The sequence below is a fragment of the Haemorhous mexicanus genome, chromosome 3, assembly GCF_027477595.1.
Source record: "Haemorhous mexicanus isolate bHaeMex1 chromosome 3, bHaeMex1.pri, whole genome shotgun sequence".
NCBI classification, from domain to species: domain Eukaryota; kingdom Metazoa; phylum Chordata; class Aves; order Passeriformes; family Fringillidae; genus Haemorhous; species Haemorhous mexicanus.
The window spans coordinates 6,424,387-7,492,583 of NC_082343.1; the positions used below are offsets into that span (position 1 = coordinate 6,424,387).

Below are 1,068,197 nucleotides of genomic sequence, written 5' to 3' on the forward strand. Positions count from 1 at the left end.
TTATGAAGCTCACTATGCTTCAGAAACAGTTCAAAGTAAAAATTTATGACTTACAGTACAACATGGCTACATTTTTTTACAGTACAGCATAATCTTGGGAATTAGGGAAGCTTCTAGCTGGTGCTTCAAGGCCAGAAATGCTCCTACCCCTTCCCACCTGCAGAACTGAACTTGGCACCGTTTCCCACAGGAAGCTTAGTCAGCTCTGTTAAATAAATTGCAATAGTATGGTTTTAAATTGTATGACAAAACTTAACACCTACTCTTGCAGTTAATGTAGGGTACAGTCATTTTGAAAGAATAAAGTATTTGGGGAACACACAACTCAGAGGGCTGAGCTGGTTTTGCTTGTAACATCAGGGAAGCAGCACAGGTCTCGTGAGCTCTGGCTCTGCTGGCTCAGCTTGATTTCTAAGAAGTCTTAAATGTAGTTCTCTCATGCTCTGCAAGACTGAATGGGACATAGATACAATCACATTAAAGCTGCAAAGCTGGGCAGTCAGTTTCATCTCTTGTCTTAAAGCACTAGTGCACAGCTGAAATGTGAGATGTAAGGCTACAGTGGTACAAAGTGCAGCAAGTTATGCCTGATGGAACCTCTGCATGGTGGGGCTGTTTTGTTTCATTTGGGGTGGGTTTTGTTTGTGTTTGCTGGTTTGGGCTTTTTGTTTTGTTTTTGTTTTGTTTGGGGGTTGTTTTATGGAATATGTCAACTACTAAACCTAGAAATGTTTTTCAGAAGTAGGTGTACCTATTTGGTGTAGTAGAGTTTTCATGGGCATACTTTGGAAATTCTGATGAAGAACGTGAAAAGATTTCATTGGCTTGTGACTTTCACACAAAAAAATCAACAAAAAATAACAAAAAACCCCCACCCACCTCAAAACCTTAAGTTTTGTATCGAATTTAGAATGAAAATTACCTTGATCACAATATCTTTGATATTTCCATTGTAGGCTACTGAGAACTGGACATAGTCCAGTGAACTCAAGGGCTCAGAAATGCAGATAATCACAAAATCATAAAGGCTGGGAGCCCACAAATTAAGCCAATGGAAACTGATGTTGAGTCTGGGATATGCCATTTTTGCCGTGTATTCCAAGATTTTTGGTAGCTACAAGCTGGAATTAAAACATGAATGATAATTGAGATTAGAAAGATAGAAATCTAGAGCAAATCCTCCAGATATTCTAGTGAAGCTCCTTCCATGTACCCAAGGAAATAGCACTGGAGTATATTCAAAAGAGAGATGATAATTCTTAGAGATAATTCTAGACATAATTATTATAGCAGGCATTATTTTTATTATTTGGATTGAATTAATGTCCATTTTATGTATCAATGTGTTTTTGTAAAGAATATGCAGTTCTTCAGAGCCTTTAAAATGAATGCATGGGAAAGATAAGTGCACAATTCACAGACCATTTACAGCCCACCATTCTGCACTAGAGGGAAAGTTCAGAGAAAAAAAACAGACAATCACCTGTGCAATTTAAAAGAAGTTGTGATGTTAAATAAGGGAGAAATAGAACTTCCACAATTTCCTCTGAAATGTGAGTTAAGTCTAAAGGAAAACCATGCTGAAACACTGGAGAGACTTTTGACCAAGGCAATGGAGGTTTCACAGTCAAGAGTGGCAATTTCTAAATATAACTGCATAGTCACACTCTGTTTCTTGCAAGGCTGTAACAAACTGCCACCCTAACAATTTCTCATTGTACAAATTGCACCTTAAATTGTCACCCACTACAAAAGTCCTTGTTGGTCATGGCACTTTTTAATCTTATCTGCTGTAAAACTACAGGAAATATTGCAAAGGAATATTATAGGAAAAATAAATGTTATTTATCAGGTTCTCTGCAGGAGTCCAGAGCAGGCTGCCAGGCAGAAATTTCAAAAGCAGACTTGATGTCTGAGGTGCTGTGGGAGCATGGAGCAGTTGAGGAACAGAGAATTACTGTTATGTAAGCTTTCTATTTCCTGGCTGAACAAGACAGGTCTCCTGTAGAAACTGAAGCCATGAACTAACATGAATCCCTAAAATGTGTGACAAAGCATAACAGTGAAGTGGGAAAAGGCATCCAGGTGTGACAGCTCTGCAGGGTGTGCCCCAGAGAGGCACAGAGTCTGGGGTGCATCAGATGAAACGTAGGTGAGTGAAATTGTTTTACTGATAAAAACTTTCACACAAGAAGCAGAATGGGCAGATCTGGTTTGTAGGGACAAAGGAAGGAGTAAATGGTGCTGGGCCAACATTCCTTCTTTCTAGCTGGTGCCTTCCATGGCAGTTTTTACCAACTCCTTTGCAGCAGGATGCAGTCACCAAACTGTGCCATGTGTGGTATCTCACTCCTTTGAAGTTCTTACCTCTAGGGAAAGAGCAAAGAAAGGTCCTGCCAGAGTACTTGGGTGGATTCAGTTCAGCCTTCTTGGTATCTTAAGAAAGAAGGGAATAAGGCAAAGTAAGCGGAGAGGGAAAAGAAATTCTTGCTCAATCCAGGACTGGGTAAAGTTGATGCAAAACTTGGTTTGATTAGCATGTATAGGAGTCATTTGCATTAATTTATCTGCTTTTTCCCTAGCGCTTTTGTCCTAAACTTATTTTGCACTGCAAAGTAAGGCAGTTATCAGCTGCTTTTCTGTTATCCTCTGAGGGGAGCATTTTCTGCAGCTGCTGAATTGCACTCAGAACAGTGGAGAATGATCACCATAATTTACAAGGAGGCTTCAGGTCAATACCACGCTGAGGAAGTGAAGGAGTAGGGGCTGATCAGACAAAGATAAGTGCTTCTGCCTGGAAGTTAAACGGCTGCCCTTGAGGGGACACCACATAGGGGTCTCAGGTTCAGTCGCTCCAGGGATGTGGCAATCACTAGATGGGTCATTTACCTGAGGAGTCTGGAGATAGCAATAACTATTCATTACTGCAGAGCTATCGAATTGATGACTCTCTTTTTTCCTTATTTTCTTGGGCTTAGCATATAGAGAGCAAAAGAGGAAAGCCACTATATTGAACAGCCCTTAAAAAAGGTGTAACAATGAGCTTTGTTGTAAGTAGTGTTTATAAATGGTACTGAAGAAGAGTAAAATCCCAAGGGTGGAGCCTAATGCTATTAACACAAATTATTTCCACTCATGGGTTTGCAAAGTTCTTAGTCCAAATTAACTGAGCTTCCTACTTTGGAGAGAGTAATGTCACAAGAGATTGACAGTCTTCCCTTTTGAGCACAGGAGTAAGAGGAGAAAGATGGGCATTCAGATTGGTGTAATCCTAAGAAAGGTAGACTCATGCCAAAGAAATCTGAAGTTCAAACTGCCTGGGGCACGACATGGCACAAGAGTTTAAACATGTTATTCAGACTGCCTAGGTTATAGAGGCCAGACAGCTGAGACCCAGCAGAGAGAGAGCTGTTCCAGTGCTGATAAAACTGTTTGCTTAGACATCATGCAGAAGACTTGTGTTCTATTTCAGGTTTTATAAAGACAGCCCATGCTCCCTGGACAGACAGCCAACTTCTTCTGTGGTTCCTGTGTGAGAAATTGGTGTAATAATTCTCTTGCTCATGGTCCTGTGCTGGTAACCAACAGAAAAGATCACTGCCATGGTGCTTTGACTCCATGCTCCTTCCACTAAAAGTTCAGAGAAACAAGGATGAATGTGTTTTTTCTGTGGGCTTTGCTTATGAAATATGTTCTCACTGAAACCCATTAATCGAAGTGGAGGTTGATGCATGGTTATTTGCTTGATCTAATGTTTACTGAAGTCAGCTGAAATCTTTCACTGGGTGTTTAATGTCTTCCCCTCCCTGTCTTGCTGTGATGCTTTATGATCAGTGGAGCAGCTGAGGAAAAATGCTTGAGATTAAAAGCTCTTAGGGTGAGTATTGAGGCAACAGGGATCCAGCAAAAATAATCTGAAGGGTCACATAATTTATATTTTAAAAGTAATTGTAGCCCTACAGCAGCAGTGTTAGTGTAAGGGCCGTTGCAGCCTTGATGCATCAAAGGTATAGGGGAAATAAGGTTGTTTAACTCAGGGTCTAAATCAAATTTAAATGCATTTCTTCTCACCTTTATTCCACTTATCACCATAGTTTGAAGTGCAGAATAGAGTGCCCAATAAACTGAACACTGACCCAATAATCTTTGGTTTTTATCAGGTAAAGCAATTGAATTTTGAAGTTGAAAATGCCATTGCTTCAACTTTTGGAACTCCTTGCTTGAGACATAATGTTCATTAGATAACACTGTCTTGAATTTGCCTTCTTTTCCCACAAAGACTTAAAATAATAACCTGGAATCCAGGCAGGGAGCAGAAGCAGGAGGAGCATGTTGTACAAGGAGAGGCTGTCCAGTCACAGACCACCCAGCCCTGCTCCAGGACAAGGGGTCCTGGTCACAGAGAGGAGCTCGGTGACTGAGGGGTCACATTCAGGCTTGGGGACACCAGGGTCAGCTCCAGACAAATCAGTGGGCAATGCTGAAAGAAGCCAGGGAAGAAGTTCCTGAAATTGCAGGATTTTGTGCAGACAGGAAGGAGGAGGATTTCAGTTTTTACTTCTCTTGGGAGAAATAAAATTTTAGTGTGGTCTTCTTTCTTCTTCACTCCTGTTCTGTGATTCACAAATCCTGACTTATTTTCTCATATGTAAGAGCTATGTGATGAACTCCAGTCATAACTTTGGCATGTTCAGCCTCCTTTCACATTGAATGCTTAATTAGGAAATACCTGGAGGACTATTTGTAATTACTATGACACATTCAGTATGCCCATAGAGTGTTTGAAAGGGGTTTACTATTATCTACTTTATCTTTCTGTTCATGGTTTCCAGAGTGATTTTTATGTCTTTAAGATAAATTAAGGGATGAACCTCTCCTGACAAGTAGCATTTAGACCTAAGGACCAAAATTCCTAAAGAGTCTTCAAGTTCTACAGCTATGGGATTTTTATGAATGAAGTAAGAAGCAGGCACAAGAGGTCTTCAGGTAAGACACTTTCTAGAGTCTCAGTAGTAAGTGAAAATGTCTTGAAAATTCTGCCATCATTTGATATTTATTCTTCTGTCCTTTGTGCATTGTATTTTAGACTGTGTTTTCTATACCATGTTGTTATGCAGTGATAAAGGGTTCAACGAAATGAAAAATTATTTAAATGAAAAAATGGGAATAAGACTATGACTTGCCTGGTTTGTACAGATAAGAGAGAATATGAAATATAATGTTATCAGTTTAATCCATGTTACTTTGGACATTACCACACTTACAGTTTATTAACAGTAGGATTTCTGCTCTGTAGGTTTTGTACCAGCTAAGTTGCTTAGCAACCTTAACTCCAAGATAACGATGTCTTGCTGCCTGTGATTAAAGAATGATTTTTTCCTGTATTCTCTTTATGATATATCTAACTTACATATTTTGTTGTTTGCAAAGTCTTTCCCTCAGTTTTCATTCCAAATATAGCAAGGTATATGTATGTATGTTCCTTGAAGCACTTCATCTCTGAAATTCACCACAGTCACCTACCTGAGCAATGCAAGTAGCACAATAGTATTATGAGAAAACCCACTCCATACAATAATGCAAAGAACAGAAAATGGAGAAACAGCCTATAGAGCTGTACTGCTGTGTGAGTCCTTAAAACATTTTCAGCACCAGTGCATTGCTAATAACCATGGATAATGCTCTAGTCCTGTGGTTTAATTCTCCTCTTAAATAAATAAATAGAAAGCCCTGGGACTTGCCCATATGTGATGCTGTGCTTTGGAACTGGTCCAGAAAAGTGAAGTAGTGTACTTTAAATGGTTGCTAATGCCTCTTGATAAAGCTGGGAGCTAGGTCAATTACTTTAATAGTATTACAGAACTCCACTGGACCTCAACTAACAGCATTGTGTGCTAGCATCTGAAGGATGGCATTAATATATTTCCAAATACTCTGTTAATTCCTGAACAGCTTATTGCCATGGTTACTGTGACAAGAAATTAAACAAACAGGAAATAATTTTAAATTAATCCATGCTGAATAAGATTCTAAGGGAATCCAGACTCATTTAAGCATTGGGACCCACAATAAGGAGTGACAGCTCTTTGGCTGATAATATAACCCATGTCTGCTGGAGGAGGAGCAGCTCTGTTCTGGGCTTTGAGGTGTCTATCATAAATTATTGTAACTCTTCATGGCACAGAGGTTTGTAACTGAAGTATTGACATTGGTATGGATGCAATGGGAATATCTGTATGTGACAGCACCAGAAGTTACAGCAAAGTGTTATGAGACTGGGATCTGTCCTGAATTCCCAGGACCTGGTACCCAGTGGTAACACTGAGGAGAATGCTGTTTAAATCCATGTGAGAAAGGAGCACAGCACAGATTCTTCCTCAGGGCAAGACCCTCCATCCTCAATTCAGTGTGAAAAACACCAATCACTTGTTTTTAAAATTTTAAAAGTTTAAAAGTAATAAAATGGTTATAAAAATAGTTATACATTTAGAGTAATAATAATTTGGACAGTTGGGATTAGGACAACATGAGACAATAAAAACAAAGAGTTAGGGACAGTCCGGGTACCTCTTTCTGGGCAAAATAAACCCAAAAAAGGACACAGGTAAACATAGGATTAACCCTTAAAAGCAACAGCCTGTTGCATATTTATACACCTCATTCATGATTCCATAAATTCCATTCAAACACAGGATTCTGTCTGGTCAGTGTCAGCTTCTTCCTCTGAATCCTGAGGGCATCTTCAGGGCTGAGCGAGGCAGGAAGAAGTTCGTTTCTTCTGGTAATGGAGCAATAAATTCTTTTTCTCTGAAAGATTTAGGTGTCCTGTGGCTGCTATCTCAGTGTGAGTACCTCATTCCTCTCTTTTAAAAAAGTATTTTACATAGCATAGTTTCTATTTTAACATTATGTTATAACCTAAAACTATATTTTTACACACTACTTAAGAAAAGTAATACAGCATAACTTTCTAGCATAACACATATAATACTCATTTTAATATTTGGGAAAAGCCAGTCATAAAATACACATTTTTCACACTTGGGATGCAACAAGTTGCAGCACATCATGTGTGCCAATCCTTTCCTTTTTCCCCAACAGAAAAACTTACATTTCAATCAAACAGAAGAAAAAAAAAAAAAAACAACAAAAAAGAAAACTAGACAATGCATAATGAGCTTCCCAAAAGCTTATGGCACTACTGGAGTCAAAAGCAAAGTACTAGCTGTCAAAACTGGTAAATGTGTTGTATTTGTGCTTAAGTATTAACTCAATGCTACATTCAGCTCTCTTCATCTAAGAGATGTGACCAAGTCCTGCAGTATGGCATTGACCTGCTGCTTTGAGGGGTTTCTAATGTATCAAGTTGTTTGCAGTTTCTGGCTGTTTATTTAAACAATTATCATTACTTAACAATTCAGCAATTCTACTCTGAGTATTTGGAGTAAGTTGTTGGTTACTGACCTGGACTGGCTTCTGTGGCAGTGTTGGGTGTGTGAGGGTGTTACAGAAGCAGGAGGGGAAGGTATCTGTGATGCACAATGATGTTCATATCTATAGTGAACATTCTCTAGACCAACAATAGAAAAATCTGAGCATTTCTGCAGTGAACTCCTGCTGGATCAGCCTGGTGTTTTGTAGTATTGTCCACAAGGGTCCCAGGATGAGGGAAGAGACGAGAAAGTTGACTCCATGTATCAGAAAGCTTGATTTATTATTTTATGATAGATAATATATTAAAACTATACTAACAGAACAGAAGAAGGGATTTCATCAGAAGGCTAAGCTAAGAATAGAAAAGGAATGAATAACAAAGGTTTGTCTCTGACTGAGACAGTCTGGGCAGGTGAACTGTGATTGGCCGTTAATTAAAAACAACCAGATGAGACCAATCACAGATTCCCCCTGTTGCATTCCACAGCAGCAGATAAGAATTGTTTACAGTTTGTTCCTGAGGCCTCTCAGCTTCTCTCAGCTTCAGGAGGGAAAAATCCTAAGGAAAGTATTTTTCATAAAACATGTCGGTGGCAGTGTTTCTTGAATATTTTTGTAAAGGATACTTTTAAGAACAGAAGTGTTGCCTCAATGGAAATAGAAGTTGTCCCATGCAGGATATAGCTCCTCTACGTGAAGCATTTATTTCAAATGTCTACTGTCGGAACTCAGGACATCCCTCTGGGATCCAGAGTCTCTGGGACCCTTGCCAAGGGGCTCAGAGACCCTGGCACACAGCCCAGAACACCAGGGGTTCGATTACAAACCGTGGAGCAAATTACCACCTTTACAGGAAGAGATAAAAGCCACAGCAGTTCAGATAGTGCAGAAATAAAGTACTCACAGGGTGTAAATGTAGGTTTTGGGATTTTTGGTATAGGGGTTTCTGGGGACAAGATGGAGGGATTTGGGTGTGTCTAGCCTTTCTTCTTCTTCTTCTTCTTCTTCTTCTCTACCTCCATCTTCAGTGGTGATGTTGGCACTTTTACATTGGTTTAGAGTAGAAGCTCACTGTCTAATATAGATGATAGGTATTGGAAAATAACTGTAAATATTGTGCACATAGTTTGTAGTATATAAAGATAACACCGCCCTGGGGGCAGGCAGAGTGCCTCTGGCTGTCCAGCTGAACAGACCTCATCTGGGCAGGGAGAAAATGTTATAGATAAGATGCAATAAACAACCTTGAGACCAAAAAACTGAAGAGCTCTGACTGATCCTTTGAATGCATGGGCTGAAACAGAGACTTTTACCAACAAACCGGGGTCCCAAACCACACGGGACCCCACAGTCTACTTGCCAGGTGTATAAAATCTGAGACTGTGTTTGGTGCTTTCAGTTTAAAGTGCAAACTCAGTCTGTTCATCCTGTTGTTGCCATACGTGCCATGGGATCTGAAACAGATGCCAAAACTATTCTTTCCAAGGAAATACCTACAACCAAAGTGCAACACCTTAGCAAGGGCAATCCCAAGGAATACAGTAATATCAATTTAGATACCCTCTTGAGTGACAGGTTTATGTCAAATAAACATGCACCAAACAAACATGTTTGTACAAGTAAATATTTGGTATCTGGAGATCCCCCTTGACTTGAAACTAGGCATCCATTAAAGCTCTTTAGCCTGTGCTGAACTAGTCTGTGCTAAGCAATACAGTGAGAAACACCTTGACAGATATACATTTTGAGGATCTCGTGCACTGATGATTATGAATGAAATTAATAGAATCTGGAGTACCTGATTTTGTAGTGACATCCCCGGGGGGGAGCTCACAGTGGAAATGCTGGCTGGCTCTGGAAATGAAGGTGCATTAAATGACAGTGACTTGTGATGGGAAGTGAATCTGGTGTGAGTCATCAGAAAAGAGCAACTAGGAAAAACACTTTTAAGGGAAGGCCTTTAACCCATGTACTTAGTGCATATGTAGTCACAAAGGAGTTTCACTCAGACTAAAATTCTTTAAAATTACATCTGGTATTCAAGAGACTTAGGCAAATCAGAAAGCCTTCACTGTGAGAAGTTAAAGTATGTTCTATTTTTGAATTATAGTTAATGTTTCTCCACAGAAAAATATTTTGACCCTGTTAGCATTTAAAGATGAACCTATAACTTTGACAGCTAAATATTGCTTTTGGTGGTAGTGTAAGAATCTGAATTAAAATAGTCAAAACATCTCTCACATTATTCACTCACTCAAAATTCAGGTTTAAAACCTTCTTGGGGATTCATATTTAATATTTAGTTAAACATTGCCAATTATCTTTGGAGCCACGGAATAAAAGAGAACTTTAGTAATTGTCACAAAAAGTGACATGGAACAGCTTATTCCAATGTGAATGGAGATCTGAACATAAGTAATTCTTTTAAAGAATAAAAAAAGAAGTACATTGAAGGTTCCATATCACTCATTAATATTAGTTACTTCCAACATTGATCAGGAAATGTGATCCTCTAAAACTATCTCAAAGAAGAGGCTGTCATTTGGATAATTACATGTGACCCCAATTTTTGCCAGGACATATGTAGAAGTAAACTGATTCTTACAGCTATTCAAATATTTATAAGCTTTCCAGCTGAGTAGTGCTAATTAGACCTTTATACCCTTACAAAGAAAATTTAAAATAGTGCTTTTAGCTTGGCTTTTATAAAGTTTTTATTTCTTTTCCCAAAGATGTCACACAGCAACACAGCTGTAGTGGCATCATGTGCAGAAGCCCAGGAGGTTTGAAGAATAAAGCAGGAGCTGTTCTTTCCATTGCATTCAGCTTTCCTATGGCTGCTGTTTTGCTGGCATTGATAGACTCTAATCCAGGACTGAGGGGTTCAAATTGAATGTGAATGTTTCCCAAGGCCTTTGAGAGTAGCTGCAGAGCAATGGCCTGAACACCAATAGCTACTATTCCACTGTCTGCCAGCTAACTACAACACATTTTTTTGACAAAGAAGATCTTTCAAGTTCTGTTTCTCCTCCCACACTCCCAGAGTATTAGTTTCAACTTAATGTACCTGTTACTTGGTAACATTAATACTAACATGAGATTGAGGTTATTAACATTAAAGGGTTGGTAACATTAGGGTTAATAACAAAAAAACCAAAAAGATGACCTGGAAGTTAACTTGCAAGGAAAAAAAAGTCTGGTTCAGGCTTACATAAAGGTTCTGCTAAGAGAGAGAGGACTTCAAAGCCCTTTGCATTTATTAGTGGCAGGGCTGGATTTGCACCTGAAGCTGCAGAAACTTAAAGGAAGCCACCAGAGGGCCAGTGAAATACTGGTCACTGATAGCCCAGATCAGTTCCTTCTTCTTGTTACTTATTTTCCTGAGGAAAAAAAATGTCTTTTTTGCTCAGCTTGGTTGGAGCTTATGTAAAACAGGTATCTTACTAGAATTAGCTTATATATAATATATACTTTGCTAAATACACTTTATTTCTGAGTAATGGTAAAGAAAAAAATGGTCTAGATGGTTTAGCATTCTAAAAGCTCTAGGTTAGAAAATTTCACTGCCTCAAAAATCCCTCAGACATCCAGCACAGCACCGAAAATCACTATTGACTGCTATATAGATCTAAAACCTGCATATTTCACAGTTAAAATACAGCAAACATTTCAGAAATCTTAATGATTTTCCTCTGTGACTATTTCTTCATTTTGATATACTCACTGCACACTTCCCCACTGAGTCACTTTCTTGGATCATCAAACAATCTATAATCCACATTTTACAGAACGATTTTCAAAAAACAATAACCTGCTCCCAAATGCAAATCAAATGAACAGTGATGAATTGGGCCCACGTTCAATTAAAAGTTTAGGCAAATGCTCAGACATTTTACACCATGGAAGCACTTGTGAATGTGAATTGAAAATTAACCCCATAAGGGATTAAAATGCTGAACTGGAAAGGCAGGTCAAGTGAGCTCCCAGAAATCAAAGGTGACACTTGTATTTATTGATTGATTAGTTGTCCTCTTTAAAGGCAATATTAGAGAAAATTAGACTGGGCATGTATTGAACTTGCATGGCCTGGTTCTGGTAGTGGGGGGGCTACAGGGCTGGCTTCTGCAAGGAGCTGCCAGAAGCTTCTACCATGTCTGGCAGAGCCAATCCCTGGTGGCTCCAAAGATGGATGTGCTGCTGGCCGAGGCTGGGCCAGCTAGAAATGGTGGCAATGCCTCTGTGATAACACATTTCAGAAGAAAGAAAAAAAAAAGTTATTGTGCAGTTGTAATTGCCAGAGAGGAGTGGGGTGAGAACATGGGAAGGGAACAACTCTGCAAACACCAAGGCTGGTGGAAAAGGAGGAGCAGGAAGTGCTCCAGGCACCAGAGCTGGCATTCCCCCACAGCCTGTGGTGAGACCATGGTGAGGCAGCTGTGCCCTGCAGCCCATGGAGATCCACGGGGATGCAGAGATCCACCTGCAGCCCATGGATGAGCTGTGGGTGCCTGGAAAGGGCTGTGGCCCTGTGGGAAGCCCATGGAGAGAGGAGCCAGGGCTAGAGCAGCCTGTCCTTGAAGGACTGCACCCCATGCAGGAGTGACCCCACGCTGCAGGGGTTTGGGGGAATGCTGCCCATGGAATGGACTCACACTGCAGGGTTTGGGGGAATGCTGCCCATGGAATGGACTCACACTGCAGGGGTTTGGGGGAATGCTGCCCATGGAATGGACTCACACTGCAGGGGTTTGGGGGAATGCTGCCTGTGGGATGGACTCACACTGCAGGGGTTTGGGGGGAATGCTGCCCGTGGGATGGACTCACACTGCAGGGGTTTGGGGGGAATGCTGCCCATGGAATGGGCTCACACTACAGGGGTTTGGGGGGAATGCTGCCCATGGGAGGGACTCACACTGCAGGGGTTTGGGGGAATGCTGCCCATGGAATGGACTCACACTGCAGGGGTTTGGGGGAATGCTGCTCACGAGATGGACTCACACTGGAGAAGTTCATGGAGAACAGTCTCCCATGGGAGGGACCCCACAATGTATCAGGGAAACATCTGGAGTGAACATGATATAACTGGTAGAAGTAGAAGAAAGTGTAATTTTTTGTTAAAGATGATGCTTTAAAATTTTGAGACACATCTTTGTAATTCCATTGTCTCACACTGCCAGCATGCTTTACAGAGGGCAAGCAGCATGTGGGGAAAGCAGATACATAAAGCCAAGGCTGTTAACTTGCAGCGAGGTGATGTCTTCCCTTCTTAATCTTTGAAATTCATTCAGTGTGTCCTAGATATGAGAAGAAAAGAAATGATGCACCATTTCTTTCAAAGCAATCTTTATTTTTGAGGTATACACACGGATTTATGTGTATTTCTAGATATTGTTCATCATTCATATTAGCAATAACCGATGTAAAATGACACTCAGTTTTCTACTTTTATTCTTAATATATAGAATTTAAACAGTCTTGTTATGTTGCTGAGCTGTATTTGCAACATTTGTTAAGACTGACATCCCATACATAAAACATCTAGAAATTCAGCTTATCTGCTTTTGAGATGGCACAAATATGTTCACAGATTTTATGAGCTGAATGAATCTGGGCCCCTTTGATTGAAGAAAAGCAGGTTATAATTGGTAGCTGGAAACAGTGTGATCATTGAAAAACATACTCTGTATGTATTGACTTTTAAAAAGCAGGATTAATGGCCCATTCACTGTTTTGAAGACACTTCAATAAGTATTTAAAGATTCTGCTTTATTAGCACTAGGAATTTAGTAATAACAGATATCAGAACTCCAGTGTTTCCAATGAAATCTCATATTTAATGATATTTAATATTTATCAGATTTTCCAGAAAACAAAAAGTAAAATAAGATATAGTTGTGTAGTAAATGTCTTCCATTTACTGCTGTTCATAATTTTGTACCTGTGTTTCTCTATTTTATTTTATTTTTTCTTAAACTGTTCTCATTCAAGGAGGCTTCTCTTTTCCCTGACACGATGCATTTATTCAGCATGCTTCTAGAACTTACAAACCTGGAACAAAACCACTTTTTTCAATAAGTAAGTAAATCTGAAAGACCCTTTCCAAGTATAGTATCTGACAAAATAACTGAGATAAAAGTTCACTGAAAATAAAAGTTCACTGAAATCCTCAAAAACTATTGTTTCATTGAGTGTGCCATGGGCATCACAATCACTTGGACATTTTTTTTCCTGAGTTTTTGCCTGATAGTGTTTCACATTAGCCTGACCCAATTTACCCACATCTGAAAGGCAATGCCAAGTTTCATTCCCTGTGAGTCAGCATAGCCTCCACAGACAGCCTGGGGATGTGTACAGATCCAGTGGATGTAGCTATAGCCTTGTTTTATTATTGCTGGAATTTGACCTGTAAGAAGGAACCTTGCTTCCATTTTTATCCTGCCAAAGCTGTTTCTTAAGCCAAGGAACCCAAATTCTTAATTCTCATAATTCTTAAATTTTTCCTAAGAAAACAAACGAACTCCAACAAAACACATGCACAATTTCCCACCCATCTCCACTCACCAAATACTGTCCATGGCTACTGGTATAAATTTTATTAACGCCCCTCACTGTTACTTCCTGTTTGGAGCTATCCTTGATTTATTTTCTCTTCCTGAAGAAAACTCATAATCAACTTTTCTGTAAGGTAGAATCTCATAAGTCTTTGAAGAAATAAAATTTTAGCATTCCCATTAATATTTCTTCAGAATCTGGAGCACAGTGGCTGGTGCTCAGGTAGTTCCCATTTTAGTTTTTTCTGTCAGGGTGTCACTTTTTCAGCTGATACATGACATCACTTCTGAAAAGGCTTTTGTGACCACAGATGGTATTCAATCATCATTAAAGGTAATGGGCATTTTTGCCTGCAGCATCTGCCCTTTGGGACTAAAAACCTTTTCAGTCTTCTCTCTAATCCTGCTCAGATGCAGGAATATACCAGGAGAATCCAACAAGACTCTGACATCAGACCAGTTTTGATGGGTTTGTACATTTTACTCATATTAAACTAGCATACAAAAAAGTTCAAACATTTTAAACCTCCAACTGTCATTGCTGCATCACTGAAATATTTCATTTAGATAGCAGGGTGTGAAACTGCCTAAAGAGGGTGATGGCCAATTAAGGATCAAAAGAAAGGCAGGGGCAGACCTTGTGTGAGGCTGGAAAATACACACAAAAAAGTCTGCTGGCAGAGTTATATCAATAAATGAGTATTTTGGCAAGGGTTGGTTCATCAAGCCAAGTCAGCTATGCTAACAAAACCACTTTAATATCTTGAAGACTTGTTGTGTCTATGCTGGAGGGACAGTGGAGATCTAATAAAAATAAACCTCAGTGGTGTTTCTAATTTAGAACTTCTTTTAAACTGGGTTTAAATTGGTTTTTCACTAAATAACTCCTGCTAGGATTTCTATTTTCTGGTTTTTCATTTCCCTCTATCCATGATTTGCACTGTGATGACCTCCTTAATCCAGGTTTTAAATCATCTCTATCAAACTAAGATCAAACTATCTCATCTTGTAATTATAATATTATATACTTTGGGTTTTTTTCAGCTTGGCAGCCTTGTTCAAAAATGCACATCATTTATATTCAGGTAAATCCTTATTTGCATGAAGAAGTTCAAGTGCAGCAGCTTTTCTATTTTCCCTGGAATATTTTTCATGTTTGAAACATGTAACCATTCTAGATCACCTTTTCCATAGCTTGTGTTAGTCTATCAAAATCACATTTCCTCTAGGCAATAAACCAGCCTAAAGCTGAAATACTGCCTGTGAGCCTTTGGAGAAATGTAAAGAATTTATCAGTAAAAGTGTTATGTCCCTTTGGCAGTGTCTCAATCAATTATCCTTGTGCCACTGCAGGTATGGCAGGTATATTGCCATCAAATGTCCAGGGTGAACTGGAATACATTCTGTCATTCCATCTCTCATCCACAAACCATTTTAAAGCTAGGCAGATACTGTTATTATGGAAAGGGGAAAATTGTGCAAATTTACTGCAGAGCCCTGCTAGGGCAGATGTGGTCAGACACTGTTAATCTGGTTTTTTACCTTCCCATAAAGGTTGTGGTCTGTACCTTTTAACTCTATCCTAAGTTGTGTGTTTAACTAGAAAAACAGAAGTTGAAACCACAGAACAACTGTTGCTGCTCTTGTGATAGTTGAAGGTGAATATTACCTGCTGCATCTGGGTATAGGGCTTAGTGTTGGGGGACTGATAGAGAGCTGTTCTGTCAGCTCCACTTGAACTAACCTCATTACTTTTGGATTCTTCCCTGAGGCTGTGCCTACCCCATTTCGTACAACTAGAGCAACGTGATGAGACTGAAGTTTTACAGACTTGAGTCTATAACATGGAATACTAATTCATCTTCTTCTTTTCTTTTTTTTTAAGGAGTAGTTGATCTCCCTTGTATAGGAAACTTGTTCAATTGTCCAATTAGATAGCCAGAAGGGGCAATTTATTATTAAGGTCTGAGAAGTCATAATCTAGGAGGGGTTTTTGTCAGTTTCCATCTTTTATGATTAAATAATATTTTTTGGCAACATTCCATATTACTTAATTTTTAGGGTGATGTTAAATAGGGGAAATTATCATCAATTAAGGATGAGCATCAAATCCAGAAATCATCATGAAAATGGTTTTGCTGCCTTACAGAGGCAGTCTAAAATAATATTTTAAAAACCTGGAATACATATTCTGTAAACAGAAAATTGTTAATATTTCACAAACCACAGAAGTGCTCCATGATGAACATAGCATTTTTCTTATTGTTAGCACTGCTATTTACCAATCCAGAAAAGTTAACCTTGTTTTCAAATGCAACTGAGGCAAGGCCCAAAGAACTAACTCAATTATTTAATATACTGGTTTCAAATGGATTGTATATGGATAAACCTGTTTATTACCCCACATGCAAAGCATCAGCACAAAATAAATTCAGTCTAAAATATGTGCAAGTCTCCAGCAGAAAAAAATTAACAATGACAAACTTATGGAGAGCAGCCTGTGATTCTCTTGTTCAGAGATGATACTGTCTCCAATATAGCTGATTTCCAAGAAAAACATTCAAATGCAACTGGATTAAGGCATAAACTAAGACTTTATTTCAAAAACTTGCTACTAAAATAACTGCATCTGGAAGCAAATATTTGATAAGCATTTCTTACATACATCTCAACTATAGCTTAGCACTTGAAATTGAACTCATTTAATAAGTGCCCTGTTCACAAATCACGTCTATGAGGTATTGATTTGGATACCAAAAATGACCAGAAGCAAAATTAATGGCCACTTTGCAAAATGTGGTTGTATTCAAATATTGTTGGGCTGTATGTGGTGAATTTCCATTTCCACCTGATTCCTAGTTTAAGGACCTGGACTGATTCATCAGTCTTGGAGAGACTTTTCAGGTTCCTGCTTTATCAGCAGCAAGATACAAGACATTGATGGTACATGCTGCTATATATAACAGCAGCTTAATGCTATTTCATTTTTCCAATAATAAAAATATATTTCACCACAGTAATGATAGCACATTGTAAGCCTGCATTGAAAATTGCAATTTTTAGCTATCACTTGAGAGAGCACTTATTATAAGAATCAGTCTTTAAGACTCAGGACTTAAAAAATGAGCCCTCATTAGCTCTACCCATTTCTGTGCCCAAATGTATTTCACTGCCCAGTTCTGAAGTGGTGACCAGCTACCAGAGAGAGGGCAGATAATGAGAGATGCTTGGGGTTCAGCCAATTACTAGTAAGTCCATCTGTAGTAAGATGTGTGGCTGGGGGAGGGAGAGCAATTTTTCTGAGGTGGCAGCTGTTTACTGGATTAATTTCTGGGTCCTGGGGGCAAAATGCAGGCAATGTATCCCAGTGATGGTCCTGCTCCTCCTGAGCACAGGACGTGGGTGCTGGACTTTACTGCTGTGTGGAGAGCAGACTGGAGATCTCCAGCGAACACATGGTCTCAACATCTGTGGTGGCCAGGGCTGGGCAACCAAATTGCAAAGGTGGCCAGTTGCACTCTGCCAATAAGTGCATGGGCTTATTCTTCTCTGTGCAAGCTGCCCTCCAGAGAATTGTTTAGATTGTGCCCCATTATAGCCATTGATAAGAGCTGTGAGTGTCTCTGAGATGTCAGCTGATCTCTCTTCTTCCTGCCTGCTGTGTCCTCAAGTGCCACCTCAGTGTCCAGGCAGAAGAGCCACCCTCTGAGCGAGGGCTCGACAGAAGCACAAGTCCCTGCAGGGCTCCCTGGGAGTAACTGGAAATGGTGTCATTGCTTTGTGATCTTCCAGTGTGAACTCCTGGCAGGTTCTGCAAGTCGTTCACACAACTATCCGTGGTGCTGTGCTCTCACCTCCTGGAAGCTCAGGGCACACACCGTGCCTGACCCTCCCTTCCTGTTATTCCTCAGCCGTGTGAGCGGTTCACGCTGATTCTTGCCAAGCTTGGCCAGCCTCATCACCGTGGCACCCAGCAGGGGCTCAGCTCCTGCTTTGGGTCACCCCAGATGCCACCAGAGCCTGCCTTGAGACTCCTGGACACTGCTTCCCAGGTGTGGGCACTAAATGCTCCAGTTCCAAGGGTTCCATTATGCTGCCTGTCCATGCTACCTTCTAATAACTGTGGATGCAATTTGGGTGCTAGTGAAAAATACTGCTACTTCAGACAATTTTTCAAATTTATTAGAAGAAGTAATGTGCAACACAGTTTGTGACTGTTGGAGGGACTAAACCTTCTTCCTGATAAATGATACAATTATGCTTTGAAATGCATTTACTTGTTTAGAAACATTATTTTTCTGTGGTTTAAAAAAAAAATTGTTTTCTGCTTCTGAGAATATGCAAGTTATTGGTAAGCAGGTTCATTTTGTTATAAAACTGTTTTGTTTCTACCCAAACAGAATGTATCTGAGGCAAATAGTCTTAATTTGCTAACTAATTATGTAATTTTTTCCTCTTTTAAATTTTTCTTTTAAAAATTTTAAAAAAATTAGGATAAAATTAAAATACAAGAGATTAAATTCTAATGAGGCCACTTCTGGAAAGGGCTTTCAGGAAGGGATTGCTAAAACAGGAAGAGAAAAAGTAAATTAATTTTCCAGCTTATAACAAAAGGCAGCATAGCAGCACTGAGCTGTAGCCACCTACATGAATAATCGTAAATTAAGTGATGTTTTAGCCAGCTAGCTATCCCTTAGACTGCTATGCATGAGCAGGCAGAAGCTCTTCATTTTCCCTGGAATGGATTATTTGGAGAATTTGCACTATATCAGCCTGAACTGTACTACTTCTTGTACGTAGGCACAGATGGATTAACAACCAGGAGGATATCAGGACCTTTATCAAGCTTGTAGATGACCCGGGGAAGTGGATCCACAGTGCAAACTTCTCGGTGTCCCTGTGCAGTCAGGAAATGGCCTGGGAGCAGGACAGCACTGCAGAGCCATGGGGAAAGGCTGCTGGCTCACAGAGCTCCTCGGAGGAGAGGGCAGTGACCGGCACTGGAGTCCTGCCCAGCTCCCAGCAGGAGGGAGCCAAGGGTTTTAAACTCCCTGCTCTCGCTGGCGCGGTCAGCACCTGGATTTGGATTCACTGTTGCAAAGAACATTTCTGTATCCATAATAAATCATTTTCTCACGGTCAAAATAAAAGGAGGGTTTCATGGGGAGTTCTACAGGAGCAGAACAGAACTCGTAATCAATTCTTGACCAGCTTGAGGAGGAATATAAACAAGCCTGCCTCCTACAGGTCGAGAAATACTTGTGGGACTGGTAAAAAGAATTGCATTGATTTGGGCACGTTGGGAAAAGCTATTAACATACTAGCGACAAAAAGACTGTAACAAGGCAAAAAAAAAAAAAAAGTTAATGGTGATGAGGACTATAAAAAAAATGAAATTCAGAATTGAAACATCTTGTAAGAATTGTGATGCAAATCTCCTACTTTTCTTGTATATCACTGATACAGTAGCTGCTATTTAAGAAGCAATAAATTCCAGTGGGAGGACATTATGGGGAGGACACAATTAACACCATTCAGGCTCAGTATTATTATATATAATAGAAATATTTTTTTAAATTATCTCCTTTAAAACCTGAACTCCCAAAATTTAAATTAATTTTTACCAAGTGATATAAGATAATTGCACTGAATACAATACACACAAACTGTTATGGTAGCCAGGTCATTAAAGGTAAAGCAGTTATTTTTATGACATTTCTGTTCTCCATTCACACCAAACAAATAATTTGGAACAAGTTAATTGAGAGGAAAGTAGTGAAGTGGATATGGTGTATATTGGATTAAGATGGAAAAAAAAAAGAAAAGGAAAATGTAGATATGCTTGTGCAATGCTGGAAGCATTGCAAGAAAAGGAGCAGGAGCATGTGTTGCATTTACAGGGGATAAAAATACACTGTGCTACTAATGGAAAGATGAGCAATAAAGAACACAAAATGTTAGGCAAGGCAAACAAAATGCAAGAGAAGACAAAAGAGTAAAGTAAAATTAGAAAGAAAAATTACTTGGAAAGTAATTAAGTAACTATGCCATTCCTTCAGCAGACACCCTCCACCCCAGCTCCTCCTTTTGCCTCGGACTCTATAAAGACACAGTTCTTTGCCTAAAAGCCACGCTGTCCAGCAGAGTCTGAGGCTAGAGCAGGGTCTCTTCCTGCAATGCAGTGCAAGAAAGTACAGAGTGTGGTGGTATGCTCATGCAGCCCTGTGCACTGTGCTACACCAGCCAATGGAATTGAAATTCCTTGGAGTATTCCTTTAAAGCTGGATTCTAGATGGAAATTTAAAAAGGGTGGTGGTAAACTTCAGCAAATCCAGCCAAGGCTGGGACAGGTGGCCTGGAGAGGCTGTGAATCCACTCCCCCAGGAGGTGCTCAGCACCCAACCTGCCAAATCTCTGAGCACTCTGATTCAACCTTGCTTTGGACTAAGATCTCCTGTGGGCCTTCCAGCCACAGTGCATCCATGATTCCTTCATTTTGTACATGCTGGGATTCTGTTTGTGTCACACACAGAATCCCACCAATGCTCACCAGCACCTGTACTTTCATAATCAAAATGTGCCTTGATATTTGCTTCCAGTCTGTGCACCAAAAGGTGTGTAGGAATGGATGGATTTAACAACAAAATCAATCAAATAGGTGAGAATTGCAACATAAATAGAAGATGCCATGAATAGATGGCATCATTTGGAGGGAATAAAGCTAAACCAAACAAAATAACCAAGCAAAGGAGAGAGATGGGGAAGCAGACTTGAAAATTAATTTAGTTATTTCTTGTTATCTATGAAATACACATATACTTGTAGTGGTATAATTCCACTGATTTTGATGATGCTCGTTCTCTGTTGAAACAAAAATAGAAGATGTGTAACATCTACATTCAAAATAGCCTCAGTTTTTTATCATCTGTTTTGTACCAGCTTTACCCTGTATGTAATTTAAAAATGTTGAGTTATTTTTCCAATTCTTACATCATTTATCTGTCTGTTCATTCTTTCAACTCTCAACCACCTCTTAGCTTTTTTACTCTGTCTGGTGACAAAGTTGCTATAAAAGACAAAACAGAAAAAATAGGAGAATAATGACAGTGGATGCCCCCTCTGGTGAGATCTAGATTTCCTCAGTGAAGAATGTATGACATTCTTTCATTTCAGACACTTGAAAGCTTTCTTTAATAATGCAATTTCAGCCTAATTTAACAATTAGCATGTTAAATGTCCTTTAAAGGTATTCCCATCTTTTATTTGTTTTAGCAACCAATTACTTCCCAGCCCAAGCTGCCCCAGTTCAGCACTATCATGGCACAGCACGTTGGAATAAATCACTTGCCTTCTGCCCTTTTCAGTCTTAAAATAAAAATCCAAGCATAGATGTAGGTGTGTGCAGTCATGAGGGAAGAACAAAAACAAGAAAATGCATGTTTGCCTCTTCTTGTGGTCACCTGGCTTGACTGTTTCTAATGGCAGGATGTTGCTTTTCTGGAAAGAAGACAAGCTATCATTTAAGGAATTCTATAACCAGGGAATATTTTTACTACTGCTGCAGACTAACATTATGCTTTCCTCTGCTAGATGTGATCCCATTTAATTATGTTCTGTCCTTGCAGAGACACTAGACTATCCTGATGCGACTCTCTTGATGATAAGAAGGTTGTACACAGCCTGCTGAGGTCAAGTTCCCAGCAGTCACAGAATACATCAGTGGTGCTGGTGAAGTCAATGGAATTGCTTTTATGTACTTTATGTTTGAACACATGGCTATACCCTGCTTTTTTTTTTCTTTTCTTTTTTTTTTTTTTTTAAACTCTGTTCTTTTCTATTGAGGTCACATTGACTTTCATTCTGTTTGTGCTTTCAATCTTTATTTTTTACTGAGGACATTGTAGGCTGAACAGGAATTCTGCCTTTTCAAGCAGCATACAAGAGAGTAATTTCCTACTTAAAGTTTTCTTCTCTATCAAGTACTTTGTGGAATAAACCTTAGTCCATTCAGATAAATCTTAGTTCATTCCAATACAGAATGACTGAGTCTAAAAGTTACTTCTGTTTCCAGCAGCCACTGGCAGAGGCATGAAAAGGTTTGTGCAAGCCCCACCATCACACCTACAAACACCTGAACTGTGGCAAACTCCAGGGAGGCAGGGTGGCATTCCCCTCCACTCTGCATTGAGTCATCTCTGAGTTGGGACACTTTCCTCTTTTCCTCTCTGAGCCAGGAATAGTTCCAGGAGCAGAAGACAGTTTCAGTCTGGATCGAGTGCTGAATTTTTCAGCTTGTATTTTTATCTCTTCCATATGATGCTGATCCTGGAGAGGAGCCTAAGTTGAACATTCCTGCCTTTTTTCCCCTGCATATGAAAAATCAGGTCTGGGGGGTTATTGTGGAAACTCTGAAAAGTGCTTTCTCTTTTGGCTTTCTCCCTTGCCTCCTTTGCCCGTGGCTGTAATGAACAGCAGCAGTCCCTGCAGAACTCATGGTAACAACATGCAGTAATTATAACATGCATCAGGCCCACATGGTGCACACAATCACACCTGGTATTTCGGAACTCTAATTACGTCTTGGGAAAATGCTCCACTCATTTACATCACCAGACTGAACTGTGTTAAAATACTGCTACACTGGAACAAAGTTTTCAAAAATAGTTGATTTAAAATAGGTCTGACTTCAAAGGATCTATAAAATTCTCTTCTCAAAGTTTATAATGCTGCAACGAATCAAAATTGAGATGTGTATATCAAACTATTAAAAATTAGTCCTGTCATAAGTGTCACTTAATAATGTGTATATATTAGAGTATTTGACTAATTATCTCAACACATTTATGTGTTTAATGTGTTATTTATTTACTATCAAAAATGACAATATCTAGATATAACTAAGACCTTAGTGGTTAAACTGAAACACTGTGCATTTGATTACTTATGAAACAATAGAATCATGAGATCATATCAAAAGACATGTCAAAAGTACAGAAACAATTGTCTTTCTTTGAATAGTTTAGCTATCACCAATAGTTCATATTTAGTTAATTATTTGATGGAACAAAAGATAGTTCCTGACAAAGTGGACAAAAATCAAAAAGCTGTGAGTAACACCAGTATATTGCCTTTCATCTTCATCTCCACTCACCCACTTGGACAAATGGGGCTTGTAGTTACTTGTTTCCTCTTTAGCTCATTTGCCCAAGGCAACAAACCAAAGAAATCACAGGTAACAGTTTATCAAATGCTTTCAGGCAGTTAACTCCCACTCTTCTGTCACTCAGCATCATTTTATTAACAGAACCTTGACCCAGGTGTGCCTTGAGCTTGAAAGTTCAGTAGGTGGATGCAGCTGTCACATGAAAGATGGATGATGTGCATTTTATGTTTTCAATGCATGTTAGTGTAGCTCAGAGTGGACGTGCTAATAAAAGATGACATCTTACCAGAGATATTGCAGGAGCCTTGGGAAAAGGACTCAGAACAGTTCCAGCATGTGATAGGAGTGGACAGGAGGAGAGACTTCCTGGTTAATGTACAGGGGCTGTAAGTTTGTATTTGAATTTCCAGCAGTGGAAACGTGCATGGCACAGGGTTTATTAAAATCAGTGGGACCATGGATAGTGCACAATTTGCTACACAAGCAAGGTTTGAAAAGAATAATGGTGGCTGAAATAAATTTTTATTAAAGATAAATAATTTATAAACACATTTTAGATCATTGTATTGCTCTGTTATTGGTGTAATAAATCAATTTTGTTTAATAGCTACAGATATTATATATTTAAAAAGGCAATTTCACACACATGATGAACAAATTTTTTCTTGACATGTGAAACTATCCACAATGTTCTGTTGCTTTCTGCTTTAATGAGATAGAAACTGAGGAGATAATCTGAATATAGATCTGCATTTTAAATTTTTATCAATAAAATTGATAATTAAATTATGACAATTTGAATCATTTAAGAACTTTTAAGACATCTTAATTTCATATTTACCTTTTTCACTGTATTCAAGGAAAAAATGAACAGTGTAAAAACCAAAGAACTGGTTTCCACTGTAAATAATGAAAAGGGCTGCTTACTCCCATTTTCATATAAATTTTCTTCTTGTTAAACTTCACACCTTTTCTCACAAAAATGCCCAATTTTGCTGCCCATGGCTCAATGTCCACAAACACAGGCCCTGACCCTGCACCACGCTGTGGTTGTGAAGGTGGCACTAATTTGCCCTTCCCTCACAGAATTTTTCTAATGCTTTTAAGACTATCAAGACTTGGAACAGCCAACTTCCACTCCCATCCTCTCTATTTCTCCAGCAACTGACATTTTGATCCTTTCTTTAAAATCTGCATCTCAAACTGACTCTCTCCTGGTGATCCACAGCTCCCACACCACAGCTGGCCCCCACGGAGCCAGGGCTCATCCTGTGGCCCCAAATTCTCAGGTTTCTGTGGTTGAGATGACCTCTGAGGTATTAAAAGTCTCTTTTTTCCCAGCCCCATGACTGCAGAAGAAGTTGAGATTCGTCGGTTCTGCTTTTCAAGGTTGTTTATTTTTTCTTATTTATTACATTCTTTCTGAGATCTGTCCAGCAGGTTGGGTTGTGGCACACTGACCACTCTTGGGGTGGTGTTGGCTTTTTATACTAAGAACTGCGTGTACTTTATTGACAATAATTTTCCAATACCTATCACCTACGTTAGACAGTCTGTCCCTACTCTAAACCAAAAGTGTCACCAGCACAGCAGAAGATGGAGGACAAGAAGAAGAAGAAGAAGAAGAAGGACAGGACACTCCCAGATTCCTCCATCTTGCCTCTTGAACCCCCATTCTAAATCCCCAAATTCTACTTTTTCACCCTGTGACAAATTAACTCTCATTCTACTCTTGTGGCTTGTAAATCCTCACCCAAAGTTGGTAATTGTTTCCAAGGGCTAAAATCAAAGGCACAGGTGGTTTTGACTCCGTGCCAAGGTCTCTGAGCCCCCTGCCAGGGGCTCAAGTCATCCAGGGCAGCCAGAGGAATGTCCTGGGTCCCAACACAAACTGCCTCCTGCAGGGTCCCAGATCTGCTCAGCTTTGCTCTGCAGTGGATCTGCTGTGCCACCACCTTTATTTTGGTCAGGATGGCTCATGGCAGTGGAAATGCTGCACATTTATGCCTTAATGCTGGTTTGTTGGGTGATCCTGCAGTTTGGATTGAGGCTCTAGCTCTCCTTTGGTTCATTTATTCATTTCTGTAGCATAGTATTCACTCTCATATTAATTTACATTTCCTATTATACCTCTAATGGGAACTCTCTAACCAGTCATTACTTTATCCATATGTTAAATGTTCATTTTGCAGCTATTAGTATTCTATCTAGGCGATATATCTCTTAAATACTAATTTTGGACATTGCCCAGTCCTCCTCTGCAGAACGCCACCATTCTGAACCTAGCTCACTAGGCCTTGGATGGACTAAATACTCACAGATCATTAGACCAACACCAATTTTCTGTTAGTGCCAATTTCATGCTCATTTTTTTCTACAGAACTTTTTTAAGCCCTTCTGAGCATTGCTTTAGCCCTCAATGTATACAGCTCACTACAGTGCTCTCAGAAAATAATCTCCCAGTTTGCAGCAGGATTGGTTTTCATCCAAATACCAAAATGCTACTTTTTAGGTGAATTTTCCCACCATGCAGGATAATGCTGATTGTTTCTCTGCCTTCAGGCCTCCAGAATCACCAAATGTAAGAAGACAGGTCATGCTCATATCAGAGGCACAATTTATTGCTTCTTCAGTGGGATCAATTGTATCACCAGCACCTGAAGAAAAAGATGTAAAATGCAGTAATAATTTTCTTACTGGAATTATTACATTTGGACACTTCTATTTTTAAGTTGAAGACCAGTTTTATTCCTGTCTTTTATCTTGTCTTTCATTTGGGTGCTGGTGTAAACATCAGGCTTAATTTTCTTTCCCCTTTTATAGATGTACATACTTGCCTTAGATATTTTCCAAAATTATGGCTTTTGTAGCTGCTTTTACAAATGAAACTGCAGAATGCATGCAGATGGCCTCTACAGGAAGAGAGCTAAGTTTTCTCTTTCTCCCCTTCTGGTCCAATAAACATTGATTTATAAAATGTGGAACAGATCCCACAGGACACCAGAATATTCAGTAGCCTGGTAAATATTCAATGATCTAGGATATGCGTTCAAATATTTGCTCCACATAATAGATGTAAAAAGAAGAAAAGAAAAATTTACCTGTTGGTTTCTCTCTCATTTTTATTATCAAGATGAGAAAATTGTGCTTCACCTGGGCAAAGTGAAGAAACCAGGTAAAGATAGCAACAATCCTTTAATAGGTGATGTAATATGAATGCTCAAATATGCTTTGTAAAGAGGACTCAGTCTGATTTATTAAAAGGTAAACTGGGTTCTTCCCTGCATCACTGAGTGGGATAAGATTAACGATTTCACTGCAAGGAACTGTACCAAGATTAATGGCTATAGCAGAGATGCTAACGTTTGTGTTTAGCAGAAACTATGAGAAAAGAAGTGAAATGTTGCTACTGAAATGTTGCTAAGTTGTACTTCACCTTTCTTTGAAGCACTAGAGTGTGTCACAAGAGAAAAGCCAGTCCTTGACCAGGGGCTGCACACAAGATATTCTAGGTATGAATTACCTGGAATTCCATTTTCCATATGAACAGATGTAGGCCCCGTGTTTAACTTCAGCTGGACATCTCTGTACCCCTGTGAACTGTTCTGAACAGGTGAAGCCGCGTCAGATAATAAGCACAGTGAGGCTGTGATGTGTTCTTTGTCACACCAGCCCCTCCTCACTCCTGCTCTAAGTCAAGCACCTGCTGTGCTCCAGGGCTAAATCCATTCACCTGCATGGGGAAGGGACTTTCCCTCCATGGGGGCACAAGTGAAGCTAAGAGCATCTCTAAGTGGTAGGGAAGCTTTTGTATTTATTTATGTATTTAGTCCATGGAAGTTGGTGTGAAGGAGAAAATTACTCTTGTTACAGAGAAGGCTGGGTAGCACAGAGGCCAAGGTGCCTTCCTTGAGCCTTGGACCCAGGTGGACCTTGGCCTCTGTTGCAGGCAGAGTGATTTTCACAATAGGTGGGACTAAGGGCTGGGGGTGTGGTGTAGGGATCCCAGGAGTCACAGAGAATCAAATAGCTTGGAAACGACCTTCGGGATCTTAGAGTTCAGCCTCTGAGTGAGCACCAGATTGTCAGCTACAATATGGCACTGACACGTCCAGTCTTTTCCTAAACACCTCCAGGGGTGGTAACTCCACCACCTCTCTGGGAAGCCCATTCCAATGTTTAATCACTATTTCTGCGAAGAAATTCCTCCCAGTGTCCAACCTGAACACCTCCCTGGCCCAACTAATGACTATGTCCTCTTGTCCTGATGCTGGTTACACGGGACCACATGGCCGCAGCCTCCTTTCAGGGAATTCCAGAGAGTGACAAGGCCACCTCCGAGCCTCCTTTTCTCCAGGCTGAAATCCCCAGCTCCCTCTGCTGCTCCTCACAGCACTCGTGCTGCACACCCTACACCCGCTCTCTTGCCCTTCTCCGCACACACCAGCTCAGCCCCGCTCCCGGAACCCTCAGCCCGGCATCTACAGCTCCAGCACCCGTTTTTACACCGCCCGGGGCCGTTTCCTGCGTCCCGGACGCTCCAGGGCCGCACGGGCGCCGCGGGCCCGCGGGAGGCGCTGGCGAGCGGGCGAGCCGGGCCAGGCTCGGGCCCGGGCCCCGGCGCTGTCGCTCGGCAACAGCCCCGCCGCCCCGGGCACAGCCCGGTACCGCCGCAACCCGGAAGCAGAGGGGCGGAGGAGGCGGGCGAGGGGCGGCGGCGGGGCGGGACGGGACCGGGGTGTCCGCCCGCTCCCTCCCTCCCTCTCGCACCGCGGGGGCTCCGAGCGCCAGCGCCGCGCAGAGCGCGCAGTGTCGCACCCAAGCACCCGCCACGCCGTGTCCCCGCACCACACAGTCCCCCCCAGATCCTGCCGACACCGCGCTCAGGCTCCTCCTGGTCGGTGCGGGAGGAGGAGGAGGAGGAGGCGGCTGCTGAGCGGCGGCTGCCGGAGCCAACGGGCGGCGGGGAGCGGGGCGGGCGCTGCGGGGGTGTCGGGGTAGAGCGAGGCGTGACCCGGCTGACGGGCACCGTGCGGCGGGCGCGGAGCCGGACCCGGACCCGGCGGGATCAGCGGCAGCAGCGGCGGCGCGGGGCGTCGGTATAGCTCGGCTCTGGCTCTGGCGCGGCGTCTCCTCCACCCCCTCGTGAGCCTGGGGAACCTGCAGCTCAAAGCCGCCGCCAGCCACACCACCATGTACCCCGGCAACAAGCGGAAAAAGCTGTGGCGGGAGGAGAAAGGTATTATCGCCCTTCCCGGTGGCCGGGCCCGCTCCTCCCGCCTTGTAGCCCACGTTGAGCCGGGAGGGAGCGAGTGAAGGGCGGGGGGTGGTCCCGGTGCCTCCAGAGCCGCCGCCGCTGCACCGGGGGGTGTCCGGCAGCGCTTGCCGCCGGCCGCGGCTGAGGGGACGGGGTGGGGAAGGGGGAACTCCGCGTTCTCTGCGTTCGTCCTGGGCTCTCCTGGCCGAAGCAGCCTTCATGGCAGCCCGGGCGTGCGGGAATTGGGGATGTTTCCCTCACACCTCGCTGTATCCGTGAGGAGCGGAGCCCCGGGGCGGAGGGAGGGCGGTAAACAAGCCCGCTCCGGAGGGCTGCCCGCCCCCAAGTCACCTTGTGGGAGTGTGTCAGGCCGAAAAGTTGGGCACATGCTCTCGAAACGTGCTTTTTCTCCTTTCCATGGGTTTGTTTTCTGAGGGGAAGCGTGGTTTGTTGGGATCATTGTAGTCGCTTTGGATTCTAGCGTCGTTCAGCCGGGGTGAAATGTTTGGGGCATGGGAGTCTCAGAGCACCCCTGCGTCCCATCTTTTCAACTATTTATGTGTTTTGATGTATATTTTAAGGACCCCGACCTGTGTATTCTCAGTTTATAAAGCCTCTAAGCCAAACTCCAGAGCACACAAACTGTGGGCCAAGCATTTGATGCATTTTGTTTGAAGTTTGTATTGATCCAGGGAGACCAATGTAAAAATTAAGAAAAAAATTCACAGTGTGGAAGTGCAACGTTTCTATCTGTGAGGAGGAGAGCTTCTTGCCCAGTGTGTTCCAAATAATGTAGTAATAGATGAGGAGAGGAAGAAATACCGATGAGAGGGTCATATTTTAACTTCTCTTTTTTCCTTCCATCACCCTTGTGACTGTTTCAAGCTGAGAGGGCAGAAGACCAGTTCAGTGAACAGGGTTCAAGTGCACATTTCTAAGGAAAAATTGTTAAAAAAGAAATGAACTTATTTTTCTGCAGGGTAGTTGCTCCTGTCAAACTCCTCTCAAATGAAATTACTGTTTTTCTTTCAAACCATCTTACAATCCATGTTTCTGTAGTAAAGGTGAAGCAACAAATTTCTATCTGGCAGAAGTTTCTGTTTTCAGTGAAGAAAGTACAGTTCAGTTGTCTCAAGCATTGTTGATGTGTGGTCAATTACAAGCGACTTTTCCCTTAATGCTGTATGTTTCACCTTTGAAAAATACAAGAGGCAGACCGGGGAAAGTTACTGGTAGGCTCTAGTGAATGTTATTATTACTCCCACTTGTCTATATCAGCTCTGTTGCTCTCTGTGTGAATTCACAGCCTGGCAGGTGAACTCAAACCATTAGTTAGGAGGGCAGAGTGGAGGGCCTGGAAACTGGAGCTGCTGTGACACACTTTTGGTGTCTCAGTCTGTTATGAGGATGGTGGTCTCCATCAGCATGGGGATGTTGCTGAATCCAAATCAGTGCTGCTGAAGGTTTTCCATCCAGGATGCATTTTTGTAGCTGGCCACAATTCCCTGTCTTTTTGCCCAGTGAGAACGAAGAGCATTTGCCAGTCTTCTGCTCCAGTAACTGTTCCAGCACCATGCTGATGTTGGCCCCGAGTACTTCGAGAGAGGAGGGCAGAAAGAGCTTCTCTCTTCATTGCTGGCATTGCCCTTCAGTTTTTAGCCTTGTGGGACTGTTCTTATCAAGTACCTCCTTTACTAGAGAGGAGAACTACAGAAGCCCAACTTCCTTCCTTTTTACCCAGTCAGTACTTTGGAAATCAAATCTTGTCAGGTCTGCCTTCACCTTTCTCGAGCACCCCTGAACCCCTGCAAAGCTGGCTGTGCTCACTGGCTCTGTTCTTCCCATGAAGATCTGAGTGCTGTTGCTCTCAGCCTTTTATATTCTGAAGCACTTCTTAAAATGAAAAAAGCACTGATTGCTAAATACTGAGTTCAAACCCATTGACAATATGCTTGCTTTTCTTAATTACTTTCTTGGTAATTAAGGCTTGGTCCACATCCTCTCAGGGGAGTTCTTCCATGAGGACAGCTGAAACAGAGCAGGAGCAGGAGTGGAGGTGATTTCAGAGCCTTAGACAAGGGACTGGGCTGCCTGCAAACTTCCCAAGTTTCTGCCACAGGCAGAAAACTGCTTGCAGTGAAGGCTGTTGGGAGCATCCTCGGGGAGGATGTGAGACTCAATTTAAGTTCTTGCTGCTGACTCACACCAGCAAACTTCTGTAAAACCTTCCCGTAGAGAAAAACTTGTGTTTTGAAGGCACAGGACTGGCTCTGTCACCTCTTCAGCAAAAGGCACCGAGACTGGCTCTGTTTGTCAGTCCCTCAAAACTGACATTGCTCTCTCAGGTCTGCCCACCTGGAGGACTTGCAGTGTGCATGTCACATACTTGGAGTTTGCTATGCCTGGAGCTTGGGATGGGTACCCAGCTGTGCAGAATGGTGACCCTCATCAGTCAGTTCTAATGGCAGGTGTAAATATCCCTCTGAGATTAGATACCAGGCTGAATAAGGAGAGAGAAATGTTTTTGTCAACAGAAGAAATTGGTAATACTGTCAAAAAAACCAAAATGAACTTATTTGGTTAAGGAAGGCTGTGCTCAAAACTTGCCTTATTAGACTGTGCTGACTGCAGCCTACATAATTAGGAAACTTTATTTTGAAGAAACACAAAAGAACCCCAGACCAGACCCCAGTGATTTTCTCTCTTGGTTTTTTAAGATTTGATCTGAGAAGCAGTTTCTGTGTTCATGTTTTGCTGTTTCTACTTGGGATGAAAATGTTCTTTTTATGTCTGCCTAGTCCTTTATGTAAAATGCAAATAATATAGGTCTAGCCTTTCCCCACACCCTTAAAAGCTCAGTCACTGAAGAGCATTTATTACTGATTAACATGTCAAGAAAAACTGTTAGTGTGATTAAAGTAGCACAGTGCTACTGGTAAAATTTGAGTAGAGTATGGCTGTTGTGATGTTCTCTACTGGTCTTTTTCTTTTCCCCTCTTCTTTTGGGAGGGAAAAAGCTCCCCATCTTGTGCTGAGCTAATACTAAGCTTGATGAAGTAGGGAGGGAAAAGAGGATGCGACTGCAAAAATGAGCTGAAGTGCTGGGGTTGCTTGCAGTTTTGGGTCATTGGGATGGCTTTTTTTTTTTTTACTGTAAAAGTCCATTTATAGCAGGGTCTGAAGAAGAGTGAAGTTGGCAGTTGCTGTCATACTTGTGCGATGTTTGAGGCTTTACTTTTCACTAAACATCTGAAAAAAGAGGTGGTGACATTCTCAGTAGAAAACAAAAACAACTGTCCATATGTATTTTAGTGTGGTAACCAGCTAATCCTATTAATATGCAAATGAAAATCTCTAAAGCTAAACTTGCTTTTTTTACCACCCCAGACACCTAGCAATCGACAAAACGTTTTCTGTAGCTCTGATCTCTTTTGTTATGCAGTAGCATTTCATTAATTTCCCATCATGTTCCCTGCCTTTACTTGAACTTTTGTTTTTTTGAGTTGTGGTTTACAAATGCAAAACCTACCGAACAGACTTTCATACCTGAAAATTCCCTATAAAACAATTCCCTACTAATTCTCTGATACAGGAATTAAAGTGGCAGGAAGAAGAGGCAGCACAGTAGTGATGTGGGGAGGAAACCTGGGCAGCCCAGAGTGTGGGGAAGAGGTTTTAACTTAGCTGGGATAGCCAGAAACAGGCGTGTGCAGTTGTACAGATGCACCATGATCAGCTCCTGTTGTAACTCCCTGCATCACTCATGCTTGGTCCCCTCAAGTGGCATTTCATTCATCAAGGGCAGTGCATTGGTCACTGTGGCTTATCTGCAACAATGTATGAAAGCTTGCAAAACTTTTTTTTATTTCTCTTTCCCCTGAACAGAGCGTTTGCTGAAGATGACCTTGGAAGAAAGACGCAAAGAGTACTTGGGGGATTATGTTGCGTTAAAAACTATTCCAACGTGGATGGAAGACTTAAAAAGTAAGAGTGAAAGTGATGGTAAGTGAAGTGGGGGAGTCTTAAAATATAGAGCACTCTGTTTTCTCAGTCTGAAGTTAGTTCTAGGAAGGACAAGACTTAGAACCTGTGTTGTTTTGAACAGTGATAGCCTAAAATTGGGACGGGGTGAAAAAAAGCCAGCAAGATTTCTTAAAGCCTCACTGGTGTCCCAGAACTCTGTTGGTATCCCCAGATGGAGTCACTAACTCTTAAGTGTGTGAAATAGATCTTCTCTGCATGAGTCTTTGCAGATAGTCCAGCAGTCAGTCATGCCTAAACTTACTGAGCATAATGGTAATGGGAACCTGGGCAAAACAATGCTGCAGGTGCCCCAACAGCACAGGGTAAGTGTGCAAGTTGAGTTATTTTCTAAGAATCCAGAAACTGGAAAAGATGGGGCCTCCCTTGCATTGCGTCCTGCCTGCTTTCTTAGGCTGAGGAACATCAGTCTGGCCAGGATTAACTCCAGTTTCCTTTGCATGTGCAGCCTTATCATGGTTGTGATCACCAGCAGAGTTGTCTGAATACTTGCAATGAGAACTAACCAAAAATGTGAATCCTGTCTGCTTACAGACTTCTCTGCTCTGCAGGTAATTCTGTAACAGTGCCTTGTTCTTTGTCCAGTTCCCTTTCATTCACACAAGGATATGGAGGAGTAGGGATGGCTTCTGAGCTGGTTTCTTCCTCCTCTTCTTTTTTGTTTTGCTCTGTCTTGCTCTCCTACTTGGCTGAAGCCTGTGTTTTTTTGAAGGAGTATCTAACTGTGAGATCTGAAGTGCTTCCTGCCTCTGCAGATATAGGACTAATTTTCTGACCCTTTTGTTATCATTAAAGGCAAATACTGGCCTAGGTGAAGAGGTGTGTAGAGTAACGTCATGGCTGCAAGTGAACATGGTTTTTATGGTGATAGTCCAGGTGAAATGAAGCCTGGAGCTGATTAGCTGTTTTTAAACTGGCAGGCTGTAACACTTATTTTAGCACAATCTGAAGGAGCTCACAGATTTTCAGATGTCCTTGTCAACAGCAGCTATTACTACTGTCTATTCCTAAAAGCATCTGGAATAATTTTCAAAGTGGAAATATGTCAAGAGATTGCTGAGCTCTTCAGCCCTGCTGAGTAGCTGTATTACATCAGTACCCATAGACCTCTCTTTCTCCCATTTGAGTAGGTCATTTATATCTTGCAACATCAGGAACCCTCTCCATCTAGGAAACAAAGGCTGCATAAAAATAAAAAAGAGTACCTGACTTCTTGCAAGTTGATTTTTGGAGGCCTGTGCTAGGTGGGAATATACAGTATGGCGTGTGGTTTAACTGGGAGACTCTATCTCTCCTAGCCCAAACTATGTTTTTTTTCCCAGCTACTCTCAGATTCTCTCTAAAGCACTGAAATTCACAGATGTTGCATTACCTGGGCTGCTGAAAGTGACAAGGTGTGGATTTACGTTGTGATTGCTGTTACACTTCACAGAAGCAAAATGTCAGTTTCTAATATGTGGGTATTGAATCATGGCACTGGTGAATTTATTTCCTTGTAGCTGCTCTTGCATTCTTTCTGTTAGTACCCAGTACATTGCAAAAAATGCTGGAAGGCAAAAGTTGTGCTGGAACACTTCTCTGCTAGTTGAAGGTTTTGTTACAGTGTATGTTCAAGAGAAAATATCCACAGTCACTCTTTTTCTTTGATGTATTTGTTGTAAGTAAGCCTTGTGTAAGAGTGAACTTCTGGAAGGTTGGGCTGCTGAAATGCTTCAACATTTCAACTGATTAGGACAATTAAAAGAAATATGTGTATTAATGTGACTGTTACTGCATCTGTTTTAAACTTTTTCTCTTAAATGTTGACCCCATTCTGAAGGTAACAAGTGTGTCTAAAAGCTCTCTTTTTGAGCTGAATTACAGAAAAAAATGGAATTTAAATCTTATTGCTGATGAGAACTTCTGCTCAACAGAAGGGCAACAGGTACAGCCTGAATGAGATTCTGGTGAGAGCAAGTGAAGCCCCAGGTGTGATGGAATTGATGATGATCTGTCAACGCCGTGTTCAGGTTCTGATATTTCCTTCAAGTAAAAGGTGGCTGCTTGCACTGACAAATGGAAGGGGTCTGAAGGAGGGTAATGGTGAAAATAAAATCTTCTGTGTATTTGTCAAGCCAAAACAAAAACTGATGGGGAGTTTGGAAAAAATTCTTTACAATTCACTCCCAATACCATATACAGTAAAAAAAAAAAAAAAGACAGATTGATCAGTAAAGCATAGAGTGGCTGTTCAGGGAGAGTGATGAGGAGAAATCAAGAAAACACCAAAGAACAAATCAAGCAAAGCAGGCACAATCAATCAGCTGCTGGAGTAAGAAGCTGTAGGAGAAGGGCAGAGCATCTGAGCTGGCAGCCATCCCCATAGAGACTCAGTACTCAACTGGTGTTCAGTACTGCACAAGTTTTTGTACTGGCTAGGAAAAACTGTGTGTACAATGTAAAACCTTCACTGTGCCTGTTTTTAAATGTGAATGACTCACTGGAGGGTGTTGGGGAGTTCCAGTTAGGCATCCATTTTTGTTATCTGTAAGTCTAATGGCAGATTATTAAAAAATCTGTATGCAGAATGATGCAAACTGAAATGACCTCAGAGGTTCATATTGGGAAGGAACCAATCTCACTGCCAGTGTACTTTGTGGGTGCTCTTTACTGGCAAATTGGAAGAACATGCCTTAGTTTGTGGAAGAAAGTTTTTCCCTACCCCTCTTCTGTCCTTTGACAGAAGCTGTGTTCAGAACTAAATTCTGAAGAAAACCAGCAAAGCTTGGTGGAAGTTCAGTGTTTTGGTGAGGATGAAAGTCTTTGTCATAGAGCAACATAACAGAGGGATGCACATCTATGTAAAGGCTCCTGAGGAGTAAAGTTACTGAATACTGAATGGCAGCTGGCAAGGGCTTTGTCTCTTTGTAGCAGCAAAGCTATTAAAAAATATTTGGAAGTTCAAAGAAGCAGTATCTTTTGAAATGCTCTGCTGTGACTAAAACAAAAAACAACCAAAAAAAAGCCAACAAAACCCCTACATTTTTTGCAGGTCTCCTCATGGACATGACTTGCCATAAGCAATTAGCTTGGTGTAGGTTGGCATGGAATTTGGTCAATGTTTGTGTTAAGTCTTGGTTTTGGGAAGAGGGTGGCACCAAGTGGAATGCAAAGACTAGGCTTGGTGCCCCCTTTTCTGCACTAAGGGAAGCAATCTCATGTAGGTATGTTCGTTTCCAGAAGGGCTGTGCTGTCAACTGCCCTGATTTTTGGTGTGCTGCTTGCCAGGCTGCACAGGTGGATCTCAGAGATCAGTTGTTGCAGCAGTTGAAGGAAAAGGGACAGTTAGTGACAAATGGCCCTCTTTAGTGTCAAGAGGGGATGGTAGGGAGACAAAACTTTTGTTCTTGAAGTGGTCCTGTAAATATAATCTTTCTCTGGTTTAACTGTTTATTAAGGAAATGAGGAGTTGCCCACTTTGGAACCAAAGAATGAGCTTGCCACAGAGGGCTGGATATTGTGAATATACTGTAAGGTATCGTTCTCCCCACTTGTTATCCTTCAGACAGACCAAAAGCACATACATCTCATCTGTTTTCTCATGTACTTTGAAACAAAGGGTCTTCCTGACAACATGTGAATAATGAACTCATTTTATGAAGTTCTGGAATTTATATCCCTGTGTTTCAATGCTATTTATTACATACCACCTTGTTAGGCACTCATCTTGTACAGCAAGTGGAGCTAATGTTGACCAATGAATTAAATGCCACCATGCAGACTAACAACTAGAGTGTGTTTTGAAGTTAATTTAGCTTTTTATTGGGTACACACTAATTCCTGAAGATATCTTTGCAGTGGTGAATTTGAGAGATGACTTCTGAAAACTTTTCTGGAAAGCTTTTTTAAAAATTAGGGTCTTGGGAATTTTGTCGTTATTGAGTTTTGTGTGTCACTGGTAGAATAACATTTTGTTGTATTAATTGGGTAATTCAGAAAATGGAATAAGTGATATTGTTTAACTCCAGGCAGCTGATAGTCCTGCTGATGCTCACAGCCCTGGAATTCATTGGTATGACAGCGACACCAAGAAAACAGCAAATTCAGGTAGTGGTTTAAAGATCTTTGTTGGTAGTGAGAACTGCTTTTCGTAGGATGAAATTAAAATGGAAGGACATGATAACTGAGTTTATTTTTATTTAAGGTTAAATTGCACAAAAGGTCTGCAGTCCTTTTAAACAAATCTTGAAATATGTTTAGATGTTTTGGCAGTCTCTGAATCTTTTTAATCTGCTATTTTTAAAGAAAATGATATGGCTCAAACTATTCAAATTAATCTAATACTGAGGGTTTTATGTATAATCATAAGGTTTGGATTTAATAAAAGCATTGTTGTACTATCAATGTGTAGCTTTTTAAATATTCACAGTGGGTTGGCAGAAGATTACAGAGATAAAGCATGTAGATGAGCCAGTCCAAATGCTGCATGGTGAAAAGAAAATGTGTAACACTGTGCTCTGACCAGCATTTCTTGAGATGGGTAACTAACAGAAGTAACTCTCCAGTATCTCCATGCAGCACTGCTTGATATGAATATGTGTCCTGCAGGAACTAGGAAACAAGGTGATGAGTATTAAACAGACTTTGGAAAGTGACACCACTACTAAGCTGCAGTGAAATTCAGCCAGTTATCTACAAGTAAGAAATGGCATCTCTCTAAACCATTCAATATTATCAGTGATTTTTACAGAAAAAGAAATTATGTTCAGCTAGAACATTGAGGTTGTTAGACCAGTTTGACAATCACAAGATCTGTCGGTAAGAGCTGTGTGAAACCTGTGTGTTTCAAGACCATTCCCCACCAAAAATCCAAGTCCATCAACTTTCATTGTGATTTTTTTTTTCTTACAATGACTGTAACAACTGCCTTTATAACAGATTCTTAGCTGAGTGGCAAGGATGAAAGTAAATTGAGACAGCTTCATGTAATTTTTGCTCAAAAAAAAATAAAGCTTTTGCTTCTGAAACTCTTGGTTTGAGGAAGTTCAGAGTGCAGCAGTTTTTCTGCTGAGTACACACAGAAAACAGCAATAACTTGTGTGCCACCATTCAGGGTCTCCTCTATTACCTGTGGCCCTGAATGTGAATTCCAGATCTGCCTAAATTCGTGCTGTATTCAGTTTTATCCTTACTTTTCATGTATTGGCATACCACTGTTACTCATGCTAAACATCTTATCACAAGGTCTCTTCAAGACTGGTGTGTTTAAGGTTAGAAAACTGGGTCTCTTAGATGCACATGGAGAGCACTGCTTATTAATTGCTGTGTATGATAGCTGGGGGAGCACCATGAAAAAACTAACAACTGTGGTTTCTGTGAATTGTGTGAGGATTATGGTAATTAAGTATTTTGAACACTTGTGAAATTAACATGCTTTTTGTGGACATGGCTGTAAATGTGTTTGCTCAGTTCTGCTCTCTCTCCGTGTTTTATGCATATTAAGGAAGCAGCAAAGGAATTAGAGGGGTAAGAAGGGCAAACCATGTTTGCAGCTTCTTAGTGTGTGCTGAAGGTGTCCAGGAGTCTGTGTGCCTATGGCATCATGTGGAGTAACTTCAAGGCTGAGTTGGTATTTGTTTGGCTGCAGCAGATATCCCAGGCTGGCAGGGCAGGAAGGTGTAACCAGAGCCCTGTGTGCTCTGCTTTGCTCAGGCTCTTGGCTGCCCTTTCAGGATGTGTCCTGAACAGATACAAAGCTGCAGAGTGGTGCAAATCTGGCCATGTGATCTGGTGACCCCACACACCCTTCTAGCTTTCCCAATGCATACTTTGGCTATTGATTTCCAAAGATAGACTTTCACAGTACAGAAATGGGAATAACCCTTTGTTGTGGTTTAAACTAGTTTGGTTTTTAGTTAAGGAAAAAAATCCATGAGCCACAGAAGTGATTCCCTATAAGGACCTTGGCAGGTTCCTTTGGACCTGATGGAACTAATCAACTGGCTAGTCTTAAATACTGAGACCCTGTTAAATCCCTTAAGAGAGCTGAATATTCCTCTGTGAAATGACATTTAAAGATGAACAAGCCCCAGGAAAACCTCTGTGGCTTCTGGCCTTTGAGCAGGTAACTGGATGCTGGCTGGGCCAGGCCAGGAGGAGAATGAGGAGATGCCTTAGTCTTGGGCTGAAATTCTCTTGTAAGGCTATGGTGAAGATAAAATTGATATACCAGAGGTTTTTTTTTTCATGAAATGCTTTGGGGGGATGTAGCGTTCTAGCCATAGCCATGAGCTGAAGGACCAGTTTTGAAGCAAGCAGATATTGAAGTAGCTGTGATCTAATGAGGAGCTTGAACAGAGAGAGATGAGAAACCTTGCCCCAGGGGTAGAAGAAGAAAACCTCTGTTCCCAGAGATGAAAGAAGAGAACTTTTGTTTCTGTACTAGAGCAGCTCATCCTTAAAATTGCACCCCCAATAAGCTGAGATGGCCCATGGTGATAATTGTGGGAAGACTGCCAAACCAAGGAAGGGACTTCATGATTGCCGATTTCTGGGCAGCTGCTATTTGTGGAAATTAAAACCACGAGAGAGCTGTTTCTTCTGGGAAAGTCTCCATGGCATGCCAGGAGAGACTCTAAGTTTTTGTAAGTGAACGGAGCTAAGATTACTTTGTCACTTTACATTGTCAGTAGGAAAAAAAAAGTTGGAGGGAGGAGAAGCGGTCTGAATGTTTATTCTGAATTCTTACTATTTCTTTTCTTTTGGTTCTGTTAATGAAATTTTCTTTCTACCCCTCAAAGTTTTGAGCCTTCTTTGCTCTCCTCCTAATCCTTACCTTGCAGCAGAAAATGAGTAAATAATTCTAGTGGGTGCACTGATGTTTGGCCAGCTCTAGATGCAGTGCATTAATTGGTGCATTGGCCAGGAAACTCAGATTGGTGAACCTAAACCACTACATTCTTCAGGTGCAAGTTTACTTGAGCATAAACTGAGCAATAATCTCTGTGTGTGTGTGTGTGTGTGTGTGTGTGTGTGTGTGTTTGTTTGCTCCTGGAGGTGAATCATCTCTAGTTAGTGATATCTCTGATGTGAGTAGGTAAATCAGTGTGTTTAGTGTAAGGGGTGGAGGGAAACTACAGTAAACAAAGAGACTGAAGATGTATTCAGTTGCATTCAATTGACCTTGTAATTCTCTGGTGAGCTTCATGTGAGTAACCTGTATAGGGTGGATTAGCTGCCAAAGAGATGATGCTTGTTTTACAGTTTTCATTAGAGTGTTTTTGGGAAAAACAAAAAAGTTTCTTGCTTTTAGCAAGTATGAGATGGTGATTATTAAAAAGTTCAGGTCTGTTTACAAAGATTAAGAACACAAAATCCAGTGTAAGTAATCCTCTCTCTAAGAAAGTAAATCACTTGTCTTTGATGTAATTAAGATGATGACTTCTCTTTAAGCTGCTGCTCTGTGACTTTTTTAACGAGGTAACTTCCATACAGCATTAAGCTTATACAAGTCCTGGATAGAATTATTATTTTGTGGCTCTTCTGCATGCAGCTGAGAGAGCTCCCTTATCTGCAGTGTCAGACAGCTCCTTGAGGGGCAAAAGTGAAACATAGGAAAGGATGCTGCTTTCAACAACAAATTGATAAACTGGTGTCCTTATTGAGGCTCTGCAAGCTCTTGATGGGTTTTAGAGAGGGATAGTAGGTGGAGATGCAAAGGGAAGTTAGGTACATCTTTGCCAGAAAGAATAGTTTTAATGTTTAATTACTAGTGGCATGAATCTTGACCAGATTAATAATTTTCAAGCTTCTGTCCTGTGCAATGTGAGAAACAATCCTTTTTTTTTTTTTTTGTAGCTGCTGAATGTCACTGCACTGAAGTTTGGTACAGAGGTCCCTAAGGAAGTACTTAGTAGAGTTAGGAAGTCAAGATGATGCAGTGTGCTGTCAGCTGGCAGGCTTGTTCTGGGTGTGAGGGAGGATGGCTTCAGCAGCAGTGATACTTTAACTTGGGATGTGCTGTTCCTCAGTGCTGAGAAAAACTGTAGGTTCCTGCTTGGAATATTTTGGTGGCTGACTTGAGTAAGATAATTTAACATATATAACCTGTTACTTTTTAAGATATTTAGGCTTCTGTCTTTTCTTCAATTATTATTTTTTTCCATTCTTCTTTTTATGTATAAAGGGTGAGCTTCTTTTGAGTTTGGGGGATTGCAGCATCAAACCCCCAAATAAATGTATTGCTCTACAAAGACAATTTCAGTAAATCATCTAGCTTTCCTCAGCATGGTAGTTAGGCTAGTGCCCTAATCTGTGATTTGTGATGGATTGTGGCATATGTCCTCACAGTCTTTTGCAGACAGATGTGAGCCAGTGTGCCAGCCTGATTAGAAACCATGTGCCAATGATTAGGTTGAGGCCAAAACCAAGCTGCTAAATTGTACTCTTGTCATGGCTCACTTATGTGGATCTGTTGCTTATGTGCCTTTAAGATATTTTCAAATGCAGGTGGAAAAAGCTGATGTCCTTCTGCAGAAGATGGAGCCCTCTTTTGATTAGACAGGTAGAGACTGGTATGGTTTAGTTTAATTTGATCTAGCTTAGATGTGACAGGTATTTGTGAAGGTGCTGAGCTATTGCCTCAACTAGGATTTGCTTCCTGGCTCTTCATAATTAGTGATGGCACCCGGTAGCCCACCCAACTCTGAGTGTGGGAGGCTTGCAACAAGTTTGAAAACTAACCTCATGCTCAAAGGAACTTATGATACTGCTTTAACTCCCTTGATGGGGTTGGGGGATCACTGGTGCAGTTAAGCTCACCAAGATCTCAGTTTGGATCATGTTTACTAACTTTCATGTGTAGCTGTATTTGCGTCATGCACAGTTGAACACTTGATTACACATGTGTTAAAAACCCAGTCACTGGAAATAACATAAGCCTGGCTTCCCTTTTTTGATTCAGTATTCCCTTTTTTATTCAGATGCCCTTTTTTGATTCATTTCTACATGCTCAGCATGAAGAAATGTTTCTTAACAAGCCAATGAGGGTCTGAATAATTGTAGTGTAGAATCATAGGATTGCTAAATTTGCAAAAGACCTCTAAGTTCATTGAGTCCAGCCACTAAATAGTAGTTACTCTGTGAAGTATTACGTGGCTTTCTCCATGCGAGGACATCTAGCTGATATGTCCTTGGAAAACAAGTTGAGAGAAAATTTCTCAGCCCTGTAGGAAGTGCTGCTTATTTTTTTTTAATGCCCAGAAAATGCTCTTCTGTGCTGGAGAGAAGGCTTAACAATCCAGTAGAAAGATGTTAGATTTGGATTTTGCGCAGCTTTAAAAACCATTGAAATGATATTGAGAAGTACTTTCTATTTCAATGTACAGTGTGAGGAAGTGTTATAATGTTTGTGCACAGAGATTGTCCTGAGACTTGCAGGCTATTGCATGTTGACTTGGCGTGTTTGCAGAAATGTGTCACAAGGGCCATCACCAACGTTTTCAGTTGTTTTTTTGGGGATGGGATGCTAGAGAATGCACATGTTGGAAAATGAAACCTCTCAGCCTTGTGCTGATGTAACCAATGCATTTATTTCTAAGAGTGGAAGTAGCAAGCACCTTTGCACTAATAGCTTCCCTGGGAGCTGGTCGTCAAATGTTGTGTTGGAAAAGGCTTCTCTAGAGTTTACCCAAAGGCTCCTGTCCAAAAGATGCAGTCTTTTGAGTCTCTGATGCAGAGTAGGCATGAAGAAAGTGTAGATATGAAGAAACTGGTCGCACCTCTGTCTTTCTTTGAGACATCTCCCTGTGTTATCCTGCCCTTTGCTTTTTCACAAAGGCTTGTTTATGCAGTTATGGGCTTTTTTGATGCTCTCCTTGATATGGCTGGTTAGAGGTAAAGGTAAAGGTGCTCCAAGTTCTGTGTTTTCCATTTGCTGCGCAGGTATGACTTGTAGTTGAAGTTCAGCCTGCACTGGGTTTATTCCTGTGTGCTCAGTGCAACCTTTTTTGTGTAAGGTATTGTACTGCTTGCCCACCAATGTATTGTGTGTTGCAGTGCTGTCCTTTGGTGGGATTTCCTAATGAATCTATATCCACTGAAAGCAAACCCCAGACTTCATGTAGCTGTCACTGAGAGTATGGGTCAGTCATATTTAAAGAAAAAGTAGAGTTCCTTTCTGTTTTTTCCCATCCTTCTGCGTCCTCACCAGTGTTCTTAAAGGGGAAGGATTGTAAGTGTTCTGCAAATAACTAAATCCAGGAGAATAGGTGATGTGCACAGACATTCTTATATTGACTTAAAGGCTTTGAGATTTGGGTGTCTTTCATTTCTAGGTAGATATGTAAAAGAAGATAGAGCTAGATCTTTCTGCTAACTGGCAGTGAGTTTGTAACTGCTCAAGAGTTTGTATTAATTTCCAATTTTAAGTCCTTGAATGAAGCAAGCATGACTTGCAACACAAATGAGTAGTGGTAGTGTTGTCTTCAAGTATTCTAAGTTGCTTGGATTGAACCTCCACTATTCTTCAGTGTATTCAGGGGTAGGGGAGAGAAAATGCTGCAAGGTAAGAGCTACCCCCAAGCCTAATATCTCCATGTAGAAAACATCACCTTTTTCATTTGCATAAGAACTTACTGTCTTGGTTTGAGAGATGTGTGTCTGCCAAGGAAGGTGGGAAGTTCCCTTGGAATGGAGAATATGACCTCCTTCCCTCTGAATTATTATAACTTTGAAATTAAGGGGCTTTCACACAAAGATATGGGAAAAGGAATAATAGATCTTTACTAGTATATGGATAACAAGGCAAAAAAAAGAACAACAGTGGCAGCAGCACCAAGCAGAATCTCTCTCGGCTGCGGCGCTTTCCCCTCGGGTGCAGTTCCGCTCACGGCCAGCAGGGGCGCTGCTGGCTCCCGGCCGGGCAGGGTGGGTGCGTTGGTTCCCCCGCTCCTGCAGGGGGCGCTGCGGCGCGGGCTCGGCCGCATCCCCCTCACGCGGCAATGGCGGGCGGGCCGGCGAAAGAGATGGGAAAAAAGTTTCCTTTACAAACTCCCAGGGCAGCCAGTCCTGGTGTCCCTCCTGATAGCGTAATGAGCTGTAGCAGGAACCTCGGAAACAGCAAGCTGGAACGGCAGGGATGAGGAAAATCCTGGAATGGGAAAGGAGATGTGTCAGAAACTCTGCGGCTGGGGTGTCCCTGCAGGCCCGGGTGTGTGTGGCTACAGTAGCAAAAAACCCAGGGCAGTGGCAGAAGGACAGCGGGGCTGGGCTGTGGCAGCCTGGCTCCTGACCACAGCTGGCAGAGGCTCCCTTAGAGGGTGAAGGGGCTCAGAGATCCTGGGATTTCCCCAAGGCATCTGGGCAGATGGTGAAATGTCCTTTGTTTAGTGAGGTCAGCTGTAGTAAGGCCCCAGTGCAATGGCTGCTCTTAAGAGCAGAACTCCACTCATGGTAGCAGAAGGCAGAAAACAGAACCCTGCAGTGGTAGCAATTTTTCCCCACAGTGACTGCAGCCTGTTTCCCTTCCAAATGCCAAGAGCACAAGGGAAAGCTAGGAGCTGCACCCAACCCTTTCCCCTGGCCCAAATCTTGTGATACCTCTGCCCTTCCCACAGGAACCCCAAGTAAAGAGAGAGAGTAGCTAGCTGCACCCCTCCCCTGAGCTTGGCAGCTTATTTTGTGTCTGTCAAGTACCCGGTCATTTTTGTCTCCTAGCAACATATGGGCAAAAATTCCCTGAGAGAAAGAACAATAAGGAGAAATCCTAAACACCAACCATTACCTACCTGTCCTGATGCTAGAAAACTAAAGTTCATACTCCCACCTGGTAAGCTGTCACTCTGTCAGGCAGAGAGGTTTTTGAATGACAATGCCATGAAATATTTGCTGATGGTTTTGCACAAGTTTGCTAGCTTTCTGGTAGTAACATTTTATTTCCAAGCTTTACTTCAAGTACTACAAAAGCCTGTAATACTCAGCTACAAAAGTCATTGCTCAGCAATGGTATAGAGAAAAAAGCAGAAAATGTAGAATAAATTGTCTGACAGCTTAATGAGTTAATGAATGAAAGTAATGAATTTGTGGCTCCCCGCTATAAACCTATTTTAATCCTCCTTGATGTTGTATGTGCTCACCTATTTAAGTGGTTCTCACATTTTGGTAAGTAAAGCAGGTGCTCCTAAGGACTGAGTACCTGATTGGTCATGAAAAGTAATTTTTTTCCCAAACAGTTTATAAAAGTGAGTGGAGGAATGCTGTACTGTTGGTGGTGTGTTTTGGATGAAGGCTCATATTTACCCCAGCTGGTACTGGGTCAATTTGAACACACCAGGCATAGTTGTATGAATGCTGTGATATTGCCAAGACACAGCTCTTGCAGTGAAGGGATCTGCTTTGTCTTGGAAGGAATCTAGTGAAGCAGAATCACTTGTAGTCCTCTAGTTTTATAGACAAGTATCAACATCCTCATGGGGCAATGAACAGTGGTCTAAAGCAGTGTCATATGTTTGTGTCTCCATTTCTGAACTTCCTTTGTTAATTATGAACTCTTTGTAGTAGGGGAAGGTTATAAAGTAGGAATTGAGTTTGAGGCAATGCAGTGTAGTTCTTGCCTCCACGTGACCTTGGCTGACCATTTGATGTACTTCAGTCCAACTCAGGCTGCCATTCACTGAGAAGAATTGATATTGAAATTCTTGGTATTACTTGGAGTGATGTACTGATAATCAGGCTTGGGCAAGAACTTAGCAAAATACCCAAAGCATTTTTATTCCACTATATCATTGCAAAGTTGGGAATACCTCTGAAGGTCCCCGTTATAAAACCAACCAAACAAGGCAGTGTTTCTTCACACAGACAGAGCACATCTCCTTCTGAGTCACAGGTGAACCAGCAGCCTATTCTATGGACCCTAAATCATGAAATCTCCAGAACAGCTGGATGCTGACTCTCCAAGTAAACACACAAATACCCAAGGGTCTCAGCCTACTTATGTCTTTGCTGTCAATGTGCATGCTGCTGAAGTGAGAAGACTCTGATTTATGAATTGACAATTGCATGTCCCTGCAGATACGGGTGCATCACAAATTAGAATAGGGAATGTATTCCTGTTCTTGTTCTCCTCATTTGTTGTTACTCCTTTCTCAAACTTTGTTATTTGGTACTTTAGCTTTCCATACCAAGTCTTCTCTCAATTTACAAAAACTTCATAAAAAAGGCAGGCTCCCTCCTTTCCTTCTATTTCTTTCTCTCCCAGACTTCAAGGTATTTTTTGCCTCTCAGCTTTGTTATTTTGGGGATTTAGAGAGCTGTGTGGGATAGACTGAGAAAAAGGTTGTTTAAGGACTATGCAAGGCCTTGTAACACAAGAAAATTGCATTTTGCATGAGTGTTGTGTGGGTTGTTCGAGGGACTGGCTGTTTTGATCAATTCTCATGGTACGCCACTCCTTCTGTCTGTAATGTGTAAATGTTTTCAATGGCTCCCATTGAAATGTGGCTGAAAAGTCAAGGTTCACACTTGGAACCTTGTTTGAGGGCTGCTGGTAGCCCTGTCACTATGTTAAACTTGGCCTGAGCGAGCTTGGGGCTTTTTGCCGTAGTTGTACAGGGGTGAGTCATAGCCCCTCAGATGGGGGATATTTCATGCCTCCTGTAGAGGAGCAACCTTGAATAGGAGATACCATGACCTCCCGACCTGGAAGGTGGGGCAGAGTGTGACCTCAGGAGGTTGGTCAGGGGTGCAGAACTGGGAAGTGTAGTTCATGCCCCAGATAAGCCACAAAGGTGATTAAAACATGGTAAGGGAGCTGGAGCATCTCCTGTTCCTGGAGAGACTGAGAGAGCTGAAGTTTAAACTGAAGAAGAGATACCCCAGATGAGATCTGATCAGTGTTTATGAACACAGAGTGTAAAAGAGATCTCTCCAGACTCATCTCTGTGGTACACAGTGACAGGACAACGTCACTGACATATTTTATGAAAATCCTTTTGCTAGGATTTTTCTCCTGAGAAGCTGAGAGGCCTCAGAAACGAAATGTAAACAATAACTATCTGATGGCTGTGGAATGTGGCCTGGAGATGGTTTACCAACAGGTGCATCTTTGATTGGTTGCAGGTGAATTGTTTTTAATTAATGGCCAATGACAGCCAGCTGTGTCAGACTCTCTGCATCTGTCACAAGATTTTATTATTCATTCCTTTCTAGCTTTCTGATGTCTCCTTTCTCTTTCTTTAGTATAGTTTTAGTATAGCATGTTTAATATAATATCATAAAATTATAAATCAGCCTTCTGAAAAATGGAGTCAAGATTCTCATCTCTTCCCTCATCCTGGGGACCCTCAAACACCAGCACAGGACAAGAGGTAGAAGGCACAAGTTGAAAGAGGAAATTCTTTGAGCATTGAAAAACAAAGCTACACACATACTGTTAAGGTAGCTGAACACTGGCACCGGTTACTTGGGGAGGTTGTGGAATCTCTGTCTTTGGAGATACTTTAAATTCAGCTGGGACAGGATCCTGGACAACTTGCTATGGGTGACTTGATCACTAGAAGTGCCACCCAGCCACATCCATTCTGTGATTCATGGTGTCTGTTTGCCTCCGGAGTTTGGTACTTGGCTGTAGTCCTCAGCTAATCCAATTATGCCACTTGGTAATTAGCTGAAACAGACTATATTGGCGGAGCGTGCAGCTAGGGAGAAGGTGTTGGTGTTCATCATGAAGTGCTTTTGACTTGCATGTTGTGTGCATTTTTGGCTGGGTAGAAAGTGATTTGTCTGCAACAGATGTTTCTTCCTTGTGCTCAGGTTCTGATCTCATTTAAGTCCAAGAAGTGATAGAGCAAATCTGTACTACAAATTTGAAGTAGTACAGTACATCTGTGAGTGCTTTTCCCCTGGTGATGGAACATATGGAAATAATGCTTATCTTGATTTAGATAAGCAATTGCCTTTCCTATACAATCATCCATGCTTAGTAGGAGTAGAAGCAGACACATAATATTACAGGTCTTGCAATCTGTCTTTTTTAACGCTCCATAAGCCTATGCAGAAACAAATGGAATAGAAATTCTGTTAGATGTGAGATTAGTAATTGCTAATAGTTCATCATTTGTAGTTTGTACAGGAAACTTGTGGAAACAAAGCCTGAAGTAAAAAAAAAAAAAGGCACTGAAGGGGAAAAAGCACAAAAGCACAGAGTGTGTAGCAGAATTGCTCCAGGGTCAGATGCACTCCTAAAGCTCAAAAATCTCCTTTGTGTTTTCAGAAACCCAAGAAAAGTGGTTTAGTGTCAGTATTTGCTGAGGATTCTTCCAGGAGTGGAAGGGCTGCCTCTTGTCTGGGGATAATATGCTTCTTGTCCCTTGCTCAGGTTCTTTTTCCAGATTCTCTTAGAAAGCCTTCCTTATGGGGATACATCTCTACTAGTAGCTATTGTAGCAAGGATGAGGTAGTGGGCAGACTTATTTCTGTTGAATTTGGAATTAATTTACTTCTTTCAGCTGTGGATTCTAAAGCTGACTAGAAATGATGAAACTCTGCTATTTTCAGCTTTTTTAACTTGCAATCCAGTCTGCTACTTGTTTTTATGAACTTGAAGAGAAATGTGTCATCTTACTTGTTTAACAAACTTCCCTCATAACAGTGTGAGTCTGTGAGCCTCGCTGCCATCAATCCTTCTCAGTTGTTCTCTCTTGGATTTCTTCCCTTATTGGCCTTTGCTCCTAGAGTGCCAAGAGACTTCTGCTTTGCCATAGGTATCACTTTATACTATGGGGCTTTGGTACCTGTTTTTATTACTTTGTGTGTGCTCTACTCTTTCATTAACAGTCGTTTTAAAAAGCAAATGTAGGGATTTTTTTGTAATAAACTCTTCAAGCTGTAGGTTTTTCTCTTCCCTTTAGTGGTGAACTCTTTGGTATTGCTGTAGGGATTTTTGTAATTGGATGCTTGAGACCTGTTTAAAAAAATAATATACTTCAAAGTGTATTAGACTTTAAAACTCTGGCTATTAGAGCAGTGATTGAGTTTCAGGGCTGATTTCCAATACTGTAGGTTTGTGCCATCCTTGTCCATTGCACAGCTGAGTACATTTATGTCCTGGGTGGGGGCTCCCTCTAGTGAGATGTTCTGACAGTCCCTTATTCACTTGGTTCAGATGAACTTTACTCATTTTCTTTTCAAGTGCAGTTTTTGCAGACTCAACCTAATGCGTTTTTCTACCTTTGTGTAAGCTGTAAAGGCCCTTTTCCTTGCAACTGATATGGAAGGATTTGTAAACAAAGCTGAGGGCTGTGACTGCCTGTTTTATCTGTTTGGTGTGAAGAGCTCAGGTAATCAACCTTATCCTACTTCAAGCTGTGGCTCTGTGGACTCTGAGATGTTTTGTACATGACTGAAGGACCAAAGGATCATGTAGGAGGAAGAGCTAAATGAAATTGGATTGTAGAGGTAGAGGGGCAGAAGATGACTGCTGGATCTAGTGGGGAAAAAGTGGGGGTGGGACATGAATGTTCAACTGTTTCTGGTAAAGATTTTCAGCTGTAATGTATTACTGAGGCTGGGGCAGAGGAGATGAGAGGAGGACCTACAGCGCTGTTGCCACTTTTGTGTGTTACCAGTAATAGCCTAAACCCCCACATTTTGGAAAGGACGTAGCAGGATCAACTCCATCCTTTGTGACTGTGTGTGCAGAGATGATTTAGTGGCTATTGACTTCACTATCTCATAAGAGTAACAATCAACTTGTTTGCAAGGCTAAAGTTAAAACAGAAATAAAAGCTGTCTTATTTAATAATTAATTTTAATAATAATGAAAGCTGTATGAGTAATCTTGCAGTATATTGCTCCATTTGCCTAGCAGGTGTTGTTTTCTCAATCAGAGAAAAGCGCTGCCTCCTCGTCTAAGTCCTTCCACACTTTGTTGTTCCTTCCCCTCTGGAGCATGTCCCCCTGCAGGCAGCGTTGGCGCAGGTGCCTCAGGAAGCCCTTGATGGAGGCAGAGTTTTCCTTCTGGCGGCCGATCAGCTCCTCATTGAGGGGGGAGCAGTCTGCCAGGCAGCAGGTCCTTGGCCAGGCTGAGCGTGTCCAGTTCTTTTCCTGGGAGACACAGGGCAGGGAGCACGATGACAGGGGCAGAGGGGCTGCAGGGGGCTGGGCCCCCTTGGGCTCTCCTGGGGAATCTGGGGCCTGGCTGGGCTGCCCCAGGCTGCAGGTTGTGTGAAGAGAATGTCAGGAAAGTTCTGTCTTGTTCTGGTGGCTCAGCCTGTCCTTGTTTCCTCCTGGGAGGAAGGGGGCTGAGCCCCACCTGTGCTTCTAGGCTCAGGTACAGGGCTGGGGAAGAGGCCCAGGACCCTTGGTGCCTACCCAGGCTTTCCTCTGCACAGGGGCTGGCACTCCTCCTCACCCTCCATGCTGTAGCTGCCGGCCCCTGGCACCATCCCACCTGCCTGGTCCCCATCCCTCACCTCTTTCCGCTGCCTCTCGGCTTTTCTCCGGAGGCTGCAGCCCAGGCAGAGCGCGGCGAGCAGCAGGGACAGGGCTAGGAAGGTGCAGCAGTGCACCTTCACGGGCCACAGGCTGGCACTGCCCGTGCCAGTGTCCTGGGCCGGCACGGGCAGCCGGGCCGTCCTCCTGGCAGGACAGCTGAGAGCTCTGGGTGTGCTAGTGAGCAGCAAGGCCACACAGAGCCCCAGGAGCAGGGAGAGCCCCGGGCGGAGCATGGCACAGCTGCCCCAGGTGCTGAGACCTCTGGCCCTGACCCCAAGCTGAGCTGAGCTGTGCCCACGGGCTCTGTGCGAGGTGGTGGCATCAGCTGCGATGTCACAAAGCTGTTGCCTGGCAGCCAGAGGCTGGGAATGTCAAAGCAAGGCCAGGCCAGAGGGTCTGAGCGTGTGGCTGTTTCAGCCTGCTGCTCAGTCTTGCCACTGTGGGACAGGACTCTGGAACTTGGGGATGTGCTCCCTGTTGCTCAGGAAGGAATTGCTGACATGTCCGAGTTGGTACTCCTGAGTTGATGGAAATCGAGGGTAAGACTAGAGGAACAAATTTGTTTGGACTGCTTCTACTTTCTCACTAAATACTGAAGACTCTTTTTGCTTTTCAACAAACTCCACTTGTTTTGAAGATGTGAGACAAACAGATGAACTCAAGCTTCTTGAGACTTGTGTTAGAAAGAATTAAAAAAAATAATAGTAAAAGTGAATTTCATAATCTTCCCTCCTCAGTTCATTTCTGGTGATGTGTATGTCTAACTTGGTGAAGCTTTGGGCAGTATGTTTGTGCAAGGGTTTGAGGTAATTGAGCTGTTCTATAGAGTGAATCAGATATAAATGAAATAATTTGGTGATGCAAAATCTCAAGACTTTACAGGAATAAGGGACCACCCGTGGTAACATTATTTAGTAACAAATCTGTTGCAAGCTAGTGTATGTTGTCTTCACCACCTGCGTCCTCAGAGTTGAGCAATTTAAGGTGACAAAGCTCCAAGTTTAAAATTTGTGTGGATTTTTTTCAGGCTTGTTGTCTGGCTACATGTCTTCAGAAGTCGTTCTGAATTTTTGAGCTGTTGGCAAATGGTGTGCTTGTGTATTTTCGTACTCACTTGGTATAATTCTGGATTGGAGACATTATTACTCCAGTTAGGAGGGTAATCTTAATTCCTCAATTTGTTTTTGTAATTTACACCCTTTTGATTACCAAATAAAATTACTTGATGGATCTCACTCTAAAAACATGTATGTTTTTACAGTTTTGTAACCAAACGGTATGTGGATAAGGATTCAGTGCTTCCCACTAGCTTGTTTGGAAACAAGTAACAAGCAAGCGGCATGATGTTAGGGCAGTGCTGGTGTCTCTGCGGGTTACCGCTGCCCTCTCGAGGTGAAACCGAAAGATACTGCAGGCCGGAGTCGTGTCACCGTACTGCTGCCTGTTCAGGGCTTGTAAACAATGACCTCGGACCCACACTTATAACCTGGTTTATCTTCTTTCTTGGCTTGTAGGTGAAAACGCTAAAGAAGATCTGCAAGGGAAAAAAAGTCTGAGTGAGAAAGTTTCTCTCTATAGAGGTGACATTACGCTGCTTGAGGTTGATGCCATCGTTAATGCTGGTAGGTGGTTAAATATTTTATGTAGCTATGTCTTCAAAATCCTTTACAGCTCCATGGTACAAGTGTGAACTCTGAAAAGTTGCCTAAAACTGGTGAGTCCTGTGGAAATCTGTCGAAAATATGGCTTTTTCCCCAGTTCGTTCATATTGTATCTGTTCATCCTGTGTGCATTTACTGTGGCAGGGATCATTGTGAAACTTCTATAGCAGGGCCACCATGAAAAAATTAATGATCTTGTGTCCATCTTTTGACTTAACTTTGTTAGCTGAGACTTCACACTTTGCATTGTAGAAGGCTCATTTTTGTTACTAAGCTAATGCAGTACATTCCAGTCTGTTTTCACAAATTGAGCCACTTGTTGGCTAGGTAATGTGACAACTTTAACAACAAGGTGATAGGAAAACAGAATTTTGTTTATGTGGTTTTCATATTTGCTTTCTTGTTGGGAGATTTTATGTTTCAAGTTTTTGGCCATGATCTACAGAGTTTTAAGTGTTTTAGTACCTCCTTTCTCTGTGACCGTGTCTCCATGTGTGCAGTCGAGGTGAAGAACTGTATGTAGCATCTTGTGACAAAAAGAGGGAAATGCCTGTGCAACTAATTAATTAGGGTATTAGATTGTAGTAAAGTAGTTCAGTTTTTTGGCAAAAAAACAATGGGAAGGTTTACCCCTCTACACATGCTCATAGCCAAATCTTGCCTGCATTCTCCACTCCACAAAGAACGTGTGGTTTGTGTGTCCTGAGGCTGAAAAAATTTTCCTCCTAGTACTTGAGTGGCACTGATTAATTTTCAAGAACTAATTTTGGTGGTATTCATTTACTGGAAGGAAATGTGTGATGGAATTAAGTTCAGAGATTCCCAGGGTTGTAATGGCTAAAATGGAGGCGTTTGCTTATCAGAGGAAAATGCTGTGTGGAGTTACTGGTTCATGTCTGCAAAGAGCACAGGAATGTTTGCTCACACAGTGTAGAAGGCAGTGAACAGGCTCTCTTTGGCTGTTGAATTGTATGACATCCCACTTTACCAGTGGACATCTGCTAATGGGCTTTGTGAAGTACAGCTGGAATCCTTAGCCATTTCAAAATACATTTTTGCATTCAAAGCACTGAAGCTGGTACTCCCGTGCAAAAAAATTTAATTCATCTTCTAGTTTACTGATGCAGAAAAGCTTTCCTAAATAACAAACAATACAGTAGCATCCATGTAATGTGATCCTCTCCTCACTGCGTTGACAAAACCTCTGAAACTTGAATATTTTAATATTTTTTCCTCATTCTTTTTTTAAGAGGATTTTTCCAGTAGTGCCTTTTCTGACTTCCTTACTTTATTGCGTTACAGTAAGTCAATATTAGCATACTTTCCACCTTTTATATTTAGCTTCTCTTTGTTCATAGGCCTCCCTTGAATTACTGGCTGGAACTAGTTACGGATTAGCTTTAGAATAGGAATACTTCACTTTTCTTGATTTAAATCCCCCTTTAATTATCCTGAAAGGTCCAAAAAAGCTATATCCCAGACTGCAAATGATATTATCTGCCTATAAACCTATTACCTGCCTGCCATCCTCGTGAGAAATGCCTCTCTCTGAGGAGGAAAAAAAAAAAAGAATCAAATCAACATGTATTGATATGCAATTTGGGGAAGAGGTTTAAAGACCACTCAAAACAAACTGAGGCTGTAAAACCTAAAGAGGGACAAAACACTCTGAAAGTATCTAGAAAGCTTAGTTGTTTCTGCTGTTGTCTTCTGTAAATTGAATTTGGGCTTAAAGAGAGATTCAGATTAGATGTTGGCAAAGCTACTTATTGATTGGAACATGTTTATACAGTGATACTTTGGTGTATCAGATGGAAACAAAACAGCAGTCCTAGGGCCAAGGCATTGGTACAGGTGGATTTTTAAGATTCTTCTAACTCGTTATTAACCTTATCTAGTTCCTAAAAGGCATAATATGTTAACTATTATGAGATATTTGTAAGTTTAGGTTAAAATACTAACCTACAGTTACTCTGGAAAAACCATATGCTCTCTATATGTCAGTGCAGTAATTAAGTCTAAGCTTTTGATTTGCTGAGGATAGCTGGAAAGCTACAAGAGGAAGGTGTTTTGGTTCAAGATCCATATTATTTATGCAAAACATCTGCTGTTCTGGGATTCCTTTTAAATCCAACAGTTTCAGTGAAATTGCAGTGTCTGTGAGATGGCATCTAAACCCATATTTCTGCACCATATGATGCTTTTGCAAAGAACTCCATTGTTTTTTCTTCTGCAGCTGAAGTTATCCAAGCCTCAAAGACATAAAGCAGTAAGTAGCCACAGTACCAGTTTCTGTATGTAAGTTGAATAAAATGCAGCCTGTTGAATATGGAAGAGGAGATAGAACTTGCACAGATTTACCTCCAAAAAACCTTTTTATACTCAATGCCTTTTGACTACCCCAAAAGTTAATGATTGACTCCCTCCTATCTGTTGCAAGCCCTGGGTTAGGAAAGGAGGAAGAGACCCTCTGGAGACTGTCTCTGAATTTAGAAATTCTATGAACTGTCTCCTGTAATGAATAGTTTAAAATACAGCAAGTCATATCCAAATTAAAGCCCCAGGAAGATACAGGTTGAATGTTTACATTGATTTATGCAAAGATCTAAACATGCTTGAAGTAAAGGCAATGGTCTGGCAAATTCTGGGGCTGTGGAAGGGTTCCAGGTGGTTCAGATTGTCTCCAGATTTGTATGCAAACATACTGGCAAAAAAAAAAAAAGTAATCTCAAATATGTAAGGAGGAAATGAGACATAAATTAATATAAATGGTGATCTTCTATAGCTAAATATCAGGATATCATTGAGGAGCACTGCTGCAAAAGGATCCTTTTTTATCCTAGACTTTTAGCAGACAAACTGAATGTTGCTTACTTTCCAAAAATATCTTATGTATAGTTTGCTCGTTCTCAAAAGAACCACATCAAAACAGCCTCTTTGAAATCATTCAAGACTAGAGTGAGGAACTGAGATGCATTGTGAGAGAGAAAGGAGCTGAAAAGTTGAGTTGATGTGTGATTTTGCTAAAATTGATGTCAATTATCTACCCCTGTAAATGTCTTTTCCTTACACAATGGTTTCCTAAAACTTCCTTCCTACTGATTTCATTGCAGACAGGTATTAGTTTAACTTGATGTTTTGCTTAAGGTGTCATGTTCTGCCATTTCCCTCACACATTTGTTTAAAGGATTCAGGTAAGACTTGTATGAAAATCTTACTTTTACTCCTCTGTCCTCCTCTATGCTTTTTTTATTAAACTGTAAGAATGTAAACAGGCTCTCCTTGAGGCATGTGCTTAATGCATTAATCTGTGCTGACTGGCCTTTTGAACATATTAAATGTTCCCGGATGTCACTTCATCCTGATGCCAAAAGTGCTTCAAGCACTTGGAAGCCAGATAACCACAATTAGCCAACATCTGAATAAATCATCAGAACAGAACTTGGAGGGGGTGTGGTATGTCTGTCGTGTCTAGGGAGGGGAGAGAGGGGCCATTTAGTCCCTCTGGCAATCCCAAATACAGAAATAAGCAGTAAAAGCCAGAGTAAGGTTTGAAAAACAATTTCTTCAATATTTATAGTACCAACTGAGCAGTAAAGGATTACATTTCCTCTGCATTTTTAATAAGGAAAGCTATGTCACTATTTATGTTATATGCAGTAACTATCTGAAGTAGGTACAGGACTGGTATTTTGGGAGTGGGTGTGACAGGGATGTCTGTGTACCTCATATACCTTAAGCAGCAGTTCATCACTGCTGACCTCAGGTCACTTCCTACCTGTTAATAAATCTTACTGTCCAGTTATAAGATAAGGAGACATGTACTTATATGCCTGTGAGGGAGTTTTTACTAGGAGGAAGATCAAGGGGAAACCATTATGTTAAGGGAAAAAAGGATTCTCCTTATTTTTATCTGATAGGGAGGAAGAGGATGATGACTTGCAGAACACTAGAAGAGATAATATTTCTTCTTATCTTTGAAAAATATTCTTTGTATCACTACAAAAGTATGGTACTGAGAACAGAAACCTTTAATCTTCAGGAAAAAGGAAGATGTTCATGTCTATTCAATTAGATATTACTGTTAATAAGTTTGTAGTATTCCATCTCAGTTTGCAGTTAGAGAGTTGCTACAGTTATAGCAACTAGGTGTCTCCCTTTAAACTGTATTTGAGTGCTGGAATACTTTCTAATACTCAAAAATTTGGGGAAGAAACTCTCAATTTTTAAAATTAATATCTTTTCCATGTGAGAAAAAAAATGTGATTTAAAATCTTCCTCTGATAAAGAAAGAAAAGACTTGGTGACTAACGTAGTAAACAACAATGTAAGTAAACAACTGTTTATGTCCCATTTTTACTAACCCTGATGCTGGAATTTAGTTACTGAGCCTCACATTGCTCTAGAAGAGCATCACACATCTACCTGTGTGCAGTGAGCTGCCTCAGCTGGGAATGCTGGTTTGGCAGGCAGTCTCCTCAGTTTCCTTGGCACAGTGTGCAGGGCCAGCCGAGGGAAGGTGCATGGAGGTGATGGTCTCCTGGTTGTTTTAAGGGGCAGAGATGTTTCCAGAGAGAGAGTTACAGCTGAGTTTTTAAACAAATTTGCAAGAGTTTGGAATGCTTATCCTGCTGTACCTCCCTGTCCCTGTAGTGAACTGAAAAATATTCAGTTTTAAATACCCTGTGCTTGATTTGCTTGTTGCAAATCAAGGTCAAGACTAGTTTTCACTGAAGCCTCTGCATGACTTGATTTAGAGGATGAAATAGATATTTTCATACTGAATCTCACCTTTCCTAGTGAAATATGCCTTTCTTCCCTCAGGCTTCTGACTTCACAACCATGTTTCAGCATTTTTGTGTCACAGCAATATTTTTATCCAGCTTTTTTATCTAGAGATAGCACATATTTTCTTCCAGATTCATCATTTCCTGGCCTTGACCTTGAATATGACTGTTTAGCTTAATGAGGTGTCCCTTTTTTTCTCAAGCTCAAAATTACACATCAAGGTAGAAGAGCTATGTATTGATACTGGGAACTGAATATATTATCAGTGAATTATGCTTATACAAGTGTGTAAGTATAGATAGGGACTGAACTCTGCCTTTCCACACAAACAGCTCGTTAATGCTCAATCAGTCACTGCAGTTGCCTTGAACTTGGTGCTTAATGAACAGGTGGGGGAAAAGGATGGATTCTAATCTGGAACAGATCTGACATCAGGCAATTTCACTGATTGCTAATCCATTTCATTTGGCAACTTAATTTATCACACAGAAGTTTCATCTTGTAACTTCTGAAGTAGAAATTATTTCAGAAGTGGCCTGTCTGAACATTATGAAGGTATTTGAGTCAGTTGCTGAGCCTGATCTGGGTATTGTGTATATACTTATTCTCCCCCTTTTTATTTTACAGTGACCAGTAATTCTTACTCTGGAGCTCATTTGAAATTATTTTTCAATAATTTGCTATGAAAATAAGTCCCTTAACTCAAATGTTCCTGCTATTGAATATGGAAGAAACAAAATGCAAAATCTGCCCTTAAGTTGCTTATAGCATTTTGACATTGGATTTTTACATTTTATAGAATCAATTTTTGTGAGGTTTTTTTTTTTCAGTTGAGCTAAACATAAATGGTTGATTATACTGGAAGATTCTTAAGTTTCAAGTTTCCTGTCCATTAGAATGTTTTGTAAATCTACTTTCCATGTTTTATCTCCAATATACAGATAAGAAAATGGAAAACTTGCATTGAAATCCCTTGTATGGAGGCATCTGCCTATGTAACTTACACTATTGTAATTTCCTCTAGAGACAGAGCCAATATTGCTAACAAATTGTTGTTAATTTTACTGTGAGCAGACTGTGGTGTTAATCAAAGGTTTCTCAAGTTATTTTACAGTTGGTACAATTACACTTGTGTGTAAAACCCCAGACTAATTTATATGTAGTCCTCACTTACTCATCAGGAAAGTCAGTGTTAATAGTTGAGGGAATCGGTCGTGCCCAATTGTGACATCTGTGAGTGAGTTTATTACTGCTTTCTGTGGAAAATGCTTTAAGCCTGCTGGTGAGCAGTAGATGTGGTTAAACTTGCCCTCTGCTTTTGGTCTAATTTCATTTCAGTGCTGTTCTTCCCTGTAGTGTAATATTCATTTGGATGAAAAGGCTGTGTATAGTGACAGTGTTCAAGAGAATGAAATGGAAGGCAAGTACTGCTGTAGGTGTGGTTTAATTTAGGTGGAGAACTGTAGCTGCTGCCTCAAACACCATTTGCTGTAACTATGTGGCCAAGGCTTAAGGGGTGGTTGGAATGCACTTTGAAAATGTCTCAGTTATAATTAGTATAACTCAAAACTTAAGCATTAAAAAAAAGATTTGGCAGTGCTGCAGACACATAGTAGGAAGGAACTTTGTTCCTTATTCTAGAGTGCTTTGGGAAGGGGAAATGAATTGTGGTGAAATATTTTCCTTGCAATATTCCAGCAGTGTGCTCACAGCCATCTCATGTAACTAATGGAGATGGCTTCTGGGTGGAAGTGTGCCTCAGACACCTGGATGTTATTCTGCCACATAGTGTGTGGTGCCAGTGAGCCGAGAGAGCCTTGGGTGGTGGAATGGAGGCCTAAAACTTGCATGCCTCAAGGAGAGCTTTGCCACTCAACCTACCATATGGCCAGGCACTGCAAACAGATAGGCACTGCATGTTAATGATAATCAAGTGATGATTTCAAGCAGTGGGATGTGAGTGTTCAGTGACTTACTGAGAAGCCATTTAGAAAACAGCAGAGAAGGAAATGTACTTTCCACTGGAACAATGCACTCAAAAGGCTCCTTAAACGAACAGATTGTGGGCTGAAGCACCAGAACACAGGCTGAGGTTCAGAGCTATGCTTTTAGACTTTTCATGTTATTATGTGCTCCCATAGAAGTCTGAGGGGATTGAGATGAGTGTGCATCATAGTTAAGTATCTGATACCTAACTACCCAAAATGGTTTTGCCAGACAAGTTGTGGATGCCCCATCCCTGGAAATGTTCAAGGTCAGGTTGAAGGGAAGTTGAGCAACCTGGGTTAGTGAAAAATGTCCCTGCTTATGGTGAGGAGGGGCTGAACTAGATGATCTCTGAGGGTTCCTTACAAAACAGGCCATTTTGTGATTCTGGGATATACCCTGACACAAAATTAATGGCCTCTCCTCTGACAGGATTCAGCATAGTCTATCCTCTGAAAATCTAATAATAAATGGGCAAGGTAGATGTTTTAGTAGCCTTATCTAACCTGATGGTCTATGGTAGCTGGATTTATTTACAAGTCTGTTTTCAGCGTTGATGCTTTCAGGACAGTATCTGTTTTACCTAGACCAGTGTGTTCTCCTTATTTCTTTGTGTATCAGTTGTTGAACCCATTTATTATCTCTGACCCCAATGTGATTACTGACCCTTCATGCCATGGTTAACATGGACCTTTTTTGTGTGTGCTCTTTATACAGAAAACTAGCAGTGTACAAGCAAAACACCTGCCAAGCTGGATTTCTTCCAAAGTCTGACTTCCCTCAGTTTGGAAGACTGAGGTGGCATGGGATGCCGTGAATCCTTTCTGACAGCAGGTGGCAGTAGTGCCCCTGTTATAGTAAACCCACTTTTAGGCCTGTGTACCTTAATTTTCCTGGACATAAAATCGGTGATGACTTAAGCAGAGGAAACAAAATGCATGTATTCAAGGCGTGCTTGTTGGATAGGCCATCGATACAGCTCATGCTTATTAAATGCTGACTCCATTTCATTATGTGTGTTCAGTGTGTGTTTGAAATAGAACAGGAGACAGGCGTGGTTTGGAAGAACTGTAAGCATCTGTTTTACTTCATAGAGCAAAATATTTTGGGGAGACCTTGCTAGCAGCCTGTCATATCATACATTTGACAGTGCAGCTGTCATCTTGACTACACTGATGGAGCAGAGGGGTGTAAGAAACTACTCAAGGTCGTCTTGAACAATTATGCTTCGTTTCATAATATTAAATCCACTTTTAATCAGGACTTGTGGCGGATTATCTGAAGGATTGTGGGTTTTTTAAGCCGATATTTGCAACAGTGTGTTCTCAGTCAAGATAGGCATGCAACCTTGTGGATTTTTTTCAGGCTTTTGCATTTTAAAATACCCAAACCAGTCAAGTAATTTCCAAATGTTGGGACACAAAAGAGAAGACTTCTTTGAGGCCTCTCTCTACTTACAAAACATTGGCAGTGAGAGGTCAGCTGGTAGGCTCAGATTATCTCTGCAGTGTTAATATTGACCCCCCTCCACTCCTCTGTCCAGATGTATGTTTGTTTTTTCCTCCCTTTCTGTTTCTAACCATGAACACATTGGGTTTTTCTGGATTTGAACAGATATTGTCTCAACACCATCTCAGTCACTGTAAGTAGTACAGTAAGGTCAGCATGGGAATTAGCATTTCTATGTGTAATGTAATCTCGTTAAATATATGCAGTTAAGTATTGAACAGGGGAAGGTCTACTTTGGTTGGAGCAAGTAAGCTTTAGGTTTATCTTATCTAATTTGCTAGATGCAAAAAATGGGATAAAAAAGCAGTAGTCAGAGTTGATGTTCAAAACTGCTGTTGTGCAGCTGGCTGACACTGTCTCCCCTGCCTTCTCAGGCAGGGGGATTTGCTTTTGCTTAATTCTCTTCCCTGCTGAGTCTTCCACCCTTTGCTAGGGTTTTGGGTTTGCTTAGTGCTTTGCTATTTGCTGCAGGTCTTGGAAATGTTAGTCCCTTGAAATACAGCTTCCATTACTTGTTAAATAAATAGTTATGGACTGTGAAATGCAGTTGAGGTTTTGTTTTGACCTATGGCTGTTAGCAACTGATTTTCTGAGGAAAGAAAAACATTTCTGTTTGCAAAAACACAAGTTGCTTTCTTTAGGAATTCAGAATGCCTCTCACTTAGTATTAAGGGTACAGCTTGGCCTTAAAAATCTGGGCTCCAAACTCCTTTGTGTGACCTGCTGTCCCAGTCATAAAAATTAGCAATGGCAGCTAAATACACATCAAAGGTCGGTGGAAGCTTGTGAAAGCGGTATTTGCTTGTTAATCCAAGCACAATGGCAAGTGTTTTTGCATCGTGTGCAAGGAGTAGTCACTTGCATGTTAATATACCGTTGTTCAGAGTTGTTTGGATGTGTTTGGGAATTGTTTTAATTGCAGTATTGAAGGTGCTGCAAGGCCCTGTGCTTTCCTCACAGCAGTGAAGTGATGAGCTGCTGCTGCTCCCAGACTTCTTCCCTTCACTCTGCGGTGACAGGAACATTCAAGGTTCATCTTAGTATCTCCTGCCTGGATTGTCACTTGCCCAGTATGTTTGAGTGGCCAAGAGGGGATGTGGGTGGTCCTGTTCCTTCCGCCCTCGGGGCATCCTGTCCCTAACACGTTCCTCCTGGCTGCAGAGGAGCTCTTTGGAGCTCTGCAGCTTCTTGCCTGAGCTGTGCCCGAGGGCCAGCAGTGTCACGAAGAAAAGATGACTTGGCTCTTTGTAGGAGCAATGTTGTAATGGCCCTTGTTCTCAGATGGTTTCACCAGTGAAGCCTTGGAGCCTGAGGCTTTCATTGTCTATTGTGTCTGAGTAGTTGAAACCTGTGGGAAAAACACTGATTTGGAGAAGTTTTTCCGATTATTGTTCCTTCTCTCTTTTATCACTTGCATGTTTGCACCGCAGTAACTTTAATCTGGTGTGCAACATGAATCACTTAAACATGTCTCTGTAGCACCTTCATTTTATGCTTGAAAGCTGGTTTCTGTTGAGTAATAAATAGAAATAGTTAATATCTGGCATGCCCAGTTGTGGGCTGCCTCAAAAAGATGGTTCTGTCAGCTATATTTGATTTGTATTTAGAATGCTTTGCATTGCAAATCCATGTTAGAAATGCTTTTTAAATTTAAAGTGTGAACCATATTGCTTTTTCAAGAGAACTGTACTCTTGTGTCATGTGAAATAACTTTTTATGTAAGAAGGAGGTGATATTGCTTTCAACTCTATCAATCCAGGTAATAGAGGAATGTAAGTCATCCCTGTGCTTGATATGCCTGATAATAGTAACTGGCAAACCATTCCCTTTACATTTCTAAGAATTTGTGGTGTACAGGCTATTTCAGAGGAACTCTCTTTTCTCATCCTGTCAGTTGCAGTCCACTTTGAAGGGATTGAGCAGCGTGGTCAAGTTCTCTTGGCTAGGTCTGAATTTCTACAAATCTGAGTAATTTTATTACTCTTTCTGAAATGAAAATCACATTTTAGAATGATTTTCAGAATTAGTCAATCAGTGAAGAATGGTGGATATTACCTTCAAGAGTTCACTGAACCAGGGAAGCTGAGAGAGAGAAAAAGCTGAGAATTTATTAATGGCAACTTATTTCTTAGGTTCTGAAACAATTTTCATTTTAGGTTGTCTGTTACCTTAAAAGATAAAACTACTAAATCAACCGTGGGGGAAGGGTAGACCAGGGCAAAGGCTTACTTGTTGGTTTTCTTTGATTCTTTGGATGAAGGCATCTCTGAGTGCTGGAGGCCAGACAATTTTTGCAATGTCCCAGAAGAGTTTTGCCAACCAAGAGTTCTAGCCTTGGCCGTGGTTCAACTAATTACAGCTCCCCTTCCCCACTAGATAACAAACACAGCATTTCAGGGAGCTGAGTGATCAGTATTAGGGCTGTTTCACCACAAAGAGTGATTTCTCTGTCTTCCTCCTCCCTTCTGATATAAAAGAACCTGCTTAGGAGGCCCAAACGTGGAGTTTTGGCAGGGCTTAAAGCCCAAAGGCTCATTAGGTCAGGAGTTTACAGCTTTAGAGGCTGCAACTCTAGTTCAGACTAGTCTCCACCACCAGTAATAGATGAGATTAAAACAGAAACTGTTTCTTGAATCTGAAATGAATTCCTGATGGACAGGCCAAGGGGTGTTTTTAGGTGGGAGTACTTACCTCTATAGTTCTTATCAAAGACCCAGCAAAAGGTTTTGGGCTCCCTACTTCTCAGCTCCCATGTCCCAGGGGCTGAGCTACATGTGCTTCTCTTCTGTCAAGCTGGCACTGTCAGACTGAAACCAGGATTTGAGTCAGAAAGTATACTTTAGCAATATTTGCTGCCTTCCTCTCCTGTCCTATCCTCTAGTGTTAGCACCCAGCAGAGCAGCTTGTGTTGACTGTAGCTTCCCTTTCTGCCCTTTCTACCCTTTCTACTGTCTGAGGAGAAGGGTGTGAGAGGGGAAGTGTGCACGGTGTTGCCTCTCTCCTTAGAAAGGCCCCTGTGAGCTGTAACTGGATGTAGCCTTGTAACTACAAATTGCTGTCTCAAATCATGACTTCCTGCCTGTGCTTTCAGCAGCCAGGGAAGCTGTGCTGATGTATTTAAAATTTCTTATTTGGGCCACTGCTAATCATTCAGGAAAGCCAGGTTTTGTTCTTCTTGGCAGGCTCTTTTAGAGAGCCAAGGCTGTTCTGCTTTGCCTGAGGGTGAGAGTGAGATGGATGGCACTTTGGTGTCTCTGCTATAGACACCGTGCCTCAGGAGTCTCCCTGGAGCGCTGCTGGAGTCACTTCATATTTCATAATTCCTTGCTGACAATTAAGTCAATTTGCTGGTGCAGCCATGATGGAGCTAAGCTAGGACATGTTTCTTTTTCAGCCAAGATATGTAGTGAAAAGCTCACTCTTTTACTTTGATTAAATTGAAAACTGAAGTCCGTCGTTACCTCTCCCTGCTTGGAACGTGAATCTGATTTATCAGTGGCATTGTCATCCTCTCTGGATTTCTTGCTCATGAATATTTTTAATTTTTATTTTGGGGGGGTTGGATGTTTTTTGGTTTTTTGGTGAGTTTATTTTTATTTTTTTTTTTTTTGGGAGGGGTTTGGTTTTTGTTCAATGAGAGGAAGACTCAAAGCTGGTATGCCTTGTAACTTGGTGCTGGAGGTAGTAAAGCATCACTCCTCAGTAAGAAAAGATGCAGCTGTGAGCTGGGGCCCGTGGAACTCTGATGGGCTGTGACTTGTTTGTGGCAGGGATGGAAGAGCATAGTTTCATGATCCAGGGCTTTAGGAAAAGGGCATTGGCACTTTGGATCTGTGCAAACTGAGTAATCTCTCTCTTGCCCAGTGTGGTCTCCTGAATCAAGGCTTTTTTTTTTTCTCCAGTTCTTTGGCCAAATGCAATATTCTTCCTGCTAGAAATACTGCTTTGAGTTTTAATTTTTTTAAAAAGTTTTTATTGCCTTTGTAGCCTAGAATACTTAAACAGCATTATCTTACGAGTCTTGCTAAATGTATAATTTAGAAAATATAGTTGTTCTGTCTTGGATGTAATTTTTTTCCAGTCCTGGCATGAACGCAGTGCTGCAGATGTGGACTTAGTCTGGTGAGACAGACAGTGATTTAATGTTAGAAGTGGAATTTTGGGTACTTTCTGGTTGTGGTGAAATCAGTTAATAAATTGGCTTAACTTTTTTGCTTGGGGTTGTTATGCTGTTTAGACATGGGCTCTGTCTAGATGTTTATACCCTTCAAGCATAGTATTTAATTTCCAATATCTGTACTGCAGCATTTAATATGCGTGCATATTTGCACTCTTTGTATTTTGCTAAAAACAACAACAACAACAACAACAAAAATTAGCTGCAGTTTTAAGTGTTTCTTCCAGACCAGCTAAGGAAATAGTCTGAGCCATCAGCAGTCTGCGTGGCATTGTGCAAATACAGAAGATAAATCCTATATAATTAGTGAGACTGAAGAGTTTTTACTTACAATCCTGAATTTTGATCCCTTGTCAGTGCATATAATGAATCTGTGAATTAGGTGAAAAAGAAATATGCATATGAACTGGAAATAAAATTGGTTACTGAAGAACCCTAGGCTTTTAATTCAACTTTGATACAAGCTGGTCCAGGTAACCCAGAGTGCTGGTTCTTAGCAATATTGAGGTAAATCTATTTATACAATTTCAGTGATGCACCGAAGAAAGGACTGTTTATATATTCCAGAAGTTTCTTTCAATGATATCATTTTTTAAAATGCTTTTTTCTTTTTCTGTAGAGTGCAATAATTTAATTGCCTGCCATAAAACATGCATGCTTGTGTGAAGGTAGCTGGTGGGAGAAGGGAATGGCAAGAAAGCTATTTGAAGAGATGGTTTATGCATTGTTATTACTGTTCTTTTACACCAGTGCAACTGGTGGCTCACTTTTTTCTTTTTAGCACCTTGCTGAGAGGAGGTGTTAAATGTTATTTATTAATGGATGTAGGATTTCTATTCTCAACTTAGGTCAACTATTTCATTTTAAGGATGGGAAATCCGCATCTTGGAAGAACCAAAACATTTTTCTTCTTCCTTTGTCCAAAATATTTCCTTTTCAGAGTGCATGGATGACTCTTTTTGGTACCAATACATTATGCTTCTGAAGCCTAATATCTACAGCACATATAATAGCTTGCAAGTTTAATGAAAATGCTGATTTTAAATAAGGCATTTGTGTCACTCAAAAGATTTGAGTTTAAGTATTGAACCTGGAAAAAGCTGCACAAGTTCTTAAATGTAGTGCAGGCGTAGTCACGTTCACTTGGAAAGGATTGTTCATACATAATTTAAGGACATATAAAAGTCTTGAAATTATGTGTTAAAGGACTATTTCTCATTGAAGTTTTTTTTTCCCCCCTGGTATTTAATAAAAAAGGCACTAAGTTTTGTTCTCTTTTAGAGCTGCTCTCTAATCATGTAGTTCATTATTTCAGCTTCAAAGTGTAGTCTGTACAGAGAGGCAATGAGGTGTATCCACATCTAGAAATTAAGCAATAATCATGTAGTTTAGTGTTTCAACAGGCTTTGTTCATTAGTAGGTACAATGATCCATTGTAAGTACTTGCTGTAGTCATGATGTTCTTAACAGTCTGAAACTTAAACTCCCCAAAATTATTTTTTTGAGTATATATTCCTGACTGAAGTAGTGCTACCATGGGTACCAAATGTGTCTTGTGTAATGGTGACTGTTCTGTGAAGTCATTATGAGAAGAATGCCAAACATTGTGTGTTGGTGTAGTGTGTGTGCATATGTATGTGGCTTTGGATTAATCAATAATTCATGCTTGCACTAAGAACAAGAGCAACAACTGTAGACATGGCAGAATGATTGGAAAAGCTTCTTTAATTTAAGCACTTTTAAACAAATTGAAGCAAGAAAAGGAGAAACAAAGGCACACTGGGAATCACTGGGAGAAACAGTGGGAAAAACAGAAAGGGGAGAATTAAAATTGAAGTGCTGCAAATGAGTGGTAGAAGGACATTGGCACTGAAATGCAGGAGGGCACATGGGGAAAAATTTAGGGGTTTGATGGGTTTGAATTATTGAGGCTTATCTTGTCACTGAGTCCATGGAGTCACTAAGACAGCACCTCTGGATTGTGAAGATTGGTCAATAAAACCATAGGATGTAAAAAATATGCCCTAATTTGAGAAGATGAAGAAATGATGGGCTAAAGGTGTGAGTGGGAAAGGGCCACTTGACCAAGGTGCTGTGAGTTGGGGCTGTAGTTACTTACATGGCAATTTGGAAGCTTCTCAGCAATTGAAATGAGTAATACTTTACCCTGAATGAGAGGGGTCTGTCTGTGTGCTTGAACTCTTCCTCTAGGACCTGCTAAGCCAGGGCTGTTCTGGGCAAGTGCATTAAAATGTGGAAGTCAGCTGTGCTGAATTTCTTTTATGATTTCTTTCTGGATTTCTTTCACTTTTCCAGCCTTAGTGAAGCAATTTGCTTCAGGAGTGTATATAAATTTTTTTTTTTGATAGTGTTCTGTGAGGTAACTGTAAAATGCTTACAGGAGGTGGTAGAGAAGTCGATTTTTTAGTTATTTCTGGTATTGCAAATAGACTGTTGGTTGCAGTAGCTGGAGCACCTGTTGAAAAGCTGCTGATTTTCAGTTACATTTTACAGTGCAGACTGTATGTGTAGCCTAGAAACTGCAATAAGCCATGGGATGCAAAGATTCCTGGAATGTGGTGGCTTGTGGGGAAGAGTGTCCTGGTGCTGTCCTGCTGGAGCTGGGGTGCTGCTGTGGCATCTGTACATGGGTCCCACACTGTTGTCTGTTGCACGTCAGTTCTCAGCCAGTAAGACAAAGTGTAAAGCCATGGCTCATCAGTGATTAATTATCAGTGTTTAAATCTGATCCAAAGAAATGGCAAACTGCATAATAACCACGGTTGCCTTTGCAGGGCAAGAGGGGAAAAAGGTTGGTGGTCCCAGACCAATGCTGCCTCTTAACAAGCATCAAATGTTTTATATATGGAGGCAGAGTTCAAATCACTGCTCTTTAGTTTTTTTGGGGAGCTCAGCATTGAATTTATTTCGTTTTTACTGTGGAGACTTTGGGTCACTAGAGTGTGCTGCAGTCCCAGCCCTGGGCTGGTGTGAGCTCGCCCCAGTGCTTTCCCTGCCACAGGGCGACTGGGAATTTTTCATCACGTTGCTTTGCTGTCGCCTGGGCAACTTAAGTGAATTTTCCTGCTGTTTTCTTTGTGTTGCACCCCCGCTTCCCTAGCGGTGAATGACTTGGTGGCTCGTTAGCTTGGTACCTGTGTGCCCTGGGAGAGCATCTTGTTGTTAAGTGTTGTATTGCCCCTATGGCCGTCTTTATTTTGCTGACTGAGGAGCCCATGAGAGGTTTCCATGCTGATGGCTTATAAGGAGTTGGTATCAACAGCATTTAATTAAACCATTTACAGGTGCCGTGTAGTAATGTTTATGGAGTTCAGTTATGGAGCTTTGTAGTGGCGAATGTGGGGAAGAAAATGCAGACCTCCTGCACAGGGCTGCGTATGGAAGAAAACACATGGTTTATACAGAGTTTGGAAATGTATTCGTTTTATTTACCAGAAAGTTTTAGTTCAGTCTTTTTAGAATAAATATGGTCTGTTTTCTGTGTTCCTGCAAGTTATTCTTTGATTGAGAGGCACAAGTTGAAAGTAGTAATTTTTTTGACATTCAGTGCTTTTTTGCTTGCTCAGGAAAACTTTGTAAGTTGAATTCCTTTCATATTTTTGGTGAAGGCTGAGGCAGTCTGCATGTCTAGCTTGAGGACAAATCCAAAACCATAGAAATGTAATTAAAAGGTTTTTTATTACTTCTGCTGTCCTGTCTTATTTTAATTAAGTTCATTCTCTGATGAAAATTGCGCTCCGAATTATAGTGGGAAATCCATAATGTCGTTTCTTCTTCTTGGATGAAGATCACGGTTGACAATTCTCCTCTGCGGGCACAGTGAGTTTCTGACGTGAGAAGAGAAGCTCAGCCGTGCAGGGAGCAGTTTTCATAGGGACAGTGCTGAAGTTGAGAGACTTTGTCCAGAAGCAAGGGACAGTTGCCTTCCATCTGAAGTATGAGGTTAACCTGTGTTCCATATAAATTCGTATTTTTTCAAGTTGGGATTTTCCCAAACGAAAGCCTGTTAAGAAGAAGTCCCATTTTGTGTACGTTTCTCTACCTGGCCATTTTGCAACTTGTTACTTAAAACTCGGCTGGAAGGAAAATGAATGCAAGTGCAGAGCCCACCTGAGCCCCTGATACACAGCAGGATTACCCACAGTTATGAGCTTCAGGCTCCTGTCAAAGCCCCCTCTTTCATTTCCCTCACAGCTGTGTGTGCTATTCCATGCTCCAGGATTCATCTCATGGCTTGTTCTGTGAAGCAGGCAGACCATCTTGTGCAATTCAACAGAGAACTTTGTGGGAAATTTGAATGTGGATTAGGACAGTTAGGGAAAAATATTCTGCTGAAGGGCCCCCTTTCCTGTTCTCTCAGATAACTTTGACTTTGTGCAAAAAATGGGTTGTCCAGCTATTTTCTCTGTTGAGCTTGTGGGTCAGGTGGCCAGATCAGAGCAGCTGAATCTGTAAGTACTGTTAGTGTTTTATGGCAACACGATAACATTATTTAATCTGGAAACAGTTATGGTTGGAAGTATGTCTGGAATTTGTGCCAGATAGTAATTTTCTTGTCTAGAATGATACAAGCTAAACCTGAAGAAAACCAAACCCCAACCATACAAACAGGTCTAGCAGCTTCACTGTGCATGCACTGCACAGAGCTGTTGTGTCCAGTGTCTTTAATTGAACGTGATGAGCATGAGCATAGGTTTGGCATGGCAATGTCTGAAAAATAAAATTTTTTTTTACAGGCCAGTGAGAGATGAAGGCTTCTTGTTAATTTTTGTTTCACTAATAAGAGAAGTAATTTTTTTTATTATTTTTGAGCTGTATGTTAAGGCTGTAAATTTCCTTGGAAAGCTAGCAAATGGAACATGCCTATGAAGAGATTAAAGTAATTATACTGCAATGCTCCAGTAGGAACAGAGAGCAGTCTGGGATAAAATTATTTGGAGAGACGCCAAAGCCGAGTTTGGTTCCGTTTTAAGCTAAAACTAATTAAAGTTGTCAGGTCTTACAGTGGTCAAAGGTTGCTTAGCTGCTACTTGAAATAAATGAATCTTTTTCTCAGTCAGTAACGCTAGCAGCTATGTGTTTGCAGCTGTCTCATAACAAAAAAAACCTCCAAGAACTTTCTAGTTCTTGTGTGTATGTTTCCCTTTGTGCATGTCTATTTCAGCATGTCAAATAGTATATCCTGGCCACAATCTGGAGGTTTGAGTCTTTTGTCTGTCTTCCTTCTCCTTTGTGGTTTAATTTCACTTGTGAGGAGGAATTCTTATAGAAGAAACTTCCTCAGGAAGCTGCTTTAACTCTTTTTGAATCAGCAAAGCTGCTTTGTGTCTGTATATTCTGTATGCTTAAAATAGCCTTACAAGACTAAGGAGAACATATATGGGATCTTTTGAATGTAAAGTCTGATAGAATATTTGATTTCCTAAAATATTTGAATATCCACAGGGAGCCTACTTTTTCAAGAGCATGTAGTGACAGGACAAGGAGCAATGTATTCAAACTAGAAGAGAGTAGGTTTAGATTAGATATTAGGAGAAAATTCTTTGCTGTGAGGGTGCCCAAAGAAGTTGTGGCTGCCCCATCCCTGGAATTGTTCAAGGCCAGGCTGGATGGGACTTGGAGCAATGTGGTGTAGTGGAAAGTGTCCCTGCCCACAGCAAGGGGCTGGAAATAAATTATCATTAGGGTCCTTTCAATCCAAGCCATTCTATGAGTATCTAACTCAAAATTTTTCAAATGTCTTGTGCTAGATACAATTGATCTGAAATTCTATTGAATGAGGAGCTGTTGATCATTAGTAATGTTTTCAATAAACACTGACATCCAAATATTCAAGTAACATCAAAATATTCTCATGGCACTTTGAAAAATGAGTGTATAATTCTGGTCAGTAGCAGGTTTTTGTAAGAATCTGTATAGGCAATAACTCTATTTGTAACAAGGAGACACTTTCCATATGTTCCTAAAAATGAGAAATTATTTAAAAGAACGGAATTGAAGATTGTTGTTTTGTTCTTGTGATGTCATGTTAGGTGTATTACTCAAGGTTTAATCTTGGCATGTTAAAACTGAATTTCTGCCATCTTGCATTTTTGCAGTTTGTAGGAGGAAAGTTTGCAAATGTGTTTTGATGTTTTACATACTCAGTTTTGGCTGCCTGACACAGATTTGGAAACTGCTTCACTTAGGCACCTGTGCATATGTGCAAGCACACGTGTTAAAAAACATAGCCAAGCAGGCCGTTCCTTCAGGTTTTTCTTATGGATAAGCTATAGAAGTTAGGCACTGTTGGCCTTTTTTTTTTTTATCATAGTAGGGCTCAGGTGTGGTGCTGGGCCAGATTGCTGAGTGGAAATGGTGATTTTGCCTGTCTAGAAATAAATTTCTTAGCATTGCTTGTTAGTTCAACTGTTTCCCCTCCAAAAACACCACCAAAGTGTTGATAACTTTCAAAACTAATTTTAAGTTTTATTATTAAATTTAGTGAGATCTGTTTGTATGTTGGGAGAAAAAAAGATCTGAGAAGACGTAGTAAAAAGGCTGATGCCAGTTTTATATACTACTACTGCTAAATAAACCTTTATCTAAAATTTCATCAAGCTTTACTTACCATGAAATTTATGTCAGACTTGACCAGCTAAATTCCAATTGGGATGATGAATAATTTGGCCTTGCAATTATTTTTTTAATTTAAATTCTTTTAGATTTCTTTTTTTTATTTTAGGGAACAGCTTCGAAGTAGTACTGCTAGGTATACCATGTGTGTATGTATGTATTTTACTACTGATATCCTTTGTGGGTGAATAAAAATAGGAGAATTGAGGAGATGAGCTTAAGAGTATGAGTTGAGATTGGATATCTGTTGACTTTCTGTGGTTTTGGGTGTCTCAACCCTGATATTTCCTTAAAGGTACTGACTTAAATTGACCTAGAGTATTAGTCTTAGCAGGTAAAAAAGCTTGGTGGATATTGCAGGCTGCAAAGAGGCAGTTTTACAGCAACAATGTTACCAAGGAATTTTTCTTATATGAAAATTGTGCATGTATGAGATCAAACTGGTTGTGTAAATCTTGCTTTGAGTCTTTACATCTATACCGTCTGTGTATAATTTCATCAGTCACGTTTAAGTGAAATTATGAAATAATACTGTTTCCTTTCCTGTGAATTTTTGGTGTTGTAGACTTACCCTTATGGCAAATTCTTCTCTCTGTAGCTCTTCACAACAAGCTCTCAAAAGCAACTGCACAGAGGAGGTCTATTTAACCTGACTGGAGTGGCAATCTAAAGAGCCACTAACAAACCCTGTGGGATTGGAATAACTTGTACTTAGAGCAGGTGCTCTCTATGCTGGCGTTTAGCAATTTGTTGTCTCAAACAACCTGTCTGACCAGAATGTCAGTTTAAGAAACTTCCATGGAGATGACTGGAGTGATCAATGTGTAATGTTAAAAACTTAATGAACCCTTTCTATTTAAAGGAAAAATGGACTTATGCTGAGTGCTTTTAGAAAATCAAGGAAGCACAATTGCTGGGCTTCATTTTTGGGTGAAAGAATCTTGAAACTATTTATTAACAACAAAAAAAGGTACATAATAAGCATGTTAGATTGGATGCTCTCTTTAGATGTTACTCTCCTGAGAGTTATTCAGCCCTGGCAGTTCCTCCATGTCTGTTGGATGAAGAAGGCACTGTTCAATCATATTGTGCAGTTCTGTGCTCATGGATGCAGGGAACTTGAGCTCTACATTGAGCAGCACCGCAAAATGCCGACTTTCTCAAGGCAAAAAGTATTTTAGGTTGTTTGCTGCTGTTGCTGTAAATTTCCTTGACCGATTTCTTTACCAAACTCCTCTGTTTTGGCCGCCTCACTCCCCATGGGAGCAGCCTTTCAGAACACACCTAACTGCAGTGTTAAACTTCTCTTATGGTAGAAGTGATTAGGCAGATTCATAGTCAGCAGGTCATAAATGCACAGCAAAAGGACTGGACATAAACATATGCTAATATCCTTAATGGATCAGTGTGGATGCAGGGGGAATGCAAGGGGAATGGACTTTGCAGTTTGCAGGCTGACATGTTCCCCCTAAACATCATCTCCCTGTTGCTCCCAGCAGGGCGAAAATCCTGGTTAGACAGACTACTAGTCTTTTGTGGCAAGGCATTTCTTCTTCTTAATAGTATCATAGAGTAGCTATTTCTCAGGCTTAAAAACCAAGCTGCTTGGGTTTCTCAGGCTCATTTTTACTAACTGTCCCTGTCAGCAGGATAACTTGAAATTTTCATAAAATATGCAGGAAATGCTCCTGCATTAATTTTTTCCATTAGCATTGCTATCTGGAACCATTTTTCCCTTGCAAGAACAAGTGCTGTAAGCCAAGTCCACCTTCTCTAAATCCTTATTCTTTTGCCTTGTAATGAGTGGCAGTTCAATTATTTCAGCACCATGCAGCTATTTGGGATGGCATGGAGTGGCACATATATTTATATATATGCACTTCAGTGGTTGCAGCTGACCAAGGCAGTGATGTGAAGTGGTGCAGCCTATTCCTAGAAACAGGAATAGTCAAGTGGCTGTAATTGAATGATTGGAATGTGATACTGTTGGGTTTTGCTGTTGAGTGCATTAATAAACAATAACCACTAAAATGGAAATGTGCAGCCATGTACACACACGTGTTTCTTCCCGCAGCATTTGAATAAAGTACAGAATACGTAAAGGAAAGTATTTTGTTGTTTCTGTGCACACAGAGGTCTGGGGTATTTTCTTGTGAAGTTCACAGTGGATTACCAGATTTTTTCGAATTTGCTTTGAAAACTACACCATGGCAAACTGCGTTTGTCGCTTGAGTTGCTAATGATACCTAGAAACCTTATATTAATCACTGAAATCCACAAGCCCCTGAACAAGCAAACAAATGAAAGAAGTAATGGATTAGCTTGTTATGCTGTCTTGGATGACTTGTTTTTCAGTATGCTTATGGGGATTGCTTTCTGCTGCCCACTGGTTATTTAATCCTGTTTTAACACAGAAATTTGGTGGAAAAAGCTACTAAATCTCCTTTTCTAGAACAGGTCTTCATTGTTTATCATGGAACAATTAAAATGAATGTGACTGTTTATGAAGGTACTAAAGCTTGTAAAACCTTTCTTGTTTGTTTTTGGTTTATTTAAAGGTTTTTTTTGAGGGCAGCTAGTGCCAGGTACGAAATAAAGGCCTTTTGAAGCAGAAACTGCATGGTTTTGTAATTTTTTGATTTGAATTTTAGGATTAAACTATGATTACAAAGGAGACAGGTCTTCAAACAGTGCCAGAACAGTAATTGTAGTGTTTCAGTTACATGTCTTGTTTAGTCAGTAAAATTCATGAACTTTCAGTACTTGTACATCTAAAGATAATTTGAGTGATACTATGTACACATCTGTAGTGTTTTTTTGCTTACCACTGGTAAAGAGTAAATATGTTCTTCATGTTCCATGTTAGTACTTGAACAAATAGGTATCTACTGCTTTACTATGAAAGGCCTCCAAAGCTTCTGGGCTGCAGCTGCTGAGAGAGGACACATTTATATCTGAGAAGAGATTGATTGAACTTGCTGGCTCTGCTATAATTTGGTTATTACCCATTGCCTAATCAATACTGTGCAAATTGAAAACCCCAAGTCCAGGCAGGAATGAAACTCTCACTTTTCCTGGTCAGCCATAACTGAAGGGGCTGCTGCCTGTGTCAGAAAAACAGAAAAGCTCTTGCTTTCATCTGTGGTCTGCAGTGGAAGGACAAAAGGGGAGACTTTGAAAAGAAGTAATGAGAAACAGGAGCCAAAATCCCATTGACTTTTAATGAAGGTTAGGGGCAGACACTTTTGTTGTGCATCAGAAACTTCCTCTTTCTCAATTGTTGAAGTTGCTGATGGTGGATGAGATCTGCCTGTGCCACCTTTTGGACTCCTACAGGAACAAAAGTTACCTTGAGTTATGTTTGCTGCGTGGCCTGAGCTAAACACAGATCCCCTTTGCTTATTTCCATGAGGAACGGTCAGTAATCACACCCCCACCTCTGTCCTTCTCCTTTATGTGCTGCAGAGCCTCTTGAAAGATAAAAGCACTGAGAACTTACTGCTTGGTTACTCTGTGCTGCAGCATTGGGTATCTTCAGAAAACAGAGGGAAGATTTTCCCAAAGTTAAGTTGTTCTGTTGTGTGAGAGAAACTTTATCTGGTTACCTGCAAAAGATGCTGCAAAGGTCTCTATCAAGCAGTGTTGGAAGTACCTTCCATGTACCTACACAGTGTGGCTGTGCTTATAGGAAAGTTAGTTTAATGATTAAAATACTTCACTGCTTGAAAAAGTCACCTCCTTAATCTTTCTTCATTAATATGTGAGGCTACTGTAATAACTTACACATTTTACAGTAGTGCCAGTCACAACCTTGGAAGAAATGCTGCTAGGATACTTTTTTGGTTTTTAAATTTTTAAAAGACATTTAGATCTTCCTCACCAGGTATGCTTTTTGCATGCTGACAGGAAGCTGCTCCCGTGATGGGCATTGGCTGGTACACACACACACTTGCAAAATGCTCTGCAAAGTGCCCACGCAGCTTTCCAGCTGTGGCTCTGGTACTCCTGGAATAGGGTCACAGCCTCCCTGAGTGAAGCAGTGGGGAGGGAGGAGGGTTACTTTAGGAAGTATATGGGAAAAGCAGAGAATTATTTCTTTGAGACTTGAAGTATTCCTGGATACAACATGGAATTAAACCTAGCTTTATGTCTTGTTTGTGCTCTCCTAATTGCCAGCTGGTTCCCCTTTCTCTGCATCTGTGAATGTATTGTGCACATAATCTCTGGGAATTTAGGACTTTATTTGTAGTTATTTTTGATAGAATTCTTGATTCCTGGTTTTGTGCTTGAAGATCTTTATATTTTGTGTGCTTATTATAAGAGTAGCATTTGGATTTTAAATATGCAACTAGTTTAACTATGGGGAACCTGCAGCAAGTCCCTCTCTATATTTCTGCCTTGCATTAGGAGTTGAAAATAATCTGTATGCAACCCTCAATTGTTTTGAAAAAGGTCTTTGGATGCATTATGGATGAAGCTAGAGACAAAGTGCTTTTTAAAAAGTTTATCTTGCATAGTCACGCTCTACATGAATGTACAATCTGTACTTCTTACAGTGACGAACCTGGTGTCCACCTTTTTTGCTTGTGGCTTTCCTCCCCAGTTCAATAATCTTCTTTATTATTCATATATGAAATGATGAATGAATGTTTTATGAAACTTCACCAATACAGCGTTGGGAAGTATTGAAAGCAGTGTAGGCTCACCATTTGCCTTGAGCTGGCTTTCACAAATACCTGCTCTTGCCTGGACTGGTACTTGCCAAAGCTGCTCTTCCATATGGGCTGTCTGTAGGAAGCCAGTGTTCTTGGAAATTCATGGGTTTACTTACTTCCATGGGTGTTGTACATGGATTTTACTTTACCATTCCATATCAGAAAACTCAATATCAACAAGAACTAACATACTTTCAATGACATTTTGAAGTAATCTACATCAGTGCTTATTTTTCTTTAAGGTTAGAATGTATTTTTATAACCTGAACAGTTACTACTGGAACACTAAGCTGAGGTCTGATTTTGGCTATTAATATTACACCCTTTAGCTGTTCTGTCTGCATCTTTATAGTTATGTAACTTTATTTTTGGTTTAATCTTTTCATTATATAAGCTTTTGTCATTTTAAAGAACAGATTATGAAAGCACAAGTCTGAAGAAACTAGTCTTGGGTGCTTCAGGAAAAAACTGAACATAAGGGCAGAAGTGTGGCATTATCTTTATTTATGGTTTAAGAAAGAAAAACAATTGGAAAGGAGAAAACAGGGAATTATTTCAACCACCTGAGTAATGTTTGTTTGGCTATTGCCAGTAGGGTCTTTGTGCTGGACACTAACCTCCTGCATTACCTTTATCTGTGCTTTATGCTACATTTGCTCAAAACCTAAATGTTTTTCTGTGTTTTGATAACTGAGAATGTGACAGAACATGATTAAAAAGTACAGATCTTGGAAGTCTGCGAAATAATTAAAATACATAAACCACCAGTAAGAAGCACATAGCAAACAAGTGGTTGAATTAAACCAATAACTCTTTAAATACGTAACCTTAGCTGCTAATGTACTGACATTACAGTTCCTACCAGCATTGTTTTAATGATGGTAAGAGCTGAAATGCCATTTTAGAGACTACATTAAAAGAAAAAAAAGAAAAGCTTAGTGGATTTTAGGTTTGATCTCATCCTCCCTCCCCCATTCACATGGATTTTGTTCCTCAGACTAGTGTTTTGCAAACTCTTATGGGGGCTTAAGGATGGAGTCAGTACCTGTCACTTTTTGGTATTTAAAAAATTAAAATTAAAGTAGGTTTGCCACATGAGTTTCATTACATACGGTCAAGGTTCAAATTTAGGGCTTTGCTGCTAATTCTCCATCTTTGTTGCTTTGCAAAGGGAAGAAGTGTTTTTTAGGAAGCTTTGAAGTGAGTGTAGCAGAGAAAGTGGTTCTTGCAGGTTTTTGATGGACTTTGATTTGACATCATTCCCCTCATTAGCTTTCTGTTAACTGGGGAAATTTGGACTCGGGAGTGGCAGAGTGAGCTCTAAGGAGAGTTTAGACTGAGGCTTTTCTACCTTTGTATCCATCAGGTTATAGTACCTCTGTTCTGATGTGCTTGTGAATGGAACTTTTTCTGGTTTTGCCATGAGAAGCGATGAGATTCACGGGATCACAGAATGAACTAGGTTGGGAAAGACCTTTAAGATCATCAAGTTCAACCTAAAATCATTTAGTCCAACCTGCATTTAGTTTCAGCTGGCAGCAAGTGTTATTTTAGGGCTTATTTTGGTTTTGGGCTTTGCACAGCAGCATTGCCAGCTCAAGGATTTCCGTCTTATTTCTGTTTTTGCTAAGATCAGTCCGATGGTATCTGATGGATGCATTACTTGCTGTGACAGCATGTATGGGATCACAACTGCTCCTGCCTCCCTGATGAGGGACGTGCACACAGAACTGGGATGTACATACTTGCAGCAGGAGAAATGGGCTTTGCTGCTAATTGTTCAGTTTAAATTATAGAATAAACAGTTAAATGGTATTAGAGCCATTAGCTGGATAGATGCTGTTATGGTGATAAGAACACCTGAGAAAATGCAAGCCTAATCTATTTTTTAAAGAAACATGTTTTTTATGGAGCATAATTTCTTTCTTACCTCTGCAGTTTAACTTACCCCTTGGGAAAACAGGTTTGCTCAGTGTACCTCCTGCCTCCTTAAGTCCCCTGTCCTTCCAGCCTTGCAGAATTCTGTGGGTATCCATGTCAGGCTGCATTGTGGTTTTGATCAATCCTGTGCCAATCTTCAGGACAGATGTCACACTCATTTTTAGGTATCTAACTTTCATCATGGGGGGAAAGAAGAGCAAGAGTGAAGCAAAAGATTGTATCTATTCAGGTATTAATTCATTTGTGTGCTTTAACTTCCTCACTTTTCTTTTTTTCTTTCAATCAGTTCATTAAAAAATAAAAATCTAAAGCAGGGCTGCAGGTTTTCATCAAGTCCCTAATAACCTCTCTTTTGGTGGTGGTATCTTAAGCTCAGCAGAATTCCTTGGAATGATTCCTTGGTGTTGTTGAGTGTCATAATTAATGGGATTTCTCTGGAAATACGACAGGTAGCCAGGGCTTTGGAAGCAGAAATCCTTTGTAGGGAAGAAGTTAACGAGACAGACAAGTCGCAAAAGCATCCACTGAAGTTCTTCAAAATTTTCCTTGTGCTGGGGCAGCTTTCTGCTTCCCTTCTTCTGCTGGCTGAGGCACTAAAACAAAGGAAAAATATGATTTAAACCTCAGCTTCCCTTGTCTCTCAGCCTCTTCTTAGGAAAAGCAGGGGGCTGGGTTTGGTTACTTATTCTGGAGAGAGACTGCCCAGAATTTTTTTATGTCTAATCAATGCAGCTTCGTGAAACCAGAGATATTTTTGTGGAATGATAATAGTGAAGACTTTTTGTTTTCTTAAAAGTTTCATTTGATTTAATGAGGAATTTATATTTCCAAATTAGAAAAAGATTTGTGAGTATATGTGCTTGGGCTTCTCTTAGTCATATATTTTCAAATTCAGCCTTCTCAGTGCTTTTGGAAGAAAACAACAGAAATGTCTGAATAATTTTAAGCCATCTTTAAAGCAATATGTTATGACAATTTACTTTTCAAAATTTCTGTGGCAAGGCAAGATCATTCTCTTAGAACTGTAATGCAGGAGTTTAGTAGGATATTAAGATGCATCTACAGTGTATTGTAACAGAAAGATAGCACAGGGTGTTGTGTTAGTTATGGCACTGTTAAAATTTACAGAAATATTTCCTGTTCTTTCTATGGAAATTATTATTTTTCTTTGACTCACAACAGGAATGCTCAACTAGTCATTGAAATATCATTGCCAGATATTTTGAATACATTGTTTTCCTTGAGAAGGAAAAATTATCAACAAATTCAAGCATGTATTCAGTTATGCCATATGTAGAAATAAGAAATGTGAATATTCATAAATAATTTCCCTTGGATGGCTAATGAAGATGGCAGGCAAGAAAACAAATGGCATGCATTTTTATTCATTACCTTCATTATTGAATTGAAGAATTATTGCAAAATTCTTGAATCTTGATATCAGACTCTTTTAAATTGCTTTTAATTCCCTGTAACTTTTTTTTATCCCCAGCCTTTTTAAGCATTGTACATTATCTGAATCCAGACATGTGGGATTTGAGTTACACCGAATCTGTTCTTCTGGTGTTCTTTGTGCTTTTGGCCATATGGGCATCTTTGTTTTTCTTTTGTGAGCCTCCTTAAAAGCCTTATAGCTTACAGTTAACAGGAACACTTGCTTTTTCCTTCATTTTTTTTTTTCCCCACTTTTATAAAGATATCAAAATTCATGCAAGGGGAGCAAAAAAAGAAGGGTTATTCATGTGAAGGATGGATGTTGTTACTGGCATCTGTGTCAGGGCAGCCCCCAGTATCAATCCAGGATGGGGGATGAAGGGATTGGGAGCAGCTCTGCCAAGAAGTTGGGAGTGCTGGTGGAGAAGAGGCTGGACATGAGCCAAAGAGGAGGGCTACCAAGTTAGTAAGAGAGATGGAGCTTCTCTCCTAGGAGGAAAGGCTGAAAGAATTGGGATTGTTCAGCCTGAGAAAGAGAAGGCTTTGGGGTGATGTAATTGCAGCCTTGCAGTACCTGAAGGGAGACTACAAGAGTAATGGGGGGAGACTATTTAGAAAGGCATGGCAAAACAAGGGGGAATGGATGCAAACTGTCAGAGGCATGTTTAGGTTACATGTTAGGGGGAAGTCCTTCCCTGTGAGGGTGGTGAGGCACTGGCACAGGTTGTCAGAGAGGCTGTGGATGCCCCAACCCTGGCACTGTTCAAGGACAGGTTGGACAGGGCTTGGAGCAACCTGGTCTAGGAGAAGATCCCTGCCCATGGGAGGGGATTGGAATGATCCCTTCCAATCCAAGTCATTCTGTGATTCTATGATTTTATCCTAATACACTAAAAAAAGCATCTGTTGGCATATCAAACATAAATACTTTGATAAAGCAACATTTTATTGAACTTGTTTGAGGTCTATACAGACCAGGTTTTTTCTCATTCATATATCTGGAGATTTTTTCTTGGTCTCTTTTCCTTGCTGCACAAATTATAAGATTTTAAAGAGCCAGCATTGGTTTGGAATGTAAATACAAAGGATAAAATTCCTGTAAGACTGAATTAGGTTTGAGATTGCAGTGTAATGAAGAGAGATGGGAGTAGAGGTAGAGCTTGGTCTTTTAAATGACATTAATTTTTCTTGTAGCTGCTTGGTGCTTTAACATTTTAACTTGATTAAAATTAAACTAAAGGCACTCCTTTATTCTCCTCGAAATTTCCTACTGGGCTTCTGGAAAGCTTTTGTTAACTAATGTTTGCTTGGCTGATAACAGCAGAACTGTGGCTTTCAGGTGTGTGTCAGCAAGCTGGAAGCTGAGACTCACACCTGGTGGGCTGCATCAGTAGTGAGCCTCAGGGTGAGGTTCCCCATTGCCTTGGCAGTGACAGATTTCCCTCTGTCAGGTCCTGTTTACCTCTTTGTTTCTTAGCTGTTTCATACAAGTAACCAAATTCTTTAGAAATACCTGTGTTTTGAATTCCAAGTGTTTGGAAATCATTGTGGTATTTATATTCCTAAAATATGCAGTTGTCTGGGTGACAGCCTGAAGAAGCATCCCCTGGGTGAGAGGAGGAGGGTGGAGGTGTACTGTGGGGGTAACGAAGGCAGAATGCACATCCACTCATTTCTGACGAGCGTGCCTGCAAGGAGAAATTATGGTTTGGAAATTGGAATAAATGTGAGAGAGCAGAAATTTCAGTTGGATGATAGGGAAGATTTTGGAGCTTTCTCCTGTGAAAAACAGTCTCAGCAGCTGAACTCTCTAATGTGAAAGCAAATGCAACACGCTGCCTGCACCAGCTCCAAGATGAGGGATAGCCTGGCTTTGCACAGCTTGTGCCTCTAAAGCAGGCAGGAAGCCTGAGAGCATTTGCATTTTCTGCCCTGAATCCAAGATTTTTCAACACACATTTATAATTTTGAAGTGTGTAATAGTGATGGAGTCAAAACTGCTTCATGGAATGAAATTTGTAAGGAAGTGCTGTGAAGGAAGGCATTTCTAGTGCAAGACTTAGATTCCTTCATCAGATAACCTGTTGCAGAATTGAGCTCTCTCTGGGTTCAGCAGATGAGATGCTCACAAGCCAGGTCTTCATAAAGCTTAACAGCAGGAGAAATTTTGTGCATTGTAAACAGGAGCAGTGTCCCTTTTCAGGGAACCTGCCAGGCTCCTCATGAGTCACTGGGTCCTTAACTGAGTCTTGAAACAGGGCAGTGCTGAAGGAATTTATGGGCTGGGTTTATAATCAACTGATAGTTAATTAATGTAGCATCTTAACTACTCGTCTCCAATTTAATTTTTTTCCAGATGTTGTGTTTTAATGAAAGTTTCTTCAGAGACTCACGAGGAAGGTTAACATCTGGGAAAAGCATTTAGGGCAAGCTTGCATGGAAGTGAAACAATATTCCCTTAGATGTTAGCTTACATGTCAGCACAAGGCAGTCCTGAGATTTGGAGAGGTTTTATGCATTATTACATTTATATGTATCACACACACATATTATTTTGGATTGGTCAGCTTGGCCTAAATACAGCTAATCTCTCTCCCATGTTCCACTTTTCAATCCTTGTGTTTTCTCTGTTCAGAGGAAAGATTGAGATAAAGACTGCTTTTCAATATCTTAGCAAGCTTTTGCTTTTATAGTACACTGTAGGAATTATAGGACAAGTTATCTGCATTTTCTATCCATATGGAAATACTTTAAAGAATCAGTATTATTTAAAAAAGCAGTATTATCAGTCTTAGATGGTATAATTGCTGTTTATTTAGTTTGTATGCCAAAGTGATTTTATTTCCAAATGTTTCATGTTTTGGGAGAATCCATATAAGAACTTCTGAATGGTAGTGCCCAAACCCAAAGAGTAGTAGGAGATGCTTTCCTGAAGTCCTGTCCCAATGCTGGGACAAGTGAAGCACTTGGAGATATGTTTAAAGGGTTAAAAAAAATCCCCAAAAGCTTTATGTTAAAACACATGTTTGTCCATATGTTTTAGATAGGCTATCTATATTTTTGTAGAAAACTGATATTAAATGGAAATTCAAGCCTTTGCAGCTTGCTTAACAAAAGACACTTGTGGTGGAGCTCTGAGGTCCCAGGACAGTTCCATTACTGTAATTCCACAGCGTGAGCTTTAAATGTATCTGGAGATTTTAATGGATCACATGGGAAGTAAATCTCTTTGTACCTGCCTTAAGCCATATGTTACTGATACAAGACGTTGAGCTGCCTATCTCTTTCACTTGGGCGCAGCTGTGCGCTTCCATAAGGGCTGGGCTTGGAACTGGAAAGGGAAGTTTCAGATTCCATTCTTCTCCCCTGTTACAGGAAATCTCATGCTTTCTAATTTCGACTGTGTAATTTTATAGATTTTTCCAGAAGATGTAGGTTTTTGATACATTTCTAAATCTAATGAAGCTTTTAAAAATGCTTTATGACTTTTAATGTAGTCCCTTCATTCTTCCATTCTTTCATGCATTTCCTGTTGTTGATCAAGTTTCTCTGTTGCTATTTAAATAGCATGCACAAAACCTATTTGTACCCAATTGATATTTCTGAGTATCAATGCAAAGCAAAATTAAACATTAGATTTAAATAATGGACTTGTTTTTCCTACTCCTTGTTTATTATTTTCTAATATAACTGTAATCAGTGAATATTGTAAACAATTCATATAACTGGGAGACAAATAAAGCAGGATTGAAATTTTATGCCTGATAGGACACACAAACTGTTAATGTCTAAGATGCAATTTATTTGTAATAGACTAACAATTCCCATTTGCAACTCTAACCACTTTTCTGAAGGCTGCTGGTTTCATTTGTTTTTCAGAAGTCATATTAGTTACTTCACATTTCTTTTGGGAACACTTTATATCACTGGTTGAACTCCCCACCCTGGAAATCTGAGACTGATGTTCTCCCTCAGTAACCAGGACCTTCTTTGCTGCAGTTTCTGGAAAAAAAAAAATTATGGCCATCATTCAGTAAATCATCTATAGCAAAGGGGGGCTTCTTCCATCCAAATAATCTTGGTAGTAAACCCAGGCCTTCTCTCTTACACTTAAGTGGCTTGAGACTTAAGGCAGTTACTTACCACTCTCTTTATGCTCATTTTTTCAGTGTCAGAGCAGAGTATATTTAAAAATGGAAAATGTAGGTGAAGGGGAGGTGCTTAGAAATCTGCTCCTCACAGAGCTGCAGTAGTAGGCAGCTCCTTTCTTGTAAGTATGTTTTAAATAGCAGAGAGGAGGAACCTTTATAGAAAAAGTTTTCAGTAGTAGGGGAGTTGTGTGATGACAGCAGAGTAATTTTTTACTACTTTTTCTCTTTGCAAGGAGTAGCTGGTTTTGAGAAGATGTGAGTGAGGAGAAAAAGCCTCCACAGATAGTGTTGGCGTGGTGGTGGGTGTATGATGAGGTGAAATGGCAAAGGGGGAAATTGGCAGAACTGATGGGGTAGGTAAAGTCTGAATTTTGGTATGAAGGTTTTGAGAAGAAAAGAAATTGATGATGTTTACTCGATTCTTCAGGATAGTTTTATCCCAGGCAAAGATGTAAGAGCCTATTTTTAATATGACTTCTGTTTCAGGAAATAATGACTAGAAGCTTAAGTTTCTGTGGAAATCTTAATTTCTTTTTGCATTAAGCAATATGAAGCTTATTCTTTCAAAAAGCAAATTGATGCAGTTATTGCTCATTTCAGCAAGATGCAAATTATATATGTAGTATTGTCAATAAAGTTTATACAAGATGCTCTGTATTCATTGTCTTAGGTTTAATGAGCTGGGCTAATTATACCATGCCATAACTAACCAAGTAACAATCAAATTGATTTTTTTTCTTCTACAAGATGCTCTGGGCTTGTAGTTCTCAGATTTAATATACCCATGTAATTGCATAATGTTGCAGTTCAGCAAGTCATTGGGGAGTGTTTGGATTGTTAGCAGCAGCGTGAGAGCCTGTAGCTTCTTGTCTGCTTTGTCCACACTTATGAGCCTGCCCTTGGGAATCACAGAATGATTTGGGTTAAACAAGACCCTAAAGATCATTTAGTTCCCAACCCCCATCCCTGGGCAGGGACTGACTCTGACTTCTGAGGAAAAACCTTGCTATCTTAAACACAGAGTAGCTGAATTTCAGTTGTCTGTGTGTGGGAAAGAAACCTTTCTCAAGTTCACATTTTCATTTTCTCTTTTACTTAAGTGAGTCAAAGGCATGATGTTTTCTTAGTAATGTATATCTTCTGTATTTTTTTCCCATCTGTGGATGAATTTGCCTCCCTTTCCACTGTCTAGTTTGGCCCTCTACTTCTTCCATAGGCAGTGGAGCAGGAACACCTCTGACGGCTATCCAGCCTTTCCTTAAAGAGGTGCCCTGTTGCCACATTTCTCTTCACAGAGAAAAGCAAGGCATGATTCTTCCCAAGGATTTCTGAGATTGACTTTCTCTGATCCTCAGAGAAAGGGAAAGCATAATTCTTATCACTTGCTGTGCCTGTGTTGTGCCAAAGTAGAATGCAATATGGAGATGGTTTACCCAAAGTGAGGATGTTTTGTTTCCTTGGCCTGTCAGGGCCAAGAGTGTGTGTGTGTGTGTGTGTGTGACTGTCAGCTGACAGGCACGAGATTCAGTGCAGAGTGTGAGAGTTGTGTGCAGGGCTGAGTGCTTGGCAGGTTCAGTTTTAGATGTATAGAATAATATAGTATAATAAAGTAATTAATTAGCCTTCTGCTATCCATGGAGTCAGATCCATCATTCTCTCCCCCTCACCAACATCGGAGTTGCCTTTGGTTTGCTGTACTGCCCCACAGCTGAGGTAGATTCCTTTGGAGGAACTGGTATCTCTCCATTCCCTATAGATAGAGATGGGAAATATTTACCCCAGAAAAAATGTCTAATTTAGGCATTTGTCTTGGTCATAACACATTAAAAGTAGCATCTTTCACATCTTTGCTTGCAATAGCTGTCTGCTATTCAGACTGCTACTTCCAGTTAGTTGGACTGAAATTCAGTGGATGTTTCTACCTGTTTGTGTCAAGCTAAGTGGCTTCTTGTTCAGGAACACGGGCAGCCTTTGAACTGAGACACCTCAGCAAAGTGCTTCCCAACATATTCTCCAAGTAGCCAGGCAAGCCAGGTAGACTTGACTTCCCTAAGCAGATACAGAAGGGTCAGAGTATGCCTCAGCCACATAAACAGACATAAGTATTTTTTATTTGTAGCTTGGCTTAGGCTTAATGATTTTGTAATATTTTCTATTACCTTTCTTTAAACAGGCAGTAAAAAACCCCTCAAATATGCTGTAAAATAACATCTTTCTTTATTTCCTTTTAAATCATAGAATTAATTGAGCAGCTACTTTTACTTAAAATATCATAGAATCTGTTACACAGGAGGAAGAGTCACCAAATTAGTGGATTTAGAATCATAACTTGACCATCAGTGGGTTTCTTTCAAATGTTGACCGATTAATACCAGTCTGAATTGTAAAACAAAGCAAAAATGGCCTCCTTTGCCATCTTTTGTGGGAAGTGTTTTAGGTTTAAAATTTTCAGCTCATTCTTGAATTAGGTAAACTGTTAAGCTATGGGGCAGGTTGGCCATTATACTTGTCTTTTTAATAGCTGAAGAAGGCTTGCTTTTACCAACAGCATAATTTGTTTGCTTTTTTCTCTCCACTTTCTTGAAGAGTCAGCAGAATATAAATGACAGATAGTCTCCAAATAGGTACCTGGTATTTCACATAATTAGAACTAATGCTGCTGTTGCCATATTGTTGCAAAAAATGCCTCCAATGCATCTGTTTTCTTGGGACTGAATTCCAGATGTTAATTTGCAGTCTACCATCTGTTTGATTTTGGTGGCTGTGTCAAATTGCAGGTCAAAATTACGACTTGTTTGCTGCCAGGAGAATTTGCAGCACTCAAATCTTATGCTGAATGCTTGGCTGTCATTGCAGCCTAATGTGTATTTCCCTTACCTTGCTAGAGGGAACGCACACAGAGCTGGGATCTGCTCTAATTGTATGTGGCCCTTCTCGTGTGCTCCTTGGTTTGTGGTGTGCAGAGCTGCCAGGCTGTGCAGCTCCTCCTTTGATGCTCTCTGAGCCTGTGGAGTGGGTGTGGCAACGCCGGGAAGCAGACGGTGACCTTCTCATCTTGCACAAGCGTTGAAACTCCTCCTCTCCGCAGCCATCAAAAGCCCTTTGTAATTTCCATTCTGCGATGGTAGTAAATGCTGTAATCTCAATCTTATGACTGTAGTAAATGTTGGGTTTATTGCTAGGTGAAAATACTTTCAGCTATTAACTATGGAATTATAAACTTCTCCTCTGTGATGGCAAAAACTAAATTCCATTCTTTCACTTTGAACTCTGGCTGAACAATGTGTGCTAACAAGGCAGTATGATTTTTTTTCCCCTAAGAATCTGTGTTTGAATTAATGTGGAATTTGTGACATGCAGCCTTACTTGGAAACTCATTATAGTTCCAATCATTATCTAACACTTCAAAAGATAACTACACTTAATCTCTCTTCAGACTTAGGTTGATAGTTGGTTTTTTTTCCACCAGAATTTGTCTTTTTTGTTGGTTTGGTTTTATTTTTTTTCATGATCAGATAAAAAGGTGAAGAAAGGGGATGATTGATGCTTCTGTGCTGTTGTTTTTGCCCTGGGGACACTGTAGGAGTTTGTTTTGATCCAAAAGTGATAAATCATGGAATCATGCAACGGTTTGGGTTGTGAGGGACCCTAAAGACCATCTCATTTCAATCCCCTGCCAAGGACAAGGACCCCTTCCACTAGAGCAGGTGCTCAGTGCCCCATCCAGCCTGGCCTGGCTGAACCTGGGCTCAGGATCAGCAGACACACATGAGCAAAGCAGTGCATATGCACAAGTATGGGAGTAGTCAGCTCTCCTTTAATTTAGCTTATGGGCAAGTCTTCCCTGTAATTTGTCATCCTTGCATTCCAGGAGTTCCTGTTATTGCAGTTCCTTAAAGCTGTAAAGCAGCAGCTGAGGATGAGCACTGCTGACAGGAGAGTACTTGGGCTGTCTTCTGGGACTTTCACTTGGTATTGAGAACTGTCCTATAGACTTTTTAAGAAGTAACTGACTTCACTTTTGCAATTTGCATTTCAGTGAATTTTATTTCTGTAATATAACGTCACACACTGAATTTTAAAAGTTTTGGCTTATAAACACCACATAGAGGTAGTTAAAATTATTTTTTTTCATTTAGCTTCCAGTAACTTGAATTTATGACATATCTGTTATCAGGCATATCCCTCTCTTTTTTCCTGGTCAGAAATATGTTCTGATATTTTAACTTATCTTCCCTCTTAAATGGAAGTTGCTATTGAGTGAGTCTTTTGCAATGGAGAGTAGTTTCACTCAGAAACCCTTGTAGTAATAATTTCTGGTGGGTGCTCTTAGCACATCTTGTTGCCATTGACTTAACTTAGCTCATGTCTATTGGTGCTGTGAATGGCTGTGTAAAAATTCTTTCCATTAAAATGCTTCATGCTTAGTGCTACCATGCAAATGAAATAATTGAGGACAGTTTTTTGCATGTAAATTTTTAAAAGGGATAAAAGCAGTAGAGCAGTAATGTGAGTCTTTAACGTGTTTAGGGAATGAAAGATCAGTTTGCAATGACTTCTGGAAAGGCAACAAAAAACTTCCATCTTTGCTTTTATAACCCAAAACTTGAGTGAGTAAATGTTCAGAGCAGGGAAGCACTTAGAGCAGTTTAAGTAACGTTGACCTTTTTTTTTTTGTCCCCTATATAGGAAACTAAAACATTTTTTGATGCAGTCAAAATGGAAATATATTTTCTGGAAAGGTTACAACATAGAAAAAATAAGATCTTGTGTTTCTTCTACAGATTTACTTCCATCCTTCACCTTCAGCTGGTACCAATTGAGTTTGCTTGCTCTGCATATAGTGGTTTACCCAGATGTATATATGATGGTAACTCACAGCCCTGACTTAATTGCTATTTCCAGTTTATTAAAAGCTAAAATCCACCTGTAACTCTCAACTACAATGGTTAGGATTAAATTGCAGCTGTCAATTATAAGGCAGGAAAAAAAATCGTCTTTAAGTTTTCAGTTACCTCTCTTAAACAAATGTGGAGGCTTGCAAACTCAAATAAGATTAATAAATTCTCCTTGTAACTTAAATTTTCCTGCAATATTACAAAAGAACTGAGGGTTTTGGTGTGGTTTTTATTTTTCTCTCCTACCATATGGTCACTTATATTGCATTAAGTGTAAGCAACACTGGTTAATAGAACTGAAAACCTCCAAATCCTAGAACTGGAAAAGATTCTCCAAAGGAATGAGGAGCTGCAGGGAGTACTTTTCTCCTGCCAAATTACCTTTTTTCTGAGCACAGCTCTTCAGTGCTGGATGGCCACGCTCTGGCTCATTCAGGGATTTGGAGTGGGAATGATGGTGGTGAGAAATTCAGGATGATGGAGAAAGTGGACAGGTGTCCTTGTCTCTGCTTCCCCTTACTTCAGTTATTGAATTTTTTCTACCAGTGGTAGAAAAAATTGGCAGGCCAGACACTGTAAAACCCTTCCCATACCTTGTCATGGCCGTGCTTTTGGTCTTGTAGGAAAATCTGATAAAGAAAGCTTGTGCAGTCTTTAAATAAATAATGCACAATTAGGCATTAGTTCTAATTACTCAAAGTATATATGGATAGTTTTTTTCCTTCTCCTTCTCTCTAACCTACTTTTGCTTGTTTGCAACAGCTGCCAGACACAAAGCAAGAAACAGAACTCAGGCACAAAAGTCAGATCTGAGCATTATTGTTGGAAGCACTTTGCCATGTGTGTGTGCCCATCACTAGTTTACATGGGATTTGGTACTGGATGTGAAATAGGAATGTGTTAACCTTAGTCTGCATTTTGGTACTTTAAAAGACATGTTACTTAGCTGTGGTCATTTTCATAGGATGAACTCCAGTTTGTTAGTGTATTTTGTTTCTTAGATGTAGTCAAACCAAGTTCTCTTAAGTGTCTTGTTATGCTGTAAAAGTTAGTAAAAGATTTCCCTGGGTTGGCACAGGCAGAAGCTGTAATCAGGAGCTGCTGGGGCTTTTCAATGGTGACTGTGACACTTATGTGTCCAAATATGGTGTTTTTTTTGGCAAAACCTCCCTTTTTTGTGCATTCTTATGCCCGCAATGGTGCTGCTACCAGGCAGGGAATCACGGTAATAGTTTGCTTTGCTGAGCTTTTTTTCAGATAGAATTCACATGAGGAAGGAGGAGGAACATCCCAGATATTTGATGTTTAAACTCTGTCTAAGGAATACTAGTGGTAGGAAAATTTAATCCACAAACAGCAGAGGTTTATGTCCAAAAAGGAGACAGAGGAATCCTTTTACTTTATTCGAATAAAGGGAGAGACCATGGGGAATTCCCCGGGATCTCTCAAATTTTTGGAGGACACAGCCTCCCTTTTATCCCAATTTCCTGGCCACATTTCCCTTCTCTCTTTCCCCATTGGCTGAGGTTCTTGAGAGGTACAGACTCCCTGATACAACTGATACCAAAGATTTCTCTCTAATGTATAACCCTCCCTTTTAATTTTTAATTCCTTTGGAATTTAGGGGTTTTTCTTCCCCATTGTTTCTTTCATCTTTCAGTGTCGAATTTCGTTTATCAGCAAACCTGAAGTTTATATGTAAAAGCAAATATCTTTTTCCATTCATCAATCAGTGGAATCCTTCCCATTGTTTCTTTTATCTCCTAGTGCTAGTTTTGTCTACCAGTAGACCAACAGCTTGTTTGTAAAGACAAATCCGCTATTCCTCTCACTAGTGAGTGTTTTTATTTCTTGAAAGACAAAGAAAAGGGAGAGTGAAGAAAAAGTATTGGTGACTGGATCATATTTGTTATGAAAATGTTTGATTTGTACCTTAATGGAAATAGAAAAGTAGTCACTGTTTGTGCATAAAAGCAGCTGGTACTGCTTGGTGCCAAAGAGAAGTTCCAGCAAATCCTATGGAACAAAAACAGTGGGGGAGAGAAAGGGTGATTCATACCAGTGAAGAAGTTAGAATACCAAGATAAAGGAAAGGCAGCTCCCCCAAAATTGTTTGAGGCAGTGATGTTCCATGGGATGCAGTGAAATACCTTCATGGTTTCCAGCTTCTGCTGGGAACTCCAAGGGAATCCATTCCATTCCACGCCCATGCACAGGTGGGTGCAGTACTGGTCTCTGAAGGGAAGGAGACTTTCCTTGCCCAAATTGCTTGAGCTTTATAACAGACATCATGCCAAACTTATTACAGGTACCTGTGACTTGCTGTTCTCTTTGAGGAAGCACGTTGCTTTGACTCAAAGTTTCTTAAGAGTTTTTACAGACAGGTACAGGGAAGCTTGAAGGTAGTGGGTGTTTTTCTGGGGGTGGGTGGAGAAGGTACTGCAGTTGCAATTGAATTTTGTCAAAACCCCTGAAGACTCAGCAAGGTATTCATAAGATTTGACAGAAGAATCCCACATAGGGTAGGCACTGGCAAAGCCCTGAAGTGTGGAATGTGACAAAACATGGCAGATTTCTAATGGTCTATAAAAATAGAGCCTGAGAGGCAGCGTGTGCTGGTGTCTGCATCAGTGAATTTCTTCTCCCTTAATAATGATGCCCTGAAGGCACCATTCAGCTTAGCTTCAAAATGGTTATGATCATTAAATGCAACAAGCTGCTTCAAAAGTATATTGGAATTTAGGATACTTGGTTTCCAAACAAGAAAAGGAATCACAAGGCTGGAGCAAACAAGCCAGGATGTGTGGTTTCAGGTTGTAACTCTTCTTCCTTATGAAACCAGCCACGATGCAGCTGTTCAAGTGCAGCCTAACATAAAGCATCAGTCAGTAATGAGTGCTTCGAAAATAATGGAATTTTTACCTTGCTAGAATTGAAAAATACATGAGGAAAAGTTGATTTCTGAAATAAATGGATTCAGAAAAAAAAATTTTGAACGCATTGTGCAACAGGGGATGTTACATTTGCAGCACAAGTGCTTAATTAGTTTAAAAGTTTTGCATGAAAGAGTTCTATAAAATGGATAAGTAGAGTAAAATCAAACTCTTAGAGGAAAAGTAAATCTGCAAGACACAAATGACAGCTTATGGAATGTTTATCTCAGAATTAATTATTCATACATATGCATGTGTGAATAAAAAAATACGTACCCTAGTAGAGATAATAGCTAGAAATTACAGACTGGGTATGAGTGTATGAGTCTCAGTTAATTGTTTGATTTTTATCACTTCTGCAATATAAATTTCTAAATTTAGTCTTAAAGCAGTAAGTCACTGGAATGTTCATTTTCACACAAAGTGCACAAGGACTAATTAAAAGAGCAACTTGCACAGAATTGTTTATATGATGTCAGTATTCATGTTTAAGGTAGCACATAAATCTGTAATTGCTCTTTTCTGATTAATTACTATTACTACAAGGGTTTGGATTGTTTGAAGAGGAGTAACTGTTTCTACCACATGTAGCTTGAGTTGCATGTCTAATTATCAATAACAATAGTTGTGTATTGGCATGTTTTTCAAATGTGGCAATGGCTTTTAAAATAAATGAGAATAATTTCCTCTGATAGAAATGTGAAGCATTTTTTAGACTTCAGAATGAGAGCTGATGCAAGTTTGTTTTGGAGTTTATTAATTGAGTAAATAGTGATCAGTCAGACCTGCTGCCTGTGCTGTCTGTAGGGTACCAGGATCACCAGCAGTTCATTGCCCCTGGGAGAGCCTGGACTGACAACCTCAAGTGAGGCATTTTGATAATACTTATACAGTGTTGCCAATTGCAGTAATTAATTTGTACTGTGGTGTCTGTTACTACCCTAAATTAATACATCTTCTGACCTCAGTTTCTGGCCTTCAAGTGTGCACAGTAGTCACACGTGGTGCTGCTCCTACAGCATTGCTTTTGCATCTTCACACAGGAAATACTACCTGTGGTACTACCAGAAATTGAAGAAAAATCAGTTATCTTATGAGCTAAAACATTACTTTTATAAAAACCATCTTAGAAATTTGTGATACTTTAACTTTCTCAGCAATTTTATCTGAATTACTGTTTTATCTCGTACACCCTCCTGCATAGTGGCACCTGGAGTTTATTCTCATTATGTGTTCTGGACTCTTGAACATCTCAGAGATGTTGTTTTTGTGTATGCTTGTAGTTTTCAATTGTTTCAGGGGTTATATATGTATACAGTCAGCTTGTTCTATAAACATTTCAAGCTGGCTGGTCAACAGTTTGTGGTGTGCAAGAGAGTGGTAAAATCAAGGTGTAACAGTTAATATAAAATGCTTGTTTTCTGAGAGGAAGGAAGGAGAGGAAATTGTAGATTATTTGGGGTTTTTCCTTTTGCTTCTGTAGTCACAAAGCTTGGATTGAGCTTTAGATAGCCAGACTTGAAATGGATTCATTCTTGTGATAATCTGTATGAAAACTCAGTCAAAATTTGGGGTCTTGGTTAGATGACAAAACTTTTAGTAATGATCTTGGCTAAATTGTTTGAACCTGTTCGGCTGTTCACTAGAGGGAAAGATCCCTCAAGCATGAAGAATAGTATTTTTTCCAGTTTTATTGTGTCACAAAAAAAGGAGGAAACGAGGATATTTCGTGCTTTATATAGCACAAGAGAGTCACCAGATTTTTTTTTTCTTTGACTGACTACTTTTCATCCCTTTAATGGGCACTGACCAAGAGTAATACACCAAACATTTATCTTCAGTAAAAACTCAGTACTGTGTCCATGCATCACTGCAAGAGTGAAAACAATTCTCTTATTCTTTGTGGATTTTTTTCTCTGGAGTGTCTGTGCAGATGTGCATTGATGTAAATACATTCTTAAACCCACATGTCAGAGTGCATCTTTCCCTCTCTGTCTTCAAATTCCATCTTTACATGTTTCCTTCTTTTTGTTTGTTCCTGTTTTTAATTTTTTTTTTTTTTTTTATTTTCCCACCTGCCTGCTGGCTGGGACAGCAGTCCCTGTGCCCTAGCAGATTCCTGCTTTCTAAGGCTGGCAAAGTGTTAACCAGGTCTCTGTAATCCACACCAACTTGATTTGTTGCCAGACATATAATTTAAATACAAAGCAAGCATACAATAACTTTAATCTCTGCCTCTGAAGTTAGCAAGCTGAAAGTTTATGCAGGAAGGAATGACCACAAAAGCCCCTTTCCCTAGGAGAAAAGATTACATTGGCAATAGTTTTGCCTGTGGTGTGATATTACACTTTCCTATCAATCAGAAGTGTAGTCATTTGTTATTGTTTTATAAAGTATTATAGCTCACTCAGGCACAGATGTTATTTACTGCCTTGAATTGAGTTCATGGATCACTGTACTATTCAAATACTCTTTCTCTGCTCTTTTTGACCCCAGTTGCAGCTGAACTTCTGAATGTGAAGGCTCATTGTGGTTTGGACTAATATTGATTTCTACTGCTCTTGCGAGGTGTATCTGCTTCCAAACAGTAAAATAAAGAAGGTTGTTTCTTAGGCCTGACTAATCTCTTAATGCAACCATTCTCAAGACCATGATGAAAACCAGCTGGTTTTGTCTCCTGAGGTGCCTTGGCCAATATCTTCCCTTTTTTACCTTGGAGAAACTTTGGAGGGTGAGATTCAAAGACTGCCAGTAGCTTGAGTTCTAGAAAATGCAAAAATTAATATGGATTTCATATTGTACTTGTTAAAAGCAAAATGATGTTATTGCTAACAGTTGTTAATTCTGCATTTGATAAGATAGTTGCTGCTTGTGCAAGTGATTTCTGAAAGAAAAATCAGCATGGTTGCAAATGTATAACAAAATGGCTATTATTAAAAATCTGCTGAATGCTTGACTGTGTATATGTTTCTTGCAGGAAGATGAGATTTAAAGAAATCTTAATGCTGTGAAGTTCATGATCTGTCCTGTTGGTTTTGAGGCTCTTTAATTCATACATTTTGTCATTTATCAGAATTTCTCATTTCTCTCAAATGTTCTGTGATTCCTAAGGGAATAGGAGGTACTGCCCTGGGTCACATTCCTGTTCATGCACAAGAATTTTCATTTCCCTGCAAATATTCATCATTTGTTTATCAGAAGTTTTCTGTTTTCATTTAGAAAAATTTCTGATACTTACTATAGCAGATTGTTTTATTTGATACCATGAAATTTCACGGAATCTTCTCTCAGATGCTTCTGAGGACAATCTCTGTTTTTTTCAGTAACTGTGGCAATTTATCTATCTCAAGACTCTGTATCCCTCAGTCTTACTTGGCTTTCACAGTCACGCCAACATATTTCTCAAGGTAGTTAAGGAATGATTTCTTTCTTTTTTACTTTAGAGTTAGTTTATTCTTGTGAGGGAACAGGAAGAGGAAACAAAGTGGAAGAGAATTGATAGCATTACACAAACCCTGAATATAAAACAGCTGCAATGTGTTCATATGTTAGGGGAACTTGTGGCTTTATGAATTAACTGCTTTACCTAACTGCTGAAGCTGACTTATTACCTATGAGAAGTACTGACTAAGACTAAAAATCTTAATTTTTTTTGTCTGTAATGCTGTGAATAGGTGGTTATGAATAAGATTGGTGGTTATAAATAAGCTTATGAATTTACCTCTCTTTATTTCCCCTTCTGGGGCATTCAAAGATGACATGTTTAATTTCTCTGGGTAGCTTCATTAGCTATCTCAGGGAGCCAATCACTTCATTAGTTGGCGCTGTGTGATACATATAATACCTAGTATATAGAAATGTGCTTGTCAGTTTAGCAGAAATGGATCCAAGATCTTCCATTTTATTCCTTCCCATCTGTTAACCTGGCTTCTTTGTTCACCAGGAAATACAAATGCAACAAGCCAGAGTGCTGGTAGGGATCTAAGTCTGCATCGAAACAAAGTAATCTAATTTTATTGCTGCCCAGGGAATTCAAGCCCAAATCCTGGAATTCCTGATTGATCAGTGCAAGAGCATTGATCCAGAAGCCTCCAGTGCAGCAGCAGGAAAGCGATGTAGCAGCAGGGAGGCGAGTCCTTTTGTCTCTCATGCCAGCTCCTCTCTGGACATATGGTAGGACATATGGCTCTGGCAGGACTGTGTGCCTGGGCTGGGGATAGGTGATGAGCTCTGGACGGGCAAGGTGGGATGCAAACCTCACCTCTGATGGCTTTGTCTTACCCTACACCATCCCAGGGAGGGCTTCTTACCTTGAATTCATCAGTTGCTCTGTTTTTTGGCAAGTGAACAGAGATGACTGCACGAAGGTGGCTGAGACCATCTCTGAGCTGATGCTGCAGCCTGGCTCTGCTGCCAGGAAGCTTGCAGGGTCCTCTGCCCACTGGGTGAAAAATTATTTTAACTGTTTTAAGTGAACTTTATCCTACTTTTAAATAGCTTTCAGTTTCATGTGTTTTTTTCAGCCTCTCCACAGAGGTTGCTGCTTTGTAAACCTGGATTTCTGCTTACCTTAACCTTTCCCATTCCAATCTGGAGAGTCCCAGTCTTCCCCATCTCCTGCTAATGTGAATGCACGAATGTATGTTTTCATCTGTATAGTTTTTAAGTTGTGGCTTGCTGTGTAAGGTATAGTACTTGAGCAGCATTTGCAGTAAGGGTTTGCTAGGGAATAAGCAGGAGTCAGACCATACCTTTTCACCTGAGAGAATATATGTCCTTGTGGAACTGAACTTTATGGATTTGTAAAGAATTCAAAAATGCTTTTAATGAAAGTTCTCAAGAGATTTCCCATGATGAAAGCATAATGCCACTGCCTGTTTGTGTTTCTTGAGTTATATTCACAAAAGTCTTCTGTGGCACTAGAGTTCTTGAAAAAGAAGAATCCAAACCCTAAAATTAAGGGAAATGGTTGGGTTTGACATTAAACCATCCGGTGTCTCTTTTATTTTCCCCAGCCCAAGTTTGCCACACAAGCAATGCATTCCTCAGATATTGGACATTGGGTTACTCTGTGCACAGGAAAAGCTAGGAAGCTTTTATGGACATTTTCCCACCATCTGCTGAAGGCAGACAACCTGTGTGAGTGTGCCTCTGATTCACACCACTTGCCCAGCTGGAGCTGAAGTGATTAGTTTTGTTTCAGTGTGAGGCATTCCTGCCTTTTGGACAGGTTTGCATCCATCTCACAACTAGGTTTTTTTTTTTTTTGAGAATTGCATGATTTTGTCCTTGTCTTTTAAGATGACCTTTTTTTGTGTGTGTGTGTTAATTTTATGTCCATTATATTACAATACTCAGATAGCTGGTGACTGTTTCTGGGCAGGCTGCATGAGGAGGGTTGGCAGGCCACTGGGACAGGGGTTTTGGCTGCTCTGAGTTAGGTTCATGTCACAAATCACAACTTCTCAACTTCTAGCAGCATTTTGGAGCCATGAACTCTGGTCTTTGGAGCTACCATTGTAGCACAGTAGTTTTTACAATAATGTTTTATCTAAGCAGATTAACAAGCATACTTTTAAATTTCGTATCCAACCTTTGTTTTCGTGCTCTTTCTCTATCTTAAACCATCTTTTCTTTGTCTCTACTTCCACTCTCTTGCTGTGTGCTTATTTCTCTTTCACGGTCTTTTTCTCAGTCAGTGATTTCTTCAATTTCCCTGCCTTCCAAGTTTTTGTAATCAAACCTTCATCTCTGTTTCCTTATAATCTGGCAGTTTATATTTCACATTCTGCAACTTTCCCAGAATATGTTGTTTGCTAAACCTCTTTCCATGGCCTGTGCTCCTTTCACTGTTCACCAGTCTTGGATGCACTTATATCCTCTCGTGTATATCGATAGTGCTTTCGATTTTCTAGTTCCAAATACTCTTGTTCTGCTCTGGTTCCCTGCTGCTCCACTCCACTTCCCTCCAGTCTTACTCAGGAACTCTCTTAGGAACTCACATAAAAAGCCAATCAGTCTCCAGTTTCTTCCCAAGAAAAGTGGGGAAGAGCAGAAACTGAAGCCAGTCTCTCCAGGAACCTCTGATACTGTGGACCTTTTAAGAAGGTGCCCCAAATAGAGAACCTTGCCCTGTACCTCATTTAGTCTTCAGGGAAAGCTTTTTCCAAACGTGCTTGGAATAGGAAAATGTGATATACTTTTCCACAAAGACTTTTACATAATGGGATATGAAGATAGGGTCTAGATGATTTGCATAAAAGTATAACAAAAATTGAGGAAAAGCCTACTACTTTTTTTAAATCCCTTGTTCTAAGATAGGATAGAAATTACAGACACAGATAAGTTTTATGTATTCATCACTGAGTAATCAAGTTTTAAAGTTGTTTTTTTTCCATTTATTACTTTCCTTTTGATGTTCCATCATAAAGATTCATTCATGAAAATCAGCCACTCATTTCTGGAGACAGTGACATGAGGAACAGACAAGGTTGCACAGGGCAGAAACTGTATTAACATTATTTTTCTGAAAACCTATTAAAGGGAAGTTGAGATACTCCCATGAATGTACAATTTTTGTTGTTTGTGGATTTTTTTGTTTGTTTCTTGTTTTGTTTTTTAAATGAGCTGTGGGCATGGTGGTTTATAGGTGTAGGTTTTAGGGTCCTGCTGCCAGACAGAGCTTAAAGGTGAGTCTGCAATGACTTCAATGAATGTTAGAAGGCTTTGAAACAGGGGGAAAAAAAGGCAGGTTTTATTATACTATAAACAAGAATAATTGACTGTTTAGGTAGAAGTCAAATGATATGGGAAGGTGTAAAAGAAATTAAGAGGTTCACATAGAAGTTGTTCCTTGATCGTTGTGTCCTGGTCAGTAGATTCATTCTCCCAGCCTTGATTTCAATTGTCCACTGGCCCTGGTGGCAAATCCTTACCTTGAGACACAGTGTTTCCCTTGTTTATTGTTCTAGTTTCTAATAAGGATGTGGGAAGGGTTTTCAGTCTAGGATTGGCTGCAGTGGCATCTGAGCAGTGAACATGAATTTTCCTAGATTGCTTTCAGCCTCCTCTGATGGTTAGCTCCGAGACAGCTCGAATACAGGGGCTTAACCTCGAAGATCTCAGCTGCACATCCTTGACCCTTGCACAAGGAAGGTCTCTAGTGCTGTGTGCTGGAAACAGGCAACTTCAGCACATCTCCTCCCCAGGTGATGAGCAGCACGGTCTTATACCATGGGAGTTTCACCACTGGTACTTCTTTGGCCTTGAAACTGGCCACATTCTCTGTGTTTCAGTCTCCAGCCCATCTTTTTAGCCACTGTGTTATGCTGGGAAAAGAGCAGATGTTAGTAGACGTATCTAACTGTATTCCTTTGGGGGTTGGTTTATTTGCTTCAATCTTTCTTTGCTCAGCTCTTAAGCTTTTGAAAGGTGGTTTGTTTTCAGTGTGCAGTTACCATGACTTGATTGGGAAACACAGCTATGTTAAAGGACTGAACATTGAGAAAACTTAATATATTGAGACAGCAAGAAATAAGAATGGAAGCTTTCTTGTCTTCATCAGCTTTCTATTTCAGTAGTAAACTGACAAAACAAAGTAGGGCAGCAGCACTAGAAAATATGAAAACTAATCTATGAAATTATAATTATTTTTGTAAATAACTCTTTCTAATGATAATTACAAATGGGAAAAGCATCTGGTGTCACAGCGACAATAAAAGTGACATAAATCTAATAGGAAATTACAAAACTTGTCTGAGACTTGGTCCCTTCTCTGCCAAATTCAGGCTGCTGCATGTGTTTGCATAGGAGTATTTTATTCTTATTAAAATAATTGTGTGTTTAGCCATTTTCTTTTTGGTGCAGTGGCAGCCTTAAAGACAGTTTTGCAATTGCAGATCAGTAGTGACTGTGTTCAGAAAAAAATAATCTATTTGGTTGCACTTACTGCAGCACTAATACTGTAATGTGTGCTTTTGTCCAAAGCGGTCTGAGAAGTGCTTCATCATAGAACTGGTAAATTCAAAGGATCACTGTAATGCTGACTAAAGACTTAATTAAATTAACATAATTTTAAACTTTATCAAAAGGGCTTTAGTGTATATTTGAGTCTTAAATTGCTAGGGAGAAGAATTGTCTTTTTCTGGTTACATTTCTACTTATTTTTTGAAAATTTGGAGGGAATAACTCTGGTTTTTATATGGCAAATACATTATATTATTTATAAATACAAATACAGCCTTTCCTGTTCTGAAATGGTCTCATTGACTTTGGCACTTACCTGCATGTTTTAAATTTCTGTGTATCTGGACAGAAGAGTTTATGTTTTCAATGAAAATTATACATTTTGAAAGAACAACAGGTAGCATCTTAGTTTTCCTTTAAAAGAAGTAACAGCAACAAATCCCCAGTTTATAGGCAATTTTTTCTCTCTGACTTGCATTTGGGAAAGGAGAGAAAAAAACCACAGCAACATGTTCAGTATATCAGTGTCTGATTACAAGATACTGTTGCATTGACACAGAACAAGAGGTCATCTGTGTTTCTAGCCAGTTTCTGCCTCTCTTCTCTCAATTAAATATGCTAACATGGCAAAAAAACTTTGTGTCACTGACACATGCTTTAAAATCTTCATTTGGAGGCCTATTCTTATTTCATTAATTTTCCCTTAGGTAGCAGTGCCTAATTATGAGCTGCATTAAAGCTTATATAAAAGAGGAAAAATCAGATGCAGATAAAATCAAATTTCCTTTTGGTTATAAGCTTTCTGGAGGCAACATTTGAACTAAAATAACTGAAATGACAATTTAAAAAATGTCTCTGACTTCAGGGATCGTTTTGAACCACAGGAACTGGGTAAACTGAATTTGAAAGGACCTTGGCAATTAACATGTTGTTTTCTGCTCCTGTGTTGGACACTGAATAGCCAATTAATTACAGACATTTCAGCTTGTGGTTTTAGGTCAAATCAGAGATGTGGCTCATGCCTCTTGATAGTTTTTTTTTTTTCCTCTCTTCTCTAGTAACCTAATGAGGAAAATAAGCAGTCCAGGGACAGGGGGGTAAGTTGGTGAGGTGACCAGGATCTAAATGTCATGCTCACAGTATTGGACCAGAATGGGACCAAAATGTTGGTGTGGGAGATGTTTTGTTCTGTGGTGTCTTCTTTGCAGTGGCTTTGTTTTTCTTCTCCACAAAGGTTTGAAAAGCAAGGGTAGGCTAGCATTGAGCAAATTAGGATAAGTGAAAATCTGCATATTCCAGTGTGATTTAAGGAAGCCTGCAAAGGGTCATTGCTGATTATTTCCCCTCACTGAAAACTTTGTCTCTTTTTGAGTTGTTTTTGTTATATTAGCTTTTAGGCACCAGAGTTGCCAAGGGGGTGTAGCAGTTTTACTGCCCTGCTTATTTCCAACCTCAAAAGTAGCAGAGCTTTCATACTGTTTTCTACAGATTTAGAGATGAACCCCAAATTCTTTGAGACAAGGGATTTACTGACAGCTATTTCAGCCTGGGTTTGTGTGGAAAATTTAAAATAACCTGAATGAAGGTGGTAAGAATGTAGGCTCAAAAGCTTTCTACATCTTGCTGGCATTCTTTCACAAACTGTTGTCCTCCCAAACTCTCTGGAAACCAAAATTAAGGCTGTTAATCTGTTCACATTTATTGCACAACCTGCCTCACCCAAAGGCTCTCTCTCAGGAGACAAACTTGACTTTTCCTTCCTGCAGTATGGCTGTTTGCAAGGCCAGCAGTTCACTGGATGCTGACTATGGATTTCACTTGGCCTATAAACTATATTTTGCACCCACAGAGCAGAAATCTGTGCACCTTCTGCACCTAGGTAGTACTGCCAGCTTTCAGCAGCAAAGACATTGGTTTAAAAGACACCAAAATGCAGCCATGAAAGAGGATTTAGTGTTTTTCTACGTTTAGTGCATAATATTCTCCTCTACCCTTCAAAGTTTGAGGGAAGTCTCCAGTGAGTGACATATGGCTGCTAGAAAATGTGTGCCTGAGCCATATTAATAGAAATATTTGTGGCTGAACCACATTAGTACAAACCTTGCTTGTTGCATTCCTGGGAGACAATGATAATGCTTCTTATGAAATCTGGAAGGGACAAATTAGCCATTAGGATTTTATAGCCAACTTTTTTATTAAATGCTTCATGCAGGGTGTTTGGGCCTCAGAAATTGATGTGCTAAGGGTTTAATGTTACTGCTGTCTTGGGCCACCTGAGAATGTTATTCCCAGAGGGGCAAGAAAATATTAAAGATCATTTAATTACATGCAGCATCTTTAAAGGATGCTCAGAACATAGGTATATACTTCTAATTTTGCTCAGTTTGAGGGACATTTAAGGCCTGATCCCTGAGAAAGCAGCTGGGTTTATTTAGGAGACAAAAGTGGGGAAGATCAAGGTGAAGCTGAAGGACTGTTAAGACCTGCTGGAGGATGCTGAGCACCAGTTCTGTGGTTGAGTCAGAAAAACCAAGAGTTGGAGCTCTTCTTCACCTCTGTGTTCGTTGGGCTGGACAGGGCTGGGGACAGCACAGGCTGAGCTGTGTTCTGACAACCACTGAATGCAGAACAGTGTGGATATTTAAAGCTGCCATGCTCAACAGTGGCCACAAACGTGGTTTCCCAAATCCTGGCTCCTCTAGTCCTGGTGCAGATCCAGTGGGGATTTTAAGGCTTCTTTATTTCCTTTCTTTTGTTGTGTGAGAAGCTGTTCAAGCCGGTAGTTATGGATAGTGGAAAAATCTTTTCTCCTTTTCTCCCTGTAGGAAAGATGGGATAGAGGGCTCAGGGGTAATTCTGGATCTGTAAAATTGTATTGGAACAAATGAAGTGCCTCTCGAGTGCCAAATAAATAGGTATATATTGATGTCATCTAATTTTAAGCTAATAGAATATGTTTGCTGCTCAAAATCCGTTTCATTTTCTTATATCTGTACATTCAAAATAGGTCTGTCTTCAATCTATTCTTGACTTAAAAAAAATGGTGTTTGGACATCAAAAAATGAATTAACAATTCCGTTATCCTTGTGTAGTTCAATTTCAGGTTTATCTGCATCGATGGAAAAGTCTTCTAGGGATAATTTTTTTAACTGGAAAAAGTCTGTTATTACTTGCAAAATCTGTGTAGAAAGTTGCACAGTTGCTAATAATCTGGGATTTCCCCAGTGTATATTTTTCCTTGCTTAGAGTATTTGCAATTAGAAGTCTCCATCTCAATGGGATAATTAAAAAATAATTTACCACTTGGAAAGAATAGGTCTCTTCAGGCAAACTGCCCTGCTATTGGTTAATTATTACTAATTTTTGGTTTTCTGATACGGTTCTTCCTGACCTGACATCTGCATAATGTAGAAGCTAATGAGAACAGAAATTAAGCCTGGTAGTTGACACGTCCTCTATTCAATTTGAGAGACTAACATGGAAAGAGATTAAAAATAAAATTGTCAAAGTGGGACTTCAGCATTACTGGCAACTTTATGTGATGTACCAAATTTTTATATAGATGGATAGATATGTGGAGAGATAAAGACACACATGTGATTTAGCAACCTACAGTTGAATTTTGTCCTGCTAGCTGAAATACTGACCACAAAACATGAATATTGCTGTGTACTCTGGGTAACCTTAACACCTACTTGTTGTGGGACTTGCCATAAAAGCAAAATTTTCTTCCCAGCCAATTCTTCCAAATTTTTCACATCAAATTAAGTTTTTACTTTAGCAGTTCTTAAGGATATATTTCCATTGCATATCATCCTGTCTTCTACATTTTTTATGTATCTGAGTATCATTTCCATTTATAAACTGCACTGTTGTCACTCTCCTGTTTGCTCTACTTGGTTGGAGAGGTGAAGCCCTGCTGTACCTTATGTGAGGCAAGAAACTCTGGTTCTTGCCTGATGTTACACCCAGAGGGTTTTCTACACCTCTCCTGGCCACAAAATATTTATCTTCATGTCAAGGCTGGAACTATTGAAGGGGCTTATTTTGAGACATGATGAGATGTGAATGCTCTGGGGTGTCATAGTGTTTAGAGCCATAGAACCATAGAATGGTTTGGGTTGGAAGGGACCTTAAAGGTCACCTGCCGTGAGCAGAGACACCTCCCAGTAGAGCAGGTTGCTCAGAGCCCCTCTAGCTGACCTTGAATGCTTGCAGGGATGGGACCTCCACAACTTCTCTGGGCAGCCAGTGCCTCACCACCATCATAGGGAAAAATGTCTTCCCTGTGTCTAATCTAACCCTTCCCTCTGGCAGTTTAAGACATTTCCTCTTGTTCACTCCATCCCCTTGACAAAAGTCTCTCTCCAGCTCTCTTGCAGCCCCTTTAAGATAGTGGAAGGTGCTCTGAAGTCTCAGTGATACCTCCTCTTCTCCAGACATAACAACCCCACCTGTCTCAGCCTGTCCTGAGCACAGGTGCTCCAGCCCCCTGATCATATCTGTGACCTCCTCTGGACTCGCTCCTACAGAATGTTTCATTGTTTCATATTTCCAAATACTCTGTCTTTTAGCATCATGAAAAGTAGCACATACATTTGGACAACAGAAGAAGACAATCCTTCAGTTGTTACTGCAAATTAAAACTGGCTTATAGGCAAAGAGAGAGGCAAATGGCCTAAATAATGGCATGTAGTAAACTGTGATTGTTTTAAAACAATAAAAGGGAGATAGCTGACAGGACCATTACAGAAATACTCATCTGATGTTCACCTTGGGTCTTGCAACTCTTACACAGTGGTAAAAGGTGGTCTTATCCAAATAAAACAAAGTTATTGCAATTAGCTGTGGACATGGACATGTGTATTCAGAGACAAAAGGCCACCTAACACATTTTGAAGATAGTTAACCTGTGTGGTCGTGGTCCTTATTGATCCAGATGCATTATTCCATTTTTAAAAAATGCTCCATTTTGCTTTTGTTGACAGCAGAGGAATAGAATAATGTTACACTTAAAATTTTTCTTAGTGAGAAAATAGCTGTATCCCAATTGAGGGAATTATTATGATAAATGAGCAAAATCTGCTCCCATCTCAAAAACAAAACATTTTTTTTTCTTTTCAGAAGGCACACAGCTCACGAAATATGATGACAGATGCAAACAAGCGAGTTACAAAGCCCTTACAATAAGACTGCAGCAGAACTTTTGGAAAAGGGGGGGGGGTGCAGCATACGAGCCAAAGCCATCTGTCTCTGTTACTGAGCATTCCTTCCCTTGGAGAGCATAATTATGGGTCTGGCTTTTCTGCTGCTGGATTTTTATACAAAATTGTCCCTAAGAAAAATAGAATTGATCCAGAATAAGGTGAAACTGACTGCTACTCTATATTCCTTGGACTGTGGCCACAGATTTATAATTTCCATTGCTGTTCTACATTTGTGTAGTGACATTTGGGGAGAATAGTGGACTCTGTGGTAGTGGGTTACTGACCTTGTGGCTTGTCTTAAAAAAAGCTTTATCAATGACAGAATTTATTACATTGGAACAATTTTTTTTTAGGAGTGACAGGGAAATTTTCAGTATGCTGCTATAAGTGATAAATTGCTTTTGGGCTTGCTAAAGATTAATTATATCTTTTAAATAAAATTGAAACAGCAACTGAATTATATTTCTTATAAGGGGGAGATTGAGCAAATTTTAGTATTTAGCTTGGAAATCTGGAATGTATTTTTTAATCTGTTTTCAGATAAAATATTACTGTTTTGAATAAAGCACATTAATATATATGAATCCATCACATTAGCCATCTCTTGTTTCATTTAGTCATAAATGACTTATTAGATAAAAAAAGTCTAAGCCTTTGTATTGTAGTAGAACTGCATCAGGTTATTTTCACTTGGGCCACAGCTGACTTACAGTCCTGTCCCAAAGTTAAGACAGGTGTTGTAGAAGAATTTAGCACTGCTGTATGCAAGCTATTGTATTGCTTATGTAATTTCACATATTTAATAAATGAGGTTTCCAAAATAAATACAGTGTGGAACAGAATCATCTCAAGTGGAAATAAGATTGCTTTTGTCTCCTCATACTGGCTCTGAACTTTGTTTCGTGATGGAGGTGGTGTCAGGTAGGGAAGCGGTACTGAGATGTGTCTTGGCACAAAAAGTAATAATTCAGTCAAGAAAAACATTAGGAGGAATGAATAACAATGATCTTTAAATGTTTTTTACTTGGATAACTTGAGAACATTCTGCATGTTATTAAAAAATAAAGAAGTTGGTTTATATTTTGTATGTATCTATTCCCTCTGAATAACTCTGTCATTGATCTTACAGAGGCACATCCCTCTCCTGCTGGCCACGTGCAGGCTGTACCCTGTTGTGGTTTGCTATTCCTGAAGTTTAATGGGACATCCATGAGAATCCTGCTCCTTGGAATAATAATATTTATCTTCTTAAATTCTTGTCGAGCATTTTAGGAAGGTCAGATTTGCCATCAGTTAGCTTAGCAGCTTTTTACCAGCTTACAGTCATGTAGCTTCTGTGCATGTGTTTGCTGCTTTCCCCACTAGGCTAGAGGAAAAGAAAGCCCAAGGAGGCGAGGGAGGAGGGAGAATGGGGGGCCCCTGAAATATAAAATAACTCCCAATTGTCTCAGATCCAGTATCAGGTGCTTCTTGACTTCAGGTGGCCAAGGATCTTTTTATTGGTGGTAAGGAAAATCTCTCTTTTCTCCCTGTACACTCAGAATCCATTGTCTCTATGAAATCTAGAGTTGTCTTTAATCTGTGTTTTAAATACTTGCACAAAAGTTTGGCTCTGAAATGGCTTCCAGGCTTTGTTTCTGTCCAGTCCCTCCTTTGGTCTTGCCTTAACTAGGTTGAGCATTACCATCCTTGTTCCCTTACAGTAGGCAGGCAGATGCCAGTGACCTGCAGCCTTCCTTTTCCTAAAGTATCATGGTGCTTTGAGTAACATCTGATTTTCTGTTCTCTTCCAGTCTTCCAGTAGCAGATGCTTATTTTAAAAACAAATATTAATACATTAGTATGCAATGCTCAGAGCAGCAATTTGAGAACACAGTTAATATGATTTTCCTGTTCTGTAACACTTGTTTTCCTTGTATGCAAACTCTGGTGGAGCAACTGTGACACTCTTCTCAGTTGAAGTTTGAATATTAATTTTGCATTGGCTATAGGGGCTGGTACCAGTGTACACTTTAATGAGGCTGGCACTCAAAAGCATTCATGTGTAACTGGTGCTGTCTTGAGAAAAGATGAAAACACTCTCTAGGCACCAAGGGGCAGCTGAAGTCGAGGAGCAGCTTACCAGCTCTTATTGTTTCCTCTACTGTCGCTTCTACTTGTTTTTTGTCAGCTTAGTTGATGTTCTACATGAATGTGCAGGACTTCTTGCATTTTCTATTTAAGATTTTCCTATTAATTTACCACTTTGTCTTTTTTTAAAAAGGCCAAGAAATTGTTTTGAGACGATTTCGAAATCAAGTGTCAGGCAGCCCCTGAGATTTGAGAATTTGGATAACAAATGCTATAGGGAATGGAGCATAATGGTTATGTAGCTTCTGCTTGCTGACAGAAAACAAAATCTTCTCTATGTAAGACAAGTCAGTGAGGATGTTTGGACACCCTACCACATCCCATGCATGGAATGAATTGTTTGAGATGATAGTTATTGTGGTTTTTGCAAATTTCTGTGTTGCACAATTTCTGTCTGGTGTTCAGTTAACTTAGACAATAAATTGATGCTTAGCAGTGGGTTGCATTCTTTAACAATAAGTTTAATCCTTTGGTGTGAGTTTTCCCAACAGGTTTTTATTTATCTTGAAGGTATATAGCTGTTAATATTCACAAATGTTCTTAAGAAAAGAAAAACCAAAACCCCTCCACACCTCTAAGTAAATGGCCTGCCCATGGTGACCAAAAGTAAGTGTTAAAACCGAGCCCTCCAGTACTGTTCTTAAAAGATCTTGGGCAGAATTTGACCAAGAGGCTTCCAGTCCTGGAGCTATAACTGTATAACTTTAAGTGCATTAGTAGGCTTTTTTTTTTTCTCCTTTCTTTTTTTTTAAGAGGATTAATTGGACAGATTTTCAATCTAGCCTGTTAAGGAAACTGGGGCAAGTTCTGCTTGCTTTCTGCCATCAGTAATTCCTTGTGGGTACTGGAGCTGCTTATCTGGAGAGAAGCACTAGCAGAATTTTGTCTGTTATGGATAAGCACTAAAAAGTAAAATAACTGAGTCATAGCAAAATGTGTGTGTTCTGTGGACAAATGCAGTGAAAACTGTTGGGGGCACATTTGAGTGGGAATAGGACAGGATTTGCATTGTGTTGTCAAGGCATTTCCTACGTGGCATTTGGGGAGCTGATTCTTGCTCTGCTGAAACTGTAGTGATGCTCTGGTTGGCTGTGGCAGTGCTTGGGAGAAAACTTCTTTAGAAATCTGTGAAAGGATTTTCAGTTTGAGAAACATAGTTTGAAGGATTTTCTGCATGTTTTGCAGTGTATATTGATTTCCTGCTCTGCACCTGAAATATGAAATGTGAGCTAATTTCCTAGTTACATGGAGTATTGGACTAAATCCAGAGGGGGAGAGATGACTGCCAGTGGAGCAGAGCTGGTGTATACTGTAACATGTGTCTTCTTCTGTGCAGAGACAGGCAGGTGAGGGACCTGGTGGAGTGACTAAGGAGAAGAGGAGTCAAGGGAGTGGATTAAAAACAGCAGCTCTGCTTCTAACTTGTGCCACTTGGGGCAAATCACTTCAACTTGGAGTGAAATACTGTTTTCATTAATTCAGACATAAACTTCTCTTGGTTTCAGTGGAATGTGTTTTCCTCCTCTGCAGTTTCTTGTGTTTTCTTTCAGATATAAGACACAGGTGGGAAAAAATCTGGTATCATATTGAACATCATCAATATTATTACAATGCTGCCAGCAGAGAAGCAAGCAAATAAAACCTATTGGGGCTGCATGTATTAAAGGTTTTCCTTATACTGATGCTTTCCTTGGTTATTGAACTATTTTGCATTTTCTCATTTCCATATCTTAAAATCTTTGTTTTACTGACATTTTATTGACTTGATACATTTTAAAACACATGGTTTCTGTCAAGTTTGCCTGTGGTCTGTGCACATCCAACATTATTGTACTTGTGTGACTCTTTCATCCACTGGAAGAAACCCCACCCAACAACTGAAATGATCTTAGGAAATACATGTAGAAAATTACTTTATGCTGTAAATACATAATTAATCTTGCCAACCATCAGAAAAAATCCATTTCAATACATTGTAATCTCTACAATTATTTCCAGATTATGACATGATAAACAATTGTCTTGGGTTCCACAAATTAAACCATACCCAATAAGTGGCTATTGAAGATGGTGGTGAATAATTGCTGGTGGTAAAGGTTGGACTTTTCCCCTAGGTTAATCTTAGAGTAGCTTATGTGAATTTATAAGTAAAGCTCTTCCTTCCCTGCTCTCTTCCCAGCCTGCAGTGCAGTCTGTACAAGTCCAACTGGTCTTTCTTCTGCTGTTACATGTCTGTTTTTAGGCTCTAGCTGGAGTTTACAGCATGCAGAAATGCTTTTAATTTTTCACAGAGTTGGAAGAACTGGTAGAGAGAAGAAGTTTCAGGTACCAATCTCCAAGTTTTTAGACTGAAAAGAAAGATAATTATTGCCAAGGAATGAAACCATTGTTTAATTTTCCATAATCTGGTCACTTTCAGTCACTGCCAGGTATGGCCTGATTTAAACAAATCTATTATTTATACAAAACTATTATTTATACATAATAGTGAGCAATTATGTATAGGATTCTTCAGTATATGCTAAACATTAAATGTCATATTTGGAGGGAAACAATGGGATCATTGCTCACACATCAGAGAAGAATGCCACTAGTTTGTATTTCAGCATGAGAATACGCTGGGAACGGGTCCATTGCTAATGAGAGAAGTGGGCAGATCTAGTTTTAATAAAAGGCTCCTAAGGACCTTCTCTCACTTGATGTTTTTTTCAACCTTCAAAGAAAAACTTCTTTGCTAAGAATATTTGTTTGCACTTAGTCTTTATTTTAAACGTAAAGTTAAAATCAACATTGCCAGCACATTTTTAACCAAAGGTAGAATGCAGTGTCATTATATATTTCATCATAAGTGATTCATTGTATTATAGGTGAAATGTGTGTTTACTTCAGAGACTGAGTATGTGACAAGGAGGAAGAATAGTGGCCAAGAAACTTCTTAGAAGGCAGAACAAGGTCTCATCCCCTGCCTCTTTATTCCAGCACGCTTTCTATCGTCCAGGAAGGCAGCTGCTTTCCTATAATCATGGCTATACAGGAAAACAGAAGCAGCTTCAAATGCTTCAGGGCAAAAGCAAAGCTGTGAATTCTGCAGATTATTGAGACCCTCAGTGACCCACCACTTTCTCACTTTGTTGGTTGTAGATATTTGAGTAAATTATTATTTAAAATGCACATGTGGCTGTTGCATACGCTGTGGTTTCTGTTCATGAGCTGACTGGAGCTGGCTGCTGCAAAGACACCTCCACCATGTGTGGCACCTCCTGAGTCTGTGTTTGGAACTGAGGTTTCTGTAAAAGGCTTTCAGGCAAACAAGTATTTTCTTTCCAAGTGCTTCTTGGGAGTAGTGTCTCCTGAGGAGGACTGTGCTGAAAATCTGTGTGGTAGCTGTAACTCTCATCTTGGAAAAGGGTTTAAAGTATTCCCCCATCCTAGTGGTGTTTAGATGGTTTTTGCCCTCAACTATGTCACCTGAGAGAAAGTATGTGTAGATATGTCTTACTATGCTCTGTGACAAAGGTATAAAAGTACACCCTACTCAGGTGAGGTTTTCTATATGTTAGTTGTAGAGAAATGAAAAGAAAATGTATGAATTAAATTAGTGGCTTTGTATTTTTTCTAACTTAAGAATGATCTCTTTGAATTGATAATGTACTACTTCATTGACGAGAGCTTGGTATTTTTGAATCCAAGTCCTTAGTTTTGGAGCTGTTTTATGTAGGTATTCTTCATTTCAAACTATGACTGATATAGCCATCTATTGGACTTAGTATGCAGCCATCCTCTGCAACGCTGGAGTTCTTTGATGTGCAAGCTTTAAGAGTAAGAGATTAACCTCACTCTCTAGTAGATGAAGAGATTTATTTTTCATCTTTTTATGAAACATCATCCAGAAGTCATTAAAGTCTATTGAAACCATCCTATTTACTTCAATGGGAATTGAATGAGGAACATGATTTTTGTGGTCCGGTGTTTAAAAAAATACCCAAAACAACAAAAACTTTGCAGTAAAGTCATAATTGCATCCAGATGAGTTTCTCCAAGTGGTTATGAAGCAGCTGATGGAAACGCCTTAACATGACCAAATTCAGCATGCCACTTGTTTCTGTGTGTGGGAAAATCCGACACAATCTGGAAGTAATTAGTCTGGAACCAGCAGCACTCCCTGAGCAGTCCTTTTAAAATGAGTTGCAAATAAAAAGGCTAGAAAGTCCCTATTAATAGGTATATTATCAGCTGTGTGTTGTGGAAGGTGTTTTTATCAGTAACATGACTTGCATTTTTTTAAAATGTGTTTTTGACCTGTGTCATGTTGTATGTGCAGCACACTGTAATGATGGTTGTCTTCCTGTGGACTGCACAGAGATTCTGTTTGTCTGCTTGTGGAATGGTCAGTGTTTTCTTGCATTTGATAGAGTGTCACATCTTCCTGTCATTCAATTTTTTCTGTTCTTCTGTGCATTACACAGTTTTCTGGGCCAAAACCTGTTTTTTCATTAACAGCTGGGACAGTAGGTTGAAATTTCTAAGCAATACTAGTTTGGTGATGTAGGCACAGGAGCCTTTGCTGTGGACAATTTTCTGTACTCTGGCTGGGTCCTCTTGTGTATTCGTACTGAGGAAGTAAGAAATTTGAATGAAATACTTGAGAATAAAACTAAGAAGAAACCCATTTCAACAGGGAAATGGAGATTAGTGCACACATAATGTTCAGCTGTGGGTTTATTCCTTGTAGTGCTGCTCTGTCTGTGGTGATTCATTCCCAAGCACAGCCATCTCAGGGCAGAGCATCATCCTGCCTCTGATGGTGTTCCGTAGCAGCTGTTTAAGGAAGACAATAAAAAAAGACAAAAAGCTAGTAAAAGCCCACCAGAATTATGTTCCCATCTTCAAAAATGGGCTGTAAATGTATCTCCCCAATTTAAGTGGAATTACTTCTGCTGTTTCAAGTAAGGGAAATATGAAGGCAGCGTGGCCCTTTATCTTTTCTTCTGTGAGGTCAGTGCTGAACTGCTGAGCTATTACTGCTTGACCAGAGACCCTGAAAAATGGGATGGAGCAAAATAGAGAAGAAATTTAAAGATCTGCTTTTTTTGAGAGGCAGCATGTACAAGGATGAAAGCATTCTTTGGTGTGCCTTTTAAAACAGCAATAGCACATGGGAGGTGCATTTATTAATGTGAAAAAGGAAGAGGAAACAAAAGAGGAATTTCAGTAAAATGTACTGATTGAAAACCAGCATGACATAATATACTCTCTAGCTTCTGAAACAGAGAAACAAAATTAACTTTTTCAATTCTGTTATGACTAACCGAGCTGTAATGTAATGTACTAAATCTCTCAGTATTATGTAATAAAATTAGTCAAAAGATGACAAAAGCATAAACCATACATTAATGAAAAAGCCTTGCAGGACTTGTATTTAAATTGGATTGTGCCTGTTTGATTTATGCTGGTGTGTATGTACACTTGGCTCAAGTGTTTGTGGAAGCATGGTCAGTAGCCTCTTATTGTGTGTTTGCTGTTCCTTTTCATTGGTTGCTTTTTTTTATCATTTGAAAATACATTACTAAATATTACAACAGCATTGTCCTTTTTAAGGGAGTGGGAATAGATAAGTCTGTTTTGCAGTCTGAGAATATAATTAGGAAGAAGGAAAAAGCCTTATTTTACTGCAGCATGGTAAATGGTAGAATTCTTAGATTGTCTTGAGCTCACTTGGCTCAGCTTAGATGCACATAAAACCCATCAGCAGCAAGCTTTTCACTCAAGCAGTATCAATGCATTTTATGAGGAAGCACTCCCTTGGTTTCATTTAGATTGAAGGCTAGCTCTGCGTGTGTTGATATTTCAGAAAGAAAAATATATTCAAATACCATTTTTTTTGCAACAGTATTTATATGGTACTTCTAGTTATGCTGTGGGCTTAATGATGGTGGTGACTCTTTATTCATGCATAACATGTGTTAGCCTGCAAGCTGTGCAGACCCTGTTAGCAGCTTTTAAAACAGCCCCCCAAATCAGTTATGGAGATGAATATCTAATTTATAGCTGTGAAAAATGAGAGGAAACAGAGGTGGCTCTTCAAGTTCCAAATCAATGCCGTTCTTTCTGTCTGAGCCTTATTTCTGCTCCCTGCTCCTGTCTGCTGATAGAAACACCCCTTGATGCTTCATCAGTATATTGTTTTTAGCTGCAGCACGCCAACACTGTCAGTGTTTTCCTATCCAAAGGCACTAGAGCATTGCTCTTCCCTATTTCCATTCAACAATGAGATGTGTTTGAAATGTCTGTCCTGAACAAAAAAAATGCACGGATATGGGAAGCTGCTCTCTAACACAAGTTGTAAAGAAAGTAGCATAATGCTGTGGGAAGGAGTAAAGAAATACATTAAAATTGAGCTTTTCTTTGTAAAATGAAGTCAGTTTAAATGAGGCAAAGAAAAGGATTTTCAAAAAGGAATATAAGCAAGCAGGATGCTAACTGCTCTGGAATCAAATAGCATGGACTGGGGGCCCAGATTGTTCCTGCTTTCACAATCCTCTTTGCTTCCAGCACTGTTCCTGGATTGATTCCTTGCACTCCAGCCAGGCCAGGAGGCTCCGTGCTGTAGTGACAGAGGGATTAGAACTGCACCCTTTTCCCTGGTGGTGTGGGATGTCTGTCATCACATTGTCTGCTGTGGAAGGCACATCTATCCTGTCTCTGGGGCTGCATCTTCCACGGAGCAAATCCCTGACTGGGTGTTTGTTGCTCTCAGGCCTGCAGGAGGTGGGGATCCTGTGTCCCAGCTGGTCATTGTGGTGTGATGTGCTGGATGGCATGGCATGGCATGGTGGGGTGTGCCATTTGGTGTGGTTTGGTGTGCCCTGGCACAGCCTGTCCTCGTGTCACCTGCCCACCTGCAAGGCGTTACCTGAGTGGGAGCGGGTGGGAGGCAGCGTCTGTCTGGCAAGGCTTTCTTGAGTGCTGCAGGGATGAGGTAACGTGTCAGGATTTAATGGGATGCACGTGACTCAGGTTGCTGATACCAATACTCTGATTTATGTGCTGATGGATCTGACAGGCACCCTGGCTCCTTTGAGCCCTTCAGCCTGGCCTGCCTTACGGATATGCAACGAGGTAACGCTCATCCCGTTGTGGTTTCAGTCCACCCACACGCACCATATGCATAATTTTTCCATAAAGGATGACTGTCAGGATATATATGATCTCAATCTAAGGCAGTTGCACGTACTCTTATTTTTCACATACAACTGTTTAGCGGTATAATGTATCTAACTAAAACTAGTTGTTGAACACCCAACCAAAGCTCATGGTTGCATTGATGGAATGCATCGTGTGATGCTTATGTAACAAGAGTCCTGATACGGGCTATCTTACTTTTCTGTTTCTCAGTTCCACTGGATATCTCATGTTTGTTAACATACATGCTTTTACAGGAATTTTTGATAAGTATGAGGATATTGTTTGCATTCCAAGTTAAAGATAATGGTCGGCTTTTCAGAAGGGCTCATTGTTGGGTGACTTGCATCTCATTTAAGTTGGTGGTAAATCCTTTGTTAGTATCAAAACTAGTACAGTTAGGGAAGCACGCAGGCAGTTTTGGAAATGATGTTCTAAGAAGTTGTCTGCTTGCAGGACTGACAGGATAACAAGCTCATTGCTTCTGTTACAATGCTAGAATTTGGCTATTTGCATAACAGAGAGCAGTAACAATTCAATTTACAATTCACGAATAAGCATTTCAAATAGTGGTTTCAGTCTGAAGTTTGTGAATGCTTCTCAGATAAATTGAAGGTTTTGAGCACATTTTGTTTATATTGGGAAGCTGAAATTGTACTTGGATGCCCAAGCCTGAAAACAGAATGTGATTTGGCGTTCGTGTGTAAATGCTTCCTGAACAGGGGGAAATACTCATACAATTGGGTGTTTAGTTGTGCATGTAATAGATACTAAGTTGGTCATTCTGTCCTTGCATTATAAACTTGCTGGTTTTGTTAATTGGTTGGCTATAAAGAGAAAAGGCTGCAGTTTAGAGGGACTCCAGATAAACTTTTTTAGTTTTTTAATCAATATTTACGGGCAGTGCTAGTACCAAAGAAGCCCTGCTTGTTTTAGAGCCGTGATAAACCCTGCTAGGTTTGAAAATACCCCCTGTTTAGTTATGTGCTTCTCGCAGCTGAACAATATTGCTGGAGTTTTTCCCCTGGTTGCTGTGCTGGTCTTTCAGTTTAAAGTGTGATAAAGCACAGGGTGGGGCCTGGGAAGCGTTTAGTGGTGGTGATCCTGGGCTGCTAGAAGGTGTCTCCCAGCCACAGGATTGTGGTGCTCCCCCATGCCAGGGGAGCTGTGTGAAGATGAATGTAGGAGTAGTGGCAGATGTGCTGACTGAAGAGCTGCATCAGGAGATGCAGAGCTGAGAGAGAGATAGACGGTGAAGTCACGTATGATGTCTGTGATAAACACGATAAAAACTTGCTGAGGAGCAGCTTGGATTACAAAGAACTTTCTGCCTCTTTCATGTCTCACAATAATTAAATGGTCCATTTTTATTCAACTTCTTTCAAATGGGTTTCTAATTAAGCAATAACTAATGAAATATGAGATTAAGCATCAGCAGATCTCTGGTGGGCAGAGGCGTGCCCAGGGCAAAGTTTAAAACAGTTTTGTAAAACTTGTGTTTGAAACAAAGCAAAAATATTTATTTCTGAAGCAGGAGACAGATTCTGTGAGTGTAAATGCAGATTGAATTAATTTTCTTAGTGTTATGCTGAACTGAAAGAACATAAAATTCAATATGTATTCCTTTAATGTGGTTGCGATATCATCACCACAAATTTAAAAAAAATGGGTCTGTAACCAGATAAGAAGATGCTATCAGGCACTTCTAATTTTAATTAAGGTTCAACCTATTGGAGGAATATATATTTAAAGAATTAATTAAAATGCTGTTCACTGTATAAGAGATATCAGTATATGAAATTAGCTAATTGCAGTATCATAGGGGATCTGTGCTTTGCAAGCTGTTTTGTGATGAAAGCAACTTCATGTGGATGAGAGGGACATCTTGGGGGGAACCAGGAGATGGTGACAATGACCTTCCTTCTGCGTTAATTTGAGTAAAAGTGGTCGCTGGGCTTGCTGCATCTGTGCATGTCAAACAGTGTTATTTCAGTTTTTGTTTTTCTTTGGGGTGGGTGGCTGGCACAAATGCTCGAAATACTTGAGATAATTGGACATAATTTGATTGCATCATGGTAATCCTGTCTCCTGCAAGAAGGGCTTTTGAGGTGGTTAAGATGCCTCTAAAGACTGGAGTCTTTCAGTGCTGTCATTCTTGATAACCTTTTTATCGCTGCAAGTTTGTGCGAAGGTACTGCTGGAGCTCCTCAAAGATCAAATCGTGCTTTATTTAATATTTTCATTAGCAGCCTTTACAGAAGAATTAAAAGCTTGCTAAATAAATTTGCCAACTCCAAAGCTGAGAGACACTGGCAAGGCGGGGGAGGACTGGATTATTAAGTGAGAAGAAGTGCTTTCTTCTGCCATTAATTGGTTTCAGGAGAATGTTGTGTGCTTAAGGATGGATGATATGAATTCCTTCTACAAGCTCAACATCACCATTTGGGAGCAGTAGAGAAAGAAGGTGTCCTCTCTGTACTTAGGAAGATGAGTTTAAACAGCCACAGGTCAAGGAAGGGTAATTAGGATAATGGTGGAAGGATCAGCCAGCATTTTACCAGTGACCTGGAAGAGCTTGGCTTCAGCCTAGAAAAACATAAGCTGAGGGGAACTAGGATTGTTTTCTATAAGTTTATGGTAGGAAAAAAGCCCAATCAAACCACAATGATTTAAGCTAAAAGATGGCTTTAAAAGGCTATATGGGGAGTGAATATGGACTCTGCTTCATCTGGCAGGAAGGTGATTTCTCACCATTTTTGGTGCTTCCATGGGCAGGGTGCCTTGAGCATTTGCTAGTTTTGGCAAACCCCAAGGTCGAGTGTTGGAAGTGTCTCCCCCCCAGAGCACATTTATTGGGAGCATGCTTTAAATGATTTCTTTGAAAAGAAAGAACAAAGATTCTTGGGAGAAGCACTTAAAAAGGGAAGTTAATGCATAGGCAGCTCTGTCTTCTTTAAGAATTTAGTGCTGCTCCTGGTGGGTGTGTGGATGCGCCAGACGTCTTCCAACACCTCTGAGTAGGTGCCAGTCTGTCAGATTAGCTCAACTAAAATAAACCTTTCTCCCACTCCCTGCCTGCTATCAGCCCTTTGAGAGAGAATTGCCTTTTAAAATGTACTGGGGTGTTCACTGGGCTTTTATTCTGTGGTTTTAAGCTAGTTTTGAAATGAGCAGAGAGGAGGTGAAAAATGTTGGAGGCTTTTAACACTGTCGTTTAATGATCTCATCCTTTGAGCCTGTTTGTGGAGAGGTGGCTTATCTTGAGCTTTTCTCTCCTTTCCTTGCCTGTTTTCCACGAGAATGTCTCCCATTGTGTTAAGCCAATAACCCTTATTAATAGGTCAGTGTAGACTATTAATGAGCTTTTTACACTGTGGTTATAAATGTCACACTTGTTTCTAAGAGTAGGAGTGGGAAATAGAAAATATTGCCTGGATTTGTTCTCTTATTTTCAACAGCGTGAAACAGTTGATCTGATTTAAAAAAAAAAAAAAGCTTTGATCAATCAGAACCTTTTAGCTTTTGTTATTTAAAGTGCAATCCTGAGGACCAAGCATTGTAGCTCTTGCCTTCATAAGCACCTGCTTTCGGAACGTTAAAAAAATAGAAATATGCTGTGAAATAGATGTGTCTGCAACAAGAGGATTTTGCAGAGCAACCTGCAAATAAAAATTGAGAGTTTTTATTTGTCTTGTGAACCCATAGGATGTTCACTTAGCTGTGATGAACCTCTGCTTGCTGCACAGCAGTTTTGTCACCTCCTTAAAAAGCAGCAGAATTGGTGCTGACAAAGGTATAAATGTGTCAGGCTTGGCTTGTACCAGGAGTGGCCAGTATGACTGACTTGGTGTAACGTGTCCAAGTCTCCTCATGGGTGGCAGGTCTGAGAAAACAAATTGTACAGCCCAGAAAACAGGATAGTGGGAAAGGGACACCGTGGTTCATGGAAGGGAGGTGGTGGCAGCTCTCCAAAGCTCCCACTCCTGCCTCCTTGCCAGTCTGAATTGCAGAGCTCCCCAGTAATGTCATCCCTCAGAGTTTGTACAGTTTCATTTCCTCCAGCAGCAACTGCTCCAGCACAGCGTTGCTGCTGGCAAGGCGAGGTAGCCCTGGTGCTGTCACTTCCATTCCGTTTTCAGCCGCAGCTACCTTAGTAAACAAAGGGCTGAACATCTGCAGTTTTGCTTTATCAAATGGTCCTCTAATGCTGCAAACAAAGAAAAGGGAGGCTGAAGGCATTTGAAATGACTTTAATAAATTAGTGTTAGTATTGTAATTTGCTCACTCTTTACTTTTGGCTGCTTAGCAAAAATTGCTTGGAAGACCTATTAATTTTATCATAAGAATGATGATGCTGTATACAGAAAAATATCTGACCATATGCTTGTACCTTTATTTTAAAGGACAAAGATTAATGAAATGTAATTTAAAAAGGAAATTTACATAAAATTTATAGCTATATTTATTAATAGAATATATAATTATCATTATATTTATTAATTATATTATGTAGAAAATTTATTATTATACATTATGCTTTAAAAGACAGTGGAGAATAGATGTAGAGCACTAATGTTCCCATTTGCACTGTAGCATGTATGTAACATGGTTTTGAGACATCAGGGTAAGTGTCATGTAAAGAGTGTTCCTGAATGGCCGGGTAAATATCACAAATTTTGCAGTGTTAGACAATCTCATGTGGACTTGCATGGATTTCAGCATTGTGTAGCTGGCTTCATATCTGCTTAGTACATTTCACATTCGTCTGGCATGTTGTGCTGATTCCTTCTACTGCTGCTACAGCTGAGCCAAAAATTACTGGTCCCTTTCAAGCTGATTAGAAGAACATTTAAAAATCATTAGTAAAGGAAGAATGTTACAAAAAAGACCTTACAAAGCACATTTTTTAAAAAGTCTGTTCTGGACACAGAATATTTTCAGTTTTTTAAAATAAAGTTGGAATTTGTAAGTTAATCTCTATGGTTGAAGGAGTGGGCCAAATTGGTGTTCGTTTTTCTTTTCCTGCTAGTTTTCTTCTAGTATGAAATACCTGCAATTAACACTGTTGCTTTTCCCCATATAGGAAATATTGGGTTTTTTTCTAGGCAGTTACAATGATTACTCCTGCAAAACCATTCATTTAACAACAAATACCCCCAGAACTTTGCAGTGTTAAAGGAGCCTGCACCATCAGCATAAAATCGTATACCTCAGGTGTTAAGCAGTGAGTGGTTTTTTACCCTTAGAGTAATAGTCAAATCTGGGTCAGCTCCCAGAAGAATAAGAGTTGAAAGGTCTTGGACAACTTCCTAGTGCCCACGTAGGAACTGGCTGCTTCCCTGTTGTGCTTCAGTGCTTCAGGGAAACATTGGCAGTTTTTCATGTGCTCTCTAGACCTGTGCTGAAGTTGCTCATCCGTGGGCTCACAGTGCTGCTGCCCTCCTTGGAAAGAGAGATGTTTCAGGCTGTCATGTGGCATCCTGGGATTGATAACGGAGCTGCTTTTAGATGTCTCTCCTGCACCTGATCAGGTGACCCCCCATAAATCTGTTCTGTTCACTCATATCAGGTCGTTGGGATGCATAATGTCCTAAAATAACCCTGGTGCTCCTGTTAATTTTTCTGTTAACGGACCCAAAAGAAAAAAATAAATAATCTTGCAGAAGACAGGTCTTCAATCTTGGAAGTGTTTGGAGCTCAGGACCACTCCTTGCCTCCCTGTTCTCACTGCTATTGAGCCTGTACAGCTTTCTTTTATTACAGCTCTAACCTGCTCAGCCAGATGGTAAATGTCATAGAGATATCTTCATGTTTGTTTGGGGTTTTTTTCTGTGCAAGGTGAAGTAAACTTCAGTAAATCTCTCATCTGATCATGGAGAATAAATTTGATGTTGCTTTTGGGCATACTTATTCCACATCCTCTTTCTTACTTGTTTTCAGGACATAAGTGACACTAATTTGCACTTGTACAGTTCCTCTATCTTGATTACTGAGCAGGCTGGATGATGTGGAGATTAGCGATGACATTTTGAAAGACCAAACGCTTGCCAGTGTCTTTAAAATTCTCTGCTTTTCCTTCGTTGTATGATCAAGCCCTGGGGGGAGATGTCAGAGGCAGCTTCTTACAAATGCAAAACCACTAGAAAACATGATCCCTGGCTTGTTTGACAGATGAAAGTTTATCCCAATAGAGTTTTTTTGCAAAGGAAGTCTAGTCTGCTGACTAGACCTAGCACAGGTAAAAGCACCTGCTGGAGCTCCTTCTCAGCAGGGGAAAAATTGTTTTTTCACCTCCATAGTGGCATTTTAGCTGGTTGTGAGACATGGGAACACATGCCTTGGCAGGCTTCCAAGCCCCCATTGACACCTAGCATGGTTCATTTCCCTATCCTCAGGAATTCTGCTTCATTCCCGGGGAAGGCACAGGCATGTCCTAGATGGGTTCCCGTGCTGACAGTGATGCACCCAAGCATACCCAGACATGTTTTAAGACATTTTCCTATTTACTATACTTAAGCACCAGTTTATAGCAGTACTGTAGAGATTTCCATGAACAGCTAGGGGAGACTTCACTCATCACTCACATATTGACTTGCAAACCTCAGAAAGAGGTCAGTGTTGTGGGGATTTGACCTAATAACTTCCTAGAGCTGCTGAGCAAAACAGAGTAAGAAACATTTTGAAGAGCTAGATTTCTTTTCTTTTCCTGAAAGTATTGCCACAGAAGTTAGTCAGTTGCTGCAGAAATTTTGCATAATCCCAACCAGGTTTTTGTTAACACTTCACTAGTATCCTTTCAACCCACTGAATGCGTTTTAATTGATTTGACGGGATTATACTGAAGGATAAAGTTAGTCTTTACTAGCACAAAGGAGAACAGTAGGTAATTTTAATTTTTTATTTATTTTATCTAAATAAACCAGCAGGTATCTAATGTAGCAGTGGGTGCTTTCAGTAGTGCTAGGTATTCTGTGGAGGAAAAATAAAATACCTGTCAGAAATATGCTGATGACAGCAGCCTGCCTGGAGCTGAACTCATTGTAATAAAACCTCCTGGACTGGAATGGGTGCTGCTGATGCTCCTCACCTCCCAAGCAGTTTTTGCAGTGTGTAAAAGCACAGCCAGCAGCTGTCAGGCCGTGCAGGAGGCACTGCTGGGCTGTGGGGCTCCTGTCCTTTGCAGGAGGTGTCAGCCGGGCCATGGCAACGGGAGCTGGAGCCTGGAGGAGCTCAAAGAGTGGGATTAGAAGAGCTTACATCCTTTGACTGTGTACCGGATCACTGGATTGAAATCACTTTGATAGGTGCTTTCTGAGGATTTTGCAGGGTTGGTTGTTTTTTTGATTTGTTTGGGGGTTTATTTGAAGTCCCCGAGACTGGGTTGCTTTGCTCCCTAGTTTTGCAGCAATACCAGCATTGAGTTTAAAACTGGTTATTAAGACAATCCAATTTATACTGACTGTACCAGCAGGGTGCTCCTTCATGGGACACAGGATATCACCTTCAAATCCATATCAAAGAGAGACACTCTCTTCCCCTCCCTTCCCAAAGTGGTGTGGTTGCTTTGGGAACAAGATGTGTTTCTTGCATGAGCAGCTCCATAGGTCCTTTTGTCCAAATAGCTGAGTTTGTGGAAGTTTGGTTTTTTTATTCCTTTCACTGAAATTAGGAAAATCTCCCTGCAGTATACAACAGCACCCTTTTTAATCTAATTAGCATCCTAGTATAATGTCCTTTCCCTCTCCCATCTCTAAGACCCTAAAAAAATTTTCAAGAAACCTCTTTTTGCACTTCTGGTATTTTATGACTAAAATGATATAAGTGTTAAAGAAGTCAGTTGACAACACAGGGAAAATGGGAAGGAAAAATGGGTGGGAACTGTAGTGGACAAATGGCCATTTCCTTCTGTGCAGAACATGTATTGAAAAACACAGGGAGGTCCTCAATAAACATGTGCTCATCATAGCATTGGGGATGAAGTCATATAAACAAAACCTTTAAAACTTATTTATAGGTAAAGCTTGGCACTACATCAAATTTTCCATGCTTGAAAGATAAGCTGTTTGTTTGGGTTTTTTTTTGTTTTTTTCAAGAATGGTGTAGGATAGTAATAGATTTCAGAGTCTGGGACAAAATGTTTCTGACAAAACACAGAATTTTAGGACAATTTTTTTTTTTTTTTTGACAAAACCAGTCCCTATTAGTTCTGTTCAGGTGTATTTGACCCCTTTTAATGCCTCTCTCTGTACCCAAAGAACACTGATCAGTGCAGGTCTCTCCCTAGGCCAGCAGACAATGAAAGACCTGAGCATTTCCTGAGACAGATAAGGTATGATAAACAAAGTAGTTGTTGTTTTTTTTTTTTTTAGCATAATTCAATTCTCAGTAGTAGAAATGTGATTTTGTGGTGTTGCACTTCTCCTCCAACATTCTCTTTAATTGATCTTGTTTATTTGGACTTTCTTAAACTCGTATATGGAACATAGGAAAGCAACAGTGGTAAGAGCAACTTCTTAGGAATATATGGTAATCTTGTTCCCCCTACCCTTAATGTCATGTATCTGTAAGTTCAGGGAATAATGGAGATTTCCAGGGAAAATATTTTGTGATGTGCCTGCCCTGGATTTAAGTGCAAACTATTTAGGGAAGGTTCAGCACTATTCCACTATGTGTCAACAAGTGCAATTAGCAGTGAAGAGGTTTTTACATGCATAACAGTCCTGTTTACTGAACAAATGCTCTCAACGAGCTTTATTTAATTAACAAAGAAAATCAAAAAAGAAAGAAGAGCCTAGAGATGGTGGTTGTCCTGCTGGTGCTCAACATTTTTGACCCTTAAAGGTACTTACAAAATTTCCTGTAATCAAAAGCACAAGGTGCATAACTGGGAGAGGTGAGGGTCTGTCTGACACAGCTGTGGCTGAGCTGGTGAGGTCTTACCTGCAGTTCCATCACTGCCTTTTTTTCCTTTATCCAAGGAAATTGCATGAGGTCAGCAATGTAGCTCCCCCAGTGATATTCTCCTGACTGCTTCATTTGGCTGCAAAGTGCTGAATTTCAGCAACCAGAAAGACTTCCAAGACCTGGCAGTACTGTGGCGTTTTTCTTAATTTTTATTTTAGCATGCTGTATGTCATTTCTGTATCAGGGAGAAATGAAAAGGTTTTTAGAGGATGAAGTAGGTTACATGCCATTAAAGAGTTCATAAGGTAAAATAATTGCTTTGAAGACATTAGGCAGAGGTTCTCTGTTATCAGCTAATGCCATAAAATTGTATTTACTCACTGGGTTAGCATTTCCCTTTATATGGCTTTCTTTCTTTTAATGAGCTCATGTTCCTTGTGGGCAGTAATTTATTCCACCAGGCTTTGGAAATAAGTGTCTTAATGTTGCTTGAGAAGATTACTGAAACCAGGTAAACAAACAAAATACCACAGATTCTGTACCTATCCATGCTCAAACTGTGCAGAAAATGAAAACAGTTTGAGGAGGAGTGCAATGCAAATAACTCTTGTCCATTAAATGTGGCTTAAACAGAGGGTGAGCACATTATACACATGATCAGGAGATGCATAGGGTTTACACAGGCTTATATTTGGGATGTAATTCTGGAATAACAGTTAAAACATCATTTCTTAAATCCTCTGCTTTGTCAGCATTCCTTGGTAGAAGGGTTTACCTTTTTAAAAATGGTTACTTTTGTACTCCCTCATTGAATCCATGGAAAAACAACACTTAAAGAAGCCAAATTAAGTCCACTTTACACACACAAACCAGTAGCTGGGGAGGATATGTAAGGTAAGGAGGCCTTCTTGGACTGCCTGTTGAAGCTGCTGATGCTTGGTCTCGTCATTTAGGAAATTTTGTTAATACAGCAGGCTCAGAGGTGGACAAAAGCTTAGATTTGCTGTGGCTTCTGTGTGTAATGTAGCCTGAAAGATGCTGCTTCTAAGCCATGCCTGCATTATGTAAATACAACATCTTGTGTGCATCTCAAAATTTGTAAGTCCCTGGTTTTGATCTTAGAGTGGTGAAAACAGATTTCATTACCTTTTTGCAATCCTTGCAATAAAAGCAAGGCTTCAGGTTAAAACCCTGGAAAGCATTATTGTGAGGTGAGATGGGAATGCAGAGTTTGTGGGGACATGTTTTATCATACCAGCACCTGCTGTGTCTGAGGGTATTCATTTAAAATTATCAACCAGTTGAATTTATATCCCATTAAAAATGGAAAGGTTTGCAGTAAAATTATTTTTTGTTCCTAATTACAAAAGAAACAAAACTGATCCCCACATCCACAAAAAACATCTGTTTTCATGTGGAAAGCCAGTTTTCTAGCAGGCATTTATCAGGGACTAAGGCCACAGGGGGAAAGCAGTATTACATAAATTGGATGTGCAGGTCTGAGCTAAATAAATTTTTAAATATTTTGCATAAATTAGTGACATTAAATTATGCATAATGTGCATAATTTCATCCTTTTGTAAATGATGTTCCCACAGTTAGTGATTAAAGAACATGGTGCAGCCCCTCGAGTTGAACAATTAGACCTTCCACAGCTCTGTCTATAGATAGACATTCCTTAAGCTCAGCAAGGGGACAGAAGTGTGTGCTAGCACTTGGCTATGATCTGCTCCCTGTTTTTGATGACTTAAGAGGGCTGTTCAGGACAGAGTATCAGCCTATATGAACACTATCAACCAGCTTGAACAAGTCAGATTATTTAATTAGCCCTATTAAGATCCTTCTATTTTTATAACTTATTTATGAGTGTTCTTGCTAAGCTTAGAAGGTCCAGCTTCAGATATCAAAAAGATGTTTTCAGCTCATGTTGTTAATCTTGAAGGGTTTTATACTGTGACTCCATTAGATTTTCATCCTAAGAAAACAGAAAGGGGCTGTGAAAAGCAGTTGAAGTTGGGAAATTGACATCTGCAGTCCTGACCTGCAGTTTCAGGCACAGGGCATTTATGATGTCCATGCATGATGGACATTTGCTTGGTTGCCAAAATATGTATTTGTTTGCCTTTGCCTTAGACCATCAGAAATCCAGAGAATGTTTATTTAACACCCACTTGAAGTGTCTTGGTTTTCCCCCAGGGGAGAAATGTTCCTCAGGCATCACTTAAGAGACTACCATGCTGTGAGTATCTTACTTGATGTCCTGTGCTGAGAAACAAGGTGGTGCTTCTTTTGAGCATCTGCTTTGCCATCCTTTTACTGAGATTCACATTCTGCTTTTCTCTAGTTTTTTTGAGAGAAGCAGGCTATGATTTGATGAAAGAACTATTAAATCAAACATCCATGTTTACCAAAAGAAAAGACTTCTGAAGCAATTGTGTCCAGAATTTAATACCTGTGTCATGGCTGCACCTTAGGAGTGTTTGAAAGTGCTCTAATTTCATCACAAGGGTGGGACTCTTATCCACCACCCCAAAATTAAATTCATTTGCAAAGGAAAAAAAAGAAAGTAAAATTCTGAATTCAGTCCATGAGCTTTTTCTCTCTAATGGAATCACTCTGGGCTAGTTTTGAAGATGAAAACTCCTCAGGTATGGAGTAATTTCATGCTTTGAAAAAGAAAAGTCACTGATGGTTAAGTGCTGGCTTGTGGCTGGAAGCTCTGGCTGTTCTGGTGTCAGTAAAGAAACAGTTAATTAAACAAAGATCAGTCCCTAGGTGATGCTGAAACAATAGATGGATTTGGAAGTAAGGTTAAGGCATTTTGAAAGTGGAGAGTACCCGTGTGAATTATGGTTCTGCCCAAAACTATCTCAAACAAATGTGGTTTGGATAAATTGATGCAGATGGCATCTGCCAGCTCACTTCTGAAGACCTTATCCAACTTTAGCTGCAGGTGAATGTACAAAATTTTATCCTCTTAGCAGGGAAGTCTATATATGCTTTAGTGCATTGTGTCATCAGTAAATTATTTTAATAGCAAATAAGCCTTTATTACTTTTGCTCTTGCTTTATTGCATTTGCTGCTCTACATTCAATATGTACAGCATTGGCACAAGATAGCTTGCATGCTCACTAGTGCATTAGCAGGAGAGATGGAAACTGTGTTCCAAGAACATAATACTTTGAATTTGGTACTGTTAAAGCCAGAAGAAAAAAAAACAATCAAAAACCCCAACAGTTGCTGCACATCAGGCTCTGGTAGAAAGCTAGGAAATAACAGCTTATAAATGAAGCAAGTTTCTCACAGAATCATAGAATATACTAAGTTGAAAGGACCCATCAGGATCACTGAGTCCAGCTCCTGGCCCTAGTTCTGGAAGGTGCCAAGATGAGACAAAATTAACAGTTTCCAAATTACCAGGGTGTTTTTGGAGACAGCTTTCAAGGTAAAACAGAACTGTGGACAACTCAGAATAGCAATATGAATTTAAAAAGGGACAACGATAAGGAATGTAAAAGATACTTAGCCATAGTATTTGAATATGGAGAGTACTGATCAAGTGAATTCTGCACACAGGTTTAGGCAACACTGAAAAAAATTTCCCCCCTTGCTCCACAATTTAATATTGAATAGTACACAGAAATAACATGGAATTCAAAAATTGAGATAAATTTAATGTGGTTTAATGGTATTTGATAAACGTGCTGAATAAAGTGCCTACTGCAGTAATCTGCTTTGCCTGCATATATACCTGTCTAACTGAAGGGATTTATGATGGTGCTGGGGAGCACTGCATGCAGCAACTGCAGCACCAGGATAAGCAGCAGTCTTGAAGAGATGGGCCTGACATGGAGAGGAACAGAACTTTGTAAAACCAGCCAAAGGGAAAAACACACAGTTTTGTTTGAAAGCAATCTTTCACTTGCCAAATTAATTTTAACATTATATGTGTGGAGTAGGAGTTCCTGTAGAACCCAAGGAAGGTCTTGTACACTCCAGTGTGCCATTTTTTGCATTGACATCACATGTGCTAAGAGGACACCAGCTCTCCTGCAAGCCTGACCTGGTTGTCTGAGGAAGACAGAGCCCTGTCCAGGTTTTCACTCTTGCTGGAAGAAAGGTGAAGTAGGAACAACTGGCTTGATTTACTTAAGTTGCTTTGGATTTGTACCCTACTGCCTCACAGGCAAAAATGTCACATAAAAAAGTCATTTTACTTAAGACTGTCATACAATTATCTCTTCAAATGCCACTTTTTTTATACCCTTATGACCTTGCGTGGCATCACTGGAGTTGGTACATACCATTACCAGGCACTTCTGGCTTAAGTGCCTCGAAGGCAAAGTACTCACTGTTGTTTTACCTTTTTCACAACATAAATTTGGAGCCAACTGAGACAGAGGTTTTCAAATAGCTTGCAAATCCAACAAAACCTGTTTAATTTTGTAACTGGAGAACTGCTGGCAAAGAACTAGGTTCTCTTACAGTGACCCAGCCATTTCATGGGCTCAGGTATCAGGGATGCCCCTGTGTGAGTGTAGACAAAGAACAGGTCTGTCCAGTCCCTCTGTGTCATTTTCCTTCCCTGCTCGTTGCTTGGGAAGCTTTTTGCACATTAACATAATGAGGCTCCACATGCTCAGTCTTGGCTTTCTTGCCTTTCCCTAGATTGGCACCTGATGGGACAACAGAGCAAAATAGTCTTGTTTGGTGCATTTCACTGAGCTGAGCCTTACACTCCCCTCTCCATGGATCCATTCAGTGCTCCATGCAAAGGAGACATGGTTTGTACAAGGTCAGCAAGCAAGCACAGTGCTGCATGCCTCCACTGCTCAGGAACTGCAGGAGACATTTTTGAAAGCGATGTGTCAGCAATTCCATGGCGCAGGGAGTTTGGAGAGGAACTTCCCTGAGCACATCTGGAAAATGAGGATGAAAAACAGCGTGTTACTGGAAATTTTGGGTCTGGGGAGTTGGATTCCTGGTAGGAGACTGATTTGCTAGTTGCTGACACCAATAGTCTCAGTGTTGGTCACTCTTTCTTCATCTCTCATTCTTTACTACTCTTAGGGAACCAGACAGGCCAAGCACCACTAAAATTCTCAAAGAATTAAATTGCATTTGGTATACATTCCTTCTTGTCTGAGATATTGTCTGAAGTATTAAAATTTTCATTTGCTGTTTCTTTAAAAAAAGCCCTGTACTTCAGGGGGTTGTAACTCCAGGCCTTCCCTCCCTTTCATTATTCACACTGTTCACTGTTGTGAAAACTTTTTTCCCAAGTGATTAATAATGAAGAAAACCTGCAAGGGTAATACTGTTAACCTGAACACAAGAAGCTCATGACCTGAGAAGTAGTAGCTTCCGAGTGGGTTTCTTATCAGAGCACTGCAGAAGTGCAGCATAATTCTGAAAGTAGTTTTTCAACTTCACTCATGAATAAGACCAGTATTTTTCATAGTTAAGTTATGTATGAAAAGGTGGGTATTTTATTATTTCCTTTTTTCTTAGTTTTTAAAAGCTTGATACATGTAGTGTTGGATCAAGGCACACACAAGACTGGCCAAAGGGCGTACAAAGCACTTTGGTTTTTAGTTGAAGAAACAGAATGATTATTGCAACAAAGAGTGGCTTGGGGTTTAAACATAATAGCTCATAGTTCAGCAGGAAGGCAGAAAGAAACATGTTACCTTACAGATTACCAAGGAATTTCTGGATAACTGTGACAGTAATGGGCAGTATTCCTGACTGTAACAGCATTGTACTGAACACAGACTCTTATATGCTTCAGAATAGCTGCATTCTCCATTTGTCTGCTCACCTTTGGGACCACAGTTTTTCAGACCTTGCTTTTATTGCCTTGGGTTTTGTCCTGTTCTCTTTTCTTGTGAAACTGCACTTTCAGCCCTTTTCCTTTTCTAAGCAGTTTCAAAGTGTTGCCTGCCCTTGTCTCCCAAATGCCTGTGAGCATCCATTTCGTCTGTAATATACAGACCACTGATTCTGATAACCAAAAAACTATTCCTGAACTGTATCTACCCCCTTGGTTTGTAGAGCCTACCACCTTTTTTTTTTTATTTGTTAGGAATTTGATTATGCTTTCCTCTAGGGATTTACGGTATTTTTAACACTTGTCAAAAGCTTCAGTCTCATGCATATTATCAATTTGCTTATTCTCATTTAAATTGGATTTTACCACTGTTGAATGGATATATCCAGACAGCTGATATTGCCCATTACTACACACATTTTTGTTTATTGAATATTGTTGTGGTTTACAGATTTAATAGACCCAACACTGGAAGTTCTGTGAGTTTTTTGTAACCATTTTTGATCTTCCTGACTTGCCAGGTTCAACATTATTTTATTGATACCAAAGTGAAAAATGACCTGTGCTTACACTTACAAGGATCTCAGATGAATGTTCTGACTGCTCAACACGGCAAGAAAATTCACTTTCACAGTCAACAAGTCATCTTACTCAGTAGAACACAAAAGTTAAATGGTCTGTAACTTCAATATTAGCAAGGAAAATACAGTACAAATTACTAAAAAATACTAAAATATAGAATTGTGGTCAGGTATCCCCACTACATTAATCGCAGCAGTAGCCTGAAATTTGAAACTTTTAATAAAAAGTTCTTAAATATAAATTATATGGCAAATGTACAGTACATTGCTTTGTCAGTCTTTTAATCCAGTGTTTTGCAGTAGAACAGCAACTGTTAAGTCAGTCTTTTCTTGTTTTCTTTAAAAAACAAAACAAACCCAAAAAACCCAACAAAACCCAAACCAGTCCTTCACGTCCCTCAGTATCATGAGTGTGAATGATCTGAATCTGGAATACCACTGTCTCTGTAGCTCCTGTTACTACTGCTTTCACTGTGGCTGTTCTTGTACAGATTCATGCCATTAGGTGGGAAAATGGTGTGTATTACAAATTCCTCCTTGGACACTTGGTCACTGGTTATCGGTATCATCTGGAAAGAAGTCTCCCTGATTTCCAAGATGGAGTTATCCTTCTTGGTTCCCGCTTCGGCATAGTCATCTTTTCTCCGGCGTCCCTTGCTGTAGGTGCAGTTCCGGGAGAACAGGGACCCGTTTCTGTGCACGTACCAGCAGACCAGGGCCAGCAGCCCTATGGCCACCAGTGCCACCACGCCGCCGATGATGGCGGCCAAGGGCAAGCTGGAGTTTTTGTAAGGTTCTTTCTCCTGCTCCCGATTGAGGGTGGTGGTAGGGTTGTACATCTTAAGAGGCGCCGTCTCGGTCTCGATGCATTCGGGTGTTTCGTCAGAGAGATAGATGTTGCTGGTTTCCATGGGAACCATGCACACACGGTACGGTGACTCCGGTTCGAGAGCCGTGAGCAAGTAGTCGTTTCTGTCACCTGTAACTATAGTTTCAGTTATAGATCCAAAGGCAGGGCTGTGACCCATCTTGAGCCAGCTCAGTCTCAAAGCAGTCATCGGTAGTGCAACTTTCCAGGAGATGTGAATAGTCTCCGTGCTTACGGATTTCACAAATATTGTAATGATTTTGCGTACCGGGCTCGCTGTGGTTCTGTAGTTTTTATTTAGGTTGGGAGTCTTGATGTCTGGTTGTTTGGTCACAGAAATGGGCCAGTGTCCCTGGGCTGGGTATAACGTGTTTGGTACTGCAGTAGTGATTTGGACGGTGCTTATCATGCCATCGTCCTTACAGTCAAAGAGTTCTGCACTGAGGTCTTTGATGGCCATCCCACGTACTTTTTCTGGTGCCTGACACATCAGTCCACGTACGTTCACTTTTAAAGGCAGTGATTGTAACCAGTCACGTACCCATTTCATTTTGCACCCGCAGTGCCAAGGGTTGTTGCGAAGAAACAGTTGAGTGATGTTGTCCAGATCATCAAAGACACCCTGAGGTAAATTGCTGAGATTGTTATTGGACATATCTAGTCGGTACAACTGCCGTAAGTAAGAGAAAGCATTGGGTGGCACACGGTTGATGTGGTTTTCTTGGAGATAAAGCTTTCTTAGGTTTGTTCCCGGCAAATTCACCGGCGCAGCTGTGAGTGAATTGCGGACCAATGACAATTCTGTAAGATTGACTAGATTAATGAAGACTTTGTCTCCTAATCCATGATTATTTAGAAGATTTCCGTCTAAAACAAGGCGTTTTAGATTTGTAAGGTCTTGAAGGGACAGCTCAGAAATTGTGGAAATACGATTATCATCCAAGCGTAGCTCTTCTATGGTTTTAGGCAAACCCCAGGGAATGGTGCTAAGGTGATTTCGAGAGAGAAAAAGAAGTCTGAGATAGATGTTGTCCCGGAAAGCTCCATCCTCAATGCTAACGGCAGAAACAGAATTATCATCCAAATGCAGTTCTTCCAGATAAGGAATTTTTGAAAGTGAATCATAAGTAATGGTCCTTATATTGTTCTCCTGCAAATGCAGTTCTTTAATGAACTTAGGGAGGTTAGTGGGAAATTCATCTAGGCTGTTGCGGTATAAATATATTCTTTCCACCCTAAGCAAGTTCTTCAGTTCTGAAGGAATCCCAGCATTATTTATTTGATTGTTCTGAAGGAAGAGGGTGGTTGCATCCTCTGGGATTCCTGTAGGAATAGACGTCAAATCGCGATCATTACAATATATGAAACCCACATCACAGCGACATACTGAAGGGCATGGTTTGGCACTAACAGAATAAGGTGCCATGTCAAGTAACAGCCCTATTTTAGTCCAAACTAGGAAGATGCTCCAGGTAACACTAATCATGGTCAGGAATGATGAGATTTCTATACAGTTCTGATCTTCAACAATCTAAAAAAACCAAACAAACAAGATTATCCAGATCATCAGTGAAGAAACCACAATAAAAAAAATCAACTTCAACATTACAGAAGACATCTGAAACACACATTAAACCGAAATTCGAGTGCGTAGATGCATTTTACTCTCTTTTCCTTACATCAATAATTCTACTACTTGTACTAATTCAATTAACTAAATAGGTTATTCTGCATAGTGATTGGAAGTAATATAATCAAGTATGCCTGATCTGTGAATTATTTTGCTTAAGCAACAAGACTCTTTCTAAGGATTCCTTCCCATTTCATGTGTACCGACACAGATACCAGATAAGAACAGAACTGAAGTCACACCAGAGTTCAAGTAAATCATTCTATATCTGAAAGATAAGAAGTAATTCCTAAGCCAGCTAACTTCCTCAGGAGCCCTTAAGTGAACTATAAAGCCCTTACCAACCCCACAAGTCTAGTGGTAGCTATTTCAGAAGTTCAAAAAAAGCCCTAAAAGCAAAGCATAAAATGCAGACAAAAGAGTGAGGGCCAGTGAAGGCATTTTCCCAAGTCTTTCCCATTGCTCAACTTCACAGTGTGTAACTTAAAAACACTGTGGACTATTTGCTTGGTTTTCAAGCTTAAGTGACTGCTCAGAAAGGTGAATGTTACAACTGGCAGGTAGCTGGTAGAGCTATGGCTTTCTAATTCACTGGATGAAATATTTCATTACATGCTTAATTTCATGTTTAAATATTTGTCATTCTCAAAAGTCGTCTTACTAAGTAGCACACTCATAAGAGTCTATTTGGCAGGTTTAACCACATTTTCCCATCTTTTTACGAGCATAGTAGAAATTAACTCTTGAGACTGAGATTGGACTTTGCATTGGTAGTGTGTTTGTACACTGAGCTCAGGTAATTAGCATTTTTACAGCTTTAACGACAACATAATTCAATTACCATTGTAATTAGGGTTGTGAGAACTCCTGCAAGATGACCTATGCATTAAGCAGTGTCATGACCTTTTCTCTTATGGGCTCATATATTAATTGAACTTTATTCTCAGAGGCATGAAAAGGAAAATAAATTTATATTGATCCTACCGTATTTAAAGGTATGAGTAAATTTTGTGCTTGAGGATATCCAGTAAAGGGATGTCTTTCTGCCCAGTCACTCTTAGGGTTTACTCCATGAAGCAGTTTTCTTTTGATGGTGTTTACTCAGATGGTCCTTGGTGGTTGGTGGTGTGTTTTCCTGGCTCCTGGCACGATACTCAATGAGCATTCCAACCAAGATTTATCATGGTACATAAGCACACCAGGCCCCAGAGTAGAAAAGCTTCAGCTTTCTTCTATTTTAGTCCTCATGTAAAGTCTGTGAATGAAGAGCCTCTTTTGTTAGGTTTAATGCCTTTAGCAGGAATTACTTTCTTTGTAACTCTTACAAACTCTTCTGTGCAGCGTAGTAGTCAGAGGAGGGAACTGCAGTGCCGCGTGATAGAAACCATTCATTATGCTGAGGCTCGAAGGACTGCAGCCTCTTCAGGAGGTCAGGAAAGGGATGCTTTTTCCTATCCAGAATTATCCACGTATGACCTTTGTACAGTAGCTACATCCTGATACATCCACACCTCTTTCAGAGAAACATTTTCCAACTCTGACTTTTTAACGCTTCTTCCAAATTTGTAATGCAGGAAAGAATTCCTCCTGTGCTGCAAGAAGGCAAATTACTTTACCACAGAAACATCAGGCAATTCAGATGGTTTTCTTCATTATAAAAAAAACCCCACAAAAATATGATTTCCTTCCCAGAAAACTCCCCTTTGAAAGCTTTCCTCGAACTCCTAATGTCCTGCAAAAGTAAAAACAAAAAAAATTGGAATTAATAACAACTGGTGCACACTAGTTTTAAGGGTTGCATCCCCTGTACATGAGTAGAACACCTTGTTTCCCCAAAGCATTGGTATTTCAGCAAAATCAACAAAGCTCTTTCAAAAAATGTTTTGCTGTGTAGTTTTATGGAACTGTATTTTCCCTTGTTTTGGTAGAAAAATAAAGGCAGAAAGTAATAAAATATTTGTAAATTACATTTTTCATCTGATGTCCAATGCCAGTGTTACCTCCTTGGAGGAAGCCAAAATGGTTGCTTGCTTTGTGTTCCTGGTAAATAGATCATCATCTCCTTGGTTTTAAGTGTAAAAGGAGCTAATTACTCTTCACTAGCTACTGTGTGAAAGGGAAAGCATTTTTGCCAAAGTATTGTATGAATATATTTCCCACTCACAGCATGTTGATTCTGAGCTAGGGACTAACCAGACATCTGTCTGCTATTTGGCAATACATAGGTGGGTTTAGTCTGTAAAATTTCTAAGAAGTAGGAAAATATTATTTCTTTCATTTGTATTTCTTACAGAACGTTAATTATTTTTTAAACAGCATTCTTAACTTGGGCTACTCCGTATCACTACTGTGTAAAGTATCCAGTGAGATACCAAGCCCCGAGCCAGTCTGTGGGTAGCATGTCTGAAATAAAAAGTGGTTAAATTTGAAATGAAACAAATCCTTAATGTGTGCTTGCTTTTCCCTTTTGTGACATCCCATTTGTCCAAGGGGCTGAGCACAATCCTCTGAAACAAAGTACTTGGCAGGAACAGTGTGCTGAGTAATGCTTGCTTAGCTGCCTTCCTGGGAGCAAAACTAGAGCATCTTCTGCTCCTCTGTAAAATACTTGACCTAAACACAAACACTCTCTGTTTTAAAAATGTCTTTTGTAATTTGTAGCAGGTCTGTTATGAAACAGACCAGTCATACTCCTTACAGCAACACAGAATATGCAGTGATGTATTTAAATAGATACAAATTCTGCTGCTCTTTTTCATAGAAAAATGTTAACCATTAAAAAAAAAAAAAACCCAAAGTCCCCCATTTGAGAGATGGTGTGACTACCCAGTGAGGGAGTGGAAAAGACTCTTCTCTCCTGCTGCTGTTTTTGTGCTCCTCTGAGCTTTGTTTTCAGAATCTTGTTTTCAGCAGTTGCCCAATGAAAAAAAAAAAAAAGGACTCAAAATGAGGGACCCCCATGGTGGCATAAATAAGTATTTTTATGTATGCTTTATTTAAGGCAAAAATACAATCTATGTGGCCACATTTTAAATAGAAGGGAATGCATGTTTAGTGGTAACTTATGTAATTTGGGTAAATTATATAATCATTATGAAATGGAACAAAAAAGCTCTGTAGTCTTCCAGTGTCTAGTTTTCTTGCTCTGTATTACTCAAGTGTTTGGGGAAAAAAGCCCAGGCCCTATTCTTAAAACTCTGAAATAAAGAACAACTTAACAACTGTAGAAAAAAATGGTGTCTCTTAGGAACTAATGTGAAGTCGTGATAGAAGTTATTTTCTGGAAAGGGTATGGTGAAATAGGAATATAAATTCCTTTAATAGGCCTTTGAAGGCTACAATAACTTTTAAGTACTTAAAATCATAAATTTTCTTTAGAACTCTGAGCTGTAAAAAACTTGTTAGTATTAAGCAAAACGTTGGCTCTAGAATGCATACATTACATAGACACATGCACACAGCAAGTTCATTTATTTTACCTTTCTAGCACATAAACTGTTTCCTCTGTACTTCATTTGATAGTCATCTCTTCATTTATTGCCACTATTATAATAGCAGTAATGTGTAGGATTAAAATGAAAGCACTGAAGCTTATTAAGTTCCTGGAATTTTTTTTTATCCCTTCTCTCAAAATTACATGAAAACAAGAGCAGGAAAAAGAAAAGGTCTCTTTGGAGAAGACGACACTGTTTCAAAAATGTGGATTAAGACTATACCCCCCACTCCCTTTTCTAAACTTAGAATAGTTTCTTCAGGTCTTGATTGTTTGATATCTTGCACTTCCCTTTTATATCTCAAGCTATGGCTGAAAACAATGTTTTTGCATATCAAAGGCTCCAGTGATCTGTCTACAGAGAAGAAGGGAATCGTGCTGCCATGCTCCAACTTTCCCCTTCTTGAGCTGTCTCTAAATATTCCCTGACACCAAGTCATTATAGCTGATCCGGCAGGATGAAAAGAAAAGTGACCCCCACTGGTACAGACACTGTGTCCAGGTTTCTGCAGCATCAGATTGGGAGGCTTCATGGACACATGGTTTTGAAAGAAACCATTATTTTTGAGCAGACCAGATTTTAGGAACTGTGCTAATAATAATTTTTAAATGCAAAAAAACAGTCCTTGTTTTTTGGTAACAAAAGTAACATTGGAAAAACTGAACAGCAGCTTTTTGCTCTTTATTCCAAGTTGAATGTTTTCCTCAACTTTTCTGAACCACATAGTTAAATTAGTTTTCCTGGGACTGTGTAAGCTAGTGAATTACGAGGGATATCAGCAATGTGTGGACCTTGCATGTGGACTTATTGCTGACTACAGCAAAGAGGACATCTCATTTTAAAATGTTCAATATAAGTTGAGCTATTTAAAAAAAAAAAAAGTACATAAGAAGAACATTGTATTTACCCTGAAGTATGGAGTCCAGCTGCACTCCAGGCAATGGCTTAACAAAATAAATAGTTTTGGTATATTTGAAAAGTTGGGATTTTTTTGTAAAAACAGTGTCAAAGATTTCTTTCCAAGCTAATATAGAATGTGAATAAAATCAAGACCTGCCTCACTTGAGGTCACACAATGCTTATTTGAATTTCTAATCTAGCTCTGTGTTCTCCAGCAGTAACTCTGGTAGCTCAGTGGCTTCTTTCTTACCATCAAAGTAACAGAGGAAAGGGAAACTAGTAGGTATTTTTAGGTTGTAAAAGACAAAACTATTATTCAAAGCCACCATTAGAATGTACATACTTGGTAAGGCAATTTGCTTAACCAGTGTACTTCTATTCTAGAATTAGCTCTCTATTTGTTTAGAATCTGAAACATACCAGAAACACAAAATGTGCTAATTTTTTAAAATACTTGTGAAGTCCATCTACTGCTTATAATGTCAGTCCTGCTTGCAAAGGTCACGCTGCAGCTTAAAACAGCTTCACTAGCTTTTTTTTTTTTTTTTTGAAGAAGTTCCACAGTGCTAATCTAGAGTTAAAACAATGTCCACACTTTGTTTTCTTTAAGTGTATTACTCAGGGTTAGTTGATAGTGACAGCAAAATGCTTTCTAAGCACCCTGTCTAGGAGCTGCAATTTCCACGATCATCGTATTTCAGGAAGGTGCCCCAGCCTTTTGTTTGGCGCTAGGCAAGCAGAAGGTCCTCTAGCTGTCTGTCCAAGGGGGAAAAAATGCAAAGGAGTTTGTTAAAGTGAGAGTGAACCCTTTAGTCAGATTGCAGCACTGTGTGTTACTGAAATTTGTTGCTGTTTTTTGTTGGAGATTTCATTTACTTGCAGAAAACTTGCTCCCACTTCTTGTGCAGTAGGAATAATGCTGCTTGTGTCTTGTTAAGTCTAACTCAAGTGTCCTAAAAAATGCTAATTTTTACGTGATCTTCCCTCAAATGCAAGTAAATCTGACTTAGAAATGAATTCTGAGTAAAAGCTTGACTCCACACCCAAGATCAGCCAAACCTGTATTTGCTGTAGAGGATGGAAATGAACTCTGAGTGCCTCTCTTCTGAAGTTTACTTCTAAAATGTTTCCTAGTTTTGAAGATGCTGGGTTGAAAAGACCCAGACTATTACTCTATTCCTTCTCACTCTCTTGTTTTGACTACTCTGCTGCAGGAAAGGTTGCACGTTAAGAAAACACTTTGAGGTGGGGGATCTTTTGCAATGAATTTTTGGTTTGTGTTTTAGTGCTCTTTGAGTTTAGCCAATTATGGTTTCTAGGTTTTCTTTTTGAGAGCTGCTGCTGAGGTAACTTGTCTGGGCATTAAATAAAAGAATAGAGAACAAATGCTGCCATTGTTTCAAGGGAAAAAAATCTGGTTTTCCCCTCTTGACAAGTTTAGGTAGAATTATACCTGATAGGGAGTTTCTGGCACAAAACTCCTGACATGTAAAAACCTTACTTGAACACCAGATAAAGTTTCAGTCATTTTGTTTCTTTCCTTTTTAAAGTAGGTGTTTCCTCATCTCCTGATTACTAAGTTTGCCCCTCAAAAAATTAGAAAAAACATGAAGCTGTAAGAATGTCTGGGCTCTTACAGCTCATGAAAGGCAGAAGAGAGTTAGTGATGCCATAAGATATGTACTGAACACTTTTCAAGATTCCTGCCCTGAGTGGTATTTGGCTGCTTCTAAAAAGAAATGTAAGCAATCACATATTAATTCTTCCATGCACTGCAGTGCTTTGAAGTGATTAAGGAAAAAACTTAAGAGCTAACTAGCCATTAGCATCCATGCTTCCTGCTACAAGGAGACAAAGATGGCCATCTCCCAACTGAAGCCACTTCAAATAACTGCATCTGCAAAGTTTGCAAACTCCAGCAATTGCTTTGATTAGTCACCATTGCCTTACACAATATCAGGCAACTTTTAGCTACTGGTGACAGAGGAAAAAAACCAAACCAAAACAAACACCAAAAACCCCAAGCCAAAAACTCATCTTTATTTCGTTCTTCCTGTAAAATGTATCCACTTTATTTCTGGAGATCAAAGCTCACTGTGAGTTTACTACAGAGTTTTTTGCCCACTGGGGGGTGGTACATGCTACAAAACCTGTGCTTTTAAGAGCCACAAGTCAGATGTTTTTTGCTGCTGTCCAGTCTTCTCTGCTTTAATTACAACAAAGTCTCCCGTTGAGAAAAACAGAGGCAGCTTGCAAAGGAGGGAGTTATAAAGAAATAAAATAAATCACTCTTCCAGAGAGTTTAAAGAATTTCCCATGCTGACTGCTTGCAGTATTTATCTGGTTGTTCTCCAGTTAAAATGGTATAAGTGTACCAAAAAAAAAAAAAAAAGAGAGAATTAGCATTTTAAATCTATTCCAAGGGCTGTCAGTGTTTCTGGTATACAGGAGGAGCACAGAAGACAGGAAAAAAATACAGCTTTTAGAAGTGATTAAATGTGGATGGAAAAATAAAAAAGCTTGATAGCAGCATGAAGTAGGATTAGAATAAACCCAGTGTATTTCAAGATAATTGGCTTTCTGTAAACCCAGGTATACCTTTTGTTTATGAAATATCTGAAATCCTATCTTAAACAGGGCTGTATTGTATGGGTTTGGAATAAATTAAAGGAAACTTGAAGGTGGGTTTTCTTTTGAGGGAGGGAAGGGCACTGAAAGCTTTTGAGTATGACCTAATGCGTGGCATATATCGACAAGGAAAACACAGACTGATCTTTCTGTTTCATAGCAAGTAATTATTTTCTTTACACACTTGAATTGACAAATGCATTTTTCAGTCTAATTCAAAGAAATGTTCATTAAGATGCCATATCCCCAGGCAATAGATGGTGAGCATAACTGATGCTTCTATCTTTTTGGGCAGTATATTTTAGACAAGGAAATTGGGGTCAGGATAATGAATTGTTTTTTCAAGTCTGAACATTTTCAGCCTCTTTGTATAAAAGATGTACATGGAAATGCAAAATGTGAATCTTCTTGTTTCAAAGAGGCAAAGAGAAAATTCATTCAGCTAATGTGCAAGGAGTAAGATTTAACTGTTAAGTAATTCTACATTTTGGTGTGAATCTGGTGTAGAAAATACTCCCCTGTACTCTGTCAACTGACCAGAACTGATCCCTTGCAGAAGGAAGCGACTTGCCTTCAGCCCGAATTAATAACCCGTCAGTAACAGCATTCCATGAATTAGTTAATTACATACACTCGTCCTCGCGTTTGCAACACTCCTTGCAACTCTGCCGGGATGTGCCAGGGTTGAGCTCAAACCCCTTTGCGGTCTGAGAGATTAAAATTGAGGCGACCTCAAAGAGCAGGACTGAGCCAGAAAGGCAGCTGTCTGTGCAAGAGCTGAGCTTTTATTCACCGAGGGGATGAGCTTGGAAACTAAGCAGGAATCCAAAAAAAGAACCAGCCAACCAACCCCAAAATCAGAAAGCTGTGCCTGCTTGCTGTGAGCTATGGCAGATGCTGGGAAGCAGGACCACTACGCTGGGAAATGTAGGAATACTTGGGCTCTGCCTGATCAACTAAGTTGCAGCTCCTAATTGCATTAGAAGAAAAGGGTCAAAACCAAAAGATTTTGGCACATCCAGCAGTCGTGAAACGATTTTTGAGGTCAGAATCACGTAGAGATGAGGTGTGCAACAAAGTACGTAGTGAATTATTTATTTGCAAGCCATTTATAAATTAATTAGCTGTGCCTGTACGAGGGCACACAATCACTTAATACACTGAAAAGAGCTGAAAAGTTGATTACAACTAGGCGAGGACCTATGGAATGGCATGAGGATTATGAGCCAGCTCTTCTTCCCATAGAAAGTGGGGCGTCGGGCGGGAATTTGGGCCTGTTGCATTCTTTCTGTGCAACCATTTTGTTGCCCATCTTCTCGCCCGCAGACTTTGTGGTGCGGGGGACAGCGCTGCGCAGGGGCGCGAACGCATCGCCTCGAATTTTTTTTTTTTTTTCCTTTTAAATAGATGCAGCAAGAAAGGATAGAGGGAGGGGGAAGTTTCCCAACCGTGGGAGCGATGCGGGGTACGCGCAAGAGCATCCCCTCCCATCCGCGTTAAAACGCGCGGCCGGGGTCCCAGCGCCGCGGGGCGCGGGCGCTGCTCTGCGGGTCCCCCCGCGCTGCTTCCCGCCCCCGCGCAGGGCGGCTTTGCGCTGCCTCCTTCTCCTGGCGCCGGGGCAGCGCAGGCACCGCACGCCCAGCCTGGGGAACCCCCGGGCGCGCTCCAAATGTGCGGGCTAAGCCCTCTGCGCTCCTGCGCGCCGCGCACCCCGCCGGGAGGGCGGGCGGGCTCTCCCCGCCGCAGCGCCGTACCCGCACTCCGGCGCCGGGAAGCGGCTGGCGGTGTAGGGAGCGCGCCCAAACTTCCCTCCACATCCTCCTCTTTCTCCGCACCCCCCGAGCCGCGCAAGTCCCGCGGAGGAGAAGAAGCGGTTATCCCGCGCTTACCTGCGGAGAGGCGCGGGGAGGTGCAGTCCCGGCGGCGGTCCCGGCAGGGCCGGGAGCGGTGCGCGGTGCGCGGTGCGGAGCGGGCGCTGCGCTGTCGCGGGGCGGCCGCGGACGGAGCTCGGCGCGCGCCCCTCAAGTCGCGGCGGCAGCGGCGGAGCCGCGGGGGCGGGGCCGGACGTCACGGGGGGCGGGGCCGGGGCGGGGCGCGGCGCGGGGCCGCCGCTAGGGGGAGCAGCAGGCGGCGCCACGGCCCCGCCGCGCAGGGGGGGTCGGGGGCGGACGTGGCGCCTCGGCCCCGCACGGGGGGCAGGGGTTTAAAAACTATTTCTTTAGCCTGTGTTTCACGTGGCAGAGAAGCGATGGTGCCGCTGGTGGCCGTGCCGGGAGCGGGGTGGGTCCCCTTCATCCCCCAGTGCCCGGTTTTGGGCTGGGCAGGTGATCCCCGTTCCCTGGTTTTGGGTCCAAGGACCAGGACAGGCCGCGAGTTTCACGAAGGAATTTGAAAAAACCCTCTTTAAAACACAAATAAATGAATAAATTTCTTCAGTCCCAGTCGCCACATGGCTGCGAGTGCCGTCGCTCCCCTGGCATCTCCCTGGCTGTGGCGCTTCGTATTAAGCATTGCAGGCTTCGGCAGCTTTGGAGGGTGAGAGGGTTTTCCCGAGGTGACTCCTTTGGAATCAGCGAGTGCATACGAGCTGCCTGGTTCCTGCTCCGCCCGGGACGGCGCTCACCGGGACATCCCTTTTCGTGCCCGGCAGGACTGAGATTGAGGGGGAATTGTGGCCTGCCAGACTGCAGCCCTTGGGGATTTGTCCCAAAGTTTATGCCCGTTTGTTAAAGGGCAAAGTAGAAAACATCTTCCCCACGTATTTTTTGTAAAACCCAGTTTCCTTTACCCGTAGCATTAGGTTTGACAGATGAGGTTGATGTTTTTATTGTGGTTTATTTATTTAGGTTTTTTAAAAATTTCCCATTAAACGGGGTGTCACCTCCCAGCTGCATTCACGAGCATCCTGTTCTCTTCATTAGCCATGCACAGGTGATCTTGGCCACCTCATGCAGGGTTTTGACCAGCGTGTTCTGCAGCACAGAGCCAATGTCTGGGGAAGGCAGACTCCTGAAAACTGGCTCTGCTCATCCTAGTTATCCTCCAGTTGCACTTTTTGCTGGAATCAGAAGTCTATAAGACCAAGCTCCATTGATTTCAAAGAGGTCTCAGCTTCTGTAAATCCTATAGAAACTGCCACATAGGTGCAAAGTTTCTGTATAAAGTTTGAATACTTCAATTGCTGTTGATCTCTTTCGTCAAAAACAAAACCAGACAAACTTCAAAGTGTCAAACTTATCCTTCTCAAGAGGATTTTAATACATTTTTGAATGCTGCTTGATTGACTTGATACTTAGATATATGAAATGTTATATACATGTTGTATTTATTCTACTAATTTAAAAAAAATCTGGATTGATTTTCCTTTATAAAAAGGAAAAGGATTTTTTCTCTGCCACTGCAATTCTAATCTTTCCCTGAGGAGAGCAAAAACTAATAATAAATTGACTTCAGGTTAAGGTGCAATTGTCTGTATTGATAGTCCTGGCAGTGAGCTGTGCCTTAACCAGCTCAGAATAATCTACTGTATTGCATGTACATCTTAATGCACATCTAGCACATTACAGGCATATGGATACATATGTATATGTATTACAGGAACATATGATACATTTGGTACTACTGTCTCATCATATGGGACAGAATAGTGGGCTGGGGAAATGCTAAGAGTTGGGAAATGCTGCACCTATCCTGTTGGGTTTTTTGTATTTCTTTTTTAAACTGAGATTCCTTTAAGCTTATAGTAGTATTTTTAAAAAACATTGTGTATTTGGTATTTCTCAAACTGTATTACGTAACAGATTCCAGGGTTATGTTGCTGTGCCATGTTGCTAAGCCTTCACACAGATCTGTGGGATGCTTATAAAAGATGTATATGGTACTCATCCAGCTATCTCTCAGCTTAATTCCAAGGCTGGCCCCGTGCTTATGGCACTGGTTAGAAATTACAGTACATATTCCTAGAGAATTCCAAAGGGCATGTGAAAAATAATTACGTTTTACCAGGTCACAACTGCTCTGGAGTACTGAAAGGTCTTTAATGTGCTGTTGCAAACAGATTTTTGACTGTCTTCTTTTATGTAAACTGCATAAATATACTTCTTAAGAAGGTGGGTAGCCTTTAAAATACTGTCCACAAAAAAATCTCTTGTACATGGAGATCTTGACCACGTTCTCCATCTTTTTGTTGAAATGTAGGAATTTGAGGTGTCTTCAGTTCCAAGAGAATGGAGACGTTCTGTTAATAAGGATAGAGTTACTCATATGTTGGGAATAAAAATATGAATATTTAACACACAGGCGTGTGTGTATATTCCTAGGCATGCCAAAGCCTCAGAATATAATAAGATATTTTAATTGAATTTTTAAGTTAAAATAATGTTTTACCTGTATTTTGTTTATAGAATTAATTAATGCTCATGACATTGAGATTACAGTTCTTGTCAGACCTACAGGGAAATTATCTTTTGGAAGACATGGTAATCTTGTTAATGCTTCATGGGCTGAGAGGGTTTAAAAGATGTCGGGTGGGAAATTCAGAGCACTCACACTACATAATGTGTTTCACAGAATTTTATGCAGGTTTATAACATGCTCTTGTAAGGTGCTATTAGGTTAATGTGGAAATCATGATGCCTCTTTTTTTTTTTTTTTTCTCCTAAGCATCCTGATGGTGTGATAAGAATTGAAGTTCTGGGAACTCCCTCAGCCAAGGGTTGAACTGAATGACTCTCCCTGTAACTTGACAGGATTTCTGGATATACTTTGTCCTGCTGTAGATCAGGTTCCAGTCATATACATTTCCAGGCAGGACATTTATGAAATATTGAGAAACCAAACACCTTGACTGGGAAGTGAAATTGAATCTGAGATCACTCATCCCCAGTGAAGGAGAGGGCTGGCTGTCTTCAAGAATCAAAACTGAACCCTTGCTTTGTTGAGCATCTCAAGGACAGATTTCTGTCAGATAAAGCTGAGAGTAATAGTTTGATATTCAATGGAATAAGCTGAAATGAATGTTAGTGGGTTTTAGCTTCAGGCTTTTATGAGGTTATATTGATTTTCCAAAGCAAGCTGTCCCAAATCCAAGTTAGACATAGGCTGATTTGTGGAGACATGTAAGGAAAGAGGACACTATGATGTATGAACTTCAGTATGATACATGTTCTGAAAGGTTTCCTGATATTCACTAAGTAGTGTTTCTCAGCAAATACATATTGCATTTTGTATTGTATTGCATTTTTAAAGACTTTAGTCTTGAAATGATCAGAACCATTTCAGAATTAGAATCCAGTTTTGGATATATTCCTTCCAAGTACAAATGTCTGTCAAATTTAGCTTTCAGCACTGTGTATGTACATAGAGTACCTTGTCAAAGTTTTTGCAGCAGCTCTGTATCAAATGTGTCAAAATTGGGAGTGCAATCATGCAAGACAGTCCACAGCAGAGCTAGAGAGGTATGAAAAGTCTAAAACTAAATACTCATTTAAAAGTAGGTGGGCTCAAGCATGCTTCTTTCTTTTCCCCTGCCAGAGGAATGTGAGAGGTAATAGTTGTAATTGTGGTTATTTTGTCTTTTTGTAAAGGCCAGGAGGTTAGACCACTGTACCTGTATTTTCTGCCATTCCTCCCTCTTCTCTCCATGCTTTCTCCCCTTCTCTTCTTCTTTCCAGGTCTCCTAAACAGCCCCAGGGAGAAGACCTGTCAACTCAGAAATGCTTGTGATGCAATCACATCTGTATTTTCCCTAAGGCAAATAAACAGCTTTGCTTGTGAGATCATGTGCTATGGATAGCAAAATTAAGTAACTTAATAGGGTACTTGAAATTGCAAAGCCTTTGAGTAAGGTATTTATTTTTTATTATTTACAGGACATACTGCAGTGGGTAAAGAAAGCTGACTCCGTAAAGTCCATTCCAGGAAAGTTTGCTTCTAATGCCTAAAGTGAAGATTTGTATTTAAAAAGCAATTTCCTCTGTTTGTTAGATGTCAAACCATGAAGCCACCATGACAACATTTTTAGGAGAAACAGTGCTAACTCCTTTGCAGCTATGAAGAACATGGAGTTTTTCCTTGCTTACTTGACAAAGTAAGCAATGCTGTCAGAACACAAGAGACTTTCCTTTTGCTTGATGTGGCTTTGAAAGTGTGTTAAAGGCAGAAAAAATAGTGTTCCTCCAAAACAACCTTGAAAACCTTAGCTGAGATTGTTAGTAATGTCTGGTGTTTGTGAGGAAGAATCCTGTGAAGGAAAAAACCTGCTGTTCTGCCCTCAGGGTAGTTCTGCATTTGCAAATTCACATTTTTATGGATGAGGCCTATACTGAGCTGAACAAAGTGGTAAATGCATTTTTACACCTGCCTCTATAAAAAGGGTTCCAGTAGTACAGAAATACATTAAAAAAACCTGGAAAAAAAAAACAACCTTAAACCTTCTGAAATGGCAGGGAAAAAAAAATCTGGTGCAATTTTGGTCTTGGGCTCTTTCTTAGAGCTTTGTTTGCTGCTTATGCAAGAGTTGCCCAGAGCCAGCCTTTGAGGATAGAGAGATAGGCAAGGCAAGGGTGATTTGGGGTTTGCTAAGAAGGGGCTTAGGGTGGATGACTCCTTTCTCTCCATGTTCCTGTTTTGCCTGTTAATGTTGGAACTCATTGCTGCTCCTGCTGGTCCCTGTTTAGATACTGGTCAGACAAGCAGTTGGGCAAAATTCATGTTTCTTGTTTTAAATTCATATGCAGTTCTTAAAAATTTCAGTTCTTCATAAGTTTATTCTGAAAGCTTGAAAAGTCACATGCTTTCTCTCAAGTCTATTTGCAGGCCGTGAAAATAGTTCTTCTGGTCCTTTCTCTTTGTTTTTACTTCCTTATAGCCCCAGAGGATTTTCCGCCTTTGTCTTTCCTCTCAGTGTACTCAGCCTCCCTCTGCCAGGCTTTTTGCATATGCCCTGCCTCTTACCCACCACCTCTCCTCCTCCTGCAGTGCCCAACAGTTGTTTCTCCACACATCAACCCACATGGGAATATTCACATTCCAGCTTTTTTTGCATTGGGCATTTTTTTTTGTGCCTTGATCTTATGCCGGGAGAAGCTGCTTCTGTTGAACTCTTTTCTCTCCCTTATTGTCCTTCTTTGGCCCCTTTTACATGTTAGAGAGTTTCCTATTTTTTTTCCTCCTCCTATTAGTTGAGCAGTCTCACTTAGGTCTAATCTGGCAAAATTACAGTGGCTAAATTTTCTGCACTTGTATAATGTATGAGTTCCCCAATTTGAATATTTAGCATTCCTGGTAAACTCAAAGCAAGTGTATGGGGATACAGTGCTGCTGAAGGCATTTAGGTGGTGATCTGTAATCTCTACAAAAATGTACACCCCCTGCTTTGCAGGCAAATTGAAGCATTAGCACATTTATTTTGGCCAAATGCACCACCCTAGTTGTTTGTGTCTAGTCTGTGTTAACATCTAGCAATGAGCAGGAGTCTGTGCATTTGCTGATTTGCTTGTGTAATACCTGGGTTTGAAATTACGAAAGGCTGTGCCAGTGTTGAATATATGAATAACTCAGAAGTGTTTATTCTCAGGAAGGGCTAAGTTTACATTGTCTGAGCAGATTTATTTAGTCGTGAGCAGGGGTTATTATTCTGTCTTTTTCTGTTCAGCAAGAGAGGCTGTTTCAGGAATGGCTTTGTACAACAGCAGTTAATGGGGTTGGCAGAAAGTTATGGGTTGATATGGTCATTAAAAGTGAGTTAACTGGAATTTTTAAATTTCCCTGGCCATGAGAAATGTAGTGATGAAATTCTGACTCAGGAAAAGGACACACATACAGAGTCTTTATCTTAGTTGAGAAGACAAGTAAGTTTTGTACAACTCAACCCTACCAGCACCATCTGTGTGAATTGGTGTGGGCGCTGGCGTGTTTTCAGCATCTGCTGTGGAAAGATCCTTGAAGCTAAACAGAAAAAAAAAATAGTTGTAAGGCATATGTGTGTGTTCTTTCACATTTCCTTTCCTAGTCGTACATTATTAATGGTGATTTTACTTTTTACCCATGAAATTTTGTTTAGCATTTCCCTCAAATGCAAAGGAGATCTCATTCCTGAAGCACTGGCATGCTCAGCACAGGCATCCTCTTGCCTTTGAGTCTCAGAAGCACATTCAAGTTGGAGAGTTTCCCAGGTACTCCTAGAGCAATCCCTCTTCAGTCTTCACCCAGTTCCAACACCTAGAATGACTAGGGACACTGAGGAGTGAGAAGCTCTCTCCTACCAGGTGTCTGCCCAGAACTTAGCAAGGAAATGAGGAGAAGGCCTGAGATCTGGGAATTACTTTGAGCAGGTGATGGACATGCATTATTTAGTGGGTATGACTTGCTGCTACTGAGGATGAAGTTCACTGAAGTGGTAAGAGGCTGAATTTTCATGGGAATTGGAATCTGAAATTAATTTTAAGCTTCGTATCTGGAACAGTGTTCCTCATTTTCTTTTTTTTTTTTTTCTCCCTTCCTTAATCCATCTTTAATCTCCTTCCTCAAAGGTTTTGTTCTTTGGCCTTTGGTGAACACACACTAATTGCTGCTGCCAATCCCAAGGCCTTGGGGAAAGTGTTGGGAATCCTAAAGAGAAGTAACCTGTAGGAACCCATTAGAGACCTTCAGCTCTGTGACTCAGGAAAACAAATCCATTTGGCTGACCTGGATGTGGCTGTGTGTGATGTGCAGCACGTAAGATAGTTGGCTTGCCTGAGAAAGTGACAACAGCAGCTTTATTAGTGAAGAAGAGAGTTTCCTTAGAAGTAAGGAAACCAAACTCCTGCCTTTCACGTACACAGCTGAGTATGTTTATGTCTCCCCTAAGGATGGTCTACACTGTAGTAGCTTTGTATCCAATTCAGTGGTGGGGAAAAAGATTTTCAAAGCTGCTTTACTTTCACTTTCACCTGCTTCTCCACCTAAACCCCACTGCTCTTCACGGAAGGTTTGTGGCATTGATGCCAGAGGTTTTGTCTCCATTTTCTTCTGTAAAAAACGTGGAAGGCAGGCCTAGCTCTGCCAGACAGCAAGTTAAACACAAGGCCTGTAGCACAGTCATTACAGTCTAAGTGATGCCATGGGATAGAGAGATTGGTGATATACACTCTTGAGTGGTTTGGCTTTTCATTTCTTTGCTTGCTACTCTAGATGGGTTTTAAAACCAGAATATAAATCTATTTCTAATCTTCAGGTATTTTGACAAAAACTCGGAGGTGCAAAACTCAGTTTTGCACATTGCTCTGAAAGCAGAACTACATAGTAGTGGTATTGACAGGGCTAGCTGGACCCATGATCTGAATCAAATATGGTATGTCTGTAGTCCTAATTAAAGCATTACTGTATCTCTCACCACATAAGCAAGCTTTCAGATATAATAGAATGTGTGAGAACTATTTAATTACCACTTAATGATAAAGAAAAAAATAAAATCTTCATTTGAATGAGAGAAGCAGGCAGTGTCCCTCATTAAAACTAAAGTAGTTCTTGACCTGTTCAATGATTCTTTAAAATCATGCATTTCTCAAACCATCAGCAGCCCAAACTAGCAGATCATTTATAGGTTTTGTTCACCTGGTATGTACCTCAGTGTGTCTTCAGGTAGATTAAAAACCATACAAAAGGCTTGTTACAATAGCAACATAGTTTTGTGCATAAAAAAACCTCAAACCGTTTACAAATAAATTGACCATAGCACCCCTGAGATGCAAAGTATGATTTTTGAAGGTGATGCTTGAAACATCTGCTTTTGGAGTTATAATGCACTGAAACCAGAAGTTTGCCTTGCAAATGCCCGCAGATGCAACACCCAGACTCCAAGAGAAGCTCAGGAAGAGCTGTTAACAGCTGCACTGGGAAATTACCTTCATATTTAAATATGAATGCATCTAAAAATAGCCCCAGTGAGAAATGAAAACTCCATTTGTTGTTAGCCTGCCTAGTATTTGTCTTTATTTCTAGTTGATGTTATTTTACATTATTGTTGGTGGATATAACAAAGCCTATTTCGTTTCTTCTTGATCATTTTTTTCCCAGGGGTTGTAGAGAGGTTCTGATTGCAATTGTAAATTCTTTAGCGAACAAGTCGTGATTGCTATGGATTGTTCAGCCACAATCATTTTGAGCCTGTGCCGGGTCAGCTCTGTGCTCTGTGCTCACAGTGGAGCCTAGAAGCACATAACAGAAGGGATTCAGGTTATTGAGTTCAGGTCCTCAATACTCCAGGCAAGAGCATCTAAAAATGGGTTTGCGCAATGCATCTGGTTGGCTGCTGCTGCAGAGGGCAGCCCCATCTCCGCTTTTGTATCAGCTTGTGTTTGGCCAGGCCTTTAGTCAGCTCAGCTGCCAAAAATGCAGACTTCCTCCCAGAATGAAATATGTTTTGGTGGTGCTGCTTTTCCGTGCAGCTTATGATGGAGCCAGACAAGTGCTGGTGCCTGTGGGACCATCCTGTTCCGCTGCACTTTGGTTGCTGGGTCCAGTGTGCTGCCCTGTGGAGCTGAAGGTGGCTTTTGTGGTCAGCTTTAACTGTACTGCAGGTATGCTTTTCAGAGAGGTGAAAAGTCAAGTTTTAAACCTCATTAGGGGCTCTATTTAGTCTACATGGATTTAATGGAAACTTTCTGTGTATGAGTGCATGGAATGGTTTCAAGTCAAATCCATGCACTCGAAGAGCAGATGAGCCAGCTCTGAATGACAGCCAGTCACACTGCACGTCACAAATTGCTGCTGGCTCAGTTTCACTTATTTGTTTATTTACTTCACCGTTTGAGCTGCCTGCAAAACAACTGCAAAGCCCTGCTGCCTGCTAGTTATGGTTTTCCACTCACCATGGCCATTCAAAACTGACTTCAATGCTGCATCTGTGAACTTCTGCCTTAGAGGTCTTGTACAGCCGTGTTCTTAGCAAACGTACGAGTCTGGCATATGCAGCTGTCAAATTTCTTACTGTTTATGTCGCCTGTCATATTACTACAAAAACATTTTTCTTCTTTGCTTTTCAATTTTTGAAACGAAAAAGAAATACTCATCTCTTTCTGTAACCTGTAATTCTACATCTACTGTGTTTTTGATAGCAATAGATGCCATAACATGCTGCGGCTGTTACTGTGGAATTACTTTGTTGTTTTCCCGATGGTCTAAGGATTTTAATATGTTGGCCAAATGCCTCATTGAAAGGATTGTGGTATTGGCATGGAAACTGGCACTTTCATCAAATTGTGTGGCAGCTGTTCATTTTGTCATGACTGTAGCAACCCTTTGCTCTCACAATGTGGTGCTTGCGTTACTTAAGGTTTCAAGTAGAAACAGTCTCATGTAACTATTGATGAAATGTGCAGTGCTTATTCTGGGAGTCCCTGAGCAGTGGGTGCTGCCAAAGACAGGGCAGGATCTCTTCACTCTTGTGACCAGTGACTCGAGGAAATGGAATTAAGCTGAGTTAGGGGAGGTTTAGGTTGAATATCAGGAAGAGGTTTTTTTGCCCACAGGGTGGGGGTGTACTTAACAGGCTTCCCAGGGAAGTGGTCACAGCACCAAGCCTGACAGAGCTCCAGAAGCATTTGCACGATGCTCTTAGGCACATGGTGGGATTCTTGGGATGTACTGTGCAGGGCCAGGAATTGGGCTCAATGATCCTGATGGGTCCCTTCAAACTCAGCATAGTCTGTTATTCTATGATTATTAATCCAATGTAGCTAGCTTTGAAATCTACCTGCGTTCTCATCCTAGGGTGGTTTGGGTCCGTTTCCCTCTTAGAGATGAAGAGAAGTTACTAGCATTGATCATTAGCTTCTTTTGGAGTGACTGCTGGGAAAACATCACTGTACCTCTATAAACACAGGAATGCTGTGCAGAAAAGCTGGGAATGTCAATTTGTCCTTTGCTATGGTACTCCAATCTGTAGAGTGCTGTGTACGAGGAAAACATATTTACATAAGCTTGGCCAGAGAGTCAGGAGGACATGGTAGGGATTTGCATTTTCACTCTGGTGAGCAAAGACGTTGCTGTGTTGTGTTAGTGGCAAAGAGCAGAGGTAGATGGGAATGAAGGCAGCTGTGGCAGCCAAAGCAGGAGTCGTTTACCAGAGGAACGATGAGGCATCACTCTAACAGGCACTGACCTGTTGCTGGCCTGTGAAGGGTTGTAACTTTCCACTTTGAAGCTCTACAAGTTTAATAGTTTTAACCCAAAGGCTTTCAGAATTCTGTTGGATATCCTTATAATACCGTAGATAGCTTTACGTATCTATTTTTTATTTCATCTCATGGCAGTGATATGCTGCCTGGATTATAGGCATCTTTTTGAAATTGCTAATTAAAATTCCTTTAAGGTTTTTGGATTTGCAGGCTGAGCTGTCTTCTGTATTGTTTCAAAAGTGGGTGTTATAAATTTTGTAGGCATTAGTGTGTTGTTTAGAAAACAGATGTTATTTGATATCTTTAAGTCATCTGACTTTTTCTGGGTAAGAGGGAGAGCGCTGCAGACAAAGAAGAATTTTAAAGCCTGGGCCCTCAATTTGTGTGTCCTGTGGCCTGCCAGCTGTTTTATCTTTTTCTGGATGGCTTAGTCATCCATCCAGTTAGTGGTGAGTCTGCTTTAATGTAGGCACTTGAGGCCTGGGTTTTGGGTCTGTTATTTGAAGTGGAGTTCACAGCATTTTAAATTTTAAACCCATTACTTTGTAATAGTATATTGCAGTGATCTGCAGCAGAGAAAACAAATTGGTTAGTACAGGAGTAAATAATCTCCTAGAATAAGGAAAAAAAAACATGTAGAAGAATGAAGGAAATATTTTATGGCTTCTAGAACTTTTTTAATAATCAAATGTGACTGCTTTCCTCCCTGTCTGTTCGCTGCACACACATGCACATACATATTTTCCTTGCATTCCAAATGTTTCTGATCAGAGCAGCTAGTTGCAGGCACAAAGGCTGTTAGGAAAATATCAGTCCTAGAAAGAGCAGCTATTGAAAGATTAGACGTGACTGAAAGCAAAATCTTGTAGAAGAATTTCTAATGTAATTGTAACATAATTTGTTGCTGCTCTTGCTCTGCTATGGCATGATTAAGTACTAAATTTGAATCAGCTTTTAAAAGAAAATGCTTACTTTCATTCCACAGCACAATTGGCAACTAAATAAAAGTTCAGACTGGATTTTTTTTTTTTCCCAGCCCTCTTTTCACAGAGAAAGAGAAATGTACATAGGGTCTTTTGTATTTTGCAGAGGGGAAGTGTAGCACAATGGACCCGTCGGAGGAAAGCAATTCCGATAATCAGTTTTCTGTACTACTTATTACAACTGGTCAGGACGGAGGTTTAATTAAATTTTAGGGATAAAGGACAATAGAGTGTGCTAAGGATGGCGAGTCAGCTTAAACTTAGAATTTCCTGGCTTTAATCCATTTCTGTGCCAACCCAGTAGTACTTCAATGTATGACTTCAGATGGGATTCTCTTGTATAGAAAGTAATAACTGTTGGGGTTTTTGAAGTTTTCCAGGGTCTCCTTTTACTTCCAGAATAATTATTCGTTCATGAGTGGGTAATGGGAGTGTGGCACCTGGGAATGCCCCCCTTCTGTGCCAAGTTTCAGTGCTGTGGGTTTACACACTAAGCTGTCAAGTTTATTAGTTTGTCACTGTTCTTAAAACAGTGCTAAAATACAGTGATTTCAAAAGGTTAGTTTGTTAAGAGCAAATGTGTTTTGACTCTTAAATGTCTAGCATCAAGTTTAGAGAAGATGAAAATTACCTTATGGTGTGCCATTATGACATTTAGCATGACCTTCTGTATAATGGGGCCCAAATAACCTCTTGGCACTATTTTTTGGTATCACAGCTGTGACAGGCACAGCTTCAAAAGACATCCTGTCTTCCAAGGTGAAGAGTCTGCTGCATATCTTAAATCTGAACTGTTGCATGCTTGTCCTCCAAACTGCCATCACTGTTAAAACCTGTTTCAGTTTGTGATCTGCCTGGTGGCAGTGGTGTTGGACATTGTCAGCAAGACAAGAGTAATCTATGTGATAAGAATTATCACATATTCTGGGGTTTGCTGGCTGCAGGTAAATCACTCCTGCCTTGCTGTTGGATGTGTATATTGATTACATTCTTCCATTTGCCCACACTGAAACAAATTTTCTAGGTTTTGAATTCCTTCTTTAGAGCTTTTCTAGTGCTTTTCTAGAGCCATTAACATTTCTTCCCCAGGATGGATACAGCTGCAGCAGTGATTGTTTCTGTTTGTGCTCAACCAACAGTGCAAATTCAGAATAAAAAGGCATTAAACAAAATTTGAATTCCTTATTGATGGCATTCACACTTCATCATCATTTTAGCTACACCTTTCTGTCAGACTCACAGTCTACAGACCTTTGAAAACCATTTTTGTAGAATTCTATTTCTCAGGCACATCTAGAGTATTAAAAAAAGGAAAAGCAGAAAGGACTATCTAGCAGGGTGCCTGGAATTTTGCTTTTGTATTCTTTAATAGTCATAAGAAGCTTGAGCTGGTACTTCTGCCCTGCATGTACTTCTGTGCTATGTTAATGTTTCTTAATGAACAAGTGCCACTGTTTTAGCATTCACTTACATAATGATTAGATAATTAAATAAAATATACTAATTGTGGAGAACCCCAACACACTATGTTGAGATATGTTTAATTCTCCTGCTGTGAAAGAAAACACTGCTTAACAGACTTTTCTTTTCATGCTTTTTCCTTCACACACTTTATGCTTTTGTGGGTGATATACTCAGCTAAACTAGCATATTTAAAAAACCCAACATAAATCAATACACAACTTAGATCTTTTGTATCTATCTGCCTTTTAGCTGCTGTTATAGGATACATTTGTGGGCCTGCATGGTATGGGTTGGAATACCTAAAATTTGAAAAACTTTTCTCTTAAAAAATATGTTTGCAGTTAGTTAATTCCGATGTATAATAATTTTATTGAATAAGTTAGGAACTATAGTAAAATGGAGGAGACACCTATGAATTTTGCCAATGCATGATTAAAGTGAAAACTGCTTCACACTACCTAATTGTATAAACAGTGCTAGTAAGCCTAATTTTATAGACTGTAAATATTTGGATTGGCATTTGTCATAGCATTTAGTTAGGACAAGCCCCTATACTGTATTTATTCCCAGCCTAAGACATATGCTGCTTTTACACAGATGTTCCAAATCAGTGTGTTCGGGCTGCTTATTCCCACCTACATTCATGAATCATTTGAAAAGGGAGGATGGAAAACACTGACAATTTTAGCAAATGCAATTCCAGAAACTCATTAATAAATACGTTTCACACGCCCCCAAACCTTGAATTAACAATAAACCTGATACGAGAATGTGAAAATGATACCTACTGGCCATTTTTCCCAGTGTTTGTGCTGTAAATGGTAAAGGGAAGGCTGTTGATTAATTTTGCTCAGTGATGGGCTACATATTGCTTTCTCAGAGACCAGTTTTCTACTTCGGACAACAAAAGCTCAAGATTTTTTTGTTTGGTTTTTTTCTTAAATTCTAATTGCTGAAAAATTATTTCAGCTAGTCTTGCTTATCATATAACAATGAAGTTTTAGGGCAATTGACCTGCTGACCTTAATTCCCAGGAAACTGTCACATTTCTTCTTTATTCCTTTGTTCATCCTAACAATGTGACCCAAAATACTACGGAGCTTTAAAGTTTCTCAGCGTAGTAAGGTCAAGCTTTAGTCGCCATAGTTACAGTTCAGCTCGGCGGGTCAGAGGGCAAACAGATTAATGATGTCAGACACATCTTTAAATGCTTCTTACACTGCTTGGCCGTGCGGTGAGCAGCTGAGCATATTTGAGATGACAAAGGCCTCCTTAAGTCTTGCTAATAGGAGGGTCTTGGGAGATGTCTGATGGAAAGGTCCCTTCCGCTGCGCGCCGGCGTTCAATATCGAGCGCCGGTGGGCACTGGCGGTGGCTGCTACGCTTCACACTGTCAGAAGAATATTGCAAAGAGTGGATAAAGAGCTGCTGCTCCCCTGTGCCTTTCGTTCTGGACATCCGAGTCCTTTGTCCAGGATTCAGTCCAGTGGTTAAAAGCCTCAGAGAGGATGTAAAAGAGTAAGCTGGGAGAATATATTGCCGTTCGCGATGAAAGACGCGCGCTTTCCTCCGCGGTGGTGAGGTGAAGCCAAGAGATCTGTGGTTGGCGTGCCTGTTTCCTGGTAGTTATTAATAAAAACCCTTCTTCATACATGTAATAGTCAGATATTAATAACATATCTACATTCTTCTTCTAGATAATGAAACTTTTTAAATTAAGAAAGGAAATATGGCTCACTTGATGACTTACATGGGTTCCTTGTGGAATAAGCCTTGGTTTGGTATCACATGGCCCATTTTTATCAGAATTCACCAAGACTAAGTAGCTGTTTGATCATTTTACTTTATGAGCAAGAATGTTTTTCCCTTATGAGATCCTATTACTTGCACACCTGCATTATTGCACTTTTTTCAGAGAATGATGCATGTTGCACAAAAATGAGAAGCTCTGGGTGACTTGACATCATTGCTATGGTAGTTAAAAAAACCACGAAACCAATAACCCCCCAAACCCTAGCAATGCACTTTCACATGCACGATATCCCAGTATCTTCAGCAAGTTTCTGATTTTGAAATAACATCTGTGTGAAACATGAATTTATTCTTGAAATGGAAATCCAGCTAATGGCTTGTGTAAGTCTCCAAACTGAATAAAAAGAGTAAAAACTTTATAATGAATTATGGAAGCAACATCAATATTTTTTTATTATATGTGTACACTGTCCTTCATCAAAATGCATTATCAATTCATCATTGGGTAGCTGGCAGCAGGAAAGTAGGAACTGTTGATGTAAAACTAATTTAGATGAAGAGGGGAGTGAGAGCCTTTCTGCAACAGTGTCCTGATGCTGCTGGATGGAAGAATATTGTCAGTCCTGGGAAGGACTTGATTGCCTGGTGCTGCATTACAGTCTTTGCTTGTGACTGGCAGAACTGTGTAGTATTTCCTCTTCAATCCACTGGAATTAATTGCAACAGAAGAATTTGGATACCCAGTGGTCAGCAAAATAAATACTGATCTGGCAGGGCTTGTTATCTTGGGCTGTATCAAGGGCATAACAAACAAATATTTATGTTCTTTCAGAGTCATGAATGTATTGCTTATGCCTCTGAAAGGTGCACTGTTAGCTTTTTGGATCATTTTCATAAACCTTTTTTATCCTTATATTTGATATTTAACAAATGTCTTCCCTTCAGTCTGAAGTTCTGGGAGTGCAGTGTTGTCTTTATTCTAATAGTGATGAAGAATAGACCACTCTAATCCAGTTCAAATATCTTTTCATTGTTGCTGTGAGGTGAAAGAAGAAGCTCCTTATTTTCCAGTATTACTTTTCCAGCCTTGTAGGATATATCATAGCTTCTTTCTCTATAGCTCTCTCTTTCCTTTGGCCAATGCAGTTTCCTTTTCTCCCTCAGAGCACTTATCTAGTACTTGGGAGTTAAGTGCTGCCCCTGTTTCTTGTGGTGCTCTTCTCCTCCAGTCCAAATTGTTTCACTGACCCTCACACCCTCCCCTGTGAGAGGTTACTGCTTTTGCACCTACTTTTTCACCTAAAGTAAATTTTAATTCCATCAATGCACACAGTCATCCATGGAAAGTTTTGGGTTGGAAAGGACCTTAACAATCATCCAGTTCCAACCTCCTGCCGTGGACAGGGACACTTTCCACTGGACTGGGCTGCTCAAAGCCCTATCCAGCCTGACCTTGAACAGTTCCAGGGATGGGTCATCCACATTGTCTCTGGACAGCCTATTTCAGTGCCACCCTCACAGCAAAGAATTTTTTCCTAGTATCTAATGTAAACCTACTTTCTGTCAGTTTGGATCCATTCCCCTTGTCCTGTCTCTCCATGCTCCTGTAAACAATCCCTCTCCATCTTTCTTGCAGACTCTCTTCAGGTATTGGGTATGTCACCCCTAAGCCTTCTGTTGTATAAATTCTTTTAAGCTTTTTAGTGTTGTGGAGACTTTTGTATGTCAGCTGTGCCTAAGAAGTTAACTGATATTTTTGAAGAATATTTCTTCTAAAGGGTAACTGAGTTTGTCATGGCCTTGGGAAAACTGAGGAGTTCCATGTGTGTGGCATACCTGGATATACTAAATGCTGCAGCTGGGCCTGTGGAATGCAACCAAAGTGGGAGAGGGTGTCTGACTGCACCAGAACTGGGGCAGAACACCAACAATTCACATTGACAGTAAATCCAGGGTAGAGCACTGGGTAGTAAACAAGTGAGGCACTGCTGGTTCTTGTGCTGGTGCCATACCAGGACTGGGAAACCTGTTTTCAGACAAAGAAATTCTCATCCAAGGTGAAAAAGCAGCTGCTGCAAACTTTCTGCAGGAAACTCTTCACTTGTTTCCTTACAGCTCTGTGCACCTTTCAGTTCTTAATCGGTAGAACAGCTCAGCTAAGGGATTTCTTAATGTGGCAGGTTCTGGACTGACAGCACTTCTATCCCCGGGGAGCTGTCATATTCTGCTGCTGGGGTTGGATTTGCCTGTGATCATTCAATGATTAGTAATGACACTATTTCTTTATGGTCATTATTTTGAGGGAATTTTATGTGATTGACAGAACCACATAATTAAGGAAGATGAAAAAAAACCTCACCCCAAACTTTGAGCTAGCCAGCTCTCAAAATGTGCTTTGTGATGTGGGAAAATGTTTTTTTCATTCTGTATATGTGTTGATTTAGACATTGACTATATAACCCAAGATGCTTTGTCTTCTAGAGCCTTATTGTGTGTGCTTTACTGGCCTGTTTGGATTGTTAGGAACTGCATCTCAAATTGAGTTATTATTCTGTAATGTTGCAGCAGACAAAAGTTAGCCTCAGTTTCCATGTCCTAGTCATGAAGAGTATTAAGGGGGTTTGCATCTTAACAGATAGACAGTGATTCTCTACTGCATGCAGACTATTGGGGTAGAATAAACTAATTGTACACCTGATAAAACAAATGCTAGAAGAGTAAAAAATGTATTAGAATCTCTGGCTACAAATTTACATGCCATATCCTTAAAAAAACCCCACCAAAATCAAGGAAATTTTCCAATTTAATAGTGAGTTTTGCTAGGTTTTATTTTGTGTGTTTTGACAGATGTTGTAGCCACATGTTCTGATAGATTTTTTGTGTCCATTAAACACTGACATCCTTCACTGGCTTCAGCCACGGCATGAGAGATGGCTGTGAGCACCTTTGCAAAAACTGCACAGAAAGGGACTCCCTTTGTCCAGCTCCAGAGATCCCTTGGAATGACTGACAGCAGAGCTTGCTTTCCCTGCTTTGAACAATCAGAGTCCTTTCATTTGCAGCCACTTTTAGGATAGTTCCCTGAATTTTCCTTGTTCTCCCTAGCATTGCCCCTCCACTTGTCCCTGTGTCTGAGCTTTCATTCCTGGTGAAACTCAAGGCACTGTTACTGGCCCACGTCTTTCCCTATCTGAAACTAATTCTTCTTCCTGATGGTCTGGAGGGCAGCCTGTGCTAGTCACATCAAAGGTCTGGTTTCTTTCAGGGCAGCCCTTGATAGGGATGGAAATTTCCACAATCCTCTCCTGATGTTAATAGAGGAGCTCTGATTTATGAGAGATATAATTCTTCCAGTTTTAACTTTTACAATTCATGAAGCTGCTCGTGTCTGGGGTTATTATTAGATTAGGTATCCATTTTCTTAATAAAAAACGTGGATAAGTGGAGGCTCAACATGAAGATTCAAAAAGGAAACTGTAAAAAAATTACAGAATAATATAATTATTTTTCAGGATAATTTGTTTTATACTAATCTTACTGTGCAAAGTGTGCCCAAGCACAGCTTGCAGTGATTTGCAATCTACTTCCAAAAAACAATTTTTATGTATGATAATTAAGTAACTTCTGATAACTCTGTGCTATCAAGTACTGTGGGTTTTTTCTTTTTCAACACAGTGTATAACAAACCACTGCTGTCCTCCTCACTGCATCCAAATCAACCTGTTGAACTAAAGTTTTCACCATTTTGTGTTTCAAAAAATTTATCTGGGAAGCTTGTAATGAAAACTTTCCAATGTGAAGTCCATTCCCTGGACTTGGGAAGTGGCACAAAAGCAGATTTTTGAGGTGATTTCCTAAAACTGGAGGCTTGGACCATTGCATGTGTGGTGTGGTTACATGAGTGACTGTGTACAGTGACTTTTAAGCCATTTGCCAATTTAAGACAAATGGGAATTAAATGATGGGGGAAACCTGTAGTAGCCAAACCTACTGACATGCTGCTTTTTTAATGTGAAGTTTATGAAAACCCTTGAGTGTCGTGTCTGATCTGATTGTCTGCCATTATAAATGGTGTCTGGCAGAGTGGATGTAATTTGTGTACAAAATGAAACAAGTGCTTAAGGGTAAAAAGTACTGCAGGTTTTTTAACATAAACACAAGCATAATGCAGGCTGCTTATGGAGGCCTTGCTATTTTCCTGTGTTAAATCTCATCATTTACTGTGCACCCCTACTTAGGTAATGTTTCATTTTAATTCCATTCATAGTGAACATTCTTATTTTTATAAAGCATCTGAGATTTCTTTTTGGTCAAGAGCTCTTTTGAAGTGCCCAGGAATACTACTTGCAGCTGCATGAATGGTTTGGCACTGTAATTATGATGCCATTTCTCAAAGGTATATGAGAGGAGAAACAAAAAGGGGCTTTCCCTAATCTTGTTTACATCAAAAAATGGCAAGAACAAATCAGAGATTATAAAAATAATAGTAGCAGATGTAGAGAAAGTCAGGAGCAGGCAAGGAGTTGTGGGAGGTACATTTTCTTTGCAGATGTTTAGAGCAGAAACTAAATAATGTGACATACCTAATATTGTAAAAACAATATTTAAAAAGTTGATTTAGAAGCAGATTGAGAAAGAGGGAGGAGTTTTTCCCTTGATAGAATGAGAGATAGGGTAATCATCTTAGAGAGGGCTTGAAAATCAAAAGGCATAAACAAAGTTCAATTTAGTTGTACATGTGTATCCTTTCAGCTGGCAGACCAAATTATTCTGATTGTTTCTCATCAGATTTTAGTCCTTCTGTTCCATACTGTTTATATTAACTTCCATTAACCTACATGTTTTGAGTGAAAGTTTAAAATGGGCTATGGAAATTGCTTTCATCACTTCTAGATTTTAAAATAAGCATCAACACTGTACCTATAATAGATTAGTTTTAATCAATAGTGTATTGATAACATGCAATAACATAACCCAGAATAACTGCATGCCTTTAAATGGAAGTTTAAATACTTTTTATTTTTTGTTAGTGATTTGAATAGGTTTGCAACACCCAGAGAAAGAGTGGTGTTTAATGCTAGAATTTAGATATTTAGGAGTTTTTGCTTTTGCAATTGAGATGTCTTACTGTACTTTAATGCAATGGACTTAAAATAGTAAATCTATAAATTGAGAAGCCTGAACTTGCTGCTTCCATGTACAGGTTAACTTTGAGTTCATTTTCCATTCCTCCAAAATCATCAGTGATGAATATAGTCCAAGGATCCAAGAGTATATATATGCATATATTTTAAGCATTGTTGCTCACTGAATAATTAATGTGAAAGCTGCTCATAAAGCTTGGCCAGTAATGTACCTTTGAAATGTATTACCATCAATATCTGACATGACTTTGATTTCCACTAATGATATGTAACGATGAAGACTGCTTAATCTGTCACTGCCTATAAATCACTGTAGCTGGGTGGTCAAGGAGACCACTGTATTTGGTAGTTTGGGAATGTAAATCCCTAATCCATCACTGGCAAACTGGATTTCTAAGTGCTGCTTTATATGTTTTGTTGTAGGTCTTTGTTTATAATGTATTTCGTGGGTTTGGAACTCATAAGAGGTGAAACTGGACAGAAAAGCATTTATTTAGTGCTAAAATCCCAGCACATAATGCTCATTTCAATAAGGAGAACTAAAATGTCGAGCAACAAAAGGTGAATAAACTATAAATGAGCTATGAACTACTAACCAGCTGTTACATTCCATTTTAGAAGCAAAACAAATTACTGCAAAGGAGGGGGGAAAAAAAACCCAAGGAGAAAAGAAAAGGATTTTTGAAGCAGAACACAAATAAACAAGTAGTGCCAGGAGTGGAGCGGGAGGCTGGCACAGGCAAGGATGCAGGCACTAATTGTTTGGTAAGGCACACACAGACTGGGGTGTGTGAACATGGGGTGTTTTAGCCTCATTCTCAGCTGAAGAAGTAAAGATGCTTTAGCCAGTGCTATGGAAAGACTTGGTAAGGAGCCAAGATTGGTACTGGGTTTGATCAGCCTTCAGTGAGAAAGAAGCAAAGGCAATTAGGAAGCGATCAAGAGCCTGTCAATACACCTATAGAAGATTTTGCTGGGTGGAAAAATTACTCTGTTTAGTAAGTGACCTGTTTGGGTGACAAAATATCATCAGCTGGGTAAGAAATTAGTTCATTTTATGCAATTACTGCAGTTACCTTCAGAATCACATCTTAGGCTGATCCTGTCAGAAGAGAGCTGAGGAAACAATATGGATTCGTATTTCAAGTCTGGTGAACAGGGAGAAAATAGCCTTAATTTTTTTATTGAGTAAAAATTGTCTTTAGTATGCAACTAAATCCTTCCCTTTTGGGAAGGGAAAAGAAAGAAGCCAGAGGATAATGGAGCTGTGAGCAGTAAGTGTGATGAGTTGAAATAATTAGGCATTGCTGGAAAAAAACTTCTTGAGATTATTAAAAGTTTTGTCCAAAGAACGTAGGGTGGTCTAAGTGAATGCATCACGTGAAGTAAGTGTCCTGAAAAATAAAATACTGTTGAGTACTGTTTGACACTCTGCAATGTTTTGAAAACTGGTTAGAGAATCATGAACAAAGCAATGCAGTCAGTTGATGAGTTGGTTGACCATTTGCATTTTATGAAGAATTACTAGTATATATGTTGTTTTAGGGCATCAGGCTGAAATGATAGATAAGTAAACTTGTGAACTTTGAAGATAATACTTCTGAAGGTAAGTTTGGAGAGTTCAGAAAAAGCCAATATAGAAAATGAAGCTGAGGAAAGGAAAAGGGAATTATCCTTCATGGAAAGTGTTTTGTGTATCCAGGGGGAAAAAAAAGCTACCTGGTAAATAAAAAAATAGGGTAATAAGTGGTTACGATGAGAAGGGACCTAGTGAATACTAAAAATTATGGGTATAATGTCATAACTTGGTTGTTCGCTGAAGAATTGAAAGTTGGGGTTGTCCCCTAGTTGCAGATAAGTCAGATACTCATTATACAGAGCAGCAGGCACTAGCTGTGCCTAACCAGCCAAAACCCCTGGAGCATCCCATCTCTCATATTTAGACTCCCAGGAAAGTCAACCACAGCCCTGAGATCTGCTGTACCATATTGTCTCTTCCCCTATCTGTCCAAGATGGTCTGAAGGTTGGATGGGAATAGAAAATTGCTAACTGAGTCCTCTCCTAAAAAGCTTCAGCTCTTCACTTATTGCATCAAGCTGAAAATGGTTCTTGTGTCAAGAAGTAAAAGTAAGCTAATATGAATTTTTCCTTAGAAGTAAGAGGGTGAAGGATATGAGACACAGATAAAGTATTGAACAGAACTTAAAAGGCAAAACAACACTGCCATGTCTTAATTGGATCCTATGAAAACACTTACATCAGTATGGTAGTTACCCTTTTATCGTTGTTGTTGCAGTCTCAGAGACATTATAGAGCAATCATTTAATTTCGATGTTTACTTTGAAACGAACTAATGCACAGTGCTGGGTTTTCTGGTTTATGACTTGTGTTACTGCTTCACTGTATTAAAATCCTCTCAAAGTTCTTTAACCAGCACAGATCTGTTGATAATTAAAATCTAAGAATCAGCTCTCTAAACAAAGGTCAGATATTTGTTTCTTCTGTGCTAAAATAAATATTGATTAAGTGCATTACACGGCAAAGAAAAGCTAAAGTGAAAGGACGTTTCTGGTTCTTTGGTTCCCTTTTTCTGGTGAGTAAGGACATTTAGCAGTGTGCAGGAGTAGAGATTGTGAGGCTGATGTGGAAGCAAAACGTCCACAGGAGTTACTGGGTCCACAAACCTTTCTGACTTGAAGTGAAATTATTTGCAAATACCAAAGCACCAAAAATTAATAGGCCAAGACTCCTTGGTTTTAACAGAGGTGAACTGATTTTTTTGACTAATCTATGCACATCTCCTATTACAGTCCTAGCAAATTAAGTTCTGCTTTTAAGAAGCTTTTTAAAACAGAATAGTATCCCCCCTTTCTTCTAAAGCTGGGTTTGGAGGGGATTTCTGTGCCATTCTTACAGGGCCACTGGTCATGGTCTTTCTACCCAGTGCAAAGAGCATGTCCTGCACCCATATTCAGTTTTGTCTTTAAAACTGTAACAGGTACTTGTAGCAGAGTGCAATTTTATACAGATATCTGGCTGACTTTTTTCCCCTGTTTAAGCAGAAACAAATACTCCCTCAGATTTTGGTGAGAAGGTGCTGTGTATGTAATTTGAGTACTAGTTCAGGACAGTAATTACTACTGTGTGACATTTGGTGAATTGATGCCACAATTTGTCAGGTTCTCATGGATTTCTGAATTACAGTGGATGACCAGTCACTGCTGATTATTGCTTTGCAGTGCAGAATTTTGAGAAGAAACAAAGCAAAGATGAGGTTTCATGTAAGAGCAAGCCCCAAGCTGCATTCAGTCAGATTCAAGGGAACCTGATGAAGTCTTCTGGAGGAGCTTATTTCTGCCCATGATGAGGTGCTTAGCTGATTGAATAGGTGATTCAGTTCCTGACAGCTGTCAATCTTAATGTTTGCTTCTGAACTTTTGTTTTGCCTCATTTATCTTAATCTCTGATTTTATTTTCATTTTTTTTTTTTTTTTTTTTTGGCTTTGTCTCCTGTGCTCATTTTCATTCTGGTCTCTGTGTTGCCTCTTCCTTTTGTGTGGCAAACCTTGCATTGCTTTCCTGGAGTCCCCTCCACATGCAAAGATTAAAGCAGGCTGCTGGTTTTAAATTCTAATTAAAAAAACCAAAACCAAACAGAATCTGCAGGAAAGATGTTATATTTTAAAAAGCAGTATAAAGATGAGTAATGAACTTCCCTTTGTCCAGAGTGGCTAAGAGAAGATAGTGAGAGAGATATATAAAAGATACCTCAGTTGGGAAATGGCTAGTCAAAAATCAAGATGAAAATGTCAGAATGAATATGTATGTATCTGTCCAAACAAATCTTTAAATGTGCTTTGACCATCTCCTAAACTGAGTTCCACTGATTTTTTTTTTTTCTAGGGGAGAAGAAAAACCCAACAGGAGAGGGATGTCTTTTAAAGTTTCTCAGAATTTATCCTAAATTAAATTTTTTTGTACACACTGAACCTGCTCCCCAGCTTATGAATAAAGTATTGTTTTTGTTGTATCCAGTGGTGAATTATGAATAGGAATGCCTAAAAAGTGGAAAGCTGCAGTAGTTTCCAGACTATTGACTGAAATTAGAGATGTTTAATACTTCATTTCTTCTAGACTGACTCTCCAAGTGCAGCAGTTGACTAACCTTGCAATTTTTAAAAAGAACTAAAATTACATACATCATGCTGTTTATTGAACTGAAAGTCAAATGCATTGTTTGTATAGATAACACTGCTTAAATATTAAATACATTTTAAAACTGAAATAAGGTTACTCCAGTGCTAGAAGATTGAAGCCAGGAGGCCTCAAGCATGTCCTCAGAATGCTGCAGTTTTGGGACCCATTGCATGCAGTCTGTTGGTGTTTGTGTCCCTGGCTCAGGAACGTGTGAGTAGTGCAGGAACTGAAGTTGCTGACTGGGAAATTGTAATAAACAAATAGTGTGCAAGTAATTACGTGTGCCCATGCTTATGCTAATTTTTTTAGTAATACTTTGCTCACTATTCTGGATGAAATTCTCATGTTCTTGAAGGGATCTGGTCTTCAACCTTAAAGCCTCTGTCCATATAAGGTCTGCCCACTGTAATAATTTAAAGACAAAAGACTGTCCTTTCTGTTGCTGTGCACAGCAGATCAGGAAAAATATAATTGTCCTGTATTTAATTGTGAAGTTCAGCACCTCAGAAATACTTGGCTTGGTTCTGATTTCTAGAAGATGAAATTATCAGTCACACACACACAAAAAAACCCAAATGCTGGATTTGCTCAAAACTGAAGCATGCAATTTGAAAATAATGTTTTGAGTTCTGTTGTGAGCGTGACAATATTTCAGAATTAATGGAAAGCTCTTGTGCCTGTGGAAGCTTTGAAATAGGAAAGGAGATTTTATCTCTTTTCCTATTCTGATGTTCATGTGCTCCCCTGTGTCAGAACTGCAAATGTTTTGGATCCAGTACTGTGTGTTGCTAGGTGGCACAGATGATAAAAGATGAATTTTCCCTGTTCCTCTAAATGATTTTGTTTGTGGTTGATCCATGTGTAGTGATGACTCTTTTTTCTGGGGGTAGTGTGATGGTGGGGAGGAGGAGAGGTGCTAGATTCAGGTTTATAAACTGAAAAATAAAAGATGTTCACACCTTCAAAAATGTAATCAAAATGGTAGTTTGGCCAAAAGTGTGGTAGTTTTGCAAGTTTTTCTGAAATGTTTATTCAAGAGTAAAGGGAGCTTTTCCCTCTCTGAGTGAAAATTGTCAAAACCAGGATGTTGTACAAGCAGGACTGCTTTCCTGTACGTGGCTAGAGGTGATGCTTTTGCAGTACATGATGCTGTTTGCTGAAAGGGCAGGCACAGGGTACAAAGGGTTGAAATGCATTTCTGGACACTTCCAGTCCAACCCTGCATTCAGTCAGATCAGTTTGCTCAGGGTAGAGCCTAGCCCAGCCTCCAGTGGCTCCTAGGATGGAGATTCTACACCTTTCTGGGCCATCTACTAGTACTTAACTGCCCAAATGATGCTTTATGTCTCACTGGAATTTCCAGTTGATGGAAATCAAAGATGGCAGGTGCCAGGACATTGTATGGAGGACAGATAAACATCCACTGGGGTGTTTCTCAGTAGTTTCTTAGTAGTGAAATACACAGTTTATTCTGTGTGGTGTGTGACATGTCTTGCCAGGGTAATGAGGTAAATGCTTTGATATGTTCTGTGTTCTGCTCTTTTGGCTTCTTTGTTGCAGAGGGAAAGATTGGTTGGACTCTGGCTAAGCTGACCAGAAATTCAATGTCCTGTTTATTCCTAAAGGCGTGAGCAATTGGGTTGGGAATCCTGCTTCCCATCCTGAACACATTCCTGCAAAAATCTGAGTGTTTGAGTGATAGGATCCACTGCTCATCACTCCAAGGGATTTTGTTTCCTGCACTATCTGTGACAGCCATCAATTGTCAGATCAGATTGTGTTCCTGCTGTAGATGCTGCTTCTCCACACTCTCCTTTTTTAAGCCCAGACCATCTCTGTGCATGTGTTTATAGCAAGATCTTGGTTTTTGCTAGCAATATGCACTCCGTGCTTTCATGAAACTGCATTTCCACAGTTCTCAAATTCCTTGAGCTTGCTGTGGAAGAAACCTCTATTCTCAGTCTCATGCTTTAGGATGAAACATGTTAGTAAGGTAAGATCCATCTTACTTCCTCTTATATGTCTAACCTTTAAACACCTAAATGTGAGCTACACGTCTCTCAGGTTACAGTCAATGAAGAGAAATAAATCACAGAAAGAGATTCAGCTTGATTAAATTAGGAATTGAAGGTAAGTTAGAGTAATTGCTATCTTAAGCTGTTTATTCCTTTCCATTGTCTTTAGGAAACTGTGACAGTTAAATGTGAGCTGGTTGCATTAACCCGTGGAAACCTTACCTGAGGTGACTGAAATCCCACCTTCCTGTTATTGCACCACACTTTCTATGTTCTGCTTGCTTAATTATGGATGCTGCTTTTAGCAGACAGCCGTTCTGTCTGTTTAGTGTCACAAATTCAGTGCCCCATACGCTTCAGAAAGAGATTTTGGGGTGAGCAATGTGTTACAATTTAAATGTTTGAATGTATTTTGGTGTGACAGCTATGTTGTCTAACTAGAAATCAGTATTTTATGAGTTCTGAGAAGGATGCAGTATTGCATAAAGGTAGCTGACAGCTTGTGCATGCTGCTCTGGAATTTCCAGACAAAGACTATGCAAATGTTGACAAGATATAAAAATAAATACTTGTGAAGGATTGTACTTGATCTGGATAATAATAAGACTGGTTTTAGCCAAGCTGTTTCCCCTGGTGGCCAGCACTCAAGTGTCTGGGAAGACACCAAATGACCTCCAAGGAGAGGATATGGGGATTTGTGTTTGCTTGGTGCTTTGTGGTTTTTGCTCTTTGTTTTTTCTTTTTTTTCTTTTTTTTTCTGTTAGGCAGCTAAACCATCTGAACTGTTGGCATGAGCTGTCAGAAAAATCCTTCTTTGAAACATGGAGACTGACTAGTATTTTCAAGTTAGGAGTAAAGGCAGAAATAAAACAATAAAACTTAATGTAGAAGGCTGAATCTATTACAAGTTTGTTGGCGTGGGTTTTTTTTCATAATACTAGCAACTTTGTGGATTGATGGCATGGAAACTGTTTTGTCTAAAAAGTGAAAAATTAGATGACCACTTGTTCCTGAGAGGTAAAAAGAAGATGCACCTAACACTTAAAATTTATGGGATAATTCCCTGCAAATGCTGGACTTGAGCTGAATACTTTGAAATTGGGGTAAAGTTGTGGCAGCATTGAGTTGTTCAGGAGGATAGAGCTTCTTACTTGTGGCTGGGATTTGATGTTTATTTTAGAGTTCTTCAAGAGCATGATAGTATTTGGAAGATACTTTAACAGCAAGTGAGGCTGTCACATATACGTGATAAAATGCATTTTATGATGTGCTTTTGCAATTCACCAAATGGATAACCCTGTGCTAAATGTAGTATTTATAGGTAGAAAAGCATTGGAAGAATATAGCTCAATATTCAGAAATATGCTGTCTATAAGAGGCAATGAAAACATGTCTTGGCACTTGGAATGGCATTCTTTCATTCTTCATCACCAGCTATTGTGAAAGGAACTTCTAGTAAAATACTCCAGTGTTTGATTTTTCCATATTAGACTGTAAGGCCCCTGAAAGTTTTATGTAATTTTTGTTTTTTTTGAGTTTTCCATTCTGTCTGCAATAACTTGAAAGTTTTGTCTTTCATTCCCTCATGCATGTTTTCTTTCAGCAGGATGGAAGTGTTGTGCTCTCAAAATGTTAACCTTTCCAACATCCCTGTGCCATATTCATGCATGAATACTGTCTCAGTCTTCAGGGATGTTATTCCCCTGGAGCTACAGGAGGATATTGTAAGAACTTGGTCTAAAGCTCTGGAGTCCCTTGCTGTAAAGCTCGTGCTCAGGGAGGTGGATGATGCTGTTCTAGGCAGTGACAGGCTTTCTGGGGTGAGTCAGGAAGTGCTGGTCACATGAGAAATGTTTTGACTAGAAACAACTCCAATCAAACAAATCTCTAGGGATATAACTGTCATGTTTCTGAACAAAGAAGGATCAAACAAAAGCTTACAGTGAGGTCTTAATTCAGTCCATGGCAAAGCATCCTCTGACTTCACTCAGGTCAGATAGCACTTTTGAGTATCGAAAACCTGTCTAAAAATTCCTACCTTTTTATACATTTTAAAAAGTAAATTGTAAGAATAAATATATTTCTACCAGCATATGAACATAAATTAGAGATTAAAAAGATGATTAACTTTTCCATTGTACGTTAATATTTAATTGGCCCCAGAGATTTTTGTCTCTGTAATCAAGGAAAAGTGTTGTCTGAAAGATTCAACTCACCATCTTCATAGTTACCAACTGTAAGTTTTCTATACTGTATTTAATACTGAAAGAAGAGTCCTAAAGTAATTTTAAGTAACATCCAAATTTTGCAATGTCCTTTAAACATCTTCAATGATGTAAGAGAGTGACCTTTCCCTGCTTAAAAAAAAAAAAAAAAAAGAGAGAGAAAAAAAATTACCTTCTACGAGAGAGCAAATACCATGTACTGTGTTTAGATGTAAGTGTTAAAAAGTCACCCAGGTAGAAGAGGCTTCTTTCTCCCCTTGATCTGCAAAGATAAATGTAAACATTCCAACTGCTTGCTCTCTGAGTTAGGGTAGCAACTGGTTAGACCTTCTCAAATAAAAAGATGCTGAAGCATACCGTATTTACAATTATTCCATCCTGGCTTTGAGTGATTCAAGGAAATACTTTTATTAAAAATTCAAGTGTCAGTTTTGATGTTTAGCTTCTTTCTTGGAACTTTTAAACTTAAGGCTGATGGCAGTGCCTTCAAGATGCTTTTGATTTACCTGTGAGTAAAATCTGAATCCTATTCTGACTGCACATTTTCCAGATTAGTCTGAAGTTTATTGGGTTGATTTATTGTAGTGAAGAGAAGTATGTAGTCCTTTCAAACAAAAGAAATATCAGAGATGATTTTTTATTTGCTAGCTGAGCAGAAAAAAAAAGCATAAACACATTGGTATATTTGCTCAGTTTTGTGAGCAGTTCTGGCTGGTGAAGGCTATGGTGGAAGGTTGGTCACTATTCTTGGGGGGAAAAGTTGAACTTTGGGATCACCTAAGTTTCCTTTCCTCTTCCATACAGTCACTAACATAATCGGGGTATTTTTTTCATACAATCATGGAATGGTTTGGGTTGGAAGGGGCCTTTAAAGATCATCCAGTTCTCACCTTCTGCCATGGGCAGGGACACCTTTCACTAGACCAGATTGCTCAGAGCCCCATCCAACCTGGTCTTGAACATTTCTAAAGATGTGGTATCAATAAGTTCTCTGGGCCACCCATTCCAGGGCCTTGCCACTGTCACAGGGAATTTCTTCTTAATAGCCAATCTGACCCTACCCTCTGTCTCTCTGCAGCCATTTCCCCTTGTGCTATCACTCCATGCCCTTGCAAAAGTCCCTCTCCTGCTCTGTATCATCCTTTGGGAATATTTGCCTATTTTCTGAAGTTCTTGGTTGTTTGTTTTAATTGTAACCAATGGAATCTTTCTCCTTCTGTTGGTAAGAAGAAAATGTTTACTTTTTGCAGTGTTTCCATTTATCTCTTCAGCTCTTGCCTGGGGGGGGTGTGTATGTGTATATTCTTTTGCTGATATGAATTATATTTTCTGTCTGGAGATCATAAGTTTTTTTGAAAGTGAAACAAAATGATTAAACTGAAGTCAGCTATATTATTTGAAGCTGCTGTATGTGTTTATCCTCATAGTGCTTAATCCTTGACTTTGCCTCAGGCTACTAACCCTAGCTGGTTATTAATTCCTTAAAAATGCCCTGAGCCAACATTGCTGCTGTTATAACTTGTTTGGGGCTGAAATGAAGTTGACGTTTTTCTTAGCTACAGCATCTTCTCGCTGTAATGTCACGGGATCAATTGGTTTCAGCAGCGCTGCTATTTCACCATGTGCCTAAAAAATTTATTTCTTGTACAGCATCTGTTTGAGACTTCTCAAGTTAGCATTTAGTCTACCAGGGATGTAACCTATTTTAATGAAGGGATGTCAGATCTTTTGGAAATACTCTCACTATACAGATCCTAAGTGGCCTATTACAAAGAAATCCATGGTTTTAATTTATGAAAACAAAACCAAAACCCTTCGGCAGGATCGGAAACTTGGGCCATTATGGTGTGGGAAGAGGACAACTGTGAAATTGGGGTGAAATACAATACAGTTTGAAATGCTATAAACTTCTTTTTGTAGAGATTTTAGGGATTATTCCATAAACTACTTAAGAAATGTTGGCCTGGCATGCATGTGTCTGAGGTATTCCACTTCTGAACATGCAGCTGAGCTTCTTCCAGGCTGGAGTTTAGATTTTTCTGTTTTAATAGAAGACTTCCTATAAAAATCAAAATGCTGTAAAATTACAGATTGCCTTCAGGAGCAGCAAAACACCTTGGAAAATGATCTCCTAGTGCTCAGGCCAATCCCTTCTTCATCAGCTGGCATGAGCTGAGTCAAAGCCTGTGTAGCACAGACAGTCTGTGCTGGACGCCCAGCTTGGCTCTGCCTGACTCAGCACTGATGGGGGAATGTCTCAGAGGAAGGATGAGTCTGAAGGATGTGCTGGTGTGTGGAGCCTCTGCTCTTCTGTGCCTAAATGCAGCTGAGATGTCCTGGTAAATTCCACTGCCATGGAAGCCTGCACACAACGGGTGTGGCTGTGTGAAAGCCCTGCCTGCAAAGGAGATGGAGCAGCATGCATCTGCCAAAAACTCACCTCACTTTTGGACATCTGCACTTTATTTTTCATGTTAAATAACTCTGGTTTGAAGGGTTCTCTGAAACACACTCTTGTTTTTTTTTTTTTTTTTTTTTGAATGAGGTAAAACATGTTTTGAAGTAGTAGGATCACTTAAACACCCTCAAAAAATCTCCACCCTAAACACCTTCAAAAACACCTTCAAAAACACCTTCAAAAACACCTTCCACTTAAACATCTTCAAAAAATCTACACCCTACTCCCCAAACTTTTCCCACTCTAGATTTTTTCTTATGAAGGAAGTTTTGTCTCCAAGTTTGTATTTCAGAAATAAGTGATTTCAAAGATGGCTGCAGAAATCACATCCCAAACCACTTCTGCTACTTTCCTGGAAACTTTCCTAGCAGATATCTTGGAAGAAAAAAAATCATTTGATTGAAAAAAAGCAACAGAAGGAGGTCATTCCTTACCAAGAATAAAATTTAGCAGTCTGCTTCTCTCATCTGAGGAAAGAAGTCCAAAATATAGACTACTTTTAAGGTTCCTGGTGTGTTCAGCCTCCAGAGCATTTTCCAGTTAGAGACCAGGCAGATAATACTGTTTCTAATCCTTGTGTGAGGGACATTGCAGAATGTTATTTCAATGCATCTTTTTATCAACCTATAAAAAATACTTCAATATTAGAACAGTAAAATAAAAAAATTTAGCCAAAAATGTTACATTTATTATGTTCCATTGACCTATTTGCATCATATCTCCTAGTGCCAGAAATGATTCAGTTTACCATTTAAATGATAGAGTTAATCATTACAGATAATTAAAGCAAAGCCTGTGTGAAGAATGCTGAAATTCTGTGAAAATTAAGGCATGAAATTATTTCATGCAAGATTTTGGTCACGAACATAATATGAAATAATTTCATCCATGCTAAACAACTTTATTATCTATAAACTTGGTGAGATTTCAAGTATCTCACCATCTTCCCTGTGATGACACTTGTGGGACACAAAGTTAACAGGATGATGAGCAGAGGCAAGTGGTGGCCCCATGGCCTGGGAGTTCCAAGGAAGCTAGTTTTGAGTCAGTGGTTATAAATTATACTTCTATGTTTGTTTTCAATGTAATATTTATAATGTTTTTCCGTGATGATTTAATAACTTACTGAAGTCAAAATGTGAGATGCATAACACTTGTGGTATGTAAAACACTTCAGAAATTAAATGGAGACTTCCAGCTGCCTTTTCTCCAGGGAAGGAAGTGTGTCTCCTTTGGGAGCCACATCAATTTTCTTTAGACCTGAGAAGTTACTATGTTACATGGGAGGAGAAGAGAAGGGTCAGGGATCTTTAATGCTTCCCTAAACTCCCTTTTGGAGCTGCTTCTGCCACTGCTGTTCTGTAGCAAACTTTCTCCTTGGATGATGGTGATCCCAAAGCAAATGGCACTGGGAAAGCCTGGATCAATGATGTACAGTCTGAAAAAGCAGTGGAGAAGCTTATTTAGAGAAATGTTGGTTCTCATGCAGTAAAAAATAGGAATTAAATGCTGGAAATGAAAGATGTTAAAGTAGGACAGATTTAGTTCCTGTGTTGAACTTGGTTCTTCTGGCTGCACAGAGAAATCTGTGAAGATTTTGAACATTGAGCAGAAATGGGCTTGGAATCAAGGCAGTCTGGAGGCTGAATCGAGTTCGGCTGATCTGGTTTCAGCAGAGTTCCCTGCCACAAATTGAGGTTCATCTCCCTGAAATGTGCAGCGCAGGCTGCGGTGTGGGAGGGAATTAGCGAGGGGTTAAGAAGCACGAGTGGTTGATGAGAACAGCTAAAATTTTCAGAGCGCTTCTTGTGTTTCCAGAGCCGCATTGGCAGCGCCGAGGCAGGCGCAGGAGAAGCGAGCTCCTGGCAAGCCGGCAGCTCATCCCAGCTTCCCAACGTGACCGCGCTCTGCCGGTGGCTGGGGCGGGGGCATGCGGTGCATTGAGGATCTGCTAGTCAGGGGAAAAAGCAGCGAGTCATTTCAGTCCCATCCCCCCCATCTTATCTTGTGCACAGCCCCTCTCCGTGCCCTTGCTTCACGCACAGCCCTGGAGGCGCAATCTGGTTGTTTCAAGAGGAGTTCTGATCTGGAAAACATCCCCTTTCTTACTCGGCGGCGCTGCCAAAGATTATTGAAAGCCGGTATCTGCTGACTCCAGTGACAATTTCTAATAAGTTTTCCATCACCAATTTCTATGGTGATGCATGAACAAAAAAGAACACAGTCTGACTTTCAGCTCCGGAGCTATTTTTACAAGGCTGGCTCTTAAAGACAAAAGAAAACATTTTCTTTCTAAACTGAGCATATGTGACACTGAAGGTCAGTCGGAGATAATATGACCAGAACTCTGGTGTTTATGCACTCATTTGCTTATAGAGCAAATTAAACGATTTCATGACCTCATGACTTCCTCTTCTATCATCCCTAAATGAAATATAACCCTCTTCACCCCTTCGTGTGCCTCTCAGCCCATTTAAAGATCTTTTAAGGGTTTTTTTTGTCTATGAAATCGGCACCTTCCATTACCCTTACCAGGTGCAGCAACTGGAATTCCTGAAATGAGATTCAGGGGCGTTGTGTGACTGCTCCTACCATTATGCAGATGGTAATTTCTTCCCATGCTAATTATTATCAAACAGCTAAGAGAAAGATTAAAAAGCACTGTGTTCCTCAAACCCTTTTTTTTGGTCCCCCATTATATTTTCTGAAAGAAAGGAAAAAAGAATCCTGGAAACCAGTTAGTCAAGGAGATGCAGAGAGTATCTGTTCAGAGCCTCACGTGAACCTGGCCCTCCTCTGAGGCCAGCGAGAGGGAGAGGGAGGGAATGAGGGGGAGAGAGAGGTGTGGACGCTTTTATCAGAAGGTGCTTTTCTCACGGTGCCCAAGATAAAGGGAATGACATTCTTGCACTGCCCTAATGGGGGTGGAAGAGTAACTGGATCCTGAATTAGGTGGTTCACTAATGTGCCTATTTTTTCCAGTCCATGTAGTTCTGCCTAGTGCCTCAGGCTTCTGGAATGGTGTTTTTATGCCACTTAAGGTCTTAGATTTGTACTTTTCAAACCGAAGAAGATGCAAGGCTTGTAGTTTTTTCATCCTCACCCTGTTTGTTTTTTATAATTTTATGTTTTTTTTTTTTATTTTTGAATACTAAGTTCATTCCAACTGATGGTTTTGATTTTGGGGATTTTTTTGGTTGCTACATTCTGTGGTTAATTTTACTTGGATGGAAATGTAGCACATAGTGTATTGAGATCCTGATTTTTTTTTTAATTTTTTTTTTTTTTTTGTCGAGTTTACAGTCTTTTTTTCAATGTGGGCTGTGGTTTCATTACAGTAAGTTCCTGCTTTGGATGCAGAGACTTACGTCAGATTCACCAGCTGCTGTTCTCCCAAAATAGGCAGCGTGCCAGTACCAAGGATTAGCTGGGTTACTGTTTGTCCCACCAGTTGTTTTTAAAATCTTTAACTGTGCAGAAACATCCCTGTATGCCATCCCTGAAACTCAGTGCCTGATGCCTTCTGTTCTCACCATCCTTTTAAATTTTCTTCCCCAGACCTTCGATTTTGCTTGCATTTTTGGTATTCATTAACTTGATTTGGAAAACACTTTTGTCAGTATGTTTGTGTTTTCTTATAAGCTAGCAACCTTCCATAAAAATACCTTTCTTGTCTTAGGTGAAGGCTTTTAGGGATGGTTTTCCTCTGTGAATCACAGTGGCTGCAGTTTTAGGATGCTGTCATTAAAATGCTTATCACAGGGGTGAATGACTAGCTTTCTGATAACCCTGGAGGGGAAAACAGCAGCAGTAAGCAATGCTCACCTAAACCACAGTTTACTCAGCTTGTGGAACAGTTTTGTCAATAAAATTACCTCCATGCTACAAGAGCCATGGCTTGGAGACCACGGCTTTGTGCGAGTTCTTCTCAGTCCATCAACTTCACTAATAAAGCTGAACTGAAATCCTAAACTGGTTCCTAAATTAGGCTCAGAGTTGAACAGCATGCCTGTATTCCAGTCGAGGCAGCCAGGGATTTGCCTTGCAGAGGTTGCCTGAAGTTACCAAGTGTGTGCATTTCCCTGGAGGAGCTGAGGCTGCCAGTGGGGGAACCCGGGGCTGAACATCCGTGTGCCGCTGTTGGGAGCAGAGATACGCCCCTGTTACTGTTGGTGCACTATTTCTGTGCTCCCATGGGAGTGTCTTGGGTCTTATCATGGGTTTCTTTCTCCTAAGATGCTTCTTTAGCCTTCAACTCTCTCCCTTGTCCAAGTTAATTGTGACAGTTTTGGAGCAGGCATGTCCTTTAGGGCAAATTGCAGGAAAGTTAAGGGAAGACCATGAGCACTTTGATGTGTTTGCTGCTGTGCTCCCTGAAAAGATGACAGGTTTTAGCCCAAGTTTGAAACAGAAATCTGAATTGCAGCTGCAGCCCAAGGCAGAGCAGCCAGTCTGGAGATACAGGGTCTTTGTACTTGTACCAAAGGTATTGGGCCAAAAAATGTGGGAGCTTTGGGGAACCAGGAGTTAAATGAAGAGAGACTACAGGGCTGTTCCTCTGCTCCAGGGCAGCTGCTTCCTTCCAGACTGTGGGATTTAACTTCATTAACCACACTAGGTCTATCAGAGTGTGTTTTAAGACCTACAGAAGATTTATTCTCAAAAGGAGGAAGAGGATTTTGAGGCCTGTAAGATTTGTGCTGTGAGCACAGACAAGAGTTGTGTGGCAAGAGCAAAAGAGTAGCTTGTCTGGGGAAGAAGAGATGGCAGATTTAAGAGGATATTTTCCCTCTTTGCCTCTAAAACTTTCAGAGAGAAGGTGGTCTTCACTCTCAAACCCTGTTGTTTTCCCCCACACTCGATTTTGCCAGGTGGGTAACTTGTGATGAGAAGTGTGTAGGGTGTGGCCTTACATCCCCTTCAGTGTCCAGCTTCGTTGGCCGCCAAACATAAAAGTGGGAAGCAGAAATATTTAGGCTGTTAGTGTGTCCCCTGAGTGAAGGAGTATTGAAAAGCTTATGTTCAGAACTCCCCTGGATGCTACAGCTTTCATCATCTCTTCAAAGTGTCTGATGAGAGTGACCCAGCTACTGGTTGGGAGTCTGATGAGAGTGATCCAACTGCACTGCTGGTCTGCCCAAGCCATGTTGTTTCTCTTTAAAGAGCTTGTCTTTTGCCTTGCCCCCCCCCCCACTTGTCTCTAGCAAAGAACTGAGAAACTTTCTATCATCAGGTGATATTTTAGGGGAGGGCACTTTGTCAGCATTCATCCATCAGTTGTCTAATGGATGTGTCCTACCCAGAGGGCTGTGCACCAAGCCTTCATGAGTGCATCATGCCCATTCAAACATACTTCTGCTGGATTTAGGATCACCTGAGGAAGCCAAAGTGAAAATAATGGGAGAAAAAAAAAAATGCACCCTAATTGTAGTTTAATTAATTTTTGTGCAGTTTTAAAAGTTTATATGAGGATTATACCACTTCATTAATATGCACACACATTTTAAGAAGACCTTAAGTAACTATTTGAAACCACAGCTCCCAAGGCCTGGGAGCATAATGATTGTCCTGGGGTGCAGCCTGGTTCAGGCCACCCTGCACAGGATTCAGTGCTGTCCCATCAGGGAAGACACCAGGTGCCATCAGTGCCTGGCTGGGTGGCTGAAAGGCTTGAGCATCTTGCTACTGCTTCCAATGGTTATTTTTAAATCTCTACCTCTTCTAAATCTCTCTTTTAAACCTCTTTTAAATCTCTACCAGCTTAAAGGTATCACCAGCATGTGCTGAAGTGTAGGACTTCAAAATACTTCCTTTTCTTTCCCCTGCCTTTCAGTTCCATCATTTCTGTCTTTGTTTTCCCTCTCCAGGTCTACAGCTTGAGCTGAAAAACTTGGTCTCATTAAAAATTTTATGAAGTCTTCCCCATCCCTAGAATTGTTCAAGGTCATGCTGGATGGGACCTGGGCAAGTGGAAGGTGTCCCTCCCCATGCCAGGGGGTTTTGAATAAGATGTTCTTTAGGGTACCTTCCAGCCCAAACCATTCCACGATCCTGTGAAGCGTGGTAGTTGCCAAGGTATTGAAGATTAATTAATTGGGGGATTCAGTGGAAAGACCTTGCAGGTATTTTCCAACTTGAACAATTCTATAATTGTGTATGTCTGATTTGAATTTTTAAAAAATGTTTTGTTATTACTTTCACAAGGAAAAAACTTAACCTTGGCATGTCTCCACCAAACTCTATTTGGTGGACTCTCATAGTGCAAAAGCCAAAAGGTTCCAGTGCTTTTTTTTTTTTTTAAACTTCATCAGTATCTCTGTTCTCATGGTAATGGGGCATGGGTTGCCAGTACTCCGAGTGACAGGAGGAAAAGGTGATGTCTTTGATGCTTTGACAGCTTGGACCTACTTAGCGAGCATCCTACCTAGAAGATATTTTTTCTTTATCAAGTGCCATGTTTCATTTTGCAAATGACATATAGCTGTTTTGGCCCATGTCTCTGTGGCTTTCCCTGGAGACAGAAAATACAAAATCGTGTGATTTTCTGGAAGCATTTAATTGTCCCATACACTGATACTAAAGACTGTATAAATCAGGCCTTTTTAATTGTTGGCAAAGTGACATTGCCATGCCACTAAAGGATGTTCTTTATTGAGGGGAGAAAAATATGCTTTCTGACTTTAATGGATTGCCTTAAAAATCAACTTAAGGACGTTAAAAAGAAGACAAGCAAAAAAATCTTTGCGGTCCAAGGAGTGAAATTTAACATTATTGGTACCCTGAACTGTGGCAGCTTGGTTGTGTTAGTTGATGTTCAGGTGCCAGTTAACAGCATGATTCCAGCAATATGGTGTCATTGATCCCCAAACCCTGTTTTGATTTGGTTTAACTGTTGTCTGTGGTTGACAAGCCACGCTCTCGATGATTCAGTGAACTGTCACAATGGTCCATCTTGTCTCTGTATCTTTTTATTCCTATTTTCCCATGCCATCTTCTAAGCCCCTGTGAGCACACAGAGGATCAGCAACAGATTAACTGGGTGACCAACTGTGGACTAGGACCTGATCCAGCAAACCATTAACACGGGCCTTTTCAGTTTACGTCAGTTGTGCACTCCTAAAGGTGAACATATGCTTTGGTGCTGTAGTGAATCAGCCTGCAAGAACATTCCTGAGTTAACATCAGGGCTGTCTCAAAGAGGAAAAAGTTGTTTTTTCCTTAGCACTGCTCATTCAGTGGTGTCCAGCAGAGTTTTTTGAAGACAGTACCTGAAAATTATTTTAGCTTTTATTGCAGGAGGAAAAAATCTGGCCTATTTCATTGTAGATAAGAAAATCAGACTTAAGATGAAATTTAAGAAGGAGTGCTTGTATCTAGCATGGACAAATGCTGCTTTCTCCTTGGTTGAGGTTTGTGAAATTACTATGTCAAAAGTTTTAGAGGCTAGAGAGAGAGTTTCCTGCTGTTTGTGATTGGAGACATGCTTTTGCAAAGAGAAGTCAGACTGTCCAAAATGCTTACCTAGTCCTCATCTGAGTGAAATGTTTCACCTTATACTAGCAATAAAATTGTATGTGTGGGTTGGTATAGAAAGGATTATTCAAAGCATGAAGATAAAAAATAAATTCCTTCTCAAATGTTTGTAAGAACCCAGACCTTGCATATCAGGGTGGCTGTAATAATTCCACATTATTACAGGTAGTAAGTAGTTTTGCAAATACACCAGAACAAGAGAATTACATGTTTTAAGTGAAATATATTGGTTTGACTGTTATTTGAAGGTATTGTAGAAATAGAACAGTGGATGATCCATCACAAGGCTGGCTTTAATGGCTACAGTCTTTGTCCTTACCAGTTCACTACTGGGAAGCTCTAGAACCCTCTAAAGTTATGGCTATTTAGGAAAACCTTATTTTTAGCCAATATGTGAAACATTTTTGCTGATGACTTAACTGATTGAAAATAGTCCAGTTCTTCTTTCAAAGACCAGATTTCAAGAATAGAAATACCATCTTACACAAGGGCTCCTTTGCAACTTAGAGGAAAGAGGAGCATAAAATGGTATGAAGATACAATTCTGCTTATAAAAGCAATCCTAATATCCAGCTTGTATAGTTTATTTAAAAATGATGGCTTCCTAGAAGGGTGACACCTTTGTACTTTGATAAAAATGGCATTACTCTAGTGAGTTAATCTGACAAAGGGAATTTTTTGAAACAGCACTTGAGAAAACCATGGAAAAAGAATCCAGGTGGAGAGGTGGCGTTAGATGTTGGATTTCTTTTTGCCATTCAAGTAGAAGATGGCAATTAATGCAGTCAAGTTGATTTTTTTGCATTTAGTCACTCAGCATAAAGCATGAAGCTCCCAATTCAAGCCTGTGTACAGCGGGTGATTGCTTCGTGTTATGCTGAATAAGGCTGTTTCTGAACTGCCACTGCATCTAATCAGCACAGAGTGGGCTGACTTCACACCAGTTATTGAAAACACATTTTCATAAGTCTTCTTCCCTGATAAATATCCAGCCAGAATTCTCTTATACGTTGTAGTATGCATTGCTATTGAGAAATGTTTAGCGATGCATGTATAATGCCAACCGTACAAATACGGGTTTGTAATATTTCTTAGCATATGTGTTATGAATTCTTGAAGTTATCTCAGCCCTACAGTATATCTGTGCTGAGCAAACCGTGGCTGGGGGCCAAATCCATTTTACAGCTATCCAAAACAGTCTTGTGACCAATCAATCAAGTTTACACTTATAAAATGCCCATAGTATAAGCACCTAAGGCGCTGTGCATAATCCATATGAAAATAAATACGATATACTATCTCTGAATGGTGAAGTCAGGTGGAATTAGACATGTTCCTCTGAGGTTGTAGTAGATAAAGGGAAGCTGGTTCTGTAGGAGGAGATGATTAACATGTGGTACAACTGCACACAACGTGTAGAGTTGGTCGCACTTCTGAGATGTGGATGGAAAATTGAATGTCTGAAGGGAATGAAAGGGTACTGAATAAGAAAGTTTTATAAATGGGATACAGTCAGGCTGCTGAGACTTCTGCAAATTGCTGCTTAGCCTTGTGGAGAAGGCTCCTCCCTCACAAACACAACTCCACAAGATTCAATTATTTCTGAATTTTTCCTGCTGTTCATAGGAGCGGACATCCCTGAGGCTTACTGGATTTTGCAACAAGAGCATTGCAGATTGCTCAAGTGTGCACTTGGCACTATTTTTTTTAAAGAAATGCAGATGACCTCCATGTCATGAGTAAAAAACTTTTTTTTCAATAAAATGGGGGCAAAACCCCTACTGTACATAGTATCTCTGGATACTGCAGTTTATTTAAGAACCAAAAAGATGAGAGGCTTTACCCTGTTTGATGATCTGTGGCCTTCCCCACAAGGATGATCTTGGCTGTGGGACTGAAAGCCAGGTTCTCCTGGTATCTGCCCCCATGCATGAGCCTGAGCTCCAGGATCTAACCAGCACCTTCCCTTCCTTCTTCCCTCTTCCCTGGCCTCCCATTTTCCCAGTCTTAATAGTTCCACGTGCAGAAGCACGTGGGATCTGCCTCCTAATTTTCTGTTCTGTCTCGTGTCCGTACCAGCTGCAGCTAGCAAGCGGCAGGTTTGCGTTTGAGCATTCAAAAGTTCAGTTTTGCTGCCCCCAATTATCTGCCACCCATTAGCTGTTACAACTTAAGTGACTTCTTGTTTTTCCCAACAACACCCCAGCACTCAGCTATTAGTAGGCTGCTGGTGCAGCTCCCAGCATCCCGCCGCTCTCTGTGTGTGTCACAGCGGGAACCATCCAAAGAAAGCGGCGCTTTTTGAGAAGGGGTGAAATGGTTTAGACAGTGTAGAATTTATTCTAATACATGAATCCAGTATTTAAATGTGCAGGTAGACAAAATTGCTTCCTGTTCTGCTAATCCTTTGCTGGATAATTTACTGCCTTCTGGAAGTTCATTTCTAGTCTTTTCAGCTTTCGTTGATAAAGATGCAAAAAAACCAGACATGTACAAAAGGACTGTATATAGCGTATAATTCATTTTGCAGAGCTGGGACATCTAGCTGAATGTGCCATTGATTTACCCTGGCACTAATTCCTAGTGAGTAGCTCATTTTGAAAGTAGCTACAAGTTGGCATATTTGCAGGAGCATTGAATTCTGGCATGCAGTCACTGTTGTATTAAAAACATGATGTGCAGTGAGTCTGGAGAGCCTTTGAAAGTGAGATCTCAATAGAAGCCATGAGTTGTATTGTTTCTCTCAGTGCATACAGTGTAAAAACACCCCAAAAAGAGTAAGCTATATATGTTACCAATAGTGTGCAGTTTAGGGAATGGATTTTTCTTCCAAAATGTGTCAGTGATGTTGTGTTTATTAAAAAATGGTTCTCAAAGCCACTTTAAAGTCCATATGGTATCTGTTATGATTGCCTTAATAACAATAGCATAATTATGTGTATTATATCCTTATAGGATTGAATGTGCAACAAACATTGCTTGTGAGCAGCAAGTTTTTATGAGATGACAGCTGTTTTAGAACCAAAATTATAGCTTATTTATTGTGTGTATGCATTTGGGCTGGGTGAGAAATAGCGAAAGAATGAAATCTGCTAAAGGACTATTTCTCAATAAGTGTTATTTTGCAATAAAAAAGCTGGTTGTATTCTAAATGAACAATAAGAATGGGTTGGTTGGAAATAACATATTTCTGTAAAATAAGATGTTTCAGAAGGATGCAGAATGTACCAGCTATCAAGGTTTTTATTCCCTTTCCTTGAATGAGAAAGGAGACCTCCTTCAGAATTGGGTAACTTTGCTCCATAGTGGAAAGTTGTAGTGGAAAAGATGAGGGATGAGGAATCATCCCCTTTGTAAAGCAAGGCTGGGCATGGCCTGGGTGGGAACAGAGGGGAGAGAAGGGAGGAGCTGTTGAAGGTTCATATTTTTTGTGGATCTTGTAAGGGAAAGTCTCTGTTGTCTGGTCTGGCAGGGCCAGTGCTGGCCTGCAGACAGTGCACCTGGTACTGTTACCCCAGGCATTACATACAAGAGTGAGTTGAGTTGAAAGGATTGGTTGCAGGAAGGTTAACTCTAGACTAGGGCTCTCTTTTCCCATTTTCCTTGCCTTTTCCAAAGGTCTGCCTCTCTGAAGGAGGGGCAAGTACAGTAGCACTGAAAAATGTGAGGTACCTCAAGCCTTTCACACTCTGTATTCACTATATTAGAAGTAATGCTCAGGGCTTTAGGATAAGTTGCAAAAAAAAAAACTCTTGTGAAAATGAGTCTTACAATTGAAAGTTTTCTATTGGTATTTTCATGTCAGAGAAATGTGTGTCAGTTACAGATTTTAGGAACTTGTTGAAGGTTACACAAAATCTAGAGTTTCAGCTTGCACATTGTTATTTGCAGAGACTGTCACCTTCTCAGGGAATTTAGGAAATGCAAGGTGGGAACTTGTAAAGCTGTGCTGAGGAGGCTGGGGGGGAGGAGTTCAGGTGGGTGTCTTCATTCCTGCAGATGAGCTGGAGTGTGGTTTCCTAGGAGGGGAAGAAAAGGTACATGCAGTACAAATGAACAGACGTTTCATAACAAGGCTTAAAAAGCATTAAAATTCAGGCACAGCTTCTGCACAAACACAAACCAAGGCTCTTGCACGTACAGAAAGAAACTCTCCTTCTGTGTGAACAATCTTGGCACAAAGGGAGTTCTTAAAATATTATAAGGTTGTTAAAAAGTGGTTCCCCAGTGCGAATGAAGGTACAATTTCTGGTGTGTGCTGTGAGTGAGAGTCCCATTGCTTGAGTCTCATGGAGATCTAAAACTAGGAGTAAGAGTGACAGCTCAGCTTCACCCTGCGGTGATACTGTGACAACACTGTTGGACAAATTCCCTGTAACACGGGAGAAAGGTTGATCAGAAATAAACTAGGCTACAAAGAGCAACTTCAGAGACTCCAAAAATCCTGAGTGCCATGAGAGAAAAATAACAGTGGACAGAAATTCTGTGTAATCCCTGCTTAGGTTGCGGATCTCATTCCTGCAGGTGCCTGTGTCTGTGCCTGAAAGGTTGTTGCCTAGAAGGTTTCTGGGTTGTGTATTATAAAAAACCAAGGTGGAGTGATGGAGAAAAGGAGAATTCTGGAAACAACAAGGCTTTGAGTTGCTTGGAGGTATCACTACTGAGGATCAGAGCTCAGGGGCTGGGCTCGGGCTGCATCCGCCTCGAAGTTTTTCCAAATTTCAGCTCTCAAATGCCTCACCAACATTTGCTTTACTTGGATGCAACTGCATACAAGGCTGGGGGCTTGGTTTCAAGGAGTTTTTCTGAGAAATGCAGCCATGGCAAGTGAAGGGCTGTAGAATATGGGGTGTGTGGCCCTTTCACAGGCAGAGGTGCTGAAGAAAAGCCTTCCCTGAGCTGCTCTCTCCCGTGGCTCTGCTGCTGCTGCTGCTGCTTGTCACCCGGGATCCCTGGGGACTGCACGCAGAGCAAGCAAATCCTCAGGAGTCTCCAGCTGTTCTCTGCTGGTGCCTTCCCAGCATCAAAACAAGTGTCTGCTTGGAAATCCAGTGGCAGAGTGTTCATGTGCTCTGACAATTGACATGGGCAGAAGAGAGATCTCTCTTCTTTAGCGCAGGGATGTTTCCAGATGGCCTAGTGGAAAAAAAAAGTACTGTATGATGGCTTCCTTTGAAAATGCTTTGTAAAACTCAGAATTCTTCCCTGCTGTGTAACAAAGCAAAACAGGTAGAGGTTTGTTGGTTGGTTTTTTTTTTGGTTTTTTTTTTTCATTTTCAGGTTCATTTTAGACATAGCAGTATGCCGGATCCTTTGAATGTCAAATGCTGGGAGATTGGATCATAATATCTCTTTTGTGATGGAAATTATTGTCAACTGTGTGAAACAGTGGTGTTGGCTATTTATGCAGTGAGAGTTGTGTTTAAGTAGCTGTAAATTGTGTAACTCTTGTTAATCTCTCTGAAAGAAATAAGCCAAATACAATGCAGTAGAGTTTTATGGTCTTGGGTTTTATTCCGTGGCTGAGTAATTTTTTATTTTTACCAGAGCTATGAAATGGTTGTTGAGCTCATAATTGGATGGAAATACTTTGTAAAATAGTAAGCAGGTTATTCAGTTTTTTCTGTTGTCTCTGATGTGATTGAAAGCAGTTAAAAAAAAAAAAACTTAGAAATTTCCAGAGCTCATTACCTAATGCTCTGAACTACAGATGGAAAGAAATGATACAAGTGTAATGGCTGGTGCTATTGGGATCAGGCTGCAGGATCTTTCAAACATGTGTATCCTCAGTATAAAGGTGTGATTTTGAGGCACAAATCCTCATTCCGATGTTGGCTTTTATTTGGGAACTATTTTACTGAACTCCAGAATGCCTTGCCCTGAAATTCAACAGATTGGGTTATGTTAGACAGGAATGGTGTTTATTTATTTTCTTTAACAGTAATGTCAACAGGTTTTCCAGTGGCCTGGAAGCTTGTTTGCAATTTCAAGTACTGGAGGACTGCTTTTTCTTTAGGAGAAGGTTGTGTGATCAAGTGTTAAGTTCTGATGGAGAGCGAGTTGTAGCTGATGGGGAATTTCTGCTTCTAGGGGAAAAAACCCAAAACTGTCTTAGCATGACGTGGTTGGATCTAAAACAGCTTCCTAGTTCTCATTTTTGCTAGCATAAGCTTGTATTAAAATATATATATATGTATATATCTAGAACAAAATGTTTCACTGAAACTAAAAAGTAAGACACTTTTTCTGTTACCAGAAATGAGCTACAGAAGCTTGTGACTGTCTTTTGGCTTTTTTCCACTTCAAAATATGAAGGGATTTAGATGTGGGACATTTGACATAACAGAAAATATAATTCCAGCTGAATTCTGGTCTCTGCAAAGCAGTCAGATAAAAGATTGTAATTTTGATTTTAAGTTTTTAAAGTTCAGACCTTGTAAGGTGCATGTTACAAAGCATCATAGAAGCATTTGCTGGTTGGGTGTTATAATAAGATTTGGGGCAATAAATTTTGTTCCTTAAAGAAGTTTTGGATTCTAAGCAAAATAATGTATTTCCAAGGTGATGTGACAGGTTTGTTGGATTCTACTGACATTACTTCAGCCCTCTTAATATTTGTGGTACTTTTTTTCTTTTTTTCTGTCCTGAGTTTCCAATTTAGGAGGTGCTCTAAGACATTATATATGTGGCTACTGCACTGTTGCTGTTTGTCTTTCCCTTGCTTGAAGCTCGTGTTTAGGAGTGAACAAACCATCTGTTGTGATGAATCTATTGAAGAATTAATTTAGGAAACAGTCAGTCTTTCAGAATTATTTTTAATGATGGAAATGACTCAAGAAGGAAGAAAAGTATTGCTGATTACATCTGTCCCAAGTGTTGCAGGTGTGTAATGCCATTCATTTGGCTGATACAGGTCTTGCTAGAGTTTCCACTTAAGCTGGAAGATGTCACTTCACTTAAGTGGACACTAAGTCTTGGAAGAGTAAACACTTAGAACTCTCTTTCACCTTCTTGGCATAGTCATCTGCATCTGAGCATCATCTGCCACCTCTGTGGTGGTGAAAATGGGCAGAAATACATGGTGTGCCTCAGCCACCCTTTACTGCCAACAGGAAAAGACATGCAGTGGGAGCAGAACAGATATGTTGAAAAAAACCAGTATTTAATCTGTAGTAAGAGACCCTTGTACCAAGCTAGGATCATTTCAAAAGTGTTACAGTATTTTTCCCTGTGTGATTTTTAAGTGCCAAACATTGCAGTGGAAGTTTATGTTATATAAATTGCACTGGATGTCAGAAATCAGTTTTCAGGTGAATATTCTGATACCAGAGCTTGTCTCCTCTTAAATCTGGGAGTGTGTCATGAAGACTTTTGGTAGAAAGTGTGGAATACTGTTGCTGCACTATAATACACATACCAGAAGGGATTTGCACTGAAATGCTGGTAACCACGAAGAACAAAGAATTTTCCTTTCCTAATTTCCAGTATCAGAGAGTTCTAACACGGATTAGACCATCCATCAGGGGAGAAGTGCCTGCTTGACACAATACAGGCTGAATATTGCTTTGGGATCAAATCAACACTTCCCTTGCTTTCAAGAAACATATATTGGGGGGGAAAAAAAAAAAAAAGAAAAGTACAGTATAAAATTATCTGGTTTGCTTTGCTTACTTTCAGGTGAATGCCAAAACAACAACTTAGGTCAATCATTTCATTATCAGAATCATTCCTTCAGCTGAAATAGCATGCTGCTTTAAGGCCTGTTTTAAAATCTAACCTGTTCAGGCTAGAAAGGAGCTTGAAAATAAAACAACATCAGAATCTCAATGTTGCAGACAAACACCTACATGTTCCCACTGAGCAGTTCTGCTGCTTAAATATTCTTTGCTCTTCCGGTTGTGTATCTGCCTGTAGTCTTCGGGACGATTCCTTGGAGATCAAGGAGTCAAGCCAACCAACACAAATATAGAAGTGTTGACAGCAGAGAAGAAATCTGCCTCTTTGTAATCTGAATCTTGGGTTTGTCTGAGTTTCAGTGTTGTGCAAAAGACTGGAGGATGGGGCTCTGAGCACTGGGTTGGGTTGCTCATTTTCCTGAAGAGAACCTTAACATGAAAGTGCAAAACCGTAACTGAAACTGGCCCACTCCTTCAGTAACTCTTATTTACTTATTGCTAGTTGATTAGACTGTTTGTCTTGGTTTGGCTCATAAGACTAATTTTAATTATTAATGTGTTTCTTTCTCTTTCTTATTAGATCATTCCCTGATTGGAATATTTTTGCTTTGGAAAAAGGTGTAGATGCCATCAATAGAAATAGATTTTGTAACTGTGTTCATTACATTGTCTTTGCCAGAGAGGTTGATAGGTCTGAAATTTTGGGGAAAGGCAAATCATCAGAGTCTTTTTTCAAAAGATTAAGCAAAGAACTTCGGTTTTATATTTAATATACTCAAACCAAATTGCATATTGATGGCATCAGCTATTCATGAAGAAGAGTTGCACAGATTAAAAGATATTTATAAAATGTAATCTTTTTAATGAAATATAGCTGTCTTTATATGCTATTATGCAAGTTTCGTGTCTAAAATTGAGCATAAATATTCAAGTGAAGTTCTTTAATATGTTAAAATTCTACATACGTGAAAGTCTTTCCTCATATTTGTTGAAAGATGAAATTTGTTTCCTGCAATAGGAAAATAACAGGAGTTTTCTTAATTAAGTAACATTTTCTTATTCAGATTCATTTGTTCTGATGTTGTCATCAGTTAAAGAAGAGGTTGTAGAGACAAGTTGCATACCTGTATGCCAGGATGATCAGGTCAAAAGGCTGTGATTAATAAAGCCTTTTTGCTATAAATATATTCCAGACAATTCCATCTATTTTGTTCTCATCAGAATCAAATTATAGCAAATACTTGCTTTACCCAAGATCCTCTGTTCTCCAAGAGCCCTTCAGCATTACTTGTAGCACTACCTGGAAATACTAATGAATTTAAAAGTACCTAAAGAATTTAAGCTGATTACATTTAGTGCCTTTTTTCTTCTGAAGGTGTTTCAGGCTCACTTGTCTTTCCTTAAGTGGAGCATTTCTGGAGGTCTTTCCATTTGCATGCTTTGCATCTGATGTCTTCCAGGATAAGGTCTGTACCACTGACAGTCTGCAAATTAGAAAAGCTCTTATGTCAAATCTGAAGATGGAAAAGATGTGAAAATATCTTTAATGTAATCCCTATATGTAAGGCACATAGCAAAAAAGTCTACAGAGGGAAGGTCAGTGATGAGCTCGTTTCTGTGGAATTTTGGGTAAGGATATACAAAATGCTGTGAAGGCTCCCCACCTCTCTCAACTGGAGAGATCAATGCTACAGCAAACCTCATATAACCTTCTTGTTGGAAATGTAAATATTTTGCCTTAAGATAAAACTATTATTTCCCAAACTTTGTGAAGAATAAAAAAGGTGAATTACTAATGGTGTAAATGGTTGGCTGAAATGGTTTTGGTGTGCAAAGTGGCAGATGTAATGTCATTATGTTGGTAAAGCTGAGGACTGTAATCATTTTACGTTTTGAATAAGTTATTTAAAAGTGTAATAAAAAAAATAAAACTTCTAACACCTGCATAAATAGAGCCAGTGCCAGGTTTGAAGTGTGCAGGAGCCAGACTTGCTGTGCAATGAGTACAAGGCATGTGAAACTTGTTGCCAAATGGTATTGCAGTTGCTTATGGTTTAAGGAGAGGCTGGACTGGGGATTATTTAGAAACTAAAGGCAAGTATGTGGAGTATTAATAAGAGTAACTATTTGGGAATATAGTGCTTGGTTATCCTGTTCTTGGTCATCTTTTCATGCCTCTGTTGGAAGTGGGATCTTAGGCCTAGTGGGTCTTTGCTTTGAAAGAGTACTGCAGTTCTCATGGTCTGTCCTTCCAGAGCACCTGCCATGCATGAAAGGTCAGTTACAAAAACAGACCAGCAAATGGCAGAAAACAGAGTCTATCAGAAACATCCTTTGGTGGCATGTGGGAAGAAGTCAGTACACCAGTCACATACCCATCATATCTAGCTCTTGTCTCTTCCTCTCTGCAGAACAAGGCTGAGTTTCTACAAGAAGACAAAGAAGTGCTGGAAGGAAGATTAGGGCAGGGCCTCCAAGTTTGTGCTGTTACAAAGGGTTGAAAGGAATTACAGAGTCTGTTTCTTACCCCATGCTTTGCCTGCTAAGAAAGGCACAGGTGAGAACATCTGGAGAGGAGTGGGAGACCTCAGTGCTTGGTTTTACTCAAGGACTTGCATTCCCTGCTCCCTGTTTGGTGCCCCTAAATTCCTGCATCGCTGCTCCCCATGCCCTGTGCCAGCATCAGCGCTTTCCCTGGCGTTGGGGCTACTCTGCTCCATTCCCAGGCTGGTGTATGGAAAGGGGAGGAAGGAGTGCTTCTCCTGAGGGCAGGACCTTTCAGATCTTGTTTTGCTGCTTCTGTACGAAGTGGCAGCCTGTCTTTTTTAGCTGAGATTAGCGGGCACGAGCTTGTCAGCAGGAGCACTCATTTCCTGGAAGCAGGATGTGGAAAAGGCAGTTGCAGGGAGCAGGTTAAAACACAGTCCAGTAAGAAGTTGTATGTACAAGGCAACGTGGACTTTAAACTCTCCAGTAGCCTCCATATTACTGTCAAACAAGCCTTGCTGAAAAGTATGAAGTATGCATACTGGATCATCTTTGGGAATAAATGGCACATGGAGCCTCATTTTTACTTCAGTCAGTTGCTTCATTATACTGACTCTCTGTCTTTGGAGGACCTGAATTTGTAGAGGCAGAATAGGTATTGATTTCCTTTCCTCTCTTCTTGAAAGAATAGGCTTTTGGATCTTTTTCTGTTTTTGAGGCTGTAAATCAAAGAAGTGTTGTATGGAGCTGGGAGCGTGGAGGTCTTTAAATTCCTTTTCTTCAGCCATTGGAACATTGAAACATTATGATTATGAAAAATCCTGTCAAAGTCCATCAAAATTTGCAGAGTTTTGCAAATTTTTTGGGTCACAGCAAGCTGGAATTTTTAAAGAAGCTGTGTAGAATCCACACTTGCTTGTACAGGCACAGAGTAGCTTGACCTGGCTCTTTTGTTGCAGAAATGTATGTCTGACCAATGAACATGGGGAGAGGGCAGGGAGGAGGCTGCAGAGTTTACTTGGGTCCTCACCACACTGAATTAAGGGAACAAATCCTCTGTTCTGGGCCTCTGCGACCTGGAGGCAGCACACAGTGGTCCAGCAGTGCTTGGCAAGGGTGAAAATGTCATCTACTCTGTCCTTAGATGCTGTCACTGGGGTGTCTCTTCCTGGTGGAGGAGCAGGCAATGTGGTTGCACTTAGAAGGCTGTGATTCTCTTAATTGTAAGCAATATTTTTTGAGTGGGTTTTTTTCACAGTCTGTTAGGACCACGGAGTTGTTTAGACTTCTAGTTAGTGGCAGAAGCAGCAGTGACACTCAGTCTGACACAGGCAATTAAGTATTATATTTTCAGGATTGGAAAGGCAAGGCTGCTTTAGAAAGAAAAATCTGAGGAGAATTATGAATGCCCCTGTAGCCTAGATAACACTTGTAATATTTAAGATACATATTCTTGGACAATCACTTGCATTGCAATGATTTAGGAATTGATTTGTAGAGGTGGGTCATAATACTTCATGTTTTTAATTACAACTGATAGCACTGAAGCCAATAGCAAAAAACTGTGAGATGGAAAGCCAGCTAATTAGGGTCTTAAACACAAACCCAGCCCTCTCTAGAGGCAATGTTGTTAACAATTTTTCCATTGTTGCAGAGTATGGGTTCAGTTTTAGTCCATAATAAAATATGCTGAAATAGATTTCCTAGGATTGTCTGTGTGAATAACCATCTTCAGTGGCTGTGAAAGTGTGGGGGAATATCTTTTTATACAAGTTGCACTTTCTCTGGCAATCAGTGTTTACTCCTTTTAATTTTAAGACTAACTGGCATATTTTCCATATTGTATGTTGGAGCGTGGAAAGCTCTTAACTATTTATTTGTATAAGTTACACTCTTAATTTCTGTCAAATTTCAGAACTTCACTTTGGATAATCCTGAGGTATCCCGAAAAAACATATGCTGATTGTGATGGGACTTAGCTGATAACTCATATAAAACCTCTTAAATAAAATAAGGAGTCACTGAAGTTAATTGATACTTTAAGTACCCAAGTTGGATTCCACTATCTTATTTTATGTGTGTACATTATATTAATAACAAGAAAATCTTTCTCAAATAATACTGTAAGTACTTCCAAATCATAGGCTTTTGACCACTGTTACAGGCACAGCTTCTGAAATATATCCTTCAGTCCAGTTCATTACCCCAGGTGTAGAAGGAAGGAGCAGTACCTGCCTTGGAGCAAGAAGGTTTTTCTCTCCTTGTCAAAGGAGAAAGCAAAGATACAAATGAAAAATAACAAAACATTCCAAAATGCAGTGGCATTTCCTAGGAAGGCTGACATGGCTCCTAAGATACAGATGCTTGCAAATTCTTAGAAATTATATTCCTTTTGGAATTGTCTGGGAGGATATTACCATAGGATTATTCTTTGGTTAAGCAACCCAAAGAGATGCACCTTCACTGTATCTCCATCTAAATAATGAAACCCAACAAAAACCCCAAAACCCCTATTTTGGCCCGCAGTATTTTTTGTTTTTGGAAAACTGGGCCTAGCCTGAGCATCTCTTCCTTAGGCTCACTAGTCAACCAGCAGGTTTTCCATTGACAAGGGTGAGGCTGTTGTGGTAGTACCAGGAGAAATGGTCCTTGACCTTCTAAGCCTCTAGAGACAGTGGTTTAGAAATTCATAGCCTTTAAAGTCATGCTTTTTGGGAGTCAATATTATTACCAGCCAGAAATTCACCCAGCTAATGCTTTCTATTGTCTGTGGTTTATGTGTAAAGCACTGTGTTTAGTTAATGCTTTGCTTTTTCTTCCCACTTACTTAACCTTTGTTTTTGCCAGATGCAAGTGGCATCTTTTTGTTTTGTTAAACGGACAATGATGGTGTGCTTGAGTACTCCAAAGGTTTTCTCCCTTTAATGCTGTAAAGCAGGAACAGCAACAACAAAAATTAACTGCAGTTGAACTTTTAAAGTTTTTTTTTTTCCCAGCAGTCCTGGAGCTCAGGGGAAAACAATTGTTCTGTAGATTTGACTAAACCTGGTGCTTTTTGGTGCAGGTGGAGCTGAAGGTTGGGTGAACCTTTCACTGATAACATTTTTATGCATGGCTTGTTCCTCATTGTGGCTCTTTGTGGCTTTGAGCATTGCTGGTGTTTCAGAGGCCAGGGTACTTGGGATTGCCGTGTTTTGCTATGTAAAATTAATAAAATTGAGGAGAAAACAGATAAGTGACTTTGCCAATGTTTAGTCTTTTTGGTTTTGAGATGCTCTGATCACCTTTTCCACATCCTGATGGGCAGCACACAAACCCTATCGAGGGAATAATTACCATTCGAGGGTAGTGCTGAGGAAGGACTAAACTTTATAAAGGAATGACTCAGGCCTGCAAAATCCTACACAGCGCAGAGAAAACAAGCCAAGTGCTCTGTAAATATGATTTCTGCCCTGTCCATCGTGCCGTGGTTGGTCGGTGAGGCTTGACACTGCTGTGGAAAGCAGGAGTTAGCACATGCTGTTCCGTGACTTGCCTGTCAGCAGCAGGAAAGCTGCACTAAGAGTTGTGCCACGTGTCAAAACGCCGAGTTTTCCACTTTGTGTAAGCTGTTCCCAATCTGTCTCATTTTCCTTACAAGTGGCATCTTGTGGAGAGTATCCCAACAATTTTATTTCTGAACCAGTAAGGGGAAAATACCTTTATTCTCCCCACTGTGGAGAAAATAGCCATTTTATGTCCACCCACGCAAAATAAAACTACTTTGGTGCATTTGAAGTGAGCCTCCTGAGCACTTCCTTTTCTAGACAGAGTGCTTCTCCCATAATCACAATTTGTAAGCTCCTCTTAGTAAGACCTGCTCATGTTTTACTTCAAAAGAGCTTGTGGGCCTGTGAGTATCCAAGGTCTATTGACATCCACACACCAGATCTGCTGTGGCATTTGGAGGTGGTTCAGAGTGGCTGAAGAGACCATATTCCTTCTTGGAGCTAAACTATGCACATGCTGTTTTCTGCAGGGTTTGATCTGCACTGTTAAATGCTGTGCATTTGCTTTACCTTCCTATTCAGGGAGTGTTAGATGGAATTATTTTTCAAATATAGCTGCTCACTCTCTGCTTTCCAGATGATGTATTACAGTATTAAACTTCTTAAAATCTGAACTGCACAGAGGTACAGAGCCCAACTTCACCCCGAGGAGTTCCTGCAGAGCAGGTGGCAGGACACTGGCAGGTTAATTTATGTAGTAAAGCCTCCAATTCCATCGTTAATTCTGGACTGCCTACTGTCACTGTTCTGTGGCTGGAACCTAGAAGTTGCCACGGGCATTCCATCATGAATGAAAATATGGGAGAAAAATCAAGACAAATGGTCATAAGTAGAAAAACTTGAGGTTTTAATCTAAAAGTTAGTTTCCAGTTAATGGCAAGAGGAGGGTTGTTGTTTGATGGACTACAGTGGAAATGGAATTTCGATATGGATTTTGCAGGTTTATTTGTTGTTAATTGCATAAATAAGTAGAAGAAAGGATGGGGAGAGTAAAGTTAATTTGAGAAGAGATAACTCTTCTGAGACAAATCTTAAATCTTGCTGAAACAGGAAGGTTAAAATGGTACTCACTGAGCATTAAATTTAACTTTTCCAGTATTTCTTTCCTGTAGGCTGATTAAATTGTCCAGTCTCAAGGGAAGCAAGGGGTTTTTCCACATTGTGGTAATGGTATTCAATATCCAGTTTAGGTTGTTTTTTAAATAATTCAATATTTGTGATGAGTCTTGGTAAGTGAAACTTTTTGCTTATACATCTGAGTTGTTGTTAAAAAATCCCTTAATATCTGATCTTAAGAGTGTGTATATATATATATATATATATATAAAATCTCCATTTATATCTTACATACTTGTTTTTCAATAATAGTATGATGCCACAAAACATCTCTGTTTGCAGTTTCATCATTATATTGCCAACGTTTATAAGACTCCACAGCACAAATTTTAAATGATCAATATGGTGTCCAGTAAAATATTCTTAAGAGCTTTGATTTTGATGGAAAAAAATTACCATAATGCATAGGAAAAGATAATAGCTATTCTTCAATCAGCTACTTCCTAGTCTCCTGTGACCTTTTAACTCCCAGGCTATCAGATAAGGTTTTCCAGTTAGCAGCTGCATTCCCTCTCAAGAGAAAGCCCTGATAAATTAATTTGAATTGGAGTTTTTTTCTTGACTTACCCAGGAGTGTTTTGAGGTGTCTTTATTGAAGGATGACCCTGAAAGACAGAAAATAAGGGATGTTTCAGGCAATTTTTATTGGGACAATTAAAATAAAGGGTTGATTTCTCAGACATGCATGCTGCTTGAATCAAACCTGTGTTAGGTACTTACATCTCTTAGCTGCTTGTTTACATATTTGCCTTCTTTCTAATTTAAGTACCTTTAATCCGGTTACTGGAACTGCATGCACTGAAACCAAAAGGCAAAATGTCATCTCACAGTGGAAAGCTGGATAGCAAATGTGCACAGGGCAGCTCAGGAGAGCGGTGAGGGGGGCAGAGGGGTGTAGAAAAATAATCTGGTTGGGCAACACAAACCTGGAGAGGTAGAAAGCAGCTGAGAGAGGAACCAAAGAAAGGAGAACTACCTGGAGATGATGTGGTTGTGAGAAAATGTCATAATGTACAGCCTTGGAAAGGGGAGAAATATAGGGATTAGATCAAGGGAGAGGGAAACCATGAGTGGGATATCAGAGTCGTGAGAGCTGAGACAAGATGAAAGAAAACTGTGGAGACATCTTTGTCTCTGGTAGAAAATCTTGGACAAATAGTGCTTATTGCCTCCTGATAACAATGCCTCATTTGGGCTCAAGATTGTTTCTTTGCTCAGAAGTAGCAGTTCCCAAAGAGGGTTGTTTTCAGTTAAATACTTCAGGTTGTGATTTTTTGGGCCACTGTCTTTATTTAAACATACCTGCAGTCGTGGGAGGCTGTAGAAGACAATCCCTCGCTGGAGTCCCAGGACAGAAAGATACCATGAGCAATATGAAAGTACAGCTGCTAACTTAATGTTCATACAAGCTGACTTTAACTTGTGCAAGTGGGGGCAGACCTGGTTGGAGTTGGTCTCTGATGCATTTCCACTTGTGACAGTATCTGCCAAGTGCTGGAATCCTCCCACTGTACCTGCTGTGTGCTTCTGCCAAGGACTCCCTGCAGCTCTAGCACTGGATTTGTGTGTGTGTGTTACTGTGGGTGAGAGCCTGGGCTTCCCTACCATGTTGATTCACTGTCTCCTACCAGAGTGAGCATACTGATCTGCTCCCAAACCACTGGGGCCTCTTATGCTTTAAGATTTTGAAAATTGCTCCCAGCTGTCTCTTAATCTTCTCCAGAATGCAGATTTGCAGCCCTGAAGATGCCTGGTGAGAGTGCTGTAAAGCCTGTAGGTCTAAATCTCACTGGATCCCTCATACAGCCAGTGGAAAGAGGGACTTTGCTCTGCAGGGTGGGAAGTTCAGTGGCTGCATCCAGCTTGCTTTCTAGGAAGACTGATGGCTACCTGGGGAACCAAGGAGAGCAGCACATTATGGTAAATTATTATTTGTGAACATCCTGTGAAATCTAATCTTCCAAACACTGTCATTTACCAATTCCCCATTTGCTTTCTGCCCGTGTGGTTTCAGCAGCATTAGTTGCACTTGGCTGGTTTAGCAAACATTTTTTGTCATTACATGTATTTGCTATTACATTCTTCCAAGTGTAAATCATGGAAAGTGAAATCATTAGGCAGTTGAATAGTAATAAAAGTATCTCAACCTGATGTTCTAGAGATACCCATACAGCCATTTATAAAAAGAATAAAATGAAAGAAAGAATAAAGGAATTTCAGAGGAAAAATATGTGTTCCTGCAAGCTTTTAAAGCAGCTGTACGTTTTTATAGTTTTCTTTTTCACCAAAAGAAATTAATATTTTTTCAGTTTGATGAATTTAATAAGTAGATGGTACTATACAGAATTTGTAGTTACAGCTTTTTTTAACTGCAGCTGAATAAATTCTCAAAGTATTTCTTGTGTAACAAAATGAAAGACGATAGTTTTTAAAAAAGATTTCCTTGGGATGCAGCAAAGTTTTCTTACAGTTCTCAGACTTTAAGATATTCCATGAATAAACAAGGTCTTGCATCTTTTCTCATGGATTTTTTTCCTTCTGGTGAGTTTTTTAAACAGTGTGTTAAAGTGGAGCATGTCATCCTTTTTCACTGTATTTTTTAAACCAAATTCTTTCACATGTGAATTCAGTACCATTAACAAATGGTTGTAGTCCATTATTAAATAGATTATGTTAATAAAGCATTCTTAATGCATTTACCAAGCATCTTAATATTAGTAAAACCTGTTTTTATGAATATTAACAGTTTCCAATATTACACATTTTGCCATTTTATCAATTACTTTGAGGAGCAATGCATGGTTCAGTTCCAGCTGGCTGGGTCTTTATCAAGGCTCAAGGCTGCCAGCTGTCAGGGTCTGATGCCTCCCATGCTTGTACTGTGCCTTTACCTGTAGAATATGATTTTGATGACAAACATAGTGAAAGTTCCTGTATGGAATAATACTTTTACACCATGGCAACAGTATCAAAACATTACTGCTCTTCCTGCACTCATTTTCTTTTACTGGCTAGAAAAGCAGTGTGTGACTGGGGAGTCGGATAGACTTGGGAAAGCAGAGAATTGAGCCTTTTCTGGGTTGTCTGGGTTTTTTTTTTACCTTTCAGTAGATCTCAGGGCTCAGTATAAGTCAAAAGTATAAGACAAAAATTATGTGTAGATTAAAATTAACTAGTACAACTAGAATGCATAGAATCATAGAATATTCTGAGTTGGAAGGGACCCACAAGGATCATCCAAGTTCAGTTGCTGGCCCTGCACAGGACAGCCCCAGGAATCACACAAACTCCCTCTAAATAAATAAGCAAAACACCCAAATAACCCATCTGTGCCATAAAGATACATAGAACTTTTTTCTCCCCAGTAAAAGCACTGCAGTTCTCTCTTGTAGTGGGGCTGCTGGGCTGGGCTGGGCTGGGCTGCTCCTGGCCAGGGTCCTGGGGACAGAGACCCGTGGAAGTTGGCTGACAGCATGAATAACTGGCTGGAGGGGGGAGGTCAAAGCAGCTGATAACTGGGCCTTCTAGTACTTTCCAACAGTAACTGCAGGAGGTATTAATTTTGTCTGTCAAAACAGACTAAAGATGTACTTAGGCACTGAAGATTATTCATTTAAATTATGAAAAGGCTGAAGTTACAGTGATGGATGTTTTGGAGGATGCAAGAGGGGTCTTAGTTCTATTTAAATCTGAATTCACTCTGGAGCTGTTGTAATATCCCTTACCATGAAAAGTGGAATTGCTGAGCTGCAAGATTTGTTTTCTGAAGCTATGCTTAGGACTTATCTGGCCTTCTGCTTCAATGGCATTTCTCAGATTAGGGCATTTAATCTTTTTAAGCCTGGCTGTTTAGTCAGTGGTGACCCTTGTTGCAATTGTGGCATGAGAGCTTTCCACGCAGCTCTGAGCTTTGGCTGGGTCCCATGGGAGCTTTGTAGGTTAGGTGAAAGGGACTCAGACCTCCAAAAGGACATCCTCTAGAATGCATTTCCTCGAGGAAATGCAGGTTAAGTGCATTTATTCTTCTCAAAGATGCTTTGGGCCCACCAGTAGGTGAATTTGTCTTTATGAAAGGCTGTTTTGTGCACCAGACATTATACACTTCAGATCTCAGCTTCAATGAAATGGCAGTGATAGACTTGACATTAATATCCTGTAAATTAACGTGGACTGTTTCAATTCCAATTCAGCTTCTTTTTCTTCATTTTAAAGAGCTATCTTAGATGCCTCAAGCAAATACAATTTTATTCTTTTTAAGATTAATTTTTAGCAAGTAATGGTGGAACACATCATGCAGTTGCCTCTTTAGCAGTTGTCTGGTCCTGCCATGTGAGATGCAGTTTGTGTGGAGTCTTTGTCAGTTTGTTACAGGAAAGGGAGCCATGCTGAGGGATCCCTTTCACAACTGATTTTTGTGCTGTTTCTTGTGGGAGCTGTTGCAGCTTTTATAAACATAGCTCTTTAAAAAAGCTTCATAAAGGTGTACTTAAAATGAATAATGGGAATTTAAAGTATAGCTACATTGGTGTATCTTCTGGGAGAAAAAAAGGAGGCAGAGTTTTTGCAAATCTTACTTTATGGTCTTGCTTTTGTGTGCTTTCTTGTGGTTGTTTCTTGGCTGGTATTTTGTGTGTGTGTGTGTGTGTGTGTTTCTTTGTCTTTTTTTTTTTACGTGCTGTGTTTTTGTGTGCTTCTTATTTCTCCTCTGTTCCTCTCTTCCTCTGTTTTCTAACTGCTGATCTTGCAGAGGAAAACCAAATTTTATAATGAATGGGGCAGAAAATAGCCATCAACTAATAGGGAGTTACTGCTAGTAGATCCACATTTCTGGAATATTGAAGTTCTTTCCCCATTTTATTCACTGCATATTTAATGTGTGCTTCAAAAGTCAGAACCTTCAGGAATTTCAAGTTATTTCTCTGTAGCTTTCCACATCTTCTAAGAGAAGAAAGTCTAGGAAAAACTTGGGAAGGGGTTTTGTAAAATACCCTCTCAGCTGATTGGGATAAAACAATTGGCAGTGTGTAAGGATATACGCAGACATCTTATCTCAGTTTAGAACTTGGTTTGAACTTTGATTGAGATTTATTGTTCTTTTAGATATGCTTGATCCCATTACAGCCCTTAAAATGTTCAAGGCCAGGCATTTTTGAACAAAAGTAGTGAATAAGTGACTTGCATTTAACATAAGTATGAGGCTTCTCCACTCCAGGAGTTCCTATCTCAGCCTTGATTAGGTAGCCCCGCCAGGAGGGCCCTGTAGACTCAGACAAAGGCTTGGTGTGTGTTTGCTCAGAGAGATACTGCTGCTTTCTGCACATCTCTACAAACTAAGGGACTTTTAAAGGCTTCATGGCTACAGACATCTTGGCACAGAAGGGGACTTTGTGAAAAGCACATCTGCTGTCTTGCAGCAATGTGGCCTTTTTTATAAGAGATATGACATATTTCTCTGGGAACATGCATGGTTTGCCTATTGGGAAGGTCTGTATAGTTCACCTTGCCATGTTTCTGAGCATATTCCAGGATGCTTATGAATACTTCTGTGGTATTCTGTCCACCCTCTGGCTCCCCCCAGTCTCCATTAGTAAAAGATCATGCACATAATTAGTTAAAAACTTGTCTTGGTTTAACGAGTTCCTTTTTTGGAGGAGGATTGCATTTTTTGTGGTGAGACAGAATTTCTCTTTTCTGCAGTGCACATGGCAAAATGCAAGGCTGGCTGATTGGTGAATTCAGCAAAAATAAAATAACTTGTTCCAATATTTTAGTCTTTAAAATGCCACTGTCTGTCTTACTAGCACCAATCCTTGATTTATGGCAGTTCTGCTTGCGCAGTGTCTTCTAGTAAGAGTCCCCAGCCTGCTCCTAGCCCTTCCTTGCACAGATTAGATGGCTGTGCAGTATTAGTAGAATGTAAACTAGCAGTTTAAATGAGATTACTGGGATTAGTCGTCTGGATGGAGAAGATTTAAAGTGGCCTTGGCTGAGGTCCTTAGAATTGGGAAGTAGACAGCAAAGCCATAATGGACAAAAGGAGAAATGAGAAACGGGAAATAGATACAATGTAAGAATGGAATTGCTTTATGGTTTGGGTATTTCAGAAGAAATAAAGGCATTATATTGCCTTTCATTGCTCTGATCAGCATGGAGGTTTTCTTGTGGCAAGAGGTAAGAGAAACATACCATGAAATAATTTATTTTTAAATACAGGGTTTCATAGCAGTAAGAAATAGTTTTGCTGTGGAAATCAAGTGAAGGAAATGTACTTTCTCTCTAAATGTATCTATATAGCTCCATGTGTGTCCAAAAGACTTGCTTAAGACACCTTTCATCTCACTATTTTTATATTACAGCAAAAAGACTTTTATATAGGCCCAAAGAACTGAGTAGGAAATACAGATTAATACTCAGTGGATCCACACAAGTCCTGTATAATCCAGGTGTTGCAATATTGAAGTAATAAACTCTCCCCACAACTTCACATCTTGGAAGTAGTCTGTGCTGAGTTTTATTCTTGGCTTGTAGCTTGCTATTTCCACCTCCTCAGTCTGATAGCTGTTGTCTAAGGAATATTGGAATTTGTCTTTATTTTTGGTCATTTCCTCTCTCTCATGTGCAGCATCAAAGTCACCCAGTTCTCTTCTGCTACCAAGTGTAGCTTTTCTCCTTTGTTCTAGTGTAAGAATTAAGGGGTTTTTTTTCATTGTAATTTTCAGTAATTAAACTGATTAAAATTAAACTGGTGGGGAAACTGCATTTGATTACACAGGCAATACAGAGGAGGTAAAACTCATCTAACTAGGTTCCTTTCCAGCCTTTAGGCTTTTAATAGCTAAGTTAATTTCCTAGAGGAGTATGGGCTGATTGAAGGAAAAAACTATAATCATTAATTGCAGTAGATTTAATTTGTTTTAAGTATAAAGAAAAGACTGCCTGAGACACTGGGGGAAGAACAGAGCCATGCTCCAGTGCAGTTCCTTATTCCAGCCAGATCACTGTGGATTTTGCTGCCTCTAACATACTCTGGTAACATTTTGGGACATATTGGTAGGAATGATATCAGCATTACTAGAGATAAATTGTCAGGACATCTTTTCCTGCAAATAATGACCACAAGCTTGTGCTGGGTATTTGGTCATGTGGGCTCTGAACTGCATTCTCCCTACCTGATGCTTTGGGCACAGCAGATCCTCTCTAGCTCCACTGAGCCATCTCTTTGCTGATGTGCATATAGAATGTGTGATTGATGTAGCTGCTTTTCAAGAGAAAACAGAATTTTCTATATTCACTAAAGTTTGGGGGGTTTTATTGTCACATAAGTTATTTCTCCCTGATGGTTAGAGCATGTGACTGGTGTTCTGGGGCCTCTCTCTATTAATTGCCACTAGAAAAGTAATTTTATATAGAGCTATAAAAGATGATTCATCATTTTCTTTTCTGAACAGCTATAAAAACATACTTTACCTGCCTCACAGATGTGCTCATGTGTAGCATAAGATGCCTGTGATATCCTTTGACATTACTGGTCTCTGTATTCATATAAACAACGTTTGTACTTTGCCTAATTTTGCCTTTGTTTTCTTAGTACATTTTTCAGAATTACTCAGCTGCCTCATAAATCACTCTAGCATTATTAGAATAGTGAAATGAAGTGTTTGCTCTGCACAGATTAGATTATAGCATCCTTGTTTATATTTCCTAGACATGGAATAGACCACTGGGAGTTACATGCTAATCCTGGATTCAAATGGTCTATGTGAAAGCTTGGAGCTTCTTAAGATCTTTATTTTTCCTTGAGGTAAAGTATAGAAGGAAAAATAACTCATTAAAATATCATCTCATTGACAGCAAGACATTAGAAAGTTGCTCTAGATGGACTGTATATATTGCAGCATTTTGGAGAAAAGTGATTCAACTTGCACCAGCGTGGTTTTTGAACCAATGTTCATCCCAGCGGGGTTTTTGAGCTACATGTATTTGTCTTCCTTTTTGCCTTACAGAAAGATTGGTAAACCAAAAGCATAGAAGTCCTTATTTCAGCAGCACTTTGAAAGTGCTCAGTAACAGCACAAAAAAGGAGCAGCAGACTTTGAAGTGATTAATCAGCTTTCCCCAATTTATCTTTGGTTTATTTATCTGTAGAAATTGTTTGTAGGATTTTTCCCTCTTGTTCTCAGTCCTAAGCTCTGATTCACAAGCCACAGTCCTTTTTATTGAAACTCTTAAGTGAGAATACTTTGTAGGCTATACAAAATACCTTCTGATTGAGTTGTGGCCCAGGCAAAGGGCAGATGTTTTCTATTCCTTGTTTTATGTGCTGATATTACTCTTGAATTAGTGGGCAAACTGTGACTAGAAGCAATGAAAAATAAAAGTAGCAAAAATAGCAAGTATGAGCAGTTCTTGCGGTTTGGGGCAGCGGTTATGTCTGAAAAGATTTGTGGTGGAAATGCTTGTGGTGATGGTGGTAAATTAACCACAAGCATCTTGGCCACCAGAGGGTGAATTTATATCATCTGTCTTGGGTTCACAAAACACAGATGTCCCACATTGCCACTGGACAGTGCCTGCCTGTCATCATCAGCTCTGGAGGGAAATCAGTCTTCCACACGTGTTCTGCATCCAGAAGTCTTGGCTCATGTAGACCATGGAAATATGTTGCCTAACTGGGAATCACCCTACATGACAAGGTGACATGTGTCCTGCTTGATACAGGCAACATTTCCATATCTAAATTGACCAGTGGAATTAGCAGGAAGGACATGAAATTCTAAGGATGACCCACTGGTGCCTATATGATGAAGTTATTGATTAGGAGTTGCAGCTTGATGGTTATTTTTCTGTCTGCACGGCATTATCAGTGTTGACAGTGCAACATCCTGCCCTCCTGTTGTGCTTCACAGAAAATGAAAGCTCCTTGTCCAGCATAACCTCAGTAAATTTTTCATCAAAGCCTTAATGCTGCTTCTGCCAGATACTACCTGCTGGAATGCATCACTTTATAACAAAGTTGCCTGTTTACTGCAAATTTTTGGGTAATGGCTTTAATCTGCCTTATCTTTAAGAGAGGGATCTTAAGAGTTTAACAAATCAGCTCATTGCTTTATTACTCAGGCAGCCATAGGGAGCACAGGGGGCAGGTACACAGGTGATGGCCAGGGGAATGGGGTGCAGGGCACTGTTTGCTAGGGAAATAACCACACAGCACAGCTCAATCTGATGGTGGTTGGGATAAATCACAAACCGTGAGCATCTGCAGCTAGGAAAGATTAGAAAACCTCCACAAGCTGACAGGAACAAAGCATTGTCCCACACAATCTAAAATCTGTCAGTGCCAGGGATTTCATCTGGGCTCTTGGCTCTGTCATGCCTTTGAAAATATCTTCAGGCCTTCCCATCATTTTGATTATTTGTGATCTTCCTTTTCTTTAAAGTTCCTGAATAGAGTTTTTAGAGTTTTCAGGGAATGTGAAAATACTAAGCTAACAGTATTTTTTTTCAAACTTCAGTTTATGTTTCTCCATTTTAAGATGTGTCATGGACTGTAGGTTCCAAGAGCAGTAAAATGGAGAGGATGATCGATCTGACTAAGCTGACTTACTTTTATCATAAAAGGGGAAGTTTCTGATGTCTCTGATAGAGTAAGTTGATGGCTACACTTTATTCTTACTGTCTTTTATGGTCTTCTCCAGATTTTTTTTTTTAGGCTATGGCTTTTTGAAACAGACAGTTAAGAGAAAGTATGGATAGTATATTTGACAGCAGTATAAAGAAATGTTTGGGACAATACTATTAGAGGCAGTGTATGATGTCCAGTCCATATTTTACCATAATCCATTATTTCTGGTTTGACTGAAATACTGAGGTTAGTAAGTTCCACTTTCCCTTACAAAGGAACACATGACTGTCTTTATACAAATATTTAGCCCTATAGGAACAGTTTGGGCTTATGTTTGAAAACAACACCCCCACGACTTTAAAATACATAACCAGATCCTCTGTTTCTTCTGTAATGTGGCTCCCACAGACCACAGTAGGAGCTGCTTCTAATTTCAGGCTATATAAAGAAAGGATCATTAGAGAGGTGATGCAACATGATCATGTGCAGAGCATGTTACACTCACCCAGTTGGACACATTTTAAAGTCAACTTCAGTGCTTTGCAGGCTCTTGAGCTCCTACAAGTCTGCGCTAGTTGCTTGCAGGAGCTTGTAATTCATTGTCAAAATCTTCCTTCCAGGCTGCTCTTGCAAAAACAGTGCAATAACAGCTTGCCTTCCTCTAACTTGGAGGCAAAAGTTGCAAGTAAAGTCTTGTCTGTGTAGCTGAAAAAAACCAAACCATACCAAACCAAAACACCAGGGCTGTTTCTGTTTTGTAGGACATCAGGTGTGTCTTTTTTCTTGGTTTTTTTTTTTTTAACTGAATTGTTCATGAGTGTTACTACCCTAAGAAAAAAGAGTGGTGTGGACATGTTCTACTTTTGACTTGAAAATACACCCACTGAGGTCTCCCTGCAGCTGGAGCCATGACCACCCTTGCTTGGCTTGCCTGTGAATTAAACAGGGACAGTGTGGGATGTGCCTGCACCACAGGGAAACTCTTCCTGCTGGTTGCCCCATGGAAAAATGGCAGGACAAGGCCCCAGGCAGCTTCTTTCCAGCAGTGGTCTTTGATTTCATGACAAATTAGGGTTTTTAAAAGTGATTTGAAGCCTGAATATTGAATATTAATGTTTCAGGACTGAAATATGTTAGTTTTTCTTACCTTTTGTTTTCATTTTCAGAGAGTAACTGTTGCTTCAATACAGCTTTTTGCAGTCTGACATTTTCCTTGGAGAAGTTAAATATTAGGCAGTTTCTTTGTAGCAAAATATTGAAATGAAACCTAGTTTCATTTATATATAGCTACACCATAAGTACCATAGCTATGTTTTAAAAATAGAAGAAAAAGGTCATAAGATACAGGTAGACTTTGGTAGGTTCAGAGCTGGCTGTAATTTTGAAAAGACAAAAGCAACAAAAGCTTGAAGAACTTCAGTCTGATTTTTTTCCCCCTGTTTTCCAGATAATGTATTCTAGTTCCTTTGGGATACTGGAAAGATGCCTGAGTTTTATAAATTTCACTAATTATTTTGCAACAATTATTACCAAAACTGTTTTCTAATTGTGCTAGTAGAACCTTGGACCACATCTTACTTTATTTTGCATAGGCTTTTAAATATTGATAATGATTCTACTTAAATGGATTAATTATATACTGCAGCACTTTGATTCCCTTTAATGTTACATTTACAAACCACACAGATGGCCTAAACTGTGTAATGAAGAATGGGTTTTAGTAGACCTGAATATTTTTGTCCTCATTATTCTGTGCTGAAGGAAGTTCCTGTTGCTTTACATTTCTAGCTCAGCTAGATTGTTAAATACCTTAATGATCTAGAAGGCAACTTTTAAGTGGCTGAGCAAATCACAAACTGATGCACAAAATGGATCAAATCTTAATTAATCTCTTTCCCTTTATCATCTTGTAGTGCATGTGACAATTTATCACCCTGTTTTAGAATTAAACTGTTCCTGGTTTGGGCTTTTCTGATGTTTCCCAAAATGAGAGGAACAGGGAAAATGAGCATGGTTTCTGCAGAGGGGCACACACAAAACATGGCCATGGATCTTTCTGGGTAAATGAGCAGGGAAAATGAGCATGGTTTCTGCAGAGGGGCACACACAAAACATGGCCATGGATCTTTCTGTGCTCACCAGCCACTTTTAGCCTTTTCTGACTCCTTCCCTGCAAGCTGCAGGTTCTGATTCAACAAGTCTGTCGTCTTCTCCCTCCCAAGGATGACATCAGCCTCATCAAACAGGTTCTTCTAACTGTCCTTCTGGAGGCACTGGCAGGAAACCTTCTCCTTCTTCATTGCTTTCTTTCTTTTCTTTTGAAACAGATGGTCCTGTCTAGCTGAAATTATTACCACTGGATGGGTGTGAGAAGTATGAATTTCATTGGTAGGAAAGTGTGAACTGCTGTTTTTGCAAAAATTTCACCTGGAAGTGCTTTGTGTGTTTGTGTTTGGGAGCATTCTTAAAAAACAAGTTCATTTGGTTTTTGGGATATTCTTTTAAGTTACATTTTTTTGTTGTGGTTGTCTGACTTTCCCACCAAGAAGCAATTTTGATGGAGTCCTCAGGCTACTGCAAAGTTTAGGCTTCTTGTAAAGCTGCAGCCTAAACTTCAGTCCATATGGAAGTTTATACAGCAGCATTTAGGAAGTACTCTGGGCCAAGCACCTTCTCTCATGTATTTTTCTCAGGATGTGTTAGTCAACTTCAATTTCTGTTAATTTTCTTTCACCCTGCATTAAAGCAATTACTGTATTTCACTGTATGGTAAAAAACCTGTCATTCTGCTCCCTCTGCTTTGAAGTTATGCCTCCAATTAGGCCAAGTTGAAGATGTTATCCTGATAGCTGTGTGCTCATTTCTGTCCCATGCTGCTGTCTGCTGCCTTACCTGCCTTGGGTCTTTGGTGGATTTGGTGGCTTTTTTTCAGTCCTCATATCAGATTTCAGAGATGCTTTGCATAGGACTGATTAAGCTTAATGGATGTAATATATAACTCTTAAAAATAACCTTCTTGCATAAATGCATATCATGTATTGAGTTGGTAATGTATTAGAAGAAGAAAAATAACTGAGACCTTATGACAGTTATTGTTTCCTTATTGAATTCAGAATGTTGTGAAGGCAATTTCCTTGACAGGATCAACTCCAGAGTACTTACCAGTACGCTGATTATTTTTTTTCCCCTTAATCTACCTCTGACATACCTTTTACAAGCTTGAAATTAGAGACAATGACTGCTTTATTTGCAAAGATAGCAAACCTTAGTTTAAAAACATCTGTTCTCTGTACAGAATTTGTGGGTGAGGAGGAGAATATCACAGGTTGTGACAAGTGAGCCACACAGCCATTTTATTGGTTCCAAATAAAAAGCCTGTGCTTCTAATTGCACAAAGTCTTCCATTAGGTTTTTTTTTTTTTTTTAATCTTTAACTTGTACTATGCAGTTTCCACATCTAAAAAAAGGTAAGACATGGAAAACTCAATTCCTTCTGTAGTATCCCACATCACCTGTTTTGCTAAAACTAAGATGATGGAAACTTCATGAGCTGAATTGTTTGGTCATGCTTCTAGGGATCTTGGCTTTTTAGAAAGAGAGCTTGAAGTTGGTACTTCCTATTATGAATAAAATGAGACTGGATAAATGTTTGTGTCCATTTACAGAGGGGTTTTATGGGGAGAGAAGGAGATTTTTTAGGAATGAAGCTGTAGTCCTTTGAGTGTGTTTTTAGAGTATGATGTGCTCTCGATCACACATTAAAATAAGCAAACCTGGAGAGGAGCAACTTGTTTGTAGAAATCTTCTAGAAATTGTATTCTGGAGCTGTTTCTGGGGTATGGTTACCTAAGGGTTTTAAGTCAATCTTATTAGGCCACTTAAGTGTTTTAAGTCAATCTTCTTTGGCCACTTAGACCACTTAGCCCCAGTGGTTTTCTGATATCCAGTAGTCTCTGCTTTGCATCATTAGCCACTGACATAACCTTGCCAATCTGGCCCAGTCTGTTGTTATAATGTTATTTTACCTCTCTAGGCTTGTGTGGCTTTATATGCAGGGAAGCATTTTAAAGAGAGTGGTGACTGTGTTTTATTTACTATACCTGCTGCAAAATGCCTTCATGATCTGTGAGCCCGAAGCTTTTTACTTAAGGCATCCAAACACATCTCTTGCTAAAAATGTTTGGATGTACAAGGTGCAGCTGTTATCTCACTCCTCTTTGTTCTCTCTGGTTTCCTGAGAGAAGATGAAACGAAATGCAGTGACAGGTAAGGATGTCTCACAAAACATGTAGAAGAAATGTAGCTTCCCATTCCATAAATTACTGTTACTCTGCTCACCAGCTGCCTCTTATGATGTTTTATTGATGAATAAAAATGGTGTCTGCGGCAATAGAATGTCTTGCATCTTACAATACTGGCAGTTATAAAGTTGTCTCCTTGAATAAATTTCACAATTAGAAAGTATTGACAAAAATATTCAATCTTTTTTACATCAAAATAAGCTCAAACATCTGCTGCCAAAGTCAGACAATATCAACTAATCTTTTAGAGTTATATTTTTATTATACTGACAGATGCATGGCTGCATGACATAGATGTCAATTTAAGTTACTAGTGCCATTAATACTTGACAAAGACATGCTCCCAGAAGAATTTATGTTCTTAAATTGTTGTCAGATGAGTATGTGCCAACAAAAAGTAAACAGTTATTCAGCCGTGTTGTTAACAAAGCTAAAAGTGTGTTATCTCCAGAGATATCACAAAAATTGCTATTCACATCTTTCCTATTCTCTAAATTCCTCAGAATTGACAGCAGAAAAAATAATTCTGTGCCTGCAATTGCCTGTTCAGCCTACCCATCCATACATCCTCCTTCACTGTTTTCATGTTCTGGCTAGCTATGTAGGAAGATTTTCAGTTTTGTTCGAGGTGAACTTCTTCAGCATTCAATTGCTTTCCTCAAAATTTCAAACAATCTTACGGTTTGGCAAGAATGTTGTTGTAAAGAGAGCAGTGAGGAAAATATTAATACCACACCAGAGTTTCTGATCTGCTTTTTCAGTCAAAAAACTGCTGGAAAGTGATACAACATTGTCAGAGGATGGATTGTAGGAGAACAGAGATAGTGCTGAAGTTAATCTCACCCCTGAGAAGTTGCACCTGTGCTAATTACCAAAGAGTAGGAACAGCCCTGCCCTTAATAGGGCACAGCTGTGTCCAATAAGGCCTGCCCTTAATAGGGCACAGCTGTGTCCAGTCAGGATGGGTGTTTGGAGTGGGTTAGCTGATGGAGAGGAGGGCTGGAGTTTGTTGGCTGGGCTGTGAGGGGCAGTAAGGGTGAGGTGGTCGTCCAAGGGATGGGATGGAGCCAGCTGGCCATGCAGAAAGAAGAGAAAAGGAGTCAGTGTTGTGAGAAGCTGCTTGTGGGAACTCACAGAGAGAAGGTATGAAAGTTTTACAGTAAGATGATAAACTGATGGTGACAGTCAGATTGGTGCCAAGCACTGACACCAAAAATTGGTGGCCTGTATGGGGATGAGTCTCAACACAACATAACTCTTTAGGAAGGCTGAGATTTAAAACACTGATGTCCAGTTGTTGTTTGTCAAATGTGCTGGTGTATTCTTTATAAAAATTTGTCCATTTTGGTAACCTGAGCTTTCATTGTGGGTATTCCAGCATGAGCAACTAAGCTTACTTTAAATTCTTTCCTTCCAGGTTTTTTGTTTTCTTTACTTTTTCCCCTTCTCTTCCCCACACTAGTTTTTGGAAAGGATTTTGTTTCTTAAATCAAGAGTTGAATTCCCAGGGTAAAGCAGACTAGTGTTCTGGGTTTCTTTAGCAGGGTGTCCTGATGCTTTAAAAAGCATGTTTATCTAGTCCATTGAGGTTTTAAGTAACTTGAAATACTGAATTTCTGGTTGAATCTGGGGCTATAAACATCTCATTAAGAGCTAAATCGTTATCCTTAGTGATTAGGTGCTGTTTTTTCGTTGAAGTGGGTTTTATTTTGGAGTGGCTTTTTTCTTAGGGATGAGGCTGAACTTTGTAGAAACACTTTTTCTGCTAATGGCTCTAATGTCCCTATTAAAAAGAAACCCAGACCTAAAGGGCTGAAATCCATCTTAACACTTCTAGATGTGTTTCTGCTCACTGTGCTGAGGCAGACTATGAAGATGAGATCTGTCTCTCCGAATGCAGCATTCAAGTCTCCTTTTGAAGCAGTGGTGATGCACAGTATCTCTAGAGCTGTAATTTGTGTCATTGTGAAGCCACTATTTTAAGGACACCACAGGAACTGATCCCCAGATGTGGTGCTCTTTTTTTTTTACTTTTTTAAAAAAAGTTGAAGCCTATGTTACTGGTATAAGCAAAAGATATTTAAAATTAGATGAACTCTCACCTCTGCTGCCCCTTTAGGGCCGTTGCTAATGATGTCTCGGGTGGGGCTCTATCAACGTGTGTTGTATTTCAGCCTGGCACAGCAGTCTGCTGGCTGCCTGACCACTCTGTGTATATATTAAAATAATATTTCAAGTTTCTATTGTGAGTAGATTTTCAGAGTTAATGCCCAGGAATCTGTTGTGGACTGTAGTTTTTCAGGAGGCAATTTCAGAGAGGTTGGGCAGGTCACTTTGAAAGGGTGATATGGGGAATGAAATGAGGTGCAAGAAGCCTTTATACACATTTATTTGGACCCCTCTTACTCTTGTTTGCTTTCTTTTATTGTTCTTTGCCTTGGTAACTTGGTAGCAATTTAGTCTTCCTGTTTCCTCTCACCCCAAGTCTCCTGTGACTTGAGAATCTTGTGCAGCTCTGGAAAAGAGAAATAAAAACAAGGGGCTAGCCAAGATGGATTTACAATCTGCAGTCGTACAATCATAGAGTGGTTTGACTTGGAAGGGACCTTAGAGACCATCTCATTCCAGCTGCCCTGCTGTGGGCAGGTATCCTGGGGTGACACCTTCCACTCAATCAGGTTGCTCAGAGCCCTGTCCAGTCCTGCCGGATGGGACATCCAGGGCCTCTCAGGGCACATGGTGATATCAAGGTGTTCTACCTAAGGCTGGGCGTGCCCTGAGTGAGAGGAGTTGCAGGTGTAACCTGTGGGGCAGTTTGGGCTCTGTCGAATTTGGAGGTTGAAAGCTTCCTGGGACCTTCTGCTGTTTGCTCATACAGCTACCTATAGTTGAACCTCTACAGCAGGAGCAGTTTCCAAAGGGTTTTTCCAAGACTTGATGGTTTGGGAGCACTGACGGACAAAATGCAGCTGCAGATAAACACAGAGGGACTGAGAGGAGAGGCCGTGCTTGCTCCAACATAATATGATGTGATTGCAGCCATGGGGATGTGCTGACCTCTGTGTGGGAGAAGATTCATTAGGTGCTAAGTGACAAATCACTTCTGTAGTGGTAAGACTTTCCCAAATATGCAAAGAAATGTGTGTTTTATTGAACCTTTCAGGAAGCGTCTGAAAAATCTGAAAATAAAAGTTCTTGCTTTTTGACACATTATCTTTCTAGAAAAGAAACTGTAAATATAAGTCAGTCTTGTTCTTTCCTGGAATCATAGGGAGATGGTTTGTTTTTGCTTCTATTATGCAAGCAAAATTAAAAAATAAAGAGTCCCTGTGAATTATTACTGCATTTTCAATAGCTGAAATAGATGCACTGCAGCCAAAAACCCATTTGAACTGTTTTTACTGTTTCTATAGAGAAGTGTGTGGTGCTGACTTAATCAGTTGTTATTCAGAAGTTTTTGGAAAATATTGGAAAGATGAACATTGTCAGGAAAACTTAATGAGAGAAACATAATTCTCTGAGAAGCCATCGAATGAAAGTTTGCAATGGGGATGTTGGCTGGGTATCCAAAGAAACTTTTTTAGCAGTGGAAACTTTGGTAACAGGTTTTAGCTGTGTGTCTCAAGTTATTGGAACATAATAGCTGGAATCCAAGAACGTGACTCATGTGAGGATTAGAATAGTTTAATTGTAGGTGTATTCTGCAGTGCCAAAAAAATAAGCTGGAATAGCAGGCAGTAGATGACACTTTGTTCCTTTTACTTTCTTCTGATAAGAACTCTCCTGATTTCTATAGCAGATAAGTACTTTTTACTGCAGGGAAAGTGAGGTTACCTGTTACAGGAGGTCTTCAGAAGCAGCTGTAGAAATACATGAGGCTGGTTTTATTTGTTTCTTTGTTTAATAGTGAATTTCAGTCAGGGCAAGAATTAGGTAAATATGGCAAGATTTAGTTCTTTGCAACATGTCTGCACACATTTATTATTGCCATCATTACATCTTTGTCAAAGGCAATATGTGCATGGCAGAATTTGCTCTCTGCTAGCACTTTAGAGAGGATAGGCAAGAGATGTTCATCATTTGCAGATAATTTTGTTGCTGTTTTTTAAAGTTTTCCATTTTGTGCCTGTTTCTCCAAACTTCTTCTGTCTCCAAACAAGCACTTCTTTGAAAATGGCTCCAAATTACTTGCTTTCAGAACAAAGGATTTTTTTGTCCTATTTTCCTTCGTGTAATGTTCCAGGGTACTAGAACCAGACTTGGATGAGGAAAAGGCATGAGAACATCTCTCTAGGTCTTGGTTTTCATGATTCCTCAGTGACAGTGGGACAGCTAATCCTAGGATGAGTAACTAGCTTAGTTAATTAGTTTGCTTTGATTTGACATGGTCAGCTATGTTGGATATAGAACTGCACTTTTTTTTCTTCAAAGAACATTGCATTTTGACTAATGTTGAAGTACTTCTAGAGTAATGTAGAGGTACTTTGAAGCATGGATCTTGGCTGTGGTGGAAAATCTGGCTTTCTGATGAGGGCAGTTTTACTGCAGTGTCAGGGGAAGCTGGCTGCAAATGTTTGAGGTGAAAACGGATGTTAAGTCCAAGGTGTTTGTAGAATATCTGATGAAGAAGAAAACAAAGATAATTGTCAATTTTATGTAAAAATCTTAAGGAAGTGATTAAAAAAACCCAACAGCAAGGAAATTTGCTGTTTTCAGACTTCTTTTGAAGAGACAGAGGAAAGTGACATAAACAATAACATATAGAAAATACCTAATTTATTCTGTGTCTCTTACTATATACCCTTGTCCTGGAGCAGGACATGGTTTGAGGTATCTGTTCTTTACTCATCAGAAATACCTGTGTCTCTCCTTTATGCTCTTACTTTGTTATAAATATATTCTGACACAACAAGGATTTGTTTCCCACACATCTAAAGGACAGGTTTAGAAGCTTAGGCATTCCTTCTGTTTCTGCCTAGGCACTGAAAGGAAAATATTTGGCATGCCTCCAATTGTGCTAGCTTAATTTGAAGGACCATCTTGTATCACCATGCTCTGAAAATTGCTTTTCATAAGTGACTTATCAAGTTCTGGCCTGGGTAGCTGGATGGTTACAGTGCTGAGTCAATTAAGCCTGCTGAGGGAAATCCCAGCTCAATTGCACAAACCCTTTTACATCAATGGAGCCAGGGTTTCTCATCATCATCCCCAAAGGTCCCATGGCACAGAAAACAAGGAGAGATAATCAGAAGTTGCATCAAAGTCTATTTAAGTTTCTCTACAATGGAAATTTTAAATTAATTTGGTAATCACAAAGGAATACAGTTTATAGAATTATAAATGCAGGATTGTAATTTCATAACCTATTCAATGCATTAGCTTTAGTAATTGTATTATTGTTTTATTTATTAGCTTGCATTTTCAAAGATGCTGCAAAGGTAAAGATGGTGATTGCAATTTACAATAAGTGATTGTTTTTGTATTAAGTGTTTTCGGGTAAGGGAAGAGTAACAAAGTTACTGAAACAATGGACAATCTCCTGTGAAACATCTTCTGTTTTGGTTCCATGTGTACTTAGGAAGCTCAATGCTAATAATTCCCTTTTTCTTTTTCTTACAGCTAATTCCAGCCTTCTTGGAGGTGGAGGAGGTGAGTCTTTGCATAATGCTTAATTCACTTCCAAACAAACATGAAATATATGCTGGACCAATGCAGAGGTTAGTTGGTTATAAAAGAATATAAGTTCAGAAGTTGGAAATATAATTTTATTAGTTGGAAAAATTCACCAAAGTCCATAATCTTTCCTATCATCAAGAGGTAAGGTTTGCAACTGCTGCTGAATTTGGTTTCAGCTCTGGATCAAAGTAGGGGCTGAGATGTATATGAGGCTGACTGAAACATAAAGGAACTGCTGAACTGCCTTATGCTGTGTTGTGTTTTTAAGTATTTAAGTTTTTTTATTTACCCCAGGGGAATCTCAAATGTATGATTAAGCAATTATTTTTACAGAAATGTGGAAATAATAAAATACAGTAAAATGTAATTTTTGTAAATGAGTGTGGCTTTATCTTTGTACTTTTTTGGTTTTTTCTTAAATTATATTATGGTTTAAACTTGGTTGCTTACCTTACTCTGCTTGCCAGGATAGTCAAGTAGATATCAATACAGATCTTTGGTGCAAGTCAGAAACACTTGGAACGTGTCTGCTGCTAAGGCAGGGATGCTCAAGTAGCTATCATTGGATTGCTTCCAAATACATGGATGCTGGTTTGTTTTAGTAGGTTGATGCTATTTTACTTTTGGTATTTCTGTAGTACTGTGGCTGTAAAATCTACATGAGTGGTAACAATTCAGGAAAGATGAACCCATAAAGAGCTTTATCTCCATTTCAGTGACTTCCCCTGCCACCCAGAGGGAAGTGAGAGAGCTCAGTTCTGCAAATTTCACAGCGCAGGAGCAATACAGGCAGCAACTAATGCTCCTTCCTGGTGGGAGTTAAAAAAACTCTGTGATCAGAGATTACATATGTAAGGGTAAAGGAAAGGGCTCTGTAAAAAGACAGGAGATCTCTGTTGCTTGTGAGGCTGCAGGCTAAGTTGTCAAAGCTTTTGTTTTAACTGAACAGGCAGCTCTTATTTTGGACTATGTAAAGGTGCTTGACAACTAAATAAAATCATCTAAATAAAACCATTCACGTTCCTCAGCTGTGTGTCTGGACATTAAAGTACAGGGCAGCCTCACCTGTTAATCCTGTTGGATTAATCTGTTTCTTTTGATTTGAGTTAGTTGTTTGCAGTATACCAAATTTTTCTTTGTTTAAAAGATAATCCTTCAGGAGGTAATCCTTTGCTAGCTGTTCCTGTTTTTGCAGAGCTGTTCCTGTACCTCCCCTCCAGCACTTGCTCCCAGCTGGTAACATTGAAAAAAAAAATATAAATCAATGCAAATGTTCAAATTCTAATCAGGTTCCCAGAGCACTGCTGCTGCTGAAAGGATTTGGCTATTAACTTTCCGTGTTATTTATTCAGCTGGACTGTACTTCAGAAGTTGATGTCTGTTCAGTGTGGCCCTTGATAATGTGGCTTTCCCTCTGCAGCAGATGGGATGAGCCTGTGCTGGGGGTCAAATTAGGATTTTCCATGTATTTTATGTGTTAAAAGTGGCAATTAAAAAGCTGTTCTCTCCCCTCGTGGCAGGCTGAGATGATGGCAGCCCAAGGTGCTGCTGCCCCTCCCTCCCTCCTCCTGACCTGACATCCTTTGGGGCATTTAGTGCCATTTGAAGAAATCAGTGCCTTTGGGGTTATGGGGAAGCTGCTGTGGCAGGTTGGGTTTGGGCACGCAGTGGGTTCCTCCAGGCACGAGCTGCTGCAGCCCCCATGGCCAGAACCCCAATCCCACATCCTTAGATCTCTGGTGGAAGGATAGCCATGTACCCTCTTGCTTGTGGTGCATGAAAAATACCAAATCTGACAGTTTTATGGTTTAGAGGGGGACTGCACATGGCTGAGGGGCTGCAGGTGTGGAGGTGCCACCCACCACCCATGGGTGGAGCAGCTGATGTCCTCGGAGCACACTGGCTTGGGGTTTCCAAATTTTGTGAATTAAAATCCTGAGAGTTTCATTGCCAAAGTATTTGAGATTTTGGACAGATGCCACAGGGGGTGTGTTTTGAGAAAAGTGTGCTCAGACTGCAGGCCAGACCCTGCCCAGGGGTACACAAAATGAAGGCAGCCCTGGCCAGCCACCCACCTGCCAGAGGCAGATGGAGCCTGGAGCCCCTGGCTTTTGGAAAAATGGCTTGGTACTCTCCACAGGCATGTTTCTCTAGAAGAAATTGTTTGATTCCCAGTGGAATGGTTGTGCATTTTAAATTCTGGGTGTATTTTTTTTCTTTTATCCAGAAGAAAGTGACGGTAGCACACTGTGTGAAATATTGATAGTGAATTATTAAAACTTTATTATATAGGTAAACACCAAAGCCTTCTTTTGATTGCAGATGCTGAATATTTATGATAATGCATAATACCAGTGTAGTTTCTCCAATAATGGGATTCAGATCTCCTTGGTAGTGCTTGTTAATTTAATCTCTCTGTCACTGCTGGAGGTATGAATACTTGTCTTAGTTTTCCTGATGAAGAAAACTGGAAATTTCCGCTTGTCCAAGCTTATGCAACAGGCGTTGTGATTTTGAGCTGCTCTGTGTTTGAAATCTTTTCAGAACTAAACACAAATTAATTGGAAAGAGTTATTTGCACATCCTGATCAAATGTTTGCAAATCACTTTGCCTGGATGTTAAAACCACTTTCTTGAAGAGACCTGCCAAGAAACCCAATGGGCAACGCTGTGGGTGAACATGGTGCACTTACTTGCAAGTTCAGGGGCTGGTGGGTTTGGGTGGCTGCTAATCTTCCATGTGTCACCTCAGAGCCACATCAGGGCATCCCTGTACTTTGATTTCCCAGAGCTGGAGCAATGGTTTGTTCTTGCATTTCCCATTTGAATGCTGTCTGTTCGTTTTCATGACCGTTTGGAATGAAGAGATAAAAGCAAAAAAGATACAAGAAACAATTTTTCACAGAACTGTTAATCATAAAATCAAGAAACCCACAATGGGTTCTTTAGTTAAATATAGATGTTGAAGGTTTTTTCCTGCTTTTCAAATAACTCTGAAGTTTCCAGGATTTCATTATGAGTTTGGTGAGTGAGCCTTTTTTCTTTTTCATTCTTTACTGTTTTTAATAATTGATTTTTAATTAGGAGGCATATTTCACTTTCAGGTCTAGATTTATCACACATTCAGCATCTCACTGCAAATAAGTTGCATGGAGCATTATAACTTATTTGTGCATCATGTATTATTTGTCCCATTATGTTCAACACTGCAAAGATGAAAAATTATTAAGAAAATTGCCTGCATTTGGAGGAAGTGAACAAAAACTTGGTATTTTGAGGAAAAAATAAGCTCTTTTAAAAATGTCTTAGAGTTTGACTTCAGAAATCAAAGTGCCCTATTTTGCATGGCAGTCTTTTTTCTTTACAGTCTTACGTTTGTATCAAGGAATTAAAGCATATGATTTCATGTATTTTATTCAAGCAAAGTGTGCAAGAGCTGAGGTTTGTCCTCCCTTATGGCTTTGGGTAGTCTGTGGGGATTTTTTTGGGTATTGTGCTCTGCTGTTCCCACCTGGTATTCAGTTATTTTCCTCATGGTTCATTTTTCCTGTACTTGATTTGCCGACTGTAATCATGTTCTAGTTGCCTGCTGATTTCTGCATTGGCTTGATTTCGTTGACCTTAAATTGAGGGTGTATTTAATTTTGGATTTTTTTTTTACTTCCATAAGATTTTGTTGCCTATGCTAGAAGTTGGGAAGGAGACATCACCTTTTAGTGTGTCCTGTTATGAAGATATTTTCTTTCAGCTCTGTACTTAAAACTGGTAGTTTTGTCTTTCCAAGCTCAGAGAGAGGACAGGTTATATTTGCAGTCTCTTAAAAGCATCATTTGGACCCAGTTTAAGTTGGTTGCCCCAGAAGATCTGTCCACTTTTCTGTTTCTCTCCATCTCTCTCTTTTTATTTTTTGGCCAGTGTAATTAATTTCTTTCCTAGGGCTTTTACAAGCATGGAAAAAAATTAATTCCCATGTTGCCATAAGAATTTTAGCATATCTTAAAATGTAGTCCAGACCTACCCGTCTGCCCTGCCAAAATACAGTTTGTAGGCACAGTTTTAAGCAATTCTTATGGCATGGGGAACTTGTGTTCATGGTCACAGCAGGGAACTGGGTTTCTCTGTGCTACATTGCATAGACCCCATCTTGAACTTGGGATTTGCTGCTTTTATGTCATGTTATAATAGTGACACAAGAAAGGGTTTTCTCTCGAAAGAAATTAGCAGACTGAGTTTTATCCTGGACTTGTGTCCCTTCAAATGTGTCAACTGCAGTTTGCCAGCCACCCTGTCTATTTTTCAATTAATTGTGAGCTACTGAGCTAAAAAATCCAGTGATTATCCAGTCAGTAGTGTCAGGAAGGAAGAGCTGACACAAATATCTTGACATCCTTCCCGTTAGCCAGGGATAAATTTTTATTCTCACAGCTGTGTCTTAGGTACATTACTGGCCATGTCCAGCCATCTTCTGATAGTTAAAGCTCTACCAAAAAAAGAATCAACCCAAGAAAGGAGGTTTTGCACTTTCTTAATAGTAACTTGACATCAGTTTACTGAATGGATATTAATGACACTGAGAAGTGAAAGTTGTACAAGAGAAAACTGGAGGCAGGAATGAGAAGTTGCAGAGCACCCTGTAGCAATATATATGACAGCAGGAGTCTTTAAATACCAGACTTGCCCTGCACTCTCCCATTCAAAATGTGGAACAGGAAGAAGACAAGCCTGTTTTGTCCTAAGCCAGGACTAGATGCTGTCTGTTTTGGATTTCACAGGGCTTGGGTTTGATATTTACATAATTTAAATGCAAGAGAATCAGGGGTTTAAATCCAAAGTTCAAATTTGTGCATGACGTGGGCATAACATGAAATGCATCTTCTGAGAGGGAGAGGAAAGAGTTTGGGAAAGGAGCACTGAGAGAATTCTTTCATCAAGAAAATAAGCATTATTATTTGGTATTTTTTTATGTCAGTCTGTTGGCATGTTCTTGTATCATGCCCAAAGCATTTGTCAGATTGGGGTGTGCTCACAACAAATGGCTCCATGGAACAAACATGCTTCATCTGGGATTTCAGCTACCTTCAAAAGCTTTGTACACTGCATTGTCATAGCCTAGGTATGTAGATAATGGCTATGAAGGCACAAAGATTTTCCTGGTAAATAATGACCATGAGGAGAACTGATAATTTAAGGCAAATGGCCATTTGCCTTTGTTGCTAATTAATCCCTTTTTGCTAGAAGATTGCTGCTACAATTCTGTAGGGTTGTTAAAGTGTTTTATCTCCTTTTACTATATGCATGCTGTTCTTTTTCATCTCTGTAAATAGAGTGGGTTTGGGAAGGCTGTATCCACAAGTTCCCCCACTGTGACAGTGCATCAGCCAATTAAAATGTTAATATTTATGTATTTTTTTTCTGCACCTCTTTGATAGTTCCATTGGTAGGCCAGTAGCTCAGGGTGGACTGTAACCCTTTCAAGGTGTTTGGTTCAGCCCAAAATCTTGTTATTCATGAGCTTTTTGTTGTACCAGATCAAAGCAAATAGATTTCTCAGTAATTTAACATCTTTTATAGAATTTATTCAAACTTACTTTGCAAGCAGAGTCTTTCTTTACAGGTCAGTTATTCTCTCCCTCCCTCCCTCTCTCTTTCCTTCATTCTTTCATCTGTGTATATTTGTTTAGTTTTGGCTTTTGCCTTCTGTTATTGCAGTGGAGTTTTAGTTGAGCTTTAAATGAAAATTAGTGGATTTTCTCATTTCGTAGTGCATTGAGGGATGTAATGATGAAAGCTCAATAAATAAATAAGCACAGTTTATTTTGAAGGACCCTTAACATAAACTGCTGTGGCTGTATTTAAAATGTGTGCTCTACTCCAGTTTCTTTTTTGTTTTTGTTAAAATATGATATATATTTTGCTCTTTGGCTAAATAGGGTGCCAGCTTCCTTTCTCCAGTCTTTTTATACAATCTTATGGGTAATAATCATAAACAGGAAGTCTCTGGATTGATTTTAAGTATTTCTCAGTTGTTGCTTAATTGTATCCTGCTAATTACTCTTTCCAAGCAGTAAGTTAAAATAAATAAATAACTTTTATTTATAGGAATTGATACAGATATATGATCAGTTGGGATTTTTCTGATTTTTTTTTTTAATATATGTTCAGCCTGTGATTCTCTAAGGGGATGCTCGTGTTCCAGCTGGTGATACAGAAACGTGACTGTTTCATTCATGAAAATAATCTAAGTTTTAGTCCATCCAGTCATATTCACTGCTATCCTCAGCTTTTTAATACTGCTGCTGCTGTTGCTTTAATTGGGCATTAGGAAGTGATGTTTTATCTTTCACTCCTCAGTTACTGAGTGCTGAGCCCACCACACTCTGAACTCACACTTATTGGGGAGGTCTCTTTGTGTCTCAAATAGACCACTGCACTAACTCTCCTCATTTTGTTCAGTTTCATGATGAGGTAATTACAGTGTTATGAACTCACAAGTAAAACATGAAGATACACACTGTCTGCTCTGTATCTATACATGAATTTCATATATATGTGTGTGTGTGTGTGCATGTCACTATAGATTTTTTATTTGATCTTGCAATTGCTTCATGAAGTCAGATTTAGCATGTGTGTACATAAATAAATGCATAAAAATAGGACATTAATTTTCTTAGACTGGGACCTTTAGTTCATGGTCGTTGAAAATTTGAGGCACTCTTGATATAAATCCAAGGTGAAAAGGCAGGTGGTTAGGTAAGGAATGTATTTCTTTCCTTTTCCTTTTTGTTTCATCTTGGGAGATGGAGCTGCAAATCTGGGAGAGAGATCACAAACCTTCCCTGCATGATGGATACCACACAATGTGTGAGGCATTTCACTGTCCATTTGCTAGGTCAATGCAAAGTGATCTAAAAATTGTAAACACTTTTTTCCCCATACACACACATACATGTATGTCTCGTTTGTCTTGAATGTAGAAAACACTTTTTTTTTTTAGTTAGCAAGTTGCTGCTCAGTCATCTTAGGAGCCTTCTTCCTGTAGCTGAAGGTGAGGGGCACAGTTGCCAGGGGAAAACAGGCTGGGAGTGCTGGAAGTGATGCACATCTCTACAGTTTGCAGTGAGAATGAAGTTGGGCATTTGAGTATATATATGTACCAGTCTACAGATGTTTTTTAAAATTAAGCATTTGGTTTATTTTCTTTACAAAAAAAATCTGTAAATTGGGACATCTGTCAAAGTTGTTCAGTTTCATGCTGAACAATTTTGACAGTGTCCTTTTTGCTGAGGTAAGAAAGAAGTGAACACGGCAGGAAAGACATGATTTGTTAGGCTCAAACAGTGGGTGGTGATGTTTTTAAATCTGTTATTCAGAGGTAAGATCTACAGCTATTTTCCTGGTCCTGAGGAGAACCAGGAAAGGAGGTCTTGTAGGAGGACCAGGCTACAATAGGAGGAAAATGTTAAATGCAATTTAAAACATTTAAGATTGTTTTAATTGGGTATACAGGGGGTATTTATAGAAATAGAAGTGAAATAAAGGAGTGATGGAGGTACTTGACTTGTAGATATAGAGGCACTTTTGAATATCAACCCCTTTACTGTAGCTTTCATGCTGGTATGCCTAAATACAAAACAAAGTCCTTAATCAGTAGAATGTTCCTTAAAAGTATCTGTAAGCCCCAAGTACATAAATTTCTACATCAAATATGTGTACAGGTGTAAGCATGAAGGCATAGAAAAATGGCACCAGCTGCTTGGTTATTCTTTTAAAATGTGCACATCCAATGAAGTGAGAAAATGGGCCTTACATGGCACTCACACTTCCCAGAAGGAGGGAGAAAATTGCTGTGCTGCTGTCTGCTGATGTACTGACCCCAGAGGTCAGAGATTGTCTTTACCTTAATTCCCTACCTCCTTTAATGAAAAGAATTCACAATAGTTTCTTCTTTCTGTTTCTAATGAAAGTGATTACATCTTAGTCACTATATTTTCAAAGGCTATTTTGAATAAAACTCAGGATTAAACTCCAGAGCCAAGGAAAACCCAAGTATTGAAATTACAGATATTACAGTAAGAGTTTACAATTGTCCTCTTGCTGCACAGGATGAAGGAATATGAAATCAGGTCTGCATTCACCTCTCACCTTCTATTTCAAATTTTCTGCTCTTTCTGCAGAGCTTCACTACTCATTCATGAGTCACTCTTTCCTGATCCCATTTTTCCAAAGTTCTCTCTTCTAAGCAAAGTGCTTACAGATTATAACATGCAGCTTATCAAAAGCAGGAAAATCTCTGGTAGAGTAGATGGCAAGATAGTTGAGTCTTGGAAAAATCTGTCCTCCTTTGTTTGCAGTGTACTTTTCTTCCCTCCAGCTTTAAGAACTCTGAGTCAGATTGTGTGAAGTGGGATGAACTTGTGGCACAATACAGAAAAATGAAATGTTGTGATTGGTAATGAAGGATTAAAACTCTTACATCTGTGGAGCTGCTTTTTAAGAGACATTAGCAGAAGAGCTGCATGTACAAGTCTGTCTTTGCAGTTGCACATCTTTTTGAATTGATAATATTGGGTGGCAATGCAGTTTAGAGTTGCTAATTTACATTCTAGTGACATATGGAAGACTGCAAAGTAGACAGCTCTTGTGATTTAAGAAACAAATAAAAGAAATAAAAGAAACAGATAAAAACCTCCCTGGCCTCTTTAGGGCTTCAAGTTTAGCCTGAATGACTTTGTAGCAACAATTTAGACTTCATTTTTTAAAACCAAATGTAGTGGGGAAACAGTAACCTGAGATGTGAAGTGACCAGGGCCAGTAACTGCTGAAGATGGTGTGGACATGAAGGAGAACACATGGTAAACCTTGTTTCTGTGGGCATTATTATCATGGAGTCTAAATACTCCACAGACCTAATTACTTTGTGAACAGAGAAGTAATGTTTTCTCCAGTTTCCAGTTGGAAAATGAGATTAGGAAACCCTATGCTTTGCAAAAGGTCCATGTAGAAAAGAGCAAAAAACAGCTCCCTGAAGGCAAAGCAAAAATGTAAAAACCTAGATCAGTTTTGCAGGTAGAAATTTTGATTCCTATTTGGAAGGAAGAGGAATTTTAATTTTTGTATGAGTGTTATTGGTAAAAACAGGATGATGTTTGGAGGAAGGGAAAACATGATCTGCTGAGAGCAACTTTCTGACAATTAGACCTTAATTGGTGATAGAGCAAATCCTCTAAGGGAATGGCAGGACTACCAACTGGAAATAAGTACTGCTAGATAAACAGTTCTACACTAAGGGACTAGAAGGGAATATAGAACAAATGTGATGCATATGAGGCACTGCTGTTAATAATTGTAAACACACAGAATTCACTGTTCTTATTTGGGCCTTTTTTTCATTATGTTAGAGAAACACTGTTTATTTCTAATTTTAATTTGTATAGGATTAATAATTAGTTTTAAAATATTTGGTGATTTAAAAAAAATCTTTTGCATTAAGAAAATATCTAATTTTATTATCAAATCTAGCCTCTTTCAACAGCTGAACAATTTCAATGTTTCTCCTACACAAAAATGCTGTCTTGTGATTATGTGTAGAATAGTTGGAATTTTTTTCTTTAGAAAGTCACCTAATTTACATATTTTTCCTTGTTCTTTATGAAAATGCTTCATAATGTGTAGGGCTTATAATTCAAGTTTCTTTTAAATCTGATTTTATTTTTAAAATGCTTTTGCCATTTGGACTGGCAGATCTGTAGTGTTGTGGTTTTGGCTACATATACAGTAGCAAAGAACAAAATATTTTTTGTCACACTTCTGTTACAGTTCAGTCTGTTCCTTTTACATTATCAGCTTGTTTCTCTGGGCTTCACAGAGGCATCTGCTTTAATTTTTATTGGGCAGGGCTGCAACTTAGCAAACTGGAGTGAGCTTCCCAAATAATTCACAAATGTGGTTGATTAAACCAGTTATGTCTTGGCTGAGTGATCTATGAGCACATTATACACACACAATGTTAAAAGAATGTTATTAAGGTGCAAATCTAAGTACTTAAAGTTAGGAAGTGCCAAAATTCAAGTTGCCTGGAGGCTCACAGTCTCTATGCATGTGTGTATGTAGATGATATTGACTCTTAACTGTGCAACTTCACTGTTCTTCCAGCTGGAACATCATCTCACTCATCCTTGCACAAAGCAAACCCAAGGTTTGCTTGTTGAATATTTCAAGTCTGGTCTGCAAACCACTGTTTGGTATGGTATATGGTTTGATAAGTAAATTAAAGATTTCATAGATAGCTTATTTGTCTTCCCCAAAACAGTGGTGTTACCTTCACCAAAAGAAGAAGAAGAGAAGACCCCAAACCCAGTGATCAGCATCAGAATTCTGATTTTAAGGCCCAGGCTGTACAGCAGGGGGCTGATTTATTTGAAGAGTGGAAGTCCTTTTGTTTCAAAAAGTAGGTCTGATAAATTCCAAGCAATTTTTCAAACTGGAGCTTGTGTATCAGTTTAGGATGTCATGCCAGATTATAAATCATCAGTTGAAATGTACCTTGAGATTCCCACCTTCTTCTCTAGTTGTTCCCAGTTCCATTACCTGCATTTTACAGTTTATTGCTCCCTTATTCTCATCCATTCTGAAGACTGCAGGCCTAAATTTACATATTAAAGAGGAATTGGGTTTAGGGAGCATTTTTACTTAGACAATTTCAAACAGTGGTCTTAAAAAGGTGCTTTGATGTGATTAAGGAACAGAGAGCTGATTGAGAGAGGAGTGATGGGTGTGGAAACAAGTGTGGAGGGGAAGAGATGAGTGATAACTTCCTCTGCTGCTGGGCAGATGGTAATGTGAGACTGTGATCTCAAACATTTGGGGTACAGGAAGTGAGTGTCCCCTTTAACTTTTTACCTTAAAGTTGACTTCTAAAAACAAGTCTCCATGTCTAGCCAGTCACTATTCCTCTCTGCTCCTGGCTTACTGTCCAGTTCCTTTGCTGGGAAATGGTTTAATTTTAGTCCCAGGCCAATTTCCCAGATTCTCTCTCTGAATTAGCATGACTGTGCCCTTTCATTGCCAGCTTTATTCTTATGCTATATCCTAATCACAGCTTTAGTCACCAGTCCCTCTCATCTTCAATCATATCATCAGCCTCTAAATGCAGGTAGTGGCACTTCTTCCTTTCACCAGTTTGTGCTGGGATGAAGGGAAAAGCGTTCTGAGCAGGCAGTAATTTCTTAAGCCAAATGAATTCATTACTCAGGCAAATGAAAGAGAATTGCCAATTTCAGAGCTGCTGCAAGTGAAGGAAAAGTTTACAAAAGCCTACAGTTGTGGTTGTCATCTTTGTTTATCTTCCCATCACAATTTTGATTTAAGCTGTTTAACCCAGTCCAGCTGTATCACAGTGGTCACTCTGTCTGCTGTTCCATGGCTTTTAAGAATGAAGGTGGTATTGTCACTGTAAAAGGATAAAACCCCTGGTGTTACTACCTTCTTTGTATTTCTTCACCCTTGATGACTGGGCAGTAATTTCTCCATGGGGATTATTTGTCCAAGGATGGGGCCTCTGTTCAATCCAGATATAACCCAGCTGCAGTGGAATTTCACCCTTCTCTGGGCTTACAAGCAATTAGCACTGCAGGCAGGACTGCCTGCCCTTTCAGGGAACAAAAGATGCAGCAGAAAAGTTTTCCCTTGAAATGGCAGCTGGACAATTAATTGAAAGATTAGTCAGAAAATTATTTCAAGGCACTTTTTACAGCAAGGTAAAGTCCCATGTCCTCACCATGAAATAAGATGAGAGCTCTTGCATGTGTAAGTTTATACATAAATAATTGGTAGAATGAATCTCAAAAAAAGGGATGTTCTTAATGACACCAGTTACAGGTAAGTCATGTGTGAGTTTTGAAGGAAATTTGTTCTGATGACAGGTTAGTTTTCTATCAGGAGCTGGAAAATTGCAAGCATATGATTATTCAAAAAAGATTACATCTGCAAATAAGATAAACTAAGCAAATACTGTCAACTTCATATGGGATATTATTATCTCTCCCTTTGAGATTTGATTCAGCAGAAGCAGTTGATTTTTTTTTTTTCCAACATAAAGAATGTGGATGTTTAGAGGGAAATTGATTATAAAGGAAAGAAGTACCAGTGCACATCAAATATTAAATAGGATTCTCTCTTTTTCAAAATTAGTTCCTGAATTTGATGCTATAAAATTTTAGCAGTAGTGGGAGAGCTCCCAGAAGACCCTTCATTATGTCTCATTATTGCAGCATATGTGAGGCCATACTACCCTTGGTTGCTATAGTTCCTTATTTATTCAGGAAAAATGCTTCATGGCTGCACAGCTGGGTAACCTTCTGTATCTGTTTCTGGAGAAATCTACAATCTTATCTATACCCCATAATACCTTGATTTGCCTTAGAAAGGTCATAAACTAGGCTTCCTTCTTTTTTAAAAAATTTTTATTTCCCAACTACATGGTAAAGTTTAATATCAGACCACAACTTTGTCTAGTGTTTCTCTGAGTTTTCTTAATAAAGGGAAGGGTTTTTACCTTTTGGAAGGAGAAATTGCAGATTTTAGTATTGGAGCACAAGTGTGGCAGAGTTTACACTCTCCTGATGACAGGTTTGCCATCATGGGTAAGAATATGGCTGTACTTTTCTAAAACAACCTGGATTCTTAGTCAGGTGTTTTTCTCATTTATGGTATTTAAATCCTACCAGTTCTTATTGAACAAGTTGGATCAGATCTCCCTTGGAACTCTTACCAAAAAGCTGTTTAAATAATATATAGCTTTAGGTGTGAAATTTAGTTAAATATCTGTCCTGCCAGGGGAGACAACTGTGAGCAAGACTTGTTTGCCACAAATTTACAATTCCAGTGGTAATGTTTAAATTATTTCATAGGCATGAACTATCCAGGAAGGCTGCTGTGGTCCCTAACAGCTTTTTTGGGCAGATTTGATTCCTAAAACTTGGGGACTATTTGTAGTGTAATAATTGAGGAAAGATGATAGAATACATGAAGCGTTTAAATACCCATTTTAAGCTCACAGTAATTCCTGACAAATGGGAGTATCTTGGTGTTTAGAGAACTACAAACTTCCAGTTTGTAGTTTTTCCAGAACTACAAACTTTCCAGTTTTTTGTGTGGCCTTCCTTTTGATGTGAAACAGAACCTTTGGGATTACTGGTTTGCAACATCCACGGTTGTCTTTGGTCATACTGAGTCTGATCTGTCATGGTGGTGGGATCTGAAGGTTTGTGAGTACAGTTCCTGCTAAGATGGTAGAAGACAATTGGAAAAACACTTGTTTGATTTAACCATGGAGATCATTGCTTTCCCTCACGTGACTCTGCACACAGGTGTTGCAGCTGCTGATCTTTAGCAGGTCCTGGAAAGGGTATTCCAGCTGTTTTAAAAGATTCTACATATATTCAGGGAAAAGCAAGACTCATTCAGACAGTAGCACTTTTGCTTGGGTCACTCTTGGTGGATCATTCTCAAACTCCTCCCTGTCTTCTTGATTGTTACCTTGCAGCTTCCAAGGCAGTCTTTGCAAGTTCATCACTGTCTGTACCATCGCGCCGTTGAAACGTTTTCCCTGAAATCTTAGTTTTTATTTTTTGGTTGTTGGTACAGCTTTGAACCTGAAATTAAAGGATTCCTGTTGCTTTCAGCTGGAAGAGAAGCTGTCATATCATTCACTGCTTCATCTGTGAGCAAAGCAGGTGCCTGTGAAAGGATCAGGACATGCAGGAGCTTTGTAGACTCATTAGTTTGTTCCATGCTGCCTGATCTGGTTTTGCTTTTGTAGCACAAAACATCTGCCAACAACAGTGCCCCTGAATTTTTAGGGAGAGAGATGCCAGCAGCACTCCTGCCTGCTCCTTTTTGGGTAAATCTCACCTAGATGCAGTTGTCCTGAAATTACAAAAGGGAGCAAATTGCTGTCTCCTCCTCATCTGTGGGAATAAATCAGAAATGGGAGCTGTGGGCTTGGCATTTAAGCATTGCCATTTGTAGTACACTGACATACTAATGATGGTAATTTTGCATTTGTTACTACATGCCTAATCTAATTAAGTTTCTCTTAGGGTACAATTGTTGTTTTCTGTATTTAATTATGTAACCACCAGGTGCAAGTGTTAATAGTAGCTGAATTGAGAAAGCAGTCTTTTATCTTTGTACTATGTAAGAATTTTCTTCTGTATCTTCAGTTTCCAGTGGAAAAAAAGCACTTACAGTATTTGATTGCTCCAAGGAGTTCTAGTAGCACTTCTGACTGATATACATTGGAACCACTAATGAGGACTGAACACTTATATTACCCTTTAATTTTGATGTGCTCAGAACCATTTATGAGCTCTACATTTTTGGTTTCAGGTGCTGCAGTAGTTCAGACTCTCTTTCCCAGCTATCCTGTTGGTTTTGAGGGTTGGCAGACTTGCCAGACTCTCTGACAGATCTGCTCCTGTCTGCTTGAAAAAGTCTGAGCTATGTAGGGGTTTGTTGTCTGAAGCTGAATTTCATGGAGCACTGGCAAAACTGCTTCTGTGACTGCCAGCCTGGCTCTGTGAACTTTTTGCTACCATTTCACCAGTGATTGTTCAAACATTTTGGAAGAGTTTTTAGCAGAATTCTTTGCCTGCAAGAATAAACTCAAGTATTATTTTTAAAGCTCAAGGATCTGAGCTTTGAAATGATGTAAGAGTGTGCTTGGAGGCAATTGACTCTCAAAAGATTTTGAAATTATAACTTTAATTTTTAAATAAAGTGAACAGGAATTGCTGTAAATGTTTCCACCTGCAGATTGGCAATTGTTTTAATCTACTAAGTAAAAATAAGTAAAGCTTGTATTTTCTAGCTTCTAGTCAGTCATCAGTAATCTATAATTAGATAAATTTGGCATCGAGTGTAATAGAAAAATTAGATAAATGATTGATGCATGTTTATTCTAAAGCATAAGAAACCCATGCAACATTCCCATTGCTAATGAAAGAAAATTGTCTGCAGAAGCCTTTTCCAGCCTCTTGGCATTTGTGAACAAGTATGCATGTCTGAGTAGAAGTATGGCCCGTGTGTACCATCAGTTCAAGCCTGCTGCCGGATGCGTTCTTTTAGTTACTTTTCAAGGATTCATTTAAAGAAGGATTCTGATCTGACCATGGATGACAAGTCAGTGGTAGTGAACCAAAATACACTGCTTTTCATTTAAGGATCCTGTGGGATCATTTTGCCTTGAGCTGTGAAGTGTGATTTTACAGTTGAACCATTTCCAGTATAGAAACATAAAAGTTCCAGTTTATTCTGGGACACAAATGACAATATCCATTGGTTTAATTCTACATCCAGGTAAACAAGCTGTGTCTGATTTTTAATTTTTTTTTTAAATTAAGCTTTCCAGGGCTCTTAATGGTAGAGGTTTCCCCTACTCCTGCCATCTTAGAGACCTAAGTTACTTCAAGTTTAGTTTGTTTCTTACCCTTCAGGCCTTTACTTCAAACTCCACTCCTTTGATGGTTTATCACAAAATTTGCTCAGAGGCTTCCATTTTTTAAGGTAGTCTTTTAATTACTACTGATTATGCACTGCATCAGAGAAAAGTGGTTGAAAACTTTAAAACCACAAATCAACTATACATCAATGGGTTACAGTAATGAATGCTAACATCCTGTTTCTTCAGGAAGAGCCTGCTAGGGACAGAAGACCATGTTTCAGGTGATGTGAAAAATAGTGAGCTTGACTTCTGAGAGCAGCTTCCTAGAGTTAGTGGTCAGGTTTGATTAAAAATTAATTAAAAAAATATTAGAATAGGTATGTTTGGTTCATAGAAGTCTTCAAATTAGTATCAGGATTAGGTCTGCAGATTAGTATCAGGATTAATGCTTTGTGGCAGCAAGGCCTGACACTGATGGCAATAACAACTTTTCTCTTAGTTCCTATATGCTGTTGGCTTTTGGATTAGTTTTTCCATTATTCCTGTTCCAGGAGCTGTTTTTTCCCCCAGAAGTACAATGATTTATTTGGGTGATAACACACAGGCTGTGGTATTTCAGAAGCTGTTATCAGTTTCCATGTAGGGATGCTTGGAAAAAAAGAAAATAACACTATCTTGCAAAAAATATGCTGGCTTCATTAGGTGCAAAACTGTCTCAAATGGCCCTTAAGCAGCACTTTGGCTTCTCCAGCTTCTCAGCATGAAAACATGTCTAAGTAAGTTATATTATTTCAGGACAGTGAACAGCTTGCCTCAGATCCAGCAACTGTGTTTATTCTTTGGTTTTGGTTTTTCTCCTGAGTGAAGAATGTCACTCTGTGCTGTTTACATTTACATCTCAAAACAATTAAGCTAAAACAGCTTCTTAAGATTGGGAGCTGGCTTTCACTCAGGGAGAGCTTTACATTCAGTTTCCAGAGTCATGCAGTAGATAGGCTTATTTTTGTGGCTTTTTTTTTTCCTTTTCCCCAAGCTGGTGTGATTTCCTTCATGTTCATCTTTCTGAAGATGTTTGAATGCTGTTGATTTTGAATTGTGCATATCAGTAGGAACACTTAGATGTATTTTCTGTAGAGTGCTTTAATTATAAGAAGAAAAACAAACTGATTTATTCTGTATTTGGTGATATTTCTTATTATATCTTTGGGTATCTCACTGAAATACCTTTTTGATTAAAAAGCAGAGTAGTAAGCAGTGAAAGCTTTCCTGTGTTTGATTACAGGACCAGGTACTAACAAAATACAGAGCCTTACTCCTTATATTTTTCCGTGTCCTTGTAGTAGAACCATTTGTGAAATAGATGAATAGGTTTTTTAGTCTGAACTGATTTACTGCATAATTGTCTTGTTCTAGTGCTTCACAGCAATACTACAATACGTAGAGAACTTTGAACAGACCCAGTGTTGCCAAGTTTTAGGGCACCATCCTGTTCTCTTCTTTCATCCCTTCCCCATTTCCAGACTTCATCAACCTACTCCTGTGCAGTTGCAATACATGTTGATGAGTGGGCAATCCTCCTTTGCTCCCTCTTACAATAACTGGTGTTTCTTTCTCAGAAGACAAAGCTTTAAAAATAATTTTGCCCTAGGGCAAGGCACTTGGGTTAAGATTTGGAAGTCTTTAAAACTTTAGACCTTCTGAGCCTTGTTTCTGGATCATCCTGATTCTGTTTGCTCCTTGTGGGGGAAAAGAGGATGCCTGAGGTTTGAGTGACCTGCCTTCTGTAGGCAATTGCTTCCTCTCTACTGTTCATTTGTAGAGGCAAAGCCCTGTTTTGGCTGAGAGCACCAGCTGGATGGTGCTGGGTTTTTGGCTGAGAGCACCAGCTGGATGGTGCTGGGTTTTTGGCTGAGAGCACCAGCTGGATGGTGCTGGGTTTTTGGCTGAGAGCACCAGCTGGATGGTGCTGGGTTTTTGGCTGAGAGCACCAGCTGGATGGTGCTGGGTTTTGGCTGAGAGCACCAGGTACTGGATGAGCTGATGTGCAGCCTTTGTGTGGCATCTGCTGGCATGGCCTCCCAGCAGGGCTGTGGGAAGGCTTGCTGCACGGCCAACAAGGGACGTTGGTTTTGTGTCCTGTGTTTTATTCCCTAAACAAACACTGCCCAGGTTCTTTGAAGTAGGAATGATCCTTTACTGAGACCCTCTGTCATCCTCTGACCTGAGCAAGTTCTCTGTGAAAAGTCCAGTGTTTTTAAGTCCCTCCTACTTGCCAGTGGACAGAGCAGGTGTGAAGCAGGGCAAATAGGGTCTCAGTTTCTTACAGGCTGAAGGAGATCCTGATTTTCTGTGTGTTTTTGTCATGCCCCTGCCTGAAGGCTGTCCCTACAGAGCTTGGGGCAGCCTGCTCCCTGGAGGGGTAAGTGGTCAGCAGAGGCAGGCTGTGGGAAAGGTGCTCCTGGTTCCCAGGGTTAGTGCTGTCACCTCTGACATTCCCTGTGGCCCCAGCAGCCACACTTGGGACCAGCATCATTTCCTCCACTGGTTTTGCAGGCTGTGCAGTCCCAGTTCAGAGGCCTGCTGTCAGCAGGGGTTCAGAGGGCATCGTGTGGGATTTAGCCACTGTTGCATATACAGTTCAGAATAATTTTTTGCTCCTTTGATAGCTCTTGATGCGTTTTATTCAGTTCCAATCTAATCAAGTTAACTGTTTTAGCACATTGTCTTTCTTCAGACCTTTTACAGAAGGCTGGTGTAATCTCTCTTAAAAAGAAAAAATAATTCCCCTTTCATCTTTCTGGGGAGATCACTTTATTCATGTGTAGTGACCTGGCTTAGCATTTGATAACTAATGTGTCACTGAAAGTTCCTCATTACGGCCCCAGCTTGCAGACCACCTGGAGTGCTCCATTATTAATGTGAACTTCAGGTTCAATTTTTAGCTGTGTGCAGGTGCATGTGCACTATTCATTGCAGGCTGGTGACACTTGCCCCGTGAAGGGACAAAAGTACATGTGGCTGAATGTGTCTTGCAGGCCTATGGAGCACTTATTGTTTTGATAGCAGCCATAAGACAAGTGTAAGCACTGAGGCTCCAGCTCTGTGTTGATTATAATCTAACTTTTGCTTTCCTTGGCAATCATCCTTTGATATATAGGCACTTAATCTCAGTGCCTGGAGAAGAGAAGTAGAGAAGCCAGAGAGGGGAGGATAAAGGGGAAGCCACGCTCCGGTTAAAGCAATAACGTGGGAAAAGCTTAGTTCTTATTCCAGACATCCATGGATCTTTGGATGGTAGATGATAGTTACATGGCAACCAGGCTCTGCAGGGCCCTCCAGGTTGCTGCTGGTTGTAGTGCAAGATGTAAGTGATCTCGTTGATGCAGCCAGGATGCTGTTAAGACGATGAGTTTAGGAAGGATCTTCCATCTCCTTGATGGAAGCTTAATTTTGTCTGGGTTTTTTTTTTTCAGTAGTTACTTAAGCCACCTAAACTCCTCTAGCCATCCATCTTTGCAGCCTGAAATCACATAAGTGACCTGCTGAATTAAATCTCTGATCTTAACTTGTTTGTTTTATAGTCTAAACAAATGAAAAGGCAGGAGATAACAGAGTCTAATGTTGCATACAAATCAGTGGAGCTTGGTACAGTTGCAGGGTTATTTATTGATCTTACTGAGGTTTGATTTTCAGGGTTATTTCCCTTTTCTTTTTAAAGGGGGAATTTCTTTGTGGACTTCTTTTTGTTGTGTTTTCTTTTAAAAGAAATATGGAAATAGCAGAAGTGGGAGGAGAGGTGGATTCATAGGAGCAGTGGAGCTGGAAGGACAAAGGGAGATGGGCTGAAAAGGAAAGGGAAAAGAATAGTTCTGAGTGTGTGAAAGGGAGTGGGAGGAACAGGAAATCAGAGTGTGGGTTTGCAAGCACTGGGAAGTGTGGGCAGCAGTAAATTGGACTGGGAAAGAAAATTCCTGAAATGTCTTGTTTTCTTTCAAGACACCAGCCTTATTTATAGTAAAATAGCTTCTGCTTTACTCACTGAGACCAGGTCTTGACATACTGTATCTGCTAAAAACAAATAGTGGAATTCTTTAGAAGATATTTTTTTATGAAGAGCTAAAGCACAGAAAGGTACTTTCTTAATAGCTTGGTATTCTAAATAAACATCTCCCTCAAGTGCCAAAGGATTAAGGGTTTTAAAATCTTATACAACTGTATATGATTTTTGTAGTTATTCTTTGTTGCCATTTTACTCTTATTTAAACTGAATGTATGCTGGTTTGGGTTTTTTGATGCATTAAGAGTTGTGCTCTCTTTGTCTCACCTGTTATTGTAGATAAATGGGAGTAAGGGTATTTCAGACTAAGGTTTCTAGTGTTGGCCAGTAGCACTAGAAGAATGAAAACTCTGAGATGACTCTGAAAATTTTGGTTTTCCTTTTAAAAAAACACCAGTAAATTAGATCTCTAAGCACTGATTTTCTAAATTTGCTGGTATTACAGTGATTTTGCCTTTTGGAGTTGTTTTCAAATAAGACAATATACCTATCTTGTAGAATTTTCAAGTGCTAAAGTGCCATTTAAAAGATAAAAGAAGTCTAAAATTTGATTGGATAGTTTAGAATTAATTTAAAATACCAATTAATGCTATTTAATATCTGACTCGTTTCTCCTCTGAACCTTAAATATTTATGGAAGAACATCCAAGAATTTGTATGGTATATTTAAAATGTAACTGGTAAATGCCCCTTGTGAAATAAATTATTTTTATTGCAATTTAGAAAAGTACATATTTAATAGTGAAACGCTTTGCTTATGTACTTACATAACTCCAGTGTATAATACAGGTCCAAAGGTCTTTAATTAATTATAAAGGTAGGACTTTAATGACAAAATAATGGCTCTGGTGTATCTGTACCATTGGGTTTAGACATTAGAAAGGTTTCATATCTTTCAACTCTTCCTTAAGTGATGTTACACTGGTGCCCCAGACATTTTTTAATGCATGAGCAATCAACATAAATGAGAACTAGAAAGTACTCATGGTAAGACAAGAGGCAAGACAAGAGGCAATGTTACTTTCAATAAGGTGACTTCAGAAAACTCTCACATGGACATTTCACTGGAGACATTCTGGTTTGACCTCTATCTCACCATGCCTTTTTTTGCTTCTTCTCTCTCTATTTTTTTGTCTTTTTTTTTTTTTCTCTTATGAATAAACAGAGGAGATGGGGTTTGTAAAAAGCTCTCCAGAAAACTGGCAGTTCCTTGTAGAATTGTAGGTCTTTCTAATTTCCATGTATTTTCCTGCAGGAGAATGGCTTTCTAAGAGCACGTTAGCCTTCAACCTTGGCAGGTGTAGAAGTACATCTGCAGTATTGTGATTGAAATGTTATACCTGCTTATTCTAAAACTGACATGAGAGGTGACAAATGACAGAGGCATTACTGGGTCAGGTGAAGTCTTTGTCATAATCCCTTTTCCCTGAACTTTTAGCTGGTGCAGCAAAGAGAATCCTGTTTCAGGGATTATTAACACCACCTGCTACAAAATTCCTTTGGGAAGGACTGGAGTGCTTTGGATTCAAGCACTGGCTTTGAAACATGCAGGAAAATGGCACAATCTCTGCAGACACTCTAATGACTACTTTGGGTTTGGTATAAGCCAGCCTTTCCACTGCAAAAATGTGTTGCTAAGGATATAAATGCTGTTTCTCCCATTGCGATGTAAAAGTGAATTTTGAGTGAATTCCTTAAGTTCTTGTGTTTGACAGGATCCAGAGGTACAATCTGCTGCAATGACTTGTGCAGCAGGGTTGAACTGATCTCTGGTTGAAGCCCCTTAGTTTTGGGTAGCACAAGTAGAAAGCTCTATCTCCGTTATACAGGATTTTTTATTCCTCTTTCTTCTCAAGCTCTGTTTCATGTTTTGTAAGCTTTGCTTTGTGTCTGGTTCATCCAGAAGGCAGATTCTTCCCTCAGGAAGAAAAAGTGGAAAGCCTGTGGGAAAAGTGTTTTTCTCTTTGGTTGACTACTTCTGTCCTACTTCTCTCGTGTAACTGCAGCCCATTGGCAGGGCAGGAACTCGGTGCCTCCCTGACTGGCTGTGGGGAGCTGGAGGGCAGAGATGAAAGGTACCTGACCAGAGCCTGGGCACCAAGTTTGACTCCTGTTCACCTCCCATTCCTATGCTGGCTTTTGGATTTTTTCAAAGCCAGATGAGGAAAAGTGCCTCCTCTTTGTCATCAGCATTGATAGGACCAGAAATCCTGCTGGAGCTGCCTGAGGCAAAACAGGCAGAGCAGAGGAACAGGCAAAGTCCTGGGCTCTTCATCACAAGCTCTGATTGCAGATCCCCCTGGAACTAGGAGGTGAATCTGTTCCTTTGTATTTCTGAGTGAAGTGAGTGCTGATTGATTTGTCAAGTGATTACATGCTCAGATGAGATACTGGGATGTACAGTTTGATTCCATTCAGCACCACAGCAATGCCCAGGCAAAACCTCAGACAGTACAAAGAAGATTGTGTACACAGAAATCACCTCTCTGAATGGCTTTTTTGAACCATATTCACCATTGCCTCTCTTAGTTTGTTTTCCCTTAGCAGAGTTTTCTGACTTTGCCCTTGCAAAAAGCAGAATCTGCTGTGGAACCATTGGCCAGAAGGACCCATTTCCAGGTAAACAATCCCAATGTGCCCTGAGTTAATTGCCTTTTTTGGGTATGTCCATCTTTTTCAACATCAGGGGTTGTAATGTGTATCTAGATCATGGGGAGGTTTCAATTTACCAAAAAGAGCTCTAAACAAAGGTACTAGTTGCTTGGCATGTTAATATGTTGGGAGATGTTGCTCCTGTGAATATGAATCCCAGCAGGTTTTCTTTCAGCAGAAATGCCTCCTTTCTCTCTCAAAATGAATCCTCCCAAGTCCCAACTACCCTTAGTTTGTTCCTGGCTGACCATTTTGTTCTGCCACCCCCTGTCTGACATCATTGTATAATTTACAGAGTCAAATTCACAGTGTTAGATAATCTCCTGTAAGACAAAGCTGTTTTCTACAGTTTTAAGCTCTGAAACCTAAAAAGAGATGGGATGTTGCACAGTTTTTAGGAACTATGTGGGAAACAGTGGGTGCTGTTTACTACAGTCATGATTTCCTAATATATGTGTGATTCTTGAAGGGTAATTTTCAATATCTGAGGCAAAATGTACTAGGAGTAATTTTTTTTTCTTTTAATTCAGAATAGGATTTTTGTATAAAACAATCTTAATCAGTGTTTATGATGTGTTTTGGATGTAGTGTGGTATCTGAGCTTATCTTGGGGTCTATTTTAGAAATTTGAGCCTATTTAAAACAATTCTATGCATAGTAGTTGTATTTCTAAGCAGTGGCTCTTTGCTTTGGTGGAAACAGGTTTTTTTTTTTTTTTCTTCTATTGCACATTAATCACACAGGTTCAGAAGTGACTCTCTGATTAAGGATATTGCTGTAGCAGAAAAAAAAATAATAGTTTTTAAAGTTTTATTGCCATCAAGCCACTACTAAAATGTGCTAAATCTTGAGTTCCTTTGAAGTTGTGGGTTTGAGTTGATTATGAGCTCAACCAAAGCTTTTTCTCCTGCAGTTTGGGTAGCTGAAATCTGAGAAAAAGCAGCTAATTGTTACTTGGCCAGGACCTGGTTGGTTGCCAGATGGAAACTTTTGGGTCTGAAAATGCAGCAAAGAATGAATGGTCTGAAGCTGAGAAAGATGCAAATTGATAAACCAAAGGCAGCCTAAATATGAAATATGAAATTGAGGTTTTTTTCCATGTCTTGGTGGAAACACCAATGAAGAGGGGGCTGAACTGGTGAGAATTAAAAAACACAACTGCTGAGCTGGAGTGAGTCTGAGTCCCTCAGTTGTCTGCAAGTCACTTGGTGTTTGTTGGTGGTTGGAGGCTTAGGGAATCTCTTGGCACTGGCTTTCTTTGCCTCAGGGGAGGTGTGGGTATCTGTCTATCCATCTAAATATGTTTGCAAACACAAATATATGAATTGAGAAAATTTTGTTGCAGTTTTCATGCTCTCACTTTTTTGACACCTGTTGCAGTTGCAAAGGGTTGTTTGAGACCAGCTGGGTAAAATTATTTAAACTTCTGGGACTTGCAAGAACTCAAAACACAACTAAAAAAAACTTGAGGTGTGTTTTGAAGTGATATGGACACAAAAGTGATTGACAAACCACTGAGCATGGGCCTGATCTTTTGAAGTCTCAGAACAAGATAGCTTTTGGGGTGGACATTTTATTTGTTTATTCCTTCTCTAGAAGCCAAGTTTGAGTTTCTCTGAGAGGTCTGAAAAAACATTTTCAACTCATCCTTGGGCAAAATAATTCTGCTCTTCAGTGGTTTATCTTCTCACTGCTGGCATGGAACCCAAGCAGAATTCTGCTTTGCTCTGCTTGAGTTTTGTAGCAACCTCTCCCAGTACCTCTTGAATTACCAGTGGTGATCCAAAACACTGATATTCCTTCCAGATGGAGATGGTGGTGTCCAGATATCAACATATTTAGGAAGTGAGTAGAAATAATAAAGGAGTACTAGAAAATACTAAAGGCTATGTTGTTTTGATGTCCTTAAGACAGCGCAAGGGAGGATTGTGTGTCTTCCCCTTCACTGGTTCATGGACAGAGCAGGGAAAAGGGGAGATGTTTGCACAGTCTGGGAGGAAATGGTGTTCTTATTAGGAAAAAGGCATGAGTAAGATGAAAGGGACTATGTGCAGTACTTAAATGCTATCTGCATTGCTGCTGGATCACGACATGAAAGGGAGGCCTTTGGGGAGGAAGCTGCAAGACAATACAGCCTTTCTGGGCACAAGATCATTGTCCTGTGTCTGGACAGATCTCTGGAAATCTAGTTCAGGGAGTAATTTTAAACCTCTTTTAAACATCACTAACTTGTTGAAGTGTTTTCATTCATTTTGTTGACACATTTTGGTGGCATGTTTTAAGAAATCTATGGCTCTCTACTGACATTAACAAGCAAGAGCAGGCAAACCAAGCCCAGGCTCTGCCCAACAGTTTGTACGTGTGAGAATTTCACTCTGCATTGGCCATGTGCCAAATGCTTAACTTCCTTTATAGAGGATGGTACATTTTAAAAAGTAAACATGATATATTAAGAAGATGGCAGTCTGGAATGTGCCATTTATTAAATGGAAAGAAATCTATTTCAACTTGCAAAAATAAAGATATCCCTTGAAACACAGGCAGGGAATATAGCTTGCTCCTTTATTCCACAGAGATCTTTTGATGACCAAAGCAGATACAGTATTCCTGTGTGTTATGGTTCTCCTAAGAGTTATGTATCTATTTCCTTACTTTAGTGTTTAACACTTCATCAAACATACAGTCATCTGTGTTGGAGTAATTTATTTTCAATCCTAAAAGGTAAAGAGAGTGCTGATGCTCACCCAAGTTTCTCTGGCACATACATGTATCTCTTCTTGCAAAGTGCTGCAAATAAAAAGTAATTCTCCATTTCATTAATGCACTTCAGCTTTGTTATTTGAACTTCCTGTCTCATATATGTAATAAATGAAAAGGAAATGAGACTTTGGAGAAGATAATGTAAACACACAATATTTCTGTGGTTTGACTGAAATGAAATGAATGCCTTTTGTAAAAAGCTAATTATTGCATTCAGATTCTAACATGGACCTGGCCAAGTCTGAAGTACCTCCATTATTTCAGGCATCAGCTTTTATGAAATACAGTATATCATACTGTTAATATAAAGGTGCTTTATTCTCTGCTGACTTCTGCATGTAAAGCAAAAGGAAAACAAAAACCAGTTTTCTTCTCTCTTGAGTTTTGTCAGTTTCATCAGTCTCTTAATGTTTGTTAATTTAGAGATGGGAGCAATTTAATTTTTGGTACATCAGATTTCACTGTGAGGGTGTGTTCTTATATGTGCTGCATGTAGGTAAAATAAACTGAGAATAAAGTAACTTAAACATAACACAAAAATATTTAAATGAGTGCTCAGGCCTCCCTGCTTGTAACCTCTTCTCTAATTCATAATTCTTTTGTCCTTGATTATTTTCCCACCCTTCCAAGTAGGAGTTCTACAAGTCCATGTTTCTGTCTAGTTTCCTTCCCGTGCCCCCGAGCTGTTGTGACTCAGTCCTTAGATTAAATAGTCCAGATGTATTCTTAAAAGTATTGAATTTGTTTGGCTGAAACTTGTTCCTCTTTTTTTGTTTTGTTTTGTTTGTTTATTTGTTTGAGGTTTTCTGTTTGTTTGTTGGGAGTTTGGGGGCTTTTTTGGCTTATTCTAAAGTGTGAAATTTAAAATCTGAAGTCAAAACTCTTGTCCTTCTAACAGATCTAAATATTTTTTTATTTTTACTGATGCATTTAATTCTTCTTTGCATTGTGAGTTCTAGAAATGAAAAGAGATTTATATCTCTGCTGAGTGCATTTTGCTTTTGAATACTTAATTCTTGTCAGTTCTGACCACTGTCTCTCTGTTTATATTATACAATATTGGGGTTGCAGAATGATTATTTTTTTCATGTTTTTATCCCTCTACCTTTGGGCACTTCTTTGGGCTGGGGGTTGATAAGTAGATAAGTTCACTCAACCAAATGCCTGTCAGCCTCACTTTTATTTTCAGTTCCTGCATTTTGAAAAATAGACAAAAACCCCTCTCTTTGGGTTTCAATCTGATAAAATGGCCTAGACCTCATCTGTGAGTAGCATATTTAGATTAGCTTCATAGTCCTAAGAGAAGGAAGTATTTGTTAGGTGACTTGTGTGTGGCACTTTTAGATGACAGAGACGACTTTGCAGGAGTTGCCTTTGGTCTTTTAATGGCAATTAAAAAGCTTTCTCTGCCCTCACCAAATGCATGAACAAGGACATAGTAACTGCAATGCTTGTCATTTTAGACATTTCACCTACATTGTCAAAGTTTCACATGGACTATTTTTAAAATACAGAATTAGTGCTGTGCTGTCTGGTTTGTGTTTTCTTGGGAGTGATAAATCATATATAAATATGAGAAATACTGTGTCCAGTTCTGGGCTCCCCAGTACAAGAGAGATATGGCGCTTAATTGGCTGTTAAAGGCTTTCCTGTAGTCTGAAATATCTGAGAGCCTCCACACATCCAGCAACTACAAAGGGTTTGGTGAAGGTTGGCCCTGGGTTTTTAAAGATACAGGAGTGTGAATGATTAAAGTGAAATACCTTTCTCATGCCAGAAGAGGATTCAAGATGCCTTTTAGCATCCCATATTTCTCAGTTTGCTTCTCATGCCGGTGGTTTTAGAGAGGGAAATGCAGAGAAATGTGTCAAACTCAAACATATTTAAAACCTGATCTTTGAGAAAAGGTTGACAGACTTGGATTTGTTCTGTAGAAAAGAACAAATATATAAATATTGATCAATTGTTTTCTGTGCCTGGTGGCTACATTAGCAGAAATAACAGCTTAAAGTTGTAGTAAGGGGAGAGACCTCCTCCTAAATCTAGGAGGATGTCTCAGCTAAATAAACATTAAATAGTAAATAGGCAGAAAAGCTTTTTAAATATTGGCCAAATATTTGTTAAATAATATCTATTTAACATAGATATTGAAGAAGCAACAGGGAGAGTGAGATGATGACCTGATCTTGAGATCTGTTCATAGTTTCTGTGCATTCTGTCTGCAGCAGCATCTCCTTATTGACATTAGCATATTAAGAGAGACTTCAGGGGATTTTTGTGTAGAAAAACCACAGTTTCTGAGGAGTTCTTCATGTATTTTGATTGATTTAATTGGGCATCCAAGCAAAGGAAGTGTCAGATTATAGAATTGAGCTTTATTGCTGCTGGATAAGGAGGGGAATTAAGAAATTTCAAGAAGGCTGTTCTTCAAATGGTTTATGCAATTCTGGCAATGTCTTGTCTGGATCATCCTTAGAACCATCCACTGTGGAGGCCAGTGGGCCAACAGGGAGAAAGGCCACAATGCTCCCCTGGAGGGAAAGGCCCCCAAGCAATACCCCCTTGTTAGGGTGTAAGAGCTGAAATGAGGGATGTGGGACTCCAGGGACTCTCCAAAATGCAGTTTATTCCATCCAAGACATTACAGCAGCCCAGGGTGGTGGGTGACAGAGCTGTGCCTACAGCTGTCAGCTCCAGCTGCAGGCAGGCCTGGAGACCCTTAGTTTAGGTTACAATGCATTATATACTTTTCTTTGTTGAGAATCTTAATACAGTAGAACCAATCTATACCTTAACTTTTATCTATACCCAATCATAACTATTGTAATTACCATATTCATGTTACTGTTCTCCAATCACTAAAAGTTAGTACCTTACAGTTTAAGCTAGAAGCTGTTTTTTCAGTTTTCTTGCAGTGGAAAATTCGGAGACATTTTTTTCTACTTGCAGCATTTGCTGACTTGTTTGCCTGTGCTTTGTTTCTCCTTGGTAAAAACATCTTCTTGTTTGGGGTGGGTTTATCCTTTGCTCTAAGCCATAAAACCACCTTCTAACTAACACACCCTTTGCCTCCTTGGTTACCCAGTAAGACTGGCTCAGCAATTCCTTTCTTCTATATCAAAACTTGCTTCCATCTCTATTCCTTCTTCAGATCCTACATTCAAAAATCTTTCTGCCAAGCACACACATCTGTGAGACTTTGTTGTCAAACTTTCATCCTTCCCAACATTAGGGTGAGGAAAAAGCTTCTCCCAGCATGCCTTGCTGTGACATGCAGATTCAAGGTATCCCATTGGCCCTTCCCCCTCACTCCACCCCTGTGCCCTCATCCCATTGGCTGGAGTGTTCTGCCCCACCCCTCAAAATCCATATATAAGCCCCTGCTTTCCCTGCCTCAGAGGTTTTCATCCCTGGAGTCTTTCGAGGAGGAAGCTCAGTCAAGGCTCTCTTTGAAACCCCACAGAATGACCCCATCTCTCCATGCCTCTGAGGTGTCTTTTTGGAGACGCTTCTTCGGAAAGGTCACGGAACTCTGAACAACGCCCGCCGCAACAATCCACATCTTCAGCGTGTTTTCTGTGAAATCCAACCCCTACAGCCCCACCAAACCTGTTTTCATAGGATATCAGCAAGCTTAATTTTATAATATAAAATGTATCAAGTTACAGTGAAAAATATGTTGATAAATAGTGTAGGGATGTGAGGCCATGAACACCCTATTGTCCTCAGCTGTATAAAGGACCTGAGGAGTATTTTCAGACTCTGCTTCAGCTGCCCAGTGCATAGAATAGGAGTAGCTGATGTCTCAGTTATCATTCCAAATACCCATGTAATTAACATTCTTAGCTTCTATCAATGTATGTAGACATTCTCTGTGGAATTGAAGTGGTTTTATTTCAGTGAGTGTAGAAACATTTTGCACAGTCCTCTGGTAAGTATGAGGTGCTAACCCATGCATTAATATAAAAGATATTCCAATGATAGATTATAACTGAACTAACATCACTAACAAAGTTAACTGATGATCACTTGTGTGCAAAACCCTTCTGGGAGGCTCTTTGATGTAAACAGTTGCCTTTAAGTGAGAGAAAAATTGCTGTTATGAGCCATAATATGCTGGTTGTGTAACACTGTAGTACTTGTGAATTTGCAGTGGGAAACCCAGGCTCTTGTTATGGCTGGAGCAGTGAAATCCAGTCCATTTACACACTGCCCTGCAATATCCTTTTCTTGAATTGTGTCAACAACAGGCTGGTGTGTTTCAGAGCTGATTGGCCAATAGCAGACTTAGGTGCTGGCAAAATATTTTTCTTATATGTAAATATCAATATTGCAAAGATGTGTTTATGTCCAAAAGCTGAAGGCTTGAAAACAGCCATGTTTTGTATCTTCCATAATACTCCTCCTTCCCTCTTCTCCTTTTTGGCTTTCATTTTTCTGTTTTCTTTGTGATTGTTACACTTTAATTTTGGTAAGTGTTGGCATTGTCTTCTCTGGGTACCTGTTGGGAGCTTTCTCAGTCTTTAAATGTAAGAGTAAGGACTCTAACAGCTGAGCAATGCCTTGCATTCCTGCATTCATAGTCATTGAATATTAAGAGAGATTGGGTCATAAAATGCTACTAAATAGTGGTTTAAACAATCTCTATGAATGTTGTTTCTCTCAGAATCAAATTTAACTCCTCTCTTATCTAGAATATAACTTTACCACTTTTCTATACTGTTATCTTTGAAAAATAGTATAGATAAAAATGCTGAGTTTTCTAATTAAAAATTAAAAATCAGAGTATCTAGACATCTTGCATGTTTTATATCCATCACAAAAAATCTGGGGAAAAAGTCCTTTTTCTGCAGGAATATTAATTTAAAAGATGACTAATTTCTAGGAAGACCCATTTAAAGAGATAAAGGATTATGCAGTCTCTAAATATTGATCCTTTTGTGTACAAATAGATGTGCTTTTTCTCCCACTTTGTTGGGAAGACTTGGATGATGGTGTGCACTATTAGATCACTGTGTAGAAGGAAGAGATAGATATTAGCTTCGAACTCATTGGGAATTACATAAATTTAGTCTCTGTGCTTAGTGTGGAGTGTGTCCCATGTAAATACTCAAGGTTGATATACTCTCACTCTACTGTGCTGCTTAATAGAATGATTTTTTAAAAAATTGCTACAATGTTATTGTCTGTAAAAGTGTTTTCATTTGCTTTCTATGCATTGAACCTTTCCACAAGTCACCTATTTCCATAAGTATTTTGATAGCTCATGCAATGATGTTACAATCTTAAGCCCTTTGGGAAGGTATGACAGTAGTTCAGAAGTCTGCAAGCTTTTGTTCTTATTGATAACAGTGACACATCTATTTAAAATTAGATTGAGGCAAACTGGTTTTTTAAACCCTGTAAGGTGATTTGGCCTTTCAAAAATTTGGAGTGATGAGCTAGAAGACTCAGTGTTTCATGACTTAGTCCTGAGCGGTGCCGATCACACCCTCTGTTTTCAGGTCTGAAAGCTGAGGCCCATTTAAAAGGTAACTGTAGCAGACTGGAGAAGTTTATTATAAATTAAAATAGTATAACAGTTTATGCTGTTTTTCCTTCACAGTGTCAAACGTGGTTAATGTTTGTGTCTGTTTCAGATGTTTAGGAAAAGCCAAGCCCCCGATTACAAAGTGCTTACAGGGTTCTAAGTGCAGCTGTTTAAGGAAGGGCCCTGGTGGGTGGGGTGGGTACATGGATGAAAAAAGGATCTGGGCAAGAGAGCCCTTCTTGTGATAATTTTTATACAAGTTCGAACTTAGTATTTTAGCAAATAACAATTGTTTTACTATTCGAAGTCTTAGTGCATAAAAATATTCATAGTTTGAGAGGCAAGAGAAATCCAGATGACGAGTTTTCTTTTTGACTAAGTGTTCCAGATCTCCTGGATCCTGTAAACCCTTCTGTTACAGTTGGTCTGTAAAGTGCAAAGCGCATCACCTTTCCCTGAAATGGAAGAAATGCAGAAACCTACAATACATCAGGAAAGGGTTAGAGATTGATGAACTCAGTATCTGAAGAAAGTACTGAAACATCAACATGAGATCAAAATGAAAGGGCAAATAAAAAGAGCTTAGGTCAGCTTTTAAAATGTAATATTCTTTGGCTAAGATCCTACTTCTTCATGCTTCGATTTAATCTGTCAGGGCAAAAGGGCAAAGGTTCCCATGATTGCTGGGGAGGGTACAAGATGCATGACAGAGCAATTTGCTGAGTTTCTCTGGATGAGTGTAGACAAAGCTTGCATGTCTTTGCTCTTTGTCTCTCTGACAGTAGCCTTTAACATAGGCTTATTGTTCACTTTTTGGGTCACTGAAAGGCATTTATAGGGTATTTCTGGTGCAGAAAGCACATGAAACTGTTTTCTAATTTGTCTTAATTGCTTGTCTCAGTAAATGGTTAATTCCCATTTGTATGTGCTCAGCAGTTTAGAAAATAGGTGTTTGCTCATATTTGAAATCTCTGTAATTGCTCAAAGCCCTTAGAGGTGTTGGTGGATGATCAGCTCTAGACCACCTAAACCCTTTTATTGTCTCTTCTCATACTTTCAAAAATGCTAGATAATGCTAGATAATTATTTTATAATTTGTATCCCTTTGCTGAAGTTGTACTCAGTCCTTTTTCTCTTTGGAACAATGTTTTGTCATTTGAGATTGTAGTTCTTGATTTCCTTTTGTGACAGCATGTGTGTTAACCCTTTGTTGTGCTGTTAAAACCCCATATACTCAGATTGGCCATCAAGTTACCAACCAGTACATGTCTCTCTCCAAGTCAATCAGGTTTTGGTAGCAAATAGGGGAAATGTGTGAGCACAGACACGTGCCTAAAGAAGTTCTAATTTGGCCAGAGCACAGTTATTTCTACGTCAGGAGATAATTCCAAAAGTCTTCTGCTATTCTGTGCATTACCACTAATATGCACAACTTCTAAGGAAAATAGAGCAGTGCTGGCTTTTCAGGCTTGTAAATTGAGTTATTGATCCTGCAACTGATTATTCCTAAATAGAAGAACTTTCCAACCAAATGCAATGGCCTGTTTCAGAAATTTGTCAGACATCTGCAATTGAAGTCCACACGAAATATAATCTTGGTTTAAAGAGGTAAATAGCTTGGTGCACCTTACAGAATTTGGTTTGAGGCTTCATCTCTCTTGCTTCATTTAATTCAGCTATCCTCTGCTGATACTGAGGGAGAGAAAATGTCTTGCAAACCTAAGTTTGCCATTGGCTGGACAAATGTAATGTCTTACATACATCTTGCATATTATAGTAATGTTCAGTAAATCCCTCATAGTAGCAACAAATGACTTGGATCAAGGTTAATTTTGCTGAGGAATGGCAAGATCACTGCTAGACATAAAACCAGAGAGGGTAAGACTTTGCAATGTGTTTGGACAGCTCTTAAAAGCAGTCTTCTTTAATCTGTGTGCAAATTCCCACTACATTTCTGAGCAAAAGAGGAACATGACTAATGAGCCTATGGTAGGTCATTTTACAGTCCAAGTTTGTGTCATCATATTAAGCAATGAGTGATGGGAATTTAAAGGAAATTATTCAGTGCATCACAGCATTCTGGATCTGAATAGTGATTCCCAACAGCCAGTGTAGTCATGGCATGCAGGACATCAGTTTGCCAATACTGCAGACTTTGGGGAAAAAGCACCACTTGTTGGTCAGACTTAATAATCATCTTAGAGTCATCCTCTTTGGTTTTTTTCCCTGTTTTTTAATAACTGCCTTTGAGTGTTTCAGTTCCTTTATTTGAAGAGAAAAAGTAAATTGGGCAGCCCATAATGCTTTGGACTTGAGTCGGGGAAATGTCCAGACATAGAAAACAACTTGAGCGAAGGTCAGCACCTGAGCAGTGAGAGCTGCAAAGTCAGTGAGGGGACCCAAGGCTGTGGCTTAACAAAGAAGCCTGATATCAATGTTTACAAAGTGCCAGCCACAGTTTGGAACAATTAGAGCTGAGCAATGCTTCCCTTATCAGTTGCCTAATTCTGGCTTGTGTTTTTCAAAGGTGTAATTCCACTGTTTTGCCAGACACGATGGCGTGTTCACAGCCTTGGAAATTTAAGATGAATAACAGTTAGAGAATGCTAACCTGCTGACTTTGGAAGTAACAGTAACCAGACATATTTTTTTTGAGCATGTTACCTAAATTCTCTCTGGTAATGCATGTGCCTGTCCCAGCAGCATCACCTGATCTGTGTCCATAGAGACACCCTGCCTCAATGCCCAGGAGGAGCTGGGCCTGAAGAGCCTTTCCTATCGTATCATTTCTCTATTTTGCCCTCACTGGATGCATTTCTGTTTTCAGGACTGGTCCAGCTTAGCACACATAGCTCCTTAAAGGAAAAGCAAAGAACTTATTTCAAAATCATTGGTTTGCAGAAGTCACAGGAGCAATGTAAACCAGTATTTACATTTAGCTCTCTCAAACAAATGAAAATTAAGTGGAATTTTTGTTTTGCCTCAAGTATTTTGTGCTGCATCATAGGATAAATCAGTATGCATGATTTTAGGTAGCTTTATTGTTTGTTATGTCTTCGCTATTTTTCTATTATTTTTGGCATGCCTTCCTCTGCTGATGCTTATGTTGACATTTATTCTGATTAGTTTAAATGAAGGTTTTAACCCTGGCTTTATCCTTTCAGATGGCATTGCTTATGAAAGAGTAGGAATAGTAATTGTATCTAACTATTCAATGCATTTAGGTACTTTGTATTGAACATTTGTAACAATACATTTCTTTTTCGAAGGGAATGAGCCATGCACTTTCTGTGAGAAATCTGTGTTCCTATGTTCAGTGGCTCCATGGAAAATTCTCTTTTCAGGTGGTGGTTTTGCTATACTGAGGAGTATAAAGCTTTGAAGGGACATTGTGCAAAGGCTGGGAAGATTGTTCTCCTCAGTGTATCTATCCAGTGATGGAAGGTGCCTGGATTAAGGGTGGTGGCATTTGTTTGTTTATTTGATTGTGTTTTAAAATGAAAAATAAATAGCACTGTTTAATTCTTTCTGGGTCCAGTTTGGTAAGATGTTGGATTCCTGTGACTGTTACTAATGTGATGTGAGGTGAGGGCACTCAACACCCTGTAGATCTGATCACAATTGAACCATTTCCTGAATGGTGCTTTTACTGATTTTCAGTCATGCTGTCTTTCCCTCATTTGTGTCTGCATGTTGGAATTTTTCTTCCTGCAAAACTTACGTGAGAATTGCTTGTAAACATTTTCAGTGAAATGCAGATACAACCCAGCTTTTATTAATTGCTGCTTTTTCCTCAATTTAAAACCTTTTTTTGTTGCTTTTGACTGAAATATAAATAGGGTACAGGATCCCTTTTACTATTGGGATTAAAGAACAAAGGAAAATACTTAATCCAAGAGAACAGTTTCCTTTCATTGGTTTTGTGAGATATGCTTCAGGAAAACGTTTTATCCTACACAACCTGTTTCATTGACTGGAGAATATCATATCACAGGCAGTTGGAGAGTATGTATTTGTTGGGAGCACACTGTTCATTCCTCATGAATTAAAAGGTTTTCATGGTCTTGATGCCTGTCATTTGAAGAAGAGTTTGAGAAGAATAGTAAAGCTAAAGCTGGTGTGCATTTTCTGAGTGAAAATACTCATTTTGATAAAAGCAAACCCTTCACATCCATAGCCTACATAGATGATGTAAAAAATATCTGGATTAAACCATCCGGGGCCCAGGATGATTTCTGCAGGCTTGCAGAACTATCTAGAAGCATTGGCATTTGGTTACCTGGACAAGTCTGAAAGCATTCCCACAGGGGTAAAACCTGGCATCACAAAGTATCCAAATCAAACACACAGTTAGTTATATGAGAAACCCTTTGTCTTGTTTAAATATATATTCCAGTTTATGTGCTGCTATTAGTATGTCTCTTTTCTATTGAGCATTGGAGTTTTTTTCAGCTCAAGATGAAAAAAAAATAACTAGACTTGCTTTGAGCAGTCATTAGTGTTGGACTTTTTTGTTTTATGGATGGACTAAGAAGACAGATGAATAGGGAAGCTGAAGGAGTTATGGTCTTAAGACTAACACAGAGTAACTCCTTACACTCTTTGGTTATATCACTATACCACAGTCTGCAGCTGTGGGTTTTGACAGTCCAGTATTGGCTTATTTTATGGTTATGAGCTGAACAGAAGCCTCTGTTTTCTCATAGAAATAAGTCTAGGAGCTCCTAAAGAACATAAAAAACCTATGTACCAAGAGTGTTTATAACAGCTTAACTTGTGACAGTGAAGGATATCTGTCTCCAGTGAAGCACTGGTGGCTGATTTGGTTTAGTTATTCATTGATTTGCAAACCAAAAAATAATGGCAAATTATGTAAACTGGTCTGAAACCTCAAGTTTGTGACCCCTAGCATTTCCTTTGCATTTTTCAGCCCACTTTCCAATATTGTACATTTCTATAGCAGTAATTGAACTTGAAAAGTGAGTGGTAATTGATGTACCAAACCTGCTATAGTGTGATTTAGGTTATCCAGTAAGTCAGGCTTCTCTCTGACACTAGAGAGATGGCATAGCATGTTTCAGATGATTAAAGCCAATCTACTGCTAAGGCTTGCATTGAATATTGTGCATTTAAAAGTAGTGTGCATGCAGAGTGTTGCTTGAAAATGTGGAAAAAGTGGATGTTTATGAAATAACATTAAAAGAAATGAAACACAGTCATGTAATTAGTACCCTAAGGAAAGGAATCAAAGCTATGTAAGATAATTAAAAAGGCTTGTGATAAGCACAACTTCTAAACTAGTTTGTTGTGGATGCACTATTTTGATTTCTTGTGATGGCTACGTTCTTGGAATCTTGTTTGAGAGGTCAAACTGAGTTCCAGGAGCTTATCGGGCTCAGACAAATAACAGCCATGTTATAAACCAGAAAATAATGCAGGGAGGAGAGAGGAGAAGGACAGAAAAGTACATTTGGAAAGGTGAAAGATACTCTCACAAGTACTGCTGGCCAGTTTTCTACTGATTTGTATATTTTCTGTTTTAAGAGTGTTTGTTTTATTGTGTTGTAGAAATAGTACCAAATTGAAAATAATCTAAAGATAATTAATAAAGGGTGGTGGTATATTCTTTACCTTATCTAACTCACAAAGATCATAAATCAATTTGAACTAGGGCAAGACCACTATCTAGAAAGCAGAAGTGAGAGCCAAGAGCTTTGGATCTTTTCCAGGTAGTTGTTCTGGGCTGTGTACCAGATCTATCTGCAATAGTAAGAAATTATTTTCTGGGTTCACAGTAGAGCGACCACTTGATCCAGAGCTGCAGAGAGGATCTTCCCCAGCCTGCAGTGGGTGAGCTGTGAGTCTCACAGCTCTTGGTCCATCCCAGAAGATTTGCTCTCCTTCCTTGGATCTCTGCACAAATGGTGCTTTTTTATTTTTTAAATTTTTTTTTTCTCTTATTATCCTTTGTGACATATGCTGTCCTGAAAGGGTGTTGGAAGCACTTGTGTGGCTAAACCTCATGAGTGTAATTTTCAGTGAATGCTTTGGACAATACTGAAGCAATTTAGAAACACCTTTTAGTACACAAATTAATTCACAGTCTTGCTATTTTTTTTATATGTGAAACAAGATTTTATGTTCTCATAGTCCACATTTCTCTAAAGCAGAAGTTGACAGTGATAAAAGGTACAAGGAAGTCCCAGCTGTGAGTTAGAATGAACATTCTCATGTTTTCTTTTTATTTTAACTTAGTTCCTATCCAAGTTTTTTCTTGTGCTTTTAAACTATATCCTTCCTGTTATCAGTAGATGCTCCCTAATTAAAAGCTTCTAAAATGTAACATAAATTAAGTACAGAGGAAGAAGTCAAGGATAAACAAATGCTTATAACTAGCTTGCTGTGAGTCTGGGGTGTAGCTGGTTTGCATGGATGGTTAAATAAAGCTTAAAAAACATCCAAGCTGTATAAGCTGAGACAAAAAAACTTGGAGAAAGCTGGATTACTACCTGAGACAAAAAACCCTGCATGATACAGGAGCTGGAAATGCAAACTGGATCATTAGTGATGCATTCCTTGCCTTTCTGCCTTAAGGATACCAGCATGAGTGAATCTAGATGTCAGAACATTCCTTGGATTTTTTCAAAGTCAGAAATGGTAACTGCTTTTTTTTTTTGCATGATCAAGATGATCTTTTGTGCAGTGAATTACTGCTTCTGACCCAGCTCCTCTTCTGCTCTGTAGCACTGAAAGTCTGCTGAAGGACGGGTGAAACATAATAAAGTACATCTCAGCAACAGTAATTCTGGAGCCATTGACACAAATTATTGCTATTATTGCTGTGCTCTATAGTGCTGTGTCAGGCTGAAATTGCATTTGTGTGCCTTTTAAGTTTCTCCACTCTTCTCTGCAGTTGGGCAGAACATCAGCTCAAGACCCCAAGGGTCATATTAAGTACAGCATCACTTTGCTGTGAAATTACTGTTAAAATTTGCCTTTTTTTTTTTTTTTTTTTTTTTTTCTATTTGGTAGTGTTAATGTAAGCAGTGTATTCTAATGTCCTCAATTCAGATAGCAGTGATTCTACCTAAAATAGTTACTTTGGAATTTCTTGTGGCCAGCTACATGATGATTTTGCATATTGATTTCTACTGATTTTTTTTTTTTTTTTTTAACAAATATGTGAAATGGTTTGGCTTGTAGTCCTTGTGGAATAAATTGTCTTGTCAGACAGTGGAAAATATGCACTTCTCCCCAGCCTATGTATACCAAAGAGAATAACTATTAATAAGAGAAGTACCTGGCTAGGATGTAAAAAAAATGTGCCAGTTACTTTTGATGGGAAAATGAGATTTTAATTTATTTAATGTCTTCTAATGCATTCAAGACAGTTGCTATTAGTAATGAACAAGGAAGATCAAGAGCAGCTGTACATTCTGAGGAACTAGCTATCAGAAACTGAGCTGAGATTACTAATCTTTAGCTTTTCATACTATTCAAATGGACAGCATCCACATTTCCCTCTCTTCTTGGGGCTGTTTTCATTCCAGTATTTGAGAAGTTGGAGTGAGACAAGAACTTGACAAATTCTCATAACCACTACAATAATACCTTTAATCTCAAACATGCCATGGCATTAATTGTACTAATATTTAGCATTGCTAAAGGAATTTTCATCATCATGTTATAAAAGACTGTGCACAAATGATTGGAAATGTTAATTCCAGTGTACAGATAAGAAAAACTAAGCAAAATAATTTTGTATATTTTAATGGTGAGATGCTGGAGGAGCTGGCATTACATTCATCATTTCTCTTATTTTCCATCTGTTCCTTGAGCAGCTGCATGTGCAGGATGCTCAAGGATTTTTCTCTTTCCCCCAGTTGTGGGCAGAGAACCGAGGGGGATGAGTGGAACAAGAAAACAGAGCTGGAGCACCAAATTCCCTGACACTGGCTCAGGTTATTGGGGGTGTGTGGGGAGCTGGCAGGAAGCAGCCTGGGACCAGTTGGAGCAGAGATAACACAGGAGGAGAAGAGGGAGCAGGATGCTTTGCATGCTGCCTGGCCTGTGTGATGTGGGTTTATGGGAGAAGTGTGTCACTGAGATGAAACAGGCTCAGAAGAGAGATCAGCTTGGCAGGAGCCTGTCAAACCAGTTACATGTGAAGCTCTCAGACTTTGGAGATGTTCCTGGTCCCCCCATTCCCACCATTTTCTATTCCAGTCTGTGTGATCTGCAGCTGTGTGTTCATTTGTCCTCTCTCAAGTGCTCCTTTTTGGTCTAATATGAACTTTATTGCTATTTTCCTTTCCTCTTTTTTTCTCTTGGTTTCCTTATTTTACTTTCATTTGGTTTGATCTTCTGATTATGCCCTTTCTCACATTATCTTTGCTGTTTTACTTTCCTAATCATTTCCTGGCAAAGCCCCTTCCAGCTGTAGGGAAGGAACATACATAGCTCATTCAATATTTACTGACTATCATATTCCCTCTGCTTCTGAGTTGTATTAGCAAATCCTTGCCTGTTTTGTCAGCTCCTGTGAGTAGGACTGATTGCTGTGTATTGGACATTCAGAGAAGGGAGCTATCATTTAAAAATGCTTTATCCATGAGTCTGTATTTGCCTATTCATAATCCTCTGTCACAAAAGCACTTGAAAAATTCCATCATGTGCAGTGCCAAGCTGTTCCTCCAGAGGCTCAAAGCTCTGTCATCTCTCCCTAACTGGAGGGCAGGCAGCAGGTTGGACTTGCCCACATCAGATCACTTCACTGTGGCCATTTGTTTTCATATGTTTAAGTCAAATCAGTGTAGGGTGTTTGGAAAATCTCAGCCATCAAGTTTTAAATACATAGTTTTAGCAGCTCAGGCTCGTGATGGTGATCTTGGTCTCATGTCTACATACTGAGTCTTAAAAAATGTGGGTGAGTTTGTGCATATACCTGCAGACAGCCCTGACTTGGGTTTCTTTTGTCTATTCATTACATAAACAGAATTTTTTTCCTTAAAATTGCTTCTGGGTCATTCTAAGTTATTGAAGAATTATTAACAGAAGAATTATTAACTAAGTTATATGAAGAATTATTAAGAGAAATATATTCTGATGACAGTGTTTTACAAAGCATATAAAAGGTTTAAAAATAGGCATATATAAGCATGTAATTTAATAATAAAACATTATTAATATTGGGTATCAGTAAAGAACCTAAGAGCAGAATTGCCTTGCAGACGTTGATTTTCTGACTGTATCACTTGCATGGCCACGTTATTCATTTGCTATGGTCAAAATGAAAAAAAGAACCTGGAATTGTTTTCATAGCCCAAGGAAAATATGTGAGCAGTAATAAGAAGACTGACCATGTCAAAATCTGGAATCATTCTTCAAATTTGCTTTGAAAATTAAGCTTTTAACACCGAGCAACTGGCTCTCTTAAATATCTTGTTTCAAGGAAAATACTGCAAGCAATAAATTGCAGTATCAAATGGCCACTGTAACTAAATCTTGTTCTTCCTTCAGTGGCCTCAGGACAATTGGTCTAAAGTCTCCTTTAAAGAAGAGGGCTATAATTACTACTGCAATTGTTTGCTTTGTCTCAGATGTAGAAAATGTGCTTCCTCCTCTTTTGTCCTTTTTATGGCTATTTTAGCTTCATCTTTCAGTGTGTAACTGTTTATGTCTAAATAGATTCCCTCAAAGGTTTGAAGACTGCAAGTGACTAACATGCAAATTGGCAGCTTTTCTGATAAGTTCAACATCAAAATTAATTAATATTCTAAAATTTAAAAAATTGTATTTGTTCTCAATGTACAGAAATATTAATGTTTACGTAACAATTAATCTACTGATTATACTTTTAATGAGATGAAAAAGCACATACTAATTAAAAATATTAAAAATCCTTTGGAATTTGTTTTTACTGGAGATTAATACTCAACATTTTGCAGGACAGAGGGTCTTGGCAGATCTAAACAAAGCTGTTTCTACACTGTTGCTGATATTTATAATCTACAATAGAGAAAAGAGTGTTTTATGAATGTTGGGAAAAGATCAACGCCAACACCTAACAGATGGGTGGTATCAGGAGAACATTTGCTGACAATACTTGATCTTAAAGACCTGCTGATACTTCATGGAAAAGATTTGAAAAATGATTCAGCATGGATTAAAGAAAAAGGCTTCTAATAACACAGATGCCACAACTGCATTTCACATTGTTTTAGTGGACCAATTAAACAGATCTCATTCTCTGAATTAGTTGTTCCACGTGCCAGTTTATTTGGTCATGGGTTCTTCTGTGAGACTGTAGGGTTTGGCCCCCAGCATTATGAACAGACTTCTGTACACTGCATTCTTAAAATGCATATGCAGAAACTTTTGAGACAAATAATTAGATTTACATATTTGAGTTTAAATAGGAAGCACACTGTGAAAAGATCATTTGTGCAGAAACTTTCTGGCTTTTCTAGCTAAGATGGCAAACCAGGCTTAAACAGTTTGTAACTGGAGATAAATAAGAATTCAGAAGCAGAGAGCTGGAAGTTCATTGTTTGTAAAATATTTATTTTGCTACAGTGCATGAAAGTAATGGATTTAGGGGGGCATTAAATGATTCATATTCTCTTTAAAGGAAAAAGTTCCTCTTGATGTAGTATGAATTATTTTAAAAATGTATTTTCTGAAATCTGCTGTTGGCACAGAGCATCTCTGACTGTCTTAGGTACCCTGTGACTGCCAGCCCAGACAAGTGGAAGCATGTCAGTGCCTTGGATATATTCCTGTCTTTTGCACTGGGAACTGAAGGACAAGGCCAGTGATGGTCTAAACTGAGGGGACTTAACCTTGCATCTCTAATTACTGAACTAGACTTGTGCCTGCTTGATGTGATGCCAAAGGGAAAATGGGTAAAATCTTTGCAGAAACATTTGCAAGTGAAGCTCTGCTGTGTGGGATTTGCTGGGAAGGTTTTGGGGTTGGGGGAAGGATGGGAGGGTCATGCTACCAGCGTGGCTTCTGTGAAGCTTCCAGAAGCTCCTCCCATGTCCAGTAGAGCCAATGCCAGCCAGCTCCAACCTGCTGCTGGCCAAGGCTGAGCTCAGCAGCAATGATGGCAGAGTCCCTGGGAGAATGGATTTAATAACAGAAAAGGGTTACTGTGCAAGAGCAAGTGCAGCTGGAGAGAGCAGTGAAAACATGTGAGGGCAGCAGCCCTGCAGACAGCAGGGTCAGTGCAGAAGGAGGGCAAGGAGGAGCTCTGGCCACCAGAGGGATTCCCGTGCAGCCCAAGGTGAGGCAGGTCTGTCCCTGCAGCCCTTGAGGAGACCTGCACTGGAGCAGGGGGATGCTCAGCAGAGGCTGGGACCCTGTAGGAAGCCTGTGCTGGAGCAGGCTCCTCACAGCACCTCTGCACCCACAGAGAGAGGAGCCCATGCTGGAGCAGGTTTGCTGGCAGGACTTGGGATCCCGTGGGGGGCTTATGCTGGAGTAGCCAGTTCCTGAAGGACTGCACCCCATGGAATGGACCCACACTGGAAAATTTACAGAAGGACTGTGTCCCATGGCAGGGATCTCACCCTGGAGCAGGAAAAGAGTGTGAAGAATCTCTCCCTGGGGAGGAAGGAGCAGCAGAAATGACATTGTGTGAGATGAACTGGCCACAGGCCACCCCTGTACCCCCATCCCCTGTCTCCCTGTGCTCTTCTAGGGGAGACAGGCATCAGGAGTGAAGTTGAGCCCAGGAAGAAGGAAGGGGTAGAGGGAAAGGTGTTACAAGGTTTAAGATTATTTCCTCTCATTACTCTTTTCTGATTTGATCGGTAAGAAAGCCCATTTCTCCAAGTTGAGTTTGTTTTGCCCAATATGGTAATTGGTGAGTGATCTCTCCTGCCCTCATCTCAACCCATGAGCCTTTCATTACATTTTCTCTCCTCAGTCAAGCTGAGGAGGGAAGTGATAGCACAGCCTTGGTGGGCACCTGGCATCCAGCTGGGGTCAATCCACCACAGATGAAAATTTTAGAGGTGGATTGATCCTGTGCATACGATCATCCTCTTATTGCTTGTAAATTTCTCCCCTTATTTGTGCAAAATGAAATATTCATCACTGGATTAATATTTTCATGAATAGTTTGCCAAGTTTATTCACGTTTCATATTTTTCAGGTAAAATGGCTCTTCAGTTCCCAAGAAAAAGACTGATAATTGTTCTTTTCCTGAAATTGCTGTAACTCTTCTGAGTTTTGGAGTTTAGATTTGATATTTGACTACAGGACAAGCATCTACCCCTGTCTGATAGTATTGTATTGCTTTTTAACCAATCACTGAATTTTCAGACTTCTTAATATTTTAACAAACATATTCAGTAAAGAGTGCATCCATATGGAACATGGTCTCCTTCAGAGATGAAAGAGACTTTTTAGGCAAATATGTTTCCATGCAGTTCTCCAATGCAAATAATAGTGCTATTTCATTAGTATGAAAATAAGCTAAGGAACATTATTAAGGATGCAGATAATTCCATGTCAAATGTCATGAATCTTGCCAGGATATTTTTATAAATTGCTTTTCATGGCTGATTTTGAGCAGCACCTGAGCAAAAAGTAAACAAAAAGTGGCCTCATACTCAATAGCAAAAATTAAATTTTTTAGTATTTACAACATCCATTGCTTCTTCTGAGTCAGGCAGATGTTATTTGGGGAAAAGCAGCCACCCATATAGTACAACACAATGGACCAAATCAAGTCTATACACTTTAAGTTCAAACTGGCATTTCCTAACTCTCAAGTGGTTCTCCATACAATAATTATCTTAAAGCCTACTTTTGCTGTAAAAGAAACATTTTCAATGTAGCTAGTGCTATTGCCATCAACCTGTGTGCTGAGGAGAGCTGTATCTGAAATTGTGCAGAATAATTTGCTGTTATTACACATCTTTAGCTGCTTTGCCCCTTTGTAATCTCAGTTCTTTTTTTTTTCCTAAACTACTGTATGTGTGTTTGCCCTTATAAAACATGTCTGTGAACATATTTTTGCTCTCTAAGTGCTTTGAGTCAAGTGTTTGCAAATGTTTTCAGTGTGGCCCACATTTTTGCTGTACTTTAGGTTGCAGAGTCTGTGCCTTCCAGTTCTGACTTTATATCCTGCCTTTCTGCTTTATCAATACTTCAGCTGTTGCTCAGAAGGAAAATAAATATGTCAGGAGTATTTTGTTCCTCCTAATGCAGTTCAGCAGTTGCAGAGGACCCATTGCTATCAGATAATAGCAAGCTTATCTAGAAACTTCCTAGCTCAGCACTGGTGAAGCACAGATGACATTATGAGACTCAGTGCCATACCTGATATTTTTCCCACAGATACTGTAAATTCCAGGTAATGAGCAAAGAGTGCATTTCCTAACTTGTCCAAATTAGTTATATGCATCAATGCTTAACAGGAACTTTTTCATCATCACAAAAATCTGGCTCTGGGAAAGAAATATACTCCTCATTCCCAAAGGTCAGCTGTTTGAATGGCAGACTGAAGCCAAATGTTGCCTCACTGTTGAAAAAGCTTTGTTAAATCAAGCTGAATTCTGCGTCTCGTGTAAGCCTAGAAAAAAATATTGTTGCCTTTGTATTGGGTAAATCAGAACTTTTGGTAGCAGAGCCCACAGCACCATGAAAATGTCCTGTGCTTTTAGAAGAGAAACTGTAACCAGAAAACTGTTATCAGGCCCTTGTTACACCTTCAGGGTATAGATAGTAGGCTGGGATGGGGGGGAAAAAATTCCTTCAGGCAGAAATGACAATTATGCTTTCAAACACTTGAAGAGGGTGAGAAATATGGTGAGATTTTTCCCTGGCACTACTTAGTGAGCTCAGTTCTAAAACTTCTTGCACACAAACTAAGCCTGGATCACTGCCCTGGGCTGCATCCAAAGCCCTGTGGGCAGCAGGGGAGGGAGGGGATTCTGCCCCTCTGCCCAGCTCAAGTGTGACCCCACCTGCAGGGCTGTGTCCAGGTCTGGGGTCAAGCACAGGAAGGACATGGAGCTGTTGGAATGAGGCCAGAGAAAGCCACCAAGATGATCAGAGGGATGGAACAGTTCTCCTTGAAAAAAGGCTGAGAGATTTGGGATTGCTCAGCCTGGAGAAGAAAAGGCTCAGGGGTCACCTAACTGTGATCTTCCAGTAGCTGAAGGGAGCCTACAAGAAAGATGGAGAGGGACTATTCACTAGAGCATGGAGTGACAGGACAGGGAGGAATGGGTCCAAACTGAGAGTGAGTTTAGATCAGATGTTAGAAAGAAATTCCTTACTGGGAGGGTGCTGAGGCACTGGCTCAGCTTGTCCAGATCTGTGGCTGCTCCATCCCTGGAAGTGTTCAAGGCCAGGCTGGATGGAGCTCTGAGCAACCTGGTCTAGTGGGGAGTGTCCCTGCTCATGGCAGGGGAGCTGGAACTGGTTCATCTTTAAGGTCCTTTTCAACCCAAACCTTTCTATGATGCTATGTTGTATTAGTCTTTATACTGGCTTTGTTTTAAACTTCTGGTGTTTAAATGGGTTCATATTTGTGCTTCTAGCTAACCCTTTCATGACTGTTGGGGATGGTAGTTTACCATGACACCCTGTTTCTTTGGAGGTGTTTCTCTCCCTCAGTGCTGGAGGTTCACTTATGTCAAGATGCCATTAGAATCAAGCTTCGATATGATTTTGAGATAGGGCTTCCTTCAGTGGAAATTTGGAAAAGACAAGGGTTCCCAAGGGTATGAATGGAAACCTCCATTAGTGTGTTTTTATTTTTTGTCTGGGTGATCTCCATCACGGATTGAAGCAGGGAACTGCACATTTTGCTTCTCAGCTGGGCACCTTTCTGGGAGGAAGGGTGACTCCTCATGCCCTGGGCAGTGTCTGGCAGCTGTGCTCTCTCCCTGTGTGATGATAGCTAACAGGAAGAAAACAATAATTTCCTCATGAATTGGTTCATCACCTTTCTTGGAAGGAGCTACTCCCATTAGCCTTTTCCTTCCACCAACAAATGGTTTTTTACAATTTTCTAATGTAAATTTTTTTTTTCCTTTATTTTTTCTTCTCTTTTAAAATCCCTTGAGGTTCTCACTTTTGACAAGACAAATCTTGTTGGGTCATCTCTCCCATCTCCTGGCTCATTTTGTGTTGTCCCACAAAAGCAATGATAGCTTTTTGTCCAGTTTAGTGTTTCTCTTTCCCCTGGAGAGAGGATTTTAGGTGACAGTCTAATGCATCTCAGTGGCCACTACTTTGTGAGACATGACATAAAAATGCCTGGATTTCTAATACAATGCGTCAGTCTATGATTCATATTTAAAATACCTCACCTGCATGAGTAATAACAATTTAAAAAGTACCCTCCTTAATGATCAATTGTGTGTCTTGTAAGAACAATTTCCAGGGCAGGAACAGATTAATGGAGTCAAGACTGATTTAGCATAACTCCCCTTAGAGATTCTGCAACACATGAAATACACAATTTGTTTGTTTGCAAAGGTTTTGGTGTTTGTGTCTCTTTATTTCAAGTTAGCAAAATGCCACATTGCAGTCACACATTTATAAAAATTGCTCTTTAATCTCTACTACCTGTTTTATTGGTGTCTTTTTTTTTTTTCCTCCTTGTTGGGGTCAAAATAGCTTTTTTGCAGAAAATTTTAAATGAGAATTTTCCAAAAAAAAAATCTGAGTTATGTGCTCCTAAGTAATTTACAGCATCCTGTGTCAGAAGCTGTTCCAGAAGGTTAATTATATATATGTTAGATATGAACCTTACTTCTTCCTGAGCTTTGCTGGACTCTGCTCCTTGCTTAGTTTATGATATCATAGAATCATAGAAAGGTTTGGGTTGAAAAGGACCTTAAAGATGATCCAGCTCCAGCTCCCCTGCCATGAGCAGGGACACTCCCCACTAGACCAGGTTGCTCAGAGCTCCATCCAGCCTGGCCTTGAACACTTCCAGGGATGGAGCAGCCACATCTCTGGACAAGCTGAGCCAGTGCCTCAGCACCCTCCCAGTAAGGAATTTCTTTCTAACATCTGGTCTCAGTTTGGACCCATTCCTCCCTGTCCTGTCACTCCATGCTCTAGTGAATAGTCCCTGTCCATCTTTCTTGTAGGCTCCCTTCAGCTACTGGAAGGTCACAGTTAGGTGACCCCTGAGCCTTCTCTTCTCTAGGCTGAATAATCCCAATTCTCTCAGCCTTTCCCCATAGAGGAGATGCTCTATCCCCCAATCATCTTGACTTGCTCCAACAGCTCCATGTCCTTCCTGTGCTGGGGATGCCCAAGAGTGTTTTTTATGTCAGATATCTCTGCTGATGTGTGCTGCAGGGACTGGGGGGTAGACAGCCTGCTCTCTTTGTCACTCTAAGTTTTGTGCCCATTGGGGATTGAAGGTTTACCAGGTTGTTACCCATCCCTCCTCTTAGCTCCACATGTGGTGGGTTCAAGACAGACAGTTCTTGGTGGACTCTTGCCTAATTTGATGGATCCTGTCCCTTGGGGGGCTGGGAAGCTGTGGTCCAAGGTCTTGATTTGTTACATCTCAAGCAGTAACAGCACTGGACATCTGAGCCTATTCAGGAGTCATAGGCCTCAGCTGCTAGCTGGTTTGGTTTTAGTCAGGCATATATTCCAATTTTTTTTTTTCTTGCTTTGAAAAGACACTGGAAAACTACCTAGTATTTATTTTAATATTCACTAAAAATATTTAAAATGTATTATTTCCTTAGGAGTAAAGGGAAGGGGCAGTAAGGTCCCTAGGGACGTGTTCATAGCAGTTAGTTCGATGACTTTGTCACCATGTTGTGAACTGGCCCCCTAGGAGTCTGTAAATGGCAATGGCCTGAGAGTTAAGTTGTGTTTGGGGAGCTGTTGGCACATGAGTGTCACACAGTGCTGCATCCTTGGCACCTCCCAGGCACAGACCTCCAGTGAGCAGCACCATATGATCTCATCAAAGATTTAGAAACTCGGGGGCGGGCACAATGCCAAGTGATAAAAATGGACAAAAGACACCCGAAGAACCTGAGGAACAGACTGGAAGCTTCTGACACATTGTATTGTAAGGGACAGAAAAAAGCAAGACAGAAACACTTTCACCAACTCCCAGAGGAAGGGAAGAATGACACTTCATGTTGTTTTTGTCAGAAAACTCTTAGTGGAGATGAATTATAACCTCACTAAACCTTACCCCCCACTGCTGCTTCTGTGTCCAAGACAAAAGATATTGTTGTTGGGAAAAAGTAGTTGTAGGGTCTGATTCTTTTCATTATCCTTCACTTTTAAGACAACAAAGGAATACAGCTGTGAACTGATCTGATGTAAACATCTTCAGAGATAAATATTTTTGGTGTATTTATTTGATCTCAGCCTTTAATCTCTTGGCATTTTATTACTGTTTGTTTATAGTGTTACCCTGTTCGTGTAAGGACTCTCACCCTTACAGACATCCATTGCCATTTCCAAAAAGGATGCTCAGCTCCACCACAGACCATTTTAGATTTGGAACATCTGTGATTAGTTCAAATTTCTGTCCTACTGAACTTGTCAGTATCTCTCTGAGAAATAATCTCATTCCTATATTACTGACTTCCTTTAATTTGAGTTTATGTAAAATTCTTCTAGGTAATAAGGACTTACTAGTTGTACAAAATCACTAAAGACAAAATATTAGTAGTAACTTTGAAGTTAAGTCACATTTTTCCTACCAACTTATAAGATAAATCTTGCAAATACAGTTTTATAATCGAAATGCTGGCAGGACTTTATTCATGGCTGCATAAATACTGGTGCTTAGATGTAGCCCTGGAAGTATAGAACTACCTGCTTGTAATTTTAGATACAGCTATATAAATTTGTTCTGTTTGTGTCATGTAATGAACTGAAGCAATGCTGCAGGCAGTTAATGAGGTTTGCTCCAACTTATAAATATAAAATCTGCAGAATTTGTCTGTGTATGTTGTGGCATTAAAATATTGTTATGCTCTACTGCTACTGACATTGTTGCTCTTAAGGAAAACACCAAAATGGGTGGTTACTGCTATTTATTTGAAGTGGGGGTTATGCAGTTTTTTGTGGAGAGTATCCGTCTTTTTTTCAGTCTGAAAAATGTAATTTCTTAGTAATGTCTTTACTCTGAAAGACACAAAACATATTTCCTTTTTGAAGACTGCTATCTTCCACTGTCAGTCCGTTCTGAGTGTCAGCTGGGCTTTTTTTTCAGGGGCAGGGTGTCAAGGGGTCTTGTAACATCTGGTGTTGTGATCCTTCTGCTTCCCCTCGTAGAGTGAGGCACCTTTTCTTTTTCAGTTTCTGAGGCACAACAATTCCTTGGACAAAAAAAAATATAGGTGCAAAGCACATTTTCATGGGCTGGAAAGACATTTTGCTCCTGGAACTACCCTGTTTTGCTGTTAGCTTGCTGGCCAACATTTAGTATGAAGTCACTTTTCACATTAGAAACACATCCCAGCTCCTGTACCCACTATGAATTTCCAGACCAGTGGTGAATGGTGCGTGCTGGGTCTCATATTTTGCACTGGAAAGTCACTGACTTGCATAAAATAAATATTGTCTGGGATAGAAGAAAACCTTACAGGAAGGACAATACATTTCAGGTGGTAAAACACCCTAAATAATGTTGTGGTCATCTAAGTTGGATTAACCTTGGGAGGAAGGGAGAGGCAAAATTTGTTGAAAGACCTTGAGCTGGCCAGAGTTAGGAAAGGGATCTGTCCCATGGCAGAGCCATTAGACTCCAAAGGCCATGTTGAATTTGGATGTGCACTACACTGTCTCACATCTTACACAGAGAAAACTTGAAGAGATGAGGCAGGACAGAAACAAAATAAAAAGGTTTTGCAGACCATTTTCCCTTTTGTCCTGGCTGGCAGCTTCCTGTTTTCAAGCTCTGTTTCAGACAACTCAGTGCCCTTGGATAACAGCAGGGTGATGGGAAGAAAGTTTTGGAGAGCTGACTGCTGACCTCGTGCCTCCAGTGGGAGCCTCTGTCAGAGTGTGGGCTCCCCACATCTGTCTGGGGCTCCCCCATTTTCTGTCTGCCACAGCCAGCTAGGGAAACCCTCTGCTGGCCAGAGAGCCAGTCTGTTGTGCTCCCCAGGCCCCTTTAGGGGGACAACACTTGATACCAAGAAGCCACATAAAATACTGCCTCTCAAAGTGATTCCTTTCAGATGAAATGAAAGTTTGGGAAAATGGCACTTTCTGGTAAAAAGCAGCTTTCAGACTGCAATAGTTTGAGTTGCAGTAGGGTTAGTTAGGATAGTTTGTTCTGCAGTAGGATTGGATTAGATACTCAGATGTATGTCAAAATCAGTTTCTTATCAAAAGAGGGTTGTGGTTTCTCTTTTTCTACACTAAATCTGCTGTTCTTGATGTCTTCTGAGGATACCTGTGGGCTGTGGTCACTGCAGGTCTTGTCTGGGCATTGGCAGTAGCTGAGGGCTGCTGGAGCCAGACCTTCACTATGGGATAAACCCCCAGACAGGTAACTCATCCCCAGCTCTGGCTGCCCTAGGGGTTTTGAGACCTGTGTCCATAGCTGTGCACTACACTGCAGCAGAGCCACAGCAGCACAAGTTGGCTACTAAATTGAGTCCAAATCTCTGCAATACCTGGTTGTTTCAGCCAATAAGCAGCTTTGAGTATCCTACCAACTTTTCTGCAGCTCCCTTTTATCACAGACATGCTCCTCCAAGAGCCTTCTGCAGACCCAGTGCTGCATCACTCCCGCCTTCCCCAATTTCTGTGGTTCCAACTTGCATGATTATGAGTGAATTCAGTGCTGTGAATCCTAGTTTTCATGTCAAGTGTCTGTTCTTCACACACCAAATGAATGTGTGCAATTTCAGAGTTTTCTTGGCCATGATCTTGGCTTGTGTGTGTTTTTGGGAAGGCAGACGTTCTTCCTTAAGTTTCTCAAATAATTGGTTCCCTTTGGTTAGTTTATTGATTTTTATATATATATATATATATATATATATATATATATATATATATATATATATATATGTATATATATGTTGTTGTTTTTGTTGTTGTTACATGTTATACAGGAGTGGTCCTTACCAAAACAGATTTTTACTGGGACTGATCTTTACTGGAGAGATGGAAATTCATTACTTCACTGTTAATTTCTGTGTCTGGCAGCTTTGTTACATCTCTGGTCAGTAGGAATTTTGCCCTAAAGCATATAATAGAACTTCTCTCTTCTGCTAACCCCTTACAAATGACCCCAGGTTAAACTTCCAGTGCTGTACCTTGCTGAGGGCTCTTAGAGAGCATCACTGTAGGGACACATCCCATAGGTGCAGCTCCCCCCAAGTGCTGTTAGTGTGACTGAAGAATTTCTGAGGAGGGATCTGAAGGTGGATGGGTTGTAGAAGGGAAAGGGAGGAGTTATGACATTTCTGCTTGTTGGAAATTAGAAATTTGACTGTTGGCACTCACTGGCCTCTGCCTTGCCTCACAGAGCATTTCTGTCCTGTTTCTGGTGTAAGACAGTGCTGTGGAGCTTCTCATAAGTGATCCCCATATCCCTCAGTGATCCCAAGTGCTATCGTTTGTTGTATGCCTTATGTTCCGACTCCTTAACAAATTCTCATTATTCCTTAATTGCCTACGTTTTAAAATGAGGTGTGGAGTTGTGAGACAGAATATTCAGGCACTTACCTAGACTTTGTATCATAAACTAGATGAATGTTTTTTTTAGAAAGCAGAAAGGAGAACATTATCTAAAGAAAGAATTGCACTCATGGGCTCTTGGCAGCAACATGTGGATTGCTTGCTTTTAAAACTAAATTTTAAAACATATTTGGTTTGTTCAATGTACATGTTGTTTATAGAGCTTTTTAGTTAAAATTCTCTACCCAGATGTTTCATCAACAAGAGGCCAATTTAAGCACAAATTAATGCAATGGTCAGTTTTTAAGTAGTTAATTCTCATGAGTGGCCCATTATAAGAAGTTTTGTGTGTCTGTAAAATATAGTTAGGTGTTAATTAAAGAGGGGGTTGACTTATACATTACAAAAAGGAGAAGTTGGCAAGGTGTTGCATGGAAAAACAGTAGGAAAAAGTAACTTCAAGTAATACCTAGAAATTGTATGAGTTAGTATTTATTGACTGTTGTTGAATATGGCTTTTCTATCTTTGCTGGTGAAGGCATTATTAGATCTGTCTCCAGTTTGTTTACAAAATGTGCCTCTATGCACTTCTCCTTGTAGCAAAGCTGAAGCCTGCAGCCTTGGCTCTGAAAGCCCTGGGGCACTGACAGGGTCAGCTCACACAGACATAGCCTGTTTCAGAACAGGGACTGTACTTGTCACTACTTCAGTGCACCATTAAAGAGACAAGAGCCTTGCAAATCGAGAACAGAATGAAGTTAGGATGAAAATCCAACCAGTTCATTTGAATGCCATGTTTTAATGACAACTCATCACTCCATGCTGTGGGGGAAGCTTGTTATTTTCAGCAGAGTTGTGGGATGCACAACAGTGTATCTGGGGCATGTGTGCACCTCCATGTTTTTATTGCAAGGCTAGGCAGAACTGCCATGCTAACATGGTGCTTCAGCATCCCTGAATCAGCAGGGTCCCATGGCTCACTAGATCTTCATGGCCTTTTATATGAGGCTCAGTCTGTGACATTGTTCCCTAGTGGCAGAAGCAGAGTGAGACAGATGGCAAAAGCCATTCTTTTGTTGGAAAAGCTGAGGTGAAGACAGGAAAATGAAAGGAGAAGTATCTATATAAATGTGTACAATGAGGAAGACCAGGAAGGACAGTAAAGAGTGGCTTACAAGGGTTAAAAAGCAGGAAAAACCAGTGTCCTGTTTCTTGGTTAATGTGCCCCATTGATTTCAGAAGATCTCTGCTGCAAATTGTCTTTCTTTACTCATTTTACTGAAAGCAAGTGATCCGGTGGTAATATTCTTACCATCTCTATTTCTGTCTAGCCTTCAAAGTTAAAATTTCCTGTACATACAGATGCCATGTTCTGGTGTGTAAAGCTTGCTCCAGCATCAGCCTTTCGTTTTGGGGCTCTGGAGTATTTTCCTCAGAAGTGGGAAAAAAGCAGTCAGAAATGCTGTTAATAAATGAGTCAGAGAATATGTGGCTGTATAAACTCAGGAAAGTTAAAGTGCTAGTACTTTTTTGTTAGAGTGGAAAGCTAAGTCACAGGTCATCAGGTTGGCAAGTACCTTTGTTGTTTCCCTACTGTCAGGCTGCAAAACCCCTCAGACAGATGGTGCTTCATTGCCCTGCAACGTGCCATGGGTGAGAAGAGCCCACAGCCAATCCAGATCCCAATCCAGTGCTATTCCCACCTCAGCCTGCTGCCTCATCCATCCCATCACAGTCCTCACAACTGCTTTCCACTCCATCACTCCCTGGCGTGATTTCACTTGAGACTTGCTGTTTCATAAAATAATCCAGAAACAGGATGGTTAGATATACATAAATATAAAAAAAAAATCCTCAGTGATTCTCTAATATCTCCATAAGCAGTCTCATCACATTCTTTTTAATTTGTTTGTGTGCAAGTAATTTTCAGCAGGGATATTGGAAAGTCTGAGCTGGGTTTCAGTGTGTTCTGATAGTCGACTGGAAAATTGGTTTGCATTGTCTCTTTCTTGACACATTTTTGTCTCTCAGAAAAGATTTTGCATTTCTGTTTCACTCCAAGTCCTTCCACACCACTCAGGGACACACTAGGCAGGGCTAATCCTACCGAAGTGATAGAGAAGGTGGTAAGGAAGGAGGAGGCAATTTACAGTGTCAACTTGACACATTTTTTTTACTTCTGTATGGAGGGGAGGTTCAGGCTGGACTTTAGGAGGATTTTCTGCACAGAAAGGCTGATTAGACATTGGAATGGACTGCCCAGGGCAGTAGCAGAGTCACTGTCCCTGGTGGTGTTTAAGGAAAGACTGGATGTGGCACTCAGTGGCATGTTGGAGTTCACGATGTGGTGTTTGGTCAAAGGTTTGACTTGATGGTCTCAGAGGTCTTTTCCAACCTCATTGATTCTGCTATTCTATGACACAAATTACCTGTTTGTTCAAATATTTTTTTCAAATGTTCCCATAAAAGAAGAAGCCCATCTCACTTGACTCAGAAAAGCAAAATACTGGAAAATGTAGCAGCATCTGGAAACGCTGCTCTGAGCTGGAAAATCATGGGCTGTGGTTTGTTTACAGTGTCCACATACGTGATTGGAAAATTATTCAATTCTTGGGAAGTCCAATTTTATTAGGTCTGATAGGCTTTTGTCCAATGGGCCTTTATGAACCTTTTAACTTCTCTCCATATTTCCTTAAATCTGGATTTTTATGCAAGTTATTTCTGTCCTATTCTTCTGCGCTGCCCTTCCACTGACTGCTTTAAAACAAGTCAAGCTTCTCTAGCACATGTGGCTTTCCACAGCTCAGCTATGCTCCCTGGAATAGTAATTGCTTTGCCAGATCTTTTTTTTTTTTTTTTTTTTTTTTGGAAAGGCTTCCAAACAGTGATCTAATAAACCTAATATGTTAAAATACTTCAGTATTCAACAAGTGTTTGGCGAGACGAAGGATGTTCTTGGACTCAATATCCAAGGACTGTAGAACACGTATTGTCTTACTGTGCTTGCAGTGCTGTAACTGATTTTATACTTTGGTGCCTTTAGAATTCAGGTTTTTTTCCTCCTGTCTTTGTTTTCTCCCTGGTCTGTGATCTTAATTCCTGAGGTTAGAGCATGTACATTGAGCAGGTCAGTGTTCAGAAGTGGCTTTCTCCAGCTGCGTGCTCTCCGTGCTTGTTTGCCCGGTGAGAATTTGTACTAAAACATTTCCTTTAGCTGGATGCTGAGCTGATTGACTCTGTCATCACCTGCTGGATTTCTTTAGACCTGGGGGATTTGGGGAGGCCAGTGGGAAGGTGGAACCACTGTTCAGCAAACCTAAGTTTTAGTTGTTCCTCCTCCCTCCCAGAAACTGAAGGACTGTTGCCAAAGTAATTGATAGATAGAAAGGAGGTAAAAATCTTAACAAGACATAACTGGTTTTGTTGAGAGAAAATTTTATTTTTCTAGGAACAGATGGAGGCCTGAGGAGGACCTAGGGTCTTGGCAAGGGCTGAAGGACTTTATGTCTTTCTCTTCCTGGATTTTGTGTGTGTTGACATCCACATTATATATATGTATGTATGTATAAAATCTATTGAAAAAAAGGGAATGAAGTTTCCTGTCTCTGGGTTATTGACTGAGGGGTTGGCCCGTTGGCTTGAAAAGCCCCAAATTTTCCTGTCTCTGCCCATATCTCTCTTTTTTTCCCATTAAAAAGAGTTTTGTCCTTTCTAACACTTTTCCCCAGGTCACAGAAAGCGAGGTCAGCGATGGTAATCCTGATGAGCAGGGCCTGAGGCTATTTCTCTCACAAGTCTGCTTTTGTTCTGTCAAGGGTCCTTGCTTTGGTGGGAAATTCTTGAATCCTGGAGTTTTGCTGCCTCCAATGTCTCTGAGAAGGTTTTTAAACCCTTTTAAAAATTGCTGTAGCTCGAGGTGGCTCTTATTAGTGACCATAAATAGCACTGCTGTTTTCCCTTGGTGCCAGCATGTGACAATTAAAGACCATCCCAGCCCTCAAGAGCTCATGGTGTAAGGAGAGGACAAGAGACCGCAAGCAGGCCTGGAAAGCCCAGTGCAGTGCAGTGGAGATCATGAATTTTGGGTCAAGGAATGCCTTCTGCCAGCAGCTGGAAGTGGCTGCCTAGGTGGAGCAGGCCACTCTAGGTCTTCATTTGCATGCAGTTTGTACCCAGGAAATAAATATCAATGGTAGTGAGACAAGCTGAATTTCATAGATAATAGTTATTAGTATGAGAAAAGAGGCAAAATGTTTCTTCCAGGTCTACCACATGCAGCAGAGGAGAAGGGGACTAGTGTGAGGAGAAATGTGCCACGTGAGAGTGGGAAATGGCAGGAATAACTCATTCTGTGGTTAGTGGAGGTTTCTGTGCTTACCATGGGCTTCAGTACACATGGTACATCATGTCCATCCTGGGTTTTAAGCTTTTCCTAGGAAGTGCACCAATTCTTTGTCCAAGTCACTACAGGCGTTTGCTGTACACAGATTTCCAAAGCAGGGTGAAATAATGGTGTTCTAGTAAAACATTTAATGACTTTAATTTCTCATATCTAGTTATGTTTTTTAACTGTGTAAGGACCAAAAATGAACTTAGTACTTTTAGCTGGCATGCCATCTCCTGATTTGAAATGTTTGACTCAATCTATAACATATAACCCTTTTTTTCCCCAGTGTCTTCTGAGATTATGCAGTGTACTGAATTGTCAGATGTTTAAGCTATTAGAACATGAGACTGGACTGCCTGCTTTTCTCCTTCTTGTTGTCCAAAACTTTTGGAGTTTGGAAACACTGTTGACTTAGATTGGTTAAAGATGTTCTCTTCCATTCTCCTGTATTTATCAGTGATAATATTCTGCTTGTGTAATATGTACCCAAGTCAAAAAACATCCTAACAAGATCAAGTGGGTAATAGAGGTTCAAGATGCCTTGCTTTCTTTCCAGAAAACTACACAAGGTGGTGAAATAGAAGCCTAGACTAATAATTAATTATTGATTTTGAAAATAGAAAGGAAAAGACAAGCTGCATAAAAGTAATGAAGTCCTGCCTTCAGAGACTACTATTTAGCCACACATAAAAAAGTAGTGACCTGTGTTTCTTCTGAAGAAAAGATGATGGCAATTGATGTTTTTCTACAAAGCTTCCCTTCTAAAACATTTTCTGCTGAATTACAGAAAAAGGTGTAAGTGGAATATTACAGAACAAAAAACCAAAGTGGATTTAAATTAACAACAAATAGTCATGATAAATTAGCACTCGCTATCATGATAAAAGTCTAATAAAAGAAGATTAAAAAAAAACATTTCCCTTCTCGCCCTCCACTCCTGAAGAAATTAAATAACATTGACAGTTCAGACACTTGCTAGAGAAAGCAACCTGGATGATTAATCTGTTTAGTTCTCTGACTGACATTTACACAGCTAATTGTGTAGTGATGATGCTTCTTTAATAGGTCTGAATATTAATGGAAGATTTGGTTAAAGCTGGAACTTGTTTGTTTAAGAATATCACTGGAGAAATAAGAATGCTTCATCAACTTCATAGTTTCATCACAGGCTTTATGACATATCATGGAACTTTAGTGCATTTATGACTTGTAAAAGAACTTGCTTGGATGTTTGACATTCTGTGCTTCAAGGAATCCTGATTGGCAGTTGATTAGCCTTTTGCTCAAGTCATTATCTTCTTTAGTGAAATTAGTTGGCTAGAAAATTGCATTGTAATTCATCAAGGGGAAAGGAGCATTTCAAAAGCTCTTGAAAGTATGATCCTTTTTATTTAGTATACAATATGAATTATTTTCCTAGCAAGCTCTTCTAAAATGTCCTATTCATCATATTATAGCAGCTTGTATTAAGTTATTATCTTGGTCTTCATTTTAGTCTTTTCACTGAAACTGGGTGATACCTGTGTTTGAATTAGCTCATGAGTAATACTGAAGGATGTGTGCACAAGAGTTTGGTTTTGAATCAGAAAGGCACTGAAACTGGTCTTTAGAAAGGAACCCAAGTGCATGGAAAACTCCTCTCATTATATCTAACACAATGCTAGTCGTCAGATCTTACTCATTCAAAAGGAGAAGTTTTTGCAAAAAGCATCTAATAAATACTGCACAAATGTTAAGGTGAAGAAAATGTATTTGCAGAAAGAGGGTTAGTTTTGTAAAGTCTGTAGTGTGCTGAAAAAAGCGAAGACAATAGTTTTGATGAATGTTCCTCATCACCTAAGTGGAAAGTAGGGTGCCTGAAGCACGGTGCTAATGAGGTGGAGCATGGTGGAGCTCACCTGCTGGAAGCACTGGGGAAGGTTTTCCCTGCCTTGGCTTCAAGGAGCCGACTTGTCTCCTCCTGACACCTCCCAGCTCTCCCAGCTCTCTTTCTGTGAGAGCTCCTGGTCGGAGCATGACATGAAACAGCAGCAGGAGGACAGGAACTGCATTCCTCTGGAGGAGTGGGTTCCTGCCCAGTCCCCTCCAGCCACCCCAAGTGACACATGCAGAGACTGACCAGCTCTGGTGTCTGGGGACTGTCATGCCCTGCATGAGGGGCTGCACTGCAGGTTTCTTATCACTAATATTTCTGATTGCTGTGCACCATATTTCAGTTTCACTCCCTTCTGTGCACTTGGGTTGTGGAATGTAACGGGTTCTCTGTGGTGTTGTTTCATGCAGTGTAGATAATTCTCTTTTTCCTTTTGTCTTAGTAGTTCTTCAATCTCCAGCCATGGCTTAAGGTCACCTTAGGCATAAAGAGATGCTTTTTGACAACACTTGGAGTCACCAACTTCATTAATTTCCATTTTTTTTACAATTATGAAGGTTTTTTTGGATGGTGTTTTACTACAGGCTTGCTTGGTGTTAGATGTTTTAAAGCAACATCTTGATATGAGAATTTCTAGTTGAATTAAATACATATTTAAGTGAAGTACAGCCACATGTGTACCTTGTAAAATTAGCTACTATGCAGTGATTATCCAGAGGAATTTAATTCCTAGTTTGCTGATAATCTCTTCTTACACAGAAAGACAGAAAACATTTTTATCATTACATTTAGCATTCCTCCTGTGAGAGTCTGTAAGAAAACACATCAGATGAAATAAGAACATTCTTTGTGTGTGTTTTAATAGCAATTAACTCACTGGACATCCTCTAAGTCCTTAATTAAAATGATGGGTTTGTATGTTGCTTTGTTTCAGTATTGACAGGCTTGTCTGCCCAAGACCATTTAATGAATCACCTCACCATTGAGAAGAATAATGGGCATCTCCCATAAACTAAAACATCACCAAACTTCCCTGTCTGTCTTCTCTGTGCTGGAACAGGCTTATTTGTCATGCCTTTCCATTTCCACTGCACCCTTATTATTGCCACTGTATTTACCTCTTATCTGATAGACGAGTAGCAAAAATAATTTGGGCAAAACCAAGTTCATTTAATTTGTATTTACTGTAAATGATCTGAAAAATGAGTTGCAGAAAGTTGCCTTCCTACTTTGAAATTCAGAGTTTTGCACATTTTGTGTTGCATGTTTTGTATCTTTCCTCCTTTAATTATTGTTGTGGTAATAGAACAGGTGGGATTTTTTTTAATGTAAAATCTTAAATTCCTGGAGTAATAAAACATACCTATATTAAACTCTGTACAAAATATTTGTCAGAAGGAGTAATTAAAATTAATTAGTGCTTCTGGCAAAAGTGTAATTGTGCCCTAAAGGTATTGAGCACTGGACTGGAAGATGTTTTTAAGATTTTCCAACAAAGTAAACAAAACAAATTTCTTTAAATGCAAGACTGCTTTGAGAGTCAACCCATATTATTGCAGCTTGCCACTCATGCTTATTGATCACATCTTGTCTTCCCAAGAGGAACTCTGCAGTCTCTCCAGGAAGCATTATCAGCTCCAAGCTGTTCCTCTTGGCCACTGTGCTCTGACCACATGATAAATTATTACTCCTCATGCATAAAATATGGGATGGAGGGATTGGTCATGTGTGCTCCTCCCATCCCCAGATGTTACATTAGGATATGCTTGCCCAGAATAATGTCACAACCTTTCATTATTTACAGAAGTCAGAGCAGCAGCCGGTGTAATGATGGTGGTGTTTGGCATATCTATAGTTCTTCTATCTGAGGAATGTAAAGTGCTTTACAAACACTAGTTAGACAAGTGTTATCTTTCCATCATTACTATTAAGTGGCCCTACTGGAATAATCAGCCTGCTATTAACTGAAGTTTCTCTCTTCTCCAGTTGTATTTAGCATGGTGAAATAATTGACATACTTACTGTGTGCTCTTATTTCCTTACTTCCCCTGTTCCTTTTACTTTGTACCTTACTCCTTTAGGACTCCTTTTGGAAGAAGGAGCTTGATTTTTAAAGAATGTTTGTTCTCTAACTGTGAAACTGGAAAAAAAAATCATTTCATAGCAAAGTTGTTTTACAAATTGTTTAAGAAATTTCTACGAGGTCAGTCTCCAAAGTCAGACTCTCTAAGGCCCTGTCTCAATGTGTGTTGCAGAGTAGCTGGAGAATATGCTCCTTTCTTGAATCTTTGTAGAGTTGCCAGAACACCTTTTAGACAGAGGAAGAAATAGAATCTTACTGTTTGGCAGTAATGATGGGCTACCCTGTATGGTTCTATAGCTTCTTGGCAATATTGTATAACTCTTCTGTCTAGGAAGAATATAAAAGTTGCAGACAGCTTTTATCTAACCTGACAGGGTACAGTAAAATGTGGTACTCACAGCTCAGGAGGTGCTATCTCTCCAAATGCTGCCAAAATATATTGATGTGCCACAATACAGGGCTGCTTTATTAAACTCCCTAAATGAGAAAGTGGGATGGGATTTACACATTTCCTGTCTCACTAGCCAGAAGTACCTCTGTTCCCTTTCTTAGGGAAAACCATGTACTTGTAGGATATTCACTTTATGATTTGAGACCTCTTTCCACTCATTTGCTTGAAAAGTGTGATGGAGGAAAACCAAGAGAAAGGCTTTGCTCTGTGGCTGTGCTGGTTGTTGCTGGATGGCCATTTTGTAAACTCTGTGTTGCTAAGTCAAGAAGTCATACAAAGGCCAAGGGATATCTTACAGGTACAAGATGTGCTTTTCTCCAAGCAGAAGAACAATGCTGGTCCTTTCACAGCATATTTTCAATTCCTTTCCCTGGCAGATGTCAGAGTAACAGCATTTGAAAAGGCATGGGAACATGGGACATCTTCTAGGTTGTAGCTTTAAGTCACCAATACTTGTCTTGGAAGAATTTCCAAAATCTGTCCTTCCAGTTTCTGCTGTGTTTCTGCATCTTCTGAGCTAGATGAAGCATTTGAACACAAATAACTTTATGTTCCCATTCTTTAATGTGATCATTGTGCTTGACAAAGGATACATTTTATGTATCAAAAAAAAAAAAGTACAAGTGTAGATTTATGCTTAAAATTTGTAGTATTTCTTCTTCTGGTAAAATTGACTAGAAGCATTACAGAAGGTCTAAGGCATAAGGAAAAGAAATCAAATTTCGTGTTTTCTAATCTTACACACACTAAATTCCTTTTACAATGATTTTTAAGCTGTACTGTGTTAGGTCAGGTCTGTTACTTGCCTCTTCTGGGGAATGTCTGCATATGCTCCTGAATGTAATAACATCTCTTCTTTTTCTAATTTTTTTGGTAGCTTTTCTTTTCAGTAGTATAGAAGAATTACATTTATGCTCTTGGGAACTGCTCATGGTTTTGATTCAGTAAAGCACTTTTTGTATGAATAGATAACATTTATCATTTGCTTAATAACTGTCAATTTATATGCTAACGTTGAATAATCAGAAGTAAGATAGAGAAAACACATTTGGTTATTTAACAATGCCATTTGACTGTTTGTAGTGTTTTAAGAAGGGCTATATTATTATACATGTGAGAGAGACATTGGCAGCACAGGTATTTAGAAAGAATTTGTTTGCTTGTTGAAAAAAGGATGTTTGACAAAAGCTTAATTGTTGTTTTCCCATACCTGTGCTGGGGGACAGGAGCACTGCAGTTGGTGTGGTGCTTTGTGCATCCCCCCCAAGTGTCTCTGCATCCAGTGGAGAATGCTCCCAGAATCCTCATTTATGAAGAAACCTTTCTGAGATGCACATTCATGTTCTGTGGTGCCTCATGTGTGTTGTATCCAATTTAATGTTTTTAAAAAATATGCCTTGTTTTGTACAGTGTAGATCCATTTCTGCTTTACTTTGTAGCAGTTTTTGTTTTGATGTGTGGTGAAGCAGTATCTGGCCAAGTGTAAGTAAATGAGAATTGGGGAGAAAGTACAACAGTCACACCTACTGCAGCAGGAATGGGAGCAGAGCCATGAATACCTCATTGGCTGTAGTGGTTTCTATGCCCATACACACATTATTTTTGTGTGTGTTTTAGCAGGGCTTGGGTTTTAATTCTCTCACAAAGCTCAAGACCAGAATATGTTTAGAAAGGGCATTAAAGAAACCAATGACAACAGAGGGGGAAGCTTTCCTCTCAGTCAAGGAATCTTGTGTACTGCAAGAAATTCCTCTCCTTACTGTCCATTGCATTGTGGGAACAATTTATTTTGTCCTTGAGATTAATCTAGGAGTTCATCCATGGAAATGAGAATACTGACACTGGCTACTGAGTCTTCTGGTTTGTCCTAGCACTGATACTCTCCAAAAAGCTTTACATACAAATCTCTGCACTTCTCCCTTCCCCCTGCTGCAGTCCCTCTGATTTTTGATGTTTGAAGGCATTGAACCCTGGCTTATATATATGTAATGTTACTATTAAAGCACTTCTCCATCATTTTAAATTTAAGCATAGCCTGAAGCCAATATGTTGAAAGAGGTTTAAGAGGAAGGAAGGGGCTCTTTTGGAGCTGCTCTGCAATGATTTTTTGATTGTTCACAGAGTTCTGGAGAAAGATGTGGCCAAGGTCTTATAGACCAAGAGGCTGGTTGGACTCCTGAATCACAAAAATCTTTTATGATAAACAGATGGTGCCAAATTTTGGACTAAATCCATTGTGGAATTACCAAGGGATGTTGTCTTTTTGGGAAATGGTGTTTAAATGTGTCTCTGTGTTTGACAGGGATGAAGTATACCCCCTGATTTGCTGGAATTAAAACTTAATTAGGCCAGGTTTCTCTGAGAAGCCCTAACAACTGTGTTCCCCCTTCAAACCTGCAGGTAATGAATAATGGAAGAGAAAGATTGAGCATGGCTATCTAAGCTTTTTTTCTTGTCACTTTTTATTCTGTACTTTTCTGGGGTATCTATTTAAAATATCAAGGGAACATCAGTAGTTTCACAATGATTGACTCTAAAAAAGTGCAAATGCTGTCTCATAGAGCTATTTTGTTGCTTTCAAGTAGGTAGACTTGCAACACTAACTCATATTTGATAGGGAATCTGCTGAAGATGAGAAAACATTCAGATGGGATGATGGTCAATATTCCACCAATAAATGCTAGAGGTGGAAGTTCAAGCCCTCATGCTCACTGAGTCATCCTCTCTGTCACATCCATGATCTTTCCTGTATTTTGTAAGTGTCCTGACCACAGGTGCACAGACTTCTCTTACTCATTCACAGACAGGCAGATTGCTGTAGTGTGACCTGGGACTCCTTGAAGTCCGAAACAGTTTTGTCAGGGATTTCTTGTCCAACTGGAAAGGAAATAGTGATAGTGTCAGTTTGTGCTTTGGTTGTGCCCCATCCTATATAAGCAGTCTGCAGATTTTGAAACACTCCCACTCTGGTTTCCTGGTGCTGTTACCTACTATTAATTCCCAATGCCTTATTTAATCTAAGGGTTATTTGCAGATGTATTTGATAGAGAGTTGCAAGTTTCAAAACAAGTAGAGTTCTAAAACATTTCTAAAAACTGACATGCAGAGAGAAGTTAAAGCCTCTGTGAAGCTGGGGAAATCCAGGGAGACTCTACCATTATATATTTTGTTGGAATTATGTGGCTGGTGTATTTCAGATTAGCTGTAGCACATGTGGCTTTTACCTGGCCAGCAACTCCAAAAGTCCAGGTTGGAGATGTGGAAGAGCTGAGTGTGAAGTGAGTGAAGGGGAGACAGGAGATCTGGGGCTTTCTGGAGCTACAGGGAGGGTTTGAACAGTACTGGAAATACTACCCATCATTTTACTCTCAGTTTCCCTCACTGTGTTTTCCTATTGGTTGTCCATCTCCATTACAAAGTACATAAGGTTCTCTGATAAAAGAGTTGTTCAAAACAAATGTTCTTGTAATATCTGTATCTGTGCTGACATGCACATAAGGCATTACTTGAGAAGGAGTGATATGTTGGTACTCAATTTTAAAAAATCCTATTTATTTAAAAAAAATTATGAAAGAAGTGTAGTTCAACAGAGAAAACTGTCTTTCAGAAAGTCATGAACATCACTCTTTACAACATTACTCTATCCCACTGAATTTTGTACAGTAATCATTTAAAAAATGTTTTAAAAAGTCTTTTGCTGGGATGTTTATGTAAGGGGTATTGATGGGCAAGTAGGTTTGTTCAGGCAAAGCAATACTTCAGCTCCAGGCCTTTGCATGTCAGTGTGAACTAATTAAAATCATATTGTGCAATAGGTCAAGAGATCAGGAAGTTGGCCTTCTAATTAGAAGAGATAGTTATAAATAAAACCTTGTTGTTGAAAAGGAAGAGGAAAAATTAAAGAGAAGATCTGTATGTGAGAAAAATAAATCAGAACCCTGTGCTTCTGCTGAAGGCTGTGTTAAAAGTCACCCCTTTCTCTCCTGCCTCTCACTGTGTTACAGAGAGAGACTCGAGCCCTCAGACTGTCCCTCATTAAGGCTCCTTGGGCTCATCCCTGTGCTGGCAGTGCCTGCCCATGTTGTGCATACCTCAGTCCTCAGATAACAAATAATAGCCTGGCCTCCCCAAACAGAGTCTGACTGGAGAATTCAGATCTGGCTTGTATTTGCTGTCAGCTTAGTCCTTTCATCCTCCTCAATACTTTAGCTGCACCTATTTTTTTGTGGTTCTTGCTATCACCACAAATGGGCACCTAGCCAAACTGGATAGGTGTTGTCTCAGGACTGTTTTTGCACAAGCCTTTTGAGCCAGCCTTCATTCTTTATTGTTTAGCTTTCACTCTTCCATCTTAATAATTGAACAGCATTTACTTTCAATAACATGTAGGTGTTGGGTGTTGTTTTACCCTGGAGCGTAAACATAATTAGTAAAAATAATAACAATAAACAGATTTTAGATGGTGGAACAGCTCTTCAACTTTTTCTGCAGTTTTTCATCACTTCAGAAGGATGGAAGGCTGATCTAGTTCAACCATGCATTTGTTTTGAAAAGGGAACCTGAGCAGGTGGTGGGACTGCATACCCTTAAGGCTCCAATCCAGCCTAATTTATTCTCTGATTCTGTGAAAGCATGTATGTTGAAAATAAAAGCCATTAATAATATTAAAGCTTGTAAATCTAAGATATCCATTTATCAGAGTGAAAGACACCATCTTTCCATAGGAACATGACCAGCTTGTCTTTACAGTGTGATGCTGGTAATATTGGAATACAGGGGATATTTATGGTGTGGGACTGTAAGCTAACCATTGGTCTTCTGGAGACTGTCTTATAAAATGTTTCCTCAGCACATTCACATGTGTTGCTTTTGGTTTGACCTCAGATGTGTATTTCACAAGGACTTTGCTGTGTAAAATGTTTTGTATAATATTGTGAAGGCAGGGAAGGATTCCTTTTCTCCATTTGCTCATCAGAAGTAACTAGAACCATAGGACTGGATTATTTGTGTAAGTCTCCTTGATGCTCTGAAAGAGTTTGTCTGTCCTGCCCTCAGTCTCGTTGGCTCCTAAGGCTTCATCCTTAACATCACCAGTGCCAGCAGAATGTATTAGTCATTGTAAGACAGGGCTTGTTTATGCCTGTACCCTAGGGTGGCTGCTGAATGTTTGTGTTCTGCCCTTGCTCAGTTGTTTGTTAGTGCCTGTTTACAACTAAAACTTTAAGGGATGAATATCCTATCGTGCTGACTTCTGTGTGTGGCTGATACAGAGCTCGAGTTTGATGTGAGTTGTTGCTTTGATCTTTTGAACTTTGATTCATACAGGTTGTCAGGCTCAGTACCAAACTGCTGCTTTGAAAATGTAAAGATTTGTTTTATTTGAGTGAGAGTGGGGCTTTCCCCCTTTATTTGCAGCTACACTAACTCAGGTGTGGCTAAAAATCCTGAAAAATTCAAATAAATTTCAATTCAAACCCATACAAGGTGGATGCACCTTGCTTTTTATAATAAGGGCCCAGCATGTGCTTTTGAAGGAAGTTCCCATGTCCTGTGGCTAAACACTTTGATATATGTACCTTGGAGCACATGAGCTAGGTTTCTTTCTGGTAAAAGTAGACTGGAAAATGTGCCCCTAATGCATTCCACTGGAAAACTGGCATTCAGCCCTAGAACCAGTCAAGATCTAGCTCAAAATAAAAATAAATAAAACCCCTTTGCACCATCAAAAAGCACCTGAACTGTCTATAATATTTATATAACAGGCTCTCACCACCAGCTGTTTTACTCCACAGGTGTGTTCTTACTGGTCCTCTGTATTTGCTAATGAAGATGTACCCAAAATGGTAAATTTTAATAGAAAAGTGTAGATACTATCCCCTGTGTATAGATGCCTGTTTACAATGCCTTGCCCAATTCACCACAGTCTCTTCTCATAATCCAGCTCATGACTTGCTCTTTGCAAGCCTTTGACTTCTATGAAAGTAAGTAGGTGAAGCTGTTTTTAAAAGTATGTTTTCTGAGAGTGGGTAGATGAATAATAAGAATCATGTGGAACTTTATTCTACATTTGACACCACTGACAAACTTTTTTTTTTTAAATTTTTCTAAAAATGGGCAAAGATTTTGTGCTATAAATGTTTCTAGAAATGAGGCCAAACTTGAAGAGGAATTTATTCCCAAAGTTCATCATGGATATAGCCTTTGGAGCTTTGGTACCTTCAGCCAGTGATGCCTGTCCTCTTACTTTGTCATACTGGAATGGTTGCTCCTTTCTAGTGATATCAGGCTGCAGTTTAGATATGAGCTACCTAAGGTTTAATGCCTCTGATGTAAACATTCAAGGTACCTTTTCAGAAACAGATTAACCCTTTGTGATTTTAATTCCTCTGCAAGCTTTTTAAACTGGCACCATCCTTTTTTTGTACAGTGCATCAAATATATATTATTCCCTCTCCTCCCTTTAATGCAAGCTGGAAAATAAAATCTGGAGGCGTAAATATAATACCAGATATCACAGGATATATATTGTTCAGTCTTTCTACTCATGATTATATGTATTTACTTTTAAAACTGTGTTTTTATATATTGGAAATATGCACACTTGAACGTGTTTGCTACAGCTTTTATGGGCTAATGTTGAGCTGCTTTTTCATTTTAAAGCCATGTCTCAGTGCTCTTGTATTATTTTGTTAATATTGCTCAAACTGCAGAGCACTTGAGATGCTTTGGCCAAAGTGTTGTTCAGAATTACCTCTTTAAAAAATCAGTTAATATTGATCCACATCCGTAGAATGTTGCTATGGAATTGATGCTGTTTACTCGTTAATCACTGCAGACTGCAGCTCCCAGGGCTGGCAATGTGACTTGTTTGTTCCATGTGACAATCGCTTTATAAATGTCAATAAAATCAAGACAAAAAACTCTAGTGCAACTGGAACTAGCAACTCAGTATTTTCCTCATTATTTTTGGCAGCAAAGTAGTCTTACAGAACAGTATGCAATAAAACACCAGCCAACTGAGTCCCACACTGTGGCTATAATTACATATTTTTGTTTGCTAATCAGTAGAATTTTTCTGTGTACACTATTATACTTTAATGGTTCTGTTGCAACACCAAATTTACTACAATGTTCTCTTGAAGAAAATGGCACATAATGATTTTGTATTTACTACAAGAAGATATTAAACTAAATAATACATAATGATGCTACACAGATTAACCAGCTCTTTAGTTCTTCTGTTCCTTATCTGTGCTTTAATGGTGTTTTAGGACAAACATAAAGTTATTTGGGAGGGAATTACCGAACTGGTAAATATAGCCATCTGTGTGGGATGTCTTGTTTCTTACTTGAAAACTATTAGATTGTAAATTTAAGCTGTGCTTAGTACTTTAATTTCCCTTCCCACAACTCATGGAGCATAAAGAGGGTTGCAGCCAGCTCAGATAAGTAATAAGTTCATTAATTACAGGTTTACCTTTTTTTGTAGGTTAAAAAAGCTTGTGTGGGCCTTGATTAAACAAGCTGTTGTGGTGTGGCCCTGTGGAGGACTGGGCAGGAAACTGCTCAGAGAAGCTCCCCATGCAACTTTTGGAATCAGTCTTCCATTTAACTCTAATGGTTTCTTGCTGTTATCAGGCTCTGTGCCCTTCTCAGGTTTTTTATATTATTTCTGTCCAAAGTGATTGCACTGCAAATAACCCCCAGGTACAGTGGGCAATGTGGAAGGCAAGGTATCTCAAGCTTTCCCATTATCTTGTTTTTATTTCTGTCATTAAATAAATAAATAAACACATGAGGGTTTTTATTCCTTTTCTTTTTATTCATGATTATTCTGTCACTAATTTCCACTTTATAATTCTTGGGAGAATTCTTACCATCTTAAGTTAGTGTAAGGCTTTTCCACTTACCTTGGAAACAGGACTTTGCTGTCAGACACAATCTGTCTAGCAGTGGAAAAGGGAGGCACGGTCCGATGATGGCAGCTTGCTCCTGTACAGCAGATACAGTTAATTGTGTGTGAAGGTTGTGGTTTTTTATAGATTGAGATATAGATCTAATATTTTTTTGTAGATTTGTCAGTTTCTGCCATGCAATCTGACATACTACTGCAAATAAATAGTTTCCCTTCTGCATTTGATTTGTAGTGTAAGTCTGTATCAGGATATGACACTGGTTTTAGAGGGAATGTTGTATTTAGTTTATGTGATATTTTTGCATGTGGCTGAACAAGTTGATATTTCAGCATTGCTAAATGTTGATTGCGTCCTAGATCTTGTAAGTTATCTTTTGGCAAGATCTAGTAAGTTACCTTTTTCTTGATTGTGTTGCACATAGGATTTGTCACAGGTTCTCAACAAAAGGAAAGAATATTTCAGAATATTTTTTTTTTATGGCTAATTACTACTCAGGCTTGTGATAAAACACTGTCTGAAAGAACCTTGTTCATACATCATTTTTCTGGTTAATCTAGTGTTTACCTTTTTCTTCCCTTGTATTTATTCCATTAGAATATATTGTAATGCATTCAATTGGATTTACCTATTGCAAGGCAGTTTTTGTATACGTAATACCATTAATTAATCTGGTTTGAAACAGCACTCCAAACTGAGAGAATGTTTCTGTGATTGCAGACTGAGGAGTATCTCAAGCAAGTTTTCTCCCTTCAGTGGTTCACAATAAAAGTAAATTAGCACAAGTGAAAATGGTCCAGGAAATAAGAAAACCAGCTGCTCCTCAGTAAATAACTTGGAGTTTTCCTAGAGCCTGTTAAGCCTTGCTGCGAGGCAGAGAGTATCTCCTTTGTTTATGCTCAGTCTTACTCCTTTGTACATTCCAGCTGCTGCCCTAATTCAGAGTTCCTACAATCCCCATGGTTTTTTTAAGTCCTTTTGAAGTATGCCCAGCACTGAATGTACTTTGCCTCTGTAACTGACCTTTCCTCTGGTACTTTCTTCACCCTCTCTCTCACAGTTGGTGCATCATGGAAACCTCCAGGAAGGTGATGTGCTGCTGCATGGTCAAACTAAACCTGTATGGGTTAGAGGGGAAGGGAGGAGACGGCTCTTAAAAACAAACAAATTCCTTAGAAATTTTTTGAGGATTAATATTTGAAGCTGTAAATCATGAAAGCTTTTTCTTGGCAGATCTGCCCACCTTTCTTTTGAAAGATTTTTCAGAAGTGGAGCTATTCCCCTTGCACAGTGTACCTCCTTTGTCTGGCTCAGGCTCAGTGTCTTCTCCCAGGCTTTCTCAGAAACTTTAATGTATTCTTTCATTCCTGCAGTGATGCAAAGTGTTCTGGTGCTTGGTGCACCCTATGGCTAAAGAGAAAAATCACCTTTCCCGTGTCTAGATTAGTTTTATTTAATTAGAAGTCATATTTCCTTATGGAAGCCCTCAGGCTTCAAATCCACAAAGATCTGTGTGAGAATGACCTCCTTCCCTGTTCTCTGTCGAGAAGGGCTTATATCACCTCCCCTTGCAGTTTTGTGGGGAAAGAATGGTTAACATTATACTTTTTTTTTTTTTTTCAATTTTCACTGTACCTTTAAAATTCTCTGGAATGACATGCCAAAAGCCTTTTAGGCTGTGAGGATGCATCACTGTTACAAGGCTTCCTTTTACACAGTCATTTTATAATTATTACTTGATAGCCTGCTCTGTCTAAATCCTTGACCTGTGCCTGTCAACTGCTGGCTGATTGTAGTGAATAAATTTGTATAATCACTGCACGATGACTGCTTAATAACTGTACTCCAAAAATGCAAATATCTGTTCTGGCTTAACACAATTCATCTGCTTTGACCGGCCCGTGCACTTAGTATTTTTGAAACATTTATAAGTAATGGAGCACACCCTTGCAGTCTCCTATCTTCTTGTGCTGAGCTCTAAAATGCTGAAATGTACAGAAAAGAAAAAGCTGTATTAAAAAAAATCCAAAGAAAAATAGACATCAGGCAACAGAGAAGAAGCACTTGTCTGTATGTGTTGTAAATGAGGGGAAAAAAGCCCCTAAACAAAAAACTTCCTTAAGGATTATAGAAAGTTTTTCTATTATCATTCTGTTTTCTGGGTTAGCAATATGCCTTTTCTCAGAATAACCTGTGGTATTAATTTCCTTGTCTGCATTAGGAGAAGACTATATAACATTGGAAGATACAAATTCAAAAGCCTATTTGGGTCTGAGATGTTTAGAAAATACTCAGGAAAAAAAAACCCCAGCCCAAAACCAAAAAAACCCCAAACCAAACCAAAAAATGCTAAAACCACACGATAAAAAGCAAGGCCATAGTCATACAGAAAAGACATCTTTCTCATGTTTGTGATTTTCCAGTGCTGGTAATTTCTTTCTTTGATTTGTCCTCTTCTGTAAGCATTTTCTTTGGCCATCAAGTGACATAGGTTGCTGAGACAGCTGGACAGCAAATCATACCAGTTTGTCCATTTCTGTGTTCTTTATTGCAACATCAGAGCATCAGTAAATAGCTTTTTTAAAAAAAAAAATCTGATTTTCATTGCCCTAGAAGACACGCTTATTATCTTGTTATCAGATTCTTGTTTTTAGCCTTTCTCTGAGTTTAACTTAATGTGTCTGAACCGTGCAGGAGGAAAAAGAGAATCCATAGTTCAATGCACCAGACAGAGCTTGGTATGACAGTAGTGGCCCAATGTCTTCAATAGCCATCATGGCAAAGAGGGTTTCAGGGACATTTTGAAGGCAATAATATGGATATTTCCTAAAAAATAACAGTCATGTAATAATAGCACAGCAACATGAGTAAAAATCCAGGGCAGAGTAGGCGTCTTAGCAATGAAATGTGGATAAACCTTTGTTGTCTTTGCAATCTGTGCAGTATCCAGCTGGAAACCAAGTGCTGTGGCTGCCCAGGAGGCTGAGGAAAGGATTTCAGAGTGGTCAGACCCATTTCTTCAGGGTGATACCACCTAAAACACCTTCCACCTTCTTTTTCTTTTGGGAAGCTGGGGGAGCAAGTTGGGAGGAGTGTGAGCTGAGCTTGGTTTAATAGCACAGGGTAGCCTGAATTTCTCCAGACTTATCACTTCCCTCCTCAGTAAACAACAACAAGCAATTTTTGTGCTCACTGTATGTAGGGCTTGGCTGTCTCCTTTCCATCTGGAAAAGAGTGTGGCATGTCAGGTGTCTCAACACTAACACAATTAAGAGGAAGTGAATGGCTCCTTCACACATGCCTTAATGTCAGCAGTTTGGACTGGGAAAAACTGGAAAAGCACTATTGGAGCCTTTCCTACTGTTTTCTCTTGCCAAAAGTGTGACATTCAGACAGGTTTATCAGCCCCGTGTTTCTCTGAGCCCTTATGCTGCTTGAGTGGGCTGACAAAAGTGTGAATCCTATTGACATTACAGCTCTCATCTACAAAATTGGAGCAGAGCACTCGAAGACTAAGAAAGATGATGTCATAAGTGTGAGATAAAATGAACACTTTCTTCATTGTTTAGTTGTTTATGGAAGGAATTTGCCAATCATCATTGCCAGCATGACAGGACAACTTTGACTTGGCTTTTCGTTTATTTTTAATATGAGTTTCTGGTATCCTGAGACATTTAGCTAAAATAAAAAAATCTGCCAAAATTTGTGAGCTTCCTGTTGGTTTGTGTTTTGTCAAAGTAGGAATAATTGGCTGTGTGCAATAAATGCAGGGCACTTAGGTTTTCAGATTTGTGGGCAAGTGAGCTTTATTTTGAGTTGTTGATTTCTTTATCCATATGGGCTTTTTGCCAGTTTATGGCAAGGACATTGATTATGTTGGATGTTTCAGCTGCTTTTGTTATGCTTGACTGTGAACTGCATCCAGATAAGGTCAATCTTCTCTTAAAACAACCAGTAGGTTTTAAAATTTAATTCCCAATGCTTTTCACAGTGGCAGGCAATTACTGGTGGTTTGTAATGCTAAATTTATAGGATTTCAGCTAAACAATACTCAAAAATACAAGTTTCCCATGTCTGACTTTACAATAAGTACATTGTAGTTTTGTTCCTTGCAGTATATACTGGAATAATGGTTTATTATGTTTATTATTACTTTTCATTAAACTTGCTCTGCAGCGTGGTTGGTTGGAGCTGGGAGGATCCCCAGCTGTAATTCTACCTGCTGGAAGGCCCCTTGTGCAGCCTCAGAATGTTGATTTCTAAGAAAAGAAGGCACTGTACAGAGAATGTGGATTGACATATTAGGTAATCAGCACTTTAAACATCAAGACTTGCAGGTCCTATTTTGATCTTAAATAAAGTGTATCCACCAAGGGTTTTTGAAAGTAAGAATATTTAAGGAATGTGAATGTAGATTGTAATGAAATGTGAACCTAATTCAGGGAACTAGACATCTCAAAATGAATGATTCATCTGTGCTTTTTGTGTTTAAGATGGAGAATTTTAAGGATAAAGGTTAAGACCATGCTTTTGAACGCTGAGATTTTGGACAGGAAATACTGTATAATTGCTACGTTCTTAAAATTAATTATGTTGGAGGCCTATAAACCAGTGCATTGATTAAAAATCTCCAGTTCATTAAACTTCCCAATGACAGAGGCCATCCCAGTAATAAAAACTGCTGTTCCTAGCAGTTGACTGGCATCTGTGTAATAATCTTTTTAAGATCCCACCTTTGTTTGTTAGAGCATCACCTGTTGTCTTTTGATGGCAGGATTTATTTCCTCTTGACATTGGTCTCAGAGGTACAGTTGCAACTTTGGCAGCAGTTGACTCCAATGAACTTTGCAGAGGTACTTTACTGGTTCAGCAGAATGAGGCTGAGTTTCATTGTGAGTTGGTTCTTTGATTTTTATGTGGGGGTTCAGTGGTGTTTTTTTGGACTTTGTCTTTTTGTTTGGTTTTGTTTGTTTTCCTCCTGGTTGGCACACACATCCTTGCAATGGGCATTTTTGGAGGGTCCACAAGAAGGAGGATGGGTGTAGCCCATCCTACAGTGCACAAAGCAGTTTCTTCTTTTGTCCCCAGCAGTGCATCTAAGGCAATGACATTATCCTGGTTTCATGCACTCGTGGCATTTGCCATGTGGAAGAGCAGTACCACTTCAGAGATATATCAAGCACAGGTGACTTTCTGAAATAAGGAAAGCACATGGATTTCCTACTGAAAATAAGAAATTAAGAATCTGGAAAAGCACCAGAGAACAGGAATTACTATGGAAAAAAAAGACTATATAGGTTCTTGAAATGTAACACAATAAATCTGCATATGTTGTTTACATCATAGCTTCGCTTTATTCAGCCTTGCACACAAGGTCACAAAAGAAATTTGGGCCTTATTATTCCTGGAGGAGTTTGTAATTTTTGCTGTGGTGTTAGATTACCTTACCCTTTTTATTACCATCTGCACTGCAAGGCTAGTTTTGCTGAGGTTATTTTTTTTTAAGCAGCATCCCATGATACCCTTAATTCTGTGTTTCCTGTGCTTTTGCTTCATTTGCAATTTTAAGACATTTTCTCTAAGAAATAGATTTGTTCTATATTGTATAGCAGTAAATTAGCTAGTATTTTTACTATATTACTTTAACCCTTTAATTCTGGAGGACAAAAGCAATTGTTTTACAATAAATTAATTAAGAAAGGATTTCACCTATTAGTATCCTTCAGTGTATAGAGAGAAAGATGGTGTCAAAGATTACATATTTTTGTTTAACATGATGTTTTTCATATGCTGCCCTTTTGCATAGGATTTTTATTTTGATACCTGACTTTGTTAATGTATTTTAAGCAATTATTTTCAGCTGACTTCTTTGTGCAACCAATGCCATTGACTGCAGTAGCTTTGGAAATAGTTTTTCTTCATTAATGGCTTCTGGTGAATTGTTGGGAGAACAAAGTGTTGTCCCTAGTGGCTTCTGAAACCTATGGAAGCATGCAATGAAATAGCTATTATTTTTCATGGAAAAAAAATATTAGAGTACTACTTTTAATAGCTTTACACAAGCATGAACAACTTGAACTACAGAGATGAAATGAATCTGAAGTTTCTCCAGTTGTTTTTCAGCCCTCAAGATGTTGTTCATGTTGGTTGGTCTTCAAAATTGACAAGCCCCTTCCATGTGCTTGTCTACCCAAGCGTGGTGAAACAATAAATACAGAAACCCAGTTTTTCTGGGCTCTCCACACATGAAGGCACTGGGTAACAGGATCACTTTTCAAAAGGCAGGCCAACCTGCATTAAGTCTTTGCAGTCAGTCAAAAGCCCAAGTTTTGTGTGCTATTTCAGAGAATTTATGGGATCTCAGATTGTGGGGTACCACTTTGTTGGGATGGGAGGCAGAAGAGAAGAGGGTTTTCTCCACCATCCTGTGGGTGCTTGCTGCCTCACTGGTGGCCCTAGCAGGACTCAGTGCTCTCAAAAATCCTTCAAAGTAGCTTGGTTTATAAGCCTGACACTCATTTCAAGAAGCAGAGCACCAAGAGGGATAGCTAGAAGCCCTCTCTTCAGTACCTTCAAGTGTTGTCAATTGATCAGCATGCAGATCAGAGATCACATTTCTTTCAGTTATGACTGACAGTTTTGTCTGTGGGATTTTTCCCACATCTTTCCCATAGACCTTGAATGGCAGGTCACTTGTGTATGAAAATGACCCAAAGCATATCTATGAGATTTCCATAAACCTGAACAGGAAGGCAGCCTGTAGAAAAAAGGCACACTGTGAGGCAGAGTGAGGGCTTTGAAGTGAAATGACATTTTTTTATTGGTTGTAGAAAGCAGTGATAAAGCACAATTCCTTGTCACTGTCATGTGATGCCAAATCAGATTTGACTGGGTTTTTCAGCCAGTTGTACAATGAACAGTGGGATATGGTCTAATTTTTTTCCATATCTGCTTGGAATAATACAGATGAGCATCTATATAGCAAACTGAGATTTGAAAATACAGATGAACTATGTATTGATGAACCAATATATTGAGGATTTTTCACTTTTCTGTTAATCTGGCAGCATGCCATTATTATGGTCTAAATTTCTTCCTCATTACTCCAGAATAACAAAATGTCTTTGACCATAATTTTTCCCTCCTGAGGTTGTTATTATCTGTAATTTCCACTAAGTTTCCTTGTTAATAGTGCTTGTTTCTCTGTACACTGACGTTACTAGTTGCTACACACCTCCAGAAAACAGAATATCTCATGTAAATATTTTGTACATGCCTGTTCTGTGTTTCTCTTTTTTCTTTATTAATATAGCTAAGACATGTTGTAGCAGAGGCTGAAGAATCATATTTAGATTTGTCTATTTACTCTGCCTTTGCAATTATCTTACTTTGTGTTATTCAGAGTGCTCATATTTGGGCAATATATTTCAAAATAATTCTGAAGTGAATATATTATTTGAAACTAAGATTAATTTTGGTATGAGTTATTGAGTTATGAAATAAATGCTGCATAGACCAGAGGTCATCTCTATTCATGTATTTAATGAAGTATGATAGGAGAAAGAGGTTATTATGAAAGTTTTGGGTGGTTTGGGTTTGGGCTTTGATTTTGTTCGTGCTGTTCTCCCCCTTCCCAGCCCACTTTTCATTCTTCCATGCCATCAGTCACTGAAGTATATCAAATGCTAATTTCTACTTTTCCATCTAAGCCTGTCTGGAGTATTCAATCATTTTCTCTTGTGCCACCTTTATAAGGGAAGTATGCATGTCTACTTGTTCCATTCTGGCAGATGTCTTCCATTTTCCTTGTCATATGTCAGGATTGGTTGTGATAGAATTGATTTTTCTCTGTTAAGAATTCAATTTTTTTCAATTATTCTTTCATCCTTCTGGAGCTTCTTTGCTTATAAAGGTTGGACACAGACATATGGGATCAGGAAACTACTGATAGGCCATCTTTATCATAGCTGTATTTGCATTAAGAGCACCCTTCCAACATGAGAGGGGTTATAGATGGGGAGCTGGGATGTCCTGTGTGATCACAGCTGCTCTGACACATGGAATGCTGATATTGGGTATTTTAATCCATCACACGTGGATTTTTGAAGGGGCAAACCTGTGCTTGCATTTCCTGGCAGAGGCAATGGCTTCCTTCTGCAGGTCCTGTTGTTTGGCTGTGCTCTGAGCTGGACTTGTGCTCAAGTGAATGGAGTTTGAGGAAGAAGAGTTTGGTTTGTGCAGTTGAGAGAGCAGCTGAGCCTTGCACAGGCACTGCTCAAAGCAAAGTGCTGAACTGGTGGGGACAGGAAGGACCTCAGAGGTGGGAATGATTGGTCAGCCACCAAGCAAATCCTTGCATGGACTTGAGTCCTTGTCCAGTATTCCTGAGGACTTCTTCCTCTGTAAAGGTTCATGGAGAAAGTGCTAGTCCTAAGCATCTGTGCTGTTTTTATGTTGGTGTCTCAGGAAGTGCCAAGGTTGGTAGAGATTGTGGTGGTGCTGCTTATAAAAATACTCTTGAGGTTTCAGTGCCTACTTTACTTATCCTGCTTGGTTTGGAAGAGCATTTAGTAATTAGGTTAAAACAATTAAATTGGATATTATGAGCACAGGATGGATTTCAAACATTCTTTCTTCCCCTTAACATTAGAAAATATTTTAGTCTTGCAGCAGCATCTTGCAGTCTGTTGTGCAGAGATTTTGGGTAAGTTAAAAGTAAAAGTTCAGGTGAGGTAGAATGAGAAGCCTTGGTGTCCTGGGACAGAGAACGTGCAATGTGCTTGCAGCTGGTGGCTTGGCATCCGTGGTCTTTTCAATAAACAATTTTAGAAAATTTCATTGAGAGTGCAGTATCACATGATTCTGTAGTTATCTTTTGCTAATATAAAGTACTGCAAAAAAACGTTTTGAAAATCAGTGACAGTGTGTCCAGGGTGGGCATGGAGTATTGCAAGGTACTGGTTATCCAATTTTACTGTGTCACCTGAACATGAACTCTGGTATAGAACTCCTCAGAAAGGACAACCAGGTGTTTAACACTTAGCAGAAGACAGTTTCATCCATTTGAAGATGTTATCTGCCTCCCCACCTGGGCCTGCCTGACTTCAGGAGATACTCAACACCTCATAAAACCTGTTATGGCCTGAAGGTGGAGAGGACAGCAATTGTTTCATCTCGGGGGAGGGAGTTTCCCCAGCGGGCTCTGCATGGTCCGTGGGAACACTTGAGTGCCATGGGTTGCCCAAATGGGAGCCTGTAGGAAGCTACACAGCTCCTGCAGTGACCAGGTGATGTGAATCTCTTAAAAACCCATCCCCCCTTGGCTTTCCAGACCTGTTGTGGTTTAACTGCTTCAAACATGCTGCAGGGCACAGCTCTAAGTTTCAACGAGTTAAATCTGAAATAAAATCTGAAATCAAACAATGTTCATATAGATACTTCCTTTCTTAACTCTATAAGTATTTGTTTAGCCTTTATACTTGAGCTTATTTTACCTTTTGAGTTGATGTTGTAGTTTACATGAAGATTATTTCTCCTAGTTGAACTGCATAGCTGCTGCTGAATTAGGGCTTTACTCTAGTGAATATGTCCGTGCATACACTACTTCTTTTATTATTTTCTATCCTTTTTCTCAAACTTTTTGCTATAATTACAGTAAATGATTTCTTGGATTGCATGTTGAGAGGGCAGAATTGCTGTGCCAGCAGCCTTGTTTTATTCTTTTGCTGGCTCCTGAGGGTAATAAGATCTATGCTCTCTACAAATTTTCTTGCATACTTAGCTGCAATTGCAACCTTTAGTGATTATTTTTTAATTAACTGCAAACTATTGCATGAAGACCGCAAAATTTTTAAAAATGGAAAAATTTGAAAAGCTCAGAAGTAGCTATTTTTTATATTTCAAAACAATAAGCATTATTTCTTGGAATTTTTAGATAAGGCATTAGTAGCATGGTGACATTTAATGACCTGCACAATTGTAGAAGTATCAGAGGTATGTTGTAAAAGAGACTTTGGCATTTAGGTGGGGATCAAAATCTTTTCATAATTTGTTGTGAGAATTTCTTGAGCCTTCAGTAAGATCCTTTTCTAATGCTGAAATTTTTATTCTACTTTACATTTTCTGGATGTTTGCTTTTCAATTAGCAGAAGTTGGCTAAACATTATGTTTTTGCAAAACTCACTGACTAATTCTATCAAAAGAAAAACTTGTATGTATTTAGATATCAACTTACAGATCAATTGGTCTGGGATGTGGGTGTAAAAATGGGCAGTAAATGTTTATGACCATGAGTAAAGGCAACATTAAAAAGTGGCTTTTAATAAGTTCTGGGTTTGTTTTGTAGTGGATGGCTGCATACACCGAGCTGCTGGGCCCTGCTTGGTTGCTGAGTGTCGCAACCTGAGTGGCTGTGAGACTGGACAGGCCAAAATTACCTGTGGATACGACCTACCTGCAAAATGTAAGTCAAGCCTTTCTCTGTTCTTGCTCCCAGCACGTGTTGCTGGTGTGCACGGTTCATTTCCCTGCAGTCTAATTCAACGGGGTATTCATTTTACACAATTAGCAGTGGGACTTAATTAAGCGTGTTCTGTAATAATGTCTTCCCCTCAAAGCAATTCAGGCTTTTCTAACTGATTAGTTCACCTATGTTATGCGATGAAAACCTACATGTCTCTAAAATATAAAGCATCTTTCATGTTTATTTTTTGCAAGCTAGAACCTATCCTTTCATCTGCATAATAAAGGATTGGAAATGCTGTATGAAATATGAACAAAATATACATTATCATATTTAAGTTCCGCGGAGACAGTTTTTTGAAATGTTGCATATTTGATGTTCTTCATGCTGATTCCTTGATTGTGAATACTTTGAGGGCCCAGGAGATCAAAGTGATGTATTGTGTTTTCAGCTGCTGTGTAGTGTCTGATTGGCAATTACTGTGAAGGCATCTGTCACACTTTAGCTTTCGCCAGAGCGCCAGCTCAGTGCTGGAATGTTTTTGCACTTTGAAAGTGGAATTGTCAAAAATTTTCCTCCTATTTCAAGCAGGAAGATGGTTATTGGACTGGGTTGTGTAGATGTTGAGCTTGTCTTGCAAAACACTAACATTTTCACAGCACGTTGGTCAGCCAGTCCGTTATGTGAGAATAAAAAGTAGCAAATCTTTGCAAATTAGGATCTTACAGAATAGTATATTAAGACATGAGGAAACAAATACCATTGTAGCATTGAAGACTTCATAGAACTAGAATTCAACTCTTTTTTTTGGTTTTTTGTTTTTTTTTTTTTTTTTCATTTTTTTGGGATAGGCAGGCTGCAGCAGGAACATGTCTCATTCAGTAATACCTAGATCTCTCTTAACTATCATGTAAAATCAAATGCTGGCTGCAGTAGCAGGTATCTCTCTAGGCTCCTGTAGTCCTTAATGTCTTAGGGAAATATGAAAATTGTTTTCCCAGTCATTTTTTTGCTCTTTCTGTGATGAGAGCTTCCAGTTATTTCCTCGACAGTGGTAATTTCTGTGTGTGGGAAAACTTTGCTCTATTTTATATGTAGTTTTACCACATGGTAATGGTCATTTATGAAAGGCTAATTTGACTAGAGGTCAGGGTAATTGTTGAGGAAGATTCAATGTGGTAGTTAGCTTGGGTTTGTATATGGCTCAGATCATGACCAGATTCCCATAAAAGGGATTGTTGGATGACACATCAGAATTTACTCTTCTGGGGATGGTTGATGTCTAATTCTTCCCCTTTAACCAAAAAGTATCTCTGCAGGGACAGGAAAGCTGCTCCTCAGCAGGTGCATTATTCCTCCCATGTATTTGAGTGATAGAAATGAAATACAAAGTATCAAGGACACTGATATGTGTGTTAGAAAAAGGAAGGGTCATGTCTGAGGTGTGACCTCCCTTTAAATCTTGCAGCAGTTCAAGGGGCTGCTTAAGTTAGGTTTGAAAAATGGGATCCTGTTTGAAGGCTTTAGGAAAATCTTAGTTCTTTGTGTAGGAACAATAAACAAAACAATTAGAAAACCCATTATCACTTGAAGTTGGAAATAAAACCTGTAACCAGGCATGGGGAAAAGCCAATATTCTTCTTAATCACTCTTGTTGGAAATTGAAATAGCATCAAAGCCATGTTTACTTGTATTTGATTATGCATCTACATGAGAAGGGGAAGGATACCTTTAACATCAACAGGCACAGGGAGGGAAACATACAATTTTCATGCAGAGGCTGAGAATTTAAAACTCTTGATTTCTTAATTTTTTTCCTGAAAAAATATTTGTGTTCTTGCCAACTGTTTTCTTTTACTTTTGCCTCTATAAGCTTTAGTTTGTGGGCTCATTAAATTATTGTACCTTTTACACCTTTCATCTGAAAGTGATCAAGCAGTCAAGACTGGTTTCATATTTTAGAGAGCTATAAAGCTACTGGATATCTTTTGTCACTCTCTATCACTTTGTCTTAATAGCATGACAGTTGAACTGGGGGAACTATTTTGCATTTGACTTTCCTGAGGAAAGCAGTGCTGTGAAAGGAGGTCCAGACTCTCCCATCCACATCTGCTGTGAGGCAAGGTTGTGTGCCAGCAATTTGCTGAAGGTTATGGTTGACTGCTAACTTCCAACTTTCTCAAGCAGTTTGCTTTTTATTGATCTGCTTGTGGATAGGGGAGCAACTGCAATAATCAGTTAACACTTTTTTGAGTTGTGAATTATTTATTCTATTGTCTGTTATTCTTGTGACTGCAGTTGGATGAACAATTATAATAAATGTAAGATGAATTTCTTAGCAGGATGAATTGTTGTGTTTGGGAGAGGTTTTTGGTGGTTTTTTTTTTTTTTTTTTTTTTTTTTTTTTTTTTTGTTATTTACCCGAATGCTAAAATGTTACAATTTTGTTTCCTACCCCTGGGATTTTCCCATTTCAAGTTCTTGATTCTGAAATGCTTTGCTTGGAAACAGTTTGCTGAATTCAGCAAAGCTGCTCTGGGATGCAGCAGCCTGTGTGTGCTGCCTGATGCAGGACTTGGGCTTCAGCAAGGACTCCATAGTAAAAAAGGTTTAGTATTCAAAAATCATGCAGCATATTGCTTTATTTTATAAATGACTTGGAGGAAGCTGGGATTAAGCTTGGCACTGAAGGGAAGGTATGCTTTGTTAGGAAGGGAGTAGTTGGTAAATAAAAACCACTCTGGCCATCTCCTTTATGATCTATTGTAGTTTTATTGAGTACTTTGCTATATTTACTTAGGTTAAACAAGAACAGGTCTGACAAATAACTTCTTCATAGTGGAAAAATTGAAAAAATAATATCTGACTGAAAAATGCAAATATTTAGTGTATAGGCTGGCTTTCTGTGATTTGTTCTTGGTGCATCTGAGTCAGAGATCAGTTTGTGAAGTACACAAGTAACAGCAAATGTTCAGAGAGAGAATACATACAATAGTTCATCATTTTCCTCAGCTCTTTATTGTAATACTGTGAACAGACCAAGTTTAACACGTCTGTGGCCTGCAGTTTCTTTATGAACTTTTCAAGATACACACCTTTTTATGCCAAAAAGTATTCTGTTTGAAAACAGAAAGGAAGTCAAACTGAGTTTTCTAATTACCAGTTAATGTAACATTCAGTACAGTTTTACAGAAATCAGTGTAATCACCATCTGCCTCCTTTGCTGCAAAAGCCTACACAAAGCCCCCCCAAATGCCAACCAAGTTATTTGCTGAATACATAATTGAGTTGATGTCATCTATTGTTGTTTGTCAGCAAACACCTGTGCAGGCACCCAAATTTCCTCGGTGCTCTGGAGGGCTGAAAAAGGCAGTGCCTTTTGCTCTGAGATAGTTTCCTTTAAAGCTGTCCCAGACTGATCATCAATTATTTAACTTCTGTACTTCATATTGTTGTTCCTTTTAAAGAACAGTTCATTCTAAATATTGTACAGCTGATCTTCCAACATTGAGCAGTACTCTGATACTGACATGCTTTAAATAACAGATGAACAGTATCTGTTTAAAGCTCTACTAATGCTTGTTTTCTTTCTCATTTGATTAATAGTCTCAGTTGGCTCTACTGGCAGAAAATGGTCTGGATGTAAATTGTGTTTATGGCTGGAATGAGGGGTCCATAACAGCTTTGTGGATTGTTATCTGCTGCAGAGGTTCACTATAAAAATAGATCCTGTCAGGACACATTAGAAATTAGAGTCCCATTCTGCCTGGTATTTAACAGGCCTAAAACCAGTTGAAAACTAGCCCAGGCATGGGGTACCTTGACCTAGGCAGGAAAGGACCCCCAGACTAACTTTTTTCTATTGTTGTCAAGTCTAGTAACAATTTCCTTCTTTTTCTGAAAAATGTCTGATAGTAAAACTCCTAAATCTAGGAAAATAAAATCTTACAGCCTCTAATATGGGATTGAACCAACCATCAGTAAATCTAAAAGGAGGACTTTTGGTGGAGACACCTTACTAGGCAGTTTCTAATACAATGGTTTATGTTCATAATAAATCTATAATATTTAGAATTTTTTTTTTCTATTTGCTTGACATTTTTAGTACTTTAAGCACAGTCCCTGAGTAAATAGCATATATAGGAAATCTTTTGGTCCAAGATCAGCCTGGAGTAATAATGTGAATGTGCTCTCAGAGACATTTCCTGCTGTGAAATAAGTAGTTAGGAGAAGTGCTAGTATTAATCACAGTAGGAGGAATCATCTTTGAAATTTGTTTAATCAGATTAAGAAGTGGAGATTAAAAAGTAGAGATTAAGAAGTGTGCTACTGTTATGTAGACATTTCCAGTCTTTAAAAGATGAATATTTGCAGGGTATTATTTTCAAGTAAGGCTGTAATGGTACTGTTTTTTAAATCTCCTAATTTTCTCAGAGATCAGTTGCAGAGCTGTAATTAAAAGGTTGATTTATGCAGAAATGGAACTCCAAAACTCTACTGCACTACAAAACTGACCAGTTGGAAGCACGGGGTATAATGTTCAAGGATATTTTTCAGATTTCCAGGATTCTACAAAGAAAATTGTTTACTTACTTTTATTACCTTGTTTATAAAACAATACATGTTTTGTTTCAAATTATTCTAAATTTCTGATATGTGAGGCTTGAAAAATTGCTTTCCTCTGCATGGTTCTGATGGTTGTTCAGTTTGCTACCTTGCTATTTATTCTGGTAAAAGGTAAGCCTGGGAATTCAAAAATATGTCTGGAAATTAGGAAGGTGTAAAAGTGAACAATAAATAGACAAGACATGATTGCTTAGAGAAGACTGATTAGTAGATTGGCTACTAATGCTCAGTTGGTCAAAATTCTTGATCTTCTCCCACAATTGATGCATAATTGATGGAATTTTGATGACATTTCAGTTAAAAAGGTACAGCCTAAGATGACACATCATTAATAGCATGTAAACTCATAAAAGTTATGATAGTTTTCCAGCAGGGATGTATTTCTGCTCTTTATCTTAGTTAAGTAGCTTCACATTATTGTCAGCCATGTGCCCAAACTGCATGACACCTCCTGAGAAGGCAGTACATAGCTAGAGAAGCACAGGATTTCCTGAAGCAGCACTGAGCTGCTTCATTTCCTTCATGTCCTTTAAATCATTCTCATTGCTGATACATTAAAAACCAAATTGAAAATTAGGCAAAGCAAGTTAATACTAATCAAAGGTCAGAGACCCCTTTTTCTTGAGAGATATTTTTCTTTTTCAGTTTCCTTTGGGAAAGGTTTTCTTTATAGCTAACAAAACCACTTACCACATATTTGTGTTTTTCTTCTGAGTGGTTTCTGGGTTACAAAGGTTTTTTTAATAAACTCATATTATGTATTTTAAGACTATTTTGAAAGTAAGTGAAGTCATGTCTTTATTGTGTTTTAATTTGATCTAATTGCCTCCAGTCATCTTAATGACCTGCTGTATTCACCATGAACACTCACACACATGCCTATACTGTCAGTGTGTTGGAAGGGAAGTGATAATGATTACTCCTTTGGTCCTGAAACCTCCTTAGATTTTAGAGTGGTTTTGTTGTAAAGTTGTATGGCTTGTCTCCTCCTTATGTAAACCCCCCACACCTATGAAAAGGGAGAAGGTAGGACTCCTGGGGATGATGGGAAATGCATTTATTTACTTCAGCTAAACATCTCTTTCTCTTCCAAGACTGTGCAGGCTCTGTCATCAGTTTGGGAATAAAAGGGACAAGTGCTGTAGCTACCAGAGGTTATGAATCAGCAGGAATCCTCCATCACAAGAGTACACAGTCTTTGTCCTTGGAGTTGAGCCTAGCTCATAGACATTTTTTTAATGGACAGATTCTTTAAAATTTAATTTGTGAATGGACCCAAGTGTGTGTTTGTCAGTGTTCTCTGCAGTGTCTTGCTGTGGTTAACTCATGGCATGCTCTGCTGGAAGCTGTCCTTTCACATCTAATTGTTTGGTTACAAATGTATGTGTTGTGGCTAAAGGAAATGTTTTACTATCGATCCTCACTGCTAAATCGAAATCCTCCTCTTCTGGGCATTGCTGTAGTCTGGTCACTGAACACTGAGCTCCAGGACAGAAGTGGGCACTGAGAAGTTTTAGAGGAGCCCTGAGCCATTTGCTCATAATTGGGTCCACCATTGGCAAAAATACAACATGTGTGTTAATATGTTGTAAGAGCAGGCGGTAGAAACCTGAGGCCATGAACTTCCCTCCCTGGCTTTACTTCTCTAATTCTGGACAGCTGCATTTTCTGCAAAGGTCTGATTTTCAGTGTTACTGAAAGCAGTCACAGAACTGAGTTTGCAGGGTGGTGTTTTGGGGACAGCAGCCTGCAGTGTTTATCACAGTTGCTTGGCATGAGCATCCAGCACTGTCTGGAAACCCCCTTGATGGAACAGAGAGTGAGTTACAAAGTGTAAACACTTTCCTAATGCTTAATTTATGTGCAAGGTACTATTTAAAATGTCTCCTAATTAGGTGCAAAATAATTTGCTGGAATATGCCTTTCCACACTGGTGGTGTGGAGTCATTCCTCAGGTATGTTGGCACTGGAGAAGGGCGTTGTGCCCCTTAAGGCTAATCTATTTTATTTCCTCCATACTTGGATATACTTGGTCCTTTTTACTCAAATGATAATAAAAAGATGGAGAAGTCTACTGCATGAAAAATAAACAAAATTCCCATCACTACAGTGAGCTGACAAGGAGAAGGGGTTAGAATGGAGATATTTATACTCCTTTAAGTGCAGTGGTTGCTGCTCCCACTCTAATATGTTCCCCCAGTAGCCAAAGCCAGTGCTCAGTACTTGAAAATTAATCTTTGATGCGTGAGATTTTGTCTGCCTGAATTTTGCTTGTCTCATTTTAAATGGTGATAGAAATTGCTTACTGTAGTAAAACACAACATTAACCTCATAGTGTGTTGGCACTTTGTGATTTATGCTGGTTTAGTCTCTGAAAAATATGCAGCCTGTCTCCCAAACCTGGATTTAGCTTATAAAGTGTGTTGGCACAGGCCTGGGGCTCAAATCAGAGCACTAACTGCTGATCCTCTATTTCCCTGGAGTAGCAAAAAGGTTTAAAATTGGAGCCCCTCAGAGGTCATTACCTTCATATCATTCCTTCAGATTAATAATAATTATGTGATTGTAGCTGGAATGTTTTAAAAACAGTGCAGCCTAATTTTCTTTCTTGAAAGCAAAGAATAGGATTCCTTTTTGTGCTGAAACTGCACATTACCCAGCCAAAAATATGACAAATTATTTGCAAATGGAAGTAATCAGATCATAAGTAATAAATAAAGATTTTCTTTCTACTATTTTGAAATAAAGCAGAAGGAGTAATATGAATCTGAAAGGTGCTGTGATTTTTTTGGAGTTCTCCTTCACTCATCCACAAACCTTGCAGCTGAGGTTTAAAGTTGCTAATTTGGTGTTGGGTTTTTTTTTTTCTGATGATATTTTGAAGGAATAATACAGACAAAAAGCAGGACTGTTTGGTGAGTTCTTCATCTGTAACGTAATTGCTTTAGACCAGGCTAAAGTAGATGGGATGAGAAGGTTATGTAAAATGATTTTTAAAATATCTTTGTTTCACTCAGCAGAGGAATTTAGAGGCTGTTCCATGTAACAATGTTTTGATCTTTCTATCTCTGGGGTTTTTTTTTTTGGTTTTTTTTTTTTTTTTTTTTTTTTTGGTTTTTTTTTTTGGTGAAAACTAAGGCCAAGCATTTGAAACATTTCTCTTTAGGAAGAAAACAGCAGGTGTGAGACTATAGGGTATAAATAATGTTTTAATTGCTGTAGGAAGGAATCTAAATTACTGATTAGTAATAAGAAGTAAAATTGGTATTATTTTATATATTGAAGATGCTGTTTCACTGCTAGTGAGAAGAGAACATCACTGAGGATGTTTTGCCTTCAGGTATGGGGATGAAATTCACATGGATTTTTGTTGTTGTTGTTTAGCACTAGAAATTTGTTCCCTCTTTATTTTAGTTTCTGATAGCATCCCTCTTTTGTTAATACTGCCTTCACACAGTTTTTTTTTTCTTAAAGTTTTGTTTGACTTTTTATGCAAGTTGAAGACCATTCACTAGGGATTTTTTCATGTCTTATAATTCTCAGATTAGTTTATTCAGTTTTTGGTATTTGTGAGTTTTTGATGATGTTTATGAAGATTCTTGAGTTGCAATCAGTGATTTTTTTACCTTTTTCAAACATAAAAAAAGCCAAAGCAAGTGATGGAAGGGACACATTTACACTACTGCATTTCTGTAGCTCTGTGCAAGCTGGTCAGGATTGCAGATTATTTACACCATTGCATGGCTTGCAAGTGTGGTACCATTTATTCCCCTGTGAGTAGATGGCAATATCTTCTAGATTATTAGCTGGTAGAAAAAATAGATTCTGGATGTGGCTCATTTCTGGCCTTTTACAGACTACTGGGAGAGGTTTTTAATGATTGCAGCACAGGGTTCTCAGCTTGCTGGACTTGGACTGAAGTTTCACTGCTGGGGATACAGAGGAGCTTTGGAATCCATCATCTGCAGGGCACAGCAGTCACTCTGACCTGGGATTTAGACTTTTCTGGATGTATTTAAATGTTAACAGAAAACCCAAACTGTGACTTAAAAGACTCATCAGTGCTCCAAGAGACTGATAATAGTTCTAGGAGTAGGTTTAGGAGGAAACTGCATTCATGAAAGATCTAATACTCTCAAGATCTAATACTCTAATACTCATGAAAGATCTAGTACTCTCTAAACTTTTTATACCTGTTTCTGCCCATGTGTTGGTTTGTTGGTGAGAATAATTAGTATCATATAATTTATGCAGTGAGAATCTAGAAGAAATTATTAATTAAACAACTGTCACCAACTTTGAATTACATCTTATTACATATTCTTGCTTAGCTATTTGTCATGATATGAATCTCTCTTCTGGCTCTTTGGGAAAGTGAGTTATACTGAATTTCCTTTAACACAGTGGTCTGAATTCTCATATTTCCTAGTGATATGTCAGAGAGGTGGACAGAGAAATGTCTGACAATCTTCATATTTTCACATGACAATGTGCTGGAGCATTACTGCACTCTTCCAAGTATGCTTCCTATTTAGTTTTTCAATAAAAATAGCTGGTAGCTTTCCAAGGCTTATAAAGAAATAAATACATAAATGTAAAATGCTTTGCAACTCTAAAAATAACCCCTTTGATATCTGGTTATAGCTATGTCTGTCTGAATCACTTGTTGGGTTTTTTTTTTTTGTAACTTTCTCACTGCACTTTCAGTATAATTTTATACAATGTTTTCATTATAATTAAAACACGTGGGCTGGTTTGGAGAAAGTGAGAATACAATAAGAATATTGTTTAAATGTCTCATGGACTGTAAACAGCAGGTCATCAAGACAAGACTATAAACTGTTCAAAGTACCCATGGTCACAACAGTTCCTATTGAAGCATTTTTGTTTTAACAGCTGCATTCTTCAATTTTAATCCTCCAACAGAATTGGGGAAGCTCCACATGTGTTTGTATGTAACACAGAGAGGATGGAAAAAACCCTTGAGACTCTGAGAGGTGTCATGGGCACAAAATAATGTCATGTAATACATTATTAAAAGCCTGCAGTTTGTAAATGTAAAATGTAATGTAAAAATTCATTATCTGAAGACCTGCAGGTTTGAAAATTACAATTTACTCAAGTAAAAGATTGCATTTATGTCAGGTGTAATCCTGTCAGAGGTGTAATCTTGTTTAAAACAACTTTCTTTTTTTCCACAAAATGAAGCAGAAATGGTCCCAGGGAAGACTTGATTTCAAATTAGTTTGTTGCAATACAGCCCTATTCATTAGAAGCTGAAAGTGAAGTTAGTGCAAAATTGACTGGGAAGCCATGGATATTGTTGGATTTCTTTCACTTTAGAGAGTTGAACAAAACAAAAATGGAAAACAAGTCACTGCAGATCACAGTCTTACACTTTGCAAAGAAAGCCAATTTCTGAGAGGGAGTTTTGCCTTTGAATGTTTGGCCCTAGCCAAAGGAAGGATGTAAGGCTCCAGAACTTCCAGATCCCTGCTATGTGCTTGTTTTTTACAGGATATAAAACCTCCCCTCTTGGTGTGATTTATTGCTAAAGAATGTTTATTACCTGTCTTGCTTAAGGACTGTCACCATGTTAGCTTGGGAATAATTAGGGTAGAAGTAAAGAAAACTTGTATTATACAGGGTTCCCACCATGGGGAATTCAAAGGCATCAGGGAAGAGGCAGAAGGTCCCCGATGGAGGTTCCTGAGTCTTTCAGACACATGGATGTCCTTTTGTACCTACACATCCATGAGTCCTCTTTCTGTATGGAACTTTAATTTTTCAGTTGGAATGTCTGGGGATCTGTCTACTTTCTTCCAGTTAATGTAACTTGTAACACTTCAAGATCTCTAAAACCACAGGAAGATTTCCTTTCTTTTTTTTTTTTTTGTTTTGGTTACATCTCTTTGTTGTTGATGTGAAACAATGCTTTATTTAGCTTTCCTACCAGCTGGTTGTGTCAAAAAGAGCAGTTAGTTCATGGGTCAGAGAATCCCTTGTGATCACAGACAGAGGGTGAGCCTGAAAATGAGAAAGGACTTCTTTTGTCTTTTTTTTTTTTTTTTTTTTAGCACAATATTCTAGAGGCCCAGTGACCATGAATCAGAAATGAGTAAACATGAATGAGGAAATCCCCTGTATGGCAGACACAGCATTTCTGAAAGGAAATCCTCTAAGGTGGAACAAACCCTCATCTCATATACAAAAGAGCTGGAGGCTCTGGCCTTTTTCACATGTTGTGATGCTGCTTGGTGTGTTGTGTTTGGCTGTAGCACATGAAGAAATTGTAGCTTCAGAGCTCGTTCCACTGCTCCTCCCAAACTGCTCAGAGTCACCCTCCTTCCTGCAGGGATGAAGAATTTAAGTGCTTGTTTAAAATTAAACAATACCCCTCTGTGTGTGTAAGCTACACTAGACAGACACATGGACTGGCATGACAGCCATGGGAAGGAGAAAGTTTCCAAATCTGATTAGGCTGACTCTTTTTTAGTAAGAAAGGAACATTCAGTTTTTGGAATATTCTGTTTTCTAAAGGTATTCTTTGAATTAATTCCAACTGTGGAAGTGACTTTTGTATGGAAGTGATACCCTGTGAGGACAAACTGAGGGTATTAGAGCAGTTTGAGTAATCCATTGAGCTGGCATAATTTGGTAATAATTTTCTGTCACTCCTATTCTGTGTTGGATTTGAATCAGAACTGCATAATCAATTGCTCTGTAACCCATTATCTAATCTGCTTCCTTCTAAGAATCCTATTTTATTAAATAAATGGTGCTTCATATTAGATGCAGGTGTGGTAAGTCCCTGTCTTGTGTTTTTTCAGCAGTCCAAGATTTTGATATAGCCCTCTAGGGTGAATGAATGGTTTCCTAATCTGTGTAGTTTTTTAGGGAGTGAATTCAGTGTCTTCAAACCTGGGAGATCTTTAGGCAGGGCTGATTGCACTGAGCCCTGAAATAAACACTTCCAAGGTAGTGTCCCTTTTAGCCTCATGTGCAAAACACATGTTTGTTCCCCTCCCACACTTTCCTCACTTTTCCATGTTATCTAACCAGTCAAACATATGTCCCAGCCTATGGCAGAGGAATTCAACATTTTTCTTTAAAAGAGGGCTTTGCTTTCAGCTATTTCCTTCAGGCCCTCCTTGATACAAACCAGTGACAATGCTCATTTGAATTATTATGTGTTTCATTGGAGAAATTGTAACGAGGATGTGCTCTTGAGGTTGGGATAACAATCTCTTCACCTGCCAGTGTTTTAAATCAAACAAGCACCTGTATTGGCTTACAGTATCTGGATGCTCAACATCAGGAGCTGTGATTTGGCTCCATCCCCAGCATCCAGTATATGTTGCACCTTTAGCTGGCAAAAACTGGTAAAATGGCAGCCATACAATTAACAGTGTGCATTTAACTATGGTTTCTTCTTTACAAGCTGCTCCTGGAAAGTATCTCATCCTTCTTCTACCTCTGCATTTTTCTACTTGAAGCTTTTCTTCCTCTTTCCAGCTTTTTCTTGTGCAGTCACTTCAAGTGGTGATTGCTCAGTATTATTGTTATGTGTTTTTATGGGTATTTTGTTCTTCATCTGTTATTCATATGTCACCTTGTTTTTATATATGCATTAAAAAGATAATAGGCATCTATTTTTTTCTGACATGAGGTGTGCTGTGTGCCATACTCTCTTTTATACATTCAGGGAATCCCCCTTCATTTTCCAATCACAGCTCTTGAAACATGGCTTGTGTATCAATTATCAAACCATACCCGTTTTAAAATTCATTTCTTCTTCTTCTTCCTGCCTATCAGATATTGAGAAATGGTTGACTGTAATTTCTCAAAGTTGCAAGAACTAGTCTAAGCTTGCCTTCTGATCAAATAAAGTCTTAAGACATAATGCTTTATAACAGGCCAGACTATGATTAAACACATGGAGTTTTAACTTGTGAATACTTGACCAAATAAATGCCATAATCAACTGGAATAGATGGCATGTGAAGATTTGCTGGGTGTGAAAATTTTTTTTCATTACTTTTTCTTTCTTTCTTACCTTCTTTATTTCTTACTTTCATGACCCTAGCATTCATTTGCAATCAGTCTCACAATATACATAATATCTTTTAAATTATCAGTTTGGGTTTTTTAAAAGAAATTGTGGCTTTCTAGAGGGCTGTGTTTTGGGTCTTCATGGGGAATTGTGTTCCACTGGTGGGCTGAGCAAATATTTTTGTATCTTGCCTACTGTAACATCACTCGGGACTAGCTGCTGTTAAAAGTGTTTTGAGACTTGGTAGAAATGATGCTTTTCTCCCTTTTTTGAAGGATCACTGTTTTTGAAAGCTGGAGAAACTTCTTTGTCTCTTTGCTTTTGGTCTCAAACAGAATGCGTTTCTTTAGCTTTAAAATGCGAAGTTTCTGTTTAACCATGGATTGTGAGATCCCTTCTTTTGTACATTCATGTTTGAAGGTATTCATTTGAGGGTAATTCCAAGTAAAAAGAAAGTCTCTTGTAGCACGCTGGATGTCTGCAGGTGTTCTAATCTCCTGCTATATCACTGTCTGGGAGATTTCACCTTCATGTTTAGGGAGTTCATTCGCGCTAATCAGGATTGGCAACTCTGTGCAAATGAGATTGTAAATGAAGCTTGAAGGTGGAATTTATTTTAAAGAAAATGTTTGGATTAAAGAGGCTGTGTTATATTTATCTTTCTAATTTTCCTCCCCCAGCAGAGCACCCTTAACATTTTCATATTTTCTTATATTAAAAATTTTGAAAATTATAGAAATTAAGGTAGATCATTAATATAAACTGCTGTTTTTTTCCTCAGTATCAGTCATACTTAATGCATTCAGAATCTAATGGTAGTGTATGGAGAATTCAGTCCTAACGAACAAGCTGAGAAAGGGACAAGTAAATTGGTTTTCCTTCTTCATTTTGAAATGTTTTCTTGAGGACAGTGTTCTGCAGGAAAGAAGGTTAAGTTATGGCTCCCATTTAGGAAGCAGCCCTGTGTTTTAGGAGCAGCGAGAGATGTTAAATGCCATTTCTCCCTGAAGTCCTTCCTAAACTCCATGGAGTTGGTTTGAAAACTGATAGCGCTTTGCCCTTCATGAGCAGCTGGCTTATCTTTATGTTCCTGGAGACTTGTGGAATTTATTAAATCCTTTAAGGAATAAAAATGGCATATACTTTATAGGCACAGATTTTTATCTATTTCCTTTTACTTTATTGACGTTCCATGCGCATGCAAGGTCAGTGGTGTCTCTGGTGCTGCCCGTGCTGGCAGGGCTGGGCTGTTCTCACAAGCACTCCCAGTTCTCTTCCTTCAAGTTCCTACTTGACTAATGAAACGTTTGCATTGCTCTTTTGCCCAGTTCCTAACAATTCCCTCAGGAGCTGTTTTCACTTTCTGTAGAGCATTTACATTTTATCTTTGTAAGAGAGGAGTTTTGGCATCAATCTTTTTTTTTTTTTTCTCTAATGGGATTTTTTTTGGAGTTACCTACACAACCATTCCCACATTCCTGCTTAAGTATAAGCCTTCAGAATACATGGAACAATAACCATTACATATCAGAAGATTAACTAGACTGGAGAACAATAAAACTTAGTGAAGTAGGAATCCTCCAGTGATGTGGAATGATTTTTGAAGCTTATGTCAGTTTTGTGAGGGCTTTAATTTTACATCCCTATACATTTCAGATTACTTGACAATAGCAAGCTAATAGTAGGGTGTACTTTCTCTACTTAGAGAAAGGAATGGAACAATTAAAAGAAAATCTAGTTTCTTGCTTGAGAGGCAGAATGGTGCTTGTTGTTTGAGACTTTCTATGAGAAAAAGTTCAGTTTGCCCTCTGAAGTTGTCATTTCAGCAACCTGAACGAAGTGGTGATGAAGGATTTTTGCTTGTAAAGCCTTTTGGGGAGCTTAACGTAGTTTGCAAGTTTTCCTGTGACATTTAACAACAATTGGTTAGGTTGTGGCAGTGTCACAATCCATATTTATGCATCAGAGATTGATTTTCTTACCTTGGTCTGTGCATTTTCTAAAATGGCTGCTGTAGAGTTAAATGTGCTGTCTGTGTAAATTTGTTTCCATATTGTGGATGGCACTGAGTGTGTGTGTTCATATAGCATATGGTCATGCTCTTCAAACAATGGAAATCTAAAAAAAAAGGAATTTCTCAAATACATAAATGAGCACAGATCGTTCTGAAGGACAGGCATTTCGTCACAGTCAAGTAATTTTCCATTTTTTTTTTCTTCCCTTTTTTCTGGGCTTTCCCAGACACGTTTAATGCATGTGTGCAATTCCAAAACAATGGAAAGAATAACATTCTGGGATGTCATTTTGAACAAAAGAAATGCAAACTGGAATGCTGAAATTAAGGCTGGAATAGCTGGGAAAAACAGACAGTTGGTTAAGAGATGTATAATTTTGAAGGTATTAATTCTTTGCAGCCTGAGCTGTCATGTTTCAAACTGCTTCCTGCAGCAGAATATCAGAAGCTACCAATTCAAATTGTCAACACAGAGTAAACAGTCAAAATAAATTAAAATTGCCCTCTGTGATTCGTTGTCCTGAAGAATTTGAAAGGAAGTGGTGTTATTGAGATATGTTATTTTCTCAGCAGGGAAAGCAAATGTGCCTTCCTAAGACTTATCTGTCACTTCCTAAATACCTTATTCAAAACCATGCATATATTTTCATTTGTTTGTGATAGGCATAGAAGTGGGAAGTCCCCATTCATCCCTACTGCTCTCAACATAATATCTAACAAGGTTGACAGGTCTTGTAATTTGTTTGCTGCTTCTATTCTTTCATTTCTTTTTCTTCAGTTAACAAAAGAGCTGTATTCCAACTCCTGTCACTTTTTGTGTGCTAAACTCACTTCAAGTGAACCTACATTTAAATCTCAAATCTTCTGCTCTGAATTAAAAGGTGACTGCTCTTACATGAATAGATTTTTGAGGATGAAAATAATAAGCTTCAGTAGCTTAAAATTTCATTACCTAAATCTGTTAATACATACTAATTCTAAGCACTCCAGTCCTGATTTAAGATCTTACTAGAAGCTTTTTCAGAGAGATTGCAGAATGAGTGCAGGGGTTCTAGGCACGTGGGAAAGTCTGGACGTTAAATAATTCTTCAGATAAAAAAGCAAAAAGACACTGGGGTGCTTGAAGACTTTCGCTTAAAGTGTGCCTGGGGTTGAAAATTCATTCTGGCAGTCTGTGATTGCTGCAAGCATCCAAATGCCTTAAGAAATGGTTGCAGCAGCTGCTTTATGGGGTACATTACTTGATGGAAGATGCTCCAAGTATGCATTTGCATTGCCTGGGAGTGTCACCCTGGCTGTACAAACTTGAATTAAGGGCTTAAGGTATGTTATGGGAGGGAGGGAGCAGAGAAGAAGAGGAGTTTAGAACTTTGACCAAATACAGAATTGAGGATAAAACATTGTCTCTTAGCTCCCTGCCATTTTCCTTGTAAAAATTCAGTGAGATCTAAAAGGAAGAGGAATAATTGGGTGATGAGTTGCTGCATGAAAATTTCAAGGAGGAGTTTCTGTTTTGTGGCTCTGTGTCAAGAGCTTTCTTACTACGTGACTGTTTCATAAAATGAGTGGATTAGTGGTTGAAATTGTGGGTATATTGAAGGTGACTACAGTAAACTGTCATTAAGTGAGCAAGATTGTTTACCCTGTGTGACTGCTCTGCCCGTGCCCCAAACACCAAATCCTGTCAGGCTCTGGGCACCTCTGGAGCTACCAGGGGAGTAGCAGAGCCAGTGCTAAAAATCCCAACTTGCTATACAGGTTCCCTGGCACCTTTCAGCAGCAGATGGAGGAAGAATGTACCAGACTTGTTGAAACAGAGTGATCTATGAATGCATGGAAAAAATTCCTCCAGCCATACCATGACTGGAGGTAGGGTGTGTCCTGTGCAGTTTGGGATGGGAAAGATTGTTTCCTGGAGGCAATCATCGTCCTCCAGTGGCTGCCTCTCCCCAAAGTGAGCTCAGAGGCGTGTGTAGGAGGAGACCCATTCATCATGGCCCAGATCTGCTGTCAGAGCATGCTCCTGAGTGTGTGGCTGTAGGAATCTGCCTTGGAGTTGTGCTCCTTTAATCCTTCACGCTGCTCACAGAATTGCAGCTTGACATCATGGTGCCCTGCTTGGTTTTGCAAGCAGAGGAGCAAGGCAGTCTTCATCTTCCTTGTGCCTCATTTCCGTGGCAATAATGAATGAATCCAGCATTTTAAAGTTTGTAAAGGATTTAGACCTAACTGTGCATTCATTTTGTATTTTTTTATTTGTGATTCCTCAAGGCACAAGTTTATAAAAATAAATCAGGAGGTACAAATTTCACTTTCTGGTCACTAGTAATGAAATATCCAACAACCTTTTAATTTTTAGTAGACCAGACTTCCAGACGTTTGTCTTAATGTTTGGTTCCATGTTTAATAGATGTTCAGGGGAAAAAAAAAAAGGACTGTAGGACTGTTTCATGATTCTGTACAGGGCCAGGAGTTGGACTCTGTGATCCTTCTGGCTGCCTTCTTCCAACTCAGCATATCTGTCATTCTGTGATCATTTATTCAGTATTTGGGGGAAGTTAATCCAGATTTAAGGTGTCTGTTCCAGTGTGCTTCACCTCTGAGCTGCATGATTTACTTCTAACCAAGGGCTTTGTGCAGCATGGAGGATCATGGTATTGGAGATAACGAGGTGGACTACATTATAACATTTCCCTCCCTTGTCCTTTTATGCTTTCACGAAGCAGAAGAATGTTTTCCCTTGTGTTTCTTGAAGGAATCAGTGAGTAACTTTAGGAAAATAAAATTATTTTCTTGGAAGACATGGGGCTTAAACTTAATACTGAAGCAGCAGGTGAAAAATCATAGTGAAGCTGGTTTTAATGTGGGAAGTGGAGAATGTGTAATTGAAACAGTATGCTGATGAAAAGGCATTATGTGAAACTGTCAGAAGTCATTATCATACACTAATTAACATGCTTTGCACCTTAGCTTATGTGGTTGTGTGCTAATATTTCTTCCTCTTTTGCCTATTATATTCCTTAACCTTTTTTGCAAGTATTTGGAAGCAGGCAGTGGTATTTTCCGTACTTTGCTCTTTTAAATGCTTTGTTAGAAAAACCTGTCACCTGTATAATATGGATTTTCCTCTTGATAGCAATTTAATGTGTGTGCTTGGGCTTTTGTTTTCCTAATGCTTAAAACAGATTATAGCGTAGATTGTATTTCATCCGAAGCAGATAATGTCAGATTGTAAAGGGGAAGCTTTATTCTGTGCATGTGACTGATAATTTCCCTTGCTTGGGGCTTATCTCCCTTATGTTGTGAGCTTTTTCTGGAGAAAGCCTCCTGAACATAACAAATTGAAACAGCCCAATAGATCTCCATACCTCACAGGAGTTCTGGAAATGCTTCAGTGTGAAATCACACTGCTTAAAATGCCATCATAGCATTTATGCACTACCTGAGGAAATAACAGCTTAGGCAATAGGAAGGGCAGGGAATTGGTTCCACGAATGAATTTCATCCAGTGCACTAAATTTAGCTAATAATGCCTCAGACTGATTACCATGATCTTTGCATACTTACGAATTTTGCGCTGCTGCTCTTCTATTCTCCCTAGCACATCTACATAATGTGAAGTTTAATGCCTGCTATAGATTTTCTAGGCTTTTTAGACTTCAGAATCCAAAAGGTAGGGCATAAGCTGCTGAGCAGCCTTTTTGAACATGCCCACACCTTGCAAGGTTCAGTTTGAGCCCTCCATCCCCACACGTACCAGCTGATTCCAAGCACTGTCAGGGCTTCCTGCTGCTCAGATGTGTTTATCCATCTGCATAAACCTTACCTCAGTGAATATATTTAGGAATGGAGGAATCAAAAATGAAAGATGAAAATGGGCAAAGTACCACGTGTTGAAGGAAATCTGGGATGAGAACAAACACAGTGAAATCAGACTCCTGTTTCTCTCCCTGGTGATGGATTTGAGATGGGAGCAGTTCTTTCAGTCCTGAAGTATTTAGAGTAATTTTGCTTTTTTCCAAAGCCAAACATGGAAAACTTTAGTACAGCAGTGAGAAAAGCTCTCCACAGAAAATTCTGTTTATGGAAACTGTTGTGCAATCCATGACTGTCCGGGCTTTTCTTGCTCTGGTGTGCATGCCCACATACACATCCCTGCTGAAAAATACCATTTACAGTTAATGCCTTAGGCACATCTCCACTGTAGTGAACATGTATAATTTCTAACATAATATTATGTGGTAACTGTTGGCAAACTGTTCACGCCATGATGGAAGTCAGCTTAGATTAATTACTTCTTGATGTTAGGAAATGGCAGCTCTGAGAGGTACAAGCTGTCCCTTGTGCTTCAGAGGCAAGTTGCTGTCACGTCTGGGCTAGTTGCTCCCGTAAGTCATTGTGTTGGATGAGCTTGGAACACATGAGTCTGCCAGAGGATGCTGCTGGGGCAGGGTGTGGATCGGAGGCAGGGAACAAGGTCTGGGCAGTGAAGGGGTAGCCTGGGGGAAGGGGGTCACTTCCACTTAGGGATACTGCTGGAAGGGTGGTTTTTCCTCAGGCTGGGATTGCTATGGTCTATTCCTGCACTTTGACACCAATTGTGAAATTGTGTTTCCTCCTCTTGACGCTCTTTGTGTAATCCTGTGAGAAATCACTAGATATGCATCAGTCCTAGTGCTGCTTCAGGACTTCATGATTTCCCAGGATCCTGGGAATAAGGTGGGACCTTCTGGCTGGGATCCTTTCTTCACTCAGTTTAGCAAAGTATGTTTTATGTAGGTGAAATTTTGCAAAAGCACAAAGGGGCAAGTTCTGGCTGTTTGAGAACAGCCACCCTTTGGCTGTTTGTGAAAGCCAGGGCTTTTGCTCCATGCAGAAATACATAAATAACACTTTTGGAAAAGCCTTTTGGTTTGCTCTCTGAGGTCGTGTCTTCGTAATAGCTCTTCTCTAGATTTGTTCTCAGTTTACAGATCTACTTGAGTGGTAAGAGTAGTGCAGAAAAATTAATTAGGTTCTCATCCTCTCTTTTGCTTCGACCAGAACGATTTCTGTAGTGAGACAGTCCTGCAGTTTTAATTTGGAAGGTCTTTGGTGCCTTGAATAACACATATAATCTGAATTATACCTCTAAATTATAACTGGTGTTGGAATCATCTTTACCTTTTAAATCAAATCAATTTGATTTGCTCAAGTTTCTTTTTAATACTAGATTGCTTTCTGTGTCTGCCATTTTAGATCGATTGGTTTGCTTTCCTGCTGTCAAGGCTTGCCACTCTGTTGTTATTATTGGCAGTTCTGGAACACTTTTAATGTCCACTCAGTAAATTGAGCATTCATTGACACTTGTTTTCCACAGCAGCTAATGCAGTGTGTCATCTCATGTATCTCCTACTTTAATGTCTATATGAGTAATAGGAAAATAATGGGATTTACCTGGGCAAACCTCATTAATTTTCCGTTGCTTGGTAAATGTACTATACCTACAAAATTTAGGATATGTTCAAGTGAGGAACCAATAAAAAGGACATTAATATTGAATCTCTGAGATGAAACTTGTAGGTATGTAGCATGCTGCCTGCTGTAACAAGCTTTTCAAATGTGCTGTGAGTACAAGAATTGTTTCTTTTTCCTGGCCAGACTGTGCTCTCCATTTGTAAAAAAATTATTTATTCCTTCCTTTTTCTGATTTGGTGGAAAAGAAACTACTTAATTCTAACACTAGAACATTTGCAATTGACAAGAGGGGAATGGCTTTAAACTGACAGAGGGCAGGGTTAGTTTGGATATTAGAGATAAATTCTTGTCTTTGAGGGTGATTGAAGAGGTTGCCCAGAGAGGCTCTGGATGCCCCATCCCTGGAAATGTTCAAGGCCAGGTTGGATGGGACTCTGAGCAACCTGGTGTAGTGAAAAGTGTCCCTGCCCATGGCAGGAGGCTGGAACGGGATGATTTGCAAGGTCCCTTCTGCCCAAACCATTCTGTGATTCTACAAAATCTATCAGGCAGTCAACAAGAGTTTTCTAAATTTCACTCTATTACTCTCAGGAGCACTGTCAGATATTTATAGTAAAAGCAATTATGTTTGGTGGTGATGGGGACAGACAGGATGGAAAGCAGTTATACAATGCCACTTCTCACAAATGGTAGGTGTCAAACAAAATGTAAAATCTAAAGGTGCCATGTAAGCTCAGTTCTCAGAACCTTTCTTTGGAAGACATGAGTTTTACTGACAGCTTATGACAGAAAGCTTACATTTTCCAGGGTGGGCTGAAATGTGGCTGAAATGCATGGCAGTCAATCTCAGCCATTCACATCTCTGGTTTTCACATTTTGATGCAGCTAGAATGAAATGAAAAAAGTACTAAAGCATCACAAACGAAGTAATTGGAATCTAATCATGCTTAATTATTAGGTATGTGTTTAATTTTAGGCATCTAAATAGGCTTGCTGAAGGGAAAAGGACATATTCTTTTCATTGCCTAATAAGACTTTTGTCATTTGTACACTCTTGAAGTAGTTGGATGTTTGATATTTTAACATGAGGATCCTTACAGTCATCCAGTTACACAGGCTTTTTGTTAAATAGGCTTTTCCTCTTTATTGGAGTTAGTTAAATGGGCTTTAACTTGTTCCCTGAGAACAAATAACCTGACAGTAGGATTATCACAATGGATAATGTAACCATGTTTCATTGCCTTAGTTAGGGTTTATATCAGCCACTTGTTTTGCCCTTTTTATTTACATTTGTCATTTCATGCTTTTTATTGTTTTCCCCACTGCAAAAGGGAGCTCGTGTTTCTCAGGGTTTGCATTAATGAGCCTTGGATGCCACTGCTAAATTTTGCAGGTGGGGGCAATTTATCCTTGGTGTCTGTTAATGATTGCATGCAGTACTATTAATCTCTCATGTAGAGAGGGCCTGTTGCTATACTTTAATGTATTATCCACATTGGATGCTCAGTTTTGTCCAAGGACAGTCTTTTTTTGTGGCATTAGAGGTCTGACCCAAATAGAAGTTTTTGTTCCCGTGTCATACATCAGCACAGGTGGAACTTTTACATGAATGCATCTTCCTGCTCAGAATGTCTGCATCAGAGTTTTTTTACACAATTACTTTAACAAAAATATGTATCTTTATACCATCATAGGAAAAACTACTTAAACAATAAAGAATTGTATTTTTCACTATAAAGGCTGAGAGTTTTAAACATCTTTTTATGTATCTGTGGTATTTTACAGGGATTCTTTCTGTTTCTAGCATGTATTATTAGAGCAGAGGTGTGTTGCATTTGAACTTAGACTTAGATCTGCTTTTTACCTCCAAAGATATATAGCATAAGTTTTCACTTCTGAAAGTTCATCTGTGCTGACATTCTCATTTTCAACTCATTAGGAACCTCTAGAGCAGAGAGCCTTAGGTATGCTTTGTGGTCCTGAATTTATTTATCTCTTGGGTAACTGTAGAGCCTTGAAAGCTCCAGAGAGCTGAGTTTCAAAGAATATGGCAAGCCAAAAGGTTGACTAAAATCATGTGTCCCTGCACCTAACCCCATCACCCCAGTCATTTTCAATTGTTCATTGGCATATGCTTTTCAGTCTTGTTCAATAACAGGTTTGCAGACCTTTGACATCTCTATTTAAAAATGAACTGACAGCTTTCCAGCAACAGCTGGTAAAAGGCATTTCTAACTGTTCATTATGAAGTGGATTAAAAAAAAGCATGTAGTTTCCTATTTCCTACTTTGTGTCTAAGTTCAAAACGATTTTTATTAAATTTTTTGTTTCTGCTTGACAGAGATTTAGCTTGTATGTACTGTGTGCTTTTTACTTTACTGAACACTGCCTTATGTGAGAAGTGTGAAGCCAACAGTCTTGGCATGGTGTGTCAGCATTGTGAGCAAATTTTATAATTGGTTGAATTGCTTTTAAAATGTTACCTGCAACAATTTCCTCAGATGCTGCATCTCAAATTTTTCTATACAGTTCAAAGAGACCACAGAGCCAATTGCAATTTGAATTGTTTTTGCAATTTAAACATTGCAAATTGAAATCTAACTTGGTGCATCCCATTGAAATGCAGTAGCAACTATTGGTAATATTTCTCTCCAAATTAATTTATGAGTAGGTCAATTTCCCATTCATATTCCTGGTTAATCTAAGCAGCTAGGTATAGAGGGAAAGTCAGGGCTTTTCTGGAGTCTGCTGGCAAAGGCTGTAATAAGGAAATAGTTTCTTAACATAAAAGCCTGTCCACATGCTTACACATTCCTAAATGCAAATTTTAAAGATAATATTTCCATTTCAGTACTCAGATATTTCCTTAGAGTGATGGCTGGGATTTTCTTAATAATATGAAGTACACGTCTGTGTGTTTATGAAAAATCTGAAGCCTTAAATTTTCAGTGATGGTAGTAATTGTCATCCAGGCAAAAAGCATCTCCCTTCTCTGATCTTCAACCACTACTATCATGCTATTGAGAGCTCCCCAAATATGTCAATTTGCTTTCAGACTTTGATCCCTGACTCTTCTCTTGAGTTCCCCCAGGGCAACATTCCACTTCCCTGACCATCTTGTATGTAAATTGTTTTCAAATGAGTGAATTAATCAACATTGCAAAACCTTAATTGAAAATACAACTGATGATGCATGTCAGTTCATTCAAGTTAGAAATATATTTTAATTTTCATGTTCCCCAGAGCAATTAGCATTTCTCACTTTAACTTTTCAACCCTTCAAAATTGCATTGGGATTTTAACCTGAAAAATGCTGAAATTACCATTGTCAAATGCCAACTTTTAACTTCCCTTCTGTTAAATGCCATGAAAACATTCTTAAGAAATTTTCATCCAAAAAATCTAAAGACAGATAAGGAGGAAGCTTCTACCAGGGGATAAATGGTGGTAGTAGCTGTGCAAAGGGATAGCCTGGTGGCTATCACAGACAAACATTTGAGGTCAACTATTTCACTTTTTTTTTCCTCTACAGTTGTACCTCGAGTTTGTGCCTAATACAGTCGTTGCTGTTGGCCTCAAGTAATGCCTTCCCCACCTTTTTCAGATTCTTAAATGAATAAAGTGGTTCATGTGATTCAAACAGCTGTACTAGGAAGAAGGTGGGGTTTTTTTAAACTATTCTTATTTTTAAATTGAAGAGCTTGTTAAAAAAGAAGCACTTCAGCATGTTAAATTACTTAATGCTGCACATCCTTGGAACCCTAATCACTTCCAGATGGAGCAATTTATACTTGTAAGAGAGCTCTAATTTTTAAAGTGAATCGGGGTTTGGGTATCTACATCTTAGAGCACCCTTGTACATTGCAGAGCCAAAGCCCTTAAAAAATTAAGCAATCTAGTTGTGAAAATAAGTACTTTATTTTTAAACTTTATTTAAGTAGTTCCTATTAAAACCAGATTTGATTTCCTGCTGCTGTTCATATGGTACTCATATGCATTCTTTTGAGACTGCAGTAAACAGAGGCAGGAGAGTAGGAAATGTAATTTGGTGAAATACCTCTGGAAAGACAAACTGTGTGTAGGTGAAAGTGAGATGACTTTATATGTGCCATGCAAGGTGCTTCATAGTAATTGCTGTCTTTGCTAAAAATCTTCTGTTTCTCCTCACACATCTAGTTTTTAAAACCCATTTTCACATTATCTTTTACAGTTATTTGCTTCCAATAACGAATCCATTTCTTTCTGTCTTGTGGTCTTGAGGAAATGAGCACACCACTCCCTGTTGCAGTGTTCAGACATCCTCTCTATAAAATCAATGCAAAATCAGTGTCATGACTCACTTCTTTGCCTCTTGGGGCACTTTCTTACAACAGCAACAATTTCTTAGCAATCTGACATGATGTAGCAGAATCTTTTCCCCAGCAGTGCTACACAGGCTCATATTCCCTGGAAAAAGTGTTGAGTGCAGTGGTGTCTGTTGCTCAGAGCCTTAACTATCCTTAGAATGTGGAGAGAGAGACTCTGTCTCTGCAGTTGAGAAGAAAATTTAGTAAATATCAAGAAAGTACAACTTCTGTAGATAATTCTATTTGAAATTTTAGCTGTTTCTAACTGGCAATGTTGTATTTTTTTCAGTGAGTGTGATTTCAAAAGATGGATTCATGCTTAGCCCCACTGCTCATTTCTGTTTCATTGCTTGGCAGACAAAATGAAAGAATAGTAAAACTTATCTAATACTTTAAATTATGTCTTGAAAATTCTAAATCATGTTCATTTTGCTGCACAGATATATGTAAAAACTGTAATGTGGAGTTCTGTATAATTTGCCTTTTTTTTTTAGGGTCAGTGGAGGATAGGCTGAGGAACATGGTAAATCATGGAAAATTATAGACATAATAATTATAGACAGCATTTTTCTCTTTGTGCTCAGCAGGAAAAGGGGAAGCAGCAAGGGAGTTGTACTGGGGTAAACTGGGCTAGAAGGACCAAGTGAGTTGTGCCACATTCACTGACATGTTCCTACCAAGTTAACACCAAGGATATCTCATCATTTTTTACCTCGTGACTTTTTCTGTTTGTGGGGTGATTTCTTGGACAGCCAAAGGCAGGTTCCTCATCATGCCCTGTTGTCCCTGAAGATGATAGGAAGGGCTAGCACTTGAACCTGCCCAGGACATCCCATCAGTGCTTGAGTAACTCTGTCATTGCTTCTAATGGCCAAGCAAAAAGCTGCAGCATAGAGCAGGTGGCTCTCAGCCCACATGTGGTGCTTTCCAGTCCTCCTTTAACATCCCCCACTGTCACTTCCTCCAGGAGACAGAAGGTTTTATTTAATAATGAGTTCTGTTTGAAAAGAAAAAAGGTTAATTTTCTCATGTTTTGTGCTTGTCAGAGGTGTTTGTTTTTTTACTTTGAAGTCAGTTGAATCCTGAGACAAGCTTGAATTCTCTTTGTGTTTTCTCTCTCACTGCAGCTTCAGTAATTTATGTAGACATTTTATTCTTAAATATCCAGATATTTTAATTGTCTGTACATTTACATTCCACATTTCCCCATCATAGAGTGTCACAGAAAAACTAATTCTCAAAATTTATCTTAGATCAAAATACACTTTATAAATTTTAGGAAGTTCACGTGCTCTATGATTGTAGACTAAGAAGTTTTCCTGCCATGACAATGAGTTTTTAAGTTGTAAATACAACCTATTTTAATGATAATGTATTAGCAATTAATTTCTGAAAGTTATAGTTTCTGTCATTACTGTGTGTCTATGACTAACTTCAGGTACAGTTACTGGAACATACACATAGAACATTTTTTCTCATTTTGAATTTGTTAAATATTACTTGAGCAAAGCAGGAAAGATTTTTTTACTCTTTTCATGCTAAAATAATTGGGTGATAACAACCTTAGTATTGGGAAGAGTAAAGGAATAGAGAAATGGTATGAAATAGAACCATTACAGAAATTGCCAGCTCATGAAAACATGTAAATCCGTGGTGTTAACGTGTGGCACTCTTGGTTGTTGGAAATATCCCTCATTTTTGGATTGCTGTTGGATGTTTTACTCTATCAAAGGTTTATATCAAAACCAGAAGTGTGTGCCTTGATATATATTTGCTAAATATATTTATAAAAGCTGACACTGTAAAATGATCTAAAATAAAACCTTTTTTTTTCTGGAGCAGGTCATACTCTCGGGACACAACATTTTATAGTGGTGTGGGTTGGTCCAACATAGAATTTACAGGCTTGAAAATTTGCTACTGCTCATTTTATGAAAGCTAGTTTACAAATGAAAGACTATGTATTCATGTGATATGTGAAGCCTAGGCCTGCCTTGCCAGCTGGTCAGCTGCCAGGTATAAATTATGCTGTAGGTATTTTCATGTAGAATATGGATAACATACTGCAATTTCTGTGTTTAATTTATTAAAGTACAGTGAAAAGCAATATATAGTCAGCATTTGTGTCCTTTAACTGCACACTAGGCATATGCTTTTGTTCTAAATGTAATCGAAATTATGGTATCTCAGATACCACTTAGTGAAACCCATTGGCAAAGGCTGCAGTTTTTATTGTGATGACTATATTTTTGCATGTCTTTAAATGAAATGGCTGTGCTGTTACTGCTGCTTTTGGAGGCAATGTTCTTTTCCTTGCAGAATGGTGCACAGCTGCTTTGTGGAACAGGGAGCGTGGTCAGGTTGTTGGTACTCCCACTTTTCAGTTCCATACTAATAACAGGAAAATAAATCAAAATCATTACTCTGATGCTCTTCCATGTATTTCTAACACCTGCTCCATGGGTGGCCATGGGTAAGTTCTTAAGTAGTCCCATGGTCAGCTTAAAGTGCCTTTGTCTCTGTTGGCAGCAGTTTTCTAGTGCCGAGAGGAACATCCCACAGGCAAAGACTCTCTTGGAAGATCATTATAGCACAGGCTATGTGGCTTAGTGTAGTTTAAAAAAATCACATGCAAATCTTCCCTTTGGACTCAGTACAGGTGTAGTGAGTAGAAAATTATTGCATGATGCCTTCTTCCTTCCTAAAGTAGCTTAAAAGTTAATGTAAAGTTTTCTTTTAAGATTCAACTGCCAATTAAAGCAACAGCAACATAATCAGTCATTAGAGCATACTATATTTAATGAGCTGAAGAGCTCTAAGTCTTCTTTTTCATCTTTGACCACGTCTCCACATATTTTATTTCTATCTGAGATGTCAGACATTCAAATGGCTTTCAAAAAATGGGCATGGGGACCAGGATGTCTTTATTTTAGCTTCTCCATAAGGAAGTTTGAGTTTTAGGGAAATATTTATGCAATAAATATTTCCACCGATATTTATTGTTAACTGTTACTGTCTGATCTTTGCTGCATAAAGAAGGGCATGCATCACTTTTTAAATTCCTTTAAAATTTGCTTCATATTCCATTAAAAAGAGTATAAGCTCTGTCCAAACGAAAAGGTTTATCTTGTGGTCTTAACAAATAATAGAAGAGCCCAACTGTCCTTTGTAATCAGGGCAAAATTTGGGTTCTGAGCCCAAATCTGTGGGCTTCTCTTGCCTCTAGTGAATTAGAACCCCTAATGTTTTTATAGCTATAACCTTGAGCAGTTGTTTTGAGATAGATACCAATAAATATAATAGGTCCACAGGGAAGAGACAGAGCATTTTCAGATTTATGAAGGGGAAAAAAAATCAATAGCCTCCCTGAGGCTGTATAAGTCATGAGTAGTACCAGTAGTTTTATGCAAAGTTGACAATATCATGAAATATAAAGCCTGGGTTTGGAATTTTACCAGGAATTAAAGGGGCATTAAAAAGAAAAGTAAATGTTTTGGCATATGGATTAAGAAGGTGGTTTGTATTTCTGATCGTTTTGCACTGCAAATTCCTTTCAACTGAGCAATAAAAGGCAGTTCAGGAAAGATTTAAGAAGAGGTTGGTTCTCAGTCCACATGTCTCATCTGAATTATGTCTTTCACCACCCCCTGTTAAATGTGTCTGTCTCTGAGGAGTGCTCATTCTGTAAATGGTGGGTTGCTGGGACTGCTCTTTAGCGAGCTGGATGTTGTGGAATTAGGAATAGATGCTGGTTTTGAAACTGTTGTATGTGCTTGTCACTTAACACATAGCAATAGCAGTTAAATTGCAAATAGTCACACCTCCATGCACAACAGTTTTGAGAAGTCATCTGGCTGCTCCCAAGTCTCCCTGATCGTCCTTCGCTGCACATGCTGGTTTGGTTTTCAGGTGGTTGGTGAGTTTTGTCTCAAAGCAAAGGGAAAAGAAAAAGAAAATGCCCTCAAGTTTAGAGATATTTATCTATATATAAAAACATCAACTGTTACATGAGTAACACAAATTGCACTGTGGCACGAATCGATGTGTGTGTATTAGAAATTGTACTTCTGCCTTTGAAAGATTACTTCCATAAGAGTGACCTGTATTTGTGAGTGAAACAAAGAGAAAATAATTCTGTACTAGAACATTGTGGTCCAGTGCTATCTTTTCAAGTACAAGTCCAATTTGCAAACCATCTTGTTCTGTTACTACCCCATCAGCATTTTTTAAATTATCATTTTTCATTTTCCCGTATACGTTGCAATATATGCAAAGAGTAACATTGTGCATAGGTGTTTGACTTCTAGTTGCTTTAAAAAGTTTTTGGCAAGGAATTTGGGATGACTTCTTACGGTATTCTGTCATGTTGTGATTGTGGTGTGTGTTGTTTCAGGATGAGGAAGATTTCATTGGGAAAGTCTCATATTTATTTTCCCTCAGTATACTACAAATTTAGATACTACAGAAAAGATCACACAATAAGAATGCAGGGCATGTTACACTGAGAGGCATTGAGAAGTGTTATATTTCTGCTGCTCCCCCAAAAAATAAAGTGTTGTTGCTGCTGGAAAACTCAGAAGCTAAACAGCATGCGAAAGATTTTTCCACTCTTTACCTGCAGTATAAAAGACTTAAAGGAGATACTTGTTTTACATATGGACTGGAAGAGAATCCTGCTTACACCTTGTTAGTTATGGTAATAGAGGTATAAATAAGAATACCTATGTAATCTACACTTGCATCAGTGGAGCAGCTTTCTGGTTGGAGCTGGAGGCTGGGTTGCCCAAGCAGGAGCTGCTGGCTCTGCCTGTGCAGGTTGGTTCACATGGCCAAACCTCCTCCTGCTGCCTCCTGCCCCCAGCAGCCTTTGAGGTGGGCAAGGAGGGCTGGGTGTTGGACTTGTTCTCCTCCATGGTCCCAGACAGCTGTGTTGTGAACAGAGGGTAACTGTGTCTCTTCCCATGAAAGGTGTGTTAAAAAATATGGGAACTTGTGTTTGGGTGCAATCCTTGGCAAGATGGGCTTTGCAGGGCTGGTTGCTTCCACCACCAGCTGTGATGCTCACCCATCCTTCTTGCCTTGGCTTTGCAGAGGGGAGGGGACTGGAATTCTTCACTTCCAATCCCAGGATTTGGCCATGTCTGTGGCCAAGAAGATTTAATTGTATCAGGCTCTGTTTTAAATGTAGTACCTGCCTGTAATTTTTAAAAGAGGGAAAAAAAAAAAAAAACAAACCAAAAACCCAAAACAAAGGAGAGAAAAAGCTTCAGCTGTTTGGGACATGCACACAGTTTGGATATGCAGAAGTGGAAATAAATTTAAACATGCAGTCCCAAAGTAAACAGATATGACTGTGAATATACACAGGGAACAGATCAGTTGAGCTTTACACAGTAATTTTTCAAGTTAAACATGCTTTAATGTAAGCCATAAATTTCATCATATGAATATTTTTATGAGCTGCATTTCATCCATTTATTACTCTGGAGTTCCAGATAATGACAACAGGTAAATACAGTGCCAGTTCTCCTGCGTGCTGAGTCACTGGAGCCTTCTCTCTCCTACACATTGTTTGAGCAAGGGTAACAAATGACTGGTATCTTTTCAGACATATTTCAGTGAGATTTTTATTTGACAGTGCAGCTGCCATGATTTCATGCATTAGTCCAGGCTGCTAATTTCTGACTTCAGGTTCAAGGTGGAGGGTCTAGTTCTGAGGATTCAAACGTGTTAACAATGGCAGCTTCTTTACAGTATTTTCACCTATTTTGGGTCAGATTTTACATTTACTTGGATCTTGACTCTCAGCTTGTAAATGAAACTAATTTCTAAATCTGTAAGATTGTAGTGCTCATGAAGCAATGATATATACACTGAAAGTAATATACACTGGAATAATTTGCTGTAGATTTCAGACAGATTATCGTACAAATGCCTTATTACATGCCCCTGTGCTATTAAAATAAAAGTCTGGAGTGACTAAGAACCCTTTGAGAAACAGTGTTGGGAAAGAGAGCTCTGCCATAGTCTGCCTTGGGCAAACAAAATCTCGATTCCACAAGAATATTCAGGTGAGGACATGGAGTCTGCTGGGGAGACTGTGGCCTGCTAAGGACCAGATTCATTCTGTCTGTCTCTGGGTGCTTAACTGAGGGATCTGCAGGTGTGGGTGAAGGAGGCACACCCACGTCGCCCTCCTCCCCCCTGAGGAAGGACGGCTAAGCTGATAATTTAGGCATATTTGTGAAGTGTCTGATGGATAAACACCACCCTTGAGCATAGGCAAAAGACAGTTCGTCATTGGAAAAGTGCTTTTTGAGGATGGCAGTACATGTTGGACATTATCTATGTCCTGTATCCTTAGAAGGCAGTTTAGTATTTTTCCGTTGTGTACCTGAGCAGTAACAGTCTCTTATGAAAGCTTTACTGCACAGAAGTAGATCACAGCAGAGTTCAAGAACCAGTGTAGCTCCCTAAATTTGCTTCTCCTGTTTCAGTCTTATTAGTATTTTCATCACTAACTTAAAATTAATCAGGGCAGACAAGTCCTTGCAGCCATGAAGCAAAGTGCTGGAAGCAGTTATTGCTTTTGTGAGTGCTGTACCATAGCAACCCTGTCTGTGGCATGTACCAGAGCACTGCAATTTGAATTTTGGGAGATGAAGGAACCAGCTCTAGTGTTAGAAACCTTAATCTGCAAATGGTATAGAGCTTTGAATGTGGAGTGACCTTGTTTGCCAGGCAAGGCACCGTGCCTGAGAGCTGTATAGTAGCTTTTTAATTCTTTTCCAAGAGTAATGACATCTCTCATCTGTGTGTTGATGACAAAATTGCCACGTTTCTAGAAAAGGGATTGTGCTGTATCATGTAATCTTTTTCTCTGTCTTCACTCTGAAGGAGATTATATTTGCTTCAAAACATAGTAACAAGAAACTGATTCTGTGAATTTGAGGATAACATCCTCTCTCTGCTCCAAGTATCCAAACCTTTTTTTGATTGTTATTCATTTCTTTGTGCAGGGAAATCCACCATTGCCTTTGGTCATTGCAGCTTCTTATATCTTCTACTATGCTACACTTAAAGATTTTGCCATGGCAATTGAAATAAAAATTATATGCTGAATTGGAAATGCTTTATGGTCCTTACAGTGGATAAAATATGTTAATTTGTGTAAATGCTCTTTTGAGTGCAGATGCTTGCACTGAAAGCATGCTTATCTTAAAAGCTGCATGTCTTTCATTCTTTTTTATGCACAGTTTATTTTTTTAATACGTCTAATATTTCAGAAGAGTTTTTAAAGGAGGTATTGGAAGCCAAGTGAAAAAAAAAAAACCCTCCTCACTTTTTCATAAATATTCATGGTTTCACAGAAAAATCTTATAACTGAATCGCTATTTTCTTTTGAGGTTTTGTGTGTTCTTCCCCTTTCCCCCCTTTTCCCCCCCCCCCTTCCTTTATGCTTCATTTCATTGCTATAGATTAGCAGTGCTAAAGAATGCTAGGTTGGCTGTGCCATTATATGCTTGACATCAGATCTGGTATGTGAAGTGTTAGTCTGCTCACTTTTCTTACATATGTTTTATGTATCTTAATAATGTGTCATAGCACACAAGTGAATTAAGCAGAGTTAACATGATGAACTATGTACTTCCAAGGTTCAGGGTATAAGCTGAAGCATTTTTTTGTGTGTCATAGTTATTTAGCTTATAAATACAAATATATGCACATTGCCTTTGAGGTCAGCAACCACAACATTGCATTATAGGTTAATTGTGAAGGAAAGCTTAGTAAGAAACTATTTTTGGAAGTGCTTCTCTTTCAATGATCCTTATTGAAAAAGATTTCTGTCAAAACTCACCTGTTAAATTGATATTCTGAATCCAATGGTCATTTATTTTAAGTGAGACTACAGCTTGGTTCCCAGGCACAGGTATGAGAATAGACTAATTCTGATTCAAGGGAAGTGGCTTTTGTTTTATCAGATTCAGTGTTTTTTTCTCATGGCTGAGATGTCATCTTGGTCTTCCTGTTTTTAGTGGAACCTCTTTTACTTGAAAGAATTGGCAGAAGTGATGCCAGGTAAAGCAAAAAGAAATGTCTGCTGCCAACAGCAGGGCAGTACCATTGCAAATACTGACCTGCTAGAAAAACGTGCAGCAAAATACATGCATACATTTTCCTTACAGCAAAATGTGGGCATATAAATAATATTATAATCATTAAATATTCATTTTTTTCGGGGTTTCAAGTCTACACCTGCTGTTAATCGGTGTCTTATATAATACATAAAAGATGGATGGTGTAGTGTGGCAAGAGTAATGAATTTCACTTTTCCTGCTAGGAAACCCACAGAGCCTGGTACCAACTGATCATAAATAAATGCCCAGTCAACAGCAATGTCAGTCCCTGTAAGGAGAACTTTGGGGTAGATAAATCAAATGTTGTTTAGGATATTTTTCTCAGTAGGAAAAAAATACACAACTGCTTTCTGGATGTTATTCACTGCTGATTATTCACTGCACAGTTTTATTCCATCTCATTCACTGAATTTCAATGTATTAGACACTTAAAATTCAGTCAAATGCTGGGGAGAGAGGGTAAAAATGGCAAAGGATGAGGATATTCAAATCTCTCTGGAGAAGTGAGTATATAAAGCTGAAAGCTGGCAGTGCACTATAATAGCAGAGACCTGTAGTACTTTCTCCCTGGTCAATAACTTAGACAGCTTTGCATATATTACAAATACATCCTTTAATAATGTATTTCTCTTTGAGAGATTTGCCCTTCTTCCCCTGTCTTTTTTACCTGTTTTTCACCATGTGCAATTTGCATTCATGTGACATGTTTCTGTTTGAGTAGCACAGGCACTTAGTGTCATTTATACAACCCACAACTGCCCATGGCTTTCTTTGGGGCAGAGCAGGAATGGCTCTTAAAATCCAAAATTTCCTTGTTACTTACCATGGATTACCATGTTTACCATAGATTGCACTGGATTGGAAAAGTATTGTGGAGAAAGCTGTGTTTTAGGTGTTTTGCTGAACTCAAAAGTTTCTACTATTGCTTCTAGGCAAGCTAAATAAACAGAAACAGAGGTTGCAAATTCAGATAATTTCTTGTCCTTTCAGTTCTTAATTTTGTGTACGGGTGTGGAAAATCCAGTTATTTGTCCCTGGTCATATCTAGGACTCCAATAGAAAAGGAGGTCTTGAAGAACTGAATTTAGGGAAAGGTGAGCATACAAATAAAGTGTGTGTTTAGTTTAAAAAAAAAAAAAAAGTTTCTATGTTATATATACTGGTCTGAAATAAAAATTGATGCAAGTCATTCCTAGAAGCAAATAATATTTAGAAAGTATCAAGCACAGACTTTACATCCTCTAGCCTCATGCAGCCTGTATCCCAGTGGCACAGAATTCAATGGTTCAATCAGGAATGAAACAGAGATTCAGATTTATTCCTCTGCTCCAGATGAGCCACAGCAGAATGTAGGGCTGTTGTGGTCAAGTCTGAAGTTGGCCATACATGGGTGTATTTTTTCACTGCTTCCCTTCATTGGGATTCTTTTTTAGTTTCTAGGGGTGTTAGATTTCTGCCCATTCCAATTGCTTTTGCTAGCATGTTTGAAGATAGCAGGGAGTCTAAGAGATGAAGAGCTTCTGAGATGAGTTACATATGTAATACGTCACAGCAATTATGGCCCTGTCATCAACTCCTCTCTTTCAACCAATGGACCAAATTATAAAACCAATGCATGTAAAGAAATTACCTCCCACTACTTGTTTCAAGTGCTTTTGAGTGGAAAAGGTCCACCAACATTAATGTGCAATAAATAAAATTGCTCTGGCTGCTTGAGCTCAGCTGTGGTGCTACCAAAGAGAGTTGTTGAAATAACTTAGGAAATCCTGCAGATGGTTCTTCTGGCTGTTGAAACTGTAGATTCTGACTTGCTGAAATGCTTGTCTGTGCCATGGCAGACTGGAGGCCCCTCTTCCTTGTTATCTTGGTTATGTTTTGTAGGTATTTATGAAATAAAGATATCACAGACTGTGTGAACTAGCTCACTGCAAAAGCTAGATCTATGACCTCTTCTAATGTTCAATAATGTTCAACAACATCATCAATAAAAATATCAACTTCCAGTGCAAGTCTTGCATACTACAGTGATGCTGAAGTTGATGACACAATTAATGTCTTTCATCTATAATGATTATATGGGTTAATATAATATTACACGGATGAGTGAAATGATTTGGTGTACTTTGTTTAAATAAAGGTTAATGGCTAAATATGAATAAGCATAAGCTGGACACAACCAAAGTGACAGGAGAGGTGAAATGTCTTGGCTAACAGTGTTCTGGATGTATATAAAAGGAATTGTGGAAGATAACATGGATATGTGAAAGAATGGGAGGATCCTTTCATCTTTATTAAAAATATTAAGGACCTGAATGGGAAACTTTGAGGGGTTAAAGAGATAGCTACTAAAAATTCTGCAACGGGTAAATAAATAAAAAACAATAGAAGATGCTATTAGGAAGGAAAAAGGAGTGCAAACCAAGAAGTGTGAATTTCATTTGATAGTGGAGCAATGGCAGTGTCACTGATAGTTGGCACCATAAGGGATGCAACAAGAAAGAGGAAGGACTGAATTTTTTCCTGCTCATGTTTTTAGGGTACTACCTGCCTATCTGGGGTACGATTCCTGGAAATAAGTAATGTGGCAAGGGGATGAAGGAAAAGGGGATAAGAAATGGCCTGAGGGAAAAAATAGTTCTAGTTTGTTCTGCTTTACTACAATAGTAAATTAAAAGGAAATCATGATGTAAAATGAAAGAGCATGGCAGACATAAGTTAACACATTTAAAGGGCTGGATCCAGTTGGTTTAATGTGTTTAAGAGCTCAGTGTATATCCTGTTGTGTCTCAGCTGAAACGTTCACTGATACGCACAAAAAGAAAATAGATGAAAGACACAAATTTTCAAGGCAGGTATTATTATTTTTTTTTTTTACCTGCGAAATCTGGCTGCCAGTGCATAAAGATTTCCTGTTAAGTGAAAACAGAACAAAGGAAAACGAAGATAAAATCTCTTCCATCAAACTCAACTGCATCAAAGCATATAAGGCAAATCTTCCTTTCACGTTTGTTTAGTGAATGTTAGTGTCTGAATCTTTGAGGAGACTTTGGTCCACAAAATGTCATGCCTTTGTTTTTGCCAACACCACGCTGTAGTTTTCAGGAGGGAAGTGGAGTGGAAGAATTCCCATACAAGTTAATGCCTCACAGTTTTGTAACCAGACACAGAAGGAAACATGGGACTGTTACACTTCAGTACTAAACTGCCAAGGCTTTGGAGAGCTTTAATGTGCCCCCCAAATCCTGTCACTGCCATCACACATTTAACCCCTTTATGCCATGACTTGAGGTTTTGTGCCATAGGACTTGTGGACAATGGAGCAGCTGCCATTTGCTAGCTCTGTGCTGCCAGCCTTTGAATCAGACACGTCATTGGCAGCAGTGGCAGAGCAAGTGGTGCTCTTTGGAGGAGACAGTCCTGACTTCTGTGCCTGGGTTAGTAACAGTAACAGAGGAAATGCTATAAGCATCAAGGAATTCCATATTTAATAATAATATCACCCTGTGGGCCTGTCTGCTTTAAACATCTTAGGCTACTGAAAATCACTCTTGATTTTACATCATAAGGAATTGTAACCTTTTGATTGTCAGAAAATAGAACATGATTAATATGGAAATATTTGGATATATTACATCCATGCTTTTTGTTTACATCTTGTAAACAGGGAAGAAACCTGTGTATTTACTGCAAAAGTATCTTGAGTTACCATGGTGCTGTATTTTTTTAGTCAGTAGTGACTTTTTACCCAGAATCTCTACCCAGATGATCTCAGTATCTAGCTTAGATATGAGGTGACACAACAGACAGTAAGAAAACCTTAGGCCTGGGAAAGGGAGAGGACATTTACATAAAGTAAATGAAGGTCTTTGATTGCCCTCAGTTACACAAGATAATGGGTTAGTGTGGTCATTTCTTTGGGGAAGGTTTTTATTTTTTGTTTATGAATAGCTTTAAGGAGCAGAAGACTAATGCTATGGCTCAAACTGTTCAAACTGAAAGGGCGGATTTGGCCTAATACAGTTTGATAGAAGCATCTAGGAAAATGATTCAAAAGGCTTTTTCTGAATTCCTTTGATCATGTAGCTTTCAAAGCATAATCAGACTGCTCTTTGGTTCTAAAGTAGGGCATTATCAAAGAACATGTGCTGCATAACATCTTGCTTCTCTGTAGTCAACCAACTGCATCACTTAGTCTTTACTTGGAAGTTTGCGACACAAGCCTGTACAGTTTGTCTCAGTTTCTCTTGTTTGTTTTTCACACCTTTAATGTGTTGTATTAATAGAAAAAGAGGAGGCTCTGCACACTTGTGGCACTGCCTCTGGGAATGGCATTCCGATACAGAGAGAAATGCGATGCCACCTGCATAGAGCAGTCACGTACATCCATGTTTGCAGTACACCAAGATCTAGGCTTTAGTCTTTACAGCTCTGTTCTCTCCATAGGCTTTTTTCCTGTGTGCTTCTGCACAGCCAAGCATTCTGTACACTTATCCATGCCTTTGTGACACAGCTCTCTTTGTCGTGCTGTCCCTTGGGCTGCTTCCAGCCTCTTGAGACGAGAGGTGTTTACGCTCCTTGTCTCAGATAGCAGTGAACTCTTGATTAGGCAGCCAGGCTGATGTTACTGCTTGGGTGTTGTGCAGCTGGAAATCACAGCTCTCAGCAGTAACAACCTGTGTGTCTGGGGTGTTTAATTCATGCATTAAATAGAAAGCTTTCCTGTGCTTGCTTCGGTTTTGTGAACTTACCACATGAAAGGGATTCTTTACACTCCTGAGGTCCCATGGGCATTGATCCACGGTCTTTATCTGTGCACATAGTTGCTCTGAGAGAATATAAGCTTTGGAAAGCTTGTCCTTTGGTTCAATCCAGACTAGCAGGTATGTTTGTGTTCTTGGTGGATGTGTTTGTCTGATTGCCTGGGTGAGATAGTAGGTTTGTAGATAGAGTCTGTACCCAACATTCAGGCATGTTTGCCAGAGGTAGCTGGCTGATCCTGCCTGTCTCCAAAGTAAATGAGTTGCTTTTCATTTATTTTCAGCAACAAGGAATTTGGGGTTTCTGAAATGGTACATTGGACTTAACTTTGGAATTAATCTAATTCAAGTTTTGTAATTTGTTAGAGCTGGTATGCAAATGGGTAGCTCAGATATGGGTGATCTAGTGTAGCAGCTATTGTGATTAGGAATCAGGGACCACTGTAATGGGAATATTTTGGCAGATTTCCACAAACACAAATAAGCATTATTTATGCTAAACTACCATGCTATCACTTCAACAACTAAAATCAAGCATTAATCCAACAGATTAGTCAAGCCTTAGTCATACAGTAGCATACACCTGATGCTGTATTGTGGGCTCTGCTGGCTCCAGACTGTGTTGGCCCCTCATCCCTGAGGTAGAGCCAGATCAGCACGAGGAAAGCCAGTGGGTGACACCTTTCTTCCCCAACTTCCACTTGCATTTATACACACTTATCCCACACATCCTGCAGCAGTCTTGTCCAAAGGATTACATCCTCTTTTCATAGGTCAGAACTGGTTTGTCCCAGTGTGTCCAGCGGGCTGTCACCAGACGGAGCTCAGCCATTCTGATCTCTTCAGATGCGTGTTACCTATTTTCAGGCTGGGTCATGAGTTGTCATGTTTCTTCAGGGTGTTGCAGTCTTTGTGTGACTTATGATTAGGTATGATTTTCTTTGCCTTATTACTTTTTCTTGCAGCTCTGCCAAGCACAGACACTACCAGTTCCTACCCTATGACATGCCCTCTTGAGGTATTTTTGGGGTAGAGGGCAAATGAGACGTGTTCCACAAATAGTCCTTATGCTGCAGTGGAATGGGGATGGCCCAGAAATTACATGCACCTCACATCACCTTCATCAGATAGCATTACAAAGGAATTCAGCTGCAGAGTCAGGTCCTTTCTAATTGAAGGGATATCACTTGGGACTCTTTTCCTTGAAGACTACCCACACATCTTCTTTGAGATTCAATCATGAGATCCTTTAGTGAGGAGACACCCATTGACTTGCTGAGCAGATGCCTTTGTAATCTGTCTGTCTAAAGTCATCAAAGGTGAGGATTTCTATATAAAAAAGCCCCAAAGCTAAACCAACCTGCCTAATTTTGCATTAGATGTCTTCCTGGATTAAAACATGACAATTTTCTGTATGGTCAAGACAACAAATCCATTGCAATCTTGACTTAGACTACCAAGCATGTTCAATAAAAGGCATGATATGGGATTTCTTCTTCTTTTTGTTTTTTTTTTTTTATTTTTTTGCCAAGTGTACATATGTACTTATGCAAAAGAATTTTGTATAAAAAGAATTTCAGGAAGGCTTGACTCAGTTGAAGAGAGTATGGCTTGTGGGCAAGGAATGGAGCTCAACAGAATCCTGTCCAAGTCTGAAAGAAAGGGAAACCCTGCACCACCTATCTTTGACTCGACAAAGTGCAGCTCAAGTTTCATCAAAGCTGTGGGGAAATCCTGTTGTTTCTGCTTTATTGCTTCAATGAAATGAAAAAAGAAATCTTTTGAAAAGCAATCTTTTATCTTATTTGGCAGATATGGCCAAGTTCTGGCACCACATTTCCCAGATGTAGTTTATGTAATCACATGGTGCAACTTCTTGTTAAAACAGGCAGATATTATGTGTTTGTCAACATATGGCTTGCATATATTAGAGTGAAGATCTTCCCACGTGTGGACTTTTCCCTTCTCTGGAGCTCTGGCACAAGAAGGGCAGGAGTATCAGGATTCAGAACACATTATTGCAATTTTATTGTAAAAGAGACAATTTTTTTCCTTCATTTCTCTGTTTTAGGATAATAACATTTTTTGAGCGGTGAAGTAGTGTACACAATTATGCTATCTTGGCTTGTTAGCTTTAGAAAAAGACCTCCTGTCATCCTCTGTTTAGAGAACCCTTTCTACTAAAACATAAAGCTTCTTGGTTATTATTAGATGTTTCAAATTGAAATGATTGTGTGAATCAGAAACTGACATTTTCCCAGCAGAGAAAGAACTTCTGAGAATTGAGAGTTTTCTGAAACAGTTCATCTTCCATGAATTGGATGCACTGCTCCCTAATCAGCTCTGAGTATGAACATAATTTCCATAAAACTTACCCTCTATAATGGTTTTTCACAGGTTCACAGTCTCACAGAGGCTGTGATACACTAAGACTTGAAGCCAGTGTGCATTATACCATAAATACTTCCTTTGCTTTGTAAAGAAATCTCCCGTGCTCAGCGTTTGCATGTCATTACCTTGCTCACAGCTGTTTGTGAGCAGTGCTGCTGTCTCAGCTCTGGGAACAAACAGGTTTGGGCATGCATGGGAATGACATGGTTTGATCCTGTCTGTTTTGCAAGCTGGAATTGTGGAAGTCTCTCCATTCCCAGCTTGAGCGTCATTCTCAGTAGCAAGTCTTCTTTTCCCAGGCAGATTGGTGAAATGTGCTAATGAGCCTCCAAATAACATAAAATAAGGGCTCCCATGGTTGCACATTTTCTAGTTCAAAAGCTTCTTCTTGTGGCAGACCCAGGTACAGCACGCTGACGCCGCCTGAGACCATTAGCTATGCAGTTTGCCTGCCCACAGCCAGAATGCACATCTAGTTTGCTATTGTAACTCTGGTGTTGGTTGGGACCTGGGAATTAAAATATTTGGCCTGAGGTACTTTTTTGATGCACGCTCATTTTCTTCCCATACTAAACCAATGCTAACAGCTTCTTCCAAAGCAAACTAGAAAGCAAATGTATATATGTAGCATGTTGCTCAGCAATAATCTTATTTTCAGACTAAAGTAGCATTATTTCACATTGTTAGTCTATGCCATAGCAGCTTCAGTCCAGACCTGTAAGCTATATACATACATTCATTCTATTATTCCATGTACCACCTTCCTTGGATTGCATGAGTTCTCTGAGAAAGTGATCCTTGGAGCCTCACAGGCATCCTCTACAATTTTTCTTTCAGGAAAATAGATACATTCCTCAGACAGAACTCTTCTTTCCCATGCCACACACATGACATTTTCTCTGGCACAAAGGAATACCTGCCAAATTGTTGGTTATCCTTATGTCATGAGCAGCATTAAGTGGCTCTAAACTTTATGCCTCAATAAGGTATGTGACTTGCTTGATTGCATACCAGCTGGCATGGTGTCCCAGCCTCCTGCCTTTCCTGGGTCTCAGACACCTGGGGGAATGAGGAGGGGAGAAAGTGTGACTATTCCCATCCCAATGCCTTCAGTCCTCTCAGGCCCCTGCTGGGCAGTATGAGTATTCAAATTAAGTTTTCAAAGGTAGGCGGTGACTTTTTTCCTATGTCTGTAATCCTAATTTAATCACAAAGTAATTAACGTACGTGCTTCCACTGGTACACTCTTGGCTGTACACATGCATGTAAATACTTGGCTTTGTAAAGCTGAGGACATTGTCTTTGAAACATTTTGCCAGATGCCTAAAATGGAAAATAGCTAGGGGATTTTAATGGCAATAAACCTTGTCAACTGAGCTTGATTCTTTAGCATTTTACTCCATTTTTTGAAAAGAAAATTTCCAATGGAAAATACTTGAATTTTTGATTACAGCTTTATTCAGAAATGTTTCGCCCAGCTCAGTTCAAAATGTTCTATATAGTTGAAGACCCAGTGGGTGTCTTTCCATGTTTTCACAGAAAACCTTGATGACTTCACTTTTTGTTGTTTTTGCAGCACTTTGTGGTTTATTTTTGCAATGTACCTGTCATTTGGGGCCCTTTCTCAGCTTTGGTAGGAAAAGAAAAAAATAACAGCTTCATTCAATTGGCATCGTGGTTCTTACTCTGTCACCTATTTGGAAGTGTGAAACCATTTTTGGTAGAAAAAGTAATGCTTAAATATTTCTTAGGAAGAAGCATGAAACTTCACCTACAAATATTATGAGTCAGTGGTATTAACCAAATCAGTACCACATGCTGCTACACTGTGGTCTTCTAAAAGCAAGCTACAATATTTTTTTCACTGATCAGGATGAGTTTACCTGCATTTCAGTAACTGTTTGCTGACTTGTGAGGTTGTGTTAAGTGTCATTTATAAATGTTGTTTATACAACCCTCTCCTTAATCAGACAGGAAGCAGCGAGTGCATGGTAGTTGTGCTTGTCCCAAGAAAGTCTGTCCATGTGAATCCAGTTCACTGGAGCATCCCATACGCACTGGCAAGAGGCAGTTGCTCACTTGGATGAAACTCAGGAGAGATACCAACTTCAGATTTTACTATCAGGGGTTTTATCTCAATCTCTCCATTCTGTGGTGTCTCTCCTCCTCGTAACTCCCACACTTTGGCTGTTCTTTGCAGCATTCTTTGAACTGAGTTAGCAACGAGAGGGGTCAGAGCAGAACCTCGTGTGAATCACTCTTGCTCCTTGAAATGAATACAGCTGGACTTACCTGTTCACCTGTTTTTCATTTGGTGTCCATGGAGGAACACTTCTGCTAAATGCATTCATTCGGGATTTTTGTTTGATTTCCTCGAGTCCATAGGATATAATTAATTATTGATCTCTAAAAGTACCTTAAAGAACAAAGGAAAGGGAATTGATTTTAAACATCGACACAAAATACATTCTTTGTTTTGTTAACAATTTTAAGTGAATGGGAATGATTTTTTGGGAGGGTCTCATTTTACCTCTCCCAATGTTCTTCAGAAGAGAAGAGAGATAAAGAGAAGTGTCCTTGCAGGAACTGAGTGCTTTCTGTAGTGTAAATTAGATGCATTAGTATTTTGTGACTAAAGCAGAGTGAGTGTCTAGTGAAAACACTGCTCTAACCCGACATGAACGTACCATGTGTTTCAGTTAAAAGTGTGAAAAACTATCAGAGGTCCAACATAAACTTTGGATGCTTGGCAGGGTAAAGTGCACCAACAATATGTAAATGAAAGTAGAATTCTTTTCGGGGATGGCAATGTTTCTGTATTTCAGATTAATGCAATTTATTATTATGACATTTACAGTTAGGAGTATCTTCCAACCATCTGTAACATTCAGAGATGTTAGCTCTTAATGGTTTTGTCTCTCTGTGCAAGGCATTATAAAGTATCTCTCCAAAACTTCTGGCATTGGAGTATTTTTCTACAGTCAAAGTGCAGTAGCTTGAAAAAGAGGTGTGATGTTATTAGGTCTAATTGTGCATAATTTTAAAAGCTGTTTGACATCTAAGAAGGGATAAATGCTTTCACACTTCCAGTGTTCAAACACAGCCCACTGTCCTCACACCAATTAATTACTGCTGTATCCTATGATGTGACCTTCTCCTTAGTTTTCAAGCTTCTCCTTTTTATGAATTTATATCCTCCATATTAAGTAGATAGTCTGCTTAAAGATTTGTAAAGAATTGGATTTTTCTGCATTTTTACTTTTTTGCTATATGTTAATTAAGGTAAAGAGGGTTTTGGTATTAATGTGCCCTAACATTCTCCTTGAACCTAAAATTCAAATTAAATTCACATCTATACATTATAATACCTGGAGAAGAAAAATTTCAAACCATTTATCCTATCGAGGTTAACTTGCTGTTTATTGTACAAATTATACTTAGGCATTGGATCATTTAGTGTTGGGTTTTATTGCAGAAAAGCTTGGAATTTCCTTCCATGTTACAAGGAACCAGCATTTATTTGCTTTTGAATGCAAGTAGGATCTTTCTTCCTCAGATTTTCATATCTGATCCAAGAATTTGTATTTTAATACCTACATAATAACATTTCTGTTAAGATTTGTATCTCTTCTAAATAGAATAAAGAATAAGGATATGGTCCTAACATGTTTTACATATGCTATGAATACTTTAATAAAGGAAGAAAGAATGTCAGTTAAAAAAAACTCAAAACAACAAAAGCAAAATTTTGTAGTGAAATGTAGGAGTTGTTGAATCTGGGTATTGAGCCTCCGAGGTTTACTTTTCTTAGTCCCTCAAATAAATATTTTAATTCTCAGTCAGAACTAGTAACTTTCAAGAAATACTCATTCACTCTCTCATTTTGGCATAACAGACTCCACAGGTCCTTCAGGAATAATGATTTTCTGAATGGTGTTTTCTCAGTTGCATTCTTCACCAATTGCTTTCTCTTTTGAGTGGGCAGGTGAAATGGAACTGAGGAAGCAGAAGTGACTGAACACTGCTGGTGGCTGTGGTTGCAGCAGGGAGGGATTTTCAGGGAACAGATGGCTGTCTGCCAGCAGTGGAAGAAAAGCCCTTCACTTGAGGGCTTAAAGAACTCCTCCTGAGTTTGTTTGCAGTGCAGGGGGAATGAGGGGCAGAGCTGTCCTGTGCCATGGGTGGGAAAAGTCAAACTGCCAGGGAATGAGAACCAAACATCTAGAAAATGTGTGTTGGGTATGTTGAGAAGCCTAGATGAAGTTCTTTGTTTGTATGTATTAGAAGGCAGTCTGAATAAAATAAGCATACAGACAGAGAGCTAAATGCAGGAATGAAAAAGTATTTATATGATATATTTAGTTTAAAATTCACCTTCAGTGATATGGTTCAGATGGAACCTAGAGAAGAGAGGCAGCATTGATCAAAAGGCATGGAAAGAAGCTAGTTAGAAATTGTCACATTTTCAATGAAAAATAGGAAGAGGAAATCCCATAAGAGAGAGGATGGAGCAATGAATGCAGAAATACCAAAAGGAAAGGCATCGCTGTAGTACTAATATTGATGAAAATGGCATGTAAGGTAGTGGAGCCTGTGCAAGAATTTTGAGTTCTGCTATGAACAGAAAAATTACTTCTTGTCCTTTAGAGGAGCCCAGCAATTTTCCCTATAAGCCTCTTCTTCAAAAGTGAAAATAACGAAAGGTTAAAAGGCTACAGTGCATTCAGAGAATAGCAGAATACCAGAAAGCAGCTCATTTTGGAGTGTATCCAAAAAAAAGCCATCAGTTTGGGTATGTTGTGGTAAGGCAGTGGCTGAGAGGAATCAGTTCAGGTCTGCAGGAGGAGGGGAAAGCAGGAAGGAAGAGATACAGGATGTTTTTCATGGAAAATGCCCAAATTTCTTAGGGCTACCTGCAGTCTTAAGTTTGTCAGTCATGACACCAAGTGTCTTCAACAAACACTAGATGGAAACCTTAACTGTTTCTGAAGAATAAAGACATAGGAGCATGAATCTGTCAAATTGTACTGTCTGATATACTGAAATAAATACCAAATTCCACAGAGACTGAAGAGGCATTAAAAAAAAAAAAAAAGAGTACCACTGAAAAAGACTGGCCCTGTAGATGAATGCTGTGAATGGCATAACTTGCACGACCAAACATGCAATCTCAGAAATACAAGTTAAAAGCTGCACAGTTATGAATTGGAGAAAATCTCAAAATACTCCATCTTCATTTTGAAGACTTAAAGCAGAGAGGATGTTCCTCTCTTTTTTTCTTTGAAGGAGAGAAATCTTTTTGCTCCTTGTGACAGAAATGTCAGCATTGTAATAATAAAACGCTGACAAACAAATGGGACTTGCCATGGATTTCAGGGGGCCACAAGAAATATTGTCTGCATAGTTATTTGCTGCAGAAGATATTAAGTGATCCATTTCTCCTGCTGTTTTCCAGGTGACATTTTAATGCTAGCCTGTGACAGCTTCATACTTAAAAAAATAATAATAAAAGCAGTCCTGGTAATGTATGAAAAAAATATGGAAGTGATTTATTTAGACCACACAAGTATAAAAAACATCCTGGCTAACAAGAACACTAATTTAAGTGGCACCACTGGGAGTTCAGAGAATATAAAAAGGATGCTCTTTTTTGGTAGCTTGTGTACTCAAACACAATACTTAGTAATGCCTCTTTCAAACACAAAAACTTAATGAAAGAAGCTTGTACATCTAAAAAAGGTCTTTTTAGGAATGTGCATGTATTTCACACTCCATTTTCTTGTTAGACATATGGATTTCAGTAATTTTCACATCACCAAAATGCTGCATCAGATATAAGTATCTAAGTAGAAAAGAAATAGGAAAGACCTTAAATAGCTGTTTGAGATTCATTTATGCAGTGCTGAGAAGCCACATAGAAAGTCTAGAAAGAAATATTTAGAGTCCCATAAAAATAAGTAAGATTTGCTATTATAAGAAAATTGTTCTTATATAATGCTCATTCCACAGACCATTTGGTACCATTTCAGCACTGTGCTATCTTAGCTTCATTATTTCATGGTTAAGAGGGCTCTCAGGCTAAGCCCAGTAAAGGATGGGTGTGCCTATACTCATCCATAGGGCCAGTAGATTTGAATTTATCAAATTCCCAGGCCATCCTGGAGAGGGACAGTTATCTTTTTTTTTTTTTTTTTCTTTTTATCCCCAGCAGTTAGAAAAGCATGTTATGTCTTGCATGAAACAGTTCTACTGTAACAGATTGTATGGTTTATTTAACCAACTAGTTTCTGGCCTGCAGCAAGGCAGAATAAAGGTGATTTTTCAAAAAGTTTGTAACTGTGTGCACAGAGAGTTGATAGAGCCTGTCAGTGGGGCAGGGCCAGTTCCCATCTCTGACTGATACACAGCTTCTCAGCAGGGAATAATCAGCAGAAAGCAGCAGCTCTGCTTTCCCAGGCAAAGGCCACTGAGGTCTATTCAGGAGTCAAGGGTGTGGAGCAGGATGGCTCCAGCAGAAATCTTGGGTTTGGGAAAAGATGATGTAGCTGTGTAGGGACCCTGGCTGGGAAGGTTACAGGGATAAGCAAATTGAAACTGAAGCTGTCCCCTCTTCTGGTACTCAGTTTTGTGTTTGGGCTTTGTTTTGTTGGATTTTATTTTGGGTTTTCTGGGGTTTTTTTGTGGGGTTTTTTGTTGGGTGTTTTTTTTTTTTTTTTTTTGGTTGGCTTTTTTGGGGGAGGGGTTTTGTTTGGGTTTTTTTTTTTTTTCAGTGGGGGTGGTTTTATTTCTTTTTTTGTTTGTTTGGTTGGTGTTTTTGGTTGGCTGTCATAGAGATTTTTCCAATTTCTTCGTCAATTCCTATTACCCTTCCTCTGACCTTTGTTCAGGTACTGTGCTTATGGCAGCAAGAATGGGATCTTTTTTCCAACAGGATCTCTGTTAGCCTTCTACCCATTTTCCAGAGATTATTAAATTCTCATCTTTATGGATTCACTTGTTTCTAATGCTTTATACATTAGGAGTTTTTACTTTCCTCTAAAAACTAATTTCAGACATTGGAACCAGTAGATACCCTATTTCCCAACGGTTTAGCAGGAGAGATTAAAAAGAAAACAAACCAGTACATTGCTGAGGGACCAACGTGCTCTTACCTAACTAATCAGTATGCAACCATCAATCCTGTTCTTCCCCAGAAAGCAAAATCTCTCCCTTCAAGGTTGCAGTTAGGAACTATTCACATACCCAGATGGCTTATGGGCATTATCATGACTTGTGAATTGAATTAGTCTTCATATGGAGTTCCATTTTTCTTCTACCCTGAGCTGTATTTGCATAACTTATGGCAAGGGTGCACTGAGAACAAGCTTCACTTGAAGCCCTCCTCCTTTTTCCTGTGGCAGTGCAGTGGCCAGCAGTGCCTGAGAACAACAACACTATTTCAAATGCCTGACAGGCATTCACTGGTTTATGCATGATGTAGACTTTTGCTCCAAAAACAGGTTTTCATCATCAGTACTTGGCATCACTGATAGGTTGTCAGTGGGAAAAGAAAGAGTTCAGCATGGTCATGATGGATGAATTTGAAAATGCATGATGTTGCCTTTGAAGGTTTAGAAGCAGCATTGCCTGGGTAGGTACACTATGGATGCCTACATTTTACATGGTATAGCAATAAATGCAGATGCTCTATGTTTATCTCTATTACACCTACTGACATCTGCTATAAGCATTATATTTGCTTGCTGAAAAAGAGCTTTTTCCAGCATCCCTTATGGTGCACAGCTATGTTCTGAAATGAGTCTCTCCACATTAGCTACATTTATTAATGACTCCAGCAGAAATTTTTAACGTCTATCAATTTGGAAATTCAACATGTTCACCTGCAGCCTATTGTAATTCAGGTCACTGCAGGGAAATGGAAGCTTAACATTTGCAAATAGGCTCTATTTCACTGGATGTGATGGATGTGGGTATAGATTGCCTGTACACTGAATGGGTGAACATAAAAGCAAGTATTCTGTCTTGCTCTGAACGTGATGAATGTGAGACTTGAATGCCTGGGTATTGAAAACACACAGGGTCTGAATGGACAGGTAGACTGTATCCTCACTTCTGATCTCTGCTGCATACCTATCCACACTAGTCATTTTCTTTGGTGCCTGCTGAGTGCCAGATTGCAAGTCTCGTAGAGGGGGAATTCAGTGGGAATCTAAAACCCAGGATTTGTGGGCCACTAATTGAGACAACACAGGAAATATCAAGGAACATCTGTTCCCTACACTCACGTATTCTAAAGTAAGAAAAGAAAGGGAAGTTTCATCCTTTCTTTACTTTGGTAGCCTTTGGTGTAAGGAATAAGTATGGGATGTTTGTTGGGGTTCAGAGTTCCTTTTCTAAAAGGACCAGTTGTCAATAGCCACCTCACAGTGATGCTCTGATTTTCCCTGCTGGTGGTGAGTGGACCATCATTGCCTGGTCGTGCTCCAAGTTTCTTACAGCTCAGGCTGCAGCTCAGCCCTTCCCCCTGGAAAACACCAGTGTAACCTTTCTCAGAGGGAGAGGACACTCACTGAACATGAAGCTGTGTGATCTGATGGTCAGAATAAAAGGGCTGCTTTTGTGTCTGGCATGGGCTTCTTTTTGTAGCTTTCTCAAGAGTTGCACAAGCCAGGCTTTTCATGCTGTCCAGCCCAAGTCTGGAGAGGCTGGGCACTTGAAATTTCTACTGGAAGCAATGAAAACGTATTAACTTGGAGAAAAGCATGCTGGTTTTAACTTAGGAAAATAAATAGAGATGATGGGGCTATTTGGGAATAGAAGACTGATCTAGAATCAATGCCCAAAGCCTTTGAGAAGGGACTTTAATTACTGTCAAAATCCAGGATGGGGCAGAAAGACTAATATAAAAGGAAGTGTAAGCAGGGAATGGCTGGCTTCAGAAGAAGCCAAACCTATTCATTTTGCCAAGAATTATTTTATGCACTCTGGTCCCAAGCCATCCTGAGGGCTTTCACACTGTCCCTGTGTATGCTCCTTCTGGGCATCAAGACCCTTTAAAGCTAAAAATGGCCAGAACAGAAGACTAACATTAATTTGGAGCTGGAAGAACAAAAGAGTAAAAGATAATTGATTCAGAAGAGAAAAGGGACTTGCAGAAGCTTAGCTGCTCTGAAACAGAATCTCAATTTTATTACACAGAGTAGATTGCAATTCTCAGTGACAGACCTCTGCTTCTCTTCTGACTTGAGTTTCTCCAGTCATTCTGACAAAATAGTAAAAAATTACTTTTTAGGCCCTCAGGGGGTGATGAGGAGCAGTTGGGATTTACAGTGTTGATTAATAGAGTATGAACTGTCAAATCTGAAAGGCAGCTATCCCAAAATGCCAGGAGCATCCCTCTGACACACACAGTGTGAGTGCACGTGAGCTGCTTGAAGTGTTTATTATAATATTAATTGTCATGTGAGGTGTGCACTGCACTCCTGTGCTTTAATGTGACAGCAGTTTTCAGGTTGTTCTTGACAAAGTGTCTGATCCTGCATCCCTACAGCACTGAGCAAATTCATTTCAGGGTATGTCAGCTGTCTGAACCTGCTACCTGCCACTTCTTCCTCCTGCTGCTGAAGCAAAGGCCTGCTCCCAGCACCTTTTTTGGTGTCCCACCACTTTCCACACAGCTTTTTGAAAGAGCTGTTTGCATTTTCAGAGTATCCCTTCATTTTAGGAGCAGCACAGACAATTCTGAATTTGAATTGTTCCTCAGTGAAAGGGGTTGAGAACGTCAGCAAGTGTTTTGCACAAGAGCAACAAAAGACTAAGTAAGGTCCAAGCAAGTGCACAGGGATAAGAAAGCCAAGAAATATTGCTGCCTGTACTCTTCAGATTCAGGTAAGCTGGTGCTAGTTGTCTGATTTGTACTGTGCATGTGCAAAAGGATAAGTTCTGCTCAGCTGTCCTTAATTATTTATCCCATATTTTTTTTACAGTGGAGAATGAAAACATAGATTTTTTTTTTTTCCAATTGATTTCTTCTCTGTCAGTCTGATGGTGCAGTAAGTGTCATACTTGTGACATTCAGTCTAAACTTCAGAAATGTAACAGGTCCCATTAAGCTGAAAAAGAGACTTTGTGGCCTTGAAAGACTCCAGTCTAAATATTCATCCCTTTCCTTGATGAGCTGAAGCAGGAGTGCAGGCACGTTTGACTTTGGGACTAAGCTAAGTGTCTGTAACTCTTAAGAGAATAAAAACCAAACCCAAAACTAGAAAACCCCCTCACTGTTCCCACTGTCAGCTTTCTGTACATACAGGGCTGAAAAACATATTCAGGAAAGAGAATTTCACTTAAAAATGTAGCATGGATTCTTGCCCTGGAAAATGAAGGGTTTATTTCTTATATACAAAAAAGGAAGTAATATAAATATTGAGGTATTTTTGCTTTTCAAAAAGAATGAGAATTGATTGTGCAGACTGCACACATTTGTTTTATGCTTTAGTCTGTGTTTATAAGAAGCACATGCTATTGGTAGTAAGAAGTAGAAAGAGATCTTTGGAGCTTTATTTGGTAAAAGCTCCTCCATAGAAGTGTTTAAAGATTATACAGTTACATTTGCGTAACTCTCGTGGTATTTTCTGAGGTGCTTTAAATTTTCAGTGTAAAAGAGACATTTGGATTATTTGGTTTTAATTCTGTTTACCTAGAGGCCTATGGAAACAAGTCTGTTTAACACTTCTCAGAGCAAAACACAATCCAGGAACAGTTCCTCTCTTCAGTAAGAATTCAAATAACTGCAGATTTGTCTATAGAGATTTGCAGCTGTAAATGACTGTCTTTATTAGGAAATATGTAACTCATAACTTGTGTTTCTTGATAAAGTTAAGGATTGACAGCTCAGACTGTGAGACCTGGTGTGGATTTTAAACAGAATGTGCTAGGAGGAGAGACTACAGGAGGTTTAGTGGGTGAAGAAGCATTAGCACCTTAGCTGGACAGCTAAATACATTGGTAATCATAATTTTGTGTTAAATTTAGTATCAACCCTAAGCACATCCTGTATTTTTAATAACTTACAGGTGTGAGGGGCTTTATATTTATTTTCTTAATTTTTTACTTGGAAGTACTTAAAATATGTTTTTTATGTGCCCTTATTCAAACCAAAACAAACAAACAAAAATCTGTTATGAAAATCTCTTGTAGATCAGAAAAGAGAGAAGTAGATTGCTGTAAAATTTCCAGGAATGCTTGAGCCATAGCAGCTGTAGTGGACTTTCTCTTTGCTTCTGAAGCTTTCAGGCTCTTTACTGACAACCATCACAGCTTGTGCTTTGAGCACACGCACATTTTGATAAGAGGGAAAATTACAAAAGTGGAGAAGATGAATTTTGCCTTAAGTGACCTTGGGCTCCTAATTGCTGGAGGAGTGAAGAAACACCCCTTTGAAGTGCAAAAGGCTGGGACAAGTGGGAAAACAATCTCTTGGATATTTTTCATTGCAAAAGTGGATCTGTAAATGATAATCAAGGAGCAGGCTATTCAAGAGTTTCTTGTCCCCTTGCTCTTTTCAATGCTTCCTATTCTTGTGCTGCATTCCTTATGCCCGCTTTGGCATTTGGAGATGAATGCCATCTCATGTGGTGACAATAAGGCCAATTCAGTGCCCTTCTGTAGGACATTAGGCTGGATGTCCAGCTACACGTAAGGGATGAATTAAATAGCTGTGAATAGCATATTTGAGACAGAAAGGTCACTGTCAGCACTTGGTGTGCTTATGCTAACCCGTTATGTTAGGAGAATAAAATGATGCATTAAGCATAATTAAACGTGAATTTGAGATGCTTCAAAGCAGAACCAGTTATTGTCACTTAATTGACTTGGTTGTGTTTTGTGTAAATGGTTCTTCAGACTTTGTTAGTTGTGGGAAATTCTTGTATTTTTATAAGGTATTTATTCTCTTAGCAGCCTTATTCAGTCTTCTTGTCAGCTTGCCATCCTTTGGTAGCATAATTGTATTTATAACTAAGCTATTGTATCTGTCTTGGTTATCAACTGGTATCTGCTCTAAAAAAGAAAATATATATTTGGAAAAACACCCTGTCTAAAATCCTTTTTGGAAGAAGGTCTTCTCTCTGTTGCTGCTGTTTTGTAATGAAAGATGAGCATAAGAGGGGTAAAGAAAAGAGAGAGGTGAGTAAAAACTCTACATGATGATGATGCCAGGTTTATGTCTTGGCCACATGGATCAGGCTGTAATGCCCTCTTCCTTCATTACTGGATGGAGCTCAGGGCAAGGAGAGCTGAGTTGGAGCACAACCAAAGCCTTGCACTGTTTGTTTCCCTGCTGTGTCCTGAGTTCACTGCAAGTGCCAGCAAATCTCTCCTGCCTGCTCTGCCCCACTGCTGTGACCTTCCCTGGCTTCTTACCAGCCTTGGGTCAGGAGGTTAAATCACAGAGGGTCTCCACCAAGAAAGGAAATCCCATCATCTTCACGGCTCCATTGCATCAGGCTTCTTCTCTTTGTGCCCTCTGGTGTGCCCGTGGGATGCTGCAGTTGCCAGTGCAGGTTCTTGTGTGCATCTTTAGCTGCAGATGGGCTGCAGGCTGCAATCTCCTGGACACCAGCTCTGTGTTACAAAGTGGATGCTTTCGTTTTGGTTATTACTGATATAAATTGAACACCACTGTGCTGGGCACTGTAGGAAGGGATAACAAATGGCAGTCGTTGTCAGAAAGAGTTAGCAGCTCAGATTGTTTTGTGGTAAGTGATGAGGCAACAGGCTGCTAATGCACAAATTGCTCAGGCACAGGGGAAATACTTAAGTACTACTGTCATGATGTTTTCTATGCTTAATTTGCTGGCTTTATTATGTCATACTGGTGAGTTCATCACCCTCTCATATTGCCCTGTGTTCATAATGACCAGTATAATAAAATTTGTGTACTGTTCTTGGAAATTATTTCATATTCACAACGTATTCTAAAAAAGAAAATACAGAGAGCAGAAATGCTGGCTGTTTGTTTGGGAAGGTTGTTTGCCTCAGTTTTCAATAATGCCAGATGAAAGCATTTATTACATCTATTCAGCTGGCTTTTTCTTGCAACAAGAGGTTATCACTTTATAGTACTGTAGGGTAAGGCTTTAATTGCATTCATCATACATGGCAGGGGATTGGCTAGGATGGCCTCTGAGGATTAAAACTGGTTGTCTGAGTCTGAAGGAATCGTTTGGTGATCTGCCAGAGCACTCTTGTTTTGAGGCAGGTTTTGCTGTCAAGCTGAAGAAGCACTCAGATAAACAAGCTTTCTGTGCAGTTACCTCGGCTGCACGAAGACATTAGCTTAGGACACCTGCATCTCTAAACCCTGTGCTTACCTACTCTGCACCAGACCCTTGTGCTTACATATTAAACATCTGTACTTCAGTCCCTGGGCCCATGCTAACATTTTTTCTTATCTCCCTGCAAATACATCGCCAGAGCTGGTTTTGGACTTTATTTTCATGGTCTTCCTCTTCAGCTGATAAAGGCATGTCTCATCCAGTCCACAGTACCTGGTAACTCTTCTGGTAAAACAGGAGCCCCGTGTGTAGATGATGCCCCATCCATCATCTTCTGGAACTTCATGAGTTACCCAAAAGTCTAACTTCAGTTATGGCAAACTGATAATGCATGCAGAAAGTACCAGGAAGAAATGCATTCTTTAAAAAAAAAAAAAAAAGAAATGCCTTTTTAATGGAGGAAAACAGCATTTGGTATGAAACAGTTATAGACTTAATAAATGTGAACTTCTTTTATTGAATCCTGCTGACAGACAAGTAACTTAAATCCTTATATGTAGGAACTTTATTTATAGGAAGGTTCTGCGAGAGTGAAAAGTCAGGCTCTTGCGTCGCCAGCAGAGCCTCACTGGAAAAATATTATTTCATTTATGAATTTATACTGTGTCTCTGATGCACCATGTAAAATTAACTTTTATCTCTAGACAAGATCTAAAATGTTTCCAGCAGTTCACTTGAAAGGATGGGAAAAAAGAACTGTGTGTTAACTAAGAAGATGACATCTTGCCTGAGGCAGTCTGCTTTTCTCCTGGCTCTAGGAGGAATTCCCTGTCTCCTAAAGGTCTGATTCTTTGTGTTTTATTTTCTTTCTTTCCTTTTAAAAAATCCGTAGCTGTGGTCTTCTCAGATATTTTATGAGTCCCAGTTGCCAAAATGAAACAAAAAGAATAAGAATAACCCATATTCCTGGATAAGGTGAATCATCTGTTAGCCTGCCTCATCTCCGGCTTAAGTGCAGCGTTTGATCCGCCTGGCTCTGGGGAGTGTTCTGATCCTGGAACAACTGGAATCCATAAGAGCAAATTGATCTGGTTTTAAGGTGTGTGTCTCACAAGTGCTTTTCTTTGGGAAAACCATAATGGAATACTGTTGCAGTAGCACTGCAGAGCTTGAGCCACCATGTGTCCGACAGAAAGAATCCCACACCTGGGTGCCCCAAACCAAGGGATCGTGCTCCCAGCTCTCTATACCACAGATCTCAGCTTTGCAAGTGTGTTTATGGACAGTGAAATACTATCTGCTTTATAAACTGTGGGAACAGTGGATGGCAAAAAGTCCTAATCTATTAGCAAAGAAGTTTTGCACAGAAAAAGTGAACAAGTTTCAAGTGCAGTGTGACTTCATGAGCAGACTGTCTCTGTTTAAAAGGCAGTTCTGGCTTTCTGAGTGTGCTGCCAATCAGAATCCCGATGCTGCTTTGAAATTCACCATGGGAATGTCTACAAATAATAACCATTTCTGCCTAAATTAAAATATGAACGAACTCGTTCGTAAATGCTGTCATCAACTTTAATGTTCAAAATGCTACTGAGCTTTAATGTGTTTTTCTGTCCACTTAGGCAGGAATTCTGCACTGATTCATTCTCAGGTGTAATACTGGGCCTCAACATCTGTTTTAAAAGTCCTCATGTAGAAGCTGATCCTAAGCTGCTAAAAGTCTTAGGATATCTGGTATCCATCTTATTTTACTGATTTTTGATGTCAGTGATTTGGGGTAAAATTAATTTAGTATTATGTCACAGAAAAACATCTTAGCTAGTAATCTTGTGTTGTTTTTCTCAAGTTTTGTCTTCCATGAGGACTTCCCATTTCCATCGGGTGAGTCTAAGCTAAGGTTGTAAAAATGTGGGAATAGGTCCCTGTGTCACATCCTGATGCCTCCAAAGGTTAAATAAGTGGAATAAATGTATGGAGGAGGTCAGCAAAGATGGGCTCAGCCATGATCCCAAATTCTACACATCGCTTGTGCGTGGAAAAAGTAAAACTGTCTGGTGGTGATGTGATAAGAAGTGGAAAAGTGTAGGAAGATGGAGATGTGTAAGGGAAAAATAGGAATTAGAACAAGAGTACTGTTCTTGTTCTCCTGTAGTCCTTAAATCTGGCGCTTGGAATGTCTCTTTCCTTCATCAGGTGATGTTTGGCTGTGTGTTTTTCTAATGGGTTTACGCAGCTTTGTTTAAAACAGGGTCTTAATATTTGTATAATCATTATAGAAGCTGAAATTTTTCAGGCCCTCAGAGATTTCTTAAGAATTGGGACCAGATATATTTTTTAAATGTTATTTTTAATTCCAAATCACAGGAATGCCAGCTTCTGAGGTTACAAAAACCAGTGCTTTGTAATTCCTGTGCAAAATATGCCAAAATAATACACTGGAAACCAAATTATTTTACTTAGTCACACTCTTAGTGTCATGAGTTAGATTTTAGGGAAGGTGGCAGCAGAAATGTTGGCCTACCTTAAGTCAGTATTAAACACTGAAGGATGAAAACTATTACTGGCCTTGGGGAACCTTCTGTTCCAGTGGTGCTGTTCAGCATGGTGTAAGATATTCTCCCTGTGAGAAAGGTTTCCCATTCAAAGCAGGAATAAGAGTGCATGAAATCAAGTGAAAATAATTGCTTCTATCTCCTCAGAAGATTTTGTAGTAATAGGTATAAATACTTGTCCATCACAGAGGTGTTGCTTTTTATTTTGAAAATATGCTGCAGATATTAAACCATGTGGTTTTTTGGGTGAAAAGGGACTATCTCCATTTTTGAGCCACTGCTTTGAAGGAGGCTGTTTTCCTTGAAAGCTTTGTTGATCTGTCTGTGCTTTGTAGGGTAAAAAACTAAGATGTTTCAGCATGTCCCTTTCTTCTGGAGTCATTCGGTGCATGAAGTGATGAAATCAGTGGGCCAATTTGCGAACCTCTGTCTTGGCAGTTAACTGTGTCCTGGACATTTTCCAAGTACCTGCAGAGCCCATGCTTCCTTAGGTTACCTAGAGCTTAGGGTCTCAGAGGGAGCTCTGTTTGCTGTGTCTCTGTGAACCAAGAGGCCATTAACTGGAAGGGTCAAAGTGTTAATGGAAGGAGTAGTCTCCGCTTGCCATTATCTTGCAAACGTTCTGCAGGAACCAGGGAAACATAACACTCGCTCCCTTTTTTCTTAGGTGGTTTCTAAATAGGTGACCTCAGTGTTCTGTGACTAAATAAAGAGATTAGATGCAAATACAGAGGCCAACAAAGCTGAACTTGCTCAAACTGCTGGTGGAGAGCCACGCTCCATTATATGGCCACTTTGGTAGCATCAGGTCAAATTCCTCTTAGATGAGTAAAGGTCACAGAGATTGTATTGCTTAATTGCCCAACTTTCTCTTTGTACTCTCTGTTCTTATCCTGTCGTGTACTCGAGGAGAAGAGCGCTCACTCTCTTTGTTACTTAGCTGTATGGAAGGTACAACACAGAGAAAAGATAAAAGGAACATTTCAGATTAGGGTCATGTCATTGATATACTGACCAACTAAATAGTTTTCCAGAGTGTTTAAAAACACCCCAAAAAGTAGCAGAAAGCATTAAAAACAAAATGTGTAACTTCCTTCAAGATACACACGTGGTTCCTTAAACAGAACATGAGTATGTTCTTTGGAGGATTTCTATTCAGGATTGTTGTGACACTGCTTCATGTGTCATAAATTATTTTATTAATTATTAATGCTTCTTATAACCTCAGTTTTGACATTTGGATAGTCTTCTGGAAACGTAGAAACAAATATTAAACATAAAGTTAATCCATGATACACAGTATAAAAAAGTCCCTCTCTGACAGAGAAGTAAGGTGACATTATACCAGAAAGTTGACAGAATCCTATGCAAGAAGGTTTAGATTTGCTTCTTGACATCCAGCTTGATTTTGGTATCTGTCTAGCTATCCACCATCCACCTAACAGTTATCAGGGAGGATAACAGAGGTTCCAAAAGCCAAAAAGAATAAGAGAAGAGTCCAGTCTGAAAATTCAAAGACATTATATGCTGATGTTTTTTTAAATCCCTTCATATGTTTTAGGCTTGGGCAGTTCTTATGTAAATCAGATTGGGTTTGGGACAAGTCAATTATTAGCCATATGAGATAGATCCAGTGTGGATATGAAGAGTTGAATTGATGTCTGAAGATTAAGTTTCTTGGTCCAAAGTAGCCCTTTTTAATGCATTTATTTTAATCAAGAAAGTCTTGATAGTTCAGCTTCCAGACGACATTTCCTGCATTTGTCTCCATACTATTTTAAAACTGGCTTAGAACTGGAGTAAATTAACTGATTGTGACTTCAGATTAGAATGCATATGCAAAAGCAGATGATAAAGCATTAATTAAAACTACACATACGTATATGTAGAGAGTTATCTAAAGCATAGTTCCAAGAGGACTCTAAAAGAGGAGCGTGTCCTTTGGGTTTTTTGAGCCTAAACTGGGTCAGAGTCATCACTGATGACGTTGTTCCCAGACCTGTATTCTGAATTGAATGAGGTCCCAGTATGCTTTTGATAATCCTGGTTAAAAATACTTCCTGTGCATGCCCCTAAGGGTCCTTAGGGCACAAGGACCCCTGGATGGAGAGGTAACAAACCCAAGGCCAGGCTATACCCGAGGCATTGTGTGTTCTGGCCAGCTGTGCAGGAGGGTTGGCAATCCCAGGATGATGTGATCCTGAAGTTAGGGTGAGGTTGTTGACAGCGCCAGTTATTGCTGTTGCTTGGTTGCACTGATTCACCAGAGAACCAGGTTTTGATCAAACAAAGGGAAGAAGAACTGCTCTCATGTTTAATGTTATCTGAGATGGACCTATCCATTTCACCTTTGGCTCCAGTTATTTTGGGTCATGCAGTAATTCACTTTTCCATTTATTTTTTCCTCTTCCTTCCAGTAAGATGCATTAGTGATCAGAGCCACCCTGCTGTGGAAAAACATCTGGCAAAATTCTGCTATTGTCTTTGTCAGCTGTCAGGTTCTTTTTTCAGTTTCTTTCCAAATTACACTATTTCTTTTTACTTTCCATATATTAAACACTCCAGTTCCTAAAATTACAAGTGTCTTGACCATTTTGTATCTGCACTGTGACTATGCTGCTTAAGGCACATGCTGCACATGTTAAACTTAAGCTAAGAACAGAAGACACTTTGGGGAACAGCATGAGACTGTTCTCAATTACAATTAAGAGGGAAGACTAAAATTGCATAACTCAAACCATTGTTGAAAATCTTGCCTTCAGTTTGACCCTCATCATAGGCTTTCTTATTTCATAGCACTAAACCAAAATTTGTCACAAGTCCAAATTTTGCATACTTAAAAGTCCCTGCAAATTCTTACAATGGCTTTCTTATTTTCTTTGCTGTTGTTTTGGTTTTGTTGTCTTATAATTGAATGTTAGTCCTTTTAGTATTTTGATTCATCATGCTTCTTTTAACTGCATGCAGCTTGTGAATAAGATCACATAGCTTCTACCAACTTTAATTGCAGAAGGGAAGACTTGAAGTGCTGCTGCCATATTCACATTTTTCAGTTATCTCCTGCTATGCATGTCCAATAGAAGCTGCATAAACTTACCTAACAGAGTAGTTCTCTGTCTTTTCAGGTGAATAAATACTGTTCATTAAGATAAATGAATAACTCACTGTTATTCATTGCAAGGGAAGAAGAATTAATTTAATATTTTTACATCACTGATTTCATAAATAATATTCATGCCAATTCATTCTTGACTCTTTACAAGATTTTCAACATTTTCTCCATTACCCTGTAAAAGATCCTTTCTCACTTATTTTGGCTTCTGTGATCCTAAGCCAGCAGACTTTTTTTAAGGTTGGAGGTTAATTGGACAAAGCATTTCTTCATTCACATTTCAAAGTCTTCTATCTGATTTTTCACATTGTGGAAAGACTTTGAACTTCTCTTGGAATGTCAGACCTCTCAAAAGACTTCAGGGAACCCGTATTATTTTGCTCTACTTCAGGGGTTGGGGCAATAAATGATTTTTAGGCCTTTCTCTGAAGGCTGCACAGCTAATTCCACCTACTTCAATTATAGTGGCCACGAGTCTCCACTAACTTGCCATCCCTTCCATGGAAAGGGGGTGACCTTTTTGACGGGTGTGTAAATGAAAGAACAGCACGCATGGAGTCTGTCAAAAATGTTTGTTTGTGTCTAGCCACCAAAGAGAACCTTTCTTGGGCTAATGAGAGGGAGAAGTGGGGAGTGTAAAAGCCAGTGCTGAGAATTTCAGTCAGTGAGGTAGATCAGTGTTGTGCTTTCATAGCCCCATCACAAATATTTTGTAGATGCTGTATTTTGTAGTAGTGAAAGCATGTGACAGGATAACTACTAATAGTGATGAACTTCTCTAATCAGTGTTTTCTGACATGGATCTTTCCTCTTGTCTCTGAAATGGATTTTTTTCATATTATCTGCTGTGTTTTTTGCTGTATGTCTTTGAGACCCAATAACCTGTAGAGAATTTAGTTTAAGACAAAAGAGTGACTCCCGCAGCAAGTGAGTGCAGCCCTCTCCCATGTAAGTTGTAATTGAGGTTATGGCATGGCACATTGCCTTTGGCAGAGTTCTTTCTGTTGCTGAGAAACTCAAACCATGGTTTTGAGGCTGCTGCAGTGTAAGCAAAATGAATTAATTATTGGAGCCATAGGACGAATTAGAGGAAAAGAAAATGGCTTCTGGAGTGAAATACAATGTATTGACTTTGGGAAAGAGAGAGGAGGAGAGCAAACAACTTAGTAATGAATAATCCATTTTCATGTAGCTAATGACACCTTAGCAGATCTGCAGGTGTTAGCCTGCTGGTTGGGTTGGCTCTCCACATGCTGTCCAATGTTTCTTAGAAAATTAAATTTTGATTTAACTGTGATGCTCTCTTAAGGGGCTTGACAGGTATCAAGTCACGAATATTATGGCCTGCAAGTTGGTTTTAAATATATTTTTAAATGAATTGCAAGAGCTCTCGCCTCAGGAAAAGAAAACAAGTGAAAAAGAAAGAAACAAAAAGTGGGTTTGCAAAAAAATTTATTAAAATACTGGCCTGATTAAAAAGCCTTTTCAAGTTTAATATTTAAAGAACATGGAATATACCATTGAAGCAAATCTTCACAGGTGTGCCTCTTCATCATTTGCTGAATCAAGCCTCTCTTCCACAGAGGTACACAGTACTTCAGTTTTGTGTTTTTTCTTACTATCTGCTTTGAAAGAATGTTTGTTTAAAATACTGGATGGTCTCTGGGTGAATTTAGGTCCATATAGCAAAATAACCAAGCTGTGCTTGGATTTTTGTGCATCTGCTGGTGTAACTTTATACCCTTTGAGGGGTCTTGTAGAGATGGCAAGGAGAAGGGGCTATTTGGCATGTATAATACATAGCAAACTTGCCCCTCCCTCATTTTTGCCTGTCTTGCAGTTCATTACTTTGTTGTTTACCTTTTCTTTATTTTTGCACTTTATTATTTTATTATTCCATTAATATTAATAATTATTTTGAACAGACATCAATGAAGCCATTATGTTTTACTTTTTGAGGGTCAAGGAATGCCATGAGTCTCCCTGCACTGACAAAAAAAGGGATTTTTTAAATCTTCTTTGAGTCTCCTTGCTCATTTGATCTATCTTGTGTTTTCAAGATGTTCCTGTTGGGTAGTATGGGAATGCTCTGGAAGTACCACAGGTGGATCTGATCAGCTCAGTCTCTTTCCTCTGATAAAGGAGGGTAAATCTGCTGCTGTACAATGTTATTCTGCAGCAGTCCCCAGGAACTGATAATCATAGGTGAGCCCACTGCCTCTGTGCTTTTAGGGCTTTATAATATGAGAAAGGTCTTGCAAACATACAGTTAGGTCACAGGTTTGCATGGCATTTTTAAGAGTTTATAGGAGTACCCTTATCTCCTTGGTTTACTTATTAAAGAAAGGTTTAAATAAGAGAAGAATGCATCTCTCCAACTCTCATCTATATACAGATATGGTTTCCACCCTGTGGGGAAACCTAAGTTTGTCAGAAAACAGTAAAAGGTTAATGTTATTTGACATATCAAAGATTCTGCAAGATGAAACTGTTTGCAGTGGTATGAAATCTAACTAACTCTGTTAGTAAAATAGTTCAGATCCACGCTGGAGTGGATAAGAGGAGGGGAAAGTGTTTAAAGACTCTTATCCTGAACTTAAAAGGTGGATGTTAAATTCCCATCCATTCCCAACTTCACTTTGAGGTTGGAATATAAATTTTGTTGAAAGTCAGTTGGACTTGTGCATTTGGAAAAGGTGGCTTTAACAATTTTTTGAGATGGTTTAATGTGGAGATGTTACAAATTCACGTATTAATCTGTTCAAGTTGGGTTCAGATTGAAATTCAGACTGATCAAAGAAGGGAACAGAGATCTCTCAAGTTCTTTCACCAATTTTTTTTTTAATATGCTTGATATTTTTATAACAGACTCCAGCTTGCCTTTCTGTGCGTGGTGCTGACACCCTGAATTGAAAATTATGGCACAGCTCAAGGATGAGATCGATTGAAGTGCTTTTTATTACTGACTGTTCCCAGGCAAAATGTTTTAAGCAAACTGTGTAATGGAGGAAAATTGCATTATATGGAGTGCTGGCCTTAAAGAGATCTTTATATTATGCCTTCTTATAAAACAGAAGTGCATTCAAATGAGTAATTGCAGTGTGTGTACAAGAAAAAAAAAAAAGTATGTTTTGACTGCTTAAATGAGTGAAACTGAAAATCCAGAAAATTGAGTTGTTCTTTATGTTGTTTGATAGAGAACATTCAGTCTGTCAGAAGACTACTTAAAAACTCCAAGTTTTAAATTTGGAGTAGCCTAAAAAGCTGACAGGCACAAGCCAGCAGCTTTCAAGAAGTCTGTGGCCCTTTGTGTCAAAGTACCTGTGTCGTGGGTTTGGAAGAGAAGTTTAAAGGTTGGAATGCTCCACAGCCATCTACAATTATACCAGTTTTGTAAAAAGAAATGTTGCTTGTTGTAGTGGCTCTGACTGAAGATGTGTTTAGCCCAGTGGCATGTCAGGCACCAATGAGGATATGCCCAAATCTCAGCTTATTAGCCCATTTTCCAGATATTTGTAACAGAGACCTTCTCAGACAACAGTACTGTTACTTTCCTTAAAATAAACTTACTAGGTTTTAGTTTCCTGAATGTTTATTGTTGCTTTTGAACAATCAATGCTTCACATTTGAGTATTCTGTCACTTTATTCATTCTTTTATTGCATGTTTATTAAAGAACCTTGTTTCTATTTGGGGTTTTCTTCAGCCTCCTTGCAGCCTGTGAGATGTGAATGCAGCTCTTGCACTTGGAGATGTGGTGAACAACTGCTGCTTCAATCCCTTCTCCAGGCCACTCAAGTTACTATAATCCTTCACCATAACTTTTTAAAGTAATAATTGTTAGAGTTGACATTTTAAATTATTTAATGGTAGTTAATGAAAGCGAGTGGGGGTTTCTTTTAATGCTGAATGGCTTCTGTGTGTTGGCTAGGGCTACGTGCTGAGTTCTTGGAGCCCTCTGCAGGGTTTGAAGGAAAGTAGTCCTCTCTTAAGAGAAGAGGGTGGTGTCCATGCATTCATATAAACACAGGGAATTACATGATTGCTGGAGGGGTGTGTACAGCTGCATCTTCTTTGTTTTGAATTGTCTATTTTTACCACTCCAAGGTAATACCTTTGATCTGTTCTTGTGGTTTGTGTTGCACCCAGGAAGCAGCCAGTGCTCTGTTCTCCAGGGTGAGCTTTACTTGTGCTGCTCCTAGGAGAGAAGCACATCATTTACAAAGCAAACACCCTTTTTTCTTAATGCAGTGCTGCTGCTTGTATGGTCAGGAAGCTCATGTTTCAAAGGGCAACACACTCTGGTTAATTTCCATCTATTTTGCATGGTGCATGTTTTGCTTTGCATCTGCCTTAATGTAATTTGCTTGACGTTTGCCTTAATGTGTTGGTTGTGAGAGAGGCAGGCGTCCCCCTTAATGCAATTATGGGTTATCTTTTGGGATAGTAAACCTGCTGTGGGACCAGCTAGTTCTGAGGGCTGGTAGGGATGCACCAAAACCTCCCCTACAGGACAAGCTGTCCTCTCTAGCTGACGTTGAGTAGCTCACACAAGAACCTGTCTTAATAAAGTGCACATTAGCCAGCAGTGATAGCAGAGAGGTCAGAGCCACCTGTGGGCCTCTTCCTGACCCATAGCTTGCTTCCCTCTCCTGCCTGGTGTGTTTGGACAGTGTTGATACAAAACTTCTCAACTGGCTCAGAATTCCTCTCTGAAGGGTGAACTTCTGTCACCTGTTGGTGACTCGACCTGGCTGGGTCTGTAAGAATAGATAACAGGAGAATAGATATAAAAAACAGAGTGGGTTTCATGAAATCTTGTAACAGCTGTTGATAGCTTATTTGAGAAGAATAGCAGGCAAAATGGGAAAGGGTAAAAACACACTGAGAAAAGGGAATTTTTGCCTACAATTAATTAAAACAGACCTCAGCAGTTCTCATAGCTGTCTTCCTCATCCTGTGATATTTCTCAGTTCATAACAGATTGCCTCTGACAAGGAGATGGTGTGTTGTTTCATAGAGAAACTATTTTTTTCAAAATTTAAAGTATGTATTTTTAAGGATGTATGTTTGTTTGTTTGTTTGTTTTGTGGTCATGATGGATAAGGTGCCGTGGCTCTGGTTCACCAAAGCACTTAAGCATGGGCTGCAGAGCCCTGGTGAGCAGATGGCTGATAAGGGAAGTTCTTTCTCTGTCTGAATAAAAAAATCCATTTTTACTTTTTCTGGTATCCTATCTTCCTGTCAATTGCCATGGTTTTTGCACTAATGTTCAATGTAACATGGTAGGATTAGAAAAATTAACTGTTCAGGCTGGTTTTGCAAGACACAGTTTGGAAGAAATTAGTGCCACTGAGCTGCAGAACCATGCACTTTTCTTCTCAATTTGCTTGTGTTCAGCAGTTTGAAAATTGGTCATTGGGCCCTGAGGATACAGGAATATATTTACTCTGCTAATTTGGGGACAGGCATGTTGTTAGAGCACAGCTGGTCCTTAGCACCTAGGTGGAACATGCTGTATTCTACAAGGCTTCTGAGCTCTGTCCTTCTTGGGGTTTAGGATGTCATGCCTTGGTGACCAGATTGAGAGGATCTTCATTTGCCTTTCACAGTGAATTTATGGCCCTGGGCCAAATGAAGTTCTCTTGATGCAATATGTGCATGGGCGTGGAAGCAGAGATAGAAGTTCTGGCTTCCCTGTAATAGGATAATGGAAAGTCTGTAGGGAATGGGACAATAATTTCCCCATTATGAATGGGCCTAAGAAATGAGTTTTTAGTTCCACTAATGTAAGTCTTCTCTATGCCCACTCAATTTATTGTCTGCTGTGCCTCTGGGTCTGCTCTAAGAAATGCTTCTGCACATGTCTAGACTGATTAAGATTCATATAAATAGATGCTTTCTATATGAAATGCATTTTGGCACTGTATTGACATTGGAATATATTACTCTCTTAGCCTTTAACAGTTGAACAAATTTAAATAAAGTGATGGCTCATTTTTACAAGGTGATAAAATGAACATAATTGTGTTAATAACTTAATCTGGCAGCCTGGAATTAGATTGCACGTACCTGTATGAACAAAATTTGATTAGAGAAAATCAGATTTTCCATTCCACTTGCTGCTTTTGTGACCTTTGGTTATTCTATATCACTGCCTAGAAGGAGCCCTTTTAGACCAGCCACTCCAAATCTGACGGTGTCACTCATTCCAACTTCAATTTCTTTTTGTCTGTAGTGTTGTCTTACTACAGGACAACCATTTTTTGAACTTTAATATTGCTAAATAAACTTCCTGTAGAGAAGTCAGCCACAAGAAAGGGGATTTAGGGCTGCTTTGGCAGGTGGCCCTCACAATTATTTCCTGGCGGAAATTAATCAAATTGGCTGAGATGAGTTTTGGGGATACTAGCAGTGGTTAGTTTGGCTGCCTAGAATTTGCTGTGTGAATTTATTTTGCTTATCAGCCTTTGGTTTGCCTTTTGTTTGTTTGTTTGTTTGTTTGTTTTTTGGCAGATTTGGTTATTTTTGGTTTCTTGGATTTTTTGTTAATGTGTTCAACGTCATTTTTCTGTTGCAAAGAGCCCCACAGTGGAGTTGATTGCAGACAGTTGCTCAGTCACTGAACCATCAGTGACTTCTGTCACCAGGACTTCAGGAACAGAACAAAACCTGCCAGAACCTGCTCCTGGTCACACTAAAATTACTAGCCCTGCTTCCTTGCCTGACTAGAGGCTGCAGTAACATCACTCTGCTTCAAATAAATATGTCCATTGACAGAAAATATTAAGTGGGATAATAAAGCACAGCTTGTAATAAAGCACAGACTCATAGGCAATGGTCACTAAGTGTTTTATGTCACTAATCATCACTGACCTGGATATTACTAGTTGTGTTGATGTGCCTCCACCACATTTTGCTTTGTAGCCACTTCTTTTCTCTCTTAAAATATTAAAATACTACCCTGGGACCACCAGTTTATATTTGTGACATGTGCTCATGATATGGCATAATTAATGGGTGCTAATTGATTTATTACCCTTTCAAGGTTGGAACACTTATATGCAACTAATTTAAATGTTGACAGCAGATGAAAAGCTTAAATACCAATTGCTGTTCCAGGAGAAAAGTTGTTTTAAATTAATCACTTAAAATTCACATTTAATGTGGTCAAGTTTAGCAATTGAATAGACTACTTAAATAGAGCATCAAATTAATAGATCTGGAAGTCTCTAATGTTCAAATGAACAAATTAAGGCATCAATGCTCATTATTTAGCCTTTTAAGGATGAACTATTGTCAAAGCTGAAGGAAGGCTGGCAAAAATGACTTTTTGCTAGGACATGTTCATTTTGTTTCATTGTCAGGAGGTGCAGTAGCCCTTCCTCTGTGTGATGGATTATCTTTTCAATGGGTGTGCCAGGGTGCTGTGTATTGTCCAGGTGCTACGGGAAGTTGATCCCCACGCCTTGACATGCAAATTATGAAGGTTATATAAAATATTCAGCTTGTCTTCTAATATGGGTGAACTGTTTCCTTCTGTTCCAGATGTTTTTTCTGCCTGTGGGCATGTTATTAGCAATTTTATTCAGTAGAATCTGCAACAGTAAAATACTGTGGTGTTGTTCACTTCTGGTTATACTTTTAAAATTGCTTTTACTTGCTTCCTGTTGCTTTCCAACTTTGTGTGTATATCCTCTATGATAAAACAGGTTTGCATTGATTACAGCATCCTTAAAAGTTCAGTCCAATTTGTAGTAAATATTTTTATTGTGCTTGTTAACAGATGGTATATATTCCTGGTATTATAGTATACTGTTATGTCTGTAATTGTAACACCTACAAGGGAATGCAGATGAAATTAATATCTGAATTTCAGACATTTTCTTCATGACATCTCTAAATTCCTTTTCCCTACAGGTTTATATTCTTAAACAGTGTCTTTCTATGTAAACACATTTCATCTCATATGCCCTCCTTTTAAGAAATGATTGTTATCATGGGCTCTTGACCAATGTATGATTGCAGCTAAAAAACAGAACCAAATGCTACCTTGTCTAAGGCATGGACTGTGAGTGTGCACAAGGGAAGGAAGACTGTATTAGTTGAGTGTTTGCACTTCAGATGTTTCTAGACATGTTTTCCAAGAGAAAACCTGTCACAGAATGTAAAATAATCCATATTTAAGAGGTGAAAATAATTTAGAGGCACAGAAAGAATTGGCCTTTTTTAATAGAAAGGCTCAAAAAATTGTTTTCCCTGTAGAGGAAGATGTAGAAAACATCAAATAGTTGTTATATAGAATGACACAGTGGGGAGAACTTGGTTTGTTTGTGGTGCATGAAGAAAATGGGAGAAGTTTAATGAAACTGAACAAGCCACGGAAATCAACAGCTGACATAAGAAGTGTGTAATGTTTGATTACTTACAGCTCTAAAATATTAAGCCATGTCTTTAAAAGAAGTAAAAGCAAAAGGTGGAAGGTGAGGTGCAGGGATTAGATTTTGTAGGTCAATACATAGACCTGAAGGGAAAAGCCTCTCAAGTTACTTGGTGTTGAGTCAAATGAATGAACCTGGGTTTCCTCTGGGGACGTGTCCTTTGTCACCTGAATATCCCCAGTGAATTAACAGCAGCTCCTTTTCTTTCCCCTGCCCTGGACTGCACAGGAGACCCTTACCTCTGCTGGGTCAAAAGGCTTTGGCTTGGGTGAGGCGTGATTTGGCTGATGGGGCTGGAAGTGTGATGTGATGGATTGTCCAGGGCTGCCAAACAGGATATATGGCTGCAGGCAATGGCCTGTCTCTGCCTCAGCAGATGCAGGAATGGAGGTGTTTCTTTAGGTCTGTCAGCCAGTGTTCATGATACTCTGGGAGTTTAATTGTCTCAAAGACTTTCCTGCCCTTTCATTTCAGTTTTGATGAAGTTGGTCAAAAGGTTCAAAAGTCACGTTCTGGTGATGGAAGAAGGGAAGCTGTCATGGCCACAGCAGTCACCTAAGCCTTTTTGCTATGTGAAACTAGAGCTAAATGAGAAAAACTGGGTTTTGGAAGTAATTTAAATAACCCTGCTTCAGGGCAAAAGATGAAGTTGGATTATGTTCACAAAGTGGAGAAGACATTTATCTTTAAGCATAATTTTATCCTTTAACTGTGTCCATCTGGACTTCTTCTATCTTCCTTGGAAACATTTGGTATTGGCCACAGTTGGTGAAATGATACTGAAGAAGTTGAATCATGATCTTGTCTGGCAATTCCTAGACTGCCAAGTCTACCACACTGTCCTCATTACCCTGATTAATACAGCATACAAATAGTTTTCTTTTACTAAGTAATTTGGTTGTATGTGCTGATAATTGAACACTTCTTTATTCCTTCCAGAATTTTAAGCCCAACTGCTGTCGCATTTGAGAGCTGGAGTGGCTTGTGAAGGGATAAGAAAGTGCTACCTTGCTACCTTCCTTCTTAAACGTGCCTGAAGAGCAAACTGGAACAGCCGGCCCTGACTTTGGAGTGTAGCATATGTTCTGTGTTGATCCAGCTCTCTTGTCTGTAAAAAAGAGGGAGGGCTAAAAGAGTTGCTGACAGACCAGCACGGTTTTTGTGGTGTGTGATATGTGCCAAATTTCCAGTGATCCAACAAAGCCATCTGGTTTCACATTTATCAAAGGTCAGTACTTATGCATTCTAGCAGCGCAGCTGAATTGATTCACTGACATGAAGGTAATTATGAGCTCAGGTCAGAGTGATGAAGGTATAGCAGTGAAAAATTCTGTCTTTTGATGTCAATCCTTTAGATGATCTAGACCATACTAAACTGTGGCTAAATTCTGTCTTTTCTTCAGTGTATGTGGACTTTGGTAACCACCAAACTTTTGAAAGAAAAACATTGACTTATTAGAACTATCCATATAATATGGGGTTTTCTTTAGCAAAAGTCCTAGAAATTAAAATAAAAAACTGGGAAACTTTAAATATGGCGTTGGAAAGGGAAGGATTGAAGGAGCTGGTAGATGTGTTTCTGACACAAAAACCAATAAAGCTGCTCTTGATTTGGGACTTCACATTAATGATTCCAAGCAGGGAGATTGTGTCATTACATTTATCTGTTAAAATTCATTGATACAACTAATTTTCAAGGTCTTTATGAAGTAATGTTTTTTTGGTTAAATTTTCATTAGCTCCTCATATAAAAGCAGCAGCAATAGAGCAGAGTTTTGCTCCTCTGGTTCCCACATTTGTCCCTAGTTAGCCCAGAATTCAAAGCACTAGAATCTTTTTATGCATAATCTAAACGATGAGGTTATGTAGTTTAGAAGCATCTCAGCCATATGACAATCTCTGCTTATAAACAGAGATATTGCAGCTTCAGAGTGAAATGTGCCTTAAGACTGAAGGGATATACTTATATCCAGAGGGAATCTACCACACTTGTGTGAGAGGTTGAACTGAGAGGATCAGAAATTCCTCGATAGTATCATATTTTTATTCTCTGATACTATTCCATGATTTTATTCTGTTGGTATGATTTCCATTTTACAGATGAAGAATGGAAAGTTGGTTCATCCTCCTGGACTTAACACAGAGGTGAAATTCAGTGTATCAGTGACCACTATATGATTTAATTTATTCCAGTGCCAAGCAAACTAGATTAGTTTCTTTTATCCTCTCCTCAGAAAATCTGTGCTGGTGTGCCCATGAAACCTCAGTTGAGTGCTTTGGAGAAGTTATTTTCCCCCATAACACTGGGTTTTTATAGGAGTCTTTAAAGAATAAGGCCCCAAATCCACTAATTTGCTCTTCAGCTTTAATGCATATGACATGTCCTACTTTTGCTCCTTCAGGAGATCTGGGACATAATAATCTTTACTGTAATTCTTACAACCAGAAAGATCTTTTTTTCTCTATTGTTCCTCATCATCAACCTCTGAAGAGAAAGCTTCTATTCTTCTTGAAATTCATGAAGAACTATTCCTCCATCCCAATTGGAACTCTTCTAAGGAGAAAAACTTCCGCTGAGTCATCAGCATCCAAATTCTTCCCTTTCAGCAAGAAAGCATTCAGAGGTATTGATTACTTTTCTTCCTTTCTTTTTCCTCTGATATGCTCTAGTAAGAACAGTTCAATCCATTGCTAAGGCTCATGTTTTCTCAGCAGATTCCGCTGCTTTCTGTGGAAACATATCTTATCATGCAGCCTGCTTGAGCCCAAGAATATTTTATAAGACACACACTTAGCAGGTAGCCCACTTTTGTCCTTTGCTTAGTAAAAAATTACCCCTCCCTCTGATCATAGTTTTCATTTTGGCACAGGGTTTGCCAGCTGGCAACACTCACTTGCCATACTTAATTACTCCTTTAGAAAACATGTTGCAGGTTGGAAGATGTCTGTATAAAACTCCAGCAGTCAGAACTGAGTGGAAGTTTTGCTATTGACTCCAGCAAAGTCAGGATTCCATCTTTGAGCACTGTTAAATGGAAAGACAGAAACCCTTCCTGTCAGTAACCATTAGCTGTGGAACTGCACTGGAATTACTAGAACTTTAATGGCCCAATAAATCAAAGTGGTTCAAGCTATTGAGGGCAGCCTAAGATACTGCCACATACAAACCAAGCTATCATGATTACTTTCACTGTTTTTCAGCATTTGTTTCTTCTCCCCTTACAGCTCATTGTCTCCCACTTTTGATGGGAGGCAGAGTGGGAAGAAGGAAGCCAATCCTGCACTGCAAAGTTGCAATTCTATCATGATTAGTTTTTTACTGATTTCAAGGGTAACTATTAAGCCATGGTTGAACACATTGCTGTAAAATATAGTTATTGAGTGGTTTTGCTTCTCAGCTTTTACCTTTTCTCCATAAAATTTCTGCTTGATTGGCCCAGATTCAGTGAAACCTCTCATTAGGGCCCCATGGTTCGTTAGAGCTTAAAGAGGCATCACTGAAAATTGAATTGACTGTGCTGTGATTCTCTATCTGCTGTGGTTAGAAATTGTCTGATGTGATGCTGTGTCCTTTGCATGCATAAATCTTTCTCAACTCCATAGTACATGTTAAGGAGTTAATTTGTTTAATATCTAAGTTCTGAAATGCAGGATCAGTAGAGAAGCTCTTTGTACAATGGGAAAGAATATCAACAAGGAATGCATTCATTCTGAAGTGTTTTCAAGAAATTACTGTGATGATCTGTACAAAACACTGATTTTCACACTTGGGTTTTCTTCATTATCTTTTGATTTGAGAGATGAGACTCTGACAATTCCTTAGGCTTGCTACTGCCATTAGCCAGATTGATAGTCAGAGGAACAAATGCCATCATGAAAAATCAGTCTTTAAAACTTTTCTCCCCATCCCTCAATAAATGGACTAATAAAGCATAATTATGTTTTTTTAATCAAAGTTAGAGTCATGTTTGCCAGAGCATGAATGTGATTAGCATACGTAATTCATTGACACTAAAAATGAGTCTGTCCTGATTTGAATCATGAAACAAAATATATGGAAGGGGTTGGGCTCTAATTTAAGAAACTAATGACTCAATTGGTGAAAACAGCAACAACAGAAATGTTTCTGCATGTGCAGCCACAGAGAATCCTACTTGCCTCCTTGCAAGCTATACCTATTAACATGTTTTTTTTGGGAAGCAGGGAGGGGAGTCCATGACATGGAAAATGATGGTACAGCTGATAGTGGACCTTTGATCTGCAGTGATGATGTGACTGTATTTGACCCAGGAGCTGGTACCTTTTTGCCCTTCACCTGAAAATCTGATATTTTACAAAATATTGCTCTTTTAAATGGCAGTTGTCAAGCTTTTTAAACTGGCAGAAGATCATTCTTTCAAGGAACTAGGCCTTCCCTGCCTTGCTATGGAGGGGCAGAGTAGCTGGAAGAGGAGAAACACAGGATGGCTCTTCCTAGGAGCAGGGAGGAATCTCTTTGGTCTTCTTTGGGGAAAATAAATATTAATTTATTTATTTTGTTGTTTTCATGCATAAATCATCTGCCAATTGCCCAGAAGTGTAAGGATAATATGTGGCTATAGCTACAAAAAGGAGGTTTTGAGTTGATGAACATGTTCAAGGAGAGCTTGCAAGCCTCTGCTATGGCTATCAGTATTGTTTGAATTTGTTATGAGCAAGCCCCAGAAAGCATTTTTGTTGGTATCACATAAACTTGGGTTTATCTCAAATAATACAGAGTAAGAAGCAATGATAATCTCCATTTTAATCTATGTACTCTGTGAAATGAAACATCATGCAAAATTACTGGGTTTGGTCTCTGAGGAGCTTGAGCATGCTGATACAATGACATATTTAACCAGAAGGAATATATTTAATAAGAAGGATTTATGTGTCAAAAACTGCAACTAAATGACACAGGAGCTGCTTAGAGATACGAAGACACAAAATTTACACTTTCTATTCCCTTTCTATGAAATGAACATTTAAAGGTCAGGAAGAAAGGCTAGTATTTGCATTTAAATGGAGATATTTTAAGTTGAAATGGTGATTGCTGACCTCTGCCCTGACTCAAGTGGATTTTTGGGGTTTTTTTAGGACTGAGAATAAGGCACCGAAAAAAAAGGTTAAATTACTATAAATCAGTAAAACAGTACAACTAGTCTCAGCTTCTGCATTATTACCACCTATTTGCATATATTTGGTCTTCATCAAGCTATTCTATGCTTTGTGTCGTTTTAAATAATGTTTGGCCTCTAACCATAGCTACTTTAGCATCTTCTAAAGGGGAATACTTTCCAAATTCAAGGAATCTGAGTAAGAAAATGCCAAGGGAAAGTGCTAATCCACGTGTTGAAGCTCCTTGTTTTCATGGAGCAGACACATTTCTCAGTGTGTGCATGAGACACTTGAGAAGTTTATGCTTTTCACAGGTCTGAGGTGCAGCCCAATATGCCCTTGAGAGGGTTATAACATTGTCTTTGTGAACTGGTGGTGCTCCAAGTGATGTTCCAGCTTTGGAGCTACACCAAAGCATCTCAAGGATTCAGGTTTGATGGGAAGCATGTTTTTCTTTCTGCCTACTTGGTGCTGGTGGGTGGGACGTGGTAGCCTGTATCTGCATATCTCCACACTCAGCTCTGTGTTCACTCTGCAGCAAGTGGTGCTTTGCTGCCCTGTGTGCTCAGGAGCTGAGGCCTGTTCCTCAGCTCACATTGAGTGAAAATACTAACGAGTAAAGATTGTTTTTCCCATTCTCTTGTTTTGTGAGAGATGTAGGCTAGACAAAAGATGAAGATGCAGCTGGGACTTCTCTGTTGGTCCCAGCTTGGGCCAGGCTGTGTAAACACAGAAGTCCCAGTCCTGAGATTCTGGATTCACTGTTCTGGCACTGACACCTGTTCTGTGGTAGCACTTCAGATAAGACTCCACTTGGTCTGTGTACCAAGTTCTTGAGGGAATTTTCACTTTTTGTCGCACCACTTACAAGTGTGTGCAGAAAAAAATGCCATATTACCTTCTGAGAACTGCCTCTGAAATGTCACCTGCATCATCTTCTGAGCTGTCAGGAGTGGCAGAAAAACTTTCACTTATTTGTTAAAGAGCCTCCTTGCAGCAGGGGTTTGCTGTGTTAGAAGTAGTGCAGTAGGTGTGAGAGACGTGAAAAATGCACAACCTGAAAGAGACTTAAAAGATGCTAATATTTAAAAAGAAACCTTCTGTTCTTAAAACTTTGATTACAAAGTTACAACTGTATGCTCATGTAGTATATTATACTGTAGGTAGAGTAGGTAGCATTTAAATTACCTGTATATTTACTCTTTTTAAACACAGGCTATATATTTCAAATTTGCTAGAGAAAGGAGATTGAGTCGTTTCTGATATTTCACTGCTGACATCTTCCTGAAAAATTCCAGCATTAAAACCACATGGTTGTGACTTGTTTTTATAATTCTGCAATATGAAATACTCTTATGAACTATTTGGAGCTACCTGTCCAGACTGGCATCTGCACATAGTCAGAGAACTGGAGAAAAAAACACAGCAGGAAAAGTTTTTATTACCCCTTGGTAATGATAATATCTTAAGACTTATTGGTAATAAAATGTTCAACTAGAAAGATGAGGTTTTAATTGATCCTGCCCTTTTAATAAATCATGTCCAGGCTTAAAGATTCCTGTTCCCACAGATTGGAGTAAGGGTGAAGGGTCAGCTCTCCTTGTAACTGCTCGCACCTTGAAAAAGGAAGAACTCCTTTGCTCAGCTCTCGGTTACGGGCAAAACAAGATACTGAATTTCTAGTTTCATCTGTGCTGTCTTATGAGTGACTTCCAAAGCTGCCAGGTGACTCCTGTTTTTTTTTCTGAGAGCACTGCATTGCGGTATATTTTGGTCTTGAGGTGTCAATGCATTTTTAAAGTCAGGAACACACTTTATTTTTTCAACATGACTTCTAGAGTCATGCTGCTCTGGGAGAAGTGTTTCTTGCCTCATGTTGTTGTTGAATTGTTAATCATATTAGTTATGATTAATACCCATCAGGGCTCTTCATTTTCTGATGTCAGTTTTATAGTGAGCACCCCATCTCCCCATCATGGACTTTTTCTTTTCTTATTAATGCTGAGAGATGCCAGAGCTCATGGCTGAGCAGTCAAGTAACTGAAAGTTCACAGCTTCCTGCAGTTGCATTCCCAAGTGTCAGAATTCTGCCTGAAGAGATGCTGCTTGAGTGCTGGTAGGAATGTTTTGCAAACTAATGAGTTTACTTTGCATGTGTGGACCATTACATCTCTATGTAAATACAGTGATTGTTTGATCTGCAGCTGTAAAAGGAGTCAGTCTGCAGAAGAAATGTAGAATATGTTGATAAATATATTTGAAGTCTGCCACTTTTATTTCATCAGAGATTTGTCATATTTTTTGATACCTGTTAGCTTTTGGGGTGATGCAGAAAAAGGTACATGTTTTTGCTGGTCAACCATCCATCACGTTAGCAGCTGGAGCCAGCATAAGTGTTCTTACATGAATAAGATTGGCATCTCCTGAACAAGAACTTAAACTTAGTTCTGCTTCTCAAATTTTGAGTATCCAACACTCACTGTTGACCTTGGGCTTAACTATTGGAAGGGTTTTCCTGGATGGTGTGTGTATTAAACCGTCAGTGCGTCTGTAGACCAACATCTTTACCTTAACTGTGTTACAGGAGGTGACATTGCTCTTTTTAAACAGGATGTACTTGTAGACCTAAAATTTCTACCTACTAAAGTATATTTCATATGTACACATGAGCACATAAATATTTCACTGTCAGGAAGTAACAGCTTATCCTGTTTTAGCTGAGGAAGGTGAGACTGTTAAAACCCAAGATTGTTAGTATAGAAGCTTCTAAATGCAGGGCTCATTAATCAATTTTACAATCAGAGCAGCAAAAATAAAAAGTGTATCATCTAGAGCTGTGATTATTTCCATCAACGACAGCAGTTCAAAATGTGACTTGTGTAACTAAGGTAGTAAGTAGGAAATTAAAAAAAAAAAAAAGAAAAAAAATTCCACCTAGACTAAAACCTTTTAAATTGGAGGTGATATAGCAAGTGGGAAGCAGATAGGAAAACTTCTTGCTTTTTGCAGAGTGAGGAGTGAACTTTTGACATGCTGAGTTAGAGTCTTCCTCTGAATTTGCCTAATTTGAGATACTTTAGCTTCATGTCTTCTGACATTCACCCAGGACCCAGTTACTTCCGGCCAAATTCATGAGTCACAGGAATCCTTCTATTTATCTCAGCCAAACCCATTTTTTACAAGCTGCACTAGCATTTTACATTTCTACTGGGGACATTTGTAAGGGGAAGAAAATAAATTAAGCAATAAATGCGAGAAGATTATTGTCAGGAAAGTGGAACAGCAAAAGAGGAAAAGTGATTTAAACAAAAGAAGGAAAAGCCAGCTAGGAATGACTTTGTTTTCTCTGGTCTGCTTTCATTAATGTGGAAACCAACTTGCCACATTAATGTGGAACTAACACCTCCTGTGTTAGTCTATGGAGAGAAGAAATAGCAGAAAGCATTTGCAGTGCTGTGAACCTGCTCTTGCTGGTTTTGTTTTGATTTCCCTTAGTGCTAATAGCTCAGAAAACAGCAATAAAGGTGGACTGTCTGCTGCCACATCTTATTAAACACTCTGTGTTGATCCAACCTGAATGAGGTGGCTGGGCAGGGTGGCTTCTGACACTCTCCAGAGTACAAAAGGGACCAACAACCTTCTTAGTTTTATGAAAACAACCCAAAGAAATAGTGAATTGTTTCTTCCTGGTATCATATGGAAACAGCAAGGCAGGAAAAAAGATTCTCAGTTAGTTTAACATGGGAAGCAAATCAGACATTGCTACCAAAAGGCTCCTCAGCCACTGTTCACAGAGCTGCCCATGTCCTGAGATGGTGTTTTCAGGACAACCATTCTCTATCATGCACTTTTGAATGCTGTATTTTGTATTATAATGTATTTAATACTAATGAAGATTCTGATTTTTTGTGTATTTTAAGTGGTATTTTGGAAAACAGATGAAGTTCAAATTGGGCCACACTGACATAAAATAAATCTGCAATGACTTATCAAACGTCAGTGAAGTCTCTGACCTTAAATTTTGCGTATGCAATTCTGTTGAGGTTTTAAGGTTTCTATAAATCTTTCTTAAATAACTTTCTATTGTCCAGTACTTAAACATTCCCAAGCCTGGGAAAAGCTTAGTTAGGTGCAGCATTCCTGTGGTTGCATAAACATGTGCACCATCTGGAGCCAGCACCACAAACAGCACAAAAACGGCAGGCTGCGTGCTTGGCTGTGGAATGATGTGAAATCTCATGATCTTCTTTGTAGTGATGTTTGGAAACCATAAATATAACAAAACATAAAGCTGTCCCAGTACATGGTAGTGGCAGCCTACTGAGAAGATAATCTTCATGCAGTTAAGGTTGTTCATAGTGGGTTTTGACCAGTAAGTTGTTGTAAATTGAAGATGCAGCAGCACTAGAGACACATCAAATACCCAGGGCTGCAGCTGCCCTAAGATGCATATGCCAGGCAGTCACTTTTGCAATTACAAACACTGTAGAGGTCTCATTTGCTCAGATATATATATTTTTTTTCGTTACCTTTACATGGACATGATTTCTGTGGAAGAATAGACTTGCACTGTCAAAATAAAGCACTGCAAAAATGAGTCCTCTAACCTTGGCTGATCTGCAGAAACTCTAGCTGGGAACTCATCTTCACAGCTTTGTACTCCCAGTTCCTTTTAAAATATATTTCAAAAATTTTTAACAAGGCTTACAAATTGAAAGATAAATATACAGAGATGTGTATAATGACACATTAAGGTGACAATTTCCCCCTAGATCATGACTTCATTGTGTGATGTCAAGAATGATTTGTTAAAATTTTCTTGCTCTGAATGGATTTAGGTCCTGTGAAGTTTGAAGTCTCCTTTTTGCTCCACGTTCAGCTTTTAAAAAAATCTACTTGATAATATGAGGAGTCTAACTTAGACTGACAGATCAGCAGAAATTTAAAGTTGTCTTGTCTGTCCTTTTTATGTTTCTTTTCTGCCAATGACAATACTACCACATGGACATTGTCAGTCATCAAATAGCACTAGGATAGGTTTCCTTATGAGTTTTAGCTGTCAGCAGCATGTATGGAGCACAACACAGAATGGTTTCAAATTCCCTCAGCCCCCATACATTACTCAACAGGAGAATAGGTCTTGATCCTTTCCCCCGTAATTTTAAATAATGCTTTTCCCAATACTTGCTAGATCTTTATAGATTTTATTTTAGATTTGCTTATGATGCAAGATCCTGATGTGGTCACATGTTCTGTACAGGATTTTCCTGTGCATGGCCTAAATTTTGATTTAGGAGCTAGTATGTTGGAATGAGTGTATAAGAATACAGTTGGCAATTAATGTTAAATGTCATCAAAAACTTTGCTATAACCCCTTTTGCATGGATTTGCAAGAAGAATGACAGACACTAAAGAGAAGATTTAATTAGATGTCAGCTTTGATAAACTAATTTGTTTAGAGACGTATCTGGCAAAAAGTTGGACTGCACTGCAGGTTCCTGTTTGTATCTGACAATTTCCATAGGGCTGCCTTCATCTGCTCTCCCTTCCTGATCTGATTTCTGTCTGTGGCCCATCTCCTTCCAGTAGCAGGCATTAGAGCCCAGACAGGGGCCTTAACTTTGGTTGTCTTCACCTTTCAACTGATTTCAAGGAACCAGACTTCCATGGAAAAGCTACTTGCCCTGGACATCTGCTGCTTGCTAATTGATTTAGCTTAAGCAGCAACATCCTGATCTGCCTGCAGAGATACTGAAAGTCTCCATGAGGCTGCTGGTGGTGGTGACAGGGGTGAAAGGAATTTGGAGATGCAAGAGAGAATCCTGACAGGGATTCCCAAGCCTGAGAAGGCCATCAAAGGCAATGAAATTTTATATTACTGAGAGCCTGTGGCTACAAAAGTGGGTGAAAAAAATATGAAAAAATATGTAGGTGTACCATATACTTTGTCAGCTAGGACAGAAAATGTCCTGCCTTACTTAGACCTCTTTCAAAACCAACTAACTTAAACAGGACCTGAGGATATGAACCATCAACTAGAAGAGGTCCATGACCTCTTTCATCCTGCTTGACCAGAAAGAGCTGCCCTGTCTCTGAGGCTGTGCCAATCATACTTTCTCATTTCAGCTTTGCATTGTGGTAAATGTTGTTTTAATTAAAAATAAATAGGCAAAATTACTCCTTAGAAGTGGTATCCCAGGAACAGAATTCTTCAGGGTATTTTTGCTCAACTTAAGCTTGTTTTCATCAATTTTGCTGGCAGACCTGGAGGATATGTGTCAATTCTGTGATCTCAGTTATGTATGTTAAAGCTAAAGGAATAGTTAAAAGGTTACAGCCAAAATTGACCTTAAAGTCGTTTGATGTTCAAGTCTTTCATGTGTTGACAGGCCTGCTCAAGTGAAGGGTTCTACTTCAGCAGGAGTTTTCCACTTCTCTCTAATGCTCATCTGCCTCTTAAAAATCTCACATTCAGATTGGAATTTGTGGGGCTGTTGCCTTTTAGCTTCTGGATAAGTCAGACTGGGTCCCCCACAGTAGTCCATTGATCCATTTCCCAGCAAATACACATTTTAAAGCTTGAATAGAAGTTACATTATTATCAGGACAAGTCTGTTGTCCAGTATGTGTATGTTTTCCCTCAGTAGATAAGTGAGTACATAAGTGCTTCCATCTATAGGTGATTAGTTAATTCTTATTAGGCCTAAATGCATGGTTCTTTGTTGAGCCCATTCCACCAAATGATGTATACCTTCAGATAAACCTGAGTGCCTTGTCTTGTCCTTTCCATTGATAGCCTTCACTGTATGGAAATGGTTAAGCCCCAGGAATGCTTAATCATTTCTTAGCCAAGGAATGGATGGAATTTGTTCAAGATGCACTGTTCTGTGTGGGTCTTAGGATACTCTGAAGTATGTCAGAAATGTCCAGCATTTCAACAAGCAGGGAACTGAGCAATGGGACTAATTCCTGTCACACTTCTTTGTTCCCTACCTCCATCATCAGTGGGAGAAAGGTGTGGGGACCAGAATTCTGCTTCTCCAGGGTCTTGTGCTGCTTTTCTTTAGTGTGCATGAGCTGCTCCATCCCTAATTATGTGCTGGGTTTGGTGTGCAGTTCTGAGCTTGATCATTTTGTCATGGCAAACCTGTGCCAACCCCACTTCTTCTTTTTTTTTTTTAAAGCCTCATTTTGTAGCTTAGCATTGCCAACCCACAGTCTTTGGGTTTTTTCTTTCTGAATCCCTGAAGTTTGTCTCCATCATTTGTGGGAGTCAGCATGGTATAGTGGTTAGGTAATAAATCTGGGTTCCTGGCTCTGGCTCAGACTTCTCACGTGATCTTGATAAATCATTTAGCCTTATTGCCTCAATTATGAAGCAAAAAGAGGTAATATTTAGTCACCTCAGAGGCACTGTAAAGTTAAAATGCTTGAAAGCGCTTTCACCTATTTCTCTGGCTAGTTATGTGTCTTTTGTCTTTGTGGTGTTTTTGCTTTCATACTGAACTTTGCCTTTGGTGTCTTTTTCCCCCCACTTTTCTCCCTCAGTGGCTACTAAAAATTTTGTACCACAGTTTTGTTTTTTTTTTTTTTTTTTTTTTTTTTTTTTTTTTTGTTTGGTTTTGGTTTTTTTTTTTTTATTTTCTCTACAGTGGAGGGTTCCAGTCTCTGGCTTGTGATCTGTCACTGTGTAGATCATCCTATAAACCCTTATCTTGGAAAGCCTTGTTGAATCTTTTATTATGCTGCAATTCTTTGATTTTTTTTTATGTCCAAACTTTGCAAAAACTGTGGCTTTGTAATGTGTTTCTGCTTTGTTAGTTTTCAGTTAAGTTCTCATAAAAAGATTCAAAGCTGCAGTGCCCTTTCATATATTCTACTTGTGCTTTTTTCTTTCACTTAACCTTTCTATATTGGTTTAAGAAGCATCTCTAGGAAATTGCACTATATTCTCTGTTAGGGAACAGTGGGTTGTTCAGTAGTAATTACCTCCTTACAAATACACCTGTATTTTTAAACAAAGCAAAACCTTTTAAGTTTTGAGGCAGAGTAGAAGTGCCTGAACAACTGAGCTACTTCAATGCAACTGTTTTTGCAGTTGTATCATCAGTGGACACACATTTCATGTTCCACCACGAGTGCCTGTCACAGGGATTATGTAAAAGACAGATGGAAAAACAATTGTGTCAAGAGGAATAGGCTTGAAAGTTGAGTACTATTGTTCTTTTTGTTTGCACATTTATTTTGCATGATAGATTTTTAAAACAACAAATCCATAAAATTTGGGTTTTCTTTTGTTCAACTTCGTTGGGACACAAACTTCCATCTTTTGAAGATGCTTTTAAGTAAATCTTAATCTTTCCTCTGTGTTAATTTGTGTACTGATAAAGTATTACAAATATTTGTAAGTATTAAGGAGATTATTCTACACTGCCTTTTAATGAGGTTATGCCTATTTAAAATGCACTAATGATACTTGTCAGGCTTGCAGGTGAGAACTGTCTTGTCCCTGGTCACTCAGGGATGTACAGCCACGCTGTTGCTGTGAAATATGCTGTCTGGCTTTTGGGTTTTCTTCATCTCCTCCCCACTGCTGCAAAACTTTAGGCTTCAATTTTTTTGGCCTGCACTCCATACTGTCCCTGATAGAACTTGGAGAAATGTTTACCTCAAATCCAGATCCTGTCAGGAGTTGCAGGCTTAATCAACAGACCCCATGAGAGATTACTAGAAAAGTGATTTAAGCTCTCAAATTTTAGACATTTTCTGCAATCCTTTGACTTCCAGGGCATGTGGTAGAGCCCAGTCCTCTCCATCTCTCTGCCTCAGAGGCGTTGGGATTTAGTTTGACATACCTTACAGTCTCAAAGGGTTTTGAATCTCACAGAGCAGATTCAGACCTTCAGAGCACAGAATCATGGTAGGTGCTTTTATTTTTAGCAACAGGTCTCTTCAGAGGTGGTTCATTTAATGATCCTGTCTCTGGCTGGAGTTCCTGTTCCTCTGTAACTCTCCCACAGCGAGGAAGTCTGATAGTTTGGCATTTGGAAGCTAAATCAATAGCCTACATTCAGGAGGACAGAGATCTGCAAGCATTAGTGGGAGCAGTTCTTGCTGCCATGCCACTAACTCTTGTGCCTTAAACACTGAGTGAGAGCCACTTGCTTGAACTGAAGTGTATGTGGGAGTTCAGTGCTCAGTCAGTCCCCCTTCTGTGGTGTTAACTCTAAGGTATCAATTAGAATAATGATTATGCTGTTTAAACAGCACCTGGTTTTTTCTTTTTTTCCTGTTTTGAATTGGCACTTTAAAAGCCAGTGATCAAGTTACTGCTTTATTAATGTAGATTTGGTGAATATACTAACTAATGACTTCAGAATTTGATGTGACGTGAATGTTCTATTAATGCAGAGGAAAAATTAGGCTATCATCCCTGTCAAGCAAGAAACAAAGGGATGATAAATGGGGTGAATAGTTATCCTAGCTCCATGCAGCTTCAAGCAACTTTGAGGTACCACCCTGAAATTATCATTTGAAGAGTTATTTGTAGATTGACAAAAGAATGAAATGAGGCAGCACTTGCCATGTGTTAGATCCCTGAGTGAAGATGTAATGGGACTTTCCTGGGCACACAGGGCAGAGAAGTCATCTTGTTCCAACTTCAGCATCCATCACTGGTGGTTACTGCAGTGCAGCCTTGCAAATGAGAGTTAATGTCACAGTTTACTGAAAACTTGAGCTTTGTCTTGCTATTTTTTTTTGGTCATTTTAAAGGCAGTAGATTCCCCCACAATGAAACTGCATCTGCCAAGTGTTAGGGAGCTGTTCTGTAGCATCTGCAGCATTGTGCTCAGGACTGCCTTAAGGTCTTCCCTCTTTCAGGTTCCCTTTAATAGAAAGAATACTGCAACCATTTGTTTCAGAGGTATATTCCTCTAAAAGGTTTCTTTATTGATTTTTTTTTTTCCTGTGTTCCCTTTCTGTAATTTCTGTGGAGTTTAATTATTAGTTCCAGGTATCCTGATTGAAACCCAGGCTATAAGAAATGGAGGTTTAAATTGAGACTTTTCTTTTTGAAGTGCTGTAGAATAGTTTTAATATAGTTGCTAAAATGTATGTTTTTCTGTTTACACTACTGGGTAAATGAGACAAAAATGAGAGCTTCTGTCTGAATTTTGGTATATGAAGCCAGAGTCCCAGAGCAAATGTCTGTGTGATTAAAGTGGTATTGAAGCATTATTAAAAAGCTGTAATTTCAAATATCTTATGCTTTGTTTCACATATAGTGCATCTACAGTGAAGATTTGTTTCTTAATGTAATTCTAGTGCTTGCACTCTGATGAAGTCAAAGAAACTTTTCACTGGTCCCTGTTGGCTTTGGATCAAGCTCTTGGTTTAAAGTATTGATTAAAAGAGAAACTCAATCTGAATGGAAAGCCAAGATAATTGATACAGCAAATGTGGTGAATTAGAAAAAAGAAAAAAAGAAAAACAAACACAAAAAAAGTAGCTCCCAGAAGAGTACATCCACAAATGTAATTTGTTCCTTTGATTTGACAAACCTGGTTCCAGGTGCTTATTTAAAAAGCTTCTAAGTAGTGATTTTGTCTGTACCTAACCATTCTTGGTTTTCTCCTCTTTAGTCTTTTTCTAATAACTCTGTCATTTAATATATTTGGTTTTCCTAGTATTTATTAGATTGCTATGCAGTAAAAATATTATCAGAAGAGACTTAATTAAGGGCTGCTGCAGCTGCTGACTCTTTGAAGACAACATACTGTAGCAGTGAAATTGTCAACCACCCCAATAAAAGAGGATGTGCCCGCTGGGAGAACCAATATTGTCACTTAAAATCTGGTAGCCTAGGAGGGAAAATCAGAATGGTTCAAAGTGTCTGTTGTATTCCTGTCTTTCCTAAATCCTCAACAATCCAAATGCATGTTTAAAAGGAAAAGGGAAAGCAGAGTGGAGTAGCTTCTCAAACAGCTCCCTGAGGTCTGCCATATCTAAATATTGTGAACGAAAACTGCTGAATTAAATTCATGCAGTCTGTTCAACAAATCATATGCTTATAATACCTGGGTTTTTATAGCCTTGGGAGGATTATGCAGCAGAGAAAACAACTCAAAAAATAATGTAAATTCAGGAGACACTACAGAACTTTGTTGTGCAAGCCTGCTGTGTTTCAGGTCATGTTGATTGGACAGACCAATACTTGTAGTTTAGAAACCAAATTTCAACTCAGTAAATAATGTTTTATATACCCCTTAAGGTGGCTGACATTTCAACCATCCAGATTAGTGAAATAAAAGGAAATTTGAAGGACACCTGAAACTGAAATCTAGGTGGAAAGAAGAATAATATGTGTATCATTTGCTGCAGCCCTGCCCTCTGGGGGTACGGTCAGGTTTTGATCTAGAAACAGAAATTCAGAAGAGAAGGATGCATTTTGGGGATGTACTCTTGATGATGGTTAGCCCTCCCTCTCTTCCACAACACAGCCTTTTTCCCCACATACCTTTTTCCTTTGGCAGGAAAATCTATAACCCTTTTGACAGGAAAGCAGAGTGCTGCTGGATCGATCACTTCATTAGGCTGCAGGTGAGGCTCCTTCCTAACACACCGAGGCCAAACGATTCCTGGCCTGGTCTTCAGGTGGGGAGGAAGCTTTGAACATTTGCAGTGTGCAGAGAAAGCATCTGTAAAGCTGAAGATTTTGTATTTTGGCTTTTCACTAGGCCAGCTGTTCCACTGGTGAAATTAACACAGTGGGGAAGTAGTTAGAAGACAGAGAGGAGGAGAGGGAGGAGTTCTGTATCCTTACATACCCAGTGGTTTAGAAATATACAAATCACAGTACATATCTTCAAAATGCAATTGATAGTCTTAAAGTTCAGTCCTGCTCCTGGGAAGGGCCAATGTGAGATGCTGTTTTACTATAATTTACTATAAATTATGTACTTTACAAATTATGACACCCATCACTGCAGGGTGGTCCCAGTGTCCTGCAGAAACACCCACATTTTGTCTTCATGAAGACACAATCACGTTCTCCCAAACAGATAAAATGGAATCTAAGACAGGTTTATTTTCCTTAACCTTCTTTCCAAAGAAAGAAGGAAAATATGTGCCTAAGGGTAGACATGAGGGAGGGAAAGCACAGTTAGTTATTTTCCTGAGAGAGCTTGTTCTCATTATCTAATGTGTCTGTAAAAGAAGGGTTTTGTTCCCTTTTTGATACTCAACATTTGATGGCTTTCATTTCTGAGTAGTCTGTTGCAACCTTTGGTACCCAGGTTCTGCTTTCTAAACAAGCACAAATACACTAAAAAAGCAATATTAACAGTAATTTTTCTATTCAGAAGTTGAGGTGAGCTCACTTTTCAAAAGATATATGTTTTTGAATGCCGTTGTGTATGTTTGCTGGGTGTTAGGTGTTTTGCCATTCCATCTGATCAATTACATTTCAGAATCATAGCCAGAGAAGATCTATTGTATTATTAGTCAAGTATTTAAAAAAAAAAAAAATTCTTTCAGTCATAGTTTGTCTGGCCTCACTGAAAATTCTGTAAATTCTATTATTTAAGTCTGTAATTTTAGGTAGAGCTGGTCAAGAATTTTCCAGTATCATTATTTTTTCTCTTTAGAGATCACCAGTTCTTTAAAAGAGAAATATTTTCAAAAAATTTATTTTCTATGCTGCTGATGGACTGGAATTAGTAATTGAGATGTTATTATTCTGTTGCCTTCTTTTAAAAGTTTAATAATGTCTTCATTTTCTACCTGTTCATAGTATTGATTGGTGACTCAGGTGTTTTTCCCTGAGTCTTTGCAGTTAAAATTTCAGTGGTCCTTGAAAAGGGAAGGAAGTATATTCAGCAATAAATTGTGGAAAAAGTCTTGATAGATAAACCAACTTAAAATTACTTTGCTTTTCTTCATGTCAATTTATCTATGCAAAAGAAGTAGTTTATTCAGGAGTGCATGTGTGAAGCTTTGATACATGATCAAAATTATACACTACTGATTTTCCTTTGCTATTACTTTATTTTTACTAGAGAATAAAAGTGTCTCTGAGCATTCCCCATAATGCTTTTGGATAGAAGACCAATGAAAGCGTGTCTCATAAATTAAAAAATAAGTTTCATCCCTGTATTCAAAGGGAAGTTTAATGAGTTTTTCACATAGTAAACTGTAGTGGGTTTTTTATGAACAGGCCTACCATGCTTGTGGTGAAGGCTATGTAAATTATCCCCATGCATATTTATTCATGTACTTCTTGTGGGAATATATTTAGGGACCTATAAGCATATATCAGAATTTGTTAGAGGGAAGGGAACTTTTGAGGAAGGCTTATTATCCCAGGAGTGGAATTAAGGTGAAATTAACAAGTAATTGAAGTTATCTTTGATCATGATTTTTCATTCCCTTTTTTTCCTTGCTCTAAGGAAGTGAATATTTTTGATGTTCAGTAGAGCAGTACAATGCAGCACGGAGAGGCATAATGCTGAATTTTCATAATAATGTTTGTAATGCAAATGAGGGACACTTCAAAAACAGGTTGATTAGCATTTCTTAATAAATTGCCAGTCTCCTCCTTTTTCCTTCATTAATTCTCTCAGCAGATGACATAGCTAGATTTTAGCATTAGTGAATGTGAAGTGTGCAGTGGCTTCTTGTGATATAATTATTTGGTGGCTCTAAATAGTTTCAGATTGTGCGTTTACAGCACTTCCTCCAGCACGAAAGCACTACAGTGAATTAATGAGCTGCTTGTCACCTCTGGGACCTTTCCTTTGAAATCCAGTCTGGCTTCATGTGAACTGATACCATTGCAGGCCAGCAGCTGGGAAAAGGTTAGAAAATGAATGAGCTCCAGGGACACTGCTGAACTTCCACAGGAGCGTATATTTAGTTTAGTGCTGTTTTTTGGAGATCAAACCTGGGAAATGCAGAGCTGCTTGCAGTGCCTGCCACTGAGCACATTAGCCAGCCAGAGTATTCCCCCTGGTGTGGCTCTTGGTGATGTGCTGTGCTCTCCTCTCCCTTCCTTCCCTAGCTCCTGCAGGGGAGGTGTTGGCAACACAGCCCCTTCAGCAAACAAGTGACTTCTCCTTCCTATGTATCATTCAGGTTTCTTCCTAAATATTTTTGTTGTCTTTTTAATTGCCAAAAAATCCTCTTTTCCCCTCTTATACTTTATTTGATTTTTATAATAATTTATTCTCTTCCTTATCTTCCAAACCTTGCTTTTGCTGTTTGTGTTTTTTAGACTCCTTTTCCTCTGTTGTTTCCCACTGGGAGACCCAACAAGCAATCTCCCCTGCCAGACACCTGTGAGGAGCTATCTGCTGCACTTTTTTTGTTCTCATTAGAGAGACTTCAGAGAATGAAATGCTCATTGTGCTGCTTTGATTTTAGAGGAGAAACAAGGGTGACATTGTGTGAGCTTTCAGTTCAGAGCACCAGTTGGTGAGCACAAGTGCCTGTCCAGTTTTGATTCCAGTGGAGCATCGCTCTGCTGGTCAAATTACTTTTCCTGACTGCTCAAGGCAACAACAAACTGACTTTTCAGGGGCTGTGTTTAAATGATATGTGCAACTTGTGGTAAGCATTCAGATTGCACAGCTGAACTTGGAAATTTAAAAGCTGTGGAACAGAATCACAGATTCACAGATCAGTCTGGGTTGGAAGGGACTTTTAAAGGTCACATAGCTCAGCCCCCTGCAGGGGACATCTTCAACCAGATTGGGTTGCTCAGAGGACAGACTGAATGTCCCTGGAGAAGTTCTGAGTTAGGGATGCTTTCATCTGCTCTAATTTTTTGGTCTTCTTGCTGGTGGTTTCCAGCATGGGGCTGGATGGCTGTGATCACCCTCTGTAACTACATAACACAACTCAATATTGCTGCTCCTAAGATTCTACACAGGTTTTGTTTTTTTTTTTCTCCAAATAGGAATGCAGAAATAATTTCTTACACTTCCTCTCATTAAGATGTTCCTGGAGTCTTGTCTTTATTAGTAAATTGTCTTGACAATCTTCTTCCTTTAGTGTGTGTTGATTTTGATGAGGTAGTTCATCAAAAGTCTGTTGTAAGCCATTTTTGGGGCCTTCTGTCACTTCAGCTGGTTCTAGATTGCCACTGAGCACTCAAGCCAAGGCTGGAAGCTCTGTTCTCTGATTTCCCTTCCAATACTGCAGGAAAGTCATGTGTTGCTCTCCTTTCTCAGTAACAGAGTCACATAAATACCCATGGTTTGCACTACTGATGATTACTTAAGCTCTTTGCTTTTGATTTTGCGTGGGATCTTAACCATTTTAAAAAGAAATGCAGCTCCAAGAAGCTGTGTAGTTTTACAACACAACAGTGTGTGGCAAGTTACAATGATGACTTTTACTGTCCTGTCCTTTTTTATTGGAGTTGAGAAGAGAGTGAGATATATTATTTAAAAAATACTGTTGCTAGATGAATTGAGTGAAGGAAACTTACTTGTAGAATTACCTTCATTTCAAGAAAAATGTTGCTTTATTTTTTCCCTTTCCCTTTAGGATTTGAATTGGAGCCACAGCAAAGCATGGTTTGGAAAGGACTTTTGGAGATCACTTGGTCTCTCTGGTGGAGGAATTAGATTTGATTATTCAGGACATTACCAAGCTGAGCCTCAATTTTTTTCCACCAAGAAGATTCCACCATTTCTTTGAGTGATATTTTCCAAAGTTCAGTGGTTCTCGCTGGGATATTTTTCCCCCTTGTATTCATCTGTACCTTCCCCTGCAGCAACTTGTGCCCATTGCCTATGATTTGTGAAAATACATCCTGTGGGAAGAGTACCTCTGCTTTCTCCATATGTAAATTTTTTTTTAGGTAGTGGAAGTTATAACTAGATCTTCTGAGCCTTTTCCTCTCCAGCCCAGTTCCTAAAACTTTTCTTCATATGAGAAGTTCTCCAATTCTCTAATCATCCTGGTTGCCCTTCACTGGAACCTGTCCAATTTTTTAGTCTCTCTCTGGAAAAGCTGAGGGCACCAAAACCAGACAATCATTTCAGGAATGACATAACGTGCTGAACAGAGTACAGAAATCACATCCCTTGGCCTGCTGTGCTCTAGGACAGGGTAACCTTTGTTGCCTCAAAGGTGCCCTGCTGACTCACATCCATCGTGCTGCCTGCCAGGGCCCCCAGGTTTTTTACAGCAGAGCTATTTCATGGACTTATGTCCATGTTGTACAGCTGGTCCCTCAGCTCTGCTCTACAACTCCAGGCATCACCAGCCTGCCTGGTTGGAGTGGTGTTGGGTCATGACTCTGGAAATGGGAGGTGCTGGGAGGGAATGACAAACTGTGAGTGTTCTGGAGGAAGGCCAGGATGTGTACACCCACACAACCCCTTCTCTGCAGTGCTCGGATACTAATGAAGGGAACTGGTGGTTTAATTTCTTTATGCCTACTGGAGCAATCTGGTTTTTGATCATAAGGTAATTGTAAGAGTATTAACTGCTTCTGTGTTACTTCAGAATGCCTGCCTGACCTCAGACACTCCTGGAACTTGCCAGGCTGTAGGAACTTGCCAGGCTGCCTGGCTTTTTTCTTTCCCTTTTGCAAGACGACCTGCTCTCTTTGCCTGTCCTCCAAGCCAGGCATTGAGCTCCCAGCTCCAAATCCAGAGTCAGAGGCCGTGTGAGCATGACCCTTCTTAGCAGGGCCCAAGGGCTCAGTGAGTGGTTTCCAGGCTCACCTGGGCTGGGGCACCAAGTAACCTCCAGTCTGTAAAAAGACCTGTCATATTTCTCACAGTACCTGACCTAGCATGGCACAAGAGGGGAGGAGGTGAAAGGATGCACTGCACAGCCTCCCCAACCACCCAGTGTGGCTTGTTCATCCTCTGCTACAGCCTCCAGCAGCTTCCTTATGAAAGTTTTCTTGGAACATAGGCAGCAAACTCAGTCTTTATGCAGCTCTGTCAGCCATTATGTTACAGATTTACTGCCAAAATCCTGATCATTTACTGAGCTGACAATTGAATTCATTTGTTCCCTGGAAAACAGGGCTGTGCTGCCTGCCATGTTGAGACGAAACAGCTGGAAGAGCTGTGGGAGGATAAGCTGGCTCAAAGCATGAGGCTGGGATGGGAGGGCTGCCCAACCACAACACACACTGCTGGCTAAGGAGCAGTGATGGGGCTTCTGCTCCCTCCTGTCCTTTTACCCAAAACCTGATGACTCAGTGTGTTGTCAGGTAGTCTGGACAGCTTTGCAAGAGGGGCTAAGAAACCAAAAGCCTATTGTTGATTGTGGAGAACTTTATCCCTGAACTGCTTTGGGAATCTGAGGCTCTTTCAATGCTGTGTATCACTTGAAGCAGTTCCATGGGACTCCTGATAGATGGATGATGCAGGGCCAGCCTCTCTGTTAAGCCTGTGGGCTATTTGTATGATTGGATTAGGTCAGTTCTAATCAGATCTTTTCCCCTATCACAAGCCAGACTCAATGCAATGTAATCAGAGAAGAGCAGCAAGATTGCTAGCATGGCTTATTCTAATAAAGTGAAAAATCAACTTCACTTTTTCTTAGGTTGTCGCAGTAATTTGTTTTAGCAATTAAAATTTAATCCAGTCAGAAATATGCTATAAAGGCATGATAGCGTTGCTAAGAGCCAGAGCTAGGAAGCTTTCCTGGCTTCCCTTAGAGCCAGTGGTGAACCAAGAGATGACCAGCATGGAGTCTGACCCATTGAGAGGCACTCAATCTATTCAATGTCTGCTTTCTTGCTAGGTGTTCTGAACTTGACTCCCAATGACATTTTATATGTATGGAGGGGAAACAAAAAAAGCAAATATATAAATATGGCAAGTTTTAATTTAGGCTTGAGAGGACAATAGCTTAGCCAGTTAATTAGCATTCACCTTCAGAAATGGTTTCTTTGTGTGGCTTGTTTTATAGAAATCTTCAATGAATAAAGAAAAACAGGTAACAAGTAAAGCGCAGTGCCCTGTGTCAGTAATGGTGCAGAAACAATCCTTTTTTTCCCATCACTTTAAGTTTCCAATTACTTTTTCTTCCTTTATTCCTTCATTCTTAACTTAAAACATATTCAAAGTTGTGCTCACATTGTTTGATGAAGGTGAAATTTCAGAAAGTTACATATTCAGAAACAGGACTAGTTTGATTTATGTTAGCTGTCCTCCTGGGAGCATTGCTTTGCTTCCAGGTATAAAGACAAAGGAAAGTCAATCAGTTCCCCCATATTCCCAGTATTATGCCCCCTGTATCTGATACTGCAAGAGGGTTTGGCCCAAGACCTAAGGGACTGTGCCTTTTGCAGGCCTGTGACTGGTGGGAAGGAGAAGGCAGACGTTGTCATATTCTGATCATAAACCCAAAAAAGGATCTGAAATGCCTTATTTACCTTGACACTGTCCTTGGCAGAGCTGGACAGGAATCTTCTAAATGGAAACAGTAGCTAGATCAAAGGGGAAAGAAAGCATGAGAGTATGGCCCCCAGTTTGATCCTGAAGTTACAGGAATGCTGGAATATTTTGAACAGGCTAATGATGGATAGCATATTCATGCTAAGAAAAGATTTTGGTCAGCACAATAAACCCCTCCAATTAGTTTCCACCATGATTCATTTAGATGTAATTTGCAGTTGGACTTACATCTGGACTAATGTCAGCCCTGGAAGATCAGTTTGCTACTGAAGAATGTGAAATTGTATCTGGAAGGGCATGGTAGGAAGTGGGATCCATTTCATCAATTTCTAAGGAAATTAAGTTTTCAATTAAAATAAAATGAATTTATCTTCCTAGAGATAGGCCTGTGGAGACTTACATTTTGGTCATTATTCAAATATCCACAAACAGATGGCTCCCATGTTTCTTTACTTACTATAACCTACCCAAGCAGAGCAAAAAGCCTCACCAAAAATAAATCCCCACCAAAAAAAGTCCATGTCTGGAATCCCTGAAACTGTTCTGCCAGTGTAGTATGCTTGACTTGTTTTGACCTCCACTGGTGTGCAAGAAGAGAATATTGAAATAGGTAGGCATGTTTCAGTGTTTGGTATTTGATATTTTAAAAAGATATATTCTCAAAACTGCAATCAAAGAAAGTCAGTAGCTATTTTTTGAATGCATGCAAAATGTTGTGGTCTGAGTTGGAGGAAGTAACTTGGTCTTATGTTGAGCTGGAAGGCTCCAGCAGAGCTTGGGCAAGGTGTGAAGTTTTCCACTTGGGATCATTCCACACTCTTCCCCCGAAGTATTCTCATTCCATGTGTTTACATATGGCTCTTGAAATATTTGCTAACATGTGCAAAATTTCTGAAATGCCCAGTACTATTGAAAATGAGCCTTTGTGAACCAAGGTTCAATCTTTTTTCACAGACACAGATTTATGGCTGGGGAGGCAGGGGGTTTGTAAGCAAGGAGTTCATAATTGCTCTCAGTTGGTGCTAGGTAGACATTTGAGAGTGCTCAAACCCTCCCTCTCTCTTCATCCCATGCTTTCACTTCCACAAAGCTGGAAACACTACAGATATGCCAGACAAATGGAAACTGCGTTATTTTGAGAGGTGGGGAAAGAAAAAAAAAAAAAAAATCTAAGATCAAATATCATTCACTACTGCAATTCAGTGTGAACAGCTGGAGGTGGCAAACAGAAAATGGAAGAATTAAGATAATCCTAGATCTGCATTCACAAATCCATGGAAACAGAATATCTCTTCAAAATTGCCCAATCTTGATATGTGGGCAATCTGGCCATAAATTATATTATGAACCTTGAAGGTGTGGCAGAGTGGAGGCAAGCACTGACCAAGAATGCCAGTTTGGAGAAAATAAAACAGGGTGAAGGGAAAAATAAAAGAAGAATTTTGAAAGGAAGCATGTTGAAGGATTAAAAGCTGGCACTGGGAAGCTGTCTAATGTGCTGAGGTATTGATCCAAATGCCCTAGGAGCTTTGCAAAGAATAATGTGAAGCTTTGCTTTCCCTGGAGGATACACGTATGATAACTTTGAAACAGTTCAGATCAAGGGGAGAAAAAGATGGATCTCAAGTCTTGTAGAAAGATGAACCTTCTGCCATTTTCTAAACCCAAGTTCTAACACATTTTACCACACTCGAAATGCAATCCTAATTTGAGAATCATTGGGATCTTGGACTACAAATCTCTTTTTCAAAATTCTGAGAGCTGTGCCAATTAATTTATGAGAAACACCAGAATCAGCCCATACTCTTTTTCATGCAAAAATATGGTATAGAAAAGGACAGATAGAGAAATTAATACATAGAAAAAAAAATCCAAAAATATTCTTCAAGTAAAACTGAATTCCAAGTAGTTGCTGAGTATTGATACTGACGTGACAAGAGCAGAAGGGGACCATTTGCAGTGAACAGTGTATTAAGTACTTGGAATGTGAAGTGTTTACTAAAATAACAGTAATTATTCAAACCAAGCTAATGGCAGTGAAGTTGTTGGGAAGCCTGTGGAAGATGATGTATTTGTTTGCTGCAGCATGAATGCTGTGGGTAGGTTTTTGTGTTTTGTTTTGTTCTGTTTTTTTACAAAATACTATGAAATTTCAAATATTTATTTATTTATTTTTAAAAAGCTTGCACCACAGCACAATCTAATCAAAAGGGAAAACTACAAGTTGTTCTTCAGCATCTTCTATCTGGAGGCAATAGCTAACAATATATTGCAATACACTTGATTATGGCATTACAGAGATTTGCTTTTTATTATAAGGGCTGCATCCATATCCCTAAAATACAGCTAGAAGCCTGTTAAGGAAATTTTGTGTTCTCAACTGCATAACTAAACTGATTCTGTGCCTATTGGCAAAGGCTGAAATTTCCATTGACAAATGCATAGAATATGTAAAGATTTTTATTTTGTATTTTTGACAGCCAAAATGCTTTAATGTTTTAAGGAATGTATTAAAATACTGTCAAAATGCACTTTTAATAATTTTATTCATTATTCAACAAGTTTTTAAATATTTAATTTGTCTTTTGGCTTTTAGTATGAAAGTGAATGTTGTCTGCTGTTATCACTTTGGATGTACAAATGTCCTTTTTCTCAGATGCACACGTGTTAACTAACAGTGAGTTACTTAACTATAAAACATGGAATCCCAATCTCAAGCAGTAGATGCCTAATGAGAATTGGTTTTCTTTAGAAATTTATACAAGGGCAACAAACCACTAACACACCATCTTTATAAGAATTTTCATGAAAAATATTTTTACAGTTTTAATTATTCACCTTCTCTCGTGTTATTAATTTAGTTAGCAAAAACACTCCTTGTCCAGATATTGCAGGTAGGACGTGTTGTGAGAAACAAGGTTTTTTTCTCCTAACAACCAACAACCTGCTTTGTTCTTTCTATAATTTATAGGAGAAGACATAAAGTCAGCTAATGAAATAACTGGGAATGGATTGGCATGTCACACACAGGAGGGCACACAGCCCTCATTGGAATGACTGTGATGAATGGTGGGCATGGGGAGATGAAGTGGCTGTTTGTGCTCCCTATGATCCATAACCTCCAGCTTCAGAAAGCATCCTTAATCATGACAGCTGTTGGAGAAGAGAGAGTCCTGTGGATAGCAGGGGAAAAAAACCCCCCTGGGTTTTCTCAAAATTTCTGTTGTTGGCTCCTGAACCCCTTTGGTGTTCCACGGCTACTTCAAAGCCAGGAGCAGTGGGAGCAGCTGTCGGGCAGCTGTGGGATCTGCACTGCCAGGATCATCTCACTCTTGTGTGGGTGTGAGCAGAGGGGCCTCCCCCCTGCCCACCTGTTGATTCCCCAAACTGAAGGGAAATTAATTGCCTACTGTTTTCCACTGCTCTTCCAGGTCTGTTTGAGGCTGACTAATGGCTTCCAAATGTGTTTGAAGGCAATTTCCATAGAGCAGGAAGGGGAGGCAGGTAGATGGGAGGAAATTGAGCCTTGTTTATTCTAGGGAGCCAGGATCAAAGCAGAGCCCAAATGTGCTCTGTATGAATTAATGTAGATTGTCTCATCCAGGTATGGGTCCATTGCAAACACCTCCCCTCTCCAGCACTGTGAGTTGAGACCTTTGCCTCACAGCTCTGCATTTAGAGTGGGACTGCTGCACCTCAGCTCTTGGCAGAGTCTATCAGGTCCTGTGCATGTAGGAAATTCATTCTGAGTGGTTTTGCCACTGAGGGTCGGGTATTGAAAACTGGGACCTCCAGTGATCTTTGGGTCAGGTGAATAAACTGCTCTGCTTACAAGGAAGCACCTTGTTATTGAGAAATTGACTGCTGAGCAGTAGTAATTGTATAAATTAGCATTAATTTTTTTAAAAACCATAGTATCAGGAGATTTTGCAAAACGGTTTAGCAAACATTATATGCAAAAAGAATGAAATAGTGGGCCTCAGAGGTTAAGCTGGATGAAGAAGCAAAGGAAACCATTACATTAAGTGCTACCAGCAGTGGTGGAGAGTGTTTCAGCAACTTGACTTTCTGAATATAAAAGGTGTGTGTGCATAAAAACATCAAGATGCCAACCTAGGGGAAAGTTGCATCTCTAATTGTTCTGTGGTGTAGATGATGATTAATCAAGATGGACCCAGCTGGTTTGGTTTAAACATATCCAGCAAGTTGTGTATGGTAGAAGGCAACTCAGCAGAGCTCTGTTTAAAAGCAAAATCTGCCCTGTGTGAAACTCTACATATTTTCTGTGGATGTAGTCTCTTGGTGACCATTTATATTTTAGGAACTGACATGTTCACTTTCATTAAACTTGCCTGAAAATGGAAGCAACTGTTTAAGACCAGAGCTTTTGACCTTACATTTCACAAGTAATAAGATTTTATTTACTGTAGTTACTGCAGGCGTACTTAAACTGGAAAAATATTTTAATACTTTGCCATTTCTGATAAATAAATGTAGATACATACACCATTCCTGTACATTGTTCAAATGAACAACCAAAAAATAGTTAAAAAAATATGAAACTGGGCTGAAAAACATCTGAATGCACAAGTGCTGATTTTGGTTTAGCACAGGAATTTTCAAGCCAAAACATATACCAGTTTCACAGAGTTGGGATTTTTTTTTAACTTTTGCTTTGATGTGCAAGTCCTTCAGGAAGCAGATGGACTTGTGGCATCCATATCACCCTTAGAAAAAAACAAGTTTCATTTAAGCCAAAACCAGGTTTCATTTTAGTTATATGTGGGGTTTTTTTTCTGCTGTGTATTTTTTCATGTCTATGCCTGTGATTCCTGCCTGCACTTTTGCTGTACTGTATAGTAGCAGTGCTTTCACATGGAATTTTATTTATAACTTTCCTGTGTTTGAATTTCTGAATCTTCCCAGTAAGAAGAAAAAAATAAAATCACATATTATTCATATTCTGAAAATATTTCTGGTTTAGGTAGGCCTCAAAAGATTTTGAAAAGCTCCTTAGTATTTTTTACAGGATTTGATTGTCTCTGGAGTTGTATTGACTTTTTCTTAGGACTGTGTGATGCTTCCTTGCCCAAGTTACAGATCTGAGAGAGACTGGGTTGGGCTTCCAGATGGGAAGATGCTGCCTTTTAAAATTTGGTTTTCATGGTTTTTTGTTTTGTTTTCTGAGAAAATACAGAGAAGGAGGAAATGCATCCAATTAAGTAATAAAGTAGTTTGCAATGAAGATACTTCAGTTTTGGGGTTTTTTTCTCAATCATCTGAAATGTCACAGGCAATTACAATTAATTGCTTTTCTTACTGGGGTGCTTCAGCTGAGAACCCGTGCATCAAACTGTGGAGTAGGGATTTTGGCTGTGTCCTGTGGGAGGCTACAGGATCTGTGGAATCCCCCATCCTGCTGTTGTTCCTGACACTTACATTTTCCAGAACAAAGCAAAGGGACTGTATTTGCTTGGACATCCATGGCACATCAAATAACTCTGGTGACTGTGACTGATCAAATAACTGCTGCACTGCAGCCCTGTCAGAAGGGGGGAATTCAGAGAGGGGAAAAACCTCACACAGAAGGGGTTGGGAGAGGCAGGCTGAGGTGGAAAAAAGCAAATGAGCCCTTTTTCATAACAGTGTCCTGTTTGTGTGTGCCAGCAACATCATGGAGAAGGGGGAGGAGGAAATACTCCCTGAGTTACAATAAATAGCAAATAGATTGGTTAGGTCAAAAAATGATTTGCTTTTCAAACTTCATGATGGTGTCTGACCAGGAAGATGCTGGCAGATCTGCTTGGTTGCTGTGTATCTTTCTTTCCTTCTGCTGCATTCATGGTACTCACAGAATAATTTACTGCAAGTTTCAATACTGATCATTTACCTAACCCTGTCAACATTAACTGAGAACAAACAGAAAATATGATTTTGTTTTGATCTTTCTGTGACCTGTCTGCTAGAGGACATAAAATATATACTCTGATTATTATGGGGTTTTATTAGTTTGTTTATTTATTCCTTTATTTATTGTATATCCCTTTAAACAAAGGACTGTGGCATAACAGTATTGTGGATTCCTAAAACATGCTTATCTTCAATTCTTGTTTAAATCAGAAAATTGTTGTTCTCTGTAACAAAATTACTAAAGCTGACACTTTGATGGTGAAGCAAAGGCAACTGGCTTAAAGAAGTTATTTTGTATACCTGCAGAAAACCCAAGAGAGTGGCTGATTTATACCTCAGTCAAATCACACGCAGATAATTTAGGTATCTCTGTCTTCTGGAAGTGTTAGGCTCGTGCTTCAACATGCAAAGTGACAGCTAGATTTTAACTTAACTCTCTTTAATTTCCTGAATGGATTCCTGATTACTTGCCAAAACAATATTGATGTTAGATTATGGACTAATACCAGGTTCTCTGAGGTACAGATTTTTAGCAAACAGGCAGGAGGTCTAAGATCTCCTATTATATGTTTTAAAATTTTGCATTCCCTCTTTCTCCCTTGCTGGCATTTATGCTCCCTCTCTTGACGGTGAGCTGGAAGTGACACTTATCAAAATAACGTGACAAAGATGCTTTCAAAACTGTCACTTCCTAGTGAAATTCTTATTTCTTCAGATTTGAAGCTTCTCATGCACTTTTTTTATCTACTGCTTTTGGAATTAGAGCATAATATTACTGAAAGGTAACAGTGTAAGAAAAATCTAGGGATTGTCATTTACAAATGTAGTTTTTGGTCTTACAAATTCACAGTTTTTGAAATCAAAAAGCAGTATTAAAATCTGACCCAGAAGCTGATTTTGAATTTAAACTTACCAATATAAATTTCAATTCCTGCATATTAATGAATTGCATTTTAATGCAATAGCAACACGCTAGGTTATAATTTACCAAGAGTTGTTACTGTGCTTCATAAAATTGTGCTTCAAGAAAATAGGTTTTTAAAAAAAAGCTATTTTTATTGTATGGACAGTTTTGCTTTCTCTAGAAGGCCCAGGAGAGAATTTTGGATGATTGGAGTTTCAATTAAAAGTACAGATCTGTTTAACATGACTTAAATTTTGCGGATTTAATTGGATTTTTAAAATTATTTCAGCTGAATTATATGTAACAGAATTTGATAGTAGCAAGACTTAGGTAAACCTTCTGATGAGATAGTTCTCTTCAAGAATACTATTTATTTTAATGCTATTCTCTGCTTCAGTGACAATATCTATGGCTATAGGAATGTGTATTTTAGAATTTCTTCCAACTTGAAGGACTTGATGTTATGTGGAGCCTCTCTCTGTGTTAGCTGCCTCCTTGCAGGATGAACTGGAGATCCTCTTTGGATTCCAGACCTTGAGCTGCCAGCCAAAGGTTCCTGGAGCACCTTTACCACCTGAAGTTTTTTCATGTTGGCTTTTTATTCTCCTATTTCTATGTGAAGACTGGTTGGTTAGTGTTAGTGAAATATTTGCAAAATTTTATTCTAGTTTCTAGGATAAGGGGATTATTTTGGTGTCTTTTTAAAATATATGCTTCCATATCTGAGTTTATTTTTCTACACACACAAACACCATGTATATTATTGACATTGCATCCTATATAGAGTTATCTATATTTTTAACATCGAAATAGTATTGGCAAAAATACAAAAATGTGTATTTTTCCACAGTATTGACAGTTTTAATTTATGGGCAGACACTGCCAAATTGAATAGAAAAAGGGACATTTTCAGAAAATAGAATGTCACAGTAATACAATCTCCACATTGAATGTAATACTGTGTCTACTGCATTGTAAATATTCCCCTCCAAGGGGAATAGGATGTCTACAGGCACGTACCTAAAACTCTTTATTAATTGTTAATGTCTAGAGTAACTGAATATTGTTGTGAAGACATTTCTTAAAATCTCCAGTATTGGAGGAGTCAGCTGAAAATAGCTGTGTGACATGCCTGAAACAGATTCAGACATCTCTGCGGAGCACAAGGAAAGACCTGAATACCAGGATTACAGATCCCACAAATCCCCTGCTCAGTTTTACAGAAGGATCAGGCACTTTATGGATGCACTTAATCTATTTTCGCTTCAGTGGAGTGATTTGCAGCTGCAGCCCACTTCAGATCAGAAGCTGCACTGTAATATCTGTTTGGCCTGTTCCATTTTTCTTGGAAGGCTAATTGTTTAGCTTACAGCATGCTTTATTTTCTCAGGGTATGCTTAGAAATAAACTGAGCTCAGACAACCTAAACCTTGCTGCTGGGTGGAAACTCAGCCATTTCTGGGCCGGTTGGAAGAGCAGTTAGAGAGCCCAGGCATTGCAAATTCAGCTCACTGGGGTGTGCCTGGGTGGTCTGTCCACACGTCTTTTGGGGACACGTCCACAGATCCTGTTCAGGTGTTCACTATAGCCAGTGCTTGAAAACCCTTCAGCTCACCTGAGCTGGAGATGGAAAAGGGGACTGTCAGCAGGACAGGCAGGTGAGGCAGGTTTTCCAACTTGTCATTATCCAAAGTTAAGAAGATACCAGCCTCCAAAACCACATTTCCTCTTCAGGCCATCAGCCTTATTTATTTTTTTAAACATCCCTCTAAGCTGTCTTATTTCATTTCACAAAGAGCAGTTGCCTTTACTGCTGTCTAGTACTTGCACGTATCAAGGGCCAAGTCTGTCTGGAAGTCTGGCTCTACATTTCAGGGAAAACAAACTCAGAGCCTGGCTGCTGGTATGCAGCACCTGCAGTAGCTGAGCCGTCATTTGGAAAACATGTTCTGTAAGGTTTCATAAAATTGCAGATGCTCTGATGTTTTGCTGAGCTAGGGGGAAGTTTGTTGGTGAAATCAATAAACTCTCAAGTTTTCAAGTCATCAAATGACTTAAAAATGAGAAGGTTCTTCTTTTCTGACAAAGAAAACGTTCAAGTATTTCAGAGTATGAAGTGATTAGGGCTCCTAGAATTGGAGGTCCTCTTGGCGTCCGTATCACTTTGGGAGGTGGCACCAAGTCATCTAGGAAAATTCCACATCAAAGCTTCAGCATGCCTACACAAACCCTCTGTGCATGGAGACCAGGATGGGAAGGCATTAACTTTGTGTTTTCTGCCAGCAAACCAAGAGCATCCCCTGCCGTGAGCCAGGGTGCAGCCGGTGGTGATGAGAACTGCTCCATCCAAACACGGTGCCTGACGAGCTGGGCTCTGCCAGTGTTTATTTATTTGGGTGCAGATTTTCATCACATCAGCCTTTCGACATTTGCATATGCAAACAGGAGATCTGAAGGGTACCAGCTGTGAAAATACATGCTTATGACCTACCTTACACACATTAAATGCAACCTTGGGATGTGAATTTTATACGGGTTTAAAAAATTGCAAGCACACGTATGTAGGTGCACTGTCACATTTCCTGCTTTGCTGTGTGCTTTTTGGACTTCCTTAGCTTCCATCCACAAGTGATTAGATGTACAGTCCAGAAATACTTAAGAGAGTGCTCCATTTCTTCTCCTATCACTTTGGATTCTGATCAGCTCTCTTGGAGCTGAGCATTTAGTGCAAGCTCCTGCAATTAAGCCCTTCCCCATGGCATTTTACCACATGGTGTCATGCTACAGCGCTGTTTACTTAATCGCCTTACTTTGCTAGATGGCAAGTGTTTCATTAGGAGCTGTGAGGAATTTGTTATAATGCAACATAATCTAATGAGGGCTTGTCTCCAGTCAGGACACGTTTGCATTACTGGTTGATGTGATTATGTAGGTAAAGCTTCAGTATGAACTGGACTAGGGAATCTTTTGCACACCCATTTAAAAACAGAATGATGTTGTTGCTAAATGAGTACCTGCAAGGATTGGTATGGTTCATTTCATAGCTCAGCTGTGAAATAATAACTTTTTAAAAAGTTCAGACAACTAATTTAATATGTAAACAGTAATTCTTTGGATAGATACCACAGCTGTGTAATATTAGTGTCATTCTTGTTTTATTGTGGACAGACTTAAATTTAGCATCGTGCCATAAAAACATGATGCATACTTCTAATTTGAGCTATAAAAGTAAGTTGAAACATTGCCTTCCAGGTATTTGGACTGAGTCCTCATCTTTGATTTTGCTAAGAGAAAAGTTAGTGGTGGGAATTGGTTTAGAGAATGTGATTCAAACTCATTTGCTTGCAAGAGCCTCAATTCAGGGTGTTATCTAGAGTTTGGCACTGCTAATAAAGGTGAAGTGTCATTATTTACCAAATGGCATTGAACTGGCACCTATGTTAAGGGCTAAGCACATTCTGAATTACTTGGATAAAGATAACCCCTGCTTTCAGTGTTTCTCAATGGGAAAATGCTGTGACTTCCTATAGGGACCACAGGTATGTTCAGCTTTCATTTCCCCACTGTGTCTCCTTCCCCTCCTTTTCCAGACTTTGTGTAAATCTCTGAGACAGATTTACTGTGTCTTAATAAGAATGAAATGCAGATTTCTAGGAGACTATTTGCTTGCAAATGGGCAACTTAATATTTGGAAAGGTTTTTACTTCTGATTAATTATATCTTGTCAAGAAATGGAATTTTGCAACTTTTTATTTCTCCTTTCTCTCACTTCTCGTGATTTTTGGTCTCCATTTTGCCGTTTTCTCCCTTTTCTGCTGTCTTTGATTTTGCTTCCTCACCTGCACACATTTTGTAGCTGTGAAATGTTGAGTGTTGAATCTCCTTTTGCCCTATTTGCCCCCCATTCTGCACTTGATTTACATGCTGATGTGCAGCCCCATGTTACCAGACTGCAATGTGCAATGGACTTGGCTATGCACGTGGCATCAGGCACCACATCAGTGAGTTCCCTTCATGTGCAAAGCTCACATAAGTCACTGTCCAAAGAAATGGAGCTGGAAAATCCATTTCTCCCTGCAGCATGCAGAGCTGGAAGGGGTGAGCTGCAGAGGAACCCAAGTAAGACATGAAGGCCAGAGTATTCATCATCTGGTCACACTTTGATGCTGCTTTGTGGCTTTATTTTTAAAAGAAAAATAAAAAGAAACAAACAAACAAAAACCCTTCACAAAACCCCAACTCCCAAGCCTTGATCTCCCTCTGAGAGCTGTGAGCTTATTTTCTAGAAAAATATCTAAAGTATTTTCTGTTAAACTTCCTTTTAAATGAAAGTTTGAAGGGGGTTTACAAGATACGTGCAGAAATTACTGCTGGCAGCAAATGTTTAAGCTTTTCCTAAATGAAGCATTCTTTAGCCAGATGATGTAGCTTCTTGTTACACTGAAATAGTGATCTAGAATCATGAATTCCTAATCTGTTCCTGAAACTCCCACTGCTGGATTCCAGATGTGGAAGATGATGTGTTAAAACAGGACTGCTCCTTTTCCATCCTGCAGAGTTTCAGGTCTTTATCTTTTGTGCTCCATCTCCTCCTCTTTGATGTGATTTATGGATTCCTGACCATCATCAGGAGGAAGCAATGCCCTGTCCCAGCAACCTAATTTTGATATGATTGTATTTATACTCAAAATTAACAGTTCTTTCACACTTTGAACTCAACATTTTGCTCTGCCTCTACACTACAACTAATGGATGTGTTCAGAACTTTTGCCAAAATGGTTTTGAACATCAATTAAAAAAATGCAGTATAGGCTGATTTAATAAGTATCAGAAGTACTGGAAGCAGGTACTTAGCAGTTTTCCTAGATGCAGGTTCTCCCAAACCTGTGGACAAGTTGTTCTTTGCATGTATTTGATGCCAATTAATTTTACAGACTTTATTAAAATTATATGAGTAATTATTAATTATTATGAGGTATTAGAAATGCATACATTTAGTAACAGGTATATCAGATTCCAGCCAGTTAGCATTTATTACCCAGAAGATTTTCCCTTAAACAATGGAAATATGTGGCTTGCACAGCATAATTATAGGCTATGGTTTCCTTCTTCTGATGCTGTTCTGGGGTTGGTTAGAAGGAAATGAGGTGTATCTCCACTCCAAGGACACCTTTGTGCTCCTGTACATGTACTGCACACAGGTAAAGCAGGATTTGAGAGCTGTTTGTGTTTCCAGCCCATTCTGTAGGAATTTTTGTGGACTAAAGGAGTACACGATATATTTTTTTAACGTAGAGATTTAAAGCACGAGGTAACTGCCTGTCCTTTTGTTTCTTCCCATCTCTTCCTGGAAAAAACCAAACCTGTAAGAAACAGGTGGGAGTAGTAGTCATTTGAGTTTCATATTATGATATGGATGGCCTCAAAAGGATTTTATAAATTTATGGCCTCTCTCATCCAAAGTTCTGCTCTTTCATAGCATTGCAGTGGGCTGGCTGCTGAGTTCTCTGTTCCTGTGCTCTACTTGAGCTGTTTGGAATATTACTTTGAGAACTGGAAGGGCTCTGGGGTGCTAAAACAGATGATGAGATTTTTCTTTGCTTGACAAGATGAGCAGGTCCATGTGAAGTACGAGGCAGTCGTGTGGATTGACAGCAGACGGGTTTCAGTTGCAGAATCGTGTTGTGATTTGCCCATCTTTGAGGTGGGAAGCCAATGGGATTGAGTTTCAAGAGGATAATTGAAGCCCAAATTCTCAGATCAAGTTTTGTGTGCTCTTTTTAAAAATTATTCTTAAAAAAATTCCTTCCAGTGATTCAGTGAATTCTGAGAGTTCTTCAGAAGTTTTGTTTATAATTTGTCTTTGTGAAAATCAGAGTAAAAGGTGGTATATTAAGCAAAAACTCCAAATGTCCAAAAATCTTTATTTTAGAATCTGAATAATCAAGGCTCCCTAGTCCTTATCAGTAAATATTTCCAGTTGTAAGTTAATATTATCCTTCAGCATGGTGAAATGTCAGTGGTTTTGTGTGCTGATATCTCTGCTTTGTAGGAGTCTCTGAAGCCTGGTTAAGTGATCCCAGCTTGTTACTTCCCACTGCAGAGATAACCTTCCCTACTCATTCACCTGACCCTCTTAAAATCAGGAATTAATTCTATGAATGAGGACTGTTTTAAGTGGTAAAATAATCCCTTTGACTAACCAGGATAAGCCCAGGGACCAGGCAGAGCTCTCTTAGGAAGTTAAGGTTACACTTTTCCCAGTAACAGCTTTCACAATTCCCCACGGATCGCGATACAATTTATTGGGCTCTGCCCACAGAGGTTGGCTGAGGGCTGTGGCTTTTCTTTATCTGCTTTCTTGAGAACCTTGCTGCCGCTCCTGATTTTCATTTGTACACTTGAATGTCTCAGCTCAGGCTCCTCTTGCTTGAGTTGTCCCTCTTCCCAGCCCCTTTACACCTCCAAGCTGAGTCAGTCAACTCAGACTGCTTCTCTGCTCAGCCCCAAAACTGATCTCCTCACACCCTTCCAAACCTCCTCAGAAGACTTTCTGGTGTGATGGGAACACTCCACTAGCACCCAGAAGTTTTGGAAGGACTGATGTCTCCCACTGAAGTCCCTGGTAGCTGACATCCCAAGTCAGCTCTGTTTATCCTGTTTTCTGGTGTTGCACAGCAACGAATCATTTCACGAGCTGGGGGCTCTGTGTGAAGGTGCTCCTCACCCTTGTCAGGTGACATGTGATGCTTTAGATTTTGAGACTCTAATACACACTTCTGTCATTTTAAGACATTCCTGTTACTTTTGTTTGTTGTAATCATTCCTTTGTACAATTCTGAGCTTTCTCTACTTATTCCTTCTTCTGACATGATAGCATATCTGAGTTGTAGGAAGCTGTGTTTGAACTCTGAAATGATGCTAGTGTGATTCAGCTGTGTTCCAGGATAGGAACTGATAGATTTTGTTATGCTAAAGCTCACTTTTGATCTGGAAATGAAATTCCCAATATGCCTGTGAAGAAATTTAAATTGCTTGAGCAGAATTTTGTTGCCACCAGCTCCAAACCAGTCATCTGGGAGCCTGGCATACTATGTTCAATAGACTGAGAAATTTTTGGTAGTTGTGTACAATGATGGGAATAGAAATGTAGCTTTTCATCACTTCTAAATAATCTAGAGATGGTGGACATTAACCCTGGGACAAAGTTCAACTGAGGCATACCAGTCAAGATCCAGTTTAAGTGATTTTGATGTTTTTCTTTCAAATCCATTGTTTGGCAGTAGGTAATTGTTTGATACAAAGCAGTTGTTTTCATTTTTAACGTTACAGGAAAATTTATGATGCATTGTACTTCTCCACAAATATTCAAGTGCTCCTCTGGAAGAAGGTATGCAATAAATAATGTTGCTTCATACAGAGTGGACATGAATACATTAGTAACTTAAGAAAACCTTGAACTAAAATTCTTATGGATTTTCTAAAAGTATTTTTACTAGGTTTTGCAGTTTTGTTCTTTAATGGGAAACTTTGCCTCCTGCTAATATAGAGTCTTGTCTGAAAATTAGCAAATGGCAAAATACTGCTGTAACTACAAACAGTAATACTAAAGACAGAAAAAATTATCTGTAATAAATCATTATGCTTTAATCTAAAGTATTTACATGCCTTTTAAAAATACTGACAAATCTGAGTGTCTGACAGTGGATAGTGACACTTGCATTAGCTTAAGTTGGCAAATACCAAAATCAAGAATTAAGGTGCGGGGTTTTTTCAGGATCTAGTGATTTATTTTAATTACTTCAGACTCCTGGCTTCTGAGAAAATGGGTTGTTGGTTTTATTTCTCAGGGCTACTGTTACATAACCCCTCCCAAACCCTTAGCACTATAGTTTTCTTCTTAAGTAGGCTTAAAACACTCATGGGAGCTTTAACATCTAAAAAGGTACATATTCAGCAAGGACTGAGTGCAAGACTGACAGTGCCAAAGCCTCTGAGCTGGAGGAGTGACTTCACTAGCTGGAGTCACCAGCAGCCTTTTATGATCTTCTCAGGCCTTATCCAGGTGAGCACTTGTTCCATACATCTGGGCTGTCATCCCTGCAGCCCTCTTTTAGCCTTGTAACAACTCCCTGCATGGGAAAGCACAGTCCTAAGCCTTTTTCTTTCAGAGACATACTCATGCTCTGAAAAGTGACTGTAGAGGATGAATTTGTAGAAGTGAAGCTTTTACATTTCATTTGCCTCAGTGACTCAAGATTCAATGTCACGTACACAAAAATATTTGTCTGGCTATTCTTCCAAGAGTGACAGAGTCAGGCTTTGTCCTTTCTAACCAGCTAAATATCATCTCCTTCTCTGGCCTCAGACTAAATTCTGGAGGCATTTGCAGGAAATCTCAAGATAGGAGGAGCTATCTTCAACTTTTCACCCTTCAGGATAAAGTTGCACTTAAAAAATTTGAAAAACTGAGAATCAAATTGCTGTTTCTGCTTTGATTCAAACAAGGGTAGAAATCTTGTGTCCATTAGAGAGGGCCAGGCTTCAGAAAACGTGTAGGTAACAATTTGTCCCTGCTCTGCAATGGTGCAAGGCTGGTACTGGATTCTGCCCCTGCATTGCTATATAAAAATACCTTTTCAGAAGTGATCAAAATTAGATCAGCTTCTTATTCTGTGAGGGTGACATGTCAGAAGATGTGAAATTCCCAGTGAAATAACTTGTATATCAAACAGTGAGATATGCCTGCATACATTCTTGTGTACAGTGCGAACGCCCACAGATCCCCTTTTATTGCCTTCTTTCCTCCACTTGAGATCCTGTGAAATCCCACTCAGAGGGGGGCAGGTTTTAGGACTGGATTTTGTTTTATTGTTTCTGCTTGTGCATTTGCTCCCTATATTTATGAACTCCCAATGTACGCCTATGTGTACCGTGTTAGAATTTGGGAATAAATTTACAAATAATCTTCAGGAGATCATTGCAGTGCACTGTTTTCCTTCAGGAAAGCTTTTTGGTCCTGTCTTTGCTTTTATGAAAATGTGGAAATAGGCTGAAATCCTCAACAGAATTTTGACAAAATTTCTTTTGCACTTAGTGTAGATTTTAAGCTGTGGTTAACAAAACCTTAGTGCCTCGTGTAGCACAGCAGCTCCTCCAGCCATACACAATCTCTTTCAAGACATTCCACCATGAAGGATTTTGTTGTTGTTGTTGTTTTTATTTCTGCATTTTTTAGTCCCGTCTTTGTTCCACAAATGTGAAGTGTGGTATGTTTCAATTCCTTTGCTCCCTGGAAATATTAAAGCCATTTGCTGTTCTAACTGATCCCTGCTTGGAGTGTTTCATTACTGATGCAGTCTCGAGGTGAGCATTATGAAGTGAAGTATTATTCTTGATCTCACTGAGAAGCTGTAGGGAGTCAAGCTGCAGGCAGCCAATGTCAAAATCGCCTTTTCTAAAGGATTTTTTTTTCTTCTTCTTTTTTTTTTTTTTTTTTTTTTCCCTTAGAGTGAGGGTGAAGTGCATTTAAGGCTGTGTTTGCTGATCTTGAAGCTTGGGATGTAACAAGTGAAATGACAGAGAAAAATATGACCTTGCAAAGAATGAGATGAATAAAATCTACATGAGCTTTGGGAATAAAGGAAATGAGGCACAGCCCAAATTAATGAGACCTTTAAAGGTTGCCATTCCCTTCAAAAAGGTTTTTGATACAATATGAAGCTTCTAACAAATGGTTAAGAAAAGGCAATTATAGTACTATCCATAGGGTTCAGAATTCAAGGTGCTCAGACTTGCTGCAGTTTGACAGCCACAGAAACCATTTCCATTTAATCTATTTAAAAAAGAATGAAAGAGTGTTTTCGTGCTCTAAGTAGGTAGAATATTTAGTCATTAATTTAGTTTTATACTGTTTTCACTGCTGAGATTTGAGCATATTGTGGAAAATTAATTATCTTAACACATACTGTACTTATGAAGTATTGATTTGCCTTTTCCAGTTAGAGAAAATTGTACCTTTCTTCCCTCTTAAATTGAATTTATTTCTTCTGAGGAGTTAGGCTGGAAAATGCTTCATGAAAAGGCAGGATTTTGAAAAGCAGGGTGTACTGAGTGGATCTTTTGAAACAAATTTGAAATATTTTGGGCAGCTTGCTTTCACTGCTCCTCTTGTAATATATCAATCCCCAAAGAAATTATGTAGTGAGTTGAGGAATGGGATGATGATGATGAGGGTGGTTGTTATTGTTATTGTTTAATTATGTCCAAAGATTCTTCCTTTGTCCATGTCTTCATGTAACTGAACTGATGGGTTGTTTCCATTCATTCTAGAGTGGCTGGTTTGGAAAAGGGAAAGAGAGATGGGAGTGGGAAGCAAGTTGGTTAGTTTGGTACACGGGGTTTGTTCTAGTTGGATTTGTTTGGTTTTTTTCTTCCTTGGAGCAAAATCTCTAGCTTTAGAAAGAATGGAAAAAGAAAAATGTTCACTTTAATTTTCCTGTTGATTTTTACTTTGTATGCCAAATGCACCTCAGCACCTCTTGTGAGTGGCACCAGTTACACATTGGTGCTCTTCTTGCAAATCCTCTTGTTTTTACACTGTGTGTAATGAACCCTCCCTCTCCCTCTGTTGCCCTGCCGTGCTTTTCCTTTCTCCTGTTCTGCCAGATTTCACTTGTGATTTCTCTAGCTGACATATGAATGCTCAGAATTTCAAAACAGCCCAGGGCTGCAATTAGCCATTTGTCAAGGTGTGCATAAACCAAGGGGCCTGCTCGCTGCAGTTCCGTCCTTCACTCCATCTGCTGACACACTGCAAAATGATCCTCTTAGCTCAGTGAATGACAAAAGTCCCACGGCAGCAGAAGCCTGTCTGGGTAATGTATAAAAACCCCATTGTGTGCATTCACCCTTCCCCCTTCACTGTAGAGTTGTTTTCCCCTTTCATCTCGGGGTTTCTAAAGGCAATAAAAGCTTTGTCCAGCAGCAGTTATAAATATCTGCTGTGCCACACCCCCAAGTCAGTGCTATTATGCTTTGGCTTCTATGGCTGGAGCCCCACGAGGCATTTTCAAGTATCTTCTCCATCCAGCTCAAGCAGTTCTCATCACTCCAGAAATGTCTTTCTTTACCCTATAGGACAGAAGAATGAGCTCCCTTCAGAGCCTAATAGACCTCTGCTTCACACAGCAGCTGAAGGGGTCCTGAGGTAGTGTAATGAGAGCAGAAGCAATCCAAGCTGGAAGTAAAATACATTTTCTCTGTGATGTGCTCAACCTTTTCTGCCCTGGGGCTTAAAAACTGAAATCGACTCTTTAATTTAGCATTTTCCTCCGTACACTGAAATGCTGCTAATGTTTTGAAGAGTTAACAAGAGGGTAGCAAAAATGATGTGTCAGATATGTGTGAAACCATAAAAATTCTAGAGGCAAAACAATTTGAGTCATGTCAATGGGTTTTGAAAATATCATTTTCTGTCTGCAAGAGGCCAAGGAAGGGAGCACATTGAGTGTATTTGTGTCGCAGTATTTTTACAAACTCCTCATTAAATCAAACTTGAATTAAAGATTGGTTTAACCACAGTTAGAGTGTTGTTATTTCTTTAGAATACCAAAATAGATGAATTTTGAAGTTTAAAAAGAATCTAGAAAAATCTAAAGCGGTTCAAAACAGAGATATTTTGGGGTTTTTTTTGTCAGTTTTGTTTGTTTGTTTGTTTTTCTGTAGAAGCAGTGCTCTTGGGACAAAGGCTGGGATTTGTGATTCACCAGTTCAGTTGTTCTTACAAATGTGACATGTCTGTCAGTTTTTCTGATTTTCTTTTTCTTTTCCATTAGTTTTTATTGGGCAGGCTTGCTGTGTATCATGAGCACAAGGTTTCAAGGAGATTAATACCCATTTCCAGAAACATGGCAATTTGTTATGATTTGTGATTCATAAAGGTGGCTATTTACACCATCTAAAAATGTTGACTAGGGCATCTATTATTTAACCTGTCTAATTTTTTTTAAGTGCTATAAAGAAGTTCATTTATTCAGTGAGAGAGTTGCTTTTCATGGCACTTTAACATCTGCTTCCAAATGATATCTTCAGCTCTGCAGCAACACTTAAATCTACTTTGGAGTTGGAAGCTATTACATGTTAGCAATGGCATATGATGCAATTTTAAGCTGTTCATGTGTATTTAAAATAACATTGATTTACACTAGTTTCTTTTCTAGGGAACTACAACTTAAACTAATTCTTAATGATCCAAAGACATTTAAAAATGGTTCATAAAATCCTCACTCAAAACTACAAAACTCAGAAATCTTTCAAAGCCACTTTAGTCCAGCATTACTGTCATGGTTGAGAAAGCCCAGCTTTCTGACAACTATTGGTTGGCTTGGGTTTTTTTTCTTTGCCTGTTTTTACCTCACAAAATGCAATGTAAAAATAAATTCTTGCAATGTATCCTTTGGTGCAAATCAGCTGGAGATACAAGTGGGAAGGTAGAAGGTGTGGGTTTTTAACAGAAAGCTTGCAACTGAGAGCAAGTACCCAAACTTGCCTATATGCACCTGTGTTCCATACACCTATTTCAGGTGTGCAATAATGCCTGATCCCAAATTGGTCTCTGGCTGGCTTTAGCTGTATGGGCCCAGCTGAGGGAACAGTCCTGAACTTATCAGGAGAGTAATTTTTTTTTTTTTTTAAGGAATGTGCTTTTGGCAGCTACTACCATCTTGTCATGGAGCTTATATTTGGCTGGACATCATATCTGTTATCTGGCTTCTTCCAGTTAGGACGAGAACCATTTCAGCTGCAGCAAAGCCTCTCTTTGGAGAGGGAATGAGAAAGGAAGACAGTGAAAAGTCAGTTAATCAGGCAAAAAATGATCTAAACTTTTCTCCTGCACGGGCTGGTGGACGATCACTATTTCAGGTTCTGGAGTTGAAGAGGATATTTCAAAGGTATGAGAACAGGAGTGTGGTGGTGTTCACAGGGGTCACAGGATGAGAGAAGACATGAGAATCTTGACTCCATGTTTAAGAAAGCTGATTTATTATTTTATGATAAATATTATATTAAAAAAGAATGATATATTAAAACTATACTAAAAGAATCGAAGAAAGGATTTCATCAGAAGGCTAGCAAGGAATAGAAAAGAATGGAATGATAATAAAATTTTGTGATTGACCAGAGAGTCTGAGACAGCTGGATTGGTATTGGCCATTAATTAAAAACAACCACATGAGACCAATCAAAGATGAACCTGTTGCATTCCACAGCAGCAGATAATCATTGCTTACATTTTGTTTCCGAGGCCTCTCGACTTCTCAGGAGAAAAAATCCTGGCAAAAGGATTTTTCATAAAATATGTCTGTGACACAGGAGGGATGCTCAGCACAATGGATAATACTTTGGGAATACCTCTTGCCTGGGAACTGCACTGGTCCTTCTGTGTGACCTGCAGGCAGTGCTGATCTGTGCTGTGCTGTGACCAGTGTTTTACAGCCCCGTGGTGTGATGGAAAAGCAGCCACATGTCCTGTCAGATCCCATTGTCAAGGCAAAGGAGGATGTGAGTTGTTGCTGTCTGATTAACATCGCAGTAAATGGGATCTGTTAAGTCTAAACAAATTTGGCTTTGGTCCCCACTTTTGAGCATACCTTTATAATTTTTAATGGATTGAAGCTGACAGGAGATTTGTGTAAGAAGATTTTGCGGAATTCTAATGAGAATGAGTTCTTTGTCGGCGTGCGACAAAATCCCGAATCATTCACAGAATGTAAGATGGTGTTAGTGTTATCCAAGATTATTTACAGAATATTTATAAATGGCTAAATGGTTCTCTGTTGTGTATTGGAGACATTTGTGGGCTCTGGAAGCCCTGAGGCAGCAAACACCCCTCTAACTACAAAGGGAGTGGGTAATTACTGTCAGTAATCCAGCAGGAGCCGGGCAGGGCTGTGTGAGCATGGAGGCTGTACATTGTGCTGGGAAGGGCAGAAGTGAAGGAACCAGAAAATCTCAGAATATTCTGAGTTGGAAGGGACCCAGAGGGATCACTGAGTCCAACTCTCAGCCCTGCATAGGACAACCCCAAGAATCAATGTGCCCGAGAGCATTGTCCAAGCATTTCTTGAATTCTCTCAGGCTTGGTGCTGACAACATCAAGCCATTCCTTGGGGTCCTGTCACTGGTCAGCAGAGGAGAGATCATTGTCTGACCCTCCTCTTCCCCTCATAAGAGGAAGTGGTAGACTGTATAAAGTCTCAGTCTCCTCCAGCTGTACAGACCAAGTGCTCTCGGCTGCTCCTCCATGCAACTTCCCTTCAAGGTCCATCACCATCCTTGTGGCCTTCCTTGGGATGCTTTCTAATAGCTTAATGTCTTTTCTATACTGCAGTGCTTAAAACTGCACATGCACAGCACTCAAGGTGAGGCAGCACCAGTGCAGAACAGAGAGGGACAGTCACTTTGCTTGAGCAGCTGGTGATGCTGTGCCTGGAACGTGGTTGGCACAGGGCACGCTGCTGATTGATCAACTTGCTGTCAGCCAGGACTCCCAGGTCCCTTTCCATGGCCAGGTGAGAGCTGTATAAACCCAAAGGGAGAAGGCAGAAATCCTCAAGGTCCTCTGTTGCTGCCTCTTACCAGGCCCCACACACCTGCTGCAGTGGTTTTGTGGCTGTCAGGAAGCCAGCAGTGGATCAGCAACTCAGCCAACCCTGCCTTGGGTGCTGGAGACTGAGCAGCCCACCAGCATTTCCCAAGGGAAAGGCAGCAGTGGCAGCAGCAGGGTGTTGTGCAGGTCCAGTGTAGCTGAGATATTTGGTGGCCATTCTTGAGCACACCTGCTTCTCTCCCAGCAATTGCAGGTGTGCAGTAACCGTGTGGTTGGCTCTCCTCTGAGGGGGTAATTGCAATATTCTGTGTGTAGCCATGAGCAAATGTAAACTTCTGCAAAGGCAAGGAATGCTGCATGAGGTATTTAATCCTTATCACACACGTAGCCTGTTTTCAATACCTTTCTCAAGTCCTTTTCTGTTCTCTGGGAACATATGGACACTGCTAAGATAATATATTAAGGAGAAAGCAGAATTTTCCAGCTGCCTCAGTAGTAGGCTTCAATTTCTGGGGTTCATAGATTTGTGTAAAATTTATCTTATCAGTGTCTCATGTTTTGATGACTATTTAGCAATAACGGTCACCCACACGGTGTGCTGGGACACCATGCTGTGTGGTAATGAGCACTCCCAGAGTTCTGCAGAGGCCTCAATTAATCATCATAGTGCCAATTAAAAAGGCCATTAGAAATACTGTCCATAGCCATCAATCCTGCATAGCTGCTCCTTCTCCAAGAGGTGCATGTGTAATGCATTCAGATATGCACACTTATGCAGACTCCTGTATCTAGGTCGATATGACCTGGCAGAGCGATTGGGCAAAATATATTGGCAGTGGCAAGGAATTTATATTCTGTCTTACATTGTAACTGTAGTTAGAGCCCAGATTTATTCTGATCTGCTAAATATTAAATCAGGTTTTGTTTCTCCCAAGTATGACCTGGGTCATCGTGTGGTAGTTACATTCAAGCTTTCTTTGGAGTTGCAGTGCAGTATTATAAAGGTATGATTTTTAAGGCCTCCATTCATTAAATCCTTTAAGAACAGTGCTATGTTATCCCACAGTTTCTGGGGGCTTCTTGTTGTTGCTTTTTTTATTAGGAAGTAGATCTCATGCTTTGAGGAAGGGTCTAAAAATTCTTAAGGGACTGTGGTTCTGGTTTTTCTCCTTATAAAACATTTCCCTAAGTTGTTCAAAGTTACAGTGAGGCTCTGGAAACCCCTGTTTCCTCATGCTCAGCAGAGATGAGCTGTGCTCTGCAGGAAGAATGGAACTGGATGGGACAGATTTGTAACAAGTGCACCTTTATCAAGAAACTGGAACTTAACACAGGAATTTTCTCTGCTGGTAGCAAATACTTGATGAAATGAGTAGCAGATATGTGTGCTATCACCCTGTTATCACAGAAGATAATCTGCTAGCTCAGTCTTTCACTTCAACTGTTTAGGTACCAACTGTTTAGGTTATTGATAAGTAGATCTTGTAATGGATGATATGGATGTGGCATCAACGTGCTGCTTCATAGTGGGATATCAATTTGGCTTTTTAGTTGACAGAAACAGAGGAAGAATCCAAACAACCAGTGTAAATCAAAAAATAATAATCCAAACAAACCAATTCCAAATTTTTGCAGTTTCCAAATCCCAGAAGTTACATACAGAGGCTATGCATTGAAAGATGCTCAGAGATTTACAAATACTCGCAGTTTTGCAGTTTTGCCTTTGTATGATTGCCATCGTTTAGTTTTTGATAATGTGATCACAGAGCTCAAAAGATTTTTTGATTGCAGAAGAGGATATGGCTCTAGGAATCAGGCTTGTGGCTTCACAAATCAGGCTTGTGTGGTGAAAGAGCTCAGTGTCTGGTTTATTTGCTGAAACAATGAGGTGGGAGGTGTGTGGAGATAAGAGAGAGAACTGCTACAGTTGCATTGCATGGCCACCTTCCTCTCCTTGATGGAGGACCTTGGTGGCATCGTCACCTCGGGCAGACGGCACCAGCTGACATTCACATTCCCAGAGTGAAGAGCTGGAGGCTGGGGCAGCCACAGTTCCCACAGCTGGGAGATGCTCTGAGCCCCATAAAATGCTAACAAGTGCTGAATACCCTTAGTGGGTGGACCTGCTGGCTTTCACACAGGCATGCAGGAATTCTGGGAGTCAGTTGACCTTCGTCTTCTGTGCCCCCATATCCCAGCTTTTATCCAGGAAATGATAAAATGCTTTTGTCAGGAGGGAGTGGGAGAGTTTGCAAACAGTAAATAGCTTTGTTGTAAGTAGTCACATGCTGATCACCAGGAAAACTTCATGATTTGAAGCATTTTGCATTCAGAGCAAAATCCAGAAGGGTGTTACAAGGCAGCCAGAAATCACAATAAGGGCAACCATTAACTAGTTTCTTTTCATTCAGTGAGACTCTATGTTTCATGTGTAGTGGGGCAGAGGAAAGATGCAGCTTGTTAACAAATGTTCAGAGCTTAAAAGGGTGACATTTTAAATTAGCGTATTTGTAATAATAAAGGAACATAAAGCTTGTATCTGTTAAAAGGAAATTTAAAAATGAAGCCTCTTCCCTGCCCTTTAACTGAGAATTCTATGATTATGTTAAGTCCCAAAATGTGGCTTCATTATTCGTTTCCTTTTTACCAGAATGTAAAATAACTGCAGCTTGAGGGTTTAGTGTATTAAAAAAGAAGTAATGCTTTTTCATTATAACTTCTGGTAGTGTTTTAATTAAAGGTATTAAGAGAACTGTCATGGGTAACACATTTTTAAATTCTTGTACATTGTGCTGAAGAATATCTAGGAAGTGGATTATGTGCACAAGTTGTTCACTCACAGTGAAGCAGACAGATTTTGTTATTCTTTACTGCTTATCACCTGCAACTTGATCGTGTATATTTACATGGCAGAGAGGAAGAATAGGAATATCTTTGTCTGTGAGCTCTTTGCAGTTTATGACAAATTGAGACTGTTTTTGGCAAAGTTCAGTGCTGTTCATTCATGCTAAAAGAAACTGAAACTACCAAAAAATTTGACAAACATTTAGAGTTAAGACCAAGAAAACGATTTACCTGTCCTTGTGTCTTTCTTAATGTGCTGGCTTTACCATGTCTGACAAAAAAACCAATTTGTAATTAGCTTTGAGAATTGACAATCTGTTAAACTGCTGAGAAAGCTAAACACACTTCTTTGAATATCTAGGAGGGCAAAAACAGTCCTGGGAAGCCCTCTTTTCCTTCTGGCCTGAGCAGGTGACAAGGCCAGCCTGGCCCCATCCTGGCTGGGACCCCTCTGCCTAAGTGAGCTGAAAAAAGACTATTCCAGAAGTGATGTACTGACTGAATTTCTTCTGCACATTGCTAGTAGGAAAGAAAAGGTTTTGGGGGAGGAGAAATGTTCTAAAGGTTTATTCTGATTCTTATTATTCTTTCTTTTAGTTACTGTTTATAAACTTTTCTTTAAACCCTTTTAAAGTTTTGAGCCTGCTTTGCCTTCCTCCTAATCCTATCTCACAGCAAAAATGTGTAAATATATCCTAGTGGGTGCACTGGCATTTAGCCAGCACTGAACCCACCACATCAATGAGTGTATTAGGTGGAAAATCTCAAATTGGGGCACCAAAACCACTACACAAAATTAGTGTTTCTGCCCGATTCAAGCTGAAACTGCCACACTTTTCTTTCTCATTTCAGCCCACCACTTTTCCCCATGTGCCTCCCAGGTATGCTCTCACAGCTTGTTTCAGCCTGTGTCTGCAGGCACCACCTTCAGCAGAGGTTTTTGGTGATTGATTCCAATGGCCCTTGCTGTTCTGTTGGATTCATATGGGGTGACCTGCTTGGCATCCTCAGTGATGACGTGCTGCCTTTCTGCAAATTCCAACTTTAAAGAGTGATCCAACAGAATTCCTTGCAAGCTTCCCCTGATCTGGTGATCAGCATTTTAAGCCGGTGTTTTCTCTTTTTTCTTGGAGAGTTTCCATTATGTCACTACCTGTAAAACTGTGTCTGAAGTACTTTACAGGAATGAGGATGAGTAGTACAGGGGAATGTATGAAAATTGCACTGGTTGCTGTTTGGAGTGAAAAGTTTGGGGTTTTAACCTCCAATATTCTGAAAGAGAAGAGGATGGGGGAAACAATTGGGGTTGTCCCCAGAAATTTTCACGTAATATTTTTTGATACAGATTTTGATAAGCTTAAACTGTAAACTTCTAGGAGGATATTTCCAAAGTAGAATGGCGTTTCCACCGACTCCCAGGCATCTGTGTAAGCAAGGAATGTCACCACTTTAACAGCTGCCAGTGCAGCTGACCTGGGTTTGAATGGAAAGGTCTTGTTGATTGACGTTTAAACAAAATGTTAATTTGTTTACATGACATGTGGTCCCAGTGGGACTTGCTTAGATGACCACTTACCTTGAAAAGCCGAAGTTTTGGACTGTTACAAGGAATTTGTGCAGTTTTTCTGTTTGTACTATTGTGTTTCTCCAGCAGATCTGATTCACCTATAAGGTAGCTTTATGTAGGTCTTTTTACTTTCAGATTTAGCTGAGAAAAGTTAAACTTGTGCCTGAATTCAGCTGCAGTTACTGTCTATAAACACATAAACCCAAATATTCTGTAAGTCAGGGTTATTTCTCAGGGAGAAAAGTATACCCCTGAAATAATACCATGTGCTGGCTTTTCTCCTTGGATGAGAAGAAGAGCTGTGTGGTTTGACTACTGTTGTGCTCTTTTTCAACAATTAGTAAATGAGTTATCTTTTCCCTTCTTACTTTTTGAGTTATTAAGCTGACAGCTGACTGACCAGCCATGCTGGAAGCAGGTGGGAGACTGTTCAAATGGCCCTATTTTTTCTTTTACTACTTTTTTTTTCCCCCCTGTTTCTTCTTAGGATCTCACCTCATTACAAGGTAGGTAGGGTGGCTGTGGCCTAATTGTTTTTACCCAGATAATTAACTTCCATTCAGAAATGTGGGTCTTCCTTGAATTTTTTCCCCCAGATGAATGGTTCTCAAATTTAGTTACAATAATACAATAAATGCAACTTTATATTCCTATGAACATAGCAAAGGGGCATAAATGAAATTCTTACTTATTCTTGTCTGTGCTTGGTAGGAGTGCTGATACACTCCTAAAATAATTAGGTCTAAGTGTTTCATCAAACAAAAAATTTTGTCTTTTCTTAATACACAAAAGCAAACTATTTATCTTGCAAGTATTTGAAGATTTATGGAGTCCATGTGAAGAAATTTTTGCCCATTAATGCACATTATTAATGAATGCCTCTGGTTCATTTGGGAGTTTTTTATGTAGGAATCAACATTAATAGACTGGTGTGTGAAAATTTGTCTAAAGTGCCTGCAACAGTATTTACTTAAGTGCAGATGTCCCGTAGAGATTTGGCAATGCCAGCACTTCAGCAGAGTGCCCAAGGTGAAATTTTATAAATTATACGTTGGGTGTTTCAGCTGGTTGTAACATTAACTAACTGCATCAGACATAATATTTACTATTGTAAAAAGTAAAAAATAGAATTGCTTGAAAATTTACTAAGGGTAAATAGTTGTTATAATTAGTATTAGTTGAGGTGATATGAGTAAAATCTGAAAGAGTACAGAATTGTGTAGTGTGTCAGCTGACATGTCACTGGGTGAACTCTGTCATTCTGCTGCCCCATCTAATCAGCGCAAGAACAGAATCAATTTTGCAGAGCAGACTCTATCCTTTTCAAAGTTAATTCAGGCACACTTAATTCAGGCACAAGTTTAACTTTGTCTTTCCACTTGAGAATATGTATACTCAGATAGAGGCCCACTGTTTCTCAGACATCTCAGAAGACAAAACCAGAGTCCCTGCAATTTTTGATTTAATGGCTGTTGTGGTATCTCTCAGTTATTAGCAGTTTGACACTCATCAAGACCAGCTTTAGCAGTACTTAGGGCCATTGAGTGAATTGAGACTCTTGGCTTGGCAGCAGATTTCAGAGAAGCGCAGTGAACTGTGGGAACTGGTTTAAAATCTCAGATAAGATGGAAAAACAACCCCCAAGGTGTTAAGTGTCTGTACAGTGAATTTGAGGGCAATTTTCATTTCCTTGTCAATGAGATGAAAATGGAGCTCTTTCCCTGAGAGACTGGGAGAAAGCAGCCACACCATGTAACAGCATTTTGCAGGAGAGGTAATGTCCTCTCCCACAGGAAGCAGGAGAGCAAGCTGGTGTCCTGGTGTCTGTCAAATTCCTCCCTTCCACAGCTGCACATTAAGCTTAGGCTGCTGTGGGTAGAGGGCCAGGCATTGGGTAAATGGGGAGAATAAATGGCTCCTATGGAGTTTATTCCCATTATCCCTCCCGCAAAACCAAGGGAAGCCTCTGATAATTCGCTGCTGGTGAAAATGATACATCCAGTTTTTACTACCTCATGCATTTTCTTTTGATATGTTGGTCAAAGAGAAGAAGTGTTAAACTGAAGCAGAGGCAGAAGAGGGGAGGAAAAAATGGAAGAACAAGTCCCAAAGAGCGAGACGTACAATGCCAGCCCTTAAAGCTAAAAAGACGCTATTCAAAATTGCTGAGTATGAAGCAAACGTTACCTGGACCAGCTTTCCAGCCTGACAGTGTGACCAATAATTCAGCCTGACAGAGAAGCCTTTCAGGAATACCAATATCACGACTGCTGTGTTCTGCTTATGCACCAGTATCACCGGCCGGGGGCTGTGTACCAATCACAAATGGGACAGGACTGCTAGGAACGTGCCTTGAGCTGTTTCATTTTCCAGCATCGCTCTCATTACATGGTTATGACAATGGGAAGATGCCATCAGCTCACATCCCAGGCAGCAGACCAAGAACTTAATGTTACAACTTACTTTTAAAGTGTTTTGACCAATCACACCAAGCAGAAGCACATTGACAGTGGTTCTGTCCAACCACTAGAAGCACACGTGCCTTCAGCTAAAACAATACTTGCTTATTTCAAATACAATACCTGCTTGTAAGCCTTAAAACACAATGCACAAAGCTCCATTATTAAGCTTTAAACTTCCTAATAACTCGCTAGATAAACTTTCTGCAGCTTAGGGAGTTATTCTAGACAAGTGTTAATGCACAGACCATTGTTCTATTTGTCCTTACTTTCCTACTTTTTCCATAATTTTTCTGCTGCCCCTATCTCATGGCTACTGCTTAGCTCTAGTCACAGTTCTGCTGTCTCTGATGCCTGCCTTTTGCAGCTTTCCCAAAACCCTCTGAATTTTATAGATTCCCACACACCAGAAATGCAATATGTGAGCTGGGACTTGCCTGACAGCACGCTGTCCCTCCCGGCCTCGCCTTTGATGAGCATCTTCCACGGGAAAGCGCCGCCTTTCTGATCCCATTAGAGGAGAGAGGCTCTGTCTCTGTGGTCCTTTCTGCAACCCGTGTGCTTTGTGAACACGGGGGATTTGTTGAGAGATGTCTTGGGACCTAGCAGTCACAGGCAGGCTTGTTACAGATGAAACCCTGTTGACAGAAAGGATTAGCTGCAACCAAGAGAGAGAAACAAGAAGTCGTATATTTTAAGGACAGTCGTGGTAGAAAATTTTGATTATTTATTGGGCAAGTAGATAGTCAGGGCTTTGTGTCATTACAGATTCTGTACCCTAGGAAACTGGCAGTGATTTCAGCCTGGTGCTGCCAAACTGTACTCCAGAATCTGAGGTTTCATATGAAAGAGGGGGAGAAAAGCAAAACAAACAGAAAACCCTCTATACCCTGCAGCTGCAGAGAAAATACTTAGAAACTCACTGTGACCAGGGTTGTGCTCTTGTCTTGAGTCAGCAATCAGCTTGAAGCAATACCTTTGAGAAGAGTGAACTGTGCTGGTCATTTCAATGCATGTGAGGTATGAAGCCTGACATGTTTACACAGCAGCTAGCTCATTTCAGTGCTTTTTTTGGTGAAAATCTCAGTGTCATGCATGCTCTTTGAGAATATATTTTCTTAGGCGACAAGAAACAAACCAGAAGGATGGTCTATTATTTGTCATATAAATAAGAATTATTGTTAAACATAACTTCTGCCCTTCTTTTCTCCCCATCCAACAACCCCCGAAGAAAAAGGCAGGGGGAAGGCAAGCAACTTTTCAAATTGTGGAGAATTGGATAAATACAGGATGTTTTCTTTGCCCACCGGAAAAATCTTTAGTCATATCCAGACTCTTGGAAAAAATCAAAACAAAACCCCCTTCTTCCTACTAACCCCTACATTCTCCGTAGTACCATATGCCCCAACTTACAATTTTCCAGCTTTTCATACATTCCACTTCTGCTGTGACAGCTATACAATGTACAACAATTGCACAGAGTCAGAAGGCAAATCTGGGATGCACCAAGAATAAAGAATTTGGTGCCAGTTTAAAACAAATGTAGTGAATATGGAAGTAAATAACATAAGTAAAACTGGATACTGAGGGTGTTTTTTAATTTCTGTGTGTCTGTCTAAATGTCCAGTCTCCAATTCATGTAAACAGTGCTGTGAATTTACCTTTTTCTTCAGCTTTGCTGAATTTACATTTAGAAGCTGCAAAATGCAGGGGATCTTGAACATCATTCACATGATCACCCCGAGGAACCTGTTCATCAGTGGGACTATTGTATGGTTATATGGCTCACATCATGTTTGAGCATTGGAGCTCAACATGAGAAAAGCACTGTAATTGCTCACAATTAGTACTGGGTAAGCCTCAGAAGGTTTACTTAAGAGTCCCCTCATGCCAGATTCATATCCAAAATGTATCTGAAGGATCTGAACCCTTAAGAGTCTGGGAGGTAATACTTTGTCATTGTATGAGGCAGAAGACTTGTGTATGAAAGGGCAAGGGGATTGTGAAATAATTACTGTCTCTGCATTTAATTTGAGTCAATGAAAATGCCAGAATGATTGAAGTGTTTATGCTGAAGATCAAGGAGTTATATTGGAATAGGGTAATCAAAACCAGGAACATCTCCTTTAAAATTTTTTAATATTTCTCAGGGAGGAGATAATGGGGGACTATCAGAGTATAGCGAGGGGAGTGTTGGAAGGAAAGTCAGGATCAGAGGTCACACCTGTGTGAAGTGATGGTTTGAAAATGACAAGTAAAAATGGAAATATGCTTCACTTGACAGTGATGAATGGGATCCTTGACCTGAGGAGGAAGACTAGAGGTGGCTTTGCACTGTGGAGATGGTAATTTGATAGTGGCAATTATAGGTGAAAAAGTTAGCCAGTAAAAATGCTGAGGGGAAAATGCCTGCTCTCAATTAGGCATGGTACTCATGCCCCTGGGCCTTGACTGCCAGGGGAGCTGTGCTTTTCTCCAGCCTGGGATACTCTGAGTTTGCCATTTTTATGTTTTCAGTGTGATTCTCTCATCCCTATATTCATTCCACCTGTTCCCAGTATACCTTTTACTTCATGTTTGTCTATGCTTTGCTTACCTTCAGCACAGGAATATTCTGCATCACTCCCCTGTATTCTCCTTCTAACAACATCAAACCTCATGAAATTGGTGAACTGCTGGGCCTGGCTCAGAGTCAATATTGCTAAACCTGGGACTGTACATAGACTTTCCACGATGTGGGAAGTGAGATCAGGCATATCTTGCTCGCACATCTCTCATATCTCAAGGGCAGGAAAACGTTTGCCAGTGGCCTGTAACTGTGCCTCTCTGCAAGCAATAAATGCCAAGAGTCTCATCAGCTTTTACATACTGAGGCAAAAGGTATGTTACAGGCTCTGGGTGGCCTCAGTTAGAATATATTGTGTGGATTTTGAGGTTAGGAGAGGTTTGCTTGCTTAAAAGAAGTTCTAATCAAGATGAATTATGAAAATGGCAATAAATCCTGTGTTTTAAAAGGTAATAAACTGACTATTAATGTTTAAGGCAGAGCTCCAGGCAAACATGAGTGGCAGATGGAACCACCTACCTTTATGTACGTTCCTCCTCCATAGCACTCAGCAGGAGAAGCTGAAGCATCCTGAACCCTACAGGGTCTTCCTTGAGGCCCAGAGAGTGAAAAGTGCTTCAGACACCACGTGCATTGGTTTTGTTCCTTTTTTTGTGTAGGTTTTTGTCTGTTTGACCACATAAGTCCTTTATGTACAGGTGACATCGAGCCATTTCTCAGCTAAAAGTACTGAGTAGGTTGCAGTTTAGTATGGTGCAATTAATCATGTGTTTGGCACCACAAGTTTTATTTGGTTGTGAAATAAGGTGGCTGGATAATTGGAAATAATAAATAGTGAAGGGCCGTGTTAGGCACAGTTCTTTTCTTCTACAAATCTTTGTAAAAATGCACCAAAGGTTTCTTCTAAAGAGCTGAGCTACTTGCCAAGTTCCAATCTGTATGCTATCATAACACCAGACTCTCAGCTCCAGTGACCCATTGGGGGAGCACTCATATCCATAGTTTTCCCTCTTGCTCCTGTCCTGGACATGAAGTCTGATCAGTGTTTAGACACTGCTTTGAGATAATGATAATATGCCTTTTAATTAGCATCAATATTTCTAGTCTTTTGGGAAATAATAATGTGCTTCCTTTTTACTCCTTGACTGTTGACAGATGGCCACTTATTAAACATCATTAAATTCTGATATCAATCATTTTTGTGCTTTATAAAATATGCTCATCGTTTAAAGGAAATGATAAATATAGGAGGAAGATTTTCCACATGGATTGTGTAGACTTTGATGCAGTGCTGCAGCAGAAAATTGATGGAGGGAGGCCTTGTTTTTTAAGACATTCTAAGTATAATCTCTGAGTATAACTCCCTTTCAGTATATCTGTGTATGTTAGAAGCAGCTCCTGTATGGAAGTAGCCCCAGTGCTTCTGAGACAAAGCCGCTATTTAAACATTTAAAAACATGAACTTTTGAGAAGCCTGTCCTTATATGCAGAAAACATTCTGTGCATTTACACAGGAATCCATATCGTATGTGGCTTTGTGAATGCCATGAAAAAGCGAAGATGGATTCCTGTGTGTCTGTTATTTGCAGCAAGGCTTTATTTGACTTGATGCATTCTTGGCAAGAGCCTCCAATTCATTACTTGTGAAACTTTGTTTAATGGGTACAATTACGATCTGCATTGTGCCCTTGCTCATCTTAATAGCAGTATTAATTTGCAGGAAGGGACAAAAATCATCTTGCAGAGTTATCAAGCCGTGTTTAGACTTTCTGAATGCTAATTAATTCAGAGCTCAAATGCTGTACCTGCTGTTTAAAAGGCTGGCAGCTTGTATTCATCACCTGAGTGACAGCTGTTCCTTGCCTTTTTTACTCTTAGAAAAAGAGAGGGGAAGATTAACTCCTTCCCATGCTGATGACTGCCATTTTGAAGCAACATTTATGTTCAACTTTTAAATTTTAAATTTTTTTTTCTTGAACAGATTTGCTGGTGTTGACAGCCCATTAGAGAAAGGATTGGTGACTGTATGTTGTTCAGAGAAATTGCTAAATATTTCTACAAATCACTGTTATTGGGCAAAAAAACCCCAAACAGTCCCAGTGACATTTGATGCCAAAACCAGATCCTCCATATAAGCTAAAAGAGAAAGAATTAAAATATGGAAAAGTCAGATTTGAACATTTATAATGAGTATGGGATCTGAAGAATTTTTCTCCTGAAACCCCTTTTTTAATATTTACTGTCAAGAGAATATTTATTAATTGCAATCAAATTAAATGTTCTCTTAGGCCATTTAAATGCCACAGAAAATAGCAAAGTACAGTTTTATATTTTGTGTGCTGCATTCAAAGCTCACTGAGTTGCTGTTTGTTAAACTGAACTTGCCTGCTCTAGGAAGAAGTGGTAGTCTTTGGAAGTAAAGAAGAGGGCTTAAAGGCGTGCAGGTTATTTAATTTAATTCAGACTGAGAAAAAGTATCAGCTGGTACAATGCAGATGTTCATATGCAGGTGTGGGAGGATTACACAGTTTGCCTGAGTGACTGAGGAAGTGGGATAGTAATATTGGATTAAGTTCCTTCTTTTTCACAGAGGAACAGATAACTAAAATATGATTGTTAACTCCATTCCTCCATTCCCTCCTGCCCCAAATCAAAACACCTAAATTATACTGCATTTTCTTTTTGGAGGAAACATGAGACAAATCAGTAGTTGTTTCACGTCAAAAAGTATTGTGGAGCTACTGACACCAAACAGAATTCCACAAAATTTTCCAGTTAGTATTTTGGGGTAAATCCAAAATTTTTCTTTTGCTACTTTAAAGACCTACAAAGTCTGGTATGTGTTTTGCTACATAAATATTTCAGACATTCGGGAGTGCAGTAGACATGTCATAGCAAAATAAAATTTTCATTCACCTTTTGGAGGCCCTGTATCTTTAGGGAAACTTGGCTAATACCTCGGGGCTTTGATTCTGCTCACATTGGGTTTTATGCATTCTGACTCAGTAAATCTCATTAAGCACAGGCTGAACTTCACCACTCACTGTTCCTTCTGTTGACTTCAATAGCAAATTAAGCACATGCTTAAATGTTGTTCAGAGCCTTAGGGAAAGGTGATTAAACAAAGTAACAAAGCTATGCTATTAAAATATTTTAACTCGTTAAAAACCAGTGGATTTGCTGATGCCAATTCAGTGAACACTCTGTATTCAAAAGTAAACAATTACTTTATAACTGGTTGATTGTCTTGTTCAGCTTGGAGCACCAACATCAGGATATTAGATTCATATTGCTGTGACAATACCTTTCCTTTCACCTTGTGACCTGCTGTTGTATTCTTTCAAACAATTAGTGATTATGGTGAGTGATTTGATTACCAATGATATTCTTAAAGGTTTCCAAGTTTTTTTACTAAGTGTTCTTGAAAATAATTTTAAAGAAATAGTTGTGTTTTTCCAAGTTACTAAAATATCTTTTGTTATTACTCATTAACTTCAAAAGATGTTTTCTGTTTCCATGCACAGGAATGATTTTTTGATGCTTTAGCAGTTTTGACTTAGTGCTCTTCATGTGTGGATAGTTTCTCTGCTAATTTATGGTGGAGTTTGATACCAAGTAATTGTGCTTTAGCAGGGCTGGTATTTAGTCTTTGAATTAGTGTGCAAGATGCTCTAATGAGTCCAGCAAGGATTAAGAAAATGCACTGCGGTAATTCTGTTTTTAATAAGTTATTTATTAAAAATTCCATCAACTTTTTAGAATTTTGTGAAATAGTTTCTGTACGGGAGATGTGTTTCTAAAAAAAACCTTTATGAATCAGAAAACAGAAGATTCCTTAAATATTTGGAGCTGGGGGCATCAAAGCTGCAGGAGCTTGGTGGCCAGAGGAAAGGGCTAGGTGTTTTCTCTTTTTATTTAGTTTACCATAGAAGAAATAATCAGATCAAGACTGAAATATTTTGGGAGGCTAGACATGGCATCATTAACTTCCCCGAGTTCCTGTCCTGAAACAGTTGCTGTGTATGTAAAATCATGAGCTCATTGAGATCCTGGAGCGAGTTATTTGGGGTCTGTAGTCTGTCTGCAGCTTTTTGAAATAAATCTGAGTGATAAAGCTGCATAATTGTTGTTTCTGTGGTGTTAAAATCTTGGGATGATTCAGTCTCAGCGTGCGCACTGAGTCAGACCAAGAAACCATCGAGTCTGCTGATTCTTGTTTGCCTCTTGACCTTTTGGCAAAGATCAAGTGCAGCATATGTTTTTATCAGTTTAATATCTGTTATGTCCTCAGCTGGAGGATTTTATATTAAATGAGTTTGGGGACTGGGAAATGTACTAGGAGCTTACGCCATCCTCTCCATGCGTGAAGCCTGCTATTGCTGTGTTTCTAGAATGGTGTGAAAAGAAAAAAGAAAAAAAAGGCAACAAGTCCCTTAATGACCATAAAAGAGTGCAAAGGGAAGAGCAGGAACAGAGCAAACATAGATTATGCCTCTCCACAGTGTTCTCTTAATTCCCACCAATTTTCAGCTCAGCGAGTTCCCGAGCCTCCATAAAACCCCATATAAAATAAAATTAAAAAAAATAAAACAGCACTTCTGATTCTATTTTAATCTTGTTTTCACTGCCTTCTCAGTCTGTATTAATATCTATTTTGTGATGTTCAGTCTTGTAAAATCAGATTATCATCCTCAGGACTGGGTGGTACCTTGTACCTGCCCGGTACAGTGAGCCCACACTTGGTCTTGTCCTTGCTGAAGAGCCAGTTCTTGCATCACTGGTGCTGTTTATTTTCACAGACCACTCTTACAGGTAGTGTTTTTCTGAAAAATGAGATAAATAGCAATCAGAAGTAACTGCAGAGTCCAGCAGATAGAAACACTCTGTGTGGTAGTGAAATGCAGCATTCAGGATTTGCTTTGGTTTGATTAAAGAGCATTTGAAAGAAATAGATGTGATTAATATCGTTGAGGAAACACTATTTTTTTAATGCAGGTGTTTAGAATATATAAAAAAACCAAGAACTATGGAGAGCTGGTGTTCACTTGAGTGTTTTTGACTGATTAAATGCCAACAAAATTCCATTTTGTAAACTGGAGGTCCAGAACTGTTGATACATGCTGCAGTCAGTGGGTGGCTAACAGGAGCTGTTTTTATTAGGCCTGTGACAGAGTCACTGCTGAGGTCCATGCAATGCAGCAGGTGATCACAAGCATGGCTCATGGCACCTTTTGAAACACAACCAAGCCACTAAAAGCCACGTTGATATGACAGGGTGAAAACTGGGTCTTCTATTAGAAATAAAATTCCTACAGTTGAGGTAGAGAGTGATCAAAATAATTTTTAGATGACTTAAGAATTTGACCCTTCAAGCGTGTTTTATTAAGTACGTGAGGTAATACAGAATGGAGGAACCCATGTCATTGTAAATTAGTTTCCTTGAGTTAAGTCTCATTACCAAGACACCTTCACTTTTTTAAAATTATTTTGCCTGCCATGGTTAATAAAAAGGAAGTTAATTTGCTGTGACATTTTTGGTGGTAGTTTGGTGCACTACCAACTTAATTGCAGTAAAATAATAGTTTCAAAAAACCCCCTAAACTCCACGTTCCTTGCATTTTGAATCACTGGGTGATTTACTAGTCATTATTTATAGCCCCAGTATTTCAATTAGGATACGTTAAATAAAGCTAATGTGGGGGATGTGGAAGTGTTTGTTGATTGTAATTATTTTTATGTTACTATTTAATGGAAAATCCTATATTTTGATTCTTTAAAATTTCTGCTTAGATCCAAACCCAGAAGTCTACAAGAAATCCACTGCAGCAAAATGCCATCTTATTACTATGCAAGCTATGATGCTCACAGGTTCTTGTCAATATCCAGTGTCTACTGGCAAGGAAGCTTTTGTTTGTCATGGGAAAAAAAATTATTGTTCCTCCTTTTTCTAGTAGACAGCTGAGTTCTTGAAACGAAAAGCATTTTGATCCTGGGGTAAATATTGATTCTCTCTTCTCTCTCTCGGAGAAAATTAATTTAGTGTGTATTATATGCACCCAGGTGAGCTAAGGCCAGCTCAGGACCTCACAGGCTACTTAAACCTGTGACACAGGCCAGCATTCAAGTGGTTTCATTACCCTAGGTCAGCCCATACGTGCTGGGTCTTTTGGAGAGCATCTCCTATAACAGAGCAGAGAAGGATTCATGCGACACTTGCCTATAGCAGTAGGATCTTAGATTTCTCATTTTCTGCCAAAAAGTAGTGGCATCAATTTGCCTTTTTTCCCACCCCCTTGTGAGTGGTTCTGTGCCTTAAATCCACGGTGGTCTGGGTGAGGTCACGGGTACCAATGCACTGTGCCTTCCAGAGACAGCCTTTGGAGAAACACAGAGATCTGCATTTTGCTGTGCAGATTTTTAGCATGCAGAAATCCTTTCCATAGTGCACTGGGGCAAAAGTAGAGTTGGCAGTAGCCAAGTCTTCCCTTTATCAATAGACATGGAAAAGGGAGTGCAGAGTGTTCATTCATTTACACATCTGAGCATCCACTGCTGTTGCCTGACTCCTCAGCTGACCTGGGGCACCCTGGGAGAGGAGCTCGTTGGCACATCCTTAATGCACAAACTGAAGGAATTGGCAAGAACAACAGAAAGAGTTGGACAGATTTCCTTAAAGAATGGTGCACTGCCACCTCCTCCTTTTAAAGAAAGGCACGCTGCCACCATCTCATTTTTGCAGCTCTCTTCAGAAGAAACAGAAGTACCTGAGCCTTTGCAAGTGACCACAGTGTGTCTGTTGCTATCACAGTGTTTGATATCAGTCCCTGTCTGAGAGCATCCCTGTAGGGTTCAGAGCATAATTCCTGTGGAAGCTGTGCCATGCAAGTGCAAAATTTCTGCTGCCCCAACTTAAAACTTAACTTTCATTAGTAAATAAACAGACCAGATTGATTGGCTCCCTTTAGAGAGGGATACTCTGGGATCATGATTTCACCCACACAAAAGCAACAATTGGTATTCTAAGAAAATAGTCCTGGTGGAATGTATTGCAACATGATTGGCTTTGTTATTTGTAAAGCCTGGGTAAGCTTCTGCCATCTTGAATCACTGAGTACCATTGTAAAACTGTTTTTTCATGTTTATGTGAGGTACGCTGGTTTTTGTTTTATATCGTCAGCCATTTCCTTAGCAAAATGTTTTGAAAGGATGGAGAAAAATGAAAAAGGAGAAGGAAATGTTAGGGACTCTGTATCTCTAGCACTATGTTGACTGTTTATCTGAGACACTGTGTTATTATACCATTATTTCAGAGCTAGCCCTGTTGAATTAGTATTGAATTCACATTTAATTTCATTTTTTATTTTTGATTCCTAATATTAATTTTTAAAAACTTCTACCACAAATAGAAAATAAATTACAGAAAGGGCTAACATATAACTTGCTTCTTGTGTGCCTCAGAAGGCACAATCCTACCACTGACTTTGTGAAAACAGTTAAGGTTCCTTAACAAGGTTTGAAGCTAAAACAGGGACTCCCATATGACCTGTATTACCTCTCCTCAAGGGAATGCATTTTCTTAAAGTGATGATTTATGAGATTCAATACTAATGTCAAACTTCATTCTGCCATGTGAAGTAACATAATTAAAACACCAGTATAGCAGAACTGAAGCAGCAGAACATTGTTGAACTTGTAGATATTTCCACATAGGTGATGTAAAGTTTGATGGAAAAGTGATATGAGTGCTTTAGGCATGTCCACATGAGATGTAAGAAAAACAAGCCTTAAGCAAGTCTGCTATTTCCCTCAGAAAGATTTTATCCAGAGAGGCAGATGGAATCTTTATGTGCAATAGCAGCTGCATATTTTTAGAATAATTTTGAATTCTTTTATATTAAGTCTCTGTGTGATTAGAAAATAGATACTAATCAGATGAGGTAACAGTTTGTCCTGTTTGTGTGAAGTGGTTTTCCAGGATAAAATTACATTTCCTTCTAAATGCAGTATTCATTTGGGAGTAAATTAATTAAGGCTGAGTGGATAAGTATCTGCTGTCGTTCTGCAGTCATGACATGGCAAGACACGAGCTATCTACATGCAAAACTCATCTGTACAAGAAAAAAGGAAAGTGCCTGTGCCTGTTGCTTATATTGCTGTTATGGGATACTTTGAATGAATAACTTAGTTCCATGTTCAAAATACTCAAAGGCATAGTGTTTTATTATTGGTATTCTTAACTTAGACTGCAACAGAGTAACAGCTCTTTTTTCATTTGAGAGCATCATTCATGGGATAGGAATGTGGTCTCTGCACTATGCCCTAACAGGTTGCTTATTTTATCTGTGCTGTGGCTTGAACAATTGAATGTGAATATGATGTAGGTCAGGCATCCCACAATGAGTCCCAGGTTGGGCTTCCCTCAGTGATCTTCATAGATGAGTAGGACTGATGGCGGGGTGGGGGGGGGGGTGTCATGATTTGTGTTGCTTAATTACTCAGTACATGCTGGTAAACTGTGTGGTTTCTTTGTTTCTCTTTGAGGGGAGATTTCATGCTGAAGAAATGCATGATTTTCTTTCATTTTTAAGGCAATCCATTAGGACAACAGCTAAGTGCATTTTGGCTTTCCATTGGGCTGTTGCAGATCATTGGCTTGATGTCTACCTGTGTTTAAACAAAATTGATTTCTGGCCTTAGTCCCCTCATCCTCTGTGATATTTTGTTGAATTACTTTTCTACCCTAAAACTATACTAATTCCAAAACGGTTTTTACATAACAACATTGACTGTAAAGCTGTGTGTTTCTGTGTAAGTGTCCTTTTGTATTGCTTCTCTGCAATACTATTTCAAACTGGTTGATGAAAAATCAAGGGCTGAATCTTTGCTGTCTTCAAGCAAATATTATGAGAGATGATATAGCTGGAGTTTAATCACAAACTTTTCCCTTTCCTGACAGTACTGACATTTATTTTCTAGACAAACAGATGAATGTTAGATAACAAATTGTTTTGAGCATGTATGGTGCTGATGCAAAACTAAAGCCCATGTATTTTTACCCCAAACTTCTGAATTGTCTTTAAAAGACTGAAAGCCTAAAAGGTGATTTGCAAAGGCTTATGACTGCTCTAAAAGTTACTCCACTCATCTGGCTTAAGCCTGGGGTAACAAGCCCCTGCTGATCCATGTGTAGGGCAATCCATCATCCAGTGGACATGTCCTGGTACATAGCACTGGAGCCTGAATATTTAGCAATATTCCTTTTTTTTTTCCATGGGAAACTTGACCTATGGCTCTTGATGTGAGAGAAGTTGAGTGGTAGCCTCTGACCCAAGCTTTTTAGAGGATTTCACAGCACTGTCTGCACTTCTTGCTGTGTAGTTGTCCAAATAGCCTCCACCAGAACAAGGAAAGGAAATGTGGGTATGTGAAAGAGGAAAGGACAATTGAACAGGGTGATGCTAAATACAGAAACTGCAAGGGAAAGCCCTGACCAGATTGAAGCTGAGAACTTACATCTTCCATTTTTAGCATCACTTTTTGTATGAAGAGCAACATAAAGGAGCACGGTGCTCCAAAGTGTGGGGTTTTGCATCTGCAATATGTTGTTGGATACTGGAGCAAAATTTTGGTCTTGTGGTTGGCTTCCCTAGTCACTATGGGAAGCATGATACTAAGTATTTCTTTGTGGAGGAGTATTAAAGCATGTGTAATTCAGCTGAGTCCTCGAACCTTTGTGCTTCTGTGATTTTAAAAATATTTTTCTGTGTGTAGGTTTTTTGTTGGTGGTGGGGTTTTTTTGGGTTTTTTGTTTGTTTTGTTTTTTGTTTGTTTTTTTTAATGGGTTGTCTAATCTAAAGGCCACATACAAGCCTTCAAGTCTAACCTTTTCATTTTGCTTGACACTGTTGAAGAAGATAAGAGGGGAATGCTGTCGGAGAGTTTACACAGAGGATGGAGAGGGGTGGTGGTGAAGGGGATAATGACTTCAGCTCTGATTTTCTCCCTCCTGCTGCAACAAGGCATCTGTGTTCTCTGCTGGGTGCAGCCAGCCTGCAGGAGGCTTTCCTTCCTTCAAGCAACAAGTTAGGAAATCATCTGGGAAATTAAAGAGACATCAGAGCTGGACATGTGGTGACTTGTTAAAAAAAAAAAAGTAAAAAAATTATGGATGGATGTTGAAGAGTAAAGATGGGAAGAGCATGAAGAAGGATATATTGGGTGTGGGTATATTTCCATGTGCAGTATTGTAGGATGATGATGTTTTGGCATCAGGTGCCATGAGCTTCCAGCTATCCACAGAGACAGAGCTTCCATTTCACATAAAAAGGTGAGAGCTCAATCAAAACTCAACTTGCAGCTGCCTGACACTTGCAGTAGTGAAGGAAGAAGATGGAAAGTTCCTGGGCTGAGATTAGCTGCAGCCTTCTCTTACTATATAAGAGCTTGTTATGCCATCATATTCAGGCAAATATATACAGTGTAACAGCATGGCAGTTCTTTTGCCTAGCAGTCAGACTCTTCTTTTTGTGCTGCAGAAACAAACTACTTTTTTTTTCCAATTGCTTTAATGTGCTCTGCTCTTTAATTAGATGGTCTATAGGCAGCACATAAACAGCGCTCTCCAGTAATGTTTCAGAAAATAAATAGCATGTGTGATGCCTACTCTGAGCTACAAGAGAAGTGCAGACTGACATAAGCTCTTGTTATTTGCTTCCATATGAACAGCTCTAAATGTCCCTTCCTGAGAAATGCACATTTGCTGCGTTCTGGCTCAGGGGAGGCTGCATGTCTATTTGACATGCTCTCAGTGGAGAATTGCTTATCCATGCCTGATCCTGATGGGTTTCACCTTCCAAAAGTAACTAGCATAGGTCAAAAGTTGGCAAGATGGATTGAAAAGTGTTTCCAGCTGATGGAAAGGCCTCTGGTAACTAAGTGGGGGAATTTGAAATCCAATCTATTCTCAATGGAAAACCCACAAATAGTCCATGTTTCAACACAGACAAGCTATTCCAGTATCCAGGTGCTGACATACAGGAGTTTTTCAAATAACACAGACTTGAATCAACTAGTTTTGCATCAAAGGTACAAATTCAAAGTATCTTCTTTAATGGTCTGCTTTATGCCTAAAGAACTTTGTTTACTAGTTCAGTGCAGTGCTGGTCGCACCTGCATGTGAATGTCTCCAGACTCCCCTTCCTCCTCCAGGTCTTATATTCATTGATTCTGGCATGCCAGATTTCTTGTTTCTTTCCCTATTTAAATTCATAATATTTCCCCTTCTGTAGCTGAATCCTTCCTTCCTTTATCTGAATAGACAACATTTTCATCTTTCCTATTTTCTCATCCAAATTTCTTTTTCCTGTTTACTTTTTTCACTCTTGCCTGTTTGCCATGTTTAGGTTCTTCCATATGCCATTTCTTCACAAGTTGTTCCCATATTGTCCAATACTTTGAGGAAAACACAAATTCTCAGTTGTTACCTATTCCTCTACACGAAGGAGAGCATGCTGTGAGCGTGGGATGAAAGAGTGGGTCTGGTTGGGCAAAGATGATTTTATTCCTCCGTGATTTTCTTAGCTGCTTTTCCTTGCCTTCCATTCCTTCCATCTGTCTCTGACTGTGAGCAGAACGTAAATCAAAGGAAGGGCCAAGTGTCTGTTAGGTTTCCTGTTAAAATACAGAATAATGATGGTGATGTGAGTCAGAGACTGGGCATAACAGCATAGAAGTGCTTTACAGATATTTCTTTAATACAATTTCACTTAATTTTATCCCATTGTTTGTCCTTTTTTTTTTTTCTGTCTGTACCTCTCCTAGTTCGTGTACACAGCGAATTGAGGTATTACTGGAGATCTTTAGTCAAAGATGGTTATTTTCTCATTTCCCTGGAACAGGGGACTGCTTTGGTGTAGGAATTGTTCCAGGAGTGCTAAGCTGCCCTTCATGGCTTTGTGCAGGGCTGATGAAACCCCTTGTTCCACCTGTACTCGTACATCCTCACCCTGCCCTTTTCAGATCACAGATTTCTTACTCAAACTGGGGTATGCAAATTTCTAATTTAAATTCAGAACTAAACAAGGCAAGGAGTTTTTAGAGTTGTTTTGGTATAATCTTTAAAAACACTTTCAAAACCTTAATTCTCCCAACAAGGACAATCAGCAAGGATGGATTTCCATAGTACAGGAGCAGTCTTGTTTGACTGTCTTGAGCAAATTCTCCTACTACCAGCTGACTACTGAGATTAAGTGGAATTTCTAGGAAGTCTGGTTACCCTGGGTCAAGCACTATATCTCTAGTTACACTTATGTGTTGCAAGCCTTATGTGTTACAGTAGAGATTTATCTTAGCACAGTCATTTTATGGTGCTTAGAATATTTTCCTTCTCTGCATTGCTGCTACTGTAGATAATGGATGGCCACTTGGTTAATATTTGATGGCAGTTACAATGCACCTCTCCCAATGTTAAGTGTCCTTATGCCTTTATACTAGAACTGACCTTCAGGGACAGTAAACATATTGTTTGGCAACAAGTTAATTACAGACTTTATCTTCCAAAAACATTCATGTCATGGGTGGGATAATTAAGATGTCCTTGCAAGTGAAAAAACTTTGTGACTTATAGTAACGCTCCAGCATAGGTGTTAGAAACTGAGGTCACTACGGTATTACAAGAGCTGTCTACTCATGTTATTTTGACTAAATAATTCTCCTCTTCAGGCTGTGAAAGTGAAAGATGGACTTAAATGATATGTATGGCAATAAATTCTGTAAGTCTGCGAAGAAAAACAAAGGAATTGGCTTGTCCATGGGTATGACAGGCAAGCAGAACTGATTGTATTTGATTTACTGTGGGATTTGTCACCAGGGTTTATTTTGTTTTTCTCCCCTTTCCTCCTTTTAATGCCTCGGTCTTCTGTTAAATGGTTAGAACCATACTGACCCTTTCTGACTTTGTAACTTCATGGTGATAAATAGCTAATTATTTGCAATTGAATTAGGCTGTGAATTTAAATATGACAGAAACAGATGTACCTATGATTACCTTCAGCATGGCTCAGGGGGTTAAAGTTTAACACAGTATAAATACTTTGCAGAAATATTATTTCTGAAGTGGAATACTGCAAATAGTGGAGACTATCATAAAGATGTCAATGAGCTCCATGGTACATAAATTTTTGTTGGGTTTTTTTTCCTGAAGAATTCTGGGGAGGGAGGGAGGGGAGGAGTGTCCACTGGTGACTACTGAAGTTCCACTTCTGAAATGTTCAATCTCTAAGCTGGGAGCATTTAGTTTTGGGTGAAGTTGGAAAGTATTTCTTCACAATTTATATTCAAAAGAGGACATCACTGAGCATTTTCAAAAGTTGTAGCCCCTGGAGGGGCACAGTGCAGTGTTACTTTGCGAGTGCCACTTGAATGAAAGTCCTTGTTGGCTGGCTGAACTAGGGCAGGATGCACAGTTTAACAGCCCCAGCACATCTTTGTATAGACATGAAACTAAGGATGAATACACACATGCGTGTAATTTGGAGATCTGAATCATAATATCTGAAAAGAGCATGGATTCTGCACGTGTTCTCTTTCTCAAAACCTGGCTCAAGGAGATCAATAGATCTGCTAATGAGCTACTTCTGAGCTGCTGTTTTCTGTTTCAGGTTTTCTGCTTGGAAACTTACATTCCAACAGAACTAAGTAGTTTCTTTTTTAATGGACAGTATCATCATGAACAATCAAATAACTTTGGAATGTATTTTATTTTCTTCAGTAGATGGAAAGTCGCAGTACAGCCACAATATCTGGAAGGTGATGAGTCGTTCCTTGCCAAAGTGTAGCAGGAGTATGAAGGATTGAAACATACATTTTGAGGTCTTTTTCTGGGAATCTGTTAGGATGAGAATATTTAAGCATCCCAGCATTTGAGAATAAGAGAATAAAAAGTGATCTAAGCAGAAAGTCTTAGATTAATGGCATGCTATCATTCATGTGTAATGCAGCACTGTTCACATCCTCGTGTGTAGGTGATACAGTTACACAGAATGTCCTGGCTGGGTGTAAACTGACTGCAAAGCAATAGAATAACACCTTCAGAATGATTAATATTGAGGCTGTCTTGGTGACTATCTTCAAAGTTAAATCCCTCTGTCTTTGCACTTATGAAAATGTTGACCACATATTTGGGCATGGTGTGTTCAAGCGAGATAATCTCTTCCAGATTCCTTCATTATTAAATGGCACTGGAATGTGATTTTCACTGTGCAAATTGTTTCAGGGGTTCCATATTTTGAAATTCCATCTCCAGCCCTAATCCAGAAGCTGGTTCATATTTGTTTTACCTTCTGCAGTACATAAGAGCTGAGCTCTGTTGATCTCTCAGGATGAGGTACATCTTAAAATGAAGTTATCAATGAACATCACATGCACCATATAGCATTTTTTATTTCATATAAACTAGACAGTTGTTGGTGAGCAAGCTTGTCACTTTTGCATGTTTTAATTTTTTAAATATCCAGTTCCCCTTTGATTTATTTCTTTTTAGTAACTTCATAGCCTATTTTTGCATTGGCAAAAATTGTTTATCGTATTTACTTGTGTTTTCAGCATAATATGGTTCTGTTGAATTTCATTTGAGGTGATTTTTTCTGCATAACTATGTGCAAATAAGAGTTTTGATAATCCTTTTCCTTTTAAATCATCCAGTTTAATACTTCTGTCACTGTTGCATGGAGATGAGAGACTTGACCTATTTTTAAAAATGAGCTTTTTAGCTTTGTTAGCTACAGGAGAACAGAATTTTAGAATTTTTTATTATTAGTTGCCATTTGGATTTGCTGGTTCACACATGGAGGATATTTTCCTTTTAATTGGGATAATTTTCAATGGAACTTAGTGGAATTCTTTTCTTCTTCTAACTCCTCAGTGCTTCCTAACATTGTTATTGTTCTTCAGGCTTTGATTTTTGACCTGCTGTATCAGCTTCAGCTTTGCTACATAAAGATTGCTTGGATTCTGCTGAAATATATAGATTATTCCATTTCATAGGCATTCTAGCAAAAGGCATGAGAGGTTATTCATGTATGATTACGATTATTTCTGATGTGGCATTTACCCCAGAAGTATATTAAGTTGTTAGCCCTGGAAAAAAGTATTTTGTTAATGCTATTCTCTATCCAATGGCTTTGATGGTACTTTCTGCAGATTTTTCAGATTACTGTCAATACTTCATTATCAGTGATAATATATTAATGCAATAAGTTGACAGAGGGGTTGACTGAATGACTATTGCAATATATAATTAGGTTGGTGTAATAAGATATGTATGCACTGATCCTCCACAGCCTTTACATGAATTCTGTTAGACTGAATTCCCTTGCTGCACTGTTACCATTCCCTGAGTGACTACTACCATTTTTTCCTATGATTCTTGAAGAGGGTATGCATACGTTGTAGAAACTCCATGTCACAGAGTTGAAAAGAGATTTTCTTTCAGTTTTTATTTCAATATTTATATCACTGAATCTAATAATATCATTATAGTTAGCAGAATGTGTAGCCTTGCATCAGTCTAACAAACCAGACCAAAATACACTGTGTTTATATTATATATAATCAGTGTACCATATATTACCATTATTTACAAGTATTAAGCAATTTGAGAGCTCTTGTCATTTCTGTACAAACAGAAAATTGTTTACAGAGATGTTTGCAAAGCAAAAAAAAAAAAAAAAGGAAATTTTAATGGAATCTTTCCAATAGCTGTCAGTTTCTTCTTTAGAGTTTGATAATTGAAAGGTTTGTTATTTTTTTTAGGAAGGGAAGATGGTTTCGATTATCCAAAGGCAGTGGAATGTTTAACTACCCTTCTGCTATCAGTGGACTTGTTTACATTAGGATTTTGACTAAATTGAGGTTGCACATATCCAGATGTTATCTGCCTGGGTGACTTTTTCATTTACTTTGGCAAGGGATTTGATGGTGTATTGCTGCCATCCTTTTGTCATTTTTCACGTTTTTCACATCACATTTCAGGCTATACTTAGCCTTTCCTTTTCTAAACTTCCACTACATTTTTAACTCATAAACTTTTTCTCTTTTTTTTTAAGGATGAATCCTTACTGAAACCACCAATGGGATTTTGATATTTACTGCAGGTTTTCTCACTGGTTGGTGTGAGTCAAGCCCAAGTCCCAGGCAAACAAACCCAAGATACAAAAGAAACTTTTTCTGTTCTTGATTTTTATCTCTATTTGTTTTTGTTGTGCTGAGGGGCAAGAGATGTATCTTGAATGCATCCATGCTGCAGTGTCCTTCAGCAAGACAGGAAAGACAAAGCTCTCCACCAGGAATGGGTTTCTTCCCAGCACCCAGTGACCTGTGGTGCAGTGGCTCACACAGAGAAGCAAAGGCTCCTCATACAAGTAGGATACAGCAGGATAAGGTTCCAGAGAGCATCAGTGGGGAATTGTAGAAAACATTTGCCTGGACTACATAGTAGCAAGGAATAGTTTCTAGTTCTGAAGCATAGCAACAGTTGGACAAGACTTTCATTTAATTCACTGCTGTCATGTCATCTTTCAGCACCAGTGGGGGTTGGGATGGAGGAATATCCAAGCCCAGAAACCTGCTGCTTAGGATGTGCCATGTTGAGAACCAGCTTGAATAGAAAATTCCATTTTTTATCTCTTCAGAGTGCTAAAGATGTAAGGTAGGCGAGCACTCAAGCTCAGCAGCAATCAGACAGAGCTGCAGCCAACAGAAAGAAACTCTTGACAGTGTAAGATCCTAATCTATGTCCTAGTGAACCTTTCTGCTGAGTTGTTTTACCTCTTTCCAGACCTTCTGGTTGGAAATTAAAAAGAGTTCGTGCTGGTCCTCACGTGACTCACTGATACATTAGCTCTGAAAGGAGCTCTACTTATTAATGTTTATACAGCCTTGGTAGATCTAATCCTATTTGCAGGCCTTTAAAATGCCAACTTTTTATTTTAAGCCTGGTTTATTCTTCACTGCAATGTTTGGCCTCAGAATGTGTTTGTGGGATTTTTCCTCAAAGGCATTTTTCCTCAATAGCATTTTAAAATGTGTGAGGTTTCAAATCAGTAAAAGTAATGAAATTGTACATGCTCTTTTGCATGTGTCATTGAAGCAACTCAATGGTGTAACCATACATTAGAGGATTTGAATCAAGCAGCTCTAATTGTTGCTAATACTGTTTATTTTGGTAATGCCTAGAAAACAGCAATTATTACCAGTGCAGAAACATTTGGAGATGGGTTTATGTTCATTTGTAGCTCTCCTATAGTAGCCAGGGGTGAGTGATTTTGGTAGGAGTTTAAGTTAAAATCCACAGCATTGATGTCAGCAAATATCAGACTAGTTCCAGTTAGACTATAGGAGAAAGAAGAGGAAAGGGAGAAGAAAAATTGATTATGAAGATGCAAGATAGTTGTTGGAAGGAAATGTGATACTGAAAAGGGAGACATAAATACACATTGAAACTGAATTGAATGAGGGGAAAGTAAAGATGATCTGCCAAGTAAAAGAGCAGTTAGCACAGGAAAACATAACAAAACAAGACATTTATGGATAACCAGAAGTACCTCTCTTTGGCAGCTGTTGCAGCTGCTTTCACAGGTTGGAGAGTGAGAGGTCTCTCTCTGAGTATTTTCCCCCAGGCCAAGTGATGGACTGAGATTTGACATCTGCAGTGAACTATCTGCTGTCAATAAATGAGTGCCAATAATGAGATAGTTTTAGATGTGTGCCTACAATTTGCACAGAACCTTTTCCAGTGACTTCCCAGCCTACCTGACAGGCACAGAGCAAACAGGTTGTGCGTTCTGGTGGTGGGAGCTCTGCCTCCTTTTCTTCCTCTTTGTGAATTTTGTAAGGGAGCAGGGGTTCACTCCACATTGTGAGTCATGTTTGCAATAGGCAGCTGACTCACTGCATAAGGGTCTGATATCTCCATGGGATTTGTGAGATTTGAGAAAATTATTTTTAAATGTTGGGTCTGAAAAACAATGTGAAAATATCCTAGGAGATTTGCGGAGTGGGGATATGCCCTACAGTGTTAGCTTTGTGCACATTTGAGCAATATCTTGTTCAGTACCAATGGCAGAGCACCATAAAACTCAGAGGGAATCAATTATCATACTTTTTCCATTGGCATTTCTGAGGACATGTTTGTTCTTCATAGATGTTTTTTGAAAATGGTGTTGAAAAGGTTGGAATTTTGTTTTATAGGATAACTTTTCACAGGGAGAGTAAGACTTGTGGGTAAGTGTTATAAGCCTGTGTTTTCCCTCTCCCCTAGTCCTTTACAAGCCCTGATCAGGAGCTTGGTGTTTAATTGCACTGCATCACTGGCAATGATGGCATGGTCAGAAGGAAAGGGCAAGGGCAGGGGAAAAATTACCAGTGTTGCTTTTCAGTTCAGCCAGGTTGCCTTCAGGAGATCCCAGCAGATCATTCTGCTCTTTGCTCTTGACCTTGTATATAATTAATTTGGGCTGAGTGACTGCTTTTAAATTGAGTTTTGTGGTAGCTGCTGGTTCAGAGAGTAGATCTGAGCTGTCAGCCTCTGAGCTGTTTACTGCTCACAGGTGTCTTCTCAATTGATGGTAATAATTCACTTAGAACAAAATAACCCATGGGCCGAGATTCCTGTGTCCTCTTCCCCTGCAGAGGTGGGAGTCTTGAGAAGAAAGGGAATTTAATAAAAACTGGAGCAAAGCAAAGAAACCAGGATTAGTGGTAGAACCAAAATAGTTCTGAAGTATTTGGGGAGCTGGAGCAACATGGTTGGAGGACAGAGGGACATTGTTGCCTAGACAGAAAACAGTGTGCCAAAGGACATTGCTAGAAGGTTCTGCTAAATTCCAAAGCCATTCAGGAGTGAAGAAAGTGAGGCTTTGAGATGGAGGGGTGTTTGTTTAATTTTTTTTTTAGGCTCTTCTATCTCATGATATGTCTGAAGTGGAGGTTCATAGGACCTCTTTACAAAGCTGTATGGGACATGTATCCTCCAGCCCTGGTCACTGAAACAGTGAGGCACTGTAGTCCAGGTCCCCAGAAGGAAGGAGCTATGTGAAATGAGTAGATTTAAGCTATCAGGTTGTTAATTTTTTGTGAGAGATGTTATGAAGGACTAGGCAAGCTGGGGATTATCCCAGTAATGCCTGCCAGAAGACTGAGCTGGTACCAACTTTCACCAAAGGAAACTTGAGAGCACCTGGACACATACCATGTGTAGTTACAACATAAGAACTGCCACTGACACTATTTCCCTGGCAGCTTGACAGGTTGGAATAACTGTGTGAGACTGGAAAAGAGCAGAAGGAAATGCTGTACAAAGAGCTGCATGGCTGACTGCATTGGTGCCTTTCTGTCAGTGAGTCTTCACCATGAGACGTGCACCAAGGCTCTAGAGCATGTGGTGGCATACATGTCTTGTGAGGTGCCATTGGAAATAACAGCTCACTCTTCTTCAGGTTTCTAGGAATTATATTTAAATAAAATGAGCAGTAACTATTGCTACTTGAAGAGATTTTCAGACACTAATATTCAACAGACTTTATTTCATTTCATGTTTTATTCCTGTTAACAGACAGACAGGATTAGTTGGAAGCAAGAAGGCACAAACTGGTTTTGAGAAAAGGCAAATTTTACAGGGTGAAATGAGCAAAACTCAAAGAGAATTCCAGCTTTAAAATCTTTGTTGTTAGTTACTTTGCTTCTTGAGTCTCTGACATTGTAGCTCACAAAAGCAAAATGAAACAAAGCTGTTACCAAACTTTATTAATCCAACTAAATGTAAAGAGGTGAGGAAGTGCCATCCTTCAACCCACTGCAGGTCAAGGAAGTTTGCAGATACCAACTGTAGTTTACCAAGTCCTGCCCTGGTGACTTGACATCCTCTCAGTCCCATTTCTCAAGCCAGTTCCCTGGTCCCAGGTGGGTTTGGAGGGCTGTTACTGAGCTGTCTGTATCTTGATTGATCTTGGAGATTGGGATATCTCCAAGCCTTTGACAAGGAACTGCAAAAAAAAGAGTATGCTCCCAGGTGGCACTAGTATCCCCATTCCTTCCACTCTCATGCTCCTTTAATTTGGCCTTTTTATAAAAATGCTGTTAATCCACTTTCTCTAGACTAGATACAGTAATTTTTTACCCACTTCATAATGGCACTCACCTGTATTTAATATTATTTCCCAAAGTGAATTTGAACCCAGTGTAACAATGTAATGCAAATGCAACAAGGACAAAATAACATGTATAAATTCACTGGCTGACATTTGCCCTTGTTTCTAAAAGAAATGCATAAATTCTTTACTCTTTAATCTTAATAATTTCAAGTTTCATGCACAAGCTTTTATCTTTTGTAGAAACTACAAAATCAGTGCATATATTTAAAATGCTTTAGAACTAGGAGGTGTTAAATCTTTTTCTCCTGAGTTCAGATGCTTTTCACCTCTTCCTGAAAGTGTTTCCTTAGTTCAAATTTGCTATGCTTGTCTCAAGCACAGGAATGTTGCCTTGGATCATTTGGAATGAACAGCTGCAAGGAGATCTCAGAAAGAGAATATGCTAAGTAAATTAGAGGGTTTAACTGCACAGCAGTCAGCAGTCTTTCATCTGCGACACTGTGTGCTTGTCTGTGAATTTGGGAGTAAGTTTCCAGAGTTCCAGAAAGCTCCTGGTTTTTATATGTGGAATCCCAATGAGCAGGAACCTCTGACAGCAGCTTTTCCCAATATTTAATCTTCACAGTGTCAGTGAAAGGAAGCTCAGGTTTTATTTTTTTCTCCCCATCACCCCTTTCTGCACAATTAACAGTGACTATTCAGAAACTCCCCTTCTGGTGCTTTTACCAATGAACTTGCCCTCACCCAGAACACCACAGTATGAAAGCAACATCCCTTGACCTTCTTTACATCAAGAGGGAAGGTGTTAAAACAACCATATTTTATCCATACAGCTGTTGCCTTGGCTGTCATTCATGCTTTCACACCACTCTTTGATGTTGGAGAACTTCAGTGTAAAGTGACAGCCATAAATCTTTGTATTGGTAAAATTCCTGAAATGTAGTTGCTACATGCACTTTATTGCACATTCTGTGCTTTAGCCTGCTACCTGCTGATGAAATGGAAAGCATTTGGGAGAAGGAGGGGAGGGACAGGGTTGGGTGGATTTTTTACGTTTTTGAAGTGAAAGAGCATTTAATAGATTCGTGTCATTATAGTATATGACATCATTTATTGGTCATTTATGTAAGGTAGTAAAATAACTGTTCCCAACTGCTTCTCCATTGTGAAGTTGCACAAACTGTTAGGATAACTCTGTGAAACAGGTTTGAAAAAGAAGGCTGTCAAAAAATTTGCTGAAAATATGTAGAAAGCACAGCATATTTGAGATTGAAGTCTATGCAAAATATAATTTTCTCTCTTTGAAATACAGAGAGCAGAGAAGTTCTGAAATCAGTTGACAAATGAAAAAATTAGGAAAAAATGAATTGAGCAAAACTGGTCCCTGATTTGCATGTTGTCTGTCAGGATAGAGCAAAATTAGTGCCTTATAAATAAGATGCTGGTAATAAAAGTTATAGAAGATACATTAGTCTGTGCTGTCTTTCAGAAACCTCTAAAATACATGGAGATTTTGAAAAATAATAGTACTTGCTGAGCCACCCTAAGAAGCATCACTTTCATCTAAAAAATATGGATAAATCTCGTTTACCTGCTGAACTGTAATTTGTCACCCTGAGGTTTATCTGTCATTTTTTGTAGGCACAGCAGCATGCTTCCTCCAATATTTTTTCTGTAACCATCACAAAACAAGCTGGTTTGCATTTTCAAAGCAGTATTTTCATCTTGTCCATAACTGGAATGTATCATATCTTCAGTTGGTATGTCAGAGACATTGTTGTAAATACCCTTTATGCTCTTTGAAAACTCTTGGCTTTATTAGAGATCGTGGTTTAGAATTTTTCCTATTGGAGCAATGGATAAGATGGTTCTACATTAGCACTTCTGGGATTTATGCTGTATTTTACACTACAACTGTTAAAAGTTACTCACACCAGCACCTGCATGTGTGGCAGAGGAATTATCCTAGACCAGTAATAGTTACAAAACCTGTTATTTTGCTGCTAGGAACCAGGATTTCAATGCAGCATTCCAGCTGCTAATGGATATTCAGGGCCCTTCCGGATGGAGTCTTCATTAGTAGATGACAGATTAACAGAAGAGCTGTGTTTTATGGTTGGGGAGGTTAAACACAACTCATGTTGCCTTTTGGATGGAGAGGAAGTGGGATCTTTCAGAGACTTCACAGGAAGTCAGGGGAGGAGAATGCCACAGTGATTGATGGAAGTGGTCCATTATCAAACACTTTGAGAAAACTTTTATTCCCTCTGAGTAAATCACATTGCTTGTGCAGGGCACAAGTAGAGAATTAATTTTGTTGCCTTTTGCTGGAAATATGTCAAATGGTATTCAAGCCAAAATTTAGGAAGGGAAATTGCATAGCGGATTTAAGCCAATTGTGTGGTTGATGTTCCCTTTGAATTTAGCAGCTTTTATTGTTTGGTAAATTATGTTTTGTTGAGAATTCTCTTTTTATGTCAAGGTCATTTAGGTTTCTATGTCCACACACATGAAATAGACCAACAGAAGTTAAAATTTTTTTCAGTGAACTAAGTATATAAATAGCTTGATTTTCATCTCACTTAGAATACTGCAATTTATTTTTGCAAAACACTATTTAAATATTACTTAAGGAAATTACATTCTCTCAGTTGCTGTTAACATTTGAATTTGGTCTGTCCCCTAGGTAAGGGTATCCAAGCTTGGAGAATAATAATTTTGTATGTGCCACATATTGTGGAAGTATGCTTTTGGCTGGGGAAGCTGCAAAGGAGTTCAGACTCAAAAAATAGCTTCAAGGAATGCTTCCAAACAAGAATGGTACATGCAGCCACCAAAGGGCTTCAGGACTGCTGAGTCCCCAGGGAATGCAGCCCTTGAATGATAAAGGCAGGACTTGTTCTGTTGGATGGCCCTGGAGATGGGGGTTGAGATTTACAGCTTGAATAAGTGTAGGCTGGAGAACAAGGAGCACAAGATAATATCCATGAGGGAATGTGAAACAAATTAGTCCCTTCTAATTGCAGAAAGGCTACTGAGTGTTTCTGAGCAGCCAAGCTCAGGCACACTCAGTAGTGTGCACAAGCTTGAGCTTTTGTATTAATTCCAGGTGTGCCTCTATATGGGAGGAGAATCTGGATGGTGAATGTCTGAATCACCATCCAGGGGACCTTGTCTGTGAGAAAAGGATCAGGTTTGAAGCCATGTGCAATTTGGAGAGAAGCTTTCTGTAGGCAATTATTTTAGTGTATCATCTTAATTAAATAATAATTTGAGCATGATTCAAAGCTTCCCATCACTCTGGAAGAACAGATGGGGAAGACATTGCTTGGGAAGTCCTCTAAAAAAATATTCACATCAGACTTATTCAGGTTTATTTTGTGCCAGGTGTTTCTTTGTGCAAGAAACTGATAGTCCTGGCAGTCCTGAATAATCAAGGTTTACACATCTTCTTTTAGACTCTGGCCTAGCTTGTAATCTGTGAGACAAAAGAGAGATCAGGTTTAGCTCCTTTTATCTGACACTGAGTTTCTGTGACCTACATGTGTTGTGACACATAGCTGGAAATCCTAATGCAGTTGGCTTCTTAATACATAGTCTATGCTTACATATATACTTATTTCTTTATATGTAGTGTGCTATCAGCTGAAATATGCAAAATTAAATGTTGGCTACACAGGTGAGCTGTGTAAGCATCCAATGCAAGCCAAAATCCAGGGGTTAAAGTGTGTTCCCTTAAAGCCTGCCAGCCAACCCAAAGGTGCCAAAATTCAGGTCTCCACTGCTCCTGTAAAAAATTCTCTGCATGGCTTCCTGACTCATGGAACACAGATTGTGCTCTGCAGTCTGAAGTGCCATCAAGCTCCTTTAAAATTTCACTCTAATAAAAGTGAAATAATCAAAATTAAAAGGTAAATAATCTGAAGTTCAAAGACCTCAGAGGCAAATACAGATTTTTTTTTTTCCTTGCATATACTGCTACCTGAAGATAATTTTGGAATAGATTGGAGTTGTTTGTCAAAGAACCTACAGCAAAAATCTTTGCTAAGATTTCTTATAAGGATGCAGGAGGACAGATCATCCTGGCCATTTCCTCTTCCAGTAGCAAGTTCTCATCATTTGATTACTTAGAATTTTGCTCCAAACTGTTATTAAAGAGATTCTGCTGAGATTCTACATTACCAGCCTGTTAACTGATCTGGGTTTCTGCCTCAGAAACAGGTGTGTGTTAGAAAAATGTCAAAATTGGAAGGTCTGATTCACTTTTCCTGCTTCTAACTTCAGGTTGGATGTAAAGCCAATTCCTAATCTAAGTCAGATGCAGAAAAAGCTTCTATCCTCATATGCACATAGACAGCCTCATTCAGGCTGGAGAATTTCACTGTATTCTGTATTGCCAAAAGCCAGATTCCAGGTAAAAATCCTGGGTTTCTTTTCCTGGGAAGTTCAGCAAATGGAAGAAAATTTACACTGAATTCTGTTTGCAGCATGTTGCTTCATTTTATTTTTCTCTTCTTTATTTTTTTCCCTATTCTCTAATACAATTTCTCCATTACTTTATGTTTGGTTTTTTTTCCCTGACTATTTTATTTCTTAATTTTTCCCCTGCCTTTCCTATTCTCTATGTTTTCACTGCTTTGAAAAGTAAATATTTCTGTCTTGGTGCTATTCTTCTGTCTGTTGTCTTTTGCTTCTTGTCCAATATTTTTGTTGTTTATTTGCTCAGCCTTCTCTGGTGATTCTGCTCTGCCAGCTTTAAACTACCTGGTCTAAATGGTTCTTTTTCAAAGGAGTTATTCTGGTCTCTACATACTCAGCTGTGCTCTTTTGTCTCTCATGGCCTGTTAACACTATAATACATTAATTGTTAAAGCATCATTAAAAATAGCTAAACAGTTAGCAATATTCTTGTATTCTGGATGCAGGAGCACAGATAAAGGGGGAGACTGATCATGACACAGGATTTTTAAGTGATAATTTCCTGTGGTTTTCTCTCTAAGGTTCCTCCCTGAAAACGTGGCCTTTGAAAAATTTGCTTTATTGCCATGATTTGCCCGGAGCAGAGTGTAAATAATGGAGTGAAAATACCTGCAATTGCTCCATAAATTGTTCTGAGCTGCCTGACCCCAGATGAGCAGCATTGCTGGTGGGGTGTTGGGAGAGTTGAGAAGATGCAGGAACTTCCCTGGCATCAGTCAGGATACAGACAGAGCTGGTCTTCCCTTGCTAGAGCAGGAAAGCCCTTTGTAAAAGCAGAGTGAGAAAAGGTGGTTTTCAAAAGCCTGGCATGGGCTTGCACAGCATAACAAAGGTTTTCACACGTTATGAGAGGTGCTTTTAATACTTCAGTGAGTGACACAGAGATCTGCACCAGCCATCCCAAAACCACAGTGGGCCATGGGATCCCCTGCCTCTCCCTGCTTATTAGGAATTTCTAGAGGTTTGACTTTGTGCTTATTTTCAGTTCCAAGACCCACAGTGCCTCGCTCATGTGCAAATGCTTGGAGTATTTCAGAGTGTTCCTTCACAGGGAGTAAGGGGTTGCAAAGTGGCCTTTTTCCCAGTGGTTCTAGTCTGTGCTATCAGTACAAAGTGCTGAATGAAAATGAATTTAAAAGAAGCTTTTGAAGAGGCCTCCATTACAGAGTGGTGGTTGAGTCCTCTCCATTGTGTTTGACCCTATTTGACACCCAACAGTTATTGGCACTTGCAAAATTCAAGTGACTTTGGCTTTTTAACTTTCAATGCTTTCTCCCAATTAATATGACCAGGTCTTGAACTGAAGTCAGCTTATCCCAGTTGATGGTTCTCTCTGTAACTCTCCTGACCAAATTTCCACAAAGGCTTTTGGAGGGAAGCAAAGAAAGGGATTGACCTTCTCTTTTTGGATCTTTTTAAAACTGACCTGCCTGTAGAGATGCCTTTAATTTCAGGAGGCATGCAGCATAAATCCTGTGCATTCTATTGCTTGATGTAGTGAACAGGCTTTCTGTGCCCATGAGATGAAGTGTTACAAGTAAAACAAGGAGCTGTTGTTGCTGTATTTTCATTTTGTGTTCCTAAAGATTCCAGCTGACTCGAGCCATTAAAACTGTAGCATTACCTGGTAATCAACAACACAGGCTTGAAGTCTGTGATAAGAAAATGACAGAATGTTTTCTACAAATAAATATAAAGTAAATAATAAATAAAAGACTCTTTAAACTCTCCAGCTTTCCTATGAAACTGGATCACTCTACAGCCTACAGAATCTGGAGAATTACACTGCACCTTCCCTTCATGGTAACATCTTCATGCCCACACCCAGCCTAACTTCTTTAGGCTGCATGGTGACTTCTTAAATTTTTTCCTGTGTCCATATTTCCCACCAATGCTGCTTTTAAACTTCACTGAAGCAGCAACACTTCATCTTCCACAGCTATTTCACAGTTGGTATAGTTTCTGTTTAGTAGAAGGAGACACCTGGGGGTAGAGCTGTAAAGAGATTTTCCACAGTGGTCTCCATGTCCTGCCTTGCTCCATCTTCAAAAAAGAAGCTTCCAGCTTGAATGGTTTTTTAGTATCAAAATTCATTTTCTGTTAGATTCAAACTGGGTTCCATATGTAGAAGATTTTGGACATCTTTTGCACCTGTTTTGCTATATTAGTGAGAAACTGTTACAAAAGGTTACCCATAGCAATAGAGGCTCTTGTAGGGAAAATGTAATCTAAAATATATTTATATCTTTGTATTAGTTACTGCTCCTTAGCAGTTAGCAGCTGGTTTGGTTTTGGTGCTAGGAATTTTCAGTGTGATGTGTTTGGGCAATGATAATGTTCACCTGAGGACAATCCAAGCATTAGCACTCCAAACTGCCACGCACCTGGTGGTATTGCATATTGCACAAACTACTCAGGCTATTGCAAAATCCTCAGTAGATTGAAAATAAAATCTTATGTAGATGAGAGTTTTGTCAAAGGATAATTTCAGTACTCATGTAAAATTAATTGTCCTGGCTCATCATTTGATTTTTGTTATGTTCTGAATGCAAAACCTGTGGCTCTTTAGATTTACTTACATGAGATATCTTTGTTTCCTTTGTTATGACAGCTAGCCCTACACATTTGCTTGTAAATAATTTTTCTAAAGACACTTCCATATGACTTCTTTCACATAACTTCTTAAGGATCTACTTAACTATAAGCAGAAGGCAGGTTCAGATGGTTTGGATATAAGTTCACTTCTGAATAATCATGTCCTTAATTGCTTTGCTAAATTGAGCAGTGGCTTCCAGTCAGCAATGGGATGTAAGCATGTCTCTGCTTAACTTCATGCTCAGATGTTTTTTGAGTAGGGATATTTGACTGTGGGCCTTGCATCCCCCTAGGAGCTGACTGATCCAGAAGGAGGAGTTAGTAGGAAGAATTGCTTTTTCAGAACAGATCTGTGAACTGGTTTTTGGCATTGCTTTTGCCAAGTTTCCCTCTTTCTGAGCTTCACGGGTAGAGGTTGGTCCATTTCCAAACCAGCACCTTTCTGAGCAGTGGCCCAGGAATTTTTGTTTCATTTGTAGCCCTGACTTTGTTATTTTGGGGACTGGTTTTGATTTGTCCTGAAGTGCATCCAGCTGGGGCATTGATCTGGAACTAGAAATATATTATAGTTTATCACATTACATTTATGATGACAGAAGTCCTTTTTCAGTTTGTGCATTTTTCACTTTGACTAATTAAGGGAAAATGGTTTAACTACTAGCATGTCAAGAAAGAAGTTTGGTTTTTTCATTGCATGACTATTAGTGCAGTCTCTGCCATTCTTACAAGGGAAGAACTGTCCTGAAGAATTTTAAGACTTTGATAGTGAAGGTCATTGAATGGGCTCATTTTTAGGGTTTCCTTAGGAATAAACCTTAAAAAATCAGCCATAGGTTTTTTCCCCTTATGTGCAATGATTTTAAAAGTTGGGTAGAGGATCTTGTAGAAATCAGAGAATACTGAGGGCTTTTGTTATAGTTTTTTCATTAATAATAAAAAAAAAAATCAACCAGGGATTAAATTTTTTTATTCTGTTACTTCTTATAACTCCTTTCCAACTCCCTGGATATTTTGGAAGGTGTGCACAGGAGCCTAGGAGTGTCATGAGTTACACAAGACCAATTAAATACAGGAATGATTTGGCAAAGTCTGTTTTAGAGTCCTGTAGCTGCACCAGTAAGAAGAGATATGAGGGGAAATGGAGCTTTTATAAGAGCAGCTGTCATATTGTGAGGGAAGGACAGGTGGAATGGTTGATGGGGAGATAGGCTCCAGGTGTGCTGGATTTGGATTTCCAGGTGGTTGATGTAGGAGAAGGTGGGAATCAGCAACTGATTATGTGAAGCTGTGGAATCAGCAGCTGATTATGTGCAGCTGGGGAAGAATCAGCAGGCCTGATGCTGTAGAAGTTGCTTCATGATCAGAAAACTCCACTGATGGCACCAGCCCTTCAGCCATTGATTGATAAGGTGGATTTTCCTGGGATGCAGTGCACCTGAGAGCCCCAGCACAGTGTGAGGGACGGTGAGCTCCTGAAATCCTGCATGATCCTGATCCTCAAGAGAGATCTCTCTGTGGTAGCTGAAGAGTTCTTGGGTTGCTGGAGGAGAGACAGAGCTATCCCTCCGAGCAGGATGGGGGGATGTCAGGTAGGGAGGTGGGAGAGAAACACTAATTAGTGGCAGCATGAGCTGGCCCTTTTTGAGGCCTCCAAAATGTAGGTTCTGGTGCTGGCTTGTGGTGGTGGGGAGAGGGTGAAGGTGGAACTTAGAATGGTTATGAAAGGATTTATGTCATTTTGTCTTTGAACTGGCATGTTTTTTTGGTCACTCTTTGTGTTCCCATGTAGTAACTGGATATTAGATAGATATTACTACCCTGTCAAGGGAAAAGTGGTTTTCAAGGAGTTTGGGTGAGAAGCCTTCTATGTACTGCAAATAATTTCATTAGTGTGCTCTGCCGGTGTGTTTTTTTCTGCTGTTTCTATTGCTGAGGAAACTTGAATTGCTTTGCATGCTGCAGTGGGATGGGTTGAGTTCAAAGAGCAATATGAAGAATAAATACTAGAAATAACAATTGGTCATTTGTTTATTTTGTTAGAGTACTGATTATTGTTTTTGGAGTTAGTGGTGGAAGTAAATTATCCATAATCTAGTTCAGTGCAGTTATTTGGATTCATTTGCTTGTCATATTATACCAAAAGTTCTCATCAAATCATGAGATATAACAAGGCTTGATTTAAAAAAGAAAACCCAAAACCAAACAACCACTCCAGCAGAGTTAAATGTGTGTTGTTATGCCCTTAATTCTGCATTTTACTTTCTGCATGCAATCATTTGTATTATTTGGCAATCATTATGTGGTAATGGAAGTGAGCCGAAACACTCTAAGTGCAGAGCTGTCTTTTATAAAGAGATTTTTAGAAATAAATGGGTTGTGGCAAGGGACTATTATATGAAATACATCAGCATACACAGAGTATCTTCCATATTTAGTGGCACTACAAAAATATTCATAATTATGTTATGTGTGCAGTAATTCTTATGGGAGCTATTTCATGTAATTAATTTCCAATAATTGCGTTCCTGTGTAATACCATGTCATAGGAGTAGATGGATACTCTGTATGGTGGCTGGAAACCATAAATGGCTAATCTTTAGTTCTTGAAAGAGAATAGATTCCTACAGAAGTTACTTTTTGCAAGGATGATGAGGCAGGTGAAGTGTTGCCTATTCTGTGAGGAAGCAGCATCAGGCTTTTCCCAGCAGGTCTGTATTAGGAGTGCCAAAGAACTTTAGCTTTGCTTCAGGGTACACTTTTTAATTTATGGTTTTGGAGCTTACTGGGGTCAAGTCACAAATGAATTTGGCTTATTATTATTTTCACCTCACTTTTGAAATCATAGTACATGAGAATTCTTTGGAGTAAGTTAACTGATGTAAGCTGCTGAATATATAAAATTGTTTCATTAAAACATGAGACTTCTGGCTTACATTATATTCAAGTTCCTTATATGTCCTCTAATAACTAGTAGGAGGCCTGGCTAAAAAGGCAGAGGCCTTGTCAGACTTTGGGAGGTGCTTTACAGAGATTTTGGGAAGATTTTTACACAGAAAAACTGATACCTACCTTTCACAGTGTTTTTAAATCTTCCATTTCTCCCTGCCCACTTTTTGTATTACCTTTACAGTGATGGTAATTACAATAAATATACTAGAAATGTCACTTAGAAGCTAAATCACTGTCTATTATAACTATCAAAACTGTATTTTTTATTTAATATACTTGGTTGGAGAGATTAGTTTCTGACAGTAAATTATTGCTCACTAATTATGGCTGTCCTCGTGCCAGTTGAGTGGATTCTGAGTAATATCTGAGGTTTTACTGGTATTTGAAAATGAAAATAAAATTATTTGATTTTATTTTTGAAGTTTAAAGAAGTTAACCTTTTTTTCCAGTGTTGCTGTTCTTTTGGCCACTTTAGGCCAAGTCCTTGACAGCTTAGTACAGATGGGGAGGCTTTGAAGCAGTCTGAATGGTTTGGCTTGCTTGAGAAGGTGGAGGGAAGGTGGCATATTGACCTTTGGGGTCTTTCTTTTTCCAGATCTTTTTAGTTTTACCTCTTAATTTTCACCAACTCCATTTAGTATGTGTAGCAAGTATCTCAGGCTAAGGGGAGTATCAGGGTGATTTAGTCAGTTGGGATCAAGGGTCTTCTTCAGTGTATGGGAAGAGATGAAGGATAAATAGAGGAGAGAGAGCTAAGAAAATACAGCTCTCATGATCTGTTAGGATCTAAACCAAAATATTGTAATGGAGAGGGGGGAGCTGCCATGAAAAACCAGCATCTTTTTTTTTTTTTTTGTTTTTGTGATAACAGCTGGGAAGAATCAGGCTAACTCACATTGTTAAAGAAAAGAAAAGAAAAAAGTAGTCTTTAGCTTCTGTTTGGAAAATTTTGCCCAAACAAAAATGTCAGATTGGTTGCTTTGGCTGTTGCTTGGCAGACAGAGCTGTGCCAGTGCCACCCCTGCTCTGTCAGGTGCAGCACAGTGGCTGAATGACATCTCTGCCCTGCTGCGAGGTTTTTGCCAGGCTAAGTTTTCTGAGCTTCCTGTGGGGAGAGGGAAGAGGAGGTGTTTAAAATGCCCCTTGGCTGATGATTTTTAAGTGAATGCTCATTTACAGCAGGGTCAGCACGAGGGAAGTGCTGGCTGTGCTTGGTGACACTCGTGTGCAGCAGCTCTTCAGCTCGAGTGTGTGTCCCTGGCACTGCCCCGAGCCTGGGCTGGCCTGTGGCATCCTCCCAAAGGGTGCCATGAGTCTGCTTCTCCATCAGCTGCTTCTCCACAATGAAACAGAGCCAGAAAATGTTGCAAACCTATTTCTGCTCTAAGTCCTGAGAGAAATGGGTTTGGGAGGCTGAGAGAATTGGGTTTGTTCAGCCTGGAAAAGAGGTGGCTTTGGGGTGACCTTATTGCAGCCTTCCAGTGCCTCAAGGGAGTGTAGAGGAGTGCATCTGATGCAGGTAGCTGGGTTGGAGTTCTGGGGGCAGCCTGGCACAAGAGCTTCCCACCCTTTGGATAACAAAGGGCAGGAAGATGGGTAGTGCCAGGCAGGTGAATGGACATGGTGAGATATAAATGCAGGATGTCCCCCAGGCAGGGAATAATGTGCAATGAATCCACGATTTCAGAAGGCTGAACAAATGCTTTATTAAGCTATACTATATTATATTACACTATATTACTACTATATTATACTCTATAATAAAGAAAAACCCGTGACCCTTTCAGACAGTCACGACACAGCTTTGACATCACTTATCAATCAATCCAGAGAACCATCACCAGAGCCCAATTAACAAATCACTTTTGGTAAGCAATCTCCATGACACATTGCACATGTGCCAAACAACAGGAGCAGCAAATAAAGATAAGAATTGTTTTCTCTTCTTCCTCTGAGCTTTCTCATTGCCTTCCTCAGGATAAATCCAGGGAAGGTTGTGCCTCCTGCTCTCTGTGAAGAGAGCTCTGGCCACAGAGAGACACAGCAGGAACTGTGGACTCAGGAGGAGGAGTGAGATTTGAGTGGAGGTAGGCTGTGAGAGGGTAAAAGCCCAGAGGTTCCTTTGTTGGGGTCCCTCTTGGAGGCACCAGCTCGAGTTGTTCCTTTGTTGCTGTGCTATGAATAAATTGCTTTATGGAATGAGACATCTGAGACTCTGCCACGGGAAACCTGGGGTCAAACCAGTGAGGAAACCTGGTCTGACTGTGTGGGCTGTGCAGGGAGTCAAGTGGGGACCCACTGGGTCACTGGAGCCACCATGTAGGGGCTTCAGTGCTGGCTGTGCCAGTCTCTGGCATTGGGTCTGTGACTGCCAGAGTCTTGTGAATGGAAAGAATAGGAAATTTCCTTAGAGGAGGAGCCTGAAAGAAAGTTGGAGAGGTACTTGTTAGATGAGCAGTTAGTTACAGGACAAGGGAGAATGGATCCAAATTGACAAAAAGTAGGTTTTGATTGATTAGATGTTGGGAAGAAGTTCTTCCCTGTGAGGGTGGTGAGGCACTGGCACAGGTTGCCCGTAGAAGCTGTGGGTGCCCCATCCCTGGAAGCATTCAAGGCAAGGTAGGATGGGGCTCTGAGCAACCTGGTCTAGTGCAAGGTGTCCCTGCCCACGGCAGGGGGCTGGAGCTGGATGATCTTCGTGGTCTTTTTCAACCCAAACCATTCAGTACTTCTATGAAAGAAAGCTTATATGTCAAGTGAGAGGAGCAGGGGGGAAGCAGGGACAAAATCCAGGTATTGTTCTCTCTCTTTTCTTCTAAACAGCAGCACAGCTGTCAGAGGTTATTGTATCTTTAATTATTGCAAGTTTATGTAGTGACTTTCAAGTATATAGGATCAAGGAAGCCCTTCTCCATTATGATGCTCATTTCTCTCTGAAAAGTTTGTGTCTCATGTTTGCAGTGAGAGTTATTTGCAAACAAACTGCACCCTAGTACTACTTTTCTATGCTGAAATTTCTTGGGGAAATTTCTGTACAAATATAAATTTCTCAGTTCCTGATTTTAAAGTGTGTATTTTCAGAACACCAGGGGTATTGTCCATAGAATGCTGCTGCTGTTTGACATTCTGCTCTTTACAGTAAGTTAAATTAAAAGTGGAATGGAGATTCTCAGGAGGATCTATGAAAAAATATTTTCCTGAAGCTGAATATAAGCTGGTTTTCTGTTTAAGAAGCCACCTGGCTTAAAAATTATTGGGGCAAAGCATGTTGCCATGTGACCACTCAGCTTCTTCCATTCAGTTTCAAAGAGAATCTCTGTCTTTGGCTGTGCTTTTAGCCAATGTTTTTTAAAAAATATTCTGAAGTTCATGAAAAACTAAATAGTATTTAATCTATAAATATCTGACTTGATAATATCCTGAATGAATGCTTTTAATAATGGCATAATAGGAAGTCCTGGTGATAATTTGGAAGCTGGTGATAATTTCCAGCTTTTTTCTTCATTGCATTGAATTTATAGGGCTTTGGAACATTCCTACTGTCAAAATTGTCCCCCAGTTAAAGATGAGGACATGTCTGAATTATTGAATTTTCCATGCCTTGCATGGAAGCTTCTAGATATTTGTGAAGACAAGTAATGGTAGAGACTACTGAGGTCCCTGGTTCTCCTCTTGCAAAGATGTGCCAGAAGGTAGGATTAAGTACTTCAGTCAGAATATTTTCACTCTTCTTTGAGCTTGAAATTCTACTTCCACTTAAGTAGCAGATGGAACACTTCTGCTTCTGAGTGACCTTAGAAAGTAGGTGCTTGTTCTGTGGTGGAGTGCTTAGCTTTCAGCTTTACGTGTGGTTGCCTTAATCAAAATACCAAGACAGAAAGGAGAACTCTTTAAGGCTTAGACTTTTTTTCTTATCCTGATCTAATGGAAACAAGCCCTGTGGTCCCAGTCTGCTCATGGTTGCTTAAGATGAACAGCTGAATCTGAATGTCTTTGTAATTAGGTGCTTTTGACTGCAATTATTTTTCCTGATTTTTCCCCCTTCTTTTTTCTTCAGTTTGTGATACCTGTAATTCATAAAAAGTAATAAATCTCATAAACTGTCAGACAAATTACATTCTCTGTTCTTCTTCTAAATATTTTGAAGTATGGAAATATTTAACAAGCAAAACAATATTTTCAAGATAATTTGAAGCTCCCCAAATTGGCAAAATACAGAGTCCTGGGATGGTTTGAGCTGGAATGGGCCTTAAAGATTATCCAGTTCCAATCCCCATGCCATGGGCAGGGATGCCACTTAGCAGACAGGGTTGCTCAGGGCCCCATCCAGTGTGGCTTTGAAAACTTCCAGAGATGGGGTGTTGGGAGCCTCTCTGGGCAGCCTGTTCCATTCATTCAGCACTCTCAGAGTACAGAATTTCTTCCTAACATCTAATCTTAGCACACTCTCTGTCAGTTTAAAACAAATCTGTGTGTGACTAATGGAATGCATTGGTATTAGAATGTGAAAACAGATTTTTTTTATATGCATGTTTTGCTTTTATATGGTAATAAAATGCTGAATTTTACATGAAATATATTAGATTTAACATACTTGCTTGAGAAAATCTTTCTCAGCTGCATCTGGCTGTTTAATAAGACTGCAATTATCATATGGTAAATGGGATGCCTTTTGGAGATGAAATCATATTTTTCCTTGCCCCTTCCCTCAGGGCTGTGGAAATGGAGAAGAATTTCAGTGGGTGCATGTGTATGCCCAGTTTTACACGTGGATTTTAAACAAATGCAGGATGATACTGTAGGCTGTGCCTTTTTAGGTATGCATCATTGACTGCTCTTTTGCAGTTTCAGTGCTCTGAAGGAATAGTTACCTTGATCTTATGTAAGTCATGAGAGATGAGTGATTCTGGCAAATTGAGAATGTAAAAGAGACATTTCCACTGTTTAAAAATGCCCAAATATCCACTGATTTGTTAAGTCTTCATGTAAATGCCTAGTGTGTATTCATTTGGCATGTTGTGTGGACTGGCAGGTGTATGACTAATGGATTGCTTCATATCAGTCAGCAGATGCAGAGGTGAAGAACAGAAAACACCCAGAAACAGTTAATTTATCTGTTCATCCCACCTGAGCAGCTCTTAAAACCCCTGCAAGACTGAGCTGCCTCTGCAGTTTTCATAATGTAATGTAGCATCTACATTAATTAGTGGTTTTGGGAAGAGGCCAAAAGGAATGTAGTTGTTTCTTAATAAGAAAATAATTATTGTATAATTTTCTTTGACTGCATCAGCATTTTTGAGTAGTTTCCATGTGAGTTAATGAGAATCTCTTTGCAGAAGAATAATCTTTCCTCTTTTGGTGGGTAAAATTCTGTGTGGGAGTAAAAACCTTACTGGCCCATATGTTTGTAATGTCTGCTGCACTGAGTGCTGCCCAGAATACACATATTCCTTTATGTTTATTTTCCATGCTTTTTAGGAATTCTGTGTTGGTTGTTTACATGAGTAGTTAATGGACTAGCTTTTTTTATTCTTAATGGAAATGGCCCCTCCTGATGTGCTAGAAGGTCATCTGCTAATTTGTAAAGTGCATAACTCGAGGCAAATATCTTCATTTGCTGTATCCACATTAAAATTAATACCATTTTTATTTAAATATATTAATAACTGCTGTTTGCTAACTACCCCACCTTACATTATGAAACTTGGCAGTCTGAAGGAAGGTAGGAAGCTGGTGACAGAAGATTTTTGATAACCTTTTTTTCCTAGAGGTAGCCACAATTCTGTCTAAACCTATTTGAAGTTACAGTACTGCTCTTTCTCCCCACTGCCCACCTGGCCATGATTTGTGAACAGATCATTTAACAAATGATCATCTAAACCCTGTGCCTCTACAAAAAAGGAGAAAAACTGGTAGCTAGGAAAGATTTTTTAAATGCGAGGGAATTAAGTGCTTGATACTATTAATAGTGGTCTGGCCATCACAGGGCTGACATTTCTTAGTTGACAGAAGGATAAAAAGAAAAGCAAGCATTTAGACCATCTGTATGTCTTTAAAGTGATTTGGGGTCTGAGAAGACATGTGATTTCACTAAAGAAGCTAAACATTCCCAAGAAGATAGTAGTAATAGTGCAAGTTAAAGGGTGATCCTACTTTACTTTTCTCAAGGCTAATGGGAAACGGCTCATCAGAGATAGCTCCTGTTTTCTCTAAGAATTGGCACAATTTGCTTAAACTGGAAGACTTTAACTGCACCATTTTCCAGGCCTAAAATATTTTAATGGTTTTGTTGTTTAGAAGAATAACAGGGAAATGATGCTCTAAGTAAATAATATATACTCTAAATAAAAAAACCCAATTGCCTTTACCCAGTAAGGGTAAATATCCCTAATAAAACTACCAGCAGGGTTTTTGTGAGTCAGAACAAGCATGAACATTGAATGTATTTTTCAGACCTGTGGAAAATAATTTTATGGAATCCTTATATCATTATTATGCAGTGAGACATTTGGACTCCTACTGTGTGTTTCCTGATTGTGGATAGGACATGGTTTTGGTGTTCAGAGAGCTTCAAGTTCTGTGGGGAGTGGAGTTTGCTTGGCTTGATTTCTGCTTAGGACAAAACTATGATCAGAGAAGTTTATGTATTGCTCGAGTAGGAGGTAACTTGGAGGGTCATGGCTCTCAGATCATCTGGCACTGGGATGGTCTTGCTCTACAAGACTGATATTAGTGCATTTTCCAGCATTTGCAGCATCCTGCAATCAGGAAGGATCTCCCTCCTTTTGTGTCACATTAAGGAGCTCATCTCTTCCATCTCCGTGCAAGGCAGCAGGTACCTCTGGCTCCTCACCACTGCTTCAACAGTCCAGTTTAAAGGAGAGATTTCTGAAGAGAAATTAGAGATTTCCTACCATGGTCTGCTTTCCTTTGGGTGTTTCTAGTTGCTTGACCCATCACTGGAAGGTTTTGGCTTCTGGCAGTGCATACATCAGCTCAGAGCAGCAGATGTTTCCAGCTGTGCAAACTGAAAGTCCTTACTTAGTGCTTGCTGTATCAATTTAGGACAGCTGCTTCATGTAGGTGAAGTAGCCTATTATCCACCTACTTCATGTTGGTGGGTAGTAGTTTGTGGCTGTTTAACAAATAAACTTGCAATTTGTTCCTATTGCCTTTGCTGGCACCTGGAGATGGATGAGGAAAATGCTCTGGAGAGATCATCTCCCACAGGTGATGAATGCAAATGCTCCTATGTTGGTAGCCTCATCTTTTCAATGGAATGCAAAGAAGTAGGTTTAAATTTAGCAATTCTAATAATATGATCTGTTAAATACAGAAAGTAACTTGAACTAGTGACTTTTGAATCTTTCATGTATAGGTCTGTAGGTTCTTTTGAGGAGTTACCAATGAAAGACTAGCATTTTTTCATCAAGATGGTTTTGTTCACAGGCATGTAAGTTACTTTCTCTATTAAAAAAAAAAATCCAGCACTTACTGTTGAAGGAATGCAATAGTTTCTAGCAAACAGGTTTAACCCAGCTTTTCAGTACAACATCTGGCTGGGACGGATGCTGGGATAATACCTTGACTTGTAAATCTCACTCTGGAGTCAAAGTTGTGTGCTGTGGATTTGTATTTCTAAAGGCAAGTACTTTTCATCACCAGCAAAATGATCATGGTCTTCAAGTGGATTATGGTTATCCCTCAGAAAGGAATACTTGTATGACAATTTTACATTGCAAAGGAGTGATAAAAACATTGCATATGAAGGTGAGCTAAACTTAGGTTGCACAAGGTCGTACAAAGGTTGTCTTTTTAATCTGAAGTGCCTCTTCATAGGCTAATCTTGTAATAGTCAATCTGGGTATAAAAGTCACCTTATCAGGGCAGAAGGAAATAATAATTAAAAAAACCTGCTTTGGCTGAGTAACATTCCCAAAGAGCACAGCCTTATTGAAGATACCATTTTTAGATACTGCACAATTTTACACATTTTTCTTGGTTTCTATCCAAACCCTTAAAATAATGGACCAGCTACACCGGGGACTTCCAAAGGACTTTCCTTCTGTGTGTTGCAGGTTTTTATCTATGTGAGATCATTTTGTGTCTGTTGTAGTTGATGCCTAAAATGGTTTACTTTACAGTTTTCAGATCAAAGAGCAATCATGACATTATGTGATACTTTACAACGTTTGTAGCTGTGTCCTCATCTTTGACAGTACAAATGCATTGAGGGGAGAACTGCATCTTAGTGAGCTTAATGGTATTGATAGAATATCTCTAGTCCTAATCAGTCCCTGGAGCAACCTAAATCTGTATATAATGAGCATTCTGGAAACAGTGTGTCTACCTCTATTGTTAGAAATCAGAGCTTAGTGGGTTTTTTTTTGTTTTTGTAATTGGTGTGATGTTCAACTTGAGTAAATTTCATTCACATTAACCTTGAAGTAAGGAGCTTCAAGTTGTTGGTTGTTATTTTTTCATGTCTCAAGTGTTTTGTTTTTCATTTCTTTGTGCTTTTTATCATAGGAAAATGAAATGGAGTTAATACCTTTTATTTGTTACAACTCCTTTTATATTCTTTGTTTAAAAAGAACTTTTTTCAGTTGCTTGCATAAGGAATGAAAATTAAAAACAGGTGGTATCAGCTCTGTTGCACTTTTAAAGAGACGCTAACAAGGCTGCTGACTTTACAGGCTTATTGACAGAAAACAAATGAATTTTATCCTTTCTCTTCTCTTCACTGCTTCTTCCTTCTTTTTCCTCTTCGTTGTGCTTTTCTGGGCAGGCATAATAATTGAAGTGTACAGCATGTGATTGTTACTGACTGGCAGTGTGATCCAGCCTGCACGTGGCTCTTGACTTCACTGCGTGTGAGTTGGAATCAAAGTTGTTGTACAGCTAACTTCAGGATAGATTTGAAAACAACTGAGGAAAGGTAGATTACCTTTTGGTGCCTTATAAGACCCTGTTCCAGGTGTAAAATACTCAAACCTCATTTAAGGCTCTGAAAAGTACTGTAAATATTTTAAATGGAAAAATACAAAAATTGCTATGGAAGTTTTTGTCACTAATGTTATCCATCTTTGTGAGGTGTTTCTCACTCAGGGACGTAGCTCAAGATGGAATTCTCTTCTGAGAATTTTTCTTGGCTTTCCTGTAAGTTTGTTGGTTTTTTGTTTTTGTTCTTAACTAGTCCCAATGTACATATTGCAGAGGAATAGCATCAATGTTTTACAAAATAGTCCTTTAGCTGGTGGTGTGGATATTCTGTTACCCAAGAGAATTCTGTTTCCTTCTTCACTGACTTGTTTTCCACTTTTCCTTCTCAGCATTTATTTTTTGTGCCTTCATATGGAAGTCTGCCTTTTAATGGATGATATTGTTTTCTTTTTTACATCAAGGTGTTGTTTCCCATTTCTTCATTGTTTTACTTTGCTGATTTTTTTTTTTAAGAACAGTGTTGCAAGACCTTTAAGCCTATATGTTTATACATGTTTAGAAGAGATGAGCTGTGTCCATGTAGTTATTTCTACATAATAAAAACAGCACCAAGAATGTCTGGGTCTGTGCTGCAAGGGGAGGTGTGCTGTGCAGCACATTACTGAACACTGTTTCCCTCAAGGATGGTGTGTGTGTTGCCTTAGTTGTGTATTTCCCAGCTCTTTCATATGGAGATGGTATTTAGCCAAGGAAGAAAATAAATGGCTAAAAAGGAGGCAGAGATTGTGCTCAATCCTTTGTATTATCTCCTAAACAGGGTATTGTCCTTTTGGAGACATTCCTGGCCATTTCAGCAGAGATTCATCTAATAAGTAATTCCTGTCTTGCATGTATTCCCTTCACATCTATCACAGAGCTGGGATTTTTCACTATTGCCTCTGATTTAAATGGGGGAGGCTCTTGCACTGGTTCTGCTGCAGAGCCTGCATGCTGAAATGGGAATTGTCATGGTCATCCTTTGCACAGCAGGAATGGTCACATTGCATTGCCAGGATAAACACAGGATAAACTGTGTTCTGGTTTGGGTTTGCTGTTCAGTGGCAAAAGCATGTGGAAGTATGTCAGAGATCCAGTACACATTTAACTTGCAGTGGTTGCCTAATGCTTTGTTCTGAGTTTCTCTTGGATTTGCCAGTTTTCTTGTATGTTCTCTGAAATTGCTGATCTTGTTTGGAGAGTAGCATTAGGTGGGAAGCATCATGTCTTTGTCATGAGTTGAAATACTGCAAATAATATTTCTGTTGAAGGATTTGTTCTGAAACGCTCAGATTTTCCATATATTTTTAGTATATGATTTTATTTTATTTATTTATTTTTAGTATATGAATAAATTTCAAAGGATATACATTTGCCTAATTTTTAATGCTGTATCATGGCATACTAACAACTTGCTATCCTTAACAGGTAAAAAGAAATCCTTTTACTGTTTTATACATCACTTGAAACTTTCAGTACCATGAGTGAAATTTGCACATTACTTTTTAAAACATTATAGGAAGCTGCAAGTTAATGATGTTTACAGCAATCTGAGTTAGAATTTTTTCTGGTGGTGCCATACTGAAGAACATTTGTGCATACAATTGTGCTCATAACTTATTAAAGCTAGTATGAAATTTAAATAAAATGGAGTTGAAGTTGTACAGAAATCTGTTTAGTTGTGGAGGTTAGAAAATTACAGATCAGGTCTGCTAAGTAGCTAGGGTTTTTTTTTCCAGTTTTACATTTAATCACATTTATTCCCTGTTCAGCCACATTATTTGCTTGTTAAATGCACAGGAGAATATTTTTTGTAAATTACCTAAACTTTTAATAGCTTATGCACACAGATTCTAGAGAGAATTAGTACTGTCAATGCAGCACTAGAAATGCATTTTAGATTGATTAACTGCTATTTAAAATGTCTAGATGCAGAAGTCAGGCTGTTTCTTCATGGGTATGATAGAAACATGCCCCCCATCCGTGAGCTGTTAAGATTCCCTGATCCAGGATGAATTGAATTGAAGGGGAGATTCCCCACCTGTTTTGGGTCTGTGTTTGCAAAGATGAGGGGAATTGTTTAAAGCTTTTTTTTGTGCTGTTCACAAAATGCACAAAACCTATTAGTGCTTTATATAATGCCATGTTTGAGACTAGAACCCTTCTTGGTCATCTTGCTGGGGTTCCTTCTAATTATCTTTCTGATTTTGGAGAAAAGCAGCTGTTTGACCCTCAGAAGGGACACTGGGTGAGCCTGGTGCCACTCCTAGACATGGGAATACTGCTGAGGTGGAATCTCCATTCCATGCTGTGGGCTGTAGCAGTATTAAGCACTTCCCACATGAATTTGCAATGGAAAACAGAAGATAAGTTGGTTGAATGTAGCCCCAGGTCATTAGAAAAAAAACCAAACCAACCACCAAAATGCTTCACACAGAAAGCCATTCTCTCATCTTGGGACTTCTTGTTTTCTCTCTTGGTTTATTGCACTGTAATTCTTTTTTTTTTTTTGTTGTGCATAAGGAACATCTCAATGACCTTTCTGTGAAGTTAATAAACATTTTTTTAAAGTACCAGTCAAAGGAATAAGAACATGGCTGTGCCTAACCAGAAGTTGCATTTCATAAAACAAAGCTACATGTTCTCAGAATATTCAAGCCCAGTTCATTAATTATAATTTTAAACAAAGCTTGTTTGAAAAATAATAGAATAAATGTTAAAAAATCGAATTGAGATCCTGACAGATGAATGCTCATAAAACACTTTGGAGGTGTAAAATGCTGTTTCCAGTAGAAGTCATTCAGTGTGTTTGAGTTTCTTTCCTTATGGCATGGGTTTGTGTCATTTTGATTCAGAAGGAGCTGTTGCAGTCGGGGAGTTCACTCAAAGGTGCTCAGCTTCACCCAAGTGCCTTGCTGCCCAGCTGGGGATGTGTCTCATCAGCTCTGCCCTGTCTTTCTGGTTAATTATCTTTGTGTGCAGAGCTGGAAAGAGAACACATGAAAGAAAAATGTCTTTGCACAGCAATAATCAATAATACCAGCAGTATTTTAGAGCTCTGGTGATCACAATTTAGTTGTTTTGAAAACAATCACAAGAAAGACTAATGATGTAGAACTTGTCATTTGCTGATTGTTCCTGACAGCTCAGAAGAAATGGTGTTAGGAATGGGATTAGTTAAATACTCTGTTTATCTGATTGTCCTAGTGAAGGTTTGAAATATTAACTGTAAATTGTACTGCAAGGCTTTAAATCAATGGCCAGCTTTACTGCCCTTCAAGGAGAGGGAGAACCTGGGGGTCTCTACACACATTGCCAGGTCCAGCTCCATCTTAACTTCTGGGAGTTGAAGCAGCTCTGCAGCACAAGCTCCTGGAATAGTACTGAATTTTTTGCTTAGAGAGCTTAATAACCTTTATATAAAAAAATTACTCCTTTATTTTATGAAAGTGGTATAGTCTAGAAGTGCCAGGATATTTTTTTTTCATATTTGTGTGTAAGATTGGAGGGAAAATGCTATATAATTTTCTGTTAGGTCTCTGCTAATTAAAGCAAGTTAGTTGGACTATTGGAAAGTACTTTAGTTGTAAGTGAACCAACTAGTACAGTCTCTTTTTTCTAGAGTTAAAATGCATATATATTTTGACTAGATAACTTTTCTTCATTGCCTTTCCAAGGTGAGTGAGCCAGGTAAGTGCTGACAGGTATTTGTCATCTTGAATGGTAAGGCCAAGTTTGCTTTTGGGAATAAAATTCCTAGATGGAAGGAATTACAAATGGGTTAGCATACATCTTGTGCAGCAAGTAATATGCTGTGTTCAGGCCATTTTATATAAAGAGCTACACCTAACTTAAAACTCAGAGAACACAAAAAGTGCAGCCTTTGAGACTCCAAATAATGTGTCTGAAGACAGGCTTGGGAGCAAAACGTGATCTCATTGTGAATTTGTTGTAAAAATAGAGTAGAAATTTATTAAGAAGTAATTTTTGATTGAGCTGTAGAATTGCACAGCAGCTGCTGGGAGGACAAAAAACTCAAGGATATGAAGTGTGGAAATGTCCGGTGAACTCTCAGCTAGTTACTGTGGCATGAAGGCTATTGTGGGTTGCCCATGGTTGGGGAGAGAGTGTGTAAAGGCTTCTAAAAGCAACAATATTTTTCAAGTGATGTTTTGCTGACCACAGTGTCCTCAGGATGATGAAGATGGAAAAAGTGCCCGAGTGAGCATGGAGCTAGGAAATGCAGGACTGAGTTTGGGGTGTGGAGCAACAGTTCTGTGTCAGTGCTGAGGCTGCTCACTCACAGCTAAACTACCTATTCCAAAGAAGAAAAAAGACTTTGTAGGAGGTGTAGAAATAATATATTAAGAGGACAAAGTGTAGCAATTGCCTCCAAAAAAAAAAAAAAAACCAAAAAAACAAAACAAAACAAAAAAGGATGGAGTGTAGTCTTTCATACTAAAAGGTTTTGGTTTACAAATACAGTATTCATTAATTTTCTGTGCCTTTTGGAAAGAGCTCAGGAAGCAATTGGTTCCATTTGAAGCTAAGATGGTTTTTCTTGGATGTCCAAAACCCTTTTTCTAAGTCATAGACTTAATTTTAATGGAATTTCCTTTATAGAAGAGAATTCATATATGCTTATCTATTGATCTAAAGCAGCCTTGTAGATATGCAAATATATTCCTGTGGAAGTTATAATGAAAATGTATTTCCATAGAATGCTTGAGACTACATAATGTCGTCAAGCTCCACATTTCTGACTCTCTGGTGATTTTTTCCTTGCTTTTGCCAAGAGAGCTACTTGAAATGTGCATTAGCAGTTACTTCTCATGGTAGGTCCTTGAGAAAATGCACTGAAATTCATTTTAAGCTGCAGGCACTACAATCTGCAATCTGCAAGTCTGTTGTAAATTTTTTTGCCTTGGAGATTGAAGTAGTACACAGGGCTGTGCACAGAAATGGAAGAGAAGCCTCAGGCTACACCCTGCTGCTCTCCTGGGCTGGTTCATGCTCTCTTGAAGCTGCTTATGCAGACTGTGTGTGCTGGTTTGAAGGCTGGGCTCCCTGATCAAAATGGAACAGATTCCTGTGCTTTAACACATCTTCATGTAGTTGGGGAAAACTCTGGAAGGAGGATTCATGATGTAGTGGAAGGTGCCCCTGCTCATGACACAGCACTTAGAGCTAAAAGGTATGTAAGGTTCTTTCCAGCCCAAACCATTCTATGATGAATTAAGTTTAGTTTGCATAAGCAGCTTCTCATGGCAGTGCTTTGATACCCTATTGTTTCTTCTGAGTAAGTCTCACTTTTATAGGAGGTTGCTGAAAAACAGGGAATTTTTTTTTTACCTTGTTTTCAGCCAATAAATTAAAATTTGCATCAAAATGAGGCAATATCCACTTCAGCAGGACTTGCCAGGATGTGGCTCAATGACTCATGGCTGGAGTTGTGTGTCCTGCTCCACTTCTTGCAAACAGTCAGGAGCAAATCTTCCCTATGCTTGTTCCAGGGCTAATAATTTCAAGCAGTGATGCTTTTGCTGCTCCTTTGGAGTTTTACAGGACTAAAAGTTTATAAATAATCCTTTTGGGCTGTTCTTACCCCTCCATTATGTAGAGAGAAGCAATAGAAAACTTCTATTACTAAAATGAATGATCTTTGCTCATCACTAAAAGGCTCCATTTCAACAGAGGGGGGGAAAACTGTGGTACTGGGGCTTTCTCTGCAGGTGTACATGGAATCAAATGCCAGTTAGAAATCTGTGGCATGCAGAGGGCTCAGGGGTGAAGGGGTCTGTGCTCATTTAGGCCAAGAGGCCCATTCTTTGGGAGCCACAGCTTCCCAGCAAAAATGTTTTCCAGTGTTCTCTTCTTCAGTACCATTCTAGGTATGGGACAGGGTTTCCTTCCACCAAGAAAGACTAGAAACACACTGAATTAAAAAATGCTTAAAATATTCACTAAGCAGGCAGTAGAGACATGGATTTTTTTTTTTTCCCAGTTATCTGCCTTTGATATTCTGGGATTTATTCAGAGAAAAAAGAAGTTAACATTTTGTGAGGCAACATAACCTGTTGAACAAAACCCCAGCATTTAAAATGTTGCACTTCCAAAGCTCTTCAGATTGTTGTGAACAAGGTTTCTAAAATTAGATGCTGCTGTGCATCAGAACTTCTAACATGATATCAAATGCAATTATTGAAGTTTAAAATAAGTGAAATTGAGTTCAGTGGCAGTATAGATGGGCCTTGTGGCTTTTCCTGGACCTTTGTAACATTTCTGAAATCTAAACTGCTGTTTGTGTCTTCTGTGGCTTCAGGAGGGTAATAATATGTACAGGGCCAGTTTTTCTGGAGTAAGGAAGATAAACACAAGGGTAAAGAAAGCTTTAAAATGCTCCCAGAGTGGCCCTTTATGGTTACTGTCTGTATTTTTCTGCATGTGTGGGAGAGGGAGAGTAAAAATTGAACTTTGCAGATGAAAAGGAAGATGAAAGGCAGGGATGGAGTTTCAGTGGTGGAAAGCAAGAGGGAGGGAGCCCGCTGTGCTGGCAGACTGAGGGAAACCTTTCCAGAGTGAAAACATTGGGAAGCAATTGAAGCCTTGTTAGCAGTGTTAATGCTTGAGAGTTCCAGTGCTTTGTCTTGATTTTCTCTGATACCTGATCCAAGGGCAAGTTCCCTTCTTGGCATGTTTATCTTGCCCCCATCCCCAGACCCTGAGGCCCTAGAGGTGAAATGTGACTGATGCATGCCATGGAGGTTCTTCCTTGTGTGGGATTTATTCCTGCAGAGTTTGGAAACCCATGACAGCAGCTGGGCAGTGTTTGGGCCAACCAGGTCCATTTCCAGCTCTTGTGTGCTGCAGAGCTGCCTTGCTGCCCATCTCCACATGCTATTTTAAACTTTATATCAAAGTTCTAATGAAAATTTTAGTTGGGAATTGTTTAGGAGATTTGGTGAAATTTGAGATGCTCTGGGCACCTTACTGCTGAAACTTCCAACTTGAGTATAAAATTATATTTTCCAAGCAATATGGGATTGATTTTGAATACAAATATTTGCCTTTGCAAATATCTTTAAACTTTAATTACCAGGAAGGTATTTTTTTGGCTTTACTGCTGTGGTTCAGTTAAGGCCAGGCTGCTACCAATAGGGAAAAAGATCCATTTATATATTCCATGTGTGCTTTCACATCTAGTGTGGGCAAAGTCATTTATGGAGACAAATAGTTCATGGCTTGTCGTTTTGAGAAGGCTCATGTTGAATATTAGGAGGAGAATTTTGGAAAACTTATTCTAGCTAAAAAATTTAATCAGTCTCCTATTTTGGTGTTTATGCTTGTAGTTCAGTTTTTCCCAATGCACAGGACAGAAGAAACCTCAAAACCACTTGACCTTTATTTCTGAAAGTTTTCTTGAAATGTCCTGTTTCTAAGCCATGCTATTCAGAGTATGAACTCACACAAGGAACATAACAAGTTCTCTGGAAATCTTTACATTGATTTTAACTTAGCAACATAACTAAATCAGGTAAATTTCTTCAAGGAATTTATTGTTATTTGCTTAAAAAACAAAGCTTATTGAATTTCAGTGTGTGATTCAAAATGCAGTAATAAAATAAGTAATATGGCTGAAAAATGCACATTAGAATTAGATTTGACACCCTTATTTGCTTTATGTCTACCTTTATCTTATGATGCATTATTCACTGATATTATACAGACTACTTTATTAAGTCTTAATCAAATGTGTTTTATCATAAGTGTCAATTCAATATTTTGCTATTGTGTTTCCATTTTAAAATACTGAGCTTTTTGTAGGGGAATGATAAATGTATGGCAGTTTGGTCAGGAAGGGACAGTTTTATATTGGCATTTTGTTAAATTGTCTATAAATTGTAATTCTGCATTCTGCTCTAAAATGCCTGTGGATTCAGTCTGTTTGCTTATATGAAATTGCAAAATTGGGGAAGCAAAGTGCCTGATGCATGTTTATCACATTTGGATGTGTTAGAAAAATTGTTTACATGTGAATGTGAATCAGGCCTTTCTGATCAGTGCAGGTTGTTTGCCCTAGAACTACTCAGAGTTTTGTGGATGTGGCATTTAGGGTGTGTGTCCAGTGTGTGATTTTGTACATAGAAATACAGACCATGGTGCATGTTACTGTGCTCAGCTGTGTCATTGCAAAGGTGAGGGTAACATGGTTTCATACATTCAAGCAGTTTGCTTTTTGGATTCTTAGGGACTTGGATTTGCATTAACTGTACTCAAAAAAATAGTTTTTTCTGCCTTTAGTTGGCTGGATAATGTAAACCACCAATTAGCAGCTGTTTTAAATTAGAAGGTTGGCCCTCTTTCCTTCTTACTAGTACAGCCCACTTGTGCTCTAAGAGCAGAGCTGGATGGCTCACCCCGTGTAGGGCTGGAAGAAGGCTGGAGTTTTGCAGGCAGGTAAAAGTGAAAAAGATGATAATTCTGAATTTTAAGCATCTCAGCTGAAAACTTGCATTTTCCTTACTAAATACAAACACATTAAATGGTTGCTTAACAGTCTCCCATCTGGGAAGCAAGAATTAAGTGGTTTCCATGTCACTAATCAATTTGTTTTGTTATTCCCATAAATTTGCATTTCTCTGCAGCAACAAAGACCTGTCTAACTACAAAGCATGCTTAGAAGGAAGTGCTATTTTTCATTAAGAGGCACCAAAAGACAGAGCAACCAATTTACTCAGGCTAATACAAAACCTTCATTTTTCTCTATAAATTCTGCATTAAGCTACACTAATTCTGATGGGAATTAAGCCACGTATACAGCCTCAGAGGCTGCAAAAAACTCTTTCACAAACAGAATAGATGATGTTCACTGCTGATACTTTTTTTTTCCCCCCTCCAGGCTGACTGTGCTTTGTGGTAGGAGTACACATCATGACAAACAAAGCAGTATTTATAGTAGTGTTAGGAACTTTATAAGCTCAGAAGCAGTGCAGCAGTTTGCACTGTTTCAACTTCTGGCTCTTTTGTCTCAATTTCATGACCCTGAACATGTGGCATCCAGAAAAAAATGAGGAAATCCAGTCTGAAGAAAGGTTGGGAAGTGTTTAAGTATTATTTCTTATGTCATTTGTTAATAGAGCCAAAGTTAAGGTAGAGGATAGCTGACCTGATGCAGTTATGACTGAGAACTGTGAAATACAATCACAGCTCTCAGTGCTCCTCTGCTGTCTCCATCAGGCAGTGTTTTGCTGCTGATGGTCCATGTGTTTAATGACCAAAAAATAAAAAGCTTGTATAAAATTTCTGCTGTGCCCATCAGATTCAGTCCTGCCTTTCTCAAGTACTTGAGTCTGCCTAAATGAAGTGGTGCCTGTGTGTAGGAGCAGCCTTTAACTTGTAAAAAAGGCAATTTAAATATCTGACCAGCCTTTTCTTGCATGAATGCTATTGGAGGCTGTTTTTCCAAATGTGCTTGAGTGAATGAAATTAGGCCTGTATAAAAGAAATACAAGAACCTTGCTTTGAGCTATGAATAGCAGATGGAACAGTGCTGGAGTTGACATACTTGACTTTTTCAGCCTTACACACAATATTCACTTGGATGACTTTATAATGTAAATTTAACAGGTCTGTAGGGTTTTTAAGACAATATAAGCTGTAAGAATGGATAGCTGTAGCTCAAGAGCAGTTAGGAAATAGTTCTTTGCTGAGAGCATTGGAAGTCTGCTGAAGTTTAGTTTCAGAATTTTAAAGGGTAGAATGGAAGCAGATGTCAGAAAATGTGAATATTTACTGTGAATTTTATAGTGGTTTTTTGTGTTTGGGTTTGTTGGTTTTTTTGTTTGTGGGTTTTGATTTTTAATTTAAAAATACTAAAATGCATTCTGAGGTTTATTGTCATTCAGGTTGTAATGCCTACCTCTTACCCTTTGGGAAAATGACCTGTGGTTCAATAGGAGGCTTTCCTGAATTCCTACTTAAGCTGCTTGGGCTTAGGAGGGTTTTTCTTTGCTTTGCTGGCAGTGCTGTGGTCTGAGTTGTGTGGACATTCTGTGAGTGGTTCTTTCTGAAAACAAGACAAAATCTTAATTGAATACTGTGGTGCTGAATTTTCACCCTGGGCTATGTTATTATCAATTCTGATTTCCTTAAATATTTTGCTATTGTACTCAAGTTATGCAGAAGCTTCTCAGGCTTTCATAAAACACACACACATATATATATATATATATATAGTCAAGATACATAACAATCTATTCATAAAACTCCTATTTTGGGTGAGGATTGTGTTCATACTTGATCCTTCTGTAAAAAGTACTTTTCTTTGAAAACATAAAGTCATTAAAGGGAATGGGGAGAGAGGTGAACATAACAGCCATAGACTATATGGAAAAAATGATATGGCTTTTTTAGTTACTTATATTGCTTTTTCCCCCCCCAGCAGTCATCAGATCCCTTTGTTTTAAAAAGCCTGACAGATGTGAGGATGTCTTCCTTGCTTTGCCTACTTTGTTTTTATGGCTTCCAAAATTCAGTCTCACTCCACATTATAAGCTGACACCACAACACATGTTTAAAGTCTCTTAACAGAAGAACATACAAGAGCTACCACAACCTTTTGTCTTCTGGTGCATTTCTACTGCCAGCTAATGGACTTCAGCCTACTTCTTGCTTTTAGTATTTTGCCAGTGGGACTTACAGAGGATTTGCTTTAGGTTTTCTTTCTTGGTTTTTAGAAAAAGATGTCTTCAAATCTAGCTATTTTTGGATTCAATCAATGCCTCTGGCATTGCCAAAAGTTTTTTATTTTTCTTTTCTCCACTGAAGTTAAGAGTAGTCTAAAGCTAGGGAAGTGATTGACTACAAATCTGTTCATATTTTGTAGTTCTGATTTGGGTTCAGAGAACATACTTTGTAGCTTGAATAAGAGAAAACGTGTATGTATAGATACTATACCTATTGGATTGTTTTAAAAACAGAAAATAAAACTTTTTTTTTTTTTTGGGGGTGTTTCTATTCTGGATTTATTTTAAGGAACTGAGAATGATGCTTGCCTTGCCTTGCAGAGGAATTAATGGTTCTCTTTTGAAAAACTTATGCTATTCCTACAGATATATGCTACAGTTCACTGGAGGGCTGGGAAGAGAGAGAGCTTATCATTCTGTGTGGCTCTGCCACCCTCTGCAGTAGGAGTAATTTCTAGGAATTGCACCAATTCTTTCAGCATTTTCTATACCTTTGTCTTCCCTTTCTGACCACCAGCTATTTTCCTGCTCTGCACAGTTAGCCTGCAGGAACTGCAGCTCCAGACCCAGCTGTGAAAATTATTTCAGGTCCCCATAGATGTGCATGTTTCTGAACCCCAACCTTTATTATTAATGATCAGTATAAAGAACTATAAATGTCAGGACTGTGCTTTTAAAAGAAAGCCTGTAGAAGAGCCCATTATGCAAGTTCTTCCTGGGAAGGAGAATGAACTTTCAGGGTAAAAAGTCCTGATCTTACTTTCAAGTATGTCCTGGGCCGGGGATTTATTTCAGGTCTTCAAAACATGAACCCATAGATCCTAGACACGTGATCTTTTATAAATTATGATAGTATCACTCCTTTAAAATGTGTTTTGGAATGTATGTAAAAATCTAGGAGTCATTTGCAAGAAGAGCACATTTTCCCTTTGGAATGTTGTAATTACTTTGGAGACTGAAGTTGTCATGTATGGAGTGCTTGAAATATTGGTTTGCTTTCTTGAGGTTTCTCTGATGAGCAGGGGCAAATTGAATATTTGATCCTCCAGCTAGAGCTGCTATTGATATGACAAATAGATCAATTTGTGTTTCCAATTATGCTGATAATGTCATATTCAAATCCTTGATGACAAACAAACAGATACATACATTGTGGAAGAAAATAAGAAGTCTTTTCCAAAAAAGCACGATGTTTATCTGAAATTTTTTTCAGTCATTATACTTTGAAATGTAACATTTATCTTGGCATTCAGTTTCATTAAGTACTCTTGAAGGCCCCTCTCTCATTTATTACCGTTAGCATACCAGAACAAATGGCTTTCAGATGTGAAAAATCGATCATCCCAAAAACGTCGCCACTACTTATGTGGGTGGATTAATGCAAGGTGTTGGGAGAGGAAGGTTGAAATGAAATGTCATAATTGAGCAGCACAAGTCACCAGAGAAATGAGTCAATTGATCAAGGTTCCAGCTAGAGAAGCCTTTTAAAAAATAAAATGGGAAAAAATGCCGCCTAAAAAAAACAACGTAAAACCCTCTACCAAAAAAAGGCAGCATAAGGAAGGAGCTGTGACAGTGATATACAAACCATTCAATTCTGGAATGGCACTTTGTGATTTAAGTTCATTGAATACAGCAAGAAGTTCTTTTCAGATTTTTATGTGTTGGTCCTGAATCTGTTTTCAGAGCTACTTCATAGTTCTCTGGGAAACAGAAAATGGAGGCCATTCATGGACTTACTCTGTAATCTCTAATGCTTGAGTGTCAAACACACAATCTTTCTTATCAAGTCCCTGTAGCTTTGCACCTGCAAAGGAGAAGATGAATAATGATGGTCTTGTCAAATGAGTTGCAGAGAAATAATCTATTTTTCTTCTACTAACAGCTTAAATCAGCTGTCTACAAACATTGAGTGTTTTAGCTGATTTGGGGTAGGATGAATCCCATCTGTGTAGCTGAGAGGATGTTGTTCAGATAACAAACAAATTGTAACAAATCTCTTTTCCCCTGCAATGTGCTGAAGAATAACTCTTATGAATAAGAGATCACCCACATTTACACTTTTCCACTGAAATTATGGAAGACACATTGCTGACTCCTGCCACATTCCTACTGTTGTCTTCAGTGACTGAAACTTCCATGAGAGGGAGGAGGAGGGTCATTAATATATGAAGAGAATAATGTATTATTAATATAGAATATTTTGAAAGCAGAGGAATCCCTCAGTATCCTGATGTTCTTAATTTAGTATGTAGATGATTGCTCCCTTTGCAGCATGCAAGTAAACATGATGGAGTGAGAAATATGTTATGTAACCATGTTAGGGTTTCTGGTACATTTTCAATGAAGGAATGTCTCTTTTCTTGTATGGATGGACCAAAGAGTGAAGGTGATTTCGGGAGGAGAAATACTTGTGGAAGCTAAATGATTTCACTTGGGGGAAGAGGGGAGGATATTAACTTCCAATAATGCTTGCAACCATTTAGATTTTAGGGCAAGAAAAAACGTGATGGACTTGTAATGTATAAGGCTTCTCTGCAGTATACCCATTGCAGTAAGACAGAGAGACTCATGAGAAGAATATTTTGGGTTTGTTTGGGAGTTTTTCTTTAAATTATTTATACTAGTTAGTTAAAATGGCTTAATTTAATAGCTTCATTTCCTTTGTAATTTGTAATGAGCCGTTTCTTTTCCAGAAAACATCAGTGAGGGTAAAGGGTCTGTGTGCAAACTGCCCACAGGTTATTTTCTCTGAAATCAGAGCGCTTTTGTGGAAATTGGGAAGCTAATTATTAAATGCCAGTTGCCATTGCTGCAAACTTGCAAGGCTGCAAGAGAAACAAGATTGTAATATAAAGCACAAAGCAGAATAAGACAGATGTTTCAGAGTTAACCCTGAGCTGAAAGGGAGTAGGGGGGGGAAGGCATTGTTTGATAGTATTTCAGCATAGATTTCATAACTCATGGAATTGAGTCATGCACTGTGATGTTTTTTTAGTGCAGACACAAAAGAGGGTATTGAGAAGAAGCAAGGGAGTGATACAAGGTAGGGGAAAATAAAATGTTGATTTGTGCTTGTGTACCTTTTCTCAACACAGGCTTGACAGGTCTCTAAAGTAAACTGTTCTGGGGGGGACAGTTTAGGTCAAAATTCAACGTTTGCCCAGGCTGATGAGACAATGGTTTGTGAGTGTTAATGCTGGCGATATTCTGCTTATAGTATTCAGAATATTAGCTTGAGCAGGGAGAAACTATTGGGTTTAGCAGTATATATATTATTTAAGGTCAGAGATATAACTGGAACTCTAAAGTTCCTGGGCCACTTCCTTGTTTTCCCAGGCATACTCCAGGGAGTAGCCCTTGGTCCCATTGAGTAAATGGAAAAATTAATATGGAATCTGAAGTCAGAATTTCTTTTTCTTTTATCTCTCTACAGCCATAGAAAACTGGTCTGTTGAGTACAGTCAATCTTAAAGCAAAACCCTTATATAACATGTTACTTGCAAGCTTTCCTTAATGAAATATGATTAAATTAACCAAGACACATATAAAAGTTTGCTAAATAGTGATTTTCTCCTTTCTTGCTCTCAGTTCACTTAAATGTGGATTGGTTCCTTTAACTGTGCTACCCCTGCTCTGACTTAAAGGTCTGCATTCAGTTGGGACCATCCTCCAAAAGAGAGCACCAAGTGATCTGTGTTTAAATTCTATGTATTAATTTGGATTCAGCATAGCCCTCTCAGGAGACCTAAACACAGCAGGTCTATGCAGCCATATATCACACTTGAAAGTACCTCCTCCAAGGTGAACTGAGGCTTCTCTCTATTAAAAACATTTATAAATTAGGAAAGATGAAACAATAAAATTCAAACCCACTAAGAAATCAAATAGTTTTGTTTAGATGGTAAGTAATTCAGCATGGATCATTAAAATTAATTAGAACTCTAAGCTTATTTTGAAGCTGTAAGAATTCAAAGCAGATGGGATTTTGAAGGAAAGGATAATCACCCTTTCTGTGTCTTTCAAGAGTTTTAAAAATAATTTAGTGATTTTAGTAACACTCAGGCCAGTAGGTTCCTCGAGCTGGTGTGCTAATGGTGTAGTGGTGCTTTCCCTTCTATAGCAGCATCCCTTTAGGTGCTTCACTGCGTTTTCTAACTCACAGTTAAGGAACAAAGCTTTTGAAAATATGAATCTTCCTATTAATAAACATGGTATTTTTAAACTTTATCAGGAGTTTCCAATTAGGGAAGACTCACTGTTGTGGAAGAAACTGTGGCATGTGGACTAGAGCAATGATTTAAGCAGCATAATTAGTGACTAAATATTCAGATGCATTGCTTTGTGTCTGGGTTGGATTTGGTGCAAACTTGTGCTTTCAGTTTGCCATGGCCAAGCCTGGCTCAAGAAGCTGAACTTGTAAGGCTGGATGAAGGCCAGTATGGAGACTGCACAGGTGCTTGGTAAGTGAAGAGCAATAAGGAGCATCCTTTAGAATACCCACTTAATCATTTTACATTTTAGCATTCAAATTGCTCCCACTTCCAAATGGCCATTTCTAGTTTTCAGCCACTACTTTGGCCTGGTAACCAGTCTGGCAAAGGGCACCAAGATTTTGTTCTTTGTACAACAGAAGAGTATCTGCTATTAGTTTTGGAGGTAACATGGGTGTCTGTGAGATCGTGAAGATCCAGACCAAGGACATCTGTCATCCCACAGTCAGGCAGTGACTGGGAAGCAGTGTGACAATACTGCAGTATCTTCAGTAGACTGGATGTCTGAGGGAGGCTTTGGTTTGAACCTGGGCCCAATTTAGAAAAAATCCCCTAATTGTTCAATTTTCTGATATTTTAGTTTATTTGCAGACCATGCTACATTCTTAAACTTTTGTGATTTTGAATTTGAAATACTGAGTCAAAAGAAATAAAGATTCCTTTTGATTCCACACAGGCCTCAGCAGTAGTGTCTGTGGCTTTTCTAAGCAATTAGACTGTGGCCAGGTGTTTTCTAGGTGAGCCAAACTCCTTGCTGGAAAGCCAGGCATTTGAAGCCCATGTTATATTCTCCATGTCCTGCCTGGGTTTAGCTCAGTGGCTGCAAAGGAAGCCTTTGCTGTAGGCTGATGAAGATGTGAGCTGTCACTTCATAGGTACCCACTCACTTCTCAGAGGACTAGAGATCATAAAGTACTTTAAAGGTAAATCAATGGCTTCTATAATCTATTAATTGACACCGTGGAAGTTTAAAGGGAACATTCAGTGAGTCAGTTAGCCAAATGTCAGTGCAGAGCCCTGGGAAGAGCAGAGCTTTGAAACACAGCAGCTCTTACAAACAAAGCCTCAGGTTAGGGCTAACCCAGTCTATTCCTTTTTCGGTGAGCGTGCTTGTTCCTTACACATACATTAACTTCTCTGGGGGAGAACCCTCCTTGCCCTTTCCAAACCTCAATTGCTCTGTGGTAAAGAATGTATGCAGTTAGTACTCTTTTAGTATGTTTGGAAATAAGTCTGCCATATCAAAAGAGTTGTTTTAATATAGCTTTTTTTCTAAAAGAAGAATTAAGAGATTTCTCCACGACTGTTGAGCTTTTGACTAATTCAGACTCAGCTATCAGCTCAAACTGGGGAAGTTTACTGGAACTTGTCACTACTAGGATTGATATTTACCAAATCTGAAATGTTTTTAAGTCTGAAGAAAAGGGATTTGAATTCCATGTTTCCATGTACATCTTTTGGTTAGATACTGAACCAATACCTTATTTCTCTATTGTTTTATGAGGCTACTAGTATAAACATGAAGAGGTGTTGGTTATGACACCCCAATTTCTATTCCTGTGAGAGATTATGAAATCTGTAACATGGTTGAATTTAACAAACTGGCAGGTGTCAGGCATAAACCTGATCAGTATTTTCCTTCATGTCCTGGGTGATGGAATGGAGTGTGCGCCCATTTGGAAAGAGAATAACAATTTAAAAAAATCCAAGAGAGAATGATTGGAGGTACAGAAAATGTGACTCCATGAGGTATAGATAGGAAGAGGAGAGATTTAGATTGAGGAAAAGAATAAAGGAGATGTAAGGGGAGGTGTAGTTTTACCTTTTAAAAAAGGGAATAGTCTTTGTGAGGTGTAAGAGGAGCAGCAACAGGATACAAGATAGTTGAAACCTAGGAAAAGCTGTCTGTTTATTAAAATAGGAATGGAATAAAACAACATGGGAAGGTGATGGAGGTCTCATTTTTGAAAAGCTCTTAGGACAGTTAGAAAAAACACTTATTTAGTTGATTTTATTTTAAAGGCAGGAAATAACTTCCCAAAATGCCAGACAACACTGCTCTCCAATGGGGAGCTGTGTCCTTATTTTGTGTGAAAGGGGTTGCTGCACTGGCAGATGCCTGGGAGTGAGAGAGAATGACTGGGTTTAGACTTGCTGAGGTTTTATGTGTTTAGTCACTTAGCAGGTTAGAATCATGGAGTCTTTCATGTTGGAAGAGACTTCTAGGAACATTGAGTCCAACCATTTTACACAGAAGAAATGCAAGTGCTCGCATATCTTGAAAGTGTTGACAGCTCTTCCCTTAACTAAAGGCGGTCTTTTGCAGCTTTGCAGGAAGCCCTGGTGCTGCAGGGAATTTTGTAGCAGGGGAGCCACAAAATTAGCACATGAAAATGCAGATTAAGTTATGAAAATGTGGCTTTTGAAATATTTGCTATTAACATCAAGCATGTGTAGCATGATGCAAGACTTGTCAGGAAGCTGACAGAGCAAGTTGATAGCCTTGCCCATAGGTGAGCTCCTGGTGGGCTCCCTGTAGTCAGATAGCTTGAAATAGCTTGTGGGGCTTTTCTTATATTTCATTGAAGAATATGAGATGAAGTTCATTACAAATACAGCAAGTAAGAAGGTCAGACACCTCGCTGCTTTGCTGAAGAGTCTGATTAATCAACTGTTGATCTACAGTGAGAGAAACAATGTAATTAGAAAAATGGATTAACTGTAAGTAAGCTTAAATCACACATTTTAAAAAAATGCATAGATGGAAATCCTTTCTCACAAATTAAAATGATAATAAATTTGGGGTTGCAAGCATGTTGCTTTTCCTTTAGAGATGAAGCCTTGTATATGTTACCAAAAAAAAAAAAAAAAAAAGGTGTATCTGTTAGCTAAGAAAGTGTAGTGACAACCATGTCACCATTCCAGACTTGTGCAGTATGGATTTTCCCATGCTGGGAAGGTAAGTGCTGTCAGGAGAGGGTGTAGGCTGTGCTACTGCAATGCAACCATATCTGCTATCCTGGAGACAAAGACAAAACCATTTCTGGGGGTGGAAAACATAAAAAAAATCCAGCAACAAGGTATCTTCTAGACCAAACCAAACAATCATCAGAAACTAAAAAAGCAGTTCTACCACCCATCCAGAATGGGGTGCTGTGTATCGTGGGAGCAGGAAGAGTGCTGCACTGTGGGGGCTGAGGAAGAGCTGATCTCTGTTTCCTGGGGCCCAGGAAATGTTCAGTTTGAGGTTACACTTTGTGACTCCAGGTTGCTATAAGTGTGGAAGGGAATGTAGTATGAATAGTGAGTGCATCCAGCTTACAAAAGAGTCTTTTCTTACTGGTTTTTTACCTCTCTGTATAAACCACTGCATTTCCCTCTCCAGTAGAGAAAAGCAGTGCCTCACTCCTCTGCCTTCCCCTCATTTCTCTATTTGCCCTGTTTAGCTTGAAGCTTGCTGGGTTGCAGAAGATAAATGGGTGTCTCTTAGTGAAAGAGAGCAAAGCTTTCATTTATTTGCCTCTTCTGAACAGGAGCTTGTGGATGTAAATGCTGTCCTATCTGACTCGAACCAACATTGTGTTTCCCTCCTGCCCTTCCCAGGGCACACATCCATTGTGCAGCTGGCAGCCCAGCTGATCTAAAGAGTCACCACAGCAAGCAGTTCGAGCAGTCAGAGGAACTGAAACACTAATTTTACTCAATTAAAGACCTGAAGGAATAGCTTGTGAGCCATTGAAGCTAAAAGCTGTAGGAGGCTCTCAGCTGGTGCTCTCTCCATCTCAGGACTTGACTTGTATTGGGTAGTGCTCAGTATTTTTGGAAGCTTAGCCTAACTTTGTTTCTGTTGTCGATAAATGTTTGATGTTATCCGTTTTGCATTTGGTGTGCACGATCTCTTTTCAAGCCTAACCTGCTTACTCAGCCAGTGACCATGTCCAAACCTTTCTGTGTGGTGCTTTCTCACTTATCATCACTGTATCTGTGGGCTAGAAAGCCTTTCTGGTTACCAAGTGTGATTGAGTTCTCTTTGTGTCTTGCAGAATTGTTTCTGCTGGTTGTTTATTCCCAGCTGCCTTCCAGCAGGAGCCTTGCATTATGTGCTGGTGGTGGAAGATCTTCCTCACAGCCTGTTTCTTCACTCATATCACCACTTTCCCAGACTCTCTAGGTTTTATCTCCTTGCCTTGTAGACTTCTCATCTTCCCCCTGTTGCCCTTTTCTGTTGTTCCTTTCTCTTTTGGAGATTTTTTCCCCCTGTTTTGTTTCATCTCCCTAGGCTATTCCCTACTCCCCCTCACTTCTTTGTGATTGTTTGCCAAATGCAGGACATCCAGTGGGGTTGGTCAATGTGTGTTTTTGCAGCTGCTGTATGAATCCAGAAGGGACATTCTGGATATAGAAGCTGCTGTTTTCTTGTCACTCTGTATGCCTGAGTTACCACCTCAAGCAATAGATCTGCTCTGAGAACCAAGGGAGAGTGGGAAAGGGATTTTGAAGCTTCCAGCTCTTTTTCCATAGTTTAGGGATTATGCCCACAGTGGGTGGGTTAGATACACAACTTTGCAGCTCTGCAACTTTTATCTCCCCTGTATCTAGCAGTACTAAGTCCAATAGGATTTCAAGTGGTGAACACCCTTTTGTACTGCAGTTTAAAATCAATTATTGCTCAGATTAAGCCATGTTCTGGAGAAAGCATGCACAGATTTTCCAATGTCACGGGGGGAGGTGGCCAGAGGAACAGACCATGCTGGCAGCTGTTGCAAGCCCAGGGAAAGATGGTTGTATGGGCTGGGCACTGGGATTTTGTGGCTGGTGGATTAAGGGTGAGCTGAGATTTTACTTGTTAGTGTTTTTCATATGGTTTCCTGCCCTGGCATGTCTAAGCTTAGGAAAGTAAGTGTGTTGTTAAGGTGACTGATCAGCTGAGAATTTCTAAGGCTTAGGGAAGCCATGCAGTGTGATCAGGTACATTAGGTGGGGGGGTGGGAAGTGAAAATCATGGAATGGTTTAGAGACTGAAGCCAACACATGCCAAATGACTTCCCATTACACCTGTGAGCTTGCATTAAATTCAAACAGCTGTAAATCCTCAAATGCAGTGGCTTGGATTGCTCCTCAGTGGGAAGGGTTTCTGTACTAGTCTGTTCTTCAGCTGAAGACTCGTTAGTTTACAGGGGCTTGGTGAAGGAAACTTCTGGTTGCTGCTTGGGAAGAAGCTCTGGGTGGTTCCTGGCCATCAGTGCAGTCTCTGGAGGTAGAGTCAGACCTGGGTAATGCCTAAAAATGGAACAGCAGCTGGTGACACCTGGCTGCCAGAGGGCACTCAGGGTCACAGTGTCCATACACAGCTTCCCCACAAGGGAGTTTAGCACAGAGGGTTCCATGTTCTGCTTCCCTTTTTCCTTATTCTCCTTACCCCTATTACAAATAGTTCTCCTATTTTAATTCCAAATTAAGATACACAATTAATTTCACAATTACCTACAATCAAGAACATGACATGTTATTTCTTTCAACTCAAATACAATGTAGACAGAAAATCCAGACTCTTTTGGTATAAAGGGTTTTGTTGTTTTTTTTTTTTTTAATTTGTAACAAGCATGGAAAATTTATAAAATATGTTGAAAGATATGAAGTTGCTTAAAACTTATATACATAGAAATGCATTTTTCTGTGAAATTACATTTGTCATTATTGTTTTCTTTAGCTGCAGACATTATTTGAAATGAAATCTAGCTGTAAGCTCTCCCAAGCTGTAGATGTTTAATTTCTATTTTCGTGGCAGCCCACTAAAATCAAAATTCAGTGTGATTTGTGATTGCTGAACTTCTTAACATGTCTTGCTCAGTCATGGTTCCTATTATACATTTCAGCCAAGAGCCCCTTTTAAGGTTACATTAAATTAATTTTGCATCCCAAGGTTATAATAGTTAGAAGCTGGTAGCCTCTCTTTCTTCCTTCTTTTTAATGTTTCTATTTTCTTCTGAAATTTAAGGTGGATAGGCCAGCTCTGTTGAGCCAGCTTTTTCCTGCAGTTTTTGGCAACAGGAAAGTTTTTGTTAAAAATGTGATTCATTGAACAATTTATTTATTTCATGGTTTGGAAAACTTTTTTTTTCCCATTCTGTTTAAATACATCACCTTATCTTATGCTCATGAGTTAAAGGGGAGCCTTAGCACCAAATTGTTTTGTGGTTGGTTTTTTCCCCCCCACCCAGTTCCTTACTCTGTTCCATTGTTTGATCATTATTGAAAGAGAGTTTCTGGGGCAAGCATGGAAATGTCATGTCTGTGCAATGTAGACCAAATCTGGTATATGTCAAAAACAGTTGAAATTCTGACATTGTAGTGAGTTAAATTGCTCAGCATACCTGTGCAATTACTGCTGTGTGGTGAGGGGGAGAGGGGATTGTTGGCCACTGACCTTGCAAGTGCTAGCTGAGCACCCCTCTGGGCTGACTCAGACTTGGGCTGGTGGCAACTGAGCAGTCAGGCATGTGTGCCAGTCCACCTGTAGTGCTACAGCCAGCAAAATTAAATCACACTGCCTAGGAGTGACAGGGGCTCTGGATTTTGGGCCAGCAAACATCAGCTTTAATGGAAACTCATGTGAAGGAAGGCAGGGCTGCCTTTGATGTGTGTGGATTGCTTTTTCACATTAATACAGTCTTAAAAAAACAAAAAAAACCCCCTCAAAGTTATGGCAGAGCCTGGGATTTAGTCTGGTTCGGCTTAAAAAAACAAACAAAGATAAAAAACCCAGTAGGTTTTTTAGATAATAGAAGAAACAGAAATTTTGGATATGTAGTGCTGTCTTCAGTTTTGCTAGCATGCTAAAATACAAAGATGACAAGGGAAGAAATCAATGCAAAACCATTCCAGTAACTGAATGGATCCCTATTAGTTCTCAGGCAATTGGTTTTTAGTGGGCATTTGAGTATGTTAGGTGCTCTGCTGCTGGGAGGGAGGTGGTATTAGACTTTTACTGTCAGTTATTTACCAAGCATGTTTGTTATTGACTGTGTTCTACAGAAGGGATGGGGGTGGAAAAAGGCAAAAACTCCTTTTCTGGTCTAAATGAATACAACATTTTCCCATTATGCCTTTGTTACAGACATCTTTTCTAACACCTTGATTTTTCCCAGTGCCATAGCTTTTCATTATTAGGTTTGGGTTTTTGGGGAAGTTTATGCTAGGATCTGATTGGCTTCATGGAAAATTCTGCTGTGTCATTACAGCGATGCAGAGAACACCCATATAAAGCATAAAAGAGGAAGAATGGTTTCAAGTTTTATATTTGAATTTTACTGCTTTTCTGGTAGTAACATCAGTCCTGATTAGATTTAGTCAAATAAACTCAAGGCTACTCTATTGGGGCTGTGAAGCATAGTGGAATGTATCAAATAAATCAATTTTTCTTCTGTAGGGCACAGCTACTACAGCTACTGGGCCCCTTTTAAGGCTTGTATTCATAATACATTATTAAAAAGAAAATAGCACTTTGCATTCATATCTCACCTGTTAAGCCATTGAATGAAGTTGAATGTGTGAGCCTTGAAAGGTGACTAAAATGACAGTGGCAGTAGCAGGAAAATCTTGCATTGCAGTAAACTAAGCCTATTGATCTTGAAATGAAAGTTCAGTGGAAAAGCTGATGGAAGAAGGAGCAGAGCACAAAAAGACAAGCTGCACAACTGATTCAAATGAACTGTGTGGCAGTGAACATTCATGTGAAAGAAATGCTAATGCAAACAGTGCAGAAGAAACCAAAATGAAGGAAAAGAAACTACTGCCAGTATTGTCACTTCTTGAGTATACATAAGACATGATTTCATATGGAAGAAGTGTTAGTGGTTAGTCAAATAAACTGAAATGTTCTGTGATGTCTGTGGAGGCAGAACACCCAAGGTTTCTCTGCACACCCCACTGTTGAAATGCAATGACTGCAAGTCCAGAACTTCCACAGCGTTTTTAAGAGAATATTGTGAACATGCCACTTGATCATAATGTATATTGAAAGGGAAATGCAATCAAAGTCCATTATAGTTTATCAATGGGTGCAGTAAAACAATGTCAACTCCAAAGACATTTTGAAAATAGCTGACAGGCAGCTGGAGAAAGGATGCAAATTTCTGTTCCGTGTTACGCACCCGTGAACACGTGGCTTACACGATGGGAAGCACTCAGCTGTGGGAAGGGTGCCCTTCAAAAATATAATTGACTTTCCTGGAGTGAGATGTAGGAAGATCTGACACGGCATCTCACAGCTTCAGGCAAATCCTACTGGTGAGTGAATCACATTCTTTCTCAGAGATGTGCTTCTGAGGTTGGAGTCTCACCATATTTGCAAAAGGGTGGGGTCACTTCCCTAAAAATGTACCTGAACAATCAGGAGCAGTCAGAGGATGATTCTAGGAACACAGATGGAAGTTGATCAGGGAAGATAGATATCCTCTAAGAAGTGCCACACAGAACACAGTCATAGGGCCTTTTAGAAGAAATTGGCCAAGTACAAGGCAGAGTCAGAGGAGCAATTTTATTTTCTGCATTGTTATTTTCAGTATAAAAATTCAAAAGGTGATGTATTAATTTTCTCTCAAATTGATCATACAACATAGCTGGTCTCCCATAAGACTACTGAATTTTCTGACTTCAATATTGCAGGTAGCAAATAGGGAGATTAAAAAAAAATAGGGAAGATGATACCCAGACTTGTCAACAACAAAAAAACCCCACCTTATTCAAAATAAATATACTGATGTATCTGTACACAGTTGCCAAAAGGCTAATGTTACACAGATTCATTAAATTGCATAAATACACACTGCATGGAAAAGGGATGTGATATAAATAAATTCTTTTGTGAATTGTTTAGAGTCTGGCTCTTGTTTTCAGGTCACATCCAGCCAGTAGTGTCAGGAAGGCCTGTGGTATTTGGGATTTGGATTTAGACTGTTACCCAGGTTTTAAGTTGGTTTATGACTGAAGTCCTAATTTTAAGGGGCAAACTTCATTGCAGTTAGGAAAGAAATAATTGTTCTGAAGTGCTTCAGTTTACCAATCTTCTGATGATCACAAAAGCTCTCAATACCCCAGGCTGTTTCTTTTTCAGGGCTGATCTGCTGATGTTTTTCATAAGCACTTCTTCAATCTTGTATGTGTTCATAATGAGCTTCATCTGTACTGCACATAAACTGCACAGCCAGAGACAGTGGAGAAATGTGTCAGGATTTATTTTTAAAACTACTTTTCAGCTTTCATATGAGCAGTAAGCAATGATCAAAATGAAAGACAAAGCATAGCCCAGAGGAAGGGTCAGCATCTGTGCAAACTTGTATGCTAAGCACATGTGTGGCTGGGTTGAATCCTGTGCAGGAGTGTGTGTTATTTATCATGTGGTTTTACAGCACTTAGAACCCCTTCAAAACCAGTCCCTACCAAAATGAGCCCCATGTATCCCAATTTAAAATAGCATAAATATGTTTGGATGATGAGCAATTCAAAGTTGACATCAGATAAAATGTTAGAAGTCCTGACACAGCTATCCTAATGCCTAGGACTGAATGACACAACTAGTTCCTGGATCAAGGCAATGTAATCAAGAGCAATATGTCCCCTTTTGTGTTATAGCTCTACAATATACATTAACCCATGGCATCCTGTAATTTCATTTTTTCTGCAGGAGTTTAGCAACTTAATAACTAACCTGTGTTTTAGCCTCTGCCTTGTGTATTAATGTAGGCAAGCTGACAGCTTTAAGCAGAGAAAAATCCATAAAATGTGTTAGGGAAACATTTTGGATAGATTCTGCTTTAGCTGAAGAGGATTTGGTAGCATGAAAGCATGACAAGAGAAAGTTCAGTGCTTTATTATCTAAAATTAGCTATCACCCTAAGTGCTGGTGACTCCTCCTCTTTAACAGCTCTGCTTTTATCTGTGAAGAGTATTGCTGCAGCACAGATCAAAGTCATGAGATATGCTGCTTTACAAATAATGCATCTATTTTCTTTTCCTTCTAGAAGATATTCCAAATAACGAGAGCTATTAGACCTTTCAAGACAATTTAAATAAGATGATAGTTGGTGATGGTGTTGAGTTGCCAAAACCAAATGATGCAGTGTCAGCATTGCAAGAACAAGCTATTCCCCAAACAGTCTGCTGGGCTTTTGTGCCCATCAGGCTGCACCATGTTCCATTCTCAAATACAGTCTCTAATTCTCTGATAACTCCCCCAGACAGTGATAGAAGTATTTCAGGAAGATTCTGAGTGCTTCAGCAGCTTGGGTTAGGGAAGGATAAGGAGTCCCTGTTGTGTTGGAGCAGTTCAGGCAGCCTTGCCTCTGCTGCCTGCTGCCAAATTTGCAACATCTGTAAGTGCAGAGGGGCTGCAGGGGGTGACACGGCTCAGATAAGTGTCAGTTTTACATCCAGACATTTGAAGTTTGGGTGGAAATGGATCATAATAAGATTAAATTCCAGTGAGCTTGCCTTTTGTGTCTCCTGCCATGTATGTACAAGCAGCAGGAGAAATTACCAGACATCAGCCTTCAAGGGTTTATCTCCCTCTGCCCCCCCTTCTCTTCCTTGCATTGCCTTCAGTGGCAGCAATCAGAAGGAAGCTAAGCACCCAGATTATGTATTATTTACATAGGTTGACAAAAAGGAAAATAAAACCTTTGCTGTTGCTGCTGCTGTGTTTGTGGAGACTCAGGATTTGCATTAAGACATCTCCTCTGGTTTAAAATACAGGACTGGAAGTGAAAAGATGAACAGTCTGCTTGAGCAGAACTGTGCTAACACGGTAAATGTGATGGTGGTCCAGACAACAGTCATTTTAATTCTTTGCAGAGAGCACAAAGAAGCATATGGAGTTTATAAACTTTGCTGAGGTAATACAGCTCAAGTTTGTGATGGTACACATTGGCAGTGGATGCTGAGGAGATGCATAGCTGGACAGATGAGAAGAAAATGACTGGAGGGATGAAGGAAGTGTTTGGCAGTGTGGCAAGGCATGTGGTTTTGTAGAGAGATGCATCAGTTTCATTTCCCAGCAGCAATGTGTTTAGAGGAGTGTTTCAATTACCTTATTACACACAGTGTCTGAAACTGTCTTTAAAAATTAAGAAAAAAAATTCTGATTGCCTTTGTTTAATTTGTCTAAACCTGGAAGTTTAAATGTGACATCTGTTACTCTACAAAGTTTCCCAACCTCTTTTTTGTATCCGCGGTTTGTTATTATAGGATTTCTGAAGAGATTTTACTTTGTCACTTGGCTGTTTTGCAAAGCAAAAGGCAGTGTGAAAACATGAGCTTTTCAAAAGAGTCTCTGAAGAAAATCAGATAGACTTCCAGCATAAAAAGAAGAAAGAAGGAGAAACTGATAGCCTAGGCCTAATGTTCTGAAGGGTGTAATGCCTGTTTGGCATTTGGTGTCTGTTTTTGCAGGATAGAAGGCAGGATGGGTTCAGGCAGGCAGACCTGGATTTAAAGACAATCTGATCCTTCTTTAGGATTGCATTTTTTAATCCTAAATAGAAGTTTGATATCCTAGAATTTAGAGGTAAGCGAATGTGCAAACTAGAAAGGGGTAATAGTTTAAATTCAGATTTTTCATGTGTGTTGTCTGAAGCACATTGACTATAGCTCCCCTGCTGTTTTCTGCTGTTTGTGCAAGTCTTCACTCTTTCATTCCAGATAATTAGTTCCTATTTTGCAACAATATCAGAAAGTGTTGGATTATTTTTATGTATTGGAAATTTCTGAGTGAGTTGGACAGCTTTACAAAACATCCAATCCTGAATCTCTTGCTGAAGAGTATAAGAGATGAATTGAGAGAGAAGTCAAGAAATGTGGCACAAGGTAGTATATTTAAAAAGAAAATGTTATGCATAGCTCAGGTTTGGTTGCTTTCTGAAATTTTACAACATTCTGCAAATATCAGAGAACTCACATTTTTGCATAGTTTGCAGTTTGACATGTTTGGGTTCTGATAGTTTCAAAAAGTAAAATATCCCACAAAACCAGTTGAAAGCAATTACTCAGATTGTAGCTGCAGAGGAATTGATTGTGCTGATGTGTCATAATGTGAGGGTACATCCATATTTTTATTCCAGGAAACTATGTGATTACTTTTTTCATTTCTTACTGTGGGAATGCTTTCTGGCTCTCCAGCACATCTAGATGTGATTGTATGACTGTCTATAACCATGTAAGCCATAGTTATGATTATGTTTCTGTCCATAGAAGGAGAGATGAAAAAGTTTTGCTGCTTTTTTTTTCATGAATATTGATAGGAAGAGTCTCTGTACCAAAAGAGGGAAAATCCAAAGCCAAACTTGAATTTGGGACGAGCCATAGGAGTAAAGCAGAAAAGCAGTTAAGAATTTCTATAATGCCACACATAGCAGAAAGGGATCTGCACTCCAGATAAAATAAATAAGTAGTCTATCCCAGCTGGTTGCACTGCCCCTCTTGCACACCTCCTTGGAAGCTGAGGAGTGACTTTCCTGTGATGTTATCCTGAGTCTTCCAGAAGATTGCATTTTAAAACCAGATTAGTTATTATATAGGAAGCTAAAAATAAAGGCAATCACTAGCCTTGTGCTCTTGCAAGAGTGGGTAAACTAGTCCAGGGTGGCCCCTGGGTAAAGTGTATTTAATACTATGCTTACTTGTTATGCAAAATAGATGTAAATGTATGTAGATATAAATGCAGAATAATAGCTTTGACCCTCAGGCTGTTGGCAGGATGCCAGCATGGCCCTGGGTACCGCAGCATTTTCCATCTCTATATCCTGGCAATTTCCTGGGATTGTGTTATCATTTGATTTTTAATGGGAGTTTCAGCCACCTAACAGTCTGATCAGTTTCCTTTTACCACCAGCTTTGCTCGTGCAGAAGTAAACAAATGCATTTATCACCCCTGGGATCAGTGAGTGCTAATAAAGTTGCTGTTGCTTGCATTTTGGGTTTGCTTTCATGACAGACACGTTGTAAATGGACAGGTTGTGTTGTACTTGTGCCACAGTGCAGCAGGAGAGGGAGAGATCCACGGTGAGAGCATTCGTGGTGTTGGATGTGGGCAATCCCTGCCTCCCCAGGGTGGATCAGCCCTGGGATGGGTTTCTCTCCAGCCTACTGAGTCCCTGCAGCTCCCCAAAAACCAGCCACGTTGGTTGCACTTCAAGACTGATGTTTTGGAGGTGTCTTTGTTTGGGTTTAGTTCCAGTAACTTGGTTTTTCCAAAGAGTGGAAATATATCTATAACAAACTGTAGAACTGCTGTAGGGCTTTTGTTTTCTTTTTTAAAAAGCTGGCTACAGTGTGTCAAAGCTGGTTTTTGGAAGGGATACTGCTTGTCTTGTTACATGTGAAAATCCTGTAATTACATTGCTGAAAGTCTACTTAGATGTCTGATCTTACATGTGTCCCTCTGGGAATCCATAATAATACATTCCCTTTTGTAAAAGTCACTCTGGCACGTCCGGACATTATCATCCACCTTTGTATTTTAAGGTATTCTAGCTCCCCACCTCACCTATGCCTTTTAAACGATTTTTTTTTTTGCAGTTCCTGGCAGATATTTCCAGTGGACATTTTCTGTTACAAGTTTTCAAACAATATATACAGATGTGATTAATTGCTGAACACTAACAGACCTATGTCAGCAGCACTGGCTGTGTGACCCCAGAATTTCTTGCAAGGTGATACATGTCTTGTAGTACAGATTGTTTTAAAATATAAAAGTGATTTCAACATTAACGTGTGATGCTTGATTTATAGAACAAAATGTTAATGTTTAATTTGCTCACGGAAACAATTTCAAGTCTAGCTCCCATTCACGTAATCAAATTCATAAAATAAATAGAGGACAAATAAAATGTTGCCTCTCCCTGCACTCCAGCCAGGTATTTTGATTTCTTTTTGAATTACTAAGTCCACTTGTATCTTTTCATTTTGTCATTTCCTGTGACAGTAGTATTGTAGGACTAACAACACTTCCTGAGCACTATCAGTTCTGTGTATTGAATCATTCCTCTCGCATTTTCATTTTCCTGTTCTTACTAGTGAATTTGCTGTTCCTCAGCTTAATACAGACTTTGGAAATATGTGCAGACCTGTTGTCATATATGTCAGAGCACACTGCTATTCAGGAACGTGTAGACACAGTGAGTTTGTGAAGCAGAAGGGTCATGCTGCCTTCACACGTGCATTAAAACAATGAACTTGGTATCAAGTCACCCAGAAAATGCTTGGATAAATTTGCATGAAATAGTTGTGATAACAAAAAATTAAAGAGCTGTCACATTCTTTGATCATGTTTCTCACTTGAGAACACTTCAGAGTTGCCTTCTTTTCATGCTGTCCTTGGTTCCTGACCTTCACCTGCTTTCAACACAGTCCACAGAATGGTTTGGTTTAGAAAGAACCCTAAAGATCTCCTAGTTTAACCCCCTACACTTGGTCAGGAATTCCAGTAGAGCAGGCTTTCCAAATCCCATCCAACCTGGCCTTGAAACCTTCTGATTTGCTTTAAGGGTAAAATACAAACCTGAAGATGATGCAGCTGTGCCTCTTCCCAGAGGGCTGTCTCTTCTGTAGCCCTCCCCATGGATTTAAGATTTCTAGAGCAGGAATAATACAGTACTGGCTTTTCCTGAATGGTTTGTCAACCCACAGGCTGGCTTCTGTTAATCCTTGTCACAACTGTGGCAGGTATTTACGGTACTGAGGTGTCTCTTTGCAAAAATATTCTTGTGCCTACACTTGCTCTTGGATTGTGTTGGTTTTTTGTGTCTATCAGCTGTAGATTTTCTTGTTAGCCTTGAAGGTCACTTTCTAAATAAGCAGCAGCTGCCTTGTTTACTGAATGGAAAAATCTATCAATAGAAATGGGGTATGGAAAATGAGAAACCAGTCCAAAAACAGAGTGGAAAGTGTAACTCGAGTAGCTTCGAGCTAAAGATTTTGTGGTTTCTCACAACGGCAGACAACAGGATCTCTTAGATTTTGAGCCTCCTGTTGGGCTCATTATATTTTCCTAAATGTTTTCCAGATAATAATCCAGAGTGAAATTGAAACCAGTATTACTGTCAGGCTTTTAGAGCTCTGATGCTTGTAATGCTTCTATGATGTCATTCTATTTTGGAGACAAATGGCACACAGAACAAAGATGCTGCACAGAAAGGGTTTTCCATTTTCTTTGGTTTAAAAGGGTGTTTGATGTTTTTACTGACTTGGACTTTGATTGCAGAGTCCTGTAGTGTTCTGTGAGCACGAAATCCTCTGTAGTGCTAAATTATCACAGAATCGTAGAATGGCTTGGGTTGGAAGGGACCTTAAAGATCATCTAGTTTCAATCCCCCAATGTACTTTGAAATAAAGAATTTTAGTGATTTTTTGATAAATAACTTAAATTTCCAGTCTTGCTTCTTTAAGATTAAGAAAATACTGAAATTTCTTACAGAATGCAGACATCTAGTTTTAGATTGACATTTAAGGAAAAAGAGGATTGTCTGGGGGGCAGTTGTTTCCTTGTGAGTGAAAAGACTTAAGGAGGTAAGTATTTAATCAGTGAAAGTGCTGTCCTTTTGTTATGACTTGTCTTTGGAGCAACACTGAGCTGGATCAATGACTATAATGGCGAAGGGATTATTTAGTTTCAAAAAATGAAGATTCAGTTGTGTTGCCCAGCCAAGGCATCATTGGAGCTCCGTTCTAAAACTATTACAAAACTCCTGTACTGCTTTTTCTGTAATATCACTCATTTTAGATGGCATTCATGTAGCCACTTGACTTGGTGGAATTGGACAGATGGGGAATTTTTGCCTTTTCTGTCGGACTTTGTTTCATCAAGACTTCCAGGCACATCTAACTTCAGTGATCCCACTGCATGGTCTTGAACCCTGGGCTTTCCAAAAACTTGCTTCCACAGAGAATTTTCTCTCCTCCTTCCAGATAGTGCCTTCCATCACCTCTACTCCTAGGAGGATAGCATGTGCAGTTCTTATCTCTGGACCTTATCATGAAGGAATACTTAAGCTGGCAGTGTTTCTTTTCTTTTTACCTATTGATATTCATTCATCTCACCCTCTCTTTTTTTTCTTCTTTTGGACTTCACATCAGTGGAGTTGCAAAAGGGGAGGAGGGAATGGAGAAAACCTCTTACTTGTACATTGTGAGGGCCAAATGGTTTTATAAAAAAGGAATGAAATTGTTAGTTCCCTGCAGTAGTGTCTTTGTGATAACAGGGTTTTTCTGGAATCCTTGGATTTTAATGACATCAGTTGGGAGATGCATATAGAGGTCAGTATGTTTGCTTGATTGATGACTTTTGATAAAGGTCTGCCATGGCTTTTAGCTGCAGGGTTCACTTTTGTACACGTGCAAGAATGAAACTTTTGGGGTTTACAAAGCTCATCCATTCCTCCTCCTCTTTTGTGCTGCAGTGTTTGGGCAGAAATGTCACATTTGGTCTTGGAGGACTGTGGACAGGGTGGTACAGAACATACTCTGGTGAGAGAGAAACCTGGGGGTTAAAATGAGATGGTAAAACCTGGCTCTTTTTTTTTTTTTTCTATATGTAAATAAGTCATCTCTGCAGTTAGTGTAATTTGTTTTGATTTTGCTATTCCTTGTTGCTTATCTGAATTTTTTTACCCCCACGTTCATGTGTATTTTAAAGAATTTCAACTCTTTTTATACCCTCTCAGCCACCATCTCCTTTATTTTGTTTAAAATTAATTCATTTTTTAAAAAATAGATATAGTAAATATACCCTGGTGAACTGCTGGCAAGCTGCTAATTTGTCTCCCAGATATACACGTCAGATGTCCTCACAAACAGAAACAGTAACCTTCTGGATTTGTTCAGTTGCCATACAGAAATTTATGTTATTTAATTGTTCACTTCAGGATCACAGAAGCAAAAATGCAATCTCATCAGTATACACTCGAGGCTTAAGAGCTCCATGCTGTTACATCTGTGGAACTTAGGAAGTTTAAAATAGGCTTTGCAGATGTTGGGAGTAATGGAGTATGTTGTTTATTTTTTATTCATTTCCATCGTATGTCATACTCTGTATATGAATAGTCAATCACATTGGAGTGTCTTCCATAAGGATTTCCTGGGCTTCCAGTGGGTCTTGTATATAAATATTTAGCTTTTGTTTCTTAAATTTGGGCTGGGCAATATTTCACAAGGGTCTCTTATGTAAGCATGAAACACAAATAGGTACCAAATCCTTGAATTATTGGTGGTGATGCCAATATGGATGGCTTGCAGTAGCACCATCATCCTTCTAAAATAAGGTGGTGTTTTTTTAAAATACATATTGGAACAGCCAGAAGTTATTGCCAAAGTTCAGTCCTAGTCACTTGGCCTGTGCTGGTGGGATTAAATTAATGTTCAATGTGCTATGGTTTACACAGGTAGTGATATCAACAAAGTAAGAAATGTTCTCTGTAATCTGGGAAGTTATTGCTTTTCCTGAAAAGATGCTCAACAGAAAATTAGCATGGCATCAATTTTGCTGGGCAACATGTCTTTTGTAATGCTTTGAATTTAGCTTCAACCTGGATCCTAATGTACATATTAATTATTATTCATTTCATTAAGACAGTTAAGACAATGCTATGCCTGTTACATACAGGAGAAATTGATGCAGCTTTCTGTACTGCCTGAATGAGCCTTGACTGCTGCAGTAACACATCCTTCTCTCCCCTGAGTTACCACTTTTCCACCCCTCTGTTTTGCATAAATACTTGCTGTGTTAAATAATAAAAGTGAGATCAAATTCAGCCACAGACCTGGTCTCCAGACATCTTCTTGGTCAGCCCAGTATTTTTTTTGAAGACACAACAGAAATTTTTGAGCTTCAGAAGCACATTCCAGACTAAGAGCAGGAATTCCTATCCCTCATTTAAATCTTCTTTAATAAAAGATTAGGAAATAAGTAGCATGCCCACATATTTTTCATCCATCTTGAAAGAGGAGAAGCTGAAGCTGAAGCTGGTCCTGAGTATTATTGTCTTGTTCCCTGTTTCTGGGGGAGAGCTTCATTGCTTTAGGAAGGAGTAAAATGTCAAATAAGCATTTGCTGTAGGTATAATGAAATTTTCTGTGCTGACTTTACTAGCAACTGCAGTTTGGGAAACAAATGTTTATATCTTAGCCAGCTGGAACTGCATTGGACTGTAACTTATCATTCATGCTGGATTTTTGGTGTCCATGTGTTCACAACCAAAATCTTGTAAAATGGGATCCAGCACTTGCATTTATGTGTGTAGTAGATGATATTTAAAAGATAAGCTGTTTCACATCTGCTTATTTTAGTGTTCAGTCAGACTTAACATGTAAATGGTCATCCTCAATGCCAAATTTTAATCATACAGTATTAGACTCATTTACAGTACTAGACTCATTCCAAACTATAAGTTTTTTATTACATGATATTATAGGTATTCAATATGCAAACAAAGAAATGTTTGGGTTTGACTTGCCTCCATGTGCAGTGCTTCATTCATACATCCTGAAATTAAAATTTGGAGGCTTTTGATTTTCTAAGTAACATGCTGCTAACACTTAATATTTAAAATAGGTGCAGAATGCAAGTAATTGTTTTATTGCCATTGCCATATGTCTCTCTGTAATTGTTTTGGCTTGTGCCCTGGGTGAGTTAGGAGGTGGCAACCATGACTTTTAATATTCTCACCACCTTTTTCTTTCCTTTTTTTTTTCCCTTATTAGTTGCAAAGAAAACGAGCTTTCTAAAATTTTTAAGCTAGGTTCACACTTGTACCCTACTGTCTTCCAGTTTTTTAGATTTTAATGTGACCTGATGAGAGAAACAATATAAAATTTAAGTTTTATTTTCTCTGGTATGTAAGACATCCCTAGAGAAATTAGTGAGTGACAGATAAACTTTTTTACTCTGAAGCCCAAAGAACAGCTATGATACATCTTCAGCCAGGAACCTAAAAGTAGAGAAGAATTACTCAGAGGTTTTCTATATGAAAAAATCCTTACTTGAAAGGAGGAAGCCAGTTCCTAGGACTTAGCAGGAGAGGGATGATAGTCTACATGATATGGAAAAAAATGAAAAATAACTGCCATCACCTTTGGAAAGGAAAGATGTTTAGTTATCTCTGGAATATTGCTCTCAGTAGTTCTGTCCTGCAGTATTCTGCTATGCACAGGCTTCCCAGTGGAAGTCAAGGAGCTGGTCTCAGCTTTAAACAAGTAAGTAGTGCTGCAGCTTTCTTGTGATCTATCAGAAAATTATTACCTTTAAAATTTGTTATTTATCAGAAGCATTTCAGCTGGAGGGGTTTTGGGTTTTGTAGGAGCTGGAGGAGGTTTGGGTTTTGCTTTGGGTTTTGTTCTGAGCATGAGGCTTCTGTAATGCAGAGCTCTGCCAAGACTTTTGGCTTTGGAGCTGATTGCCTGTGTGGTCTTTCTGGATGTGCTTGAAAGGCTGCCTTCCTCTGAGGCTGGGGAGGGTCTGTTTGGTGAGGTGAGGGTTTTTGAGGTGTCTGGGATAGGAGCTCAGGCATGGATGGCATAATGATAAAGCTAATGGTCAAATTTGGTTCCAGCAGTGCAGTTATCAATATGATTGCAGACTGAAAGGGTGAAATACATGGAATTGAAGCTCATGAAAAGGTTTGTGAGAAGGAGTGTCACAGGGAGGGCAGAAGAAGAGGAGCAGAAGGCTCTGGGTTGTCATTATTGGTTAGATTGGCTTTCAAAGCCTGTTGGGTATGAACTGAATACTTGATGTCTCCATTATGAGCTCACACTGCTGCTGCTGTGGTGTTGGTTGTGAGTGTCCAGGTCTGCTCCAGTAAACCAGATTTCTCTGGAGACCTCAGAGACACTCTGTGGCAGCAACTTCCTCTGAAGGAGAAACCCTTAATATCTGTAATTACAAAGTGCAGTTGGGACAGCCTCAGACAGAAGGTCTGGCAGCAGTAGATTGGTGGCAGCTACCTCAGTGCTGAGCTTCAGGTCTGCCTCAGAAATAAGGAACCACATAATAATATCAAAGACCAGCCTCAATTTCACTTTGTTCTCCTTCAAGACTAATTTCAAAATAAATGTTTAGGGATGCTTCTTATTTCCTGATCATTTATAAAAGTTATTGCAATGAAGGATAGCTATTTCTGCTCTTAGTCTAAAACATTCTTCTGGAGATCAAATATTTCTAATGTGTCTTGAAAAAGAAGTTTATTAGTAGCTAGAGAAACAGTGCAAAATCTCAACTATGCTTAAAATGTAATCTATGCCACATCAGTGCTAATCACTCAGTGCTATGTGGCACGATGTCTTTAATCACCTATGAGAACTTTCAGGAGTTGTTAACATTTTCTTTCATTTCTATAGCAATGTCATTCTCTGCTTTTTGAGGAAAGAATAACCCTCTGTTGGCTTATGCAAATAAATAATCTCTTACTGCACTTGAAAAAGAATGATTCCCAAAGGAAGATGAGTGGCAAATCAAACTGGCTGCAAATGAAAGTAACCTCTCAGACCAGAGTAACAAATGTTTTATTCAGATGAACAAAGCATCTTTATTTTAGCACTTTAATCTATTTTCCTTTCACTTTTTTCTAAATAGTACTGTCATTCTGAAATGACAAGGATTGATAGTTAAATTACTGTTGCCTAATTTATCTCATTGCTCCTCTGCAGACAGTGTTTGATTGAAAGTTCAAATCTTTTGATGGGTATCAGTAATATGGAATTTTTAAAGTTTGGGGCAAAATATTTCAATTTTTGACAAAAATGTAAGCAGTTTGCTACTTGGATGATTAATGTTTCAAAAAGAGATTTTTAACATTTGCAAAAGAATCAAATGTTTTGGTTTTAATTAGTTAAAGGATTGTATATTTGGTGCATCCCAACATGATAGATTTTCCCCAAGTCACCTCTGTAGCTGCTTATTTTAAATTCTGGATGTTGCCTTCATGTGGTTAGCTTTTGCAGTCAGTATATTTGAAGTTCACTGAAGTTTTTCTTCTCTGTCATTCTGCCATGAATTATCTGGTGAGCAGTGTTTTGTAAGCATTGATGTAGTATTGTCATATTTGAACGTTGTAAGAATGTCATTTTTATGGTGAGATTACAAAGACTCATTTTTTAGCAAAAGTCCTCCAGATAAGCCAATATGTTTCAGTGAAACTGCCCTCAACCAGCTGTCATGGGTTATACAGCAGTATATATACCTGCAGGACTGATGGGAAAAGTTTCATCAGAAAGGAAAAATGGAGCAGTGAAATTCTGTATTGTTTTTTGCCAATTTCCAAGGCTGAATGAGAGAGAATTGGCTGCTTTTGACTGTAAGCGTGAGCTTTTCTGTTTGTTCCTTCCCTGAACCTGCCTTTGCTGAGTGCACTGGATTGCTGTGTCTCTGCCAACACTGCATGTGTTTCCATGTTCAGGAGGATTTCTGATGATGCAGCTCCTGCTGCCAGAAGTGCAGCCAATGGACTGATGCTCCCAAGGTCATCTGTAACATGCATAGGTGTTATTTCCTTGCTGTGTTCACAGCCATCCCAGGAAATGGAGCTGCCTTGGATTTTTGGCTTTGGCCAGAGCTTCAGACAAATCTGCCTCTTCACTTAAAGCTGGGGGGAGAGAAAGCTGATGCATGGAGGGGAAAAAGAAGCAGAAATAATGCAGTTTATATGGCTGATGGCTTTAATTAAAATCCCAGTGCAAAGTTTACCAAATACACACTTCACAGTTTATGCTAAGGTTTAGTAAAAGCTTATTTAAGTGCTCATTTGTTAAGCAGTTGTTTTTTTGGGCAAAGGATAGTTGATGCTGGCAGTATGGAAGATTCATTTGTATCTCTGGATTGCAGTTAGCACCATTCCTATGCTGTTGCTTTTATTGGTTTTATAATATTCTGATGCCAAGCAAAGGAAACACTAAATATAATGAGGCAATTTTAAAAGTGTTTGAAGGTAACAGAAATTCCTGTAAATTAAAATCAATTTTCTGTAAAGCAGAAGATGAAGGTCCCCTTCATTTATACATGTTGGTATATTATATGTGTGAATGTATCTTTATCAAGAGAGCACCTGCATTTTTTTTCTACAAAGGCTCCTATAAATGAGTATTTTTTCCTTTTTTTTTTAATACAAGTTACTTTTTCTTTGAACATACAGAGGGCAAGCTTTGTGCTTAGTTTTGTAAGAATGGAAGCTGATACCAAAATCTTTGTAGTCATCTGGTCTGATTTTTTTATGCCTCTTCTGTGCAACATAGGAAGTGTTTGGGCTGGATTCCCCTGATGTATCAAGTCATGTGGTGCAGGCAGCACTGTTGACATTAGCTGCTCCATAAAAGAGAGCTTTATATTTGTCTACATGCTCCCAGTGGGTTGCACATATTATACAAGGAACAGCCTCCTCAGCAGGACGCCCAGACACTGGCAGTCGTGTTGATCTCAATGGTCTTTTGACTACAGCCCCTCTGAGAATCCAGATAAAGCCTCGTGTGTCATGCACTGTCATATGAACCTTTTGTCCAGAGAGCCCAGAAAGTGAAAACTGATTGAAGTCCCCAGGGTGGGTCTATAGGTAGCTGGGGAGATGTAACCAGACAGCTGTAGGCTGTGTATTGATTTCTCTCTCCTTTAAATTCAGGACCTCTGACTGTGCTATCGCCCAGTCAGCAGTACAGAAGGACCATGACCTTGTTCTTGCTGAAGTCAATGGCAGTTTTGCTGTTGAATTCAACAAGAGGCCAAGTCTGAGGTGAGAGCTGGCTGCAGGTCTTTAAGTGAAAAAACCTAACAAGTTTTATTTCTTTGGGGTAATATTTAACTCTTTCAGTTTCTCTCTTACACCTACACAGAAAAGAGAGTTCTTCCCTGGAGGAGTTTATTGCAAGACTCATGTTGGAGTTTTAAACTGCTGCACAACATCACTGAGCTCCTCTTGTAAGGATTTTATTAACTGCCATTATTATTTTAGGTGTAACAAATGAAGGATGAAGAGAAACTGTAGGGTTTAGTGAAAGCTTTTGTCCCAACAGCATAGTATCAGTTGTGGTTTTACAGATGGTGAGCACTGATGGTTGTTAAATATTCCTGATAATCAGGTCCATCACTCTGGCAAAGAAGGTAAGCATCCAGATGAATCAGAAGTAAGACACTAGAGAAATGCATCAAGAGCAGAAATCATTTTCTGAAGAGGGCTTTAAAGATGTTTTTCCTTTATGAGGACAGGCTGACTTCCAGAGATTTCTCCCTAGAATTCTGGGGAAACATCTTAACCAGTTAACATGTCAATTCTCCCATAAAACACTGCAAGCAGCTGTTTAGGAGCAAGAACCAAAGTTTATTTTTCTCCCCTATTAAACACCTGGCAGAGATACAATCTATTGAGAGAGGAGCTGAGAGCTGATCAGGTATATTAATATTTCTCTAGCTATACTGGCACTTACACATGAAATATGCCACCTGAGAACTGACAGAATTGAGAGCAGGATGTTTATGAGGAGATCATGATGAAACCAAGGTCCTCACCTGTTGTATTGCACTAGTTTATTCAGTTGTTGTTTTGCACTGGGCTATTAGAGATTTGCACAGAGTAGTCTTTATATTGCACTGAACAGTTTATGTTATATCACATGGTTTGTTCTTCCCCCTCTCTTATACTTACCCTGTTGGTAAGAGGCTGGGGCTATGTATGACTACTTCTCTGACTAAGGTGCACAGTTCAAATCACACTATATCACAGTTCAAATCACACTTATATGGGTTTTTTAGATGAAATTCATACTTTGATAGTCTGTCTTTATTTGGCTGTATGCAGGCTTCCTTTCTGGGTTTATGGTGATCACAACAAAAGGTTGAATATGCAATCTTCTCTGTATCTTGCTTCACTTTTGTGCCATTTGGTTACTTAGCTCATTCCATCTATTGGCTTCACATCCAATTAGGGCAGCTTCTCAGTGAGCAACCATCTTCTGTGATTGAATACCTTTTGTGGAGCTTGGCTCAGGAACTTCTGCAGTTTTTTAGTATAACTCTGGAGAAAAACTAGATATAAGTCAGTGCCCCTTCCCCATGTGGTCTGTTCATTTGGTTTGTATTTTGAAGATAGCTTGTCAGAAGGACTAGATCTTGATTTTAACAAAAATTAAATGGGAGGGGGGAAGGCAGGTCCCAGGACTGTGCTGTGCCAAATAATGTGATGCTAGTATTTCTTATTCAAAATAGTTTACTTTAATCACATTTGCTGTTACTCAGAAGGACTGAGGAAAACATGAACAAGTGTTATATCCTGGTTCTGCTATGACCTCGTAACTAGTTGATGCTCTCTTTTTTCTTTCCTTACTCTTCCTGGTGTTTTGAAGAAGGTGAATGCTATTCCAGTGTTTCATTTATTGGAGGAAGTCAGCAGGTGTATGCTAAGTGGCTTGCCCAAGACATGCAACCTGTCTGTGCTAAAGGCTTGAACAATAACTGGATTGTCTTGTGTTCTTTATTGCATGCATTTGTGAGAAGTACTTTGTAAGCTGCTTGAAAGGAAATGCAGGGAGGAGGGGTCTTACAGGCTTGTTTATCCACAATACTTGCCTTTTGAATACTAATTTTTCAAGTTCTCATGAATGAAAGAGAAAAGAGTGAATAAGGTAACCTTGTAAAAAATAATTTTCCAGTTTTTGAAAGAAGTGGAAAGTCCATTCTGAAAAATTCTGGCTGTTCAGAAATCCATTTCAGTTTCAGCAGCTGTCTCTGATCCACAGCTTTCCAGTTTTGCTTTAAGGATGTGAAGTTATTGACAGTCCTACACATCCGTGAAAGGATAAGTAAATGAATTGTTATTAAGGAGTGTTGAAAGAAGTGATTGTCATTGAAGAGTTAGGAAAATGTTAATGTTAGGATTGACAAGGAGGTAATTATACTTCAGTAGCTTCGTATTCAATTGATGTTTACTGGCAGGAAATCTGGAAAGTATTTCAGAGGCCTATAGCCTGCCTCCTCATTATTTACATTTTCTGTCTCTGCACTGTTCTCTGGTCTTCTTTGCCCCTTTCATCTATGCATACTTGTGCTGCAACCCTCTTTCTCCTTTCACTAGATGTAAAAAGATTTTTTTAATTCCAATTAGAGCTGAATTCAGTTCACTGGAATTCATTATTAATTATGAAAACCATATGGGCCCTATTCTTACATTTCATGGACTTTCTGTGCCTTTTGTTACCTGTGTCAGGGGGACAGCTCTCTGTTTAAATTATGAGATGTTGGGGTCCTCTCCTCTCAAATGCCTGGGTGCTTTTAAAGCACTGCTCAGAAAACTGCTAGCCCTGGGCTTACTTTCCACAAGGAGCTAAAAATAGCAGAAGGAGGAATGACTGGGGGCTCAGTGTGATGGGTTTGGGTTTATTTATTGGTTAAAGTATTTCACAACTGAAGTTTGACATGGCTGGGAAGATGCATGTACCACCTGGTCCAAAGCTAGAGGCTCTGATAGGTCCAGAATCTTCCCATGTCCTGTCCCTGTGTGCCCAGGAATTCATGCCATTACCGAGGAGGATGGACATCATTGTAGCATTGTGTGAATGGAAAGGTTTTTCTTCCCAGAGCCATCTAAATATTCCTCTGTTGGAGGCTTTGGGGTCTTGCACCTGCAAGATGTGTTTGGGCCAGCACCAATAGCAAAGGAATTGGAGTTTAATATATTTCACACCAGTCCTGCCAGCCTATTTGTGGAGGAATTACAGCAGTCGAATCTTGCTTCTGCAGTGCCTGGGCAGCAGATGCAGGTAATTGTCTCACTGTTTATCATACCAAGAAAATGATGTACTTGCTGTGATACAACACCCCTTTCTGGGCATCTGAAGGGCAGTGGGAATGACTCTGTGGCCAACAGCCTCTTCACGTGAGGCAGCTTCTCTGCCTGCTCTCCAAAGCACAGCGGCTTGGGCAGAAGAGGCCAAAAGATCCAGAATGTTTGAAAGCTTCAGATCAGTTCTTGACAGTGACACCTTCCCATGGCACCTGCTGCTGGGGTTGTTTTTGGCAAGGAGAGGGAAGGGCTGCTGCCATTGCTGTGCTCTCCTCCACCCAGTCATTCAAGGGCTCCTGCCTGTGCTGGGACAGGACCTGTTTTTTCTCTCAATGCAGAGCAGCTTCCATTTCCTGCTTTAGTGATACGAGATCTTACCTTTTTCCTCAGAGTGCCAAGAATGAGCAGCATGGTTGGGTTTGGTATTTATTTAGTACCAGCCCTGCAGAGATCATGGAGGTAAAGCTTTCTCAGTCCTGAGGCACTGAATCCTCTTTAATGTGCATCTCCATTGACAGAGGTTGGTTCTTGCTGCATCAGGGCTGGTGAATGCAGGAGATGATGTCCTTGGCCTTTAGGAACTGGGATATGAAAAACAAATGCTGGACCATGCTGAGCACCTCCTATATCTGTCAGAGGTGCCAGCAGCTCTCCATAACTGGCCTTAGCAAAACAATCAGCTGGCAATTTACCAACAGAAATAGCTGCACTGCTGATTTTTAGAGGTGCTCAGCACCATCTGCTCTCACAGGACTCACCTTACTGAAGAGAAGGTTAAGTGGCTATTTAATCATGGTCTGTAAGTACCCACTGAGGGATAAGATGTCTGGAGCAAAGGACTCTTTAGCTAGCAGGCAAAGCCACAGGATCCAGCAGCTGAGAGTTGAAGTCAGCAAAGATCAAACGGGAAGTGCAAGGTGTATTTTTAAGAGAGGGTAATTAGTCCTTGGAACAACTTGCTGGTGGATGTGGTGAAGCTGTCTATCACTGTGAGCATTTAAATTGCATCTTACACTCTATTGCCATCACAAGTAGTTGGGCTAGACAGAGTGGCTTGGCAGGGAGGAATACTGTGACCTGCATCGTGCAGGAGGTCACCCAAGATGGAAAAGTAACCCCTGTGTCTGTAAAGCAATCCACCTGGAGTCCAGGATGCTTCACAGAACCCAACATGTGAGGAGGATTCTTTACAGCACCTCTCCAACTTTCTCAATTGCTTGTCATTCCCTGGTGAGCCACAAAAGTCTCTTTGTGTGCAGAGGATGCATAAGCCCTGTGGACTGACAGTTGCATTACTGAGCTGGGGATAAAAATTTAAGTGCTTGGTCTGTGTCAAGCAGGGCAAGCTTTTTCACTGAAAGTTGTAGAATTAGACAATGTCCAGTCTGCCCTGTCTTCTTAGCTACTCACCTGTTGACTCAAACACTTCAGGTTTGTCCCTGAAAGCTATTTGAAAAAGTGTGTCTCTATGAAATGATTCAGCTCCAATTAAATGTGATATTTTTATTAAAATTTTCTATTAGATCACGTGATCAGGACCTGTGAAAATCAGCTTTGAGCAAACAGGAAATGAAACAATTCCACCATGGTTCAGGCTGGAAGTTTTGCTGTAACATTGAAGAAATAATGCCACTCTGAAAGTAGAGAATTAACCATGGCAATCTTCTTGAGGGCTAGGGGGAGATGTTTTGTTGTGGATTCAAAAGAGAGAGGCCAGCTGGGGCAGGCAGTGAAAGGTCTTTGAGTTGCAGTGTGCACTGTGAGTAAAGATGCTGAGGATCACGGGAGAGAGGCAGCAAAGGAGAAAGGGAAAGTGTTGTGCTTGCTGCCCAGGCACGCTCCCCAGCTGGGATCACTGGATGTGGCTTATCAGGCTGTGCCACAGATGGGATCAGATCTGCCTGTGCTCATGTCCATGCAGGAAGCAGAGCCAGAGGACAGAAAGGAAGGCTGAGATTGTGCCTTCTTGCTCCCAGTGTATGGGATGCTCTACAATAAATTAATGGTGATATGTGACTGCTGGACTCCACCTAAGTGCTTGGGCTTGTGTGTTCTGTAGGGTGTTTGTAGGAGGGGATTGCCTAGATTTTGCTTTATTTGATGGGTTTTGGATTGCTTTCCTGATGTTGAGAAACTATCCAGAATCTGAACTCTCTGAACACATAGCAGGAAGGATGGTTTCTGCTTGCAGCGTGTGTTAGCTCTCCTATTATGACAGTGGTCACCCTACAGCTAACACCTTTTTCTGATGGTGAACCACTGTGTTTGTCCCCATATCTGAAACTGAAATCTTGGTTCACACAACTGGCACTTCAATCGGATCAGCTTGATGGGGCAGCATTGCCCAGGCTCTAGTAATACATCAGACACATAAACTCAATTCCAAGACAAGTTGAAAAGAAAAAGAAGAATCCGAGTTCCTCAGCATTTCCAGTCAGTCACTGCTGTGTGCTGCCCATGGAGGGCTTAACTCCACTGGAAAAGCTTTTCCTTATCAGTGTTGTCACAGAGCAGAGGGGTTTGCTTTAAAGCTTCTAAAGAAAGTCAAGAGGTTTTAGAGATGTAAGCTTTCCCTGGAATCCACTGTCACTTGTGTGCTTCACTGTTAATACTAATAAGTTAATACTTTATATGCCTGGAAACAAATGCTTTTTCATTAATACTGAGAAGGTCTGGAGGCTATTTGATTTGTATGCTTGCTTGATGAAATTACAGTCTATTGGTGGTCAAAAGGATGTTACATGGTAATTTACATGACAGGGCAAGTCGGAGAGCAGTTTTAGCTGACACGCCTGGTAAAATGTGCAGCAGTTACAATAGTTTTGGTTCCTTAATTTGTCTCTGAGGTATTACACGAGTTTTGATTTTGCACAGGCAGTTTAAAAGTGAAATGTTTAGATTCAGCCTTTTGAATCTTTTGGTATGCTTTTTTTTTTTCCCCCTGCATAATTTTAAGCGTGGCTGAAGTCTTTGATAAACTTTACCAAACAATTTAGAAACTTGATGTAGAAGGAAAGTATAGCCCTCAATAGGTGGATGATTTTGTCTATCACTGTAAGCATTTAAATAGCATCTTACACTAGCCCTATTGAGGGCTATACTTGCCTTCCACATCAATTTTCTGAATTGTTTTGTAAAGTTTATCAATGACTTCAGCCATACTTAAACTATGCAAGAAAAAAAATCGCATACCAAAAGATTCAAAAGGCTAAATCTAAACATTTCACTTCTAAACTGCCTGTGCAAAATCAAAACTCCTGTAATACCTCAGAGACAAATTAAGGAACCAAAAATAACTTTTGTTACAAGATTTGTCCTGTGATATTCAGAGAGGAATCACCAATGTCCATTCATCACGGGAAAACTCTGTTGTGCTCTCTATGTCCACTTTGAGCTAAATTTTGCCAAATCTGGCTTGTTTTGTTTTGAGAAGGAACAGCCATATAACTTAGCAGCACACTGGTTTGCCCCCTTGTTGAACACAGTCTGACCTTATTGAATGAGATGTGACAAGTGTAACAAGGTATAGCAATAACAGAAGATCAGAACAAGTGCATTCGCAGCTCAGGCTGGAAGTCCCCAAAGACATCTGCAGTTCTTCCATCCCCCTTTCACAAACAAATATTAGAATAAATTGTCCAAATAAAGTGTGCCAAGGGAAGGGGGCCATGTTCTTCTTCAAGAAGAAGAATATGCACTCAGTTGCAGTCGGGTAATCACAAGTAATTTGGACTAGCATCTGGCGTTTTATGTCTGTGGGCTTCATCTGCAGCTATTATCATCAGGGGACTGGGGTGGAGAGGGAAGGAGGGAGAAAGGACCAGACTTGATTGGTTTCTGTGTTTTGGCTAGGACAATTTAAACTTTGTGAGAGTCATCTGCTTTATTTCACAGAAACAAAAAGCAGATGGGGAAGAGGATATAAACCAGAGAACAGTTAAGGTGCAAGGTTAACAGGAATAGCTGTGTCTGTTGTTGAGATACCTGCGTATTTCTTTGCATAACATAATATATGATTGAAAAAAGAGGTGTAGTAAGATTTGTATTCATTAGCAATAATGCAGTTGTAATTGTTCTATTATTGCCTTTGTACCACATTAGCAGAAACAGATTTATGTTTGCTGACATACGCTGAAAAAAAAAAAAGCTGGATCAGCAGTAATAGGATAAACAGATCTGTTTTGAAATATATGAAAAATATTAAAACACTGCCAGTAGCATCATTTAAGTGGGTGTTCCCATTTTAAAGTTGACTGGGTGAGAGTTGCTTCTGCCAACAGAAGCTTGAGCAGACTGAACCCATCCCCTGTGAGACTCGTAGCTGGAATTGGTTTGCCTGAGTGCCCTGTGCCAGCTGTATCAAAACTGTGAGGTGGACAGTCTGGGTGAACTACAGGGGCTGCTGGTGAAAGCTTTGCTGGCCTTACTTTGTGAGAATGTTCTCTGTTTTGGGAAAGAGAGAGAGAGAAAAGTATTTCTAGTCCTTTCAGTATCACAAGACCAAGCTGCTTTTCAGCTGCTTTTTTAATTACATGAGTTAATTGAGAAGAAAGCAGCTACAGTCATGCTGTCTTCTGTTGCCAGGCCAAGTACAGCATGGGAGTGACTCAAAGCCATAAACTGCCAGTGTGGTCATAATGCAGGTTTGAATAATTTGCACGTTCATTTGGGAAAGATCCTTTGGATCTCCCTTGTAAAGCCCTGGGTATTCTTGCAGCTTTAAATACAATTTGAAGGTGCTCAGAATATCAGGGTTTCACAAACAGTGAAATAACCAGTAAACAAATACTGGGGTTTATTTTTTCTGAGTAGGTGAAATGTAATGTTGCCATTTTTGGAAGTGTCCAACGTCAGGCTGGATGGGACTTTGAGCAACCTAGTCTAGCTCCCCATCACGAGATGCTTGTACTCTTCATCACAAACTTTCTGGGCTATTTATCCCATAAAAAATGCAAGTTTATGGCCTCAAACCCAGGCTTGCATCCAAGGGGAGTGGTGGGGAGGGCTCAGGTGAGACCCCAGCCCCATACCACACTGTCATCCCTCTGCCAAGCCCAGTGCAGGTTTGCCCACAATAGTTAAATCCCTTCCAGCGCCCTGGGCTGCTGAATCCACTCAGACATTTTGGCAGTCTGATGTTTCATTAGTGTTTCTGCAGAACTTTAATGGGAAACATTTAGTGTCAACTTCTTGCATTATGTTTGCTCAGCCATATGCAACGAGGCAGTGGGGAAGAAAGTGTTTGTGTATCTTCGTAGTAACCGTGTGTTTGTGTGCGGGGTGAAGGATGAGAGCACACGGCGAGGCAAACAATCGGCACACGCGCAACGTGCACACCTGTGTGCAGGTATATGCACACATTTGCTTCCTTCTAGGTTCTGATATTATCATGATTGGTTTTGTAGAGATGCTTGAATAGTTGTGGACTGAATACTTTCTTTTTGCTGATGTTCTAATCCTATTTATAAATGTAGCCACTGAAGTGTGTTTGCGACTGACATCTAGATGATTTGTGTGTCTACTAGGATTTGATGTGCCTAGACTATTTTAATGACAGTTTTCCAAATAATATGTGCTTGGCTATTTCTTTACAAGAAAAGTAAGGAGTTAAAATTTAAATTTAAGTATCTTCTGATGTTAGAAATGTATTCATATTTTCCTATCCTCCCACCACTTCAGTCGACAATTTCTAATGAAATGCAAACATCCAGTCCCCATGTTCATTGTGAGAATTAAATATGAATATGGCACAAAAGCATTTAATTCTGGTATTGTTTAAGCTCATTTTTTCTCTAATAGCAATAGAAATACCACATTTCCACTGGTTTCCAGTGCTTTGTAGTCTTTTTTACTTTTCTGCAAGCATAGATTTTTGGTGGCTTTTATCTTAAAATATTAGTAGATGTATTAGCTGCTGTGGAAATACTATTTCTTCTGGCAGTTACAAAACTGAAATGTTTCACAATAAAACATTTCAGAACCATGGGAAGCTTTGAAAAAAGCAACCAAATTTCTTTTTAGTCTTTGCAAACTTGCCAGTGTTAAATGTGAATAATAATAATAATAATAAATGCTATTATTCTGCTTTGACAGATATGCAATTTGTGTGCATTTTCTTAGTCAAAGACATTTTCAGTGCTTGGTAATAATTTCATTTGTATTCTAGCAGCTAAAGTGTAAACCTAGGACACAATTCACATTAATTATGTTTCAGATCAAGCCCCAGTTTGGGTAGAATTGTCAGGATGATGATCACAAATGGAGTTTATGCTTTCTGCCTCAAGTTTCTGTTGGACTCTGGCTGTGCTAGGAACCTGGATATTAATTCCTGAATTACACCTGTGTAGTGATAAAAATGGATTCTGTACATGTGGCTTTTTTAGAGCCAAGAGTAACCTGCACAATGGAAAGCAAACTGAGAGTCAGATGGAAAAATCCCACCAGTCTCAGGAGGGAAAAGGAGGCAAAATGTTGTCAAGAAGTGTGATGGGGTGATTTCTGATTAATTTTTTTTTTGTATTTTCTTTATTTATTACATGAAAGGCAGTACCTTACTAAACCTGGCAACTCAGAAAATGATTTTCCAGTAGAAAAAAAAGGGCTACATTTACTGAGTATGGGTGAAAAGACCATTGTTAAATTAATCTAATTCTGCACAACACAGAGTTCATTCTCTTTCAGGAGAATTTTAGAAACTGGCTGGATTTCAAGCTATGTTTTAATGCAACTTTTTGGCTGCCTGCCTCCTCGGAAAGTCAAAGGCCTCTGCTCAATAACTGAGTATAAATACAGTCAGAGCAGTAGGTCTTTGTTTCAGTCATGCAGAACCAATTTCTTGTTTGATGGTATCACTGTTGCATATTTTTAATTGAAACTGTTTTGAGAAGTACTGACGTAAATCCTCATTATTATACTGTTTTTCCCCGGTAAGATTATGGTGCTGTCTGACTTTGTTTGATATTGCTGTGATCACCAGCACTTACATTCAAACACAGACATATCCCCAAATTTGGGAATTGGGATAAGAACTACCTTTCAGTGATTAAAACCAGAGTGCCAGAGAGTACCAGTGTATTCATTAGCCTGTTAATGAAATGCTTCTGCTAATGCTAATTGTTACAAAGATTTCATAGGTTTAACATGGGGCTATGGCACAACCCCAGCAGCCCTCAGTGCTCTCACTGAATCTAAATACTCCTCTTGGTAAATATGCCTGATGTTTATTCCATAGTGATGATTACCCCTCGCCCAACAAAAAGAAGTGAACCTCTACTGTACATTGAACACACCTTTCAAAGCAGCATTTTTAAAATAACTAGCATTCCTTGAAAATCTGCTCTTCTTCCTTCTCAAAGTTAACAGTTCCCATGAATAAGGCATCTCTTTTAGAAAGACATTCTTTTAATCAGCAATTCTTTCTATCAGTGGCTCTTTTACAGAGAGTTAGATGCTGAAAAAAGGTGTGAGCATAGTTGAATTGTCAGTTACGAAAAGTGAAATAACTCATACTGTGTCTATAAAGTGTGTGTGGAAAATTCTTCCTTCTGCCCCCAACTGGTACCTGACTCCCAGGAGGAGGGTGAAAGTCCTAAATATTCAGTTTAGAAAATTAATGCAGTCTTAGTGGAAAGTTTCTTTTTCCAGCAAGGGTCAGATTTTGAAATCCATCCATGGCTTTTGCATGGCCTTGCATTTGAAATGGTTATCTGAGGTTTATCCTGGTGACCTCTTCCAGCCTCTTCAATCTTTCAGGTATCTCGGGAAAAATTTCGAATGCGGCTCTGCAATACCCTTGCCAGTCAGGGAAATAAGATTTCTTCTGCTCCTGTTTTTGAAGCAAAGGCAAGACCAAAGGATGCAAGCTGTTTGCTGAGTGTCAGTATTTGGAGGATGTTTTTTCTGGTCTGTGTTTTCAGACAGCCCTTGAGGGGCCTGGGGGATAGATGTGTTCTGTGACCTGCCCCAGTGAGAATCCCAGCACACTGAACACTTTGCCCCTTTTTAAAGTTGGACTAGATGGGATAATTTTTCTTCATGTATAGCTGTGAAAATAGGTCTGATCCTTAACTGATTCATAGCTCTTTTCTGTGCTGTTGTGATCTATCAGCTCTTTAATTTATGAGATAAGGTGATAGAAATTAGTAGCAACATTTAGCAGAAGTGATGACAGCTACAATGCTTTAATATCACAACATCTCACTTCCTTTGGTCCTCAGTGCCTGCCACACGGTTGTTGTTTTCTCTTCTTTGATTTTGCCACATAACAAACCTGGAATTTTAGAACTGATGCAAGGTTATGAGTAGTTGAGTTTCATGTTCATCTTCCATTCACCTTTCTTTTTAAACTGATCTTACTGGGTCTGCTCAGGGCAGATCTGGTTATTCCCTCTACTTTTTAATGCTTATATGGTGGTTAATGTGGTTTTGTCACCTCCTACTTCCTGCTCTTTACTCTACAAATGTAATTTAAGTTAGGAAAATATACCTGTAGCACTTTGCCATCCTAGTCACTTCAAATAGGTGACGTTCCCTGAGGGAAAAGTAAATTGCTAGGTTTTCTGTGTGCTGACTGAGTAGTTAAATATTTGAATGCCGCCAATATTTAATCAATTAGATTTTTCAAAGGCACACAAAAAAGCTGGCAATCCTCTTGTTTGTTTATTAGTAGTAGGCTCAGGTAGGGTGATTATATGTTGTGTCACTAACAGACAGAAAGAAATATTTGTGAAGACTCTGAAATGTAAATTTGGTGAGCAGTCTACCAAGAGGGAACAAAGACGGGGATTATAGGAAGGAATTTGCAGGCAAAGGCAGATTAAAGGGACTTTGTTTTACTCATTAGTTTCTGTTCCTTCAGGAGATGGGCTATAAATCACCTGAAAAGCTCAAGAGTCCGCTTGCAGGCTCTGTGCACTTGAGACTGTGTTGAGTTTTTGCCCTCACTTCTCCCTCAAATACCAAACTAATTGGAAAGAAAAAGTGTGAGTGCTTTGTGTGGGCTGATGGGTCATATAGAGGGTTACAGAAAGTGTGCACATTGAACTTTTTAGCCCTCCTCCAATCTTGTTGTTCCATAAGGAAAACGTGGCCCAAACTCTGTCCTGGCTCACCATGGCCAGGGCACTGGGTAGACCATCTGGGGCATTGGTCTGAAATGTGAGTAGTGAATACCTACAAAAATACTCACTGCTGGCAATTTCATGGATGGACTCATTTTCCATGGGCAGTTTTAGGCACCACAAGGTAAGGCTATAAAGCTGTGAGCATCCAAAGCTAGGAAGATGGTGAAGGGCCTTGAGGGAAGCCATATGAGGAGTGGCTGAGGTCACTTGGTGTGTTCAGCAGCCTGGAGAAGAGGAGATAGAGGGGAGACCTCTCAGCAATCTCCAGCTTCCTCTCATGAGAGGCAGAGGAGGGGCAGGCAGCCATCTCTTCTGCTGGGGGCTACCAGGGGTAGGACCTGGGGGAATGGCCTGGATGAGTGTGAAGGAGAAGAGGAGTGGGCTGGATGACAGGAGAAGGTTCTTCCCCCAGAGGGTGGTTGGGCACTGGGAATGGCTTCCCAGGGAAGTGGTCACTGCACCGAGCCTGCTGGATTTCCAGAAGTGTTTGTACAACACTCTCAGGCACACAGTGTGATTCTTGGGGCTGTCCTGCTCAAGATCAGAGGAGTTGGACTCGATGATCCTTGTGGATCCCTTCTAACTCAGGATATTCTGTGATTCTTAGTAGGAAAAACAGAGGCAGGGTGTGAATAATTTAAAATGCTTGGGGCCTTGTGACCCTTTCTGCTTCTGTCTCCTGGGTACCCCTGGGCTAGGGAATGCATTTGCCTTCTGTGGTCTCTATGGGTATGTAGTTTTAAGTTGGAACAAGCTTTACCCTTCCCTCTTTCTCCCACTGAGGCCTTTGGCAAAGATCTCCAACATTTTTAGACAGTGCCAGGTCTATTTTCTAGGAAGTGTTTTAAGTACATGAGTTAATGGTGTGAGGAAGGAATTTTTCTTCTACCTCCCAGGAGCTGTAGAAATTTTCTCTTCTTGACACAGAAAATCCAGTAGGCCTGAAATCTCCTTTCCAGCTCAGCATGGTGATCAGGCAAAGTCTCATGGTGATCACTGAGGAACACCCCATTACAGCACAATTTTCCTAATTCCATCAAAAGTCATTTATCCAATGGCTTGGCCGGCACTGTAAGTGCAGCTTGAGATTCCTATTAGGTAATCTGAGCAGACAGGTAGAACAAATTAAAGAAATAACATGGTGGCATGGGGTAGGTTGGTGGAGCATAGCTTCTGCTCCCTCATTTCCCTTCCAGCTGTGTGAATGCCCATCTGAGTTGCTTTGGACATTTAAGCCTCATGTTCTGCTTTGCACTACTCCTGCTTTCATCAGGTGTCACTTGACAAGGCCTTGCTGGGACTGCTCAAAGCCTAACCTGCAGGGAGGCAGGAATGACCAGTTTATTTCCTTGGTGGTTTTTTTTTGAAGTGACAGACTTTTCTCTTCCATGTGACTTGCCTTTGCCCTGCAGCTCAATCTCTGATTCTGTGCTAAGACTAAAATCCTTAATCGCCACAAAAATTACAAATTCTTCATTGTGAAGCATTACTCTAAGGTCTGCCAGAATGAAAAATTCCCTTTAAAAATTGCACGTTGATAAGTTTGATGTGGATTATGTTCTACAGTGATCCCTAAAGATTTTTTTTCATTTTTGCACCTGTTTTACCTCTGAATGCAGTTTGTGTTGAGGAAGGGCTGCCATTCTGTGCACGACACACTTGCAAAACTTTCTGTGCCTTACTGTACAAGGACTTATGCAAAATCCTAAAGGCTTTTTTTTTTTTTTCACTAAAAAGCAGTTATTGTGTGCAAAATTTGGAATTTGTGTGACAAGTGTTACCAAATTAGCACATCCTAATATACTATAAGTGCTAGTAAAGTGTCTGTTAAAAGACACTTAAGTGAACTTAGTGTCTCAATTCTCTGCCTTGCATTTGGTAATGTGACAGGAGAGGTCTTGAACACATGCTCCTTATGCTTGAAACAAAAATTCCATTTAAAAATAAAAACTCAAAGTCAAATAACTGCAGATTATGATAGCAAATTTGGTGTAAATTTGGTTAGATGCAATTTCTTTGGCTGTTAAATACTGATTTTGGATCTAAATTCTTCATAACATGATATTTTCCCTCCTGTTGTGTGGCCCAGAGATGCCTAGGATGGGGGTGGGACTAGTGCAGGGCTCATAAATACAGCAATGTTATTTGGTTTTTAATTGCATTGGAATTTATGGCACTTTCACTAAATCTCTAATGCTTGCTGCCAGAATGCCATCAGGCAGTGAATGTACAAAGGCTTTTACGTGGTGTCTGGACTGCAGTGGGTTTCAGGCTTTAGTGATCTAGCCTTTTTGTCTGTGCATGCATCAGTGAGGTTGTATTTGTAAAGTGTTCTTGGGTTTCAGTTGGTTCAGTGCTTCAGGACAGAGAGTACCTGGCCAAGTCTCTCAAGAAGGCTTTTGCTGTTTTGAAGTATGGGATAACCCTCTTGTCTTTGTGTTGGGATCTTTGAGAGTAAAACAGTGTTGTAGTCAAAGATCACGATCATCCCTCTGACTCTACTGACAGAGTTTTGGGAATCTTAACATCTGTTGTCTTAACTCTCATAATTTTGGCACTGAACAGGGCTCTGTGCTGAGCAGAAGTATAGTGCAAGACAAAATAATCTGTATTTGTGAGCCATCCATCGACCCTTGCATCTGACTCGTGCAAGTGCTGTCACACACTTGCCATATTTGCTTTTTGTTCCTCTTATTCACAAAATAAATTATCTTAGTGTCAATCAATTTGTGTTGGAAATGCCCACAAAACTTCCTCCAACATGGACAGAACCACAAGCTTTGCAGGACCAAGGCAGCTGCTCCTCAAAATTTGCCTTTCATTCAGTGCTTTGAGTTTTAAAATGAAAATACAAAGTCTGCTCCTGACAGCTGGCGAGGGTATTCTTGGTGATGGCTTGGAAAGTCTTGGACTCTATAGATGTGACTGAATGGGGCATGCAGATGTTTCTAAATGATTCTGCTAAAATTGTTGCTTCTGATGCAGATAATAAAAAATAATATAAACCCAGCCAATAACTACTACTCTTGCACTGGAGGACTATCTTGTTTGGTTTATTTTTGTAGTAGGAATTATGACTTTTTTTCCCCAAAACACTAATCAGGTTCTTTCACAGGGATGGTCAAATGATGGGGGAAAAATTTACATCTTTAGAGACACGATAGCACAAAGACCTGTTTCTACTGAAGGTTGACAGTCTCTTTTTGCAAACACATTTTTTTATGTGTTTACCATTCTGGCAACCTTTCATGTGTTACATGGTCAGTCCCTGGTGTTTGAACCCTACAATTTAGAATCTGTCAACACTCTAACCATGACATGTCATCATGTCAAGGCTGGCATTCTTTTTTGTGTGCTCCAAATGTTTTAGCTTTAAATCTTATTCTTCTAACTGTGTAATGTTGTTTCTCATTGATTTGCAATGTAATTTTGCATAACAATAGAATCTTGTTTTGAAGTTGCTAAAGAGTTTTTTATAAATCAGTATATCTAGTCTAATAAATCAGATGGTGGACAATGCATTGATTTTGGTTTATTCAGTTGAAAATTGAGAGTCTAATTCTTGGTAAGTGGTGGGAATGGTCTTATGCTAGCTAATGCCTGAGAAGAAGAATGCTATCCTTCATCACTGAATTAATTAATAGCTTTTTTTATATTCTCTCAGGGTGACTGGCCCAGTGTTGTTAATCATGTCAAGCTTCTCTGATTTATGTTTAGTGTATCACTTTTTTCATGTAAGGCTTACTGTCTGTTTCAAAACACAGTGGTCCAAGGGTAGGTATAAAATTTCTAGATGGGTTTGCTAGGCTTGTGCTGCTCAAACTCTGGTACAATACTTCTTCAGAAGGGTGTGGGGTAAAGTTTGTTTCATTTTAAAATTGTCTGGAAATGATGTTAAAATTAAATTCAATATTAAGTTTAAAATTCAGCTCAGTACTGAACAATGTCACTGTCAAATTCTTGTTCTTGCATCTGTTTGATTCTGGTACAACTGAAATATAAACACATGGGTTTGTGCTCTGCTGGATATGCAGAGTATTTACAGTTGAGCATCTATTTCAGAACGGGGATGAAATCTGTGGAAATGACTGGGTGCCATCTTATCCTGTGTCTAATTTAATTTTTTTTTTCTTTCATATAAACAAGAGGAAAAAGTAAAATACTCTTCTCTTTGGTTGTTCTGTTATACAGATACTGTTTAAACTAATTGGCTTATTGTTTGCATATCACATCAATGCAAAGAAACAATGCTTTAAGATGCTGACTTCAAAGCACCAAAGAAAACAGTCTCCTGCCTGGTTCTAGTGCACTGCCCTGCTTTTAGCCTAGCATAATTTTGTTTTCTCCGCAACAGATTTTTTGGCTAAGGTGGGTAATGAGCAGGTGAAATGTGATGGGGCATTGGACCCAGATCTGAATATGGTGGTGGCTGCCAAAGTTGGTCATGCCCAGGGTCACTCTGAGTCCTAGTGGCCCTGGCTGAGCACAGAGTGAGGTCATTTTTCTCTTGACTCTTCAGCCAGGAAATTATTCTGTGGAGGTATTAATTCAGCCCAGAGAGCTGACCTCCTGCTCTTTGGAAGGAATATCAAGTCACTGGTTAATAGTGTTGTGTGCTTCCACTAACAAGGAGGTTGATTTAAAGTCTTTTCAGTTGGTGTTCTCACATGGACCTACATCAAAGAGGCTTGGTTGAGAAAACTGCTGAGCTAAAATGGAAATAAATATACACTAGGGGGGAATAGCAGAGCTATAAAAATATTCATAAAGTCTGTGTTTAAATAACACAGTGCAGCGTCTTTCGACGGAGGCATATTGTGTGTAATAAAGTAAACATTTGAGGTTAACTGCTGTAGGTGGAGGTTATATGCCAATGAAGCAAACCCTTCTGTCCCTTCTGTGACTTACTCACATGGCAGAGCCTGCCTGTGGTGAATCCTGCTGCATCACTTCACGTGGCACTCTTGTGCCCTTGGGAGCAGAGGTTCATCTGTGTGCTGTAAAGGGGAAAAAAGTGGCTCTGCACACGTGTGCTCCCTCTCGCAGGGCACAGGGTGATTGCAGCAGAGCTGTAGTGGTGGAAGTCTTCCTCTGCTATGGATGCAGGCTGGGAGAAATGGGGCTGGAGAAGATTCCAGGGAGACCTTTATAGCAGCCTTCAGTTCCTAATGGGGCTGCAGGAGAGCTCTTTACAAGGGTATGAAGTGGTAGGAGAAGAGAGAATATCTGCCAAGTCACAGAGGGCAGGTTTAATAAGATAATAGGAAAAGGTTCTTCACAGTGAGTGTGGTGAGGCACTAGCACAGGTTTCCTAGAAAAGCTGTGGGTCCCCCATCCCTGGAAGTGTTCAAGGCCAGGTTGGATGGTGCTTGCAACAGCCTGCTCTAGCGGAAGGTGTCCCTGCCCATGGCAGGGAGATGGAACTAGATGATCTTTAAGGTGCCTCCCAATCTAAACCTTTCTATGATGATAGGAGATGTCTATTCTGATGTCAGTTTACCTTTCCAGCATGCTGCCTAGTTTCTGAATTATTTGCTTTAAGTATATAATAGCTTGCTTCAGTAAATATGTGATTCTCTACTGATGTTTGTTTACAATTTTTCTACTTCTCCTTAATCTTCCATACCCCTTATTCTCTCACTTTATTGTAGCTTAGTTATAAAAGTGTGCACCTATAATAGTCTAGTAATAGACATGTAGTAGATACTGGAATATTTGCTAAGTACATGAAAATTTCTGACTCTTTATTGTAGGAACAGCAAATAAAGGCTTGTTGGTGGCACTCCTTAGGCACACTCCGTGTGCATGTTTGCAGGGAGGAATAGGTGGATGTACAGATTTGTGTGGGTGCTCTTTCTCTGCACAAGATCAACTGCTTTAATTGCTCACTCTTCCTTCATCCATCTTCCTTAAGATGCTGAATCAAAATCCCATTCCTCTGCTAATCTCTCTCCACATCATATATTAGATTTCCTAACCGCTCCATAATTTCTACAAGAACTAACAGATCGTCAGACGCCTGTAATAAAGGCGCTGTTTCCTTCCAGCTGACTGCACAGCACAGTCACACACACTGAGCATCATAAAGCTCCGAGCTGCCTAATGGAAAAGGGAGCAGCAGGAAACGTGCCCAAAATGCACCGTGTGCAGCAGAGCTGCACTTCAGTCCAGAGCTGTGAGAGGTAAAATACTGCACCTTTCAGTTCATAATCTGCTTTGCCGTTGTCTCTGAGCCATGAACTGCATTGTTGCTGATGTAGAGGCTGGATTATCCTCAGCATCATAAAGCTTCAAGCTGCCTAATGGAAAAGGGAGCAGCAGGAAACGTGCCCAAAATGCACCATGTGCAGCAGAGCTGCACTTTAGTCCAGAGCCGTGAGAGGTAAAATACTGCACCTTTCAGTTCATAATCTGCTTTGCCATTGTCTCTGAGCCATGAACTGCATTGTTGCTGATGTAGATGCTGGATTATCCTCAGCATCATAAAGCTTCAAGCTGCCTAATGGAAAAGGGAGCAGCAGGAAACGTGCCCAAAATGCACCGTGTGCAGCAGAGCTGCACTTTAGTCCAGAGCTGTGAGAGGTAAAATACTGCACCTTTCAGTTCATAATCTGCATTGCCATTGTCTCTGAGCCATGAACTGCATTGTTGCTGATGTAGAGGCTGGATTATCCTATCTGCTTTTTCTACCACATATCCCAAAGTTGACATTTGTTATGTTGTCGGATGGTAGATCAAGTTTTACAGCAGCGACAAAGGATTAAAACAGTTTTGTACTGGGGACATTCAGAGGATAAACAGGGCTGTGTTATGAGAGGGAATGGCAGTCAGCTGTGTTACCATCTGGGAGAGAAACACTGAAGTGCAATTAATATGTAAACCTTTTAGATTTTATTATTTTTTTTAGAATTGTTACATTCCTAAAGAACTAATTACAATTCTGTAGTCAATTTTGGTGTGAAAGGATGCTGCAAATAGTATCACAACAACAATTAATGTGAGCACAACTATCATCTCATTTGCTTTTAAGGTGTCTTCTTCAGACACTAGAGAACAGGGGTACTGTCAGATCAGGTTTTGTGTGTGGCAATAAATCCACTGTGGTGCAAAAGCACTCCATTTGACACAGAAGAGGACAGTGCTGCAGATTCTTCTCTATTTCAGCAGAGCTTATCCATATGTATGGCAGTTACTCTTTTAATTCAATGTCATAATCACTTAAATATCCTAATTGGCTAATTTTATTATTGCATTTACTGCTAATGTGCTAATTGTTTTCTTTCTGGGAAAGCTGTAAAAAATGATACTTGATTTATTTATCTTCTGCTTAATTTAGTTTTATTACAATATGGTTTGATTTCATTCTGTATTTCAGGAAATCATTATCATACATAAATATTTTAATGAAGAAGGGTAGGGGCAGAGTCAAAAAGGGAGAAGACAGATAAATACAAGGTAGAAATTTTGTGTTTAGATGAAGTTCTTTTGTGATCACAACATGTTTGGCTGTATTTCATTCATTTAGTTTCCTTGTAATAAAGCACAAAAATAAAAAGCCAATCAGTGCAAACTCTCCAGGGTTTCAATGTCCTGGATTCTGGTCAACATGGCCCAAGTGCCTCTTTACTTTCTCGACAGCATCCACCCTTTGAAAAGGCTCATACAGCTGTGCATAATTGCTGAGACTCTGCACAGCCCTGAGCTGTGGAAGGGAATTAGCTCCCCAGAGCCAGGATGCTTTCCTTTGAGGGAAAGCAGGGCAGGAACAGCTTCTCATCAAGATGATGCCAGGTGAAGTACAGAAACCATTAAGTCCCATCTGGGAAGTCCAGCTCTCTCTATTACAGGCAGAGATTCCTATAATACCAATTCATCAGCCTATTTGCTGTACTTTTGCTGTGCTGATTATTTTGATGGCTGTGTTAGTTGCTGCAAAGGCCAGTGCTGACACTTCTAGGGGTGAAAAGCAAGTAAATTCTGAAGATAAGCTTCAGTTCAGGAAATAAAGGAGTGTTTATGCTTAAATTGGAGCCCACACTGGCTACAGGTCTGCAGCATTTTCCTCCTTTTGAATTTACTGGGTCAAAACTTGGAGTAAGACCCATGATTTTGTTTCATCAGGTGTGGGTAATTCTAGAGGCTTTATTCACCTTACAGCATTTGTGGAAGGTGCACAGGTTTATCCAGATTCAGAGCTATTAATAGCTATCAATATGGTTAAGAGCTCATGCTTTTTCTGATATGGGAGGGGGAAAAAAGTGCATTCTGACCTCTGTAATTTCTCTCTTTTGTTGCAGTACGTCCTAAACTCTACATATGCCTAATTTCTAAGTAGTCCAAATCTTCTGGTTTTGAATTTTCCTTTTAGTCATGGCAATAAGGATGGAATTCAAATTCACTGAACCATGAAGCCATTAAAGAATCAAATACAGTGTTTGGAAGGGTCAGCTGGGTAAAAACTAGACTTGAATATCCAAATAGCAGAGAATGTTCTTCTCAATTGTTCTCTTTTTGAGAAGTCACCAAATGGGAAAAAAGTGCCTCTCTTAATGAGAATATGTATTTTGCAATTTTATAGCTTGTTGGTTAAAAGATATGTTTTTAAAGTTTTGCCTGTTTTCTTTCTCATTGCCTGTTCATAAACATCCCCTTTTACATGACCTTAGAGATGCCTCATTGACTTTCTTGCACTCAGTAGACTTCCCATGCCATCCCTGATGAATCTTTAAGAATCCTAAGACTTTCTCTTTTTAAGGGTGTTTGGGTTCATTCTCTGATGTAGATGCCCATCTCTCTTAGAAGTCCTTTTCTGCAGTAAAGCATAGTGTTAGTTTTTCCTAGAAGTCAAGGAGTTTTTGGGTAACAAGTTTTGAGGATTAAATATACTGTGCTGTCTCCCTAGCTATATTGAACACACTTCTATCCATTGGGGTTTTTTTGTGGGTTGTTTTAATTTTTTCCTTTTTGTTTTGGATTTTTGTGTATTTTTGTTTTTAATAATTGTGCCTTTTAATGCAATATGTGGGATTTAAAATCTCAGATGAAAGGATTTGGGCGGGGTGCGAGCAAGTCCACTCTTAAGGATCTTGAATCTTTTTCTGAAAAAGCTTTCTGTGACCTTTAGCAAGACTGGACTAGTGAAAAGGATACTGTTCAAAGACTTTGAAATAAAGGTGGGTGCCAACAAGACTTTAATGAATTTTAAAGAACCTTCTGCCCGTCTCTCCTGTCTGTTTTGCAGTGCAAGAAATCTTGGCTTCCATAGGAAGCAACTTTATTTTTACCCAGGGCTATATGTTTCATTTGTGCTTTCTATTCTTAAAATGAAGTCTCAACAGTATGTGCAGCTTACATCCACAGTAGCCATCTATCACTTGAAAGAAGGCTTTAATTAACAAAACCTTAATTCTAATGAGGTACTGAGCCATGATCAGTAAATTCTGTGGCCCAGAGAATCACTTAGTTCAGGTTCACTCATAAGATTCCTCAGCAGCACGGTGTGTTTTATGACTGTTTAACAGATTTTGATGTTAATCGAGGAGCTCGTTCTGGAGCGACTTTGTTCTTTACCTTGTAAGCATATTTTGAATTAATTGTGTCAAGTTTTTAAAGCATAACTGTTACTTGCCTTCTGATCAAAATGCCTGGTATGTCTGAACTATTCACCCTGGGCCTCCAAGGAGATTCAGTGCTCTCAAACCCTTCCCAAAAGTGTCTTTGCTGCAGTACCTAGGCCAGGGTAGGTATCATTTTTGCAGAAACCACTCGCATTTAACAACTGCAGCAAAGTAAACAGGTTATGCCATTTCAGAATGTGCTGTGCAGGAGGAGAGGGCAGCTTTGGTGGCATGGTTGATGCTCTGGCTGAGACGTGCTAATTTCAATGTGCTGCACTTGACACAGAAGCAGAAGGTGGGAAGTGAGGCATCCTCGAGCTGGTGTCCTCCCGTCGGGGCTGGCCCATCGCCGCCCGCAGCTGATCCAAAGTGACAGCGGCACGCTGAGCTGCCTCAACCTGCAACCAGCTCTCCCCGCTCCCCAGGGGCAATTCCAGCCTGCTGGAGACAGACAGATGTATCCACAAGAGCCCTTTCCCTGAAAATGCTGCGTGGGGTGAGGATGGTGGCTCTGCAGCAGTGTGGAAATGTTCCCTTTGTGGGAGGGATGGCCCTGGGGCAGCAGTGCCTGCTGCTTTGCCTGCTGTTTCCCAGAGCCCTCGCTAAGCACAGCACGTAGGGGAATTTAAGAATGAATCCTGTGTGAAAGGGGTTTTTTTTTTTTCCCTTCTTTTGAAGTATTATCACTTACAAGAAGCCATTCAGGTTGTTGTGAATGTTTTTTTAATAGGGACTTTGTAAAGACAGGGCTCCCCCATGGAATCAAGAATGAGAAATGTTGCAATAGTTCCCTGACAATGGGAATAGAATGCCATTCTGACAGATTTTGAGCACTAAATATCGAGCTGTTTATTCATAGCAAAATAGGAAATTGATAGGACTCAAATCATTATTTCAGGTAATAATCATGCATTAAACTAAGTTTTTATTATTATAATAATATCTATATTATTATCATAATCCAAATGGCCCAGTATTTAACTGTTTTTTTATTATGGATCTTTGGTACTATTTTTAAAAAAGACTGAGTAGAATCAAAAAAGTTTTTGGGTTGGAGGGGACCTTAAATCCAACCTTCATTCCATGGGCAGGGATACCTTCCCCTCAACCAGGTCAAAGCCCCAACTAAGCTGGGGGAATACTTCCGGGGATGGGGCATCCACTTCTTTTTTGGGCAACCTTTGCCAGTGCCTCACAATCCTCACAGGGAAGAAATTTTTCCTAACTTTTAATCTGAACCTATCCCTTCAGCTTGTGGCTGTTCCCTCTTGTCCTATCAGTCTGGGCCCTCTTGTAGCCCCCTTTAGGCACTGCAAGAAGCTCTAAGGTCTCGCCAGAACCTTCTCCTCCCCAGACTGAGCACTGCCTCTCAGCATTGGCTTCAAAGAGGAACTGCTCCAGCCCTCTGAGCATCTTCATGGACCTCCTCTGCCCTCACCTTGGCATGTCCACTTATTATCCAGCTTCTTATGGTGGGACTCCAGACCCCGCTGCAGGCAGGGTCTCACCAGAGTGGAGCAGAGGGGCAGAATCCCCTCCCTCACCTGCTGCCTCTTGGTGCTTTGGATGCCACACAGGTGCTCTCTGGGCTGCCAGTGCACATTGCTGGGTCACACTGAGTTTCTCCCACCCCCAATTCCTTCTCTTCAGGGTGGTTCTCATTCCATTCTCCACCCATCCTATACTTGTGCTTGGGATTATGCTGACCCACCTGCTGCAAATACGTTTTTAGCACATTGATAGGTTCTTTAATATCTTTCTGACACACTAAAGTCATGTGAGCACACAGCATTATACCCATCTCTTCACTGCCAGCATTCACACTTGAAGTGCAGACTTCTTTTGCATTTGTGAAAAATGTGCATTTCGTAACATTGGAGTTCAGCATAATCTGTTGACTTCCCAATCAACCTCTGTTTCGTATTATCAAGGAGATACACTTCCAGAATTTAACTGATGCTTTTGTTTAAATTATTGGTAAATTGTTTTGTACTAAGATCAGCAAACTGTGAGAATAATTTTATTTGAATCTAAGTAGTCTTCCTATTCCAGCACCATTGAAAAAAACTTAAATCCACATTCAAGTTACTATTCAGACTCCAGTTTTTTTAAAGTGATGGTGCATTTTCATTGTCTTGTCCTACTCACTTTGTGGTAAGAATGTAGAATTATATCTTCTGGTGTCTGTGGCTTGTACCACAAATAAATGTAACTGTACCCAACTTGTTCAGCAGTCAGTAACTGAGAACATCCGCAATGGTTTCCATTTTAGTCATATGTTCCAACAATTTTGTTTGTGAATTGGTGTTTTGTTGTGGGTTTATTTATTTGTTTCTTTCTCCAGAATTTAGCAGAAGTGAATGTGCATTTACCTTGGCAATCTGATTTCAGGGGATGTTATTAGGGACTCCTTTTTGGAAGCACCAGTGTGTTCTTCTTGGACCTGAACCCTTGCTGAACTAAGAGCTACTCAACTAGTTTTTACTATCTGTTGTCCTGTAAAGTAATAAATGGTCCAAATTTTCTACACACTAATTAAAATTCCATTTCTCATGAATTCCTTAATTGAGAGCAAGTCATTATGTGCTTTGTTGATTCTTAAGTGCAAAGATAATTGCAATGGGCAGCATGAAAGTGGTTTGATTATTGCCTGTCGACTCTTGTGAATTCTAATAGGTCTAATTGCATAGCATCAATTCATCATCTCAGCATCACTTTTTATTATTAGCTCTCTGAATTGTAATGTGCTCATAAAGAAGTGTAGTAGTATATCAAGGATGACATGGTACCTGGGCTATTGTAATTTTCCTTCCTATCCTAATGTTACTAGAGAAATTAGAAGTTTATTATATGGTCCTCCTTTCCAGAAACTACTTCAGAATTTGTCTCCATGAAGAAAAGGATACTGTCTTCCTCTGAATTTGCATTTATAATTTCTCTGCTAAATGATAGTCAGTCCTATTTTTTTTCCTTTTCTAAAGCGTTCCCATAAATCCTGACCATAATGTGTTGGCTATGAAACATCTATCAAAAGCTTTGTGACAGGGTCCTTTGTTATTGCTGAAAATTATTTAAATGATGAGGACTCTAATGAGGTGAAGTTCCCAACGAAACTTGGTTATATTAAAATTTTGTTCTGTGGGAATTTGATAATGACAATTGGTTTTGTGGGATGGGGTTTTTTTCAGGTTTTTTTTTTTTGTTTGGTTGGTTTTGGGTTTTGTTTTTTGGTTTTTTGGTGTTTTTTTTTTGTGGGTTTTTTTTGTTTGATTGTTTTTGTTTGTTAGTTTGTTTGGGGTTTTTTATCCCCAAAGATAAGGGTCTCGGGTATCAGTTTAGAAAATCTTGAAGATGGCTGAATGTAACTGGAGAGGAACACACGTGAACCATGAACACTATCAGCACTAACATGGAGCACAACTTCCCTTCTGAGTTTTTTTAGGAATGAAAAGATGCCTTTGTGCTTATGTAAAGGCTTTACTTTCTAAAGCTTCAAAGTGTAGTAAAATCATCATCCAGGATTCCTCATCCTTGGCCTCTTCCATCTGGTACTATTTAGAGATTTCTCAAACAGCCACCAACAGCCAGTGCTTCAAAGTGATTTTCCAAGTCATACAGGAGCCCAGGTGGGTTTTAGCACTCGACTGTGTAGATGGCACTGATGAAGCAATTTGATTTACCTTTTTAGGAGTGTTGCTTTCAGGCCCAGGATCCACTCTGAAAACACTCACCTGCATTAAGTCAGGTTGTTTGCCATGATTAGCATCAAGCATTTGGCTAGCTTTGAAAAAAACCACTGCAGTGGTATCACAAGAACATGTGAAAGTACATGTCTGTGATTTTCTTTTCTGCTGTCTTGCCCAAGATGTTTTAGCTTGCTTGACTGGATGTTGCTCAGCTGGTAAGGTCAGCCAAATGGTTTGCTGCTTCACGTGCTCTGATTTCTAGTGCTTTGTGAACAATAAGAGCTGACATTATTCTTGAAGCAATTGCTTTCACTGTGAAAATACCAGTTTGTCTTTCTGACATCCCACACAGGGGGAAACAGCGCTGTAAAGTACAGCTTTGCACATGGACTTCTAAAAAGTCCCTCTAATCCTTGGGCTGCTGTTCAAGTGGTAATGTGATTTTTGCAGACGTTTCTTCTTTTCCTGGAGAAACAATGCATTGAATTTGTGGACACTGCAGGTGGCAAAATAACCATTTTGCCTCGATGACAAGTGCAATAAAATTTACAAATATTTTTCTCAATATGGTTTCCCAGAAATGAAGCAGTTCCCTTCAGCAAGGGGCAGTCTTGGGTTTGGAAATGGCATGTGGTTCTGACATTTGTCACCCTCACGAGGTTTGCCATCTCCCCATTAGGTTTTTTTCAAATGCATTGCTGCCATTTCTAGCCCCAATCTTTCTGGTTCCCAATTCCTGAATCCCAGTATCCCTTTTGAGTGACTTGAGTTAGAAATTCTCCACTGGTGATTTTTATGAAATGCCTGGACAGGCTGATGGCATGCTGCAATGTTGCTGAGTGCCCAAGTTGACTTTATTTACATCTGTGTTTCCTTTAGGGAGAGTAGAAGCTCAGGAATGTCCTTCAGCAGCTCTTTTAGCTCATTACATGACTTTCCAGAAGGTTGTTTAAGTACATTTTTCTCAACTGAGCTGAACAAGAGGTGACACCTGTGTTTCTCCACGGGCTCCTCCTAGTGACATTGACATGGAGAACATTAGCAGTGCAATAAACCTCAGCAAGTTGCTAACAGCTCACTTTGCAATTCATTTTTTATCTTGAAAAAAAAAAAAAAGTAGTTTCCCTGTTTCTTATTTTGGTATGTCTGCTCGTGCTGAAAATTCAACTGTTTACAACTTACACTGATGCAAAACACTCTCAAGATGTTTGTCAAAGCTTGTTTTTCACTTGGAACTACAGAAGCATTACATATTGTGTAAAATACCATACCACAATTTCTTTGCTAAGTACCCTAATTGGATGCATTTCATGTTTGTACTTAGCTTTTTTGTCTGCCACTGATTCTGAGCACGTTTGCTGGAGACTTTCAGCTCCTTTCCACCTCGGTGGTGCTTACCTGTGGTGTTGGTGAGCTGATCTGTGTTGTCAGCAGGCAGCCTCTGTACCCCAGCTGGCAGCTAGCCTGGCTGAGCTGGTCACAGTCCATGACAAGTTGTATATAAGAAATATTGCTCAGTTAGATGTTGTATTATGAGCACAATCCAAAGAATAAACTGAGTAAAAGATGGAGTGGTGTTTTCTTGTTATTTTCTATTCTCTCCTTTTGGTACCTCTCTGAGCTGGAGGGCTGGAGAGATCAGATGATTTCAGTGTGGTGCTTGTGGTTTCTGTGAAAGCTCAGTTCTGAATGAAAACTGATAAAAGCATTAAGGACAGAGTACCTTGGCCAGGCACAGCCATATTAGTTTCTCTGGAGTCACATGCTGCTGTCCTGTCAGTGGAGGTATGAACTGAAGGGAAAATTGTGAGCTTGGGCTCAAATTTAAGGAGTCCTGAGAACAAGCAGGATGTAACAAGTTGTGGGGTGTTTGCCCTGGGCAAAGGCTCTGGTGGCTGAGCGTGTGTGTAACAAAGTGGTGTCAGGACAGTTCTATCTCCAGGGTACCCCTGCTCTCCCCAGAAAAATGGCTGCTCTCAGTCTGGATTCAAGACTTTTATTTACTTAGTTCTGCTAAAACAGTAGTTGGATTTATTAACAATGTAAATTAGCCTCTTTTCTCTTTTCATTTGAAGTATTCAGAGAAATAATAGCTGTTTTTTACAAAGCATGCAGGTAGCACGGTTGAAGCACTAAAGTTCTCTAAATCTGTTGGTTTTTCCTGTGTTCTGTATCAATAGCATAGATAATGTCTCTAGTCTGTGCAGACACATGTCTTTCTATTTCCCTCCTCTCTCTAGGACCAGGCTTGCTTTCCTCCATCATCTGCTGGGTTTTCTTGTAGGATGGATTGCAGAGCTGGGTTCCAAGTGCTAATATTTGTCTCATTGCCAGCTGATGAAACTAAACTGTCTTTCAGACTAGAGAGCATCTCTGGGGAAGAGGTGGTGGGAGAACAGTCTAAGGAATTTATCTTGGCATGTACAGAATTCTCATAACTTGGTGTCTGGAATGTGTTAATACCAGGAGCATGCTTTACTGTGGTTTCAGCCACCTAGAATTAAAATACAATTGATGATAGAAAGTGAGACTCCTCTTCTAGGCAAGAAGTCTCATCCTGAGGTTCAAAGAGCTGTCCAGTCATTTCACTTATCACACTTATGTAAGGCAGTTAAAGTGGCACTGCCAACTGGAAATCTAGTCAGCTTCTAAAAATGAGTTGAGCTTACTTTTGGGTGCTGCATCATGTCCCTGTTTCCACTGCCTCTGTTTGACTGAGTCTGGGAGGAAGATTTCAATAGTAAATTTATTTTTTTCCTCTTTTTCTGTTTTTGTGGTGGGCTCATAGATATAGTAGGGCAACCATCTTTTAAGGAACTGAATTCAGACAAAGATCTGTTAAATGCAACTTGCTAAAAGTACAGAAGATAAATACTCAAGGCCAAGTAAATTAGAGACTATGGTTTTCTTGTGGAAGAGAAAAGGTAGTAAAGGTAGTAAAAGATGAAATGTTAAGTGTGCATTCCTTCATCCTGAAGGTGTGCTCTCATTTCCTTTGCTGGTGTTTGGATCCTTGTTACCTTTAAGCAGTAGTCTCACCAATTTCTGTGAGATTGCTCCTGAGTTTAGAGGCAGTTTTCCAGTTTGGAGCTATAAATCACTGTGGTTATTGCTGTACAGAATGGAGTCCTGTAGCACAGTTCAAATGAATCCTCACCTCTGTCTTTTTAAACTGGGGTTTATTGTATTTTTAAAAATATTTAATGGTTTCAGTCTTTCAGTTTCTAACCTTCTCCTCCATCTGCATCCACCTGGATTTGAGAGGTGCTAAGGGATACCAAGAGGCTGCACAAGGCTCTCCCATCTGTATTGCAAGAGCTGCATTGCACTGTTTGTGGCAAGGGAAGTGCTGAACTTTCCTTGCATGGTTTCCAGTATTCAAACTTGAAAGTTAATTAGGCTGATTTAGCTGCCACTGGTTTCTTTGGAAGATACATGGAGAACCTGTAATTTTATAATCTTTTTCTCTTTTTCTTAAAGAAGACATGCAAAATCCTTAGCAAAGCATCTAATTCCTGCTGTGAGGGATATGTAGATTAGAGAAACGTCAAACAAAATAGATGTGCTCCAATTTCCGAGGTGAAAGAAGTTTGTTTATTCCCAAGAAAACATATAGTAATAGTAAATGAATAAAACAAATGGGGGAACTTTTTGTAATGTACTTCCCTTAAGGAACAGATGCACAACTGAAGCTATGAATATAATAAGTCTTTGAAACTCTGAGTCATATTTTGCCTCTTGAAGAAGCCAATAAAACTTGCTCTTAAGGAAGCAATTCTTTCAGTCTTTTTAAAAACCTTTTTACCTGAAGTGATCTGATTAAAAACTTTGTATCCCTTCAATGGGCAGATAAAACCAATGCTGGCAGTTTCCCCTCATTTCACCTGAGGTTATTCTGCTGCTAATTTGTGATTAAGGGTTGTTTAGTCTGGTCTTCTGGAAACTTCCTGCTGTAATAGCCAGTCCTTTCAAGTGAAGATCAATGTTTTATAAGTTTTTATGCTAATATTCTTAATTTCTACGTGAAGGATATATAATTTGAGTGTTTCAATAGTTTCATGAGGGGGGAAAGAAAGCCTCAAAGTATTGGCACAGTATCTGGGGGTCTGCTTGTATTTAAGATGTCCCATGGCATGGTAAACACAACACGTTGGATTGTTTTGTTTCATGAGATGTCTTCCTTTGTTTCAACATCCCTACAATGAACTTGATCAAATAATAAAGAGCATTTTAATAAGAAATCCTGGAAGTTATCAAAACAGAACTTGCACAGAAAAAAGTCCTTAAAATAGGAAATGAAGAGCTTTTGCTATGGCTTGTTAAATTATCAGAGCACTCTGTAGCACTGTTCAGCACTCAGAGGAGAGCATAAGAAATTTAGTACTGAGTATTAATCTTTTCTGGATAAAAGTAATCTGGTACTATGTTTTGAAATGAGGCTGAGTGAGGTTTTTGTGGATTTTTTTTGTTTGTTTCTGTTTTGTTTTTGGACTTTTGTTTCATTTTGTTTTGGTTGTTTTGCTGTTTTATTTTCCCCATATCCTAGGTAATAAATCCAATGCTAAAGGGTGTATTTATGCTCTAATTGTGCAATACCCCAGCAGAGGTAACTAAACTCACTTCAACAGAGCCAGGCTGGACACTGAGAACAGACAATGTGGGACAAGATGTCCATGCTTTGAGAAGCTGAGAACATAAATTAGCTCGTTTCTGATTTCTGTGCCTGTGTAATTAATCAAATTCCAAAACTAGAACTGAAGTTAACTCAATCCCCATTTGCATTTTTATGACTTGATTTGTGTTGTGTGTTTTTATGTGTAATATTTGCAAGATTCTCTACTGAATCAAGAATTGAGTGAGATTAAATATCCCTTGAATTTACATGGCTGCTGTGATATCCTTCACCAGGTTGTGGATTTCAGTGTAAAATTTTTGTGCAAGGGTAGACTGAAACTCTGTCTTAGTTTCTAAAGAATAAATACTTTCAGTTTAGAGCAAACAAGTTTATTTTTGAGTGTTGAAAAGCCTTATCCAATGATTTAAAGCCAAACTCGCTCATGAACATCTTTTGCTATTCAATATAATAAAAATAGATAATCTTTGTGGTTCATGCTTTCCTATGTGTAGCAACCATAAACAAAAAGCCAGATTAGGACATTTTTGTCTGTAGCCCTGTCCACTTGTGAAGAATAATAGTCAGTGAAAGGTGGAGAGCATTGCTTGGGTCGAGGGGGTCACTTGGTACGTGTTTTCATGAGCCACTCGATGAGGAGGGTGCTTGTCTGAGCTCCTCTGGTGCTACCCCAAAGTGAGCTTTCCTCTAGTGTGTGGGGGACAGAATCTGCTTGGGGCAGCACAATTTCATCTCTTCTGTTTTTCCGAGGTATATTAAGGTCTTTGTTTGGGTAGGAAGGTCGGGAACAAGGATAACATTTGAGCATTTCTGCTGCAAATTCTTCCAGTCGAGATTGAAAAAGAAACCAGGAATAACAAGCCGTGAATGTCATAACTTCATGTTCAGTCCTGTCATGTTCATTGGTATCACACTATGAATATCCCAAGCAGAGCTGTTGCCTTTTAGCTTTACACGTGGGCAATTATTTCCATGGAAGTTGTGGGGCCGTCTGTCTGGCCACTGCTTTGACATCTGTCATCGTGGCCCTAAATTGCTTTGTAAAACCTATTCCTTTGGGATTCAGTACAGTGTCTCTTAATTGCACCACTTGCTTCTCCTGCCTGAACAGAGCCTACTTTTGTTTCCACTGTTAATGGTGAGGCCCTGATGGCAGAGCCATGCTGGAAGCTCATTGATGGGAGGGGAACTGCTCTGGGATTACACAGACATACTTGGGCCTTGTATTTTATGACAAACATGAGTGCCAGAGAGGCTTGGGCTTTGACTTGTGTGACTTAATTCTCTGGCTGGCTGTGGAGGCAGTGGTGTAACCATTGTAAACAAGCTCTCTGTGTTTTTCAGCTTCCCACGGGTCGCTCGCTGCTAAATGCAGGCTATTGAGTGCAGACCTCTGCAGCTCCCCACAGGGACTCTCAGACTCTGCAAATCCCTCTCCTCTCCCTCTGGGAATATTGTTTTCTGACTGTCTGTGCTGTCTTGTAGTTAGGATCTACATCCAACCCACAATGAGGGATGCTGGTTAATAATTTACAGTAAATATATTCTTTACCTTTCCTTGGCAGACAATGCCATTTAAGTGAAAAGTGGCTTAAATATTTTACACAAATGACTTCTAGATATTGTAGCTTTTGCAGCTAAGGAAACATTTTTTGTATTCACCCAAAACAGCTAATTAATCACTGAAGGCAGTTATAAAAGGTACAAAGTTCAGATTGAGCAGTGCTTACTGCCCCAAGCCTGAAAACCTGAAACTGACTCTTTAACTACACATAAATACAATATATACCCATGCAAAGCAGAGAAATGCTTTTGAACCTAGGAGTTGTGTTGTTTGTAATCACACGCAGCATTCAGTGATTTATTAAAGATGTCTTACATTTATAATATTCAGCTCTGCTAATCTGCTTTTGGAGACACAGAATTAGACTGTGGTCCTGTGGGATTCATTTCAGCTGAACTTAAAATTAACGGTTGTTTTTTGCATGCTGAAAATGCACTTTTTATCTGCAAGTGCATGTAGCTAGAAATAGAAAATGAAAAAGCTGAGCAGTTTTTATCCCAAAGTAACAGGCTGCTCACATTGCTGAAGAATAGGGATAGCCAGTAGGTATGAGTATCTAGAGGTAATTCCATTTGCCACCAGCTGAACCTCAGCTCAGATCCCTTTTCAGCACCAATATGATGGGTGCTTATTGTGTAAATCAGCTGATAATATTTACAAATGGAGCCCTCAATGCTCTGAATTTTTACAAATTGTTTTTTTAATTCAATGGTGCACACACTGCAGTACCTTCCTTCTTGAAATTCATATGGCTCCCTCTGTGATTGGCAGGGTCCAGCTTTGTTATGCAGTTGGGTGGATGGGCCAGTTATGGCTATGAATGTGTAAATGGGGTGAAGGAGAGAAAAAATATGGAACTGATTCTGGCTGTGGTTCATTAGCAGTGTGAGTGCACCACACTCACATCTCTAAGGGAAGGAATGGGAGAAACTTGTACTTTTTTTGTTGTTTGGAAAAGCTCACTGTGCTAATATTTTTGCCATCCAGTGTCACATTTTCAAAGAACAGGGGAAGAGTAAATTACATTGTGATTAATTTAGGCCAGTCCTCCAGGTTGGTTTCTGAAGCACAGTGACTTCTTTTCACCCTTTTCAACTGGAAGTTGTGTTTCATCCTTGCCCACACTGCTCTTCCCTTTTTTCATAGCAGTACACTTAAAAACTTGTGTGAGAAAGCAGCAAGTTAAGGCATATGGATTGACTTTTTAAGAAAAAGACCTGAGAAAACAAGCCTCATTGGCCTTTTTATGCATAAAGATTGTACTCTACAGCACCTGTAATTTCATTTCTGAAATGTCTCCTTTCCTTATAAACACTGTTTTAAACCAACAGCTTCATTAGCATTAAAAGCAGCTCGATCCATTGTTGTGGCCTGAATCCCAGATAAGGGTACACCTTCCTTGGGGGCTCTCCACCTCAATGTACAATTAAAAATGTAAGCAAACATCTCTGCTCTGTGTACACACAGTGATTTATGGACCCATGGATTGCAGCTTTCTTTTTAATGAAGTTTCCTATCAGTGCACTTGGCTGGAAAACTGACCACAGTAAATCAGCACCTTCACAGCAGTGCTGGCTGCTGCTTTTGACAGAAAAGTTAAAATACTACAAATGGTTACTGTGGCATTCTCTGAGTGATGCCCATTCCCTTTTTGACCTGTTTACTTGGTTTGGAAGATAGAAAAACATGGTTTGGTTTTTGGGAAGTGTTTGCATCCCTTATTCCTGTTTGACCTCCCTGAGAAGCGCTTGGACCCCAACGGGTGCAGACAAGAGCAAACAGGAGCCAGCTTTTCAAGCCAAACTAAATAATTTTTCAGTTTCTCTACATTTTCCCCAATTTAAAAATCTTCAGGTGATGAGGCCACTTTTGTGTCATGCCATTGTGCTCACAGTGTACCTTCAGACCATGGTCACGCCCATGCCCACAGCTGCTGCACTTGTTTTGCCTTCTCTGGTGAAACTCATTCCTTCTTATCTGCCCTGTGGCAATCCTTTGCTGCTGTATTTTCCTTCAGAAAGCCCATGCTCTTCCCCAGGGGTGGATCCTTGTTCTGGCTGGGTGTGGAAGGTGCCAGCTAGGACTTGCACATCTGTGGTTGTCCTTGCCAGCAGTGCTGGAAGTTTATAATTGAGGCTGGCTGCTGTAGTGGGTGGCCAGAACAGCAGGCACCACTTCTGCCCTGAATTTTCTTGTGGACAAATGTCTGTAGACCTCCCCTATGGCACATACTCCTCCACCCTGCAGCTTTCTGCAAGGGATAATATGTGAGCAGAAAGGAAACAATTGTGACAGACAAGCTTGAAGTTTGAAAGTCTTTGTTGATGTATTAAAAATAAATGGTTCTGCTTCAGCCTGTGAAGTTTGATTCTCAGGTAGCAGCTGTGTGGGCTGAAGGAGGGGGAAGAGCTGTTTTGTTTTCTGGATTGTTTTCTTTATGCCTGTATAATCTCAAAGGGTTTTGCCCACCTGCAAAATTTATTTTGGAATAGCTTAAGTAGAATAAACTCAATGTAGTTGAGCTTACTGTAGTTGTAGTTGCAGTTTCCTATGTGTTTAGGAAATGTATATATACACTGATTTTATTGACAGCAATAAAATTATTACTTCCCTGTTTGCTGACCATAAAGCACTGGCATATTAATAATGCTGCTCTGCTAATATAGTCTTTATCATGTGTTTCAGTAAAATAATGTGCCTAAGAAAAGCATTTCTTTGCCAATAATATGCTGTAAACAGTTACAACAGTTGTGATATTTTATAAACCAGTTCACAGAATCACAGAATGCTTTGGGTTGGAAGCAACCCTGAACATCATCTAATTCCAAAGCCCCTGCCATAGGATGCCTCCCATTAGATTGGGTTGGTCAGGGCCTATTCAATTCATAACCATCCTTTGTGTCCTGTCTAAAGAACCACCTATGATGGACTTGGAAGAATTTGAACATAAAAGCTAATAACTGCATTAAAGGTTACTTATTTATTGAAGTGTCTGGTACAGCAATACAGGAATGCTGATGAGTTGCTATGAAAATGCTAAATTGGGAAGTTCTGAAAAAAAGATGACAAAAACATTTTGCATTTATTGAGCAAAACTAGCATTATTGAACTAGTGCTTAATAATGAAAGACTCAAGGAATGGAGCTAAAGATTTAGTGAATTAAATGCATCTAGAAATTATACTGTGGGAGTTTTATACAGAAGGACCCTGGCAAGAATTTGGTCCTTGGTCTGTTCCCCAAAATTCCTTCTTGCCTTTAATTAATCAATGAATAATTTAAGCCATTATACTTAAGCTTTCAAGGAGCTACGCATTGAAATGCAAGAATCTCAGCCTTAGCCAAAAGAGGGAAATGTTTATGATTCTTTTCTTGTCTTCTTCATCCTTTACACATTCTTTTAAAGTTGGTTTTATAGTTGATCCTTGATTTGCTTGTTGGCTGCTGGGTATTGTGAATTCAAAATGCATCATGGTAACTCCAATCTAGGTGTCTGTAAATGCAGAGGGAACTTGGCTGCCATGAGATTCATGAGTATTTTCCTTTCCCTGCAGAATGACAGAATCATTTAGGTTGGAAAAGACCTCTAAGGTCATTGAGTCCATGCAGTAACCCACGCTGCCAAGTCTACTGTTAAATCATGTCTCTGGCTCTGTAATCGAAGTTCACCTGTTGTAAAATAAAAAAACAAGGGAAAAAAGTAGAGAAATTTTGGGTTTTTTCCCTCATTTCTCTGAAGTTGCCAGAACTTCCAAATAGAAATGTTCCTTGGAAAGTTTCAACCTCCAGGAAACTGTAATAGTCATGAACAGAAATTACAGTCTTTGGTGGTGGAAGCACTCACATAACCTGGTGTCTGCACACAGAAGCAAATTTTAAACTAGCTCTTTCCTTTTTTCAAGTCCTTTCTTAATAGCTCTCAGTTTATGATAGTAGCTAAAAAACACGTGGGGGTATAACTCTTTTCTGAACTCACAGGTTGTTTTAGTGTCCTGCTGCCACCCCCCTCATCAGCAGATAAAAACTCAGCACCTGCTGAAGGTTCAGTGGTAGGGAGGGTTCTCTGGAGTCACTGTCTGGCAGCTGTGACATTCAACAGAAATTATCCAACCTGTCCATCTTGTTCCCTCAACTGGAGAAAATTACTGTGATCAAAATGGAAAGACGAGTTCTCAACCTTTGATTTACTTCACAGGAGGGAGGTTTTCTGTAGCAATTGGGAAGTTTAGCTCTTAAAGGTTTCAGTTTCCATCACAGTGGATTCCACAGTGTTTCTGGGCACTGGGAAACAGATGTGCTTTTATTTCCTGATTTATCAATACTTTGTGGCTAATGTACAGAAAAGATTTTGAATTTTTCAGAACATTATAGCTCAGCCTAAAAGCTTCCTTTTAAATAGCAGAGAGCAGGACTTGACAGATGATGTCTGAATTAGGAAAAAAAAAGACAGTGTGCATTTTAATGTTATTTTGTCCATTTTCTCTGGTGCTTTGGCATTTGTTGGATGGAAATTATCAAAACCAGCTTGGACAAAGAATAGTGGTGTTAATTCTGTAGGATTTGTGAGTAAATTGAAATATTCTGGCGTGTAGCAACAGCAGATGTTGGTTGGAAACCTGACCCACAGAAACACAACCTAAAAGGGGACCAGCAATACTGCAGTTGAAAGTGTTGGCCTAATCCCTGTTAGTGCAACACTGAAAAAAAACAGTGCCACTGTTTGTTTCTGCTGTACATTGTAGGAAATTATAAAGAAAGGCAAAAAAAATATATATTCCTGCCACCAAATCTTATTTTATTATGCTCACATATACTACAGAAGAATGATGTGTAAAAAGTAAACATACTTCATAATAATTGGGGGGATAGGAAGGGGGAGATTAAAAAAATCATGGTACCTTTTAATTTTTAGATATCTTTTCAACACTTTTTTACTCCAGGCTCTGAAATTCATTTTTCTTTCAGCACTTTAGAGACTTTGATTGATTGCAGCATCAGACTTTGATGAGTCCAAAGGCATCACACCTAAGATGACTGTGCTTTCTCTTTTTGCTCGTTATAAATTTCTTCAAAGGGAATATGTTGTTTTACTGCATGGCATCTCCATCTGGTCTGATGTGAGAGGGAAGCATGTTTTTTGAATAACCAGCAATTCCCAAGTCTCAGCTTTTCTTCTTTTCAAATGGTTACTGAGGCAAAACAAAGATGATCTGTGTATCACCAGCAATGCTGAGGTTCTGTATAGTGAACCTTCCCAGTGAGTGGGCTTTGATGAGTGAGAACAACTGTTTCAAAGTTCTACAGTATTTACAGTTGTAGAGGCCTTAAGATTTAGAGGATTTGTGCAAACATTTCATCTCTCCAGTGTGTGCATTGCAGTAGACATGTGACAAGCGTTCCCTGTATCTTATGTTCTCCTTTAGTCCAAATCCTTCAAAATTTAACCTCTACTGATTTATGTTTAATTATTGGACATGTGGATTATGATGTGTTTTCCAGTTAAATACATTTGTTTACATTGTTATTTCTACCTTTGTGTGCAGCTATAATACCAGATTGAATTGATGTGCGACACAATAACATCTTCAATGTTTCTTTATTTTTTATTCACTGCAGATGTGATCCATACTGTTGGGCCCATTGCAAGAGGCCATCTCACTGACACTCATAAAGAAAACTTAGCAAGTTGCTATAAATCCTCTCTGAAACTGGCAAAAGAATACAACATCAGATCAATCGTAAGTATTGTGGGAGAGCACATTTTTGTTTTTGCTAGTTTGGATCTTACTTTCCTTGATGTAGAATCATTAGGATTGTAAGCTTCCAGATACATTTCTTGCTCTTCATGCCAGGAGAACCCAAGAAATTAAACATTATTTGGCCAAAACAATTGCTAGATCAAAGGACTAAGCTTGTTTTAGGGGTTAGGGAAAGTGTGCCTGGTAGTAGGAGGACAAGCAGCTGTCTCACTGAAGAAGGGAGGAAGCTGATCCCATGGCTCATTCTTATATTTATTTAAATAATGTAAAGAATGTCTTATTTATTTAAAAAACCCTGAGAAGGTCACTGGTCAGGAGGATAACTGCATGCAGTACAGCCTCCTAAATAGCTGAGAAGTGATTAATGCATTGCTTCTTCTACCTATTCATAGTTCTTCCTAAAAATAAGGGAATTGGTCAGTTGTTACTGGTTTTAGCATCCTCTCACCAAAATCTATGTTAAAATAGCCTATTTATGTGATATTTCATTGAACTCTAAAGTTCACTGAACTTGAAATGCACAGTACAGTGTTTTTACCTCAAAGTGCCAAATTTTCAAAGGCCACAGAGGAAAGAAGCTTTTCCCTCTCCAGCTCCAGAGCTTTAATTCTGTAGCTGACACGGTTGCAGCTTAAGCCTTCACATATGCATAGGTTAGTTCCTTGTAGGTTTGAGAAAGAATTTGCCTTCTGAGCCTGACTTCACACCTTTGGGGTCATTTTGGCTGGTTATATGATAGCACATATGTTTGGCAACTTAGACTGCAAACATGCACACAATCTTAAAATATGTGAGCTGAAACAATGGTGTTATATGAAGATGTAATATTCAGTAAGAGGAAGTTATTAACACTGAAATACCACAAATGAAAAATAAAGCTTTTTGAGGAGAGGGGCAGGACAGTTTGTAGGGCCTTGAACTGAAGTCAGATGTGGCCTTCAGATTCAGACCTGATGAATATCATTTATTTCTTTCTCTTTGGTGAGAGCTCTGCTCTTCAACACTTTTTGTGCTCATGACATCCTCTCTCTGCTTCTCAAAATGATGCCCAGCAAGCCCCCTCTCTGCCATTATACAAACCATCGTGGGGTCTGGTTTCTTGGTGGGTTTGAGTTGTGTTTTTCTTTAATTCTAGGCATAAAAATTAGAGCTGAAAACAACCTTGGGTTGGTGGGCATGTTTTGAACCCCTCTCTGGTGTTGTTTAAGCACCAAAGGATGCTCATCTCCTGCTGCAATTCTCACTGGAGCCAGTAAGAGTTTTGTGCAGTTGTTACTGCATCTATCCTTGTTTCTGCCTGCTCTGGGCAATTACAGGCTTTTAGGGCATTCAGGTTTGAATAAAGTTCCTAATATGATGTGGGAAAATGAAAATAGAATAATAATTATGAAATGGTGTAAAAAAGAGTATTGAAGTAACACAGGAAAAACTTCAGTGGGCATTGGTCAATGCAGGTAATGCTTGTGTCTGTAGAGAATCTGTAATTTTTAGGACATTCTAGGTGGTAACATGGTGTTTAACATGGAATAATAAAAAGGGATTGTACCCATAGAAACTAGCCTGATATTTCATGAAAACTAGACTGATATTTTGCAAAACCTGGCCAGGTATTTTAATGAGAAAAGATAACCACAGGAGAAATGATACACAGGTTATTTCCTTGCTGGTTAAGAGTTGTTGCCTGTGCACCTGTTGGAGATAAAAAATGCTCAGCACCCAGACTTGCAGAGCACAGCTGCACAAACTGAGCAGGAGCCAAGAGCCATCCATTCATAGCAGCATTTGGAAGCTCAGCAAGTCATATGGATTTTAAAGGCCACATGACAGATCATGAACTGTTCTGAAAAGCCCTAAGGCCAGTGATTTCAGTGATGCCTTGGGAGGTGAAGGCTACTTGGGTGTCTGTCCTAATGACCAAACCAAGCCTGGAGAAAAGTAAGATGTATAATTCATTTAATTAGGGAGCAGTGGTTTACTGTGAGTCTGAAGGAAAGGAATGCCAAGTGTAAGGGGGTTTCACAAGATCCCAAGTACTGTAGGTGTAGAGGGAAGGAAAAGAAAGTGATTTAAAATATCCACAGATTTCTGAGGCTTGCAGAGACCTGATGGAGTGAGCAGAGGATTCAAATTGACTCATACAGACAACATTTGAGTGTCAATTGTGTTATGGCAACAGAAATATTGGCAGTGTGATGAAGACAAACAAAAATTGAGGAGTAAAATTTTACCTGTGTAAAACTAGGAAGAGAAAATCAGCTGTGCTGATGGATTGCCTATTTTGATTGCCTCTTTAACAAGAAGGTGAAATAAGGATGTGAAAGAGAAAAACAAGGATTTTTGAAGCAGTTAATGAGTAAAAGGAGGAAAAGCCACATGTTAATGACACTTAAATGAATAGGTATTGGTGATAGCAAGTTGCAGTATGCCAAAAGTATTTACTAAACCAGAGAGCATCAGTGCACTGCAATTGTAATAACTGAGAAGGAAGCAGGAAGATATTAGACTGTAACAGCACAGATCTGTTACCTTCAAAACAGAAAGGACAAATCTAGAAATTATTACAAGAAAGGAAAAAGCCCCACCACAATTAGAAGTGTTCTGAACATGAATTGTGTCCAAGGAGTTAGAATTGCTGGAGGCATTATGAATAGAGGGTGATGATGAATGGCAGCATCCTGAGCTGGACCAAAGCATCAGAGTGACTCAGGGTGCACCACTAAATGCAGTTTAATTTAACAACTTAATGGTTTTTGAAGAGTACATAAACACCTCATTAATTACATTTACAAATGATATTACAATAGGCAGTGTTGCAAGCACTGGAAAAGGACAGAAATATAGGATAACAATTGATCAGAGACTGAATATAATTGATCAAAGACTCATCAGCATCCACTCCAGTACCAGAAGGGAGTTTCTGCCTTTGTTGCAGTGGAGGAGAGGTCAGAATTGTAGCTGACAGCTACAGTGGAACTCAGCACAGGAAACGTGGTGGGAAAAAAAAAAACCCAGCCAGTTCACAAATAGTCCAAGTGTGTCAGAAAACCAGCACAATGAGGAAATGGTCTTGAATAATAAGTCTCATATTAGATGTACTTAAAGCAGTTATTTGTTTCACTATTACATATTGCTGATCTGCCTCTGGAGAAATGATGGATGCCATAGAGATTGTACTTCAGTTCAAAGTGGACTGGGGAGAACAGGAATAGGATTCAAAATAGACCCAAACTCTGTTATACATATGTGTGTGTAGTTTTACACACTGAGGAAGGGAATCAATTGCTTTGAAATGCTGTGTAAATTCTGAGATGCAGCTTTATGGAGGGGGGGAGAGGACAATAAAATTGTGTGTGGGATAACAGGGCAATCATGTGGTGGAGCTGATAGTAATTTTAGGTTGCTTTCACATCCAAGGTGTCCAGGCATGGATGAGAGCAACTCTGGCTGACTCCTAAGGGAGCACTGATATCTCATCTGCACATGCTTTCATCTTCATATCTAAAAAGAAAAAGAAAGATGGGTACAACTGAAAATGAGATGAGGGAATGTAACAAAATGCCCATCAGAGTGATTGCCAAGGTTCATAATCCACCAGCAGCCCAGCTGTGGGTGAGGATCTGCATAGACATTGAGGCAGGAAGAAAAGCCTCAGGAACAAATTTGATCATCCTCAGGATTGCCCAGAGAAATCACACAGCCCCTGGCATTTGTCTCCTGAGCCTGTTTCCTGAAACATTTTATATTCAATATGAGGTTCCAAATGCCATATCAGCTATTTTGTACAGAGTCAGCCTCTCTCAGGTCATCCACTCCATCTGCCCTCTAGGTTACTGAATTTTGTGCTAGTCTGTGTCCTTGTTATCTTGCATTTCCAAATGCACGTGTTGCTTTTTCCTCAGCACTTGTTTGTGTAGCTGTGCTCCCTCTAGGGCACTTGTGCTGCTGTCTGACTATTTGTGTGGTCAGGGTGAACCTTTTGTCTTGGATGAGTCTTATTTCTATAATCCTCTGTCTGCTGAAAGAGGATACTTGAGACAGGTTTCTGTTTATCTCCACTTAAGTTGGTTCAGCTGAATGGGAGAAAAAATATTTAAGGCAATTCAGAGAGAGTAAATAGCTGGTGTTTGAGCAAATTAATTTTCTTAAATGTTCAGAATAATATCTTATTAGTAAAAAAAAATTGTATGTTGATGTTGTTGTGTTTTACACAGTACTAAGGATTGCTATCATGCATCAATTTAATCTCTGCTGCCTGGAACACTGGAAATACATTACAGGCACCAAATCTTTAATGAAGGAAGATATAGCAAAAAACAGTCTAATAGGTGCTTTTCCCCCCTGTTTTTCTGTACTGGTTTTCTAAATAAGAGTCTTACAGCCCAATTAAGTGTAAGGTTATCAGGCAGACTGGGGCAGTTGTAATCACTGTTTTCAGCTTTTAAATTGGTCCCCTGTTTACACAGTCTTTGAAATTATTTGCTCTGTGTGCTCTAAGTTTTTCATGGGACCTCTCATCCTGCTTTTCTGTGCATGCACTTCTTTGAAGCCATCTGATACCCTGGAAGCTTTCAGAACATCAAACACTTCCCCTACCACCTACTTTATTCAGACTTCACTTGTGGTTAAAAAAATTTCAATTAATTGCTGTCAGTCAGATTGCAGTTAGACAGGGACTTAATGAACTGCACAGAAAATAAAATAATAAAAAAGATGGTGTGTGTTGCTGTGGGTGGGATCCAAGCCAAAAGAGCTGCAGTGTGTTTGCAGAGAAGGGAAGTTGGTGCTGGTCCTTCTCTCAGAGCAGCCTTCCTCCACAATGGTGAAGGAAATGGAGTTCTGTTTGAGACTACAGCTCTTCTGTTGTTCAGGACTGTGCTTGGGATTGCAGTCTTCAGGAACTCTTCATGTTGGCAGGGGGTGAATTGTGAAGCTTTAACAAGAAGCATTTCTTTAGCTTGTACCCTCTGACCTCCACCTCGAGGGAGAATTACAGGGGACCGAAGGGGGCAGGAGGAAATCCTCTAAGAATGTGGCTTTTTTTTGTTCCAGAAGGAGCTCTGCTTATCCCCAACAAATGTATTAACAACATCATATGCAAAATACAGACTTTTTTCCTGTTGTTCCCCTAGAGTCAGGTAGGGAAGAGTTTGTGTTGTTCTTGAGCCTTACTAGATTAGTTTGGTGTGGCATTACAAAAACACCACCCCAAAAAGATCTGTCTCTTTCTGTGCTGTGAATGCAGACAGTTGTTCAGCTCCAGGGAAAACCTCTTAGCTGGACTTCTCAGAACAACCCCACTGCTCCTCCTGTCTGAAGTACACGAAAAGGCAAAAGGGCATCTAGAAATAGCTCAGCAGTGAGAGGGCCCATTCAAGGGCTGATTTGCTCATCATCAGGTCGAGTGGAAAAGCCGCTGCTCGGTGGTGGGATGGCCAGTGACCTGTAATGATGGGATATTCCTGGGAGAGTAGGTTGTGTCTTTGGGCTCTGAATCAAGTGTGGCCCTCCTGTGCACACAGCTTATGCTGCATTTTGGGCAGCTTTTTCACAAAAGTATGTTAAATAGGATCAGGAGGCGCTTTTTGAAATCCGTGTTTGGCCTCCATTCCTGGGGTCTTCAGTCGCTGTGCACAATGCATGATACTAGCTGTGCATTTGCAGGGGCTTTAAAATTGGAGTATTGTTTGAGGCTTCCTTAGAGAAATATTTCTTTCCTTTATAATTAAGTTAATCAACAGGGAACTTCAATTCTTATCCTTTTTTAGGTGTTTTTTTAAGCAAAGGTCATGTAATTATATTTTGCCTGTGATTGGCAAAGTTAATAAATATACTGATATAACTTGTTTGTACAGAAACACAACTTAATATTTATTCAGAGCAGCATGTAAAAATACATCAGGAAAGGTACCTGCCACTTAGCTGTTTATGGCACTTAAGAAACAAACAAATTTTTTTTCATTGTCTAAAATATTTGTCTCCACCTGTAATTAGGGATTTTAAAAAAAGGTGTGCACCAATATTCTTTCAAAAGGAAGCTGTACTTCTGCTAGGCTGCACAGTTTAATTGGGCTTCATTTGAGCAGAGGCACATTTAGCCTTTGTGATGCCTGAATCTTCAATTATAACTCACAGACTGAAATTTTCAGTATTTGTTTCAAACCCAGTGTGTTTTCAACTCTTCCTGTCATAAATTATAAAAGTAATGAAAGAGGAATTTTATTTGAATTGTAGGAAGATGCTTAAAAAGGTGCACTGTTGTGTATTGGTCTAGCAGTTTTGGTTTTTACACTCTTGCTTTTACCTGTCTTGCTCTCTTGTGCTGTAGAGTTATGTTTTAGGGAAAAGTAAAGTGATTTTTTTTTTTTTTTTTTTTTTTTGCTATTTCCAATGAAATTTATTTCTTGCTGAGAATGTTGCCATAGCAATGAGTTATAAGTCTGAAATTCCTAAAGGTTGGTTTTATCATCTTGTTTTCTGATATAGATTCATATCCATCAATCAGAAGAGTTGCTTTGGAAGGAAATTTCCACAGTATCATAAATCCACTTAATTTGTTTCTTTGAAACACTTGTTTAACTTGTAAACTATGATATGACTGATGTTACATTTTCAGACTCAGCTTTCTCTCCAGCTTAGCCTTCCTCTTTCTTTTTTACTTTTTAGCTTTCTTCTTTTAGATATTTTCCAGGTAATATCCTTAAAAATTAATCTACTACTTTAAGTTTTTCAGTTTGCTTAATCATCATGTTGGCATCCAGTGAGGAGATTGTGATCTTTCCCTATGGTTTCAGAAATTATTATAGTTGGCCCTACTTTTGTTAATCAAAGGTGAATCTGCTGCTTTGTTTTGGATGTGCTCCCAACCATTTCTTCCAAAATTCTTGGTAGATTGAATTGCAGCCTTTTTTCTTCAGTAAGTTTCATTGAATGAAATGTATTCAGTGAGATGGAGTGTTGTCTTGGTTTGGATAAGACAGGTGCCTGCTAAAGAAGGCAGGAGCTTCCCCTGAAATGGAGAATGCAAACCCTCCCCACCCCTCCAAATTGCTATGAATTTTAAATTAAGGGGCTCTCAGGCAACAAAAAAATATACGGGAGCAGGAAATAACAGTTCTTTAATAGGGAAGGGGGGAAAAACCATAAAATGATAAAATAAAAACAATGCAGTACACTAAAATGACAGAGTCAGAACTCAACCTGACACCCTGTTGGTCAGGGTGCTGGCAGCAGTCCAATTGGAAAAGTGGCTGCAGTCCTCCTGAGGTGTCAGGTGTGGTTCTGTTGGAGCAGGGGGTCCTGTAGAAAAAGGGTGATTCTTCCTCCGCAGATCCGTGGAAGAAGAAGCAGCTGCTGTTCCTCTGGTGAATCCAGTGGAGAAGCTGTGCTGGTGTGTCAGAATCTCCTGATTATATCTGGATAGCAATGCTCGGCTCCTCCCTCTGGGCGGAGCATCTCACAATGGGATGTTACAGTTCTTATCAGCCATGCAGTGACATTCAATAGCCTCTTATCACGGGATGCCCCCTGCTGAGGGAGGAGTGATTGTGATCTCGCAGGGAGAGAGATAAGGGGAAATTGCCCACTTAACACCTAGACAACTGCCATACAGATGGTAATAGAATACATCCTGCCTTGCAATCCAGAACAAGTGTAAATTGCTACACCTGAACAGAGATGCTCATTCAGTTGAGGAAGGCTGAGGAATGATTGAAGCACTGGGCAGAGATTCTCAGAGAATAAGCTGAAGTTTGTAGTGGATCATGCACTGGAGGTGTGCTGACAGCCTTACACTGTTAAGGGAAAACCAAGAAAGGAGCAGCTATTGAGTGATGATTAAACAGGAAAAATAGCAAAGTTACCTGTTGTGCTACTGTGTCCAGAGGGGGAAGACAGTGCCTCAGCCAGAAATGGAGTTAGGAACATGCTAAAAGTAGAGTGAAAGAGAAAGGATTTTAAGCACAGAGAAGACCAAAGATGAGGAGAAGATGATAAAAAACCCCTAACACATATATAGGTCTGGAAGAGCAAAAGCCAGTTGTTGTCTGGGCTAGGGACAGGACAAGGAGAAACAGACTGAAATTACAGGACTGGACATTTAGATTTGAGATTGTGAGGAATTTCCTAACTGGGAGCTTGGTAAAACATTGGGAAAATTGCTTAGGAAAGTTGTGGCTCCACCAGTATGTGCTTGTGAGCCATCACCAGCATTTCAGTTTTGCTCCTGCCCCTGTCTGGTTACATATGCAGTATATATTTCCTAGGAGGAAGTGGTTTTGTTTGATTTGATGCTTGAAGTGTATTGCAGTGTTTGCTTACCATGGCTAAGAGTGGCAGAAGCAGCTCAGAGGCATACAGTGATCAGTTGTGAGTTTGTTTTATAGCAAGGCACCACACAGAAATTATTTGTTGTAACAGTGATGATGCTGTGACCTGATGTGATTCTTCCTTTTATTAAAGGAAGTCTGTAGTGGAGTCTGTGATGCTTCCTGCATAGGAATATCCACACCCCCCTCAGTGTGAGCACCTTAGCTTAGGTGTTCAGAAATGTTTTAAGTACAGACAGGAACAGGAACAGCCCAAAAAACTGAGCAAGTGCTTGAAGCTCTGCCAGCAGATGCATCTCAGGATGCTGGGGCTCAGATCCTGCACCAAGGGGCATTAACAGAAGACAAAGGCTAATGTAGCCCTTTCACCCTCCTGCTTCATCTTCAACCACAAACTGCCTGGATGGTATCAAGAAATAACTGTGTTGCTTTAATAAGCTGCGTTACCAGGCAGTCTCAGCTCTCCACTTTGTTGTTCTGTGGTGTTACTCTTGCAGCTGTTCTGTAACTTGGTGATCTTTTTGATGACAAGAGGGAGAAAGGTGAATTATTTTTTGGGGGGTTAAGAAAACACGGACTGAACACTAAAAAAACCATCCTGAACTGATGGGGAAAGAAAGGGAATTACTTGTTCAGGAATAAATTCTGCAAGTTTGTGTATGTGATGGGTTTAATGTGTGATAATTTGCCAATCACCCTGTGGGAAATCTGTGCTTAAAAGGGTGAAACTTTCTAGAGAAACACTGCCTGTTGGCTCAATAATTGGAGAACTGTCTCATTAGGGAAGGATAAAGTGCAGATCTGTCACACAGTGGACCACAGTGTTCATTACATGAGACAGCTCATAAAAGCCAGGGATTGCTGGAAAGTCTACATCATAAAATGTAGAGGAGGAAAATGTTTGATGTTTCTGTGCAGAGGAAATTGTACTTCATTGGGATTGAAAGAGAATTCAAAAATAATAAAAGTAGACTAGAGGGATTCTTATTTGCATGCACGTCTCAACGGTGGAGAGTCAAGTATTTAAGAAGTTTGTCATTATTTGAATAGCACATTCTTGTAATGGAAATTCAAGGTAAAAGCTAAGCATGTAAAAATTCCAATCAAATCCCAGGGAGTTGGTGAGCTGTGGCCATCAGGCTCTGTGCAAAGCCTGTCCTTTTATCTTGCTTCCTTTCACTGACCTATTCCCTATCACCTTGTTGGCAGTTTGTAGGCTCTTCAGGAGGGCTTGTGTTTCCTCTGAAGGAGCAATCAGACACTGTTAAGAGTCATGGGATTCTCAGCAAGAGCAGTAACGTGCAGTAGAAGTTGCAGCAGGGTTGGTTTGTTGGGGTTTTTTTTGCCACTGACTGCTGTGATTCTCTCCATCACCAGAAGCAGAGTCAAATTTTGCTGGGATTAGAAATTGCTGATTCACAGGTTTTTCTCCTGGTGGCATCTTCTGTGATGCCTAAAAGTGTATGAAGGGCTTTCTAGCAGATAATGACTTGTCAGTACCAGATTTCTTTTCTCCCTTGCAATTGGATTTTGAGGAAAAGAATTTGTGATGCTGCATTTTGGCACTGCACCGTTCTCCTGAGGTCCTTGTCACTTGGCTTTTTTTCATCTGACAATTTTGAGACATTTCTGTACATTCCATTTGCATTTTTTAAACATTAACATAAGAGAAAAAAAAATTAATGGAGAACAAACATTAACAGAGAACAAACAATAGCATGAAATTTCTGGTTTTTTTTTTTTAGTTTGAAATCAGTCAATTTGTAATTTGTTAAATAGCAAATTTAAAAAATAATTTTGAACATTGTTTTTATATTTAAATAGCTAATATGAAGCAAATAAATTAGCAACTTAAAGCATAAACTATTCTGTGTATCAGATGGGCATCATAATAGCTCCCTAGGTTAAAAAAAGATAGATCATGACAGCATAATCTCTATGTAGGATCAGAGTAGATATATTGGAAAGTAATTTTGAGAAATAATCAGAAGAGGCATGCTTTTGTGAGTCTTATTTGACAAGTCATTAAATAGGATTTTCCTAAATTGCTAGTAGTTGCTTGGAGCCATTTACATTATGTAGAAATCATATATTAAATCATAGTTACATATAAAGAAACAGCCATGTTCAGTAGTCAGTTACAAAATTCATACCCTTATCTAAAGGTTTTCCAGTATTATTCCTGTGGGATGATGTCATGTTATCTTTTAAGGAATCTAAAGTATAAAACTACTGTAATTGGAGTAATATAATTTAAGTAATATGATTGGCACTTCAGTGTTTATCCTGATAAAATATTAATTTCTTTCATCTGAAAAACTGTTCTCACCAAATATAAAACTACATGCAGGCCATGTTCAAGGAAACAGTTTAGCAGCCTGACTCCCATATCAACTCCTAGTGATGCCTGGCAGTTGGGATTTGGAGTTCTGTTCACAGCAGAGGTGAAAACAAATATAACAGAGTTATTTACTTTAGTAACAGAAAATATGACATAAAAAAATATGTTACTGTAGCATGACTTCCTGTGGCTTGTCATGGAAAGGCATCACTGCTGGGGAAAGAATAATTTTAATTGGGACAAATATAGGTTAATGAATTTTTTGTTTGCTCTTATTACACCTTTGCTAAAAGATGACTGCATGAGTGAAAGCTGTAAGCCAAGAACACACATTTCTGCAGGCTGTAATTAGCTGTAGCACGTTCAGTTTACAAGTGGCCTTACTAAAAAATTATTATTTATTCTAGTCTCATTGCAATATTACATTGTAAATCTTTCCCTAAGGAGATAAATCAGTGTATCGCTGGGTTTTATGAGTTTCCATACCTTTCTGAACTTTCTTTGACATACTGGCTGGGTTAAACCTTTATGAATTAAACCTTAGGCACAGAACCATGCACTTCCAGAGAGGTGGAACTCACACCAGACAGCGGTTTTTGTTCATGCTGCTTGATGTAGTTTGGACAGAAACCTTGGGTGATGATCTCAGACTTAGTGTTTGGGCAGAATTATCCACTGACATTCCCTCCTTGAACAGCTGGGTCCACACTTCCCCAACCAGAGGGCAGTTTTTCCCCTGCTTGTGTGAAAAAGGAAGACTGAAAGCATGTCAGAACCCACAAGAAAGGTGAGAGAGCATATGCCCAACAATTTTTTATGTTCATTACTACCAAATTTTTATACTCATTACTGCCAAATTTTTATATTCACTATTACCAAATTTTTATATTCATTACTACCAAATTTTTATATTCATTACTGTGGCTCCCAGAGCCTGGGCTCACTCTGAGAGCTCCAGCGCCACGCCAGGAGTGGGGAACTGTCACCCTTGAGCTAAGAATGACACAAGAACAGACCAGAGACTTTATGGCAAGAGGAGAAAAGAAGGCTTTATTACAAAATATTCTTTGTTTTTTATGGACTGATACGATACATTCTACTTGATTTGCTAATTAATAAACATCATCTTTCTCACACACCATCCTTGAGAAGAACAGGAGAACAAGGTGGAAAAACACCACTTGCAGATTGTTTATACTAACAAGTTAACACCTCCTTAAAATTGTTTTAAAAATTCTTTAAAAACTATTTTAAGAATTAAAAAAAAAAAAAAAAACAAACAAAAAAAAAACACTTTAAAAACACTCCTTAAAAATTCTCACAAGCCACTGTGAGAAATGGTTGCTGTTTGTCTCCCCCTGACCTCCTGGCATCCACAGGGAACTGCCTCGGGATGGGGATTTACCAGAGGCAGAAACTTTGGAGCTGCTTGCTCTGTGGTGCCAGACCCAAGTCAGGGAACAGGCAGAGGAGAAAGGAGGAGGCTCTCCATTTTGAGGTTCCACAAAGAAGAGTTTATTCCAAGCATAGGGATCATACACAAAGAGCCCCGGGAGCTCCTGTGCAAGGGGTTTTGTTCAGATACAAATCAGGGGGTGGACACAAACAGCAAACCAACAGGGAATCCTCAGGGGATGAGTGGGGGGATTCCATCAAGGGTTGGGGCCAGTTGGAGTAGGAGGATGGAGAGGATGGGTCACTTGGGCCAGTGGGGCTTCCAGGAGTAGAGGAATTCCAAAGGGTTTTTGCAGACAGGGATTAGCCCGAGGTTTGAGTGGCAGAGAAGGTTCGGGAATAAGGGGCTGGGTTGCCTTGAGAGGCAGGGAAAGAGCTGGAACAAAGGGCAGGGAATGGCATGAGGGGGAGTAAAACCCAGGGTGAACCAACTCAGGGAGAACATGGCAGTACAACAGAATGAACCACCGCACAAGGAATCAATAAAATAAATTCGAACTGCAACACATTACCTGTTGGCATTCCCTATTGTGGAAGGCATCCCTCCCTTAGTCCAGCAGAGAGAGTCAGGCTTTTTGCAGGGAGTTTTTCTGGCATGGTAGTGATGGGAATGATCCTCCTAGTTTGTAAGCAGATGATGTTTCAGTGCAACTTCTCTGTGTTCATTACTTTGGCGTGCCCTGGATTTGTCTGTGCCTGCCTCTGTAAATGTGCTTCTTTGTGTTGTCTCAGGCACGTTGGAACTGAAATGTGCCTCCCCCCCTCCTCCCCCCACCACTCTCATGGCCCTGAAGTTCAACATCCAAGTGTTTGTGCAGTACAGAAAACTTGGTACCTGCCTACCTCCTGCAGGAGGAGGAAATGCTGCCATTAATGATTCTGGATCACTGAAATGTGTCTGATATTGATCTTAAACCTCTGTCTCCTACTCAGTTCTCATTTATGTCTCAAGTCCTTGTGTGAGAGTTTTTTCCAGCTGGATCATTGCAGATCAGATTTTTTTTTTTTAAAGCAAAATATACAATGGTACAAAGCATTTCTCACACTTCTGTTACATGCCAGCATTCCTGTTTGACCATTCCTTATCCTTCCATTTTAAAATGCACCAAGACTAAGTTTTGTGACAAGGACAAGCACAAGACAAATATAAATCATCAAACTGTTACTTTTACTTTCTTTCTGATAACTTCATGTCTCCCTTGCATTCTAATTTCCCTGTTTATATACTGTGGTGCCATATTTTATTTCTTTAACAGAGAAACACATTGTTCCAAACATGGTATTATTACTTAGTGCAATCTTGAATCGTTATGTTGTTGTCTGTAGCTTTGTTTCTTTCTTCTTCCCACTCACTTTCTGTACATCCCTTTTTTGATCCCTCAAGGTGTGCTTCTTTGTGTTCAAATTCTGCAGGATATTTATTTATCAATTTTTCTAATCTTTCCTCTTCATCCTTTGTTCTCTATTCTCATGTGTCTTCATTATTTCAACCCTTTTGGATAATCTGTCAAATTTTTAAGGGTCTGTGGCTGTCAAAGCCACTGAGCTGCATTAAATAGAAGCTAAGTCATATCCTGGCCCACCTGAAGCAGCAGATATGTAGAGATTGTCATTTGGTTATCTCTCCCTAACACATCTCTTCTCCATTGCCCTGGCAGAACGTGACCTATAAGCTAAATTTTTCCTGCAGTATTCATATCTGAATGCTCATAATTCTCCAGTTCTGTTCTCTGTTTTCTCAGGAAAGCAAGCAAGGCCAAAGCACCATATCCAGATATATTCAAAATAAAATAGAGAAACTAAATAAGTTGGTATTCTTAAAAGAAAAATACAGTTTCAATAGACCACCAACCATTTGGTGCTCCAAGAACCATGTTGCTAGAAAACTCTGACACTGGTTCAGTTGAATAAGCTGCTGTCCCAGATGATGTATATTCATCATATTTCACCCCCAGAAGCTAATGACGTTAATGATGGCTAATTCTGCTTAGGCCTGATGGTAGCAGTGACTACAGCTTGTAATCAGGCATTAGAAACATCCCACTTGATAAATTCATGGATGCTGAGCCAAATCACCTACTTCGCTGTTCACTTTAATTAAAATTGCTCATGATCGATGGTTTTAAAAGCAGGAGCTGCTGATGTTGTTAATCACCATTTATTTTGCATCATTTCAGTGGTACATCTGTTTCCCTCCTTCATAGTTGGGGAGGGAGGTGTTTTGCTGTTGTCATGTATTTGGCCTTATTTTTTGGAAGGCCTAGTGCAGTGTTACCACCATCATCCAAAGAGTTTCTGCAGGAACCAGAGATGATTGAAATAATTTCTCCTATTCTGACTAAATACTCACGAATCTTGACCATGAAGAGCTCCATTACAGCCACACCATCTGTAGTCTCTGACCTGGGTGGCTTGGATGAGTTAGTACAATTTGTCATTGTACCTTTCTTTTGCAGTGCAGATGTACTTTGAATAAATGAAATAGTTTTTCTTTATTATCTTCTTGCTAAGAAAACCAGCCCTTGCCTTTTCCCCAAGTGAAGGGCTTCTCTGAATAAATATGCAAAGTATCATTTCACAAAATGACTTTCTCCTGAATCCCTTTGTGCTCAGTCCCAGCAGAGAAGAGAGAGCTGAGATGGTTTATAAAACAAATGCATGCACCTTGCAAGCCTTTATGAGGTAGTTTGGGGAAAAAAATGGAATGCTACAAAAGAGCCAGGGAGATTCTGGTTAAAGGACAGGGTCCAGAAAATGCCTTGGAGTAGAAAATGTAAAGTTAAATTCTCACTAGTACCTAAATTACAGTCTGGACTTAATAAAAGCATTTTCAGCCAAATAAAATGTTATGTAGTTTGGACTGAATTGTGAAAGTTTTTGTTAGTTAAAGATAACAATTCCCTTGTAATTTTGGCTTCTGAGCAGTACCTATTTCAGCAGTTAAATCTAAACAGGAGAATAGCAAATAGGCAGGAATACTTAGGCATTAATGCAGCATAAGAATAGGTCAGGAAGCACTTGAAAAATCCCACCCAAGGCAAACTTGCAAATTGGATGAACACTTGTGGAGAGGCTAATGAGGAGCAGATGCTTGGTCCTTTGGAGTTCCAGCAAGACTGGGGGCAGGTGTTAGCAAGGTCAGGTGCTTGAAGTCAAAGTCTTCCTAAAAGCATAGAAATATAGATAGATGTATCAGGCATACAACCTTTCCAGTTCTTGTGAAGTTAAGAATGTGCAAGTGATACTGTTTAATTAAACTGTTCCTAGAGAGAGGAACTTTGTGCTTCCCTGGTTGTGCATCCATTTTTCACCTTGGTGTGTGTGTTGCAAATGTGGCAGCACCAGTGTCAGCAGGAGAGTTTTACTGAGATGATTGCATGTCTACACATTGCATGTGTATCTTCTGGTATGCAAAAGAGCTTGGCTTGCACTAGGGAAATGGCAGCTGATCACAGTTAAGGTCTCTTTTAAAAATTGGTGAGCAGCAGTGGCACTGGTAATAGTCCAAAGATGTCTCATTCAGTAGGAAGAATTGGTTCATATTAATAAAAAATCTTTAATAGCTATGAATGCATGTGGAGGCTTTCGCCTTACAAAAGCCTCAGGAAACCTTCTGTGCCTCTATACTCTAAGTTTTTGGGTTGTTTTTGGTTTTCTTTTTTTGTAAATCCTGTGGGTTCTGTGTGGACATCAAGTGAAGCACCACCCTTAAAAACTTAACTCAGTGACCAAAGTTCATGCCAAGTGATGGCTCACTTAGAATAAAATGGTGTTTTATGTAAAATTTTGGGAGGCATGAAATCTGTTAATTAAGGCTGTGTGTACAGTGGATCACTTTCCTGTTTCCCCCCAAAGTTTTTTTAGTATGTTAAGCTCCTCCAGATTAGATTGTGATGTTTTAGACTGAAGAATGAATAAATCAAAACCCTTAATATGCAGTAGGCTCTCTTAGTGGTGAACAATAAGCTTGCAGCTACACCACTGTTCTCATCTGAGTTAATATCTAGAGAAATAAAATCTTGGAAGGGTTCTTGAACACAATGGTATTCATTGTGTGTACACCTTGGGAGATGCTTGCTTTTAAGAAAAAAACCAACCAACCCACCAAAAAGCAAAGCAACACCCTCTCCCCATCCCCAGAAGAAATGAAAGTGTTTGTATTTAAATTGAGTGATCACAAGTGCTTTTCCCGGCTACTAAGGATGAAAAGTTTGGACTCAGCTGGAGCTACTGGTGTCAAACTCCCATGTTGTGTACCTGAAGCAAATCTCATCAATTCTCAGTACTCAAAATGTCTTCAGCTGGCATAACAAATGCCCTCAAGAAGTAATAATCAAATCTCAGACGGGCAAAGGGAAGGCTCTGTCACATATTCTGGTAAATCGCTCGTCACCATGTGGGGATGCCAGAAAACAGCACCAATGGAAATGATCAGAGTGGGGTGGCATTCTAGAGCAGAACAGGGCCAAAAATGTATGGTTTTGCAAAAAGGCTCACACAATTTCATATAAATTTTCATTTTATTGTGGTTTTAATCTTTGTACCCTTGGGGTTTCACTTCAGAAGTGCCTCCGGCTTTTGCTCCAAGCAGTTTGAATGTGCTTATCACAGATTGTGGGCCCTGCTTTCCAATCACTTAAATGGAATAAAAACCATTAAAGGCTTATGGAAAGTCATCATTTAAAACACCAAAATGCTGGTATATTTTGAAAGCTAATAGGTGACATTTGCTATGAGGAGTAGTAATAGACAAAGCCCCAGCAGTGGAGTAGTTGCAAATAGTTGGGCATAATTTAAAACACTAAAATGCTGGTATATTTTGGAAAGTCATCATTTAAAAAACCAAAATGCTGGTATATTTTGGAAAGTCATTATTTAAAACACCAAAATGCTGGTATATTTTGGAAAGTCATCATTTAAAACACCAAAATGCTGGTATATTTTGGAAAGTCAAAATTTAAAAAAGCAAAATGCTGGTATATTTTGGAAGCCAATAGGTGACATTTGCTATAAGGAGTAGTAATGGACAAAGCCCCAGCAGTGGAGTAGTTGCAAGGAGCTGGGCATCTCCTGGGAGCTGGGTGCAGGAGTAAGCCTGCCTCCCAGGACTTGCCCTGGCTGCAGCAAGATGATTCATATGGGTAGATTTTGGATTCATAAACTGTGCATGGATAACCAAGGCTGATCTTGTGTTTGATTTGTTTTCCTTGCCTTGGTTTTAACATTTTTTCCTAGCAAGCTTGTGTTTGGGTGACAGGCTTGAGCTGCGTGCAGGAAGGATTGTGTTCTTTTTGGATTGGCTGAGAGGGGTTTAAAAACCTTGGCACACTTTGAACTTGGAGGCATTCCTGTAGTAAGGTCCAGCATGGAAAAAGACATGCTTAAGTGGTTAGGAAATTAAATCTAGAGGGCAAATAATTATAGGACCACTGACAAGAGACAAAGAAAGAGTGAAGAATAATACAATTTTAAAAATTATCTGGTTGCAGAACATAGTGCAAGGTTCAGTACCTCGGAACTGGAAGGAGGCAGAACAGATAACAAGTGTTGGATTTTTATTATTTTTATTTTTTAAAATGAATTCTGGGTTAAGATAGATAAAACAAAATCTCAGGTGTTTTGGGAGGTGACTTGAGGGTTGCATCCGCTGTAAAAAAAGGCAGGATGAGAGTTTAGTGAAAAAAGAATTAAAATGGAGGCTCTCTGAAAGGGAAGGAGGAAAAGACAATGAGGTATTTACCAAGTAAATATTTTCATGGTCTGACCTGGAAGTTTGGTTTTTCTCCTTACACATAGGTAAATATTTACATGGGAAATGAAGTTTACTTCTCTGTATGGTGCTGAAACAGGTATCTCTGAATCCTAATGACTCACTTTCCAGCTTTTACTTAACTGAAGGAGTGTGGAAGTATGTAAAAATGCTAGGGACTGTCAATGGAAATCATAAGCTGACTCATTAATGCAGCCTTCATAGCAGCAGGAAGACAACTGTAACTTTTCCCTGGTACATTTGGAGTCAGTAATTAGCCAGTGGCATTGTCAGCATTGCACTGGTATTTTTATAGCACCTATGGATGAGCTGTTCTTGGGTTACTTGTCACTCCATTATAGAAACTCGTGCTCTAGTCCACACAGGATTTTGAAATACGGTAGATGGGAGAGGATCTGAGACTTTTTTAGAGCAGATTAATAAGAAAAGCCTGGGGTAAAGGGCTGGCACATCCCAAACACCAACAACTGTGTGTGCTGCTGAGCAGAGGGGCTGGCTGTTTGATGAGAGTGATTCACCTCAGCTCCTGGTGCTGCTCGTGGTGCTGTGCTCACATCCCCACCCTCTGCAGTCGGAGGGATGTGCAGCCTGGCACACCAATCTCCTTCCTTAACCTGGGCTCCAGGCTGCCCGAGTGCTGGCTGCTGTTTCTTGTGAGGAAAATAGTTCATGCTTCTGATTCTGCTTCCTCTTTACTTTTAGTTGTCACAGGAGGCTGAAGGAGAGATTACAAATACATTAGAAGTGTGTTATTCTTAGACACTTTACTGCATCTTACATGTTTTCCCAACAGATGCAGGTTTCTACTTTTTTTTTTTTTTTTTTTTTTTTTTTTTTTTTTTTTTTTATTATTACACAGTGTTTAAAATAAGGATTGTTTTGGAAAGCCTTTTTGTAATACTAGGGAAGTTTGTAATTTGAGCACCACAGCTTAACCTGAACTATTTTTAATTAGCAATGCTTTGTTTTTCTACTTTGTTACCCAGATAAACAGAACAAATGGAGAAAGGCTAATTGATTTACCTTGCTCAATTTATGGTAATGCTTTTGATAACATTTGACATCATTTTCTTAAATGTGACAGAGAAAGGAGAGTTGTGGAATGTTTTGTTCTTCCTGGTGTGTTATTTTTGGTAAGTGTCCGGGGTGCATTTAGATAAACTACAGTGCTAAGTCTAAGCAAGAAAGACCTAAAAGCCCACTGAATTACTCCTATTTGCATTGAGAAATTAACTGTAATTAGCATTCAGGTTTTAATGATACTGTATTTGTGAAGCTGATAAGGCCTCTGGGAGTGTGATGGCAGGAAACTTCTATTGTTTACTATATGCAAATCAGGCCACTTAGCTTTAATTAGAGGTTGAAACCTGGAGCAATTATCAGCAGTTGCTTTAGTATTAATGAGCTTGACAAAGCTGTCCATCACAGTTTTTTACAAGATTGAGAATTAGAATATTTAATCCCAGTTGGTTCACTGTTCAAAGGATGTGCAGCCTGCATCAAGCAAAACCATTTCATTTTGTATGCCATCCATTTCATTGGTTCCAGTCACTGCAAAGACTGAAATCCTTGCAAATTTGTATAGCTGCTATTTTCTGCAGGATGGTTTGAGAATATATGAGACAATTTCCTTTAAGGCTTATATTGCCAATATTTTTTTAGAATCTGGTTGTTCTAAGAGCAGTTCTGCAGTTGCAATACAGAATTTAGTTGCTTGACATCTGAAACATTAGTGCTAACAATAACTATTGACTGATTAATTTCCTCACAAAATTAGCTGATGTCTCCTCATGTGTGATGGCGATGGCTATTTCCTTTCACATTCTGATTTTAGTGCAGGATAACAAAAGAGATATAGGGGAAAGAGAAAAGCTTACAATGCCTAGCCCCTGAAATGGTTTTTATTTCTCTCTCAATGGAAGCACTAACCATTAGAGTTTTCTGTTGCTGCTCTTTAATGTTTTTTGCTTTTTAAAAGCAGTTTTTGTGCTAAGAAGTAAAAAGTTTCAGAGAAGATCTATGGAGTGGTGGGCGTGGGGTGGTTTAGGAATTGCCACTTGAATGTTAGTGCTTTTAAATACATTGTTGAAAGTTTTCTATTTCTGGACTAGTTCTTTGTGAAGCACTTCTCTCTTCCACAAGCCTTTAAGTAATTTTAATAGGTACTTTACATAGGAGGATATGTATGTATATATACACATACATGCATATACATATAGATACATATATATACACAAATGTAATGAAGTCTTCGTTTTTTTAATTGTCATTTCACAGAGAACAAAACCTAATTGTGAGCTTTCTTATGCTCTCACAGGCAAGGCTGAAGTGAACCCACCCATGGATTTTTTTAGCATTTCTCAGGTTTCTTAGGATGCAAAAAGCTTTACTGTATTGAATGATAATGCAATGCTGTCTAACCTGCTGACCATTTGGGTATGAAATGTGGTTTTAGCCCCTCTGTTTTTAAATACTGGAGGTTGTGTTTTCAACAGAGATGGCAGACCAGAATCATTTACAGAAGATTGTTTTATGAGGTGCTATTGAATGACCCCCACTTTGAAGGTACGAGCTTTGGAAATGGCTTATGGCACATGGGAGGCATTTTTGGGGGTCCTTCTCTGCCATCAGGATGGACATCTGGGTTCTTGTGTGGGTGGTGGTTGCTGCCCTCACTGCAGGGTGGGTTTTCTTCCTTCTGATGTGGGTTCCAGTTGCCTCCTGTCCCATGGCACTCCACTCAAAGGACAAAGCCTGGTTACACCCTTAGTGTTGGAAGGCTCATATCCAAAAAGAAAGCACTGTTTTCAGGGGAAGGACAGCTGTAGAAAGTTTCAAAAGGTTAAATAACTGTGTGTTCTAGATCAGTATCTTTGACCTCTGAATACTTAGGGGACAGTAGCACTGAGTCTCATTTGCTTGTAATTCTGAGCAAGCCAGAGCAAGATGGAAGAGAATTATGAATGAAATGTGGAGACGCTACAACTTCTAAGCCATGTGCTTTTTGGTGAAACCACACTTCTGAAATGTCCTAGGTGAACAGAATTGAGGTTAAGGGGCTAATGCTCCATCTCATAGGCAATCAGTTGGGTTGTTTTGCAGCCATGGGAAATGTAGTATATAACAATTTTCTTAGCTATTTTGTCTTTGGGAAGAGGCTCGTTAGGGATCATCAAATAAATGATCCAGCTGGCTGATCAGAAGCCATTAATTGCTAACTCCCAAATCACCATCCTTCCACTTCTGGCCTGTGAGTTGCTGCTCTGATTGTCCACGTTGGGCCAAATTTGGTATAATCATATGTAACAGTAATCTGTATTTCGTGTCAGGTAATTTGATTTAAGCAACAGACCAAACAGGCCACAAAAGGATAAAAGACAGAACATGAGTTACTTACCTTACTGAACTTGTTCTGTGCCAGTTTATTATTAAGTAGTGAAAATAGGATTCATTTTGCCCCTTTATCCTATGCCATGAGAGGTAATTAAAAAATTGCTGCAAATATAATTTCCTTATTGATACTTTCCCTGCTATTAACTTTATAATAATACCATATTCCATTTTTAATACCTAAGTTACATAGAGCATTAATTCCTCAGAAGTTTATTTTTTCTATCTTTTCTCAGCAAGGAAACTATGATTTAATCTTGCCCTAATTCACTCTGAAGGTTAAATGTGGTTTCAAGAAAAGGAGAAATTGGTGGTGATGTTGTTTTTAAATGCTCCAAGACTTTTTAAGTATTTTTGGCATGCTGAAAATTTACCATTATTATATAGTAGTGTATATTTAGCATTTATTATCTTTTTTATAGCTTCTTTTAGTTATTATATTCATAAAGATAAAAGACTCATAAATTACCAGTGAATCAAAACCACATTTAGCTATAGTTATTAACTCAGTCAGGCAATGTTTCTGTTTTTGTTTAGAGCTCTTCATGTCCCTTTACTTTTTTATATTTATAGCCATTTACCCACAACAGCTTTGTTTATTTTTTTTTTTTTTTTTTTTTGCTGATAGGTGACACACTCAGTGTTTTTTAAACCCTTCCAGTGGCAGAACCTTTTGTTGGTGTGTTTTCATTTTCATGTGTTACCCACTTTGTTGAGAGTTTATTTGAAGTCTTCGTGGCAAAAACCTGGAGGGGGACAATTTGGGTATTTCTATTACATCTATTTTATTTTATTTGAAAATTTGAAGCAGGCTAGGCATAACATTAACATTTCTCTTAGGAAAGATTTTGCCTCTTCTCTGCTCAGACGTGAACCCTATTAAACAGGCATCACTCTGAACAAAATAAAATTTGGGAGTGGGGATTGCATTTGCCAGGCTGCCATGGGCATTTCAGAAGGTTCAGTGTTATTTGTTCTAGACATAACCCTTTGAGTTTGCTTACATCAAATATCTCTTGCACTCCCTGAAGTGGTAGCTCTGATAAAGTTCCCCAGCAAACATCACAAGGTCATTGCAATTCATCCCTGGGAGCTGCTCCTCGGCTTCTAGGCACATGTTTGTTGTTTAGCAAAGAGCAGAGAGAGATGGGACATTGTGGCTGCTTTAGAGCAGCTTTGATCTTCTCTTTCCTAACAACAGTGCACAGTGGTGATTACAGCTCCTTTTAAAACGTGTTACAGAGGTAGGATAATAAGTGGAAAGGGAATTTTCAGCCATTTTCAGTGTCGATGAATGCGTTATTAACTCCCAGTTATTTTGCAGATGCTATTTCTGCCAGATGAGCCTGAATGAGAAGAGCTTGCCAGATCAGCTATTTCAGGAGCTCTGTTTTCTGCACTCAGCAAGGGATGGTTCCAGTCAAGTCTGGTTGTAAATCCGAATCTGGGAGACAGGGTGTCTGTTTGGGCTGCCAGCATATTGTGTTAGCCCAGCTCTGATTCCTTTGTCTAGAGCAAAACTGAAAATCCTGCTAGAAAATTCCCTTTTTGATGGCTGCAGCCTTGGCTGGCTGGCTGACTTAGTTCTGCATTGTGGAAAGGCAATTAGCTTTGCAGATGTCTCTGGGCAAGGCAATGAAAGTGAGGAAGGCTGCAAAGAGAGGCCCTTCCAATACAAAACAAACCCCCCCAGATGGGTATTAGAGCATCAACACCCATGCAAGGACATTCTGGCATCACAGAGTCATATAGTCATTTAGAATGGAAAAGACCTTTAAGGGTATTGAGTCCAACCATTAACTTAAAATCACCTGGTCACCAAGTGCTGCATTCCACAAATTCACGTTTTCTCTTTGTGAGACTGACTAGGGAACCTTCTGGGCTCTTCCTGGTTTGTGGTGTCTGAAATTTGAATGAAGACCTTCCAGGTGGAGTGCCTCCACATCAAAATATCTAAATCTACCTGTCCCTGAGCAGCTGGTATGTAATATTCTTTTTTTTTTAAGGAAGAATTGGAAATTTCTTTTAAATTCAAAAGTTTTAAGTTTTTAAAATCATTCTAACCCATAGATTTATATAATTTTTCTTTGAAATTGACTTGAGTGTTTAGACCAACTCCATGTTTAGTGGAGGCTGTAATGGCATTCCTGAGTTTAAAAATAGCAACAAAGCTAGTGATCAGTTTTAGTAATCCATTGGCAGCATTGCTTACCAAAAAAAAAAAAGTGGACATTTTGAAATTACTTCAGCAAAAAGCTAATCAAGCTTCGTCACACTCTCTGAATTACCAACTTCTGCCTAGCAAGTTTGCTTGATTCGACATATGCTACAAAAATTGCAGTTTTGGGGTTTCATGGCAGATTATCTAAACTAATAGCTTTTCAGAACAACTCTGCTGTTAAAGAATGCGAGAGGATTTCCTGGATTTGTTTTTCACTTGTTTTTCCCCTGGACAGTATTGCAGGACTAAACTTGTCTTCCATTATTTCATTCAGTCTTGACAGTTGCAGCTCCTAATATGCTTTAGTTATCATTCTCTAGAACAGTTTTGATGCATTCATGGGAAAAACATTCATGGGAAGCTGCAGAGTCTTTTTTCGTGTTGCATTAGAAAGTTGAATTCCAGATTTGTAATTTGAAATTTGTGTTCCACAGAATTGGAAACCAGAAAATAATTTCTTGAGCAAGCAAATACTATAGCACCTGTAGCAACATGACTGGAATCTGTTTCCCCTGTTATCTTTAAAATGCTGATTTTTTTTTTTTAGAGATCCATCCAAACCTCTGTTCCTAAGAGATTGTTTTTATCAGATCAGTTGGGAAGGTTTTTAGGAGGACTTCTTTGATTCATATGCATTTTCTTGTATAACCTGATGGAGAATATTTGGGGGACTGGTAAATGTAAGTAAAATTCATTAATTATAATTGCTTTAATACTTTTTTCAAAGTCAAAATAAATATTATCTATTCTGAGAAGATGTTTTCTGAAAAGAAAGCTTTGATCCAATTTTCTTGGGAAGATAGTGCTCCATTTTAGGATTCACTTGCAGCATTATTTCTAGCAAAAGGTGACAAAAGCATTTTCAGAGGACTTAATGCTCTTTCCTTGAACACCAAGGAATTTAAATGGAGTCTTCCATTGTTTATATGTATTTTTATTGGATATCTTTTTATTTTATTTAAAGTCTTACTTACATTGTTATTTTACTTTATTTCTCTTTTGGCCCTTCAGTGTATCTGAAGTCTAGAATTCACAGAAGTGACTCAAGGGCTTTAGAGCAGAGTGGCTTCAGTATGAAAAAAATTGGTTTTACAGCATATTTGATGTGTAACTGTCTTCTCTTAAGAGCTGGTAGCAGGAGCATGTGTAAAGAATCATGCACATTCTTGTGCATGAATAGATCCTGTCAGGATTGAAACCATGAACGTGGTGGTGACACACCACTGTCACTTGCACACTGAGAACTGAGTTATTTTGGAATAATAGAATCATTTAGATTAGAAAAGCCCTTTAGGATTGTTGAGTCCAACCATTAACCCAGCTCTGCCAAGTCCACCCCTGAACCTTGCTCCCAGCTGCTGCAGCTTTTACTGCAATCTTAGTGCAGTTTTAGTTGCTTGTCCTCTTTAAAAAGTTTGGATTTTTTTTGAGATTTTTTTATACAGGTAAAAGAGTTTCCCCACCCTGTTGACCTCAGTGGGATTTCACTTCAGTCCACATTGAGATAAAAGTTCTTCTGAAGATCTCTCTAACTGTCCTCATTATATATTCCATATTTTGGTCACCATTAATAAGCACAGCGTTATAGATGGGGTTGAGGCACCTTGAAACCTAATTTGCTTCCTTTAGGCCTGCCCTGGCAATATACAATTATAAACCTTTCCAAATTTGTATCTGTTTTTGTTGAGCCATCTGGCTCATCCTGTAAATAAAATGTGTAACTATGAAGAAAGCATTTATAGCTTATTTAGTGCTGTTACTATTAACTTGAAATTGTTGGGAACTTAATAATGTTTTAATTCACAGTCCTTTTATCAAATTGGGCTGTTCTTGCAGCAGGAGAACTTGAAAGGTTTCACTGAGTTACACCATGGATCTCACTAACTCTTTTGTCTGCTCTCGAGGCGTGGCAGAGAACAAATCCTTGGAGAAAAGAATGAGAAAAGGAGTGGCATGCAGCAATAAAATTTTTTTCCCTCTTTGTTTGCTTTTCTTAATCTCTGCTAAGCACTGAGCTGATGTTTTTTTCACAATCACACATAACTCCAAGCTCCTGAGTTCTAATAGCTAAACTACAGCTTATCATTGTGTAAGTAAAGTCAGGAATGTTTTTTCAATGCATGTTAATTTGCATTTGTCAACACAGCATTTCATCTGCCATTTCATCCATCACCTAAGCAGTCCATTAGCGTGGCATCCTTCCACAGCTGTTTGCAGTGGGATTTGTTTGTGAGCTGCCTCAAAGAGCTTCACCCAGGCACAGGTGGCCTCCACAGGGCAGGGCTGGTGGTGGGAATGTGGATGCTGTCTCCATGGCAGTCTGTGTGGAGCCTTAGGGGTAAAGTGAGAGTTCTGTGACTGTCCCAATACATTAATTTTCAGTCTTGTGGCTCCTCAGAATGTTTCTGTAAGGGCTGAATTGTATGTGGCACTGTTAGAAATGCTTCTCAGCTTTTGTTGAGCTTCCTTTCCTGGCCTTCATTTCTTGGCCTAAGTTTTTGAAGTAGGTCACTGAAGCTTTCTTACAGTGTTAGAGATGGCTCACTGGCTCTTCAAAGTCCTTGTGGTTTGCCATGGCCACCTGAATGGGCCCCTGTCTTAGGCTCATTTCACTTTTATAGAAAACATGTTTGCAATCAGTAAAAATACACCTGCAAGATGTTGGGGATGTTTTGGTATGGCTGAGGCTTCTGGCACAGGACACCCCTTTTGCTCGGTCCAAATCTGACAGATTTTACACTTTAACACTTCTGGAAATTGTGCTGCTGGCTCTGAATGGCCAGCCTGCCTTTTCTGCTCATATCCTTGCTTGTGCTGTTATTGTTTTCCATGCTTTTTTCATAATTGATCCTTTATCATTGGATTGCCAAAGGAGTTCCTCAGCACATCCTTTTTCCATGGCACTGGCTAAGGCACCTTTGGTGAGCTGCTTACAGCAGCCAGGGTGCAAATTTTAGTAGTGGGAAATGGGACTAAAGTGCTGCCAGCTTTTTTAGGGAGCTGCTGATGAGAGACATTGGGGATGCTTGGCTCCCAGTGGGGAGTACAAGTCAACAAATGAATGCTGGTGTGAAATAATGAGGGAGTTTTGCTTAACATTTACTGCATTGTCTTTCATTTGTGCCTTAAGAACATTATTGTCAAGCGATTATTTGTCTCCTCAGAAGAAGGGCTACACATTTGTGGTGGTGTATTCTTGGGGGAAAAAATGGAACTGCCCATCTTAGGCAGCATCATTAATTTGGATTGGGTGCATTTTGTGGGGAAAGAGTTGGTTTTGGCTGCTTATTGTTGGGATTCTTTTTTGTTTGGTTTTAAAATTAATTTTAAATATGTTGCATTATATGGTATGGATGTGTAAATCTTCTTCCCAGATATGTATCTTTTTTTGATCAATGTGTGCCTGGGAAGAAGCAGCACATTCCTACCTCCTTAGAGAAAATTCTGTTAGTTTGATGAGGACTGTGAGGAGTGCTTCTGTTTTTCATTATTTTATTATTTGCCTTCCAAATAAACTTTCTCCTAAAGGAGTATTGTACAGGGGGAGTTAGAAAAGCTCATTAATGATGATAGGATATAAATACAAACCAGTAAGAAGAGATGTGGCTGAGTCATGTGACTGTGTCGAACTGATGATATCTTGTTCTCAAACAACTAGTTTAAATAACAAAACAAAGCCCTGTCCTCAATCTTTCCTGGCTAAGTGATGCTTCAAAACACTGTCAAGGTGTTGTGTGAGATTTTTCTGTTCATGAGTTGATAAAGAAATATAAAGAAAGGTTAAACAGGGGATTTATTTGAAAGAAAAAACTTACTGAATGCTTTAGTCATTTAAGAGGCTACCATGGGACACCTTATTTTCTCAATAATTATTACACTAAATATTTTTTGATGATTCATCTTTTGCCACTGAACACAATTAAAATGTCAAATTTTAAATAATAGTTTTAATAATAGTTTCAATAATTTCTCTTCCTTTATTCATGTTACTGGGAAAATTTAATAAAGGTTTTTTTAATCAGTAGCAGTTTCATTTCTTGATAATTAAATGCAAGTTTCATAATCTTACCACTTTTAATTTGTCCCTGAATGATGTGAGACAACTGGGAGGTTGGTGTAATGCTCGTAGTTGAGGACACACTGTTTTAAATCTGAATTTTAGAAATCTTGCAAAACCAGTGTTTGGGCAGCTTTCTAAAATGCATATAAATCCATGCATCCTGTTGGAAAGGGATAGAAGAAACAGGTTGTGATAAAGCAGTTGGCAGGAATATTGGATTTTTGAAGATTCATTCGAATCTCAAAATCTGCTCTCACAGGCAGGGAAAATATTTTCTTTATTTCTGAATGATTTTTGAAGGACCACAGAAAGATGCAGGAGTTTAACTGCCCTATTAATCACACTTTACTGCTGCTTTACCCACTGCAAGTAGGGTAGCCAGGAGTGCCTTGCTGTTTGGGCATTACAGGTTTCCATTTCACTGGATTTGGGTGTTAACAGGTAATATTTTGATCCAGCTGAAAGCTTTGGGAGTTTTAACTGCATAGTGATTCCAGTGATGGAGAGATTTGCAATTCTGTTTTGAAAGATTTGGGAGGAGGTGCAATATTTGAGGTTTATGCAAGCATCATTACTTTTTTTAAATCAGCTACTATGAATTCAAGTTCAGTTTTTGGAAGGAAAAAAAAATGACGATTGAAAATGTCACCCAAGTCCATTGAGGTGTCTTAGTGAAAAAATATAGAGAATGAAAATGATTGTCAAGCAGAGTAAGAAAGATGTGAGGAAAATGCTACAGGGTGCAATTTCGTGAATAAATATCACAGGAAAAAAAATCATTACTAATAATGAGAAAGTCTGTATGAATGTGCTTGCCTTGTTCCAGTGTGAAAGAAAGAGTCAGCACTCTGTCCCATTTCTGTTCAGAAATGTCATCAGGTTTATTATTTTGTGCTGTATTCAGGCAGACATTGCAATTGCATCATTAAAGATGTTCAATTCTTTAGCCTCCACAAGAGACCCTACCCTATCCCTGATTCATTCTCAGAACTCCCATCTAAACTTTGAATTGATGTAAATATTGTCTCTCATTCAATATTAAGGAAATTCAAGCTTTACTGAAGCCTTTGGCAAGAAGGCTAAGTCATGTAAATTTATTTTTGAGCTGTCCTGTGGCGGGGAGTTGCACAATTCAATCTTGGTAAGAGTGTTGGTGGCAATATGAAAAAAGGGGAAATAAAGCCATAATTGGTTTTTTCTCTTTATTAGTCACCTGCTCTGTGCTTCCATCTTCTTCCTTGTTATGCATCTTCCTTTCCACCATGTGAGTGCACCAATGGTTTAAATCAGTGCAAAACGAGCCGGCCGGGACACCAGAAGCAGAGCAGCAGTTCCACATGGGCATGGGCACAGCTGGATTTGCTCTGCCTCATTGCCCCTAACCCTGTGTGATGTAGCTACAGCCCAAAGTAAATGATCCCAGTGTTTTCAGTCTCTTTCCATGAGGGGTTTTTCTGGGAAGTTCAGCAGTCTTTGAACTCTCTCTAATTGTACAAAATACTTCTGGTGGTGCTTGGTGTGCTCATAACCTCGCAAATCATCCATGCTGACTGACACCTGTCTGCTGCATGCCTGGCTGCTTCCAGAGCTTTCCTGATGGCAGGGATTCCACTCAGCAGTTCTGCAATACCAGAGTACATAGGAACTATTATGAAATATTTGCTATCTTTAACTCTGGGTTAACTTGATTTTTTTTTTTTTTAATGTCAGTCCACAGACTTTAATGGAATGCTTAATGTGGTCTAACATTCTTAGATGGTTCCTCTACTCTCTCCCCCTTCCTTAAGGCTAAATGGTCTTGCTTTCCTATTCTGCTGTGTCCAAAGAATTGTTTGAAAAGGCTAATACTCCTATGTCTTGAGGAAAGTGTGCACTCACACGAAAATTTCAAGGGAGGACTGGAAAAAAAGTAAAGTTCTTTTTTCAAACTAGAATTCTTTGTAAGATTCGTATTCAAACTAGAGTTCTTTGTAAGAAATTTGAAATACAGCAGAAGCCTTTGTCACAAGCTGTGCTTTCTAAAATGGGAGTTTTTCCTCTAGAATACAGCATTTCCTTGCTGTGTTTCTAGAATGGGAGCTTCCCCAATGACAAAGAGGTGAAATTATGATTTAAGTGAACACAGAACTGCCAAAGCAAAACTGTTTCAAAAACATCATCCCCCTTGGTTTTTATAGTGGTTGCAGACATTGTTGAGCTCCCTTGTCTTATAAAAGTCATACCACATGTCAATTTTCCCTTTAGTTCTATATTTAAATGTACTTAAAATGTAATGGCAATGTTTTGGATTCAGGAAAACATACACCAAGAGTAACCAAGTAGATGTTTCACATATTTACATCTTCTGCATGTAGTCATTACAATATGTTGACTGTTAGTCAGAAAATATCATGTTGTTTCAGAGTTTATGACACTACATTTGAATTATCAGATAGTCTTTTTTAGGGCAACATGGAGAATATTTGTGTCAGAGTTGCTTCAGTATTCTAAGTACCAAAGTGAGGCAAATGAGGTTATTTAAAATACTGCCAGGCAATATTCCACGCACAAACATATTTTATGGATTTTTCTATTCAGAACCATTAAGAAATGCAAAACAACAGTGTAAAATGTCAATACGTGGGTTTGAAGGATTGTTTCTTTGAAGTTGTGAGGTGTTCAGTACAAACAGATAGTTTGGAAGAGATACCCTTTTAATGATGATTTGTGGCCACTTAACAATATGATAAAGACAAGAGCTGTCTCGGCATGATGTTATTGATGATGCGTGTTAGAAGGGATAGGTTATTGGCTCCATCAGTTACACCAGCACTCACAGCTGAGGTGACAGAGCAGGACAGAATGACTGCTTGCTGTGACACGGGAGGACTTCTGAAGAAGCTGAGGCAATTTAGAGGAATTGCAGAGGAGAGGCTTCCTGGGAGTGGGCCAAACCACCAAGGGTTCCGTATGTGTTACATCTTTTCTCCTTTCTTTCACCAACCATTTTTTAAGCCTGCTTCAATTTCTCGTGTCTCCTCTGAACAGCTGATTCCTGTTAAGTTTACCATGGAGGTTAGTGATCCTGGAGCACTCTAAGCTGGGAGAATAACCTTTATCTCCCCGTTCTAATTCAGATTTTCACAGTGGCAAATGGCATAGATAATCTGCAGGAGAAAAGCAATGAGACCTGAGAAAAACCTTCTTTATAGATACTGTATGATCTAGGTCATGTCTTCTGCTCTGGTGTCAGATATAAATGGGGCAAGAATATCAGGAACCTGAGGGTGAGGTGCTTGTGTGTCTCTTGTGCCCCAAACCTTTGCTCAGAGTCTTGCTTATACCAAATTAGGTGCCTAAAAGTTTGCAGTACTTTGGGAAGTGAGGAATAACTCAGACTCCTGGGGAAGCTCCCTCTAACATTTTATATCCCTTAATTCATAACTTACAGCTTGGATTCACAGTGGTTTGCTGTAGGTTTAACTGGTGTCTGTTCTGCAGTGGCATGAACAAAGGCACATCATGATTGTGTGTCTGCTTTCCTGCAAATTCAATGCATCTGGACATGCTATGGATAAATTCTCTTTATCCATATATATATATATGTTCAGATATGTTCTTTTTTCCTCTGTCTTCTGGATGGAGGGAGGGAAGGGAGGAAGTGGCTTCCTATCTGATTCATATAAATACAAACATAGCAAGCAAAATTAGGGGATTAGAGGCATAAAATTAAATACTACTCACTACCCATCTAGAAAACATGAATGTCTGCACTGTGGAAGTTCCTTCTCTCTAAGGGTAAAAAATAATGAAAATCCTTCCAGAAAGAAATCCAAACAAACAGTGGAACATCCAAAAAAACCCTACCTCATAACTACATTTCTGAATTGAATGTGAAACACAACACACATGGGTGGGATCAAGGTAATTTTTTTTTCTCCTCCATCTTCCTGGTGACATGTTTTTCCTGTCTTAAGTCGGGCATGATTTCCAGTCAGTGACTTCTTCCCTGCATACTAGGAGTAAGAAAATGAGGCTTGGAGATACAAGGTAGCATGAGCTAACTTAGGTTATCACATCATACCTGCCTGTGCAGTATGCCATTGTTTCCCTGAGAAATCATGTGATTTAATTTGTCACTTTTGTTCTTAAGAGTTTTGAACATCCTCTGTGAATAGTTTCAAAATACTGACTCAAAATACTGTTCACTGGAAATCTTAATTGCTTATCACTGAAGGGTACTTTTGCAGAGAAATGTCATTTTTCAACTCCCAGCTGTTTCAGTATTGAAGAAGTTGAACATAAAGATTTTTTAATTGTATTTTTTTAGGAAAAATGTGTTTTGACTGTTCATGCAAAGGTGGTTGAATCAATGTCTTCAAAGTACCAGAAAAATTCAGCTTAAGACATAGCCTAAGAGATGTAAATTTGAGACTGTATTGAAACTGAAATAGTCTTAAATAGAAATGCTGTGATTTTAGGCCATCTTAAAGCTACTGCTCTGCATGCTTCATCTGCAGTAAAAATCTGAGATAATTTATGTAACATTAATCTGTAAAGTTTTATTTAGCAAGAGCACAGATTGGTGAAGGCATTGTATTAACCTAAATAACTTCCTGAATCAGGGACTCAAATATGAAGTAAAATGAACTCTTTTCACTTAAATGGTTAAAAATGAAATGGTTAAAGGAAGTAGGTGATATATGGTGAACTTTCAAACTCAAAATTTTAATGGGTTTTTCCCTTTCCCCTTTCTGCCAGTTGCAGCCTGGTGTGAAACTGCCAGTATCTCTTTGGTACAGTGGCTGTGTGGGTCATACAGATTCTAGTTGTTCATATTTTCTGAATGTTGCACCCATTTTTGTAGCTAATGGGTTTTTGCTGTCACTAGTATCTTCTATGTGAGATATCCTGTAGTGAGTGACTTTGGCAGTGTGAAGGGATCCTCCATGTATGAAGTTGGAATTCCCTTATTGCAGATAAATTTTACACCCTACATCTCAATACTCCTTTTTGTTGGTTTGGTTTTGATTGGTTGGTTGTTATTGTTGGGGTTTTTTGGCCTTTTTTTGGGTCTGTGGAGGGGGGTTGTTTGGTTTCCTCCAATGTGCGGGGGAGGTTTTCCCCCTGGGGTGTTTGTGTGTAGCACCAGGAGCCTTCAACACTTATCCCCACCTTTAAAGATCCCCTTTAGGGGAGATGTGCAGTCTCAGCAGGGCATTGCTTGCTCACCCTCAGCTGGACCATTTCTCTACAGAGCTGCAAGAAGTGTTTCTTTGGGAATAAAAGGGAGGCTGATGTTCTGGGGCAGGCAGATGCTTCCAGGGGTGAGAGCTGCAGGCTCCAGCTCTGTTACCTGATGGATTGTGGTGTCAGTGCATTTATGAAATGCATCACTGTATTCCATCCGTGTGGTTTCAGTACTCAGTCAGCACCTCTGTGCAGATGCTACTGTAACATCTATTGGAAATGAATGAGAGCTCATTTAGTCAACTGCCTGGTGTTTGTATTTGTAGGTTTGTCTTCACAAGTGCACCTTTCCAGTCTCTCAACAGAAAATACTAATATTATGGTCTGTCACTGACAAAAATGCATTGCAGCTCTTCAGAGCAGCCTTACCTTGCTGATACTTCACTAAATCTATCTCAGTGTAATTTAAAGATGTCTTGGGGTCAGTATTTCAGGCAGTCTCCCAGCCTCTTGTTTAGCATCTTCTCTGCCATACTTCAGCTTTTTCCTAATCTTATTTCTCTTTTCAACAACCTTCAATGTCTCAGTGCCTGAGAGGTGGTAAATATATTTTTAATTACTGAAGTAAAACCAGGTGGTCACATCTCTGCTGTTGTCCCTTGCTCTAGATTCAGTCCTGAGATGGGACTTGCTTAACTGCCTCTGACTTGATGTCCCTCCATCCTCAGCCCTACCTCTGGTGTGTCTGGGTGCTTCAGAGAGGCAGTTCTAGTACTGAGCTGCTGAAACACAGGCAAAAGCCATTCCTAATGAGTTGGGAGATCATGTTGAAAATACTTGTGCTTCCTTACTTTTTATTTTTAAATAATGGAGCAGGAGCAGCTGATCTCTGACAAACTCCTAAGAAATCTACTAACAATTTGCCAAACCTTGGCAACAACAATTTCTGTCTCTAAGTTTGGGATATTACCTGTTTTTCCTCTAATTTTGAATGTTGGTTAATTAAAACACTTGGATAATGAAATGTTGTTACTAATTGAACTGCCTGAGAGATCAGTTTTGCAAATAATTTTTAGGTCGGGAGTTGAACAAAAGTCTTTTTGTGACCACAGAAATGTTTTTCCCCAAACAAAGCAAGATGTAGTAACCTGCTTTAGGCCAGCAAGAGCCCCTTAAAACAGGATAATCTCCTCAGCTGTGGGAAATGGAAGATTCCCTGATGCCACAGCTTTCCCCTAAACCTCAGGTGATTTTGTCAGCCTCTTCCTTAGCTCCTCCTGATGTTCATCTTTGGCTTATTTTAGATAATTAAAAGTATCTTGTGGCTGGAGAGACAGCTGGGGGTTTTTTCAGCAGTTTGAAGACCCAGGTTCCCTGTAGCAGTCTGTCCAGTCATCTCCAAGTTGACTGTATAAAGTGGGGCAGCCTCAACAGGACAGAGTGAGTGAAAGACACCAACTCCTCAATCTGTTAGGGAGGGAAATGCTCTTGAGATACGAGGAGGAAAGAATTTAACTGTTTTCATCACCTTCTACCATCTGTGCTCTTCTGTCATACTGAAGGAACGTTTACAAAGGGATTATGTGAGAAATAGCCATGGGTTCTCAGCAGGTTTTAGAGAGCCCTTCCCTTGTGTTATTTTATTTGTGTGTCTGAAGTGTCCAGTCAGTCATAGCAGAAGGTTTTATTTTATGTGTGACAGAAGACGAAGAAACACATATGAGTTGGAATGAGATGTCAAATATGTCACCTCTGAAATCTGTCTGTTTCAGTAAACCATCTTATTGATCTGCTATGTTCTGCCCTTAAGGCTATGCCTGTGGCTGGAAAAAAGTCTGTTTCTTTAGCAAAGTTTGATATAATATGATTACCTGCTTTACAACAGCTTCTCTTTCTTTCGTCTGCAGAGTTCAGTGCAATCAAGTATGTATAAGATTTTTTGTTGTCTATTGAGTTGCTCTTTAATCTGGGTTTAATTGAAGGCTATTGCATAGTAATGGCACTGTTTTCCTCTCTCACTAGAAAGATGCTAGGAAGCAGTAGTCACGATCTCTGGTACTTGTTTAGAGTTTTCCTTTGGGCTGAAAAAACAAGGTTTGTAAGAAGAAAGAGTGTGTTTCATATAATGAATCAAATCAGTCTCTAAGGAATGTTAATGAGTCTAATTACTAAAAATTATGTGATGCTTGATTGTTTTAATAATTTGGGAGGAGCTGGTGTTTTATCTTGACTGCAGTAAGCAGTTTTGATGACATTAAAAAACCCCTTTTCTTCAGGGAAAGAGTGAATCCAATGTTCGTTTATTCTTTCATTTGCTTTTGGTTTCTGGCAAATATTTTCAGATTATTGTCAAAAAATTAAGGGGGGATTCTGCTTTGGTTATCAGAGAATATTAATTCCCTAAGTTATTATTGTACACAGTGAAGATTAGATAGGCTTGGGTAAAGGGCAGATGTCTTAGAGGTATCTGGTGCTTTTTTTATGATACACCCTAGAACCTTTGTTCTGATCTTTTCAAATCACATGGAGAAAATATTGAATCTAGGTTAGAGTCAGGCAAATAGTTATGACCTTCATTTGAGACATTAAACCTTTGTTTTTGAACCAAGATTTTGTTAGGCTGAAGTGCTACAGTTCAAATTCAGAATGCTGAAGGTGAGAATAAGCTAAAGCCAAGTACATGAATACCCTTTACTTTTGATGCAACTCATGCAATAGACACCCAAGGTGGTGATTCACAAACCTTTGGGAGGAAATGGCCACTTCCAGGGTCTCATGATTTGAGGCAAAACATCACCGTCCTTCATTGAGGAACATTTTAGAGCTGAGACCTGGCAGTGTCATCAGGTAACCTGATTTGGTGGCTCAGCTGCAAGGTGCTGGCTGTGCCTCACTGACTATTGCCAGGACTGGCCCAGCACATGGGAGGCTCTGGGGCTGGAGGGAGCTCTTAGTGGTGTCCTTTAAAAGTGAAGATGTAGCAGATGTAGTGTGTGTTCACCTGCTTCTCTCTGCCAGTGCATTTGTCACCTCATAGCCTCAATTTCACTGGGATTCTTTGATCCAATTCATTTGTGAAATTACTTATTATAACTCAGAGATGGAATTAGTGATTATATTTTATTTTAGTTCTCTCTTATTTGATGCCCTAAGAAATTTAGTTTACAGTAGTTGAGAGCTGTTTAACCATTGCACGCCTGCAGTTAGCCTTCCACAAATGATATGTAACTTTCCTTTTCTCTCTCACCTAGTTGGTCTTGGGCTGGCTGTTTCATTTCATGTTATTCCATGTGCAGAGCCAACTTTGCTGATGCTCCTGCACCTGTTTCTAAGGCCAGGAATCTTTTTCTTTGTCTTCACTTACTGTACATCTTGGTTCCAAACTTAACACCATGAATCAGATGCATAATTGTATCTCATTACTTAAATCACCAATCTCTGTTAGCTACAAAGTCAGGGCACCTTTTCTTTTTCTTTTTTTTTTTTTTTTTTCCTATGACAAGGCCTTTTATTATTAGCCATTATCTAATAAGACAAATCTTGACCAAATAACCTGAAAAAGAGGTGAGCTAAAATTTGCCTAAGGAGTGCCCATAAATTCAGCTGTGTTAATACTGTGGGTGGACATGGATATTATTTGAAACAGAACATTGCAGAAGTAAAATTAGTTGCAGATCTCTCTTATCCATTTTGAGAATTTCTCTGCCAAGTTTGCTGTAACTTGTCTTCTGTTTCTTTTCACTTATGAAGCTTAAAGTTATCCCAGAATTAGCAAAGTCTGCATTTTTTCTCTTCCTTTAGCCTTTTCAGGCTGAAAGGATCTCTATGTATCCCTACATCATTATGTGTGATATATGAATATGGATGTTATATATAACGTAAAAGAGATTGTGTCTGATGGATTGATTTTTTTTTAAAGAGTGTTTTACTAATGTGCCATTCTGAAAAATGAAAGGTAACTGCTGAAGTATTAAAATACTATTACTTAGAAGAGAATATGCATTAACACAATGCTACATGAGATAAGGATTCTAAGCTATCTCATCACTATGTTATGATAGGATAAACTGGGTAGGAAAAAGAGCCACAGAATGGTTTGGGTTGGGAGGGACCTTCAAGATCATCTTGTTCCAACCTCCCTGCAATCAGCAGGTGTCAGAACCCAAGAAATTCCTCTGGCTGCCCTGGAGGACTCTAGACCCTGACAGGGGGCTCAGAGACCTAAGCACAGAGTCAAAACCACCTGAGCCTTTGATTTTAGCCCTTAGAATAAACAATTACCAATCTTATATGAAGATTCACAAGCCACGAAAGTTTAAGTAGAATGATAGTTAGCTTGTCACAGGGTGAAAACTAGATTTTTTAGAGTTTCTAGAATGGGGGCTCAGGGTCCCAAGATAGAAGAATTTAGGCATGCCCTGTCCTCCTTCTTTCTTCTTCCTAGCCTCCATGTTCTGTGTGCTGCTGGCATTTTTAGATTAGTTACAGGTAAGAACTCACTGTCTAACATAAGCAATAGGTATTAGAAAATAATTGTAAATAATGTACACGTAGTTTTTAGTATAAAAGACAGCCCTGCCTCTGAAGGCAGTCAGTGTACCTCTGTCTGACCTGCTGAGCAAACCTCAGCAAGCCAGAGAATGTTATAGATAAAAAAATAATAAACAACCTTGAAAACTACAGCTGAAGAATCCTGACTCCTTCTTCGACTGCCAGGCTGAGAAAAGAGACTTGTGTGTATCTCACAGTCACTCTGAGCAGCAAAGATCCCGAGGAGCAGGGACATCTGCCAGTGGATCAGGTTGCTCAAAGCAGCCTGTCTCTGAATTCTTCTAGGGATGGGGAAATAACAGTACATGTGTGTTACAGAACTTTCTTTGGAATGGCTGGTAGAGATACACACACATCATTTCCCCACTGTTGTGGCAGTCCCAGACACAGGCAGTGTACTTCCTCTTGAATTTTGGCAGTACCTTTCTCAGTAGACTTCCCTCCAGAGTTTTAGAAATGTCAAAATCCCATTACTATCTAAGCAATGCCTTACAGACATGAAGCACTTACCTTGAAGAGTTGCATGTGCTGTACTGCATTTAGTCCAGCTAACTATTTGTTTGACTGTTTGTGGTGGTGGTGGAAAAAGTAAAAATACAGGTATTTTTATGAGCACTGCCCTCTCCTACAGAAATGAGTTTGGTAGGTGGATGTATATCTGTTTGGGAGAGAAGAGTTTATGGGAATGGGGAAATAAAAGGTGCTGGGGAAGTTTCCTCTTACACATGTCATAGCACCATGTCCTTGTTTTCCATTAGACTTAACTGTAGCTATAATAGTGAGAAAAAATTGCATTTGCACTTTGTGCTTGGCGTGTATCCATCCCTAAATGCTTTTGCTGTGCTTGATGTAAGCAAAATTAGTTAACTTTGGTGTAATTGTTTTAGTCAAACTGTTTTGGACACTACAGATGCAGAGAAAGCAGCTTAAAAACACAAAATATACCTGAAATGGGGAAAAAAACATGTGTGAACATTACTGTCTGTGAATGCATGAATATCTACTGTTACTGTTAGATCAGTGTTAATTTATATCAGTAATAATTTTATTCCAGGATCTGGCTGAAGGTTTCCAGGTGTGTTAAATTCACTGAAGTCAAGAGCAATTCTACCCTGACTTCATAACAAATGGATTGAGTGGTGCCCAGAAGTTCCTGAAAGATCCTTCTCTTAATGTTTTTATGGTCACTGGGGAATGTGGTGTTTTTTAGCAATTGCCACATGGCTGAAGTAGTGCCCCCTTCCATGTTGCAGCTGGACACCCAGTCCTGCAGTGTTTCTTGCAGGGCCCTGTTGTGTGCTCCGTGGAGAGCTAAACAAGTCTTCCCTTTCCTCACCCTAACTTCAGGCCATGGAGGATTCATGATGGGAAGACAGCAGGATGCATTACAGAGATCAATAGATCTGCTGAAATCTGAAAATGGATTTCAGCCAATCTGAGTTTAATCTGCTGGAGTGTGGGAAGGAAATCTATACTTCATTTTTGACTTGGTTGGTGGTTTGAGCTTTTTGTTATCTAAGTGGGTGCTGGTTTCTTCTGCTCCTGTTGTCAGGCTGACCTTCATGAACATGGCAAAGCTGTAGTGAGTGAATTGCTGTGCAGTGAGACACAAATGTGAATGGGCTGGTATTGCACCATATCTCAATGATAAATTTGTGGTTTGTGTCTTAATGTACATTACCATGTTAAATGAGCTTGAAGATCCCAGCTTTGACCAGTGGATAAATGGCCTCAGATATGTGCCTCAAACTGGTGGGTTCCTGCGCTCATTAGAGGCTTATGCTGTGAGCCATTACAAAAATGGAATTATTTCTCCACTTTATAACAAATTTTCTACAGATCATTATTGAGGTCAATGGTTTGAACGTTTGAAAAACTAACTGCAGGGTTATTTGAAGGATCTATGTCTCTAAGGGACAGTTAAGTTAGTGATTTTAAAAATATTTATGTATCAGTCACTAATGAGCTTGGATAATTATAAAAGGGAATTCTGTGACTGAACACAAAGTTGGAGAAAAGACTATGTTTGTTGTTGAGACAGACATGAGAAAGAAGCCATGCATTATAGCCATGAGATTCATGGTGTCATCTAGAAGCAGTTCTGGCACTTCTACTCAGTCGATGAGTATACTGCTGTCCCTTTGTGCACTTGAACATGTTCAAGAGTTGAGTGAGTATTCAGAATAAAACTGCCTTTCTCTGTGAGGCAGCAGAAAATGGAGGTGATTTTTCACATTAGCACATTTGTGTGCTCCCTGGTGGTAATCTGGGAGCTGGGGGTTACATAAAACCCAGATTCCTTAGTGCTGTCCTGTCTTTCTTTGCTAAAAGAAAAGCTGCTTGAATTTTCTTTTTTGAAGTGAAGGGGAAAAAAATCACCTGACTGAAGCAGAGTGGTGCTGACCCAGCACAGCAGTGTGGTTCATTAACAGGGGCTCAAAGCACTCCCATTTTCATATCAGTTTGCAGTAATATATGGGAACCTGCAAAAGCAGATAAGATTTATTATTTAATAATATGACCTTATCCTTTCCAGTGGCATATAAAAGATATTTGACAAAGCCTTGTTCAGTGTTGACTTTTTTCCTGCATGCATAAAAAGCAAACTGAAGTTTTAACTGGATGGAGTAACTTCTTGATATAAAGAATTGTTTGATAGGGAGGGTGAAGATGTTTCTGTGACCATGGATTTTTTTCCTCTACGAAATCTTGCCTGTATTTTGAATTATAATTAGTTATTAATGAGCCACATGCAGACTAAAATTAACGTGATCTTTTGTAGACTGTGGTGCAGTGTTCTCTATAATTCATGAATATTTTTCACATAATCACAGAAGACCTGAGCTTGGACAGGGCCTCTGGAGATCTGGAAATTTTTTCTATTTTCTCTACTCAAAGCATGGCCACTGGTAGAGGTTGCTAAGCATAATGTTCCTTTGGGGTATGAGTATCTTGAAAGATGGGCACCCCGTGACCTTGCTGGCCAAATTGTTTGGTGTTTGACCAGCTTCTCAGTTAGTGTTGTTGTAGCTGGTAACCAGTAAATTTTTAATGCAAAACTGTCATTTTTGGGAAGTGTTAATTTAAGATGTGCACATGGCACAGATTTATTAAACAAAAAGAAAGGAGTTAATAAATAACTCTACAGAGCTGAGTAACATCTCCACTGTATTAATTTACTCAAAGGCACTTGGAGATGAAATCAGTAAAAATCCCACTGTCAGCTTTGGTGGCACTGGGGTGAAATGAGAAGACTTGAGCTTGTGAAGGTAACTGTGGCAGTCTTTTGGGCACATGAATCAGGACACCGACTTCAGCAAGGTGTCATTTCATTTCAAATATGGGCTTTATTCTCTCAGCTGAGGAGGCTGATTCATTTTATTTGTCAAAGCTGCATTGAATCCAACTAATTCTCCCAGAGAAGATTCAATTTCATTTGAGCAGCCCACATCTTCCTTTTCAAGCCTGTGTCATTGTGTCACAGGTACTGTTTGGGATGGAATGATCAATGACAAGTTATTTTGTCATGGAATGAGTTAACTGATTTTTGCTGCAAAGCTTATGAGAACTGAAAAATACCAGGAATAATTTCTGTTTATTAGAATGAATCCTTGAGGTCATTCTCAGGATATCAAAGCAAAGATCTTAATTAGGATAAGTTCCAGGTCTTAAAAAAATTGAATGTGATAGCTTAGGAAACTGGAAAAGATCTGAAGTGTGCTGTTCTTAGCATTGTCAGAGCTGAAATTTTTGATTGAATTAGAAAAAGAGTTTTAATGGCTTTTTTTTTTTTTTTTTGTAGGCAGAAGAGACCTTTTCATGTGCTGGTTAAAGAATTTCACTTCTTTCTTTTTTTTTTTTTTTTTTTATTTTAATAAGGCTTAATCTGTTGAAACCAGATAAAGAAGTGCACATAATTAAAATAACTCCTGCATTCCTCATTTGCATCAATCCAAGGTTTTCCAGTTACTGTGGAGCTATAAATCCACATACATACACATATATATATATATGGATTTTTATGTATTAATAGGTTTGTCATATATATTTCTGTAGAATTGCAGTGAGACTTGTGCAATACACAAAAATAACCTACTTCTTCATGTTTCTGCTTTACATTTAAAAGTGATGCATATAATGGTTTTGTTAGTTTGTTCCCATTATCAATTTAGCCTGATTTTGATCCTCAGGGATTGAGAGGGGATCAAGCTGCCAAATGACATATATTGTTGCCAGATTTCCCAGAAACTTTAGGTTAGTTGTTAGTCTTTCACTACAAGAAAGTAAATCTTTTGATCAGAAGAGAAGATTAATTTGGCACTGTCAGCCTTAAGCTGTTTTTGTCGATGTTGCAGAACCACCACCTTGTTTGACACTTTCCCTTGCCTGATTTGAGAGCAATTTAGAGCTGAAATAATTGGTGTACTTAAGATGAAGCAAGCAAGGCTCTACAAAGAGGTCGCTCATAGCTGCTGGCACTCTGCCTGGGGCTGGGTAGGGATCACCCTCACAGATCAGAGGGGGAGTCCATCCAATTCCAGGTTTGCTGTCTGACAGCTGCTTCAGAGGAGCAAGTTAAGAAGCCTGTGGCACACAGCTAAGGGATAACCTGCCCCTGACCTAATTTTTTGTAGGTCTAGCTTCAGCTCTCATGCAAGAAGGCATTGCATCTCTTCTGGAATGCTTATAATGCATTCAAATTTATTGGTTGATATTTTTGCGTACTGTTTATTTGCTGTGTAAAAACCAGACAAGCACCAAGTTAAAGCACTGTTTTTCAATTTCATTCACTGACACTGATCTCTGAGAGGGACTAGAAATTCCTAGTAGATATTTCTGGTGCAATTTATTCTTGCATCATCTCGTGGCTTGCGTGCCTTCCTCTGTCTGGGTGCCTCCTGTGCTGTCCGGCAAGATAGCCATCAGAGAGGGGTCATGCCAGGTTGGACCAGGGAAAGTGATTCCTGCTCTGGCATGCAGCTTATGTCATGCATACAAGTCAGGAACAGCAGCATGAGTCACTTGCAGGCAGATCTCTGAGGCAAGAGAGTGCTTGTGCTTTATTCACTCCAATCAAAGCACACCCTTCTGCCCCTTCCTGCATTACATTTGGTTTGCTGCTTTTGGGGTGCAGAGCACACACAAACTCTTCCTGCACAGTGCCACTTCCCACGAGCCAGCATGGAACAACAGCACCACGTGTATGTCCTAGCTGTTAAATAGATTGTAGAATAAATGGTGGGCCTGATATGTAGACTTTTCTTTCAAGTGGTGTCTTTTTTGTGAACAGTGTATTATAAAATGATTACTGCTGGCAAGAGAAAATAAAAGAATGTTGAAGAGTGTATAGAATTTCTGTTACTGATGCAAGAGTACAGTTGGTCACTTGCTGTAATTACTTTATACTATAAAGCACCTATCCTATCTAGCTTGACTGTGATTTTCCTACAGCTCAGCTTGATTTATGGTACATACTGAGCCTTCTTTCAATGCTGCTATGCATTAGTATGAGCATAAATCTTTTATTTTCTTTTTGAATTTGACATTTTTGCTTACCCCTTCTTGCCACTAATAAATTCTACAATATCCTTTGCGTGTGTTTTCCAAGAGTCAAGCCCGTGGTGGCCAGCTATGTTCTGTTCTCATTATAGGTGTTAAAATGATGAAAGACCCTATTCTTGAGCTCCCCTGCCCTGGGTGAATCTCAGCACTTGATTGTGTAATGCTTCTCTGGGCCTTTAAGTCCCTATAAAAATGAATATGGAACAGTTTGGTGAGGTTTGGGGTTCTTTTTTACGACTGTTTCTCCTGCCTATACTGCATTAGAGCAGTGATGCAGTAAAGGTGAAGGGTAACCTGGAAAACTTGAATGTTTTAAAAGTAGTTGGAGGGGGAAACCTTTGGCATCTGGAGCAGTAAAGGCAGACTTAACAGACACATTTCCAGCTTCCTAATCCGCAGTAACAGCATGCTGCTGCTAAACCAGCTTGGTTCTTTATTATTTATGGTATACTAGTTATTTTAAAAGAGCTTCATAATAACAGTCCCATTTCATTCCTGTCTTTTCTCTAACTGCTTTTCCTCCACCACTTCATTTTCAGCCCCAGTGTTTCAGTTGTGTGGCACACCAAGAATTACCCTTCTCCTCTGGTTTATGGTGAAATGTGTCCATGCTCAGTAGCAAAAGCACATTGTGTGTAGATCCAAGGTGATATACTTTGTCTCTCACATTGGTTTAGAGTTTGCTGGTTTTAAGAATGAATGGATGGTGTTCAAGCCCAGTGCAGCATTGGGAGGATGTAGTGCCATGGCCAAAATCTATCTCTGACTTTGCAAAGTGACAGAGGCAATGCTGAGGCAATCAGTGCAACTGTCTGCTGTGCCTGCCAAGCTCCTTCCACCTGCAATCTGTGCCAAAAAGGCTTTCCACAGCTTGCCATATATTTGCTGCAATGACTTCAGTCAAATGTGGGGGCTGGAGGAAAATAGCAAGGAGTAAGAAAAGCAGTTTGGGAGTTCAGTGTGAAGCTGCCACTTAGAAAGGGATCAAATTATGGACCCTCTCTTTATGGTGGGTTTGAGCCTTTAAAAATATTAAGTAGGGGATTAATGGTTTTGTCTCTTGACCTTCTGCTTCAGCATGAACTCCAAGTCTTCCCATGCTAAGCATTTGGTCTCTTGTTGTCTCTCCCTTAACATTTTTAAGGAATTTTATTTTTTCCCTTCTTATATTACCTTCCCTCTACAACTTACAATTGATTCTGTTTGGCTAAAAACAATATTAGAAACACCCTTATCCAGTCCTGCTGTTTCCTTTCCCAATGAAAATGATTGAAAAAGTGCTTTTAATTTTTTTTTTTTTTCTGGGCACCTTCCCCAAAGATTTGTTACAGCCTGGGTTTAGTTTTGGCTGCAGTATAGAAACAGCTTTCTTGGGACTTTTAGGTTGTCTGTCCCTCACATTTGTGGGTATGAGAGTCCCCTGTTTCCTCCCCCTTGTACCTGCCCTTTGAAAACATGGACTGTTATATGTTTCAATATCACTACCTCAGCAATTTCTGGTAGGTTTGCTTGTTTTCCTCTGCCATGCCAGTGCTAAGCAAAAACTCAAAGTGCTTTCCCTTTTTCTAGAGACTGTCCTTCTACTTTGTAACTCTTGGCAGGGACAGAGTCCTCCCAGATGTGATTGTTTCTGGATCTCCAATCATCCCTTCCCCAGCTCTTTGCTAGAGGGGGCCAGCCTGCTATCTGCATAGGGATGCTGCTCTTCACTCACTTGGCACTTGGTCCCCTCAGTCCCCAGCCTGAGCCTGGCAGCTCCTGGGAAGGCTGTGCCTGGGGCTCTGGAGAGCCACACAACATCTGTGGAGTGGTGGCACCATGGGCTCTGCCCCTTTGTCCCTTCATGAGAAGAGTCATGGCAACTCCTGAGGGATCCAAGGTCTCCCCACCTGTCCCCTCTCCTAGATGTCTCTGCCACCCAGGATTTGTGAGTGAAGACCAAATGAGTGGATTTGATTGCAGGAAGAGTTAAATAGCTGGTAGGAGATTGAAAGTGTAGTTGCAAGCTGACCTTACCCTGGTGTTGCTGCCAGCCCAGCAACTGGCAGGTCCTTCCCAGCTCTGGAGTGTGTCCTGCTGCTTTGCTGCCTGTATCCTGGCATGTCCCACTGTCAGACCACAGGCTGAGCAGCTTGCAGAGTCTTATGGCTTGTGAGGGACCCCCAGCTGCCATCCAATCCAACTGCCAGCTCAGAGCAGGGCTGGGTAAAGCAGAGAGTAGAATTTAAGCAAGATATGTCCCAACAGCTGATTAATGTAACGCCCTTGGCTCTCCAAAGAGAGTAAGCATGACAGGGACAAAAGGGGCTGGGAGAGGGGATTTTGACCTGCATTAACACTCCCTCTGTGCTGATCACTGGATTCATGGGACACCATTGGAGAGCAGAGGAGAGACAAGTTGGTGGAGGTGAGAGAGAGCAGGAGGTTGTTAGGAGAACTCACTAAACTGGAAAATTAAAAACAAATGCTTGTTTCTGTACTGTGTGCTAAGAAAGGAGTGGAAGAATACAACCTTGTTCAACCTGGAGAAGAGAGGGCTCCAGGGAAACTTTAGCATCTTCCAGTAGCTAAAGAGGCTTCAAGGGAGTTTGAGAAGGACTTTTGGCAAGAGCATATGGTGAAGAACAATGAAATGGCTTTAAAATGATGGAGGGCAGGGTTAGATGAGATATTGGGAAGAAATTCTTTATTGTGAGGGTGAGGAGGCCCTTTAATAGGTTTCCCTGAAAGCTGTGGGATGCCCCATTCCTAGAAGTGTTTAAGGCCAGGCTGGGTGGGGCTTGGTGCACCCTGGTCTAGTGTAAGGCATCCATGCCCACAGCAGGAGGTTGGAACAAGATGGTCTTTGAGGTCCCTTCCAACCCAAACCATTTTGTAATTCTATGAATGCAAATTAAGAAAAAAAACATCATCACATGTAATTCTAGAACTCTGAGAGGTTTTGCTTCTGGCGCTTGGGGTATTCAGGTATTGGCATGTATTAATTTCAGTGTTATTTTATTTGCATTAATTGAGACCATTCCAAACTTTCTTTTTCATTTATTGCTTAAATTAGCTGGCTTTCCTAAAATTGGAAAAATGCTGATTAATCTCTGTGTTGATACAGAGTCATAGTCATATCCAAGTCATAACATCAGGGGCATATCATAACAAGGGATTGGATTTGCTCCATTCCCAGGTATCTGCAGGGTGCACTTGATGTGATACCAATGTTTTGTATACAAAGCTTTGTGATGGAAAGAACCCTACCATGGAATGAAGGAGTAAAGTTACATTTGAATCCATTGATTCATTACGATGTAATGTAGACCTGATTTTAGTTTTTATTGTTTATTGCAGAAATATACAGGTAGTGTGTAAGATATAAACACTGCAAATTCAGTATAAACACAGGTAGGACCTTGTCAAAACTACCAAAAGAGAGTGGCATGATATTTGGAAATGGAAAAGTTGAGCCCACAAAATAACAGCTGCAGTTTTTATCTTTAATGTCTCCAGTCGTGTTGCTGTGAAAACAAAATCTTTGAGCAAGAAAATAATTTCCATTAACTTTGCTCAGTGTTCTGCAAGAAGTAACTGATTTGAAAGAAAACTGAAAATTGCTAATAATTTCCTTTAGATCTTGCTTGAGGAAAAGAAATACTGCTTCTGCAGTGGAAAGGCACTGATAAGTAGAAGATAAGTTACCAAGGAAATGTTCTCCAACAGCGCTTGGGATCCCTTCTCCTGCTGAGCTGTGGGCGAGAGAAGCGTTTCCACAGCCAGTTCTTCCATCTGTACTCCAGCAGGCTGGCAGCCAGGGATAGAGCCTGATCAACAGCCTCAAGGGGATGTGGCTTACCAGCTAATGAGTAATCTGTTTGGCCGTTTTGTGTTTTGTAGATTGATTTAATTTTTTTTTTTTTTTTTTTTTCGGTCCAACTCGAAATTGCCAGAGTAGCAGCCCACCTGCCAGTAGTCCAGCCTTTGCCAAATAATTTGTGCTGGCATCCTAATTAACTGGAAAGTCCAATTCAAAAAAAAAAGAGCTGCAGACAGGAGAAGAAGAGCATTGGAGACATTTTGAAACTGTTTCTCTGACAGGAAAAAATTCTCTTTTTGTCAAAGGAATACAATTCTGTTTGATTTCTGCCTCCAGGGAATGCACAGTGCTTCCCTACCCAGTGTATGGCCTGCAGTGGGGTGCAAAGCAGTGGTTTGAGCTGAGGAGACCTTGATGGAAGCTCTCCAAGAAGAAAATCTGTGTTCTTGCAGGCCCATGAGGAGTGGGTTGGATGGTTTGGTAGGTGGCCCCGTTTCCTGTGAAGTCTGTCTGTCCCCCAGCTGACAGACTGGGCACAGCATGCAGGGCTTGGGTTTGCTGAGATGGGGCAGCATCTCAGAGTTGTATTCAATAACAAGAGAGTAGATTGAATTCCAGGTGAACTGTTCATTTTTGCTAACAGGAGAGCTAAGAAATTGGAGTAAAAAGGATGTGGATTAGAGAGATAAGTAATAACAGAAGATGGCAGATGGGTAGCATAGTCCAGCCAGCGTGCTCTGCAGAAGGTGGGTCACTCTGGAAACTGAGACATCCCAGGAGGCCAAAGACTGGGATGCTTTTGCTTTTGTGGAGAAAGGAGTTCAGTCCTGCCATATCTTTCATAATGCTATTCTATCATTTTCAGATGTCATAAATCCAAAACGTTCTTTAGAGAAGGAGGTGTTTCGTGGCAGATTTTAGCAGTTGATTCTTAGCAGTAAGAAACCCTAGAGATGTTTTATATTTGGTTGTTCATCCCTTTACATTAAACCAGTAGCTCAAGGGACATGTCCCTTGAGACAGAATGATGGCAGCCAAGAGAGGTGGTGTGTCCAGGCAGAATGGAATGAAGGTCTGCTGAACTGGGTGGTGCTCTGGGTTTCTGGTGTGACATCTCCCTTGAAGAGGTTCTTACGCCCGTGTGATTCAGTACGAGCCAGCTGCAGACTGCTGACTTCTTTTCAAACTTCTTCTGTTCCTGTTTGCTTTGGACAGAGCAAAGACTTCCTGCAGCCAGCAAGACCTAGCTGTTGGTACACGAAGTTTTCCAAATAGATGTCCAAGGCTCTTGCTGTGGCAAACCTTCTGGCACGTGAATAAAGTTTTTTAAACCACCTTGTACAGGCTTGGCAGTGCATACAATCTTGTGCAGTTGGGCTTAGCCAAATGCTGTATTCAGACTCTGCAAAGTATTTAAATATGTACTTAACTTCATTGCAGTTTAGCAAAACAGGTAAGAACCTTAATGCTTTGTTCAGGGGTGGGCTGTAGTGCAGGAATTTAAGTCATTTTCACAATCAAAGCTCTTGTTGTTTCTCAACAAAGGAAGAAAAATAGCAACAGAAACTTCTCTTAGAATTCACAGTTATTCAGTTGCTGCAGTAAATATAGCCATTTCAAAAGACTTATTATGAGACTAATGTAGCTGATAAAAAGCATTTACATTTCAAATAGGGAGAGCAAACAAGATACATTTTAAAGGAACATTCACTTTTTGGAGAGCAGTGGGACTTGGGTTGCAGTGATTGCCATGATCTTTTTCTCACTGCATTGCTGGCTAACACAGCCATTTGCTGTACGTCGATTTTGGCAAACAAAGTTATATTTAATGATTTCTTTTGTTTGCAGGAATTTATGGAGTGCACTTAACCAACACTCCCAGTTGCACTCTCTATTGGGTAGTTTTCTTTCAGTGTGTTTCATTTGTATGCCAACATTGCTTACAAATAGTGTATCTTGTGCCCTACTAGCCATTGTAGGATTGGTTTTAAGATTCAGCATTTTCATTTCTTTTGTGTTTTTCCCTTTCTTTTCCATTTGGCATAATTATGTGCTCATGATTATTACCTGCATAAGTCAGCTAAGCTCTTCTTTGCTTGAATGTTAATCTTTGTCAATTCTTCCCCCACTAAGTGTGAAGGTAATAGTATTGCTAACTGGTTTCTGTGAGGCTGCATGCTGAAAAACGTTTCACATTAACAGGGTAATTGAAACTGTAGCTAATGTATTGGTCAAAGTTGGTAAGCTTTCTAAAGGCTTCTTGCAGAGAAATCCTGTGGCAATTATCCTAAAGAATAGACAATGTATGTAGTGAGCTATTCAGACTGGAAATTCAATGCTTTACATGCCATTTGGGGTGCTGATTGCATCACTCTCCCTCTTCTGGACATTGGAAGGACTATTGGTGGGGTAAAGTCTCATTCAAACAGAATAAAAGGCACTGTAGTTTTGTTTTGTCCTGTAATGAATGATCCTCATGATTCATGGGATGCATGGGTCGTGCTTGCATCCTGTGGACGGATTTTTTTTTTTTTTTTTATTATTTTTATGTAACTAGAGAGTTTCAAAGTTTTCAGTTTCCAACTCAAGAGAGAGTAGTGAAAATCCTTACATTTCCCTACGTGTTTTTAAATTTGAGGGCTGTGTTTGCTCCTGCATTACTAAGGCTGAATTTGGCTTTCTGTATAACATCTGTGTTCCTTCTGTCTCTCTTTTAGCTATCTACATAAGCCAGTTGTCTGAAATTTTACATGGCTTTGAGTTTTCCCCTGGGGAAGCTGGGGAAAAATGAGAACAAGAGGCACAACAATCTGTCCATCTTAAAGTTAGCAGCAAAACTCTTGTCATAAAGGCACAATATCATCCTAGTCTGTGCATTGATTCTTTTAGATGATTGGGCAAATTGGTTAACATAGAGATTTCATATTGTTCTGATAAATTTTGTAGACTGAGCCCACATTCATTGCAGGGGTCAGAATCACTAGAGGCAGAGGTGTTGTCCTCAACTTTTCTTTAAAAACAAACTTGAAACCAAGAAAACCTGTGGAATGCAATGGATGCCTGTTCAACTGTCCAAAAGCCCAAAAGTTGTGGGCTTTTATGAGAGACCTCTGCCACTTCATTTGTTAGTGAAACTGGAAGCTACTGGCTGGTGGGTAGGGAGAGGAGTCTGGGACATGGAGGTAGGGAAGCAGAGGGAGAAATAGTATAAAATGAACTTGGATGGTTTCCTGCCAAACATGGGTTTGGTTTGGTTTTGAAAGAAGGTTTTGGGTTTCTCTAAGCTCTGTCCACTGAAGTTTTTTAAAGTAAAATGCAATATCTTTCCAGAAATATCTCCTGGTAAACTTCAGTTATATACTACATAATAAATATTCCTCACCAAAGTACTATGAATGTTTTACAGTATGGTCAGAATACATTATTAGAGGGGTTATTTCTGGGTTTGGACTGCTGTAAACTTTTATAAATGTAATTTGCCTTGCAGGCATGGAAAAAGGAAGAAATTCAAATGTGTGGTTAATTCAGCAGCTGTGGGTTTCTCCTTAAAACTTCACCATTTATGCAGTGGATGCTCTATGGATCAGTGCCCAAAGTATCTTAAGTATTTTGGCATTCCATGTGCATGCTGAACTGAGGTGTGACAGAGCAGCTCCGTGGAGCTCTGCAAGGAGGAGCCTCAGGGATTGTAGGAGAGCCTGGTCCTTTTTTGTCAGGGTAGTGTGCAGAATTGTGATACTGATCCTGCTCTTCAACACGGCAGCATGTTTTGCTTCATTTCATAAAACAAAGAATAATAATCAGGTCAGGTACATGCAGGCATTTTGCAGTGAGCAATAAACAAAATAAAAACAAAATAAAAACATCCAGACCCCTGGATGTTGCCAAGAGGAAGGAAAAGCAGCATTATCTGTGCATGGCAGAGAGACACGTGGGGTCAGGTAAGAATGTGCAGGCTTTTGCCCTTCTCTCTGTACCCTTTCTCCACAGTCTGAACAAAAAAGGAGATGGCAGCAGTAGGAACACAGGGAGAACTTTCAATATCTTGGGTAAGGACCAGATGATGATATGTCTGACATCTTGTGCCCCATAGACAAAAATTGGTATTTTCAGTCAACAGGCAATAGTCCCAGCCATCCCCTAAAACTGCCTCCTGACCCCTAAAAGCTATCACCTAACAAGAGCACAGCTCTCCCAATACCACCAAGAGCAGGCTTTGGCATGACAAATTTAGCCCTAATCTCATTTACCTGCACAGCCTGGATTGATGGCTGGATGGCAAGGAGTCACAGTCACCAGTCTGACCCTGAATTTAGAGGGTTTTGATCAGCATTATCATGCAATGACAGATTGCTTTCTTTGCTGCTGTTCTCAGCTGGACCTCCAACCACTGGTTTTCAGGATTCCCCCTCCCCCTTTCTCAAAAACCTTCTTCCAGTAAGTCCCTTTAGAAGAGATTAGAACAGATGAGCAACAAGTAGCTGTGAACTGATTTTCGGGATGCTGAATGCCGCATCCATGTGGACACTGCAGACTCTGTATCTTATCTGTCAGCTCCTACCAAAGAGAAATTTGTCTTTACCTTGGACTTAGCAAACTTCTTTTGACATGTAATTTCCAAATTTCATTGAGACAACACCTCAGATCTGGGCTGAGAACAGGAAAAATGAAGATTTGGAGATGTTTTTGGAGTTCTGTTGAATTATGGTCTTTCACTTCATTGCAGCAGCTTGTCCCTTCAAGGTCAAGAAAGCTTACTGCTTGCTGGTTGTTAGCATATCAACTGGCAGCAGAGCTGAAAGGTAATCTCACAGCTCAACAGGGATTTTACAAGATATTTACAGTATTTTTAGGCTGTTATCAGGAAGAAATATATGTTTAAAAGAGAAAGGTATTCAGAACAAAAATTGGAAAACAACTGTGCTCCTAAACTAGGTGTTATTTCATTTTCTTTAACCAGTCTCACAGACTTGTATGATCTGAAGAAAAAGCAGAATATTGTCTCCATCAAATTTGGTATGAAATTTTTTGGAGAGGGGAGGTGATAATGCTCAGAGACAATCTCCTGGTAAGGTAACATGAAATTTGTGACTTCAAAGTTCAGAATTTCCTTTCATTTTTCACTGTTGGTTTCAGCTTTGCTTTGCATCCACTTTCCCTCCTACTTACAGCCGTCCTTTTGAAGTCCTGATTTTATTCCTAGATGCAGCAAAAAAGCAACTGTGATCGTATTTTCTGGCAGATCTTGCATTAAAAAAGGCATTTTCTGCTGCAGAACATCCCTGGTGCAGGCAGACACCCAAAAAGTCACAGCCACCCCCATGTCCACTACACACTTGTAAAAAAGTAGTTATCCAGCAAAAGCTCTCCAGGTAGTGCACCATTTCTTGCTCTCTGCAGTTGATAAGTGTATTAGTAGCATTTAAAAAATCCTTCATCCATTGTAGTTATTAATGAACATGTTTTCTCCTAAAATGGATTAGAGTGGCATCTAAAAAATCCTGGCAGAATACTGGAAGTTAAAGTCAGTACAAAAAAAAAAAGAATACTTATGGTATGCACACTCTTGTTTTTCTCCTCTAAATGGCCCAGCCTGAGTAAGCTGAACATTTTAATTCTCTATACTACATTTACCTCATATTTAATTTTTTTGTATTATTATTGACCAAAAGATTGCACATAATTAAAGGAAACCTAATATCTGATATCCTTACTTGAAATTTGTCGTGGAATTCTGTATCTTACAGATCTCCAGTGTTGTTAAAAATACACATAACAGTGCTATATTAGAAGCATAGTTTTATGCACACTATTTTAGAAAATGTGTATTATATATTATTTTAATATAATAAATAATTGTTATTTTAGCAGTTTATATTATTTCCTTAATAATGGGCAGGGGTATAGTGATAAATTTAGTCCCAGCTGAAACTGGTTTCTGCTTACATGATACATACCATTTATATGAAAGAAAAATCAGATATTATATTATTAGTAATGATATATAATCAATACATATAATATGAAAACCAAATTATTCCATTAAAAATCATATATGATGTAGGAACATTTCAAAAGGGAAGAATAGAACTCTATTTTCACAAGCTGAAGGCTAGAAAAGGCAGCATTTGATGTGTGTGCTGAGTTAATTTGAAGGCATCTAGTTACAGGTCTGGCTTTCTGTAATCATTAATAATCTTCCATTATTTCATCTTTTTATTATTGTTGTCCTTCTCTGTTTTTTTTTCACATTTGCCAGTCATGCTTCTGACTCTTACCCGTAAACTTTTTTAAACTCTGAACTCTTTAAAGACAATCCTATGTTTTCTGCTGCTTACTTCAAACTGCATGCTGGAAGAGCACAGAGATTACAGTGCTGGATTCACCACTACACACAGCACATTTTATTTTCCTCTTAACTCCTAAGGGGCTTCAGCTGACTTTATTAAAATAATAGAGACAGCTAAGATCTCCTGCCAGCCCCTCCCCCTTCCTCCAAGTCCCAGGAGCTTGCTTTTTCACTAAAACATAGATGGAATGTTTTGGAAAAGGAGTTTGAAAGCCTTAGCCACCATCTCTTACCCATCAGAGGTATAAGGAATTGTTTGATATGTTTTCCAAAGGTAGAGAATGAGGCTGGAAAGGCTGATTTGCCAGCAGATTGGTCAAAATTGCAATAATCATACAGGAAAAACCATTTTTTTTTTTTTTAACCAGATAAAACCTCAAACATTCAGCAAAGGGAAAGACTAGTCTACAGAAATCTGCTACAGCTAAAGACATGTGAGATCTCGACAGCCAGTATCACAGTCACTCAAAATATTACCCTGCTAGTTACCAATTCTTTCCTAAAGATGCCCAGTCTCTCTATGGATCAGCTGGGAAGCAAGGTCTCTTTTTTCAGGTTCCCTTTCCAATGAGTTCAGGCAAATCCCAGGCTCCAGATGGCAATTCTATACATTTTTAAGCTTTGTCCGGGCTCCTGCCCTAGTAGCTATTTTGGTGTGTTTTTTAGCTGCCTGTTTTTTTTTTTGCTTTGCAGTTAACTGTGCACTGAGGCAGACAAGCCACAATAACAACTCTCTGGTTGTTAGTCATGTCCATCCTGCACCCTTTGCAGACAAAAGCAGCGTGCACGTCACTTCCCCAGTTTGGATAATGAGGTTTTTCTGTCAGTGCATTCACCACCAGACGCCCCTCTGGCTGCTACAGCTGCAGGCTGTGTGGGCTGGCACACGAAGCCTTTGTCACAAGATCTCTGGTGTGTGGGTCTTGCTTCCAGGAAAATGATGTGTAGGTTCTTTTTCCACCCCCCTGTAATTAAATCAGCCCGTGATCATGATTGAATTATTGGTCTGACTGAAGAAAATCCATCTTCTAGCAAGTTGCTAAAGTAGCAGGAATGATTTCTGTTGTCCCAAGGAAAAAAAAAAAAGGCTTTGGGCAGCGATAATACACTGACAGATTAAGTCAGAGCAGGCTTTGGCATAACCATGTTCCTGCTAACACCCAAATGGCCATGACACAGTTGGTAGAAGAAAGGTAACTCATGCAACCATCTTCAGAGAAGGGACGACTTAGATTAAACTACCTAAAAATAGCTCCAGGAAGTAACCTACAGAAATAGGTTAATTAAATAGTGAATGGGCATTGGGAGAACAGACAGGGACTAATGTGATCATTAAGTTGACTCCGTGCTAAATTTATTCAGTAGCGGAATTCAATTTTTCCCCAAGGTTAAAAAATGATAATTCAGGAGTGCAGAGAGTTGTAGGGCAGCTTACGTCAATCTCCATCCCCTTCCCCTCCCCAGCAGAAAGCACATCCCTTAGGGAAGGGAGCTCTGTATAGATATTTAATAATAGTACATTGCACAATTAAAACTGCTGGATTTTCTGATTACTGTTGTAATTTTTAAATGGATATATTCTGTGAAGTTTTGCCATATACCAGTCAGATTACAGAGGTGGGTGTGGTGAAATTTACTGTGTCTGAAGCTCGAGACAATGGGAAAGTATTTTGGGAGGAATGTCAACATTCTGAAGCTATTCCCATTTTACCCTGATCATTGTTAGTTTTTCTGAGGTATTTTGCTTTAATGGTTGAGGCTGGGGGGGTGTTGATGGATATGGAGCATGTAAACTTCAGCTGCTGATATAAGCTGAGTGATCTTTATGGCAGTCTTTACAGTTGAACTCATGAATAATAGATCAGGTGAGGAAAATGCAGTACTCTCAAACCTTAGGCAGCCCAACCTGGCCAAACTCAAAGACAAGAAAACAGTGAGAGATAAATAATCATTTTGCCAACTTTTTCTCAGCTTGTTTTTACTGGGATCTTCTTTTTTTTGCTATGGACTAGTCATCAACACATCAGCTTCAGCTTTGGTATAGCACCTAGCTGTGGTGTACCTGCCTTGCAAGGCCATGATGTGACCATGTACTGATCCCACATCTCAAACTGAAGGACACATCTACTGGAAGAAAGCTCCCTAACTGGTCTTTTATCTGGCCACAACCTCTGCAAGGAGGAGGAGAAGGAATAACAGGAGTTTGGTGTCTCTGTAGCACTGGTGATATTCAGAAAATTCTGGAAGAATTGCTTAATCCCTTCCTGAGTAGAGAGGGAGAGGGAAAGCTTTACAGCATGAGGCTTCAGAATCAGAGAGGCAGAAGAGGTTTTGCAGGTAAGCTTCAACCTGCAGAGACATTTTCCTGAGACCTGGTATTTACTCTGTGTTGCTAAAAGGAGTGAAATGCCATTGGCAAAGGCAAGAGGTGATGTACTGGTGGTAGCTTGGATGTACTTAGTGAGGAGAGCTGGGAAAAATCCCAGCTTGTGGATGTGACCAAGATTAGAAATAGGTGGGATGTTTTGGCCATGTGGTTTCTCAGAGCAGCTTTGGGGTTGACTCTTAGAACTTCTAATAGTCACCTCTCCAGCAGAAGTCATCGTGCTCCATTGCTGTGTCACCTTTTTTATCCTTGGCCCATGGCTCTGGGTGTTTCCCTAGGACAGGAGCTCTGTGGGAAGAGCCAGTCACCAGCTCAACCTTCCAGCTTTGGGTGACTCCACAGGCAAGGGGCTGCTGAGCTGAGGAGCTGCCTGAGGCTCTGTTTCTGCTTTGTTAGGGAAACAGGTTTTTAATGCGTGGAGTTTTTTGTAAGCTAACATGATTATGTTAATGATGTATCTGGTTCATGCTGGTAATTTATTACATGATGCAAATGACTCTATGAAGCCCCAGCCTAGAGCTTTGCCATGAGGGCAGACTGCAGAGAGCAAGGACTGGCTGGAAAAGCTGCTCAGAGAGCTTTTATGTATTCCTAAAATATATCAATTCAGAAAACTCTTACAGGTGGAGCACACAAGGCTATTTCTGCACAAAGTTTGATTAGCAAAGTGCAGCTAGCGTGGGAAACTTCCAAAAAGATATTAGAGGTATTTTTCATAAAGAAATAGCAGAGGAGAAAATCTGCAAGCATCTGTTTGATAAAACATAATCCAGCTGGGGTAATTAGATCCCAGTAGGATGACTTCTGGTTTTATGTCTCCAACCAAAGGTTGATTTACAGTAAGATGTCATCGCTTCGAGAAGGAAAATGGAATATTTAATAAAGATCAGGGTAACAAAAGCAAGTTAACTTTGAATTTAGGAGTGTACCAAAATGTAAATTAATTCTAAAATTTCTCGTCTCTGTATTTGCTAAAGTGAAAAGATTTTTTCCTTTTGTTTGTTTGGGGTTTTTCCGTTGGTTTGATTTGTTTAAGTGGCTGAATGTTTTCTTTGATGCTCTGTAACCAGACATTGTCTGTCCAAAAGCACTTCTCCCTGTGAGGGTTGCTTGTATTGCACTGTTATTATAGGAAGGCAGATAATCTGGCCAGTGTTTATTAATGAGCAGCTGGTGGACACCATTTTACTAATAAAAAAACCCAGGAAAATGATTGAGCTTTGCAGACCCTGTGGAAGATGTGTTTGATCAACTAGTTTCCTGATGTTTGAAGTGACCAGAAATGGCAGAATTCCAGTCCTTGTTGCTCAGGCTGCTGCTTAAGATGCAGTGGGACATCTCAAAGTGAGACTTCATGCCTCTGGAAAAGAAATCCTTGAGGCAGTAATGTGAGTAAAGCAAGTGTGTGTATGGAACTGAAATTCTTGTTCAATTGTTACAGAAAAACTATTGCTTTTAGCAGAAATTCAGGAGTGGCTTGTTTCCTGTGGTTTTTGTTTCTGAGCTCCTTTTACCTCACGAATTCATGGTTGCTCTGAATTTTAGGTTCTTTTGACTATAGTTTGGAAGTCAACATGTTGAAATTGTAAAGAAATAATTCATTTCCACAGTTGAAAATGGGAGAACTGTCTGCTGTTGGGAGGCAGCTGTATGAGGGATGTTTGGCAGGGCTGAGAGTGGCATTTCTGTGGTTTGAGGGCTGCCTGAGCATCTCGGTCTGTGGGACACAGCCAGCTTTCACATCCCCACATGGCACTGGGTCAGTGCTCACACTGGGAGTCTGAAAATAAAACCTGGGCTTTAGCAAGAAGCATGTTTCCCCTGCATGGCTACTGTGGATGCACAAGCTCAGATTGCATTTCCTTGCTGCTGGGAGCAGAGGAGTTGTCTGGGCTGATGGTGGTGCAGGCAGATGTGCTGCAGGCTTGTGTTCTGAGTCGTGCAGACTCAGGGAAGGGTGTGGGCTGTTTCCAGAATTTCTTCTGCTGATCTAACTTGAAAAAGCTGGGTATAAAGAGAGTCCATCAGCAATCAAAAGAAATGCCCAGATTTGCCCCCAGCTGCAAATTTCTAGTAAAAAAACCCAAACAAACAAAGAGAAAAAACAACCCCGATGCATCAGGCTGCTGCATTTCCAACACTGATACTAATCTTTTTCATTTCACGTTATTTTTAATTTCACTTTTTTTTTTTGGTGAATACACTAGGAAATGAAGTTATTTCATTTTCAGCTGTGGTTTGATGGTACAGTAAATTTGTTCCAGGTCTCTTAATGCTGCAGAAAGGCTGCCACAGCCATGTGTTGAACAGCACCAGTCTGGCATAAAATCATTACACTGGTTCAATTTCTAAAACCTTGTCACATTAGGTGTTATATATCTGCACCTCACTAATTTTCTTCTGGATTAAAATTTGTCCTCTGTAGTACAGCCAGCTCAAAGCCAACAAAAATTTTGTATAAAGGGGTTCTGTCTCCTTCAGCAGAAACACAGTCATGAGCCCATAAGAATCACAGTAAACTTTATGCCACTTATATATACAAATCCTTTTCTGGAGTGTGTTTTGTGGCTGTAGGAATACTTTGGAGGGTGGGGAAAGCCCAAGAAGCTTGGGACACTCCCTTCAGAAGAGGCTTAGAATTACCCAGCTCATGATAATAACATGAATTGTGCTTTTATAAAGTGAGAGAGTTAGGGTTCAGCAGAAACAAATGCATGAAACTGAAAAAAATATATTTGAGGCAGAGTAAACACATGAAGAACTATGCAACAATCTTAATTCTAGAGTTTTGTGACTTTTGGATGCATTGGCAGCCCTAAAAAACAATTTTAGACCTATTTTTATATGCAGAGTATAATTACAGTAGATCCCAGGAAGTAAATGATGTAATAGCTCAGAGAGCATGTATTTCTAGAAATGTACAGGAGATAGAGATGGCTGAATAAAAATGGTTTTGTTTGCTAAAGGAAATACCTTGGGAGGTTCAAAAGCACTTTTGTTTGGAAGTGGCCTTGACAACGCTTGTTTCTCCCACTCCTCCCTCATCTTTAATGTCATGGCATGCTTTGATAGCAAAGCCTGTTTATATGTAAATAATTCCTTGATGGAGAAATTACCTCAGTCAATATGCAGCACCTTCCTAGGGCTCACAGGTTTTACAGGGCCAATAAAATCTCTTGCTGTGGTATGCTGCAGAGGTTCGTTTGAGTGGCATATTTGTCATATTTCAGTCCTTGAAAGTCATCACCCATGCTAAGACCTACAGAGCCGCTCCCTCACTAGTGGGTTGGGGGAAACAATCAGAAGAGTCCAGGATAAAAACTGCTGGGTTGAGATAAGCCCAGTTTAATGGGGTGTCCTGGTTCAGGGCAAACTTTGGTAGAGAACCCCTAAAGGGGCTCCCCTAGGAAAGCAGATTCGATTGGCGCCTCCAGCCAACCGGTCCGGGAGAAAATACCTCCTTGGAGAAAAGTGGAAAAAAAGCTGTTTATTAAACAGTAAAACCTAAACCATATTAAACAATAAAACCCCTTTCTGCTCCAAAAGAGATTACAGACTCAGAAAGTCCCCCCCTGGGTTGCAGTTCAGCTCCCTCAGTCCCTTATCAGTCCCTCCAGTGCTGGAAATGTCACAGCCCAGGCCCGACCCGGTGGCCCCAGGTGTGAGCTGCTGCTGCTCTGCTGGTGTTCAGTCCAGAGCAGGTTTAGACAGGTCCAAAGAAAAGGGAAAAAGGGAAAAAAACCCCACAGTCCAGGGAACTCCTTTGCCTCAGCTGGCTAAAACTAACTAAAACAAAGGAGAGCTCTGTCCCGCTGTCTGTCCATCTGCAGACAATACAGGAGCAGGAATGTGGAGGAGTGAGTGCAGTGTCTGAAAACAAACTGCAGCTTCTTCCCTCCCCTCTTCACTCTCTGGAACAAGTCTTAAAGGTGGAAAACTTATTATTCAGCAGAAACAGAACAGACAGTTGGGGATACAAGCATCATATAGTTAACCCAGGACAAGGGGAAATCAAAAGCTGTGCACACAAGCAAATCAAAACAAGTAATCCATTCACGGCTTCCCGTGGGCAGGCAGGTGTCCAGCCATCCCCAGCAAAGCAAGGCCCCATCACACATAATGGTCACTTGGAAAGCCAAATGTCATGGCTCCCAATGTCCCCTCCATCCTCCTTCTTCCCACAGCTTTATGGGCCAAGCATGTTGTCCTGTGGTCAGGAATATCCCTTTGGGCAGCTGGGCTCAGCTGTCCTGGCTGTGTGCCCTCCCAGCTCCTGGTGCACCCCCAGCCTTCTCACTGCTGGGGTCAGGAGCACAAAAAGCCTTGGCCCAGCAATAACTAAAACGTCCCTGTGTTATCAACACGGTTTCCAGAACAAATCCAAAGCACAGTCCAGCTACTGAGGAGAAAATTAACTCTATCCCAGCCGAGACCAGCGGAGAAATGTTGGCATTTCCCCTCACTCATTCCATATGGAGAAGTATCTCACCAGAAAAATGGTTCCTTGATTAGAGTAGGTTCACCTAAGCCAATTGCTGCAGTACTGGTAGCATCAGGAATATGGTTTTCTTGAAATGAGAGAGATAATGACCTGTCCAAAGACTACGGTGTTGGTCAGATTCAGATTTTTGTTTATCTGAGTTGAAACAAGATAAGTGATGTCTGAGACACCTCTGCTGGAAGTATTTCAGGTGATGGCTTCTGTGTGCTCTTTCTCTGTAGGGTTTCCAATTGCCCAGTTTGGTCTTTTTATAGTGATGTTTTAATAAAATATTAGCTGTTTGTCTTTAAATTGTGATTGAATGTAGAACAAAGCTTACAGGAAGCTGATGTTCATATAGTATGCATAATCCACCTTTGTTTCCTCCTCAGTTTTGCTCTTCTGGGAGAGAAGTGAACACATTGATGAAAATTGAAAATTGTATTGATGTGAAAGAAAGGTATTGACAAAAAGGCAGATCCAGTAACAGGTTTCAGTGATATCAGAAAGGGAGTAGAGCAGATCAGATGCAGCCATTGACAGTCCATTGTGTGACAGGATTGGCTTCAGCCCCACATCAGGGACAATTACAGACAACAATATTGTTTTTATTTGAGGAGATCACTCTTTCTGCTACACAAAAGCCAATATTGCAAAACTTGAACACAAGGCTTCAACAGAGCAGGCTCAATATCAGCAGAGGCAAATATTGGGAATGCCATCCTGCTACATCCCCAGGCATTTTATTGTTGGTCCTGCAGCCTATTCCATGGTAGAAGGATGTGTGGTCCCCCTCTGAGTGCTGTATTGCCTCTCAGCACTAGACTCTGAGCCCAGACTGTGTAAAATATACTGCCAGTCTCTGTCACATATGGGTACTTTCCCTTCCTCACTAGTGCAATAACAGGTTGTTGTTGTTATTTTCAGTTTTTCTAAAGGCAAAGAGTTGCTTTATTCTAATTTCTGATGGCAAAGCTTGATCAATTTATGCTGTTTCTCGTAATAATTGTTAGCCTAGACTCAGGATTAAGACAGTGTGGATTTTTCTGTCAAATGTAGAATCTAGGTTGTGGTGAAGTGGTAAAGAGTATTGGCTAGCAGCTTTTCTTTTTTCTTCCTCTCTTTTTTTTTTTTTTTTTTTTTTTTGAGTAAGATTTCTTTATTTGCTGCTTTCCTTTTGTATCTAATAATTAGGAGCAACATAGGAAATGTAATTTTTTTGGTGTGAAATACAAAAGAATGGACCTTCCAGCGTTTTATGAAGTTAATTATTATGCAATAGAAAAACATTGATACTGCACTATAACTTGAATTAGTGCTTTGTTAAAGTGCATTTGGAAATTAGAGATAATACTGAGAAAAAGTATTCTTCACTTCCTGAAAATGAAAGTAAAACAATCCGGAAAATGATAGAATTACAGAATGGTTTGGGTTCAAAGAGACCTCAAAAATCATCTTGTTCCAAGCCCCCTGCTGTGGGCAAGGACACCTTACATTATCCCAGGTTGCTCCAAGCCCTGTCCAGTCTGGCCTTGAGCACTTCCAGGGATGGGGCATCCACAGTTCCTCTGGGCAACCTGTGCCAGGGCCTCACCACCCTCATATTTAAGTTTCTCTTCTCCCCCCTGCTCTTATTTATCCACACAGCTACACGTAGTGACAGAAGCTGTTTTGTGAGAAGGAAGTGTTAGTATTTAATGAAGTAGGTTTGCTACTTGTATGTCCTTGGAGTTCCTGCATTAAAATCCTTATACTGATAGATTTATGATTTACACTGTCTGCAGCTACAGGCAAGTGCTCTCTGAAACTCTTTGAGCTTACAGGTGCTCTTAGAGTAAAACTCAGATCCTCATTGTCTTTTCCCTTCCATCCTCCATCATTGCCCTGTTTTCCTTCCAGTTCTCAGACAAGGCCTTTCTGTGCATGGAAATCCATTGCACGTGTCCTTCACTGTCCTGGGATATGGCAGAGCCATATCCTCTGGAAACTCTCAGGGACTACAATTTCTGCCAGATCACATACAGATTTTCTCTGAGTCACGTTATGGGATTGGCCATTTTTTTTGCCATACCATAAAGCTCGACTTCTGGCCAAACTGGTTCTAATAAGGTAAAACATATTTGTGCCAATATTAATTATAGGTGAAGTGGTACCCAAAATCCTGAAGGGTATTAAAGTTGGTTCAGCTTAATCTGTGTGTTTCAATCTTCTGCTTTTTAGTGTGTAAAGAATTTGTGGGTTGTCTGGACTGATCCCAGCAGCTGAACAGACCAAATCAGTCATAGCTTATGCTTTTATTATTGCTGGTGTATTTAAGGTGGCTGTTTAAGGACCACACTGAAGAGGCAGTGCTAGCTGTTAAGATTTGACAGAGTGGAACACCAACTTAACATTTGTCATGTTTTTTAGACACTGGGTTTGAAGAAATATTTTGAAGGAAAGAAATGAGAAAGCTTTGTGCTACACTTGTAGTACTACCAGCCAAATCATCTCAAATATATTCCACGTCCATCTAAAACCACGGCTTTTATGAGGAGAGCTTACTGTCACAAACATCTGTAAAATAAAATAATGTCTTCTTAAGAAGAAAAGCCAAAACCTTTAGCAGTGCTCTTTGTCCTGTGGCCCCAGGTCGCTGGAGCGAGCTGAAGCCAGAGCTGCTGTCACAGTGCTCCATGTGCCAGGGAAGGCAAGGGCTGACTTTGCTTGCGGTGTATGGACTGAGAAAGGTCAGGGTCCACTGCTCAATAACATATAATGTTCAAGCTATTTCCCTGGTTTATTATTAGAACAGCTCAAGACTTGGCTTAAAAGTCACGTGTATTGGCCTCCCTGCCTTCTGTTTGCTTCTACTTGCGCTTAGAATTGCTGGTTTTACCCATCTGTCCTGGGCAGTGTGTGCCCCCTTCACTGAGCTAAGGATGAAAGTCTGCACTGTCTTGTCTGGGCACTCTAGAGAGAGTATCCTGCTTTTTTTCTGGCACCACCTAAACCACGAAGGCTTGTGCTGCAGTGGCAGCCTCCCTCCTTGCTGGATATTTTTGAGAAAATAAGCAGATTGTTTATTCAAAAAAGATCCATGGGATGGAGAAATCGATATCCTTTGGAAGTTATGGATTAGAATTCAATTAGCAAATGAGAAACGAGCAAATGAGCTGTTCTCTCAATGAAAGATGCTAACAGCAGTATTAGGGGGAGTGGTGTCAGGACCAGTTTTGCTCCATATATTTAACAGTGTTTCCAGCAGTGCAGTATAGAGGATTGTAATTTACTGATGACTCAGAATGACTGACATTATATATAAACTTCAAAGACTTTAGATAAAAATTGCAGAATCCACAATGGAATCACGTAAATGACTAACCCATGCATGGACTCTTAATTAGTTGTAACTCCTTGGGGAGAAATTATCTGAAAGTGATTTTGGATGACTTCTTGAAAACAGTTCTGTCTGGAAAGGTAAAAATCAAATGCTCAACTCTTAAGATGTTGCTGGGGATGGTATGCTTCTTGGGGGGCTCTATAATGAGAATGATGGAACAGTGAGTTAACAAAAAAATATATAGCAGAAGTAGAGTTTTGTCAAATACTTTAAATATTATTAACATTGTTGTATTCAGTATGTTTATGAAAGGTGAGCATAGAACACATCTTCTTTTGTCATAAAGATAAGGCAATATAATGTTTTATGTTTTGGATTCAGAGAGCTCTTCATCGTGCAGCGATGAAGTATTTCCTAAAGCCTCCTACAGCAGCACACTGGGAAGAAACAAAGCAGACCAGAAGGAGAGAGTGGCTTCACAAGGGAAGTGAGAATGCTGCCCGGTGGCTGCAGTAAATCCAGCAAGGATAAGGAGGGTCTGTAGTCACTTTTAGGATTAGCACTGGCTAGTGTGATACACACTTGTTGTTCGTGCCACAAAGCACGAGCACATCATGCAATAAAGTCCCCCACTAGCTTTGCATCTTTACATGCAAAGATATCCTTTGCTCAAAAGGGCATCTGCAGAAGCAAATGGGATGGAAGACTTGCTCCCCAAAGCCCTGTCTTGGTCAGGGCAGAGGAGGCTTGCAGTCATTTGCTATTTTGGCTATTGCTGTTCTGATGAAATTCTTTGTTTTCACAGAGATTTTAGCTTACAACAACCCCCAAAATTGTGCCTCTTTCCTCTTAGTTCATAATTTTCTTGATAGTTATGCAGAAAGTTTGCTGAGGAGTATATGAAGGGCCATGCTGGGCCAGCCCAAATGCAAAGTGTCCTAGTGCCCTGCCTTGGCTTTGGCCAAAAGCTGATGCTCTGTGGGGAGTGAAGGGATGGGGTAAGCATTTAATGGCAGTTGTCAGAGCACTTCCCTAGCCCTGGTTTTTCATCACTTAGGGACTTTTTGACCCACAGCTTTTATCTCCATGCTTTAAATTGCTCATTGGCATTTTTCTTAGGTGAATTCATATTATTGATTTTCAACTCCCCTCAGCTTTTCTCATTTCTGTGGCATCCATTGTTTTATGTGAAGAAGAATCTCCCTTTATTAATTTTTAATTTGCAACACATTGGCTTCATCTGATATCCCCTATTTTTTTTTTTTTTTTTTTTTTTGTTCACCTGGAGGTTTGAGTTGAAGGAACCTCAGTTGCTGTAACTACAAGGTGGCTGTAACTACATTACTGTTGTAGCATGGTGTCACTGTGTGCAGTGTTACAATAACAGCTTTGTTGTATTGGCTCTTCTGATGTGTAAAGGGGACAATGCTTTAGATGAAGAGATTTTGTTTGTAGTTAATTTTCATTTTAACTTCAGCTGTTGGTTTTTTTAATATAGAATTAGTCTTGATAATCTGTTGAGTTTAAGGCAGTGTTACTTAGTGCTACATTGCAAATGATTTAGCATTGTAATTCAGCTCTACAGTGTGATTATTATTTAGATAGATTTCTGTTTTCACAACTAGGTAATTCTTGACTATATTAATAATTTTTGAATATTACTTGATTCTTGAACTGGTGTTTAATAATGTCAACTTTTAGGGAAATAAACCCTGTGTCTCCATCTACTGGATACACAAAGGGACCTACACATTTTTCCCATATGTAATCTTCTCTTTGCTAGCTAATGTGGGAAGAATTTAGAAAACATGAGTGGGAGGTCTGTCAGATGTGGGCAGTGGATAAATGAGTCCCAGTGAGTAGGGTTTGAGGGGAGGAAGGACAGAAAGGGATGGAGAGATTGGTGCACTTTCCAAGGTACAGTGTGCAAAAGGTCAGAGAAAATGTGGCAATGCCTGTAGGAACAACAATCAATTCCCTTAACTAGTTGAAGAAACATTTAAAGGACTGTGGAAACAGATGGTGCCTGAGTTAAAACTGTACAGGAGCAACTTACCTTCTGCAGTAATTTCAGCAAGACAGTTATTTCTGTGGTTGTTACTCTCTCATTCAATCACAACATGCAATTACTATAGCAAACCTTCTGTCATATTGCACACGTTTTCACACTTGTCAGAGGAAAAGTCATAAGATTAAACAATATGGTTTGAAGTACTGTTTAGTTATGAATTTCATAACTGTATTTTAATGCAAGACAGAAGCTTTCTGTTGGAGTAGACCTTAAAAGTAGAAGAACCAGGGGAACAGACTGTGGAAGAATAACAAGGAGTGTTGGCCATACAAATCCCAAGAGCACAAATGGAAATTTATGCACGTTAGTGCCTTCAAATCAGTCTGAAAAGAAGCAATTAGAGCCCCGTTGTGGAATCACTACATGTGAAGAACACTCACTGAAATCAATGGGTGCTTGGAGAAAAGACAGCAAAAAGAACTGGGGCTTTAGTACTCTACCAACATTTCCCCCTTTGCTTTTATACAGTCTTTACCATGGCACCTGCTATGGAACCTTTCAGTTAAGAATTAACTCTCTTCAAGGTATTTGAAAACAAGAAACTCTAAAGCCATCTAACCATGCTAAACCCTTTCTGTCCTCAGGTAGAAGTTCTTAATTTCCTTTATTTTCCTCCCTCCTTTGGGATTTTTTTTTGTATTGGCTGTTTTTTTTTATATATAGATATAGATATATAAAATCTGCTTTTGTTTCTCATGTTAAATAGTTTCCATGAATGATAAATATTAGTAATGCAAGTGGTTACTCATTATTATGTTTCTTGAATAATAATGTGTCTCTGGTTTAGACCTTTTCATGTCTGTCTTTCTTTTTTTAAAAAAAAAAGGAAAGCAACAGCACAGAGATTTCAATATGCCTTTTTTTTTTTTTCTTCTTTTTAATGAAAAAGGCATCTGGGGGTAACTCAACCAGAAAATAAGGGAAAATCAAAGTGATAGCTATATTTTTGTGTTTCATTTTGATTGCACTGTGCAGTTTTCTTCATTTGGGAAATATGTGTTTAAAAAGAGAGAAAAATCTTTGTGCCTATTATTCACTTCTGCTGTTTTTGCCATTTTAAAAATACACGTAGCAGTTATTTCCATACAGAATGTTTGAAAGCAGGAAGAATTTGACAAGTCATTATGTTACTTGAATTCAATAAAAAAACCTGTCTAGATCATTATATTAAACAGGAGGACATAGAAAATTAAAGTCACAGTTCCATTTAAAATTGTTAACCTTATATTTTTTGCAGCAACACCCCTTGAGAGGAGGAGTATATGTCTGTAAGAGAATGAAAGCTGAAGGAATTAAGAGAAAATAGACATATTTTTTCAGATTTTGGGGTTTTTTTCTTTCTGCTTTTCCCATATGTGTGACGGCCTTTTTTGCACTGACATTGAAGTTTTATTGCGACAAATCTCGACACGTTTACTGATGCCAAGGAGAGCGTTATGCAGATTCATTCAACTTGGTAAGAGACACTGTTGGGGTTACTCAGAATGAGGAAATGTGCCAGAACCTGCAAACCTGGATTGGCCTCTCTTCAGGACTCCTCATTTTCCGAGTGCCCTGTTGAAGGCATTGCCACTGATTTTTCCAGAACCTTCTTTCAGGCAGCTAGTGTGTTCTTTTTCGTTATCTGAACCAAACCCAGTGTGCCAGAAATGAGGCATCCAGAGCTGCTGACCTGGTTTTGGTAATACTGGTGCAGTTTAACTTGTTTGTTTGTGTCATTCAACAGCAGTTTGAAAGAGAAAAGCCAGTGGTGATAGGATTTGGATTGCAGTTGGAGCTGAGGGTTTCTTGCTGCCTGCAATGGCTCTGAATCAAGCCGCAGATGGTGGCAAGATTCCTGTAGCTGCTGCTTTCCTTGCACAGGCATTCCAGCAATGCTGGGAGCAAGGCAAAGCCTCAGGAAAAACTGTAAAGTGGATCTGAGAGCAGATGTGCCCCAGCTGCAGGGGAAGTGATAATGGAAGCAGTGAATTTGGAGCAGGGCGGATGGAGGGGAGGAGCATGCAGAAGGATGGAAAGGAAAAAACGAGAGTGTGGGGGTGACAGCAGGTAATAAATAGGGAGGGTAAAAACAGTGCACTGAGGGACTCTCAATGGCCATAGAAATGCCTGTAGGGGCTGTGCCCGGGGACAGGAGAACGTAGGCTAAAAATATGAATAACCTCCTTGGTCTTTAAAAAGAGTCTCAAGTTGTCTTTACTGTGATTTATGTCACCAGATCTCCTCCCCAGAATTGCAGTCGCATAATCCACAACTGCTGTTATTTATTCTGGGTAAAGAAGGCAGTTTTGACTGTGATCTCCCTTGACACTTTCCAAGGTCTGTGCCTGTCTCAAACCTTTCATCATCGTGTACTTCTTCAAGGCATCTCTCTCAAAAAGAAACATGCATTGTAGTGGCTCACCCTGGACCAGAGTGACACAGACCTTACAGGTTAGGGGAGATCAATTGCATAGCCCTGCTCCTCTTCACCTGGGAGGATCTTTGATGTGTTGACAAGGTTGGAATCCAAATATGGCATTAACCCACCGTATTGCAGTGGTTGGGGGGGCAGGAATGATATAAAATAGCATCTCACTCAACAAGGTATTCTCCCTTTTTCATTTTACAATCTGTGTCAATGGCACTTGAAACTATTAGACCTGCATTAAAATTACATATTACTTTATATAAATGGAAGCTATAAATATCGCAAATAGTAAAATACTAAAATTGCACTGAGGTTCAGAAGCTGGTATGTCTAAAACCTTCAAAATTAAGGACATTTAGAGGAAAGCCTCAATATCCATCTCCCCTTAATTTATCTCATTATTCTTGTTTGTCAGAGTATGATCTCACTACTATGTTAATATAATTTAATAACTTTCTCTTGCAAGGTTGGCTCAGATCTGAATCAAACCCCAGTAGAGGTGCAGCAGTATTTCCTTGAGTATGTTGGTTTAGATGAAGCAGTAAGAACAGACTATCCTAGTCTTCAGGATGAAGTAATTGTTACTGTCGTCAGTAAATACTTTTGTTGCTGAGTATCTCCTTTCTAAAGCTTTTATATCAATATATAGTCGTGTGGTTTCTTATTCCTTTTCACTCAAAAATATTATAAATGTGAAGCTACTACTGATGTGTAGATGTGGCACAAATTGATTTGAATGAGGGACCTAGACACTAAAACTGAGCTCACTAAGAAGTTGCTAGCAAGTAATGACATGGATGCTGGAAATGCTGATGCTGCATTCGGTGTGTCCTCTCCTACCAGGGAGGGGGCACAGGCTTGCTGTGCCTGTGTCTTCTGAGCCCCATGTATGGCTCAGCACTGGCATTGCCTGGGATGGAAATCTCCCTGGGCTACCTGGAGCCTGCACTGAGTCCAGCACATCTGATTCTCACAGCTGTGCTCCTGGACATGAAACCAGTGCACAAAACTGAGGGTTCTGTGTAATTCTTAAGTGACTCTTTGGAGAAACAGAGGGGATTTGCTGGCCTTGGAAGTCCCTGCTCGTCTCACGAAGCTGGAGAAATCTGGCTCAACGTTTTTCATTAAAAGTAATTTTAAATTGAATCAATGGAATAATATTCCTGTGGTGAGGACTCCGAAGAGAGAGAGAGAGTTCCAGAATCTTTCTGGTGAGTGCATATGATTTCCTGTTCTGAGGGAAGGGTCTGTTTCACCTAAATTTAGCTCGGGTATCTAGCTTTGCTCTGTAGTCAACAGTTCCCCATGAGAGCCATTAATTTGACCTAAAACAAGTCAAATTACCCTCTTTATTAACTGCAGAGAAAACCTCAGGCCAGAAGTCCAGCCTGGAAATGGGCAAGCAGAGATGAAACTGGATCCCAGCTTTCCTCTTAGCAATACACACATAAGAGGAGGTCTGTGGATTCTACAGGAACTTGTGAGTAGAAGCATGTCAGTGGGGAAGGCATGCCCAAAGCCTGCTGTGCAGGTGCCCTGTCAGGCTGGAGGAATGGAATCCCTTCATACAACAGGTGTTTTTAAGTTAATATGATTAAACTGTACTATTAGTCTTTGGAAAACAGTCCATAACCTTCATTAAAAAAAAAAAAAAAAGGTGATAAGGGCTGTATCTGCTTTGTTCTTGTGAAGGAATTTGCATCTTCAAACTCTTCTTCTCAAAGTGATTAGACACTGAGAGTTCAGGGACTCTAGAGGCAAAGCTAGAAACTGCTCTGTGCTCTGTAGCACCATGAGGCTGATGTAATATGGGGCACCTAGCTGAATGTTCCTTTCTGTTCTTGAAAAAAGAAGAATGATTTTTAATTTCTTGCTCTTCAGCATGAAGGAAACTCATAACTCTTCTCTGCTGGGGCTGAAAGCACATCACAGATGTGGTTCAAAATCAGTTTGTCATTCATTTCAAGCCTGCTTTGGCACAGGATGGTATAGAAAGAAAAAAAATAAATAATTCTGTTCTAAATTTGCATTTGATATTTTATTCTTTCCTTATCATCTGCATTTTTTTCTGCTTTAATTGGTATTTCAACTGCAATGGCTTTAAACATCCTAGCAAATGCTGTCTTACAAGCCAAATTATTTCTGTCTTATTTTTTTACTGTGCAAAAGGTGGACTAAAACCTGGCTGAGTTGCTGGGATTTGCAGGGTGGTGGTCTGTGGCACAAGGTCCAGCTGGAGGCAGCCACCAATCCTGTACCCCAGGGGCTGACTGTGGGGCCAGTGCAATTAAAGATCTTCATTAGTGACTCAGATGATGGGGAACAAAGCACCCTGGGGAGGGTTCAGACAGCAGAGGGCTGGAGGGCCCGTGTTTAAACACAAGAATTGGCTGAGTTACTCTCTGGCTGGTCAAACAGCAGAAGGTGTTGCCCACAGACAGTGCAGGGTCTCCATCTCTGGAGCTGTTCCAGCCTTTACTGGTCCTGGGTGGCAGCTTTAGGTGGCCCTGCTTTGAGCAGTTGGGTTTCATGTCTCAGTGTTTCTAAATATAAACGCATGATGGTTTTTAAAATATGTGCCAAACTGTTAATTTGTAGTTCCCCCACACGTTTTTCACTTTAACTACAAATATTCAAATAGCTTAGGGGAAAAAACAGGCAAACCTCACCCCACAACTGAGTTTGTATTTGGAGAAATCAAATTTTTTGACTCAGTTTCAGTCCAGACCTTTATCCCAGCAGTTAATTGAGCTATTACTTTTAATTACTGAAATATTCTAAATTTGAGAAATGAAAAAAAAAATAGTGAGATTCCTCAAGTAGTGAACCATCTTAATTCCATATTACAATGCTCGACTGTCTCGTGTAGGTTATTGTAGCATCTGGTTTCAGTGTCTTCAAAAGTCTCCATCTTAAATTCATGTAAAGTTAGAATACACAGATACTAAAACGAATTTGTAATCCTTAGTAGTCATTCCTCAATATTTGTTCTTTGGAAGAGTCTTAAACCACAACACAGAAAGGATATTTCACGTTGGGTCTGAATCCAAGCTTCAGCTGGAGTTGCTTGACCAGCACTTTGTTAACTGTGAGCAGCCTTTGAGAGCCTGATATGTAAACTTTAAGGCTTTGAAATAGCTGAATGTTTATGTTTCCACCAAAAAAATCTCCTCCAAAGTTTTTGGCACTTGGGTGCCCAGTGTTTGACTCTGGTGAAGAGAACCTTCCAGTGTGTGAGTGAGGGAGCTTGTACAAATGCCTAGAGGCTTGCATGAGACATGCTGTCTTCAAGACATTGGTTATTTTTGAGGTGAAAATTGCTTTTTTTTATTCTTTAAAGACATAACAAACATGCTAGTATTGTCTATAATGAAAACTGAGCTTAAATATTGTCATATTCAATTATTCCTTTTTTTTCCCCAATTATGTTGGAATTCTCTATTTATGAATAGAGAATTTTCTTTGAATGATAGTTGCTGGAAAATAGCATAGGATTTTAATTTCTTTTCCTTCCAGATAATAGTAGAAGGATTTTTAAAAGGCAAAAGGATAGTATTATATTTAGTGGTTTATAAATAATTTGGTTTATAAGCTTGATCTAGTAACAGCAGCAAAACTTGACTTGAGTGTTTGATGTTACTGATCCTAAATATGTGTATAGGTACCTTGTGAGTAGTTTGTGCAGCAAAAGATGTACAATAGTCCCTGAAGATTATAGTTTTATTGTGCTTTTTGAAGTTCAGTGTTTTCATAGAGCATGGTATTTTGGAAAGCATCTAAGGTGCACAAGATTTTTAGGAGCTTAGGCTGATGCACAGGCATATCAGTAATGCAAGGTGCATGAAGGAATGTCTCTCAAACAGGAGAATGAATCCTCTTCATAAGATGATGCAGTGAAATCAGAGAAGGGTTTGTGTTTGATATTATTTTTGTCTGCTGTGTTATGTGCTGGAAGAAAAGTGCTTACCTTGCCCATGGCTTGGTTGTGGCAGAAATGACACTGGGAGACCAGTTCAGAATGCTGAGCACTTAATTTGAAGGAAGTCCTTGCTCTGTGTGAGCAATTAGGAGCCATGGCTGCAGTAGGAGGCATGTGGTCATGTAGACTTAGTAATTGTATTCATCTAATGTATAACCATTAATACATTGCAGCTCAGTGTGAACTGGAACCCCTTGATGTAGATCAGCCCTTAAGCATTTAAATACCCAGGTGCTTCTTTTTGAAATGTCTTAGAGCCCAGCTCGGCCTCCTCACGGTGACTGTTGTAAATGTTCCTCATAAAGCTGCATTACATTTCATCCTAATTAGCACTGCTGCTGCAGCCTTGGTAAAGACACATTGGATTAAAAAGAACCAGAGGCTGAGAGCCCACATTTCTCTCCTACAGGAATTAAATCAATTTCAGCCTTACAGTATTCACAGACCTGATTTAATTTGGCCTCTTTCTCTAGATGATTGCAAAAGCACAGGAGCAGTAGGAAGCTCCTGCCTTTAATACTTATGTTTAACTTCAGAGTTGTGTCTGTTTTGAGTGCTATCAGGGTAGCATTTCTTATTAGTCCCCAAATAAAGCAAATATGCTATTTTGGTAGTAAATAAATTAAAAGTTCATAAATAAATAGTGGTTACCAGCAACAAATTAGGATGATAAATGTTTTTATTGTGGAAATAGGAATGAATATTACCTACTGTGAAATGGATTTTTTAAATTGAAATCAGATACATAATTAAGTTGTTATTAATTAGGCACAGAAAAGGTTAGAAACCTTAACATCTTTTGTCCATAAGCCAAATATTGTAGTATGTTGATATCCATGCTGTGAATTCCCCATTACTGCTCTGCCAGTAATTTCAACCTGGCATCTAGACTAAATTGTCTCCCTAGGAGCCAAGAGGAAACACAGTTGATATGTGATCTCGGGCATGGGTCTCTCTTGAATGAATAAAAGCACTGTCACATTTTATGAAATTACATCTGCTGGTTATGTGCTGTGATCATCTCTGAATGAGGGAGAGGGCAGAGCTCATCTGAGTTATGGCACACACCCATATTCCAAAGGAACTTGATGGGATTTGGTACACTCTTGTAACTCCATTCCAGATCTGTTTCAGCTGCATGACAGAAACGGAAAGCAAGGCAATGATTGTGCCCACACAAGAATTTTTGAAGTGTTCAGAAACACACAGAACACACAAATTGCCCGCCAGATCTTGCTCAGCAGCCTCAGAACACGTGGCTCTGTGCATGGAGATGAACAGGTTTGACAAGTGGCTGCCATGCAGAGCTGGAAATGCAGTTCTCCTCTCTCTGAGCAAAGATGAGATGAAGCTTGTTCCCCTGGAGCCCTCAGGTGCTTGGGTCTAGTGCTGCAAGACAAACAGCTGTGGCGCCAGATGTTGGCAGTGTCTGCTGAGCCTGCCCCACAGTGCAGCAGCCAGTCCTGTGGACCCCTTCAAGGTCCCTGTCACGGCTGTAGGGAGGTTCATTTAAGGGCTGGGCCCCGTGATCTTAGAGGTCTTTTAGAACCTTAAGGATCTGTGCTCTTGCCCAGAGCCCTGTCAGCCTTTTGCTTGGCAGCAGGGAGGAACCTGCAGTGACCTGGCGGGAGCTGCTGCTCTTTGCTGCCAGAGGGCTGCAGAGCCACTCCAGCCCCAGGTCCCCCAGGTGGGTGGGTGGCTTTGTCACACATGTGGGGATCTGAAGTTAGCAGTGGAGCTGTGTGCCATAGGCACCGTGTGGGGTGTTGCCCAAGGAGCCACGGGATTGATGGAGTTCTGGAGGTGCTGCAGGACTCTTTCCCCTTACCTGGTTGTGGGCCCAGTAAGAGAAGGAGCCATGAATGCTCTGTTACTCCTTTTCTGAGGCAAGTGACTGTCTAAGTCCCATGCTGTTACTCAATTTCTGCCAAGAATAGAAAACAAAACACTTGTTTGGAGCAATTATCTCTTAACATGGGGAAACTGCAACAGTGGTGAATTTTGAGATCTTTTTCTAAACTGAAAAAAATCATCCTTTATGCTTCTCTCTGATTGTTGAAGTATCTGTTGCCACTTCAGCCTGAGCTCTGTAACCACGTGGTGGTTGTTTTTTCTTTTTTCTACTCTATTCTTTATTTCTTTAAAGAGCTGATTCTTGTGATTTATTGGGTACAAACTACAAAGCTAAGTACTTTTCAGGATGTAAGTTGTAGTGGCTATGAGAAGGAATGAGACTATAATTCTCCTCCACTTTATTTTAGTTAAGTGTTTTCAGAGGGGAGGGGAGGATGTATTCTTTCCATTAGACCTCTCCTTTCTTAATCACCATTCCCTAATTAATTCCCTGGTTAAATATAAAGCAAGCATTAGTTTTGAATAATGTTTTCCTGTGTGATTAAGTAAAGAAGAATTTCTTTCTTTTGTATGATGACTCATTGCTGGGGGATCTGGAGGGAGCCTCAGGGTGGATATTTGAGACTTTGGTCCCAGGTGCTCTCATACCTTTGAGCTGTGCCTGCTGTCAGTCCAGAGGTGGGAGGCAAGGGCGATATCACGTATCAGCTGAACACCAAGAAAATTGCCTCTCTCCTGAAACGTCAGCTTTGTTGTTTCCTGGTGGAAAACTGACTCTGGCTCATAGAAATGCAAATCTCAAGACAACACATACAGCTAGCAGGAATGTAAATCATTGTTCTTCCTGGCACAGTGTCTGTAATATTTCTTGTTGCGTGATGTATATTCTTTGGTGTCCAAGCTGCCCCAAAAATGTACTCTTTTCTATTCACCAGCATCTTCCAGTTCCTCCTTCTTCCTGTCCCAGTTTGCAAACCTCTGGCTTCTAGCAGGACAGCTGTGTTGGGTCACACCATAAACCACATCCAAAAGACCTGAGGTCAAGAACTGAATCAAAAAAGGAGATTATAGTGAATGAGGGCATGGCAAAGAGGCATAACATACTCTAAGTTGGCCAAGCTTATTTTACTGATGAAGAAACATTGTCTAACTCTACCCAGATGATACGACTTTGTTTTTTGCTACTGTAGTAGCTTATGGTGTTCATTTTTAGCTCATAGCATCAAATTTTAGCTCAAAAGGCAGTTTTAAGAATGAGTCTGTGTTCAAATGTTGCTTGTAGCTCAAGATGTGAAAAAGAATGCAGTTTTATTAATGTGGCAGCAAGGAAAACATATGGAATATGTTTCATATAATGACATGAGAATGCCTGTGATTTGACTGCTGTATCCATGAATGCTGTAACATATAATCTCTGGGTGTTGAAAAACAGGAATTTTAAAACACTCTTGGTTTTGATGAAAAGTATGGTAAACAGGAATCCCACTGATCTTTTTTTCCTTTCATATGTTTTACAGGCCTTTCCCTGTATTTCAACCGGAATTTATGGTAAGACACACCTTTGATGTCACTTATTCTTACTCATTTTTCCCTGTTATTGGTATTTCAAACAGTGATATTTCCTATCAGATGTCTCATTAGTCATTTTATCTCACCAATATATTTATACTGTGTTAAATAACAGAGCCCCAAAGCCTTTGGCTGTGACTGGATGCTGGTGTGCTGGGAAGTGGGATACTGTTGTGCATAACCCTTAGAGCCTGTGAGCCAAGACCTGAAATTGTGATTTCCCTTCTGCAGAAGCTCTTAAACACGCTGCTGTTATTTCAACAAGGGAAAAATAGGAGTCTGGCAAAATTCTCCATCCAGAGGGAAAGAAAGAAAGATGCCATGATGTCCAAAACTGGCCAAAACAAATAAAAAAAGCCAAGCCAGCTTGCTGGAGTTACAGGAAATTATCTTAGTTCCCTTGAGTTTTACTTCCACCGTTTTAGTTTATTAATTTACATGCAAATTTACATGGCCTGAAGGAACTGGAAGGAAATGGTTATTGTAAATCTCTTGCTTTGTTGTAATCATAAGGTAATCCATCACTAGCAGTTAACTGGCTTTTGGTTGGCATTGTGAAAGAAGCGAGTGTGATATTTGAAGGAGGAAAAAAACAAGTAGTTCAATATTTAGAAAACAAATTGAGAAATTTGAGAAAACATGCAAACTACAAAGGGAATTTTTTTTCCTTAAACAGTAACCTATGCTGCTTTTTTTTCCTTTAGATCCAATAAATGATTGTAGGTTTGGTTACTTATACAATTTGAAGTTTTAAAAATAAGGATGTTTTAAAGAAACATGAAGATGCTCCATGTCTTGAACTGTTGAAGGCCAACTTGGTCCAGTGGAAGGTGTCCCAAGGGGGATTGGAACCAGATGATCTTTAATCCCTTCCAACCCAAACTATTCGATGATTTTATGCTAAACAGCAATATTTTTTTTAAAAAGTCATTATCATGTAATAATGAAATATGACATAAGTCATAACATACAGTAATTGTTAGATAAGATAATTTGAGCTTTGACTAATTAGATAATTCAGATTCAGGAGGGGAGAAATGAAGGCAGAAATATTTAGGCTTGTTCCTTCTATTTTAAGGACCTCTTATTAAAATTTTTTGATGATTGTAGATCTGAAATTGGCTTCAGAAGGTAAAATCTAGTTCAGTTTGGGTGCTGTATTCCCTTCTACTTGAACTGCATTTCCATTGTTGCAGAAGAACATGCAGATGCCATTTCCATGAGCACTAGGACTGGCTGAACAGAAATCTGGTTTCAGATAAAGCTTTGCCTCAGCTCTCAGTTTTTGTCCCCCTTTTGAACTTGGAGGCAAAATTTGCATTTTAGTCCTTGATTCATTGGCTTAAATCTTGATCTTTTACATAGAAATATTTTTGTTTGATATACTTAATTTTGTTTACACTTGTTTGTGTTTGATACATTTATTTTAGAAAATCAAGCAAGATATGATGTAAGTGTATGGAAATTACCAATAAGTGGGAGGTACAAAGAATAATAGTTCACTTTATTTTAGAATTGGCCTAGTTAATAGAAGAGTCTCAGCAGGTGAGAAATATGGTTCCCTGGAGCCAGCAAAGAAAGTTGGAAAGGATCTCTGATAGGAATAGTGAGTTTATGTGAAATTTTCTATGCTTTTCTCAAAGTTAGCTGTGGCATTACTGAAACATTATCCACTGCAGCAGATGCTTTTGCTGTAATTGTTTGCTGTTTTCACTGCTGGAAATAAATTAAAATGTGTTTGTGCTAAAATGCTCTGGTTTTCTGAGGCTACTTTTGGGGTTTTTTTGGGGGAGGGAATACAGCCTCTACTTGATAGTACTGTTTACATTTTAAGAAATGTCTTTTATTCCTCAATTAAAGAAGTACTTCCCTTCTTTCCAGACTTTCAGATGCACTGCCTGAGAGTAATAATTAAACAGGCCTGCATCTGGCTTCAGGTGTCAGTATTTTCAAGAATGCTTGATAGCAGTTGCATTGCTAGAATTGCACTGTGACGTGTTTGCAATGTAAAGTACAAACAAGCCCCACAAAAATATGCTTTAATATCTTTTGTTTTGTTGGGGTTTCCCACTTTATCCATGCATATTCCCTTAGACAAAGGCAGTGTCTAGATGGAAAAGTGGATCAGCCTCATTCCTGGTGGCCAAGCTGATGAGGGTACCTGTGCTGTGCACCTAACACAGCACAGGTTCAGGACTGTCCAATAAAGCAGTACAGAAGGAACACACTTGCTGTTTCCTCATCTTGGACCCATACAAACAAAAGTTTCCCTTCAGAAACCCCAGGCTGAGGATGCAATTTCTCCTACAAATTGAAGTGCAGACATTTGCTGGAGGTTGGCTGAGTGTATCCAGCTTGAGAATCTGGACTGAGTTCTGCTCCAGACTCCTGCAGATGTGTAGATTGCTCACCTGCCCTCTCATCCTTAGGACAGTGCTCACACTTCTGTGGGGAGCAGTCCATTCCTGTTTTCATCACTGCAGAGCACTCCTTTACTCCCATAAAAAGGAAGCTGGGAAGAAACAAGCAAGCAAGGCTTTTCCTGAGGTATTGGCAAAGGCCAGATTGCTTTCCATGGGAAGAGTGTTGGATAGAGGAGAAGTCTGCCCTCCTCCCCAGACACTTTCCTGATGCTCCATCTCCACCCATCACGCTGTGGATGTTTCAGCTTGAGCAAGCTACAGCCTTGAGAAGGCCATTTGGCTGCTGCACAGTGCCAGCAGGCAAAATTTGGATTTTCATGTGCTCCTGTTTAAAGAGTGCTGGCAACAAATCCACTCACAAAAGATCTTTGATTTAGAAGTGGGATTCCATCTTTGAAAAATAACATAAGCAGCCACCAATGCTAAATATTTGTAAGGATTAAAAAACAACTAAGAGTCTGCCCACGGGCACTCTAGGAAAAAAAATTCCCTATGAGATCCCAAATCCCTAATATATTTTCCTAAGAGATCCCTGTCACCTTTAATAAGCTTAAGAACTGCTAATCAGTCTAAGAAAGGAAAGGTTGTGAAGGTTTATATCCCCATGGATCCCTGGGTTACTCTCTTCCATTGCAATAAATGTTTTCATTTATACCAAGAGCATGAAGTTTCCCAAATGAAACTGTTTTGGGAGGAGGACTGAGGATTTCCACCCCTCCCATGGCATTAGGGAGGTATTGGAGTATCAAGCTCCACACATCCTTAGCAGCTGTTTAGTAATACACAAACATAAGCCAGACCAGTTTGATTTTCAGGGATTTTCTTACGTTTTTGTCTCTTTTTCCTTTTTAAAGCACTTTTACTATATTAAAAGGGATGAAAAAATCTATAGGCAGAGGATACAAAGTGCTGTTTTAGGCTGTAGCGTGTCAGATTGTCATGTTATACCAGTGGGTCACCATTTATATGTCTAATTTCCCCTTAATTACTGACTTATTATGTCTGGGCTACCTCCAGAAGAGGGGACTGGGGGGGAAATGCCACTTTCTTCAGTAGATTTTCTGGAAGAACACCTCATTGAGACTCTCTCCACAAATTGTGGTCTTTGCAGCCTGCAAAGGGAACAAGGATGTTGGATATGGTTCTACAAACCTTCCAAGCCCCAAAATTAAAACAAGGCTTTGCAGATGGATGTAAGGACACAGGATTTTCATGTTTGTCACAAATATTTTGAGAGATAATTGTGGGATAGGCTGCGTATGGAAGGAATTGAAGATGTTATGGTGTGCACACCTGTGTGTTACCTCCTGACTGTTACTTTACAGTAATACAGGGCTGGGCTTTGTTCTGAGGTACTTATGAGGTGCTCTTTGACAACAAAAACTAGTATTTAAATGTTATTTTAAACTTAAGGGAGAGGGGGAAACAGAAGAAATAAAGTGGAGGGAGAAAGATGAAACTCTGAATTCCAGTTGATGTGTATTTCTGTCTCTACATCACTACAGCTGTTTGATGTACCTTAGCTTGATTTCATGAAAATTGTGTCCTTTATTCTTTCTGAGAGGAAATATAAAGGCAGCTCTTAGTTTTCTCATGAGCTTATACTTGCATTAATTTTAAAAACAGAGAGAGAAACAGACCAAATGCCATGAAAGTGCAGAATGTCTGTGCTAATTTAGGTGGTGGAAATGCACAGTTTCACCCCATTTTAAAAATCCTTATTACATTGGAGTAAATCTTGTTGCTGTAGAATCCACTGAGGCTTACTTGTAGCTTTTGGCCTGGTCATGACAAAACATTGCACAGGTTTTTGGTTATTTTTTTTTTTGCTATGTGTTGCTAAAGGGAAGTCTGAAAAGAAAAAAAGTAGAATAAATTTGCTCTGGGTATAGGGAAGTCAGAAAAGAAAAAAAGTAGAGTAAATTGGCTGTGTGTATAGGAAATAGAAGCATATAATCTGTTCTTAAGGGAGGCTGCAGGGAGGGAGCACAGATCTCTGGTCTGCTTTAGATTTGGGGAAGAGGTCCTTTGGAGTTGTGCCAGCTTGTGTCACCGCTGTCCTGAGCCCCAGTCTGTCCTGCTCAGAGTCCCAGGAGTGATTTCATCCTGCTCCAGAGGGCTGGGAGCATCTCCATCAGCTCTTCTCCCCATGAGGGGATCCCAGGTAGATTATAGCAAGGGATTAACCAACAGGTGATTGGCTGAAGGATTGTAAAAGCCCTCATAAAATCTGAGTCAGAAGACTAAACCAAATATTTTCCAAGGCAGAATAAATTCCTGACACAGGGTTAAAGGTTGAGGCCATCTATTTCCATCTTTCTCATCTGTTGTTTTGGTTTTTTTTTTTCCTCATTTTCTGTTGGCATTTCATTTCTGGAATAGATGTTTCTTTAATGAGCAATTCTAATAAGGGCTGCACTGTCATCTTTCCAAGGAAGGATTTAGCTGTAAATTTTCCAGAGCCACTCTACCCCAGTGTGTAATGAGTAACTAGGAAGTGGGTTTGTATTTATCTTCAGTCTGGTGCTTTGAGTTCCTGTCACCATTAAAAAGGCTTGATGCTTATGTGATCATCAGAATTTGGATATTGTGATGTCAGTTGAGGTTATCCAGGAAAATGGATATTATAATAAAAATTCTTTGTGGTAAAAAATCCCAACCTGGTAGGTCACATAAGAAAAGTTCCTATTAAGAAGATTTTCATAACTAAGCTGATTTTTAAACTTGATCAGCACCTCCTCATCCCTCAGCTTAGACCACATCAACTTTTTGACCCTGTGTTGTTTAAAAGACCTTTTTTGTAACTCATTGAGAGTTAATTGCATTTTGTTAATTGGCATAATGTAATATGTTTGCAAAAATGAAGATATATGAGAACTCATTCTTTGACACTTTTTTTGCGTCTGATCACCAGTTAAAGAGATTATTATTAAAAGTAATGGTAACAGCTATGAAATTACTATTATAATATCCAAGTAATCCTAGAAATCTAATTACTACTTGTATAAAAATTTGTTGCATGCATTATTTAACAGTGTTCTTATTTCAGATAGTGTGGTGTCCATGATACTAATTGGTGTCTTCCCATAATTTAAATACTAAAAAATTATTACAGGGAAGTGTAAATTGATGAGCTCTCAGCAGTCTAAAATTAACATTCATGTGATGTATTTAGCAAGGAGAAGCTCTAGCTTGATTCCAGAGGAGAGACTTAATAAGCTCTCTTTTTCAGTGGAAATTAGCTTTTTATGGATAATGTGGTTTGACTATCTAGAATTGTATCTATTCTGAAGGTCTTGCTGACTGGTCCAATTTGCAGCATTTCCCCTGAACACTAGAGGACAAATCCTGTCCTTCATGAAAATGGCATTTAGTGACTGCCCTTAAAATTTCCCTTTGAAAGCTGAGACTGTTGACTAAATAGTCAATTACCTCATGGCATCTCTTTTAGTCTTTTCCATGTTCTCTTTAGGAAGAAATAAAAGTCTATGTAGTTACTTTTTCCTCTTAAAATTATATTTATCTTTCAGCCAGGTTTTTATTTGATATTTATTATTATATTATCACGCCTTTCAACCTTGCAGCTGCCCACCCTCTTTAACCTCACTGGCTGGGTTCTCCTCTGCTAGAAACAATTGTGTGCTCACTCTCTTGCTCTTATTTCATAGTGTTTTCCATCTTGAAGCTTCTAGCATAGCTCAAATTGCTTTAGCAGTGAGCTCTGTAGGTATCTCCAGACTGCTGAGGAAAAGGCAGGAACATCCCCAAAGGCATCAAAAACATGTTGAGCTTTGGGCACTTCCCCTTTTTTTCCTTTCACTTTTTGTATTATTATTTTTTTTTTTTGGTCAGGTAACCGTCCTGTAAGGCATCAATAAGCTGGAAAAGTTCTCTGGTATCCAGGAAGCATATTGCAGAAATTATAAACAGGGCTTCAGCTGGTCAGATATATTATTTGCTTCCATATTTGTGGTTTTCTGTTCAAAGAGCTAGGAATGTCTCAGTTACCATGATGAAAGTTAAAACTCTATATTGTTGTATACCAACAGAATCACTTCTCTTTTCTAAATTTTCTGGGCTGATGTCAACATGATAATCTGATGTGTTTGTTCTGTGTCTTTACACTCTGGAAAAGCTAAAGCTCTTTGAAGCTCATTTGTTAAGAAATGAATTGAAGTAAGAAAATAAAGCTATGTGGACCTCATCCTAGAGACATTGCATTAAGATGATGCATGGAGTATAAAATATTTCTTGGTTAAAGACCCAATTATTGCTATCCAAATTTTTTTCTTTGATGTAATCTTGCCCCTTGCCCCAGGAAAGAGCATGTCTCTAAAACTCATCTTGGAGCCCAATCCATTAGTGAATTCTACCGTGTTGGTTTGGGTGTCTTTTAACCATATCCATTATTAGATGGAGTGTGAAAACATGGTCATTATAATAATATCTTTTTCATGCCTTCCCACGTTTTTAGCACTTAACAGTGATTTCATTTACCTGTGCACTCTGGCTTACCTAGTCTTGCATGTAATCTTAGTTATACCACACGTTCTGTATACTTTGGCAGCCAGAACAAGCTCACCAATGGCAAGGTTTCTTTTTAATACCATGCAATTGTTTTATCTGGAGTTTACAAACATAAACAGAAGGAAGCTGCCATGAAACCTGATGAGCATGATGCCTTTAGTTCCCATGATTTAATTTCAGGTAGTCCTGAGAGGAGCAGAGAGTCTGGCTCAATAATCTTGTGGTTCCCTTTCAGCCTGAGATATCCTGTGACTCTGAGTGTATTCAGCTGAGTCCCACTCACAGCTTGAAACTGATTCTGTGAGGACAGGAAAGCAGTGCAAGTCTTTGTGTGTCCTTGCAGAGCTTTTAAAAGCCCTGACACACTAAACTTGAGTAGGAGTAATATTTGTGGTGTCACATATATCAAATAGTTTTACCACAAAGGTGTTGACCTTTGCTATCTTTTTGAACTTCTGTGACTGCATTAGATAGTAAATGCCTCAGGAAAACAGCTTCTTTTTTCCACTAATTCCTCAGTTTTTAGTGCAAAGGGTCTATCTGTGGTCTGGCCACAGAATATTGTGATGCTGGGCCTTATTTGTCCTACTTTTTATTCTTACTTACTTTTTATTCCTACTTTTTCATAGCAGACATTGTCTCTTACTGTTTATTTATGCAATATCTATTGTAATGGTCCTAGTCAGTGTTGGAGACCCTTAATACTACTCCAGTACAAACACAGAAAGTCATATATATGAATTTACCATATCTATAAATTTACATTACCAAAGTCCTCTCTCGTTCTTAACTTTGGTCACTCCAAGAAGTTTGGAAGAAGTGTGTGTGAGAATATGGAGACTCTTAGGTGGCTTGTGAAAGGTAAAAATGTACTGCTGCAAGGGCAAATATCCTTCTCCTGAAATGAGAGAAAGGATCAGCAGAATAGATCTGCTACTCTGAGTCTCATCAAAGTACCTGGAAGTCAAGCTAAAGGCATCTCTGGCTCAGAGAGTCATTCACTGTGTTGTCCTTTTTCCTGCATCTTTGTTAAATTGTGATGCTGCCATATATCACTGGAAAGGGCAACTGCCACTGAGGCAGAATAGCAGAGCTGAAAGGTTCTGTGTAGTGAATGACTAATCCTGTTTCTGAGCCAGAATCCTGTTCATAAGATGTATTCTGCAGCTCTGCACACCACAGATCGTGTTGGCAGCTGGGTTAATGGAGGGCCTGGAAGAGAGTTAGTTGTGCCTTTTTATCTTAGGAATGTGTTTAAAGCTATTGCGTGCTGCACATGTTGGCAAAATGTTCACCTGTCTTCTGTCTCAAGGTGTGATGTGCCAGAAAATAAAGTACCATGAATTACAACAATGGAAGGAAGCATCTATTACAATGCTCTAATTTATTTTTTTTTCAGAGAAAGAGATTTTCTTTTTAACTACTTATTTCTGAGGTAATAAAAAGTTAGATTTATACACATGCTTTGAATTTATGCAACTCAAGTAACTTGTATCAATGAATTAAACAAATTGCATGCATGCATTGCCAGGGCTGTGGTGTTATTTCTCAAATTCCCTATTAATAATTATTCATGAAATATCAGGTTGTTGTGGAATTGTTTCCTGTTTAATTAATCTATCAGAATCTGATTATTCAGTTTAAGTTAGTTTCTTGTATAGATGAAATACAACACAGCTAGTAAGAACACATAAGGCTTATTGCAGAGGAAATGCAGCAAGAGTCAGAATTTACCTTTCTGTGAGTACTGTTGGGAAGAAAGTTCTAATCCTTCCCAGAGCCTCTGTGCAGAGCAGAATCATTGCTAGGTTTCTTTACTTGGCAGTAATTTTATACATATTAAATTCCCCTTCAGGTTTATTAAGGGTGAGGTTCACAGAAACAAATGTGCACCTTCTTGTTGATGAGTGTTAGGTCAGAAATTCTGTACACACAAACAAGGTGACTACAAAAACAAGTGTGAGTGGGCTTTTTGTTCTCTCCAGGCAGGCAGGATAGAAGCCACCCATATTTACACTGTAGAGCTGGTTTGGGCAGGGGGAAGTCACCTTCTGCTTTAAAACACACTTTGGGTCATGCTTCTGCTCAATAGAGCTGCTTGTGGTTTATTTCTGAGCTGTCACTCCTGCAGAAAAGGACTGGTTCAAGGGGTGTTCTGCGAGAAGATAACTGTAATTGGCAATCCATTCCTTCATTTCCATGCTATAGCCAGCCTTGACGAATTAATCATGATCAAATACAGGCTGTGGGAAGGGGGTGACCCACGTAGCACAGAAGAAAAATGAGGCCCTGTGCTGGCATGACAGACTAATCCTTCAATTCACCCATTTGACTGAATGAGGGGACTTGTTGTTGTGCCTGTCACCAGCACCGCCCATAAACAAACTGCTCCCTCTCAGTCAGAGGGCTTGGTGGGCATGATAAAGGTTATTGAGAGCATCCCAACCCCTCATCCATCACTGATGGGGGACACAGAGCTCCTGGATGAGTCCTCAGGAGGAAAAGTCAAAGTGGCTTACAAGTTCCTGCCTTGAAGAGAGAACGCCCTAAATTGTGTTTGTGGAGTGATTTTGTGTCTGATCCCATGGGAACCAAAACGACCCCTGGGTTTGGCAGGATGTGTTATGGCTACTGTAAAAACCAGCAAAAATGTGGGGTTGCAGTTTAGATTAGATGAGGGTCCCTTCCAACCCAAGCCATCCCACGATTCTGTTAATATTGCTGGCAGGTCTGAGTGGTTATAGATTCACACAGACTCTGATTTTGTCCCAGGGAACGGGAGGTAAGCTGGCTCCAGATGGAAAGGAAAACCATGGCAGCCTAAAGAAAATTATTTACTCTGACAGCTGTGTAGAGAACTTTGGAGCTTTTGGTAGATGTTTGCTTAACTTTCTTCATTCTTATCTGTTTTTTGGAATTGTGCAGCAGCTGTGTGGCTTCCAGAGTGACATGAGGAATATGGGACTCCTTTAACTGGCCTACTCATAGTAGTACTCACAGCAATGTTATTCACTTACTAATGTACTTTTTTTCTATCTCTGGCTATGATTTTAGGTTTCCATCTGGTAACTAAAATGGAAACAGAGCTAAGTTAATGTTGGAGTACACTGGTTTCAGAGAAGCCATGGTCATTTGCACTAGCTATGAAATATTCCATTGCATCAAGAGGAATAAATGTGGTTTTTTGTAGTTGACCTATTCACTTTGAAATTCTGCATTGAGCTCTGCAGAGGAGAAATCTAGTCCAAAGTATTGTACCTTTTTAAAAATATTTTATTTGGGCAGGGAAGACTTTATCTTACTTTTTCTTGAAAGAGTATCTAGCCCCTCAGAAAGAGCATTGCTTTAAAGTCTGATTTGTAAACGATTTGTATATCTCTTTTATTCCTTTCAGTATAGTACTTATATCTAAGAGAATGAAAGTACTTGCTGTCCTATAAATTACTAGATGATAATCTGTATCTATCATTTTCCAATTTAGTTCTGGACAATGCAGCATATCATTCCCCCCCCCCCCCCTTCTCTCTGTGATGTTTGAAAGAACCCTTTAACAGAAATATGGTATAATTTAAAGGGTAATAATTTCTTTTATGTGATGCTGTGGCAGTGGAAGAATTTTTGCCCCCTTCTGTTTCATTTCTCTCTGGAATACAAACATTAAACGTTCATTTTCAGGGAGTATCCCATATAGAAAATATAGTAGTTCATCATACATTGTGACTTGTTTCTCTTACAAACCAAATTTTGGGTTGCTTAGTCCAATAGAGTAGCACTTCAGGTCACTCCTAGAGGAACGTGCTATTCAATATGAATAATTTGATGCCACTTCTGCATGGGGAAGGCCTGGTTCAGAAACCCCTGAGCTAAATGAGAGCTGATATAAATATCAGCCCATTGGTCTAGCTACCAGCCAGCCAGTACTGGATGTTCTTTATCCATTTTCTTGTTTCTCAGTTTCAAGGAACAAAAACGTATTTCCAAACCACAAAAGACACCACATGAAGTGTTCAGCATTTTGATGAGAAAAATACAGCACAGGAATATGTAGAATTTAAGATGAAGAAAAACAGGTGCATCCTTAGGAGGAGAGTAAATGGACTGTTCAGGGGGTGACCAGCGTGTGGTGTGTAGTCTCAGCTTTATGTACCAGCTCATTATGCAGTGTTGGAAGAATGGAGTATCACTTTTATGCAGAATGCTTATCACTGTAAATTGCCCAGTGCAGGCTGTGAGCTGCAGACAGTGCAATCATAATAGCTTCCAAACCAATGCACTTTTATGGATTCAGAGCATTAGTCATTCTCTTATGCCCTTAATTACCATTAGGTAGTTACACTTGTGTATGTAATAGGTGCTAAACATTCTGCCACTGATAGGTTTTTAACTATTCTTTCTGTTGTAGCAGTAAACACTCTGTAGCTGACTGTTAGGAGGCCAGAACATTATTTTTTAGCCTAGTGCCATTAGGAACATGTCCAATGGCATTTTGAGTTGTATTTTGCAGGTTGGTTGTAGCCTTCTCCGTTTGGTTTGGTTTTCAGGGTGGTTTTTTCCTGTCTTTAGGAATGAGAGTAAAGAACAATTCTGCTGCTAAGCTGGCACTGCTTGATTAAGAGATGATATTTTTTTCCCATTTTGCCTAATTTAAAAAGTGACAAAGGAAGGAAACCTGATAGTTTTTTCACAATACTAGAAACAGTATAGAAGAAACAAGTGATGCTGTTTACGTGCTGGCCACGCCAGTCAGTGCCCTAGAAATCTTCTGTTGTATTTTGCTACCAACATTATAACCTACAATTTACTAGTTTTCAGTAAAGCAATGAATCACTGATGTATAGCAGACCCTTCCCCCCCAAAAAAGTGAGATTCAAAGCTCCCTTTTAATCAAAGCTGCCGTGATTCAGGTGATGAGAATGCATATTGGCAACGCTTCCATATCGTTCCTCATGAGGATTTTGTGTTATGGAATTCTGTACCTGTCTCAGTTGTGTGGTGTGGTGTAGTTGTCAATGTTTTATTGACTATGAGTAAACAGAAGCAGTGACTGTGGTTACCCCACTTGGTGGCCAAGGGTTAGAGAACGTGCAACTGACAAATTTGAGTGTAACTCCCCACCAATATTTTCTGTTGATATTTCCCAAAGTTGTACACCAGTGATGTGGGAATATGTAACTACTCTGGCCTTGAGTTTCTCTAATAATGCCAGCATATTCCAAATGGTCTTGCTAAGGGCAGTCAGTGGTGTTCTGGCTGTGGAATTTGAGGGTAAAGAATTAGTTTCCAAATGCTTTCTTAACTTGTTCCATGTTTTCACGACTCTCTTTCCTAGTCGTTGACCTTCTTCTGAGTTTTCCATGTTGATTACATGGCATTTATGCTGACCTTAACTAAGCTGAGCATTTTCTGAAAAGGAATAAATAGAAACATTTCTCCATCAGCACTAATGCCAATAAAACACAGGCTTAAAGTTCATAAAAATATATAAATTAAAAGTTGCATATGATTTCAAGAAATTATCTACTTTTAAAAATTGGATTTGATAACAAGTTATGTCTGCTTGATAGGCCAATCTTCACAAATTATTGAAGTTTCATGGTATCAAAGCTTTCTGCTAGGAAGAGGTCACCTTGATATTTGTACTGAATAAATTTCAGCCTTGGCTCCACATTTTATCATTCTTGATGTCTTAAATTTTCCCTTACCTCCACAGTTTTTTTTAATCTACTTATTTTTATTATTTGTTTTTATGACTTACTGTCAACATATTTCACTGATTTTTTACTTACTAAACAAAATGGTTCTGTCTGAATTTCATGTGTAGCCTTAATTTTGTAACTTTTAATGTATGATCTGTGCTATTTAGGTTACTCTGTATTTATTGCTTGTTTTTGTCACTGCCTACTAAATACATTAATGTCTACAGATCTCTAAATTGTAAGGCTGCTCTCTTGCCCAAAAATGTCAGGAGTGATGATGAAATTCTCTTTTCCTTGATGATAAATTTAAATATCCACACAGTAAATGCTAGAAAATAATCACGGGCTTCAGTCCAATCCTGAATTATCTGTCTGTAATGCTTAAGACAATATCATCACATTAGCACACATTAGATGCAGTTATTTAAAAGACACTTTGTTTTATCAAACCCTGCCCAAACCACCCCCATCAAACACCCAGGAAGTCCTGTCTAAGCACTATTTGTACTCCAGTTCCAGCTGCTGTGAGAATGCTCAGCCCACAGCTGCCCCAAGCAGGCGCTCATGGCCTCCTCAGGTCCATCAGTCCACCTCCTGGGCAAACCATTTCAGCCCCAGAGAGTGTGGCTGGGTGAAGAACCTCCTACACTGAAGCTGTTGAATCCAGCCCAGCCCCTGATCTGGCCCAAAGCAGAGGATGGCCACACGAATGTTTCAGCCAGCAGGTCTGAGCGTGCAGTAACTCTGGGGGAACAAGGGTGTGACAGCTGCACCTTCAGGTCTTAGAGCTGGATCCAGAAGGTAATGTTTTTCCACATTCTGAACTTTCTTCCAGCTGGATTGTGGGCTTCTTTATTTGTTTACTGGATTTTCAAAAGTACTTCATCCTTTCAAAGCATCCGTTCTTTTTGGCGGTTGTTTGTTTGTTTCTGGTGGTAGAAAGGTAGATGTGGAATCTGATGGGAAATCATAAGAAACAAGATTGGTGTTAAAATTTAAGCACAAGAAATGTCCCAGAAGCTCACACATTCATTGTTTCCCCTCTTAACTCTGTAATTGCACACAAGCTCTTTCAAGTGTGTTCTAAGCAGTTTTTAAACTGCTTGCAAAAGTATGCCTGACTGCTAACATTTTTTCCTTCTTCCTGCTCTTTCAGTCTCTTCAGAGGATTTTTTTCCAAATTCCTGCTTGAAGGGGATGTCTTAATTTGACTTTTGGTGTTTGCATGAACTCAGATCACCTGCAGCAATTAGTCTTCTGGTTTCTTCAAATTATTTTGTTTCACAGAGGTTTATTTGTAATCTCCTATTTTCTAAGGAATACAAATCCTTCTTCCTTAACCTTTCGGAATTTTAGAGAATTTAGATTTTTTTTTCTTTTATTTGAATGCCCACCACTCTATTTCTGTATTCCTAGAATACTTTTAATTTAAGACTGCTGGTTATACACTGGTTTCAACATAGCCTGATTAGTACCCATTACAGTGCTAGTATAATTCATTTTTATTTATTCTTAAATGGTTTATATAGAAGCTGTGCCTTTCCTTTTTATAATCATTTTAAATAATAATATTCAGACTTTCAGTGGCATCACACCACAAATTTTGAGTCTGTTATTCTTTTTCTGTCTCCTAGTAGTTACTGTAACTACTGGGATTGGGACTTCTTTTTGCAGGCTTTCAAGCTGTGTGTTTTGGTGAAGAAAAAAGAGTAGAACATGTAAAGTGTCCTTGGCAGAGGAATCTGTGGTTGTATGGTGGCTTGATGGTGGCTGACAGATGCCCACCCAGCCACTTGCTTAATTCTCTTCCTCCTCAGCAGGACAGGGGGAAAGACAAGATGAAGAAATAGGTGCACCAAGATGAAGACAGGGAGATGACTTGCCAAGTACCATAATGGGCAAAACAGTCCTAATTTGGGGGAAATTAATTTAATGTATTGTCACTTAAAATAGATTTACCTAGTGAAATGCAAAGGTCTTCCCTGAGTCCCACCTTTCCCAGGCTCAATGTCACACCCTCACTCCCAAATCTTCTTCCACTTCCTACAAGAAGAGCTTGCAGAACTGTTTCTAATTTTTTTTCCCCCTCACTCCCAGGTACTGTTATTCCCTTTCTAGATTTTCACCTATGCATTGGTACACACATAAACTTTCCATCCTTTGTGCAGTTTTGGAGTTTTTTTAAACTGATTTCTGTTCCCAGAGATGTGAGGAAAACTGAGCTGTAGAGGCTAGTGCCTGCCTACCAATGATTCACTGAAACAATCCCTACCCAACTCAATATTGCAGTGGTATTTTTCACAATCTGCAGATGTGCAGCTGTCATGATAAAGTGAATTGTCTTGGGTGTAATTGTGTGTGTAGTAAGGACACTTTGATAAAATTAATGGAAATCACATTGACTAAACTGTTTCCTAAGCTTGATTCCAAGTCTAACGTTATTTTTGGTGATGTAACAAGCTCTTTTGAATTGACAACTTCTTTCTATGTATTCCCCAATTAAAAATCTTCTATTTTGCCTCACTGTTTCACAATCAATGAGGTTTCTCCATGCAAAGCATTTAATGCTTTTCCATATCCCTTCTGCTAACCTGCCTGGGATGCCATGTTTCCCAGAGGATTACCTGTGTTTGACTGTGGCGTGCACCTGCCTTGAGAGGATGGTTTTCCCCAGGTGTAGTGTGGGTCATCTCATGCTGACCATACCATAACCCAAATTTATTGAAGTGCTAGTTAAAACAAACCCTTTGCAGCCACATGGCCACATTTAGAAGGAAATTGAGGTGGGAGGTTGATTTTCACTTTAAGACTAGGTTTGGAGATGCGTGGTTTTTAAGTGGATGTCTTTAAATCTCACCTGTCTGACAGGTAGTAAGAAATTTACATTTAAATTGTTCAGGTCAGGTTCTTATTTGTGCTGCATCGTTGGACAAAAGAGATTTCTCAGTCTTCCAAATCCTTTGCTGCTTGATCTGACCAACCATAGCATTGGCTCTTTTGTTTCAAATCTGGACATTCCTTCTGAGTGCAGTAATTGCCATTTGCTCTCTCATTGCTTTTTCCCCCGTCTCAATTTGAATATTGTTCAAAATTACTTGGTAAACATCTGTGTTTGGGCTTTATGTGTTTCCCCCTGAAGAGTGGCACCTCACAAAACTAAATAATTTTAATTTAAGGCTGGATTTACTGCTGTTGGTCTGACCAGAAATTTTTTTTGATGTTTCTGAAGACTAGGAAATCCCATTCCTTCCTAAAGCAGCCCTATGTTTGCTCATATAATGATTTTTAAATAAATTTTAAAAACCCCAACAATACACTGGCAACTTACCAGAAAACATCTTGAAAATGCTACTTACAACAATTTCAATAAGACCTAAAGTTCATATCAAGACAAAATTGGATTTGAGTTTCTGGGATTGCATGTGTTATTAGCTGGTTCTTTAATTTCCTTTTTGATTGAAGAATGCAAGACTCAATGAAAGCATAATTGTGGGTGAAATGCAAATCAGAGATGCTAGGAGAAATGGTATTTGTAACAAAAACTTGTTTAGCAATTAATACTGTGATCTTTTGTGAAACCCTGAATTATCTGATGAGGTCGGGATTATTTTGTTGATCAGCTACCAGTATTGGGCTTAAAAAGCAACTGCTTCTTGGGGGGATTGTTAGTCAAAAGTGTTCTGATGAAGGTGTTCCAAAAGATAAGGTTATTTTGATATTGTACCCATTAATGGTTTTTTACACCCTTTAGCATTTGAGATCTTGCTAAGAGCATCACAAGTGTGCAAGGCATTGTTACAACCAGGCAGGTTTGCTGAAATCAGAGTTTTGAATTTCAATTTTTCCTTACTCTTGCTTGAATCCAGTTTTTCCCATTATTCCAAACTTTAACAGTCTTCTAACCACCTTTCATCTGTTGTGTATAGTGCTGTAGTCTCAGAACATGCAGAAAGGCTTTTCAGTGCAGCTCTGGGGGGAAGGTTGGAGAGGTGCTACTGGATTCCATGTAGTTTTTGTTGAAAAAGTTGTTGCTGCAATACATCCTGAAATGAAGATAAATAGTGTAAATTTGCTGCTTGCTGATAGATACAGGAGCATAAAATCAAATAAGGCACATTGTGACCCTTGCAGGACCAAAAAAGAAGGATATGTGGAGCTGACCTCTTGCCAGGCAAATGACTACTACAGAAATGAAGCAGCATCTGGGCAAGGGGAAAAGCATTCTTTCTCTTCAAAAATTAATGCATGAAATTGTTGAGCTAGTGCAATGCTGCATTAAGTCCAACAACCTGCACAAGCACTTTTTTTATCAGCGAGCATGTAGTATGTGTTCAGGTAGCATGAATTGCCTTTCTGTACAGTGAAGAACAAGCCATTAAGCATCAAATTCAGAATGCACCCCCTCTCTGTTCCTCCCAGGTGTACTGGCATTTTTGAGCTCCAGATTGGATGGAGATATTTCAGTTTTGAGTTGTTGTGGATTTCCTGAATACAATAGCTGCTGGTGTGACCCTTTAGTGTGGTTTACTGCAGTCTGAGGCAAGAACTGAAAAAAATCCACAGTGTGAATAATAAAGACAAACCAAGAATCAATATTGTATTTATTTAAAGGCCTAAACTAAGTAGATTAAATGTGCCAGACATAGTGTCCTGCTTTTTCACCCAACCTGCCCTATAACTTTCTTCCTCATATGTCTTTTGGGAAAAAAGATAAAAGAACATCTTTATTTCTTTTTTTTTTTTCCCTTTTTTTTTTTTCTTTCACAAGGAATAAGTATATATTGTTTCAGCTGATTATGTGCTCTTAGGAAATCTTTGATTTCCCTTGGAGAGCAGATAAGAACAGTGCTTCAGTAGAAATAATGTGAGATAGCTTTGTTTGTTCTTGTACGTGGATGGCCTTCCCCAAATGCTCTGTTGGTTTTAGATAATCCAGCGTGGTCTTTGTGTTGCATCTGCTAGAGCAAATGAACATGCTGGAAGTGATTTAAGGGCTAGAGCTGGGCTGGCAATGCTGTCTGTGTTCTTTACATGATTTTGTACCTTTTTCACTATTGCCTGTGTATGTTTCATTCCTCTAAAGTTTCCCAGACTTTCTGTGCTGCCATTTTCCTTCCTTTTGCTGTGGTGGCACATGTCCATTACATACATGGGTTTCCCCTGGCTCTTGTAACTCCTGCCATGCTGTGCTGCCTATTTGAGACAAAGTACTGAGAGCTCCTCTAGGGGGGTAGAATATAAGAAAATTAAGATAGTGCAGAAAGTAACCTCACCCCTAAGGAGCTGCAGCTGGGGCAATTATCAGAGATTAGGAGCAGGCCTGACTTTAACAGGCACAGCTGTAGGCAGTGAGAAGAAGAGTGCTATAAAAGAGTGGGGTGGCTGGGTGAGAAGGGAGCTGGAGTCAGTTGGCTGCTTTGTGAGGAAGGAAGAGTCACTGCTCTGAGGAGCTGCCCACGAGAACCACCAAGAAGGTGTGAAACTCTTGTGACAAGGAGACTGCAGCATGGAGCCCCTGCAATACAATGACAACAAGCTCAGCAAAGCTAGTAGCCCTGATATTTTCTTTTGCATTTGGCCCTTCTTCCCAAAATCCTACTCTCCATTTTGCAGCAAGAGGTTCCATACTCCCTCCTTCTCCTCCTCTTCCTCCACCTCAATCTGCTGCTCCTCAGGGCATTTTCCTGGCTCCCTCTGTCTGCACAAAGATCCATCAGCAAGAGGAGCAAGCCCCTCTTGGTAATTCCTACCCCTTGTCCCCCTGCTCAGCCTGTGGAGGCAGATATATTAGTAGACATCCAAAACCAGTAAGGAGTGGCACCTCAAGAATATCTCTACTTCAGATAAGCCTTCAATTCGAGCCTGCAATCAGTAGCAAGTGCCATGAGGAACAGTGCCGTGCAAGGTACTCAATCATTACTCTATCCCCACTGCTGAACAGATCATCCCTTGGTGCTTAGAGAGATTGTGTGTCAAGGAGGGTCTGGGATAGTGTCAGTGTAGGTGAAGGAGGTCCAATGCCCTGGACATTTCAAGAGCAAGTACCAGTTTCAAGTGGAATTCAGAGCGTGTGGGTGCATGGGGCTTGATTTGGTTGGGTTTTATCTCCTGTGGCATTAGCAAGAAACTTCAGGAAGGTAGGATTGATTCCTTACACTTTGCTGCACGTGAGAACAACAGGGCATTTTTATTTAAATCAGTGGGTAGAATAAATATTTAACCATGTTGGAATTGTAACTCCACTGAAGCCAATATCCCATTGCTGTGCAATTCAGTGTATGATGGGAGATTTCACAGCTGACTAGTGCTTTACACTTTGTTTCAAATTACTTCGGCTGTATTATGTTGCCACCTTAAAACCCAACTTGCTTGTTAGGTATGGCAAAACAGAAGATTTAATACTCTGCATTAGGAAGCTCATGTACACTTTGAGATCTCTTTCAATTAACATTTCTTTGTACAACGTTTGTTTCTGGAATAGCAATTCTGGTTATGGTATAAAGTGTATTTAAAGGAGAATGATGTGCTTGAGCTCGGGAACAGCTGTATACATGTGTTTAAACAGCTGTGTACTTTACACAGACATTGCATATGCACTCTCATAGGCAGATTTTTTTAATTGCAAAACTACCTGTGTGAGTCTGTCTTCCACTTGCATTTGCATTGTGTAGGCTTTCTCCTCCCATAGGAGAATGCTAATGGCAAGAGCAGGGAGATCTTTTTGCTTTCAGTGTTGCACTGGTGTCTGTCTGATCTTTCCCCTACTGTGCTCATCTTGAAGCCTAATTTTCTGCTTGGGCATTAGAAATTCCCTGACAGACAGAAAAGCTCCATCACACAGCACAGTAAACACCACAGCTAAGAAGCAGTTTTGCTTCCCAGAGTCTCCAAGTATTGCTTGCTATGTTTTTTTTTACAAGACTGCCACAGAATCCATTTCTCTATGATGTATCCCCTGCAAGCATACTCCTTTACAAATGCTGGGAAAGTGAAACCAAAACCTAGACTTCTAATAAAAAAAATCTTCTACTACTGCAGAAAATTGAAAATCTTACACACATGCAGCTCTCCTTCAGAACAGCATTATGATACTTCTTGCAGAAAGGTACTTGTAGGGGAACACTGTTCCTCCTCAGTAGTCCAAGTGTAAGTGTTCACTAAAACTTCTTCCCCCCTCCAATGCTAATAAACATCAAACAACTCAATAAACTTGAAATCTAGTTTTTCTTCAGTGGTATCTTTGGACTTACTGGTGCAAGCCTCTGCTCAGATGACCTACACGATTACAGTGCACATCTCTGTTCAGCTGACACTTTGAACACAGTTATGTGGCAGGTGTTTTTCCAATGATATCAACATGGCAGAGCATGAAGTGAAGCATGGTGTGATGTTGTGTATTTCAGAGAGACCAGCTGTGACCTAGTTTGTCTTGCATTGTAGCCACCTTCTGGCAACTGACTTCTTTCAGCTGCAGCCCTAAGCTGAGCCCAGACAGGGAACAGAAAAGCACCTGAGCTGTAGATGGTGCAGGTGAGTTGATGTGCTGATTAGACAAGAGGCCCCTATCAGCCAGCACAGCCTGGGCACCTCTTCTGACAAGCCAGGGCTGAGCAAGCCCTGTTCCCAGGAGAGTCCATGTGTCTTGACCTCCAACTTGTCTTGATTTTGCTGGCTTGTGTGAGTTTCATCATGCTCCCTGGTGCCAGCATTGACCCTGACTGACTTAACCAGGGATCCCTGTCTTACCCAGTGCACTTCTGTGGATGAAGAAAGGCTCTCCCTTATTTCAGTGCTCTACCAGCTTTGTGTCACTATATCAGAGCAGAAAAGTTCTTGTGAGGTTCTTTATTAACCACCTTTCACCAGCTGCATCTGTCATGTCAGTTGAATGCAAGTGGAAATGATTCTTCAGGAACTGCATGTAGTTTTCTGTTCCTGCTCAATTTTTTCACTCAAGGAAAATCTAAAGGTCTGTGCCTTTCTTGGGAGCAGTTGAGAAGCATATAGTGATTTCTTCAGAATAACGTTTTGTTCATGCATTTTGAAAATTTATTTCCCCTTCTTTATTTTACATGAATGATAATTAATTACTGTAGCACAGTCTGTGAAGGATACAGTGAATTGGTGCAGCTTTGTTTCTTGGGGTAACAGAAAGGTTACTGGCTTTTCACAGTACTTAATTCCACTTTCTCAGAGTTAGTTTTTGAGTGGACAGCAAATAAGGTTTTCTCTGGCTGAATGAGTTCAATAAGGCAAGGTAGGTTATTTAGCAGAAGATTCATGGCTCTTCAGTTTAGTCTTCAACATAGCTGATCCAAATGAGGGTACTTTCTTTCCAAGTTATGAGAGTCCACAAAAATGTTCAAGACAGGAACTTAGCTTGTTTGACCAATCAGTATGTGACAATGGTTATTAAAAAAAAGAAGAGTGAGTGAAAAAAAGGCAAAAAGCACAAGAATAGCAAGACAATAAGCTTTTTGGTAGAATACTATAATCTCTTTCCAAAGAGATTGGATTTACCATGGTAATGGGAATCAACGTGAATTCATGAGTGAATTCATTTTGACTGCTGAAATACATCTCTGACAAGATGATTACATGGGATCAGTGGCAAGATTTTTCTGTTTATTTCACAGCTGAAGGACAAGTGGATGTATTGAGTTAACCCTACCTCAGGCATGCTGGGCTGTGCATCTCATTTGTTCTCTTTTGTTGTCCTAAGCACTATCTGCATTGTCAATAGCTGGCCTTAACCCACATGGCCATAACAAAGCACAGTTATTTATGTGCTGGTTGTGATTCAGAAGGTATTTACAGTACCAATAATAATATCAGTTTTCAGAACATATATGGAATAAATTCTTAGTACCTTTTTTCTCTCCTTTCCCACTTACTTCCTTTAAATCATCTTTGTATTCCATGCCATCTGGTGCTGATGATTCCCACATAGGCAAGTACTTGATGCACGGTGGAGATACCCTGTCATACTGACTGCAGAGATGGCCTTCAATACAGTCCCCATTTTAAAAATGTGACAAGTTACTATTTGGAGAGCCTCATTTATATATCTGTAAACATACTGACAAATTTATAAACCTAAAACATGGAAGCTTTTCCATTTTAACAGGCTTGTTGATTAAGCCGTGGGACTCAGGGTTGATTTTAGCACACAGGAACAGTCTGCAAACTGTTACATCTTGATATATGCACAAATATGCCAGTGTAGATATTTTTCTGAGGAAAATATGAAAATACATTATGATTATTTGTGTTGATGTGCATTTGGTTCTTTTCATGATTTGCTTCAAAATTAAACCATTAAAGCTGGCAAATAAGAATATTAGGCTCGTGACGAGCCTTTTAGAGTCCACAGAAAAGGGAACATTTTAAATTAATAAAAACCTGCCTAGCACTTAGGCTCTGGTAGCAAAAAAGGATACAGACCTTTTTTTACCAGGAGGAGTTGATTTACAGAAAACATTACGCATCTCAGTTGAACTGACAAATTATAACACTTATCACTACAGCTACTGAAGTGATTTTTCTGGATTGACATTTGCTTGTTAGTATTATAGCCCTCCTGTTATAATCTGTTATCTTAATCCTCAGGTAGATCATATTAAAGTTTGATTACTTAATACCTTTGTTTTGTTAATGGGCTTTTCTTGGGGAGCTGGCATTACCTGATTGTAAGTTAGACATTTTTTGTAAGACTGGATCAAGCCCAGTAAAAGAGGCAGAGAAGGCTACCAGCATCTCCACAAAGTTTGGGAGTCCCTGAAATAGAGTTCTGTTAGTTTTGTGTCTCAAAATCCTTGTTGCTCTGTTATGCTTTGAAGAATATTTTGCAGGGCTGGAGTTGGACTCTGTGATCCTTGTGGGTACATTTCAATTCAGAATTGTCTATGATTCTATGGACTGCTGGTATATGTTTTTCTGATGCTGCACAGATAAATTAGGCAGAGTAACAGACAGTCACAATTAGTAAATGTTTCTCCACTGAATCCCCCAAGCACACAAGACTGAGCATTTACACAAGGGTATCTAACAGCAGGGAATTCATTGCATATTTTGTGTACTTTGATGAAACAGGATGATTTATGTTCTTACCAGTTGCATTCCAGGGAAGAAATACAAAATGTAATGGGAATATCAGTGTATAGCTCTAGTTACTCTCTTCATTCTCCTCCACACTCTTCTCCTCTAAAACAGCACATTTATTTCATATCAGATACATCCAAATAATTCTACCATATCTTATCATGCCTTTGCAGGGAAATCATGGCCATGATGACTGTCACAGCCTAGAGCTTGCTTTGCCAGCTGTTTCACAGGTCAGGGCCACAATTTCCAGGAATAAGTTGGTAAAGCCCTGGAAAGAGTTGCAGAATCCTGTAAGTTTGAAGCCATCTCAAAGGAAGCTTTCCTAGGCTGTCTCTGTGGGTGGTATCTGTGCAAAGACATACCAAAAGCAGTGCAGTTCAGATGAGGTGCACTTCAAATGATGGTAGCACACCCTGGTTCCTGCTGACTTAGAGATCTTGCCCCCACTGCCCCATCATCAGCTGTGATGATGGAAGCTGTGCTGTAAAGGGTGGCTTCTGAACTCAGAGAGGCACCAGAGGAGGGCCTCCTGCTCATATCCAGGATTTTGCTGTACTTGAGGAGCTGGGATCCTGGTAATGGATGGTGAGATGTGATCAGCTGGCACTGCAAAATGCAGATGGTGGCAGTAAAATTGTCCTTTGCTGAGGCAGCTCTTCAGGAAGCAGACACAGCCCTGTGTTTTGGTATGGGTGGGTATGTTGCCAAGGTGTTTGCTGTGGCAGTGGGGGATGTAAAAAGCTCAGTCCAAGTGAGGGACCTGTGTCTGTGGGTAGGTGCACTTTGCCACACACCTGCCCGTGACATACAACCTGCCAACCCTCTCTTGTTCTTCATGCAGACAAACACAGTGAAGTCCTGCACCTCATGGCCAGTGTCTGCTTTTCTGTGCCCTTGTCCTTTTCAGTATGCTGGAGGAGCACTCACTGCAGTAACATGGCCCAGTGTCACTCATTACTTTACCTGTTTTATCTTTTGTGAAATTGAGCCTTTAGCCAGAATTGCCTGAGCTGCTGCTCCAGCAGTCAGTAAACTGTGAGGCACCTCGAGCTCATTTCTCTCAAGTAATTTGATTCCCACGTGCTTCCTGAGATTGCTTTTTCACTGAAAGAGGGAAAGAGGGGATGGGGGTGTGCAGATGGGAGCAAACCAGAAATGTTATGGCAGGCAGATGTAGGCTAGAGATAAAAACAATGCAAAAGCGTGTTTTAACAGATCCCATCTTGCTGTATCTTCCTTTAACCCAATCCTATAAACAAAAATGTTTTTCTGCTTGAGAATTAGACACACAGGGGCTTTTGTGCTGGTGCAAGGTTTGCAACAGGAGGCTAATTCCATCCTGCTTCTGCATGTAGTCAGTAAGATAATCCTTTCCATAAAATTTGCAGAAATGTGTGAAAAATGCTAATTCAATGATTCTTTTTGGGGGGTGGCTGATCATAAAAGGCTCTGATGGATTTCAACATATTTTCTAAAATCACTCACAGAATTCAGGGCTGTTTATTTAGGTTGCTGAACTGTTTCCTTTCCATTGTGGTGACTTAGTAGTAATTGAAAACCAGTTTCTAGATAAGTATCTATTTAAGACCTGGTTAGTATGGCAACAGTTTCTAAACAGTGTACAATTTATGGAGAGATTCTATACAATAGCCAGTGCTTTATCACCATTTTGGCCAACTACCCTGCTGCAAGGGAGTGAAAAACAAGCCTGAAGAGTTAATCTTGCTGGAGGGAGCATTGTTCTGAAAATAAACCATTCAGTGCATAAACAATAGTATATCACTTGTCTGAAATACACATTTGTCCCTCTGCGTGGTGTTCATTTTATGTCCAGGCAGAGCTACCACACTCAGGGTATGGATTTCTGTGTGAAAAAGTCCCAGTTTGTTAGCTAGGATATTCCTAATTTGAGCAGATGGTCTGCTCAGAGCTCTGTTATTTTATATTATGAAAATGAGGCTGTTGGAAGTCCCCGCTCTGGGTTTCGTTAGTGGTCCTTAGCTGGTGTCATGAGACATATGCCTTGATGATATCAGCAACATTATTAAATGCTACAAGAATTTATTTTCCCAGCAGCAATGGAAGTATCCACAGTAACATTTGTAGGGTTTAAGCTAGTTTTCTATCTTGGACCTGGTAACTATATTTTTTAAAATGTAAAAATATGCTTTGTTTAGAACTGTATTCAAAGCAGGCACATGCTAAATGTTGGTATTATTCAAAACTGAGTGTTTTAGTTGTTTTTCTTGATGAACTGTTGTCATCTGTCACTTCAGAACAGTACGCATGCTGCTGGAGCTAATCTCTGAAGAGTCAGTTAACAGGGAGTGATGTTTTGGGAATGTGATTCAGTGGAAGGATTTTGGTTTGGGTGGGTTTGTTCCTGACCTTGCATTGCACAAATTCTGAAAAAGGGTTAAAGAAACATATAAGTCAAAAATCTGAAAATGTATAATTTTTTGCAGTATCTGCATTTCAGTTTATGGTGCAAGGGTGATGTAAGAAAAGCTGTATCTACACAGCTGTATGCCAAATTTCTTGTCTCTTTCTAACCCTGCTACTTGCTTGTCCACTGTGCCTGCAGCTCCACCTCTTCAAAGGCTGTTCTATTAATCTCACCTACTGAGAGAGATTCATACAGCTTATGGGGTTTTATTTTTAAATCCTCACAGAAATGATTTGCTGCCCCCAAGTTAGGAATTTAAAGGAAAATTAAATTAAGGTGCCTAAGTAATGAAAGCATCCATGGATTTGGCAGGTGGAAACCATCAAAGCAAAAAGTCTGTATCCCTGGAAAGAGTTTTGTTATTGTTTAGTGCTGGGGGGAACTACTATTGCTAATGTATCATGCAACATAAGGCCTTAAGTTCATATGCTTATGCTTCATGAAGTCTTTAATTTCCAAAGTAGTTTGTTATGATTCAGGTCATAAATTGAGAGATTTCCAAATCAAACATTTCTCTCTTTATAAGGCCTGTGGCAGTGGGGTCATGGGGTGGTATAGTTTTGCTGACAGATGGATTAAAAAAAGGAAGCCTTGAGAAAGCCCTTATGCCTTAAGAAACGTCCGAATTTTTCTTGCTGCCATGAAGTGTAAGCCTAGTATTTGTTACTGTGATGTATGTGCTGAATGCTTGCCTGCCCAGTATGACACATGTATAGCTCTCTGTTGTTTCTTCTTCTCTTGAGCAGTGGACTTTGCTTAACTAGAGTCAAGGAAAAAAAAAAAAAATCCAATAAAGCATTGTGCCTATTTTCAATTTATTTAGCTGGGGGGAAATGTAACAGATGTTGCCTAAAACCTTTATACAAATCTGTGAAGAAGGGAGTTGACCAACTGTGATTCCAAAATATTTTAAAGAACAGGAAGAAAAAAAGCCCAGATTTTTGTTTTCTTATATATAAAATAAATATATGCCTTTTAATTATCTGCCATTTCTTCTCTTTTTTAGGTTTTCCAAATGAGCCTGCTGCTGTCATTGCCCTTAGCACTATTAAGGAATGGTTAAGCAAGAATCACAATGAGGTATGGAATAAAATAAATTTTTCAGATTTCTATTTAAGGTGATGGTCTTTGACTCCAAAACTGTGAAAAGAGTAAACACAGGCTTGAGCCTTGTAGTCTTTTATTATTTAGTCTTAAGACCAGTGAAGTCAGGTCAGGACATTATGGCCAGGGGAAGATTTTTAAATCTAAAAGCTATACTAGAGTTCAAAGGAAATACCTTTGTTTGAAACCATACTGTGCATTTCCTGTGCATTGTAACCTTTCCTGGCAAAGGAGAAGACTGTTCTCTTCCTAAGCTGTTTCTGAGTGTCAGAGTTTTTGGGTAATAATGAGGAGATCCTTGGAAAGGACATGTGCATACCAGTTGTCACTGGTAAATGGCCACCAAAGGTCAGTGATGTTCCAGAGGTCACTTTACAGTAAAGAGCTGTAGGTTCCTATTTTGTATTTTCTTTTTTTTTTTTTTTGTTTGCTTACTATTAAGTGTTCATTCTCCCAGAAACACTCACTAAATAGATGAATTTTTAATAGTACTGCTCATCCTCCAGTGGCAACATTATAGTGATTATTTATACAAGACAAAAAATGCTTTTACCAGAATGATCTGCCTCTCTCCCCTTTCCAGTGTTTGTCTTGCTCTGTTCCTAGTGTTGGACTGGAGAAGTGCAGCAAAAAAAGTGGCAAAAACACATAAAATCATCATGACTTAAACTGACAGTGTGCCTGTTTCCTCATGAGGATAGCCAGCAGATTTCAGACAGTTAAAGCTGTTTGGTATTTTGTCTGAAAACATCGAACAAAGCATTCAGGGGAGAAGCACTGCATACAAGGACATAATCAGTAACATTTTTTCTATCTAGCAATGTATTCAGGGAGCCTGCTTTTTCCCAAGAATCTGATATGTCAGGCTATGAATTTAGTGGGTTTATGTGGTTTTTGTTTGGGTTTTTTGCCAAGTTTGGATTGAAAGGAAGTAATGTGTGGAGATTTGAGCGGTACAGTTGAGGTTTTCAAACCTGGAGGTGCACTAAGGAGGGCATACCTGTTTGGACACTGATTCTTTCAGCACTGAGTAGTTGGTTGCTGTGGCTTTTGCTGCTGTCACAGCTAGAAGGCTGAGCAGTGAAGCAGGAATTTTGGGTGGACAGACTCAATGAACACTATTAGTGCCTAAATCTCATCAGCTTAGCCATGAATTTACATTTTTGGGATCTTGTCTGGTTGTAATTTTAATCTTGATGTGTAAGGTTAGAACAATTATGTTTGTGGTGCTTACCCTCTTATAATTTCTCCTAGCTTCATTTTTACCCCATAATTTAAAAAATTGGCTAAAAGGTTTGTTTTTGGTTTTTGCTCCAGAAATAAGCTTTTCTTCCATAAAAGCTGAGTCTGTATTGTATATACACCTCCTGCCTTGCTCCTCACAAACTCCAGTTTAACCAGAATTACTTGTACATTTTTTTACAGTTGTTTATTACTGTCCTTTACAATATTTGGACAATGAAAGGAGCCCGGCTCTCCTAACTACAAAGCAATTATTTAAAGTTATCCTACTCATCTTACACAGCTGTCTTTTCAATTTGGACTATTACAGCTCATAGTTGTTGTCTTAAATGTGTTTTGCCTAACATCCTGAATCCCAGCCCCACCAAGCTGAGGTCTCACTCTGTTTGATGCACTTGAAGACATATGGGTGGTGCAATTATTGCATATTACTGATGAAGATGATTCAGAGCTGTTCCTCCAGAGGTTTTGTTGATTTTCGAAGGAAGTAGAGTATTATGTTTCTGTCAAGATACGTTTTGAGGGTTTGGTTATCCACAGCTTTGTACTTTCTCACATGAAGCTTGCTGTCTTCCTGAGGTTTGTCCACAATCCATTGGTTTAGGTTTTAGATTATGGCACACTAGCTTGTTTTACATGTTGTAAACAGGACAGCAGCAAAATAAAGATACTTAATTTTATTGAGGACAGCAGTCACTTTTGCAGTGAAAGGGATCCTTGGGAAGCATGCCATTACTGGGTTTGTCATTTAATGCATATAGCAGTGTGAGCATGGTTACCTGGTTTAAAAGAACTGTACCAAGTGTCAATTTGATCCATTTTATATTGTTAGGGAGCCACAAAATGTTTTGCATTGCAAGGAACCTTGAAGTGCATCTAATTCCATCCCCTGCATGGGCAAGGATGCTCCCCACTTTAGCAGGCTGCTCAGGGCCCCATCCATCCTGGCCTTGAACACTTCCAGAGATGTGTACACTCACTCCCTTGGACTAGATTTTGTGTTTTGAGAAGTAATATTATACATTACCCAAGCTTTTCCCCAAAGCAGCTCATCATACAGCAATGGAATTAAGGGACTTTCTGAGCTTTATAAGGTCTCCTCCTTATTGCACACAGCCCCATGATATAGTCCTTTCTACAAAGATCTGTCTTAAAGGGAGATCGATTCCCACTACACCCACTGGATATTTAAATTCACATTTTCTAGTCTGGGAGCAAAACCTCTAATGATCTGGCATGAGGGCAGCTTTTCAGAGTGCTGTCTGTGTTACCACTGAGCAAACCTGCTCTCTGCTGCTGCCTGCCCTGTCAGGATGAGTTGGTGTGTCCTGCTAACACCTCTCCTGAGCAAGAGAGGCCTCCTACACTTGGCTCTGCCAGAGTTGAATTAATCAAAGTCAGCTTCTTTCCCTCAACCTTTGTTCTGCAATCTGCCTCACCTGTGAGGAGGTTCTGCTCCTTCAGTCCCAAAGGTGTCTGGCAGCCAGTTATGCCCTTGGACCTAAGGTCTCAAACTCCTTGATTGTGGAATGTGAATTGACTGAATTCAAGAGGTTTCAGTGCAAGATAGAGAGCATGCTCACCAGGGGATCTGCCTCCATAGCAATACACCTGGCAAAACCAGGCAGGTGAATAAGATGGAAAGCTGACAGATTTCCAAGTCTTTTGTTGTGCTCTGCAGCAGCCATGTCTTGTCTGCCTTCCAGCAACCCAGGAATCTGTGACAAATTTGGGAAAGATAAGGTAATATTCTTGTTTTCAACTCCCTGCCTTTCTGTAGTACTTCTTTCCTTTGATGGTATAATGAAGATTTTTTTAGATATTTATATGAATTCCAAATATAAATAAAGCAGTTGCTATATTCCTTAGTCAGCCCAGAGGCCTGAAAATGTAACTTGAATGACTTCTGCAAGCTGTGTTAGAGTCCTGCAAATTCCTCTGTCACAGTATTTAAAAGACAAGTGATTTGCATTTAATAAAAGGTTTTCTTATCCAAGCCCATGGTTCTGCTTGACCCCTCAGGTGTTTGTATAAAAACTTATTAGCATGCTTAACTCTGATGTCACTTAGATGAATGTCTCATTACCATGCAAATGGAGTTAGCTGCTTTCTGAGGTTAATTGTTACAAAGCAACAGAGAGGTATTTCTAGTTTAATTTACTCAACACCCAGCCACCACAGTCCAGCAGCCTAAAACTCAACTGCATAAGGTCATCTGGGAAAAACAACCATATTTTAAGCAGTGGTTTGGACTCAGTTTTGTGCAACAGCAGCACCCTTCCACTCTTGAAATGAAGCCCTTAGTCAAACTAATCTCTGGCCATGCTTTACACCAAGGTTTGCTGACTTGCAGCCAGGGGGCAAATCTAGTTTAGAAGCTGGTAAATGGTGTTATGCTGTAAGTGTAGAAATGCCTTGGAGCAAACTCCCCAGGATGGCCTCAGTCAGCAGAAGTGCTTAATTTACTGCAGACCACCTAGGCTACCTCCTTAGCAAACTGTGCTTTCACTTTGCACAAAGTGCTCCAGAGGTTTAATAGAATTCTTCAGAGCACAAAATAGAACTGGAGTTCACTCTTTAGGAAATTGCACCCTGGGATTCATTTTAAAATGCACATGAAGCTTTTTAAACAGGTCAGAATGTTTGTTTCTGGGGTAATTTGGCAAGATTTGAGGTGTTGCCAGCTGATTTCCTGTATTTCAAAAACATTATGACAACTTTAAATACTGGACCCCCTACATTACTGGGGGTGATGGGGAGAGGGTTATCTTTGGGTTTTTGTGGCAGATATCTAGGAATGTTTACAATGATAGAAGTTATCTACTTCTGCTTTGCTATGTTTCTCAGAAGGGTGAAAAATAAAAATACCTCAGTGTGTGCCTCATCATACAATACACTGACATGAAAGGCCTCGGGACTTTTTTCATTGCTCAAGAAAATACTTTAATTTAACAGCACATTTAGTTCAAAGTATTGTTCTTTCTCTTGCAGAATATCTCACAACATTTAATACACGCCCTCGTAGAACAACTAGAATGGTGCAATGGCAATGTGTGTGCCATTGAAATAACTGATACAAATTAAAAGCACATAAATGAGAAGTAAACAAACACATTCATAATTCCTTTTCATTAGATTCATTGCTGAAGAGAGACTTCTTTTCTTATTTTGCCTGAAGTACATGAGACTTAGGTCCTTGTCTTTTAGCAGGTAGTTATATATCATCCCACAGCCAAAAAAAAGTGAACATTTCCAGCACAGCAGGATGAGCCAAATCCCAGTCCAGCTGAAATTAGTGGAACTCTGTTTTAATGGGGCTGGGGAGGTGGTCAGGATCACATTTGCTATACTCCTCCTGGCAGAAATGTTCATGAGGAAACCCCTGTTTCTCTAGTTAGGCACACTCCAAGGTGGGTGCCCTGTGCTTGTGCTTCCTTTGGTATAGTGCTCCATCCCAATGTGATGTGTAGGGGTATTTTCCACTGCTGAGGTAGCTAAAGGTAGGATATCTCATGCACCTAAAATGGTGCTGGGTACTGGTGACCAGGTTGGAGAGAGATCTTGTGATGAGCAGCTACTGCCTGGGAGGGCAGAGCAAAGGGAGCTGCCACCTCTCTCTAGTGCACAAAGCAGGCTTGCCTGAAAGATCATTTCAATATTAATTTTATTGTGTTTTTAATTTCTCTAACCCCCTTCTTTTTGTGGTCTCAGCAATCTAATTCTGGCTCTTCATTCTTCAGAGACAATTAAACAAAGTGGCATCTTGAGATGAGGTCTAGGCTTTATCTCTGCAGAAGGATGCAGATGGAGACAGCGTGTCTTGGAGAATGTTGCCTGCTGCAGTTCCATTTAATGTAACCTCAGTCAGATTTCCCTAGGGCAGAGCAACTAACTTTCAACATGTATTCCAGAAAGGAGTGGAGTAGCTAGCTGGCAATATTTAATTAATGAAAGCAAGTACAAAAAAACCCCAAGCATGTAAATTAATGCAAACAACTCCCCTTAAGACGGCATGACTTTTACTTTTGATTTGTTAGTTTTCATGTTTACAGTTTTAGTTGTCAACAAAACCATGTGAAATTTTGACTAAAATATACGTATTTATGCCTAAGGGGATATCTTTTAGTTAGGGCCTGCAGTGACATGTATTTATTGTAAAGATTATTTGTTACTCAGAAATAAAGCTCTGAAAATGCAGGTTTCAGTAGAAGCCACTGACAGATCCTCAAGGACAGTAAGGGTGCCGATAAAAATTCATCCGGCTATTTTGGTCGCTCTGATATGCCAGTATCACTTGATTAACATAATCTCCTCCCCTCCCCCAGCACTGTTCTCTTGGGTAGGTAAAAAAATGATCTCCTTTCTATTTCTACATTCTAATTAGGTGGTAATCATATGCTGCTCTGATTGAAATGAAAATCAGCCATCATGCCACTGTCATCTTGCTGAAGTCGAGGAAAAAAAAATGCTTTTCAACTGGTGCAAAATTTAAATGATTTGCTTGCTCTGTGTAGCCGCTCTCTCACCAGGCTCAGAGAGATTCAGTGCTGTCCCCAAAGCCCAAATCTAACTACCATCCCTACAGACAATTCATTTTCTGAAATGATAAGGCAGCTGCCAAGGCAGCAATGCTTTTCTTCTGTGTTCTTCAGGCTGCCGTTTAGTTCGAGGGGTGATAAAGGGAAGCGGACAAAGCCTGTCTTTGCTACACATAATACTTTATTTATTAACTTGAAAAGCTTTTGGTATTTTGCTACAGCTACTGAGCAACAGGCAGGATGGATCCCTCCTGGACAGAGCTGTTAGAGCTCACATTGGCTGGCAATGTCTCAGGCCAATGTCTTTGTGGTGTGGTTTCTGAGATGCTCATTTATTACCAAACTGGGAGGAAGGATTTGGAGCCGTGGCTTTCTGTCAACACTTTCCTCTAAAATGTGTGGAGGATGGAGGAAATCCATGCATAGTGTAGATGCTTTCACTGAATACATCCTTGTAAAGGTTTGTCTAACCCTAGTGTACTGCATCAAACACACCTTCAGAAACTCCACTGCAGCTAATGAGTGTCACTAATACAAAACAGAGCTCTGCATGGCTTCTTTCGTGTTTACAGCAGTTAACTGTCTAGTAATTGAAATTTGCCAAAGAATTTATTCTTTTTATCCTTACAGTTTAATAGCAATTATGATAGCAGGAGCCTGGATAGCTTCAAAATTCTACAGGTGTGTAACTAAATTAACAAAACTGTCTGCTTCAGGGCTGAGATTCTGTTTTGTTTCTTTGATTTATTTTTTTTCCTTGCAATTTCTGGGTGTTTGGCGGGGCCTTACAATTGTGGTGAGCAGTGTGAAAAAATACTTAAAAATAAGTAGAAACAGTGGCTTTATTTTCCTTCTTGTTACTTCTTACATGACAAAAAAGATCAGGATGGCATCCTGTTATTTCTATACTGGCTTTCAGCCAGAAATCTGATCATTTCAACTGGCTCCTCAAATCAACACAATGCAGAAGAGGTCCAGCCTGCATTTTGGAAGGATTCAGTTATTGTTGCTGCCCTTCTGGGGACTCTAAATCGTCTTGTGTTCCTCATCCTCTGTGTATGTAGGAATATGTAACTGAGGAATAACAATCCATGTAGCTCGAGTGAGATTCATGGATAAAATGCTTTGTGAGTGCTGGAGAAATCACTGCAGCAATCTTTGTTTTGCCTCTGAGCTCTTCACATTAGTAAATCTGTTGTGATTTATGTTTTGCTCCGCTTTGGTGTCTGACCAAACTGTATCAGTGGGTTACAGCTGGGTCTTAGCAGGAGCTGTGCTGAGCTGGGCTAGGAGGAGGGAGACAGTGGAGAAGGTTTTCCTTCTGCTCTGTGCAGGTTGGCAAGGAGGCTCCCATTGTGGAGATATTCTCCTTTGGGGGACTCCTAGGGAGAAGCTGCCTGCTAGGGATGGGTTTGGCTGGCAGTCACCAGCAGACATGAGCCAGGTGGAAGGGATGGGCACCAGCTGCTGGCCAGGCTGCCTGCCCAGCCCCAGTCCCCAGGGAGAGGGATGGCACTGCTGGCACAGGCACAGCCCTTCTGCACAAGACAGGAGCACGTGCTTGTTTTTGCTGGCACCTCCCTGGCATCCTGCAGAGTGCAGGATGGCTTCTTTGGGTGCTCCGTTCCCAACAAACTCACACGGCTGTCTTGCTTCTTTGGTTTGATTTAAATTCAGTTCTCTTGCCTAGAGTTTTTTCCCAAACCAGAATGTCCAGGGTGGAACATGAGGGTGAAATAATACTAAAATACAAAAAATACATTAGGGGAGTCTCATACTGAAGCAAGCATTGGATCACTCTATGAAGAACCAAACTGGTATGAAAGAAATAACTGTAAATAGAATATTTTGTTAGGTTTTATTCCATTTTCCCATCTAAGATCTGGCCAATTCCAACCACATCAGCCATCAGCAGTAGGTCACAATCAAATATATACAGAAGGGGAAACCCAGATGGATCCTTATAGCCAGAGTGCATTCCCTATGAGGAGCAGAATGAGTTTATTGCTGCTAGACTTCAGCATCTTGACATATAGTTTGAGATATATGATTCTGACATTTAATAGGTTAGATGATATTGGCCACATACTTCATAGGTTCTGTATCCTACTGTATTCCTGGGAAGGTGAAAAATAGGTCTGTCTATTAAATAGAAAATGGCAGAACAGATTGAGAAGAGCACTGTGGATGTGGAGAGCATTGACAATGAGGACCTGTGGAAAGATGGGAATGATGGCAGGCCTCCAGGATAAAATAACTGAAAATTAATATAGAACAAATTGCTTAAATTTAAATGTGAGAACAGTTTAAGGATGCATATGACCTTCCTGCTTAGACTCCAGGACAGATTATGTGATTCTTTCATTTATTTGGGATTAATGAAAAATGGAAAATAAACTAGGTAAACTCTGAAATTCTTCTCTTCCACAGGAATTGTAAGCAAGGCTTCATGGAAAGAGTTTTTGAACAAAGGCCATACAGAGACTTACTCAGGTTTCTCCTTACTTCTAACCTGATCTCCCACGAGATCAAAAATGAAAATTACCTTTTACAAGCACAGACTGTTTACAGCTACTAAATCTAAATAGAATTAATTTCTTGAAGCCTTATTTTCTTTTTACCTACATAAAAAAAGAAAAGGATGAATATACTTAGTGGATAGTAAAATAAGTAGAAAACAACCAGTGGTTAGATGATAAATACGGGTGAGGGTGAAAGCAGAATTAAGTAGCTTTAAAAGCAATATAATTTTACAGTTGAGATGAAGGTTTCCAAGGCACAGAGAACAGCTTTGACTTGCAGTTATGCCTTGTAAATAACAAGGTCAGCGTTACAATGTCTCTCTTATTTTCTGTCTTCATTCAGTAGCACACTTTCATTCAGGAGTAAATTTACATTTAGCAGAAGTGAATTTGGGATGCTTTTCTGACCCAGGAGTATTGAACTTCTCTGAGCTAGTATATTGGTCTCATCTTTGCTATTAGACCTAAGATACCACTTGGTAGGACTTCCCTGCTCTTTTTTAGGCTGAAAAGAAATACTAAGAATCAGCTGCTGTATCTTCATCCACATGATCAATGCCCAATAACTCCAGGGGAACAGGTGTCTTTCTGATTTCTCCCCCTTGCAAGAAACTAGGGCCTTTCAGGAACACATGTCTAACTTTCCTAGATTTGATGATGTGTAAGGGATTTTTCAGGTTCTGCATTCTTTTCTGGTTTCTTCCAGACAGCTTTTCCACACAGTTAAAAGGCACTGTGCATTTAAACCTCAATCTGGCTACATATTTTCAGGTTGGGGGAAGGGTTTTATATGTAATTTTCAGTATTTTCTGCTGGAAATTTCACCTTTCATTTAAAGCCCCTTTGGGTTTGTGATGAAACTGAAAAGTTAGAAAACCTTAGTCTTCTATTTGCATATCGTTTGTCTTATCCTTTAATTTAGATGGTGATGGATTGTTTTATACATAAAATACATTCTATATTAATAATTTCATTTATTCTTTTTGCTTTTGCATTTTTAAAGTGCATGTCAAATTTTTTCTCCACGTGTGGAAATAAGTCTTTGAACTTGCGCTGTTGCTTATTGTTATAGGAGTTGGGTGCTCAAACCTAAAGTGAAACAAACTTAGCACAGAGCACTTTGACTCCCCTGACTTCAATCCTGATGCCTGTTGGATGAACCTCTTCCCTGTGGACATCTAAACAAACATCTCCCTTTGGGGTTGCATATAATAATATATGATCTGTATGATGAGAACCTCCTGTTGGGAAATGTTTCAGAAGGGACGGTAGAAATGAAGTGCTTTAGTCCTGCAGACTGTGCTCCCTGTTAAAATCTCTCCCTACAGACATCATATAAAGTTCATTAATATTTACAAAGCAAATATGTTTCCCTTCAGACAGCTGAGGTGCCACTGCCCTTGATTTTTGTTGGATTCTACGAACTTTGAGACAGTGTTATATAGCATAACTGCAATAACTCATTTAATATGCATGCTTAGATTTGTGGAATATCCTAGACATTTTTTATCTAGTGTGATTTTTATAGGGCATATCATATGAGAATAAAATCTCAACTATAGGTTGCTTATGTGTGTAGGCTGTCACTCAGACCCCTCAGATGGGGTCTGAGTCTTCATGGGAGTTTGGGAAATGCCTGGCATGCTCTTGGTACTGAATCAATTATTAGCAAGGTGGAGTTGAGTATGTAAGAAATTGCTGTACTGCAAGTTATCAAAGGTACTTGTAATTCAGTGTTCTGAGTGTAAATCCAAAGGGTAAGCTTCTGTAGACTAACACTAGTCTTCAAAGCCTTCCTAAATTTGACTTGAGGTGGAGTGTTTGCAGTGAAGGAATTTTTGCATCACTGTTGCTAATAAGAAAGGACAGGCATAAGGATCCCTAATCATGGAATCACAGAATGCTCTGAGTTGGAAGGGAGCCACAGGAATTGTCAAGTCCAACTAAGGTGGTAGTGTTAGCGTTTGTTATAGGAGATAGAGAAAAGGCCTGAATTAGCTCCCACGTTGAAAGCACAAGCAAAAAATCCAGAGGTTTATTTATTAGCACTTGTGGTAGTATGAGCGTGGTGCTTCAGTTTCTGCAATGCTCTCTTTGAGACAGAGATGTCTTTGAGGGACAATCTCATGGCATGCAATTTATAGCCATGGTACTCCAAAAATAAATCTGCCTCTAAACAGCAGAAGCTGAGAGGGAAAGAAGCAACTATAAAATTTTTCTGAGATATTAAAAGAATAAAGAATTATAAGTATATAATACCATGAAAAAATGCTAATTCAATGTGAGATTGCCCAGTGAAATGGGATTTCCACCTGAATGATGAGTAACTTGTCTTTCTTAGTGATTCATGGTCACCTTTTCTGTTGTGTATGTGGGAAAAAGGGATTCTGCTGCTGTCAGATGAGCTAAGATCTGGGGCAGATGTCTAGCTGTGGACAGCCACGGAGACCCCTGTATGGTTTTTCTCTGTGGCCTGGACTGGAAATAAGCAGGGGTAGGGAATTCTGGCACTGTCTCTTACCCAGAATATTGCCTGACCTTTAGAAATGAAGTGCTGAGGAGCTGTTGGATCCAGATTTTTAGTTGCAAAAATATCTTAGTTGAAAGGGAGAGCTACCATAGATCGTGTAAGTGCACTGTTGGCCGGTGAGCTTTCTGAAGTGTGCTGGTGGAAAAAGTTGATCTTGGATGTCCAGCATACCCAAAGCAGTCACATGGAGTAAAAATTAATTGCTGATGCAGGGATCTGGCAGGCTCCAGTATGCACTGCTCTCCCCTTCTCTGTACTTTCTTTTCACTTTCTTCCTTTCAGCCATCCCTGTGTGAGTGGTGAATGTGCCTATTTATATTTGGCTTTATTGCCTGGGCATTTGGCTGAGTGCTTTGCATCAGGATGTGGAAAACAAAGGCTGTACCTCCACTCTGGGTCTGTCTCGTGTGCTGCAGCTTTTGTTTTTAGGTAGGGATTTCAAGTCCAGCTGCTCCTTATTGACCCTGTGGGGAAATGGCAGGTTGAATCAATTATTTGACATGCACATTCTCTGTTGGCACAATTCTCCAGAGCCTTATAATGGCACAAATTATGATACTTGCCAGTGAAAAAAGAAAGTTACAATTGGGTAGAGCAATTAATATGCAATTAAGAAGGCATTCTTTTTTCTTCCCAAGTATTTTTTTCCCAGCTATTTTTAGATTTGAATTGACTGAATAGTTAAAGAATTGCTTTTGGAAAGGAGGATGGTAATAGTATTTTTTCCTGCATGAGCTTTGATTTTTCTTCCTGCAGGGACAGCAAGAAGCACAGACAGCTGTTATTCAAAACAAAATTGAACATAAAATGCTATCAAACCTGTTACTATCTCTGAACTATAATACAGCAGTTTTATGTTTTAATGATGTATTGTTTTTTGTTATACGTGGCATTGGTGTTCAAACTTACATTTGTTAAGAAAAATAATGAGATTTGAAGGTAAATGGAGTGCATATCTGGAAACAATCCATGTCTAAGGTATTTTGTTGATTTCCTTGCTGCCCAGGGTGGTGACACTGCCCAGCAGGATGAAACGAGGAGGAGGTTGAAGGGTGTTGGGCTGTGCACGGGTTGAGCTGTCAGCACAATCTGGAATGACATTGTCTGGGAGGGACAGAGCAGAGCAGCCCCAGCCCCCTTTGGCCCAGGCAGCCCTGCTGAGGCTCCAGCACGGGTGTCAATTTGTGCCAGCGCCTGGAGCGCTTTGTGTGACAGCGACACATTGTCATTTTGGACCTGGACTGAGACACTCAGGGCCACCAAGCAGCCCCAGCTCAGCTGCTCTGCCCCCTCAGACACCTCCATTGTGTTTGACCTTGCGATGTACAAGCAATAAAGACTATTTTATAATAGTCTCCAGAGCTGTCATGTCCCAGTTTTCAGCTAGATTAATTAGCACCCGTGTGAGTAATTCCGTACGCGGTCATTTTGAGCTGATGATTTTCTTCCAAATGCTCTAGGAAGTGGTTTGGAAGAAATATTCAGTGGTTGATAAAGGTATTTATGCATGTGAAGCCAGAGATGGTGTATATTTTATAAAGCTTTTTCAAATGAAAATATATGACAAGTATAAGGTTTTGCTGGCTGGGTGGCCTCTGTGGGCTTTTGCTAAAAGAGGTCAGATCGGTTCTGTGAACTTAAAACCACAACTCTGCTAATTAATGTGATAGGAAAATGTTAGGAAATGCAATATAATTATTCACAGAACTGGGCCATAATTTTTTTGGCAGTTAGCTTTTGAGCATGTTGCCACACCACAATGCTTTCCATTAATAATGAAGACATTTTGGAGAAATAGTATTAGCAGCTGGTTGACTGCAGTTAATTGATATATTACTGTATTCCAGCACATTCTGTCAGGGACTGCTGTGAATGGCTTAAAGGCTGCTAGGGAGAAATAAAACCAAGATAACCAAGAAGTTGTTGAACTTAATAGTTCTCAGGCTCTGTATATCCCGATTCAAGGAGGCAACTCTCTGAAATACATGGAGAATGTTGGTTTAGAAAATAGTGATATAATGATTTAATAAATGTTGTCTGTGGGAATAGTACATCAGCCTAGGGTAACGCAGTGGAGCTCCAGAGAGTTTTAAAACCTGAGTGACTAAACAACATAAATCCATTTACTTATGGGTTTAATCCAAGTGTCTTTGTCAAAATTTGGTGTAATGAATTGACAAGCAGTTTAAGGAATTAACCCTTTATGTAACTGAGGCATGCTAATTAGTGCCTTCCCCCCTCCCAAAATTAACAGAGCTTCAAATAAATGCATCTTTGTTTTCAGAGTGACAACTAGAGAAGAGAGGCAGACTAAAGCCCTGAAGAGGATTTAGCAAGTCCTCCACCTTCAGATCACCAATTCCAATCAAGACTGGTTTTTCCATTTTTGAGAGCTTCCCCACCTCTCTACTAGTCTGGCCCCTGTAGAATGAAATTGAGAACATGGCTTTGGTCCCTTTTGTCCATTGACATGACCCCAGTTGTACTGATGGACATTATTATTGAAACAGTTTTATTCTGCAGTCATAGCACCCAGCTGGAGATGTTGCTTTTCTTTCCAGAGCAGCTGGGATTAGGCTCAAACTGCAGCCTCTGGTGTGGATAGCTGCAAATGTTCAGGGATGTAAGAATGAACTTCTCCTTAGATGTGCTTATTGCAGGAAAGGGAAAGTGAGTACTTCAAAAGAACTGAGCTATTTGATCACAGAACATTTTATTGTACAGTTAATTATGTCAAATAGGCTGAACTGAGATGGGGTACTTAGTGTCTCTTTTGCTGTATGTATAATTAGATCTACAGAGCTGTTTCCTCAGCTGGTGTCAGGCTGCTTAGCTCTGTTTAAGTCAATTTGCATCAGCTCAGAAGCTGGACCCTGCTATTTATGGAACCATTGACTGTTTATTATACCAGAGTAACACACAGCCAAGCTCTGTACCCTAAGGAAATAGAGGCCGAGATGTATAAAGTCAGAAAAAAAGGTACCCTGTTCCCTTTTAAGTAATGATGGGCTAATCCCAACATTCAGCACTTTTATTTGCCACTTTTTAGAACTTACAGCAATTGGATACAGAAGTAAAGAATTGCCTTGGTGTTTTGGGGATGGACTTGAAATTCAGAGGAAAATGTGTGGTGGGGGATTTTGGTCTTGGTGGTCCATGCAGGTATGGAAAAGTTTTAATATTGAAAAAGATAGAAACTCTCCATATTCAAGCTTCCAGATTCTGTTGTGAAGGATGACAGTAAAAATACCAGTTTTCCCATGCTGACTGCATTTTAAGTTTGGAGCCAGTGTTACCCTGGTGCTTTCTACAGCTGAAAACACAGGTATCCCAAAAGAATAGAACTCTCTGGATCAGTTCAATGATTTTAATACACTTAATCTTTCAAATTGTGTTCAGTCTGTTAATGGGTATTTTTAGCTCTCTAGGCCTTGGAATGCCCAGTTTCTTACACTGTACTCTTATGATCACCCTTGCTAGAAACAGGGTTAACAGATTAATTAAAAATACTGTAGAAAATGCCAGTGTCTAATACTGTGATTAATAAAGTTACAGTCATTTACCTCAACTATTGCCTTGAAAAGATGCTTTCCCTCACACTAATTATTTCTGTATTGTCCTTCTTTGCATCACAAGCATTTCACATCACAGGCATTTTGCTGTTCTTCATCTTAAATTATTAAATCTTTCTTGCTCATGCATGAATCTGGACAGCTGGATGCCACTAATGGGGCAGCTAGTGCTACCCAGTGGTCTATAATCAACATTCTGTTGCCACACATTAGCATCACACTGCATGCCTGAAAGGGCTAAGAAATTTGATTTGTAAAGCAACAGCTGATTAGGGATGATTAACAAAAAGAGGGTCATGGATATTGTGTAACACTGACTCCTGTCCTTTCAGAAGCCAGCCTAGAATGGCATATCTGCTGTGTCAGTGTGTACAAAAATAAATGAACCATTATCCAAATGTTTTTATCACTAATCATTTCTCAAAGGCTGTTCAAAGCCAAATACATTTAATAGCATTTAAATGAAAACAAAGATGGAAATTGTCACAAAACCACAAAGAAAATTATGTCTGTTTTAAACAAAACATACCAATTCATTTTTCTGCGGTGTCATTGGAACACAATATGCCATGTTAAATATGTAAAAATATTACTAAATCTACCTTAAAAGCCTTGGTAGAGACCAGGGTCTTCCAGACACTGAGGTTGATTTGAAGACTGTAAAAAGCAGCAGCTCATTCTTGAAGGAGAACGAGGTACACTGAGAAACCCAAAATTCTAACAGTCACTCTTGAATGACTGCTGAAGAAAACAGCCAATGGCTTCAGTGTAACCTGTTTATACCTTCATGATAGTTCCATGTCTTCAGAGTGCTTCTCTGTGAGCATCATCTGCACCTGCATGCAGGACTGTCTCTAGTTTGCAGGTTTGGGTGGCAGTGCTTTCCTTTGTTGAAAAAAAAAAAAAAAAACCAACCCAAACAGTAACAACAAAGCCCAAAGAAAACCCCTCAACACAGAAACTCACAAAATATCAACCCCAAAAAACCAACCAAACAAAAAACCCCAATTCGAGCTGTGAATCCAACAGTTCTTCTTGGATATCTTTCCTCATCCTGGGGACCTCAGTGTATGTCTCTGCTAATAATCATAGAATGGTATAGGTAAAAGAGCATCTTGTTCCACCTCCCCTGCCACACTAGACCAGCTTGCTCAGAGCTCCACCCAGCCTGCCCTTGAACACTTCCAGAGATGGAGCATTCACCCCTTCTCCAGGCAACCTGTTCCAGTGTCCCACCACCCTCACAAGGAAGAGTTTTTTCTTAATATCTAATCTAAAGCTACTCTCTTTCACTATGAAGCTATTCCCCTTTGTCCTGTCACGCCAGGCCCTTGTAAATCATCCCTCTCCATCCTTCTTGTGGACTCCCTTTGGGTAATGAAGGCCATTGTTAGGCCACCCCAAATCCTTCCCTTTTCCAGGCTGAACAATCCCAATTCTCTCATCCTTTCCTCCTGAGAGAGGTGTGCTCATGCTTTTCTAGTGTTATTGGTATCCAAGAGTGTTGTCTTAGGTAGCAGGAGTTCTAACATTATTATAGTGCAAGGATTTCAGATCACCAGAGGTCCCTACCTCCTCAATGTTTCTCACAGGCAGCTCCTCTAAGCACTGACTGTTCCTGATCCTTGCAGCAGTCATCTGACTCCAGATCCCACCAATCCACTCTTTTATACCACTGGTTCTTATTGGCTACAGGTGTGGCCTGTTAAGATCAGGCCTGCTCTAATCTTTACTAATTGGTGCAGCTGCAACTCATTGGGGGATAAGATTACCTTCTATACCACCTTCATTTACCCATACTGTATCCCCCTACACAAGAGAGGAGACAATTTATTCTGATGTTTTTTACTGTCCTTGCTAAAGGGTGATTTTGAATGGGGAGCACTGATCACCTTAGTGCTGCCTATATTCAGCTATTACCAGTGCTGGGAGGATCACTCAGCTGGAAGATGCCCTTTGCTGTGGGACTTTCACAATATTCCCCTTATTTCAGATTCTTGGCTACACTAACATTTGGCTTCAATTAGATGTCAGCAGCAGTAGACAGAAAGTGGACAACATGGCATTTCCATGTTTCAGTAATGCTGAGTCCAGATGTTGTCTTTATTTGCCAGGATTTTTTTTTTGGTTTTTTTTTTTGACAACAGGAAAAAAAGATGTGGTGCAGTTGTCTAGGTTCCCATTTGAGAAAGCTTGGAAGACAAAATAACAAAAAATATTTTATCATACTTATAAAAATATTGCACATGAAAAGATACAGATTACCTGCTTCCTTCTGTAATACTTTCGCTGGTAATTATTAAAGTAAAAAATTATGTTTGTATTGAAAATTGGGAAGAAAGTGAAATACTAATTGCTCCATTCTTGGTTACCAGCCACAAAGGAATGTGTATTACAGAGCTGTTGGTGCACTCCTGAGGTGCCTGTAGGCAGCAAAACCTAATGCAGTCACAGGGTACATAAATAGCCTTCTAATGAACAAACTGTTTCAGTTCATCACTGCAGTGGACATTATTAAGACAATTATTTGATCCTTTGTGACTTGCCATTCTCCTGTGCTGGTATATACATCAATCTAATCTAATGGATATGTTGTGAGGTACAATGTTCATCTCTTCTTGCAAAAATGGTTTATTGCAGAAGGCAGCCTTTTTAAAGACTTGTCACTTCAGAGCTCTGGTGACAATAAGTGCTTTGTTGTTCATTTCCTGGCAGGTCACACAGTTAAAAACAAAAGCAATGCAGAAAGTTTCATGGAAAAAAATTATAAAATACAGTGCAAGGTCCAAGCAGAAATTTATTCATGACCCAAGTCTTTTGTTTATGTGTTATGATATTGCTGACAGTATTTTTGCTAGCTGATTAGTCTGCAAGCACCAATTCTACATCTATGTTCAAATGCTTAGAGAAATGATAGTGGCAAACAGAAAATACTATAAGATGTACTAAACTATTATCATTGCTATGGCTTTTTCCCCCTGTGAACTCCTTATTTGTGTTTTCTGGGATCAGTGGTATCCAGCTAGGATACAGATTAGCTATAGATTAGCTATATTATAGCTCTACTCTCAGTGAGAATGTGTCAATAGAGAAATCATAGGCTTGTTTAAAAAGGAACACTGATATTCACATTGGGTAAACACTTCTGGGGAGGGAGTCAGGGGCCTACAATTTTGATGAGTTGGGATGAACACACAGATACATGTGTTTTTTATTGTGCAGAGCCTCTAGGTGATGGTTTTGAGATTTTGAAGTCTGATTATCGCCCAAATACCTACAAATTTTGCAGCTTAAGTGGAAAAAGAAAAAATTGCAATTCACTATGCGCACCATATGACAAAGCCATAATGTTTAAGAGAAGGCAGCACTAGGAAATGACATCAAAAGCTATTGTCTGGCATTCGGGATGTTAATAGCAGTTTGTGTCTTTAGAATGAGAATGGAAGAACACAAGGCATTGTTTATAATTGCAGTTATAAGCACAATAAAAATGACAACAGGCGGCCAGTTTGTGGCAGCTTTGCCAGCGTGCTCCACACAGCAGCTCCTTGTATTGTCCAGCAGCTGTGATTCCAGAGGCATTTTTCCTTGGGGAACAAATGCAATGGAGGAACACTGATGCATTTGCATGTGGCAAACCAGCAGTGACTGGCAGCTGTTGATAAAGATGCATCATTCCCTGGTTCTGCTCTTCCTGGGAATGGGTGGGCTCCTTATCTCTGCCACAGGGTTGTCTGTGCCAAACAGTGACAGCTCTGCAAGACTGGGCACTCCTTTCTTATTTTGTCAAGCAGTGAAGAGATCCAATTATTTCCAGTGCTTGGGAGGCTGGTCTTCTGTGCAAGCATTTAGAAAGGAAGAAAACAGGTACATATTAAAGGGCTCAGTGGCTTTTTTCTGTGTCTTTCTGTGCCTCCCTCTCCTCTCCTTTCCGTCCATAGAAGGAAAGAAACAAAGCAGCAGCTTTCTGACATTTATCATGGACATTAATTATACTATCTCTGGCTTCCAGAACTAGGATTTCACAAGGAATGTATTACCAATTTTGGCTTTTTGAAAGCAGTACATTATTAATATAATTAAGTAGGAGTACAGGGTCAGCAAGTGAGGGGAAAGTACACATCAAGAGCGTTCTCTTGAGTTTGGAATCAATATTTTATTTCATAAAGCACTCCTTAATTACTTAGGGGTAAATATATCTGGGGAGTGTGTATTAGCTGCTTGTTTATCTCAGAACTTTGTCTGGTCTAAGCAATGCAAAATCTTTCTTGAATCCAAGGTAATTCTAGGGAATAAACTGAATTGTTTAGTGCAAAATTATGAATTAGCATATTGATTCTGTACAATTCTAGGGTTTTTTTGATGTAAGAGAAGATAACTTCAACATTTTGCAGCAGTAACACTTGCATTATAAAAGCTTTAACAAATATCTTACCTGTAAAAACCTAAATGCAATCTCCCTTTTGATGAAATCCTAAATGAAGTCCTCCTGTACTGTCATTACAATGGAAGGATGCTACAACAAAATGATAGTTATTTTGCCAGACAAATTTATATTTTAATTCACATACTGATTCTTTTAGAAGTGACACAGAAAATATTTCTAGGAGATGCCAGTTTAGAATCATGCTTAGAAGCTGGGCTTTCCCATGAAAATTATGTTGGATATGTGTCTTTGAGGATCATGAGAGATCTCTGAGGGATAATGACAGGGAGGCTGTTAAAATTCAGGTGTACCCAATCTACTCCTTGTAATAGAAAGTAGGTTTACCAAATAGTGGAAAAAACTGACTTTAACTGTGGAATAAAAATTATGATTGAAATAGAATGAAAGTGTATGAATATACAGTCAGTGAAGCATATTAAATAATAGTTTTGGAAAATATATGGAGACAAAACAAAAATTCAGATAGTTTCTCACCACTGAAACATGATGCCAGTGTCAGTGCTACTTCTCAGCTCCTGTCAGCAAAGTTTGGAACCTTTATCACACATGAAGACCTGGCCCTACTTAGGGCAGGTAATTAAACATTTCACCTCTCAAATTACACAGTTTGAATGAAGAATCCAAGTACTTTTTCTTTTTATAATCTTGTAAGATTTTTCCTTTTAATTCTAACAAGAGCCATTTAGGTGTTCAGGGCCATTCTTGAATATGGTTTATGAATTTCATCTGATTAATTTTATCTTTCTTAATGAGATCTCCTAATCAAAAAGTCAGAGTTCAAAGCAACAGAGGTTTTGCTTTAAGCTAATGAGCAACTGAATAAATTTTAAAATGTGAATATGTAGAGCTTAGCACATTTTCTCTGCTTTTGGGGATGGTGGTGAACATTAAGAGCAGAGTTTTGAGCGAGAGCCATTCAAATCTGGATCCAACACTGACAAATCTGCCAACTTGTACTGTGGCTATTTCTGCTGTATTGTAGGAAGTTCTCCATGCTTCCACACAAGGCATGCAAGAGCTTTTTTGCTGTTATGTTTATGTTGAGGAAGATGTTGTTTACAAGTATTTTCCTCCTCTTGGTACTTGCATCCCATCAATGTAACAAAAGGTCGTAAATGGACAATAGAGTGAAGTCATAAGTGAATTATTCTCTTTTCACTGCAAGTATGCCACATTATTTTTATAATTTCCAAAAAAATTACTAAATTGTCCCTTGAGACCTAGAGGAAACTGCTGAAGTTTTGTGATAGTTCTCTGTCCTTTTTTTCTGCATCGTTTTAGGCAAATACAGATTGTAATCTTATCTGAAAAACAAAGATGAAACTTACAACTGGATTGTATAGGGTGGAAAATGTAGTTTCAGTTATTTGTTTAAAAATAGTTTATTTTTCTGTGCTGAAAGTCTGTGTTGATCTGACTATGTCATATGTTTTGGTAACACTGGAAGTTGTCTGTTCTTCTTAGAACATGTGTGTGTAGGCATAGTGCTGCAGAAATGGAGGGTGGTTTTACTGGATGTAATTCAGTTGAAATCAGTAGCTGCCTCAGTGCTATTTTTTTTTCTCACTAGTCCTTCCCCAAAACACTGATTAGGTGATTAGGTGGTCTTTTTATTACAATTGGCCAGATGTGCATCTCTGTTCTCCTGCAACTAAAGACGCTTGTTGCAGGGGTAGAATGGAAAAAGATTTGCTCTGTGTCTCAGAGCATTCCCTGTTGCTGTGAAGGATTGCACTGTCTTGTGCAGGAAATGTTCCCTTTTTCCTGAAGACTGGCCACTGTGGAATTTTTCCTGAATTCAGCTACATAAGATGGGCATGCAAGCAGCTGGAGGATAATGAAATAAAAGTGTTCCTGCAGAGCCTTCTTTCACCTCTGTTTAGAAGCAGTGTGTTAGGTTGTCTCATCATGGGATTATTTATTTTAAAACACCGATTCCTTCCCTTGCCAGTGTTTTTTTTTCAGACTTTTATCATCCCCATGATGAGCCTAACACAAACTCTAAAAGAATTTCAGAGAGAAGTCTCTTAGGTAGAGGTTCAGATGGTATCCAGCAACAACACTATTCTGAGTACACTTATATTGATTTTACTCTCTGTTCATTCTCTTATCAGTTTCAGATGCTTTTATCATACTGTCATCATTTTCCAGGATGCAAGGAGTAACATCTATAAAAATACAGTGATCCAGTGACCCAGAAAAACTGACTAAAATTTGGATTTATTACCAGATGGTTTGAAACTTGGCCATTAAGTCTCTAAGTTCAGAATGTATTTGAGGCATACAGATAAGTATTTTACAAATGCTTGTGTTTTTTAAAGATTTAGAATTTTTTAATTCAGATTTTTCAATCTTACACCAAGCATAGCTCAGATGCCTAGGAGACAAAGTCTCATTAACTTTCAGTGAGAAATCTCAATAGCTTTCCATGAGAGCTCATGTCCTGCATGACTAAATAATCTCTGGAAAGGTGACTGAACATCCTAGGCAGTGAAGTATTTCTGACAGTTTTTTTTGCTTCAGTTTGACTCAGATACCCCCTCATGGAAATACAGACACTCCTGAGCTGACAAGACTCTGCCTCAGAGTAACTGTTGTCATATGGCCTCTGTCACTTCCAGTCTAAGGTCTCTTCCACCAATATCATCCCACGATGGTGCTGTGATGTTGTTGCTGGTTTGTGGCACGGTGCCCAGGACAAAAATCAGCGTGCCCTCAAGGAAAGTGATAGCACTGTGATTTTAGAAGGTCACTGATCATCTCTTGGGCACCTGGCATTTATATATTAAATAGGGAACCCTTCAAAATGATATTTCAGGTGAGGAAAACTAAACCAGTGTGAGGCCTGGTCCATGCCCATACAGATCTGAGCTGATGGCAAAGCACATCAGTGCTTTGCTGTGGGATCAGTGACATTCCAGACCTGATATTAGAAAACCATCAGTCAGAAGTTCAGGCCTCCTACTAAGGACAAGTTAGAAGTTGTCATTTTGTGGCCTTCTAAAGGTATATTTTTTCCAGATCTTTGAACTTGTGTTGGAGATTAATAAGTGCTTTTGCTAAAATGGTTTTATGTTACAGAGCAGGTTTTGTGCCACCAGGCACAGGTCACCCAGTTGGAGCCTTTTGGCCACAGTTGTGGTTGATGTCCATAGGTGATGTTTGAGTGTTGCAGGGCAGTACAGAGCCTGTTCTTTTTGTTGTTATTGCCCTGTTTTTACCTGCTTCCACTAGCAGATAGGTCTAGACTAATGGATGTGGCTGAATTATGGATGGTCTCAGAGGAATCTTGGTGTAAATCTCTTATGTCGGGTTTGTGTGAGATTACCTACAGCCCATTATCACTACCGGAACAATCAAAATGAAGCAGCACATTCAAATATGTTCTAAGACTAAAGACCCTCTGAGGCAGCATATCATTTCTTCTTGTGCATAATAGGGAAATGCAACTGGAGATTTGACACAAACAAAACAAATTATGTGACTTACAGAACATGATGGCTCACTGAGCTATATCTAAAAACCTTCTTATTTTAAACAGTTTCTCTTCATCAGAGCACATGGTAAATATCTGACAGCTGATACAGCTTTTAACCAGCTGCAGTGTACTGCCATCATGCTCTGTCTCTTCCAGGTTTCTTGATTTATGGTTTCCTGAGTTGCAGAGGCATCAATCTACAGATGTGGTCCATTTTTTTAACCAAGTCTCACCAAACTCAACTGAGCTGTGTATAGAAGGGGAGATTCCCACGTACACACATTCTCAGAGTGAAGCACTTATTTAATCTGTCCTTTGTTTTCAGAGCAGGAATTTTAATCAATATATTTATTATTAGGGAGGCTCGAGCTTAAGGAGAAATCCATTGAAATTATGTTCTCTTCACTGAGAAAGCATTTATCATTTGGTGCAGCAGCTATCCCAGGATGCTGGGAAATGATGACTTTTGGCACATGTACAGGAAACACTGTTGGGTGGCTGGTCAGGGGCCTGATGGCTTGGCCTGGACTCCCAAACTTCCAGAGAGATCCCTCAAGGGACAACTTTCTAGGGGTCTCAGGCAGTCCTTTAGCCATGGGGTAACCTCAGCAAGGGGCAGGCAGCTCAGCTCTTAGCAGTGATTCCAGCTCTTAGCAGTGATTCCAGCTCTTAGCAGTGATTCCAGATCTTAGCACTGATTCCAGCTCTGAGCAGTGATTCCAGCTCTGAGCAGTGATTCCAGCTCTTAGCAGTGATTCCTGCTCTTAGCAGTGATTCCAGATCTTAGCAGTGATTCCAGCTCTTAGCAGTGATTCCAGATCTTAGCAGTGATTCCAGCTCTTAGCACTGATTCCAGCTCTTAGCAGTGATTCCAGCTCTTAGCAGTGATTCCAGATCTTAGCAGTGATTCCAGCTCTTAGCAGTGATTCCAGCTCTTAGCAGTGATTCCTGCTCTTAGCAGTGATTCCAGTTCTTAGCAGTGATTCCTGCTCTTAGCAGTGATTCCTGCTCTTAGCACTGATTCCAGCTCTTAGCAGTGATTCCAGATCTTAGCAGTGATTCCAGCTCTTAGCAGTGATTCCAGCTCTTAGCAGCGATTCCAGCTCTTAGCAGCGATTCCAGCTCTGAGCACTGATTCCAACTCTTAGCAGTAATTCCAGCTCTTTGCAGTGATTCCAGCTCTTAGCAGTGATTCCAGCTCTTAGCAGTGATTCCAGCTCTTAGCAGCAATTCCAGCTCTTAGCAGGGATTCCAGCTCTTAGCAGCAATTCCAGCTCTTAGCAGGGATTCCAGCTCTTACCAGTGATTCCTGCTCTTAGCAGTGATTCCAGCTCTTAGCAGCGATTCCAGCTCTTAGCAGTGATTCCTGCTCTTTGCAGTGATTCCACCTCTTAGCAGTGATTCCAGCTCTTAGCAGTGATTCCAGCTCTTAGCACTGATTCCAGCTCTTAGCAGCGATTCCAGCTCTTAGCAGTGATTCCTGCTCTTTGCAGTGATTCCACCTCTTAGCACTGATTCCAGCTCTTAGCAGGGATTCCAGCTCTTAGCACTGATTCCAGCTCTTAGCACTGATTCCAGCTCTTAGCAGTGATTCCAGCTCTGCCTTGCGAGGCACACCGTGGCCAACACCAGGACAAAGAGACAGGAGCACCATGTAGCTATTCCAGAGGTAGCCTTTATTCCAGCACCCTGAAAAGAATGCCAGTGATGACAGCTCCCCCTGAACAGGGCAGAAACTGGACATTATTGGGGAAAAGCAGGGGTGGTACAAAGGGGAAAAAAGCAATTGGTCACAACGAATCTACATGAAACTCCAAAGCATACGTGGAACTCACCATGGCCAAGGGAGGATTTCTCAGTCCAGGAGAGTTTGAGAAGCTCTTATCATATCCCATTCAGGAGATATCTCTCCAAGGGAGAGGCCCAGCATGCCTGTCTGTCTCCACACACAGTGAAAGATGAAAGAATTTATGAGATACTCACAGGCCGCTTAATACCCATGTGCCTGTAAATCAGTGGTACAAAAAAAATATTAGGCTGCAAATCAGCTACATGAGACTCCTGTTGACCATCTAATGTAGTCCTGATAAACTGTTTAGTTCTCTGTTGTAAGCAGATTTCTTTCCTAGACTGTCCAAGCTCCTCTTCTTCCTGAGCTTTAAGAAGAAAGAAAGTAAAAAGATATTTTTTCCTTAGTTGGGTTGCTCAGAGAATTGACCCCTCAGGATTGCTAGGTACATGCACAGCAGCTTAGGGGAACAAATCTCTTGCCTTTATGAATCCATGGAGCACTTGTCTCTTTTTCTCAGCAGGATCAAGCCCTTCAGGCAGGCAAAAGCAGACAGCCTTTTAACATCTGTTTAACTCTTTCTTGTCTCATTTTGTACTTACATCCATCATTCTTCAGTGGTTCTTTAAGCTTAGATAAAGCCATCTGCTGAATGGGTTTCACTGGGGAGAGACGTGTGTGTGCATAGATGGATAAACATTTAATAAAGTTTCTACAGTTCTCATCATATTTGATATTAGATGTGGATTTACTCTCTTTTAGGAGTTACTGTCAGAGGAAGTGATGGAAATACATGATTGAGCTATCTGTGCCCCGCTGGCTGCAATGAAGTAAAAAAGAAATGCTTTGCAAGTCTTTGTAAATGTGCTCCTAACTATGAGACATGTGTTTGTCAAATGTTTGGATTATGCCTTTGCATACTGTCTGTGCTTTCAAGCTGATAGTTTCTGCAGGTTTGGCACAGAAAGAAGGATTTGGTTGGTTTGCGATGTCGCTGTGATGAAGATTTGCACACAGCAATTGATTCTCTAGCATTTAACACCAGTTCAAAAATGTTCACACACAAATTAGAATACAAAGTTGTCCTTTTTTTTTAATGAGTGCTTTGTTAAATGAATGTTCACAGTCTTGAACAGTACCAGTAGAAGTGAAATTATGGAAGCTACCTTGGGAGCTACATAACCTACAGCTTGTCTCAGCACCCTGTGATTTTAATAGCTGCACTCAGAGTTCCTGTGTCAAAGTGTGGCCATCTCCAGTGCTTTGCTGTAAACAACATCAGAAAGTTCCTTTTCCTTTCTCAGGTTCTATACCAGAGCTGTATGTTATTGTGGACCTCAGTACATATGAGACTATAGATTTTCATATCAGGCTTTGTTTTCTACGTTTTCTCCTCCCTTCCACATCTGGATATTGTTTCTTAAAAGGTATCCATCCCTATTCTATCTTCTTCAGTAGATCTTTTTTCAATAGTGAATTTGCTTTGTGTTAGGATAGCTGCATTCCTGCCTTCATCAAAGGTTGTTTTCACTCTGTTTTTCTTTTATCTGGACATTTTCAGAGAAGATCTTTTCCTTTGCTATCAAGTTCCTTTTCCTTTGGTACCTCTAAGCCATTACAGATCTTGAACTGAATTTAAGATATGGCATTACAAAACAAATCCACACCACTAAATTGAATGCTAGAGGCTTGAACCACACGCTGAATGTGGTGGTTTGGTTTGGGTTTTTTGCTGCTTCTACCAAAATATTGTTTTAAGGGATGGTACAGAAAGCTCTGACTGATAGCATCAGCTTTTTCCTCCCAGGTAGATTTGCATGGAAAAACCCAGAAATTTTAAGCTTTAGCCAGGAAAAAAAACAAACAAACAAAAAACAAAAAACAAAAAAAAAAAAAAAAACCAACAAAAAACCAAAAAAGCAAATCAAAACCAAAACAAACAGAAAAACACTTCTAAAATGCCTCCATTCTTTCCAGAATGATTGCAAATTGCATTTCAACACCTTGCCATCCTCAGTCCCCTGCAGAGTCAACAGGCAGAGCTACACCAGAAAGCAATTTTTCACACTTTTTAAAGTTTTGGTCCATTTGTACATTGGGCTTAATTGCCCAATTACAGCTTCAGGTTATGAAGTTCCATCCTCCCAGTTTGCTCTCCTCAGTTTGCAGTTGTTTATATTTTTTGGCCTGAAGTTGCAATGGTGTCCTTGATTCTCAGGCTGGAATAGGATTGTTTTTTTCCAACTAAACAGTGAAGAGAACTTGCTATCATATTATATGAAGTTCAAGTTACAGACTAATGCAATACAGAATCTGGAAAATATGAAAAGCCAAGAATTAAGGCATCACCATGACACCTTTTTCCTGCTGGTACTGGAGGGAGTCAGCAACATTTTTGGCCTCCCTCAAAAGAAAGAAAATAAGAGTGTCAATGGAACCATCACCCTAGCCCCACAAAGAAAATTATCATCTGTTTCTAATCAGGAGCCTTATTAGGGTGTTTCTATTTACAGAAATGTTTCTGGGTATTAGAGGACACTTCTCTCTGTGTCACCATAACATGTGAGTCTCCTCCACGCCCTCGTGGCTGTTCCTTTGCTGAATCTAAATTCAGTGGCAAACAAATGACTTGGTTCAGGATCTCTGGTTGCCTGGTTTTATGAAGCCAGTCTTGAGCTCTGGTGGGGTTGGCCACCACAAGGTGTACTGGTGGGAACACGATGGAATTGTAGAGTGGTTTGGGTTGGAAGGAGGTTAATCATCATCTCATTCCAACCTCTCTGCCATGGGCAGGGACACCTTCCATCAGGGCCATGTCCAAGCCTGGCCAATGTTGGATGGGGCCCACCCAAGTCCCATCCAAGGAGATATTCATTGACATGATCAGTCCCTGCACCTTTGTTTACAATGTCTTTCTGTCAAATTTGATATCACTTTCTCAGCTTATCTTTTTCTTTGTCCAAATATTGGCCCTCCTTTAGTTAATCCTTCTGAAAGCAGAATCAGCTTCAGGTGTTTGATGTGAGGAGGCGCAGCTCACGTCCCTATCTCCTGACACTCTGGCCTCTTCTGATGGATGTGGCTGCAATAATTCCTAGACATTCTGCCAGAAGCAGCATCTGGCTCTTTGCCTCTCTCCTCAGGCACTATATTTGCAGCTTTGAACTTGCCTCTGTATGTATCACAGTGCTTGTGTGTCACTATCTTCCATTATCCTTCCCGACTGCTGTGCACTTGGTTGGCAGCTTCCAAAGGCAACCTTTAAATTTTGAGTATATTGTGGTCCCTGTGAGTTTTTGAGAGCCCAGCTTTGAAGGAGGATTCTCTCTTCTTCTGTCACGTTGCACAGTGCGGGAGTTCAGGTCACACATTCTTGTGCAAAGGAAATTCAAAGATCTGTTCAGGACCACGGGAGGGCCATCAGATTTCCTGCTTTGCTTTCACATGGTGTTACTTCCTGATAAAAACAGGATTTTCCCCCCCCCCCCACTAATCCTGAACAGATCTATGATATGTGCAAAGGTTCTGAAAGTATCCTGCTTGACATCACTATCACTCATCAATGTTACTTGTGGCAACAAAGGCTTTTTGCCATGGAATACTTGCTTAGTTTTTGTAGGCTTATCAATCAGAAATATGTAATTCTGGATTTATTGCCTTGGCATGTGCTAATAGACAAGTATTTTTAAAGCATCATAAGATGAAGCTAGTGTAGTACAGAATACTTTGTTTTTATTGTATGCAGAAGGGCTTGAAAAATTTGGTTAATGTTTTATAAAATTTTCCTTTGGCTTGTTACTGCCTGGTAGAATCACTTTTGTTTATCTAAAATGAACTAAGCATGAATTTACACCTGATGGAAGAGCAGTACGAATTGAGATGAGGTCAATACCCACTGTGGATAATACTCAGTTCCGTGCTAGTGACCAGTTGAAGGCATATACATCACATGCATTAAGTCCTAATTTAAAATCTTAAAAGAGACTCAGGTAGTTCACAGGGTTTGTGCTGTCCCTCTGCACAGGATTGAAGAATGCACACAGACAAGATATATGTCAAATTACGTAGATGTCTTGTGAAAAATACTACAGTTATTTCTTCTGATAATTTTGGGGTTTTGCTAACCTGATGTTATTATGAATTTTGCATTGTTTGCTCACCTTAAAGCTTCAGGTCCTGGTATCCTGTGAGAATCACATAGGAATCTTGCAGTTTTTATTCAAAAGGAAAGAGGTTTTTCCTCTTCTGGTGGTTCTAAAGGAAACTGAAGACCCAATGTAAAAGGAACCCAGAGGCAGAGAACAGAAACTCCATTATTGTAAAAACATGATCTAACAATGTGGGAAGAGTTTAAATTACTGAAGTCAAATGTCAGACTGGCCCCTTTCTGTTTCTCTGAGTGACCAATGCTAGGTGCTTAGATAAGGAGAAAATAAAAAAGGAAAAAGAAGAGGAAATAATGGTCTAAATGCAAAGTGTTCTCCCACACTGCCCTGCTCTTTTCTGCCAGAGTCTACTGTAATTTCTAGTAATTTCTTTTGGTAATTTCTCTGATTTGTTTTTGTTGGACTGCCATAATAAGATAATTAACTTCCATGAAAGTACTAGATGTACTGTACTGGATTTAAGGTTGTCCTTGAGTCTTTTGTCATGGCCCAATCCTGCCTCCAAAACTCAAGAGATGGATATGTATTTGTACTGTGTTGACAGCATGAAATTTATTTGTTGCTGACCAGTGCCACTAATGAAACTTCTCTGATATAAACTGAATATTAAGTATTTACTTGTGTATGTGCCAGAGCAATCAGGGAGTTTTGGCATAGGGAAGGCAGATGTGAGTTTATTGAAGCATCAGGAAATACACACTTCACATGTAGTGGGACTGAGGGTCTCCTGCTATCTCCTGTTCAATTTGTAGGGGATTTTACTCAGGGAGTACCAAGTACTTGCAAGAACATCCAGCTATGAATGTTTATTTCCACCAGCAGCCCTTCACATTAGTAGATCCTCCAGTCTCAACAGGAGCTGCATAAGAGATATGTGCACTTACATAAGGAAATAGAATTTTATTCTGGTTTAGTCAATATGTTGGGGATTGTTCATTTGGGAAATGGTCCAATGCCTCCCTGAAGCTGCTCATGTTCAGACCTGAGTTGGACATTTAGTTATGTCTCAGCTGACCCCGTACTGAAAGAACAGTCCTCACACAGATTTCTTAATCTTCAAGTTTCTTTCTTTAAAATTCTGCATAAGGAGCACTGATAGCAAGAGGAGAAAGTGATGATACAGTTTAAGGAGAAAACAAATGCTAATCCCATTCTGGGGAGCAGTGGTTATGTATGGAGTTGTTCTGCATGGGAAGTAGATGCTCTTCTGTAGTTTCCTAACTCCTTTGACAATGCAAAACCTTCAGCTCTAAGTCTTACTCCTCTGATGTGCTTTCCTTTGGTACCCAACGATTGATGGTAAGGCAAAGTGAGGTATGGTCACCAGCCTAAATAGATAAACAGAAATCTCTTCCTCTTGTTGCTTGTTCTTTGTTTCCTTACTTGTTAAGATAACCAGAACTTATTGCTCAGCTGATAAATAGCAGAGAATCCTTTTTTCCCCTGATAATAAAATGACCAGTTCCTAAATACGAAAAATCATCAGAAACTTCTTCTGTGTTTATTTCTCAATCTTCACAGTACATAGAGATGGTTTGCTGGAAATATTTGCCATTCATAATTTCTGGAGTGCTAATTAGACAGGGTTGAATGAACAGCCATCTCAGCATGAATCAGAAAGTCAGCACGTGAACATACTGTAGATAATATTCCTCTGAATGTTTCTTTAGCTACATTCAAAATGTGCTGTTGATGAGTAGTACAGTGAGTAAACCCACGTGCCTTGGATTTTTGTGGGTAATGAGCACAAAATAGATGTTCAGAAATGTGTTATGAAATGAGTATTTGCAGAGCATGTTTTCCATCGTTACTGATTTCCTACTTTGTGAGAATGTTGGTTGGTTTGCTATGAATAACATTTCTGACAGTAGAAAGATAAGTAAGACTATATTATGCAGACTTAGAGTTTTCTGCTTCTGTAGTTTCAGCTATTTGGAATATAAATTCATTTTGTGATCCTATGAACAATTCCATGTCCTATCAATACAATTTAATCTAAAAGTCACTGCAGTGAAGTAGCCTACTGGATGGTGTAATGAAGATGGTATCATAACCAGGAAGATTGGCTCTTAGTTAGCTAAAAATAATTTACTGTGAGCATCAGAAGGTTCAGTGAGATGCCTTTGAGAACTGATGGCATTTCAGGTTTATGGCCTATGCTTATCTTGGGTTCTTCACACACAGCAATTTTGCAAATTAGTTTGGTGATATTTCCAGCTCTGCAGAGTATTCAGATGAAGAGGTGCCTGAGTGAAGATTCCTTACCAAGGTCCAGTGCCCTGATCCTTCTTTCCCAGGAGTCACAAATAGAGTGCTCGCTTTCACCACTCTTTGAGGCCTGCTCCTGAGCTCTGTCTCATGCAGACTCAGAGGAGGAAAATTAAAAAGGGTCCTATAAGGCTTTGTTTTCTTTCAGGCATGCCATGAAAACAGCCATTCTGGGAACAAGATAAAAGCTTTACCCATCTGTCCACTTGGGACTGTTTGGGGAGTCTTCAGTTTCTTGCTTTATGGAATGATGCATATGAGCAAGGTGAATTCCTGGGAAGCTGAAAATTGGATGCAAGCAGTGGATTGGTGTCATGTTTTCATAAAGAAACATTTAGATTTATGATTCTCCTGAGTTGGGCTATGAATTCTTGCTTGTTTTTCCTGAAGTCCTTGTTTATATTGAAGTGATTTACTTGCAACAAAAATGAGCTTACTGTGCGAGTTGTGTCAAGTAAATAGTAGGTTTTTGATATACTGCTGTCTTACAGTTTCCCTATTAAACATAGGATGTTATTTATGGTTATATGCTTCCTCCTCAGTGATCTTGAGTAGTGAAGTGTGTAGCACAGTGTAATAGATATTTTTAACTTTAGAAGACCTGGTTTAAAGTTAATGCTCTTTTTTCCTACTTTAATTAGCATGCTAAATAGGGCCTGTACAGATACAGAAACACTTTCTAACCATATGCAATATATATCATGTATTCTAGAAAGTTCTTTGTGAGAGATGGAGAGTTTTCCTTTATTGCTTGGCTTTGGTAAAGAATGGGGCAGTGTAGGGAGAGCACTTCACTCCAGTGAACACTTGTCAAGTTCTGGGAATAACTGTTGGAAGGTCAGTGTTTTCAGTGGCCTTGCTCCACAGGTATGTCCTCCACATAGCAAAGTACTAAAGCATGTGCAAAATTTCTAGGATGTGCTTGAACCCTCTGAGAACCCTTTTGAGCATGTGATAGAGCACATTGCTTAATGTAATTTCAGGCTTGCATTGTTCCTTTAGATGCTTGATGGCAGTAAGAGCTGAAATCAAATAAAGCAACTTTGTACAGAGGATCCACATTTATAACTGCCTGTCCAGCCTTTTATCTTTCTTGGTATTTTGGAGTGGCATGAAGCACTATTTATTGTTATAGTACATAATATCTGTATATGCAATATAAATATTTATTCTACAGGAGAAGTAGAATATTGAAGCAAAGCTGATATCCCTCATCTCTACGGAGCTGTTTTTCTTTTGGGCTGCAAGGGAGGTTTAAATCTTCCTGTTTCTTGATTTTCTATCGTATTTCCTTCTAAACATATTTAGCATACAATTTATTTTTATATATGCTGTTCACCATGCAGAACATCATAAACTACTTTACAGTCAGAGAGAGAGAGAGAAAGCAGAAGAAGAATTCTTTAGTTACAGTCAACCGAAAAGGGAAAGAGCAGTGCATTAAGATGCAGTAAAAAAATGAAAGTTGAAATTTTAAAGTAGCAAAAATGCTAATCAGCATGCTGGAGTGATTCATTGCAGCCTCCTCTCAGAGATGTGCTCTGTTGTACACTGCTTTCAGTGCTGTTATTTGCAAGTATCAGCATATGCTGTGTATCTTCCTGCCTTCTGAATGCTGGAGTGTGGACATTAATGGGACAGAAAAAGCACAAATTTTCTGGGAAATTGGATAAGATCTGAGGAAAGAACAAACAACACAGAAGTGAATGAAGACTATTATGTGCTGTATTTATAATGATCACAAATACCTGCTTGCCTTTGAGAAATCAGCAGCCTGTTCCATTACTGTTGTCAGGACAGAGCTCATATTTGAGGTGGTCTAAAGGCTTTGGCTAGCTATTTATTTGTTTAAAGCATTTGCCTAGATGCAGTAGAAGAAACTTTTCTCTATTGCTGTGACCAAAAAAAAGAAAAATATAGCTTCTATAAATCAACTGGAGCATCCCATGCTGAGCTTGCTTATGCAGTCATGGCTTTGCTGAAAAGACAATTACAAACACTATTCTTGGTATAGCAGAGCTGTTATTTTAGTGTGAGGAGGCACGTGGGCTCTTTTATGTAAGAGGTAGTGTGCTTGATCTACTTTTGGTTGCCAGTATTCTGCCAGCTAGAGAATTCTGCCAGTTAGTGGTCCCCAAACTACTAGATCTTGTTACCATTTATTTTTATCCCAGTCCTGTGGGTAGGCAAATGTGAGAGGTGTGATTCACATGGAATGAGAATAGCCTTTAAATGTAATCCCTGAAATAAAAAGGAACGTCAGCGGAACAGAAAAGCGTGCAGTCAGTCTCACCATCAAAGTGTGCCATTATCCTACGTGTCCTGAATTTCTTTATTTTTGGGATCCAGCTAGAGCTTCAAACTCTATGAGAAGAGCTTTTCTTGTCAGATTACCAGCCCTGTTCCATTCACTGCAGAAAGTGGTGTAAATTACAGTTTCTGGTGGTTTTCTTTGAAGAAGTTTGGAATGTATTGGTGCTCATCCATTGTGGCAGGCAGGGTACACTAAACTGTACTCAAACACAAACTTTCCCTTTAATGGTGTTATTTCAGTGTAAACTGATTTTTCACAAGCTACCGCTTTCAAAAATAGATTATAATATGCTTCATAATCTTCAGGATGTTTTGATTGAAAATGACATTATATTTTAGAACCTCAACCCAAATGATATCATAGAGCACATATTATTTATCAAACATATTTTTCTGAAAATGTATTTAAAATGGAGATTTAAAATTCCTAGGAAGAATAAAGTGCTGACTTTTAAAAATGAACTTTCCACTGCAGGTTATCATCAGCTGCATGCCAGCATAACTAGAGCAGACTTTTATCATGTTTTATTAGTGTATTCTATATGAAGCTGTATAAAAGTGACATGTCTGCCACCAGTAGACCAAAGCTAAATGCTATCATCACTGCAAGGGCTTTGTTTTCTGAAATCAGCATTTTTTGCACTTGTCAGCGACAGGGTTTTGCCTTTGGCTTTTGGATAAAAATCAAACGATCTTTTGGCACTGAAATTGAGATGGTGAAGGTGCACAGAATGCTCCCTTGGCATCCTCACATAACTCTCAAGCCTTTGCTGTTTGCAGTAAATTATTTAGGAACAGTTATCATTAAACTGGCACATACAGGGGCTTTGAGGTGCTTTTTGCTTTGTAACAATATAAACCCAGGATAATGCTGAAGGGATTAAAAGAATTATCAAGACATGATGTAGTAAGAGATGTTGTAGAATCTTTTCCTGAAAACTTTATGTTGAATAAGTACCTGTTTAGTGCCCTGAGCATGTATTATTATGTATTATTTTAGAATGTCCACCATTTAGATCATTGTGCCATACAGCTAGAAGCCCTGTTTTAAAGAAGTAACAGCCTAATTTCAAGTGCAAGTGTTGCAAATGAAAAGGGAAAACAAGAAATAGTGTGAACTAAAATTGCACTGTTACACTGGCTATTTGTAACATGATTGTTTTCAAAAAGCATTATTTTTTTAATCAGCTATCCTTGGCACTACTTAAGCACAGTTGGTTAGCTGTGTTTGTTTTGAGGTTTTTTCCCTGGCTTTAAAGTAGAGATGAGTCTTCAGGAAGGATTTGAAGTGGCAGAGAGATGGTGCAGATTAGTTCAGAATCGAGGCAATTTTGTCCCTGGCCAGTCAAGCTTTGGAAAGGGTCATAGAATCTCAGAGGTTGAAAAGACCTCTTAGGTCATTGAATCCAACCATCAGCTCAGCACTGCCAGCCCACTACTGAGCCATGTCACTGAGCACCACATGTACATGTTTTCTGAGCACTTATTCTTCCCTGCTCAGCCTGCTCCAATGTCTGGCCACTGTTTCTGTGAAGGAAATTTTTCTCCTGTCCAGTCTAAGCCAGCATGAAGAGTTCTGTGCTGGACAATGGCATTACTGTTTGTGGTGTGCTGGCAGAGTAGGTAGGAATACAGATGCAATTATCCTTTTGTGTGTTTTTTACTTATCTGACAGCAAATTGGGAAAAACGCCTTGGATTTCCTATGGTATGGACATGATTGTCCCTGGGAAGGGCTACTCAATAACCAAGGCCAGGATAATAAAACCCCTTTGAGAATTTGTCCTATTTAACAGCCTGTGCTCTGCTTTAGAAGGTCTCCATCTCCAACCACTGTGGCTACATTGCTTTGTTTAGAGGGAGCAGCTTCCTGACTTTCTTGCCTTTGTTTCTTCCCCCTGTTTCTTCTCACTCTGTGCCCTTGCTGCCACCACCAGGCTTTGCAGTCCTTGGGTAGCAGAAGCTCTGAGCCCTCTGACATCTTAAAGAACTTTTGCTTGTCACAAGGGGTTGGTGTTTCCAGTTCCTTGTTCCAGCCTTCCTTTCCCAGCAATGGCTGATCACACCTTTCTCCATGGGAGTGCTGCTCATCCCCCGTAGCTCACACATTGGAAAGCTCTCTTAAACTGTCAATTTTAGTTGGCCAAGCTGACACCTCTCCTCCTCATATAGATTAGTTTCACATTTACAGCTTAAATAAAGATTAGTTTCATATTTGTGACCTAGCAAGATGCTGCCTGTCCCTGGCTGCTGTCAATCTCTTCTCTCTCCTGGGAGAAAAACAGGTGACCACGGGAAGGCACTGCCAGTACTGCTTTTCTTCCCTATGTGATGCAATCTGACAGGTGCCCTGTGCTACTTCCTACCTCTGAGAGATGCAGGCTTTCATTTAGGGAAGTGTCTCATCTTCCTTCAAAGAACCTGTCTGAAGGGTCTCCATTTCTTCTTGTGCTGTCTCACGAGAGGGGGCAGTTATGTTTCTGTGAGGTTTTTTTCTGATTCCAGATTAATTCAACAGATGATGTTCAGTTGATCTGTTTCTCAGAATAAATCTTAAAAGCCTTATGCCACCTCTACTCATACCAAATAATTTCTCTTTTGTGAGAAACCCTGCCAATGGCCCCATAATTTTGGAATTCACCCTTCCTCAGCGTGCACATGCATTCATTAATATTGACCACAGTGTGGAAATACAATTCTCTGCCAAATTAGAGCTCACACAGATACAGTTCAAATAAAGACATTCACTTAAAAGGTAGGGCAGAGGTAGGGTGCCTCACAGGAATTCATATATGGAAATTAACATTACCATAAAGAAAGTGGAAGCCAGGCTCTAAAGGCCTTACATGAGTGCCCTGAAGTCACAGGAACCAACATAATCTCCTTTCCAGGATTCAGAAAGACATGATATAGCTTCTCTAAGAGCAAGGATTGGTGATAAATCTTTCAGATCAGGGATGCCAAATCAACAGAAGACGATAAAGTGATCTGGCCCACCACAAAACTGTTAGTCTGTTCTGAGCAATGTGCAGATCTTTTGGGTACAAAAAGGAAATTGTGAGTAGTTAAAGGCACAGAGTTTAATGGGGAAGTCAGATAAAATGCAAAGACATTGTTTCAGATATTCCTGAACTCCTTTCTTTGATAAGACGCTTGACTTTCTATTTGAAGGCAAAACATTAGATATTACCTACATTTTGATAAAGCATGAGATGCAATATTCAGGAGAAAATTTTCCTTAGCTAAAGAAAGTAGAGATCTGTAGAAAATTGAATGATAGCCAGCTGGAGATATGGGGGTGATGAGATGCCTACAAGCAGTTGTGAGCTAGGAAAGGTGACAGATCCTGAACTGTGGCCACAGCTTTGATTTTCTATGTTATTTTTAGTGGTGGCTACTATGAAAGGCTTGGATGAAACCAGTGGAATTCCATGATGAAAGTTGTGGGGCTTTTTCTGCCCCTAACAATAATAGATAATGTTGAAGACTGAGTAACAAAAACATGATTAAATTTGCAAGGCAGTTGTAAGGTAATGGACATTGGGGTTAATAAAATTTTCTACTGTAGGGAGTTCATCAATTGGAAATGGCAGAGGAAAAAGACTCAGAATTATTAAATCACATAATGGCTGAGAATGAGTGATGTGATGAAGCCATGGCCAAGGCAAATGCAGTCTGGGGAGGGATGGCATGAAATATTTCAGTGAAAATAGGCACACATTCATGACCTGAAATACACCAGAGGAACCTGATCTTGAAATCATTGTACCGTTGTGATCCCTTGTGTTTAAGAACCATAGGATCCTAGAATGTTTTTGTTTGGAAGGTACCCTAAAGTTCATCTCATTCCAGCCCTCCAGCATGAGCAGTTCACCTTGCTCTTGGAGCAGGTTGCTCCAAGCCCTATCCAACCTGCCCTTAGACAGTTCCTGGAATGGGGTGTCCATCCCTTCTGTGGGCAACCAGACTTAAAAGAATGCAGACTGGAGCTGGAAAACAACAGGGAGAAGTTACTCTTTCAGAGGGGGATGTAAAAGTTGGCTTGTAAAACCCAAGAAAAGTTATCTGAGAGAGGGGCTAGCATTGCAATCTATAGGGACATCAGGCAGGTAACAGCAGAGCAGCTGCTGAAGCTGGAGGGTGTCACTGGCACAGGAGCAAACTGAGGTGAACTGACCTGAGGCTGGTGAGAAAGTGCTCAGCTGTCCAAGTGGGAAGTCGTGAGCAGCCTGTCCACTGGGGCACAAAACAGCTGAAGTAGTTTTAAGACAGAGCCTGATCCCTTTAAGGGAGGGAGTTCATGACTTTTGGTCACTTTGCCAGTGACCAAAGGAGTCAGAACTCAGAGAGGAGGAGCGGGACAGTCCAAACTTTCCAACAGCATCACCTAATGCTAGACTCTAAATTCTATTTAAGCAGCCAAATGAAAACAGTCTAGAGTTTTTAGGTTTTGGTTTCCTATGAAGTACTGTTTGAGTTTAGAGAGATCTGTATATCCTCAAGTTTTCACATAGTTACTTTGGAATATAAACACATAGAGGGAGCTAACACCAAGAGGAGCTGCAGCAGCAGCAAAATATTTAAACATCATAATTCCAGAGAAGCCATATGGGAGGTTTCAGAATGTGACCTCATTTTTTAAATAGAAATAAAAATGTTCCATCTCGTTTTCTTTAGTTAATATTGATAAATAAGTGCATCATTAGTATGTACAATTAGTATGTACATCATTAGGATCTGTACAGTTACTAAAATGGATATGGCAGATTTCCTATGATGTTCCTATCTTAAAAGGGTGTTGGGGCAGAGTTGTAATTTTCAGAGGGACAGTTGGCAATTAGACACTGGCATTTATGAATGGTCATATTACACTTTTTAATGCATGTAGTGGGTGAGGTTTACATGATTTGGAAATATTTCAAAACACAACTGTCAAATCTTAGCAATATTAATGTTTCAGACATTAAAACAATATTCAACTGATAAATCAAAATCTTTTTCATCACTCCCCCACCCTTTCCCATTTAAAAAAAAAGCACACACCTCTCTCCCCACCATAAAACCCAAGCACAGCAAAATAGAATTTTTCCTCACAAAGCAAAATAAATAAGAAGTAACTGTACAGATAAGATAATATTACTTTATCATCCTCCAGACTTTAAAAATGAGCACTGGACTGGAGTAGAATCTCAATCAACTATTTAAAGGGTAGTTAGCTAGGAAAAGGGTGTGCTGTATATCTTGGGCTGAATGTGGCAAGAGAAGATTTATCTTCCTCTGATCTGGTTTGATCTCTGTTGAAAAAAAGGGACAGGAGTTTTTCCCCTTCCTTTTTGTTTCTCCATTGTTTCTTGATCTTAAAGAGATTTGAGTAAAATCATTTGAATCAGCCAAAACTTGTGCCTGAAACAGATCTCTCAAACTTCTTTGTACATACTTTTATTCCAGATGCTCCCAGCTCAGCCAGTGATACTGAAGGAGTACTTGCAAAGGCAGTTCCTCTGTCCTTTGTTATCACTTTCAATCACAGCAATTAAGATATTCAGTAGCTATATTACAGTACAGCCCCAAAGCAGTAACAGTTGGAAATAATGCTTGAAGTGGTGTCAGAGTATTTAAGCTGCTCTCCTTCTAGGTTGTTGCACACAACCTAACTGTGACAGACATTGAAAGAAACTGCCTGCAGGACATCTTTTCTTCCAGCCTCTAGAATATGTAAAAAAATTAAAAATTATGAAAAGGATGCGTCTTATCCCAGAAGAGCTGATATGAATGAACCTGCTTTCTTTTCCCCAGTACCATTTCACCAAGCACATATCAAACTGTAATTTTATTTTAGACATCCTTCTACTCGTGCAGCAGCTGCCTGCACACATCACACTGCAGCATCACACAGAATACAGCTCCAAACCACTCCAGGTGCTGTAGAGGATGTTTCACAGCCAGTGTTGATGTAGCTGGTAAAAGGCTGGTGGATGGTACCATAATCCTTGGCTAGCAAAGAACCAGAGTAGATCACTCTGTAGTCTATTGTAATAAATCTTTTATTTACACTTACTGTTTTAATGGTTCTTTTTATAAATGATTTGATGTTTTCTATTTTGAGCAGCTCCACTTAGGCTGTCAGTTAAGCTGTAGCCTCCTTAATGAAGGGTTCTGAGCAGAAGGCTTAACAAATGCAAATTTCCTTTCAGAATTCTTAAGGGAAATTGCCTATAGGTGAAAACTGAAACCATGATAGGAGATGCTTCCAAGGACAACTTTTAAATCTTCTAAATGGTCTAATGGCTGCATGTGGGATTCTATAATCAACTCTTTCAGAGGAAAAATGGAGATGTCCTCATTAAAACATTATATCAGCTAATAGCTTGGGTGGTGTTCTAGAGGGATTTTATTTGCCTGTTTTCTTTGGGCAGAATTGAATAATTTTAACAGAAGACAGTGTTGGAAATTAATCATCTTGCATGATAATGGTGAGAAGGGTTTTTCTGGGAATCTGAACAGAACTGGCTTAAGTAATTGAAAAATGGCATCAAGACTTTAATAAAAAATAAATGTTATTCCACAGATGTGGCAAAATGTCAAGGACATATGTACACTTCACCAGCATTAATGAGGGTGAACTTTGCTCATATGCAGGGTTTTTGACAAAGTAAAAATTTGAAAAGTCAATGTATTTAAACCATTTCTTCTTAAAATGAGACAACTTAGAAAAGGACTGAATTTCTGCAGTCTGGCAGTAAAAATACCATACTCTTCACCTTCAAGACATATGCTTCATTCTGTTCCTTGGTTCTTATCGACCTATCCTAAATAAAATGCTTCCATATAATGAAGAAATAAAATCCCACAGAGAGAACCACAGTAATTTCTAAAATCCTCAGAAGTCTTACAGTTCATTTTCTATGTTCTCCCATCCCTTCCAGTTTTGCTTTCAGATCTGGCATCAGGAACACAAGTAGAGACTGGGAGGGTCCCCAGGCTGGTCCTTCCAAGACCTCTGCTTTGAACAGAGGTAGCAGCACAACCAGCCACGTGCTTTTGTGCCCCAGGCAATGGCTGAGTAAAGTGGTTAGAGTGATTGGGTTTTTGGTGACACTACATATTTAACAGGAAAGGAGAAAAGAGGCAGAACATTGTGACAAGAAGATGTCACTTCTTTTATCTGCTTTCCCTCCGTGTTGCTGTCATATGCTTCCCCCCACCCCGAGTTTTCCATAGAGGCTTTTTCTGTCCAGAAATCAGAAATTTTTTCTGGCCAGGAATCATGATCATTTGACAACTGCTGGCCTCTGTGCAATGAGCTGAATAGAGCCATGCCAGGTGTCCATTTCAGAACACAGAAAGCATTATGGTTGTTGGCAGCAATTAGCGTGTGTGTTGGCAGCCTCACAGGGGATGTGAAGGATTGGGTGGTCAGGGGGGTAATGGTCACCCTTTGAGGTCTCTGTGGAGACACATCTTGGCAGAGACATTAAGCTCTGTGTCATAAAAGTCGATGAATTGTGTTTCTTTACCAGGCTTTTGTCATTTATTTTTAGCTGTTTTAATTTTTTTAAAAGGCAAAGAAAATAAAAGCCTTGAGGAGGTATTAATGTTAACTGCAGTATATTTGCATCCTGAAATCCTGTCTCTAACTTTTGATGCTGGGGGGATTCTTTTTATTCCCCTTTCTAATCTCAGGGAGTGGAATTATTTGTGTTTTTACGTGGAATCCCTCTGTACCCACTGAGGAAGAAAGGTCAGAGCTTCTAGATCTGTGGTGATTGTTTTGGGTGTTGTGAAATGCTTTGGATTTTATTTTTATGTCTCCCCAAATTTCCAACAGAGCAAAACCCAGCAGTGATGGCCATGGCTTGTCATGTAGATCTGTGGGTTAGATTTGTATGTTGCATCAATATGCAACAGCAAAATTACCATAAAATGCCCTGCATGGATAATTTAGGGAGGTCTGATTTCAAGATCTTTAGCCCATTATAATGTCCCATTTTCTGACCTGCTTTCCATTGCTTAAGAGAGTGCTGTACATTCACTAGCTGCAGGGCTTTTTTTCTCTCCAGGAGGCACAGATGGTATGTGTTTTGGACAAATCACAGCTAAGAAAAAGATGCTGTTGTTTCAAGGAGCTTCATAAGGATGTTGTGTCACACCATATGTGGCAGAATCAAGAAGATGGAAAAAATTATGGGTGCTTGTAAAAGAGGGAAAGGATTGAATGGTGGCCAAGAAAGCTGCCTGGAGAGCTAGTGCCTGTCTGGGCCTGTGAGTGAGTCATCCAGCATGACTCTAATAGAACTTCTGGGTGTGTCCAAGGAGAAGTATTAAGGTCTGGCTTTTGATGGCTAAATGGCTAGAGTCAGCACGAGTGAGAATGTAGGTTCCTCAAGCAGGATGCTTAAAAATAGGGGATATTTCTTCAGCTCCTGCTTCTTGCTGACCCCAGTTTTCCACCTGTATGTTATTGCAGTAGTGCTTGTTCACTCTGCTGCCCTAAATTCACAAATGTCTCTAAAATTTGGAGGCACACTGTACTTGGATGCTAGGGAAAAGCCAGCATTTTTTTAAGAATGGTTTCAATAGCATGTGGGCATAAGAAGATGGGGATGAGAAGAAAGTCTGCTCTACCTCTTCAGTTTTTCACCTTGTTCAGAGGTACAGAATATTAAACCCATGCTTGTTTTGTGAACATTAGTGTTGCACGTATGGGTTGGAGGATAAAGAATGTGCAAAAATATACTATACTATAATTGTATCATTCAACTTGTTTATCTCTTTCCATCTTGCTTCAGCATGCTTTGTGTGTGTTCAAGGCAGTAAACAGAGCAAACAGGAAGCTTTTGATAGCATAGGGAGGGCAATGTCAAGCACAAGTTGACAAAAGTTTGTATAGGGGCACTCTTGCAGATGGGGGCAGGTTGTCTCACTTTACTGTGTAGTGCAGGCTACACCAGTAAGATGGTCTTACCAAAGGACAGGACACCCTCAAGAACAGTGTGGCTGCATTTAAACTTCCAGGCTATGGAATTGATTTGCTGCAAGAGTGAGTTATTCATTCATTTACCCTGGGGAGAGAGCATGTGACATGCAGGAGTTCATTAACAGCACGGCAGAGTTTGGGATTGCACTCGAGGACAGTAGAAAGGGATTTGTGCATTTGTCACTTTTCCTGATCAGGGTCTGGAATGGTTTTATTTCCTTCTGCCTGTTCAACTACAGAAACGTTTTCCTGGGTACTGAAAGAGGATTAAGTCCTATTTCCCAAGCTACAGGGAGAAGACTGATGTGATCAAAAGGAAGTAGAACAGAGCAAGTATCAACTTTTATGCACCTTACTGCCCATCATTGTCCATAGAGGTAGTTAAACATCTGCACCCACCAGGTATCTGTGCTGAAACTCCTCTCAGTCCTTGGAAACACTCTGAGAAGTGTCTGAAAGATGTGATGAATTTGCTGAGTGTTTATTTCAGAAATGTGTTTTATTCAGAAGGATCAAGTGGATAACTCCCAAGAGAGGTGGGATATATTTTACTACTGTTCCCAAAATCTGAGAAAGGTGATGGGGGACACAAGATAGGATGTGGGAGATCACATTTCTGACCATGTGGGCATTACATCAGCATGAACCTAAGTATGAGAACACAGGTGTAATGTAGTATTAAAAAAATAAAGGTATAAAAAAGTATTAAAAAAAAAAAAACCTTTTCTATATAAACCCAGAAAAAAAATCATTAACATTGTGTTTGTCCAGAATCAAATCAGGAGTTGATGTGGGATGGAGTTGTAGTGGTCAATGCAGGAGCACTGCAGTCAGTCAGGAAAGCAGGGAGAGGTTTCCTTCATTTGTGAAAGGAGAGAGAGCTGCTCAGTAACTACTCAGTGCTGCCCTTGTGATGTTTGCATCTCTAAGGGAGGAAAGCAGGGATTATTTTGTTAGAAAAACCAGTAAGACCACCCTCTGGTTAAAGTGAAATTAGAGTGCATTTTGGAATGAAAGATCAAGTCTGCCTGGACACCTGGGAAACTTCAAATGAGAGATTTGCTATAAAAGTTTGAAGGGGAGATGGAGACACTGAGGGTGAGCTCTGATAAGTATTTCCAAGGGCTTTCTTTTATTGGAAGCTGTCCATGGGGAAGCTCTCCCTTACAAGGAAATTTTCTGATAAAACTCAGGTGTAGGCATTGTCTAGCAGCTGCACCCTCAGGCACAAACTCTGCACAGAGTGGAACTGTGCAATGAGCAGGAAGATGTATAAAGGAAAAACTATTATTAAAGCATTGCTTTGCTTTCATTTCTTCACCTGTGTCTTTTAGAATGTTCTGTAACTGTGCTGCTTATTTTAGATAGTCTAAATGAAATTCTTTTATTTTAGTTTATATTAAATTGTCCTCAAACTGTAGCACCACTTTAACTACAAGAGCCAGGTGGGAAAGGTTGGCACCACAGGACTCAGGAGAGGAAGGAGTGTCAAGGGATGAGCCTGGTACGTGTTGGTAAAATATCAGCATGTCTGCACAAATCCAAAACCTTCAAGGGAGCATGCTGCACATGCTGCTAGTCTAAATGTTATTTCACTCATCTTTTGTCTTGTATTTTAGGAGCATGGTGTGGCCAAGCCACTGAGCTGGGGGATATTCTGTGATTTACCTGGATTTGGTTCCAGCAAGTGTGACTTATAGGTGATTTAATGGACTGAGCCTTTGGCCTGATTCTGTTATCATTTCATTACAGAACTTTGAATTGAATTTAGTACAAGGCAAGCTTGGCTTTTGCCTGGAAGCCTTGTTCCACAGAGAGAGCCATAATCTACAATCCACAGTTTGTTAGAGAGGGTTTGGTAGGACCTTGAAGTGAAAAATATGTACCCAGATAGAATCTTACTGAGCTGTTTTCTGTTTGGATTCATCCAGCCTAGAAAGGCTGAGACAAGCTGCTGATTGTTTCCCAGACCTCACTTTGTGTGTGGCTGATGCATCCTGTTCAATGCTTTTAGGATCTGCAAGCCTCTCTTACCTTCTCAGGTTTGCCAAAACCAGCTGTCCCTCCCTTGCTTAATCAGTATTTGGCAAAAATTTAGATTTTTGCTGCATTAATTTGGTCATTATCTGGTGAAACTGTAAGAATTAACATAATGAACTATGTTTTGTGCTTTACTTAAAAGGCATTTTTAGTTTTATTGAAAAAGGAGGTTGTACTAATTGTCTGTCAGATATTTAATTTTTACTCATTCTGATAACTTCCTTAAAGGTTGCTAGTTTCCTCCCTAGGGGAAAGAGAAGTGTCACTGAAACTGGTGCTTAATTTAAAGTAAAAGTAGTGGATGTGTGGAATGATTTGTGCATTATTTATGGTGTTGGGTGAATGCTGTGGACTGTTTTCATGTATTTATTTCAGTGCATAGGATGTTTATGTACAATATCCAAAGAAGCTGGGCAATGGTATTAGGTGCCCCTGGATGTGACAAATCCATGATGAGACTTGCAAATATCTGTTTTTCTTGTTGCACTGGGCATCCCTAGGTTTAGAACAAGGGTGGATGAGGTAACATCCTAAACAACTCCTTGGCTAAAACTCTCTTTTCTGGCAGTCAGACTGGGATGTGGGCTGCCACCATGGAAATGCTCCTTGCAGTGTGATATTAACTTGTGGGGAGTGACAGTAACACCTTTTTTTTCTTTTTTTGGTACAGCAGTATGAGTGCTTGCCAAAACCACTTCTATAGATCAATACACAGCTATCAATCCTAAGCATTTACACCAAATTAGTAGTATTGTTTCTTTACAATATAATTCTTTTATCAACCTGTGCAGTCAAACATTTAATTCAGACTTTTTGCTTTTCCATGTTCCATTTTCAAAAAGGGTGGTCAATGTTCATTAGTCCATAGATCTAGATAGATAACTGGGGATGGAAAGATGGGGGGGATTGGTTGGGGGATGAGGGGGGTTGTGTTTATTTCTTGGAGGAGGGGGGTTGTTCTGGTTTTTTTGTTGTTTTTCTTGTGTGGGAAAAGGGTGATTTTTTTCTTCTCTCTCTCTTTTTTTTTTTTTTTTTTTTTTCCAAATTGGAGAGATTTGGGAAAATATAAAAGGTAATTTTTTTTTTCTGAAGAATGTGATGTGGGCTGACAAACTAGCACCTTAACTATTGCAGTGTTACCTTTAAGGCAGGTTTATTGAAAGAAAAAAACAACATATGAACGTTTTTAGGGCATATTCAATAAGCACCGAGGAACTCCAAGTGGTCATCCAGGAGAAGCCAATGGATAATTCCACTCCTGCTGAGGCTCAGTAGCTGTGGAACTTGAGTGGCCTCAAGCACAGCTTGCTCATTTTATTAAGGGTGGAGAGGGAGTGTCAGTGTACATTTTCATAACTCTGAGAGGAGTCAGAAATTTTTAGGTGCTCCATCCAGCCTTAGGGCTAATGCTAGTTATTTTGCACTGTATAATCATAGTTACTGCTCCCCAAGGCAGCAGAGACTAACAGTGTGGAAAGCCTGTGAAGTAGCAAAGCCTGAAGTAATGCAAGAGCCAAATTTTCTTGCTTTCAAAAGGAGATCTCAGGAATTCATTTTGCAGTCTGTTTTCATGTATAAAGGGTTCTACAGATGAAGCCTACTTTTTAAATTATTACCCATATTCTGAAGATTACCTTCCCTAACCTCTAGCAGGTTTTGGGTGCAGAGCATGTATTTTTAAGTGGATTTTACAGGAACATGTCAACATATGCCTCATGAAAGGAGTGAAAGGTATGATTTTAAAACCATGAACCTCTATATCGACAGGAGACTTTTTTAAACAGAAATTATTTGTATCATTTCTGCTTGGAAGCATCTGAAACCGAAGGAGTTCTGAGCTACCCTAAGTCTACATTTTTTTCCTTCTATGTTTTGCCTAATGTTGCATACATGATGCAGTTAGTAGACTCTAACATCTCATGAGGGACAGATCAAGCTCTCCAGGATGTCATGCTTAAAATCTGGAAGAAGATTCTTTTTATTGCTGGCAAAGGCAGCTAAAGGAAGTGGAGGAATGTAGTTGTTCATGATGCAACAGTTAGCTAACCTTCCAGATTTCCATCCCATCGCTGAACCAGGATTGTTTTCTTCATTAAATTCATATAGTGACTTTGTTTAAGCTTTCTTCAGCCGTGCTCATAAAATGAAATTAGGGTTGTGATAATAGGAGATATCTTTTCTTTTTTCACCCTGATTTCCTTGCCTGTGAACATTTTTCTGATCTCAAATGAAGGTGACCTTCCTGATTTTTCATCCTCTGGAATGTCTCTTGAAACATCACAACTCAAAATTTTTTCATGTTACATTCCTTCAGTATTTGTGAGAGGATACTTCTCTTTTCTGAGAGAAAGAGCCTGGTGAAATATTTGCATTGCAATTTGGAAATTTGATGCCTCTCCTATATTCTGCCAATCCAGCTGAGAGGCAGCTCATGTTGCACTGAAGGCTTAAGTTTGTATTTCTCTCCAGCACTTCTGTTTTTTCTAACAGCTCGCTGTTATTTGCTTTAAAATTACCTCTGTTCATGCACTCGGAGTACACTTGGGTTTTTTACAACTTTCTAGCATTTTTTCTCTTTTTCCTGAGTAATTCTGAGAACCCAAAGTCCTCCCTAAATGTAGAATCATAGAATTGCTTCAGTTGGAATCAGCGTTAAGGATCATCTCATTCTAAACCCCAGCCATGGACACAGACACCTTCCACCAAACCAGGGTGCTCAGAGCCCTGTCCAGCCGTGCCTTGAACACTTCCAAGGATGGGGCATCCACAGCCTCCCTGAGCAACTTGTTCCAGTGCCCCACCACCCTCTGCATAAAGTGGTTTTTTGCAATATCTGATTTAAACCTACTGTTTTGTACCTTAAAGCCATAAACTGAGAAAGAACAGTGACAGAAACATGAAGAGAGAGAAGGCATGTTGGTTTCTGTATGACTTGCACACAAAGTAGAAGATTCCCATTAGGTGCTTAACATTTCCATCAGATTCCATCAGAAAATCTGATGTAACCACTGCCAAAGCACTCATGGTGCTCTTTCCTTCAGTCAGCATTGGCTCATTTTAAAAGATTAAGGCTGAGATTTTCAGAAGGTTGCTGCTCTGTTGTCAGGTCTTACTTCTGAACTCAAAGGACCAAACGCTGTCTGTAAGGAGTGTACCTTAGAGGATTTGTTCTGGTTTTATTCCTATGACTGAAATCAGAATCTAATTTCACTTTTTTCTTCTCCTCTATCTTTCATAGTAATGTTATGTTTGATAGTCATAGGTCAGAGCTCCTCTGTCTGCATTAGAAAGACATTTTTCACTCAGCCAAAAATATTGCAGGTTTGCAGGCAGGAATAACTGTTTTGCAGAAAATGTTGGTCTTTTGTAACTGTTGAATTCTTCAGTACTGACCTAGGGCTGAGTGTCTGCTCCTCATCACCTGCTCAGCATGTGCCACACACTGGGAACAAGGTTGCAACTGAAATTAGAAACAACCTTTGTCAGAAAACTTTTCTTCTCTGAGAAACAGAACTGTTGGAGATGCTTCATCTCCCACGTCTATGTTCCCTAGAGTTAAGACTGTCCTGAGTTTACATTTCTTTATGTTTTATTATTAGTAAATGGCTATTCACAGTTGTGAGATGATTTTCCTTTGTGAGTTCATCAACTTGCATTGTTGCATTTCCATTTTGATAACTGTTGGAGCTAATGTTTTGGTCCCAGGAGGATGTGAACCAGTGAGTAATCCCGAGTCACAGTTTGAATTATGCATGTAGCTATTGGCTGCCACCTCCCATTTCCCAGTGTACTTCCCTATAATGATTCTCCTGATTATAGACTTTTTTGATACACAAAAATGAGATTTTCTGACTAGATCATAATTAAGCCAGGAAGCAAGTATGTTTAGGTCCTCATTCTGTTCAGATATGCAATGATTTACTATTTGCATTTGTAAACTATTTTAAGGTCTTCTAATGGAAAGCTTTTCAAGGACACCAACACTAGGACAACCTGTTAATCTCTTGGTGTCCTCCACAGCTCTCATAGGGTCATTAATGCTTTCCAGTTTATTCTCACCATGTGATTGCATATATCTATCCTGCATTTAGTTTATTGAGCAGGGCTGAACTAGGTGACTACCTATTTTTAGTTAAGATAGCACAACTGACCACCAGCATTAATGAAAATTCAGTGTTTAATTAGTGAATAAAGGATCTGGAATATGTTCAAGACAACCAGGTCTATGGCAGCAATAGATTCTTATTTTCATTTGGTCTTACCAAAGAGATACTGGTGTCCCTGAGGTTTTAAAATTCCTGTCTATTTTTTGATGAAAGGCACAGTGGATTCTTGAATGTGCTGTGTCTGCCTTGTAATAGAAATGCCCTTCTGGCACAGCAAGGTGAGTGGAATGGGGCAGGAGTGGCTGGTGTTTGAGCAGCTGTTTCAGAGTTCACAGTCTTGTGTATGTGCATGTACAGCTCTCTGTATTTGTGCTGTTTAGGCATCAATTAAGTTGATTTTTGTGGCAGTAGTGCAGAAATTTATGAAGCAGAAGTACATTCAGGGCCCTTTGTCCTCCAGTTCTGTAAGCAGAGTCTCCAGTTCATTGCTTCTGCTGCCTCTGCACCCTGTGTCTCATGTGAACAAGGATCATGATCACAGTCCTGGTCTGTCAGACATTGTGGGTGCACTGAGTGACATCCTAAGCCTTCATGTGACAGTGACTGAACAGCTGCATATCAGTAAAAACTTAAGGGCAGCTGAATTTTGATCTAATGACAGAAGTCTCAACCTTGATTTGCAACAACCAGGCTGCTTTCCATAATTTTTCCTGCAGTGTGCCTCCATTCCCCATCCTGCCTGAAAAAAAAATGAAGTAGGTTTCTCCTATTCTTCAGCTCAAGTTATTTTACCTTTGATCATCATGCAAATTTCTGGCCAATTCAGGCAGAGCTTTTCAAACCATGTTCTACCGAGCAAGCAGGGGTTTTCAGTCACTCCTCAGCACAAAACCTTGCAATCTAGCTCTTTGTTGCTTGTGTTCAACTTCCAGGCTGTACTCCCTCTATTAGTGACTCTTCCTGTGTAATTATTCACAGCCCTATTTTGGCTCTTTCCAAGGGAACTTGTCCCAGCATCCGGCACACCGCCTCTGTAGCAGATGATGCTGCAGTTGCTGTGTCTTCTGCCTCCATGGTTTAAGATCATAAGTGCAGAGCCATACAAGCACCCTGAAGCTTTTTTTTCTTTTTTTTTTTTTTTTTTGCTTCATTTGTTTTCAACCTTTGAAGATAATAAGCAGCAGTGGGAATAACATTGCTGCACCTTGCAAGATCATTTGGCTGCATCCAAGGTTACTCCCTTGATGTTCTTGTGTTCACGAATGGGATGGATTAGATCTGGGAAATATAACAGGATTGGCAATTATTTTGCCAATATGTGGTTTAAAGTGTATCAAGGTATAACTTGGGGACTTTTTAGTACCTTCTTGTTTCTCATTTCACAGTGTGCTTATGGAACAGCTGCCAAGGGTGAGAGTCTCCTCCTTCCAATGGAACGCTCAAACATTAATCTTGTTTGTCATCCTGCCTTGCTCCTTGCAGACTGCTGTTTGTCCCTGTGTTGCCTCTTTCCACCAGAGGAATGGGAAGCACAGTCAGGGCAGACTGTTGTCTGTGCCTGGTTGTGTTGGTGCAGGGCTACAAGACCTGGCCTTGCTGCAGCCACTAGTGCAGCAACATGCTGTTATCCCAGGTGGGAGAGCGCTCACTCTGCCTCTGCCAGGACACGAGTTCTCCAGGTAGGATTAGGGTTTATGAGCTGCAGTGTGTATCCAGCTTCTTTTTCTGAGTGCAAAAATTTCTGCTTTTTCAGTCCAAGTGATGTACATCAGATAGGCTAATCCATTTCAGGTTTGTTTCACCAGTAGGAGGAGGTATAACCTGGGCTTGTGTTAAAAGCCAAGCACTACAGTGTCTGCAGCAATTTCTAAACCATATTGAACTAGGGCTGTCTGATACCTCCTAAGTTGTTAATTGGATTTAGAAAAATAAAATTATAATTATAAAATTACGAAGAATTAAATGCATAGTATAAAATTATAATTTTCAAGTGTTAGATTTTGACTGTTGAGTTTTCAATTCAGTTATAATACCTTAATTGTAAAACAACTTTAGTAATAAATCAAGGGTTATTGAAAAATTCAATATTCATTATGAAAATAAAAATATTTATTGAATAGTTAAATTTCCCATCAGATTTTGGCTGGTTTAATTTACTTTCAAAACTCTTTTTACCTCTCTGCCTTCTCAGTGGTTCAATAAATTAGACTTGAATGTAGACCTCAGAAGTTCTTGTTTCATTATTAAAGGCTCTGTAATTTCTAATAGCTGTGGCCATCCTTTGGTGATGCTGTCTCAAGCCCCTTTTCCCTCTCTGATCCTTTATTACTTGCTCTGCTAACAGAGTTCTTTTAGTTGGATTTTGCAAGTTAAAAAGATTTCCATGTGACACTGTCTGTGGAAACTCTCCAGGCTGGTTTTGTTAATGTCCAGCCCACCTAGTGGTGTTTGCACTGTATAAATTCCTGTCATGATGCCTATGCTTTGGAGAACTTGCTGCACTGTTGTTTTTCAACATGAAGTGTGTCTTTTGGACTGTTTATTTTAAAATATTTTAACGATGCTATAGCTAAGAGTCCCTTCTTTTCTCCAACTATGGAATAGTGTTGTTTTACATCTTGGACTCCTTTAATTGTGATTTCTATTTCATTGTTGATGAGCTTTTAAAGGTCCTTCCCTGAAATACCCTGGAGACTGACTTATATGAGTTTTGAATTCTGCACATACAACCTGGTTGATAATCACTACTGCACAAGTGCTATTCCTATAGATGAGGATTTTATTAACACTAAGTATTGCAATCTCTTTCAGCTCTAAGTGTACACAGGTAATTTTTTTTCTCTCTACTTCACTGATATATTGGATTGGTTTGACTTTGTGTAATTATAAACAAATCCTGGTAAGTGAGGGTGTGAGTACTGTTGGTGGGAGTACCTGATAAAAATTTCTGAAATCAACCATTAGATTAGATTTTTGTTTTCAAGATATCTTAAGTGTTTGGTAATTTTCTTTCTCATCAGGTTTTACCTGAGTTAAATTTACCTTCCAAACCATTTTTTATCCCTCTACCTTCTCAGTGATTCAGTAAAACAATTTTACCACTTCTGTTATGAGTGAAACAGCTGCTTATTACTCTCCAAACCAGAGATAATGCAAGCAATCATCAGTTTTGAAAGAACTGTGATTACTTTTGGCCAAGGCACTAGTGCACATTAATACCTCTGTTTTTAGAGAACTGAATGTACATTACATGTGCTTGGCATCTGACATTTTCACTCTGTGTCAGCTGGGCTCTTTGAAATCTCTCAAAGCAACTTCTAAGGCTTGTGTGCAAGCTGTATCAAATCTAAGCTTTGAATTGCCCTGCTCCTTATCACTGTACTTCTCCTCCATCCTCAAGTACAAGCAGTGCATGTTTCTCTTAGTTTGCAAATTGATGCAGAAAACGAACCTTTTTGATTTAGGCTTTACCAGATATTGAATTTTATGTCAGTGTTATAAGATCCAGTGGTGTTTTATCTGCTGATTAGTTTTATAATGTAAAGTGCCTGGTGATGCATTGCATAGAAGATGCTATAAAAGTAGTTTATGGTGTGATAGCAAGGAGAAATGTGAGGAGAGCAGATTCACTTTATTAGATGAGCAGGAGTCCCCAAGCAATCATTTGTCAACAGTAGTTAACAATTGGTTTATCTTCAATCACTGAACCCTTAATAAACATGTTTTCAAGTGAAGTGAAATGGTTGTATTGAAAATAAAGTAAAGGGAATTTATAGGTTTGTGTCAGTTTTATCTATTAAGGGATAAAATTTGGATGCATATCTAGTTTTTCCACTAAATATCTTTTCCAATAACCATGTTGATGAAAACAGGAATAATCAAATAGCCTTTCTCAATGTTGTGTGAATACAGTCCTTTCCTGTGGGGGAAAAAAAAAAAACAGATGAAAAAATATATATTTGTTTAATTCTGTTGTATCTGTTATATTTGACAGGAATAAGCACAGTCATTCTGTATAGAGAGGTCCTGTTACCTGCAAACACAAATGTTTCTTTAAAGCTATTTTTTTTTCAAGTGCAGTCTATCACATTATCTCCTATTTGGTAGCAGATAGTTTATTTTCCAGCCTTATTGGACTGTAGCCTTGGAGAGGAGGAATTTTGACAAAATCAGCATCAAAGGGCAACCTTGGCAGTTGGCTCTTCACAAGTATTAGCCAAGGAATTTCTGACAGCCCTGGTAGGTACCGTGGGTGTTCTCATCTCAGTTTTACAAACTGAGAGCCTAAGACTTTGCTTAAAGCTTTCTGAGCACCTGAACTCAGGTGGGTTGGTTTTGTTGTTTGGGGTGGGGTTTTTTGGACATACTTCAAAAGTGTATCAGGATTCCTGAATCTTGGAATAAAGTTTGTTGTAAGGCCTTCTAAGTACTAGCAGTAATTTCACAAGTGGCTCTGTGTGATGACACTGCATCAGCTTGGGCTGAAGTTAGGGCTAAGTGTAGAAGTGACACCTTTTTCATACAGGGGCTCACTTCTGCTGAGTCATAGCTGAGCTTCAGCGTGGGATTTGGGTGAATTTTGTTTCAGAGGGCATCAGTGGCACATGGATGTTAACTGCAGGTAAAAGGATTCTCTTGGGCTGGTTTTGTCTGCTTGTGGCTTAGGGACCGTTTTGCTCACCCACTATTTCTGAAGTCAGTGAAATTGAGGGAAAATGGCTTCCAGCAAGTGAAAGGTGTGCCTTAACTGTGCTTTAACAAAATAGAGATGTGCTTTGTGTGCAACTGGATAACCTGCACCTGGGGCTGTGACATCTCATCTTTTCATCAAAGGTGAGACTGCGAAATAATTAGTGCTTGCAAAGTGAGGATTGACATGGACAACAGCAACCTCCTGTCTTTTCTCAGGTGCCTGTTGAGCTCTGAGCATGACTGTGGAAATGTAGCTGTAAGAAGCTATAGAGTATTCATAGAAATGCTGTGGGTTGAGGGGGACCTTAAACATCACCTCATTCCAACGCCCTTGCCATGGGCAGGGACACCTGCTGCTAGACCAGGTTGCTCAAAGTCCTGTGCCAAACAGTTGTGGATTCCATGGAATACAAGGCATGTGCAGGCTTTGGAAACCCCTTGTTGATGTTAAATTACATGCTTGTGAAAATAAAAGTGTAATTTTTTTTTTTCCAACATTTGCTGTACCTCAGACTGATGAGTGGTTTTCCATCCTTTGAGATACGGGATTTCTTTCCTTAGGTGTATGTTGTAGCTGCTATTACTCATTTACACTCATTAGCAGTTCTTCTTCTAATTAGCTTGATGGTAAGGCATTAAGCCCTGCCGCTTTCTCTTTCAAAATTCTAGATACCTTAGGAGGGTGGGAATAAAGTGGGGCAAACATCACTTCACACAAGAGCCATTTAAATATGACTTCTGCAAGAGCTTTTAATGACATGGAATAGGACTTGTTTATATTTAGGTACCTAGCTAACAAAAAATAAAAATATGCCTATTAATAATCGAAAGGAAAAATCTTGCTGCAAGCTACCAATATCCACAAGGTAATAGTTGAGAATTTCAAAAATTTTGAGAAGAAATATAATAATGTGAAAAATAGGAATAACCTGAACAAGGGCACTCTAAGTAGGCTCTGGTGAGGTTAAAGAAAGAAAAAATAAATTAGTTCTTTTGGGTATATGTTCCATTTTGGAAAAATAGAGAAACCATATATATATATATATATATATATATATATATAATTTGTCATTATTAATGTAAAAATAGGGGAAGTTTCAATTTTTGTTTTTAAGCGATCTTGCTTCAAGTTCTAAGATTTTTAATGCAATATAAACATTTTTTTTCCTGTTTCTCAAGGGAGAATGAGTAATACATGGTATGATTAAAACCAAAAAACTATTTTGTGAGTCTTCAAATTGGTCAGTTATATATTTTTTTTTAAAATCCCCATCTCTAACAAAATTCAGTGCAAGCCCTCCTGAGTGGCATTGTTATAATAATTGAATATCAGAGTTAATGCAATATTCAAAAGGTTCCCTTCCTTGTTTTCTCTCTTGCCTGTCTGTGCATGAAATCAGCAGTTAATGAATCCTGAGGCAGCACAATTGTTCTGTTAGCCTCTCAATATATATATATGGACTTTCAGTAGAAGGGGAATTTTTAAATCTACAATTTAATGTCTTTCCATTGTCTAAGAGCTGTCTTTTGCTAGAAAATATTATTTCTATGTATTGAAAGGCTGAGAAATGAAATATGCTAATAAAAGAATATCTGATTCATTATCCAGAGAATAATTTAATGGGGAGGGGGGGAAGGGGAGAGAGGGATTAGAAAATTTATGATTCATATTAAAATGTGGTTTTCAGTTGAATCCATGACAGATTTTTCTGGGTTTTTTACAGTAGAAGATAGATTGTGACTAATATTAAGTGGGTTATTGGAAGGCAAAAAGAAGAGGAAGTTTTAAATGGATTTGGATCCTTAGGGCCAAATCAACAAGCCAGGCTATAGGACTTCAAAGGGCATGTATATTGCTCTATTTCTCATAGTTTCTAAGTTTCTAATTACTTAGTTTACAGTAGTACCAAAAGCAGCAGCTGCTGCACAGACACCCCTCATAGCATAAACTCTCTCCTGAAAGGTTCCATTCCTAAGAAAGTTAAAAAGTAGGGTGAGGAAAGGGCAAAACTTGTTCTTTTTGTCCTGCTGCATCTGTGGCAGTTTAGCAGCCTCACTAAGCTCAAGGAGGGCTTTGGGAGCTGCAGTGGAGTGTCCTGTGTCCCACTGCCAGGATAGGGGTTCCACCAGTCTCTCCTGCAGGAAAAGGTACACGGATATCACAGAGGAGCTTGAGTTCTCTGTGGGATTAGCCCCGTGTTCCTTATCTCCCTCTCCGTTCATTAAGGGAAATAAAAAGGCCTTTTATTTTAAAATTCTGCTGTCCAGCTCATCTCATGCCCTGAGACAGCACCACCCAGTTGTCCCATGTTGGGTCTCTTCAGGCAAATTGATACCATAGGCTTGTTTTAATCTTCACTGCATCAGAAAGAACATCTCTACTATTTACAGCTGCTGTTAAATACATCTCCTGATGGAACTTTGGTCACTCACAAGATTGATCTGTGCCCCGGTTTCTGTGGCAGCAGGACTCCTAAAACTACCCTAGGGAAGCTGCCAAGCTAAGCTGCACTAGTTCTGTCATCATTTTCATTGCTGAGAAGAAAAGAATTTTTCTTTAGCAAGTGTCTACTGCTTCTCCTTTATTTTACTCCCTTATTTTATCCTTTGCATGTGCTGTTCCTCTCATAACACTTCCTCTGTCATGTCAACAGTCAAGCAGAGGAACAAAAGTGCAACTTGCTCTCCTTCCCACTCTTCTCCAGTCAGGGTTACTGAAATAGTTGTGCCCCTTTAGCTGTTTGTTGGTGTTTGGAGGCAATGATCTCAGTGGTCTTTTCCAACCTTTGTGGTTCTGTGATAGCCTTGCTGCTGGTGGCAGCACCCTTATCTCTTTGCTGTTAAGGACCCGGGCTCAGGAGCACTGTCTGCTGCTCCCAGCCTGGAAGGCAGTGCAGGAATCATGCTTAGACCTCACTGAAGGCCAGGGGATTTCATTTATGACCAAAATATCTGAGTACCAAGGGGAGCAGAGGAGCAAGCTGACCCTCAGGTGCTGAAGCCTTGCTACAGGGCTGCATGAAGCCACCTGCAAGACTGTAACTCTGTGGGAGATGAAGTGGCTTAAAGCTGCTGTACAGAAACATGTGCATGTCTTACGGGTCACAGAGCTAATGTAGTGCTGTGAGAACTTTTGGCAGGCTAGTGAAATTCTGAATAAAAATATCCCTGTAATCATGTTCTTTGAAATAAAAGCTTGCACGAAGCTACCAATCCTCTTCAATGGAGATACATGACAAAATTTCAAAATCTCTCTGACCATTTTTGCACATATAAGATAGTTCAGATTCCATGACCATTCTTCTCTTGTAAATCCCAAACCAATGAAGATTCATGAAATGGTGAATGCCCCTTATTTTTTTCAAATCTTAGTTTTAATGATTTTGATTTATCTAAATATTTTCAGTATACCTCTAGGTTTACAGAAACAAGATCTGACTTTCCAGCCTGCAGCAAGAAACCTGAAATTGTTGTGACACGCAGTAATTTAGTTTTAAGCAACAACCACTTGGTATAAGCTGGTGTTTTAAGGTACAGTAAAAGAATATGGATAAGAAACCCACAGATAATAAGTATTTTCATATTGCTCTCTAATCTTGCTGTGGGAAAAAAAAATAATATGTCTTCCACTTCGCAAAGCTGGCAATTGAAAAACTTAAGACTGGAGATTTATGGCACAATGACAATTTCATGACTCTTCGTGGTTTCAACCTCTTCCATAACTGTCTTGCTTTTTAAGCCCAGCATCATTTAACACCAGACATCTAAATCTTAAAATAAACTGTCTGAAACAACCAATGCTGGTTGTTTCTCACAGCTGGTATAAATATGAACAATATAAGGAGGTGAACATTCTTGAAGTAGCAACACATCCAGTTGTACAACTGAAATGCTGATTGTCTCTTTCACAGTATTTTAAATATGGGTTTTAAGTGAGCTAAAGTAATGGATAAAAGATGAGAAATGGTGCTAAAGGCTCTGTATGGTAGGAATTTGTAGACTTGTAATGCAGTCAGGCTCTCTAATATGTTTGGTATGGTTTTTGAAAAAGAAAAGATCAGGCAAAAATGCTGGTATTATTCCTTACATTGCCATCCTTTCTTCAGGAATTGGTGTGTATAGATATCATGTATGGACGAACAACCCAACTCAAAGGAGCAGTGCATTTGTCAGATTGCCAAAAAGTGTTTCATCATCCTTATGTTCTACCACTTTCCTTGTGTTTGATCAATAAGGCTTAGGCTAGCATCTGCCAAATGCCAGTGACCCCACCACACAAATTAAATGAGCTTTGCCCTTGTTTCTGTGTTTTGTGATAACAAAAGCCAGACTGCAGCCAGCTGTTCTGAGACCACTGGTTCAGGTGCTCAGGTGAAGGCTTACACCAGTCTCTCATATGGGATTAAATGTCAAACTAGATTGTATATTACATCTCCATAACTTGGCACAAGTTTCTGCACTGCAGGGCTGGGAAGGGCTTAGTAGGTACTCCAGAGCAAGGGAAAATTAAGTTCTGTGGTACTTTTCTTAAGGAAAGTTAGACTACTACTACTTGCTCTCTGTCACCCCTGACATTTGACTTCTGGCTGCCCTGAGCTCTCTCTCCCTTTCCTCCTGAGCTGTGAGTGCACATGAAGCTTGCTTCCCCTGTGGGACATCTGCTGTCTTTATCATGAGAAGAACGTGAGATACCTTCCTTGCTTTGGGGCAAGACAGGTGTGTTCATGGGCCCTACAGCCACAGCCAGCCTGCTCCCATCCCCAATTTTCCCTCACTTTGTCATGACAAGTAAAGACTGATGATTGCTCAGCCAGTCTCTAGGTAAGATACAAGCTCTTCTGCTCATCTCCTTCACCTGGTCTCCTTTCTGGGATCCTGAGTATCAGAGGAAGAATAACAGCTTGCCTTGTGACAGTTCAAAATCTGTGTTTCTTTCCTGACCAGTCCAATGCCCCTTTTAGTGAATTCATCACAGCCCGTAGCCAAGTACACACTGAAATGTGACTGCACGTGTATTAAAATCTTCTGTTCATCTCAGTCTGGCAATTCCAGGACTGGGACTGCTTCTTTTTAAGACTTACAAGTCTAAAAATTTAAATTTCATAAGGGAAATGAGAATGAAAATGAAAGAAAACGTAGTAAACTATTCCAGCAGTAGTGGAAAGGGTAGTTAGCAATGCTGTAAATGCAAGCCAAATTTAAAAGTGAGTGTGAGTAGAGGCAATGAAAATTGAGGCCCATTTTTATGCTTATCTTAGATAGCTACAGCAACTACTGTGGTGCCTTTAATACAGGCAGAGAAGGCCAGTACCTTTTCCAGCTAGTTAAAAGGAACCACAACAATGGCTCAACAACTCATGCAGTGCACTCCCAGAAAATTTACATTTTGAAAGGTATAGCAAAAGCCTAATAGATTAGAATTTTATTTAATAACAAAAGTTTTTCCTGGTTCTTTAGGAAGTCTCCTTTAAGCGAGATATTTTTATCCTGTACCTTTGAAAGATGTGCTGTGTGTCACCTGACCAAAAATTGTCATAAATGTGCCTATTTCCCCAGTGTACTTTTGTGCATTTAGCTCAGTCACCCTCAGCCGGAGTGTTTAGACAGGAATTCTATTCACACCTGTCTCTGTAGTCACAGAATCATGGGATCAAGGAATGGTTTGGATTGGAAGGGACCATAACCCCTGTTAGAGGAGGGTGCTGGCCATCCAACCTGGCCTTGAACACTTCCAGAGATGGGTCACCCACAGTTTCTCTTGGCAGCTGTTCCAGTGCCTCATCGCCCTCACAGTTACTATTTTTTGCTAACATCTAATCTAAATCTCTCCTCTTTTAGGTTAAAACTGTTCCCCCTTGTTTTGCTTGTCCTACTGCCATCTGCTCCTGTAAAAAGTCACTCTCCCTCCTTTTTATAAGCCCCTTTAGTAGTGGGAGGCTGTTCATATCTCCCTGGAGCTTTCTCTTCTCCAGGCTGGGCATCCCCAGCTCTCTCAGCCTGTCTTCATAGGAGTGGTGCTCCAGCCTAAGCATCTTGGTGGCTCATGTTGAAGGACTCAGGATCATTACTGGTCATGTAGATGGGAATTATCTATGAGGTTTTAAAGAAATAAAGAAAAACAAGAGAAATTGCTGTCTGGGTAAATAACAATTGTAACCAGGCTTAAATGGTGAATAGCAATGGCAACTAAACTTAGACCACAATTTTATGCTTTTAAATATTAGATCTGTGCATTACTGTGTCAAACAGAAGTACAGATTTTATCTGATCTGGTGTAGATGTATGATCAAATTACCTGATGCATGTGATATGGAGCTTATGATAGCTTCAGTTAATAGGAATGAAGATGAAAAGACAGAGATAATTCCTAATACATGGTTTATCCCTCTATGGCATTGTTAATCTACCAAAACAACTTTTTGACTGTTGTGATTTTGTAGATTAAATTTATTTCAGTCAGTCTTTGCACTATGGAGTTGGAGACTTGCATAACTTAATGCTGGATACTCAAAAGTGGGACTTCCTTTATTATTTATCCCACAGATCTTTGGGATCCACTGATCTTTGGGATCAGTAAGTCTACCCAAACTTACAATCCTGTGGGCCCTGTTACAGGGTAGCTTGGTCTACAGCTTCCACAGAAGAGGAGGCAGAAGGGCCAGCACCTCTCTCTTCCCTCTGGTCACTAGTGACAGGGAATGGCATGAAATTGTGTCGTGGGAGGTTTATGCTGGATGTTAGAAAAAAGTTCTTCACAGAGAGGGTGGTTGAGCACTGGAACAGGTTCCCCAGGAAAATGGCCACAGCACCAAGCCTGACAGAGTTCAAGAAGCCTTTGGACAGCACTCTGGCATGGTGGGATTTTGGGATGATCTGTGCAGGGCTAAGAGTTGGATTTGATGATCCTTGTGGGTCCTGACCAACTCAGGATATTCTAGTTGTCAAATTTAGTTTCATTTTTGATTCCTCATTACCAGTATTATTTTGGTTTGTATCAACTGAATCAGATTGTCTCAATAGAATGCCAACATTGGGTCAGTAGCAGAAATGCTTTAAATCTATTTTCATTTGTCTGACAAAGGAGAACAGCTGTCCTTGGAAAGCTAGGGAAATCCACTTAGTACTCTGTGAAAGTGTACTTGAGTCTGCTGAAGTCAGTCACTGAAAATCCTAGACAGGGGAATCAGGAGAGAATTGTAGGTACATAAAAATATATTTTCAGAAAGACTGATGAAATTACAAGTTTCACAAGCTAATGTGAGTAATCTGCATGTTTGTAAGCACTTCATTGATGTCCACAGCTTGAACAGAGGAATCTTTAGTACTTCTAAAATATGGAAGTGGCAGCCAAGTTGCAGAAAATAGAAATAAAATTTGTTGCCCTTGTTAATGTTGTTATTAAATATCCTTGTCTCTTTGCCTATCTCTTCTTAAACCACAGTAAGCAGAGCTGAGTTACACAGTCATAGTTGAATGCCCTTTCTCTATTGCATGCATTTAATTCTCAGACTTTGCTTCTTGGTGAGCTGTATGTCATATTTGCTTGTCTCTGTGTGACAGCACTAAAGTTACATGAATATTTATCAGGTTGATGGAAATTATATTAGAAATCAGGATTGTTAAATTAAATTTAAAAAAATAATCAGTCCTTAGTATCATGATAGTTTTATGTGTAGTCAAATTATTTTATCTTTTAAAATGTTCTTCTTCATATGCTCATGCTTATTGAAATTGTCTATTGTTGCTGCTTCATATTTTAGCCAAGGAATTTTCCAAGGGTTCTATAAGCCAACATCCAAATATTATTTTGCATTACTTTATTACTAAGATACAAACTTGTATTTTAATTTTCTTGGCAAATATCAAACCATTATTCTGAGGACATCAGAGCTGCCAATACATGAATATATCTCATTATCATAGAATGGTTTTGGTTGGAAAGGACCTTGAAGATTATCTAATTTCACCCTGCCTCCATATATCCATCTTGATGCATGGAGGAGTAAACCACCAGTTTGGGCAGTTGAAGATGCCTATTCCTTCAATTCCTGGGACAGGCATAGCACAGGAGCTGCAGGTGGAAGGGTGGGACCCACCTCAAATCTGTACATGTCTTCAGACTCTCCTTTGACATCAGTTCTTAAAAAAAACCTCCAAAAAAAGCTAATTTTTACTTCTTCAATAGCATGTGTTTTTTAGTGTATCTGTCATCTCTAAGTTCACATTCAGAGGTGCTGGTTCTAGCAAAACATGAGTATAGAAACCACAAACACACAAATAATCAGGATGCAATGGAAGACACAGACTGTGCATTGCAGAGTGCACACAAACATTTGCTGGTGTGACATGTAAGTTGTCCAGGATGGCATATGTTGAGTAGGATGGAGAAAACCTGTTCATTTTTAACACCAGCTCTACCTAGGTTTTATTTTATTTTACTTCATTTTATTAGCAGAGGGGAGCATGCCTCTGTTCTGAAATAGGCACAAGCCATTTTGTTCTTTATCTGATAATTGTTCTGTATGGTTTCCATGATTAATGCTAACCTGCAATCCTGTTCTGTGAGAGATAGCATCACCTTCAGGTTCTGAGTCCCACTGAATGCTTGAGTTTCTGCTTTCTAACGACTGGAAAAGCAGGAAGTATTGTTTGAATATAACCCAGGCATTTTTCAAAAGATGGAAATAATTGCAAATGGCTAATCTAGGTGGCAATCCAATTATTTGGTGCTAAGATGTAAAACCCAAAATTCAGAATAAGGCACACAGCTTAGTTCTTGCCTTCATTCAGGAACTGGTTTATGGGTTCATTTGGATTTTAGCTTGTGGGCTTGTCTAAGATAGAGTTTTGTATTGCTCTGTGAAGCTGTAAACCACTTTTCTATTATTCTATGCTGTTTACACTCAGGACCTTACAAAACTTTTCATGGCCTTTAACACAGATGACATTGCTGGGGATTCATTACATGGCTGCCTAAGTACTTTCTTTTTATATCAAAATGATTTATACATTCTGTACCTTTCCCATTTCCTCTCTGGAGAATACCAGAAAAGTAAGGCCAGTGCAGCAATCTCTATGATTGATACTATGATTTTGAAGACTGATGGGAATTATTTAATGCTAGGGGACTTTCCAATTAGCTCTCTATCCTACCTGTGTTTGGAATTATCAGTTAATTTTGTGTGCAGGGTTAGGTCAGCAGCTCCTGTCATGGGCACTGAGAACTGAGAGGCTAATATCAAATAAATTATATCACCTGAGCTGGAATAGTTTTCCAGGTATTTATTCAGGAGTGATCCTTAGTATTGAAGATATCTGACATCAGTATGGGGCCATTGCCCTTGAGGAAATTTTTCCAAAGTCAAGCTATGCTGGAGTGACCTTCTTTTAATTACTTGGTTTTCCATTGCTGATGAAGGGAAGCAAAGCTAAATGTGATTGATATTCTATTCCTAGTGCTCTACTCTGAAATTTAGCAAATAGAGGTGAAGCACAGAGAAGTGGAGGTTAGAATGGCTGGTAAGTGGTCAGAGACTCCTGAGACACAGGGTTTTTGCAAGGCAGCACTCTGACACCCAGAGCATAGAAAATCCTGACACATTTCAGGAAGTGTGACTGGGGCAGCAGCTCCTGAAATTGCCATTTTAACAAATGTGTTGGGTGATGACTGTGACACTAGAACTTAATTGTCTGCTTTTTAAGAAGAGGAGTAAGACTGTTGTAAGTGAAGGCTGGAAATCTGTAACACAGTCTGTGCAGGCAGTTATGAATATTAGTCACTGTAAGCAGGACACACAAGGTTTTCTCTCTGATAATTCCCCAATGGTTGGCACCGTTTCCTGCCCTCCAGCTCCACCTGACTGAGCTTTAAGTCACCTGAAAAGAGCATCCAGTTTTAAGACTCCAACTTCTTCTATCTGTGGAAATCCACTGAACTTTGCAAGAAGCCAAGTGACAGATCTTTACTGGGAGGCTGTAGGCTGCTATGCTGATTTTGTAGCATTCCTGTCTGCTAAAAAGCTTAGATTGTACTGCATGATCAGTATTATCTCCCTCATTCAGGTTTACAGTGGCAGAGACAGTAGTTTGAGTGAAACACTTTTCTGAAAACACCCTTTCCTGTGGGCTGTGTTTATCAACATGTTTGTTTGCACATGACATATATTTCTTTTAATACCCAGAAGAATGTGACCCACTCCTGCACTTATTTGAGGAGTGAAACCACTATTCATTGGGAACAATGTAATTCAGTGTGAGAGGTATTTCTATTTTTTGGGCTAAATAATAGCAATTATTGTTTCACTGCTGCTCTACCATTCTGAAAATTTGCCTTTTGCATTATCAGTGAAATATGAACACCACCAATAAATTCTTTATCTGCTGTAGGCAATAGGTCATTTTTATATATATTATTTGTATATTGTGAGAATTAGTTCTATTTTATTACTTCCTACCAATCAGAGTGAAAAGACTGAAAAGAAACATGCAAAGGAATTTATCTGTTTATTTATCAATTTATTTATATGCTTATCAGTAAATTTATCAATTTATTTATTTTCTACATTAGATTTGCTGCTATCCTGTATTTTATTAGCACATAATAATATTAAATCATTAAATTCTCATTACTGAGGAGATAGAAATTAGTGAAAAATCTCACATTCCTTTAAGGGAAAGGAAGAATGTGGAATATATGAGTCTAGAACTCCCAGGAAAGTAAATTCCTTAAAAAAGAATGCTTCTGCAGTTCTAATGACTGAGCTTATCAAATTTCATCTACACTTGCATAGGTATTCTAGATTAATTATTTTTTGCCAATTTTTTTTGCCTTGAAAATATTAATTTTTCTTTTGTTCAGCTAATCAGGTAACAAGTACCTGCCCATTGTTATCTCCATGTTAACTTGAATGTTGCACTGTAATTGAACTCTTTCTTTAACCTTATCTAACAAGGAACTTATGTGAATTGAAAATCTCTAATATCATCATAATCCTTTACTTATCTTTCTTTGCTTAGGAGGTAAAATACCCATAGAGCTCGACTCACCTGGAAGATTTATAGAATATTAGTACCCTGAAATTTTCCATGGTTTATGCAGCTGCATTCAACTTATCTGGCTGTCCAACCACTGTTATGCTGCTCTGTCTCTGCTGTTGCTGGAATTTAAATTCAAAAGCTCTTTGCAGCAGGGATTGCAGGCTGACTCCAGCTATTTTCACTCCAACAGGAATGATGTCAGTAGCTTCTGTGGGTCAGGATTTACTTCCAAACCTTTGCTGTGCTCTTGAATCACTGATGAGCACGGTGATCTCCATAACACTGCCCCAGTTTGTAGAATTGTCTGAGCTCCTGGTGTGCATGTATAGTCATGTCTGCCACCCTGATTAGAGGACAGCTGCCCTACTGCAAATGCAGTCTCTGATTGACTTGGGTTTGGCAGAAATTGCTTAAAGAGCTTTTTTCTTATGCTGCCTATCATAAACTGACTTAGAATGTGGAGGGTTCCTGACATTCATCCTGCATTCAGTGTATCTTATACCTGGATTTTATTTTCACATGTCTGGAGATAGCTAGCCTTCATGGTGATTTAAAACAAATCACAGAGGGAAAAAAATGGGTCCTGTGCTTTCATTTTTATTAGTTCATCTCTGGAGTCTGAGGGAGATTTTCTTTCTTGCACTGCACTATGATTGAGACAGGATATGATCCTCTGTTTAGGCAGTTGCTTAATTATTATCCTTAAAACCATAGATAATGCCATCAGCTTTGCAGAACCTCTTCATCTTCCACCACACTGAGCTGTGTTTACTCCTAAAAGTCCTTGCTGTTTCTTCAGTTCCTAGGGCTCAAGGCCAGTGTAAAGCAGACTGAGCACTTTGCAAAATACAATTTTTAAGCCCATGCAGCTAGATTGTTCCTCTCTCCTTTTTATTTGTCAGCACTCTCCCCATGTCACTTTGGGTTAGTGGAGAAAATCAGGCAGCAAGCTCAGGACCCTTTTTTTCCATTATCTGTCTGTCTCCAGGTGTTTGGCCAGAATGTGGCTGTTGAGTTGCCCTCTAGAGCTTTAATTTATTTTGATAATGTAGGTTCAGAGATCTGTGCTTCTCCTCTCTTAGCTGTTGGGGAGAGAGGAGGAGCTCAGCCAAGTCATGTTCTGGTGCTGAAGAGCTGCATGTGCCTTTCACAGACCCTTCCCAAGGGCCCAAGGTGTATTTGTTACAGGTGTAATCACCTTTACAGGTGTGATGTCAGGTACAAAATTCTGACTTAAAAAGAATCAGATTTTAGCAGGTAATTTTTTTTTTAATGTGGACTTTTAAAAGCATTAGGACTTTTAATTTTAACATTAATATGTTGGCAAACTGTTAAAGTTGATGTGTTGTAGGCAATTACATTCTGGCTAGTTAAAATCTGATTATCACAGAATCTGATTCTGCTATAGAAAATCATCTCATTTCAGTCCCCCCAATGAATGTTCAAAGCCTTTGTTTTAACAAATCCTTTTTCTGGCATGTTGCTTTAATAAGGCAGTCAAGCATTACAAACCTATTCCCATCAGATCCTGTTCAGTTTCCCTGTGTTTGCACCGTGTTTGCAAGTTTGCACTTTCCTAATGTCACTTGCAAACTCAAGCAGACTCAGGCAGCCTTGGTGCTTGTACCCCCCCAAATGAAGATGTTCCTGATGTTCCTTGTCTCCAAAATGGTGATGATTGGATTCCCAGACTTTTTCCTAGGAGCTGCTCTCTGCCTCCCAAAGCCTTCCAGTTTACATTATTAATGGCTGAGTCGTGGCTTGGGCTGTTCATGCCAACAGAGATCACACAGGTCCCAGTTATTTTTGCACTTGTCCAACGAATTTTCTACTCTAAGTCAAATGTTTCTGGAGGAAAAAAAAGCAGATTTTTGTTCCTTGACAGATGTTTGATGGGGGAAGGAATTTAACAAAGCTTTGTATCAGCAAGCACCAAATAAATTAGAATCAATGCTTCAGAAGGGATGTTTCCAATGCCCCATCACTTTACATCAGGCAGACTATGATTTGGGCTCACAGGCTGAAGTCACAGCATCCTACATTTTCCTTACATCTAAGGAAATAAAATGTTGTCAAATTAAAGGGGCATCATTCTCTTCTCCCTCTTTCCTTTCTATTTCTTCTCCTCCTGTGTTTTCAGGGAATGGATTGTGTGAGTTCTTTTTTTAAAGGTCTGTTTCTTTTAGTGGACCTGATTGCTGTTGTGTTTGTTTTGTGTATTGCAGCATCCTACAGGAAATGTCTGATTGTTATAATAGCAGTGGGCAAGAAATTGTTCAAAGTCCATTTATTAATGTTGAAGTAGTTTTTGTGTCTATGCCTTGTTTCACAGATTTTCCTCTTTGCTTTATTCCTGATGTTTGGTATGTCAGACAAATGCTCTTGTACTGAACAAAGCAATTAAACATCTGGTCAGTCATGTCACAACAGTATTTCTTCTATTCACAGAAAGCACTTGCACTTGCTTTGTGAAAATACTGTGCCTCCTCTTTGGCTACTCCAAACCTTGGAAATTGAAATAAGTGCTTCTGTTAACGTGACAAGATGTGATAATACAAGATGAAAGTTACTTGCATTCTGCCATCTACCACATCCAGTGTCTGTTTCTGCATTTCCTTGGAAAAATCCCCCACTCCATCATAGCCAGGCATTTCTGTCAGGTTACAGTAAATTTGTTTGTTTGCTGATTTGTATGTTTGGACAGGTGAGGAACCACCACCCAACAATTTAAGTTGACCTGGTCACAATAGGAGCTGACTCCTGGGGTGGTGTTGAGGGGTCCCAGGACGAGGCAAGAGACAAGAATGTTGACTCCATGTTTCAGAAGGCTGATTTATTATTTTATTATATATATTATATTAAAACTAGACTAAAAGAATAGAAGAAAGGATTTCATCAGAAGGCTTGAAAGGAAAGAAAAGGAATGATAATAAAATCTTGTGACTGACTAGACAGTCTGAGACATCTGGACTGTGATTGGCCATTAATTAAAAACAACCACATGAGCCCAATCACAGATGCACCTGTTGCATTCCACAGCAGCAGATAATCATTGTTTACATTTCGTTTCTGAGGCCTCTCAGCTTCTCAGGAGAAAAGATCCTAGCAAAAGGATTTTTCATAAAATATGTCTGTGACACACTCCCACATAGAACGTGCCAGGATATCTGGGTTTTAATGCAGACCATCCTTCCCATGCTGTTTGCCATGGTGCAGACAGGATGGAGATGCCCCAGATGTGTTCAGATGAAGTGCCTCTCAGTCTGGCACTGAGGGATGGATGGATGGATGGATGGATGGATGGATGGATGGATGGATGGATGGATGAATGGATGGATGCAGCAGGTCACCACCACTCGCTGCTTGTGCAGGGAGAGGCAGAATGTTTGTCACAGGTGCCATTGGCAGTGCAGAGGGTGCCCTGGCTTCCACCAGGTGCCTTGTGCACCCTCCAGCCTTTGGGGGCCAGGGCCATGCCTGAGCTCAGCAGGAGCCCTCGCTCCTCTAAAGACCAAATCTTGGGACCTTTGCTGGTCAGAGAGACTCTGAGATATTTACAAGTCTCTTTTCCCAGCCCTGCAGTTGAAGAAGGAGTCATGATTTTTCTGTTCTCGTTCTCAAGGTTGTTTGTTATTTCTCATCTGTAACATTCTTCCTCTGGCCTGACAAGGTCTGTCTGGCAGGTCAGACAGAGGCACACTGACTGCCCTTGGGGTGGTGTTATCTTTTTATACTAAAAACTACCTGTGCATTATTTCCCATAACTTCCCAATACCTATCACCTATGTTAGACAGTGAGTTTCTACCTTAAACCAATCCAGAAGTGCCAGCATCACAGCAGAAGATGGAGGCCAAGAAGAAGAAGAAGGAGAAAGGCTGGACATGCTCAGATTCCTCCATTTTGCCTCCTGAGCCCCCATTCAAAATCCCCAAAATTCTACATTTTCACCCTGTGATAAATTCACTATCATTCCACTTAAACTCTCTTGACTGGTAATTCTTCATATAAAGGTGGTGATTTGCTCCATGGGTCAAAATCCAAGGCACAGGGGTCTTGGGCTCTGTGCCAAGGTCTCTGAGCCCCTCAGGCAGGGGCTCGAGCCATCCAAGACAGCCAGAGAGATGTCCTGGCTTCCAACAACCAAATCCTCATGCTGGGGAGGACAGAGGTTCTCAGCCCTGCTCTGCAGCTTCCCATGGAGCAAATCTGTGGTGAAGGCAGGGGAGCCCTGCTCCTGCACACCAGAATGTGCCAGTTAGAACAAAACCAGGATGGATTCCAGGATGGGAAAGTGCTGCTTACAAGCACATTTCCAGTGCTGTTTTCGCCTCTCAAGAACACTTTCGTCGGTGCTCTTTCGAGGTGAAGAACATCACACAGACCTTGTTAAAAAGAAAAAGAAAAAAAAATGCCATCAGGAAAAAGGATCTGACATATCTGTAGCTCTGTGTTGTGGAGCATTTTAGCATCTCTTGTGAATTGCTGACTGCTCTCAATTCACACTTCTTAAATGGACATTCGAGGCACTTAGCACCTTGCAGGGGGCATTCAGCTCTGTTTAGCATCAGTGTCTTCCTAGGTCTTCACTTCTGAAACAACCAGCTCTGCAAAGCAGAATAAGTTTGTTTTGACAACCTGTTGTGATGTATGAGTCCAATTACTGAAGTCTCCACACTCATGTTTGTTCTGGACTTTTTTTTTTTTTGGATAGTAGAAGCATAATCTGGAACAAGGAATTCTCCTTTATGTTACATTCCCTCTAGGCAAAAAGTAAATATAGGGGAGGAAAGAAATTAATGGAGCCTATAACTCATCCTGGTGTTGTTTGTTCATATACATCACATTACTCTGCCATGCTTACTCAGTTTTTCTCATCATTCTTTCTCCACTCCCAGCTCTCCCTTCTCTTATCATATTTTTACATCAGCATAACATTTTGGATTTCATAGAATCCGCTCATAATTTACTCTAATGCCAACAGTGTGGATGTAGGAGATGTAATTTACACCATCGGGTTGAACTAGAGCCAGGCACGTCTCTAAGAGTTGCACCTGCTTTCTCTAGGCTGATTTTAGTGGAATTTCCCCTATAATGTTTAATTCATATTCTTTCTGGGAATATACTTAGTGAGCTAACAGCTGAGGTTAGGGTTAGGGGAACTTAGTACAATTTGAAGTTCTGTAATGTAGATAAAACATTTCCCAAACATTTCAGAAATCACAAGATGAGTTTTGAATTATGTGAGTTTCTCCCTCTGCTCTTTCTCATTGTTAAATCCATGTTTACCTTTATTTAATTTCCATTAAGAGCATATCCTTTTTCTGCCTCAAGGAGAAAACAAACAAAAACCCCAACACACACATGCAAAAAAACCCCCAAAACAACCAACCAAACCCAAACAATCAAGAAGCACACCAAAAAATAAAAAAACAAAAACTAAAAACCCCACAAAAAAAAAAAACCCACAGAAAAAAATAGGCCACAAAAATACATAAAACCACCAAGAAAGCCCTTTTGTACAAGTAAGCTTTCTAATTTGTCCTCCTAATCTGGAGTGATAGTCAATCACTGGCCCTTCCCTCTTGCAGGAGGGAAAGAAATAAATTTTGTCTTGTGAAGTAATATCCCATTTTCAACATACAGCATGGAAAGTGCATGCTCAGAGACATATCAATAAACACATGAAGAATTTTAAAACACTGTTATTTGTGGCACCTTGTTATCTGAAATTAATGTAATTTAGTCAAGACAATTCTTTTTTCTCTGTGATTCTACATTAAAAACTGCAGGCCAGGGCTCCAGGCAGCCAAGTCTGTTGGAAGGTGTCCCTGCCCATGGCAGGGGGGCTGGAACAAGATCATCTCTAATGTCACTTCAAACCAAAACCATTCTATGATTCTCTGGAAAATGAACTTATTATCAACAAAATTGGAGCAGTTCCCTCCCTACCTTTGGCTCAAATAAATGTTAATTGTCCTACTTGGGATTAGGAACAAGGATCTCTAACAAGGATTAGGATCTATACTTACAAATGTGGTTTGGTCTCTTGCTACCTAATCTTTCATCCTTTGTTTTTTTTTTTTTTTTAAGAACAGTCAGCCCCTGAAAACAACAATGTGCTTTTTAGTGGCATGAAACAAGGTTCTGTGCCCATGTGTTAGGTGCTCAGTCCTGGGAGGTGCAGATGCTGACAAGAAAAGGTTCCTGATCAATTTGAGGGGCAGGGCTGCCAGCGGGTTCAAGTCCTTCCTGACTCACTCTCAAATTTCTTGGGGTTTCTAAACGAGACAATAATCCTTGTCTTTAAAATGGGGAAATCATTTAGACTTGGTCAAACCAAAGGTGGTCAAAATCCTTTTCTCTTCCAGGAGTATAGAGTCACACATCCATTAGCAAGCTGGAATGCATTGATTTTCAGGTCTTCTTTTCTAGAAGTCTCTGAGGAAGTTTTTGTTTTTTGTGTCTCTCTTATGTAAATGGATGGAAAGTTCTCTGCATCCCATGTAATACAATGGTTTGGTGGTTTTGAATGCTGCAGGAGGGCAAACCTCTTTGTTGATCTCTTTAAAGCACCAAGAAACTAACTGTGTTGGTTTGTAAATCTGAGAAAATACATGAGCTAAGCATTCTTGTCATTGGAGTGCATGCAGATACCTGGTACAAGTGCCTAAAACTGCTAGAATGTCTGGGGTCTGTAAGAGGGGAAAAGATGGTTACAGAAATTCACTTTGCAATTTATTATCAGAATTATACTCCTGTATGGCTGTAACCTGTGGAAGGTCTTGTGTCAAAAATGATAAATGGTCAAAATGCTGGTAGCAATTTATGTTTGCTATTGAATTTCTGCTCAGCTAAACCTCCACTTAGAGCATATACTTCTTGGTAGAAAGCATTAAAATAAAAGATAATTTTTTGGTTTTTGGTGGAGAAAGGAACAGCTTGTGGGTACCTTTAAAGAGCTCATTGCAGTAAAGCCAAGAAAGAAAAAAACCAAAACAAAAGAAAAACCCAGAACAGATTGCTCAGCCTGTGGCTGGACTGGTACAAGCAATCTGTGCAAGATTTCTCCAGAGGAAAAATCTTGAGGCTTCTGCTGCTGAGAAACGTAGCATGGAGTGGTGAACTGAAAATTGTTGGAAAAGCAGAACCTTTACTTAGGACAGAAAACAATCCCAAAGAGTTCTGCTGTGCCTGCGATTCTGCTGTTCAGCCTGCATCCCTTCCTTCAGTGTTTTTCTGTTCTAAAGGAGTATTCTGCTGGGCTGGAAGTGCAGTCTGCAAAAATTTCACACCTGGGCTGTTATAGGAACAACCTGCTCCTATAATTTAATCCTTTATTTTAACTTCTAGTCTACCACAAAGTAATTCCCCTATTTATGAAAACTGCATGGTTCCCTTGGTTCATCTTGCAGTGCACTGTTGATTCCAGATGGAAATTTGATGCCAATCAATCCTACAATACCTTCCTGTTTCCTTGCATGTTTATGCATGGTGTTTACTGCACTAACACTGTCAGTATTCACTTGAATCCCTTGTTGAGAAGTGAGGAATTTCCTTTCCTAGGGGTGACACAGCTGGAATAAAAACAATGATTTGCATGAATTGTGTCTTCGCTGAATATGGAATTTGGAATTCATCTGGAATTTGGTGCAAAAAGCAGGGCAAATGGCAGCTGGTGATGAAGGAGTAATATCTCAGTAGGGCAGAGCCACATCCTCTTTGCTGTCAGAGCTGTGAGCTGTGGGGAGCATCCACCCAAGGCAGTCAACACTGTGCTCTCAGAGGGAAGCAGGATGAGGTAGCCTGGATAAAGTGAAACCTGGATCAGCACAGAAATGGAGCACAGTCAGCACACCACAGTTGGTGCATCCCTCTTGAAAGCAGTGGCAGGTGATGGCTGCAGGCACAAGGGCTGACCAGGCAGGAAGGGGGACCATGGCTGAGCACCCTGGGTGTTGTAAACACCACAGAGCTGCACTGTGGCTGCTGCTGGGGGAGGAAGATGAGGGCTTGTTTTATCCTCAGCCTAGAAAACCCACTGCCTGAGTATCAAGTGCTGTAGGGCAGTTTTCTCTGTTGGTTCCACCCTCCCCTCCTGTTAGCTGGTTGCTTAAAGCTGATTTCTCAAAGCTCTTCTCCAGGATAGCAGAACTACTCCAAAACCAGTGGTTGATTCATCTTTGTAGCCTGCTTGTTGACACAGTGAGTTTCTGTTCCACTAAACACATCCTGCAAAGCAGTTTTTGTTGATTTGGGTTTTTTTTTAATAAGATATTCATAAGATATTCCCCCCCCCCCCCCACCTCTGAGCTAAAGATATTTGGATTCTTTGGCAAATGAATCAAACAACACCTCCTTCTCGTGCCATTAAAAACATATTTGTGAATTTGCCACTCAGTCTTTTGAAAATCAAGCTAGGTACATGGCTTGTGAGTGTGCACAAGGTGTATCACCTGCTGACAGCCTTATCCTGGAGTGCTTTAAAGCTGTCTGAATCATGGTTGTTCACCCTGTTCTCGTTCTGTTTGAAGAAAATATCACTTTTATTTCAAATTCAAATGCCTGCAGATTAAATACTGTGAGCTTTTGAAGACTTCTGTAGGGATCTGTGCCATTTGCAGCAGATACTGTCAAAGGCAGTCAATGAGCAATGACAGCAATGTCATCTCATGTCTTATTGCCTGAAATACCTTGCTCTCCCCCTCAGTCTTTGTGCATCTTTATGGTTGAAACACATAACACTTAATGCATTGAGGGGGTTTATTTCAGAAAGCTATTTCTCCTAACAATATCAAGTATTACAGTTCTGTATATTTGGAAAGCTGCACCTTTGCTGTCAGCCCACTTAGTTCTCTAAGGCTGTCTGGAAGGGAGAGCTAGAAGTGGTTTTCTACTGTTGGGGTTGGGTTTCTGTTATTCAGGAGCATATATGGAAGTGAGGATGAACTCTCTTACCCAAGCATGAGGTTTTTCAATCCTTCTCTCAGCACTTAAGCAGTCACATTTCCCAAAATAATTCCCTCTGTCTCCTTCACCTAAATTGTAAATCCTTAGCCTGTACTGAGTGGCTGCTGCTGTTTCACTAGATTTTCACTAGGGCCTCACATTCACGTGTTGGAGGCTGGAAGATTTTTTAAATAAACTTTCTTTTTTCTTAATTGGCTAGACACAAAACTGAAACTCTGGTCCAAACATCATCTCACATTTTGGTTCCAGCTATCTGGTTTTTTATTTTGGATTTCCCAAATTCAATTATGGCCTCTTCTTGCCTGTTTGGGGTGGTACTGTAAGAGCCATATCCTTCTCTTGTGCATTGGACATTTTACTCCTTTTTTTTTAATTTTGTTTTTTTCAGTGCCTTTTTCTAGCACAACAGATGGATGTATTCACTTCTGTGGCTTTTTTTCCTGATGATTCCACACTGTGAATTCACCTCCTCAGCTAGGCCAGCCTCTCAGTTATATTCTTAGATAAGATCTTTTGTAGACCCTGTGAATTATTCCCCTTGTTCTCCCGGAAAACATTTCTTAAAATTTGTTAAATCCTTGAAGTCCTTCCTTAGAATATCCTTTGGCATAATAATTGCCAAGTAGTTGACATCTCTCTTCATCCATCTGTTGTCTCTTATAATGAGGCAGTAAAATTCAGGGCTATTTTTTTTTTTTTTTGTTCACACACTATTTCTTAAGTGAGCCTTGCTGTTCCAGTGACCTCTGACAAACTGCAGCAGAAGCTGTTGTCAGGGCCAGACAGGCTGTTGGTGACTGAAGGGTTTTCTCCCTGTGCATTCTTATCACAGTCCTTGCCCTTAGCATCCCTTTTGTGTAACCTATTTTTAGGTGACATCAGGGGGATGCTCCCAGATGGTGAGGAGACTGTGTTTCCTTATGCTTTGCTGAAGTGTACTGTATGTAACACCCCCAGCAATCCAGAAATTCCACCTTGTAGATAACCAGCTGTTCTTCATTCTGCTGCTGGAAGTATTAAATCTCATCATTAACTACATGAGGCACAGCCTTGTCTGCTCTCTGCACTGCAGTGTAAGTCCTCGGAGGGGAGAGAAGGAAGAAGTGTGTGTTTGGTGGAGATTCATCATTGTGTAAACAAAAAACCCAATTTTTAGGTTTATTTAGCAACACTTGTGCCCTTTTAATGCTAAGCAGGCATTTAGCAGTTGCAGGTGACACTGAAATCAAGCTGTTTTCAGAGCAGTGGTGATCCTCTCAGATTCAGAAAACTGTATGGCATCACAACTAGTGGCATCTTTCTCTAAAGTGTGACAACAGTGCCATCCATTTGTACAGTATGATCAAGGACCTTTTACTAGCAAGTGCCAGGTCTGCATATTTTCATCAATTCCCTAATAACAGCACACATTCCAGGGAGTCTTGCATGAGCAATACATCTCCTCTGAGGCATCCTGAGGAAATCAGATTTACTCAGTAGGTGTGGGACAGCCAGGCTGGACATGCCCTGGTGTCCAGACCTTGTCCCCCAGTGGCACAGAGGATGCAGACAGTGGTTCCTGTAGCGCTGCTGCAAAGAAATCATCATGAATTTTAAGTGAACTGAAGCTAATTCATTAGGACCTATTTCTGCAGCTTATTCTGGCACAGTCCTTACAAGAAAAGAGATCAAGTCTTAGACTGGAGTCTGAAATAAATGAAGTGTGGTTGCATCATTCATGGTGTTTATGCTTTGTTATCCCAAGGTGACATTTCCCACAGGCACGACACCGTGGCCAATTAGGGGCAAAGCAACTGCCTCAACACAGAGTAAAAGCATTCCTAATTCTCTTTTTCCCTCACTTTCCTCTAGTCATAGATCCTTTATGTCTATTACTGGGCCAAATTTTTCCTTCTTCTCCCTCTCCTGTTGTTGTTTCCTCCTCCATCATCTTTCATGCTGGCAGCCCACTCCACCCAGGCTGGAGAGCTCTTGGAGATTATTTCTGGATTTCTAGTCCCTGGGAACCTGCCTCATTCCATAAAGAGCCATCCCACTCAGGCAGAGGGTGTGTTACCAGCAGGGAAACCAACATCTGTATTATCAGGTTAAAAGGGAGAATTCTTCTCTTGGGTGAGCTTGAAAAGCTCAGCTGAACTCTGATTCCTTTGAAAACAGGGCATCTTCCATCTTTATCCACTGCTTTTAGCAGCACACACTCAGCAAGGCACTTTTTGCTCTGCTGTTTCTCCTCATTATCAGATTTATGTAGCTGTTGGGTATGTATTATTTTCTAAGGCTGAGAAGACTAATATCATTAGCCATAATTCTGTGGGTTTCTCCTGAAGCCATTACCATAATTAAGATAATGACATTTAAAGCGAGTGTTTATTTCATACTACTTTGTATGGCAAAATATAATTAGATGTTTGGCTGGATATGTATATGGTTGAAAGGGATTTTAGAGGCTGAATAAAGTCTGAATAAAGCAGTAGTTTAACTCAGGGTGAATCTGGAACTTAGAGCAAGTATGCAATGAGCACACCATGAAATCTGCTAGTAGAGGGTGAGAAGATTTTCTGAATTCCCTGCACTTCAGGAATTCTTTGTCCAGAGGGACAAATGTACCTTTAGATTAATAAAATTCCCTCAGGTCTTGTGCTAACTGTACCAAGTCAATCTTGTAAATATTTATCTGCCTTACATTTGAAGCAAAATAAAGAACAGTTTCTTAGCACACTCTGCAGTGCTATGTGGGCTTTTCCTGCCCTGTAGGAACTTGTTTATGTTGCCCACACACACACTTGAAGCCTGAGATCCCGAGCAGAGAAGCAGATTGCAAGGGAAGAATTTAGTTGGCTACCAGGTGGCTCCAATCCTTCATTTTTTCATTTGAAATAGCAAGTTTTGCAGATACTGATATGGCTAAAGGTGTGTGAAAAATAAGTTGATTTCATGCTTCACAATGACATTTTAGGCATCACTTGATGCCATTTGTCTTTTTTCTTACAGACAGAAGTTCTCTATTTTTGGAATGTTAGCGAAGGGTAAGACATAACCTGACTAGATGAAGTGCACCTTTTATGTATCCCACTTGGCTTTAAAAAAAAAACAAAGCAGGGGGAATGGAGAAAAGGGAGAAAAGGATGGCCTACCTACTGAGTAACTCAGGGCAATATGAGGGCCGGAGAGGATGAGAAGAGGAAAAAATATTTAATCTTAAGCATGTCAACTTTTTTCAAAACCAACTGAGTGCTGATTTAGTTATTTAAGTCAATGTTTGTTGCACACAGTACTAATGCTTCCAGTTCAGTATTAGGTAAAATGTTTAATCCCATAATCACAGGATGGTTTGGGTTGGAAGGACCTTAAAGGTCAACTCTTTCCAACTGCCCTGCCACGTTTACAGACACTTTCAACTACACCAGGTTGCTCATCCAACCAGGTTGCTCAGTGAACCCCATCCAACCTGCTCTTGAGCACTTGAACAGTAGTTTAAGCTATTATATCTTTGAGGAAACCATTTCTTTGTTGGCTTGCTCCCAGCAACTCTCATCCTAAGAAATGCTGTCTCAGCCAAGTCCTGGAGAAGGTCTCTCCTTTCCAACCATTGTAGCACACACTGCATCTGTCATCCATTTCACCTTTCCAGATATTTCCCTTGTGAATACTTCTGCCAGCATGAAAAATTATTTCTCTATTTTCTGTTAGTCAATGATCCCTGAAAATATTTATCCTTCCCTCTATTAGCATAGTGCAGTGGACAACATCCATTTCAATGGAATAACTCTGAAAGTCATTTTTGAAACAGCATCACTCCCAGAGTTTCTAATGAAAGCCTTCCTCTGTCATATTGGCTATACCATTTTTCTGGATCTTTGGAACTTTCTTTGCACCTCTTAGTCTAGTTTATTTAGGCTTTACTGCCTGCTTTACCTAGGTGTCAGAGACTGGAAAAGCCAGCAGTGTCTCTCTTGCTGTATCTTTCCTGTCTTTCTGTTTTTCTCCCCTTCTTCTTCTAGATCTCTTCTCATGACACATGACATCAAATAAGTTAGAAGGCTTTCTGTGCTCTTAGTGGGCTGTCTGTCCTGTGATAAGTGATGTTATGTATTTACTCTTTTTCCAACGTTCCTTAATTTTCTAGTTTGCCAGTAAAATTTTGTGTATTATTACCTCTTGAAAATATTTAGTTGGAATTTCCTCCTTTGCACCTACCCAGAGCAAAAGAACCTTGGCTTAGCCCTAGGTTTGAGTGACCAGGGTGTAAGACACCTCATTCTTTTTTACAAATCCCATCATAAGAGCTCCTCACCTCACCAATCACCTTTTGTGCATGAAATGTTCTAATTTCTAGCTGGGATGAGCATCTGAAAGGGAGACTGTGCTCATGTGTACACACTATAGGTAGAAACACAGGAGCTAGCAGTGAGGTCTGGAAAAGTCTGATGGTGTGTTTTCAAAGGAGGCTGGTCATTTAAAGCATATTCTGTTTTATTCTCAGCTTGGTTTAGTCTTAAATCTTTCTGTGGTTTTAACTGGTCCTCATTTCAAGGCCTGCTCCTAAACTGAAATCTTACTCCAGTTGAATTTTATACCAAATTTGCTGGTTTCAGCAAAACTAGTTTTATTTCCATACTTTAAAGTATGGTGCCAAATTTGGGATAATACAGGGAAATTAAAAATAAAGTGAAAACTAGGCCATTTATATGATTTATCTCAATACATGCCTCCCACCTGAATACAGTAATACAATTAAAATTACAAATTTGGGTACAATTAAGATTTTTTAAACTTAGACATATGAAGATGCTTATCTTCAACATCTGTTTCCAGCATTACATTTTGCTGTAATTGAGGTTTTCCTTCAACTGAAGTCCAAGATGAAGTTCCATTGGAAAACTGAGAAGGGGTCCATAAAGGACTGTACAGTTTTGTGGTGGGGAGAGGCATGTTGAACTCTAGCATGTGTGTCAATGAGGTTCTTCTTCAGTGCCCAAGGATGAGGGCACTGCTACTATGACCACGTGGAGCAAATGTCCTTTAGCTCTGTTGATAAACAGATAAATGTTTTGGAGATAAAAGAGTCCAATTCTGGTGACTACATTAGTGATTGCATTTGAGTGTGAGCTTTGTGTCAGTTGTCCATTTCTTCAAAAAGAAACACTGCCATCACAATTTCTAGCATTCCAAATAAGCTGGAAGGCTAGAAAAGTATTTCAAAGGAAAAAAGTCAAGAGTGCCGTAACATTCTATAAAACCTTTGTTAAATGTTTTACCAGATTCATGAGCTTTCGCCAGTCTGTTTTGTGATACTTAAAATCATGAAGCATCAGAACTTGTACCCATTTTTTTACACTATTTGTATTCAAAGTTACCAAAAACTGACATTAATTTTTTCAGAGACCTTTACATCTCCTGAGGAGTGAACAGGTTACTGGAACAGGCTATATAAGTATTTTAGATTCCTTTATAAAAGGTAAGGTTTTTGTCCTGGAAAAGAGAGAGTTGCAGCTGTCCTGCTACCTGCTCTGTATATAAAGATATTTTAGACATTGCACACAAGGATATATGTTTACTTGAGATTTTTCTGAGAATCATTCTTGACTGAGGTGTTGGACAGGTTTTAGAGGAGAAATTACTTTGAAGTATCAGGTATCTAAGGTTGAAATGGCTCCTTTTTTTGTGGAAAGAGCTGTCTAGGAATTTCAGTGCTGGTGGTGTTTTTGAAAATATGTCAAATTCAGTAGACCTTAATAGTAGCAAATTATTTTTCAGTCTGTGTCTTTTAGAGTTCTGTTACTCTCCCTTTCCACCACTTTCTTCCTTTGATTTACAGACTTTGTGTGTAAGATTCAGTACATTTAGGCAGATGTAAGCAGCTGGAAGCAATAGAGTTAGAGCACTTTGAAAGGCTGAATTTTCACAAGTGGTTTGGGCTTTAGATGCTGGGAGTCATTATGTGGTGCTTCAGAATAACATTTAGAGAATTTGCTCTCCTGGCAGAGATTTGAAAGACTTTATTCATGGGTTGTATTTCACTTCTAAAAAGTTGAATAAAATTACATTGCATTATATTTTTAAATGAAGAAATCTGATTGAGCCATGCAGACACATTTTAGAAGGATATATATTCTAATGGTACAAATCACTACTTTTATTCCATGTATTCATAAAACACACGCTCCCAGAAGCTTTGGAGAGAACCTTTTATCCTGCCAACTATATATAGTATAGAGAATGTTGCCTTTAAACTGAAGCCAACATCCCATGTAAACGTGATGAAGTTAGCTACAGCAGTTTTGTGGGGCAGCAAGGATTTGTGGTCCTACATTGTGCTTTTTTTTTCCTTCATTGCTGTGTTTCTTTCACAGCTATCCTTTCTATCTTTGGAGGCTGATTTCATTAGTTTTTACACAAGTTTCCCATGTTTTATCCATACCTCTCTGTGATTTCATGTCCTCCACTAATTTAATGTTTTCTTTCAATAAGTTTTTTGAGATACTGACAGCGTTTTGAGGGGCACCTAATTATAACCCACAGAGGGCATTATTTGCTCACATTGTCTCTTGTTCATGACATTCCTAATGGAGTGCTCCTTTCCTCACTAATAACACAGGGAATGAAGCCACCATGATGCAGAGTAGCAGTCCCAGGTTGTTTCAGTGGATGTGTGTTTGCTGTAATTGCCACTCCTGCTATGGAACACCCATTCCTGCAACAAATTGCTCCATAGGCATGGGCACTGTGGGTTCTCCTTTCCTTAGCTATTTCACTTGTTACTTCAGTAGCAGGGTGAATTTCCCCCCATCTGTCTATTCCTGCTCATCCAGTGGGTTGTAGGCGAGGAGTGCCATCCCAATTATTCATGGTTTTTGGATAGTGCTATGCATTGTCACTTTCAAACAGGAAGCATGGATGTCTGTGACCTATAAGGGGACATCAGAGCATGTGCTGCATCCCTGATTTCTGCAGAGCCCAGGTAGCACAGAACTGATACCTTCATCCATCAAGCTTTCATTTCTATACATCTTTACATTCTTTTAACTGAACAAAAAGGCTTCAGAGGGACTCCTTACAGGGGCATGCAGTTATAGGGCAAGAGGGAATGGCTGAACTAGGGAAGGTTTAGGTTGGGTGTCAGGAAGAAATTCTTTCCTATGAGGGTGCTGAGGCACTGGCAGAGGTTGCCCAGAGAAGCTGTGGCTGCCCTATCCCTGGAAGTGTTCAAGGCCAGCTTAGATGGGGCTCTAAACAAGCAGGAAGGTGTCCCTGCCCATGGCAGAGGGCTTGGAACTACCTGAGTTTTAAGGTCCCCTCTAAGCCAAGCCATGCCATGATATAAGAAACCATTGAAATAGCTTCAGGCACTCCTCTTGCAGAATGAAACAGAAATGACAGTTTTGGCCTCCTTTAGAATGAGCATGTTCAGAACATCACCTTTTTTAGGAACAGAATCATGCAGAGTAACATTCTCAGGGAGCTGGAACCTGGCAGGTTGTCTGCGCTGAATTGACAGAACTAACAGCAAAATGCTACAGCAGGCAGAACTAAAAAGACTGGGATAAGGCTGTATGAGATATAGTGAAGTCTGGAATTCTTCAAAAGAAATGGTGAAATATCCTAAGATCAACTTTTAGTAACAATATGCATGGTCTTAGTGGACCTGTAGCTGTGTAGGTGTTCATATTTGTAATTCTAGTGTCAGTGTGTGCTCAGAACCAATTTTTTCCTTTCCTGCTTAAAAAAGATAAGATATCCAGGCAGACTTTATTATCTAGCTTAATTCCAATCTGTTTTGAACTATTTTTTCTGCTTTTTTAAAAGCACCAGGCTTTGAGTGTCTCTGAAAAGGCAGTTTTAGAAAGATGATTACCTCCCCTCTGCTTTTGTTAAATAATAAAACATAGTTACTGACATTCTGTTATTAGAATGTCTATTGCATGGAGGTGATTTGAAACACACCTTTGGCAGAAGTTGCATTTTGATGACGCACTTACATGTGGTTTCAAAATAATATCAAGATAAATCTTCTCCTTCTCTGTATAGACTGGATACTCTCTGGGGTAATTTCTAGCAAATTTTGGTGATGATTTATATAGTTGATATATTCTACCCAGGGAAATAAAAAATGTGAAGTAAAAGTTGGAATGAGCAGCTAAGATGGTCCCATTTCCTGCCAGACAGAAAATGTCTTTTGCCTTTTATTTGTATTGAAGTTGGTGCAGGCTGGAAGAAAATAATGCACTGGTTTTGCATTGCAGTTCTTTAAAAATTATTACCCTTAACTTCTATTCTGTTCAGCTCTACTATCCCAGATTAAAAGAAATTGAGGTCAAAAGGCCCCTAAATAGCCATCTGGTCAGTAACAATACAGGAAATTGATAGTATTGGTATTTTCTACAAAATATCAGGTGCCAGCTGTCACTTGTTGTTTGCCTACTCCACTTCCACAAAAAAATTCATCAGGGTTGTTTTGATTTTCATGATATTTTAAATTTTGCATTTGGAGTATGAAAGGACAAGGACATTTTTCTTTTTAAAGGGGGGAAAAAAGAAAAAGAAAAAAATGATAACTATATCTTGATCTGTTTTTACTCGGTGCTTTCACACTAGAAAATATGTTAGTTTTGTTTTCTGCATTTCCAGTTTTCAAGTGCATTTGCAAGTCACAAAAGGTCTTGCTGACAATGAAATTCTGTGCCAGGTGTCATTTCTCTTTGGTGCTTCATATTACCATGCTGAAAGAAAAATAAAGCCCGAGTTGCTCAAGTAACAGATGTCTCTACCCATAGCCATGGTCCCTTTACCAGTGTTGCTTTAGACATTTTTCTCTTCCAGGGGCCAGTCAATCTGAATTTTCTATGACTCCAAATTCTTAGCACCAGAAAGCAAATGTTCATGACAAACAGAGCTTTTGACTTACAGGCTGTGAAATCCCTTCCTGCAAGAATGAATGACTCATTTCACTGCTCAGCTCCTAAGTGCTATATGGGTGACATTATTTGGATTGCTGTAATGCCACTCAGCAGATTGCAAAATCCTTCCCACTTGTGAGGAAGCACATGGGAACAGGTTCATTTTTGGTCCTGGAGAGGCACTAAAATACTGTTTGGTTGGAAGATTTGAGTGCAGCTTGCAGTCTACTCTAGAAAGAAGTCAGGGTTGGGCGGCCTCAAGATGTGGTTACAGATGATGATTTCCATGGGTGAGTCATCACTGCTTTGACTACCAGCATGTTCTGGTAGTGCTGCTGCTGCTGCCAAATCACCTGGAGGTCCTTGGCCTTTAGAAACACTTTCTTCCCACCTAATGAAATGGTATTCAGGGGAGGCACCATCATCTGCATGCCCAGTTCATCTGCTCTTGTACAGACAATGGGCTGGGCCCCTCTAGACCTCTGTCTTGCTGCAGTGTAACTGCTGTTGTGTTGGAGTTACAGATTTATTTGCACAGACTTCAGTGCAGGGCTGCGCCAAAATGAGTAAAATCCAAGTTCAAAATTCTGCATTTTTTTCTATTAGACCTCATTTTGTATGTGTAAAAACAGCATAGGTACAAATATAAAAACATATTAAACTTTTTTTTTTTAACGTAAAATGGTCCTATTTTGGGACATTTTGGAAAAGCAGTTCTCACCTTGTGCTGAAGACTGTTTCCACTCTGGGCTAGGTATTGATAACTGCCTGGTCCATACAGGTTAAGAGGCCAAAGTTGACACAAAGGGGAGTAATCACTTTATTCACAGCAATGCCACTGGGTACAGAAGCCAGGTGCTCTAAGCCAGGCTAGATTGTGGGCTATTACATAGAGAACAGAAATCCTCATGCTTTCTTTAACCTTTTCCATAAAAAATGAGCTAGATTGTGAACAAGGACAAATAGTCAATTTGGTTGTAAAAATGAATGATTCTTGAGAAGGGCATTAGTGCATTTTACAAATATAATTATGAAGTGCTCCCACCTGATTATTATCTTTGATACATTCGTAAATCAGAATTCAGAAATGGATAAATAAAATACTTCTAATATCAAAGTTAATGATGAAACAGCTTGTAGCCAAATTGAGCTGACATTGCTTACTTCAAGGCTGTCTTAAATCTCTCTGGGCAGGGAAAGACAAAGAGCCCACCCAAACTCCAAATGCTATCAGTTCTGATGTTCAGTCCCAGCAGACATTTACTTAGACAATTGGATGGGCTCATTAGAGGTTAAGCTCAACTGCTGCCAGTCAGGATGTGCTGATTTGCATAGGCAGCTTGATTCTGTGGCATCCTGACAGACTGTGGTAGGATTGCTGTGGGACGAGGCCACAAGTAAATCCTGTGGTCAGCTGATTCCAAAGAGAGCTGACCAAAAGTGCCTTTGGCATCTGTAGCTGATGATATGTTCATAAAATTTTCTGCCACATCTTCATATCATATTTTCACTGTCTTTAACTTTGGGGCAGAACATAATTTTTTGGCTGAGAATTGGATATTTAGGTAGATTTCAATCTTCCAACTTACTAGAGAGAATGTTCTTGACGTGTCATGGAACTTTTATAAGTATTGCTTACCAAGAGGGGAACAGCACAGCAAGCAATTCCTTGAAATTGAAATGCATCATATCTAGCTCAAGTTTCTCCAAGTTGCCTAAATCTCTTCATCCTGTGTCTTTGAAAATAACTAATGATATAGCTTGTAAGGCTGAGCAAATTGGCTCAATTTCAAATAAAAATATACATTTCTGCAATGAGTGTCACTATACTCAGTATCTTTAGGGATTCAGGTGCACTAGCCATTACAGAAACAATGCACTGCTCAGCAGTAGTGACAGGTAGGAAATCATCATGGTGCCATCCCACTTCATTACCTACAGACAAAGCTACAGGAGAAAATTGCATAGGGCTCCTATGCCGTTATCAAGGGTTTGTCTCTTCTGTTTCTGGCTTTTCTGAGTGAAATAAACTACAGAATATTGTACTACATATCAGGAAATAGAGCATTAGAATTCTGTTAGAAGTTTAGATGTGACTACAGTTTTGGTGTTTCTTATCCTGGTTTCCCAGCAATGCATTTCCTCACTGCCTACTTCTATCCTTTGGTTTAATTCACTTCCTTTTCTGCTTTTTCTAAAATACCTGTGGCTCTCAGTACAGCATTCAGGTCGGAGCAACACATTGTTCTGTGTTACAGAACACCTCAGACTGCTTAGGAGCAAACTTGCTGTTTCTGGAGAGGGTTAATTTTATTGTAGGAAAGGTCTCTGCATGTCCACTCTTCCATGAAAAAAAAAAATGCAAGGAGATACTTCACCTTTTTAAAATAAAGCTTCAGTTAGGACTGTTGCTCTGTCAGGTTGCTCAGAAAATGTTTGGTTTGTTTTATTGTTCACAGCCAAAGATTATCTTTGAATTCTAAAATTTTGTTTTATATGGTATGTTTAGTCTTAGACATGCAGGGGAAATTCTAAAAGTTTAGAAGCCTTAGGCTTGACCTCTTGAACTTGAGTGCAGGCAGGAAATTGTCACATTGTTGGTCTGAAAGGTGGTGGCCTTTTTAGAAGTTCTGGGCAGATTTCAGGATCTGGGGCCATTAACTTGGCTGTTCTGAGTAGTGACATTTTGAAAATATGCAGGAAAAGAAAGGGGATAAAAGCAAGACAAGGAGCTAGAAGAAATTTTTTTTCTTAATTTCTGTTTCTCATTTTTTGTTTTCACTGAATCTGTTATGGGGAAAACTTTTGAAACTGAGGCATTATTCAAAAAGACGTTTTTGGGAGTTTATATCGTTTTTAGTATCTGAACAGTTACATAAAACTTTTTGAGCTTTGGCTTTTGCTTGCACCATGAGCTCAGCCTGGCTATTCTAGCAGCCTTTGAGAACATCTGCACATATTTATGGACTCTGAAGTTTGAAAACATCAGATCTTTGTGTTACAGTGAGGTTCTGGCCATGTAAATGCACCATTATTCATTCCAAGTATTACCCAGAATGATAGCGTGCCATTTCCATCATTATCCAAATAAATGAGTCACCAAAAACTTTTAATTTTTTTTTTCCAAAGTCCCCATTAAAGTAAAATATGGGGAAGTGTGGAGAAGTGGATTCCAGATCTCCTTTTGAATTGTCAAAATTGATGCTGAAATGAGCTGTTAGAACACAGGTTGGAGCCAGGAAATCGGTTTTACTTTCTAGAGCTCAAAATGTACTTGACATAAAGGGCAAATTAAGAGGGAGCCTGAGGGAGTGTCACTCTTCAGTGAGTCCTTGGTGCCTGCAGTATGGGAGGGACTGAATTTCCCCAGGAATGGTCTTGACTTCTGTGGGCAATTCCTAATTACGTGGCTGTGACTGGAGGAGCTGAAGGAAGCCCTCCCAGGGTCCCAACTGGAGCCTGATTTTCCTTGTGCTGTGCCACACAGGCTGAAATTCCATGCCACGCTGATGTATAGCAATGACAGGTGTGGGAATTCTTCCTGCATTAAGTATTGAGGTTATGTCATGGAATCCTAGAATTGTTAAGGCTGGAAAGGACCTCTAACATCATCAAGTCCACCTGTTAACCCAGCCCTGCCAAGTTCACTGCCAAACCATGTCCCAAAGTTCCACATCTACACAATTTTGAAGACTTCCAGGGGTGGTAATTCCACTGCTTCCCTGTGCAGCCTGTTTCAATGCCTGACCATGCTTTCAGTGAGGAAATTTTTCCTAATATCCAATCCAAACATCCCCTGTTCCAACTCAAGACCATTTCCTCTCATCCTGAAGTATAAGATTGAGAGAGAGGACAAGTAGCAATTTGTAAACTAGGGGCACAGGAAGACTTTAGAGATAATTAAAATGTTGTTAGATACACCCCCAAGTTGTCTGGCAGGTGTTCATCCCTCTGTGAAAGGTGTAGCAGACTTTACTGATGCCTAAAGCAGGTAGGGAGCAGTGTTCTCCAGGAAAACACCTCGTGTGTGGTGTGTAGGGGTTTAGGGGTTGGATGCCCTAGAGCATGCATTCTGAGATCTGACCTGTGCTGCCTTATTAACATCTTTGTTAGACACACCTGGCAGGGCATGGCTAGCTGGGAATTGATCTTCAAGAGTTCAGGAAGTTCTTGATTTGTGCAGATGCAAAAGGAAAGCTCCGTGCAGGTGCTACCTGCAGTCATCACCATCTGTCCTTGCCATCCCCACCTGTCCCAGCTGCCTGCAAGAGATGCTCTCTGCTCCCAGGGCAAGTCTGTCCCTGTTTGGAATCTGATCCCTTATAGGGTAAACCTCCACTAATTTATTTAATATGGTTTTTTTTCTGCCAATGATTTTTATTATTTCAGGAGTATTTTTTATTATTTCTACCCAGAAATCAACTCCAGCATGCCAAGACTTCCTTGTATTTAGCAGTAGTTTTTCTGTTATATCAAAGATGTGTTTATTGAGATATTTTTTTTACGTTTGAGGAAATTTCAATTTTAATCATTGATTTAAAAATTCAATATTGATTTATTTATCTCCAGTTAATTGCTTATAGTGATTGAAAAAAAAAAAAGCAAACACAAAAGCTCATGTTTGTGAAACAGCTTATAGATACTGAGCATACTCTTTCTTAAGTATGTGTAGAATGAATAGAGAAGAACTTGAATTAAAAAAGAGTGTTTCCAGACAATTAGATACTAACTTCAGATGCTTTAACTGCAAAACCAGTTAATGAGTGCACTGTGTACCCACCAACATTGTCAGTGTTAGCCTTAATAAGGTACAAGGCAATAGCAACTCAGCAGCTGGAATGTTTAAAAGGGAACAAGTTCCTGGCACATGATAATTTAAAGAATTGCCTTTCCTTTCCTGGGATATACATCAGTGTCACTTTAGTGGCAGTTAAAGGGCAGGGTAACAAAGTGAAAAATGACAGCTCAGTCCTCAAAGTGAGAAAGTATTTGGCACGTATGGCCAAGAAATGATGTGATGGGACATGGCAGAAGACTGACCACAGCAAATCGAATGGCAGAGTTGGCACTGACCTTGCCAGGCTGCCAGAATGTCATTTGTAAGCCACTGTCTGTGCTCATTCTGTTCTTCATGGAGTAAAATTGGCTGGGCTGCTTCTCTTGTTGTGTATGTCTGCTCCCTGCTCTCCCAGCTCTCTAAGTGTTATCTATTGCAGCATGAGTCACAGAGAGAGCTTGGAAGGCTGAAGAATCATCATCTTTGTTGTCCTGTATTTATTGAGGTGATGGCCCAGGGGCATTGTTTTAATGATGCACAAATCTTCCTAATCAGTTCACTGTCCTACTTTTTACATTTTTGCATTCTGTTTGTCACATTGCAAGACAGAGATCTTGCTTTCTTCCCATTCCCAAAGGGCTGTTGATTTTTGTTGAGAAAGGTCTGGGATCACAGAGGACGTTAATTTTTTTAAGCTGGACACTGGTCAGCTGTATCTAAAGGTTTTCCATCTTTAGGAAAATAGGTTTGCACTCTTTACAGTGGTTATTAGTCATATCAGTTCTGGTATTTTGCTCTGCTAGATATAAAGTATGACCTGAAATGTTGCTCTCTCCCATTTCACTGTAAACAGTGTATTTTAGAGCTGTCTAGTCTGTGTATTATGCTCCTGTCCATGTGCTTTTATTTATCTTTATGAAAAACCTTTGAAGTTCTCACTAATAAATCAGGAATGCAGCAACTAGTTTAGGAAAGTACAAATCTTGGCAGTTTTATGGGTTCCATAATTTACCCAATCTTTCTGGTTAATGCCAACAAAACTGCCTAACTTTGGATGTTTTCCTAGTCAGCATCTCAAATATATGTCTTTCTTAAAAAGATGAGGGGTAAAGTGCCTTAAATATAAAATATATAAATATACCTCTAGTCAGTATTTGCATAAGTGAATTATTAATTGGTGGCATACTTTTATAGTGGTCCGAGTGAAAATGCAGTAGCACTGACAACCCCAAAGTCTGACCTTAACTGAGATTTGAATGCTTTAACATTTATATATGTTTTAGCATTAGAGACCTCCCAAGTCATTTGGGCTAAGTCAGGAGAGTAAAGGTGAGGAGGTGCTCTAACAGCTCACTGTGCATTGCCATTTCTAATTCACCCCTGTGAACTGACCCCCACACTCACCTTGGGGGCACTTTGCACAGGCCCCTTTCTTTTCAGGGCTACCATTGGGAAGTAGGTGTGTCTGATGCCCAGAAGAGGAGGATGGGAATCTATAGGTTGTACCTGTGCATGACACTTTTACACAAACACCTCAACACTGCTCAGCTTTGGGCATGCCATTAGTCACAGCTTGGATTTAAGAGATTTTCTGTTTCTCTTGAAATAGCATCCCAGTTGCTGCAGTTTCTCTGCATGCTTTTAGATGGTTATGGTGCAAGCAGGTAAGCATGGTGATAAAATCAGCTAAAGAGGTGAACACCCTCTTCCTGCTGCATGGCTTTGTGGAAAACTTGAGGAAAATGCCATTCTATTACTTTATAGTTGTTGAAGAAAAGGCCATTAAAACGTAGAATTGTTTGGGTTTGAAGGCACCTTTGAGATCATCTAGTTCCAATCTCCAATCAGCCAGTCAGTGAAAACATAGAAATTCTCTGTAGAATATAGGCTATCTTTTCTTTTCAAGCAACATGCATAGAGACCATTATAGCCAAGTCAAATCATGCTCTATGATGGCAATATTTTGGGGTCTGTTGGTTAGCAATGTCATGTTTACAGCAATACAAAAATCTGTTGTGTTTGAATGAAACTCCACCCAGGGCTTAATTTTCTGTGTATCTTCAATTGTGTATGACCTGGAAAGGATTCAATGTGTCTGTTGGCTTTGTAAGTGCAGTGTCAGTGTCTGGTGTTCTTGATGGAGCAGATTCAAGATCAAATTGAAGTACCAAAGTAGAGAGTATGCAGCATTGATAGGTGAAGATCCAAGGTTGGATGCCCATGGCAGTAACCACTGCAAGTCAGGAAGATGGCAAGAAAACAACTGACTAAAAGCATGTATGGGATTTTTTAAATTTATTTTTTATTGTTTCCATGGTGGCAAAGGCTCCCACTGTTGGTGCTTTCACTTGTTGCATATTTTTTTTCCCAGAAACCGCTATGTTTTCAGTCCTAGTAGGAGAGGGCAAAGTGTTGAGGTAGCTTGGAGTTTAGAGTAAAGTCTAGTAAAATGCTCAAGTATTCTCTGAAGTATATGGTTAGATCTAGAAGCAGAGTAACATCTGAGCTGTTCTGGCATGGGATGCTCCCTAGGTGGGGTGGTGAAGGAGCTGCCCGAGCTGCACATTCCTTAGGGCCAGAGTTACCTGCTGAAATTCTGGGCTTCTCTAACAGTCTCAGCTTCTTCCAACCTGTATGTGCACCTGGGCATGGAGAAAGTGGTGACAAGTGGCTCATGTTGGTAAGATTTGCATCGTCAACCACCCCAGGTCATGGGAGGAGAGCTGAGGCTAAAGGCAACTGCCAGATGCCCTTGGGGATTGGAATCTCACTTGAAAGACTTATGCTGATTTACTGCTTACTAATTTTCCTCTCTTTTTCCTCATGTTTCTTCCTTTCCCACTTACTAGCAGAATTCTCAGTGGTCTAAACCCTGCAATTCAATAAAGCAACCCTTCAGTTCAGGAAAGGAGTGTTTCCTATAGAGTTTGCTCAAGGGAAGTTACCAAGGTATCCCACGTTTCTGGGTGGGGACCTGAGTTGTGGTATTTAACTTTTAAAGAGGAATCTGTGGATAATTGAAAATGGGTATTTTTGCTACTGACTGCACCTGGAAGAACCAGTGATAATGGTAATTAAGGCTTGCTGTACACTTGTGTTCAGTAAATCACTGGTTTGCCATGCTTTTTTCCTGCATTTTTATTATGAGAACAACGTGGTATCCTTTTCAGTGATACTCTGAAGACCACAGGGACAGAGATTGCCATCTGGACCAAAGCAATAGTCCATCTTATCTCACATTCATCCCTGACAGCTGCAGAACCTGAAACTAAAGATTGTTTCTCTTTTAAAGCATTAGGATGTCACTGCAAACTAATCACTTGACCCCTAACCTTGGCTAACAGCCAGCATTTCTCAGTGCTGCTTTCCTGCAGGTGGTGTAGCCAGGACCTGTTTTGGGGTTTTTTTTCCTCAGTGACAAGGTTTCTGTGTGCCATTTCAGTCTAACAGCAACAATTTGTACTAACAACCTCCTGGGGGAAGAGCGAAGGTTGCTGTGAATTTTTGTTGTGATGAAATCAAAAAAATGGATTATTAGACAGAGAGATGCTACTAATATTAATCAGTCAACAGTTTCAGCCTGAGAAGTCATCACAGACATCACCTGCCCTTGGATTTTAACATCACAACAAGAATTTTCTTTTGAAGTATGAATGGTAGCCTTGAGGCACTTTGAGGCCACTTATACACTGCCTTTCGATGTTGCAGATTTTGATAAAAATTGCTTTGGGGGATTTTTGAGACTTGTAAATTAATTTTTACTGCTGCATTTCAGTCAAATATATTGTCTTGGCATGCAATTGAAATTCAGAAGCAGAGATGTGAGTGACTTGGGAGTGTTTAAGTATCAAAGTTTTAATGGATTTTTCTTCATTTTACAGATTTAATCACCATGTAGTGGGCATGTCATTGATTTTTAAGCATATTTCATTATTGATTCCAGTTGGGAGTTTATTTTAACAGTCAGTGGCATGATATAGCCATGTGTCTTTCTGCTGTTCTCTGAAATTTGTGTAGGGCTGGGGCTTGATCATTGCTTTGTTTTAATTCCATGAATTGGTCATGGGCATGGTTTATATGGAAAATATTGTGCTGTCTAAAATTGCTTCATAATTTTTGAGTTTATGAAAGAGGGAAAAGAAAAGCTAATGAGTTGAACTTGCTGAAGTGCTGGTTGATATATGTGGCAGACAGAGAGAAGGGGAGCAGCTTTGCCACCCCTGCCAGGCACCTGACAGGAGGCACCAGTGGAACAGGCTCAGATTTCATCCCTTACACCCAAAATTCCTCTCTTTACATCAGAGCATGAAAGGTCGGTGGGACCTCTGTAAAATTTTCAGATGTCAGCAAAAGCCCTTTGCATCTCACCTCTCCATGGCTTATCATTCTTTCTAAAACAGCACTGCTTGTATTTTTCCCTGATTTTTCCCCCACATGGGTGTCTAGCACCACTTCTGGTGCTGGCAGAGATGTTAGAGATGGAAAGGGGGAAAAAAAAAAAACCCAACCTGTCAAATTTATTTTCCTGAAAGTTTTGGTCTCCATTTTGGGTTGCAAATTGACAGGACAAAACAGAATTTAATTTTTTACTGTTCATAGCTTCACTTGAGCCTATAAAACACAGATAGATAAATAGCAGTCAGTGTCTATAAAGTCTTGAGTGAAAAATTGGATAAAATCATTTTGTGTAGGGGATGGTTTGGTACAAAATAGCCAAGAAAAGGAGTCTGATGATGAATGATTAGAAGGAGATTGAGACATTTATCCCCAGGGCAGGAAGAGGGAATGGATGGATGTAGGAAATTATTTGGAGGATTAACTGCAGTTTGAAGAAAGGGAGGACAGGGAAAATAACTGACAACAGTTTGCAGCAATGATTTGTATCACAAAAGTAATGTTTCTAACCAATGCCTCCCACAGGTTTCTAGAGTGTAAGGACTGAAAATTATATCTTTACTTTGTTTTAAATAAAGATGGGTAAATAGAGAAAAGTTCAAAATAATCAGAAAATTATTTAGAATTGATCCAAACAATTTTTACAGGCATGTAAATGCACTTGTTTTGCTGGGGGGAGGATAAGAAATACAGAAACTAATAAAATCTCAGTCCTTGTGACTTGGTTATATTAATGACAGAGGGGAATGTTGTCTGTTTTGGCCCTTTGACATTTTAGCAACAGAAAGTATGTTCCTTTCTCAGCTTGGCATTCTTGAGAGTTAAAACAGCATCTCATAGTCTGGTTTAGGAAGAAATATAATATTTAGTGGCATTACATCTAGCACAACACTTCCAGATTCATAAAATTGTATGGACTAAATCTTTGGTATTCATGTGGAATGAAATTCAAGAGCATGTACCTATAGGTCTAGTATTGCAGCACAGCAAAAGGACTTGTTTAAATTCTGTAAGATGTCTGCTTCACCTGCAATATGTTTGTAAGAAACTGCAAGTACCTCTCTGACATTTACTATTTGTAGTCCAAGGACTGACATCTCATTTGTTCCACCTGGGACTTCACTGTCCATCATGGTGTTGAGCTACTGTAAACAATAAGCTGAGAGATTGGCTCGTCATATTTTACTGTCAGAAATCTTTCTTCTGTAGCCTTCCCTGGTTGTGCCAGTGGAGTTTGTGCAGCAGAAGTGTGTTGGCCCTCATATCTAGTGATGTTTTCAGAAGAGATCATTATTTTGCAATAAGAACATCTAAATTGAAAGGCAATACATTTTGCAGGCTCTGTCATTGCCAACTGTTCTAAGTCCTGGTGCTAATCCACTTTATTCATCTTATACAAAGCCATAAATCAGTGCTCTCTTGTCAGTATCTTGATGCCCTATTGCTAACCTATTGTATCTCTCTAAAAGTGGCCAGTGTTGACAAAAATTAATTGATTTTGAAGAGTAATAATAAAACTCACCATTAATGAAGAGATTATCCACATTGTTTAATTGATAGGTTATATAATATTTAGAAGTCAGTGGCTTTGCTTGCCTTGAAAACTAGTATTAAATTTATTGAACACCATGGATAAGCATTAGTTACAATGACAAGAGTAAATTGATGGTTTCCTCCATGATTTTTGAGGAGTGATGCTGCAGCAGCACTTAATCTCTTCTCAGCATTTATCACGAAGTGTAGAGCTTCTCTGAGAATAAGTTTGTATAGTAATGGTTGGCAACAAATTTTAGAATTTAACATACTGATGTTAGACTGAAATGGCACACAGATTTATGCACTAAAACAACTTTTAAGAAGTTGTTTTAGCACATAAATAACTCAGGAATGAAACGTTCAAAAGGTTGGGGGGAGTGTGCTGCCAAAGATTTAAGAAATTATAACATCTGGAATCCCTGTTTCACAGCTTTTTTTACAAGACTTAAATATTCTGGGTGCCTTTGGAGAGATATGTGCAGCACAGACAAGACAGCATGAGATAAGCAAGACATCAGGCCACAGGAAAAAATTCTTCATACAAATCCCCCTTCTGTCAGGGGCTTTTATTTGCCTAAAACCTTTTTTTTCTAATAGACCTTTCTGCTGAAGGGTGTAAAGAGGGTCGGAGTGGAAGTGTGAGGGTGTAGATTGTTAACAGCTCTCTACTGCCCTGTGGCATGGATCTGCTTGCCCAGGCACTTTTTTAAGAAGGCAGAGAGGTTTTTGTGGTGGTTCAGAGCAAGGACCTTCCCTGAGCACTGCTGCAGATTTCTTCTCTGTGAGAGGATATTGTGGCTGCTGGAAAAGACTTAATCTGGTACTATGGACACTCAGCTCCTGAGATCCTACTGCATGTGGAAATTCAGGTACTTGTAATGCTTCTCAAGTCTGTGGCACAGATAGAAAATAGCTATCCTGAGAGGGCATAAAGCAGCATGTTGCAAACTACTTTCCATTTTCTACCTGAGTTGTAGTGATTTTTCTTTTTTAGTAACTTTGTAGCTAATTATTTTAAGCAAAAATTGGGTAAATTGCTGGCCACCTTTTCCATGTGGTTAGTGTCAAACAGATAAAAGTGTCTTTCTCAGGTGCAGCAACGTTGTCCAGAGCTACAGCCAAAGAAATAGCAGGTTTCCTAGCATAAAAAGACACATATATGCACCCCTGGGGACTCAGGTGGCTCTCAGGAACTATTGCCTTGGCTGGTCACCCAGGCTCTTGGCTTTGAACACATGCCAGCGTGTATTAAGCTGAAATTATCATTAGGATGGTATTAAAAACAAGGCAAAAAGTTGCTCTGCCCAGCAGAAGCCCTGAAGGCTGGGGATGTTGTTAGGTGCCTCTTCAGGGTTGTCTGACTCGGGAGAAACCATTCCACCTCATCTAAATGCTAGCACAAGGACTGTGTGTGAACTTTCTTTGGGCCATGAGTCTTCTCATGTCTCTTTGCCCATCTGCTGCAATTTGGCCTTACTGCAGCTGCTCTGTTTTCCAAATGGACCCCATATGGGGTGTGCCCATAGTGTGGTCTCCACGAGCCAGCCCTTTTCCTGTGTATTTTCAGCTTGTGTCCCTCAGACATGGCATTGCCTTTATTGTCTGCTTTCTGCAGGTCTGATGGGCGTTCTGTACAGCCCTACCCCGATGACCATGATACTAGAATGAAACCTTTCACTTCAAATTGTTTATAGACAAAAAGCTAAAGGGCTGAGGTGGGTTTGTGACCCTGTCTGTGTAGAGCAATCTGTAGAATGCCACAATTTTGAAAAGCTCAGTCATCTTCGTGGGCATCTGTAATGCAAAAAGCACATTTAAGAAGTTTTTCAGGTGCTTCTTTATTACCTTATCATTGGTCCTCACAGTAGCTTATTGCAATGGTGTGAGCATATAAAACATCTGTGATAAAATTGAATTTCTGATAATGATTTGCACTGTGAACCTAAGAGAATTCATTTAAAGCCCACTTGTGAGCCTTTACTTCCATATCAGAGCAGCTATTTCACAGAGTTAGTGCTGAAGCAATGCAATGATTCTCGGGGGCTGAAGTGCTTCCAACCTGGACCTTGAGCTGTCTCCACTTGCTTCCATAAAAAGAAATGGGATATTTACCTGTCTCACAAGTGATTGTGAAGATCAGGTGTTTGGTGTTTAACATCTGTTTAAACATGATTTTTCATGGAGGAAGAGAAATTAAATACAATTGCTCTTCTTTTTGAAGCCTAAGGATAGTGTGCACCTCCTCTGTCATTTCTGGTGTTCGAGGAGGGTTTCATGTTGCATTTTATTCTTTGGCCAGTTTATCTATGGCAGCCTGTACTTAGAATTAAGCATGAAGATTTACAAATTCATCAGCCAAATATATGAAAATACAAAGGCAATGGGATGAGATTCATATTTTTATGGTTTTTTGCCTGATGCCCTGCTAATTGTGAGAAGCAGAGAATGACATCAAGAGGGGTAGCTGCATGCAGCTTGATCCACTTTCTGCCTGGAAGAGACAGCAATGTGCAATGAAGTCTGCTTTGCATTCAGGGTTTTTTTCCTGGCATAACTTATGCATCTGATACTGAAAATCTGGTCCAGAGCGTTTTACAAACAAGCCCTAGAGGCTGCATGTATACTAAAATAGCACTTTATATTTTGTTTACATCCCTTGCAGAAGATTGGTATAATATAAATTACTAGTTGAGGGATCCTATTTCTGTATTTGCTTTAGGCACGTGCTCATTTTAGCTTTGTAGTTCTGCAATCTTATAAAAAAAAGTCAAAAACCAAGGAGCCTTAGAAAGTTTAGAGCAGAAAAAAAGCATTACTGTGTTGTTGCCTTTAGTCCAAGCAGGCAGAGTTCACAAACTCTCACCCTTAGGAGACAGGCTGTATGTACAATGATTTTGCTGGCTCAGTTTGTGACTCAAACTGGAAGAGTTCAAACATCTAGTAGTTGCTGCCACACATTCACATTGACAGCCCCACATCTTCTATGCAGAGCTTTTTTCTTTTGATCAGCCTGGTTGATGTTGAGCTGTGTGTTGTGATTGTGTTTGTGCCCCATTGAAGCCAGGAATAAGCTGGAACATCCCAGCTGCTCTGTCTGTGTCAGTTTAAGCAGAAAGCACCATATTAGTAAATACTGAGTCCTAGCTTGACTTGAGTGCTGGCACTTAATCCTGAGACTCATATCTAACCTTGTCTTGAAACAGCCTCCTACTTCTGTGGGTTCTGGGTTTCTTGCTCTGTTCCAGTGCTTAACTGAATGTGCAGTGAGGTAATTTGCTCTAGTACCCAAATTGATGTTGCTCCAAGTTCAGGGCAGCAGCTCTTGTTTCCCCAGCCAGATGGACAGAGCATTTGATGGTCACTGTCCACTCAGCCATGTCTCAGTGTGTTCTGCAGTTATCTTTTATAGTCTCAACACACACACACACATATTTATTTCTCCAAGCTTTCTAAAAGCACTTTTCTAAACATTTTCTTTGTGCTCTTCTCTGGACTTTCACCGGTTTACCTTTTTCATGCTCTTCATGAGACCATTGGTTTTGAACTGGTGATAGCAATGGACCAGGTGCTCTGGCCATTACAAATTACACTCCTTTTAGTGCATTCCTAGAATAAAGATTTTCATCCTTTGTGGCAAATTTTGCATCACAGTCTTTAGTCACTTATCCTGTGATGCATGTCAAATTCCTCCAAACCTGTTTTCATAGGCTGGCACTAACCATTGGTATTTGTGACTTGTGTGTTGTAGGTGAAGGGCTTCTCATTGTCTTTGATCTCAGACTGCTTCTCCATTTCAGCAAGACTTGTTTTCTAACGTCATACTCAGAATAAATTGCTCTTCTTTTTGTTTTTTCACTGGCCAGTTTTATATGTGTATTCACTCCATCATTAATGATATCAACAGTCAAGCATCAGAGCCCAGAACAGAGTCACTGATGCTTGTTTTGATACATTTTCTAGATTTGCCAGGAAACCACAGGTAATTGTCCCTGGGAGCCTATTTTCAGATGGACCTGCATCTGTTGTGTTGTGGTTTCATGTTAACCTACATTTCTGTGGTTTGACTTGGAGCATGTCACGTGGAATATGTCAGGAGCAGCAGTGGAGCCAAGGTAGATCCCATTCAATGCTTTCTCTCCAGTCCACTGGATGAAATTAGGTTGGTTGAACAGCATTTGTCTTTAGCAGCTCTGTGCATGCAGTGATCCTCTAGATGTTTACTTGGGGACAGTTAAATGTATTTTCTAGATTTGAACCTTTCTAATGTAATGAATTGCTGTGTAATTTCCTAAATCCTCATTCTCTTGAGTTTTCCCTTACTTATTTCTTACCTATCCTTTGGGATTTCTCCCATCAATCACAAATTTTTCAGGAGAATAGTCAATATTCCCCTGGAGTTCTGGAGTGATTTCAACAGGCTTCAGTGTCAATTGTTTTACCTACATATGCCCAAATGCACTCTTTCTCAGTTTTTTTCTATCCCTTTTTTTTTGTTGTTGAACTTGATTATGCTTAAGGCTTTGCTCACAATGAAACATTTTTGTGAAGAGTGAAGCAAAAAGGCATTGAATGCATCAGTTGTGTCCATTTCTCTATTTGCATGTAAAGGATCCCTTCCCTTCCCCGGAATGTAGGATCACTGTCAGGCTCATAACCCATTAGCTCAAGGATTGTGACCACAGAGTAACTGCTGCTCATTCTGCAGGATAGTCAGGAAAATCCAAGAGTAGCTATGTACAAAATAATCTTTAGTTGTTGGCTTAGTATTTTTTTCTACAATATGGGAGAAAACAAACAAAAAAAAAAATCTAGGAACCACCCCCCCCAAAAAAAAAATCAAACAAACCCAAACAAAGGAAAAAAACCACCCCCAACCAACTAACCAGAAAAAGGTCTGGGAATTATATTTCTAGAGTTGGAATTTTGGCAGGATTATTCTGTGTGTTAATCTATGGAAGACTTGGCATGTTTTGTGGGTGGTCATCAGCCGTGCAGTACTCATACATCCTCCCATGAGGACCTAGAGCATAATGGCGAGTGTGTTTTTTGTGTTTTTCTCTGTGGCATTCCAGATGTTTACATCTATAGCCCATGTTTTCTACTTTTGGTTTGGCTTTATCACCTCTTGCATTTGCCAGTTCACAACTTGCTACAGGGAAATCATTTCCCTTTTATAAAGGAAGGGGATTTTCTCCCACCTCCTCTTTGTTTTTCTCTGTGGATGGGGAAACATTTGGCCCTATTGTCATGAAGTGATGTTAGAAAAGTCCGTAGGAAGTGGTAACAGAAGTGCATGTAGCAAGAATTTCATATATTGTGGACATCCCAGAATGTTTGTTCCATTGAAATTCAAGCCACGAGGCTGTGTGGGTGGTCAGAGATGAAAGCAGGATCTGATAGCAGGGAGAGGATAAAAGACAAGTGCAAGTGGCAGTTGAGTCCTTACCTCCATGTAAAGTGGAAAATGTGTGTGTCCCTGAGTGCCAAGTGTACGAGAGGGCACATCCAAATCAGGGTGAACGGCTGAAGCTGCATCAGCTTTTGTGGCACTCTTTTCTCAAAATCTGGCAATATCTTGGACTTTTAGACCTCAATTCCATCTAGCTTAGCATTTGTTATTTGGGGAAAAAAACAACAGAATCTTACGATGGAGCTGCCTTGATGGCAGGAACTAACTTACACACTGGTCAAAATACATGAGTAAAAGGATATAATTACATTAAGCAATGCTGGTGTCAGTTCTCTTTTTAATTTGAAGACAGAAGCACTTTGAATGTGTAATTAACTTCTTCAAATTGCCTGTGATGCTACGACCAACATAATTAATTTTATTTTGAAATTGCATCCATGCAATTCAGTGCACTGAATAACATTGTAATCAAAAAGAAGATTTTCAAAATATTGTTTTCAGTGGAGAAGGTTGCAAAAGGAATTCTGTAAATCTTGTCATTTTAGGTCCATGTAAACATTACAGGCAAAGTTTTATGTTCTGACTACATTCTGTGTGTTTTTCAGGTATTTCTACCAGTGACTATTTTTTTTGAAGTCTAACTTTTTTACCTCTAGCAGATGTGTGCATCAAACGTTTATAGGGAAAAATATTTTCACTAAAAATGAGCTCTCGTGAAGTAGAAAGAATTTTTATTATGTCACTTTATGCACAAAGCATTTGTTTTCTAAACACTGTGGGCATATAAACATTTAAGCAGCAATGCTGTATATTCACAACATGATGTGTCTATCACTTCTTTTTTATCACAATTTCTCCCCAAGTGATACTTGTAATTGTAGAGTTCCTAATAGTTTACCCAGCTGTAAGCTTCTGATGGCATCCTGGAGCAGTGATTTAATGTTCTGCCGGGACTAATTTCAGTGTTTGAATTCTTGAATGCAGGAAAATTACTCTTGGTTTATTTGCACTGCAGTTGTTTCACCTTCCCTTATTATGTTTTCCTTCCATCTATGGGATAATGGAGTCTAGTTCTCCTAAGAATAAGAACGGGGAAAAAAGCCCATTGCTTTCTTGTCACAGATGCACAGATTGGAAGGCTGGAGAAGAGGATGGTGATGAACTCACAGGCTTTCTGAAAAATGCAAGATATTGAAGTACTCTGACTTTAATGTCTTAATTTTTGAGGTCACTGAAGTTCTGGTTGCATTGCCATTAACTTTTGCCCCTTATTTCTAGCTTCTTTTTTCACCCATTTTCTTTAATCTGCAAGATTAAAGACTCCATTATGTTGCATTAAGAGCTCATGATTGGTTGATTATAGAGCTGAATCAGAGTAATTCAGATTGGCAAGGAGCTCTGGAGATATGTTCTTCAATTTCCTTGCTCTAAGCTCCGCTGTGGGCTGTGTCCAGTTGGGTTTTGAGGCTCTCCAAGGTTCAAGATCCCACATGAAAAATCATGTATCCAATTATGCAGGGTACTATAGTGAGTATAGCTTTATTAAATGGAGGTCACCAGTCCTCTTCCTAGGCCTCCTTTATCCTCCAAGTCGAGGAAGACAAGCAGGTTTTTCAGGCAGGATTTGACCTTGGTGTTTCCCTGATGATTTTTCCTGTCCCCTTCTTGTCCTTTATGTGCATGGAGGTGTGTTTGGGGGAATTTGCTCCATAATTTCCCCAGGAAATGAGGTGAGTTTGACTGGCCTTCCTCTCCCTTCTTGGAAAAGGGGACAGCTGTCAGAATTTTTGGAAGATGCAGTAGCATCAAGTGGCTGCCCAACATCCTTACTCATCATGAGCAACGTGTCCTTTTCACTTGTTCCTTTCTAGGATAAAGTCCTCACTCCATAAATATGATCTTTTTTCTTTGTTTCTGGATTTATGTTCAGTAGCAGTTGGGTAGATGTTTGGTCCTTTCTGGCCTCTGCTTGGAAAACATCCAATTCAATTTTAAAACCTGACAGTTAGCTGATCTTCGATATATTAAATGTATTGCATTAAATTTGTAGTTTTCCTATTTCTTAAACAAAATATTTCTTGGCACTGGATCGCATACCTCAAGGAAATTTATCATCTCAGCACCTTTAACTTTATTAACCTTACAGTGTGTAATGTCATTGCCACCAATCTTGAGTTAGATTGACAAGACCATAAACACTTCTAACTTATATAGTCCTTCTTTAATTGCTTTAAAAACAGTTGTGTTGCTTGTTCCATGATTTTTCCCAGGACTGATTTCAGGTGACAGGTCTCTATGTATTTACTTTTTGCTATAATAGCATGTTTGCTTTTTTCCAGACCTCTTGAATTTTTGTACAGTTCAAAGAGTTATTCAACATTGATGTTGATGGTAAAAATTTCCCCTTGGAAACTACTCTTTGAAGGTGTTGCCCTGAAGCTTCCACAGGCCTGCTGCTTTAAAAAGGTCTGACTCTAGAAGCTTCATTTAAACATCCCCTTTGGTTACTTTTTGAATGAAAAGATAAATGTTATCATCATTAAGTGGTATGATAGATCTACTGACTTATTTTCCAGATAGAGGAGAGAGATTTATTGACTGCTTCTATCTTTTACAGCATTATTAACAAGTAGTCACTTTTGTTCACTAATCAACAAGAAAAATTGCTGTGACTCATTTTGTTCCTAACACAAATTCAAAGAAACACCCTTTGATTGCTCGTTACCAATGATTGCCAGTTTCTTCTGTCTCCTCTCACCTTCCATTTTATTCCTACTTGCAATGCATCACCACCTCTGTTAAGTGCCTTACTGATACAGCATGTAGCAGAAGTAATGCAATTTATTTCTATGCTGATCTCCACACATTTACATTGCAGGGTGATGCATATCCATAGACTGAATCTTTATTTTTCCTTCAGTGTTTTAATGGCCATCTCTTTTTTCACTGTTGAAGCCATTCAGAGTGTATGTGCCTGTTCATTCATGGAGAGCTGTTTTCTCTCTTCCTTATGCCAATTTTTTTCCTGTGTATAGATAGCCATCTTTCTTGACTGTGAATTATGAGGCAGTTGGTTCTATATTTTAGGGTTTTAATTATCTGACACAGTTCATATTCAGTCTCCTTATTCTTTGTTTCTTGGTACATGAACATTTTTTTGTTTTGGTGAAATCACTTTTCTTAAGAAACCTCAGACTGTTACAGATTATTTTCTTTGTACAATGAAAATAACCATGTCTAGATAATTTTCATGAAGGCACTCAAGATTTTTAAAGGCAAGCTATCTATTTTTATTTATCCTGTTCATATCTAATGATGAATTCATCTTTGTACAGGTTTCCAAAATTTTTCAAATTTTTGAAGTTCTGAGCAAATCGTTCCTACAATTTATGGCTGCATTGAAAAAATTATCCCAAATCCACTGTGTAATATTATTTGTAAAATTAAAATTACTTGGTGCTCACCATTGCACTATCTCTGATGATCTGAGTAGGGTTTATGTAATTTCATCAGCCAAGATAGCCTACAAGTATTTTTCAGGGAAGCAAGAAATTTGAAAGATGGATTCTATTCTTCATTTTTTCTTTGTACTGTAAATCAAAAGGTATAGAAACACATGCTTTTGAGTAGTTAATAAGGAAAAAAAAAAGCCATAAAGCTCCAGGCTTCATCTTCTGATATGCTAATTCTGGAAATAAAAAAGAGCAGTGAAACTCTCTGTAAAGGGAAATCACAGAATGTCTGACAACAATACCCTTGCCAGAACGCTGAGAACCATTTCTTATCTCAGAAAATCCTCCCAGCCTTGACTGTCATATTAGCCAGTTTTATTCTTCATTGCTTGTCTTTGATAATCTGCTGCATGCTCCCATGGGAGAAAGTTCTGCCCATTTGCCTGTGAGCAGCTCACAGTGTTTAATGAGTATCTCCACGTTCTATCACGGTTTTAAAGGCACTTCTGCTCGGATAAATTGAGCAGTCCTTTCATTAGCTTTATGTATGCAGGCTGGCTATTCCTCTCAAAAAAATAAGGCATTTGAGTATTTTTTTTTTGTGGGTGGACTTGCACATTGCTTTTTTTTTTTTAAGGATATTTTTGCCGGTGTTTTCATTTCGGCTGGATCTGAAGACCAAGTTTATTCTGGTTTCTGCATCATGATGTAATGCTACCTCTGCCAAGTCTCTTTCCAAAGAGACAGTAAAAGATTGCATTTGTAAATACTAGTGTGTAATATATTAAAATAAAAGACATGGCAGCTTCTACCTTGGTGTTTCAGAGCTTGCTTGGTGCCTAGCAAAGCTTCATAAACCAAAAACACATGGCAAGATGATTTCCCAGCATGGAGGGGCTGACAGATTGCCTCCCCTCTTTTTGTCCCTCCTCAAAGGAAAAAAGAAAGGAAAAAAGAAAAGGAAAGATGAAGTCTTAAGTAACCAGGAGGGAGATGGGGAAAACTTCCAGAAAATCAGTGAATATATTTTTCAGTTTCTGGAAGTAGAAGTTTGGCATAATATAACTCAAGGCTTAATAGGTGATGATAGCTAAGGAGGAATTATTTAATTCATGTAATTGATGCCTTAGTTTTGAGTTGAAGGTACTTTTCCTCTGAGAGCTGGAGTTATAAGTGAGCTCTGTTGGTCACCAGGAAGTATCTGAGAAAGGGAGGAAAGTTTGGGCAACTGCACTGGAGTGAGGGACAGGACTGGGACTGGCAGATGTGGGTCACTGTGCAAATGTGAGAAACTAAATAATGAGGAAAAAGTAATTTACTGGTTTTGCAACTCAGTTGTAGACTGTAAATAGGCCTGGTAGCCAAAGGAGGTGAGTGCATGGACCAACAATATGGAATCAACATTTATTGTCAAAGACTGCAGTGTTTAACCCACAGGGAAATCTGACAGCCAGAGCTTCAGTGGGCTATGACTGAAGTGCTGCAGTGCTGTGAATCTGCTGATGTCTTTCTGCACCATTCAGCTCATTTCAGTGCTGGACCCCTTGTGCTTTTCTCAGATTTTATTAACTTGTGTAGGTGAATTCACCATCATCTAGCCAGTTGCCTGTTGGAACGTGCCCAAAGCAGAGAAAGTATTAGTTGTTGTTGAGAACAGAAAAACTAATAAAAAAACTCTTCCACTCAAACTCAAAACTTTATTACTGCTCGAGTACAGAAAGGAAAATGAGTTAGTAATTGGAGGATAGAGCTCATAATTCAGAAAATGCAGGTGTCAAATACTCAATAATAAATTTAAAATCCTAGTTTTAGTGTATATTTATTAGCTGTCCTTCAATTCTGTGATACAGCTTAGCCCCTTCCTCATGAAACATTTACTAAATGAATTCTGAGGTATTTGGAAACTATTGTATGATACAGCTGGAAATGTTTTTCCCTTCAAACTGCTTGGGTACTGTATGTGACAGCCCCTCCAGTTTTATACCACAGTACATCAGATACATCAAATCACTTTCACGATAAAAATAGTTTAAATGTATTCAGGATCTTTTAAAAGGCACATTCCAGATGTTTGTTAACTCCTTGACCACCAGCAAAAGAATTATATAAATACTGATGTAGCACAGTGTGCTTTTTAATGAAATAGAAATGGTCTTCAGTTATTAGCACAGCAAGGGTTAATCAAACATGTTTCTTTACGCGTGGTCCAAGTTCCATTATTAACTTGGCAGAACTTAAGCTTTATAAAATAATGTCAATATGTTGCTCAACGAGCTTTATTTATAACCATCTCCTCCTAATATTGCTCTTTACTTGTAATTAGTACAAATAGAAAATTATGTGGTGCTAGTCACTTTCAAATTGATTTAAAGAACGATAAATAATTTTCAAAAATCTATAAACAGATCTTCTAATAAGACACCCTTAGAAGAGACTTTTGCTGATGACACTTCAGGCTGTTGCCTCAACAATTCCATAATTAGTTATTAAAAAAAAGAAAATTCCTTTTGATTTCTAAATAAATACAATGGCATAGATAATGCCTGAAGCGAGTAACGTTGGGTACAAAGTTTTCCTGCCTGGATTTCCTTCCTGCTGAAGATACACATCAGTCACAGATCCAGTCTCAGATCCCAGATCCATGCTAGCAGGAGAGGATTATTGATTTCAGTTGCCCTTAGTCAGGCTGCTCAGCACAGGTTGGTTGTGTGCAGTAATTCAAGGTGGGATTTAACACAGAACATTGCCTACCCTGTCATGTGAACATACTTGGTGCACACTAAAACTGGGTGGTGCAGCCTGCTGGATTTTCTAAGTTGACTTGGGGAACTTCAGTTTACCCCCATTAGCCTAAAAATGCAGATGGGTTTCAGTTCCTGGAGGTCTCTGATGTTTGCTGCATTTTGGGGCAACCCTGATGGAATCCATATGAAGGATGAAATACAGGCATAGTACAAAACAGTAACAGCTTGAGAGATTTAATGGAATTAGGCTTCATTTCACTCATTTGCATGGAGTGATTCTCCAGACTGCCCAAAGAGAGTCAGCCAGCAGGTGACAGGCAGACAACTAGGAATGGCATCAGCACCTTCTTAATGGCCTCTCCATAAAATTTCTAACTTCCACAAATATTTTATTTTCTATGGGAGCATCTTTCCAGAAACAAATAATGGAAAAGTTATCTCAAAAGAGAACAGCTGGACCAAAAAACAGCCTCTCCTAGGCTGGGAAGAGGGAAAGGAGCTCAATAAGTTTTCAGATATGCCGGATCACTAGTTCACTGCATAATAAATGTAATGAAACCACCCTGACCAGCTGCCTTAACAACTTGACAACATATGAGCAGCTAATGCTGAAATCATTGTAGGGTGGGTAAAATTCAGCTGAAGACACAAAATTCTACAGATCATTGCTTTGGTTCTTAATATCCATTCACTACAGCCCATTGTCCCCATGAACATCTTTCCATCATACCTTGGCAGGAGAACTGTGTGTTAATGTTGTAGTAGTATTACCCCCAGTACATAAAACATTAGTACTTCTCTTTTTCACAGTTGTGTCATTCCCATAAAACTACTGAAAGAATCCCTGGGAATGGTTTTAAGGATCTAAGACAAACATCTCAATATTAAGGAAATGGTCCAAAAGTTCTTATCTCATTATGCTGCCAGAATGACTGTGCTAACAGCTAATAAAGACAGCTGTAAATTCTTCCTCATGGAAGTCTGTCTTGATTTCTTTCTGTTGCTTCTAAATTATAAAATAAGCTGAGAACAGCAAAATATTTAATTGGGCTGCTAATTAAATGTCAGGCGTGGGCTGCCTGTTAAAATCAAAGGTTAACTGGTGGTTAAGAGCATTTATGACAGATCTCTAGATCCAATGCCTATGATATGCAAAATAATAGGATCATCTTCTCTGGAATATGTTGCTTTCCGGCCCTAAAATGCATTTGTAGAGTTCTTATCACTATTTCTTAGTCCGTGGTACTGCCAAATACAGGGAATCCCGTATTTCCTTTCTCAGTAAGTGTGTTTTTTAAAATCAGCATTTTAAAGATAGAGTAATTACCATGCTGAGATTGTAGCTAGTTCAGATTATTTTTGTTCAGATTCTGCAGAGGAGAAGATTCTGTGTTTTAAAAAAGAGATGTTAAAATATAATACTGAATTAAAGCCCAGACCTTTTTTGCATTGGACTCCAGTGAGCTTATTTGCAGTGGTACTTGGGAATTTGTGGTTCGTGTGATTGAAGAACCTGACACACTCTAATATATTGCAGAGCTCCTTTTTGGCATAGATTAATCCTCATTTTATAGATGGGGAATAGAGTACAAAGAGATCAAGGTATGTTGACACTTCCAGTGGGAGTTCAGTCTAGATAAAAGCTTTAGAGGAGCTATTTAGCCCTGGAAGTGAATGGAGGCTCTGCTTAAATTTCCCTATCCTGGTTTTAATCAAGGTAAATGAACCTTTATGCCCATGTAGCCTGCATGTTTCTGAAGAAGTTTGAAAATCTCACATTCTCTCATAGAGAGGAAAAAAAAAGATCTTTTTTCTTTCCAAAAAGAATGTTTAGAGTGTCTTACTTGCTTTAGTGCTGATAGAAATATTGGCAATTATAAACCAATCGAATACATATTGAATACCTACTTAGAGGTATATTCTTTTATGTATGCATACATATGTGTGTGTGTGTGTGTGTGTATCTGAAACTGAGTTTCCTAAAAAAGATTTTGAATGGCAGGTGAATTTTTGATATTTTTTTTAATAACATTTTTCAGATGCTTTGAGCCACAGGATTGTGGAGAAGAATTTATAAACCTCTTCCTAATAAAAGCATATTGCAACATAATACTGGAATTTCACTTCACTGAATATATTTTTAAAACTAGAACAAAACCACCTTACAACTCTTATCTTGTGCTGAATGCTTCATCACCATCATGATGATGGGCAACAAATCCTTGAAGTCCTTGTATTAGCTGGGTAGTATACTAGAATTAATTGGGTGAGACAGATAAAATAATGCCAGAAAACATTCAAAGATTATATTCTTGTAGCCTCAAGATAAGTTTACTGTAGGCTGACAGCTTTTTGGCTTTATTATGTTTGGCTTGTGGCTAGTTTGTCAGTTCATCTATTGTTGATCTAAAATGGGGATCAGATGGTCTGTTTGGCAGAGGCAGGTGACCTGCTTTGATCAGGATCCCCAGAGATTACAGTCAAGTCTGGTTTTGTACTTAAACAGAAAGTCAGCTGCCCTGAGGAGTTTCTCACTTTGAGAGCTGCTAGTCTACCTTTTCCCTCTTCTGTCAAAAACTCAGCTTGGTGACTGAGAATAAAACCTTAATGTTTCATACCATAAAACCTTAATGTTTCATACCTTAATGTTTCATTCCAGCCTTTTTCCTTCTTTTAAAAACTCATTTTGAGCATCAGAAAGTATGTTGTGTTTTTGTACCTGCAAAGTTGCTGGCCATCATATTCAGTCAAGAGGTTTTCTTCCTTCTTCTGAGCTGTGAAATCAGCAAAGGAAAAAACTCCCCAGCCCTTTGCAAAGCAATACACAGATCCACGAAGGCACTTTCAGTATTTTTACATACTTTGAAATAGATGTGGTGAAGTGTTAGCTCACTGAAACTTGAACTACTGGAATTGCAGCTGGGGAGTAAAGAACACATTTAAGGGCTTTCTTGGGTCAGAAGCTACTCCTTCATCATGTTCAATTTGCATCTCAGAACCTGTGTGAATAGCAAGAAGTTGCTGCAATGTGTGCTCCAAATTGTGCCAAATTGTCAAACATTTTTGCTGTGAAAGGAGAGAAGATGGAAGGATGGCTCCTTATGTGAGAAGATTAGTCTAGCACATGTGTTAGATGTATGGTCATTGCCTTGGTCTCCTTGGATGGATAGAATCAGCTGGCCCTGCACCAGAAGTATTTACTTGCTACCTTTCTCCAAAAGGATTAATTTTACCCAACTTCTTTTGTGTCTTTGTCCCAAAAATAATGGAAAATGGGATAAATCTGAATTCAGTTGGTGGTGACATTTTCTCAAATACAATCATGGAATGGTTTGGATTGGAAGGGATCTTAAAGCTCAGTTGGTTCCAAACCTTCTGCCACATGTGGGGATACTTTCCACTAAACCAGGTTACTCAAATCCCCATCCAGCCTGGCCTTGAACACTTCCAGGGATGAGGCATCCACAGCTTCTCTGTGCAACCTGTGGCAGTGCCTCACCACCCTCATACTGAAGAATTTCTTCCTAATAATTTTGAATTCTGATTTTCATGTCCACCAAAAGAAATGCAGTGGCTTTCTGCATTTTGGATTGACAGAAGTAGTCATCCTCCTGAAGTTCCCATGGTGGTCTGAGCATCTGCAATGGATGGGAAAAGAAAAAGATCTACCAAAAACCATTTAACTAGCCAGCACAGATTGTAGTACCCAATTAATTTGGCTCCAGGGCTCTAAGGCCATATTAATCTCTCTATAGCTCTGATGAACAGAAAGCAATTTAGGCTGAAGATTTAGTAAAAACCTTCAAAGTCTGAGAGTTTGTACATTACAGATCGCTCAGTGTCAGAGCTTTATTCCTACTGTATCATGCTGTACTTCACCTGCAGTCATTCAGCAGTCTGTCTGAGGCTTAAATCTATCTGAGGTCCTACTAAAATATGAAGGAAAGGTGCATCTTAAAATCCAGCATGTCTGGGAACTAGAATTTTTATGCTGAAGTCTGGCTTTTTTTCTCTATAGGTAAATCTGTAAATTTTTCTCTATAGGTAAATCTCTCTGAAAGTTCATCCTGAGGTTGAGCAAAGCTGTTGTGAATAACAGCTCTTGCCATGAAAGAGTTCCAGTGTTTTCCTTGAAAGTTTGCCCTAGAGCAAGTCAGGGTGGCTTTGAAGATTTCTTATGCCATCTATTTGGCCAGGCTTTTACATCTTTATTCCAGTTCTCATAGAAATGCAGATGGAGGCTCCTGATGAAATTTCAGAGTTTGGAGTTTGTTTTTTTGCTCATAATGCTGTGGTGCATGGTGGTACCAAAGAATAGACCTTCTGTAAAGAAATTTTTGAGGCTGGGGACTTGCAGGAGGAGTTCTTTGACATGTTTTTAGTCAAAATCTTCAGCAAGTCACCTGCAAAAGCAACTGCTTTGCAATTGCTGCAGTCATAATTCAATGAAGATATTGCTGAAGCCCTCATGCAAGTGATACGTGTGTTACATAGACCAAAAAATTTAGGTTTTAATTTCAAACATTTTTCTGAGCTCTAGTTCTTCATAATGACTAACTCTTTCAAAAACTGACCTGTGGCAGCAGCTCTCTGGCCTCAGAGAGAAACACAACTTTTCCTGGCATCGTGCTGGGAAAAGGCTGTGAGAAGATCAGAGAAAAGAATGAGAAACAATTATTATCTTACCTGTTGCTGTGAACACGTGGAATGTGTTATGGAGATTTGTTTACCAAAGGCTGGTTTCTTAATTAGCCAATGGTGATGGTGTTTGGATTGGAGGACCAATCAAGTCCAGCTGTGTCGTAACTGTCTGTAAAAGCAATGGGTTTCTTAACAATAATATAATAAATAGATTGATCAGCCTTCTGTGAATCATGGAGCCAATGCTAAATATTACCCAACCAGGGGCCTGTGATGACACTGACCAGATTCTAATTCTTCTAATGATGCTCCCTCCTATTGACTTGATTTTCTACTGTTATGTGAGTGACTTCAAAATTGCTCCAAAAAAACAAAACAACAAAAAAAAAACCAAACCAAAAATAACCCCCAAACATAGACATTTTAATAAAAATATTTCTTATTAATTTGTGTTGAAGTGGCTGGTACAGGAAAAGTATAGGCTGATTTTCAGTGCACTCAGGCCTGTATGACTGCAGATATTAAGAAGTGAGTGAGATACATGAATGAGTGGAGGTTATGGTCTCTGAATGACTTGGATGTATAGCACAGGTCTCAGTCTTTCATCTGTGTAAAAAGGACAGAAAGCTCAGAGTGATATTGTTGGCTAATAATGAAGAAGCTATCTGGTGCATGATCTCTGCTTGGAACACAGATAAAAGACCAGCTGTTATCTGTATAATGCACACATCATTGAATTGGTTAGTGATGCAAAGTTTGCATTTAAAATCATTTGGATCTGGAATACCAAGTCTATTTTAAATCCAGAAAGGCACCATATGAAATGTTAGTGAATGCAGGTATTCTTCCAACATATTAATAACAGCCACTTCTCTGTGTTAAAGTGTTTTGTTTATTTAAATGGATCTGTTGTGATGTTATGTATGTAGTAGATGGTGCCCTCTACACCATAAAGAAATCAGATGATGAAGAAAAGAGAAATTTGTCACCATTAGAGAAACATCACAGGTCTGAGTTCAGAAAGAAATGTAAAGTGAACTTATCTCATGGGTAGTAAGGTCCAGCTGTTGTTACTTGACAGTGGGCTCACATACTTTGAGGGTAATAAAATATTAGAATTTGGAAAGGTTCTTTCTACCTGCAGGAAAGCATGACAAACAAGAATTACAGCATGCCACATATTTAATTGCATTTACCATGACATCTAGCAGATGCTGGAGAAAACAGGATCAAAAGTTTTGTGTCCTGAGGGAAGGTCAGCTCACACCAGATGTACCAGTTTTCTTCCCCTTCTTATATAGTAAAAATGTGCAGTAAATTGATTTAAATCTTACTTGAATCTCCCTAGAGAAGTATATATGTAATAGCATTTCAGCTTTACTGACAATGTAGGTACCATTCATTTACCCAAACTCATTCCACCATGCTAATGAGGTAATCTTATTCTGAAAGAAAAAGCCATTAGAAGGAAAGTTTGTGTATGGAAGCATAATGCTTCTTAATGGTGTATACAGAGACTTTGGCTAGTAATCACTGGGGAGTCAAAAATAGGAAATAATGCATTTTTGCCAGTTATATTTGTATATCTTTTACTTTATCAAAAATACAAAGCTTGAGTTAAGCTTGGATACAAGCTTAGAAACAAGAATGAAAGCAACCTTTATAGAAGAATATGAAGTGTGGCATGATGTGTTGTGTGAAATGTCATTACTGCAGCACTGGAAAGAAAAATGTATACTTTAGGAGGAGAATCAAAGCTGATGGATGGTGTGTTATCAAAGATGAATTTTGACACCTGCCTATCTTTTGATCTCAAATAAAGCATCTACTCAATTCTGAGTTTGTTTAATCCTTACTTTATAGGCATGTTCTCTGCTAGATAGCTGAAGCTCTATCTTAAAAATGGCAATGGCTTAAGAAAAGAGATAATTAATCTGTGTCCACCTTCAAGTTTCAGACTGCTGAAAGTGGGGCAAGTTTCTATATCTCTGCTTGGGTGGAAGTTAAATCTGCTGAGTGCTGTCAAACATTTGAATTGATGAAAGAATGATTTTACAGATGGGTCCATCATTTTTGAATACCACCTGAGAATTCACTGTTACATAGAGGTCAGCTGTATGCATAGATATACGTAGTCACTTGGTGCTTTGGAAGAGATTTCTTGGAGAAAATGTGTATTAACTCCATGGTGTGGTGTGCAGCCTTGTACTGTTGAACACACAGAGCAAGTGGTTATCAAAGAGAGGGCATTGCAAGGTCATGAAATTCCCTTCCCTGCTGGGTAATCATACCCTTTGTGGATAACCAGTTGCCCTGTCCTCTGAGTCTTGCAGCAGGGTAAATTACAGAATCCCTACAGGTGCACTTATTGATTTTGGCTTGTCACATCTGCAGGCCAATTATTTACTTAGAGCAAACACAGGGTGTGCAGGTGACTATTACTGGGTGCTTGTCCAATTTCACCTGGCATCACCAAAATGTAAGGATGACAAGATCCTGCTTTTGTTTCCTTTCTGAAAGAGTGGCTGCACCTCAAGCATTTGTTCTTGTTTTCTTTTATGCCAATTAACAATATAAGTGATGACAGAAAATTGTGTTTGGAAATGGCTGTTCTCTCATGACCATCAGCCTTTCAGGGGAGCTTACTACTTTGTTTACCTGGTCTGTGAAGATGATACAAAGTCAGTTACACTTGATGAAATAGTGATAAATAATATTCCCTGGGACTTCTGATGATGTGAACAAGTAAATTTAGTCATTGAAAGTCTGGTTAAGAGATGAGGATGCTGAGAATCTTCAGTGATCCAATGAGTTTTGCCTTAGGTGTGGGTAGAAAAGCTGATGACAATAATTGCTATTTCTAGTTTAATTGCCAATCTAAATCTGAGTTTGAATAAGGTTCACAGCAGTAATGAGAATCTGATATTTCCTTGTGGAATTTCAAAGTCTTTCTAGTTCCTCAAAGACAGACTTAGCACTAACAGTCTTTACACAGAGTGAATAGGGAGTTCTTACCCTTGCAAGAAAAAGTGGAAGACAATTTCTTTAAAGCATCTCTTTTTTGACTTCTACAACCTTAATGCAGAGGATATGGGCAATGTAAAAGGTTAGCAAGACATGAGCTGCAAAAAGGGCAAAGCAAGCTGAGGTGAAGTTGGAAAGGGGAGGTTGAAGGAAACAAACCACAGCCACTGTGCATGCTCAGTGAAAAGCAGCATCCAGCTCTGCATTTTCCTGCCAGGTAGTCCTTGGAAGGTATGACCTAGATCCATTGTGCCTTTTATGAATTGTTTGCATTTTTGCCATGGAAATTGAAGATATAGCATTGGTAACAAGAAAAGCAACCTTTGCAGACTGAATATTATGGAGTTTAAAAAGTTTTCCAAATGAGTTCTCAGTTTTGAGCCTACAGATGAAATTTTATTGGCTGATAGAGTGTTTAACACCTCTTAGAATCAGGGCCTTTCCCCATGTGAAATGAGGAGACCATCTGGGAAGACAAGATTGTTGGGGGCTTTCCAGAAAGGGTGTGTTAAAATTGGGGAGGGGAGTGTTTGGACAAGTCCCTGTCTCTGCCCAGGCCTCTGGCAGTAGAAACCAAAACCCACTCTTGCTTTTCAGGTTCTTAATAATGGCTAATTAGGTCTATTACAACATGAATTATTTATTGAATAGACCAAGAAAAACAGACATAAGGCTTTAAAAGATTACTTAGTACACAGGATAAACAAAAGAAACACTGTAGTAGGTAAACAGTTCAGTGCACCAGCGAGGTACAGCTGGCCAAGAAATGGTATGGGTTAGGATTCAGGGTATCTTACCATCCAGTTTCTGATGGGGCACACAAATGGTCCTTTCTCTCAATTTCCAGAAGAGTGTCCACAGAGATGCATGGGAGAAGTCCTGCACATTTCCAGGGAGTGTGCAGGAGGCTTCTGTCTCTGTGAAAGTTTGTGTAGCTTTTACAGCATAAAGCAGTGTATTTCAGTCAATGATATCTCATTTTTATCTCTCCCTACATCTCACTCTCCAGACAAAGATGTTTATTCTTAGCTGGGGGTCTCGCCCTCTTGGCACCAGAGATAACCCCCCTGTTGGGCATCTGTCTACTGGGTTGTCTCATCCATGGGCCCCAGCTGTCTGGGGAATGTCCTGCCACAGGGTATCCTTGCAGGATTGTCAGATGCTTCCTCATGGCTTTGTTGCTCTTTTCAGCAGCCCGGGGAGCAAGCTGTGAGGATGTTCCCTTGATGTAATGAATAGTCATTAGTTAATGTTGTCAATAACACATCAGATAAACACATCAGAGGGAATTCCTCAAGCAAATGTTTGTCACTGCAAAAACCTACCCCATCTCCCTCCTCCTCAATTCAGCACACAGAATATGCAGGGAAATGAATTAGTTCAGATAATCTACTTACCCAGCCAGAAATATATATAACCCCAAAGAACTCTGAAAATTAATGTTTTCTGTTATAAACGAGTGGTTTCCCAGATATTTTTAAGTTTGTTTCTTGGGGTTTTTTTTGTGGTTTGTTTTTTTTGGTTGGTTGGTTGGTTGGTTTTTTTTTTTGTTTTTTTTTTTTTTTTTTTTTTTTTTTGTTTGGTAGGAAAAGAGATATGTGAAACTCTTATATTACTTTTGATTATATATGGTTTTTTCCTCATGCAACAAAGATTGGATGGGTCTTATTATTTGAAAGTTTTTTCATTCATTTAATGACAGTTTTCCTATATTTTTCAACTGTACATGATGAGGACTTTTCAATGTAATGGATTTTTTCTGAGAAAAGAATGAAATACAGCTAATCTGACCTGAGTGCTTTGACTATCCAGATTAAATTTATAATCTGACACAAACCAATTAACCTGGTTTTACTCTGGGCTCATAAAATATGAATTACACTGAAGTATTTTGAATAATTGAATAATGGATGTGACTTCTAGCAATATGAAATGCAGGCATATTATTTGTGTTGGAGGGAAAAAAAGATCCAAGGCTGCAGGCACTCTTCTGGGTTTTTTGCTGTCCAGCCTAGTTTTTGGTTCAGTGACAGTACAAATATTGATTAATGAGTTCAGTAAAGATGTGACAAAGCAGTTGCTGCTGCCTCATGTTTGTTTTCCCTTTTCATGATACATTGAGCAAGATATGGAATCCTTTCCAAAAGATTGTAAGTGATAAAAACATTTCAGTCATGGGAGAAGTGTACTGTAAATGTCATCTTTTAGCTGGGATTTCTGCCTTCCCTCAGCAAGTAGTGATTGAATCTACTAAATGAGAGAGGGCTGTTGTGCCAGTTAGGGCATTATTTAAATGGATTTTGACATAGGCTGTTGCCTAAACAATCAAAGATATCAGCAGGAATAGGACACTGGGTGTACAGGGTATATATCTAGTCTGTATAATGTTTGAGCAACTTGAGGATTTTTTGTCTTGTGGCTCCTGACAAAAGCATTTTCCTAGCCAATGTTATAGATGTCTGCAATTGGTATGGCTTGACTTTGTTCCTTTGTTGGAAAATGAAAAATCATTCAAGTCCCCAGAATATTGGAATAAGAACAAGAAGTTAATCTTGCAGCCAAGTTAAACTTTGTGAAAACAGAAATCATATGGAAGTATGTGAGTGAGAAAAAAGGGGGAAGTGCTGTTGAGAGGAAAAGTATCTGAGATGGTAGTTAGAGTAACCATGGTACTGTATACCTGGGAAAAAAAAAAGGGGAAGTGCTGATTAAGGACAAAGTGCTTCAATCCTTTCATCCCTGTGGTCACTTCACCTTAGCTATGGTGTCCTTGCTTACAGCAGGGCTGCTCACATTGTAGGATATTATTTGTTTTGAGCAGCACAGCCTTACAAAGGCGCAGGAGTTGTGAGGGGTTTATACATGCAAAGAAAATGCAGAGAGTGCTTTTTAGAAACATCCCAGAGGGCAGAAGCTGGGTCAGGTACATGGGGTGCCACCCAGGCCACGTAACAGCGTTGGCCTTTCCCTGTCCTGAGTGCACTTACACTGTTCACATGGGACCTAAAAGTACTTACAACAAATCCAGCCGTGCCACAGCTGCCCAAGATTGCTAAGCTAAATTTACTCTTGAACCAAGGCTCATCTGGCTCCTGTCTTCTCCTACCCCCATCTCTGCTCATGCTTTTTGCTGTTATTGCCCTTTTTAATGAGTAACTCCAGGAATGAGCTGAATCCTTCAGCTGAATGGATCTCACACCATTGAATGGAGTGGTCCATCAGGGGACTTGGCTGGTGGGGATGAATGCATGCCAAGCAGTGCTGCCATCTGCATTTCACAGGATGCTCGATTCATGGGCTATTCTGGAAAACTGTTTTAGCTCCTTTTAGGCAAAGGGAATTAGGAATGCTGTGAAATACTTTCAGTCTTTTTATTCTTTTTGTGTGTTTGGTACAGTGGGAGAAAAGGTGAATGACAGATTTGTTTTGCATTTCAATAAGCAGTAATAGCATTTCCAAAAGAATGCAGCTGGAAATATTACGTGGCAAAATCCTGGTACAAAAATATTACTTATGTCAGATAGATTCATGTTGAATTCTCTTAATTGCTACCAGAGCCATGGAAAGGTCTCCAAAATATCTGGAAACATGGAGATATTATCAACAGGAAAATGCTTTTAAAAAATATAAACACAGCTTTTTATAAAAATCTGATAATCTTTCTAGGAGAATTAAGATCTCCTTCACATCAGCAAGTGAGAGGCTCATGAGGTATGCAATTAGCAAGTTCCTGCTTCTTCAGATCTTTTTTTGGGCCAATCTGTTTTTATCACGATCTTGGTCTAATCAGATTCTACTGATTGGTGGCTTGTGCAGAGAAGGTTTCTTCTTTATTTTCTTTGTGTGAGTTCTATGCTCCTTTAGCAGCCTAGGGATGGAAATTTTTACTGGAGCACTTTGGTTTCCCTTTCTCCCAGCTGGAGAACCACTCCTGTTGGGTGGTTGTTGGGGTGGTGCCTCTGTGTCAGGCTGTGTTTATAAGAGACATCAGGCTTTCAAAGGATTATGGACAGACTTGAATAAGACTTACACAGGAAAGATTTCTGGAGAAGTTTCTTTGCAGACAAGCAGTACTATAAAAATACATTCATGTTAGTGGAGCTCCTCCTCATTGAAAATCCCTCAGCTCAGAGAATACTGAAATGGTGGAACAGGTAAATGTCCTTCTTGCCCAGTTCCTAGGATCTCTCTGTTGCTCCCATGGCAGCCCAGGTGCAGCAGTCATCACCCAGGAGAAAGTCACAATTTAGGAATGTTTCTAACCAACCTCCCAGTCCTGCCATTTCTCTTGCAGGCTCCTGCCAGGAAAGCATGAGATGAACATCAACACCTCCTCCTGTGGCAGGCTCTTATCAATCCCCTTGGTGACTCCATCCATCACTTATGTCCCAAGAAAAACAGCAGAAGTTCCTACCCCAGCCATTTAACATGATACTATATTTTGTGAATGCAGGACCTGACAGTGTGTTTAGCAATCTGGAGTAGACTTTTTTTAAAATAATAATTAGCTATCTAATTGCATGTCCAAGCCCTGTTGATGCATTTGCATTTGTACATAATTAGGTTTTATTTGAAATCGTGGTGGTTTAATGGTTTGTCTCCACTTTCTACAGATGAAATTAGAGATAAGTTTAATTTGAAGTAATAAAGTTCAAACAAACAAACACCAATAAAAACAAACTCCAATCAAAAATAAAACAAACAAAGAAACCCCATAAATTACACTGAACAAATTGATCAATCCCAACCCATGCAGCACTGGCTTCTTCAAGCTTTCATCACTGGGGATTTGCCCTGAATCCTGTTAAACTTGCCTGAGTAGCATTTACTCTCCCAAGTAATAGCTGGAAGCACATTGTGGACCCATTAAATGTGTGCCATATTTGTAATAATGAAACCTGCAGAACTAAGTGCCAATTACAGGCACATACCTGCCTAATAATTTGTTATACCCAAATTATATCCCACAGTATCTGCCTTTTTGTCTAAATGCCAACAATCTCGTTTCTCTTGCTCCTAGCCTGGATGCTTAACAAAGATTAGACAGAATAACAAATTGTAACATTATCTTCCTAAATGAATATAATGGAGAGAAAATAAAATTAAGAGTGAGGCAGGAAATCGTTAATATGTTTATGGAATTATTTTTATTGCATTAGTGAAAATAGGTTTTCATCTACTTCTGACTTTCCTTTCAATTGCAGCAGACATTTGATTAAAGAAGGATCAAGCTGTTACTGGCTTTTAAAGTTGTTTCTATGGACTTGCAGGCAGGCAGATATTATATTGAGAGGCAAGAGGTCAAAGATAGGTATATTATCATAAGGGAAGAGTGCTCTCAAAGTCCAGCTGTGATTTGCCATTTCAGATGCTCTGGTTAAAGATCCATCTGTAGAAGTTACTGAGAAAGTGTAGAATCATAAAGTCATTAAGGCTGGAAAATGAATGGTAATATGTATTATTTGGCTGTGTTTATATTCTTCCTTTGTTCCTTTTCTCTGGGGAAAAAGTCTTTGTGTTCAAAAATTCACCGTTGATAACTGAAAATTCACTAATCATAGCTTTCCTTCAGATGGCTCTGTATGCCTTAGCCTCATAATTTTAATAGTGTGCTGGGAAAAAAGGGAAAACCTTGAAGTGCCAGGGCTGCTCTGTTCTGGTTTGAGAGTCCAGAGAGCAAAGAATGAGATCGGGAGATGATGAGCAGTTCTTCCCCTAAGGTGGTGGAGTGGTCAGTGCTCCATGGCTGGTTGGGGCTGACTCCGCTCCCAGGAGAATCCTTTTCACAAAAAGTGGAGCAAAGGTACAAAGCAGTTACTTTCAGAGAAGCATTGAATTGGCATAAAATTATTTTTCTTATTTGAGGATGAGTGCCACCTGAAATATAAATGGTCCCTGAATGCATTGATGATCAAGGCCAAAGCCTCTGAAGTGCCATTAGATCATCTCACAGGGTTAAGATACAATTTCATGTGTGCCCATTATAGCTGGGTCAGTAGGAGGAATTTTTGCCAAGAGTCTGGAAAAACCCTTTGTATCTCTAGCAAGATGCCATAACTGTTCTGCCACTGTTTGTCCTCTGCTTCCACCAGCTACTTAATTTGTAGTGTGGAAATATTCCCATTTATTTTTGTGTGACATTGTACAGATGGTTAGACCTTATGGGATGCTTAAAATGTATGTTTTGAAAAGATTACCTTTTGGCTTTGTAGCTTTTATATTTTTCTTTTTTTAACTGTGGGCAACATTAGTGCCTAGAACTAGATTGTTTATGAAGTACTATTGCCCACTGGCAGTGAAGGAAGAGGCAGAGTGTTTTATGTCATGGTGACAGCTTTCAAAGCAGCTCATTCCAACAATTTAGTCCAGGAGGAAAAAGCTTTGGTGTGTGCCTGAAGGAATTTTGTGCTACAAAACCTACATATAGGTTCATATTAGAAAAGATTACATACATTGAACAAAACAATTGATGATCTTAAGGAGATTCCATTTCAATATTGATCCTCTGAGAGCAGCTACAAAGAATTGCATGTGCCTCACTGTAATTATGGCATTCAGAAGACCCCTAGTAAAGAATATAAAAATGGCACTAAGTATTTAAAGAAGCAATTTTTTCTGGTTGGAAAACAGTCAGAAATTAAGAAATGGTGATTTTGAAAGTGTTTTTCCAATGTGAATCCTGTTGCTGTGTGAGGCTGTTCTGAGTTGCCACAACATCTGTGTATGGAGGAGGGAAGTTTTATGAGCCATTCATTTCATGTATTTCTTAACTTCTTAAGCAGTGACAGCCTTCCTGGTGCTCTTTTGTGTAGGTCTTGAATTGCAGCTGCCTGTGATTTGGAAGGAAGAAACTGTGATGAGGCATCCACTTGATGTCTTTTGTTACTCATCAGGGCCCTGTGTCCTTGGCTGAGAGAGGAGCTGGTGGCAGAAGCTGCTGTCCCTGAGAGGCACTACGGAGCCTTTTGGGGATGTTTGCTGGAACACAGCAGGGAAAGATGCCACAATGACTCCTCCTCCAGGCACCCCTGTAGGAGAAACTGCCCAGTCCCTTAACCTGGTCATTTTTTGTGTCCCTGAATGATTCCTGTCCCATTGTTTTTCCTGATTCCTAAAGAAGCCAAGCCTTTGCTAATGAGGCCCCCAACTCTCCTCATGGTCTTTGTACCCTGATGGAATCCTAGTCTTGTTCTCCAAACTCATATTTTCCATCCATTTTTAATGATACCAGTCTGTTTAAGCAGGTTTTCTGCTCTCCCAGTTTACATTTACCCATGGAGGGCTTACCCTTTTAAGCAGAGCCAGCCCCCTTCTCCCAGCTGCTGTCCTGACAGATCTGCCTACCCCCTCCTCTTTTGTGGACCCATTTTCCACATTCTATTTTAGTTTCTCATCAGCAATTTTTTTTTTTTTTTTGGTAATCACTCTTTAAAATGAGAGGCAAGTAGTTATTTTAGGATGACTTACACGGCAGTGACTCTGACAATGGATAATCCTTCAACAAACAACATTTGGAAGTAACATTCTTGGCAGAGATTTGATAGTAGAAGTGTGAAGCCTGGTGGTGTTTCAGGGGCTCTGTGGATTCTCACTGCAGTCCATCCTGCTTGATCTAGGTTTATAAATATCAGAGCAGTTAGCACTACCGAGGAGGTTATTGGCTATGTCCAAATGTAAAGCTGTAAAGTAAATATGGACAGGGATGTAATGTGCAATATGAACAATTTGCTTAGAGCTAAGTGATCATTCTGCTGTGTGTGTTAGATTAATTGGCAACATCTTGGTGTATCCAAACTTGGATTTCAACAAATGGAGAGGAAAAAAAAATGCTGTTTTTGAAAAATGAGTGCTTTATGCATTTATAGTTGCATATGGTCTGTGATTGCTGAGGTTAACAGCTGCTCATTTTATTTTTGCTGATTTTTCAATCATAAAATAATATCCTGTTCCAAGCAGAGGATTTTAGGAAAATACTGGAACAGATGAATAATATTAGCAAGTTACTAACTAAATATAATAGAAGAGGTATGCATTTCAGTGTATTTAATTCTTGGGATTATGGAGTTGGCATAGCATTAAAATGGTTCCTTACTATTATGCTGTCAGACACTGAAAATGATTGGATGTCATATTATCATTTATTTGCATTCTAATTTGGCTTCAGAAAAACTCTATTACCCAAGTATTCACCTAACTATAAAAATTGGACAGTCAGTGTAAGCCTGCTGCTCACTGGGACTGAATGAATCCTAGGTGTTTACTGGTGATATAAAAGGCATGTAGGCAGACAGAAAAAATAAGTAGGCAGAGGGAGAAAGGGATTCTCTTCAGAGACCTTAATGTTCTCAAGCTCCCTTGAGCAGGGAGGGAATGCACAGGGTAATAATGATGTCTTAATTAGCAAAAACCACAGCTCCATCTCACTGCTTGAAGGGCCCACTCAATAATGTAAAAAAGCAAGGTTGCATTTTTTATAACCATTACTTTAAGAACTGGCTTGAACAAAGGATTTCTTTCATTGGTCTTTACAGCTGTATGCTGTGGCTGGGGTGGCTATCACCCCACAAATCCCCTTTACTGGGAACCTGCCCTCACCAGAAGCTCAGGATCTGAAAATGTATAAATCTGGTGTGCCTCTGTGAGCACACTTTGTTCTTTTCTCTTTTGGCAATTGAAATAAGCAACACAATATAATTTAAAAATTAATGTTTTCTTTACCAATATGAAAACTGAGAGCATGTCATGTCAGGTACTTGCATTTGTTATGTCTTGCAGCATCATCACAATGTTTAATGTTTAATAACTGTTTATATTTAGTGTTTGATGTCGCACCTGGAAAGTCCATACCCTAAATAAGTTCACAGAAAATCTGGAAATATTTTTTTATAAGAAGTTCACATTCATATATGCTCCATATTTCAAGGAGTATTCATTTTTGGTATAGTTTCCATAGTGTTTTTAGAAACTGCTAGGAAAAGTTCTTTTCAGCCAAAAAGAGGAGGTGCACTGCAGTCTCTAGCATTCAGTGATAGTGGTTGAGATTTCAGTACAAAGTGGGGAAATGGACAAACCTGTGTTTATTCCCAGCTCTGTAGCAATTAGCTGATGAGCTAATGAGATACAATTGTTGTCTTTACCTGTTTCTGCCAGAAATATTAAAAATATATAATTATAAAATATTTTAAAATAAAATCATTTTAATATTGAAAATATAAAATGTAATAATAAAAATATTAAAATTGATATCTCACCCTCCTAAAGTAATGACCATTCTCTGGAGAATAAGCAGAGAGAGCAGAGGAGATTCCAGTTTGGGGGGGAGCATGACCAAAAATGACAGCTAGCTTACAAGTAGCATGATGGGACAGAAATATCAGACATCCAGAAAGTACAGCTTTGTTTTGAAAATCGTGCAACTAATGGTGGCTTGGAATTTTCTATTTTTCCCTTAGAGTTTTGGATGGATATGATGAAAAGGGTACACTTCATTTATCTGTTGTTAATTTAGTAGGCAAGGATAATTCATAACTTACAAATCTCACACACTATTTATATTTTTTGAAGGCTGTTACAATCCCATCTCCCAGATGTAATACAAGCAGAGCATCAGTTCAGAAGCTGCTGCCATATCCACTTAATTAATAATATTCACCTAGTTTAAAATCTGGGTGAGAATAATGAACTAGAGGAACACAGATGTAGTCAAGGGAGATGTCAAACACATATCTAGCATCAAAACTGAAAAGGCAGAAAAAAGTCAACTTCAGCTCTATTTCAAGTGTTTTCTTGGATTTTTAAGTTTTTATTTCCTGAAGCAATGCGTGGGGAAAAAGCACTCCAGTGTTCACCAGAGCAGCAGTAGCTGTACACTTGGCACACAGCAGAGTCTGCATTATTTCACAGCTGTTTCAAGGAAAGGCATTTTATCTCTCTTTCTGTGCTGCCTCAGCTCTGTAGCAGTGCTTCCCATGTAGGTCAAGAGACCACGATGGTGCTGCTCTCTTTATGCCACCATCAGAAGTGTATAAGTGTTAGCTCAGTGGGGCTTGCTTTCTGAATTTTATTTGTATTATTTGGGTGCAGAGAGGGTGAATAAAAGGCCTTGATAAATATAAATAGAAGCATACAAAGCAAAAAAAAAAGATACGTATTATAAAAAATACAGGAGCAGTGCTCTGTGTGATAGCTATGTTAAGGATCGGTGGATGCAGCTTTTTTCACAGCTGATCTTTTTGCTGCTGTTTCTCCCCTTTCTCCCTGTGATTCCACTTTACTCCCTCTCCAGTCTCTTCCACACCTCTTAGCCTTTCCTGACCTGTGTGATATTGAAAGTACATGGAGCATGTGGAATGCCCTCCTCTCAAGCTGGCTCACCCCAGGGCAGAGCGCTGCCTTCAGGGTCAATGACAGCAGAGATCGTGCTCAGGCTCTTCCATGGAATCACTTCCCTGGTGTCAAAACACTCTTAAGTGTGAGCAGCAGCCCAGCCCAGAGTGAAAATAGAAACACACAGGATAGCCAAGGCAGGGCTAGAGACAAGGTGGCTTCAAACTGGGAGAGTTTTGGTTTGGGTATTAGAAAGAAATCCCTTAGTGGGGAGGTGGTGAGGCATTGGCACGGGTTGCTCAGAGAAGTTGTGGGTTCCCCCATCCCTGGAAATGTTCAAGGCCAGGTTGGACAGTGCTCTGAGCAGCCTGGTCTAGTGGAATGTGTCCTTGCCCATGGCAAGGGGGTTGGAATGGGATGGTCTTGAAGATGCATTTCAGCCCAAATCGTTTGTTGGTTCTTTGATAGGACAGCAGCTCTACCTGCTCCCCCTGTGCCCCACTCGATCTCACCTGAAGTTTTTTCATGTCAACATCTAAAATTATTTTCTATGTGCCTGTGTAAACCAGTGGCCTTGAAATTAACTCAGTCATCAGTGGTGAAAGTTCAGTCAATAAGACCAGGAGTTCTGTCAGTAAGACTGGAAGGAGTTGGGGTTGCCTCCCAAAAGGGTGCATGGGCTGCAGGTTTTAGTCTTTTAGTGACTTTGGTCTAGTACATCCATTTCCTTGACCTAAGCCATGAGCAAGGCTTATTTTGTAAAGAAGAATACTGTGTTATTTCTGTGAAATGTCAAGTGATTATCTCAGCAGAGACTGAATATCAGTGGCTTAGCTGAATGAAAAAATAAGAGAGAATCTCATCTTTTATATAAATGGGAGAAAAGCCTAAATAACTCTGTGGGCCCTGATCTCCAGTTCATTGTAGGAGCACATCACAAAGCTTCCCAGAGAGGAGCATGGCTTCAAACAGGGACCTTAAAATCACTGCTACATCACTCAAGCTTGACTTGTGATGTCCAATAAAGAAACTTATTCTATGCATATGATAATAGGAAAACCAAGATCATGTTAGTATATACTGCAGCACAATTGGAAAATTGGGATCTGCTGGTAAATTCCACCTGTGGGGCGCAGACACCAATTACAAACTGTGAAGAAGTGATAGTTAAAATGAGATTAGGTTTGAATATAGCATATTCATGTCAGATTATTTCTTTTTTTAAAGTAATTTCAGGAATTTTGCCTATGCCATGACTTCAGAGGGGGTTTAGGATTGCTTATTTTTTTTTTTCCCTTCTAGAAAAAAGCCAACCTGTTTTGCCTGAGGTAGGCAAGACAAAAATACTGGCTATTCTAAAATAAGAAGCTAAAATAAGAAATGTTCATAGCTCAAAAGATATGCCTAAACCATTAAAATTACTGCCTAGTTAGAGAATTTGGCCTAAAGGAAGACACAGTGCTGGAGCTGGTCCTTCGGCGAGACTTGCAGATTTATGATTGTCAGGTCGTGATTTCTTTCCCTGCCACCCAGCAAAGCAGCAGTTTGACACTTACTCCTGCCTCCTGCCCCACCCTCACAGAATCCCAAAGGGTAGAAAAGGCCTCTAAGACCTTGAGTGCAGTCATTGACCCAGCACCACAGTGTTCACCACTGAACCACATCCTCAAATTCCACATCCACATGCCTTTTGATCACTTCCAGGGATGGTGGTTCCATCCTCACACCAGCCCTGGGGAAATGGTGATGATGATAAGGAAAATTAGCCCTTCTGATCCCAAATCAGTTTTACCATGAGGTTATGTCAGGGTGAAAGTGACTCAAGAGTAGGGAAGCATTTGGGGTGAGTACTGTATTTGTGGGGTGCTCCATGGCAGGGAGGAATGGTAGATCTGACTCCATGTTCTCAGAAGGCTAATTTATTATTTTATGATACTATATTATATTAAAGAATACTAAACTAAAGTATACTAAAGAATACAGAAAGGATACTTACTGAATGCTAAAAAGATAATAATGGAAACTCGTGACTCTCTCCAGAGCCCTGACACAGCTTGGCCCCATTGGCCAAAGAGTCAAAACAACTCACAGCAGAATCCAATGGAACACTCACCTGTGGGTAAACAATCCCCAACCACATTCCACATGAGCACAACACAGGGGAAGCAAATGAGATAAGAATTGTTTTCCTTTTTCTCTGAGGCTTCTCAGCTTCCCAGGAGGAAAATCCTGGGTGAAGGGATTTTTCCTGAAAATATGAATATGCCAGGTGAGTGTGAGAGGACAGGCTCCCTTATTTTAGCTGTGCAACTCTCATATCCATGAACCCATGTATTAAAAATTTGTCATCAGTCTCCTCTATAATTAGGGGATTAATAATGTGAAGTTAGCTATTGCAATTTAATGTGATTTGGGATGAACATTCTGCATGTCCCTGTCCACACTTGTTTGTACACATTCAGGTTTTTTTTTGTTAGAATACACCAAAATATTAATTTTCAGATTATAATATAATGAAATTACTGGTATTCAGTTCATTTTAAAAGAACCCTTCTGAAATAAGAAAAATGCCTGTTATCTTATGCATATGAACATGCTTGTTACCAAAACAATGAATATACACTTAAAAATAAATACATGCAGGTATTTATTTGTATGTATATATTTAAAATTGCGTTCATATTGCATATGTGTCCATGTAGGCATTTGCTGTAAATGCTGGGTCAGATGCAGGGAGGTCAGTTACACTGAAATTGCTTGCAAATGTCACTAATTTATTTGTATGAGAAGAGCACAGTGCTTTCCTTGCTTGCTGTGGTTCTGTTATTGACTCACATCTCACATCCTGAAAGACACGGATGATGAACAGCAATGAGGAAATAAAATACTCTGTAAAATATTCTGCAGGAGACTTGTTGCTCCATGCAATGGCTTTCTGAGCAGTGTCAAAACTCTTTGAGGGCTAGTGCTTGACATTCCCATCTTTGTCTGTTGACAGTGTAAATTTTAATTTAGTGGATTTAATTTGTATTTTAAGTGGCAAGAATGTGTGTTATTGGAGTAATTACTGTAAAGCTCTTTAATTATTGATTTCCCCAACATAGCAGGCTTGACAGTTTACCAGATATAATGAAGGAAAAGATACACATTAGCAGGATGGATATGGAACAAACAAGCCTTTTCAATAGAGACTTAATTTATTTTAATAGACATACAGTAATTACCTGGGAAGTAAGACTGTTTTCTTTGTTGTGACACTAATGATTCAGATGAATCAACAGAGAGGTGATGTATAGGTATGTTGTAACTATGTCTAAAAGACCACTGTTGGCTTTGAAGATACTTAGAACCTTCAGATTTATTTATCTCTTACTCCTAAATAGAGATTGGTGATAATACATATGTATTCCCCCCATCCCTCTCCATTTCATGTGAATTACCCAGGAGAAAGGGAATCAGGATTGCTCCTAGTTAGAGCATGCAGGGCCAAGGGAGTGAGATGAGGCCCCATGCCCTAAGGCACACTCTCTGCAATTGGATTTTCCTAGAGAGCTGAAGGCATGAGGCAGCCCTGCTGGGGTTCAAATGTGTGATTTGGGGCATCCCCAGGCATTTTAAACCTGCTTTGTGACCTGACACGTCCTGTCTCTCTGTATGGGACCATCCTGGGACTGTTAACTGAGGCCACCATTATGGAGAACTTGAATTGGTGCAAATGCCACCTTTTCCTCATTTTTTAAATATGCTTTTGTTACTTTCCATTTCTTGATGTGCAGTTGTAGCAGAGCTAACTTCCCCAGAGGCACAGCCTGGGTCAACTCCAGTCCCTGGGAAGGAGCTTAGCTCCCACGGCCACCATCCCATCATCACCAGCCTGCTCCCAAATTCACATAATCCACTTTTAAAAGCAGCTTGAATGTGCTGTTATGGAGAGGTGTTGGACCTGCTTTGAGGCAGATTTCAGCTGCATTATAGACATAGGTTATTGAATTTGCAGGCTGCCCCAACAAGGGGAAAGAGAATGATGCACTGATATCAGAAGGCTAATTAATTACTTTATTATACTATATTATTCTATATTATATTACACTATGTTACATTACATCTAAACTGAATCTGCCAAGCACTCAGTTCTGCACACACCCTGCTCTGAATCTCGTGACTGGCACCCAACAGTCCCCACACACACACACATTTGGCCCTGATAGCCTAAGGAAACAAAACACCATCACTTTGGGTAAGCAAGCTCCATATTGCATTCTACTTTGGCACAACACAGGCACAGCAAATAAGATAAGAATTGTGTTTTATTTCTCTGAGGTTCAGAGAATGTGAAACCCAGAAATATTCTTGGGAAGAATTGTGCCTTGCTTTTCTCTGTGAAGAGAAATGTGGGGCTACAATTGGTAAGAGCACAGAAGGATGCTCCAAGGACTCAAGTTTATCTAGGATCTGAGAGTTTTTAAGTGTGTATTCATGTCCAGGGAGAGTAAAGATGCCTGTAAGTGCTGTGACTTTCTCTGCAGCTGATTTTAGCATACAGAAGGCAAGCCCAGGTACCAGCAAAAAAACCGCCAAAGAGCAATAACAAGGCAACACCACTTTTGATTATTCCCTGGTTCTAAAATACAAGTTCCTCCAAGCAAGAAGGGTTGTAGGACTTTCCCATGAATGCACAGCACCTACAAAACACAGTGTGTTTTACAGCCATTGCAGGACTACACTTTGAAGGAGTTAGGGGTTTGTCTTGGGCAGCTGTGGGTAGCCTGTCTCATTTACCCAAAGCAGGAGCTGGAGGAACATCTCTGAATCATTATCATGACATACAGTAATAAGTCCTTAAAGTCCTTACTTGAATTTAAGAGCTGTGAAAAGGAAATGAGTGCACAGAGGAGACAGCAAACTGGGGCTGTTTGTGACCCACTGCCTGCTGTGTGTCTGGTCAGTGTCAGAGCTCTGGGTGGGAACTGTGCTGTGGGCAGTCGGATGGGGAGCAGGCAGTGGGGTGCAGCATCCTGCAGAAATACACACTTGCAGTGGCTGGTGGTGTCCATAAGTTAATGTCAGGAAAAGTGTAAAAAGCTTCAGTAGCTTTGCTGGCTGCTGCAGTTCCCGTGGAAGTGAAATGGAAGATTTGCTGGTATCTGCACTGAGGGCAGCTGATCATGAAAACTGCTGTTGTTGTATAGTGCATGTCAGAAAGAAAGAAAAAGGCAGATTGTAGGTAGGCAAGTTTTCTTTATTCCTTCAAAGCCAGCTGCCCAGACTGTACATATTACCAGGCAAAAGAGCTGGCTGAGTGTAGATGCCTTGCTGCTTGCAGCTGGGGCTGGAGCCAGCACTCTCCCGGGAATACCTCACAGAAGGTCTCTGCTTTTGATGAAAGCTCACCTTTACAGCCAAAGGGAAAACCCATTTGGCCAGCACAGTGACAGACTCTCTGCATGCCTGACAGCTGAGAAAGCACAGGTTTTGGCTGTGTCTGTGTGGTGATGGATCAGTCCCTCACTGCCCCTCACTCTGGGCTGGCTGTGGGGCAGGGCTGTGAGGCAAATGGGAATGCTGCTACCAACCACAATAAACAACTCCTGGAAAACACAAAGTTGAATGGATGGGAGGCTCATGAAAGGCTGGTGCTCATGGCATGGCTGTTTCACAGGCATCAGAGCAGAAGCACAGGAACAAGAGCTCAGTGCCATTATGGTGCAAACTGGGGGCCTGTCGTGTCCGTGTCTCCTCTTGCCAGCAGCAAAGGGATGAACAGACCTGGATCTCTATATCTATCCTGGATATTCTATACATGCCCATAGAAAAGCTTTACTCACATGAATAGTTTCAAATAATTACACTGAGGAGTTCACATCATGCTTGTACTAATGAAGGGATGATGTCATTCTGGGTGTAGTAGTGACAGTGCTAGAATAGGTGACTTCAGTCTTTAAACTTAATTAGATGGTGATTTGTTTTCCAACATAAAAGTGATAATGTAGTAAAAACTAAAGAAACAATGGAAATATTAATTTGTAAGCAAGAAATCCTTAGCTACTACAAATCTGCCTACAGCTGTATCCATGCCTGTTGATAATAAGGGCTAGGGAAGATACAGACCACTGGATTCAACTCAGCATGTGGCTGTAAGTTAGCTTACAGGACTGGAGATAGCACCTGATTTCCTCTAATTTCAGTGCAACTTAAAAATCTGTAAGATCACAAAAATAAAAAAATGCATATTCATGAAGAAGATAAATGTGAGAAAACATTTTTGGTGTCATCTTTGTTTGTACAACAGAGGAAACACTAAACTTCATTGCAAAGGACTTGACAGGTAACATAACAATACTGCTGCCTGCTTTATATATCCTTGGGAAATATTAGGAAAAGCTGAGTGTCTTACTCTTTGTGAATCCAAGTTTGTAGTACTTCAGATGGCTGAAAAACTAGGAGTCTAAAAGCAAATGTCTTATTTCTTGCCATCTGTGTGAGTGCTGCTTTTTAAGAAATTGTACCCTTTAATTGACTAGGAAAGCTATTTCAGCACCTTGGCTGAATTTCAGAGGAGTACTCAAGATAGTACAATTCTGGGGAAAAGTAATTCTGCATTTTTAGGAGGAAAACATAAACATATTGCAAAAGTTTCTTCTCCTTTGAAACTTTCCAGTAATTTGAGAGCTAATTTTTGTGTGTAAAAGGAAGGACCCTTGCTGGCCTCATTGATACTGGTAAATCATTAACAAGAAGTCCATGAGAGAAAACAGATATACACCATCTTCTGTAAATTAGTGTCCTCAGACTGCTCACACTTGCTCTTTACCTTTTCTTTGACTTGTCCATGTCTCAGGCATGAAGAGCTGGGTATGTAATTCATTAGTGTCATTATTTTTACAGGCAAAATTCTTAAATATTTTTTAAAACAAGGGCAGAGACTTCTTACAGGTTTAATGCACTTATGGCATAATCGGTTTGTATGGAGAAGGAGGGAGAGACATTTACATACTCACAAAAAAGGGGATATCTAGGCCTATATTTTGTGCACTAAATTTTTGGCCTCTCTAATGTACAAAAATTGTCTGCAAGAAACATTTGAGCTTTGAAGGTTGAGGCTGGGGCTCCTGCAATTGTGCAATCTATTCTTAAAACAGAATCTCATCCACTTGCTCAGTCTTAAAGATATCAGACTTCCTTCCTTCCTGCCTTCCTGCCTGCCTGCCTTCCTTCCTTCCTTCCTTCCTTCCTTCCTTCCTTCCTTCCTTCCTTCCTTCCTTCCTTCCTCCCTCCCTCCCTCCCTCCCTGTTTGAAATGATAAACAGTATTCTTTGAGGAATTTTTTTTTTTTTTCCTCAGATGAGACTTGTGATGTTCTTTAAGCCCTACAATTTTCAAATTGCTTTCACAATTTATTCATTAGAAGATCTGCTTGGTTTTTTGAACTTTTGGTCACCAGACTGCACCAATTGTCTATTAAATAATTTAAATGTTATTTTTCAACAGGGAACAAAGAGAGTTGAATGGCTTGGGTAGAAAATCGCACAAAGATGCAATAATGTCCTTAAGAAACTATGATAATTGCTTTAATGAGCAATCAAATGTGCATTCTTAAAGTCTCAAGTAGTTAAAAAAAATAATTTGCCATTTTGAGAGTGACATTTCTTCTTTCTGTTTTGACATTCAGCTGCATTAGCGTACACTTGTTACACTTGTGGCTTTAAATCCTGCTAGTCAGATATTCTGAAATCTACTTACACTTTCACCCAGGGCTCAAGTTCCTTCACCCTCAAACCACTTCACACATTTCAAGTGCCTAAGTGCCAACAGAGTCTTCCCTCCATCAAAGAATGTGCTGCTGTTATCACTTCCCAAAAATACTTTTAGGCGTGCAGTGGGTAATTAATAAACTTGAATGGTAAGAGGGAAGAAATAATGCTGCTAAAAGCAAAGTAGGGCTGAAAAGGAGTCTTTCATTGGAATTCACTTTAAACACTTAAAATCCACTTTGCTTGCAGAAGTTGCCCTAGACAAAAATATCCTGGCATATGTTTTCACATGTACTTTGCCATCCTAAACTTTTTTTTCCTCTTTTTTTTTCCTCTTTTTTTTTTTTTGAGTTTTTCATGCTTCTGTAGGCTTAAAAAAATAACATATATACTATATATACAAAAATAAATATAGCCTCGAGGTTATTAATTTTTCTTTCTTCATGGGATTAAAAAAGGGATGTACCATATTCCAAAGTGCTGAATTTGTTTTAAAGGAAGAACAGCTGATCTTCAGCCTTAGCATGGTCTGCCTCTCTTCCTTAATGCTGGAGACATGGATTCCAGCTGGTGTGTGCCCATCCAAGCTTTTTCAGTTACCACAACACCAAGAATTAGCAACTCTCAATATAATGGCAGCTGAAGGTGTTTATCTACTGCAAGACTGAGCTGTTTGGACTCAGTTCTGAACACAGTTAATTCTGTAATTAAGCATTTGCCTGTGGTCCACTGGCTTTAAAGACCCTGAGTGCTTAGCTCAGGGTTTGCTAAAGTGCTGTCCTGATCAGGAGCCAGGATTTGTACCCAAACCCCCTTGTTCCTCTTGCCCCCACGGTGTATATAGAAATGTTCTCTGACTGACAGCACTTCTCTGATAGAATTGCATTGCTGAGCAGACTGTTTTCATGTACATGGCTGTCAGAAGGTTATGGGCCCCTTCAGGATGCCATCTCCTGCCCTCCATGACTAATAGTGCTGCCTGGAAGATGCAAAGGAGCTGGTATTGATTGGAATGAATTGCAGAATGAGTGGAATTAGAATTTCACAGTACTGGAATAGAGATGGGCAGGTGAGCTAAACCCTCTTAGGAGCCTGCCAGTGTTGATGACTAGGAGGGATGTATGCAGCAGGATAATGAAAGATTGTTCAAAATATTTGCTTACCACATGAATTCAGTAACCTTAGGATGTGCCTGCTAAATAGGTGTTTATTGTTCCTTTCAATTTGTGCTTCTAGATGGAGTTTTTATTCTCTGTTTGCTTCTGTGTTGAGATGTATCTTATTTTATTATGTCTGGAAACCCTGTCTGTGAAAAACACAGGTTGGATACAGTGTGGAGGGACAAGATGTACATCCCTTTGCCTTATCCATAATTGCAGCATACATGGGACCTAAACAGACACTCCACTTAAGAAAGGAGAGATTTATATGCATGATCCAATTACTTAATAGTTCAGAATGATGAATATATTTATCACAGAGGAACTAACCCAAGATTTAATATTTTGTCTTATTTTATTTCAGTTTATTTGTGTTGTGTGTCCCCTTTGGAACATAAATTCCTGTCAATAAGTTAATAACTCTCCTTGAGACACCCCAGAGTATGAACCCAGTCTTTTACCAGTACAGCCAGATTAATTTCTTTGATACTAAAAGCTGATATGAAACAGAAATGAAGACATACTAAATCTGATTACTAAAAATTACTTTATGGAAATCTGTCCTTGTGCCTCTAAAACACCCACATGACTGTAAAAATTGCCATAAAAACAGCTTGGAAAATATATTTTGTAAAGACTGCTTATGCATTTAACTTCAAACACTGTTTCTCAGAATTAATAATTCTTCTATGCATTTTTCCCATAATACTAACTGCCATATAAGCAACATATTGTTCATTGTGTGCATTCCTAAGGTCCCAGGGTAAACTACAAACTAGTGGGGAAATTATGAGTTTAAACTAATTCTTAAGCTTAGCTGAAGTAAGAATACTCTTTTATTTCCAGTTGTTAGAGACCAAGACATTTTAGATATCCACCCCACCAAATGGGAAAAGAACTGAGCATCAATGGTGCTTTTAGCCTCTCTTTTCAAGTAAACAATGTTCCAGAGACATTATTTAGCCATAGTGGTGCTGGCCCAGCTGTAAGATTATGAATTTGTTTTTTAAAATTGTTTATTCAACTTTATTGACTTTTTGGGGCTTTTTGGAGTAGTGAAGTTCTGTTCAGCAAAAATACCAAAATTGAGTGTATAGTAATGATTTGCTAGTTCACTTCTAAAGGTTTAATCCAAACTCCATTCTGATGGTGAAATTTTTTTCAAGTTATTTACCTGATGGATAGCTAGATGTTCTGTGCATATGAACTGCAGTGGTTGCTTTTGATTGCAGAGAGAGCTTGGCATCATCACTTAGTGTCTGAGAGAAATATGCTTTAAAAGTCTGAGTTGAGAAATGTGTAGTTGATGTAGCATAACCTGCTGCTTTCATTCACAGAAGCAATTCAGATGTTGATTTAAAGTAGTTGTTTCATTTCTGAGCTATGCTTTCATGCAGCACTGGTCCAAAGTGGCCTGAGGAGCACATACAGGGATTCTTTGGGTTCTTTTCCAAGCAAAGGCTTCAGCCTGATCTTGACCCAACTTTTGTTCTCATCTGTTCAGCCTCAGAACCATGGGGTGGAATTTGGAGCAGAATCTGGTGCTCCCATTTGAACCAAAAATTAAAAAAAAAGACCAAAACAAAAAAAACACAAAAAAAAAAGAAAAAAAAAGACCCACCCAAAAACCAACACCAACCAAAAAAAAAAAACACCAACCAAAAAAAAAAAACAACCCCAAAACCAAAAAATCCCACTAGTTTGGGTTTGGGAACATCACTGTTCTTTTTAAGTCTTTTTTTTAAACTTAGAAAAGACAAAAAAAAAAAGTCAAGTGGAAGTGGAAGCTCTTCTGGTTAGGTGTTGCTAATATCTCATATATGGTCTATTAATCCCTGGGCTGGCCCTTCTGAGAGCAAGCCATGAAAGGAAAGTTAAGGATGAGATGGAAGCAGCCAGAGCCACTGCATCCCAAGGCTCTTGCTGCTTCTGTTTACAGCATCCCTTTTGGTAGGAGTGAGAATGAATTTTAAGTTCCCATCTTCCTCCCTGCTTCAAATTGCTGTTAAATGTTGGGATATCAGTGTCCTTGCCTGGCAACACAACGCTGAATAGAAGTTCTATTTTCAGGTGGCAGTCACAGATGTGAGTTTACTGTTCAAAAATCTACTTAGCTCCTTTGCTGTTCAGTGCAGTGACACAGCAGTGGTGGGGGGAAGTGGTTGTCTGTTCTTCTCACAGCCTGTTGCACAGAATGAAAGCTGTCTGCTGTGAGCAAGTTGAACAAATGCTGCATGAATTTAATTCATTCTGAAAAGCATATATGGTAGAACACATTTGTTTACTTCATCCTGCAGAATGGGGCCTTTAAGTCTGTTTCTCATTTATTCCATGTTAGAAATATGAGGTAAATGCAGAAATCATGCATTAATAAAGTCTCTTTTTGTTCCCAGCTGGCATGAGAAATAGCAGTTGTGGTTCACTGAAAATTACTCTGGGCCACCAATTTTAATGTGATTTTAGGTTTTATTTTCAGCCATGCAGGAATTTTCCTGCGATGCTTTCTTTTTTTGTGTTTTATGAGCAGTTAGTCTTTTTGTTCATCCCTGAAGAAAGAGTAAAGAATTTTTTTTTTTTTTTGTCAGAAGAGAGCATTAGCAAAGCCAGTGTTTATCCAGTGTTTATCACCAGTGGAAGAGCTAGTAAAAATAAATACATAAAATGAAAGGACACATTTGCAAGTAGTTATTTATGGAGCAGACAGTGTTGGCAAATTATTTGGATCTGCCTAACAGCAAAATTTAGCAGCCAAAAACTAGCTTTTATCTCTGAGATACTTTCTTCTGTGCTTAGCATCAACCTTGTTTCTGATCTCACTCCCCTTCATTTCATCTCTCCATAGAACATGCATCCCTCCACTTCTTGTTCCTCTCCATCTTTTTCTCACTGTGCCATTCCCTGTTTTCTAGTGTTGTCTAGCATCTTTATTTCTCCACTTTACAATTTTTTCCTCCTCTGAATCCTATCTGCTCCATGGATTCCAGAAATCCTGTGACAACCATATTTGCAAATTGACATTGCCAGAAAGAAAGTTCTGCTTTAAGCTGTAACTTGACAGTGCTCATGTATTTGTATTTTCAATAGAAGCTGTTATGCCTTGTCAATTTGTTCCATATTTTGTGAATGTACTTGTTCCTATTGTGGAATATGGAAGAGAAGAGGAACATGATTAGTATGCAAATTGACCTCTGAAATATGAAAATGTACAAGACCAGAATCTCATTTTCAATAAATTTTCGTATTTTCACTGGAAATAGAGAACATCAGCTAGGAAAAGAGACAGTTCCACACTAAAGAGAAAATATTATCTAGTAATTACAATGTTCCATGATTTTTTACTTCAACCTGACCTACAGAGTGGGGTTTTTTTACATATAGCAGAGCAAGACAGTTGTTAGAAAGTCTGTTTTGCTTCATCTCATTGCTCCTTTCCTGTGCTCATTTTCTTCTATTATTTCTGTTCTTTCTTCTGCTCTGTTAGAACCTGGACATAGGCACCTACTGCATCCCCCCCAAAAGCTCCTTAAAGGAACAAGATTAAGTCCATTGTTTTAAACAGGTTTGACATGGTTTTTCCCCCTCTCCCGAAGGAGGAAATTTTCCTGATTGGCATCTTCATTGCCATCCTTAAAATGGCTGAGCCTCGACCTGCAAGGCTAATGATAGGGTTGTCCTTCCTGAAGCAATTCTCAAACACTGCAATACTCATCTCTGAAGTCAGGGCCATGCCAGAGTCAAGGGTTGTTTGGTCCCCCAGCATTTCATTCTGCAGCTGCAGCCATTAATGCCATGGGCAGTTATTTGTCCTGCTGTCAACTTAATCATTGTTATTTGAAAACATTGTCTGACTTGAGCTGTGTGACCTGTGGTGTTCTCTTAAAGGTCTGTATGCAATTCTTTCCCACTATTTAACTTGAAAATGCAATCTGAGCATCAAAATATTATTTCCTATGGGGCAGTTGGTGAAGCATGCTTTTGTTTTTCTTCAACGTGTCAAAATAGACAACAGAATTATGAAAATAGCTCAAAACTTGTCTACCTTTGCTGTCAGGGAAGTCAGGATTGAAACTCCCTTTTGTTTTTCCAGCACTTCCAGAAATGTCACACATCTGAGCCAATATTGTTAATAAATGCCACCAGGTTCCACCCAGAATCATTATTTCTTGTGCTATTTTATTGCTGAATGCAGTAAAGGATACTTTTTCCCCCATGAAGGAAATTCCAATATATATATAAGCTGAAAACTTTTAGGAAAATTATTTCCTGGACAGAAAAAGAACTCCAAAACTTCTCAAATAAATATGCACAGCATTTAGTTATCATTCAGCAAAATGACATGGTATTTATTTTTCTTTTTTATTGGATTATTCTTGCCTACCTAACAATATTTTTAAAATGTGGCTTGAATTCTGCAAGCATTCATTCCTGTTCAACTCAATTCATTCCTGGAGCTTTCCTTAGGCATTGATTGCACTACTCTCTAGCTTCACTCTAGGTTTCTCACACAACCTTGGCAAGTGGCTTCAGCTTTCTCATCACTAATTTCCCATATGTAAAATAAACAGAATAATTCCTGACCCAGGGGGATCCTTGTGGCTTAGGTCTTTCACTAAGGACTAAAGGACTAAATAGAGAAGGAGTAAAGGACTAACTGGAGAAAGGCACTGTAGAAGTTTGGAGGATCATTACTGATCCAGCTGTGTGTCTATGGGCATTCAGTTGCCACAGACCAGAGGAGGAGAGAATTCAAATCAAAGCCACACTGCAAATTTCTATAAATGCAATCTACATCTGGAGTGAGAACCAATTCTTACATTATGTTCCCCAAAGAAATATTTACTCAGCTGCAGAATATGTATTGTTTTAGCAAACATCAAAAATTCTGGGAGTTCACAACGCTCTGCTGCAGTGACCTAATTAACTCACTGTTGATGAAATATTTCAGATGCCAGAACCAAAGTAATTATATCTGCAGTCTCAGCTGAGGACAGTATGCTGGGAAATAACACAGGGTCAGTTCTTAGACTAGTGTTAAATAGCACAGATTTGTTGATTTTGGTGGAGCCACACCGACTAACTGCAGCTGAGGGACTGGTCTGCCCCATTTCAGCTGGAAGCTGAGAGAGTTGGGCTTTCAAAAAACAAGCTCAAGTCTTTAAAGCCAGAAAGGTTATACTTTTCACCAGCACGGAGTTCTGCAGAATATGCTGCACTGGAGGAGAAATTCAGGTTCTGAAGTGTGGGTGAAATTCTGTGTCTGTTACTTTGTCCCCTGGGCTGATTAAACCTGGAATATAACTAGCAGAGTATGCTGGTTATTATTCTCTCTGTTTATTCATCTTCAGTGTGTATTGTGGGGTTTACTGCCTTAGTTCCTTGTTTTTCTTTTAACCAATTTAGCATAACACACTATCAATTATTGAGTGCATTGTGATTATCTTGCAAGACATACTTAATCTAATGCAAAACTGTGCCAGAGTACATTTTGATTGAGAGGGAAAAACTCAAAATCTAGCCAGGACATCTCAGATTCTGATGGGGATCCCTGATGTCTCGGGCTCCTTGGGAGTGAACTTGGCCAAACAAAGCAGAATAAGGATAAATATCTGGATATAGGTCAGGAATTTCTAACAGTTCAATTTTTTTTTTTTTTTAAATTGCTTCAAATGACTTTATGTTATGAAATGTTGGCTAGGGAGCAATTGCCATGCATGATTTAGGAAGCAAGTCTGAGAGTGCTCAACGTAGATAAAACACTGTAGAACCTGAGTCATGGCTTTACCACCCCTTTGCTTGTTTAGTGTTTGGTGTAAAAGCCTCAAAAGTCAACTCCCAGCTTTTAGACCTTCTGGGCCATTGTTTGTCAGAACACAGGAACTTCAGAAATACCAACAGAACATTTTATTTCGTTGTGTTGGACTGCCATCTCTCATCTCCCCAGTTCAGTCCTTGGATGTCCTGCCAAGGACTCACTTAATTTATTTGTTTGCACAACTGTGATATTTTATAGGATTACTTCACACTATTAGGGAAGTTTATAGCTCTTGAATGTTAAGTGATTTACTTCAAACTCAATCAAATTGCTGTTGTGAGAGCTTGCAGAAAAAAAAGAGATGGACACTTAAGTACTGTTTTCCCCAGGAACAACTTAGGGCTGGAATCCAGGACTCTCCTGGCTATCATGCTTCATTGCCTTTCCTCAAATGCTCCTCATTGAGCAGTTTTTTTGTTGGGTTGTGTTTTTTGGGAGTTTTTGTTTGTTGTGGTTTTTTGGTGGTTTTGTTTGTTTCTTTCTTTTTCAGGTTTTAATTTTGCATTTTGTTGTGCATTTGCTGACTAAAACCTCTCAGCATTGTCTTACTTCCTGTTATTTTTTGATGTTAGAATATTTGCCACACCCCTTCCAGTGGCAGGCTTTTCAGGCGACACCTCCTTATGTCTCTTTTTCTTTCTGTGGCAGAAAGGACAAGGGACTTTCTAACAGCTACAGAATTAGCCCTTAGACAAAGGTGTTAATAGTGCCTTTTTTCCTTGTAAAGTATATCTAGGAATGTGGACCAGCCAGTAAAATAAACACCCCCTGTGTCCTTTGGCTTAGGATGTGATAACATCAAAGGCTCATTTATGGTTCTGTTTGCCAGGCGTCACTTTGTTCACGGGGCTAATTGAAGTTGTCTGGGGATAAATATTGGTTAAAAAGTGGAAAGATCAATGAATTGATTTATTGTAAACCACTGTCACAAATTTTACCTTTTGCTGCAGTTAGCAGGCAGACTTTGTGTGTAGTGGGGCATGAATGGGCATGGAGATTTACACGGGCCAGTCCTGCTGCTAATTCTTTCAGTATTTTAGAGCAGATTGAGCTTTTCATGGGATCTTTGCATATTTTTTGGCTCTCAGGGTTCAGATACAGCATAGAAATTGGTAACACGTGGAATGTGGTATTCTCCTGTGGAATCATCCTCATTGGCTCTGTAGGCTTGGAGAAGAGACTTTATGTGGCTCTTTCATACTTTGGAGTGCCTCGGTTTTTACAGTAGTTGTGGCAATAACCATGGGGTAACCAAGGTATTTCCTGGCTTTTAAGCCTCCCACTCTTCCCCTGTGGCCACAATGCTGTTCAGCACTGATGCAAAGGCTGTGGCACGGCCTCCCTATAGCTCTGTGTGTGATGGGCATTCAGGAATGGAATTCCTGCTGGTCACAGCAATGGGTACAGCTATTGGTGTGGTGCAGCCTGGTTTGAGGTAACAGGGGGGCAGCAGGGGTGGCTCCTGTGAGAAGCTGCTGGAGGCTTCCCACCATGTCCAGCAGAGCCAATCCCTGATGGTTCTGAAGATGGACATGCTGCTAGCCAGACCTGGGCCAATGACAGAGGCTGGCAATGCCTGTGATGACATACATAAGAAGAAAATTAAAAAAAGAAATCGGGGGTTTTGCTTCTAGCCAGAGAGGAGGAGGAGGTAGAATATGTGAGGGAAACAACATGGAGACACCGAGGTCAGTGGGGCAGGAGGGGCAGGAGGTGCTCCAGGTGCCAGAGCTGAGATTCCTCTGCTGGCTATGGTGAGACCGTGGGGAGGCACTGTGAAGGCCGTGGGGAAGCTGTGCCCCTGCAGCCCGTGGGGATCCATGGGGGATGCAGAGATCCATGAACAGCCTGTGAGGATCCATGGGGGACGCAGAGATCCATGAACAGCCCACGGGGATCCATGGGGGATGCAGAGATCCACCCACAGCCCACGGGGATCCATGGGGGATGCAGAGATCCATGAACAGCCCACGGGGACCCATGGGGGATGCAGAGATCCATGAACAGCCTGTGAGGATCCATGGGGGATGCAGAGATCCACCCACAGCCCATGGTGATCCAGGGGGATGCAGAGATCCACCCACAGACCGTGAGGATCCATGGGGGATGCAGAGATCCATGAACAGCCCACGGGGACCCATGGGGGATGCAGAGATCCACCCACAGCCTGTGAGGATCCATGGGGGATGCAGAGATCCACCCACAGCCCACGGGGATCCATGGGGGATGCAGAGATCCATGAACAGCCTGTGAGGATCCAGGGGGGATGCAGAGATCCATGAACAGCCTGTGAGGATCCAGGGGGGATGCAGAGATCCACCCACAGCCCACGGGGATCCCCAGGGGATGCAGAGATCCACCCACAGCCTGTGAGGATCCATGGGGGATGCAGAGATCCACCCACAGCCTGTGAGGATCCATGGGGGATGCAGAGATCCACCCACAGCCCATGGTGATCCAGGGGGATGCAGAGATCCACCCACAGACCGTGAGGATCCATGGGGGATGCAGAGATCCATGAACAGCCCATGGGGATCCATGGGGGATGCAGAGATCCACCCACAGTCCATGGTGATCCATGGGGGATGCAGAGATCCACCCACTGCCTTTCAGGATCCATGGGGGATGCAGAGATCCACCCACAGCCCACGGGGATCCATGGGGGATGCAGAGATCCACCCACAGCCCATGGAGGAGGTCCCCACCCCAGGGCAGGTGGATCCCTGGAGGAGGCTGTGATCCAGTGGGAGACCCGGTGGAGGGAGAGAGCCCTGCTCCCAGGCTGGAGCAGCCTGTCCTTGGAGGCTGCACCCCGTGGGAAGAGAGCCAGGTCAGAGCAGAGTGGGAGGGCTGTGTGCCCATGGAAGGGACTCACATTCCAGCAGGGAGGTTTGGCTGCTGCTCACCAGGGGAGCCACGCTGGGGAGTTCACAGAGAGCTTCTCCTGAGGGAGGGAGCCCACAGCCTTACAGGGGAAGGACTCCTCTCCCAGAGCAGCAGAAGAGAATGTCAGTGATGAGCTGGCCAAAACCCCCATGCCCTGTCCCCCTGTGCCATCAGTGGGAAGGCAAGAGGGGCTGGAGGTAGGGGGAGAAAGTGTTCTAAACTTATTTTACTTCTCATTATCCTCCTCTGATTCTGTTAGTAATACATTTCACTTTGGAACTAAAGTTGAGCCTGTTTTGCCCTTGAAGTGTTTCTCCCAGTCCTTATCCCACTCATGAAGCCTTTGGTAATTCATTTTTTCTTTCCCTCCTTTGCCCAGCGGTGGCAGGGGAGGGTGAGTGAGAGACTCTGGGGGGTGCCTGGTGCTGGATCAGTGTCAAACCACACCAGGACACCGTGGCATTCACTACACAATCCCAAGACTTGGCTGTTCACAGCTGAGTCTTCCTCTGCTGAGCTTGCTTTAGCTTCTCATTTAATATTTAACATGTCAGCATACACAGGCTGGCTGTGAGTATACTTGCAACCAGGGGTGTGAACATGCCAGGCTTTTCCTAATTTTGGGAATATTTAGATGCACATAAATTACATATTTCTTTTAATTGTTGCATCATTTAATACATCTTTCCACTATTTGCTGTGTATTTATTTCTTTTTTGAATGCATTTCCAACCAAACTATCTTCTGCCATTGATCTCCAGTGGCTACTCTGTGTATGCAATTATCACATTTTTCAAAATGAAGTAATTATTGAAATATATTTCTCTCAATGCTTGCCTTTCCCTTCAGCTGCACCAACAGTAGAATTTGTTATTAGGCAAAACATATTGACCTTCTTGTCACTGTGTTTTTGCATCTCCCTCCCTGATTACACCTAAGCACTACAGCTGGATATCCATATTCATAGTGCTCTACCACATGAAAAATAGTCCATCTGCATAGACCAGCAGTGCATTCCCACCTGAAAGAGAGCTTTTATCCCATCCATCAGTCCTGGGAATGCACTTTCCAAAGATACGTGGTGTTGTTCTGGGCATCTCATTCCAACATTCCTTGTAAAGTGAAAACTCAGAGAATGGAATCTGGGAGAATTCAAGAAAATGGCCTGTAATTCCAAAGAAATGAAGATTCAAAGAGATGAGGCTACACAATGAGCAGAAAGAGAAGTCTGAAATGTTACATTACACCAACAGAATTTAATTAATGGTTCAAGGAATTGATCATCCTGGTAGGCTGTCCAGAGTGAAAAATAAATAATGAAGTATCAGTAATTAAAAACAATGTTCAAAATTAGTTGCCTTGCATTTCTGATGCATTTTTTTTACCCTCACAGTAAGACATACTCTGCCTATGAGGTCTTTGTGCCAGGAGAGGAGCTGGAAAACAAAAAACCTGACCACCCCAGGGAAAGTTCTCATGAACAATTGGGAAGGGGGAGTGTGTTTGCTTTAGCTGGCCAGATAATCACAGACTGGGGACTGTTCCATTCTTCCTCCAGCAGACTCCAATTTCCCCTGTTTTTCCTGATGCAGTGGGATGAAGCTGTGGAGGTGTAGCAACTGATACCCTGCTGGCTGTGAAAAATTGGTGTGGGACACAGGTGGAACAAAAAGCTCTTTCTGCTCCCTCAAAACAAGTCCCATGGAGCTCACAGGGCAAAGCCAGGCTGCCTCTCTTGGTTTACTTCTAAAGATTGAAGTGTATTGGCAGTTTTCACTGAACATCCTGGGATTCAGTGGATTAACCTGCTGAAAGCCAGCGGAGCCGAAGGGCGAAGGTCACTTGGGCACTTCTGAAAATGTCATGCTGTAACATTATTCTCAAAGATCAAAACCCCAAATTGGTTACACCAGCTTAAATGAAATTACCACTGCATGCCAATCTTCTCTTAAATCACTTTTGCTCTGGGGCATCATCTGTTGTGGTCAGAAGAAATCTTTCTTATTTCCCATGCTGGAAATTGTACAGTAAGGTCAAAATGTGGTCAGGCTCACCAGTGTCACGGTTTCAGCTGAGTTGATTAGTATGTGAATTAATCTTGCTAGCAGCCAAAATGAATCTAACTTATTTTGAAGCATCTGGCAGTGACAAGGATGCTGGTCCCTCAGTCTGTTTTGATGTAGCAAAAAACAGCTCCTGTGTTTCAGAGCTGAAATCCACATTCTTTGGATGTGAGCCCACGGCCAGTGGCCGTCTATTAGCGAGATTGCTGCTCAAGGCAAAGCTGCCTTCGTTCAAAAACTGCTTTGAACAAAACTCAGGGAAATAATTCAGAGTTTGGGATTTCTTAGAATCACAGGATGTTTTGGGTTGAAGGCAACCTTAAAGATCACCTCGTTCCAACCCCTGCTGCCATGGGCAGGGACACCTTTCCCTAGACAAGGTTGCTCAAAGCCTAGAGAAGAGAAGCTGAAGGGAAGGAAACCCTCCCCAGATGCCCTTGCACAGAAGGCACAGGTCAGTCTGGGTCTTCACCCCATCTCCAGCCACCAGCTCTGTCCATTAAGTCCCTGTGCATCCCTCTCCTCCAGCCAAAGCCCCACTGGAGATTATTCAGCCCAGAACCACCATCTTCATTTCCTCGAGCGTAGTATGCAGTTAGGAGGAGAGAAAAAGGGAGAGAGAAATTTTATATACATAAAAAAGATAAGTACTTCTATATTACATAAAATATAAATAGTATAAAATACAATGCACTTTTAAAATATATTAAATATAGATACATAATAATTTATTCTTAAAATAAATATATTCATGTAGATATACATGGGGAATAGCAGCTGGTTTTGCAACTCTTGCAGTAATTTTGGTTTAACCACAGGGGAGCCCTATTATGAATTGAAATACTCATGGAAAGAGGGGATTGATTCTTTTTTTGTTACATTGGCTGCTACCACTGCACAGCTGTTTCTCAGGTATGGGTGTGTGCATGTTTGCACCCAAGCAAATTAAGGATGGCTTTCCTTACTGTTTCCATAGGAAGTTAATAAAAATTTTTTTTTCCTTTTTGCATGAGTTTTATGCCTGAAGGTGCTGAATCAGAATCTACTATGGTCAGAATAGTTTATAGCAGCAAGGCCAAAATGTCCTATATAAATAGAGTTATAACAACTGCCTCATATATTTGCAGAGCTCTAGAAGGGTTCAGCTGATGTTTTATTTAGTAATGACATGATGAAAAAGCTTATAGAACATTAATAATGCTGAACACTTGAGCCCTGTGAAATGTCTCGAAAAGTGGATTTTTCAAACCGTTTTTGAGAACAAAAAGCTCCTTTTTTAATGAAGTTAAAGGAAATACCTAAGGACAGTAAAACATAAGGTACCTGTTGGTGTATAAACCTGTGGTCTCATATATGTGTGGTGCTGAGCATGGAGAGTTGGGTGCACGTGGGTGCAGGGGCAGGTGGTCACAAAGGGACTTTTGCCATCATTGATCATTACTCCATAACAGAATCACAGAATTGTCTGAGCTGGAAGGGACCCAGAAGGATCATCGAGGCCAAACCTGAAGTGAATGATCCAGACAAGGATCAAACCCACAACCCTGGCATTATCAATGCCATGCTCCAACCAGCTGAGCTCATCTCAGGGTCATGGTATAAAGATATATATAGAAAAGAGATTATTAGAAATACCTGCTGCTTCTATGTGAAAAGTGTGTTGCCCTTTAGAGGAGCTGCCTAGTTAATGCCTTCCATTTCAAGGCGTGTCAGAAGGGGCTTGATAGGCCTGTTCCTTCATAAAATAATAATAAAATAATAATAATAATAATAATAATAATAATAATAATAATAGTGGCAGAATCTTTCAAAAGCAAAATCTCTTCTTCGTGTGACGAGCAAAGGGGTTTGTTGGTTTGTGCCCAACGCCTGACCAAAGGTGTCTGCACCTTTGCATTTCTGTACATGCAGAACCACCTGCAGAATAAGCTGCACAGACCTTCCATGGTGTTTTATTCACAGTATTACAGGGCAGTTAAATGCTGCCTTTCATAAATATGTATTAGATGTGTTTTCCAATTTATTATGTTAGGTAGGGAAAATCAGTGCTGCATTTTAAAAGGAGCCATTTCCTTCTCTGTGCATTTGTCTTTATATCCTCAAAGAGAAAAAAAAAATGTTTTAACTACCTTGCTTCCCACAGAGTGCCAGGGTTGTGTTTTAGTGACATTGTTTGGTATTTAATTAAAATAAACATAGAGAGGAGAGATTTCTCTAAGGAAAGAAGTCAACTAATTGAGACTTCTCCACAGTAATTCAGAGTATTAAAGCATTAATGCTTTATAAAACTGTCTTTTTGACCTTCCTAGGTTCAGGTATGAGTAGAAGCTCCTGTCACTGGTTCTGACTTGTCCAAATAGAAAAAAAATGTGTGTGTTTCCATAATGCTCCATTTTGAGTGGGTTATGATGCTGTGTAATAAGTGGGATAAAAGTTATGGGATTCTTGTGCTGCCAGTTACTGTTTCACTTACAAATGCCAGGTGCTGGGAGGGGTGAGTTGCTGTGCTCAGGTGAGGAGCTGGAAGTTGTTAACTTAACATTACCTTGGTCACCTTTCTTAGCTTCTAACCTAAATTTTAAAATGTAAAACCCCAGCCTCAGCAAAAAGCATCGTGCTTTATGACTGAAAGGAACTCACCAGTAAATCACCTCCCACCTGCAGAGGATGCCTTCAGCAGGAAATGGTGAGGCCCTCCAAGGCCTCCAGATTCTCAGGGTACAGCTTTCTGCTCCCCTCCAGCCCCTGCCAGCTTTTCACCTGGTGGCTGTGAACCTTGAGCTATCACTGCTCCTGCTAACGGAGGGGAGAGAGCAATCCATGTTCTTGGGGATGGCATTTGGAATTCTTCCCTTGGCTGTCCCTTCTGCCCCTGGCAGGATCCATGATGCAAAAAGCAGGCTAGAGCTAGTCTGCATGTATGCCTAAAGGGTTTTTTATCCAGTCTTTACAGCTGTATTTTCAACAGCCTCTCAGGTGTGGGCTATTGACAATGTTCCTTCATCAGTTTTGGTCAGGATTTTTGTTGCACCATGTCTTTAAGAACTTCCATTTCCTTTGATTCTCATGTTTTTTTAAATACCCATTTCATTTGTTTATTTCATTTATTTAATGCCCAGACTAATGCATATGCATTTAAGTATTTTTTATGTACTAAATATATCCCCAAAGGGGAAGCTATTTTCATTATGAAAAAAATCACAGTGAAATACAAGTCATGGTAATATTTCTGCAGAGGTATTTTTAAAAAATGAAGGGAAAAGTGTTATGTCCAAGGCATAGAAAATATAAGATGGTTCAAAACTGTACAAAAAGCTTGTCATTCTCTGATAAATTCTTCATGTTTTCAGACTATTTTCCTATTCAACTCAACTAGTTTCAGCTAAAGGCATCTAGAGGCATCTTCCTTATAGAAACTGGTGAAATTATTTATCTGGTAATTTCTGTGTTGTAATTTTACATAATTAATTTTTCATGCAGAATACTTAACTTTTTTCCCCTCAAATGCATCTGATAATTTTTTATCATAATTCAGCATTTCTGGAAAAGACCAATACAAGCTAGTGATAATGAAATATGTGGTTTCTGTGGATATTTACTAGATCTGTGCAGTCATTGTCCTGGAAAACAGCCACGTAGTTGGTGATAATAGTGAATATGGCACTTTGTAAATGCTGCTTTGGTAAGGGGATAGTGCATCCCATGGTATCTGTGGGTCAGGTGCTTCCTGCTCTTGCCACATCAGTGCTCCTCATCAATACAGTGTCTGAGAATCATCCTAATGGATTTTGAATGTGTTTCCACCTTTAAAAGTTAACTTTTGAAAGTTAATCATTTGGACTTTCTCCTGTAGGAGCTAGGAAACAGTGATTCCCATTTTCTCTCTAATAATGATCCACAAATATAGATGCTGCTGGGTTTCTGTTTCAGTTTTCTAATATATCCTATTTACAGTAATTGCAATCCTTCTGGATGTTTTAGATGGCTTTTGTCCTCTGTTTAGTATTTCAAGAAATTGATGATAAATGACCTTTAGATTCTTTGGCATTGATAAATTCCAGTTCTAATGAGCTGTTAAAAGAGTAAAAAGTGCAGTAAACTGTTTGTCACCACTAACGAGGATAGAGAGGGCTGACTTTTGAGAGAAGTTAAACTGATTGATTTAAAAATAGTAGAATGGCCCCTGTGGGTGGCAGGCTACCAACAATGTTTTTTTTTTTCTTTCTGAAGTCTGAACTTCCACTATGTTTGTACTAGTGCATGTGCATAATCTGCCCTTTTCATTCATTATGGGTTCTGTAGTGGCTTTAGAACAGGGTACTGAAAATGGAAATCTTCCAGTTAGCACCTCTGAGACATGGCTTGATTTGAAGATTAAAGCAACTCCATGCCAATGGAATTTCTAATAACTACCAGCCTATCCAAATATTGCTATTTTTGTATGGAAGATGACTGCATTCCAACCTTCATCCCTATGACTTTATTGGAACTGTGCCAGTTTAGATCCATTTAAAATCTGTGGCATTGTTTTAGTTTTTCTTTGTCATTCTGCATTGTGGAAGCAATGCTAACTTGCATGTTTTCTGCTCTAGTAAGCTGTCATACACATTCTTATACCCCTGTGACTGTAGCAGGGGCAAAAAAGAAGGCAATCTGATTTTTATTTGACTTTTAATCTTACCTGGTTCTCTGCTTCCATTTCCATAAGTCACTTGTCCTGGCTGTGTGTTGGTTTATATATTAATAAGATATGTGTCCGTTCAGGTTGATGCAACGATTGAAAATGCACTCTGACATCTCAAACCAAAAGTTTCCAGTGTGGTTTAAACCTCAGGGACCTTTCTCAAAATGAGAAAACTACACTACAATTTCAGAATTGTGCCAAGCAATTGTACCACAAGGATTGCACAAGCCATATCAGTTAAGTGATAAAATAGACTTAATTTGTGCACTTTGTTACTTGGAGTGAGAACTGGCCAGGGTTTAGCCTGCTTGCTCAGCCTGGAGTGCCAGACTACAGGTAGCTCATGTGTTCCACTACCCAGCTGCTGGTGAAAACAGTGGAATATCAATATATCAATAAATATCAATATCAAATATCAATAAATATCATTTTACAGATGAACTAGAGTAAATATCAAGAAATATCACTATGGAATTTTTCTGATTTTCTACATTTAAATACTGAATTTCTGAATGCTAATTTACAGGACATCATCAAATTTCCTGGAATGCATTTAGTAGCTCAGAGCCTGGATGCTGATTTCTTCTTGGAAAAGTCAGAGGCAGATTGCCTGCAGTGCCATAGGAATCTGGACACCAAAGCAAGGCTAGGAAGACTGAGGATGCAGTTTGTGTCTCATTGTGTGGAATTCATTTTGGAATGATCCTGAATCAAAAATTCATTTTAATTGTCAGCTGTTTTTTCTGTTGGATGGAGTTCTCATCAGCCTAGTCTAGTGGAAGATGCCCCTGCCTATGGCAGTGGAGCTGGAATGGGATGTTCTTTAACATCCCTTCCAACCCAGACCATCTGATTCTGTGTAAAAGCTAGGCAGGCTCTTTTGGCCCATCTGTTTAGAAATGTAAAATCATAATACCTACTTCTTAAGAGCCAGACTTACAAAGTTTCCTAAAACACTACATTTGGCCCACATGGTTCCAATCATCAGTTCTTGCAGTTCCCTCTCCTTTGCCTTGGATCAGTCCAGGGGGGCAGGGAATGTGTTTTAGAGGCAGTGTGCAGCAGGACCATACCCAAGCCTGCTTGCCTTTTAAGCAAATTTAAGCACATACCTCCCAAGCACCTCTTTGAAATATTACTCTCAATTTAGCTCTTTGCTGCAGGTGTCAAGCAACAAATTTCAGATCCCACTTGTGCTGACATTTGCTCTTGGGGAGAAGGAAATTAGATTTCTACTAGTCTGAAACCAGAAACAAATGTTAGGACTGAGAGCAGTTTGTTTGAGCCATAGTTTGGAAGGATGCAAAAATAGCGAGGTTGGTAGCTGAAGCTGCTTTTTCCCGCTTCTGTGAAAGTAAGCAGAAATTATTCCTTCTTTACTCTCAGATTTTCTGTTTTTTCTCTTATGTGTGAGGTTGAAGGAGGGAATTTTCTGATTGTAAATCCACCCTTCAGAATTACCTGGTCTTTTCGCTTTTGCATCTGGCTGACACTGGTGCAGATTTTCCTTCCTTTCTGTGCAGCTCGGCAATAGAGGCTGAGGAAGAGGTTTTCCCCAGTGTACATGGTGGAAGTTCCTTACAAGCTGGGGCCGTTTTGGTGCTCAAAGAGAAGCACAGAAACCACGGGCATGCAAAGATGTTGGATGTTGAGATGCTGAGCAAGTCCAGAGAAGGGCAGCAAGGCTGGTGAGGGGCTTGGAGCACAAGCCCTGTGAGGAATGTTTGAGGGAGCTGGGGCTGTTTAGCCTGGAGAAGAGGAGGCTCAGAGGTGACCTTATTGCTCCCTACAACTCCCTGAAGGGAGGCTGTAGACACGTGGGGGTTGGTCTCTTCCACCAGGCAGCAGCTGACAGAACCAGAGGACACAGTCTCAAGCTATGTCAGGGAAGGGACAGGTTGGATATTAGGAAGAAATTTTTCACCAAAAGAATAACAAAGTACTGGAATGCTCTTCCCAGGGAGGTGGTAGAATCAGCATCTCTGGATGTGTTTAAAGAAAGACTGGACATGGCACTTGGTGCTAGAGTCTAGTTGAGGTGTTAGGGCATAGGTTGGACTCGATGATCTTAGAGGTCTCTTCAACCTCATTATTCTGTGATTCTGTGAAAGAAGCTGCCCTATGAAATAGGGAAATAAGGGCAGTGCAGTCACATCAGCAAGCCCCCAGCTTTTTCCAGGGACCACGTCCTTCATGAGCACATCCCTGTGTGGAAACAGAGGGGTTCAAAGTGCCCCAGGACTCCCAGTCTCATCACAGTTTTCTTCTTGCAGGGAGCACCTTGACTGATCTAAGGGAAAGGAGGCCCTGAGCGAGCCGAGCTCCTCTCTGGAGCAAGCAAGAATATCTCACAGGTGTGCTCGGCATATGCCAGAGCTGCACTAGGCATGCTAGCAAAGAGTGGGACCACACTTCCCTCTGTAAAGAACAGCTCTTTTCTGTGTTTATTGATGTTCTTAGTTTATTTATCAAGCCATCTGCCAGGTATGATATGAAGATTTTGACATCAGTATGTTATGAATTACAAGTTCTATTCTTTCCATCGTATCGAAGAGAACAGTAAAGCTGCCCAAAACTAGGGGAACTGGAGGAATACATCCTGCTTTTGTTTAAGAGGAAAAATAGAATGAAAAAGAATTAGAGAAATTGTTTAAAAAGCCTGTCCATCCTCAAATTGGTCCTTTAAAGCAGTGTGAAACTTCACAGTTTCTGTTTATCCTCTGAGAATAATTGCTCCATCCAGCTTTACTTACAGAATCAGAGAATAGTTTGGGTTGGAAGGGACCTTTAAGCTCATCTAGTTCCACCCACCCTGCCCTGGGCAGGGGCACTCCCCACTCGATCAGATTGCTCAGAGCACTGTCCAGCCTGGCCTTGAACAGCACTTGTCAGGTTGGAACTGGTCTACAATTCTTTGAATGTTAAAAAGCAAGTCTGGTCCCAAGACTGAGGAGTTTGGGGTCAGTTATTTGACCCACAGAGGTATGAATGTCAGAAATCTTGTTAGCATATAGGTACCAATATTTTCTTCCCATCCTAGGGGCTTCTTTTCATAAATCCACATTTCCGTCAGGAAATTTAAATACCCAATTTTTCTTTGCCCACTGAAATTCATTGTAGTATATTTTCAGTAAAAAACACAGCATAATGTATGTTTTGGGTATTTTAGTAGTTACTGTAATTAGTCCCCAGCCACAGGCTCAGAGCAGGCAATTAGAGAGAGCATAAGCAATGGATCTTTAAACATTCTTTAACTGTTGGGAAAAGGCAGACAAACGCTTCTGTGGTACCAAAAGATGGCAGAATTTTCTGGACTTAGCCAGTGAACAAATGTGGCATGTTTCTTCAAATGACACTGGCCTGGATATTGCTTCTGCCATTTCTGTTTCAGTATCATTTTTTGAAACTGTCAAAAATCAGTGTTTTGTCTCTTGAACTTAAATATACTTTTGGAGGCAACTGATCAGTACTGGAGATTTACTCTTTTTTATTTTTTGGTTAACAAAAGCTAGAACTTAAATTTGAAAAAACCAACCACAAACCCCACCAACATCCTTTAACCATTTGGGTTTGCTATTATGGCTTCTTATCAACACTGGAGGTGGATGTCTGCATCCTGACATGGTGACAATCTTAGTCTTTATGATCCCTATGAGGACGACCAGAATTTCCTGGAATATGTTGTACAAACAGAAAATGCACTACCAAGAATTCATGAGTTCTCTTTTCTGCCTAATTTGCTTTTATGGACTGAAATTGGTTGTGGAAACTGGCTTATGACTGCCATCCAAATCTCCAGCAGCTTAGGAAAAATAATCAATAAAGCACCAAAGGAAGCAGCTTGTTAGAGGTAGAATTTCTGAAAGCACATCGGAAAGGTGCTTCAAAGTAATTCAGAATTTTTTGAATATCAGGTGAAATTGCCATAGTCCTCAGAAGAGCTGCAGAAAGAGGAGACTGCAGAATTATATTGTTATGCTCTAGGATAGTGATGTATAAATATTTGTTCCATCTTTCTTTGACCTTGTGATGACTTTTAGCAGAGTATCATCCATAAATAAAGAATTGGTCTTCATTTAATTTAATAACTTATTTTCAGGGGATGTTTTCTGGTCCCTTGCAAATGGATATTAAAATATTTTGGCCTCTCAGCCTAGTGCATCTATGTTGCCACCGTTGCAAGAGTATAGACACAAAAAAAATGTGTAGGGTTATTTTTGATGTATTTTCAGTACCTTATAATTATGGGTGACTTCACATCAAATGTCACAGACTTATTTTAAGTGAAATAGAGCAATTTAAGAAACCTCAGAAGAGTGATGGAGGATGCTTTTTAACAGAGACAGTAATGTGGTGACTAAAGAGATAACGAGCCCAGTAATGCCACCAGCCAATATCAGAGTGAGTGAGCTGCAGATGAGGTGAGGGAGATGCACACATCCAAAGCTGCAGAAGCACTACTAATCCATAGGCTGAGCATCCAAATAACCCCTCAGGTGACTTCACAGCCCTGGAACTGCTGTAAGGAGTGTACCAATGTCCTGCTGGTTAAACCCCAAGGTTTAAACTTCTTCTGTCTGTCCCTCCAGACTATTTTTTTTATTGTCCCTTTTTCTTGTGCATGATTTTTTTTCCCATATGTCCACTTTGGACACCACCACCTGGCTTTCCTGGTGGTGGTGTGGAGGCACACCTGCCTGTGGTCCAGATCATACCAGGTAGTAACAAAGCTTAGGAAGGAGAACATCCAAAGTGGGGCATTAAGGTCATCTTAAAACTCTTCTGTTGTGCCTCCTTGAGAAGAATGGTGGTGGAACATGTTGTTTAGGCATCTCTCTGCTGCAGGGAGCTAAAGCAGTGGAAAGAAAGGTGATGGGCTTCAGGAGACAGGAGAACTGCAGGAGTCCTTGGTGGAGAAGTTGGATGTAAACCTGTTTATAAGGCATGCTTGGAGGAAAATTACAGATGGGAGGTGACTGTTAAGCATTTTGAGGTAAATTGATATATTAAGAGTACTTCAGATGATGAAAGTAACCAACATGCTGAGGTCTGACTGCTTTCAAAGTCAGGGGAGTCACAAGGCAGTGGCAGAATTACAGCTTGGAGAAATGGGGATGGAACAAGACTTTGGGGGATGGAGCAGTGCTGTGAGCAGCTTCCTTGAAAGAGAAAGGATTACTCATAGCACACAGCCAAGCATTTAGGAACAGTATTTCTTCTTTTAAAGGAGTCTTGAGGGGCTAGAAAGAATAAGAGATAGGTAAAAGGTAAAGTTGAATGAGGAAGACCTTGTGCACAGGGCAGCCCCATCACACACATGGCTGTGCTGGAAGGACCACATGCCATTTGTTTTGCACATGCAAGGAGTTGTTAATCCGGACATCTGTAGATATATCAACTCTGCATAGCAAGGAGCACAACATTGCTACTTATAATTAATGCTACTTAACATGTAAATTTATTCACAGAGCCAAAAATGTTGGGAATGTATTTTAAGTTGATACAAATACAAATACAGACAGAATGAAGCGAGGAAGAGGTGATGTCATCACATTTATGAGGGCTCATTATAGAAAAGTGTATTTTCATAAAGCAAACATCAGAGGCCCAGGGAGAAGGCAGTACCTTAAAAAGATAAACATACCTTCAGCATGGTGTTTGACCCTTGCTTTTATTTATTTCCCCTGAGCTACTTAAAGCCCACTAGAAACTGTCCTCATTAGAACAACACATCAAGTGGTTTGCTTACAACAATGGGATTTTAAAGGAAGCTAAAGTGTAAATCTTCAAACTAAATGAATACCAAAGCTGTTAAGATTATTTTATGAATTCTTCTCAGTGAAAGGAGAACACAGCTAGGAGGTGGAAATCTTAACACATAAATGTTAGTGTCTGGAAACTGCAGAGAATTATTTAGCCTATTAGCTTGTTAACCAGGTGCTCTTTGCACTTAACCTTATTTTCTGAACTCAGGCTGTGCCTAATATTTACCTGCAGGTAATGAGGCAATGCTGTTAGATGTGGAGGACACCTGCTTGTTTTTGGACTTCTTCTATTTTCAAGCTTTGGCATTCTAACAGCTTGTCTGAGAGAGACATCTGGAATGTGATTGTTGGTGGAGGTGGCTGAAATTGTCTGTTACAGCATTTTTTGTGCAGAAGATAGGGGATTTGTTCAAAATTTGTGGAAGGTATTTTATTTTCTTAGGTAAAAGCAGAGTTCTTTGGAAGATGCAGCCTCTCTTTCTCCTTGGTCCTTTTATGCCCCTGGTTTGGGGTCAGAGACTAGTTTTTGGTCTGAGAAATTTTACCTCGACATTTATAGTGATTTATAGGCTGAACCTTTCTAAAAAGAGACAACACTTAATAATAAGACACTGGTTAAATATCTGTCTGTCCACAATGTGTGTTTGCCTTCATTACCATATGTAAGCATCTAGGAAACTTCCACATTTTTCAAGACTTGTAGCCTGAACTTGTTTCACTTTGTTTCACCATTTGTAAAATCCATCTTATTCTCATTTATTTGTCTTTTCCATTCTGTAATTGTGCTCATTTTAGTCAGGGCTGAAAGAAGTCTCAGCAGAAAATCATAGCTGTTCTTTTCATCAGTTCAGCCCTTCTCCTGGCACACTGTGCTGCCTTTCCAAAAATACAGCTCTCCTCTGCTCCCCTTATGTGTCTGGAATAGTCTTTTCCTTTGTATGCAGCCTGAGCCCTGTAAACATGGACATGGTAGGAGTCCTTTAATAAATTAGCTGTTAGCACATTCAAAACTCCTAAATGATGGGGTGTTTGCTGGAGCAGGGGAGGAATTTCCATCAGATCAGAAGTTGTTCTCATACTGGGAGTTTCAGCTCCTCATACTGGGAGTTTCAGCTCAGGAAGCTGCCAGCAGTGTTCTGAGCAGCACATCCCTGGCATGCCAGGGGAGCCCAGGGATCAGTGCTGAACCCTTCCACTGCCCTCGTCACCTAATTGGTCACCAAATGAGAGTGAGAGAAATCCACCCATGGGCACTGTGCAGAGAATCACAGAGCTTTCTCTGATAACAGGGCTCTCCATCCTAGAAATGCAAGCCATCAAAAGCATTGTTTTAATGCAATAACCTTTGCTACTGAGTCAGATGCAGAGGCAGCAGGTCAGCATGGATACCCCATATCTAGTTTTATTTCCTTCCCTGTATCACAGGCTTTGCACAGCAGCTCTAAACAATATGCCAGTTGCATTGGAGATGATTTAGTTGTTGGAAATAGATTCCTGCAGGATTATAGGTGTGATCACAGTGCCTGACTCTTGAGACCTCTCTCAATAACAAGTCCTGTTATTGATTTGCCTTTGTGCTGAGACGTGAGGTGATCAGAGGGGATGGATATAGATAAGCACATTTCCACTTGGGTGAGGGCTGGTGAGAGTCTGCTGAAAATCCCATTGCTTTGGAAGAGAAAAATCCCCTGTTGCTTTCCAAGCTATTAATCTGTTTGTGATTACTTTGTTTAAAATACCTCTGACTGTTCTTATAGCATTGTCATTTATAGGTTTAACCACATAATCAGCTCCTGATATTTGCTAGCTCTTTTTGTTCTCTCTTATTAATTTAAACATTTTGCCATCAAAGACTTAGATGATGCATTCAGATAATGGCCACAGGTAGTTGCTTTAACAAGAGAGTCACCAGAACAATTGCTGGTTTAATGCCAGCCTGGGATGACCATTCCCTGTCAGACTGCAAGAAAAACAGTGTCACATGAGGGTAAACCTCACCCCTTTCAGGGGAAATCATGTAAATACCAAGCAGACAGGAGTTTAGCAGCAGAAGACAGGAAAAAAACCACAGCTATTTCTTTGTAGACTATCCAGTTGTGTATTGGGTATAATATTCCAGGAGTGGTTGCCTCTGTAAATGGAAACAGACAGGGGGAAATGCTGTATGCCTGCCTAACCTCTGCTGATGCTAATGAGAAAATCTTTGGCCTGGCTTCAGTCAGTGTTGCTGTTTTTCTTGGAAGGCTTGCAGGGCATCTTACATGGTATGTAATGCACAATGTCTGCCTAAATAAGCTTTATGAAGTGTTTTGTGTATATCTGTTCTCAGAGATTTGGCATTGTCTGGTGGATTTTTATAGAATAGGCCTTGAAAAACAGCCATCCTCCAAAAAAAAAAAACTACCAGAAAGCAGAGACCCCAACAGCCTCCCAACACATCAGCTTTGGTAATTCAATACCACCACCCATCCCTTTGCTGTTAAATTGATGCCTTTTGGCCCCTAAAATCATGACCCAGACAAAAGAAGTAGAAAGGACCCCACAGCTTGAAAACTTAAACTATTTTGGCCTCTGAAAAAAGCCTTTGCTTTGAAAAAGAAAAGATATTTGTTAAACAACTTAAGGTGTTAATTTTCAGGCACTGAAGGCAGCTGAGATACAAAAAATGAAAAATAAAAAATTTATATTAAAACAAGCATTGCAAGCCTTTTTTTTTTTTTTTTTTCTGTCAGGAAATTAAAACTTTTTGGGGATGCTGATTCTGATGCAGATTCAGAGCTGAAAAAAAATGTGGCCCAAGGGGCAAATCCTCTACCCTGCACATCAGCAGTGATCTTCCAATTTACTGTGTGATTCTGTCCTTTCCTGTTGCCAGGCTTATGTGAAGAGAATCGGGGCCAGGGACTGGGGAGGAAGAGGAATCTGGGGGGTGTGTCCTGCTACCTTTTATTATTGATTTCCCAAAATTAGAAGTCTCTTTCTAATAGAGAGGAGGCTGAAAAGCAATCAATAGTGTTTACCTTACAAGGCAGTAGTTCAAACTGCAGTGGAAAGTGCTGTAATTCACCCTTTCTCTTGTTACTGATTAGTGCAGTGCTGCACAACAGCTCTGGGTTTTAATGCTGGAAATCCCTTAATTGTGCACTCCCCAAATTGGTTAAAAATAATATAAAAGTGTTAGTCAGGCATTTCTGGCTTTACCTCCCTCCTCCAGTACTCATCTTCTGTTTGCAACTCACTACCACTTAATAACTATGTGATTTGTATTGGAAAGATTTTTTTTGGGGGGGTTCATTTCACTTTATTGTGTTTCAGCAGAGCTGTGGCATTCACTTAGAGATCTTTTCTGCAATTGTTTAATGATGGGATCAGATTGCTGCTATAGATACACCACAATAACAAGTAAGAGAAAATTTAGGCCACCTTGCTTTGTCTTGATGAGCTGCTGTAGCCTGGCTTCACAGAAGACAAAAAAGAAAAAAAAAGAAAAAAAAGAGGAAAGGGGAAAGGGGAAAGGGGAAAGGGGAAAGGGGAAAGGGGAAAGGGGAAAGGGGAAAGGGAAGGGAAGGGAAGGGAAGGGAAGGGAAGGGAAGGGAAGGGAAGGGAAGGGAAGGGAAGGGAAGGGAAGGGAAGGGAAGGGAAGGGAAGGGAAGGGAAGGGAAGGGAAGGGAAGGGAAGGGAAGGGAAGGGAAGGGAAGGGAAGGGAAGGGAAGGGAAGGGAAAGGGAAGGGAAAGGGAAGGGAAAGGGAAGGGAAAGGGAAGGGAAAGGGAAGGGAAAGGGAAGGGAAAGGGAAGGGAAAGGGAAGGGAAAGGGAAGGGAAAGGGAAGGGAAAGGGAAGGGAAAGGGAAGGGAAAGGGAAGGGAAAGGGAAGGGAAAGGGAAGGGAAAGGGAAGGGAAAGGGAAGGGAAAGGGAAGGGAAAGGGAAGGGAAAGGGAAGGGAAAGGGAAGGGAAAGGGAAGGGAAAGGGAAGGGAAAGGGAAGGGAAAGGGAAGGGAAAGGGAAGGGAAAGGGAAGGGAAAGGGAAGGGAAAGGGAAGGGAAAGGGAAGGGAAAGGGAAGGGAAAGGGAAGGGAAAGGGAAGGGAAAGGGAAGGGAAAGGGAAGGGAAAGGGAAGGGAAAGGGAAGGGAAAGGGAAGGGAAAGGGAAGGGAAAGGGAAGGGAAAGGGAAGGGAAAGGGAAGGGAAAGGGAAGGGAAAGGGAAGGGAAAGGGAAGGGAAAGGGAAGGGAAAGGGAAGGGAAAGGGAAGGGAAAGGGAAGGGAAAGGGAAGGGAAAGGGAAGGGAAAGGGAAGGGAAAGGAGAAAAATAAATAAATTCAATAAAAATAGCACTGAATTAAGGCAGATTGAAGTTTTTAAGCAAACACAACTTGAACATAAAGGAAGTACCTTGTTCTGAGTTTATGATGGGGTAAAAAAACCATTAAAACAATATACAAATCTGTGATTTGTATATTTGTCTTATTTCAACAGAAATTGTGTTTTGGTTCTTCTGATTGAAAATATTTTTAATGGGTACTTTCTGTAGCTTTCAGGCTTCAAAACCTGTCTGTGGCTGTACAATTTATTTCAAAGAACATTTTCTTTTCAAGTTGAGCTGATGGTCACTGAAGGAATCCTGTCTGCAGCACCTCCTGACTCACCAGCTCGCATGGTGGACCCTCAGATCAACCAATTCACACTCACAGGAGGTGGCAACAGGCATTATGATTGAAGTCATTACCTTCCCAGATAAACACTGATAGCAGGGCAAGGCTGTTTTATATAGGGAGCCCCACTAAGGCTTCCAGGGCTACAGGCAAGATCCTCTCAAGATTATTTTTGAGTTTTCTTGAGCCTTTTGTGTTAGTGAAGGAAAAGTTAGGATAGTGATAGCTTTGTGACTGGGAGCTCCAGCTGACTGCAGCTCCTTGGCTTGCTCCATGCCTGGCAGCATTGCAGCAGCAGGTTCTTCATTTCACTGGGATTATTCCCCAGTGCAGCATTCCAGGCTCCTGTGAAGGAGCTCTGCAGAGAACTGAAGCCTAGAAACACAGATCCAAGTGGCAGTACATCCTGCAGCACGTGGGAAGAAAAGTGCAGCAGAAAAAAAAAAAGCTTGTTTCCAGAGCTGTTCCTTCTGCTGCTGCTTCAAATCATCAGAGCTCCTTCTTTGATGTTCCAGGAGAAAATGACCCATTCTACAAAAAAAGATGGCACCTCCCTTTTCAGTGCAGTAAAGAGAGAATATCCACTTAAAGACATTTATATACAGGTAATGGCACAGGAGGAAAGTGACCCACCTTCCAGAAGTGTGCAATGGTCATCACATTGAGCCTGGCCCAAGACCCCTCATAATTAAAGAAGGCCAACAGAGTTCAGTGTGAACAGGCCACAACCAGAGCAACCTTGCAAATCATACTGGGGAGTTTCAACCAGGTCAGCTGCCTCTGCTTTGGTGTTTTTCTGGTGCTCCTCAACTTCTGAAGAATGGAAAATGCAGTCTTATGGTTGCCAGCTCCTGTGATATTTGATGTTTCTCCAAAAGCTTGAGCTTTGAAGGCTTACAAGACAAAAATTTTCTTTTTTTAAAGCTATTTCATCTGTGCTGTTAATATGTTCTAGTCTTTTGTAGTTGGAAAACACAGGTGAGAGCATGACCTGAGTTCCTAAAAGCTCAGAAATGCCAAGGCAGAAGAGATGCCCACATTTATTAGTTTGTGAAATGCTGTGATTTTTTAAGCTGTCATCATGATTAAGGCTGTAAATATGGTGTTTACAGCCACAGTATGTTTTTAGTTCTGCAGGCAGTGTGAGGCTGTCTGAACAGAATGCTGTGTTAGTGCCACAGAAGTTCAACCACTCCAACAGAATTTCTTAGTAGGCAGAGTTGCCTTCTAAGGAGGAGGATGCCATCTTCATCCTGCACAGTAACTGAAAAATAATAGAAGTCTTCCTCCCCCAAGATACCATCATCTTGCCATTGAGCTAGAGGAGCTCAAACCATCAGATGACATCCCTTGAAAACTGACAATTTTAGAGATGGCAGATTTGAAATGTTACAGTTATAGGAGGACTTCCATGATCTGTATTATAAATCCACATTTTAGAGAGTTGTAATTTGACCATATACATTTGACTCTTGGCATAAAAATCACAGTCCTGGAGCAGATATTTTTATAAGAGAAGATATTTGAGAAAACTGATTTGACTTTTCAGAGATTTAGATATGTTCAGCTTATCTCTCAGCACATTATTCTTACAGAAGTGAAATCTGAGTGAGTTACCAGACACAAAAATGTGGAGCTTCGGGTGGGTATGACATGATCCACAGCGAGTAATCATTTGGTTTGGATGGTGATGAATAGTGGAAATGCAGGGACATGCTGTGTGGGTTTTAACATGGGACTACTGAACACTGGAGTCAGAGGCTAAATCAGGTGGAGCTGTCTCCAGGATCAGCTTTGTGGATGCTCCACACATCCACATGGATTCTCTCCTGCTTGCTTGTGGGTGAAATTCAATAGTAAAGAATCTGGAAGGAGCTGCTGGACTGCATAGGTGTTGCAGTCATGTCCTGGCTGTGTGATGTGGAAGAGGGCCACAAATTACCCTTCCTGTGAGATCAAGAACTCCTTGTCCTCTCCATGCTCAAGGCTGCAGAGAACCAAGGCTGCAGGGAATAGGTTGGAGTTACTAAACAGAGGTGCCAGATAGACTCACATCGCTTCTGGGGGTTGATTGTTGGAATTGAAATGGTTTATCTACTGTATTTGCATGAGATGTGCTTTTATTCTTTCTCTTATTCTCCCTCCCCCTACAGCAGATAAACAGCTAGTGTAGAGTTTTACATAAGTCTGTAACTTATTATTATTATTGAATAATGTATGTATCTGGAATCCTGACAGGACCATATGGATTTTTTAACACCTAGCATTACTGAACCTTTGGAGCCACTGCATGAAAGTGAGGTGCCAGGCAAGAGGCTTTGTTGTGGGAAATTGCTGTAGCCCTCCAGGAGCCAAGCTGACCTGCACCAGCCCAGCCCAGCCTGCTGTGTCACAGCAGCTGACTCTCCCCTGCTCTTTTCCTATTTCTGTCTAGCTAAAATGAGATAAAGATGTTGTTTCTGAGTGGGCAAGACTGAGAGCTCACCACAGAGCCAGGCAGAATTAGAGCAGGAGCTGAGCAATGTTTTGACAGGCTTGGAGCACCATTTAGAGCACAACCTCAACTTGTCCATGCAAGTCCTGCACAGCCACATGATGCTGGGAGCTGGTGTGGGATCTCCCTGGATTTACCTTATGGATAAGATATGCAGTGTAGCTCCACCCCACCCCCCCCAGAAAGGTTTGTAAACTGACCCAGTAAACCCTGTAAAAGGTTTCATCTGTTCAAAGCCAGTTCTAATATCCTTTATGTATTTTCTTTCTTTTTAATCATCTCCAAATTAATTTCTCTGTTTCAAGTGGAGCAAATAGGTTGAAACTTTACAGAGCAATGTTGTCCCCATCAGATATTTCCCACTCTTGTTTTTCTTTCTCCATTAGCTGGAGAATAAAAAATGATGCTGAATAAACACACCCATCTGTTATCAAGTGGTGTAGTAGGGGAGCTGTTACTAGAGATGGGTGCAGTGTGCTACAGACAAGGTTCTTGAAAACTCTTTAAGTCTGAACCTCCAGAAAGACTTTTACCAGAGAAATTCTTGGCTAGGTTAATCCCACACAGATTAATTTATATTATGGATAGGCATGTGTTTAAACAAATAGAAGGCATGCATAAAATATCTCCTGATTTGAGAGCTAAAACAAGGATAGAGTGTATTACCACCAGGTCAGCCAGGAAGCTGGAAACATGGAGCTGGCTTGTTCACAGGTGGTACTTAGGCCAGCTGTAAGTCATCATTGTTCCTCTTAACTAATCAGGAGAATGATGTAGTTTTATTGGTTTCTGGTTATTTTAGACTTTCCCCTGTGAATGTGATCATGGAGAAGTAATTTTGTGCAAGGCAGGGATAGCCAGGCTTGTTTTTTTCAAGACAGATGCAACAGATGTGCTTGTAGGTACAAAACATGACCCTTGTGAAAGCTCTGAGCTCTTATTTGGGAAGGAAAACTCATGGTCAGGGCATCTCCTCAGTCACAAAAGATGGAGGGGGGGAAAAACAAATTCCAGTCAGAGGGGGATTAGAGGGAAGCATGTCACAGCAATGATAAGGATAGATAATGTTGGTACCATCAAGTTCTTACATAATCACCTTTTCACACAATCTCCTCTCCACCAGGAGATCAGAAAATAATCTCAGGTCTGCAGCTCTCACAAAGATGAAAGGGAGTCCCAGTGCTGTGTTGCATCCATTGCACCTGTTGCATCTTGTACAGGCCAAAGAGAATGAGTTAAGTCACAGCTAACACTAGTGAGCCACTCTTCTCAAACATTCTGTGCAAATGAGGAGAAGGCAATAAGGTGTTTACAGTCTCTCTATACAATGTTAATTACAGAGTTTTGAAGGAACTGAATACCTGGTATATATTGTGAAGGACTCAGTAATGCACGTGTTGCAGAAAATTTCCAGCTGGAGTCCAAATAGGAGCATTTAAAGATGTTTTGCTGAACAGAAGTGCCAAATCTCTAGGTTAGGGTTTGGCAGTGAACCAAAACCACTTTCCACAAGAAGTGATTATTATGTATGATTCACACAGTGTATCCACATGAGTGAAAATAATACTGTTTAGCTCTCAGTTCTCAAAGTGCTTTTACATTTTCAAAGTGCTGTGCACACATTACTTAATTAATGGAATAAAGTAAGTTACATTTTTATGCATTTAGCATTGACATTTTGACAATAAATGGTTTTGGAGACTTTATATGCATCAGTGCATTTGAGCAGCTTGTATAAATTGTTCTGATGTTCTCAATTTTATTTGAGCAGCATCTTAGTAATTTAGATGCATTTTACCTTATGATGAGGAGATGGATAGAACAAAGGTTATCTGTTGACAGCAACGTACCATAAAAAGGCAACTTGTCCTTTCTAGTAAATCATAAATCTGCTCACTTGCTCATGCTCTGCAATCCACAGCAGAGCTAAACACACTGGTGGAAGTCAAAACCCACTAAGAGCCATCATTAATATTCTAGCTGCAGAAACAGAGCTCCATCCAGAAGATGGATTTTGTGGAATTGGTATACCCAATGTTAAGCATAGGGGCTTGGTAAAGTGCTGGAACATCTGCTGGCTGTTTTCAGAGGACTGTCTGCCTATTACCATCTATTAAAATTAATTTAAAAGTGATCCCTCAGAGATGAATCTCATTTTTCTCCTATTGATCCTTATGAGAAGTGTTGGCATACTGTCAACATTTATATCCCGTTGGTTTTGGGTTTTTTCCTAAACAACCTATATTTCACTTGGAATATCCTCTGTCAGGAAGGCATCTGTCAATTGCATCAAGCTGGATTGGTGACCTTTTACAGGAGGGCATTTTGGCTGGATTGCTGTCCCAGCTCACAATGCCAAATCCATAATCTTACCTGCTCTCAAGCACAGATCTTCCTTCCTGGTCCCAGCCTCTCACAGCTACAGACATCCCAAAAGCAGGCTCTGAGGTGCAGCCATTCCACAGGTTGACCCAGTCACCAGCTCAAGTTCTTGAGTGTTTGGGAATAAGTATTTTACATCCAATTTGCCTGACTTGCTGCTCATTTTCCTCCTGACCTCACTTCTGGTCAGCAAGAAACATGCAGAGGTTGCATTTAGGTCATGCAGACTCTTGGCATGGATTCTTTCAGGATGCTGGGAATCAAGCATTGCAAAATCTTACAGAAATAGCTCATCATTCTACAGCCACTATTTAACAAAAATGGCATTATTTTGTTGAACCCACCTGAGCATTTCAGGCACAAATAGGGTGTGCCTCTAAACAGGCAGTAAGCAAATGATCCTGAGTTGATCATGTTTTGGAAGAGACACTGGAGTGAGCATCCTGAGAATGCAAGTATTTTTTCTAGCAGTACTGTAAATTTCATATTAAATTTAATTTTTTTTCCGGTGGCAAAAAAGATTATTTCCAGTATCAGAATAAGACACATACAGTATTTAAGGAAATCAGCCTTTGTCCTTGGAAAATGGTCGTTAATAGCTTGCATCAGTGAGAATAATTTGATCTCTAAATGACAAATAATGTAATCATAAAACATTTTCTTCAAGGAGAGACATTAGGTAATATTTACCTAAATGATTCAGTACAGGTTTTAGTAAGAGCAATGGTGTCACTGTCATATTTTCTGAAAAATCCCTTCACCAGGATTTCTTCTCCTGGGAAGCTGAGAAGCCTCAGAGAAAAATGAGAAGAGTAATTATCTGATTACTTCTCCTGTGTTTTGCTGCTTTGGAATGTAGTTGGAGATTGTTTGTCCAACAGATGGTTTGATTGGTTTCATGTGAATTGTTTTAACTTAATGACCAATCCCTGTCCCAGTGTTGGGACTCTGGAAGAGGTCACAAGTTTTTCATTAGTATCTTGTTAAGCCTTCTGTAAATATCCTTTCTCTATTCTTTAGTATAGTTTAGTATAGCATTCTTAATATAATATAGCTACATAAAATAATAAATTAGCCTTCTAAGAACATGAAGTCAGATTCTCAATTCCTCCTTCTTCCTGGAGACCCTGCAAATACCACACAGTGGTTTCAGTGCTGTTTCAAGTTATGCCATATGGCCTTTTTCCTTGGGAATGCAGGTCTGGTACCCCTTTACTTTGCTTCCACAGCAGCAGTTTCAATCACCTCATTGGGTTGGGATTAATAGCTTTCTATGCTAGTGTTATCTCTGCCCATGCTCTCCTCAAACAGAGGCTATATTGAGGTGCTGTCAGGAGAACTTGCAGAACATTGCTGCAGGTGAGCCCTTTTCACCCCCTCAAAGTGCAGCTTTTATGACATCTGTTGAATTTTTGGAAACCTGGATGTAGTCAGACAAAATTGGTGACCATGTGCTGCTGTCATCTTCCCAGCAGGGTGGGAAACATTTGTTTTCATTGCCCCAAAACCTCAGTGAAATCATCAGCCTTTGGATTAAGAGTGACAAATGGGAACATTAATGAAGGATAAAGGAGAGAGATGAGATGTAAATGAGAGTGATAAAATGAGTGATAGCAAACAAGGGAAATATTTAGTGGGAGTTTCCTCTGGACTGCTCTCATTTACAATAGGCTTGAGAGACTTCATCACATCATTTTGAAAAGCTTCCTGAGGTGAAACTTTCTGGGTTGTGATGCTTATATAATTTTGTATGTGCGAGTCACCCTTCTCTTTTGATGAAAATACTTTAAAAAGTTGTGTTTTATACCAGCTTTGTTAGATCCAGCCAGATTTCTTTTCCAATAATTTAGAAAATAACGTGAAAACAGCTGGAAAGTATCCCAGCCCCTGAGGTGGGGTGGAACCTTTGTTCAGCCTCAGTGAGAAAATTGTTGCTGAGTTTAGCATGACTGCCATTTTACCTTGCCCGTAACAGTGCATTTAAAAAGTTGTTTAAACCATCATCATCTTCCAGGAATTGTTTCTCCTGCCCTTTTTCTGCTGTTCAACTATTGTGCACCCTTCAGGAGCCTCAGCAACAGCAGCAGGGAGCTTTGCTTTCCAGGACAATGGATCCCCATTGCTCTTCCTGCTGGTTCCCAGTGCCATGTGGTGCTGCCTCCTCCTGGCACTGGCTTTAGCATCCAAACTTAAATTACTCAGAATTTAGCCACTGGAACCATTCACCCAGAGATATTGTGGATGTCCCTTTCGTGGAAGTATTCAAGGAAAGGCTGGATTGGGCCCTCAGCAACCTGATCTAGTGGGAGGGGGGTTGCAACTGGATGATCTTTAAGGTCTCTTCCAACCCAAACCTGTGATTTTTTGATTCTCATACCTGTCTGAAGTGTAGGAGGTACCATTTCTTGGTCTGTCTGTGTGGTTTTAAGTCCTGGGGCTGTTTTGTATTCAAAATCTCGCAGCAGCCAGTAGGATAATGGCAAGGAGGTGATGACATTTCTGTGTTCAAACATATTTTGGTTTTTGAGTGGTGGAGTCTGAGCAAGTAGTGCTGATTCTCCCGCTGGCCTTGGGAAGGAGTGGGGATTTTATCAGTGGATATTGTGGTGCTGCAACAAAACTGGCAAAAAACATCAAAACCTTGAGAGTTTTCCAAAGTGACAGCTCAATCCAGCAAAGAGCTGATGCACAACAGTCTTGGGAATTAGTCTATCACAGATTCAGTGTCCTGACAGGTTTAGGATGCTCATAATCATACGGAACTTTGGGATATTTAAGTCCAACTTTTAATAAAAAGATAGTGGAAAAACTGATGTTGTAAGGTAAAATATGATGCAAAACTTGGCTTATGGGATCACAACACCCTGCTTGATTGTGTGCCACAATTCCATCTTATTCAGCGAAGCTCCACAATGAGGATATAATGATAACTCCAAGTAAGCTGATGATTTATCTCCTCCATAAGGCATGGTTGTTGTAAAACTGCCTATCAGATATTTTCAGAGTACTATCCTTCACAAGCCCTTATTTAATGCAGTTATATTTGCATGCACACCCTCTCTTCCCATTTGCCATTTGTCACTGAGATAGCAAATTACATTCATCAGAATCCATTCATTCCCCTGGTTTCGCTGAATGCAGGAATATCTTGGCTGTGTCAGCTGCCCCATGACTGGGAGCTGTGAGAAATGGAGGTTGCCTTCAGCTATTCCAAACCTGTATCTTCAAAGGACAGTAGGTATTAAGCTGGAAAAGATTAATGGGCTTTATGTCATCGTGTTTGTGTGGCGTAGAAGTGAATTGTGCAGATTGATGGATGTCTTGGTAAAACAAATGCATTCTTAAACTACTCCCCCAGCCCTTCCCTGGCAAGCTTTAGTGACCATCAAAAGGAATATACTGAGATGTTCCCTTAAATCCTAGACTGGTTTTACAGGTTTTTTCACCTTTAGGAAAATGAAAAACTTTTTGTAGTTGAGAACAAAACCACATGTGGACTATTAAGGACTGGTTATTTTATAGCCTGTCTGTGTTTATATTACCACTACAGGGCTGTCACATCTTATTTGTCATATAATTGTGCAGTAAGTAACTGGGACATACCCAAGTGGCTGACAACAAAATTGTGAATTCCTGGGAAAATGCTGTTATAATTTCTTGTTTGAGATCCAGCTTGGTTCTTCAGGACAACCATTCTGCTTGTCAGGCAGATGCTTTGTTCACACACCAAAAAGGACCAGCTCAGCACAGAGGAGGCCAAAAGGGAACGCTCTACCTGCCCTTGAATAATACACTGTATTAAAAAAGCATTGAAGGTATTCACAGAGTGAATTCTCTCACAAAGAATAAGTAACTCTTTAAAAACAATCAATGTATAAGGGAAAAAGAGTTATCAGTATTGATTCACACAATACATGGATGCATTGAAAATATATTTCCACCAGAGAAAAAGCAGTGGTGTGCAGTGAAGCTTGTGAACTTTGCATCTGACCACTCATGGGATTTTTTTTTTTACATCTGTAGCATCTTTGGTCAAAAGAGAACAGGAGAGAAAAAAAACCAGGATCCAACTCTTCTGCTGTTCTTGTTTCTCTGTGACCTTGGGCACATCAAATCTTCACCTGACAGCAGGGATCTCTCAGAGCTATCACAAAACTGTAATGCTGCCCTGTGCTTGAGAGCTGTGGGTAGAAGTGGCTCTCCACTGGAAAGTTTTGTGGGTTTTAATATGCTCATAATGTGCTTTAATATGCCTGTGTAGAGAAAGGCTTGGGCCATGGTGATAACTGCACTGGTGTGTCAGGGAGCTGTGTGATACTGGGAGTACCAACAGCCCTCAGCTGTTGAATATGGGCAGACCTGTAGGACCAGGCACAAAGGACAGGGAGAGACATTCTGGCCATATTTTGAATTTTTATTGAGTTTCAATGTTAAGGTAAATATTTTGGTTTAGAGGCAGAGAATGTTGCAAAGCCTTGTGTACTAGGATGTTGTTTGTATTAATATTTTAAGCTGGTAATGAATTTCTGGTGGGGTTTTTGTTGATTTTGGTTTGGTTTTCTAAATTGCCCTTGGACTTTTAATTATCTTTCACTCCAAGCTAATATGTGTTCAATCATGAAGTAGGATATTAAAGCACTAGCAATAACTTTCTAATTCTATTTTTTAACTACAGTAGGACCAGCATATAAACCATTCCACTCTGTGATAAGCATAAATAATTTTATAATTCATATGGTTTCTATTTTATTTTTTTCTTCAATGGCTAACTAAGTAATATGATGGTTTAAGTAAGAGTTGCTTCTTCACAGCTAGTCCTCCACAGGTATTTGCTCTTGATGCAATATCATAACTCTCCATTAATACCATTACTTGCAAGAGGCTTGCAGTAATGTAATTTTTTTATCTAGGATTTGTATTTTTTATTTAGCTTTGGATTCCAAAGAATTTCAAAATTCAAGTCCTTGAAAACCAGAGAGCAGTATTGTGAAAGACTACATTTCTCCCCGGATTAAAGGGTAATCCAGAGATGTCCTGTTTGCCTGAAGCTGGGCTCATTTGTATGATTGCAAGGTCAAGTAAACACAGGGTGTTTTGGCTCAGGTCTGCAGTGGATTTGAAGCTGTGCCAAGAGAAAAGCTCTTAAGGCTAGGTGAATGGCTTTGTGAACATCATCACACAGTTCGTTGATTGTCAAATTCACCGTATCACCAGTCTGACACCTCTGCCCTGCTTAAATCTTGTTCCCAGGATGAGGGCAGCACCAAAGCTTTCTATTTGCCATAAATACTTGACTGAAGTTCTTTTCAGGAGTAATTCTGCGATTATAGACCATGATGTCATGCCAAAAGGAGCAGACAGTCAGCTAGGCTTCATGCTCTAATGGTTTCTGTGAAATTAGTAATAATACCAGGAGGCTGATTTTTAATTTACAGTGCTGTGAAATTAGTATTTATAGGGCCTGAAGCATTCAGCTTCAGAAAGCATGTGAAAACTTCTGGCATCAACCCTGCTGGTCTCCAAGGGGAGATGCAGTCCTCTCTTCTCTGGTCAGGCAGGCTGCTGTCTGCACAGCTGGCCAGATGTTCATGGTGCTCGAGAAAGGCAGCATCTCTGGCAAAGTGGATCCCAGCTGCTGGGAGGTATATGGCAGATGGCTGTGTTATTCTACAAAGCTGGTTTTTCCATCTGTTGGTTGGAATAGGATTACCAGAGGATCATATCAGGCAGAGGGAAGGCTGAAGGGGAGACTGCCAGCACCAAGAGAGAATATCATCCACCAGTTCTTTAGAGGGGCAGAGCAAGATGTTGGTCTCTGTCCTGCTGCTTGTTCAGTGCATCAGCTCAGTTACAGGCAGAGAGGAACTCTGTCAGAAAAACAGAAAAGAAAGAGATGGCAAATAAAGTCCCTGAAGATAAGCAGGAAAGAGATATGGACTTCAGAGCAGAAAACTGAGCCCTTGTCTCAGAAGTAGAAGAGATTTTACATCATGTGCAGGGACCGGCTAGAGCACTCGTAGCCTGGTCCTAGAGTGCATCAAAAATCTCTTGCTCCTTATTCTGAGCTGCTCACAGCTGAGATATTGATTCTGTGAGAGCATGCCTTGAAAACCTGACTTGGGCTGCTTTGTTTCTTTGGTCTCTACAAGGGAAGTTTTGCCAGGCAGTGAAAGCTAACAGGGCTGCCCATGAATACACGGTCCAAACAGAGGAAAAGGTCCAGCATTTTTGAATCATAACAAGGCTGAGGTTGGGAGGGGCTTCACAGACCATCTCATTCCAAACCCCCTGCCTTGGGGGTCTTTTGCTAGACCAGGTTGCTCAAAGCCCCATACAACTTAGAACATTCAGAGCTCCTTTCTTACAGGCAACGTAGTCAAGGCATATTGATGGGTTCAGGCAGCTCTGAACTGTGACTGTTAAAGATATCTTTGAGAAAGTATGTGACATTCAGGGTAGTTAAATGTCTCTATCAGAAGAAGCTGAATTTTTGAGGAGGCAAATTTTCTGTCTGGTGCTACAAAGTATAGGTGTCAATCCAAGCATGCTGAAGTCTATGAAAAAAAATCTCTGGTTTGCTTCACTGAGTTTTGAATTAAATCCATGGAATTTTGATAAACTAAAAATGTTTCTGCAAGCTTCTGGTGCTCACTGTTGCCTTATGACGGTAGGTCCTAATGGGATCAGGCAGGAGTGTTTCATGGCATGGATTTGCTACACCTACAAAGAGCAAAAAGCTGCTTCCTTCTCTTTGTGCTGTATTATCATTCATTTGATTTAGGATTGGGAAACATTTTTTGCAAGTTCTCATTGTTTTTCTATCATTTTCCGGTATTTTCTGGTAAGATTTAAGTGATGATGAAACTTTCTGATGCATCTAAAAAGCAGTCACTTCCTGCTAGGTAAATGTCTTGGTGCTGCAGACATGCATTGAATACTTGGGAGTGCTGAAACACACTTGGGGTTGTTTTCATTGCAAGCTGCTATTTTGTTAGGACACGGGGTGGCAATGACATGGAAGCACTCATTATATGAAATAGTCTAGAAAGCCTTTTGATCAGTGTTTTGCTTCAGATCTTTGTTTGATCTGTCCAGCTCGGTACTTGGGTGCACATACAGCTATATCTCTGAAAGCATTTGGCATGTCCTGCAGAGTGTGCTTGGCAGTAGCTCTTAAAAGCAATGTTTAGGGGCACAGCCTGGTGTTCCTGTCCCCTAACCAGATAGGAACATGAAGCCACAGGAAGCACACAACCTGCCTGGGACCACAGCAGAAGAGCTGAGATAAAAAAACATAGATATGTTTGATGCTAAAACACATAGAGAATCACAGACAGGCTTGGGTTGGAAGGGACCTCAAAGTTCATCTCATTACAGCCCCCTGCCACAGCCAGGAACACCTTCCACCAGACCAGGTCACTCAAAGCCCCATCCAGCCTGGCCCTAAACACTCCCAGGGATGGGGCAGCCACAGCTTCTCTGGGCAGCCTGTGCCAGTGCCTCAGCACCCTCATTGTAAGGAATTTCTTCCTAACAGCTAATCTGAAACTCTCCTCTTGTAGTTTAAAACCTTTCCCCCTTATTCTATCTCTGTATGTCCCTGTAAGAAATCTCTCTCTGTCTTTTTTAAATAGATGCAGCTGTAAATTCCTACTGTAGCAGCAGCTGCACGCAGAGATGTGCATGCACACACGCAGTGTCCTCCCACACACTGCAGTGGAGGGCAGGGAGGGCCCTTTAGAACAAGTTTAAGGGACCCTCAGCAGCTTTCCATCATTCCTGCACATAGAGGCTCTGATCCTGGACAAAAGCAGACATTTAAAATGTGTGAACCATTTAGGCTGTGTCTAATACTGCTTTTGTATGCTCAGTACAGCATGTCCCTGAGCACCCACCTGCCCAGCCTTCCATGGGGCTCCCATAGACAATCAGTGGTCTGTGAGTGAACTCACCAAGGTGCAGCAACTCACCAATAAATTGAAAACTCACAGCATGCAAAGTGCTCTCAAAGCCACCAAGTAACTAAACCCCAAAGTTCAAAAGCTGGGAAGAAATATCTTTGCCACTTTCTTTGCACTAAGAACAGTGCTGCTGTTGGACCAACTGTGCTTTTATACCCTTATCTCATTAATTTAAAACACCAGTGGAGATTTTTTCAGTTCATGAGATATGGCTGTGTACTTCTAAAACTCTGGGATTAGGGTCCATTCTGCTGCAAAAAATGTGTCCAAGGCCAGTCTGAGTGGGGTCTGAGTGGTGCTTGGAGGAACCAGATCTAGTGGAAGGTGTTCTTGCCCGTGATGGGGGAATTGGAAGTGGATTATCTTTGAGGTCACTTCCAACCCAAACCATTCTGTGATTCTAAAAAAATATCCTGAGTCCTGTAAACCCTGCAGAAGTTTACTAATTCTTATCAGGTGCTGCTAACAAAACCACCTGGAAGCTATTCCCATCAAAATTAAATAAAGCAAGGAAAGCAGGGCCCGAGGTAAAAAAAACCAAAAAAACAAAAAAACAAACAAAAAAAAAAAAAAAAAAAAAAAAAAAACAAAAAAAAAAACAAAAAAAAAAAAAAAAAAAAAAAAAAAAAAAAAAAAAAAAACAAAAAAACCAATCAAATGTACTCACAGCCCTGAGCTGTGAAGGTGCCTCAGTGAACAGCTCATGCATTTTAACTCCCTTCTTCCTGTGCTGCAGTGCTCTTGATTTTGGGGTTCTTTGATCCACCTATTCATAGCTGCAAAGAGAGCAGAATTTAATCTGGCTCTGACAGGGCATGGTTGATTTTAATACCAGCCTTCAAAAAAGAGCTGTCAGTCAGGGATGAGCTTTAATGTCTTCAACCTGGAGCTCCTTTACAGTTCTGCTGCAGTGGAGTGGTGCTTGATCAGCAGGGGAGGAGCTGGGCATCTGCAAAAGGCACTGGAGGTCTCATCTGGGCACCATCCTCAGCCTCTCTAAAGGGGTGCTGTGACACTCTAATGAAGCTAGCATTTCCAGGCCACATGAGAGGAGAGTTTTCCTAACTGCATGTCCCAAAAAGCCTGCTGAGCTTTTGTGGGCCATCAGGAAAAGTAGATTGATAGTCACTTGGATTAAACCTTTCCTTATTGTAGCTGGAATGGGCATAGTGAGGACAAGAGTTGCTTTCCCTACATAATCTCAAGTTATTTTAGCTGGGGATGTTAGATGAAATAGCCAGAGACTGGCAGAATGATAGAATAGGGGTTAATTTCAGATTTACTATCTGCCAACACATGCCATGCAATCAGATAAACACAGGATTTCAGCTGTCACCACAATATCTTATGCATACTTAAAAATAGAGCAGTTTTTCTCACATCGAGAAGAAATGGAACAGGTTTATATATAGGATGTGTACAGTCAGGAGGCTAGAAATTTTGAAATAGTCTGCCAATTCTAGAGAGAGTCCCTATTTTTAAATTAAGGAATTATATTAGAAGTAGTAGAAATTCTCATGGAGAAGTTTTATTATTTATTGCAAGCTGCACTGAATAAATTAAAGTAAGGGAACATCTTGAGAAGTTGGACTGTACAGAATGAGGCAAATTTCTGTAGGATTTTCAACAGAGAAAATGGGACTATGCAGAGACTCAGAAACTTCTCTGTATGGGAATATCCTTCCTCCTCTGCATTATACATTTCTGTCCTTGCTCTTTTGTCTGTTCTGGTTCATTGGGCCTATCACTTTTAATGCATGAAAGTCTGCGAGGCAGAGAGGGAAGATGACAATCCAGCAACACCCCAGAAATATCCTGATCCAATTTCCACAAGAAATGTAATTTAAACACTTGCTGATTAAAGCCTCCCTTCTGAAAACAGCCACCTTGGGCAGAACCACAGAATTATAGAATAGGTTGGGTTGGTAGGGACCTTAGAGATCATGTCAAATCTCATGTAGGTAAAATGTAACCCTTGTTGGCAATGATGCTCTATGTTATGAATTTGTGAGTATGGAGGTGAGTATGGCTTTTTGGCTTGAGCCCATAACTAGTATTTGAGTTTTTTGTTATATCCCTTTATAAGAGTAGCTGATGCCATGGTCCAGAATATTTTTAAGATCCAGCCTGGTTTGTTTACGAGGGATGCATAGAACAGCTTGGCTCTGTAAGGATCATATGAGCAGACAGCAGCAGGCAGTTTTCTTGCTGAAAAATCTGCTGATGGGCTTCCCTGCTCTGCTGCCTTTTCTTCTGCTCACAAGCCTCTTTCTTCCTTAACACCAACATAGCTTGTACCTTCAATCTCATAGAGTGTCATGGAATCAGTAAGGTTGGACATCTCCAAGGTCTTCATGGGAACTCCATCATGTCTCTGGGGAGCCTGTTCTAGTGCTTAACCACTCTTTCAATGAAGAAATTTTTCCAAATATCAAACCTGAACCTCCCCTGAGGCCATTTCCCCTTGTGCTATTGCTAGCTGTGGTATTACATACCTAGTCTGATCATTCAGATGACATCATCCCAGCTAAGGTTTTGTCATCACCTTTTGTTCCAGGATGTCCCTGTCACTAGCTGCTGGTATTTTCCAGCTTAACCAGTGCTTGCCTGCTCTCATCCCCTTCTGGATTCTACTGGGCTCTGCCAAAGTGAGCTCCAAAATGATGTCCTGAGCTGTTCAGCATAACGGTGTCTTTGAAGCCAAGGCTTGGACTTCACTTCTAAAACCAGCTGCAGTAAAAGGACAGCATTTTCTACTGAAGATAAGGGAAAGAATTTACATCTTGAGAGCGTTCCTCTCACTGTTTCCCTGCAGGGGGGGAGGCTTATGATTTTTCTAGCACGTGCAAAGGCACTCTTGAGGAGTTCTGCTGTGACAGATTGTCCTATTGCCCATGGAGACATCATGACAGCATAAGATGCCAGGTTTCCTATTGCTTTGGCTTCATCCCATTGTGGTTAACCTCTTATGCACTTCAGAGAAAAAAATGATTACTGGGTTGCAGGTCCCTCAGCTCAGCTGGAAGAGGGTCTTTTTGTTTTCCACAGCACCCCTCTAAGCTGGGTTTTGGCTACAGAGGCATTTTGTGCTGGGAAATGCAAATAAATAACACAAAGGTATTGCAAGGCTGAAGTCCAGTGTGGGTGGTTTTTAGCCTTAAAAGCTTTAGATTTCTTGGTTTTGTTTTATTTAGCTTTTTAATTATTTTTGGTCTGTTTCAGAAAAGCTTTTCAGAGACAGTGATCTCCCAAAAGAATTATTTTGAACTCCTTGGTGGGTGGTGCATACATTACGGGCTGTGGTTTCATTGATATGCTCAGCCTCGCTAAGTAGATGGCATATTAAATGTTTTATTTACCCTGTGTGCTACCTGTCATCTAATCAGCTTTTGTGTTTCTGCTGCATTCTATTTGTATTACAGTGAGAATAAGTGGTTTCATGTAAATTAAAACCACATGAAACCTTTTAAAGCCATTTTAAAATACTAAATGGGTTTGCAAATAGGTTTGTCGGACAAGGATTGGAAAAAGAGCTCCTTGCTTACCCATTTACTCTTCTGTATGCTTATTAGAAGTCCCCACATGACTTTTTCATCAAACATTGCATCCCAGTTCTCATCTGGAATGCCAAAGTCATTTATACTGTGCTCGAGAGCAGTTTGCATAAACAAGAGGCAGTTAGCAAAGAATACAGTTGTGAGCTGTGATTGCAAAGGTTGTATTATAAATTACAACACAGATGTACAATAAAGTCAAGACATGCAGCCCTGTTCTCTTGTTTGCCTGAAGCATAAAAGCACGTTGGCTTAAAAGTTTCTTTGCCTTTATTGACTGTTGTTGCCAATATGGATGGTTGTGATGCTTTCATTGTAAATATTTTGTTTCTTACAGGTGGATCGTATCATCTTCTGCGTCTTTTTGGAGGTTGACTACAAAATTTTCAAGAAGAAAATGGGCGAGTTTTTCCCTCTAGGTAGGTATAGTAATCCAGCATCACTTGACTTTAAAAAAAGCACACAGAAAAAATGCAACAGTTGGCATCTTCTTTCCAAAGCCAAATACTGAAATGTGAACTTTCTTTAAAGATCAGCTGCACAGAGAGGCTCTGATCCTGGACAAATGCAGACATCTAAAATGTGTGAACCATTTAAGCTAAGTCTAATACTGAGCATACTTTTGTATGTGTATCTTTTTCCAGAACTTGGTGCATGGCACTGGCTCTCTTGACTCTTGAGAAGGAAATTATTTGCACTAATGTATGTAGCTCCTAGTGTATATTGCTTTTCCATACACTTTGTACACACTTTGGTCTTTCATTAACAATGCTGGTGAGTTTTCTCTGGGTCTGAAAAGATACCACAGGGGTTAGAGCCCAGCTGTGTCTGAATGAGGACTTTAAACCTGAGCTGTCCCTGTGTAAGAATGAATGGGAGAAAGATGGCTCTCACTGGAGCACTTGGGAAATGTTAGCCATTCATCTTGGTTTTCTCACAGGAGGTTGCTTTCTAGATTTAAGGAAACCTGGTGGATACTAAATTTGCTAATCCCCCTCCTCCTATAAACCTGAGATTTATTTTTATCACACATCATTAGAAATCTGCTCTCTGTAATTTTATCAACCCTAAAACTCCTCCCATTTTATTTTGCTTTGTGCTTACATCAGTCCAACTATGTGTGAAGAGATCCAGATTTTAGTGTTCTGTTTTATCTCCCAGTACTCCCCATGCTGTCTGTCTAGTGGAAATGGCCCTGGAGTAATAGGAAGCAGAGCTTTGGTGTGTTCAGAGTTCCATTAATTTCACAGGACTGTGTTGTCACTGTAGCCTTAGTGGTTTTTTCCTTTTGCTTTGTCTGGTAGCATGGAAATTGTGATATTTTTGTCTCATCTCACCAGAACAAAGCTTTTTTGTAGACGACTTTGTAATCGCCAGTTTGCAGTGATTGGCAGCTGAAACTTAAAGACCTATTGAATTATTCAGGTAGCATCAAATGATGTCTAACCACTTAATAATATTCTTGTCTGGAGCACACTGAACATGCATTTCAAGAAGCTGCATTCATATCTAATCCATTCATTGAGTGATTTTATTTTTTTGTCAGCGTACCCAACCCAAAGGATAAAGTGGCAGTACCCTGCCTGCTGCTGCTGGCTGTGTTCCTGCCCTTCAGATTAAGTGAGAGAAGAACATAGCATCAATTTGTCAACAAGTCGAGATCATTAATGCTCACTTTCATCTCTAAGGCCTTGGAAATCATGGTGTAAAGCCTGGTATTATTTCTAAATGTAAAACCCACCTGGGTTTGAAAGTTTGAGAGACAAGAAGATGCTTCAGAGCTATATCATGACAATCCCAAAGGCAGAAAGACAGCAAAGTGGAAGATTCATTTCATTTGGATTTTTTTTTTAAACCTGACATTTTGTTGAACTCCTGTCTACAAAAAAACTGTGCCAGCTGGGTGTTTTGTTATATAAAAACATAATTGCATTACACCACATTATATAGATGATCTACCCTACCATGGTTTCAAAAATATGTTTATTCTCATGTATGTAAAGGTTTTATGGGTTTTTTCTCAAAGAATTGGGATTCTCATATGTGACCATAGACAGGCAATCATGGTAAGGACCCCCCAAATCCAGTGTTCTGCATATGTGGCTATAAAAAAGGTTCATCCAAAATTTACAACTGTCCAGAGAAAGTTTGCTTCTCAGTATCCAAAATTTAGATAGATTATTGTAGGATTGGATTAATAAAATGCCTTTAGGATAGGACCCATTTTCATAGACTCCTGGTTGCAATTTTCTCATAACTAATGATTCTGATTTTGATATGCCTTAATGTTACTGGGTACTGCTGTCTGATTAGCCAGAGCCTTAAAAGGAACCTGTTTAGCTCTAGAACTTTATTCCTGAAGCAGTGAAGGATTTCCTGTGGGTGGATCAGTAGCCAGGGGTTCAGGAAGGTTTTATTTTAGTGTTCTATTTTTAGTGTCTTTAGATCTTCAACTTATGAGGAGACAGAGGCAGGACTTTCTTCCCAAATCACTCTCCTGTGGTGTCACTGGAGAAATGGGCAGCATCTGGGTGTCTTCTGTGGAGTGCCCTAACCATTCATGTGCAGTCTCAGGCTTTCTTTGCCAGCTTGAAATGACACTTTCCCAACAGATGTCACCTGAAGTCGGCCCCGTGCTAAACTGCCTCCTGGTGAGAACATCAGCTGAAGGTCTGGATGGACATCACCACATGACCATCACATCTGCTGTTTGTTCCTTTTGTCAGGTGTCTTGGGAATTGCCAATTTAACACAGCAGACCTGGACAAGTTACCAGCAGAGTCTGTCACTGTGGAGATGTCCCATCTCTCTGCAGGACTGGTTTCCTGCTCAGAAGACTGAGCCAACATGGTTCTGTGTCAAGGAGTTAGCAACTGCCTCTACTTTTGGCAGTAAATTCCTGATATTTCTGCTGTGGAAGAAATTAATGAAACTGGTGGTTTTGTTTTGGTTTAAAGGGAATCTATTAATTTAGTGAAATTAAAGTATTTAAGGATAGGCTTGCCCTAAATCTAAATGGATAGGACACTATCTAAACACTCATAGGAGAGAATAACACTGAGGTATTGCTTTAGGCTTAGAGAAAAAACATTGAGGCATTTTAAAAGTGCATCTTGCATTCAGAAACATTGTGAAATATCTCTACTTTAATAGATGGGGACAAAAATGCTTAGAAAGAAGAATATATTCATAGAGTTATATACATAAATAGTTATTACTTTAAACCCACTGCATTAATAAATCCAAAAAGACATGCAAGTGCTTGAGCTAGGTAATGAAAGTGGTAATGAAATGAAGCTAGAATTACACCTCAGTGCATTAGAGTAAGTGGAATATAGATATAGGGAAATTGTTCCATTAGTTGAACATATCATTAGGCCTATTATGCGAGTGGAATGCTGAAGAAATTAGTCAAGTAATAATATTGGTATCAAGACAACTGCCAAGAGTCTTGTCATTTTCAAACTTTAAATATATAGGGGAAAGAGATAGACTTCGAAGCAATGTCTTGTCTTAGCAGTGCAGCAAAGTTGTGCAGTAACTGAGCAATTGTAACTGTCTCAGCATTTCTGATTCAATTTCAGTGATTACACAACCCAGTCCAGAGCCAGCATGCTCCAACAGGGAGCAGAGCACCACTTACCTTTGATTCAGACACAGGTTCTGGTGTCAGTGTTGTCCAGAAAAGTCCTGGTTTGGTTAAGTAAAGGGTCCTTGTCAAGGCAGAATTTTCTATTGATCCTCTGGGATTTTGCTGAGAAAATTTTATATACTCTGGTAAGATAAGAGCAGTAGAAAGAACAACTTCTTTTGCTTAAGATGGATCACTGTTTTAATATATTAAACACTGCCACAGTGATGGTTTTTTTCTTTTAATGAATTGAGTTCTATCTCTCTGTGCAATGCCATAGCCCAGCTATTCTCCCTTCACCTGTGTTGGAACATTCTTTCTACTTAAGTCTTTCAGGCAAATTAAATCTCTTTGCCTGCAGTTCTGGCTCATGTGTGTAGTTCTTACGTTGCTGGATTCATTGCTGTTAGTAGTGTGAGTGAGTTTTCTGGGAAAGGAGCTGCTACTTAGATCATTTTTTCTCTTGGAATGCATTGTTTCTTCTAATAGAACTATGAAGTCCAGACAGCAGGCATTGGTTTTCTTGCTAACTAAACATATTTATAAGACTTATCAGAAAATTGAATCCCCCTTGGAAAGCTAGATTTGCCAACATTTACCTTGGAGTGATACATACTTCTAGGATTCTATACATAGGAGGAAAATTAAGAGAATTTGCAAACAGTTGCCAGTTGGAGCAAAGATACCTTTTTTCTTTTCTTCCTGTATTCTGTGTACACAAAGCTACTTAATATGTCAGACAGATAATCTTGTAAGGACCTTTGGCAAATGCTTATTTTTCATGGTGGCTGTCATATATTATAAACGGTTTATCTTCAATTGTAATGCTTAAAGTATTTCTAAATCTACCACCTGTTACCAGTGGATTGGAGAGGAGAAACATTTTTTTCTGAAAATGTTTTTCAGATAGAAATAGTGCTATAAAAGGGATGTCCTGTGAAGCTGCAGCATCCAAGATTATATTGCTTCTTGCTACTTTAAACAGAGTAACAAAATTACTTCACTAAAACAGGGCGAAAATTTTTGCAGAAAGGACATTTGCACTTTCATTAAGCCAGTTTACAGATGGAAGGTGCATGCTTTTAGACTCATGTCCTTTTAAACTTGATGAAATGATGCTGAACCCAGGAGTTTGTTTTTGTTCTTGGGGTTTTTTGTTTGTTTGTTTATTTTTTTTCTTACAAGAGCCCTTATCAGTTGATGTCAGGAAAAAGAGAGAGAGAGATTGCTTCATCTTGAGAAAACTTTTTCTTCCCTCTGTTACAGGCTATGATATTTAATGCATTTTCTGCTTTCATCCTGGTTGATGAAAACACAGTTTCCCCTACCCAAACCATATGGATGAGAGCTACTGCCTTATAATAATTCTCCTATTACTTCAGGAGGATGCACAGCATCCCGCTTGTGCATAAAATGTGCAAATATATTACAATTGCAGAGGAAATTCATTGTTAAGAGATCTCCCAGGCTTGGAATCAAATTGGAAACTGTCTAAATGGCTGAATGAAGGCCTTTGTATTAAAAAGGCCAATCTCTGCACTAATACGTGAGCCAACTCCTAAGCAGGGGCTGTAATTTCTGTACTGGTATTGAGAGGCATCACTCTCTCTGCTTACTGTGGCAGACAGCTCTGGGGCTGGAGCAGTCCTCTGCATGAGCCAAGGAGCTGTAAGCTAGCCCTTAGCAAGTAATCCAGTATCAAATGGATAATTCATCTGAAAAATTGAGCCTCTCTATTTGCATTTGCAGCGTTCACGAGCCAATTCGTTTCCATAATTCATCACCTGAATGTATTCCACAAAATATTTTTCATGGGCTTTATTTTACTCTGTGGAGAGGTGCCAGGCAGTTAACTGGAAGTGCCCAATATCCTTTATGGGAGGTTTCACCTGGGCAGTGATTTGCCTCATTAGTCACAAGGCTTTGGTTTTCTGACTGGTTGAGGCTGGAGTACAAAGGGGCCCCACTGAAATGTCCCTTAGGGAGTAAGATTTGGGGGAGTCTGATTGCTCTTTGGCTTTCTTCTCCTGATCAATAAGAGCCATCCTGAAGGTTTTGGTTGCAGCTGCTTTTCCTGTCTCCATGCAAGTTTTCCAAGTTGCTGTCTTCACAGCTGATGAGCTCAGAGGGTGAAACTGGAAGCAGTCAGACCATCCTTTTACTTTCTTCACTGCTTTCCCTCACAAAGCTTGCAAGGTGCTCTTTGCTGTCTTGCTTCCCTAACCCCATAGTTCTGATGGAGCTGCTGTATTGGGTTGCTTAGGGGACTTGGATTTCTCTGCCTCATGAAACTTTTGTCTTGTCCCTTGGAGATCCTGCTTGGCTTTTCAGATAGTGACTGTGCCATGGCCATGCATCCCTTTCCTTGAGCTATTGAAAACGTAGCAGGGTACCCCTCACTATTTTTCCAGCCTGCTCTGGGTTCTATGCCAGCATTTAACATTCCCCTCATATTTCAAGTCTTGTGTTGAGGCAGGGATGAGTGAGGATTTTTTGGTGGGTGGAAGACAGCAGTCAATTTGGAGAAGTTATGGCACACTGATGTTTTCATGTGGGTGCAAAATGCTCTCTGTATCCCTTTGAACTGTCTTTATACTGGAAGGTGCCATGCTCAGATGGCTCCTGCAAGGCCCCTTGATTCCAAACAGCTGGGGAGAAGCACAGCCCCACTGTTTCCCCTGATGGTTCCTTGGCCCTCAGCAGTGGAGGATTCCAAGGAAGCACTGCCCATCTGGGGGAGCTGGAGGAGCCTGTGCACTAAAATAGGATATTGGCTTTGCTCCAGTTCTCTCCCTCAGCACCTTCAGACCCTGATCAAGTACCCTACAGTGTAAATAGGTTGCTGTAAAAAATGTTCTCCATCCAGAAGTTTAAAAAAACCACAATGTTTAAAGTACTTGTCCATTTTGAAACATGCCTGAAAACAACTTATCTGAGAAAATCTCAAGGTCACTTAAATGTGTTCATAAAACTGTAAACCAACATTTTTCTATGACTTTTCCTCTTTATTTGCCAGGGTAAAGACTGTGCCAGTCCTACCACTCATTGGGGTTGTCTGTTTTGCCCATTTTGCCAACATCTCAATGCAGTGCAGGAGAGTGATCAAGCAGCAGCTCAGGAGTGATGCTTGAGGGACAGGGTATATGGTTGATGGTTCAGATACTGTTTTCAGCATCTTGGGAGATATGCAGATCAAGAAAGGATTCCCAGGACTTCCAACATGGCAGTGGGTTTCCAGAACCCCAAAAAAAGTTTATGGGGAGTTTCCTGCTTCTTTTTGAATTATAATAAAACTTCCTGATATGATCTCATTGGCATTATTATCTGGTCAGCTGCTGACAGAGAATTGCTCTACACTTTGTGTGTTGCAAGTACTGCTCACCTAAAAACATGGTTTGAGAGAGGCTGGTGCATACTATCTGCACTGTGGTCTGGAAAACCATTTACCTCCTCCTTCCTGCTGGCAGCATCACAGCTTGGAGCAGGGCATGGATCAGCAATGGGACCATAACCTAGTTAAGTGCTGTTGTCAGGAGCTTTTGCTTTGCTAAATGGAGCCTCATCTTCTTTGCTTCTTTGCATCTTGAAGGGATTTTTCTTGTCTCCTTCTGTGAGAGTGACAACAGAGCCTACAACCCATCCAGAAGTCTGGGAAAATGGTTGTTGCTATGTATTTCTCCACTCACTCCAAATCCATGAGCTTTCCAGTTCCAGGGAGACACTTGGATAGGAGCTGCATTGAAACAGCAAAGTGGCAGGTGGGTGAGGATGCCCTTGAAGGCACAGGGATCATTTAGATGGAAGGATCAGGGTGCTGTGCATGACAACAGCGTGGGGGAGCACAGGAAGATGATGAGCCTGGTAATTAGAAAGGTGAATATGGAGTAGATATTTACCATCTCTTGTAACACAAGGAGTGTAAGGTGTTCCGGGAAATTATGAATCTGGATGAAAACCAGCAAAAGGCAGATGTTTTTCACCCAAAATACAGTTAGGATCCAAGAGTACTTGATACAAGTACTGCAGAGCCTGTAGGTCTTAAATACAGTTTAAAGAAGGATCAGCTCAACCAACAGAAGACTGGTGCAACAACAGCTGTTTATCTTCATGGCCTGTGTGTAACCTTAGGCTCAGGGAGTGACTGAGATAGAGAAGTGTGTTGCTGTTCTCTTCTGTGCTCAGCCTGCATGCAGCATGGATGCCTGCACCAGAAGATGAGCAAGCAGCTTTTTCTGGAAAAAAAATCCATTATGTGAATACATCTTGGATCAGGGATCTTTTCTTCCTGCTATGTTAGGTATTGTGGCATCTCATTAGAGCATTCCAAATGCATTTTATGTCATCATCAAAAATATCCTGTCCTCTCTGGCCACAGGCTCCAAATGACTTCATGTGCTCAACTGCTTCTTGTTTCCAAGGAGGCAGTTAAATTTGGGATTGTCTCCTTTGTTTGCCTCTGCAACCAAAATCAGTCACCTCAGAGGTTACTGATGAGATGTTGATAGAAGCTTATATTTGCAAACGTATGACCATATGAAAAACGTGACATTTTGTGTGTGACTACTAAATTAACATCCAATTTAGTACTTGTGTGAATAAAACTTTTATTTTCAGTATTTTAGGCCAGAGAGGAAATACTGAATATGTTGGTTTTTTGCGGGTTTTTGTTTTTTTTTTTAAATCTGATACCCGTTTCCCCAGGCAGTGCCTTTAATGTAAGGTAGAAGCAACTGGAAAATAGAAGTCCAAATCTGATCCTGGTGTGAGTGCCATTTCCTTCACTGGACTAGGGTTGTCCAGTTCCCTGGCTGTGGGAATAGCAGTTACTGCACAGTCTTTGTATGCAGCTGAGTTTCATGTGGTCTGTATGGCGTGTGTTTTACAGCAGATCAGGGGATACAGTTCATAAAAGAGGTCACCCATGTGATGACAAAAAAGCCACAGTGCCTAACTTTTTAGGAGATTGGTAGTGAGAATTTCTATTTGATATGGCTTCAGAAACTACAGACACCTCCTACATTCTGTGAGGCTCCAGTGTGGTGAGACTGGTGTAGCTAAGCAACGCAGGAAGGAAATTGGTGCTATGCTTGCAGTATGGCCAGGATGTACAGAGTGTACCAGTGGAAGTTTCTTTACAGTTAGGCAAAAAAATTTAATGAAACTTGCTCAGTATCAGGTGGAGGTTTATGTAGTATGCTCTGTATGCAGGATTGCATGATGAAAGGATAGAAAAGGGCCAGAAGAAGTCCTATTTTTCCTTCCAGAGCAGAAGAATGCACCTTTTTTTGTTAAAGATCTTTTTGTTTTATCTTTTTCTTTTTTTTTTTTTTCCTTCATCTTAGGAGCACTGAGGATGAGGAAAGGTTTTATATAAAATATAACTTTTTAATAGGAGAGTACAAAGGAGTCAGGCCTGCTTTAGTTGATCTCAGAGATTTCCAAACCTGCTTTTCCTCAAAGAAAGTGCCGTACTTTTTCGTGCTATTTTCTGTCACATTTCCCCAGTGGAGAACTGTGTTGGAGAAATCAAACCAACCAAAATAACTTGAGGTTATTGCAAGGCTCATATATATGTTTGGGCCTCAAGAAACCTTCCTGTGTGGCTCACTGTGCTACAACAACTCTAATGCTGAGGTGGACATAAAGCCTGCACACTGTCGTGAATCTCCTTTTGGGTATCAGCAGTGGTTGCCAGCCACCCAAAGAAGGGATTTTTCAGTTGCTAGGTATTGTAAATAAATTAAACAAAATACAATTATAAATCTCCTTAAGGCTGTGAAGGTGGTTGAAGCTTCGGGATAAAATTTTGGAAAGAAAGGTGTGGGAGAGAGAAATATGGACAGTGAGAACCTGCTTGGTCTTTTCAGCTGCTGGAAACCTGATATTATCATGGTTTTGAGGTTTGCCTCTGGTGGGACCCTTGCCCACACTGCTGGCTGCTCTGAGACTGGTCACAAAACGTTTTTCAAGACTGATCTGAAATTTTCCTCCAAGGTGTGAGACTGCTGCACTGCTCCTCCTCTGTAATCCCGATGGAAATAGTGCAGGAGATCATGGAATATTTGCTAGGGAAATGCTTGGCAGTAGAAACACTTCAAACCAGACCCCTGTTTTTGCATTGCAAATAAGCTCAAGAGGATGGCTGAAGCTTTCAGTGCTGACATGTTGGGGAGGTTTCCTTTGGTTTGAGGTTTTATTTTCAGACATCAACACTATGATCACCAGCTTGTCATTTCAGCCTCCTGCACAGCTCTGCCCATCTCATTGCTCTCTTTGGCACAGGGGAATGTTCACAGAAGGTGCAGAGGGGATTTTTATCCATTCCCACAGTGCCCTCCCTGCTTGTGGTCGGGACATGGAGCCACAGTTGCAAGGAGGAGCAGAGAGGCATGCAGGTTGACAAGAAATAGGGAAACATCTGGAAATCAGGAAACTGCAGAAAATACTCAGTAAAAATAAAAATCCTGAAGGATGCAATTAGGCAGCTGAGGAAAGATTAGAGGGAGCAGGGAGGAGCCAGCAGCATGCAAGGCTGTTGGGGAGTGCCAGCAGGATGCAGGAGCTGAAGGCAGATGAAGCAGCAGCCTCCTGCAGCACAGATTTGGTTCTCATGTAAGGGTTTCTCCACGTGCAGTGTTTGTACAGTGCTGTTTGTACAGTTCTGCATGTTAACACGAAGGGGAATGCAAATGGAAGCAGCAAGGAGGAGGTGGTTTAATGGCTTTGGGGATTAGTGGTGGTATTTAGAGCCTTTTACCTCTCTGTTCCTACCATAAATCTTAACACAGATTGATGATTTCAGCCATCTGGCTTGTGTTTGCTTGTATGCCACGACTAGGGAGACAGGGAAACAACCTGACCAGCAAGGCAAAAGGCAAAACAAAAGGATCTGAGAGAAGGCATCCCCTTCTCCTGTGTCAGTGAGAGCAGAGATGGTGTAATTATTCCATTTCCCAAAGCTTGGCAGATAACAAGGGAGAGGGCAGGGAAAGAGGCACAGGTATCACCCAGTGCATGACCCCAACAGGGAGCCTGTGGCTTACACAAAAGCTTCTGCTTTGAGCACCTTGCTCCCAAATGTAAAGCTCTCTGATCTTTAGAGATAAAGGTACCTGGATAGCCTGGGAGTTAGAGGGAGACCTTCAATCATAGGCTGACTTTCAACTGTAAATTATTTTTCACTTGAGTGGAAACTTTTCCCACACATCACCCATTTAATACCTTACTTTTATGTAGTATACCTGAATTTATAGAATTTACAAACTGGAAGATTTTGCACACATTTTGGAATAGAAGGTTTTCTTGTCTCCTAAGCCTTCTAAATACTGCTGTGACTTTTCCTGGGGACGAGCTGACCCTGTCTGGTGGTCGCTGTCAGTTTTCCTCTCACTCCAGACTGCAAGGTCAGTCATTCCTTTTCTAGCAAAGCCATCTTGGTGGAACCTCCTGAAATCCAAGGCTTTGATGGGGGAGTGATGAGAAAGGTCATTGTTCTGCTTCTCTGGCCAGAGGAGTAACCAAGAGTGGGTAGAGGTGCACACACACTGGAGCATGTTTTGCTGGTCAGTCATTTTTCAACAGCTCTCAAGTGAGGGTGAGAGGTACAGAGGATCTCACCTCTGGTCTTTCCAGTGGGGGAGTTTGGACAAGAAATATTGACAATATGTACTTAAGGAAATGTTTGCTGCTGTCAAAAATTCACTCTAAGGTTCTCCTGTGGTTTTATCCAATTTTTCTTTGGGATTGACTGTCTGTGTGGCATATTTCAAACCAAAACAAACTTTTCAAAGGCTTCCTCTGGATAAGGTAAGAAATTGTATAGGAAAATTTAAAAATAAATAAATTAAAAAAAAACTAAACCAACAAAAGAAAAACAAAACTAAATATAACAAATATAATTTATGGTAATATTGGCACAGATTTTGCTTTATATTAGACACATAGAGCTTCAGTAAAAAAATATTTTTACTCATTCAGAACTAGTAACCAAGAGACTGCCTTTAATATCATTCTTTTCAGGAGGTAAGTGAATGCATTTTGGATGTAGACTTCTAAACCACTGGTTTTTATCTCAAATAACTGGTATTGGCATGGAGCTCTGTCAGCTAAACGTGGTGTTTATCACTTCAGCCAGCCACACCAAGGCCAGTGAAGGAGAATGTTTTATATTTAACAGGGAAATGCTTCCACCAGATGGATTAATAGTGTGAGAGTAATAATTATAGACACATGAAGTGGCTGGGGATTGCTGTGTGCCAAAGTGAAATTCAGATTCATACCTAGATTGGGGTAAATTTTTCAAAGACACCACAATGACTCAGAGATCATATCACCAAGTTATTGGGAACCCAACTTCCATTTTCAGAAATGATGCAGAGACTTCATTGCCTTTCAGCAAGCCCTTGGTACTTTTTCCCCCCAAAAAACCCCAACCTTTAATTCAAAATTAGTTCACAAAAGCAGTCTTTGCCTCTTCATAATTATATTGCATAATGACTTCCCTGCTTTTTAATAACATCAGATTTCTTGTCTGTGTCCATTATCACTATTCTGTTGCTTTGGGAATTTCATATTCCAAGTCACTTACAGAACTATAATTAAGAGCTTCCACAGAAGACCAGGTGATAAATGTATGTTAAGATTCTGCTGATTTAGTCTCATATCTTAGATTAGTTTGAAACCTTATCGTGCTGGTTTTATTATAAATGCTTCCATGGAAAGAACATGTTATTGGAAACTGAATAATTAATAATCTCCATGTTGCCAAGTGTTTTCTGAGCAGTTTGTTGAAGAATAGCAGAACTCCAGTTGGAAATCCTACCTCTGTTGAAGCCAATGACGGAATTCCCATGGGCTTTAACAATATTTTTCATTTTCTTATCTTAAAAATTAATTGTCAAAGCTCCTTAAAGTTGTATGTTGGGGATTAGGATTTTTTCCTTTGTTTTCTTTGCTTAGGAAATTTTCTCCCATTTGTTGCTAAGAAACAATAAGGACTGGTACTTAAGAGGGAGTAAGGATGTAGCCACAGAGGAGGGGTGCAGCTGGCTGCTTCTCCCTTACCTGAGGGGTTTTCTCTTGGGAAGGCCAGAGTTACCAAGAGGTTTTGGGCTGGGGGAAGGGGTTGGGCACAGCCTCTGGCTCCTCTCAGCTCTCATTCTCCAGAGGGAGAGAGGCTGCAGTCACTGTGGGGAGAATTCCCCACCACTGCAGGGTTTTGGCTCCTGCTGATGCCTCTGGCTTTAGCTTTTATATTTTTCAGATTCTATTCTGCTTTAGTGGGTAAGTCCAGGCTTCATATGAGGGGATGGTAAGCTCTCTTCCAGAACAGGCAGACAAAACAGTTCCTTCTCTAGCTTGGGCCAAGGACAGCCAATCCAGATCTCAGGCCCAGGAGCATAAACAGCAGTGGACTGAAGAGAGAAAACAAGAAGGATGGACTTCATGGGCTAAAGCTGTAATTGGACAATTAGTTCTGTTAGGAAAATTAATCCACCAACATCAGAGGTTTATGTCCACAAAGGAGTCAGAGGAGTTCTTTTACTTTATTCGAATAAAGGGAGAGGCCATGGGGCATTCCCCTGGGATCTCTCAAATCTTTGGAGGATGCAGCCTCCCTTTTATCCCAATTTCCCAGCCACATTTCCTTTCTCTCTTTCCCCATTGGCTGAGGTACTTGAGAGGTACAGACTCCCTGATACACCTGATACCAGAGATTCCCCTCTAATGTATAACCCTCCCTTTTAATTTTTAATTCTTACAGAATTTAGGGGTTTTTCTTCCCCATTGCTTCTTTCCTCTTTCAATGTCTAAATTCGTTTATCAGCAAACCTAAAGTTTATTTGTAAAAGCAAATGTCTTTTTCCAATCATCAATCAGTGGGATCCTTCCCATTGTTTCCTTTATCTCCCAGAGCTAGTTTTATCTGCCAGCAGACCCACAGCTTGTTTGGAAAGACAAATCTGCTGTTCCTCTCAGTTCCAATATGCTAATGGACCAAAACTTGTAAAAGTGTGAGACCCAATGACTGGTCATACATTTTGTGGCCATTTTAAGTTGTGCTGCTCAAGGTGGATCTATTGACACCTCTTAATAATTTTTTTTTAACTCAGCAAAACAACTTGTAAGAAATTCCTTTGCTACCAAAATGGAACTTTTTGCAAAAGGAATAGTCTTTCCTCATCTCTCATCTAAAGGTTAAAAATCTGTTCCTAGCAAGCCCAAGTTTGGTCTTCACAGATTCATTTTGTTCTTAAACCAATTTTTCTGTCTGGCAAATATTTAGTAACTTCCTTATGTGGTTTTCTGTTAGGGTAGCTAGTTCTCTTCTTAACACAGCCAGCTGTTTCAGGAAAACCAAGCAAACTGAAACTTGTCAAGCAAACCAAAAGCTCCGCAGGAAAGAGAATGGAATTTCATATTATACCTGTCTTTATTTGCAGAATTTTGTAAATTATGCAGACTTTTATTCCCTGTCTTTATTCCCTACATTACCTGTATGTGGTAGTTACCAATATCAAAACCTTCCTCCCCATCCAGCTCCAGATTTTGCTGCAAAGTGTTAAACAGGAGGAGGCAAACTAAGATATGGGCAATTTGAAACATGGAATATTTCATTTTAGGTGTTTGCTGGTATTCCCAGTAACCTTTTTCTTTCAATTTTTGTTTTTTGACAGGTGATGCTAATGAAGAAGGGCCTCAGCTGAGTGAAGAGAGAGGTAAAGAATACTTTATGCTAAAATGTATCACTTATAAGCATAAGCCAAACTGAAAAAATTCTAGAAAGTAATTGCCTTAGTCAAGATAAGCAGTGCTAATCATTATTGCCAATATCACCATGGTCATCTCTGGTTTTTACACAAAATTAGGGTGAACCATCCCTGATAATAAATAGTGCATAGCAAGACCAGCTGAGACTACTTTTTTATGTCATCACCTTATGAGACTCTGGGCAATGGTTCATTCCTTTATATCAATAGCTAGCTTGAACATGAAGGGGAAATAATAGCAATTCTTCAGTCTCTTTGTCTGTAAGAAAGTGTGAATGGAGCAATTTGCCATTCTGAATAGTGGCAGTGATATGTTTGCCATGAAAACAGTAGCAAAACTCTTCCACAAACCCTTAAGTACACTGAGCTTGGTCAGGCAGTGGTTCAGAGGATTTCTCCCTGGTCCTCATGGTTTACTGTTTAAAACAAGTGTCACTGTTTAGGGTTTGTGGATGACATGAAATGGAAATGATGAATAGGTATAAGGGGAAGAAATGCCAGAGGAACAAGAAAAGGAGAGGACAGAAGGTTAGAGAACTCCCATGAGGACAAAAACTTCCATTCAGGAGATTTCTGCTAGTATTTTCAAGGAAGCTTCTTCCAGTTAATCTTGACCAGGTTTTTTGTAACAGACTTCCACCACAGCACCTTCTGATACTTCCCCTCCCTCATCTGGAGGTCCTCAGTGAGCATCTCCTGTTCCAAATGAATTTCTGTGCGCTGCAATCTCCTTTCAAGTGCAGAGTAGCTCCCTATACTCCTCTGCCCCTCCTTCCAAACTTCCTTCAAGGTCTCTGTGACCCTGATCCCATCAAGGTCCAGTGACTGTGCAGGAACATCCAGCTCTCTTTATGAGAACATGAGCAGTTTGGGTCAGACTTCACACTTAAGGTCAGAAAGGAGTGCCACATGAGGAGAAGCAGGGTTATACCAGCCAGAAAACAGAGGTAAAAGATTTTGAAGCAGTGGTTTGGCTACTTAAATTGGCAAGATTGTCCTAAAGACAAATGCTCTTTATTAAAATTAATAAAGTGAGATAGAATTTAATTACTCACATACAGATCTCAATTTTGGAATTTTTGCTGACATTTTGAGCTGTCCAGCCACCATCCAACCATACTTATGCCCAAAAGACCCAGAAGAGCCAATCCATGGCTCTTCTGGGTCTTTTGGGCATAAGTATGGTTGGGAGAGAATATTTCTGTGTTCCCTGGGCTCCATGCAAAGCCAGTGTTTGACTCCCATTTTGTCTTTTGAATGAACACAATATTCTTAGAGTTATAAAACATCCTGAATTGAAGGGACACTCAAGGATCATTGAGTCCAACTACCCCTTGAATCTGCAAGTTCCTTTTTCACATCCTAACTGCTTTCATACCTTCTATTTTGAAATTTTCAGCATTTTGCTTCTAGATATATGTAACTGTGGAAGGGTAGAAGATAAAAGGGGAGAATGCAAGTTCTTCATGAGAGCTGGGCATCTGATTGTCAAGAGCTGTTTAAAACTCCAGCAACAGAAAGAGTAGATGACTGTGTGGCATGTATGTGACAGCAGGAGAGACCTGGGAGTTTTTGAAACACTAAATCAATTTATAAAACATGTGTAGATAGTTTTTTCCCAGTTGGTAATTAGCTAATCAGTTTGAAGTAATACCATGATTCTTATTTTCTAATGGCAACAGCAATAAGGGTGACTAATGTGAGGTCATATGTCTTCCTAAATTTCCTGGTTATGAGTGGTCAAGGTTTATTTCCAGCACACACAAAAGTATGTTTTCTTTAGGCTTCTCCTGCAGCCAAGCCCTCAGTTAGCCACAAGGAATCAGGAGGGTTGACAGAAAGTCAAATGACAGAAAGTCATTTTCCCATCACGGTTGAACACATTCAGTAGGCACAATGAATTGAGTTCTAATTGTCTGTCAGTCACTGCTTTCATGGTTAACAACAATCTCTAAAGAATGGTTTAATTAGGGAACCTGCTTGCATTAAATGTCTTAATTTATGAATACCTTTTATGCCTAATTTCCAGCTTGGCCTCCCTTTTTATTAACAGGCTTTCTCTGCTCCCAGTTTGTGCCTTGAGGTGTGTCATAGCAAACAAACAGTAATGCCATCATTTATGTTGACAGGATATTTTGAAAAATATTGTAGAAAAAGTTCATAATATCTAAAGTTTAACCAACTGATGTTAAACACTCTGTGCTCCAGTCCATATAAGTAAGGGAGAGCTCCATTTAATTGGCCTCAATTACTTCTGTGACTCCCTTTCCTCCAGCTTGATATTGCCCACAAACTGAAAGGCTGGAATGGATTTTTTTTCAACCTGAACATTTCTATCTTGTAAACCTTTCATTTCCTTAACTTTACTCTCTGTGAAGTTAAGAAAATTTTTGAAATTGTGAATTTGTGAAATCAGTGAAATTTGTTTCCCTACTTTTCATTTAATTATTAATTTCAGTCTACATTCGCTTGCTGTTGTGTTAAAACAGTGGATGGAGAATTGAGCTGAGAAAAAAAAAAAAAGATCATTTAGTTCAGATTATTTCTCCACAGTTCCATAATGCAGTATAATAAATATGATGTTTACAAGTACAAATTAAAACATTATTTGGTTGGGGGTTATGATTATTGTTTCTGTAGTGCTTGTGAAGCAGTGTGTCATGTCAGTATGAGCTTTCTTCACTTCTGTCCTGTCAAAGAGAAAGTCCAGTCCAGGCTGAAATCTACATCCATATATAAATTTCATAAGAGATGATGCAATAATTAATTTAAATAGCAAAAAGATAAGCATTGAGTACTGACTGGAGTTCTAAGATAAAACATAAAATTGTGGAATCACACATGGTAATATCTGATACAAAGAAACCATTTCCAAATAATGTATGTAATTTATAACTTTTTATGTTTATAGAAGGCCAGCCTCCATCTCCCACAAAGAGCAAAGAAGAGCAGCCTGAGAACCTGCAGGATGATGCTGAAGGTAGGTGCTCTAACAGCTTCTCAGGGCTATCAATCAATTCACATTTTCAGGAAAAGTTTGTTTTGGAATCTTGGGAAAGAACTGGAAAACTTCAGTTAGGAATGCTCTTTGCACACACTTTGAGAGTTCCTTTTGGCCTAAATTAAGGGGTTATAAATCCTCTGAAGTATATTTCATCCTAAGGTAGATTGACAATTACAAACCCTATTTTTGTGTGATGGGCTACTGATTACTGCTGATACATCTTAATAAATTGCTGCTGTTTTATCTCTAACCAGTTCTGCCTTCATGTAATTAAAAAGCCCAAGTGTGATCCATGTTGTGAGGGGTTTGGGTCATGGTCTGGTTGGTAAAGTTGGTCAGGTGGAACACGGCTGTGTGGAACACGGGGCAATACAATCCTCGCTTTCCTTTTCTTCAAGAAATTGTTGCTGTTTTCCCTTTTACACTGTTGATGTTTCTAGACCTTACACAGTGTAGGACATCTCTCTGCAGTTACAAGTCACAGGTGATTAACATTATGCTTGTAGTGTTGTTCCTCTGAGGATACTTTCCTCCACTCCAGTCTGCTCAGGGAAAGTTTTCCATGTGTCTGTGTTGCTCTAAAACTGGATCAGAGGATATTTTCCTAATATCAGAGGATATTTTCCTAAGCTCTATCTCATTGGAAGAGTTGTTTATAAGATGTTAACATCAAAGGCTTATTTTCACTGCTTTCAGATATGTGGAAGAGCAAAACACACCAATCCTGAAGAAATTCCTCTTCTGTGAAATAGATAAAAGGATTAACCTTAATCTTTAATCCATGGCACTTCCTTATCATGGATTCTTTTTGACCTAATATTCCTCAAATGATCTATCTAATTTTGCATCTCAGTGGCTCCACAATCTTCAGCATTTTGACTCAGTGCTGTGCATTCAGCTCCTAAAGTACTCTGTCTGGGGTGCAGTGGGAGTCACAAAGAGCAGAAAAGTGTTAACATCTATCATTTTAAGTAACTGCTGGTAACATGCTGTCACTAACATTGTGACTGGTTCTTACAGGCAAGTCATTAAAGCAATAGCTGTCATCACCTGGAAGGCACAGCTATTGGAGGGACCCAAGAAATTTCATCACACCTGAGTGTCCTTCCTTTCATGCTACACTGAACCCAGTTCAAATTAAAATACCAATTTTATGTTTGAATCAGGGAATTCAGTGATGACAAACCACATGTCCATTTTTGTGCAACCTGACCCACGGTTGGGATCATGGTGGCACTTTCAGTGTTCCTAAACTGGCAGAACAACAGTTGTTTTATTCTTACATGGAGTGTGGCTAAAATTTTCATTGTATCAGTATCTCAAAAAAAAAAAAAAAAAAAAACTAAAACAAAATGAAAGGAAGAGAGAAAGTATTGTCAAACTGTAAGTTTTTCCTTCCATTCAAAAATTAACTGATGTTGTTTCACTCTTTCTGTGGCTCCCTAGATACAGTTTCCTATTTCTCTGTGCCTCTCCATTTTTCCCAGTGACCTTCTGTTCACTTTGTGCAGCACAAATAAATGTGTAGGAGGGGCAAAGTAAACAGTATGGCAATAGAATTATTGCATTACTCCTGAGCTGTACAATGCCTGAATTCCTTGAATTTGATGCCATAGAGTAGATTTTGCTGATGTAGAATTGAAGTCTGTAAAGAATAATCACTGCTGCTGGATTTAATATAGCTGGTGGCAGAGCCCCCAAATGCTGGGCAGGAAACAAACCTGTAATGTTTAGGATTGAAAGTTCAGATTTAGCCCTGAGAGCTGTTGTGATGGAGAAAAGAATAGGTGATTAAAGTGTTTGCTGAGGGGCCTGTGGAGAAACCTGGATCAGATTTCTTTGGCATTACCTGTGCCTCTGGAAGAGGAGACAAGAAGTCAGGATCCAGACACTGAATTCCTGTCAAGTTGCCAAGTGGCTGGAGTGTAATGTAACACACCTGTGAGCCATTTCCATTGCAGTAAATGGGATTTGCACACATTTGTCTGAGAAGAGGATTTACTTTCTCCTGGTCTAATTATTAGCTGTTGGTTTTGATGAATTAAAAGAACTTTTAATGGGGAGCCTTGAAGATTATGAAAGTTCTGAAGATGTGACACGAACCACAACTACATGTCTGAATAGTTTTATTGAGGTAGAGGTTTGTCTTCACTTCCAAGAAGCTGGCTTTCTGTTCTTTTTAAAAGAAAAACTGAGTAGCTAATGCACATAAACAGTCTTGAATAAAACACAACAAAGGCAAACGCTGCCTGAGGTCGGCTTGGTTGAATTTCCCTCAGGGTAAAACTGAAGTGCTTTGTGGTTTGGTGTGTTTAAACTTTGAGATAATTCACTTTAAGTACCCCAAGTTAAAAATAAAGGAAAGGGGAAAGGAAAGAGGAAAGGAAAGAGAAAGGAAAAAGGGCCAGAATCACACACAAAAAGTAAATAAATCCCCACAAACCAAATTAAAATCCCCAAAAGCCCAACCCCTTTTATCAATAAAAGCAAGTCCAAATTTAGCATAGGTTTTTTTTTTTACCTTTGCTAGCATGACCAGCTATAAAATATTTAACAAACATACACTGAGACTTGGGAACAACCCAATGTACTTTCCCCTGCTTGGTTGTGAGTGTTGTTTTAGACTGAAGATGGGAGTACATCTTGTGATGATAGCAGCCTTGTGTCTGCCCTTGTGGCAGTCTCTGGAAGCTATTCCACTGAGTTCAGCAATATTTCTGCTGTAATATTTCTCTCCAGCTCACCAGGCTGGTTCTTTGGCTAGAGGTAATGGAGCAATATCATTTCAGGGCATATTAAAACCTCCACAGAATGTTGGGGAAAGTAAGTTCCTTTATTGTCACCCTCTTTGCAATCAAGGAAGGGTGAGTAAGTGGCTGTATGTAAGGAGCTTGTTTTGCAGTAAGCTAAAATAAACACTTGACATGCTAATGAAAGCAATCTTATACCCAACCACTAAAGTATTAATGGTATCTGTTATTATGCTATTAATTACATTGTTCTCTGACGCTGCACTGTTGGTAGAAAAAAGTAAGTGTGAACTGCACAGCAGATTCCTATGTCAGTGGTTGTATTCCATAGATTTCCCCTGCAGAGGTATTGTCTGTGAAAATGGATAGGTAGAAAACCTCTTTTTCTCCCAGGTTCCCTGCAGTATTTCAGGTTTGACATGTGCAAACATGCCAAATAATTTTCTTCTTTTTTGTTCTCTCTTTTTTTTTTTTTTTTTTTTTTTTTACCTGCCACTTTCCTGCATCCTGGGAGAGTAAAAGCAGCCAGGGATAATTTTGCCTTTCTCTCAGTCAGGTGCATTCAAGTACTGAGTGATTGTAAAGTGTCAGGTGAACAAAATCTGTTTGGTACTAAACAAAACATATGCATGTCTTACTTCAGCAGCTTCATAACACAATCTTAAAGTGGTTACATGGACAAAAATGGCAGTACCTGTCACAACATAGCAGCCATGAGCTGGCACAAATACCACAGTCACCCAGTCTCATCCTACTTATTGTCACCAAGCAAAGGCAAACCAGTTATACAAAAGCCTAACAAAATAAAGATCTTAAATGTTCCTTGTGTCTCTTACCTACCTCCCCATGCGTCCTCCCATGTGCAGTGAACAGCACAGTGTGTGCAACAGGGAGAAGCAAAACTGTTTGTCCTTTCCTTCTTTATGGGATTTCTCAGATACAGAGCAGAACCTGCCAAAGAGCTTCCCCATCCATTCCCTCCATGGTCTGTGGGAGACCAATATTGCATCAAAGATGAGTAACACATCTAGTAACAGCAGCACAAATGCCTGCTTTTTCTCTTCCTCCTGCAGAAAAATAATCAATCCGTGCAGCAAAAGCCATTTTCTTGCCCTCCTTCAAGGGATGTGAAGACAGAACTGGAGCTCTGGAAGTTGTCTTGCTCCAGCTCCTCTCACAAGCTGCTCCCCAGATGAATGACCAGGATTTTCCTGATAGATTGATATAGGCTGTTGGTCTCCCAGGATCACTTGTGGAAGGAGCAGGTCTGTTGGAGTTATTTGTCCAGGATGAACTTTGTCTGCTTTCCATTCTCTTGGTGGGAAGGAGAACAAGTTGATGAATAAGCCAAACCACAAAGTTCAAAATGAACACAAATCACCTTTAACAGAGTTGATAGTGTTGGTTCCTTTGCCTGGTGGGGTCACCACAGTTTGGCCTCTTGGCTTTCAAAGGTAACATCACATTTCTGAGTGTTGTGTCAGAAATCCAGGCTCACCAGCTGGCACCTGCCTGACTTGGTGGATGCTCTGTCCATGAGAGATGTCAGTCTGGTGATCAAAGTACACAGCAGAAATGAGGCAAAATAAAACTGCATCTTAATCTCCACAACTCACTGGTCCAGCAGGTCATGGCCATTCAGTAGGATTCTCACCAAGAGGGAGACACCCTGGCTCCTCATCCCTTCTCCCAAAAAAGCTTTTGGGAAATGGCAAAACATGCATAGTCCTGCAACCAGGAAACAAACCTCTCTTTATGGCTTAATCTTCTAATTGTGAGATTAACATAAGGATTCCCCTTCCAGCTTCTCCTTTATTTGCCATGAATTTTGCCACTGTGCTGCTCACTCTCTAGCTTTGTGGGGAGGGACCTGGTGTATGGCCCCACCATTGTCCATGGCACTTGGCTTGTGCTACTTCCCTCCAAGGTGGGCTCAGTCCTCTCTGGAGCTGGTGGGATGCACACAGATGGCTCTTTCTTGCCATTGCACAGAGATGTTCTAAGCATCTCTTCTAAGGCTCTTCTAACACTGTGCAGGCCTGATTGTCTGTCTCTTTAAGGTGTTAATTAATATTATCTAAATTTGACTTTTTGTTCTGCAGTTTATAGCAAGGGGTTCTTTTATCCCTTGATAAATTGTAGTTACAGTCATGCTTTGCATCCCATGGGGCAGTCATATTCTTCAGTAAATTTCTGCTCCAATCATAATCTACTAAAAATGAACACTGAGACACATAATTATACTTCAAAAAACACAGTCATTTATTCAGCCTTAAGAGTGTTGCTTTTTATTAAGATAGCTTAGAACTGACTGTCTCCTTTTTGCCAGCAAACCTAATCCTTTAAAAAAAATGTTAAATGAAGATTAAGTACTAGAGAAGAAATTCCCTGGGAAGGATGTGCATCAAACATATCTGTGAGATGTTTCACCTTAATGCAGATGGGTTACATTTAAAAAGTGGCTATTAACCTCCATCCTCTGTGGTTGATAGCTTCTCTTTTCACTTCTGCTTTGAAGTCCACCATCTGTCCTGACTGATTACAGCTTTCAGAATATTAGGTGATCACCTTGCACTTAGCCAGGGGTAGAAGAGGATGTTATCTGTATTTTCAGCTGTATTTTCTCTCTGAGCAAACATTTCTTAGAAGATTCTTTTCATCAGTGAAGTGGCTTCTGCTGTTCCATTGAATTGCTGTGCAAAACTCAGAAAACACAGCTCATTTTGGCCTCCCCAGGTGATGTGCAGTCCTGTTGTGTTGGCCATTTACCCAGTTGGGTTTCTTTTAGGAACTGAATGCACGTCTGTGTGACAGCCCCAGAAAGACACTTGCAATTCCTGGTTTTGCCCTGAATGCTTCAGAGTAGATTGTCTTCCTTCTGAGATGAGCTAAGGTGCAAAAGACTTAAGTTACTGCAGTGACTATTGCAGAGTTGTCAGAGCAGAATTCTACCCAGTGGCACACCCCTAGGCACTTGCAGGGGGCTCATCTGTCAAGGAATTAATTGCTCATTTTTAACCATGATGGGAATAACAGGAAACCATCATGATTGTTCAGGTCCAGTGCAGGAGTTGGGGCTGGTCCCTTCAATCCAAAATGCTGATGCTAAGTAGTCCATGGTTTTGTTTGCACTTTGTGAGGGTTTTTTAGGAGTGTAGTCTTCTCTTTGGCTTCTCTGTTTCTTCTGTTTGTGAAAAATCAAAATAGGTCTCAAGCTTTCTTTTGACTGTGGCTTGGAATAGAAGCCACGTGGCTGTCCCTTGTAGTTTGTAGTTACTCAGATGTCAGGCACACTGTAAAAGTATGAACAAAGGGTAAATCTATATAGTAATGATAAAATTTGAGGGTTTATTTTACACTTGCCCTCACAGGGTCATTTTGTTTCTCTTGGATAGGACTAATTGTAGGGCCAGGAGTCAGAGCTTCTTTATGCTGCTCTGAACTCTGCATCAACTCACAGGAGCAATTTCTGTCCCCTTTTATACACTACCAGCACAGGGGTGATACTGTGCAGCACCTTGTAGTACTGCAGTACACAGATTGTGTATTGCACAGCCTGAGTCCATGGAGAGTTAGACCCAGGGAAAAGCCAAATGACCACAGTGTGGAGGGGTTTTTTGGCATCAAAATGCCAATATTATCTTTGTCCTCTGCACAGACTGCCTGTGACACCCAGGGTGTGATATCCATCATATTCTGGTTGTGTTGGTCAGCTCAAGCTGCCAGGAGACGTCTCCCTCCATTTGTTTTGAAGCATCACAGCAATAGCAATGCTCAGCATCTTTGGCAGTGAAATGTTCCATGTCCCTTGCCCACCACCTCTGTTGCACAATCTGAGTCCATGGAGAGTTAAACCCAGTGAAAAGCCAGGTGAGCACAATGTTTCCAGCAGTGAGTTGAGGCAAACCAGTATGCTCCTGGCTTCCCAGGACTTGATTTTATGCTGTAGCTGTTGTGCCCTGGCTCTTCCCTAACCAGGGGGGTTATAATAAAGCTGAGTTAGTTGTCTTCTGACCCATGGAAGAGTGAAGCAAGGGGGACATGCATGGTGACTTCACTGGGCTTTAGCCAAGACTCTTCTATTCCTCAGGATTTTAAATACATTAATACAATAGTTTTATTTTTAGCCTCTGAGATAAGCCACTCAAGCTACAGTTTTCTCATTCTCTTCCCACACTCCTGGACAAAATGCTGCATGGAAATGGAACACTATTATTTGTTGGACTGCCAGCTTCACTGGACTGGGTGCATTCACAGTAGCCTGTTAGGGCTGCATCTGCACCATGGTAATTTGTTGGAGTAGCACAGAGGGAAGAGTCTCATAACTCCATTAAACAATTACTGCAGATAACTCGTTACTAACCCTTCTTAAAATTTACCCCAAAGGGGTTATATACAAGTAATGATTAAAACTGACCTAAATCATAATTTAATTAAAAGAAATTAAAATGAAAACTGAAAATGTTCAGCAACCTCGGGCCACCACATTAATGATTCACTTTAATGTGTTTGTAGTTCTGCAATAATGGCCTTTGTGTGTATGTGCTTCTTGGTTTACGTCTGATATTATTTTACCACTGGAATAGTTTGAAAATGGTTGCAGGCTGTCTGATCTCAAGTGCCTATATGGATGTACATGTGCTTTCTTCTCACATTTTACGGGTTTCAGTGAAGCCAGCATATCTACTTGTGTGCAGAATGCAGATCAAGGCCTATATTTTTCACTTTCTCATTAATTAGTTTCTCTGCTGTACAATAAGGACCTTCATGTCATTAGCATGATTGCCATGGCAGTATCTCTGTGCTGTAAAAAAGACAGTTCAAAACTGGCTCCCCTTGTCTGACAGATCTTGGTTGTACTTGTTTTTGTTTTGCAAGAAGGAAGCACAGGTCAGACCAGTGGAGGGATGCCAAAGTCACTGGCCATGCAGAAGAGCAGAGGATGCTCCTGAACTTGCATGGCAGAGCCATTCAGAGATGTACCAGGATCCAGCCTGGTGTGCCAGGATGTGGCACTTGCACAAATTAAGATGAAAGCCTCAGGTATTGGCCCTTTGTCACTTTTATTTCTACCCCAGGAAGGAGGAGGTTTGGAGAAATCCTATTCTGAACACTGACACCCTATGGATGATATAAATAAAGCTTTCTCTGTAGCAAAACCACTTTTATTATTAATAGCATCTGTGTTCATGAGTTGGACTAGATGATCCTTGTGGATCCTTTCCAGATCAGCATATTCTGTGATTCTGTGTTGGAAGGGTAGAAATGGACTGGTTTGTACTGGTTATGCAGAATTTCTTCCTTGAAATAAAAAAAAAAATACAGTATCTGCAATTCTGTTTTCTTGTGAAAACTATCTTTTTGCAGCAGTTTTTGGGGCACTGTCTTTAGCCTCATCTCTATGTATGTCACCAGCTGCTGGTGAAGAAAGGTGCTGCTGGAGAGGAGTAGGTGTGTGAGCAGACACAGCACTTCCTCACTCTGAAATGGGAAGAGCCAAGAGGCCAGCAGGCTGTTAATATTTTTGACTTGCCATGTTTGTCACCAGAACAGTGGAAGATGTGAGAAACCACATTTCCAGGCTCTTACAGAGAAAATGTGAAGAATACTAAAACCTGCTCCAAGGGTTTGTTCCCTGACCTTTCATCAGGATCTTGTCCCAGCCCTCTCCTGTCTGATGGCTGGCTTATTATTTACCATATTTTCTGCTTCCTGTGGGGGCTGCCACTGCAGCTGGCACCTCACTAAGCATGCTAAACACCTCTCCACAGCAGCAACTGGGCAGGCACTCCTGGAGAATCCTCTTTTCTGGTGGAGTTAGAAGTGCCTCTTACTCTGCCAGCTTGCTGGGCATGCTGATTGATCCTTGTTTAGCCTCTTTTCTACCAAATAGAACATTTGGGGAGGGCGAAGGGGAATGGATTTTCTTGATGGCCTCAAAGAAAATGCCAAGAAAAGGCAGCAAGAACCTATCAGGCAGTAGTCAACTTGGCAAGAGAAAGCAGAATATATGGACAGAAGAAGGTATTTTAGTGCCTGATGTGCTTATTTTGTTTGTACAGTACTACTGTAATCCTCAAACTTCTGTTTTTTAGAACTGACTGTCATGCCAGGGGGAAAAGAAACAGATGTTCCCATTTGTCTTGTGATGTGGCTCAAAATCATTTACATTTTCTGGCCTAAAATGACACGACATGTCATTTGCCACTTTCTGTATCTCCTTTGGAGTGAGTGACAGATTGCTGTTCAATTACCAGGGTAATAGAAAAGCAAATATTGTGAGGACAGCTTTCACCTAAAGGAAATACAATCACTGATTGTTGCAGTAGTGAGAAAAGAAGGATGGCAGATACTGTAGAAGCCATCCAGTGGAAAAGACATTTTTATTATAAATAATGTCGTGGGGAAGACTCAAGGAAAATGTACTGGCTCTGGGTTTTCTGCCTGGAGAAAAGGAGAGCCAGGGGTGAATAAAAATATGATGGAAAAATTGTCTCACTACTCTTGTGAAATATATTTCCAGCTTTTTGCCTTGAGGACGTGCTCCTTAAAGCCTTTCCATTTGCTCTGCACCCAGTTCCAGTGAAGAGCAATAACTGCAGCCAGACTCTTCATCAGTCAAAGACACTCAGTAAGAGACTCATTAGAAGGGTTTGTTAAAAGTGGAAAAACCTGTTTGTCAAAGACTTTGGGATTAATTACTTCTCCACTCTATAGTTTGCCTTCTTGTCAGTGTATTCATGCTCTGCTCCCACCCTTTCTCACAAGATAAATAGATACTCCAGGCCAAGCAGAGCTTAACCATTCCTTCTGCAAGTCATTTATTTCAGCATCACTTGTCCAGTCTTAATTTTTAGCATTTCCTTTTCTCTGTTTCTGCCAAAGTCACTTGCCAGGCACAACATTTACTGTCAGTGCCCTGATCAAGATGAATTTTCATGTCATGATCCAGTCAGTCTATTGGAGTGGGTCAGAGTGCAAGAGGTGAAGTTTCTGCTTAAAGACTTTTACATTTTTCTTTCTAAAGGAACAAAATGAAGTGAAAACATGTTGAGAATATTGTAATTTAGGTTCTATGAGACGAGTTCTAAACAGTGAATTTCCATTTAGAATTGAGAAATGTGGTTTACCTGATAATCTACCAAACCAGGTGATCATTTAAAGTTTCTCTTGTAGTTTAAGTTTTCTCTGAGTGACTTAAGCAAGAGATATAGTTCCTTGGCAATAAATATGAATGAACCCCTGAAATACCTGGCTTTAGTCAAATAGGTTGTGCTTATAGTCATAATAATGGATGTAGAAACAAGTATGATCTGGAAATGGAGTTTTAATTGTGAATGCAGTAAGGTAGTGGCTGGAATTAATTTCATTTGTATATCAGTAGTTACATTTATGCCTAACCTGCATTTTTTGGTTGTGAAGTTCTTTCTGCATAGAGTGAAAAATGTCTCACTTGACCATAATTGAATCCTTGAAGCTTTGGCACTGCTCATTTGACAGTGATGCAATAATCTCTTTTGATCTGACCTATTGGTAAAGATCTTTCCAGTGCTGCTGCACTGCTGTGTTACAGGATTGACTTTCTTTATGAATTGCTTGCTGCATAGCTTGATGGCACCAAGCCTGTGTTTTAAGAGAAAAGGGGTTGGGGAGATAAAAGTTTAGCTAACTTTTTGGGGTTTTTCCACGTGGTCCTCCTATTGTGTGTGGACAGGCAGAATGGTGACTTTGAAAACACCTTTGGATTTCAAGTCAGGGAAAGAAAAACCCTGCAGCTTTTGTCAGCCCATTTTGGTCATCCACATAACACAATTTTTTACAGGTTAGAGCTCACTAATGTGCTAAGAAATCACTATGGCAAGTCATGCATTGAGGTTAGAATTCATACAGAGAGTTACCAGCAGGGCAGGGAGCCCAAGTCCCCACTGATGGCCATCAGCTGCACCCTGCCCACCTCTGCTCCATCTCCTCTCCTCCTGAGAGCAGCTCTGTGCAGGGCCAGCCTTGGAAATAATTCTCCACTAGTCCCATCTGCTGGATGCCAGGAAGAATTGCCTGCTGGAAAGAGGGAAAGCATCATACCTCAGCCTTTAAATGTCAGGGGGGTGCAGTGTGCCACCAGATGTGCATCTGCCTGTGGAAATTAGTGCTCTCTCTGTTTTCCTTCCATCCACCTAATCACTTCTGGACCACTGCTATTCCCATCACCAGGTTCCACGTGTTAACTAAAAGCAAGGTGGCTGACACAAGGAGCTTTAGCTGTGTTGTTTTAGAGAAGCTGTAATCAGAAAAGCCAGCAGCCAGCAAAGATCACAGAAAAAAAAAAAAAATTTTGTGTCATTATCAGGACACTTCCAGGCCTGGGAATGAATTTCCCTTCTTGCAATGTATATGCTCAGCAGTCAACTTTTCAAATTTAACCTCGTTAAGGCTGGTGCTCAGCTGTTGTTGTGCTGCTGTAAAGCAGGGAGTGTGGCCATGGCATCCAATCCTGCATGCACCTCTGCAGCCTATCAGGTTATTACAAAGCTAAAAGAGCCTTTTCCATCCCTGAAAACAGAGAATTCCTGGTAGATTTCTAATCATGGCAAACAAAGTTTAGGAGACCCATTGATACTTTTCAGGGTATTACCCATTCTCAGTGGTTATTTGCTGTTTGATGCCTGCCTTCCAAAAGGGAGCTGGAGGGTAGAAAATGGATAATGAATGTGAAGTAGTGAAGAAAATTGGGAATGAATATCAATGTAAAAAGGGGGAAAATTCATTCAGTTCTAGCAATCTTACTTTGGTTTGATGTGCTCTCTTCATGACAGCCATTTGTATGAAGCATTTTTATACTTTTTGTTAAGTGGCATTGTAGCTTTTGCTTTAAAATTTAATTCAGTTGATTCTTACCTTCCACAGGCATGGAGGTAAGTCCTGCAGGTCAGAAACACAGCCCAAGAATCCTGTTGAAATGTTCCAGGAGGAAAATAACCCTAGGAAAAAAAAACCTCTTTATAAATACACAGAAGTTCAAGCAACAATTTCATTTATTGTGGACTGTGTTTCAGGAAATATCCCTCTATTTGGTATTGTTATTTCCATTGAGCCTGTTGAGATAAAAATCTATAATCCTCATCTTGAGATAAAAATCATGGCCGGTTAAATGGAACTGGTCCTGTTGGCAGGTTTTTTCAGCTTACCTTTACATCTCTCCTCTTTTATCACAGTGCTTTGCTGTAAATTAGCACTTTGTGCTAAATTGGTTACAATTAATATTGCAGTGCTCCAGGTACCAATAAAAAGATATATCATAAATAATTTTTATGTGTTTTTCTCGATAGGTGGTAATGGCACAGTGGATAAGCAAAACACCGATGAAAATAAGACACAGAGCCAAGAAGCAGGTTTGTGCCCAGCTCCTTAAAGGCCTCTCTCAGGTTTTATCCACTTTGGTGAACAATAATGTTAGTCAGTGCTTTTGAAGGGGAATGTTTGTACATTTTCACCAGATGAGCTCAGATCTTGAGCAATCCTCCCGTTAGAGACTGAATCTTCCTTCACTGTGAATGAATGTGTTGCAGTGCAGAAATGCAGACCCCTCTCCAGATTACAGCTCTACATTCTCCCTTTAAGGTGACTAATCTAGCTAATCCTCTCACAAGGAATAATTTTTTTTTTCCCCTCTGCATAGAATAGGAATGAGGGAAAGAAATTTGGGGAAGGAGGAAGCTCCTTCTGATGAAAACTCAAATCCTGAATGTTTTTAAAGGGTATTTTCAAGTTTTAAAAAATTTTCTACACAAGTCACAATGGTTATGAAGATTTAAATCCATAGAGAAAAATATTGCATATGCTGTAGGTGGGTTTTGCAGGTGACATGCTTATAAATTACAGTGAGTTCAGTATCTTGGAATATAGTGTCACTCCATGCTCACAAGAGGGTTTTTTTTCTGGGTTTGTTGTTTTTTTTTTTTCTGTTCTATTGTCTGATTGTTTATGGTTTGCACAACTCTGTTCCTTGCGAGAGACAGCTAGAATGAATTAGTTACCAAAAGACCTGAAGTGGCAATTGAAATGTCTGTCTATCCCCTTATTTCCTAAGTATTTCTTTAACTATAGTATTACATGTAGCACACTGTTTTTCTCATCTGATTAGGATTTTTTTCCCATTGTAATGCAGAATGTTCCTTAAACATATTTAAACCAGAGGGAGTAAAAGGGGTTTTTTTGGATTTCTTGAGCTGAAGGCAGCCAGTCAGCAAACAGAGCAGATACATTTAGAAGGCCTGGATTCCTGCCTTACCAGATTTGCTTCCTGTATTGTGGTAATGAGAAGTCCATCAAATGAGGGTCTTCTTCTCATCCTGTGCATTGCCCACTGTGTAGGTAAAAGGGCAGCTTTCCTCCCTGCCTCCTCTTCTGCAGCTGAGTGCTGACATCTGATGTTGTCTGTGCTTCTGTGTTTCGTGTCCTTTTTGTCACCTTTTCTGCCTCCTAATGCAGGGCAGGCAGTGCAAGGTGAAGCCAGGAGCAAACAGTATTACAGAATAAAATAGATTCCCATGGACCTCAGCAAACTTCATCCTCCCCAAGATAAGGGTATGGTGGTGTTTTGTAAGTGCTGGAGGGCAACCACATATCCTTCCCTGGTTTTTTCACTTTCATGCAAGTTGTATTTTAAACAGGCCCAGGGGAGCAGGGAGAAGAATGAGTTATTCTATGTGAATTGAGATTCTCTTTTGAATCTCTGACTAGACTGTGGCATATCTTTTTTCAAGCAATTTTGAGCTTTTAACTTCACCAAGTACTGCTTGACTGCTAGCTCACCTAAGAGCTAATACTGCCTGGAGCTCCTGGCTCCAGTTGCTGAGGTTCCTGTTAAACCTGATTATAGCATCTGCAGATGCCCAATTCAGCCCAGTGTGCTTGTCAGTGATAGTCACTCTGATGGGGTGAGTACTTCAGTTTGATTGAATAAAATACTCTTTTTTTCCCCAAGAGAATGAAGAAATATTTGCCTCTTGAAACTACTACTTTGCTGTAGGTGTTTTAAATGCATTGTGCTTTTCCCAAAACTGCTTGTTATGACTTGTTACAATATGAGCTGTCAGAGCTGGTTTATCAGAGCCCTGATGTACATTCTTTTGCTATCTTGTATTGGTACTCATGTTTCATTATTCTCATGAAGAGTGTCAAATAAAAGATCCAGACATCTGAGGTCCCAGATCCAGAAAATGTCATACTTCAGGGATGGGATTTAGGTTCATGCCTAAAGATAATGCCATGCCCACTCATAGCCCAGGAGTCACCTCCTTGAGCACGGGCAGGTGCTGCAGGGAAAAGTTATTTGGCTTTACAATTTTCCCTCCTGGTTTACAGTGGCAGGAACAGAGAGGGCCACAATTAGCCCAGGCTGGTTACATCCACTTAGTGAGTCTCTGCTGTTTTCTGCTCTGTGCACTGCAGAGACAAAGCATCACCAGGAGCTTTGAGGTTGCTGCTTTTTCACCCTTTCTTGGCAGTAAAAATGACCTGATTTTCCAAGGCACACAGCTGTATGCTTAGAGGATTTCTAAACACTGTGAGTGACCACTGTTAGGAGCAATCCCACCAAATGTTCACATTCTTATTTGTATTATCTAAACCAAAGGCATAAACTTCCTCTGAGTGTGACAAATCATATACTTGGATATTGTGAAAGAAAATATAGAACAAAAATTTGATGCTCTGTTCTTACCTGGTCCATTACATAAAGATTTTTATATTCTCATTACAGTGAAAAATTTAATGATATGTAAAAAAAAGTATATGTTATAAAGACAACTGTTGTAGTGAAGAAAACTGTCTGAAAAGTCTGAAAATTTTAAACTGTGTTGTGTTTTTTTTTAAGTCTGGCCTCCAGTCTGTGATCAGTGATTTTCACAGTGAACACATGGAAAAACAACATGGCAGGTGGTGCTGAGCTCTTCTTTCAATCCAGTTAAAAGTACTAGATGGCTGTATAAGGAAAATATTATCCCAGAATCAACAACAACAAGTCTTTTGAAAGAAATGAAAGTCTAGGAATTAAAATGAAAGCTTATACAGATTTTTAGAACGATAAAAATTAGCAAGAAAATAAAATGCTTTCACTTTCACTATTGATTTAAGTTCGGGTACCAGCTGTATCTATTAGCTACAATAGTTTTACCTGCGTGCTCTACTGTTAAAAAACTCCAACCTGAAAATTTTAGGGACTTTCTAATTTCAGGCCTGATTCATGAAAGCTTCAATTTTCAGGAAAGCATTTGCATCTTGTCATTTGGATTCCAGTGGGATTTGTGGACATGATTCAGTTTAAGAATGACTTAATTGTTTTTTTTCCTCAAAATATATGGATTAAATGAAAAAAATGAATCTCAGAGCAAATAAAATACCAGCATACCCATGAAACCAATAGCTGCTCCTCTCTCTGTGTCATGAGAAATGGAAATACAGATTTGACCTGGCTGTATTGGAATGTAAGATTACATCTTGCTTAGGGAAGCTGATCAGACCAGTAATAGCCAGGGAATGGATGGAAGTCCAGTAAATGAAATTCAGGTCCAATACCTTGTCTCAACAAGGCATAACACCTTTTCTTTTTCAGTAAAGTGGTTAATCAGTTTTCTATTTAATGAATAGCTTCTCTTTCATTTCTTTTGTTATAGGTGAAACAAAAGCTTCAGCTGTAGCCAGCCTATCATCAGAAGACATTGAGCTGAGTGAGAATAAAGGTACAGTTGGAAATTGTGTTTTGAAATATCCCATCCCAAGAGGGCATTTCATGAAACTGTTTTTTCCTTTGTCTGGAAATAGCCAAAATCACAGTTAAACAATACAGAAATGGGTAAATGCTTGGATTTTCATTTACAAAAGTCTTTGTGATGAAGTACTTGGTACCAGCTGTTGTGCTGGTAGGAGAGATGCCACAAATTTGTAAGTCCTCTTGTTACAGAGTTAAAACTAAAATATCATCCATGACATATCCAAAAGAAAGGACTGGGCTCACTGGGGTGATTCACAAGCATACAGTTAAGCATGCACATCTATCTCAGCAATATCAGCTCCCTGTTCAGCACTCTCCTGATGCAGGAAAAGAAAAACACAATAGCTATAAACACATCAGGAGGAGACAGGAGGAGATGAAGTCATAATAGAGAGGCAGAAAGTAATGTTTATCTTGTGCAGACTGTGCTGGGCACTCAGATAATTTAGTTTGTAATAAATATTTAAAAGTGTCACAGGACCAAATGACAGGGTGTTTAGGAAACAAGAAAGATGATCTAATTTAAATGTTTCAAGCTGAGATTTTTCCTGTGGAGTTGTTGGTTTACCAACAGATTAGAACCAGTGCACAGCTGTATTGTTTTTGATATTCAGGCTAATAATCATGCTATTAGTTGCTTGTGCTGGTTTACATTTTTTAGCATTTTTGTGGGGGTACATCAGGAAGAAGTCTGGGTGTTATACAAAATGTTTGCTACTGGTAATCCAAAACAGGAGTTATACTATCTATAATAAATGCAATCCATCAGTTTGGCCTTCAAGAAAGACTAATAGAAAATTTTCCTGCATTTCACTGAGATAACATAATTATTAACATCCATTAACTTATTTATTTTAAAAGATTTAATGCTTAATTCAGCATCGCTACTTGACTCTCTTCTCATTTTTCTAGATAAGTGGGACAGGGTGTGAGATCCTGCCCTTTTGTTCAAAGCCACATGCTGGACAGCCTACATACTTACCTGATTATGAGTTCAAAGCCTTGTGCAGGTTGATTTAAGTGCTCTTGTAACAGATTGATTGATGCTGCAAAGAAAAAAAGAACCACAAACCTTTGCTGGAGCGCTGGCTTTTGCTTCTGATACATCACAAATTGAAGTCGTGGCAAGGCTAGTGGAAGGCAGAGATAGTGATGGATTCAATCCCAGCATGGTTGGGTTTGTCTGTCATTAATTTCTCTTGTTTTGATGACATTTGGCCTGTTTATGTATTCTGTATCTGGAAGACTCCCCATTTTGTCTGTTCCACAATGTGAGGGTCACAGCAGGGCTTTGGGTTTGGATTTTCCTTTGCTGTCAGCTGATGATCCCAACAAATTGGTATTGTTCTGAGTGTTTGTTCCTAATGAAGAAGATGACTGCCTTCTGATATGCTTCTCAGTGTGTAAACCCTCCAGGTTTTCCTCTTGGAGAAGAAATCATCACTTTTCATAGAATATATTAAGAGTATATATAGTGTTTTCCCCTCTTCTCTTGAGAGGCTGACAGAAGAGATAGTGCCCTGAGATCCAAAGTGCATTATCTCTTTGATGTCCTTCCTCTCCTCATAAAAAAGATGGGAAGCATCTGGTAGGCAAAAAGGAGTGAGACAAACTCTCCTCCAGAGATTTTGTTTGTAAAACTACAAGTCAAAAAAAAAAAAAAAAAAAAGAAAGAAAAGAAAGAAAAGCTAAGACCAAATTTTCATATTTGCTTGCTAGTTTTTTTTAATGGAAACAAGAATTTTGAACAGCAAGGCCACCATGGACCAGGCCCATGGTTTTGATCCTTATTTTCACTGGTAGGTTTTCAGCTTTGCAGATTTTTACTGTGAGGGTGCCAAGGTGTTGGTGGAGGTTGCCCAGAGAAGCTGTGGATGCCCCATTCCTGGAAGTGCCCAAGACCAGGTTGGATGGGACTTTGAGCAGCCTGGTCTAGTGGAAGGTGTCCCTGCTGGGGGGTTGGAATGAAATAACCTTCAAGATCCCTTCCAATCCAAACCACTCTGTGATTCTTCAGTGTCTCTATAATTTCAGCTTTTGGGGTTTATTTTAAATAAATACTACTGTTATAAAAAAAGTGCTGCTTCTTGAGAAATGGCACTTTACCAAAATCCTGACATTTCTGAAAACACCTGATGCTCCTGAAACAATTTCCACCTTTCAGATTGTTTGCCCACTGAGTTAACAAGGCTAAAGCCTCCAGGTTCTGGCACATACTCATTTCTCTAGTTCATTTTCAACTAAATGAACAGGACATAAAGCATTTAAAGAAATTATGTTTTCCCAGTCCTTCCACTTAATCACTGTAAAAGATTTATGGCAAAGAAGTCTAGCTGCATATTCCCAAAATGCATCTTTTAATCCACTCTGTCCTGCTATGAAAGTTTAGGGCTTTCAAATGTCAGCTCACTTTGAGTGCACCAAAACAAGGATTTTGACTCCAATTAGGGTTGACTAACAGTTTTTCTGCCTTTTTTTTTCCCTCCTCATATTTCTGGGATTAAAATATAGCAAGAACATTGACATAGTTATTGCTCTAAAATGTGATGATATTCAAAACAAAGCACATCCATCTCTGCTACTATGAAGATCTGGTATTTTTGTTCTGAGTGAGTCCTCTTTATCATTTTTTTAAAGGAAAAAAGGGAGGATGGGAACATGAAAGGGATTTTCATTATAAAGAGTGGGGGACAGTGCAGGAATTACACTTGAGGGGCTTCAATTAAGATGAAAACCTCCTGTGAGACTGCAAATCTCACATTAATCTAAAAGTATATGTCTTCTGTTACCATAGGAGAGATACAGTCCAGGAAAAACAGTCCACACAAACCCAGTTTGCACATGGTCTTTGAGCAAACTGAATTTTTTGAGTGTTCATCTGTCTCCAGAAAAAAAAAAAAAAAGGGGGAAGGGGGGAAGGGGCTGCAGGAAGGGGGAGAACAGTGATATTTCAAGAATATCAGGATTTAAAATGCAACACTGTAGAGCTATCCTCTTATTCCAGTCTGTGCCAAGTTTTTCTTTCCACTGTCTGCAAAGAAGTGTTGCAATTTTTCCCATAAAAACTTGCATGCTTAGCTGTGATCTCCTGGGGGAGAGCTGACATCTCTGGGCAGCACCTCTGCAAGGTCTTCATCACTGTGCATGTGGAAGCAGATCCTTTACATCCAGCACATTTCAAGTGAGAGATGCTTCTTTCTATGCAGTGTAAGGGCAGAACAAAGTGATTAAAGTCATTAATGTTCAGGCAGCAGATAAAGGGTGTATCAGGCAGGCTGCACTCAGTCTGCTGTGTCTGTACAAGATTTTTCTGGGGCTGCAAGCTCATTTTGAACCTTTAGACCATGTAGTATGTGGAGATTGGATTGAAGGATTGAACCTGTGCTTATGTGTTGTTAAAGAGAGTATGTGTACATGCATGGGTGTGTGTCAGACAACGTTCTCCATCTTCATCTCAGCTGCCCCTTCTACCCATTGCTATTTAACCCAATTTAATGATTAGACTTTCTGGCAGGAAAATGTAAAAAGGAACTGGATTTAGTACAGGTGAAGCCTAAATCCCTACTATGCAAAGTTTCTGTGCACAATACATTGATTATCATTCATTAGCACTTAATAAGAACTGAATTTTCATTTGAAGGGCAACTAAATTAAATCATATACTAATTAATTTTAAAAATAAAGAAGTGATTGATTAATTATTTCCAGGTGTTCACCAAAGTCTGAGCTTCTGTGGGAATGCTATTGAAAGCAAGTCACTGTTTTTCTGCATTCTCTGGAGTCAGATTCAGTTGGCTGGAGGGCTTGTGTTTTCAGAAACAGAATTAGATATATGACTTGGCTAGGGGTTAGCCCTAAACATTCTCTTTGGGCAACCCTGAAGCTGGGAAGTATCCTGACTGTAAAATGTAATGGGTATAAATTCCTCTTTGGCCAGCTGTAGCTCTCAGTATGGAAAAATCCTGATGTCCTAAAGACATAAATGATTGAGAAGGGATAAACTGAAAGAGCATTTCAAATGCAGGGGAGCTGTGCAAATTGACATAATATTAGTCATTGGAAGGCACATGAAAAAGATTGACTGAAAGGCCAGTATGTTCAGAAAGAGGTATTTAAAATCAGTTCTTAGGTACATATTAAGACATCTATATGACTGACCTGATTTTGAGCACTCAGCAGCTACCAATGAAATGTTTTTACTTCACCCTTGGGCTATGATTAAACCTAAAGTTTCAGCCTGGAAAATTTCAATTATAGGTAACTGAAAAAGAACCTTTTTCAATGGAAGAGTTTAAACACCCTCAGCCATACCTGTGGCTTTGCATGCCTACTGAAGTGATAACATTTTTCTGTCCCTTGGTTAGAAGGATTCCTGTGAAAGCAAACTGGCTAACACCAGCTAATTTGTGGGGTTTGGGGTTTTTGTCCAGGGTGTCAGCACCACCATCCAACCAGCCACTTCTTCTCTTAACAACTTCCCCAAGGTTCTCTGCGAGCTGTTTGTAATGGGGGTTATTCACTTCTTCATTTAATCTGAGCTGAGCTGTGCATCCAGGTGGGGTCCAGCCCCTGAACTACTCAAGAGGTATTTTTGCTCTACCCCTCACCAGTACTGGCATCTGCAACAGTGAACACTAATCCACTTACCTGGTTTATTTAAATCCTCCTTATTCTTGAATATTAGCTGACCTGGAGCCACTCAGCTGTGCTCCCACCAGTCCAGCATGAGATCCTGCTCTTTCATCTCCTCCCTCCACTCCTTTCCCCTGGACAGGCTCTAACCAAGGCAATCAGGTTTTTCTCAGCTTTTTCATTTCCCAGAGCCCTGTACAACAGGTCCTGCTCCTTATGTCAGGAGAAGGATGCCCACAGTTTTTATACCAGCTGCACCTGGAATGTCTCAGGTGGACAGAAGGTAAGATGCCCTTCTGTCAGCTTGAGGCACAAACAGGTGGGAGAAGTATCTGGTGGTCCCACCTGCAGAGATGAACTGTTTGGTCTTTCACCTGAAAACTTGATAAAATACCTCTACGAGCTGTTGCACCTAAAAAGGTCTGGTTTACCTGCATTTTTAAACTTGGGCTCCAATAAATTTAATCTGATATAAAGATAGATTAAAATGAAATCTTGGTGGATATAAAAATACCATTTAAAGACAAAGCTCAAGAAGCTCTTCCTAACGTCTCATAAATCATCATTTTATAGTACTTCATTTTAACATATTTTCCTCAGTTTATGAGGCAAAAGAATACCCTAATCATCTGGAAGCCTCCATGCACACCATTACCTGTAATTTTAGATGTCTGCTTGATTTCTTTCACTCTGGAAATGTTCCAGGCATTTATCACAGTATCATGCTTAAAAAATAAACTGTACTGAACCTGTTTCTTTCCTAATGACCAGCATTTTCCCTCTTTGATCTTCTTACAGCTCCCTAAAACATGGTGATTTATCTGTGCTGTGTACAGGACCCAGGTGTTCTGCACATTAGAAACTACTCAGCAAATAAGCCATACAGAGAGTAGCTGGGAAAGGGAATTTTAAAAGAGCATTAAAACCACTTACCATTCAGTTCTTACCATCACCCCTCTTCCTTAGCTTCTGCAGAATCGTGTTTGAGCAGCATTGCCTTACACAGTCAAAAGAGAAAATGAATGGCATGGAAAAGCATGGGGATTTATACAGGATTTAGGCAAAATAGTGCCTGACTATAGCAGGAAGGATAGGATTGATGGTTTACTGCAAGCTACATGCTTTTCTTGGAGATGAATTCCACATACAGTTGATAGGAGCAGTGAATATACCTGCAGAGTATTCTGATCACCTTATTTAAAGCCTAAATATTTCATAAACAGAATGTTAGAGACTGGGTCTAATTCCCAGGTGGACTCAAGCATGCAGCCCCACAAGACACTTGTTTGAATAAAATAGAGGGTAGCAGAGACAAGCACTCCTGACAGGGACACTGCAGCTCCAGCCAGCAAGGAGGAGTTTTGGGGGAACAAAGGGATGCTCGGACTTCAACAAGCACTTGAGCTCCTGATGTGCAATAGATAAATGTGGCCTATCTTTGGCTTATTTATGCAATTAAATAAATAATCCTGTTTGGTTCATTCATGTGTGATATTAGGAACTGTGTTCCAGTGTGGTATCAGAAACAGGGATTCTTTCAGTCCTGAGTGGAGGAGCATTAACTTTTACAGTCCCAAAGTCAATAGTGCCCAGTGTGTATGTTATCAAAAAGTGAAGCAGTACTGTGCTGTGAAAGAATACCCTGGCTTGGATTCGCTGGTATGACTTGAAAGATAGTTAACTATGTTAGGAGAAGGCTAACATTGCTTTATGCCATTTTACAAAATCAGGTGAGTAAGAGGTGAACAAAGGCCTTAGGGACAGCCAGAGCTCTTGTAGACCCTGGAATCATACAGGACTATAAAACTGGCCTTACACTCCATTGCACAAGGCTCCAAAGGGCTAAGTGGGCACAGGGGATCAGCTGAGCCTGAGGAATACCAATCTCCTACTGAAAACTTGCAGACAGAATGTGGTGTATCATCAGCATTTGTATTGATCACTGCCTTTGGTTTCACACTGTCACGTTTGCTTGGCATAGATTTGCTTCATAAATCTGGATTTATTCCTTTGCTTTATTTTATTCTTGTTAATCCTGAAAGTAAATCTGTCTTTGGAAATTTTGGCTTGAATATTTAGTGCAATATTTGGATTTGAAAAGAAGGAACCTTTGGTATGATCTTGACATTAAGGATTTCCGAGCTCAGAATCTGCGTGGTAAAACCAATCAAGGCAGGTTTCTGATGCTGACATAAAAGTGGGAGACTCTTGCAGCTAGGCAGTAACTTCTGTCCATTGTCTGTTATTTTCGGAGACAGGCTTTCCCAAAAACAACTTGTGAAAAATTATCATTGTAGATTGCCTGGGATAATTTGGAATTCAGGGCAGTTACATTGCTTTCTCCAGCACTGGAGCAATGGGACAACTGTTTGCGATAAAAACAAAAGTCAAACACAAAATTACAATTCCTTGAGAACGAAGCCCATGGGACAGACTGCCAGCTGTGCCAGTAGGTGGGGATAGTGATGACACCCCTCCCTCTGTGATTCTGCACAAGAAATGGCAGCATGATGGGGCACATCCCTCAGCCAAGCACCAGGCTTCTTAAATTCCATTCGTTGTCATTGACCACTGCACGAATTGTGCCAGTGAGGCTGCAAATTGGTTTTTGCATTTAGTTGCAGCCATTCCTCATCCTGGGAAAAAAAGGTGGAACCAGTGAACCCTAAGGGCACCAGTCTAGGAGTTTGAAGGTGCAATAGGTGTGGGATAAGGGAGTGATGGGGCAGAGCTGCTTGTGTCTCCCCCTCCCAATGCAGGTGATACTAACTGTGGGAGCCGGGGAACCAGCAAGGGGAAATCCTGCTGCCCTCCCCTGGAGGGCCAACCCCTGAACCACAAACTCTGAGGTTTTGGTGAGCCCCGAAGCCTTTGCCACCCTAGGATGATTTTTCTACCCCACTGGTTCTTCCCCTTTGCTCTGCCCTGCACCCTCATCCCATTGGTCCCAGTGTTTTGTCCTACCCCCTGCCTTTCCCATATAAACCCCTGTTTTCCCTGCCTCCTTGGAGCTTTTGTTCTTGGCATCTTTCATGGAGTTCCCTGCTCACAATAAAGGTTTATTCTCTGTGGAACATCATACAAGGCTCTTGTCTCTTCCCTCCTGGGAGAATTGAACAGCTAGCCAGTGTGAGCCAGTGGGGATACTATGAGACAGAGAGAGAGAAACAGCAAGAGTTTCTCACAGCAGCTCGTGAGAATTTTTGGGTGTTGTAATGATGTGATAACTTGTTAAGTATAAGCAATCTGCAGGTGGTGTTTTTCTACTTTGACTTTCTGTTCTTCTCAAGGACAGTGTATGAGGAAGGTGCTTTTGTTAACTAGCCAATCAAACAGGATCTGTCCTATCACTCTGTAAAAACCCTGAGGTTCTCTTGAATAAAGCCTTAAAAACCCTGAGGTTCTCTTGAATAAAGCCTTCTTTGCTCTTTCCTGCCTCCCACCTGTTCCTGTGCCATTCTTGGCACAAGAGTGACAAGTGGAGGACGTGCCTGTGCCCCTGAGCCATCCTTCTCAGGACACCTCTTCAGGAAAGTCACAGCACCCTTACCACCGCTCGTCCACCACAGCATCACTTTGCACCATCACTTCTGGCTGCTTGAAGAGCTGTGTTTGGGCCCTGGCATCATAGTACTCAAGGCAGAGGACTTCTGATTCCAGCTTTACCAATACAATTCCTTTTCCAAGCATGCAGCTGTATCATACAGAAAAATATATTAATTTAGGGTATGGAGTTACAGGTAGCACAGATCTTGGCTTGTCTGAAATCCTGAGAGCTTCGTCAAAAACTTCAGCAAAGCCAGAATTTCCCTCAATGTGTTTCAACTTTGCTTGAAAAATCCCTCATAGAATTTTTTGCTACCAAAAAATTTTTGGTACCAGGAGATCCTTCAACTGGATTTTTGATTAAACTTGGAATTTGATAAAATTCTAATTTAGTTTTGCTCCAGTTCAGGCTGATAAGGATAATCCTTTGAACCTCATTGTACAATATGGTATGGAAGACTGGTGCAATGGGGCAAAAAAAGTCCAGCAAGTATAAAGTTTAGCAAATTGTACATCAGTGAGTTATTCCACTTTCAAACTTTGTTTTTTAAACTTATTGTCATGCCATGAAAGAAGTAAGAAACTGTGCAGGTAATTAAATATTTGCCTTGGGGAATTATTTGCAGTTAATTAAAGCCACACAATTTCAGCACATACCTTTTCTACAGATTATTAAATTTGGATCAGATATTAACAACCTAGCTTTCTACTTATCCATCAGAGATTACTTTCGGACACTTTCAGGAACAGAGTTTCACAGGGGCATCCTTGGGTGTATTGAAAGATTTGCTCAGCAGTGTTGTTGAGAGGGACCTTCCAGAATTTAAGCTGTAAAAGCACTGCCAGAATGTAATTTATTATCATGTGCTCTAGATCTTTGGGCATCATTACTTACTTTTTCCATTGAGCAGGATTTTAGAAAGCATCACACAAACACTGATTATCTGTTCCTGCTGCCATGGCCTGGAGTGGACTTATCCCTGTGGTTTGCACAATGTCCAGTTTGATCAGCACTGGTTTTTAATGAGGTTCAAAGAGAGCTCTTTATCCAGTGAAATCTGTGAAGAGGATGAGCAAAATCACTAAATCACACTAAATAAGTGTCTGTGTTGCTGTATTACCTGAATGCAGTGGAATTATGCATTATGTATTTCTCCATCCCCGTGCAAAAACTGACTGTTGTCAGGAAATGCTGTTTGAGGCAACAAAACAATGCCCTGTGTTTATGAAGACAGACAGCCCAGCAGTTGGACTTTCTGCCAAAATGTCATATAAGTCTCACTGTGGCACTGGTTCCAGGCATTGTTTTGGGCAGTTCATTTTGATAGTCTGCCCCAAAAAAGAAAAGCATTCTTGGCCATAGTGACCTTGGGAGCTTTGTCATCAAGTGACATGAGGCTAGGATTTGCACAGGGACTCGTGGGATTTAATGTTTCTGGAAAGATTTAAAGTTTCTGTAAATTCAACCATGAAAAACTGTTATTCTAAAGAAATAATAAATCAGTTTATTTATCAAGTAGGTGGTTCATGCTATTTCTCATAGATTTGTGCTGCTCCACTCATTAGGAATAAAATTCTTGGTATTGCTGCTGATTATTCTCATGCATCCTTCTTTGCCAGCTCCTGGTTTAAGGTTTGTACTGCCAGCAAGAAACTGCTCAGTAAGGGTAGGGATTCTGAAATCAATTTGAATAATTGGAACCCACAAATATACTTCTGTAGTTTATAAGACTGTAGTTAAACAGATAGAAAATCGGTCCGTGTATCGAAATGCCGAATATGAAGCTGGCACCAAAGAGCTCCTCTAACTCAAGTCTGCTTTTCCAGCATGAAAACTGCTTCAGGATTTATTTGTTTGCTTGCTTTTCCCCCTCAGATTCCCTGAAAGACTCCAAAGGCACGCAGAAGGGTGATTCAGTGCATCCTGTGCTGTGTGAACAAGATCAAGCCAAAGGTAAAGTTTGGTATCGAAGTTTTCTAAGACAGACGTGATGAGCCAGTGTGAAACTTGAGTTCTTCCACTGTCAGCACCCAGTGGGTTTCAGCCTGACTTCTGCCACCCTAAGGAAATGCTGTTGGCTAGTAGAGGTTACATGTCAGCCAGTTGTGGGGCAGTAACCCCTGATGCTCCTGGGAAAGCCAAGTCTCTAATTGGGTTTAGCCATTGGTTGCACAGCATTGCTCTCATGTTGTTATTGTGGTTCTGAAAGCCTGTGGGCTGTTTCTGTTCCTCCTGCTGACCATCAGCCAAGTGCAAGCACTTTACAACAGCTCCTATGAGAAACAGTGTCAAGGCTGAGCTGCAAAAGAAGAAAAACTAAGTGCTGCAGGGTCAGTTTTGACCAGCTATCTAACTTAATGCTTAGTACTGTTAAATGATATTTCATATATAAAATGTGTCCAACGTGGTTCACTTACTAGAAAAAAAAAAGCAGTGCTTGGCTTAGAACTACCATGCTGTGTCTAAGGTTCATGTTCTGTTTTAATGAATTTAGCATTGCCTGCATGCAGCATCATCCTGGTACCATTTTCTGCTTGTTGTATTAACAGGACAACAGGATGTTTCTGCAGATGAGGAGATGAAAACTGGGGCAGATTCCCAAGGCTCCTGCATGGAAATAGAAGGTACTCCTTGTGTCTTGAAATCAGAGAGCAAGATTAGCAAGCAAAAACACTAATGTAGAATCATGGAATCATAGAGTGTCTGGGATTGAGGGGACCTTAAAGATCACCTGGTTTCAACTCCCCTGCCATGGGCAGGTACACCTTCTACTCAGCCAGGTTGCTCAGAGCTGCATCCAACCTGGCCTTCAGCAGGTCAGGGGTGGGGCATGGGCTGTGTGTGTCTCTGGGATTGCAGTGAGTCCCAGTGAAGATCCATGTTTGGAGCAGGCACATGGGATTTTGTGCCTAAACCCCAGAAAGTTCAGTATCTTCAAGGCCTTGCTCTGAACTAAAGCCCCTTGTGTTTCCTTGGACAGCTTTTTTATTTGTACTCATGGAGGAAAAGATCCTTTTCCTCTGCCAGTGTTTTTTATGGCAAGGTCTCTAGTGGGTGTCAATCCTTTCATGCCCATTCTGAAAAGCCTTACTGTTCATCTTTTTATCAAATTTATTCAGATCCACCGTTGAACCAAGAAGACACAACAGAAGCTGAGAGTCCTTTGATACTTGGTGCAGAGGAAAAGGAAGAAGGAAAAGAAGAAGGAGGTGAGCCTATTATAAAGCAGATGGAGACAGAGAATGCTGCAGGACTCATGTTATCCTTTTCTATTGTGAGGAAACATGGAAAGGGCACAGAAAAGAGCTCTTTTTTCCCCTAAGGAAAAACCTTTTTTTTTTGTCTTATCTTTGAGTGTGGTTTTGATATATTGGACTTGGATTTCAATGGGAAGCTAAGTGCAAAAATGTGCACACTCAGGTTCAAAAGTGGCATTTAAATACTCTCCTCATTTCTGGTTTTTTGCTTTTAAGCCCATAATGCTGATTAAACAACCAATTTATGTCTATGTAAGTATCCTTTTGATCACATTTGCTAGAAGCATTTGGAGTATTTAAATAAATGGGTATGATAGTTATTTGTGAGGTCATTAATAGGGATTTAACTAAAGAGCAACTAAAACTAATAATTCTAATGAAGAAACCAATATTTGGAGTGAGAATGCAGAGTCTTCTGAAGCAGTAATTTTTTTATGGGGGCAAAGTATTTAAAACCTTGGGAATGCTTTTGGAAGGAAATTTAGAAGTTTAAGTGTTGGATGCTCCTGGGAACCCTGCAATCATCTCACCATTTGTAAAGGTTATATAAAAAATAATGTATTATGTAAACAATTCTCTGATTTTAAAGTAACTGCTAGTTAATTATATGGTCATTTGTAGAGCCCAAGGATGAATTTTGCAGTTCCAAATTAAAATGCAGACATGATTTTTATTGAAAATTCAGGTCAATACTAACTGTGTTGTCCTAATTATGAAGTCCTTTTCTCAGCCACATTGACACCAACTTAATTGCAAACCTGAGTTAGCAATATTGACAATTTTCTTCACTGCAAAGCCAGGTTAATTGAACCTCTTTGTTCATATACAGCTAAACAATATTTCCCTTTTTTTTTTCTTTTAAATTTTAATTGCCTATCCAAGCTGAGACTAATCACATCTCCTTGTTATCATTTGTGTTAATGGTATTGGTTTTGTGCTGTGTTAATGATGGTGAAGGTAGAATTGATAGAATTCTTCAGTTCAAATTCAGGTAAATGGTACCACACTGCCTCAGTTGCAAACCCAGGTTATACAGTACAGGCTCACTCTGATTGCAAAGACCAATGTTGTTATGTTAATCTCAACCAAACAGAAATTATTTACATATTATTTTATGCATCTGCAGAACTAAATTGGAAAAAATGTACCTTCATTATTTGCACATTTTCCCCTCTTTACTACTTCAGTGTCCCCAACAGCTAGGGACTGTCATTTAGATCTCAGAAGAGAGATTATATTTCAGCATCTGTGCTACTTACTATTAAAATATGCAATGTTAAGGAAAAGCAGGTGATGTCAGAAAAGAGTTGTTCTTGGCACCTTTCCTTTTCCAGCCCTTGATTTAAAAGTTTCAAATACTAAATAAGTAAAAAAGTTCTTGCTAAATATTTTGGAACTTGTTCCTACCTGGGCTCTCAGGTGTTGATGCTGTGCAGGATTCATCTGATCCAAAGCTTGTTGAAGTCCATAGAAGTAGTGTCATCAATTTAAGTGATCTTCTGGTAAGCTCCATGATAAGAGGAGATGTGCTGAGTCTGTGTGCTGGGCAACAGCATAAATATTCTGTTCAGCTTCTTCCAAAGGTGCTGTCTTTGGCACAGGAAAAATAGATGGGTGCTCTTGCAGAGCAGGAGCAGAGAAGGAAAGAAAGCCTTTCCCTTGTCTTGTTTTCATTCTTATGGGTCTAAACACACTCATAGCTCATGTTGCCAGTTGCTTCTTGTTCTGGTGGGCACAAATTCTACCACATGGGTTTTGAGAGTTTGCCATAAAGTGAAGTGGGTCTGGACCAAAAGAGGTAAGAAAAATAAAATCAGCTGAAGTTCAGTCTGATAAAATAAGATCTATTTCCCAATGAGAGATTCCTCTTAATGGAAAGAGATTACCTGGCATTAAAAAGAGATTTAATATGTGGCATTATTTTCTGTAACCTGAGTGCTACCTCCTAAAGTAATTCAGCTGAAAGTTTTCCAGCAGCACACACAGTACATTTGATATAGGATGAAGTACTGTATTTTTGTGTAAGAATGTGGGGAAAAGGCTAATGTGGGGCTGCTAGTCCTGTTAAACAGAAATTCATGGATCTTTAGTCAGTTTGACTCATTCTGGATCTACATGCATAGCCAAATGTAGCAGCTACTAAATTCCAAACTACCTGGTCTTTCTGTTCTACATGAGATTTTCTTGTGCTTGTTTTCAAACTCATCCCAGAGCAAAGGGTAGCATGTAGGTGCCTCTCTCTTCTCTCTGTCTCACTGGGAGCATTGGATTCTTGGGAGTCATCTGCAATCCCTTCAGTCCTCAGAACTGGAGCTGTGTAAGCCACTGAAGGAACAACAAAGAACAAAATCCCTTTTCCAACCTAAAGCTGGATTTCTGCTCAGTTACTGGTTGAAATATGCTAGGAAGTTTTTTAATGATGTGGTTTTCTGTGGAAAAAAATGTCTGTTTCTTGATGTTTTAGAGATGTCTCAGTTTACATGAACTTCTGACAAACCTCAGGTTATCTTCTGATTTAATTGTGCAAATTTTACTGCCAGCTCATCTCTGTGATTTGGGGTTTTTTAAAGCTTGCAGGGTCCTTTCCATGTAGCTCATTTCACTTCACAGCTCCAGGGTCGTGCTGTAGTGTGAATTCCCAAGGAGTCCCAGATCCTGGTGCTTTCAGGGTTCTGGGATGCTGGGAGCCCAGAGGAATGAAGGATCAAAATCTTGGCAGTCACACTCCTAAATCCCATTGCCAGCAGTAAGAACCAAGCCAGATTACCCTGAAGAATATAACAATGTGAGGCACTGTGTGTTTCATAAAAACCTGCTGTTGCTTTTTCCAAAATCAGTAATAAAATATCACATATGCCAATTTATTCCCTTTTTTCCTACTGCAACTTGAAGTTATATATTATGAGGGAGCAGCTGAAGAAAAAAGGCAAGCTAAGATGTCTTTTTTTTTTTTCAACTACTATTATTCACTCATTCTGGTTCACAAAAAAAAAATAATGAAAATCTATGTTTCTTATAAGATTGGGGAATATTCTCAAATCCCTTTATTGAAAACCAGAGCAAGTGGTGATCACTGACCTATTTGCTGACTAGGTAAGTGTACACAGTTTTAACAGACTTTTTGGCAGCCCCTTTGTATGTACACTTGGAAGTGGTCCTGTTGTGTTGTAGTGACCATGCACTCAGCACTTATTTGTAGGTTTAATCAGCACATTTATTCCACAGGACAATTTGCTGCACATGGAAGTAAATCCCATTTCTGTGTGAATATGCAGCCAATTTCTCCTCTGAGCCCACTCTCACCTCTGTCATTTTATTTCCCCTCTCTTTCTGTCTCCCTTCATTGAGACATTCAGGATGATGATTTCCCTCACTAATCACCCTTAGAAGTCATTTAACTCTTTGAAGGGGTAGGATTTCTGTCAGAGCACTAGAAAATGAACAGTTATTGCTGTTATTTCTCTGTTTTCTCTGTTTGGGCTGAAATATTTTGTCATCTTGTGCCAATTTGGAATATTGTTCGAGCTTGACAAGTGATGTTGCTCCACGTGAGAAGGGTATTAGAGTGGCTGTGTAGAGCCCTCACCTTAACCATGGGGTCAGGGCTGGCTCAGGGCAGGCTGGGGGAGGTTTCCATCCTTTGCACTACATGTGATTTCCTTTGTCAATCTTCTGATCAGAGCTTGCTCACTCTGAATTTGAAGTCTGCCTGATTTCAGGTTTGAAGTCTGCCCAGTTCTGTTCTAGCTAAGCCCAGTTTTGCTCAGCAGTCTTTGTGAGATGAATAGCTGTGACCTGTAACTCTGCAGGCAGCACTTTGTCCATTCTTCTCTTGTCCATTTTGCTTTAGCAGGAGTGATAATTTTATGGTGTAATCTTGGGGAGAACTAAATATTCCAAAGCCTGGGGAAAAGAGCTCTCATATTTTACAGCTCCAGTCTCAGGCATTTATAGGATTTTTATGTGCATTGGTACAGTCATAAATAATGTCAGAATAATGACTTTGTTATCAAACAGTCAAAAATCTCAAATTTACATTGTGGCTATAGAGAAATGAAAGAATTCTTGAGAAAGATCTTTTTTGGACAAATCTGACATTTTTATTACTGATTCATGGCAATTTTGTTGCTTTACCAAACTCTTTTAATTCTTCAAGTGGAGAAACAGGAGACATTTTTGGGGAAAAAAAATGAAAGTCTTCACTAGAATCTTTAAATAGCTAATTTCACTTTGTTTGGAAAGAAAGTAATACTTTGGATTGCTGTGGCTTCTAGACTACTTCTAGTATAAAGGCTCCAACTTCTTTTATTCAATTGCTCAAAGAGGAGAGGAAAAAATATCCTGAATCAGATATGGTGGTATTTGATAAGAACCCCTACTGCATAGATCAGATGCCATTTTTTGGGCTGTTACAGCATATTCAGATGCTAAATATGAAATATATCTTTAAAATCCTATTCTAACAGATACTGATGTTTGGCAAAGCAAAAGAGAAGTGCACCATTGGACTTTTTTGCAGAAATGCTGGAAAGGCTGTGAAACCAGAAAGCTGCAAATGGGTATTTAAAGCTCTAGGCTATGCAGAGATGTGGGCTGTTGGGAAGCTGTAGATGGGACTAATGGGAGGTGTGCAGAGAGATTAGGAATGGAAATCCTAAAAGGCACCTCACCTGTGAAGCCTCACTTTACATACCTTTATTTTCTTGAGAACTTCACAAAACTCCAGTGAAGTGTTCAGCTGCAGTATCAGCCAGCTGAGGAGATTTTGTGACCAGATTGTGTTTGCCAGCCCACTGTGCTGGGTTTGTGGAGGTCCAAGGGCTCTTTGGTCTGTGTCAAGCACTCTGCCCTTCTGAAGGCTTTATGGCTGGGGCAGAAAAGGATATCCAAGTCATTTCTATGCCTCGTGGAAGTGGTAAGCCAAGTGAGGCTTACCTGTGTGGGGGTACCAGTTGTGGGTTTCTCTGGGTCTGCATTGAAGGCACTTGAGATGGTGTTTGATGTTCAGACTCGGGTGTTTATTATTTCTTATCAGTAAAACAGTCTCACAAGCATGAGCTCAGCAGCAAGGCACAAAATGGCTAACAACCTTTTGTTACAAGGTCTTTCAAGACTAAACCATCCAATGAAGAGCTGACACCTAGATTATTTTCCCTTTTAACCCAATAACTGATCCCAAAGAGCTGCAATGGGGACTTTTCTGCCCAATTACAGAATGCCACCCAAACCCATGAAGAAGGAGGAAGAAGAAGCACGAAGAAGAAGCCCAGGATGACACCCTGTGCCCTCCATCTTGCTTCCATCCACAACATACTAAAAATCCCAAAACCTAAATTTCCTACCCAAGTGACACACCTACACTGCTCTCTATAATCTATTTCACACCTTAGTGGTTTCTGGTCTATTCTGGAGTTTAGAAAACTTTCTCCATGAGTGAGGATCAAAGTCAGTGCTGCCCTGGGGGTCAGGGCACCCCAGAGCAGACAGAGAAATATTCCCAGTGCCCTGGGTTTCCCACCTGCACCCTCTTTGCTCTACTTACACGTTGCAGGCTGCAGAAGAGGAGGGGGTTTGTCCCCACTGTTGGTGTGGGGGCTTTGGCACTTGTGCAGTGGGAGCTGTCCAGGCTCTCACCTCAGCTGAGGCTTCACTGATGGTGCAGGATGGAGCAGCAAATGGGGTGCAGACCTCCTGCAGGGCTTTCCTGAGGGAGCTTCCCTGAGGATGCCGTGCAGCACTGTGCATTGGCAGTCAGGGTGGTTATTACACTGTCAGTAGTCTGCTCTAGATATTGATTTCAGTCTCTTGAGGGGAAAAAAGTTGTATTTATTTCCCTGCCACAGAAGGAATCTGTTTCTTTTCATTAGTCTCCATATACCAGGTTCTAACCTGAATGTACATAAAAAATAGGTGGTGCAGGATTAATTTGAAGTTTTAATTATTTTTCATCCCTTGCAATGAAAAATAATTAATTTTTTTTTCTGTGTGCTTTTCTAATAAGAAAGTAGAAAACGTGAGGAATTTTTCAGCTTAAATGTTTTGCTTGCTGTCACAGTCACTTTGTGTTACCAGACATGATGGTAAGGGTAAAACAAAAAAGCCAAAAGGAGAGAAAACAAGAAAACAACAATAGGGAATACTGTAACAATGATAGTGTTTAAGGTTTATTATCTCTATTTGATTGTTTTCTTCATTTCATTTACAGTAAGCAGAATAGAAATAGTATTATGAATTAACAATTTTTATTGCATTTAAAAATATCATCTCTTTGTTCCTGCTGAAAGTGTTGACAAAGCAGCCTTTGTTTAGTTTAATTAACTTATGTTGCAGCACTGAATTGAATCACACTCAGCATTAAATCAAGTAAAAGAAGCTTTAGAGTGCTTTTCCATATACAGAAAATAAAAAGAAAGAGAAGAAATTAAATCCTTGAAGATGCTGGAGGAGAAACTGGATATTTTTAATGAAATATACTGAAGTGCCATTTTCATTTTGATTTTCCATGTTGGGACTGCCAAAAAATATGAAATCATTAAATCCCAGTGAAAAGCAGATGCTATGATGTCATTCTTAGTCCTCATATGTTTATAATGGTATTACATGATATTGCAAGTTTTTTACTCGTGAGCTACAAGTCTTGAAGAGCTTTGAGATGATGATAAGGCCTTTTTCACACATGAAAATTGGGGAGGTAATAGAATCTGTATTCCAAATGGTGGGGTCCAAGTCCACCAGGCTTTGGCTTTAGCTCACCTCTCCAGAGAGACAGCAGTGCCTTATGGAAACAAAACATGGATCTCTTTCAAACTATCTCAAGTAGCACCCAAGGAATGAGGGAAAGGGATGTGGGAGAGAGTCTGACCTCTTAGAAACAGGTTCCTGTGGCATATTGAAAAAGTAGGGCTCACTGGCCAAGGACTGCACTGGTACAGATGGCATCAGAGCCATCAGTATTTCTGCAAACAAGCTTAGAGACAAGGCACCACTTCAGCATAAATGTACAGCTGCAGAGGGATCTGTTTGAACAGTGAGCTTAGCTCCTGTGTGCCGCAGTAAGAAACTCAGTCTTAAATTAGAATAAGTCCAGCAGACCAAAGGAGTGCAGGCAGTTTCACCAGGAAACAATTTGATCCCTCACAGACAAAGGTTATGTCTTTGTGCCATCTTCTTCAAAAGGAGTCTTCATTTTGTTAAGCACTGATAAATCTTAGATTCTTACCTCTTTTAATAAAGTTTGTTAATGATGGAATGCACTCATCCAGCTGAGCTGGTTCTAGAACTAGAAATTCTGTGCTCCCACTTGCTTAGGTTTTGGATGGATGTGCCTTGCCCAGGTTCTGGCACTGTGTTACAGCTGTTTCAAAAATTCAAATGGCCACACACTTAGGGCAGCAGGGAGACAAACTGCATTTCACCAAGGATTTTCATAAAACAGAGTGGAGCCCAGCCATAACTGTGTGGAAACCACAACCATTGGGAGTGGAGAAGGTATGATTTGGAGAACTGTCTTTTTTTTTTCAAGTATAGAACAGGAAGGAATTAAAAGAAAGCACCATATGCCCTAGGATTGAAAGATTCTGTGGCTTGCTCTTCGAGGAGTGGAAGAACATTTTCACTCCACTGATTATTTCTGTAGTTTTGCCTAGTGCTGTGGTGAGGAGTAAACCTTGTTCTCCTATGAGAAGGGTGGCATTTACTCACTCCATACTGTCACGTGGATCAAGAGACACACTTTTTGATTCAGCTCTGTTCTGCTTTCTCTTCTGTGTATTCCCACTCCTGGCTCTGCTAGTGAGGTACACCATGGCTTCATAGGTGTCCTTGCCCACTCAATCTCACTCAGATCTTTGAAGCATAATGCTTTCCTCTGGATTTTCTCTTCTTTTTTTCTGCCCTTTACTCATAGGTTTTTGGCAGCAGGTTTTCTGTCCCCTCACCTTTTCCTGATGTGGTTGACAGGCAAGCATTCTTTTGAGGTCTTGCCATCTGGAAGAGTTTTCCTCTGCTTGGTTGGCTTTTCTCACATTTTGCCTCCAGATGAGCCTGCAAGGTCATCACCAGCATACCTGCTCTACAGTGTCAACCCAACAGCCCAAACTGACCTTGTCTTTAGCCACTCTGAAAGATCTAGCAGGGAGAAAGCTCTTCCCTCCTACATCTCTGGGGCTGCATCTGAATCAGGCAGTAGGGTCATCTCGACAGCTTGGTGCAGGAGTGCAGCTCTTTGGGACTTTCTATTGCTTCACAAAAAGCTCAGCATCTCCTTCTTGGGGCCTTGCATGATCTCTGAGCTCCTTTCCTGGAGCTCTCCTGTGTGCTCTGCATGTGCTCATAGCTGCAATTAAACCAGTGCTCTGAATTATGAACTGTGAGTTGCAGCTGCAGACAGTCTGTGGGCAACTGCAAAAACACTTAGTTTTGTTTTAGAGATCCAAGAGAAACATGAAGAGTAGTGGAATGGTGGGGATTTTACTTACCTGTGCACATGCTTCAATCTTATAATGTACTTACTTGATTAACACTGTACTTTGCTGAAACAGTTGCCAATGATTTTCCTCCCATGTTCAGACTTGTGACTTCTTTCCTGAGTTCTAAAATCTGTTGCTTTCTACAGCCAGCAAATTTCAACCAAAAGATGGCCTTCATTACTGTTTCACTGTTGCAGGGTCTTTACACTGAAATTTTGGAGTATATAAGCCCTTTGACTCATTATTCCCCTTTGTGAATGTGGATGTGCCTTTACTGTTTGTTTGTTCTGCAGCCACTCTGCCAGTAATCATGGGCCAAAACCTCATTTATTCTATTTACATCATCCTAAAACCTCTCAATACTTACACTACTTTACAGCCCTTGAAAGAAATCGTGCCTACACCTTTAGCATTTTCTCTGTGGAGGAAATATGCAGTCACTTACAGCCTATACCATCTTACCTGGACAGAAAAAATTGGTTAAACTCTGTTCTGGATTTTGAGCAGAAAAAAATCAGTGGTCTCTTCTCCATTGCCCCTGGTTGCAGCTAACAATGGTGTATAGTCAGGGGGTCAGGATGGCAAATTCACTGTATCAGGGCTTGGAAAACATTGAGATTCCCAATTTGTGGCCAGATGCTATCACAGTCACAAGTACACAGGGTTTCATCAGGTAAAGCACAACTGCTGGACATGTTTTCACAGTCTGACAGCCTGAAATGTAGCACAAAGGTGTCAAATGAGAACAAATGGAGATACCTCAGGTGCTTCAAAATAAGATGTCAATATGCTGAAAAATCAATGCCTAACTCCAGGAACTCAAGTCAAGGAAATTAACTTGCCTGATTCCCAGCTATCCTAGCTAGAAGGAAGATTAGTAGGAAGCTGACAGGCTGAGCAGGGAGCACAGCTGGGTGTGAGCATCACCCCCTTTCTGGGGTGCTGGTACCTTAAGTGTGGTGCCTCCATCAACCCAGCTGCTCTGGAGAGGTCAGAAAACTGAGGAGGACTTGCTGTTAGGAGTGTGCAGCAGCTTCACTCCTTTTTGTTTTGCCCTTTTCTGAGCATTGGAAGGTCTCTACAGGTGACACATTCTCATTGGTGCTGTCCTGGTAATGAGAGGGGCTTCCCACATGGGTGTCTTGGAGGAATCTCTAAGGCACAGGGATCAGGGGTGAAACCCTTCCAGGATTAGTTCAGATTTATTTCCAGCATGCTCTGATCAAGAGGGTATGAGGCCAGAGTAAGCCCTGGCATGGTTCCTCGCCCTCCCTTGGGTTCACATCCTCATTGCTCCAAGTTTTGCCTGGCTGCTGCCATCACACCTCAGTTAAGCCCTTGGCCCTTCTTCTTGTGATCTCAGCTCACAGGTCCGTGGTGTTTTGCTGTGGTCCTTACCCACACTGCCAATTCTTCCTTTAGATATCAGGAGCTCCTGTCTGGTGGTCACGTTGATCCAAACAGCTGGATCACCCAAAGAGACCAGAGCTGTGCTCTCTTTTTTTGGGACTTCCTCCTTGGGACAGCAGATATTTTACAATTACCCTCACATGAGCATGGCTAAAAGGTTCCACACTCATCTTGGGCTGGTAAAACTGGCATCCTCTGTGGTTTTTGTTTGCCTCTCTGTCCTCCAAGGCAGTGACTCTCCAGTGTGTGGTAGGTACAGCTGTGGTGGTCCTTCTAAACCCTTGTCAATGTTTTTAATGCCTGTATCATCATAAATCTGCTTGCACATGGAAACCTGAGTCTTGAATTGCAGATCTCTGAGGTTACTGAGAGGTTACTGACATGTCTCAATAACCACACAGTTACTGAGTTACAGGTACTGCTGGCTCCTGCAGCTGGAACACAGCTGTTTTTCAGGTAAATGTCCAAACATTTGGATGCTTTTGTAGCTTGGTTCTGAATCTTCTGGCAATGCAGTATGGGCAAGTTTTCTTTTAAAAGAAAAGAAAGTTAAAGGAAAAAGTCTTTAAACAATATTCCTAGTATTGCCTGCTTCCTTCATGGCATAAAATAGATTTCCTGGATGCAGTTCTGCTTGCAGATCCAGCTGGCTCTTGAAGTGTGTGAGCATGAAAAGCAGATGATAAGAAATACATCTTGTACCTATCTAAAGGAACCCAAGTTATCTTAGAAATTGATGCATATAGAGATCACAGAATCTGCTCATGAAACTGTTCCCTCTGGCATGAAGCACAGCCAATGTTTAACAGTACTAAGTTAAAGGTGGGATGTTTAAGACACAGGAAATCTTTCCAAAGTGAAAAGAATTTTCAAGGGGAGCCTGGGGGAGAGATATTCATGTCAAGATTTGGCTGTAAAATATGGTTAGTGCCATTTGTTCTTAGGACAGCTGCTATGGGATGTATAACCTCCAGAGGTAGCCATGACCTGAGGCTGATATCTGATCCTGGATATCAGCAGCAGTGCCATGCAATGTGTTAGAGTGCCAGAATCATTTCCCTCTTGTAATGAGGTCTGCCATTCAAGGATAGACATAGCCTGCTCTTGCCCAGCTTGTGAATCCAGCTAGATCACCAGCACACAGCTGAAAAAAGCTGGAGAAGGATCTGCACGTAGGAGGGAAGGAAATCAGCTACACATATGCACATTCCAAAAGTGAGAATGAGCACAGCAAAGCTTTTTGGCAAAGCTTTGGTCACAGCTTGGGGTGTTGAAGCCAGTTTGCTCCATGTTAACCTGCACCTGTAATCAGCTGGATACATACCCATCTCCTCCAAGAGGAGAAGGCAGGATGGCATTGGCACTTTCACACCTCACAACTGACAAAGTCATCTAGAGCAAAGATAGTTCAGATCTTGCTCCAGTGTGTGAAGTTTGCCCTCTGAATGTTGTGATTTTTCCTCTAGCTAATCTTAGAGACAAGAAAACACAGCTGAGTCTTATCCAGGCCTGAAGAGGCTGGAGCACATCAGCTGCTTGCCATATTGCTGGAACACCTGTGGCATTTGCTTTGAAATCTAAATGCAGGCTGTTCACCTGTACTGCCAAGTACAACAGAAGCTTCCTTCTGGCTGGCAGGGTGGTATTAATTTGAAGAGAACACCATCTGTGAAGCCTTGGAGAGCAGCAGTCAGAAGAAACAGGCAGAGAGGTCAGCAGGAATAGTCTTGCTCTCATCTGGGGGCCTTGCCACCTGCATCCATAACCCATCATTTCTAATTAGCAGATGTACCTTGGGGAAAGCTGCTCCTGTTTGCTTTCCTGAAGAGGCTATTCTTACCAAGAGATGTTGTTTTTGCTGAGCCTTGTCAGTTCATTTTGTGAGCTTTCACAGGCATTTGGGGTGGTAATGGTCTTGGTAGTAAGGTAGTAATAATTAAGGTAGTAATAACTAAGGAGTCCTGTTCCTCCCTGCTGCAGTCTGCCCCTTGTATTTCCCCTTTCTTCTCAAAGCTACTGCCAGATGGTTGGAGATTTTTCACCCTTTCAGAAGCTTTGTATTTCCCCATCTCACCAAGCACATCTCAGCAATGCTTAATTCACCTAAGGCTTTTCAGGCCCCCTTATTTGTCCCCCAGAAGACAAGTTGAGGACTTGAACATTTTCAATGAAGTGCTTGGAAAGCAAATCTTTAGAGGCAAGTCATAGGTGCAGGAGAATGTTATTTAGTTGTTTGTTCTTTCTTCTCTCTCTTCCTTCTGTCTGTCTGTCCTCTTATCCCTACATCCTTCTGCCCAAGCTCTTCTTGTCTTTCAGAACATTCAGGGATGCCCCTTGTTTTTTGGCAGTGGTTGACACCACCTGATGTCTGGTACTATCCAGGGAGCTCCTACCCTAGGGCCAGTTCCTGAATACAATTGTTTTTAACCTGTTTTAATCTGTTTAGATCCCCTGAATAAAAATGGCAGATATAATTAGCTAAATAATTATTATAACAGTTTTTAACCTGTTTTAATCTGTTTAGATCCCCTGAATAAAAAATGGCAGATATAATTAGCTAAATAATTATTATAACAGTTTTTAACCTGTTTTAATCTGTTTAGATCCCCTGAATAAAAAATGGCAGATATAATTAGCTAAATAATTATTATAACAGTTTTTAACCTGTTTTAATCTGTTTAGATCCCCTGAATAAAAAATGGCAGCTATAATAAGCTAACCAGTACTAGGAAACCGTTGAGTTAAGGTGTTTTGATTTAGGGTTTCTTTTTTTTTTGTTTGCATAATTCCCATACTTGCTTGAAACTAGCTTGTAGGCTTTATTTACAAGACCAGAGCAGTTGAAATGAAAGCCTGGTTAATGAACAGAAAAATATATTTGCATCTTGCTTTGTGTTGACATTGAACATCATTTGTTTCTGCATTGTCACATACACTCTTTCATTATTAATCTGTAAGCTGTAACTGTACAGCTGCAAATGAGATTTAAAAAAACAAAAACCACAAAGCACAACATTTTTCCCTTCTTCCCTCCCTCCCTATAAAACATGAGAGCTAGCTACTTAACCATGTGAAGCACAGATTCTGTGTGGGATTCCAAATACCTCAGAGAGAACTGTCACATAATTTTGCCCCATAATTTAATTCAGTGGCTGGTGCTTTGCATTTACAGGTAGATGAGAGTGTCCAGCCATCAGGTGTTTGCATCACTAGAATTGAATGCCTACTAGCTTATCTGCTCAGGAGATAAATATTTATGTATCATTAAAATGGTTAGCTGTATATACATGAAAATGTCCGTGGATGATGGGGGAAAAGGTGTGAGGGGGTTTCCTTGCAGTCCCAGAGGATGTGACCTCAATTACTGCAGTTTTCTCCCTGACACTTTCCTTCATGTTGTACACAAAGTTGCTGCTGTGTGCTCGCTGCCCAGAGGAGGAAAGTGCCTTATTTAAGGCTGGATTAAAATGCTCTCCACATACTATTCTGATTCTTGGCATTTTTTAAGCCACTGAGGGAAATAAAATGTGAAGAGTGTGTCTAAATGAATGCACGGTGTAGGTTTGTGTCGTGGGGGAGTGTTACCTCTGTGATGGGGCTCCCTCCATTTTCATAACTCAGGCTGTGGCTGAAGAGGAGCACAGCTCCCCACTGTATTAGCATCCCTGTGTACAGACCACGTGGCAATCTTTGAAGTGCTAATTGGCTTCCTTTTAAGCCACTTGTTGCATTTCTCTTTTCTATTTGTTTTCCACTAAAAGGAACGTTAGTATTTTTATGACGGCTGGCGCTTAGCGGAGCTCCTCTGTATGAGCATAACAAACGAGTTGTGTGACCTGACATTCTCCCTGGGACTGTGCTTACAACAAAGCAAGCCAGTGGCATTTTAAAGTAGCTGGTTATATACTCTGTTTATCAGAATCACTAGGAAATTTCTCTGGTATTTTGCGCCTTCTCTTAATTGCCTAGGAGGTGGAAAAATCTTTGGTCAAAAACTTAGGGCAGGAATGTTGGAGCTAGATGATCTTTAAGATCCCTTCCCAAACTATTCTATGATTCTATGAGCCCAGGACCCAAAGGACACATATTCAGAAAGCTTTCTGTATCCCTGTGCTCTCCAAGAGCTTCAAGTGGTTGGGTCTGCTGCAGGCTTTTGGAAAGAAGAGCTGAGCTCTAAACCTTTCAGAGCAGCTGCTGCAGGTACAAATTTCTGGGCGCCCTTTGAATTGACATTGACATCTGGATTTTCCTCTTCCTGCCCTGCTGCTGGGAGGTGCTGAGGAGGCATTGCCCAGAGCAGCAGGGGCTCCCCAGATGCTCTCTGAGCACCCCTGCTGCTGAGAACATGGAATAAACCAGAATTTGGAGGGCATGCCCAGAGGAAAGCTGGAGGAAGGGGCAGGGGGCTGGTCCAGCCTTGGCTGTGCTCAACCAGTGTGGCTGAGGGCACTGGAGGGACTGTCACCCAGCACCCCCAAAGCCTTGGTGATGAGGTTTGTGATGATGCTGTGTTTCTGCAAAATACTTTGTCTTTGATCCAATACTCTATATAACCAGGAATTTTGTTTTGGCAAGAAGGCAGCTCTTTTCCCCACATTTCACAGATTTCTAGTTTCTGGAGATTTCACAGTTTTGTTGCTATCAACCATCACCCACTGAAACTGATTGGCCCACTAGCAGCCCTTGGCAAAATTTTTGAAATAAAGCCCCCTTTTTGAGGCCTGATATTCAAATCACTGCCGTGCTCCCCTTGGGATGGATGGCCTTTTGTTATAAGCCCTGCTCTGTCAGTGGAAACCTGCTTTCACATGGCCACAGCAGCAGTGACCCAAGGACTGGACTGTGGGGATGAGTGTCAAAAAGCATTGCTGCACAGGCTTACTCTGGGGAGGCCATTCTGTGCACAGAATGGGATCCATGGCATGTGATCCAGTTCTTATCATCTCCTCCAGCCATTTGCACTTTTCTTTCATATGTGGGCTGTGGAAAGAGCTGCCTTAATTCAGGGTTTGTAAATCAGAGGACAGGCAGAAGTAAAATGGGTCTGAGCTTTTAGGCTTGCTATAGTAAATATGCCATGAGATGAAGAGTAGATAAACTGAATTTAGAGAACTTAAATTTGGGTTCATTTTCATTATACTTTCCATTGTACATTAATGCTTACACTGTAAAGTTTTCACTTAGAGTATGAATTGCTCTCTGGTAAGGAAATGAAACTTAAGTGAAAAATTCTTCTGATAGGAAATATACAGAAGGATAAGCAGGATCTTTTTACCTATTAGTGCTATTATATATATTTTACCTATTAGTATTAATTAGGACTTTTACTATCATTAATGATTACTGCTGTATAGTCCAGTCTCTAAACTTAAACTGGAAATACCATGCAAAGTGCCCTCAGTTTTCTTTATCCAAGGAATGCACAGCCTAAATTCCATGGTTTTGCATGCTCATCAGCCTAATTGAGGCATCCCTTTCATGGACTGCCAACACAGTGGCACCACTGTCTTATACATGGATTCTCTGTGACCAACCAGCTTCCTCCAGCTCTGCTGATTAAAAAATAGCTTGCTTGCCTCTGCCAGAAGTACTTGTGTCATCAATGACCAGTTAACACATTCTTAAATGCTTCCTGCTGGCTAATCAGAAGCAGTTCCTTCTTGTTCCTCCCTCCACGAAAATGTCTAACAAAATTGAAAAATACTCTTGTCCTTTTAAATTGGGGGGGGGGGGGTTCACTTTTCTTTTAATTTTTTAACAGCAGTCTGGTTGCTTCAGTTTAAAGCTTTGGCAAGAGCCAGCAACATTTCTCTGGAAATCTTGGGCTTCACAGGATACATTTGTATGACTCTCTGAAAACATGACATTTCCCATTATACTGTCTGTTCTTTTAAACCAGGAAAAACAAAGCATCAGTTGATTCAGGAGAAGGTTTTATTAGAAATATTCTCATGGACTGCACACGTGCCTTTGCTGTGGCTTCCCTGCACAGCAGGACCACCCCCTGCCTGCAGAATGCAGGAGCTGCAGTGGCTTTGTCACAGTGCCAGGGCTTCTGCCAGTCTCCAGCCCGAGCTAGGCACAACACCTCCAAATTAGGGCAGGTTTTATCAGGCTGAGGGTCAGTGCTTGGGTCCCTCATAAGATTTTCAATCAGTCCTCAACATTGTCACAGATAAACAGAGTGACTCGAAACATCCCTTTAAGGCACAAGGATTATTCATTCCCTACCACCCCAAATAATCTCTACACCTGTTAAGTGAAGTGCCACAGACTTTTTGGACTTAAAGCACATCTCATGTGTGGACCTCTTTTTGGTGCTTGGATCAAAATAAGTGGGCAGCTAAGTTGGGAAGAGCTAGATTTGCTATGAGCTATAAACTTTCTAGGCAAAAACCAATTTTCTGTCTAACAGACCCTCCCCTTTTAGGGTCTGTATCGTTTAAAATAGGTTCTATGTGAGGAAAGCCATGCAAGGTGTTTGTTTCCTGTATTTCCTTAGATACATAAACATCCAGTGCACAGTTGTGAAAGAAATTTGTTTGGTCTCTTGGGATTGTCAGATTGATGTATTTTAGTGCACTGAAGTGTAGTAAAAAATGGAAACTGTACAACTATGAGCCATCTTGACTTTTAAGCCTACTCAAGAAATCAAGATATAGATCTGAAAAATATTTCTATATATTTAAAGAAATACAATAAAGCTTGTTTTTAAGATGGTGAAATTTGCAGTTTTCAGGACCCAACAAAACCAAGGTTCAAGGCCAGTGACTTAATGCTAGGTGACACCTCTCCTAATCCTTTATGGCTTAATCCTTCAGTTTTATCTGAGACTCTGAGGGAATGTCTGTCAGGGCTGAAGTCACTTGCATCAGGAGATTAGCACTTCTGCATTCTTCTTGAAAGCTTCAGTCGCTCCCATGAAAGTAGGAGTTGCCAAGGTGTCTGTGCAGACTGTGGGCAGTGACAATCCTTACACCAGCATACAAATTCCTGCAGACCTGGCCCATGTGCCCACTTGCAGAGAGCACACCTGCTAACCTCTAATTCTCACCCTTGTGCTGTGTGCTGGCTAAGGCTTTGTATTCAAAAAGAAGAGGGGAAATGTTGCTGCTTTTTGACACAAAGCTGGAACCACTATGTCAGGGGTTTTTTTAATTTATTCCTAAGCTCAAAATACTTGAAATATATATAATGGAAAGGCTCTAGGCATCTGCAAGGTCCTAAGCTAGGAAGGTCTTATGAATAAATTGTAAAGCATAGTCTGAATCCAGCAATCTGAAGAATTTAGCTGGAGGAAGTGTTTTTAGTGTGTGTGTGTCATCCTGCTTCAGCAGGACAGAAGTCTGCCACTATCAGCTGCTAATACAATTATTCTCCTCTGGTTTAATTGGCAGAGGTCTTGACTTTGGTGCAAAGATTGCAAATACAAGTGCTTGTGTTTTCTGGCACCCTGGAGGAGGGAGCTGGCATTCCAGGAAGGGATGAGTACTCCAACATACCAGCCTGGAATTCAGTATTTTCTGTGACCTGTGGTATTTCTGAGTATCCCACAGCCCTGGCTGCTGCATCCTGGACAATTCTTTGTAAGGAAAGAGCTCATCAATTACAAAGAGGATTTGAGAAGGTGTTACTGAGGATTTGAGGAGGTGTTAGTTTCAAGGAAAATTATAGTTATCTTTTTAGACTCAAGTCTGCCAGTTTTCGTGACAGACACCAGTTTTATTAGGAGTCCTACAAATTCTGTAGAGGGAAAAAGAATGGAAAAGCCAGGTTGTTGGTTATAATGTCACTGAGCTTTCTAAGCACAGATTAAGGAGGTGGTGTTATCCTTAGTGCAGGGAGAATTGGCATGGATTTTTAAAGTCCATGTTTAGGATTCAAAATAGGTGCCCTGAATTTCAAAAATGCTGAGCACACCCAAAACACTTTATGAAGTGAGCCCCCTTTGAAGCCAGATGGAAGCTTGAAACTTTTGAAAAAAGGGATCCAAACTCCCTTTTAAAGTGCTCCTAACGTTAGTCAGCTGTTGTTGAAAATGCTGACCTGTGTGTGCTGGCATCTGGAACAACCTCTGTGTTAAAAGATAGTTTGATGGATAGAGGGGATATGATTTCCAGTGCTAAAGGGAAAAATCCTGGACTTTTTTGGAAGTGTATTCTCTGATAAAAAACATACTGAGACAGTTTTGTCCTACTCTTTTTCCCCCTCTTTTTTTTCCTTAAAGACTTTTGTTCAGACTCTGTGTTATATGGTTTTGGCCTCCAGTTTCTATTTGGTACCTTGAGGTATAGCAGGATTTTGAGAAATTGTCAATAATATGGAGCAAAGGCTGGATGGATGAGGAAAAACATGCCTCAGCTTTCAAAAACAATTGCTCCAGTTTTTACCCAATGTCACAGTAATGATCTAGACAGAAGCCAGCCTTGGTCTAACTTGCTGTTTGAATTTACTATCTTTTGAAACAAGTAGGTGTCTGAGGTATGTGAAACCTTGTGTAAATTTCTGCTGCCTTGTTCTCCTGCTTGTAAAGTTGCCAGAGTGACCAAATAACAGCAGGGTGGGCTTCTTCAAACAGTGGGAATGAGGCTGTGTAAGGGGAAGTGTTGTTTGGAATAAAGTGCTCGGGGAGACAAAGTAGCCCACTGTACATGGCCCCTGCACCTCAACTGAGCAGAAAATCTCCTAAATCACAGGACCTGGGTGTCAGCAATGATAGTTGTCAGAGCTGATGACCCTGACTGAAGACTTCTCCATAGCAGTGTGTAGAAGTTCTGATGCATGTTACCAGCTTTTTGCCTACCTACTACTACTGAGTGCTTGCACAGGGTTGGAGAAGAAGAAAAGCTGCCTCTCTGAAGTGTCCTGCAACCAGAAAGCTGTTTCTGGTGGTGCCTGCTAACTGCTTTTTTAGGTGACACTGAAAAACACAGTGGCCTTTCTCTTGCAGTTATAGCTGTGCTCAGGTTGTTTTTTAGGATGAGGCAGGTAGTGATCAGGAACTGAACCAAAGAATCCATGAGTTTCACAAACAGCAGGGGAAAAAAATGACAGCATGGGAAAGAGAGGTAAATAATCATACAATCTCCGTTCCCTTCACTCATCATAGTGCTACTGAGCATGCTGTCTGCCTTATTTAAAGGCAGGGATGGAGCATAAGTGCTTTGGAAGCCATTCAGGACAGGGGATCTACTAGTTTGATCACAACCAGGCAACATTTTAGTTGTGTCAACAGCCAGAGGGATGAGATGAAATTTTCTGGGTGCTCCATTTCCAAGTTTCTATGCTGTAGGCTTCTTCTCTGATGAGAGGTTTCACAAAAAGAGCATCTGGAAAACAATGACATGGCCTTTTACACATTTTCCAGAATTAAAAAAATAAATCAGAAAGGCTTTTCTTAAAGCAATGGAAATGTCTTGATTCTTGCATTCATCAAGAACCTGCTGTGTGCAGGTTTATGCTGTTTTTAGAGAGAGACAAAATACACAAAGTGCTCCTGTTGGACATGAGTGATTTTAGATGTGCCATACAAAAATTTGTGTGGATCTTATGGACTGTATTGCTGAGCAACAATCCTCACCAGCCTCCCATTCCCACCTTTGGAGAATGGTGGGCACAATGGGATTTTTCTAACAGTATGTTTAATAAAAGGCTGGAAGGGGATAGGGATGAGCAGATCTCAGACACTTTGAAAATGCATTTTTTAAAAGTTGCCATTCAGCTTGAGCTGGGAATAAAAGTGGCTGGGAGCAGCATGATGCCTTTAGGTACATTTGTGTGCACAAACACAGAGAGCTGAGCTGACACACACTGCACTGGAGGGAAGGGGAGATTCATCTCTCTTTGTTACTCTGGAAAACAAAGCCAAAATGCCAAAAAGGAGGGCACACACTCCAATTAACAATGAAGGGGCTGCAGCACAAATCCAGAATGATGCTCACTCCCTGCCTGGGAAAGCCCAGCAAAGCTGGTACCATAACCAGCACACCCTCCTTTGAAATCTGCATCCTGGAGTTTTCTTTCATCTCTGTGGAGCACAGTTGCTGGGGACAGGGTGCTGGTTGATGGAGCTGTAGTATTCCTGATATAACAGATGGAGTTGTTTGTTACTTACTGAGCCAGGCTGAACAGCAAGAGCCATGGTGGTGGCAGTGCCATTCCTGCAGACTCAGAACTGTCAGGCTTGACCTGCACACTCCAGAAGGACAACAAGGGAGAAAACTGCCCTCCAGCTCAAACAGAAATGAAGTACAGATGGAAAAGGATTGCTGTTTTTTTCCTTAGCTCCCCAAGAGCAGCAGGTTGGGTGCTTACACCTGTAAAGCCATACAAGACAGCACAAATATTTGATGTGGTGGAATCCAGTCTGATTAAAAGGGACAGTCATCCCAGATGGATATCAAAGAGGAGTCAAAGAGAATCCTTGTGTCCCAGACAGCTTCTGTTTCTAAAGGAGGCAGCATTCATAATGGTACTAAAATACAGCAGTAAACAAAGTACATGAGGGCTTGACAGTCACATTAGCAAAGTGCTACAATGAAATGACTGGAAAGAAGGAAAAAACCAACTCTGGCTATTCACAGAGCAAGGAAGTTGGAACTGGTTTTGACAGATAAGACAATGCAGCTGTTGGTCAGAAGAGCTTTGTCTGTGTTTTGGGGGGTTTTTTTGTTGGTTTGGTTTGGTTTGGTTACTGCAGATGAAAAACAGTGCATTCCAATTTTAAACAAAGAAATTTGGAGTTACTCTTTTTTAACGTGCCTGACTCTCTCAGAGTCTTGTGATTAGGGGAAGCATATTTACAGCTAAACTCAAAACAGCAGTGGGTATGAATTGGGGAAACCTGGATTGTTCAGTAAAGCTCTAACATGCTTTTCCTATTGCATAATGACAGAGGTGATTTTTTCAAAGTGTATAGCACAAGTAGAAGAAACTCCTTTATGAATAATTTACAGCTGATGAATTTCTTCAGGTTGCACATTGTCTGTGGGCAGGATAGTATTTTATTTGATTTCCTGCAGCAACACCCAGAATTGCAGAGCAGGTTAGCTATGGGAATAATGGCATTGCCATTTTGCCTGTAAAAATAGTAGTTTTCAGGATTGTTGTAGGATTGATAACAAATATTTTCTCCTTCAAACATTCAGAATGATCTTAGGGCCAGGATTTCCCACTTCTGACAAAACTTCTATAGCTGGGGACTTTTTAAAGATTTAAGTTACCATGGAGTATGTGATTACACTGACAGAATAATTTACACATGCAACTAGTTCTTGTGTTTGTCTCAAAGGAGCTCTCTGGCATTATTAACACACTAGAAACCAACAGCAGGAACCCAGGTTCCTGGTTCAGAGCCCACTTGACATCCCTGACCCACATCCAATGCCAAGGCTGGTCTAGAGGGCTCTGCCAGGAGAACCCCCTTGAGACTCATCAGAGAGAAATGAGCATCCTCAAGGTAGGCAGCTCAGAGCAGAAACTCTTGGGAGTTCTTGGGCTGTTGTAGCTTCTAAGCCTGCTTTGTTGCTGAAAATAGATGTAAACCTTGTGCAATGGGAGAAGGAGGATGATGAGGAAGACAAGGGTTACACTTTTTTACTGGGGATTTGTAAAACAGATGCCTAACATCTGTATTTGGGCAATTTTAAAATCAATGCTGAGGTACCAAGAGCTGCCACAAGGGCTTCATGTTAGTCTTGTAAACAGTATGTGAATTTAGAGGGAAGAAAAATCATCTCTAGAGAAAATGGTTTATTAAGTGTAAGCACGTGGAACAAGTGATTATTAAGGGGAAAAAAGAAGAGTTTAAATAAGTGGACAGAGATTTCTGTCTTCCTGGTATGTACTTGGGAGCCCTGCTTGCCCATGCCAGCAGCCCATTGTTTCTGAGTGCTGGGCTGGTTGTGCAAGCAGCTGGCAGAGGGTCCAGGTAATGAGCTCTGGCAGGAGCACAGTTGGAAATGGGAATTGATATTGAAAGCAGTATCTCCCGGCCTCCCTCCCCTTCAGGAGCCCTCAGCTCCTGCATGAAGTCCTGAAACCCTTTGCTTGTTTGTGCTTTAACCTGAAAGAATTAAATCGAGGGAGAGGCCTCATGAATAAATTGGTTGCCAAGGCAGTTTCTGGTATTGATCAAATTCTGCTGTTTATGTGAATTGGGCTGATCTCAGAGTGAACTTGAATTGACTGCACAGCAGGGGAGCTCTTTTGGATAATACCCTTTCCACATGCATGGCAGTGTAGTGAATGTTCCTGTGTCCATCCCATAGTAATAACGAAGGAAGAAATTAAATTTATATTAACTGAATTTGTAAATCTTCCCCAAAAATATGAGATGGTAAACTGTGAAAACCTCCTCCCAAGATTTGCAGTGGTGCTCAGCTTAGTAAAAGTTTCAAATATCTTCTGCCTGGTTTGCCCCTGGACATTGTTTCCCACTATTATTTTCTTGCTGACAATATCCAGCAATAAACTCCCAGTGTAAAAACTTCTGATATTGCAACAAACCCCTCCTAGAAAGGCCATCACAGCAAGCAGAGAGGAAACTAAAGTCTCCATTATACCATTGGTTTGCAGATAAAATTAGAAGGAAAAGTGGCTGAAATTTTCAGTAGCAGAAACATTTTAATGTAGTAAATGTAGTAAATGTAAATGTAGTACACTCCAGTGGACTTAAAAACCCCACTTTAGAATTCCACAGGAGAAAAAAGAAGATTTTTGAGAGACAGTGAAGGTTTCATCTGTGTTGTTGAAGGGGTAAATTATTTCAGTTTATGAATGAAATGTTTCTGAAATATGGGAGTCCTTACCACACTCTGCTCTCTCATTATAACCACCCAAATGCCTGGATCCCTTAGTGACCACTCTCCTGATATCCTGGAGTTCAGTCACAGGATGAGGGCAACAGGCTTTACAGCAGCCACAGGAGCAGAGAAGTAACTGCATGATGGAATGTAAATAAAAATTGGCTTCTTAGCCAGTGGCAGAATAGTAGAACTCTGTCTAAAACAGCAAATTCTTCTTTTTTTTCCCTTTTCTAATGTTGTTAGGAGCTTGAATCTAAGCTTCCAGGCAAGCCTGAGGCAGAAGAGATAAAAATATTGAGTTACAGTGATAAAATGCATTTTCCTACATTCATATTCTAGTTTGTGTCTGGCTACCTGGTGTATTTGAACACTTCACTGTATTTATTTTCTTTCTGCTGGCTGTAGAAACTTTATAACTGTGATTAAGTCCCCATCATATCCTTCATTTTATGAGCAGAGGGGATTCTTTAAAAGAGATGAGGAAAGAATGGTGGGGAGGCAGAAGGACACACCACAATGTGACTTTAACAATCCCAGTTAAAAAAGAGTGTGAATTGCTATAAATATTCAGGCAATTATTTTCAAACCATGTTCTTCCCATATCCTCTGTCCTCTTCTGTAGTGGGTGCCACTATACAACAGTGGAGTCTACAAAGGTAAGAGCTTGCCAGAAGGAAAAATAAAAAACCAGGCATGAAGAGTCTGAGAATTAGATGTTAATTGGGTATTGTGAGTATTGATTTTTCTCCTTCTTTGGCTTATATTATAGGGATACAAGAGCAAGAGGAAACTTCCATGGAGCCTGTGAAAATTGACCTTGCAAGTCAAGCAGCAGATGTTTCAAATAAGGATGGTATGTTGTTCTGTTATTTTCAATTAATTTTTTAGGGAAATGGCTGTAATCTGACAAAGAGAGTGTTTAGGTTGGACATTAGTGAGGAATTGTTCACTCTGAGGGTAGGGAGGCAGTGGAACAGGTTGTCCAGAGAGCTGTGGATGCCCCATTCCTGGAAGTGTTGAAGGCCAGGCTCGTGGGGGCTTGGAGCAGCCTGGTGTGGTGGAAGGTGTCCTTGCCCAAGGCAGGGGAGTACAACTACATGGTCCTTAAAGTCTTCTCCAAGTAAAACCATTCTGTGACTCTCTACATAGTCCTGAAGTTGATGCCTAGCATTGCCTTTCTGGAGTTTCTTTATATGTTTCCTCCTAAAAAAAATTGAGTTATACTTGCAGTCTCTTCAACTGAGTCTTTCTGAGAGTTTACACCATCTCTACTGTCTAGTGAGTCCAGTGGAAGTAACTTTCAGCACTGTAGCCCTGCTTTTTAATTTGATTGGGTTCATGTGTTCAGTGGGGATGTCCTACACTGCCTGCCTTTTAACTAAATAAGATTTTAGACCCACTGTAATGTTGGTCTTGGTATAGAATTGGCCAAGAGGTTGGGGGTCTAACTGCAGTCAGAGGATTATTTCTGAACATTTTTGTGCCCAGCTCCATCAAGGGGGAGGTGTTTGGCAGTATAACCACTCTGAACTTGTATTAATCCCATTCTTGGTCAGCTGTGATTCCCTTTCCTCCTCCTTCAATATCCATACAGTTCTCTCACTAGGACTTTAGCTGTTAATAAAATAACCACTATTTAGTTGACCCAACAGCAGTTCCAGTCAGGTTTGTGGACATAATCAACCCACAGTTCCTGACTTGGAAATTATATTCCTCCAACATTGATCTTGGTGAGCCAATGACTCATCTGTGTGGCAAATCCCAGCAAGGGCTGAGTACTGGGATGCTACTCAAATCTGCAGCTGTGTAACATCCTTGTAAAAAAAAATAATAATTTACTTTCTTGATTCATCCTGTGTGTAAAGAAGTGATGGTGGGAATCAGCATATTGGTGCTTAGGCTTTGGTGAGGCTTTTTTCACTCATCTTGGTCAGCTCCCAGAGGGTTTTGTTGGGTTTCACACAGAGGGGCTTTTTTGCTGCCCCAAACAGCAGGGGGTTTGGGATTGGGTGTACAATCCTCATTTGATGCCCATAGACTCTCTCTGTAGTAAAGGCTATTTTTTAACTCTTTCTTTCACCTCCTCAACACTGATATATTATAAATTGAAGGGAGACTTTTATACATCTCAGAGACAAACCAATTATATTGGTTTTGTCATAAGTTACACAAAGAATCTGACGCTGATTTCCTTTCTCTGATGTCAGATTGTGCTGCAGCATTTGAACTGGTGACTGATTAGATACTGGCCTGTAAAGAAGTTTGCAAGCACAGGAAAAGCAAGTGTGCATAATGAACTTTTCTTTATTAAAAATGCTGGAGATTATGCTGTTACTAGTAGAAGTGCAGAATAAAGCCAAAGCAGCCTTCTTGACTCATTTTTGAACAAACCCAAAAGTCATAGCACATTAAAACATTTGAATTGTGAATCCATGGGATACTTTGGGCTATTTAGTGAAAACAAATCCACATTTGCTAAAGGATATCTCAAGGGATTTCTGGCTGGAAAGGAAAGTGATTGCATAACTGTTTCAACATGACAGGACAGCAGGACCAGCTAGCAGTTTCTGAAATGAGGATCTTGATAGGTTTCTCTGTTTCAAATCTTGCTTATCTTGTAACATCTTCTACATATGACTCATCTTGTACCTTTCTTTTCTTTGAACTTGCTAAGTTACATGAAAGAGCAGGAAAAGAGTGTTTGCCTAGGCTGCCAAAAAGTACTTCACTTGTCAGGGAAGTTTTTGTTTCTAGGCACCTTAAACTGCTATTAGGATTATGTTACAGGGTGGTTTTCCTTGTGGACATATACTGCATGTTTAAAAAAAAACAGAGGAAGGATCAAACTCATTCCCTTTAACAGTAATTTTTCTGTAAATTGCCTATTTTTTTTCTCTGGTCCCCTTCTTTCTGCCCCAGGAGATCTCATTGCTTCACAGCTGAGAGCACAAGCATGTATCACTGCATCCCCCTTGGCAGCTCAGCCCTTGTGCTTTAATTTCATGTTCAACAGCACAGTGGAAAGTGCATTAGAGATGCAGAGAGTTTAGACAGCTTAGGTGGAGCTCAGTATTGGTTCATCCAATGGGCAGGTCCATGAGAGTGATATATTTGAGAAATTACTATTATTTGAGGCCTGGGATTGATTCTCCATCAGGAAAACTGTCAGAAGGTGCATCTGCAGCCTGGATTAGGGCTGTGTACACAGACACATTTTTGTCCTGCCCATTTCCATCAGCCATCACAGCTAAGACTCTTGTATATTAAATTTCTTGTACCCAGAACAGATTTGCTGATTAGTTATTTTTAATGATGTCAAACCCCACCTTTGGTGATTGGGTTCTTAGATGGTATTTCCCTGAGAGCTTCCTTCTTTTTTTCTCCTTTCCTTTCCTTTTCCTTTCCTTTTCCTTCCTTTTCCTTTTCCTTTTCCTTTTCCTTTTCCTTTTCCTTTTCCTTTTCCTTTTCCTTTTCCTTTTCCTTTTCCTTTTCCTTTCCTTTTCCTTTTCCTTCCTTTTCCTTTTCCTTTTCCTTTTCCTTTTCCTTTTCCTTTTCCTTTTCCTTTTCCTTTTCCTTTTCCTTTTTCTTTTTCTTTTTCTTTTCCTTTTATTTTCCTTCTCCTTTTCCTTTTCTTTTCCTTTTCCTTTTCCTTTTCCTTTTCCTTTTCCTTTTCCTTTTCCTTTTCCTTTTCCTTTTCCTTTTCCTTTTCCTTTTCCTTTTCCTTTTCCTTTTCCTTTTCCTTTTCTTTTTTCCTTTTCCTTTTCCTTTTCCTTTTCCTTTTCTTTTTTTCCTTTCCTTCTTCCACCAAAGCTCTAAAGATTGCGAAGGCAATTTTTAGTTTCCAGCTTGTATTAGTCAGATCAAAGTTTTCCTAATGGGGTTGCTCCATCATCTTTTTTGTTTCAAGCCTGTGGAAAGCTGCATCCTGATTTAAACCAACATTAGTATTTTGGAGTCATCTGCTGTCCAGGTCTATGGCACAGTATCCTAGGCTAAAGAAATGCACTGACTCTCTCACAGATGACTTTAACTTGGCTCTCCAGTCTCCCACTTGCCTGTCTTCTCCTTCATCCTGTTAAGGATGGGAATTATTTGCTGGGTTATTTCTTCTCCTCTTGCAAGGAACTTTCTTGCTCTTGGGGGAGAAATCCCTTCCTGGCCATCATTTGAGAGTTGATAATTTTGGCCCCCAATGGGTCAAAATTTAAAAGAAATCAGAAGAGAATGTCCACATCCATTGCACAGAGATGTCCATTTCTGGCACAAAAACCATCTGTGAAGGTGCAGAAGGAGGTGCAGGTAAAACTGAATTTAGGAGACGTGCATCCCTTTGCACTCCAGGTGCTTCTCAGAGTTGTTGGCTGATGTGGCACATTATGGGGAGGGGCAACCAGGCTGCTAAAGTGAGTTTAGCAGTTTAAAACCTCTAAAAACCTTGCTTGTCAGGGAGAAGCTCTGTTTGGGCTTGGGATGTGACTGGATGTAGAACAGGGCTACAGGGTTCCTGGGAGGAAGCAAGGACTGTGAGTCACATCCCCACCATCCCTGGTGGCAGTTCTTCTGTGTGTTCTTGTGCTTCCCTGCTGGGCTGTTTTCCAGCTAAACAGGGAGAACTGTGTGGCTGCCCTCATGGTGGCAGATGTTGGGGCTCACTCAGTGTCTGCAGAAGCCCATCCATCCTTCAGTCAGACCTCCCTGTCCCCAGCAGAGCTCCTGCAAAGAGCTGAGCTCTGTCACAGGGACATAGGAAAAGGTTCATCTGGGATGCTGACAGAGCCTCACCACACCTTTCAAGTCCAGATTTATTTTGCAGGGGATTTCTTTAGAATGTGAGTGAAAGCTGATGGTATTTTCAACAAATACTGCCAGTGAAGCTGTCCAGCATGATGAGGCTGGGAGAGGATGCTGTTGTCAGTGTGCAGCAGCCTTCCTTCAGTGATTTTTTTACTAAGCATCCTGTCTTTTCTATGCAAACATTGCTAAAGAACACAAGCTTGCTAAATGTGATGTGCATCAGAGCTCTGTAATCAGGAGAGGATACTTTTCATATTATTCATCACCTACATCCAGGAAGCCATTGCAGTATCTTCTCTGCATATGGGTGATGAATAATTTACAAATAATTCATAAAACTCTAGCAGCTACATTGACATGATATTGATCCAGAAAAGACATCATACTGCCTGGCTGGAAGTAGCATCATTATTGATTTTGGGGTTTTTTCCTTCCTCTCTCCCATCTTAATTTCCAAATCTTCTACTCATGTTTGAGGTTCTTCCCTGTCACCCATGTCAAATGCCTCATAATCTACAGGTGATAGCACAACACAAAGCCAGAGTAAAGAAACAAAAATGGTTTTACTATAAATGGCTTCAAATTCAGTGCAGAACAAATACTAGATATTAGTCTTAAAACTGCAGGTCTTTATGTTTAGCCTCGCTACAACCAATCACACCTGCCATAGTTTAGATGACAATTTTGACAAATGTCATAGTGAAATTAGTTTAAGCCTTCTATTTAATCTATTTTAATTTTTTTTTAGTTGGGGGGGGGGTTGTAATTTTAAATGAAAATAAGGCTGGCTTTTAAATGGATCTTACACTAACAAACTATTATTGTAGGAATATAGTGACATTGCCTCTGAATCCTCCCCTAGGTTTCAGCAATTTGCAGTTCAAGAACTTGTGGAAGCAGCATCTCTGTAACTGAGATGGCATCAAAAGTGTCTCAGCTTGACTCCTGTAATTTAGGGACATGGTTTAGTGGGACTTGGCAGTGTTTGGTTTTTGGTTGGACTCGGTGATCTTAAGGGTCTTTTCCAACCTAAATGATTCTATTTTTCCATGGAAATGGATCTGTGTTCATCCTGTGGCTCAGCCTGAGTCCTGCCAAGGACTGTCAGGAGCCAGTGTTTGAATCAGAGGGTCAAGGTTTGAATCTGAGGGTCAAGACCACTTAGTCCAGCAAAACTCCAGGTCACTCTTTGGCAATAGCTGCATCTCTGTGGCTACAGAGAGACATGAACCATTGACCTTGAGCTGGACTCCAAACTCAGACTGGAGGGATGTGGACCAAAGAGCAAATCTAGGCTTGCATTTCTAGTGATGCCAAAGCCTTCCTCCTTGCAGGACTGTTTGTCACAGTGTCCAGGGAGCTCCAGGTTAGGATGGGTCCCCTAAGAGACCTATTTGATGACTTAAGAGAATTCTTAATGCAATAAATGTCCCTTTTGGTTGAAAAGCAGTTATTACTCCACATGATAAACTTAACGAGTATCATTAATAGAGTTTAATGACCAGCTCATTTCTTTTTTCAGCTGAAATGATTAGTCAAGTTGAAAGTATAAATGAGCCAATGGAAACAGAGCAGAAAGCTTAAGTAACAGGTAAGACCTTCACAACTATTTTTTCTCCCCTATTTTCCATACAGTTCCTGTATGAAAACCTGCTTTGAAAGCACATGAATTAAAGTTAAAATTCACCAAACATTAAATAAAATATAGGAAGACAGAACAAAAGGGAGAAGTAATTGTCTAATATGGCCTGTATTGCATCATAAGAAGGAAAAACTTTATTTGTCAAGCAAATATTATAGCAGCAGTCTGCAGCTGTAATGGGTGTGGGCAGTGCATGGTCTTAGACCATCAGAAGGCAAAACAGCACTGAGATAAGGAGCAGAAGAATAAGTGAGCAAACAATTTTTGGCATTGCTTTGGAAAATGACAGGCAATTTATGCTGGTTGGAACAAAGCTCAGTTCTGTATGAGCTGTGTTCTGGGAACAAAAGGTTCACATTTTAAGGGGTTTGTTGCCCTTGGCTCTCCAGTACCTAATGTCCCTTCAGCAATACCACTGAAAAACAAGGCAAAGTCAGAGAGCTGCCTTCTGGAGCTCTGCTGCCTTCTGGAGCTTTTTTTGGCTTCCCACACGAAGTGACAGTGCTGTGGCTGGAGCAGGGGTGGCTGCTGAGGAAGTGTTTTTCATTGGCACAAATAGCATTTCTTCTAGACTGAAATGAATAATGTAGTGGGAAGACAGAAGTCCAAGGCTCATCCCTAACAAAAAGAAGCAGGAGCCATTCCTCCCTCAGAGGTGGTTTTCAGTGCACACTGCTTCTTCTGGTGTAAGGTTTTTGAGAAGTACCAATATCATCAACAGCAACAAGCTGTATTTACCCTTGTCGTGGGGTTTCATGTAGCACAAGAGCAAGGTGTGCAGTGGCAGCAGCTGTACAACAAGGATTTAAAACACAAGGTCTTATTATTGGACATGACTCTTGGTCCTTGTCAGCCTACAGGTGATGTGCTGCTGTGCTGCTGGAGTGAGAAGCAGCCCTGATGGTGTCCCACTTTTTATTGAAGTAAAAATAGGATGCACCCTCAAAATATTAATTAAAATACAGCATCCATAACTCTTCCTCCCCCTCCCTTAGCTTCTTGCTCAAACAAAAAAGAGGAAATATTGAAGCCCTTAACTTAAAAATACATCAGTATGTTAATACCCTTCCTCTGTTTAAAAAAAGGTATTTGAATATTACAGTTGTCATGTGGCCCTTAGGAAGCCTGTTTCTCATGCTGCATTTTCCCACAGAAATTATTATCTGTGAATGCTTAGGGCTGGAGTAATTTTTGCTCATGAATTAGCAATCAATTAATAAATCTCTTCAGTTCCACTGCGAGGCCAGATCCTGGGCACGCCGTGTCTTGCTCAGCAGTTCAGTGGCATGCACAGGATTGGAAGCAGGCATTGAATTCATTGCAACTCGCTGTCAAAGTCATCCAAACTCCACTGCTGCTGTTTTAATTACTAGGAGCAATCCCCAGGGAGGATTGATCAGCCTGTTAAACCTCAGAGCATCTCACAAGGGTTGTTCTGGAGCGAAGGAGGTCCATCTGCTTCCTATTTTTAGTACTTTATTGTGTTGTTTGTCACCACAGCACCTGCCAGAGCTGGGGGTTGGTGGTGCTCTGGAAAACCAAGACACCCTGATGAGCACAGGTAGTTTGCTCACCCCATAGCAGCTGTTATACATAAGCTGTGTCAAATAAAAAAAACTGGGCAAAAAACGAAACCGTGGGCATCTGTTGCTGGAACCATGAGACTTGGGGGAGACAAGAGACCTGGGTTCTGTGCAGACATTTGAACATTTTCCTTTTTTCTTTCCTTTTTTCTCTCTGCTGCTGTGGTGAAGGAAGGATGCAGGAGAGGAGAGACCCAAGGAAACCCTACGGGCAGGCGCTGACATCCTCCAGCATCATTCTTGGCCGACAAGAGCACACAGAGATGATCAGCGGGTTGGGAGGGGGGGAGCTTTTGGGGGAATGAGTCTTTGCTTTTGATTTCTCTTTGTTCTTCATTGCATTTCATTCTGTAAGTCTGTTGGAAAGAACCATAACTTCCCAGGTCTAACAGTGTTTGGCAATCAACCCTGCATTTACAACAATTTCTTCTGAAATGTGAGTCCCTCTCTATACTGGGTCTTTTTTCCTCCTGCATCACACCATCAGTAGCCTGTTTCCAGGCCCACCCCTTTTCTAGCATCTTTATCTTCTTTCCCATGATCAGCCTATGCTGTGCCATGTCCTTACATGTGCCTCAAACAGCCAGCACCCTAAATCCTGCTTTTTCCAGTTAGTTCTGCACATCTCAAAACCAGTGCTGCAAGTATGACCTTTGGGCACAAGCAGGCAACAGACATTTCCTCAAAGCTGGAAAGACTCTGCATTAGAGGCACCTTTAAATACAGCTCCCAGCTTTAACAGCTTCACACAGTAGCTTTTGTGAGCCCTCATTACATTTTCCACTGCATATGCATGGATTCTTTTTTTAAGCAATTAACATTTATTTGGATAAGAATGTCTCTCCATATGTCAATTGTTCTGCCAGTAAATGCTGCACTGAAATCTGTAGAAAAGGAACAAAAGGTTTTCATGTACATTTCCCAACTGTACTGTAACCAAAACTGATGGAAAATACACTGGATGGAAGAGCATGCAACCTGTGTCCCTAGTGGGATGTGCTACAAACTGTATTTTAAAGTGCTGCTAAGAATAATTTGGACATTTTAAGCAAAGTAATTGATCCTAATTTGATAATTTTAAGAAAAACAATTTGTTCTGTACTCTTTATTTTTTTCACCCAAAATATTCCTGAATCACAGAATAGGTATTTAATATCTGGCCAGGGAAAAAAAAGTAAGGAAAAAAATAAAAAGGTGAGACATATCTCAGACATATCTCTGTCCTGCTGTGATCTGGGTTCATCCATCCCAGCTAGAGCAGTTTCAATGATAAATCCTGTGCTGGAGCAGCAGCAAGTCAAGGCACCTAACACAGGCTGTGACAGTGAGTGGTTGTTGTTAATTCAAAAGGGTGTCAAGGAAAAACAAGGGTTAGAAAGGAAAACAGGAAAAGCATCAGATGACACACAGAGAGCAGAGCTCCCCTCCACCTCCCCTTCTCTGTGGGACTCCAGCATGTTTGCTGAGGTGGGATCAGAAGGGTATTTCTGTGTGCTGCCTCCAGTGGGAGTCACACCCAGGTGTGACTGGTGCCAGAGGGGCTCTCAGGGAGCTTCTTCATCACCTGGACAACTCCAAGTTGGATCAATTGCAGGAGTAAATGAGCTAATGCTAATGTTATTCTATTAATTGGTTTGAGAATTCTGCTAAGATAGTCTATTATAATATAGTCTATTAATCTGTTTGAGAATTTTGCTAAGATTACCTGGATTTGGTAACTACCATTCCTCTGGCTCTTCTTCTCTCCAAACACTCCTGAAGGGACTCCTTGTTCCCTTTGAGGTGCCTCTGATGCTCTCCTTTCCCAGCCTTGGGGTCATGCTTGGCAGAGCGTGTCTTTTGGGATGTGGACTCTTCTGCATGGTCCCTCATGTTTCTGTGCATTTCTCACCCTGTGTTGTTATGACTGGAGCAGGCTGTCACAACAGGTAGGTCAGGAGTGGATAAATCCATCAGGAGCTGGTATAGCTGTGATGGCTTCAACAGACCTTCCAGTCCCCTGAATGCAGTTCTGCACCTCTTCTGATCGTGCTTCCCCATGGCCAGCATTAACATTAGCCATGAATCAGATGTCAGAACCTTTTTTCACCAACTTTGGCTTTAGCAAGGGAGCCAAAGGGACAGCCCCACAGGAGGCTGGATGCTGAGCTCTGGTCCTTCAGAAGGAGATAAAGATTCCTTAAATGTCCTGTGAAGACTGACTGGCAGGTAAAGAAAAAAAATTAGCTGCAAAGATGCATCATATTAGACACTCTCCAGCCCCTGGCAGTAGTTTCATTTTGCTTTTTATTTAACCTTGGCAGACAGTAGTGAGTCTTTGAAACAACCATTTGCCCAATGATGTGTCAGCAAAGCATGAAGTGCAGAAAGTGTAAAAGCAAGGAAACCTATGAGTAGATTAAATCCTTACTGTGCTATTTGCAGCCTTGTTTATCTCTGTCCTCCTTTGGGTGGGTTTTGATTCGAGTTGTTGGCATTTTTCACTACTGATGAAGTGAGTACACTTTGGCAGCATGGGTTCTCAGCTGTGTTAATGACAGTCAGTGCAGTCAGTCTCTGATGTTCTTCTGGAGATGCAGAAAGGGAAGGAGCTGGTTTTGTAGAAGAGCAAATGTCAGATGGAGAATCTCCACACTGGTATTTATGTCAAGGATTTTGATTTAAACTCAAGATGTATTCCCAGCAGGTGGTGTAGAAGGAGTAGCAGCCTTTGGGTGCTGATTCATGTTTGCATTCAGTGTAAGAGGCTGTGCTTGATTGTTGTTCCTCCTGTGTCTGAAAGTGCTCATCCCTGCCATTAGGCACAATATTCCTCAGGCTGGTGACTGCTCCCATGATGACATCCAAAGGTGACACTGAGACATAGTCTGTAATAATGGGTCACTGCAGCTAATTGTCACTCTTTCTATAAAGCACTGAGAAAGCCTCTCTTTGAATTAACACTGTTCTGCTTTAGGACTTGAATTAAATTATATTAAAAAAAAAAAAAAAAGAGTTTATATGCAGTGCATGCCAGCTTTGCTTTTAAAATTGCAAAATTTAACAGAGTATGTGGATCTATTTTCTTGGGGAATAGGGATTTTTATCATATTGTTCATCCAGGATTTGCCTTACCCTGACATTTGTGATATAAGTTTTAAAAAATGTAAAAATTGAAAAAGGTAATTTTCTTGACCAAAAAAAAATATGTTTTTACTTCAATGCAAAGAAATGTAGAATGTTGCTTGCAAAATGTCTTCTAATAGATGGTCTAGCAGTTATATGGATTAACATATGCCTTCCTTGTTACTTTGTCATTGACATGCTGAACCTGAGTCTCGTTACTTTCCTTGTTGTAACCTAAGAACCAATGCCTTCATAACTACCTTGTTAAAGCAAATAGTTAATAAAGCTTCTCCTGAAGACAAGGCAATGCCACCTGTGTGTTTATGCCCTCCTCACCATGCCAGTGGTGCAGAGGTAATTTTGGTTGTCAGCAAAGGACATTTTGGCTTGGACATGCCATCAGCAATGCACTTTGTCATTTGGCAGATCCTTGTAACAACCAGATATCTCCTGGAAGGGGGGGTTTGGAGGATCTTACAGCTCAAAGGGGAAAAGGCATCTTGACTGGTCCCAGTGCTGCACAAGAGATGTTACAAAACCTGTCTTGTTGCACTAAATCCCAGCATCTGTTATCTGTCAAAGAATACTCCATATATATGCAATCCACTGGTATAATAAAGAATTATGAATGCTAGATGTTATCTGTCCTTTCTACCATCATTTATTTTAAAAATTGATAGGTAGAGGATACTTCAAAGATCACAAAAGTGGAGTTTTTTTCTTTCATGACTGTGATGTAGGGGAAACTTTGTGTACCAATCTGGCCTTACTCTCCTCAGCCAAGGTTTTAAACATCAATAACTGAAGTGAGGGGGCTGGGCTGTGTGGGTTCAACACTCTCCAACAAATGGCTTCCTTCTCTGAAATTTCACCTCTCCTTGTGTGTGGTGTTTGTGAGGGTCCCCAGGACGAGGTGAGAGATGAGAATCTGACTCTATATTCTCAGAAGGCTGATTTATTATTCTATTCTATTCTATTCTATTCTATTCTATTCTATTCTATTCTATTCTATTCTATTCTATTCTGCTATACTAAAACTATACTAAAGAAAGAGAAAGGAGACATCAGAGGGCTAGAAAAGAATGAATAATAAAAACCTGTGACTTCTCAGAGAGTCACTCACAGCTGGCTTTGACTGGTCATTAAGTAATAGCAATTCACATGGAACCAATCAAACATTCACCTGTTGGTAAACAACCTCCAGACCACATTCCAAAGCAGCAAACACAGGAGAAGAGAATCAGATCATTATTGTTTACATTTTTCTCTGAGGCATCTCAATTTCCCAGGAGAAGAAACCCTGGCAAAGGGATTTCTCAGAAAATATCATGGAGACATTTGTGAGCAGCCCTTGGAGTGCCGAAGGGAAGAGGACAAGGCACAGGAGCTGCATGGCTGTGGGAATGTCTGCCTTTTGCTGTATGCAGGCCCCAAATGTGCACATGGCCTGAGCTCACCTGAGAGAGAGAAATACCAGAAGTAGCTGTGGTTCTCCCTGGCTTCAGCTGCTCCCACTTCATACCCAGAACTGTACAGCAGTGGAAGCCCCTACTTTACCCACTTTATTTCCACTTCAAAAGTCTGTATGTTTTAAGAGAGAGCAAATGAATTGCCTTCTTAGCTAGGAGAGAGTGCTGTCCATGCCACCCTTCTTGACTAGCACAGCCTCCAGAGGAAGGATTCCATGCCATTGGAGTGTGAAGAAGGGCATGTGTTTGAAGTGGCACAGATCCTCACAGAGAGGGATGTTTTCCCACATGATGTGGATTGGGAGAGTCTTGTTGACAGATTTCTCAACAAGGTCTGAAAGGGAAGGTGTTGAAGTGGTGGCTTTGTGCCTGGGAAAGTCCTCTGTGGAGCTGATTGCACTGGATGCCAGTCTATGTCTACAGAAACAGAGGCCCTATTGCCAAGTTCCCTAATCAGCTTCTCAGAGAGAGTCTCCAAGGGAAGCTGGGTTACCTTTCAGGATTCTTTCAGGATTTCCATGTGAATCTCCTCCAAAGATTATGTGCATGCTTCAAATTGGCTCTGATTCCTCTCCCTGGCCCCCTCACACAGCAGCTTCCAAAGGGGTCATTATGACCTTGGTTTATTTGTAAGGTAAAAACTGTGCTTTGGGATTTAATTAGTCTTGGGGTTGGGCTTTTTTTTTTTTTTCTCTTTTTTTTTTTTTTTTAACTGAAGTAAAAATGTCCTGAGACATTTAAATACCCTAATTTCTCACACCACCAAAATTATCAGGAACTCCTTAAAGTAAATGTCAAATCACTATTAATTGTTTCAGAAATTCACTGATAAAATATTTATCCTAATGAATTCCTTCAGGAAAAAAAAAAGAAAAAATATAAAAAAAGAAAAAAAGAAAACCAAAAAGATTCCTGATGAAAACACAGAAATACAGACAGTGGAGGAGGAGGTACTTGGGGAGGTTGCTCCATCTGGTGGCAGCTCAGGGCTCATGGCTTGGGGGGCTACCTCTGTTTGCTTTACACAGGTGAAATTTTCCTCCAGTTTAACCCTGCTGAGCATCACCCACTCCTTGGCAGAAGAGCAAGTCCATGCACTTGGTGGATGTTGGAAAACGTGGCTGGCATTTGCAACTAGACACACCTCACCCATTAAAAATAATCACCAAGATCTTCCTGGTTTTCCCCATATAAACATAATTTATATTGTATTTACAATATAAATAATAAATTAATATTATTTATATTAATGTATAAATAGTTTTCAGGGCACGTCTGGGTTGCAGTGCTGACACCAGCTGTGGTATAAGCCAGGGAGCTTCTTTGGCCTTTGCCCTGTATGTGCAAGTCCTTCTTCTTTCACACCAGCTTCCAAGGACCTGCTTGGCAGAAATGTCCCTCTGGATGGGAAATTTAGGCCTAAATTATAAGACTTTATTATATTTTTAAACTATATCGCAGCAGCAAGTCAGGAAATTGCTGTGAAATAAAAGCAGAAACAGAGAAGGAGAGATCAAGTCACAAGACGGTTGAAACAAGCAGCCGAGACCCACAAATCCAGAAGCACAAAAATGGGCATGATGAAATTAAAAATCCCCTCTCTGCCCGATGTGCCCTTCACAGCAGGCCCACACCAGAGCAGGGTGGGGGGGTTTTTCTGCAGAAAAGGGAAATGAGAGGCCAGGTGCTGAGGAAACATTGATTACCTCTTTCCCCCAGTCAAAGCAAATTTTATGCAGTATATATTCTGTATTTGCTATAAACTGTATATAGCAGATGATGGGTAGTTAATGTGTAACATAATACTGTATATTATTATATACTGTATGTGTATTACACCTAATTTAATTAGATAAAATGTGTGCTCTGTAGAAAATTCAGTAGATCAAACTTGGGTTTATATAGTCCCTGAACACAGGTAAAAGCTGTAACATAAAGTCAATATTTGCATACAAAGTACTTGGTGTTACATAAACTAAACCACCCAGATATCATCTAACATGGAGATGTCTAAAATACACACCAGCAGACTACTACAAATACTTTTGACCACATATGATAGATAACATATAAGCTATATAATATTTAATATTCCATGCATATGTAGCTACACATACACTAGCACAACAGTGGTATTTTATGGAAGATAAATGTAACCTGGGATATAACTGCACACAACAGAACACTCTGTATTATGTAGTACATAATCCCTATGCTATTTCACTGCATTCTACTCCTTTATAGGAGTAGTACTGAGATATTATCATATAGTATATAATATATTATATATTATTATAGATATAAATACATTACATTACAATACATTACATTATATTATATCAATATATTATTATATATTATATCATATATTATATCAAATATAATATATTATATAATATATAATAATATATTGATATAATATATACCATATATATAATATATGGCATATATTATATATATCATACCATATAGGAATTATATCATACTGTGTTGTTTGTCTAGTAAATGTTATTAGCAAGATACATTACATAATGAAACATAGTAGATTTTATCATCATGAACTATAATGAATCTTACACTACACATAGTATTTACTGTAAAGACACCACATTATATATTTATTTTATATGGTATGTGATACAGTATTTAGATAAGTTTTACTACAGATTGTATTTATATCTTGTATGCATCTATTGCACATATATTATGTCATTGTAGATTTCTTTTTTGGCAGGATATCCACTTAATAAAATTGAACAAAATTTTATATAAAATGTCTCATGTAGGACCTATCACTTCCCAAAGACAACTCCCAGGACAGCTACATATGCAATCCCCATGTGTAACATAGAATATGTAATAATGTACACTAGATTTTATTGAGAAACTTTACACCAGAACAATATTATGACATGAGAACAAACAGGACTCTGTGGGGAAGTTGATTTCTATCACGAGCTAAAAACAGAAACTCAAGTTTTAAAAACTATGTTAACAAAAAAGCACTTCTAAATGTTATTTTGTTGCTGTTTCCAGTCCAGCCTAGCACAAACTGTAAAAGAGGAAATAGTAGAATTTAATTTCAGAAAAAAAAAAAAAATAAAGGCTGTAGGCCCCTGTAGCCTTGAGTGGAAGGCTGACAAAACTTGTGATAGAGAGAAAACATCGATATCAAATTGACATTATACAGGAGAAACCATGGTGCATTTGGAGTCTGTTTCTCCCCTTGGCGTGACATTAGATTTGCAGAGAGAAACAAAAACATGTTCTGCAGCTGATTTCTAAGAAGTTTTTAGTCCAATATCTATCAAGACTGGACCTTCCCTTGTGGCACGTGGTCCAGGAAGAAGAAAAACTGCCCACACAACACCAGCAGAGAAACATGCCATGAGGAAGAAAATAAGGGAAGGCTGGTGGCACAAACAAACTTTAGCAATAAATATGGCCATGCTGCAGAGAGCACTCATTTGTGTTTGATTAGTGGGGATCTAGGGAGACCTTTAGCTATTTGCAAGGAAAGCTGGAAATATACCTCAGGAAGCACAGCAGCAGTGCCATGGGTGTGATAGCACTGCCCATCCCTGCAGCCAGGAGCTGTGTGCTCCACTGCATCCTCCCTGCTCTGGGCTGGATGTGCTTTTGCTGTGCTGGATGATTTGTCTCCTTGCCTCGGGGCAATAAAACACATTTGTGTGCTTTGGTGTTTCTGCAAGGGAAACATTTTCAACCTGGAGAGAGCGTGCAGGCATTTACTGAGCTTACAAGGCCTCCACTCCAGTGTGCTGTGCCAGTGTTTATGTGTGAAATTAATTTACACAATAAAGTTTTTTAAATTATGCCTCCTGAGCTTGCAAAAACACATATCCACTAAAGCAAAGAGCACACGCGAACACGGAAATAAAGATGCATATGCACAAACCAAAACAAATACCAGAAAATAAGGCAATAATTCTCTTCCTATGAAATTAGAGCATTGACATGATCGTTTTCCTCATTTGAAACACTAAACAACCAAGTCACAGCTAATTAGCTGCAATATTCATCAAATATGCCATATTGATTGCAACGTGCTCCAAAACCAATCAGTCTTTCCATTTCAGGTCTTGAGCCACAAGTGGAGCATCAAACATGGCCAATGTTTCCTGATTGCTATCAATAACTTCACACCCTCTTCCAACACCCACAGACCAAAGAGATTCTCATTTTCCTAGTCCTTTAACACTCTTCCCATCCTTCTCGCTCTCCTTATTTTGGGGGATGTGCAGAGTGTTGTTATTTTGGGGAATATGCAATGCACCCAATGCTGTCTCAGCCAAAAATGTGGTGACAAAACCAAAGTATGTTTACTGGTCTCTGTGGATGCTTGACTGGCACTTAAATGCATTTTTAAATACTGGAAGGGAATCTGTAAGCAGTGGATCAGCTCTCAAAAAGGGATTTGTTTAACTTTTAATCTGCTTTTTAAATCAGCCCTTAATCAAGTGAATTTATATTCCAATCAATTGGGCCTTATTTCCTTTAGAGCTTAAAACACACACTCATCATATTTCTCCAGACAGACATACAACTGCCCTGGAGTGAGGAAAAAGCAGAGTAAATAAGTTTTTACTGGGTTTCCCATCTAACTGATTTCCCCCTTCCTCCCCAAAGCTCCATCATTTAAACAATATCTCCTGGGCATTGAGAGCTGGCAAGTTTAAATGTTAAAAGGAAAGGACATCAGCTTCAACAACACAAACCACTTGGATGGCCTGAACTGATACAGATCCTTCAGAGACAAAAAGTGTACAATCCAATATACCCTCCAGCCAGCCCGAGACCTTGGGGAAAGCTGCACCAACAAGAGAAAGGACACCAAAATCCACCAGCTCCACCTGGTGTGAGCAGGAGACCAACATCAGAAACTCAACAGGTTCCCATCTGTTTTGCCTGAGCTGCTGCATGAGCTCCTCTTCCCTCCCTGAGACAAAGGGAAGGGCACTGCTTTGCCTTCCCCACCATCAGCACCCAGTGAGTTTGTCTTTGGGCATTTTTAGTTTTTTGTTCTGCTGTGAGTGGGGGCAGCAGGGGTAAGGTTCTGGAAGTTCAATATCTAGCATTTATTCAGTCTTTTTTCCTGTGCTGTGCAGGCACCTTGTTTGTTAATAAACAGCTGGGTTTTTTTCACTTTCACCCACTGGTATTCATTTCTTTCACTGGCAGAAAAAGGAGATTACTGAATCCCTTCTCTTTAGAGAAAACACTAATTCCAGAGAGGTTTTCTCCTGAATTTGTCTCTAAACTGAGACACGTGCCATGTGCTCTGGCTGTCTTGTATTTGCTTCTCCATCTCTGACCTTTCAATATCTCGTGGATGTGTCAGAACAGATCTTTCCCAGAGAACTACTGCAGAAAGGAATTGGCTTGCACAGCCCACTCCAACATTTCTGAGCCAGGACTGAGGTAGCCTTATTGGCCTCCATGGGATGATAACACATTAAAAAGCCCCTCTGCCATCTCATTTATTACCCACAATGGCATTGCATGGAAATATTAGAAGATCCAGTATCCACAGAGATGGGCTAATTTTAATGATTAACTGAGGAACTATTAAATTTGACTTCACTGCTCCACTGTCATTATGGAATTAGCATTAACAGCCATGTACTTGCTGCAAGATAAGTAATGAGACTTGCTGGATATGACAATGCCAAGGATCTGGATCTCTGTAATTATAAACTCAGTACATATAATTTAGAAAGAAAAAAAAAAAATTAAAATCTCTCATGAGCCTCAGTTAGTTGCCAAATTGTGCTTGGGTCCCTGGAATGTGAAGCCAAATAATTTTATTTTTCCTCCCTCTCATCTTCTCTCTGAGTCTCTTGCTCTCTGTGGTTGCTTTTAATTAAGGCTGGATAAAATTATCAGACAGAAAAATCAACACTTTTAAAAATGCCTCATTGCAGGAGGATGGCAGGACAGCTTCTTGAAAACTCCAGCAGTTTTCCATTGCAATGGCCACAAAGAGTGCAGTAATGTCAAACCTCCTGGATCACCTGCCATGGCTGCCTGGGAAAACAGAGGACCAGAAGAAATTAAACCCAAGACTTGTGGCATTGCCCTTTCCCCCAACTGAGTTGAACACTGGAATGTTGAAATTTGCCACTCCTTGCTTTGCTGGCAGTTCCCCCCACATGAAACACACCCCCCTTTGGTTTCCACCAGCACCATACTTTGTGCCATTTTTCTTTGGCCTTTGACTTCATCTCTACCTCCTTTCTGGCCCTTTCCAACACCTTTCTGACCGTGTCCTTTGTTCAGAGCACCTCAGTCCTCCAGTGAATAGCCTGGTGCTCTTGGAAGATCTGAGCTCCCTCCTCATCACTTGTTTTGGCTGTTTTTACTTTTCTGTCATGAGCATCTCACCCACCCACTGGAGTTTTCCATTCTCTGACAACCATGTATGCCTCATCATCTCCCCCACAATTGCATTTTTCACTTTGTCTTCTCTTCCTGATCTTCCCAATCCTTCCAAAACATTTGTTTCCACGTGTATTTCAGCTTTCTCCTTTTCCTCTGCTAATGTCTCGTGTCCTTACACCATCTTCAGGGCAATGCTCACCTTTCAGTGACAAATTTTCCTCTCATCCTGAAGAACTCCTTGCCCCTTCAAGCTCTCACATATTCAGTACATGAACAACTGACTCTCTGGGCAGATTAATCAAGTAGGAATTTTTTCCATGATGGTCCTCTTCTGCCAAAACAAAGACCACCCTGTGGATGGCAGAGGGTCTAAAATGGAGCCTCTTACAGTACAAAGAGACATCTTGGCATCTTTTTTTCTCCAATCTTTTTCTCCCCAGGGATGATGGATGAACACAGTCCTCGTTCTTACCATCATTTCATAATACCCACTGGCCCTGATGTGTCACATCCTGTCCAAAACTGAATTTTATCTCCAGTCCTGCATGTTCTCTGTTATCTTCCAGACAGGAGTTGTTTATCACTGACCTTGAATAGCAGCTCTTGCCCCCCCCACCCCCCCCCAAAAAATCTGCTGCACCCACCTGCAAATCTAATTTAATTTCCCTTTTTTTCTTTAGCCCAATCACAGTGCAAACACCTGCTCTGTATTACACAAAATACAGAAATGGTTTTTATTTTAAACACTCTTCTTCTTCACAAGATACACTGTTTGGCTACCTGTAGGGAATGTCTTTCTTTTTCCTAACTTCCCTCTCTAAAATTTACAACAGCTACATTTGATACTATTTTAAGGTTGATTTTTTTTTAAAGTGAAAACTCTCATCAAATACTCCTGTTCCATGGTTGCTCTTCATAGAGACACCTCCCCTGAGTTGATAGTGTCTGTAGCTCATCCTAGAAAAGTTGTCCTGAGCTGTCCCAGAGCTTCCAGGAGATGCCACTATGAATGTGTTAAAGCTGATTTTAGAGATGCCTTTCAGGGTCCACACTGGCAAATTGCTGTCAGGAGAGCTGAGGATGTGGCAGCAAATAACTCTTCCAATTGAGTTATTGTTGACAGCATTCCTGTAAAGTCTGCATCAAAACAGAGGGAGAAGTGCAGGTGGCAATGCAGTGCAATTGCTGTGGATTTATCTCTGGAGGAAGAAGGGATTAACATATTTTTCTTAGATGACTCTGACTTGTGCCTCCTCCCAGACAAAGTTATGATGGTTTTTTTTCAATAAAAAACATACAGCTTTGGGATTTAAAATAGTAAATTAGCAGTGGTATTGTAATGACAACACAAAGCAGCACAAGGACACAAAAGGCTGCTGGGATTCATGAATTTGGGCCCTCACAGTGGGAATAAAAATACATCTGTGAGTGAAATAAGATACTCACTATTGTTATGGAGTAATTGAGAAAAAAAAATAAAAGAGCAAGCTAAAGATTCCTTGTGGCCACACAAATCTGTCCTTGTTCAACAGGGTGATAATTTTATTTTTGAATTCACCCTGTGGTGCCAGAGTGCCCTCCTCTGTATCCTCATGGCAGATGTGTTGTCATCTGAGGGCAGGGGTTCCATGCTGCTGTCTCCTTATCACAAGAGTTTCACACCTTCTTGGTGTTTCTCGTGGGCAGCTCCTCAGAGCACTGACTCTTCCTTCCTCACACAGAAGCCAACTGACTCCAGCTCCTTTCTCAACCAACCAACCACTCTTTTATAGCACTCTTCTTCTCACTGCTTACAGCTGTGCCTGTTAAAGTCGGGCCTGCTCCTGATCTTGGATAACTGCCCCAGCTGCAGCTCCTTAGGGGTGAGGTTACTTCCTACACTATCTTTATTTTCTCATAGTCTATCCCCCTACACAGATGTTGTCTGTGCTGCTAATGGATGGCGTTTGAGGGTCTCCCCTACAGATAAGTGTAAATTGCTGTAATTCAGCACCCTTGAATATGTTTGGATATTTGGAGTCAATTTGTGGGACAGTTGTGGTCCTGCTGCTCACCTGCCTGTCCTTTCTCCTCTTGTGCCTCTTGTTGGAAGGAGCTTATCTCTGGCAGCCTAGTCAGGGCTTTTTTTATCAACTGCTGCGAGTCCACGGCCAAAACAAACCTTGAAGCATTTTGAACAGACTGATGATGATACAGCTGGTGGTGGATTTTGATGCTGTGGCAAATAAAGGAGACTTTCCAGTGAGGCTTTCACCTATCCTCTGTTCCCTCTCACTCACTTCTTCTGCCTGCTGGACTCCAAAAATACTTTCTCAAAGCAAAGTGGTGATGCAACATCAAAAATAGGAGTAAAATGATTAACAATAGTTTCAGATAAGCAGGGAACAAGATCAGAACCAACTGTATAGCTGTGAGGCCTTCCTAAGGCAGAAAATTCACAGGGTGAATTTCAAACATAAAAAATATAGGGAACAAGCTTAGTTAACTTTGCCACCTAAATGAACATTATATGGACAAATATTCTGTACACATGCACCATTCAGCAGCATGTTTAATTTGTTAAGCACAAATGGATTCAAAAAGTGAGCCTCTTTATCTTCATTAAAGCTGATGAGAATGAATTGCAAGATGTGGCATTATTATTCTGGCATGATTCATTTCATGTGGAAACCTCTGAAGCATTAAGGAGCACAAATAGGCTGCAGCATGGCCACTTCAGGCTTTGCCATCACCACCTTGACAAATCTGAGCCTTTTTTCTCCTGCACTGCAGGATGCCTTAAAATAATGGCAGTCCAACAGCAGCAACAAATAAAAACAGGCAGAAAGCTCTCTCATGTAAGAAGGTATTAGAGGAATTTGCCTTCTATTTTCAAAAAAGACTGCCACATACCCAGTAAGCAGATGCCTACACAGCTCTTCAGTTTTTGCAAAATATTGCTTCATGCTCCTCATTTTATGGCAAAATAGGTCATTAATTTTGAAACTGCTCTTGCTAGGCTTAAATGTGTTTTAATTCACTTTTTTATTCATTATAAAGAGTTAGAGCTGTGCCACTTTTTGCTTTCAGGTTTTCTGTACTACAGACCTTTCTTTTGGGCTCTCTCCCCCTTGTGCTGTCATTGCCCACAGAGCTTTTCAAGGCTTCCTGAAAACAGCCATTACTTGAGCCATCAGTTTAAATTAAGCCAAAAAAGAAATCTAAGAGTGAGCAAAGCTTGTACACAGATTGCCCCAGCCAGCAGGTGCCTGTGGGCTGGGCAAAACACCCTTGAGTTTCATAGGCATAACCAAAAGACTTTGAATGTCAGCCCCCAACAAAGTCCTACAGAATGGCTTGGGGACAGCGATGTCACAGCTTTGGGAAAAGGCACGTATGGGACTGTCCATGAGTTTGCACTGTGTGGACAGAAGAGCAAAATGCTACAGCTGGCAGCAGAGACAGTTTTCAGCAAACCCTTGCTCTCATGAACCTGTTACCACAACGTTGGGCCCCCAGCTGTGTAATAATTAGCATTGACTCCATGATTCACAGAAGGCTGGTCAATCTATTTATTATATTATTGATAAGAAACCCATTGCTTTTACAGACAGTTATGATACAGCTGGACTTGAATGGTCCTCCAGTCCAAACACCATCACCATTGGTTAATTAAGAAACCACCCTTGGGTAAACAAATCTCCATAACACATTCCACGTGTTCACAGCAACAGGTGCAGCAAGCTAAGAATTGTTTCTCATTCTTTTCTCTGATCTTCTCACTGCCTTTTCCCCAGGACAATGCCTGGGAAAGTTGTTTCTCACTGTGGCCAGAGAGCTGCTGCCACAGAACTTTTTTGGTGTAACCCTACATGGATGCTAAGATCCTTAAAAACAAGAGTCCAAGCAGTGGAGTGAGGCACCAGGAGCTCACCACAGCCAGAACATCCTTGCCTTGCACATATGCAAACAAAGCAGTAAAATGGGTTTGCCCCGGCACAGTGCAATGGCCAGGTCATCTGAAGCATCTCTGAAGATTTGGGCCCAGTATCTCATTAGGACAACCCCCTTTCCACTATTAGTTTGTGATGAAGCTGGTCCCATCTCTGGTGTTGTGGAGATGAGCTAGAGCTCACAAGGAGAAGCCTCAGAACTGAGAAGTTCTGAATGCACATGTGGAGTGGATTAGACCTTCCATATTACAGCTCCATTACAGCAAATCCAGGGCCTGGCATGGGCACAAGCAGAGTGATTGCCATTTAAAAATCAGACTTCTTCCTGTGGCCAAAAACACTTCTTCTCCCCAGCTCTCAATTAGATCCCAATCACAGCATTTCAAACAACAGCTCATCAACCCCTCGATGCACCTTCTAGCCAGGGATGGAACCTGAGTTTCATTTATTCATTCATTTCTAAGAAATGACTGCTCACTTTAAAAATTTTAAAAGGTCTATTAAACCTTAATAAAAATACAACAAAAGGACTAAATAAGGGAAAATAGCAGCTGGGAAATGCCCTCATGGTTCCTCCCCACATGGCTGGCTCATCTTCACGGTGGATGCTCAGTCTCTTATACCCCTGGGGGTTGCATTAGCCAACCCTGGCCCCTCCCAAAGTCTGTCAGTCAGCTCTTCCTTGCCATTTATTGGTGGAGATTGCTTTCCTGTAACTTGACTGGAGGTCAGGAGTAGCCATGCCTCACCCCCTAAGCAGCCCCTGAGCTTTTCCATTCCCAGCTTCCCCCTGCAAGGGACGCATGTGCAGCTTTCTTCTACCTGTGCTAGACAGCCCAGCTGTCTGATGGTCACAACACAGGGGGGAAAAGGGAACTGTGGGGAGAACAGAGGACATCTAAACTCCAGTAACATAACTATACATCACTAAAGCTTTTATTAATATTTGCACTATAGTTATCTTTTAATTGCCAGAGCCAATCATCTCATTATCCATCTATGACTCATTCATTCATTCATTCCTTCATTCACTCATTCATTCATTCATTCATTCATTTATTCATTCATTCCTTAATCATCTCCTTTATTTAAGACCTGTTGCTTTAAATCCTTGGGGCAGGAGCCAAGGCCTGTGTGGAGTGTTGAAGATGATCCCCACTGGCTGTTTCCCAGAAGTGGCACTGCTTGTGACCCAGCAACACTGCTCTGTTTCCTGTCTGCAGTTCAACAGCTGCTCCCCCTGTTGTGGGCTAGGTTGCTCAGTGAATTTTTTCCCATTTGTCACCTCAAAAGACCTGGGAGGAGCAGGTGATGCCTCAGGGATGGATGGCAAGGTAACTGAGTTAACAAAAGAGTAGCTGATGGCTCTGGCACACCACCAGAATGATTTGTGGAAGGGGAGGGGAAGTGAGTGGCAGTTTTTCGCTGTGGGCGTGCAGTCTGTCCATGCTGGGAGCAGGGACAATTGTCTTGGAGTCTTCTCCTGGGCTTTCTTGCCCATGACTGCTGCTTGCAAGACAGAGAGAGGTCCCAACCACCCCCATTGACTGAGACTTTGGCCACTGAGAGACACTGAGGCCTCCTGCCTGTGTTCCAGGGCAATTTCCCACCTTCATCTGGTCCAAGGCCACCAACGTCCCTCCCCTCCCACGAACCACACGCTCCCTGCCTCGTGTGGTCACAGCTGCACCAAAGGGGAAACAGTGCTTAGTGTTTGGGAAATGTGAAAATTGTGTGTTTTATGATTGGCTTCTTGCAAATATTAAAATGAATATTGTATGTGTTGTGTTAGAAAGTTATGTTGTATTAATTTTCTTGAGTAGTGTGCTAAATATGGTTTTAGGTTATAACATAATGTTAAAATAGAAACTATGCTATGTAAGATACTTTTTAAAGAAAGGAGTCCCACTGAGACAGCACCCCCAGGACACCTGAATCTTTCAGACAAAGAGAATTTATTGCCCCATTATCAGGAGAAACGAACTTCCAGCATCGCTCAGCCCTGATAACACCATCAGGATTCAGAGGAAGAAGCTGACACTGCCCAGACAGAATCCTGTGTTTGAATGGAATTGATGCATCATGGATGAGGTGTATGAATATGCAACAGGCTGTTGCTTTTAAGGGTTAATCCTCTGTTAACGTGGGTCATTTTCGGGCTTATTTTGCCCAGAAAGAGGTACCCGGACTGTCTGTAACTCTTTGTTTTTATTGTCTCATATTGTCCTAATCCTAATTGTCCAAATTTTTATTACTCTAATGATATTACTATTTTAATAACCATTTTATTACTATTAAACTTTTAAAATTTTAAAAACAAGTGATCGGCGTTTTTCACAGGAAGCATCTGTTATTGTGGTGCTGTTGTTTCTCTTCTGTTATATATATATATATATATATATATATATATATATATATATATATTTATGGTAAAGAACTGTTATTCCTTTTTCCTACATTTTTGCTTGGAAGCCACATAATTTTCAAAGTTATAACGATTTGGAGGAAGGGGAATTTCCATGCCAGGAAGGTTCCCTCCTTCCTTCGGAGACATTTGTCTTTTAAACCACGACACCCTCCCATCTGTGATTTGGGCCTAGAGAGGGTAGGCTCCTCTGGCATAGCAGGTCCAGCCCTCATCAAAGATTAAATTCAAGACCCTCCACTCAAGTGCCTCTGAGGCTCTGGTTCAGTTTGCTCTTTAGAGGCCAGGTGTCCCCAACAGATCCTCAGATCTTGACTGGCTCCTCCATTCATTTCTTTTTCCTTCTCCCTCAGTTTTGCTGAACTCCAAATAGTCGCCCTTCCTTTTCCCTGTGTGTCCTGCTGGTGCACACTGTGCTCTCTCTTTAATGTACTGTCCAGGAGAGAGTCAATCCCAGCATATTGGTCATTAGGTTCTGAGGAACCAAAGGCTTTTTATGGCATTTTAATCACAGAAGGAGACAGCTCTGTTCTTTTCCAGTGGAACTTATAAATATGGGAATAAGGAGAACTTCAGGAACAGAAGGCAGGGAGGAGTGAACAGTCTGGCTCTGACCTTCGGGGTGGGTGCTCACTTGCTCACCAGCTTTGCTGGCATTAAATCTGTAAGTAGATGTATACATCCAGAGCAAGGTTTTTCCTTTGTGTGTTGGCTTTCTAAAAAAATTGCGAGACAAACCAGATTATCCCTTGGGTGTTTGGCCACATCACAGCTTTTTAGGAAGAGATTTGCATATTAAAATGTCTTCTCTCTGCTGGAAACCTTCTGGCTTCTCCCTTGGCACCTCTGGGTGCAGCCCTTGGGCACCAAGGAACAGATGAAGGTTTTATGTTGCCAAGTCTGTCCTCAGAGGGATAGGGAGTGAATGATGGGACAGGGGGAGCACAGAAACTCCACATTCCCTGAGGCAAAAGAACAGGCAGGCACCCTGCTTCATTTAGAGAAATTAATCCTTGGCTGGCCAAAGACCTGAAGGCATCACTGAATACTTTCAGGGGGAAACCCATGCTGGGGAGCTTTAATTAAACTAAACAGCTGGCAAAAAAAGGGTAGCAAAAAACAGATAAAGAATGTGCAGTGTCAACAAGATATTAATATAAATATTAATAATTAATATAAACCTGAAATCTCATCAGGGATGAAATCTTTCCCAGCTGTTGCAGAATGCCCAGCTCCTCATCCTCCCTGCCAGCTGATTTAGGATTAAAGGATCTCACCCTGAAGGATGGGGAAGCAGTGTGCCAGGAGGGATTCATGCTCTTGTTGGAGGAGGGAGAAGTTTCACAGCCAGGAAGCTGGAATCCTCCCTCTCCCTGCACCAGGGCTGGCTGGGGGCCAGATCCTCTGGTGCTGCCTCGCCCTGGCTGGGAGCAAGGTGCCAGAATCACTCCATCCTGTATTTTGGAAAGTACAGGAATGGATTTTTCCTCAAACTGTCTCCTTTCAGACAGCACAGCTCAACTCTGTCCAGATTGTGTAATTTTTCCCCAGGCTTCCCTGGACAGTGTTGTGATATTTTGGCACAAGGATTTTGCTGCCCTTTCCCTGCTGACTGTCTGAAGTTGGATCCTCTTGCTCTGCTCTTGTTTGGAATCCCAGTCTGAAAAATGCTGGCCCTGGATTTGCTGTTAATTTCATTATTTTTTTATGGTGCACGGAGGAACCTGAAATTCTTAAAAATAAAGTCTCATATCAATAAGCAGGCACATTCAAATCTGAGTAGTCTTTATTTCACAATATCTATCATTCAGCAGCAAACTCTGTGCTTTACACTACAACACACTGCAGCTCCTAAGGGAACCTGAGGATTTCGTGATTCCTCAGAGAGGGGTTTGTCACATGACTGAGGCAAGCCTAAAAAATCAATGGGTGGATCAATGCAAGTGAAAATTTTACCTCTGCAAGAGGCACAAAGCATCATCCACCCCATCTCACTGTGCCTGACTGCAGGGGAGGGTTATCCAGGACACTGGCAGAAGTGTATGGAATAAGGATTTTCAGAGGAGAAGGCTCAAAATTAATCTCAGGGTTGGTTTGCTGATCTTCATGGTCACAGGGGCACGAGTTCAGACACGGATGGTTCAGGGGCACCTTTCTGGGGTTGGAAACCAACCAGCAGGTGACAAATCACTGGCAGCCGTGTTTGCTGGCCCACAAGAGCTCTTGTGCAAGGGAGGCCAAGCATGAACTCACTTCCTCCCCTGAAAGAGCCAAAATGAGGGATGTGGGACTCCAGGGGCTCTCCAAAATGCACTTTATTCCATCCAAGACATTACAGCAGCCCAGGGTGGTGGGTGACAGAGCCTGTGCCTACAGCTGTCAGCTCCAGCTGCAGGCAGGCCTGGAGACCCTTAGTTTAGGTTGCAATGCATTATATACTTTTCTTTGTTGAGCATCTTAACACAGAAGAACCAATCTATACCTTAACTTTTATCTATAGCCTATCATAACTACTATAATTACCATATTCATGTTACTATTCTCCAATCACTAAAAGTTAGTACACTACAGTTTAAGCTAGAAGCTGTTTTTCAGTTTTCTTGCAGTGGAAAATTCTGAGACCTTTTTTCTGCTTGCAACATTTGCTGACTTGTTTGCCTGTGCTCTCTTTCTGCTTGGTAAAAACATCTTGTTTGAGGTGGGTTTATCCTTTGCTCTAAGTCATAAAACCCCCTTCTAACTAACAGACCCTTTGCCTCCTTGGTTATCCAGTAAGACTGGCTCAGCAATTCTTTTCTTCTATATCAAAACTTGCTTCCATTTCTATTCCTTCTTCAGACTCTACATTCAAAAATCTTTCTGCCAAGCACACACATCTGTGAGACTTTCTTGTCAAGCTTTCATCCTTCCCAACACTCCATCATGCAGTGCCATGCCAGCTCTGAAGACCAAGAGCCCAGAGGATGCAGCTCCCAGCCCTTGGCTGCATTACATGCTTGGTGACAGTCCTTGCAGCAGCACGTGGTCCTGAGATGTGCTGCTCATCCAAAGTCAGTGTGGAGGGAGGTTTCTTCCCCCATCACAGGGAATTGTGACAATGCATGCCAGAAGTCTCCCTGGCTGTGATGGGGCACGTTGGAGCCAAAGGGACTGTGCCAGGTACCTGCTCCTCAGCCTCCCACCTCCAGGAGTTCCCTGCTTTGCATATTGCCAATCCACGAGAATTTTTAAATAATCATTGCTTGAGGGAGGGGTAATTACTGCTCTTAGCTTGCCCACTGGCATCAGTGCTACCAAAGAAGCCTAGACACACCCTGGCTTTTCTGAGGAATTATCACACTGTAACACAGCACCTTTGGCTCTTATTGATCCACCCACTGAGGATTATGCAGGGCTGTTGACAGGCAAGACTGGAAATATGAAACAGCCACCTTGAAGTGCTGGTACCACACAAAGCTTTTACTGAATACCACTGTGAGCATTCAGACTGCTCCTTGCAGATAACCTAATATTTTTCTGTGTTAACACTCCACAATGAAAGGAATCAATTATATCCACCTGTCCACATAGATTTGGTCTTGTTCCTTCATTCCTGAGCAATCAATAAAACATTTCAGTAGGAGCATTTTACGATTACATAATGCAAAACCTCCTATGTGTTTGGCTTCAGCTGATCCTCTGTGTTGTTCTTTTGTGAAGGTTGGATTTATAAATATTTTTCCCTATGACTATGAACTAATTATATAAAGAAGCCCTGACATAGAAATCCAATCTGTTCTTTCCCAAACAGAGCATTTTGTTTGCTGCTTATAAGGAAAAACAAAACAAAACAAAAAAATAAGATTAGCAATAACAAAAGAAAAGTCAGATGTAAATATTTCATATATTCATTTTCCTTGAATTAACTGGGACTCTCCCCTTTTCAATAAGCTACAGAATAATTGTCACAGCAACACTGGCAGCTCTTTGAGGGAACAGGAATTGAAACACAGCCCTGGCTGTGCAGAGGGGCTGCAGCAGTGTCATAGGTTAGAGGGATTGGAGAGATGGTCCAGCCAGGCTGTGAACACAAAAAAAAGGCATCAGCAAGATTTTACAGCAATGTTTGGGCAGTGGGTGCTGCTCCTTGTCCTCCCAGCTTTTCTTAGCTTGATCTCCTTTTTCCTCAGAGAGATTTATCACTCTCTCTGCATGGTATTAAATGTCCCTGCATAGCTTCTTCAGCTCTGGTCTGCCTAAAAGAGGTGAACAAGACACTGAATTTAAGCAAAACCCTTCAATAACACACACCTGTTTTGCCAGCTGGTGGGTGCAACAGGAAGAACACAGACTCCAATGGAAAGAATGCTCTTTTTTTACTATTAATATCAAGGCAACACAGAAATAAAATTATACATTTAATAAAACATTAAGCTTGCCATGCACTCAGTTCCAGCAACACACAAATGAAGCAAGATACCATAAATCATTATTATATGAGAAAGAGAGCAGGGATTGAGAAAGTTACATCACCCATTGCTCCAATGTGTTACCATCACCCAGATCTGCAAGTTGCTGGGCAGCCCCTGCTGCAGTGATGAATTTGGAGAATTTCCCCAGGAATTGGGAGATCCCAGCATAAGTGGTTTGGTGAGTCTGTAAACAAGGTTCATCTGTTAAAGTTTGTCTATTTATAAGGTTTATCTAACAAGGTTTATCTATTTAAGTAACTAGCATAGGTGGTATTGGTTATATAATGCACAGGATTCATCTCTAAGTCAGCTCTGGCTTGAACCTGTTATCCAGACTCCAGCACTACAAAACCCCATTTTAAAAGCCAATCAGAACAGAAGTTTCTAGATCCCCTAGAGAATTTGGCATATGTCCCCAAGGTCAGCATGAGAAGACCTGGGATTTTTCTTTTAAACATAAATATGCTAGAACACAGTATGGGTTTATTGAGTTTTATGAAGGATGTTTGCAGCTTTTAAAAAGTCTTTGTGAGGGAAAACTGTACCTTGACTTCAGATTAAAAAAATCAGCATTCTCCACTAAAAATTCTTTTTGAAAACAAATTGTGTTTTTACAGTGTGTTCTCTCACCAAGGTTTTGTGCAGAAGAAAACTCTGAGGAGCTCTCTGTGGGTTGCACTTATACTGTGTCTAATGGCATATTGCTAATTCCAAGCACACATAAAAACCTATGAGCTGCACATCCAAACCCCCAAAAAACTATCTAAGGAAATACAACAGTGATTATGTCTGCCATGTAGTTTCTGATTTCTAGGATTTATTTAAGTATTGTTTCCCAGCCTTTTTCTGTAACCATGAAGGGTACAAACCTGGAAGGAGCAGGAGAGAGAGAGACACTTATTTTTTGGCATCTGGAAGATAATGATAGTCAGGATTCTGAGGGGTGACCTAGCCACTGTTTTCTAGGTGTTCTATGATATTTCTCAGCCATCTTTACTCCTCTCTCACTCCTGTTAGAAGAAGAGGTCAAAAATCTGGGTTCTTTTCCAGGCTGCTTTTTCAGGTTAGTAAGGATGGCAACACCAAGTCCTTCAGCTCTTCTGTGCTGACTGTTCTGACTGATTCTCTCAAACTTAGCCCTGGCTAAGGCTGCTGGCAGGAGCCTGCACTTCCAGGGAGCAGGGTGATTCCTCCAAAGCCTTCCTTGCCACCAGCACAGCCTGCTCAGCACCCTGCTCTCACACTCTCTGCTTTTCTTAATTGCCTGTTTGCTTCCACCTTATTCACTGAGATTCAATAGTGAAAAACCCCTGCCTCCCTTCTGAGGCTGGAAATAGAGCACCATGTTCAGCTTTTAAGGTGTGTCTGAAATGCTTTCAGGCTTTGCCTTCTGCCAGCCACTGAATGCACCAAGCTCTTACTCTCAGACCCAGTCAACAGTTTCCCCCACTCACCAACCCAGCACATTTATCAATCTCCACTTTTCCAGTGTTCATGCAGTTATTACTACTAAATAATGAAATAAATAGATGTATAATGGGCTGAACATACTTATAAAGCATAGCAAAAAAACAGGTATTAAATTACAGAATTACAGTCTTACATAGGCACTAAAAACATCCTGGACAAAACCCAAAATAATGCAGTTTTTCCTTTGTGGTTCTGCAAGACACAGTGAGCCCATAGTCATTCACTGACCTATCCTTGGATCCAGAGGGGTTTGGTTCTTTTTGCCCCTCCCTGGGTTTTCATTTGGCCAGGTTTCTTGTAGCACCTGGGACATAAAAACACCCATGAACAATTAACCTTCTGTGAAACACTTATAAATGCAACCATGCAGTAATTTGTAACTTTTTTTGATGGAGAAAAAATCCCACCACACCTATTAGGAGCACTTCTAGATGCATATTTAAAATTCATAAATACTGAGTTTTGAAATTCTCTCTTCCAGACTCAATTACTCTTACATATGTGAACTCCAAAAAACTGGAAACAAATCTATTTTTAATTTAGGCAAAGAGGCAATTTCCCACTGTATACACCTAACTCCGTGTTTATAAAAAAGGTCCTTTTCCTCCAAGCCTTGTTCACAGTATGTGTGCCCTCCCCATGGCCTCTCTGAGGCAATGGATGATTTTAAACCCTCACATTTACAATTCTCTCTAAGGCCCTGGTGGTTTCTAATAAGGAGAATAAATTATTGATAGGGACCTAATGTGTGCATTTGTTTCTGTAAAGTAGCTCACAAGCACTGACTTAATTTAAAAAAATAAAATTGAGGGAATTGTTAAAGTGCTGCAGCATTTGTTCAGAGAGCTTTGCTCACAAAAATGCCTGGCCTGAAGTTTTTCCTGGTACAGGGGAAGCTGAAGTATTGACTGCAGAGCAGTTACAGCTCCTGCTATAGCTATTGGTGTAAACTGGTCAAAAGCAGGAATAAATCAACTCAGTAATCAAGTCAACAAGCCTAAAGTTTACCTTTTCCTCTAGCACTTCTGGCAGTGGCTACTGAATCAAAGACATCATAACAAATTAGCAAGCTGTGTTACAGCAAAAATGAAGTTTAATGGCACACATAAATTGCCAAATTTTTTAATCAATTCTTTGCAGCCTAGCTCCTTAAATATTTAACTGTGGAGGCATAATGTAAAGATTATCTCAGAACAAAAAAGGAAATTCTCTATTAAAGTTGGCAATGTGGAAAGGATTTTTTCCTCTTCAAAACTCTCTCTACAATGCTACAGCATTTTCACACTAATTTCAGCTGGCGTTTCAGCGACACTTAAATGAAACCAAAACAAAACAACTGCAAATGAACTGATTTGCTCATACCCTCCTACCTTTTCAAGGGTATGAAATGGAAGACAGGAAAATTACTAGGAGATAATAAAATTGCAGGATCCCCATTCACACAAATTAGGGCTTCTCTTGGGAATCAAACCAAACATATTTTGATGTTCTTAAAATTGCTATGGCTGGCTCCTTGCAAATTTTGCATGCTTTTTTATGTCTCCATTGATTGTGCAATATTTTTAAGATGCTGAATGTCTTCTCAGGAAAATGTTGACTTTTCTGAACCATTTGCCCTCTCCAGGAAAACAAAACTTTTTCTGGTGCAAATCTGGCCCATTTGAAAACATCAAACACCAAAGCAGACACGAGGGGCAGAGGCAAGAAAAGAAGACAGACAATGTACAGGCTTTTAAGCTGTGTCCAGTACAATTCAGGTTCTTGTCCAATTTTATGCTGCTGTAAAGCAGAGGACACTAATGGTGTCCTCCAGCAATTCATGGAATTACAGTCATGTGAGCCAAAGGAGGAAGAAAACAAAATTGCTAAAGCAGCTGCAGGGAAACCAGATGGGTGTCCAGGCACGCCTCTGAGGGCAGAGGGATTTGTGAAAAATTGGACAAAGGAGAGAAGGGATGGGAGGATTTATATTTGCAGGAATGAAAACATAGAGATGACTGCTGGGAGCACTGCTGGAGTGTCTAAGGAGAAAAGCAGCCTTTGCAGAGAGAAGGGGTCAGAATGACTCCTGGGAAACTTCACAATCTGCCTGCAAAGCCATGCTCCTTCTTCCTGGCAGATCTGAAACCTTCCTTCTATATCCTTCTCTCACTGCCAAGAGCTTCTTCTTTTATTTAAACAAATTCTTAGCTATGCATTCTAACGAAGAACAACAATTCATGAGCAGGAGGTGTCTGGGGCTGAGCTGATGGGGTGGCATTAGCTGCTGTATCAGGTGCCAAAATAGCATTTATGGACCATCTCTGCTGAGGCCTCAAGAGTTCAAAGGTGGATTCTACAGCTGGCACACCAAGAAAAACCCCACCATTAATTAAACATTTACAAAATACGTATTAAATTTTGACTTCCCTTGGTGCACAAGATAATGGGGGAGGATTGTTGGGATTGTCGGGTCTGTGTTATTTCATTTGGATTTGTTCGGATTTAAAGACTGTTATTATGAGACTCAGGATCAATAAGAAATGCTTTGGTGCTTTTTATTTATTTTAAGGAAACTCTACAGGCATAATGAAAACTTTTAATCTTATTTCAGAGATGTAATTTAAAAATCGCAGCTTCTAAGAGGGTCAATATGGCTTGACGACAACATTGATTTTTGGAATATTACTGATACACCTACTGAGGGGTTTTTTTTAAGATAACTTCCATCCCTTCATGACCTCTGTCAGATATCATTTGATTGGTAAATACCTACTCTAAATTAAACTCACACAGTAATTACAGTGCCTCATCACGATTTATCTGAAAATTATTCAAAATGGTTCAGCAAGTAATAAATTTACTTTGACTTCACCTTTGGGACTAGACTTTTGTTTGTGATGGCTACAGGGCACAGAGGATCCCTAAAGTGCAAATTTGGTCCTACTGACCTTCAAGTGTTTTGAATACTGATTTGTCAGTGTTCAGAGTGGTTTTAAATCAAACTCCTGTGACAAACTGGGTCTTTCTTGCCTGCAGATTGAGGCTCATAGTTTGCTGTCTGTCTCTGATGGCCTTGCTGCAATTCCTGCTTAGCAAGCCCTTGGGGAGCTTTAATTGGAAGGGTAGGGGTGTGTAATGACTCCTTATTGTATTGCCCAGAGAGAACACCAAGCCTGGAGCAGAGATCACCGCTGCAGAACTTCCATCTGATAAATCTGTCTCACTGAGTTTTGGTTTCACTTATGGGACAAGAAAACTGGGAGTGAGAATGAGCTTGCAGCCAGTGTGGAGGGCTCACTCAAAAGGACAGACCAGCTGTCACTCGAGCACCTTTAGCTTCAGCCTGCTCTGGTCTGTGTGTGGGGATGAATGCTCTGGCTTGCCTCAGCCCCACTTTTCCAGCAGAACCAGCCACTTCCCATGGGTGCATTAGCAGCACTGCCAACACAACAGCCTGCTTATTGCACCCCCCACGCAGCCCTTCCATGGCTCATTTCAGTGATTTCACCCTCCTCTGGCATGCCAAACAGATTTGTGGCTGTAACCTTGAGGGGAAGGAGGGATAAAAGTTTCATTCCCACGGAAGTGAGGGATTCCCAATGGCAAAGCAGCCCTCATTCAACAGGTACACCTTGTTAATGGCTTTCACTAAAGAGAAATCCTAGCTGTGGCTCTCCTCAGTGCTCCTGTGGTGATGGATATGGATTGAGAACAGTCTGATCATTGATGGTAAATAACACCTAGGACTGCAATGATCCTAAACAATCATGTTCCCCAGAGTGTAGGGCCTTCAGAAATGCTTTCTGAGAGATCAGGCCCAGCCAATGCAAGTGAGCATCACCCCACTTTGGGGGGCTTAGCAACATCAAAGATTACAGAAGATGATCTGTTAGCTAAAGAAGTAGACACAGTGCCACATGTAAGTAAATTCTTGGCTATAACCATCATTTTAAAAGGTGCTCATGAACACTAAAACAGGTTAAAAAGCTATTCTTGTATCTTTATACAGCAAAGGAGGTGCCAGTGATTGCTGCAGATTTTGAGTCAAAAATAGCATCTCTGTGGGATTTGTTTTGGTTTTTATCCTCACCAGAGAAGTGACAAAGGCTCCAAAGCATCTCTTGGCACCCTTGCAGATGTCTGGGTTCTGTCCTGCAAATACCTCCTGGTTGTCATTCTGGAGCAAGGAAGGGCTTTCTGCCTGAAAAAAAAGCTCACACAAGGAAAAGGATCTGAGGCCCAGATGTGCTTGTGAATCTTCTTTGCTGGCCTCCACTGTTCCATGATGGGCACACTCAGAGACCCTGGACTGAGAGGCTGGGATGGGGCTTTCACCAAGGAAATCCCAATGGTGAGATTCCTCCTTTTCTGATGAGCATCTTTGAACACTCTCACCCCTCCAAAGAGGATTGCTTTGGAAGCCCCATGCCCAGGGTTTTTGCTGTCCTGCATGTGCACAGCCTCAGAGTGGCCCCGTGCCATGCTGAGCTGGCCACCAGCCACCTCCAAGGACCCCCTGCCCACGGGGAGAGCACCCTGGTGGGGTGGGACTGCAGGAGCTGCTGCTCCTCCAAGAGACCAGCCAGGGTCTTCACTGCCAAGAGCAAAATGGAATCATTGCCTGAGACACGTGGGAGGTGAGACTGCAGGGCTACCCGAGAGCCAGCGAGCCTCTGCAGGCAGGCAGCTGTGTGCCATCACTCTCTCACATGGAAACTCAAAACAAGGCCTGGAGCAGACTTTGAGTGCAGCATTTCAGAGTCAGAAATCATTCCCTCTTTCCAGCCAAATGCTGGCAGATATTAGAGACACATCAGAGTCGCTGCTTTGCTGCAAATGGAAACCACTAATATTTGCCTCTTTGAGTTGAGAAGGGTAGATGAAGTAGATCAGAAACAAAAAAAAAATAGTGATCCACATTGTATAACTCCCTGCCATTCTCTCAATTAATGTGAAATAATTCCTGTTCCATGCATACATGCATAAATATGTAAAATGTACCTTATTACCTGACATTTTGAATTAGAGACTCCAAAAAGTGCTAGGCAGGAATTTAGCAATTTAGCTCATAAAGGGAAAAAAATTGCCACACTTTGTATACAGTGCTATTTTCCAATCATAAAAGGTAAACATTCCTAACCACCTTCAGAACTGAATCCCAAGCAGAGGAATGCACAGAGGAGTACCAGGTCCTGGTGCTCATCTCACCAGAAATGGTTATTCCTCTCTCATATACCAAACTGGATTAATCATCTCCAATACCAGCATTATGAATTAACTTTTCATTGACTTCAGGATTTGAGATGTAAATCAGTCTCTGCTTGTGAGAAGTAGCACTGCATCAGACAAATACTTTCCATGTCACCCTGAGATACCTGCAACATATCTCACAGCTGCACATGCTCAAACTCCCATTTTCCCCCCAAAGTACTCAGATTTCCCAGTTTTGTAATCTCTGTTACTCCAGTGAACAGGTGTTGGAAAAGAGAAGACTTTTGGACTGCAGGACCTTACAGGGCAAAATCAGAATTACCTGCATGGGCCTCCCTTTCCCAGGCTACCTGAGAGGAGAAGCAAAGAGGATCAGCAGAGGAGGGAAAGCAGGATTTCCCTAGAGCAGAACTAGTCCTGGGTCTATCAAGCAATTACACTCATCTTTTACTCTGTTTGTCTTTTCATTCACATAGATTTTTGTCAGACTTTGGAACACTTTTTTCTCTTTTTGGTGAATATGTCCACAGGAAACTTAACCTTCTAGAAGGCAGTTAATTCCCTAATTAAGCATTTTCTCCCTGTCTCATCAGTAACAGTGAAAACATATCAAGACATATTCCCTGTACAAGAGGCCTGGCAATGGCAGCTTTTCTTTCCAAATCCCCTGGACAAATTGCAGTGAGGATGTGAGGGATAACATCTGAGGCCCCTCTGGCCCTGCAGCCAGGGACCAGAGATGTCTGTTCTCTTGGCAAAATTTTCCATCTGCTCCCTCTGATCACAGAGGGAAGCACACAGTGGAAGTGAACTGTAACTTATTCCCTGCATGAGACTCCACTTCCAAATTAGGAGAAAAACAAGGGAAAAAATAGGAGTGCTCATTGACAGTAGAGTTTGTAGTGGCAAGCAGGTGCCTGGCAGGGCAGATGGACGTGGGCAGCCTGTGAGTTGGTGATTTGGTGCTGGAAGAGGGAAGTTTGGTGGTTTGCAAATCTGGCTTTTCATCTACAGCCTCCAGTAAGATCACCTTCAAAGTAAAAGCTTGGGGAAGCAGCCTCTAGTCTTCCTGCTTATCCACAGCAGGTTCAGCCATGTGGTGGAGCAAAGCCTCCTTTCAGAAGTCCTAAAACAAGAACTTGGCATCAAAGCCTTCCTATTCCTGCAAAAGAGGAGATTATGACCATACAGCTTTGGAGTTGAATCAACTTCCTGGAAGATACATATTCCTAGAACAAGGTGAATCTTCACCTTCCAGGCCTACTAGTACTCAAAGCTGTGATCTCTCAGAGATATAACATGGACAACATTTAGGTCAAACCAATATAAATTAAAGTTATTCAGTAGCCTGTAATATACTCATGGAGAAGATCTGTAATTTTTAAAGGATTTTAAAAGAAAACCTCAAATGCTAATAAGGCCTCTCCACTTGAGCTCTCTGACTTCTGATTTTTATCAGTCCCCATGCTAGATTCCTCACTCTGTGCATAAATAATCTCCTTGCAAAAGAGCAGCTAACGTTCTTGACTAATTCCAAAGTATTATTTTTGAGGGAAATGTACAGACTGAAATAATGAGATGACCTAAGAATTTTTTTTTTTTTAACAGCAGAAAGAAAGCCTAGCTATCTAGTCCTAGACACAACAGGACTGAAGACAACACGAGGGGCTGTGATGTTTTCCTGTTCTGCCAGTGTGAAGGCACTGCAGTGATTTACAGACCTGCCATACAGAGCAAAAACGTGGTTACATACCCAGAGGTGAGAAACAGGGATATCACAGCTGCCAGGACTTGGCTGCTGTTTGCAGGGAGAGGAAGGGACTCAGAGCACCTCTATGAGCCTGAATCAGGTTTCTGACAAAGTCATTATGAACTATTAAGTGCTAAACATCTGTTGATGTTGTATTTGCAGGGACCCTCTTGGCAGGCAGGAATGATGAATCTGACTCCATGCTCTCAGAAGGCTGATTTATTATTTTATGATACTATATTATATTAAAGAATACTAAACTATACTAAAGAATACAGAAAGGATTCTTACAGAAGGCTGAAAAGATAATAATGAAAACTCATGACTCTTTCCAGAGTCCTGACACAGCTTGGCCCCAACTGGCCAAAGAGTGAAAACAACTCACAGCAGAATCCAATGAAACAATCACCTGTGGGTAAACAATCTCCAAACACATTCCAAAGGGGCAAAACATGGGAGAAGCAACTAAGATAATTATTGTTTTCCTTTTTCTCTGAGGCTTCTCAGCTTCCCAGGAGAAAATTCCTGGGCAGAGGGATTTTTCAGAGAATGTGAATGCCACACTGTTCTCCGAACACCGCCCAGATCTAAGGGTTGTGTGATGAAACACTGACCACAGCATTTGGCTTTCAGGTCAGAAAGGCCTTTTACCACCCATGTAGTGAGTCATCAATTTGTCTGATTTGATCAGCATGGAAACAACCCTCCCCCTGTTCTTGCCTCAGCATCATTTTCACAGGCTTTCCAAGCCCTAGGATTATTTTCCATGTCTTCCTAATTTTGCTTTCAGGTGAAAGGCTTGCCTGTGCTGTCATTCTTGTGGTCCTGTTGAGGGGAAACCTGCTGCATTTTATTAGGCTCCCGTAAATCTTCCAAAGTCTGAGGGTTTTATCAACTTCTGTGCTTCATCTTGTCAGTGATCTCATCCTTTTACCTTGTCTCATTCACTCCCTGAGAGAACTTCAGCCTTCAAAAGCCCCCTGATCCCACCTTTCCCTCAGCTCTGCCACTCTCTTGCTTTAGGTTTGGTCTGGTTAGGGGTGCTGTTCACCTCAGATGCAGGGGCAAATTGTGCCTGGATCTCAGCAGATGAGGGGATTGCTATCAGTCTCTGCCTTCCTCCAGGAGGAGGTTCAGGAACAAGCAGAAAGGGCTTTCTCAGAGCCCTTTGCTGAGCTGATTTTGCAGAGTGAACCTGCTTTAATTATGCTCGTGCATGAATTAAATATCAGCCCTTCCCCAAGCACACTTTTTGCAGGGGGGTGCAGGGAGCAAGCACAACCCATTACAGTATGATTTACACTGGGCTGCCAAGGGAGACATCCCTGCTCCTCCAACGCCCTTTATTTCTCACAGGTTCTGAGATGAGTTGATTTTAAGCATAGCCATGAAACAAGCACACTCTGTACTTCTCAAGCACATCCTCAGAGCATCACCACCTAAATCCTCTGGCACCTTTCCAGAGCATATTCCCCTTAACCCTTCCACAGCACCTCTATCTGGGACATTTGAAGGACAGGTGGAGGCAGCAGAGTTTCTCAAACAGACATATAACATCTGCAGGAGAGCAGGTTATCAACTGCAAACCAAAGGCTTTATCAGCACAGCTGTGGATCACAGCATCACATAGGAAGAACTAGAAAACCTTGAGGACCTGGGAAAAGTTGAAGCAGAAAGAGGCTCCATATTGCAAGGGGATGGTCAAGCACTTGAGGTTTAACAAAACATTTGATCTGTTTTGGGGTGCAAAGGATGAGTGTGTATTGAGGGGAGGTGATGTAAAGGAAAAAATGGCAAGATTTTGGCAAGGGAACTGGGCTGAACCACCATCAGCTCACAGAAAATCTCCTCCTAAATGATGGTGGAAACAAATATTGACAGTGGAGCCAGAGATGCCAACACCAGTGCACAGCCAGCGTTGCTACCTCTGCTTTTACACAGCAGTGAGATTCCTGGAGTGTCCTGCTGGGGTTTTGCTTGCCATATAAATTGTATCTTGGTGAAAAATTATGCCTGTTATTTCTAGGCAAGAGGGGAAGGGAGCACCATGGGGTGAGATGCTGAGTGAAGCTGGCCACAGGATTTGCTTGGAGATTGTGTTTGATCACTTCCAGGCTGAGTGCTTCACAGTGACCACCACACCTGTCCCAAGAGGTGCTTATTCATACACAGAAATCATAAAATGATCAGAAACACCCTTGGAAGAGGTCAAGGCCAGGGGCCATGAGCAGTTTGATCTAGTGGGGGGCATCTTTGCCTATGGTGAAGGGGCTGGAACTAAATGAACCCATGAAATCAGCTCTAGGGTTTTATGTTCATTCAATAATTGTATTCCTGCACACATTTACCTCAAAGGAAACATGAGGGCATTGCTCAAGGAAAAACCATTTTTAAAAGCCAGCAGGAGGAAGGAACTCTGTTTTGCTCTAACTTGGATATTTTTTTGAAGACCTGAGAGCCAAGTCAGCTGAGGAATACATGGAGCTGCTCTTCTCCCTGGGGGATTTCCTGGCTCAGTTTTCTTGATATCACTTCTCAGTTGCCACTCCTTTTCTGTACAGATGCCCTTCTCCAGATTAACCTCCAGGCAGGTGAAATCCCCAAACAGATAACTTTGTGGTGAAATAACTGAATAGTACAGAGCTCTGTAAGCCCCACTGAGAGCAGTGCATATGTACAGACCATCACTCATGGAAAAGTGAGGCAGAATTAAGAAAAATCACTGTAGGAAAATATGACCAAATTAGCCCAAATCCACAGAAACACTCCATCACAAGTATATCACAAAAGACAGTTTCACATCTGAAAGGGCTTTTCAGTCCACATCTGAAGGGTGGTATAAAATGTCACAGGTTATTTAATTTGGCCTTTCAAATAGTATAATTTGGCAAGTCAGCCCCAATATTAATCACAAGATGGATGTTAGGTCAACCTGAGTTCTTTTTGTTGGATTTTTCAGCCTGCACTGCCACATTTGTGACCATTTTTCTTACGCCATGAGGACTCAAGTGAAAAAAAAAAAACAAAAAAAAAACCACTTTTTTTGATGAAAGCTGATACTCAGAGAGAACCAAAAAATTCCCACTGCCTGTGGTGCTTTGTAACCCCCAACACCACGAGACACGAGGTGGGAGTTCACAACAGTCAAACCTCTGCAGGGCAGAGCCTCCAGCACAGCCCAAGCCCTCACCCTTGGATTACTTCTCCCAGAAATGCTCCTCTGCAAGGTCTCACACTGTTCCCTTTGGGAGCTCATCAGATTGTGTTGTATGCCATGGCACACAATAACAAATGGAATGCTATTTGCCTTATCCCCAGAAGGCAGCTTTTTAACCAGAGAACAATACATTATTTACAAGATTTCTCAGCACCATGTTCAAACATACAGAAAAAGGACTCTTTGAGCACAGTGAGTCTCAGTGTGAATCATCATTCTCTCCAGCTGCTTAATTACTCTGAGATTACGAGTGCATATGATGGTCTGCACTTTTATTTATGAAAATATCCATTATTTTTCTTTTATGTGGAGCCAGGGCACACTGGGAGGCCTTCTACAGCTGAACCCTTTATGCCTGCAATATGACTTAGGTAAAATATGCCCTCAAACACTTTTGGATCACGATGGATTTAACTGCTAGCAATCCTGGTCTAATCACAAAGTGACTTTGAAATACCATACATTTGAAAAAAAAGTCAAAGTGTTTCATGAAACAGGATTTGGGCACATTGAAGTGATGGGGAGGAGTGTGTCTTGCTGAGAACAGCACTTTGAAGTTGCTCCCATCTGGATAAGGAACGATTAAAGAACAAATGAGTTAAGCCAAGTTAAATGCACAGATATGCCCTGAGCAGCCTTCATCTGTGGAGCACCCAGAGCATTTCAAAAGGGTGGGAGTACTTCTGTGCAAAGGAGCATCAGATACACATCTGCATGCCCCCAGCTGCTGGCAGAGCTCAGAAAAGCCCATGGGAGCAGGAAAAGGGTGTGTGATCCCACAAACTCATCCACATGGATGGCATGCCCCACATTTGTAGCCCTGGCTTAAGAGATGCATGGTTTGCAGTAAGGAAAAAGGCACCTGAAGGCTCCTCTCAGACTGGTGGATGGGAAATACCACAAGATCTGGTCCAAAAGCATTTGCCCAGAGAAAGTCCTGGTCTTATCCCTCAAGATTTATTCTCCAGGTGGTGCTGCAGAGGAAGGGTCAGGTACATTCCCTGGTCCCTAAATTTGAGGGCTGTGTCAATTCTTATCTCCCTTTCAAGGCTGTTGCCCGTGTGGCAATTTTTGCTGCATCCTTTTCCTGCACCCACATCCATGTTTGCAAGAGGGGAGTGCTAAGAGCTTTTGAGCTTCTTCTTCCATCTCACACAGGTAGAACAGATCCATACTTCATGTCCCTTGGGGAGGGTCAGGGAAGGGATTTCCATTTGGGAAACTCCTCCCTGAGTTACACAGCCCTCAATGGAGCAATCAATGCAGCACCCTGAATAGATAATAGATAATTAATTACGGGGCAGAAAAGGCAGACACTCCTCAGACATCTGAGCTTTTCCTTTTTAAAACCAAGGGAATGGCAGTAAATAAATAAACATATGGAGGAATTGAGGACAGAAAAAGCAAGTAATGGCAGCTGATCCCCTGGAGCTAAGGGATTCCCCAGTCACCTGCAGAAACACCCTGTGAGAGAAGAGCACAGACAAGAAATGAAAGTGAATACATTTAGCTCAAGAGGAATTAGATGCAAACTAATGGCATTGCAATGTGAAAAGCACATCCTGAGAAGGGATACCAAAGGCTAAATCCTCTTTTTTCCAATTTGACCACGTGAGACTGTGTCCAGTAAAACACCACTAAGATCACCAGAGGAGCTGCAAAAGCAGCTGTGCTCCAACATGGTTTTTAGCTCTGGACATTACTGTGTCCCTGTGAGCAGCAGGGGATGCATAAGGAGGTGGCATAATGCTTGTTTGCAGAACTTTTATGGCTAATTGACCTGACTGCAGAGCTCCCCAGATAGTCTCTAGTAGCACTGGATGGCTGAGCCATGGAAAAGTGTCTAGTGCTGCCTCCTGTGTGGTACCCAAAAGGGGGCAATATTTCTGACAGACTCCAGCAAAGAAATCATGGACATAAATATATCTAAATCTGTTAAATCTCAGCAAAGGCACTTGTAACCAATCTTTCTTACACCAATATAATTGTCTTACACGTTGCATATTTCCTTTCATTTCCACACTCATTTTGAGACATGCTAAATCCCTAAGGGACCATCAAAGCATCTCATTTAAGAAATATCAATATATACAAAGGGAAGCCTTCCTTTCAACCAGAAAGACCAGCTGCAGAAGCTCAAAAGGGCTTTTATTTTTTTGTTTTGTTATTCTCTGTGTTTAGCTCATCCATCCAGGGAAGTAACAGGATGTGAAGACAAATTGCAGGAGAAGGAGAATGTTGTTAATGATTTCCCTTTCAACTGCTTGCTCAGCTTTACCTTTGCTAGGAAGGATTACCTGTTGCTGACAAAAGATGTCATCTTCACTCAGATTAATTGCACTCAACTTAATTACTGGCATGGACCAAGGCTGGCTGTGTGTAACATTATTTCAGCATGTTAAATCTAAAAGGTTTTAAGCAGAACTTGCTGTAATAGGGCAGCACATGGTTTGTCCAGTCAGATATAGAATTTCTGACCCCGTTACTCACATCTAAATAATCTTTTTAATGTGATCTGAACCATGATGCTTGGATTTTCAAGCCTTTTCTTCCTCATTACATCTTCTCCCTTTATGTCTGCTTTTCCCACTTTCCAACATGATTCATCACAGCACGTTGCCCCGAGCTTTATTAGGTGACTTGTGGCAGCCCATTTCCCAGCTAAGAGCCCTGCAGGAGCAGTGTTCTGTGCTGCTGAAATTCCATCCCCCTAAAATATGCCACTTTCATGGTTATATTTCCCCACAGCTTGTGTTTGAGGGCCTCTCACTCTATAAAATGCTGTAACACTGCTGACTTCACCCAAGGCCCAGCAGCAGGCACATGGTGAGGGCTGAAGCCAGCTTCAACAATCCTGTGTAAGATTTTCTGATGCAATGAGGACAACAAACCTCTCTCCATCTACCAAAGCCTCCAAGGAAATTCCTGTATGCCGTGCTGGTGCAGCCATCAGGTGGCACAGCCTTAGGGATGCTGCACTGGTGCCACTCCAAAAGGGACAGGACCCCAATTCTGCCCCCGAGGTTTTGTGACACTGGGGCTGGGATTAGTGTTAGCTCCACCACCTGTAAATTTTCACTGGGTTCAGCACCTGCCTGATTAGCTATGAAAGAATATGAGAAACTAGGAGAACCTTGAGCATTTCCCTCTGTCCATAGCCAACTTGGCACTCAGCAATGTTGCAAGGGTTCATTTGGCACCAGCCTGAGGGACTGCCCCAAGCCAAAGTGCTGAGGGAAGGCTCCCCAGCAAGGCTCTGCCTGGAGACCAGAGGAGCAGAGCCAAGGAATCAGGTTTCCTCACCTCTAACTGCAATCTGCTCTGAGAGGCAAAGCACCTCTGAGCCTGGCCAAAGCTCTTTACAGGCTAAACCAGGAGTCCTGAGCTTATAAAAAATGCTCATTGATGGGTATATAAAGGGGTTTCTTTCACTAGAACTGAGCTTGAGCTTGATAGGACTGAACCAAGAGTCTGGGATCACTGTAAGCAGAACAACGAGCTCAGATGATTTCTCAAACAGCCACAGGCAAGACACAATGATTATACCCAACAGCTTGGCATTTTCCCTCATCTCTGCTGTCTTAATAAATCAGAAATGTGGAATGCAAAAAGTCCAGAAGGCCCTTGTCAGCTGCTCTGAGGGGACCCTGTCCCTGGTACATCCAGACCAGCCCTACCATCATGGGATGACCACAACACGACTTTGTGGCTGCTCTGCAGAGCCCCAAACTACAGACACAACCACAGGGCACTCCTGTTCATGGCTCTGAGCAAAAGCCAGACACACAGAGCTCCTCTCAGGACCAGTCCTGGAGGTGGTCAGTCAGAATTGAGGCTTCAATCTTTATGTAGGGCTTCCTCTGTTACATACCTCATGTGCCAAGCTGGGGTGTCCCACACCTAGAACCCAGGAGAAGACAGCCATGAAGGAAGAGAGCAGGGTCTGCTTCACAAGCCCCATGATCCCATGGAGCCTCTTCCTTTGAGCTGCCACCACAAATCCAAACAAACACAAAGCCCCACAATGCCTGATCAATATGTGATCAACCCTGCCCAGCACAGTTCAGCTGCTTTGCAGCTACCAAAGGTTCTGTCAATATGCTGGCAAGCAGCAAGAAAGTCACATTGGTTCAGTTCATACATATTTAAGTCCCATGACCTACATTATCAAACTCAGGCTTCAAATATTTGTAATGGCACAATTAGCCCCAGGCACGTTATCTCACTAGTATCAGCAACTGTATATATTTATCTACAAATCACACAGAGGGGTATTAAATGTTGCTGTCACTGTTGTCAGGGAAACAAACTTCTTCTAAATTTTTAATTTTTTAATTTACAATGCTGTATTCTAAGCAGGGATAGTCATTAAAATTGTATGAGGATAAAGGGAAAACAAAATCTGGCATACCTACCTATGGCAGAATTGATGTACACTGTAATTACAGCAGGTTACTGAGGGAAAAAATGGAGCTTTCCTGCAAGACTGTGGTTATGAATGTTCCTGCACATTACTTATGATTACTGTTGCTTAAGAAGAAAAAACAAGTTATTGTGCATGAGTAAATTCTTGTCAAAAATTGTAGGTTAGAATACACAATTTACCTTGTGTACAGCAATTTTTATGTAAATACTAAGATCATCACCATAAAAATGGTTGCTCAGTAGAGACAGACTTACAATTATTTCAATGGTAATTTGTGTAGGAAGATGTAATAACTGATATCCTAATTTTGTACTTTAACAGAATGGGTGGCACAGTGAATGCTCCCTCTTGGAGGAAATATCTTCCAAAGCCTCCAGAGACAGACTATCATATCTGTTGGGAAAACTGCTGCAATGTCTTGTCAAGGCATTTCTGTAGAAGCAAAAACAGGCAAGAGTAAGAGGAAAATAACACAAGGTAAGACAGCCAGTCACCAGCCTTACAGACCCCAGAATTACTTGTAATCTATGTTTCACTGAGCAAGAGACATCCCATATAAATCTTTTTTGAGTCCTCCAAAAACCTGGATGCCCAAAGATTTACCATCCCCTGCAAATCCAAACTCTCTGCCACATTCTCTCCACTTTCCATCTCCTTGTGCTAAATCACATCCAGAGTTTGCTTTTCAAATTAATGTGTGATCTGTGTAGGCAGAAAACGATGCTGTGTTCCCAGTCCATATTGGAGCAGTGCAGGAAAAGAGGCAAATGCCAGTGCAGAGCTGGGAGAAGAGGTGGGCAGCACTTGTCCCAGGGCTGCCTGCACCCTTGGGATCCTCCTCACCATCTGGCCAGGACTCTTCTTTCCAGCCCATGCAGTGAAGGAGCATTTGGCAATGGAGTCAGGAGAGAAGTTTGTTTTCCTGCTTTTCCTGGCCTTGTTTGTGTTACCTGAGCTAATGGCTGGGGAGGAGGGGCTCTCTGGGGTTCCCCAGGAGGCTGCAGAAATCCTGGCTTTGCTTTCTCAAACACACAAACCATCTGTCAACAGCTCCCACGCTGGGAGCATGGGCAGGGGGATGCCTTGGAGCCTTTCACTGCTCTTGTGTCCTGGCATGGCCCTCTGGAACAGAGATGTGCCCTTACCCAGCCCTGCACCTGAGCTGGTCCCACGTGTGCACACCACATGGCCACACTGGCTGCCAGGGGATGTGCCCAGAGCTGGGGGACGTGCAGGGGAGCCCAAGAGCCCTCCTGCAGCCAGCACCAGTCTGCCCAGCTCACTCCAGTCTGCCCAGGCCACCCCAGGCCCCTCTGGTGCCACTAGCACTATCGCCCTGCAGCTGCACTGAGGTCAGAGACCTGGAGGAGTTTTCTATAATTAGCAGCTGGATTTGGCCTATGGCCTGTTAACATGGCATACAATCCTGCTGGTTTCCACTCACAGGCCCTTTATTCTTTTTCCTTTTTGGAGCTGTGAATTTGTTTGGTTTTCTCTCAAGTCTGTCCCTGACTAAGAGACCTCACTATAGTAAACAGGGCAACCCCAACGAGGGGGAGAAATGATGCATCTGACTCCATGGATATCAGAAGGCTAATTCATTACTTTATTATACTATATTTCTCTAAACTATATGATACTACATCTAAACTGAATCTGCACAAGCACCCAACTGCCCAGAACCTTGTGACTGTCAGCTGACAGTCCTGACACACACAAGGATTCAATTGGTCAGTGAATCAAAACACTCACACCAGAATCCAATTATCAATTCCCTTCAGGTAAACAATCTTCCTCAATGCATTCCACTTGTTCCAAAACACAGGAGCAGTAAATGAGATAGGAATTGTTTTTTCTTTCTCTGAGGTTCAGAGAATGTGAGTCACAGAAATATCCTTGGGAAGCTGTGCCTTGCTTTTCTCTGTGAAGAGAAATGTGGCCACACCTAACAACATCAGTTCTTGGGCATTTTTGTGATGGGGTTAGTAAATCAACAAAAGTACAGCATTAGCTGCAGATTTAACCCCTCAGTGTGTCAGTAAGTTTCCAGCATCAGTGACTTCCATTTGATGGAGTTGGAAAACTCTTGAGGTTTTACACCAAGGGCTAAATTTGAAAAGGGACGAGAGGTCAGTTTCAATTACAACTTTAGGTTTAATAATAAGGGAATCACAACTTTAGGTTACCTAGAGACCAACCAGTATAAAATTGTCCTTGAAGGTGTATTTCTGTGTGAAGGTGAAAATAGGGGGTTCTTTACTTACTTCTTTTTTCTTTCTTCTTTTTTTTCTTCCTTCTTTACTTACTTCCCTGTTTGCTCCAATTTACTTATCTCTCCAGTTAAACCACAACAGCACCTTCCCAGAGAGGGATACTGCTGGAGGATAGGATTTTTCCTTTTTTTTTTTTTTCTTTCTCTCAGAGAGATTTCTCCCATTTGTTGCCAAAGAGATGGGAACAATACTTGAGAGAGACACAAGATGGGGGTAAGGGGTGCAGCTGGCTGCACTCTCTTGGCTGGGGGTTTTCTCTTGGGAAGGGCAGAGATACCTGAGATTTTTGCAGGGGGGTGAGGGATTGGGCTCAGCATCTCCTGGCTGTTTCAAGAGCCTGCCTGTCGCTGCCCAGCCCCACTGGCTTTTTTCTGCTGCTGCTTCTTACTCCTTTTCACATATCTTTGCCTGAAAGCCCCATAATTTCAAAGTTATAATAACTTGGAAGGAAGGGGATCACATTTTCCATTCCAAGGGAGCTTCCCACCTTCCCTGGCAAACACCTGGTCCTTTAAACCAGGACAGATGCTTACCAAGAAATTTCTAGCAGAGAGCTCTGTGCAGCCCTAATAGCCAGAGCCCAAGCCTTCATGCCTGGATAATAAATCACTTTGCTGATTTTCCAGAGTATCATCAAGGCAATCTCATTTAGCAGCCTTGTCAAAGGTAATTCAAAAGGCATAATAATTGTCAAAGGTCTTCAAAATGGTATAGTGAAAATTATGATGTAGCTTTTGTCCTGCAGTGTGCAGGATCCCAGATGAGTGCTAATAAGCAGGCCAAAATTTGCCTTGTAAAATCTCATCATATTTTTAAAGGCCAGATTACTCAATATGACTTTTAAATTCCACCCTTGATTTAATTCACAAAAAAATTCACACAGCATGAAATACATGTTGCCAATACACCCAGCAGAGTCCCAGTCCCCTAAAACCCTGTTCCACCACTACAAAAGAAGAGGGGCTGTAAAATCCCCTTGCATATGAAATGAGCTGTGCTGAGATGCTCTCAATTTGCTGATAGACTTGACAAATTTGAGCAATTCAGTAAATAATGTTATGCAAATGTTAAGTTGTTTGTGATACTTTTGTTTTTCAAACAATCACTTGGTTTTGTTTTGTTTGTTTGGTCTGGGGTTGTTTTCCTTTTATTTTCTTGCAACTTTTTTTGCATACTTCCATCTCCATTGCCTTTCCTACCAACACTGAGAACTACTCACACAACAGCTACAGCCAGAGTCTGGTATATAATTAAGATGTTAAGAGGTAACTTCATCTGAGCACACAAATCTGAGCACCTGCTTATGCAAGCAGGTGCCAGAATCAATACACTCAGGCAGCTTGGAAGCTTGTCCAAGGTTCTGATTTTACACATTGCTCAGCAACCTTTCTGTGTTGGAGCCCAGAGGGTGTCTGCTGCACCTCCTGGAAGCACTTGCTTCCACCTCCTGGAAGAACTGGCATGTTGTTTTATCCACACTGCATTAATGAACACTCCCAAGCTCAGAACAGAGATCTGAGCACAGGACAGACTGAGATGTGTATTTCATTGTTCACATTCTCTTATGCTAATCTTTCAGAGGGCTCTGCTGCCTCTGCATTGTCCAGCACTCTTCTCCTGTTGCTCAGCTACTAAAATAATGAGAATTGGAGGTGGTTATGGATGAAAATGTGCCATGGCTTGTTTTTTCAGCAGTAGAGCATTGTCTTCCCTCTTGTTGAACAAAATGAGAAAAACAGGTGATTTGATTTACACATCATTAGTTTCCATAGAACAATTCTTGAAGCTCTCATTATCAGTAGATTCATTTTGCTCCTATTATCAGCATGCTACTCTGCACCATGGAAAGGAATAATTTGCAACCCATACATCTCCAAGGTATTCACATTTGGGAAAAAAACCAACCATGATGCAGAAGTCCTGAAAATACATTGATTTCCCAGGGAGAACAACGACAACACCATTAATAATTTTCACCTGCTCATTTTTGAGATTCTGATTTCTGTTGTAATTCCCAAAATCAAAAATCAAGGACACCAATTTTTGCAGAACCCAACTAAAATGTGGTTTCAGTTGATGATCTCTGATCCATGCCTTGAAGGAAACAGAAAAACAGGAGATCAGAACAAGTTATCAGAAGATGATAACTACCATTTGTCATGTAATAAAGGATTTTCTTTCTCTTTAACTCTTCCCAGCACATTTTTATAAACCAGCTGTAAAATAAGACTACAGACAGCAAGTGAATGAAAACTTACAAAGAACAAGAACAAGCCACCCAGACAAAACTCATGAGCAGATAGAAGAAGCTAGCAAAAGAATCTGAGAAGGACTTTTTCTTAGACCCATTTCTTTTTCTGAGATCAGTTTCAAAAAGCAACCACCAAAGTACTACCAAAACTCTGTGTGAGAGCAAAAGCTGTGCTGCATGCTCCAATGCCAGCATAGCTTTGGAGAAAATTGTCAGTATTTATAAAGAAAACAAAGTTCTAAAGAAGAAAAAAGATACAGGGTTTCCCATGCTGCCACCAGGTATTTTCAGCCAGTTGGATGAGCTCTTTTATGGATTTCACTGCACTAGACAGGGGGCATGAGGAAGTTTATCTGTTTCCCACAAAATTCATTTTCAGGTCACCATTCACTTTCCCAACCTCCTTCTTTCTCAAGTTGCAACAGGGGAGGTCTAGATTAGGTATTAAGAAATATTTCTTTGGTGAAAGGGAGTCTGGCATTGGGGCAGGATGCCCAGAGAAATGGTGGAATAACCAGCCTTTGAAATGTTCAAATGTGTGGATGTGGCACTTGGGGACATGGTTTATTGGTGTCACAGCAGTGCTGGGGTAATGGTTGGACTTGATGATCCTAGAGGCCTTTTCCAACCCTAATTGATTATATTTTATGGTATTTTTGCTCCTAATCAACTTTGTTTTCATTGTATTAGGAATACAAAGGTACATCCACAGCAGCATTCTGGTCTTCCATCAATAATAACAAAGCACTCTCTTAAAATAATAAAAGAACAATTTTAAAAAGTGGCAGGACCCAGTATATTAAAAAAATTCACTTTACAGCTTTGCCAAGAAAATATATCTTTATCAGACTTTAAGCCTTCAGCTGGTTCAGGGCCTGGTACAACTGCATAGACCTTAATTGCTCATGAAGCCTGTCCTGCAAAGGAATATCTTCTGTTTCCCATTATGAGGGTGGAAGCCAGAAAGTTTTTGCTCTTTACCTTATCAAACTATTTTTTTTTCCAGAATCTAATGAAACTCAGAGAAAATAAACCCATGGATGGACATAAGAAACTTGTAAGTTAAAAATAATTTATTATTTCCAATTTTGGGGCTTTGGTGAGCTGGGAGCATAGAAAATTTCAAGCTTTATCAGAGTCTAATACAAACCTATTTCTTATTCCCACCTCCAGGAGCAAGGAGATTGCCAGGAGTCATTTATCAGCAGGGCTTTGAGCAGCAGCATATTCAGGGAAAAGCACTGAGAGCAGGGTCAAGACCAACAACAAGGCTTCCCTCAAAGTTTTTTTTGCATTTAATCATGTTATGCAGGAAAAAAAAAAGAAAAAAAAAAAAAGCCAAGCACCAGTGTGCTTTTTAGTCTTTTTTGGTGCAATCCTATTGATGAAAAACTGCTGTTTGGTGACTTTAATGGAGGCATGATTTCAGTTGCATGGGTAACTGTGATAGCCCCATTATAGTAAAGCACTTAAACACACACTTTGCCTGAAATATATATAGAACTGATCCATAAGTTAGGTTTCACTTAAAGACATTTCTCAATTACTTAGGCACTTGGAAAAAAAACCATCACCCATACCAGGCCTGAAAATAACTTTCACAATGTTGTTGAAAGTGTCAGTATGTTGAAAATAAAATTAATGGACAATTTTAGAGCTTGAGGATATCTATAGAGAAATGCAACTGGAACATCTTTAAAATGGCTAGCTACATGCATTTCAGCTTCTATTGAAGATTTCTCAGGAAGTCTGAGTTTAAAGACTGTAGGTTATAAACAGCCATCATATTTTTTACTGATGTAATTATTCCAAGATGCCTCCTAGCTTAGCCTGAGCTTGCCATCATTGATTAAACTCTGGACACCAGTGAAAGACAGGTAAGAAGGTGGGAAAAACTGGTAGCTGGGGGTTGTGGTCCTAATCTCATGCTTACATTCACAGCTCTGTAGCTTTTAACTTGATGCCATTGTAAATAGAGTGATTAATAGACCTTTGTTATTTGCAATGCACACATTTAACACTGCAGGTCAGATAAAGTAAACAACATAAATTAACCATCTTATAGGCAAGTTTACACCATTGGAGCATCTGGTCCTGAATCAATTTGTACTGTTGGCAGGAATCCAGTACAAGTCTTCTTTTAAATTCAAGTGAAAAAGAAATAATATTCAAAATTTTCACTTAACTATTTATCACGGTGAGTTTTTCTTAAACAGGTTCTCCAAATCCAAAGTGACACAAAATACCTCTAGGAGTCCTGTTTGCTTTTGCCTTTTCATAACCAGCATTCACCATATGGTGCAATGGAGTTCTGCTTGGCACACTGGTAGTTTTTCAGGAAAGAAAACTGCAGAAAATGGTTTAATCAGTGCAGCAGATAAAGCAGTTTACCCTTTTTTGGCCTCCTAGGTCCTTTCATAGAAGTGGCACACAGGAAATAATGATCTACAGTTACACAAAATCCTTCTTCTGAAGATTTTGAGGCATTAATTCTTTATCATACCTCGCTGCAATGAGGTAGGAAGGGGAACAGGCCAAGAGAGAAGGAGAAACTAAATAGTCACCGCCTTTGAAGTGAGATTCAGAGTAATTTATTTATCATCCCTAATTTCTGCCTCTGAAGCACTCATATGGGCATCAGAGCAAGACAGCCACATCACTTTCCAGTCTTCCATCAACTGCTGCAACACCAAACTCCTGTGACTCAGCTCCCCACAGGAACCCAGCAAGCACCCAGCCTCCACCTCCTGATCTGGGAAGCACAAGCACAGCCTAATGGCAGAGTGAAGGAGGAAGGGAAGACACAGCCTTGTGGTCAGGAGGATGAAATGTGCCCAGAGGGCCCTGGAGAGGTGTAATAAAGGCACTGGGCAGAGCAGGGATCACGAGATCAGGTCCCTGTCAGTGACCAAGCACAGGCAGTTAATGCTCCAGTGCATGAAGGAGTCCAGGAATGTCCAGGACCCAGTGAAAAAAAAACAGTTTAGGAATCAGCAGGTTTGATCTGAATGCTTAGCTTCCCAATCAAAGGCATTAAGATACTTAAGTCAGTTAGAGTCAGATAAAGTCAGACATATTCAAAGGTAATAAATCCTACCCTGCTAGTAATAGGGCCTAGAAATTTTACCCTAACTTTTGTTTTCCCTAAAATGAATGACAATTACAAAAATACTCTCAAAATTTAAATCATCCATTCTATTTTTTTCTTTTTCTTTTAAAATTTTAATTAAAGATGCTTATTGTGGCAGGCTATGCTTAGTAATGGAACCCAGTTATCTTTATACATCAGCATAGAATCATAGAAGGGTCTGGTTTGGAAAGGACCTTACAAGTCCTCTTGTTCCAATGCCCCTGCCACAGGCAGCAACACCTTCCTGGTGTTTCTCATCAGGTTTCTCACAGCCCCATCCAGCCTGGCCTTGAACACCTCCAGTGAAGGGGCTGCCCACAGCTTCTCTGTGCAACTTGTGCCTCACCACCCCTAGAGTCAAGAATTTCTTCCCAATATCTAACAAAACCAGCTTAAGGCCATTCCCACTACTCCTGCACGCCCTTGTCTCTCTCCAGCCTCCCTGCAGGCACCCTGTAGGTATGGGAGGGGTTCTAGAAGGTCTTGCCAGGCCACCAGATTTGTCAGGCATGATTTGTCTTTAGAGAAGGAATACTGGCAGTCACCAATTACCACATTATTTACCATGAGCCTTAGCACAGTTTCCAAAAGGACCTGCTCCATAATCTTGCCAGGCACTGAGGTAAGACTGACTGGCCTGTGGTTCCTTGGGTCTTCCTCTTTACCCTTTTTAAAAATGAGGGTTATGTTTCCCCTTCTCCAGTCAGGGGGAACTTCCCCAGAGTGCCATCACTTCTTAAATATGATGAATAGTGCCTTAGACACTTCCTTGGCCAGTTCCCTCAGGACCACTGATGTATCATATTAAGTGTGAAACACTGCTGTTCCTTTAATTTAGGTCATGAAATAAAAATGCCATCAGTGTTGTTACTTTAGGTTTTAATAATAATTTTCAATGACATGAAATAGTTTGATTACCACAACCTACCAGTGGTCAGTGCTGTCAACTCAGAAAAAATGCTTCACACTCTGAACAAATGGCACACAAAACTTACCTTTCATTATGCATTTTAATAACTGGAAGTAATTCAATTCTGATTTTTATACAACCAATTATACACTAACATGTACACATACTCAATTCCAGTCCCAGTGTATACATAGTTTTGAATCCGCAGCAATATAAAATTAGTTCTACCTGTATATATATATATATATATATATGTGCAAGTCTGAATAAATCCTGAGTCATTTTAAAGTACTATTATTTAAATCCTGTAAATTTCAACTGATGCAAATAAACCTCAGGTTTTACAATTATTGTGAAGAAGCTATTTAAAAAACAATATATAGCACTTTGCATCAGCTTTATGCATAGCTATGAGCTCTGTACAGTGCAGAGTTTCCATCTCCAGTCTGAATGATTACAAAATTTGAAAATATGCTGACCATGTTATTTGGTAACTATTGCTTCCTTTGCTTCTTTATTAATGGTGAATGATTTGTTCAGCCTCGAAACAACCAAGTGTGGAGGACTCTGACAAGGTTTAAATTATATTCTTCCTGCTGCACATATTTTTGTAAGCATTCAAGTTACCCAGGCCCTTTAATTCTTCTGAGAAAAACTATACAATTATACAGTCAATACTCAGTGTATCTAGAAGGGAAAGAAAATGAAACAACAGTGGAGCATGATCATTACCTTAAACATGACACTATGCTATAAAGAAACCAAAGAGGAAGTGTTCTTTAAGGAACAGCTTGGACAGAAACCAAAAGGCCACTGGGAAAGCCTCTGTCAGCACGACACGCTGCCATGGTAAACATGAGATGCTCTCCAACGGCCAGAACAAATGATCTGAGCAAATGGGAAGGAAGCACTGCTGCCAAGAAGGGGATCCAAGCTCATTACCAGAGTCAGGATCTTTGTACAGTATCAACAGAGCAACTTACACCAAAATGTCTGTACACCCCGTGCCAGGAGAATGCAGGCACTGCCTTGGGAGCTGGTAAAGGACACAGGTTAGCGTGGGGGCCTGGCTGTCTCCAGCTGGTGCTGTTTGGATGTTTCCAGGTATGGAGGAGACATATTTTTTTCTTTCCCTCATTCCTCTTGCACAAAAGTGAAGGCACCACTCCAACCATACTCCTCCAGCATAAGGATCCTGGCCCCAAACTTAGCTGGTCCCATGGCTGCTGTAGTCAAAAACGCCTTTCCTGAAGAAGGGTGAGAATTCACAGATGGTGTATTTTGACAAGGTTAGCCCCACTTTATCAATGTTCAGTGGAGATGATGGAGATTTCAGCATTGCAGAGAAAAAGCTCCTGAGGTATTTCTGTGGAATGAAATAGAAAATGTCATAAGGTTTACTTGATCAAATTTATTACAACCACTTTGAAAAATTAAATGAACAGCAAAAACCTCCAAAAATATTTCCATGGGATGTGAACAGTCCCTTCAATAACCATCAACATTTATAAAACAGTCTACTGAAATGTCTGTATTAAGCTCAGGAAAAGCAGAAAAGAAGTATTTTCCACTTCCTTCTTATGCCCAGCTTGGCAATTCTTTTATTCTGTGGTTGCATGATGGTTCCTAGTTTATTCTGCAGTCATGGAACCATGACATGCTAATACTATTGTCTAGCATTAGCAAACACAGCAGGTGCAAACCTCAGATCCATGCTGCAGGATATCCACCACATTTGGACACAAAAGGACTTCTAAAATCTTTCCCTCACAGAGCTTCCAAAACCCTTGCATTCACTGGGGTTTGTTTTGATGATGGCTATCTGCAGAAAGATTTGCATGAATTCCATATTATGTCAGAACCTACCAGTATCTTTTCATTGAGTTGCCCTCAAAATTTCCTTTCTGTTTTATTTTTTCTTTTAGGTCTTACTACTGAGAAGCACATGGGAGACACCTCCTTTCCTTCCCATAAGTTAATATTAAACAACCACTGTGCAAACTGCAGTCACATTTGTACCTAGAGAAATTGGGGGATGTACATTAACACAGTTATTTTTCACAAACCTGAAAAAGCTTCCATCATATGTGGGTTCATTTGGATGCAACTTTCCAGGTATGGGTGACTTAATAACTTATAAATATAACTTTTGAACAAAACACTCAGTAAAAGGCTTAAAACACTCAGTAAAAGGCTTGACAGATCAGATAGATACAACAAATGGATCCAGTGTCACCCAAACAGCTGCAAGGGAAATCTCATCTGGAGCACAGGGATAAACTCCTTTTCTGTACTACAGACTGACCACAGAAAGGGATAACTTTCCAATCATTCAATTCCATGGGAAATAGATTTGCAAGCCAGAGAAGCACATTCTCCTCTGAAGAACACAACATTTAGTTAATTTGAATGCAGCAGCTTTGGGGTCGTGGGAGTGGTTTGTTCAGGAAACTGTCCTAATTATTCAGTCATTCCTCAAGAATTATTCCTCCAAACTATAACAATCTGCTATCTTTTTAAGAAACCAGCTGTTTCAATATTACAGGAAGAAGAACAAACAAAAAAAAAAGCAGCTGAGACAAAAACTGTTCTCTTGGCAGAAATGGTGAAACTTTCTATTTCATTCAGACCTGCCACAGGTTGTATTAATGTTCATGAAAAAAATTCATTACAAAAATGCCTTCAAGATGAACTGCAATAGACTAAGGGGTAATTTAAAGTGAGAAACAGAGAAACATTTTTCATAATTAGTTCTCAAAGGAGGGTTCTTTACAAAAAATCCCAAACCAGTAATTCCTGAAGGATGAATATGGTAGAAAATGAAATGTAAAACATAGCATTCTGTTAGTGTTTTAGCACTGTGCTGAAAAGTTACTGCAATAATTCTAGTTTATGACTACCAAAGGCTCAAAGGTACCAAAATACCTCACTGGACACAGCAAAAGACCTACTGCATTCACCTTGGTATGTATGGCCAGATAATTGACTGTCGTGGCTTTTCTTTAAAGCCATTACTCATTGTTTTGGCATGATAGCTCTAATGGCAAAGTAAAAAATCCCTCTGCTCTAAGCATACACTTAAGTGACACACAAGGAACAGCAGGTACACTTCTTTTCCACATCTGTGCTCCAGAGTTGAGTGAATATCACAGATTCTTTGAACACAAAAAAAAGCCTTGGGAAAATGGCAACAAGCAGACACGAACAGATAATGATGGAATTAATTTTGTATGAAGGTTTCCTGCCATATGGCTTGACATTATGTGCTCTTCAACAACCACCTCTCAACAAATTAGCCATCTTATAAAACCCAGATCTGCATTTACCCTGTTTGCAATGCTGGTATGTTAATATAGCCCAGAGATGCTGTGCCCTTGACACAAAGAAGCTGTTGCTTCATTGAAATACAGGCTGCTCTGCCCAAAGATGCTGGCTGGGAGTGCTCCCCTGCAGTGAGGAAACAGTGATTGATGGCACAAGTGCTCACATCACAAGCACTGATCCAAGAGTTGTGGCAGGGCACTACAGGGGAAGGCTGCTCTGTCCTGTTGGCTGCAATGGACAGCAAAGTGGAAGAAAGTGACAGGAGAAAAAGAAGGAGCACATCAACACTAAGTGCCAGAAATGATGAAAAGTTCCTTAGAGATCCAGAAGAGATTCAGCATGGACTTTGTTGCAGCCTGGGAGGCCACTGCAGGCAGCTGGAGTAGGAGCAAGGCTGGATGAAAGGATCTCCTCTGTCAGCACTCAGTGGACAGGAGGAGAGCTGTTTCCATATCTTTTGTATTAAAATCCATTTCCAGCAGCAGACACAATTTTTTTCTATTTACAGAACTCTTTTGATGTATCCTTGAAAAAAAATTTCTTAGCAGAGACTGGCAAGCTCAGGATACCTTCACAGGTCCAAATTTTATACATATTAATGATGTGATTTCCTACTGATAGCAACATTGTCCCTGGCATGCAAATCACTGTGTAATAGCTACTAGGTTTGTATGATTATCTAGGAAAGAAAAAACTAGTTAACTGCCAAAATATTCCACTCATTTTTGTTTGTTAGACTCTGGCCATTTGTTCTGGATTATTTAGTCTGGTAATCAGTGCTCTTCCACATGCACTTTGGAGTTTCATTTCACTAATAGCATTTGACCTGCTATGCTGCTGGTTTGCTGGAAAATAGCCTAATGATACATTTGTAAACAGCTTGGTGTGAGGGCACAAGACCCTGGCACTGTAACAGAGAGGCAAAATGGGCAACTCATACATCAGTCATGTTGGTTGTTCTGGCTGAACACACTCTCTCAGCAACACCAGCTTAGAGAACAGAAATACTCTGCATGTACAAAACAAGGATAGAAAGCTGTCACTGTCATATTTTCTGAAAAATCCCTTCACCAGGATTTCTTCTCCTGGGAAGCTGAGAAGCCTTGGAGAAAAAGGAAAATCCCAATCAGGGTCAAGCTGTGTTGGGACTCTGGAGGCAGTCATGAGTTTTCATGATCATTCTTGGTAACCTTCTGTCTGTATCCTTTCTCTATTCTTTAGTATAGTTTTAGTATAGCATTCTTTTATATAATATAATATAGATCATATACTAATAAATTAGCCGTCTAAGAACTTGGAGTCAGTTTCTTAATTCCTCCTTCCTCCTGGGGACCCTGAAAATGCCACAGAAAGCCAGGTTAAAAACTCATCCAAAATAGGAAAAGCAGTGTGTTTGCCCTCTCTGAAGGCAATACAACCTTCAAGCCCCCTAACTTCAAATTTATGACAGCTGTACTTGCAAGTTTTAACTCTGCAAATGAAACTAAACTGGAGAAAGTGGTATGAGGCCCAAAGGCTTTTCTTTTTTTACCTAGTCTGAGCAGATTTTCCTCCCTTTTAATTATGGGGATAGCAGAATGGAAAGCATTATAAAAGCTTATTAAAAATCATTTTAATAGGGTTCACCTTTTTAGCAATAGGCCAGTGCTCATCTTGTGCTCAATTCATCAGCACAACAAAGTCATTCCTATAATTTTTGCACTACTTTGTGATGTGGGGACTTCATAATTTTATACATTTTAATGTAAAGCCATAACTTAATTTAAAGTTATTAAAGTTACTACAATCAAAAAGCTTTCTGAAATGTGAAAGTCTTCTTATCATCCTTTCAATTGTGGCATATTAAAGAGGAATTCAGTTCAGTGACATTGTTCTCCTAATCCATTACTAACAGTGATAGCCTCAGAGACTAACAGCAGAGCTTAGCAAGAATTGGATTTTTTCATTAAAATTTGGTGTGTTTAAAAACTCATCAACTCTGGTACTTTCAGAAAGTAAAAACACTTCAAGCTTTTGCTTTTATACTTCTATTTCTAGTAATTTCCTAAAAAACCCCAGTGCTTAAAATACTTTAGAAGATACATTTTAAAACTGGCATTAGAAATATCACCTGCTAATATATGCCAGAGCTGAAAGCACTAGGAAAGTTTAATAAGATAAATCTTACAAGGCTTTGGGGACTTTTTTTAGACAACAGCTCCTTTTCTGTGAAACAATACCACCCTTTCAAGACCTACATGTCAATTGGACAGTCAAAAGCTTTACCACAAGGTCACAGAAGATCACTGGTGACAGGGGCAGGACTTGCTCATCTAATTTCTAACACAGGCTTCTCTCTCCCTTTAATATAGATCTAGTTCCTCCCTGCACCAATCACATAATTATTCTGTTGACTAGTGCTAAGTGCTGCAGGCTTTAAATTAGATCTTGATTTGAATTATCCATAGAGCAAAGCATTCACAGGTATCACAGCTCTTTCTACAGGATACAAATCTGATTACCAAAAACCCCCAAAGCCAGACAGACTGAAGCACATTCCCTCAGCCTAAAAAACCACATTATGTTGTAATTAGGTATTTGCACAGTCAGCTCTTCCCAAGACTCTACTCTAAAGCAAGCAGACAGGCACATGATTTGCTTCCAATCTGTGATCACAAAAACAAGGATCTGTTTAAAAGACAAGGCATGCAAAGGGAGCCTCCAAGTAGTTTCAAGTCCATTTCTGGATTTATTAAATTTGGGCAAGCAGGCAAAGAATTTGCAGCTAGCAAGACTATAGAATATAAGGTGCCATTGCTTTGGAGGACAGCAATCCAAAATTATGGGGGATTGTACCAGATTACAACTAACACCTTCACCTCCACCAATTTCAAATTCAGATCAATTCTCCACTCACCAGATATAACTTGCTTAGAAACATTTTGGTCTTTTGTGGGATTTTTCTTTTTCTAATAAAGAAAACATGAAGCTTCAATTATTTTCCCCAACACCTTGACATATATTGCAAGATATTATAAAGCAGATTTGAGTAAAGTAGGTGAGCAGAACAGCATGTGATATTCAATATCACAAGTGATATTTCAGGTCCCTCAGGAAGTACCTAATATGTCACCTGTGGATCTGAACACATTTATCTCCTGCACATATCCTTAGGTCATTCTGTGTGGTTGTGATTTCAGAGCAATGTGGAAAAGACTTTCTGCTTGGGACACTACCTGGTGCCTGAAGGATCTTATTTCTGTGGAAAAACTTGGAGAGAAAATGTTGGTAATTATGATGGGATCACCTGGCCCATCATCTTCTGCTGAAAGACCAGATGGCTGGGCTCTCCTTACAAAAAACCCTGCAAAACTACACACTGCCAAACCTCTGCTAAGGTTCCTTGAGCAGCCAAAATTGACAACTGCCTCCAGAATGTGATTGTTCCCGGTGCCAGAGACCTTGCAGATAATTTGTGTATGCACATTTTAGGAGAATAAAGACAGAACCACGTGTCTGAAAATGGCAAATCACCACTATAATTATCACATTGATGCTGGCTAATTTTTTTGCCTATTTTCTTTTATATATTCTCTGTACTTTTACACATTTATTTGTAGCTTTGTAGCCTATTATTGCATTCACAGCTAGTTTTCCCAACCCTAATAGGCAGAAAGACAAAACACATTGTAAAGCCTCTATCCTGTCTTGGTTCTTCTTAGGAACCAAGGCAAGAAACAACTCTTTAGGACATATTTTTCATAAACTAGTTCAGTTTGCATTTAAGGGGGGAGGATTTAGAAGGGGCTTTAACTGGGTGGAACTGCACCACCACTTAGTTAACACCAGAGATTCCACTAACTGAGCTGGCCCTGCCCAATCCAAACCCCCGTGTACAGCAGACAAAGTCCCTGTTGTGCATATGAAATTATGCTAGGAAAGACTGTTTGGATTCATTCTGCCTTGAGCAAAGGCAAGCCTATCTGTGGGATTGTTTTTGCTCAAGGACCTGGTTACACTTGCTGGGTTAAGCAGAGGGATGGGGAAACTTGTTGTGCACCTCAGGGGGGATTGAACTATGGGTGAGAACAGCCTGTAAGGTTGGAATGTACCACTGGCTGCTGAATGTCACTGCCACAGCATATTTTAATTTCCATGGACTTGTCCAGTCATATCAGTCATGGACCAAATGAACCCTGTCCATATCTGGGGGGATGGTCAGTGACCACTGAAATTGTATTTGCACATAGTTCTATGTAGCTATGTATAAATATGTTCTATGTGTTGACATGTTTACAGTTGAAATGTATTAATTTGGGCATTAATCAGATGATATGGGATAAGGGGTGGAATGTCCTGGGGTAATCCATAAAGTTGTATTCCATAACCATCTGTGCCCCCCAATATTGCTACTGTATCATAAGACTACCAAAATGAGAACCTTGTGTGTGAAGGGGTCATTATTGTGGGTGCTTTTCAAACTGGCACTCTCAGGCAGCTTCCAGCTTTTTTTGCTTTGTAGGTTACCTGGTCCTTGTTTAGGCAATGGCTTTCCTTCCCTTTTTGGGTTCTCTTTTCATTTTTTTTTTTTCCTCAGCTCAGAAAGTTAGGAGTTTTGAGCTGCCTTGGGGCAAATTCCACAGACACCCTCCATATAACACTCCTTTGGGCATGTTTAGAGGTACCTAAATGACTTTGGAACTAAGCAGGTAGGAATCAAGCTTCTTTAAGCAGCTAAATTGCATTAAAAAATACTGGGACTTAGATTTTTAACCTCTTGAGAAAGTCTCTATGTTTTTCATGCACAGCATAATGCAGATTCCTTGACTTGGAGTTCGTTTCCTCCAGAGTTGTACAGGTGAAGCAGATTTTACCTCTACATCTGCAGAAGTGCTTGAGTGACACTAAAATTTAATTTTACCCAAGGTGGTGCTGAAATTTACGCAAATTCATACACCTTTTTGAATTTTCTTAATGTGCAAGCATTCTGAGAGATGCCAGTTATGATTCCAGGTGAAACTGCTCTCTTGGGCTTTCAAAACCCAAACTATTCATTATAGCTGTTTGGAACATTTTTCTGTGCAATTCTAATGGCATGAGCACATTATGCTGAATTACTATTATGCCACATCAATTGAATCAACTTCTTAAGTCAGTCTACATCCCAAATTACAATCTTATTCTGCCTATAATTTGTTTAAAATCCACAGGACTTCTTATTTCTTACAATGTCTGCATGGTCAAAGCTTACATTTATTGGCTTTAGGCAGCTCTAATGAAAACTGAATTGTAGGCTGGCAGGGAAGCAAATAAAAAGGCAGCAAGGGCCATGATTTACAGGGGCTCTATCAGTGTGAGCCTTCTTTGGAAAGTGAATGACCATTCTGAAAAGGATCAAAACAGACCTGACAAGTGAAGGAAACCAATCTCTTCTCCAGAGCACAAGTCAGAACAAGTCCTGTCAAAATTTATTTAGAAAGAACAACAGGACTGAATTTAGCATGCATCCCTGGGCCAGCAGTGGGTGACAGTGTGTCACCTGCTGGAGTGGGCTTGGCAAACACCTACCAAACAACCTGACATGCATCACCCCCTGCTGCCTCTGGAGAAATCCCTTGCTGGAGGATAACTGATACTCATGCTTTGGAAAGGGGTAGTACCAGATTCAACCCAGTGTCCTTGGCTGACCACTCCCTTTTATTCATCTGCCCACATCTGTATGTGCAGAGCCATTAATGGAGATTGTGATGAAGGTACACAACTTCAAAACTTGGTTTGTAGGAGAATATTGAGAAATTTAGTCCATCCTGACAGAAAACACATTAGGATGTGGAGCCAAACTGCAGCTCAAACTATATGCTGCCTCACTTTCCAAACTTACTAAATCATGATAAACAAACCTCCTTATTTTCTGATACTCTGAAATATCTAAAAAGGAAAAAATAAAAAGGCCTTTAAATAGCAAATCCTATTAATTATTTGGTTGTAATGGAGATAAATATTTGATCACAAAAGATAAGTTTTGAGGTAGGGACCTGAAGCTATTCACCTAAAGAAAGAAACACCAAAATTCTTCTAAAGAGAGATGTATATTATGCCAAGCTACCTCTAGTAAACTCTGCAGAGCAAGGCTTCAGACCTGATTTTGAATGAGGCCCAGAGTTTGAGCAAATGAGACCACACTTTCTATTCCTTTTGCATTCAGTAGCCTGTCAAATCAGAGCTAAAAATTAACTCATCCAGAAAATAACCTCAGGCTATTGTTCCTTCTAAATGACCATCTTTATCATGTGTCTTGATTTCAAGAATAATATCTTGCATTGTTGTGGGCTAGCTGAAGGTCTACAGTATTTAATCAAAGTAACATTTTATTGATATGGGATCAACAGCTGACCTATGCAAAGTTCTGCTTCTTTGCATCTAGTGACTGTAACCAGTAAGTAAAATTAATTTTATTTATTCATTTCTTGAACCCAACAGGGTCACACACAAGAAGCAGAGCCACCCAAAAGAAAAGGTTAAATGCTTTGAAAATTGCTGCTACTCCTCTTTGAGGGTAGATGCTTCAAAACCAGAAAAGCCATGTGCCTTGGGCTGCCCTAATGCTGTGGTGACAGATGGGAAGCTGGCATGTGAACTTGCTCTCAGATGGCTAAGTGCAAAGTCTGTCTGCCAGCAAGACCTCAGCGCTGTTGCTGAAAAGCAGTTCTTTTTGTTCTTAAATTTTGCAGTGGTTACTAGAGGATATGAAAGGCACCTGGTGCAGACTGACTATACCTAAATTAGAAAATGATCTATGACAAGGATTTCATGTAAGTGATATTCACAGTAAGGCCCAGCCACACAGGCTCTTCTCTTGTCTTTGTGGATGCATCTGTGTTCTTTCCTTCCCTGATCCCACTGCATCCCTATTCCTCTAGTGGGAAATTAAAGCCATCACTCCAAGATATTGCATTCTGTAGCTCAGACTATGGGTATGAAACAATCCTCTCTAGGATTATCTAACACCAACATTACAGTGGTTTGCTTTTGCACCAGCAGTGCTACTGGAGTGCATCCATATCTGTGAAAATAGAGAAGAGTTTCCTTTTATTTTCCAAAAGTATCAAGTTGTATTCTGAATGTGTTCTGAAGGCCATCTTACCTAAATTCTGCTAAGAACAGTAATTACCACCACATTGTCAGAGGCAAACATTCACTCTTTAAGAGCCAGGCTGGTGAGTAAAGCCCCTTTTAGAAAGCTTTGGCATTAGGGATGTTGCAAGCTGATGCCTCTGTCTAATAATTTCCTTTTAGTAATCACTTTGAACAAACATGTATACAGTAGCTTTGTGACTAGTGTCATTCAGGAAAAAAAAAAAAAACAAACAGAAATGGTAATTCTAACCCCACTTGACAGGATTTTTGCAATACAGACATCAATTTACCTATAGCTAGCACAGGTTCTCTCAGTTAAATACATTTAGGAATGGGGCAGTGAAACAAAGACTTCTGGGGAGCACTAATAAAATTCACACTGAATATTGTGGTGATGAATAATCCAAAATCACAGTAAAATGTTTCTGTCCTCATGACTTCAGGGAAAACCTCAATGTCTGAGGCAGATTCAAACATTCTGTTTGTTCAAATTTGTTGACAAACATTTTGAGGGTTTTTTCCTTCTCAGACGTTTCTATTGCTGGCTTCCACCAAGGTAATAATCCAAAAACTAATAAAACACTTTAATAACAAGAATCAATACAAGTTCAAGAAAAAGGTGCTATTTCATTATTTTATCTTTTCCTTAAGAACCAGATTCCTGGAGCCATCTCAGTATAATGTTACTTTTAAAAGGGAAACAGGACATGGCTAAATTTAGAGCCTTATTTTTAAAAAAAACCCTAGAAATCATCACCTCCAAAGGAACTCAAGTGAAAATAGAAACTAAAAACTAAACAAAGGATTTGACTTCTAAGTTAATCTAATTTTGGAAGGTTAATTTTGGCTGAAGGTAACAGCAATATTTCAGCCAGTTCAGTGTCTACAATACTTTGCCCAGACAGTTTTACAGATTGGACAGCAAAATTGAATTATGCAGCTCATTCAAGATTTATTTCTGCCTCCTGCATTAACACCTATCATTGAAATCCTCACTGGCAGACATCAGGAAGTGAGGAGGACAATTATATTATTAATTTTAAATAAATTGAGCATGTCTATCTTTTAAAGAGGTTCAAAGTGCCAAGAAAAAAAGAGCAGAGGCAATGCCAGGAAGATGTATATGCTTCTACAGAGCTCAACACAGGCTCACATTACCATACTGTTAACAGGCTGACTTTTATTCCCTGAGCTCTGTAAGTGCAGCAAAAGACAACACATGATTCCTACTGACTGCTGAGCTTTATTTCTAGCTCACAGATCACAGGATATTCTGAACTGGAAGTGATCCACAAGGATCAAGTCCAACTCTTTATGGAATGACCAGTCTGGGGATGGAAGCCACAACCTTGGTGTTACCAGCACCACACTCTAACCAGCTGTTGATCCCTAAAACCCCACCAGAGATTTTGCTTGTTTCTCCCTTTGCTGTCTGCAAACCAACCTGGGGAAATGCAGCCCTGAGAGCAGGAAAGAGGAAACAGGGAACAGAGACAAGGAGACAGTCTGAGGCTTGGGACAGTTTTTGTTTTTCTGTAAGAAGCAACCTGTTTGGATTTTGTTGGCATAAAAGTTGTTTTTTGCTGAACACACTGGTAACAGCAAGGGTAAGAAAGAAAGTCCATGAATGCAAGGCTTCTGACCAAAGAGTCAAGAAACACACCTCAGTCTGCTAGGTCAGCTTAGACTCCTGCCCAGTTTCTCTGGCTGCACAATGGGAAAAGAGGGCTAAAAATAATCTTCATTACTACAGCAAAGCATGAGTCTAAGAGAAGGAGAAAAAAGAATCGTCAGGGGAATGGTATGATACAGAAACACAGTATCCATAGAAGCTGGGATTTCAGGAAAATTTCTTTTTTGTGTCATCCACAGACCTAGCAACTCACCAAGGAATTAAAGATACTTTGCAATTAAAACAGGAATAGATACACTCACTGACTCAAGTATTTCTTGAGGCAAGTTCTTCCTTTAGAAAGCTTTTCCTTAAAAAAAATACCAAAAAATGAATATACATCACCCAAATTCACTTTAAAAAAGGACCCTATACTCTTACCCACTGATTTCTGTTTGCAAGAAAGGATAGATACACAATAACTTCTGTTCATGAACTTTACTCAGAAGAATTCTTGGTTGTGTCACCTAAGGCAGATTTAAACAAGCAAGATTGGTTCTGAAGTGAAATTACAGTCTTTAAACTGCAAAACAATAAATTTAGAGTTATGCCCTGCAATAGGTCCCTGATGAAAAGCTAAATTATTAGATTGCAATAGGGTATTTTGGGTAGAAAATTTTAAATACACTTTAGATGTTTTCTCTTCAGATGTATAGATAAAAACTTGCACATTATTTTCCAAAGCTCTATGGTAATGTCAAATACAGTTCAAAAGACCTGAAATTATACCAACAAACACCAAAGCAAAAGTGTTTACAGTGCAACTACACATCATGCTGGAGATCAAAGTCAAGTTCTCAGGTTCATCTCACACAAAAATACTTCATGAAATGTGCTTTCCTACAAACAAGGCAATGTGAAGCTTTCAGTTAGTTAGCATTTGTACCAGCTAGGATAAATAAAAGAACTTAATGTTATACACAAACCTTGAACTTACTGTGATTTAAAAATCACAATCCTTACAATTTGGGGCTCTCTGGATTCTTTTACTCCAAGTAATTTCACTTCCATTATGATTAAAGAGGCCCACTTCTAAACCCAGACTGAAATAAGGTAGCACTACAGCTCAATCTTCAAACAAAGCAAACTCCACAACAGCCAGTCCCCCTGATTCCAGTTGTCTGGAGAGGTACCAAAAACCCCACTGCTCTTCTCAGTACTTCTATTGTGGCAAGAATCCTAGAGATAATATGTAGGAAAAACGAAATTCTTCCTAAACTGACTTGCAAAGGGACAAATCTAATTAGGCACAAGGAACTGCAGTTGCTAAGAGATGACCTGTGGGAAGCACTGAACTACCCAAAGCTATTTCAATGAAAGAAGTTCAGAAAAAATGATATGGAGTTCCAGCCTATTTAAGATGCATGAATACCTAATGTAGAAAATGTGTAAAGAAGAGCAGAGCAATTTCTTTATCACCACCACTAGGACGACCACTCCACTAATAATCTCAGAGAATATTTGTTCAGAACACTTACTGGACTGGTATTTCAGGATGTCATTTATTTTTAGTCAATAAAATTAGCTCAATAAAATTAGTCTGCTAGCTGTACTTTGCTTTTTCTAAAAATGCTGAATTAGCCATTAGCTCTTGACTAAGCAAGTGGAACAAGCAAACAAGCTTTTATACCCTCCTCCAGCTGTACCAACACATCAGCTGGGAAGCTGGAAAGAGATTGCAAAGGGTTTTCAGCAAATCAAGGAACAGGATCAGCTGTGAAATCAACAGAATACAAGCCATGATTCTACTTGATACCAAGGTGTAACACTCTCACCTTCCCCCTGCCCAAACTCCCAAAAGCCAAGGATCCAAGTCCCTCACAGAGACAATCCCCCCATTTACCACTCTCCAATCACACCCTGATGCACACTCGAGGCTCACACTGGCCTGGAGGCCACCAGGCATGAACAGCCAGTCCTTGAAACAGAACTGGTGCCTGGGCCATCTGCCACTCTTGTGGCATAACTGGCACCTTCACAGCACAACTCAAGGCGTTCCTTGAGCCTTCAAAGCATTCCCTGACTTTGGAAACCATCACTGCTTAGGTGGTTTCTCTCACTTTTCACCAAGGAGGCTGCAGCTGTGTGAGCTCTCTGGCGATGGGCAAAGCCAAAGCAAACCACAGCAAAATATGTAGTGAAAAGAAAACACTGTGATTAGAGATCTTGACATCAGGAGGTTTGGATCAGCCTGTTACACTGAATTCCTCATGGCAAGGATAGTAATGTTTGCTTGGCTCCTCATCCTCTTTATCTGACTTGCCCTTAACCACAGGGGATCTTCAGTTCCTCACCACTGTGACTACTTAGTGAAATGGCCAAGGAGCACACAGCAAAACATATTCATGTGAACAGTTGCCATATATTCTTATGCTTGCAAAATATACAGGTAATAAAGTTGTAACGACCTAACTTAGTTAAAATAGATACAATATAATTTTTAATGAAAACCTGGCTATAGAGCTGTAAGTACTCCATGGCCACGATCAAAGCATTGCAATACACAGCAGTTTTAACATTAAAATCATTACAATAAAATCTTTTAGTAAACCAATGAAAAGTCAGAAAGATTAAGAGATTAATTTTTACTGCTAAGAAATATGCAAATTCAGTACCAGACTGGAATATGGGCATGCCTTTATGGTATCTATCAAGGATGTGAAAGAAAACAAAAATTCATTTTGTGCTTCATGTAAGACAGCCTGACATCAGAAGTCAGGGAGAGGATGTTTGGTTGGTAAATCAAAGAAAAGGTGAAGTATGTAGAAAAAATTCAAACCACCTAAGAAAAGATTCCAGTTGCAAGCAATCTACTTTTATATTAATTTCTTTAAAGCTCTACCTAATGCTATTTTAGCTCTACAAAGAACATAATTCTTAATGACTTGCATGATCAAGTAACCCCCACGTTTCTGCAATATAGTTGCAGGCTGTACAGCTTAGTCTTTGATCATGCTTCTTCTTCCCCAAAACCCCACCCCCTGCCCCTGGGCTGCAGTAAAACATGCATTAACATAGAAATATAAAGACCTAATGTGTGACAGGAGTTCAAAATCATGCCATCCACACAGCACTGTAGAATTACCAAAATAACTCAAACCCTCAAACTCAATAACCTTGTCCACAATAAAATTAATTTTTAAAATTATTGAAAGAAAAAGAATACACAAAGCTGGGTTAATTCAAAGATGCCTAAATATTGCTTTAGTTCTGTCATGATATATTTGGATATACTATGAGAAAATGGTAACTCTCCAACTAACAGATTGCATTTAAAATAGCAGTATTTTTTTTAATCTTGTCTTGCACAGAAACCAGCTGTCTACAGTGAACACTTACCTCACCCACCACCTTTCCCCCTTAAATAAATCTATCTCCTATGAACATCTCTAAGAGTGCCTTTTTTTTCCCCTAGATTAGGAGTAATTTGTATTTTAAGAGATGTTTCCTCACTTTGCAATGTACTGCTGCCATCTCCTGTGTTAAACGAGGCAGCAAGTAACTTGATACTTGCAAACAGGCTATTAAATGTTGATCATGTGGGAGTGGCTTCTGTTGGTCCAGCAGGGAGTGCTCCTCCCAAACACCCAGCAGAAGCCTGTAAAAAGTTGGTATTACCTCTAAGTGACACCTTCGTTCTGCAATCACTCGCTCATCCTTGTTCCCAAAGAGCTTCTTTGGAGGGAATTCCAAAGTGGCAACCTGGAAGACATTAAAGGATGAATCAGCATCAGAAGTGACAAGCTCAAATAAGAAAATTCTGTTTAAACTAAAAAGCAACTAGAAAGAAGAAGAAACTGCCAAATATTCATGAGCTACACTATATGCTATTAGTAAATATCACATTCTGCATTTCTACTGAGGTTATTGTGATCTGCTCTGTAGTATTGCTAAGATAAAGATGCATTTTGTCATCAGAGTGTGACTGAAAGAAAATTTAGGAATTGGACCACCACTGTTTGCCCAAAGAAATATTAAAAATTCACAATCCAAATGTGATGTGATAGTATCATATAGGAAGTAAGAAAAATTTCTGCAGGAAAGTGTACCTTAAAAGGCATTTAGTCACTTAAAAATCTGTGGTCTCCAACTGTATGGTAGTGAAATTTTTTTGGTTTTATATATATTGTAGGATCATTGGATCTAAGAACTAGCACTGAAGTCATGCTCTGGGAGATGCATTGCTGGACTACAGCTAACACCTGACCTGAAGCTTTTCTTGTGCCCTGGACTATCACTTCTTGTAACTCAGCTGCAGCTCAATGCCATTCAAACGTGTGTCCATGCTGGGAGCTGACAGCTTCAACTTCTGAAGAGAATTCACACATGCAGACAACATCCTGCTTTATCACACTGAAAATGAGAAAAAGGCAATGGCACAACTGCTAAAAACAACTACTCAGACCTCTACTTTTAGTTCTTCCAGAGAGGTGTTCAGAGCTATCTCCTCATTTCTTTTTCCATTCTGTGGGGGAAGGGGGGCAGGGAGAGAGGGAAAGGGAGAGAGGGAAAGGGAGAGAGGGAAAGGGAGAGAGGGAAAGGGAGAGAGGGAAAGGGAACTGCCTCCCCTTTTTGTATACCAATAAATAAAATGCTTGGACTAATTAAAGCCAGCTATGCCTGGAAAACACAAAAAAGACCCAAGACCTGGTAACAAGTACCACTGAACTTGGTCTGCTCAGCCACTGCTGAGAACAAAGCAGGAGAAAGCAGGTCCTCTCCCCATAAATTGTGTTTGCACTTGAAGGTAAATCAAACCCATTTTTTTCCCAGCACTCACATGATGAGATGGAATAATGCAACCTCCCATTGGAATTGCTGGAGTTGTTTTGCAGGTGAAATCCCTCTGTAAAATTGCCTCCTGCATTAATTCCCCAGGCTGTTTGATGATATTGAACCAGTACAAAAGATGCATCATTTTCTAGTCTATCAGCACACACAGGACTATAGAGAATTTACAGCTGGTTACAGGGAGCAGACATATAGTGATTTAAATGAGGAGCTCCATTATTAACATTGAATGTAAGGATCTTTAAAATACAGAGGAATTCTGCAATACAAATGATTTATTCCCACTCTCTGGTTCAACTCCAACTTCGACAATTTTAAAGAAATGTCTAGACATCTTAAAATGATAAAAGTGATGTGGGGCACCAGAGGACATGGAAGAGATGTCTGCTCTCCATCAATCTTGCCAGTATGTCCCAATTACATTCCTCAAATTTCTCCAACCATATTCATCTCAGTGTGCCTGCTTCTTCACGTTGGCAGGACAAACAGTACACAACCAACCAGTTTTGTATTATAATTTCCTGGAGACTTATTTTCACTGCATTACTCTCTTCTTCACCTATAAATTATTCTAAGTGCTAATATTTCAAGGACTTCAAAATCCCACATCTGCAGAAATTGCATTTTATTAAACAGTACTGCATCATGACACTACCAGGAACAAGCAAGGTAAAACAACTACCACCACAATCCCCTCCTGGCTGTAGGGAGATTGTTTTTTATATTTATTTGCTAATAAATACTTTCATTACAGAATTTTAAAACAGTGTCTATTAAAAACCAATTTGCACAATGAACCTGCCACTACAGCATCCTCAGACCTACTCTGTGGAGTCAAAGCAAGGTCTTAAATCAGGAAAGATTTCCTTATCTAAATTAAGTTCCATCTGAAGAGGAATTTGGGGACTAATTCTACATAACTTTGGGATGAGCAAGTGTTTTCCTAAGCTTTTTCTGGGTGTATCTTAGGAGAAAACCAGTTGTATTTTTAAAAACCAATGTGTTTTGTTGAACAACTTTAAACAGAAAGAGCTACTCACATTGTTTTAACATTTCTTAACTCCCAAATCACTACCATGCACATATCTCTGAAACTAAACCAATCAAAGTCAATTACTATAATCATGAATTAAATATGCAAGACAAAGGTCTCAGCCAGTAAACTTTGCTCTGCAATGTTCAAAGTCATAACATGCACCTCTATGAAAATCAGGAGTTTATTGCTGGTCAAGAAGTGGGGATCTGCATACTTTGTACATAATAAAAGCCACCAGAAAGTCAATGTGCCAAACTATTCTAGACATACATATATAAAGTTAACGTAATATGCCAGTGTTGCCAGTATGTGTATAGAATATACCTGTTTATACATGTATATCTCTTGGAAGGAGTTTTTATCCTGCAGAGGTGTGTTATAAAGGACTAATCAGTTACTGCAGATGGTATTTCTATGAGGCCAGTTACACAAACCTCAGGCCTGCTAGAACATTTCTGTGTCCCACACTTTCCCAGTGTCCCCTGGCTCCTCTTTTAGCCAAATGATTGGCAAATAGCTATCTCACAAATAAAGTACAAAGACCATTTCCATCACACAACAAATGCCCACCCATCTACATGACAGAAAATGCTCCAGCCACAAACTTCATCATCCCTTCAGCAACTCAGTTATTTCAATGGGTTCTATTCCACTACATGCCCACAGTCCAATGCTCACCAAAATGAGAAAGAGACATTCAAAACTCTGCAGGCTTGAGTTTCAGGCTATCCAAACTTAATGCAAACATGACAGCACTAGTTCTCACCTCCTTTGCACCTTGAAAATTATCTTTGCAACATAAGAAATTGACACATCCATGCAGGGAGGTGAATTATGCAGTTCTCTATATGACTGAAATTTCAGTGTAATAGGAAGCCAGTCCATTGTACTATATTTATATAAAATACACTAATAGTATATTTACCAGAGATAGTGTGCTTACATATATATATATATATATATATATATATTATATATATATATAAAAAAATATACATATATATATACACACCCCTCCCATTGATCTTCAACACTCTGACTTATTACTTTAACACAGGGAAAAATATGTTGGTGCAAGAGCCCCACAAATACACAGTGACAATAAAACATTCTTATCTCATCATAATTTTGGTTCCTAAAGAAATGAATTAAAAGAAGCTCAGCAACATAAATACAATGAAGTAATGACAAATGTTACAATAACTCTCTACAAAAATCCTCTGTCCTAATGTACTATTTGATATACAGACTCTGAGCATAATTGTGTGAGATTCAGCTAAGCAAGGCTCAATAGAATTTTGAGGTTTATTTACAATACTTTATTCATTTAAGCCAAAGTGCAGTAGCAAATATTTCAATAAATATTTCAAATTTTGCTATTAGTGGTGCTACAGCACCTTTATGAAACTGTACAGTAGCTTCAGTGGAAATAATCACTGTTACAGGTTAATGCACACAGTACAGTATGTGACTGAGCAGCATCTGTTCTGGAACTGAAATATGTAAGAGATCTTGCAGGTACGGATTTTGCATCAAGATGTTTGCCTTGGCTTAAACACTCTAAGGGAATTTCACACTTTCCAGATTCAGGAGTGTAAATTATTCTTTCAGAATTAAATGTTTGTGTATCCTCTGGCCCGAATGAATTCTTCAAGGGTCTCACCTTGAGGACGAGATGAACGTTTTGTGACAATGCAAGGAGTAACAGTGGAGCTGGACAGGCAGTAAGGGAAATCATTCTCCTTCCATGGAATTTCTGAAGCACACTCCTCCCTCCCTGTCCCGCTTCCTGCAGTGGCGATGGGAAGCATTTGGCAGACAGTCTTTTTTGGCAGGGATGTTTTGTCATTTTCTAGGGCTGCTGATGAGGTGATGCATTTTCTGTCAGGGGAAATTAAGAGGCATATTCCCCAGCCTGATAGGAAGAGAGGGCTTGAATGATTTCCTGAGAAGCTTCTGTATATAGCGTGCAAGATTTCTAATTTTTATTCTGACAGCAGAAGCATCTCCCTACTAAAATTCATCACTGCATCCCTGCAGTCCACATTTCATTATATCCATAGGAGTGCACACACATGCATACAGGTACCATGGGCAAGGCTGGGACTATGCTTAGACCCAAAAGGCAAAGCCAGATCATATATTTTAACAGAGACCTCAAGACTGCATATCAGCACTCCTAATGTCTTTTAGACATTAAACTTTTTACAGTTAATGATGTTTATCCTGCCTGGCAACTGTTGCTAGGCAGTAGCAGTTGTAGAGAGAGGCAAACAGTAATTTGCAATTTACTCCCTAATTTCTTTACAATAAATAAAGGCCACGTTTTATTTCTAGACCTAGAAATAAAAAATTGCCTTTATTTATTGTAAAGAATTGTAAAGACTTTATTTATTGTAAAGAAATTGTCTCAGCAATATTACCTGTAAGAAACAATACTTACCTGCCACAATGGAGTATTTGTGAGTTAGTACAATCAAATTTAGACAGTATTAGGTTCAGTCCTCAAGCAGAAGGTGTTTTGTACCCAGTACTTGTTATTCTAGTAAACTTTAAAAAGCTGAATGGATTCCTCTTCTTCTCCCACATTCCAGTCAGGAGACTGGTTTTTGGCAGGCATTTAATGCTGGTAAGAGCAGATGGCAGAACAGCCAGTGACCCTTTTTTTGTCACCTGTTCTATCTTACATTCAACACTGACCTTAGGATTCTGGGCACAGCACATACCTAACAACACCTACTTGGAAGCAAATCCTTTTAAAGTGAAACCAGACTTCACAGTGTTCAACTCCTGAGCCCCAGGGAGAGATGTGAATTTGGAGACTGGCCTTTTGGAAACCAAGATAATGAAAATAAAGGCTCCAATACCATGGAATGCTCTGCCTGGGATGGGGTGCACTCTCATTTCAGAACCTTTATGAAAAATAGTCATCAGCATTTGAAGGGTGTCCTTTAATTTTTATTATGATCTGTTGGAGACTCTCCACTGACAGTATGTCTGCTTGGGGACCTGCTGGATTTCATTCAGTTCAGGGGTTTTATGGTACAGCAGAACAGAACATGTTAATGAAAACTCTTGTACAATACTTTGCAGATGATATTTCAACACATAGTGGACCAAAGCAAAATACCACATAATACAGCCATGGAGGCTTGTCACTTCTGAAACATGAAATTGTTCCAAGTGTTATGCTCCCTAAACATTAAAAAAATTCCATTTTCTGACATCAAGCAAAAATCTACAGGATTGAAACATCTCATTATTTTTGGCTGGTACAGTCTATGTTTTAGTGCCTACAATAAGGTAAAAGACTTTTTTAAGAAGAAAAACAGGGCAGACATTGATGGAGTCTGAGTCATCTTCAACCTTTCATCTCAAATTCTCTTTTTATTTCAATGTTTTGATACATTTAAATGGGGCGAAAGGGGCAAAAAAAGAAAATTAAGAAAATGCTAACTATTTAAAAACTCAGTCATCTTTAGTTCTCATGTTACTTTTACAACTCTGAATTTTCTCATTTTTCAAAGAGTAGGTCTGACTTTTGATCCTTTGTACCAGAAATCTCTGCCACAGATGAGAAATTCAAAGAGAAGAACCTGGTATGGTTTTGCAGCCACTGTGGCTGCACCTGACTTGATTTTGCAGAAAGTAATGAAAGAAAAAACTCCTACTTTTAGTTTTTGAAGTTTAAACAAAGTAACTTAAGCCTCAATATCTCAATATGTACTAAGACTCCCAGAGTCTAAAGAAACTAGACAGGAGCTGTATTTTTAACTAGGAACTTGCACCAAGTATTTAAGGATTTGTCCAGGTGAAAAAAACAAAACCAAAACCAAACCACCACCAACCTAATTTCTATATTTTTTTGTATTTTGTCTGAGAGAAATTACCTTTTCTACACAATTTCATAAGAAAGCAGTAGGCAAAGGTAAAAAGTTATCACTTACTGCACAGATTAAAGGCTGCTTTATAAATTCTGAAAACAATCAAATGGAGATCAAAGAGAAATCATTTGCTATACTATCCATTAAAAAAGAAAACAATAAAATAACACACAAAGTTCTAAGTCATATTTTCAGCTCTTATAGCTCAAATTTTAAAGCTGAGTGAAGAAACCTCTAAACTTATTCTCCTTTAAACAAAATAGTAACACAGTCCTCCACTGTCAAAACCCTGCAGTGCTCTCCCAACATGTATGCTGCAGGTGAAGTCCTGCCCTCAAAGGAGAGAAGGATTAAAGACATTATTTTCCATTATCAATTAATCAGGGAGAGGGAATATCCAGGGAATCCTTTTCTGGATATTCAGCTTGTCACCTACCCTTCCTCTTCCATTTCTAATGCTTTCTCTTCACTTTTTCCATCTCTCCCAACATGTTCTTCCCACAGTTCCCAGCCTGTCTCTGTTCCAACACTATGCTTCCCTCCATTCCTGCATGACCTACCTCATTCTTTTCCTTACTCCTCTGGGCCATTTGCAATCCTCCCTATCTGCCAGAAGGGGAGAGGGATTTGATATTCCCAAGAGGCAGCATATCCAAGGATTTGAAGTGTACCCATATCACTCTTCTAATGGACTGAACTCCCTGGAGAAGGCTGAACAGCAGCAACAGAAGTCACCATTTATTATAACAAACAAGGGTAATTAACCTCCTAAACTGTGGAAAACTCAAATGACCAGGAAATGGGTACAGGAAAAGGAACCTTCCTCCTACCCAAAGGGTCTCTGCAGAGGGGTCCTCAGTACCAGCCCAAAAGTCAGTCCTTCTCTGTCTTTGAGGAGAGCAAACTCTGCTCCCAAGGTCTCTGAAGTGTTTCTGAGAGCTGAGGAGCTGCTTTAGGCCCATCCCTGCTGTGTCTCAGCTCCCAGGCTCACAGCTCTCTGTTGCTTTCTCTCCTTGCTGCTACAGAGCCTGGATCTCACTCACACACAAGGGAATAAGCATCTCCCTCCTTCCCTGGGTAAGTCTACTCTGAAAAATCCTAAATAAATTGGTTGGCAAATACTTCCCTTCTGACAAATGCAAGAGATTGCAACAACGTACTACACTTTTGGGGTTTGGGTATTTTTGGTGGTTTTTGCCCCCTGGTATTTTCTCTACACAATTTATGCCACAATTTGGTTTCTAGTCCCTTCACAGCACAGTTTTTCTCTTCAAAGAAGCTGCTTTGCCCTGCATACATGAGAACACTCTTTTCTTTATGCTATCCATCATTTTTGCTCCATGGCAAAGATCTACCTAACCACAGAACTGATTTAACCTTCTTATTTCTGGCTGGCAGGGGCAACTCCTGGTTTGCATGCTGCTTTTTTGCTTGGCCCCTAATAGCAGCAGCCCAGTGAGCCAGGTCTGTTTTATTCCCTCCAGCTCACACCCCACTGAGGTTAGAGTGCACTGGAGACCTTCCTAGGGTTAACCTTCCAAGCAGGCAGTTTGGCAGCTTCTCCACTTTACTTAGACTGGTTACAATTCCTTGCTTTTTTCCTATTTATCTCACTGGAACACCATGCATATTTATATCTATAGCTGCATCTACATCCATCCATCCATCCATCCATCCACCTACCTACCTATCTACCTAATCTTAGTACCAAGGAGCACAAGCACTTGCATCTCCTCCCATCAATACATGCAGTTCTGTTGCAAGTCAGGATGCTGTGACTAACCCCCAATAAATTGGCATTCACCAATAAATGAGTATATTCTCAGGACATGCAAGCTCTCTCAGCTCTGCTCTCTTTAGTTCTGGGTAATTCTCTTTGAACTTTCAAGATCTTTTGCCAGTTACCTCCCCCAGACAGGCATAATTGTTTCTCCAAAGAACATTTCAACTCTGTCTGTCCCACTTAAGAGGGACAAGAACATAAAAAGAGAAATTCTCCTCTGAACCACCCTGAAACCTCCCTATGATGATGCAAAATGACCAAATAGGATCAGACACCAAAGATTTCTGATTTTGAATCATGCCTACCTGTCCATCAAAGAATCATCTGCAATTACCAAAACTGTTTGAGAGCTCTCATATCCATGTTCCTCCTTTAAACCAGCAAGCTGACCTAGACTTAATCTGCAGTTTTGGAGCTGTGGTGAGATGTGGAGGCTGTGGTTTATCAATGTAATTTTAACTCCATTTAGTTTGCCTCCTGCTACCAAGAAAAATCAAGTTAACTGAAGCCAAAGAGATTACCCTTGCACTACAGGAATATTTTTCTTAAAGCAATTCTAGAGTACTCAGAATAATAGCATACCAAATTAGAGCCATAAACAAGAGTCTATATAATATGTGACAAATTACTTTTTTTGTTTGGTCCTTTATAAGCAGTACAGTAACATTTAAATACAGAATATCTATGAAAATGAGCAATAGGATGTAACAAAGTTCATGCAAACCTTGCATATTTCTATAAAATTATGCAGTTTGGGGATTTTAATCTTTTATAAAAATCAGAAACTAATATAGCCAGGGCATCTTTCTAAATAGAAACCAATACCTGTACAGCTCTTAGGATTACCAATAAAGGAGAGATAGACAAAAATTGGCCCAAATGGCAAAGAAAATATTTTCAGTTTCATACACAGGCTGTAAAAAGACAGAGTACGACAGTGCAGCAGCAACATACATCAACCAAAGGATATAACTGCCTTACAGGTAAACCAGTCAAAACCAAATAAAAACAATTAAATTTGAGTTGTGGATGTGTTTGGAAAATAAGCATGAAAAATTGCTAATATACTATGTCTTTGCAGCCTTGATTTTGCTCCCTTGTTTGTCTATCCCTTGCCCCAAGAGAGAAGTCTCTGGGGGAAAAATACCAGCATGGCATGGCAGACCATCAGCTAAGACAAAGCTATGTGCCAACCTAGAGATTAAATGGACAAGTTAATACCTGCTCTCTATACTCTTAGGTCATGATTTTGCCAACTAAACATTAATCTTTCTTCATGCAGTCTCAGGTCCTGGTTAGTTCTTTATAGAAATAGTAAAATTTGTTGGTTTTGCAGGTTGTGTCTTCAAAGTTCAACACATTAATCAATCTTTATAAAGGTGTGACTCAAACCCCACTTCTCAAAAAGGCTATAAAGTTCTTTTCTGGAGATCTCTGTAGGGTTTATTTTTCTTTCAAAAACTATTTGGGATTTGATTCATTATCTTCCTGCTGGGCTTTCCAGCAAGGTCAAGGCTGTACCTGCAAGAACACAAGGTGGGCCATGCATCACCCCCTACTTTCACCTGGCTGCATACAACCTTGCCCCAGCTCTGCTGATGCTGCAGTGCCTATTGGGCCACTTGGACTCCACACTGAGGAGTCACAATACCATCAGATTTATGCAACAGAAACAGGCTCAGAGAAGGGGATTCACCACAGCAGTTTTCACAGCTCTCCCTAAGAAGATGTGCTTGTTGTACATGAACTCATCTCAGTGACATCTGGCTGCATTTATGACACATCCCCATCTCGTGTGGCTGACTGATGCCATAAATTTCAGTCACCCTTGCCTTTGAGAAATGTTAATAATGAAAACTCATCAACAAGCAGTAATGACTTGTACTGCTGACTAGATGGATGCCTTTCTGACTACTCAAAATTAATGGCAGATCTCAGGGTCTTAAAGAACAGCTGTCACAGAGAAATACACCTGCAAACAAACATGCAGTATGCCTTCAAGTGAGATTTGTTAGCAGACATAAAGTGCTAACCCTCACAACAAACTGGACTGTTTACAAGGAGCAGTTAGATAGCCTTCTGCATCATTTAAAGTGATAAAACCAGAGAAAAGGCAGTGCAGGCACGCAAATGGGAAGCTTAAAAGGAATGATTCAGTCCCCCCAACAGCAAGAGTGAATGATAGTCACACACTAAACACTCATTTTCACTTGTGTCTAGTCATACAGACACTTTAGAACTAGCTGCTTTATCACAGACTTAAAAGTAGCTGTAAGCCTGATACAAATTTTCCCTCCACTATTGCTGTTTCCACTAGGTAAAGCCTAAAGTGACAGGTAACCAAATAAATGTAATAAACTTAACAGATCTATTTTCAGGAGCTTGCTTGGCAAAGGATTTTGAATGTGCAGGGCAGAAAAGCAACTCCGGGTACAGAAAGATCACTGTTACTGTCAGTTTCATGAGGAATACCAGATTTAGTGCTGCTCTTGAGAGTCAGGATGGTGGGTAGGTATAGATATTTGTTTCCAAGTATAATAAAATTTCTTGATCAAGCACTTAAAGCTAAATGCTTCATAAGCAAGACCCACATAGACATGGAAATCTCCAAGACTCATGAAAAAGCCATCATGATATTGAACCAACATTATTACTTAGGGCAGGGGGGAAAACAGGGATGTGTTTTACAACTGCAAGAATTTGGGCATAGATTATTATGTCAGTAATTTCATCATTCCCATCTGTCAGATGCTTTCTAGAACAATGTTTTTTCCCAAGAAACACTGCTTCACTGAGTCTAAGAGCCATGTTGTTCCACCTACACAAGTTTTAGTAACCCAGGAAAACGGAGGAAAGCTAAAAAACCACATTATTTTTTCCCTGTTTTTTACAGCAACTTTACAATGAGTTACAGCACATTTGAGCCTCAGGTACAATCAGAATGGAAATTATGCTACTCCTCCACCTATTTAAATAAAATCCTTCGATACATTAATTTGCAATTACTTTACATTAGTGGTACTATCAAAAAACTAAATTTAAAAGTAAAGGTCTCCTTATTTATTCCCTGATTTAAAAATAAATTTGGAGTTAGAGTTGAACATAAAATGAGTAATTTAAGGATTTAAAATACTGCTAAACTCTGTTTCAATTTTTTTTCCATAGAGGATATAAGAAGACTAGGACATGCAGTGTTCAGAAGTGGTTTTAAAAATTTTTTTTTAATTTCCTGGAAAATATAGAGTATAAAAAAAAAGCTTCAGAGTACCTGTACTGCTGACAGCATTGCACAATACAAACAGAAAAAAATAAATTCGACAGAGAAGAAATTAGCCAAACAAAAACATATATTTAATTTCTTTTATTATTAACAGCATTTTAGCCAATTATAGATAACCATGAATTAATCAACTGTTTGAACAGTATGTCCCAAAGTTTGGCACCCATGAGAAGAGTGCTTTTTCATTTCACTCTCACTCACATCACTAACATTCTCACACTGAATTTAGGCTTTCAGACATGGCCAGACAGCTTACCCTCCAACACTATTATTCCTGGCTTTGGTTCTGAAATATGTCCTACAGTAAACTGGACAACATCCTCTGCTTTCAGTCTTGTCTTGACATCTTCAATTCTATACCTACAGCTCAATATTTTTCCTGAAAGCCACTTCTTCTTTGTGTTTATTTTCATATTAAACCACAAGAGATTGTATTTTATTGATTTTTGTCATGCAGACATGTCTAATATATTTTTTTGACTTGGGCTTTCTTGCTTTAGGCTCTCTAGAGGGACTGACAATTCTCTTCTGTAAGATGAAGCTTTCTGTACATTGTGTTGCAGAGACAGATAGTAAAGGACCCCTCCACTTTTTTTAAAATATATTTACATCACAGCAGTGAAGAGAGCCTTACAGGAAGATCACTCTTTGAATACAAAACAAGGTATTCAGAAACATATTTATTAACTGTACTACCAGGTACAGTTAATAAACTCAGGCCAGAGAAATTTGTTTTCTTCCTTTCTTCTAAAGTCAAGCCATTTTTAACTGAGAAATGCAGCATTATTTTCACCATATTGAGTCTGAAAGGTCATTAGCAGGAACATGATAAAGTAATACTTAAAGAAGACCTTTAAACAAAAAATGCCTCTTGTAGATTGCAAAAATGATAACCTTAAGGTTGGTTTTAGAATCATAGAATGGTTTGGGTTGGGAAGTACCCTAAAGCCTACCTCATTCCAACCTCCCTGCCATGGGAGGGATGCCTTCCATTAGACCAGGTTGCTCCAAGTCCTGCACAACCTGGCCTTGAACACTTCTGGGGATGATGGAGCCACAGCTTCCCTAGGCTACCTGTGCCAGTGCCTGACCAGCCTCACAAGGACTAATTTCTTCCTAGGATCTAACCTAAACCTCCCCTCTGTCAATTTAAAGTCATCCCCCCCTGTCCTGTCCCTCCATGACTTTGTAAAAAAATCCCTCTCCAGCTCTCTTGGAGCCCCTTTAGGTACTGGAAGGTGCCTCAGGTCTCCCACAGTCTGCCTTCATGGGACAGGCACTCCAGCACTCTGAGCACCTTTCCAGCCTTCCTCTGGACTCTCTCCCCCATGTCCACCTCCTGCCCACAGTGCTCTGGATGCAGCCTGGGATGCAGCTGGTTTTCCAGGCTGCAAGCACACATTCCCAGCTCACACTGGTGTCACTGGCAAACATGCCCCTCCTTGTTAGGGAGCACAAGGCTCAGCACAGCACTTCTGCTCTTTTACTCCTCCAGTGTAGCTAGAGAAACTGTAAGCCATAAATGTATACTGAAATGTGTAAAAATTGTTACTAGATACAGAGGGGGAAATTTTTCAGAAGCTTTCCTTTATTGCAGATGACAAGAGATAAGAGTCACCTGTATCTCAATCCCATTTAGATAATGAATCACTCATTTGATGAATACAACAATGCCTAAATAAACAGCTAATATTCTTACTGGGCTGTAAAATCTGAAATCTGTATTTCCTTGTTAATTTACCTGGTGGTTCCAAAGAGAGGAAAAACCTGAAATATTCTATTCAAAAGCTGCCTCAGGAAGCACAAGAGAGGCATGGTATAATTCTCTAGATTAGACAGTGAATAAAGTTTAGCAAATAGTTTCACATGTGCAGTTGTGTCAGTAATACTACGTAAATATATAAGAAAAAAACCACATCAGGCAGTACAGTTGGAGCCTGACAATTTTTGCTACTCTCTATGCTTTTTGTTCAAAATTAACCAGGGTATTTTCACAAAAACTAGAGTTTGAGCTGGGTCACTATATCAACTGATATGAAAGGATTCTATTTGAGAGACCTACTTAATCTAGCAGTGTATTCCTGACAAACCCAACAGGAACAAGCTGTTCTTCACAAACCCTTGGAAGGCAGTGAGACCCTCACTAACAGCTAATGATTAATGCAGTACATATCCAAAAGTCTCCTGAAGAAAGGTAGTAATGGAAAATAAAAAAAATAAACAGCACAACCTCCAATCCTCCCCTCTGCTTTTCACTAAGCAGCACGAAAACAGACACAAGGTTGCAGCCCAAGGCATTCCCCAAGTCAACTGATAGTCAGGAACAGCTCAATGAGCACCTAAACCTCCAGCTATATTGTCTAAGAATTCTTCTCAGAGGCATTTCTCCCTCACAGACAGCTGTTATCCATACAAAACTGTTTTACTGATAACACAACATGGATATTTTGATTTTTACACAAATTCAGTAGGTAATTGAGCAGTGCCTGGAAAATCAGATTATCAAATGATCAAAGGAATTATTCTGCCAAATAGTTCAAAAATTATGAGATGATGGACTCACACCTCTCTAAATGCTTTTTTCAATTTCTGTGTTACTCATGTACAAGACCTTTGCACAGCACAATCAATGAAACCTGGCATTTGAATAAACTTGTTTCATTCTGAATCAATCAGAAGACCAATAAAGCTCAGAGAACTGTTTGGAAGCTCACAAGTTTCACCTGCTGCTAGGGAAAGGCCAAAAAAGGCCAGGTCTCATCAACAACCCCAGGAAGAAAGAAAGGAAAGGAGAGATAGAGAGAAGCTGTATCTCTGCAGAATTGTATGTACCAAGCCAAGAAAATTTTGCTGCACAAACCTAGCACCCAAAGCAACAACAAAGACAAATTAATCCCCAAACTGGGTTTTTACAAGGCTCTTACACATTCAGATTCAGTGCTTTGACAAGAAATTGTCACAACAATTTCACACATTGAAATTCACACACCAGTTATCCTAGACAAACATTAATACATAGACTATTGTTCTATTTGTCCTCACTTTTCTACATTTTAAATAATTTTTCTGCTGACCTATCTCATGGCTACTGCTTAGCTCTAATCACAGTTCTGCTGTCTCTGAAGCCTGCCTTTTGCAGCTTTCCCAAAACCTTCTGATTTTATAGATTCCCACAGAAATAGACTGAAAATATGCTGGAGGGTTTGCTGCTGTCTCTGATGCTCCAGTTCTGGTTAGCAACTATGAATTCAGAGGGACTATTTGGAATAAAGACATTTCCCTGTAATCAAGCTTTCACTGAACTACATGATATGGTTAGCTGTGATGTTTTTCACACTTTGCTTATTGGAATAAATTCTTCTGTTCATTTGTAGATGGATGTACTGAGAAATATGCTAAAAATTCCTTCTAAAACTTCAGCAGTCTCATGCTACAGAAAGAAAGGCCAAGTGAAGCTTCTAAGGATCTACCACTTAAATCCCATCTGTAAGTAGTGGCAAACTCAGGTTGATATGGAAGTACTACAAATATGAACCAGCAGGCTTGCAGACTTCTCTGAACATAATATAATTAGGAACAGGAGCTGGAAATATGCATGTGACAAAATATGCTTCCTGTGTATGCACTTCCTGGCTGTCCTGGATGACAAGAATATGAATGTTAAAATTAACTACATCATAATTACTGTAATTTGTACTAAAGGCTATAATCACATGCCTGTATAATAGTATTAAAGGGTTTACACATAAATACGTGTTCTAAAATTTAACCTTTTTTTTTCTTTCAATATTTATGGAAAGATGTATTACCAAGCCTACTAAATTCCCAGGCTAGAAAGTAAAAATTAAGGTCTGCCCTTAATTTAGATTCATATTTCAAAAACTATTTTCTAAATGCTTTTCTACATATAATTCTGCCAGAATACACATCATGACATTTGCTATTTACAAGCACATCAATGTTGCAAATAATTTTTATTTTCACCTGTGCAGTAATACACACTTTCCATTAAAAAAAAAAACTTTTAGATTGTTTATACTTTCTTGGTGCTTGGTGTTTGTCCTGTGGTTCTCATATCAAATATCTGAGTCCTATTCTATTTTACCATTATTTAAAATCAAAACTACAGTACATCAGTCTTGACTATTTGGGAAAAAAAAAACCAAACCAAATTTGCTACTTCTTATCCAGACACCCAGAAACATCCTTCCAGTTCAGCCAAAACACATCAACAAGCTTATTTCTTCACTGGATCAAATTTTCAAAGAAATAGACAAATCTTAAAATATTGTTAGAGACTATGCTTACAAAGGGTCATAGGGCTCCATGAAAGAACCTGAACTGAGAATCCATATCCAAATAAACCTGAACTTTCTAAAATATGAGATAACATTTGTAGCAAGATATGTACAATCATGCTCAGTATTTTATGCTACACCCTGCTCTCTCTAGTGCACTGATTTTAAATTGCTTTTTAGTCTCCTGAGTTTTTAAACATCAATGTCAACAATGAAGGAATTTGTGAATAGACTGGGACTTCAGTCCCTGCAGGATCAAAACTTTGGCATAAATTCAGCAGGCTTCAGAGCAAAATAATTTTCAACATTGTCTTAGGAAAGTTCTGTTATTTACAACTATACCACTCTATGCTATTTAAAACTGAACACTAAAGAATTCAAATGTCCAGAACTTTGCATTCAATGTGAGCATACTACCTACACCTCACATACTAACTAAATATGTAGTTACTAATGCTAGTAAACTAGAAAATCCAATGGTAAAATCAGCAGTTTCAGTCCAACCAGCTCAGATGCAATAAGCTTCTGACTTCTGCTGCCAAATCAGCTCCTAAGCTCCAGGAGTTCACTAGTTACATGGCAACAGGCTTGCCAGCCCTGCAAGCCAAGTACCTCCATCACAGAATATTAACATAAATTTTGAATTCAATAAAACTCTCCAGCTGCAGAGTTATAAACCAGAACTGGAGCAGTCAGACAGCCAAGAACCCAGCCCATACACTGCCCCAAGTGCTCTGCACAAGTCTGCTGCCTTACTGCCCCATTCCTGGTTTCATTTCTGTTTGCATTCTTCATTGGAAAGGAAAATTCTGGACGGCTGATAAGACATTAAAAAATAATTCAATCACTACATAAGTACACAGAAATTGCCTAATTATCGTTGAGATTATTGGGGGGGGGGAGAATAAAAATCCCTAAATTCACACCAACCACATTTTGAAAGTTAGTAACATATTGCATTTCTCTGTCAGTGATCAATTCCAGAATCCAAGGTTGTTCTCCTAAAATTAATGACTTCACCTCAAATTCATCCCCTCTCCATTATCTGTGCCAGCCATTCATGTTGAAGATTTCTTCCACTTACCACTTATCAAGAGCACCAGATGTATGGACCTCTTAAAAAGGAAACAGAGATCCTTCCCTGGCAGTCACCCAAAAGAGGAGAACAGAGTCAAAAGGAAAGGATGGTGAGATCAGTCAGTGGTGGCTCCATAAACAGTTCTTGACTCCTCATTAATCATTACACAGCTGAACTACACCTGAGTAATAAGCAGTAGTGGAAAAGTGTCTAAAATGAACTTAAGAAACAACTAAAAAACTGGTGTCTGCTCTATTTTAATAGCAAACATACACATTATGTGTTGGGTGGTTGTGAGGATGGAGGGATGAAACAGACATTGCTGCCACTGAGATGCAAATATTTGTCTTTCTTCACTGAGATGAAAAATACTTTGGGTGAAAAACCAACTACTTTTTGACTTTTAAAAAATCTGAAATATTACAAAGTATTTTAAAATGTTTTTAAATAAGCTTGCAACAAATGTTTTGATTTCGAAATATATTTTCAAATTTTGATTTTGAAGTATATTTTCAAAAACATTAACTTAGTACTTCTGAAAAATCTGAGAATTATTTTCTGCTCTTTGAATTTCATGCAATTCTTACAGGTTATGACCCATAATTATTTTTAAACTTTTAACAGTCCCTTTGTGCCTAGACCCCAAAAGACACAAATATACACTTCTACACAGACCTCCATAAATTAAATACAGACATTACAGAAATTATTACATTCTGTTAAATAAGCTAGAAGTCCATGGCTGTGGCATTCCTACTGAACAGGACACATGCATGTCATTATGCCCATAAATGAATCTATAAATGCAAGCATGCCTTGTAGCTTCTTCTTGGCAGCTCTCCAGGGATTTTCTAATATTTTAAGTCAAGAATCACTATTAGCAATAAAAATGCCTCTATGGAAAGTGCTTTCCTCAACAACAAGTAGAGATTTTTATGCACACAGAAACAGTTTTCAAGATAACTGACAGGGAACTCAATAAGCAGAGCCTCAAGTGAAAGCCCCACAAAACCTGGATGCAAGTGGGACTTGAGGACCCCCATATGAAGGAGGGACTTCAGAAACCCTGGATTTGGTTAGGAGAAAGACAAACAGGAACTGTTTCTCTACTCTCATTTGAAAGAAAGTGGAGACAAGAAAGTGGTGGGAGAGTGAGAAAGTGGTAGGAGAGTGAGATTTCCCTGGCAGCAAGATGTGGCTCAGGAAGGAAAGTTTTGTGCAGAAACCAACATTCTGGTACTATTCCAAAACCAGTAACTGGTAAGAAAAGATGAAGACAGAGGGAAAAACAGGAGAACCTAACTGTGGAAGTTCTCACTTCTCTATTGAGAATGATGAGTCCATTTGCTCTCTTCTCTGACTAATAACAAACAAAAAGTGTATTCATTAGAGAAACTACTGCAACTGAAAGTCAAGTATGGTTAATTAAAAATCCAAAAGTAATAAAATGGTGATTAACAATCTAGTAGTGCAAGAAAGATGGAGCTGGGCAAATGATAGTCATGCAGACCCCCCGAAAAACAGACACTGTAAAATGCTTGGTAGCTATCTGCCACTGGCTCAGCCTCACTCTGCTGCAGCTTCTTCAGTCTTTCAAAATTTGCATGTGACACATTTTAGTTAGATAAGCAGTTGTCAGCAGCCCCTTAATTACATTAGAAGAAATGTGCAGATATATCATATATATGACATCTTGTAAGACCAGAAGATATTAGGTAATTTTCTACTTTTGAAAGAGATTTTTTTTTAAAAAAAACCTTCCTAATACATCAGTTTGCCAAGACATCCCTTTGGGAATTCAGTGGCAGAAACATGAAATGCAAGATCAGCAAATTATTAAAATACTGATATAGTAACTCAGAGCTGAGCAACTAATGAGCTGTAAAGTTCACTTCTGAAAGCAGGACACTCATATATTAAACATGCCCACAGTATTTTCACTGTTCATTATAAATATTAATTTAGAGTGGGAAGGTGAACTGTGTAAAATAAAACTCTGATAGATTCTGATAAGATCCTTCTAAGGACCAAGTTTTTTTGAAATAATACATAGTGACTAAAGACACAACTCTGACAAGTTTTGTATTAAAATGCATTTTAGCATCATCCTAAGTGAATCCTAAATTAGCTCAATGACAGATGAGCAGAAGCAGACAGATGAGTTTCAATTTACCAAACAAACTGAACTGCTACTTACATTGCAAAACTAATCCAAAATTACCATAAATTACAGCTATTTTAAATAAAGGTAAAAATATGGAAAGCCATCAGTCATCCATATATGCAACTCTGTTAATGAAACTCCTTCAAAGAAAACAAATGCCAAATCTTTACTGCAGCACACATTCTTTTGTGTTTCATCCATCACAACATGCTCTTCCCCTCTGATAAACAAGGACACAGTAGTTTGTAGAAATGCTGACAAGTAGAAGAAACCCACTGGATATTATCTGGGTCTCTTCTGCCCACACACCTGCCATTCCCTTTGATGCTCCAAGTCTCAAAGCAGGAATGGACACTACGTGTGCCTGCACTGTGTAAAACAGAGAAGACATTGTTGGTGCTGCAAGGGTTTCCAGAACAGGCACTTACACGCCAGAACCTATCTAAAAGCACTGCCTCACATGATCAAATGCTTATCTTGTTTCTCCTAATCTTTAGCATGCTTGGTATTTAGCAAACATGACTCTATTTGAACCTCTCTGATAATTTGGAGAAAGTTCTTGTGAAATGAAATCTCAGTCAAGGCTGGAGAAAGATTCTACTGGCAACCCTGTAAGACTTGGTGCTTGCAGTGACTTACAGAACTTCTTCACAAAGGAACAGATAGCTTAATACAAATATCATGTGTTTCCCACATGGAAATTAGAGTTATGCTTTGGCATAACTCACCAACAATTGTGTTAATGCACCAGATGTGAATCTCACTAAGTTTACCTAAGATACAAATATATGGCAACATAGAAGTGTCAATAAGGAACAAACTGACACATTAAACTAGCAAATATACTGACCTAGTAAGCAAAACCACAAACAGAGAGAAGGTGAGCAAAGAAAATAAACTGCAAAAGAAAATTCCCTCTATAGGATACTTATAAAGTGTGCAGTGTAGAGAATTTAAAATACAGATAAAATCCACAGGAAAAATATTAACTATGAACTGTTAATTACAACAAAAACTATTTCAGCTGGGAAGACTCCAAGATGAAGAAAATTATGTACCTGTGCTCTGGGTTGGGATCTTTCCTGTTATACACTCTTGGATGCTGGACTTCATTTTGACTAATAATACTACTCATGCTGTCATGGTTCTTCAAAACAAATAACTAAGAAGAAAATAAACAACTACTCCCTCCTGAAACTCCAAAAAGAAGTCTGAATTTGTACTGTCAGTCACAACTACTTTATTCAAAAAGGTAAAATTAATATGCTGCAGGACATGGGACATTTTAGTAGCGGCTTTAAGAACATCAGAGTCCTCCTGCATCCAATTACTATCGACAAGAACGAAGCTGATCTCCCTCTGATGCAGCCATTAAAGAATTCAGTTGTTCCTCAATGTACTGTCAGGACCAATAACCAACTCTGAAGAAGACTTCTCTAGCACATTTTCCTAAATGGGGAAAATCAGTCTGCACAGGAATTCAGGTGGCCCTTTTTCATGTCAATTGGATGACTTCCTGGCTCTTTTTTCTAGAGAAAGATGAAATTTAAACATTCCTGTTGAATATCCAAACTGCATCTAACTCTAGAAAAAAGAGCTCCAACATCCAAAACTGTAACTCCAACATCCAAGAGGAAATGGCAATTTATTCAAATAAAAAAATTGTACTGATATTCACAAGCAATATTTTTAAAGCATTTGTGTACAGAGAACATTTCAATTTCCCACTAAAAACTCAATTTTACCTTAAAAAATTCTGTCATTTAAAAAAGATGGCTTAATTTTTTTTTTTCTCTCTCTCTCTCCTTTTTCTTTTTTGAACTTTTTCTTAGATATTTGGTGCACAGTAGTTTCCATTTCTGGTTTTCATACTGTTTTGGAATGAGAACAATCTTGAGCCCCACACTCAAGGTCTGTTCCATGCTCATTTCATTTTTAGCTTAAAGCATCTGTTAACGAAAACCAAGAAAGCATGTGAACACTATTGCATATCTCCCCTTCTTTAACAGATTCATATTTTTTTAATATACTGCCCAAGCTTCTTTACTTTGCTAACTCTCAAATCAGGGTCACTTTCATTGCTTGAATGATTTATTTCTTCTAATATCCAAGGGAACATGTAGGAGGGAAGAAAAATGTTAATAATTAAAAGTTAGATGTGAAAACTAAAAACTGTAATTCCACAAACGCTCACTCCAATGAACGAAGGCTTCATCAGGCACAGATCCTCATCCTAAATGCCCAGAGTCTCTGAAGTAGTCAGATCAATTTTTCATTTTGCAGAAACTTGAAAGCCACTATTACAAAAGGGTATCTGTGAAGCAATGCTCTTCTTGCAAATGAGAAGTTGTCAGGACAACAGGATCTGACTATAAGTATCTTAGAATGAACAAAACAGCAACTTCCAGGGAACAAAGCCAGTCAACAGTAAAGGGAATTTATGGCCAGGAGCAACACACAGAGTCACAGTTTCATTGCAACATCCATCCTGTATCGAGCACCCTTGGATCTCTGAAGTGCTGAAGGGCTTGTCAGTCTTATGGGACACATATGTCTGAGAGGAGTCACAGAATCACAAAATCATTTGGGTTGGAAGAGACCTTTAAAGGCCATTGAGTCCAGCCCCCCCATCATAAGAAGGGACATCTTCAACTAGATCAGGCTGCTCAGAGTTCCAACTAGCCTGTCCTTGAATATATCTGGTGATGAAGCATCCACTACTTCTCTAGGCATTGTAAAAATTGTGCCACTGTAAAAATTTTCTTTGATGTGTTTTATTCTGAATCTGCCTTCTGCAGTTTAAAACCATTACTCCTTGTCCTACTGCAACAGCCCTGCTGCAAAATCTGTCCCCATCTTTCTAATAACGTTCCCATCCTTCTAATAATCCCCCTTTTGAAAGAAGAACTGAAAGGCTGCTATAAGGTCGACCCAGAGCCTTCTCCAGGCTGAACAATCCCAACTCTCCAAGCCTCTCTCCAAAGGAGAGGTGCTCCAGACATCTGATCAACTTAGTATCCCTCCTCTGCATCCACTCCAAGAGGTCCATGTCCCTCCTGTGCTAAGGATCTAGGTCCCTCTGGATGGCATCCCATCCCTCATGCTGGTGAGCCACACTCAGCTTGGTGTCATCTGCAAACTTGCTGAGGGTATGCTTGCTCCCTCTGAGTCAGCCAATGGAGACATTTAACAGCACTGGTCCCCATGCAGAATCCTGAGGGATACCACTTTTCACTCATGTCTGTGTGGACCTTAAGCCATTGACCACCACGCACTGGATGTGACCATGCAAGCAATTCCTCATCCACCCAAACAGGTCACCCATCAAATCCATCTCCTTCCAAATTAGAGACAAGGATGTTGTGGGGACCATGTGTCCTGGCATGATCCATAATTTTACTGTATTCTGTATCTACCTGCATCCAAGATCTGTTAGTCTCCATAAGACTTTGCATCCAGACACCTTGTGTGTGAGAGCAGGTGCTATTGTGGCTGTTTCCAAAACTGGTCCTCCCAGGCAGCTCCCAGTCCTTTGCAGTGTGGTATTTGTTTTGCAGGCTCTTTGGTCTTTGCTCAGGCAAAGGCTTTTCCTTCCTTTTTGGGATCTCTCTTTTGTTTTTTCCCCCATCTCAGTGAGAGTGCACTTGGCAGGCCTGAGCTGCCTTGAGCTGCCTGCCAGTCACCATGGGCTCCAGCAAGCCAGCCCGAATCAATTGGCTGCCTGCTCCAGGAGAGAGGGCTATGGGAGCAGAACCCCTCTCTTTCTGGCAGCATTGGCTTCACAACCATAACCATCCACAAAGACTGCATTTTGCAACTAGAAACCATTTCAAAGTGAATTTGCAATCTCCGCTGGCAGCAAAAAAAGCCAGAGAGTTCCCAGAGCCAGGCCACCCCATGCCAGCACCCACAGACTGGTCCTTTTTCCCTCATCCCACAGCCACAAGTGCAGAGCACAGCAACAGCAGCAGGGCCTGAGAACAGGAGGAAGCAGCAGGCAGACCCCACAGGAGCCAGCAAGTCTTCATCTAAAATTGCTCTGTAAAGCTCCTGCCTTCCCAAGAGGGACGTGATGGCATCTTGTCCCTTTGTCCTACAAGCCTGAGGCTGTCCCTGCCTCATGCCATCTCAGGAAAGGCTATTTCTGGTATTCTTTGTTCCAATGGGGTTGTGAGTTTTTTGCAGTTTGGTACCCAGAAATTATTGACCTTTTTCCTTGCCTGTTGGCATTCTGTTTGTTAGTAATGTGTTATTTTTCCACTTATATCTACTCTTATCTCATTCCTTAATGGTGGGAAGGGATTGGTTGGAATAAAGGGGAAAGTTACTGATTTCAGAGTGCCCATCTCTTTAAACTGTCTCAAACCAAGACACCATGTCAAAGGCTTTGCAGATGAAAAGAGACGACACCCATAGCTCTTCCCATGTGCACCGATAGAGCTACTCCATCACAGAAAGTCACTAAATTGGTCAGGCAGGAACTGCATTGGTGAAATTGTGCTGTCTGTCTGAAATCACTTCCCTTTTTGAGTGAACATATCTCAAACCACTTTTTTTCAAGTCTCTACCCTTTTCTGTAAAAGAAGTTTTACCAAAACCTACCTCTGGGTACTTGAGTTTTAGAGTTCGATGCAGTTCTCGGAAACGACTGTACCGCCGAAACACTGTCCACGTCTCGTCCAAGACTGTTATCTAGAGCAGACAATATAAAACAAGAAACAGAAGTAAATCCACACAGTTTAAAATCAAAGGTTACAAGATTAAAATGGACAGTTCTTAGCTGTCTTAAATCCAAAAACTTTTATAAGTTTATTTAATTTTTCTTTCATTACAGTGACAGAACTGTATTTAATAAGGAGCACTGATTGCAAAGCAAAAAAACCCTGAATGCATTTATTCCTTAATCCACAGTGGTTTGATAAGATTGTAAAGACATTAGAATATCCCAAATCACTTCTTGGTGCAGCTATTTGACTCTTAGTATTATTATCAATGGGTGTTCCATTAATGAATAAATAACATCCAGAATAAGTGAAGTGTAGCCTCTCAAAATATTCACAGAAATGTATATTCTTATAAATAGATATTGACAATTAACAAATACACATTTTGTGGACATACAGAATTCATTACCACATAGAATGGGATTCCAGTTTGTAGGGTAAAATATTGTACCAGCTTTTAGTAGAATATATTCCTTTAAGACACTCTTGGTCTGTGTCTTTAAAATGGTGATGAACATTGCATTTATATAGGAAGTTTTCTTAAAATAAACATAATTACTCCTGTGGATAGAGTGCATAACAACAGGAGTAAAGGTGGGGGGCAAACTAATCTTACCACCAGTTATTCTCAGAACTGAGATACTAAACACTATCTGAAATTAGGTGACATTAATTAATGACATTTCTAAGTGGGCCATGAAAGTGTTGTGACTAGAGCATTTGACTTTACAGACAAAAGTCAAAAGACTTTGTGCAGCTCTGGTGATCCAAGGCTACCAAGAAGCCTAGCTGCAGGGTGAGTGAACATTATTCTACACTGACTAGCAGAGGTGGAGAGAGCCAACTGGCATTGCTTAAAACTGAACACTGCTGTTTTTTGAAACAAATAGGCCTAAAATGTGGCATTACCCCTGTCTAGCCATGATTTTATGCAGGAAGATAAAAAAAAAAGCAATTTCACAAAACACATCTCTCAAAGACACAGGCTTTTTAATCTTAAAGTGATTCCTAAAATTAACAAGTAAAGCACATCACAGAACTTGTCCTCTTTCTGCTCCAAAGCAACACAGGTAACACTGTCACTGGGGGAGAAAAGAGCAATATTCCAGATCATTCTGAAAGTAATGAGAAAAAACCAGGAAATGCCTCATTTCTTAATCTAGGCTGGTTACACTGTCTACAGGCATCATGAGAACCCATATTTCTTCATATTAACCTTGTTGAAACTGTTCCTCAGACTAGGACAACAGCATCTGAAAAGGTAGAAGTTTTCTAAAAAATTCTTATGACCTTTTTTTGTTTTATTATTGAGGGTATTAATCTGATAATGTTGACAGAATATTAGACTTCTTACTAATGTAGGCAGTTATGGGGCATGCATCACTTTCTTAAAGAACTATCTATCAATGAGAACTACCTCTGCTTTACTCCCACTCTGCAACAGCTCACCAAACTCAGAAATAAATCTGGACTAGAAATGTGGACTTATTGAGCAGATTCAACACAGCATCTGGCTGAACAGAAATAGAACTGGATCTGAAGGAAAGCACTGTTTTAGGGTACATCTGCCCTGGATCTCTTCTTATAGAGTACTTGGCAGACATCACTAAAAGGTTTTGAAATGAAAGAAAACCAGTTTTGAAAGAATATCAAACTGGATAAATAAAAGGAGATAACTCAGAACAATGAGGGAAAGATGAATGAGAAGGCTTATCTACAACTTTCAGTACTGTCAGAGGATCCCTGCAGGGCTATGCTTGATTCCAGACTTGGTTTCCATCACCTGCCCTCAGGAAGCCCTGTGTGTCTTTCTGAGAGCTGGAGTTCCACCTTCCCTGCTGCCTTGCTGCTCCTTCTGTCAACCATAGGTGCTGTCTGCACCCATGGGCACTGTCCATAACAATGCCACTGGTTTTATTGGTGCAAAAGCTCATCCCACACTGTTTCTAGCCCAGCCTTGTCTGAACATCCTGACACAACATGAAAGGATGGGGGGAAATATATGATTAGTTCTCTGGCAATACTAGTTCAGCTCTAACATAAATACGTTTAGACCTGATTAAGGTATTACTGTTTCATCATGTCTTTAAAGACAACACATAAAACTGTCACTCAAATGGAGGCTTTTTTGGAAATGAATCAATTCTTACAGAATACTTAATAGCAGACTAGAACAGCTCCATGACATATTCCTGCTGCAAAAGAAGGTGCTGTCTTAGCTCTAATAAATTATCAGTTTCTTCCTGTTTTGAATCCCCTCCAGTCAGTTCTTGCAGGACTCACTCAACATCTCTAATTAGGATCTGTATCCAGTGGAAGAACCTGAGTGGACAGAACATCCTGCTGGTCTATTCCCATACATGTCTATACCAACAAGATGCTGACCCTGCACTAAAACAAAATATTGTTGGATAATATGTTAGGGTTGAAAGACCTATGAACTGACCATGAAGCTGCCAAGGAAAGTGGAACCCATTCTCTCTCTTCTGGCATTTAACAAAATAATCTTTACTGCTGCAGGTCACAAGAAGAAATTTATGTATTTGTTATATAGAGAAATTTATTACATTTGTTCCTCTATATAACAATATGCAGGATTTAACTACAAACACAATGACTAGAAACATCTGTTGAAGAAAATACCTCTGAGACACCTAGGATTCACAGTTTTGGGGACTGTATTAAAATTCAACTCAATCATCACTTGTCACTTTGTCAAGTTCCAAAGTGCTATGACATACAGATAGGTCAGCTACCCATTTTCCCAAAAGCAAGAGGAACCTTGCTGAAAAAAGCTTATTTAGGACGTAGAAAAGGAAATGGGGCTAGCAGCACCTCAGTCCTTTCCCACAACTGACATATATTTCAAATGACCTGAAAATAAACTTGAACTAAGTGAAGTAAGGTTGAAATCAGGAATTATGAACAGGTACATTTAAGTCTCCCCCCTCTGCCACATTTTCTTGATTTTTAAGGCAAAAAAAATATACAAACCCACTATTCCAGGTGTTCTAATTTTCTACAGAATAACTGTAGGAGCTTCTAGGGATTAATACAGATCAAAGTAGAGCTGGGAGCTCTGCATGGAAAATGTTTAAAACAGAAAAGTTTTTGGAAGGTCTGTGGATTGTGGCATGGAGCTAAATCCTGACTACAGCAGAAGCAATCCACTGTGACACAGGGAAAGGAAAAAGCATTAGCTTTTTCATCAGATTGATTCATGTGAGGGAATGGCTATAAGAAACATCCCCAAAACTGCCAAACTGCACATAATCTTTCAACTACTCCTTCTTGCTAAGATCTTGTAGAGGCTTATATAGGTTTGACCAATGAAGGGAGAATACCTGGAAAAGAAATCCACCAACATATTCAGAACAGAAGCTACCTTTTTACTTTAGCCATCTTTGCTAAGCATTAGCTAGTCAAGTAAATCCCACGTGCTGAAAATTGAGTAGAAGAGTCCTTGGGAAAGTTTCATGTGCACTTACTCATCTCTCAGCATCTCCTTGGCTCCAGGCTTTCACTAGCCCCAAGAAAATCAAAGTTCAACAGGCAAAAGGAGGTATTCCACCCACAAATAGCATTATACATTTCAACATGAAAATTTAATTAGCACAAACAAAGCTAAGACTGTCCATCTTAATAAAAGCCTTTTCAAAAGAGAGCACAGCTCAAAAATGGTTCTTTACCCTGTGAGGAAGATCACTCCTCCACCTCACAGCAGCTAATGAAGCATCTGGCAGCACATTCAGTAAAGGAGGCTGCCAGTTCTGTCTCTGATGCCATGTGCATCAGTTATGCTACACATATGTCCACACACATTGAGAGCACGTTTCCAATTAGACTTTAGATCTTGCTTTGAAAAAACACTGGCTGTGTACCAGAGGAAACAAAATTAATATGCTTCCCCCCCACCCCCAGCATTCCTACACAGAATATCAACTGAGAGTTTGGAGAAGCAACACCTTGGAAATGCAGAGGGAGAAGAATCAGAACAAGAAAAGGAGCATGAAAGGAATCAAGCCTTTGTCTTGCATATGCACAAAATACTTAAATAAAACTCTCATGCTCTCATTATTTCAAGTAAATATTTCAAGTCTAAGCCTTTTCTATAGCTGACACTTGCATCTCAACAAAAGGCTTTCCTATAACCAATATGCATTTAATCCTCATCTCTGGAACTCTTCAAATTGAACTGACATTGGCTCTGGAACTGCTCAGCCCAAGAGTTTGGCCATTAGCCTCCTCTGCACAATCAACTTGTCTTTATAGTGTCCTACACTGTGCATTCTTCTCATCTCTCTTATTTAGCAGTACTGAGGCCACTTCAGAGAAAGAGAACCAAAAACTGCACTTAGTGAAACAAAAGCATTAAAGAAAAGCAAATGATAAGCACTTACCTTGATTTCAAACTCATAGTGTTCATCCTTTCCCTGCCCACACAGGACATACCGTGGAATACTAATTTTAATTGGGTCCTTTAGGTCATCTGGATTTGCTCCCAGGGAACGACAGACCATCCTCTTTCATGCACATACCAAATAGGGAGAAGAAAGGAAAACCAAAATCACTACACAAGGAAAAAAAGAAAAGAACTTCACTGAAAATGAGAAAGTGTTCTTGGTCAGAGGAGCAGTGTTCTTGGTCAGAGGAGGCAGAAATTACTTCTAAAATGAAGGGAATTGTTTGAAAACAAAGTGAATCTTGTCTTATAAGCAAGCCCTAGCATATTTTTATGCACACAAAAATTCAGGTGAAGTGTATTAAAAAATATTCCTTTATTTGAAAAGGCATTTTACAAGGGAAAGCAGAAGACTTTTCATTACCTCCCTTTCAAAAAAATCAGTGCATTAATCAAGTTTTCACAGTTAGCCTAATTTTTGTACATCTCTATCTTTTATAACAAAAGTTTGAAATATCATGCAAAGCTGCAGGGGTCTAGGCAATTCAGAAAGCTCTTAAACGTTAAAAGTTCAAACCCATTTTATAATTAAATAAGCAATCCACAGTCAGAATAGTTTCCTACTTTTTTTTAATCATATTGAAATCCCAGAAAACTCAAATGTGATAAATTTGCACAGTCTGGAAAAAACAATCTAAAAATTTATTTCCAATGAGGGCTCATTCCTCTGACAGCCAGATGGAATATGTAACTCTGAAATCATGCCAAAAAGAAAACATTTTTGCAACTGAAAAGATTAATGCTTTGCAGCCACTATGCCCAAAAGCAGCATAAGCCTTCAGAGTGAAAAAGTAGAGAAACTGCCTTTAAGGAAGTCCTCTACTTGCTCCATTGAACAAATTTGGTCTGAAAACCTTAATGAACTGGCACTTAAAAAAATAACAGCAGCATGACAAATATAAGTTAACAACCAAAAAGACTGAAAAACTATCACTTCACAGTTATGACTATGTTATATATTTGTATTTAGCACTGCTATCCATCACTTGAGCTGTAACTGCATTCTCAACATTCATCTTCTTTGTAGCAACTCCTGGTGACTTCCAGCACACATTAAGACTGTGTAGGAGCTGGAGAAGAATTTGCAAGTCATTCATAAACACCTCTGCCTGCTACAGAGAGCCTTTTGACATCATCATGGCTCTCAAGAAGAGGAGGCTGTTATTACATTGCCAGTCAATTATGAATGACAATGTAACTTCCCTTAACATTAGCATTAATAAAACAAAGAAAGTGAATTTTTATTCACTGAGTTAATCTAGAGTACATTTATCACAAACTATTTTTTTTAAGAAACCATTAAAAAAGTTTATGTTTGAATGGAAAAAATATTTTTAGTGACCTTTGTTTTCACAAGAAATATTGTCTCCTGTCCATTTTGCTCTTCTGTAATTACTGCCCACATTATTAGCTTTTCAGCTAAAACTCATTTCTGGAGCACTGAAATGTAAGCTGCTCTTTCCTTGGGGGAAAAGAAGTTCATTCCCCTGAAAACAACATCATCTGTTTTAAAATAGCAATAAAACCATAAAGCCACTCTTAAAGCCACCTCTGTCAACATGTAATTTATTGACAGTCATTTTCAGAGAACTATTACAAACAGCTAATAGAGAGGAAAACAATCTCAAACACAAAGTGTTGAGGGAAATGTGCCCTTATACATTAAATAATGCTTTGATACTCATAAACAATGATCTTTATTTTTACTTCACACAGTAAAAATAGTAGAAGTATTAGAATAAAATGTACTGCTATGAACTTCTTTTTCATGAAAGTGCAGAGTACTCATTGAGTTAGATTTTTTAAAAAGCACAGAAGAGAAAAAGCGTTATTGGGAATCACAAAATGCACAAACATTTAACTTTGGAGTATAATCAGAAAAGAAATTGATTTCAGGGTTTCAGAGATTGATTTCCTTTAACAGCCTTGATCAAGACAGTTCTCTCAGATAGTGCCACTCAAGGCTGACTTTGGGCAAGGTCCAGGAGAAATGCCACAGTGATGTCAATGAGGGAGCCACTCCTGAGCAGGATTGGCATGATGATATTACTCTGTCTACTCATTTGTGTACACATTCCTTGTTAAAAAAACCCTACAATACCTCAAAATAACATGACAGATTTTGCTCATTTTTGGACTTCCTTAAGGAAGCAGAAATGTAACAATAAAAACCCCCATAACTCTTTATCCAAACAAGTGTTCATCCTTCCAGACAGAACCTCCTTCCCAATGTAAGCTATTTCTTTTTAAATCCCATGTGAGTAACATTATCATGTCCTAACATATGGTAAAAACAAATGGGAAATGTTCTTATGCTAGGAGAGAGACTGAAGTCTAACTCTGTGTGGTAGATTTCACCTCTGCTTGGCAATATGCTAACAGAATTTAGAATTTCAGATTAGATACCACTGGTTTTTCTGCCAAGAACCATCTTCCTCAAACAAGGCAGATGGCATATTCAAGCAACAGGATTCAAAAGATATTCAGCTCCCCTTACAAGGGAAGAAACAAAAGATAGGAGACAACAGCTTATTTATTATTAGAACATCTGACAGGGCTAACTGGTAAAATACCCCTTGTCCTAAGCTAGAGGAAAGCCTCAACTAATGGAAATATTCTATTAATGTCCAATAGCTCCATTTTTTGGGGGGATGTAGTAATAAAAAGACTGTAAAAGAGGCAATCTCACAGCACCAACAACCCCATCAGTAAGCAAGCAGAGAATGATGAAAGCAAGGCCAAGAACATTACATGGACAGAGTTAAACTCACTCCATCTGTCAGGCAGTGTCCCCAGTTGTCAACTACCTAGCTGCAGCATGAGAAACGTGCACACAGATGGCAGACCCCAAAACATCTGTCTTACCACAGCAGCATCACCAAAGGTTGAAATGCTATTTAAAGCACAACTCCTTTTGCACTTGTGACAAATTTTGATATGAAAGTGCAATAAACATTACATGTAAAACTCTGAAGAAGAAGAGAATTGTCAATGCTAATATTCCCAAAATTGCATGTATAAAAGTTGTAAACATCTGTAGTATCAAGGGCATAAAGTGAAAGCAAGATTAAAAAATCTGCAGATGTTTTGAAATATTGAGATCAAGGGCATGAGGTAAATGAGGAGCATGAAAAACAAAGATTATCAGAAAGATTAGGAAAAGAAAATCAAGGAGGAATAGAGAAACATTAATGAAGATAGATAGTATATGGAAGGAGCTAGAAAACACAGCCAAAATGGAAATCATAAGACAGAGCTGTAATTATAGTTTTCATCCACCTACCATATAACATAGAAGCATTTCATTTCCTCACTTTCCCAAGGAATTTTATGTACAACATATCAGAGATTAACAAAATGCAATCACTCAATTAATAATTATTACTGCTTAATGTGTTTACACAGTCTGTGGTATTCCCTTAGAGCTCAAAGGTCCCTTTTCTCTATTGATTAAAAAAAAGTGTGGGGGAGGAAGGGATTTTATCAATATTTATTAGGCTTTTATTTTGAATGTATCTAAACTCTTTTGGATTTCAATACCTAGTCAAATGCATAATTAGCCAAATGGCTTCTTCACTTGAACTGAATGTTAATTTCCAGATTTCCAAAGGGATATGCAGAGTGCTTTGAAGAATTGATGGGATGACTGTCAGCAGAGTATTTATTTCTTTTTCACAGTATTTAGAAGAAACAATTCCTGAATCAGGTCCAACCATGTTCCTTTTAGAAAACACAAGCTCAATTTATGTGCACTTCCCTTTGTCTGGCAAAACTGCACAATGGATATAATTTAAACTGTACAACTAAAGGCTGTCAAATTGTGATCACTGGCACGAAGCACCCAAAATTTTAGGTGCAGAAAAAAAGACTTTATTTTCCTTTAAGAGACCTATATGAGTAGTTGTAAGAACTAGACTCCTATACACAGCCTGCTTAGCACAGTCTACATTCACTGCTGTAGACAGCAGTACGTGAATGTCACCTAATGAAGGCTTAATACTTCCCATATTTTCATAGGGTAAGTAAACCAGGTCAGCTAACTCAAATTGAAATTCACAGGGCAATTGTACTCCATTTGAAAAAACCAATTATTTATATCTGAAGTCCAGTCCAGTGAAATCTGCATCAAATAGTCTTTCAAGAGCTGGTGATTTAAATAAACATCATCATCCAAACAATCAAACTGTAATAATCAAACTTCTCATTATGTCACTGTAAATTCTTTGAGTGAAGTTATAGGTAAATATAACATGGTGAGTAAACCATCTTCAGCAGAACACAGAAGTTGAATATTCTGTCCAGCAAAGCCAACTTGAATCTCCTTTACAGTGCTGATAGGAACCTCATGAAATACTGCCAAGGAACTCTGGCAGGTGCCTTGTTCAGCTGACAAAACAACAACAGACAGAATGGAACCCAACAAAAGCAAGCAAGCAGGTTCTGGGTCCGGTTTTCTGCAACTGCCAACAGAGACCTTTCAACTCCTCAACCCTTACAGAAATCTGAGGTAATGCACAGATGAAAAATTCCAGTACCTTTGCCAAATAATAGACCTGAGGTTTCAAAAAGACATCAGGAAAATGCACAAAGTTCTGTCTTAACACTAAACTGCTTTCTAGCTCTTTTTTTTTTTTTTTTTTTCCCATTGCATGCAAATTCTTCAGGGGGTTTTCTCACAAAGGCATCAGAGATCTCCATGCTTATGCTCATTGTGACAGCCTCTTGCACAGGAGATTCAGGCTGAATGACATTTTCAGCATGAGCTTTAGCACCACCACTAGTGTGTGATATGTCTTGATTCATGCCTGACTTGAGGAACACATTTACTTGCAAGTTTCTTATAAATGGCATATTCTTTATTAATGATATTGCTTGGGCACATCTCTCACTTGCATCACACAAACTTCCTAATTCCTTAATCTGTTTAGAAACCACTGCACTGTTGACCAGCTGGCTACTGGTATCTTTGTAAAAGCAGGAAAGCTGGCTGAAAAAATATCCCAAACTGGAAGCATGTTCTAGTCTTGCATCAAAACAAGAAGTGATTGACTTAAAAGAAACCAAACTAGAGGTACTGTGTGTTGGAAGCTGAGAATTACTAGATTGGTCTTCAACTGTTGGTTGCACTGTCTTTAATGGGCTGTTATCTTTCTGTGCTTTTGTTTCAGAATGCACATTAGACTGAGAAAAGAGAAGGCACAATATGGTAAAGGCAGTTTGCTCATTCAGCACCCATTAAGGATCCTGCAGAAGAAATCTGTTTGAAGTGGGAACAATCAGATTCAGTTCTTGAGCTGTCACAATCTGGAGAAGTAATTACTTTATCACCAACATGATTGAAATTTTCAACTTTGTGGAGTGAATAAGCCACATTATTAAAGTCAGAACTATGTAAAGAAGTAGATAAAACATTCTGATACAGAACATTCTTACTCTTCAAAGTATTAGTACCTTTAGAGTGAATTAAACTACTTCTAATGTCACAATGACATGCAAAGCTCTCCTGCTCTGAGTTATGCCTTCATTCTGAAATGCCTTCTCTGATGTACAAGGGGAGGAATGTCTTCCAGAACTGGAAAATAAATCCAGCATCTCTGTATATGCCCTCTGTCTCTTATGGTCTCTTACTCCTGCATTTTCTCCACACAACTCTGAAGCACAACTGCCATCTTTAGACAGAAATGGAAAGCCATAGTGTGGCTGCCACTGTTGACTTTCCTGTTAAAAATTGCAAAAGTAGAAAATAAAAATCTACTTGTAAAATTTTCTGACCAAAACATTTCTTTTACTGAGGATTGATTTTGATTAGATTTATACAATCATACAAATTTGGTACAATCTCTCTCTCTCACTCAAAAACCCAACAGGAATGATTGAGACCTGATTAAGAAAAAGGTGATCTTTTCAACCCACCCCTGCTTTTCCTTTGTACAGTATCCATTTCACTTGTTTATTTATGCTTTACTCAAAAACCCCAGGAAAGTCAACAGGCAATGGAGAAACTCATAAGCCCTTGATTTTTTTCCCCATACATGCACAGAGTGCAAAAAGCTGAAAAACATCAGTGTAAAAGTCAAAAGAAGTACAAATTTGAGGGGCTGCAGCCCTCCTATTGTCACAGTTTAAATCCATGAAGGTACCTAGGATTTACTCACCAACACAATAACTGTGTTACAAGCAGCACTTAGACAACTAAATATGATGGGAAGGGTCTAAGCCTCAGTTTAAAAATACATAAATACGTGTATTTATGAATACATGAATCCTTCAGGACACACACAGCCTTCCTGGTTCTTCTTGCTACCTTAGAGACACCCTTACAGCAGTTCATTGTGAGTCAAAAATGTTACATGCATTCTGAATTCAGACAATCATTGAATTAAACGAATTTAATTTAAGTTAAATTTCATTCAATGCTCATTAAACATCTTTCTCCTCTAAAAATAATGAAAGGGATACTATTCCAAATTCAGCATCATGGCAAAACAATGAAGAAAGATCCAGCCTAAAACTGATCTGAAGAAAGATCCACACCTTTAAAACAAGGAAAAGCTAGGTACAATCTGAAACAAAATCACTTTGATTCCAGCTGGTAAGATGCACCACCTTCTCTTTTAGCCATCCATCTTGCTGTGAATTCAAAATTCTAATTATGCAGCTAAACATTATGAAATTTAATTACAGGGCATGCCATAATTTAAGACAAGCATTTCATTTTGACTAATGATGACCTACCTCATACTTCAACTTGCGTTGAATAGTGCTGTGATTATGCCTCTCATTATCCTAAGCACAAAAAAAGGTACAGGAGGTTATTAGAAAGTGCCTTTCTTCTGTAAGTTAATTCAGAAGTATTAGAGGAAGAGACATTATAATAGACAAAAATAACAATCAATATTTATGAAACAACTGGCTTAGAAGACAATCAACCAACTTTTGGATCAATTATATTACCAGTTTTTGAATAGGCATTTGTTTGTAAGTATGAAATTCCATCCAGAAGAACCTTCATTTTCATCAGTTAAATCTTTTCTGACATAAACTGAAAATTTTATTTGCAAACTTTATTGTCATTTACAAACTCTTTCCTGCCAAAAAAACCTCCAGAATACAACATAAAAAGGCCACTGGAAATAAATATAGGATTAAATTTAAAAATATATATCAGACCTCATTTACTGTTGAGTTTTTAAAAAATTTTTTGGTAACTTAAGAGAAATTAAACACAAAAAAACATGGAAATTACTGAACAACAAAACTAAATCAGTGGTTAGACATCATCCATTGAAGGTCGGGATCTCCCATCCATTTCTGCTCACCTTGAAACTTTCTGCAGACCAGGATGCACTAACATGATTATCTTCAGCTTTATGATGAATATTCTGGAGCCTTCTCTGCACTTCTTGTTCAATAAAGGCATTTATCCTTTAAGACACAGAAAAGTGTGTGTGTGTATGGAAAAATAATGTATTTTTACATAAAAATCTAGACAGACTAAAAGGCTCTTTGAAATACTTTTAACCCTAAGTACTGCACAGCTCTTAATTGGCAGGCTAATGTTAGACCCATTTTATCCCTCCTTAAGGAAGGAAGACTGACTTTTGAACAAGTGTTCATCTAACCAGTAAAGGTTAAAAATTGTTATTAATTAAACAAATTACTAGAGCACAGGTTCAGCCACTGCTATGAGTGCAGCACACAAGAGGCAGAGACGGTACAAGTGATGAAGAAGAAAGAAAGCTGGGGTTGCATCTTCACTAACTCAACAGCTTGCCTTCACTGCTGCTGCAATATCAGCAACTTGGACTGGCAAAGGTTTGGTCTTCAAACAGAAGGAATGTTCCAAGAGCTGACACCAACAACTGCCATGTGTAAGCATAACAAGGGAAATTAAAGATTTTAGTGATGCCAGGCAGCTGTCCTATTAAAAAAAGTTTAAGGCAATTAAATTTACTTTGTTGCCTAAAGCATATATGAAGCAAAACCATACTGACAAGTAACTGTAAACTCAAAATCTATTTAAATGACTTTCAGCCTACAGTTTCCCAGCCCTGTATTCTAAAACAAACTGCACAGGAACAACAGCTGAGGCTATTGGCTACTTACAGCAGAGCATCAATTTTATTTCCAGATCAGTCTTCCAGTACATTCACAATATTTAAATCAAATTCAACCCTGGCAGAATGGTCTTTCAAAATATTTATTTTCTGAAGCTATTGTTTGCATTCCATTTCAGGATTGCAGGTTACCTACCTATCATCAACCAGTGGGGCAGCAGGTGTCTGTGCCTTTGTTGGGCTGGCAGGGGAAGTGCTATGGGAGAGTCTCTCATCTAATATTCCATGGTTTCCTTTCTGAGCTCCATCACCCTCATATATTTTTTGCTTCAGCTGCTGAATTTCCTGGTCCAGGCTACAAAAATATCATAACATGTAATTTGCTTTGGTTTAGAGTTGATTTGAATAGGTCTGATGGGAAGCAATGTGCCTACACTGGTATACATGTACATAAGATTGTAGATAATAATACTTATGAGGATTTAAAAATCATAATTGTTCTTTAGCACATTTAGATAATAGAGACAGCTCAAAACCACATTCCAAGAGTAGTATTAAGTCAAATGAAACAACTTCAATAACTTCCATCACAAGAGGTATCTAAATCTGTACATTAAATATTAACTCCTAAAACCTAACCTTTCTATTAGAACCACATGAATAAATTCCCATTTTTACAGAACTCTATCAATGACCTCAGATATTACCTTCCAGGGTGAAACTAAATGAAGAAACGAAAGGGAAAAAATGAAAAATTCAAATTACAGCACTAATACAAAAAAAAAACCCAAAGAAAACACAAAACATTGATGTGGCAAAACTTCTCTATAGGAAAATCTTTAAATTGTGTACTATACATGTACATTTTCCAGTTGTTCCATTTGTATATATGTGTTTGAAAATTCACTAACAAAATAAACATATAGTATTTATTGTATATATACAGCTAAGAAATAATCTTTTGACACCTCCTTGCTTTCTTTAACAAATAAATTCAGTTCCACCCAGATTTATGCAGAGAATACAATATGTAAAATTGGGTACTGTGTTTCTGACTAAAAATGCCTGAGGCATTTTGTTTGAAATAAGAAGCACTTATTGCAATATTCATCATTTAACAACAAAGTAATCTTTAGAACATTCTTTTCACTTGTAAAGTAGCTGAGATTAGATTAGTAACACAGTAATAATCTTCCCCATTTTCATTACACGTTTTGTCTCTGAAAGTAATTGTTTTTCTAGAGGTTACTTAAAAATCAAATAATAAAAGAAAGTAAGTTCTTGCTAAAACAAGAGAAACTATGCAAACCTGGGATTCTACCACTTCTGGTACAATTGTATGTATCTAAACTGAAGTGCAGTTCTATATTCCATCCTGGGGGTTAAGTGAGAAAATTAGAGAGATGATGAATGCTGAGGCATAGGCTGAATTGTTACTTCAGTTTTAGAGTGCTTTTTGCAGCACTGCCAGAAGCCATCTATTTGTTTTGATTAGCAGCAAAACAATCTTGTGTCCTGAGGGTAAGTGCATGAAAGATGGTTTATGTATATAGGAAAATGTTTGCATCCATGGAAAATCAATTTAACTACAAAAATCAGATTTACATTAAAGAAACAAAGCTTAGCTCTTGGTTTGTAAACATCCTACTATGAGAAGACATTACTTATTTAGCTACAAACTTAGTCAGCCTTGTGATGCATCCAGCAGTGAGTACACAGAGCTGTGCCCTGCCACTTGCTTCAAAGATGACTCTACAGCTGCTTTATGTTCATTCTAGTGCCCCAAACCTCTGCCAGTAAAGCCAAAATGTGGGTTTATAGCCCACTTAACCTCACATTCTCCTTTTGGGAGTAATCTCTGTTGTCTTGGGGTGATCCACAATGATATTAAATACATAATTAAATAATTATCTGTGGCCAAAAACTGTGTCCCTTAAGATCCCAAAGTGTCAGACCTTGACTGTCTGGTGGAATCAGGGGTGCAAGCATTTTTAAAAGTTCCCCACCTAAGTTTGTTCACAGCTTTTCACAGCATGGTATTTGCTTTGCTGACTGCTTGGTCTCTGCTTAGGCAAAGCCTTTTCTTTCCTTTTTGGTTTGTTTTTTTCTTCTCAGAGAAACTGCAGTAGCAATGTCTGAGCCGCCTTGAGAACAAATTCTGCAGCCGCTTGTCTGGAAGCCAGGGCGCGTCCCGCCAGCAGAAGTGAAACAGAGCTGCCCTGCTCCAGCCCAAGCTGCTGCTAACCAACACTGAGCCCTGGAGAGGACACATTCAGTGCATTCAGTCCAGCTGCCATGCCTGCCCTGCTGTGCCTTGCCGTGGGGAAGCTCTTCATCTGCTGCTGGAACTGCTCCGTGAGGCTCCTGCCTTCCCCAGCGCATCTGATCTGGGGTTGTTTATCCTGGAGAAGAGGAGGCCCAGGGGAGACAAGGTGGTGTCAGGGCACAGGTTGGACTTGATGATCCCCATGGCCTGCTCCAACCTTGCTGATTCTGTGATTCTCTGAAACCACCCTTGGAGTAGTGCAGGAAGAGCCCTGGGCCTCCTCTTCAGAAGTCCAGGTCCCTCAGCTTCTCCTGCCAGGCCCAAAGCCCATCCTGTCAGTCCTGCAGAGCCTCTCCAGCCCCTCCTCACTGCCCAAAACAGGGAGCCCCACAGCCAGACACAGCAGCCCAGATGTGCCCCCCTGGCCTGTGGTACCTCTGGCAAGGGAGCAGCACGAGGCACGGCAGGAGCCTGCAGATAATTCCTGCAGCACTTGTAGGATGATCCTGCTCCCCAAGGGACATTTCCATGGTGCCAAGTCAGGAAATGAAATGGGGAGTGAGGCCAGAGGGGAAAGAGCAAACCTTGTCACCGTGACTTGCATAGCCCAAAGCCATCCCAGCAGGTCCCTATTGGGACAGGCATTTTGGGTCTGCCTTTTGTTTCACTGCAGTGCTGAGGTCTAGCAGGTTGCTATCTAGCAGTTATTTTCTTTTTTCTTCCCCTGCCAATCGGCATTTTTTTTCCTCATGAACTAATGCTTTTTTCACTTTCTGTTATGTCCCAGACTGCAAGGCAAGATAGATTCCATTTGCCATCTGTATGGCAGTTGTCTTCTATTAAGTGGGCAGATGTCTTTATCTCTTCCACACCCATTCCTGCCTTCCAAGGAGACACCTGCTGATAAGAGGCTATTGAATGTCACTGCATGGCTGATAAGAACTACAGCATCCCATTGGCAGATGTGAGCCCAGAGGGAGGAGCCAAGCATTCCTACACAGATATAATCTGGAGATTCTGGAACACCAGCAGAGCTTCTCCACTGGATTTCCCAGAGGAACAGCAGCTGCCTCTTTTGCTGGATCCTCAGAGGAAGACTACACCCTTTTCTACAGGATCCCTGCTCCAGCAGAACCACACCTGGCACTCCAGGAGGGCTGCAGCCACAATTCCAATTGGACTGCTACCCTAACCAACAGGGTGTCAGGTTGTGTTCTGACTCTGTCAGTGTTGTTTTAGTTTACTGCATTGTTTATTTAATTCTTTTATTTTCTTCCCTAGTAAAGAACTGTTATTGCCTACTCCCATATTTTTGCCCCTTAATTTAAAACATAGCAATTTGAAGGGAGGTTGGGGGGGTGCTTACATTCTCCATTTCAGGGGAGGCTCCTGCCTTCCTAAGCAGACTCCTGTCTTTCCAAACCAAGACACTGCTATTGGTATTAACATCTTAAAGGTGGAAAGGGATTGTTGGAACTTTTAAAGGAGATAATTTAAAGTAGAATGCTCTGGAACGAGTTATCTCAAACCAAGACACTTGTTGGTTAAAGAATTTTGAGCTTCCATATGATTCAAACAAATAAAAACATTGTATCTAATTATGATGGACTTACACTTGTCTAGCACTTTAAATTATTATTTCATTTAAACATTTTTAGATAGCTAACCCTGTTCTGAACCAGAGCACATCATTACATAATGGGATCTAGACAAACAATAAGAAATATGTATTTCTTATCGTTATTCTTATGCTTACTATGGCATCATATACTGTGAAATGCAAACTCAAACACAAGAGCAGTAAATAGCCTGAAATGTTTAACATACTCTCATGTATCTATCTTTAGATCTTTTTCTTGCCTCAACATTCACAAAAACATACTGAATTGAATTATTCAGGCCCATGGGCTATTCACTGAAAGACTTCAAAGTTTTATTTAGCCTGTGCAAGAGGATTTTGAAGTAAACAAGGAAAAAAAACCAAGGGAAAAAAAAAAAGAGGGGAAAAAAAATCTTTTTACTTCCTTGGTATCTTCTCCAAACCTCAGTTTTCTGGCTGACAACATATTTTTTCACTTATCACATAACCCTATTTTTGTGGAATCTCCAGTTGTCTATAGCTCACTTTAGTCAAGCGAGATGCTTAGTGCAGAAAATGAGATTTTATGTTCACAATTATGGAAAATAATGGCAATTTTCACAAAATGATGAATCAGTATTGAAAATGCTTAACTAAAAGCCAAACTATGTAGCTATAAATGTTGAAAAAGTGACCTCTACACAGTCTATATAAAGCAACTCTTCCGATAATGGTTTAAAAGGAATGGAATACAGAAGAGCCCTTCAATCTGGCTACAGGCAAGTTTCTTCTTTTAGGTGGTTTTTTCCACATCTGTTTGAAGGGCTTATGAAAAACTACTCAGATAAATTAATGAAATATTTAAAAAACAGATGAAAAATGCTACCTCAGGAAAAAAACACCTCATTTTTTCACTGACAGTCACAGGTTTTAAAGCTCCAGTATAAGCAAATCAGGTAGCACATTTAAAAATGGCAATTCTGCATGTTTTCCATACTGCAGGGATTGAACACATTAATCTTAGTAAATTTTTGCTCAGGTCAAAAAAACTCCAAAATATTTCTTCCTCTTCTTCGACGGAGAAAGATCCGTCCCTACCTGACTGACATTTCTCTGAGCCTCCCACACTCAGGATAAATGTTAGGCTACAAGATATCTTGAGTATAACTGATGACATTGCTTCTGTGCCTAAAAGGGACTGTCACCACACTGGGCAGTATTAAAGCCTCTGTATATTTTCCAATAAGCTTAAAAAGCAACATCAAATTTTACATGGACATAGCTTATTTTTATTAAGCCTTGAAACGAAGGCTATTACAAAATTAAACATTTACACCCATTTACTTCTAACACCAGAAGGGTTCAGTATATCACCAGCTGAGAGGGACAGTCGGTAGGTTTACTGTAACAGTCTCCAAATCTTGAACAAACATCTAACTTGCTACTAATAAAGAAAATAAAACGTTATACAGAAAGAATTTTAAAGAAAAAAGTTTTTCAATGATGCATTTCCTGTAAGCGAAGAACAAAAGGATGTCTGAGCTTTCTACATAGGTAAAACAATATAAGTGCTATGATGGCTAATGCAAATAATATCCTGCTGAGGATGCGATAAGTATCCAAACATACCAGAACTTAGTAAGTGAGTAAAAATCCTTTAAAAGCATCAGAGTTTCAATTCTGGGTAAACTGCTTGAAACTCATGAAGAAACTCAAGTACTGGGACACTGAACAAGCTGTGCTCTCAACATCCAAGGTAGAAGATTATTCCCTATTGTATTTGTGGGGTGTCCCATGGCAGGAAGGAATGATGAATCTGACTCCATGCTCTCAGAAGGCTAATTTATTATTTTATCATACTAGATTATATTAAAGAATACTATACTATACTAAAGAAAATAGAAAGGTTACTTACTGAATGCTAAAAGGATAACAATGAAAACTTGTGACTCTCTACAGAGTCCCAATACAGCTTGGCCCTGATTGGCGATTGAGCCAAAAGAATTCACATGAAACCAATGAAACAATCACCTGTGGGTAAACAATCTCCAAACACATTCCAAAGGAGCAAACCAGAGGAGAAGCAAATCAGATAATTATTGCTTTCCTTTTTCTCTGAGGCTTCTCAGCTTCCCAGGAGAAAAATCCTGGGCAAAGGGATTTTTCAGAGAATGTGAATACCACAATTCCCCTTTTGTGGACAGGTTCTGATAAATGGAAGGTACTGCCGCACTCACCGTTCTCGGTCTTGCTCAAGAGCTTTCTGTTCAGCTTCCAGACTTGCCTGCAGCCCTGCCTGTTCACCACAGCTGTGGTTCAAGGTGGCCAGCTTCTGTTTCTGCTCCTCAATTTCAAAGTCTATGGTGGAACGACGCTGCAAAGCAGAATGCCTCCTTTCTAACTTAGCAACAGCTTGCTCCAGTGCCTCTCTCTGCTGCTTTTCCCTTGATTCAAGGATTTCTTTTTCCTTTTTCCGAACCTTTCCTTCCTGCCGGGCTACATTGGCTGCGAATTCAAAGGTTTCTTGTAGCTGCTGCAGCTGATTTGTGCTAGCCCTATACTGGGCAAGCTGCTCTTCTTTTTCTTCTATTTCTTTCTCTATTTGATAGAGAGTATTATCTAACCCTAACAAGCCCCTGTCAAGGACTTCAGAAGCTCTTTGTTTTTCCTCCAGCAGAGCTGGCAAATGATTACTCTTCACGTACTCAAGCTGGCGTATTTTAGATTGGAGCCTGTATTCCACTGGCTTTATCTTGTCAGCTTCTTCAACCTTGAGTATGGCATCCATAAAGTTTTCATCATCTCTCTTGAGATTTAAAGGTTCTTCATGAGCAAATTTTAAGTGCTCCAGAGCTCTTTCTTCATCTGCTATTTCCTTTTCTAGGTGATCCATTTGTTGAACTAAATCTTTTTCCAAAATAGCCAGCTGTTCCAGCTGTTTCCTTTTAAACTCTACAAAATCATGCTGTGCTTTTTCTAATTCTTCATGGTTTTCATCACCTTCAGATCGGGCTTCCTTGACTTTTAAAAGAGATTCTCTGATCTCTTCAAGATTTCTTCTCTCTTCTTCTAGTCTTTGCACATCCCCTCTCTTCAGGAGCTCTATCATGACCTGCTTCTCTCGAAGCTGTTCCTCCAGGTGAGCCACCAGCATCACCTGTTCTCTTTCCTGTTCTTCAAGTCTCTTTTTTTCTGATTCCAGCTTAAGATACTGCTCATCTTTTTCCCTTTTCAGTTTTTCTAGTTCACGAAAAATCTGCATTTTCTCTACTTTTTCATTATGATTAAGTTCTTGGAGTCGCTGCAACTCCTCTTTGACCCGGGCAAAAATTTCTTCCTGCTGCTTTTTCTTTTGAAGCTCTATCTCCTGTTGTTCCCTCAATCTCTCCTCTTCAAATTTTTCTTTTTCAGCCAGCAAATCCTTTAACCTGCTTTCAATGTGAACACTTCTTTGTTTCAGACTCTCCTCCTGTTTTCGGATTTGCAGCTGAACTATTTCTGTCTCTTTGCGCTGCGATTCTACTTCTTGCTGCATTCTTACCAGTTCTGCTTTGTCAGATTTTTGTTTCTCTTCCATCTCTTCTATTTGTTTCCTGCAGTAAAACATTTACATGAAGTTAAAAAGGTTTGGACTAAGATTTTTGGCTATATATAACCATTTCTTTTTTTAATGGTTTTGTTTTGCTACAGGTTAAGATCCTTCATTGCTTGGAAATGATTCAGTGCATGAGACAAATAAAAAAGAGATTCATTTAGTCTGTGTCAGTGTAAAAAGCTGTGGATATATAAAGCTATATGAAGACATGTTATATAGGACTTATTAAAAAATTAGACTGTATTAGTTCTGTCAAATCAAATAAAAATATTAATAGAACATATCCATGCACACAGCGCAGAGTAAAAGTATTTTTTTTACATACATATATTCTCATGCCCAAAAACTTGTATGGAAGGACCTGATTAGCAATTTGCCTCACCAAATTTAAGCCATCAGATGAATTAAAGCAATGTTTTCACTTTAGGTAACTCAAACTGAATTACTGATAAACAGGATTATAAAATTTGACAAATTATTATGTCCTGTGTAATCTCTCTTTCTTGAGGGCTACCATTATCCCCTAATACAAGCTGAGACAACCTGCAATTCAAATGGTTATTTTGCCAGAAGTCAGAAGAATTAAAGTACAAGCAAATCAATTTCTGCACAATCTGACTTCAAATTCCACCAACATAACAAAAAAACAGTAAGTATCAGTGATCCTGTGTTGCATTAGTTGCTGAATAGTATCTGTCAGTGCTTCAGAGCTTCAGGATTTTTTTGAGTTTACTTCACTTAGTCCAACTGCATAAAGAGCTCTATCAAAATGGAGCACACCATCTAAAGCTGAGAAGGCAGAAAGGTTTTCAGCTTTTGAATCTAATCAGTGCTGAGATCTGTAACAAGGCACAGCTATCACTTCCACAGTCTTAGCAGGTATGATGAGCCAAAACACTCAACTCAGTTTGCCAGCTAATAACAATGCTTGCTTTTGAATTTCAAACCAACTTGCACATAATGTTCTGAAAAGCATGATTAGTATGGCCATTCCACACCACAGTTAGATATGAGAAAAACAGAATGTAACACATGAGTTTCTCCTATCACACTTCAACCCAAAGACAAATAAACCATAAAAAAGAGGTATTAATTAAGCAGGTCATTTGCCATCTTTTAAAGAAAAACCATGAAAATAAAGAGCAAGGGTAATATATTGTATCTGTACAATCTATCCAGTGCTTCTTTCCTAAATATTAGTTAGCTCCAATTCAGCTACACAGGATTGTCTGCTTGTTGAATAACACTGTAATTCCAAATTCATGATGTAAAAGACTTTATAACTTGTATATAGACACACATACACACATAAACACCACAGAGAACAAGGTTACCTTTTACTTTCTAATTTTTCAAGCTCCTCTCGTTGCTGTCTCTCGAATTCTAGCCTGATTAAAAAAAAAATAAAGAATACAGCAAAAGGGTTGTTTTCTGAATATCACAAAAATAGGAAGACATAATGCAATTTTCTGTCTGTTTAGATGATAATGATACAAATGAAGTTTTGTAAGACTACCTACAAGAACAGAAAATAGTTCCTTCATTAAGGTTACAAATTAGGTATCATGCTGACACGAGTATAAATAGAAAAAAAATTAATTTCTGGGGAAAAAGTATTCAAAAAGCAAAGTGAAGCAAGGCATAGATGATTAGCATAGCCTCTGTGAGTTAACTACATGCAGACATGGCAATCAATACATAGAAATGTAATTTCTCTACCTTAGACAGATTGGTCCTTTAACAGGGAAAAGACTGCCATGGGAGGCAGGGGGAAACAGAGGGATCAATTGAGAAAGGAATTGATAGAAAAAACATATTAGCAGGACAGAATACTTTAAAATCAACAGCTCTTTGTTTTTTTGGAGGTTAAATTGGTTAGACTCATAGAACATTCATCATATTACATCTAAGAAGATGAATTCACATAATTATTCTTTCCAAACATTTTTCAAATGCCAATGACAGCTAAAGTAATTCTCTTCATCCTATAGTTTATTAACTTATCCACTTCTGAGAAGGGAAAGGGCTGCAAAACTACAGCAGTATGTGCTAATAGTTCTGCCATTTCCTTCCAAGAAAAAGAAAAAAATCCCAAATATTCCTAGGATGTTGAAAACCTCAAACAGCATATTCAAGCAGAGAACACAATTCAAACCCATTCATTTAAAACATGGTGAGATTTTAATGCATTCAGTTTGACAAGGTTCTGAATAAGCATGGGAGAGCAGTTTATGTAATTTTTTGATATCAGCTTTTATTACAGTTGTATACAAGTATTTTTCTTAATTTCAATTGAAAGATTTATCTGTTATTTAAGGAAATTTTTAATAACAAATACTAAAAAAGCAGAAAGAACCTATATATGGATTAAACTACTCAGCCAAATACACACACATTCAGTTATTTCAGGCTTGTATCCTTGTACATAAGGATGTGCAGATTAGTGAAACAGTCCATAAATACTGAAAAAAAAAAAAGCAAGACTGCACTACAAGTTAACTTCAAGTTTTTGATAAACTGCAGTTTAAGACATCATCACCACAACTACACACATAGGTTTCTAAAAATAAGGAATTATTAATATTTCTTTTTAAAGTCACAGAAATGCATACAACAAAAAGAAATTGCCCTTGGAAATATGCAAATAGTACAATAATAATCTAACATTTATAAAGCTATTGTAAAAAAACATGACTCCTGCATGTTCAAGAAGCATCTTTCTAATGGCTGCAATAAGGGAGAATGACTGCTTTTACAAATCCTGTATTTCATTTTCCCCTATTTTTCACAAATTCATTTCAAAAAATGTCTTCTACAATCCCTAAGTGATTAGCCAATGTAGATTTTTATACCCAGATCCAGGCATTCAAGCTTTCATGTAACTGTCTCACCAAGAGTCCCATCACATTTGCATTAAACTAAGGTGGGCACTTTACAGCACAAGGACAGATGATGATAACCCAGTATTTTTAATTTGATCATCACTGCTGCAGCAGCATTGCTGCAGAAATCCACAAAGTGGATGCAAAATGCACAGAGTGCTGAAAGGAAACAAGCAGCAATCTTGGGGGCTTTCAGGAAGCAAAAACTTAATCCAGTGGTTAACATGTGCTTTGGGTTTTCCCTCCCCCCTTTATTTTATTAAAGCTACACCACAAAATTTCTCCCTTTGGCTATGATCTGCTATCTGAAATTCAGAGCTTTTAGCCCTCACTTCTTACCTAGGGCTTGGCTGATAAAATGTCATAATTATTTCAGTCCAAAATAATACAGACCCTGGGGAATATAGCTCTGGCTTGTGGAAATGCAGGTTTCCTTTGGGCACTACTTAGATGTAGACCCTCTTTGCTTAGACAGCTGGCAAAGAACAATTTGATTGTATTCCCATGCTTGGTTAAGCCACAATGAAGGAAAATGTTAGATCAGCTAACATAACATGCAAAACCCAGAGCAAAACCTTTTGGTGTTTTCACTGTCCTATAAAACATATAATTTGGCAGATATATTTTTCATAAGCATAAAAATGGTAACTAACTTTTGACTGAGACATAACACAAAGAAAATGAACTATCACAGCAATCAGTCTGGTATAAAAACAGATCAGTGATTAAAAATTCTGTGATCTTCTCTTTGAGGAATTGCCCCTAAAACCTTCACAGTGGCACTATGACAATCAGTTTTACCTTAGACTGAAATGAAGCTGGAGGTGCCCAAAAAGTTGTTCAGGAAAAAGGAGTGAATTATGCAAATCTGGTTCTTTCTTCAGTGAAAATGGTTCTTCCCCAAAGAAAAATATGGATCATTACCACTCCAGTCAACAGCCTCCAAACACAACACTGAAGTGTTTTAAAAATGCATGTTCAGTGCATTGCAGACCACTAAATACTTCTGTGAAGAAAAGAGTGTCTGCTACCTGGAGATGCCTAAGGTGGTCTGAGCTCCAATGAAGGCTCTCCAACAAGGAGGTTATTCACAGCATCTCCATTCTCTAAGGTGCAGCCTTTCTTCTGCAGGGCTAAGAATGATTCCTTAGTCTTCCTAAGCTGGCTGCCTGTTTTCTTAATATATTTAGGAACTCATCACTTTTGAGACTTCTGGAATATTTGCTTCAAACTCATTGTGGGCTCAAAGTTATTTCAGGACAGAAGAGAATTTGGAGAGGCAGGACAGGCCTGACTGAAGTAACCTTACTTCTCTAAAAAGCTACTACAAAAAGAAAAACCTCAGTATCACAAAAGAAAAACAACTAAAACTGCAGAGGCTATAACAAATCACTATCAGTTTTATGAAGCACACATGCAAGACTGATGTTTTTGTGTTTAGTCTATCCTAATAAAAATCTTTTTCATGTAACCTCTATTCCCTTTATTCATGTGAGCACCATTGTGAATAGAAAAAGCATATTAGCTTGAAATTAAAAAGAAACACACAGATATTAAAGACTAGAATCTACTCTTTCTTCTTTTGTAGATCTACCACAAAGGAATTTAATCTGATCAGTGTTGAATTAAATAGACACCATTTTCCTGGAAAGTGTGTCATATCTAGTGATAACAGCAGTGCAGATAAGCTGCAGAGAAATGAAGTCAGTTCTACTAGCACAGTACTACAGTAGCTTCATTTGCACAGCACAAAAGTGCAATCTGATACTACATCTGTTTGGACAGACTGAGTACTGGCAGGACTACAGAGATATTACAGTGTTCAGTATGCCAATTAATGAGATTAGTTAAAAAAAAATAAACCAAGCTCCCCATACTAAACTGTCAGAGGCTGAAGTAGTTCATGCCTCCAACATTGATTAAAAGTTTTGCTTGTTATAACAAAAACTGCATAAAGAAGCTACAACCAAAGAAGCCTCCCTGAAGATACCTGACTGGACTGTAAATTAAACCACTAAGATTAGATAAAGGGAAAACCCATTCTTTAATCATCTCAGGCCTAGGAAAAAACAAACAAAGCTGAAGGAGAGGAATGTATCCACAAGAAAGCCAAAGGCAGCAGATATTCTTCCCTGGCCGAGTTTGGGGTGGGAGAGACCCCAGCCTGCAGAAGCCAGGCTTACAGAGACTCCCCCAACACCAAAATTATGCAGGGGGGGTAGAGGAGGTTTCACATGTAGCCTCTGGTTAGAGGCACTGAACACCCACCCTCCCAACACAAACTGGCCCAGCTGTGGAACCCCCAGCCCCACAGGCCACATCCACAGGACATGCACATGGCAGGCAGCTGAGGGGGTGTCATAATCCATCAAAAACCCCCCAAAGTGCCCCCCCAGAGTCACTCCTGAAGCCTTGCACCACAGGGCTGCACATGGTACAACACAGACAATGGCAAACTCCCCCCCCCACCCCCCCCCCCCAACAGGGAGGTGTCTGGGTTTCCTACCTAGCCTGAGTGTGTATTAAACCACTGGATTCTATGCTTTTTTTGGGGACCTTCACCAGCAAGAAGACCAGCTGGAGAGGATCAACAGAGCATCATTGGGATCCATGAAATGATGATATTTTCCTTATTCTGACCCTGCCGAGCCCTTTCTGTCATACTCCCGCCCTATTTTTTTATTTCTTTCTTTCTCTTTCCCTCCCTCTCACATTTACAATCAAATAAAACCCATACTATTGTCCCTGGCATATGGTCTCATTTGCACCTTAATTCAGGCAGAGGCACTTCTAAGAACTTTAGTAACTGGATCATGACATAAACCCATGACAAGACCAAGGTTTCTCATCAGTACTTTTACAGTTACAGTATCATGTAGCGAGCAAAGGTCCACAAATGAAATCTTCTACATAAATCTACATGCAAAATTCTCTTTTATCCAAAGCTCATTATCTGAAGCACTGTTCCATGACACTAGATTAAAGTCAAAGACTGAGAAGAAGTAGAAAAAAGAATTCTGCACATTAAACCAAAATTTTATGCAGCAAGATAGCTCCCCACATATGGGAAATCAACAGCCAAACAAAAAGGCATACACAAGAAAATACCATCCATCTGAAAACACTATTTCAATAGTGGACAATACTGATTTTCACAGGAAGCAAGATCCACCATCTTGCTCTCACAACTGACAGTAATATCCCACAGGCTCTTCTGGCATTGATTCTGCCAGAATCTTTATTGCAACCTACAAAATTTGCAAATTTAGCTACCTCTTTAGGTTATTAATACTGAAACTGGAAGAAAAGGCTAAATTAACAGACAGAATGCTAGTCAGCCACAAAAACTGCACAGAAAAAACCCCAAAGGGCCAGCTACTGAATCTTGGCCTGCACTGGTGGTCAGCAGTATAACATCATGCAGAGAGAAAATGATATTCCAATCTGTTGTAGGAAAGGCTCATAGCATTGCTCCTGATAAAACAAACAAATAAACAATCCCCAACAAACTAGATTTAGCGTAGGATATTCTTTTCCATTCTGCACTTTTCCAGAATGCAAGATGCTCTACCCCACCTCCTGGGTACAATTACCCTGCCTTTGATAACCAGACATATGACTCATTCAGTATTTCATCCAGGCTGAACACAGTCACCACTAAGAAGAATAACCAGCACAGCACTTGCTTGGCACTATTCTTAGCTGGAAGTAGAGAGTTTGAGTTTGCTCTATTCAAAACATATTTAACTTGCATTTATCCCAGCCCCATTACCCTTAAAATAATGCCTTCTGAACAATTATCTTTTTGTGACAACCTCACCACACAATCAGAAAAAATCCTGTGCTGTTTGAAGAGGAGATGTTAAAAAAAAACAGCATTAGCATCAACATAAATTTAAAATTGTCAGAGTACCCCAGCCTAAGCTGAAAAGCTGCTGTTGCCTAACTGCTGTCCATAAAGATGTATCAATTACAGAAGGTGCTTCCTTCTACTGATCTGTAGGGCTCAGGTAAACAGCAGTGCAACCTTCAGAGGCTGCCTTTGCAGCAGTATAAAAGCAGACAGAACAGCAACATTTGAGGTTTGGAGTTTTTTGTAGGGTTGGGATTTTTTCTGATGGGTTTGTTTTTGGGTTTTTTTTGGGGAGGGATGGGATACACAGGTGTTTGGTTTTTTAAAAATCACTCATCTATTAGGACAACACTCACCTCCACATGGCATGAACCATGTATATTCTTGTGTATGGTACCAATGATATGAAATGTGTCCTGGGCTGCATCCAAAGCAGTTTGGGCAGTGATCCAGGGAGGTGGTGCTGTCCCAAGGCTCTGCTCAGGCGAGACCCCACCTGAGGGGGTCCCAGAACAGCAAGGACATGGAACTGCTGAAGCAAATCCAGCTGAGGGCCACAAAGATGCTCAGAGGGCTGGGCACCTCTCCTGTGCAGACAGGCTGAGAACTGGCATTGTTCAGCCTGCAGAAGAGAAGGCTCCAGGGAGAGCTCACTTCACCCTTTCAGTACTTGAATGGATTTTGCAGCAGAGTTGCTGCAATAGGACAAGGGGTAAAGGTTTTACACTGAAAGAAGGCAGATTCAGAATAGATTTAAAGAAGTCTTTTACAATGAGGGTGGCACAAATTAAAATTACTGAGAGAGGTGGTAGATGAGGGCATCTAATGCCTGGAAATATTCAAGGTCAGGCTGGATGGGGCTCTGAGCAGCCTGGTCTAGTCAAAGATGTCCCTGCTCATTGCAGGGGGGTTGGAATAAGGTGACTTTTAAAGATCTCTTCCTGTCACATATAGGTAGAACCTTACAAAATCATGGTTCAGGCCTTGTTACTTTGGCTAAGTAGAGCTAACAGCCAGCCTGCCAAGTTCCTGTGAGAAAGGAATTGGTAGCAGTGAGAATCAGCTTGCATATCAATCTATTCCTGTGGGAACAGATTGCACCTGTGAGGAGAAAGGCTCTCACCTGTGAGAAATTGTTCTTTACCCAGGAGACAAGTATGTCCAACATGGTTAGAGAAGAAAGTTTTGATGGGCATGTACACTAGCCATTACCAACCAATGAACTGCATTGCAATGAATAAACATGGTTATCTTCAGATAACCAGATAAATATGAGCTGTGGGCAGTCAAGATTCAGCACAGTGCACAAAGAAACAGGTGTCTCTGTCTGTGTCTACTGCAACACCTTCCAACCCAAATGATTCTATGATTCAGAAGCTTCCTCACTCAGAAAAACATTCCAGTTGTGCACATTACAGTGAGTAAAGAGCAACTTCAGAGAGGTTTTATTGCTCACAAACAAGTGACCTGCCATTCCTTATGCATTATGAGCCTTAAGCCTAATCCTTTCTTGTGTTCACAAATTAAGCAGGAAAAAATATCTATTTGTCCAAGGGAGTTCATAAATATTGACTGAATGCAGACTAGCAGAAGAATATCAATAATTAACCCTCTGCTTACAGTTTTTAGTTTAATAAAACACAACCATGAAGTGTTCAGGAATATTATTAGTATTTCACCTAATTTTATTCACAACTTCAAGAGCAAGAGTACTCTCTCAGTCACATCCAAGAAGTGTTAAATGGGAAAAATGGCAGTTTTGAAAAATTGCTGCATATATTGCCAATCTAATAATATTACCCAAACTGTTTGATTTCCAGAAAAGCAAGGCAAGATGCAAACTGATAAGGAAAAAAAAATAAGCAGAATTTGCAATCTACTAGACAATCAAGTAACTCTCATGAGTCTCTGTTTCTGGTGGGGTTTTTTCATAAATGGAAAAATCCTTTCTTTAAAGCACAAATTTGGCATTATCTGAAGACAGTAAGAATGCTTTGGTTGGGAAATCATTTTTAAGCACACCTTCAACTGGGTCTTGTCCATGCCATTATATTTGCTGTAAATCTGAGAGACTGGTAAGGCAATGCTGAAACAATCCCTCCTACCCTATGCTGACTGCAGAGTGAGGGTCAGTTCTATCCAGTATAATACAAGTATTCATAACAATATTGTAGCAGAATAACATCATCAGTCAGGGAAAAGCCCAGGATAGCTCAACAATAACCAGAGGTAACAACAGACTCACAAAAACCATCACACTAGCAACTGTCACTGCAAGTTTTTAGATTCTATTATTTGAAAAGCTGAAGAAATAGAAAAGTATACTTATATTATGGTTTTTTTTATCTTCTTTATCATCCCTATCTGAAAATAGAATATCATTTATTAGCAACCAGTTCACAATCTTGAGATCTCTGTAACTAGCTCAGTAGCAAAAGAGTAACAGTCACATTTGAAGCAGTGTTACTAAACACACACTCTGAATTTCAGACACCCTTTAACTGGAAGTTATTATTACCTGCCCAATCTTCCTAAAGGATAGAGATTCCCAAGTAAAACTTGGGAATAAAGCTGCACTATCCAAGGATATAATTCAATTTACAGTCAATTTTTCAAAAGCACATAGGTGCTTAAAGGGTAAATTGCCTCATCTCACACTCAAAACACAAGCCCTAGCTATAGAAAAAAAAATTAGAATGAAACACCACCAGTTCTCTAAGTCACTTTAGGAACAGTGAAAAAAAAATCACTAAAACCAGCTTCTCTGCCATAAGCATTCTATGTCATTGTAACTGCATAGTAAAACTTTTTTCCATATTTTATTTGGCCAGTTACTCAGAGGTACTGGCAGGGAACACAAGACACTCATTTCTCAGCCTTTTAATGCTTGTATTGGTATTATATGAACTCAAGAAATCTTAATTTTCAGTTCAAAATGCATTTTTTCTCAGGAAAAATAGTTAACTTGTAATTCTGAAGAAAATACAAACATAAAATTTGCCATGTCATTATTCTGCTGAACTGCTTTAGTCCTAATGCTTCTGGAACATTTCAAACAGCTAAAATGAAGAATGACTGGAATTATACCAACTGTTTTTTAGGATATACTCACCCTGGATTATAAAGCATAACTGCTGACAAATTCTCACAAGATTTAGAAAGATCAGTCATAGACAAGCTGAAGGAAGATAGCAGTCCACTCTAACAACAGACCATAAAATAAAAGTATTAGACATGCTTACAAACTCTTACTTTGATGAAATATTAATTAAAGTACATGAAGCAAATGAAAAAAGGCATCCTACAACAATCAAGACATGTCTATGCTAGAAATAAAATTGTGAAGAGGTTTAAATTTACCAAACACTGATTTAATCTCACCTTTCTTTTCTCTCTTAGCTTAGCAGCTTCTTTAGGGTGGTTAAAGCGAAACATGTTGGTTCTTCCAAGTAATATAACAGCACCTGATGGAAAAACCACACAGCACTAACTGACAACATTCTGCAGCTGAAAGTACCATGCAATTTTTCAGACCCACAACATGTAAGCAAAGACTTCCACTGAGCAAGAATTAAATGAAAATGCATTTTGACAAGTGTATAACCATGCATAGTCACAGCTACCTTAACTGATGCATACAGGGTGTTCCTTCCTCTTCCTACTTAAAAATGAAACCCACACATGTTCACACACTGCATGAATGTGACTGACTCAAGGTCAATCATGTTCATGGAGCACAGTTAGAGAATAAACAGGGAGAGGAAGCAGCTGCCCTAATTTGATCTATGTACTCTTTAACAGTACTATACTTTGGAAGCCACCAGCAGATGCAGATTTAACAGGAACATCCATAAATGTGAGCAAGAACAAACTTGTCCATCTGCTACTGATCACTGGTCAGGTTTGAATCCAGCTAGGCTAAAAACTCCAGATTTCCATTATTTGCACTCTCACATTTTTCTTCTGCATGTGGAACACTAGAGTTTTCTGTTATACAAAAGAGGATTATTAGACTTTAATACCCAACAGCTATTTTCTGATGGAAGAACCTTGAATAATTCATATTGTTCAATGCACATCTATTATTGTATTTAATCAGTTAAGGTATAGTCACAAATAAAGAGATTCTGAGTAATTCTTATCATATTTTAAAGACAATAGTACCAAGATTAATACTTTCCTACTAAGAAGTATATTGTCAGTGATGTCAAAACATGGAAGTCTTCCAAGTTCACCACCTCAGAATCAAGCATTTATCTGTCAGTCAGTACAAAGCATTTTTAAAAAGGACTCCATTACACTCACAGTATGAAAAAGCTGCTCTCAAACTCATCACTCCACATTCTTACCATCTGATAATGACATGATGTCCTTAGCAAGGAATGCTTCTCTAAAAATCAGCTTAATTAGGAGGATCAACTCAAATTAGGTGATCCAGTCTTAGCAAATAAATGGCAAAAAGCACTACAATCACTTCTTGCTTTCTACACAGCACCTCAATTTTGGATTACATTTGCAGTTTACCTCAGTCAAATCTCAAAAATAATTACCTTTCATAAATCTGTATGAAATTCCTTCAGTTGCTTTCAAGTGAAGATAAAAATAATTAATTGCAAACATTTGTGACCACTTCACTAGGTGGAAGCAATGCAAGTAAATTAATTAAATTTTCAGCATTAATAGTTACAGATATTAACTAATTTCCCTAATTTCATAACTTCAAGAAAGACAGGAGAGAGAGACTTAAGAGGAAGCACATGAGAGTCAGTCCTAAATGATGGGTCATTTGAATAACTCCTGGGTTTCTCTTTTAAGTACAGATGGGTTGACAGTTTGGAAATGTGTTCTAAGGTGAGGATACATTTAAGGTAAATGACAAACTGTAATTGTGAATGTTAACTCAGTTACCTTTACAAAAACACCACATTAGCCAGAATTTGCAAATGATAGAAGAAATGCATAGAAGGAAGTGGCAATTAATTACCATGCCTCTTATTATTTTTGAACTCAGTGATGGTCTAAAAATTTAACACATTTTCAAATGCACAGCCATTAATGATGAACGGAAACATTTAAATATATCAGCAGTTAATCAGTGTTACCTAAAAGCAGGTATTTAAGGACCCTGGCACTTCATGCTGTGAGACTAAATGCTAACACAGCTGGGATAAATAGATTCCACACAAGTCCTTAAACTAGTAATTTCATCAGTTTTGCACACCTAATGTCACCTTCCTCTCAGGCTCTGTCTCCTTACACACACAAAAGGTCAGTTTAGGCAGCTGTTTTTTACAGCTTAGCAACCCTAGCAACCCTTTCCCCTCTGAGTTGCAAATTTTTGTCTAAAGAAATTTATTAGGGAAAAAAGTCATGTTTCCACTTTTAGCAGTACAAGAATCAAGTTGTAATATGCATCTGAAAGAGGGAAATAGCATCCAAACTCCTACTTTTTTCTGAGGCACACTGAACATTCTGCCTGTAAAACACTGCAGGATAAAGTAAAGATGATTCATCACAACTCAATTTTTATTGTTTACTGTGTTATTTGCTATTAATGTCAATGTTTCTGTTAGGAATTTATGCTTAGATTTACTCAAACCGACGACCAAGGTGGCTGGGCTTTTTTTTTTTCCTTGTAATAGAAACAAACATATATGCCTCTCATTTTGCATGAAGAAATAGGCACTAAAAAAAAATGAGTCAGTGTTATCTCTCTACAAGCAGCTTTTATAAAAGTATTTGTTAGAGTTCAGAAAGGATGCAAGACTCCCCTTATTTAACACTGCATTCTACTTTTGTTAGCCTAAGCTTACACTGAAATCTTCTTTTCAGGGAAGTAATGTGAGATTGTTTTTCAGCAGCTGAGCTGTGTCACAGCCTCACTCCCAAACAGGTCTTTTTCAGTTCCTTGCTAAATGGGGAGATATTCTGGGTGCTCCTGGAAGATAAAACATGGAGCAGCTCTCCTGCAGTGCTCACCAGCTCACTTGTCAGTGGGTCCCATCCAGGCCAACACAATGTATCTTTGTTCCCAGCCGTCCTGGCTGCTTTTAAATTGCCAGATTTTAAAGCTTTTACATTAAAATTGTAGTTCTCTAAACCTCCTAAGGGTTAGCCTCCCCCTTTTTGTCATTTCCTATAGCTGCAGCAAACAGACACTCAAGATCAATCTCCTCAATTCTCAAGAGAATCTGGCAGTAGTATTAAGTAGGACCAATCTGAAACTTGGGGAGAGGGGCAGGGGTGTCTCTGACATTCTTTGAGTCCTGTAGATATCTATATCATTTTTCTTAATGTAACAGTGGTTGAAATTAAAAAGGAATTCTCTTTGCACCACATGAATTCTTTGACAACAAAACCACCACGGGGTTTTCCTGGTGGTTTTGGATTGTAGTTGAGAAAACATGAAAATAAAGCTAATTAAACAATAATCCATTTATACACATGCAGATTTTTTTCAGTGGTGCTGCCAGGAAGAAGCAAAGAGGTTGGCTGAAAAATGACATTACACTAGGTAATACCTTGGTTGAGGTGTGTGGGTTCTGTGATCTGAATGCCATTCACAGAACACTGTGCTCCATTCAGTGGGATGAGGTTCACAGTTCCATTGAGATTTTCAAAGATGCAATGCTCACTTTCCAGATCAAGGCCATGAAGAACTAAACACAAAGAAATAAGATAACATAATCAGACTCCTCACAATTAGTAAGATTAACATCTTAATAATAATTTATTAAGAACACATTGCACTACATAACAGAAAGTATATCTTCTCTTTATTCTGGACAATGTTTTCTTCCTTCCTTTATCCCATCCTGCATGCCTTAAATATTTATTGTTTTATTCTAGTGGAAAGAAGTGTGCTGGGTTGGTTTTGCTTTTTCTTTTTTTTTTTTGGTGTAATTGTCTTTATTCTTGTGCTTTGACACCTGATTAGCAAATGCTCCATTCTCTCCAATAAAAACCAGAAAAGCACAATTCACATATTTGTAGAAAGAGATTCTTTGACCAGTTTCACAAAGAAATAAAGAAAACTTGTAGACCTTAGGGCAACCATGCTTCAATCTGAAAAGACAGGATATAAGATGCCATTGTAGACAAAAGGATGGCTGAAGTAAAGTTCTTAAATCTGATGATATTCAGGGTTTTTATCAATCAGTTATGCTACTTTACATTTTTCCTTCAAATAATGTGTGATTATGTGTATTGCTTAATACCACAAGGTATCACAAGTTTGGTAGTTTCATGGAATTTATTAGAGTAATTTAAACCCAGACAACTTTTGACCCATGAAAATTTACCAAACTAAGATATTTGACCCTCACAATGTCAGCCAAGAATTAAAGGATGCAGTTTACTTAATGAAACTGCCTTCCAGGAACTTATGTAAAGTTATGTGATAGGACAGACCAGATCTGGTAGTTAGTTGCATTGGTAAGAAATCAATAGGAAAAATAGTAGATTTTTACCAATTTTCATAATTTTTTTAAACTCTAATCTGAAGTCCCAAGACTATCTTACATATAATAGTCTAACAATGCTGTCATTATACAAAGGTTAAGAGAATGATTTTGCAGTAATTGAGACAGGTGCTATATGAAAAAGGACAGTATTCTTACAGGATGCTATTTCAAGAGAAGTAAGAAATCAATTAGGAACAAGGATATGAACATACTTAAAGCCCACAAGCTATGCTAGAAGTCATGCTCTCTGAAGCAAATCCCATGCGATTCAGCTTTCAGATTTTCTAAAAATTAAAATATGCAAACCACAGAACAACTAACTAAAAAAGGAAAAAAAAAAAAAACATATGAAGCTCAGTTCACATATTAGGATACTGGAAGAAGAAAGAATATAAAAATGCCAAATTCCATACCAATGTCCTGTTCTGTTATAGCATCTTCTCGGCCAACATATGTTTGGCCCTCCTAATTAAGAGAGAAATACACATTATTTCCAGTTGGAATCTCCTTATCTCCCCCACAAGAATATAATTTATCCTTCCACTTTCTCAGGGTAACCTGAATGAAATATATATTTAAACACACATGAAAAAAAGGAATCATGGAGCATTTTCAAAATGCTTTCACAGTCTTTTTTTTATAGTATTATAAGCAAATTCAAGTTTCAACTGTCTGGTGCAGAACTACCTTTATAGTTTTGGGACAATGTAGATTTAGATTTTAAAGTCAAGCTTTATAACATTAATAACAAACCAATACATACAGATAAAAATATGAAACACCTATAGCTGGTTAACCTATTGACTCTCAGGATAAACCTAAACAAATATTTTAATTTCATCATTTCCAACCTCTTAAGAGCTTTTCTTACTACAGCAGACAAGCATAGTAATGTAATGAGCACTACACAGAGATAGCAAATCAATACTGTAAATTTTTTTCTACTGAAAAGTATCACAAGGCATATAAAGGCTACAGAAACACAGATGTGTATTTACCTTCAAGTGGTACAAGATGATACCAGTACTCAGAAGATCATCATCAATGCCAATGAGATGAGGCAGTTCAGAATCTAGCACAACACCTATCCCTTCTTTCCTCAGAGCCAAAGTTTGTTCCTATAAAGGACAAAAGTCTGTTTATTAGCATGTGCAAGAAACACCCCTCTTCCTTCTCTTTCTAAACCACATTTAGTGTAACTTCTTCTGTGTAATATCACACAAAAGAAAGAGCAATTTTTTAGAAATTTTTGATTTTACATTTTAAATATGACTTCTTTACTTTTATTAAGCACTCCAAGCTTGATGTTGAGGAAATGTGTGAAGGTGTTATTTGAAGGAAACCAGACAAACAGCTGAACTATACCAGAGAAGGAGCATCAATCAAGAGTGTAACAAGGCAATGTGGCCTAAAAACAAGCTATGTGCTACCTTTCACAATGGTAAGGAGAATTTCAAACTCCTCAGCATTCAGTACAGCTAAAAAGCACAGAAAACTGAAAACTTTCCAGCAGCTCTTTCAATGAACTGAGCCTTGCACAATAAAAACCCCAGACCTCTGACAATTCAGTAAACCTGAGCAGTTGAAATATCATGCAATGGAAGAGAAGCATTGCCAGTAGTAAATAAATATAAGAAATATTCATAGCACATAATTTTAATACTTCAAAATTCCTTTGGGCCACATTGTACAGCCATCCATATGTTGAAGCATCAAGTGGGAGATTTCAGCCTTGGATAAAGTAATGAATTGTGTAGTACACAACAGTCTATGCAATAAATAAAAAATTAATAATAGCTTTGAAATAATTTTTAGTATTTAAAAACTACAATTTTCAAGTTGAAACAGAATCCTATTGGCTTCTAGGCTTGGAAGATTACAACAGAAACTGTGAATGTCTCCACACACACACACAATCTTTCAAGACAAATATGTTTTTCTGTGTGAAAGGGCTAAGCCCTGACAATCCATAAAGCAGAGGCAATGTCAGCAAGTATTCCTCTGTATTACAAGGAGCACACTTTTCTCCTGGTGCTAATAAAAATGGAAAATAAGTTTTGTGACAGCTGCATGACTACTCCTTTCCCAAGTCATCAAATGTCTTCTCCAGAGCCAAAAAGACACCACACTGTTTGTAACAAAATACAACACATAGATTGCTACATGTATTTTCCCAAGTGCAGCAACTTGCATGTCTAAAGAAGAAAGCAGATGAAAAATCTCATTTCCCTGCATGAAAAAAGACATTGTCAATATTGATGCTGTCAAAAAATTTCAAGTATGGATACATCTGGGCAAGATGAGATGATAACGCAACATATAAGACTCTGCCAAACAAAGCTGGGAAATGTTACTCTGGTCATAGATGAATTTAAAAGTTTCCAGCATTCAGAAAGAAAAGAAAAAAAAAAAAAAAGCTGTGATTGATGTGCAGCTCAGACATTCACAATGCACCCAGATACTTGTTCATATTGTAAAAGAGTCACATCACAAACCTAAAAATACAGCTTAATTAATTGTTCAAGAGAAAAAGTAATTTCAGTCAAAAATACGTATGACATACTAGATATTTACTGAGTAGCATCTACTGCTATACATAATTTATAATGTTCCCTCATGACAAGGATGAAGACAAGACCCTGAGGACAGGTGACCAGTTACTGCTAGAACCTTCAGCCCAATGGAATTGATAAAATATTAAAAGCTGAATATTTTTTCCACAGAACAACAAAGCATTTGCCAATGTCCCTGACAGAGGAAAAAATAAACATCCCAGGAGACAAAAAATTATCACTGGGTGAGAAAAATAGCTCACAAATAATTAAGAATAAAGAAACAATATGATTCTTTATTTTCCAGTCTTTCAATATTCAACACATTCTTATTATAATAAGAAATTAATCATTTATAATTGTGATTTAAAACAGATGGATTGCTTTTTTATTCAGATCTAAAATTAAAGAACACAAATTAATTGAGTTTCTAGAGTTACATTTTGTAAATGACTACCATTCACGCACGGAATGCATCCTCTTAATGGAAATTTTATAAGAAATGCAGCAGACAGTAGCTGTGATTAACTATAATATTTTTAGCTTAATACAGGCTGCAAATAAGCTTTTATCTTCAGATACAATTTACTAAAACAATCTGAATATTAATCAGATACCTGGAGTAACTCCTGAACTTTAATCGCTTGGTTTAAAATTTAATTCCAAATTCAAAAGCCAAACTGTGCACTTCTGTCCCAAAATGAAATCACAGAAACATCACCAGCAACAAATCTTTATTACTCTGTTCTCTACCAGTGAGAGAAGGAAAAGAAAAAGGCCCAAAAGAAGTAGCCAAACTGTCCCTCTTTCATCCTCGACAGCATGGGAAGAATGTTTTTGAAGAGGGACAGACCTCTTTTGAAATAAATTGAAGGTCTGTAAGCTATTACAGGGCAGGGAAATCATTAGGTTTAATCTACTATTTGATTCACTTCCACTTCAATTTTAAGTGGTGAATCCATAACTCAAATTACAAGAGCATGAAAGGTCTCTGTCCCTATTAAAAATTACTAATTCAGAAAATGTATGAAAATCTCAAGATGCAGTTGAAAAAAGCTGAATGTGCCCACATGTTTCTTAGCTTGAATTATCCTTGAACAGAAAAGTGTACACATACTCCCTCAGTATTTAAGATGTGTTCACAAGCTGGGGAAAATAAAGCAAGCTGAGTATTATTCACAAAGGAGCACTTTGGTTGGTACAAGTGGCCACTGTGGTAGGAGCAGAAAAAGGTTTTCTTCTTTGGGAGCTGTTAGATCAAATGGACTCACTTGAAGAGTAGAAACTGAGAAAGTAACTCTGAGAGAATACAAAAACCCATGTCTTTAAGTCAAAATAAAGGGATCATATTGTATATTTAAATTCTCTTCTCTTTGCTTTCAGCTCTGACTCAGCTATCAGAACTAGCCTGATACAGTAAATTCATTTACATTTATATAGAGAGATATCAAAACTTTCGTGAAAACTCATTTCTTCTGTACTGATGTAGTAAGTTTACTGTATTAAGTGATACAGTGGCACCTCTAAACTGAGATATGATCTGGTAGTTTAAGAACAAATCTATGACTGAAGTACTCACTTGAGCTGAAAAATTCATCATCAACATATAAAACTATCCATTATAAAGGCCACTATGGATCTCTTTGAATGCACACACAAAAACAGAAGCACACAGCTTTACTTTTTTTTGGCCAACAAGATAATGAATTAAATTAAAAAAGAAAGTCCAAAAGGCATTTCTAACATTCCTTTGCCAATGTAATAGCAGAAGAAAACATTATGCTGCTTTTGTCCCAGCACATATTAAAGACTACATGTAATTAGTGCACTGCAGTGAACATAACCTCTCAGGGGAGTTCAATTTTTGTCAAACTTTAAAATGCAAAAATGCAATTCCTTTATTTAAATATTGAACAGATAGCAGCTGGCACACAGTCCTGAGAATACACTGTACAGACACTTTCAGTAATACATGACCATTTACTTAGCCAGCATCATGTTCAGATTTCTACATTTAATTATGAAAAAACCCACATAATACCAAACTAAAAAATTATGTGCAAAAACGTGCAATGGCAAAAGCCTTGGCATTAATATTTAACCAGACTATATTTGAGAAAATTCTTATGCTAACAGGTACTTTGGGTGCATTTGATTTTTTTGAAAATATGCTATTATATCCCAAGTTCACAAAAATGAATTTTTGTGTATTTGATTTTTTTGAAAATATGCTGTTATATCCCAAGTTCACAAAAATGTCTGATTATACTCAATGGCCCAGCACTAACATTAAGTGCTCTATAAAATGTATAGATGTAAATTGCACCCAAACAAAGTTCTTAATCCTTAATTGCTCTTCCTCCAGATTATATTTAATTCACTTTGCATTTCCTTTAAATCACTGGAAACAAATGTTTCATACGTAAAGAAAAAATATTCCAGTGTTCAGAATTCAAATGCTCCTGAAAAAATTTATTTCCAAAGGCAACAGATACATGGTATTAAAGAGACACTATAAACACAGAGAGGAAATAGGGTGAAGCAGCCTCAGCTGGTCATGCTATAATCAGCATGAGTTAAAATTCAAAACTTCTCTCACTGAAGCTTGAGTTTTCAGAGTTAAACCTTCCACAAAAAGAGAAAATGAGACAAAAGTGTGGGCAGGACTGTGATGAATGTGCAAAACACCCAAGGGGGGAAATTCCCAACAAGCAGTGCTCACTTGATGTTTCTTATATGAGGAAGTAGAAAAGAAAATTGATTGTCAGGAGTTCAAAACCAAAAAGCAACCCCTTGTTGCTAAATACAAGGACACTGTGGACACCAATAATTTACATGGCTGCAAGAAATTATGTAGAAAAAAAAGATGAGAAAAGGAAAAGAGGTACTTGTGGACAAAGGCACAGGGGATCAATTGCTTGGGGTTCCCTAAAGAATCACAGACACAGAAAGCATGCAGTGTTTTCTGGAGAAGGACTGCTATCTGCTTGCCCTGCTTTATACTCCAAAATTGAGTGCAGCTGAACAAACCATAACTCGCCTACATGGAGCTTATTCCCATCATTTGGGTGGTATAGTCCTAATGCAGGCTTTGCATGGATTAAACATTGCAGGATATGAGAGGAATATACTGCAGACAGACTTCTGTTTACATAATATAAATTATCAGAATAATTCTAGATATACGTCTTCTCAAAATGCTACATAAACAGAATGAATACTCCTCTGAATTTTCAACTGCATTGCATGCTAATTATTATATTTATAAAGATGACAGCCAACTACTGAAGTTGCACTCACAGTATTAAGAGGCAAGCGTAGAAAACAATTAGTAAAGCTGCCAGTAAGCCCCACAAAACACAAGAAAGCTGATTTAATTGGTTCTGTAATTAAAGGAAAACCTGAAGAATTTTACCTCTGCCTGAAATGCCAGCAACATTTCTCCTACATGAGGAGAAACAACTGAAAAGTGACCTCCTGTGCCACAAGAGCTGTGCCCAAACACCGTAACAAATAATTTTATAGATTACACTCAGACTGTCATCCATTATATAATGCAAAAGTATTTCAAATATTTGGTCTGAACTCATTAATAGCCAGTTGATACTTGTGCACTTTGCATCACTATTGACATTCAGCTGAAATAATAATTTTCCTTCTCCAGCCTGTATTCACTGATACTGGCAGCAGGGGTAGCTATTCTCTATGCTGTGGTTATACTATGCCATACTCCAAGCATTCCCCCCAGGAGATGCCCAGGGTTTAGCACACCTCTTCTCAAGGTCTTTTTCTTTGCTGACTTCCATGGTGTGTTCCCAGTGTGTGTAAAATTTTGCCAGCACCATGTACACCCCTCTTTTCCACTCACTGCACACAATATGTATCTGATCCTTCCAGATTCATGCGTCTTTCATGCAGATCATCTCATGACATCCTCCTCCTCTTCCACAGTGTATTAAGTCCTTTGTATTGCAAACTATTTATCAACAACTCTTCTGTTATCCTTAGGCTCACCCAATCCTCTCTCAGATGCTCTCCTAGAAAAATTACCCTTAATACCAGCAAACTTCACCACTTAACACATTTAAAGAGACCATTAAACATGATTAAGCCCAAAAATGTGCTCCAGGACCACCTCCCCAAAACCCCTACAACTCCTCTCCCCTCCCAGTACCACTGCTTCCATCCCACCCTCAGCATAAGCATTTTTATTATATTTAAATCCTCACTTCCACACTACACAAATAAGGAAATAATTTCCTGTACATGCCAGGGTCAAATGCTCCATCAACATCCACCAACATGAGAACCAGGCCCCCCCTGTTTCTAGCAGGGATCACTGTTAAATAGAACTAGATCCAGCACACACTGAGCAGACAAACCAGGATCAGCCAGCTCAAGAAAAAATCACAGACTACAGACAACATGACAAATATTCATTAAATAGGAAATGTTAAGAGGTTTACAGAGAGTTATGACTATGATTTTGAAAGACATGGCAGAAAAAAAAGACACCATTTCAAAGAAGTCTTCTCAAGAAAAGCAAATTTAATTTTCCCCACTAGTCCAGCAAATATGAGCTGTTCAGAAGGCAGTGTCAGGCAAGTTTTAGAGTCCTTCCACAATTCACTTCAGCATAACAAACATAAGTCAGAGCAACAGTTCTGAATTTAACATTTGCATTAACTTTAAATGCTTATTTCCAAAGGGTAATATTTTAGCAAATTATTTTTCATTCATTTTATTTTGAGAACAAAGTTTATAATTACTTTTCTAGAAACTGATGAAGGTGTGATCACCTTACCTTCTTTCCCAGACATTATGTGCTAGGTTTTATTAGGTCAGGTAAAGAAAACACTAGCTGTCACTTATGTGACGCTTTTAATGCAAATTAAAGGCCTATTAAAAGGTCAGAAATCATAAAAAACATATTCCATTTGATCTCAAGGCAAACATTTGAGGATATTACAAAAAGACAGGATAAAGTGCCCTTTAAAAACTATCAGTTTGATTTTGTGTACCCAAAGCATAAAATAATTGGTGCATTCAGCTGGCACAAATAGCATTAGCAACTGGTGTCCATCATACAGTGACTAGGAGTTTTGGCTTTTTGATGCTATTCTTTTGCAAAGCAGATAAGTTCAGCTTTTCCAGCTGAGTTTTTCTTATGAAAAGGTCTTCCCTTTATTCTAACTCCAGTGAAATAGATCTCATCTAAAAAATATACTCCAATTCTATCATCAAAACTATACAAGATAAGCATATAGAAATACAGATATAAAAGCTGTATAATTATACACAGTCAATGGCTTGAATTGGCTTGAATTCTCTAAATTCAATAATTTCTAGTAAAATGATTGAAAGCCAGAAGATAGACAGGAAATGCCCATGTTTTACATTACCCATCCTTCTATTACAATGAAACTACAGCTCATTTCCCAATTTTAATAACAAAATGAAAATGAAGAAGTCATTCTAACTTGCACCAGCCCAATAAAGTAATTAAACTGCTTTAAAAGACAACATAAGAGGACACCAAAAGCTTCAGCTGTGATTGCAATACAATGACCTCAATTTCAATCATGCTAATAATGAAGCACACACACAGATGCCAAACAAGATCACAGCACCCTTTAAAAAGGTAGGCTGCAAAAGAGGATAAGCACAAAATAAGGGTAAAAGTCAAGATGACAAGAGTGGAAATCCAGAAATAGTCACAGGAAATAGGTACCATATGAATCAAAGGGAAGTGTCCTTTAAAAATAAATTAAATAAAGGCAATCTATACAGAGATATCTATAATCTGGCATCAGTCCCTACTATCAAGGCCAAAAGAATTATCATATCTAATAAAAAACAAGAATACTGAAATCATATTTCATAACCAAGACAGACATCCCAAATATTGACTGAAGGGTAAAGTTCCCCTCACTTTTTTTGATATGTTCAGCAAAAACTGAATTGAAAAATTCAGAAGGGGGGAATCTTTTGCACTGTACTATGTAATCTAGACTACAATACATTATGGCATTCTTGGCAGATTGCAGCTTTGCCACATTTGAATATTTTTAAAAATTAGGGCCCATGGAGTCAATGAAAGGGAACTAGCACAGCTTTGCCAACTACTAACAGAAAATAAGGCTTCCTTGCAAGATGCAAACCTGCTGTACTTTTAGGAGAAAAATGCAAAGTGATCTACCCAAAGCTTAAGAAGCAACCACTGACAATTGCATTTTGCTAACTAATCTGAACCTTAACTTGGAGAGCCTTTTTTGCATTCTGACAAAATCCTTCAGGAAAAGACTTTTTGTTAGCTAATATAAAACAACAAGTAGTGTTCTCCAAAGGAGGTATGGCATTTGTTGTACTTGCACACTGTAAGAAATGAGGCAAGTTTTATTTCCTCAGTGGAAAAGCTTTATGTTATTTTTAAAACCTTACTGAGATTTGAAAACATGAGTGTGCAAATGCTGTGTACCATGGCAGCCTTGTCTCTCACCTGAATTCTCAGTGAACTCCTGACAGGTACTACTGCACCTCAAAACTATAGATCTACTGGAGGTGATTCATTCCACTATGTAAATCACCTCAAAACAGAGGATTAATGCTCTGATATGGTGTAAAATAGAGCACTCTTTAATGACTTAGAATGATTGGCAAGTGAACAGCACCAGCCATAACAGATGGAAAGCAAATCCCCTCTTTCATTCCTAAGCCTTTGAGGCATACAGTACACCAAGTTTCATAATTTCAGAAGTTAAAGAAGACCTCAAAATGAGTCTAAATCTAACCATTTGAACAAAAAGCAGACTAGATGTTTGAAATATTCATTTAAATGCTTCATTATCATAAACTATCAGGAGCACATGAAAAATCTCTTTCAAAAATGCTGCCAAAAAGGACTATGTGATACAGAAGTAACCTTGAATTTAACATGAACAATACATCCTTTCCTAATGAAACCAAGGTGACAGGTGTATTAAGACCAACAAGATCACTGGTAAACAAAAGCCACTTGTTGAAACCAGGACAAACTTTGATATTGCTTTACCAAAAGCAATCTATGGCATTAAATGTTTAAATATGTTATTTTATTAATAGATAAAACCTTTAGATTTACTGTGTAAAGTAGCTTATACTTGGACAAAACTACAGAGATTTAAGCATAAAACCAAATATAACCAAATTCTCTCCCAGGCACATTTCAATTAAGAGTATTAATGAGTGTTTAAATTCAGCTAATCAATTTAGGTCTTAAGAGACTAGAAACTTGAAAGGAAAATGGCCAAAAGGAAATTCCTCAGGAGGAAACACTGTAAAATTTCCCTGGGTTAGGGACACAGTAAGATACAATTTCCACGGGTTAATAGAATCTTAACCTTAATATTCTCCTTTGCTTTTCTGTTATGTTCCCTATATATGACTGTAACTCTGGAACCCATCAAGGTCAATCAGAGCACAGCCTCCTTCCTTCCACAAATCCATGTTGGATTTTGCTGCCAATCTCCACTGACTGAAACCAGAGAAAGAATAAGAGACAACAAGGTGATCATGTAATTAAAGCCTGTTAAGAGAGGCAAATGGCAGGCAGACTACTGTAAACCAGCTGGGCACTTCAAACATCTACATTTCAGCTCCTCAAAAGCATGACTTCATACTTACCACAGTATCAGATGCACTTCTCAGTGGAAAAAGCTTTCCTTGCAAAGCTGGGATGCACAACCAGAAAGACAAATGGATCTGTGTTTTCTTATTAGGGGCCAATTAACAACTCAAATGAACACCAGAAAACTGAAACTATATGATTCTCTTCTTTCACACAGATAATTCTTAGTTATGTGACAGTCTGCCTGAGTATAAGATTTACTGTTTTCCCCAAAATTCAGAGTATCCCTGCAGCACATAACTAGCAAATTAACAAATTCTGCAGATCAACTGGCATGTCAATATTTCAAAGTCTGGTTTTCTCAGCTCTCATCAGAAAGCTGTCACCACAGAAGCTGCAGAAGCACAAATGACAGGGAGATGCCACTGGGGGGGGAAAAAAATCAAAGAAAAACCACACAAACAAGCAAACAAACAAAACCAAAAAAAGGCAAACAACCCAGACAACTACGGACATGCCATTCCTTCGTGCAAAACACAATGCACAATCAGGTATCCTGACTGGGTTTTCTTAAGTTTCTGAATAGCTTATCTTGTTCCTTAGAGCAACCAAACTTTGTATGATGCCTGGAAGATGAGATTTTGAATTGTTTCCCTCGACCAGAAATTTCTCTTGAAAACAAACACCTCCGCATTCAACCAGGAAAAAACAAGACAGACAAATCATTGCTTTTCAGAAGATTCAAATAGGTTCTTTTCATGAGTCACATCAGCAGTTTTTTTGGCCTGCTATCAGAGAATCATAGAGGCATCTGGGTTAAAAGGGACCCTCACAGGACACCTCTAACTAGACCAGGTTGCTCAGAGCTCCATCCACCACCTTGTCAAATCCTTGTGCTGACCATGCCATCATCTAGTCAAAAGTGTAAGTCTGATACTGTAAGCCTGAGCTCAGGAATGCAAATGAAGGTGGATGCTGAGAAGCTTCCAAGGGCAGGTAATAAACCAATTTCACTCCTTATAGCACCAAACTGCTTCTTCAGATAATCAAATGTCTGAGCACCTTTGGATTGCTACAAATAAGTTGAAACACTCTTCTTGATGTTTTGAAATATAACCCATCTCAGATTTGTTTCCTTATGCTCTGTGAACACAGCAACAAAATAAGAACAAGAGGCAATGAAAAAGAGTTGAAAATAAAAATAAACTTGCAGCCTTTGACAGTCAAGGGTTTAGAGCAGTGTCTGTTCAGGAAGATACTTTTCAACAGACACGTACCATAGAGAAAATCTGATAATTGAATTAAACACATTCAGAACAAATACTTCAGCCACATTTTGTCTAGATGTTGCAAATAGTACTTTGAAAGAAATTAAATGTGAATATTCAACAAAAAGTTCTACAGAAGCTGACATTTTGAAGATGATTAAGCTCTTGTCTGGTCTGTCGTGGATTAATTAGTCCTAATTATGTTTTCTGTATTTGCATAAAGGCAAAAACTCCAGACATAGAAATGATATTCATGGATGAACTATTACTAGGCCAGAAGCTGCCTGAAACCACAAGTCTTTTACTGAAAAAGTTCCTGCAAAACAATGAAACTTCTTTTACAGAGAAGGAAATTGTGCTTGGGAAAAGAAAAAAGCAAGTGCTCCACAGAATTCTGTCTAAACCCTGTGTTTTTAAGATATTCATATAGCCAAATCCACTTCAAATGGGAATTAGACACCTAAAATATCTTCAAGCACTAACTGATACTTCAGGACCTAAAATAGGGATAACCTGAAACACTAGCCCATTACCCTCCAACAAATAAAACTGAATCTGCACTCTCTTTAACAAGACTCTTATTGGATGAGACAATCACAGCTGACAAGATATTTTTATGTCCTTCTGGGAAGACTGTAGAGGAAAGAGAAGGATATTAAGTTACATTAGATTGTCAGGGTTCAGTCTACTCTCTACTGTATCTCAGTAACATTTTCATACTCAGAGAGAAAAATATGTAAGTGTACCAGAAGAAAAAATCCTGCATAATAAAGTAAACTTTCTGTGGACCAACTGGAAAAACCTACAAGAGTCAGAAAAAATATCTGGAAACAGAGTGTTGCAAAATGTGGAATGTGTAAAATTTCTCTAAGAAAGTATGTTTCACGCCTAATCAACAAAAAGGGAGATTCTACCCATAAATCAGAGAGCAGCAAACAAGCTCTAAGTGATGTCCAGGTGTTAAAAAAACAAAGTTCTCACTGGTAAAATTGCCTAGTTAAGGTTTAGGGCTGGACATGCTTCAGTGATCTCAGACCTAGGAGGAAGTTAACAAACCTTGGGAAGAAGGATGCACCACTTATAGTGGGCCCAGAGAATGCAAAATGTATGGGTCACAAGGACATATGGCAGAAATTCCAAGATAAGAATCTAATAAACCAACTCACCAATTGTGCTGAAATCAGCTTCGACTGGGTAAAAGGTTATTTCAGCAGGGGCAGATCCCAATCACCAAGCCTAGAAATCCACAGACCCAAAAGAAGAGAAAGCCTGAGCACACAGACTCATTCACAAGGGAAGTGAGAGAATCATTAACCAACAGAAGAGGGAATACCAATTAATATTAGAGAATTAAGTGACTTGTAGCCAATGTACACTAATTCCTTTGTTTGTTAAAATGTACAAATAGCAACAAGTTCTGACAGCTGGTGTGCTCGATTTGTGGAATACCAGCAGGCACCCAGGGTTGTTCACCTCTGAAATAAATGTTCAGTGTCTCTCTCCAGTGGGTAATTATTGGTTTGTTGCACACCAGGTAACCCATCTGATTTTTGTGGACAAGAGCTTTTCACGCTTGCATTGAGGGCTTAAACAGCCAAAGGCTGAAGAGATGGAACAGCCCCAGTCCTTACTTTTGAATGCTGCACTGCCACCCAGAAGATAGACAAATATTGTATTTGCAGGGAATGCCCTGACAAAGGCAGGAATGATGAATTTGACTCCAGGTTCTCAGAAGGGTGATTTATTATTTTATGATACTATATTATATTAAAAAATACTATACTATACTATACTAAAGAATACAGAAAGGATATTTACAGAAGGCTAAAGAGATAATAGTGAAAACTGGTGAATCTTTCCAGAGCCCTGACACAGCTTGGCCCCAACTGGCCAAAGAGTGAAAACAACTCACACCAGAATCCAATGAAACAATCACCTGTGGGTAAACAATCTCCAAACACATTCCACATGAGCACAACACAGGAGAAGCAAATGAGATAAGAATCTGTCTTCCTTTTTCTCTGAGGCTTCTCAGCTTCCCAAAAGAAAAATCCTGGGTGAAGGGATTTTTTCAGAAAATGTGAATGCCACAGGCAGACATTTCATCAACAGTTTTCTAGACTGGCATATACATAGTAACCTCCCAATATAAGAAAATACTGGAAATGGATGTCAAGAAACACTAGAAATGCCAGCAGTAGGGAAGTAATTGATAAGAAGGTTGAAAATAGAAAAAGATTTCTCTATGCATAATATTGCTCAAAGAACTAAAAGAGGAACAAGGAAATTTCACTTCAAAGTATGAGAAAACATTTAGTGTATGGACAAGAGGAACAAGAGGTAGGAGAGGAGTAAAAAAAACATATTTCAAAAGATGGAAATTTGGTTTGGCTTACTAGTAACATTTCCTTAAAAGGTGAAGGAATAAACACAACTGAGTATTTAGCTTGCTATTCTTGTTCTATGGACTGGCTCCCTTAAAAATACTTATGATAAACAGATCAGCTAAGGCAAAACTCTAACAGCTGAAAAAAATTCAAGTGTCTAATTGTGACCAACAATTCCAGGGTTAAAAAAAAAAAAAGTGTTCCAGGAAAACAACTCTGAAATGCCTGAGATTCTTACTGAAGTGACAGCCTTCACATTAAAGCAGGAAAAGCTCTTTTGCTCTGTGTTGTATCAGTGAAGATGCTCCTCATCTTAGTGGATGTCTGTTTAAAAACTTTAGTTTTTGAAAAAGTTGTATATACAATATCAAATTTCTACCCCATGATTTATTTCAGTTTGCCACAAGTATGGTTTCTGGAATATCAAAATAAATTTTGAATCACTAGCCTCAAAAGTAGTACATGCTATTTGGGTGGCAATGCTAAGAGAGGAGGAGATATGGAACACACCATCAGTGGAGGTGTATGCTTTATAACTTGTGCACATGCCAAAGTTACATTTGGGACTGTCCTGGGACTTCAATAAAACATTTCTGAAAATTAAAAATAATGCCTTAATATAAAAATAATAAATAAAAGAATGCCTTCATATTAAAAATAATTGCCTTAATAGGCAATAAATTACTTATATAGCCATCAATTATGAAAGGGGATATTGATTTACTTGTGCATACAGATGTTGGGTAAGGCACAAACTCTTACTGTGTCTTCTCCTTCTAGATAATGGAACAAAGAATTAACACTACACTATTGGCTGTACTGGTTTCAGTGCATTTAAAACTAAAAGTTTAGTAGAGGTAAGACACTTCATTCTTCTGAGACAAAGAAATTTCTACTATCCAAAACTACAAAGAAAACCACAACTGCAGAAACTTCCTAAGCAGTTTTTCCCCCATTTCCCAGAGCATCAGATCGTAGCACCCTCATCAAGCAAGAGATGCCAATTAAAGAGTCTGCAAAAAAGCAAGATCAGAAAACTGCAGTTTTGTTGTGAGCAGCTTACTGTGAAAATGCAGGTGCTGCTGCAGCAGCCCAGAGAGGCATCAATAGCTCTCTGCAATGAACACCAGCCAGAAAGGCCAATGCAGAATGTAGAACTGCTTAAATGAGCAATGGCTAAGATACTGATGCTAAAATGATGGAAAATGAATGATGTAAAGAATAAGGAAATTACAGGAGCAGTTCTTAGTCTCATGAGGTCAGCTTACCCTCTCCATCATTCATTATTTCTCTTTCCCTCTCAGAACAGATTGCCACATGCTCACTGCTGACATCCAGCTGGCTAAAACACAGAAACCCTACTATTGTGGTGGCACCTCCACATTTAGTGTGCTGCAAGGATTTCTATAAGAAGCCTTAGCACATCCAAAGTTATTTTTCAGGAAATTTGGCCCTCATTCCTGGCCTTCCAACAGCCAATTTAAGCTGAAATGCCAGCCCCTTCAGACTTTTTTGCACAGACAGAACTACTTCTGACATCTGAGAAAAATCCCCTGAATAGAGCTGCAGCATTTGGCTAATTGTAAGCAAAGGTTCCTATTTTGGCTTTCTGGACACTAGTCTGTAAAATCCTGTTTTCCAGTGGCTTATAGAACCTAAACCATCAAAGCTTCTATTTTCCATGCTGGAACATCTGCTGCAGGCTGGTTCCTGTCCCCACTAGCCTGATCTAAGGGAAAGCTATTCTTCTGTTTCAAGAAGTAAGGCACCCAGAGCAAATTTGGTTTGTCCCAAGTGAAGGAGGCTCCAGAGTCTCCTATGTGGGAACACACTGAGGACACACAAGGGGCAAGTAAGTCTGCATACAGCAACACTGACATTTGGGGCAGAGAACAAGACTTTTCTTGCCATTACTGACACTACCAAGCAGGAGATATTATACTTCCCAGCTAGGAGACAGCAACTCCACCCTCAGTATTCTTCAGGCTGATAGCTAAAAGGGGGAAAAAGCCTGGCTGGAAGACAAAGAGACAGGCTATTTTAATTCATCTCTTCTTCCATATGCATTACAAAACAGCCTTTAATTACAGGATAACATATTTTCTACAGGACCTGTAAATAATTTATTTCATAGACTTTATTCTGGGAATGAATTGAGAAAGCAGTGGACTATTATCTACAGGACTCCTACCTCATTTGTTGCTAAAGCTGGATGATAAATGAGTCAGGGAATTATAGAGAGAAAAAAAACCCCTAGGCTCATAACAAATACATTTATTAATTTTAAAAGCTATTTTGCTATTTTTTACATGTTTCTAGGGCAATGGGAGAATTAAGTGTTTCATTTGTCTAGAATTCTGTTTACTGTTTACCTAGATATTCATCTCTGCTTCTGCAGAGATTAATCTAAAGTAACAGACTGCTTTAAATCTGTGAATTCCTTCCTCTGGATCAACATGTAACCCATGCTATTGAGTGGAACTGGAGAAGGAAGAAGGACTATGCATACTAGCAAGAGAAAAAACAGACTTCAGGACTAGCAACACAACAGTGAAGACTTTAGCAGAGGAATATGCATAGTTAGATGCACATTCTTGCCTGGTTGCAACAGCCACAGCCTGTGCTGCCACCCCTGTTTAAGACTGTGTGAATCAAGGCTAATGCCCAGCTGCCATTTAAGATGCAAAGTCAGATGCACAACAGTACCATGCACTCCAAGGTATCAGAATCACACAGCAACAAACTCCTAAATATACTGCTAAAACCACCAGCAGAATGAAATGGTTCCAGCATTTCATCTCACTCTGTCATTAGAAACAGCTTGTTTGTGAGGCAGATAGAATTTGGGGTTCATCTAAACTGGAGCTGTTGGAATGCTTCTTTCCCATCCCACAGCCAAATCCAAAGAGAAATTTACTTTTTTTTTTTTCTTCTCTTAATACTTCTCTGCCAATCCTTTGGGAGAAACAGCTTTTGGGATATATTTCTTCTTTCAGGAGCTTCCACTGATCTCAATTTAGACCACCTTCCTGGCACAAGATAATTAATAGGAAAGCAGAACAAATGCCCAGGAGGAATTGTTGAACAAGTGGCATCTGAGCTGTAGAAAGGATTTCAAAAGCAATCCATTCTGACTCCCTCTCATTTGAAAACCACCTACAAGCTCTAGTGATGCATTAAAGCTAAGCATGGCCTCAATAATCTGCAAATGCAGGGCCCCTCTTGGAGGGAGGAGGAGGGCAGTGAAATATTTGGCAATATGGCTTCTCCTGGACACTGGAGGGCTCTTTTGAAACGCTCAGCCTTATCAACCAAACTGCTCAATCTGGTCTAATCAGTGGTTGGTGAGCTCAGAAACTGTAGTACCCAGTTGTGCTTCTCTTATGGCCCAGCTGGTGACAAATGGAAGAAAGTGTTTAAAACTGAAACAGAAAACAATCAGCAGCCTTAGGCATCTCTTGATCACAACTTTCTAGCAGAAACTGAAAGTTAAAAGTGGTCAGTCCACCATAAAGGCACCACAAGCAGCTATAGCATCTGCAAGAGAAAAAGGAGATTTCTTCACCAGATGAACACAGGTGGCAGAAAGACTTGAAAGCAGACAATTATTCCTTTTGAAATCGACTTTTGACTGCTGCACTCAGCATTCCTCAGGTGGCTGGGGCGCATTCAATACTGCTTCTGTTAGGAAAAGAGCTACAGTAGATAAGTAGCACCAGTTCCCAGTTCAGTTCCTTTTTTTCATGCTCTGACAACAGCAAGCCAAGGCTGAGACAGACAAACTGACTTAGGTAGAGTAAAAATCATCACTTAATAATGGCATCTGTTCAGTCATAGAGTATGAAAAAACAGTGTCTCTTTAAGGTAAAACAAATCATACTTGGATAATCTCTGTCCAACCTCAAATTCCAAAGGAGAAATCTTCTGACCAGAATAGATGATGTTTTAACTACAACCACTGCTAGTAACTGCTACACTTGGGAAATAAATACATAATGCACAAGGCCAGGTGTAATAAAACAAATCCTAATAAAATTGAGAGCTAAGCTTGATATTACTCATCACTGCTCAGGAGACAGGTGCTGTGGGTAAACAATGTAAAAGGACCAAGAACAGTAAACACTTCCTTGTTATCAGACAACTTTCTTAAAAAAGATGAAAAAAACCAAAGAAACTTATTAAATTTTCATGTACTGAAACTCAATTATAAATCTACAGAAGTGATTAATCAAGAGAAAAATGTTAAAAGAAGCAGTTATAAATAGAAACTGCATATCATTGCCACTGGTGCTTCAACTGCAATATCCAGTGAAAGTAATTAGCAGAACTGGCCTGGTGAAAGACCTCTATGTCCAAAAGCCTGTTTGCCTTCTCACTTGTATTACCTGAGAAAATAAAAGATACTGCCTTCTCTCAGAAACTGATCTTTGACATCTCTAAAATACCAAGGACACAAATTTAAGAAAAGATATATGTTTTAAAGACTTTAGCTAAATTTCTCAAACATTCTAGATATACTGTCAGTTGAAAAAGAGGGTTGAAAAATCCACTGAAAAATAATTGCAATAAATCTTAATGTACATAATCACTTTGCAGTGCATTACAACTGTGAATTGTTGTTTAGAAGCGTTTTTGTCAGAACAGTTACTCAGGTTCTTCAGGACTTGCTCCCAAAGCAATGTTTTGGCATTCTCATAAACTTATTTTAATGGATGCAAACAGCAATGAAAGTCAAGATACTGCAAATCATTTTCCCTTAAAATATCTGAATTAAATCCAAATTAAGTATGTAGAAGAATTTGATTATTGTATCTGCAGTGACACCTAGTGCAAGAAATCAAAACCACAGTTACACAGGTTTCTAGAGAAAAGATGCTATTTTCATTTATTGAGTGATTACTGACCAAGATAAACAAGAATAATTAACATCATCCCTCTTAAAACTTTCATAAAATCTTTTCCTCTGCACAGCACTCATAAGCCAGCTGAAGGCAATTCTATGAAACATAATATGTTAATAAGAGACTACTTAATGTGAATGTGCATTTTTCCATATAAATGCAGTTTGATAAATGAACATATATTACATAATTGCTGGGGGACAAACAATTGTTGAGAAAGTCAATACCCCTAGGAACAGAGTCGCTACTCTACTTATTCTATGAACTTTCTAACAGAAAACAAAGCAGCAACATCTGACTTAAATTCTTTCTGCCAGCTTCATACTGTGCAATCCTGTGTTAATTTTGCAGAGATTTTTAAACTTATTAAAAATTCAAGCAGATGACAAAGCTTTTAGAAAGGAAACAAAAACTGGAAGCATGCAATAAGAGTTTTCTAATACAAACAGATGATAAAAGAAGTTATAAAATATCAAATAAGGTTTGTTCAAGTCAAAGTACAGATGTAATTCTCCCTTTAGAAACAGACTGATATGCTTCAAACACTGTCAACAACAGACATTATAACCAAAATGCAAGACCAATATGCCTAACTAACAAGTTTACAAAAATTATTCACTTACTGAAATAGAAAAAACCTTAGAAACAATTCCTGTCAAACATACAAATAAACACATATGCCAAAGCTGCAAATGGTTTAAATGCAGCATCATGTAGACATTGTTTTATATATAGATGCACACCAGTCTTTTAACACAAATTTTTTTCATTTGACCTGTAAACAGAACCAATTTTAGAACCTTTTCTCCTCAAGCATGTGAGCAGAGGTCTTTAAAACTCACATGCACTTCTTAAGGGCAGGAGTAAAGCCTATTTACTTTTTAGAAGTCCTAGAGTTTGTTTTTCAGGAGCCCAAGAGCTTCCATAACTCCTCTACCCTGCTGCCATCAAAAGTGGAAGTAGACATGAGAATTTTAGGGGAAAGCAGAAGGTGCTAATTGACAGCACTTCTCACCTGAGGACTGAGCTTGTTAAAGCAATGATATGAAAGACTGGAGAAAACAAATGCTCATCAAAGGGCAACACACTGGGGTAGAACACAACACAAATGAGAAGAGGAAAAGCAGACAAGTGGGTCACAGTTAATAGGGAGTAACAACAAGGCATAAAACAGCAAAATGGTGATGTATGCCCAGCGTTTCAGACAGAAGAACTGAGACAAAAGTGTTTTAATACCACTCAGCAAATGTGCTTTAAAGATTATCGGGCCATGAAAATAAATGTAGACAAATGCAACATTTCTATAGAACACAACAGACTGCTCTTGACAGAGCTCACTGTGGTATGCAAGCCACCATGGAAAGCAAATTGTTAAAATAAAATATATTTGTTTGTGTCACCCTAATCTGCACCTCGTAATGAGCAACACAGCTGCTCTGAGTTTTGGTCTCCTACTGTCTTTACTGCATATAGCAAAGATTCCTAAAGAATCTGGGACAAAGAAATTTTAATAACCTGCCTTTAACTCAAAAGTGGAATATAAGGTATATTCATACACTCAAATATCATCCTGTGAGAGTGCAGTCCATACAGAAGCTGCAAGAATCATGCTGAAAAAGCTCAGAACTAGAAAACAGAAAGTACAGCTTCTGTGTTTAAGTCCTTTAGATTCAAGTACTTAACAAATGCAGCTTTCCCTTGTTTATATGTATTGTTCAGTTAACGCTTCCTCTGATTCTACAATTTATGTGCATGAATCAGTGCATTTCCAACATAGAGCTTTCAAAACTTCCCACATGCAACATAATCTTCACTTCCACAACTGACCAAAATTCACAAATGCTGCATGTGACAATGGACTTCCCAATCCACACGTGAATAGAGAGAGAATTAACAAAGTTTCACGTATGTATAGATGCTTCAAAATAACAAAAAGAAAGAAAATTCCCCAGCTTAGATGAGTATATCCACCAAAATAATTGGTATCAATCCATATTTATTCATCATGGCAAGTCAAGGGTATTCCATTTTCCCCAAAAAGAGGCATGATATAAACAAACAGTAGCTGTTAATGCTTGAAGATAAGCAGTTTACATACTGTTTCCTTCCTCATGTAGGAACAACCATTGTTAAGACATAAATATGCACTATTAAGCAGTAGTCGACCAAACAGCACAAAAAAGAAAAAGAATAACCAAATAAATCATCAATAAACAGTGTTCAATAACATATTTGCACACCTTGTGGTAAAGCTCTGCAGCAGAATTACTGATGCAAGTGAGGTGGTGTCACTAAATCAACAGGACAAAGCCAGCTGAAGTAGTGACTAGTTAAACTATTGATCACAGGAATTAGACACACACATACCAAAAAAAAAACCCTTGTCCTTTAATAGACTCTGATGATAGATTCCTCTACATCCTTTGACAGCAACACACAAAGCTAATGACATGGTTAGAATCAAACAACAGGATAAGCAAATAAAAGGGAACTTTAAATCTACTTCAAACTAAAAATTATTTTTAAAGAGCATTTAAATACCTTTGCACTAGCTACAAATGACATACATTAAAAAGGCAACAGCTCAAAGTCATACCAATTTCTACACAAACAGAAAAAGGGAGAGAAATTTAAAAGAAAGTTGGGAAGAAAAACCAGCAGAGAATTATATAAAGGAGCGCACATTTTAAAAAGATTTATCTAAAAGCTGCTAAAGGTTAGAGAAAAAAATTGAAACACGCACAAAGGATGACAAAAAAAAAAGTGACACTAAAAAAAAAAAAAGATCTCTAGGAGAATGACAACACAAGCAGTCACATCAAAAGAAGTTTCATACCAACTCATTAAATTACCAATTAAGAGAAAAAAATCAAAAGCTGGATAGGTTACCCTAACATCTTAGATTCCACTATTGATCTTTAGCAGAAGAGTACAAAAAGGACTAAGCTAAGGAAAAGAACAAACAGGATTTCTTCCCTCCTCCTCTTCTTTTTGGGAATGTATATGAAAGAACATTAGAAGAAGGCAGAAAAAATTCACACAAAGATCCAATGAGCTCGAGATGAAAGCTAAAATGCTCCAGTTAAATGCAGAGGTTGCAAGACATCTGAAGACAGAGAAGCAATGTAAAGCAACACTGTTCTGTAAGGTGCAATCCTTTGGTGACATTTAAAGAAATAACCCAAAGCCTGTGGACTTCAAACCAAACACTATCACTTTGAGCTCTGATGCAGTATTTTACCCAGTGGTGAAGCAACACCCACATATTTATTACATTTATTAAATTCAAATATCCTTGCTGTTATTAAAAACAAGCACGGGTGACAGATTGCAATACTAAGTAAGGTTAGAGTGTCAGCTTGTATTACAGTGAGAGATCAAGGATGAAAACAAACATCACTACTATAAACAACCTTGGCACTTCAGGCAGATCAACACCAAGAACCTGCCATGCTACACAATAAAGAATCCTTCATATAGAATCAGCACAAAATTAAACCCTGATGTATGCAGTGTCCTAAGCTTTGAATACAGAAAATGAGAAGATTTGGGCTTTAGGTGTGAGTTGACAAGAATTCAGACTGCAGAGGAAGCCTCCCACAGTCACCCTCCAAAAGGATTCTTCCAAAAGCACAAAAGAAAAAGCCAGCCCCAGCCCAAGAAATGTTCAATCTATCATCAACAGAATGAAAGACTACACAAGATGTTCACAGCTGACAGTGGCATTCAGCCACTGCACACTACCCCAAATCCAAAGCTGACAACATCTGCAGATAGGAGAGTTCAACATCCTCAGTCTAATGATGGAAAAACACAACTTCAGGTTAACTGCACACAAATGTCAAAGGGGACAAAAGCTACCAACAGAAATAAGGAAGAATACTGGGATGCACATATCAGCTGCACATCTGGTACAGCTCTGACTAAAAAAATTCAATTTTAAACTGCCAAATACTTTTATCAAAAACCTGCCTTCACATGGATTTTTCTGTTCCTTGATGCTTTCTAGCTGGAGAGTATTTTCCATTCTCTATGAATTATTTTCGAGGTAGCATTTAGATGCTGCAGGTCCAATTTTAAACAAGGTTCAAAATAACTGGCAAAGGTAAAAAAATGTAAGGAACATCTTCCTTGCAAAACACTGTTTATTTGTCATGCATCTTTGCCTGATGAAAGCACTGTAGTCTCTGAAAGCCAGGTAACTTTTTCCAGCAATTTTCTGTTGATCTAGTGGAAGACACCAGCGTGTCCTGTGATTCTTACTTGTATTTTACAAGGCTTATGCAAAATCCTTTCAATTATTTTGGATTTAAACATTACAGATTTTCCCATCAGCTTGTGAGAACAATTCAAAATCATGTGAATTTTAATACTTAGAACTTAGTACAAAAAAACCATAACTATAGACAATAAAGTAGGGAATCCCATTCAGCTACAAACAAGTGCACTTGCATCTTGCAGGCACATGCAAATAAGATTTGGAGCAAAACATGTTAGAAGCTGCAAAGCAAATGGTTTTTAATTCTCCAAGCCTGTTGCAGTTCAGGAGTTGGAAGGCATTAACTACCTCAGGATAGCAAAGCTAGGGGGAGGCAAGAGAAAGAAGGTTTTAAATGAAGCTCTAAGTACTTTAATGAATAATGTCCTCAAAGTTACTGAATTATGGCATGGGGAAGGTGGCAGGTGTGACTTCAGTGATGTGGACATACAAAGACAATCTCACTTCTCAGAGTGCCAGACAATCTGTTTTTACAAATTACAACGTGTGCTGTCTCTGTGTGTAAGGGAGCGACATAAATGACAAAACAAAAACCCCAATGAACTGACAGAGAATCCATAACAAAAAACACCCCTGCTCTCTGAAGTTTAAAATCTGCTTTCCAGTGACTCAGCCTGGCAAACTTCCAAAAAGCCCTTTCCCACTCATATGCTGTCAGTGATTTCACCAATCATTAAACAAGAAGTGAATAAAAATATGAATACCCTCAGTGAAATGGTGTAAAATAGAACACTATAACTAAGAAATCTTTTGCAGATTTTCAGGGTGTTTGGGACAAAGGAATTTTAATCAACTGCCTTTAACTCAAAAGTGGAATATAAGGTATATTCATACACTCAAATATCATCCTGTGAGAGTGCAGTCCATACAGAAGCTGCAAGAATCATGCTGAAAAAGCTCAGTACTAGAAAACAGAAAGTACAGCTTCTGTGTTTAAGTCCTTTAGATTCAAGTACTTAACAAATGCAGCTTTCCCTTGTTTATATGTATTGTTCAGTAAACACTTCCTCTGATTCTACAACTTATGTGCATGAATCAGTGCATTTCCAACATAGAGTTTTCAAAACTTCCCACATGCAACATAATCTTCACTTCCACAACTGACCAAAATTCACAAATGCTGCATGTGACAATGGACTTCCCAATCCACACATGAATAGAGAGAGAATTAACAGTGTTTTATGTATGTATAGATGCTTCAAAATAACAAAATAAAGATGTAGACAAAACATCTCTGATGAACATGCAACTGATAATTCCCAGTTCAGTATCTAGATAGACATTAAACTGTCCACTCTGTCATGCCAACTGCTAGGTAGTTACCAACCCTGCTCCATTCTCTCTGCTGTATGTGCTTTACTTTTGTTTTCAAGCACAGAGCCATTCACCTCATGTGGAAGTCAGATCAAAGACATAGGTGGACTTGAAGAAAAAAGTTTAAGAAACCAACAAGTGATACAAGAAAAATCAAGTTTGAGATGAGCAATACAGAGAATTAGAAAATTACTTCTAATGCTTGCTTGAATTGCACTACAAACAAGTGGTGTTCAGGAAATCCTGAAAGCTTAAGCCTAATTTTCAAAATTTTTATTTAACAGAACAGTTAAAACTTTGGCAACAAAAATATTAGTTAACATGTTAAAAAACAAATTGTGGGAATTATTCCTCTGTGTATGTGTGCATGCACCCATGTGCTTGTACAAATGCATGGAATCATCAAGTAGCCTGTTAAAATATAACCTCAGATTGCCACCTTAATCATGAACCAAATACCAATATAAAATCTCACCAGGACAATGGAAAATCCATATCTACTATGCACTACATCCACTGAGATACCCAATGTAAGATAAGAAGTGATTATTCACAGGTCTTGTTGATACCACAAATACCAAGGATATGAGGGATCCACTTGTCCCTGGCCCAGGGTTTCTGCATTTTTAATTCAATAAAACCATTCAACAATTTAAAGATTTGTTAGAGAGAAACTGTTTTGCACTGTGGGGTCACTATGGTGAATAATACAAGGAGCTGAGCCAAAGAAGATTACTTAAAAAAAATAACTTTTTTTTTGAGGAAAATACTAAGGCTAGGTCAAATGCCAAGAGGAAAATTTATTTATTTGTCTTACCTTCAGAATATCTTGAGTTTCATTCCACTTGTTAGTCCACTCTTTGGTCAGTTCTTGTACCTATGAAAGAAAACAAATTTTGAAAAAAATCACATCTCTTCCAAAATTCTTGAAAAATGCATTCTCAAAGAAGTAATAAGTATTTGGGTAATTTTTTGTGCAGTTTAATACTTCAGCATTTAGAACAGCACTGATGCTCTTGCAATAATTGCCATATCTACAATACTTCTCCCTCAAAACACAAAATTCTTATTTACACTCTAAGATGAAAGGAAAGTCTGGGATAATTACATCAAATAATTATCCACCTTCAAATAGATTCATGAACTGCTTTAATCCTACTGCCACAGACTGATCCCTTAGCTAGAACAAGACAGCTCCTTTCCCATGGCACAGGCAGGCATGGTAAGGCAAAAATCCCCTCCAGAGGATGACATGCAGAGGAAGAGGCAAACCAGGAGTGAACCAGAGCAAAATCTGCTGCAACTTAGAAACTACCCACTTCATTGTCATCAGCACAGAAGTGAGAAGATGCTTGCAAAGGTGTTACAGACAGGGAGAGCACTGGGTATAAAATCATTCAGGTTGGAAAAGACCTTAAGATCATCAAGTCCAACCGCTAACCCAGCACTGCCAAGCCACTGCTGAACCACATCCCTCTGAAGTGCCACATTTATAGGTCTTTTAAAAATCTCTGGAGATGCTGAGTCAATCACTTCCCTGGGCAGCTTTTTCCAATGCCTGACAACCCTTTCCATTAAGGAATTTTTCCTAATAACCAATCTAAACCTCCCCTGAAGCAGCCTGAGGCCATTTCTTTTAGTCCTATTGCCTTTCACCTGGGAGAAAACTGAGCCCCACCTGGCTTCAGCCTCCTTTCAGGTACTTGTAGAAAGTGAGGTTACCCCTGAGCCTCCCTTTTTCCAGCTTAAACGACCACAGCTCCCTCAGCCACCTCCCTCACACTTGTGCTCCAGATACTTCCCCAACTCTCAGTGTCCTTCTCTGGACCCACCCCAGCACCTCAGTGTCCTTTTTGAAATGAGGGGACCAGAATTGAACACAGCCCTCCAGGTGTGGCCCCACCAGTGCCAAGTACAGAGGAAGAATCACTTCCCTGCTCCTGCTGGCCACACTACTGCTGACACAGGCCAGGTGTCCCTGGCTTTCTTGCCTCTCTGGGCACATGCTCAATCATTTTTAGCTGCTGCCAACCAGCACCCCCAGGTGCTTTTCCACTGAGCACATTTCAGTTCCTTTCCTCCAGGCTGTGGTGCTGCCTGGTGTTGTGAGCCAAGGGCAGGACCTGGCACTTCACCCTATTGAACTCAATGCCACTGCCCCAGCCCAGTGACCCAGCCTGGCCAGGTCCCTCTGCAGAGCCTTCCTACCCTCCAGCAGATCAACACCCACACACCTCAGTGCCATCTGCAACCTGACTGGGGGTGCACTTGTTCCCCTCAGCCAGATCAAAGATATTACAGAGGACTAGCCCAAATACTGAACCCTGGGGAACACCACTGGTGACTGGATGACAAATGGATTTAACTCCATCACTTTTCTTGGTTCAGCCATCCAGAGATCATTCTGAAACGATGCATCTGTGCAAGCCATGAGCAGACAGCTCCACCAAGAGAATGCTGTGGGAGACAACGTCAAAGGCTTTCCTAAAGTCCAGGTAAAAAATATTCACAGCCTTTTCCTCATCCACAAACCAGGTCATCCTCTCACAGAAAGAGATGATGTTAGTCACATTTACATTTTCTGAAAAATCCCTTCGCCCAGGATTTTTCTCCTGGGAAGCTGAGAAACCTCAGAGAAAAGGAAAACAAATTCTTATCTCATTTGCTTCTCCTGTGTTGTGCTCACATGTGGAATGTGTTTGGAGATTGTTTACCCACAGGTGATTGTTCCATTGGATTCTGCTGTGAGTTGTTTTGACTCATTGGCCAATCAGGGCCAAGCTGTGTCAAGACTCTGGAAAGAATCACGAGTTTTCATAATTATCTTTTTAGCCTTCTGTAAATATCCTTTCTGCATTCTTTAGTATAGTATAGTATTCTTTAATATAATACAGTGGCATAAAATAATAAATTAGCCTTTTGAGAACATGGGGTCAGATTCATCATTCCTCCCTGCCACGAGGGTCCCAGCAAATACAAAAATGTTGGTCAAGCAGGATCTGCCTTTCCTCAACCCATGCTGACAGGGCCTGATTCCCCTGGTTGTTCTGTACATGCTGTGTGACTGGACTCAAGATGACCCACTCCATGACCTTCCCCCAAACTGAGGTCAGGCCAACAGAATGCTTAGGATTTGTCCTTCCTTTCCTGATGAAGCAGTTGGCCAGCTCTTTAGGTAACTTTCATCTAACACCACTGCACAAAGAGAGAAGTCTTCGATGCAGTTGCTCCAAACAACTCCTCATTTGCCACCTGCAGCTCTTTTTATGGAATTTGCAGATCAGCTCCAAATTAATCCACAACACCTACAGAAACTTCTCTCATCTCTACCTGCATCTCAAGATTTCAACAAAGACAAGTAAGCACACTTTTCAATGCATTACTATAATTCCTAGTGCTGCTAACTGGAACATTAAAACAAAATAAATTTCAAAAGATTAAAGAAAAACATGAAGGAAGTCTATCACAGCTCTATTCACCATACCAGAACAATTTGCACTGCTCAGAAACACTCCATTTTTAATTAAATCTTTTAAATGAAATGTTTTTAAATTAAACTACTCCAAATGATTCTTATATAAGGAAAATCAACTCATTAAAGAAAGTCACCATATACTTGTTAGGCAATACAAATATGGTGATAAAGTCTTTAAATCTATACAAACAAATTAGTTATTGCACTCATTCAATTATAAAAAAGCTATAACCACTGCAATATCTACCAAGAATTTTCAGTAATTATGTCTACTCTAATTATCATGAATAGCAATCACATAACCTTTTAACAAGGCTGACAAAGGTAATAAAATACACTTGATAAACACCCCAGACAGCAGAGCCAACACTTCTGAGCATGATAAGCAATGGTTACTGTCAGAACATGAAAAACACACTCTAATTAGCCCATAGTCAGCAATTTACATTACTGAGCTGCTCTTGGATAAAAGCTTTTTGTTTGTACTCAAAAATACTAAGGATATAAATAAAACAGGATTCTCAAAGCAAGACATAAATTTTCTAATTCTAAAGGTTGAAGCAGTACCAGTGTAAACCTGAGCATTTAAACCACCTAAGGAGCCATGTTTTTAAAGGCATCATATCTACATATGATTGGCAGTATTCAGAACTAAGTATTTTCTGCCATGTAGTCGAATAATTCCAAATATTTCCCACCTGCCTCTTCCAAAGTATGACTTTTACTCTTTTTTTTGAACCAATCTGCAACAGCTTTCAAAGCAAGCTAATACACAGGAAAGAATTAACAGAGAACAATACAATAAAGAATGAAAGACTGCTAGTCAGAGAAATGATAGTACCATTATATCTAGATTCTTCTGGATGCTGTGAGTTATCCAACCAGCCTGGAAATTTTTTCCAGCCTCCACATTTGGCTGGATTATTGAAAAAACTTGGTGAGAAGCACACTGTGAAGTACACCTAGACCTAAGACCCTCCCCCAAAAGGATAGCTAACTGGGTACTTAATATATTTGTACACACCAGATTTAAATACTGAAATTTTCTAAAAACTTACCCTACACCACAAGTTATAAATTGCTTCAAAGCATAGAAGAAGTGACACTTCTACCCATAATTTTTTGCTGTTTTTTTTCTACTCACTGAATATTTTATTACTGCAATTACTTGCTACTTATTACTGTGATTTAGTGGCTTTTCCCTCTCTAGTCTATTTACAAGCATATTTTTTTAGTAAGGCAGGCTAGTCGGGAACAAGTCTTTTCATTTCATTTTCATAAACAGAACTGTTACATAAATATAAAAGATGTATTTTGTTCTTACTTTTGCTCTTACCTACTTTTTTTTTTTTAAGCATCAAGTTAATGCTGCTGGTCAGAAAAAACTTAGTTGCACATTAAAAAGAATCCTGAAAATTACGAGTACTCCTGCATCCAGACCATCCACTTTTCCTTTTCTTTGATGTTTAAAAACTGCTTTATGAAATTATAACTCACCCTTGCTTCATTCTGCTGAAGCTTTTCTTCCATACTTAAAGCTGTCGGGGAATCCAAGAGTGCAATCTAAAACCATGAAAAGTAAACATCAATTCAAAAAGAAAACAGTCACAGTTTCTGGGGGAACCAAATGAAATTCAATTGTTCAACTTTTCTGAGTCCTTAGCATAAACTTCCTTGAACTTTAATATATATCATTTTACCTTGAAATACTGTGAACAGAATAATCAAAATCCTGTCAAAGCAGCTATTTCAAATTGGCTTGAAAGTACTATTTTCACTCACTCATACACATGGCCACACACACAGAAACCAGACACATTTATAACAGGTAACTCCTAATACATTTTTCTTTATATTTCTAAAAAACATGAAATTTTATTATGCATGAATAGTTATCCATTTTGCTTTAATATTTATGTATACTGCTTTATCTTTAATAACTATATCTTAACATAACTGGCCTTAGAAGAGGAAAATTACTAAACAACACAAACACACAGGCAGTACTCATTTTATGTGACCTTCTACACTGAATCCAGCACCATATTTTGGTAAACAGAGTCTTCAGATCTACAGAAGCATTTGCAATACAGTGCTCTGGTGATACAAAGGAAAACAGGAAATAAATTATACAGAGATTTATACCACTGTGCATATGTAATACACCACCTGCTGCTTTACCAACCATCACAAATTCAATAAACTTAAGCTTCAGTTCTCTACTGTCTCCCACACAGCCATCTACCACATCCTACCACTGAACCAGATCTATTCTGCAATAGCCACTATTTTACAGCTTGAAACTAGGTCAAAGCATTCAAATTTCAAGGGGGTCCAAGTTACATCTACTTTGCCAACTCTAAATCAAATCATATTTTGAAAATAATTAGTTTTCCGCTCCTAAAGAATATGAAAATACCACAAGTAATTCAACCCCATAAAGAATTTAACTGTTGGTAAAAAGCAGAGCTCTCTGCTCCAATCATCTACAAGAGCCATTTCTGCTTCCATCCCCTTTTTATAGCATGAAATCCAGCTGAAGTCCTACTCTTCTACTAACAATGGTCTAACATGCTAAACTGACATTTCATATTGCACAGACCATCTAAAACAGAATTACCTCATTCTAGAAACAAATCTGAAGTAGTGCTTCAGATACTTCCAAACTATATTTGCTCAAGTATGAAACCTAGCAGATCTGAGTGACATTATCCAGAAGAGACAACTGGCCTGAACCAATTGGATATTCTTTATTGTTACTTTGGTTTCACCACCCTGGGAACAGAGCAGTAACTAAACTTAATTTAACTTGTGCAGAGACTGTTTCCAGCAGATCATACTGACCAAGCAAGAAAGAGAATCATGCAAAAGTGAAGCAGAGCATTTTTGTTTCCTTACACTACCACTGAAAATATTTTTACATATTTAGAATGTTATGTGCCTTCTAATGTACTGCACAGCCAAACACAAATACAATGTATTGTTTAAATCCATTCATACTCTACATGTTCATATTTATGCATCTTGAATACTTTAAACTTTCTTTTAAGATACTACACTAAGTACATCAGGACATTCAGGACAGACCCAGAAGGTATGTTCCTGCTCAGTCTCCTTATGCTGCGTTCACTACCTGTTCCACAGCACACAGCAATCCAGCTCAGATTATATTACAAGAAACCTAAAAGCTTTGGGAAGACATTTTTTTTTTATGTTAAAAGAAGCAATCTGCTGGCCATATGGAAAATGATTCCATCAGGAAACTAATATTCATTCGTAGCCTCATCGAGCTTGTTTACTCAAATCAATATAATGAAAGATAATTACAGCCTAGAAATAGATGTTATAACTCAAGGAAAATTACACATCAATCCAAGTAAAGCTAACCTGATTCCCTTGAGCAAGCAGGGCTTTCAGTCGGGCTATTTCAGCTCTCAGCTCACGGATCAGTTTGACGTTAGGATCCTCATTAATTGTGGGCTTGTTGATGATGTTTTTGGCTCTATTTGCATAGCGAAGTGTACTTAAAGTTTCTCCATAATTGACATCAGCAGGTGAAATAGCTAAGGACATGAAATCAGAAGCAGTTTATCTAGCACCATATGTTGCATTTACTGAAGTTAGATTTTAAAAGTCAGATCAATTCAATGTGGGTGAAGAGACAGAAATATATCATTTACCAGTATGGATACAATTTGTTCCAACTCTTCAGCAATTTCATGTCACTATAACTTTGCATAAGTAAACACTGTATGAGATAAGTGCATTAGGATAATCAGGTCTAACAACCAAGTGTTGCAAAGAAATCTTGCTGTCAATCTTATTTAACATTTATATTTCCCTGGTAAACATAAACGTCCTATATAAATACTTCACAGGTTTTCTTGCAATTTTTTACAAGATCAGTCAGGAAAACAGAGAATATTTTTTAAGTATCAATGTAATCACTGAAAAGAAAAGACATTCCAGGTAAAACACAGTAGGGAAATTAAACAGCGTTAAAACAAAAAATAACCAGACAGGAGAACCAAAACAAGAGAAGAGCTTCTATAATTTACAAACCTAGCTGTTCTCCTGAGCTGCAGGCATCTGGCAGCACACAGAACTGTCAGCTGTCTGATGCATCAAGAAAAACCAGTATTATTTTTCAAAGTAACCTAACCAGGAAAAACAATGCAATTTAAATCCAAGTGCTAATGCTATCCTTCCCTAATTTTCCTAACAATATATATGATGTACCAAATTAAAAAGATAATTAAGGCATCCAAATAGATTAGTGGAAACACAGAAGAAAAAACCATCCAGAAATTATAATGATCAAACTGAACAAGAGATCTAGAGAATCAAACAATAAAATTACCTGAAAAATTAATTAAGCAACTAAAATAATCTGTCCTTTCTTATTCTCTCAAAAAAAGAATTTTTTTTTTTGTAGTAGAGACTCTCTGAGCTACAGAAGATGAACTTTGAAACAGCCTAAAATTCCCCTAGCTCACACTCTCACTTCCCAGCTTTATCTATTGTTTCCTCTCCACTATTCAATGTTACAATGTGTTACAGAAAAATGACAACTCATAATCAGACATATTTTTCTACAGCCCTTCCTACAGTTTAAAGTGATCTTCCTGCATTTTTTTGTGCTTACTTATAGAAAAGGTAGGACAAATGTACATGGACAGCTTGCTGGGCTGTTAGGAAATTCTACCACATTACCAGTAGAGTTACTGTTGAAGAAAAGATCAACCAACCATCAGGGCTCTGCCTAGCAGAAGCATCACTAATAGATGAGGAAGTAGCTGAAAAAGAAGCTGGGTTCTGTAATCATTAGTATAGGCACTGAAAGCTCACTGTGTTTCTAAAACTTCTCTTCCCAAGCCCTCTGTCAAAAAAAAGCCCAAGAACATAGAACTGCAAGAAAGCAGCAAGAAGTTGCCAGCACAGCTTTACTTAAAGAGCCAGAAAACCAAAGCAGAGTCTGGTCCACAATCGTCTACTGGCACTACTAAGATTCTCCTGAGGAGAACAAGTGGCATGGATTCCAAAAACATCCCCAAAATCCTACAACAAAGGAACTGCTATCCAGAGAATCTGACTGGTTCTGAAGAACCAGAACCTGATCTGATACATTTTATTCCCTCAATTCTGCTATCCCACATTCCCAAAAGGAGACTGTACCAGTTAAGACCACATTTCACTTGAGCAGGAAAGAGAGAGGAATTTCAGAGCTGCTCTTCTGAAAGCAGCAACGCCTGGGCAAGCTTGACAAGAGGGTCCACAGGGACCTACTGAGGGTCACTAAGTCCAGGTGCAAGGTGCTGCACCTGGGTCAGGGCAACCCCACCCAGGAGTACAGACTGGGGAAAAGAGCTCATTGCAAGCAGCCCTGCAGGAAAGACCTTAGGGGTTCTTTTTGGTGGGTGAACATGAACCAGCATTCTGTGCTCAAGGCCCAGAAAGCCTACCTTACCCTATCCTGGGCTGGTAAATGGTTTTAAGCTAAAAGTGGAGCAATTTAGATCAGATATTAGGACAAAATTCTTTACCCAGAAGGTGATGAGACACTGAAACAGTGAAGTACCAAGGCCTGAACAACAGGGCCTGAGCCAAAGCTGACATATAGATGAACCTTCCAACCAAATGTTATACATATATTTGGTCATTAGTAGAGTAATGTTATATATATGTTCATTTATTGGCAAAACTTGTATTTACTCTTACATATTTAGAAACTGGGTAGGGCCACATCTGGCCTAATTAGGGGAGGTATTACAATCAAAGACAATTCCCTCGGTTCCTCCTTGAGCCTATACCAGGCTTTGGGAGAAAGCCAACAGGAGAATGAAGTTAGAAATTATATCCACTTGATTGTGTAACAGTAGAAAACCTGGGTCACTGCCATAGCAAAGTGGGGGAGCCTCATGGCCTGAGGTGGACACACCACAGGAGTTCCCAATTGCCAGGTGTGGCTCTCCAGTCCTTTGCTGTGACAGCTTCCCCCCACAGCTGATGTCTCTCAGACTTGGATGATGCATCTTTATTAGGGTAACCTGGTGATGTATCTTTCTTAATCACTATAGGCATTCTTTCATAGTAATGATTAGGTGCTCTTCTTAGTTTATCTTTTTGTAATTCTTAGCTAATTATTATGTGCCTTGCTTAGCTTATCCTTTTGTGATTGTTTACAGTTTTATATTATAGTAAATACAGTTCCTTAATTTGGTGTCTGTGTCTCTGACCCCACCCAGGGTGGATGGAGCTCTGAACACCCTGGTCTAGTGAAAGGTGACCCTGTCCATGGCAGGACTGATGGAGCTAAACAATCTTTAAGGTCCCTTCCAACTCAAACCATTCCATGATTTCCAACATTCAAAATCCTCACCTCCCCTTAAACATCATCCTGGCTTCACTCTGGTTTTCTGGGAATGGAATTCCCATTCCAGTTTGTTGACAAACCTGCAATACACATGGCATAGGTAGGGTTTAAACTAAGTGATCCTTGCAGACCTTCCTATGGGTAAAAAGGAAACCATAAGAGTTTTCAAGACAACTCATCATACTTAAATTTAGACAAGGAGTTGAAATGTTGTGTGCTTTTAGAAGGTTAGATTAAAGTGACAATCTTTCCCACAGGATGTCAAAAGAGACCAGGTTGCTACTAATGCAACAACAAAAAAAAAAAAAAAAAAAACAGCTTGGAACAGCAACTGATTCACACACCAGTACAGACCAGATCCACAAAGCTCCAGTTACACTGTGCAGAGTGTAAGTAAAAACCAGAATGTTATAAGTTCAGAAAGAAAGAAATCACTAATATGTGTAGAACATGTTGTGCCTTAACAAAACATCTGGAATCTAAATTTTTACATCCACTCCTATTAAGCATGAACTATTCAGAATTCCAAAAGAGTAAATTAAAAACACTTACTGGCAATCATTATAGTTTTGGAGTTTCCTCCTAGGCTATCTTTTAATAGCCAAGTCAACACTGAGTCCCTGTAAGGCACAAATACTTGCTTCTTCTTTGAAAGAGGATTTGTTGCATCCTGAGATAAATCAGCTGTGATAAGAAGATAGAAAAAAAAATTAAAATGAGATCTTTTCATTCATTTTCAAAAACATGATAAGCCATTATTTGTGTAAGCAAAGGTATTTAATGACTAAAAACACCTCAAGAGAGACAAGCACAAAAAAAAGAGACTTACCTAAGGCAGAAATTACGTTTCCCAGAGTAACTAGAGATTTGTTAATATTCCCTCCTTCCTTTAATCTAACCCCTGTGGCACCAGTGGCATCTGCTCTCTCACTTCCAGCAAGATCTACCAAATGAATCTTGCTAACAGTTTCACAAGGCATTTCAGAATCAAATTTAGCCTAAAGAAAAGAAAAAATAAAACAAAGAAAAGTATGTTAAGCTAATAAATCCTGCACTTTTACTGAATCAAATTTAGTGGCCTTTTTTATGACATGACTGAATTTAACTTGTTTACAATAGGAAATCTTGAGACGACAGGTGTATTAGAGATGCCACTGAAAGACATTTGATAATGAGTGGTTGCATAACTCCCATATTATTTCTTTAAATTGTAATATTTGCAACTTTTTAGCCATTTACAGACAAGCTATGACACTGTGAGTTGTAATTTACATGGATGCAGTGACCATGTGCTGCATTCATTTCATTAAGCTTACAATATTTGTATTATATTTATATATTGCTTTCAATAAGTTATAGCATGCACAGACAAATTTACACTCAATTTCTCCCCCACCTCCAAGTTCTCTTCATCTAGCAGGTCATCCATGGGCTTTCTAAAAAGCCCCCAAAAACAACAACCAAGAGCATCAGAAGTCATTAGAAAAGGAGTTTGCTGCATATAAGCAAACTATGCTCTGAAGAAACATGTCCAATCTCTGGAGGGAGTTTGGTTTTGTTACCTGAGTGAAGTTGATTGTGAAAATGGCATGTGACCTGCTGCTAACATCATTCATTCCAGTGGCAGCCGTCGTCCTGTTTATATTTCCTGCATCCATAAGTTCCTCAACATCAGTATAATTTTGGACTAAATGTTTAGACAAGTCTGAAGAAAACCAGAGGGTTACATTATGCTCATACATGTCCTTAATTTTCTTTACAAAAAGATTCAAATTACCCTCACTACTGCAAACTATTGCTGCAATTAGTGTTTATTGTCATACTTTTCATCACCTAAGGAAAGGAATGAGGCTTCATATGAACACTGGACCACTTACACATTTACAGTAAAAAAGAAAAGAAATACACAATCTTATTAAATTATTTAGTGGAATAACATGAGCATAATCCCACAAGAGACATGAACCTTCCCTGGTAGAAAACAGTTTAGGACAATTAGATCCTAATAGGTTTTCATTTCATCTAAATATCTAAGATTTATAAATTATAGTCAACAAACTATTAAAACCAACTGAGTCTCTTAACATTACTTAAAACTGTGTTATAAATTTACAGATAAAAAAATCTGTAATAATTTTTGGATTGGGAAAGCAAGTAGAGATGCAAAATTAGAAGCTATTCCTTCAATGCTTTTTAAAGATAACATGCCCTATAAATTAAACACTATATTTTAGAACATATAAAGATAATAAAATATGCAGTGTAAAACAATTGAAGTGTTTTTACCCTCAACATATGGCCCTTCTTTTGGATGTTCTCGTATTCGTAAATTATTCGTTTTTGATGACTTCCGTCGGAGAAGATCCCTCACACGCTCATTGTAAATTTCCAAATAACTGAAAGAAAAGAACAGAAAGCCACTGACTGATTCTAGAGCCTTTTATAAAAGGAAAGCCATCCTAACACAAGTATGAAAGCAAAACACTCAGAGAAAGAACACAGACCCAAAGTTGGCTTAAGATAATAATGACTACAAGGTATTGTATCATAAAGGAAAAAGCCAAAAAGGCAAGAAGGAAAGAAAGCAGACATGAGCAAGATCAAGATCTCCTAATGTTAGTCTGAAATAAAGGGTAAAAAAAAAGGAAGGTGCTGTCCAGTAGCAAAGGCATTTGCACTACCATATAAATGATACAATATGCACAGCTCTTGGCTTGAAGGTACAAGTACTGCACATTTTGACTACAAGTACCAACAAAAATCAATTACAGGACTGAGGCCAAGCATAAAAAGTTATTTTTGAAAAATATGCACTCTTCCCAGAGATAAAGTGAAAGAGCAGAGTGTTTGTAAGTGAAACAAGTTTGATAACCTGCAAACTCTTAACATGCCAAGACCTACCTGACTTCTGTTCGAAAAGATGCCTCATTCCTCTTTGTTTTTTCACTTATTTTGCTGAATAATCCTTCACAAATTCGAGGTATCAAACCTGCATCACCCTGCAATAACAACAATTCTTAATTCCAAGGTTATACATGCATGCACAATATATTTTGAAAAATAAAGCCCTATATGACTAGTGGAGAGTTTAAGACTCCAGAAAGGGGAAAAATCAAAACTTTTCAGCTAACACTCTCTTGCCTTTTATTTAACTGCAGTCACCTTGCCACTTTAACCCTTTTGTGTGTGGAACATACAACCAGCTTCATTTCTTTGCTACTGGAATACATTTTGTCCCTCCCATTCAGTTTGAATAATCCCAACTGCTTAAGGCAGAGACCAGCTCCCCAGAGTAAGTCATGAACTGCCTTATCTCACCAGTATCTTTAACTGCTTCTATCTCACTGTCCATTTCACTGTGCACTTGGCAACAACTGCAGAGAACAGGACAAGAGACATATACAAACAGCCATGGGACATTTTCATTCAAACCCCCAGTTCTCAGGTCACAGTCCTTCCTGCGTTGAAAAGTGCAACAGGTCCTCTGAATGAATTAAAACACTATGACAAAATTAAATCTTCATTCAGCATATCCCACAATCCAGCCAAACTTAATTTGATATTAACTACTGAATGTTTGTCTCTGCAGATAAAGTGTTTTTATGCATGAAATGCTTGGTTGGTTTAATAAAGCAAACTGAATAAGACCTATCCCACTGAGATACCCAGAAACTTAGCATGCAGCTTTCCTTGCTGGTCCAGGAAGAGCCCTCTCTAGCCAAGCAGGAAGCCATAGTGAGGGTTTTCCCCAGAGCAGAGGAGCAGGAGAATGCCACACAGGTCTGTGGTGTTTGTGAGGGTCCCCAGGACGAGGTGAGAGATGAGAATCTGACTCCATGTTCTCAGAAGGCTGATTTATTATTTTATGATATTATATCATATTAAAAGAACGCTATACTAAAACTATACTAAAGAAAGAGAAAGGATACAGACAGAAGGCTTCACAAGAATGAATAATAAAAACCCATGACTCCTCAGAGAGTCACTCACAGCTGGCTGTGATTGGCCATGAAGTAAAACAATTCAAAGGGAACCAATCAAACATTCACCTGTTGGTAAACACTGTCCAAGCCACATTCCAAAGCAGCAAACACAGGAGCAGCAATCAGATAATTATTGTTTTCATTCCTCTCTAAGCTTCTCAGCTTCCCAGGAGAAAATCCTGAGCAAAGAGGATTTTTCAGAAAATATCATGGTAACAGAGGTCTGGTCTCATCTGACATAGGGGTGTTCACTCCCAGCTGCCCCCTTCCCACCAAGCAGGATTAGGCAGGTGACCAACTCCTGCTGAGGACATCTCCCCACGCTTCAGGGAAATGGCAGTTAACCTTCCTCAGAGCCATGGCTCCTTGGAATAACAGGACAGGATGTAAACATACAGATGAGCTTTGGGGTAAGAGCTCCAGGCTCAGGAGCAGCTCACAAAACAGTCTGGCAGCTATAATTTCCCTCCAGTCTAAAAACTGTAAGAGAGTCAATGTGATGGGCTAACTATTTACCACTGCAACAAGAAATGCTCTTGTGCTTACAGTCAGGGCCTTGTAATTAAGCAGGATGCAACCAGGACAAGCCAGACCACACATTCAATGTGAACACAGACTAGGCACTCCCTGGTGGGATTCTACAGATAACTGGCAACAGGAAAACACAAAGCCAATGCACTCCCCCTGCACCAAACTCTGTCAGAGCCAGTGCTCCATAGGCAAAGATTTCTATTCTTGGACTCCTACAAAAACCCAATCCTTTCTGCCCAAGCTCACTCAAGTTTGCTCCTATGCTGGTTCCTCTGCCCTCACTCTTCAGTTTCCCTCTGCATTCTCTGTCACAGCAATCTTATTCCAGGTGCCACCTCCGAGCTCCTCTTCCTCACTCCTTTGCCCAGATAAAATTCCCAATTCATCATCCAGTCACTTCTGGTTTCTTAATTATACATTATCCCTCCATTTTGCCTTTTCCCAGCATTTCCTCCTCTTAATCAGAGCCTCTCTATCCTTCCCAAACCAAGCTTCATTCTTTGAAATAAAAATCTATTCTCTGCTCCCGTCTTTCCTAGTTCTTAACATGACTGCACCTAAAAACCAAAATAAATCCCAGATTAAGGGAAAAAACTTGCAGATGATTCAGGCATTTTGAGACACTTGCCTCTGCCAACAGAGGAGCGGCCTTTCCCAATATCTGTCAATTATCAGTCTCTATTTCCAGGTAAAATTTCATGAGTCAGTGTTGGAAATTCCCACACACATTTTATTTTAATTTTTTTTTACACAACAGAAGAGGGAAAATACTTTTCTTTCATCTCATGCTTGGAAACACCAGAATAGTTTTAATTAAAGCTTAGGGGAAAAAACCATGGAAGGATCTATCACAAAGTTTTAGGCAAATCATTAGTGTCTGACATAATCCAGCAACCACAAAAATAGGCTTGAAATAGGAAGTACAAGCTCCAAATGAGTAATTTCAACCTTAGCAATACAATGTTGAGAAAGGAAGCACACACAGTTCCCAGAGTATTATGCTAGTAAAATGTACATCTTAAAGTATGTACACTCTTTGTTGGAAACTATATTTAAACACTTTCACCTTTTCACCCCCTAGAGCTGAAGGGCAGATCAACTACAGCTTTGACTATTTTTTTTTTTCCTGGTCTACAGAGTTTCCAGACATGAAAATCAGAAGAGCCAAAATAGGTAGTTCACACAAAAGCTGAATTTTCTCATTAAAAGCCTGTTCTTCTTCTGTGCTATCTAACCAGAAAAATCCTTATTGCAATTTAAATGTACTGAGTTTTGCCCATCTACCTTGACCATAAGGAGCAAATTATTCTCTTCCTTTCTGTAGCAGCCTTTCAGGTCTTAGAAGACTTTTAATCCCCCACAGTCTTGCCTTCTCTGCATATCCAAGTCTGAATTTCCTGGTATTTTATAGATCTCTGCTCATTTCAATATCTCTGCTCACCAATCTAACTGGCCCACATATTTCTTGAAATGATTGCTGTACATAGAATTGCAGAAGAAGCCTTCCAGAGCCAAGAACAGCAAATATTGAAAACAAAATGAGAACAGAACCCAGGCTTTTTAAACTGAAGTAGGGAAGAAAGAATACTTATTTCCAATTCAAGTTTTCTTATAGCACTGTAGTCTCTCTGACAGGGCCATCAATTTTGAAGCATTTAACTTGCCAGCTGAGTATACTTTATTTGCACTCTATACAAAGCCAGATTAAAGTATTTATGTATCATGCCAAGAAGATTAGACCTTTATAACAGAATAGTGTCAAACAAACTCCAGCATCTATTCATTTGCAAACTGTTTTGATAATTACAGTCATTATATATAGTGAGGCAGGCTCATAAAAATGTCACTTTTATAAATTTCTGAAATAGAAATCCACACCTAGGTTGTGAGATATTTTCTGGTTACAAAAGTCTATTCTGCTTATGATATTGAGGTAAACATAAAGCTACTTATTTTGTAACAACTGAAAGAAAAAGATTTACAGCTAATTTTCTCTCCTAAGCTAGAGGAGGTGCAAAGAGCCCAATCTTCCTACATTTCAGAAGAGTGATCTATCCAAAGAAGAATAAGTGTTAATATTTTCCTTTTCATTTCTACTGAGAGAAGACACAATACATTTTTTTTCCCAAGGATTAAAGAATGAAACCTGCAGAGGCTGCCTGGCAAACAGGCTACATCAGTCAGTCTTTCTAAACTGCTCCACCCCCAAAAGTTTAGTGGGTTTTCTCTGTCCTTGGACAGTCACAGAAGCAACTTTGAGAAACCACCATCCTTCATCCACAAACTGCCAAATACCTCCTATCACACCTTCCTCATCCCCCAGTGCTCAATAGGACATAATCCTTAAAATTTCATTTCCTGTATAACCTCATTGGGGTTTGATGAACTGCTGTCATGCCCAATTTCTGCTTCTTTCCTGACAGCCTTCTCTAAGGACCTATTTTAGGCTTCTCGGTCTTCAAAAGAGTTTTAAAAAGCTCATACCTTCAGAAAAAGCTGATCATTAATTTTTTCAAAATCAGTATCTCCTTTTTTTTTTTGTCTCAAGTTGGGCATAGAAAATCAGCAGTAACATTAGAAATTTTTGGCTTTGTTACTGAACAAAAATTACTGGCTAGAAGGTATGACACATGGAAGGGTTAGTAGCATACAGAAGAAGCATTATTAAAAATTCCATAAAAAACATGCTCCTGCAACAGTGTCATTTTAATCCATTCCAACAAAAATATACACCAGCTCACTCGATGTGGCACAAGAAGTGGACATTGTCTACCTGGAATTCTCCAAGGCTTTCAACATGGTTTCCCACAGCCTGCTGCTAAAGAAACTAACCTGTTATGGTCTAGACAAGGGGTCTGTGTGGTGGGTGGGAACTGGCTTACAGACTGCACTCAGAGGGTGATGGCAAACAGCTTCTTCTAAAATTGGAAACTTATCACAAGTGGGGTCTCCAGGAATCAATATTGGGCCCAATGCTGTTTAACTCTTCATAAGTGACCTGAACAATGGGACCAAGAGTAGCACAGCAAAGTCTGATGAAGACACCAAAGCGAGTGGGGAAGTCGACGCTTCAGAAGGGACAGCCCCCCTGAAGGAAGACCTGGATAAACTGGAATAGTGGGCTAACAAGAACCTTATGAAGTTCAACAAATATAAGGTCTTGCACAAGAGAGAACATAATCCAGGAGCACAGCAAAGGCTGGGATCTATCTGGCTGGAGAGCAGCTCTGCAGAAAGGGACTTGGGGTTCTGTGGACAGCAAGCACAACAAGAGCAAGCAGTGTGGCAAAGAAAGCCAACAGGATGCTGGACTGCATCACAACAACCAGGGCAGAGATGAAAAAGTCATTATCCTACTCTACTCAGCACTTGTCAGGTAACACCTAGAATATTGCACTCAGTTTTGGTCTCTGCTACACAAAAAGGATTTGGACAGGCTGGAAAGGGTCCAGAGAAAGGCCACAAGGATGACCAAAGGACTGGGAAGCTGCCATGAGAAGAAAGGCAGAGAGAGTTGGATTTGTTCAGCCTTGAGAATAAAAGGCTTAGAGGAGACCTTATAAGCCTGTTCCAGTATTTAGCAAGTGCCTACAGAGAAGATGGAGACTCCTATTTACAAGGAGTCACATGCAAAAGACAGTGGTAACAGATACAAATTACTCCTGCAGAGAATGGGACTGCATACAAGAGAACCATTTTCCATGAGAACAATCAGTGACTGGAATTATGTCCCAGAGGAGTGGTGGACTCCCAACAACTGACACTCTAAAGATTCATCTGAACAGGATGCTGGGCCATCCTGTCTTGACCATGCTTTTGCTAAGAAAAGTTGGACTAAATGATCCCTGAGGGCCCTCCCAAGGTGGTATTTTAGGGTTCAGTGACAACATGACGTACCGCGTTCCCCATCATGGTGTAGGACTTGCCAGAGCCCGTCTGTCCATACGCAAACACAGAGGCGTTATAACCTTCAAAGGCAGATTTAAGCACCTCTGTACCAAGATTTTTGAAAACCTAAAAATAAAAAAATAAATGTTTAAGCCAACAGAAGTTTGGGGAAGAAGATTGCCATCAGCCCAGCATGGCAAATATTGAAGAATACCACAAAACACATATTTACTATAGGAGAGGAAATTAATATTTCAAATAAAAGACTAAGCATTTCATATTCAATCAACATATTTCATTTACAGCACTGCAGTGGTTTGGTTTTTATTTGTTTCTCTGTCACGGAACACTTGACAAGTCAAATTGCTACTTTCTTTTCTAAAGCCACAATGTCTTTCAGCAATCTCAGCTACTCCATTCACTTTCATTATTGCTATTATCTTTTTGTATCTTATATTTTTATGTATATTATTTGTATCTTATATCATTTATATCTTATGTTACTATCTTTTGTATCTTTGCCAACTCTCCACATTGTGCAAATATCCAGTCCCTGCTCAAAAGGAAACATTTCCATGATTCTGTCAGTTTCTTCCTTTGTTTTTTTGGAGGGTTTTGTTGGTTGGTTTTGTTTTTTTTTTGCTTTAATCAAGTGTAAGAACATGACGCATAATCTTCTCTGAATTTTCCCCATAAGTGGCTTTCACATAGCAATGCTTTTTAGGCTGGCAAACATGGAAACTTGTTTCTAATGTGGTAAGTGACCCTTTTTCCTCATTTAACCCCTTCTCTTTTACCCTCACCATGTAATAACTAGTAATGATCCTTCCTCCATATCACATAATAGGGGACTCTGGTCTCACCTAATAATTCAGCTCAAACCAGATGCCTTCAACACCTTCCTCTACAGCACTGGCTCCCTCCAACATACCTCACAGATTTGCCTGACCTTTCATGATCATTATCCCTCATTTCAATCCATACCCTTTATTGTATTTGGGTTGCCCCCAGAAGGAGGAAGGAAGGAATGAATCTGACTCCATGTTCTCAGAAGGCTAATCTATTATTTTATGATACTATATTATATTAAAGAATGCTATACTAAACCATACTAAAGAATACAGAAAGGATACTTACAGAAGGCTAAAAAGACAATAATGAAAACTCGTGACTCTCTCCAGAATCCTGACAGCTTGGCCCCCATTGGCCAATGAGTCAAAACATCCCACAGCAAAAACCATGAAACAATTACCTGTGGGTAAACAATCTCCAAACACATTCCACATGTGAGCACAACACAGGAGAAGCAAATGAGATAAGAATTTGTCTTCCTTTTTCTCTGAGGCTTCTCAGCTTCCCAGGAGAAAAATCCTGGGCAAAGGGATTTTTCAGAGAATGTGAATGTGACAGCCCCTCACTGGACAAGGAGTAACACTTGGTGCAGCATTTCTCCCATTTAAAATACTAATCTGTGTCTCACCATCTAGACATGATTTTCAAAAATCTCATAGATGCTTCACATAGTTTAGCCACTTGTCTGCACTTTATGTGGTTCATGTTCTCCAAGGCATCCAAGCCATTTTTAATAGTGAATGGCACAAGCACAGTATAATCTCACAGCTTCTCCCTAGAAGGAGTGCTGGGTAATTTCTTTAATCACTAATCTTCAAATGTGCCTTTGGAATACTTCACTTGACCTTCCCTCCAGCAAAGGAGTTACAGTGCTGTAACCAGTTATATCTCTCAAAGAACATAAAGATCAGCCAAGCTATTTTTTATTCTTTCCCCTATTTTTCTCTGTGTCCAAGTCTTTATGCACTACTCTTTTGACGGAATTTTCCTTTTTAAAAATGTGTTTATGTCTTGTATGCAATTTGAGGTATTGCAAAGGGCAGGTACAGTCAGCCTTGTCTGAACACAAATCTTAACACACAGATTAGAAGCAGAGACTGCTTGGATGGGACACCAACTTGTCACAAAAGGCCAGTAAATATCAAAACTCTATTTTTTTTCTCAGTCAGGAATACAAACTAAGAAGCTTGATGGCAAGTTGCCATCCCTGCTCTAACTTTGGAATACTAAAGTGTATTTTGCATCTACAAGGCATATTAATAAGGTATGCAGTATTAACAGATTTCCACTTCTTATTTTTCTGCCTTTCAAACGGAAAAATGTAACAATCATGAACAAAGGGCACTAGGCAACCACATCACCAACAATCAAGATCAATTTTATTCCCTGGCAAGATGAATGTGAGAAAGAGGCCCTTCTATGCCATTGGTGCAGCAAATTGTAATTTCTGCAGGAACTTGATAAGAGCTTAACTACAAAGCCTTCCAATTAAATATGAAATCATTAACAAAAGCAAAACAGTACATTGTGCAGAGCATGTTTAGGACTTGCACTCCTATAGTTTAAAAACTCCTTTTGTTTTTGAAGCACTGCACACAGTGTAATTAAAACAGCACCTCAGAAACAATATTTTTGTAGCTGAGCAAGAGAAGTCCACACTCCTGCCAGTCCAGATAAAAGAGGGTCCAAGGCTGTGGAACACACTGTAACAGCACAATACTGAACACAGTCATTGAAACCACATTTATGATTATCCTATCATTACCAATCATAAAACTCACAGCTTTAAAATTTATTGCTCAAGGCTGCTGCAGCCATCACTACATGGGAATTTTAATTTATTTTTGTTTCTACAGACTCCTGACACGTGCAAGTAATAGTAATCTCGTCTCTACCCGACCCACTCTGAAACAGGTAAATGGCACCAGAAGGAAAAACTTGGAAAAGGGGAACTTATCACTTATATGTGGAAACTGGGCATCAGTATAGACTACAACTTGGATCTCTATTTGTATGCATTCAACTTTACTTTGCAAATGGTTGCTTTGACAAGAATTAACTTAATTGTTTCACAGCAAATTTGGATTCTGGAAATAACCTGCACTGTAACAGCAAGAGCCTACTAACACCATGAATCTCTTCCTGGGGTTCCTCTAACGAGGTCTTGTCTAACACAGCTTTCCAGAAGTATCTAAAGGCAGGTATCTAGAAGATCCAAGAATTAAATATCCATAAATTTAAGTCACAACTGGTGCATGACAAGAACCTTCATTTAGAATCAGAGCAGAAAAATACATTATCAAAGCTGCTTTAATTAAAATAAATAATTTACTGACTCTGTGTGCTCAATTTATACCATTTGCTAAAATTCTAGCAAAGCCATATGGCCTGAAACACCTGCCTAAAACCATTCACTAGAATCTCAGGTTCAAATCATTGCTCTCAAATACATCACTACTTCAATTTGCCACAGTGCTGAAGTAATTAGGGTATTTCTGCATTGATGGCCAAATATAATTTATGTTTCCTGGTATTTCAAAAAACAGCAAAAAAAAATGTGTTACTTAGAAGAACATCATCAAGAAACAACAACCCAGAAAGTTTAAGAATATACACTATCAAACCCTAATATATCACTGAAATAAAAGAAGTACTCAGAAAATAAAAGGATTTATCACTTACCCTGATGGTTAAATGAAAAATTCCAAGTCTAAATTCCCATCAATTATAGTCATGAGATATATATATATACACACATATATACATATATATATATATATGTATGTATATATATATATGGCAAAACTTGTCATTCTCATAAATATTTAAAAATGGTTTCAACTTACTGTTTCTTATTACTAGTTTTAATTGAGAGGCTTTTTAGGATTAGCCATTACAGCATCCCTGATTTCAAGGGCTCCTGAACAGATGGGATACATACTGAGAAGGTATGTACCCCGTTGGCTCACAGGATATTCAGTAAACTGTTGCATTATTTTAAGGGGAAAGAACTACTCCCAGCTGAAGCTTACAGCATCAAAAGAGAAGTCAGCAATCACAACTTACTTGAGATTTACTTAATAAATTTATTAGGGAATGGGAAAAAACCAAAAAGCTCAACATTCCCATGAAATGCAAGGTCACAAAGGATCTGTTTACCTGAATGGCACCTACAGCTCCAAGTTTAATCTTCTCTTCTGACTATGCAGAAAGAAAAACTGTTTTGTCTTTTCCTAAGGTGAGTACTCAAGGGAGAAGGGAAAAAAGAATCTTCTTCAATGTGTACCAAGGCTTTTGGACCAAGAGGGAAAAAAAAAAAAATCCACACCACACTTCAACCAGGTAAGATTGTTTCTAAGTGAATTAAAGCTATATGCTTGTTTCTCTAAAGTGATTTTTTTAGAAAAAGCTTTTCAAAACCAATTTCAGTGCTCAGAAATGTTTTCTAACTTGACCTTATACAACACCAATCAGAAAAAAGAACTTGAAAGAAGGCATTCAGCCTGCTGTATTAGAAAGCACACCACTTACACTGTTAGATAAGTTTAAAAAAAAAAAGAACAAAGCAAAATTCAGACTCTCAGGTATCTAGAAAACTTCTAAATTACAGAAGAAGCACCTTCAATGGAAAGAAGTTTCAATGAATGCTTCCAAGACAAAGAAAAGGGAAAGGAAAAAGATTAATTATTAAGATCAGAAATCCTACCATTTCTTGACAAACAAAGTTGGGGCTTTTATTGTCTGCTGAGAAATAGGAAAAATCATAGGTAAATGTTTTTGTTCTCTCTCGTCCTGTGTCTCCAGTAGCACCCTCTGGGATCTATTAAAAAAAAGAAAATAGAGCTGGTACAACACATCCTGATGAAGTAATTAAAAACATTTGACAGTAAATAATCAGCATGTAAATCTAACATAATGCTATGCACATTTAGAAATGTATGACAGGTCAGGTTATCATTCCAACAACACTGACAAAATTCGGAGGAGGCATGCCCTTCAGTAAGAAAGACAGCCACCTCATAAAACAGCACAGCAGGATTTATTTCAATTTTAGCTTACTGCTTCTAACCCCACAGCACATTTTTGTCACAATACTTAGGTTCAGTTAAATGGGTCCATATATGCTGTTATTATAATCAGGGATTATCCTACACATATAATTTATAGGAGCCAGAGAGATATTTGCACCATGAACAGCCCTTCAACATGGAGTCATAATTAAAAAGGTGTGACATACCTGCTGTTTAAGGCAATCATCATGCTCAAGACATGACAGCTGACACTGTACTTCAGCAATACTCACCATGCTCCAGATCACTCTGAAGAAACTACACTCTGAAACTACTTTTCATATATTAGTCATGAGAAAGTATCTTGCAAAAACCAATTTGCTGCACACGGATTCTCTTGCTGAGAGAAATGTTAAAATATACCATCAAAGGTTATAGCAAGTGATGGGTACTTTGGGGTTGGTTCATTTTCATGGGAATTTCAGAAGAATTCTACAGATGAAGCAGAGACTTAATAGCTATCAGAAACACACCTCTATTCTATTGTTGGCTTTCATGTCCCAGCTAAGTAACGACCTGAGTGATAAACCTTTGAAGAAATGATGAGGTAGAGCCTAGAGAGTGCTGTTCAGAAAACTACAGTGAAAGTTAACAGTGTAACCTGGTTTGCCCAAAACATTACTTTAACACTGTATTTTAACAACTAGAGGCCATTGACCACAGTGCAGCAAGCATCACTGTTTTGTCCAGTCATATTTTGGCAGCTATTGAGTTACAACTTCCTTTTATAAACTGTGTTTACTCACCTTTAAGTTTGTGATTGTTGTTTTATTTTTTTCCATTGAAATAATAAACTTTGCATTAAGATCTTTCTCCCTGAAAAAAAAAAAAACAACCAAAAAACAACAGACTTGAGTAGGTTAAATAAAACATACCACAGTTATCCATCCAGTCATATTTCCACCCATCAGCCTGCCACAGTCAAGTCTCAGATTAATTAATTATTATTTTACTTTTTAATTCTTGTGCCCAATGATTATTTACTTCTATGGCATATATTTGAAGCACTTGGGCTTGCCTCCAAATTCCTTCATCTAGAAACAGAGCAGAAGTGTGAGGAAACCCACTTCCAAAATTTAAGTCTGCAAGTCAATTAAGTGGTTTGTTCTTAATTGGAAGTACTCTGATCCAAAACCCAGTTAAGTCAAATACATGGCTATAAGGAAGGGCAAAACAGAACTCAACAAAACAAGCCCCAGCTTCCCACCAACATTCCACCAGCAGCAGTTCCCACTTATCCATATAGTCTAGCTAACAGGACTGAATGTTTAAAGCACAAAAACCCAGCATTTTAAAACTCTTTTAGAAATAAGGTACCAAACGTGTTTTGAGTTCTGAAGCATCACAGGAGCAAAGGAGAGAGGCTGTACTACCAACAGAGAATTACACAGGCTTTTGGCTTCCCAAAGCACAAGGATGCCAGGAAGGAAAAAATCCAGTTCCAAATAAGTGTTTTCATGCACTTGCATTCATTTCACAATGGTTTCTGACTGTTTTCAAAAATACCATAAAAAATGTTGAGCTTGGTGTCTAAACCCAGCATGTACCAACCTGCTTGCCAGAGATGCAATATCACTATTGTTAGTCATAAGAGCAATACAGGCTGCTCCTGAATGACAACCTGGAGCACACCACCTCCTGTGCTAATGAAAACATGCACAGGGAAAAAAGAGCCAGAAGGAAGAGCTGCACAGCACACAAAACCTCCCTCTTCAAATGTTGACACGCCTGTCCCACAATCATCTGCAAAGTCACCTGACAAACTGGTGTGCCTGACCAGGGCAGAGCAAAGCAGAGGGCTTTAAAGCAATAAAGTGCTGTATCACACTGCTTGATATTCACTTGCACCAGCACAAAATGCAAAAGAGAAACTTCTTCCCAATAAAAGGACAACCAAGTTTAAGATCTTAGTGTTTTTTCTTCTTCGTGGTGCACTAGATGAGCCACATCTCTGTTCTCCAGCTACTCTGTTCATATTCGGTTTTCCAGCAGAAATAGTAAAGAAAAGCAAAACCCATTTTAAAATCTACATTAATGAATAAAGATTAGGTAAATAAAAATGCTTAAGTAAATATCAACACATTAGGTTATTTTCTAGAGCTAATGAAAGAGAAAATTGTAATAATTACAGCATTAATTATACAATTGAATTTAGATCTACCATGGAAAACTTTGAGGCATGTCTTATGATTACTAGATCTAGACTTAAGATACTGAAACACCAAAATACAGCTACAGATAATAAACATGGAAATGGAGAAAAGTGTCCAATGGTATTTTTTTTTTTTTTGCAAGAACTAGATCTTGGCATTGCAGTAATGCAGCTTGTGGATGGCTCCCAGTCATCCTGCTTCTTCCACACCCTCCACCTGCCTGGAGCTATTTGTTCAGCAAAGGTATAACAATTTGGCCCAATTAAATGGTCAATCCTCCTACAAAAATTTGTTTCAAATGCAAACTGTAACTTGCTTCCTCTAGGAAGTCTGTAAGAACTCCAGGCAGGAAGAACCTTGGTCAAAAATTATTGCTTTTTTTATTTTTATTTCTCCATGTTTAAGGCATTCAAGGGGAAATAATCAAGTATGTCAGCGCTTTCTTTCCCAGACCTAGCCAGATCTCCATATTACTCTGCTAAAGCTACTCAATAATGGAATACTGGTACCAAAGATTTAAAGTCTAACACCCATATATGAACTACATAAAATTCTGAGAAGCCTAAATTAATTAATTAATTTTGGGATAATACTGATAATATTATTAAACATTATTAAAGAATGAGGATTTCAAGGTTTTAAAAAAGGACCTTGGAAAGTACTAGCCAATAATACAATTCACAAATAGAATTTTGCATTTTTGAAGGAAAAGGGCTGGTGAGAGGACAACCTAAAACAGGAATAGTAGGATCAGAATAAATAAGCCAACCTGAAAGAAGTGGAAGAAAAAATTAACAGGAATCAAATACCCAAGCTTCATTTTAATATGAGACAGCTGCATATAATTTATTGTACACATACAGAGTTTAAAAGCATCTCATAAAAACCAATTTCTTGCTTGATGGCAGTTATTTCCAGGCACTCATTTAATGCAGTTCATCAGGGCCAAGTCACTTCCAAAAAGTTTTGACTGCAAGTTTCACCTTAGTTAAAGGCTGTCTTGGTTTGGGACAGATTTGTTTTCTCTAAAGAGCAGGATTCAGCAGCCCCTCCACAACTGGTCTGGGAGAAAATCTCCTTGGAGAAACATGGAAAAAACTGTTTATTTAACATGCAAAGTGTTCACAATGAGAATTTTTCACAGTTCCAGAAAAAAAACAATTCTGGAAAAACCTTTATTGCCATAGCTAACAAGGAAAACCAGCAAAAAAGCAAGAGAGCTTCAGTTTCTCTCTCTCTGTGGCAGAGAACTCAGAGAGCACTGCCACAAGCTCAGACAAAGCTGAACTCTTATCTCTGTGTTTTAAATACAGCATAAAAAATTCCACTCCTTCTCTCTCTGGGCATAGCTTAAAGCTGTAAGACCCATTTCTGAGCAAAAAGACAGATGATGGGGACACCAGCATCACGATGTCACCTCAGGATGAGGTTCAGGCTGTAAACAGCTGTACTGCAGTGTTGGGTAACCTTCAGGGCTAGGAGAACCCTCCAGCAGCTCCACCAGCATCCACAGGAACCACTTGCCCTACCTCATCCAGAGAAGAGCTTCAGCCACTTAACCAAAGATTCTGCCCCTGCAAATTCCAGCCTCCATCACAAAGCAACATAAAGAGACCAGCTGCCAAAACTGGTTCACAATTAAGGCTTTGATGCTTTAAGAAATCCTGCTTCCCTCCAGAGCCAAATCTGCTCCCACAGCAGCGCTCAGGGACAGCCTCCAGGATGTTCTCACTGCTCTTTCATGCACCACGTGGAGCTCCAGGATCACAAGGGACGGAAATTTACAACCCGTGATCCCCTGGCCCCTAACCAAATGACAAAGTGATCGTGCAGGCAAGTTTCTTGGCACAGATGCCAGCAAATACACCAGCCCAGTGCTGTAATTACCCCTCTACTATTGCTCAATTCAGCTAGTCATCCAGCAATTAACTGCAAGGAGGAAAGAGAAATGGGGAGAGGGGGGAAATCACAGTAGGGCAACAGCACAGCATATCCTAAGCTCCCTGTGACCAATGCAGAAAAAAGGTGAATGAATCTCTCCAAATCCTAATCTCCAAGTCATGCCATGGTGTTGACTAATATGGCTCCAAGGCCACAATTAAATGGCTGAAGCCATGTTACACGAACATGTTAAAGTTAACACCTGTACATTGTACACCAAGCAGCACAACCGCAGTCAGAAGTCCTTCAGGCTCAGTTTGAAAGGAGTCCTCAGGGCATCCAGTGACAGCTGATCAGGGTGGCAGCCTCCCCCTTGCTCAGGAGAGCTCTGGAGGCTCCTTGACAGCTGCCCATTTTCTCTGACAGCACATCTTCATTATCTTCAAGACCTTTACTATGCTGTCAAACCCAGCTGACATCAGCCAACAGATCCAAAAGCCCTAAATGAGCCCGAGCTGGCTGACAGATGAGCTGTGCCAGCTCTTCAGTTTCACCTCACTTCCAGCCAGAAAAGAAAACAGAAGGAAAAACTCCTGGGGACTGAAAGGAAAAGAAACAGCTTCCTAATGATCAGATTGCATTTGTCTCAGTAAGAAACAGAAACTCTGCACCTATTTGGTACTTTGAAAGAGAATTTTGTCATAAGGCACGTTTTGTATGGGCATAGGGTTTTCTGTGATCAACAGAATATTCATCATTTGCTTGTGCAGATTTATGATGATACCCCCACTCCCTTCTACTGGTTTAAAAAAAAATGGCAAATTTGAAAAGAATTAAAAGAGAGAGTTCTGCTACTCCCAGGACTTTCTCCACTGTGCAGCTGAAAACAGAACAATAAATCCAGTGACAGAGAATGTAGACACAAGGGAAATCTTCTATATGTCATGAAACAGAAATAAACTCTAAGTCTATACTAGTACACATATATTGGTTCTTGTATGAAGGACAGCCTATATTAAACACTTTTAGCCATAAGAATAAATTTTACCAACAACACTGAAAACCAGCAGTTTAATATATTGCAGTAATGCTCTTAAAATATGAACATACAGGTGTCTTTGTGCTGTCTTCTGTCAAATGATATCCAGTGTTCTTGGGAAAACTATGCACACTCACAGTAACACATACAGATTGATCACTACATGAAATCATGCACCTGATCTGCTTCTTAAATTTTTTTTAATTAATGTGAATACCACAGTATTATTATTAACAGTAATAATACTGTGGTATTCACATTTTCTGGAAAAATCCCTTTACCCAGGATTTTTCTCCTGGGAAGCTGAGAAGCCTCAGAAAAGAAAGAAAAAAATAATTATCTAATTTGCTTCTCTTGCATTTTGCTCCTTTAGAATGTGGTTGGAGATTGTGTACCAACAGGTAGTTGTTTTGTTGGTTTCTGCTGTAAATTGTTTTGATTCAATGGCCAGTCAAGGTCAAGCTGTGTTGGGACTCTGGGAAAGAGTCACGAGTTTTCATTATTCTCTTTTCAGCCTTCTGTAAGTATCCTTTCTGTATTTCTTTAGTATGGTTCAGTATAGCACTCTTTAATATAATATGGTATCATAAAATAATCAATTAGCCTTCTGAGAACATGGAGTCAGATTCATCATCCTTCCTGCCATGGAACACCCCACAAACACAATATAATATTTTAGGTAGCTCCACCTTCCAAGAACTCTGATCACAACTGGTAAGTGGCCACATATGCAAATTTCTAAATCATAAGCAGCAGCTAACTTAAAGTTATTGTATCTACATGCACCATGGTCAATGATGTCTCCCAATAACCTGGAAAAGGTTTAATCTTCAAGTAGAAGACTGCCTCAACAGCAACTTTCCTGCTTTGCCTGCATACTGACCAGGTTCAGAAATGGTCTTACCAGTGGGAACTAGTGCTGCACAGCTAAAGTTTTAAGATAGCCACATGTGAATCCTCTGACACATTTCTGATAGCAGCCTTTAAGAAAATGTAGCAAAAGCCCATCTTTGACAGAAGCAACATAAAAAATAACCTCAAACACAATCGTTGAAATGAATGACATTCTGGAATGCTGTTGTAATTATTATACCACTATGAAGGTTTTCTAGGACTCCTGATACTTTGTGTACTTGTTTTTAATATCTTGTTTCTTCCAATTTGTTCTTTTAGTTCTGCAATCCCAAGTCAAAGACAGTGTTATCTTAACCTCTTGTGTACAGCAAAACATGATTCAGAAATTCACAACTGCCCCGCAGTGCCCTTATCTTTTGGAGTAGGAAGTCTGTAAATTAGAAATTCAGGGGGGAAAAAATTGTGCCTGACTTCATGGCTCTTTTAGCTCCTCAAGCAATCCGTAAGGCTTTTCCACTGACTTTTTTTTCCTTTACTGAGACACAAAGAAACAATCTGAACTGAAAAATAAATCAGTTCAGTTATCTGAGTACCAATATCTTTCCAATGTATAAGCACACAGAAAAATTATGAGTGTACTCCAAGCTTATGTATCTCACTATTGCTTTGTATTTACAATATAAACTCTTTGAAGAAGAGTCTCCATAAAGCTAATATCTGAAGTATCTGACTCATCAACAATAAACTTCAGCCCATCAGCAATTAAGATGCTGAGTACCATCTATGCACTCCTTTTGTTAAATAACTCTGAAAAACCCTCTCTCAGTAAATAACCCTGGCTTTGTACTCATAGCCTCTGCAAAACAGAGTACTTTGCTCTTCAACCAGCTGTTCTCACCAATAATACCTGCCTTTCAGACACTCAGACTTCTAAGAGTCTTTCAAGTCCAAGGGCTCAGTTAGGTTAGAAGAGCCGAGTGCTAATCCCATTTATTTCATAACTAGTCTTAATTTCAAATAAACAAAGCCTGAAAAACAAACAGACTCACTTTTCTCTTACTTCAATTCCTCAGGAAAGCTACAATTCAGAGAGACTTATTCAGCTTTTTTTCTTCTGGTCTCAGGGAATTCTCAACAAGAAGGAGTTAAAAGTATTTTCTTGATCATCATTTCAGTGATATAACATGCATATGTAACCTGGCAATGTGTTTGATAATACTCAAACAAAGGACTTGGAAAACACTATTCTAAAACCAGTTTTAGTTCAAAATGCTTAAGACCAGAAAGCTTTGGGGATTGCCAACTTTACATGAGGCCAGTCTAAATACACTTCCCCACATGTGTCCATGCTACTACCACTGTGCTCCAGCCCGGCTGGCACCGGAAGGTCTTTGTTCTTCAACGCTATGGAGGGAGACAGACTAAACAAAGTAATGATTGTGAGAAATCCACACGCTTGAAAAACTTCTGAAGTATTTGCATTAAAGCACTAAAGAGGCTCTAAGTGGGCTTCCCAACCTCAGATGGTTTATGGAAAATTAACTGTCAGTCCCAGCTATTAACTCTCCAGTCACTGGGAGTCCAGTTCTTGGCTGAAACTCACTGGAGCTTCTTCTGCAGGACAAGTCTATCGGAGATATTTCTGCCCGACGTCCGGGAGAAATGATGAGGAGGACTCCATCTTATCAGAAGGCTAATTAATTACTTTATTGTACTCTATTATTCTATATTACATTACATCTAATCTGAATCTACCAAGCACTCCCCTGCACAGCATCTCGAGACTGTCAGCCGACAGTCCCAACACACACACCTGCATTCAATCGGTCAGTGAATCAAAACACTCACACACCAGAATCCAACTACCAATTCCCTTCAGGTAAGCAGTCTTCCACATTGCTTTCCACTTGAACAACACAGGAGCAGTAAATGACAATTGTTTTTTCTTTCTCTGAGGTTCAGAGAATATGAATTCCAGAAATATTCTTGGGAAGTTGTGCCTTGCTTTTCTCTGTGAGAAGAGACACACGGCTACACAAGTCCACTCCAGTTTTGCTGCTCACCAACACAAGGATAAAGCTCTGCACTTGGGGACTCTCCCTCCTGATCCACCTTCTTTGCTACATGAAAAGAGCAAGATCCAATTTTAAAGCCTGCATACCCCATTTATTCTCATTTCTGTGTATAAAGCTGTGCAAAAACCACTGAAGAGGAGGTGTGAGACAGAAAGGCAAGCCCAGGAGCTACTTAACAGTCAACCAGGTCTAGTCTTACCTTCCCATTGAAGCAAGATTTCCCCTAATGATTTTCTTAAAAGGTATTAGCTCTATCCAACTGCCTGAGCCTCAGGAGATGCTTACACAACCTGCACTATCCCACCAGCAGTAATTCCTTAGATACTGTTTAAGCTGATCCATTATTAGCTTCATTCCATTACTCCAGAGATATTTAGAAGGAGCCATAATTAAGTATTTAATTTCTCTTTTGAGCATTTAAGCCCTGAAAATACATTTAGATTTGCATCTCCTAATCTATTCTGGTAGTTATAACACATAGAGTACACATGTAGCCTGATATTCTTTGAATCAAGGACTCCCATCATTTTTGTTGATCTTTTCCAATCTAATTCAGTTAATGAGGTTCCAGAAACAGGATTTCAGGAGATATTAACACAGGGGCTTGCTGGGGGAAGCACCAACCACAGGTTAAGAGCTTGGCTCTGAACTGTATTTGCAAACAAGGATTACACGGAGAGTGCAGCACACTCCTAAGTTCAAATCCCTTGCTTCTAAGCAGAAAACCTTCAAAAATTAACCACTGAGAGAAAGGGCATAGAAAGAAGAGGAAAACAAGTCACTAACATTTAAAGACCATGTACTTCAGAAACGATGAGAAACTGTAGAGAAACAAACACCAGAGAGTGCTGGCATTCTCTAGTGCTAAACCTCTAAGTTTCAGCTACCTAAGTTTCTCTAACCCCCAAGTTTCAGCTCCCTTGAGCTGCTGACATTTGCTATTGTGGAAAAGCCTAAGGAGAGTCCAACAAGTTTCTCTAGAATATCCTGACCTGTGGCACCCAAACTCCCAGTCAGCTCTTATCCTTGCTGATGGCTTCTCTATTTGACTTAACTTCTTATTTTAGCAAAGGACACTCTCCTCAGACCCTGCTCCTTAACCCAGCTGTCCAGTACTGTGTTTTACCACCCCTTACCAAACACATGGTTAGACCTCTTCAATTTATGCTCTTCAGAAAAGCATCTGTTCTGCTTTACACCTGCAGTGTTCTCCTTAAACTCCTGAGTAAGATAACTTAGGTGGTTTTTTCCTCACCTCCCAACTGCTTTTTCCATTCCTATATAAACAGACCTGAACTATTTGGATACCACTATTTACTACTCTTACACAAGAAAAAAAAAAAAAAAAGCCTTAAAATGTACTGATTGTAAGATTTCTGACAGCTCTTATTCTTATATATGACAACCAACACTTTTCTGTACGGCCACAAGGCTCTGGTTTTTTGTTTTTTTTTTTTTTTTTAATTTTCTAGTCCTTCGAGTCAATGCTCTGCTGTGAGCAAGTTGTTGCTTCTACTTCAGTTGCTTCAAGAGCAGGTTCTCCAGCCTTTCCTCATTTTTTAATGGTCTGTCTACAACCTTATAACCCAGCTTACTACACCCCTTTCTCAAATATATGATCTGCCTAGATACCATTTAAAGGACCCTCACAATATACAGCACCCACGATTCCTAGCAAACACTCAATTGCATCTTCATTCCAGAACTACAGACAGAAACAGCAGCCCAGCTACCATCTCTGAAACCTTTATAATCCTTGAGAGCATTTTCACCTAATCACAAATGTTTATGTCATAACTTACTGCTGATGTCTGTTCTCAAATAACACATTCTCACCACGTCTAACATCAAGTACCACCAAAACCAGGGAGCAACAGTCCCTGCAGAACAACTACATCTGCATGTCCTGCTCACCTCTCTTTACTCTCAAGTTTTACATCTTGAACATGTGGCCACACAAAAATCATGTCATTTCACCTACAGGGTAAGACACAGATCAGATTCCCCACTTTGTAACCCACATCTGAACAAGTACTAGGTAGGGATTATTAAGGTGAGAGGACATGGACACTGTCAGGCTGATGTTCACTTCTTTGCTCCTCCCTGTAGTAGAAGACCTATCCTGACAAGATTCATGACCATACTGTAGAATAGAACTCTCCCTACAGTTCATTCCTTTTGAAGAGGTGAAAGATAGAAAGTAAAAACATTTCTTGATGTATCTTACAAAACTAAGAACACTTTTTCTTTCAGACTTCAAGCATTCTTAGTATCAAGTTTACATGATCCAAGAGTTTGGATCAGTCTACACCACTATGCACTGATCCAGTGCCAACAACAGCAGCAGCACACTGATGAAGGGGCTTAGATGTACATATATGCACAGCTTACTTTCAGGGAGAGAAATGTTTCAAAGGAAGAATCTGCCAGAGGTTATGAAATATGTTCAAGGTTCTGAACACAAAATGTGGCAAGGTAAAAAAGCCACACTCGGAACAGTTATTTCATCTTACCAACTCAGCAAAGTAAATTTTTACTGGATTCAAACTCAACCACATAAAAAGGCAGAGGCAAGACAGATATACTTTCACCCCAAGCACACCAGAGCCTCACCCCATGCTTAAGGATCTTTCAACTTCTATATCTTTCTATAGTAGAGGAATTGCACATGATTATGAATCAAGCACCATTATTAAAATGGAAGTTCAAACAGTTACCATAGGAAATAGCAGACTCAGCTGGCTGATAAATGGCTTATCCTCATTGGTACAGTAGTTCAGAAAGTGACAGTATTGCAACACTTGGCCATATTTAAGCTCTGAGTTTTGTTATCTGAGATCACTCTGGACACCTCTAAAGAGCAACAACCAGTAGTGAGTGTTTGGAAATAGATGCAGTAAAAATTTCCCTATCTACTTCAGAGATAGATATGGTATTTAGCTGTGAGTGTCCTTCCTTCTAATCACTCCATCATTCCTTATTTCACCTGTGATACACTAATGTTATACACATTTTGTCAAAACACTGTCTCTTTATAAGCTTATGAAAATTAAAAATGTACACAGTAACTTGAAAATGAAAAATATACAGTAACTCGTACTTAAAAACTTGTAATTTATGAGACACCAATTCATTCCCTCTTCCCTGCATTGACAATCTTATAATACATTTTCCATGCATGTTTTTTGCTTCTCTTCTCAATTCTAAAAAGCATGGATATTTAATTATAAATTTCATACTCCCAGTAAGTTCCTACCTAAACTACTTGTAAACATTTAGAATGGAAATAAAGAACTCAGGTGACTCTTCACTGTTTACCTGTTTATTTTTTTTTTCCTGCTACAAAAACAATCCATTCACAAGTTCCTTGTGAAACAAAACAGTTTTTTTTATATCTCTGTCCTCTGCATTGCTCTATTAACTTGAACCATTGAAAACTCTGCTATTGATACTACAGCCTGGATTGTGCAAGCAGTTAAAGATAAGATATTGGTTGTAGATCTCCCAAGGTACTCTGCCTCCAGCTCTGCAAGCAGAGGAGTTGCTTTCACTTTCAGGTGTAATCCAGAAGTTATCCAAGAGGGCCAGCCTTGTATCTAATGAATAATCACACAGACTTATTTGTGGATTAAAGTACCAAATCTTAACCCAAACAAATCCCAGAGTCACTCAAAAGCTGTCTCTATGCAATAGAACATACTTTCTCTGTCTCCCCACTACCAAATAGAAAAGCTTTTAACCCTCATGCCATACACCCAAGCTCACTCCCCTTCTATCCAATGACAAAACCAAGGCTTCAGCCAGCTGAAGGTTTTTTTGCTGCCTTTACAGAAACTTACAGCTGTAAGCACAGACTTAAGGGCTGTCGTGGCAATTCAGTGTTGAATGAGGGAAACCAAAAGACAGATGCAGACTCACCAAGTAACTGAACTTTCTAAGCTCATGCTACAGCTGGTTTCAAAGCAGTAACTGTAAAGCCATTAGACATACTTCCATTACATTATACAGAGATAGAATCAAAATATTTCAGTGTAACATCTGTGTAACACAATTTGGGATGTTACTCCAAGAAGAATGGTTAAGGACTTAAATGGTTAAGGACTTGACAGGTCAAGCCAGAGAAAATGAAGACTAAAAATAAATCACAGAAGAAAGCAAAAAGGTTTGTTAGCTAAGCAATAGAACAGTAAATAATCCTTAAACAACCCTCTCCCCATCACATTTCATTCCAAAATCCTTGTTCATGACTTAGTGCACAATTAGCAGTGCTGTGAGACCACACAGTGCAACTGCTCCATAATGCAGGAGTCTTCCTACAACCATTCATCAGCTGTGTCTTCTCTAATTAAAAATGACTCATGAAATAAGCTGCAATATATTATTAAACTTCAAACAAACCGAAGCAAATTTAACTAAACTAACTCCATACAGTGTCATGGTAAGGATTTTGAAATTTAGTGCTGGAGAAGGAACATCTGGTTGTAAAGATCCTTTGAATAGGTGGAAAGGCCTTTCCTCTGTAAAATTCTCCAGGGACCCAAAAAGGCAAAGGGAGCACAGCTGAGAGAAGACATATGCAAGGGAACACTTGCCAAGGTGCCCCTGCCTTGGCAGGGAGGCTGCACTAGATGATCTCCAGAGGCCACTTCAGAAAAATATGATTACTGCTCCTGGCTTACAGTTCAGCATGCCTTTCCTACTGCAAGAAGAAAAGCTATTGGATCCTCCCAGGGTTAGGGTTTTACAAAACACACTGTGAGTCCAGCAGTGACTGATAGAGAGGAACACCAGTGACTCCAGGGCTGGCTCTCACATCAAACACCAACTGTGCCTCTAAAAAAAAAATCAATACTAAAAAGCAACATCCCAGGGCACTAAATCCAGCTTCCTTATAGTGTTTCACAAACACCTAACAGCATCCCATAAACTCCAAGGTTTTAGCAATTTAAACTGGTAGGTTCTTCACAGTTTGCATGGTCAGACACCAGTTTTCAGAGTAAGCCTGCCTGTTGCCACACAGCTGTGACAAAAAACATTTCCTCAGCTTGCCCCTTGCACCACACCATTTTCATCATTTTCTTGGTATGCTCAGATCCAGTCCCATCCAAGTAATCCTCCCACATGCAACAGAGTCACCATGTGCAGAGTCTTTGTCTGATATTCCTTTACAACACTTGCAGACTGACACTCACAGGTCTGTGTTTCCACTGCCTGTCACAATTACCATCCCTCTCTTCTGCCATGTGCTTTCCATCCCTGTGTCTCTTTTGTCTCTTAGCAGACCACAGGTACACTCCTCCTGCAAAACTTCTCCATGCTACCAAAACATTGCACATGACAAGTCTTATCAATACCCTGAAGACCTATGCTAACTGTTGTCAGAGATTCTTGAAGGAAAAGTGGAGTGTATATATAGAATAATTTTTTAAATTTTTAAGAACCACATGGTTAGACCCGAGGCAGAGGGCAGGGGGAAGCAAAAGGGTGTGACAAGATTATTCACCAACCCAGACCTCCAACCACCTGAATTATTCAAAACCAGCCTGCAGTATTTTCCCCTTCCTACCTTCATCAGCTCTATTCTCCTAAGATTTGTTTTTCCCTCACTGAAAATAACAAGATCTTGAACAGCTTTCAGATGTGACAAATTGTGTGTTTTAAACACCTGAATCACATCCAGTGAGAGGAACAGCAGGAGCCTGATGGGCTGCCTGGGCTTTAAACCACTTTTCTTTTCATCTGGCTACACGACTTCAGAACAAGGGAAGAGGAAGAGCACTGGCAGTAGAATCAGACAGTTTTCCACATATGGTCCCTAAATTAGACCATTAACTCTGTCGTGCATACTATGCACATATTTCATGAAAGAAAACGGTGTTTATTTCCCAGACACATCTCAGGAAGTGGGTGATGAACTCCTGTCCATACAGTAAATGCAGCAGACTGCCTGGTTTTTATATATATATATATATATATATATATATAGAGAGAGAGAGAGAGAGAGAGAGATACACATATATATATTTAGATAGATATAGATATATAGATTGATATAGATATACATATTTTGAGCATAAGCTGATAACCTTTTACCACGATGGCTCCAAATTAACTAGACAACAATCTCCCTCTCTCAAGCAGGTAGAAAAGGCTGCTGTTTCCAGATAAAGTAGGTTTCTGTCACATTTTAGAAGCCTGACTGTATATACATCCTCGACAGGTCCCTCCTCTCAGAGTTTTCTATCTTCACCAGAGTAACTTTCCCGTCATGACAGAAGGACCAAAGCAACTTCCCAGGCAAGGACCCGCTGCTCTCCGCTTCACCGGGAGCCACTTCCCAACCTCCCCGGGAGGAGAAGAGCCCCCAGCTGGGCAGAGCGGCTGAGCCGAGCGCCGAGAGCCCCCGAATGCCCGGCAGAGCTCCGCCCCCGGTGCGGCTGTCACCGCCCGAACACGGAGCCGCGACACGGTGTTCCCCGCACCCCTTGTCAGCGACACCGGCTCCGCGGCGGCCCCACACTCACCTGCGGTTCATTGGCCGCACTCGCACGGCCACCTTCACGGAGGCCATGGCTCATCCCGGCCGGCCCGAGCCGTCCCTCGGCACCGCCCCGCCCGCCGCGACCGAGCGAGGCCACCCCCAGCCTAGGCCGGGTCGCTATGGCGACCGCCAGCCTGCCCCGGCGGGCCCTACGGCGGCCGCGCATGGACAAAACGCCTCTCGCCGTTGGCGTGCCCGGCCGCGCTGGGGCGGGGAAGGAGGAGGAGGAAGAGGAGGAGGAGGAGGAGCTTTGAGAGGAGGGGTAGAAATAGGTGCTGTGGGTGGGCGGAGGGGAATTTTCTCCACCCACCGCGCTGTATTTATTTCTTGGAGGAGTGTATGCTTCTATACACACATATACACACACATATATATATACATACATATATACACACGCACACACATACATATATACGTACACACATATATATACATACCTACATATACATACCTACATCTACACACATACATACATACATATATATACACACATGCGCATATATATATATATATTTATATATATATATATATATATATATATATGTAGTCATATCTATGCACGTATATCACAAAATCGCAGGTTCAATTCGTTTGGAAAAGACCTCTGAGATCATCGAGTCCAACATTTAACTAAACACCATCGTGCCAGCTAGACCAGGGCATGTCCAGTCTTTTAAACACTTACAGGGACAGTGACTCCCCTGTCTAATCTCCCTTTCTGTGAAGAAACTTCCTAAAGTCCAACATGAACCTCCCCTGGTGTGGCTTAAGACCCTAAAGGGGTCAGCCCTCACCTGGTTGCAACCTCTTGTCAGGAAACCAGTTGGTTATATATGCACGTATACATATATATTTATCCATATATACATATATGTACATATATGTGTACATATACAGCCCTCTGTATATGCATATAACTCCCTATTATACATAGAATTTTTTATATAGGGTTATATATCTATTTAATATAGAGAGCATATATATAGTATATATACCTTTATCTATAGATGGGGAAGATAGCTCTATATTTCTATTTATCTCTGTATCTGTCATTTATATCTATATGTATCTATATGTTTCTGCATATATCATAGAATTATTAGGATTGGAAGGGTGGTGCCAGAGGATGTGGGCAGGACTTTGGGGCAGCCCAGGAGGGTCACTTGGAGCTGGCACTGCCAGCACCATCCTTGGGAGTAGCTCAGGGAGAGCAGGAGCAGGAATTGCAGGAGACAAGGTAGGGCCTTAGTGCCCTTGGCAGCAGCAGCAGCAGCACCCACTGCTGTGCCAGGCACTGTGCAAGGGCTCTGCTTGCCACAGCTGGGGATGTTAGCTTGAACTAAATGGCAGCAGGTCTGTGTCCCTCTCCTCTCTGTCACCTGCATCCAGCCCTCTTCCTGACACTCACAATCATAATGGCAATAATATAATCCAGGATGTGACTGTTCCACCTGGGCTTGGCAGGGAGACCACTCACAGCCACCAGTGAATGCTGCCTGGCTTTCCAGCTCCATCCCTTCCTGCAGAACCCATCACAAACATTTGGATAATGCACCATGAGAGGCTGGTATAGGAGACAGTGACCCAGTGACAGTGACAGTTTCCAGTGCAGATATTATTTGTGCAGGGATCCCCCAAATTCCTGGCCAGAGGCACAGGGAGATGGCCAGCTGTGTTGGAAGGTGTCCTCACTGGCAGCCCCTTGCACAGACTGTCCTTTGAGCTACCAGGGAGGGTGCAAAGGTTTTACAACTGTGAAGGTTTAATGCTGGGGTGAGGAAGCAGACACAACTCCTTGCCCTGCTGTGGAAGGACCTAGAAGCTGCCCAGGTGCAGATGTAGCAGGATTGAGAAACACCGATGTCCACACCAAAAGTCTTCTGCAGTCTGCTGGGCCACAGGAAAGGAGAGTTTGGACATAACCTTTGAGTTGGATCAGGGGAATCAACCTAGCAAAGACTCAAACCCTGAGCGTACAATCATAATTTCTAAGCTCTGTTAGGCTTGATCAGAACTGAACAAGAACAGCTTCAGCCAAAGCTTAGTTAGAACTGAACTGCAAAGTCACCAGCCTGCATCTGCTGCTTTGATCTCCTGATAATTGCTTTGTTCACTCTTCTATGAACTCATTTTCCTTCTGCTGTGCTTTCCTCTTCTGTTCAAAGCATTTTAAACATACTTCATGTGGAAATAAGCAAATAAGGTATATATCAGGGAAACAAATGTACTGCTCACATTTAGATATATATTCTGGAGGACACAACTTACTCCTTTGACACACAACTGTCACCTGGAACTCCAGCTGTGAAAACACAGCCACTACATTTTTATTTCAAAATATTCATGGGAGATGGCCTTGCACAACAGAAGTTTGCCCTACACAGAAACTTTTCTCATTACAAAGAGCACTCTTTGAGTTTCACAGAGTATACTAACATTTTAAATGTGTTTCTGGCTTCTTAGAAGTGAGGTTGTTTTTTGTGCCCTCTCCTGCTTCACTTTCCCTTTAGGAGCCTGATAAGGGAAAGTATGCTGCAGAGAAGTGGAAATGAAGAATAAGTGGCTGTATTTGACATTTAATTTCTGCACAGTTGGAAAGAGAAATGAGATTGTCTATTGTTCAACTCATTAATTTTCCCATCTGAGAACATCCAATCACCCAAGAACATAGCAGCATGGTGTTTCATTATTAAATATAATAGGGAGATGTTCTGATTATTTTTTTCTTATCAAGTTCTTATTATTTACAATTCATGGACAGTGTCAGTCTCTGAGCTCTCTCTTTTGCTCTTTTCTGGTGCATCATTCAATGAACACCAAGGCAACCTGTTGTGCCCAAAAGAAAACATGACAAGGCCTGATAAGCAAGCAAGCAAGCTGCAGAAAGATCTAATAATGTTTAATGAATTACTGCAGGGCCATGTTCAGAGATGTTCTCCTGGCAGCACCCTGGGATTTACACAGCACATTAACCTGTCACTACCAGGGATCAAGAGCAGCTGTATTTTTTGAGGCTGTGTCAGGGACAAGCTCTTGGGTATGCCAGTGCAGTTTTATCCATGAGGCCAAGGAAATGCCTTGTGTACATACAACCATTTACTCCTGGCTTTTAAAAACACAGGCAATGCATTCCCCCTCACTCCTCACTCAAGCACCCTTTGTATCACTTTTATTGGTGTTAAAGGCAGAGGAAGTTTGAGGCTGCAAAGTCTTTTCCAGAGAAATCTCTTACAGATTTTCCAGCCAGACATGAGACTGAGTACCTTCATTGCCATCTTGTATGCCCCAACAAGTCACAGTGCAGAAAACTGAGCACTGAGAACCATTTCTTCATTCTCCATCTGGAGAAGCAAACCAGATAATGCTCGTGGTGACATCCCCAGCAAGAGACAAAGGCTATGAAGGGCACCTGTCAGGCATATTAAACCCTGGAACTCAGCTAAGTTTGCTGTCAGGGTATCTAGATTTCAGGCAGGAAAATGTTCTTCAGTCTTCATGGAGCTTGGAAGACATCAGGCTGCAGAGCAAGCCAGGAGTGGCATGAACAGAAACTTTCCTGGAGGCCAAAGAAGGTTTGGTTGATGGCATATGAGAAAAGAATAATAATTAATCTTTCTTCTGTATTTCCAATGTTATTTCTTTTCCTTCTCATGGAAGAAATTTCTTTTTCCTTTGCCAGAGAGGTTGAGGGTAGGAATTAGTGAGTTATATGTAGTGCACCCAATAATGAATGTTTAAGGCTGGACACTGGAAGTTCATGGGTACAAAAAGTATCTCTGCATGTATTTTACACCCAGTTTGTTCCCTGGTATTTTTTCCCTCTTTTCATTTCTTATTCCCTTTTTTTTTTTTTTCAATGGAAATGAAGGCAAGTGACATAGGCAAGCTTAGAATAAAATAAGAAGAAACTTGGGAAAATACAAATTCATGCAAAGCCGAAGGTAAAATACTGAAAAGCATTGAGAAATGTTGTACTGACTTCAGTGCAATTTGATCAATATCCACAGGGAAAAACAGACAAATAACACTCTTGGAATAAAGTTCCCTGAGAAAACACTCAGAGGATTTGGATAAAGCAAATTTGGAGAGAAATAAAGAGGTTATTCTGAGTCAGTGTAGAGCACATTTATGTCCTAATACATTACTATATGAAATCTTGTTGCATTTAATGCTAACATTAGGATCAGCAGAAAAACAGACTGGAGTGTGGGTCAGCTGCCTTGATGAGATAAGGCTTTATCTGTAATCCCTAGGAAGAAGGATGGTGGAAGACTGAGCTGCTCAATGTGGTAATAGCCAAAAGAAAACTATTTGAGGAGGTACTTGAAAGGCAGTCCACACTTCTTCAAAAATCTACAGATTCCTCTTGGCTGCAATGGAAGAGTTAGGCAGTCTGGAAAGCCATTTTCCTGACACTTGCTCATGAAAATGAGCATAACTAGCTTTCTATTCAGGCTAGTAAGCCAAGCCTAGCAGCCAGCATGCCAGCCCAGGAGCTGTGAATTTCTGGGGGCAAAAGACACACTGAGATAAGAGGCAGCAGAGGGTGAGGTAAGAGATTTCTGCTGGGGATGGGGAGGGCAGGTGGGCTCCTGATGGAGAGAGGAGCCCATGGGAAGCATGGGATAAAAGAGAATGACTGACTGATGAATACAGGCTCTGTTTCTGCATGAGGTGGGCAAGGGAAGATTCAGAACACTGAGGGAACATCATAAAATCCTCACTGCTTATATCCATCCTTGCTCTTCCTGCCTGTTCCCTGGAGCTCTATTGAACTGACTCCACTTTTATTGTCCAAAAGATAAAATAAGCCTCATCATTGGCTTCAAAGGCCAGCTTTGCTTGAATAAGGAGTCTCAGGATTTTGCCTCCTTTGAAAGGCTGCTGAGTGGGTAGAGTTTGTGTGCTCTCCAAAATTGCTATCAGTTTGCTCCAGCTCCTTTTCCATAGGTACTAAGCCAATGAAAGACCTTCCCATACCTGGCCCTTGGCAAGTGGATTTAGGTCACAGATAGCTCTTCATTCAGTGATGCAAAATATACTGTTCATGAGCTGAAAAGGGATGTTCAGGCAAAATCATTGAAGAGCCCATCCAAAAAAAAACCCTGGATTTGGGGACTGATGTATATTTTACATAGGGTTTAGGGGGAAATTTAGCTAGAAACTAAACAACATCAGAAAGAGTTTTTTCTTTGAAGTTGACCAGTGTTACCTAGTCCTGGCTCCTTTCAGAAGTAACCCTCACTGTCACTGTAATATTTTATGAAAAATTCTTTTGCCAGGATTTCTTCTCCTGAGAAGATGAGAAGCCTCAGCTTCTCCATCTTTTGCTCCTCTGGAATATAGCTTGCAGATTGTTTATCTAAACATGTGAATTGTTTTTAATTAATGGCCAATCACTGCCAGCTGTGTTAGACTCTGAGTCTGCTACGAGTTATTATTATTCATTCTTGTGTAGCCTTCTGATGTCTCTTTTCTCTTTCTTTAGTATAGTTTTAATATATCATTTTCTTTTAAGATAATATCATAAAATAGTAAATTAACCTTCTGAGAACTTAGAGTCAAATTCTCACCTCTCACCTCGTCCTGGGGGCCCTCACAACACCGCAACACCTCACTAATAAGACAATATTCATTTATTATTTAGTAATCTTTAAACCTGAAACATGAGACAAGGTTTAGTGGTAGACTTGGAATTGCTGGATTAACAGTTGGACTCGATCCTAAAGGGCTTCTCCAACTTAAACTATTCTATGAATCTTTGATTTCTTTTTTAATAACATCTGCAAAAGGCATTAGACAATGGTCCCTCAAATTTACATTCAAACCAAGCCAAGTGAAGCATTTTAATAAAACTACATCTTGTCAATCTCACCTCACTACATTTCCTAAATGACATAAAATTATGTCACACAAACCAGAAAAACAAGTTTTATATATCAGTAGTTCCACAGAGAAGTATTTAACATGACTGAAGAGAATGTATGTCCCAAACTAATGTACATCGTATTCTTTTAGTGAGCACTGCTCCTCCTTAAAAACAAATCATGGCATGGAGATTAAATCATTCCCCACTGGAAAAGAAAGAAGAGTGAAGAAGACCTGAAGCAGCTTTTAAATGTCAACTTTCCAGCTTAGCAATGTTTCACTAACAGATCAAACATTGCTGGTCAGAAGCAGCACAGTGCAATCCTGCTCATCCTCCTGCCTGAAGCTAGAGGGGCAATCATCTGGTTTCAAACCAGAACTGAAATCATTTTGTTGGAGAGGCACCAGCTGCCTTTCAACTGCTGAATTACTGATCCAGAAAAAAAAAATTTAAAAAATTGCAAAATCACACCTGCTATGTGATGATTACATTGAAAAGTCACTGCTCTTCACTAGAGTTCAAAATATTCTAAAGATACAAATGTAGTTGTACTCAATATTTCAAGTGATAAAGTTTCCTATATTTGCTATTAAGTATAACAACTATGACATTTATTTAAATATCACTTTCTTATTGGCAAAAGTTGTGTGTATAAACACATAAAGCACTAATACAGTGCTGCACTGATAGCTGACTGCATAAAAAACCCAATAACATTTCTGTGGGCTGTGAGAAGCATCATTGCTGCTATAACAATAATGGCATATTTACAAAACTTACATGGGATATTGTTGCACACATACTTTAACATGATGAGTATCACCAGAGAGAATTTATGTTTCCCCTCCTTGCCTTGGAATAAGTATTGTAATATTATTGTTGGCAATAACAATTAATATTGCTAATAAAATGCCTGGAGTATCCACTCAGTTGTGGTGTTTGTGAGGTCCCCAGGACAAGGTGAAAGATGAGGAATCTGACTCCATGTTCTCAGAAGGGTGATTTATTATTTTATGATCTATATTATATTAAAGAATGCTATACTAAAACTATACTAAAGAAAGACAAAGGATACAGACAGAAGGTTACAAAGAATGATCATGAAAACTTGTGACTGCTCCCAGAGTCCCAACACAGCTGGACTGCGATTGGTTATTAAGTCAAAACAATTCACAAGAAACCAATCAACCAACCACCTGTTGGATAAAGCAGCCAAACACAGGAGAAGTGAGTCAGATAATTATTATTTACATTTTTCTCTGAGGCATCTCAACTTCCGAGGAGAAGAAATCCTGGGAAGTTGAGAAGAAAGCCCATGGTGGCAGATACTCTGCAGCACAGCTCTTTCTGTGCTGAAAATCTACAGCCTGGATAGAGAAGATAGGTAACAGAAGCCAGGAAAAAAGAAGGGAAAGGAGATGCACAGAGTCACACAAGAAGTCAGTGAGAACAGAGCTTTGATGAACCATGAGCCTACAGCCCATCACCTGCATCACACAGACTTCAGGGAAAGAGCACAGCCAGAACTGAGTGTTTGCCATTTTGGAAAACCAGAGAACAGCTCCCAGCATCCCTCATCTAATCCTTCTGCTGCTTCAAAAGAAGCAGAAAGCCAACAATGGAATGTTCTGCTTGCATTTTATCTCATGTACCTGCCTGATATGGCATGTCACAGAGAAACAAGCTCTGACTCCAAACAAAACCCAACCTGCTCATGTATGAAATCCAGCCTGGTAAATCAGTGAAGCCCTGAAATTTGAGTAGGTGCAATTTTAAGGTACATTTCCCATTCAAAGGCTGAAATGAAACACTTCATAGCAGTGTTTAGTCAGAAGACATGTTGCTAATCCCACAGGGAAAAGCAGCATCACTCAGTACGTTTCTACCTGCTGAAAACAAAGAAGCAGCAGCCCTGGGCAGAGAATGGCTTGCAGGCTAAACACAGATCACAGTTTTCAGCCAGAATGTTTAGAATGTATCCCTAAACTTCCTGCCAACCAACAGAGTCCCAAAAGACATTCCTTTAAGGGTAGTTTGCTTAGTAACTCCATCACAGACATTTTCCAGGTGCCCAGCCACCACCAATCCCCCACAAAGTCAGCATTCATCCACCAAGGAAAGGCACCTTCACAAAGGCAGTGCAGCTGGCTCTTGCCTTGGAGAGAAGCAGAGATCCATGACATCTCTCTTTTTGTTCTGTTTTGTCCTCTTGCAGAAGAGCTCCTCCAAGGGATGAGCTCTGCCTCTTTAATCTGCCCATTTTCATGTCCCATCAGCTGAAAAGATGTATTGGGTCTGACCAAGGGGAAATTCATAGCCCTCACATGTAGCCACATTTCTCTTCACAGGGAAAAGTAAGGCACAATTCTCCCCAAGAATATTTCTGGGTTTCACATTCTCTGAACCTCAGAGAAAGGAAAAAAAATTCTTTTCTCATTTGCTGTGCCTGTGTTGTGCCAAAGTAAAATACAATATAAAAATTGTTTACCCAAAGTGATGGTGTTTTGTTTCCTTAGCCTATCAGGGCCAAGTGTGTGTGTGTGTGTCAGGACTGTCAGCTGACAGTCACAAAATTCTGTGCAGTTGTGTGCAAAGTTCAGCACTTAACAAATTCAATTTAAATGCAATGTAATATAGTATAAAATAATATAATAAAGTAATTAATTAACCTTCTCATAAGATGGAGTCAGATGCATCATTCTCTCCCCCTCGTTGGGAGCAAAAATGTCCACTACACTCACAGTGCTGTGCCTTGCCCTGGTAGCTGGCAGGGCATTGATAAGAGAGCAGAGTTTTGGCTGCTGCTGAGCAGCCCCATCCCTCTGGAATTCCTTCCCCCACCAAAGGGGATGGGAGTGGGCAAGATCCGAGGAGGAGACATCACCAGGCCAGCTGACCTAAATTAGCCAAAGGGCTATTCCATACTGTATGATGTCAGCTCAGCTATAAAAGCTAAGGGAGAGAGCAAGAAGAGGGGGCATTTGTGAATTTTCAGTGTTTGCCTTCCAGAGGAACTGTTACACTGCTTCCCAGGAAGTGTCCAAACATTGCTGCTGATGGGAAGTAAAGACTGACTATTTTTTCTCTCTAGCCCACACACACACAAATCTCTGCTTCTCTCTTTCTTTTACTGCAATAAAACTGCTTTATCTCACCCTGCTGGTTGTTCTCCATCTTATTCTATCCTGTGTCCCAGTGGGAAAGGGATAGAGTACTGTATTTGCAGGGAAATGCCTGACGAAGGCAGGAATGATGAATCTGACTCCATGTTCTCAGAAGGATAATTTGTTACTTTATTATACTATATTATATTAAAGAATGCTATACTATACTAAATAATTACCAAAGGATATTTACAGAAGACTAAAAAGATAATAATGAAAACTGGTGACTCTTTCCAGAGCCCTGATTGGCCAAAGAGTCCAAACAACTCACAGCAGAATCCAATGAAACAATCACCTGTGGGTAAACAATCTCCAAACACATTCCACATGTGAGCACAACACAGGAGAAGTAAATGAGATAAAAATTGTTTTCCTTTTCTCTGAGGCTTCTCAGCTTCCCAGGAGCAAAATCCTGGGTGAAGGGATTTTTCAGAGAATGTGAATGGCAAATGGAGCAACAGAGTGGGCACCTGGCACCCAGCCAGGGTCAACCTGCTGCAGAAGGTCAAGCAAGCAACATGCTTACCAGGGCTCTTCCTTCAGAACTTGGGTAATACCTCCCACAAGACTGACTTTGTTTCTCTCAAAAGACATTTAGCAGAAGTTAGTGCACTTTTTTCCCTTTGGAGATGATTGCTGTCAGCACTGAAAGAGCTCCTCAAGACTGCTAAAAGGAAATGCCATCTCACTCTATCTAATTTCCAAAACAGCCTCTTGTGCATGCAAGCCCAGAGCAGTGCTCATGAGTTCTGCAGCACTTTCTGTCATGCACATTATTACAAATTTAAATATTTCCCAAGAAGTGCTGTTGGAATAACTAAGAACAAGATCCAGGTTTGCTGCTTTCAGGAGGAGGATTGCAATTGAAGACACATCAATGGCAGCCCAAGTATCAGAAGAACAGAGCCTTTTCCAGGGTGACAGGAGCTGGCAATGGCAAGGGGACATGCAGCTGCTGCCAGTGTACATGTTCTTATCCCCACTGCTGTTTCAGCTGAGCTGTGCTTCCCACTAAGCATTTAGAAAGTGCATATTGAGTCATTCTAGAATGACCAAGTATACACAAAGATTGTTTTTCTTGAAAATTAAGGAACAGAAGGGGTAAAAGCAGGTCTGTACTTCCATTATACTCAGCCCCCTGACTTGCAAGAAGTCTCCTGCATGAGAGTCCTGCAGAACTGCAGTGTAATGAGATGTTTCATGGGGCTTTTCCATGCCTTGGAAATTTCACCCAAATTACAAGTCAAAGTGAAAATTACCTGTTGCCTTAAAAAAAAAAAAAACCTTGATTTCCCTGAGGTCTTTGCTATAATTCACTGTATTCCTAATATACACA

The 1,068,197-nt window shown here is 39.7% G+C and overlaps 3 protein-coding genes and 1 non-coding gene across 9 annotated transcripts; 2 read left to right on the top strand and 2 right to left on the bottom strand.

Moving 5' to 3' along the window:
* Positions 1-28,148: 28,148 nt before the first annotated feature.
* Positions 28,149-879,501, top strand: MACROD2 (mono-ADP ribosylhydrolase 2). Of its 3 annotated transcripts, none has more exons than XM_059840665.1 (19): positions 28,149-28,387; positions 32,291-32,407; positions 51,430-51,537; positions 212,367-212,396; positions 290,566-290,682; positions 526,478-526,599; positions 601,634-601,664; positions 627,888-627,961; positions 801,367-801,448; positions 815,337-815,378; positions 818,341-818,409; positions 830,510-830,572; positions 833,858-833,923; positions 844,010-844,087; positions 844,684-844,758; positions 845,254-845,343; positions 868,845-868,928; positions 874,392-874,460; positions 876,270-879,501. In XM_059840665.1, the coding sequence occupies exons 1-18, from the start codon at positions 28,342-28,344 to the stop codon at positions 874,451-874,453; spliced, it is 1,356 nt and encodes a 451-aa protein (XP_059696648.1). In that variant the 5' UTR covers positions 28,149-28,341; the 3' UTR covers positions 874,454-874,460; positions 876,270-879,501. The 3 variants fall into 3 exon arrangements, with proteins under 3 accessions (XP_059696648.1, XP_059696649.1, XP_059696647.1); XM_059840666.1 differs by having other exon boundaries at positions 32,291-32,389; positions 876,266-879,501; XM_059840664.1 differs by having other exon boundaries at positions 28,150-28,387; positions 876,266-879,501.
* FLRT3 (fibronectin leucine rich transmembrane protein 3) lies at positions 127,600-140,084 on the bottom strand. Its single transcript, XM_059840662.1, has 3 exons — positions 139,954-140,084; positions 132,027-132,774; positions 127,600-130,943 (listed from the first exon to the last, which is right to left on the bottom strand). Exon 3 carries the CDS (start codon positions 130,896-130,898, stop codon positions 128,949-128,951), a length of 1,950 nt encoding a protein of 649 aa, XP_059696645.1. The 5' UTR covers positions 130,899-130,943; positions 132,027-132,774; positions 139,954-140,084; the 3' UTR covers positions 127,600-128,948.
* On the top strand, positions 416,481-416,670 carry LOC132325904 (U2 spliceosomal RNA). Its single transcript, XR_009486060.1, has one exon. It is a non-coding gene; the product is annotated as a U2 spliceosomal RNA (small nuclear RNA).
* Positions 879,502-922,579: 43,078 nt separating the features above from the next.
* On the bottom strand, positions 922,580-1,057,966 carry KIF16B (kinesin family member 16B). 4 transcript variants are annotated; one of them, XM_059840667.1, is made up of 26 exons: positions 1,057,812-1,057,966; positions 1,044,031-1,044,100; positions 1,042,921-1,043,034; positions 1,038,372-1,038,488; positions 1,032,862-1,032,959; positions 1,032,247-1,032,356; positions 1,031,523-1,031,665; positions 1,030,790-1,030,958; positions 1,030,513-1,030,644; positions 1,026,975-1,027,150; positions 1,025,085-1,025,150; positions 1,020,930-1,020,989; positions 996,804-996,923; positions 996,219-996,270; positions 994,864-995,001; positions 991,724-991,806; positions 991,455-991,543; positions 982,942-982,995; positions 980,250-981,605; positions 974,364-974,522; positions 973,430-973,535; positions 972,846-972,896; positions 966,049-966,171; positions 961,527-961,616; positions 938,229-938,312; positions 922,580-923,864 (listed from the first exon to the last, which is right to left on the bottom strand). In XM_059840667.1, the coding sequence occupies exons 1-26, from the start codon at positions 1,057,856-1,057,858 to the stop codon at positions 923,706-923,708; spliced, it is 3,966 nt and encodes a 1,321-aa protein (XP_059696650.1). In that variant the 5' UTR covers positions 1,057,859-1,057,966; the 3' UTR covers positions 922,580-923,705. The 4 variants fall into 4 exon arrangements, with proteins under 4 accessions (XP_059696650.1, XP_059696651.1, XP_059696653.1 ...); XM_059840668.1 differs by lacking the exon at positions 974,364-974,522; XM_059840670.1 differs by lacking the exons at positions 922,580-923,864; positions 938,229-938,312; positions 961,527-961,616 and having other exon boundaries at positions 966,120-966,218.
* Positions 1,057,967-1,068,197: the final 10,231 nt, after the last annotated feature.

Coding starts and splice junctions, on each gene's coding strand:
- FLRT3 (XM_059840662.1), bottom strand. CDS start 130,898: ATGATTAGTGTTACCTGGAGCATCTTCCTAGTTTGGACTAAAATAGGG.
- KIF16B (XM_059840667.1), bottom strand. CDS start 1,057,858: ATGGCCTCCGTGAAGGTGGCCGTGCGAGTGCGGCCAATGAACCGCAG. Junction 1,032,357..1,032,861: donor TCTTTTCGAACAGAAGTCAG/GTAGGTCTTGGC, acceptor CTTTTCTTTCAG/TTATTTGGAAATTTACAATG. Junction 1,025,151..1,026,974: donor TGCTTGCTCAAGGGAATCAG/GTTAGCTTTACT, acceptor TCATGGTTTTAG/ATTGCACTCTTGGATTCCCC.
- MACROD2 (XM_059840665.1), top strand. CDS start 28,342: ATGTACCCCGGCAACAAGCGGAAAAAGCTGTGGCGGGAGGAGAAAG. Junction 212,397..290,565: donor CCTTCTTGGAGGTGGAGGAG/GTGAGTCTTTGC, acceptor TTTGTTTTGTAG/TGGATGGCTGCATACACCGA. Junction 601,665..627,887: donor TATTTCAACCGGAATTTATG/GTAAGACACACC, acceptor TCTCTTTTTTAG/GTTTTCCAAATGAGCCTGCT.